Source organism: Hetaerina americana, unplaced genomic scaffold, assembly GCF_022747635.1.
Source record: "Hetaerina americana unplaced genomic scaffold, ioHetAmer1.1.p SCAF_2, whole genome shotgun sequence".
NCBI lineage: Eukaryota > Metazoa > Arthropoda > Insecta > Odonata > Calopterygidae > Hetaerina > Hetaerina americana.
Window position 1 is genome coordinate 21309492 of NW_027286763.1, and position 1153433 is coordinate 22462924.

At 39.8% G+C, this 1153433-nt stretch overlaps 13 protein-coding genes, 1 long non-coding RNA gene and 1 other non-coding gene across 22 annotated transcripts; 9 read left to right on the forward strand and 6 right to left on the reverse strand.

Annotated features, from left to right (window-relative positions):
* The first annotated feature begins 26555 nt into the window (after positions 1 to 26555).
* Rh50 (Rhesus blood group-associated glycoprotein Rh50) lies at positions 26556 to 213174 on the forward strand. Of its 4 annotated transcripts, XM_071584737.1 has the most exons (10): positions 26556 to 26984; positions 64139 to 64515; positions 179933 to 180116; positions 183706 to 183856; positions 187876 to 188026; positions 191118 to 191281; positions 195466 to 195603; positions 200517 to 200650; positions 204123 to 204304; positions 211766 to 213174. In XM_071584737.1, exons 2-10 carry the CDS (start codon positions 64341 to 64343, stop codon positions 211954 to 211956), a joined length of 1470 nt encoding a protein of 489 aa, XP_071440838.1. In that variant the 5' UTR covers positions 26556 to 26984; positions 64139 to 64340; the 3' UTR covers positions 211957 to 213174. The 4 variants fall into 4 exon arrangements, with proteins under 4 accessions (XP_071440838.1, XP_071440839.1, XP_071440837.1 ...); XM_071584738.1 differs by lacking the exons at positions 26556 to 26984; positions 64139 to 64515 and adding an exon at positions 111613 to 112175; XM_071584736.1 differs by lacking the exons at positions 26556 to 26984; positions 64139 to 64515 and adding an exon at positions 157488 to 157779.
* A 9798-nt stretch (positions 213175 to 222972) lies between these two features.
* Ype (yippee zinc finger protein) lies at positions 222973 to 224176 on the reverse strand. Its single transcript, XM_071585987.1, has 3 exons — positions 224017 to 224176; positions 223741 to 223907; positions 222973 to 223657 (listed from the first exon to the last, which is right to left on the reverse strand). The coding sequence occupies exons 2-3, from the start codon at positions 223899 to 223901 to the stop codon at positions 223459 to 223461; spliced, it is 360 nt and encodes a 119-aa protein (XP_071442088.1). The 5' UTR covers positions 223902 to 223907; positions 224017 to 224176; the 3' UTR covers positions 222973 to 223458.
* Positions 224177 to 224303: 127 nt separating this feature from the next.
* Positions 224304 to 409009, forward strand: smg (sterile alpha motif domain containing protein 4 smaug). The gene is made up of 11 exons (XM_071584817.1): positions 224304 to 224660; positions 299245 to 299637; positions 383223 to 383448; positions 385909 to 386237; positions 389769 to 389881; positions 390603 to 390855; positions 394580 to 394794; positions 395729 to 396113; positions 401574 to 401988; positions 405678 to 406182; positions 406676 to 409009. The coding sequence occupies exons 2-11, from the start codon at positions 299346 to 299348 to the stop codon at positions 406937 to 406939; spliced, it is 2997 nt and encodes a 998-aa protein (XP_071440918.1). The 5' UTR covers positions 224304 to 224660; positions 299245 to 299345; the 3' UTR covers positions 406940 to 409009.
* On the forward strand, positions 244607 to 244677 carry TRNAG-GCC (transfer RNA glycine (anticodon GCC)). The gene has a single exon. It is a non-coding gene; the product is annotated as a tRNA-Gly (tRNA).
* Positions 409010 to 412097: 3088 nt separating the features above from the next.
* On the forward strand, positions 412098 to 446532 carry LOC139687598 (uncharacterized). Its single transcript, XM_071584818.1, has 8 exons — positions 412098 to 412211; positions 412297 to 412406; positions 434287 to 434541; positions 435846 to 436121; positions 437219 to 437618; positions 443523 to 443802; positions 445971 to 446164; positions 446231 to 446532. The coding sequence occupies exons 2-8, from the start codon at positions 412398 to 412400 to the stop codon at positions 446530 to 446532; spliced, it is 1716 nt and encodes a 571-aa protein (XP_071440919.1). The 5' UTR covers positions 412098 to 412211; positions 412297 to 412397.
* A 12528-nt stretch (positions 446533 to 459060) lies between these two features.
* On the forward strand, positions 459061 to 459989 carry LOC139687564 (ATPase inhibitor mai-2, mitochondrial-like). The gene is made up of 3 exons (XM_071584776.1): positions 459061 to 459194; positions 459346 to 459478; positions 459561 to 459989. The coding sequence occupies exons 1-3, from the start codon at positions 459139 to 459141 to the stop codon at positions 459711 to 459713; spliced, it is 342 nt and encodes a 113-aa protein (XP_071440877.1). The 5' UTR covers positions 459061 to 459138; the 3' UTR covers positions 459714 to 459989.
* Positions 459990 to 460206: 217 nt separating this feature from the next.
* On the forward strand, positions 460207 to 593257 carry LOC139687429 (serine-rich adhesin for platelets). 3 transcript variants are annotated; one of them, XM_071584568.1, is made up of 6 exons: positions 460207 to 460365; positions 573687 to 574231; positions 576579 to 577289; positions 580729 to 582971; positions 583088 to 583226; positions 592808 to 593257. In XM_071584568.1, exons 2-6 carry the CDS (start codon positions 573962 to 573964, stop codon positions 592865 to 592867), a joined length of 3423 nt encoding a protein of 1140 aa, XP_071440669.1. In that variant the 5' UTR covers positions 460207 to 460365; positions 573687 to 573961; the 3' UTR covers positions 592868 to 593257. The 3 variants fall into 3 exon arrangements, with proteins under 3 accessions (XP_071440669.1, XP_071440671.1, XP_071440670.1); XM_071584569.1 differs by lacking the exon at positions 460207 to 460365 and adding an exon at positions 562573 to 562641; XM_071584570.1 differs by lacking the exon at positions 583088 to 583226.
* Positions 593258 to 600614: 7357 nt separating this feature from the next.
* Positions 600615 to 602339, reverse strand: Vha14-1 (V-type proton ATPase subunit Vha14-1). The gene is made up of 2 exons (XM_071584572.1): positions 602228 to 602339; positions 600615 to 601769 (listed from the first exon to the last, which is right to left on the reverse strand). Exon 2 carries the CDS (start codon positions 601757 to 601759, stop codon positions 601391 to 601393), a length of 369 nt encoding a protein of 122 aa, XP_071440673.1. The 5' UTR covers positions 601760 to 601769; positions 602228 to 602339; the 3' UTR covers positions 600615 to 601390.
* Positions 602333 to 605643, forward strand: LOC139687433 (uncharacterized). 2 transcript variants are annotated; one of them, XR_011700637.1, is made up of 3 exons: positions 602333 to 602427; positions 602742 to 602980; positions 603093 to 605643. It is a non-coding gene; the product is annotated as an uncharacterized lncRNA (long non-coding RNA). The 2 variants fall into 2 exon arrangements; XR_011700638.1 differs by lacking the exon at positions 602333 to 602427 and adding an exon at positions 602478 to 602664.
* Positions 605644 to 704534: 98891 nt separating this feature from the next.
* On the reverse strand, positions 704535 to 752645 carry LOC139688315 (symplekin-like). Its single transcript, XM_071585813.1, has 19 exons — positions 752337 to 752645; positions 752049 to 752242; positions 751657 to 751890; positions 744658 to 744813; positions 741407 to 741555; positions 741123 to 741277; positions 739292 to 739573; positions 738063 to 738233; positions 729981 to 730332; positions 725968 to 726175; positions 724243 to 724438; positions 723632 to 723873; positions 720721 to 720899; positions 718317 to 718477; positions 714678 to 714807; positions 713026 to 713213; positions 708253 to 708429; positions 706803 to 706889; positions 704535 to 704819 (listed from the first exon to the last, which is right to left on the reverse strand). The coding sequence occupies exons 1-19, from the start codon at positions 752427 to 752429 to the stop codon at positions 704727 to 704729; spliced, it is 3447 nt and encodes a 1148-aa protein (XP_071441914.1). The 5' UTR covers positions 752430 to 752645; the 3' UTR covers positions 704535 to 704726.
* A 4695-nt stretch (positions 752646 to 757340) lies between these two features.
* On the forward strand, positions 757341 to 758065 carry Sbat (LSMD1 domain-containing protein Sbat). The gene is made up of 3 exons (XM_071585814.1): positions 757341 to 757594; positions 757672 to 757846; positions 757922 to 758065. Exons 1-3 carry the CDS (start codon positions 757514 to 757516, stop codon positions 758023 to 758025), a joined length of 360 nt encoding a protein of 119 aa, XP_071441915.1. The 5' UTR covers positions 757341 to 757513; the 3' UTR covers positions 758026 to 758065.
* A 9-nt stretch (positions 758066 to 758074) lies between these two features.
* Positions 758075 to 773136, reverse strand: LOC139688314 (tRNA (32-2'-O)-methyltransferase regulator THADA). Its single transcript, XM_071585812.1, has 9 exons — positions 772977 to 773136; positions 772018 to 772812; positions 771656 to 771828; positions 770391 to 771580; positions 766124 to 766266; positions 763656 to 763997; positions 760170 to 760393; positions 758335 to 760091; positions 758075 to 758263 (listed from the first exon to the last, which is right to left on the reverse strand). The coding sequence occupies exons 1-9, from the start codon at positions 773073 to 773075 to the stop codon at positions 758106 to 758108; spliced, it is 4881 nt and encodes a 1626-aa protein (XP_071441913.1). The 5' UTR covers positions 773076 to 773136; the 3' UTR covers positions 758075 to 758105.
* Positions 773137 to 777547: 4411 nt separating this feature from the next.
* Positions 777548 to 833566, reverse strand: LOC139687862 (sortilin-related receptor-like). 2 transcript variants are annotated; one of them, XM_071585195.1, is made up of 34 exons: positions 833306 to 833566; positions 832832 to 833074; positions 832590 to 832751; positions 832252 to 832500; positions 831846 to 832105; positions 831158 to 831365; positions 829485 to 829670; positions 826903 to 827176; positions 824929 to 825121; positions 823481 to 823684; positions 822909 to 823083; positions 822585 to 822823; positions 820950 to 821175; positions 818381 to 818533; positions 817833 to 818022; positions 814557 to 814663; positions 813468 to 813594; positions 811293 to 811436; positions 810281 to 810414; positions 807285 to 807422; positions 803090 to 803285; positions 800035 to 800250; positions 796468 to 796625; positions 794370 to 794655; positions 792715 to 792929; positions 790677 to 790914; positions 790375 to 790473; positions 790133 to 790288; positions 789185 to 789444; positions 786618 to 786922; positions 784404 to 784600; positions 781681 to 781881; positions 779330 to 779344; positions 777548 to 778442 (listed from the first exon to the last, which is right to left on the reverse strand). In XM_071585195.1, the coding sequence occupies exons 1-34, from the start codon at positions 833546 to 833548 to the stop codon at positions 778381 to 778383; spliced, it is 6459 nt and encodes a 2152-aa protein (XP_071441296.1). In that variant the 5' UTR covers positions 833549 to 833566; the 3' UTR covers positions 777548 to 778380. The 2 variants fall into 2 exon arrangements, with proteins under 2 accessions (XP_071441296.1, XP_071441297.1); XM_071585196.1 differs by lacking the exon at positions 779330 to 779344.
* Positions 833567 to 882954: 49388 nt separating this feature from the next.
* Positions 882955 to 1024378, forward strand: LOC139687600 (neuroglobin-like). The gene is made up of 3 exons (XM_071584820.1): positions 882955 to 885517; positions 1021088 to 1021319; positions 1024193 to 1024378. The coding sequence occupies exons 1-3, from the start codon at positions 885315 to 885317 to the stop codon at positions 1024376 to 1024378; spliced, it is 621 nt and encodes a 206-aa protein (XP_071440921.1). The 5' UTR covers positions 882955 to 885314.
* Positions 1024379 to 1089249: 64871 nt separating this feature from the next.
* On the reverse strand, positions 1089250 to 1113311 carry LOC139687491 (forkhead box protein N3-like). The gene is made up of 9 exons (XM_071584675.1): positions 1113190 to 1113311; positions 1109869 to 1109983; positions 1103733 to 1104076; positions 1102616 to 1102828; positions 1099633 to 1099772; positions 1096532 to 1096836; positions 1095038 to 1095132; positions 1094616 to 1094815; positions 1089250 to 1093162 (listed from the first exon to the last, which is right to left on the reverse strand). Exons 1-9 carry the CDS (start codon positions 1113307 to 1113309, stop codon positions 1092640 to 1092642), a joined length of 2055 nt encoding a protein of 684 aa, XP_071440776.1. The 5' UTR covers positions 1113310 to 1113311; the 3' UTR covers positions 1089250 to 1092639.
* Between the last annotated feature and the right edge of the window lie 40122 nt (positions 1113312 to 1153433).

Sequence of the window (1153433 nt, forward strand, 5' to 3'; positions counted from 1 at the left end):
CACCCGAGACATCGTGTCCAAATCGATACTTAGTGAAACGGAAAAAAAAACCTTTAAGTAAAGGATTGCAGACTTCATCCTTTTTTATTTTAATTGCTCAACGTACAATTCATTATTTCTTTAAAACATGATCGTTAATCAATACAACGGCAATGTTGGCAAACGTCGATTAATTCATTCATTATTTAGAACGGAAAATAATTAGCGATAATATGTAGTACCTAATATTGACGAAATGGCGTATATTTCTACGGCTAACAGAAACATCCAAATGGAACATTTAAATCCGAAAACATTTGTTTTTTACGCTAAATAAATTTGCGACCGCGCAATGCCGATGCAAGTATGGCGATCCTGCATGTTATTGTAGGCCAGCAGCCTTGGACGATGTGCCAACGGGGGTGATTTTTCGTGTTCTCTCTTCCTTTTATTAATATATTATTTGCAAGTCCTTTAATTATGTCAAGGAAGTACCTTGCTACATGCACTTAAAATCCATTAAAAAAAAGCTGAGCTCAAGCGTCAAGAGCAAATGTGCACGTATTGTCATGCTCTTAACAAAGGTCACTGACTGTTAATGGTGCCTGAAACAAGTTATTTTATTCACTGTTTTGCCCTCTTTATTTTCAGCAGTCACTGCCATTGACATATTTTAGACTTAGAATTAAACTTAAAAGAGTGCGTGGTGATGAATTTTTGGAATAAGAGTTGACTCCCTCCCGAACACCTATTGCATCAGGAATCTGAAATAGTAAATACGGAATCGGTGAAATCCTTAAGGCGTTACCCACCTCGCGACCTTTGCTGAGTAACCCTTGCACGGGAATATGTGGTCAAGCTAACCAAAAAAATAGGATTTGAAGAGTGTTGAAGAAATTAGACGAAGAGTGAAGAAGAGGGTTGGGGAAATGTGACGAAAAGTTGAAAAAGAAATATTATATTTCGCTGGTTAGGTTTCATTAAGTATATGCTGCTAGTATATGGGATTTTCAAGAAGTTGGATTGATTGCCGCATTGGATGACGTGTAGCGTAGAGGAGCTAAATTTGCAAAACGTTGTTATAATAAACTTAGAGGTGTATCCGAAATATTTTAATTTATTAGATTTTACAAATATTAGAGCAGTTAGATAGGGAATCACTCACGGAGCGAAGGTTAAATTACAGATTGAATCTCTTGCATAAATTGGAAGAATGTCTCTTTAGCGATGGTGTTGGAAATGTATTATTAGCCCCATCGTGCTGCGGAAGGAGAGATCTTGTCAATAAAATTAAATGTAGCTTTAAATGAAGTGAGGGTCAGTGCTAGCAATAGCTCAGTTAACACGAATCAGATACCACCGGAAGAAAAATTCTGTAAGGGATCCATTATCAAAAAAGACGATCCTTGCTAAAACATTTAAAAGCCATAATGCCAATGGCACATTACCTGTATTGGTAGTTAATTGCCGAAATTTAAAAAACAAAGTCGTAGAATATCATCACCTTAATCAAAGCACCGGCACGAATATGATCATTGGGAAAGAAAGCTGGTTAACCACCGATATCCCCGAGTGTCAAATTTTCCCAAAATCCTTTTTCATTTACAGATATGACAGAAAAAATAGAATTGGGGCCGGTGTCTTCATTGGAGTCAAAAATTCTTGCATCAGCAGGGCTGAGGTAATTCCGAGTAATGGTTTGGACAGCGTTTCGTGCTCAATTAATAGTCATAAAGTATACTCATTTGTACTCAAGTCCTCAATCCAAAAGAATTTATGTATACGCGTTTTACAGACCGCCAGTCGACCAAGAAAATTCAATACTAGAATTAGATCAGCAAAACCAAGGTATCTTAACCCAATACAATGGTTGTAAGGTTATAATCGGTGAGGATTTCAATGCCCCATTAACTGACTGGAGCACATATAGTTTTAAAACGGGGGGATAAAGACAAAGATATCTGCGAATCGTCATTGAATTCTTTTACGCTGAACCCCTAGCATTAACTTGTCACTCCACCAACTAAGGGCGATAGCATTCTTGTTGGTAACGAATATTCCCGAAAAAGTCTTAACTATAGAAACTATAAAAGGAATTAGTGACCACAGAGCAGTAAATGCTAAGTTTTCGCTGCATGGGGTCCGAAATATGAAGCCAAAAAGGAAAATTAACTTGTGTGAAGGAGGGGATTATAATGGACTGAAGTGCGCGCTACAGAATAAATTTGCAATTTTTAAGACAGATAGTAATCACCTAAATGCTGAGGATACGTGGAATCACTTCCTTGAGATCACGCGCTCAGTAGCCAACAAATTCAATCCCAGTAAATTTATAAAAGATACCACGGAACCCAGATGGTACAAAGCGGATGTTAGATAGGAATTGCGAAGTCAAAGGCCATGTCACGCCAAGATGAAAATATTAGGGATGATATCTCTAGGGATAAAAATAATGAGATTATTTTGGGTTACAAGATATCCAGGGTGAATGCCAAAAAAGAATTTCGGAAAGCGTAAATTGAATTCAAAAGGAAAAGTTTTGCGGAAAATTTGAAAGGGAATCCAAAAGCATTTTGGTCATACGTCAGATTAGTTCGGGGAAATAAGTCAACGGATAAATCACTCAAAAATGATAAAGGCGAAAGATTAACCAGCAGTTTGGAAAAGTCTAACTTCAAAAAGCGATTGAAAATGCATTATTTCCCCCATCGTGCTAGGGTAGAAGTGGTCACGTTAGTAAAATTAGAGAGATTAAGTGCAGAACAGATATATTTAAGGTGCCATTTTTTCCACGAACGAAAGGCGATTATAATAGCATTGTCCAACATCGATGGGGCCATGTTCGGGTAAAAATTAGTCTGGTGGGGATTCACCCCCAGCCACACACCCTAGCGGTGGCTTGCCGGGTACATTAATTATTTTTTTTTAATTTTAGATATAATATATAACCGATGGATCTTAGATGTCATTTTTCCCACAACCGATAGGGCCGTCCGAACCGTCCGAACGCGCTAGGGGGAGAAAATATTTTTTATCAAAATTAGTCAGGTGTGTAATCACCCCATAGCATGCACCCCAGTGGTAGTTTGTAATGCATTATGTAATAATATCAATAAAAATATGTTGGAACCAAAAATGCGGGTTTTCCGGCGGTTAAATTCTTATCCTTGTGTAAAATAGAATTGAAGGATTCTATTTGGCCAACATTTTGTTGTTTTTTACGTCCCTCTGATCACACGAAATACCGCCAGTTCCAGCCCCCAAGGCCTCCACCCACAGAACGATTCTGGACCCGATCCGCGTTGCCCTAGGCGAAAATGAGATGTGTTTCCGGTCCAATCTCTCTGTTATCGCGTTCAGGAATCAGTTCGTCGGCCGTCGAAATGCGGAATGAAACGCCAGAGTGATTTCCCAATCCCAGGTAACGCGATTGAGATTTTTTTCTGTCCCGCCTCTCAAATGATTCGTACTTCTCACTTATCCGGACCATTTAAAAGTCAATTATTGTTGACAGTAATATCATATCATGCACAAGAAAACCATTGACATTTTAAATTACGTGAGCGAATTCATTTTTCACAAAATATGAATGCTTAGCGTTAATGAAACTATTTTTCGTCATAAGAAGGTCATCAGCGTTGGTATTCTACCTATCTATGATAGGTTTTGGATGATTCCTAACAACTACTATGTACATATTAACTTTCGCGTGGACGTTTTGTTGTTTGCTGTAAAATATTTCCTGCCTAACCCTTCTTACCTGCCTTCATGCCGTCTCGAAAGCGTAGTCTCCCCGTTCTCTCATCTCCGCTTGCCTAACATTTACCTTTTATTGCACCATTTAACACCCCTGTTCCCCACAATATTTTCTCCACCCCAATGTTTCCCTATTCCTCAGGTTTCATCAATCAACTTCCTCCCTTCTTCCACCATATTTAAAACTGTCTCTCTAGCCCTCCTCCTCCATACCCACATATCTTAAGGGCCCAGTGTACTCCCATATTTGTGTGGTCTCAAATACCAGATCTCGGTTCCAACCAGCGCTACCGTCAATGCAAGTGTATAAAGTCTTTACGAAGTCTTTAACTAACATTGTTTACTTCTTTACTCGGCGTAATTTTCATCAAGTTCCTTACACTTGGAAGTGGTTTTCCCACCATCACTATTCTTCTCCTTATGCTACCACTACAATACACGTTTTCATTTTAATTGATCCCTAAATAAGTTAACTACTCCATCGTCTGGTTTATTCTTTCCAGATTATATATGCATGCTTGTTTAGGCTTTCACTTTCTTGAGAATCTCATTACTTTGGTTACTTTATGATTAATCATATGATGCCTATCGCCTTGATGCTGCAAGGCACCAAGGCGAAAAAAATAACTGCCAACCTTTGGTTGGCTCACTATACATCCGTATACCTTAATGACTTAATTTTCTCGACGCCTACTTTTGTTCCCAACTCAAACCTTTCCCATGCTACCTTCTATTTATCCTTCTCGTTTCAGTCAAAATTCACCGGCGATATCACTCCCCTGCCTATTAATGCCCTCAAGACTCACCCTCCGCTACCCACACTAGTAACATTTGGTTCATATACGAAGGAGAATCGTGAACTTTTAATTATTACTGAAACATAATCGAGGTAGAAACTTAATTTTTATTTGTTATTCTTAAGAATTCTCTACACAGCCACCATCCAGATCTATATAATTCTTCCAAAGTTTCTTGGCCTTTCGAAAGACATTGTAGAACCTAGCGGATTAAGTCGAAAACTATTTTTGAATTACGTCATTTGTGTCAAATATCCGACCCCACAATGATTTTTTGAGTTTTGGGAATAAGAAAAAGTCGCTTGGGCGAGATTGGGAGAATAGCGTGGATGTTGCAAAATTCTAAAGGCAAATCTCCTTGATTGCAGGTTTGTGAATAATATTCCGCACATTGCCTTAGCTAAGATCAGTTTAATTCATAACCATTTGAATAGTAGCCCTTCGGTTCAATAGGATAAAGTCCTCCATTTTCTTCACTGTGACCGCATCACCCGTGAGTGATGGTCTTCCATTTCTTTGGTCGTGTTTGAGGGACATGCGGCCAGTTGGAAAATTCCTTTTCCACCTCACAACTGTGACATATATTTCATCTTGCTATCATTTCCATATTCAGCTGCTATCGTCTCATCGTTTATTTCCTGGACTCTGTAACCTTTCAAATGAAGGAACTAAATCACACTGCGAGCCTCCATCTCCTCCATACTTCGCGTTATTTCAATCTACGCCGTCCTAAAACAAAACAAATCTACATAAATTACTGCTATCAACAATATTATGCACATAATGATCAATTAATATGCAGACTATATTTTATCCAGATATCTCGGTTATATCTTAATGGTAATTGCTTAAAATGATATCCCTACATGTAGGTTAGAATTACCCGCCTATCACCCTAGTGTACTATTTCTATCCGCTCTCTCCAATCCACTAATCAAACGTCATATCTAATTCCATTAAGTACACAAAGAATTGTTTTTACGAATAGCAGTACTTCTCACCTACATCCACACAAAACCCCGCAATTCGCCGCAAGGGCGTGTGGCGGGGATTGTTAGAACACCACGCGTAAAAAAGAATGCAACTACATGAAATACAATCAAGGAAATGCTAATGAGCACCCGCACAGACGAATATATTCATGCAAGACTTATTTAAGCTACACAAATATACACAATCAACTTATATTAACAATCACATGCACCTACGAATGCACTAGATGTCTGCGTAGCGATTAATTTTGTTTTCGCTAGTAATTTAACTATTTTTACTATTTGTACAATGGCTTCGATTTTCTTCTATTGCGATTCCTGATTGTCCGAGGAAAGAGCAAATATTGATATCTATCTGTACCGGATTATATCTCCATTATCTTGCGGTCTAAACAACCCAAATACTTATCGTGTGAGGCCATGATAATTCCCTTTGTGTCATAGTTAGGCTCATGTGTTCTGAACCTTGCTAAAAGTTTTAGGGTCACTTGTTCTCTTCACATCTTAAAAGAGGCTCCCACCTTAATTCCTCCAAAAGGCCCGACACATTCGTCTTCCTATAGACAAAATAGTCGACCGAGTTAGGATATGTTTTTGATGGACCCTGGTACTATGCACTCCTGTTTTCCTGTGCCGTAACATGACACAAAACACCCTTAATGTCCATACTACGAGGGTAGGCTGAAAACTAATGCACAAATGATGCTTCTCAAAATACACTGGATGAATGTAACGACCTCAAGCCTGCGCATGCGTGTTGAGGGAAATGTTACTTCCACCTGCCACCAGGAGTGCTTCTGAAGGTCATTTTTTTGTGGTCTACAAGCATGTGTGCATTAGTTTTCAGCCTACCCTCGTTCATATTACAATTACTCATTCTTTGGCTTACCAAAGATCTAATTATATTCTAAGTCACTTTTTATTAGTGCTCTCATTTCTATAATGGCATCACGTGTTTCCTGCCAGTGTCTAATTCGGAACTCATTCTCGCCGTGGTCGTTTTTTGTCCTATGTATGCAACCCTCTGTTGATGATTCTCCCGGCTACCTTTACGGCATGTGAAATTAAATTCTAGGTCCTATAGTCTTCACCTACTCTCATTTTCCTTGTTTTGGAATGGGGATCTAAATTAATGCCATTAGTCTTCCGGCTAAAACTCTTCCCCCTGTTATTTTTCTCTCTTAGCGTCCTTCTTCTCTTCACCGTGTTAATATTATCCTTTGTTCTTCCATCTGCACCTCTAGTAATAATCTCTTATTTGATCCTCGGTTTCTTAATTATCTCATTTTTTACCGTTCCGACTCTTTCTTTGGCCTCTCTTTCACGTCTTTTTCTAACGCCCGTCAAACTCTCTCCCCACTCTCTCCCTTAACTAGTCATTTAGTAAAATTTGGGTCCAATTTGTTATTTACATGATTTATGATCTTTAAGCATTGCTTAAATGTGTTAGTAATGTCTACTTTGCAGCTTCTTGAGGCTGATGAAACTTGTCCAAAGCTTCAAATTTCATGCTAAAACATTAAGAAAATTACCAAGATTCTCGACGACGGAAGTTTATTTTAGCCTATGAGAACTCAGAATATATCCCCAATTCATCATCTTAATCCTGTGATCTTTAGTGAACATACTTCAATTTCCCTGCAAAACTAGTCTCTTTATGATATCATTCTGGAAGAAATTTGATACGCAATATTTTAATACTGTTTTTGCATCATTAAGTTTCGTCATCACAACAAAAATTCTCCAACATTCATTCGACGCATTGTAAAAGCACTTACGCATTGATTTCTGCTGAATGAAGAACGGTCACGACATAAGAATGAACTTCTTGTTCACTCTTAAATTATTCCTGTTGTAAAATCAGAGATGGAGCTGTGATGCTCATAAGTTCCAACATATCATACCAGTATGCATATTGCAGAGTAGTCGTCAACGCCACCTGTTAGCTAAAGCAAATATGTCAATCCCGTGAATCCGGGATTACTTGGACGCAAATCCCGGGATTTCGGGATTAAAATTTTGTACGCGACCCTGAAAGACTCAGGAATTTCAGGATATTTGAATTACAGTCTCTATCTCTAGCGGAACACTCGTCTTAACCTTGTTTAAATCTAGTTCAAAAACATTTCAAACAATGAATAATCCATCAACGTCAAAACTTAAGTGAGGGATACCCGACAAATAACTACCAAAATAAATTAATCACCCAGTAATTTTAAACACCAGGGAGGTATTCAAAAATTTTTACGCCAGACTTTGTCAACGAAAACGGTAATGGTGGACCACTATCCACGTTGCTGATACCACTGAGAGTTGATTGCGAGCATAAAAATGTGAGAACCATATTTTATCAAAACTTGGCGAGATAAGCGAGATACATGCAGCATATTCCCTACAGATAATAATTAGCACTTGTTTTGAAACTTTTATTAATTGATAATAATTTATTAGAAAACTAAATTTGGTAATGGATGCATACTTACAAGAAAATGTGATTCTCATCATATGAAGTAGGTTGTATTAACTCTTCCTGGAAATATATTCGCGAATAGTCGGATTCAATCTGGGGCATCGTTTGCACCTCTTCAGACTATCTTGAGCAAGTTTTTTCAAACTTTCATTTGCTAAAAAAAATACCAGATCGAAAGTTTTCATTTACATGAGTATGAATAATGTGTGTGAATAGATTCTAAAAAATAACCGTCGAGATAAGATTTGTTGAATTATCCCCAGAATAAATGCTGGAAAATTCACCTTAATTGACAGAAATCATTAACATTTTTACTTTGAGATGCTCTTCAACCCTCCTCCAATATGAATTTGTTTTCAAAAGGAATTGAATATATCCTTATGTGTGTATTTCACTCATGACGGATTACTCTTTAGGATTTTATGCGCACATCGAAAAAACATGAGTAACTATGCCAAAAAAATGCGTCACCCGGAATGGTTGTTATGTATTACCAAGTTTTGTAACAATACTATTCTTGGGTAAATTCTGCACGAATAAAAAAATCAACCCGGCTACCTTTTTGGGACACCTAATCAATGTCAAATGATGGCCATTGATGCTTCCCTTTCAGAGCAACACATTTATCAAAACTTCCACCATCTGAAGGAGCCTTCTGCGTGGGAAGTATATCCGCCCGACAACGCTGCAATCTGATGCTCTCCCGCGTCGGTTTCTGTGCGAGATGCTCCACACTTGCGTAAGACGTCCACTCCGAGCAACAGGATGCAACGGGAGTGCGGATTGATGAGCGGCGATTTAATCTCAACGAATCGGTGGCGGAGAAGCGGATTCCGGTTGCGAATTCCTCCGCTCACCGACGGATATATCTATCTTTTCTGTCCGAGAGCACGGGTGTCCGCTTCCATTCCTCCCCCCCTCCCCCTTCCCTCTTTCTCTCCCCCCACCAACGCCATCTGGAATTGATGCACGGAACATTTTTGTCCGCCATCGAGGAGCTCCTTTTTAGACCTCCTTGGTCCCTTTCGGCGACGATAAAGTATAAACGCAATTTCCAAAAACTTTCGCGAAATTACGACCTGCCCATCCTCCCTTCCCTGCCCTCTTGCCCCCCCTCCCCCGTCTCCCTACGAGAACGCTAACTTCTGCGCTTTGCCCCAAAGTCTCCTTGGAAACGTTCCAGCGGATTTTCGGCGTTCCGTTAAAACCGCTCCCCTTCAATAGGAAAAAGTCGTTGGTTCTTATATCATGGCGAGGAGCGGATTGTTGGTTTGCCGAAGGTACCCCCGTAAATCACATGGGTCCGTTCCCATGGTTACCCCGTACCCTCGCCTCTCCTCCCCCTCTCAATAACCCGTGGACCCATATCTTAAGTGAGGGGCGTGTCTTTCTACTTCCGGAACTCAATTTTCCGGATTATAACTCCCGAGCATAGCTATTATCGAAGGATTCGCAATGACGCAGTGATAGTTTTTAACAAATAGCTAGATCTTTGCATAGCGTCCGAAAATAGTAGTGTGAAGAGGTTAGCCATTAGCTACTTTCCGGTATTCCTCTTGCATAGGATGGTAAAAATATTGTGTACCGTGGTTTTCTAGTACTTTCTAGAATTTCAAACGGAATCATTTCATTCTGTGAAAATTAGATAAATACTTTTTGTCCTATGTGTATGAATACATGTGTTTATTTATTTGGTGTTCTACCGGTTAAGGTAGGTTTTGGATGGATAAAGGTTGCACAACGATACAATAATAATTCCCTTGCCTCTCCTAAGAAAACAATCTGACGTCCATCACAACAGCTCACCCCTTTTCAACCTGCCTATCCTATTCCTACCCCTTCCTTGCTTGCCAAACATGCTTCCCTCTATCCCAGTTTTCAACATCCCACTGTCGATGAATATGCTTACACCCGTCTTTCCAGCCATCTTTTTATTAACATGTCACCATTATAAAAATTAATGAATGGACAGTAATGCATATTGCTAGCAAGTAGCCTTCCAAGTGAGTATGGTATTCGATGGAACCAGGTACCATACACTACTGTACTGATACGCCGTAACTAATACGGCACAAATATCCTTACACCACATTCCACGTTCCTTTGCTCTCCATAACTTCTCCCTTCATTAATTAAACCCTTAATGCTTATTCTGCTCCACCCTCTACATCACTGTCCCAATATTCTCCCCTCTACGACCGTCGCCTGTATCACACCGCCCCTTAAAATTTCCTGCAGTCCAAAGCTCCGCTTACGGTTCTTTAATTTTATTTCTGTTTGGGATTTAACCTCCCTCGCTAGCATTCTCTGTTTATTAGTTACGCATCACGTATTGTTTTCCTTATCTTTTCTGTTTCCTGGAATCATCACGAGGGTAGGCTGAAAATTAATGCACACATGCTTCTAGAGCGCAAACAAAATGACCTTCAGAAGCGCGCCATGTGGCACGTGGAAGAAACATTCCTCCTCAATACCCATGCACAGATTTGAAGTTGTTTCAGTCATCCTGTGTGTTGCGAGAAGCAAAAGTATGGAGCCTAGTTCTAGTGGTGTGTCAACGCAAGTCAAAAAGCATGCTGTTTTTGAATTTTTATCTGCTAAGACATCGACTCTTACTGAGATTCATCATTGTTTAAAGGCTGTTTATGATGACGGTGCGGTTGATAGGTTTACTGTAAACCGATGGGCAGTAAACTTTTGTGGTTGCGAGCCTGGAGAAGCCAAAATTGTTGATGAAACTTCTTTTGACTTTGTTTTGGAATGCTCACCGAGTTTATGTGACCGGTTTGGATCGAGGGGCGACGGTAAATTCTTCTTAGTATAAACAGACTCTGAAACACCTATTCCGTCGAGTTTGCCATGTTAAAGGCAGCCTGGCGCCAATAATCTTGTGCAATATGACCACGGTCGTCCACACGCCTCGCGCGCAACTGGAGAGGCTCTGCGAAACCTGAAATTTGAACCGATTCCACACCCTCCTTATTTCCCCGCTCTTACACCTTGCCATTTTAATTTTTTTCCTTAACTCAAGAGACACCTCAAGGGTAATCATTACACCTCGGACGACGAGGTGAAGGCAGCTCTCAAGTCTTGGATTCGAGAAAAGTTGGAAAAGTTTTTCAGTGATGGAATGAAAAAACTTGTTACACGTTGGGAGAAATGTGTTAGCCTTAACGGTGACTACGTTGAAAAATAAATAAATGATTTTGAAACTTAAGAATTGTAGTTTTCGCCCGATTTTGCTATTTGTTTTTGTTCGCGCTCTACAAGCATGTGTGCATTACTTTTCAGCCTACCCTCCTATTTTAGCCGCTGAATGATTTTATGTGAATTTATATGCTTGTGTATATATACATACTTAAACATACTCTTATCCACCAACCACAGTTAATAAACCGAAGGCCGGCTTGATAGGCGAAGTTAAACCTGGCCCAACGGTGTTTTCAATTCGCACATCAGGGTAGGGGTGTAGTTCCTTTCCCTAGCGGTAGGGGTCGACGGCCCACATATCTACATACACTTGCGGCTGTGCCCGACATCGCCACTCGAGTTCATCTGTACAATTATAAGTGGATGTAATTCGCATTGGCCGATCTCGTTGTTTGCGTTATTTAAACCAGTTCAAATGTAATTCTTCATCTTTCAATTCTTAAAGTGAATCCTTTGGCCAAAAAATGAATTATACAGGGTGCACTCTAAAAGTAATGCAATCAAATTTCCCGTTCCGCTCCGATTGGTTGGAGTGAGGTTATATTACTTGGAGTGGGTGGGAGGGACGCTGAGAGAATTTGCCCCGAATCCAGTCTCAGTGCTCTCCAAGCAGTGAAAGTGGCAGGACGTCAGTTATTGTAAACCTCTGTGCGGCGACCGTGTCACGAAAGACCAACCGAGCGGAAATTTCAAGTGAACTTTTGCAACGTATTGAAAATGAACCTGATTATTTGACAGCATCGAGACTGTTGATGAAACCTGGGTTTTTAAAATACGATCCTGAAGCAAAATGCCAAAACTCTGAGTGGCACACCGACCAGTCACCCAACCCCAAAAAGGCAAGAACGAGCATATCAAAAGTGAAAACAATGCTCATTGTCTTTTTCGACAGTAAAGGAGTGGTCCATAAGGAGTCTACTCCTCAAGGACAGATAATTAACGCTGCCTACAACGTGGATGTGCTGAAAAGACTCAGAAAAAGGGTCATCAGGGCGAGAAAAGACGTCTCCGCTACCTGGCAACTTCATCACGACAACGCGCCTTGCCAAAATACGCTACGAGTCCGCGAGTTCCTGGCCAAAGACCAGGTACCAATGCTTCCCAACCCCCTATAGTCCTGACGTCGCCCCAGCAGACTTTTTTTGTTTCCTCGGATTAAGGCAGTCCTTAAAGGGACCCGTTTTTCGTCCATAGAAGAGATCCAATCAGCCTGTGCGAAGAACTTGCGAGAGGTCTCCGAAGATGCCTTCCAGGGCGCGTACCGGTCAGAGCCAGTGACATGGCAGAGTCGCCAGAAAAAATTTGCACAGGCCCAAGGACAGTATTTTGAAGAATTTCAAGTGTTTGTGCAAATCTGCTGAATAAATTGCTTAAAAAATAAAAGCATTACTTTTAAAACGCACACTGTATATTAAACAATAGTTTTGTAAAACGAAAATTACAACCTGAAATTAGTTTTCTCTTTAATTAGAATAACGTACTTAGTTATTCTTTAGCACGATCGATGGTTTTTCATAGTTTCAAAAAATCCCATAAATGTGTCGTCGTTTAGTAATGTGTCGGTAATCGCCAAAACGATGCAAACAAAATTTGTAGTCATATTGTAGAATTAACGCAAGTTAGCCAAGTATGGTGTCAACGTGCAAGCTTTACTAGTGATCGAAATTTGGTAAAAAATAACATTTATCCTCCATCATCGTCAGTTAGCAGGTATTTTGGACAGAATATTCTCCTATGAATCTCAAACGCAGGAAGACTACGATGTGACCTCCATGCTCAAAATTACAATGTTTCGTGTCGAAAATTTTAGTCTGCCGAATCTTTTTCATCATTATGCGTGTTTTTATCACTTGCTGAACCTCTTAACTCATCGCGTGCATGCAGATTTACAGCGGTCGTTAAGAATTTGAATGAAGTGTTTAAAATACTTTTGAATAAAGGCAAAATAAATTTATCATTGAAAGCCACGTCCTTCCGAGGATCCTCGATGGCGGCCCACATGTCTCCTAAAAGTGACCCCTTCCGTTGTATGCATGCGCGCGTAAAAATAGTCTCGAGAGTGCGCACGCAGGTCTGCCGCTCGAAGGATAATCCGACCGGCGATGATGACGATGGCGAGGCGAGTGTCCTTCGGGCGCAGTCTTAATGGAGCCCCCGCCTCCGCCTCCTGAGCCGTCGCTAAACCTTCTAATCAAGAGGGCATGCGCCCTCTTCCGCGTCGCCTCCTCCCCGCCAGGGCGCATTACGGAGGTTCATTATCGGGGACGCAGCTGCTGACGACAGGTAGTGGACCGGAGAAGATAGTGCCAGTCATAGATAGATAAGTATGTGCCTGTTTGCGTGTCAGAGAGAGAGAGAGATAGCTTTACCCTAGAAGGAAATCGAGATTGTAATATCAAACATTTATTTTTGCAGGTGGGATTTGCGATGGTGAGCTAGAAAAAAGGCGGAAGGAAAGCAAAGTAAGTGCTGGGTGTGGTTTGGCAATGGGATGGAGGAGGGAGGTTAAAATGTAATATGAAGAGGGAATAAGAATGTTTAGGGAAAGTGGGTGCGGGTGTAAAATTCAGGGCAAGAGAGGTAGAATGAGTGAAAGAAAATATATTTTAGACCACACTAAGATGAGAGTGGTTAGGATATGAGAATTAAATGGTTTGAGGAAAAGCTTTTCAGTTGCACATAATTGCGTAGTAGTCCAAGACATTATGATACATTTTTTTAAATAATGTCCGGAATTATCCGGCTACCGTTTGGCTCCAATGAATATTCGTATTCACAAATTCAAACATGTAAACCCACCAGACGGCGAAAACATATAAACACGGATACACGAAGGTACAGGGGAAAGGGAATAGGCGCCCGCAGGAACCAACGAAAGGTTGATAGGGAAGGGTGCATTTAGAGCGGAAAAGTTTTCCTTGACCAGGACTTGAAAAATGGACCTTCGAATTTTTGGGTCAATGCTCTGCCAATAGGACTCTCTTGAAACCCATTTTTCACGTAACTCCGCGAGGTTTTCTGCAACCTAGTGACCTATGTTCTTTTGGCAAGAGATGGCGCTGAGAAGCTGTTTACCACCAAGGAAATGAACGAAAACACAAGAGGGTTGGATAACAGGAAAAACAGCAACATAATACGATCAAGAGTAGTCAGTCAGTCAGAAGTCGGTTCCTTCTTTCCGCAGAGGAAGGTGGTCTTGCCACCGAATATTGAAATTTTCGGAATACGTGTGTCCTCTTTTAGACGTTTTTCAATATTTGCAATGACAAACGTCATCTCGCTCCTTCTTTTGAATTACTATGTATGTATATACATAGTAATATAATAAATATAAAATTACTATATATATATATATATATATATATATACATATATATGAAGAGAGAAGATGCATGCAAATAGCACAATACGAGGGGTGAAACTGGAGCAAGTAGAATCCTTCACCTACCTGAGCAGCAGCATAATATGGGATGGAAGAAGTTTATTTATTTATTTATTCAGTATAAGTCCGAAAACAGCACATTTAGGCCTTTACATCGAACTATTAACAACGATAACAATGTCACATTTACAAACACCCAAGCCCTAGATGGCGGGAAACTCACCCAGGCGGGAATCGAACCCGCGACCCGACATCAAGTGAAGAATAGCCCTAAGATCGCATTCATGAAGAAGAGGCAAACACTTTGTTAAAAGAACCTAAGGTGGGAAATAAAGCAGCAATTGGTCAAGACTTTCGTGTGGAGCATGGCGCTCTATTGTTCCGAGAGTTGGAACATCGGAAAAGTTGACCAGCGAAGAATAGAAGCCTTAGAAACATGGTGCTGGAGGAGAATGCTGAATATTAAATGGACTGACAAATAAGGAATGTGGAAGTGTTTAGAAGAGCAGAAGAGGATAGGACCATATGGAGAAATCTACGACAAAGAAAAAATAGATGGATTGGACACACATTGAGGCTCAATGGATTGATTAGGTATATAATAGAAGGATAAATAGAAGGGAAGATTCCACGAGGAAACCAAGAGACATGTACATAGGACAAATTAAGAAGGAGGTAAAACAGAGAAGGCATCAAGGAATGAGGGAATTGCCATAAATAGAGTAGAATGGAGGACTGCAGTTTTCCAATCCTAGGATTGAAATACTGATGGTGGTATATATGTGTGTGTCCATATATATATATATATATATATATATATATATATATATATATATATATATATATTTATATATATATGTATATTGCAAACACAACAACCCAGCAAATGGCGAACAAATATTCATTCACATGGACATAGGTATTAGGAAAGGGGATAGGAACACATAAAAGACAAACACGGGAGAGCTGGGGAAGGCGGAATCGAGTAGATCACAAGCGCAAAAATATTTCCCTGAACTACGGATCTATTTAATGAATTTGTGGTGATTTATTATTCTATTTATAATGTATTTAGGGCCGTATAATCTAGTTGAACTTCACGATATGTAATATTTATCTTTATTAATTTTGTTTAATCTTCAAAGCAATATTATTTTCATAGATGGTGTAATATGGTTCAGCACGGGTACATTTTAGAAGAAATGCATTTTTCAATCATCAAATCTTCTTCAGTTCAGGGCTTTAGTTAAATTACCTGTAATTCATTTAAGTGGGAATCGTACAACGTCTCGCCATTAAATTAGTCTTAATAACAAAAATTCCAAAGGGTATTTCCCATTTCCGGAAGGGCTGTCACTAACGTTTTGCTGGAGTCAAATCAATGAAACTGCTATCATATTTACCTTACGAGCAACAAATGTTTGTACAATAAAGAATGCGATGAAAATCTTTATGATCATTCTTCGCGTATATTAAGAAAAGAACAGAAGGCATACCCATTAAAAATCCCCAACGTTTATCTCTTTTGTCTTGGGATGAAATTGAACCTAATTAGTACCTTTCCTTGTTGTCAGAGTAATCCTAATATTAATTTGTAATAAAGGAAGAAGTACTTTCGTAGCAAAGTAATTAGAGCAATTCCACGCAATGAAACTCGTTTTTACGGTCAAGTAGAAATAAAAAGGCCATGAAAGTGCCGAAGCACGCATTTATTTGCCTCTTTCCTTCACTAAAGGAGGAATTTTTCCCTGGTTGTAATATTGCGAGACAAAATAAAACTCTACATTTTGCACCATAATTGCGCGTTTTAAGACTTTTAAGTCGTTTGAATAAATCAAAATTTACTTGCTTGAAATAATTGGTAATTAGTGTTAAATTATGTGGTCTATCATTAAATGTAAGACAGTTATAAATGTGCATTTTCTCCTAAATATACGTTTACCTGAGGAAAAATTGATTTTAGCTTCACCTTTACCGATTTAATGCCAAATCACACGAAGATTCCACGTTCCACGAAGGGTTAATGACTCGAATAAAAAATTTCAATTAAAAATAGTAATTGAAATAACTGGAAATAACTTGCATGAAGAATCTCTAACTCCTGGTGATCAATTAGTTACGCCTATTGTGAGGTAACGGCTAATCAGTCGTATCTTCAGTAGCTCTATGAACTTAATAGAATAAAAAGTTTTAAAAAATCGTCAAAATCAATAAAAATTCACTGGACAAAAGTACGACGCTCAAACCTGCCTCAAATAGCTTACATTGGGCTAACTTTCGAGAAATTACTATTTTAGCCTTCCGTTTTTTTTAATCAATATATTTCAAAATTCTCCTTTTGCAATACATTTGCTAAAAGCCACCCATATCAACTTTCATCAGCCTTTAATCAGAATATTCGGTCAGTGGAGGAAGATTTAATCAATGTTGACGAAATTTTATTGAATTCTCCTAAATTACGTATCTCAGTCGCTAGGCGGAGTGAGACATACAAAATGGGCATGCATCAAGAAATATTGAGAAAAAACTCTCCCCAGGAACTATTCCAAAAATGCCGTTTTCAAAACAAATAAACTTGACTTCGAGTTCATCAGGAATACTGTAAAAGCGAAGCACTTGAGATTCATCTTCGAAGACAACTCGTAATGGCGCACCATATCCAGTCCTCTGAGGAGCTCAGGTAATCATTTTCTCCTCTCTACTGCGTACGGGAGTCTCCAAGGAAATTAAAAGTACCTGTAAACTTTCCAAAGTCCTCCAAGAGAGCCCTTTAGGTCGATGCCCCTATGTAAATTTTCTAAATGGTACTAGATGAATCGGATAAACTTTTACAGCCAAGTAGAAATATCGGCATCTACAGGAAAGTCAATGCTAATTGTGTGGTGTGGGTTAATCCCACTATCAAAATCACATGATGCGAATTGTAATAAAGGGACTGACAGGGAAGAATTATTTAATTAATATATTGAAGATGGTTTGACAAACATGTTTCTGTGTTCTGCAATATCTAAGTTTGTGCTATTCCGGACCTCTGAAACAAGTTTCCAGTCGCGGTTGAAACAAACCGAGAGGTAGATTGTACAATGGCTACGTACTATTTGCCCTAACTACCAAATGGGCTCCATAATTCGTAGAGCCAAAATATTCTTAGCAACTTTGTTAACAAGTACTCTGTTTGTTTGCGTAAATATGACACTTTGAGCCTGTCTTTTCTATCGTTTAACTCTGACATTAGTTTCACCTCCTCTTCAATAACACGAAGTTGTTGGCGAAACGTTATTAAAATATTCAGTAAAAACTTTTCACTTATATAAGAGATTTTATTTTCCATTTTTGAGTGATTCAGAACATTTTTCATTTAATAGTAATTCATTCGTACCATTGAGTTTACCATAGCATCGTTTTAAAAATCCAACCCTTCTCCGTTGCGTACACTCTAATTTGGAAAAATCAAACCGACTTCGCTAGATTCCCACATAAGTATTGACAGAACATTCTAAATGATAGCTAACTAATTGAAGGAGTTCTTGAGTGGTGATTTTCCTCTAATAGAGGGAAATCTTGAGTAATAATAGTTCTACAACTTCCATTTCGGAATCTCATATGCGTAAGGTAGATGTCTCTCCGGGTAAAACTACTCATTTTCCAATATTTCGTCATCACTTTCTTTTTCAAGTTTAATATCAATGGCCATTCATGCTATTCACTAATTTTCGAATGAGAGAGGCCCGAAGACACTTCCTTGGGCAACATCTGACGTGGATTTAACTGTATCAGAGGCAACACCATCTATGGCGGTCCTTTGGACTCGATCACTTAAACATTGTGTGATTCAGCATACATTTTTCTTAACTCTCCTCTCGATTTATACCAGTAACTTGCCAAGAGATAATATGTCAGAAGCCTATTTATAATCAGTAAATACTGCGCCAGCTGGATCATTATTTACTCCCGAACCCAAGGTATCATGAATAAGTGCTAATTCCTCGTATTTATCGAAGGAGAATATTCATAGATCCTCAATATTTCGGCCTTTTTTAACCTTATTTAATTTGAGTATATATATATATATATATATATATATATATATATAATATTACGAGAGTAATATATATAGAGATATATGATCAATATATACGAGGGTCATCCTGAAAGTAGTACCCGTTCGTGAAATAAAGACACAAAAGTAAATATTAACAAACATAAAAAATTTTATTTGAAAGAGGATACTTTAAACTACTTCTCAACATAATCTCCAAGCAAATTAAGGCATTTGTCATAACGTGTGACAAGTTTCTGTATTCCTGCTGCATAGTCCTTCGCCGCCAGCTCATTGAGATACGCGAGGGACCCATCTTGCACAAATTTTTGCATAATGCAGATGGTGTTTAACAATTTCATGAACAATTGTTCGAGAAACATTGGGAAAATGCTCACAGATGTCATCAATTGTGACGCGCCGATCGTTCCTCACGAATTCGTCAACTGAGCTCACCAGTTGGTCTGTAATGACAGACGGTCTCTCCGAACGCTCATCGTCGTGTGTGTTCCCCCTCCCCATGTTGAAGTTGCGACACCACCGCCGAACAGACGACTCGTCCATTACATTGTCTCCATACACCTCCTTTAATTGGAGATGAATATCACATGGGCGAACGTTTCTTGCATTGAGGAATTTAATCACTGCCCTCACTTCACAACTGGCGGCGTTCTCAATTTTTTTAAACATTGTAAACAATCACAGAAACAACACAGGCAATGCTAGCGTCACGCAACTTGGCTCAGAGAAGGCAGACAAGCCACTGAAGCTATCTGACCTCGTCCAGCGGCTACTCGCGTCGTCAGCACTTCATGCGGCACGAACGGGTACTACTTTCCGGATGACCCTCGTGTATATATATATATATATATATATTATACTCTTTGGACAGTAAAATATTTTAGCAAGGTGTCGATCAGATAGCCAATTTTGAATACTAAAGAAACTCTCTTTACCGGTAATTCGATCAACAAGGTGATCATCAACTGGAGTGGAAAATTTGACAACGGGGAGGGCAGATTCAATATTGTTGTATTACATAATTAAAAAAATGTTTCTTTTGTGTTTTATATTTCGGTTTGTATTTTAAGTAAGTGGGTCGCGGTAGTCCAGGGGTAGAGCGTTGGACTACCGAACAGAAGGCCTAGATTCGATTCCCAAGCAAACCTCTCCTGGCCACCTGCAGCTCCACCCAAACTATGTGACTGTTCGGGTACCAGATCTTCCTGGGAAACCATAACCGGCACATGGAAAGGAACTAGCCCCCTTCCCTTGTGAATTTCATACGCTGTCGGGCTTAGTACTTGGTGAGCTCTACCATCATCTACCAAACCGACCTTCAGGTTGATTACTGTGCTTATGGTTTTTTTGTTTGAAGTAAATTTAGCTGTAACTACGCTGAAATCGCTAAAGCCGTAAAAGGTTATTAATTTTAGGATGTTTCGGCTTTTTTTACTCATGACAGGGGAATATCAATTTTTCCTATGCAACAATGTGACCTATTGCTCTGAGAAATTTGGCGTAAAATGAAAAAGTGAATTTATCTTTACCCTCACTTCGACAGCTGTGACTGCTTCATTCAATTAATGTGCTATTTAAATATCCATCCATTATTTGTCAAGCTCGTTATTTTGAGGCGAGAGGCTTTTGTCCTGTTTGGCGATTTCCAATATTGAATAAATGCTTGCGACTCGTCGTCCATGCATAAAATGTTGACTCATATGTTGACTTTTTGATCGAGGCCTTTCAATGGAGCACCAACACTAAAACATTTTTTGGAAGCATCTCATTTCTATCGATGCACGAGTTCTAAACATGCAATTAGTGCATATCCCCCAATTCTAATGATTCATTTTTGTCAACTGAAAACGATTTTGGACAGTTTGCACCGTAAGCAATTTCAGCCATCAATCAATTTTTAGTTCCAACAATTATGCCTGTACTTAAAACTTCTTTTACGAGGAATTTAAGGACTCATTAGTTGGCCTATACACTACCTTAAGCGGGCCTACAGCCCCCGAATATCCTTGGTATTAGATGAAGCCTAGGAGGCCTCCGGCGAGCTATCACAAAACAACTGTATTTCCTACTGGAATCCACTGAGGGAGGCTCCGATGTCCTTAAAGAACTGGCGTCACTTCTCGTTGATGCCTTCCATTCGGCCCCAAACCAAGTCCCCACCCTCGGGATGGCATGCAAAATCTTCTTTGATCCGCGGTCCACGTTATCGCTGACGCTTACATGGTAAGCCTCTACAAGCCTCTCGTACCTGCAGCGTGGAACGTTTTGTGCCCTCGGGCACTGACCCGTCCGCTTTCGGCGCCCGTGGACCGCCAAACCCTCGGAACGCACCAGAGGCGGGCGTGCTCGCACCCTCGATGGTTAATGTCTGCCACTGATGTCCTTACCCCTCCTACTCTGCCGGTTCCCTCTTTGAGGTGCTCCCGCAAGATCGGGCTGCGAATACCGAGGAGCTACCGTATGATATCTATCACTCGATTAATTTTGAAGACAATGATAGGGTTTTCCTTCGCATGTCTCACACCATGCCGCGGCGTTGACTTGCCCCCCGCCCCCGACACGAGAGACGTATACGGTAGAGCAATACAGAGGAGGCAACAATACGTGCACATCCAGATCAGGAGCTAGACATCTTCCCTTCCAAGGACATAACGCAATTATGTCGTTATCTACATCCATAGAAAAGACGAACGACAGAAAATGTTTGACGATAAACAGTAACTAGTGATCGCTTAAAAAAAAACTCTGATACACCACCATCCAGAATACCTTCCCACCTAATGAGGGAAGATGATCGAAGTAATTCACTCCACATGGTGATAACATTAAGTATTTCTAAAATCACTGATGAGAGGAACAAAAGAAATAAGCTCAATGAAATGAGCGAAGGACTGTCAATATTGATGAAAAATAAATGAACGCCGATGATGTATCAACATGCACCGAGATAGTAGTGGTCACCAAACACAACCTCAATCAAAGCTATTTGATTTCTTTGGAAATTGATAAACTTAATTCGAGCAAACTGCTGGAAATATGGCCAAAAATTACTCCGTGGAGAAATCATTCACCAAGAAAAAGGATTTGAAGCAGGATCCTTCGATTCCCGGCCGAGCGCTTCAGTAGGCAAAGTTACCCCCACCGTTAATTCCGAGGGACTTTCAAGGATACCTTGATGAATGCGATGTCACAAAGCAGCTATAGTCGTGCGCATAGCACCTCAGTCCACGAGATTAAAGACAATTTGAAATATATTGGTGTTTTCCTTAAAAATATAAAAAAAACTGAGAAAAGTGCGGCAACGCTAAATTTAAGTGAATTGAAAGCTGTTTTTCTCACAAATACGATTAATATCACGGGGGAAAGAACAGTGCACGTTGCAAAAAAAGATGGCGGTGGTCGACATAAAGGATGTTGGGACCGGCTGGCGATGGAGTTTATTTAAATCCGAAGGGAAGAAAAAACTCAGGCCGTAACAATAAATACGCGCTCAGCCAATCATGGAAATCCGCTCGCCCGCCAAAATCAGAATTCCAAGGAGAGAATAGGCATCGATCAGTCAGAGGACACTTGACGCGAGCCTGAGGTTGCGTGGGCACCGTAGAAACTGCCCCGGCGCTCAACCCCAGGGGAACGCGATGGCCGAGTCGACACGTCGGCGGTGGATTGCGTATCTTCCCCGTGGAATGCCCGTGAAGCCTTCCCAATTATTTTCTGTGTATTCTGGGACTTTTCCCTGCGCATGCTCTCCTAAGCCGATTTCAAATTCAAAAGAGAGGTGAGGGGTGGCATATTTGGTATTATTGTCCGCTTGACGTTCTTTTGTCTAGATGCCTTAAAATCAATTTACGAATTACCTCTGATCAGTCTATTCCAATGGGTTGGCCGTGGCTCATATTTTTCTTCTCTCTGAACTTTGTCTGGAATTATCGCATGTCGGCATTATTTTTTCCCCTTGGGTATTTTTTGGGATAATTAAAAGTTTTATATGTGTGGTGTTTTGTATTAATTTATCGGAGCTGGAACGGAAGATAATCAATCCACATTCTATATGGGTTATCTGGAGGCTTTGTTTTTTTCCTTTTCCTCCGATAAATTCTATTATTATAATTTTCCATCTTCATATGCGCTCTACTTTCTTATTCTCGCGTCGTATGTTGATGCTGTTAATCCGGTTACCTTTCCGAAGAAAGAGGTGCACAGGCGTAAGTGGACAGGGAGTGCGTGTTTCTTCTTATTTTCTGTTGCAAATTACGCAGCTCGGCCGAACGGTTCGAACTGGACGTATTGATGAATGATCTTCTCAGCCCTGGTGCTCGGGAATTTTAACGCAGGCCTAATAATTGCGTTTGGGGCGGGGCGGGAGGAGGGGCGGCGATTGTGCGGCCGTCGCGAGAGGGGAGACCGGCGGTCGTGTTTGGGGAGAGGCGAGTTAATATTCGGCTCTAATTCCCTGGTAGCCACTTAGCCACCTCCCTCTAATTGGCACCGTCACCTCCGAATTTCTATAGACTGCTCACTAAAGAAAAAAAGACACTTCCGCTCCGACTTCGTGTATTTCATGTCTGCACCGTCGGAGAGTTGACTTGGCTAAAATTTTAAGTACTTTGGAGTTTGAGTCTACCATGTGCGTATATGGAACAGTGAACCATTCGGTAACGTTTAAGAATCGAATTTCTCTATTGAATTTTCACGTATTTCATTAATTTAAGCCAAAAAAACAGCCACGTTAAATTTTTGAATCCTCAATAAGGCCATTGGGTTTGATATCACTGTAAAGTTGTGATCAAGCATTTTATAATTGCCTAAAAATTCGTTCAACGTATCCCGAAACGATAGATTTCTTCTAAAAGATTGGTGTAATTAAGTATGAGACAACTACCTTTATATCCAAGTGAAGGTGTTTGCACGGAGTAATGCGGCGTTGGCCGAGGATTAAAATGTTACTCTGCGAATTCAAATTCAAAATATCTGTTTCTTGGAGACGCAACATCCATAATTGATATGAATTAAACCCTCGACCTTTTTGATTTGTTGGCGGTCGGACAGTATTACGGAACAAACTGATTCTTGGGATTGGTTTGGCTTAAAATATAATGTAAAATGTTCGAAATGTTGTTTTATGAAAAATAAGTATACGTTCATTGTTTTCGACTACTGGATAAAACTCCTCGCATTTTTTTCCCCGTACTAATCGTGGATTCATATAATTAGTTTGAATCTGGTACATTTTTAAAACCAAACGACAGAGGAGATTCAAATGCATCATATATATATGCGTCAAATATAATCATATATCGAATCTGCCATCAGGCCAGTTAGACGCCATCAACAATATTAGATTATGATTGCAATGCTAAGCCGTCAGCGAGAGCAATAAGTTGAGCAACCGTTTGGCAGACGATATGCATTCATTTCCTCGGCCGTTTTGTGCTCTCGGCTAGTGAGCGACTGGTTTTATAGATTTAATAGAAGATTTTCAATGTCATAAAGAGAATTATTATTGGACACGCGTTGAAAATAAAAGTAAAGAGATGTTATTTATCAATTCATATTTTTATCAAAGGAAATAAGGAATTTTTATCATTTGACATAGTTTCGATACCAAAAACATTTCTCCATCCCTACGACAGTGTAATTTTTTTCCTGATCTTTCCGACTATTTAAAACCATAAGCGCGGAAATAACAAAATAAACATTCTATTTTACCTTTGCTAAATTATTTTTTTATTCATTAACTGTAAAAGATCATTGTTGGCTGTTTTTAATAGCAAATAAATCATTAGAATTGTGGCGAAGAGGATGGATAAATTTGTTTGAAAAATGAAAGTGGCGTGGTTCATAATGGCGCTAGTTTGCAATGTTTACACAAAATACAAATAACGTCCACAGAAAGTTGACTTTTTTCACCCAAATCAACGTTTACATGCGTACGTAAGTAAGTTACGCGCACTTGGCATTGTTCAGCGGGCCACAGTCCATCATCGTTGCGCATCTCGATATCCTCCCAATCATCAGTTCGCGTCGATTGCCTTGTCGCGCACTTAAATGCATCGCCCACACTATCTGCCCCACCACGCCCTTCCGGTCGCGTGCGCCACTTGTCCGCCGACTTCCTCCTCTGCTCTTCATCCCGGCCCAATGGGTACCGGCGCCAGTGAGGACTCTTATCCTTCGTACTTTCTCCTTGCTTGACCGCTACTACACTCGTTCCTGATCGGAGCGCTGGTAGACCTCAATGGTGATCACGTTAAAACAACCGTGTTTTTACGAGTATGTACTCGTAGCCTAGTATCTAAACCGCGGCGATATTCATGCTCATGTTCATCTATATCTACCTTTCGGATGAAAACGGGGAAAATTATGCCAAATTTCACAGTGTTGGCTATCGACTCGGGGTGGATTCCGGAGTTAACGATCTTGTCGCTTGTCAAGAATGGATACCACTTGACACGATGTCTTATCGAACGAAAAATTTCGTATGACTCCCAAGGGTTGATGGGCAGATTCAGCCACTTCCTATACATCCTTCAGACAGCATTTTCTTAAACTGCAACTAAATCCGAATCGACACAAAGAAGATCGCTACTCTCCTTAGGCACATTCGAGAAACGGCCTCACTTTTCCAGGCAGCAGTGGGATTGCGCGTATTCATTCAAAGACGCAAAACCAATTTGGAGTTGCCCTGCACTAGTAATGTTAATTGATTTCACTTTATGAAAAACGATGAATTGCATCTTTATGAGCAATTAATTACGATAACTGAAAATAAATTCGTCTAATTCCACAATCAAAGGAATGCGAGAACGGAAAAGTAACCTCTGGCGTGACCTGTATGATTGATGGATCTATGAATGAATGAATCGACGAATTGCAGAAGGACGCCAAGCGAAGACTGGCAATGTGTTTACACGCCTGACATTTAGATGCACAATCAAGTACACATTTAGATACCCTAACGGATTTTCAAACGTATTGGCAAAATTTTTGCCCGCACAACTTTCAGCTAACTTGATAATATTCTTCCAGATTAAAAAAGAAACGCTCACCCGAGGGCATCATGAACCTTGGGTCGATAAGAGTTGAATATTTCCATCTTCAAATTTTCCATCTCATGAAATCCACCTATTTCCTAGATTTCGAATGTCAACCTTTTCGATCCTATCACGCTTCCGAATTACATCTACGCTCGTAGAATTGATGTAAAGAAAGATACGTTCGAGATCACAGAGCGAAGGTGGTAACGAGTCATATCTCGACCTCACTCCCGTTGGAGGGAAAACAGAAGGTCATCGTAAGAATCAATGCCGTCACACCAAGGTAGAGCGGAGGCACCCGCCTGGATGCATAGCTGAGGGCCTGAGTTCAAATCCTGGTGACACCCCAGCATCATCCTAACTGTGCGATTTTGCGAGTACATACCAGACATTCCAAGGCACAGACAGGGTGATTAACTCCCCACCCCCAACTCTGATGTGAAAATTGAACATCCCGCGAGTTCTTCGCAGTCCTACCAAACAAGAATTGCGGTTGGTTGCTTTGTATTCTTGGTGAGTACATTCAACTTGCAATATAGCGATCAGTACTACTGAAAACGTCGATTTAATTTGAATGGTGCACCGGGGAAGCAGGTTTGAATGTCCTTAGCGCACGCTTGGCCTGTCCTCTTCACGTACTCGCCCTCCACTTCCCATAATTCCTTCCACCTCCTCCACTCCTTTCCCTCCCCTTCCACGCCGCTTCCCATATTTCATAATGGTCATCTCCCCCCTCCGACCTCCACTCCTACCAGACGTCGCGGTCTCCTCTTCCGCCCATCCCTCACCCTCTCCCGCCCTATCGGTTCGGCCTTCTCCTCGACGGGACCACGTGGTGCTCGCACCCTATAAAGTGAGCCCGCAGGCTCCCACCCCTCCCGCATCACCCGCTGCCTCCGTCGGAACATACGCACCCGCACCACGGAAGACGGCCGACGGAGCCAAGCCTTCATTCCTCCACGCTGCTGCACCCTTCGGCCGTGCTTCCGCCGATCCGATCTCTCTCTCTCTCACTCTCGTCGTCCGCGCGCGTGCCTCTCCGCCGCCGAGAGCCGGCAACATCACGCGCACCCAAGGGGAGCGAGGTTGTGGCGCACTTGCGTCGGTTCCTTCTCGGCCTTCGAGGGAGCGTCGGTGGGCGCAACGGCCCGGTAGGAAGGGACGCCGACGCCTGCTGAATTTGGTCGTCTGCCGTCTTGTCTTCCTCGAGCGCCCGTAGTAAGGAGAAGTCCGGAGAAGACCAGCAGTCGCCTTTGGCCGCAATTGGAGAGGCGTGTGAACTCCGGGGGCCGGGCGAATAGGTGAGAGCCTTCCCTTACCCTTCATTTCCTCCAGTTGCATTTTCCTCGGAGCAAAGATTTGACTCTAGCTAATCGTGCAGTATAACTTCGTGGGCACCCGCAGTGGATCCATTCCGGGCAGAAGCGTCGGCATTGTAAAACCGTGCGTTTCGTTAGGCTCGTCGAAAGGTTCTCCATTTATGTGATTTTATTGGTTTATTTATTAATATGCCCTGCAAGCCACCAATAGGGTGTATGGCAGGGGTGAGTATACAAAAGGATAATTTTTATCCAAATATGACCCTATCGCTGTCGGAAATTGTTATCCTCATCCCTTATCGTTCGTGGAAAAAATGACATCTTAAATCTATCTGTTCTACACTTAATCTGTCTAAGTTTATTGACAAGATCTCTCCTACCGTGGTGCGATATAGGTAATATTCCATTTTCCAATATGGGTAATAATACATTTTCAACATCACTGCTAAAGAGACCTTCCAATTCATGCAAGAGATTTAATCCGTAATTTAACCTTCGCTCGTGAGTGATTCCTAGCCCAGCTGCTCTAATTTTCAGATACGCTACTAAGTTTATCATAGCAACGTTTTACAAATCTAGCTCCTCGACACTTCATGCGATCCGATACGGCAATTAATCCAACTTCGTGAGTAACCCATATACTTGCAGCATATTTTAAATGAGGCCTACCCAGCAACAGAGAACATTTCTCTCTGACTTTTTCATCACATTTACCTAGTACTCTTCAAATTAATCCCAATTTTTTGTTTGCTTGTCCACATATTCCCCGTGTGTGTTTCACCCAGGAGAGATTGTGAGTGAATTTAACGCCTAGGTATTTGATTGAGTTTACACATTCCATTTCATTATTTCCAATGCAGTGGGCGTTCGAGTGGGATTTGTTCTTTTTCCAAAAATATATCACTACCCACTTTTTTAAATTTAATCTCCTCGTCTTCTTTTTGCCAAAACGTTCCCTCTTGACGCTTGGCTTGCAGCTGCCCGATGATTTAATCATTCAGCTGCTGTGTTTGCGGCTTCTTAGCCCGTCGATTAAATTTAATCTAATTGACATTTGTCGCCCCAGCGTTGTATAGCGTGGTTATCTGATGAAGCCGCTCTGTCTTCAGGATTACGGATATCACGGTAAACCATTACATCATCGGCAAATAAAAGTACCTTACTAGTAACTACGGAGTCAATGTTTTTTAACGCAAAGTAGGAATAAAAGAGCTCCGATAGCACTTCCCTGGGGAACACCGGAGGTAACTTCTACTGCATTTTAGCTAACTCCATCTATCACTACTTTTTGTAACCGACCCTTTCAAAAAGTTTGTATTCCAACCCCGGATATTTTTATGCATGCCATATACTTCTTCTAGCTTTGCGAGTAGTTTACTATCAGGTACTTTGTCGAAGGATTTTTTAAATTCTAGAAAAATCGCATCCACTGGAATATTGTCCTCTCCCAAAGAAATAATGTCATGAACAAAAAGCAAAAGTTGTGTCTCGTAGAATGTACCTTTTCGGAAACATTGCTAATTTTTTATTAATAACTCCTGTGTATTGAAGTGTCTCACGATCCGACCGGTAACTATTCAAGGTGTGATCAAAAAAAGACAGGACTGATTTTATAACTTGTTTATTTCGACGGATACAGCTTAATCAAACTTTTCGCCCTCAAAGTACATGCCTTGGCTGACGACGCACCTTTGCGAACGTTTCTTCCAGCTCTCGAACCCTGCCTTGCCTTAGGGATCCTCTTCAGGTCCACCACACAATTAGTTAAAATGTCCGCAATAGAGTCGAATCGGCGCCCTTTCAAGGTTGTTGTATTTAACTTTGGAAACGAAAAACAATCTGATGGAGCCACGTCTGGAGAGTAGGGTGGCTGCGGGATCACGAAAGTTCCGGTTCTGACAAAAAACTCTGTTCGTCAATCAGCACCCGTGGGACGAATTTTGATGCGACGCTCGTCATGCCCGAAATGCCTCTCAAAATTGTCTGATAGGATCCATCACTAATGTTCACTTCTTCGGCTATCTAACAGTCCAATGGCGATTTTCCCGCACCAAATCGTTCACCAATCTGACATGGTTGACGTCTGTCGAAGTGGAAGGCCGCCCCGTTCGCGAATCTTAACGCATCCAGGTTCTGCCCGATTTGAAACGACTGTACTACTCAAAACACTGGCTTCGACTCATTGCTTCATTAAAAAAGGCTTGCTGCATCATTCCAAATGTCTAAACGCACACACGCTGTTCCTCTAGCTCCTTCATTGCTGCCGTTGTACGCGGCGACGAACAGGTTAAGACATATACGGCTGCCGCTGAGTAACGACTCGACGTAAACAAACGCAACACCTCTCGTTTCAGGCGTCAGATGTGTCGCTGGATGGCGCGCTGTCTCTCGTTTCGATCCGTTGAACGGTTTTTGCCGAATAAAATAGGACCAGTTTTTTTATCACACCTTGTATGTTCCATAACCCTGCGCGAAATGGAAGTGACGGAAATAGGTCCGTAATTGCTCCGTTCCTCCTTGTCGCCGTTTTTAAATGCTGGTGTTATGTTAGCCGTTTTCCAATCTCTGGGCACGCTGTGATCTACCAGCGACTTCTTAAATATTATTTCTAGATGCGGCGCAATTTCTGAGGATAGATCATTTAGCCCGGCATTTAATATATCAGCAGGTATTTCATCAGGCCCAGAGGATTTATTAGGCTTAATTTTTTGCAGCCAACATTCTTTTCCATTGCATGAGATTTCAATTTTGGGTTACGGTTGACCGGCACGATTTGGTAAGCTATCGGAGGCATTCGGTAAGATATTGATGAAGAAGGTTTGAAAGAAGGAATTTAATAATTTAGCCTTTTCCAAACTGCTGGTTATTCTTTCACCTTTAAACTTTTTGAGTGAATTGACAGTTGACTTATTTCCCTGAACTTCTCTGACGTAAGACTAAAATAATTTTGGATTCCCTTCAAAATTTTCCGCTAAAGTTTTCCTTTTGAATTCACTTAGCACTTTCCGAAATTCATTCTTGGCATCCGACCTGGATATCTTTTAGTCGTAAGTGACTTCATCCATTTTATCGCTAGAAAATTCATGGATGGAGTCTGAGTGATCTCTGTTTTCAACTAAACCTATTCGAATTTCTTCGTCTGATGTTAAAATTAGGAGTTCACAGTATGTTAACCGACTACGATTTTACAATGATAATCTAGTCCCAGCGTCGATTATCGTCCCCGGCCAGAATATTATTTTCCAAATAATCAAACTGTATCCCAACTTGCCTGCAAATAACGACTTTTTTCTTGGACCTACCGAGAAACTGTGGATAAACAAGTTTCCTAAATCTTTTTTCTATGTTTGTTTATAGGTATAGCCTCTTCGTAGCGGCAGATGGTGTCATGAAAGGAGTTACAGAGTAACTGCCTCTGAATTATAATTTCATTTCAAGAGCGCCGGTAACTATTATTGTTACTCGTCGGGCACCATTGTCGCCTTCTTTCCCGGGAATATACGTAAATATTTGAGTGAGACGTCGATCCTCTTGCCGGCATATATTTTTCCAAACAAATGTTCGGTAATTTCCTCAGGACTTTCCAAAATATGATAAAATTACTCCAGAAAAAAGCATTCCTCTATTTTCCAAGTGAACTATGAGGAAGGGTCGTGAAAGGGGTCACTTTTTGCCTGAATTTGACGCAGAGCTGCTTTCACAGCAATGTTATATGCAATTCACAGGGAGTGGCGTTACTTTGAGGAACATTTCCATGGAAATTGTCGTAGTTCTCACACTTCTGATATTTAACAGAAAATCATTTCTCGATGATTTATATCAAATTTCACTGAAAAAATTTAATTCGGGTATTGTAACGCACGCACGTCCTCCATTTGTAAAAAAAATACGTGATGCCACAACTCTTCTAACCGATCGCATCGAGTGAAAGTGCAGCTTAATTGTGAAATTGCGATCTTCGTGGTTTTCTATTCAACGAGCAATTTTTTCGTCGACAGTGTGACAGCCATAGCCTCCATTCTGCTCAATTTATGCCCGCTGACAATGTCGCTAAGTTTGAGCAAGCAAGAAATGTCGACTGTCTCATTTAAAATGTCTTTATATTACTGTTGATTTCTATTTTATTTTAATAACATGTTAAAATATTAATTACGATGCAATTTTTCTAAATCGGATTGCTAAAGAAGGTTCACTTCAGCCAAGTTGTCAGCCAAATCGCTTCTCTTCTCATTTACAGAAAATTCAAGTCAAGACTGATGCATTATTTTAAGGTCTTCCTTCCTTTATGTAGCACAGCTCCTTAATAGAGACTCCCATCATATAAATAGTGTAGTAAATGCGCTACCTTTCCTCTTGATATTTTGAACCCTCTTTGGTTGAACGATCCCTTTCGCTACAATAAGGCATCGTGGTGATCGGCTTAGCATGATGCGGTACGTCACTATCCATCGCTTCTGCGTGACTTAATGTTTTATGACCGTTGAGACAACTTCCACCATTTTACGCATTAATCAGCTTACGTTATCGTCAATGGAATTGGGTGTCAAGAGATGTTTTTAAGTACGGCATGACTAAACCATTAATTATTTTTCACGGTTATACAATTAACGTTGCGATTCACGCACTGATATTGGGACACAGAATACGTTAGTACTATTAATCGAAGAGAGAAGCGTCAAAGGTATTGTGATTTCAATGCACCTTTGACTTTGTCAGCAAATGACCCAGCAGAAACTTGGCCTCCCGCTGCAGAAGGGATTGTATTCAATGAGGAGAGGATAGATCCTTGGAAAAGCAGTACTTGGTGTGTCGGAATTTGTCTCACTTACAGTCTTCCTTTCATAGGTCGGTCGCCCTACTGACTTTAGACAATGGAAGCATTCCTGCACTTTTAATGTGACAAATTATTCCGTAGTCTCGTCGCGTTGGTCAAAGTAAAGCATTTAACCCCCCCGCCGTGCTAGTTAACCTTTGAAGCAGGGCTGTGCCTTCCTGTTGATGGCTCGTTCATAATTTTTACACTGGAGGAAGCATTTCGAAATGCAGTCCCCGCGATGAATCCGCCTCAGGAATATGAGGAATCATTGGTGTGTGAGGAGGGCGAAAAAAATGCAGATTCCCTCCCAGTTCCGTTCACATCCAAAACTGTTTGATTTCATGCATACGTCAATGAATGAATGAGAATCAGAGGGTTGTCCATATTTCGAACAAGAGAAAGAGCTTTATTCGGGATGGGTGATGGATGTGGTTTGTTTGATTAACTTTGCCCATCCATAAAATATTTCTTCCGGGTGAAACCGCCGGAAATCAATATATGAGGTGAGCAAACGAATGATGGACGGTTCATTTCCTGGAGCAGGTGATCCATTGTGGAGCAAAAGTGAATGTTGAACTAAACGGCTTCGTCAGCTGATGTGATATCGCCCCGTGGAAATAACGAAGGAAATATATTGGAAGGAATCCCTGCTCGGAGTGGGGATCGGATCCGGAAAACACATCATGTCAGTCATTTGGGAAACATATTGCTGCCTAGGGTCTAACCAACTCAATTCTTTCATTGCCTAAATCTTTGAGCGTACGTCACAACCTTTAATGTGCCTCTCTCAGTATGATGTTGCGGTGCGGTTGAATGGATGGTAGGAATCGGAAAGTTCCGAGTAGTTACAGTAAGCGTTATATATTTTTAAATTATTTTTTTATTGATGTACTTTCAAGCCACCGCTAGGGTGTGTGATAGGGTGTGAATACACACCAGACTAATTTTTACCCGAACATGACCCTACAGCGGTCGGACAATGTTATTATGATCCCATATCGTCCGTGGAAAAGAATGACAGAAAATGAAAATGAAAAAAAAATTAAAATGAAAAGTAAATGAAAATGAAAAAGGAAAAAAAAGAAAAAAATATTTCCATCTCTGATCAGTTGAAAAATGGAACATTATGTATCATACACAATCGCACGATATGTGAATGTTCGGGACATATAGTATCTTGTGTGTCCCAAAAGAGGAAAAATAAACATACTTTAACTGCATGCTCAGTTATCAGTTCCATCGATAATATCGTATCAGAGAGAAATTTATTTTTCAACTTTGAGTATGATCGCACTTCTTGATGCGAAGTTTCTCAAATTTCCCTTCGGACAGCACAAATGAAAATAATGTGCACTCGCCGCGAAAATGTGTCCATTTTGATTTTTAAATGAGGGTGTCCGGTCAACAAAATGCGCTCTTACTTTCGATTCAAGCAATATACTCGCCGTATGTTTTTGACTCGCTCTAAGTTAGACATTCGCCTACTGTATGTTTTGAAATTTGTACACCCTGCGAGCCACCACTAGGGTGTGTCGTAGGGGGTGTATACACACCAGACTAATTTTTACCCGATCATGAGCCTATCCCTGTCGGAAAATTTAATTATGATCCCCTATCGTTCGTGGAAAAAATGACATCTTAAATTTATCTGTTCCACACTTAATCTCTCTAATTTTACTGACATGATCTCTTCATAGTGTTATATGGATAATAATGCATTTTCAACATCACTGCTAAAGAGACTCCTTTCCCAGTTATGCAAGAGCGTCAATCTGTAATATAACCTCCACCCCGTGAGTGCTTCCCAGCCGAGCTGCTCTTTGACCTTTTCATCACATTTACCTAGTACTCTTGGAATAAATCCTATATTTTTGTTAGCTTGTCCACATATTCCCCGTATGTGTTCCAGCCAGGAGAGATTGGGAGTGAGGATAGCGCCTAGTAACGTATTTAATTGAGTCAACACATTCAATTTCGGTGTTCCCAATGCATTAGGCGTTCCGCACCAGCGTTGGATAGCGTTAAGGTCATCTGACACAGCTGTTGTGTCCTCAGGATCACGTATGTCACGGTAAATCACTGCATCGTCGGCAAATAAACGTATCTTACCAGTGACTACGGAGTCAATGTTGTTAACGTAAAGTAGGAATAATTGAGTCTACACATTCCATTTCGGTATTCCCAATGCGGAATGCGTTTGGGATGGAATTGTTTTATTTCCAAAAATTTATCGCCACGCACTTTTTTAAGTTTAATTCTAATTGCCAAGTACCGCACCAGCGTTGCATGGCACTGAGGTCATCTAACAAAGCCATTCTGTCCTCAGGATCACGGATATCACGGTAAACCCCTGCATCATCGGTTAAAAAAATCGTACCTTACGAGGTTAATCCGAGAAGTACCCGACCCAAGAAAGAAAAAAAAAGTTTTGTAAAAAAATGTATAATTTTTCAAGAAAATCTCTTTTCAGTTCTATACACTTTTCCCAGCTGTGTTCAATAAGTGCGATGCCCTTTTTATAATAAAAACTGTCTTGCTCCTCAAAATAGCCATTAACTGCCGACATCAATCATCGTTGGAAAATCTTGGACCACCGAGCCATTTTTTAAAGTTTGCGAAAAGCAAATAATCCGACGGTAAGAATAAGCCCGAAGTAAGAATATCATGAACAAAAAGTGCAAGTGGTGTATTGCAGGATCTACCTTTTCGGAAACCATGCTGATTTTTCATTAATAACTTCCGATTATCGAGGAATTTCACTATCGAACTGGTAACTCATATGATCCATAGCCTACACGAAATGGATGAGAGGGAAATAGGTCCGTAATTACTCGGTTCCTCTTTCTCTCCGATTTTAAATATTGGTGTTACTTTAGTCGGTTTCCAATCTCTGGGAACCTTGTCATCTAACAGAGTCTTCTTATGCGTGTTCCACCAGTTTGAACTGCGCCATATGAACCATAATGTTAACACATACATCATGCATGCGGCAAACCTTCAATGCAATTGTTCGTCTGAAGAATGCAGCATTGTGTTTCTGATTTAATTGCTACTGAACAAACCAATTTCATGAAAAATAAACACATAATATGAGCAATCACGATTGAAACGTGACAATTTCAACCGCTGTTGAACTAAAGCAATTAACGAATCCTATACTCGTGCAATCAGGGACCGGAGTATGACTACTCTTTCATAAATGGATGAGTATATATGAGCAGCTTCTATTAACGGCTCACTATTTTCATTTAATGATAGCTAAGCGATTAATTATTATGATTTTCCATGGGTACGGATAAGAATTAGTTGTCAGTCCATTTCTTAATGTCACTAAATCCTCATGGAATGAAGAAAACAATGTGTTTTTCCACTGTTCTTCCATCAGAACAGTGGAAAATTACATTCTATTCTTCATTCCATGGACATGAACTTCCACAAAATTGATTCAGAAACTATCTAATACATCACTGAATCCTATTCAAATGTTGATGCATATGTTTCTAAAACAAAGTAGCGCTATACCCTCGATAGTAAAACTGCTGTGGATCGGGTTGGTGCTGTGACTAGTGACTACTTGCGTCCCACCCCGGGGAGTCCGGGTTCGAATCCTGGTGGTGCCGACAGGATTTTTCAATGGGTTCTCGATCCTTATTTTGAGTGTGCTACGTGGAGAGAGCACTCCAAGGGGAGAACGCCGTTCGTCGGATGGGGCGTGTGACCCCTTGGCGTCCTTTGTTAGAGAATAGATAGAAGAGCGTCAAGAGGAAGGCGAGTGTCGACGCCCGAGTTCTCTCAACCCTCCCCCCATTCCCTGAATATCTTATCTCTACAGAACTACCACATCTTTAAATACGCATCTAACCTTGGCTGTGGGTCACTCCCCCCCACACATGACTACCACACTAAAACCCCATTGGACAATATACGAATACAATAAGTTAGTAAGTAATTCAATGTTTGATGAATGAATAGCCTTTACTCTGCTGCCACCCTGCTGCTTTTAGTTTTGTTTTCATTTCGTTGAGAATTAATACTATCTTATTTTTCTTTTTTATCATCTTGAGATTTCTCAAGCATTATCTATTTTCAGGTTTTTCAAGAGTCGTTTTAAGAATCAAAGGACATGCTGAACTTATATTTGTAATGCGGAAAAGCCATCATCGGTCATTAACTTTCAACCGGATGAGTGAACGACTCAAGTTTTCGGTGTGACCTTTTCCCTTATTTTGAGTTTTTCCGGGATATTCGTGAGCGTTGAGGGGTGGAAGAGGTGGTTTAAGATTATACCAGGATTAGAAGAGACAATGCGTTACGCAGCCCCCCTTTCTTGTGCTACACTCTAGGGTAAAGGCTACACTCTAGGGTAAAGAGGGCAGGCGTGAACACATCATCCCCTGAGAATAAACAATTATGGGACAATTATAGATCCTCTAAAATTGAAACCAAAACACAATTACGTAGCGCCTTACTGGACTTTAAACGCAAAGTACTTTGCGAGGACTTGGACACTGACCCCAAAGCTTTCTGGTCATATGTTATGGAAGTAAATGGGAGTAAACAAACCGTGGCCTGCTTAAGGGATTGTAGCAATACAATTCATACAGACAGCAAGGGTAAAGCTAACATCCTAAATTCATTCTTCCAAAGCGTTTTCTCGAATGATGTTGCCACCGCATATCTCCAAGAAACAATACATACTCAACCCATGGAAAAAATAACAGTGGGCCAGCAAGGAATTCTAAAATTGCTTAGTGAGATTAAACCCAACAAATCCCCGGGTCCCGAAAATATACCAGCTAGGGTGATAAAACATTTAGCTCCAAACATTGCCCCGTACCTTGAATTTATATTTAACAAATCCCTCACAGAGTGCAAAGTACCTAAGATTTGGAAAACCGCGCAAATAACGCCTATTTTTAAAAGTGGTGACAGGGAGGATCCCAGTAATTACAGACCTATATCTCTCACTTCTATCTGCTGCAAAATCTTAGAGCACATAATTGTTAGTTCAATAATGAGACACCTTGACAATATTAACTTTTTCAGTGACAATCAACACGGATTCAGGAAAACCCGCTCCTGCGAAACCCAATTAGGATTATTTACACATGATTTACTTGTATCTGGTGAGAGAGGTAGGCAAGTGGATGCCATCTTCTTAGATTTTCAAAAGGCATTTGATAAGGTCCCACATGGTAAACTCATTCATAAATTAAAGGTCGCGGTTATAAACAAGGGCGCCATAAGTTGGGTTAAAGATTTTATTTCAGAGCGGGAACAGAGGGTAGTCTTGATGGCGCTAGTTCCGACAGCGTTCGAGTCACGTCGGGGGTACCTCAGGGAAGTGTGATCGGGCAGTTGCTTTTCCTGATTTTTGTTAACGATTTGAACCGCGAAGTGAAAAGTAAAATTAGGATTTTCGCGGATGACACGGTGATCTATCGGGAGATATCTGGGGATGAGGATCGTTTTATTCTAGCGCAGGATTTAGATTGCATTACTAAATGGTGTTCTAACTGGGGATTGACTCTAAATTATAATAAATGTAGTAGTAGTAGTTTTGAGGGGAGGCGACCGTCAGCTAAGGTCATTTGCGCCATAGGGGATGGACAGGAAAGGATGAAGGGTGGAGAGAAACCCGGCGTCGGCATTAGCCTACTCTTTACGAAAGGCGCCAAGGGGTCCGCGGCTTAACGTCCCATCCGACGGACGGCGTACTCACTCAAAGTGCCCTCCACAAAGCACCTCAAGTAGGGATCGAGACACCTCTGAAAAATATTCAACACCGCCGGGATTTGGACCCGCGCCCTCAGGGTGGGAAGCCAGTACGTTAGCCCCCGCACCATCTCGATCCCTATAATAAATGTTCAGTGGTAAATTTCTTTAAAAGATCAACGGGATTTGCTTACAAATTGGCTGGAGGTTACCTAGCAGTAGTTGATACGGTAAAATACCTAGGTGTCACATTCACAAAGGACTTAACTTGGGGGACTCACATACGTAAAGTCTGCGGTCAAGCATATAAAAAATTGGGATTCATTAGACGCATTGTCGGCAAAAGTGACTCGAAGGTCAAGGAACGTTGTTACCACGCTCTTGTAAGGCCTCATTTAGAATACGCATGCAGCGTGTGGGATCCGAGTGAAAAAGGTCTCATTCGGGAAATTGAGAAGGTTCAACGCCGGGCAGCCCGTTTTGTAAAAAAATCCTACGATAAAACGCAAAGCGTCACCGAAATGCTCATGGATTTGGGGTGGGAATCATTGGCTGAGAGACGATTCAATGCAAGATTGAAATTATTAAATAAATTTAGATCCGCATGTTTCAGCACCGAGGTCTCGCAAATTATTCGTACTCCTACATACATTGGTCGCTTGGATCATGCATATAAAATTCGGGAAATAGATGCCAGAACCAGCCGACTCAGTTCATCTGTTTTTAAGTTTCCCTTTCAGTCCCTCGTCCCTCTCCGCGGGGGGAAATTCCTGCTACCTCCAACGTTGGGTCGCATTCCCTGCCTTTTACAGACTCTTTGGGGGTAGAGTGTTTTGTGGTGCATTTTCATGTTTCAATTTCTAGGTTGTTGTGTCCTGGCTTCCGTGTTGTAGAATGGCTTTCGTGCTGCATCATGGGGTGCAGTTTTTAGTTGTTTTGCGGTATATGTGTTTGCATGAGTATTGGATGAAGGGATTTTTGCATGAGTGTGTGCGCTGCTGTGGGTGTAATTTTCCGTGTTGTTTTTTTTGCATGTGGTATTTTTCCTTTTTACGGTTGGTGACCTAACACCCCCCGCCACACGCCCTTGCGGCGGCTTGCGGGGTATTATGTAGATGTAGATTACATTAATGAATATTCAAAAAAGTACAAATGACTCTTAATTTGGCTGAAATCACACTGATATGAAATTTAAATGTAAACGTAAACGTGATGGAGGAACACTGAATCTAAAATAAAATAAATTATCCAGAATGTATAGGTAATAATTCCAAATGTTGAAAGATTAGTTACATCTTTGACGTTCAAGGAAGATGGTGGAAGAGATTCTTTGAGATGATTATATTATTTTTGGAAAGTAAATTGAATAATGAAAGAATTCTGCAGAATCGGGAACGCGAGGACGAAGGGAGGTAGTCATATATCCCGAGTAGAGAATATCAAGGACTTGTAACTGCTTTTGCCCATTGCAGGGCAACAAAGAATGGGTCTCAGTTTTTTTACTTAAACTGAGGAATTATGTGATACTTTCACTATTATCCTGTCTTCAAACCCGCTGCTACATTGAGAAATGCAATCTATCTTGTTGCTCACAATAAGTTAGTTAGCTTATAAACTCGATAATAATTCCGTATTAACACGTGCAGGATAGGATATGGGTCAGAGCAGAATAGCTCCTTTTTTCTCGAGTATATAATTTCTCTCTATATCAGAAGTAATTTTATCTCCCTTTGCACTGCATGTTTTTAGAAATAGTAAATTCACAATTAATGGATGATGAAGAATGATAGCAAGTAAATCCAATTATACTTTATGCAACTTAAGCAATAAGTTGCGAGTTATGGTTGATGTCGTGTTTGCCATTTATTTTCCTCTAAACGTTAACTATCTTGCATTTACTAAGCTTTTATTAGAAGCTTAACTCTTTCGTATCGCAGAAGAAAAATGGGGAATCGAATAATACGGCACCACGTATTTCAAGATAAAAGAGTGACTGACATCAAATGCTACCTACTGGAAGAAGATGAAAAGAAGATTTACGATTAGCGGGTAACTTTTAGGGCACGGTGTGGACGGTCGTCGGAGGAGAAAACTGAACGGGAGCGTGGGAAACTGAAACGAAATTAGCCCCATAGCGGTATCGATATATATTGGAAGACTTTCGATACGAAATTTCATTTCCATATTATTGGTAAAATGGTCAATCGAATAAAATTCTGTGTCAATTCAAGTTCCATTATGAAGCACCCAAATATTTTCTAAATCTTCCGTTAAATTTCTATTCGCAAAGAAGAATAAATTTCAACATCAACGGCAATCCTGCCGCTCCTTCGTCCCCACGTGGTTCATGTAACTACTTGAAACCCATCCTCCCACTTTCACACATGGTCGTGTCGGTGGAGCGCGTCGTCTGGTCTAAATAAACCTCTCGAAGAATACCAACAATTTCAATTGAAAATTGGCAATTTTCCACAAAATAAAATTTAATATGACCGGTTTTAATGTAACTGCATCATCATCAGGTGATGATGTCCGAGGGTGGTCTGAAAAGTTTCCGACCTCAGAAAATTTCAGAAAAAATGTCTTGTATCTTTGTTAGGTGGAAACTTTTCAGACCACCCTCGTAGTTGCATTGAAATTGGTCGTATTAAATTGTATTTTGTGTAAAATTGCCAATTTTTAATTAATCATGAAATTCCCTCATATCACACCAGAAACGTCTCTTTTTAGCGACAGTTTTGTTCCAACATGAATGTTTGATGATTTGCTCTCCTTCCGCATCCGGCTCACCAAATAGGATTCAACCAGTACGGCCAAATGTCCGACAAGGCATCATCCGCTACGCAAGCATATTAATACTTGCGTTTGAAATCAGATATCGAAACAAAATACGCATCAATCATCGGTAAGCATTCGATACAATGGTAGTGTTCGAATGATAATCAAATGGAAATGATCCATACGGACGGATCTATCGATACGCCCATCCCTACTATGGGGGAAGTGTCCGGATGAGAGACATGAAACAAATTACCTATTCACTTCAAAGAGAAGCAATATGCTTGCATGAAGAGGTTGTGCGAGGTGCGTCACACCAGTTTTAGGATTGATGACCAGTAGTGTTGTTGGAGCCAGACACGATAGGATTGCTTTGGAACGTGTATTCATCAAACCCACCCCCGTAGAATGATCCCCCTAAGCAAATCATCTTCACACACACACACACACACCCCACCATTAATCTCTCCGCACACACTAAATCGGAGCTTAGAGATGCATCACCGCATAAAGCAACTTGATGCGTACCTCAGTGCCTTATAATTCACTGTTTTAGGATCCTCGCGAGGGTCTCGATTAGTGTTTTCAGTGTAGTAAATTGACGAAAACCTTTTCTTGTTCTTCATCGTTGAAAAATTTGTAGGCAGTGTCCCAATTTCGAGAAACGTCTTAGGATCACTTCGACTCCGGCCCTTCCCCTACGCACTGTCTTCGGCCGATGGATTTCTTTCTGTTTTCGAATATTCGAAAAGATCTAGAATGGATCGTCTTCTCTCGGCATACGTTACCCTCGCATCATGAAGCGACAGATGGAATTTCACACCTGCAATATTCGGATCGTGTTCTTTGGGGATGCAGTTCCAGGGAAAATGTAATGCTTACAGTAAGACAGGTGTGGGAGCGACGAGAGGGGAAGGAATTTGGGGCAGTGTGTTGGGACAGATCCTGTCTTATCGGATTCCCGAAATGATTTTGCCCGTAACTGCAGGAATAAAATAAATAATGTTTAAATATGATACGGCGCTTATATATACAAATTATAATGTATAATCTCGGTCTTTTCCTACAATTTACATTCTTATCTCAATTTTTACCTATAATGACTGTTTTTTAACATAAGTACTTGTATAGTCCTTCATACAGTGCCAATATAATTGTACCCCCTTGTACATAAAATATTATTCTGTAATCTATTACCGTATCACATCAGAGCCGTTTTCTAGAATATCTATACTAAAGTTTGACATGAGAATATATTTTATTTAGGGCATATGATTTTTCAAATAATTTTAGCCTAAACTACTCTAATCCAATTTTATGCTGTCAAAAGTTTAGTTTGTTGTCTAGGGAATGCGTAAATATTTCACTGAATAAATATTTTTTCCACAACAAACTGTATTACACTACTACCTGTTTCGACGCAATATTACGCGTAGCAATTTTGACGCAATATTATGCGAATCCAGTAGTAGAGTAATGAAGTTTGTTTGAAAAATACAAAGTTTACTCAATTAATAATCATGAATTTTCACAAAGTACAGTCTGAAGCCATTGAATTCGGCGTAAGTACTTGATCAGCTAAGAATAGATGGAGACATTTTTTAAAGAGACCTTATCTGAAGCTTATAGAGGGAATGTTCCAAATATTATTGAAAATTACGGTAATCCCCATGGAACTCTGTAAATTGTGAAAATGGTATCGGCAATTTCAGACGAGCCCATCTCCACGCCCGCCCATTTACCCATTCACCAATTTCCGAGTTATCCCCGGAGCCATCGGATATGTCATTGGTTGTGATTTGAAGCCACTTGGTGATTCCTGTGGTCGTGCCAAATCGCCTCGACTGTCGTCCAGCATGTGGAGAGATGGCAGAAGTAAGGATCAAATTTGCGGAACTACCACATTTTCAATTGCGAAGGCAGGATTTTTTGAGGCGCGCGGAATTTTATTCCAATAAGCGTATGGGGCGTTTGAGGGACGAGCGGCAGCGTAGAAGACTCAGGACATCCGTAAAAGTATTTCGGCGTGAATCAGGAACAATTGCGCTCCCCAAACACTCACAGAGTTGCCTCTTCCCTTCTCTCGCCAGATAATGGGTTCGATTTTCCATGAGATTTCAGAGTTGAAATTATAATCTGCCTCAGGAAATTTTGAAAAGATAACGTAAGAAAGAAGAATTTAAATATATCTATCACTTGTAATACTGGAATAATAAATACTATTACCACTTAATATTACTATGGACAAATAATAACTATCATTTGTAATAATGAAAAGGGATTGAAGGTGATATTTTTTTATGTCCGCTATTTTATATCTGAAACAAAAAACGATTTGATCACATTTTATTTCTACTGCGTACTAAATAAAAATAATTCGTCACAATTAAACAAAATTTGTTTGAATAAAATTCAACTTCTTAATTTAAAATAAAATAATGTGAAATTTGAGGTTTATCCTCTCTCCATATGCCTACTGGAGTCATAAAAAAAACCTGCAATTTCCTGTATGCACTACAGTGCATCAAGATGCATGAGGTTATCATTAAACTTGCGATTATTTTCCATCATGTATACGTATATATGAATGCAATAGCAGATTGCTTTCGTCACCACTTTCGAATTTCGTGTCGCGGTATTGTCGTCTCCGTGGAAGGATAAAGAAAACCTGTTCATTTCGATTCTGCTACCACGCTGTGACTACTCCCAGTACATTCCAACGATGGCTGAGGGCCTATGCGGTTTGAGTCGTCCAAATTCTCAATTTTTAAGATAGCACTGCAGCCGCTGCGTGCTTTGGATGTTGCTGCATCCAAAATACAGGGTCTAAAAAGGTTCTAGCCGAGCATTTGAACTGCATTTGGAGACTTTGGAGGACTATTACCTTCCGTGTGCAACTTTGTGAACAAGTCGTAAACGTGCAAATAACGACAATTTTGGGAGTTGAAATATGCCAGATATATTTGTAAATTGATATTGGATCCACTAAGGCAAATATCCTTACAGAAATCCTTGTTTCTGCACATCTCCATCGGTTCCTGAGGTTTTTTCCTCCAAGGCGTACAATCTGACGAACTGGTAAACAGAAGCGGTTAGATGGCGCACAGAAATGACTAAGCATGTTTCTCCTAAAGGAATATTCTCGAAAATTGAAGTGTAATTTGCTCGTGAATCCGTGTGCTTGAACGAACGCTCAGGTTTTTCTAATGAAAGACATTTGTAAAAGAAACGAAGGTCAGTATATTTCAAGGCTCGGGTAATGAACACTGCTTTCTTAAGTCATGTCCATCGTTAATGTCTTTAATTCGAGAGATTATTGCATGGGTAGTTTTGCGCGTGCAATCTAGATAAGGTCATAATGTGTGATGTATATCGCGGATAACTCTGTAGGCTCTCTCTTTCAGTATTTAATGCTAATATTATTATTCAAATTTTCCAACAATATCTGTTCATAAGTCATAACTGCATGCATCCAAACAAGGGATTGTCTATCGTGGAATTGAATGAAATTTCGCGATTCATTATCGATTTCAATTTGCGAAGTTTTAAAGGGGCTCTAATCTGTGACTGCAGGAGCATTACTTGGGTTCCGACGACTTAATTATTCCTTGTTATGATCGTTTTCTCTAGCAAATATAATACCTCAACCATATGCAAATTAATGACCACAGAATTATCATAATTTTCATAATGTCATTCTTTTAAATGGTATATTGTAAAACCACTAGCAACGTGGTAATATTGTACTTCTCGGATCGAATATGATTCTCAAAGGCTTTTCTAAATGTTATTAATGGTTAAACGTATACTCTGGTTAGATTGACCTGTCAGTAAAACTTTACTTTCGTGAATATGAATGTTGGCCATATCGTTGCTCTTTTATTTGAATTCGTATTGAAGTGCAATCACTGCATTTACGTAGCGTCTGAAGTAAATTTAGTTGTGATGAAAGTCTGAATTGAAATCTTACTATTCAATCAATTCCATAATTTCAGGCAAGAAGGTATTTAAGAGAAAAGAAAATTATATCTCAAATTCCTCGCATAATTTGAATCATTTCGTATATCACTTTTTTCTGAAACCGGCAGTAATGAAATTTTATTAAAAATTTCGACTTGAGTGTTCTTCACGCTTTGGAGTCTGGTGTTATAGAGCCATAAGTATTTTTCTTTTTTCCCTAGATTTCGCTTTTCCGAGTTAGCTTACTAAATCATTTGGCTTTAAATCATGAATCTGATGGTGACCAGTAGTCTTCTTCTGGTCGACAGTTTTTCATTATTTTGGAGGGCAGCCCCGTTCCGTAAACATTTGATAAATCAGTCATTCCTCGACGCAGTGTATGCGTGTCTTAAAATTTTAAACCCAAGAGAAAGATACATTGGAGCTTATAATTTTGTCTCCTTCATTTGCTCCGCGCGTCCAGTCGTCGTAAAACCGATTCAGCATTTACGAAGTGAGGTTGCGTTTATCTAAGGTTTTAGTGTCTGAAGGCATAAAATATTTAACATCCCTTGAGGCATAAAAATTCTTGGATGTTATTTTTTCTGCGTCGTCCGGCATTCAAAAAGTGTTCGTTTGCGTCATATAACTGCTTATCTGACCACCCGCAGTGGTGGACATGCACATTACGCGCTAAGATAAGTGCCTTAATACCTTTTACTGCCGGTCTGTTGGGAAGGGCATGGAAATTACGTTTTATCCGCTTGGACAGATTTTTATAATATAAGATCGCGTGGTGTGTTTGACAAACGCCTACTCGATCGACCGATATCGAGTAGCCTGTTTTCTGAGACTTGAGCCGGACAGAAAAATCTCACCATATAATTAAAAATAAATGTCATGATAAAATGAGGTCTTTGGAATGGGATACTATATATATATATATATATATATATATATATATATATATATATATATATATATATATATATATATAGCAGGACGTCAGTAATTGTAAATCTATGCCCGCCGACCGTGTCACGAAAAAATGGAATCGACGATAGAGATACGAAACGTGATTACTAAGTTTTGTGCTAAACTGAAAAAATATCTTGAGTAGATCAACAAATTGATTATTGAGGCTTACGGGGACTCTGCTTTGCCCTACTCATAAGTTTTGAGGAGGTTAAAGACCTTTGAGGAGGGCCGGAAAGACTTGCACGACGAGCAACGCCTTCCAGGAAGACCTTACGAGAAGTTCCCGAAGACGCCTTCCAGGGCGCGCACCGGTCATAGCAAAGTCGCTGGAAAATATGTGTAGAGGCCCAAGGATAGTACTTTGAAGACTTTTTAGTGTTTGTGCAAATCTGTTCAACAAATCACTTTAGAAAAAAGTATTGCATTATTTCGGAAAGTATCCTGTATATAATATTATATATATATATATATATATATATATATATATATATATATATATATATATATATATATATATATATATATATGCATCTATATATATATATAGATATATATGCTCATGTGTACTTTTTTTAGAAGATAGTAACTACTCACTTGTTTTCTTTTAAATTATATATTGAGTGTTAATGGGGAACATTATTTGATTCCTTTAAAATAATTTTATTAAATTAGATACATGTGGGTTTCAATTTGAAATTTTCTACTAATCTTAAATGATATGTATCAATTTCAATAATGGCTCAAGGGTCCATGCTTACGGTTTTCTATTGCGCCGTTAGAAGCCAGTTTAGTCTCTCCAAGGATATTCATATTAGACCACATTCACCAATTCGCGAATGAATCTTGGGAGCAATTACTAGCCAATTGTTGCTAGGATTTGCAAGATTTTCGTATGGGCATATATTTTCTCAACATTGGAATAAGTAGAGTGCGTGGCATAGTTAATCAGAATTACGTGTATACTTGCAGGGAATACAGGTATACTTGCAATGCCTGTAGTTCTTATATCTTTGTCTGCAGGGAAAAAAATTTAAAAAAAGTATTTCATTATCTGATTTGATCTTGGATTTTTATGTTAATATATTTGTCATATTGAGATTTACTGAGGTTAAGTTTTTAAATACTTATTTTTGTTTGGTTTATTTAACAATTTATTTAATACAGTTTCGGAGAAAGTCATTTGTTTGCTTCCCATAATATTTTCTGCATGAAATATTTGGACACGGCCAATCTGCGATGATTTCATTACGAATATGCGCAGCCATGTATGCCACGTATATGCCAGCCATAGAATCAACCGAATGTGAGAGAAACATGAGCCTATATGAGCATTACACGGATTGTGTTAAAAATTGTCGCTAATTGTAATTGGTACTATTTCTAATTAAATAAACGCGTTCTCCGTATAGTGATAGTGATATTTATTATATTTTATTCTGTTGTGATTTCATCTGAATGGAAATATGCTCCTCGTTCACATGACACCTCTATTTCATTCCGTTCTCGTTAAGCTTCAGTGAGTGACGACGCGTTATTCCAAATCCGCGGTTGATGAGAGCTCACCATGTCGCGAGGGCGTGCACATTCAGAACGACATCAAAAACGTCCAAATTTCCCCGAAATCCCACGAAATAACGAGACTAAAGTCGGGGGACATTATTCGAGGAGAGCATTTTTCGGGCGCTTTCTCGCCGTCGTTCACCCGAGAAGATTTAAATGCAGAAAAATTCGTGCGCTCTGAATTCCAGGCGATGGAGATGAGGCCGTAGATTTACCTTAGGTGGTCCCAGCACATTCAATCCTTTCGAAAGGGCGTGTTTGAAATATCATGTGCGACTGAAAATAAGGTCCTTTTGTTACACTAGGCAAGTTTTCGCTGGAATTTTTAGTGTGTTATATGGTCAATCTCAGTTGCTAAAAATCAGGTAAGATATGGGGGAACTTTTCCATAATATCTCTCTCTCTCTCTCTCTCTATATATATATATATATATATATATATATATATATATATATATATATGTATATGTATAATGAAATATCCTCCGCGCAACTCAGTCGTGGGAGAGAGAGGGGGCAGGAACCAATGAGAATGGGAAGGTCTTTTTGAATGTTTGGATTAGGGCTGTTTACTTTCCCTCCCCATTGTTCCAGCGAAAAAGGAGACCCTCAATAATTGCTTGTATTTTTATTCCATTTTTGAGGTCCAGTTTCTGATCTTAGTTACGAATATTGATGGAATTTCAAAATTGAATCTACATGCTCTAACGCCATATGTTCTGCCCCTTTTAATCTACGAAAAGAAATGCGGAAGCATCATGGTGACATTTTTCATTGCACGAGTTGGTGTTACGATGGTTCCATTAATCCCCGCTATGTATTCATCACTTTACTTGTTCCTTTTTTCTTTCTTTACAAAACTTCGGTGAATATCTTTATATTTAATTCTAATCTAATTCCTTGAACAACCACGCTATCCGGTCTAAATTGCTAAATACGTTTTGTAGCACAAAATCCGCAGAGTACCTATTTCTTTGAAAATCAATGTGTCCTCTGCGTATAATCTAAGGTTGTTGCTAAGATTGAAACTTAGCTATTCAAATAAATCAAGAATCACTGTGGTCCTTCGGGGAATCCAGTGGAATTTCTTCCCGATTTGGGACTTCGTTTTTTTTTTATTTCAGAGCTGTTTTTCGCTCCTTCCTGCGACAATAACGCATCGCTCATGAGTTCATCAGGTGAGTGGGGAACTTCGTTTTGTGCGCCAATGTTCTTGGTGAAGACGCTCTTACTCTTAGACAGGCGGGAGATAAATGCATTAATATGACATGAAATTTATAATACAATTGCCCTTTCAGTCGGCCATATTCAGTTAATCGCAGAATACTCGCACTGTGCAATAGTTTTTTTCTATTATCCTTATCAAACACGGATACTTTTGTTTTTGAGATTTTTACTCTCATTTTCATTCCCAGTGTCATCTTAACTTTACCTTCCCTTCGCTCTATTAAATCTAATATATACTAAAAAGAATCTTTAATTGGCGGAAATTTGTTGTCTCAGGGGTAACTTTATGGATTTTACACAATATATCTAATGAAAGTAACTTAATAATTCCACACGAAGTTTATTAAAATATAGTTTTCCAAGTTACGTCTTTCTTTAAAATATTTAAATAGTGCATTAAATCATTTAAATATCAGCTTTTTAAACTAATGTTTGAGTGCCCGCGACCCTCCATTGCAATTATTTTACCTCCCTTCTAGTTCTCCTGTCTAACATCTGTCTTCATTTTGCCGACTTAATCTTCTCTCGGCGTTCTCAGCGAGACCTTTCACTTCTATTTTTGGGAGCATTTGTTCATTATAAATCCATGTTGTCTCGAAGTGTTGCCAATCCATCCAGTTCTTCTTTTTCCTACTCCACGCACGCCTTTCTTTGTTCTTCTCTTCCATTTGCCTTTTCCTATTCCAACCTTCTGTCCGCTTCCTCGTTTCCAGTATGACCTCTAATATTAGATCCACACCAAGTGATGCAAAATTTTCGAACGACCTCTAAGGTGTTCTCCATGCGGCGGAGACTCGTCGTAGCTTGACGTAGATGAGGCGCGTCCCCGTGATTCATTCATACGGCTCCTGCCCTTCCCATTCGCCTTCTGGGGGAGTCGAGCTTTAAGGCACAGTCGCATGCAGGACGAGGCCCTCCTTCCCCAGTCGACCGCTTCGTCCGGCGATCGGCGAAGAGCGACGTGGCCCACTCGAAGCTGTCCAGATACGCCTCCTCCCTCAAATCGGTCCGTGGGGCCGTCAATTTCTCTCACCCACAAGGGCGAGGCGCATCCTTTCCCACCAAGGCTGGACCGAGATCAGGGAACCTTCAAGTTTTATTTACTGCCTCGTCGCTCTTCCAAAACTACCGCCTCAAGAGTGGCTAAGCGTCATTCCTGCTTACTTACTTCGGTCGGGAGGATTGAATCATGATAAAAAAAAACTTGCAGTTCGCCCTTATTATGTCGATGGTGATTTTCTGTGTTTTGAACCGTTCAAAATGGCCCCCTTTATTGTAAATAAGGAGTAGTAGAGATAAAATCACAATGGATTCCACATGATTGCGTGTTTCAAACCGCTCACAAAAAGTTTTCAAACAAATATTCGAGTAGTATTTCAATTAAAAACAACTTAGGAGGAATGCTATTTCGCCATGGTTATAGCTCTCTTTAAAATAAGCGTCGGGTTCTTTGGACCCTGCGGAGAAGGATCTAATTTCGGAATTCATTGCGATAGGAAGAGGAAAGGTGCTTGTTTGGCGAAGAATCGTTTGAACGAGCAGAAAGCGTCTCATTAATATAACCGGATAGCGTGAGTTGGAGATAAATTGGAAGCAGAAAGATTACAAGCACGACTTGAAATTTTCGAAAAATATTACACATTCGAGTTTTGCACAGAGGGGGAGAGGCAGTAATTCCAGTGAGGAATTCCATTGGTCCGATCTCTTTTCCCCGCGCAAAAATGGAGACCAGAACCGCGTGAAATAACATACGGCAACGTTTTCAATGCTTACTTTTTTCTTTCAATGTGTCGCTGATGCTATCAATCATCTGTCATAAGTTACTCTTAATTGCGGGTGGTCTAATACTCCCTGCAGCAAGCCCTCAAGGCGGCTTTCAGGGAAAGATGTTAATGTTATTTTCTTATTAGGCCTTATGTCAGTCACCTAATGAGAATTATTTCGCTCCGGAATAGCGATTCGTAATTATTTTGAATTAATAAACATGCTAGATTAATTTATTAGGAACACTCGCTGTGGGAAAAAGCATTGTTGCTTGCACGTGGGAGAAAGTAGGAAAGTAGGGAGTTGCTGTGTTGGAATGACATTGTTGCTTGCACGACCTCGGGCGCCAAAACCTCTAACCATTCGTATTCGTATTGCCACGGGACCGATTTTCAGCTTGATGGAGGAATATTTCACCCGGTTATCCGGTTCACATCGTGCTAGTGCTCAATTGTGTTCGTAATCATTGTATTCTTTGGGGTAGTTTCGGCGGGAGTGTGTGTGTGTGTTAGAGTGTGCATAGAAAATTCCGCTCCTGAAACGGCATCTTGTTTATTAGGAATTCTCTGTTTTTGGCATTGTTGCCATGGTACATATCTGGGAGCAATTATGACTATTTAAAAAAAAGTTTTATTAAGGGAGAAACTGCTCTAATTCCATGAGTGGAACAAAGACACCGAATTTTTGGGGAGTTTTTGTGAGTTCAGTTTCTCACCCCTCGATAATTAAAATATGTGCGTAATGAAAATGCCTCTCCTGAAATACGCCATTTTGTTTATCTGGAACCATACAATAGTTAGCCAATATCGTTGCGTCATCAACTCTGAGACTTGTCTCTCGCATACTGTTATTTACCATAAATGAATGCAGCGCAAGGAAGGAAGGGTGTAAGTGAAGAAACCTTATTCCAGAATCATGCAACTGTTCGTAATACTCTCCAAGGGTTCATAAAATTTCAATTACTATCCATCAGACTTTCAAATAAATGATGATATAAGTGGTAATAATATAGTGGAGGAAGAGGAAGTTCTCGTGATCTGTGGAAGGAAATATTCGCTAGAGGTCGTCCAAAACTTACATTAAAAGGTAAAATACTATGAATGAAAATTGAATCCATCAGACCATCTCCTGTGGATGCTGTTGTAGCGAAGCGATGCGCCTATTTTACGTGCTGCCCGCTGGCGGTGGGGTAGGTACTCATCGGGAGACCACTGACAAAAATACCCTCGAACCTGTGAATTGTAAAAGCTAGGATCTTATAACCACCAAATGTTTATTTAATGAGGGAGAAAAGTTAACCAATTATATATTCCTGGATGTATCCTTTGATGCAAACTGTATCGCAGATGAATCTAAAATTCTTTTTAAAAATCACTTGGCCTGAATTTGGATTTCGTCAAATCATGTGTCACAACCATTCTAAGGGTACCTAATCATTCATTCAGTCAACGTAATCTTTATTAACTTTGATTCATGCAGCAATTGCATTAGATGTATAAGGAGTGAGATATATCATTAATTAGTTACAGGAACTGTGTTTTATATCGTGTTAAGTATGTAATGGGAAAGGTTTTAGTCTCAGATATCCTTAATGGAGGGCGCGGGGATCATTCAGACCAAAAATGGGGTCCCACGGTCGATAAACACCGCAATCGCGGTCACTAGGCGTGGTACGTATCCAACCAATCGATCCTTCGTTCAAGTTTTCCGCCATGAGATATTTTCTCTGCTTCTCCAGGGAAGACATTATGCAGGTCTTCCTGTTCAGCAATGCCACGCCTTCTATTTCAGCTTTTTAAAGCTATCTGAGGACACACCTCTAGAGGGTTCGTGTGGAGGGCAGGCATAATGAATAGCGGCCCCAGTCGGAAGAGATAGCGTTATTACCTTGATGCCCTGGGAGCAGTTTGATTACCGTCAATGGGGGTAATAATGGCTTTAATTCTATTTTGCCACTTCCCCATAAACATATTTCTTCCCGGATTAAAGTGCGTGCGTGCATAAGAGAGTGGCATCTGCCACTTCCACCAATATTGAATCCCGCTTCGGACATTAGTAGGAATTATTTACGATATTCAGTCACCATTGAATCGCTGTAAAGTCTCTTATGGAAAAAATAAATAAATATATTTGGAGGGTGTTGGCCAGGATCGGACTCTGGTGGCCATTATCGCCGAATTAATCCACTCGAGACGGGGAACTTAAAGAGTGCCAAAGCGAAAAAATATTGTATCAATGATTCTTACGTCAGGACCACTTAAGTTACCCTCGTTCCCACCTTAAACGTCTTCTGATTAAGACGTGCGTCAATGTGTGGCGGTCCATCGGGTTAGTGTCCGTCTCTTGAGCATCCCGACGGATGTCTGGACTCATTGGCCTCAATATCCCGCGAGGCATCGTCCGTTTCCGCGTTCAAAGGGGCTGCACGGGGTCGCCGCAGCACCTCGCTTAAATGCTCACGACGAGTGATATCATATTCCCGGAAAAGGACACAAATTCATTTCTCGAATAACCTCAAGGTCTTTGGATACATTTTCCTGCGGGTTTGATAATAATTCCACGTCTAAAAACGTAATAAAAGCGACTCATTTTGATATAACAATGAAAATATATCATTACCCCCATCGTACTATGGTAGGAGATATCATGTCAATAAAATTAGAGAGATTAAGTTTAGAACAGTTAGATTTAAGATTGTCATTTTTCCAATAATGATAAGGGATCGGAATGGGACTGTCCGACCGCGGTAGGGGTCATATTTGGGTCAAAATTAGTCTGGTGTGTATTCACCCCTTTCCACACACCCTAACGGCGGCTTGCGGGGCACTAAAATAAATAAATAAATTCTGGATTGAAGGTGAAACGGGTTTTAAAAAAATATGGTCCTTTTGAAGGTTCCAAAGATAACTTTAGGTCGTGAATGTGCTTACGACAGAACTAAACACAGGATTCTAAAATTTTATCAACATGAAATTTCGTAACACTATTAATATTAACATAAATATCCATACAACCTGGAATTGCTTCTCGATACATGTAACGCTGAAGTTAAAAAGAATTTACACGGCGTCATGTATGCTGACCATGATCCATTTCACGCCTCGGAAGCTACCAATAACTCCGTTCGCTGATTTCCTGCATTAAATCTCTTGCAGTTTATTTTTCTCCCATACCACACTCTCTTCCAGCCACGCGTTTGTTGAAGTCCAAATAAGTCTGTAATCGATGACAGGGCATAGGAGAAGTGAATTTCTAATAAACTTGAGCTAATACCCGTTGGAGACACACTTTTGGTTTCGGTATATACGGGCTGGCTGGGAAAGAAATATTCCCTGTATGCTACGTTGAATGATCGAAAACATTAATGTATGTTTATAAGTTTATAAATGATAAATGTCTGTACATAACCAACTCTCGGGCGCAAAATTCAATACAGCTACTGACCTAATGTAAGAAGAGTTTAGAAGAGAAGTTTAGAAGAATTCCAATCTTGGTTTCTACAGGGAACTTCTGAAGATTATATTGACAGTTAAAGTAAGAAAATGAAGAGATACACAGGAGAATAGAAGAGGGAAAGACCATATTTAGCAACTTAAGGAAGAGGAGAACCAGTTGGATTGGGAACGCCTCGAGATGCAAAGAATATCTGAAAAATACAATGGAGGGGTAAATAGATGGAAGGGCCCCATGAGGAAGGCCAAGGGGAAAATACATCGGCAAAATAAGAAGGACAGGGGGCACGAGATTCCGAGTGTATGGGATGGGGATAAATGGAGGGCCGCATTCAGCCGATCTTCGAATTGAAGGACTCATGATGGCGGCCCTATCTCAGGGGTGGGATTCGTTATGCATTCGGCATATCTGCCATCATTCTTCTTCATCTTGATGTTTACGATCCGTCTTGGACCTAAAAATACCCTGAAATAAATTTTGCAATAATAGCTATGGTATTATGGCTAATATGTAATGAGCTACTATTTTTTTTGGGCGCAAAGAGAAATATAATAATAAATTTGTCATGAACGTTTTGTTTATTATTAGGCCAACGTCCAAACTTTTTCTTTTTGACTGGGACCTAAGCCAAAAATAAAACATTATGAGCGGAAAAAAAACTTTTGAACCTGAAATAACCGAAATCATCACCTTTGCCACAAGAGGAACAAATGCAAATAATGTGTTCTCGAAAAGGGGATATTCTAATTCCTATTAGACACAGTACTGTATGTATAAATATACACCGAATAGCAAAAAAATGATGAGTAAAAACAGATTATGAATTGAACAATAGTAAGATTCGGCGTCATCCCCCCTCCGGAATTCCTAATTGTGCGGTTGCTCTTTTTGAGTTGTTTAAGTTACCATCCCTGCACTATCGTATCCCAATGAGCATCGTGCACTGAACTTATGCACACATAGATTTACACACAAACGCTGATCGTTAGATTTACGGATAATCCGAGAAAACTTACTTCTTGCTCAGAGATTTCCATCAAATGGTGTTTTAATCTTCGTCGATTGAACTCCAATGAATAAATAAAATACGCAACAAAACTCCAATGACCATAAGATAAATAATAAAATATTCATTAAACATAATAAAAATAATAAAAATATTCATTAAACTTGGTGTCTCCATCTTCCCTCAAATGTTCCCTAATCGTGTGAGGAGGAAACATCCATACATCTTCGTCATCTCTTCTTATATGTTAATATTTATGATGCACTTCTCTAACCGAAAGATCATTTGCGTGACACGTCGCCATTGTGACATCGTGAAACCTTACGTTTCTTTCGACGATTGTTGCGCCGCCATCTTCGGTGACCGTGGGTAGATGCTGGATGGAATATTGGTGGAATAATCGCTCATTGATACGGAACACTGCGGGGGACATGAGAGGATGCCATGGAGTCACCAGAATTTCGAGGAAGCCTTCAAAAGCACGACCGCTCTTCTCCACTCGTTAGATGGCAAAGGAGAAGCTCATTTTCAATTCTCAAGGTCATCACTAAATCTGGTGAGACCAGCATATTACTTTTTCCACACTATTTTCCTTTTTATGGTCAAAGATAAGGACACCGTTTCTAATTTACGGTAAATTATTGCATTACTCTGGTGTACTAAAAGTGTTTCTCTATGTTCCTGCTAGCTGGCTTAAGTGGTCCCTAAATCATCTCCTCAAAAGTTCTTCAGTGTGTAGTACCTAACAAAGATAAAAGACATTATTTCTGAAATTTTCTGAGGTTGGAAACTTTTCAGACCACCCTCGTATATAAATCTCTTGGCGACACTTCGATTGCAGCAGTTCCGGGAGAGTTGCATTGAAATGTGAGCAGATATGCTTACAGGGGAACACTTCGGTGCCTGATTCTAGATATAAAAGTGCCTTGGAAGACTGCCTGTACTGTTTATTAAGGTTTTCTGCGTACCGATGGAAAAAATATGCAACAAGTGCATTCGTGTAAATTTCATTAAAATCATAGATAACGGTGTCCGCCGCCAATTCGGAAGGGCGTTGGCCAATCCGTAATCCGCTTGATGGTCTACACGAGACGGCATTGGAGGAAGTGATGCGAGGGACGTTGGAATGAGTGAGCACGAGGATGAGCGAAGACAAGTAGTGCGCGGACAAGGAAGCACCGCGTGCAACTTGTCGCGAGGTTTTTGGCTCCCCATGAATGAGATGCAGGGGCCATTGGAAATGCAGACCAGAGCAGAAAGGAAGACCTAGAAACAGGATTCTTAGGGCGGATTTTTGAAGATGAAACGAAGAGATGAAGAAGTATACAGAAGAGCTAAGCAGGGAAAGATCATGTGCATCAGGATATGGAAAACAATAGCTTTATGTATTGGGCACACCTTAAAACAAAATGAATTTGTTAGGAGCATGGCATAAAGAAAGGATCTGAATGGAAATCTAAGGCATAATGTGGAAACCAAGCGGAGATGGATTTTAAACGGAAAAGCTCTCAGAGCATACAAAGGAGTAATCATTAGCTAGGGAAGAGTGGAGGGAGGGTGGAGATCCTTTTCAACTTCGGATTGAAATTCTGATGATGATGTGAGTGGGGTGCAGTAGCTAGCGATGATAGAAGAGAATGGAAGCGGAGGCAATAAGACCAGAGAGTAATGAAGTTGAGGAGGTCGCATAGAATAAGTAGCCGATAGTTCCCCTATGAGTCCACGAATAAGAATGAGAAGGTGTTTTGGACCCCGATGAGGTAGGTTTTGTTAAGAAATTGGATCTTCTGCAGCGCATAGCAGCGAGGTTTCATTAAAGGAAGTTATAGAAACAGAACGGTGTGAAAAAAATAATAATGTGGCGGTAGCCGCTTGAATTCGATAAGTATATGGATTGAATCTCTTAGGCGAGAAACAGATCAGTTTTCTCAAAATTTACGACACATTTTGAAAACTCCATTTTATTATGAATACCTGTACATTCCCATTCATACACATGCATTCAAGATTAGAGGGAGATTTTCAAAACATTTTGGTTGAAGATGTCATTATTTTTCGAGCGCAACAAAGTAAGCAGGCAGATGAAACCTACAGGTATATCAAATGGAGAATAAATGGCTTCATTAGAAAGTCCCACCATTGTGCTTTCTTTAATGTCTTCCATCTGCATGCGCAACTCCCGGACATATCACACACAAAATTATTACCCGTTTCGCAAAGGTGTTTTTCTTTTCTTTCTTTTCTCTGAATATTTGACAGTCGTTTTATTGTTGATTAATACACTAGGATTTTTTATGGATAGCGGACGAGACGATTAAAAAGATAGATGAGAGAAAGAAATGGAAGGATTTAATACTCATTTTGGTTGAAGGAAGTATAAAGAGTTGAATGATATACTGAAAAGGGTAATAAATGGAGTAAAAGAAGCTTGGTGAAAAACGCAGTGCAAGAATATAGAAAGTTTGCAGAGGGAGAGTGAAATTGGTGCGCTATACAAGAAGGTTAAAACGGTATAGGGAAGAAAAAAGGGAAGATCTGTGTTAACCATTAGAAATAAGTCAGGAAAAATATTAGTTGAACTAGAGATGAATCAAGGGAGGTAGAAGGAATATATGTGTAGAGGAACTGTGTGGTAAAGAAATTATACCAGCTAAATAAGACATAAAGAAAGATTGAAGTAGATGGATAGATATATAGATAGAGAGTCATCTTTATTTTGGGGCGAGATTGAGACTATGGAGTGTCTTCTACAACCTAACCCCTAAGATTAAGGGGTAGATGAGAGGGCATAGATAAACTCGATGGCTAGATAGAAAGGGTATTAAGGATGTTGAAATAACAGTAGGCTGTGAGGGTTGACATATCTCCTTGGGAAATTCTCAAAGTTATAGGAAAAGGTGGGAGGAAGAGTTTTTATGAACTAATTTGTAGCATTTTTGAGGGAGGAATTCAGTCGGAAGACTTGGTCAGATCAGTATTAGTTCCTATTCAATAAAAAGGAAAGGAAGCAATATGTGAGGACTACAGAACGATAAGTCTGATTTCCCACGCAGCTAAAGTGGTTCTCAGGATCATCAATAAGTGGATGGAGAGCAAGGCAAAGAGAGTACTTAGATGATTATAAATTTGAGTTCAAAGAGGGTAAAGGCCCACGAGATGTCATAGCAGTTATGGGGTAGTTAAAAGAGATAAACATAGAATACAATGTCAAGGCGAATGATTTTTACACTCTGAAAAGGTTATGTTTGTTTGTCTCGTAGATTCCGATAAGGCGTTTCATAGATTCAATTGGTTTGAATTAACAAATAAATTACAGAAAATAGGAGTAGATTGGAGAGAAAGGTCTGACGGATAGGATATCTTTGAGCAGTTTTGGACCAGGATGGCCAGAGTAGTAGACTAAAATTGAGAAAAAAATTTGAAAATAATCATTGATATTGATGATGATCATGAATTGAGAAAAAAATGATCACTAATAAGTTCATTAAATACATTTAGACCGTTTAATCTTGAACAAATTGAGTGATGTCAAGCGTGATGTGGTGGAATTTGAACATAATAAAGAAAATATAGTAACAATTTTCCACTAGATAAGTTCAATAGCACATGTACAACCTGAAGATAATGTGTGTAATACTTTGGAACCCAGTCGTACTATTACACTTATCTAGGGGAAAATTGTCACTATATTTTCTTTATTATGTTAAAACTTTAATCACGGGTTAACTTTTTCTTTAAAATATTTACATATAACTTAGCAGTCTGGCTTAAACCCCTGAGCCTTTCTTTATCCTTCTGCAATGTATGCGTTTCATTTGAGCTTTGCCGATGCTGGCCATTCACCATTACGTGAGCCGAGTGGGACAGGAACTTATTGCGCCATCCTTTTCTGTGTGAATGGAAAACTGTAATTAATGGGCCAACCGTTTTAAGGTTGGCCAATACTGAACCTCAGACCCGGTGGAAGACCCGAGAAAACTTGATCAAGCAAATACGCCGGGAAAGCACCAGATCTTACTTAAATCTATCTGTTCTACACTTAATCTCTCTAATTTTGCTAACATGATCTCTCCCACCTCAGCACGATGGATAATAATACATTTTCAATATCACTAAAGAGACGTCCTTCCAATTTATGCAAGAGCTTCAATCTGTAATTTAACTTTCGATGCGTGTGTGATTTCCAGCCCAGCTGTTCTAATATTAGGGATACGCTACTAAGTTTATCATAACAACGTTTTAAAAATCCAGCACCCCTACGCTGCACGCGATCCGATTCGGCAATTAATCCAACTTCGTGAGTATCCCATATACTTGCAGCATATTCTAAAGGAGGCCTAACCAGCGAAAGATAACATTTCTCTTTGACCTTTTCATCACATTGACCAAGCACCCTTCTAAAAAATCTTAATTTTTTTACCTTGTCCACATATTGCCCGTATGTGTTTCACTCGGGAGAGATCGTGAGTGATGGTAACGCCTAGGTATTTGCTTGAGTCTACGCATTCGATTTCGGTGTTCCCAATGCAGTTGGCGTTCGGGAGGGATTTGCTCTTTTTCCAAAAATTTATGACTAAACTTTAAGTTTAATTCTAATTGCCAAGTGTCGCACTGTCGTTGTATAGGGTTACGGTCATCTGATAAAACAGCTCTGTTCTTAGGATCACGGATCATAATCATGCATGAGGCCCTTTGTTGAGAAGAAGTGCGATAATTTCATTTATTAGTTTCTCGAAGTAAGTGCATGAAGATGTGACAATAAATTATTTGAAGAGAGGGGAAGCCCACATTTTGCGACCAGCTCAGGAGAGAGAATGACTCAGCTCGTGTTGAGTGCGGCACGGGCAAACGCGGACACGAATGAATTCGGCAACTTTCGTACTCCAGTGAGCGTAAGTAACGGAGGTTAACTGTCCAGTTGGCAGTGTCGGTTTTTGAGCTCTTTTGCTGCAGCTCGTAAAGCAGTTGCGATAGCATTGGGGTTATGCGCGTGGGGGGGGGGGGAGAAAGGGTAAAGCGGCAGGTTGGATTTGCTACGTGCAGAGATGAATATTTCTGACAAACAGTGACGTGGATCGGGGGGGGGGGGGTCGGGAGTGCGAAAGGGTTGGGACACGTGGATGAGTGAAAGAGTCCCGCAAGTGCAATCGGTTGACCCGCTGCCTTTTTCATTTCCTTTTTTATGGGGCCCTGGGACAGCTCCCTTTCTCATGCAATTGAGAAAAAATGTGATTTCTGCTCAAAATAGTCGGTGGAATATAGAAATAAGATTTTTCAATTAAAATTGTTGGGGCAGTGAACCATGGTATTTTTATGGTTCAAACGGGGAATAAATATTTTTTTAAACCTGTCGGTACCAGATTTGTCCTATTTTTTTACCAGGTGGTCCAAACTTAAGATTTGCTGAGGGATCCGAACAATTTCCTGATTATGGCAAATGAACTCGGAACGTTCCGGTAACCTTTCCAATACTTATAATCCCCTTGACCTCTTTATGTCTGACAGATTTACTTCTGCTTCTTACCAGTTTTCGATACAGTCCAGTAGATCTTATTAGAACGAACCAAATTCCTTAATGGACACTCTTTCTACTCTGCCTTTACCGCTCTAAAGTCCATCCGAGCCGATTTGTTGTCAGATCTTAATCACGGTGCGATTGAGCGTGGAGATTCCCTTCATCTCGCCGGGGAGCGACCAAGGGGGCGCAGGACGAAGAGGAGAGGGCAGAATAAATACAGTCCAGAATGGATTGATGACTGCGGTACGTACGCACATAACACGGGCTGTGCGGAGGGCTAGGTGTTCCTCGCGCGCAACCCCCCTCCACCGGTCCCAACACTGCGGCTCACCCTCCGTTGCCCCACCAACCCCCACCAACCGCTCCCCGAGTCGCTCAATCAAGGTCTGAACTACGTCCGTTCCGTGGGAATTATAACGCGCTATCACCCACCCACCACCCTTCGACCCCTCCCCCACCCTCCTGCCCCCTCCCCATCTACAAAACCAAAACAAAACGGTCGAGAGCAATGAAATTCATACCGCCGGCGGTGGTGGGTAATTCGTTCGCGGAGTTGAGTGGCGGTATTACTGGGAACAAATGAATATCGAGACGTGGGAAGGGGGGGAGCCGGGTGCCTCGATTGCGGTGGCAATTGTTTATATTTCTCTCTCTCTCTCTCTCACTCACTCACCTTCTCCAGTACCCTGCTTTGACCACAAATATCTGTTTACGTCATTATTTCCTCTTTTATTCATTCTTTCTTCCTCTCCTTTTGCGAAGGAAATAGCGAGGGAGCGGTTCTTGCCCCCACTCCCGAGGAGGCTGGGAGCATGAAGCGGCCACGGCGATTAAAACGAAAATAAAGCTTCCTCCTCCCGAATGGAATTGTTCCAGAAAGTCCGTTGATTGATGTTCGTGTTCGCATTGTTTTTGCCCGCCTCGGAGGACGGCGAGAAAAACAGCCCTCCGCCCTCGTGGGAATGAAGGATTTTGCGCGAGGCCTTTTCGTTTTGTTTCTCCGCGAATTTTATTGACGCCATTCTCTGTTAATTTCTCTTCGCGGTGTGGCCGCGCGATGCTGCCTCGATTGCGGCGTTACATGTGTGCGGCATCAAATGTACAATGCTGAAACTGCTTCCCAGACTATTAATTGCGTATTTTACAGCGGTACCATTTTTAGAATGATATCTGTTTGTTTTAAATGTCATTTGCGCCAACATTTACTTCAAACTGGGTACAATATCAGATTTTAAAAAATGAAATAATGAATATGCCATAATTTCCACCACTCTACTTTCGTTTTAACGTGATCTCATCTCAATTATTTTCAAAACAGCTATGCAAAAGAATGTGCTTAACCAACAATTTTCTTTGAAATGTAATGAAATAATTGACTTTGTAATTCCACACACTTTATTTTAAAAACACAATGTTTTTAAAATAAAATAAAAATAACGTGTTTTTAAAATAAAGTGTGAGGAATTACAAAGTCAATTATTTCATTACATTTCAATATGTTATGCAAATTCCATAAAGTTACGCCTGAGACAACAAAAAAAAACAATTTTCTTTGTACGAATCTTGTGTTTTTTGTTTGTCGTTGATCCTAATGCTCTCAAAGAGCTGATTAGCTAATTTAAAGTACCTTTAAAGGGCACACCAACAAAAATATCACTTGTTGAAATAAAATCGTTATTTTTCGTAAAATCGTCCTGAAACTATTCACTTTGTTCATTTCTTACGTTAGTAAATTGGTATTTTCAAATCGCTCTTGAGTAATTAACTATTATAATTTTAAATTAGAATAACAAAATTATAGAAATTTATTTGTAGGACTTGTGCTCCGTGGAACAATAAGAGAATTCCAGAGAAAATTATTAAAAATTCCAAAGAATATTGGTGCTAATTTTCTAATGGAAAATTAGCACCAATATTCATTAAAATAACCAATGCTTATATATATATAATATATAAATATTATATATAAATATAATATATATAAATATTATATATATATAATATATATAAATATTATATATATAAATATAATATATATATAATATATATAAATATAATATATATATAATATACTATATATAATATATATATAAATATTATATATATATATATATATATGTGTGTGTGTATATAAGCATTGGTGATATTAACGAATGTTGGTGCTTCTCATCTCATCTCATGACGAATCGTATTCCGTGGGCATTTTCAGAACTATTTCTTGGAGGTTTGAAAAGGCGAATTGGAGAAGCGGTCTTATTCGATTAATGTGTTCAGTAACTGTTGAATTTTCACCCTCCTCCTTCGCCTTCCACCAAATTGGATTGTCCGCCCTTAAAAACTACCGTATTACGTCCGTATATGAATTATTGCGCGTAAACTGTGTCGGAACCTTTGCAGGAAATTTTGTCCGTGATGCAGTGTCCCTCGACGTTGTTCCTTCATTTTTTTTATTTTCTGGGGATGTATCATCTGCGGAATTACCTGCCCACGGGCACGGTACACTTCTGCGTGAATCATGGGAAAACTCAACAAGCGCAATATGACCTGGCAAAAGATGCCCCGAAACTAACGAATGTTGAAGGAAGAAATTTGCGTGGGCAGTGTTGGTGAGGCATTTTATTTATTTATGTCAAGTGTATGAAAATTCATGACCAACAAATTATTTTTTTAATTAGGGACATAGGGGAGGTTTATTCCCCTAATGTTTCATAAAATAGGAGGAATCGATTGCTCAGTGGTTAATGTCTATAACCATTCTAAATCGTTTACACCAACAAGAAAATGAATTGCTGACAGCACCACCGGAATGCTGCTGGAGCAAAATTAGATTCTTTATGAAGGCTGGAAATAAAAAAGAAAATTCGTCTGCCAATATTTATTTTGAGCCCATTGAAATAATTATTTCTGAATGGAGTTTTTCCTAGCCATTGGTGTATTATGAACACTTAGTTTTTAGATTTTTATCAAATAAGTGTGAAATCATGCGATAAATGGAACATTATAATTCCGAGTAGACTGACCTTTTCTCTCTGACTGGGTGTTTTTGACTATGACATGGTGTATCAGCTCGTACGTTATTCCTTTTGGCGTCGACCTTACGCCCTGAACTAGATAATGAAGTTTATTTTTTTTAATGTAACTTAATTTTTCGTTATAATTACCTAAAACCGCAATCTTGACAGTTCGTTCAACTATTCTGCAGTTAATATTAGAGAATTTTATCAAATATTTTGGGCTCACTTTTCCCTCCCATCGCACTCTTATATTTTCAAATCTGCAAAAAGAGTGAAATTATAACTTTCAAAAATAATTACTTATATAATTTAAAAATTTCTTCTCAGAGAAGAATAAGAAATAAAGGATTACTCTCACGTTTTTGACTTTTATGCTATTTTTTCTGAATCCTTGTGTTAGGAGTGTTATGCTTTTAATTTTAAATGAAATAGTGGTTTCAGCAAATATTTTTTCTCGATGTCTTTTCAATTAAGTTTCCCTCACAGTTTCAAATTGAGGTAAAAGAAATTTGCCGGTTTAAAATTCGTATGCGCTTACTCAATTAATGGGAAAACAAGAGTTTTCTTTCGCTGGTGTAATAATTTCCCTCTTCAGTATAGTACTTATTTCAATATGAACGCAGCCTGCGAATAATTGATCCATCTTCCGTCGAATCTTTGGTCTAAATAAACAATCTATTCCTCAAAAGTCTTATTAACTTTCAGTTTCTTCTCCAAAACTGGGAAAATACGGAACTCCATAGATGCCCTACAATGATAATATTTTCAGTTCTATCATGAACACATTCAAATTTAAAATATTTGGTAATTTGATATATTTTTATGGCTCTACCTGAATTTCTTTCACATTCAACTCGATTTTACGATTTTAACGAAAACTTTTCATGTCAGCTCTCTGGGTTTTATTGCCATCATTCCACACATTTTTCCCGAGTCGAGTGGTACAAAATCTTCCTGAGTTCCAAAGCTCCTCCAGCTCCTCAAGAAAGAGTTAAATAATCGCTCCCAAGGTCGGGAGCGTAGCAGTGTAACTGAGCCATAATTTCCCAACCGGTAAAATACCAGGGTAGGAAACCTTACTCATTGAACTGTCCGTGTCCGTTCACCGCGAGTAGGATTCCACGGAGTGACTTCGTCGCCCAATTATGTACTAACGGCCGCGAGGGAAGTCTTGAACGAATCCTTCCGACCCTACCCTCGGCAATCGAGCCGCCGTTTCTTCTTCATCTACCAGGCATTCTGGCGAATTGACACTCCGCGCCCCAGAATTCCTCAGCCCCCTCTCCATTTCTTCATCCGACGTGAGAAGTAACCTTAGAACGCAATTGGAAGCCGGGGGTGATAATGAACGCTGATGACTCCATTTCAGGCGTATAATTGGTGGCGAGGGGAGAGAGGCGGGTGTCGTCCAGAAGAAGACTGTCCATCTCTCCCATCACATTCCCCGCCGGCGACGACTGGGACAGAGGACTCGAGCGAGGGAGCTCTTAGCAGCCGGGCACCGAGACTCAACTCTCCCGCATCACCACCACCTTCGTTGAGGCAGAAGACTTCGAGCGAGCGGCACCAGGATGGGCGCCCGGCACGCGTGGCCCGCCACGAGCCTCTTGTACGTGCTGATGCAGTTGGTGCTCGTGTTGCTCTTCGCCCTCTACACGCGATACGCATCCAGCGCCTCGTCCATCCCGGGCGACGACAAGGGCGGAGTGGGCGACCAAGATGTCGAGGTGACAACCATTCATCCGAGTGAGTACTCGCAATATTCTCTGCCTTCACTCTTTCCTTGCTTCTATTTTCGTGTCCCACTGAGTTATGTCGAACTCTCGCAAGCTTGGCTTAATTATAATGGCTCGAGCGGTAATTGTGAGCCGTTGACTATGTTTACCTTTCGGATTTCACGTTCCTGCATAGAAAATAAGGAACTTGTTTTATGTCAAAATTGATAAATAACCGAGAAGAAATGCCAATTCTCTCGTAATGGTGCAACGAAAAGTTTATACTGTCAAATATGCGTTTGTTAGAAGTGGTTTGTGGACTTCATTGAATCCGCGCAATTTTTTTAAAAGCAATGGAAATTATTTATGAGCGATTTCATGTGAAAATCACTGCCCGTGATGATCACCGATTTAGATTTGAAAACAATTTTCATTTCGTCATGTATTACCGATACTCAACAGTCTAATTCCTTATTTCCTATTAGCTATTAAGGATAAATTTATGTACTTGTAGGTAGGATAGAGGTCAAACAACATGCTTACATGCAATTTGCCTACATGCAATTACTTTTACTGATGTATAAATCAAATATTTCAAAATAGCAAGAGCTTAATACGAATTAGGAAAAATGTCCACTTAGCACAAGCCTCTTGAAACATTAATTTCGTTTATAATTTTTTAAATAAATAAGCATTGTATCATTCAGTATCTTTAGTGCTCTTTGACGAATGTTCCTTACTCTACGATTGGAAAAAAATTCTCTAAGATATGAGATTAAATATCAGGCATTGAGTTTTTATCATTATTATTGGATAGTTTACCGTTTAAGATAGGTTTTGAACGAAAACAAACTGTACTCTTTGACATTCCTCACTACAACAAACTTTTCTTCAATTCCGAACACTTTTTACCTCCCTTCATACCTATCCTTTTCCTCCCCTTTCGCGTTTGCCTACCATTCTCCCCTCTATCACAGTCTTCAAAATCCTATTACCAATCAAAATAATTTTTATCCATATTTTCTACCTCTTTTAGATTTCTAACAATAAACCAATTTTACCCCTCTTCTCCACCATGCCGGGCACTTCCTTATTTTTATTCGTTTCACCCTTTCCATCCCTCCCCACATCTACATCCCAGAACCCTCCCAGCGTCCCCCTATCATCTTGACTTCCACGACTATATTTCCGCGCTGTACAAAACCGCGATCCATAACAGAGTTTTCACTTGTGTTTTCTTAATTACCTTTTTGACGACCTCATGCAAATGGATTTTGCCAAAGAATAAGTGAAACTACCTGAAAATCGTTATCCAACGTCCCTGTCTTCAATATCCCTCGTGAAAACTTATTTGCCAAACGCAATTCTTCTTTATATTCCCCCACTAATTTGTCCATCTTGGCACAAAATACTTTCGAGATAGGGAAACTGCACAACCTACTCCAATTTTTGCCCTCTTATTATAAGGTTTAACTTATACTTCTTCCTCGAAAACCTCATAACCTTTGCCTTGTTTACATGAAGTCGCTCCCAATACCTATCACACTGATTTTCTAATGCGCTCAGCGATGACTGTAACCCCTTGGATGACTGTCTAACCAAAGTTTGATCATCCGAAAGCCTAACTGATTTAATGATGTAAGGCACGTTTTAAATACGTTCTTCCGCAATTTCTGATATTTAGCTTAGTTTTTTATCTATTGAAGTTATCCTGTGTAATGCAATACAGTAACCACTAGTGTGGATGCATTCCTTGCAAAATGCAGAGTTTTGGTGAATTAAAATGTCTCCCGAATGCAACATCTCTCACCAGATAGCGGAGAGACTAAATATTTGTGAAGCCTCCTGCTGGCTGCTGTGGTTCTCTTTTGTATGGTCACGTTCCGTTCACAGCTTTCGGTCACTATCGATGGTACTTCATGGCTTTGAATTTTGAAAGTGTTGTTCATAGGAAACAAAATCGTCGAGTGTTTGGCAGTTGTTGTCCTGAGTCATTAGAGTCACAATGAATCCAACCCATTCGCTTTCGCGGTCGGTCTAACATCTTGCGTTCGTTAGAATCGTAATTCGGAAAAGAAAAGGCTCGAAGGAAAGAACTAATTACATTAGCGCGTCCTTTTGGTGCTGAGGCGTCGTATTTGTCATTTTTTCACGATTGTGAACCTTTTCCATGTGTTTTCTCTTTGTTTCAAATTTCATTTTAGCAATAAAGTGGCATTTCGTATAATAGTTCCGCGAAAACAAAAGTTCTGTGAACAGCGAGTACATATTGAGTGACCATGCGACAGGAAAATGCAAGCGTTTCGCTGAAAATACAAGCGTTACACTCGGGAACGCAATCTTTACGATGCACGGAAATGACTATCTTACGGTAAAAGATATGTACCTTACTTTGGCTTAAAATCACTCTTTTTAACTTATTACGCAGATGACCATAAAATTATAAGAAAATACGATTCTGAACTTTGAAATTAGCAAAAGAGAATCGTCTAAATAAATGGAAGTCATTTGCCGATGGAAAAGAGATGTAGGTCCCCGCTTAAGATGTGGTCCCCGCTTGCAATGGTTGAAGTCCTGACGGGCGAAACAAGTTCCGTTTGCTACACTCAGTGAGAGAATATCTCAATTTATTACTCGGTCTCCATTAACCAATATCACAGCCTTTGCACCCACACTTAGGGTAAAGCGGCCAGCCGACTCGATTGTGTCCAATACGGCGATGGACACAAGCGATCTATTCCGTTTCCACAATATATTCCGCTTTCTTCACATTCTGAGCCATCAGTAGCCATTCACTCGGGATACTGACTTCAATTCTTCGCCATCCCTCGCTACTAACTTCTTCTCACCCATTTATAGGTTTTCCACCTTAATTTCCGCTTTATTTGTCCCTCGTATTTGTCACTGCTTATTGTAAAGGTAACTCCCTTTTATAGTCTAATAAATAGTGTCCCATCTTGTTTCAACCCTTGCCCAATCTTCTTGGACCCTGTTTTCCATGTACCCACTTCTCCACACGACTCTCTCCACTTTTTATCTTTTATAATTCCTCTATCTTATTTGATATTTCTATTAGGTATCTAATATTCGCCTCCATCATCAGGATTCAAAATACCATATTCTTCTCCGGTCGACTTTTCTAAAGTCCTTCGATCGTTAATTTGCAGTTCCTCAGGGACATCTTCGTGTTTTGTTTCCATGTGCCTTCTTCGAGCACTCTATATTATGTATGCATTCCCATCTTGGTCCGTTTTAGCTCGATCCGCTGTGCTTGACGCCGCCGACGCCCTTCCATTCCATTTCATCGCTGCCCTCGAGGGACACGAAGCGTTCTCGTAGAGTGAGCGCATAAATTAGCGCTCGGGAGGTTGCCGCAGTCTCTCAGTGTTAGCCTGAAAGATCAAATCACTCAGTAAACCTTTCGTGTACTTAATGCATTAGGTCCTGCGAATAAATAATGACACAAGCCGTGGATCACCAGTCTTCTAAAGGGGTTAATGGAAATCACTGGTCTAGCAGATATCCACGCATCGTCTTATATTAATCCTGTGATATGGTATTTTATTTCATTATCATTGGACTTGCTTTTATCTTTGTAATACTTTTTGCCGTTCTCATTCCAGCTTATCTATTTCTTCTTCCACAGTTTTTCGAATTACATTTTCCCCTGCGTCATGTGGCGTACTATATCCCTACTTGTTCTTTCACTGTGCACAGGCCACGTCCCTCACTGCGGCCTTAGTAGTTCAGTAACCTCTTAATCATTCGGAATTGACAGCCATCTTCATCCACTTATCCAAGGATTTCTTCTTAGATGATTGACGCTAAAAGCTCTTCATGTCATTTAAAACTCTTCCGTATGTCCAAATATTTTTCCCTCTGAACTGCTCTCTGCGTCCTACTCAAGTCCAATGCAACTACAAGCATCCGTGAAAAAAAGGACTCCCAAATACTACAGGATAAATTCAAGGACAGCCCTGGAGCACGAATATTTACAATCTGCGCTATTAACTCCTACCATTTAAGCGTCATAACTGGAAAAAATAAATACAGTACTCGGATCACCCTTTCGAATTCCTTGATTTCTCTTAAAAATGAAGGTGCTGTATCAGGGAAATGAAGGTACTGTATCGCCGGTATTACTTTTATAAACGCCATCGTTTTCACGGCCTGTCAATGATTAACAGCATCTTTTTCTCGAAGTAGAACGGTTCGCAAACAACGGTGCTTCCAAAGCGGCTCCAATTATTCGTGTTAGCAACAGGAATCGCGTCTTTTCTTGGATTCCTAAGAGGGCTGGCCTGAAAACTTCCAGAACTGGGCTTAAGATTTATTTTTTTAGAAAATTGGACCTAAAGTTTCATTTAATTAAAATTACATTTACAATTGAATATGTGATGAATTTCACTAATGACTTCCTCCCCATGGACTTTGACGTAGTGAAAGGGCTTGTGTGATCTGATGGCAACTAGAGCTGCGTTGACGGGGCAATGGCAATTGCTCCTGGTAGAGTCACATTTTCCAGATAGGTCAAAGGGTAAGAGTTAGTCGAAAGATAATCTTCGAAACGTCTATTCCTGAGTGAGGCGGCCACTAAGGCGTCAGACCCCAGTGGGGAGGCAATTTGAAGTAAGTTTTTGAGTTTGAAAAACGTAAAGAATTGAGTAAGGCAATGGAAAACCACCTCAATCTATTATTTCACGAAATAATGATGAACAGGGAACAGACTATGAGTCCTGGTAACTACGGGGCTCGACACACTGGGTCATGTGGCTTGCATGGCAATTGGAGAGGCAGAGCTTCCACGGTCGTCGTCTCACGAAATCCTTGCAAAGCGAAATGGACAGCAGCAGCACAAAATACACAGAAGAGAACCAAAAAGTTGCAATAGGAACTTTGAATGTTTGGACGAAGTTGAGAACAGGGAAATTGGAAAATACAAAGCGAGAGGAAATATACGAGATATTTTGGGGCTGTACAAGGTGATATGGGGTGATATGGAAGGATATCGAGAATTACTAGAGTGATAGATATGGAGTAATATACATAAAGGGATAGGAAATTTAGCAAGTGGTGGCATTAATATTGAATAATAAGTCAGAATGAAGCTTAGTAAACATAGACCAAGCGAGTGAGAGAATATAAATAATGACTGGTGTTCCATGAAGGAAACATTCGATAGTAATCGGGACCAGAACGCGACGTTAGGAGAAGGGAGAGATGGGAGTGAAGTAGGGCACTGATATTTAGAAACAAGGAATTACCGTAGTGAGAAATATAGTCTAAATGAGTTCTGTAGGCGATAAAGTTTAGTTTTAATGAACACCTGATTTAAACAATAGGGCAAGCGCAACAGCTAACTCGTGGAAAAAGGTCAGGGAATCGGAGAGATATCGGTAAGACTGTATTAGGACTATGTGTATAGGAAAAGGACAAGAAAACAGCAATAGCAAATAAAATAATTAGGAAGTTAGACAATAAAAGAAAATGAAAGAATATGTACTCAGTATAAGGTAGATGAAACTAGAAAGAAGTAAACAATGAACTGATATGGGACATTGATGGAGCCAAAGAAGAGTGGTGGAAGGAGCAGTGCTAGGATATGCTATGGTTTTAAAGGAAGGACGGAGTTGGTGCCCTGTATAGACAGGTGAAAGATTGGTCAGGAAGTAGGAAGTGGAAACAATCATAGATAAGTCAGGAGAATTATTAGTTGAACCAGAAAAGGTCAAATAAAGATGGAAAGAATACATAAAAGATTCATATGGTAAAGACGCGACGTAAGGCTTAAACCTATGTCTGAGCTCCATACCATAATGTCTCCACCATACAGATCCTATATGTATTCTTTTTATCTTTCTTTGATGCCAGGATTTGATGTTTAGGATGCATAAAAAGAATAAATATGACGTAGGTGGCGATATCTTAGATCCTAGCATAATTGAATGCGAGATAGAAATAGCAAAAAGGAAATTGAAATAAAATAAGACCGTGGGGAGTGATGCAAATCTCGTTGCCCAACCATAGAAGGAGTAGCTTTTGTGGACCAATTCGCAGCATTTATAATGGAGGAATTTTTCCAAAGGATTTCATTAGATCAGTGTTTGTTCTCATTCTAAAAAAGGGAAAGAGACCAATATGTGATTACTACAGAGCAATAATTTTGATTTTGCACGTAGATGAAGTGGTTCTCAGTATAATGAATAAGTGGATGAAAGGGGGCAAATGATTGCTCAGGGGATGATCAGTTAGGGTCCACGATGTGGCGAGTCAGGCGTGATACCATAGCAGTGGCGAGGTCACTAATAGACAGGAAGATAGAATAAAATTTGGATATATTTGTTCGCCTCGTATATTTAGAGACGACTTTTGATGGTGTGAATTGGGTACAATTAATTAATATATTTGAGGAAATAGGAGTAAATAGGAGGAAAATGAAACTTAACCACCCGCAAGCGCTGCCTGACTGCCCCTTCTGCGAGGGTCGAATGGAGAGTCGGGATGGGCAGTTTGAGGAAGAGGAGTAAGACAGGGGTGACACCTGTGCTTTTCAACTTTTATGGGGAGGAAATTTTTAAAACAGGTTAAAAACTTAGAGTTTAAAGAAGAGGACGGAATAACTGGAGATAGAATTAAAATTCGGTGGAGAACACATAGTCAAATTTACGGACGGCTAAGCTTAAGTTTGTGTCAGTCAAGGGGTTGCAAGCTCTGCTGAGTGCATTTGGAAAGTCAGTGCAATAGGTATGGGATGAGAACAAATGTAAACAAAACAAGGGTTATCAGAAGTAAGATTTGGTGCTTTCCCGGCGTACCCTCTTGATGAAGTTCTCTTGGGTCTTGATGGAACCCCTGACCCGGTGGAAGACCCGAGAGAACTTCATCAAGGGTTATCAGGTTTTCGAGAAAGAAGAAGGCTAAGTTAAATGCTTAACTATGAGTTCAATGTCTAGAGCAGGTGTAATAGTTCACTTATCTCGGAAGTGTTTTGGACTAAAATTCTCAAAGTAGTACGGACATAAGAAATATAAGCATATGCTTCAAGTGAAGAAACATTCTCAAGGAGAAGGGAATTGATGAAGTTAAAAACTGGCTCATTGAAACAAGGGGATGATGAAAAGAGGTTGATCGGGATGATGATTTTGACGATATGGTAATTTAACTAGGATACGAAAATGCATTCACCAAGCTACAGCCTACAAAATGGAATTATGGGATTGAGCCCGGAGTGTAGAAACTCCATGGAATCGTATTATGACACAAAGTGTTCATCATTCAAATATGTACATGCCTTCGTGTTGATTTGCATCGTACTTTCCGCAAATCATAGCATTACCCTCTATCGCATATACATCATTAAGATTCGTATATCATGTAGATGAGTAGTTGGAGGAATCAATGCTCAGGGTTTTGGATTTAATCCGCCAGCGGATTTCAGAATTGCTCGGGCGTAGTATTGGGGGCAAAGCATGGAACGAGCAAAAAAACCTTTTGGATGGATTGCACTTGTGATTTCGGATACATAATTTACGAGCTACCTGATTGGTTTGAATAATACTTCATCGTCGGATTGTTTTCGCGGATTTGTAAAGTGATATACATAATAACTACGAAAGAATGTAGTGGCATTTTAATCAAGTGATTGATCGGTAGAAGAACTTAGTCATTAAAAACTGAATTTATGGTTAAATAAAACAAGGTAAAATTGATAATTTATTAACGTTTTCGTTCGTTAGCCAAGGTGATTTAGATTATTTCTCAAAGATTAATTTCTCATTAATGCTAAGTGAATTGAATTTTTTGTTCAAAAGTCACATCACGTGAATTTGACACTTGAAGTAATATTATAATAAATATGAATGGTCAGCGATAATTTTTTCGCAACCATTTCACTGGTGAAATTTTTGCCTTAGTGAGTATTTTAAAATGTAGATAACTAGCTTCCTTATTTCTTTCAGAACGTCGACGTACAGGAAACAGTACTGTGATGAGTTTAAAACGATCAATAGTCGTTAAGTTTAATTGATGCTCCGTTCCAAGGAGGCTTTAATCAATTAATACTAAATTATAAATTTAAAAAAAATAGAAAATGAAATTAGAATAGAGCTGCAGAAAAGCCTGATGGCTCACAGAGAACAAAAATGTATCTTCGTTGACTACTATAAAAAGGAATTTTTCCAAAAATATTGTCCAGCTTCCCAGGAGTGCTAAATAAATAAACCGTGGCCAAGAATTTTCATGGCGAAATTTTTAATTAAAATTGTATGCGCATTATAAAACCTTATTTCTGATAAAATAAGTATTATATCAGAAAGTCGACTGAAGCAATTCAGTTGAGAACTTAGTTGATAATGACTGACTATTACAACTTGCATTCGACCAAAGAAACAGAGTGAATGTATCAGTTGTAAACCTAATTTAGAATGAGATCATACTAAATCTAGAATTATTCCTGTTTCCCCAATCGCGCCTCAGAGCAACTCTCTTGAGTAAGAGAAAAAGAGACTGTAATATTGCGGTAAATTGCGCTCTCTTGACACAATTACGTAGTTGATCGGTTACAAAAAAGCCGACTTAAATTGAAAAGTGAAGAATGGCGTCAACAATGATAACTATGAAGCCCGTCATCAATTCTGTCCGTGATCGCGAATCAGATGGGTCGTTGAAGTTGGATTCGAAATAGCGCACTGAAGGCACATCACCAAGTATCTTCGTAAATCTCAATATGAAGGAGTGGAATCGTAATTTATTGATTTTTATCGAGTCAATGTCAGAATAATGAAGCTTGGAGGGGGTACTTGGTATGCACATTCATAACATCATTTCTGCTTTGGTTACACCTTCGAAATCCATATTAACGTAGTGCACTGGTCAATTTATGATTTTGATAGGCATTAACCTATCCTGCAGTTCTTAGACTCACATAAAAACCCTAAACGTTGTTACACCCAACGCTTTGAGGCTGCCATTCTTCAACTCCACATGCTTCGTGCTTCCTCCATCATTCCTTCCAACATTTCGAATCTTTTCCACTTACTACCCCTCACTCTCCCACGTTCTCCCTCTTATCGCAGACAGACCTGTCCCCTTTGAATAGCTCCAACAACCCCCGCTCCTCCTCCGCCAATCTTTTGTTTTCCTTGCCACCCATTTCACTTTTTCCATTCTCCTCAACAACCACACCTATAAATTCTACAACCTATGCTTCTCCCCTTCCTCAACGACCTAGACAAAACTACATCCCTAAATGATGGAGCCATGCTGCTTCCGGGAATTGCCGTCGCGTAGGTGAGTTGATGGACAAGTGTTTCGCCCCCAATCCGGGAGGTGTCTTCCGGTCGAAGTGATCTGCGTTGTTCAGTTCAGTTTAAAAGGTTTTTATTTCCGTAAAGAAAGATAGACAAGATACAAGGGATTCATAAAATCTAATGGAAATCTTAATAAAACAATAATAGGATTTTTAGGATTAATTCTTCTTCGGGGTGGAAAATAACATTAGAAACACGACGGAAAAGGGTTGCGGTTGCCGCGATTCGGCCGCTACATATGGGAGATGCTGACTAGCCGGGAGCTCTCTGATTGGCTCTTTCTTGGCGACGAATAGGATTCACCCTTTTCCATGTGAAAGTCTAGGTGTAGCGGTCCTCACGGTTGAAATTGTTTGAATTCTTCATTATTTCTACCGCTTATCTTATATGAGTCTCGGAAAATAATGCCTGAAGCAGCATGGATCCATTATTAGATAGACGTCGTGCAAGCCTAAGGATTCATTACATCCCTAAGTATTAACTAATTATCAGTGATTAAGAAAAATATCATTAAATATTAAACAAATTATTGATAGCTCTAACCAGACAGGAGATAAAATTTTCTCAGTTTACGTTTGCCGATCCGAATGATTCGATTGAAGTAATCGAACTCATTCGGAAAATTCTGAGGCCGTGGAATGGAATGTCGAAAGCGACTCTGAATCGCCCTTGGAGACTAGTTGTAATACTGGGGAAAGGTGCTTTCCCAAATATCTATAATTTTCAAAGCATCATTTTCTTTCTTTTTTTCTTGTAATATAAACAGAAAACTAGTGGTATAAACACATTCATCCTATCCTAATCGGTCAAATTCAAATCGTTCTGCAGTTAGGATTCCCGAATCGATTGAAAAATTAATCAGTGAATTACATTTTTTATGGCATATTTTCCTGCCACCGAATTTTCCAGGAGAGAAATCTGTGGTTTCAGACCATCGGGGGCTAATTCTTCGATGTTTCTGGTCACGTCGGTGGTGGTCTATGGATCACCCACCCCCCTCGTTGTGAGTGCGCGGTCATCCCCGTCCCGCTGTGCTTCCGACAAAGGCCAGCCTTCTTTGGCATTGCCAACTCGCACACCGCAAGCTCTCTCTCTCTCGTCTGCGGGGATGGGGGGAGGGAAAAGGTCCAGCTCTGGACCAAGTCCAGGCAGAACCGTGAGAAAATAAACACAAGCGACCGTCAAAGGGAAGACCTAAAGCCACGAACCTTCCTCCTCTCCCCCTTCATCCCCCTTTCCCATCTCACAATCACTCCATCTCTATCTCTCTCTTCCCCTCATCCCCTCTCTTTCATTTTACCTCTCCCTTCCCCCAAACGTTTGTGGCTAAGTCGATCGAACGACCATAACATCGATAAAACATTTAATCTCAGCAGGAGGTCTAAAAAAACGTATTAATATTTCTTTTCGCTTACACGCTTTATCTTTCAGTGGAAGAACATTAATTAAAATATCACGTATTGAATTTAAAACAAAGGGAAAGGATAGGAGTAACTTTTTATTTAAAAAAATATTCCTTCTGTCATTGGTAATCGTATGTAGACTTCGAATGTTCAACCCAACATCCTTGCATTTAAATATATTTTGTAATTAAAGTCAAAGGAATTCAAGGAGTTTGCATGCATGGGTCGTGACCTAGCACACCCACCCCGCCACATGCTCTTGCGCTTGCTTGCGGTATTATGTAGATGTATATGAAGTTAAATAATTATATGAGCACACCGGTGAAAGTAAACCGCATATGCGTACTTTTTGGGGTGTGTGCACATTCAACGCTGGTGGTGGTCAACGCAGTCCTTTCACTTCACGAGTCTCAGCTTCTTTAGAATATTGGAAGCGAGGTTGGAATGAATGCTAGGATTGGCACAGGGGCGACAATGTGCCAAAGTTGAGCGCTAGAGAGATATAACCGTTATCAGGGAATGCTGTGTTTGGCACGGACTCTGAGACGGCGGGGAAACTCCTTATAGTCGATTTCATGTTATGTGATGCAATCAGGAGTACAGAACAGCAAATTACAAGATGAGAGAACAGGAAAACAGTCTATTAGTTACAATGGGATCATATGCTTGGACGCTTTAGCTGTTTCCACATATGTTTTTAAGGTTAATTTTTGTTTAGGCATTTTTGCCCATTCCTGTAGAATAGAAATATTTACGTGGCCCTTCAAAATTATTATCTTGAGTCAGAAGTCATCGAAACAATTTTATGTTCGAAACCGCCTTGAACACCTCGTGTCTCCAATTTTTGTGGTTTGATTTATTGCTATAGTTATCTTAGTAAATCGATAGAAAACCTCGGACATTTCATAACTTTCATCTGTTGAGGTTTTTAAAGAAAGCCGATATTGTATTTTATAGATGGCGTATTTTTTCTTTGTTTCGATCAAAAAATTAATAGAATGATCAAACGTGTTCATTGCCGTTTTTATTTTATTTTCAATGGAACAACATACGATATTGAAGTGTGCGCGAGATAATTGGATTCTGAGCTCCGGTAAAATCTCCATCACCGGCCGTGACGTTTGTTTCATCGTCGGACATTTGTCGCATAAAGAGAAAGGTACGAAAAACTAAAGAAGTCAACTCTTAAATGGACAAAATACGCATGTGAGCAATTTAATATAAGACATTCCACAATTGTATCGTTTAGTATTATTGGGACTTGTTGGACTTCGAGAGAGGAGGAACCTATTTTAAAAATAAATGTGAAGACTTTATTTAATCTAAAAATTAATTGGGTAAATCTTTGCATTTCTTGAAATGTTGTCGCTTTCGTTTCAAAGGAGTCTGTTAAAAGTCTAAATGCCAAAACTTTTGCAAAACGTATTACTTAATTTCGCGATAAGGATTCGTTTGACCTTGTGAGAAGAAACATGCAAAGGTCGCTGAAGAAAAAAGCTGAAAAGTCTTCTTTTTTCTCCGCATATCACTTAAGAACGATACGCAGCCGTCGGAAACCAACCTCCGCCACTGTCTTTCGAAGATAAGCTGCTTCGCTTTCGCCCCGACTCCTTTTTATCAACGCTGAGCCATACTCGATAAACGAGCCCACGGGACCCCCTCGCCCGGGTCTTATTCTTAGTAGACCTTGAGAGACAGCCACACCGAGCCGCCTCGCGTGCGCTAATTGCGACGCCTAATTGAAATAACTTGAAAATTGAGCGGCACGACAGAAAATTTAGGGAGAGGTTCAGGGGCGAGCTCTTTAACGCTTCTCGCATAAAAGCGTTCGACATCAGTCGTGGAATAAACCTGTCACCCAGGTGAAAAAACTGTGGTTGGCCTGTGTATCAAATCGATATAAATTCACGATCGAGACATTTATATATTTTTTCTTCAGTTATGTGTTTTTCATTAATGATGCCTAGACCCTGATTCTCCAAAACTGTTAAAACCGCCGAGTCGTCAACACCCGTAGCCGAAAGCGCTGGAGCCTGTTTATCAAGAAAGTAAACACATTCATTCAATGATTAATGCTAAATAAATTCTCGTTCCTACTTCAAGCATCTCCTCTGAGCGTCTCTTTTGAATTCAATTACGTTATTGGCACCAAAAACATGCCCTTATTTGAGACATGAGTTGGAAGATGAATGAATTTTTAATAGGATCTCGCGGAATAGAATTTGAAAGTGAAAGCGGATTTTTCATGCATCATTCTAAACTTGAAAATTAAGACACACGTTTTTCTCTTTGAGGAAGAAAAAATATCAAAAGTCAAACTGTCATGAGTTAAAATTTGTTGTCTCAGGCGTAACTTTATGGAATTTGCATAACATATTGAAATGAAATAATTTACTTTTGTAATTCCGCACACTTTAAAGTGTGTGGAATTACGAAGTAAATTAGTTCATTTAATTTCAATATGTCATTAGTTAAATTGGACTTTCACTCGCTTCAGGGTTTTTTTCAATATTCCTTAATTTTAATAATTCTTTTTTAGGTATTGCGCCGAGGAAAGCTCGTGGATTTCCCGTAGTAAGATTATTTTTTTGGAAATTTTACGGTCCCAAATAGTTTTAGTTCGGAGAGTTTTTAGTATTACATATGTTGCATGCCTTCTCATATGTATGTCAGTGAAACTTGGGTATATTTGGACATTAAAGTCAACCAATGGGAACGGTTGCCCGCTTCTGTAAGTACGCCAGGACAGCATACAAGAAATTAACAAAAGAGTAAGTTTCCTGAGATAACAATATCAGGCTTTTGACACACCAAAAGGGAAGACGTGCCTATAGGTAGGTATTTGATCGCATTAGAGCCCGCTTTTGACGTCCCCCGCAAGCTGCTACACATCCGAGTGAATTTCTTGGACACTTCCGCTTAGCCTTGCCATCTTTTCCCATATTGTTTTGTTTTCGTGGCACTGTTATCACTTTATTACCCTCCATTAAGCCATCCAATATGGTTATTATTTTCCTTCCTCTCCCATGTACCCTATATTCTCCCTCGGTACTATCTCAGCGTTCAGTATCCACTACCTCTCAATGAGTTCAGTATTTCACCACCTCCAATAACCAATTGTCTCCATCTCGTCAAAGTGAAGCTTTCCAGGAACTGCTCCGTCTAGTAATAAGACAAACGTTTGGCTCTCTATCCATAATTTCCGTAAATATCTACACTGTCATACCTGGGGCTCGTTTCTCTAAGCTACAAGGTGATTAATAAGCCCTCTGGAAGTAATCTTAAACTTTCCAATTGGCACAATACGTAGTGTAATCACGTAAAAACTGCTGTAACATGTATTACCATCAACATACTCTGAATGCGCAAATTAAAATGACTTTCAGATTTTGGAAACAGACCCCAGAATATTGGACTAGGATTTTTTTAACAAGAGAGATCTCTTATTTAAAAAATCATCCTTATTCTTTGTGTCGGTATGCGTATTTTATGCGCGTACTCAGAGAAAGTACAAAGGGGAAAGATATTTTGTAAGCGTTGATTTAGAGAATAACGTGAATGGTCACAGATGGCCGGATTAAGTAAGAAATGAGTACACTTCAAAACAAGTAGGGGAGAGCAGAACGCTGCCGAACGTCCAGATGCGAATGGAGAAAAAGGAATGGGAGACTTAATGGGGACTGAGCGGCTGTTACTCTATGTTCCACGTTGAGAGAGGACGTTAAAGGGTGGAAAGTAGGGCAGGAAGAAGGAATCAAGCTGACCATTTGAAAATGGAAATGGGATATGATGCCGTAAGGAAAGGAGGGAGGGAAGAAAAATAAAGAAGACGAGCAGCTTAAATAAATGTGGATTATATTCCGCAAATATCTTCAGTCGTCCCCGTTGACTGTGCAGATCTCGAGTGGAATTCAATGTGTTTTGAATTAAAATTTTGTGTTTTCCTCTCTGCCGGTCTGCTTTATGGAGATTTAAAACTGAGGGATGAACATTCCTTCGCGGTGATTATAATCCTCAAAGTGTAAATATTATTTCTGGGAATCTCTTATAAGAGTGTTCACATATTTTTCAGAACTAGTTTTATTTATTTATCTATCTTTCTGTTCAAATATGAATACGTTATCTGCAAGCGTTGGTCGAGAGAGCTGAGAAATTTCCCGAGCATAACAGTAACAGCTGAAGTTTCACAGATTGTAAACATCATTCGGATTTATCGAGACACAAACCAGGATTCCTCAACTTCCGTGAAGGAATTCATCGGCAGCTTCATTGGTCAAAGCGCGCGGCAGGACATGGATTGGATCAGAGTTCGAGTACCGATCAAGGTGAATGATTTCTGTAATGCTTGAAATTTCTGCATTTTCGTTGTTCGCTAGCGGATGACTTCGTAAAAGTAACTGTCGCGGCATCTCCTGAAATTCGTTGAAGGAACAGATGATGTAAGACTGTGCCTTGACTTGGCCATAAAATAGTTTTATTCACACAAATTTTGAATAAACGCAGTTGTTCAGAATAAAAGAGCTGCAGTGGTAATTTCTCTGAATTCATCAAACAAAGATGACCTATATACCGAGAATATAATTGCAAAATATAATACTTCTCCATTTTAACTGAGCTTCAATTAATGCGTATTTAACTCCATGAAGCATTTGCGGATTTCATCGCCAGATAAATTGGAGCCTTTATGGTGTTTTAAAAAAATGAGTACTTCCTCATCAATGTTTATGAAAACTTATCATCATCATTTGAATAGCATACAAGCAAGTCATGGTACAATTACCAACCATTTCCTAAAATAAGCCCATGTAAAACTGTAATTCGTCAATCTTTATTCTTGCACGCTGAATGTGTCTGGAGGTGTAGTTTCTATTTCAATTGCTCATCCCATAAGGGGTTGCAGAAATCCAAATAAGAGGGTAAGTATATATTTCGCTAGCTCCCGGCAAGTGGTGATTCAAGGACGTCCTGTATTAACATATTTAGAGTGGGGAATGGGAGGGGTCGAGGTATTAATTGTGATCTAAAGAACGAATCACAACCTCCGTGCAAGTGACACTCGTTTTCTAATTCCTCCTCCCCCGTTCCGCCTCCGACGGACGGAGCAGCCTCCAGCGTCGGCGGCGGAGGAAATGAGACCCGTCTGATTGTCAACACTCTCTGCGAGGGGCACCTGCTTCTAATTTTGCCCTGGGCGCCAACCGCTCTCCTAACTACTCCCAGAAATTGTTTAAGATGTTGAAACGCATAAATGAATCAAATTAACTAATCAAGATCTAAGTCTTTCGGGATTTACTCCGCGTTGGTCCATATTTCTGGGACAATAATTTCGCCGATGTTTCAGTCGGCGTCTTCAGATCTGAAGACGCCGACTATTGTTAAATCAACTAACGTTTACTTTTCTGCATTCCGAGACATAGAATGAGCGTAAATAATTGAAATAATATTGATAAATTATGCAGTTTAGAGAAAATAAAATGGATAGAGGGAAAGATCAGGTATCTTAAAAATGGCAAATGGAAATTCGTCTTAGGAATTTCATTCATTCATTAGAGGACTAAGGGAACGTTTTTATTTGAAATTTGAAAAAGCAGGAAAAATTAATAGAAGTTAATGTATAGAGGTAGTGTGTAGCGAAAAAAGCTGGCCAGAATTTAAAACTTTGAACTTTTCATTTAGTGGCCTAAAATTTTTTATAAGTACTCTTAGAGTACATCAACATAAGATAGGGTAATAATCATTATTGTAAATTTAACTCGAAATTGGGTAAACACTACAATGGTTGAATAAAAAAGATGGCAAAAATAACATATGAACTGTCTCGGAAATTCCTCACCCAATTTCGGCTGTATTCATTCCGATGAGCAGAATTTCTCGGTTAATAAATTAGTTTGAAATAAATGCTATCTCTAATATGGCATTTTATCGTAAATCCCTCGCGTTTTTATATTTATTTTTTTCACTATAAAACTTCTCAATTTACGGTCCATAATAATGAATTCACTGTCAAAGTCGTTTAACTTCAGCCTGATCTCGTAGCTTCTAACCTTTATGTTATGCACATTCGTGATATATATTACTTAATTATAAAATTCCCGAATTATAAAAATTGCATGCAAGCTACTACCAGCTTTCCTTGCCACACGATTATTTTTGTAAACTAGGCCTGAAGGAGCGTGTTAACTTGACTCTTCGTCTTTGAATGTGTATACCCATTTTGGGCCAATATTCGGTCCTCCTACAGGACTACAGGTCCCCAGTTTGGCCGCCAAACCCGCTCTATCCTGAGTCACCCGGCCCCGATATTCTCTATAACTACAAAATATTCATTAAAACTTTGCTGTATGGGATTGCATTGAAAGTGAACCTAGGATCTGAAAAGAATTATCGTAGTCTTTCAGAGCGTGCGTTCTCCGTCAGGTTTGATGCTTCGAGCTGCTGGCGGTTATTTTCTCATAAGGCAGGGTTCCTTGGTTGCATGATACTACAATAATGACGTCGTTATCTAATCAATGGGGCAATATTAACCATTCAGGATGCCTAGGGCGTTTGACTTAGTCTAACCTACGTCGTATACTGTCGCCTAAAAAAGTAGTCTACGTGGTTTCCTCAACGACTTACAGTACATGTGTAATATCTGTTTAGGAATCATGCCCGAGAGTTGTATTTTTGCCTCTGGATATCCAGTTCAAAGTCTCTACCCTTCCTCATCCGTTCTAGTTGCAGTGCGTGTCTAATCTACTTAGCAAACAGAAATTTCTGAGTGCACGAGTCGCGAACGCCTAGACAAGAGGTGTTTCTCGCAAATCCGAAGACGTCACGGTGGATGTAGTTATGCAAATATGTAAGTGGGTCATGGAATCATCGGAAACTTGGGTTGAAGAGCAAACGTGGAGTATTCGAATTGAAGGTAAACATTGATGATTCGAGGATCCGATATTCCTTCCTCGCATTACCCTTTGTTAATTTCCAACGGGTGTAGTATTTCCGCGTGAAAGAGCATTTCACTTGCTGGGGTACCTGAATGCTGCTGTTAGCAGCTAATAACTGATACTCGTCATTTCACGTGATGATATTTGGTATTACATCTGTTTGAAGAATATTTAACGTCACAAAATAATTTTAGATATTAAAATATTGGGTAAACCTTATGAGAAACCCTAATAAAAAGAGACGTTTCAGGCGTGATGTGGTGGAATATCATGATTAATTAAAAATTGACAATTACCTGATGATGATGTAGTTACATTGAAACCGGTCGCAATAAATCTTATTTTATGGAAAATTGCCAATTTTTAATAAATGAGAAACCCTGTTGGGGTACGCCTCCGTACTGTTTTTTTTCAAGAAAATGAGAAAATAATTTTTTTATAAAATATCTCTCATGACATTTTGACTTCCTATTAAGGAATTTGAACCGTTATTTCATCGACTGCGCTGAAGATGCAGTCAAAACTGGAAACTAAGGCAGGGGTCGTGTTCCATCGTATAATATAGGATTGATAAATTATTCCCCTCGACTCGTTATTGAAATACTAAAAACGGTGCTACAAAAGAATGATGTCAAATCCTTGTTTAGATAATATTTTTATGTCTATGAAACTATTCAACGAAAAAGCATTTTCAATGCTTCCATATAGTTAGTTTTTATGACCAGTGATCATTACGATTAGTGAAATTGTTTTTTTTTTCATTTTTCTTAATCGCTGAATAGTTAATAAGCATGGACAAAATATACCCTATGATTCTTTATACAGAATTATGAGTAAATATCCAATGGCTGTCTCCACCGCTTTACTCGTTTATTCGTAAATTCATCCAAGTTAAACAATTTCTTTCGGGCACGTAGAGGGCACTTGCCGAAACATTTAAAGGGTTTCGCCAAACAGAAAAAAGTTTTAGAATGAATGCATTAAGGCTTCATCAGGGTCTTGCGATGTTATCGCTATTCCGGCTGTATTCCAAAAGTACTTCTCGAAAAAAGCCTTTTTGTTTTCAAACTTATGTCCTTTGCGGGAGGGAGAGGATTTCGATTTTCAATCCTCTGCGTCTTCGTGGGGTGATTGGTTTAACCCAGAAGATGATCGAATTTTCGTCGCTATGAAGTGACTGTTAAAAAAATTGAGAATGGGGTGTTTTTTAGGGGCGTGTGAGGGAAAGAGAGGAGAGGATGAAAGAGAGATATAGGTTGGAGGGAGGAGGAGGGGAGACGTGGCAGAAAATCGCTTTTCCATTACCGGAACTAAGATGGTAGCATTCAAGTCTGGGAAAGCAAATCGAATGCCATCCGATTTCGAGGAGTGAGTTTTCTCAAAAATTCACCTCAATTTTTCTTTTATTTTCCTTTATCTTTCTATTCTGGAAAAGAAACCTCGAGAAGAGACTTCCGTCTTTGCCGCTTTTTTTTCATGTGACTTTTTCGCTTTCCTCAGAAGTGCCACGGCCATGATTTGGGAGTGTTTTCGACGTCGGAGGTTATGTTACCCTAAAAAGCTTACCGAGTTAAATTGAATTCGCGGCACCCTGCAATTTGATCTCCATTCTCCTCGCCAAACTCAACAAATGAATTAAAAACACCAAATAATGCCTCCACGTCCCGTCTTCCTCCGGCGCATATTAATGGAGCGTTTATGAAAACTTTAATTCAGGACGCAATACGTAGCTAGGAGAGACGAGAAAGTTGAAAATTGGAGCAAAGTGGGCGAGTGGGGTCTGCTGTTAACAAACAAACTGTGAATATTCAATGGAGAACGGAATAAACGATAAAATCAATTCCAGCGTTCACAATCAGTCACTATTGTTTACCCAGACAAGTTGGGTGAGATTGTATAAGTGGCATTTCATTAGATAGCTATAATTGGTAGAATGGCCAATAGGTGATGGTGGGATGAAAATCTACTCTCACCACTTGCGTTAAAATAGGGAGATTAGGAATTCGTAGCCCTCGAAAGTCCTCTTTGAGCCATCATTGAGCAGTGGGGAAGAGTTTCAATGAGGATGATCGGAAATTCCAGAGCATTAAGAATCATTTTCATGTCAATATTCATATCCAAATAAGTATTCAAGCCAAAAACGTACTGCCTCCCTAACGTGAAATTACAACCTTACAGTACGAACAGCCGAAGTAAAACATTTGTCCAGTTTCAAAGATTGCCTAATTTCGGCTACAACTAAGATTACCAAAGAAATGACAATTGGTTTGACTTCCAGGAGATGGGCAGAGATTTGACGAAGAGTCCGAGGTGTGCACGCAGAGAGAGATGCATTCTTAACGAGTGGTTGCTCCGCGTGTACCGTAATATCTAGTAAACAAAATTTTCTCTCTCAATGTATCTACTCTTTAACTAATGTAGTAATGATTTGTAAAATTATGTAATTTGCTCGATAATATTCATGGCGTCATATCAATCAATGTACGCGTATGACGGCATTATTTATTCAAAGTTCCTTTCAAGACATGTTAGTGAATCATGCGTTACCTTTTTATATTGCCTATAAACTGCACGCAGGAAATTTCCATTTCTGCTATCCCTTTGGTGTCATGTAGAGTGAGCTTTACCAACCCTATTAACGATTGTTCCTCCTTGAATTTCAACGGGTTGAACAATATTAGCACTTAAATATTTAAATGTTTAGATTTTTATTAATTTAAAATTTAATTTAAAATTTAATTTAAAATTTAATTTAATGTAACTCTACATCAATTCATTTCGAACTTTGTCGATGATAATTAAGGAATCAAAGATTCTTCGTCATCGTCTGCGTACGCTTTAAAATACTGTATATTACTCATAATTTAACCCAAAAAATTTATTTTACTAGTTTATGTATTTAATTTATATTAAATAAATTAATATTTTTGCGTCCTCCATGCTTTACCCGAAAATGAATACACGTATTTCAGAATTACGATTTATAATATTGCCTTGAGAGGGCCATATTCCCTCTAATCTTCCTGCCAATTTGTTGGTCCAAGCACATACACCCAAAGCATCAATTTGTGAATTACTTTCATCTTCAAATTACTATTTACTTCAAATTTTTTATTTTAATAAAAATCTTTTATGTTTAAATAAGAGGAGTTTTAGATGCAATATAAATAATTTTGCATTGCAGAATTAAGTTAGGCATCAAAGTAAAGTTTTCATTTGAAAAAGTAAGAAGTTTAGAGGTAGCGAATTTCTTGTGTGATCTGTGCAGAGTAGATAAAATTAAATTACGGAAATTATATCCCCCTTTGTCTATCGTTTAAAGGCCTTGAATTCTATTAATGGCAACGCATTAAACTCACCCGATATCTTAACGTATCATTATATCTCCTAACCGACTTGAGATCGGCAACATTTACTACTAATCACATGTACTCAGATTGCAGATAACTGAACGTTCTTCACATAACTGAAAAATATCCGTAATACTTATTAGCCACGTTATATAACGTTTCGTGCATCGATGGAAACCAAGGCATGCGCCCTATGGGTTACCCTTGACCCTAGTTGGCGTGCTAATATTTGGAAGAACCTCTATGTTACGAAACCGCTCCGCTCCTCCCCTTTTCAGATCAAGCTACCCCTAGTCCAACTCTCCTGGCCCATAACCTCCTAACTGGCCCAACCCGAACATGATCCCGGACCAAAACGCAATTGGCTTTCAATTGATGGCATTAATGATACCAGGAAAACTATCCTAAACTTTGAATTCCTTATATAATGATGTGAAAACATTTCGAATGATAGATTTCACCCTAATGTATTTATAAGGCAACCGAAAGTGGATAGTATTCAGTATTAATTATTACATATTATTTTATTTTGTATCTTTTCAATAATAATACGGCCTATAATTAGAGGAAATGTATTGATAATCATTATAATTGGGCATATTCGATATTATTTTTTTTAATTTTCCCGAAAAATATGCTGTACAAAATTAGACCAAATCCTGTGGATAACGTGCTTTTCTCTAGAGAGATGTGAACCAAATACCACATATGGCATTTATTATGCACCGTTTTGCTAAAATAGCTCAGGCTTATAACTGAAGTTGGTTCCATGGTTGCATAACTGCGTCCATTTTAAACGCTCGAATGTGTGTATATTTTTAATGCAGGTGCCAAAATGTCTTGAAAATCAGGAAAGCGTGTTGTTTTGTTGGCTACATAATGAATTGTTTGGAGATAAACGGACTCTTATAGAATACATGTTTTAGACGCACTCCTGTGGTATGAATTTACTCCGTTAGCGGCATAAAAATGAATTTAGAATGTAAAGTCAGGTCATTCTAAAGTAAGATACATTGGACGCCATTCCACCAAATGATTCCCAGTAGGGCAGTACCCGGTGACCCTATCTGGGAAGTTATCTTGAACAGACGAAGACGATGACAAAGTGCCCTCCATCTGGGCGGAAGAAGTTGTGGTCCCATGAAAACCGTTTACCACCCACTTAAATTTAATTTTTGTGATGAAATCTGACAACTTTGGACTTCTTTTCTTGCTCCATATCTGAGGAACTAAAATCCCGGAAATGATCTGGAATACTCACTAATATTGCTGCTCGTGGCGAACGTTAATGGCATGAAATGATACCTTATTTTCCCACATTCGCATTTTCCGTGAGCGATACAATGGGCTCAATTTGGCTGATGGCCTTCCAGAATCATTGGCTGTGTGCTGTATTGTAAGCATATCATTAATCGAAAATTTATTGTCCATCAAATAATCCAGGCGATCATTTGGTACCTGGGCCAAGTGATGAAATATCGTAAATCGATTCCTCTTTGCTCTTGGGGTTACTCACAGCAGTTCACCGAACAAATTCATCGCCACTCCTCCCCACTATTGCGCTCCCCTCCCGCTGAAAGCGCGATGAATGGTGGCGGTGTGCGGAGTGAACTCTCGGCGATAATGGCTATTCGAGATCTTGCCTCGCGTTCTCGTAGAAGACGCCCAACTCCCACAACGCTAAGTAGATTACGCGGAATAAACACTCGGGAGTCTGTCGTGCTGTTACGTCTACCGATCCTCGCCCACTTCCTCCGCCACTCATCTCTCCCCCTTCCCCCCTCAGGGTGCGCTAGTTTCCTCCGTTGAGGCAGCGGAAGAGAGTGAGAGACGGCGATCAATCAACCAACCGATCAATTATTGACCGACTCAGAGCTATAGGCAGATGCATTTTGGATGGTCGCTGAAAACTATGCTAGATGTATCGTCGTTAAATTCGATATCACTTCCGTGCCACTTAATGCATCCGCCCCTTTCACAGTTACCTCCCTCGGCCCCACATACTTTAAACCTCCCTTTACGCAGATTATCGTAGAGGTTACCGTTGAAGAGAAACTCTTTCCATGGGAAGGTGTGTTGATTCGAAGCAGGCGCAATCAAATACAAGTTTTGATTCAGTTTAATGGTTGTTCTGCAAGGGATAGAGCGGGAGGGTTCCGCTAGATTGACAAAGAGGAAGCGCTAAATTCAATGTTACAATTACGCATCATCAAATTGCGGTCAATTTCAAGTATTTCAAACTTAGTATTGAAGAGATGAATTGCACATATCATGCAAGGGGTGTAGCAGCTTTTGAGCTGGTATATTATTCGTAATGGCAAGCTCAGAGAAATAGATTTTCAAATAATCAAAAGCTAATATAATCCGATCGAACACCCATTTAGGGGACCTCCATTAGTCACCACGTGACTCATTTGGCGATGGTATTTACAATGTGCTAATTGCTGCTAGACTGGGCCCCTTTTCGACGGTTACGTCACGAATCCACGATGCCAGTTTCCATGGAGATATGATATGCGATAAAATTGTGCATTAAGCTTGGAAAGTTGGGTTTGAATACCAAGACCATGGTATAGGCTGCTTATGGAGTGGGAGAAATGTCCCAAGTGATGGTTTTCTACTTGCACAGAATGTTTTGGGAGGGTTGCGAGGAGGTTGACGATGAGGAATGCCTTTCTATCAACAACACAGTGTAATAAATCAAAAGAGAGATGGTACTTTTTTCCACACTTTATTTTACAAGTCGACCGGTTTCGTCGCATAGGCGACATCATCAGGTCTTGAGGTCAGGCCTGATGATGTCGCCTATGCGACGAAACCGGTCGACTTGTAAAATAAAGTGTGGAAAAAAGTACCATCTCTCTTTTGATTTATTAGAATGGATTTCCACAAAGTGAAGCCTGAAACCATCGAGTTTAACAACACAGTGTGATGAAAACGTGCAAAAAGTGAGACACGTGCTCAATTCTGATTGACCCCAAAGTCTCAGGATGTTAGCAAAAGAGTGCAATATACAGAAAACCACAGTGTACTGCATTCTTACAGAAGACTTAGCCATGGGAAAGGTGTGCCAAGATGGTCCCCAGGGAGCTGTCGGAAGACAATCTTGCCTCGGACCTTATGGACCTCGGTGAAAGCCACCCGAATTTTTTAGAATAGGTGGTTACTAAAGACGAGACATGAGTTTTTGAGTACGACACAAATATAACACCTTTGGGCCACTGGATTATGTCAAAGAGGCCGTGACGAGGTGCCTGAACGACGGTCCAGCTAATGCCTTACAGGAAGCATAACACAACTGGCGGAAGCGCTGGCATTGGTGTGTCGATATATAAGGGTACTCTTATGAAGAATTTTAGGAATTTGTACTTAGATCTGCAATCGATTTTTTCCACAGATTTATTCTACTTATTTCGGGAAAGATATTGTATATTGATTGTATCCAGGAAATTAGAGAGAAAATAAAGCAGAATACTCGAAAGAATCAAACGACATCCGAGAGCCAAAGAACTGCGAGAAATGCAGCTGTAACGTAGTCATCCGATTATATTCATTAAAATGCAACAATTTGTAAGCATAAAAAAATAATTGGTCTTGACTGAGATTGGAACCCGGATCCCGGTCAAGGCGAATGATATTTTAATGTTTAAAAATCATGGTTATGCCAGTCGCGGTGGCGGCGAGGTAACATTCTCGCCCGCCAACTAAGAGGTCGCGGGTTCGATTCCTGTGGTTGTGGATTTTCCTTCATCCAGGGCTTGGGTATATTTTTTATTTTTTCTAATTTTATATCATTGTTAAAAGTCCAACTTAAAGGTCAAAGTGTGCTTCTTTTGGATTGATATGAAATGATTAAATAAATATGAAGACAGCCGAGATGCTCCAAAAGCCTTTTTAAATTTGGAAATGGATGCATGCCATTTAATGTTTCGAGGTGAACTTTCAGAGATTTTAAATGATTTTTCGTGTCCTTTTTCTCCGTGATGCATAGTAATTTCTGTTAATTGAATGCCCTTGTCTTCGGGCGACAGCCATGCGATGGCAGGATCGTGATGTTTGCGATGAAGCGGGTGACGCTGACCGTTGTCCTGCATTGTGGCGCACACCGTCGATGGTTCCGTCGTGTGCACTCGGCGCTCTGCTTTCTTGTTTCGCAAACGCTTCTTTTTCGTCAATATGAACCACCACGTGACCCTTGGGTGACCTCCTTACTTTTATAACCCAACGTGATCATCTAGTTGATTTCCCACTCTAAAACAAAAGATTAATCGAAGATCCCTCACGCAATAATGCTGCGCTGAATGTTCTCGAAAACGTCACTTATCGCCCTCTGTACGATAAAACTGAAACGAACATTATTATGCAATAAAGAGGGAGAATAGCATTAAATATGCTTAGATAAAAAAATCAATGTATCTTATCCGCTAAATCTTATCGATTTACCCCATCAGCTTGATTTGGAACAAGCCTTGTTAGAATTGTAATAGGATCATTTTCAGAATCTTGTCATGATTTGGATATCGATTTCATGAAGTTTTACGGGAAAATAAAAATTTCATACGAACGCACCTTAAATTTTAAATCCAAATCACGCGATGTGGATTAATCAGGTTTCTCACCAATAGTGGTCTGGTGTGAATGAAATATTTGCGGCAATTTTTCATTCTGTACGTTCATTGCACATGCTCCCGATTCCGTGCGACCCAGTTATAATTACGAACTCAAAACGTATCGCCGAGATAAAATCTTCTAGCGAGGGATATATATGAGACACCTGAAGTTCTCATAAATTAAGCTCATATTTTAAGTACAAGCACATTCCCCAAAGATAATGGCCACACCTAAATCAGTCGTTTTTCTGTAGAAGAATTTTTGATAAATTTAAAGAATTATGGGTAGGATCGTCTACAAATGTTTCATTTCCACCAAAACATTATCTAAGTGCGCTCCAATTAACGTGTATATGGAAATTTACGGCGATATTTTCATAAAATTATTACTCCGGGAAAGGGAGGATTGCCAATTTTCCGCGTCTTCGCAAAATTTCGCATAAACATCACCGTCTTATTTCCTTTATTTTGAGCTAAAGCTTAATTAATTTTTTTTTAAAACGGAAGACAATTTAATTCTGGGATCTACCTTTCTGAATATTTACGTATTCTAGCTTTAAAAAAAGGCATTTTCTTCTTCCTCGTAGTAATCAGGAATGGAGGTGGTCTTAATTACGGTTACTAAGGGTCATTTGCGTCCAGTTTACTTGTTTCTTTAATTCCTTCGAAGAAAAAAATCACTTTTGGCTGGCAAAAATTTGTTTTATGCATTGCAATTTCCTTTAAAATCATATTTTGGAGAAGATAGCGTAGTTCATTCCCGCATCTAAGCTCTATATTTCTCCAGAATTTGTTTTTTTCTGCATTTGCGAATGAATTTATGCACAGTATCCCTGGAGTTGCTCGCTAGAATTTTCCCCGGATGTACATTTTCAAAAACAAACAGTGATCCCAACCGTGTTCGCCTGCGATCTGGAGTGGCGGGAAAAGGGGCTAACGGCCTTGTGAAATATGGCCGTCGCCCGCACGTTTTACGGCTGATCATGATAAATGCGGGGCGATGTTATTCCCGGGGAGACGTCGCAACGAGGGCGTTTTAAGTCTGGCGGACCGGGCCTCGGGCCCACAAAACAACGGGCGAGCTGCGTGGCGGGGCCTAGGCGTTGCATTTCCCCGCGATCGCGTCCTTTTCTCCCCGAACTCCCTCCTCCGCATCGACTGATATCGTTGTGGCTTTGGCTCCCGCATCAGAAACCCGCCACCCCTTCCCACCACCAATCATCCTCTATTTTTCATCTCCCGTCGCCGCTGCATCCATTCATACCTCCACTCAATGGTGTTCAAAGAAAAAATGTCCCCATCTCTATTTGAACGAATACAAGCGTCAAACTGTTGGTGTTCGAGATGACATACTTACCGATTCAATTATTCTCTGCCGATCTGTTAGCAGTGGAATCACAAAGTCAATTATTTCATTACATTTCAATCTGTTATGCAAATTCCACAAAGTTACGCCTGAGACAACAAACTCCTTAAATTCCTTTCAGTGTGCTTTTTCATGTCCTCTTTCTCCCTTGCTTTCCAAGCGTTCCTTCCTATATTACTGTTTCCATCTTCAACTCCCTATTTCCCCTCAGTATCCCCTGCATCCACTTGTCCTGCCCGCTACGAAAATCTCTCGACAACTCCCTCTCTTCTCCTACATTGCCTTCTTATCACTTTTTCAATTGTTTTCCTTCCCGTCCGTTCGATTCTTCTATTCATCTCCGTGCCCACATTTCAAAATCCTCCAATCGAAGTCTCTTGCCTGAGGAAATATGTTTCACTGTCATAAAGAAGTAATCGCCATTTTAGTTTTTAAATAGTATATCGTCTACATCTTTGCTAAAAACCCTCTACATTAATTCCCTCCCGCAGTGCAAAAGCCTCTTTGCATCGTTATCTAACGTAATTCTTCTCTTAATATCTTTTATGCTCTGCTACCTTTCATTTTGAACACTTAGTGAACATAGTGTAATTCATATTCGGGTGTATTTTCTCTCACGTGAGTCCCGGCATAAGCCGGTACCCATTTCATTACGCCAGTAATTAGAGCATCCGGGTAAGGTGTGATCATTGCTCCTATATGACTTGCGAATATCCTCACCTGAGTAATGTACTGGCGTGTAAGAACGATCATTGTAATATGCATTTATTTAGAACGCAAAATTGTAGCCAAGAATTTGCATAACACATGAATTACGCGTTGATGTTCTGATTTCGGTGGAGTAAATGTTCTAATAATAATTGCAGCGTAGGTGCAGCCCCAGTAATTAATTACAATAATACTAAAAGTTGAGTATCATCACCAAAGAACATTAGTTAAATGTAGCAACCAAAGGATATTACTTTTATCTCGCAATAGCATTCTGAAGTGCGAATCCGAGATGAATGTTTTATTTTACCCCATTGTGTATTGATGGTTTTGTGAAATGATTTCAGTCTATGCCTAGACGGGAAAATTATCATCATTGAGAGATTGGACAGGAATGAAATATCATCCCACGAAATAATCTGTTCTCGATTTCCTTATGGGAATATTGAACAATTCACTTAATTGTTAGCACAGAGTTGCGCCGGAGGGCTTTTTCAGCAGTTATTAATTTATTTAGTTTTTAAATATGACTGAACTAAACACACTTTGGGCGAGAGCAGCCCTCTTTGAGAATTTTTCCATGGGCCTTAAATTTTATGAAATTGAAAAATAAACTGTTCAACACGCTTATGAGGCCTTAGTCCCTACTGACCAAACTCTGCGAGTTCATTTAGTATTTGCTCAAGTAATCATTTATTTTCGATCGCCTTTAGGAGAATTCGTGGGTGTTTGTCAACGCAAGCGACTAAATAAACCACACCCCCTCCTCCCACATGCAAGTAAAAGCGTTGGTCAAATCAATGCAGGGAGCAATTTTAAGCCTACTGAGTTTTCCACTTATTTTACAAAAAAATGTTTTCACCACCTATTCAACTTTCAGCAAATTTAGAGGCTAATGAGTGTGTAGTTTGCAATACTTGAATGATTGACTTTACAATACAAGTATAATTTTTAACAGGGCAATAATTATTATATTTTCGGATGTACCTCAGAGGAGTAATAAAACTGAACTTGAAATGGGTAAAGACAACCAAAGACGCATCTTCATCTCAAAATATTTGTTTTATTTATGCTTATGACAAAGATCTATTACATTCGTGTATGTCATGTGCAGCCGAAGAAACTGTATTATGGTATTAGCTTTTGATTCACGATCTATTAGAAAAAAATCAAAATCTTTGAAAATGTTAGGGCAAAACCCCCGTTTACGTGAGAACTTATGTCAAATTGAAAATATTTTTGCATTAAAAATGACAAATTTCCTTTCCCAATAATTTACGTTAAAACATTAGATAAGAAATGTATCGCTCATAATTAGCTTTATCGGAAAATGATTTCATGTTTGGCATAGATTGTATGCATATTACTACCCATGCAATTTAATAGACGGTTTTCACGCAACCCTACATTTTCGGATGTTGCTAAAATATGCGCAGCAAAAGGAAATTTTTTAAGGACTGTTTAAGTTTTAAATGAATCCTAAATATGCGGGTAATTGCACGTTATTTCACTTAATGCTCATCAATAGTTAAAAATATAAGGAAACATTCATTTAGAGTCAATTTGCCAATAATTGTGTCATAATTTTGTCAACAACACCTCGTTATTATTGTTTTTTTTCAAAAACACCTAAACCTTTTATATCAGTTATTTTCACAAGTGTTCATATACTGGTGACAAGTTTTCGAATACAAAAGGATTACAGTTATACTGAGGATTTTATTTGGATCTTCCCTCTTTTCAGTTCGCCCCTCGGACGCCATCTGTTCGCCACTACCACTTGACTCAATTTAATTTTTTAACTTTTTTCTTGTTCTAATGAGGATAATACGACTATATATGAATGAATATATACATATATTTATATATGTAATGTATTATTACAAACCCCCGCATAGTTGCTCTATTGATATCAATTGCAAATTGAATCTTTTAACATGCATACAAATATTTTTATATTAATGATATTATATTTTTCATGTGCTAATGCTTGAAGCAAAATATTTCGTACTCTTAATCTTCTAATTATAGGGATTTCACCCGCGTTCAAGGGATCAATTTGTTGTCATAACTCCTGCGAGAGTAGAAACACGAAGACGTATTTTGCTGTCATTATCGATGCCATCGGGAGGTGGATACCTATGGAATTATCTAGTATACATTATTAGGGATAATAAACAGTAATGAGTCGTACTTATCAGAAAATTAATTTTCATTTGATATCGTTACCTATTAGATACTTCGTCTCAAGGCTTATCGGTTTTGGGTAATTGACGAATGGATTACCAAAACATTCAGTCTTTAATTAATGCTTCATTCAGCGAAAATTGTTTATTTAGCTTACAAGGCCATCGTAAGTGGCTCATCCGAGCGTAGAGAATTGCCTCCTCCCTCGAGTTACCTTGTCCTATTTGCTGGATCACTTTGGATCACGAGTGTTTGTTTAACTATGAGGAATTCAACGATTCCCAGGGCATTGAATTTTTTATCAAAACTTTTTATGGGAATTCTCTCTCGGACCACTAGCAAACAACGAAGTTCTCTTAAAAAGCGGCGATTTTTAGCTTAAAAAATAAGACCCACAGCATCACGCTCGGTTGAATCAATCTATGCGATAACTCCACTTCTCGTTAAGAACTTCTTTTCGCTTATACACATACATATTGCAATTTTATTGACTCTTGCGCTTCATATAGCACCTCTTTTGTTTATTCCGTGACGAAAAATCGATACACTTTGTCCGTCGCATCCATTGGGATTAAATATTTGATGCGATGAGTGCTTATCTACACAGGCGGCGGCTTGTGCCGGAAAGGATTCCAGTTTCAAAATTCGAACGGGTCGCCGGTTTAAGTCCTGAATTTTTCACAAACGAAGCCATTTTCTCGGAAGCTTCAAAAGCAGCCGGTAGTAGCCCCCCCCCCGCCACTCTCCCCGCCCTCCTCCCCCAACCCCGTGACCCGTGACCATCACCGGTCGTTACTGTGCCGCCCACTATTAAGTCGTCTTTTGTTTTCCCGTCGCACAAAACACTTTGTTGTTGGTTTGCAGAATGAAGGGGAGAGAATCCCAGCGTCTTTTTTTTCTTTTGGAAGGTTTATTTTATTTAGTAAAATCTTATTTGTTCTGGCGGCCCACTGCGAACATGGCGCCTTTGTGGTTGCATTAGCTATTGAGGGATACTTCGTCGTCAAGGCCGTAATGCTCCATGATTTCTCGTAAATATTGAAGTGCATCCCTTTGCCTCTCTCTGATTTTTATTTACCTGCATCCTTAGTGACGAATTCACATGTTTTAAGCGATTATATTCACAATACATTTTCTATTTCGTTTATGCTTGGTGAGCAGATTTAAGTGATGTTGGCCTATTTTAGAAGTAGTTCTGTCGCTTTGAAAAATTATGTTGTTCGGATGTCTCTCCACCCGTTAAACTAAGAGACAACGATTTTAAGAACGGGCAGCGACTATTTTCATTAGCTCAGCGTAGCAAAACATACCGGAGTTTCCTGTATGAGGCCATGTCCCCACAATTGGGTAAATGACCTCGAGGTCACCCACCTTCAGCATTAATTAGGCAACAATTGTCATAATTTTGGAGCGTGCATTCCACTATGTCCTGTGGGGGCTATTTTATGGATGGACAGGAAGATTTCGAAGGGATGCAGATGGAAAGGATACTTCTTGAGAGCATGGGCTGAGGGATATCCAGGAGTCTGGAGTGCCCCAAGTTGCGGGAAGAGCAGAGGAGGGCGGTGAAAACCAAGCACGGGAAACAAAAGAAGCCGTGCGTGCGTCTCAAGCTCGGTGCGACAACGACGTCTTACTCTGACGTTAGTCTGTCTTTCAGTTGACATAATGGAGTTCGGTTGGATGTTGTTGTGTGGCAGTATGTACGCAAATTTCAACTCATCAGCCAACGGGAAAAAAAACCTGAACCGGGCGGGAACCAGGTAGATGGATCACCTTACTCTTTTCCGAGGTCACGTGGACTATAAATGGGATGGCAGGCAGTTTGGGAGCTGAATTACTTCGAGAAAACTAGGTGAAATATAATGGAGAGGGCAATCGGAACATTTTGGAGCGTTGTATTTTTCTTTGAGATAGCTTAAAATCTCATTTTTTTTCCTCTGCATACATTTGTAAACCTTTCCGTGGAGTATGTAAGATACTTTGATGAACCTGCCGCAGTGGGCACGGGCTGACTTGGGTTTTTGACAGGGAAGGGCGGTCAGTAGGTTTTGATACATCATATTTCTTTCTTATCCAAGACTATATGAAATAAATTAGGTTGGATACTTGGCCAAAATCTCTAAAAAAATCCGTTGATCACTTATAAATTACATATTTATGTTGTTAAAAGTACGAGTACTCGTAATTGAAAAATGTCGCTAAAAAAAATTTCAAACTTCAAACATGTCTACCTTGGGATGATGACCCAACCATTGGGTCACCATTCTCTCCACTCTTAGCGTAAACATCCCTTTAATCTCCGGAAGGCATACTGTTTTTTTCAAATAACACCCCTTAGTTTACGCTGGCAGTTAGTCAATATGTGGACGAAGTATGTCCTGCTTCCGGACCTAGTCTAGGTTCTAGGCTTCGGGAACTAGTTCTCAATCACCGATGGTACTCAGGCAAGAAAGATGGGGGTTGCCCTTAAAATGGAGAAAGACTTCTTCGGGGCAATAATTCTTCAAGATATTACCTTTATCATTCAAACTTCACAATGTGAGTTCTCCGCATGTCGGAAAAGGATCGTAACTAACTCACAGAACACCTCGTACCATTCCTCTCACAGGCAAACAATTCCCATGCTCCAGAGCATGGGAATTGTTTACCTGTGAGAGGAATGGTACGAGGCCTCGTCCACCTGACTCTTGCCACTTACTGAATTCAGAAGCTCAAAGGACTAGTTAGAACCTATTACTCGGCTCGGAGTTGTGATTGTCGTTCTGTAAGAGTTTAAACATATTTTTAAATCGACACACATTGGGTCATAATAACTTGTTTTCCCTTCATAAAGCCGCCTTATCTTTTTATTCAATTCATCACGCATGGTACCCTGGACTACCTCTAGGGAGTTCGGCATGTTGCAATTACGCACCGGACTAATCCAATCAATCCTAGGAAATTAAGTGGGCAAATAAATACGTTATAGCAAAAATACATCAAATTACGTGATGAAAAAATTTATAAGAAGATAAATTTTATAAGAAAACTTCAAGAAGTTACATCAATATGATTTATTTGCCTTTTGAGTGTGTAATTTATTTAAAAATCAGTGATGGTTGAATACTAAAAGGAACCATTTACTAGATAGTAAAAATGGTATCCGAAGTAACGCCCTCTTTTCCTGGCGTAAACTTATGTAAAATTTTATAAAAACATCTCTTGAATATCTTTCAGGAATTTCACGGAATCATGTTTGATTGATCGGATTGTACTCTATACCCTTTGAGAATATTTTATCGGTGTGGTTTCATCATGAACACGGGTTACCAACGGAGACCAAAATATTTCAATAGCTTCGGTAACGAAAACATGTCTCAATGAATTGCCTCTCTTATTCATTGTTGAAAGTTACACATTATTAGAAACAATGTTTTAAAATTTTTCCTGGACCGTTTGTAAAAATTCTTTTTTTTAGGGAAAGATATGCATATTTTTAGGTGGCATATTCCTTATGCAACGGAACCGCAGTGGAGAAATTAATAAATGTGTTTTGAGCTGTCAATGGTGTTTAAACGGTAAGGACTAAAAGGATTCGTTTCCATCGCCGCAGAACAAGAAATGTTTCGTTTTGAAATTTTTATTCCGCATTTCACGCATATAAATGCGACTCAAATGTGTGCTGAGAGAGATGCACGTCACGATTTCCGACCGCCTTTCACGTTATTCGTCTATCGGAGGGATTCAAGCGAGTATAACTCCCATCGTTATGCACCCCTATATGCATTTCCGACTGCGACGGCATTTCCGCCTTCTGCACCCGCACACCTGTCAACGCGTGAGGCGGCATTCGGCAGTGGGACGTATATCGTATAGATGGCGCACGCGTCACTTCGCCTCTGATATGAGGACTTCTTGTAAAAGTGCTGAGCGAGAATTTTGCACGGAGGGAATTTAATTTCTTTTCCAATCCAATCATTAAAATTTATCTGCAGAACTTGGTCCTAATGAACAGTGCCGAAGCAGCTGATTCATTAGTAAATATGAATGGATAGATGAAATTATTGAAAATGTTTTTTCCGCATTTTACGACAGAGATGATATCCCAAAATGTTTTCCTTTTTCTCTTTACATGTTGAACTGTCGGTGCACTCAACGTATAGGAACGTTCATTTAACTGCACTGAAATTCTATGCCCCAATGAGATCGTGAATCAAAGATGGTAGCTAAAAGTTTTTCATAAGTCGTCATCAAGTTGGGTCATGCGTACTGCTGCCTTGGAATGTAACTGGCTGCGATTTTTCAGCTCTCACTTCTTCCACGAGCTATCTGCTCCACTGATCCAAGAACATGGAGCTCTTGATTTCAGCTTAATCTCCATCACCTTCGGATTAGCTTTAACTTCGACGTATTAGTCAAGTTTTATGGGCCACAGAGAGCGCTCCAGGTCAAACTGGAATCAAGCAATTCAATTAAAGCTGAGAACTCAAATGCAATGATCCAAATAACGATTCGATTTTGATTGAAGGGAAATTTCCAGCAGAACTTCAATTTAGGGAATTACCATACAGTGAGTACAGCGTATAGGTTTTTAGTGCAAGATTTCAATGGAAAAATCCTGAGTCGATCACGAAACACGAGAGAGGCAATTATAGTAGAAGTTAATAAAAAAAAGATTATATTTTATAGGTGTCAGCTTAAATTCCTACCAGGTCGCATTTCCAAATCCACCGCCATTACGGCGATATTAACTCCTCTGTTATGACTTATCTATATTGCCTGCTTATTGCAGTACAGTGCTAAAATCATACAATTTGCTCGCGGCACTTTCGCTGAATTTTGATGCCCTGAAATAATCGAAATAAATATTGCTTAGTATCAACTTGATAACTAACGTTAAAATGGATAAGTTGTATTTTTATAGCCCTATTTGCTTGAAGATATTTATTTCGCCAATGTTTTCGGGCAATAGTTAAAATTCATTCCCTGGAATTAACTTGGCTGCATCAAATAACACCGAAAAAAACTCGGGTCAACATGTACACGAGATACATTTATGTAAAAAAAAGCGGAGTTTTTAAGTAAAAATTTGGGAGTCGAATTATTCGCGAAGTCGACCTGTACACGACTACATACGGTAGTTAATTATTGTCGATTCAATGAAATTATTGAGTAAATAATTGGATGGAATTGTGAATTATTAAGCAGTCGTAACTAATTATTTGACGACGCAAATTGATTGAGAAGTCCCTAATGAAAATGTGAGCAGCTGATAGCTACTTTCATCTGATTTGAATAACATGTAAAATGGGCATGTATCTATATCACGTATTTGATTAACATATTGCAAAGTAAATTTCGCAAGACAGCGATACCAATAGTGATTTTCTGCATCAGAAGCGAGAATATAATTCCGATAAACTGAAATATTAACTTGCTATCCCAGTCCACTGCATGCCATACATGCAAATGACATTAAACCAAATCATTGTGAAGTAATCCAGTCTTCACACCGACAGTCAGTTTGTCAGGTCAGCACTTTATCAATCCAGGACTCAGTAGCTATTAAGTGTCACGACGAACGAAATTCACCCTTCCAATTCATGCTTTACCTTTTACTGCTTGCGGTTTTTCGTGGTCTTGTAACGAGAAAGTCGCAAAAATTAGGATTGTGTGTGAACGTTCATAGGTAGCAGTTAAGCCAGGGACCCTTCAGTCTGAGTAAGTGTCACTAAACATAAACTCCACTCATTGAGATACCATACCATACCATGCCATGTCATCTCAGCGCCTTCCCTTCGCGGTGATTGGAGGTAGCGGCGATCCCCACGAAGGAAAGACAGCTCGATTGAAAATTAGACTTTAAAATCCCTCTGCACCGGAATCTCTTATCTCCGGAAGCTGCTAGGGTGGAGCAAGATTTATAAAGAGAGCAAGGATAATAAATCACTGATATGAGATCAACGTGTGACAGTTGTCAGCCCGGTGAAAAGAAGTCGCTTTTCAACGGTCGCAGATTTAAAAATAATCATCAATTGTGGAAGCGACATTTTCGAAAGTGTTGTGATTTCCTTAATCTTCCTTTTCCTGTGATTTTGTGATTCCGCTTCCAACATTTTCCACTATTTCTAGCCTACTTCCACAGATTGAATATAATTTGTAACCATACTGTATTAATAAGTTTATATTTGTTCTTTTTAATTACATACTTGATCCATAACTCGTTTAACGACGTTCAATACTAGATTAGAATATGCAACGAATCAGTCTTTCCCATCTCAGTGACGAAATCTGCATTTTATGAAACTTTTCTCTGGTTACCCATAATGTCTTCTCCCCTTCTTCACTACTATTTATTAATTTACATTCCTTTATCCATTATATTTATAGTCAATTGCTATGCGTAATCTGCCTGGTATGGATAGGTTTTTGGATAGGTCTATCAAAATTAGGCCGTTACTAAAACTTTTGAAACAGAATAAACAACGTTGTCTATGCTTTAAATTTCCTCAAAATCTCTAAAGACCTTCATGAAATCTAAATTCCACTTCTCTTTCGCCATCATCCCCGTTTGCGTAGCATTTTTCACTCCGTATAGACTACTCATCGGTCATATTTAAGACTTATTTCTTCCCTATCAATCTGTAGCGGTTTCCTTTGCAAAAACCCTGGGTGAAGAGTTCATTTCATTCTCTTTTATTTGATTCTAATTCTCTCCCTATAAATTTCCGCTGCTTTCCTCATCATACCTACAGTTCTCTTATTTTCTCTCAACATTCTTACTTTCAAAGGGATGACATATAAATGTGGAATATGTACGCTCTCCCCTGAGCTTTTACTTAAATCCCTCTTCGTATTTCCTGCGAGTGCCATTAACTTTGTTCTTTTTTTTCATTCCTAATCCTTTCTCGTTTTTTTATTAGAAGTGTAACCTTAATTCCCTTGCGTGGCTAAATATTAGGGATGCTATCGATTTGTGAGCTAAGTCCCTTCAGCTGTAAAAGTACACTTCCACTGTGCTATTATCATGAAATGAATAATTAAAATTGGTTTATTTTCATGAAACACGGGTTTTTGTGAGCAAAATGCCAAGTTTGGTTATTCACTGATCAAGAGTTTTTACAAAGTAGACCCTAAAAACCATCGAATTCATGTGCTATCATCAATTCGCTCGAAACACTTTCCCTCCGACTGGGAATTTAATGTTCTCAATTAAATGTCGAAATGTGGCAATGGTCAAAAGCCAATCATCTTTTTTTTCCCAAGTGGTTGATGAACTCGACGACCTTCCTTTGAATAAATGAATTTATTTTGATAAAAGAAAGGAATCGAAATTAACGAAGCGACTGAGAGACGCGAACACGGGCGCGTCCTTCGAGTCTTCACGCGTCGCAGTGGGAGTGCTGTTACGGATGGCGGGCGCAAGGGGAGCACTCGCGAGTCGCTTGTTCTCGTTCGTTCAAGAAATCGAGGAATGAATGAAGTTTATTGCCTGGTATAGTAAATGTGTAGAGCGAGGGTTTACCGCCCTACCGCGCTCATGCAGGGCCAATGAAATCAAAGAATTTATGCAACCCGAAAACATTCCGGAAATATCACGATATCCAGTCACTCATCCTGTCAATCATGTGGTTTAATTCATAAAGGAGCTTACTTCGAACACTATTTCCTGTTGCCATTAGTGAAAATCACAATCACTACCTTGTTTCATTCCTTTAAATTGGGTATTACCAGAAGAATGATTCCTCGCACAAAGTCCATTCGGCGCTGATTTACGTATTTCCTGAACCTACTCTTCAAAAATAATAAAATAAAGGTACACCTTGCATGAGAAAAGGAGTGCCGGTTGAGTTATTCATTAGGATAGTGCACCTGCCTGCTGTCCCAAGGTCGTAAATTCCTGCCACACCTAGCGCACGCGTGGTAATTCCGATGGCATGGCCGCTGAGAAATCTGAAGCGAAGGCAAGAGTGGATGAGCACGACCCGAAGAAGCATCAGATGCGGATTAGCCATATTTCACCGGGAAAGTCAATGGATTATTTCAAAAATATAATTACATCGTGCGTTATGTGTAGTTAAGTGTTGGAGATAAAACTCATCGCGTAGTTCCTGAATATCAAATATAAACCCAGTAATCAACCCGAAGGTCGGTTTAGTAGGTGATGGTAGAGTTCACCCAGTACTAAGCCCTATACGGCGTGTGAAAATTCACACATCAGAGTAGGGGGGCCAGTTCCTTTCCCTGTGCCGGTTATGGTTTCCCCAGGAAGATCTGGTACCCGAAAAATCACATAGCTTGGGTGGAGCTGCAGGTGCCCAGAGTGCCTTGCCCGGTAATCGAACCCGGGACCCTCCGGTCAGCAGTCCAACGCTCTACCCACTGGACTACCGCGACCCGCATATATCAAATATAAGATCCCATAATCGGGAAACCACGTCTCGTGTTTTTCCGATTATGTTATTTGTGACGTACGATTATTAAATTAAAGGGTCCCCGAAATGATAGCACAAAATGATACATTTTAATCGGTCATGTCGATTTTGATCAAGTGATAGGGTTACTGATATCCTAACCTGAAGTCGGCCAATCTAAATCTTTCTTTTCTCCGTCACTGAGCACACACGAGTCTCAGATGACTGTATTGAAGCTCACAGCACCACTGGACAAAGACGCCGGCTATACGAGGGACTCATTCACACCTGATAAACAATATAAATTGTATATGCAATACGTATAAAAAACAAGCTGGGGCTTATCTGTATTAAAAGATAATGTCAGCAATTTCATCGCGCTTCTTCATAATCATCTCCATTCTACAGGTGGAGGAACAATCTTTATTGACTTTAACAATCTTTTATCAATCTTTTCATCAATCTTTGTTATGTTTAAAAACAATAACTTTATTGGCTTCGGTAATAATCCATAGATGACGCTGCATGCGTACAACTCTGTTCCGCCAATATTTAAATATAAGAAAGCGGCCCTTCCTTTTCGAATGTGCCTCATCTGCTGTTTTAAAACCCACAGCAACAGAATTAAAAAATAGGATTTTTTGTGGCGGAACCAGAATTTATCAACTTCCAAATATGTACATGTTCTGGAGCTGCCTTCCGACTATACTACTTTGATTCTGTAATCCTTGAACGTCAGGATATCATTACATCTAGTAGACTTAGCACTTTCTTTTACGAGTATTATTGCTCCGACCGAAGAAACCTCAGGCGCTCTAAATCTTTTAACCGTCCTTGCTGAGAATGGGATGGAGCTACAGTTAACCATATTCCTAACGAGATTTAGATTATATGAAGTGATACGATTATCAGACTGCGAAGATGTGATTAGAGGGCTAAGTGCACGACGGTCCTTTGTGCTGTGGACGCATCGGCGAAGTGGATGGCGACTACGTAGGTCAATAAACTGGATTGTCTTAAACGGTTACAACAGCGCGCAAGAGGCAATCGTTGTGAATGACATGAACTGGCCGATTGCTAGAGGACAAGCAGCAGGCTGGAGGCTCATTACAGTCTTGCGAAGGAGGATGAGAGAATCTTGTGCAGGAAATTAACTCTCAGGTTACGAGTGAAGGTCACCGAGAGATGGGCACTCCCGTTGAACTCTCGCCCGCTTCGATTTCAAGAGTCGCATCGAAAGTTGCATATCGTAAAAAGTTTCGATTCGTGTACTTCTAGTGTTGACCACGATATCTCGATTTTCGATTCCCGCAGTAATTATTCATTTTTCAATAACCTTCGCATCGCAACGTCGTCTTCAGTTTTTTGTATTCCTTCGGCTTGTGCTCCGGTTGCGATATTCCGGAGCCGTATTTGTATCAATTTACACCCGTCCAAGCTGTGGTCAAGGTATCTATCGGCGATGATGGCAAAGCTTGAGGTAAAACGGAGCGAGTTTGTATACATTTCAGGGAATAAATACATTCTGCCATATAATAAAGTTTTCAATAGTAATTGCTTACGTTTTCCCATAGATTCATGATATTCTGGTGTTTGGATAATTTGAATGTGATATTAATCAGTTCACGCCATTTACCCACAAGAACATTTCATTCCTGACATCACCTTGACTTAAATACATATTTTTTAAGTGCACTTCAGAGAAATTTCTTTCACAGAACAATTTTTACTGGTATATTTCAAAGTAAATTTTCAAATTTCTATGCACTCTGTAAAAATATTTAAAAATTAAATGTAAGACGACGATTGCATTAAATTCCAGTCATCCGTGTTTCCAGTACTAAAAACCCCTGGGAGAGAGCCTGAAAGACAAATGACGGGAGGCATTCGAATGGGGAAATCGATAGTCCTGCTGAGTTTCGATTCTTCTTGAAAGTACTCAGAGCAGTCAAATGAAAACAAAACACCCACCATAGCGCACAGTCTACTAAGAGCTAGAAGCTAGCTTTTTACGTATCGATAGTGCCATTGCTGTGGTAGGAGAATTTCATAGTGACAACTCATAGGCGCAAACAGTTGTTGGGTTACGTCCTTATCTTTGCGCGGACTAGTTGATGTAGCGGGTCTTGGGTTTTCATTTGACTGCCCCCCCTCTCTCTCACACACACACACGCACAAATTTATAAGCAAAAAATTATATATATATGTGTGTGTGTGTGTGTGTGTGTGTGTGTGTGTGTGTGTGTGTGTGTGTGTGTGTGTGTGTGTGTGTGTGTGTGTGTGTGTGTGTGTGTGTGTGTGTGTGTGTGTGTGTGTGTGTGTGTGTGTGTGTGTGTGTGTGTGTGTGTGTGTGTGTGTGTGTGTGTGTGTGTGTGTGTGTGTGTGTGTGTGTGTGTGTGTGTGTGTGTGTGTGTGTGTGTGTGTGTGTGTGTGTGTGTGTGTGTGTGTGTGTGTGTGTGTGTGTGTGTGTGTGTGTGTGTGTGTGTGTGTGTGTGTGTGTGTGTGTGTGTGTGTGTGTGTGTGTGTGTGTGTGTGTGTGTGTGTGTGTGTGTGTGTGTGTGTGTGTGTGTGTGTGTGTGTGTGTGTGTGTGTGTGTGTGTGTGTGTGTGTGTGTGTGTGTGTGTGTGTGTGTGTGTGTGTGTGTGTGTGTGTGTGTGTGTGTGTGTGTGTGTGTGTGTGTGTGTGTGTGTGTGTGTGTGTGTGTGTGTGTGTGTGTGTGTGTGTGTGTGTGTGTGTGTGTGTGTGTGTGTGTGTGTGTGTGTGTGTGTGTGTGTGTGTGTGTGTGTGTGTGTGTGTGTGTGTGTGTGTGTGTGTGTGTGTGTGTGTGTGTGTGTGTGTGTGTGTGTGTGTGTGTGTGTGTGTGTGTGTGTGTGTGTGTGTGTGTGTGTGTGTGTGTGTGTGTGTGTGTGTGTGTGTGTGTGTGTGTGTGTGTGTGTGTGTGTGTGTGTGTGTGTGTGTGTGTGTGTGTGTGTGTGTGTGTGTGTGTGTGTGTGTGTGTGTGTGTGTGTGTGTGTGTGTGTGTGTGTGTGTGTGTGTGTGTGTGTGTGTGTGTGTGTGTGTGTGTGTGTGTGTGTGTGTGTGTGTGTGTGTGTGTGTGTGTGTGTGTGTGTGTGTGTGTGTGTGTGTGTGTGTGTGTGTGTGTGTGTGTGTGTGTGTGTGTGTGTGTGTGTGTGTGTGTGTGTGTGTGTGTGTGTGTGTGTGTGTGTGTGTGTGTGTGTGTGTGTGTGTGTGTGTGTGTGTGTGTGTGTGTGTGTGTGTGTGTGTGTGTGTGTGTGTGTGTGTGTGTGTGTGTGTGTGTGTGTGTGTGTGTGTGTGTGTGTGTGTGTGTGTGTGTGTGTGTGTGTGTGTGTGTGTGTGTGTGTGTGTGTGTGTGTGTGTGTGTGTGTGTGTGTGTGTGTGTGTGTGTGTGTGTGTGTGTGTGTGTGTGTGTGTGTGTGTGTGTGTGTGTGTGTGTGTGTGTGTGTGTGTGTGTGTGTGTGTGTGTGTGTGTGTGTGTGTGTGTGTGTGTGTGTGTGTGTGTGTGTGTGTGTGTGTGTGTGTGTGTGTGTGTGTGTGTGTGTGTGTGTGTGTGTGTGTGTGTGTGTGTGTGTGTGTGTGTGTGTGTGTGTGTGTGTGTGTGTGTGTGTGTGTGTGTGTGTGTGTGTGTGTGTGTGTGTGTGTGTGTGTGTGTGTGTGTGTGTGTGTGTGTGTGTGTGTGTGTGTGTGTGTGTGTGTGTGTGTGTGTGTGTGTGTGTGTGTGTGTGTGTGTGTGTGTGTGTGTGTGTGTGTGTGTGTGTGTGTGTGTGTGTGTGTGTGTGTGTGTGTGTGTGTGTGTGTGTGTGTGTGTGTGTGTGTGTGTGTGTGTGTGTGTGTGTGTGTGTGTGTGTGTGTGTGTGTGTGTGTGTGTGTGTGTGTGTGTGTGTGTGTGTGTGTGTGTGTGTGTGTGTGTGTGTGTGTGTGTGTGTGTGTGTGTGTGTGTGTGTGTGTGTGTGTGTGTGTGTGTGTGTGTGTGTGTGTGTGTGTGTGTGTGTGTGTGTGTGTGTGTGTGTGTGTGTGTGTGTGTGTGTGTGTGTGTGTGTGTGTGTGTGTGTGTGTGTGTGTGTGTGTGTGTGTGTGTGTGTGTGTGTGTGTGTGTGTGTGTGTGTGTGTGTGTGTGTGTGTGTGTGTGTGTGTGTGTGTGTGTGTGTGTGTGTGTGTGTGTGTGTGTGTGTGTGTGTGTGTGTGTGTGTGTGTGTGTGTGTGTGTGTGTGTGTGTGTGTGTGTGTGTGTGTGTGTGTGTGTGTGTGTGTGTGTGTGTGTGTGTGTGTGTGTGTGTGTGTGTGTGTGTGTGTGTGTGTGTGTGTGTGTGTGTGTGTGTGTGTGTGTGTGTGTGTGTGTGTGTGTGTGTGTGTGTGTGTGTGTGTGTGTGTGTGTGTGTGTGTGTGTGTGTGTGTGTGTGTGTGTGTGTGTGTGTGTGTGTGTGTGTGTGTGTGTGTGTGTGTGTGTGTGTGTGTGTGTGTGTGTGTGTGTGTGTGTGTGTGTGTGTGTGTGTGTGTGTGTGTGTGTGTGTGTGTGTGTGTGTGTGTGTGTGTGTGTGTGTGTGTGTGTGTGTGTGTGTGTGTGTGTGTGTGTGTGTGTGTGTGTGTGTGTGTGTGTGTGTGTGTGTGTGTGTGTGTGTGTGTGTGTGTGTGTGTGTGTGTGTGTGTGTGTGTGTGTGTGTGTGTGTGTGTGTGTGTGTGTGTGTGTGTGTGTGTGTGTGTGTGTGTGTGTGTGTGTGTGTGTGTGTGTGTGTGTGTGTGTGTGTGTGTGTGTGTGTGTGTGTGTGTGTGTGTGTGTGTGTGTGTGTGTGTGTGTGTGTGTGTGTGTGTGTGTGTGTGTGTGTGTGTGTGTGTGTGTGTGTGTGTGTGTGTGTGTGTGTGTGTGTGTGTGTGTGTGTGTGTGTGTGTGTGTGTGTGTGTGTGTGTGTGTGTGTGTGTGTGTGTGTGTGTGTGTGTGTGTGTGTGTGTGTGTGTGTGTGTGTGTGTGTGTGTGTGTGTGTGTGTGTGTGTGTGTGTGTGTGTGTGTGTGTGTGTGTGTGTGTGTGTGTGTGTGTGTGTGTGTGTGTGTGTGTGTGTGTGTGTGTGTGTGTGTGTGTGTGTGTGTGTGTGTGTGTGTGTGTGTGTGTGTGTGTGTGTGTGTGTGTGTGTGTGTGTGTGTGTGTGTGTGTGTGTGTGTGTGTGTGTGTGTGTGTGTGTGTGTGTGTGTGTGTGTGTGTGTGTGTGTGTGTGTGTGTGTGTGTGTGTGTGTGTGTGTGTGTGTGTGTGTGTGTGTGTGTGTGTGTGTGTGTGTGTGTGTGTGTGTGTGTGTGTGTGTGTGTGTGTGTGTGTGTGTGTGTGTGTGTGTGTGTGTGTGTGTGTGTGTGTGTGTGTGTGTGTGTGTGTGTGTGTGTGTGTGTGTGTGTGTGTGTGTGTGTGTGTGTGTGTGTGTGTGTGTGTGTGTGTGTGTGTGTGTGTGTGTGTGTGTGTGTGTGTGTGTGTGTGTGTGTGTGTGTGTGTGTGTGTGTGTGTGTGTGTGTGTGTGTGTGTGTGTGTGTGTGTGTGTGTGTGTGTGTGTGTGTGTGTGTGTGTGTGTGTGTGTGTGTGTGTGTGTGTGTGTGTGTGTGTGTGTGTGTGTGTGTGTGTGTGTGTGTGTGTGTGTGTGTGTGTGTGTGTGTGTGTGTGTGTGTGTGTGTGTGTGTGTGTGTGTGTGTGTGTGTGTGTGTGTGTGTGTGTGTGTGTGTGTGTGTGTGTGTGTGTGTGTGTGTGTGTGTGTGTGTGTGTGTGTGTGTGTGTGTGTGTGTGTGTGTGTGTGTGTGTGTGTGTGTGTGTGTGTGTGTGTGTGTGTGTGTGTGTGTGTGTGTGTGTGTGTGTGTGTGTGTGTGTGTGTGTGTGTGTGTGTGTGTGTGTGTGTGTGTGTGTGTGTGTGTGTGTGTGTGTGTGTGTGTGTGTGTGTGTGTGTGTGTGTGTGTGTGTGTGTGTGTGTGTGTGTGTGTGTGTGTGTGTGTGTGTGTGTGTGTGTGTGTGTGTGTGTGTGTGTGTGTGTGTGTGTGTGTGTGTGTGTGTGTGTGTGTGTATGTATATATATACTATATAATATATATACACATACCTATACATATACATCTCGACTATTGCTCAGTTGTCTACGCTGATGTGAACAAGGAGCTACCTGTAAGTACAAAATTACAAAGGCTCCAAAATTCTTGTCTGCGATTCATCTTTAATATGCGTTTTAATGAACGTGTAACTCCTTACTATAAAATGTTGAATTGGCTAAAACTCGAACAGAGGAGAATGCTTCAAAAGGCCTCACAATTATTTAAAGTTCTGAATTCTAAACCCCCTTCATATTTATATCAAAATTTCATATTCAATTCACTTACGACAAAGAGATCAACCCGCATTACAAAAACATTCCATCTTCCCAAATACCGCACGGCTATATATGAAAAGTCGTTCAGTATTTCATCCTGTAAACTATGGAACTCTTTGCCTAATAAAGTAAAATTAACCAGGAACACATCCCAATTCAACAGGAAAATGTTTGAATATCTGTCTACCATACTACCAAAATGACCTTATTACTGATCTATCAGGCTAAATATTTAACTATTGTTCTTTGTATTTGTACGTATGTATTGTACTATATGTTTCGTTCAAATGATGTTAAATTGTGTTTTGTGGCTGGTTTAATTACCTTATTCTATGCATTATGTAAACCTGTTTCACTCCATAGGTTTCAAAACCTCAAGTAAAATGTATTCTGCTCCAAGGGACTTTGCTCCCAGAGCAATAAAAATTGTTTATTATTATATATATACGCATACATATATATATGCACATACATATATATATACACACACACAGATATATATATATATATATATATATATATATATGGATATATTAATGGTGAGGCTGTCACGAGGTAAATGGCTGCTGAGAGAGTGAGTGCACTGGAACCAGGCACGCCAGATTCCGCCTGTGTCACAGTAACACGTGCTACCTGAAGCGAATCATCGTTTCTACCATAAGTTCCTTCACAACCTTTGTTCACATGATCCTCGTTCTGATTTCAAAACAGATTTCAACAACACCTACTCCCACCTTCTAATCTCCTGGATCGTGATTTCCCCAAACGAAGTCCGAGAGTGGTTCATATCTCCTCTCTTATCTCCACCACGGCGTCCAAATCTCAGCCTCCTTATCTCAGCATAGAATTAACCTCTTGATTATCCGTCCACATTCCTCCCTACCATGAGGAATCATATCTGATATTGTTGAACGGACACATTTGTGGACACGCCTCGAATCTATTTCCCTCTCCTGAATCTGAATAGGCACTCGTGCGCGGGTGACCTTTCCCAAGATTAGTGTGTCAACACGTCGTTCGTCTCTTTCAAGTAAAATCAAATTTCAATGAGATGTGGATCATATTTAACTGGCAGGATTCGCCGTAACTGTATTACCCTCACGTTGAAGCCTCGGTTTCATCTTCCTGAAGACGGCATGCTCCAGGACTATGCACATGCCAAAATTTTTAAAACTACATCTGCAAATAATGGTAGCTACGTACGCCGCAAAAAAGTCTATGGCACCAAGTTAATTCACCACTGCCAAACTGAAAATCTTTGGGGGGGGGGGTTATAGTTCAGTTGCGCCGAGATAATTCAGCTGATTTTTAAAAACAAAATTCCACGCCTCTCTCCGAAAACAATGCTATTTTTTTTTAATTTTTATCTAAAATTTTTATCTTTTAAAATTTCATGTTTTGTTTAAATATTTTCTGTGTCGTTCCGATTTTGGTTGATAATTTTTTACATTAAATTGGTCGATAGGGACGATGGTTGAGCAAAACTCTGTGAAACTTTGGCGAAGTCCATTCGCAGTGAACCGTTCACCGATGCCGCCCGTCAGATCACTTCACTTCACGTCGACACTCCAAACCACTAACCAGATTCCCTCGGTGCACGTATAACCGACCCCGATGACCTCTCGCTCTTATTGCACGACTACGATCGACCGGCCGGTGCTCGGCCGTAGGATTGGATTTCGATGCGCTACAGCAAGCCATACCATGTCATGCTATCGACGATATTCGATCGGAGCGGTAAACATAAACAACATTTATGCATTACACCGCGGAATCTTTATCATTGCAGTCAGGCACAGAGCGTCGACACCCTGTCTCCCACTTTAGGTAGGATGCATATTCTTAATGAGAGGATAATACGTGTATACGATAACACTAATAGTTATACATCTTAGGAGAAATTTCCATATATTTTCAAGCGGGAAAACTTATACCCCCTCATATTTTCTCATCAAACGACTTGATAAAACTGCCGCATGGTGTAGTTTCAACCGTGACGGCATGAACATCTAACCGATGTGACAGTTGATGCAACCCTCACGGTTGGCGCTGCTTAAAGGAGAGTCTTATTGAATCATTTTCTGTGACGACATCACGCTGAATAGGTTATTGAGCATGTCCATGTCCAACGATTTAACACTCGCCCCAGTAAATTTTCCTTGGGGAGTACTTCGTGAAAATTAGCCAACAACATATATTTTGGTGTACCCAGGGAATTTTCCAAGGCGAGACTGCAGTGCGTGAGAAAGAGTAGCACCGATCATCGTTGCGAACGCGATGGATTCTTTGGGGAATGGGTGTGGGGAGGGAATCACCCCCCCCCACCCACCCACCGAGGGTCACCCCCACCCTTTGTTTTCGAGTGATTCTCCCGCGGATAGGGCGAGGGGTGGGGGTCGAGGAGACGAGGAGGGGAGTGGCACGATTGGGGTGAGGGGCCGTTGGGGTGGGACCCCTCTCGACAACCCATCAACATTTATTGCGACGTCCTCTTTCGGGGCGATTCCTCCTGTCCTCAGCCTCCAGGACATCCACTCGCAAGCTCGTCGGACCCCGGCGACGCGGGCGGGCAGGGACGTCGCCGGTCGTTCAGCCTCCTCTCCCAGCCGACCTCCGCCGCCCCTCGAATCTCTACCGTGGCAGATCGAGAGGGGGCGGGGGAGAGGGAATCCTATCTCCCCCGACACACGGCCAGACCCACACTCACAATTAAGACTCAGCAGTAGCTGTCTCCCAGCACAGAAGGCAGGCGGGGCCATAAAAGCTCGCGCGGTCCGGCGTCTTTATCCAGGGGAGCAAGTGGGAGGATAGAGGAGCAGGAGAAGATTGGATTCGGAGAGTGTTTTTCTTGGTTTCGGTGGTCTGGTTGGTTTTGTTTCATCGTCCGGGTGCGCGCGCGTGTGTTTTTGTGCGAGTGCGGCCATTCCCCATGTTGAAGTGCAACTCTAGCCACATGGAATCGGGAAAGAGCTTCGTCGTGACGGCCGTCTTCGCAGAGCTGACCTTCGTCGTCATTTACGCCTGCTGCGGCAAGTACGCCGTGAGAGCGGAAGGAGACAATGAAGGTCCACCTGCGGTCTACGGAAGTGAGTCTTTTTTCACAAATAAAACACCGCCATCTTCCCAACCAATCCTCCCGATTCCGCTTCGAAGGGAGTCTTAAAACTGGAATGAGTTCCAACTTGAAGCGATCCATGGAAAGGCCGCATGATCCGATTCGTTGCCGACTTCTAAAATCCTTGCTGTTCCAAACGTGAATCGGCGTTTGGAGCGCTACCGAGGGAGCCCTACCGATACCGAGGATGCTTGTCCTCATGCCTTTGCTGGACAGTACCTTTCCTCTAGAACTACCACGATAAATGATCTAAGACCTCGAGGAAACATTGTACCCTGTATTTGAAATGAAAGTCCGTCATTACGACCACTCCAATAAAATAAATGTTAGCAATTTATCGTGGAAATGTAATAGGAATAATGCAATATAATTAATTAAACACCGGAAAGTTTGTTTACTGCGTTGCGCACGACTACAATCGTAAAATGTAATCTTTGGGATTTCACCGAAACAACACCTGAAGTTGGTTTCAGTCCAAGTTTCCTTGGATGCACTTGTAAGGCACCCATATATATATATATATATATATATATATATATATATATATATATACACACACACACACACATATATACATTAGCTGACCCGACGAACATCGTACCGCCTAACAATCAATGAAGTGTCTAGTTACACTATTTATAAATCAAGAACGGCTGTACCGATTTTAATCATATACGACTTGTTATAATAGTATAAGGCAAAAAATTCAATAAAACTACAAAAATAAGCATTATAATGGCTTATCATAAAGGCATTTTCTTTATTCAATACATGTATCGAAAAATCATTGACGAATTGAGCGAATGGTACATTCGGGTCTATTCTCTTGAGTCAAGCACCTTCTGATATACAACATTTTTTGTTTTGTTATCAGGCGCAGGAACAAATGAAGCGGATGGTTTACCAACACGTAAACATGCCACATATAATTGACCATGTGAAACACATGGGTTTTCTAGACCACAAACACTCAACGATTGGCCGTGTGATTAGTTAATCGTCATCGCGAATGCAACATGAGTTGGAAATTGAATTCGTATGCACTCAAAGGGCATACCGGTTGGGACCATGGGAATCCTCGGAATAACAACTTCCTCATCTTTGAATTTTCCTTTGAGTATAGTCGCGTGAATCACATTGATCATAACTTTTTTTAATCACCAAACGCGTTCCATTGCATAGCTCTGGTTGGTTTAGGTCTCGAAGCGTCATGGCCACCGAGCCAACCTTCAGCTGTAAAATGTGCAGCGATAAGCCGGGCACATTCAAGGAGTATGAAAAGTCAGATGAATAGTTGGTGACTTCGTCTTCGTTTGTTACAAAGTCAATAGATTTGAATGAATTCAGAGTACCAACGATTTGATTCTGAATTACGAAGTTTAAGTCATTCACATCTTTGTTCTTAGCCATTGAAATTGCTCGCTCACTCAACCATCTGTGATTTTTGTGGTTACCAATGATGTTCGGGAACACTTTGTTGATGAGCTTATCTTTCGATGTTGAGAAATTACAAAAATTCGGAGGAAATGAAATCAATCCGCTCGATTCGTCGACAAGAACACGGCCATTACCGATAGTCAACAATTGCTCGGAGAAATCATCAGCAGATGGATCGTTTAGCAATGCCACTCTCATATTTGCTGCCAGTTGACGTTTCTTCACGTAGCGCCACAGGTTTCGATGATGTGATGCAAGCGTTTATTTCATCGGCAACAGCCGATATTGGAATGGCTACCAGTGTTTGGCGGAAATTGGCAGACAGTAAAATCATTACGCCACCAAAGCATCTCGAGTCATTGTGCAGATCTTTTAATGCTCGGTCAAGTGCTTCCAATGCGAATTTGTACACCATCGTGCATTCGTCCCATATGATTTTAGACGCTACTAAAATTTTGGGCATTGCGGACTGTTTCGTAATGTTACATGTCAGTTGTTCAGATATTTGTAGGTTTAACGGCAACTTTAACGCTGAATGAGCCGTGCGTCATCCTTCCAACGATGTGGCCGCTATGCCAGAAGAAGCAACTGCTACTGCAATCTCCTATCTTGCGCGAACAGTGGCCAAAAGCAATGATAAGGAATGTCTTCCTAGTTCCACCAGAGTCATCCAGGAAAAATAAGCCACCATTTCCATCATCAATTGCCTTCATTAATGCATCATACACTTCATTCTGTTGGGGGTTCAGCAGAGGTACATTCGTTTGAACTGATTGGTCTAATTCATGTCGATCTTATTCACGTTCACGTTCCAATTCTCGATCAAGCGCGTCCTTCATTCCACGATCTAGCGTTGGCATTCCTAACTTCACCAATAAACTGCCGCACATGAGGTAACACATGTCTTCAATCAACAGCAAAGCCTAATTATGCATCCTTATTTACCTCAATATCGAGATTTCTTGAACTTACACGAATTCGATGTAAAATGTCTTCTGACATGTTATCCTTGTATTTGTTCCACAGGTCACGTGGATTGGATGGGAATCATGTCGAATGGTTGATAGCAAATAATGTGCATATATGACTTAAAGATGCAGAAATAGTTGCTTCAGCCATTGTCGCGTCCCAATGATTATCGTTTTCAAGCAAATTGAGCTCTTGATATGCAGCGCGAAATGTTGGGCACACTATACCATTAACAGTTCGTAGTGATTCGAGCGATGTTGGCCCTCGAACATTCACCAGTAACAACAGCAAATAGAAGCATTTATCATTTTTCGTATGAACTGTATAAATAAGGCCAACAGCATATGTAGAACGCACATCCGGATGACCAGATGCCGCGTCACCTTGCTTCCGACGTTGAAATTTCTTCGATGAAGCGATTCGATACGGTATTTTACGATGCGATATTTTTAAGATATTTTGATGGTTATTCTGCTATTCTGGGCAGGGACGAATCCAGAAAACCAAGTCTAGCTAGCAGGCCTAATGTCTTAAACATATAAGTTCCGTTGTGTATTACTTCCATCTCTTGAATCTTTCCTGATACAGTTAATAACCATCCAGCCCTATTTGTGATTATTTTTTCCTGAATATAGTTACATATAGTATTGAAATAGGCCTCACTAACCAGATATCATTTATTGAGAAGGGGTTTTAAAATGAAAAAGTTCAATGCACTACAAAAATATATCGATTTAAGAATGTATTGATATTATCGTAAAGAAGCTGTGGTAAAATAGTGTAACACACACACACACACATATATATATATATATATATATATATATATATATATATATATATATATATACTACCTTGATCAAAAAGTTCCCGGAATAACCACCGTGTGGCGCTCCCATCGTTCCGATTTGAGTTCTGTTTTTTTGTTAAATTGGTACATCTGTTGTTGATATTCCCTTTAAATCTTAGTGGCATAACTTGACATTTGTAAAAGTTACGTAGCCAAGAGTACATCTATCTCTGTGTGTGTTGGCGATTTTTTACAATTTCAGAAATGGATTTAAATTTGACACAACGAACTTGTATTAAATTTTGCGTAAAAAACGGATTTAGTGGCGCACGGTGGAGCCCCGACCGGAGTAACGGGGGTCCGTCCACGAGAATTGGCACGGACGTTGGAAATGTTGGAAAAGTGTTTCGGCGACGATTCTCTAAAAAAAACGGTCGTTTACCAGTGGCACGAGCGGTTCAGAAGTGGTCGTGAGTCAATCGAAGATGATGAACGCAGTGGCAGACCATCGACATCGAAAGTCGGTGAAAAAATTGATAAAGTAAAAGAAATGTTGGTCAATAACCGCAAATTAACCATCAGAGAAATAGCGGAGGACTTGAACATTGCCTATGGATCCGCCCAAGACATTGTGGTTAATGATTTGGTTTTCCGTCGAGTAGCAGCAAAGTTGGTGCCAAAAGACCTCAATTTCATGCAAAAAAGAGACCGTGTTGACGTCGCAAAAGACATGATTTGCGAGGCTGAATCCGATCCCACATTCATCAAAAGGATCATTACTGGAGACGAGACGTGGGTTTATGAGTACGACACGCAATCCAGACATCAGGCAAGTGAATGGCGTTCACCAAATGAGCCGAGACCAAAAAAACCACGTCGTTTTCAGTCAAAAAAGAAGGCAATGCTGACGGTTTTCATGGATTACAACGGTGTAGTGCATCATGAATTTTTGCCAGAAGGCCAGACAGTAAAGAAAAAAGAGTATTATTTGGGCGTTATGAGACGTTTGCGTGAAGCAATTCGCCGAAAGAGACCAGAAATGTGGGCAGAAAACTCGTGGATTTTGCACCATGATAACGCACCGTCGCACAGTGCTATCATTATTCGTAATTTTTTGACGAAAAATGCAACAAATACCATCCAACAGCCACCGAATTCACCTGATTTGGCTCCCTGTGACTTCTTTCTGTTCAATCGAGTTAAAAAACCATTACGGGGAACGCGTTTTAGCAGCCGAGAGGAAGTAATGGAAAAATCGCAGGAAGCACTGATGGACATACCGAAAACCGAATATAAAAAATGTTTCGAGGATTGGATCAAGCGCTGGCATAAGTGTGTTGCAGTCGATGGGGATTACTTTGAAGGGGACAATATAGATTTAGATGAATAAACTTGTATTTTTAATTTTGTGAATAAATTCCGGGAAATTTTTGATCAAGGTAGTATATTCATAAACACATAGATCAATCCTAAGGTCGGTTTGGTAGGTGATGATATGTTTCACCCAATACTAAGCCCGACGGTGTGTTCAATTCGCACATCAGGGTAGGTGGGCCAGTTCCTTTCCCTGTGCCCGGTATGGTTTCCCAGGAAGATCAATACCCGAAAAATCACACAGCTTGTGTGGAGCCGAGGTTGCACAGAGGGATTTGCCTGGGAATCGAGCCCTGGTCCTTCGGTCAGTAGTCCAACGATCTACCCCTGGACTACTACCACCCTAATAAAATTGGCATCACAAGACTTTTTGTCCGATGGGAAAAATTTTTCAACATAATTGAATAACTCGCAATATTTTTGTAAAATCTAAGCTAAGATTTTTCCGCATCCGTCTCGCCTCACCCCACGAGTGGAGTTGCATTGAAGTACGGCCGATCTGCGAGTTAGTGTGTGCCATCCTCATGCCACGAACGTGGTGAGTTGCAATCGACGTAACCGATAGGAATAGTAGTCCCCTCCCCCCTCTCTTCCCCTAATGGTCCCCGCTCTCCTCACGTCCCTTCGGCAAACGAAACCCCTCGAACGTGCACTTCAAACACTTTCCCGTTTCCCGCCGTCACTCAATTGAGCCACCGCGGATGTGGCGACCTTGTGCCGTGGGTTCGTCGCCGTCCTCCTCCATCGCGATCCCCCCCGCACCCTCGGTGTGGACCCCATCGCGCCCGAAAAGCATCCGCAGCGACCCAGCGAGAACCCTCAATGTGAGAGGCGGGGAAAGTTTAGTCGAAATCAATTTATCTTGCTACCGTGGAAAACTTCGAATCTTATTGCGCGGAGGTCAGCGTGGTAACCGAGTGCCTCCTCACTGGCAGCGCCCGGTCTCAAATCCGGATTTGATTTCTCCGCTATCTCCCGACCAAGCCCAAGGGTGTGAACACAATTTCATTCCAGGGTACCCTATCGCCTGAAAAGAGCCCGGGTTGGCAACAATGCTTCCAACAGAAATTTGCATTCAAGACTTTTAGCAATGTCACGCGGGCAAACAATGCCACACTTTAGAAAGAACATGTTGCCCAAAAACTTCCCGACAATTGTGAGCCAGACACCAATTAGAGGACAGTGTTCGAGCAATAGAGAGCAAGAGAAACAGGAAAGCGTTTGCTTGCGCTCGTGAACTGAAGCTATTGCAGGAATTAAAGTAGAATGACATTCTAACGTAAAATCGACCACTTATTCGGCGTAAAAAGGTGAAAATAAATGATAAAATAATATTCGGGTGGTGCTAAAGTTATGAAAGTGAAGTTATGGCTTGGAGGGAGACCTCTAGAATCACAAAATCTGTGTGAGACCAAGCTGAGAGGAGAGAGGCGAAAATGTTAAAATTATGAAAACATTGTAGTAGATACGACTGACTGATTGACTGAAATTACGCAATCTTGAATATAGGTCACCGAAACGAAAGTATCCCTTTAGGTTAACAACATTGACTCCGTAGTCACCAGTAAGATACGTTAAGTCGCCGACAATACAGTGGTTTACCGTATTCTCCGTGATCCTGAGGACGCAGTAGCTTTGTCAGAGTAACTTAATACTAATTAGAATTTAAGTTAAAAAAGTGCGTAGTGTTAAATTTTCGGAAAAAGAGCAATTCCCTCCCGAGTGCCTATTGTATCGAGAACATTGAAATGGAATGTGGAAACTCAATTAAATACCTAGGCGTTACCCTCACTCACGATCTCTCCTGGGTGTAACACATACGAGGAATGTGTGGACAAGCTAACAAAAAATTAGGATTTATTAGAAGGGTACTCGGTAAATGTGTTGAAAAGGTCAAAGAGAAATGTTATCTGTCGCTGGTTAGGCCTCATTTAGAATATGCTGCAAGTATATGGGATCCTCGCGAAGTTGGATTAATTGTCGAATTGGATCGCATGTAGCGTAGAGTAGCTAGATTTTTAAAACATTGTTATGATAAACTTAGTAGCGTATCCAAAATATTAGAGCAGCTGGGCTGGGAATCACTCGCGAAGTGAAGGCTAAATTACAGAGTAAATCTCTTGCATAAATTGGGATTCTCTTTAGCAGTGATGTTGAAAATGTATTATTACCCCCATAGTACTACGGTAGGAGAGATCATGTCAATAAAATAGAGAGATGAAGTGTAGAACAGATTTCTTTAAGCTGTCATTTTTTCCACGAACGATAAGGAATCATAGAAACATTTTCCGACCGAGGTAGGGTCATGTTCGGGTAAAAATTATTCTGGTGTGTATTCACCCCCTGGCACACATCCTGGCGGTGGCTTTTAGGGTAAATAAATAAATAAAATACTCAATAGTAATTGAAACCAAATATTTGGAAGGAATTTGTAGAAAGAATACTCAAAATGTAAATAATCAATTGAAATTAAATTTATTCCTTCTGTTTAAGGGATCAAAGTTGACTGTGAATAAAGAGATGTTGGTCATACGTTTCACCCAAGCTATCAGAACGTGAGCGTTGATTACCTACTTTATTTAATTATTTAATATGTACAGAGCACCCTATCCAATTTCTCGCCATTCAATCCTGTACCTCGTCCATGATAATCTTCGTCTACTCAGTCGTTTATAAGTGCCGATACATCCAACACAATTGAAAGAATTCATTTGTATTGTGATATATATATAAAACTAAATAAATTGTGCTTGAAAAATTTGGTACGTAATATTAGGTAACATTTCAAACAAAACATTTTATAAGCCTGCTTCTGTGGTGTTAAAATCAATCCTGTACTTGATAACAACTATCCAACAAGTGCTGTACCAAATATTAGCTTGTGGTACTTCAACAGTGTTGGCGTACTTGTTAATAATAAGTGGATGGATTTCTGGAATAACGTTTTGTTTACTGTTACAGTTAAGGAAGTGGATTGATAAGCACATCAAGTATATAATCGCATCCCTCGGTTATCCCTCTCACCAATCGCTTGCTAATATTTTTAAATTGGAAGCCATCTTTCCCCAACAGATGTGACCTCAACATTGTGTATGGAGAGCAAGAATATTGATTGGTGTTCCTGAGTTATCGAGTATTATTATGTATATTTCTGATGCTCCAAAGACAAAGGCTTTCACTAGACGCTTATTTAAATATTGCAAGTCGAAATAATAGCATAAATGAAATCCTTTTTAAGAAAATGGCAAATAGTTAAAGCTTTGTTCTATCTAATACACTTCACACTCTTTTTTCGCACCTCATTTACTGAACTTGTTCGACGCCAGGCGACAACATGTATGGAAAGTCCAGTAAGTCGTAAGTGTAGTCTTCTTCGGCTGCAAACTTCCACATATTTAGATGTTACGTATAAGTTGTGGACTCGTGTTCGTTTGGTTTTATTATTCACCTCGAAAAAAAAATAAAATTTTTATCGAGCAAGACTAAGTCATATTACAGACCCTTCTACTTTTGGCCCAAATTTATTGTAGTTTGAATGACATCTGGTTTTTGATCAAATAGAGGATAGTCTGTGAAACTGAACTGCATTTAATGGAGGAAAGTCCGTTGGTAATCCGTCATTGACTTTTTGTTTGAAATTCTAATGCTCATTTCGAAAATTTCTTTAACAGTTGTGTTTGCACTTAAATGTACATCTTTGTAGCATATTACTATGAGGGCTGCCCAGAGGGTAGTTTCCGTTTTCGTGAAGCGTGAGAAGTATTGGAGGGAGCCAAATAGTCGTTCTAGTGACTTGCATCGTACGTCAGTACGCCTCGATCTGCAGTGATTGGAAGGCTTGTCTTTTGTTTGCACTAGCGAATCAGAATTGACAACGTAATTGAAATTCCCGCTAAATATGAATTTCGTTCAGTGATAAGGTTTTTACTGGTAATTAACTTCAAAGCTACTGACATTCATCATGGGGAAATTTGTGCTCTCTACGGTCCAAATGTGATGAGTGACAAGAGTTGAGTATGTCAGTGTTGTCGTTCGTTTAAGAGTGAACACAAATCGCCATGATGATGACAGAAGTGGTCACCCGTCTGTAATGAACATTGAACTGTACCTGAAAATTCAAGAAAGGTTATTGAGAACCGGCGTTTTACGATGTCTGAAATCTTTTGAAATTTTTCCACGGATTTTTACGACTCTATATAATGGAAACAAGACGGAAAAGTTAGTCTTCCATATGTTTTGTGCCCGTCTCGACGAGGACCTTCAACATGCCGCCATCGGTTGACTGCGACCTCAGGTGGCAGAATATTATGCTGAAAGAACTTGCAAACTAGTTCAGGGGTACGAAAACTGTTTAAATCTCTTTGGCGAATAAGCATAAAATGGTAGAGATATGTAGTTTTGAGAGAAAAACAATAAATTTTCTGTCTCAATTCCATTGTATTTTTGATCGAATAACGGAAGTTATTTTCTGGAAAGCCACTCGTATATAATAAAACAAACGAAGATTTACATTCGCGTCAGTTTTTGTGTATGCGTGCATGAATAAAATACACATTGCGACGTATTGAACGTCGGCGAAATGATCCTGGCATTTTAATGTGCAGATGGTAACATATTTATCTATCTCTGCAAAATGAAGACAATGATTTAAGTCATTTAAATTGAGCGACCCAAGGAATAGAGTGGCGCATATTCATGTCATTTTGCACAGTGTTTATTGAATTTATGCCTACTAGGTTAATGATCGGCCTCAATCTGCTGTACTGTTTCAAAAATGAAAAAACCATTGCAAATTGAAACGCGTTCTTTTTATGGAATAGTAAACGCGACTAGCATTGGGTTAGCCTTCAGCTTTTGTTACGCGTTTAATGGTAACTGACTTTTTTACGCTCTCTTTGATCTCAGGATATTAATGAAAAATGGTTTATGACCCATAACTTGCGCCGACTAATTTTCGGCACGATAATTAGTAAACTTCGAAGCATATTCTATTTTTTTTAAGGTAATCTACCGGTTAAGGTAGGTTTTTGGATGGACACAACTACCAAACAAATATTTTATTACTCCTAACAAAATACAAAATCCATCATCCTACTCTATATCAGGTCCCTCTTCATCTATGAGTACTTTCTTCCTCCCTTCATCCCGTCCAACATCCCTATCCTGTTCCTTCCTTTTCCTCCTTTGCCCAACATTCTACCCTCTATCACAGTCTTCAACATCCCACTGCCGGTCAACACCCCCTTCATCCACTTTTCCTGCCTCCATAGGATTGCTCCCAACAAACCCCTCTCTTCGCCCACTATACCAAGTACTTCCTCGTTTGTTTTCTTCTCTGTCCATTTCACCTTCTCCATTCTTCTCCACACCCACATTTCAAAAGCCTCCAATCTACGTCTATCCTCCTGCTTCAATAACCACGTTTCCGCACCGTACATAGCTGCGCTCCATATCAAAGTGTTTACGAGTCTTTTCTTAACATCCTTACTCAAAGTCCCTGTCATCAACTCCCACCTCCTTGTGAAAGCCTCTTTGCCTAGCGCAATTCTTCTCCTTAGGTCCCTACTACTTTGACCGTGTTGGTCCAAAACACTACCGAGATACGTAAACTGTTCTACCTGCTCTAGTTTTTTCCCTCCTATTTTAATGTTAAGCTTGGCCTTTTTCTTTCTAGAAAATCGCATAACCTTTGTTTTATTAATATTGATTCTCATCCCATACCTGTCGCACTGAATTTCCAATTCACTAAGCAATGCTTGCAGCCCCTTGGCTGACTGACCAACTAAATCTTGGTCATCAGCAAACCTAACTGATTTTACGAATTCCCCGCCCACTTTCATTCCTACCTCGAGTTCTTCCCATGCCTCTTTGATCATTTCCTCTGCATACAGGTTGAACAGCAACGGTGATAATGGGCAACCCTACCTTACACCCCTTCCTAACACTGCCCATCCTGACTCCCCGTTTCCCACCCGCAGCTGAGCAGTCTGAGACATGTACAGGTTGCGGATTAGCCTCCTTTCCCTCCAATCTATTCCTATTTTCTGCAATATACTCATTAGTTTTTCCCAATTCACTCTATCAAACGCTTTTTCGAAATCTACGAAACAGGCAAATACCTCCTGGTTGTGTTCTATATTCCTCTCGATTAATAATCTCATTACTGCAATGGCATCACGCGTACCTCTCCCCTTCCTAAACCCAAACTGATCATCCCCTAACTAATCATTTGCCCTAATCTCTATCCTTTTGTTTATGATCCTGAGAACAACTTCAGCTGCGTGGGATATCAAACTAATTGTCCTATAGTCCTCACATGACGTGGCCTTTACCTTTTTCGGAATAGGAACTAAAACTGATGTCACAAAGTCTTCCGGCCAGATTCCCTCCTCATAAATACTACGGATCAGCCCATATAGCCTCTTCCTCCCACATTTTCCTAAGCATTTTAAAAGTTCCACGGGAATGTTATCTACCCCCACTGCCTTATTTAGTTTCATTTCCCTTAACTCCTCAACTTCCTGTCTCACCCCCGTCTCACCCTCAACATCTCCCTAACCTCAACTTTGTTGGTCTAAGCTCTTTACTATACAGTTCTTCTATATACTCCTTCCATCTCCCTTGGATTTTTCCTGCGTCAACTATTACCTTGCCCGCCTTATCTCTAACTGTTAGCATAGCTCTTCCTTTCTTACTTCCCGATAACGATTTAACTTTGCTGTACAGTGCACCGATTTCACCCTTCCTCTGCAGACTTTCCATATCCTCGCACTGCGTCTTCCACCATGCTTCTTTTGCTTTATTTGTTGCCCGCCTCAATTTATTGTTCAATTCTTTGTACTTCATTTTGCCTAATTCTGTATATATATTCTTCCATTTTCGCCGCTCATCCATCTTTGTAATCATCTCATCCGTGATCCATGGTTTCCTAGTCCTTTAAGCGTTAACGGTTCCAATAGTGTCTTTCGCGGCTTTAGACAACCCTTTCTTGATCATTTCCCATTTTTCTTCGATAATACTAAGCCCTTTACCATCCTCCATGATTTCCTCTACCGCCTGTTTGTTTTCCTTCCTTTTCAACCCATTTAATGCTTCTACATTCCATTTTCTAACTCGCCGCCCCTGCCTTATCTTTTTGAAACGTACGCTACATTTCATAACAACTAAATTGTGGTCTGAGTCCGCATCCGCTCCCGGTAAGCTGTGGGAATTTATCACACTGTTCCTAAACCTGTGTTTAACCAGGATATAATCTAGCTGATATCTTCCTGAGTCACCTGGCATTTTCCATGTATACCTGCGTCTTTTGTGGTGTCTAAACCAAGTGTTGGTGATGACTAAGCCCTGTCTCCTGCAGAACTCAACTGCTTTCTCCCCGCGGTCATTCCTCGTGCCTAAACCGTAGTCCCCGACCTCGTCACCATCTCTTCCTACACCTACCGTCGCATTCCAATCCCCCATCACTATCAAATATTTCCCTACAGGAACACACGCGATCATGTCCTCTAACTGATCGTATATCCTATCGACCTCTTCTTCCTTATGGTTGCTCGGTGGCATGTATACCTGAATAATAACCAAGTTTGTCGGTTCTGCCTTTATCTCTACTAGTAGCATTCTATCCGTTACCTGCTCTATGTTGACTACGCTTCTTCCTACCTCTTCATTTAATACTACGGCAACCCCTCGTTGGCTCTCGTCCCCACCGCTGTATATTATTCTATACTTATCACTCCAGTAATCCCCGCTATCCTTCCATCTCACCTCGCATAGACCTAAAATATCTATATTTCCCCTTTCCATCTCTCGCTTAACATTCTCCAATTTCCCTGTCCTCATCATTGTCCTAACATTCCACGTTCCTATTCTAACTAATTTGGTCTTCTTCTCCTGCGTCTTCTGTCCTGCTGCTGTTGGTTTTCCCTTGCAAGGGTTTCGTCAAGGTTGTAGTCCGGGGAGGGGCATATTCTATAAAGAGGAAAAATTACTTACGTAATGACACGATGAAATTTAACCCTTTAATGCTAATGACGTAGGCATATAATTAATAGCATAGTACGTAACGTAAACATTAAAAAAAACTGACAGATTCCTGAGTAATCGATACTTTAAAAAATCCTTTCAAACTGATTTCATTCTTATGAAAACAAAGGAGGATAACGTGAGTGGAAATTCACAAGCTTCCCAAAATTGTCGTTGAAAACATTCAACTCGGTTGTTCCACACACATAGTTAAAGTGGTGAAAACAGAGTGGCGCTACCGTGCGGGAATGTAATGTATCAAATAATATGCAATTTCAATCGTCTCAACATGGCCTTATAACAGTAGGCTCGTGGTGTTGATTTTTTGGTATAACAAACAAATTCATTTCTTCAAAGGTTATGTGATGTTCTCGGTATTTTACCCGACGAAATGCTGTAATTCATTGATATCATATGATATCATATCATTCACATTGATATCATATCAGTTAATATCTTTTCCATCTTTCCTCTTGATAATGATTCAGTGACTTCACATTGAGTTAACGCGACTAAAAAAGTACGTTTAATTTATAGTTTAGGTGTCCAAGTATTTCAAAATGGCTATTATATCTCTAGCTCGTATTTAGGATTAAATGAGGTCATTTCCTATCTGGAATTCCATATTTAAAGTCAGATAATGATTTTGTTGTTTCGATTTTGGTCTTCGAAAATATAAATTAATCTTCACCAGTCAATGTGCAATTTAAATTTAAAATGCCGCCCCTCCATCAGGCTGGTAAATCTGAAAATACGGAAAATTTCGACGCCATTCAAGACAGTAATCTCCGATTCTCTGTCTCCTTTTGAGTCTTTATACAAAAGTCGCAAACCCTCTAAGTCCACGTGTCCGATGGCAGCGTTTTATTAATGTGATAACCGGGGTGGCCATTAATTTTTATGTCAGATCGATAAGAATCCCAATGGCAGAGTTCAACTTGATTTAAAAGAGTGGCGATTTTGTTTATTTTGAGGGCCAAAAAATACTGAGTAAACTAATTTTGTGCTCAGGCCTCAATTTTATATTTTACGCTCTTCTCATGTGTTAGCACAAAGACCGCCATTTGAGCTAAATGAATCGATGTTTGGTTTACGGAGGGAAAACAAAACATTGTTTTAAAGGCTCGATTTTCCACTTTTTATTAACCCTTGTTGCTTTCATCGCAACGCTTGCGTTCATCCTAATCGGAGTCACCGAAAGAGGCATTGCTATTGCTTTGTTTTCAATGACGCTAACCTTTGAAAAGTAATTCCCCGCTTTGAGCAAATGAAACTCGTAATTTTTCTGCGATAAGCACGCGCTCCAAATTCAATTCGAAGCTTCCGAACCGCTCCATGAGTGAGTGGATGTGTGTGGAAACTGGGCTTCATGAACGAAGGGCATTTAATTTTTTCTGGAAAAAATTCCCATTGCAAAAAACTAAAATACAGGAATAAATTTTAAAAATTAAATTCACTCCAAAGGTGCTCGTTCAATGGCCTTCGTGTAAAAAGGAAACAAAATCGTTTGGCAATTCGTTGAGAGGTCGAATGCCGACTATTTCAGTCATAGAAACAATAATATTTCCAGGAGCTTAAATTGAACTCGTTAATCCCGTAATTTAAACTCAATTTGAATGTTCATCAGGTCCTCCACTCTCAAATTCATGTGTCATGGGGGAGGTGCATTTTTTTAATTCCTAACTTGCCACTGGATTTACGCAAGCAAAACAAATTCACAAATTTTTCCCCGAGGAACAGTTAAATTATCAGAAATTAGCTATTGAAGGGATTAACGAATGGCCACTGGAGTGGGAGGCATTTATCGCCACAGTGACCACAATTTTATTTGGCATGATTAATGACAGTAAAACCTTTAAAAACACAAGCCTGCTTTGGCTGAATATTTTCATCCGAGAACAAGAATTGGAATCCCTATCATCATCGTCATCAGGTGTCCTTCAGAGTGGCTCCAGAAGCCGCACTCAATTGATGTCCCCATTCGTTGGCCTCCATGAAGCATCCTCTATCGTATTTTCTTTCCATTTCTCTAGTTCCATGCTAGTGTTTCTTCTGGGACGTTGTGAGCGTCCCTTTGAACTCTTGCCTCAAGCCCGATCCAGTTTTGTCTTCTCTTGTGCATAGCGTCCAGGAGTGTTCTGTCGTCCCCAAGCGTTTTGTAATGAAGGTGAAATTTACGTATGAGCAACTACGTTTACTGGTTGATGCAAGCCATTAACCGTTGCAAGACACATAACTTAGGGCGATTCGTTTACCTTCCTGTCACGATGGATAAATTCCAATGTTTATTCCTAATGCTTAAAACTCCCTGTTCTCCTCTCTTTAACGAATATCCATGGGATGTTGGGAGAAGGGAGTCACACCACACTCGACTCCGGAATAGTACATGAGGGCGGCTGCCCTTCCGGATTAGTTATCCCTGTCTCGTTGCTTGCGTGGGAATGAGTCCCCGAGTACACCAGCACTCGGATCGGGACGCATAAATAGTTACGAGGTGCGATTGATATTTTCATCATTGAAAAAATTCAGTTGGCCGAATGTCATATCTTAAAATTATACTAATATTGTATTTTTTGTGTGTTCCTCGGCCTTTTCTCTGAAGTACATCTTAACGGTGGTTATCTGCACCTGGAATCAGCGATTAGAGCATGCCGGGGAGGATGGAAGTCTACCAATAAGAAGGTAGTCGTAGAAGGAATCAGAGTTTAAGTAATGAAATCAATATATGAAGGAAACGGATTAGTTAACTTTAAAGCATTAGTAGCAAAGATTGAAGAAACAAATGCCAAAAGTTGAACAGAATATGGAGAGCATTCCTCCAAGATGGGAAGTCTACTAACAATCGGAAAAAACAGCGTAGAAGTTAGGAAACATTTCAATGAAGCGCATACCTGTGGTAAGCTTCTTAATGGCATATATAGTATGTACTATGTCTACCTACGGCGTGAATAATAATAAAAGTTCGTGAAAGAGTACATTGGAACCATTGGAAACGTGCTACAGAAGATTGGTATGTGAATTTATATAAAATAAAAGAATCGAGTGACTTAACTTAGTTCAGGGAGTAGAGAAGGTTTTTTTTTGGTTAAAAAATTCACCGAAACACACATTTTAATAATCTCACCTTTTTACCGAGATTGCTAAGCTTTAACTGCCTTTTCATGCCAAAAAAAAGATTAAGTTTTTATGTATTCTTCTCATGGCCACTTCCAGTCACCCCTTCCCTTGGGATAAACTCTTCAAATATGTGAGAGAATTTCGTGGATGGACTTGGCTCGCCTTTTCCTATTTTCAAAGAATGGCAATCCAGTGTGTTGTGGGCCACGCCACATTTCGTCGAATAATGCTTTCGTGCCCGGGTGCGCTCCCGTTCGCGAATGAAAAATGGGGTCAAAGGGGCCGATGTCAGCTGCGCCGGCCGCGGTGGTGCTGGGGCGCGGGGGAGATGAAGAGAAATTAGCTTCAGAATGAATGGTCTCCGAGCGCTATGGGGGGGGAGGGGGAGCGGCCGTAGATGGCGGCGTGGGAAGGGTTCAGAGAACCCCTCGACGTCGCCGGCCCTAATTGCTAGAGTGCCTATCCCGAGACCCCTTGGCGTGGTGGTGCTCGAACGTGCAACCTCCGCGACCGGATTGGGTCCCCCCGCACGGTGTTACTAATTCAGCAACCGTCCCTGCTCGCCTCGCGCGCACCAGCACAAAGTCAGTCGAAAGACGTACGTATATGCTCTCTTCACGTCTGCCGAGAACAAATGCTCCACCGGTGGGATAGATATATTTTTATTTGGATAAGCACTTATTTGGGGTTGACTTCGTGGCTACTTGGTGGAAATATTATCAAGGGAAAGATAGTTTATCGGCTGAGGTTTTTAAGCAGTTTATTACAATTGCTCTGCAGAAATGGAAAAAATATATCCAGAGCCATATGCGCATGTTTACATGTAGCATTTTTTTCTTATTTTTCATTCCTTTTGAAGGATCCATATTTTACTTTAAGCTTGTTCTATACTGTATTATTTTTTGCCTTAAATAAATATTTCACTTCTTACAATTCAATACACCGGAATTTTCCTCTCCTGCCAACGGTCATCAAAAATTTAAATCAAAGAAATTATTACGTAAATGGAATTTATGATGACATTCCTAAAAAATTTCTGTAGTTTTTGCCGAATCAAACCTGTTTACGCCAGCTATTTTTTATTTCCTATTAGTAAGTATGGTTCGCTTGGACTTTTTCGAAGAAATAAGGAATTTCGCGCAGTAAAATTCTTGCCACTTTCTTATTTTCCTGTTTATCTGCAAGTTTTAGATCCCTTAGCGAACTCGGCTATACAAATACATATCTATTAATCAGAATATTTGTTGTTAAAAATCACAAACTTCATTAAAAACGGTCTACAAGTATAATGCTGCCAACGGCAGTTACCACGTTTAAGGAATAATTGAAAAACTACTGAATTTTCTCAATACCCTCGGTTTTCAATGATTCGTACTTGACGAATTTTCTCACAGATAATTTACGGCTTCCTTTAAATATTCCCCGCAATTTGACTCGTAAGAGATTATTGCAAATTTCTCTGAAATCTCGTAAATGGCTCGTTAAATTGCAACTCGACGATGAGGCTTAGGAACTAATCAGTGCATGAAACAGGTCTTGTCGAATTACAAATAGCCTCGCCCAGCAACGCTGTTAGTATTATCTTCGTGAAGAGAACTGCTCTACAGCACAATCATCAATAGCACACAATGGGCACAATCATCAAATTACCAGTTGTTCGAGTATATCTGGAAACTAGTAACTCCTGTTTTCTTTCATAATTTCCAATCCTTGATTTCATAATTTACCTCTTCTACGTTCATGAATAATTTCATGTATTATCCTCCGTTCCTGAGGTATACATATATAGACATGCGACATAGGCAGACCGACAGTGTAAGTGACATGCTAGGCTCACTAGGATGGGGGTCACTAAAGAACAGACGGAAGCTGAATAGACTGTGTGCCATTTTTAAAATATTGAAAGCTGACGGAGGCTGGAAAGAACTGAACGAGAGTGTAAATAAGCCATGTTATCTCGGCAGGAATGATCACCCGCTTAAAATCAAATACATGCCCCAAAGGACAAACACCGCCAAGTTTTCGTTCCTAAATATGGGAATCAAAGAGTGGAACCAGCTGCCTGATGAACTCTTTAAGCCCTTACCCAAAAGCATTAAATCATTTAGGCGTGAATGCAAAAGGTATACATGATGGGATTGTTAAATGACACTATTTAATGGCGACTATTTAATGACACTGTGATATGTTTTAAGAATGACTACTGTTTGTTATATCATGTCATTGCCACCCGGCTTATCGCCTAACAGCAATGTATCCCAAATAAATAAATAAATAAATAAATAAATAAATATAATATTCCTCGTGTTGGAAGTATTTTCAACCATATTAGCACACGATTTCTGCGATCTGCATATTCCTGTCAATTCATCGAGTTGACACACAAAATAACATCTGTTATGTTTTTCAGTCATCACGATCAAACGCCGTTGTTTCACGTTTGACGTTTCATCGGTGCATCTTATCAGCATAATATCACATTATTCTCTATATCTCTCCTGTTGTAACAACATCTCTCTTCAGATAATTTGGGAGCAGAAAAGAATTGTGTGGATGCCATGGGGATTTCAAGTATTCCACTCCACTTCATTCAACTATTTTGACTCATTTTCCTTCTGTAGGTAACGTAAGACCCCAAGCTCCTTATACAATGAGTTATTTACCATATATGATCGGAAATTCTCTAGGTACAGGTACCTATTTATTCCAAATATGATAGTCCCTGTCCATTTTAAAGGTGTTCGTAATTTTCCACACACTTTATTTTAAGATACAACGCGTTTCGCCGGCTTGCGGCATCATCAGGTACAAGTTTGGTTCATATGCAGCTATTGAATATATACCCTTAGGGCAGAGTAGGCGGGGTTACCTATGTAGAAGGGAGAGGGAGGGTGGAAAGTTGAAGTTGGGGGTCGGGGTGTTTTCGGGTAAGGGAAGGGAATTTTCCCTTGACTTCCCTTTTTTCTCACCAAAATTTGTGAATCACGGAATCATTTGGGAATTATATGATCCGTATGTGTGGGTTTTCGGTAAGTAGAGAACTCGTGTCAATTTTATTTTATGGTGATTGCCAGATCTAAGAAGTTAATTGTGCCGTTGACTTCTTTTTGTATGGAAAAGGAAATATTTAAGTTTGAGAAAACGGCTCTAACTTTTCGATTTTGGCTCATATATGTTTAAAGACATGGCGGGCGTAAATTTTGAAAATATGCGTTTAGTAAATTCCCTAATAAGTATTCCCTTGATTTTTCAAGGTGCGAGATGGAAACAAATAACTTAAAATCCTTTATGCCACTGCATTGCCATTATGGCCGCTGGCTCTCCTGGAGTTATATAACCACCATTGCTTATGAGTTGTGCTGGTTGCGTAACAGCACGTGAATAGCGCCTTTCGAATTATTTATTTTTTAAAAGGGTAAAGAGAACGACTTCTAAAAGTTTTATTATATTTATCGAATTTATTACGTATCGCAATGTAATGATTGTGTATTTCCCTTAATTCCATCCATGATTCCGTTTCGTAAGTGATGGGCCTGAGATCTAAATTCGCACATTCCATCCTTAGCTCAAATTACTGGGCTGCAGACGAAATTCGGTTAACATTTCCCCTGTGCCTTAAAAACAGTGTTCCTAATTAAACTATGGACTTGAGTATGAATGAGTAGAGCGTCAATCCCAGGAGTTAAGCAGTTTATCGAGTGTCTCTTGAGATGTTATTTCATTTTGGTGTTAATTTTTAATAAAATGTTGATGGGAGCAATGCAAACAGTTACAATTTGAAATTGGATATTACTGCATGAAATATTTGCTGTCTGGTCGAATAAATCAAAAAAACATTCTTTACACTAGTCCTTATTTCAATCAATCTTTTGGTGGATTTAAATGTATTGCACTTTGTATTGCTTCGTGCATTTCTCGTATGTACTAATTCCTCATACAGATTTCCTGTAAAAAGAAATTCTTAACAGAGTGGCGGCTTGAGTATTCTTTTACGGAGTGAAGGCCCGTGATTCAGTCCTTTGCCGAGTTTTTTTTAATGCCACTCTAAACAGCATTTGTCAAACGTTTTGACAGTTTGATTGAGTTAATCTTTTAATACCTATTACACTTCTAAGAATTTCTATCCTCGATGCACTGATTGCAGTATAATTCGCCATCTAATAAAACCAAACAAACTGGACGCCATTGACCGTCTTCCGACCCCATTGTAAAATGCTTTTCAAAATTTCTGAGATAAGTTTTATCCCCCCTGCCCGCTCTCCCAAAACAGAGGAGAATCGAGAGATAGGATCGCTGATAGAGTCCGCGATTCTTGGTTTCGCTGACCTACCACTGTCATCCATCGAGAGGTCGCCGAAGCTTTGCTCTCCTCATCCCACTCCTCGCCCGCTGTGACTAGGCGGAAGGCCGGGCGCGCGATCTGTGTGCGTGTCCAGCTCACTCCGTGTCGAGCCGAGTGTCCAGCCCATCCGGCCTCCTCCCTCCTCCACTCCATCCAGGGGTGCGAGGGATCGCTCAGTAACGGTCAAGGTGTCCACCACTGGTCCTTTGGGCCGATAAGCGTTAGCGACCATTGTTGCCGCCCATCCACCCTAAACGCTGCTGTGTTCCACCCACATAGAAGACTATGGGGTGCAAAGCAATAGAATGGACGCCTTTTCATCCGAAACATATGCATCGATAGGTTCCACCACAAAGGCACATGTCGGCCGAGTTATTTGCGCTAGTCGTGTGCTCTATTGTGGGTGACTATCGAAGGCGTTCGGAGGGAAGGAGATTGGGGAAGAGAGAGTCCTAGACATGATATTGATTTTAATCGGCTACGACTAATTGTTTGAAATTGAAAAGCAACCAAAAAACGCATAAATGCAGTTTAAACTTAATTTCCACACTTAATTAATTCAACCAGTGTTCCTTCGCCTTCCCCTTCATGCCCACTCAACATTATTTGGTCAATTAAATGAAGAATACAATGTATCTTTCCATTGTCCAGGTTAAAGCATTCCTCAAAAAAACCCACAGCGGAAGCTACACCTTCCGTCTTTCACAACAGAGTGGTTAACATGTCAAATGTAGAACTTGATAGCGAGCACAAAAAAGGACAGTGGAAATATACATTTAATTCTTCATTTAATAAGCATGACTTTCCACAAAGTTGAGCCGAGAACAACTGAATATTGTTTGTTCAATTTTCCCCCACGTTCCTCCTGAGGTTTGACCCTGAAACTGCCCCTGCGCGTGGGCCAGAATGCTGCACCTACTAAAGACAACTTCCTCAGCGAAAGAAAAACGTTGAGGTAAGAATCGCGACGTGGTGATCTCTCACTGCTAAACGCTACAGTCCATTACGATTACTCATAAATGGTTTCATCCCGAGTTCATTAATTCAGAGTAATCATGCGAAGAACTGGTGATTTTATCGTCATTTGCCGATAAATAATTAAATGGCTACCTCAAACCAATGTGCAATGTCAAAAACTTTGAATTAATCAAACGAATAACTCTACCATTTTTTTATACGCTACTTATTTCAAGAATATTTAGGGAACCATTTTTTAGGTTGCCCTGAAATCATTTTTCACTCATTGTCAGTATTCAAATCCATGTGCATAATCAACACGGTTATCTTAATTTCATTTTTTGATTTAATCCGGTGTCATAAGTGGTTCACCGCGGGATGGTGTATGTGTCGGGGAGAAGGAATGAAGGATCACTTCGCGAATCGATCTCAATAAAAAACAAGCTGTCGCATCCCTTGGCGACCGCTCGCAGCCGCCAATCGTCGCTCTCACACGCGCACTCAAGCGACCCACTCCCCTCGGTTGACTCCAAACAGCCTACGGCACGCACGCCCGGGTAATTAGAACCTCTTATCGAGCTTATTAAATCTCATAAACAGATTATCTCGTAAGGAATGCTTTGAGTCAGTTATATTTCAAGCACGTCGAGGGCCACTTCTTCGACGTTGAGCGGTCACCTTGCACTAATCCACATTGGCTCTCATCAACTGAAACTAAAATTATTATGAACCAAAATGATACTTGAAAACGTAAAACAAGATTGTAAAGTACTTTGAAATAAATGAACTAGGACCTAAGAATTAATTTAATCCAAATTAGAGGTAAAGCCAAAGGCAAAGCTCATGTTACATTTCCACTTGAAACTAGGCAGCCGATTCTCTTAAAGGTACATTTCGATAGTAATTTGTTTGGCACACGTCGCGCGAGCTAAAAACATTAAAGAAGATGGAACATCAGGTTCCTCCTAAAGTGTCATCGGTCAACTCAACGTTCACCGCCAGTTGAAGGAACGAGGAGACTTTAGATGGGGCTAGCAGGTTGTTTCCGGCCACGTTAATCGTTATCGTAAGCACCACAAGTCATTGCGCCAATCCGAATTCACGTTTTACGAGGATTGCCTCTGATTATTTTACAAACCGACGTTCACGTTTGCCGTGACATGTCTTCCGCAGCCTTGGGGCTCCTCGCGACCTCGTCTCGACTGTCGTGCAAGGATGAGGGGGAGAGCGCCCCCCCCCCTCCGCGCACCCCGAAGAGGACGGTGTGTCCTCGAGTAAACACGGGAATTATTCAATGTGTTTTCCCTCTGCGTGGTGGATTCTTTTGATCTGGTTGGTCGATGTTTGTGTGTGTGAAACTTGAGGGGTTAATGTGGAAGTGGAGTTTTGTCAGGGAGGTAGCCAACTATTTCTCCTTTGTCACCCCGTCTTCCCTCCACCAGCCCCTCCATACCACATACCATACCACACACGCAAACAAACACACACCCAAAACTCGTCCATGCGTAGGCACGCAGATATCTTCGTATCCTAACTAAGTACGTGTATAATGGGCGGGAAATGCGTGCATCGTACTGTGTGTGACGTAGGTAATCTGACTATTGGAACGAATGTTCGCGACATAAAATCACTCAGACAAAAGTCTGCTTGCAGACTCATGAAGATCGTAATGAAGGGCTGAAAATGGTAGAAAATGGGATGTGTTTGACGAATAAACTTCTCCTCACGTGTGGTGTCCCGATTTCAATGTCTATGTAGCATTGACTAATAGCTAATAGTAGATATTTTATTGAATTGGACACGTAATTTATCTAGCAAGTAATCAGATAAATGTAATGAATGAACAATGCAATTTCCCATATGTTCTTTAAATACTGCGAATTATAGCTAACTAAAAATATTGACACCTCTTCCCGAAAGCTACTCGTAATTACCTTCGTATATTTTACACGTACTTTTCTCTCTTTATAATTATTTACTGGGAAAAATAAAGGAATATCCGTATTTGCATATCCTCTTATAATTAATTACAAAATGGGTGTCTGTCATGCACATTCAAGGATTAGGTACTCCCGCTTTATTAATTCTATGATCGGTTTACCTTCGGGTGTGCATATGGCATGCAATTATTACACCGATGGCTTTTATGCGTAAAAGTTTCAATTGTTAGGAAAAAGAAACGAGCGTACTCTTCGCATTTACATAGTCGTTTCTCGAATCATTTATTAGATGGCTGTTTTTAATAATTGCCTCATGATGGGCAAAAGTAAAATTCGAGTTATAGTTTTTAGAATGTTTTCCTAAATATAAGGCACGAATAATTATATTTGTTTCACATAAGCTACCCTCCGAAAGCGACTCAATTTGAGTTCAAAGTATAATTTTTATTAAAAAAAAAGTTAAACGAATCAAGACTTTTCTGAAAAATAAATTTCACGGGTAAAATTTGTTGAGTGAAAGTTGCTATCTTCTGCTTCCGGTTCGAATTTTGCTTCAAATATAATCGGATCGTCCTCTCAGGATGAAGAGAAAAACCTTGGTTGGCTGGAAGAAAAATTTGACGAGGCACGGCCTATTTCATCGCGTAGGTTACATGAAATCGGCTGAATACTATTCATAACTTCGTAAATCTACAAATGTTTTTACTCCAACCAGCAATTTAACGCTGACACACATTAACGTCGATCCATAAGGTAAAAATAACCTCGTAAAATATGGATCAATTACAAATAGTTGAGATCAAATTCAGTTTGTGGATACATTTCATAATGTTATTTGTTATTTTCCACATAATTTTCTGTGGAAATGTGCCATTACCTTTTATCATTGAGACATATTACTTACTTGACTGGTTTTAATGGTTTTATCCCCTGAGTATTTGAGTTTTTGGCTCACACAATCCTAATTGTAGTGGAATGAGTAGGATACTTACACACGTGCAGAAATCATCAGGAAAATAGGTCGAAGCATATTCAAGGTATCATGAAATATTGACGATCACAAAATTATAAATCGTGTGATATTTGTGTTGAAATCCAGAAGGCGATTTCATTCATGATCACACTACTTTATCGCATGGAATATTTAGAATTAATTTAGAGATAATTTTTAAGCGTATCCAGGATAAAGCAATTTCCGCAGATTTTGAATTTCAGCTAGGTAATACATCTGATATGACATGTTTATATTTAAACCTAGGATTTAATATATTCAAAAATAAAATTTAATTTTCAACTTTTTACCGTCAATGTATAATGATAATTTTCTTATATCGGTATGCACAATTTTGCACAAGGAACTTGATTTGGTCGCATTATTTAAGTTTCAAGCAGCAAAAACTATTTAATTAAAAACGCCATTTACGCGCTTTTGTGGTCTTTATTAGAGTGCCCGAAGGGTTTGCACAAGCTCAAGTTAATGCACATACGCTTGTGTTTCTGCTTCAACCAAGTGTTCCAAAATAAGACTAGTGCGAATCACTTTGAGTTCGTCAGAGGCCCTCCCGGCTAGTATCGCCGGATAGTGCAACGACGTAAAAGGCACGGTTGAGTGCCCAAGCCAGCGCGTGCCCCGTGGTGCTTCTTTGTTTCGAAGCGAACCCGCTTTGTACGTAGGTATTAGTTCCTGCTTTTGCCGTGATGTTGGGAAAGATCATCAGACCACGCTCGTGGAAGTTATCGCGTTATCCGCGGCCTACTCACCCTGTTTATCTCGTTGCCGATGCGTCTCGGGTGGACACACTGAAGGGCCCTGAAAATGGACCCGGCCCTTTATGAGTTTGACGCCCACTCGTCGCTCGCGATTAAAGACAATAGCAAAAGACCTTAATGAAGACTAGAGGCTCAACGTCTCAAACGTAAATGTGTCGACGGCGCGCCCCGAGCGAGGGAACGTTATCGTGGGCTGTTATCGTTTTCCCTCGCTACTAAAGGCGTAAGGCACGACCTAATAACATGACCCGCCAACTCCTCACACTCCCGCGTTTCCCCAAAACAATAACACTGGCAAAAATACTTGCAAGACGGTAGGCCGCAGGGCGAATATCTAATTCAACTTAGGTACTGCGCGTTCAAATGCGCGCATAACCAGGAGAAGGAAGGCAATACTCACCAAATGCACATTCAAGCATGAAAACCCGACAAACGGTGAAAAAATCAAAATGCAAATAAAGATATAGAGAAAATGAATGGAAACACATGTGAAAGATAAGAATAAGGTTAGTGGGGAAGGGTGCAGATTCCAAGTAAAAATAAGTTTTCATGCCTCTATGAAGAAAAACCTTTTCTACATGAAATCCACACCCTTTTACCTTCCCCTATTACATACGTCCTTTAGACAAGGTTTGTATAAAAGACATCGGGAAAAGTTTCGGAAAAAGAGGTTTATTTCAGATATTGCTACAATTACTTAAACATCTTCAAAGTACATCTCTTGAGCGTCGACACATACTTTGCCAGCGGCTTTTCAACGACCCCATGGCCTCCCAGGTAGGCGGACTCTGGAGGGTCCTTAAGGGTGCACGTGAAAGTTTTTTTACGGCACCTAGGGTCTCATGGCGGTGTCCTTTGAGAGGGGATGTCACTTTTGGAAATAGGAAATAGTCTGCTAGTACCAATTCAGGATTGTAAGGGGGTTAGGGAATCACCACGATGCCGTTGCAGAAGGCCTTTGCTAGCAGACACGACTCTGCTTTTGGTCGTCCTTCAGGAGGACCTTCGGGACGAGTTTAGCGCAGATATTTCATATCGCCAAGTTTTCAGTGATGATGGTGTGCACCGTCTTCTTATCAATGCCATTACGATCTGCGATTATGCGCACACTTAACCTAAGGTCTAAACTCAGTACTTCACGCACACGTTGCAGGTTTTCGTCGGTTCTTGACGCCGACGGCCGTCAAGTGCGAGGCCCATTCTCCACACTCTCTCGGCCATCTTTGAAGAGCTCGTGTCTTTTAAAAACCGCATTTTGTGATATGCTTTCATCCTTGAACACTTAGCAACACTCAACGTCTCCGTACCCGATTTTTCCTGTCTTCCGCAAAATTTGATGACGTACCTGTCATCAAACGTTCGCTGCATTTTGGCCTTGCACCGAGTCACTCGACAGGGGTCCACTAAACTCACAATCTAGTCTGAATGAACGCACGCAGGCGATTGGCGCTTGGAGCGTGTTGAAGCTCAGATCCTACCCCACCGAGCCTGCACAGTGCGAACGCGATGCGACGTACAGTTACGTCAGGGAAAAAATGTGCCAGATACTTTTTATAACCCTTGTATGTGTTTCTCTCCCTTTTCTCTATTGTCATTACCGTATATATAACACTTGGGCAGCACAATAGAACAAAACATGTATAGATAGAAAACATGTAAAAGGGCTTTCACATTGCAGATAGATGAAGCTTTCGGCCTTTCTCCGAGGCCGTCTTCGGGTCAGAATGGAAGGTTTTGGGCGTAAGAAATGCGAGATAGTTTCCACAACTTAGGACTGCAAAATGATATTAGATTCGGTTATCATAAATCAGGTTGGCTTCCGAAACGCGTGACCAGTTAAGAAATTCATTTATTCACTCGCTTATCAGAATGTAAACGAATATCTCTCTTGAATATTATGGTTTCCGGCTTCACTTTGTGGAAGGTGTATATCGAATTTAGGTCAGAAGAAACAACTTACTTTTATATAGAATTTTATTATTGGACACTTCGCGTTTTTCACCGTGAATTAGCCAGTACCTGACGAAGCCATATCACGACGTAACTCATTGTACAAAGTAAAAAAGTTCGTTGCAAAAGGATGTAGTTTATTCTGCTGCTATGATTATTTCCTAGTTTCCTTCTTTCTCTTAATCAAATAGATACCTTTTGAAGATCGTGTTGTTATACTTCTTATATATGGCACCCTGCGAGCTACCGCTAAGGTTGTTGGCAGCGGGTGTTACACAACAGGTTTGCAATAATAAAAATTATTTTTCTTCACTTTTTTCCATTATTCATTCAAATATTTCCTTTCCGTAGTATGCCTTATTTTTATTTTTTAAATTCACGATCGTGATGCCTTTATATGGTGTTAAATCTGAAAAGATTTTATCGTACCAAAATGAGACCAGGAATTTATGAATATCCTAAACAAATAAGAAAAATGAAACTTCGTCGGGACACAATGAATGTATGTAGCATAATTTTTCCAATCATGTTATTCATAAAGTTTTATGCAGTACCTGTCTATACTATACATGTAAGTACATTATATATTTTTGCGATTCGAAGATCATATATCCTGATGAATAACCCATTTATTCTTCCATGACAACGAATGATCAGAAACTTTAAGGGCATAAAAACTAAGTGTTCTAATATTTGCCTAGCTATTCTGAATAGGATTATTATCGACAATTTTCAATGGAGTATATCGAGAAAGAAATCCGCTAAATGGATCCGTTATTATTTTGTTGAGATTTTACTCACTTTGTGTGTTTACCGAGAATTGTTCGAGAAAAATGAATTACTGAATATATTTCTTTGACTGTATAGCTTTCCAGTTTTGCTAGTCTTGCAGTGTGACAAGAGATTTATTTTGCCGATTTCGTGAGCGAATTTGAGATAGCATTGACACGCTACCATAATCGTAGGGTATTTCTTTTTTGATGTATTGTCATATTTTCTGATGTATTTTTCTTATTAATTAAATTTTCTAACATTTTTATATTCCCTTTTTATCTCGTCTTCACTGTCAATGAATCTGAAATTGTTGCTGTACTGTGAGTTATTTTGCTATTTTGTTTTTTTCCATTAATACACCCACTATGGATTGTTATTAAAGAAAGGCCGAGTGGAAATGGAAACAGAATCATTGAATTGACCCAGAATACATGATGACTTGAAATATTTTGTGGCAGGGCGTTAATGAATTTTAGATACAGGTCATGAAAATACAGGAAAAGCCAAGGATCACTGCAGTCTTTCTTGATGACATCAATGAGCAACTTTTGCTTCCTGAGGGATAATGAGTCCCTAACCCATAAATTTATTTTTTCCATTAATCCCGTGGAGTAAAAGCTATGAAATTAATTTCTTTCCTCCGGTGAAGACTTCTAAAAACTTTGGTAAAATGAAAAAAGTTTGCAAATAAGTACATGTTTCGTTGAAATGGAGTTCATTTTCAATTTATCTCCGGCTTAATTTTCCTGAAATGATGCCCTTCTCGGGGGCAACTAGAACAAAATTAATCGTCAAAGTTTTAAATATTCCAATCGTGGTGGACACCTGAAACAAGTTTGGTTGGCATGACCCTGGAAATAACACACTTTGGGAAATAAACATAAACGCTGTAAGGCATTTGATGGAATGTAAAGGCCGACGAGCATTCAAATGTTGGATGATGTTGTCAATTGTCGATGGTTGCTTTCTTAACTTAAGATGAAAATAAGAATTGCGGTCGCAGAGAATATACAGAGGAAATCCGTGAGTCTTATAGCCTTGGAGAAAATGAATTACGATCCATTGAAGGAGGTCAATTGTGTGGCAGCACCTATCTAAGACTGTAGTAACTTCGCCAAATAACATAACGCTCTAACTAATAAGAATTTGAAACTTTAATCGTAAAATCATATAGAAGAGGACGTGATAGTTTATGAGAAACAAAAAGTAAATGTGACTACAAAAAGTGGGAGAGCATAAATCACATCAAGTTTGACCAGTTCACTTGCTTGGGTAAGAGTATTGGATAACAATGAATACAGTCATTAAAACATTGAGACAAGAATTGCTGTAGAAGTATTTAGGAGATGGATGTAATTTATGACAAAACTCACGGTAAAAGCGTAGATAAAACATGATTTATATGAAGCGTAGCTTTGCATAGCTCTAAGGCGGAAGGAAGGGTTTGATGATGTGTGTTTGGAGAATGACTACGACTACAGGCTGGTAAGGCCGAAAGGCCCAAGAAAAAGTGTTAGACGAGGGTGAGAAGAAAGAGTTGCAGGGGGGAATTCAAAGAAAGCATAAAGTTACAGTCGAAGGGATATTTACTTCTAGTGGTATTTTGAAATCTGAAATAGAAGAGATAAAATTAGGGAAATGGGGAAGAGGGAGCTAAGGATTAGGAGATTCGCAATGCGCACATGAAATGAGGCAGAAAGTATGAAGAACTGGAGAAGAATATGACAGGGTCGGACATGTCGGAGTTGTGTGGTAATTGGCCGACCAGCCTCAGCATCCCGCTTTTTTAGTCTCCCAAAAACCTACAAACCAGATATTCATCCATAATGCCGGTAGTTTCCAATGTTTCGGCCACTAATCACCACCTGACAAGAAGAGAAAACACCATCTTCAAGGAACACATCAAGTTCGCCCCAAAATTTGGAGTCAAAAACTCCTCCCATCTGGCCAGCTGCCTTGCAGAGTTAGTTCTCTCTCCCAAGTGCATCTTTGTCTCTTTCGACGTCTGCGGCCTTTTTCCGAGTGTCCCCACCCAAGGAGCCCTCTAGTTAGCCGAGGAAATCCTTTTTCGGAAAGGGTTTCCATTTCCAGTGATTGATGAGTTGTGTTCGGCCCTAAAAAATGTGTATCCCAGAATTATTTCAAGTTCACCGACAAATACTTCTCATTAACCCATGGTCTGGCCATGAGATCCCATGTATCTCCTCTACTAGCGGACATCTATATGGACCAGGTGGAAAATGTTCTGCTCACCTCATCTAACGACTTGGTGAAAAACATAAGTCTGTTGGCACCGTTACGTAGACGATATATTTTGTGCATGGGCTGGTTCACAAAGACAACTCGATAGCTTCTTGATAAGTCTTAATTCCTTGGACAAAAACATTAAGTTCACTATGGAGAAAGAACTCAATGGGTTCATTAATTTTTTAGACATTATTATCACAAAAAATAAACGGCAACTCGACTTCTCCATTTTCAGGATAGATACTTGCACAGATCACATCATTCGCTTCACGTCAAGACATCATTTCCCCCAAAAATTAGCGGCGTTCAACTCAATGGTCCACCGCTTGACTATCATTCCTTTTTCCCCATAAAATACCCAAAAAGGGCTAAAAATAATAAAAATTATCACTGAAAATAAAGGTTTCTGCTCCCAATTAGTAGAAAAATTGTATCAGAAAAAATGAGAAAAAATAGCTGCCACATCCATTTTCAAATCCATCCCCTAAAAAAACACATGGAAATGGAAAAGAATTCTCTTTCTGGGGAATACATCTGGTAAAGTGACCAGAATCTTTTCAGAGAACAGAATAATACTATCCTTCTATAATAAAGGCAACTTAGAGAAAATTTTATCAACAGCAAGGACAAAATTACCATAATTGGAAAGAGTGGAGGGTATAAAGTGCGTTGTGAGTGCTCTACTATTTAAATTGGATAAACTGGGAGAAAATTTTGTGAACGTGTGAAAGTGCATTAAGCCTGTTTCAAAAACAGAAATCTTTCTTCCCATTTTGCCAAGCACCTACTGGACAATAGCCTCACAAGTGACTTTGTTCCTGAGATTTTACATTTGGAGAAGAAAGGTTTAAGATTAGATGCCTTGGAACGTTTGGAAATTTCCAAGAACACTCATTATAATGGTGTATTGGTTGATTGGACCTGAGATATTCCTCCCGCTTCCCCCTCCTGACGCCATACCCAACCGCCCTCTCCCCCTCCCCCCATACACACACCAGTTTCCCTTCTCTTTCCCCACCTCCCACTTCTCCAACACCTTCCCCCCCTCCTCTTCTCTGTCTAGTATATTAAACTGTGGGTCCTCTGTCCTTCACCTGACGATGACTTTGCAAGTCGAAACCTAGGTCGTGCATAATAAAATATACGAGGAGGAACAAAGTATTTTCTTTTCTGACGTTTTTCCTCATCTAGTGGGGGAAATTAAACTAAACTAAAAAGGATATGAAATGAGCCGCAGTGCAATATCCCTCAGAATATTTCCAATTCAAAGAGGATGAGATGACATGACACACCTATCAGTGAGGTGTTTCTTCCCATCGGCTTCTGCTTTCAACAACTTCTGCTATTTTTATATTTCATGTCTGTCGCAATCCCTTTCAAGCGGACATCCCACACCTGTATCCGAGGCCTGCGCTCCCGTCCCCGCCCGTGTCCGTAATGGATGCATTTCCCTCCCCTCTCACGTCCCCCACTCTTCAGCAGCGCGGCCGTCTCGATTGACGCGAATGCCACAGTCCCCCCCTCGGGGTGGCGCCCACCCCATGGGGTGTTTAATGCGCGTGCTATTCACCTCGACTGCAACCTTAGTCCAGCTTCTCAACTACCTTTGAAGTGTGCTTAATCTGTCTCCGCAAAACTTTGCCCGTAAAAAAACACCATAGCTTTAAAGATAAATGTCATGCATGCATGTTGGCCGCAAGATATTACAAGTTGGATTTAGGATTTTGAAGAGTTATTACAATATTGGCCACTGTGCCTTATAAAAATGTCTGTTTTAAATCTTTCAAATATTTCAAGACCACAAATTCTTCCAAGCTTAAGGATTCCCATAACAACGGATTCCATCTACGGAGTTCTTCGTGTTCGTCGATGAGAGTTAAGTTAAATTGCATTTTAGAGGAAAGTGCTTTTGTTATTTTCATTGCATCTACCTTTATTGTAATTGCTTCATAAGCATTTCATATTGGAATACTATTTGAAGGTTTACTAAAAAACCTAACGGCATAGGGCGTTTTTTTGCGGTAATAAGAGAACTTCGTCGGTTAAATTTGTTGTATTAGGGGCATTCGAACATGATACGGCTATGGTATTGTCCCTAAAAAATATAAAAACTTTGGTATTGCAGAGACGGCGGGTAATGAAACTGTGCGAACAGATGTAACATTATGATATTAAAAATAAAACGGCATAGTCTTGCCTTAATTTTCCTCACACTTCGCCTTCGCATTTCTCTCCCGTTACATTTATGGTGTTGAACTAGTGAGTTGAAAAATGAGTATAAATATTTCGTAAAATACATTAACGTAAATTTATGGAAGGACAAAGGTTAACTCAAATCAAAATACTGTTTTTATTCGCTCACTGTTGCTATGCCGTATTTGATTACAATGAGATCGATTGTCATTTGGCCTCTATGGAGGTGTATACTATTCATAAAAATATTTTCTTCGTCCTATAAGTAATTTTGGTGGTTTAAGGTGCGTAGGTGTAAGCCCAAATATCATAAATGTTTCTCCCTTTAAGTCGACTGCATGATCCTACTCATCTAACGTCGACTCGATGCTTTAATATCAGGGAATAGTCTGTGGGGATGTATTTTTTCCGTCATTAATCAATCTCTGTCCACGCGGAAGGGTGAAAAAAGTATTTCCGTAAAATGAATCGTTAAAGTCTCCACGTTTCATGCGAAGCCCTCCTTAAATTGAGGACTGGAGTGAAGTGAAATGGCCAATGGAAGCACTTGGGCTTCATTGGGTACCCGTCGACAAAATAAATCACTCTTAATAGACTTTAATGGGAATTTTCATTGTTTTTAACACATTTGTGATGATTCTGTTCTACTTTATTGATGATTTTAGCAGCAAAATTAGTTTATTTTCCTTTTTGTCCTTTTGTTCTAAACAATTCATTCAACATTCTAAAACCCACCTTCCCTTAGCACTCTCGGTATGACCTCACTCGGTATGCTGCCAAACTAGTGAACACTGCGAAAACTTTCGTCACGCAAACAATGCGTCTAGGAACTAACACATCATGAAACTCAAAACGCCAGCAGGCCAGAAATAATCACGAGCTGTGGAGGAGGTAATTTAGGGAATAATGGCAGCTCAAACTTGCGTTATAGCCGTTCTGCGACTAATTAAGCAAGTACCACGTTACTTCTATTGGAAATACCAGTTGTTATAATTAAACTCCAAGAAATCTGTTTTACATTGAGGCCAAGCATCTTTTTCGGCCATCGTCATGCATTGCCAGTCATCCATCTCTCCATCGAGCTTTTTAAAGTGACGGCGAATTCGCACAGACTTCATTCCAATAAAAACACTCCACCAATATTTGCAGATCGAAGATCTTGTAATGATTCCTGTCTTCGAAATTGTATACTATTCAGTGTGATATTTTATTGTATATCGTTTAAATATCACATTTAATAAGTCGATATGGTCATTGCGCATAGATTGGTTAATTAAGGAATGTTCACTGGCTGCTCTAACTTCCTGAGTAAATGTATGAAGAGATATTAATTTAGACAAAATGTAATTTAGTTAAGTAAATTTTTTAAAAACTTTACAAAGAAAACAAATGTATTGGCGTAAAATTTAAACCAGGTTTTCCGTTTTTTGAAATTCCATATAAAATACTGCAAAGTATTTTAGAGGATTTATAAATTACGTAACAATACTTGTCCTAAAGATTTTACTCTTTCAAAAAGAGCACTCTTAGCAGCTCAAATTATTTCTTCTTGTTAGGCATTGAATCCTAACTTCTTAGTTTGAGATTCCAATCTTCTCAGCGTTCACGTGCGGCATACATATATACACTTTGAAAGTTTAGGCCTTTAGTCCCAAGATTTCTCCCTTTCATCCCGAAGTGTACGGAACGTAGTCTTTTTCTTGAAGTGAAACATAAAACAATTTAAAACGCCAATACAACTGATTTTAAAATCCTGATAACGAGTAATACACTAATGTATGCATAGCGAGTAATACGGTAATGATCCCGAAATATCCGGGAGTAAAATAATGCATAATGATTCTTATTTTAGGCTTTAACTATTACCAGATTTTTTCATTGTGCTCTTAAAATCCAATTGCCAATAGAAGGTCAGAAATGATTTCAATGTTAAACCTGCTATCCAGTTAAGTGGTGAACGATCGAAATATTGAAATTTGCCAAGAAATGTCTGCATTTCACGATGGAAGTGTAACTGTGATTGAAGGAATATGACGTACGCATTACTTTGACGCTCAATAGTTTGCGAAGCGAGTGCCAATAACGAGGTGCAGAATGGACGGGAAGAATTAATTCAGCGAGCCGAGAAAGGCGAACTATGGGGCGCGCGGCGATCGACGCCTCGACACATCATTTGCAATTCCCATGTTCGCGACCGCAGGGCGGGGTAATTTTTTTTCAACTCGGTCGTTTCGAAACCTCTCTCGACAGCATTCCCCCATCCACCTCCGGATTAAGGCGAAGGGGAGATACAATCAAATCTGCCAGTTCATCTTCTTTCATGGAGAGAGGGAGGGAGAGGGCGTGTGCATGGAATGAAGGAGAACAGAGGAGCTCTCATGGTCAGGAACGCATTACAATTTCATGACCCCATGACCCTTCCATATTTAGCCCAATGTTTTCTTCTCGAGACGAACGGTCGATGGAAATCCGAGTCGAATCGTGATGCGTGCCCCACTACCTCCCGCCCCCACCTACTCCCCGCTCCCTGACCTCCGCCAATTCTCGGGACTTGACGGCGAGCATGAGTCAGAGCCACGACACCAGGGCCACAAGGACACCTCGACCGCGACGGTGACCTCCATCCAACATGCCTGATGACCTTTTTCGAACATGTCACTTTGAGAGTGACCATCGATGAATCGTATATTTAGTGCTGCTAAGTGCATCAATTATTACTGCATTCACCTTATTTACTCTGGTATTTATATTTAAATAGAGCTTCTTTTTCTACAATTAACTATTTGTAGCGTGCACTTCAGTACTAATCTACCTGGTAGAGGTAAATTTTGAATTCTCCTTGGAGACCAATTCGCAATTTGCACCATCTCTGCATTATTCATAAAGTGTCATATTTTTTTCCTCCTTCGATTCGTAATATCTTCCTTAGGTGTAGGAAACCAATTCATCATTATCGGAGAACTTTCAATGTTTGTAGTAATGGTCAGTAAAATGTATGGAATGACTTGTCCATTTCTCGCCGAAGTTACAATTGGTTACCCTTTATTTATCCTTACCTTTAGGTAGTAATTACGCCGTTTTAAATTTATTTCCGAGAGACGCAATATCCTCTCCCACAGTGTTTAATTTTGAAATTTGACGTTTTAAATATCACTCTCACGAAATATTATCATCGCCATGGATATCATGGAGCATTGTTATCAATTAAATAATACCCTTTGTTCTTTAAATGGAATGTTTTTTGTAGTCCCGATTTATTAATTTCACTTTATTAATAAAATCAAATAAATAATGTAATGGGTTGGGATGCAAATATGCATGACTTCATTCAAAGCTTGTGTATTCACTCATTGAAAAGAAATCCACTAAACAAACGTTGAAGTTAATTCTTTCCGATAATGAAGCGTAGCATTATTTATGGAGTCATTAAGTTAATTAACAGCATCCAGTAAGCGTATTAAATTACTTCAATGGAATTTTTCACTCTCAGGAATTTGCAAAAAAAATATTTTTTTTGCTTCCGAGCAAATATGGCCACAACAAACTAAAAAGCCCTCCACACAGTTCGAAAGGAGTCTATAGTGGCATAGTTACGTAACTGGTCTGAATAGGGCTTGAATTCATTCAGCGGAGTAAGGACGAAACTTCCTTAACGAAATCTGCTTACCGTGAGGAAGTAGAAATTTATATTTGTCCACCATTAGTGCTTGAAATATGAGTAACTCTGAAGAAGGTTTTTATGTGTTTTATTTTTATTTTCGGAGGCATGTGAAATATTAATTTCAAATATTTAAGTAGAAATTTATGTCATAATACCATCTGAAATGTTTACCTGCCGCATTATCAAAGTATTCGACTTAAAAATGAATTTGATTTTTAGGATCGTAATTCTTATCTTTTAATTCAACTCGATTAAATAGACCTAAGCCTTCTACTTCTACTAAGACCTAAGACCTTACCACTTCTACCAATCTCTTCATTTCCTTCAAGGGCAATCGCCATGCATACAGTATTCGTGGAACTCACTTCTCCTTTTCGTTTTCCTGAACTCGGTTTGTGAAATTGATGTAATATTTAAAGCGTAGGTACCACTCTCACTCCATTTCTTCAGTGCCCACTCAATTCTTCATGCCCTCTCCAGTAGAGAGAAAAGGATACTTCTCGAACGAGTCTGGATGTAGGTTTTATACGACAAAGATATATTCCCGAACAGATGGATCACTCCATTATGAATAATACTCGTGCCTTCTTCCATATATTATTATTTTGTGTGTGTCAAAATTCACAACCACAACTGACAGCAACTGAACTTGGACAACGAAACATAGGGTAATACTATAAGAGCACTTTGCTGGTCACTAAGGTAAATATCATAGAGTAGATGCTGATGGAATATTCCATGTGCTTCACGGCGGGTTCCCTTAAACTCCATCCCTACCTACACCCTTGGGGTGAATCGGAGAGAATACCTTATTCACTCCCTCTCTGATTTGAGAAGTATCGCCATGACTTGGCTGGACATATCAAAGACACTCCAAGGGTATTGTACCGTGCGGGGTGTGACCGTTCATCTTTCATACCCACTCGGAAGGAAGAATGTGGCGGAAGGGCGAAAGGGTGTTCGCCTTCCCGTGTCCTCCATGGACCGCCCGCCCCCCCTGCGGCCGGCGGTCACCGCCGATGTAAACAAAATGGAAAATGGTCTGGTGTCTGTCTCCTGATGTGCTTTCATTAAGTTGTTATTTTTACAAACATAATACCAATCTCCATTTCAATTATGTTGAATATCAAGAGAGCATACTTACTCTCAGGAAAAGTTATGAAAGTTTCTGTTAACTGCACAAAGTTTCATTTCCACTTGATTTGAGGTTACATTTTGAAAAGTACAAAGTGAGGAGGGTATACTATATACGTATATACTACGTGTTCCACTTACGTCGCAGCTCCTCTAAGCGCAATGCACTTGATCGTTACAAACTTCTTCAAGATGGTAGCGTTGATTGTATAGTGGTATCACGATGGTATAGTGGAACAAGAGGCAATGGGAACGTCACTTACTTGTACGAGTACGAGGTATAGCGGTTAAAACGAGGAGGCGTATCTCTCGCTCCTCCGCTTCGAGTTTTTCCTTCGCTTCGCGAGGGATCCAATTGGCGGCAAGCGATATCGTTCGACCAGAGAGAGAGAGGGTCATTCGGAGGAAGGAAGGGGGGAGAAGAGAGGGGGAGAGGGCGGATTCTAGACGGCCGATGCGAGGGGTGGGCGGGAAGGGAAAGAGGACTCGTATCGTGCGTCGAGGAATTTTCGAGAATGGATCGTACCATATGGTGCCCGTTTGGTTCTTAGGGTATTTGCGAACATTACTCTCGCACGCATCATACTTCGTGCCCAGAAGCTTTGACTTCTTAAATCAACCTGATATTCTTGGGAAGAAGAAATGATTTACGAAGTCCCATACATCCTTATGCGTGTGTAACCCGCATGTCACCTCCTGCATCAATGAAACCGTTCAACGGGACATCGAGGACTGATGGTACGCACGCATTCATTTTGTTTGATTTGATACGACTATTTTTTGAGCTTCTACACAGTATTATATCCGTATGCTTCTTAAGAAAGTTATGAATACCTTCATATCCTAAAACCCTAACCCCCTCATCCCTTACCCTTTCCTCCTGATGCTGCACCCCCTGCCACGCACCTTTTTGGTGGCTTGCAGGGTATTGATGTAGATGTAGTAGTAGATATCGGTTTCATATTTCACAAAACATAATTTGGAAGTAATGAAATCGCTACCCGGTATCTTAAGCCACGTAATTTACCAGTAAAAGCAGGTACCCAAACCGAAATCTAAAATTAAAAACGAAGAACAGAAAATGGGATCCTGAGGAGAGGAGAGTGGTTTACAAACATGTTGTCGTTTACAATAACATTCATTCATCATTTGATGAATGTTATTGTAAACGACAATATTTTTGTAAACCACTCTCCTCTCCTCAGAATCCCGTTTCCACAGCAAAAAGTAAAACTCCTTCTCTCCTATTGACTCCACCCTTTCCGCATTTTCCCATCCAACCACCCCTTACCCTCCACACTCAGTACGTGTCGCTTCCCCAGAAAATGTCCCTCTTAGAATCACTTATACCTCATCCCTTGACCTGCCTCTATCCCTTCGATGTTTCCTTCCCGCTTTGCCCTTATTTATTCTTCCCTCCTTCCTTCCACCAGGACACCAATTACCTGCCACCGTCCTGCCAAATAATGACCACAATGGAATGATTTGAGGCGTCACTTTGTGGAGCGATTCATATCGGAAAGGAGAGTGCTTTGTTCTTCCACGCATAATTTGTTATTCGCGACCTAGGTTTCGACTTGCAAAGATGATGACTTTGCAAGTCGAAGCCTGGGTCGTGAGTGTTGGAGTGTATGTGGACAAAGTGTTTTCTTTTCCCTGAAGATGGTTCGATGAACTGAAACGCGTGGTACGTTACAAATAAATCTGTGGAAAAGTGCAAATTTTGTTTTTCTCATAATGACGAACTTCCACTACATCTCGCTTGAATCTATTGAATACAGTTAACTAATACTTATTTGGAGAAATATAATTATTCCCCGGTTTTTATAGTACTTCATTTTATTTTTTGATAAATTAATTAATATTTTACATAATTTTTCGCATTTGAATGACATATTTTTGTTTAATTAACTTAGAAGTTAATTCTGATATCACTAAGCGGAAATTAATTTTATCAGCTTACATTTTGCACTTAGCTAAGAAATTAATTGCATCTAACTTTTATGAATCAATTGAATAAGGAGCAACTCCACTGAATTTTATTCAGGTACTTTCAACGCTCCAGCATCGTCATCAGGTACCCGATGATGGCGCTTTGGCATGGATACTAGTCTTACTTCAATGAACTCCAGTGAACGAATACAGCCTTATTTCATAAACCTGAAATTCCACATAGTTGAGCCACAAACCATCGAACTTATATGAATTTACTTTTGCAGTCAGCTTCCTCAGGTCTGTACAAATCGAACGGTAACTACGGCCGTATGAGTATAATGGGAAGAGTCAACCCCAGCCGTACTCTTATAAATGGGCTAAGGATGGGTGAGGGAAATTAGAGAAATATAAGCAGTAATTCAATAAAAATTATAAAAATAAATAAATAACTAAAAATAAAACCAATAATAAATATAATAAAAAACTAAAAATAATTGAAATAATTACATACCGCAAACGGTTAGGACAATGAAATGGAAATAAATCACGTACTCTCTAGCTTGGATGTACTATACAGCATTGATCCTTGCCAGTCTCAAGCACTCAAACGCACGTAATAAAATAAAAATAAGAATAATAATAAATGAAAATTAATCACGCACTCTCGCGGATCGTATTGGTATTGATAAGATGACATTAAACGCCATTATCACTGCAAATTTGACGATGGGATCTTTCCCATATGCGCTAAATCGAAAGGTATCCGAAGTTTTTGAAGGACAACCAAGTACAGAGTCGAGAGTCTGATGGCGAATACCTTCTGCAACGGTATCGCGACGATTCCCCAACCTCCTTACAATCCCAACTTGGCACTAGTAGAATATTTCCCATTCCCAAAAGTAAAATCCTTCCTTGAAGGACACCACTATGGAACCCTAAGTGTGTCAAAGCAGTTTGCACGCGGACCCTTCTGGAATTCACCTACCAGGGAGCATTCGAGTCGTGGAAAAGCCGCTGGGAAAATGGTGTCGACGGTCAGGAGATGTTCTTTGAAGAATTTTGAGGCATTGTAGAGATATCTGAATTTTTCTATTTTTCCGAAACGCTTTCCGATACTTTTTATACCAACCATGCATTATTGCAGTTTCGACGATCTAACGTGGATTCTACAGCCATTTGAATTCTGTAATTTTTACTCAGTAATCATGGTTTTCTACCATTTTTACTCTTCAATGAAACCATAATAATACTCTGTAATAATACCTCTACCTCTTCCAACTCCATTTATTCAAGTGATTTGTGAAAACCGTCATTTTTTGCCAATCTAAAGAGCCCAAAACTCCTGGAGTTCGGTTTGAAATGTTTAATAACTAATTATTATCATTAATTGAGGTCCCCAGGTTGGTTTCAGATGAACAATGGAAACCATTGCACTATGCTGTGATCATCTAAGTCACAGAGAACGTCTAAGCACTGCTTAACATAAAATCATCAGCATTGCAATAAATAACTGTTTAGACAAATTTATGATTGATATTTCTGATAAATGATTTCTGCTTCCCTTCGCGCTGTGCTAACTGCCAACTTTTCATACCTTCCTCCTAATTCTTCATTATTCCATTGCCTCTCTATATTTTTACCATTCGCATTTCCTACTTTGAAAAAATCCTCCAAAAAATCTTCTCTCTTCCCTTATCAACCTCGTTTTCCTTCCTTTCCGCCGATGTTATTTTCCACACATTTTGGTCATTTTTGCCTGAAAGACTGCAGAAATAATTGAAGTGAGCTAAATAATTTGACTCTTCTTGAACTTCTCCTTTTTTCATCGGCCTTGGTATTTTTTTAGAATCTTATTGCCAGAGTTGAAAACGCAATCTTTATCCTATTCTTTTTCCAATGATTCTGTGCAGCGCTCAGTAAGGATCCAGTGTTTAAGGTGACTAGCTTATTAAAGCTTGATCATTATGCCAATTTAACCGCATTATTCATTTTCATTGGTAGTACGTGAATTTCAATTACCTTTAAGGTTTATAATTCACAAAATGCCACAACTATTCAACGCAGAGATTTTCAGATACCTGGCTCCATTCCATTATTTTGACCAACATTGAATTCGATACAAACAAAAGTGATTCGATATCATGTATGCCATGAATATACGCATTTGTAAAATGTTTTCTGCCCGCGGCATTAGTTCTTTTCGTTTTTCATACTGTACCGAGCGAAATTATGAGTCCGCTAATTAATGAGAGTAATTCCAAATATTTATTTGCACATCGTCTCCCTTATAGCAGGCAGTCCCTTCCAGTGGAGCTTTATTATATTAGCATTGTCGACTTAAAAATAAAGTCTATTCAATCATTCTCGCAACCCGCGTAAAACATCGCTACAAAAAGTGCAGCTGATTGACTTTGTGGACAACGTCGGGTAATTATACGAATGTCTGTGGGCAAAAACACACGTACATATTCACGCATTTAATCAAAGGAAAATAAAATGTCGTCATACCCTGCCCTTAACGGTGGAAACAATCTCTAGGGACGCGATTAATATTTAGCATTATTATTACTGTTGATAGTGGTCCACCGCCGGTCGATTTAGGCTTTTGAGCGATCTAAGCAGTAATTAAGTTGATGGATCGATTTGTAAACCCCAAATGCTTCCTAACCTTCTTTCCGTTCAACATGCGTAACCCCTCCCTACCTCTAACCCATTCACCCATCATTCACCCACCTATCACAGTCTACAGAACTGCCTTTCCACTCTACATGCCCGGCATCAATTTTTCTTGCCTTCTTTGAAGTTCTCCCAACAGGCTTTTCTCTTCCTCTATTATACCCGGCACTAATTGTTTTTATTTTCCTTTCCGTATATTTCACTTTTCCATTCTTCTCCGCTGCTAAATCTCACAAGCCTCAAACTTAACAAGTGTGCATCGCCTCCTGCCTCAACAACCAATTTATATCACTACGCTACGTATTTAGGTTTTCACTAGTTTTTTCTTTGCGTCTTTACATCCAAATATGGTCCCTGTTATCAGCTCCCCCCTCTTTGTACAAACAACTTAACCTTACATGAGTCTCCTTTTAATGTCCATACTATTCTCCCCCGTACTTCTAAAACACTTCCTAATAGGTGAACTGTTCTACCAGCTCTTGTCTATTCTCCTAACTTTAATGCTTATCTTAGCCTATTCAGAACCTCATTGCCTTCAATATTTCTTATTGATTCTCATCAAATACCTATCATATGTACAATTCACCCACAAATAATTAACACCCTTCAGCTTACTGGCTAACTAAACCTTTCTCATTAGCAAATATAACTTACTTGGTGTTCCCATCAATCTTCAGATATTTCCCAGTCCCTCCTACCCTGTCTCCACGTATAAATTGAACAGTATAGGCGATAATGAACAGTGCTGTATTACTCCTATTGCCTAACACTGTCAGTGTCCACACATTGTACATGTACACGTTCCAGCCGTCTTCCTCTACACTATACTCCTATCTTCTGCTTATCTTCATTAATATATCAAATTTACTCCATCAATTACCGTCTGGAAATCCACGGAACAAAGAAATGCATCCTGGTTGTATTTTGTATCTCTTTCAATATGGTATCATGCGTGACTGTCTCCCTAATTTTTTCTATACTCAAACTAATCTTCTCCTGACCACATACTTATTTTTCCTCTAATCGTTCCTTTTGTTGGTCATCCGTTTAGGTAAGAATGGGAAACATGTGAAGGATGAGCGGTGGAGAAGGTAGAAGAAGGATGTTGATTCCAAACAGGAAAAAGGTGGACAGATCGAGGATCGATTGAGAATCTTTACCTTTTTCAAGGGCGCTCGTTGATGTTCTATGGCCATGTTGATCATGTTGACATTAGGCCATGACAACATGAAAACCACCGGGGCTCTATTTGATCAAATATTCAACACTTTAAGGTGAAACTTTTCTTTCATCACTCAAGCGAAGTTGTCCGTTGTTAAGCATATTATGTAAGGCCGGAGAAACCTCTTTTTCGTCCTTTTTGGAGGCAGCAGTAAAATAATACGTATGAATAGATTGTAATTGACTGTACCTAAACAATAGAATAAGCGTGGGAAAACAAATTGAATAATTTGACTTTTCATGAGCAAAGTTGTAACCGCAAAATGAAACACATTTAGGTTAAAACTAATTGTTGTCAATAACATGCCAGAATTTTTTAAATAAATTATGGCAATGAAAGATTAACGTAAAAAAATTAAGCATAGAAAAGATCTTATTGATGTAGATGCAAGCAAAACTTGAAGGAAAAAGAATCAGTGTGAGACATCTTCCCGTACGATACAAATAAATGTAGAGAATTGTGCATACTCCAATGTTGGCATTGAATGGAACACGGGTCGTTTACCCTGTGATAAAAATCTTAGCGGCTCGGTAGCGGCAATTTTATTTTGCACGTTTTTCTATACAGGAATCAATTTTAGAAATTTCATGGAAGAAATTCTTAACCATGGAATTTACATTTCCAGCTTTTACCCTATCAAAATTCTGGTGGCAATCGTATTTCGTGAATCTCTCTAGTATTTTAACTTCCTGATTCAAATCATGCTATCAAATCAATAGTTGTTGTAATTCATAAGACTTTTACTTTTTCGTTTGATTTTTTGGTCATTCATACTTGCTACTGCATGTATGAATGCACCTCGTTGGCCTTTGGTTTGGAAAACTGCTGGCTGGATACGGTGCTAAATAAATGAATGGAATATGGCACCACCCTGTATGTGTGTGCATATGTATAATGTATAAATATATATATAACGTTGATTAAAACATTTATACACAGAAACAGAAAGGGCACTAATATTTCTAGTTGTGACGTTTCGACAGCACGGCCGTCATTTTTAAAATCTATATCAGTTTTTATGTATAGGGGTGCGTCGCCGGAGAGCGTTCTATTTCGAAGATATATTTATATCTATACTATATCACTCACAAACGTAGGGTGGTTTTGTATTCTAATTATTTACTAGCAGCATATTCTAACTAATAAATCCTAATTTTTTGTTAGCTCGTCCACGGATTCCCCGTATATGTTTCTCCCAGGAGAGGTCGTGAGTGAGGGTAACGTCTAAGTATCTAATCGAGTCTACTTATTTCATTTAGATGTTCCTGGTGTAGTAGACGTTCGGGAAAGAAATGCTCTTTTTCCAAAAATTCATTACTGAGCCTTTATTTAAGTTTAATTCTAATTGCCAAGTGTCGCACGAGCGTTGTATAGCATTAAGACCATCTGCTGAAGCTGCTTTATCCTCCAAATTATGGATATCTCTGTAACCCACTCCATCGTCGGCAAATGAACGCATCTTACTAGTGACTACGGAGTCAATATCATTAACGTAAAGAAAAAATAAAAAAAAGGTCTAGGTACACTTCCCTGGGAAACACTCGAAATGACTTCTACTGCATTAGAGCGAATTCCATCTATGAATACTCTTTGTACCGGGCCATTCAAAAAGTCTTTAATCCTGCACAGGATATTGTCATCTATACTATATTCTTCCAGCTATGTGAGTAGTTTACTCTGAGGTACTTTGTCGAAAGCTTTTTAAAATCTAGAAAAAACATGTCCACAGGAACAGAGCACTCTCCTGTCTTTAAGAGAAATCCTTCCCTCATAAATGCTACGAATTTGCCCATAAAAACTCTTCTGTTCACACTCTAGACTTTTTACACTCTGAAATCGTTGCATTAAAATGCATAGTAGCGGATGACTGCGTTAAAATTTACTGTCGCGGCTTCTCCCGCAGTTTCTTGGAATTTCTCATATATGTCATTTTCTCTTCTTCTGTCTCAGCTTGAGGGCTAAATTTACGAGTGCCTCTGTGTACAAAAGACCAAAACGTGTACTGGATTTGACACAGAGTATTATTAAACAAAAGAAATATTTTTATTAAATTGGCAGGTAGGCCAAAAAGCCTAATTATGGACAACCTCTGCCAAAAAGCCGCAACAATTGTGGCGAGACGCATCCTCTCCTTCCATCTCTTTTGAAATTTCCTTTGTTCAAATTATAGTTTCCTGCCAAATCTTTGATGGAGTGCGCCGCATAAACCTTCGTGATGGTGTTTCCTCTTTTCCGTACAGTACACCCATGTCTCCCTTTGTGATTTTTCTTGTTTCCTTCATAATAATAGCATTAATATCACGTGTCGCATTGCATCAACGCCCGTCGAGCAGAGTTACCGGCGTTGCCTAGACGTTCGTCTCGCCTAGGTGAGGAGACGAAAGCGGAAGAAAAGAGGAGGGGGAAAAGGTGTTCCGCCGTGAGTCTCGGTTGCGGAGGCGTGGGATCGAAGCTTTGGCGGGCAGGGAAGGGGGAGGGAGGGACGCAAAAAGAGCGGGGGACGGGAGGAGGATCGCCGATACCATCTGCCGAGGAGAGGGCGAATTTGTCCGTCCGTTTCTCTCGCGTGGTCCCCCTTCGTCCTAGAGGAGCGTCGGGGCAGCGGTGTGGAGAGAGCACAGTGACTCTGTTTCCCTGAGCTGCGTAGTACGCCGCCTCTCCAATCTCAGCCTCTCGTGTCGCGAGAAAGGGAGTCGGTGGCAGGCGTCCTTCGAGTGGACGGGGGAATTGCCGGCAGCGGTCAGTAGCGCACCTCAGGAGAAGACGCCTGGGTCGTCGATTTCATTTCCCCCTACGTCCTCTCGCGTCCCCCCCCCCAACCACCTCGTGGACCGGCATGTCCCGCGGAGGTCCTAGGGTCCGCCCGCCCCCACCCCAAGGGAGGACGTCGTGGGCATCGGGAGTGGTCGCCGCGACGCTCCTCGCCCAGCTGTGCCTCGCCTGCTTCTACTCGGCCGTCACCGTCTACGAGGCATCGGCCAACGCCAGCGACCGCCGCAACAGCTCCCCCACCTACATGGGTGGATTTGACCGGCTGGGGGGTCCCGTCAGGTGGAGGCACTCAAGTACGTAAGGGCGGAGCGCCACTGCCATTTCGAGCCATCACTGGTGGCGAGAACGAGGGGACGGCCCAAGTATCGATAACCACCTCGTCGTCTATGATAGAGTTTTTAGTTTAAAGTTATGTCTAATGAAATATATTAGAGACACAGAGTGCGAATTTGGACAACATTCGGGGGCCCTTTCGGCCTAAATATTTTCGGTATCGAGAAGTTCCTTAATATAGACGTCCTTATGTGGTTAGATACGTATGTACCTCGTGCAGTATACGGTACGATGACACATCTATACAACGAGGCTTCCAAGCATTGTGCGAAAGCGCACCTGGGAAAAGATGGTTAATGGGGCAAGGTTGTAAGAAATCGCGCAAGGAATGAGGGGGAGGCCTTTGTTTCTCTATCTTTTTCATCTACCTCAGTCGCCATATTTATCTACATAATACCTCACCAGCCGCAGCTAGGGCGTGTGGCGGAGGATGCCGAGGCATCTGAAAATTAAATTACGTACAACTACATCTACAGCGAAGATAATTATCTTGTTTCTGTTCGCGTAAAAAAAGAAGTTCCTGTAACTTCTTAATTTTGTGATTGAGTATGATCTATATGTAGTTGTTAACAATACCATTTTAAAATACTCTAAACAATGTACTGCATTCGAGGTGAATAGCACCGTAATAATTTATGAGCGTGATAAATTATAAATTACAATTTTAGGTTTTAAGTTTCTACTTTAAATGTAGGTATCAATAATAATTATCAAAGGTGGTCAATTTTTCAGTTAATAAATCATTTGACTTGATGGGGGTTGGAGCTCCGTTCTGCCAGTTGCCGTTCATTCACTCACGGAGCGAAGGTTGAATTGCAGATTAAATCTCTTGAATAAATTGCAAGGATATCTCTTTAGCAGTGATATTGAAAATGTATCATATCATTACCCCCATCTTACTACGGTAGGAGAGATCATGCCAGTAAAATTAGAGAAATTAAGTCTATGACAGACAGTTTTAAGATTTCATTTTCGTATCGAGTCATTATGGATTGGAATTACGTTGTGCAGCCGCGAAGGGATGAGAGGAAGTATTTTTGTAGAAAAGTAGTCTGGTGTGTAATCACCCCAACCACACACCCTAGCGGTGGCTTACAGGTTACTACGTATTGAATCTTTCACAAATAGACGGGGATTAATTGCAGGCAAGTTGAGTTAGGATGATAAGATTCAACATTTGGTTAGTTTAGCGTTGCATCGTTAACGTTTGTGTTATGTCAGGCGTAATTTCGAGTGACTGGATAATATTTTTAATATTATTTCCTTTGTTATTATTGTCGTCGAAATAAGTCGTCGAAAATGGAGGGGTATGTTGCTCGGACCACCACAAGGGATTATCAAGCACAAAGGGAATTGTCACAAAGCGAAGAATTCATAAAGACTCTTGGACGGTTACCATGTTAATCTATTGCTTTTCAATTTGTTTGCATTAGCACTCATCTTCAGGCAAATTAACGTAGACGAAAATCTAGTCGAAAACATTTTCTAATTATTTTGTTAAAAGTTTATTTTAAATGATTATTGCAGTAAATGCCTGAGATATTCTTAAGCATGCATGAGGTAAGTGTTTTATTTTCCTTCAGTATTAATAATAGTTGACGATCCTACTTTAAGCGCTCACGCAGTGTACATATACTGAGTGGGACCCTCGCGGGTCTCAGGAGCAATGATCGAAGATGCATCGCGCTTGCATTTCCGTCGGGTTCCCTGTCGATGTGTACGCATGCGCGTCATATGGTCATTCTTCGAACTCCTCGAACTAACAGTGGACGCATTATTTGAAGAATGGTTCGTACCGAGGCCATTTGAGTTCCTCGAAGAGACAACATTGGGCGAAATTCGGGCCACGCGCCTGACGTGTGATCCCACACTTAGTCGAGTTACATCGCAATTGGTCGTGAGAAATGAAAATATTGCAAAATGAAAAATCATTTGCTCAATTTTAATTCATTTGAAATGCATTCGGAAACATTATATTTTAGTCGCCCATTAATCATTTCGTTAAACCATTTTTTTATATTTGGCTGGAGAGTGGGTTATTCTTCGCAGTGGAATTGAATGGATGTCGGGTGAATGGTTTAAAGGTTAAACATGTTTGAAAAAAGCGAGGAGAGGAAGTGAAAGGGGGAGAGGGAGCGAGGTGGGAGTCGGAGAAGGCGAACCCGAGGCTCATGCGTGGTAGGAGGACTGCTGGTATGGGACGGTCTGCTGAGGAAGGAAGTAAGGGACGGAAGGAAGGTAGGCGCTGATGGTGCAAATGCAAGCGGAGACTTTCGAGAGGGGCGTTGGGATGGGAGGAGGCTTTGCATCTATATACGTGCGTGGTTAAATTGTACTTCTTTCTTCACCGTGTTCGCTTCGTCTCCTCTTCCCCGCCCTCCTCCCGGCAACCCCCCTCCCTTCGACCCCACCCCTCTTACCCAACCTCACCTGACCTCACCCCATGCACAAAGGAGTTGCTTTTTAATGTTAATCACTGTTCGGACCCTCCACTCCACCAGTCACTAGGCAAGCACCCTCGAACAAGGAAGCAAAATAAAAATAAAACAAGTCAGAAGAAAACATTTACCTCGTCAGTGTATGAATTCTGATGAGGTAAACCTCCTCGTTTCTTGCAGAGAGGTATACTATCAGGTCCGTATTCCCCAACATGCTCGATTTCAAATCTATCCAGAGAAAATTTTAAAACCTCAAATCTACAAGGGAAGATAGGTAACTCTTAGCTTCTGGTTTTTATTTGTCAAATTATAAAGAATGAATGTTTAACAGCAAGATGTATATTTTTGTTGCTTGATAATATTCGACTTCATACTTGAAGGAACTGTCCGCAACATTGGGCTGGATCATTCTCAAAATTAGAACCTGGGATTAATATATTCTGTGACGTTTCTTAATGGAATATGCACTCAAAATTCCATGTAAATCCGTAGAAGGTTGTAGCAGTTTCCGCAGCAATCCACGAAATTCCACCGCAATAGCTTTTAATGCTTAAAGCGTTAAATTAAAATAAAAGCTTCGAAACTTAGGCATGATTTTCACTGGATTTGGTCACGCCATTATTATGACATAGTACCCTGCTAGCCACCTCTAGGGTGTGTGGCAGGCGATGATTTTACACCAAACTAATTTTGAATCTAAATACTTTTCCCTCTATCGTAGTCAGACAACGTTTTTCTGATCTATTTATCGGTCATGGAAAAATTTCATCTTAAGTCCATCTATTCTGCACTTAATATCTAAAATTTTACTGATATGATCACTCCTACCATGGTACTATGGGGTAATAATACATTTTTAAAATTATCGCTAAAAAGACATTTTTCCAATGTATACACAAGATTTAATCCTCAATTTAACCATCGCTCCTTGAGTGATTACCAGTCCAGCTGCTCTAATACGAGGGCGTTTCGAAAAGTAAGGTCGCTTATTTTTTTCATTAAAAATCAAATTTATTCTCAACTTTGCGTGCATCGTTGGAAAAGTTGAGCATTTAGCTATTTTTCTACATATTCGCCTTGACGATCAATCACTTTTTACATCCTTGTAAGCAGCTTTTTAATACCGGCGTCGTACCTTTCTCCCGCCGCATCACGAAGCCAACTGACGACTGCTCCTCAGATATAAATAAGTCTTTCCTACGATGTACACAAAGTTGAGAATAAATTTGATTTGTCATGAAAAAAATAGGAGACCTTACTTTTCGAATCGCCCTCGTATTTTGGATACGTTACTAAGTTTATCATAACAACGTTGTACAAATCTAGTTCCTCTAGGCTCCTCTAGCACAGCCGAGAATATCTTTATCTAATGCCATTGGCCTCTTGCTTTGTGAGTAGTTTACTATGAGGTACTGTGTCGAAAGCTTGTTTAAAATCTATAAAAAACTGCGTCCACTCGGACATTGCTCTCTCCCGAACCAAAGATATCAAGTACAAAAAGCCCAAGTTGTGTCTACCAGGATTTACCCTTTCGGAAAGCGTGCTGGTTTTTCATAAGACTGTCGAGGTGCCTCATTATCGAACTAGTAATTACATGTTCCAAACCTTGAATGATATGAATGTGAGGGTAACATTGTCAAGCACCGTCTCTTTGGAATATTATTTCCAGTAATATAAGTTTCTTCACAGAGTATCCGAAGAAAATAAATCGTCTATGGTTATATATTTTCATCAGTGATTCTAACAGAAATAAAAATTTCTTAACTCTGATATCAACCCAAAGGTTGATAGGTGAGAGTAGTAGATCTTCCTCGTAGTATACCCTCCTTCTCGTCGATCCTGTACCACCAGGGCGTGTGGGACACTTTCCTTCCCCGGTACCACATGCGGTTACCCAGAAATATCCACTATGGATTGTATTAACTGATGCCCCCCCCGCAATCGATCGACCGGACATGAACCCGGGTCTCTCCGATCAGCTCAAGCCACTGAGCTACTACGCCCAACGAAAGGTGGGATAAAATAACCTGCAACATTATGTGGGAAAACCCACAGAGGGGAAAGTGATTTTAACGATTGTGTGTAACACGGTAACGACTTTAACAACAGAAAATTCGTTCACATGGTGCCCTTGGCATTATATTTCATAAAAATTTACCTAACGGTTTTTCTGCGTACTTTTGCATAAACCCGTAGATTTATGCCACACCCGGTTGCATTAATAGAAATGGCCTAATCCAAACGAATACATTTCAATCCTCCATTTCCCCATGCACGTTTCAAGAATTTAGCATGCACTGAATTAAACTTAGAACAATTTCTAATTTACATGACCAACTAAAGGCTGATATGGGAACATGCCTTGCGTGCGATCATCATTTGCGACACACCCTGGCGATGGCTTTCAGGGTACCATGTTGACCATGTAAGCACCCCCTGCCTCGCTTCAACAAGGTGCCTCATTCTCTATGACGCAGACGAGACAAAATGGCAACCCGTAAGTGGAACAGCATTTGGTAAAAACCAAGCCGCATGGCAACCTTCGTCTGGTTCCTCCCGAATCAAATACGGTGCTACAGCGCTACCTCCGTGGCAGGCAGTCTTTCGTTTGGAGGGCAGAATTTCAATGTTTTTTTTTATCTTTTCTTCTCAAGGCATCAAGATAATTTTGCAATGACCGACGACAGATGTCCCAGTACGGAGGCAAAATATTTTAACCTCATTCCCTGGTCTTTTGAAAAGCTGTTTTCTTTCTTCTCAAAGGCGTTATTTTTAAATTTAGCCCGCCCTTTAACCTGCGACGGAAAATGCGACGCAGGAAAGCGTCAATTTTTGCGACGTGAAACTTTAATTTTTTAAGTAAGTTTGCAATATCAGTCATAATTTTAGATAATACTCTCCCATTTATGCCGAACCAATCGCTTGTTTGCGATAGTTTAATTACTCGGGAAAAACAATTTCGCTTTCACGAGTATAATCCTTCTTATACCGTGGTGGCGGTCCTTCGGTTAGCACAGTTCCATCATTAAACCAGGGGGGTGGTGATTTGTGTGCTGGTGTGTGTGTAGTCTTTATCAGAGGTGCGTGGAGTGTATACATAGGTATACATGCTAATAGCACAGCGTAGCATAAAAATATTTACGAACTTCGAGAATATCTTCCTGGATAAATAAGGACCTGTGAAGGAAGTTCTCAAACTTAGTGAAGTTTCGTGCTCGGGATTTGTTGCCAATAAATACCGCTGTATGTACGCATTATGTGTACTTGGTACCATTCAGGGTGCCTTGAGACTAATGACACCTTTTTAAAATAACCTGCTACGTTCACTTCTCCTGTCTCCATTTGGCGAGGTATTGGCTGGTCTAGTTCCTCCATTAATGAGAGCTCGCTCGCTCCAGCCAATTGATGAGGAAGATACCCCTCGGCAACAGTGTGCCCCCCTACGATCGAGTCAGAAAGCTCCAAAATCTGTATTCAAACGAACAGGTATTCACGGATGGGTCATCGAGTACGACATTGAATTGAAGCAAACGAGAATTAAGATTAAACACTTCTCGAATGTGGAAGAGCCAAGCAGACTTCCTGCTTCAAATCTCGAGGTTGAATTTTATACTTCTAACAGAGCTTCAACTGACAAATATTATTGCTGGCCTTTTAGAGTACATGAGTGTCCCCATCACAGCATTGCTAAATCGGGGAAAGCAACATGTCTCGTGTGAGTGACTTCCCTCAAAAAGTTATTGGCATTTGTAAAACGCATGATTGGAAATTCTGCATCGGCGAAAAAAAGAAGGAATCTTTTCTCGTTGGTAAATTTCGTACTGAATGTGCTGCTAAAATTCTACATCTGCATAATACCCCGCAAGCCGCCACAAGGGTGTGTGGCGGGGGATGTTAGGTCACCACCCGTAAAAGGGAACGGAACCACATTCAAAACCAACACATACATGCAAACCCATACCCACAGAGGCGCATACATTCATGTAAAAATCCTTTCCTTTTACACGCATGCAAATGTATATCTACCTTCTTTTATTCTACACGCATGCAATTACATATACTATCATCCAACAAATAATTGCAAGTTAGGATGCAGTAAAAAATTTATCCAATAACGTGCAAGCTAAAATTTGAAAAGTAGGAAGGCGAAATTCCACTACCACCTGGACATGCAACGGTCTCCTCCATAAAGACACGGGTAGGGAATGTGACCCTCCTGCAGGTAGCGGGAGGGTCCCCCCTCGGAGAGGGACGAGGGTTGTAAGAAAACTTAAATATTGACAGCGCAGACCAAGCGATACTGTTAAGAGCTCTGCACTATTTAATGGCATTCTAATGCGGTCATGCGGGAAGGGTTTTGAGAAAAACACACACGAGGCAAGTGAAAAAGCATGCAATTGAGTAGACCTAATTATTCCCTAGACGCTGAGGGTGGCAAGTGAAATTTTTGCTATCTATAACCATGCAGTTGCTGTCCCGTATTGTCCGTGGGAAGAAAGAGTCCTTGAGTCTCCTAGTTCTGGCATCTATTTCCCAAATTTTAAATGCATGATCCAAGCGACCAATGTATGTTGGAGTGCGAATAATTTGCGAGACCTCGTTGCTAAAACATGCAGATCTGAATTTATTTAGTAACTTCAACCTTGAATTGAATCGTCTCTCTTCTAATGATTCCCACCCCAACTCCATAAGCATTGCAGCGACGCTTTTCGTTTTATCGTAACAGTTTTTAACGAAACGGTCTGCCGGGCGTTGAACCTTCTCGATTTCCCGAATGAGGCCTTTTTCACTCGGATCCCATACGCTACATGCGTATTCTAAATGAGGCCTTGCAAGGGCGTGTTCAGAATTAACGTATGTGAGTCCCCCAAGTTAAGTCTTTAGTGAATGTAACACCTAGGTACTTTGTCCCGAAGTCTGAAGGAAGATTTAAATTTGCACTTTTTACGTGGGCCGTTCCAAAAATAACAATTATGTTGTTTTTAGCTACATACCTCTACTGAACCTCCAAACTTTCGCGACCCTTCTCAGGTTAGTCTCCATTGGGTACCCTGCACTTGTCCTACCCTTTTTTCATCCATTGAAGCCGTTTCCTGGTAGGTCCTTAAAAATACCCTCAGCAGCCTTCGTCTCTGCTGCCTATGATGAAAGGTGAGGTGTTCTTCACATTGGGGAGCTAGAAAAAGTCATATTAAATTAAATGTGGACTGTAGTAAGGACGAGAAACACTTTTTGCATTGATTTTTTTAGATAATCCACAACAATATTTACGATGTGTGACCGTACATTGTCATGGAGCAACATCCATGATTTTGCTGTGAAATTTGACCTTTTGTGATTTATATGGCCTACGGTAAAATGTTCAGCACACCCCATTTGTATGCTCTTTTAACAGATGTACCTGTATGTATCGATTCTACGTGCTGCACCATACACCGAATATTGAAAAACGATATGGCCATAATTTTCCCAGCTTATGGAAATTATACTCGTATTATACGTATATTTGTAATAGAAACTGCAATGCTAAGTTTCTTTAAAACAATAAAATCTATTGTTATATTGCTGAAATTTTCCTACAAAATTCTTAGAAGGTTAAAAAAATAATGAGGCAAGCTAACTTCCTTCTCGGGGAGTTAATAATACATGTATCAGAACCATTAAAAATTGTGAACTGTCAAATTACCAGAGGTTCGACAAACATGCGCCCAAATTTAAAAATAGTTATTTGAAGAATTTCTTTATTAGTTGATATCTGTCATTCAACTTAATGTACAATAACTAAAAAGATAATATCAGGAGTAATGAACATCACCGGACATAAATCTAAAATTTTTAACATATTTTCTCATCATCAATCATTGAGGTGGAAATGGGTTCCTACTTCGTACGGTAACGTATACCTTTTCTTTGCATATTTCTCCCGCTTCTTTCTCATGTATAATGTCCACCACCAAACGCTATTGGCGGAGATTCTTGAGGTACGGTTGCAAGATTCCTTGTGTGCGAAAATTAGCTCTGATGGACGTCCTTAGTGTCTTTTTTGAGTAGTTTCGATTTTGAGTATCGGATGGTGGCGTGGGCGCGGCGTGGAAACTGGGCTAAAAGCTCCAGGCGTTGGCTCATTACTCCACTTCATCGACACCCATGTATTTTTAGGTGTCGGGGTCATGACTGCTACACTTGTTATCGGTGCGCGCGTGGTAAAAACTCAGCAGAGTCCATTTTTTAAATTTGCGCTCCCAATCTCCCAGAAACCCCGAAACCTGGACGATAAATGGCTGGATAAATGGCCTTCCCGTCGGGATGCCTACCTCTCACTGGGATTCTGTGAAGATGTGATTTCCTGTGGCGTGGCTTCAATGACGGCATGATACGCAAATCCGCACGCGGTAGCCTGCTGCCAATAGTTTGTCGGACAATATAAATTTGCCAGCAACGTAAATTTCGCACAACGCACCCACGTATGCAAAAACACATCCACGGACAATATTGTGCTTACACTGGGATTTTGTGAACAGTCCCTGCAGTCGTTTGAGTTTCTCCCGACGTCTGTAATACTTGCGCTCGACCCAGACAGACGTCGTCACATGGATCCATTGACTAGCATAATAATGAACAGTTTGAATGTATTCCGACACCCGCATGTTCTAGTATGGCTCGTGTCACCTCTACCTTGTCGTAGGGCTCCTCGGTGTCATTGCACGAGAGGCGGGGGCGGAAGGGGGGTAGGTTATATATTGGTTTCAGTTGGAGGAGAGGGAGGGAAGTAGGAAGGGAGAGACTTGGTTCTCGACGCCCTCTGCCGAGTTTGTACTGGGTGCGCGTGGTGCGGGTTGCCCCTCAGTTACCAAAGGGGGGGCAAAGCGACAACGAGTGTAAGCTGAGTCGGTTTGCGTGAAAATCAGGTGAGGAAGTCTTCGGAGTGGGCTGGGGATGGAGATGAGGGTGGGGGGGAAGGAAGTAGGGGGAGTAGAGACGAGGGTGACCGAAGCGGACGCCGCAGTTCCATTGTTGGGGATGAATGAATGCGAACGATCCCGAATGAAGTTCCGACCGAGGAGGGTGACCTCCGCGCCCGTTTAAGACGACAAGCGATACGGGAGTCGGCCCGACCGTGCCCCTATTCTATAACGATCTTCTGACACCTGAGCGATCGACACGGCTAACGCGACACGACGAATAAGCGATGTTGCTGCTTTTTTTATGAGGCCTGCTTCCGGATGAACTTCTGCAAATCCACTCTGGCATCCTTCGCCATGTACCTCGCGACCGGGCACGTCCTTAAGGCTGACGACGCGAGTCGATAAGGGAGTTACAGAATACCGACGAGCCTCTTTCTCGCCAAGGGAGTGTGTGTGTGAGTGCGTGTGAGGCGTTGCGAGGAAGTGAGGAGCGCCGGCCGAAGGCCTCGATGTCCCGTGTTGACGCCGACGGCCATGTGGGCGGGAGGGGGCCGCTCTGGGGCGAGAACAGTCCGGGGCCTCCCCCAGCAGCGAGGAGGAAGGGTCGCGCGTCCCACTCCCTCTGGGACCACGACGCGGACAGCGTGATGGCATCGGCGGGTCGCCTCAGGATGCTCATGTCAACTCTGCTGCTTCAGCTGTGGCTGGTCTACATGCATTCGGCGCTCTCCGTGTATGCGGCGTCGGCGGACGCGAGCGGGCCCTTGGCCGGCCGACACGACCCGAGGAGGGCCCCGGTCGGCCGGTACCACTCAAGTAAGCGCGTGCCGTGCTGCATTCGAGGTCGACGCTTGCCCCGAGAGGGCACGGACTGCGTGGGGCTGGGATTTGGTAGGCCATGTCCTGAATGTCAGGGGGGAGAGGGGGCAGTGGATGGTGAATGGCTTGGGGTCAGCGCGTCCAGATCGCAAACCTGGTTCGATTCCTCTGGAAAGCTAATTTTTTTATCTTTTCTCATACTTTTGACTACTTATTTAGTAATTTATTTGCTGGATTAGTTGTTTCTTTTACTTTTAATGGCATTTTAAAATCCGTTAGACTCTTCTGTCAAATTTAAATTTGATAAAAAGTCACATTGTAGCCTGAAGTGAGATAGAACGGAAGCCATCGAGGAAGAGAAATCTTCACTTTACAGTTTTCATTACTTCCTTCTATATTTATCTTTGCGTAAACAATAGAATTATGGATGACTTTCAAGGGGGATAACAGATGAATAATCGAGGACCCAGAAATGATGGAAGATACGGCCATCGGCATCCTGCTTACAACGACAAGAGCTATAAAATGGTTGGAGCTCTGATACAAATGGGCCTGCATAAAATCAGCGGCCCATTTAATCCATTTTGGTGGCACTTCAAAACTAAATGCGATATCCTTCTTTACGCTAAATTGTTGTCCAGTTTTTGTGTTACCAATGGAATAACTTTGAAGTATTTAACCGTATTTCCGAAAGGCGCTGACCAATACTCAATACTATGGGGCTCCTCTCCCAGGCCGCCAATCAAATGGGTGCGGTTTTTTAAGAGCTAATTAACTTCTCTCGAACTCATTTAACTTTTAAATGTCAATCTTACGTGCATAAAATGGCCTCCATATGCGGACTACTACCTTAAAGTGGTGGAAAGACTGGAGTGCTCTGATGACACCTGGAGGTTGATGTACGGGTGGGAGAAATGGTTATTGCTCTTGGTGGGGTTACCCGTGCTAGAAAAACTCGAAAGGTGGGAGCTAGGTGGAAGGTAGTCCGCACAGCGTCTGTTTCTTACTGAGGTGGTTTCAAAGATGTTTGACTTCAGTGAGGCGGCCATTTGAGTAATGGTATCACGTTGAAAACACTTTTAAGGAATCCAAAGAGAAAACACCAAATTCGTTTATTCCACGACTTTTAAGGTGAACAAAATTATGGTAATAGGCCTAGGTTCGTCTCCGGCAACGGAAAAGCAAGACTTCCTCGGTCTTGATTAAGTGAAAAACTTAAAAAGCGGAAATCAAAGCAGTAGCAGCAGTATATGAGACGAAGAAGAAGACCGCAACTCTTAGAATACGAAATAGGAACATTATAACGATGTTGAGGGCTGCAAAATTACAGAACATCAAGCAGGAGATTGAGAAAGGAAATATACATTTTTAGGGCTGCGTAAGGTGAGATGGGAGGAGAGCGGTGATTACTGGAGCGACAGTTACGGAGTAACATACTCAGAAAAGAATGGGAGCCAGCGAGAAATTGCAATATTATTGATCATAAAGGAAGGAAGAAGTGTTGAAAACATAGAGAAAGTGAGTGATGCAATATTATTAGAAAAGGTGAAAGCTAAACCAATAAACTTGTTTCTTATTCAGGTATGCCGACAACGTGCCGGCAAGTAATCATCGGAAGGGCAGAAGTAGACTGTCCATGAGATTGACCTAATGAAGTGATCGCGGACGTTCCAGCGAGCAAACACTAGTTCACAAACAGCGGATTGAGACGCGTTGGTGGAAGTGATGGATGGGAGTGAGGCAAGACTGAGGAGTAAGGGAGAACAGAAGACTGTGTCCTCCAACAGGAATGGTATTATTTCAACTAAAACCAAGATTAAACACCACAATAGATGTAGGCATGCGTGAAAAATGCCCGGGTATTTAGAGTGATTTCAATTAGACTAAATTATGCTTAAAGGAGAAGTTTAGAAACAACGCAATCAATGTTTACACTTCCCGGGTGCATATGCGAGTTCTTATCATAATTTAGCACTCGTTAGGAGTGACGCAAAGTACAAGTGAGGTGTGGGGAATGACAAAATGGGATTCGTTGGCCTAAGCAGTAACAGCCAAACAATTCTGAGTGAGAAACAGGGGATGGATAGAAGAAAGGAAGGAGAAATTCAAAAAGTGATATCATGATCCCTGAAGGAAGCAATTTGAGCATTTAATAGAAAAAGGATTAATTGCCATTAATTACAGAAGGTACTACCATTAGAAAGATGGAAAAGACAAAAAAATGGATGAACGCAAACGGAGATTTGGGAAGATGGCAGTAAAGATAAAGGGGACTCTTAAGGTGAGAAACTAATAGGGCGAGAGAAACGTGTGAAAGGCTAGAGGTGTGAGGAAAAAGAGAATTTAAATAGGAGTTGTGAAATACGTGTGCTGTAGAGTAAGGTAAAAGCATTTTCAGGTAGCGGAATAATGAAATAATAACGGAATGATGAAAAAGATTTAGGATAAATGGAAAGAATGAATACAGAATATGGTAAAGATATTAGGCCAACGGTTTTATGCTTAGAAAGAGAATATGGTGTCGATGAGGATAACCTAGGTCCAGGCTTACTTGAATGTGAGATAGCAAAGGCATTAAAGGAAATGAAAATCAACAGTAAAGACATTGAGGGAAAGAAAAAAAAGAGTGAGCTGTTGGGTGAACTGACGTGTCTCAGCGAGCTCTGACTAAAATCTGTCACGTCAAGATGAAAAGATAAATAATTCACGCCAAGATGAAAAATATAAGGAATAATATCTCAAGCGACAAAAAGAATGAGATCGCTTATGATTATCAGGTATATAGGACAAATGCCATGAAGGAATTTCGGAAGGCGTTTAGGGAATTCAAAAGGAAAAGATTAGCAGAAAATTCGAAAGAGATCCCGAAAGCATTTTAGTCATACGTCAGAGAGGTTCAGGGAACTAATTCAACAGGTAATTCACTCAAAAACGATAACGGCGGAAATGCAGCCAGCAGTTAGGAAAAGACCAACTTATTAAATTCCTTCTTTCAAAGCGTCTTCACCAAATGTCTCCGATAGCCCATCAAGTTGCTCCAGGCAACCGATGTCCAAAATCGAAATCTCATATAATGGAATAGAACTTTAGATGAAAAATATTAAGCACAATAAATCCTCCGGGCCCGATCAAATACCCGCTCGCATATTTAGCGTTGGAAATTACGTCGTACCTAGAAAGCATGTTCACATTTTCATGTTCAGATTTTCTATCAGCTAGTCCACAGTTATCTTGTCCACATGGTTCCAGATGGTCTTATGGTCACTTACTTCGTCAAGTTTTCGCTTCAATGACTGTGATTTCTTCTCCTCGTACCAAGTCTTAATTCTGCAATGTAATGCGAATTTCTGATAGGGATTCATCGACAATGACGAGAATCAATTATTGCAGTCAGCAAGCAATTAAAGTAAAACTTTCCCAGCTTCGGAAAAAATAATTGTTCCCAAAATCTATCATCCCTTTCAACTTTCTTCGATTTTCATTCCAGTTAGGGTCCACACGACTAGGAACCAATTACTCCGCTAACGTGAAGGTGGCCCTTGGTTTGGAAATTTATATTAAATTGTGGTTTAATGTTGAGAGGTCTGATATTCTCATCTGTTTTCCAGATTGCGATCTTTTATTGAGCAATTGCTTCGTCTGGACTAAGTTACTTAGCTGATCAAGGGTACTTGATTTCTAGGATGCTGTCGTCTGCAATTTCCCTATCGATAGCAGCAGCAAGGTACGATATGATATCTCTCCATCAATAAATGAATAACCCATAGGATTCCATTGTAAGTCTGCCTCGAAATCTTTTCAAGCCCATTGGTTTCCTATAGCACACGATAAGGCATGGATGACCGGGCACATTTCAAGCAGGCACCCTACTCTCTCCCTTCTCCTCCTTACCGACCGTCGCTCTGGTCATCTCGGTTCCTTCCCGGTCTCCCAGAGTTTAGGGCTGTCATATCTTCACGACTTCACGTAGGTCCGAGCAGCGCCTCCGAAGGAATGAGAGAAAAAGCTGAACTACTTGCTTCACCAGCATTCCGTCGCTGAAAATCTTACTTTTTGACTTTTGTTCAAGATCAAATACAGTTAACTGTCGAGGATAAGTAATATAATTTACCGTATTACTAAAAGAAATAATGATAGACATCGGTTTTTTTCTGATTTTTCAAAATCGTCGGTGGTTTTCTAAGAAATGACCAATCCGGTTTTAATGATTTTGCCACATTGTGATTCTCGGCAGAAAAATATTAAATAAATTTGAGAAACGACCAGACATAGGCAGAGGGAAAATCTTTATATCCAGGGCATTTCAGGATGGTACCCATATTTTTAATGCGTAAGATAATGAAAATCACGTCGCACAGCGCCCGGCCGAGCAGGAATGACGAGTCCTCTAAGTGAGTTGATTATCTTTGACGATGATTGAATTCGTTGGGAGACGGAATAATGAAAATTCCAAACAATTTATTGGAACCGAATAAACTAATTACGTGCTATATTATGGAAGGCGTCGCGGTGGGAGGCACGATCATCTCTGTCCCCAGTATCTGCTACTACATCTACATCTACATAATACCCCGCAAGCCGCCGCAAGGGCGTGTGGCGGGGGTGCTAGGTCACCATCCGTAAAAAGAAACAATACCACATAAAAAACAACAGCATGGAAAACTACACCCACAGTGGCGCACACGTTCATGCAAAAATCCCTTCATCCAACTCTCATTCAAACACGTATACCATAAACCAACAAGCAACTGCACCCCAGGATCCAGCACGCAAGCCATCCAACAACGCGCTAGCCGGAACATAACAAGCAAGAACACGAAACTCCACCACCACATGAACATGCAACACAAAACGCTCTCCTCCCCAAGGAGACTGTGATAGGCAGGGGAACTCAACCCTCACCTAGCAAACTAGCCTTCGAGTTAATAACTTTTTATCCAACTTCAAGATACCGTGTCAAAGTGACCACATCAGAGCTCCTAAGTATGGAAAACGGGGAGAAAATCTTTCAATTTTACTCTCCTTTTAAATCCAGGCGCCTATGGATCATAATGCCCAATCTGACGAACTGTATTCGGCCACTGCCTCCGCATGGGGCACTCAAATTTAGGCGATATAAGAGTATGAAAATCAAACCAATCAAATCAAGTGTGGTTTATTATACACATCCGTGAGACTTTCGTTGAATATACGATATAGGGCTTAGCGGTTAGCTACACACCTCACGTATCCGATTCCATGAACTTCCTGAAATAGCTGTCTCAAGCATTATCCCTTTTTAATTCTTCATTGACTGCCTGCAGTCAATGCAGCGCCTCACTCGTTTTAAAGTAACTAGCAGTAAATTTTTCGTGTCTTCAAATCCTTCCAATAAAGTTGACCATTCAAATTGATCTCAGAAATAATCACTGCGTCTAAAAGAGGCGGAATCTCATATATTAAGTATTGACTTCTATCTTGTGTGAGCATCATACCAGCCGAAGGACTTTCCACCCTTTGACACAGGTCATTTATAAATGTGTCCTGTGGAATGATTGTTTATTAGTTTTATTCCGGTCATGGTAGGTTTTTAATCAACCCAGGAACTAAACACAGCTTCACTCTACACCCCGACTATTATCACATGAAATACCCTAATTCCCCACAATGACAATAAGCATTTTTTCGCTGAATATATTTTCTACCTTCCTTAATCCTTTTCATACATTCTGTGCCTATTAGTTTCCCCTTCCGCCTCGCTTCCTTCGCTCGTATTTTACCCTCATATATTACAGTATTCTATGTTCCATTGCCTTTCAATATGCCCGGCGTCCAATTTTGTTCCTTCTTTCTTCGAATCCCTCCCTACATCTTTCTCTCTTTCCACAGCACACCCTTCACTCTTTTATATGTTTTTCTCTCCATTTCATTTTTTGTATCCTTCTCCGAGCCCATCCTGCAAAAATCTTTCATGTGCTCTTCTCCTATTTCATAAATGAATAACAGTAAGTTTTGGGGCTATGCAAAACTACACTCAAATTTTGCAATTATCTTTTCTTAACATATCCACTTGATGTTCTTATCATCAACTTCCTTCTATTTGCAAAGGCTTCTTTACTCAACTTAAGTATTTGAGTGAATGCGTATAAAAGTTACCCATCCATAATAAAACCGCCATCAGTATCAGTGTCAGTATTTTCGAATGTATTCACTAACAACGCGATATTGAGCGTTCTCACTAATAAATGTCAAAATTACAGCAAAATAGTGTCTCCAACGCCCAAGTAATTCAAGTCAACGTTGTTAATGCTCCCGGTATCAGTTCTGCGCAGCTGTTTGAGGGCTGGCTCAATTATTCAGGCTGGTCACCCTTGATGCCATCAATTTAGTTTGGAAGTGGTAATCAATGATATCACACACTAATACATGGTTCAAGTATGTATACGAAAATGCATTCATGAATGAAATAATTCCCTTGGCCCTGATCAAGTATTCCGGCTCCCCCGCTGTTGTAAATGCGACGAGGGACACCTCGGTAACAATATTTCAACTAAGTCATAAAATATCCGTCACTTTCAGACTCCTTAATTTTTCTGGCATATCGTTTTGAGCGCAAATGATATACAATGCGGTTTGCCCTGGGAAAATATTATCTCTCCGGTAGCGTTCGTTGAATCCGGAAACTGACCTTTATCATCCTCTGGTTACTTTACTACCACATACTTGCTGCGTTTCTGACTTATCTACTGTTGTCGTCAAGTTTCACGGGAAAACTTTCCACAGCAGAATCGTTAATTTTTGGGAAAATCGGATTGGAATGGAGTTTATTTAGCGATAAGAAATCGCGGGTAATCTTAGTGTTGCCTTTCATTATATTTGAATGTCGACTTGAATATAAAATGAACGTACCTACGGTCTTTAAGCAATGAAAACGCAATAGCCGATACCGTAAACTTGATTGACACAAGGTTGAAAGGGGGGGTGGGGGAAAACAAATTTACAAATAAGGGGTGGGACAGGGAACACACACATTAGGTCACTTGGGTGTGTTTAAGAAACAGTGACCCGCGTATACCTGAATCACACACCAAAAAGTAAAAATAAATTGAAAAATTAAAACAAACAGCCACTCGATCACTAGGGTGGGTTGAGGAATGACAGCACTCCCGTAAATCGCATTCACACACATACTCAGGGTTTGCAAGGATCCCTCCTATGTCAGTGGCCCGCCAATCACACAGATGCAAGTCAAATCATGAAACAAATGTGGTGAAACAGAACGGATTCACGTAATCACTCAATCACTCGGGTGTGTTCGTTAAACCTTTGTGAATCGCATTTACACCCACACTCAGGGTTTACAAGGATTATGTCAGCGACCAGCCAATCACACAGATGAATACAAAATAACAAAACAGATGCACGCACGCTTTCGCTCATTCACTCAATCACTCAGGTGTGTTTTTTTCCAAAAACACATCTGCGATTCACAAGTACTCACTCGTTCACGGTTAACCAGGATTCCTCCTAAGCCAGGGACCCGCCAATCGCACAGAAGTAACAAACGAAACAAGGAATCGGGGATAGGTAAGGGCCTAGAGAAAACCTTCTAGGTTACCTAGAAGGTTTTCTCTAGGCTCTTACCTATCCCCGATTCCTACTTCCTTATTTTTTGTTTTTGTTTGTGTGAATGACGGGTCCCTGACATATGAGGAATCCTTGTAAACCCTGAAAGAGTGAGTGTGTACGATTCACAAAGGTCTCATACACCCGAGTGATTGCGTGTTTACGTAAGTCCATTCTGTTTCGTTTGTTACTTCTGTACGATTGACGGGTCCCTGGCTTAGGAGGGATCCTTGCAAACCCTGAGTGTGTGTGTGAATGCGATTTACGGGAGTGCTGTCATTCCTTAACCCACCCTAGTGATCGAGTGGCTGTTTGTTTTAATTTTTCAATTTATTTTGCCTTTTTGGTGTGTAATTCAGGTATACGCGGGTCACTGTTTATTAAACTCACCCAAGTGACCTAGTGTGCTCCCTGTCCCACCCCTTATTTGTAAATTTGTTTTCCCCCACCACCCTTTTCAACATTGTGCCAATCAAGTCTACGGTCTCGGCTGTTCCGTTTTCATCACTTCTTTCGACTTGCAAACTTACTTTGAAAAGTGTATTTTGAGCTTATTCCGCGCTTTGTGGGGATCCAGCGCCTGCAATTCCTTAAACCTTAGGACTCACGGCGGGGATTGGAGCATTTTCCGTGGTAATTTTAAGGAATAATTAATTAGTTTATTATAGGCTCTCGGAGTGTGAAAACAATTAAACCGTTTGAAAACGCCTCTCATTTGAGGGCACGGTGAGTGAGATACGATACATTTTTTATTTATTATGACAAAGGGTTGCTACAACAAAATACGGTCTTGCGACCATCCTCAATAAATGAACCTAAGGCAACAGGAATGGTAGACGAGGAACCCACTGGAGGAGGAATCCTTAGAGATCTATAGTTCTGTTTGCGTCTTCGGGGTGTTGATGGGCAGGAGTCCAACGCAGACCTTTCACGGGTCGCGCGGCCCACGGCGATGGGGAAGGGCCCCGCCCGCTCTCTAACCTCGGAAAGTCAACCTTTTCAGGCGCTTAGGTAGAGGTGACCTTGGCCGTGGTTGAGTCATTCTGGCTCCCTCCAACCGCAAATGCATTTTGAATCTATCTTCCGTATTCTTCTCACTTCCCCTCGACTTGGAAGCGGCTTGTCAGGAGGGAATGACCAGGAGAACTTTCCCTTTCTTGCAAATGGGCGAATTTAGGGGCCGGCGGTCGGTTGGGCGAAAGCAAGGCTTACGCACATCTACAGAAATACCCCGCGATCCTCCAAAAAGGTGTGTGGCAGGGGGTGCAAGCACCAGGTGGGATGGGTTAGGGAGAATAAGGGAGGCACTTTCATGAACTGATCGCGCTTGTCTTGGCTTGTTGCTCCTTATCTCTCTCTCTCCTTTTATTTGTTCTATTTCTCCTCGATAAGTGCGAAGGCGCTCCCTGTACTTGCAGTCATGGAGGTGGCCGATTTCCGAATCGATTCACTTCACAAAACTGGTTCTTTAGTATGAATCCCATGTTTAATAGATAATGTCCAATCTATAATATTACGAGATGGTGTTACGCCACTTCGTTATATAATACCTATAATGTACTCGTTATGTACACCTATAATGTCACATTTCATTTCGACTTCAATAATGATGACACTAGATTGTTCGGGAATTTATATACGGAACACGATGCTTTGTGGAAACCCGTTCACGTGATACGGTTTCTATGAAAAATTTTATTTATATTTTTTCTTTCTTAAGATTTCTTTCGCCTAAAACTCTTATTTTCAACTTTTCACAATATAAATCTAAAAAAAGACAAAGATTGTAAAAAAAATAATGAAGAGAGTTTTGGTGCATATTTTCAATTGGCTTTGAAATATTTAGTAAAGGTTTGAGAACGTTCTTGTATTTGTAATGTCCGATGTGACGAATGCCAGTTGGGTTCTGTTTCGCTGCTCGTGGTCTTCAATGAACTGCTTACATATTGGGAACTGACCCTTTCCGTATCCTGCCTCACCTACTCGAGGCAACAAAACAAACCAGGACCTTCATGCGCGACGCATCAAGATTTTATTAAAATTTGACCAGAAACCTTTAACCATGAAATGCAAATAAAATTGCTTCTGATGACCTGCGGAACAACAGGCCTGGGAGTATCAACAGGGAGGGAGAAAGCACTTTCCCCTCCATTCGTAATCGCTGCCGCAGAGGATCAAGCGCGGCAGTGTTACTTAACTTTCTCCATTCTCCAAATTCGAGCGCCGCAGGTCATCGCCTTTCCGTCTAGCAGAGCGAAACGAGACTCGCGACCTTGACCGTGGCTTCAAAACAAGGAAGTTTGATTTCAGTTTCCTGTCAAACTTGAAGCCAACCCCAAATCAAACTCTAGGAAGAAGTTTTGCGCGTACAGTCATCATCATGTGATAGATGTTATCGCTTTCAGGTAAACCTGAAGATAATTGCGACCAACCTGTGGTCAAAATTCACGCTACACTCGCATAGTCTCACTCTTCGGTGAATGTGGCAACACTGCCTTTGTTCTCGTGCTTTCCGGCCTTGGTGTGATGATTTTTTAGGTTGGGTGCGCTCGCTGGAATCTTAGCGCAACCCTGGCAGTCTCTCTGGAGCTCACTCCGGGTCTGTGTGCCGTGTGGTGTTATTACTTGGCGGCGCTTAACAAGAATAAGGCGCCGCAGATGCGTGATCATTTCTAATAAGCCTTCGAAAGAAACTTGAGTGAATATGTCGCCTTCTGATCCCAAGCGTGGCAGCCGAGAACGTTACAGTCTTCAGCGTTTGCGGAAGAAGAGAGTGGACCGTGGCGAAAAACGTAGCAAGAGTGAGAAACTGCGGATGTCCATCGGGAATAGCAGGAAGTTCCTCGTCGCAGTTGTTGTTACGGAAGTTTTATTGCTCTGCCTATTTGCCGCGTTCACTTGGCATGAAGGCTCAATCCCCAAAAGTGTTGCCGACCATGACGATATTACCAGTGGCGAAGAAAGTGATAACAGCACTTTAGGCGATTACGATTCGGTCGCAACTGTGCCTCCAACTTTGGCTCCAACCAACTCTCCTAAAATTTCAAAAATCAATGTCTCATCCTTTGATTCTCCAAAGCAAACAAGGCAGTATGCAAGTGAGTCTGAAGGCCGTGGTACTTGCCACTGACATCCTTAATTTACGCCCATATTTCATTGGAAATATACTCTTAAGCAAGTAGCGAGCCAGCACTTAACTCTAGCCATTTTTTCAGTTGCAAAGACTTTTTTCCATAGCGTTCAGTAAGATATAAATGGGAGACTTCCATGCCTGTTGCTGTTTTGGTTGATGGGGATCACTAGCTTCTTAAGGTACCAGTAGAGAAAATTGGTAAACTGCTTGTATTTTGAGAACATAGTTCTGTACCTGTCTACATAGGTATCACCTACTTAGTTTTAGTTACATGCCCTTGGGAAGACTTCTCTCGCCAGGAGATTAGGTAAACTCAAGGAAGGGATATTTGGTGTGGTATTGTGACAATAGCTTCAATGGACCCTTGCGACTTAAGATTGTTTATATATTTTTCAGTCTTAAGATTGTTTAATTGTAATTTTAAATTTTTAAATATTTGTATAAGTATTCCAAAGAAACTGCGGGAGATGCCGCAACAATGTGCATGCTTGTGTCTCCTGCCATTGGACGTCTTGAGCAGTTTTTGCTGGGTAAAGACCAAATTTTCAGTAAACTAGAGAGAAAAATTAAAAATCAACGAAAAATAATTTTCTCACATTTTCGTTCAATTTAGCCATTGAAAGTTTTTGAAGCCAAGATTTTATCTTTTAGCACCCTTCATACATATTGTTAGCGCCCAAAAATGTATAAATAACTTAATCACTTATTTGGAGAACACACTAAGCACTAACTATTCGAACACCATAGATCCTGTAGTTTCCAAATCTTGCCTCTAAATCAGGAAATTGCTGAGGGAAATATTTCTGGCTTTTGAATATGCTGGTCACAAAAATGAAACACTTTATTCGCTCAGTTCTATAGACATGGTTAAGGATTGTTGGAGGCTCACAATCACCAGGAACCGCTCGTGCATGAGCTTAGCGATTTGGTTGAATGTGCTGATATCTATGAGCTGATCTAATTTTATCCTCATTGAATTTGAGTTAGTTTACTTCATTTATTAAATTTTTGTAAGAAAACTATTGTATCGTAAGTAAGAGATGGTCAATTTGTTTAAAAGTTACAAAATGGGAAGTAACATTACAGAATAGTATATTACCCAACGTACAATATTATGTACTAATGTACCAAAATAATTTCCTGATTACTTTGCAGCTGTTATTTCATATGTCACGGCAATCTAATTGAAATTTTCTAATCTTTCTGCCAACAGTGTTCATGGATGTCCATGTTATGATATTCATTGGTTTCGGTTTCCTGATGACCTTTCTACGTCGTTATGGATACAGCAGTGTGGGGCTAAACATGCTTGTGTCTGCACTAAGTATTCAGTGGGCAGCTCTTGCAACTGGTTTCTTCCGCATGGAAAATGGAAAGATACCAATTGGGATAGACAGGTGAGAAACACCCATCATGGACTAAAAATTATCAATGAAATCAAATTGTTAATATATAAACTTCTCTTCCTCTTTCATGGCTTTCAATTTTTATCAATTTAGATAGTATGTTCCCTGACAAGTACAAGTTATAAGCATCGCCAATGTGTAAATTATTTAATTAGTCATAAAGTTTTTGGTTGATCCATAGTCTTTGACATGGTCCAATGCTGTTTTTCTTCATTTCCTTCATCTCATCTCTGCCTCTGCATGTGTTGACCCTTTCACCATGATGAAAGTGCCTTAGACGTTTTAAATTCCCTTTTTTATACAGGACTTAATTGTATAGCTACGTCCGACTGGTTGATGCCTTCGATCCAGACATTACAGAAAGGGCATTTTGGGAATTGAAATGTGGGGAAATCAAATAATGCCGTGGGGGTAGACATCATCCCTGCAGAACTACTTCAAGGTTTAAGAAAAGGTGGGAGGAAGAGTTCTTAAGGACTAATTAACAAAAAGGGTAAATGAAGCAATATGTGAGGATACAGACCATTAAGCTCGATTTTGTAGGTGACTAAATTAGTACTCAGGATAATCAATAAGAAGATGGAGAGGAGGGCATGTGAATATTTAGGGGATGATGAGTTATGATTCAGAAAGGGGGTAAAGGAACACATGATGCCATTGAGGTAATGAGGTCACTTATGAAGAGGAACAATGAAAACAATCATAATGTATTTGTTTCATAGATTTTGAGAAGGCACTTGATAGAGAATATAGGGTAGAATTATGTCTTGCAGGAAATAGGAGTAGATTGGAGGGATAGGAGATTTTTCCAAAACCTGTACATGTCATAGCGTGTTCAGGTGAGAGTGAGTAGTGAACAGAGAATTGGGAAGGGTAGTATTCATACTAAAAAGACTGTACCTTTTCCAAAGGGAAGGGTATTATTTAAAAGAGGGCTAAGAAAGGGGTGTCCACCTTCACTAGTGCTTTTCAGCATGACTTTGATGGGAAATGGGAAAAACTGAAGATCAGAATTAAAGTTGATGAATGATTCATTAAATCAGTTAGGTTTGCAAATGATCAAGCGTCAGTTCATCAGTCAGCCAAGGGGTTGAAAGCATTGTTGAGCACTTTGAAAATCAGCTCGATAGGTATGGCATGAGAATCAATGTAAACAAAACAAATTAGATGTAGTTTTTGAGAAAGAAAATAGTTCATTGTCATCCATGTGATTTGAAATGCAACAATCCATATAATTTTGGAAAATGACATCTTTATACGAATTTAACTTTAATTCTATCAGAATTATATGACATTGGATTGATTCAGTTTTTATCTTTCCCCATCATACCCATAGTACTTGCTAGGTGTACATTTAATTTGTGTTTTATTAAGTTTTGTAATAATACAAATGTATATTAGCTTTGAAAAATAAGTCATTCCACCTCAAACCCATTTCCTTATCAGTCTTTCTCTCTGGTAGTCTTTATTAAGACTTCTTAAATGACAACAAAAAATGTTGAGCGCTAATATCCTTTGCACTATCAATAACTTATTGGGTTGACTTTCTCATATTCTGTTGAACCTGTCTAAAGGCATGATACTCCCCAACCAACAATTGACTTGGCTGCTTTTATTGAAAATTCATAAAGCCAGAGCGCAAGCAACCCTGTGTTCATCTTTGGCAGCTGTAATAAGCATTTTTGTTGGGGTAATAATAAGAATATGCCCAAATCAATACCTACAGCACTAGTCCTTTTCTGTATGATATTTATCATGGTTGCTTTGATCAATCATATTTGCTGAATTATTTAAGCAATTATGCAACTTTTTCGTTAAACTTATTATTTTTGATAAATAAATAGTGATAATTCATGTACTGTATTTTCCCATCGATAATGTGCACCTTATGTTTAACGGGCACCCCGAACTTTGTAGGTATCAAGAATTTGTATAGATACTGCGTGCCCAGGGCTTCATAGTTATCTTGAACGTGTATAGATGCGGCGCATCTGTGTGTGTGTATATGTATATATTTTGTGTAAAAATACGTCTATATCCATGTACTAATAGATGGTAACAACCAATGAATACATGGAATCATAATTGCATGTGGCTACACCTATCGTAAGTGCACAGAAGATGAGAGCCAGGTGATTGGATATTAATTCCAAACAACAGAAGGATCAAAAAATAAACAATATTTACAAGCCAACACAATATGCCGCCTCATTGCTTTTTCGCTATGATTCGTAAGTCGAAAGGGGACATAGATTTGGGTGCCCTTTTATTTGCTATAAAAATTAACTTTCAGTTAATCAGATATATAAAAATGAATGAACTCGAGTTGTCTTGTTCTGTTGGCTTTACTTCGCTTTGTTAGTATTAGTACTCAGCTGTTCTATGCACCCTTCAAGTTCTATGAAAGTTCAGCCCTCATGGTGATTGTTTCAAATTCAGTTTCAACTGAATTGAGTTAAGCTTTTGTAATTTAGTATTTTCTCAAGAAAATTTCTTCAACTTCAGAGAGGGAACTCGGTGATCTGCATGAAGAGATAATAAATGTACTTGATTCATTTAATTGTGATTCAGGTGACGACTTTCGTGGATTCGAGTGATCTACCTATCCTATCATATGTTCATGTGTATAATATGATGTACTTTACATGTACGTGAAGTACTATGTATTAGAATAAAGAAGTACTATGCATGAGAAGAAATGAAGTATAGAATTTATATGTTTCTTCTTTTTCTCATGGATTTATGAGGTGAAAGAACTTTAAAAGTAGCAGATCTGTATAAAATAGAATGCAATTAGAAAGGCATGCTTTCAGACTAATTTATTTTTATGAGACTCTTCTATAAATTATTGTTTACATAGGTATGTAAATGTTTGGATTTTTTCAATTTTCATTACATGAGGTGCATCGTCATTTTTTTGATCATCTGAACATTTTTGTTTAGATAACGCGGGCGTTATCGATGGGAAAACATGGTAATATGTACACTAGAGATGACTCTTCGAAAGAATTTACATAATATTGAGTTAAAATTTAACTATGTATTGCACACAAGTAGATTGAAAATACATGACATAATTCTTGGCTATTATTTTGATGTAAAATATTTTTTACATTATATGGAGTTGAAAACCCTTATTAAAAATTTAAGTTTTTATGAAGTTCAGATAAGATATGTGTGAGTAGAAATGTACAGAATGGAAAGAATATGAAAAAAATGTAAATATAATTGTAATAGATTTAGAAATGATTTGCTCTATGAATTATATAACAACTTTTCCAGCTGCATTGGAAATTTCAATTCGAGAAAAATCTTTGAAAGTGTGCTGTGCATTGCCGACTTACTGGCAAGGAGGTTGGGAATACAGTAACTTAATTGAGTAATGATAAGTGGCTCTTAAACCCCATTTGGTTAAATATGGAGCTAGAGAAAGACTTTGCCTTGTCTCATGCTGGAGAGGAGTAATGATGGGAAGGAGGAGAGTGATCCCGTGGGCAGCCAATAGCTTTATTGAAAACATCTTAGAACCATGACATCAATTAAATGCTCTACAGAAAGCAATCATTCATTTATTTCCTAGCATATTGAGTGCTGACCTTGCCACTGCGGCTGTTCTCATTTCGCTTGGGGCTGTACTCGGAAAAACATCTCCATTGCAGCTTCTTGTTATGGCTGTAGGTGAGATAGCTGTTTTCGCCACAAATGAATGGCTTGGACTTCATATATTCAAGGTTGGTGGTGTCTGGTGTTTTTATGCCTTTGCAGGATATACTGAACTCATTTTCATTTGAAGCGCATGCCAATTGGCAAGTCCCCCTAGATAGCACAAAATGAGTATTCTATAATGACATTGAATCTGATCATGCAATTATCATATCCACGCACTTAGCTGCCAAGAAAAATTTTCGTGTTAATGGACTGGGCCCATTCATAATATATGGATCCAATCTACCAAAAAACAAATTCAATTTACAATTTCAAGCATGTAATCATATTAAAATGCATAAAATAGTACTTTTCCACAGATGTTAATTGGGACGATGTTTCACCATGTTGTGACATCATTGGGTACAAAGACTAGGCGTGGAGTGTAGGTATATAATGGAACCTCGTTTGTATTCTCATGTAACCTCGATCACAAATATTATGCTTGGAAATGACTCACTTAAAAAGTGACTTTTCGGATAATGAACAAGGGGAGGAAAATCCTAGAACAATTGTTTGCCTGCTACATCAGTTTGTGTTCAGTACTCAATCCATTAGCATCTAAGTGTCACTAGTAATCACACATTTTTCCAAACTTGTGTTGACATATTTTTGGCAATTTTTTTGTGCAAAGTTCTTGTGAATTGTTTGAAAAATATTGAAGGATAAGCATAATATTAGAAAGGAAAAGTAAAATAATTAAAAAGTAAGAACAAGGTGTGAGCGTGGCTGATCTAGCATACACATACAATTGGTCTACTTCAGAGAATTGTACTATTCTCAAGTACCTGGACAAATTTAACGAAATAGATGCTTCAAAGGGAGTGACAAAAATATCTAATAAATAGTTTCATATTCTCAACAATGTTGAAAGATTTCTTTCTCATTTAGATAAACAAAAAGCTATTGCAATGTGAAACTAATAACCAGAATATTATTTCTGAAGAGTCAAAAGTAATTTTTGCTAACGTTGTTAAGAAGATTCCAGCATCGTCAATGGCCAAAGAAGTGTTTAAGGGAAGTTGTGTGTAGTCACAGAAGTTTAAGAGAAGAACTGTCATCTACAGGATTGTGAGGCGTGGTGAGGCAGAAAGCTTCAATTGAAAGGCAGCAGAGAACTTAATGGCGACTTAGCAAGCTCGTAGATTCTGAGGATTACCTGCGACAACAGATTTTTAATCGTGATGAGATAGGTCTCTTCTGGAAGAAAATGCCGAAGTGAACCAAACCTACATATGTACACGGAACAGTAGAGGAGAATGAATTGCCCGGCCGCAAGTTAATAAAAGGCCGTCTCACGCTGCTATTTTGTGCCAATGTAAGTGGCAATTTGAAAATGAAACCCTTGCTTGCTTATCATTTAGAAACTCCATGGAGTGTAAATTCCAGAACAGCGGGCTAAATGCAATGCGGAGATCATGGGAAACTGTTGCATGGTACCATGCATGCAAAGCATTGCCCTAATAATGCAGTGGATATGTGAACTAGAAATTTATTTAATGATAGTACTGAGTTGCATTTTAGCAAAATGTTGGAAGTGTCAGCAAAAACAAATGTCTCCTTGTAGTTTCTTACAAAAGAGTAAGGAATGTAAATAATAAACTAATTACTTCGATTCTTATTAATGTTTACAAATCAAGTTTTCATGCCAGGTTGGTTCAGTCTGCGATTGAAGAAAAGCTGAAGATGATTAACATTTAAATGAAGCAATATTTTTGCTAATTTTGCAATACAGTGTATCTTTCCAGAAAGATACATTGTATTCTTCATTTAATTAACATGAATTTCCACAAAGTTGAGCCGGGAACAATTGAATGATTAACAATCCTAAACGAAGTATACATATAAATTTCTTTGATTAAACCTTCCACATAATTTATTTTTAGACATAGAAAAATTATTGTATTTTACATTAATCTACATTGGAAAATTTTTTCACTAAACAACTGTTTAGAAAAATGAGAAAGATCTCAGACAGATTGTGCTTGTTGTATGAGGTTCCATTGTGTATATGTAATATTTGGGTTGGGGATTTTTCACCTAACTTAGAGCATTCTGGTATATTAGCCCTACTGCAGGTATGGCAGCAAACTTACAACCTACAAAAATAATTAACGCACTGAAAACATCAATGTAAACAAATGTAGGTATCATATTCTTTTACGTACTTAAATCTTAGGAGTCCGAGGAAAAAATTCTGTTTATAACTACCGAGACCAGCAATTTTTAGTATAAATTATAGCAATTTAAAAAATTTCATTAATCACCATAACTTTACTGCACATCTATATTTAATCTTGAAATAAAAATTGGCACAAGTTAACAGTTACATTTGCTCTTTAGCCTTCAGTAATTTTTTCTTATATATTGCTCATTCATTGGGTAATTACATTTAATCTAATGAAATATAAAACCTTCCCAATATCATTCTCAGCAACTGATATTTTCATTTGAATGGAAAGTATGTTTTATGCCTTTGCAATTGAAAATTTTCATGATCAATGAAAGATTGTTTATTAATAACTTTAATTTTAATAAGACTACTCATAAGAAATGGAGTGTTTACCAGCAACATATGCCAATATAATTAATATTCTTGGATTGATAGTTGATTTATGGTAACATTTGCTTCCAGGGTGTAATAAATAATTAAGGTATGGAGACACATTTTTGAAGGTATGAGTATTTGATTAATATTTCAATTGATAAATTGGTTTAATACAGCCCAATATTCTTCTCTATTCCGTATTCTTCTTATAGTTTTTCTGCTTTTTATCCTTAATTTGAGAATTTTGTGAATATCAAAATGTTAATGGTTGTGCTTTAATTGAATTAAACTCTAAAATGTATTCTGGTGCAAAAACTGGGTGCCTGGGATCTTTAGATCAATTTGATTCTTTTTATCTTTGTAACCATTAATACTTATCTAACTGGTCAGGCCTGTGTCAAAACTCTGCAATGTTACCCCCTTTCTTGAAATGACCCAGTCTACCCTCACAAACTTGAATTTATAATGGTACTTTATATGAATATTCTAACTTCCCTCATTTGTGTGTACGCATCGTGTTGTTCAAGCAGCACTGCAGAAAGTCGGTATATTTCACTATAAGTGAGGGGGTGAGAGATAAGGCTGCATTATTGCTGTACCATGAGAGCAATGCCATTGATGGTATAGCATTTTCAGGCCAGTCATTGCTTCTCGTATTTAGTGATTACACATCAAAATGCCAGGGAAAGAGTATCTGGCACCTTTTTATGACATTCCAAGAAACTGTGGAAGATACTGCTACAGTAACTTTTGATGGAGTTATCCACTGCTATGCACTACAATGCAACAATTTCAGAGTGTAGAAATCATTCGCCTTGCCTGGGATTCAAATGTGGATCCCTCTGTTTCTTGTAAAACGATCAGATTGGTCAAAAGTAAAACAGCATGTTTAAAGTTGGCTTTAACCGTGTGGACTGTGGCACATTGCGCACAACTACAAATGCCTGTGACATAGTACATACGTTATTTCGTCTCAACATCTTGTTCCTTTAAAAGCCCCAGTTTAAGCCAGAGTTTAAGAGGATGCCTCGATAGCTAGCTAAATAACTGGCTAAAGCACTCAGCCAGACATCGAGGGATCTGATTCTGAGCTCAAGAGGGAATAAAGATGTCCAAGAGCCCCCTACTTTACCCTTTCTTATAAATGCTGTGCTGTTTGAATGGCCAATCCTGTAGTTCAAGCTTGCACCTCATTGAAATGGTTTTGGGAATTTCTTATGGTGATGAGTATGAGTATGAGACCTTTGATACAAACAAGGTTGTTTAACCCCAAAGCAGTCACCACCATAACCAGCAATATTTCAAGGGTTTAAGAGTACAGATACAGCAATACTTACACCAAGATCCTACTAAAAGCAGCTCTGTGGTACCCTTATATTTTGTTGGAGTTTCCAGATGAATTTATCTCTCATATCTTTAAAGGGCCAGCCAAAAATGCCTCCTGAGTTATATATTCTAAAAGATTTACTCACCTAATTTGATTATTTTCAATTAAAGGTAGTCGATGCTGGAGGTTCCATATTTGTGCATGTTTTTGGAGCATACTTTGGACTGGCAGTGAGTTTTGTCCTTTGCCGTGGGGGAACTGAGAAACACCATTCTTCCAATGAAGGAGCGTCATATCGCTCAGACCTATTTGCTATGATAGGTAATGAATTTTAATTTTTATGTATATCTTTGAATTAAGCATAAATTATTATATGCATGTAATAGGGTCTCTTATGGTTTCAGCTGTTGTCAAATGAGGTTACCCTTCAATACACATATTAATTAAAATGTTTTATTCTTCACAGTTACTATTACAAATTGCCATATATCTTAAAGTTAACTTTTCTTCCTAAAATACTGACTAATATCCTTGGCTTGAGTGTTTCTAAAATAATCGTAACTAGTTTTGAACTTTTCGTTGTAAATTGGTCAATTATGGTGAATGAGAAATAGTTCAAATGATTTATAAGGTCTAAATGTAAAAAAACTTACATATAGTTAAACCTCTCTATAACAGCCCCCTGTGGACCAGGTAAAAAATGTGTTATGCTATGAGGTTAAACAGTTTTAATGCATGAAAAGACATTATGGCTGGTGAAGATTGAAAAATCTTTATGAATTTTTTAATATAAACCTTGCATTGCTGATGCGTTTTGCTCATTTTGTTGATCTCATCCAAGTAATGCGATTGTCCCAACACTGCAAAATGGATGTTTGTTTCCACAAATATCTCTTTGTTTGAGTACACTCTTCTTCCCACCAGCCATTTCTTCAAATTGAAGAACAGATAGCACTGAAGGAGCCAAATCTGGAGAATAGATGGGGAATGAGTTGGGATCTATACTCCATCAGTTTTACAACCACCACTACAGAGGAGTTTGCTGGTCCATTGCCCTGATGGAAAAAGCATTATATGTTGGCCATTTGTTGATATTTTTCTTGCAGCTTGGTCTTAAAATGGTCTAATAATAATGCATAGGAAGCCATGTAATCGTTTTTCCCTTTTCCAAAATGTAGTAGTCAATGAAGATTATTCCATGTGAATCCCATGATTTAATTGCCATAGCCTTCCCCTCTGAAGGGATGGTATTCACTTTCTTTTGTTTCTGACTTCCCACCAGCAAACCTCTGCTTAGATTGTTCCTTGGTTTCAGGCATGTAGTGATCTATTCATGTTCCATCCATAGTAATGGCACATATTTTAAGTCCTGTAGATTTTGCTGAAATAGCAGCAAACCAGCCCAAGCTCGATTTCGTTGTTGGTCAGTTATGAGCAATTGCAGCATTTAACTTGCAGATAACCTTCTCATATCCAAATGTTGATACAGAATATGATCTACCTGTTCACATAAGGGATCCGATGGGCTTCGCTCTTCTATCATCCATTGCTATTTTAGCAATGATTTTTGGAATAATGGCAAAACAACAAAACCTTTGAATGAGTGTGTGTTTTGATAGGTTGGAGTATAATAAAAATGGAGTATAGCCCAGAATTCAAGAATCATCATCTGGTAAAGCCTTTGGTTCTATGAGATGTAGCTGAAGTATTCATAATGTTGAATGTTAATTTTTTAAATTCATCATTTTATCTCAAAACTTTAGATGTAAATGTCATGATTGGTTAGATATTTTTGTTCATTGATTCTCTGTAATTGCATGGATATGAATTACCATGTTGCTGCAGTTTATCCATTAAAATATATGAGCTCTTATTAAGGAAGAATTTATGTTGTATCATGGGGGAACTCATCAAAGTCACTCTACCAGGTAAAGGTCTATGAAGCTCAGTGGTGAAACTCAGCCTACCATGATTATGGTTCAGGTACTCTGAGAAAGAGAACCACTGGTCTTAGAATTGTCACCATGAGTCCAACAACTGAAAGTTGTGAATGTATAAAAATGTCCTTACCTATAGTGTCTAATGGAAAGCAGTAATATGTGGGGACTTTTCCAGAAATTGGTGCCTGTATTTTTGGTTCATTGGGTCTATATATGTGGCGTGGTTGGTAATATTGAAATAGTTTATGTAAAACTTAAAAAATAGATGTGTTGGAGTATATCTTTTTTGATATTAATATTAAACAATTCAATAACATGAATCCATAGCTTAATAACAGTGTTATAAACTCAAGGGAGTAAAGTTCAGTACCTTCTTAGAAGAGAAAATCAAGGTATATATTTTCAGCCCAAAAAAGCAAAGTGGGTTGGTAAAATTGTAGTCACGCATTGGTAATGGTTACCTACATGTGAACATATGACATTATCTGAAGGGAACTTTCTTTAAAGGAAATTTTCATGCCCACAGTCCTCCAAAGTATAAGGATAAATAACAAATTCTAATAAGAGTCTAATGAATTGTTCATTAGACTCTTATTAGAATTTTATTATTTATTAACCTCTTGAAATTGTGAATAGTCAAGTGAGTCAATAGAAGAAGAACAATGACAGGAAATATAGTGATACATTTTTTCTCCAATTTTGAACATATACGGTATTATAAATTATAAGCATGCACTTATATGTATACCGTAAGTGTTGATGTTTAAGCATAGAGAGTGAATTTAATAATTAATTTCCTGAGAAAATATGAATATGGGACAAATGACAGCAAGAATATCAGTTTAATCACAGCAGGAACAAGAATAGGTTATGTTACATTTCCTTCTACGAGAAGAAAAAATGATTCCTCATTAAGGACTGCAGCAGAAACTTTTTATACTATTTACCTATCAGAAGTATGTTACGCTCATTTAATCTTCTTAGCTCAAATGTTAAATTGCATAGTGTAACTTTGCTCTAACTTAAGATGATATCCATAGAAACTAAATGGAAAATGTTAACCAAGCCATCATCAATTAATTTATGATGTGCAATAACCTTAATTAGATGTACATGGTTTGTTTAAAAAGTTTCAGAAAAAGTGATTTATTTCAGATATTGCTGCAATGCCTCAATATTCCTCAAAGTGCATCCCTTGAACGTCGACACACTTTTACCAGAGGCTTTAATCCTTCTGGAATCCACCTAACAGGGTGGAACCAGTCATGTCACAGTCACCTACAGCGAACCAGTCACGATACTTATTGTACAGACCCTGTATTATTGCAAAGATTTCAAAAGTAATAGTCCCCATTTCAAATGAACTCCTTTGGTCCTGCAATCCTTGCACTAAGCACATAGGAGTGTCCACATCAAATATAAGAAACATAAATGCCTACAAAATTTCAATGTTACTGTTCCTTTTACTTCAGGTACAATATTTCTGTGGATTTTCTGGCCTAGCTTCAATGCCGCATTGGTTACTGGAGATCAGCAGCATCGTGCGATAATCAATACATATTTTTCACTGGCTGCCTGCTGTGTCACAGCTTTTGCCGTCTCTGCCGCAGTAACGAAAGGATTCAAATTTGATATGGTGAGAAAAATAACCTTTCAAAGATCGGTTTTTGAACCCTCTATATCAATGGGTTGGTATATTAGGGGTAGAATGATTGTTTCCAACTTGCTTGGTTGGTTGGTTAGACTGAGAGACATACCGTTGTAATTACTTAATTTAGAGGTACAATTTTGCTATTTACATGTATGCTTTATTGTAATCATGTATAGTTTTTCAGATTTAACATTCAATTTACAATGTTGAAAAATACTTACTCAGTACTTTACAATATATTTTACAAAAAATGTAAAGTATCCGTTTGTCAGATTGAAAGGTGAGAATGAATTTTCATCCAATTCTCAAAACATAGTAAATTGCTAAATAATTAAGGTAAGGAAAAAAACCTGGTTGATTTTTCTAATGGTGAAGCAATTTAGAGTCTGGAGTTCATTATAAGGCAAAGCTTTGTTTCGTGCATCAAAGGTAGGAATTTCAACTTAAGTTGAACCATATATCTAGGAGACATTTGAATGTGAGAGGGGACGCAGCATGACTGAGTAGACCAGGGATGATTTTCTTGTTGTCGTGATTCCAATAAAAACACATCTCCTCGATCTCACACGACACTAGCCTTCTGGACTTATATGATAATATATGATGGGAAGACAAAAACTGCTGTTTGGCTTTTTCTTTCCTTCAAAATCAGGGCCCTGAATGTGTTAATGATAAAGAGGCTGAACTGGGTATTTAGAACCAAGTTTGGTGATGTATGTCTGTCTGGGACATCAGGTGTTTTTCTGTATTCAAATTTTAACAGAAGTGGTAAATCATAATTGCTCCCCAAGTGAATTGTACTGAAAAAGGCAAGGGATGTCCAATGTTACCTATTCTTTTCAATACATGTTTAAGCAGAGGAAATGGTGAGAGAGGCATAGTAAGGGCTGGAACGAAGTTGGGTGGGGAACCCTTTAATAATCAGGCTTAATATTTAATCAGTTTTATTTGCAGATTAAGCTTTATACGATGTAGTTTCCATCATCACTGTGTGGAAGGGATCTGTGACTCCAAGAATACACTTTGTATTTCTACAAAAATATTTATTCAAACACCTTGGTTACAATGGGTAGCATCACTTGATGATGGTGCTACATGTTGAAACTAACTTAGTCATCGACCAAAGGGTCACAAATTACATACAATAAACATTGTGCCTTGCCATCATAAGAAAACAAAGGCAATGGGATTCTTAAGTAAAAGGATGACCAGCACAAACATTAAAGTTAAGGGTCATCAGCTCAAACAAGTAGGGAACAAAATGATTTAACTGGTACTGAGAGAGGTAATGGGATGCTGGAGATAGTAGTAGAGGGTAGAATGCTGGGAAAGGAGGCAAAGGGAGGAAAAGAATAGGCATTTTGGATGTAATTGAGGGAGACAGAAAGTTTGATCAGCTAACGAATGAGGTATTTTTATATGTAGTATGAGATTTAAGGATATATGGTGTCATGTTAGTTTGGGGTTTGGAGTGGATTAGTGTGCAGAATTTTTCATATGTGAATCTACATGGAAATTCTTCTTTTGGACTTCAAGCTAGTTTTGTGACCAGGGGGTTTCTTTTTGGATTAAAGACACTTACTCAATATAAGATTATGTAAAATCCTCCCATGATTAATACTGATGAATTCTTGGCTGAAGGTAGGAAATTATTGATTGCATTTCATGCTAATTACTTCCAAAGGAGACTCAATGTTTTGAGAAGTGAATTTAAAATGGCTGTAATTCTCATGTTTAGTTAGAAATAGGACCCAAACCAGACAACATGCTATGATTCACGTTAGCAGGGTGGCCACCCAATCAAAATAATGGAAAAATAAGGGGATTGCTGGGTTTGCTAAAACAATTGTTGTTTCTGTAAATAATGAAAATACCAGTTATTCGACCAAATCAAAGTCTTGATTTTAAAATTGCTGTGTAGTTTTGATTTAATTTCCTAGTTCCAGATTGGTTGATTAATTAAAAATGATTTATCTCATTGTCAGGTTATTATTCTGGGTATGACCATCAACATTCCTGACATGAAACTTCTTTTTGGCATAAGCTAGATATCAATGTCTTGTTTCATGCGTCTTGATAATTTTGTTTTGGTATTCGTTGTATTTTTTGTAAGTACCTTTCACTAGCATAAGGTGAAATATCCAACTGGGAACACTAGGTCACATGTAACAACTTAAGTGAAAACACAACTGTAACAAGACATTCCTAAAATCGAATCTCGTGAATAATCTGCCGCAGGAATTAATTGGGAAAAATGGGATTCATTAATGAAAACTTGTGCAACCCTCAGAACCTTAAATTCCACCTAATCAAATCCATATTGAATGGATATGGAATAGCATTTAGTGGTAAGCTAAAAGCAAAAGTACTTAGTCAACCTCCGTATTTTATCAGTGAGTCACTGTCAAGAACAATTTACCAATATTTTATAAAATCTGAAGTTTTTTTTTCAAAATAAAACACTCATTAGTACCAATTTTCATTATTAATGAGCCAACTTATTTCTTTTTTAAAAAGTAAAATAAAGTTGAGCATTTAATCTAAATACCGAATACAGTGGGGTTGTTAACAGCATAAAACAACTGAGAGATGTTAATTATAATTAATACTGAATATAACTTGCTTCTTTAACTTTGTTCTTCATTTGATAACTCATGACTGAAATTGTTTCTTAAGAAATTGAACTTAACTTTGCATGTGTTTGGGGGAAATTTTACCCCAGTGGAGTAGCTGTTTAAGTAATAATTTAAAACTGTAAACTATTCATGAAGGCTGTTAAAACCTTTTCCTTTATATTCACATAGTATAGTAATGAATTAAATCATCAGAGTAATGCATCCTGACAATTACAGAACCAAAACTACAGTAATGAGTGTAATTGTTAGCAATGTATGAGACAAGAATTTCTTGATTATCATTCATCCCATTATATCTGCATGATTACCATTTCCATGGAAAAGAAGATTAGGTGTTTAGAATGGGTGTACCATGGGGTATAAAATATCATAAAAAGAGCATACAGTACCACATTCATTCACTAATCAAATCTTAGCATAGATAGTATTCTTTGAAAGAGTGGTTCATTCAATCAACATGAAAGGCACTTCTATTTTTTGTTTCCTTCATTTCTTCTATTTTTTCATTAGTGTGATTCAAATGTAAGTGTGGGGTAAACATTGAGTCTTATATTCCTTTGTTTTGAGGAAGTTTTGGGAAAGTCTCAAAGGTCAAGCAAGATGGAAATTACAAATAGGACATAATTGCATTGCATAAGTGACAGGCATAAAGTCAAAGGACCATCAATGACACTGCATGCATATTAGTTGGGCTTTAATAACTTAAATAAGGCCTTTGCTGAAGAAGCAAACATTCTATGACTTGATTGAACATACATATTTGTCTGAGTGAAGCATTTAGCTCTGTAGGTAGAGTATTCCACAGAGGGGAATTAATCCTCACAGTTTGGCTGTTCCCACAAAATGCATATCAATTTGATAGCCATTAGATGCTTAATTTTGGTATCAGGTAAAATAAATTGTTTTCCGAATACAATGGTATTAATAGGCAAAAACTGTAACAAAAACTGTAACTAACCAGTGCAGTTAAAATATACTTGTTAACATTCATACATTGGTCCACAGTCTGTTTCGTGCCAATATTCAAACCATTTGTTTTTGATGCACGATTTATTTTAATGGTTGTCACAATGTATCGCATGATTTTTCTGAACAGGATTTTTTTAAGCTGTCTTTGTTCTTACCAAATTTGTTAGCACAAAATATTCAGAATTGATAAAGGGAAAAATTAAAGGAATAAGGAGAAAATAAATCAATAGAAAGGAAAGAAAATAATTTAAAGAGCAAATATAGCATTGGCTAGATGGAATAAAGTTAACTAATTCTGTCATCCTTTATAGTGAAAATATGATGCAAAATCAATTTAATGCAAACAAAATGTTTTCAAAAAACTTCATATCTTTCTATCCCAATAATCTTCATATCCTTTCATCTCAACATCAAATTATCATTGTTTTGGGACCATTTAAGAATTTCCACTTTTTCTGCTTTGACAACTATTCTCTCAAAGACTTCAATGTCTGAAACCACGTAACATTATTTTCAGTTTCCTTCTCTACCGTTTTCAATTTTATGCTTCTATTATCTTCATAGGTTCATGTACAAAATGCAACCCTGGCTGGAGGAGTGGCTGTTGGCACAGCAGCTGACATGATGGTGCAACCATATGGTGCCCTTCTTATTGGTATGGCTGCTGGAACACTCTCTGTTTTTGGATATCATTTCCTACAGGTTGGTGGAAATCTTCAATTTGGATCTTGTTGGCCTTCCATCCCTGATTGGCTACCTCCAGCTTAAAAAACAATTCATAGGAACTCATCACCTGCCGTAGTATTTTTAATCAAGTAAAAGCCAGTTTCAAGGAATGGATAGCATTGAATTTTCCATTTATTTATGATCTTTTTCTGTGATTAATTTAATATTTGTGGGTTTGAAAAATTAGACTATTAGCATATCATATATCATATCATCATTTACTCACAGGCACACCATGTGGTATAGGTTCTGTCAAAGCAGAGTATACATATATGTATGTAAAACAATAGAAACATGAGGATACAAATCAAGCTGAATACAGACACATTCATTGATTATAAGAGAGGTATTGATCCACACTATGAAATATTATTTCGGGTAAAAAATATGTTAATTTACTCTTAAACGTTACTAAACCCATATTAGATTTCAGAAAATAAGGAAGTTTATGGTACAAAATAAGTCCCATGCTCTTGGGTCCTTTATAGGTTCATCTTGCTTACACAAAATTGACTTGTAGATTGTTTATATTGAGGGTACTGTGATTATGAATGTCAGCATTAGTTGGGAAAGTCTTCAGGTTCATTCTTGTGTATGATACAGTAGTAAAAATATTATGAAAGAGGGAAAAGGTTAAACTGCCTAGTGAATTGGAAATTCAGTGTGACAGGTATGGGATGAGAATCAATATTAATAAAACAAAGGTTATGCGATTTTCGAGAAATTAAAAGGCTAAGCTAAACATTAAAATAGGAGGGCAAAAATAGAGCAGGTAGAACAGTTTATTTATCTCGGTAGTGTTTTAGACCAACACGGTCAAAGTAGTAGGGACGTAAGGAGAAGAATTGCGCTAGGCAAAGAGGCTTTCACAAGGAGGAGGGAATTGATGAAAGGGACGCTGAGTAAGGATGTTAAGAAAAGACTCGTAAAAACTTTGATATGGAGCGTGGCTATGTACGGCGTGGAAACGTGGTCATTGAAGCAGGAGGATAGACTTAGACTGGAGGCTTTTGAAATGTGGGTTTGGAAAAGAATGGAGAAGGTGAAATGGACGGAGAAGAAAACAAATGTGGAAGTACTTGGTATGGTGGGCGAAGAGAGGGGTTTGCTGGGAGAAATCCTACAGAGGCAGGAAAAGTGGATGAAGGGGGTATTGACCGGCAGCGGGATGTTGAAGACCATAATTGAGGGGAGAATGTTAGGCAAAAAAGGAAAGGGTAGAAACAGGATAGGGATGTTGGACGGGATGAAGGGAGGAAGAAAGTACTCAGAGCTGAAGAGGGACCTGATGTAGAGTAGGATGTAGTGTATTGCGAGGGGTCACAAATTATTTAATTAGGAATTATGTCCATCCAAAAACCTACCTTAACCAGTAGATTACCTAATAATAATAGGGGCATCATATCTAACACTAGCTCTCAATCGTACAACTTATTTTTGTAATTTAAAAATGGATATGGCCTGTGGGGATGAACCTGAGAAAATAACATTTGAAATAATATGAGAATAATGCAAACCATAATAGAGGGATAGAAGAACATTTTTAGAAACAGTAAAGCAGATTATCCAGATTAAGAAACAGTGGATTTAGTTTGTTTAAGAGCCTATTAATATGAGAATCTTTATGAAGATGACAATTTAAATTCGTACCAAGAAATTTGACTGACTCAACCTGAGGCAAATATTTGCCTTCTAATGGTAATTTCAACAGTTGGGATGGAGTGTTCTTATGAGCAAATTTTATTACTTGTGATTTATCAATATTAATTTTGAGGAAATTGTTTATGGACCACAAATGAATTTTATGGGTTACAAGAATGCTACTGTAAATGAGTTGCTGAGGTGAGGCTGAGGAAATAAGAATGTTATGGTAATCAGTATGTAAAATAGGATGACTGTCAGGTGCGCTGTTCAATATATTGGGTAGATCATCAATATATATTAGAAAGAGAGTGGGCTCAAGGATGGAACCCTGGGGAATGCCTTGATTGATTATTTTAGGGGGAGAAGTATATATTGCTCCATCTTTATAGATAATAACGTGCTGAACTTTGGCTTGTAAATATGATATCAACCAGTTTTTGTGAGCCTTTTAATGTCAATCCAATGTAATTTTTCAGAGTACATTATGGTTGGCAAGATCAAAGGCTTTGGTGAAATCAAATATTAAAGCCCTGGTATTAAATTTATAATCCAGAGCATTGTGTAGATGATCAATTGCATCATGCATGGCAGATGTGGTGGATATGTTCTTTCTAAAGCTATGTTGAGATGGGGTCAATATGCTGGAGGATTCTAAGTACCTAACCTACTTTTGATGGTAGGATTTTTCAAATATTTTTGAGAATTGATTTGAATAGTGATGGGTCGATAGGAGTTGAGATTCAGAGGACTGCCTTTTTTTGATTAGAGGGATGACATCTGAGGTTTTCAATGCTGAGGGGAGGATGGCCTTGATAAAGGAAGCGTTACTGAGATGCAAAAAAAGGTCCTTAATTAAATCAAACAAATCCTGATGATAAAGTTAGGTATTTCATCCATGCCTGCACTGTACTTTCTGCTATAGCTATTAGCAACAATTTTAAGTTCATTTACAGAACAAGGAATGAGGAGAAATGAGGTGGATAAATTAAAAATATTTGTATAATTTATCTGATTAGTAGGTTGGTCAAGTGAGGGAAGAGTATTAAAATGATTATTGAAATCTTTTGCAGCTATATTTGGGCTAGGTGTATGAAAGGTTGGGAAAGAGATAATTTCTTTGATTCATTAACAATCTTCCAAATTTCCCGAGACTTGTTGGAGTAGTTTAACAATCTGTCATTATCGTATGTCAGTTTAGCAGTATTGAGAAGTGTCTGGTATGACCTTTTGAGAGATTTGTATTGAAGCTCTACATCCTTATTATCAGGTGATTTATATTGGACAAATCGGTCCTTGAGGTTGATATCCTTGAGGTGATTGATAGGCATGAATTTCATCTGTAATACATTGATTTTTTGGATTTCTTTGTGAAATTTTGTGAGAAACTACAGGTAAAGCAACATTAAATTAGTATAAAAACCTTTCATGAAAGAAAGGAAATTTTGTTTCAAAGTCATTGCCAACATGTACGTCAGTCCATGTTTCTGCATTCAGCAGATTAATAAAAGTGGTAATTTTGAGATCAGAATGACATCTAATTTCACGCGTAATGGATCGAGGTTTGGTTTTGATGGAGAAATAAGTCATAACGGGATAATGATCAGATGCATCAGAGAGGATAACTTTGGATTTTACATTGTTGGGATCAAGATTTGAAATTGTGAGATCGAGTAGAGTAGATGAGGAATAGTTAACACGGGTAGCATGATTTGCACGGACATTTAAGTTATATGACCGGAGGAAATTGAGTAAAGTTTTTTGGTAACTGCCGATGCAATGTAAATTACAATTAAAGTCACTGGTCAATATAATGAGTGACTCAGGTTTCCAGGTGAAAATATAATTAAGCAAAATATCGAGATTTTGTGTAAACAATTGAAAGTCACCCAGTGGAGAGTGAAAAACACAAATAGCACATTCAATGTTCGTATAAATAAAAGAACACATAGAACACTCAAAGTTTTTCTCTAACTCTAGGTAGTTGGGTATCATCGGCGGAGTGATCGAAACTAAACCATCATTCAACAGGATCATTGTGCCACCTTTTTCAAAAAGAGAATGACAATAAATATCAGCTATGGTATAGCTATGAACACACAGATAGGTGACATCAACAGAAGTGAGCCAATGCTCGCACAAACAAAGAACGTTAGGTATTAAGTTATCCAATAGAACTTACAATTCAATGCAATTACAATTGTGCAGCAAAACAAACCCATGCTCAATTTTATTCCCAATGCTGATGTACATAGGCACTGCGCAAGAGGGTGTAATGACCTCAGGATAAGTCCTCACAGCCCGGCCATGTTTGCCAAGAACTCTTTTTATGCTAATGTCAAATTGCTGAAAGCGTCACCTAGAAAATTATGGGAAATAGTAAATTTGCCATTTAATCTAAACTTATCAGTTCCTGTGCGAACATCAAGTCAATGCCATGGATGAATTCATGTCTCTCTCTGTTTAATAAATAATTTTATTCTTATGCACGAGTTTCTAATCGCTTTACTCACTATCCATATGTATGTTCTTAGGTTAGCATTAAATTTACAGAAAATGGAAAGGCAGGTTCACATGATGATAAAGTTACCAGAAGATTAAAGTAAGCAAGAGGCCAACCACAGGTGGTATGTCTGTAAATAATCACTCCCAGTAAAATGCAGGACAGTGAAATACAAGATACAACATAAAAACTGGCCCAACACCTACATATGGAGAACTTCACTGCAAGTAGTGGTTTTCTGTGGTAGTTAGGCAGAGGCACAATGCAGTGGAACCTCATACAGCAAACATTCTTTGTTCATGACTCGTTCTCTTAAAGAAAATCACTTCATTAGCAAAACAATTTTACCAATATAAATTAATGTAAAATATGGTTGCGCTCCATGCTGAAAAATCATGTGCATGGTTTATTCAAAGAAAATTATACATTGTTTAGAATCATGGATTATGTTCATCTTTTCTTCTATCATGGAATGAACCTACCTGGAATGCAAAGTCGATTTGTAAAAACAAAAAAACAACATAATTAGTTTATTACTTATGATAGATTCCAATTTTTTTTGCTAGAAAACTGTCTGGGCATTATGTTTATGGTAGAGTAACTAATATCTGCCATACCAGTCCATAAAATTTGAGTGGTATATTTTTATTTTGTTAGACTATTGAATTTCATTTTGATTGCCTCTAAATTGTCTCCTTTGTAGCACTGTGCTAATGACTTATTATTGCAATCATAATTATTTCAGCCTTTCCTGCTGTCTAAAATAAACCTCCATGATACTTGTGGTGTACATAACCTTCATGGAATGCCAGGAGTTATGGCTGGTATTGTTGGAGCCATAATGGCTGGAATCGCTACAGAAACTGACTACAATTACAGGTAAGCTGTGTCTTTTGCAAGTTAACATTTTTGTCAAACCAATTTTTTCCTATTGATATAATTTATGTTCTAAATTCCATTCCCTGGTGTAGGAAATATTTTGACAAAATGGACTAGAATAGCATATATGTATGCCCCAAAAGAAATTGGAATTTACTACAGTAGCAGGAGATTAATTAGGGTACGTGCTCTTATGTGGAGAACAGGCAGTAGTGATTCGATTTGGGGAAAGCAGGGAAAAGTGGGAAATAAAGAAAGAAGTAAAACAGTTACTCATTTTCAACCTTGCCATTAATGTGTACATTGAAAAGTCAATTCATGAGATCAAGGACAAAATGTTGTTGAAAAGAGTTGATGTTCAAATATTCAAAGAAATTATATTTTGCTTAGATTAACTTTTAAGTTAATAAATGTTTATATTAGTGCTCTGTATTAAGAAAAAAGGGGCATTCATGGGAAAATTTTGGCCTGCTACTTAGAGATCTGTGAAATTCCTAAATACACTTAAAATTGTTTAATCAGAAGGGCAAAATTTTTGGAATGAACTGAGAAAAAAATCAAGGCTTTTAAGTTTTTCTTGAGTGACGAATATGTATTCTGGCATTGTCTCCACCAACCTGGGAAATTGATTCATATTAGGAAAATGTTAATTTTACAGAGAGCTTCTCTGTAAAAAGCATTAAATAAATCTCCTAACTCTATTACAGTTAAATCTGTTTTCATGTTCGTAAGGGTACATGAAACAGTCAAAAAATCTTTCACAATCATCATTTAGATACTGTCATCCAAATTGATTTTAAGTCTTCGAAAACAGAGATTGCATGTTTCTCCTTAATTAAACGCAACACTTGAATGGTGCATTTATTTGCAAATATTGATTGGCTATAAGATTGGAACCATTGATAGGATTGAGCCATCAATATTGGCTAGAGGATTGACACCTTACTAATTCATAGCCAATAGTTCACACCCTCTTCATTTCAGTACATTCATTTTCAATTACCTGTGGTTTTAAATCTCTATATTGATGCATGCATCCTCTATGGTAGACACTCAGCACTTCAGAATGTTGTCATCACAAAATTTCTGTGCTTTAATGTTTTTCTTATACTCAAAATAACTGTTAGAGAGATTCAAAACACTTCTTCTCTATATCATCAAGTAGAAATTTGTTCATTTTGGTCAGAATGTAGCCTAATGCATACGTTAGCAGCCCTGTTGTCTCCCCCTTGTGGAAGCGCTGTAATTTTCGCGACTGCCCGTCAACTGCTGTGGGAGATAATCCACTGGTTGTTTACGGCTGAAATACATTGTGCTATATCTTCAGCGTTCCAGCTAGAGAATCATGGAGTATCCTGGAAACATTCGACCCCCTAACCTGGGAAGCTAAGAGCCTGATATCCTCTGGCAATGAGTCAGACTTTCCAAATCAGGGAGATGTTGTTTACTGTGTAAATGGACCTGAGTGCTGTGTCAGCTTTCTGGGTATCCCATTTGTGGGTTGTAAACACAACGAAAGTTAGTCTTTCTATGCATCTTAGCTGTTTAGGCCAAATATAGTTTGGCCTGTACTTTAATTACTAAGTTGCTTATCATAGGAAATTATCAAATTAGAGGCTACTGCATCTCATGAGACAATTTTTTCACATCAAGTCATTCATCAAGTTTTTATCTCTGTTGATATATCAATTGGTGTGTGCCTTGTGGCATCATCAGGTACCTGACAATGCCACAAATTGGTGAAACACATTGTACTGTGAAATAAAGTCTGTGGAAAATTACAAACTGATAATATGGACATCAAACAATTCCATAAAGTGAAGCCTTAAAGTGTAAAGTCATTTGCGCTGATTTTTTTGTATGCTACAAAGTTTCATTTTTCTAATATATGCAAAATTTGGAATTTCTCGCTTTATTTCTATTTTGCTTTTTGGTTCATAAAATAGAAATCATAGGTTTCATATTTTTCCAAGTAAAATACTTCAAGAGCCATTTTTGAAGGAAAGAATTTTTTTTCAGAATGTCCCTCTGAACTAGGGCATCAGATATGGATTTATGTTTTCAGAGCACTGGACGGACAACTTGTGCATTCTGTAATATTTTTATGTACAAAACTAATAAAATATTTATTAAGTCACTTGATGCTTTCTGTGGTTTGTTTATTATGCCTTCCCATGTATGGATGATGCCTTTTGTCATTGAATTGTTTTTTAATGTATTGCATCAAGATAAGGTGCCAGTCATCATGATGTGGTTTTTGCTTGCTGCTTTTGCTTATTCTTTCCTCCTACCATGAGGTAAAATAGTAAAAATTTTCAGGTTCTGTATTGCAAGAGTCAAATCCTTGATTGTTGATGTTCTCCAAGTGTATAGGTAGATATGATTTTTGCCCAACCTATTCTCTGTCAATAGTTAGCTGAAAAAGTGCCACAAAGTATAGTAAACATCATTCCACAAAAAATAATATGCATTTCATGGCTCTCGCAGGAGAATTTGGGGCGACATCTTTGATGGGCGTACTTACAGATGAAAAATCCAATTTTATTGATTTTTAATTATAGCTTAAATGGATACATCTATTGGTCAGAAAAGCTTGTGGTAATGTGGTAAGTACCACTGCTGAATTTGAAGTGGTATCACACTGCCTTCATTCTCATGAAGTAGTGGCTCCTTTTCAGAAAGGAAGGAGAAGGTTAAAGATTCTCTCTTTCTCATGAGGGAGAATAGGTGGCATGTGAAAATCACTCTTCAGCGTAGGTGAGCTAGTGCCTGTTTCTCTGTGCTGCCTTAAATTTCCCAGGAACAAAGTAACAGATAGGTTAATTCTTAGGGTTCCAAGAATTGGCCAGATTTAAACCTGGGTCCTCCTCCCCTCGCCACTGTGCCTACCCCCAATTGACTGAGGATGAGGTTAGGTCCCTACCCTCTTGTGTAGAAGCAACCTTTAGGTTGACTATTGTGGTGTTTTATTCATTTCCTGCATGACAAGAATAAACTTATATACTACCAAATTGAGACATGACTTCAAAGATGATCTATATGTAGTTAATTACTTAAATATTGGAAAAATTAGAAAAATGTAATTTTTGTATAGAAAGGCAAGTAAGAGGACAAGATTTGGACCCTCCTGACAATTTCATGAGAAATATGCATCACTGACTTCCGGAAGGAATGTTAGGAATCTATTAGAGTTAAAGTTGTGGCCTCCTTAACTATGGACCAGTAACTTATTAATTGAATTTAGTAGAGGTACAGTGAAATTTACAGAAGTTGGATTGTAGTATCTGGACAAGATTGTGGGATGACAAATTTCTCATAATTATGTATGTATCGCTGTATTTAAGTGCCAATTTCTTATTCTCATGGCCATAATGTGGTGTCTTATGTAATTTGGATGTATACTGATTATTATGTCGATGTAGTCTGCTGAATATAATATTGCAAACTAGTGATAATATATTTTCTTTGTTAGTTTATATTTGCAGTTCCCAGCTCGTGCTCCTCTTGCAAATTCTACTGAGTATGCAGACATCTTCCGTGAACTGAATGCAGTGCAAGCAGGAGACAACCGGAGTGCTCAAGCTCAAGCAGGGTATCAGCTATTAGCATTGGCATGCACCATGGTCATTGCTATTATGGGTGGCTTGATAATGGGTATGTACATTTTTACTCACCTGACCATCTTTAACACAACTTTCAATCCTTTTACTAATAACTCAACAGAAAATAATGAAAAGAAATTCTCTAATTGCAATCTGTTTGCATTTCATATGTTTCCTTTAGACTATATTATGGTGCGGTGGAACCTCATAAAACAAGCTTAATATTTTCTGCCTTCTTTCTCGTAAAGTGAAACATTCTTTCAGTGAAACAACATTTTGCAAAAAAAATTAATGTGAAATGTAATGATGCCTTAAAAAAATAAATTATGTGCAAGGTTTATTCAAAGAAAATTAAGAATACATTGTTAAGGACCGTGGATCACCTTCATGTTTCCTTCTATTGTGGAATGGAGCAACTGGGAGTGCAAATGTGATTTGTAAAAGCAAAAAAGAATTTAAGTAATTTGTTCATTATTTGTGACACATTGCTAATTTCTTTTTCCTGCAAAGTTGTCTAGAGACCTTTGTTTTGGCCCACGCTTCAAAATTTGTTAAAAATTAGACTCAGAATAATCATTAAATAAATTTAAGGTACGCATCGTCACTGCCTTGTTAGGGAGATGCCTTGTATGCATGGTACAATGAATAAGTTTCCCATGACATCCCTGTCACATTTATCCTTCTGTTTTGGACTTAGCACTTCTTGAAGGCTCGTACAGTTTCTGAATGGTAAAAAAGCGGGGGTTTGATTTTCAAATCCCCGCTCGTATTATTGCAAATTAGCAGCATTAGATAGCCTCTCATTGCCTTGTGTTCGGGCAAAGCATTCTCTTCTACTGTTATGTGCATAAATATAGATTCGCTTCGGCATCTTTCCGAAGAGAACCATCTCGTCACAATTAAAAGCATGTTGTGGCAGTTAACCTGCAGAACATGCCAGCTCTTTGAAGTCACCGATGAAGTTCTCTGCTGCCTTTGACTCTGAGCTTGCTGCTTCACCATGCCTCAAATTGCCATGGATGACAGTTCTTCTTTTAAATTTCTCGATCCTTACAAGAGTCCCCTTAAATACTTACTCCAAAAGAAAGTCCAGACATAGCCTTCTGTGGCTTTTGCTCCTCCACAATATTTAAGAAACACTCCCATGGAAAGTGTCTTTCATCATCAGGAGCCGGCATAGGAGCTGATCTCATCAATGTATAGGTCTACCACTGATACAATTCTGGAGTCAAACTAATGAAACTTGTACCAGATAATACATTTAATATCAAGCTAACAATTTAGCATAACTATGTCAAAAAATGAGAATAAATTTAAGAAAAATATCCATTCTATAATTAGATCAGAAACTTTTCAGACTACCCTCGTACATGTTTCATTTTCTTTACTCTCTTCCCTGTTTTATCCTCTTGAATCTTATGTTGCACTTCATTAATACTAATTATTATGATCTGAGTGAATATTTACCACTGAGAAACTGTGCAAAAGGATAATGCTGTTCCTAAACCCGCACCTAACCAAAATATAGTCTAACTATACTATGATACCCCTCTGAAATCCCAGGTCGTGGGCTATGTAAACCAGGTATTTATTATAATTAAATCCTGTCTCCTGGGTTTAATCATAATGATCTCAATTGCTTTTTCCCTGCACTCATTTCATGTTCCTAAACTGTGGTGCCCTACCTCACTCCCATTTCAGCCTTTGCCAACTCCATATTCCAACCACCCTAACTATTAAAAGTTTCCTCCCAGGGCCACCCTCAATTACTTTCTCAAGTGGTCAAATAAAATATTTCTTCCCACCCACGGTTACTTGTTGGTATGTGTTTCTCCTACCTAGTATTTTTACTTTCTCCTAGGAAGTATTTTTGTTCAATAATACTGTCATCCCTTGCTGGATCTCTTACCTTTTAGTGCATATTACTCTATAATTGTCACTCCAATAATTCCCTCTGTATTTTCATCTCACCTCAAACAGCACTAAAATATCTGCATTTCTTCACCCAGTGTTCTGTCTTATATTTTATAATTTCCCTTCCCTCAGCATGGTTCTAAAATTCCAAGTCCCATTAAAACTGGTTCTCTTATGTGTCTTATTTCTGCTGCTGCTGTTAGTTTCATCTTTCAAGGATTTTGTGAGTTGACGACTGCAGAGGCCTTGCCTCGTCCACTATCAGGCACAACACATGACCCAGTGGACCAATTCCAATAGTTTCCAGGGCTCATTTTCAGATCTCGGTCCATCTTTGGTGCATGGGATAATTAATTGAGGTGGTTTCCTTTTGCCTTCTTCACAAATGGTTCTAATGTGGCACCATCACTAGCGTGACAAATAATCATAGGAATCAACTCTAACGTTGGTTTGATATGTGAGGATATTGGTTACCTAGTGATAGTCCAACTGCATGTGAAATTCAGAAATTATGTTAGGGGGGCTGTTCTTATCCATGTGCCACCTGTGGTTTCCCATGAAATTCTGGTGCCTGGATAATCACTTGGCTTGGATTAAGCTGAGGGTGCTCAGAGGTGTCCCCAGGAGTTGAACCCTGGCTCTCTGGTCAGCAATTCAGTGCTCTACCACTGGACTATCGTGTCTCAATAATACTTTATTCCAGAAAAATATTTTTTGTTACCCTTATGTCTTTAGTTCCAACTTTATCTTCAGGAATTCTGATAAAACTATTTTGGTGTATCATTAGTTACCCCAAGGGATGACCTACAACTTGTATGAGCATTACTCCAATGTTGTGTGTGTAACTGTAGTCCTGTGCTGCTGCACAGGCAAACCAGCAGATCCATAATGATCCATATTAATCTCATTATGGCAAAATAATATAAGTATTTTTTCAAGCATATTTTAGCTAAATTCCTGATGATTTTTACCTTCAATTTTTTTCTTCTGCGTAGGACTGTTAATTAGTCATCCGTGTTTGGGTGCTCCCCAAGAATCAAAGTTTCTCTACAGAGATGAAGTATTTTGGTTGGTGCCTTTGCCCTCAAATGATGCAATCGAAGGCAGTGCTCCAACAGAAAACAATGCCATTAGTGCTCCTCCTCTCTTCCGAAGAGCTGTCTCTGACATCTCCTCAACTCTGGCATCTTGAAAGCCCCTGAATGGTATTCCACTACATTTTATGAATTACTGCTTTTACAGCACCCTGGCACATCAACACATATTACTTCGTTTGATTTCTCTGCACTACTCTTAATATGGAAATTATCGATTAATTTTTTCATGTGTGTTAAGTATCAGCATGTAATTTTAGTATATTCTCTTTTGTTTCTTTTGAAGCAAAGAAAAAGTATCCTCAATTAAGTGAAATCCTCTCAGGTCTTCCATCGGGCTAATGTCTCCATTGCTGCCAATGTTTTGAAACCAAATTTGTCATCGTCCTCGGAGCTTCTGAATCCTTGGGGTTCCTGAGGACAATGACAAGTCAGTTCTCGCAGCATCAGCAGCAGTGGAGACACTAACTTGGTGGAAGACCTGAGAGGATTTTACTCAATAGATTTTCCAGGAAAGCACAAGATCTTTCATTATCCTGAATTGATTTGAGTAGAGTGCTTTAAACACCATCTAAGCACTATAGTGCTACAATTTCAAAGTGTAAAAATCATTCACCTTTAGAATTTAACCACCAAGCACTTCAATAAGCATCACTATTTGAGCCCAAGCATCCCTGTAAATGGCCAAAATTTTGGCAAGAGCTATCTGATTTCTTCCTGGTTACAAGATCTCATCCCTAATGGAGAAAACCTCTCCATTTTCCCATTCTATGTATTTCTGTGCATATTATGTACGATGAAGATTAGATATTTACATTACAGAAAAATTATGCATTTCATCATTCCTAACGAGTAAAAAGAGACGTTTCAGGCGTGATATGGTGGAATATCATAATAAATTTAAAATTGGCAATTTTACAAAAAATAAAATATATTAACGGGACTGGTTTCAATGTAACTACATCTTTGTCAGGTAAATGACGATAATGTTGTTACATTGAAACCGGTCGCATTAACAAATTTTTGTGTTTGGAAAATTACCAACTTTTAATTTTTTAATTCCTAAGGAGGATTCTTTTGTACTGTCAGTTTTGCATGGATGCTTTCAGTATTTTTATTGTATGATTTTTTATTGCCAAATTAGCACAATATCGTGTCTACTTGGTAACATTCAATGTGTGAGGTTTTTGACAGTGATGCAGTTTATTTACATTACTCCCTCCAAGTCATTGTAATTCTCTTCCCTACTATGAAACATCACAGGTTCACTTTTTGCCCTATGCAAGGGATTAAAATAAATGGGACAAAGAAGTAATGACACTAACATAATACTCTGGGTATTCTGGTGTACTGTGGATGATGTTGGAGTATATGAAGATGATGACATGATTTCCTGTGTAATTTTGAAATCATCAGGAGATATGGCTCCAGGTGATTTCAAAAGGTCCATGGTCCACACTCTTGACTAGGCCAGGATGTGCAGCTCCCTTCTTCTAAATTAATATTGGAAATTAGCAGTTCTCAGTGATCAATATGGGGTTGGACTGTGGAGGTAAAGGGGGGCAACTGCCTTTCCTTTTCCTCTCTCCCTTTGTCTATACTACCAATGTAACATTAAGTCCATGACAGGATGTATGGCTAATATGTTGACTGGAGTTAGTTCTTAAAAGTTTAGAAAACTAGCTAGGATTTCAACCTGTGAGTGTGATGCTTTAAGATATCTCAAAAGAAGTAATTTGGTTAAGAGTGTACATTAGTGAATTATTATTAGGTAGTACACAGGTTTAGGTAGGTTTTGGATGGACACCACTACCAAATAAATATCCTGTCTCTCCTAACAAAACACAACCCAACATCTTACTGTACAACAAGCCCCTCTTCATATCTGCGTACTTCCTTCATCCCGTCCTACATCCTTTTCCTATTCCTGCCCCTTCCTCATTTTCCTATTATTCTCCCCTATATTAAACTCTTCAACATCCCACTGACGATCAATACATCCTTCATCCATTTTCCCTACCTCCTTATGATTTCTTTCCACAAAGTCCTCTCCTCTCCCACCATACCTAGCGCTTCCTCATTTGGTTTTCTTTTGGTCCATTTCACCTTCTCAATTGAGTTTTGAAATTCAATTGTCATTGTTTAGGTAAACGTAATGGCAGAAAATAAAAAGATAGAGCATGCAATAAATGCTTTAGGGTTTGACAGCATAAAATACATGAATAAGTCTAAAATGAGAAAATTGTTATCAGGTATACATCTACTAGTTAAAACTGTCTCTGTCATGTTACACAAGGCAATAGCTGATCCTGAAATCAAGTATTTTAATTCCATATGGGATCGGAAAAGGTTGACTTTATTGAAGAAATGAGTCAATTTTATTTCTGTACTGTATTTAGGTTATGCATTTAGAAATGAAATCCAAGTTTTATGTCCTTTTTCTATGGGAAGGGGTAAGTAAATGTGTATGTATTGTGCTGGTCATTTTGTGCTTGGGATATATTCAGTTAGCTTCTCTATAACATGATGGGGTAATCTCATACTAGTTTGTTGCCATTAAAAAGGTGTTAGTTCTTTGAGCCCGTCCCTTAAAAATCAAGGAAGGTCAGACCATTTTTCTTTGCCTAGTGCTTGATCCAATGTTAGTTCTCATTCTAGTCTTAAGGTCCGGGTCAAGAATAACTAAAAATGTTGCCAATTATTTAAAATAGAGAATTTGCATTGAAGCTGACAATATAAGGCTGGGTTGAATCACCACGTTTCCAATTATAGTCTATAGCAAATTTTTATTGGCATCCACTGTGAAAAATATTATAAATAATAAGTGTACTTCAAGGCTTTGACTCATGTATATGAATAATGATGGAGAAAATAGGTGGAGATAAGGATGACTGAAAAATTTTTAGCTTGGTAAGAATAGGGTAAAGAATCTCTATAGTCATCCTCTGCACTCTCAACAAGTTAGCAAGGGAAGTCTGTAGAAGGCAGGAAAAATATGTGTAAAAGACGTTAAGAAGTATCGGCATTTTAGAGGCATTGATAAAATGTTGAGTAAGTTGACAGTGTTGAGTAAGACACTGTAATTTTAGATGGCATGAATTATGGTAAAAAAAGGAAAGTACAATCTTGATTTTACATTGTTAAAATTTGTTTAAAGCTTATTTTTACATGTTGGTTTTTGTAGTTAATTTATAATGCACTCTTATAGGCTTATTTACAATTATATTAATCTTATCGATTGATTTTACAAAACACTATTTTGATCCCCAATAAAATATTCCTTCACTTTTACAATCCAATGCAATTCCATACAGCTGTATCATTACTATGAGCACATCCATTCAGTTCTAATTCATGACCAAAAGAATTTACCTCGCATTCAAGATACTCCCTTAAATTATATTTTCTGTGGCTGCTTGTTTTACCATTCAGTTTTTTACTTCATTGTCTATATTCAGAACCCTGCTCAAGTTAGCTCTATTTTGTTTCAGAAATAAATGTTATTTTTTAATGAAAGCAGTTTCTTTTTAAATACTATTCAGAAGAAAGAAGTAATCCAGGGGCAGTAGATTTTTTACTTTGATGTGTGCGTAATTTGTGGTTTTTTTCCCTATTCCAAAGTGGTTCATCTTTCTCTAATTCTCCTTCCCTCCCCCCTCCCCCTCCCCCCAACCCACTCTCACTCTCCTGATGCACTGTGCAATTTGGAGTCTGTTTCAAGTACATGATATGCTGCTGCATGTGCACTTTTAAGCATTGCATTTCATAGATGAAACAATTAAAAGCCAAGAGCAAACAAAGTTTCAGTGCCGCATCGTATGTTACAGCTCTTATTGCCGTACAGGAAAATTGTTTGAGAGACACGTTCGTGAGGGGTGGATTTCACGGAACCCTCTAAAAAATAATGATTATCTTGCAAAATCAGGGTGAAGTGTTTTCCTTATCCTCCCAATGGTCCAGACCTAGCCTTATGTCACTTTCCTATGCCCCAGTGTGAAGAAACACCTTTTTACAAAGCTTCTTTGCTTTACTTCATTGCTTGTTCGTGAATTTTTGGCCAAAAACAGCACTGTAACAATGTCTCGGACTCATACTCACCGGGCATGGGCCCTGACTTTTTTCTGTTTCCAAAAATAAAGAGAACCTTACAAGGGCCGTTATTTTACAAGCATAGATGAGATTATAAATGTATCACTGAGAGAGCTAACGGTTTTACCAAGGATCCAATTCAATAAGTGCTTCGTGGATTGGAAAAAGTGCTGGTGTAAATGTATAATATCTACTAGGGACTGCTTCAATGGGGTAGCATTGATATAGTGGAAGAATAAATGAAATTCTTTCCAAATATCTTCAATTCCTGTTAATTATTGAACACACTTCATATGTATTTTGGAATATATTTCTTCATAAGTGGGCCATGAGTGAGCCATGCACTTTTAAATAAGTTGGTATGATGTTTGATTGAAAATTAACACACATGTTGAAATGCTCTTTTGTGCTAATAGGTTTCATCTTGAGGCTGCCAGCCTTGAGCCAAGTACCATCAGAGCTACTCTATGATGACAGGTTCTCATGGGAAGTGCCTGAAGTTGGTGATGAGGAGGGCTGCTCTGGGTCAACTGGAGAGAGACCAGCTGGTTCTATTTACAGACCTGATGGAAAAAGAACAGACCAAGTTTTGGAAATTGATTCTTAACTCCAATTCATTTCCAGGGATAAGAAGTGAATATGCCAGCCTTGTGCATGTACTTTATAAGTACAGTAGGGATAAATTTCTTTCCTTAAGAAGGCTCTTTTTAAGCCTTTGGACTGGGAATTTGGCCTAATTCACCATTGGTTAGGACAGCAGTATCCCAGCGAAGTTCAATTACACCTGCCTTAACCATAGAAAAATTGCATGCACTTTCCCACAATGCCAATTTAGAAATTTCAGTGACTGAGATTCAAAAAAATGATGGAATCCAAGTCTAATATTCTATAAGTAGTTATTAGATTTAAGAATATATATCACAACATTTTAATTTACTCTTTGATAAAATTAGGCAAATAAGAGCACTCACTTTGCCATATCATTCATGCAATGTTTTATAAGAATTGGAATTTGTAAAAAAAATTAAAGTTTTAGATTTTCAATCCGAATTAATAATTTTTAATGTTTCCTTATATAGACAGATGCGCAATTTGAAAATCACCAAGTGGGGTCAGTGTTTATGCATAGGAACCCGCAAAAAATGTCTTTTAAATTCACTCTTGACCTTTACATCCAGGTGTTACGAATAATGAGTCTTAAAAATGAATGTTTTTAACTGCTGATTTGATGTGTTTTTTTGTCATTTTCACACTCATTCTGGCCTGTTGAAATGTATTCATAACATGAATGTATAATTATATTATTCATTGTCTATATCTTTTATGCTGATTAATTTTTTTAAATTGTTACATGTCAAATGATCAACAATGTTGTACATTAATCAAGGATTTTTTTGAAGAATAATTTTTAGTGTTCATGCTTCATTTTTTAAACATTAGGAAAGAACAAAATCAGAGTCACCAGTAATTGTTATTCTCATTTGCTACAAAATGATTTATCTCTAGTTTCTCTCTGGCTAGTTTTATATTGAGATTTTACTGGAACCATTTAAAACATCTAAGTAGTTACCTATTTGTATAGCAATTGTGTTGCTATAAAGTTTATGTATTGCAGCATTAACTTGTCTATGTTGTTTTAATTTATTATTATGATTTCAGTGTATTTGCTTTAAGTTCCTTTAAGAGTAATATTTTTTTGTGTTCATATTTGTTCTTTATTTGAGAATAAATTTGTAGTTTAAGCTATAATTTTTATCAAAAGTATTGTTTCATTATATGAATTGATAATGTAATATCCATTATGTATGTTAATACAGAAATATTAAAGAACACCAAAAAACTCTTGCTCTTCTTATAAATCCTAATTTTTTCTTAGCTTGTCCACATATTCCCATATATGTTTCACTCAGCTGAGGTTGTGAGTGAGGGTAATGCCCAAGTATTTAATCGAGTCTACACATTCCATTTCGGTGATCCTGATGCAGTCGGCGTTCTGAAGGGAATTAATTTTTTCCAATAATTCTTCACCACACACTTTTTTAAGTTTAATTCTGATTGCCAAGGTCGCACTAGCATTTTATAGCTTCAATGTCATCTGATAAAATTGCTGTCTCCTCAGGATTGCAGATATCAGATTAAACCACTATATCTTCATCAAATAAACATCCTGTTATTGACTATGGAGTCAATGTCGTTAATGTAAAGTAAGAATAAAAGAGGTCTGATAACACTTACCTGGGGAACACCTGAAGAGACTTCTACTGCAATAGACCTAACTCCATCTATAACTACACTTTGTACCCGACCATTCAAAAAGTCTGTAATCCATCCCTTAATATTTTTATCTATGCCATATGCTTCTAGTTTTATGATCAGTTAACTACAAAGTGCTTTGTTGAAGGCTTGCTTAAAATCTAGAAAAATTGCATCCATGGAACAATACTCTCCCAAAAGAAGAATATCATGAACAGAAAGTGCAAGTTGTCTCTTACAGGATCTACCCTTCCAGAAACCGTGCTGGTTTTTCATCTATAACTTCTGTCTATTGAGGTGTCTCATGGTCAAACTAGTGACTATATTTTTCATGACCTTGTATGAAATGGATGTGAAGGAAATAGGTCTGTAATTGCTTGGTTCCCCCTTGTGTCCATGATTAAGTATTGGTTAAGTTAGCCATTTTCAAATCTCTGGGTACCTTATGATCCGCTAGTGACTTCTTAAATATGGTTTCTACATATGGTGCAATTACCGATGCTAGTTCCTTAAATATATGAGTGGGTATTTGATATGTGCTGGACGATTAATTAGGCTTATTATTTTTCACCAAACAATCTATTCCATTATTTGAGATTTCAATTTTGGTCATTTGTTGTCGGGCACAATTTAGTAAGCTAAGAGGCATCCAGTGAGACATTGGTGAAGATGCTTTGAGACAAGGAATTCAATAAGTTAGCCTTTTCTAAACTGCTAATTACTCTTTCGCCTTGATCATTTAAAGTGAATTAACTGTTGACTTATTTTCCTGAACCTCTCTGACACATGACCAAAATGCATTTGCATTCTCTTTCAATTTTTCTGCTAATATTTTCCTTTTGAATTCGGTTAACGCTTTCCAAAACTCTGTCTTGGCATTCAGCCAAGATATCTTGTAATCATGGGGATCGTAATGGTACAGTGGCTAACATAGCCTTCCCACCGAGAGGGCCCGGGTTCAAATCCTGGACACAGGAAATATCTTTCAGTGGTACCCCGATCTTCACTTGAGGTGCTTTGTGGAGAGCACTTGGAGTGAGTACGATGTCCGTCGGATGGGATGTTAACTGCGGATCCCTCGGCGCCTTTTGACAGGAGTAAGCTAATGCCAATGTTGGGTTTCTCTCCACCTTTCCTTTCCCACCCATCCCTAATGGTGCAAATGACCTTAGCTGTTGGTCGCCTCCCATAAAAACTACTACTACTCTTGTAATCATAAGTGATCTCATTCCTTTTGTAGCTAGAGATACCATCCCTAATATTTTTCATCTTGGTGTGACATCCCCACTTTGATTTGATGTTGCAATGATTTTCTAACATCCGCATTCTACTTTCTAGTAGGTAACATGCTATCTTTTATAAATTTACTGGGAATGAACTTGATTGCTGAGCACGTGATCTCCAGAAAGTGATTCTGGGTATCCTCAATATTTTGGTGATTACTATCTCTTAAAATTTACAAATTGACCATTTTAGTCCACTTCTTAAAACAAGTAAATTTTTCTTTTAGGCCTCTTATTTCTGACCCCATGTAGCAAAAACTTAGCATTTACTTCCCTGTGGTCACTAATTCCTGTTATAGTTTCTATAGTTAAGACATTTGTGGATGTTCGTTTCTAGCAAATCAAGAATATTATTGCCTCTAGTTGGGGAAGTGACAAATTGATGCAAAGAGTTCAATGTAAAAGAATTCAATAGCAACTCACAATTTCCTGCAAGTCTTGGTAGCACCCTGATTTATATGATGCAAATAAGTAGGCAGCACCGCATCTCATGTCATGTGTAAGTGCCCAGCAGCATTGACTCACAATGACTTCCTAGAGAGAACATTTCTGTAATGCCAATAAATCAGAGATGATATAATTCATGTTGCCTAATATAAGCGGGTGGCACCAATGACTCACTGGTCCATCCAGAGTGCATTAGTTAGTTCTATAATGGGGGAGCCGTCCCTGTTCAACAATGAATCTGACACATGATAAATGTTAATATATTTTTTATGCCATTTCTGAAAAATAAAGGGATAAGCTAGAAATTTCAAATCAAAGTTTTACTTCAACCGATGGGTAACGTTCTAAAATACTCAATTCCAACATTAAAATTCATTTTTTATAAAATAGTAGTATGTTACAGAGTGTACTCTGGAGTATCCCAGACTTTTGGGATCATTTTTATTCCTTCGAACACTGGTTAATTTTTAGATTTTGTTGGGATTTAACAGTGTTTATTGATTGAAGTTTTTATACCTTTCAATAATAATATCTATTTTGGAATATGGTTCTTGTCTTTGGTAACCTATCTTAAAAAACATTAACATATTATAGAAAAATTGCAATACATTTTTGATAAATTTTAGTTAAAGATTTAATCTCCATTTTGACTATTAAAGTGTTTCATTAACTCTAGATTTACAACCATCACATATTGGAAGGAGAAACTTTGGTGTTCTGTTGGTGCACTGATTAATAGTCATTGATCCTCCTGAATTATTACAAGATATCAACTGGATAAAGTGTCATATTAGGATATTAAGTATCAGCTCTTGATTTGTGTTCCATTCCATCATAGAAATTGTTCACAAGATTCTCGTTTACCAATATTTATGCATGATGCAAATGATATTCATAATAAGTATTATTGCAAATATAATTCGGCATCATGCATAAATCTTGGTAAGGGAGAATCTTATATATAATTTAAGATAAGAAATAGTGAGAATAAAGAGAAGAAAATCTAGAATAAATAGAAGAAAAATATCATGGAATGTTTTAATTATTCTCAAGTCGTAGCTACTGATAGTAATACTAATAATAAAGAGCATGCTCCTAAGGTGACGCTGCCGTGCTCTTCCGTTGCTTGAAAAGGACATTTACAGTCACCGCCTGTGGAACCGCATACCACTACATGCAACATGAGGAAAGAAGATGATGAGGGCTACACCATGGTCTCAAATAAGCGGAAACCTCGGCCAAAGCCAATTGTGGGGACGTCAAACTTGGACAGTGATTTAGTCGGGCTGCCGAAAATGGTCCACATACACGCTTGGCGATTCAAAGAAGACACGACAATCGAAGCAGTTAAAAAGTATGTAAGAAGTAAAATACCTGGCAAGTGCTTTGAGATCGAGCAGCTGAAGGTATCTAGAGGCACCTTTACCTCTTTTCGTGTATCTGTTGGTGAAGACTTAAAAGATGTAGTGGAAAGTCCCGACTTTTGGCCAAAACATGTTTGTCAGTAGGTATTTTTTTCTGAAGGCCCACCTGACCTCCACAAAGGGTTAGTCAAAGTTAGGCGGCCTATTATGGCACAACCGCGCAAGTTAATATTCAGTGCCTCCGGAACAAAGTAAACCTGCTGGAAGTGGCTATAAATGAGTGTGAACCAGACATTTTGTGTATTACTGAGCATTGGTTAAAATATGAAGAACTAATGGTTATTTCACTCTCATATTACTCCCTAGTGTCCTCATTCTGCCGGACCGCGTATAAAAATGGAGGTGTGGCCATATTCGTGCATAGTAGAATAAAGGGCACTATTAACTCAATGGACGTACCTGTGAAGGAAGAAAAAAGTTTTGAATGTGCAGTGTGTTTCCATGAAACTCCAGTGGGATTGCTCGTGCTCATCTCCATCTGTAGATCACCAACTGGTGATTTTCATACATTTATTAAAAAACTGGACCAACTCTTTTGCTCCTTATATGCAAACAACCTGATACTCGTGCTGAATGGCGATCTCAACTGTAATCTCTTAGTTGACTCCCCTCACAGATCTGATTTGCTGAATCTGTTCAAAACTTACGGTATGGAATGTTTTAACAATAATCCTACCAGAGTCACTCCCACATCTGCCACCCTAATTGATTAAGCTGTGACCAACCTTAACCAAGAAAAAGTAGTAACAACTGTTAGTGACCTAGGTATAACAGACCATTGCATGGTGAAAATAAGTATTGATACTAACCAACCAATGGAGAGCCTAAATGATAAAACTTACCTAAGGCGGTCTCTTACTCATGGAAATATGCAGCATTTTCTGCTCCTTCTACAGTCCCATAACTGGAACAACGTCTATGGCCCTAAGTCAGTAGACGAAGGTTTCAATTACTTTTATTCAATTTTCAAACACAATTTTGAATTGTGTTTTCCAGTAACACATCATAAAGTATTTCATGCAACAAAATGTAAGCCATGGCTAACTGACGAGATCCATTACTACTCAACTATCCCTAAAAAACTTGCTATCTCCAGTAAAAGTTCAAACAATCATGAACAAAGGTTACTCTATAAGGAATATCAAAATTATTATGGTAAACTGATTTCTACCACGAAAAGAACTTATAATGATAATAAGCTACTTAATTCCAATAATAAGTCCAAAACTGCATGGGAAATAATTAATGACTGTAGAGGTAAGAAAAATCCACAACTCACTCTCCCAAAACTCTGTAACCCTGAAAATAACACTGCCATTAGCTAACAAATACTGCGTATCAGCTCCTTGCCTAACTATTTCTCCAGCCAATGTGCTTTTTGCAAATGCACCATCGTCAATTTTTGCCAAGCCCTGTTCTGACACCAATTTAAAAACTATTGTCTCCTCACTCAGAAACAAATCCAGTATTGGCCCTGATGAAATTCCTGATAAAGTTGTTCATCATTGTTTTGAAGCTATAAAAGCACACCTTTTATTTTTAATTAATGAATCTTTGATACAAGGGATTTTCCCATCCGAATTAAAAGAATCAAAAGTAGTGCCCATTTATAAAAACCATGGCTGTGTCAATGATTTGAACAACTACAGACCAATAGCCGTCCAAAATACATTTGCTAAAATATTCAAAAAAGCCATGTATATGCAAATAGCATCTTATCTCGAAAAAATCTTCCTACTTTCAAATTCTCAGCATGGATTTAGATCTGAAAGGTCTACCACAACTGCAATATGTCAGGCAATCGACAGCATACTTATTCATTAGATGCTAAACGCAAAACTCTTGGAATGTTTTTTGACTTGTCAAAGGCTTTTGATAATGTAAACCACAATAGACTACTAATTAAACTCAATAGAATAGGAATTCGAGGAATTCCTTTTAACTGGATGAAGTCCTATATTCATAATCGCACTCAGAAAGTAGTGTTATCAGTTGATGGGTCAAAATATTCATCCGAAGCATACCAAGTTAACAAAGGTGTTCCACAAGGCTCAACCCTTGGGCCACTCCTCTTTCTGATTTACATCAATGACCTACCTAACTGCTTACCAAATAATGATGGAATTATACCAGTGTTGTACGACACTAATGTAATAATATCAACACAAACATATCCCAGCCTTGTGGAAAAATCTAAGTCTGTCACACTTGCAATAAACAAGTGGTGTACAGACAACCTTCTGGACTTAAATGTAAATAAAAGTAAAATAGTATACTTTACACGCAATAAGAATGTGTCAGATGATCTGCAGGTAAAAATCAATGACCAATCAATTGAGCATGTGACAGAATGCAAATTTCTAGGTATTTCTCTATGTGCAAATATTTCTTAGGATACTCATGTAAAAGCCCTTCAACACAAGCTCAGTTCAACTTGCTACTTATTAAGACACCTGTATGAAACTACAAGTAAAACTGTACTACTCAATTTGTACTATGGGGAAATTTATTCAAGTATAACCTACAGTATAATATTATGGGGATCAGATGCTATTTCTCAAACCATCTTTAAAATGCAAAAGAAAGCTATTAGAATCATCACCAGGAAACCTCACAATGCTCCATCAAGGCCTATTTTCCGTGAATTAAATTAGCTACCACTCCCGTGTATCTACATTATGTTTTTGATTCTATATATAAAAAATAACATTCACAACTATTCTTTAAACTCTGCCTATCATCATCATTACACCAGAGGCAGGAATGACTCCCATTATGGGAACATAAGAACTAAAGCATTGAAATTAGGACCCAATGAAATGGGCATCAGATTATATAACAAACTACCCAAAAGTATCAAGGATACAAAGGGAACTGCTGCATTCAGGCATAAATTAAAAAGATATCTACAGCGCAATATGTTCTACTCGGTTGGCGAATATCTCAACAATATTCCCAACCAGTAAGTTCATACTTTTAGTTTCTAGCAATGGTCATGGTCAGATTCATGTTAATGATCAATGATTTTTCTGAATTTGATATTGCATGTGCATGTTACAGCCAATTTTCATGGGTTTGTACCAAACATTTATGTAACTATGAGCATCATTTCTTTTATGTATCTTAATTGAGCCTGGGTCTTTGCTCCTCTTTGATGTGCCTTATATCATATACATACACCACCCACCTGGTATTTTTGTATTGTGATCTCTGGGCAAATAAAAAGTAATAATAATAATGAAGTTAGTGCAAAGGCAATATCATAATTCTTGGGTCAAGAATTATCCAACCAATTTTTTGTTGAGGGGTGAATAATATATTTGCCAATTATCTTGCTGTCTTCCTTTTCTCTTTATAAAAAGAAGGTACAAATTAGCCAACTCAGAGGTTGAAAAACTTTCCAACATGTACAATGAACTGTTTGATCAAGAACACTTTGCCACTAGACTTAAAGCCAAGATATAACACCATCAATTTCAATAGGCATGTACCACAATTGGAGTGAGATGTGTATTCGGTCGTAATATAGTCTAATGAAAAGGTAATTATATTAATATAGATTAAATATTATGAACCATTTTTTAAACTGCTATAGAAATTATTCAAAATACAATGAGGGCTGCTAGTGCCTCACTGCTTCCCATGGATGTTTTTCCTTTCCATTAGCACAGTTAAGTGAGTTAAGTTGCATTTTTTCCATGTTCATGCTAAAAATCAGCCTCCTCTGAAATTCTGGAAAATCAATTTATTGTAGAGTTGAAAAATGAGAATGAGTGCAGACACGATTTTTCTTTCTTGTATACGTGTGTGTTATCCCTGCTGAGTATCTATGCAATAATTTGAAAGAAATCCATCGATGCTATTAAATTTTGAGGGGAATGTCTGACTTAGTCATTTAATGTTCTTATATGCAGTAATCAAACTGAAGGTTAGTTTTGAGAAGTGAGGGTAGAGTTTACCTTGCATGAAACACAATGGAATGGGAAATCCATGCATCAGGGCAAGGAGCCTAGTTCCTTTCCCAGTGCTACCTGTGGTTTATTGTTCTTATAATAAGGACAATATATTTTTAAATAATATCTTGGATTTCTTCTCCAAGATTAAATCTTTATTTTTATGCTCCATTTAACAATTTTCTGTTCGTAATACTCAATTAGGTACTCTTGTGTTGTACATTAATAAAATCAACTGTGCTCTCAATGAAATATTACTTAATAAAATTAATCTCATTATATTCTATGAAAGTAATTGTAGGCTATTCTGGATGCTTTGAAAAGTAACTCCACAGATCCTGGAAAATGAAACTTTTTTCTCCAACACCCCAGAGCAATTCCTCAAAGCTAGAAATCAATCTATAAGGTCTCCAAATGTAATTTTCCATGAAATATAAAACTCTGAAATTTATTCAGGTGAAATGTAGATAGTTGTTGTATAAATACATTGTCATTAAAAAAAACTTTAAATTACCATTAGAAAAAGACTTCTTAGTTGACTTTTAGCTTTCTTAACCATCCCAGAATGACACAGTAACTATTGCCATACATTCTATCAGCTTGAGTCTATATTGAACCATAACAGATGAGGTCTCAGCATGAAGGATTCTTTTTCTCATGCAAGAAACCACTTTGGTCATCGATAATAATTATGAAAACTAGTAGCTACATAGAAATTGTTGGAATAAATTTAAAGCTAGGAAGTTGCATTTAATGCTTGATAGAAGTTCATGACACGGATAAAAGGATTCTCTAGTCATTGTGAAGCAAACCTCTGGAGGAACAAACATGGATTCTCTTTCCTCACTAAAACATATGGGTTGATAAACTCGGTTCTCATTCAATTTTTTAATGCTTGGTGACGCTATCAAAAGCTTGGGAAAATACTGCTCATTAATTTGAGAACCAATATCCCTTAGCCAACATCTCCTAAGCATTCTTTATACTGATTTATTCATAATAATTTATATCATAGAGATTGAGTAAATTTGAGATGCACGCAGTGAGGATGACCACAGTCAGCTTCCAACTTTTCCAGGAATGACTCTTTTGACAAAAATGAATATTTTCTTGCAATGGCATAAAAATTTCAGAATTATGAGAAGTATGATCATTCAATGGAAAACCAATCAAATTGCACAGCATTACTACATTAGCATCACAGTTTGGCAGTGATAATTTGATTTTTATGGACTTCCATACATTCTGATATACTCTCCATTAGCTGTGATTTCAGCACACTAACATAATCATGTTCCTGGAGTGAGAGTCACTGCATTCCTTGATTACTTACCCAAGTGTATTCTTTGAGAAAGGTAGGAACATGAAAACATAGTTGAAATCCACTCTGAAAATATTATTGGTATACGTTCAATACTTATTCAGGTGAGAGAGCAGCAATTTTGGAATATTTTCCCATTGCAATGACGTCATGGAATAATTATTGAATTGGTCTCCTGCACTATTAGTCAATGGTTCTCTTTCAAATGCCTGCAACTTTTCCTATCATTTTCTTAAGCTTCTCAAGCAAGTCTAAAAATTAATGTAATAGTAAAGCCTCCACAGTGGTAGTTTAATGAGTTTTTTAATAGTTTCATAGGTTAATCTGACTGTTTTGTCTGAGAAAATATGGGAAAAGCTTGTTCAAAACACGGTGCAACTAGTCGTGATCCTCTGCATGCTTTTTCTGCCCGTCTCTTTCGTCCAAATAATTGCAGAGTATATGAGGCAGAACTGAGTCGTCCTTATAATTTGAACTGGTTTCTTGAGGGACATAATGGATAGCATTCAACCTGAATAGCAGTAGACATTGACTGTGTTAATTCAACATTTTTTCCTGGTTAAGTTTACTACCTTCAAAAGTATGGCCTAAAACGAACAAGTAATTTACTTGCGGCAAAGTAATTGTTCGTTTGACTACGGATTAAAAAGAGTTCAGAAAGTAAAAATTTATTTTTATTCATGTCATAAAAATTACATTTAAAAATGAGCAAGGAGAGCTCCAGTCTCAAATGATTTTCAATAGAAATTCATAATCCTATTAATACATTTTATCTAAATTCTAAATTACACTAATCCGGTTAGTGGTGAAAAGTAATCTATCACCATATCTAATAAATAGCAACACCAGTAATAACATTGTCAAAAAATTAGGGTTCTCACAGAGCATGGTAAAAACACTATCCAGTTGCAAAGGGTGACATATCAATAAATACAAACAATATGAGATTACACCTGTATTTATTCTTTGGCAATAAATCTCACCATCAAGATACTGAGTTCTGCAAGAACTTACTACAATCAATTAACAAAACAGTCTCTTCGTTTTAAGTTAAATGGCAGTTAAACGGCAGTCACTCAGGAAGATAATTGAAGCCAAACTTCAATAGACTTAAAATTATACTGATTATTCCAAGGCAAATTTAAACCTTTACCCAAAGGGATAGACTTGAACTTTATTCTAAGGAAAAAATACAGCACTCTTGATAACCAGTAACGCCAATGTAAATGTAATTTCCGAGTCAATGCTAACAAAAAAGAACATTTGGGATTACATTCCAACGTGATCGCAAAGTACCCAGTTTAAAGAACAAATCATTACAAGTACATGAAAATATCATTTATAACCTGGACGGTAGAAACATTAATAACTGTAAACAAATAACAAAACTATTACAGTTTTGATTACGTTTTACGGTGGGCTCTTAGGTTAATCATCACCCATGTGCTCATCAATACCATCGCCTTCTGTGACCAGAGCTCTTTCGAGTATAACTCTGCCTTCTTTGTATCGTTGGTTTTCTTCTGTGGCAAACTCGTATATCCAACCAAGTTTGGCGTCGCAGTTCTTACAAGAAACATCCCGTACCATATGACGCCCAGTCAACATTACTCTGTCTTGTACCTCGCTGGAAAATAATTTAATAGTTATATTATGTTTGTACCCATATATCAAAATTATATTATTAATAGATAAAAATACATAGTATACCTATAGTTAAGATTGACCACTTTATTGAACAAAAAAGCTCTGCCAGTTGCTCCAGTGAACCTGGTGCTGATCAGCTCACTTCTATTCGTTAAAAATGTGTCACAAGAAGCACAGGAAAATAGCCGGAGTCCACCGATATGGTCTAAAAAGATGCGACCCATTGTGACCTGAAAAAATTAGAATCAATGGCAATGAATGAATTGACAGAGACTATGAGCAGTGACCATAAATTTGGCATGAAAAGTTTAATTAAATGAACTCAAAGTACACACTTACAATCCGTCCTCAGTTCACTACAATGAAAATATTCTTCCTTTTGGTTTCAATTTTGATGCGTCAGAGAATCAATGTCAATAACAACAAATCGATGAAACCAGCCTGACATCTATAGAGGATATGGTCTATTATGTACTTGAGGAAATGCTTCTAAAACGATTTTAATAATGCATTATAATTTATTTTCTCCGTTTATTAAATAATTTAATAAAGTTTGGCGTGAAGCCGTATTATTACATTCACAGTCATGCAGCCAACAATGGATGCCGATACTAAGCGCTCCCAACTTGATTTGCTCTCATCGCAACGTCACGTCAGCGCTGTGATATCATATGGGGAGCAGGCGTTTCTCTTCGACGAGTCTCGCCATGTTAAGGACGTCATAGGTGGATCGTGAGCGCTTGTGAGGCGTGAACTACCTCTCTGATGGTGGCTGGTCAGTGCAGTTACGGCATTACTTTGGCAAATGATTGTGTGGTTACACGCTGTGTGCTTCTCGAAGGCGATTTATTTAACGTGTTGGAAGTTTTGAGTGCTTAAGGAGTTGTTGTGGGTTGTGCAGGCGATACGGCATCTTCGATCATGTTTTGAAGATTTCATTTTCCTCAGCGGTGGTTAAAATCTTTTCGTGCTTCTTCATAAGAGTAAGTGAAAGTTATTTTTTCCCTCCTTAGATTTTAATTAATTGTAAAAATATTAATCAACTTCGCATGTTTTATGGCTTAAATATGGACTCTGCCGTCTCTTTTACCAGAAATAGATTCCATAGTTGGGATCAGTTAATACTCCTTATGATTTAATTCCTACATTTCTCGATTTTAAATTTCTCCTCGGTAATCTTCGCAAGCCTTATCGCTAATTGAATTGAAATTTTTGTGACTGGCTTAATACATGTCACAAATTTACATATCGTATTTTTATTGTTCGCTTACTACTGTTTCTTGTTGCGTTCCTTCGGTACTCCGGTTCAGTTCAGCAACTTGCGTGTTGATGTTATTGTTTTATGTCATAGTGATCAGACGGAGACTAAGAGAAGTTTTGGTTTATTCTCAGTTCTTGTCAGATGCATCCAAATTTTCATTATTTTTGTTTTCTATAGTTTCATTCTTTGTCATGTATTTAAATGTTATTATTTTCTTATTGTGTTATGGTGGGGAGGCCGGTTTGTGATGTTGGTTGGCCTCATTAATTCTGATTATTTTTGAGTGAGCATTGATGTTATCACGAAGATAATGTATTTTATAAATCGAGAGGATCCTCGGCAATGGTTGTAATATTATAAATCTTTTCTTAGAACCGCTTTTTGAAGGTCGGCGTCGTGGTCAAGGGCGCGGGAGAAGGAAGGCGTCTGCTCCTGCTTACCGTTGTCCCAACCCCCTTATCACAAACTGTCTAAAATGCCTGTTGCCATAGCGGTGTCACAAACTTTTGTGAAATCCAAAATGGTCTTTTGAATATTTAGAATTTCATTTTATGCCTGTGTCACAGTGGTGAACTTACACCGTTTCATCATTTACCCCCGCTTTGTGTCCTAACCTACAGTCACATATATACTCTATAATACTTCCTGAGCAAGAGGATTACTTTTCATTGGTAGAGTGATATAATGACAATTATCCGATCCTAATTGTGAAATTAAGGAGACATTCGCAAAATGCAACGTTTAGTCCTCACTCTAGAAAGAAAGGACGCCTTACGGGTGTGCGTGAGCGTTTGGATTTTTAAAGCCAATGGTTACTTTGCTCGGAACATTGAATAGATAATCTCATAGTAGGCCACACGCTCGTTGGTGTTTGTTGCAATGACAAACGGATTATTGTAGTCCGATCGCGGAAGAGATGGCTTCTCGAAGAGAAAGTTTGGCTTGCCACTTGCGACAACACTGCGTACGTGGTGTAGGCCTCATATTCGAAGTTTAGTTGATATTTTCAGGTCGTATGTGGTTGGTTATGGTTATTTTAAGCGTTGAAGCTTGTGTTTTTGTCTCACTCCTTTTGCATGCTTGTACCAATAATCTTTAGATGTATGGTGTTTCCAGCTAAAGTCGTTGCCATGGTGCGCTACATTGATTTGTTTTTGTTATTTCTTCAGCACCCTTATTTTCGTCGTCGCTATGGAATTACTGAGTCGACAAGTCACATTTTCACTCTCCCCTTAAATGCGCAGTGTGGGCGTAACCGATTTGTTTATCTGTGAAATGTGGCGTTTTCTACGTGTGGCCAGACGTGTGGTTTGGCCATGCTGATTTACGATGCGTAACGTCGATGGGCATTTTCAGGAGTGTTATTGATATTCCTCGTTACGAGCGCTGTGGAGGTTATTGGCTCTAACGCCACCACTCTCTCCTCCCTTGCCTTCTAAACAGCACCGAAGAGACTTAGAGCGATAGTTCCTCTGAATGTGAATATAATTATTCACACAATTGATATGCAAAGATTGAATTGTTATGATATCAATTCGTGTCGCAAAAACATTTTAATTTCAATGCTTAGTGAATCAAAATAAATGCCATTACCATGGTGGGACTCAAAACCACAAATTTTTTGTTAAAACGAATTCTCTCGTGTGAATAGTTTGTGAATTCTGCGGTCAATTTCAATTTGGGAAATGTCTAGTTGATCTCTATTACATGATCTTCATTCTCCTGTCACTTTAAATTCAGATTTGCTTGAAAGTAATGCTTTTGGCTAGTGTAACCTACTGAGAATGTCGACAGTTCGTACGGCTCCATGAACCCAGCACCATAATTGCCATTTAAATGTATTCTAAAGGTGATGCGTCAAGGAAAAAATGCAAGTTGCAATTTTGGAATTTTGCTATAACTACGAATGGTGTGATGCCCATTGATTTAATAGCTTATATTATGCATGTCATACCACGCTTATTTTTACGAATTGTTGGACGAATGTTATAGCGTGTTTGTTAGGTTTTCTTGGCGTGCTATATTCAGTACTTTTTAGCCCTGAATAACGTGACAAGATATTTTAAAATCCCATTACCATTAAAAAAGAGTCGTTGTTTTAGCCCTGAATACTCTCTCTAAATCTCCCATGGTCCCATCCAAAATGCGTATCCTTCATCTGTCTCGCTTTCACCTCCCGCATCCTGCTCACTGCAACAGCCTTCAGCTTCCCATTGCTTCTCAGTTTCCCATGCATCAATCCAATAAATCCTGTTCAGCTCGCCTAATTGAAGTGACATTTAGTTTGGTATATTCACGTCGCTAGTATGGTAATTGTCCGTTTACGCTAAGCGGGATGTACATGTACCTGTATATTACTTTGCCTTCTTGTTCGACGATATTGTGCTGCATATCTGAGACATTTCGGCCGCATACACCCATATTGTGTGGAAACATATTTAGTACTAAGCGACGGTGTTCAAGAGCGCCGCGACGATAGCATTCGAGGACTCCATACCGGGCTGCAATGTGAACTTACGTATCCTCGCCTACTTCCCCCAGGGCTAGCTGCTTAATGCTAGTATTTGCTCGTATTTGCTCGTCACAGTTCGAGTTCCTTTAAGATTTCAAAAACGTAGTTACCTTAGGGTATTTATTATTTCGTGCTTACCGCAATGGATATTTTTATCTAAGTTGGATTGAGTGAAAAAATCGTGGTATGTTGTCTTCGGGATTATTTATTTATAATACACTTAACCGCATTTCCCCGAAGAGAAGACGCGGCCGTTAAATTTTATTGTTTATTATTTGATACTTTAGTTGTTTTACTTTGTTTCATTTGGCATTGACAGTAATTTATTTCTAATTCAGCAGAATGCCAAAGTCGATCCTTTTCTATATTTATCTTCTGCTAAGCTGTAAACAACCCAGCCATGTTATTTTCGCGAATGCACTGCCGGAGAAAATCTTTATCACGACTTCGGTTCACGAATTGCTCTTCGCGATCATGGTTGCTGTGCGGCGGATATGAAAAGCACGCAAGTTACAATTTTTACGAGAAGGTAAAATGTGAAATTTTTTAGTTTCTTTTAAAAATCCAACCAATGATGACGGTGAAATCTGGTTTGGTAATTGCACGGGGTCCTAGAATGGAGCATCACTGCATTTTTACACGTTCTGAAAAGGTGCCAGGCATGCTTAAAAATATGATTAGTTTTCAACTTTCAAACACAAGCTCTTATTTACGATTTCTATGACTCTAGCAGCAAAATGATTGCTGAATCAGCAAATGCCAAGGTAAAGCATCAATATTTTCTCTTGGCGTTACGTTTTTTCTTCAATTCTGCCTTGTAGCTCATGGAAAATTCAGTGTTAGGTGGCTCGGTCTACTCCTTATTTCATTTACGGCAATTGAGGTTCACTGATCAAACGCAATTACAGTTCGATAGACGGCTACAATCTTTTTGATTAATGTTTACCATCAATACATAAAGTTACGAGAGTGAGCCTGAGGTGGAAACAAAGGTAGTAAACTATGGTGAAAAGTTTAGTCATCCTTAAGTAGGTTATGTTTGGTTATATCATAGTATATCCTTTAAAATATTCAATGTTTTTGAAGTTGTAAATTTTTGTATGCTTTATTAATGATTTGAAATCATTTTTACCCACTCTGTGCGTAATACCAAATGACGCCTGAAGGCACTGCTGATGGTTCGCGTGCTACCAGTTGGAAAACGCTATTACAACATACCAGTGGAATTCTCTTGTAGACGCCGTGGAAACTGAGCATGCTTGATCTTCTTAGAAATATGTACGTGGCTCCCCTCAGTCATGCCACCACCCTCTTTCTCCCCTCGCCCCCATCTCGTGTATCATGTTCCATTCCGTGTCAACGCGGGCTACACGCTCAGCCTATCACCGAAACGAAAGAAATCGGGCCAGCGGATAGCAGTGCGCTCACAAAAAACCTCACAGGGGACAGACGCGAAGTTTGCAAAGGTGCCAGAGTGTGGGCAAGCGATGTTTACGTCCTGCGGGCCAAAAGGGATTTCAAACGCATCTGTGGGCCGGCCCAAAGCTTCTTCGTAATTCACACCAAGAAAATATTGAGTATTTTTTTTACCCAACGTCCATGAAATATCGACGAATTTCACGCTGTTCCATTTTTGGCGTCGGAGCGTTGAATATGCTTAATTTAAAATGTCGTACAAGCTCTTAGCAAATTAATTCCCGTCGAAAAATTTTGCCCACGGCCATTCGCGGTACTCTGGTTTAAGGACTGATCGTAGGTTACACAAATTTGCTCGGGGAGGTTAGATTTTTCCGGGAATTCAATGAATAAAGTTTTTATTTTAATTTTTCAATGTAAGACTTCGCTGCAAGATAGTGACAAGTCACTGTCTAAAAGATAGTATGTAAACTTGAAAACATGCTTTCCTGTACAATACCTGGGCTGAGGTCCGTCACTCATCGCGACGTCTAACCGAGGTCACCACTTTCGTAGGTCATTCCTCTGGGGCTTGCAACTCAGAGGTGAGTACGTTCCCTCACCCTTTTGTCGCAGTAGGCATATTTCACGCAGAAGATTTTTACATTCCCTTTTTCCCTGCTCTTTGCCAATTCCCTCTCAGCCCTGTTTCCGTCAATGCCGTTTTTCCGTTGTGATTCTCCTTAGCGCAGTACCCCTTTTAGTTTGTGAATCTATCTTTTAGTTTCCCTGGTGGTTCATTATGATATCTTCTATTGTTTGCGTCGACATTCCTCACTTTTTCGCCCGCTTGATTGCTCGTCAGCCGTCTCCATTGCGCTTGGAATGGTTTCTTCGGTAGGATTTTCCTAACGTCCACGTTTTTGATCATTCCACAAATCTTTGTCTTACCTGTACGTACGTCCTTGAATGATAATTCACGTTTTCTTATTTATCCCTATCCTTAAGATCTCCTGATAAACGGAGTGAGTTTGTTTTTACTAATCCAATTTGAATTTGGGTTATTCTTAATCGCCAGCTTCCAACAATTAGTGGAGCATCAACGGGGCTCAAAATTCAACTTGTAGTTATCCTCAGCTCTTTCTTGGAATCCCAAATGCGACCGCTGTTCGGAGACCTTAAGCAGTCCTTGCGTTTATTTAGGTCAGAATCCATCTGACCCCTGACACTTAGCGGATCTTGATTCATGGAAGCGTTTCGCAAATTTGACGATTTTCTTCGACTCTAAGCTCGATTGCAGTGAGGTGACTAGTCTCGAAAAATTCATGGGATGGACAGTACACATCGTCAGAATATTTCTAAAATTTCTTCAGTTGTTTCGGTAAAACGCTATTCTTGCGTGTACGAAGCATACGTTTAAGGGAAGCTACTAACATACGCTAATCGCAAGTTTAAAAAAAATTACAGTTTTGAAATAGGGCTACAGAACAATAATTTTGATTTCGCACGCAGCTTAAGGAGCGCTAGGATCATTTAATATAATAGAATGTGAATGAGGGAAAATGATTACTTAGGGGAAGATCAGTTTGGGTTCAGAAAGGGGAGAGTCGTGCGTGATACCATATTAGTAATGAGGTCACGTATGGAAAGGAACATAAAATACCATCAGGATGTATTTGTTTGTTTCGTAGATTTTGAGAAGGCATTGGAAAGAGTAATTTGGGTGAAATTAGTAAATGTATTGCGGAAAATAGGTGTAGATTGGAGTGATAGGAGACTTGTTCGCAACCTGAGCACATTGGAAAGTCAGTTCCATAGGTATGGGATGAGAATCCATCTAAACAAAACTAAGATTTTCGAGAGAGGAAAGCTTAAATACATGTAAATATTAAAATGGGAGTTCATAGGCTAGAGCAGGGGGAACAGTTTACCTGTCTTCAAAGTGTTATCGACTAAAATGGTCCAAGTAGTCGGGGCATAAGGATCATTGCATTAGTCAAAGAACCTTTCACGAGTACGAGGGAATTTATGGCTGGAACGTTGATTTAGGATGTCGAGAAAAGTCTGCCAACAGCGAGTAGGGATAGGGAAGTTGGACGAAATGAAGGTAGGAAGGAAAGATGCGGAAACGGGCTATTCTTATTGCCGGAAATCAGGTTGTGCTCTGTTAGTTGTTTGGGAATGTATCGTTATGCCGTTGCATAGTGTGTGTCTATCTGAAACCTACCCTAGCAAGAACCTAGAATGCCTGTAATAAGATATATTTGCATGAACGAGTCAACGGTAGGATTTGACGAGGCGTCATACCACACACCCGATATCGTTGAATCGAATGGTACCTATCATGATCGAGGTTTAGGTTTCCAAGTTATCAGTGAGGTTTCCTTTGAAAAAATTAGATTCGTTGGACACCATACAGGTTGGATGTGGACAACGAATTTTGGCAGTTAGCCAGGGGAAGTCTAATGGATGCCTTTCCACATCTCTCATATCTTTCCCCCAAAATTTTACCATTCTGCTCATTTTTCAAAGGTGGTCTACGTGTTATTGACAGCCATAATTGTTATTGCCGGATGGGCAATTAGGTCGAAAAGCATATGCAATACGACCCACAAAAAAATTGCCTTGATTTAAAAAAAAATTTATTCCATATTCAAGATGCCGATTGTTTGTTTTGACTTACATGTTAGCAAGTCTTACAAGGTACGTTAGTCCATGTGCACAATTATATATTCATATTTATGTGTAAGTGAATATTTATGCTTAATTGGCTGTTGTCCTCGCATCCCTCGCAAGAAATATCTGTGCGGCGGCTTGCGAAGTGTTGTGAGGTTGAAGTTTTACTCTACTCGTTTGCGTCCAAAAAATGATATTTTTTTCCGAAAATTCGATTCTACGGAATGATCACTGATCAATAACATAGCGTATTGCTGGAAGCTAGTGTTATTGGGTTAACCTCTTTCGGGCAAGGTATCTTTAAAACTCCACATTTGAGGTTCATCAATGAATGAGTAAAATTTTGAGTGAATGTTATACTTCTGAGTAATATTTATTGGGCTTCCTCATTACCTTTTTCATTTAAAGTGTATCATTACACCCATCGTACTACGGTAAGAGAGATCATGTCAATAAAATTACAGAGATCAGTGTGGAAGAGGTAGATTTAAGATGCCATTTTTTCCACGAACGATAAGGGATCAGAAAAACATTGTCCGACCACGGTAGGGTCATGTTCGGGTAAAAATTAGTCTGGTTTGTGCTCACCCCATGCCACACACCCTAGCGGTGGCTTGCAGGTACTAAAAGAAATAAATAAAATACAATGTTTTGCAATTCTTTGCTCTAATGATTATTTAATCGGATTAATCACTATTGATTGCCTACGCGAATCGTCATCTGTCAGTCTTAGTTACATGAGTTAGGCTTAGTTGATTCGTCGACAAGTCAACGTTCGCTTCTCTGAGTTTGTCCACCCGTATTTCGAACCCTGCTCATCGCGTGTAAAAATTTGCGATCCAACCCCACCGACGTTTTTAGTTCACATTTTCCTTCGAAACTCACCCACTCTATATTACGTGTCAAATTATGAATTAGATTTCAAATGTTCATTTATTGTTCCTTAATTGTGATGCGAGGGGGGCAGACGCTGCGTGGGCGATGCTGTTCTTATCATATTAATTTTCAGGGCTCACCGTAGCAGTGAGGGATCAATGAGTTTATATTTCGTGTAGGTTTCTTTTAAGTTTCGGTGAGTTTCTAAAAGCCGCGAGCAGTGAACTTGGAGTGAGTTCAAATGTTTCTGCGTCTCCATTTTTAAGTCACTCTTAAAGTTTAGGATGCGCTTGATTTTTCCGAATTCTTCCGTTGAAAAGTTACTCATTCATTTTTATACTTTTCCGAGACATTTTTGATTTATTCCGAATGGTATGTGTATTACAGTGTCGGCACGGTGATTCTATTAGGGTGCTTGGCTCGCATGCGCCGATGCGGTTGCTATCACATGGGATTCGATTATTGACGACGTGGTCTGAATTGGAATTGTAGTCTTAAGTTATTCCTCGTTCCTTAAACTGGAAAACCCTAAGGGCGAAAAAAGAAAAGTGTGCCAGATGCGACTGCCCTGGACGGCTGAGCTGGAGATGCGCAAACCTTATAAATGCTTGCACCTCCCGGCGTGCACGAAGATTCCTCTATCTCTCTGCTTCGAGGCTTGCTCTCTGATCAAATAGATTCCCCTTTTTGCTTCGGAGGCGCGCGTTCGACATCTGCAGTGCGACACGTGCCCGCACGGGGGTGGCAGGGACGGCCAATCTTCCGTTTTCTCCAATCCCGCGCCTCTTTTTTTTGCGAGGTAGCCTGGTCACTCTGCAATTCTAGGTCGCCGGGAAGAATTTAAGCCGTCGCTTTGAAAATTCGATGCTGTTCTCTCCGTTTCGGCGCAGCGAATCAATCCGTTCGTGGATAATTTTGCCTTTGCCGAACGTCTTATCCGCATTAGTTGAAGTGAATAAGGGGGATCGAGATGGTGCGGGGGCTAACGTACTGGCTTCCCACCCTGAGGGCGCGGGTTCAAATCCCGGCGGTGTTGAATATTTTTCAGTGGTATCTCGATCCCTACTTGAGGTGCTTTGTGGAGGGCACTTGAGTGAGTACGCCGTCCGTCGGATGGGACGTTAAGCTGCGGACCCCTTGGCGCCTTTCGTAATGAGTAGGCTAATGCCGACGCCGGGTTTCTCTCCACCCTTCATCCTTTCCTGTCCATCCCCTATGGCGCAAATGACCTTAGCTGTCGGTCGCCTCCCCTAAAAACTACTACTTGAAGTGAATAAATTTACGTTTTCGGTCACTGTGCAGCTTTGAAACCATGAACTGCACAACAAAAGTTTGGTTTGATAACTGGGAAAAGCGGTCCATATAATTGAAAATTTTCGAATATGTTCAGAGTTTTATGATATCTACGTTTTTTTCTTAAAACATAAAATACTATAACCTATCACCATTTGTACTCGAATTAGGGCATTTTTCCGTTCTTCCCCTGTTTGAATGTCTCTCTCTATTACCAACACCTTAATTTCGCCTGGCCATAATTACCCACAAATTCTGAATCAATGCCATCCGTCGAGTCTCTCTCTCTCGGTAATTGCTCCTTTATTCAATAGCATTTGGTAGTGCCCAACTTTAACGGGTTAATAATGATTCTATCTTGAATAATGAAATATCCTTTGGTGAAGTGAACAGTTGTAATTACAACTCCACGTGTAAGTTGGGACTGTATATATTGATTCCTCTGCGTTCCGGGCTCTCGAATTTCATGGTTTGGGTTCTCAGGTCAGCGGATGGTGTTGAGAGAATCAAACCTCCCCGAACCAAACTGTGCCATAAGGAACTCACCCCATGAAGAGCGTCAGAGGTCACTCGAAGAGAAAACGTGTAGGTTAACGGTATCTACCTACAATATAAATGACCCGCGGCCATCCCAGATCTGTGATTTCGCGGAGGACTGCTCCAAACGAGTTCCGTGTGCGCTCACATTTTGTTTAAATTGATTTTATAGGTTGTCACTTTCCTCGATACACGAGGTGTGTTCAAAAAGTAAGGTAACTTTATATTTTTATGAAAAAATATTTATTTATTCTTCAATATTCAAGTCGTCACCTTCAAAATGATCCCCCCCCCCCCAAATATACCTGTAATACACTTGTGCCAATGCTTTTTCCAATCCTCGAAGCAATTCTGATAATCACTTTTTGGTATAGCCTTGAGCTCTTCCAGCGATGCAGTCTTTATCTCTTAAATCGTTGCAAATCTCCGACCTTTCATAGGTCTCTTCAGTTTTCTGAATAAGAAAAAGTCGCCAAATCCGGTGAATATGGTCTGAGGCATGATTGTGGTGTTTTTTTTCGCCAAAAAATCACTCGCAAGCAACGATGACTGAGCAGGTGCATTTTCGTGATGCAAAAGCCATGAATTGTTTTTCCACAATTCCGGACGTTCTTTTCGTAATGCTTCTCGCAAACGGCGCATAACTTCAAGGTTATACTCCTTATTGACCTTACGACCTTGTGGTAAGAACTCGTTATGCACTACGCCACGGTTATCAAAGAAAACGATGAGCAAAACCTTGACATTTGATCGAACTTGGCGTGATTTTTTCGGTCTTGGTTCTCTTGGGTTCTTTCATTGGGACGATTGAGCTTTGGTTTCGACGTCATGACGATGTACCCATGATTCGTCACCAGTTATGATATCCTTTTAAGCTAATCAGGATAATCATTTACGACATTCAACAGCTCCTGAGCGATGCTCATTTCGGAACGAACTTCGCTGACACACCTCTCATGCCCAAAACATCGGAAAAAAATTGCTTGGCATGAACCAACCGATATGCCAATATCCTCAGCAACTTCTCTTATAGCGATTTGACGATTTTTCAAAATGGTGTTCTTCACTGCTTCAACATTATCATTGTTGTTGGCGTGCTGGGGCTTCCGCAACGAGGTTCGCCATTGGTCATCTCCTCGGCCATCTTGGAAGAGTTTGTGCATCTTATAAACATTTTTTCGCTCAGAACAGACTCACCGTATGCCACTGTCAACGTTTAAAGTGTTTTGGAGCACTTCAAGGTTATACTCCTTGTTATTCTATTTTTTACACAAAATTTGATGCAAATTCTTTGATCCATTTTTTTAGTAGCAGAAAATCGTCGAGCACGCCAAAACCGTCTAACATTTTTATCTGTCAGTAACAAGCTAAATATGCTATATTGTTGAAACTGTAACAAATGTTTGGGACAGGTGTACCAACGCAACAAAACAAACAAATCGAATGTATGTTGCCCGTGAAATTTGAAAAATCACCTTACTTTTTGAACACATCTCGTATGTTATGTGATGATTATCCCAACAGGAACGTTATCCACCTCCTGGGCGTATGCCCGCACCTTTATCCATTTCCAATTGCGGCAGTAGTAGTGGTAGTATTTAGGGGAGGCGACCGACAGCTGAGGCCATTTGGGCTTTTAGGGATGAATTGGGAAGGAAGAAGGGTGGAGAGAAACCCGACGTCGGCATTAGCTTACTTTTAACGAAAGGCGCCCAGGGATCCGCAGTTTAACGTCCCATCCGACGGACGGTGCACTCACTCAAAGTGCTCTCCACAAACCACCTCAAGTAGGGATCGGGATACCACTGATAAATATGTCGCCTCCAGGATTCGAGCCTGGGGCCTCTGGGTGGGAAGCCAGTACGCTAGCCTCCGCACCAATCCGATCGCATGACCTTCAGAATAAAAATACCGGTAATGACGATGAATCAAGTGTTGGGGCATCTTGTATACCGACCAGTATCGAAGATAAATTCATATCGGAAATATTCATCGTGCCAGTCGCCGTCTTTTAAGCGGAGTGTTATGCTTAGATCTACCGTATATTGTCACAGGGGGTTTGGTGAGATGAGGGTTAAGAAAGAATTTCAAAGGAAAATCTACAGCGAATGAAATCTCGACTCACTCCCAAATTTAGTATCCGCCTCATGACTGTGTCTTTACCTCCGTCTTATTAATCAAAAATTAAAATCAGTGAAACTGGGGCCGAAGGTTGTCCAACATTCTACACGCAACTAAAGGAACGTGCAAAATTCATCCGGGAAATATACATTATTTTTAAATTAAACAAATTCCATTAGTAATTTTTATCTTTCGGCTGAGTAGCTTCATGGTTTATAATGCTACAATTACGGGATTTGTAAATTTGTAGCAATGAGGAGATGTTAAATATTTTAATTAATAAAAATGAGCGGTGCGAAATTGTGCCATCAACGTGCAACCATTGCATCTCTCGTTGTTTGAAACTACGGCACCTTGTTTTTTCTCTCCGAGAAGATTCAGACCGAATTTTGCTGTCTGAGGGTCTTAAAAACACTTGATTGCCACTGCTACAATGTAATGATCGGAGCATTGCCGTAATTGATGTTTACGCGATAGTTCCTTCCGAAATCCGCCGTCATGGCTATTCCAAACCTCGCCGATTTTGCTGTGAGGCATGTGAATTTGTAATCGGAGGAATAACAAGTGACGCCCGAAATCCGGGCAGCAGTAACGAACCAGCAGTGTGGGAGGCGAAAGTAAACAACGCCGAGACGGGAGAAAGGAAAACAGCTCACCTCGGACGGAATAGGGAGAATTGAAGAGAGATGTGCCGTTGGCTCACTCGGGCTGGAGGAGAATTTTTTTTGCGAAATGAGTGCAGTGCATTAATGCAGTATCCGCGAGTCCATCGAGGCTAAATACCTGCGATTTGGCTGATCGTGCAATGGTTTGTGTCTGTTCGCCTTCGATTTCGACAATAATCAATTGAAATTCGCTTTATTTTGGTGACATACGAAATTTCCATTGACAATAATTGCGTTAGGCAAAGAAGCTTTCTTAAGGGGGAGGGATTTAATTTTGGACAGGGACGTAGAGTAAGGGTGTTAAGAAAAGGCTCGTCAAAACTTTTATATGGAGCGTGGTTTTGTGTAACGCGGAAACATGGTCATTGGAGCAGGAGGATGGACGTAGATTGGAGGCTCTTGAAATGTGGGTGTGGAGAAGGATGGAGAAGGTTAAGTGGACAGAGAAGAAAACAAATGAGGAAGTACTTGGTATGGTGGGGGAGGCGAGGGGATTACTGGGAGAGATCCCAAGGAAACAGAAAAAATGGATGCAAAGCATATTGATTGACAAGTGGATATTGAAGACCATGATAGAAGGGGGAATGTTGGGCGAACGATGATGGGGCAGGAGTAAGATTGGGATGTTGGACGGAATGAAGGGATGGAAGAAGTATGCGGAGATGACGAAGGGCGTATTGTAGTGTTGGATGTCAGGTTGTGTTCGTTAGGATAGACAAGGGAATAGCCGCTGTACCGTTTGGTAGCTTCTGTGCTTCTAAAACTGTCATTAACCGGTAGATTACCTATAGAAATAATTGGTGAAATTATTTCAGTTTTTTATTATCTAAATATTTAAAATTCCTGGAACGAATTACGCGAACTGAAGGAGGAATAAGTTTGGAGATCTTGGTGAACTCCACTCAGTCATCTGTCTCATTACCCAAAATACGTTAACACTGAATATTGCTTTTAAGTAAATTTTCAAATTATTTGATATAACCCGCCAAAAGAAACACCGACACGAATCGAGGGGAACACATTTGAACTTTAAAGAGACTGCAATAAGAACTCTAATAGTCTGGAATCTAATGCCTCGTGCGGATCTTGGAATAACTTGGAATATCATCTTAAATATAAATGTTCCAATCTTGTTACGGACATCTAGAAGGAATGCTCTTGCAGGTAGATCACAGGCGTGAATACTGGAAAATCTCTTGTACCAGTCTGGAGCTTTAAATATGACGAAATTAAATATGTGCAAAAGCCATGTCCAAAGTCGCACTTAAACAAACGAGTGCAATTTTAAAATAGATGGATTGTTGATAGATTTTCGGAAGGTAAAAGGTAAAAATCGTAAGTTACGAAAGATGTTGGATAAAACTGTAAATGTACGGATGAAATAATTTTGCAGTCGTTAGATTCTGCAGTGGCTCCTTCTTTTAAGTGAGTATTTATTATGATGTGTCATGAAGGATATTAAATGAACGGTCTTTATTATTTTGTGCGTACAGGTAGGTATTACATTATGCTTAGTGTTGCTTATTGTTGAGACGCGCAAACATGCGATGGTTCATTAACGTATGTGTTTTTCAATGTCGTCCTGAGAAAAAAACATCTCCTTGTCATTCTCTAGACTTAAGTTGTAATTTTTTTCCTGCACTGTAAGATAATGATCTATCATACGCTAGAATGCTCATAAAACGTTTTTTTAATCTAATCGGAATGGTTATTCTGCGATATCCTGGAAGTGATTTCCAAAAAAACTTTTTTTCATTTTAAAGGTTGATCTCCGAGTATACATGTACCTTAACCGAGACTCAAGTGTGTTCTGATAAGTGAAGAGGACTGTTTCTCCGACGAATCGTTTATCGTGAAAGGTATGCATGTACATTTGCTAGTTGTGCAAGCATGACTTTACTTTGCCTCAATAATATTTCGTCTAGTAAACCGGATGAGTTAGTATACCGGACGACGGCACCCAAACTTGTCCCGGCATATTTGTTGTGTGACTCCCTTGGGAAGGATGATCACAATCCGGATGCGACTTATCCCAATGTCTGTAAGTCATTTCGGGAGACAACATTAGAAATATGGTTATTATAGACATAATAATTACAATTCATTGAATAACTCTTAAAACACAGCTCAGGACTCGGGGATTTGTCACAGCACGCGAGGCTTGAGGCAAGCTAAATCCCACATTCCTGGGCCTAGGACGAGCTCTACCAAGAAACTTACATCCCTTGAAAGAAGTCCACCAAGAAGGATGGTGTGAATGCTAATCGGCCACTATCGAGTGAAGCGTTGCCTGCAGGATCTGGGGCTCTTAGACTGTCCGAGATGTAGGGATCGAAACCACAGCTCATATATACCGAGGGCAAGATATATATGGAGTCGCTATCTAGGGTCACCAATTTTAAAACCTAGGGATTTTAGGGACTTACACCTAAGGGACACACTGGCCTTAGTCAAGTAAGACCTTAGAACTCCGTGGGTGAACCCTCGAAGGTGTTTGGCGCAATGGGCCGATGTGTCTATGGATGGATTTTCTTGGTCAATTATGGAATATTTTTTGGTGAAATAGTGATGTGCCACGAATTCCGGATAAACAGTTAAATTCCAGAATTCTTAGAGAGAATGTATAGCCGAGTCTTTACGTATACTGAATCGGAATTAACTTCCGATCAAACGGTCAGGTTGATGACTGAAAGCTTTTTAAACTACTAAATGTGTACCTATCTTTTAAAGATGTACCCTACCGACCTCGGAGGGGTGTGTTGCCTGAATAGTAAGTGATGTCCCAAATTTCTCGAGGGCGTTCAGCACCAAACCAGTGTGTCACATAGTTTCTTAGTGGAATGCAGAAGTAGGATTAGAATCCGCCACCCGGTAAGTTTCGCACTTCGCAAGTGGGCCCCCGTATTCGATCGGCATTCGAACGCTTAAATGCTACCGCGGGGTGTTGTTCTTCCCCTGGGAATGAAGGGGGGGGGTGAGGGGGCGGAGACAGGCCGCGGACGGCCGCGAACTTGGGTCTGCGTATTTGGCATCAATGACACCTCAAGGAGGGAGCATTTTCTCTCTTCCGGCGATCTTGTTTTAAATGCCACCGACAGACCATTGGAATATTTTTGTGTGCGCTCCTCCCTCGAAACGGTCTCTCCCCGGTCGCTGTTGTGGTCGCGTCTGGCCGACCATCCCTCCTCCCGCGCCCTCCTCCGCCTCCTCTACCTCCCGCACGCCCTCCCTTCCTCCCGCTGTTCCTTCCCGGAAGTCTCCCGGTAACCCCCTCCGTAGTTCCCTGGGGAGTATGCGCAAGATTGGCTGAGCGAGTTGGGCGTTACATTGTGATGTGGGGAGTGGCGCGCGTCTCGAAATTGAAGTCGTTGCCCTAAACTGAAGTACAAGTACTTGTATACATCCCCGTCGGCCCGTGTGATGGCGGGGTAACGTCCTCATCTGCCAACTCAAGGGTCGCGGATTCGATTCCCGCTCGGGAGGGTTTTCCTCCACCTAGGACTTTGGGTGTTCGTAATCGTGTCCATTGTTGTCACTATTAATAATCCCATGTAAATGCCCAAAAAGTGCTGTTTTCGGACTAAGAATAAATAAATAAATACGTTTAACTAATGGCCACGTAGGACCAGACCCGTAGATTCCGAATTCAATATTTTTCATCCGCTATGATCTTGTAAGTCGTGTTTTATCCAAGCTTGGGTATGATGAGACTTAATAATTAACAAACTGAAAAATGTTGAACATTAATACTTTTTACGAGCATAATTTTCTACGTCAGGTGCAAATATGCTAAACGGAATGCGGAACGTTCTTAATCCCTTAACGGAAGAAACCGATTCTCATTTTCTAAACGTTTGATATGGAGTTAACTTACTATTCGTTTTTATTTTTTGTGACACTCTACCAGGAAATAACTGGTTTATGGTACCTTTAAGTAAAAGCCCCTCGGTGGCAGAGATCCCTCTTTTAAGTCTTCAAGGGCCTGAGAATGCAATTAGCGGATTTCTCTCTTTCTAATGTTGATATCCGAGCAAATGTTATCGCTTTCCTTCTTGCCGTCCACGTCGTTCGAGGTCTCGATTCGAAACGGGCGAGCGGCCGAGAATTGGAGGCTAGGTGCAGCGATTCCCTTTTGGGGATGGAAGGGGGAGATTTTTTTTACGGCAAGGGGTTGAACGGTGTAACTTCGTGACGGGGAAGGGAGGAGCATTGTCGCGCCGTTGTTTTGGAGGGGGGGAGGCGGCCTTCTTTGGCCACGACGAGGGGCGACTGCGGTGTGAAAAAACCTGAAGGGTTTGTGCTCGTATGAGAGTTTCCTCCTCCGTGGGTTTTTGCGCGGTGTGCCTTGCGTCCCACTGCCCTTTTCCTCCTCTTGCTTTGTTGTGCCTTTCTTGTAGGCGAGAAACCCCTCGTGGCTGCCCTTCCTGAAGCAACTCGCTTCTCCAACCATACTCTCTCTCTTCGATGCCCACTCCCTCGTCCGTTTGAACCATCGAAAGTTTTTTGCGTGCCCCGGTGACTGCTCAGCGTTAGGTGAACAGTCGTTTCGTGAACACAAATCAAAAACTTAACAGAACCATGAACCCCAAAAAAATGACGGTCCTTTGAAAATGGCTGGACGTTCTTATTCCGGAGCCTCGCAGTTGTGAGCTGTGAGTTTCGACGCTTGTCGTCTGAGCATCATTTCAGGGTTCATCTGAATAAATTAGTCCGGTGTGTATTCACTCCCTGCCACACACCATAGCGGTAGCTTGCAGGGTAATAAAATATCAAAATCAAAATATCAGGCACCAAAAGCACGTGTTGTAGATAATCACGTTATGATATCTCATGATGGGGAGTGAGGAAAGAGGGTGACGTGGTTGAAGTGATGATGGTGACTGCCAATGTGCCTTGACATATGAAACTCTAGTTTCACTATTTTATTTTACAAATTTCGGTTGGGTCTAATGCGTTTCAATCGATTGACTGGGTTGGCAATTGGTGCTCTCGAGAAATGAATTTTGAGTGAGTAAGTTGATTTTTGAGTATCCAGCAACAATTTCGTTATATGATGGCCTTGTTACTTTATTATTACAAGATTTCTTTATTATTACAACATTTCTTTATGGTGATATATTTATTGTGTTCGTGAATTTTTCGATATAAAAAGGTATCCTCTTATTTTATCTATTTACGTATTAAGCTTGTTAATATGTAAATCCACACAATATGCTTGATAAAATTGACTTTTTTCATACTCTATTTTTTTATGAAATACATACGTTAAGACCTGCCTCAAAATCTTATATTAGCACAATTTATCTAAGCCTTTGGGATTTTGTCATCCGCCTAGCCGTCCTATTAATTATTTGTGGTGAAAAGGTGCAGCTTGCTTCTCGATGAGGCGAAAGAAGATAGAATTGCTCCTCCTCCCGAGGATATCGCGTGAATTTGATGACTGCGGATTCGAATTGAGACATTGAAGGTGCCTTTTTGTTCAACCGCCAAAGGGGAATCGTGGTCCTAATTATTTTAACTGAGCCCTGTGTTGTTCCGCGGGCTTATTTTTATCGAGGCTAAATGATTAAAAATAATGCATAAGACCCGTAATTTTGAATTATATGCAGTAATTTGCCAGGTGTTACTGTCGCCTTCAATTCTGGGCAATGGCGACTTAAATCCGTGAACTCTTGAAACACAATCGAAGCAAAAGCGATTCCCGTAATTGAGAGCTGCAAATTCTCGAATGCGGAGGACGGACGCCCTTCAGTCCTTGATGGATGCGGGGAACACTCTTGTGTGCGTTAGTTGCCGTGTCATCCCGTGTATCCGCGACCGCACAAGTTTTTGCGGCCCCAAGCCACCTCGATTGTAATGACCAGCGGGCTTGTTCCGGCATACTTTATAAGGGATTACTGTGGTGTGAATGCGATTCCCAATTCACCAGAAGTACTGTTAATTGAGCCTTAACAGGCCATTGTCTCGGATCATTCCATGGCTTCATCTCGTCCTTTTCATCATATCTGAACCTCCTGCGCAATTCACTTTCTCTTAATCCTTGAGAGTATGGAAAAATGAACATCGTATTTTAGACCGTTAGCTGAAAATTAGAAACTTGGAAACAGTATAATTGAAGCCAATTATTTATCTTGAGCGTTTCAAATTACTTGTATTAAGTCATGACAGCCTTACATTTATGAAAATTACTTTAATAATTTGGGAATTTAATAATTGGCGAGTGCTGCAGAGATAACACCAATTGAAACCCTTTCGTGCCTGGATGCCGAATATTTACCCATCATTTCGTATCACATTGCAAAGTTTTTCCCATGAACGAATATTGCCCGGTAATATTTTGAAATGTTAGTGCATGGATGTCATTCGTAAGGTTGTGTAACCCATTTGTACGTATTGAAACGCTGTGGTACATTTTGATTCTAGTAAGCCTGTGTTTCAAAGATTTGCAGGGAACATTTCTCCCAGTTGTCGTAACTGAAAGCTCCCCAAGTATTCATAATAGAGCCTTACATGTAAATTACCTAAAATGTATCGATGTATGCGTTGAATATTAGCAAGAGTGTCGACGATGAACTGCCAACTAAAGAGGGTGGCAAGGCCATTCCAGCGAGATGCACCGAGCGCCTTGCAGGCCACTAAAACTCCGTCGGTTTTCAGGAGGAAAAAATCATCTCGGCGGCAATTTACGAGGCCAGCGGCTTGTTCACATATGGGTGTGTTTTCGGACTCAAACACGAGTGGTGCGCTTGGGCGTGTCGTGCTTCTGTTCCAGCGGTTTGATTTTATTCGATTCCGGCATTTCTGGGAAACGGTGGCATAGAGAGAGAAGCTGAACTCCCCTTTCCTTCGTCCCTTTCCCCGAATGTCAGAATTTCACACCACAAAGTAGCTCTAGGCGAAGCCTCGCGACCATCTATCACTGCTAACCGTGAAGGTTGACTCTTGCGGTGGTGGCATAGAGACTCCCGATTCTCTCTGAAATCTAAGAGTCTCAACCTACCATTTGATAGTCTGAAGGAGCTAAGAATAAGGTTAGAGTTATCATTGTCCTAATAACCCAATTGCTGATAGGCGACATCGTTGTCGTAAGGGTCTTCACCCTGGAACTCCCTGGGACGGGGAATGTCCCGTACGCGCATTTACCAGCCCATTGGGTGCAAAGGGACACCCTGGAACCGACGCCAAGACCACTATTATGTATGGCACGGAAACCTTAGAGGCTCTTTCTGTTTTCAAGACGAAAGGCTGTGATGCTAACAACGGGGGTTGGTAAACATTTTCGTCTTCAGCTCTTCCCCGATAGTCACATTTATGCTCGTTTACCGCTAAAATGATCATTTATTATACAGTTAGTACATCTAAAGCAGGAGGTTTCATCTTTCTCTATGTTACCCTCGATATAAAATCCAGGGAAGACCATCCAGTTGGTATGACTCGTCAGAGTGAAAAAGTTATGTTTTAAAATTGAGCGAACATATTGTTGTACTTAATGTTGTGGAAAGTTGGCTCCCAAAGAATCTTTTAACTTGGAAAAAAGTTAGTGTATACATATAAAATGAAGATAAGTGTAATATGTTAAAATGGAGGAGGCGAGCATCGGTGGTTCAGTGGTAGAATGCTCGCCTGCCACGCGGGCGGCCCGGGTTCGATTCCCGGCCGATGCATCTTTTTTTCCTGCCTCCATTGCGGCATTATATCTGCCAATCGAAGTGTCGCGTTGAAAGATCCAAGAGGGTTCGATTCCCGCCTGGGTGGGTTTTCCTCTTGGACCAAAGAACACCACTTGGGTGTTCGTAATCACCATTGGTGTCACTGTTAATAAATAAAAAAATTCTGGTATATCCAGATGTACTTGGCTGTGGCATATGACCCTGAAAGCACATTTTCTGTAGTAAAATGTAGCTTTAACAGATATGTAAAACTAAAAATTTAGAGTTTTCATTATGGTTCGTACTTACAGAAACTTCTTACACCCGGTACTGGTGGCTTTTTTCCGATTTCACTTAAATTATAGTAATGAAGCAACCTCAGGGTTGATCACTGTGTATTTGCTCATCAACTCTAGGTAAATTTAATGCTTGTTTTACATGATATTTATGTCTTAATGGTCTTTACCTTTTTCCCTCCACTTTCCTCCGATGAGATTACAGTACTGAGCGATAGAGGGAAACCGATAACAAACCAGTTTCAAATGTTTTCCTGCTAAAACATTTTTTTACTTCGTAGTGGTCGCTTGGTCGATGCCACGGAGTCCAATCAGCAGCATGGCGCGAGGAAATCACGTATTCGAATAATATGTAAACGATTTGTTGTAAATATTGTTTTTGTAATTCATGGGTTCAATATAATATTATAAAAAAGTAGGCTTGATCAGGAATTTGTCATTCACTTTGAGATTGTGTTAAATGCAAGTGGTAAAATTTGTATAATGCTGCCTGTTATCGCAAATGCTTCTTGCAATGCCTTCCAGTAAATGGCAGTCATGGTGTTTGAGAGTTGTTCTGTGTGCGGACGGTGGTGCAGAAGAAAGAAACCACAGGAAGTAACAAGCAATGGGACTCATTCGGGGAAGAGCGGGTGGGTCATGAACAATCCCAGCGGGAAAGGAGATTGCCCAGCCCAATGCGGCAGGGGGGAGCACTTTCAGCCGTCCCATCACTCCGCTTCAATCCTGGGTTTTACAACCCATTGGGGTAGTTCTTTTTACTCCCTATCGCCATCCTGAACCTTAGCGGCTGTCTCTTCATAGCATTCTCCGTTTCCTCCTTTCGACTACCCTTGGCGTCGATGGCTTTCCCTGTATTTCTTTCATGGCTATTACCGTGCTATTGCGTTCGGTAACAATACCGGCCACCTACAGTCAGTACAGACTAAGTAAGAGGTTGAAGAAAGCCATTTCCGAACGCACATCCGGTGGAAAATGTTCCGTGGCCGGAAATAGAATTTGCTGCAAGTTGCAGGGTTGGCTTGCTTGATTCGGATCCGTCCCTCTCTTTCAGATTTCCCAAAAGAGTCGAGCAGCGATTTTCAGCTCTAGTTTTGGAATTAATAGCCCATGGTGGCTGAACTCATTCGGAGAGTGGCATTATTTCGAATGATGTGGTTCATTGATGATAACTTACAAAGACATTTGAATATTTGATTTTTAATTTTTCTTCAGATATATTTCAATCCTGAGGTTGGATTTTTCCAAAAACTGCGATGACTGTTAGATATCTGTTAGCCTGATTCAGTAGAATAATTTTAGGAGATGTTTATGATTTATTAGGGACGAATTCCCCTTAATTAAGCACAAAGAGAATAAAAATGTTAAAGCAGGACAGGGGACGTGATATCCCAGTCGATAGAGCATTGAACTACTGACCGAAGAGCACAGGTTCGATTCCAGGGCAATGGTCTCTGGGCACCATCAGGTTCACCCAAGCTGTGTGATTTTTCGGGTACAAGATCTTCCAGGGAAACCATAACCGGTATAGGGAAATGACCTGGTCCCCCCTACCCTGATGTGTGAATTTCATACGCCGTCGGGCTTAGTACTAGGTGAACTCTATCATCGCTACCAAACCGTCTTCGGGTTGATAACTGTGGTGGTGGTTAATACCGGCAGGCACTAATACAGGTTAATACAGACAGCATCTTGATAGACAGTACGGGTATCTCGTAAAAGGACATTTCAGAAAAGGTGTATTGAATCAATATTTGATGTTTTAAAGCTAGTGGGAATAAATAAAAAACACCTCTAGTGTTCCATTTTTTAATGTTTTTAATGTTGCGAACACGTTTTAATTTTACGTGTATCATTTTCAAGAAACTTAAGTGAGTTGAAAATTATGAAATCATCGGAAATAATAATAAAATTTTGTTCGTAATGAAGATATTAATACGTTCGCGTACTGTTCAATGTCTCAATAGAAAAGTGTCATCGAATCACTTCTTACTCGGATTAAAAGTGAATCTGTACTCTTCGCTTTTGTTTTCCTGAGAGATGTGGTATCTGAATTCGATCTAGATGGTTCAGAATACTCCAGATTCCACGCTTGTCTTGGCAAGTAAAACTTTTGGTAGCAGCGATATTGTTTTAGCACTTCTTGTCGGTCAGTGCGCTCTTGTAGCTGAGGAGTCCGGCCAGTTGGTCGTGCGTGGGCCGCACCTCGGCACGCTTCAACAGCTCTTGTTCAGTGCGCTCTGCCCCATGCCGAAAAAATCCATCAGCTCCCTAACTACCCGCTCTGCCCCCCTCCCTCCGGCAACCGATCTCCCTTCCACTTTCACCCCTCTTCCCGACCCCTCCTTTGCCTGAAGGGCACTCGTCCCTCTCCCGTCTTACTCAACCCCCCTTCCCCTTCCACCTCCCCTTCTCATTCTCTCTTGTTTCTCCTTGCTATGGAAGGCGCTGGTTGCCTCTCGTGCTTGGTACTACTAAGGCAAGGGAAGTCTTCCCCGTGACCAAAATGACTCCGCTCTGCGCTTGACGTCACAGATTACTACGCGGTGGTGAGTAGCAGACAGATAGGGAGTTAAGCATTGAAATATGGGCCATGGTTGGATTCAGGATAAAATTGTATTAAGGTGTGGATTAAGCCATTAATCGTTCAACTGCATATTTATCCGGAAAACGTTTAGTTATCGCTCATACATACCTTTGATATGGAGCGTAGCTATGTACGGTGCGGAAACGTGGTCATTGAAGCAGGAGGATAGACGTAGACTGGAGGCTTTTGAAATGTGGGTGTGGAGAAGAATGGAGAAGGTGAAATGGACAGAGAAGAAAACAAATGAGGAAGTACTTGGTATGGTGGGAGAAGAGAGGGGTTTGTTGGGAGAAATCCTGTGGAGGCAGGAAAAGTGGATGAAGGGGGTATTGACCGGCAGTGGGATGTTGAAGACTGTGATAGAGGGTAGAATGTTGGGCAAAAGAGGAAAGGGAAGGAACAGGATAGGGATGTTGGACGGGATGAAGGGAGGAAGAAAGTACTCAGAGATGAAGAGGGACCTGATATAGAGTAGGATGATGGATTTTGTGTTTTGTTAGGAGTAATAAAATATTTGTTTGGTAGTTGTGTCCATCCAAAAACCTACCTTAACCGGTAGATTACCTTAAAAAAAATACCATTCTATGGGAAGGATAAAATTATAGCTCAAAGATGAATTGGGTACTCGAGGCCCCGTTTGAGATATGGTGAATGTTTGCGTCCTAAATGTTGTAAAATATCAATTTTTTTCAGGCCGGGCCACGACTTGCGCAGGCATCTATACATAATATCTTCGAATAACGAGTACTTTCTATGGCAACTTACTATGTTAAATAGCTACTTACCATACATTATAAATATGTGTTAGGTATAAACTAAGTTTTTATTTTATTGTTCCAGATAATTTCATTTTTGAATTTGATAGCTTGAATTAACAGAATACATTTTCTAAAAAGTTTATTTAGATTTCAACTCCTTTACCATGTGAGGAGTAATGTTGATGGTAGAAGAATAATTAATGAACATATTCTAAAAATATTGCCCAAGCAATTTTAATTTAAAATTTTTTTTGCAAGAAGGTGGTTTCTTCATCGAAATGTAAGCCTTTTTTTTAATATCAATAAGGGCTGGATAAGTAGTTTTCTGAAATGAAGACGTCTGAGAAATGACTGGTTGAATATCGCAAACACACCGCATAATAACCGTCCTCAGCCTCCCGTCTCCTCATCGCACTGTGGTACCGCCCACGCTGCAAATGGTCAAAATCTTCAACACCTTGACTCAAGAATCCCAGCGCAAAAATTACTCCTTTGCCACCGTTACGTCAAAAAATGTTATCTTCCACGTCTCGTGCCCTGCTATCTACTAGTGTGAAATATCCACCATCCTTTCCCTCCGCATGAATAGCCACGACTACTCCACTATATCTCTTACCATCTTTAACTATTCCATCCCTTCTCAAGATGCTTCCCTCGACCAATCCTTTGATAACTGCTCCTCTGTTTCGGTGATAGAAACCTACAACGAATACACAAGCAGCGTAGAGGTAAGAACACGCGAGATGGCCCACATATGGGTGCTAAATTCTTTCAGTCCTCCCGTACTTAAATCGCCCACTATATATATGTATATACATGGCACGTGCGATGCCATTGCAGTAATGAGATCAATAATCGAGAGGAATATAGAACACAATCAGGACGTAATTGCCTGTTTTGTAGAATTTGAAAAGGCGTTTGATAGGGTGAATTGGGAAAAACTCTTGAGTATATTGCAGAAAATAGTAATAGATTGGAGGGACAGGAGGCTAATCCGCAACCTATACATGCCTCAGTCTGCTCAGGTGCGAGTGGGGAACGGGGAGTCCGGATGGGCAGTGTTAGGAAGAGGTCTAAGGCAGGGTTGCCCATTATCACCGTTGCTGTTCAACGTATATGAGGAGGAAATGATTAAAGAGGCATGGGAAGAACTCGTGGTAGGAATGAAAGTGGTCGGGGAAATGGTCAAATCAGTTAGGTTTGCTGATGACCAAGCTTTAGTTTATCAGTCAGTCAAGGGGTTGCATGCATTGCTGAGTGAATTGGAAATTCAGTGCGGCAGATATGGGATAAGAATAAGTATTAATAAAACAAAGGTTGTGCGATTTTATAGAATGAAAAAGTCTAAGCTACACATTAAAATAGGTAGGCAAAAACTGTACTCGGTGGAGCAGTTTACGTATCTCGGAAGTGTTGTCGACCAACGCGGTCAAAGTAGTAGGGACGTAAGGATAAGAATTGCGCTATGCAAAGAGGCTTTCACAAGGAGGAGGGAGTTGATGACAGGGACATTGAGTAAGGAAATTAAGAAAAGACTCGTAAAAACATTGATATGGAGCGTAGCTATGTACGGCGCGTGGTCACTGTAGCAGGATGACAGAAGTAGGTTGGAGGCTTTTGAAATGTGGGTCTGGAGAAGAATTGAGAAGGTGAATTGGAGTGAAATGAAAACAAATGAGGAAGTACTAGGTATGGTGGGCGAGGAGAGAGGTTTGTTGGGAGAAATCTTAAGGAGGCAGGATAAATGGATGAAGGTTGTATTGATCGGTAGTGGGATGTTGAAGACTAGTAGAGGGGAGAATGTTAGGGAAACAAGGAAAGGGCAGGAACAGGATAGGCATGTTGGACGGGATGAAGGGAGGGAGGAAGTGCACAGAGATAAAGAGGGGCTTGATGTAAAGTAGGTTGCTTTATTGTGTTTTGTTAGGAGTCACAAAATATTTATTTGGTAGTTGTGTCCGTATAAAACCTACCTTAACCGGTAGATTACCTTATAATTATATCCTTGACATGTTTGCCATTATTATGACATCCAGATATGGTGCAATGATAAATCACGTTGGATGCAGATAGTCAATGCTCAGTATAAACGATCAGATTGAATTTAATCACCAAAAAGGAATTTCATCGCTGTTATCATGCGTGTGCTAACGAGTTGAGGAATTCCGAATAATCCAAGTGGCATTACGGTTTTCGAAACAGTCGACGACGCGGATGCGCAACGATTTACCATGTATTAGTAGTTTGCACCAGGATCTCGTTCTTTCTGCAGATATCCTTTCGATTCTCGTTCCCTTCCCTTCTTCCCAAATCCGTCACGAGCGGTGCGATGTGTGCGCACGTGGACGCTATTGCCCGCGACGCGAGCTGAGGCCCCGTCTCCCCCACCCCCTGCCCGCTCCTTGCCTTTGCGATCCTTCCTCCAGACCCTGCGAAGGCGTGTTTGTCTTTCGATCCTCCCTTCTCCCCCTTATTTACCGCAAATGGAACGCCTTCCTTCCCTCCATCCCCGCCTTTCGCTCTCTACGCCTTGGTTGCGAACTCCGAAAGGCCTCGGGAGGTGTTAAAATTAGCTAAGGAAAAAGTAAGATATACGCGTATTAAATATCGGGCAGAATAGACTAAATATTTATGCTACTATTACGATTTCTATGAAAAATTATGACAGCTGTTAAGATTCTAAAATGTATGTTATTTCTATATCCTTGAAAAATCTATATTTTCATTAATTAAAAGAATAAAATAATATAATTTACAAAAATATTATTCGACACCAACTGGAATGGGCTGAGGAAGTGAACCGGTTTTTCTTCCATTAAAATTCCCTAAGAGATTTTTTTTAACAATGATGGGCTACGATCCAACAATTTCGGAGGGTAAAAATCATTCGCCTTGCCCGGGATTCGAACCCGGATTACTCGATGCCAGAGTGCTTAAGCCATTTGGCCCCAAAATTTCGGAGTGTAAAAGAACGCCTCGGTAGCTTATTTGGCTAAAGCACTCGGCCGGATGTCGAGGGATCTGGGTTCGAATCCCGGTCAAGACGAATGATTTTTATTCTCTGAAATTGTTGCATTGTAATGCATATTAGCGGATGTCTCCGTCAAAATGTTACTTTCGCTGTGTATCCCGCAGTTTCTTGGAATGAGGGACTATCGCCAAACCGACTTGGAGTTAGAGCCAAATTGTTACTCTAGCTTCTTCAATTAAGTGTTAATTGAATGATAATTGATCCAAAACCAGAGTAGTATGGGACTAGGGTGAACATAGTTGTACTTATTAATAAATGTGAACTCACAGATTAGCTCGAAGAACCGTACAAAATATTAAATGCTTAATTTGTCTATAAAAATGGGGACCATCGTTTTATTATTGGGGAGTATGGCCTCTTGAAGTATTTTCTTTTGACTTTCTCGTCTCACACTCTCTACAAGGATACGGTGTCCGAGTTTAGATGTATAGATTTTTGGACATCTGCCCCGTAAAGTTTCCCAATTATGCACCAACAGTGGAAAAAGGTTACCATCTTTTCTTTATTTATTTCCCAATCATGGTTTTCTCTTTTTGTACATTTCTGAGTATTTGTGATATGTTTACGTAGACAGCTGTAAAATTTTAGAATGACAGAAAATTTAGTTTCCGTCCGTTCCTGCTCATTTCTCTGGCAAACCTCAAAACTCTCTCATCAGTCCAAACATCATCCTAGCTCCGTTTCACTCCGCCTACGTCAACCGAGACAACTCGCTTGATAGTTATGGCGGGAAGTCCTGGCGGCTTGGAGAGGTCGGACGAGAGCACACTCCATAGGGGATGAGTTGCCGGCTGGGATGCATTTCAAGAAGCCCAAGTTCTTGGTGAATGCTCTCTCTTGCTACATTGAATTGGATCTTCTTGTCACCTGGCTTGAACCTATGGTAATGAGGATTTTTTTTTCTTCGGAATGCATCGCAGTAGTTATATTAACGTGAACATGTTTCAGTGTGTTGGAAAATGTGACTACTTCCACTCGTTCCAAAGTTGGCGAGCACGAATTGCAAATGCTGTCTGTCGGGAATTTCGATCATTAATTCGAGCTAATGATTAAAAATTTCTGACACACGAAACGAGAGAAGACTAACGAGCATAGCTGGCTATTGTACTGATGTGATTTTTTTCTGATTATGCTAGGCTTCAGTGAGGAAAATGCATGCAGGTATGTAGAAATGAGATTCGCAACTCTCTCCGAATCTATTAGGCGTCTAAATTTACAATAACTAAAGAGAATTCTTGGTGTTCTCATGAAACTGTAACGGGACCATTACTGTCCTCATTATACCTACTAAGTTAATTATAAATTTCATGACGGCAATTGTAGATTTTTCGCGACTCCACCTTAATTTATGGAGAAATTGGTAACTATATAGACCCCTCGGTATTTTAAAGTGATTTGCATAACATTCGTAAATAATGCACCAAATAGGATCTAGGATTAATTAATTCATATTGACGAGATGCATTTGTGAAATGCATGATGTTATTTTATTGTGGATGAACATTGTCTCTGCTGATATATTATATTATTATTAAAATATGTGCATACAGACATGACAGGTGGCATACAAATCCCCAGAATTGCGATTAATTTTGCTCAGGAAAATAGCAAAATCTGTTGTTAAGAAAATCATTCATTCACATAATCATTAAATTAATCACAACCAAGCCGCTTTATGGTTAATCAAGGAAAACACAAAGTAATACTTGGCATGGCCCAGCCCAAAGTGCTCGTATAGATGAAGATTGAAGGGAAAATGCAGCTTCTCGTTATCTGCATCCAATATTTTGGGCTGATATTAGTCCCATCTCAAAAATCAAAAATTCAAGAATTGAACCCACGGAAAAACTGCCCGATTCCTGAAACACCGTCACGAAGGAACCAAAAGCACGCCGCTGATTGCCGCAGAATGTTGTATGGGGGTAACCTAAGGCTTTGGGACTCATTGCTAGATTGGTCGAATTACAAAGGTGTCAAGGTGTCAATATTACAGTTTCATATGCGGTGTTGAGGAATTATTTTAAGTCCTTGCTAAATAATCCTTATGGGCAATCCGGGCAATTAAACGAGAGAGGTAGATTGTCAAGCAGGTAGACCCTGGATTTCGTGCTTCCTTCGATCAGTCAACCACTAGAATGACTGCAATTACAAGAAACTGCGGGAGATGTCGCGACAGTAACTTTTTGACGGAGTCATCCGCTGATATGCATTACAATGCTACAATTGCGGATTGTATAAAGCATTCGCCTTGGCCTGGATTCGAACCCGAATCAGAGGGATCCAGGTTCGAATCCCGGTTAAGGCGAATGATTTTTACACTCTGAAATTATTGCATTAGAATCATTGCAAATCTCTGACATTGTAGACTTACTGTTTTTATGACTTTTGTTCTAATATCCCTTGCCACACGCTCTCGCGGCGACTTGAGTGTGGTTGTGTATCGTTCAATTCGTCTTTCGTCACATTTGTATTTCCACTTCGCCAGCGAACATTCTTCAACTGATAAGAATGCAGTAGGCCAATGTTTGTCCAAGTCACATGATACCCCCGGGAATCGGAAATCCAATATTTCCCAGTTCCACTTTGATTTATCTCTTTTTATAGATTTTCAACTCAAGATTCAATGCATTCGGGATGAAACACATTGTTGCCATTGCTATTTGAATGGCAACTACCAACTTTCTCTGATAACGTTATAATAATATTACGTGAGAATTGAATGCTCTGATAGGTGTTGGGGATTTCAACCTTCTTTCTCGGTGCATAATGCTAGGAAACCAGTTAACCTGTGGAGTAACCAGTTCGATTCCTCAGAAAACGCTTGAAGCTAATTTTATCTGCGCATTAGGTAAATACATTATATTCAATATTACGGTTAAAACTTACCTGCTGAGTTACATGTCGGCCCCAGTGGCGGTAGGGTAACGCCCTCGCCTGCCAATCCAGAGGTCGCGGGTTCGAATCTCGCTTTCCTCAACCTAGGACATTAATGTTTGTGACTGTCTTCATTGTAATGTATAAGGGTTAGGTTGAAGAAGGGGGGGACTATGAAGTCACAAGTTCGCCTCAATAAAGTCTATAAATAGAGGAGGGATTAGTTTCTTTCAAACCTGTAAGTATCTTTCTTTTGCATAAATAAGATAATTTGAAATTGATAATGAGATAATTTGAAGATAGATATTTCCAAAAATGTCCGACCTTTCCAGGGAATCCGGCAAGTAGGTACGGCAAACTATCTTCAACAACCGATTTTCTGAATGTGTGTAGAAGATTTTTGAGGGACTTTTGTTTTGTTTTCCCTAAGGGGGATCTCCACTCCGCACCCCTGAACCACTCCATTTCGCCTCACCCCACCCCTGCCCGCGAATCCCGCTTCCCCAACCCTGCCTACGTACAAATTCCTCCCGTTCCTCCTACTCACTCCTCTATCCTGCCTCCGTCCCTCCCCCTCAAACACTCCTCCCTCACTTTTGGCTGTCCCGCCCCGCCTCGCAGCCTTCAACAAAAGCAAACCCCACCCACTTCCCTGTCTTCTCCCCCACTCCCCGTCTCCCCACCCCAACACCCCCCGTGGAACAGGGACCGGTCCTCATCGCTCTTCTCAAGCTCTCTCCTCGCCACTGTATCCCCAGCACTTCATTCCCCCGGCCTCCCCCCTGCACTCCGACCGGCCCTCCCTCGCGCCACCTTCCCTCCTCACGCGCCCCTCTCCCCCTTCTCTGCGGAGTGGGTGGACCCGTCCTCTTCTGTTGTTGTGGCACTCTGGTTGGGAGAGGGGACGCGTCGGGTCCATCACCCTCTCTCTCTCTCTCTTGCTTCCACTGTCTTTTCCTCTTCTGTCGTGAGCGTGGGAGTGTCCTTGCGTGACTCTGACCGTAAAACATCTTTGCTGAAATCACCGATCCCTCTATGCAGTGGTGGCAGAAGTTGATTTGTAAGCATAGCAATTCAAAAATGACAGCATGATTAAGAGTTACGTTTTTTTCCCTTCCTTATTTTTGTACCTCCGGAAACATTGTTCGTTATGTCAGCGGATCGATCGATAGCTTCAACAGTAAAATACCATTCGATTTAGTGACCGTTCTCCTACAGGAACGCGGTCACTTGGCTATGTTGTGCAAATTCAAAGCACTAATAACTTTTTGCGACCTCCTGTCGAGTATGTCTGGATGCCAAGGAAGGGGATCCGTGTGGTTTTTTTTCTAGATGTTTACTTAGCATTGAGACGGTCGTAAGGAGATTTCGGAGGAATAATACGCATGATTCAAGTGTGCATTGCAAAAGTAATTCGACTGAAAACCAATCAGTAGTAATCGATTCTGTGGCAGGAATAATGCACCATCGCTACCGCTTTGAATTTGTATTGTCTCGGGGGCGACTATGCGGCGATATATCGCAGAGGAGAGCGCGAAGCGCGAGAAAAATTTTTTCTTTCTGGGTGAGACAAGGTTATTTTCTAAAAGTTGCCCGAGTTTATTTCCCTGTAGAAATAATCCAAATTATATGGCCTGCGTGCAAACTTTGCCTCTTGTGCGTTCTCGAGTTTATTTATTCCATTTGTGAGTGTTTATTGAGGTCATTAAAATTTAAAATCTAACTGTTTCGATTATTTTCGTAATAAAAGAAAACTCTTACGCAAAATAATGGAAGAGATGTCTAGGAAACCTTAGGTTGTCCAATTACAGCGGACGGGAAGTACAAGTATGTAGCTCAAAACTAATTACGTAACTTCAAAGGTCTTGTAGCATTATAAAAAAATTGAATTTAAAATACGCCTGCAAGAATATGAAGAGGTTCTCGGCTTCGTCCTTGTCTGCTCAGTCCTCTGTCCGTCATTTTTCAGCGTATCAGTCCCTGCTTCTCGTCCTCTTCACCCGTTCTACCTTCACCCGCTCTTTCCGTCATTCCTTTTCCGTTGTGCCTTCCATTAGTTGCACCACTCCCTCATCCGGATCCTGTTTTTTTTTGTTCAGCGGAAGAATGTGACCAAAAAGGTCGTGCTCGGCAGAAGCGAGCGGTGCGGGTCTGATCGATGGGGGCAAGTGCCAGAGAGAGGGGGGGGGGATTGGAGAGATGGGGAGGGGTTCGGACCGCGAGGGAGTGAGGCAATGAGGAAAAAACAACAGTTTTTGCCCATTCGGATGAGATTCTCGGTTCTTCCTGAAAAGGGAGCTCTGGAAGAGAGAGCTAATCCTTAGGGAAGCAACTCCATATTCGCCAATCGCGGCAGGCTATCACTTGGGGGAGGGGGGGAGTCGGGTATGGTACGAGGGTCTGTTCGATAGAGTGTACGTAATTGACTGTGGAGTTCTATTGGATTTGCCTTTGCTGCGGATCGTGTCCGTATGCGACATCTCGCCAATGTTCATGTTCGAGGGGGTAATAAAAAGGATTCTAAGGCGAGGACATCTATTCTCCAACCGAGTTGCAAGTTTCCTAAAATAAGCCTCCCGCGGTCTCTTCCCTTCAACTCTGTCTCCGTGCTTCGAATCGAAAAGGGGTAGGGTCCCTCTCCCCTTTGCGTATCTTTTTGCACCAACTCGGCCACTTCTGTCTATGAAGAGTGCCGTGCATGTTTATTTCGCCTCGGAAGGCAACAGTTCTCTTATCCTTCCTCTCCCATTCCGCCTTCCGTCTCGGGAAGTACGTTCCCTCTCTCCACCGAAGTTCGTTCCTTCTCTCCACCGACCCACTTTTCTCTCGTTTTAAGCGCTCCTCTCTTTCTGCGCAGAACGTAACCGCCTTCTTCTTTTCCAGGTGTTCACATCCATTCTCTTTGGCTCTTCCATCTCTCTTTCGCCTCATACAGCATTTATATATTTTCTTCTCACCTCGACGTCGTTCTAATGCCCGCAATCTCCGCAGTTTATCGTGTTATTTCGCTGATCTCGATGTATCCCTGATGATGTGTTTGAGCGTGAGGCTGCGTCGGTTTCCATGTTGTCTTAAACTGAAGATAAACGTGAAAAAATTGCTGACTAGGGGGTTGCTGACGCCGACACGGGTCCACTCGGCCGGTGTTTTGGTCGATTGTTATGATTCCATTCGGCAAGGGTATTCGTTGATCACAATTTGTCGTTTATATATATATATATACACACACACACACACACACATATATACATATATATATACAAATATATATATACATTTATATATATATATATACTTTTATATATATGCATTTATATATAAAAATATAAATTTATATATATATACATACATACATGCATATATGCATATAAAGGCGGGGCCACCTGTATCACCTAGCAAACCGACCTTCGGGATCAATAGCATAAACATTGTGTACAAAATTTGAAAACACATTTTCTAAAGATCTTTTATCGTTGTAATTGTAGTGGAGTGACTTTAGAAAAATGGCTACGGAAAGAATGAAATTAATTTCCAATTACCATCATAGATTTTTAATAATCCGAGTTGGTGAGCCCTCCTGAATGTTTTTTCCCTACCCAACCCGTAAATTTATAATTACGTAGGTTTATTGCGAGAGCAAGGGTCGTGGTTTAGTAGCGTCGTGGATAAAATAGCCGGAACGAGTTCGGGACACCTTGAAATGTGTAGGCCAGAAGCGGGACAACCAGTTTGGGATTGGTCTGTTGTCCCGTCATGCTGCAGTGGCTATTTATGCGCCTAGCTAATCATACGAGATGGAATGTGTAAGTCCCTTCATCAGACGTTTCGACCCAACCGTTATCTGCGAGCGTCGATGGAGAGAAATTGATGTGTGGTGCTTGCCCGTTAAACGACTATTAAATCTGCGCGGGGGACGGCGTCTTCGTCTCAGCCAGGTGGAGTCGTTTGTCTCCTCCTCCTCATCCCCCCCGTCCGTCCCTCCGTCCGTCTCTCAATCTCCGTCGCCCTCGCCATCGCATTCACTCACTCCCCATATCTCTCTCCCTCCCCCTCCGCTCGCCGCACGGGCCAGTTTCAACACGGTGTCGACGACCCAGAGACAGAAATAAGTTGGGACTTCTTTTTTCATTTTATCGGGTGCGGTGGGAGGAACTTCGTCCGGAGACCGTTTCCACGCCCACTCGGTGGTTTTTCGGAGCATGCACCGTTCGGAGAGCACCGGGAGAGGAGTATGGGGGGAGTGAGAGTGAGGGGGTGGGGGACCAAAATTTGGTTGCCTCGGGAGAGGGACACGCACGCTCGCTCGCGTGATGTGGTCAACGCGTGCGAATGCTCTCGCGGATTGAGTGCGCGCAGGTGAGTCTGGTTTTTTTTATGCTGCTCGCAGTTTTTTAGTGCGCCCGTGGGTTCTCCTCCGCGTACATTTCGGACCATCGCGAAGGCGGCACGTGCCCTGTGGGCAGTCTAGCGTCTTGCAGAAATGGGTTCAGGAAGATGTTACCTCAAAGCCTCCTGTCACACATCCATTTGGAACACAGAGAGTAGTGATAGATGGAGTTAGCTCAAATGCAGTAAAAGTTACTTCAGGTGGTCTGCAGGGATGTATAATCGGACCTCTTTAATTCCTTTTGTTGTCTCAGGCGTAACTTTGTGGAATTTGCATAACATATTGAAATGTAATGAAATAATTGACTTTGTAATTCCACACACTTTTGTGTGGAATTTTTTTGTGTGGAATTTTGTGTGGAAAAGTGTGTGGAATTACAAAGTCAATTATTTCATTACATTTCAATATCTTTAATTCCTATTTTACGTTAACGACATTGACTTCGTAGTCCCTCGTAAGATACGTTTATTTGCCGACGATGCAGTGGTTTACCATGATATCCGTGATCCTGAGGACAGATCCATTTTATCAGACGACCTTAATGCCATTCAACGCTGGTGAGAAAGTTGGCAATTAGAATCAAACTCAAAAAAGTGCGTAGTGATAATTTTTTGGAAAGAGAACAATCCCCTCTCGAACACCGGCTGCATCAGGAACACCGAAATGGAATGTGTAGGCTGGATTAAAAACTTGGATGTTACCTTCACTCACGACCCCTCCTGGGTGAAACACATACGGGGAATATGTGGATAAGCTTACAAAAATTAGGATTTATGAAAAGAGTACTGGGTAAATGTGATGAAAAGGTCAAAGAGAAATATTGTCTTTCGCTGGTTAGACTTGGATTAAGCTAGGTTATTTTGTATATGAGATCCCCACGAAGTTGAAATGATTGCCGAGTTGGATCACGTGCAGCGTAGAGGAGCTAGATTTGTAAAACGCTGTTATGACAAACTTAATAGCGTATCCAAAATATTAAAGAACCTAGGCTGGGAATTACTCTCGAAGCGAAGGTTACATTACAGGAGAGATATCCTTCCAATGTCTTGCATACATGGAAGGATATCTCTGTAGCAATGATGTTGAAAATGTATTACTGCGGTAGGGGAGATCATGTGAATACAATTAGAGCGATAAGTAGAGAACAGATAGATTTAAATTGTCTTTTTTCCGCGAACCATAGGGGATCAGAATAACGTTGTCCGACCGCGGTAGGGGTAAAAATATTCGGGTCAAAATTAGTCTGGTGTGTATTCACCCCCTGCCGCACACCCTGGCGGAGGTTTGCAGGGTACTAAAATATCTAAAAACATTGCTCCAATACCACGTGCTTTAGTGTAGGGGGCAGAAACCACTTCGTTTTTGATTCGAATAGGATTGTCAAGGTCCGAAGTGTTGATAAACCAATTACCTAATCGGTAAATGTGCTTACCTGTGCCACAGATGCAACATGGTATCATGGAGCTGAAGGAGGATCGTCGAGCTTTTGATGGGCGAGATTGAGCCGCCTTCGGTTCGTATGTCTGTCGGAATTCTACCATAGAGCTTTCCTTTCTTTGACCTCTCCTGTGGTATATAAAATTCTTATGCCCTCCTCTCTTGAGCTCGGTAATCTAGCCGTCTTTTATCTGAAGCAACCCTCTACAATCGACTCTTTTTTTAAATTCTCCGTCCGTGTTTTCTCTCCCTTCTTCCTATTCAATACTTCGTCGTTTATCTTCCTCTGTGTTCTGACCTTTTTGCCATTCTTCCCCAACCACCTCTAAAAACAACGATGCCTTACTTAATCAAAAAGACCGAATTTGAAAATGTAGAATTGATAAAATACTTATGCGTTACTCTCACTCACGAACTCCCCTGGATGAAAAACACTAGTATTCTACGAAGCAGAGGAAATTTTATGCTATGAAATTGATTATGCAATAAAGATTGTACGGAAATAAATTGAGTTAATTTTACCCTATAAGAGTCAAGAATGTTTACGGTTTTGGTGAAGCCCAGTTTCCCAAAATTTTGTAAATGCGCGGCGTGGTTCGTAGTCATTAGTTCAGAAGTTGATGGGGTCTGCGTAGACTGGAGAAGCTGGCGTGACATTAAGACCAAGGCGTTTATTATATTCGGATTAAACTGAAGGGTTATAATCGATCGACCAAAATTGGGGTTATGGGCGCAAAACGCTTAAAAATCCATCGATTTGGTACATTTTCGGTGAGGGAAATATAGACCAGAATGCTAATCACGAAACATAGCCGTTTTCATTTCCCGCGGTATCGATATGAACTATTTGACTCGGCGATACTAAAATCGTGAGAGGCGATCTCTAAGGGGCTATTGTTTGAGCCTAATGACAGCACGACTCGGCAAGGAGCTGAAGAAGTCCTTTTAGTTTTTTTTAAGTCATTTTGCAATTTAGCGACGAAGGAAATCGGCCGACGAGGAAAAGATTTAGCAGTTCTTAAGGGTGGTACTGAATAAAGCGTCACATGTGATAATGTTTGCCGTCGATTGCTTACATCCAATCCTTTTTTCCGGGTTTTGTTTTTCCGGAGTTTCTTACCACCTACTTATGTGGTCCATTATTGGTTTTGGTTGACGGCACGCATTCGCGACGCGTTCTTCCGGTTTGGTCCCCAGTCGTTCGCCTTTCATCGCCGTTTGAGTGTTCGTGCGCGCGTGATGTCGAACAAGTCCCTCCAAGAGATCGCTCTTCCTCACTGTCTCTCTCCCTCTTTCTCTCGGGAGACCACTTAACGAGGGAGGGAGATAAAACACCGTCTTCAACAAGAGAGCCGTTTGGGAGTTTCAGCCTCCTTAAGTGTTCTTCGGACTTCGGATGAGTAGGGGGTGGAGACGACAGGGGATAGGAGTCATTCGATGTCACGTAGTCACCGTGGCGATATGCTTAATATGTCCCGCCGAAATGATGATGTCATCGTAACGGCGATATTTTTGGTATATGGGTTGGGTCATATCTTTCTTTTTCAAGACCAGCAGTGTAGAACTACTACTGGAACAATACGGGAGATGCATACCAATACGTTATGTTTTTCCTTACCATGTAATGAAGTTGTGCCAAGGCCAGCGTCGGGTGCTTTGGATGTTCATCTGCAGAAACGGTGGGATGATGACCCCGTCGTAAAGTCACATCGTTCAATAAGTTCGCAATCGGCTTTATAGCACTAGGGTAGGAACATGGTTGCAGTATTTATTAAACTGTTTACTTAATTGGCTATAAAGTAGCTTGCAATAAGAATTCATTATCATGTAGATTTTAGCATGTAGAGATATCTAAAGACGAGGCTGCAAGAACAAGCATGTTACGAATCAATACGGCGTCACCGCCGTGGAAGTCCTGATTTTGTGATGGCGGTATGTCAGCGCTGGTCCTTCAGTATATCAAATATACATCTCCAAATGAAACTGCTCAACTTAAAGGCTTGATATCGTGTTGATCATTGGTACTACGTCTTTGATGTAAGCTCACATATATGTACATGTATGCCTCTGGACTATCAGTGAACATTGCGCGTCCTTTATACGGGAATTACCCGAATACATTGAGTCGGAAAACCGAAGTAATCGAACCTTAGGTTTGTTTTCATAGGTGAGGGTAGCGCTCAACCAGTCTTGACCCCAACGGGGGGGGGGGGGTTGAAAGTCGCACATCATGTTCGGGGGACGGGGGAGGGGCTGAAGATCCTTTCCCTGGGCCGCCTATGGCGTCCGGGGTGTTCTGGTACCCGAAAAACTACAGAGCTAGGGTGAAGCCTAGGGTGCCCAGAGGCGTCTCCGGGAATCGAATCCGGGCCTTACGGTCAGTCGCCCAGCGTCCTCAGGGTCAAAAGGATACTATTCTCATCCTTGCGCTCAGCATAGATTTTACTGTTTTTCGGATGGATTGGCGGGCCTAATATACAAAACAGACGCCATTGGAAGTTGGCTGTTGAGCACATTTCTCGTGCAATGGAATATAATGGGAGGAACCATGTGTGAGCATGATGTCGCCTATGCACCGAAACCTTTCGGACCTGGCAGAAAAAGTCGACTTGCTATATTTTGAATTTTTATATTTTTTCATCTTGCAGCATCACGAATGTTTAGCTTGAGACGTGAAAATTTCTTTTATATCATTCTTAATTGTTTTACTATACGTATTAATGAGTAGCGATCGTTTGCTGATGGAAATTTTAAATTGCAACGCGTACCTAATACCTCAAGGTCATCAAGTGGGGCGTAAAAGTTCTGGAAAGTGCATGAAATTAATAATGGCATAGCTGTCGTAATGTGCTTTGCATGTTTTCACACATGCCTAAATTCCCCTACTCTGAATCCATCTCCTGGTCCAAGTACTACTGCAGGTGACTTCCTTAATATAAATTTGAGCAAGGGAATACGATAGTGCGTTGAAACATGGTGCTCTCCCCCCGCCTTCATCCCAGTCAAGAGTCTGCTGGGTGCGGCCGTGTGGGATGACCACGCGGATGTTTGAGGGAGTTGAGGGAGAGAGAGGGAGGGAGGAGTAAGAGGGTTAGGAGAGAGGGCGTGTCTGGGGATCCGGGAAGAGGGTTCGCGTCGTCGCACTCCTTAAGTGTTTTGGAGTGTGTGGTGTGATGAAGACTCTAGGGCTGGACGGGACGGCGGGGAGGGGTCGATCCTAACATTTCGGAGTTTCGCTTAATCGCTTAGGCATAAGTTGTAAAAAGCGGGACGAGGGTTGTCTGCCTGCAACATTAGAAATAAGGGTGTGCGGGAGTGACTGTAATCAAGGGAGCAGAGGAAACATTCGGAAGAAGACGTCGTTTGTTATTGGTTAGCTCGAGCGGCGTGTTCGTGAGGTGTGCCCAAGTGAGAAATAGAAAAGAGCGGAATGTAATTCAACGGACAATCTGAAATTAACAGCCTGCCCGTGTTGTCATAATGGGAAAGAAGCCTAGTATTGGTATGTGGCAACCCTCCATTGCATTCTCTCTATAGTATGCTATGTAACCTGCGGCAGTCCATTGCGAGGGTATGTGGAAAGGGGCAAGTCCACGCCAGGCGTGCGACAACAACGTTTAAGTGTTAGTTCAAGGTTAGTTAACAATGAATTGGTTAAATATAAATCCAATAATGCAAACGATTTCAACAAGGGTCACGTGGAATGCAGTATGTAATTGAGTGTGAAATACTTTCGTATGCATGCGAGACGAGCTGCTAGCTGTCCTCCTCCATTGCCCCATTCTTTTATGCCAAACCGCTTTCATACCCTCCATCGCTTTTTCAGACCTCAATCTCGATATTCTTAATTGGCTTTCCTCTCTAGTTTCTCCATCTCATTTATCTGTGGATTATGAAATCTGTAAAGCCTATTTGTCCTCTGAAAATTCCTATATTTTTACTCGTTTGATCTTTTCCCAATTGTTCTCCAGGAGCACCTTAGTGCTGGAAAGCAATTATCCATCAGAGTTTCATGTCCAAGGAAGTTCTAGGGTTCATGTTTAAAGAAGTTCATGTTCAAGGAAGTTCATGTTCAGGGTTTCATGTTCGTGGTCGCAGTAGCCATGATAGACGTGTTACCTTGCTCTAACCCTTAACTGCATCTTTACAGGTATTTGGGCCAGAATGTGACCGTCATTTAATATCCCCGTAGGTATGGCAAGGGGCCGTTAAAGCGGTTCGTTCCGGATTATTAAAATGAGCTAGTAGCGGAATTTAGGGTATTGCGGAACAGTGCGAGGACCCGATTTTTTTCAAGGCTTCGGTCCCGAGCCATTGACCAGAAAAATTGACGTCTTTAGGTTTTCATAAACTGTCACCAAACCGACGATCTTGTGAAGGCATTTTCGTGATTGCCTCCTTCTCAAGGTGTAGCATAGCGTTCGGTTTTTTTACAATTTCCCATTTTTAATTTGTCCCGCCTCGGATAATGTCGGGCCACTTCTTCCATTGGTGAAGTATCGTATTTGCTACCGTCCGTGGAACAATTCGTGAGTCGTGGGTAACCAACCACTGTCAAACCACCGCATGCCGTCCATGAGTCTCGCAGGTCGGAGAAGGGGACGATTATCATTCGAGGTAGATCAGGGATAATGTAAAAAATACCGTTGTTTTCGATTGGATGGCAATAAAAGAGAGAGATGCTGAGGATAGATCGTTTCAGGGAATTTCTGTATGGCCACGTGGAACTTCCTGTAACGAAGAAAGAATGTAATCAGCAATTCCGCCCCTCGTGCATTCATTTCTTCTAAATGTTAAATTTCGACTGTTGTTTATTTCCGATCTGGAAAACGTAATATGCTGATCTCAAAATTACCCTCGTTTCAAGATTTCCAAACAATGCACATTGTGCCTGCATAACGGTAACCTGATTATACGTAAAGAAACTGCGGGAAAGCCTAATAAATTTGGAAAACAGGAAATTGTTGCATTTATGGTACATACGTATTGCAGCCGGAGACTTAAGGTGCTGAAATGATACTCTGAATTGAATCTCGTGTCACATCTGAATCTGTTGGATTGTAACGACATTAGTGATCAAACATCGTATAGCATACATGGTCTGTCCCAAAAGTAGTACGACTTATTTTTTCCCGGATGGACGGACAGACGGGCGTCGGTTTCTCTGGTTGGGTTCGAGGAAGGGGAGTCTCAGGAAAGGCTGGAAGTCGGTGGCAGTTGGCTCCCAGCCTTTGCGGAGAGCGAATCGTTCGTTTGCGAAACCTCTATAACGTGACCTCGTCACACTCCATCATAAAGCGGTTATTGGAACAGCGTAACACCATCAAATTTTGCGTGAAATTGGACAAAACCGGGAAAGAGACTCATGACGTACTCAAGGCAGCTTATGGTGATAACGCCATGGGTAGATCGGGTGTTTTTGAGTGGCACGAGTTATTTCGGGAGAGTAGAGATGATGTTGAAGACACCGAACATTCTGGGCGTCCTTCGATCTCAAAAAGTGACGAAAATCTTGCAAAAGTGAAGGCTTTGTTGGACAGGGATCTCAGATTTAGTATTCGCATGGTTTCTGGTGAACTTCGCATCCCTTAAAGTGATGTGCATCGACTTGTGACCGAAAGCATGGGCATGAGAAAGGTGTGTGCGAAGTTGGTGCCGCGAGTACTCTCGGACGTACAAAAGAAAACTCGCACGGGGATCTGCCAAGAGCTTCTCGACCATGTGAGTGAGGATCCAATGTTTTGTACAATGCCCCGTCAGACTTCTTCCTCTTTCCCGCCTCAAATCCGGGCTGAAAGGACGTCACCACGGCTCGGTGGAGGCGTTGCCACAGACCGGTACGAGGAATCTTAGCAGCATGCCGGGTGCGGTCGAGGCGTGGAAAACCCGCTGGCAGCGGTGTTTGGACGCACAAGGTTGCTTGAAGATTTTTAAGTGGATGTATCAATTCTGGAAAGAAATATTTTTTATTCAACTCAGTCCTAATACTTTTGGGACGGACCTTGTATCTAGTAGCTTCTCATCCATCCACCTTCTCTCCCTTGTCCTCATATTCCACAGTTACTTCCCCTCCTGTCTAATAGTGCCAAACACTTCTTTTGTCTTTCTCATTTCCGAGCTTATTTCCCTCGTCCATGCCCCTAAAGCCCTCGACTTAAATGAATCAAATGTTTTAAAGGTTTTCCTGTTAAAGTGATAGATTTTGTAACAAGATTGTGATGATACACTTTCTCGTCTGCTTAAAACCGCGAACGTGTGTATATCTTCCGAGTGTCCCCTTCTGCAATATTACATCCTGAGTTGGGGAATGTAAACAATTTGAATGGACGCGCACAAAAGACTGGTCTTGGCAGTTGGCTGCTTTGATTTTTCGCTCACCAATATAGGTCCAAAATTGCCAATTTATTCCATATCCGTCGTCAAAAGATCTTCCTGTTAACATTTTCTTGGCGCTCTATGTGCTCTTAATCCCTTTAACGTGCTCCCCTTAAAATATTCCGTTAATCTCCGACAGCTGCCAAATTGACACGCATCTCGGGCAAAATGAACCGGGGGGGGGGGGTGTGGATCTGAACCTTGGGCCACCCTCCTCACTGATCCCCTGAGTTCTAGCGAGGGCCGTCACTCTATTCTTCCTCTCCCTCAGAATTCTCCAGCCCAAGCGCAAACTATGTATTCAGGGTAATCGCGGAGAGAATCTCACTAATCGGAGTTGATTTTTAATCAAATTTTTAACTAAAACAACAATAATTGATTCGCGTGCACATGGTGTAAATATTCCACATTGGTTTCGTTGCTAGGAACAAGTATCACTTTGAAAATGTTTTTGTTACGTACCGATGTAAGACCGTGACTATTTAATTGTTTTTCTCTTTTATATATAACTGTTTTTCTCTTTCTCCTTGATTAATTTAACGAACCACACCATTGTTTGGAGAATACATAGTTCCCAAAATATTCTCGTTTTCGGGATATACCTGTATAACTAATGAAAGCCCAACTACCTTCCTAATGAAGTAAATTATGTGTTCACCGTAAGATATTAATACGTTTGCACCAACTGTACAACACTCTTTGTCAACAGTCTTTTCTAACTTTGTTTCCCTTAAATTCCATCGCAAGGTGTTTCAAAAGTGGTCTTCTCTCCTTATCTCGATGGAAGCGATTTGGTCGAAATAATATTAGCAATCGTATGGTGGATGCTTGAAACAGGTACTTATCGAACTCGGTCGAAATCGATAGCGAACATGGTGGTGCAATGAATAGTTAGTAGTCGATCTTTCAAGTTACGAGTCATGGCCTATCATTGCTTCATTTCATTCGTCCTTTCGGTCCTCTCCTGCCTAAGGCTCTCTAACACTCTACACCCTTCTTACGTCTCGCTCTTGGCTAGTGAGGCTTAGTTTGTCGCCGTAGTCTAAAGCCTCCTCGATCATCTCTCGCCCCGCGTTCATGCCTGTCGAAACAATGCATTCAAGATAATCGTTAGGTTGGAAGTTGTGGTAAATATTTTTCTTCAGAAAATGCTGGAAAAATATAAATAATTTTCACTATTGTGAGATATACCTTTTGTGCCGGCATATCTCGAGTATTTACTATAATATACGTAAAGCGAATAGTTAGTCTTGGAAAAAAGAAAAATTCTGGGCAATCGACGGGGACTCCCATAAATTCCCAGATATTGGAATAAACTCGTATCTTTAAAACCACAGTTGCGGAATTCAGTAGCCAGACGTTGCTAATGTATTTATTTGATGTCACAAATTCGCATTTAATATTTAAGCTGTAAAGGCTTTCCTTGTAGAGTAAATATTCGTATTTTAATCGAATTTTATGGGGCGTGATAATCCCAGGGTAGAGCGTTGGACTACTATCCGAAGAACTCGGGTTCGATTCCCGGGCATGCCCCGCTGGGTACACTCAGCTCCACCCAAGCTGCTTGTGATTTTTCGAGTACCACATCTTCCTGGAAAAAACATAGCCAGCTCAGGGAAAAGAACTGGCCTCCTCTACCCTGATGTGTGAATTTCACACGCCCTAGGACTTAGTACTGGTTGAACTCTGCCATCACCTACCAAACCGAACGTCGGGTTGATTCCTGTGATTTTGATGGTTTTTTGAACCGATGTTTGCTAGGGCATTATGATTCCCAAAGTTACATTTGTATCAATTTCCGTCGCTGACATTCCTGTGTAAAATGTTTGACAAGTTCTGACCCGGGAAAAATGGAAAATTCTGGGGGGTTGAATATTAATCTAAAAGTGGCAACGCTGGTAATATTTATACTACGTACTTCCAAACGTTGAGATGGCGGCGCTCTACAGGTACAGAGACTCTTAGTCTATCTGGACATCGATTGTCATAATCGTCTTGCCGATGGGCGTGCGAGTCGAGAGAGAGAGAGAGTGTGTGTGTGTGAGGGCCCTATGGAGCCTCACGCGACGGCGTGTTCGCCGTAGTGTAGCCCATCCCATGGAGGTGTCAAAGGAGTCTTAGACTAACTCGCCTGCATAACGCATTGATTATATTTACTGCTGGAAATAACCGGAGAAAACATAATCGCATGCACTGCCGAGTGCTTTCCGGATGAAACGAGATTCGCGTGATGCACAAACGAGTTCGTTTGCATAGAGGTGACTGAAGATTAATTTAACAGATTTAGAATTGAGCGATAAAACCGAAGCAGGGAAGAGTTAAATATAATTATTTTTCCATATATTCTCGATTTGGTAGGCGTAACGGATCATAAATGTCATTAATTACTCTGGTGGGTTTATTCCTAATTTTTTTGTTACCTCGATAAGCTCAGAATCCAGCCTATTTAATTATCTCATCGAATTTTACTTGAAAGTACCTTTTTATCACCTTTAAATCCCAATTTATTATTAATTTTTGCTCTTTTACTTAAATTACTCAAGGGAAGAATTCTAACGCGTGAAGCTCTTGAGTAGGGCATCCGTTAGCCGCGAATAGATTTATTCATGCTCAGCGAAGTTCTCGTTTTAGAGATATTATTTTTCAAAATTTTGCATTTTTTTGAGATCCATGGGTTTCATCCTAAGCTTGTTGCATGGCCCATAGTCACTCCGAGGAGTTCCTGCAGGCTGATGTTCAGGTAGGCTATAACGATCCGCCTTGACGCGTCTACAAATACAGCAGTTGACCTACCAAGTGTTTTGTAGAAGGGTGGGCATGGCGTCTTAAAAACGTGTTCTCAGCGTGCTAAATTCCATACGGTCTTGAGCGTTCTTCTGTGGCTTCTGTTTATTTTGAAATGCGATGTTTAAAATGCTCAGAACAGTGAAATATGCCTCGGATTTGGCAAAGCTGCCCACGGGCAATCGAATCGGGGATCCCAGAATCCGCGACTTATCATTGTGAATTGGTTACGAAGGGAGGGCGGAGGGGAGAGGTGGGAGGGAGGGAGCGGGGGAGGGAGATTTTTTTGGAGGGAAGGCCGAGGTCGTCACTGCGTTGCCTGGATCCGCCTCGCGGGCCAACGGCGGAGGGGGGATGAGCGGGTGTGTGGAGCTGGCAAATTATAAACTGAGACGTGGAGAGGAGAGGGCGGGGGAGGGCGAAGGGTTGTGCGAGAAAGGGCGGCGAAATGTGTCGTGCGGGTGCGGAGTGTGTGTGTGTGTATGTGGGGTAGGGGTGACCTTACTCCCGGATGTGTCATGCAGACGCGGACCAGTTAATCGCCACCATTTCAGGTTGCCCTCCCTTGAGTTACGCGGTTGTTATGAGGTGTGTGCACGGTAAGCGGAAATATTATAGGTCTTTGCACGGAATTGTAACTATTTTTTCTATTCTCTCGTGTGTGTATATATCGCTAGTAACACGGAAGTGTTGAATAAAAAACTTGGGCAGCAACAAACAATATAAGAACACATAAAAATAACACTCGCTCGTTATTTCTTAATAATTTCGACGGAATTTAGCTCCGTCTTCCTCGGAAGAAACAGTCGTACATATAAAAACCATAAACACAGTAATCAACCCAAAGGTCGGTTTAGTAGGAAATGGTTGAGTTCACCCAGTACTAAGCCCTATGCGGCGTGTGAAATTCACACATCAGGGTAGGGGGGGCTAGTTCCTTTCCCTGTGCCGGTTATGGTTTCCCAGGAAGATCTGGTACCCGAAAAATCACTTTAGCTTGGGTGTAGCTGCAGGCGCCCAGAGTACCTAGCCCGGGAATCGAAGCCGGGACCCTCCGGTCAGCAATCCAACGCTCTACCCCCTGGACTACCGCGAACCATAGTAGTACACACACACATATAAATGTGTATATATATATATATATATATATATACTACCTTGATCAAAAAGTTCCCGGAATAACCACCGTGTGGCGCTCCCATCGTTCCGATTTGAGTTCTGTTTTTTTTGTTAAATTGGTACATCTGTTGTTGATATTCCCTTTAAATCTTATTGTCATAACTTGACATTTGCAAAAGTTACGTAGCCAAGAGTACATCTATCTCTGTGTGTGTTGGCGATTTTTTACAATTTCAGAAATGGATTTAAATTTGCAACAACGAACTTGTATTAAATTTTGCGTAAAAAACGGATTTAGTGGCGCACGGACGTTGGAAATGTTGGAAAAGTGTTTCGGCAACGATTCTCTAAAAAAAACGGTCGTTTACCAGTGGCACGAGCGGTTCAGAAGTGGTCGTGAGTCAATCGAAGATGATGAACGCAGTGGCAGACCATCGACATCGAAAGTCGGTGAAAAAATTGATAAAGTAAAAGAAAAGTTGGTCAATAACCGCAAATTAACCATCAGAGAAATAGCGGAGGACCTGAACATTACCTATGGATCCGCCCAAGACATTGTGGTTAATGATTTGGGTTTCCGTCGTGTAGCATGCCAAAAGACCTCAATTTCATGCAAAAAAGAGACCGTGTTGACGTCGCAAAAGACATGATTTGCGAGGCTGAATCCGATCCCACATTCATCAAAAGGATCATTACTGGAGACGAGACGTGGGTTTATGAGTACGACACGCAATCCAGACATCAGGCAAGTGAATGTCGTTCACCAAATGAGCCGAGACCAAAAAAACCACGTCGTTTTCAGTCAAAAAAGAAGGCAATGCTGACGGTTTTCATGGATTACAACGGTGTAGTGCATCATGAATTTTTGCCAGAAGGCCAGACAGTAAACAAAGAGTATTATTTGGGCGTTATGAGACGTTTGCGTGAAGCAATTCGCCGAAAGAGACCAGAAATGTGGGCAGAAAACTCGTGGATTTTGCACCATGATAACGCACCGTCGCACAGTGCTATCATTATTCGTAATTTTTTGACGAAAAATGCAACAAATACCATCCAACAGCCACCGAATTCACCTGATTTGGCTCCCTGTGACTTCTTTCTGTTCAATCGAGTTAAAAAACCATTACGGGGAACGCGTTTTAGCAGCCGAGAGGAAGTAATGGAAAAATCGCAGGAAGCACTGATGGGCATACCGAAAACCGAATATAAAAAATGTTTCGAGGATTGGATCAAGCGCTGGCATAAGTGTGTTGCAGTCGATGGGGATTACTTTGAAGGGGACAATATAGATTTAGATGAATAAACTTGTATTTTTAATTTTCTGAATAAATTCCGGGAAATTTTTGATCAAGGTAGTATATATATATATATATAATGGGCTGACACAATATAACGCAAATAGAATAGAATAGCAACATTTAAAAGGACACTCACACGGTAAATTGTTCGAGCTTTCGGCCCTCTCAGAGGCCTTCTTCAAGAGAGACTGAAAATATGCTGTTGCTGAGGAGAGGGGAAAGAGGTATGGGCGGGGAGGGGAGGTGTAGAGGGAATGCTGGGAGGGAAATTAAATATGGCGGTCAAGGGTGGGAATTTTGAAAGAACGGAAAGCTAATATGTAGGCGGATTCACGAGTTCTCCCCTCTATATTGGTGGCTGAATCAGGTAGGGATTCTAGGATGCTGAGAGCAAAACACTGGTTATATATATATATTATATATATATATATATGTATATATATATATATATATATATATATATATATATATATATATATATATATAAACCACAAACTCAGTAATCAACCCGAAGGTCGGTTTGGTGATGGTAAACTTCACCTAGTGCTAAGTCCAACGGCGTGTGAAATTCACACGTCAGGGTAGGGGGGCCCGTTCCATTTCCTGTGACTGGGCAATGGTTTCTCAGGGATATCTGGTACCCATAAAATCATATAGTTTGGGTGAAGCTGAGGGTGTCCAGAGAGCCTCGCCCAAGAATCGTACCCGGACCCTCTGTTCAGTAGTCCAACGCCCTTGCCCTGGTCTACCCCGACTTGATGACTACGAGAATCAGTTTTTACTGTCCTTCACGATTCGCGCGCCTTAAGGTGGTGTCGTTTCAGCGTGGTTGTTTTAGCCTTTGCAATACGGAGGATAATCCGTGCGTAGCGGAATTGTGACTGGTTACTTTAGTACCTCCAATTATAATACAGCCTCTGGCGATTTTCCCTTTTTTCGAGATCCTTCACTGGACGTGAGAGTCAAGTCGGTTGTGCACTCTCTTTAGGTCTCACATATAAATAATCCTGCCTTAGGCATATGGGTGTAGTTTGTTCATTTGGTTAGATCTAGCACATATCCTTAGTCATGGAAGGACCTATGAATGATATGCCATAATTAGTCCTTCAGTGTGAAATGTGGCAGAGCAGCCAATTTCCATCCGTCTGTTCCTTCTTATTTAGAGCTAATTCTCTTTTTTTCACGCAGAATCTTACAATGCTCTGATTGTCCTTTAGCGCACTTGAGACGGTGCCGTCCTTGGTGTAAATTTCATCGGCTGCTTTCACGATGACGCCTGGGAAATCATTGGATCACCGTAAATGTACGAGGGTCATCCGGAAAGTAGTACCCGTTCGTGAAATAAAGACAAAAGTAAATATTAACAAACATAAAAAAATTTATTTGAAAGAGGATACTTTAAACTACTTCTCAACATAAGCTCAAAGCAAATTAAGGCATTTGTCATAACGTGTGACAAGTTTCTGTATTCCTGCTGCATAGTCCTTCGCCGCCAGCTCATTGAGATACGCGAGGGACCCATCTTGCACAAATTTTTGCATAATGCAGATGGTGTTTAACAATTTCATGAACAATTGTTCGAGAAACATTGGGAAAATGCTCACAGATGTCATCAATTGTGACGCGCCGATCGTTCCTCACGAATTCGTCAACTGAGCTCACCAGTTGGTCTGTAATGACAGACGGTCTCTCCGAACGCTCATCGTCGTGTGTGTTCCCCCTCCCCATGTTGAAGTTGCGACACCACCGCCGAACAGACGACTCGTCCATTACATTGTCTCCATACACCTCCTTTAATTGGCGATGAATATCACATGGGCGAACGTTTCTTGCATTGAGGAATTTAATCACTGCCCTCACTTCACAACTGGCGGCGTTCTCAATTTTTTTAAACATTGTAAACAATCACAGAAACAACACAGGCAATGCTAGCGTCACGCAACTTGGCTCAGAGAAGGCAGACAAGCCACTGAAGCTATCTGACCTCGTCCAGCGGCTACTCGCGTCGTCAGCACTTCATGCGACACGAACGGGTACTACTTTCCGGATGACCCTCGTATTTGAGATATTTGGCAAGTTCATCGGGTTTCCCAAACTCGCTTAGTACCAAGGTGCACGCATGTCACATTGTCGTTAAATAATTCTTTAATGGAATATAACACGTATTAAATTGGATAGAATGTGCCATTCGGATGTCTATCAAGTGGATTCCTGAGAAGGCAATCGGAAAAGAACTTTGGGACAAGGTGAGAAGTTGGAACATGTAAAAGTGAATATTCCTGAAAAGAAGAATTCGAAGATTTTTTTACATTCTAATTTTTGTGTGAATTAGAAGAATCGTGCGGTAGTTTCCGAACTGCGCTGAAACCCCCATTTCAGATTGAATAATTTTCGAAACACTTTCTTTTCCCTTTTGCCTTTGACGCTCTACGTAATTTTATTTAAATAGAGCGCCTCTTCTTCCAATTTCTTTCAGTTCTCCAATTATCTCTTTCAATCCTGGTACGGAGTCCTCTTTTAATCCCGGTTATAGTTGCCCCAATTTTAGAGTGTGCGTGATCTGACTTCATTTCAACTTTTTTCTTTCTCGAGTTATCGCGAGTTGTCATCTAGGTCTCATCTCTGCAGTGCGATTTCCAGAAAAAAAACTTTCTAACAAGAAACCTTAATGTGATCGTATATATACCCTAAAAATCCTCTTTGGCGTTTGTGTGTTTGCTGATATTGGTTTATTTTTCGCAGGATAGATTCCGCATTGCGCATTTCTTCTATGGAATCCTGCAACGTGGTCCCCACACGATATAATCGACTGGCCGCTTGTTTTTCGAAGTTTCCGTAACTCGTCTCGCGTGCGGATTTGCCACGTTCCCTTTTGCCGGCGGCTTTACGTAATCCATCCGCTGCACCTCCCCAAAGATCTCCCTCTTTACGTCGTCGCTTTGGGAATTGGAAAAAAAATAATGGAATTGGGAGAAGGTATCGCAAATTCCGGATAATCGGGGAAAATGTTGCTAAAAATTCCTGAGGCTGTTGGGGGAGGAAATCAGCCAAAAAAAATAATTACCTGCGTTCGATAGTTCCTAAAATACGGTCGTTCCTTGCATGTGCAATGCAAAATACGTATATTAGTCGACTAATAATCGACCTGATTTATGGATCATTGTCAAACAGTACTCGCAAATTAGGGGCGATGTGACAGTGGCGAGCATTAAGGGCCTGGACCAATTTCATCGATTTGAGAGGAATAGAACCTTCAGTCACGAAATTTGGGATTGGAAATATCAAAATCTGCTACTATTTTGAATTAAATGGATTGAAAAAATAATGTCTTGCGTAAATCAACCTGTCACTACGCGGAAGAAGACGAGTGAGTGTATTGGGATCTAAATGTCCTTGCAAATGTCCTCTTGCGAATTATGAAGAACCCAGCACGAATTGTCTCGAATGACTGAAAACAATTGCGTTGGACTTGAGGATCAGATGATCTGCCTGCTAATGTATGTTCGTCTGTTTTGAATGCTCACTCAGTTCAGACCCCACTCTCTCCAGTCAGTGGAATAATCGAAGAATGAAGGCGCTGTAAAAAGTTTTCCTCAACTGCCGAAAGCCGCGATTTAAAAAAAAAAGTTGTTCTCTAAATTGTAAATGTATTAGCGTGATGCCGTAGCCGTTGATAGCCCTTACTCACTAATGGTCAACTTCTGTAGATCAAAGGAAAAGTGTCTGAAGTATGCATTACAAGAGAACGTTCTTTTTGTGTCCAGTTTATCAGTACATCTACATTATACCCTGCAAGCCCCCGGAAAAGTGTGTGGCAGGGGGTGCATCCATACCAGGCATGCACAACACACGAACAGATGAAAGTCACATACAGGATACACTGTACTATACACGAGGCAGAGCTGCAGAGAGCAATTCTGACGAGAAAAATCAATTTGTAACCACTTTTCGGATTCTAGAGGAATGCACGAGAGTCCACTCTCATTTCCAGTGCAATCGTGTAACCTGAGTGATTAGTTAATTATTAAATATAGCCTCGACCACTTCAGTAAACGCTACTTTGACGACTTCAAAATTATTTTATAGTGTTGACTCAGATAGCTCGCCAAACGAAAGAGAAAATGAAAAAAAATATACGGACATATGTGTGCGTACTGAGGGCTCTATTAATCTAGGAAATTGTTTCAGGCGTGTTCTCCTTATTTCCGTGTTGATGTGAGTCGCAGCTGTTACGGTCTCTAGTTGGTTTCTTAAATCAAACATCTTAAACCTATCCGTTCTGCAGCCTATTTTATTGAGTTCAGATATTGTAATCAACATCGTTTTTACAGTCTAAAATTATCGCGTTCATGGGATATGCTATTACGGCACGCATCTTTTGTTTAACTCTCTTCAATGCACGATAATTGTAATCTATTATTAATCTTTTCTCGTAAGCCTACAACTTAAGAATAAAATGGTGGTTTACACTGAAAAAATACTAAATGGACTCGTATAATTAAATTGATGAAACGGTGGGTGAAAGGCAGATAAAGGGGTAAAGCCTGTTTGATAAATATAATTTTGCCAAATGGTGAAATATCGCGGAACCATGAGAAGTTTCCTCGCCTTTTCTTCGCACGTATATTAAAAATAAATACTTGAATGCGTTTCTTCTTAATTAAATTATCATGCAGCATAGGTTGACCGTATTTCAATTCAGGGCCAGAGAGACAGAATATATGATAAGGTATTTTGCTTACTGCCGACTCCGGCAATAAGAACTCCAAATCGTCGTTATACTCTTCAAGCCGCCTCAGGATGTGAGGGAGGGAGGGAATGTTGGTACCCCTTTCTTTAATTAATGAAGCATAATTAATGAAGTCCACGATTGACTACCCTGGTTCATATTCTTTTGGACGGTTGTCGACCACCAATTTGCTCATTTTTTTTATCGTCGGCCGCTCTGGCCTACCAACCCTGACTCGTAGAGAGACGAAGTAGTCATTCGCACGAAAGGTGAACACGGAAGATGTGGTGTCATTGATGAGCTTTCTTATCCCTTACGGTCGCCATTTTCTGGTGCTTTACCATCGTGATCCTCTTTTCCGCGTGAATCTCATCAGTTGAATAAGTCGGCATGTCGAGACAAGATCGATTCCGTCTGACAAATCGCGGGGTGAATTGGGCAAAGTCAGTGGCAAGGGTATTAAGGAGTAACGAATTGGTTTTCAAGGCTCTTTCCACCACCCCTGGCATCAACCTTTGCAGCGCGTTAAAAGTCGAGTGTGTTTGTATCTGCGTTTATGTACGTATTTATATACACACCCTCACGCACGCATCACTTCGCGCCGGTTAGGCTGAGGAATTTGGCACCTTCACTCCTGTGGTGGTGGTTTGTCTAGTGACTTGTTCCCGGACGGATGCGCGATTGTTGGAAAGTATCACCGAGGATGATGATGGGACTGAACGGAAAGTGAAAGCTAGCTTTCGTCTTTTCCTGTTGTGCAGTCTTGTTTTCCACGACGTTTTGTTAGAATATTTGGCGTTCTGGCTTTCGGCAACTGCGTCGGTGCTTCAATTTAACGAATGCATGAGTTACTATCAAATCTTTGTTGATTTTCACGACGTAATGCTAAATAAGGTTCGGTTATAGCCATGGAGAAGGCTAAAGGTTAAAGGGCTGTACAGCTCTGCATAGAGTCAAATCCGAGAATCGATTTCGAGGGCTCGGATGTGGGGGACAGCAAACTTGGAACTCACCCAAATCCCCATCTTCATGTCTCGCGAGTATTGCTGACTGAATTACATTTCAAACTTGGACTATCACCGATGCGAATAGCCGAGTCCGTGATTAATTAATTTCAGACTGAATCGGAAAAAGTTCTCCCACAGCTGTTGTGTAATTTTTCTTTTAGTGAAATCATGCAAAAAGATTCGCATAGTTATTTTAGTTTTCTATGAATGGTATGTTAGTTTATTATATGTCAATTGACTGAAATTGAACTTGGGAGATAAGATTGTTCGGGGAATTTGTCTGTACTCTGTCCCATATTCATTCAATCGTTGGAACGTGTTTTTCAATCTTTGGAATGACGCGTTGTATCGTTTATGTGACTGAAGTTGAAGGTTTCATGCTCACAAGTTAAGTATTAAAATTTACAATTTGAGAAAAGTCCTGATCGTTCACAATTGGTATCTTCTTCCGCAGCTTTCTCTGTCCATTCTTCGTTTTTGTAATAGGAAATGATAATCAGAAATATGTTAATTTGGAACTTTGTTACTTAGGCACTCCTCATCGTTCATTATATTTCAGCAGAAGACTCAATTGATATCAGACTGAAAACTTTGTTGTGAGTTAATTATCTCCTTGCGCAACCCTGTGATTTTTTCTTTTACGAGACAAATCGCGGAATTTTCTAATCTAATCTACAAATCGCGCACATTTTAACAGTTCGTGGTGGGCATAGTAGAAGAACCACAGTTGGCACACTACCATATCAGGATGCGTACTGGGTATAGGGACGTTTAGACACCAAGATGGTGGTTCTAGCCCTACCTACCGCCACGCTAGGCCGAAACGTAAGTTGCTTTCTGGACGGCCCTCTTACTTTCAAAAACAAATTTTTCTTCACATGGCGTGCACTAAAGAGATCGTTTATGTTTCCACCAGCATTCTTTTAAATTAAGAACTTCATGTTGATATTCATTGTTCTAAGGTACTAAAATATTCTCGAAGTATTAGCTGGTGCTTTCCCGGTGTATCAGCTTGATGGAGTATAGTCGTGTCTTCCATCTATGATATTCTCGTTTAGGTGGAACACGAATCTTTTCCAGCTCTGCCCTCACTTAATTCATGCAAAATTGATATCCCCCTCCTCTCCTCTTCATCTCCCCAAACGAGTCAACCTAATTACGCTTCCCATCAGAGGGCCCCGGACGTACGTGTAGCTTGACCTAATAAACTCTCATCTGATTCCAAGCATGCCGACGGAAAAATTGTGGAGTCCGTCCCCTGGTTGAGGACAGGGTGGCAATTAGTGCGGACTCCCCCTAGTGGCACGAAAGCCACTTTAAAGGGGTTGCAAATTTTTTGCATTCGGCATGGATGGGACCAACGGTGGTCGACTTTTTTAGCTTATCAGCTTCGCAGTCCGAGGCTCCAGCGTCGATTCTTCGAGTCGACAGGAATTTTTCAGAGTGGTGTTATGGTCCCCATTCTCCAAACTTATCTTAAGTATCAATGTATTCTTGCGAGAAAAATTGCGTTGGTATTTGCAAATATGAAAAAAGTGTTGACGTGCACTCAAAGGCAATACTTAAAGATAGGATTTAGTAAGTATAGTTTAAATAGCTTAAACGTAGATCAAGGAAAGACTTAAATGTGAAGTGTAAAGCTGCAATGGTTGCGTGTCGTTGAGGAAAGAGGATGACTGTAGATACTAGAATTTAGATATGTCCAAATGGAGACGAGCGGAGAAAATATGTTGGTCGGAGAGGAAGTTTTAAATATGGTGGGGAGGGAGGGAGAGAAACGTGACAGGTGTCATTCAAAGAGGGGGAAAGAGGTGAATGGATGGGGAGAGTTTTAGCGCGGGGCGGAAGACGTAGGTGGATTGCCTTCGATGATTTCACGAGATAAGCGAGGTATCGTAGCGAACCCATGACTACAGTACATTATACATTTACATTAATAATGGCAATAAGTTGTATGGACTCTGTCTTTAAAGTATCTACTATATTTTATTGAAAACCCAAAAAAATAATGAAAAGGTTTACCATGATGTGGTTTCATTAAATGTTTAAGGGATGAAACGCAATTTCGGTCGTGATCACGAGAATAGTTTCTTTTTGCAATGCGAACTGTAGGTCAGTATCATGAAAAAAATCTTATTTGTTCAATACTTCTCGTAATAATATTTATCGTTTGGTGTGTTTTTTATCGTTTTACGTTAAATGCACTCTAATATTTTAGATCATTTTGATATTATTTGTACTACGTATTAAATTTCCGCCCCCATGGACTACATCCTTGATTTGGAGGAACAGTTTGGGCATTTTGATGGCCGGAGTTTTGCTGGTGGGAGGAAAGATAATTTCTCCCGGTAGGGTCTCCCATGCCAGGTTGATAGGTCAAATGGTAGGAGTCAGACGAAAGGTAGTCCGTGCTGCGTCTATTTCTCAGTGAGGCGGCCATTGAGTGATGGTGTCACGTTAAAAACACTGGTGAAAAATTCAAAGAAACTGCAGGAGATGCCACGACAGTAGCTTTGAACGGAGTCTCCCACTAATGCGCATTACAGTGCAAAGATTTTCAAAGCATAAAAAGCATTCGCCTTGACCGGGATACGAAAATTTTGGAGTGTAACAGTCACGCCTGGGTAGCATTAGGGTTTGTCGGAGATTGACCAATCATTGGTTTATCGGGAAAATTTTCGGAAAAATAGATTTGTTTCAGATTTTGCTACCATGCCTCAAAATTAAGGATACGCGTGCTAACTTCTTTGACGGCACTTAGGGTCCCATTGTGTTGTCCATAGAGGGAGGATTTCACTCTTGAGAATAGAAAATAGTTTGCTGGTGCCAAGTCGGGGCTATAAGGGGGTTGGGGGATCGTCGCAATGCCGTTGCAGGTCTTCGCAAGCAGGCACTCGACTCTGATTTTGGTCGTACCTCAAGACCTGCGGGACTAGTTTAGCGCTGATCTTTCGCATCGCCAAATTTTCGGTGATAATGGTGAGTGCACTGATATCTGATCAATGCCAATACGATCTGAGATCGACCCACCACTCCACCACCAACCAAATCCTAACAGTGGATATCAGCTTACTTTTGCTGCTTAATTGCAGCTTACTTTTTCTCGCATTAAAATTGGCTTCAGCGTGCAGCTGTCATACTGGAATGGTCCTCCAATGCTAGCGCATGGATCCTCATCGTATCACGGGGCATTAATTATAGGCTTCTGAGTTACGGTCTTACCGAACTTTGGATGATAACCGTGGTTTTGATAACGTGCTCGTCTTGTAACCGGAAGATCGCGGGTTCGAATACCGCCCGAGGCGTGGAAGTCTTAATCGATGTTCGAAAAATAAGTTTATTTTGAAATTTGGGAATTGGGAATATTGACTTATTCAGAAGATTATATGCACGTCGCACGAATGTAGAGGTGTGCGTGCTTTTTCCCCGCTCGCCGCAGTTTTACAGCTAAGACCTAAATGGAAGAGATTTCGGGGCACCTAGCCGGTTAACCGCGGCGCGCGTGTCGGTCTCCAGGTGATTCCATTTTGAGGGAGGAGGCCCCGTGGTTCCGCGGAGACGGGGAATGGCGAAGAGGGGTCGGGAAACCGCTTGATTTTCGCTTGGGATGATGACGGGAGGGGGTCCGCGCTGAGAGATGCGGCGTGTCTCCCTTGGCGTCCCTCTGGGTCAATTTTGGGGAGGCGCTTCATTCCCATGGAACGGCGCCAGGTTATCTTTAGGGAAGGAGACTTCGGGCGGGAGGGAGGGACGGGATGGGGCGAGGGGGAGTCAAGGGCATGGAAACTTTCGCGAAGCGCCGATCTACGTTTATGGCGTCACTCCCTCCACTCCTGGCGGTATTGGTCAGTGAGAAACTTTTTCCCACGGTTCAAATGGATGGTGTTTAAGAAGCGAAATCAAATGACCTTGAATATTTCCTTTGTCGCTTGATGTTTAATTGCGTTTACTTTCAACGTTCGACCATGAAGCAAACGCATATGCCCCCACCGTATCCGTACGGTCGCTGTTACCACTCATTGCCTCCAATGCTGAAGTATTGCCCTTCGGCTGACATATTTTCCTCTCGCCGGTGCATGATGCGCCTTGTTTTAATCACGTAATCGGTGGTTGTTAAGGACTGTGTATTTGTCTGGAAATGAAGGGTTTGAGTCATACTCCTTTGAAATGTTTACTGGCTGATGTAATAAAATACTATTTGCCTTGACAACTCTCTTGAAAGAAAGAATACATCCGATGTGCATTGGTCGAATAACTGTGACCTCACTAACCGACTTGAGCAGTAATACGTTAGACTTTAATATGTGGAGTTAAAGAGTTAACTTTTTCTTGTAGTTCTCAACTTACTGATTTATACATTTTTAAAGTAACACGTTCATTCTGCCAGAAAAACTTGATCCAGATCGAGACAAAATGTAGTAGAAGGAGAAGAGTTAAAACCGGGCACTTAACATCATTCAAGGAAACTGTTCTTCGCATTCAACGATAGATTTTCAACAAAAAGTGTGATGTGTTTAGTTCGCATAATTTATTGGAAAAAAAGTAATTTTAAGTTATGTTGTTAGCTTCAAGTGTAATTTATATTTAGTACACCTTTCAATGGATTGGACTCCCGTCTTTCGTCAGCGGCCGCCGTTGTAAGCTAATACATATATGCTCAGTTCGCTGATGGTTAAATTTTTCCACGGTAATTTATACGAATGTAAAAAGGTTTGATCATTATTAACTGAACAGTTCTCGAATAGTGAGTATTTTATTATTTGGGCAAGGGGAATAAGTTTTATGAAGAGTTTTCGTGGGAATGAAAGTACTTTTTTATGGTTAACTTGAGGATGGACTTGATTTAAATTGAAATGCATTTTATCGTGCTTTAAATATTTTATGCCATCCATTTTTACAGTTAACATCCCCGAATCCGTTTGCTATTACAAATCTATGTGTCTAGGCAAAGAACTGCATTATAAATAATTAAATAAATATATAAATGTAGATAAATGATGCTGGAAACATATTTTACTTGTTCAATAATTATTTGAATAGGAAGCTGATCCTGATAGGAATGAGGGAGCTGGGAGGAGAAGAGGGAAAATCTTCGAGATTTGGTCAGAATTAAAACTAACATGCCTATGGACTGTAATTTGGAACGGGATTCTTTGCGAAAGGGCGCCTTATGTATTTAGAGCTTTTTAACTCAAAGAAGCCAATCTTAGTCTTATGTGGCTTCTTGTAAGAAATTGGCGAATGTTTTTTATGGCACTTGAACCATTTATAAATTAATCTCTAAGTGTTTTTTTAGCGACTTATTTCCCTTGAGTAGGAGGTGGCGGGGGGTCGCTCTAGCCGTGAGCTCGGTCGACCCCTGCCAGTTAACGCGTCGGCTCTCCTGGACAATAGTTTTTACTCGGTACCCGATGCGGCAGACGCCATAGGAAAAAATGTTGCCCATCGGTTCTTGCCAATTTGGTTATCTGCGTCAATATACAAATGTGTATATTTATTTTTTTTTAAATGTAATGTCATAGAGGTAATCATTTCAACTACTAATGAAATTCCATCTGTTTTTGTCTTTCGCCCATGCATAGATCGCTCATTTAATAGAAAATAAGAAAGCAGTAGAGGTTTTTATAATTGGCATTTTATAGTCCTAATTGATATTAATGTTAACATTCATTCTCTAATTTTGTAATCCCAGGGAATATTTTATTTCGTTCAGAGCGGAATTAAAAGAAAATAATTCGTCGATTGAAATGTGGAAACTCGCAATAAAACAAAACAAACCCTATAATATTACCTCTGTCTGTCTATTCATTCAAGTCTTGTCTCCGGAATAGCTTCGGGAAATGCACGTCGTCAATTCAAGTTAACGATAATTTTAAAAGGATAAGAATGCCCATCAGCTGGGGTTTGCCGGGGCATTTTTTTACCTGGCGTATTTTGCCGTATCTGTGGTATGTGCGCTAGACAAGGAGGGAAATATATTTTGTGGCCGTGTTTTAAGAGTGTCAGTGAATTTCGGTTTTTTTCATGCCCCAGCAGTCACGTAAAAAATTATCTTTTGCATATATGCTAGTATTTTCCATAACAGAACACTTAATTGCAATGTTACATTGAATGGTTTTCAATTATTTATTTTCATCACTTATTGCAGTTCCACTCTCCGTGCGCCACAAACATGACGCGGTGGAAGGGCTTGTGCGTTCCGATGACCCCCTAGTGCAATATGCTGGTGGAAGAAATGATAATTTCTCCTGGGAGAGTCACCCAAGTTGATGGGTCGAAGGGTAGGAACCAGGCGAAAGGTGGTTCTTTTCCTCAGTTAGGCGGCTGCAAAGACCGAACCGATTATAATAATAGGGACTTGGAATGTTTGGAACATGCTGAGGACATAAATATTATAAAATATATAGCTGGAGATGGAGAGAGGAAATATAGAGACAAGGGTAAGTCAATAAATAACTCGCAAAAGTGGATAGAGGCAATAATAAAGGCAATAATAAATAACAATTAATTTTAATTTCATTCATATTCACCCTGGACATTGAGGTACTTATCCCATCTCTTTACAAGTCCTTAATAGCGGGGAGTAAAGAAGTATTTTGTTTGTTTTCACAGCCAACGAGTAACCTCTTCGACTACGGCATCATCATTTTCAACGCGTTGCCCACCCAAACGATTTTTCAGGGGCCCGCGCAGGTGAAAATCACTGGGAGCTAAGTCGGGACTGTATGGTGAATGCTCCCAAGCGTTCCTAATGAAATGTTCGTCACAGCTCTTGTATCTAATATATAATGCTTAAATGTATTAAAGCTTTTAATATTTATTTGTAAAATTTCGCTCTAAGTAAAAGCATAAGGATTAATATAATTTGAAAGAATCACGCTACGGTAAAAGGTGCTGCGCATTATTTGTCACTCGCTTGCAGTTGTAGAATTGTTAAGCTCAATTTTTGTGATTTTCCTTTCGGTGGTACAAATCAAATCCGATATTTTAAGCATATCGTTTTCCGCCATCCAAATTCCCACAATAGGCAATCGTTAATCAATAAATCAAGAAAGTGTCTCATGGTGTGTGTGATAATGCCTGGGGAGAAAAGCGATTCGAGGGAGATTTGTGTGAAAATGCGAAAAACTATGCCCTGAAAAACTTTCCAATTATATTTTTTTGTTAGAGCGAGAAATTTTGAGTTTAAAGGTTTAATTTTTAATCCAGATTAGATGATACTCCTTCGCTCAGCAAATTTCTCTCAGAAGATTAGAAAGTGGCAGCAGTGGACGACAGGGTCTTTTCTTTGCATTTTTATTAACACAAGAATACTCGCAATTCGCCGTTACAGGCCTAGAACCAATCCGATGTGGATCAATAACTTGATGCATGGCTCGCCCGAACGGAAACATTTTTATCGCCGCCATTTGGTGTTTGAAGCCGTTCCATATCGTGTCTGCGCACTCATCGGACGCGGGAACGGATCGCGGATTTGAATAGGCAGGAATATTTCTCAGACTTAAACAAAAATTATTTTTCCGGAAAAGGTACACTACCCACCACTAGTAATTTTTAGCTGTATTATTTTTTGTTTATTTTCGAGAAGATACATAAACTTTGAATATTTAGACCGTGTCGATTTTTATTTGATATTTTTTTTCGATCGAGATGGTTCTCCTAATTATTGGTAATTGATATTAAAAATTCGATCGGTGCTAGATGGAGCATGCTGGCGGGGAGGCTCTTATAGACGCCGGTGATTCTTGTTGAATCGCTTCGAATCGAATAGATGTGACCTTGAATGGGTTTGTGTTGTAACGCAGGATGACCGCAATTAGTGTGTCGCTCAGTAATTGCAGTTTACATTGAGGAAGTGAACTCCGTCAGAGCTGTAATCCGTGAAATTACTCTCCTGACGCTGGAAAAATAAAATCAGTAAATGGTAACTATCTCGAGTGAGCATTGGTATCCCAGATGATAATTCCAACCGATGTCTAACTCTTAATTTAAAATATCTGTTAGTGCGTAAACTTGCTGAAAGCAGATACAGAAATTAGCAGTGGTTAATCTTTGAGTGGGAAAAATGTGCAGTTTAGGTTTTCTATTAGTTTTAAACCTTTCAACACTTGTAAAATGACATTGCGCGTTATTGCTTTGATCAAATAGTATCATGGCGGGACGAAATGTGTACACTAGTGTAGATTAGTGTATTTATACCATTTATACATGACAGACAAGATATCGAGGCCAGTACAGGTCTTGGTTTTGTTATATCCTCATGTGTGTTTTAACAGGAATATGTCGAATGTTAATTTTATCTAGGTGGTTTCGCTGAAATGCGTGAACTAGAGTTACACGGGGAGTAGAGCAATGCATGTGTTTGTATGCATTTTCTTCGACTTGTCTAACTCGAAATCATTTAACCTCTTCATATTTTAAGATAGAATAAAATGGACAATACAATATGTTGTATTCTTCGCACTTGGTTCGGGCTAAACTTTAAACTCCCTTGGGAAGAGAAATGATTCTCGGGTTTACATATGCTGTAGTTACTTAGGGTTTAGTCAACTTAAGGAAATTCGATGATTTCATGTCATAGTCATATGCAATTGAGGGGGACTAGTATCGATAGAATTGTAAAGCTTAAAAATGGACAATCAAGTTGGAAATCTGAATTTATGCGTTTCTAATGAAGAGCGAACGGTATTGCAGTGTCGTGGGAATAAGCCGAGTCTCATAGTGCCTGGGTATAATCTGTTACTTCCTGTTCTCTATTTACTGTCGGTCAATTCATAAAATTTAGGACATAATTGTTTATATATTGATATTTCTGGCGGTGTTATGATCCGATTCTGTGACGAACAACCGAAAAATCATTTTTACCGTATCATAAATATTTTTGCCGTTGATGGTGCACTCCGATTTATATGTTAATTTATACTGGAAAGCAATTTGAAAGAAAGTGAGAAGAGGAAACCAATTCGTCACATTCAATAATTCATAATATTTTATTGGAGCTGCGAGGAAAGTCAAGATAAATTACAATAAATAAATAGTGGAAGGCGCCAGTACAAGATTCATGAAGGCATGAAGGGTTTACGTGCGAGCGATTAAGATGAAATCTCGGCAACTGTTGTCGACAAGTCACAGCATTATTTACGTCAAATGGCAATAAATAAATGCGCGTCATGTGACTGAGGACATATGTGAATGCATGATATCAGAACGTAAAGCCAATCATGTACAACCTCCTATTTAGGTGGACTAAAAATTTTAGTAAGAGATTTCCCCATGCATGTCTTCAAAAGCCGCACTATTTTCCCATCGTAAGACATTAGTTGCTATCATCCGTACTTTTCAGCGTATAAGCGGAGATGCGGTTAAGGACTGCAGGTAGAAATGAAAGTCATTGGGAAATTCATCGGATTTGAGAGTGATCAGACTTTAGTTATCCAATCTATCAAATGTTTATAGTCATTGCTGAGCGCATAGTCGAATAGGCATGGGGTGAAAATAGCAAATAAAGCAAAGTAGTTAATGAGGTGTTGTTAAGATTAGATAAGCTAAACATAAAAAGTAGTGGGAGAACTTGAGCAGATAGAACATTTTACCTATCCTCGAAGTGTAATGAATCAAGATGCTGAAGTAGTTGGGGCGTAAGAGGAAAAATTGCGTTAGGCAAAGAAGCTTTTACTCGGAGGAAGTTGATGACAGGGGCCTTGAGTAAGTATGTTAAAAAAAGACTGGTGAACATTTTTATATCGAGTTGAGTGTTGTGCGGCACTGAAGCCTAGTACGTAGTTAAGGCTCGAGGATAACCATAGATTGGAGGCCTTTGAGGTGTCAAGTTGGGGAGGAGTGGAAGAGGCAAGATGGGTGGGATGGAAGCCCAACGAAGAAGTGCTAGGCATGGAGGGGAAGGGGATAAGATTGTTGAGAGAAATCCACCGGAGGCTAGAAATGCGGATGCAGGCGTTTTAAATGTTGGACGATGGATTGTTGATGACTGATAGAGTGATTGATATCAGGCCCACGAGGTAGTGTGTTGAAGGATAGGCATGTTGGACGGATTGAAGGGAGGCAGAAAGTACGTGATGTTGGAGAAGGGTTTATTATACCTACCCTAAACGGTGGACTACCGCTAATATTATTTTAAAGCAACGTTATGCCTTATAAAGTTACTTAAAGTTTAATTTTAGGGAAAGATAGTAGAGTAGTAAATGGATTTGAGGAAAGGTTCTCGGGAGTGAGGAGGAAGGAGTCGAGGCAATGGGAATTCGTCATCGTCCTACAATCATTTCCGAGCCCCACATGCCTTCCTCTCCCTCGCCTCAGGCCAGACTGCTTTGGGACTTGGGGCAATAAAACTAGGTACGTATCAGTACCTCGTGTATAAATTCTAGGTATTTCTCGCTACTCAATTCTCCGATAACAGTACCTGCCAAATATATACAAATGAATTTCGGTGAATGATCACACGTGGGCGATAGTTTGTAATCGTGTAGGGCGACATCCTTGTGTGGGGAGGATCGAGAGTCTTGTGTTAAAAGTCACTGGAAGTGACATCCATGGATAGTATAGTAATCGGCCTTATTTTTTCGATAACGGCTAAAACCATCGGAAATGCAAGATCGGCGCAGGTACGTGTACCTAGGGCAGGAAATCTAGATACCGCTCTCTCAATTAACTTTGTCGGGTCAGGAATCCTGGGTACCCTGGGACCCGCACCGACCCCCGCTTTGGAATCGCGTGCGCGGCAAGGGTTCGATATCGCTCCCATTCCTATGATTTCGCCGCGAAAGATAAGTTTTAGTCCACTCCCTCTTCCCCGTGACGGTTTCTTGTAGGCGTGATGGTCCACCCCTTCCAGGAGATTGTTTGAGCCGAACCATTGTCTCTTGGGGACGGGGCACGCAGTTATTATGAAACGCATAGCCACCGAACGGACTTGGTAGCAGAGGACCGTAGCGGTCGATATAACCAATGATTTTGTTGGTCGTTTCAGTGCTTTAGTTTTACTTGAGTGAAACCTGTCAATTCTTGATGGCAAGATACTTTTTCGGTAGCGTACCTATTCTCGGGTACTAGATTGTTTGTTACCTGTTGATGTCTCGATGCAATTACTGTCGGCAACGATGATCAAAATTTGGTTCCCGGAGTTATTTTAACTACAGGCCCATCCGGGGGGTGTAGGAGCGTAATAATACCCATTGGTCACACATTCACTCCGATCGCGGGTTTCCGGCGCATGAATCGGGCACAGCAGTGATACTGTCTCTTCTCTCTTCGATTTTCACGTCTTGCGCATCTTGTAAGTCGTTTAAAGATAGCCGAGAAAGGCCGTCGAGGCGTGCCTTCGAGTTGCTCGCGATCCACTGTTCTTAAGAAGCGCAGTTTTCTTTCCACAAAAAAAACTCGAGGGAAGAATTCCCTTTACATGGGCAAGGAAACCTTTTAAGACCTTGAACTCCGGTGGATAACTGACTTTAGAAAAAAATTGAAAAAAAATTCGTGCCTTCATTTGAAACGGACACGTGTCTTCCTAAAGGCTTTCCAAGTCTCCGCGACCGGTGCAGTTAGTTGTTTAGATCTCCCGCAAGTCGAGTCTCGAAGCTTCCCAAATACGTTGGAAGTACCAACTCTTGATTTACTTCTGGTCAGCGAGTCCTAATGCTATTTGGAGCGAGCGGGAAACATCCCTATAACTGCGGTGTTTTCAGAAAAAAAATTCACTGGGTGTGTTTTTGTCGTTACCTCTATGTGTACGGATATTATTTTTCACATCGAACGGCATTTGTCGAATTCATTGTAACAAGAAGATGGCGCATAATCTGGTTGGTGCCCAGCCTCACTACAGTTTCCCCCACCTCTCGCTTTTTTTTCACTTGTCGACTCCTACTGTCATTATCATTTCCACATTTTTGAGAATTCCCTTCTGCTTATGTAAAACATCGGTCATCATCGTGAACATGGCAACAATCTGATTGGGGCCATATTTATATTACTTTTTGATTGAATAAATGAAAAAAGAGAATATTGGTATATAGAACAACGAGAGAAAAATTAATGTTCCATTAAAATAAAGGCTTAATTCTTTTTTATCTGTGAAGGAAAGGCAAGCAGTATCGAAGTTTCGATTAAATATTTATCACGATGCAAGAGTTACGCTTTAATAACATCATGATGTAATGGAAAGACATGGAACCATTTCTGCGAGGACGTGCGTGAACATAAGAGTTGCTTAGCGTACTCGTATGCAAAATAGATACCCAAGTTGCATTGTAGCGAGGGCTGAATTTAAAGTGATTTCGTGAGTTTAATGAAGCAATATAGATAAGAAGAAGGCTATACTTTGGTCACTGGGAGAGTGATCGTTATCTGTACCCAAACCTTATCCACTGCAAATCGGCCAAAGGGCATGTGGCAGCGGATCTCTAGACATTGAGCATGGAAATAGGAAGGATGAATGTAAAGAATTTGCACATTTATGTGTTAATTTTCCCCTGTTTGTGTCACTCTCGTGACCCATGCCAGAGGGAAAATCATATCTTTGAATCAGTCTGTACCAAGTTCCATCTTTTTAATTTAGCTAATGATGCCGTACCTGGTGATGTACGTGTAGAGTGGGTTTCTAGATTATTTTATCGACGTCGCATAGTTGATACCCTTTGTTCAGTTTAATCTGGAATTTAACTTTTCAGTCTCCTAGGGCTCCCAATCCAAGTTACGTCATAATTGTGTAACGTTGTGTTATACCTTCACGAATGGTGAACCAATCCCCTGTGTCTTCTACTGGTTTTGAATAAGTACTTTATAAGTTTGGTTCTAAATGCTGACAGTATTCGGTGTAGGGCTCAACTAGCGAAAAATAGCTCGTTTTTTCACTTTTAAAAGTCTTTATTCTCCGACCATTAATTTCTCAAACGCTGGCTTCTTCATAACTGCAGCATATGCACTATGTCTGGGACTTAATCGATTTTTTAATGAAAAGTCAACGGAATATTGAAATTGAAAAAAAACTTGGCATTTCACGTAGAAATTTTTTATTTGCGACTTAGGTTTCGTTGTGGTATAACATCATCAGGTGATGTTATACCATAACGAAACCTAGGTCGTAAATAAAAGTTGTTTATGTGGATAAGCCAAGTGTTTTTTTCAATTTCAATATGAAGATTTTCCACCAAGTGACTCCAGAAACTGTTTTATTTTTCAATGGATTACTTTTTAATGCGTGCAGTTCTATAGATCTCAGAGGACCAAGTCTCCTTCACAGGAGACAAGTTTCCATGTAGAAATCGGCGCTAAACGTGAAATATTGCCTACCCGTAACCTTCATCTCCACCCCTGGAACCGATTCCGCCCCTTGCTAATGAATGAAACGGTTCTCTCCCAACTCCTAATCCACTGCAATAGTTTGAACGAAGGGTCACGCTCCGTTAATTTTCTTTAAGGAATACTTAGCCCTCAATTCATCGGGTCCTAAATACAAAGGTGTTCAACGCTTCACTCCTCGAAGAAGTCGTTCGGGATAGTTCGAGGATTCTGAGAGTTTCCAGGAGGTCGTTCGACGGAGAATTTTCTTTTCCTTGAAATTAAAATGTTCGTGTGCGTGGGTGCGGAAAACCGTGAGAGAATAAAATCATAAACTTACGGAATAAGCATGGGTACGATGAACCGCTGAGATGTAGCCGGAAAGAAAACTCAGAATGGTTAGGAGAGAGAGGGAGTCTCGCATAGATCGTTACGTCCGAGCAGCCCAAATCAATTAGAATGCACTCCCGTAGATATTCTACGATTACTGGGCATCGTGGAATATTCAGCTTTTCCTGTAAGCTCATCATCACCACATTATTCAACCCTAGGGATGGTTTAGATGGAGCTCACCCCGAACTAAACCCTGAGGCTTGCGAAATTAATTCGTTCCGGGAAGGGGGCCAGTTTCTTTCCTGTATCGAGAGAGGTAACCTACTTGTTCACAGAATTTAAATTTCTCTTTCATTTGGTGGATACTCAGGATTGTTTTTCTCGTAATTTCTCATAGCAGTTATTGATAGTCTTATAAATGATGTGACAAATTTATGTATGAGACACCTTCCAATTTATCAATATGAAAATAAGTTTTAGTTACTGATGTAGGGACGTTATGTCTTTCAGCTTGTAATCAACATGATTAAAAACATGCATAAAGAGTAGTATTTGACGGTTTAGTTAAAATCTGTAACCAAATTTGTCTTGCCGTAAAAGTTGAACCGTGTGGTTCTTCTAACGTGAGCGATGAGCAGAATATTTTCCTTGGTCTACTGAATTGAAGGTTTACGAAATATAGCATCTGGAATATTTACCAGGTATAAGTCAAGGCCTTGAATTTATGATTTTCTGTGTTGGGATGCAAAACGAATAATTAAAATGTTAATGTGCTCGTTTATTCACCATGGATGCACAGTTGTTTGGGTAAAATACGTTCACTTTTTTATTAAGTTCTCAATATCACTTTCTTCTTGCTTCAAAGGAACTGCGGGAGATACCGCGAAAGTATGTTTTAACGGAGCCATCCGCTATATGTGCAGTACAATGCAACAATTTCAAAGTGTAAATATTACCCGGATTGAAATAAAAATAAATTGACTCGGATTCGAATCCCGGTTTAGGCGAGTGATTTTCACTCTTGGAAATTGATGCATTGTGATTCTTATCGCTTAGTTTCTTCTTAATCTATAATGTTATTGATGAAAATTGAGCCTGGGGTTTTGTGGCATCTCTCTAGAAGGAATGAAACGGTTGATTAATTCGAGAAGTTCAAACACAAACATGTCTCATCAAAACTTCTAATCTGCCTTATCACCATCGAGACTCGGGTTATCACAGCAGGTTCTCTCAAGTGGATAACAAACAGCGTTAACAGTCTAGCCTGTGTCGTATAACTCAGGTGGTCGACCAAACGGCATTCATGCATAGTATTTTAGTACACAAAAATAGAGCTATGGTTCCTTATAACATACGTGTTTCTAAAGAACTGATTGAAAAATTGAGATTATAACCGAGACCCACGCGAAAGTTTCACCCCCAAATAATTTCGGAATAAGTCCTATTTTTACTAATTGCACCACCAGGGATGATTTTCAGGACTTGAGACCCTACCGACTTTCACTTTCGGTGCTTCAAGTATGGTAGAGGGTCAAGGAACTTCCCGCGAACACAGTAAATAGGGGTCGACATTTTGTTCGCCTTTTCACGGTTATGTCATGCATGTGATGTACGGCTCCAGCTGCACTGGAGGGTGCCGCTGGAGCCGCGTCAATCCGAACTGAGAAGCACTGCTGTGACCGCCAATGCCTTGGTTGCGAAGCCAACTTCATACGCGTGTAAATTATTACCCTCGTACAATCAGTCAGGGATCTGAGAGCATGTTAGCACGGCCCAAGGTGAAATTTTCTACCACGTTTAAGTTGTGCAGGTTACTAGCCCCTATCTGGACCTAAGCCTACCCATTTGAGTGTTCAAACCCGGATCAGCTGAAAGATGAGCAAACAGTCGAACGATGGCGGCGACAGTGGATAAAGAATTATTATTGCGGCCATGGTCGAGCAAAGTCGGCTGTGCACGAAAATCACGGCGAGACACTCTTGAGCATTTCTAGTGTTTTAGTATTTTTTTAGTTTATTTAGTACCCTGCGAGCCACCGCTGAGATGTGTGGCAGGGGATGATTAAACTTTTCCTGGACGAGGAAATTATGATTTTGGTAGACATGTTCGACTACCGACCTTTTTGGATTGCAAGTACTACACATTGACTTTATATATATATATGAAAAAGAAATTCATCCGTGATGCATAATATCATTTTCATAGCTTTCCCCTGGCCTACGGCTTCTTCCCCGGTTATGGACATATTACTCATGTGGGCATTCAAATTCTAAAGGAAGGATGTCTCTGTAACACTGATGTTGAAAATGTATTAATGCCCTCATCGTACTGCGGTTAGAGAGATCATGTCAATGAAACTAGAGAGAAAAAATGCAGGAAGATTTACGAGGGTGATCTGAAAAGTTTCCGACCTAAAAAAGATACAAGACATTTTTTCTGAGGTCGGAAACTTTTCAGGCCACCCTCGCACGATGTCATTTTTTCCACGAACGATAATGGATCAGAATAACATTATCCGACCGCGGTAGGGTCATATTCGGGTCAAAATAGTCCAGTGTGTATTCACTCCCTGCCACACACCCTTGGCTGCAGGTTGCTAAAATTTGTCATTTGTTTTCAGTCAGTTTATATATCCCCTCTTGTCTCCCAGGTATTTCACTATTTCTTATTTGGATGCTTTACTTCACTGGGTTTTGTAAATCGAGTGTAATGCACCAAATGGTTTGTGTGCACGAAATGCCATCCTCTTGCAAGTTAGCCTTAGTATATGTTCTCAGCGGCGCAGGACATTATCAGCGAGAGCAGGACATTATTCTACGGGCGTGCATGTGTATTTTGCTCGCGGCAGAAATAAATGGACATCATAGGACACTGTCGATATCCTTTCTGCCTCTATTTTTATTTTGAAATAATATTTAGATGCGAATAAAATGTTGATAGTTCACTGTTTTCTAGTCCGATTTTCACTATTGCTTTTGTCATGGCAGTTTCTCTACGTGCAACCGAAGTAATCCAGAGTATTTTGGTTTTAGTAAATTGTTACGGCCGTCGAGAGAAGCGTGTGCACTCCGGGTTTCATTCTCGTCTGAATTTTTCCCGACTGGAATCCTAATATTCCTGGACCATTTTGCGCCCTCAGAGATCAGCAATCCAACCGCTTATTGTTTTTGCGAAAGGCTTCCTTTGGCTCAACCAAGAACCCTCTCCTTTAACCCCTCCGAAAAAGCTTTCCCTTGTCTGTGCCCTGCTCGTCTTTGGAATCAATTCCACCGCCAGAACTCTCCCCTCCCTCCCTCCCTCATCCATCCCCGCACCCTCCGCGACTTCAACTCCCGCCATATCCTCCTCCCACAAGATCCCTTCGAGGTTCCATCTCCCGGCTTGGCGTGATAGCCCGTTTCTTCCAAAAGGATAAGGAGAAGAATGTGGCGTAATGGAAAGACCCCTTCTCCTCTCAAATCCATCCTTCACCTTGCTCTGTTCCTTTCAATAAGTTCAAAGAATCCCCCCAATCCCAATCCTTCAGTCCTCGCCAGTTCCTTTCACGAGAACACCACATTCCGTCCTTACTCATTCGCCCACTGATCTTCCCCGATGGAGTGTGTGGGCTCGAATTCATTCGCCGAGTATCTTTTCATTCGATGCGTGCGTTTTGATTTCCCGGCGGTGGGGATTCATCTGCGCCGCTTCCCTTTGCTCCAGAAGTGTGTTCGGGCGTCATGAGGGCCGAGCTGCGGTCGCGATGTGTAATGCAATGGCCAAATACCGCATCATCAATTACTCTCATTCACCCGATTGTTATTGCAACCTTTTATAGAGGCATTTTAATACATTTTGGTCAGATGAAAAAACTGCGCTTCCCGCTGTGCAAATTTTTCTCACTAAATTAAATACTTGAGGGAAGGTTGTTGAATGTGTTACGCCATTTAACACTGGTCCTTCATCCATTGTTTCATAGCCAGGCGCCGAATTACTAATTTTTATTTTGTGTTTTCCCCTTTGGGTAGTATTTAATATTGGTACTTCTCTCAGACTAGGGTCCACAATTCATTCGTGATGCATAATACCCTTTTCTGACCTACAGCTTCCTCCCCGGTAACTTGTACATTACTCATGTGGGCATTCATATTTGTCATTACTTGCCATATTTGGATGCTTACCTTCACTGGGTTTTCTCCAATTTCTGCCATCAGTTTTTCATTTATATGATCTATTCAAGTTGACACTCCTAAATTATCTTTATTGGTAATATTTTCCCACGGATAGCTTCTTGGCATCTATTTACATCTCCAGGAATATTTCATATTTATCGTCTCCGTTTGTTACGTTGAAATTAACTTGTATGCCACAGCTAATATTTATCGCTCTAATAACCTTCTGCCTATATCGTTTCATTTCTCCTTTCCATGTCTTCTCACTTTCCATTCTTACTTTCCTGGAACGATTTAATTCCATCCTTTCTTGGAAAATCGCGCGTTATCCGCCACGCTGTCATAGGAAAAAGATTTAAGTCGGCTGACCGTTCTTATGACTGGAGTTCTCTTCGTGCTGGCAGGTGACGCGACCTAGAATACATAAGAAATTCTCTGCAGCCAGCCAATAGCCCGATCTTAGCACCTATCGCCTGATATTTCGATCGGTGATCGCTCTAATTGACGTGTTGTCGAGAGGTGTCTACCGACATAAGCATTCACTGCTAGCGCTCTCCACCCCCTCTACAGTTCCCATTAGCATTCCCTCGCCTTCTTGTCCCCTGCGTACCTCCCCTCTTCACGGACTCAGCCTGAATAGACGGTTTATGGCGATGTGGTCGCCATGGAGATGATGTGAAACGGTCAAATCTCCTCTGCTCCTGCCTTCCACGTTAGTGCATTGTGCTCGAGTCATTCAGATGCGTCACATACGATTTTTTCCTGGGAATTTCAGTTTGTTTTCGAGACATGTCCTTCGCTCTGAACTTTAAGCTCTAGTGTTCCTCCTTGCGTTGATTTTTTTTGCGAAGGATCTTGATATAACCGTGCTACTATCAATGGTGTGTGTGTGTGTGTTCAGAATGGCGACTGATAGCGTTCTTGCCGTGCCCGATGCTTAGGAGCCGCCCATAAACGACGTCCTGCACCTTGTGAGCAGGCGGGGATCCGACTCATCGCGGGAGCGGAGAGTGAATGCCCGCGGCGTCACATTGTGTACGATAAACCGCGGTTGCATCGCTGTCGATTTCCCATGCACTGTCACCTTCATTTGAAGCGAGGAAGGCAACAGTTTGGTGGCACTGCTATAGGTTGGAATGCTACACGTCCATTTGTTAAGCCCTCGCTTTTGGTGCAAGTTGGGCCCTTTGAGAGTTTTATTTTTTTTACCTGGTCCGGAATTTTTGGCAGGCCACTCCCTCCCACCCTTTTGGTTAGATGGTTTGTGGCAGTTGTTGGTTGGAAATGACCGAAATCAACCTCCCGTAGGTTTGTGTGCCTAACTTAAGTTTCAAGTCCATCCTCTCTGGTACGATTTCCCAGTACATACGGAGATCAGTTTAAATAAGATCTCTGGGTTGCCCTGCAGTCAAGGTCTTTTATTAGCTCTAGCGCTCTGTGCATGGGAAACCCCTTGTTCTTCTGCATTCAGTTCGCGTTTTTCAAAGAATAAAAGTGGTCTTTCCATCTTCCTCTATCATGCACACAGATTTGCCTGTAGTTTAATGACTTCTTTGCGAATACCATTCCTTTCGTCTCCCTTATCCTTATCTCCTTATCACTCACCCTTCCCACCTGCAGCTTGCCAACCCTGCCTCACACCTTTCTGGTGGATCGCGGTGTATTCGACGTAATACAAATGTTTCTGGCGTTTATATCTTAAACATTATTGCCCTACACCCCGTCTCTGTCTTGGATGTTGTCCATCTGTTGTATTCTAAGCTTGCCCGCCGTCAGAACGCGCTCTGTTCAGTCAGGGAACAGAAATTCCCAGTGTGAAGCCATTTAGTCGTTACCCTATGTTCGTCTACCCGATCGCTGTACGGTAGTGTCGTCGTCACCGGCTATCAAGTTTTAGTTTTCTTAACTAGGTTGCTGCACGTTTTTTTCTCATCCATAACCATCCCTTCTCTGCTACTCACCTCATATCTGTGGTTACAATTTTTCGCGAGAGTCAATCTATATTGTTTTTCCATCATCTGTATTTATTCTTCCTTTCAATTTTACTCCATCCAACTATTTTGTCTGAATGTATGAAATCTGTTGCTAGCGTCTTAAAGAAGTTTTCAGTGTGAACGAAAAACATTTTACTGCTTTTTCACAATTGTAACTCATCTCTGTTGAACTCCTTCGAGGCAAGACTTAGAGTAACCAGTCGAATATGTTGAAACTGCCCTTTTGTCTTCTTGCTTGCTTTTCTTTATTTTTTATCCTTTCCTACTTTCATTTTCGTTTTCCTTGAGAAGTCGTTGTTAATCTTATTTTTTTTTACCTAATCCCACGTTTGCTTGTGATTCCTTATTGCCCGTCCGCTCTTATGTTTGCTCCCTTATTTTCCACGCTTACTTAATTGTCATCGATCAGACCAATAAGCGCATGTTTCAAGAGTTCATCCATGGAATCAACGTACTCGCTCGTCCACTACTCCAAAGGTCAAAGGGTTCGCAAACCGTCGCAGGAATTGATTTACTGTCATAGCATTGGTGATGAGTTTGCTGGCGTTCCTGGCGCGAAGTTGATTCATCCTTGGGAGTATCGACAAGGACGAAGGTTAGAAACCCCATCTCTGAAACTTAGGTCGGAATTCCTGTGCAAATCCTCGAATGAAATTCCAAAAATAAATTATCCAGCCACCGTGCAGTGAAATCTCGGTGCAAGGAATTGAAAGCATACAAATTCGCAAGCTGCGTTCTGCGAAAGTTGTTGACGTTTATATGTAAACTTTAGATAAGCAAATTTTATATTATACTATTACTTATTATATTTATTATTATACTACTTTTTTATATTATTCTATTGTATTGCTTGTGGGTGTATATATCACAGATTCATGCAGGCAAGTCGCCATGTTACAGCGAAATCGATGCGCTTTGATAAATCAACCCCCCTCCCAGCCATCTTTGTATGGGTTTGCTATATGGCGATATATCAGAATGAGTTGATAGATTTTCATATATACCTTGACATTTTTGAGGGAATTTTAATTTTAAGATATGTAGGGGTTCGATAACAATCTTCGAAATCAAAATGTATTATTTTGCGCATAATAAAGATGGCAACTTCCATGTGACGGTCTTACCCTGCGCGATCTACATTCGATAGATCATACAGGGCTCTGCGAGGAGCAGGTACATCAACACTGGCGATCTTTTTCATTTTGTAAATTCTGAAGAACCGATATATTAATGTTCAATATTTATTGTTGTAATTGCGATATGGTGGATACATAAATACAGACAATATAGTCGATACGCGATATCAACTCTAAATCTACAGAAAGTCGGAATTATGTAAATAATATGGTCGATACCCTGAATTTATATCCCACTGCCCCGGCCTTAATAACCTCGGTAATAGTCGCATATCGAGAACCGGCTTTAATATCGGCTGGTGTGATGTCAGGAATGACCTCGTGTGGTTTGGTCAGGAATACTAAAATGGAAAGTGTAGACTAGATTAAATATACCTGTATAGGCGTTACCCTCACTCACGACTTCTCCTGGGTGAAACATTACGGGGAATATGTGGACAAGATAACAGAAAATTAGGATTTATTAGAAGAGTATTGGGGAAATGTGACGAAAGGGTTAAAGATCAATGTTATATTTTGCAGTCTAGGCCTCATTTAGAATATACTGTTAGTATATGGGATCCTCATGAAGTTGGATAAACTGCCGAATTGGATCGTATGCAGCGGAGGGGAGCCAGATTTGTAAAACGTTGTTATGATGAACTAAGTAGCGTATTGAAATTCTTATATCGGAGGTAGGTAAGGAATCACTCACGGAGCGGAGATTAAATTAAAGATTTAAAAGTCTTGATAAAATGGAAGGGTGTCTCCTTAGTGATGATGCTGGAAACGTATTATTAGTTCCATCGTACTCCGGTAGAAGAGATCATGTAAGTTTAATACAATCAGTGAGATTACATGTAGAACAGATAAATTTAAGATGTAATTTTTCCCACGAACGATAAAGGATCGAAATAGGGTTTTTCGACCGCGCTAGGGGGGGGGGGGTAATATTTTACAACAAAGGTAGTCTTGTGTGCTAACAGCCGCCGTGTTTCTCCTCTTTCCCCGCAGATGTTGGTGTCGGCGGTCGAGCGGGTGCCGTTCCTCTGGCCGCCCGAGTTAGGAGGAGAGCGCCGAGGGGCCGCACCAGCGTCCCGCGGCGGCGTCAGTCGATGAAGCAGCCCCCCCCGCCGAGCGCATCAGTCTGGGCCGCGCCTCGCGCCTTCGCCGCACTCCCGCCGCCCCGCAGGTCGACCACGCCTCCCATGTCGATGTTCCGCGACCAGCTGAACACCATCTCGGCGTGGTTCGATCAGTGGAACGAGTGCGAGCAGACGGTGGCCCTGTACTCGCTGCTCAAGCGGCTGGCCCCCGCCCAGGCCCGCTTCCTCGCCATCTCCCTCGGCCACTCCCTAGCCGACTGCACCCAGCTGAGGGCCCTCGAGGCCCAGGCCAACAACCCCGGTGAGTGAGTGGCCAACGCGCCTCCCGCCTGCCTCATCCCATCAAACTCATCCTGATGGTCAACCCCCGGGGTGGGACTCGAACATTTTTTTGGTACATTTTTGAATACCTTGTAACAGACCAGGGGTCATCATCAGACTGGATTATAATGGAATAATTATTATAATATTTCGTATTGCATTGAGAAGAATATTTATTCGGCGGTAGAATACCACGTCATTTTCAATTAAGGATTCCCTTGTTTGGATTTGAATGACATCGCCGTCGCATATGGCATTGAAATCACTTATCACAAATATGCTCAATAGAATAATTCATGGTGAACTTTTTCCAATGTTTCTTTTTATTACTAACGAGGTGAATGTACCTGAGAATGACCAAAGAACTTTGAAACCGGTTGTACGTTAGCAATAAAAAAGTAGCGGAGAAAGCAATTTCTCTTTTCGTTAGGTATGCATTTCCACAAATTGGAGTCTGCTATCGTATCTAATTTGTATTTTTTACTCCGCGCAGTATGAATTATGCTATGATGATTTCTATTCCGTGGTTTCTTATGTTGACCCCCAAAAAGAATTCTTTCATATCGCATTTAAATAGACTTTATAGACCTTTCGCAAAATACAGGTGGACCTAGGTTTAAAAAAATCCAGCTTAATACGTTTTTTAAGTGTATATTCAGGACAACGTTCATGTATTTTTTGGGATTTGTTTCGAATTTCGTATGGGGAGAAAGAATGTGGCTGAATTGAATGTATTGTGTAGCTACCGCGTTATCATTCGCGTGCTATTAGTGGAGACGAAAGACAGCTATGGTCATTTGTGTCATCGGGGTTAAGTGGCCACTGTTACGGTACGGGGGTCAGTTGGAATATTAGGAAATTATGGAAGGGTGGAGAGAGATCTGGCGTTAGCATTTGCCTACTCTCAACGAAAGGCTCCAAAGGGTCCACTACACATCTGACGGACTGTGTAGTTCCCTTGAAGAGCTCTCCATGTAGCACCCGAGGAGGAATCACTGAAAAATCATTGCCACGGGGTGGGAAGCAAGAACAATAGCCACTGCACCAACACGATCACCATGTCTTTCGAGTTTTTAGTGAAAATCTACATGTTCCGGGGAAATCCTTAAGTCGAATATGATATGATTTAGGCTGCGTGTTTTAAACAGAAAAAATAATAACTCTTATTGAAAATTGTCAATTAGAGAAAATCTCGACTCCAGTAATCTTGTAGTCTATTCGCATCTGAAACACCAGTATTCCTTATTTATTACTGTCTTTTGTTACATTGTTGAAAGTTACGAAGATTATAAAATGGCATTTTGAAACATTTCAAATTGCCGTGCTTCTACTAAAATCCCTTGAGAAAGGTTGGTCCCAAATGTGTGCGTAGCGATCGGCCTGGGCCTGGCGTAGAGAAAGAATTTAGCTTTCGAACGCCTTCGGAAGGCATTTCGAAGGAAGGGAACAACATTTTCGGGCCCACGGGCCCAGATGATGGCACTTGACGAAATTGACAGGGATATGGTTTAGGGCATCTTACAGCATGGCCGCTGGCCGCACGAGGACCCATGAAGGGCCTTTGATAAAATTCACCTTCATCGAACACGTCTCAAACGTTCAGACCAAACCTGAAAACTGCATGATGTTGCCATCAGGATTTCATCGTTAGATATGAATTTGCACATAACGGAATGCGCTTGAAAAATTCTACAAATCCACGAGAGACGCATTTGGTTGCGCTTTGCAATTCACTTGATTTCGTCAGACATGCATTCTTCAAATCGTTGTCACTCCGGAAAAGCGCCCTTAGCTGTAGAGGAAGTTCTACCATTTTTTACGCCAATTCTTTTCAAATTTGGATGCAAAAATTGCACCATTGGTGTGACAAATGCACCTATTTTGCGATTTATTCGAGTTACAGCTCAAGTCGGGGATTATTCAGTTCCATCAAATATTCGGGAAATAATGCGGGGAAAGGTTGAGTGTCGGAGATGCGTTCTTGAATATTATATGAGAATTGGAAATTCCTGGCGATTAGAATGTTAGTTTGAAGACGAGTTCGTGCGAATCGTGGACGCGTATAGGCACGAGAAAAAAAACCAAAAGAAGTGTTGCCGAATTAGGAGATAACAATGACAGATTCTAAACACTCGGAAGAAAAATCGGAAAAAGAACTTTAGATAATGAGTGGCCACACTTTGTACAAGATAAAAATAATGTGGGTTGAAAACTGTTATATATTTTAAACATGTATGTTGCCATATTAGAGCAATTAACGAATCGATTAAAAAATGAGAGTTGACTTGACCGGAAAGCTGTTAAAATTGTCGTAGTACGGCGGGAAATATGGACATATACTATATTCTGTGCCTATATATGGTGTCACTTCTGTAGCTGAGTGTCGCCAATGCCTCAAGGTCCTGTCGCTGGTAGGCAAAAGATGCCCACCCATAAAGTACAGTCACAGTGTTATTTCCAAGTGATATTAATAAGCTGTTGGGATTATACTTGCGAGCGGCCGAAAACATGCCGTATTTTGAAATCGCACAACTCTGCTTGGGGAAAAGGAATGTCGTTCCTTCCCCCCGCGGTTGTGGCCGAGTGATTCATTCGTCCAGACGAGGAAGGTTTCCGTGTTAGTATTCTTGAGAAATCGTGTGGCATTCCGGCGACTGCTGTTTGCGAACCTCAGTGATGTCCTCTCTGCCGAGGTGACACTTACTTCGAATCGTTAAGAGGGTGTCTCGGTTGAAACACAAATAGCCGGCCGGCAGCGTGATTTCTGTTGCCTTTCCCCATCTACATTGCTACGTGTTTTGTTTTTCCGAAAATAGCGGGAGCAATTTCCCCCAAACGCAGTGTTGGCCTTTTTTGTAATTCCTTTGCTTCGCGTGAGCGCAGCTTAATGCGAAAAATGGGTTTGGATAGATATGCCGCATCCCAATGGCCATAGGAAATTGATAAGTGATTATCCGCCATATTATATTAAGTACGGTTCTCGATGTTTAGCGAGAACGGCCTGTGTGTGTGTATGTGTTATACATATATGCGAGTATATACGAGTCTATATGTGTATATACACCCACACAGTTGTCTTGCCCGCAGATCTCTGTGTAAATTACGTTTCCTCGATAGCTCAAGTGGTTAGAGCATCGGTAAGATCCGGTGTTCAAGTCTCGGTCAAGGAAATATTTTTGCGCTTTTGATCCATACTTCCCAGGAATTCAGTCCCTCAAATACGTCTTCCACTGTCTGACCAACCACAAAACAACGGCAAACATACGACCTAAATGTCCCTCAGTCACTTTTAAACGACCCGCCAATTTATCTGACATATTGACATTCACTATGCCCTAATCCTAATCTTCCCGCCTTTTACGAATCCATACCGATACCCTGCAATAGACCCAAATGTAAAATATGTCTCATCTTCACCACTCCTTGCTTCTCGTTTAAACTTACCAATTTTCTACCATCCCTCGGTAATCCCTCATCCGCATCTCGCAGTGTAATTTACCAACTAAACTGCAAAATCTGTCCCTCCTTTTACGTTGGGCAATGCCCCACAACCCTCAACATCCGCATCAACAGTCACCTCATGCAAATCTTCTTCCGCAATAGCCTCTCTACCAGTGCCTTAGCATGCCTCCCTCCACAATGCATCCTTTAATGATCGTTACAATGTGTCATTGATTGCTTCCGTTCTCCCCTCATACACACCGTTTAAGTTCAAAATCCTCGAGGCGGCATGCATTTGGCTCCTAGTAAGTTGCTCGGACTTAGATCTAAACCTTGCCCCCTAAGGATTATATGCATATACCCATCTCCTTCCTGTCGACCCCCTCCCCTGCCGATTACCCCCCAAACCCTTCCTCTACCCTCCCCATATCCTGCACCTCCCCCCTCCTGCCAATCACCCGCATCTTCAGTTTTCTTCCTTCGGCTGAAAAAGGTCGTTGTGCCTCCGAACTATTCTAAAATAAAAATTATGAGTGCCTTTTTACGTGTTTCTAAGTTTTACATGCCATCGCAATGCTTGTGACCGACCTTATATTCGCTTTTGTGAACATATTTCGTTGATGCCAAGCTTCCAAGGGGGTATCGAGGCCATTACTGTAGGTTTTACCATCAAGAGAAACATTTCGACTGGAATACGTAAAATTCATGTAAGATAGAATGGCAGTACATTAATCTTATACCACAAAAACGACGGTCGTATCTGTTATAGATTCATTCTGGAAGATCTGACGGCCCTTCCAGATGAAAGCAAGTGTCATATTTATAGAAAGAGGACCTCGGAATATCCCACTGCAGCTCGTCTACGTCAGCAATCTTGGTCTTTTACCGTCGCTTACACTCGAGTTATGCATCGTTTTCTATAGAACTTACCGAGAACGCAGTACTCGACAGCGTATTTTGAGACACTATGGTACCACCAGAGCAGAACGAGGCTCTCCTTCCTTTTGCAACATTAGAATGTAATTTCCTTTTCGCTCACTCGCACTAAACACCGCGATGAATTCCGTCCTCGAAAGGTTTTCATAAAATATTTTTAACTCCCCCGCCCCTCGAGCTTGTTGGGGTTGGGGGCAAATGAGGGGTTCAAATGGGTTGGTTATAAGTGGTGCCTCATCCCATTCCCCCCGCTCTCCCGCCCTCGGCCGTGCATTTATTCGCGGAATCTTACTCGAGGTTATCCAGTTCTGGCTTGGATCCGAACGACTCAAACTTTTAAAAATAAACCGGATAACGTTTTTAAACGACTGGACGGGGTGATTCGTCTCCTTGGTTTTTTCCGTTCTTCGGGGGAGGGGAGAGATGAGACGGGGTGCCTTATAATTATATCATTGCAGTTGACACTCTAACCTTATCCTGCTGGACACTGTGGGATTTTTGTGATCCCATCCACATCTACATAATACCCCGCAAGCCGCCGCATGGGCGTGTGGCGGGGGGATTGGATTAATGATAGGGTTAGTTGCTGTATAATAGTTTTGTGCACTAATGCCTGAATATCATTTCAGGTATGCATTAAATATTTTTATTTATTTTGAATGCATAATTTTTTTAATGAAAATCACCCATCCTTCTGAATAATTTGCCGTTTCCGTGTACCAGAGCACCACTAAAACATGATGACCGTAGTATATTTTACAGTTCTACATTAGGGTTAAGCGAGACATTCAGGCGTCGTTATTATGGGATCTGACTTCTTAATAAGGCAATGGATTTTATCCGTTAAAATATTTTCCTCCGAATCTTGTTTCCTCTAAAAGCCAGTGAATCAAGAAAGATATCAAATTCACCCAGCATCAACGAATCGCACATTTTAAAGGGTCGAGAATTAAGTTCTGAAATATGCACGTTAACCATTCTTACAAAGAACAAGTGAACAGACGTACGCTTGCCTACATGAAAGAGTTAACATAAGCGCCCTCGCATATGCGGTGTCTCTCTGAGGAAATCAGTCTTTGTGACACTCTTAGTTGGAAAATATAGTATTGACAAACTGAAAGAAATGCTATTTCTTTTTAACTAGACATCACGTTAAATATGCGACGAGTGTTCGTGGCCTGTCCCTAAAATCATTGATTTCAAGAATTTATAAAATGCAGAGGTAAGCTTTCCAGTTTGTTAAATATACTGCGAAAGGCAGCGAAGCGTCACCTAAAAGTTATCTTCGTAACTTGGGGTGCTGAATTGTTAAACTATTAGTCTGTAAGTAATAAAATGTAATGTATCCATCTGACGAGTGAAAGCAATCTCGTACTATCCTTTTAAATGCGCCCCTCCTTGTCCTCGTCGCCTCTGGGATGGAATTCTTGTAGAAGACGTAGGAAAATCAGCATTTGACATCCATTCTCCAAATCTTACTTCAGATGAATGCTGCAATGCCAGAACCATTAGCTAAAAACTGCGGCATCGGCTCGGGGAATATCTGTCTTGTTAATGGCTCCCTAACAATGGTTAATTGTGATATTTATCAGGGGCGGCTAAGGCGTCTAGTATCTTTAGTTAGTCACGGACGGAACAAGGGGTTTTTTCTCCAACTATTTTTTCCTGCATGAAATGGAATAATGAAAAGTCTTAATCCTTAATTTCAATCTGTTGACGGGTCCCAGATCAATGGATTAATTAAATTTTTATAACTTATCATAATTATTATGCTAATAAATTTTCAAGAGCACAGTAAAAATGTAGTGATTACGAATTTTATTAAAGTTTAACAGTCCATGTGAAAATAGGCCATTACAATTTATTTTTAAGTAAATGTTTGTACCAACCTTCTTTATTGAACCGTCCCCGGGTAACGTTAACTCCTTTTGCCGTGTGCTATTTTCCTGAATATCATCATCCGTATTTTCGCTGTCTTTTTAGGGAGAATCAAGCGCGCAGGAGTTAACATGACCGTGCAATTTATCCTTTGGGGAAAAGAATTGTTTGTGTCAATATTCGGGAATTTTTACCATAATATTGGAAAAATATGATATATTTCGGCAGGGTATTGCAATGTACCCTGATAAGGATCCTTCAGTTTTTTAAGGAAGATTTAGAGAAACGAAAATGGATTGCCTCTCCTCGTTTTTCATTCCGTCGAAACAAGGCACCACGTTAACGGATTGCGGGGGAGGGTCCCCTTGATTTCTTCATTCTAATAATGAGTAAGCGAACATGAAAACACTCGCACGCTGACTTGTTTTTCAACCACTTTTTCGGTTATTTCCCTTTGAAAAGGTATTGAAGAAAAAAGAACAGATGAAATTCTTTTTACCATCTGAAATCTGTGAATCTTTCTCATTCTATTTGATATTTCTGAAAACGTCATTGAGAGGTGTGTTGACCGCGATAGCCGATGATGTTAATACTATTATACCGCATTATAGAATTCAAAATAAGAAAACTAGTAATTTTATCATATGTTTAAATTTGAGATGTACGTGTGAATTTTTTTATGTTAAAAACAACTCATGTGGTAGAGAGCGTATTTATTTGTGCCTTTTTTAAAAAAGCTATTCATGGAATAGTCTATATACTATTTCGACGTATTCTACATAGAGACGAGTGGAGGTACTGTGCAAATTAAAAAGCGTTTAAAAAACGGCGAGAGTAATATCTGGCCTTCATTTTCATGTCCCATTAATATTATTCTTTAGGTAATAGTTATCACAGGTGGCAACTAAGGCATAATAGTGAAAACAACGGCAAAGGTTAAAATGCCTTCGGTGTCTTTGGCTTTGATTCAAACGATAGGTAATGCAAATACAATTCTAATAATGCATTGAAATTAACTTTATAATAGCTGCACATCCCTTTTGGTAGCCTTATTCCCTTCTGATTCCATTCTCGCATAAAATTATATCCCCAGCAGTGAATTACTCGACGAGGACTGTTCCATCTGTCGGCACTTATCCATTCTCTGCCGTGTGTTTAAGACGCTGGGAACTCAAAAGAGTTTGCCATATCAATGAATAATACCATGTGGAAAAAACGACGCGAGAGAGGAGAGAGTCGCTCAGTTATCTATTTTTATAACGGGAAGAGAAACGATTTCCTCTCTTGAACGGACCACGGGGGGGTGTTAGCGACGGGAGAATGGAGAGGGGGCCGGAGGGAAGAAGTCCCGTCTCCGTACACTCTCACTCCAGCGCCCGCCTCTCCCACTACTGCCCCACCCCACGACCACCGCCCTGGGCGAGGAGAGCAATCCGGTCTACAATAGGGGTCGAAGGGCCATCCGCCCTCCTCCCGGGCTCCCCCTCGCCGCGTTCTCCGGCGCTCGCCTCCCAGACTTCCTTACCCTCCTCATGGCTTCCTCCAGTCACACGGTGACGACAGGGTGGGACTTAATCCTAGAATGTTACACCCACATGATGATGCCCTGCAAGTCGTAGCGAGGGCGCTTGGCAGGGAGCGATTGCGCACCAGACTTCTACACCATTACACATTGCGTAAATGCTTGGAGATAGTGGGAAAGTAAAACTAATTGTTAAGAAAGAATTAACTGGGATAAAAGCAGCATCGAATGTTCTGCTATATTAAGTGTTAACCAGTACTCCAGGAGAATATTATCTTGTTGATAGGAGTGTTTTGAATTAAACAAGTTAATAATCAAAATACATTTTTATTATTGTTGATGTAATATTACTTATGTGCCAGAGACCAAAAATGACGCTATCTCGTAATCTCCCACACTTCGATGATAGAAATGTTTCTATTTGGTGGGCGGTCGGTGAATTTTGAAAGTTTTCATCGCGCTTCGGCACGCTGGCATACCGCGTGACCAGCCCTCCATCGAATCAATAGTCGCGTAGGCTCTGATTGACGCAAAAACAATGAATGCCTCATGGAATACAATATAATAATTTCCCATTAGGAAAACGCATGGAAATGGATTTGATAAAAAAATCGTAAAAGTAACTCCAAAGAAATCAAATTAATGACTTCAAACCTTGAATAACGGACGCCGTATATTTAATCTTTATTTGAACCGTTATTAAATATTGTGGGTGTATTTGAATTATCTGTGAATGTTGAGGGTATTGGCGAGACTAGAATACTGATCATCAATTGAATTGCGACTCAGTAAGATAATCAGCGGACGATGACAGTGTTGATATGATATGATGACGCCAGTTGTATTGAAATTTTTGTGTGTTTTTGATAAAAAATGGTTGCATGAATATTATTTTTTAAATCCATCAACTTTGAATGGGACGAATGATAACTTTGATTGTAATTCTGTGCCATGTTTAAATGTCATATGTTACTCACGAAACACTCAACAAACAAACGTGCCAATAACAAAGCAATGAATGAAAGTCGCTCTTACGTGTACATGTAATAATTACCCGTCAATATGATTTTATATCGACGCCCTTTCTAGTTGATTTTCCTTTCGTATTAATTTTTTTAGTTATGATGTAAACGTGATCAGTGACGCGAAGGCGTTGGGCATCACATTATATTTATATAATGTCGCGTTATTTTTTTCTCAATTGCCCTCTCATTAGCTCTCATGTTTTTTTAATTGCTTTACTATGCCTCCAATTTTACGCCGTATAATTTCACGAAGGAGCAAATGTCGTTGTCGAAACCCTGGCCTGTTTAGAGGCCTACGTTTTGAATCTGCCCGAAATTTCGTTATTCATTGGGTCATTTTCGTGGCAAAATTGAGTGATGGTAGGTGCAGATTTTAAGTGAAATATCTAATGGCCACGTTATTGAGTCCTCGGCTTTTTATTTGAAATATTAAGTATTTCGTTATGGGCTTATTTAGCCGAGTAGTGGCCGAAAGTGTGGTCCAGATATATTATGGATTTCTTTATATTCCTGGGGTGGGATTGGCGTAGCTTACGTACCACGGGGTTTCATGGCCGTAGGACATAGTTCCTAAGTGATTCCGCCGCTTTAGCCTTTTGAGAGCTTTAGTAGTATTACACAAGGAAAATCTTTCCTTTGACGCCCTCAAGCTAATTAACTTACAGTAAACTCTAAGGTGGACTTAATTTAACTTGACTCAATTTCAGCACTCTAGGGAATTGCCTGCACTGCCGACGATGGGAAACGGTGCATGAGCATGTTCAGAGTTGGATTTTTTAACTGTCTTCAGTTCACCTTTTGAATTTTTAGCTCCCGGCCGCCTGGCTTATCGTATTTACCCCCTACCCCCACAGGCTCGCTCTCGTGATGCCGGCGGTACGGCTAGCCCCACCCCGGGCGCCGTGCCCGCTCCCCTAGTTCGGCCCTAGGGAAACTTTGGATGACATGCCAAAAGCGGCTTATCTAGGCCTCTGGGGGTACAAAAACCACCAGTGCCCATCAGGACAGGTTTCTTATTTTTTGAGGTTATAACTTCTTCCGTATATCTCCTGCTGTGGGCAGTAGGCACAGCGGCCCCCTCTGCCCCCCAACTATCCCCTCCCCCTCGAAGGATCTCGGTCGCTTCCCTTCTCGATTCATTGCAGAGGTCGTTTAATGGGCCTCACGGTTATCGTATCCTACCGCGAATTCTCGTTCGGGTGTGCGTTCGAATTCAGTGTCGTCGTTGTCCATATTTTTTTTCCATTCACTTCACAATATTTTTTCTGCGGAGTGGTAGACCAGATAAGATATTCCGGGTTCGATTCCTGGTGAAACCTCTGTGCACTCTCACCTTTACCATAGCTGTGCGATTTTTCGGGTGTCAGATATTTCTGGGAAATCGGAGACAGTACAGGAAAATAATTGAGTGAGCGAGTTCTGATCTCAATCAAGTCGACCCCCGGGGTGATTACTGTGTGTCTTTTGGATTTAATCGCGTACAGTTTCCTATTATCTAATGGATTGTTCACCTCCAAAAACGCATATAATTTTCTTTGTCAGCCGGCCTATCTTGCTAAATATGCTTGTATTTAATATGTCATTTTTTTGCTAAGGACAAAGCGTTTCGATAATAACTTACTCCATTATGAGGTACGAAATAGAATTCTTCATTTGGGAGTGATTTGTTTGCATGACTAAATGGGAGGTCGGGAAGAGGATGGCTTGGGTGTTTGTTAGAAGAAATATCATTCGATTTCGTTTTTGACACTGGAGAAGCTGTACGGTTAACCCCAAAGGTGGTGCGTATAAATGACGCATAATCAAATGCTCTATAAATAAATGCTGAATAATCTAATTGTTTCCGTGCATAGAGTCAGTAGTATTTTTACATTTGTAGTGCTGTAGGTCAGGAGTAAACTTGACTCTATGTTAATTGTCTAAAATTTTTCCTTTTAAAGCTGATTTTATTTAGCTGCACGATCTTTATCTAAAAATTGGAAAATGTACGATATTAGCTGCCAATGCAGAGATTTTTCTGGACGGCGTCCATAAGTTGAAGATCAAAAAACGCCTAGCCGCAGAACGAGGATCAGGCGTTGTATTAATCTTAAGTTGTCATTGTTAAATCTTTCTGCGCGTGGCGTCAGTGACTGTCATTACCTGTGGGTAAAATATCTTCCGCAAATAATTTCAGTAATCGATACAAGGAGTCCCTCGTTCTAATTGCCGGCCACCCATCGACGTGATGTAGATCTGTCGCCTCGTTATCGGCGCACTTCTCTCGATCCGCACTCGTCTTCGTGGGACCTCAGCCTCAGCCTTCGCTCGTTCGTGTCTCTTCCCCACTCTTCCTTTCCCCCTCCCGTCTCTTCGCCTCCGTGGAGCTAATGAACCGCGTGCGCGGTGCTGGGAAGCCTAGGGGCCCCGAGTATAATGAGGGGACGTAGGGGGGTGGCAGGTGAGGCGGTTTGTTGTTTGCTTTCGTGAATTCCGTGTCGGAGGGGAGAGGAGGCCAGTGGCGACAAGGACGCCGGTAGGACGTGACACTACGCTACGTGAGGCTTAAAAAAAACCCTTTAACATGTGTAAGGTTTAGCACGCCCATTGCAACTTACCCGCGAAAGAAATAGCACGTGCGTCCCTCCATCCTCCCTTCGCGGGCTTCCCCTAATCAACGTCGACGACGAGAGGATTGCGCCGCTTTCCTCTTGCATTACCTCCATATTTGTCATACTTCGCAAAATGCCCTTCCTCGAATCAACCATGTTCATGAAAATGATAAAAGTTGAATATCTGTATGAAATATTGAGAGGTGGTGATGCGTTGAATGCCTAAATAAAAGAGAGGGCGTTTGATATTAAGCCGGTTAGAGTAAGGAAAAGAGGAAGCCTTTTCGACAGCATGAAGTCAGGCAGAAGTTACGAAGGCTTGAAGATAGAAACATGTAGGGAAATTAAAGAATAAGTTCTCGCAATACTTATATATGAATCTTCGGAATTAACCTACCGAAACTTACGTTCAAGTGGATGGAATACCTTTAAACGAACGAATTAAATGAATGATAGTGTCTATATGTACGAGATACTGCCGTAATGGTATGTTGTAGGGGGTGTCCTGACAACAGTAGTGAAAATATGTCGAATTCTGTGAGGGATGAGTGGGCATTGTTTATTTAGTTCTCTATCTTTGTATTAGTGAATTGCAATCCAAAAATTCTGTGGAAAAGAGAATCCTTAAATCGATCTCTTTGAAGATTCAGCCTGCCAAAAAGCTGGTGGCCTAGGAAAACCGATGAAGCTCTGCAGATTCATCAGGATCTTTTTGAAGACTTGCTTGGGAGTGGAGGCTTGAGGTCAACGCTGACAAATGTACTAAAATATGTTTTTCAATATCAGAACCAAATCCACCCACGCCTACCTCACCTTAAACCAAAAATCCCTGCCCCAAAAGAACTCGTCTTCCTTGAAGTCATCTTTGACGAAAAATTCTCCTCCAAACAGCATATTAAATTCAAGCTATCCGTAAATCCGCCTTAGCTCTTCAGCCAAATAAAACCCGTTCCTTACTGACTTCCCGTAACTCCAAACTTGACATGTTCCACTCCATTCTGCTTCCACAGCTCCTGTACGCCTCACCTATTTGGTCCACAATTCCTCCCTCCTCCGTTAAACGCCTTCAGGTCTGGCAGAACAAGATCACCCGCTGTATCGGGGGTGCCCCTAGGTATATCCCGAACTGAAAAATCCAGAAGGAACTGCAGGTACCACAAATAGAAACCATCATTTCCAAATCCCTTATCAGCTATGCAAACCCCCATCAAAGCCTCCACAAGCCGTCACATAGCCTCCCTCTTGTTCCCTCACTCCAACAGGAAAATGAAAAAATATACTCATCAAAATCTCCCTCCATCTTACCAACCCTCCAAGAAGAAAAAGTGCATCAAATTTCACTCCGACGTTACCCTTCACCCAGCACTGAATCTTCCCGCTCCATTCACAAAAAGTCCCCTTGAGGATATGGCACCCAAAGATACCCAAGCTGGATCTGGCACAGGAGCCCCTAACCCTCGTCGCCTTCTACCCCCGTTCCCAGACAAAAACAAAACCCACCTCAGCTTAATCCCAACCCATAATCAACTTCCGACATTATCACCCACTTCCAATCACTTGTACTAAACCCTAAGCCTAATAGAGCAGAAACTGAAAAAATGAAATAAAAACAAAGCAAAATATATAATGACATTAAAAAAACAATATTTATGTATAATTATGATAATCCGAATCGAAGCGATACCCCTGTGCTTAATCCGGCCAATATCCCTCCCTATGAACCCCCGCCCACCCATGCAATACAAACAAAAATACACATTCCCCACAAATCATTACTGCAAGCACACCCAACCTTGCTTCAAAAGGAACGAAGTCCCAGAGGAAGAATATAGGATTACTTCCACTGGCTTGGACTTGGACAGCCCGCTGATTTTGTCCCACTTCTCCGACTTGCCGATGTTGAGAGGGACTTGGGAATAATCCCCCATGACGCAAGTTCATTCGCGCAGTTGATGCCTTTGTCATAAGTTTAATCTAGTGTGGAGTCGTCTAATCTCAAAGATGCTTTCGTCAAAGTTGTACATGTACATGTTCATTACGTTGGGATTAGGAATGAAAGTATGTTTAAAAAATGTGTAAATGGCTTTTAGTGCAATTTCGTTCCTTTGACCCAAAATAGTCAGTTTACTTGAGTGACTACCGATGAAACGGTACATTTTTCGTGATTTTGTAACCCGGTATTTTTCAAATTCTCATCGCGAAAGTGGTATTCTTCAGTTTCGGGTGTGAATTCAATGCATCAATAAATGAGGTAATTGTTTCTCGAATTCAGTGCGTAGAACAAAGAGCGCCAGTACTGCGCAGTGTCATGGGAAACGTGAAACAATGGTCTTTCTACAGGCAGAAACTGTCGCTAACAACTTTTGTGCTTTAATGCGGTGAAACGGCTCTAAGGGAGAAATTCCGCAAATATTTCGCATTGGACTATCCTAATTTTTTCAGACACCATTCACCACACAGTTACACCCTGCAGATATATGGTCATCGATCCGAGAGATGTCCTTCAAACTGTTATTCTAAAAACAGGGGGGTGATTCGAGGTCGAAAGGCTAAATGGTGTGTATAAAAAGTATCGGTAAAAGTTTCTGAAAAATAGATTTATTTCAGATATTGCTACAATGCCTCTAAATTCTTCGAAGCGCATACCTTGAGCGCCAACACACTTTTGCCTGCGGTTTTTCCACCACTCGAAGTCTCTCTAGTAGGCAGATTCCGGGAGGTCCTTAAGGGTACACTTGCAAGCTTCTTTGACGGCACTTAGGGTGCCCTTGCGGTGTCCTTAGAGGGAGTATTTCACTTTTGGCAATAGAAAATATTCTGCTGATACCAAGTCGGCACTGTTAGGGGGTTGGGGAATCGTCGAGATGTCGTTGCAGAAGGTCTCCGCGAGCAAACACTCGACTCTGTTCTTGGTCGTCCATTAAGACCCTCGAGACGAATTTAGCGCAGATCTTTCGCATCGCGAAATTTTCTGTGATAATGGTGTGTGTACTGTCATCTTATCAATGCCGATACGATCTGTGATCATGCGCACACGGTCTGAATTCATCACTTCACGCACTCGTCAGGAAAAAATTATCACAGATATTTTTTATACAAACTTGCAACTTTTGGGTATAAGTGAGAAATAATTCTACCGGCAATACTGATGCAGCCTGAACAATCGATCAGTGTTCAATATTACACTATTGTCGGAAGAATCAGTATTCCGCTTGTAGTCCTACATTTTGGACCTTTCTCATACCATTAAAATGAAAAAGGAATGAAGCCCTTCGAATTCATTCAAGAAAGAGCCAGGGCTCTTTCTTACCGTTTTCCTTTGCTGTTCTACGCGAACTCGAATAGAAATTATTGTTACGGCTAATTTGGCTTCAATGTTCTACCACGTTTTCCGCTAATTTGGCAAATGGACTAAAGTGCCCTTTCAATGTTTTAATCTTTAGTTTATTTACCAGACATACACACGGAGTAATTAATCCGGGTTTTGAGTGTAATATTTTGTAGCCGTCCTGAATGTTAAATGGGAATACTTCTAGCCGTAATCGCCAGGGAAAATGAAGCCGGCCGATGACACTCGTATTCAATACTGTGTGTCTACAATTGGTGGATGTCTTTTATCCGCCCGGCTGTTTTGCGCCGCAGTTTCCAGAAGTATTTCGGGTAAATGGAGGACGTGTTGGCTGCAGGAGTGCTCTCAAGCGAGGAGGCGCGGGGATTTCCTATCGCTCGCCGGGAGGCTGAGAGAGGGGGTTGCTGCTCGCCGGGAGGCGCACTGGGGTTGCTGAAGAAAACGCGCACAGAACGCTCGTTCCCTTGTTTGCTCTCGATCAACCTTCGCTAACTAATTCCATCGTGCGCCTTGACCTCCGTCGCGACGGTGCCCTGCGAAACGTTGGGCGGCAGGTTTCACTGGGCGTACGAGAGGTCTTTGGGTATGTCACGGGGGGGGGGGGGGGGCACTAATGCATCCTTGATATGTCACATCCGGAAGCAAGTACATATATATTTCTGCTACGGGCTGGAGATCCCTGTCAAGGGTTTTTTTGTGATGACTATGGACACCCAAGGTCACTAGATGCGATTTCCTCTGAAACCATGGTAGAACTTCGTGGAAGAACTCGGTAGGCGAAGGTAAAGGGGCGGGCCTCAATGGCCGGAAGTACATGCACCTCAGAGGGGCTTATTTCGGAGTGAGGCGCGTCCTCATCATCAAAAGCCCAATTCCAGGACCTAAACCTAATGATTACGTATGCGTTAGTGGTGTGGTCAAAATTCTTGACGCTCTCACTTTGAGGGTGTTTCAAGAGGCTACGATTCGAGTATAAATTAACCAAGGAAGTATTTTTACTTGGAAAAGAACCTACGGACCGCATTCTGCAAAAGTTAGGATGGACGAGAAAATCAGTGATGACCGACATATCTTTAGCAATTTGAACGAATGGGAATGGCCTGTTTCGTTTACAAGGAGTATTTTATTTTTTATTTAAATTGTAATCTAATTAAGTACAAATTCTAATTTTTTATATGCACGAATGAAAAAAAAACAAATAAAATAGATATGTTTACCAAAAGGTCTTTTTGGGTGGATGTGTGGTGGGTGGGTTTGGGTGAAAGTTTATTTGTTCTCTTGGTGACATATGATTTCAAATGCCACGAATTTGAAACTAGTCCTTTTGGGTAATTTAAAATGTGTCAATGTCTTAAAGAAGCGTCGTCGTAAATAATCATCCCATATGAAACCACGGCCTTCACTTGTTCCGTTGTGTTCGATTCTCGTAGTTCGAAAGATGTGCATATATGTAATGCCATCTCGATTGTTTCGGTACGAGTATGAGAAGCAATGGCAACACTGGATGTGGAGAGACCATTCTGTCTCTCATCTCAAGGTGTGCGCAGTGGGGCCATGAGTACGCAGTTCTTTTCGGCAATAGCGGCGACAGTTCCGTTTGGTTGGAGGAGCCCGTCTTTCTCCTGGCCCACATATATCATTTCTCCCCGGCGCGCGTGCGTGCGTGAACCCGCAGGTTTCGATGAAGGCCTTTTATCTTTTTCATTCCTTTAAAAGTTTTCGGATGGTCCCGTTCCATGGGCATCCCGCGCGTCGGCCCCGTCGCTAGGCGACGAGAGCCGAAGTGTCGCTTCGTCTCCTCTGGAGCAAACGTTCAGGTCACGTTCAATTCATCGATCATAGCTAGGCTATCGTTAAGAGGCATGTTATGGACGGTCTCTGGGGTCTAATGTGTGAACTTCCAAAGCAGTTACGCGAAAAATAAACGTTTTGCTACAGCATTTTCTCCTTCATATTTTCCGCTTCCCCCAATGATGCCGTGCAGAATGCTGATTCTTTTGCCCCACCATCCCCTCCTAGCAAAACTAATCATGCTTTCATCGCTCTACATGTATGTCCCTCTACCCATCAATATCTCCTCCTCCTTATATGTATCCTTACTTATTTGAATTTCCCCCAAATTGCTTCACTGTAAGCCTCAGGTCTTCGTTTAATTCTTTCCCCCCTGTTCAGCTGATTTTCTCTGTTCCTGTGAATGCCCAAATTTCGCCTGGAGTTTCCTATTTACTTAAGTATTCCTCAAAGAACAGCTTTCGATACCGTGCAAACCTCATATCAATTAAATGATAAGTAATTTCTGCTGAAATAATTGAGTTGGACGAATAATTCCATTGCACTGCGCTCAAATTCTACTCCGTCCGAACCTTCGGTTTATTTCGTCGTAATTCCAGCATAGACGCCGTAGAGAATCGATTTGAATTTCGTCAGCCAGTCTGGCTTTCTGCATTCATAACCCCTACCTGATGAATCTTCCCCCCACTCGCTATTCCTTTACTGAAGCAGACCACGGTTAAGTATTATGGGGTGTCGTCCTCCTCTGAAAATATGCCCATTGTTAAAATGAGAGTGATGGAAGGAACATCTTTATAATGAAGAAATCACGACCTCGAAGCGCTATTCCAATTGAATACCCCGTCTGCGTGAATAATGTAAATTTAAATTATAATGCGAAAAAAGGAATGAGAGAAAACTCGAATAAAATCCATTTTAACGTATCTCTCACCTGTACTTCAGTGCCTTGACAGCAGAAGCGTTACTTATCCAGATTCAAAATGTCGTCGAGTGAATTTCCAATCATGCGCTGTATGTAATAAACGGAGGCGTGGAACTTTGTTAGAAATGATACATTTTTCAGGAGTCTCGAAGCGGAACTCGCATAAAAAATTGGCATGTTTTCGCTCACCCCCGTAAGTACGCACATTTATACGGAAGCTCTTGTGTTGGCCTATTTGCAGTCGTGTCTTGCGAAAGGATCTTTCTTTCGTCTTGGCTTCGTGACTCAGCTCGTTTGTCACAAGAAGAGGGGTAGCCTTTTTATTTCTCTTCGGGAGATCCGAGAAAGTGAGGGAAATCGGCTTGGCGAAGACTAGACGTCTCTCCCCCCGCGTCTCCTCCGCTTTCCGCCCGGCACTCCACGAGCCCAGGGCCGGCTCGAGAGTGATTCCCCGGGAGTGAAGCGGGAGTCCCTCCTCCTCCTCCCCTTCGCCTCCTTCCCCTGCCGCGGGGTTGGGTGGCGGGGCAACCTCTTTCTAAGCCCCAATCTCGACACACGTAAAAAAAAGGAAGGCGTGTGTTTCCATTTTACTATCGTCCTCTCTTACCGCCTGACGGTGAATCACTCCCAACCACTTCGTGGATCCATCGAATCGCTGTCTTTATCTCTTTTCGGAGGACGCGATGTCGTCTGGGTTTTTGGTTCCGAGGCTGAAAAGAGAAAGACAATGTGGTATTTCTACAAGCACGAGGGAAACCTAATTTAAGAAAATCTAAAGTTAAGTCCACGAATTAAACTACTGGAGGTCGCTCAGGTCGTCGTGATAACATTAGAAAACACGTAACTTGAAAGACGGCTCGTTCTCTTCTTTTAGGTTAGGATATCAAGTTACTTAATAACGCTGGAGGTGGCAATCTCAAGCTCCAATAACAAACAATAGAACAGGATCGAATGAGTTGAATAAGTCTGGGAGGTAAACTTGGTCTAATCGATTTAGCTATTAAAAAATGTGCCATTTTTATGAGCGGTGAAGAATTTTGTACGGGAGTTACTTGTCCGAGCTATGTAATAAAATAACATGTGTCAACCGGCCTTCAGGAAATTAAAATTTCATTCTAATTGGTTGTTTTCTGTCGAAAATTCAGTTACTTTTTTTGTAATTGAGGGACCTACCGGAGTGGGTGGAGTTCCGAACCATTCATTTCCTTCCCCGGGGGCTGTGCAGACGCGGGGCTGCGTGACGGCCACCGCCCGCGAGTTTTGTGATGCTCCCTCTATCTCCGCTACCCGATTTCGCCTCCCTCTCTCATCTCTCGGACGTGTCGCCGAAATATTTTTGGCAGGTTTCTCCCGTAGGAAATAAATAAAAGAGTAGTCTCATCAACCGCTCGCCTCGTGGCCACCCGAGTACGTTGACCTCGCCCATATTATTTTACGGCTTACTAACGATCTTCCTCGTATATAAGTGTCACTCAAATGGCTGGCTGTTTTTTTCTACACTGTTGGTCTAACAACTGTTTTCCCCGAAGCTGCATCTGTCTTCATCGTCTTTCATTCAAAGTTACTTATGAACATCACCACACATTCTGTTTCCCCGCCCATGAAAATTTCGTTGGGTATGGAAACCGCGCGATTGGAGAATGGCACTATCAGTTACTGTGCTTAAGTTTTGGTTGGACTCCTCTCTTTATTTCGAGTTCGGGTTTTCTAATTTTTTATTCTTTCGCCAACATTTTTATTTATTCTCCAACAGTGTCACAATAGTTCAGGGTGCGGCAACATAGCTTCCTTTTTTTACAAGGCAAAACCCCTTTAAAAAAAGGAAGTTATGTTGCCACACCCTGTATGTAGGTGTCTTAACCATCCGGGGTAAAAGACAAGTAAAACTGGGAGAGTTATAACTGTTTCAGTGGTTCTGACACGCAGCAACTGTTTTGATTTGATTTATGACCTGTCAGAGTTCTTCTGACCATTTTTTCAGCTAAGAACGAGAAAAATCGCTGATGCGAAATATAATCTTCGATTATATACCCGCTTAAAATTACTATTTGGAGAAAGAGGGAAGTAGCAGTCTTAATTGGCAGTTTCGCTCAAATATTCCAATGAGTTAACCACGCGACTCATTACGTTACCATTAGTTATTGGCTAGGTATCCCACGGCTCCGCTGCTCCATCCTAATGAAAATATTTCCCTCTTATTCGAGTCTTGTGACCGTTGATGAAACGATTCTCTCCCCCCCCCCCTCCAACGGGAAGTGACCGAATCCGCCCCCCCCCGTCATTTACCCATCATTCATTATCGTAGTCCTCATTTGTTTCCCCCTCCTTCCCCATTCTCCCCAGAGGGCGGCGTCGCTAGGGTCCATGGGCGGCTCTGGTCTCGGACCATGGGTTTTGAATTGACGTGGAAACGTTTCGTCGGTCTCGTTCGCGAGAGTTTTACCGGGAGGCGAGCCAAGGCCCTTCCGTTCCTCCCCTTCCCGCCCATCGCAACGTGGCGGGCATTGTGTCGATGCCTCCGAGTCCCCTTTTCGAATCAATTCATTCGGAAGTGGAACTCTTACTATTCGAGGAAAACGCTTTGAGTACAGGAGTCCCTCGGTTTCTCAAAAGCGCCTCCAAAATATTTTTTGAAAACGCCATTTGCAAAATAGCGACGTAGGTTAAATTTCATCAACAGTTTTCGAAGTTTTTTCCAAACAAATGAATGGATGCGATGGGAATTCCCTCAATTTCATCTTGGTGTTTATGTAGTCTACCATGTTGATTTCCAAATAAATACTTAATATGTTAGAAGCTGAAGGAGTGGTAATCAACCCGATTTCCTTGGGCATCTGCAAGATGTATCGTTCATTCTATGCCCTGTAAATGTATGCACCTGTAGTAAGACTTGCAGGATGCATGACTTTTACTGGGCGTCGTTATAAGGGAGCAAGAAGTAAAAAAATAAAATACTGCAGCTACGTTTCCATTCGTCCAGTTTTGCGGCCCCACAGACATCGCAGCCAATCAGAACGCAGGTTGCCACCCAGAAGTTGCCCATCTCCCAACTCCTGTGACGGAGAGCGTACACCTACGCTCACCTTCTGTCATTTGTTTATCTCCCATCAAGAGATACCGCCCACGGTTCATCGCCGTCTCCTGTTCTTTCTGGCGCTATCGCAGTCATGGAAACCGGGAATGGAAGGAAAGGAATGCCAGATCAAATGCACGAAAACGTGGCTGAATAGTAAAAATGGCGTTAGATTCAATTGCAGGAAAGCGTCAGTAAGATTTGTTAAAGCCAAGTCGGCGTCAATTACTATCTCACGTAGCATATGATGAATCGATTCACGTAAGAGGTAGTGCTTATCACAAGGTAGCTAACACTAATCGCACGTAACTATGTCGCGTCTGAGGCTGACAACGTAGCCCATTGTTCGCACATGATCATGGCATCCAATGTGATGTTAATCGAGTTTTTAATGCTTCATAGGATCTTCAGGAAAAAGATCAAATCCATACAGTAGCTCTCATTTAAAATTAGATATGCGAGTGATTCGCACCCCACTTCATGTAACACTCCCCTAATTCGTCTTTCGTAATTTCTACGAAAATGTAGGTTCACTTTGTTGAATGCTGTCTAATGTTGAACTTGCACGCACACCTTATAATCAAATATTATACCTTTCCTGATAATGGCGATAAAGTTTTTTGTATGAAAAAATGCTAAGGTTTTTATTCAGTAGCTCACGGCTTGGTCGCATATGGCTCCTACTTCCCCAGTGAGAAGGAAAGCCTGAGCAGGGGATTTGGCGATGCCCTTGCTTTGCACTGCATTATGCATGCCCCCGTGGGTTCGTGGTCAAGAGGTACGTGCACTGCCGTACTTGGTCGCTGTGGTCAAGCATAGGCTACCACGTCCAATAGTGCCTCGCTATCCGTGCTACAACAGACTGGCGAATATGTGAGAAATAATCGGAGTGAACATGCAAGTATATATTTTAAAAGTTCAGCATTGTACGTGTATACATTTGCATTACTCTTTGTGTATACATTTGCATAATTCTTTTGTAAACAGGTGCGCACGTGTTTTTGTAAAATCATGTCATGTGCAAACTATGTTATAAGTATCGGGGGTGCACGCAATATTAAGAAGAAATATCTAATTCGTGTAAGTTTTCAAACACATAATGTTAAGGCAAAGTTCTGCGTAGATAAAATTGTTGCACTTGAAACATCGCTAAATTTCATGAGTGTCCCAAAATTCAGTATGTAAAGAAAACATTTTAGTGTGTAAAATTTATCTAAATTAAATGTTCAACATGCGAAGGATTTAGCTATGGTTAATCGAGAGAATTATAAAATTGTATGGCTATCTGTTTCAAGGGACCGACGTACATGATGTAACACTTGGTACCCGAATTAACGGGTGGTGTCCTGACACCCCCCGCCGCACGCTATTGCGGCGGCTTGTGGGGTATTGTGTGTGGAAGCATCATCATCATCTGCGCGCTAAAGAGCGTGTTAACTCGATGCTGTAAACTTGGTGTGGTAGCCTAGTGTATTCGATTACGGTCCAAATCGTCTGATCGCATCGTCAGATCCGGGGCATGCTCCCGGAGATACTCGCTTATGACGCAGGGTGTGGGAGCCAGCACTCCAGGGAAACCGCAGGCGGGAAGAAATTGCCCTCCTCCCTCTCTGCCTGTGTGTGAATTTCGAATGCTTTTGTTGGGAGTGACGGCTAGGACGACGAGAGCACCCTTCAACACTCAAATCAAACTTAGGTTCTTTTACTGTGATTACCATCGAGTGTACATCACACTTACATCTGAGCGTGCATTGGATGCACGTTTCGTAAGATGTACTCGTCATTCCGGTGCGGTTGATGGCTATGAGCATGTGGGAGAAATGATCTTTCTCTTCTCCCAAGTTTCATCGCCGCAGATTTTTTCAGTCGCCCTCGTGTGGTGTTCCGTGTTTTCGGGGGAGGGTTGGTTCCCCCCAGTCGCTTTCAACTCCGGCGTCGTCCTCGGGTGCCCGGGCGAAGGGCGAGTAGGGGCACCGCCCTCCCGTTGCCTCCCCCCTCTCTCCCCCTTGAGACTCCCGCGGGGCCACGCCCTCGGCGGTCTCACGGCGTGCGTACGCTACTCCATCCGCATTCATATGAAGCAGGGCCCCCTCCTCCCCGCCCCTCCCGCAACCCCAACGTGGTTCTCCCTCGCTCCTCCCACACCCTCCTCCTCTTCCTCGGAGGCTGCATTCCCACCAGCAGGAATGAAAATACCCGGAAATGTTCGCCACCCACCCGGGTGCAAGACGGATTAAGTTGGGCATCAGTGTGGGTAATTTTACCCCTCCACTTTCGCCTTTCAAGACCTTGTCTTGCAGGTATCAATTTTTTAAACTCCAGTCTTGAGAAAAATAAATGTGAAACCCTCAGGCACCTAGAGAATCATTTGAGCCCCGCACTGAATCAGCAGATTAAAATACCCAGATGATATTGTAATATTGATGGACCCCGGCACGGACATGTAAATTCTCGTTTTAACCTTACACTATTCGCAATCGCAGCAAAATCACTACCAACGCAAAAAATCGCAACCCAACTACTTCTTTTTTCAGAAAACCCTGTTGCCATTTGCCATTCATTTTACGGCCGTTTCACGTTTGCTCATTGTTTTATGTGATCTACATCATAATAATACCCCGCAAGAACGTGTGGCGGGGGGTTTGTTCACTTCGCATCTCTAGTCCCTCCTCCCAAACTAATTCCCCTAAAAGGACTTTCGCACTCGTCTTCTTATTGTAACAATTTTTGACGAATCTGGTAGATTTTCTTTGAGTTTTCCATTTCCCCGCCTTACGTTTAATGAAGCCGAGGTGCTTTAAAGCGGATCCGTATACTGTCCTACTAAGTGCTCCCCATGGAAGGCGTGGTGTAAGAATGACCCTCAAATATTTAAGTTAATTAGCCAAAGCCCTGCATTGAACCCTCTATTTCATAATAGCATTTCCCTGTATACCAACTCGTCGTCTGCTAATAATCTAAGGTCACTACTAACGTATGGGCTTAAGTCATTAATGTATATTAAGAATAGGAGCGGACCTATTACACTTCCCTGGGGGATCCCCGAAGTTACGTCTACCGCCGTCGAACACAACCTATCGATGACTACTGTTTGTTTGCGATGTGACAAGACGTCTCTAATCTAATTTATTTTTTCTCATTGATACCATAGCATTTAAGTGCGTAGTATTTAAGCAAGAGTGTGGTCTGAAAAGTTTCCGACCTAACAAAGATACAAGAATTTTTCTGAAATTTTCGGAGTGGGAAACTTTTCAGACCATCCATGTATGTGTGACTATTTATTGTGCGGGACATTATCGAAGAATTTCTTAAAATTCAGAAATACTGCATCTACTTGTGTTGTTTTCTCCCGATCTAAGTATATCGTGAATAAAAAGGCCCAATTGAGTTTCGCAAGATCTGCTCTTTCTAAATCCGTGCTGGTTGTGGCTAAGTATCATCCTACTATCGATAAATCTCATAACGTTACTGATAAAATGTGTTCTAATATTTTACATGAGATCGATATTAAAGATATGAACGGATTACTTGTTGGTTTCTGTGGAGACATTTCCCTGCTTTCGGCTGCTCCCCCCTTGAGGTTTCGTCATTGTGTAATGTAGTTATTATCATTATACCTCATTGGTCTTCTTTTTCAATTGCACCAAGGAGACCGAAAGCAGTAATTGTTCATTACTTTTATCTCCCAGAACTGTAAATTCAACTTGCTTCTTATTTATAGTTCTGGTCAGACTTTAAGATTAAAATTGCGACTTTTTCTGAGAGAAAGCGAGTTTGTTTTTAAGAGTCGTAATTTAATCAAACATTGTTTATTTTTCCTGCCTTTCCGAAGTCAAAGAAATATAATTTTTGTTCGTCTTTGTTCTCGTGAAGGCTCATTGGCAATGGCCTTGTTGCACTGGCTGCTTCGAGTTCTAGGTAATTAAGAACAATGCCCCCCCCCCCCGCATCTCATTGGAGTTCACGATGTTGACATGAATTGGAAATTGTGGAGCCTGTGAAGAAATTGATCCGGAGAGAATCGATGTTTTCGACCCACCGCAATAGCATTTCGTAGATGTTCATCACTGATATGATATCGCTCGCGTGGCAACGCATGCAGAAGCCATGGACGCCGGAAGGTGCCGTTGCTCGTGAGCGCTCGGAATGGGAGTGTCAATCTCTGGCCTTGTCATCGGCGTCCGCTGTGGAGGAAGGAGTTCAATCTAGACGCCTCTTTTCATCTCCTCGCCCCGTTGTCGGCTTTGTCTTCACCGGCTCCGTGGTTCGATTCCCTGGGGGTGCGGACGGGCGTTGACCCCCTCCCTACCCCTTTGGTCACTGACCCACTTGCTAGGGAGCGGTGAAAGAGTGCTCGGCAACCCCCTTCGCTGTGAATAAGGCATCTTCTCGTATTTCTTGACTCCCACCCCTTCAGTGCTGCCCTGGATTGCATGCGGACCCTGAAAAAGCATGGATTAATACGTCATGGTCGGTATTTAACAATGTAATGAGAACATGGTGTCCCTTACTTAATATTTACCATTCTCAGGAACAATTGTCATCGTTATTCTACTTGTTGGTGCGACTGCTCCCAAGTTTTTCGGGAATTGGGTGTTCCTAGGACACCGCAGGTGGCTCTGGGAAAGTAACTGCCCCCCCCCACCCTAATGTGTGATTTTCATGCACACTAGGGCTTAGTACCGTGTTAGGTGAACTCGACCCTCGCCTATTATTAATAACTTTCGTTTAATTACTGTAGTTTGTTTTTTTTACCGATTTCAGGTTGGTCACTTAGATGGACGCTGTCAATGAACTCGCAACAGCCAGTTCTCCTAGATGTCATGGCCCTTGTGAAGTACTTAAAGAAGTAGAATAAACTTCGCGCTCCACTGTTGCATTCTCCACCGCGTAATTTCTATCTCTATCGTCTGAACCCTATTCTCTCCCGCTTTTAATAGCATTGACCCCTAATCATTCTCTTAATATTTCCTTCGCTATCTTTTCCTTCCCCTCTATGATTTACACCCAATTATAGTATATGCATGTAGCCTGAATATGTGTAGAAAGGAGATGAAACGCCCATGGTTGGATTTCCAAGAGGTCGTTTGTTGTGGGTGGGACAAAAGACAATCACTTTTTTTCCCATTCTGTGTGGCAGCCATAATGGATGATCCATTTTAATTCTGATTGATATTGAAGCGCCCTCGCGCACGAAGGAAGTTTGTTCGCGTGCCGCACGAAAGTTCATTCTCTGTAGTCTTTGTTTGACAATCCCAACTTTCATTTTTCTTGGATTCTTGCGTAAATTGAGCCCAGAAAAAACGGATGTACGATAAGTGCACTTTGATTTGCATTAAATTGAATCGAGGACAACAGTTTTCTTCGCTAAATCCGCATGCGTGGCACTCGGGGGTGTACAATTTGAATCGCCCGCAATAAGGGACCGTATATTTCATTCGTTCATTTTAAATTGCAGTTTTCTTTCAAGTTAACTTTCCTTTAATTTATGGCCAACCTGCTAACGCGGCAAAAGTCCAACTAACGCCTGGTTGTTTTATCAATGCTCTCCATTTTTTTCTTTTGAAATTTTTTCTTCTGAAAGGTCGTTGCATGTGGACTCGTAAACTACTTTCTTTTAGTAGGCGCGCGTGCATCACTCGACTTCGACATAATCGCGAATACTTCGTCCCGATGAAAGTTCCTCCGTCCCTGCTCGCATTTTATTTTAAGACGAAGTAAATCCCTCGTTTTTACCCCCGTTCCGAGGGCGCGGCAGGGGGACGCGGATGCGGGCAACGCCCTCTGGCGACTCGTGATTTGAGGGGGAGAGGTATAAAACAAAAGACTGCGGAGCAGCGTCACTCCCTCGCGGGGGAAAAAACTTCGTCCTAATGACTTCCCGTCGTCCTCCTCTTGTATGCACCCACTTTTTCTCTTGTGCTTGGCTCCTCCGCGAAAATCCTTAACCCTACATGTGTTTGGCGTCCCGGTGGGCTGTGCTTCCACAGAATAGCCTTCCAACGGTTTCCTTTCGAATCACCCTTCCGTAATGCGGCTGAAAAATTTTGCGAGATCGCGGGTGAATGTTCGCGGACTCGTACGTGTTAACTGCCAAAGACGACTTGGTATTTTCCTTCTTCCCCCCGCCTTCGACTCCCTGCGCCCTTCCTCCGAGGCGTGGACCTCTTCCCGAGGACCCGTTCTCTCGAGGGAACGCTGCCCTGGCTACCATCCTCTTGGGACATCTGAGCCGGTTGGAAATCGGACACCTCTCCCAGGTGCTTATTAGGAGCGACGCCAACGGTGTCGGTACGCGATGAATTAATTCGGAATTGCGCCGATTTGGATGGCGCTTTTGCTGTAGGCATTCTTAATCGTATATACCGTTTACTCTGCTAGGTGTCGCTGGAGCATATAACAGGGGTGTTAACAGTTCAACAGCCATCGAGGAAAAGTTTTGATATGAGCATGCCACTAGAAATGGTTGTTGGCATTAATTTAGTTATCCCGTACCCTGAGTAGTTTAGTAACATTTTTCCTCTTTTTGTGAGCGCGAATAATGTGCATCAAAGGATTAATCGGTGTTTTGAGAGTTCCGATCATTGGGTGCTCTCTCAGTGTGGTGCAACTTGAGATTTGAATGATTCCATCGGGGTGTGTGCCAGCAATTTTCCAATCAATCGGCTGAATCCCTACTTTCGACATACTCTCTCCTCCTGCTCTAGGGATAATAATCATTGGACGATTTCATTTCATCCATTGTAATTTCCAACAAAACGGGAGACTCTCCGTTGTCTGTTTATCCGGAAATTAAATTCTTCTAGGGCGGATCCTAATTCCCTCGATGCTTTTTCAAGATCAAGTATCAAAATCAAACTAATTCAAAATTATATGTTCTTAATTTTTTTCATCTCGGTATTTTATCGCAGTTCGTTTCATTGAAACCCTCGTTCTCCTCTCTCATGCAGTTCAACCCCCCCGGCTCACCGATCCCAGTTCTGATATTGGATTGACTCACGGCACTGGGTCGTCGTCAGCGGTCTCTCCCCGAATGTAGTTTACAGTGGTCGCAAGTTATTAGCGAACAGCCTACAGTTCAGAGGTTATGTAAATACGTAATAACGGTTATCGCTTGTCATTTTGTTCACATGATATGGAAAACGCTATCGCACTCTTAAAATATTTCTGGAAAACTTATATTTTTGAATGTAAAGGACGAATACCTAATATTTTTAAAGGCGAAATAATGGAACAAGTGGGTAATTTTTTTTATTGTAAAATATGGCAGGATGGGTGAAGATGTTAAAACACTTGCCAATGCATGTGTAATTAGAAATGAGTTCACGTCTAAGGCAGAAAAAATGGCAGTGTATTAAAGTATACTCCCTTTGCTATGCAATATAAACTTGGTCGTGCCGGTGTAAGCCGAATTGACGACGGAATGCGGTTGGGAAGGGGATCCGTATTAATTGTGGTAGGAAAAGGGGAGCTGCGTATTGGGGATGTCTTCATAAGGAAAGAGCGTGGAGTGGATTCACCGGCTATAGACAAGTGCGAAATCAGTGTGCCAAGCAGGTTCGATCGTTTTGGGAGAATGGATGTGAGTCGAATCATCGAATGGATGTACTGCAAGGGGGTAGTAAATGGATGCATAGGAAGAGATAGAACGGGAAAGTTCTGGGTGAATATGGTCGAAGAGAGACTGTGGGGACAAGAGGTATTTCAGACCACCAGGAACGAGAGAGCTTTTAAGAAGAAATGCATGGATTTGGCAGAGGAGCGAGAAGGATGTGAGTATGGGTCAGGAAAAATAAAAAGAAACATTTCCTGTCGTAATATTTTTTTTTATAGTGCCTTTAAAGGAACTGCGTGAACTATAAAACGTATGTGTGTAAATTCAATTTTGATAAATAAGTTCCAAGTATTTAAATATGTTAATTTTGAATTGAAATAATGATTTCACTTCTTAGTACATTTATAAATGTTTGACTCCTGAGCAAATGGGTTCGCGCTCGCGCAATTGCTAGTTTCTTTGAGCCTACCGCCGAAAATACTGTAAGTTTTTCCGGTCGGGCAACGCTTGACACGGAAACGCTTTGAAGGTCATTTCGTTATGACGACAGTTTCGTCGGCCCTCGGGGATGGAGATGACGCTTTATTTCATGCAATCAATTCGCAGAAGTTTTTGGACCGGAAGATGTTGTTCAGAGGGCCGACAAAACCGTCACTCCACAAAGCGACTCAGCGCGGTTGAAAACTTTAAAAAAAAATGTGGAATTTGCAATTTAATCCAGTCATTTTCATGAGAATGGTTGGCGGAGTTTTTCATGGGGTCATGGTTAGTTAATTAGAATTGTTTGGGGAAAGATTCGTTCCAGCGCGATGAATAAAACACAGCTAGTGAAGGGAAGTCGAAAGTATTTTAAGATATGGTATAACAGTTAGGGGAGGAACGGGTTGTACAGCAATCTATATGCTAAAAAATGAGCAGAGAAAAATCCTAGGGAGATTGTCCAATTGAGGCCAAATCAAAGGATACGAATATTCTTAGATATTTCATTAATTGGGAATAATCTACCTGTTGACAGGCTGTATAGATATGTAATTATTATAGGAAAATATCCAAATGACAAATATTAAATATATGACTTACAGAAACAGAAATTACCATTAAGGGATACTATGAAGTTCATATAACAAACAGATATTACACAAATCAAGTTAAAAGAAAATTAAAGGTAACTGTATCGCTAATCTTCAGTGAACTACCTAAGAAAAAGGAAAATAAAAGATTGGTTGTTACATGGAAAGGTCGAGCGCTTTGGAACAAAACGTTACACAAAATATGGATGCATAACTTGAAGCATCTTGTGATATCTTTTTTTCGTCCCTGTGGCACCTGCTGTCAATCTAGAACTGACGGGCTCATATGGACCGGAAGTTGTTCAACAATATTCCATTTCTCCTCAATTTGTACTTTTCTGAATTTATACTACTACTGTACATGATGAAGATTGAATTCCCAATGTCTTTTCTATTTAAATATTCTATTTTACGTAAAGTTGTCTCACTTCAAAGCACGGAATCTGAACTAAAATACTCTTATGTTAAAATAATGATGACCACTTCACGAGGTTTTTCTTCCAGAAAATTAATTCAGCATCATGCCAAGCAAGCCGCCACGGGGGCTCGTGGTGGAAGAAATTGGAATTACTCGACCGCCACCGCCTTAAATTAAGCAATCTCGGTTCAATACGTATGAACTATTCGTAGCGTTAATAGCGACGAGGTTTTTTCGATCGATAACTTCGGGGTACTTTGTATGGATTCGGTCGGTGCGCGAATACTGCTAGAAAATAACTAGTATTTAATTGTCGGTGCCGGTGGGCAATTTTTGTATTCGGTTGGTGTGAGCTCGTGTGCCCTGCTGTCATCGTGGAATATCAATCCGAGGATTAGTTCTCTCTTTCTCCAATATACATCCTGTTCCCATCCGCCGCTCTCTTCTTTCCTTAGTAGTTCCTTTCGCTCGCGAGGTCTATCACCTGGATCTCGTAATTTCTCTTGGCATTCGTTAAACTGTCCTGCTTGAGAATTTGTCGAGTTGTTTCCCTATTCCGCTCATAGAGCCTTCTTACCTAGCTTTCCGTCTTCAACCGCTCTTGAAAGCCCTTTTTCATTTGTTACTCTGTCAGTGTTTTTCGTTTTTTATCATTCTTATGGAGCACCACATTTTCATCGCCTTCAATCCACCTCTCCTCTGCTGCTCTTATCGTCCAAGTCTCATATCCGTAGAAAATTAGACTCCAAATATAAATTTTATTGGCCGCTTCCTTGTGTTTTTACTGGTGCAGTTAACCCTTTGTAGTTGATTCTTCCGATAGAAAGCCTTCTTCGCCATCCCTATTCCACTTGGCTCTTCCGTCGCCTTAATGACAGCCTGCTGCCTTAATGGCAGAGCTCTTTCAGATGTCCCAGGGCTACTTTCCCCAGTCTTATTTGAAGCTGTTTATTTCGGGATTTTACTTTTCTCTTCCCCTTCTCTATACAGTCTTCACGGGTTTTCTTTCTCCCCTGTGATTGTAGTTACATCACCCAGTCCATGCTTATCATTCCTCCGTATATTCGTGCGCCACCTTTTATGTAGTATATGAAGGGAAATTTAAATGAAGGAATTAGACCGAAAGTTCAAGGGAGATACGCCATATTCTTAAAAAAATATTGCGAGAAGAAGGTTATTGTTGTGACGTTAGTGGAATAATTGAAATGAGAGTCCCTGAAAGGCGTAGAGGAGAGGAAGACCATTAGTAAAGGACACAGAGCACTCGAAGGTCACTTTTTATGCTGCGTACGTTTAGGAGATGGCTTGCGAGTGCCCTGTTTGATGTTGAGTGGCTCCCGGTGCAATTGTTACAGTAATCTCATCACATTAACTTTCTTCTCGTAACAATGATTCTAATTCAATGAGTCGTGAATATGGCGGACTTCCTTTGAACATTTGATCTACTTCCTTAATTTAAACTTTCTCGAGTGGACCTCGCATATATATTTTAAGCGTAAACGCGGACGCCTCTTGTTTACTTTTTCATTGCATATAACTTCAATTCACCTGATGAAATCAAGTTCGTCTCAGGCGGACCCCCTCCTATCCTTGCTATCTGTGCTCCAAAAGCTAGGTTGTACCTACTTCCTTTGTTCTTAACTGAGTCCTGAGGGTTTTCATGTATGTATATCGCACTTAATGGCTTCCTTCCCATTTATTTAACCCCCATTTATTTCGAGCATGATTAATGAATTCGACGGAGAAATGCCCGAGACATGTGCGTGTGTAAAGACGTAGTTTTAAGATCGCCGTTAGGTCCCCCAGAATGTGTTTTGGAAGTGGTGGCTTTCAAAGTTAAGACTTGCAGATTCACCCTCGTCTATAAACTTTCCGCCGTACTGACACCTCCAAATGGTTGCATTTGCAGTCATGTTGAATTTACTTTTCTGTCTATTCTGGAGTCGAGAAAACAGCGTTATTAATCGATGCTTTTCCTACAACACTTCGTTATTGGATTGTTTTTAAACTTATTGAAATAATCGTTATGTATTTGAATGGGAAATATTTTGAACTTTTTCATTGCATTCCTTGATTTTTTGTTTATAAAGCCGAGGTAAACTTATTTTTAGATGGTTACTTAACTATCAAAAACTGATTTTATGTTGTCATATTATGAACTTGAATGCGCGTATTTATTTCTATTCTTGTTATTATTATTATTATTATTCGCTCGTTTAAATCTACTTGACGTGCATCAGAAATTTTCATAAAATCATAATTGCGAATTCAGTATGCAAATCTTACTCCTTAACCAAAAAGAATGGCAGGGAGAATTCGCGGTGTCCATCTTAAGTTTTTTTACATGTGTCTAGATTGTTATCATCACAAGTAAACGTGTCTTCAGCCTCTCTGCTTTTTCGTCCATGAGCTTGTTTCGCAAAAAATTCTCCATGGCGAACGTCATTGGTTACTTATTCGTCGAAACTCGGCCTCGTAAGAGTTATTTCACGAAACAAAAATTCCCACCCTGAGGGCGCGGGTTCAAATCCCGGCGGTGTTGAATATTTTTCAGAGGTATCTCGATCCCTACTTGAGGTGCTTTGTGGAGGGCACTTTGAGTGAGTACGCCGTCCGTCGGATGGGACGTTAAACTGCGGACCCCTTGGCGCCTTTCGTAAAGAGCAGGCTAATGCCGACGCCGGGTTTCTCTCCACCCTTCATCCTTTCCTGTCCATCCCCTATGGCGCAAATGACCTTAGCTGTCGGTCGCCTCCCCTTAAAACTACTACTACTACGAAACAAAAATCAGTGAAACATGAAAGTATTGCGGACAGTTTTTTTTATTCCAACGAGTAAATATAGCTTCATCCTTAAATAGCAACATAACAGTTCTGTAGGAAAATAAATTTACTCTTGAATATCGTTTCAAACGAATATTTGTGAAAGTTGCCGGTCTATTTGCCAAGTAATCACGACCCATTATCAGAAAATACGCCACTTAATACATACAGCGTTTACGAAAGTTTACAAAACAACAACCGGTGAAGTCACGAGGAACTAAAATGGATTTATTTTTCCTGGTGCCCGAATGTTATTTACGTGCAAGTGAAACGAGTGAATTGCGAATGAAATTCATCCGTAGGCAAAATGACCGTTGCGAGAGGGAATGGATTTGGCGAGGGTTGCGATGTGTTTGGGGAGGGGAGGGAGTAGGGGGAGAAGTGGGCTGGAAAAAAGATGGGTCGTCCCGAAGCTATTCAAATCACATATTCCAGAGGGCGCCTTAAAATTTCGAACGCAGCTTTTGACAGGTCCCTCCCTCGCTCTTTGTCTGTCCCCCTCCACCCTCCTTGGTGGCCCTCCCCCACCCCCCTCCGCCTATCCAACGGCCACTCTCACTTCTGCTCTCTCCGCGGCTGTTGTAGCGCGCAAGCGTTGACTGCGAGATAGGCAGCGAGGGGGAGAGTTCAGAGGGCGCTTGCAGCCGACATATCACACGCACACCCACACACTTCCCTTAAAGAGGAACCTGTAATGGAGCCTCAGACTCTCTCTCGCCTTCTGCCCCTCGATGATGGCATATTAATGCAGGCAGATCTGCTGCTGATACGCCGTACGCTTTCCAAGGGAATAAGTGGCACGCATACGGAAGCGCAGTAGTCACCACCTCGCTCTCGTGCAAGTGCGACCCCACTCTCTGAGAATACTATGTGGCTGAAGTGGTAAAAAAGCATCAGAGCTCCATTTTCGTGCCACCTTTGAGAGTCCGGTGTCTACGGAACAGCAGTTGTGGAATCTATTGAATAAGTTAGGTTCTACCGTTACTCAAGTGTGCATAAGGAAAATAAATAATACACTTATCCCGGAAATATGAGGACTAAACGCCCAAAAGTTTGGATCTATTTAAAGGGGCTAGTGGAAACTATAAGAAAAGTAAACATTGGAATCCCCCTGTGTTTAATTGCAGAATTTTATCGAATAATCAGCGGAGGTTAGTCAAATAAGAAGATATGTGTAATAATGAATGTAGTAGTGTGAATATATTGTTGAAAAAGTAATGCATTCGCCCATAGTCTAATAACTATAATATAGCCTAAATATGATAATTGGATTTGAAGTATATTTCATTCATAAATACGTTATAAACATTTTCTGAACAACATCATACCGATTGTGGTGTTGGATATTTGTGATCAGGGAGATGACTAAATGGACGGATTTGTAATGTACACGTAATGGACGAATTTGTAATTTTTTGTGTGCTTTAAGTGAGCACAATTATTTCTTGTTTCAATATTAATCGAACCGTGTTTTCGTCTTTTTCAATTATTTTTTCTTTGTTGGTCATTTTCTTTACTTCACTAACATGTGACAAAATGTCTCCACGGATGACCGCTTGAACTTGTTGATTGATCGTTTGACTGATAATTAAATAATTTCAATTAGACAATTACTAAAGAGTCACCAAAAATGTGCATGGCGCGATGTTTGCGTACGATCGAATGTTCTTTCGCCTGTGTACCACGCAGCCTCCCAAATAGTGTTTTGCTCGCTGCCTTCGATTCAACTACCTTTTCGACAAGAAGAGATTTTCCGGCCAATGAAGATTAAATCGATTTTTCCCGATGGGTGCCCAGGAATTAAATTAGAAAATTTTTCTATGACCTTGGGACAAAACTCAACTGGCTCAAATTCCCAATAAGTGTAATTATTCAAGTTGAAGTAAATAGGTAGTGTATAGCCATTAACCTCTCTTCTACTTTGAAATAATTATTCCTGTAATTCCCAGCCCTCCTTCCACTAACTCCCTTACTTTACTGAAAAACATATCATCCTTATACTCAATAGACTCTCGTTAAGTAGGCCATGATTTAAGTAATTTGATAAATTATCTACCTTCTATGCTAATTTATTTGCTGGGGATTATTTCAATTTTCAAGGTGATATGTCGTCTCCCCATATCACTCTAACATCCTGTTTTCCCTCTTTGATTAAATTCATCCCCAAGTATACGTGGAATTCGTGCCGCGTCCTTAGCACTCCCACGCGGATATCCCGATCGCTTTCTACTCCCCCCTCCCCTCCCATACTCCAAGAAACCTCGATCAGGTCCCAGGTTTAAATCTCGATCATTTCAAATAGTTTTTTGCCTCGAATCTACGCCGCTAAATTCTCCCCAATTAGGAAGTGGAGTGTGGAGGCGATTTCAGCGCCTTAAGGGTACAGGCGATGCGGAAGCGAACGAAGGGCGAAAAGATGGTCAATCGTCAGTGATGGGTCGAACATGTAACTTCCACTCGTCTTTGTGAGGATGGGGCGTGGACAGGGATGTGAAAGTATTGCGTGATCCCAAGATCTCCGAGAGAGAGAGAGGCGTGGACGGCGCCGGGTTTCTGATTTTCTCTCCTGGAAGCTGCAGTGTCTTGTTTCGGCGTGGCTTGCGGCCTGGATAGAAAACCGCGCGCGTAGACGACACAAGCATGGTATAACGCACTCGTGTTTCAAATCCAGGCCGTAGAAATCTCATTGGTACCCAATTGGCAGCATTATAAAGAACTGTAGGAATCGGCGCCGGTGTTAATTTTGCCGGGTGGCCATATAGCTCTACCCACCCTGACGGCGAGTGAAATCGTGTGGTGAGGAGGGTCATTTCCCTTCTCTGTGCCACGCGTGGATCAAGTATCAACAGAGAGAATAACGTTAGTTGGGAGGGTGTCTGGAGAGACCGGTGTCAACATCTTGGTGGGGCGCTTCTCTAAGCTACCAAACCCAATTCCCCCGCTTTATAACATGTTTCGTAGCGTCCCCTTTACGTAAAAAAAAGCTGACTCAACGTGTGCATTACGCCCTCTGCACTAGCAGTCTTCATAATTGGCAATAGAAATTGAAGTAACCATAGTAAAAAATGTTTTGATTATGAGCGTGTTATTTTGGCGTAATGAAGACAGAGGGAGCAGAGATCTGGAAAATAAAATGAAGTGAGGGCAAGAATAGGAATTAATTAAAAATTGGCAATTTTCCACAAAATAACTTATTTAGTGGAAAATTGCCAATTTTTATTTAATCATGATTTTCTACCATATCACGCCTGAAACGTTTCTTTTTTTAAGAAGAGGAATGACCGAGGAAAAAAATAGGAGAAAGAGAAAAGCATTTAGTGGTAATACCGACATGGATCCGAGAAAAGGTTTGGTTAAGTGTTGTTCCGGGGTGTGTTCTGTGAACCGTGGGCCTGCCTCAAGAAAGATGGGGAAATAATTCAAGCCTTCGAGATGTGAATTTTGGGGAAAATATCAAATATCAATTGGGTGGATTAAGTAAGGAATGAGGAGGTACTTCAGGGGGCAAACGAGGATGGAGCACTGATTGGCTGGAGTCAGGTAGTCATATTGCTCGTTAAAGAAAAATGTGTTGTAATATACGTAAATCAGTTATTTATAGCATTGCTCAAATAAAACCAAACCAAGTATATTCGATATTTTCAGACTTAACTTTATGGAAATCCATTACCACTGAAGTAAAGTACCAGTGCATCTCTCCTCCGATTTTTTATTGGGTACGACTATTTCAAAGAATCGGCTAAGGATGACGCTGACGCGTTGATACTAGTCGTACCCAATAAAAAGTTTGGTGAAAAGATACATTGTTTTTTTTACTTCATTGAAAACCAAACCAAGCCTCGCAAACCCTACATGCATGTATACCGGAGGGGCTATCTTAAACTTTTAATCATTAAAAAAAATAATAATCGAGATGGAAGCTTAAATTGTATTTGCTATTCTGAAGTATTCTCTGCGTAGTCACAATCCGGAGTTACACATTTCTCCCAGTGTTTGTTGACCTTCCGAAGGCCGTCACTGTACGCAGGACTCCGCAGATTGCGTCGAAAAACATTTTTCCATTTCTTGGAATGACGTCATTCGTGTTGTCGAATCTCCGACCGCGCAACTCGTAAATAGCCCTACTGGCCCTCGTTTTCTCTTTCCGAAGCGGCATTTGTTTGCTTTTTTTATCCTCGGCTACTATTTTTTTCGAATCAGAGACACACCATGCCCTTCAACTGTGAACATCAATAAGCTCCCGGAATTTGAATCGAGTCTAGAAATTATTCATCCGAAATTTGATGTCATCGATCTCTGCTTGCGTGCAAATGTATACCTGGCCGGGATATAATTGAAGTGTCAGTTAAGTGCGTCGTCTAACCAGGCATATTCTGTCTCACAAATACGTGAATAGACATCTCCTACGGTAAGTTAATGTCTTAAGCTTTGTGTGTGACCAAGTCCCATCTTTCCCGAAGCTGTGGACGGTGACGCTGTTAAAAGGTTCACGGAAGCTTAATCGGTGGATCGGAAATAATGCCCTAAGGCCAGGCCTTCTCATGTTCACTGACACCCTCATAACTTTTACCTTCGCTCCCCCTTCGTGTCTCGTGGCGTCAGTTTTATGTTGGCCGAGTGATGGGATGCTTGCATGCTTTCTTTTTGCGTTATGACGAGCATTTTTTTCCTCTTAAGTTGAACCCATCCCAGGTTTACTTCCATAAATATTGTGCCTACGTTGTCGTAAATGCTTCGTGATAAATTATGGATACTATCCACTGCTCTTGTGGAATCCCTGTGACTTGTTTTTTTAATGATCAGTGCGAAGTAACGTTGCTGTTTTTATAAGTTCCTACTCTCACGTAAATATGTGTTTAAATTCTTTGCAGTTCAAATAATTTTTTCAACCTTTTGATTGTTCTCTTTTGATGTGTTCGGGGCGTTATTTTTCCCCTGTTATTGTATATTCTCTCAGTAAGTTAATATGATCGGCACACTGCTGATCCGAAAATCTGTTCGATAATAAAACTTATGATTATATTTTGATGCATGTAAACAAAACTTCAGGAAATTTTGTCGGAGTAACTTCAGCGCAATAGCGTGCCCAAAATAGATGCGATTCGCATTCGATAAAAAATTATTCGTTTGACTTTTATATTTTTGTTTCAATTCTGTTCCCTGCCCTCTAATGATGATTTGCTTATTGTCATTGCGTTATATGTTTGTCCTTTCATTTTTGCAAATGTTTTGCATCTTTTAATCATTAAAATTATTTGAGATAGTTTACCGATCAAAAAAGGAAGTTCTTGGATGTACCTGGACTCTATTTCACAAAGCTGGGGTAATACAGGTACTCTAAATACCAACGCTCGTCGAAAGCACTCTTCAAGAAATAGACTCTCCGGATTTAAAAAGATAATTTTTCAGCAACCCATGCGTACCTCCCTTCAAAACGACAAAACGTTTGTTCTTTTCTTCCATTGTTCATTATTTTTCCCCGCCTTTAAATGTTACATTACTTCCTAATGTCTCTTTCATCTTCCGTGGTTTCCCCGAATTTCCCTATCCACCCCTGCCGTATTTTACAATTGACTTCGACGTCCTCCTTATTTTCCGCCCGTCCGTCCGTATGTTTTATTTTTTCCGTCCCTCTTCTTATCCACTTCTCAAAGGCCTCCAAGATTTTTTTAATACTACTACTTTCTTTAGTCTTAGCCCTCGGTCACCTTTACTTTGCGTTTTACAACCTCGTGCTATCATTTTCCTTTTTACTGAATTCTTGTTTCGCTGACGCAATTTTTCTCCCAAGTTCCCTACTCCGATGCTCATTTTTGTCTAAAATACAGCAGACATTTGCGAGTGGTCCTGCCCGCTCGAATTCACGTCCCCCTCCCCTGCTTCATCGTTCAATTTTAATCTTTCAATAGTTTGAGAATCTCAGTACTCTCGTTTTCAAATGATTCATCTCCACTCTCTGCCTCTCACACCTCTTTGTGTAATGCGCTCGGCATGAACGGAAGTGTCTTGGCCGATTGTCTGACCAGTGAATGCTTTGATGACCCGTCTCGCTTAAGTGCATCTGTTGAATCCGTGCGTGATAATGCTGTGTTAGTCACGTCGTCGGCCCTCTCCGCGTGTACCATGCTCCCGTGGTCGTCGAGCCGACCCCTTTACCTCTCGGGCTTCCCTGCGACCCCTGGTACCGCTGTCTTCCTCCCGCCCCCTCTCTGCGGCAGTGCCCGCCACCCCCAAGAGCCAACCGCCGCCTAGTCTCGGAGTTGTTTGCTTACTCACCTGAGATCTAATCTATCACCCGTTTACGACGGTCGCGTTTGCTGCTAGCTTGTGTGTGTGTGTGTGTACTTTCTCCTGGCCGTCGTCATTCTAAGCATTCGACAACCTCCTTCCTCCTCTCTGTTGGCTGGGTCCGGCGCCCGTTAAAAATTGTGGTCATGGGTCAATAAAAACGAATCACCGCGTGTCTGCCATATGAGTGAGTGTGCCTCTCATCTTCCCGCCTCCTTATCTGCTTTGAACCTCTCAAATATTATCTCCGCGTACTCTCTTAATCTCTTAGTCGTATCGCGAAGTATCGATGCGGACAATGGTGAATATCGATTCTTGAACTTTCAACGCACCCCGCCCTACATTTACGGCACATCGTTTTGCGTGCTTTTCGATTGAACATCGATGCTGAAAATTTTTACCGGAGTATTCATTCCCCCGTTCCCGTAATTCCCAAATTTGTTTTTTTTTTGGCCCTGTGATTACAAAGGTACCTTTTATTTGTTTATGCAGCAATCGGTAGTAACGGAGACGAAAATTAAAGTGGTCACGAAACCTCCGCGTATTCCGATATACTATACGTCGGTTGTATTTGCATGCGAACTTTTTTTTACCTCCTTGAAATGCGAGCCCTACTTTGTGTTGAAACGGAAGTGTCGTGTGTTCTGAAATCATGAGTTTCGATCATTTTCGTGCTGTCGCTTGAGTGGCCCTGAGCAGGGTTGAACGTTTTGAGTTCAAGTGTTCCCCATAAGTGGAACATTTCATTACTTCGCCGCTCTGAAATTTTTATTTTATATTACTTCGTTGATAATATAATATAGTTAATGTTTTTTATCTAACCGTCTAAAGCTGCGGCCATTTCGTCTCTTTCGTTTTGTGATATCTCAGAGTGTCAACAATTCAAGCCGTATGATCCAAAAAAACCCAATCATCCGTTGTGTAGATTGCACGGCTGAAAAGTCAGTCGCCAACTATATCAGGTGACCCGCCTTTGGATTTCCATAGATCTTCATCGTATTGTACTTAAACATTAGCTTGCAACACGCCTAAAAAAAGGGGAAATGTGTCGCGAATACGATTCATCATCATGCTGATGCGTAAAAATGGCAAGCCATTGTCAAGTAAATAGTTTTGAAAACAATGGTTGCAAACATTCTTTAGGGGGGATCGGGATGGTGTGGTGGCTAGCCTACTGGCCTTCAGCCCAGAGTGCCCGGGTTGGAATCCTGGAGACGGTAGATCTTTCTCTGTCGTATCCCGATCCGTACTTTAGGTACTTTGCTGAGAGCACTTTGAATAAGTGCGCTCGATTCCGTCGGATGGGGCGTTTTAATTTCACACTCCTCGGCGCCTTTCGTCAAGAGTGGGCTAATGCCGACGCTGTGTTTTTCTCCACCCTTCCACCTCTCCCATCCATCCGTAATGGCACAAATGACCTAAGCTGTCGGTCGCATACCACTACTACTATATAAATTCTTTGGCAACAGCTGGCAGCCATTCGGCCCAGTGGAATATTTTTCTTCAACTCGATGGACTGGCGTGAAACCGCGTTATTTTCATATTTAGGTGCACGCATACTCCCCGACTCCGCTGTAATCTGCCCGTCGGATATCAACAGCCATGCGCAACGTTCCGGACCGGAGTCGGTTCATTCCTTGTCAAAACACACTTAATTTTTAGCTGTGTCCCGCCTTAGAGCAAGGAAGGAAACTTCCCCGCCCGAGGAACGTGTTTAGCGGCCGAATGGCCTTCAAGTGGCTTGCGTGCAGCAGTAATTTTCGTCTTTTTTTCGATTCGTTGTCATGCGTTGCGCGTAGAAGGGCGGAGGAGGGGGGAGGGTGCAAGGCAAACAAAGCGGAGTCTCTACCTTCCCCGGACCACAGGCGAAGGGGGGGGGGAGTTGCGCTCTTTGAACGGCCGGGGGGGGGAGGGTGGCAGAAGGGTACGTGGACCCATGAAGGCTTGGACGGAACGCACGGGCGGACTCTCCCGGAAAGATTTCTCCACTCCGGTATTCGTGTCCCTTGACCCTTAATCTTTGCTCGTGGCGCATGAGCCATGGGTCACCGGAACGGCGTGGAGGCGCAGTATGCTGGCCATAAGTAAATCAGATCCACGTGAAAGAGCTACCTTAATCATCGAAGGAAATAAAATAGAGTGGATAGTTTTTATCGCGTGTTTTGTTGGACGAAAATGGGCGTGATGACGAGGATATTAGGGAAACAATTGCTCCTATTGCTAAATGGACTTATGTGAGGGACTCGATGGCATGTAACTCTCCTGTGAAAACGCAACGGAAACGTCGAGAGGGCTTTGATATTTTTATTTTTTAGTGCCCTGCAAGCCACTGCTAGGGTGGGTTTCAGGGGGTGAATACACACCAGACTAATTTTGACCCGAATATTTCCCAACCGCATTCAGGCAATATTATTATGATCCCTTATCGTTCGTGGAAAACATGACATCTTAAATCTATCTGTTCTACACTTAATCTCTCTTATCTTATTAACATGATCCCCCCTACCGTTTTACGATGGGGGTAATAATACATTTTCAGCATCACTGTTAAAGAGATGTCCTTCCTGTTTATGCAAGAGATTTAATTTTTAATTCAGCCTTCGCTCCATTAGTGATTCCCAGCCTAGCTACTCTAGTATTTTGGATACGCCTCTAAGTTTATCATAACGTTTTCTTCGTCTAACTCCTCTTCACTGCACGCGATCCAATTCGGGAATCAATTCAACTTCCTGAGAATACCATATACTAGCAGCATATTCCAATGTGGATCCTTGCGTTGTCTGGTTATGAAAGGTGATCTTAGAGGAAAGGAAGTAGATGTGGATTGTGATTTTATTTGACGAGGGCGTGGAAAGTGTGTGTTCAATAAACTGGTGGAAGAGGAAGCGAGTTTATTGAGGAAACTCGAAGAGCACAGAACTGGAGTGAGTGGAATAACATTGAGGGGTAGTGAGGATGTTGAGCAGCGTGATATATACTCGTATTAGAGAGGACGCTAGGTAGGCGGGGAAGTGAGAGATGAAAGGCAGTTTAGACGGAGTGAAGGGGCGTGGAACGTATGAGGTGTTGAAGATGATAAAAATTTTTTTCGTAACGCGGTAAGGTTTTTAATGTCCGCGATGTTGTGTAATAGTGTTCATATTTCTAAAACAAATACGTTTAATCGGTGTATAGCGTGAAATAATGTGTAAATTGTGGCTGAGGTCACTTAATCTTTGAACAATTCAGTCAACTAAAATACGCACTGGAATCATATTCTGGTTCTTCAGGTCGATTTCTATCCACAGTGGAACGAATTGTTACTCTCTGTCGTTAACAACTGAGGTGCATTGTCCTCCTAAACAAATGGGAGCCCAGACACAATGGGCTGCGTTTCACCCAGAGGCGCCTAATGCCGACGCCTCCCGTCTTCCGCTCCACCCTTCCTCTCTCTCTCTCATTGGTGACTCACCACTAGCCCCGAATCCATAGCTGGCTGGCCCTCGCCCGTGAAATGCGTGAAACATTACTCGTGGAATCTGCGAAGTATTATCCATGGAAAGCTTGGAATGCCTAGGAATAGGAAATAAAACGCCGATATGGAGACCTATGGATTTGGAGTTTCCTAAATATTAGTTGCGAATTCTTCTCCTAAGACTGAATCGGCAGGGTTCTAGGACTAGAAAATTTCGAGGAAAATAACCACCTGCAAGCTGCTAATTATTTGACCGGAGTTAGTTGATATTTGTTGTCACGATAATGCTTTGTAATAATAACATTCTTAAGCATGGCAAGGCTCGGAGTTTGTGCGGTGGCTATTGTAGTGAACTGGCTTCCACCCTGGGGTCCTGGGTTCGGATTCCGGTGGTGGTGAATTTTATTTGAGCGATCATTGCTTGGATTACTATGTGAGGTGAGAGCACTTCGCGTGAAGTTACCCGGCCCTTGGGTGGGACTGTGTTAAACTGTGGATCCATTGACACCTTTCGTCATTAGAGTAGGTTTAATGCTGGCCCCTGGTTTCTCTCTTTCTCCATCCGTTGCTCCCTTTCTCCATCCGTTTCTCCCTTTCTCCGTCCGTTTCTCCTACCTTTCCTGAATGACCTGACCTGTCGGCCGCCTCCACTAATGGCTGCAACAAAAAATGTAGCTTAAAATCATTTGTCCGTATCCGCAACGGTTTTTGTATGCATATCGTGGATTTTTCAACTTTTCATTGTGCATCTGGTAATGTTTACAGGTGAGCAGTGTGAATTAGACTCGGTATTTTAGTATCTTTCAAATTATTAACAGGCGCTTGTCGGACTTTTCAGGTAACCGGACACAGGTCACGTGCCCCTGAGGCAGTCAATTTTATGACTGCCAGCTGCGATGTAAAAAGATCAATATTATCACTTTTATATTCCTCCCCTGATGCAAACGCTGCTCGGCCCATTGTCAGGTTAAAAAGCGCTATGGAGATTACAGGACGATTACTGGTGGGTAGTGGTCCAAGAAATCGGCCTCTGACCGGAAGTGGTAGATATGATACGTATCCAGGTGGAGGTTATAGACGTTTCTAGCGACTCCCACGCCGGATCATCCGTGGAAAAGAACTTTTTGGAAGAGTAATGTAGAAAGTAGAACTGCCCCTACCCGCCTTTGACGTGTGTATTTCACTCTTAGTAAGGTTTGTACTTGTATGAACGTGAGCTCTCGTGCTGTGAAACATTGCGATCCGGGTTTCATATGCGTTATATATTGATTAAGGGATACGAATGCAAATATATACATGGTTTGTATAAAAAGTATCGGGAAAAGTTTCGGAAAAGTAGATTAATTTCAGGTATTGTTTAAATGTCTCAAACTTCTAAGTTCATCCTTTGAGCGTCAACACGTTTTGTCAGCGGCTTTTCCACGACTCGACGGCTCCCTGGTAGGCGGATTCCGAAAGGTCCTTAAGGAAACACGTGCAAGCTTCCTTGACGACCCTTAGAATACTATAGTGGTGTCTTTAGAGGGAGAATTTCACTTTTGGGAATAGGAAATAGTCTGCTGGTACCAAGTTGGGACTGTAACGGGTTTGGAGAATCGTCGCGATGCCATAGCAGAAGGCATTCGCAAGCAGACACTCGACTCTGCTCTTTTGGTCGTCCGTCAAGACCTTCGGGACGAGTTGAGCGCAGATCTTGTGCATCATCAACATTTTCAGTGATAATGGCGTGTGCAATGTAATCTTATCGATGCCAATACGATCTGCGATCATGCGCACACTTAACCGACGGTCTGAATTCTGCACTTCACGCACACGTCAAGAAAAAATTGTCACTGATACTAACTATACAAACCTTATGTATATATATTGATAATTTCAGCGTTCGAGATCCAAATTTCCAGCGTTTGTCGTCTTCGCTGAAATTACGATCTGGATATCTCGGCTGAATTTGTGAATCACTAACTGCAGTCACCATACTGAATGGGCTTGCCCACGAACCCCGTGACAACAGTGAAGTAATCGTGCGTTTAAGGGGTCACGGGCCCCACAAACATTTCGCGCGAAATGGTCTCAGCTCCCTGGGCGAAACAGTTGTATTGTTTGAATTAATGGAGTTTAGCTGCCCGACGCTAGGGTCCCAAATGACTTCCCTCTTGGAGTGCAGCGGTGCCTCATGACCCAGGTGCACGGACAGTGGGTAATTCTCATCCACATTCCACAAGGTGGCACTCGAGCGCGTGGACCGCTGATTCTTTTGCACCACAGATTCATTCTTTCGTCCTCGCCATCCTAAGTGAGGGAGGTGGTAATAAGAAATTAAGATTTTTGCATTCATAATTTGTCATTCATTCTAGTTAATGCTTGTTTTCTATACTGGAATGGCTCTTGCTTAAATGCTGTCATTTATTTTGGAAGAGCGAAGAAATCTCCAGTGAATCTGGTTTTGTTTTTAAAGTGCGTGTTGTGAATTCTGGATGTGCTCTTGGGTGTATTAAAGATTATCCAACAAAATAATCATACTCGAAAGGAATTTGTTGTACTTAACGTCGATAATTTTTGAACTGGAGTTTGCATAAAATAACACCTTTAGAAAACTTTCAAGAATTGTGTTTGTGATACGTAATCTTCTTTTCTTAAGGTAACTTTTAACTCAAGTTTTTAGTAAAAGTCGCTGCCTAAAATACATATAGCATCGCTATCAGTGTTTCGAATACAAAATTTGTTTACGTCAGTGTTGATTCCCTCACACCCTCTGACAACTTTTGTGCGTATTTTACGACTTTAATTTGTCCTATGTACTAAGGACTCTTCGTCTTCCTCGCAAGACCTTCCCTTTAAGTTTTCCTCGTATTACATTTCTAACTAATTCATTGTGCCCCGAGATGTGTCCAATACATCTTTAGTTCGTTTTTGCTCCTAAGTTCTCCATATGCTCCTCTTTCCTCTTCTATATACTTCCTCGCTCTATCTGTCCATTTAATCTTCAGCATTCTCTGCTCCAGCACGATGTTTCAAAGGCTTGTATATTCTTCGCTGGTCCGTTCCATGTCTCAGATCCGTAGATTGATTGCTATGCTCCATGCAACCTTTTTTGAGTTGATTCCTTGTTTGGAACCTCAGGTTCTTTCAGCTAAGCAGTTTCCCCTTCTTCATGAACGCCTTCTAAGCTTGAATTTTTCTTCGCTTGATGTTGGTCGTCGAACGTCTTCTATTACAAATTATACTGCTGTCCAGGTAGATGAAGGATGCCACTTGCTCTAGTTTCACTCCTCGAATTATGATAAATTTCTCTTCCGCAAACAACGATTTTAGTCTATTCTTTTTGATGTTCATATTGCATTCTCAATGAACTTGATCCATAGTGTATACAAGTACATATTTCCAGGTCCTCTAGCGTGTCTGCTGCGATGTCATCTGCGAATCGATGCATGTTAATTTCTTCGTTAGTCGCCTCGACTCCTTTGATGCTAAATTCTTTTGCTTCTTTTATTGCCCCTCCTAGATTCTTGTACGCCGAATAGTCCTAGCGAGTGGTTTCATTCTTGTCTAAATCATTTGTTCCTTTTGTCCTCTACTTTTCTTCGATATTTTTTTTGCATTGTTGTTACCTGATTCTTGTAGAGGTCATGGATTATTCTTCTGTCATTGTCCATTTCTTGTATCTTGAACATCTAAATGCATTATATAAATAAATGATATTTAAATCACTGTTTGTGGATCTAAATGGTGCCCTGCTAGCGAACATTAGGGTGTGTGGCAGGGGTGATTCCACACCAGGCATGCTATCCAGCGTTAAAATCGTATGACCTTTGAAACTTCTGTTTAGATAACCGGGTAGCACAGCCTTTCTATTATTTCTTAAGTTATCGTTCTCTGCTGATTTTTAAACACATCCTGAGGATAAATCAGGTCTCGGTCCGGTCAGATTCGAAGATTTCGCATATCGGCCTTGAATAATAGTTCAACATTCCGAAACATCCAGTCACGCTTTTGTCCGAGAGGTCAAAATAATGGCTATTACTTTTTCAAAATGTCGAGAATACGAGTAAGAACCGCCTAACGTACAGCCCGAGATATCTTATCAACTTGTATTTGTGGAAGAGAGAAAGCTACCGAACAGCTTATCTGCTTATCTTCTCCGGAGTTGGACATGTCGAAGCGGAGTCGAGGAGGTCCTGGGTCGGATTCCTTTACATATCCATGCAGTCAAACTCCTCCCGAGTCTTCCCAGCTGGCGATATACTCTTGGATCGCTTGGCGGCTTCGGAATTGTGCCATGGTGGTGGAAGACCGAGAATTTTTATGCCACATAAGTTTATGGAGTTATCGTCGGAGGAAAAAAACACCTTGGCGAGAAGGTTGGGTGATAAGTCAGCTGCGGCCTTTCCTATCCCGTTCTAATACGCTACCTAGACCCCAAAGAACGCCTATTGTATGCTTATTTGGTTGTTATTATTTACCGCGCTTGTTGTTGTGGCAAAACTTTATCGCTGACGTCCAATTTGCGTTGTCGGTGCATTGACACTTAAGAATATACGAAGAGCTGCTAATTTAACGTTCTCATTATTTTTTATATTTTTTATTGAGCCCTCTTGTAGCCTTAAGAAGTACGACCTTCAAAATATCAAGTGTTTGGCATTGAGTTTTAAGTTAATCTATCCTGGTACCTTTAATGGACTAAAGTAAACTTTATGTTTTTCATTGTTAGTCGAGAACCACCGGAAAATTTTTCCAAGAAACCGGCCCTGAAATGAGCAATAACGTAGGCTCATGGTGACCCTTACCCAACTCTCGACCCTCAGTTCTCATCTTCGTGTCGTCGTACTTTCACTTTTATTCATCTCTCAGATCGTTCGCCATCTTCCTCCTCTTCGCTCTCTTCATTTTTCCCTTTTCTTCCGTCGTGTCTCGCAGCAGACATTTGCTTCGCAATGCATTCCCTATTGATTTGATTTTCCTATATTGCATAGCTTTCAGCAGTTGTCTCTCCTCTGCTATTCGTCGTCGCAACTCCTCATTCTATATTCTGTTGACCCTTCTAATGTTCTACAATCTGTTTTGAATCTAGCTCTTCCAATTATTTCTCCTTTCCATGTATGTCCTTTTATCATTCTCATTTTCAGGATAATTTAGTGGGGATGACGTTGGGATGTCATCATTAATCAATTGGCGTATTGCCGTTTAAGATTGGTTTTGGATGGACACAGATTGAACTTCGGTACATTTCTTAGCTTCGTAGTACAAAACACAACCTAGTACCCAAAATTACATTAATCTTTTTCAATTTCGCGTACTTTCTGCCCCTCCAACATGCCTTGTCCTCCCCCTATATCGCCTGCCCAACATTCACCCTCCTGTCTCTCTCTTTAACATTCCATCCGCAGTCAAAATGCACTGCGTCCACCATTCCTGCCTCCTTTGGATCTCTCCCAACAATCCCTTTCCTACCATTCCTAGTGCTTCTTCGTTGGTTTTCCTTTCCGTCCATTTTACCTTTTCATCCTCCACACCATTTCTCCGCACCAACATCTCAAAAGCCTCCAATCTACATCAATCATCTTGTTTCAACGAACTTTCAGTTAACATGTATGCCCGCAGTACAAAACCACGCTCATTCATTAAAGGAATAAACAAACATAATTTCTCGTAAAATAAACTCCACTTCTGGCGACAAGTATCGAAGCAAAAATTCAAAAACTAATTAAAATTAAACCATAGGATAAAACATCTCTACCCAAATAATAACCAAGATGAGAATCAAGAGGATAAACTATACCAAAAGTCATGTATGGAAAAGAACCGAGAAATAACAAACTCATACATAATTAATCAATAATTTGAAAAAAACACAAAAGGGATCAAACAGCCCTCAAAAACAATAAATTTGAAGTACTAACGAATCTTTGCTTTACATTCTTACTTATTTACTCATTTTCCCCGGTCCATGCTTGGTTCTCTTTGTTATTGTTATGCTGTTATTGTCTTTTGTCCTCTTTCATGTTTGTTATATTTTCACTGTAAAATGGCGCTACTGCTGTATGTTAACAATGTTTTAAAATAAAATAAAAAAATAAATAAAATGTCAATTCCCTTCTCGTTATGAAAGCTGCTTTCATAAGGAAATTCTTCTTTCATTTCCCTATTTTTGTGACTGTTTTGCTCCAAAGTATTTTCAATATATGTAAACTTTTCAACTTTTCTAGTTTTTTCCCTTCTATTTTAATGGTTAACTTAGCCTTTTTTTGCTCGAAAACCGTGTGACTTTTGTTTTTTTTACATTTATTCTCATCCCATGCATATTGCACTGACGTTTCAATGCACTCAGCAGAGTTAACAGCTCCTTGGATGATTGACACACTAAAGCTTGGTCACCAGCAAATCTAACTGATTTTATGAAGTCTCCATCGATTTTCATTCCTATATCCAGTTCTTCCCATGCCTCTTTAACCGTTTGATTTCTATGCATTAGTTGAAAGGCATGGGTGATAACGTCTTACCCCTCTTCCTAACACTACCAATCCCGACTCTTCATCCGCCACTCAAGCCTAACCAATCCGAGACTTGTACAAGTGGTTTAATATGGTGTTTAAACAAAGCATTCGTTATACTTAAACTACCTCTCCAGCGGAACTCAATTTCTTTCTCTCTACAATCGCTCCTTGTTTTTATGCCGTAGTACCCGACCTCACTCCCATCTCCCTCCGCCCACCACCGTGTCCTTTTCTCCTGTTAATATCAACCAGGAATACTAGCAGTTATTTTCTCTAATGATCATGCGACTTATTTCTTTCTCCTAGTTGTTAATTGTTGGAATATATGCCAAAGTAATTACGAAGTTCATTGGTTCAGCTTTTGCTTCTACTGATAATATAATATCACTCTTCTAAACCATGTTTACTACGCCTCTTCTTACCTTTTCCTTTAATATTATTGCCACCCCTCGCTCGCTCTCTTCTCCTCCGTTGTATAATACTTTATCACTTCAGTAATCCCCGCTATCCTTTCATCTCACCTCGCACAGCCCAGAAAATCTATATTTCCTCTCTTTCCATTTATATTTTCTAATTTCCATGTCCTCAACAACTGCCTCAAAATCCAAGTCCCTATTGTAATTGGTTCGGTTTTCTTCGTTGCTGCTGTCGATTATGCTATATAAGGTTTTCGTCAGTGAACCCCATGGACATGTCCCTCTCGCAACTGGGCACGACACTCGGTCCAATGGGCCGGGTCCAATAGTTTCTAGGACTCATTCTAAGAATGTTGCGCATCATATTTTCTTGGGATAAATAATTGAGTCGGTTTCCCGCTGCCTTCCTCAATTGTGTTTTAACCATCACCCATTTGACCGCCCCACTGGAATCAGAAGCCTTTTGCAGCTTCCTTTCTCTCATCCATCCTTTTATATTTCTCGTATTTTATAACTACCATATTCTCATACAACTTACTAGTATTGTATTTTCCTAGCCTACTTTACCCCTCATCTGCGTTTTATTCGCCACTGCTGTCTTCTCACCGGTACGCAATAACCGTGTCGAAAAACCCTAATATCCCCGATTCTTTATTTGTGTTTTACTCGTCATATTATCGTCGCTCTTTGAGGTTTGAATTTTTCCGTCGTCTTTCTCTAAATGTACCATCACTGGGTACAGACTCCTTTGTAGCCCGCCTCGCTTAGATTTAGACACTACGCCTCCACTAAGTCCTTGTGGAGTGATAGGTTAGATTTGCTGATGAAACTGCAAAATTTATGTTTCTCAGAATATATAATATTATTAGCCTGCTCATTTTTTCAGATGTAGTCGTTTTCGTGTGAATATTCTCTATGAATGCTCTCTTTCGGGTGAAATTGTAAACTAATTGTGTGGGAGAATTGTGACTGCAGCAGAATATTGTGAAATCTTGATTTCTTGTTTTACAATGACTATCTCATTTCCGTATTACGTAGGCAGCATTATATTGGAACCTTCATGTTTCTAACATGTGTCCTTGTGTCCTCACCGATCGGGGCTCAGAATGCACAGAAAATCGATTGACCAAGCTGAGATTGCCAATTAAAATATTTTACCTATTGCTAGAGTCGCGTTAAATAGTTAATTGTTCGGAGGCCAAATTTAACCGCCTTGCGACCGTCCTAGGGGAAGCAGTGCCCATATGGTTGGAAAGTCAGCTGCGCCCCCCCACCCCAATTAATTTTCTCGGTTTCTCCGTCTTCCTCTCCAAAATTTTAATTAAACCAGCCGACAGCACGGCGGCGACGGCGAATTAGACATTTGGTCTGAACTTGGCGGGACAGTGTGCTCGGAATATGGGTTTTGTGGAAAAAAATAATAAAGTCTTGCTCTCATTGAATCAAAATAAATATGGATTAATCCGAGAAGTGACCTGGGGCCGCTGTTCAAGTAAAGTCATCGAAATATGAGGGGCAATCAAATGAAAACCGAAAACCCGCCATAACACAGTCCGCGCGAAAGGTGGCAACACTGTGGTTGCTTTTCGATATTGCCATCACTGTGATAGGAGAACTGCATAGTCGCACAACTCACAGGCACACGTAGTTGTTGGGCTGTGTCCTTGTTGGTGCGCTGGCTGGTGTAGTGTACTCGTACCGCTCTAGAAACGGAAGCAAGGAAAGAAGAGCAGAGAGGTGTGGCAGAGGGTGCTAGAGTACGCGAGATTCACCGCCGCATGTCATCTGTCAATGGTGAACACTGCATGTCCCCGACGATTGTCAACGAGCGGCATAGGAGATTCCGTGAAGGGCGCACATCACTGCAATACGATGCGCGCCCAGGATGCGAACCCAGGTGCGAGCCCATCGAGCCATTACCTTTAATGCCACATCGGGCGGATTGATTGCCTTATCTGGGAACACTTCAACATCACCCGTACAGCCCAGATCTTTTACCTTGTGATTTTCACATCTTTGGCAACCTAAAGAAAGGCATTCGCGGACGTCGGTTTCATTCGGACGAGGTAGTGCAGGATGTAGTTGTGAATCCGTCAGCGACCTACCTCTTTCTACAAAACTGGAATTGATCGTCTCGTCTTCCAGTGGGGTAAATGTGTCAACGCTTCTGGTCATCACTCCTAAATAAAACCATTCCACGGCCACGTTGTAGTGGGTACTCTAAATCGTAGCGTAACTCGAAAATCACACAGCTTTGTGATTGTCGAGTACCGTTCTTTCTGGGAAATCGAGTAGCGAACTCCGATGTCGAGTTTCCGCTCCATCCCTCTCCCATTCCACGAAGACCTCAACTCTTCCAAATTGCCCGCTTATCCCTAATGGCACAAGTGACCTCGGCTGTCTGTTACATCCCCTAATAACTACTAACCGAATGGCGGCACAATGAAAGGAACCCCATACTTTGATAAAAAGAGACGTTTCTGGCGTGATATGGTGGAATATTATGATTAATTAAAAATTGGCAATTTTCCACGATGATGTATTTTGTGGAAAATTTCCAATTTTTAATTAACCCTAATTTGATGTTTGAATATCGCACACCGCAACGTAAGGCATAGAATTATGACGTATATGGCGACCTCTACTCGTCCGTTCAACCAATCTTAAGGTTGATTGCTGTGGTCGGTTGCTGACATGACAGTAGGGTGACTGAAGTTGAAAAAAAAGCTACGATTCGGGCAGAATAGGGTTTTAGTATTGAGTTTTTAATTTAGTCATTGAAATATCCCTCATATTTAGTTATTGTCTTTCGGGTCAACGCGTAATACACCGAGGAAAAGGAAATTATGCGAGTATTAGGTAGGGAAAGGGATGTGCGTGGAGATGAACCCTGAAGTTCGCCCTAAAAAGTCAAGTCCACCGCAATAATCCTCTGATGCACGGTGGTTCATGGTGGAAACATTCCCTTAAAACGGTCATTTGGGAGACGGGAGTGACGCTGATGATGAGTCGTGGTTCGATGGAGAGTGGAGGTCATTGTAGTTCAACATCAGCATCAGTGTGGTCAGTCGCCCTTGAAGGCAGGGACGGTAGGTGGGGATTTTATATTCCAAAATACGTGAGGTCACTGCGGCAAATGATTGGTAGCTGAAGAGATACAATGGCAGCATATTCCTCGAAGACTACCGAAGGCCACCTCCAAAACAGAGTGAGCTAAATGAATAAGGGAGACCAACACTAAATATCTTTTCTCTCAAGACTCTTCCAATGTGCAGTCTGTCTGTTTTTTAGCATTAATTAGTTGTTGGATTTTTTGTTGATGAGAAAACTTGTTGCTTGTATGTTTTGTTTTCTTAAAATCAAGCAATCATTCAATTGTATCGAGCATCGACTGATATATTAGGGATATCGAGCGTTAACTTTGATCTGAGGGACTCCACGCTCTTGATGCTATCCCTTCAATAAACAGCGTCACGCGTTGGAATGACACCCTGCAGCAAATCGGCGTTATATTGTTTGTGACACCAAGACCTTTGGCTGTTTTCTTAGGTGATTGAAAAATTTAGTTGAATAGAATCTGGTGTAATACTAGATGTTCGCTAACTAGAAATGATCTCGAAATGTCTTCCTTGTTCTATTGCAAATCTCAAAAGGACCTACTATAACAGATGCTCTGGAAGCATCTTTGTTTGGGGGGGGCGGATATAAGGAAGAAGCGTTACGATTACAACAATTTTTTATACCCTGAAAGTTTCATTTTATGTTCATTGTACTTCAAATGCACATGGGGCTATGGTTTCAGTTTTTAAGAGGAAACATGTTGTTCAATTTCACTGCCGTATGGTTGGCTAGAAATGATTTCCTTGTGATTGTGAGTGACTTTTGGGTTTGTCATTGATTGGCTAAGAATGCTTAATGAGACCGAGAGGTTATCTACGTTACTCGTTACATTTGGGAGTCTTGTTCACTTGCATTATTTTGATGGTAGTGTAAAATGCCCGGGGAAAGTGACAGAAATAACTCTTTGGAAATCACAGGGAATTAATTGATCAGTGAGCAGCGGATAAGCCGATAAGACAGCGGAGTGGATGTGGCTGTCTAGGAAAATCAAGAGCGGAAGGTATGAAGTAGGCAGTGTGGCAGGATGTGGTAAACCGAAGTGGTTTGACTAAACCCTAGGGTTGCCGGTCGCCGAAGTTGGATAAATACGTATTATCGCAGTTATTCTTAAATGTGACCGCTCGTAAAACTTCAGCTTCAGCTGGATCTGGATAATCATTTCTATTTTTATAAACAGGCGAGCTAAATTCAGCGATACTCGAGTGTTACTACAATTCTCAATTGTCTTAATGCCTTCGCGAATGACTGAAATAGCATCCAAGTCTGCTAGGTCCCTCAGTGTCTGGCAAAACATACCGAACGCTACCGCGTGTATTATCCTGTCCAATAAATACGGGGACTGAGGCCATAAAAACTTTATTTTTCAAAATGTAGTCTACATCGATTTTGTCCCTTTCAAAGAACTCTCCATTTGTTGCTGTGCACTTGTTCCATCTTCTTTTCCACTGTTTAAAGCACCCTTGGAAGTCCTCGGCTTTTTATTTGTCTCGTCGTTTCTTGCTTTATTGTGTCCACATCTTCCCAGTGATGTCCCCTCATCACGTTTGCATTTTGGGATTAGGAAAAAGTCGCAGGGAGCGAGATCTGCCGAATAAGGCGGATGATCAAGGATGGTGATTGAATTGTTTACCAGAAACTGGCGAACAATCAATGCAGCTTGGGCACGATTTTTGCACACAGTTTATTAAATATAAATGTTCGGTTAAAATATTGTGCATTGTTTATTTTCCAAAATTCAGTTCATCAGCTATCATTCGGACAGTTTATTGACGATCGGTAAGGACAAGGGACCGCACACGATCAATGTTGTCGTCAACACAGGTGGTTGAAGGTCGTCCCGGTCTTGCATCATCCGTGGCGTCTTGTCGACCATCTTTAAAACGCTTAATCCACTTGAAAACGCATGTTTTCTTCAGAGCTTTTCTTCGTAAACAGCTGTCTACATTTCAGTAATTTCTTAATAACTTTTACCGCATTTCACCAAAAAACGTGATGTTGCTTCGTTGCTCCGTGATTTCGTCAATTTCCATTTTCCATCACATATGTATGTTTCGTATCGATCAAAGTATGTGGTGACTGAAATTCAAATCTAACTCCTGCAATCAATGAGATTAATGCCTGCGTGTCTCTCTAACGGTGGTTCACTCGTCAACATTTCCGGTTGCCATCCGGGAGAATGTGTGCATGAAAGGTCATCATCGTTGGTTTGTCATTAAAAGCAGGCTCTGGACCGTCCGTAGCAGTTGTATTGTGCGTGCTTCGTAGACATGCGTTGGTCGTCAATAAGTCCTCAGAAAAAAACTATTATTTGGATTATTTTTTTTTATTTTTTCAATATAATATATTTTTAGCGTGATAATTTTTTCTTGGCGTGTCTCCAACTTTTTTACCCATCAAAAATGTAGCATTTTTTTATTTTTCTAAAATAAACAAAAGTTAGTCGCTTCCATCGACTATGAAAATGAAACCACTTGATGGATATGGTTGAACATGTAATAGCAGTTTATTGAGAGATGAGGCTTACTGAAAATGAGAAGTTTCCGATGGTACGAGCGCCATTTCTTGGATTTTCTAAGGATTAATTGAAAGACTCGCGTTTTCTTCTACTCTTCGGAGAAACGTGGCCAACTTGTTTTCGTAGCCTTCTCCGCACTCGAGTCGGCCCGGCGATCATTGCGTCAAGACTGACTGCTCGGAGTCTTCGGACGTTATCTTCGGATACCATTCGTCCGAGTGGACCGACAGCGCGTGTTGCCGTTCCCCCGAGTTTAGACCCCTCCCCCCACCCCAAAACACTTCCGCTTCTCCTCCCATCCCCGTTCATATATCCCCCGCACTCCTTCCTTCCCGTGGGGCTCCCAGAATTCCCCGCGGTCAGTATTCCTTGGCCACTGTTATCTCCCCCCCTTTCCTTCTTCATCCTTCCAAAATTCTTCCAGAGCACTTCCTACCGCGTCTCATAATGTGTTCTCCGGAGTGCGTTTTTATTTTCTCTTCCGATTATTAAGATGCAAGTCTTTTCTCTTAATTATGAAAAATGCAATCCAATTTCTCAACCGCTATTTCATTTGTTAGTGCAACATATGACATTGAGGATTAGCGGTTGTTGCGTGGAGAAATTGCAAGGTGCAGGTGAGAAATTGCACCAACCCCCTACTGAAAATTCCATTGCTTGGTATATTTTTAATCTGGGCCTCGTGGGGGATAAGTAAGTTTAAACGACTAAATAAGTTAGTAGGATAAGATTGATGGTTTTTTATGCTTTACGGAAATTTGGCAGTGGGCAGTGGAATGTGTGTATATATTTAGTTACCATTCGCAATCTGCCTGGAAATCGTATAGAATACCTATATCGATTGCAGTTGTAACCATTTCCTTTCTTGGCCTCATTTATTTCCGCGGCTTCCCTTCGCCTTAAGAAACATCCTTCGAGGATTTTTCCGCGTGTTCGTTCGGCCGCTCACACTTTAATGTCTGAGGCACCACGCCCACTTCTCGCCCCGCTACCCATCGGACCGCCTTAGCTTCTGTTTCGGAACTTTTCGACTTCTCCACGAGGAAGGACAGTATGTGCCGCATAATTCCGCTTCCCGTGCTCTGCATAAATGTCATCCTGCAAAAGGGACGTCAATTCACTCTATAAGGGTCCGCCCTAGACCGTCCCCTCCCTTCCGATGGGTGTGAGACGTGCCGAGATGCGACCCCTTATCCTTCCTTCCCTCGTTCCGCGCTTTTCCGACAGATTTATCTTCGTGAGATAAAACCTCTTGTGCTTCGTTTTGATAGCTTCTTCTTCTCATCTCTATCTGGATTTTCACATCCGCAGCTGTTTACGAGCATCATGGCCAATCACTAATGGCAATGTATTTTCATTTAGTGCTTCCTTATTTGAAATCGCAGTTTATTTTCATGTCTCAGTTACTTCATCTTGAGCGCCTTCTTTACTTGTGGCTAACCGGTATTTAATGTGCCGTCAACTTCTTCCATTTCATTCTTTCTTAGGATGTACATAGGTTCAGGAATCATGATTTTTCTCCCATATATGTGAGCCATTTCCATTCTCGCCCTTTGATTTCATATACTACCTTGATCAAAAATTTCCCGGAATTTATTCAGAAAATTAAAAATACAAGTTTATTCATCTAAATCTATATTGTCCCCTTCAAAGTAATCCCCATCGACTGCAACACACTTATGCCAGCGCTTGATCCAATCCTCGAAACATTTTTTATATTCGGTTTTCGGTATGTCCATCAGTGCTTCCTGCGATTTTTCCATTACTTCCTCTCGGCTGCTAAAACGCGTTCCCCGTAATGGTTTTTTAACTCGATTGAACAGAAAGAAGTCACAGGGAGCCAAATCAGGTGAATTCGGTGGCTGTTGGATGGTATTTGTTGCATTTTTCGTCAAAAAATTACGAATAATGATAGCACTGTGCGACGGTGCGTTATCATGGTGCAAAATCCACGAGTTTTCTGCCCACATTTCTGGTCTCTTTCGGCGAATTGCTTCACGCAAACGTCTCATAACGCCCAAATAATACTCTTTGTTTACTGTCTGGCCTTCTGGCAAAAATTCATGATGCACTACACCGTTGTAATCAATGAAAACCGTCAGCTTTGCCTTCTTTTTTGACTGAAAACGACGTGTTTATTTTGGTCTCGGCTCATTTGGTGAACGCCATTCACTTGCCTGATGTCTGGATTGCGTGTCGTACTCATAAACCCACGTATCGTCTCCAGTAATGATCCTTTTGATGAATGTGGGATCGGATTCAGCCTCGCAAATCATGTCTTTTGCGACGTCAACACGGTCTCTTTTTTGCATGAAATGGAGGTCTTTTGGCACCAACTTTGCTGCTACACGACGGAAACCCAAATCATTAACCACAATGTCTTGGGCGGATCCATAGGCAATGTTCAAGTCCTCCGTTATTTCCCTGATGGTTAATTTGCGGTTATTGACCAACATTTCTTTTACTTTATCAATTTTTTCACCGACTTTCGATGTCGATGGTCTGCCACTGCGTTCATCATCTTCGATTGACTCACGACCACTTCTGAACCGCTCGTGCCACTGGTAAACGACCGTTTTTTTTAGAGAATCGTTGCCGAAACACTTTTCCAACATTTCCAACGTCCGTGCGCCACTAAATCCGTTTTTTACGCAAAATTTAATACAAGTTCGTTGTTGCAAATTTAAATCCATTTCTGAAATTGTAAAAAATCGCCAACACACACAGAGATAGATGTACTCTTGGCTACGTAACTTTTGCAAATGTCAAGTTATGACACTAAGATTTAAAGGGAATATCAACAACAGATGTACCAATTTAACAAAAAAAACAGAACTCAAATCGGAACGATGGGAGCGCCACACGGTGGTTATTCCGGGAACTTTTTGATCGAGGTAGTATTGCTTCTTACTCTATCCTAATTTTAATTTAATACCATGGCTGCTTCTAATCGTACTGCCTACTTCAAGTATCCTTAAAGGTATTTCTAATTCCTTTCTATAACTGCAATGATATCGACGGAACGAAACTTTAAGCTTCTACATTCCCGATGAATTCTTCGCCCACATCTCCTCGACTTATTTGGTTGCTTCCTCAAGCTGAATCTCAAACGGCAATGGTGACATTGGGATAACCATGCGTCAGGTCTGCGTTAAGCCTTTGTTTGTTGAAAGCGTTCTTGCCATATTTCCGGCTTCAGTTTCACGATTTTATTTGTGTGAAGTTTGTTGACGGAATTGAACATGAAATAATGGAAACTTTTTCTGAGTAATATAGAGTAATGTATATTCTTTGGAAACCTATCTTTCCTAGGAAAGATAGGTTTCCAAAGAATCATCAAAGTTAGTATGATTTTTATTGCTTAGATGCTGATAAAAAAGCAACCCCGTGAATAAAATATCTTCGCAGCCATTTTTCACCCACCTCTTCGTTCGTTAGTCTTCATTTACCGCTCTATTGTAAATTACATGTAGATAGCGTTTACGGTTGAGGATCCACTGGGGTCATTTTTCGCCATTCAAGCCCCAGAGGAAATATCGGAATAAAATATATGAGAAACAAAACAATGATGATCAGTCAAACCTCAGTAAAAGCAAGTACATAGAGCTGCTTGGCATATTTTGTTACCCTTAATATCAAGTTTGGGTGAAAATTTTGGTAATAACGGTCTTTGGTCCTCCTATAAAATCATTCGGCAGCATTGTTCCTTGGATGCCTCCTCAAGCGCTGTCGTGAATGTGAGGGAGACGCAGAACTGAGATTACCCTGATTACTCCCAGTCTGACCCTTAAGTTTGCGAAGCTTGCATTGCATCGCTGCTACAAGAGGAGCGGTGGCACGCGGACGCAAGAGCGGTCGCTGCTACTGTACATATATGTGTCGAAATCAATGGACGACTCGAAAATCTGCGATTGAAGCAGGAACGAGTGTGACTTCCCTGGCATAATGAAGAATGCCCTCTGCATTCGAAAAGTTACATCTCGTTGAGTTCCATTATTGGCGTGGCTCTCTCAACTCTCGAATGAGGTGCCACGGGACACGCATGTGCACTTGACGGAGTGATTCTTTGGTGTGTTCTCAGGAATACAGTTATGGGAGAGCGCAATTAGTGGGAAGTAGGTGTACCATCATTGGTATCAATCAGTGGTCCACACATTACTGATAAGGAATTAGTTCCTTTGGTAGGCGGGATGCAGTACAAATGGCCGCGTGGACTACGCGCTTTCACTCGGATTCTGGTAAATTCGTCATCATGAGAGGGACAATTGAGCGCACCTGATCACGCTTCAAAAATCCTCCCCTGCAATTATTTCAGCTTCCGTTTTCCCTTACAATGGTCCCTCACAAATTTACAACTTCTCTCAGCCTTTGAAGCCGGGAATAATTTGAATAAGCCGAGCGGGGTTTTTCTTTCGGTTCTTTGGCAGCGAACGTCTTCGCAGTTCCAGCAATATTCGTAGGCCTCCCCTTTTTGCCTGTGCACAGCATTTCAATATGTCACTGTTCGCCCTCGTGGTCGCTTCGAACTTTTTTGAACTTCCACCGAGAAAAGAATCCCTGGCAGGACACCATTCACGTCGAAGCAATTAGGGAGCAGCTACCTTGGAGCCGCCCAGGCTGCTTTTCGTCGCCGGGTTTCCAAACTCGGGAACGGTCACCTTCTTACTCTTTCGTCACACTATTCGGACTCCTTTTTTTCCGTTGAATAAAGTATTTTTGAGCGTTTTGCGGCTACGTGTATACCTGCATCATCCCATCGCGGGCGGCCCGGGAAGTCTCTCCGCCTCGATTCGTCGGGTTAGAGTGGGCGCGCGGAGATTCCGGATTTCGACTGCAAGACCTTTCGTTTCCTTCTCGATCCTCTCCAACCCCCGGTGTCCCCCTCCTCCCTCTCAATTCTGGCCTGCCTTCGCGCACCCTTCCCCCTCCCACGCCCCTTCCCCTCCACTCCCTCTCTCTTCTAATCGATCGTAGGAGGGTGGCCGGCGAGGTGGCGGATGGGGCGACGCAGACGACCTTTCGGAAGAGGAGTCTCTGCCGTCGTTTTTCCTTCCTCCTTTTCCTCCCTGTGCCTTTATATCCGTGTGCCCACGGTAATGCATGGATAGGTGAAGTGAGTAGGACAAGTGAAGGGAAACAAGACTCGTATAAATTGATGAATATCCATTTTCCCCATCACAATTCGCGATCACGGCATAAGAACACAATATGCACTACCCTTCAGGCTGTTCGAGCATAGATCACGGCTCATTTACAACCTACGTAGCGAGATCCAACCATGAATTTCCTCTAATGGGTGGAAACTTAACATCCCCTGCCATAAGCCTCTCACTCTTAGGCTGCCTACAGGTCTTGTGTGGATGTGTACATTTATCACTCTCTTTCTCCTCCCTTCTTGCCCCGCTCCAAACCAACCTTTCCCCCCTTCAGTTATCGCGCGCCGCATCTCGCATTAGTTTCTCAGTGCCAAGCCACCCCCCCCCATTCCTCCTCCCCGCCCCTCCTCACACCACCGCTCCCACCCCCTTTCGAACCCCCTCCCCCCGGGTGATTAACCCTTGAAGGGTTGTTTCCTTCGAGTGTCGCGTTCCCGAATGCGAGGGCTCCTGAATTTGCGCATACCTCAAAACGCTCCCTCCATTCCGCTCCTACTGCACTTGGGAAGAGGCGCGAATGTTTGAAATGACCCCCGTCAAAGTTCTCCATGTGCGAACTTAACATCGGCGGGCGCTCGAGCGAGGTGGGCAAGATAGCGAAGTGCGGTGGTGACTCGTCATGTGCCACGAAACGTACGTAACAACATAAACACGACATTCAGTGTTCCTTCGCCATGTATTGTATGCACGAAACAGCACTTCTGGTAACTGCAATTCGGGAGTAATCATAATTCCTTGAGTAATTCCATTGATCTTATACGATTAATGTTCCAACGCGTGACTCCTGAAAGTGGTATGTTTCGATATCCCGGAACCGTAATTGGAATTGTTCGGTTGCGTATTTCCGAACAAGGAAAAGTAGATTTTCAGAGTGAAAATGAAAATGTTTGCTGTCAAAATCGTTCAGGTTAAATCTTGTTGAATGATTTATTTTCGGCACTTTTCAGTCGATTTAGAGTTTTTATTTAAATAATATGGTTTAACTGTATTACATGTTTCTAATGTGAATGTATACCCGTATATAAATCTGGATCTACATGCATATATTTCAATCTATATGTCATGATAATTGGAAATTAGTATCCAAATGCCATTCCCTTCTGTTCAATTTAGTAATTGTTTCTCCCAAGTAAAGCCATGCTTTTCTTAATTAGCACAATGACGCTCTTTCTGCAGGATTCTCTCTCCATCTAAGCCTTTCGGTTAAGTTTCTGAAGATATGACCAAAAATATGATCGTGACTTAAAACGGTTAAGAAATTTGCTTTTTTTTAATAAGGGTACGAGGAAATTTAGAAAAGTAAGCGCCGTTTTCTTAACTTTAAATACTGGCGGGTCAGAACGAAATGTTACACATCCAGTGACATTTATTGATTATTTCCGAACACAATAAAGTTATTGTTTTGGTTAAATAGTCCTTTCCTGGCGGTGAATGCAGTGCAATAACAATGTTTGCGAAAATCGTTGCTCCCGCCAGCTGCGAAAAGCGTGCTGTGATTCGATTTTAGGGTGTAAAAGGATCATCAGCTCATTAAGTGAAGAACATTATGTATATTTCCACTGTTCTTTATTTTCGTACACCTAGTTTCACGGCTTAGGCGTAATCAGCTGCCAATCATCCATCAATCAACCATCATCAGCTGCCCAAATTCATTGGGTACTGTGTCCAGTTTATGGATCTACGGAAGTGAGTGAAAGAAAGGATAGACCATGGTGTCGAGACTTCAAAAATGACCCCACAAATAGGCCTTGGTGAAGAGCGAAGTTGCAGGCCCAGAATCCAGACCGATGAAATCGTTCAACAAGTGGACCAAGAACCGCGATTCAATCGACGATTGACGTTTAGTGCCCTGACTGATTGGTTTCCTCCTGTTGGACGGAACACTATTTCCATGTTACGGAAAACCTCGAATATCGCAAACTGTCTGCAAGGCGTGTATCAAAGATGCTCACCGAGCAACACAAAGACCAAAGAATGTTGAGTGGTCGATTGGTTTTGGACCTTTATTGACGAGAATGATCACCCATCCTACCCTGCCGACCTTTTACCTCTACTTGCACTTGAAACAGTGGCTTGGTGGACAGCGTTTTCAAGACGACTAGGAACGCAAGACCGCCGTTGTCAACTAGTTCAAGTCCCAGGCGCTGAACTTCTACACTTAGAGATTGAAGAAGCTGGTGCAGTGTTAGGAAAAGTGCTTGGAAGTGAACGGCGATTATATACGTAGAAAAGGGAAGGTTTGTAGGAAACGAACAACACAAATAAAAACGTTTTCTAACGAATATTATTTTTTGGTGGAATAAACAGCCCATACTCATCGAATAAGCCTTTTAATTTATTGTAGCATCTCAATGTGAAGCGCTTTATAAATTCTAGCTTTCTTCTTGTGTCCTACATAATTAAAGGATCAGAAGAATACGAGATCCAGGAGATCAGAAGAGTAGAATGTGTGTAATTGTATCGGTTTAGCGTGAATATTTTTCAAATTAAACCAATTGCTCTATCCTATCTTAATTGTAAATTCATTTGTTTGAGGCAGCGTATATGGCTCGCGCTTTGTTCACGTAAAGCAAATAAAACCTAGTGTAGACATACATGTACGTTCTCGAGCAATAGTGTATGTAAACACCTCCTCTTTTAGTGTATTTAATTGCAAGGGCTTTGCCACAAGAGTTTTCATCAGATACGTGTCTTACAGGATCCGCATACCCGTATCCGTATGGGATTTCTCGTGTGATGTTGTTTGCATTTTATAAACGCAATGAAGTGGGAAAACAGTTGAAAATAAATATCGGCTATCCCAAACATTTTGTACCGGGCTTTTTATTTGCTTAAATAATTTTCGTTTCATGCGGTATAGTTTTTTGCAAATCATCGAATCCCACGAATATTTCTAGTGACTGAGAAAATATCCGTGAAATGAATTTCTTGGCTGGAGACCATCATCACTCTTTCGTCAAGCTGTGAAACAAACGTCCGTTCGTTTTCCTGGAGTTGATCCCACAATTGTGGTCGTAGGAGTGAGTTCGGGTCGTGATTGGAGGAATGGCCGACGGCCACGGACTAATATTTAGATTGCGCAGTTACAGTCCATTCATAGTGTAACCCCGTGACGTTCTAAAGGCCCATTGCCCATGTGGCAATGGGCCTTTGGACTGGGTACTCAGTATTATCGGAGGTCTCAGCGGCCGTATTCCTATGCTCGAGTTCCTTGCGCACGGAATTAGTGAACACGAAAATTTGGCGCTGGCCCCGCCTAGTTTGTTGAGCGATTTCTACCCTCTCTCGATGTTTTTTCTCCTTTGCCGTGCCACGCGAGCCAAACAATGGCCGGCGTGCCATAAGTGCCTACTCGCCGCCTTCTCTTCGTGGAGTATTGCTCTCTCATGTCTACTACCCCTTTCCCTTTTACCATCCGGCCCCCTTGGTGTCGGGGGAAAGCGAGTCGGGCCGCGGAAAGCGCGCCAAGTTAGCGCGCTGGTCCCCCTCATCGGCAGTCGTTTCGAGGGGGAATTAATGCCGGCGCGGCATCCCCCCCCTCGGTACTTGCACACCCACACTTTCCCTGCCCTCCCTTCGATCCATGCGACGGGGTTTTTGTGAATACATATCTCGGCTCCTCTTCCTTTTCACGGGTTGCAGGAGGCCATTTCCAGGGGCTGCGCGATAGAACTTCCGGACAATAAGAGGCCGCGGTGCCTTCACAGTAGTCGGTTGAGAGAGAAAGTTGGCTCCCGGTTGCATTTTACTTCACCCGAGGACTGACCGAGAGGAAGGCCTCGGGAGATTAAAGTGCATGTGGGTGCACCCTCGTTCTTTTTCCCTTCCACTCCGCCCGAGTTTGAAATCACAATGAGCTTTCCTCTCCGTCTGGATTTAAAAAAAAAAATTTCCTAAAGGCATAGAGCATGAATAAGTTATGGACCTGAGAATAACGATATGTTAATATTTTAATGTAGAAGAAAATCATAAATTGAGTCAAAGGTTGATTGAATAACTTGAATGATAAAATTTTTTAAGGTGCCTCTCTGGACGTTTCTATTTACAGCGACAATTTCTTTTTTCTGTTATTTTAAATTTTTTTGCATCAATAGTGTATTTTCATAGGCAATATGTTTGAACATTTATAAAACGTAATCTGAGTAGTGGAAATTATTTTAGCGCGTGTCGAAACACATGCGAATCCCTATTTTATATGTACTTCTCGTCAGTGTCCATTACAAATGAACTAACCTGGCGATTAGCCACAGAGGGGATATTGAAGACTCGGATTCGCGAACTGGGAAACTGATCGAACGGTTCCGTCTCGCCAAGGGGTCGCCTTTTAATTTTACCCCCCCCCTCTCCTCCCCCCGGCAGTTCCAGAGTAGGCGATTCCTTAAAATAATTACAGTGCCTGGACTACCTCATGTTTCCCGCCGTACTCGATAAATATTCTCCCCGAGTTTTGTTAACTGAAAGCCCTTGGTGAGTGTAAACTTCTTCCTAATGCACCTCGAGAGATAATCAAATAGCCGTTCCTATTTGGCCATCATCAGGGAGTTTTCGCCCCCCTTAGCATGGGCATGTGTGGTCAGTCGATCGCTGTTGACTTTATGCCCACATCGGCCTAGGCATACATATAATTGGCTTGGCTATTTGGATCCCTTTCCCTTCCCTCTTAATTAAAACTACATCCCCTCCTCTCATTGGGCCTGCCAACCCCCTCCTTTCCTGTTCATTACCACGATCTCCATTCCATTTTGTCCCAGGGCATCACCTCCCCTGCTCCTGCGAGGGCGACGGTAGTCTGATCCCCTCTTCGTCCCATATTCTCTATGGCCGCATCCGTAACCAATCGTTCATAAGTGAAGAGGACCCTCTTGACTGGTTATCCCCTCTAACGAGATACTTAGGCTGAGATGGAGAAGGGAGCCTTCGTCTACACTCTCCCCCCGAGCATCGCGTCTGCCTGGCGTCTGTTTAGCGTGCCCAAGTGTGATCAGTTCGAGTGCATCTAGTTATCTGCGCACAATGTTTGGCTTCCTCCCTTCTCATTGCACGCACACCTCCACATAGCGGGGGATGGGCGATACAGGTGCGCCACAGGTGCGGGGAGTGCGCTACCCCAAGTCGACATGTTTTTCATTTAGAACAGATTGATACTATTGATAATTTTAAGGAACCGATATGTCTAGGTTCGATAATTATTTTTGATATTCTGATAGACACTCTACTTGTGCACTGAACGTGACTTAACTGACGAAATGGTCGTTAAATATGGAAAGAAATGAACCTTATTACTATATTGCTGGATCGTGCATTTATTGTACGCCTGATGTACTGGTTCTTTCTTGATATGTGGAATATTGATTGATATTCGTGTTATTACTCGAGCTTCCCAATATTATCGATACTATTCTATCTTTCCGAGAAATCATGATATCTTCGACGTATCGCTACCCCCACAATTTTTCTTTTGTATTGATGGTTAATATAAGAAAACGAATAGCGCAATGTCTTATTTATGATTCTCTTTAAGGTTTTCGCTAGCGTTCATTATTAAATATTCCTATATAGTTGTATGATTTCGTCTCATGGAATAAGAAGATGCGTATATATTTTTAAATCCGAATACGTCGTGGATCTCTGCTTCCCTCGACCTCGTTTGTTTTTGGCAGGGAATGGAGAGAAAGGAAGAGGTGTTGAACTCTTCGTAATGGATTACATTCGGTGGGGAAGCCCCTCCCTCAAATTTGATCCTCGTAATTTGACACGCACCCCAAGACACGCGACTCCCTGTCCAATCGATATACAGGACTGCAGCTAATCCACGGACATAACCAAAAATTTGGTTTCTCAATCGCATTTAATATGCTTCTTGCCGACCAGTGAATTTTTCTAGGACAACACCTATCCTTCGTGAAAATTACTGTCATCAAATGCATTTAACCACGATTGGATTGTTTCGTGCTGGTGTCTAGTAGCTGGTTAGCAATGCAGAGACATTAGTGTTTGGGAGAAAACAGAGAAATTCGATTGGGACCTGATGTAAAGGATGCACCCAATGGAAATGTGTGACACACTATTAATTGCAGCAAAATAATTGAATCTGGCACGAGAAAAAATTACTACTTGTGTATGTAACGTAGATGTAAATAAAATTGTGACTCTAGTTTGCTTATCCTTTTTTGTTACAACCTTGCTAAAAATTTAACTGCACTTCAATTGAAATACTTGATGCATCATTATCGATTTCCATCTGAAATTCAGAATTTATTTAATAGTCCAATTAGACCCGGGGTATCAGCATATGATTTGACAAGCAATTGCTCAGCTTTAAGCTGCGATTTGTTGCGAACTTTATCACTCTTCATCTCCATTACTTTAAACGATTTTATTTCTTCTAATTTTCCTTCTTTAGCTAAAATTCATTGTGATTCTCTGAATTGGAAATGGAAAATCCGCGTAAAAGGTCCCTGTTTAATATGAGAAGCATGTCTTTAATGGGGTCCATATTTTTTAGTTGGAGTGACCACACACGTGAGTCCCATATTGTATGAATGCATACAATCCTGGCAGGGAAAGAAGTACTCGCAACTGTCCGGAAGTCAAATGAGTTCGGAAATCAGAGATGCCCGTAAGCAGAGGGTCTCTACAGTAAAGTCCTGCCTTTCTTGCCTGAATTATTCCTATTGACGCAGCAGCCCTTAGAATTCTCTTCAGTCGGCTTGCTTCTACTATTCGAAACACATAGGAAAGTTAGTTCAAGGCCACGCTACGTGGGCGTAATTTCCGGACAACTTTTCGCCCGGGACGCTGAGAAAATTTTACGCGACGACTTAGAGAAACTTACTTTGATGATTCTTGTTTTTTTCTGTTGTTGGTTTATTAATGTATAAAAAGAACAATAGCGGTCTGATAACGCTTCCTTGTGGGACTCCCGATGAGACTCTTTCTGTGTCGTATGATACACCGTCTATTACGACCCTTTGCTCGCGGTCTGTTAAAAATTGATGAATCCAGTGTATTACACACTTATCTGTCCCTTAGCTTCTCAACTTTTGTAGCTACTTCCTATTAGGAGCTTTGTCGAATCCATTTTTAAAATCTAGAAATTTAGCATCGTAGCAAATAGAAATCTTAGAAATATAGGAAATAGAAGTCGAGCATATTCCTCCCACTCCGGGATCAGATTTTCCATCACGTCTGTACTACTTCCATTAATTATTCCACGGCATCGTCGTTGTGTATTTCACCTCGTTGCCAAATTTAATATCCGCTGCAGTGCGTGGGAATAGGAAGGATTTGAAAAGAGAACCGCGTTCTGCGATGTGGACAAGGTATTCCCTTCCGAATCATTTAAATCGAAGCTCTATGTCATTTAATTTCTTTAAATCTCTTTATGATCTCTATGGGTTTTAACTTTTAGCGATTTCAACGCTTAAGTCAACTGTAGGCATATCAAGAAACGTGACTTGTCTTCCGCGAAAATTGTATACCGTGCTTTGAGTTTATGCTTTCCTTTGTTCTCCTTTCTTCGGCGCTCTCTTGACTTGTGATTTCAATTATTCAAGTATTTTTCTCGAGTGCTCTGCCGTGGGATGCACTCAAGTATGTGCACTCAGACGAGCGCGAGACTTCATCTCCTGGGACAAAGCTGGAATCGGGTTTCCAAAATCGCCTCTCCCGCTTCCGGGCTCGCCCTTCAAAAAGTAACTCCCCAAAGAGCGTTTGGTGGGTTAGTGCTGACTACGCCCCCTTGCTCTTCCGGTCTCCTTTCCAACACATTGCCGCAGTTGTCACCGCATTTGTCACTGATGACGCCACGTGTCCCTCGACTTGAGTCGCCTTTCTTCATTGCTTGACGATGCGCTTTAAGCTGAAAAATGTTAAGGATTGTTTATGTTGTGCTTAGAATTTGAGGATATGGGCAAAGATTCAATACGTTGTTGCTGTTGCAATACCTTATTGAACCATAACTCGTCTATGGGCGTCATATGGGCCCTCATTCATTCAGATGTAGTCGAATCGAGATGGTGCGGTTGCTAGCGTACTGGCTTCCCACCCATATGGTCCGGGCTCGAATCCTGGAGACGGCAGATCTTTTTCAATGGTATCCCGATCCCTGCTTGAGGTACTTTGTGGAGAGCACTTTGAGTGAGTACGCCGTCCGTCGGATGGGACGTCAAACTTCTGACCCCTTGGGGCCTTTTTATAAGAGTAGGCTAATGCCGACACCGGATATCGCTCTACCCTTTCTCCTTTCCCATGCATCCCTAATGGCGCTAATGACCTCAGCTGTCGGTCACCTCCCCTAAAGCCACTACCGCTACCAATATAGAATTTGGAAAGTTTATTACAACTATTATTATGTAGTGCGTATCGCGTGGACTTCTTCTAATTTTCCCTACGTTATTTCCTTCTTCCCTGCCGTTCAATAGCCCTATTCTCTCATGGCTCTCAACATCCCTATCTGCCTCTCAATAGTATGCCCTCCATCCATTTTTTTCCATTTTCGTTTTTCACATAGCCAATTCCTAACTTCTCCAACCGCATTTGAAAAGTCGTCTCAAGTCTTCTTCTCTGCCCAACTGATATGCCTGCAGCCATCCAATGAAGTATAATGTATACGGTGTCATTAGTTTAAAAGCTTAATTTTTGAATGTTAATGAATCGAATCAGAAGTTGATAATCGTGGCGGAACGGACTGTGGGGGATTGTGCGTCAGGGCTGGCAACCCCTTGACGTCAAAGAAACCACTGAAGACGCTCGGAATGTTCTCTTGTGACGTCATCCGAGACCAATGATGATAGAGACTTTTTTATCTTAGAAGGCGAGGGCGGCTCTCTTTATTCCATGCTCGACATAAAATTATTCAATTGCGAATCGATGGCTTGCTGCTCTCGCTCTCCGTGGACCAACTGATGCCGTCGCCTCACCGCCCTTGTCCGCATCTCGCTCTCGCACGCAAATATGCGTCGCGCCAATCGAGATTTGCGTCGAGTTCCTCCTAGCACCAAGGGGAAGACCCGTTGTTGAGAGCCACGCGGCCGCCAATGATGCCGATGACGACTCGGGGATTTTTTTTTATTTTCCCTCGCTACGTTCAACATAGAAAGAGACGAGCTCGCGTAGGGTAGAACCTCTCAGCTTGGAAATGGTGCGGCGGAGATACGAGTAGCTATCCCAGCTGCCGACTTCGGAGCAATCATCATGGAGTGTTGTCCAATCTCCTCCCTACATGCGACGGATAGTCGAACTGTCAATTGCCATGACATTCGTGGGAGATTTTAGAACCGCAGCGTCACTCAGAAACCAGATCGAAGACAAGCGAATGTGCGGCACAAATGCAAGTCTCAGAGATCTAAGGCTTGCAATAGTGCATAGATAATCCTGGTGAGAAGAAACCACGAGACATGTACATTCCTTTCCCGAACGAATGTTTGCGTTTGATTCCGATATTGTCAACTACTGTTGCTTTTGCATCTTTGCAGGATTAAAGTTAACTTACTATTTCACTGGCTCCTGACGAATTGAAGTATCTTTCCAAGAGTCAATTTTGCCTTAGTCCGCCGCCGTTCAGGCCTGGCGTATTATGTAGGCACTTACTTGCCTGTGCACCGACCGTTTGGAGACATCTTTAAGTAATTATCGATGTTCCTTACGAAGATATCCAAAAATGCCCCCTGTGCGCTGCCTGGGTAAATATTTGTCTGCGTATTATAACTAGCTTATGTATGACCCATATGGCATTATTAAGATGGGGATGTGAACAAAATGACTGGTTTGGACCAGGTAGAGGTGTGAGGCAGGGTTGCTGTCGTTTCTCAACACTGTTCAATATTTTCTTGGGGAAATGGTGATGGAGCTATGGCAGAAGGTGAAGGGTGTAAGAGGTAGGCAGGAGGATTATATGCCCGAGGTTTGTAGATGACTAAAAGGGAAATAGAGTTGAATGAAATTTTGAAGCATGTTAAACTGAAAGAATATGGTCGAAAGATAAAGGATATGTTTTGTGTGTGGAGCCTAGTGCTATATGGATGTGAGGCATGGATATGGAGTAAAAGTGATAGGTGGAGCATAGAAGCCTTCGAAAAGTGGATTTGGAGAAAATGTTGAAGATCAGCTTGGTTGGACAGGGTAAAGAACGAGGAAGTGCTGGGGAGAATGGGAGAGGAGAGAAGATGATGATCGATGCCATCGCAAAAAGGAAAAAGTCCCGGCGGATGTCTTGGAAGGAACGGTCGAGGGGGCTGTGTGGAGGGAAAGAGAATACTTGATGTCTGCGGAGGGCAATTGCTCTGTGGATATGAAGGGAAGGGCAGAGGGCAGGGAAGTGTGGCGGAGAAGTTTAGACGAGCCTTGCATAAACTGGGAAATCTGTAGTGGTGTTTTTGCGAACTAGTAAAGGATGATAAGCATCCATCTCAATTGTAACTCTCTAGATAGGATGCTTAAAATTTTTTTAACAATGATGATTGCTGATTAATTGCAAAGTAAGGTTGTTAAGGGTTTAGAATTATACATACTACATTATGTCATATTCTCCTTTTAAGAATTAATATATCGTTTAATACGATGTAAATTACTAAGGATAATAAGGTGGAAAGTATGCAGATTGATGTCAAATTATTATTACTAATTTTTAATAATCGAAATGCAATCAATATGGTAAAAGGTGAAACTCCAGTACCTTTTTAGTTTGCCGTTAATTGCAATTTTTAATCACATTTTCAGTAAAATGTTTCATTCCCATAAATTAAATTTATATTAATTTAAATAAAGCCAATTTTGACTTAATACGTGTAATTCACTGTCGCGGTGGCCTTAGGGACCAAATTGATCCTTCCCGCTTCATTTGGTTACCGTCTACAGGGGATCTCATTTCCTGCAGCTATCTTTATTGTGCGGTGTAAACCGCATCGTGGGTTAGGTTTTAATGACATTCCCTCCATTGTTCTCAAATTAAATCGAATCCAGACATGTGGAATTTCATAGGCCCTCGCCACGAGTTTCCAACATGGCGAAGGTCTTTCCCGCCTCTTTTCTTTTATAACTTCGTTAGTTTGTTATTGAGTGACAATAGCCGTATTCAAATTAATGGTTGATAAACACGGGAGATTTTTTTTGCCGACGGATGAAAGTTAATTATCAAATTTCCATCGGAAAACGTTCGCGTATCTGTTTGTGACAGATCACCTCACTCAATTCTGTGCCCTCGTGGGATCCCAAGGCGACGTTTCCGGGCATTTTCATTGGGGCAACAAAACGCCCTCTCTCCCTTCCCCAACCCTCCTCCCCCGCTCCCCCGTCTTCCCCGCACGCCACATGCACAACCACCCTCGTACCACGCTCTCTCTCCCTCCCCCTCTCCGAATCCCGCATAGCGACTCCGTGGCTGTGACGTCACCGAATCAAGAGAGGAGCTCATTTCCACGCTGATGGGTCCGGCGCCCCCGCGAGCGCCGCCGCGGCAGTCGTGTCCGCCGAAAGTCATCCCCATGGTCATGCTTCTCGCGATGCATTTTCACTCGACGGCGAGGATCATCTTCGTTTTTCAGCCGTTTTTATATCCACTGGCAATAAATTATCCGTTTGAGGTATGACGGATGGCATTGTGAAGCAGCATATTGTACTTAGCCAACTCATCGCGTAGCTAAGTTATCTGGGGGAATAAAATCTGCCTTCCGTTTCTTTTGTGGCTAATATGATGCTTGCGTTGAAATTTCGTGATGAGTGCAGTGTCTTAATGCATTGTGTTCCGTAATCTCCGCTGATCCAATTTTGACTCCTATTAAGACAAAGTTCTATTGCGTACACATTTAATTCTCTCCGGACCTGGGAATAGGCCAACTTGCATTTACGGACTCAAGGATGCGTTACAAGAACCGTAATCACTTTGAGCATGCCCCTTTCAAACACCTTGAAGTAACCTACTATCTTCTTGAATCACCCTGTGTGTTAAGAAATTCAAATTAATGTATTCGAAGTGTATTCCTTGCAATGTATCATATGAATCATCCATGTCTTACTTTTGCCAAGCCTTTGAAATGATGTCAAAAGCTCTAGCCTCTTCCTGGTATCCCAGCCAATAAATCACAATTGAAATGAAATGAAATTATTGACTTAGTAATTCCACACACTTCCGTTTAATTATTAAGTCAATCATTTTGTTTAATTTCAATATGTTATGTTAATTCCATAAATTTACGCCGGAGACGACAAAAAAAATAAATTACTAATTTTGATTATTGAATTATTTTCTTAAGTATTCATATGCTTTCACTACGTACCAATAAGGAATCCCGCGATGACGATTTTTCATTTGGCTTCGGTGTTGTACCCCCGGCGCGTGTATTATTTGGAATGTCGAAATATCCTGTTGTGATAAGAATAGGGATCAGAAAGAGCTGGATTGACTACCGAAGCGACCAGAACCTATTAAAAGCTGAACGATCAGCATTTTTATTTCAGCGAATCCCTTGGTCATCCATCCACATCCACTCAATGCATCGAAAACAGCCATGAGGTCGTGAGGCACTACGTGCACGTGCGAATGTGAATAAACATATGCTCATATATATTGAAACACGCATAATTTTATATGTGCACTTGCAAGGTTCTTGTACATTAGTGTGAGCAACCCCTTAACTGACTGGCAAATTAAACCTTTATCATGTGCTATCTTAAATGATTTTATGAATTCCCCGCCGACTTTCATTTCCATTTCCAGTTCTCCCCGTGCATCTTTAACCATTTCCTACACGCATACGTTGAAAATCACGAGTGATATTGGAATCCCCCGTCTTAATCCTCTTCCCAACTCTGCCCATCCGGGCTCCCCATCCGCCACGCACATCTTTATAGCATTGTGCTTATTAGACTATTAGTACGGTATTTAATCGTTCTGCCTCTAGAAAGCCGAACGAATTTGAGTCCTACGGGGGGGGGGGAGGCAAAGGTTTTTATGCTCTATTCATACTCGTTGTGAATTTGAAGTAACGTCACGCAGGATTTTTTTCATATTGCCTAATTTCTTGTGCACCATTTGTCTTATCTCGCGTACATCCATGGTACCCGTAAACCTCCACTACTTTCACTGCGATCGTGAGATGGGAGCTTTGTCGTTGATTTTGAAGACTATGAAGCATTTCTTCGAAAGAGATAGGGAGAGAGAGAAATCCCGAAAAGATCCAGATTTTCTTAGGAATGCGAACTCAAAAGGGTTTGTTGGAGAAAGGGTCTAGGAAATAGTGAGAGTGAACAGATCCTGTTTTACGTCCATTTCATTTTAGATCCGAGTATCGTAAAGGACTTCGAGAGAAAGCGTCTCTCTTGCACTTATCTCTCTCTCTCTCTTTGGAGGAATAATATGTCTTCAAAAATTCAACCGCGTCAGTCACAACTTCGCGTCAGGTCCATCCGATTTTGCGAATTCATATCGTGACCTAAGCCGGCAGCTCTCGACCCTCTTGCCCGCCTAATTTGCCACGTCATATTTCATCCTTCCCCACCCCATCTATTCAGATTCCGTTACAGAATAGGAGGAGCATTCCGAAATATTTGTCACAATGGGAATACTTGTGCCTCGTTTCGACAAATCGATGAAAATTAAAACGGAGGGGCAGGAGAAATTTTTTTTCCCGCGTCCATCCGCCCCCTCCCAGGGCCGCAATTCCCTCCGTGAAAACCTGGTTGATAACCTCCGACCTAACCCTCCTCCGTCTCCCTGCCCCGATCGAACGGGAAAGAGGAGAAAAAGAGAGAGAGAGAGACCCGGATGAGAGAAAGCTGATGCCAACGGCGGCGGGGCGTAGTAAAGCCGCACGTGTGCCTTTGTTGGAAGGGTAGGCGGCAACGGTACGATCGACGCCCTTTATCTCAAAAACCTTCTCTTCTCGCCCCCCCCTCACATTCCCACCCTCTCTCTCTCTCTCTCTCCATCTCCCCTCTCTTCGCCAACCCCCTCCCCAAACAACTCGAGCCTACCTCCCTCCCCCCTTCACTCTCCCTCGTGGCGTCGCCATGACGCTTTTACTCTCCTTGGCCCCGGGTGGGGGAGCATCATCGTACGCGTGGGGGGGAGGGTCTGGTGAGGGGTGTACCGGGAGGGGGTGCAGCGGGCATGCGCGCGCGCTCTTCCCGCCCCCTATCCCTCCCAACTCCCCCCACCTCTTGATCTCCCCGTTCCACTCCCACGCCGCCGTGGGGCGCTCAACAATGCGCCCGAAACTCCGCCATCGTCCCCCTGACGCAACAAACGCACTCCTCCAGTCACCTGTTTTTTTGTTTCCGTGTCGTCCGAGTTTGAAATGCTCGCGCCGAGATTAGAGTGACGTCACACCGGTTTTTTCCTCGGCGCAGTCAGTTTTCCCTGCTGCTCCTTTTCGATCTCCATCGTGGGCACACTATCATTGGTGGGGGGGGGGGGAGCGTCGACATCTGGTACATTTTGAGTGAAGTGCATCGAGGCTTTCTCGTCCCAAGTAAGAGCATGACGTGGTCATAAAAATCCACGAAGTCACTCTCATCTCTTCGGGAGAACGGAGTATGCACAAGCTTTTCCATTTGGAGGGGGCTTTTGTTTCCCCATCTCGTCGCCCCAGATTACCATTCGGCTTCATTTTGGCCGTTTCTCGCTGCACACCGCGCTTCCCCCCCCCCCCCCCCCCCCCCCCCGCCTTACTATCCCCCTCTCTCCCCCCCAACCTCTTGGTCCTTCGAAGCGACGCGAGACTGCCGCAGCCCGAAATGCCCCCCTCCATCCCCCCCAAACCCTTGGCTGCCGACGCTTTGGACGTCGTCACGTAGCCCAAACTCGCGCACCCACCAGCGAGCGACTGCCGAGAAAAGGCGGAGCTTGCCACGAGTGAGTAGTTCCTCCACTTGGCGGTTTGAACGATGGGGGCAGGTGAGGGACGAAGGTTGGGAAGCGATAGAAACGTCGTGCTACGGACGAAAACGAAATGGATTGGCTTAGTGGCCAATGAAGAGGCCCTTCGAACCATAGGCAAAAACTTATCCTTGAACTGATGGCACTTAATTTCCATGGTGATGATGAGGAGCACCTAATCATGGCGTTGAATGTAATCACGTAATCTAATTGCTCCGTATTTATTAATTAAATTGTAAATCTTCTGAAACTGGAATGTGGAAAAGTATCTGCAATTTCGATGGCGGAAATTGTTGTCTGCATACAATTGAAATGTTTTAGTACATGCCTGTACATACATGTATTAAATTCTGAATAGATATTATTTTGTTATCGTTATTATCTAAGCCTCTCTCCAGTTTAATTTTGTGGTTGGAAATGTTAATGTATTAGTGACAGTAAATTTAAGTTACCCTATTCTTGGCGTGTTCGCTCTGAAGAGATTGGTATTTCGAAATACTGTATTGTACTTACCTGTATTGTGTGTGTGGTTTGTTCTGGCCAAGTTTCTTGGGGATGTAACCAATGGGCAACGGTCTCTCATCTCTTGACGCACTCCCGAAAGGAAAAAATGTTGACCGAGGGTCCATTAATCAAGAAACATTAGTGATATTAATTTCTGTGTCGACTTTGTGCTGCGCATATATTTTTGGAAAACACTCTGATTATTGACATAAAATATCCTTTACATCTCTCTGTTGCTCTCCGGAGGAATCATATTACCACGGAAATAGTTGGCACAATGTTTAATTGATATCAAAACGTAATTATATCACTGTAGTAACTTGTAATTTTTATTCGTGAGAAGGATGGTGCGAATACACGCTGTTTAGAAAAATATTACTAAGTGGTTGTGTTGAATTTGGAAACAGAATATTTTTAACGTACACGGTCTGTCCACAAAATAAGTAGAATAAATATGGGGGGGATCATTTTAGATCAAAGTAGAAATTACTAAAATTCTTCAAAGTAGCACCCTTATTTATCAACACACCGATACCAGCGCCTCTACCTATCGCGGTGGTATGCTTCCTGGAAGGCGTCGACGGGAACGCCATTTAGGCACCTTGTCACGGCTCCTCTGGCATCCAGCGTTCCAAAATGGTTGCCTTTCGAGCGCCTTTTTATTCTTGGGAACAGAAATAAGTCCGGCGGTGCCACATCGGGGCTGTAGGTTACTTTCACAGCGGCCCAAGAGATCACGCGAAATTTTCACACGAGCCGCCTTCTGATTTTCGACATCACCTTGGGAACCATCTTGGCACTCACACCTTTCTCATAGCTTCTGTAAGAATACGATTCCCTGGGGTTTTGTAATAAGGCACCCTTCTGCTAACATTCTGATACTCGATAGGAATTGATCATCTCTTATAATTTACACATTTTCGTCGCACTGTGCCTTTGACGGACGTCCAGGGCGTTTATCTTCGTCAACCTCCTCTCTACCCTCCCGGAACATCTTGTGCCAGTGGAAAACCATTCCTTGGGACCTTGCTCAACCATACAGGTAGTCATGGTCTCCGAACCCCTTTTTCCGAGCTTAGCTCAACATTTTATCGGGTATCGTTGCTCCATGGAACGTGGCATCGTGGATTCGTGACGCGATCCTCGAACAGGAGTCCAGTCTAGTAGCGATCTGCGCCTTGTAACGGCCCGCAGACAACCTGAGCGGGTCTCGTCGCCTTCCCTGGACCTCCCTACCACCTTTCCCGCCACAAATCGCCCCGCTCCAACCGTCCTCGTCGGCGGGAAAAAATCTTTGTATTCATTTTAGCTCATCACTTCTTTTGAGTCCGATAATCGACAAAATATAACTCTTAGTATTGCTTGATATTGTTTGTTGCACAAAATTTGTGTCCAGACGTTAGATTTCAATGGCCACACACGAATGCTAAATGTAATTTCATAATTAGCTGTGATATCGTGCCAGTTTTCGAAAAAAATAGCGTGGAAATCATCAAAAGTTTAAGTAAAGAGAGTTCATCGGACGCCGACCATCGATAGGAGGCCATGTATGATTATGATTAGTCTTCTACATGTCACATTATTTCGCATGAGTCGAATGTGAAGTGTCAAACACGTGGGTGATGAAAGGGGAGAGGCACGCTAATCTCATCCGATATACAGGTAGCAGGTTAGTATTGCCAATCGCCTGATCGTTCTCCGCGAGTTACTGTAAGCAAATGGCGTTTGATATTCAAACCATGGTAAACGCTTATTTATATCGCGAATGCCTTGTATTCGTGAAGCTAATTTGAATCGAAATTTTATTTCATTATTGTTATTTTTAATTATAAATAATGCTTAAAAGTACTTGGTAATCACGAGTAATTTTGTTTTTTTTTACTTTCTCGACTTTTCAATGCATCGTACTATATGCGTGCACCTTGTTGCATATCCTATCATTTTGTGGCCATTGGAAGTTGTTTTGACAACTTTGAGTGTACACCAAAGTTGAAATCGCAATTGGAACTCATTTATCGGTTGTAAGCAGTTTATACACACGTTAAGATCGATAACGGATGTCGGGGTGAAAGAAGGTAAGATCTTTTTGCTGTCGATTAGGAATGAATTATCACCTTTTTTGTGGAAATCTTAATTGAGTGAGTTGTTTGAAAACAATATCGCAGTGGCTAATAGGGTGCATTGGTCAATTTAGGTATTTTTAAAGAAAAAAATTGACTATTTAAGCCGACATCTTTATAAATAAAACCGTTTCTGGCGTGACTTGGTGGAAAATCTTCATATTGAAATTGAAAAATGAACAACTTTTCCACTTAACATTTTTTAAAATATTTTTTATTTACGACCTAGGTTTCGTTATGGTATTCGGACTTGAAGATTTTATGCCACAACGAAACCTAGGTCGTAAATAAAAGTTTTCTATGTGGAAAAGCAAAGTTGTTTATTTTTCAATTTCAAACATCTTTATTATTTTCAATTTTTCCTCTTCCATGCGTACGTGTCAAAGGATTAGTAACTCATTTTACAAGATTCGAGCGGAGCACGAGAAAATCGACGCGAGCCCCTCAGTTCCGTCGGCTAAAGGGGGGGCGCGCGATCGGCTGTGTGCCGTCTCCACTTGACCCGCCAGCGCTCGCTTTGTACGTGAGCGAGGTGGCGTTGACCTGGAGAGGGCGTCTCGCGGACGGCGGGATCGCCGCGGACGTCCTCTCTTTCCCGTTATCCAACACGTAAATAACGCACGCACTCTCCCTCGCCTTCCCCCCCTCTTGCAACTCCCCTTTCCCTCCCTTGCAACTCCCCCCTCTCTCCCTCCCTTGCAACTCCCCCCTCTCTCCCTCCCTTGCAACTGCCCCTCTTTCCCTCCCTTACAACTCCCCCTTCTCCCCCTCCCTTGCAACTCCCCCCTTCTCTCCCACCCTTGCAACTCCCCCCCTCTCTCCCTCCCTTGCAACTCCCCCCTCTCTCCCTCCTTTGCAACTCCCCCCTCTCTCCCTCCCTTGCAACTCCCCCCCTCTCTCCCTCCCTTGCAACTCCCCCCTCTCTCCCTCCCTTGCAACTCCCCCCTCTCTCCCTCCCTTGCAACTCCCCCCTCTTTCCCTCCCATGCAACTCCCCCCCTCCCGATCTCCTTTTGCGATCTGTTCACCCAGCCACTGGCACACACTGCCGATGAATAATTCACCCCTCCGCTCTTTTTATGCGAGAGCTGTTGACACAGCCTTCCGCGGGCTTTATTTACATGAGTTCTCCCGTTCAGAAGAGAAAAGGAACTAACTGCCTGCCGGACCCACGCGCGCGGTTATTTCGGTTTGTTGTTTCTCTAAGTTGCTATGGTTACGCCGTCGTAGTAGCGATGGCAATCGGCTTTACTTAGCTCGACATTGATGACATTCGCATGAAATGAAAGGATAAGAAGGTGAATCTTCCCGGTTTCCTTAACTTAAATGTAAAAACATTATAATATTTGCGTCATCTTCGACATTAACATTCACAAGTAACGATATTTTTGTGAATGTTCAATTAAAAGAGGAATTTCCTTGATGTTGAACCCGTAAATGTTTGATATATTAATTATGTACCAATTCCAATAATATTAAAAGGCAAAGCAAATCGATTGGTCCGCATTTATCTACTATACCGAAGGAGAGACATACCATTGAACCTCTGAGACTATTGGTCAAAAGATTATACCTGAAGATTGAATAAACTACTGGGTTAGAACTCTCATATCATTAAACCATAAACACAGTAATCAACCCGAAGGTCGGTTTGTTAGGTGATGGTGGGGGTCATCCAGTTCTAAGTCCGACGACGTGTGAAATTCACGCATCGGGGTAGGGGGCCAGTTCCTTTACCTGTGCTGGTTATGGTTTCCCAGGAAAATCTGGTACCCGAAAAATACTTAGCTTGGGTGGAGCTGCAGGTGCCCAGAGTGGCTTACCCGGGAATCGAATCCGGGCCCTCCGCTCAGTAGTCCAACACACTACCCCCCTGGACAACCGCGACCCACTCTCATATCATTAAGGCTATAAATACACAAATACCTTCTGTTATACATTCTTGGCAATTCGTGTCGAAGAGAAAGTGGGGGGCAAGGACGCGTGGAATCTGTGGAGAATCCAAGCGAATGAAGATGAAGTTCGGTGACGCGTCTTGTCCAAGCAATCCGAAGGAAGGGTTAGGGCTTCTTCTCTTGGCTGGTATTCGTTCCTTGCGCGTGGCTCGCGGTTGGAAATCCGCGACGAGGATTCTCCTCCTCCCGGGTCATCCCACGGAGTAGGTCGGACGAAAGGTTTTTTTTTTTTTTTTACTCTCGGATTGATTTGGGGTTCATCGTCGACGTGTTCCCGGAGATCCACTCGGTGAGATTTTGCGAAAAGCAGCCAATCTTTCTTCATTTTCAGTGCCTGGCGCGTGTGAAATTCGAAAAAAAGCAACGCCATGCTCAATTAGTAGATTTGACCCCGTATGGGAATGAAACAAGTTATTCCGGGTTCACGCAAATTAAATTCTCCATTCTCGCAAAAAGAGTCATTTACCATACATACCGTGTATATATATATATATATATATATATATATATATATATATATATATATATATATATATATATATATATATATATATTGGTAGTTGTGTCCATCCAAAAACTTACCTTAACCGGTAGATTACCTATGTATATATATATATATACATATATATATACATATATACATACATATATATATATACATACATATATATATATATATATATACATACCTTGTATACATACATATATATACATACCTTGTATGTATATATATGTATGTATATATATATATATATATATATATATATATATATACATACATACAAGGTAATCTACCGGTTAAGGTAGGTTTTTGGATGGACACAGCTCCTAAATAAATATTTTGTGACTCCTAGCAAAACATAACATCCAGCATCCTACTCTACATCAGGTCCCTCTTCATCTCTGAGAACCTACTTCCTCCCTTCGTCCCGTCCAACATCCCTGTCCTGTTCCTTCCCTTTCCTCCTTTGACTAACCCCTCAATCACAGTCTTCAACATCCCACTGCCAGTCAATACCGCCTTCATCCAATTTTCCTGCCTCCATAGGATTTCTCTCAACAAACCCCTGTTCTCGCCCACCATACCAAGTACTTCCTCATTTGTTTTCTTCTCTGTCCATTTCACCTTCTCCATTCTTCTCCTTCCATTCTTCTATATATATATATACACACACACACACACATATATATGTCTTAATAAAATATTCAATATTTTGCCACAAGGCCACGAGCGGCGTGACCACAGGAAGTTGTTTATTGAGAAATTTGGCTATCGGTCTTACGTACAGGTTGGTCTATGGTCCAATGCATGTGTCCAGTTCCTAGTAGTAGATTTAGGGGAGGAGGCCGACGGCAGATGTCAATTGCGCTATTAGGGATGCATGGGAAAGGAGGAAGTGTGGAGAGAGACCCGGCGTTGGCATTAGCCTGCTATTTACGGAAGACGCCTAGGGGTCCGCAGCTTAACGTCCAATCCGACGGACGCCATACTCACTCAAAGTCCTCTCCACTAAGTACCTCAATGAGAGATCGGGATACCGCCGGAAAAAAATCTGCCGCCTCTAGGATTCGAACCCGGTACCTCTGTGTGATAAGCCTCCGCACCATTCCGATCTCCCCCTCACAGTTACTCCTCAGTTCCATCACCCCAGTCCACCGTTGCAGTTATGCCGTTTCGGGAGATCCGTGGCAATATATTCAATGTTGTGTAATGTTTCCCTGGGAATGACAGTAGGAATTTGTAGTTAAGTTCATACTGATGATCGTTACATTGATGGCATTGGTCGCAGGTGGTTGTCCGATTTCTTGTAATTTCCACATTTGTTTCCTCAAAATACGCCTCAGATTTTTTTCAAAGTTTCAAAGTATTTCCCTGTCGCATGAAGAAGTTAAATTGGCGAGTCATTTAATAGGAACTCCGTACAATCGTTTGTGTTTTTTTCTGTGACCGGTAACTTTTTTGTAAGTTATTCAAAATAACCCCCTCTGCCGCACCACTGCCAAATATTTGGCATTAGTGCGGCCTTTAAATACAGAAGCACGGATATTTTAAGAAGTTTTGAAATTGGACGTCATATTTGAAATCAAAACACGATTTCCAGTTGCGGCCCATAGCATTTCTTATAAGCATTAGTTCTTCTTCGTGGTTACAACTCTCCTGCTGTTTTCCCTCCCATCATATTCTTAAGGATTCCGATGCCTCAAGGTGCGCCCATGCGCTCTCAATTCGCAAATATTCATTTTTCCCGCCATTTCTCGATCGTGACCTAGTGTGGGGCATAGGAAAGTCGGACGCGTGCGCGAGTGGGAGGTCGTGATTCACGCGGCTCGCGGGCCTGCAGCGGGCGGGCGTGTGTTAATCGGGAGGGGAGGGCGTCGCTGTCTGGCGGAAGTCTCCTCTTCCCCTCCCCGGCCGGTCCCCCATAGCGGACGCGGTTGAGCTGGGATCGGCACCTCTATCGACGAGTGCTCGCCCATTCATACCCGAGATACTCCATTATCTCTTAATTATTAGAACTCTCCATTGTCCATTACGCGGATTATCCGTGCACTCTCTTCCCAGCACATCGAAATTCAGTAAAATTACCACCGTAATCATGATTAAATGCTTTGAAACTTCGATGTACTTTTAAGATGATGTTTTAAATACCTGGGCTCTCTTAAAAATTTTGAATTTCACAAAATCAAAAGTTATCAATAGTATTTAATGTGTTCATTTAAACATTTTTGAACTATTCACACTTGTTCATTATCGTGTCCCTTGCATTCATTAGGCCTGAGAGTTCCATATTCTCCGTTAAGATGAGCCCAAATGCATTGTTTTACGACACAGCAAATAAGTCATTAAATATCTACAGTGAATAATTTTACTTATTGCAGCTATAGAAGTTTTCATATTATTTTATTAATTTACGAGGCCATGGAGCTCAATTTATTTTATTTTTGCATTATTATAATGTGTCATTTGACGAATTTGAATCCATATCAGCGATCCTTTAGAAAACTGCATCCTTCGCCAGTAATTTGCTTTTTCCTGGCTACATGATCGGTTTACGATAGCTTTATGAGGAAAATATGTTCTTCTTTTTATTGTATAATAGTTCTCTGCTTTTAAAAATTGGTAAATTCACTCTTATAAAAATGTTTTAAAAATGGAAAAATATGTTCTTTCCATTAGTAAAAAAATTCAAATTTGTTACAAGGAATGAAAAAAGAGTTTCTCCATATATATCCTTTTATATCAAGACCATATGCCCCACTTATTTTGATTATCCATGCTTTTCGATTATCCATGCTTCATCATGCATCCATTACCAAATGGATAATATTATTGATTGTGTCCTAAATATGCTGCCTGCCTGTATTCTAAAATTAGATTTGAGAAAGAGAGTGTGACTTCATGAGATAATTTCATGTGGACTGAAATTTTTCTGTATAAATTGGGAAAAGGAAACTTTTTGATGATAATTCAGGGACTGACTGGTGAGAAAAGAGTCTTGCTGGAACTTAAAAAAAAACACTGGAAAGATTTGCAAGAGTACATTGTACACACTTGGGGAATATATGTAAAGCAAATGAAGGTATGCTGAGATTTACCGCAAAAAGGTTATTTTCATTAAGCAAGACAAAATAATGAGCCCCAAGAAAATGAGATTTTGGAAGCTTTAAAGATGTGAATATGGAGAATAATGGAGAAAAGTAAACAAAAAGAAAGGAAAACAAGCAGGTACATGCTTGAAATGGTCTGGGAAGAAAGAGTAAACCTGTCTAGGGTAGAGGAAGAAAAGTGGATGCAAGGCATTTTGATTAACAATAGAATGCTGAAGACTGTAAAAGAGGAGGGAATGTTAGGCAATCGAGGAAGATGGAGGAAAAGGAATGTTGAATGGAATGAAAGGAGGCAGAAAGTACATAAAATTGAAGAAGGGTCTCTTACTTGCAGCAGGGTATCACGTGTCATGTAAGTTGAGGCTTAGAAAAGAAGCAGTGATTAGTCAGTGTGCCCATCCAAAATCTATTTTAACTATTACTCTTATTATTATTATTGCTATTCATTGTTGAAGAGATACCTGTTAATATTGCAAAGTAAGGCTATAAATGGCTAAATATCTTTTGCATAAGGCATCTGAAATGTCATATAATATCATCATATGAAAGTTCTTTGTGAAGATTAGTATCTTATCTTGTTGTACAATCGATGTACATACTGTGATTGTGGTTCTTGAGGCATTTCTTTGATTAATGTTGACTTAAATATTGTTCCATCTTCTCCCTTCAGCATTTGTTGGGAACCTGTCGAATGAGAGCAAGGAGGTTGCCCTGCGACAGCTGCTCACCCACCTGCCACTGCTGCGGCCCGGAAATGCAGAGGCAAAGGCACGCTACTTGGCTGTCATCCCCACAGTCCTGGGTCAGTCGGTGGAAACGGGGGTCCACGTTGAGGAGTCACGACAGCTCCTATCATACAGTCTGATTCACCCGGCAATAAGCAGTGAAGAGAGAAGGTGAGGGAGTAGTGAGTTGCTGCTTAGAGAAAACTCTGAATTTAAATAGAACAAAGATGGACTAAAATTGTCCCTTTCTTTGTTCAACCTCTTCCCTTGGATATAGTATCTTTTTTGCTAGCTTTGAAAACTGGCTGATCAACTTTCCAAAGGTTTCTAATTTTTTATCATTCCACAGTAAACTTAATTTATATAGTGTACTAGAAGAGCTGAAAAGAGGCATGAAGAGCAAGCACCTTGAATAGACTGTTAGAATTATGAATTCATGCTGCTTCCAGGAATTATCGTCGCGTAGGTGAGTTAATGGACAGCTGTTTCGCCCCCAGTCCTGGAGGCATCTTCAGGTCGAAATGATTTGCATTGCAATTTGGCCGCTATATATAGGAGACGCTGGCTGGCTGGGAGCTCTCTGATTGGCTCATTCTTGTTAGTATGAGTTTTGTATGTCATCAAGGATTTTCATGACCAGCCATTGATCTAGGCTCTCCTTAAATGAGAGAAATGCTTGAGAAGATTCTCAGTGGATATATGGGTTAAAAGTTAAAGGTAAGGATTTATATCACTTAAAAGTTAAAAAGGAAATTTTGAGCATGTTTAGAGCACTCAGCAAATAATTCATTAATGAAAAGTTGGAAAATTTTGTGATGGAACCTTAAAATAATTTTTCTTAAAGGAAAATACTTCAAAAGAGGAATTACCGCTGAATTGATGTTTTTTCCCAGCGCCAGAAAATGTAGCCTTCCCCTTACAACTCTGCGATTTAAATAAGTGTAATTCAGATTATTTGGCGAGTGTTTGACAGTTTCTCATGGGTTGCTACATCACTGTTGATGATATGTGGAAAACATAGATGGGATGAAGAGAGATGGAAATGAAGAAGTGTTACATTAGTTGTGTAAAGAGAGGAAGGAAAATTCAAAGAAAAATGACTGGAGGAGATATTGGGTGTTAATGGAATGTCAAATGTGATGGATGAGCATGTATTGGATGAGATGGATGGGAATGTATTGGGTAAGGAGAAGAGGAGATGCATTTTGGTCAGAGTGATCAAAACCACTGTCCTTTCCTCTTGTGTATTGTCTATTTCTCCTTTGGTGGGTGAAACAGCCCCCTGACGCCATCTCTTGGCTAAAGAATCGGGGCGCTTGGCGACATATTAGACCCACGGATCTCAGGGTAAATTACATTTCCTCGATAGCTCAAGTGGTTAAGAGCATCCGCCCGGCAAGTGGAAAGATCCGAGGTTCGAGTCCCGGTCAAGGAAATATTTTTACTCTTGTGATCAGTTCGATTCCGCCTTCCCCACCTCTATTGTGTTCGTCCTTTATGTGTGTTCCTATCCCTTTTCCTTATATCTGTTTCTGTATATATGAGTATATATATATATATATATATATATATATATATATATATATATATATATATATATATATATATATATATATATATATATATATATTATATATATATATATATATATATATATATATAACGATTGTGCGGAAAAACTCACACGAGCGGCACAATAATGGGCTGACACAATATAACACAAATAGAATAGAATAGCAACATTTAAAAGGGCACTCGCACGGTAAATTGTTCGAGCTTTCGGCCCTCTCTGTGGGTTTGAGGACTTTGCCACTAGAAGTGTATTTTAGGGGTAAGGAGCCCAATTGCAAAATAGTGAATTGCTGCCAAACCCCTGTGAACACTGTCACTTTAACTTTCTAATTGGTTCCCGCAAGTGGTCGCACATCGGTTAATTTTCTCTCCCATCCTCTGGAGCCACAAAGATACTTGAAATGGCCAATTCATAATAAATAGCTGAAGTAATTGTGGTTTTAATGGTTAATACCAAGACCCTAAGACCCTAGTGAAGGGTAAATATTATTATGCAGGTATTCCTGAAGTACATGAAGTTTGCAAATTGCAAACATCTTGACCGGCTCTGCTAGCAAACACTTAATGAAATATGTGCTGTAAATAAAAACTCCATTTTCAATGACAGGGACCAAAGAAGATGTGGCTAATAGTCTAGTTGGTATGTCATCAACATTAGGTGGAATATTGATCAGGGTTCAATGCAGTTGGTATTGTCCCTGGATAGCCCTCCTGGGACCTCTTTGCAAAATGCCAATTGTGGCTTGGATCAACTTCAAATGAGCCTGGCTCTTTTGAAACATGATATGAATTTTGAATGAATTTTTATATCAAGAGGATTTGGAGGCTCAATGGTTTGATGAAAACGTTCAAAGAAGGAAAATTGAATGTGAATTACTACAGAGGAGGATTCTAGGTGAGACACATGAAGCTAATAATCACCGAAGTCAAATGGATGAAATACAAAGGCATAAAGTGATTAGTTGATGAGGGAATTGAGTGGATACATGTGTCAACGCAATCTTGTGCGGGGTGGACGACCTGCAGTGATGATAATATAATGTTGTGCTCTCCTTGCAGATCATTGACTCATTGGCTGCCGCACCTAGAGGAGAGGATCACGAATGGAGTGCCTGGCCTGGGCTCCCCCAACCACACGGGCAGCAGCTGGCTTGCTCAGGGCCCACAGGGTGTGGTGGGGGGCCCCCCCTCCTTCACGTCTCATCCGCAGATGCCACCCTCGCCCACCAACCCTTCGTCCCAGCACATGGGGTCAGTGTTCCCCATGAATGGCCACGGGCAGCAGCACCACAGGCCACCGCAGCAGCAGCAGCCTTTTCGAGGGCAGCACCACCTCCTTCCCCAGGGCTGTACCACTGGACCATCTACCTCACCTCCTTCTTCTCAAGGTGCTCAATCCTCATTGCAGGATTATCTGGAGTAGGAACTATGCAAATTAGATTGGGAATTTACATGCCTGCTAATGGTATGGTGAGGTCATCATATTGTCGAGAGAGAGGATATAGATGTATGCACAGCTACTCAGCCAAATCCTTGTCATATACTTACTGTGAAGATTCAGGAGTGCATGACATGTTGAAAATGGTTCAAAATACTAACTTAAATAATAGTAATTTTTCATTTGAAAATTTTTAATGAAAGATCCAAAGCAAAGTCAATTCACACCCATCCATCCAAGTGCACATGTTAATGAATATTTTCCAATGTTGTGTTACCCCCATCCCACTGCCAACTAAACTCCCCCTCCACCAAAGTCCCATTTCCCTCCCCGCCCTTACAATGGCCAATGGTCGCCCTGTCTTCCCACACCACCCCAGTCTTCATTTTCTTTCCTGCTCTCCATGGTATCAGTAGTGTAGCACTTCTATGACCTATTCACCTAATGTCAGTCATATCAGTCAGTCTTGTCAGAAATGTCAGTCAAAATAAATACTTTCTCTTGAAAATTACTATTATTTCAGCAGCATCTTGTCCTTTCTCTCCATCTTTCTTCATGAATTGCCTGCATGCTTAATATCTTAGAATATCAGGAATCTTTGTTTGTGTATGGAGATAAACACGCACCCTCATCGGAAATGGAAAGTATTAATGAAACAACCATTGCAAGAATCAGTAGCACATTATTATTATTATTTGGTAGCCTACCATTTAAGGTAAGTTTTAAATTGAAACAGTCTGTACATACAGTGTTACATTTCTTAGCCTAAAATAACAAGAATTAACCTGATTTGCCTCACTGCAATAAATTGTTCTTCAACTCCATGTACAGTCCATATCCTTTCATTCTCTCTAACTTTCCTATCCTTTTTATAGCTCAATCTCATTTTCCCAATGTCCTCTCCTCTATCACAGTCTTCAGCATCCCGTCACCAATCAATCTAATGTCCATCCATCTTTTCTGGCTTCTTTGAATTTCTCCCTTCAAGCCCATCTCCTCAACCACCATGCCTAGCACTTCCTCAGTTATTTTCCTTTGTGTCCATTTCACCTTTCCTATCTTTCTCCACAACCACAAATATCAAAAGCCTCCAATTCACACCTATCATCTTTCTTGAATTACCATGTTTCCAAGCCATGCAAAAATTGCACTCCATGCCTAAGTTTTCACTGTTCTTTTCTTAATTTTCCCGCTTAATGTACTTATCATCAATTCCCTCTTTTTGTGAAAGCCTCTTTGCATAATGTAATTATTCTTTCTATATCCATTCTATTGTACCATCTTGGTCCAAATTACATCCAAGATATGTGAACTGTCTATCCTTCTCTAGTTTTTGCTTTTCTATTTTAACTTGGCTTTCATCTTTCCCGAAAATGTCATAACCTTTTTTTTCATGCATTGATTCTCATCCCATACTTATCGTACTGACTTTCCTATGGACTCAGCATTGACTGTAGCCCCCTTGGCTGACTGACAAACTAAAGTTTGATCATTCCCCTAACTAATTGATTTTATGAATTCCCCACATCCTCTGCATATAACGTGAAAAGCATGGGTGATAATGGACATCCCTGTCTCACTCCTCTTCCGAACACTGCCCATTCCAACTCTCTATCCCGCACATGTGCCTGAGCAGTTTGAAACTTGTAGAGTTTACATATGAGTTACCAATCCCTCCAATTTGCTCGTGTTTTCTGCAGTAAATTCATTAATTCTACCAAAATCTCTTGATCAAAAGCCATTTCTGAACTCTATGGAATGGACAAACACCTCCTGATTGCATTTTATGTTCCTTTGTATTTGTGACCTCATTACTATGATAGTATCACACGTACCTCTCCCTTTCCTGAACCCAAATTGATAATCCCCTAAGTAATAATTTGCCCTACTCTCCATCCTCTTGTTGATGTTCTTAAGTTCCATTTTAACTGTGTGTAAGATCAAACTTATTGTTCTGTAGTCCTCACAAATACCTTTCCCTTCTTTGGCATGGAACTAACACTGATCTGATAAAAACTTATAGCTAAATTCCTCCCCATTTAATGCTATGAATTACCTGCTAAAAATTTCTCCTTCCACAATTTCGGAAACATTAAAGACTGTAGGGAGGTTTTCTAGCCCCACGGCCTTGTTTAATTTCAATTTGTCATAATGCCCTTTCTATCTCACAATCAATCACATATGCCTGATTCTATGCTATCTCCATTGACTTGATAATTCCTTTCTTTCTAAACTTGCTGGGCTAATATCTCTACTGTATGTACTATTGTCTTCTTTCCATTTCTCTTGAATCTTTACTGGTACAATTAGTATCCTGCCCTGTCTTCAATAGTGTGCATAGATTTTCCCTTCTTACTCTCCATGTTATAGGTCTTTCACCTATCCATACAGCAAAACCATTAGTTTATTTAGAGTGTAAAATTGTATTGGTATGCCATAGTCCTAACTAAATATGTGCATACCAATTCGTCTTCTCTCATCCCTTAGAAGTAAAACTCTTTGTACTCTATATTTTATGAGGTGTCAAAGATTAATTCCTTGGGAAAAGTAAAGGCAGATTTTGTGCTTCAGACCTGGCTATTCTCATGAGTATTGGCTCTTAAGTGTATATTCTCAGTTGGCATCTGGCTGTCCCACCTATTCAATCCCATTATACTTGAAATTGGGCAACAGTTTTGGGCAGTTGATTAAATGTCAGTTAAAAGGTCACATTCAAACACTTCATTCCTTTTTTAAAAAAATGATAATGTAACATATTCAATTTTAAAATATAATGGTATTTTTAAGCATATGTATACAGCTCCATCGGCATATTCTTTGATTTGAGAAAAAGATAGTGGATAGCAAAATGACTTTTATTTCTAAGCAACTCTGCAAATGTGCCAATTTGAGAGTTTTGAAAGGTTCAGATTCCATAATTGGTTTTGATGAAATCTGCTATTTGAAGAGGGAGAAACAATTTGGATTGTTGAGTGATTGGTCTTTTGCTGACGTATCTGCTGAATAGTCTTCTCAGGCCTTCAATTGGGTTATGCTCTTCATCTGGTGAGCTCTGATTAAGAGTTGCCCAATTAATAAATAAACTATCCCTTTAAGAATATGTGTGCATTGGAAAAATTGATTTTTTCATCATTCCTTAATTTGAGTCCATGTGAAGGAAATAGTGTAAAGAGTATGATATATGATGAGTGATACCTCTCTTTTTGGCACTTCATTTTTTCTCCAAGATGTTATTTTTGACTAATTATGTTGTAAATAAGTATAAAATAAATATTTAAATCGTAATAAGTTTGCGCATAATTTTGAAAACATTTATTAGACCAAATGGGGAAAAGATGTGAAGTTTTGATTGGCATGAACATTAATGAACTTTTTTCTCTCTCACTTAGTGCATGAGAACTCTGTAAGACTTTTTATTACTTTTGATATTGTAAATGTTTGGTTCATTTTCTTAAGCATTAAATTGAGTCTTTGTCTATAGGAACTAGTCTTGGGCCTGGATTCTCCAATGGTTATCACCCTCGAGTGAGGAGAAGCAATAGTTTGACTCCTCCAGTGAGCATTCCTAATTCGGCTGATTTGTGGAGCTCTCAGGTGAGAACAACGCCCAATCTCTTCCTGACTTCATATCACAGTTGTATTCACAAATGCATTAGATTATGAAACTGTGTTATTCCACTAAAAATTCCCTGACTGAAATATGGTGTTCGGACTCTCAGAAAAAGAAAGTGGGACTATCTTAAAGTTAAACCCACTCAGAGATGAGTCATATCATCTGTGGATCAACTGCCTCATGCATTTAATATCACTGGTTGGTGAATGATTTACAGTAGAATACACCTCTTTGTCTGGCTTATGGTAGTTTTCTACCAGGTTGACTCAAAAATACATTCAAAATACCATTTCAATACTGTAACTTAAATAAAAATATGTTCTTGAGTGTAATTTACAGTATTTCATTTAACTCATGTGCAAAATTCCACTGCATCCCGTAAATGTGTGGAAGCCATTGGACGCCTTCTGTCGGGTGCTCTGCATGGAACACTGAGATGGAGTGCCCTATTGCTCAGAGCACTGGTGGAATACAATATGACATGAAAATTATGTATGTTACTACTTGTAGATTAGATGTCAGTCCGTAATTTATCAGTTGAAATACATGTTGAGGAAGCAATCCTTTAAGAGAATTATGGTCACCACAAATTTCCTTGAAAATACTGAAAAGTAACTATTTTGTTGCAGTTCATTAAGTCTCAATGGCTTTTACTCTCCTGGAAGGTTTTTGCATGGCCTTGTTCTTCCCTTCTCTCCTCAGGATGACCTCTGTGGGGGTGGGAGTAGTGGACCAGGAGGTCGGCAGAAGGCCCGGAGCTTCTCTCTGTCGTCAGAGCATGCGCCCCTCAGTCCCCAGAGTTCATTGGCTTCATCCGGCAGTGGTTCTGAGTCCCACCTGGATGAGTACCGAGCCGCTGGATCGGCAGTGGTTGTTGGGGGTGCCGGCGTGCCAGCTGGTAGTACTGGCACCGGCGGGAGCACCAACACGGAGCAGGACTCCAATTTAATGAGAGGTCAGTTATTACTGTTTATCGTTTGATCAATGCTTCAGCTGGCCGTGGAAAGTACATGGGTCGTTCAATAAGTCCTTAGGAAAAAATGGAAAAACAAATTATTTTGGGTAGATTGTTTTATTCCTCAACAAAATCTCCTTTGAGCTCAATACACTTTTTCTAGAATTTCTCCAACTTTTTCAAGCCGTCCAAAAAGTAAGATTTTGTAAGTGTTGGTGATGGCATCTTCTTTCGGTTTGAATAGTTTTCCGCCAAGTTGCTATTTCAAGTTTGGGAATAAAGGAAGTCACTTGGGGCCAAATCTGGCAAATAAGGTGAATATGGTGTTAATTCGAACTTAAATTCCTAATTTTTGCCATTGAAATTGTGCAATTGTGCACCCTTGCATTTTCTTGATGGAAGACAATTTTTTTCTTTGCCAAGTGAGGGTGTTTCATTTCTTTCTTCACTGAACTGGTGCTACAAGGACATTAACACCTTCCATTTATCATTTGCCCTTTTTGCAAGTAATAGATGTAGATGATTCAGTGTCCATCCCAAAAAACCGTGGCCATCACCTTGTCAGCCATTCTCCCCATCTTTGCCTTCTACCGAGCTGGTTCACACTTAGATACCCTGTGTTTTGACTGCTTTTTTGTCTCTGTGGTATTGAGTGTAGTATAATACCTAATTTCTCCGGAGTTACTTCCGTTCAATGTTACATCCATAGTTGTGTATCGACGCGGAAACTCATCAAGATTGTGACAGAAGAGCCCCTTACCAGCCTCCAAATTGAGCAGATGATTGCATTCATTCTCCACTGAGAGCAAACACAGCACCCATCTTGCTGATTTTTTTTTCATACCCAATTTTTCCTGCAAAATTGAAAAAGGTGTAATTTGTGATAAGCATGTGGCCTCAACTATTTCGTGACCTTTGATTTATCAATCACCTTCAAACTCTCTTGTGGATTTTGTCAATCATTTCTGGGGATGTCTCTTCCACTGGACATCCAGAACAATGTTCGTTATTTGTGGATGTACCACGACATTTAAACTCATTTACCCATTTGTTTATAGTCAGGAGCCAACACAGGAGCAGATGTTCAATGAACTTCATCCAACTTGGCTTTGATCTCTTTCGGAGTTGAGCCTTTTTAATAGAAATACTTAACCACCTCACAAAACTCATATTTTTCTTATTAAACAAATTTTTGTTGCTTCAATTGATTATGAAAATGAAACCATGTAATTTGATATTGCTGAAACTTTTACAGCAGTGTAGTGGCAGATGAGGCTTACTGAAAGCAAACCTTTTTCGATACTATGAGCATCATTTCTTGGATTTGCTAAGAAATAATTGAACCTCCCATGTATCCTGCATAATAAGTATCTTAGGTATTGAAATGTAATGAAATAATTGACTTTGTAATTCCACACACTTTATTTTAAAAACACAACCCAGGTTTCAACGTTGAACGTCATCATCAGGTGGTCCTCATAGAAGCATGCTGGCTATATATACCTTCTGATCATAGGAGGGGGGGGTTAAAATGGAGGGGTAAAAAGGTTACAATGTAGCTGGGAAGAAAAGAGAATTACATTTTTGATTTAGAAGAGTGGTAGGTCTAGGAGTGGGGAGTGGGAGGGATACAAAATTTCGTTGGCAAGATCATCTTTCCAACGGACACATTTCAAAATTTCTAACTGCTCCAAAGCATCGAGCCTTTGACCTTTTTCTTCAAAATGAATAATTTTTGTCACAAAGTCACTGTTGTGGTCACTTTCGATGAGGTGCTTTGCAAAGAGGGATGTTATGTTCTTATTTTTTACGCATGTTTGGTGTTCTTTAATCCTTTCTTTAAATTTCAGTCCTGTTTGCCCAATATACTTTGTGCTACAATCTGAGCACTTTAACTCATACACTCCACTCCTCTCGTTTTTGGGGACTTTGTCTTTAGTGTGAGAGATCAGGTTCTTAAGGCATGAACCACTGTAAAAGGCACATTTAATTTTTTCTTTAGGAAAACTTTTAATTAGTTTTTGAGAAATAGTCCCAAGATATAGTATTCTCCGCCATTTGGCAGTGGGATCTTTTAAATGTTCAGGGTTGTAAATGTGGCTTAAGGCTATTTTTGTAAGTTTATTCTGGTAAAGTTTATTTATTAGATCTTCTGAATAACCATTGTTTACTGCTAACGTTTTAATTACATTTAGCTCCTTATTTACATTGAATTTTGACTTAGGGATAGCGGTTAAACGGTGGATCATTGCATGAAATGCCGAAAGCTTTTGGGCCCCCCCCTCCTATGATCAGAAGGTATTTATAGCCAGTGTGCTTCTATGAGGACCACCTGATGCTGACGTTCAACGTCGAAACCTGGGTCGTGTTTTTAAAATGAAGTGTGTGGAATTACAAAGTCAATTATTTCATTACATTTCAATATGTTATGCAAATTCCATAAAGTTACGCCTGAGACAACAAATTTTTTAAAAAGTATCTTAGGTGTTTACCATTTGCTATCCAGGTAGATTTTTCTGCTACTGTACATGATATAGTCATCTCCTGTGGCTTTTTAATTTTTTAATGACTCCCCAACCCCATGAATAAAGTAATCAGGCTCTTATAAAGTAGGAAGACTTAGTTAAACATTAAAGAAATTGGGTGTAAAGTAAAGCAGATGAAGTAATTGACATATTTGAGAGTATTTTTGAGGGAATTGGGCATAGTTTTGGTAACATTAGGAGAAGAATAGCAATGATAAAAGAAGCACTTGCAATAAGAATGCAAATGGTCCTATAAACACCAAGTAAACACCTAAAGAAGAGATTTATGAAGACCTTTAGAGTATAGGACCATGGAGATACAAAACCTGGCCTTAAAGGCAATAGGATGATAATATTTTTGGAGACTTTAAAAGGAAATGGCTGTTAATAGAGTTCAGTGGCTTCGTAAACAATTAATAGATTTTGCTAAGTGCATACAACTTTGTTTTAATCCACCTATATTCAACTATAAGAAAACAGCCCTTACTTTTGCAAATGCTTCATGGTTACTATTATGTAGATCAGCCATAAGACACAGGATTACGCCTAACAAAATAACACAGAATATTTTTAGTTTATTTGTCTCCTGACTTACTTTTACAAATTTAGGGAACTGGCTCGGGCATAGAGTTGTGCAACCATTGAAAGTTTTGGCAATTTTCTAAGGGAAAGTTGTTGAATATAGTCATAAAAGGAATCACCCCTAACATTTAATTCCTTCTTATGCTATCTTTAATAATACTTTTCTTTGAAATGAATGGACTAGATATGCGCCTGTCTGCTGTCGTACATTTACTATTTGGTTGTTTTATCCAAATCAGTCTCTCTTTCATCACATTATCACTATTTCAACTTCCGGGCATAACACTATTCCTTTTATACTGATAGTTTAATCCAAGCATTTCAGTGTTATTATTTTAAATATTGCTTGCTTATGCAGTTGATTGCATACCACTTTTACTACTCGATTCTTATTCTTATATCTTTAAAAGTATATGTGTATGATTGATTAATTCTTTCATCACAGTCATTCGTGTTTAAATTGATTGGCAAACTTTAATTATCACAAGGAAAATTTCACATTTGGCTACAATATGACTTCTCAAGTATGACTTTCAGGATGTCTAATTATTTAGAGTCTCATATTTTGATAACTACTCTATTTTTTATCATAATATTTTGTAATTTCTTTTTTCAAGTTTTTTCTTCATCATCAGATGTTGGTGCATGGCTCAAGAGTTTGCGGTTGCATAAATATGCATCGCTGTTTGCACGGCTCTCGTACGAGGAGATGCTGTCATTGACTGAGGAGCGTTTGGCATCAGAGGGTGTGACTAAAGGTGCCCGCCACAAGATTGTTCTCAGCATTCGTAAGCTGCGTGAGCGTGCATCTACCTTGAAATACTTGGAAGAGGTAATTAATTTCATTTGGGAAATTATTGAAGGCAGTTTAGAATGATTAGTAATTCAGAACTGGTTGTGGTTATTTCATGTCAAAAATGCATGACTTACTAATATCTGCCCATAATCTATTTGGTGAACACATCTTTCAAGTTTGTTTAGAGTAGCAATAAGAGAAGTTTGAGTCATGTAAAGCATTCAGGTTTGCCAGCAAATCCCGCTGCCAAGAAGCAACTTGAAGATAAGTGTTTTGCATTTGTGCTCCTGTTATGACACCTAATATAAGGGTACTACTTTAAAGGAGATGAAGTCTAGCTTTAACTGTTAAAGTGTCATTTCTTTAAGGCAGAGTCAAGGAACTCTTAAAAAGTCATCATGAAAAGCTAAATTTTAAATCATGAAATGATCTCATGAAAATGAGATCATTTCATCATCACCTCATCATGAAAATCTAAAAATGAATTAGCTGACTTGCATATTTTTTATAATTCATTTTTTGTTTTTCATATAGGACCAATGAACACACATCGAAAAGAGATGTGTGCCACTGTGTTGATGTCCATTTCTGCTCCTTGAAAAATGTTATGTTGTGAAAAATACGCCTCATCTCAATTTTTTATTCCAAATAGAGAAAAAAAATTCAATTTTTTTGTAATACATGGTCCATCCCAGGAATAAGTAGAATTCATCTGGGAAAAAATGTATTGCAGATCAAAGAATAACTTACTAAAATTCTTCAAAATAGCATCCTTGTGCATCAACACAGTGATGCAATCACCTCTACCAGTCGGGGTACGCTTTCTGGAAGGTGTTGATGGGAACTTTCGCGAATTACACTGTTTTGAAATTTATAGAATGCCCAACGCAATGGAATAAAGTAAGAAAGGCCATCTGGATGCATGCAATTGATGCCCACTCAGTGTTCGCCCTTTTTTTGTTTTGAACAGGACGTGTCACGTGGCAGCAGCATCCGGTATGCTCTCGAGGAGCTGAAGAGCATTGTCTGCACTCCAATGAAGCCCTGCCACTCTGCATCAGCACCAGGGGGTGGGGTGGGGGTGCCGAGGCTGATGGAGGGCACCACTGGTGTTTGGGAGGGCACCGGAGGAGGGGATAAGACTGAGAGGAACCTGAGTCGGATGATGGGGGTGGATGTGAAGGACATGTGCAATGGGGGGCTGGAGGAAGGGGCATTGGTGGGCAGTGCCTTTGGTGGGGGGGGCCACGAGGTGGGGCGTATGCCCTCGGAGCACAAGGGTGCTCTCGTTGACTTGGCAGATAGCGATCAAGATGCTGACATCCCTCAGCTTTTCACCCGTGTAATGGGAAAAGGTTAGTTCGGCTGACCCATGTTACTGTAGCATTAGATTAGAATAACTCATCAAATTAAGGGTACATACTACCTTGATCAAAAATTTCCCGGAATTTATTCAGAAAATTAAAAATACAAGTTTATTCATCTAAATCTATATTGTCCCCTTCAAAGTAATCCCCATCGACTGCAACACACTTATGCCAGCGCTTGATCCAATCCTCGAAACATTTTTTATATTCGGTTTTCGGTATGTCCATCAGTGCTTCCTGCGATTTTTCCATTACTTCCTCGGCTGCTAAAACGCGTTCCCCGTAATGGTTTTTTAACTCGATTGAACAGAAAGAAGTCGCAGGGAGCCAAATCAGGTGAATTCGGTGGCTGTTGGATGGTATTTGTTGCATTTTTCATCAAAAAATTACGAATAATGATAGCACTGTGCGACGGTGCGTTATCATGGTGCAAAATCCACGAGTTTTCTGCCCACATTTCTGGTCTCTTTCGGCGAATTGCTTCACGCAAACGTCTCATAACGCCCAAATAATACTCTTTGTTTACTGTCTGGCCTTCTGGCAAAAATTCATGATGCACTACACCGTTGTAATCCATGAAAACCGTCAGCATTGCCTTCTTTTTTGACTGAAAACGACGTGGTTTTTTTGGTCTCGGCTCATTTGGTGAACGCCATTCACTTGCCTGATGTCTGGATTGCGTGTCGTACTCATAAACCCACGTCTCGTCTCCAGTAATGATCCTTTTGATGAATGTGGGATCGGATTCAGCCTCGCAAATCATGTCTTTTGCGACGTCAACACGGTCTCTTTTTTGCATGAAATTGAGGTACTTTGCTGCTACACGACGGAAACCCAAATCATTAACCACAATGTCTTGGGCGGATCCATAGGCAATGTTCAAGTCCTCCGCTATTTCTCTGATGGTTAATTTGCGGTTATTGACCAACATTTCTTTTACTTTATCAATTTTTTCACCGACTTTCGATGTCGATGGTCTGCCACTGCGTTCATCATCTTCGATTGACTCACGACCACTTCTGAACCGCTCGTGCCACTGGTAAACGACCGTTTTTTTTAGAGAATCGTTGCCGAAACACTTTTCCAACATTTCCAACGTCCGTGCGCCACTAAATCCGTTTTTTACGCAAAATTTAATACAAGTTCGTTGTTGCAAATTTAAATCCATTTCTGAAATTGTAAAAAATCGCCAACACACACAGAGATAGATGTACTCTTGGCTACGTAACTTTTGCAAATGTCAAGTTATGACACTAAGATTTAAAGGGAATATCAACAACAGATGTACCAATTTAACAAAAAAAAACAGAACTCAAATCGGAACGATGGGAGCGCCACACGGTGGTTATTCCGGGAACTTTTTGATCAAGGTAGTATATTCTTTCTTTGATTCCAAACCATAGGCGTTTATTCATCAATATATTTTATGGGCTTGCAATGACCAAAACTACTGAAAAAATTTCAGGTTCATACTTACGTAAATATATTAAGTTTTCCATTTATTTGTAAAATTGATGTTGTGTTTGTGGGAGAAACAGTACCATGAATTTTTCGTTGGCATCTTGTAGCTCAGTTGGGTACATTTTCAAGAAGCAATAGGACCTTAAGAGGCAAGGTTTGCTTTTTAAGATAATTACTGACCCATGACACCAAGCAAAGTTTAAACCACACATACAGGTTACCCAAGCCATTTGGTTTGATTTGGAGTAGACTGGTAGGTGTCCCTTATTCTTTGTCTTTAAAAGACATGGGTTTTTAGTGTGATTAACTAGCATTGGCTCATCCTTAACGTCACTAAAAGCATTTGAGCACTATAATAATGAAAGAATATTGAAAACCTTAGTCTGAATACTTGTTCCAATCAATGCTACGAGTTAACATTCTTCCTGGCATTTTTCTCAAAACAAGGCCTGGTCAGCAGAAACCCTTTCCTAAATCTAAATATACACTATGGTAATAAACCAGTATTGAAATATCTTAAATCAAACAGGGTGTACAGAGAAGGGAAAAAATTTGAAGACTGCAGATTTTTTTCCCATAACATTTAATACAATTGCAATGCTTTTTATCACATGATGGCTGAACTCAGAAGCAATATTGTCTGGTTTTGATCCTCTCTCCACATGCACAGTAGTTTTTCTACCATACTAAAATGAGCATTTTTGTACATATGGATGGCTAAAAAAATGACAAACGATACCATTGTTTTTACATTATTATAATAGCCAGGCCAGGTTTCTAATGTCTCATCAAAGGTCAACCTAAAGCTCTGGTTAAGGCTAAAACTCTGATTTGTGACTGCTAGTGAAGTTCAATAACAATGGATATATTGGGTGCGATGCTTAAATCCAGACGATTCTTAAATTCAGTGGAGGTCACGAATGGCGTTCTAGAAAGCTATAGGCATCTAGTAAACAGTCATAACCTCCAAATTGCCGAGATATTACGTACAAGTGCGGAGTACAATCGAAGAGCCGCAATAATCAAAAGTGTTTGCCCGGGGCATTATATTTCAAAATAGTGTGATTGTTCTGGTATCCCAGATCAACTGTTAACGTTATTGTGGCCAAGTATAATGCTTCGGAGAAGTCTGGGTAAGGTTTTGCTAACCTGGTGAGGAAATCTCATTCAAGGAAACGCATGCTTGTCCAGATTTAAGTGCCGCACCCTGTACAGCTTGAAACCTGACAAACAAAGTTACCTTTGTTGCATGGTAATCTCCACGTCAAGTTAATGTCAACATTAACTAACAATTGCATTCAACAAGATATTATAAAACTGGCTCTAAATCGAGGGAAAAAGCATGGCAAGTCTTGAAAGATGAAGGGTTACGGTGTCCAATTAAAGAAAAATAAACATCATCCAGTTAGAATTTAGGGAAATGATCACTTTGTCACAGCACAATCTGGTGGATATGTGCATAGAAATATGTTGTCATATGCAATTTCCCTGTTTTATAATTTCATAATTCAGTGCTCTCATTGCATAATACTTTCTCTTCACAGTCTTGAAATGTTGTGGAGCATAAAAAGCCTCGGTATTCCAAAGGTGTCTTCAGTTTTCATTATGTATGGCATTAATAATGGGCATACATGTGTGTTATAAAGATACATAATTCTTCCGTGAAAACCCTTAGAGCTATGTACATTTTCATTGAAAATTTTCCAAAAATGTTTGTTAATAATGATATAATTTTATTGCCTAAGAATCTTGCCACAATTTGTGATTTAAACGTAGCTGTGCATCATGTAATGTATGTCAATGTTTGATGTGTTTACGTATCACAAAAGCATGCAATTATTCACAATCACATCGCAGCTATGAATTAAGTTAATCCATACTTCATTTCTAAAGTCCATAACTGAATAGTGCACTTTTTACTGCAGAAGTTCATAAGGTTTTACCTTAAATTGAGCCAAACTATTTGTTTAAAACATGTTGGTAAGTAGTTATATGGTTTGCCTCAATTTCATTTGCCCCTTGCTTTAGGACATGGGTCTAATACAATTATAATCAATATATTAAGAATTCCATGTGAAATACTCATTTTAATCATTATTTAAAGGGAAGCTGCTTAAATTACTTGTTACAGGAATGGCTTTGCAAGTCATTTAATGCACACAGGAAAGTGAAAGTAGTTTGAAATCTTTAATTATGACAGAGAAGGGGAGCATAGGGTTTACCAGCAATGGTCGCAATTGTCCTGCATTCAGAATGGTTTTAAGGAATTATTTTAGAATCCCCAAAATAAGATACTTTATGATAGATGAGCATAAAATTCAATTAAGTAAACATTCAGTAACATAATTCTCTTGTGTAGTAGTAGTATGTTGTTGAGGCGACTGACAGATGAGGTCATTAGCACCATTAGGGATGGATGGGAAAGGAGGAAGGGTAGAGAGAAACGTGGAGTCGGCATCAGCCTACTCTTAGGGAAAGGTGCCAAGGGGTCTGCAGTTTAATGTCCCATCTGACGGATGGCATACTCACTCTAAGTGCTCTCCACAAAGCATCTCAAATAGGATCGGGCTACCACTGAAAAATATCTGCTATCTCCAGGATTTGAACCCAGAACCTCCTGGTAGGAAGCCAGTACGTTAGTCACCATACCATCTTGATCCCAATTTTCTTGTGGTAGCACATAGTGCATACAGGAACTTATTCCACTGGCTTTCATTGGTATTTATGAGAATACTTTCAGATGTTTTCTTTTGGGAAAACTGAACAGTTTCACTTTTCCTTACATTAAGGTTAGGAACTTGTACGACAGCATTGGTTAATTTACTGTCGGGAAACCTTGCATTATGTATTAGGGTGTACTGGGAACATAATGGCATTTATGCATTAATATCCTCAGCATATTTATTCAGCTTTTTTGGAATACTGTTATCTATTTGACTTGGGTTTTTTTTTAACATTTTATTCTACCACTATAATCAATTCAGGTGTGTGTAGTAAAGTGTTGCTTTAAAATGAAATCTTGCTTTCAGGTATTTTATTGAAAAGGTACCTCATCTCCAAAAAACTGGATTTTTTTCATTATTCATAAAATTCCCATCACCATCATAATGATAATAATACTGATAATCGAATATAGAAATGGTTTGAAATAGCTCCCAGCAATTCCTCTTATCTGATAATGTCTACATTTATGCTTATTTAATCTCTTTAATGTTAGTCATTCTTTGTTTAATTTGTTTCGTTTGTAGCTTCCTTAATAGTTTTTCCCCTAAAATATTCCTTCCTGTTCTGTGTAACCTTCAACTCGTTAGTTTTGCAATTTTTCATAATTTTGAAAAATATCCCTTTTAATGAGTAAAGTAAGAGGAACATTAGGAAAACAAATAATATAGCTGTGAGTACTCCATGAATTCAAAAGCAACTCAGTAGTCATTCTGTTTGTATCAAATTGACCAAAAATATTTTAATATTTCTCATTCATGGTATACATGTACAATTTAGTCATTACAAAGAGAAAATTAAATAATTTTTAACTAGATGTTTACCAATTAAAAAAATGTTTATCATTTTATCATTATAATTATGGTAAACAATCAATTAGTACTCGATTAACGGCTTAAACATGCATGAAAAATGCCAAGAATAGACCTGAAATGGATGTCATTAATGTAATATAGCCTGAGAAAAAGCACTTATTGAATAGCACGCTTCCTTCCTATCACTGCCAGCCCTGGTGGTGGCGGGGTAACCACGCCTGCCAATCCAAAGGTTACGAGTTCGAGTCCCACCTAGGCGGATTTTCCTCCACCTAATGCTTGGATGTTTGTGATTGTCTTTATTGTACTGTATAAGGGTTAAGTGGAAGAAGGGACTATGAAGTCTCAATCTTGCCCCAATAAAGTCGTTAAATAAATAAATCACAGGGTGTACAGTGACATCAGTTGTATATTCTTTATTTTTAACTGATTACTATTAATTTTTTCCCAGTTTGTACTCAGCTACTGCTGGCCAGTGGCCGTTCTTCATCTGAGCGCAATCGGGAAGTGGCCAATTCGGACAGTTTGGCTGGCTCATTGGTCCTGGAGGGAGGGTGCCGTGGTGGAAACATGGGGGCCGTGTCCACTGGCGAGAGCGCCTGGCTGTTCGTCTCACTGGCTGAGCGATGCATGGCGCACGGGGCATTCTCGACAGAGATGAAGCAGCGCCTGGCCCTCTGGAAGCTCCAGGTGGCCGAGAATTGCCGCCCACTGATCCCCCCGAGGCCAGCACCCCGCCCCAACTCGTCGTCTTCATCCCCTTCGTCCACTGCATGCTGTACAACCGTCGTCTCCACTGTCCCCACCTCCTCCGCAATGCCTTTGCCCTCGACGTGCGAAATGAGGCATTTATCCAGCCGGTCCAAGTAAGTGTTTTGTCCTCATTCCCCCGCCCTCCCCCTCCACACCCTGCCAACTGGAGGTGACAGAGTTGAATAAAAATGGGCACTACCTATCATTATTGCAAAGTGAAATGGTGGCTTTAATGATTTTCAAATTTTACACATTTAAGTTGTACTTCATGTACAGATACCCTTATTTTCCTTTGTTACAACCAAGCACACATTATTAATAATGAATGAAAGCTAGTAACTTTTCTGCATGGACACTTATCAGCTGTAAAACTTGTGGTAGCAATTTCCAAAGCATTTGGTCTGTTAATATTAAATAGTTTTGTCTTGAGCAGGAATCATTTAATGCCAACATCACTTATCATTAGTATTCAGTGCACACCAACATCTTTCATTTGCTAGTTATGGAAAATTATTGAAATGCTTCATTGTTTTTTCTGATCATCATTTAAGGTTTGATCATAGGAGGTTTTTGTAAACCTTTCAAATGGTTTTTTTTCTCAAGCATGTGTTGGGGCTGCTGTAAAAGTATTTTATATCAGTTCAGTTCAATTTTTTCAGTATCTGTAATACATAGGATGCTTCTTCCACAACACCTCATGTATCTTTTCAATTCCAAGTCACTCAATCAATTTTCTCAATTATTCTCAAGGTCACACCTTAAAATCCCTCTTTTGAACATTATGAATATAATCCTTTCTTATTGATTTTTGTGCTCTATTTTTGCTTGCCCCCAAACAGCAAATGATGCCTCTGTTTCAATTCACAATTGCATATTATCAGCTAAAATCAAACCTTGAGATTAATTCCTCTGCAGTTAGAAGTTAGAATAATAATGAAACGTCTTTGTTGGGGTGAGATTGAGACTAAACAGTCCTTTTGTCCCCCTAACCCCTCCTTGTTTAATGTCAAAATGTGTCAACAATCATTGCAACAAAGATTATAGAAATTTTTGCTGTGATTATAGGGAAATATAAAACATGAAAAAAATGTTACCTTCCACAGGAAAACGCCCACAACGGAAGGGGTGCAAAAACCCTGCGAAGCCTTCTGAGATATGACTAATGTGCAGATACCCAATAGCAGTGAAAGGGTGATACATATCATGAGAACACTGAGGAAAAAATTATACATTATATTTGGAATACATTGCAGTATAAATATACAGTAAATTCTCGGTTATCCGGGTTCAAATCCTGGAGAAAATTAATATTTTTCAGTGGTATCCCTATCCCTACCTGAGGTGCTTTGTGGAGAGCACTTTGAGTGAGTATAATGTCCATCGGATGGGACCCTAAACTTTGGACACCTTGGTGCCTTTTTCTTAAAAATTTTTAATTTCGCAAAATCAAAAGTTGTCAATAGTATTTAACGTGTTAATGTCATTAGGCCCGAGGATTCCATATTATCCATTAAGATTGAGCACAAATACTTAGTTTTACTATGCAGCAAATTAGTCATTAACTGTTTACACTGCATTATTTTAATCAGTGACATACAGCTAATTTGAATCCATGTCGGCAATTTTTTTGTAAAATTTATCCTTTACCAGTCAGTTGCTTTTCCCTGGCTACGTGACGTGAGCTTTCAAAGGAAAATATGTTCTTCTTTTCACTGTATAATAGTTCTGTGTTTTAAAAATCTGTAATTCCACTTTAATGAAAATGGAAAAATATATATTTGTGAGTGCCATGAAAATCAAATTAATCACACGGAATGAAAAAGGAGAGTTTCTGTGTATGTATCCATTTATATCAGGACATATTTTCCACGTATTTTTGGTTATCTGTGCTTCATTGTGAGCATCCATTAGCGTGGATGAGAGTTTACTGTTTGCATAAAAATACCTCGTTGTAATAAAAGAAAAAAATATAATTAAAAAATTACAATAATAATAGTAAGGAAGACTAATAAAGCATATAAATATCAAAATAATATTGGGTAAGAATGGTATAGTAGTCATAATAGTAAGTGAAACGATTAATAAATATTGATTGAATCAAAAACTAAGAATGTATTTAGTATAGATAAATAAAAGTATTATAAATATAATAAAGTAAGACAATATTGGAAATTAATCAAATAATATGCACACATCAGTGTACATAATTAAATACAAATGTAAAATTGATAAACATGATTTATGCATGCATAAAATTAGTAAACACTGAATGGCTATCAGTCATATTTACTCATAAAGGAATATTTGCCACTATATGGACATGTATGTAATATGCTTATTAAATTATGAGTCAATCAGTTGTGGATTAAGTGGTGTTTGGTGCAAAATCCTTTTTGAACAATGGCAGTGAATGTGCATTTCTTGTGGTTATGGTAAGCTTATTCCACTACTCTCAGCTAGCGGTGACTGTAAATGACTTGTTATAAATGGCATTTAGATGATGAAGTATTACAAGAATTTGATTTGCCCAAGTGTTTGTTTCGTGTACCCTATCAAAATTTTGAAAATTGAGTGTTAGGCATTGAGGCATTTTGGTTTTCAGAACTTGGTGCAGAAGGGTTTAAGTATGATGTCAAGTTTTAGCCGAGAGAGTTTGTTAATACAAATAGGAATGTAACTCGATATTAGTAAGTTAGAGATAAACCTGATGCATGCATTTAGGGAATGTTGGAGTTTTCTGAAGGTAGTCGGGAGGAGGATTAATTTTAGAAAGTAGATCAGCTTCAGAAGGTAGCCAATGATAGGATTAAAAAATGCATTAGCATAAAATAATTTGACATAAATGTGATGTAGTAAATGCAATGTAAGCTCCGGGCAGTAAAGTAGTAGTTACCGCATGCAGGTCAGGGTTTCATTCAATAGAGTCTGATATTCATATCCTGGGATAAATATAAAAATTACTTCATATTTTTCGTGCAGGAATATAATCCTCTGAATTGTATACAAATCTTGATTCACATTGGGAGAAATTACCTCCAAGATGTTTGACTTCAATAGCGGATGTACCTTAGCCTCTGAAGACACTTGTTTTTCTCATACTTTGACAGGAAAAGAGATAATCCCTGTTACTTAAGATAAAAAATGTTTTCATCTCTTTTCTCTTATTGATCTCCTGTAGTCCATCTTATATAGCATTTGAGCTAATGATTACTTGTTTGAATTAGTCAGCATTTTATGAATACTTAATGTGATATTTAGGAAAGCAAGATATAATTTACACAATCATAATTTTCCCTTGGCTCTTTGCTCTTCTCCAGTACCCTCCCCAATCAAGCCAACCTTTGGTTTGATAACTATGGAAAACTGGAAAAAATTCTTATAATGGTAAATTAGATCCCAATAATGTAGCATTCATAATGAGTTAATTTTGATGAAATGTAATTGCTTATTTTACTTTGATTGAATGTATGGATTGAAGTTTAATTCATGCTACTCCTATTAATGGTTTTTCTATATTCATTCCTGCAAAATTAAAGACTCACTCACTTTTAATGCAAGCATGCATACCCTTGACAAGGCACCATCAGGAAGGTTATGCAACTGTGTCCTGATGGCATAATCACATTGCATCTGTGTAGTCCCGTTGAAATCCTGATTTAAATTTTATTTTGTGAACTTAGCAATAGAAAAAGCGATGGAAAAAGCAATGAAAAATATGAAAATGTGGTGAAACTTAAAATTTGAATCCTTGTTTGGTAAGCACGTGAGAAAGCATACTTCACTTGGGTTTCCTGTTTTGCAGGTGGAACCATACGTTCAACACTTTTCACTCTGAGTTTCCATTGATGGTGGGTGGGTCGGGAGGGGGGGGAGCTGGCTGCCGACCCCACTCACACAGCCGATTCTCTCAGCGAGGCGGTGGCAATGGTGCTGGTGGCACCGCCAAGGCCCCGTTCTCCATGCTCGGCATGGGTAAGGCAACTGCTTCGGCCATGGCGCTCCCTTCCTCCCCTGCACCCTCGCAGCAGCAGCACCTGCAGTCGCCTGGCAATCCGTCGCAGCAGCAACTGTCGGCCTCGTCGTCAGCCCCTGCCTCAAACTCATCCTCATCCTCACCCTCATCGTCCTCGCCCCTGGCGGGAGCATCAGGGGGGCACCCACAGGGGGGTGCGGCCACAATCTCAGAGATGGGGGTTTCCGGCATGGGAGCTGCTGCTTGCCAACCTCGGGAGACCCAAGAACAGCTTACTGCCTCGTCTGTTTTCCTGTCCAAGAGGCCCAGCTTGCAGGACTCGCTGTTGGCTGAGGTAAATCCCATTTTGAACTGCTCTTAAAGAGACACGGGATTATCATGCGGTCTGAAACGTGTCGGCCAGGGAGGGAGAAGTACTTGGTGTGCATGTTCATATTGAGCATGAATGACATCTTACTTACTCCTTGTATATGCCCCTTAACTACCAATGTCAGGGTGGGCAGGATGAGTGGGTATGAACTTACCTGAAATAATCAGAAATCAAGAACTCATATTCATTAGAGGAAGTAAACATGTATAATTGAGCATCCGTTTATAGTTTAAGTGGTAAAAATTCTTGAACCACAATTTCAAATATGTATAATGCTTGATGCTGTGTTTTGGCTTCAAATGTGCACTTTGAAACCAATGGATCATATAGATTCACAAGCCATTTTATTTGTCGTGGGCTCCACATAAGAATAATTGAATTGAAGTCTGATTGATACCGAGTAATAATCCAAAATATTTTACAGAATTTCACGGTGTCAATATCTTTCTGTTTCCAGACCTCTTTGTCTCACACAACCCTTCACCGCACAAAATCAGCCCCTCCTAAGCCCAACTACTACTGCGCTGGCGTCGCTGGAAATGGGAACAAGGTGGCCGGAGAGGGTTGCGTTGGTTTCGCCCTTTCTGCTGCACTGGGGGGATCGCTGGCTGGCCATGATGCCCCCTCGCTTGTACCAACAGACCCTGAACTCAACTCCCGTCTTGAGTCACTTTGCCTGAGCATGACAGAGCATGCTCTGGGCGGAGTGGGAGGCATCTAAAATAATCTCTTCCAATCCATCACAGACTGTAAAAATTATATCATAATCTCTTTTTTTTTATCCTTCTATATCTTTCTTCATCACTTTTAGGAGATATTACTTGTATGCTGTACTCTGAAGTGATTGAGAAGCTTAAACTCTTGTTTGTGTTTACCATCTCATTGAGGTGAATTGATTTTTTTAATTGCTCATTAGCTTTTTGCCTAATTTCATCACTGCACCCTTGCTCTGATAGCCCACGTTGCAGTTACTAAGCTGGATAATGGATTGCAATATATGTATAAATATATTGTCTGGCAGATGGATATCTTATAAGAAAGGTCCTAGCTGCTAGCTTAGAGTGTAGTAAGTTGAATGTAAGAAGTAACATCTCAAAGTCAATCAAGCAAGAGTTTTTACCTAACTAGGCAGTTAGGAATTCTGATTTTGGATATTTTAGCTATTGTTACACATATATTGTTAAGGTATTTTTTTGCGTTAGCTTTCTTTGGGACTCCTGAAAAATATCTGTGTATGCCTTGTTGACATTATTGATGAGGGAATTAAGTACATTAGTAGGCCAAGGAAAGATTTTTGATCCTGTGTTCATAATTCTTAAATTTACAAGGTGTGTAATAAACTTTGTATCTATTAAATCTCACTAATTAAATTGGCTACTTGGGTAAATTAAATTAATCATTTTCAAAACTTGAGGTGTCACTATGTCTTGACTCATTCCGCACGAAATTGTGATGGTCTTATGGTTGATTTTCTTCAGAAAGATTTATTTGTTAATATTGTATTGTTTTAATATCGAGAATGCATTTCAAAACGTGTCATCAAAAATTTGTCCATACATGATGAATTGTCTGTCTGTTGTGAATGTTGCCGAATTGTGCTTTCAGGATTTCTTCAAATCTTAGTAATCTTGTGATATATTGTTTCTATGTGATGATGTTAAAAGACTGAAGTTTTGGTGTGTTATTACTAACAAAAACTTGATGTATAGTTTTAAGAAATATCATATATATATTGAGATACATTATATCCATTATCTTGTAACTTGACAGGTTATATTATCAAGTACAAATGGAAGGAAGCATTTTCATTGTGAAGTTTATTTTAATGTTGAATCCAAAGTTAAAGTTTTCCATTGAGGAGAGAGAGACCTTCTTTTCTATGCCTAAGGCTGCTAATTTTTTTACTACCAAAATCTAACTGATAGAGCAATATCAATTTGGGGCTCATTCAATTATATTTAGCAGACTTTTTTACCTATGAATGTTTATAGAATTGACTCAGAAAGTTTGTTAAAGTTTTTTCTCACTTGTAGATTTCCATTTATATTAAGCCTGTATTATTACAATTGCATACTTTGTTATGAAACATAAGTGACATGACAAAAAATCAACTCTTGCACTTAGCAAACCCATGTGGGCACACCAAATAAATTAAAGTACATGAATAAAATTTTCAGCCTAAGGAGCACATAAGTCATCATTAAATAAGATTTTTTCTTGATTTATACTAGTCAGTAAATAACAGTGAAAGTAAGATGATTAAATTTACAGCATGACTTATATATCATGACTCTAAAACTTTAAGAACATATTTTGTCCAATGTCCTGAGGTTTTCAAGTACCGAAAAGAATGTTATTTTTTTGGAATTTGTGGGTGTAATGTTTGTATTTGGTTTTCTGAACTTTACTGTCTTAAGAAATTGTTTAAGAGAGCCAAATTGCAAAGGTGAAGTTTTCACATCTATGTGTTTTATTCATTGGTAATTGCTGTATGTTTGTGTTAGTGCAAATCTGTATCAGAAAACTAGTGGCATATTTTATTTTTAAATCATGTCTAAATGACTTTCATCTTTGCAATTGGTTGTATGAATATTGAAGTAAAAGTTTGGGTGATTGAGCAGTGTATTTATGGAATAATAGAATTTTTGTAATTGCATATTCAGAAAGATTTGGCCTAATTCAAATAAAAGTTTTTATTGTAGCAGAAAATCTGCTTTCATAATGTACCACTTCTTAATGAAACAGTAGTGTTAAATGAAGTCCTTGTCAGTTACTGGAAGTTATTAATAAACATTCATTACTTTATATAATATAATTATGAATTGCATTATTTGGAAGCTCCCATCTTACCCAATTCCTTGTCATTAAATATGTTTTCAAAATGTAATAATGATACACAATTATGTTGTTCTGTAGCAGTGTCCTTGAGGTTTCATGGGATTTGCATGGTAGTATATAAGAAATTCTTTATAAAAACAATGGAAGTGTTAAAAGTGGCAGAGAGGGAAGAATGGTCATATAGGACGGTTCAAAGGGGGTAGAAAGTATGAGGATATGCGGGAGGGAGAATTCAAGAAGTTCTCTCGGGTTTCCCACCAGGTCAGGCTGCAGTACACCCTGAAGTGTATTCACCCTGAAGACAATGGCAGAGTCAGCCTTCGAAACGTCGGTGTACTGCAACCTGACCCAGTGGGAAACCCGAGAGAACTTCTTGAATACCATATGCCGGGAAAACCTGAGATCCTTCAGGAGGGAGAATGTTTGTTGTGGGCATGCAGCCATGAATAAGGGGCCTAATAGTTTTTTCATGGGACCTTCCACTGTCGCTCTCTACCACAGTGCACACTACGTACAGTGATGCATCACAATCAAAGGACGTAAAGGCTACCTCTGTTAGCCACCTATCATTTTATTATCAGTGCACGGGTATAGATTCAGGGGCTAAAAAAAATGCATATATGAATACTTGATCAGTGCTGCTGATCATATCATGCTGAAGAAATGTCCTCGGCAGTGGCATGATTAGTGTAACATAACAGTTTTTTAGACTATTGATACTCAATGTCATGCCATTTTAAATTAAATCCGTGGTAAAATTGTATGATTTTTTTCAGTGGTCGGAATACCATATTCTCCATATTAGCAATTGCAGGTTACCTGCTGATAAAATGAAAGTATGGCAAACCACCACCAATGTAAATAGATGGAAGCAGATGTAGTTATGGCATTGGTTTAAAGTAACCCAATTTTTACAATAATCGATTTTTAATTTTCAATAAAATGCCACAGCTTTCATGTGCAGTGAAGCCTGTCTGAGAATTTATTATTAAAATTATTAGAAATATTATCCTTCACTTTTAGTTGACAAAGTAAATTGTTGTTCTTCATAAAAAAACTTTCATTTTTACATAAGATATTGTGCATTTTTACGGGGGAACATAATAAGTAAAAAGCTATTTCCCTGAATTAAATAAAATGTTCTTTTATACATATAGCTTCCAAAAATTGTTGTAGGGTCTACGATTTCATTTAAACACGGTTCAAATACCTGACAAGGGTTATCTGCATCCCAAAATTAATATTATGTGACTGTATATTATTTTCACACACTCACTATTAAATTGCCATTCTTTTGATGTTGGCGCTCAGAATAAATATTTCGAGGAAATATAGTAATTAAATGACAGTTAAAAAAGAGTTAAAGAAACACTGTTTTTATATGTGATAACAGAATGTGCTGACCCCTAAAACTAACTCTCCAGAATAACTCAAGGGACAATTTAGTGGAAATCTCATTCACTCTTTGAATTGGTAAGTAATTGTATATCAATCCACGAATGGACATAGACAGGAAAGATTTAATCAAATAAATATATGAATTTTTTCTTTCATACCCGAAGGCTAATTTATCTCCTTAAATCAAGGTAAGCAGCATTAAATATGCTCTACTATTGCCACAATTGTAGGGTGAGAGAATGTTCTCTTTCTTCAGTTGAGGCATGCGTTCAAAGTCACACCCATGGCACCTTTTATGCTTCTAATATCTGCGGGGTATATTTTGTAGCACATGGTGGCATGGGACCATGTGCATTCATAAGTTATCATGCTATTCAAATTAGTAGAAAGGATATCCACTTGAAAGATAAGGAGAGAGCAGCCACAAACCATGCATTAGAACTGGCTCAATATTATTAATAGACAGAGTCAACCAAAAATAAACTTTTGAACATTGAAGAGATGGTGAGTTGTGGGATTATTCAGGGGCCATTCCATGCATTATCTGTTATGGAATGACCAAATGAAAAGTCTTTATGGACGTTAAGATGATAAAAGTATAACATTTTCCGCAGTAAGCATGTTTTGCTGGTTTAAGAAACGACAAAAGTTGTTTTTGAAGATTTGTAGTAATTTACACATTTGGAGTTCCAGCATCAGTGTGATTACTTAATTTGTGACACATGCTGCATCGAAATTATATATATATATATATATATATATATATATATATATATATATATATATATATATATATATATATATATAATATATATATATATATATATATATATATATATATATATATATATATATATACTTTCGGATTAGATAATCTGCGATGATAAGAATCAGAATGAAAATTTTACCAATTAAATTAGTGGAGTCAATAGAAATTGTCCAAGTCTAGAAACTATTTTCATTTTTCCACCGAAAATCCAATTTAATAATTTGAAGTCTATGATTTTCATTAGGATTCAGTATTTCCAAAAAAAATCAAGATAAGCGAGTGGCACTGATCATTCATTGAATGGAAATACTTTGGTATGCCGATATGGGAATCGGAAAAAGTCAGCGCAGGCCTACGTTACTTAATACAAACTTACCGCTACTGCTCTGAATCATGCCATTGGCTAAGCTTTATATCCGATTTTTTAAAACCCAAAATGGCCGAACTTTTATAGTGCGCTACTACAGCGTCCTACGCGGTGCTGCCACCGTTTAGTGAAATGATAAACCTCTCACTAGTTTCAGACGTTATTAAGTAATAACAATTGTACGACAACCAAGATATTAAGCTAACAAAGCTGTTTCATTCTTAATAATAGATTCCGTCAATGTATGCTGAAATTTTGGATTATGATTAATTTAAATTTACCCACTTGACAGATGCCGGCTAAAATTTATTTTTTAGGTCATATTTACTCCCCGTTTATAACTTACAAGGTATTTTTCGATAACATTTGTTGTTATCGTAATTTCTGTTATAACTTTTATGACATAACCGAATTTATGAAGCTTAATTCTCACGGTCACTTATAACATAAACTTAAATTAATTTTCTGGACGTTTCAAGTTTGGACCGTAAGTGTGCGTTAGCGTCAAGCGATCGATCTCTTATTCAGGGTTAGGAAGTCATGTTTAGTTAGCCGTGGTTTATTTTAGTTTACCTCTAATATACCATGAACTTAGGCCATCCGTCAATCAAAGAAGATGTGGTATATAATATTGTGTATGTTTGTGACAGTTCCAAGATAGTGCAAACAAGTGTTTAATCGTGATTATAAAAACTGTGTTTTACAGGCGTAGTTCTTGTTCAGTGGTGTGGCGACCGTAGTTCAGGGAGCGTCCTGAAGTACGCTTCATGGATTGAAAGTTACCTGTGAGGCAGCTCGAGTTCATTAATGATTATGGTAATGATGATGCTTTTTTGTTCGATATAATTAAAATAAACACTACCTTGTTCATAGGTAAAATAGAGTGTGATTAGGTACTTATCTGAGCTTATAGAATTGTGCTTTATTGAATTTGTAGCGCTAACAATTTATTCTCTCATGGTCCGTGAATGTTTATATTGGACACTGCCGTAGAGTGCTGTAGCATTGTTAAGCAATGTTTTCGTTTACATCCTCTCGGAAGAGGGAGAGACAGTCAAGGATTCTTTATAAAATTTAGGCTCCGAACGCCTAGTTGAAATAATTTCTTTGAATCCCCTCGATTTTGATAATGACTTTTCTTAAATTTCAAATAATGTTCTCTGTGTGCTATTTAGTTTAAATTGTATTTGTGCCAAAAGTGCTATCAATATGCCTGAGCTAAGGCGGTAATTATCTTAGACTTATGTTTTACACTTATAAGAAATCATATTAATTGTGTGGCCGTAAATTTAACAATTCAGCGGCTTAATTTTTTAAAAAGACATTTCAACCTAATTAAATAATTTGTCAGTTTCCTCCATCTTATAACTTTCATGTTGACAACAGAGTATACGACATCCATTGGGTGTCGTGTTTAATTTGAAAAGATATGTTGTACTGTTAGAAAATTGAAAATTTTCAATAACTTTCGCGGTGTCAGATATTATTGCCCTGGAATCATGGATAATCTTATAGTTGATGGGTTTACTAATCTTTTTGTTGCCCCTACTCAAGGTCATTGTACCGGTGCCGGTAGGTTTCACTAGTGAAAGTGAAACTTGACATGTTGTTGTGAATGATAATATTTGGACGCGCTTTTATTCGCAGAGTGCAAAGTTTTGAGTCCATGGTCGAAGGCATGGCATGTCTCCGAAAATGAAATAGATATTATGAGAATAGTTAATCTCAAATGAAATGCATGAATAGATCATAAAAATAACCAGTCGTTTGCAGGACCGAAATGTATTGTAAAATTCTTTTTAGGGATGAAATAAAATTTTATTGTAGAAAGTAGTTAGAAGGGGTACTGTAGAAAACCTAATATGGATGGGAGAATTTAATGTGATTTGTTCGACAATATAACTAATGAAAATATTTGTTTGGTTGCATTTGTCCTTTCGGTTAAGGGTAATGAAGGGTATATTTGCATGTTAAATGATAACTATTATGAAGTGCATCTTATGTTTACATTTGAAGTGTTGCCTGCTTTCTCGCCAAGTAATTTGCGATTGCAACGTGATATTATAGTAATGCAACTTTTGTATTATATTAATGGCTTTTATTTCCCGATTCCATTATTTGATCTTATTGTCAGTGTTCCACAATTTCTGTTGTACGTAAAATATGGCTTCATTCGATGATCAGCTGATATTAAGGAGAAGAGGTAACCACTTAGAATTCAGTTTTTGCTCGGAAAGGACTAACATCTCTAGTAATTCCATATGGTAGTACAACGTGGGGTCGACTAATCGGTGAACAGCGACGTGGGGTATGTTAGTTACGCAAAATACATGTCACCTTAGGACACACTGGCTACCACAAAGGAATACTACTTCTACTCACGTTTCATATCTTTGTTTTTTAGTAACGATTCTCGAGCAAGTTAAACTCGACGTGTATGAACGCTACGAGTCGTGCCTATCCTCCTGCAAAAATAAACATAATACAAAAAACATGTTTACAGAGGTCATGGGAGAAATTGATAATTTCTTAATCTGTAATGGTGACTTCGTTTTTTTTATTGATTTCAATGCGATTCTTTTTCGTCGGCATCAATGCGCGTCGATGTCTGCGAAAGTATTTTCATATTGGCGTTGCAAGTTGTTTCGACGCTCAAGGTCTCACGGCCCAGACACGAATTTTGTTCTTATTTTTTACCCCTCCCACACACCTCCCCCTTCAGCCTAATATCTGTCTGCTGCACTCCCGAGACCCGTTTTCGACATTCTTCGTCCTTACACATTACAACTCTGGCGTGGTAACAGTAGCCCTTTATTGAATGATAAACTTGGTTTTGCTTTGTAGACCAAATAAATGCTTCTAGATTCATTAACCGATAAGATAGGGGGATATACATCCCGCCGACCTCGTCAACTTGTCGCGACAACTCCATGTGCGTGCACAGGGCGGTTCGCGAAAACTTAAACTCGTCGCTTCGTGATTGACGCTGAGAAGAACCATTCAGCGTCACTTTTCTGATTCACCAGCACCTTCTTTTACACCACTGCCATGCCAGCCTTTAAACATTATTTTAATAAAAAATATGACATTCATATCACAAGCGACTGGGTACACTACATTTTGGGAATGCCTATAATTTGTGTGAAATTATTCAAGAATTCTCGAAAAGTGAGCCAACTATCAATGACGAGCGAATAGGATTTACACTGATGGACCAACTAGGTTAATATGGAATTGATCGAACTCTTGAGCAGCAAACTGCGAGAAATGTAGTATAAATGTAATTGGCGACATCATTCGTTATACAAATGTCAAGATATCGAAATTTCTGCAGGAGTATTCCCCTGCGGTTTGTTAAATGATATAATAATCATTAAGACTCGTCACTTCAGCTCAGAGAATGATTTAACTATCGTGTCACTCAGAAGAAATTAGATCAATATTTGGGAAAGGGATGGTATCATCAAGCGGTGTATGAGCGTAGATATTTTGCGAAAATGTATAACTTGTATGCCCAAAATTTCAGGTTTCATACTTTTCAAATTACTTTAGTTTATGAACTTTCAAACTGATAACAGATAATGTAAAATTATTTTGCGGTGCCTAGGCAAATACTGGATTACATTCCATTACAAAAATTGTTCGTGAATGTTTTATGGTTCATCAGTAAGTATTTCGTACTACTCCACATTTTTTATCAAATAGACACAATATCTTGCATGGGCATAAAGATGATTCTTAATTTTAAGGAACTGAGTTTTCCATTCTTCGAAACGGTACATAGACTTCATTTTTGCGCAATATACGTATAATATTGTGTAACATTCTGTAATCTGGTTTCAACAACTATTCCTTTCTGCATCACTACACGGGTTCTTTAATTTTGTTACCTCCGGCCAGCACAAAATTTCAATGCACTGAAGTGTTGAGCGGTAAAATTAACAGTCGGTTAATTTTAGCTTCGGAAATGAACGCGCTTCTTACTCATCTATCTTTTTTATCTTGCATACTCGGCGGGAATTCAAGAGGCGGGACACATCGATCGCCATGCATAAGTGTGAGGGAAAGCGAATGCTTTCGTGGGGTGTCTCGGCTGTTCATTGGCCGACAGTTTCATAAAACCTTCGATCCGAGAATACAGTGCGGGAGACTTGGCACGGATTAAACCCTTTGAACAGATGTACAAGCTCGCTTAAGAAACGTCAGCGTTATGCCAATAATAAAGCTTTTTTAATTGTGCGTAACTTATATATGGATATAAAAAACATTGATCGGCCGTGGGATCTCGAAGACTGTGATAGAAGGGGAGAATGATAGGCAAACGAGGAAAGAGCAGGGACAGAATAGGGATGTTGGACGAGCAGGGACGAAGGGAGGAAAGAAATATGAAGAGTATTGTTGGGTTGTGTTTTGTTAGGAGAAAAGTATTTATTTGTGTCCACCAACAGCCCAAGTTAACCCGTAGAAGATCTAATAAATAAGTATATATATGTATACAGTTCCACCCAAGCTATGTGATTTTTCGGGTACCAGATCTTCCTTGGAAACCATAACTGGCACAGGGATAGGAACTGGCCCCCCTACCCTGATGTGAATTCCACACACGCCGTCGGGATTGGTACTAGGTGAACTCTACCGACACCAACCAAACCGACCTTCAGGTTGATTACTGTGTTTTTGGTATATATTTGGCATTTAAGTTATAATATGCGTTATTATCTCCAGCTACTATCCCTAGTTAGTAGAATTGCCTAGGAGTAAAAACAGTATAAATTAAGATTATTAAAATATCTTTAATGTCTAATAGGAATGAATGTATCGAACATATTCAATAAATATTCTCTAAGGAAGGTTGAGAGTAGTATTCCTTGTGGTTAGTGTGAAGGGAAGGGAGAAACACGTGTGCCGTCAGTTGGCACAAGTCTTAAGGTATATTCAGCTAAAATCATCTCTCGAAAGAACACACAGATTTTCCGCTAGATCGATCCTTTGCTCTCTGTTCTCCGCTCGTTTGAATTGAGCTAGTCATTTCCAAAAAATGGACGAATTCACTTTCAAACACTTCCGAAGCCCTTTTGCCGCAGTTGTTCATTGATTTTAATTTTATTCCATTATTATGGACCCTTCTATTATTATTTAACAAATGACATCCCGAATTATCGGAAGTGGTCGATAAAGACATGCGGAAAACCGGCATTTGTCATTGAATAAACTTTTTAACGTTAATTGTCATGTTATTTCATTCTTTTTGTTCACCGTGATCCATTTTATTCTCTCCATTTTCACGCAAAACTTGTCAGCAGACTTTCAGCAATATTTAATTAGAATTAATCTTAAGCCTAATTATTAAACACTGTTGCAAAGATCGATTTAAAAAAATTCAATGTACTCGTATCAACTAATCATTGTGCAAAGGGCACCCAGCACCCTTTGGGCAAATACCATTTAATGGGGTTGAGCTAGTTGTTTATGCTTACGCATCTCGTAATATTAATCAAAATTTGAACGCTCATATTTCGGTCCCCTAAGTATGTGAGCTCCAGTGAGCATTACCCTTTTCATTGGTCCAGGGCTGGTAGCCTGGGCCATCGCCCGGAGCAACACCTGTTTTGAAAACCGCTCTCTTTTGTGGTTTTTGGCGGCCTAAGTGACTGTTGTGAGTAAGAAAAATGCCTCGTTAGTATGGGCACTGATATCTTGCTGTAAGTGTTTAGTTTCCAAATTCTACCGAGAAATTTTACGAAGGGAGTATTTGGAGTTCGTTGACCCACTTGGGAGTGGGGCATGTCACGGTGTTCATATAAATCACAATATAGTATATCAATCAATCACACCACCAATATAAATATGTAACTTTGACAGCATAACGTTAATCGTTTTCACATTTTCTTGAGATAGTTCATCATTGCAATAATTACGCCGAAGGCTGTTTCTAATCGGTGGAGGTAGAGATACCTTCATACTAGACTCAATTTGGACTAGGAACTCGGATATTCAAGAGTAATTAGGGCGCCATTTCCTTTCGCTGTGCCGCCTGCGGTGTGCCTAAAAGTTTTTATTCAAAGAAAGTATTATCGCTTGTCTTTTTTATTTGAGATTGAGAAGATATGCCCCCAGAGTTACGGCACATGTGATCGTTGCAAATGAACTGAACTTGCCCGTCATTGTGCGAACCCAGAGTTCCAATCGCCGCTTATGTCTCTCCATCACACAGAATTCGGATCCACAGAAATCTTGTTGGCAGTAGGTTCTTGATCTCGGGGAAGTATCGCTGTTCCTTCAAATAGGATGGAATTGGTATCGCGCTTCATCATTTCTGTGTTGTCAGACATCGTGAGACAATATCTGCTGTCATCCTCAGAGTTCGAAATTCTTGGATTGTTTGGAATCGAGACCTTACTTGAGCTCTTTATCTTGGGTTGAAATACAAATGATGGAAATTCCAAAGAAACGGTGGGAGATGCCGCAGAAGTCACTTTTAACGGAGTCGTCCGCTAATATACATTTCAATGCAACAATTTGAGAGTGTAAATATCATTCGCCTTGACCGTTTAAAGTGACTGCTGCGGCATCTTCCACAGTTTCTTTGGAATTTCTCTAAGGTATAAACAGCCTAAGTGTCTATAGTTGGCTTTAACCTCGTGGACTATGGCGCGTCTACGAATTCCTGTGACATTGTATGTACGGTATTTCGTCGAAACATCTTGTTCCATTAAAGCCCCCAAAATTTCGGAGCTTAAGAGGACACCTCGATAGCTTAACTGGCTAAAGTACTCGACCGGACATTGAGGGATCCAGGTTCGAATCCCGGTCAAGGCGAATGATTTCTACACTCTGAAATTGTTGCACAAATGAACGAACGTTAAAATTCTTACAACATTCTCGGCTCATGTTTCAAGTGATATCATTCTACATGTTCACATAAGTTGTCCTCTCTATGTTTTTATTATCTCCCGAGCGCTAAAATGGAACGTTCGAAATACTGAGAAACTTCTCCAGATACCTCCCAGTCAGATTATGTCGACGTGCAATTCCTTGGCTTCACTGCAAGCTAAGAGCAAACACTGTCCCAGTGAGCCTTCATTCGAGTGACCGCGCTAAGAAAATTGTCAAGTATGTGATGTTAAGGGATCAGAATCAGATTGTCCGACCGCAGTAGGGTCATATTCGAGTCCAAATTAGTCTGGTGTGTTTTCATCCCCGGCCACACACCCTAGTGGTGGCTTGCTGATTACTGAAAATATCTAAAGAAATGTTTCGGGCGTGAAATAATCGGAATGATTGAATGTTCTAGGAGGGTGGGCGGTGCGATAAAGACTACTTCGAGCGAGCCGAACGTAGGGCATTGAATGGAATCCGCTATTATGATCATCCTTGATCGTTCGAACAGTGCATCAGTAATTTGCGCGCAATTAATAAGTCAGTTTATAAAATTTCACATTTCACGTGAAAAAGTGAAGATGCATACATTGTGTTTGGATTTAAATACGGTAAAGAGGTAGAACTTACTACATCATCGCCCTGTGCCGTCGTATCTTCCTCGTAATATTATAAGAAACCTGTTGAGTCGTGAGTTGTTTTTGTCTCCTTCTTGGGCACGGTTGGCTAACTCTTGTTTCTTTTTATTCCTCTTTCTGTGACCTCCCTGTCGCAGGATTAAATATATAATTGTTCGGAGACGTTCGTTTTTTTACATTAAAGTCACGACAGATGTATGTCTAAGATTTATGATTTCGAGAGAACAACTATGTAATTTTACATCTTAAATTTACTGAATAATAACCCTATTTACCAATTGAAGAATAATCATGTGCACAGTAGAAACGTAATTGAATTCATTATTCATATGCATGCCCAAGAAGGGAACAAATGTTTTTGAAAATATGTATTGGGATATAGATCCAAATATTAATGCGATACTAGTTAATAAATGTTAACTCGAAGATGAGGTTGCCTGGCTTTTCTGCTGGGGTCATTTCCGTCACCGAGGACACCAGCCCGATGCTCTGTCGCGGAAACTCCTCTTTGAAAAGCTTCGTGAGTCGTGGCGTGAAATCCCTGAAAAAAAAGGTTTCGGATTATTGAGAGGCTGAAAAAATTCCCAAATGACAAGAGGAAACGGAATTTCGGCGTGGAAATTCTACGAGGAAATTCTCATATCGTTGTTGACTGGACTACGAAATCACCTTACTTCGTAGATATGCGCCTCCCGACTTCGAAATCTGATTTTAAAAATCGATTCCCGATTTTTGAATTCGCAATTCCGAACTGATCCCGATTCATTCGGAAAGATAATTGACCTTTTTTAAGAAATCGAGTGAGTCTGGAATATGATGTACATATCGAGAATTTCCGATAAGGGCGATGTTCCTTTTGGCTGTGAGATCAGTTGGCGATTGCCTCGGGCCATTTGGCTTGCCAGTTCCTGGTAAACACAAAAACTACGCCAGTATCAACTTAGGGTAATTGGCACATGAGGAGGTGTAATTCACATAAAGTGTCTAATCCTTTCCACGACATTCGGAATAAAATACAGCATTTTTGTCGGGAACATGGGGATGTAGTCGGGGATACGAACATGAATTTATATTTCATGTTGAAAATGAGTGTTTACCCTGGTTCATTGTCTTGTTTATACTTAGCATCATCCTACGTTCTATTATAGAGACAGATGTATCCATCCTCTCCTCCAGAATAAATAATTGATTTTCAGTCTCTTCCTCCCCTTCGTGAAGAAATCTTTTCGCCAGGACCTGGAGGCCGCACAGGCTCGACCACTTCACCATAATCCTATTAATATCGATTTGTATCTATAACACATTCACTAGTAATGGGGTTAGAATCTATTCATATGCTGTAATTCGAGGGGATATGATTTTTTATGTGAATCTTTCATCTCTTCTCTACCACTACCAACTGTCAGTGGGTAATTAGATTTGAAACAGAAGCTTTAGTTTGTTTACAGTGAACACCCTAACTACCTTAAATAAGAATGGGGAAAAAAACTCCAATGGCCGTAATAATTCAAATTAATTATTACGGCCATTGGAGTTTTTACCCCATTCTTATTTAACTGAGAGGCCGTAGAGCTCATTATTTCTTGCTACCCTAACTACCTTGGTAACCATCTTGCGTTGGCTCTTAGCAAACTATGGTCAAATAGTGGCGAGTTTATGCTTGAAAATAGCTTTATGATATTAGGTGTTGTTTATGTTACGTCAATTCCAAGGCAGCTTTAAATATTATTACTTGGTGTCCCCGACCAAAAGGGCACTTTGCGTCTCACATTCATACTACATTTAGAAGATAGTATCACTGAGTTGATTGTTATAGAGTAATATACAGCGGAGGGGACGAGAGCCAACTAGGGGTTCCCATAATATTGAAGAAAAGGTAGGAAGAAGCATGGTCAACATAGAACAATCAACGGATAGAATATTACCAGTAGAAGTAATAGTAGAACCGATGAACATGGTCATTGTTCAGTATATATGCCACCAAGCAATCATTAGGAGGAAAAAGTCGATATGATCTGCGATCAGTTTGAGGACAGAATCGCGTGTGTTCCTGAAGGGAAACATTTGATAGTCATAAGGTATTGGAACGCGTCGGTAAGCCAAGTAAGTGATGTCTAGAAGACATTCTCTGGTAATGGTGATGGGGGAGGATGCGTATGGTTTAGGCACGAGGAATGACCCACGGGGAGAAAGGAATTAGAGTTCTGCAGAAGCTAGTGAATAACAATAAGTAACTTGTACTTTAAAAAACACAATAGGTATAGGTATACTTGAAAAAATGCGTGCGTGTGGATTTAGAAAGATACTCGTATAAGTTAAATTATGGCTAGGCACATATTTGGGAACAGTGTGATAAATTCGCAGTTAACTGGTAGCGGATGCAGATTCCGATCACAATTTAGTCCGAATGAAGCGTAATTTCAGATTCAAGAGGCTAAAGAAAGAAGGTGGTTGAACAAAGAGGATGTAGCACCAATGAATGATGACAGGACAGTAGATGAAAAATGGAAACTTATCAAAAAAGGGTAATCGGAAGATTCAAATAAAACTAAAGAAATAGTAATCAGGGAAAGATAAAGGAATGGATTACGGACGAGATGATGAGGAAGAGAGACGAGAGAAGGAAATAGAAGAATGTAAACATAGGAATTGAATAAAGAACGGAATATGACAAGAAGCAAGAATATAGCGTTAAATAATAAGCTTTGGCGGGAAACACACAGCAAAATAAGCGTGGTCGAAGATGTAGTGAGAGGATATAGAAAATTTGCAAAATAAGGAGAAATTGGTGCACTTTACTGGAAGGTAAAAGAACTATCAGGAAGTAAGGATGAATATGGTAAATGTATTGTGTCAGCAAGTTTAGACGTATGTGGAAAGAGAATGTGATGTAGATGGGGATACATTAGGTCCAGGCATACTTGATTGCGATATAGAAAGAGAATTGAGTGAATTGAAGTAAAATCAGGCAATGGGGGTAGAAACATTCTCGTGGAACTACTTTAGGGTTTAGGAAAACGTGGAGGAAGAGTTTTTATGGACTAATTCGTAGTATTTATGACGGAGGGATTACAACGGAAGACTTTTTCTGACGTGTTAATTCCTTTTCCAAAAAAAAGGGAAAGGCAGCCATATGTGAGGACCACAGAACCATAAGATTGAATTCGCTCGAAGTTAAGGTGGTACTCAGGATTTTCAATACGAGGATGGAGAACAAAGCAAATGAATACTTAGGTAGTGATCGATTTGGGTCCAGGAAGGGGAGAGGCATGCGTGATGCTATTGCTGTTATGAGGTTACTAATAGTGAGGAATATGGAATACAATCAGGATGTATTTTTCTATTTTGTAGATTTCCAAAAGACGTTTGATAGGATGAATTCGGTCAAATTAATGAGTAAAATAGGAGTAGATTGGAGGGATAGGAGGCTAATCCGCAACCTGTACATGTCTCAGACTGGTCGGGTGCGAGTGAGGGACGGAGAGTCCGAATGGTAGTGTTCGGAGGGGGAGTCCGGCAAGGTTGTCCAATATGACCGGTGCTCTTCAACGTAGAGGTGGAGGAAATAATTAAAGAGGCATAGGAAGAACTGGAGATTGGAATGAAAGTCGGTGAGAAATTGATTATAATCAGTTTATTTACTTATGTATCCTGCAAGCCACCGCTATGGTGTGAATACACCCCAGAATAATTTTTACCCGAATATGACCCTACCGCATTCGGGTAATGTTATAGTTTAGGTTGTGGAAGATGAAGCTTTATTTAGACAGTCAGCCAAGGGGTTACAGTAATTATTGAGTGCATTAGAACATCAGTGTGAGAGAAAATCAGGATGGGCTGAAGGTGAATGTAAAAAAACAAAGGTTATGAGATTTTCGAGGAGGTGGCGGGTTAAGCTAAACTTTAAAATACGCGGGCAAATCTAGAGTAGACACATTATCATTATTATTGCTTATTAAGGTAAGAAAATATTAATGGCATCTTATATATAGAATATGGTTCTAAACGGTGTGGAAAAATGGTCGTTGGAGCAAGGTGATAGGGTAGATTGGAAGCTTTTGAAATGTGGGTGTGTAGTAGGATGTAAAAAGTGAAGTGGACAGAAAGAAAAACAAACGAGGAAGTGCTAGGAATAGTGGGGAGATGGGTTTGTTCGTAGAAATCAAAAAGAGGTAGGAAAAATGGATGCAAACCACATTGATTGGCAATGGGATGTTAAAGACTGTGCATAGGGGGGAGAATGTTAAGAAAACGAGGAAGGGGCAGAAATACATGGGTGGTCTGAAAAGTTTCCGACCTAACAAAGATACGAGCTCGCGTGATAGGGACGTTGGACGAAATGAAGGGTGGAAGGAAGAATGCAGGACTGAAGTACAGCTTCTTGTATTGTGGGGCGCCATGGTGTGTCTTTTTAAACGGATTTTTCAAATGTTGCGATGATCAATATGTGTCCATCCGAATAGATTATTATGCATTCCTCTGTAAGAGGAGCTAAATGCATTTAACCCTTTAACCTTGCTGTTTTCACATCATGGGAATAGTATATATAGCAATTTCTAAGAAGTATCATCATTAAGTCAAAACATTTACTAGACAATTCCTCAACACACGTCACGCAACACGGCTGGAACTTATGGAACGGACTGCAAAGCCTGTATGCTGTCTTAGATTCTGATATACATTTGTGTCATACTGTCACTGATAATGATTTTTGATTATGTTAGTCTTTCCCCCTAGTTATTTTCAAAAACGAAATGAATCGACGCCTCCCATTGTCCACTGAAAACTTTCTTCACTCTTTTTTTACTTATTTCATGTGATATTGGTCGAATTAATTAACACAAGTAATTTATTCGTTACGTTTTTATGCCATTAATAGTAATCCTTAAAGATTGGTACTTCAGATTCTAGATGTTTTATTTTCCATGCTCCAGATTCATGTGGCTACATCATGTAACGAAATAGGTTACATAATGATGAAAGAATTTTAATCTTTCATGGTAAGTTATTTCCCGCTTACTTCCGATTACATTTGATTTATTGTGTGTTTAGGATGGCGGCCAATTTAAAATGCAAAGGGAAATTCAGGAGGTACTTTCAAAAGGAGTCCTGGAGATTTGAATTAAATAAGAATATTTCACTCGAATTCATGCATTTGCAAGAGTTGTCCGGAAAATGGTATGGCATATCTTGGCTACGAGCTTATTGCTCGTTAAGACTGTCAGCTAGTTGCTTGCACTGCACATCTAACGGTCTGTGAGTGTGAATACAGAGCCTGCGTCGGAAATTTGCGAAATTGGGTTTCACTTTCACGAGCGTTGCCCTTGAATTCAACAAATTACGGAATTAGTTGTCGATTGATTTGATAAGTGAAGCAGTTTTCGACGTAAATATTAATTAAAACAAATCTGCCTAGCGACACGTTCCTACCTAATAGGCGAATTTAGATATTAAGGGCAGCGCTGGGAGTGCACTATGGATAGCTAAAGTTGTATTTAGCGCACATTTAATTTTTTGATGATTCCGTTAGATGGCATGAATTTCGTTTTTATGTTGCTGGAAAGTATTTTAGTAGAAGATCTAAGACCTTGCGATGGATCACTATTTTGGCTTAAGTGTGTATTCTTCAGTGAAATGAAGTTTATTTAATTTCAGTTTAGGGTGAAATGGAATGGAGCGAGCGAAATAAAATTTAAATAATATCGATGTCTGATTGTATTCGCTCTGGCGTAGAACAATTTTCGGTGGATTTAATTCTCCCGCCTTTCCTTAACTTAGGCTTTATTCCTGGATATTTTCATTTTTATTATCAAGGCAATTAAAACGACTTCGTTTTGCATTTATACAAAATATTCCTTACGAGCCATTGCTAATTTATTGACAAATAGATAATGCCGGTATGTTTGGACCATGGATGAACCTGTGGTTGAAAAATGTTTTTCACACTTATCATTCAGTAAGTTGTATTTTGGCATTTTCAATCTCAAATCGCATATAATAAACACTGATCAGCGCGATAGTAATTCGTACCGTGCTTCTTACTTCATTAACTCTTTGCGAGTTATGCAATGCACTGCGTCATTCACTACATCGTGCAGCGTCCGCGCATGCCATAATGAAGGGGGTAATTCAAACTACACCAAAGCAATGCCTCAATATTTTATGTTTTATATAATGCATTTTTCGAATATATTTGAGCCATGAGACACCGGGGCGACGATGTACTCAGTGTGGTATCCTCGTTGCTGTATTAGCCACATTAAAATAGCGATATATTGTGTCTGCGTACTTGATTTTTGTATTCGTGGCCGAATGAATTATTAATTTCAGGGAAATCGATTGTCCGTTATAAATAGCCTGTTACCTTCGTCATACAAATGAGTTATTTGCAACTGGTTATATTTAGACTAGCTTGGTACACTTGGTAACTGTGTTCCTAATTTTTATTTGTTCAAATTCCAAAGAAACTGCGGGATATGCCGCAACAGTAACATTTAACGAAGTCATCCGCTAATGTGCATTTCAATGCAACAACTTCAGAGTGCATCCCAGTCAAGGCGAATAATTTTTACTCTCTGAATTTGTTGCATTTTATTTGTACCTTTATTCGTGGCTGAAATAAGTCATGGCTGGTCAGAATATTAAAAAAACGCTATTATGGAACTCGGATATAATGATTTGATATAAATTGTGCCAGTTGAAGAGTTCAGTTAACAGATGGGAGTATGTTTTAATTGAATTACCTGATATGTTGCCTGCAATTATGAAGGTAGAGGGCTAAATACAACATTATGCATGGGATTCATATTGTTTCCAATGTTTATGCTTATGTGACACACTTTCACATCCAACAGAATATTCATAAAATGTACTCATTGAAGTTAAGCAAATCAATGTGTTTCTGTAGATTAGTATTATTTTTATTGTGCAGGGATGTCTATACTATTTTTCTCCTTTTTCTCTTTGTGAACTGCATTTCCTGAAGCCTCTTCTTCAGCTATCTCTCTTCTTGCTTTCATATTGACAGTATTTCAACCTATAATTTGTCTTTTCTCCTTTCTTCCTTCTTTTGATTTCCTTTTACTGTGCCTTCCAGTTATGAACTTAACTTTCTTCAGTTCTTTCCCTGTCTAACCGTTTTAAACTTCGCTTTAAAATTATACTTTTCTCATGCTATGTAAAAATGTGTCGGCGTTTCTCTAAATTTTTTTTACATTCTTGAGGACAAGATCATGTTATCCCACTATACTGATACATTTCATCGTACTCTTACCTATACTTATTCCATTTCCTCCAGCAGACCCCAACTATTTCCTCAGTGTTGATGTTACAACTGGAGATAAACTTCATCTTTGTCTTCTTCATCCCTTTCCTACATCTTAATAATCTCACCCCATCATGTTGATTCCTACTCTCATCTTCTCCTGTTCCATGTCCAGATTACTATGAGAACTCTTTCTCTCAAACTAGCTATTTATCTTGCAAGTATCATAAATGATTTCCACCATTGGATATAGACAAAGGTTTCTGCAGTTCTATTAAGCATTGCCTTTCACTTATTCTCCATTCTCAGTAATTTTTGTCATATATCTCATTCCTCCAGCTGCCTTTCTTGTACTTATCCTTTTTATGATTATTTTGCCTTGCTCTCTTGTATTATTTTCAAAAATATCCTGTTATTCAGTGACCATTTTTCTTCAACAGTATCTTGAGAATAATGCGATTGCCAAGGCAAGAGCCTGATATCTTTACCTTCTTTCTTTGAAGATCTTCAGTGTAGATATTTTCAAACCGCCTATTTGGTTATTCTAGTATTTGTTGCCCATTTCTTTTAATAGGAATTATCTCAGTTTTTAGAATATTTTCAGACAATTTTTCACCAGTAAAAATCCATTGCTCAGTGCTTACATGTTAACTCATTTGAACCTTCCTGAAAGTCCTGTATTCTTTTGAACCTTATTACTGTATTTAAATAACCATCTCATACTATCTGGGTATGAGATTGAAACTTTCCATTGTCTCTGTTTTAATTTAGGATGTCCAAGAAATAGAGAATTGACACTTTTAGTGTAATTTCCTTTATATATGTTTGTCGGGCTCCATTTTAAGCAACATATCAACCAATTTCTTGTAATTGTGTATAATTCCGATGATACTCATCCTCCCATTCCTTTGACAATTTTTCACCAGTAAAAATCCATTGCTCAGTGCTTACATGTTAACTCATTTGAACCTTCCTGAAAGTCCTGTATTCTTTTGAACCTTATTACTGTATTTAAATAACCATCTCATACTATCTGGGTATGAGATTGAAACTTTCCATTGTCTCTGTTTTAATTTAGGATGTCCAAGAAATAGAGAATTGACACTTTTAGTGTAATTTCCTTTATATATGTTTGTCGGGCTCCATTTTAAGCAACATATCAACCAATTTCTTGTAATTGTGTATAATTCCGATGATACTCATCCTCCCATTCCTTTCCTATAAATCTCTTGTTTTTTTCCGGATTATGTGCTGGCACAAAGATTATTATGCATAATTTAGAACTCTATTTCTGGAATCCCAAAATATAGAAAAAACATAATCCTTGATACTAGAGACCAAATGGGTGTATCAAATTTAAAATGGTCACCTTGACTTGCCAACAAGTACAAAAAAATGTGCAAGCACTTGAAACGCTTAAATTTGCATGGCATATTTAGACATAACAAGGACCAATCGATAATTAAAAGTGATAAATTGTGGAATAGAATATGGAACTTCAGGCAAAGTATAGTTCTTCAAAAGAAAATATTGAAATAATCATGCAAGTTATAATAAATATTGGAAGACCACTGAAATTATTAAAATCCAACTTTCAAGAGAGTATCTCAGCATACTTGTCTTTATATAAATATGATTTAATTAATATGTATGTGTCATAATTTATCCTATTGAGGACCCTAGTTATAGGAAATGTTCCATCTCGTGCTTTTGAGGATGAAATCTGGTAGTGCGCCAAACAAGCAAAATAATGGTGACTCTAGGGTTTCGCATTCAATCAGTTACACACATGTATTCAAGCAAAGGATCTGGGTGAAAAACTGCTCTGCTTCTGATTACTCTGCATCTTGTAAAATGCTGGCCTTTTGCAAACCTTTATTGAATTGACTTCATGGACATTTAACGTCGTACCTTAATAGGTAGTGGTGTTGTTTGTTTCTGAATAATTGTATGTCTGATGTACTGGAGCACTTTAAAAGCTTATTTTGATGACAAAATCATACAAAACCTATGTATCCTATCACTCATCAACTTGCCATGCCTTTGGTTCTCCAACTGTGGTTTGCCTACCATGATATTTATAAAAACAAAGTGGCCTTTGCTGTGGAAAGGAATTGCTCCTTAGAAAGTTTTGGAGTTTTTTGGAATAGAGATGTTCTTTTAATAATTGATTGATTCAAAGTGATAAACTTTATAATTATGCCTCGAAATGGATTTCATGAAATATGATTGCTGACTGACAATGCTTTTGATCCATTTAATACAATTAATAATCATTTCAATCAAGAAATAATGATACAGAAGTTTTAAAATGTTTCACGTATCAATCTGATATTTTTTACAATATTTATGCCCAGAAGATTTTTATTACATTCATCCACACATTTACTCCATACTTGCATTAATCATTATGGAGTAATTGCTAAATAGTTTGCGATTTGATTGCCATCATGGGAGATTTTACATGGTTTCGTGTATACATGGCATGTGCAGTCAATTCCATTGAGATTTTTATCGCATAAAAATGATTTTTACAGTTGATGATATACGGTGTATTCATAAAAGATATATTTTTTTACAATGTGTTGTCATGATAATTGATTCAATTATCTGATAGCATAAGTGACTTAATGGAATATTTAGTAGTAATGGATGACTCAGGTTCTTCGGGTGGTATGCATGAACTTGGTTGCCTGACTCTAACCAGTGGGCATATGCCAGTGGCATAGTGCACGAGACAATTTTTAGTCCTGTTATTCATAGAGCTCTTTTGGTGTGCATACTGTGTAAACATGTTAAATGGAGGATCACTACAATTGCTCAAATGAAGTACTTAAAGAGTAATTAGGCTATTCTCAGAGAACTCGCACATTTGATGGTGTTCAGATTAGAATGAGATCACGCATGATGTGATACAAAAAACATGTTAAAGTATCCTGGTCAAAAATCTACAGGGCTTGGGTGAAGGGCTGAGGGTGCCAAGAGGTGCCGCTCAGAATCTAACCTGGGCTCTTCAGTCAGTAGCCCAGCGCTCTATCCACTAGACTACCACAACCATGTACTAAACAAAATAAAATTGGCTCATTTACCAAATAATTGGCACACGATGGCCTACTCTTTCAACTCCCATGTTTGATGAAAATTCAGGTAATGAACCATTTCAATATTAAAAGATGGGAGGAAAGGAAGAGTTTAAAAATTTAAGGGTAGTGAGTTTGGTGAAGGGAAGAAAGATGCTGGGTGATCTACTCCTCTTTCTGGCTTACTCTTCCCAGCATTTTTAACTTAATTTTCTCCCTCTTGTACATGTAATATTGAAATGGCTCTAGTCAACAAATCACATTTACAAAATGGTTCTTCCCCTTAAGTTTGAAAACAGAAAAAATGTGTATTTTTTAAAACATTTTTCATATTCCATAATGTTTAATGGCTGAAACTGTGATTGTCCTACTGCAAGACAAAATAAAATTTTCCCACTCAGGTACATACATAATTATCATCTGTATTCTACCGGTTAAGGGAGGTTCTAGATGCATAGTGTTGAGCTAAAAATAATTTTGCTTCAAAATTAATGTTAAAGCTTTCATGATTTATTTAAGCTATCCATTGAAAGCAGTCGACCAACCATAATATTTTAAACATTTTTACATGACTGTGAATATGTCTAATGATTGTTTAAATGAGTGTGATTAATTAATTTTGAGCATGAGTTGGTAGCTGAAAAAATACATCACAGATTTTTGACAGAACTTATTGCCACAAAAGTTTTAAAAAATTTGTTAGAAATCACTCCTATATAGTATGGGCATTTCGACTGTTGAATTTATCATTCATAGTGTCTTATTTTGCTGTGAATATTTCATGGACTAAATGGTTTCAAAGGTCGTTTTAAAGCACTATTGCAAAGAATTTTTCTTGCTAGAAGCAGAGGCACAAAGTAATTTCTATTTGATTGCTCTGAGAACTTAATGTCCTACAGTATCAAGAGCAAACGGCACAGTGCGAGTATCTGTTTTTAATTTTCAGTGTAAATGGAGAAAGTTTGCTATTATTCATGCACTTGGATATCTTTTATTGTAATGTAATATTTGCTAAAATATTTATAATTGAATGCAACCTTTTATATCATGAGTTGAAATTAAAATATAGAAGTAATTTCTCAAGAAAGTTTAAAAATAGAATACTTAATAGATTTAGAAGTTGACGAATAGTAAGATTGGGTAAATGAATTTTATTCAGCTGGTTAGGCAGTTCTTCTAAATGTACATATATGTAATATATGGAGTCTACTTATTAATATGTTGCAAAAATATCATTTTTGCACTTATATCAGGGTTGCACCAACTTCCAAAGCCTTTGTTGTCCACAAAGAAACTGAGAAGAAATAAAGCAATGCATTCTGAGAAATGACAAGCAATTTCATACAAGGGCTGTTTAATAATGAGTGGTTTAAAATATTAATATCAATATATTTTATTTTGCAAAAAGAGACCCATTTATTCTGTTAGAATAATGTGTAATGCATGTATGATGTAAGGTTCATTGAATTGACTCCAGTATAAAATCAGTGGAAGCTGTTGCCAGTTGAATCATGTTCAATTTGCCAATGGCAGCAATGAAGGTGCCATTAGCATGTCTTCAGCATTGAAACTTTGCTTTTCCCTGAACAAATCAGCTGAGGCCTAGGTAATGCTACAGGAGGCTTATGGAGAGTCTTCTCTGCTCTATAGAATAGCAAGTAGTTAGTTCAAAATGTTTAAAGGGGGGATACCATTCCAAAAGAAGGTGGAGCCAGGCTTCCAGTCACAGTTATTATATAAGAAAAATTTGATGCATCTGCTGTCATTGTGAAAGAAGATCATTGAATCTTGTTACAAGGGCATTGAGGTTCATTGAAAATCTTATTGGGTGCTACCCTCATGTTGGTAACAGAAAAATTACACACAAAATGTTTTTGTGTGTGGTAGGTTCTGGAATTGCTCATATCCAAAGAGAAGGAAATTAGTGTGCAGTTTCAGTTGAAGTTGATGTTAATGGAAGATAAAGAGTTTATTTTGAAAGTTATCCCTGCATATGAAACTTGGCTACATCATTTTGATCATAAAAGAAAACAGCAAAGCTGTTTCACAAATCTGCTTCTACAAAATATCCGTAATCACTAAGAAAGGAAAAACCAAAGTTGTCTTTTTCAGGGAAAATTATAGCCGCATAATTTTTCAATATTCAGGGAATGTTGTATCAGCATGCCAAATTTATATAACATGACGTAACTGTAAATGGAGCACACTAAGGAATGCACTGAAAATTCTCCTCGGTCATATCAATTAAAAAAGGTCTAATTTGAAATTATCTGGTTGAATGATAATTTTAGACACCATAATAATACAAGACCATGCATTTTAAATGTTTTTGCTGAGCATATTAAAAAATCAATATAAATAGAGTTCCTCATCGTCCCTTTAATCTAGAGGTAGTCCCTTTGTGACTGTTTCCAGTTCCCCAGTGTGCAACACCTTTGTGGAAAGCATTTTTCACCATCAAAAGCAGGCACAGGCAAACTGAACATGATTCAACTTTCGATGGCTCTCACTGAAGCAATACTTGAGTCAAATCAATGAAACTTATGGCACATATGCATTAAACATTAGCCTAATTAAAGTTTGCACAATTGATTATGTAAGTAAAAAAAAGATGATCACTTCATATTTAACAGCCCTTGTTGATAATTTATGAAATTAAAAAAAACACAATTTTAATCTCTTAGGTCTTTTAAATGGAATATATATATATATATGTATATATAAACACAGATGTAGATTTTTAGAATATAGAGACACAGAATGCAAGCATTCTGAAGACAACAGCCGAGCTGTCGAAATGTCAAATAACAAATTGTGTGTGTCCTTTCTTTGTGTCTCTATATTCTAAAAATCTACATCTGTGTTTTTATATATTTGTGCGTCGCCAAAGAGCGTTCCATTTCGAACTATTCTATTATTGAACTATTCGAAATATTTATATATATATATATATATATAAATTTTTTCTGCTGCAGAAATTAAGGCTAAAAAAAATGTATGCAATCAAGTTAATGGGTGAATGTCATTAGAGATGTGTTGTAATTATTTTAAAAAATATTGAGAATGCAAAGGGTATTCCCTTATACTTTGGTTGGAGGCAGCATATGATAGAAGTGGTAGTGTATATACAATTCAAATGAATCAGATTAGCATACAGTGAAGAATTGCTAATCATTCACTTGTATAGGTACCTGCATTATGATTTAGGAAGTTCTTCGACTCTTGTGAGTCTTAATGATTCACCATCTAGCAATCTCATGTTTCAATCAAGCAAGGGTAGCATACCATCGATCACACCATCCATCTTGTTTGGAAACAGCAAAACAACTAAAGAAAGAAGATATGATGTAATTCGTAGTCACAATACACAGTAAACCCAAGTATGAAGGGTCTCTGCTGAATACCAAACAAGAAATGCATTTAATCCACCCATTATGCTAAAACTTCTTTAATGAGTCTTTGTGAATCTCATGGGCCCATGTGCTTGAGCACTAACTCTGTTGATGCATCTCTCAAAGATTTTATTGTGGTTGGTCCACAAGGATGACATGCAGTTTTTAAGTGACCCCATTCCACCTGGAATAACCTAGTTTTAGGTTTTATTTTGTCAAGAGGAAAAATCCTTGACAAGATACTTTTCCATTGTGGAAGTCAAATTCTCCACCTTTGACTGTTACTGTTAGGACAACGCATCTTTTACTTGATGAGTTAATCTTAGAGCAGCTGACTTTTTTATAGCATCTGCTCATATCAAAAAATTTTATTATTTTACTGTTTCCATTTCTTCAATTACGCCTTGTTTTTATTATCCATATCAATTTTCTTTCTTTCTTATCATTCATCACAATTTCTACAATAGGGGAAGATTCAGTACTTGTGGTAACAAATATTTTAGTCTCTAATAAGAAAGTATTTCCCGCAGCAACTTAAGCTTCCTGTCTGTAACTGATGGAAAGCACTGATTTCATGTGTACCTCAGCAACTTATAATTAATTCAGTCACTCGAGAACTACTTTCAAGAACAAATAAAAATTAAGCTTCTCATAACCTAAATGTAGACATTATACATGTATGGCAGGCAACATTGCCATAAACATAGTAATGTAACCTTGAAACCATTTATCTATATCTTATTTTGAAATTTGTGAATAATTACTCATGTAACCTGATATTTCATGAGATTACGTAAGTCAGATGAACTTTTCCACTCAGATGTAAAGAATACTCGTTAATAATTCTTTGCTCACTAGATGCATGTGCATTTCTCAATAGAAAATAGCTGCCAATGCTTCAGTTCCTCTAGGAATATGTAGATGGTATTTCATGTATGTGCTTTCACCACTCATAAAGTATGAATGCATGTGAGGCATTATGGGACTGTAAAGGCCAGGGTTATAATGATAGAGAAAGCATTAACTCTTTGAGGAACTTGATGAATGTGAAAGAAAGTCATGTAAAATGTGATCATCAACTCTTACTCAAAAACATGTTTCCAATATTGGCCTTTGTTCAATTTGACTTATGCTGTGATTATTACGTTAATATTGTTTTCAGTTATGCTCTGTTTTGTAAGCAATTATGAGCACTTATTATTTTTGCAGTCTTGGTTTATTGTTTGCCCTCTTTGCAGTATTACTTTTTGAGTAAAAATTGAATTAATTTCAAAGCATTGCCTTGCCGCCTGCTGTACTCTGTAATGCTGGATACAAGTCTGAAATCCCAGTAGAGGGAGTGCATTGCTGTAGGATGGGAGAGGGAGGGAGAGGGGGGGTGCAGGAGAGACCCCTGGTTGGTTCCCCTCTCTGTCACTTGCCATTGCGTCCATGGATTTTCAGGACAATTCGTATGACGTAGACGTAGAGTGGATGCGGCAGCAGGTGCCAGGGCCGTCGGCATCGCGTGGGTTTGGTGGGTTGCGGGGGCGCCGGCGAGGGAGCAGGGGATCACCGAGGAGAATCCGTCGCCGACGGGGCGGACTGATGGCAGGGGATGTGGAGCATATGGTGGTGGATGCCGATTGGGCGCCGCACGGAACGTATCACGGCCATCAGGATCAGAGAGAAGAATATGGCCACATGCTCCATGACATGGTGTGGCTAACCTTTTGTGCTGAAAGGAAATAGTCCTCTCTATCTCTCTGTAGAGCCATTCCCTTGTCCCGCCCGTACAGAGAGGTGTGGCTGTCCCCCCACCTCCCAAACCCTCCCCTCCCCCACACCACCTTCCCCAGGGTCACTTGAGAGCATTCCAATGCCAACCCCCCACCCTTTTGTTTGCTTTGTCTAGTCAAACATTTTTGTTCAATTGGTTTATTTCAAATATTTTGTTCTGAATTATTTTCATTACTATCATTTGCTGATCACTTGGTCTAACTCATATAAGCAGATATTGAATAGCATCATCATGGGAAACATTTTGATGCTATCCTTAAAAAAACTATGTGGTTGATAATATTTTTCAAAATATGCTCAAAATGCTTTGAAATCAAATTGATGGAAGCAATTTCTGTCACACCTCACAGAACAGATTAGGCAGACTAGATGTTAGAGATTGCTGGTTGCTCTTTGTCATAGCTATTCCCTCCTTTCCATATATTGGTGAATTTTATGTTTATATTAACTCTATATAATATGAGGCAAGCCACATTTAACTGATTATTACCTCTTGGTTACTTTACCAAAGTAAAAAATCAAGTATATTATTACAGAACAGAGATGGGGAAAATACATCATGTTATTGTATTTATCTGGCTGCCTAAAATGTTGAAAAAGGTCCATTTGGCAAAACACTGTTATAGTTCACTCAAATTTCATACTTCCTGAAATATTTCTGACCAACCTGCAGCTATACACATCGATATGCTTTGCACTCATTTTTCCCCATCCCTGTTTGTAAGATAATACATTATTTAAACTATATGGAGTGAATTCTTATTTCTAAGCCAGTGAGAGCAAGGTACTTATGTATTGAGCATATGTGATATCAAAAAATGAAATCTAACAATTGATTTCAGTGGCATGATGAAGTTCATGATGTGTGCACAAAAATTGTCAGAGAAGGAATGAATTTTAGGATATGTATTATTTCACTGATAAAGGGAAGTAAACACAAAAAATTTTACTGAAATCATAGTCTATCATTAATTTTCAATTTTTTTAAATATATCTGTATAATTTTAGTGCATAGTTTCTCATGCCATTAAAACTTATTTTTTAGATGTTACCCTTACCTTGCCTCTCATTCATAATTGTATTTGAAAGTCTGTCATATTAATTTATTTCCTTTAAACGATGAATTCCCAAATTATTAAATTATGATTATTTGTTTCTTTATGGTACTCTTCCTCTTACAATGCTTCATTTTTCATGGATTTGGCATGGTGGTGGTGAGATAGCAGGGTGACGAAGGAGAATATGATCCAGGGTCATCACCCTCTGGGATGTTTGTACGAAAGCGAGAGAGGACTCAAAACTGGAGTCTCCAGGAGAAGTTGCTCTTATTTCGGCTTGTCGCGCCTCGTCTTGATGTTCTAGAAAATCGTCGTATTGATGGAATGTCATCAGCAAGGAAGGGGCGTGCGTGGAGGGAGATACATGAACTGTTTAGTGCTCGTTATGGTCCAGAAAGAGATGTCTTCCGGATACGAGAGCAATGGAGGCGGATGAAGCAGGTAAATGTCACATTCATTTAGTTGACAGTGGCAGCCTTAATGTCATATTAACGGAGATGTAAAAGTCTGCAATGGCTTGTCATTTAAAAATTAAGCATACAGTGACAAGGTGGGTCTTTTTTGGGCATGTTAGTATGTAAAAGGAAACATTGCTTAAATTTAGCATCAATATGTGGTTTAACTTTAAGTTATACTTTGATTGATACATTACATCTAAAGAATTATCTCTTAGTACTTAATGGTGAAAAGAATAATTCTGAAAACACTAATTGCATTTATCGTTAAATTCACAAACTTTATCATCTCCGTTTTAATTTTAAATATAACCAATTTTTTATTGTCCAAATCATATGTAGACGATATGTGGAATGTGATGCATGGTAAATATAGTGAAGATAATTAATTAAACATAATTTATATTATTATGTTAAGGATAATTAATTTTAATTATTATAGGAATAGAAAAATCAAAGTTTTGTTTGTATATCTGTCAATGCATCTGGTTAATTGAGTGGGCATTGTGTTTACTGCATGATCAGAAGGTCAAGTTTTGAATAGTACCTCTCAAATGGGTTTTCTGGTAAGAAAAGTAATGTTTTTTGTTAATTACCCTCAAGGTGTGAAATTATGCCAGATTTTGGAACAATTTAAGCCTTCAATTCATACTATTATTTCATTTCTAACATATTTTCAATTGTGTTCAAAATAAGGCAATTTACATTGTTAGGAAACAGTTATATTTTACCCTGAAAATTATTATTGGGTAAATGGGACAGAAGAAAATAAGACTCCATTAATGATGGAATCCTAGACAAAAGGGAACATTTAAATTTTTTCCTTTCAGTTGAGTCTGTCATGACTAAACCAAACTTAGAAAGGTTAAGTGCTCAGTGGCTGCTTGAAGAGCTCTGTCACTGTTCCATAAAGAACATTTTTTTGACTTCAGATGAATTGATGACATTTTTCCACCTGCACATTTTATATTGACTGATTCGAATAGGAATTTACTGAAATGATATACAGAGGCTGGTGTGAAGACACAGATTTGAGGATTACATTTTACTACTATCCTCTCCTTGTTACCAAACGGAATGCAGGCAGCGAAAGCAGACGTGGCTGGGAAGAACCCACAGAAGAGCATGCAGTCTCCGGCTGCTGTGGCAGTGGCTGCAGCCGTGGCGGCTGCCACTGGCCAGGTTCACATGCCGCCTACCCCTGCGCTTGCGCAGTCGCTCATGATACCTCCCACGGCTGCTAACCTTGCTGCCCAGCAGCAGCAGCAGGCCGTGATCCAGCAACAGCAGGCAGCTGTGGCGGCCGCGGCTGCTGCGGCCACGGCGACCACTCGCAACCAAATGAACTCGGTGCTCTCGGACATGATTGTGAAAGCTTTGGAGAAAGTGCGCGAGAGGGAGCAGGAAGGGGGAGGTCCATTTGACCTCTCAGAACTGGATGACGGGATGGGTTTTGGAGGATTTTTCTCATCTGGAATGGCTGGTGAGTGTTTCTTGTTGGAAAGGAGTGATTTGAATGCAGGAGCTAAAGTGGTCTCGTAGTCATTGATTGGAAATCCAGGACAGTCTCTGCCCTTCAATCGTGTTTTCACTATTTGGTATACATTGTAATAGTGAGGGTGGTGCGAGCAAGCTATGGGATTTGGTGGGAAAGTAATCCAGTGTTTCAATCCCTTCTGGCATTTATTCTTTTTGTTTCAAGAGGTGAAGAAAGGTGTTGGAGTAATGGAGATTATTGGATAAGTTGTATTGGAGATCAGGAGTACTAATTGATGAATTAAAGGGTAAAGAGTAGCTTTTAATCTGTAGAAAGGTACCCCTGGTAATAATATTTCTACTATCAAGCAATGAATGCAATATTCATATAACATTTAGTGACGGCATGCAACTGCAAAAGGTATATTTAGGTATATTAGCATCCAAGTATAATATGGAGTTGGAAAAGTTAATTTTTACATTTAACCATGCTAATCCTTTCACAGCCATACTATAATATATCCTTGTTTGCCATATGAAATTGTTGTGTAAACAATTATGTATTACTATTGATCCAATTATAATTCTTCTACCAAATGCATGATTAGAACTAACATCCACTCTGAAAATTGTACAGTTGTGCTTTTATTCATTTGACAAAAAATCATGTAAATTTGGACTGTATTAACAAATGGCTATTTATTTTTATTACTAGATGCTTTATTACTAGATATGATAGATCCAGTTCATATTAAAATTAATAACAACAGAATTAATATTACAACTGCTAGACCTATCATTCAAGTAAAAAAATAGGAAACTCTTATCAGTGGATATACACAGCAATTTTTTCAATAGATTGTTGGTTTTTGAATGAGTTGGTGGAAGTAACTATTTTAATGGTCACCATTCTAGCCAGAACTATCAGAATTACAGTGGCTCTGGAAGGGTTTTGCCAAGCTAATATCCGCAATTTTTTTAATGATTGGCATTTTAGTGCATGTCTTCCATTTGAATGTTTCTGGGGGCTCTTGCATCTGTGAGACTTAGTAAACATTTGCTTATTACCCGTGTGACTATGAACCAAACAACCATGATTTAGATACTACAACAGCATTCCCGAGTATATTCAACAGATTCAGGTGAGATATAGTGGAAGTTTGTCAGTATGAGAAAAAAAAACTTGCATTTTTACACAGTATTCCCGAGCACTTAAATCTCTTACTCAATTAAACCTACTCATGTTTCCCCTGTTTGCTGTATGCAGACTTGGGACAAGAGTACCATTTTAGAAGTATAGAGGTCACCCAGTTTTCATCAAGGGCCAACATTGCTTACCTTCAGTGATCTAATATGAACCAGCATTTAAAATGATGCACGAAAGCCAATCACACTCACGTATGGATGGTATAAAATATCAGCTATCACTAGTGTATCCATAGTACTATACTAGTTTATATAGTATATATTCTATCAGTAATCCTTAGCATTGGGAAACCTTACTAAACGAGCACCTTGGATAGTGAGTAATTCGCATAGCAACCAAAAATATTTTGCCCAAGAATAACTCGCTTGGTGGGCAACATTTTGCATAATGAGTGACCAAGAAAGGGTGATTCCCGGAGTGATTTCGCTGGCTGTTTACGTTTGTATTTAGCACAAGTTCAACTAGCATCACAGTGTTGCTAGTGATTGCACATTTGTCCAAATTTGTGTCAGGCATGATATTTGTGACGTTTTATGCACTGTTTAATAATTTTTTATGAATAGTTTAAAAAATGTCCCCTAAAGAAAAAACTGCAAGAAGATATTCAAAAGGGAATAAAAATAACTGTCAAATTGAAAACTGAGAACAAGGTGTCAGCGTAGCTGATCTATGATGCACATGCAATCAGTCAACATCAAAGAGTTTTACTCTTTTTCTCAACGAGTTTTAATCTTCATGAAAAAGGAAAAAATTAAAGGGATAGATGCTTCAAAGGGATTGACAAAAATATTAAAGCAATAATTTCATGTTCTGAATGACGTTGAAAGGTTGCTTCTCTTATATAAATAAATGAAAAACAATTGTGAGGTGATGTTAGTTACAAGAACATGTTATGTGAGAAGGTGAAAGTGATTTTTGCTGACCTCATTAAGAATACGCCAAGATCATCAATTGATGAAAAAGAAGTATTTAAGGAAAGCTGTGGGTGGTTTGAGAAGTTTAAGAGAAGAACCAGCATTCACAGCATTGTGAGTAGTGGTGAAGCAGCGAGCTCTGGCTGAAAGGCAGCAGAGAACTTCATTGGGGACTTAAATAAGCTTGTAGATTCTGAGGGTTACCTGATGCAATAGGTTTTTAATCTTGATGAGACAGTTCTCCTCTGGAAAAAGTTGTCGAAGTGAGCCTATATAACAGTAGAGGAGAATGTATTGTCTGGCCACAAATGAAAGACTATCTCATGCTGTAATTTTGTGCCAATGCGAGTGGTGATTTGAAAATTAAACCCATTCTTGTTTACCCCTCTGGTTACCATTTGGAACTCCACAAACCTTCAAGAAGTACAAAGTCCAGAAGAGCAGGTTAAATGTGATGTGGAGGTCCAACAACGAGGCTTGGGTGGCACATGGCCTTTCTACTGACTGGATCAATGAAGTGTTATGTCCTTCTGTGAAAAAGTATGTGCTTGATCTGAATCTACCACTATGTCTTGCTTGTTATGAACAATGCTCCTGCTCATCCTCCTTGCCGATAAGATAATCTCCTTGAGGAATTTAAATTCATCAAGATCCAGTTTTATCTTCCCAACATCACTTCATTACTCCAGCTTATGGACCAGCTGGTTATTTCTAACATTAAGAAGCTCTACACTAAAGCACTTTTGGAGCATTGTTATGAGATGACTGAAAGGACCAATCTGAGAGAGTTCTGGGAGCATCATATTAGCATCATCAACTGCCTTAAGGTAATCAAAAAGGCATGAAAAGAAATGATTACCAAGAGTACTCTCACTTCTGCTTGGAAGAAGCTTTGGCCAGAGAGCTTTGATTACATTGTCTTTTATGGATTTGAGACAGCGGATATTGGGACTTTTACTTCACAGTTAGTTGGGGATTCCTTTGAATCTTAGTTCCCCTTTTTACAAACAATAATCAGACACAAGGAAACAACAGACATAACAAAACAGACAAAAAGACAAAAATAATCTGACATAAGGAAAGTTATTCTAAAATTTTAACATCTACAGGTGCTTATATATGTTAGGAGTTAAACTAATGATAAACAATTCAAGAAAAAAAGTGGTCCATGAGATTTTTTCTTTGGCCAAGTTCCAGGGACTGGAGGTGGATAACAATGATATTGATGAGCTTGTAGAAAAGCACAGCCAGGAGCTGACTACCGAGGAGCTTATAGAATTGGATTGTTTTTCACAGGAAGAAGTTGTGGAGGAGAGTTTGTCTGAGGAGGAGGCAACAGCAAAGCAACAATCATCTAGTGCAATAAGAGAAATGCTGAAAGCATGGGAAACAGTTGCATTGTACTTTAAGAAGAATCACCCTAATGTAGCAGTTGTTACGCAATGAATTTATGTGATGATAATGCTGTGTCGCATTTTCATAACATTTTGAAGAGTTGGCAAAAACAAATCTATCTCAACAGTTTTCTAGTAAGAAAGAATTAGTTATGTATCATAAATAATAAACTAATTATTTAATTCATTTTTTCCACAAATCTAATTTGTACTCCTGGTTGGTTCATTCTGCGATTGAGGAAGTGGCGAAGACTATTGTTCTCTGTTACATCATATATCACATCACCCTAATTAGACTGGCTATTTACACTAAAAATGTGCATAATAATAATGCTATGTTGCATTCTCAAATAAATTTGGAGTTTCAGTAAACACAAATGTCTCGTGATAGTTTTCTTGTAAAAATGAATTATGAATATATCATAAATCAACTAATTATTTTGAAGGTTTTTTTTGTTTTCTATGCATCGAATTCGCATTTATGGTGATTTCATTCAATGGTAGATCAAAAGGTTAATGTGGACCACGATCCTAAGTAATGTTCCTATAATTTTCTTTAAATTAACCTTGAACAAAAATTTTTTTTTTCGGCATGGAACGCATTATCGTATTTTAAATTACTTTCTATGGAAATAAAGATTCACTAAACAAGTGTTTTGTTTTACAAGTAAGGTCCCGAAGCAAATCCTGCTCGAATTATGATGTTCCACTGTTGGTAGTTGCAGTTTGTTTAGTTTTCAGTGTGTATTTATTCATTTCACATGAAACAGGTAATATGACAAAGGGTTTATTGCTGAAACATAAATGCTCTTCTGGGAATAAATGCCTGCAAAATGATTTAGGTTACCTGAGGTTATTAGTATTTATTCAACAGATTCAGGCAAGATGTAGTGGAAGTTCGTCGTTATGAGAAACAAATTTGCTCTTTTCCACAGATTTATTGTAAAGTACAACGCGTTTCAGGTACAAGACCTGAAGATTTATTTAATTTACCTTGTTTTTTAATTTAATTTAATTAATTTATCTTGTACCTGAAGATGGTTCGTCGAACTGAAACGTGTTGTCTGTTACGATAAATCTGTGGAAAAGTGCAAATTTATTTCTCATAATTATTAGTATTGGTATTCTACTGTTTTAGGTAGGTTATGGATGGACAGACTATAGAATGATGAATTTATTTGCCTCTCCTTAAAAACAAACTGGCATCTGGCACCATAATGAACCATCCTATAATTCCACATACTTACTTCATTCCTCCCTTCATGCATTACAATATGCCATTCCTTGCCTACCTCTTCCTCGTTTTCCTAACATTCTCCCCTCTATCAGAGTCTTCAACATCACATTGCTTCTCTAAATGCTCTGTATCCATCTGTCCTGCCTCTTTTTGATTTCTTCCAATAATCCCCTCGCCCCCCCACCATGCCTAGTACTTTCTCATTTGTTTTCCTTTCTGTCCACTTCACCTTCTCCATCCTTCTCCACACCTATATTTAAAAAAAACCCCATTCAATTTTGATTACGTCAATAACTTTACCTGCCTTAAAAATAGGAAGGAAAGAATTTACTATATCATCTTAATAAAAATAATTGAATCAGAATTTGACTGCCTAGAGTTACTGAATCAGCTAGATTTCTATTGTCCTTTATATAACATTAGGCTAAATCAACAAGTTCTTCCAAAATTTTGGATGACTAATTATGTAGCCAAATCTTCTCTGCATAATTAGATTGATGGACATAGGTTGTAAGTACAAAACTAATCACCTGTTTTGGTGTTAAATTGAAAATATAAAATGTAAAATATAGTAGTTTAATTTTGTGATTTATATTCTAGGAGAAAACATTAATTTTATTTTGGAAGTATGTATCTTATTAAATGAATTCATATGGTTTTATGTTTATTCCTCTTGATAGAATTGACTAGAACTTGCACCCTTAGTTGTATCTCAGTTTTGTTTTACTTTGTCATCTGTTCAAAGAACCATCTGTAAATGAGCATGTACCTTGTGTAGTACATATTTGATAAAATTAAAAAAATGGTATGACATAAACTCTGACCCCACCTGTCAAACGAACCTACTGGTTGATTATTGTGATTTGGTTTAAATTTATTATGCATTAGTTTATTCATTATAATGGTATGTGTTTTAGATTGTAGTGAGATAGGATTGGTGTCTGATAAGATGTTTTTAGGATAGTATTAATCTTCCATTTACTCTACCTGTAAACTGAGTACCCATCCACCATTGTCATTTCTAATATCTCTTCCTCTCAAAATATCCCCTGCTCCTGCCACCCCTCCAATTAGCCAAGTGATTAAGCTGTTGGTAATGGAAATTGTATGCTACAGTTCCGCTGCATCTCTTCATTCTCACATGTGGTTCACTCCCCAGGTGGAGTTGGAGGGAACCAACAAGGACTGAGTGTTCCTGGAGCTCAGGTCAATAGTCAAGTTGATAGTTCTCATGGGAACATTAGTGGGAACCAAGGGGCCTTATCAGGACAATCTGACAATAACCCTAGTGGGAGTGTGACTAGTAGTGGGGGAAGCAATGATGCTTGGCGCCTCACAATTTCCGCAACTTCAACTCCGCACCAGCAGGCAAATAACAGGGTGCCTAGTCATGCTCCGGACAGTGGGCAGCACACCATGAACAACCAAAGTGCAGATGGGTGAGTGTGGGCATGTCTTTCAATTTTAACTTCGGGGCTTCAATGAAGAAGCGGAAATCGGTTATGCAATTTGTGTCCTTTGGTTTCATTAATTTTTGCATTGACTCCCTTTTATTAGATAAGAGGATAATTCTGTGCCTGTCATTGTATTATTGTTACTTCATATATCTTAGATATTTATCTGTGCCCATCTATGTTAGCTGCTCTATGCAATGTCTGCAGAAGTTGACGTATGATCTGATGAAATGGAGGGCTGGGAATCAATTCAAATTCAAATTTTGATCTAGATTCAGGACAGTGTGAACATTTAGGGTGTCTGAATGTTTCACTTGCTGCAGTGACTAGGCAACAGATGTGTTTGAATATAATAAGTGGTTATGTAGTCTCAATGTTTTTGTAATAAAAAAAATGTTCAGCTTGTACATCCGAGGGTGAAATAGTCCTTCATGCGAGGTTGAAATTTAAACTTGGGTGTGTTAACTTTAAGTGAGGTACCATCCAGGTATTCTTAAAACCTGGGTTTTATCAACAACACTAAACCATACTGAATTTTGTTTTTGCAGAGGTCCTTTAAATTTGGCATTTTGTGCAAATACTATGAGGGTAGTTGAGGGTAGTAATACTATGAGAGGTTCTTGGATACACCACCAGATGTCAGCACTAGCACAACAAGTGCTAGTTCCCACCATGTAATCCTTATGAGTAAACATGTAATGCATTATTGCTCCGGGAAGAGATCTGTGGCGTGGAGGCATATCTGTTGTTGTTCTCATGTAGCGATTTGTGAACGTGGGAAAAATTGAGATTCAAGCGGTGATTAAATACTTGTAAAGAAAGTCATGAAAGTAAAGGAAATTCATACCGACTTTCAGAACATTCTTGAGGGGCTCTGCTGCTTCATATTCAATTGTTGTTGAGTGGAAAAAACGAGTTTAAGTTTGGTGGCAATGGTTCAGATGATGATTCCTGTAGTGGTTGGCCAAAATGTGCCATTACCCTTGAAATTATTGCAGAAGTACATAAAATTGTCATGGAGGATCGCTGACTGAAAGTGCTGGAAATTGCTGAAGCAGTAGGAATATCATATGAATGGGCAGATCACATTTTAACGGTGGAATTGGATATGAGAAAATCATCTGCTAGATGGGCGCCACGAATCTTGATGCAGGATCACAAACACAACAGAATGGAAATTTCCGAGAAATTTTTGACCGGTTTTGACAGCAACCAACAAGATTTTCTGTGCTGCTTTGTGACCATAGGTGAAAATTGGGTCCACTGCTATACCCCAGAGACAAAATAGCAGTCAAAGTCGTGGAAATATGTTGATTCACCACCACCAAAGAAAGCAAAGGCAATACGGTTGGCTGGAAAGGTGATGGTTTCAGTTGTCTGGTATGTGAAAGGGATTCTGCTGAGATATCATCTTATCATTGATCAAGTAATTACTGAACAATATTATGCTAACCTCCTGGACCAAATACAGCAAAAGATACACAAAAAAGCCAGGTTTGGCAAGGCAGAAAGTCATTTTTCATCAAGACAGTGCATACAAGGGTCGTAGCCATGGCAAAATTATAGGAACTAAGGTATGAATTGTTGCCACTTCCACCTTATTCTCCTGATTTGGCTCCATCATATTTCCATCTCTTTGCCCAACTCAAAATTTTCCTCAGTGGATGGAGATTCTTTTCAAACAAAGAACTAACATTCAAAGTAGACAGGTATTTTGCAGGCCTCAAGGAAACTAATTTTCAAGATGGAATGAAGACATTGGAACAACAATAGACTAAGTGCATTAGTTTACAGGGAGACTACATTGAACATTAAAAAAGTTTCACTGAAGTAAGTTGTTCATTTCCATTTCATTCCAAGAACTTTTCAAATTACCCTTTTTAAGACTTCTGATGACTTTACTCCACGTTAAAATATAATTCAATACAGGTTAAAAATATATGGGCTCAAAAGATATATTAGTGGCTAATAAAAAGTGGCTGCTACCTTCTCTTGATTTACCAAATTATAACTTTGGTGAATGTGCATTCTTCTGCCAAACTGTGCACTCATTTAGGGTGAATTTCACTCAGTAATCATGGATACGTTTCCACCCCCTCTTCCCCTGGCCTAATCTGTGACCCCCAATTATCCCACCTTCCTTCTGTCCCCAGGAACAGTACAAAGGTGAGTGTGAAGAAGGAGGAGCTGGACGAGGAGGAAGATGGGGATGAGGAGGGGGAGGGGGATGAGGACGAAGACGACGAGGAGGGTGGGGAGGAGGGGGAGTGGGAGGAGGGAAGTGGGAGCCGCCAGGGGCGCAGTCGGGACGGAGGTGAAGGGAGTGGGGGGGATGCGGGGGGTGGGGGTGAGGAGGAGGGGGAGGAGGAGGAAGAGGGGGAGTGTGGAGGAGGGGAGGGGGGCGAGGAGGAAGGCGAGGAAGAGGGTGAGATGGAGGGCATGGTGGAGCCCGACGTCGAGATGGAGGAGGGCAAGGGCACATTCATGATCATGGAGATGCGGAGGCGGGAGCATGAGCGCCGTATGCAGATAATGGAGCGTGAGCATGAGCTGCGATGTGAGGTGCTACAGGTGGAGCGGGAGGCAGCCATCATCCGGAGGGAAACGGCCCTCTCGGAGAGGGAGCGGGGCTGGAAAACCCTCGATGACTTCCTCAGGTGTGTGGGAGCCTCCTGGCCAAAGGAGAACGAGAGGAAGGAAGAGCCTCTGTCATAGTTGCTTCTTCCCATCTGCTCAATCAAAAGCAATAGCTCATATTTGCAGCTTGTCATGTTGTGGGTTTATGTGAGTTGTTTGGCCTCGTTTTTTTCATATCCACCTGGGCATTATTCTGCTTCCCATGACTTCTGAATCATGTAAACTTGTTAGATAGGTTTGTTGACTTGAAAATAAAAATTTGGGGTACACGTTAAGCTATATTTGACCATAAATCAAAAATGGTGGCAGCTATAATGTGCTGCTATCAATACTGTGTATGCTGAGAAATAAGTACTGCAATGCTGTCAAAAATTATGTCCGTAGGATGTGAAGGTTTCCCCTCCAGTACCAGGAAAAATTATGCAGCTTTGTTACAGTCTGTTCTGCCAGAAAAAATTCACAGGTCTTAAGTGTATGGAGTATTCATCAGCTGTGAAGATGAATCTACTTTGAACTCTTTATAAGTTTTTCATTGTGGCTCTCTTTGGAGTAAGATGTTGGCCACACCTATTTGTAACCATCATAGATCCACCTCAGCTTTAGGTTAAACCCTGATGATGATGACAATATTTTGTGTAGTTTTACAATGAGCCTGTTAAATATCTCATCGGTTGGCTATCAGCTGCATGTTGTCCTTTGCAATCACATAAAATAAATATTTATTAGAAATTTTTAACATAAGTACATACTGTATCTTACTGAATGAATTAACATTGCAGTCAATGTTTTATAAGAAAAGACGATTTTGGTCAACCGTAGTAATGTCTTCAATTAGGAAGAGCTACATACATAAATATGGAGTGCCAATATAATTTTACCAAGTTCTTTTGCATGAAATTTATACATTTTTAAGAAGTTATTTTTCTAGGACTAGATGTACATTCATGGAACTTGCTCTTGTACACTATTTAGTATTTTTTATATAATACCCTGTAAATATTTATTTATCTATGTACTTTTAGCTGGGACGCACAATTTGAGCTGAAAGTGGAGTTAATTTTTTTTAAAGAAATCCAAAATAATAAGTCGATCATTAAATGTAATTATTGAGCTGAACCATTACTTGAACACTGTAGTTAATTATAATGTAAATTAAATATTATCAATATAAATTATTATTGGATTTTTCGGTTACGTATTCATGTTTTGGCACTGTAGAATGTCCATGAAATTAATAAGAAGATAAAATATCACTCTCTTGCTCCCAGAAGTAATAAAACAAAGACAATATTTGAGTATTGACATAATATTTTGTAATTAGATTCACTGTATGTACTTAAGGATTAACTCAACAAAAGAATAAAAAATCTTCTATAAAGGTACATGGTTAATTAATAATGATTGCCAAGGAGCTAATTTTGATTGGCTAATGGTAATTGAATGGCTAATCATCTTTTCACATCATGTCTTACCAGGAGGTTGTTAAGCATGTGCATGAAGTCCAAGTCATTCTGTTGCTGGAATCCTTGGAAACAGTTCTAAGTTATTTTTATGTGGGTTCCCTTGAATGCCATCTCATAAATGAAAATTTGAGCATGAACATTCAAAATTTACTCTTATAAAGGCATTTCAAGGCCAAACTCATGTCATTTGTAATCCCAAGTTAAATATTTTCCAAGTATAAAATTCTGATATTACTCGGAATAGTAACTCGATTTCATTATTTATTGTTTAAAATAAGTGGAATAACTGATGCCAATATTATGCTCAAGGTCTCAAAAATGGTTTCTTTTTATTTTATTACTTACTATTTAGCAATATGCATGGTGTAGGAACTATTGGGAAAAACAATTGAAAATTTCCGTAGAAATTTTAGAGGATTCAGCAGTTCACTTGTGCAGTATTTTTTTGTTTAAAAATAAGTCTGATATTGTGTCCCTCTCCATAAAATTCTTTTGATTCAGCATATTTTAACTTCCGCATCAGTTGCAGGTCTCTTTGTTATTCTTCATTAAATATTTTTAACTTTTACTTGGAAAAGAACTCCGACATTTAATGATTTGATTGGTCCTCAGTCTATTAATGTAGTGGATGAATTCAGTAAAACTAAAGTGTCTCATTAATACAAATTAGTAGGGGAGAGGGCTTCATGTCTGGGTTGTGCCATTTAAAAGTGATGGAGGCACTATATATGCATACAAATTCACATAATTCTATTTTTCCTACTCATGATACATCACTTGCATTACATAGGTAGTGTTTTTAAAGTCAATAATAACCTGAGTGATCAGAAATTTCATGATAAAGATGTGCCTGTGACTAAAAATTGCTATCACAATGCTATAGTGTGTCAAAATGTCATCAAATAGAGTTTAATGTTTTGAGGTGTTACCTGTAATTTTCAGAAGTATGCTTGGCAATGAAAATTTATGAATCTGAACGATAAATTTTCAGTTTATTAGCACTGTTCATGCATTTAAGAATTATTGAAAGTGAGTGAGTATATTTTAGTCATGTTTATAAAAATAGCTATGTTATTTGGGATACTCATTTAAAATATTTGATATGATGTACATATGTTGTTTATATTGAATTGAAATTTTAGAAAAAGATAGTTTTCAAATGAAATCATTGTATGCCCCAATGGCAGTGAACAGTTTTCTCTCTGAGCTATGTCTTATAATGTTATCACATCAGACTGTTTAATTTGGATTTCTTTTTTATTCTTCATATTTCCTTAGAGCTGAGTACCGTCTTTATCTTAATTTCAAGCATCTTTTGGAGCCACTCCAAATTTCTTATTATTATTGACCCAATCTCTTCTTGGCTGAGGCTTAAATGGTTTCGCTGCTGCCATGCATTTTATTCTCAAAGGCATGCTCTCCTTAAGTCATGGCCTTAAATAGCAAAGTTATGTATGTATTTAGTAAGAATATGACCCTCCATGCTATTTGAATTTTGATTTGTTGGTATCAATTTTTTTAAAAAGGCTTTATATTTTTTTCACTAAGGTATATCCTGTACTGGATGTGATTGTTTTGCAATGAAAATTCTTTTCTTAAGTTATCTTTTGGATTTTACATAATGTCAAATATCTTTTGCTTGCTGCTTGTCCATTGGAATTAGTTAAGAGCTACCTGAAGCCATAATGGTTGGCTGACATTTTCTCAAGAATCTCTCCAAAAGGTGAGATAAATTAAAATGCTAGACTTTCAAAAATGTATCTATGGAATAACTCAAGAAAAGTATTTAATTTGGGCTAAATACAAAAACTTCAATCAAAATGCACCTGTCAAAGCTTCTAAAATTTTTAATTTATTCATTTGATGTACATACTTTCTGTTATACGTAGGGATTCTGAGAAGTGTTTCCAGAGAACAATGTGACATGTCTAGAGACATAACCTTTTCATGACTTGTCTTAGCAGTTGTGTTGCTTAGGGTGGCAGAGCACTTGGAAAGATAGGGGAGGATTTCTATATGTTGAAATGGAATATGCCATATTATGAGTCACTTAGGAAGATACTTCAAAGGAATTCACTTTCCCAGATTATCATCTAATTTAAAGAGTTGTGTAATTTTGGGTAAAAGTTTATTAATTTTGTGGAAAATATATCTGCTTATTTCGGCTTTTGAAATGATGTACTTTAACACTGTAAGCAAGTGGATTGAAGGATGTATTATTTGTCACTGGGCATTTTTAATTTTTATAAGCTCTGTGTTTAAAAGTCTTTTTTGAAGTGATTGAAATTTTTTTTCTGCTGTCCTGCCTGCACAGCTTTTAAAAGTTTTCTGTGAGGTCCAGATTGATGTTATCTCCCATTGATCACTTTCTTATCTTAGGTTGGTATTTCAAGAATTCAAAGTAGACTTTACCTCAGGATTATGTGTCATGTTGAAATAATTTAGTATGATAATGAAGTTTATTGGTAATATATAATTGTCAAAAATATGGCATTTATGTGGTCTTGTGAAATCAAGCACCAGTTATCCTATTCAGAGTACAATGATGCCAAATTTCTTTATTAAATTTTTAAATGCTGTATTTGTTCAAAATTTTATGGTAATACTTTTATGAGATAACTACTTTCTTTGTAAGAGTTCGTTGAAGATTATCTGTACATTTATCTCATTCCTATTGCTTTATAGCCCTTTCATTTCTGAATGGAAGAATAATTTGAAACTAAAGAAGTGTTTGTATAGATTTTATGAGATAGAATGGCCCATATTGACATCGTCTTGTGCAGGAATGTTCAGTTTTTTGAGAAATAGAGGCATATTTGTTAGGTGAATGCAGTAGTATTTTGTAAAATTTTTCATGAAGTCATTATGTGAAATGGTGGAATAAGAATCAAGCCTTTGCATTACTATCCTGTTACCTGCACAGTTACATTTTGGTGATTGGAGCTCATCATCATGACAAATGGTGTAATTGAATGTTTTAAGTTCTGTACCTTGTTATTCAGTGGTGCGAGAGCATTTATAGTATTCCTGCATCTTCATTTGCTTTGATTAAATAAAGTCAAAATTAATATTCATTGCTTCTAAATCTAGTTTACTTTTTGGTGTGGACATATTTTATGATCAAGGACACAGAAGCATATGTCTATCAAGCATTAAATGATGTGTATCAAGCAAAGAAAATATTAAAAGCCATGATGCAGTCAATAAGAATCTCTTAAAAAATCTAACTAATGTGCTTTTCTCCAGTAGAAAATTGTTTATTTATCTTTTTCCATCAATTTTTGGGGATAAGTATTAAAGTAAACATATAGGTAGTTCCTACCTAATAAATTAGTCTATAAAATGTCCCACAGGTCTCATAGTAACATGAAAGCTTTGATATGTCCTTTCCATTGTACCCTGGATTGGTAGATATGTCCATTTTATGTTTTCCTTTATGTACATATGTATTGATACCCACTACTTATTAATTAATAAATATCATGCATATGAAAATACCTGTGAGGCAATTAGCTTGGAACCAAGATAAAGTATCATTATCTCCCATAAAACTTGTACTTTGACACACTAATATTATAAAAAAACAGGTATCAATTAGGTAGGTAATGTTTAAAATAATTTGTTCTTTAATTTGATGATGCAGCACAATCTTTTGTGTGCATTCGAAGAAACAGTATTATTAAAGCTAGTATTCACTTTGTAAATGTAAGTACATTCCTTTTGTTCAAATGGCATAAATGCATGTGCAAGCGTAATTGTTTTTGTATCACTATTGGTAAAATATTTTTTTTATTCAAAAATAATCTTTTGGATTTATTTTTATTTGAAAGCCAAATTGAAAGTGTAATAAGATTGATATGCTTCCAAGCTCTTCCAATCGATTCCATAATTCTAAAATAACTGCCTTGTCCCAATGCGAAATAGGAATTTCATTGAAGATGATATTTCAATGTTTAGGATATATCCAGTTTAACAAGTCAGTTGGCCTTTAAAGTCAATGACCGGCTTCTGCTGAGGCATACCACCATCCAAAGGTGTATCTTTTATTACTAGCATTGGAGCTGATCACCAATTTAGTGGAGGGGAGGGACATACCTCCAAGCTGACTATAATTACAAACACTAGGTACCTATGTGCATTGTGGCCTCAGCCAATAAGTCATAATTTTGGAATAGATTTAATATTTTTCATAGGTTATCTTACATTAATCCTCATAGACACTTCATTCATATATATTTTTAAGTTAATCAAACAGTCATTTTGATTTTCAAGGGTACGTAGGTACATAAGTACCTGTATAATGTCAGCATAAGTTGCTATAGGTACTTATTGATGCTATAGCATAGAACTCTTTGGAACATTTTTATAATCAAAAGAATGAGTTCACAGCTATGAAATGTGTAATTCATAATTGGCTGCCATTGTTAGAGTTTTAGTTTTGTAAATAATGCTTATTGTAATTATTTACGTGATATGTAAGGACTGAAGAGTCACAGATGTTGACTTTTTTGGATCTATGTAATAATATTTTGTTTTATGATGTTACTCTTCTGTTTCTTTCTTGTTCAACACAAAATGACATTTTATAAGTAGTAGCTTAAGTTTTTTAATGTGGGCTTTATCCTGCAACCAAGTATTGGCACTGAGGTGCATGAAGTGACAGAACAAATTAAATGTTGCCAGCTTATATTGTGCATAGGTAAATGAATGAATAAAACTATTTTTATATAGGTATCATGTGGAAAGATGTCATTTTGAGCATCACTGTGTGAATGGCAGATTTTTTAAATGAATATCAACGTGTGTGGGCACTTAAATTATGAAAATGTTAATTTGAGAGTAAAATTAAAACATATGTATGTACCTACATTGATTTTAATTTGGCTTTTACCAACGCTAGTATGGCCATGACTATTATGGTTTTCTAGTCTCATATGTAAACCCATGCTTTATTGGCATAGGATGTTCTGTCTGTGGCTATATTTAATAAACTCAAGTACAACATTTTTTAAGTGAATTCTATTATAGCTCTTTGATACAGAGGCACTGTGACTCATAGAAACAAAGTGGCTATTCTACTGGAATAGAGTGTAGCCTTCCTTCTATTACATAAATGTATTTAACAAAGTTGAGCTATGCTCATGTACATTTGGGCAGGAATAATTATCTTAGAAATATTTTTAAATAAAAACCATTGTAAATTTGGCAAAACTCTTTGTCATGGAAAATCTGTGAATATGCCTTAATAGTAGTGATTACTATTGTGATTTTGTCAGACAATGATTGAATTTTATTTTGTAGCTAATGTAATTTCTGGCAAACAGGAAACTATGTTTAAGAGTAAAAATACATAGTTGTCAGCAACATTTTTTGTTGAATTACTACTTTTGAAGAATAAAAGTGATTTCTCAGAGTATCTATGGTATTATTTTAACCATTTGGATTATGTACCTAACATCACTCCTGGGACTTTTGAAAATGATGGATCAAAGTAAATTTTGAAGTTTTAGGCACGTGTGAAATTCTGAGACAAATTCATTTCATTTGAAGCTGTTTGCTGAAAGCATTTCCCTCCTATACCAAAGCTGGCGAGTTAAGGAAAAAGATGTTGATGGTTTACTTGGTCAACAGCATTGGAGAAATCAAAGAATAGAGCTAGGGATTCTAGATCAGTCAAGAGTTGATTTATTACATGGTATGAAGTAGATTTCATGAAACCATACTGAAATATGAATAGTAGATTAAATTTTTTCAATTATTATATAAGGCAATTCTGAAAAACAAATCAAAAATGATACTGAATTGAGTTAGCTACTACATTAAAGAATAGGCTCGGCCCCCCTTGGTATAGGGGTGGCTCATCAATAGTTGTACCCATTAATCCTTAAATGTAATTCTGGCTTCTGTCATCACTCTCCTCATTAGAATCTGTTCCTTTCCCTTTTGTTACCCGTGAGACAGCCAATTTGTTCATTCGAAATGCCCTTTTTTGTCATCAATATCCCAAGCAAAGATCCAGGAAGGAAATGACACTGCAATCCTGGAGAATCGTGGGTCATATTATGCAGTGGAGAAAATATGTGTCCAATTCATGGACCATCACCTTTAGCTGAGAGATCCTTTCTGTGATTCATTTCCCATAAGTTGGGTGTGGGTGGAAATATTTCCTACATGGGCTATGATACGAATAAAATGATTAACAAAGTAAAATTACCATAGTTTTTATTATCCAAGATACAAATAATTATTAATAGTGAGAATTCAATGTTGTTACAGAAAAAGAAATTTTCCTCTTTCCTAAGCACCTTATCAAATGATTACTAAAAGAACTCCTTTGACTGTAACATAGGATTGCTATCAGTTGTGATAAATAATTCTTTGCTCACCTCAAGAAACACATTCATGCACACCTTGGAAACACAATTATGAGATATAAACCTTACAGGGTTAGACTACACTACGTAGAAGTTTTGTATCTCCATCAAATGAAAAAGAATATTTTTCCGCTGAATTTATTTGGTTTGGTACAATGTGATTCACCATGATATGGCATCATCAGGAACAAATATGTAATAAGATACCTGTAGTTTATATATTGACCAAGGGTGATGGGTGGAAATAAGTTGGAGCTCGAACAGAATCGGTTATTTCATGGGAACCTGTGACTAATAGTAATTAAAATTGTAGTAATTCTGAAAGAAGGGAGGGATGACTAGAAATCAGGGGAGGTGGTAAAATTTTGCTGCTATAAATGCTGTGCAATGCTGTAAATACTAACTAGCAATGAAAATCATTTACATATTCTACCTTTTATATGCCTACCATTATATTTACCCTCCCATGGACTACAACCTTGACATGGTGGAAGGACTTGTGAAGCTCGATAATCCCTAGAGCTGTGCTGTTGGGAGCAATGATAATAGCTGCTCTTGGTAGGGTCCACCTATGCCAGAAAAGTTGAAGGTTAGGTAGTAGGTGAAAGGTAGTCCATGCAGCATCTGTTCCTCAGTGAGTAAGCTACAAAGACTTCTGACCCCAGTGTGGTGGCCATTGAGTGACATTGTCACATTAAAAACAGTATTGAGGAAGGCAACAGGAAACTACCTCAATTTTTAATCCCAAGACTTTTTAATGAAAGACACGATAAAAAAAGCGTCCTGTCAACTATGGGACTCAGCCCAATCAGCCATGTGTCGTGCCTGGCAATGGGAGAGGCAAGGCTTCCGTAGTCATCATCTCTCGAAACCCTTGCAAAGGAAAACTGACAGCAGCAAGACAGAAGATGCAGAAAAAGAAGACTGAATCAGTTTAGAGCAGGAAGTTAAAATGCTATGACAATGTTGAGGACAGGAAAATTAGACAATATGAAGCAAGAGATGGGAAGAGGAAACAGATATTTTACTATGCGAGGTGAGTTGGAAGGATAGCAGGGATTACTAGAGTAATAGTTATAGAGTAACATAGAGTTGAGGGGACGAGAGCCAACTAGGGGTTCCCATAATATTGAAGAAAAGGTAGGAAGAAGCATAGTCAACATAGAACAATCAATGGATAGAATAATACTAGTAGAAGTAATAGCAGAATGGACAAACATGGTCATTGTTCAGGGTACATGCCACCAAGCAATCATAAGGAGGAAGAAGTCGATAGGGTATATGATCAGTTAGAGGGTATGATCGTGTGTGTTCCTGCAGGGAAACATTTGATAGTGACGGGGGATTGGAATGTAACGATAGGTGAAGGAAAAAATGGTGATAAGTTGGGGGACTACAGTTTATGTACAAGAAATGACCCCGGGGAGAAGTCAGTGTATTCTGCAGGAGACAGGAGATAGTCGACAACAGTACTTGGTTAAGACACCACAAAAGTCATAGGTATACATGTAAAATGCCAGGTGACTCAGAAAGGTATCAGTTAGATTATATTATGGTTAGACACAGATTTAGGAACGGCGTGATCAATTTGCACTCATTCCTGGTAGTGGATGTGGATCACAATTTAGTAGCCATGAAGTGTAGTATCTGATTCAAAAAGATAAGGCAGGGGCAGCAGGTTAGGAAATGGAATTTAGAAGCATTAACTGAAACCAGGAAAGAATATCAGCAGAATAATGGAAAATACCAAGATAGGGATTTTGAAAGCCGGAAAAGAAAGTATAGGCTCTGTTAATATGAAAAGGACAAGGAAACCGTGGATCACAGATGAGACGATTAGAAAGATAGCTGAGAGAAGGAAATGGAAGAATGTAAACAGATCTTTGTAGAAGAAAGTACAAAGAGTTAAATAATAAATTGAGATGGGCAACAAGCAAAAGAGGCATGGTAGAAGGAGCTGTGGGAGGATATAGGAAGTTTGCAGAAGAAGGGTGAAATTGGTTCACTTAACAAAGTTAAAACTCAATCCAGACATAAGAAGGGAAGATCTGTGTTAACAGTAAGAAATAAGTTGGATAAGATAATCGTTTAAACAGAAAAGATTCAAGAGAGATGGAAGAAATATATAAAAGAATTGTATGGTAAAGAAATTAGGCCAACAAGGTTAGACATAGAAATAGAATATGACGTAGATGAAGATAACTTGGGTCCGGGCATACTCTATGATGAGATAGAAAAGGTATTACGGGAGACGAAATCAAATAAGGCCATGGGGGTAGAAAACACTCCTGTGGAACTTCTGAAAGGTTTAGGAAAATGTGTGAGGAAGAGTCTATATGGATTGATTCGTTGTATCTATGAGGAAGGAATCTGGCCTGAAGACTATGAGATCAGGGTTAGTTCCTATTCCAAAAAAGGTAAAGGCTACATCATGTGAGGACTACAGAACAATAAGTTTGACTTCCGACACTGCTTAAGTGGTTCTCAGGATCATCAACAAAAAGATGGAGAGGTAAATGATTACTTAGGGTATGATCAGTTTGGGTTTAGGAATTACCACAATAACATGCACAATGCCATTGTAGTAATGAGATCACCAATCGAGAGGAATATAGAATACAATCAGGATATATTTACTTGTTTATTAGATTTCAAATAGGCTTTTGATAGAATGAATTGGAAAAACCAATGAATATATTGCAGAAAATAGGAAGAGATTGGAGGAACAGGAGGCTAATCCACTACCTGTATATATCACAGACTTCTCAGGTGTGAGTGGGGAATGTAGAATCTGGATGGGTAGTGTTAGGAAGAGGTCTAAGGCAAGGTTGTCCATTATCATCAGTGCTGTTCAACATATTTGTGGAGGAAAAGATTTAAGAGGCATGGGAAGAACAGGAAATAGGAATGAAAGTCAATGGGGAATTTATAAAATCAGTTAGGTTTCCTAATGACCAAGCTCTAGTTTGTCAATCAGCCAAGGAATTGTAAGCATTGCTAGGTGAATTTAAATTCTGCCCAATGGACATAGGATTAAGAATCAATATAAATAAAACAAAGGCATGCAGTTTTCCAGAAAGAGAATGGCTAAGAATAACATTAAAATAGGAGGGCTAAAACTAGAGCAGGTGGAACAGTTTACGTATCTCAGAAGTGTTTTGGACAAAAATGGTCAAAATAGTTGGGGTTTAAGGAGAGGAATTGCATTAAGTGATGGAGCTTTCACAAGAAGTTGATGGAATTGATGACAGGGACATTGATCAAGGATGTTAAGAAAAGACTCATTAAAACTTTTATATGGAGCATAGTTATGTTTGGTGTGGAAACATGATCACTGAAACAGAATGATCGATGTAGATTGGAGGCTTTTGAAATGTGGATGTAGAGAAGGATGGAGACAGTGAAATGGACCGAAAGGAAAACAAACAAGGAAATGCTAGGTATTGTGGGCGAGGAGAGGGGATTGTTGGGAGAAAACATAAGGGGAAAGGAAAAACAGATGAAAAGCATATTGATTGGCAGTGGAATGTTGAAGACTGTGATAGAGAGGAGAATGTTAGGCAAAGGAGGAAAGGGCATGAATAGGATATGGATGTTGGACGGGATGAAGGGAGGATGGAAGTATGCAGAGTTGAAGAGTGAAATGTTGTAGAGTAGGATGTTGGGTTGTGTTTTGTTAAGAGAAAAGAAATATTTATTTGGTTGTGGTGTCCATCCAAAACCTTCCTTATCCAGTAGATTACCAAATAGTAATATTACATTGTCCAATGTTGTCCTATTTCAAGCCACTTTTAGATTCTCTTATTCCAAGATATGATTTTTTTATTTCCTACAAATTCACAGGTGTCTTATTCAGATCCTATTTTATCACCATAAAGTTGAAATCAATGCAAAACAAAACACTGATTGTTTTCAAAGATTACAAATTCTGATAGCATTATCTTTAATTTAATGTATTGCCTTAATAATATAGACTTAGAACAAAGATGATAAGGCACAACTCTGTCTTACTTGTTTCATAATTGAATAATTTAAGAAAATGTCAGTAAAAATGCGATGTGAGTACGACATTAAAATATTTGATTGAAATAATGACTTATAGTTGATTTATTTAGATACTAACATTTTTATTCATAGATAGGTTTATTAGTGAATATTACCATTGAGATCTAATTCAATTACAATGGTATGCCAATAAAATTTAATGTAATTAATTTAGAAAATTTTCAGCATTCTGAAATATCTGTGCCTGAAATGTATTCCAATTTTTTTGATTTGCGTACAAATCAAAAGATAAATTTCAGTCAGAATCCCGCTTTGCCTTGCAAAGGCTATAATTGGCTCAATGGTTTGTATTATAAATTATTAGTTAACAATGCGGTTTATCACAATTTTCATAGTTTATGATTTTTATGTATTTGAGTTCATAAAAAAATTATTTAATGAACCATTCCAAGCGAATCAATTGACTTAAGTCAACGATACGGGTATATTAGCTTTATACAACGATCAGTACCTTTACAGTCTCATTTACCTTTAAGACCTTTTGGCGATATCTTTGAACCAATTAGTTTCTCGGGACCTGTAGAATTAGAGAGAAGCATAATTTTCATCTTCTCAGAATTGATTTTAATCGCAAAAAAGTCAACGTTTATGTATAGTAACAACAATGTTGATTAGAGTATAGTAATGTGGTTACTCAAATTATGGCGCTAAGACGCGCGTAAGGCGCTAGGTGCGCAAAATGTGATTCATCTGCCAGGTTTCGAGGTGCATTTAGCTGTTCATTCATTTCTGTTTAGAAAAGCCGACTGACGATTGCACGAGGTCAATTTTGTTGCATCACTATGTCGTTTTTGTCGTATAGAGTCGCAATTTTGGGTCGGCAGGGTTTTATTGCCAGGTATTGACACTAACAATGCAATTATAGATGAATATTTTGTATTTGTCAACCTTACTCGTGTTTGTGCTCTTCAGAATGACCAAGCCAGTCTGATGCCTGTTTTCTATTGTTTACGTATGTATTTCAAGTGGGGATAATTTTATAATTTCAGTCAATCTCGTCTAATGTCAGAGCTGGGAAGTGGAGCTGGCAAAGGTGGTGGTGGAGGTGGGAGTATCCGTGACGCCGGAGGGGCCTTTGGAAAAATGGAAGCTGCTCATGAAGAGGAGTACTTCTACAAAAAGGTTTTTATCTCTGTGCTACCGTTGTATCTTTATTTTACAGTGAATTTGATGTTAAGGTTAACTATTTCTGTTTTCTCTTAAGCAAAGGGAACAGCTTAAGAAGTTACAAGGCGAGTTAAACGAAGAAATAACCTTCCACGAGAAGCAAATTAGACGCCATAAAGAAGCAATTGAACGACACCGCGAACGTGTCAAGGATCTGGAGGAAAGCCAAGGCCGCAAGGGTGGGGATTAAATGATATTTTAGGTATTAGCAGTCTTGCGATTCATGAGGTACAGCCCATGCAATGTCTTGAAGAGGATGTTTGTATCTTTGAAATTTGTTTCAAGGTGTGCTAGGGTGTCACCAAGTTGTTTAACTCGTAATTTTGTAGTCTGCGTGACGTGTAGATATTTGTAGAAACTCGAAGGAGAAATTTTGCGTTCACGTCTGTACTGATTTCATTTTCAAATGTAAGAGTGGCTATTTTGGTCATACCTTGCAGTAAATAAATTGAACAATTCGCATAAATGTCGTTTTATTTATTCTTTTGGAATAACTTCAGTCTTCTCGGAATCCGTCAATGCCAAATTATAGCGAAGTGTCACCGAAAGATGTTAGTAAACACCAGGAATGTTATTTCACATACATGTAATGCACCATTGCCATCGATCTTAGTTCCGCTTCCTGTCGCCAGAGATCCCTGCTCGCGGGTTTCATTGATCTCAGTGTTGCCATAGGAGTGGGAGGGCGTCTCAAAAACTGTTTAAGTCGGGATGAGGTACGGTAGTTGCTCTGTAGTGTTCTCTGAATTTCGGGCGAGGCCGAGGGAGTTGTGATGCATTTCAGGATATATCATCACTCTTCTGGTCTGATTCTAGTTGGATACATGTTCATTGATATTCAGGTAAGAGACCGCTGTTTTTTGACATGGCTGCCGGTGAATATAGACATTATTTAGTTTATTTGAATATATATTGTGGTATGTGACCCGAATGATTTTTATTATCATGTGGTCCTTCTTGAGTTCAAGTTTTAATATTCCGCATTGCGTAGGACGAGGTCAATGTGTCCTATCGACGGGATGTGCAACGCACATGTTTGTCATTGCAATCAATGTTTGATGCCACTAATATTATACCCCGACCCGTAAGTGTCCTGCATTATTTGATTATTCACATAGCGACAATGAAAAGGTCGATGTTTGTATTTTAGTAATTTTATTGCGTACGATTATTAGTTAAAGGATGTTTTATTATACATTTTAGTTGGGGTTGTCAGAATCTCTGCATAATATTAAATGTGATAACACTTCTGTATAGTTTACGTAGGATTTCTCTGGACTGTGCTCTATTTAATGATGTCTGCATTAGTATTCCTCTGAGGAATTATCTTTCATGATTGTAGTGGATAATTAAGCGTAAATCGATCAATATCTGTGGAATTAATAGCGAATATAAAGCATCGTAATGGATACATTTTTGTAATCATGGCTTTAATTGTGCGGCTCATGAAGTGTTGCTTCAGAGGTTCAGGGCGGCGAGTTCAAGTTGTAACAAATCCAAAGTTGAAAGGTGGTTGTCTCCGAGGAGGAAGGGCACAAGGAAGAAAATCTCCCAATTTCCATTCGGTTGTTACATTCCTTTAATTTTTCCGCCATACACGTTTTTCTAGAACAGGTTAACGTGTTACGTGAAGTAGACGATATGATTGGAAGTCCGGGAGTTCGTCCGTGTTCGATGCTTAGAGTTCATTTGATGTTTTTACGTGATCCGTTCTTAGTTAAAGGTAGATTGCATGTGAAGGAACGGTGAAGTATTGAGATTTTCCAAGTAATTCTTTGTTATTTGGCTACATAAACGAGTTAATCACTGATTCTAGGCTAATTAATCAGTCATATACGAATTTGTATTGAATTTATTACAATCCTTAATGTGGCTATTGTGGTTTAGCCTACTGACGACTCGTTATAAGGGACTATCTTAACCTCTAGTATATACGTGTGTATTTTCGGCTAATTGCTTTCATGTTGGTTCGTTACGGGGCTGCGGATCCCAAAAAATGGATATCACTCAAAGGGATGTTACTGTCACTAATTTCTAGTCACTTGTGCATAATTACTGGCTACATTGGTTTAAAAAATTCCGAGACAAATTTTGTAGTAGTGCCTCGCAAACTGATAAGTTTTTTTGAAAATTATTTCATACATTTTGGTATTTGGGATTCATGTAACGTTTCGCGCAGTGTCGCAGTCGCTAAAATGTAGCTTCCTAGTTTCGTAAGGGTGAATGTAAACACTAACTGCTGTGGTCCTGATTAAATTTTCGTAGGTTTGGTTATTTAAAAATTATTAATGGGAGTGTTCCTGAAATAACTGAAAGATTTTTTTTACTTAACCCACCCCTTAAGAGCATGAAGTGTATTGTGGAGGTGTTTGAGTAATTATATTTTCTGAATTATCGTATCAGTATGGGTTGCGGGTGTCCAGAGGTAGAGCGTTTGACTGCTAACCGAGCTACCAGAGGCTAGCCCGGGTTCGATTTCCGGGCTAGCCTCTGGTAGCTCCCCCCCGAAGCTGTGCGATTTTTCGGGCACAAAATTTCTGGGAAACCATAACCGGGAACACAGGGAAAGGATTTGGCCCCGAAGTGTGAATTTCACACATTCTGGCTTGGTAGCATCACCTACCAAACTGACCTTAGGGTTGATTGCTGTGTTTATTTTTATGGTATCAGTATAGTAAGTGCACATATTGGTTAATTATTGGTATGAATCGGAAGTAACAGCTTCTGTTCATAACAATTGTCTTCGGTGTAGTATTTGAATGTTGTGCGTTCACCAAACGTGATTTGAGCATGTCAAATATATTGTGTAAAAATGTACGAACCAACCAGGATGGTGACTGGCCAGGTGAGTGAGAGCACATGCATCAGAAGTACATTTAATTTTGGTGTGATAAGTTGGATTTATCAAATGAAATACCTCAGAACAACTCTTTTTAGGTAATTTCTATTCACATACATTATTTGAAGGGAAAGTTGAATATAAGGAAACCAGATCACCTGAATGAGTAATTTCATCTCTAATGGTTTTTTGGGTAATTTACGAGTTAACAGGAGTGATTTTCGTTTTATATATACACTAGCTGAATACCCGGCTTTGCACGGGTTAGGGAGAAACAATAATATAAATATACTACATAAATAAAAACAATAAATTATAAAGTACAATAATACAATACTTCATGCAAATTTAAGAATCTTTTTTATTTAACACCTGTTTATAAACTACATTTTTTGTTTCATATCCAGGAGAAAGAATATATATAAATTTTTAGGCGAACCTACTCTGGAGCAAGCAACATAAAGTTGCCCGTGCCTAAAACATGGCGATCTTAGATCAACACCACAAAACTTTAAAGACTGTCCCTGTGATTTATTAATGGTAATTGAAAAAGCTAGCCGGACTGGAAACTGTAATCTTTTAAAGTTGAAGGGAAGATCAGTTGGGATTAGAGGTATCCGTGGAATAAAAATTATTTCACCTTTTCCATTTCCAGTTAAAATGACTGCCTGGATTATATTTTTCATTAATTTTGTCCCACACAATCGTGTCCCATTGCAGAGTTTTGGTGGATCTAAATTTCGCAATAAAATGATTGGAGATCCTACTTTAAGTATAAGGCGATGTTGTGGCAATCCAGCTGGATCGAGTGAATTAAGGAATTCCGTTGGATAATTGACGGCTTCGTCAGCATCCACTACGGTATCAACCGATTTATATTCAATCACGTCTCCTGGCAGCATGGCTAGTATCTCCTTGTTAATTTCATTAACATCATCGTTCTTAGGAGCAAGAATGGCTCTTTCTCGCAACCATTCTAAATTTTTATAATTTTGATTAACGTTAGGATAGACTGCTTGTATCATATCGCGGACAGTTTTCACCGATACACATAAAGCTGATGACAATTTTATCATACCAGATGCTTCGATAACTAATCTATCTTCTCCAATCTCCAAAAGTTTATTTGCAAAATTTTGAGCATTCCCATCTCTTAAGAGGATTCGCATGTTTTGTTTAAGGCTAATTTCTTGGACATGATTCCATAGAACAGAATGTTTTAAACAGGCATACATTTCATCGGCTGGAGCCGATTTTGGAATGACAGGCAGAGTTTGACGGAAGTCTCCACACAGGAGTACCAGAGCTCCTCCCATTAAACTGCAGTTTCCTCTAAGATCTTGAAGTGTTGCGTTGAGGGCCTCAAGAGATTTTTTATGAGCCATCGTACACTCATCCCATACTATCAATTTACATTCTATAAGAACTTGTGCCTGGCCGCTTGTTTTATTTATATGACATGTGGGATTTTCTTGTCGGGAAATATTAATTGGCAACTTAAGGGCAGAGTGGGCTGTTCTTCCTCCTTCCATTAATGTCGCTGCAATACCTGAAGATGCAACGGCTAGAGCAATTTCTCCATGAACCCTGATTTCAGCGAGAACTAAATTAATTAAAAATGTTTTTCCCGTGCCACCACCAGCATCAAGAAAAATGATACCTCCTCCTTGTTTATCTACTTGATCCATTATTGTTTCGTACGCGAATTTCTGATCTTCATTAAGAAGTGGCTTTTTATCCGCGATGTATGCTTCTAAGTCTAAGACATTGTAGTAGTTTCACGTATATAATCTGGATAAAATACACCCTGTTGATCTTGTACAGGTGCAAAAAGACCGAGTTCCACTAAAGTCTTGTTAACCATAGTGATACACTTTTCTTCTAAAATAATCAAAGTTTTATTAAAAATGTCGGAGTTAAACGTAATATCCAATGTAGGATTTTCACTTCGAACTTTAGCCAGTATATCCTCACTCATTGATTCTTTATATTTTTCCCATATTGTTTTTGGGTTAGATGGATTACAGGAGATTATTATGATGGCAAACAAAATTCGAATTTGTCCTGGAAGAGAAATCAAACTGGCCTCTCGCAATGAGTCATCCCAGTGTTGATCTCCTTCTAGCAACCCTAAATTCTGGCAAGCTTCTCTGAATATCTCACATATTTCTCCGTTTACCGTTCTTAATTCTGCAAATGAGCGAGGTCCTTTAGTGGTATGTAGAAGCATTCTTAAAAAATAACATTCGGCGTTGTTAGGATGGACTGTTTAGACTCGGCCCAATGCGTCACATGAATAAATATTATTCTATGGATCAAAGTTGCCCATTTTTCTTCTACAAAAGACTTTCCTTTATGTATTCCACGTATAATATCTCGGCAATTCTGAATACAATAGTGTTCTTGCAAAAGTATCCTGCTGGCATAGTTGGAAAAATGCTGTTTCTATGACAGCAAAAAAGTAAACAAATTACATACATACAAACAAACACTCTCCTTTATATATATAGATGTATATATATATATATATATATATATATATATATATATATATATATATATGTATATATGTGTATATATATATATATATATATATGTATGTATATATGTGTATATATATATATATATATAAATCAATGGCTAGAAATATATTTTTGTTATAACGGAGGATGTATCAAAACTTGGAATAATATTCTTATGTGAACGATCACCAGAGATTCTTGCTAGAAAACTGTAATTTAATTTTCTCTTTGCCGTTTAAAATGCGACGTCACATTCTATTGTGATTTTATTCCACAAATGATCTCTTACAATTTCCTTTATTCATGAACCTATGTTAATGCAAGATTAAAGCATGTGTGGGGCAATTTTGTTGTTTGATGTTACCGATATGTAAATAAACCAGGAAGAAAGACTAGGTGTGAGTAATAGTTTGATTCCTAACTGGATGTTCCTTTGCATGAAGGCATTGTTACAGCAGGAGAAGGTTCAGGGAGAGAATTTTCACTGCATTTATTGAATTAGCTGAAGCTCGTTTAGTTTTCCTTCAAGTCCATCAAAGGATTTTCAGGGACTTGGCGCCAGGTTCTGTGGAGTTTTTTCGGAGAACACCTAGGTTGTTACCAGGCAATTGTAATTCCCTTGCCTCTAAACCTAACCTCTAACTCTAAACCAATGGAACGCTACTTTGAGGGAAATTGCACCTTATAGTGGGTAGATTCTAATGGCTATTCATTTTTTTAAATTCCCTCTATCCCTTTTTATCAAGTACATAATCGAAATTGGAAACCCTATGACAACTCCTTTGATCTTTTTTAATACTTAAACATAATTCAATAATTTGTTAGAATTTTTCAAGTCGTGTTCATTCAGCTCATTTCAAAGTAGGTAAATAAGACAATGCAACCTTTGTCGAGTAAAAAATCATTCACCTTGACCGAGATTCGAACCCCGATCTTGGAGTGTAAGAGAAGCTTAGATCGGTATGCTCAACTGGCTAAAACACTTGGCCGGGCTTCGAGGGAAGTTGCTGCATTAAAATGCACATTTAGCGGATGACCCCGTTAAAAGTTACTGACGCGGTATCTCCCGAAGTTTCTTGAAATTTTTAATAGGTAAATAAGACGTTACTTCGGAAAAAATTTATTACAGGCGAAAAGCCGACGTTTACCCAATCGCATGTCCGCATTATATTTTATGACATTGCCCATATTTCATTTGGGATTGGTTGGTATTGGGAAAAGGTTTCCATATTGTTGTCTTGTTTTAAATTTAAATGATCTTTACTGGACTCAAAAAATGTATTCTATCCCTCGCGCATCAACCTATTAAGTCGAAATGAAGTTGAGAGATTCTACTTAAAGAGGCCAAGCGTATTTCATTCGATCATTGAAGAGAACTCTTACTTTGACGACTGACGCAGTCCTCGTAAGAATCCACCCATGTCGTTCTGGGATGTCGATGTCATGCTGAATCTATTCCCCTGGTTTTCCTAAGTTCTGGTTCCGTTTCATTTTTCCTCTCTTAAACCCCTCGTGGCATTAAATATTCTCTCCTAAACCATAAGAACTGCCTCTTATTTTAGCAAAAGCATGATTTGGAAGCTTAAGTGACTTCGCCCTCGAGAACGAACCGAGTACAGTGAGTGGATGGCCGACGTACCATTTGACATGAATGAGATATGTGAGTAAATGGAGAGGGAGTAGGTGTGCAGTTCAGAGGGAGTAGGTGTGCAGTTCAGAGGCGCGGCGGAAGCGTTATCTTGGTCTGGATCCAGGAAGGAGGTTGAATTCAAATCATTCGCTTGAGGAGGGCCTTAGGGCGAGAAGAGTTAGGCAGCGACCTGCCTCAGAGCGACACGAGGCGTGCGATGCGGCCAATGGTATCCGGTTGCTGCGATTGATAGCGTGCTTATGGGTTGCGGCATCTAGGACCTCTAAAGAAGAAAAGCTAGGCAGTTGAGATTTTCAGTGGCATTCCGGTGCCTGTTCGTTCATCGTTAAAAAAATATTACTTCTCCCATTTCATCTCCGTGCATATTCGGTCTACTTCCGCGTATTAGCCTGCAAACCACAAAGGAGGGGTATGTTATTACTGAGTATTAGGCGTTGAGGCACTTGGGTACAGCAGTAATTTAATTGACGAAACCAGAAGGCGACTAGGAATCAGTCAGCTCATAGGTGAGAGTGATAACTTGGATACTTACGTCCCATCATTCTTTTCCTCCCGTGAGCGAGAGCTTTGATGCCCGACTCTCCTAGGACTTCAGATTCTGGGGTCGCGTGGGGAGAAGGAAAGTCGAAGAAATTTTACGATGCCTCGGGTAAAAGCACCCGTTGCATCACTCATGCTTAAGAGCTAACAGAATAGCGGTTTTTTTTCGATTGCTTTGGTTTCTTGTATCTGGTCCTGAAATTTGTGTGTGGAAAAAAGTAATCCTTTCAGTTCTTTTGACATTTAACATTTCTTAATTTCCGAATGTAGTTCCTCCTCCCAGCAGAATATGTTGTTTGAATTGTAACCCCTACGTCATCATTAAACATTTCAAGTGTTAATTTTTATTTCGGTCAGGTTGCATCTTCTTGCCTCGAGTGGCTCCTGTGCTAGGTTTTCCGGTAATCAGATGGGATTTTGTTCCTTCATTATTATTTTTAATGGCCAAAGCTGTTATCCTTTGTTTTCCGTTTAATTCGCGAGTCTGTTAGGTCTGAAGTAATTCGGAATATTATCCAATATAAATTCCGCGATCGAACATTTCTCCACTGTTCCTTGGATGGAACGTGTTTTTTAAGCTACTCCGCCGAATATTTTTATCACCATTTCGGTCCGGGGTTACGGTTGCACTTGATCTGCTTTGTATAGTCATGTACTTGTATTGTACTTGTACCTCTCGATCCAGCCGGATTGATGTGACGGAATTACTTTCCTCTGAAGGGAATTGACTTGAGTACTTTTCCAGGTTTAGCTGGAGATCCCATGCTCTATTCGAAATATTAATATTGCTGAAATATTTCCAGAGGGCTTTATAGTCGATTTTATCATTAAAGGCTCGGTAGATAACCTTAAAATCTAAAATATATAACCAAACGCTCCTAATTGTTTTAAAATTAAGAGGGTCTTCCTCGGCAGCTGACCGATGCTAGTTGCGTCCAACAGCCCAACAGGGAAATTGGGATAGAAAAGGCGGCGCTTAAATGCAGTTGGACTAATTTGGTAGTATTTTGGGGGAAAATTGCTGAAGTAGTTGAGGATTTGGGTTAAGAATTGAGTTGGCGAAAGAAGCGCTCGCCAAGCGAAGGGAATGGGTAATGGATACGATGTGTAAAGAATTATCGAAGGCATTAAGTGAAGGTTTTCAATGGAGCCTACTTGTTTGCTGGAGAGAAGTGGGTAGGGCGGAGAATGGGAGGGAATATGCTGAATACGGAAGGGGAGAAAGAACTAAGTCTAGAAACTGGTGGCAGTGGAGGGGAGGCTGCCAGGTGAAGTCCGAAGAAGCAGAGCAAGTGGGTGGAGGAGGGAGACTTGGGAGAGGGTGAGGTGCTGAATGCTGGGCAGGCGGGGGAGAGGTTGGAAGAGAACGTGCTTATCGAACGGAATGCAAGCATGTAGGAAGTATGAAAAATAAATGACACGGAAATTTCGAGAGAGGGATTGAAACCTATTTACAATGCGTAACAGTCGTTAGGCGTAATCCAAAATATATTTTTGACCGGCAGACTTCTTGTGATGGTGATTTCCAGCGGCGTAAACTATTTCAGCCGCTGATCGGCTCTCCTGGTAGCTAACTATCACAAGGAATGGATACGTCGATCAGGAAATGTATTTCGAGATGACATCGAAATGAAATGTAGGACGTAAATTATTTGTTTTTTGGGAGTTAATTTGCGTGCCCGAGGAGTTATGCAGTGGAATGGGAATTAGGTCACGGTGCCGACCGCCAGACTTGGTTTGGGGTGGTGGTCCCCCCCCTTTCGATCCGAATCCCCGCTCCTTCAAGAAAATGCTCGGAGTATTAGGAGGGAAGAAAGACACAATTGATCCGCCGGCGAGGTGGTAATTTGTGTACAACACTCATTATATTACAAAATTGGCATCTGGTTCGAACTGATTTAAATGTGGATTCTACAGTGCATGTAAACCTGGTTACAACTTGTAACCTAGTTACGTTTCACTTACTTTCAGTGACTAAGTGTTCTGCTAATTTCCTACCTTCCGGTAGCATGTATCTCGAATGGCGCATGCCCGGAGTGTATTATTTCTTTCTAGGTGCATATTAGTTCAATCACTCCCTGCCAGTGGTGGCTGTGAGAGTGCTTTAGAGATGGCACAAATCAAACCCACGGAGACCCAGCCTAAGCACCGCATTTGTTTACATGTTGCGAAAGAAGTAATGGGAATAACCGTAGATTCAACGCAAATTATTTACTTTCGCGATAACCGGTCGCATCGTAAATAAATTTATTCCTTGTAATGTACTTTTCACTTTTGTAATTTCTACGTGCAATTTTGCTAAGTTTCCAAGACCCGAAAATTAAATAAAATACGTTCACTGCATTTATGTACCCTAAAATTTCATACGATAAATAACCCTGATTTAAACGCAGGAATAGGGAGTGCGTTGTCACGGACCCTCACAATAACTTATTTTTTCTGAGAGGAGAGCGCACAAGGTCTGTCCCGAAAGTAGTAGGACTGAGTTGATTTAATAAAGGTATTGCCAGAAATGATGCATTCACTCAAAAGTCTTCGAAATAGCACCCTTGCGCGTCCAAGCTCCGCTGCCAGGGGGTTTTCCACGCCTCGTACGCCCTCGGCAAGGCGGCGGCCGGAATGCTGCAAAGCTCCCTTCGTCACGGCCTGTTGTAACGCTTCCACCGAACCGTGGTGATGTCATCACATGCCAGATTTGAGGCGGGAGAAGAGGAAGTCTGATGAGGCAACGTCAGAGCTATAGGGTGGCTGGGGCAGGATTGGTATGTTGTACCAACCCAGGTAGTCCGTTACTCAGAGAGCACTCGCTCATCAAACTTTGAACACACCTTTCTCATACCCATGTTTTTGGTCACAAGTCGATGCATATCACTTTTAGGGATGCCAAGTTCACCAGAAACCATGCGAACACTTAATCTGAGAAACCTGCCAAAGAAAGCCTTCACATGCAAGAATTTCGTCACTTTTTGACGGGAAGGGTGTCCTGGACGTTCGGCGTCTTCAACATCTTCTCTTTCCTCCTGAAACAATTTGTTCCACCAAAAACACCCGGTCTACCCATGGCGTTATAACCTTAAGTTGCATTGAGCATGTCCTGAGCCTTTTTTTCCGGTTTAGCCAAGTTTCACGCAATATTTGATGGCGTAGCGCTGCTCTAATGATCGATTCATGACAAAGCGTAATGAGGTCACGTTGTAGAGGTTTTGCAAACGAACGACCCGCACTAGCAAAGGATGGGAGCCAACTGCCACTGGGCGGCAACCTTTCTTGGGACTCCCCTCCCTCGAACCCGGCGAGAAAAACCACCTCCCGTCCGTCCATCGTTCTGGGAAAAAATAATTCCTGCCTTACTCCAGGGTATATGTAACAGCGAATTTGGAAAACATTGGGATGAGATATTGAAACCATTTAGTGTATTTAATTAGTTAAAAGTTATGTTTTCTTATTTAATTATGATTGTGTCATTAAAATGCCAATTAAAATTTAAATCCAATTCTGTGACTTTAAGCCCGTTACTGTTAACTCTTACTTACTTACCCGCTCGTATATTAAAGGATCTAGCTTCGAAAATTGCGCCGTATCTAGAAATAATATTTATTATTATTATTATTAAAATTTACATGTGCAGATAAATAGTGTAAGGTGGCACATAAGTCCCAAGTAATCACAAAAGACAATAGGTAAAATCAGTCAGTAAAATAAAAGGTACACTTAAAGGAAACTTTCAAACAAAAATCTCTGACACAACAAAAGAAAATCCCCATCTACTTAAAATCAATCAATCAGCAAGAAAAAAAAGATAAAATTAAAAAATGTTAAAACATTTAAAAAACTTAAATCATTTAAGGAGTCGCTGGTAGATCATAAGGTTCCCAGAGATTGGGTAACGGATAACGTAACGCCAATATTTAAAAACGGAGACAAGGAGGAACCAAGTAATTACAGACCTATTTCCCTCACATCTATTTCGTGCAAGATAATGGAACATATACAGCACGGTTTCCGAGAAGATTGATACTGCGAGACAAAACTTGCGCTTTTTGTTCATGATATTATTTCGGGAGAGAGCAATGTTCCAGGGGACGCGATTTTTCTAGATTTCAAGAAATCCTTCGCAGTACCTCATAATAAACTACTTGCAAAGATAGAAGCATGTGACATAGATAAAAATATCCGGGGTTGAATTAAAGACTTTTTGAATGGTCGGGTTCAAAGAGTAGTCGTAGATGGAGTTAGCTCAAATGCAGTAGAAGTTACTTCAGGTGTTCCCCTGGGAAGTGCCGTCGAACCTCTTTTATATCTACTCTACGTTAACGACATTGACTTCGCAGTCACTAGTAAGATACTTTTATTTGCCGACGATGCAGTGGTTTACCGTGATAACCGTGATCCGGAAGACACAGCAGCTCTGTCAGACCACCGTAATGCTATACAACGCGGGTGCGACCCTTGGGAATTAGAATCAAACTTAAAAAAGGGCATGGTCATACATTTTTGGAAAAATAGCAATTCCAACCCGAACGCCTGCTGTGTTGGGAACACCGAAATGGAATGAGTAGACTCAATTAAATACCTAGGCGTTATCCTCACCCTCGATCTCTCCCGGGTGAAACACACACGGGGAATATGTGGACAAGCTAACAAAAAAAATAAGATTGATGAGAAGAGTAATTGGTAAAAGTGAAGAAAAGTTCAAAGAGAAATGCTATATGTCGTTGGTTAGGCCTCATTTAAAATATGCTGCAAGTATATGGGATCCTCACTAAGTTAGATTAATTTCCGAATGGGGTCGTATGCAGCGTAGAGGAGCTAGTTTTGTAAATCTTTGTTATAATAAACTTAGTAGGGCATCGAAAATGTTAGAGCAGCTACGATGGGAATCACTCACGGAGCGAAGGTTAAATTACAGATTGAAGCTCTTGGATAAATTGGATGGAAGTCTCTTAAGCAGTGATGCTGAAAATGTGTTATTACCCCCATCGATCTCATAGGAGAGATCATGCTGGTAAACTTAGAGAGATTAAGTGTAGAACAGATAGATTTATGATATCATTTTTCCACGTACGAAAGGGGATCATAATAACATTGTTGGACTGCGGTAGGGTCATGTTCAGGTAAAATTATTCTGGTGTTAATTCATCCCTTGCCACACACCCTGGCGGTGGCTTGCAGGGTATAACTATAAAAAACCATAAACACAGTAATCAACCCGAAGGTCGGTTTAGTAGGTGATGGTAGATATCACCCAGTACTAAGCCCTATACGGCGTGTGAAATTCATACATCAGGGTAGGGGGGCCAGTTCCTTTCCCTGTGCCGGTTATGGTTTCCCAGGAAGACCTGGTACCCGAAAAATCACTTAAGCTTGGGTGGAGCTGTAGGTGCCCTGAGTGCCTTGGCCTGGAATCGAACCCGGGACCCTCCTGTCAGTAGTCCAACGCTCTACCCACTGGGCTACCGCGACTCGGTATAACTATACATAATTAAATAAAAATTAATTTTAGAATTGCAAAAAATTGCAGTTCATTGGTAGAAATCATAAATGTATCATTGGCAACAGGTAAATTCATGAATGAATGGAAACCAACAACTTATATCCCAATTCCAAAAATTCAAAATCTCACCTAACTTGAAGAACTCCGAGCAATTAATTAGTTAGCATTTGTCGGCCAAGTCAGAAATTAGGTTTAGCAAGCAAAATAATAAAACTTTAGAAGACGAAAAGTCCGATTTTCGGAAAGGTGTCAAGAAAGAGTGCTATGCAACTAATTTTTAGACTATGGTAAGGGGAGGTAAATAATGGGAAAATACCTTAACAAGTGTGACGCTAGCTCTCAAAAGAGCGCTTGAAACCGTAAATGGAGATATTTTGGTCGACAAAATTGCAACACTTTGGGTTATATCAATGAAGTAGTTCTTTGTAAAAAAATAAATAAATAAGCAAATCGAAAAAAAAATATGAAGTAACACAGATGTCCCCATAGTATTTGCTTATAGGACTTTAATTTAAAATATGTACGTATATAAATGTTTGCTAATTTAAAAGTTACTGTAAAGATACTTGAATCAGTATACTGGCAGCTGATTCATTGGTGTATGTAACCGGTAAATAGTATTTGATTATTTGTAGAACACCAAGGAAAGAACTAAAAAAGCTGACCAAATAATTTTCCACTTCCTCCACAAATGCGTTGAAAAGCGCAGATTGGATGGAGAATGAATTCCTAACACTGTTCACTCCCACCCTCCGTCCCTCCCTCGAACCTAAGCAGTCAGATATGTACAGGTTGCGGATGAGTCTCCTATCCCTCCAATCTTCTTTATTTTCTACGACGCATTCATTAATTTTACTCAATTCATTCTATCGAACGCCTTCGTAAAATGTACGATGCAGATATGCATTCTGATTGTATTTTATATTCCTCTGTATTAGTGACCTCATAACTGCAATGGCATCACGTGTGCCTCTCCCCTTCCTCGAAACCAACGATCGTAAGTAATCATTTGCCCTGCTCACCGTTCTCTTCTTTATGATTCTTAGTACAATTTAGCTGTGTACAAAATCAAACTTGTTGTCCAATAGTCCTACCTACGTCTGCCTTCCCCTTTTTTGAGATGAGAAGCGATATTCTTCTGACTAAAATTTCCAAATTTCACCCTCGTTAATGCTAGGGAATACATCCTAAAAGGTGTTCCTGAACCCTTCAGTTGTTCTTCGGCGATTTTAATTATCGCCACGCCCTTTCGGTTCCCTATCTCGCAATCAGGTATGCCTGGACTTAAGCCGTTCCCATGTACGTCATATTCTCCTTCTGAGCTCGTTGGCCTAGTGCGTGGTTTTACCATATACTTGATATCCTCTTATCTAATCGTTTTAATTCTGTTGCGCATTTCCTGGTTCAATTAATGATATTCCTAACGTATCTTTAATTATGTAAACGGTTTTTCCTTTATTACTTCCTGTAAGCTTTTCCTCCTTCCTTTATAGCGCACCAATTTCACCCTTTTAAATCTTCTCACTGTCTTCAACCATGCTTCTTTCATCCTATTAGTTTCCCACTTCAGTTTATGGTATATCTCTTTGTACTTGCCTAAGTCTGGTTTACACTCTCCCGTGTCCTTCGCTCGTCTGTCTTCCTAATCATTTCGTCGGTACGTGCAATACCGTGTCGGTTTCCCTGTCTTTTTAGCTGTTCCTATAGTTTGGTTTGCGGCTTACCATGCCCAATTTTTGACGTGTTCCCATCTTTCTTGTACATTAACCGTCCCCCTGTCCTGAAAAGTATATTTTATACTGCAGTGGTAATCCTGTCCATCCCTATCAATGCTTTTACCTCCCATTTCTTCAGCCGTTTTCTCTGTTTTATCCGTTTGAATTTGATGTTACCCTTCATTAGTAGTAAATTTTGATCTGAAAGCCCGGGGAACTATGATTTGATGACGCTATTCTTTAATCTCTGTGGCCATGATGTGTAAAGTTGAACTGGCATCTCCCTGAATCCCCGGGCATTTTCCATGTATACCTAAGCCTTTTGTGGTAACTAAACTAAGTGTTCGCAATGATTAACACCTTCACCTGTGGAACACTATTGCTGTCTCCCCGCGGTCATTCCTTGTACCTAAATCGTAGTCCCACACCTCATTTTCATCTCTTCCTTCGCCCATCGTCGTATACCAATCCCCCATCACTATCAAATGTTTATCTGCAGAAACGCCCGCGATTGTCTAACTGATCGTATACCCTATCGATTTCTTCCTCCTTATGATTCCTTGGCGGCTTGAACCTAAGTAATTGCTCAGTTCGTTGGTTCTGTTTTTCCTCGACTAATTATGTTCTATTGTTATTACTCTTCCACGACTACCGTTGTTCAATATTATTGCAAATCCTCATTATTATGATTATTCAATCGTTTTACATACTTATTGTAACTAACACTCCAGAAAAACTTGCAAAAAATGCATCAATTCCAAAGTATAAATATCATTCACCTTGACCGGGATTCTAACCCGGATCCCTAACCTCAGAAGTAGGTTAATCTAGGAAGTAGGGAAACCACCATAAGTCAAACGCTCAAATGGTAGGAAGTAAACTGTTGTAGGTGGAGAATTTCGTGTATTTGGGCAGTATTTTAGAGGGAAAAGAGGCATTTGCAAGAATAAAATCATACAGTGAGGCGCTGGCTAGATCTGAAACCTGGTCTTGGCTACGCAAGAGGATGAGCGTGAATTGGAGGATTGTGAGAATGGATTTGGCGGAGAATGGTGAGATTAAGTTGGATGGAGAAGATGATTAGCTACAGGGTTCGTCCGGAAAATAAGTGAACTGATTTTTTCCCGCCGCTCCAGGCGCGCCCAGCACCGCTCTGACGGGCTGCGATTGGAGGGGGGTATGTTGGCAAGCGACGATGAAAAAGGCAGTCGGCTCTGAGCTGTGGTGTAGTGAGGAGCTCTGTTAACGCGAACCTCCACGCTCGACCCACGTCACGGAACGCGATGCCGAAGTTTTTGGAGCAGCGTTATTCCATCAAATTTGCGGTAAAGCTTGGGAAATCGTCTACCGAAACTGTCGGTATGATTAACCAGGCTTACGGGGAGTCAGCCATGTCCAGAAACATGATCTTTCGGTGGCACAAGATGTTCGTGGAGGGCAGAGAAGAGGTCGACGACGAACCACGGCCTGGACGCCCATCAACGACACTCACCGACGAAAATGTGCGAAAAGTTCGCGATGTACTGAACTCTGATCGTCGTCTTAGTGTTCGGATGATAGCAGAGCAGTGTAATGTGCCAAAAACAATAGTGCACGAGATTATTAGGGAGCAATTACAAATGCGAAAAATTTGTGCAAAGTTGTTGCCGCAAGTGCTCAGTGATGATCAAAGACTCAATCGTTTGGAAATCGCGACACAACTTGCGGATCACTGCAAAAATGATCCACATTTTTTAGAGAACTGTTCTGTTCCCGAAGATAAAGAGGACTTTGAAAGGTACGCGATACGGGACTTTGGACGCCGTCAAAGAGGCCGTGACGACGTGTCTTCGAGAGGTTCCCGATGATGCCTTCGCGGGAGCGTTCCAGGAATGGGAACGCCGCTGGAACAAGTGTATCGACTCACAAGGGTCCTATTTTGAGGAATATTAGCTTAAGATATGTAAAAGTGTAATAAATTTTTTTTCCTGACCTCAGTACACTTATTTTCCGGACGAACCCTGTAAGTCCGATGTTTTGAACAGGGTGAGCGAAGAGAGAAAAGTTATTGGAGGAAATCCGAAAAAGGCGGAGAAAGCGGAAAGATTGAAAGGGCTTGGAATGTTGAAGGCCATAATAAAAGGGAGAATATTGGTGTTAGCGGGGTATAGGAAGGAAGAGATTTGGCTTTTTTTTAGACAGCAAGAAGGCGAGCAGAAGTCACTAAGAAATGGAGAATGAAATATTGGAGGGCGAAGAAAGAGAAGCAATACCATGAAGTAATTAGTCATTTAGGCCCGTCCCACTTTAATGTCGGTAGAACCTCTTGGTGAATGGACATATTCCTGGTATTGACTATTTTTCCCCCTCAAAAGAAAATTAATTTGTGAAGGATTCTCTTCCCTCTGTCATTCTTAGTCCGAGGAGGACGCGAGAGGTTCAGTGATACGCTCAGGCGGACATATTTTCCTCTTTCCTCCGCGGCGGTGATGTCTCGCGAGTGACCGACACCATCAATTGGTACCTGCCGTCGAATTTGGTGGGAAGCGTGATAATGAGGTCGACCGAACCGTTATGATTTAAGGGTATGTGATATGCTGGGCTGGCGAACATTCATTTAGCGTGAAATTAAGAAGAGTGTCATTCATGTTAGTGTAACCAATATTCACGCTGGTCGCGCATGTATCGTTAACATGGCTAATTAGTTGAAAATAATTCTTGAAATCACGATTTTTCATGGTTGTACATGGTGTGTTATGTACGCACGATCGAAATATAAAATTCATCTTTAGAAATCAGAACACCTGCATTGTAGAATGCTAAAGGTCAAAGGTCGACGTAGTTGACCTCCATGTGAAATATTTGGCGGGTAGTGTATTTTTGGGAACAGCTCGTCGTTCGATCTCATGAAGGTGCGATGGTGCTCACCCTGACTTGATTTGGGCCGCATGCTTGGCCGTTCAAAAAAAGTCATTATTTGTCAGCGGGACGCCGTTAATGTCAATTTCCGAGCCGTTAGCTGTCGGACCCAATCGGGGAATTTGGTTTGCGGGATTTGCGTGGATGGCTCTGCGCCAACGGATCCAGGTGGCTCAAAGAGGGGTGCGTCTAGGATTGCTTCAGGGTCGTGGGTTGGGGAAAGGAATACCTATTCCCCTGTCAGCGAGCAATTGACAGATCACGTGCCTCTCGCGGACAGCAGATATTGTTAAAATTTTTCTCTTTAAAACTATTCACTTAAAGCATTGTGTCTAATGTTCAATTGCCCAGAGGCATATTTTGCGTCAATTGAACGCAAATGAGTTCACGAGAGTAGACGTGTTACTTCCATTGTAAATATTTTCGGACTAGTTTTCTCATTTGAATGATCGTAGTGGATGATATTCATATAAAACCATAAACACAGTAGTCAACCGTAGGTCGGCTAAAAAGAAAATTCCCAAATTTCCTCAAACCACCTCCCTCCACCCTGCTCTGAACCAACCATACATTACCTTTCCCAAAACCAGAAAGCGAAAGTCACCAACTAACCAACCAAACCACCCAGGCCCAGGCGCTCCAGTTCTCCCTCACCTCACTCCACCTGACCCAACCTAATTCCTTAACCAAATGTTAAAGTATTAAAAAAAAAAAACAATAATAATAATAAAAATATAACAATAATAATTAAAAAAGAAACACATACAATAAAAGAATAATTAAAAAAAAATACTAATTAAAAAAAAATAATTGAAAAAAAAAATAAAAAAAAAATTATAAATAATGATAATAAAATAAATATTAAAAAAAAAACCAATTAAAAAAAACCACCACAACCCACTATATATCTAACACTCACATTTCCCTAATATAACCCCTTTTCCTAGCACTATCCCTTATACTCCATGCCTCCAGTGGAACCAGTTCCGAAGGAGAAGTTATAGGATCATTTCAATCGACTTGGACTTGGACTTGGAACCGTAGGTCGGTTTGGTATCTGATGGTCGACTTCCCCCAGGACTAAGCCCGACGGCGTGATAAATGTAGTAGGTACCCGAAAATATCGCTTAAGCTTGGGTGGAGCTGCAGGTGCCCAGAGTGCCTTGCCCGGGAATCGAACCCGGGACCCTCTGGTCAGCAGTCGAACGCTCTACTCACTGGACTACCGCGACCCACATATATATATATATATATATATTTGTGTATATATACTATAGTATACTACTGTATATATACTATATATACTATAGTATATACAAATATATATATATATATATATTTGTGTATATATATATATATACAAATATATATATATATTTGTGTATATATATATACAAATATATATATATATATATATATATATATATATATATATATATATATATATATATATATATTTGTGTATATATATATATATACAAATATATATATATGTATATATTTGTGTATATATATATTTATATATATATATTTGTGTATATATATATTTATATATATATTTGTATATATATATATATATATGGGTTGCGGTAGTCCAGTGGGTAGAGCGTTGGACTGCTGACCGTAGGGTCCCGGGTTCGATTCCCGGGCAAGGCACTCTGGGCACCTGCAGCTCCACCCAAACTGAAGTGATTTTTTCGGGTACCAGGTCTTCCTGGGAAACCATAACCGGCACAGGGAAAGGAACTGGTCCCCCTACCCTGATGTGTGAATTTTCACACGCCGTATAGGGCTTAGTACTGGGTGATCTCTACCATCACCTACTAAACCGACCTTCGGGTTGATTACTGTGTTTATTCTGTGGTTATTCTATATATATATATATATATATATATATATGTATATATATCGTGCGTGTTTGTATTTTTATTCGAACAGATACTTTAATATTTCGGACTATCACCAAATAACCATCTGAGACCCACCCGTGCTGGGTCTCAGATGGTTATGATGAAAGTGTACGTAAATCTAGATTTCATATTTAATCTAAGTCTCCGCGGATTCGCAGAGACAGATTTTCTTACAACTTCTTTCCAGTACAGGCTCCACCAGTGGTGTAATTGAGGCATTATCAATTTTTAAATATTTCATTATTGTTCGCATTTTTATCTTTGCACCCATTGGCGGTATCATTCGCCTGTTTTTCCATTCCATTAGGAAGTAACTATCTTCTCGTGTCGGTGACGTCACCTTTCCCGGCCGTACAGTCTTCTCTGTAGTATGAGTCGTCAGTGGACTCGCTTGCTAATATCGATCCCGTCCCTTATCCCTCCACGCCGACAGCCCTTTTACTCCTCCTCCCCACCCCCACACCTCTCCGCCTCCCTCTCACTCAACCCTCCTCTTCCTTCCCCTTCCCACTCTCCCCTCCCACTTCCCGTTCCCACAATGCCGTGCTACTCCCGTCTCCTCCTACACTTGCCCTCACCCCCCTTCATGCCGTCTCCTCCTTCCTCTACTTCCCCCCCTTTCCCCGCACACCACCCGTTTCATCGCTGCCGCCAATTCCCCCAATTCTGCCCGCTCGCACACAACCCCCCCGACTCCCCCACACTCTTCGACCAATGCTTAGCGAAGCGCCGAATTTATCACCACCCACCACGCGGTCGCCATCGAATCCAGCTTTTCATTTTTCACTTTTTCACTTATTTTTGGCGCCCTCTTTCATTATGTAATATACAAGAGTATGGCGTGCGTAGGTTTTCATGTGTGTTGATGTGGGTAATCGCTCAACCAGAAGCACTGCTTTCTCTAATAGTTGTGTGTAATTAAAAGAATACATTTCATTCGTTAATTCGTAATCAAAGATTCCAATTTACTCGTTGGGATCACTGAAAGTCACTGGCAGCAAATTTTCTTTCACTTAAGCGTGTTTTTTAATCTTAGAGCAGGTGAAAAACGCATTTTGATTATGGAATAACTAGTGCCTTTCGCTTTAACCGGAGTATTTAATTTTGTACGGCTAGTCTCTGCACTCTTAACCGTGTTGTTTTATGTGTATTTAGTGGCATATCTAATGGCAAAAGTTTGACACCAAACTTCTTCAATTGAGTACCGTGGACGGGCATAATATCCACATGTACCACTGTGAAGTCATATTTAAAATTAGAACTGTAATTCTCTTGTTTTTTTCCATGGCCTGTGATGATTTCATAGCTTTCCTATTTTATCGTGTTTATGATAATTTACTGTGTACAACTGGACGTACTAGGTTTGTATAAAAAGAATCGTTAATAATATTCTGCTGACGTGTGCGTGAAGTGCTGAATTCAGATCATCGGTTATGTGTGCGCATGATCGCAGATCGTATTGGCAGTGATAAGATGACAGTGCACACCATTATCACTGAAAATTTGGCGATGCGATAGATCTGCGCCATATTCGTCCCGGAGTTCTTGACGGACGATCAAGATCAGAGTCGAGTGTCTGCTTGCGAAAACCTGCCGCGACATCGCGACGATTCCCCAACCCTCTTACTGTCCCTACTTGGCACCAGCAGACTTATTTCCTTTTCCCAAAAGTGAAATCCTCCCTCAAAGGACACCACCATGGGCACTTTAGTGCCGTCAAGGAAGCTTCCAGGCGTACCCTTTAGGACCTTCCGGAATCCGCATTCGGGTCGTGAAAAAACCGCCGGCAGAAATGTGTCGACGCTCTAAAGATGTACTTGAATGAAGAATTTTGAGGCATTGTAGCATTATCTGAAATCTATTTTTCCAAATTCTTTCCCGGTACTTTTTATGTAAGCATGTATAATGTTGGTCCTGTGAAGCCAATGTAATTGAAGCTCGCAAATAGTTACTTTTTAAAATTCATATCGTCATGCACAGGGGTATGCTATACCCTTGGTCTCGCTAAACTTTCTCGTTTATAATAATTATTATCATATCTTCCTAGTTGTACGCTAATGTCATGACGGCATTATTATCTTTCCATTTATAGAACGTTATATTTTCTCTTCATTGAATTCGAGTGCCTATTTCATGTTTGCTTCATTGATGTCACTCCGAAAGATCGAATGGGCTGGATAAGAATCGGTTGTTCAATATAACCAGTTTTAATGCAATGAAGAGATGCTTTTGTCCTCAAAATTTCACATATCCCTGGGGAAATGCAAATGGCTTTAAAAAGCTACCGTCAATTATATAGTATTCAGTATGCTCCTACACACTCAACTAAAGCAGCTAATTATCATCACGTAAAAGGTGGGGTAATTCTTTTCAGCGGGCAAATTGATTCTACGTAATTTAAATAGATAATGATCTCCCGAGCGTAGGTCTTTTTTCGTTTCCTCTGTACTTTTCTCTTCTTTGGTTCCTGCGTTGTAATTGTTTTTCTGTTATAAAGCCTTCTTCCCGTGAGATACTCTGCTTACTAATTTCATTGAGTGGATCATGGCGACAAGTTGATGGACGGTTATCGTGGGCCCATATCCTGGGTCAGATAACCCTGGGTCCCGCCTGTTGAGACATTAAGGACAATTGAAACTTGATGTTATCTTTCGGTTCCTCTGTTCCCTCGTGAATATCACAGAGTATCTACTTAAATTTAATCTCTATGCACTTTTACTATTTTCAAACATATTATTTCCGAAATTCTATTTCCAATTCTATCTCTGACTACTGAAAAATATATGCTGCCTATCTTAGGAAGTTATAATGTTTGTATGTATTTAAAAATGATATTACTTTCTCGTCTTTAAAACTATATCGAATTGAATGTTTGAGGAATAAGAAAGAAACGGTGTAATTGTTTGTTAATTATTCTAATCGTTTGCACTGTCTTCAATTTTAATGATGTCATATTGAATTCGGTTACTCATCAAATCACCACCTTGAGCATCGCCTCAGCAATTTTTGGAAAAGCTCAACTGTCGATATTTAAAAATTAATCGGGTTACTTAAGCTTTCTTGAAATCGTCAAACCAGTGACAGCATTTGGCTAGTGTTTCAATACTAACGTTAAATTTAATGATTTATAGGCATTGTTGTTGGGAAATCTTGCTTATTATTTATGATTATTTTTTTTATAAATATCGCGGGGAATTAGTTGCGTTAGGTGCCCGAGAGTTATTTCTTTGGCATTGGAAGCAATGAGCACCGCAGAAAAACCTTGCATTCATAATATTCTCTCGTGTCCGCTCCATTAGGTAGTCGTCTCACCGCCATACTCATAATTTTATTCCTCTCTCTTGCCTTTGCCTACTTAACGCACTTAATAAGAGGAAGCTCCTGACATTGAGCTCCCTGCCCAGAAAAATAATAATAGCCCTAAGTCAGCATTATTTGGATTTCCATTAATTATAGAAGTTTCTGGCGTCAAGCATTAGACGTTTTCCTCTTCTGGTTGAAATATTCATGATAAAAAATAATGTTGAGTATAAATTAAGACTTCTGCCAATGTATTTCATTGTGCTGTCACCTCCGGACAGCCATTGAAGTACTTATCTAGTTAAACTGCGTGCATTGCATGCTGTCAAGTATTAAGAATTACCCAGCTAATTGGCAATTTTGTATCGATATTGCCGATCGATGAATAGAAATCATTTGCGATTACGTCTTTATTTTTGTATTTTTATGGTAAGCATTGATTTTTTGTCTGACTTGGATCACAAATTGCACAGTCGCTCCACGATAGATCCGTTTTCACTCTTAAGCGCCATCACTGAAAAGTCCCAACCGTGACGATCTTCATGGATTCACGATTGAATCAAGTGTAGATTTGACCTGTATTTAAGAAATTTCGAAGCAATGTGAACTCTTCTTATTATATAAATCTATCTATGTTTGTGTGTATGTGTGTATGTATGTATGAATGTATGTGTATATATATATATATATATATATATATATATATATATATATATATATATATATATATATATATATATATATATATATATATAGATTTAGATTTTTAGAATATAGAAACACAAAGAAAGGACACTCTCAATTTGTTATTTGACGTTTCGACAGCACGGCTGTCGTCTTCAGAAGACAAAATCCGTGCTGTCGAAACGTCAAATAACAAATTGTGAGTGTCCTTTCTTTGTGTTTCTATATTCTAAAAATCTAAATCTGTGTTTTTACATATTTGTGCGTCGCCGAAGAGCGTTCCATTTCGAAGATATTTTATATATATATATATATATATATATATATATATATATATATATATATATATATATATAATTGGCTGACACAACATAACACAAATAGAAAAGAATAGACACATATAAAAGAACACTTACACGGTAAATTGTTCGAGCTTTCGGCCCTCTCAGGGGCCTTCTTCCTTCCTGAGAGGGCCGAAAGCTCGAACAATTTACCGTGTAAGTGTTCTTTTATATGTGTCTATTCTTTTCTATTTGTGTTATGTTGTGTCAGCCAATTATTGTGCCGCTCGTATGAGTTTTTCCGTACAATCGTTATATATATATATATATATATATATATATATATATATATATATATATATATATATATATATATAAAACAAAGGTTATGCGATTTTCTAGAAAGAAAAAGGCCAAGCTTAACATTAAAATAGGAGGGCAAAAACTAGAGCAGGTAAAACAGTTTACGTATCTCGGTGGTGTTTTGGACCAACACGGTCCAAGTAGTAGGGACGTAAGGCGAAGAATTGCGCTAGGCAAAGAGGCTTTCACAAGGAGGGAGTTGATGACAGGGACTTTGAGTAAGGATGTTAAGAAAAGACTCGTAAAAACTTTGATATGGAGCGTAGCTATGTACGGCGCGGAAACGTGGTCATTGAAGCAGGAGGATAGACGTAGAGTGGAGGCTTTTGAAATGTGGGTGTGGAGAAGAATGGAGAAGGTGAAATGGACAGAGAAGAAAACAAATGAGGAAGTACTTGGTATGGTGGGCGAAGAGAGGGGTTTGTTGGGAGCAATCCTATGGAGGCAGGAAAAGTGGATGAAGGGGGTGTTGACCGGCAGTGGGATGTTGAAGACTGTGATAGAGGGTAGAATGTTGGGCAAAAGAGGAAAGGGAAGGAACAGGATAGGGATGATGGACGGGATGAAGGGAGGAAGAAAGTACTCAAAGATGAAGAGGGACCTGATATAGAGTAGAATGATGGATTTTGTGTTTTGTTAGGAGTAATAAAATATTTGTTTGGTAGCTGTGTCCATCCAAAAACCTACCTTAACCGGTAGATTACCTTAAAAAAAAAATATATATATATATGTATATGTATATATGTATATATATATGTGTGTATATATATGTATATATATATATATATATATATATATATATATATATATATATATATATATATATATATATATATATATAACTTGAACAGCATCAAACAATATTCGAACACTCACACGTTATTTCTTGATAATCTTGACGGAATTTAGCTCCGTCTTCATGGAAAGAAACAGAAGTACTTCTGTTTCTTCCGATGAAGACGGAGCTGAATTCCGTCAAAATGATCAAGAAATAACGTGTGAGTGATCTTTCTGTGTGTTCGTTCATTGTTTATTGCTGTCCATGTTTGTTAGTCAACACTTCGATGTTACTTTTACGAAACCATATATGTGTATATATATAAATGCATATATAAATATACAAGTGTATATACATATAATACACATATATTATATATATAATTATATATATGTATATATATATGTATGTATATATATATATATATGTATATATATATATATATATATATATATACCATATATACTTAATGAAGTACTTCTGTTTCTTCCGATGAAGACGGAGCTAAATTCCGTCGAAATTAACGAGAAATAACGTGCGAGTGTTCTTATTGTTTGTTGCCGCCAAAGTTTTTTATTCAACACTTCCGTGTTACTTCGACGAAATCATTATCTATATACAAATATATATATATTCCCGGGAAAGGCACTCTGGGCACCTGCAGCTCCACCCAAGCTATGTGATTTTTCGGGTACCAGATCTTCCTGAGAAACCATAACCGGCACAGGGAAAGGAACTGGCCTCCTATCCTGATGTGTGAATTTCACACGCCGTCGGGCTTAGTGCTGGGGGTGTATATATATATATATATATATATATATATATATATATATATATATATATATATATATATATATATATATATATATATATATATAGAAAGCCCACGAGAAAACCCACTCTAACTTTCAAGCCTCTGCGTCACAGTGAAGGGCCCTGAAGTCCCGCGACTCCGCATTATTTCCCATTCTCTCTTCCCTATTACAATCCCGACTCCCTCTTGTGTCTCCCTTGACATTCGAAGGTGGAAATCCTCCCGCTTCCAAGAAGACCAATTCATTTTTTATCAATGACCTACCCCTTCCCCCACCTCATTCCTCCCCTCGCGTCACCACCCCACCCCTACGCCCTGTTCCCCTTTCCTCGCTCCCCTCCGAACCTCACGGGACTTCTTTATTCCGTGTAAAAGCGTTAACTGGGAATGGCCCACTTGTTGTGCCCCCCTTGTCGCGCGCCCTTTGCCCTCCGCCCTTTAAGGGGAGGTGCAAGTGCTCTCTTTGCTGTTAGCCGAAGTCACGACCCTTGCAACCCGAAAATCCACTACCCTTTGAATATTAAATAAGGGAGAAAAATATATTTGTGCATCATAATTATTTTTCGCCCGATGAAAGGCGCCTTTGGAGCAACCCGTCGTTGAAGAAGTTTTACTCAGATTTAATTGTCGGGAAATGCTGCCTGGGTAAAGAGCCGTGAAACGCTGAAAGAAAGATGTCGGAGTTATTCGATGATTCTTTGTATGCGTTTGAAGGAATATGAATGATTGGATCTGGATGGTTGAACGCCGGGAGTTGCTCCGCGATTGGTGGGTAGGCGACCGGAGGTGACGGAGCTCAAGTTACTTGGACTACGCTGGGCAAACATTGGAGCTCTACGAAATACACGTCCTCGTTATGTTGGAATCAAATAAGCACATAATCATCTATTTTCATGTAGGATTTATTTGGTAGGTTGTTGCTGTTCCGAGAAAACCACATACAACATGCGACCACACATCTAGTGTCCTGGGTTCGATGCTAAACGTTCCTTGTCTCTTTTATTCCTTCTTCTTTCTCTTGGGGCAAGTTGTAAACCATGCCGAGTATACATGTACCATCTTAGGTACCTTGTATCTTCTTAGTTACTGAGTGGAAATTATAGGGATTTTACAACCCTGAGAAAATACATCTACTCTTTATGAAATAAGTGGTTGTCATCCGAGTTCGGCGCATTAGGGTGGTTCAATGAAGCATCATCAACATTTTATTGAAACACTTAAGTTTGCAAAAATTTAATTTAATGTTATACTATTAGCTTAATGGGCAGTCTGTATGTGGTAAAAGTTGAAATGATTACAAGTTTCATCGCAAGTTGCAACAAGTTCAGTTCGCCTGCTTCTGATGTTGAGAAACGTGTTTCTTCACACAGGGGAGCAGGAAAAAGTCGTACAGGGCTATGTTTGGACTAAAAGGACTCATTTCGTATTGATTTTCGCGAGATATTCGGGTAGAAACTTTGCGATTTTAGGCCGTGCGTTATCGCGGTGCAGAAATTTGCATGTTGACGTGAAAGTGGGTTTTTGAGATTGATATGGTATTTGAGGGTCATCCATCGGTAACGTCAGCTTTGCAAGCTTTTCTGATGTACGGCTTGAGGCATGTTATGCATAAATTTGAGATCGTGACAGTCACTGCAAGAAAATTAAATATTTTGCTAAATAAAATTAACATCTCCATTTAAATCCATTCATATCCATGGAAACTTGGTCAGATTTATATACGAGATATATGCATATTCCCATGTAAAGACATCGGAAGATTTCCATTAAGAAAACATTTCAGGTGATCGGAATCTCTTCGCCAAATCTGCGCCAAATTACTATGTTAGGCTTAGAAAGCTTTCGTAATACCAAAAAACATATGTATCAAAACTAACTTTAATGAAATCCCATATTGATAGTGGAATAATTCGATACTTGAGTGGGTTGTGAGGTATTGATTTTTATTATGTTCACGCGAAACGATATCTAACTCACCGTTTTAAAGAGTTGTAGTTTGTGTTTCGAGAACTCAATTTGCTTAACGCTGTTATTACGAGCTCGTATATGAGTTTCGGAATGATATGCTTGTAGAAAGCAGTTACCATTTTAGAGAATTATATTTACCATATTTAAAATTTGAGGAGACCGCCATCGCCTTTCATTAAAAATACGACCATTCAGTAGCAGTGCTATTATTTTAAAATCGATTCTCGGGAATTACGGTGCCCGGAACTTCGTGTTAGTCGCCTCCCTATGATAATGTGGATGGATGGAGTCGCGGTCTGCAGAGACAAACTGAATGAGACTCGAAATGAACTTTAAATACAGCAGCCAGCGGGAGAAATATCAATGTTAGAAAAAGATGTGTAAAGTCCACGTATCCTAATTTTTGAACTAAGAATTAAAAATATTATCGTATTTTGTGTTCTATTTTACAAATTTTAATGCGATGCACGCAATGTGGAACGTTAATAACATTACAAACCTATTAAAAACGGCTAAAATGGAAAGTAGTTTTCTTCTGCATCCCTAATTTTGACGTTATTTTTCATAATTGCCTTTCAGAATATGAACCCATTTTAGTTCAATAGTTTCAGCCTCAACTTTGTGGAAGTTCATTTTAATAAATGAAAAAGAAACACTTTGTTCCAATCCACCACTTTATTACAGGTACGACTAGTTTCGACGCTACGGCGTTATCCTCAGGTACAAAGTTTAAAGTCACAATCATTGTATATATACCCTCTTCTGGAAAGGGTGGGGGAGTTGTGGGAAGAGGGGGCGGGGAGGGGAGTACGGGGGTAGGTACGAAAGAATGTGGGAGAGGGTAGGAAACACCAGGAAAACACCACCTCCCCGCCCCCTCCTCCCACAACTCCCCCACCCTTTCCAGAAGAGGGTATATATACAATGATTGTGACTTTAAACTTTGTACCTGAGGATGACGCCGTAGCGTCGAAACTAGTCGTACCTGTAATAAAGTGGTGGATTGGAACAAAGTGTTTCTTTTTCATTTATTGATATATTAATTCTTAAAAGGAGAATATGACATAATGTAGTATGTATAATTGTAAACCCTTAACAACCTTACTTTGCAATTAATCAGCAATCATCATTGTTAAAAAAAATTTAAGCATCCTATTTAGAGAGTTACAATTGAGATGGATGCTTATCATCCTTTACTAGTTCGCAAAAACACCACTACAGATTTCCCAGTTTATGCAAGTCTCGTCTAAACTTCTCCGCCACACTTCCCTGCCCTGTGCCCTTCCCTTCATATCCACAGAGCAATTGCCCTCCGCAGACATTATCAAGTCTCTCTTTCCCTCCACACAGCCCCCTCGACCGTTCCTGACCGTGGTTGAGACTACTTATGAAAGTCAAGGTTGTGCAACTGCCCCTCGTGCTGCATAGGAATGTCGAATGTACGTGAACATGGACCCTTGCTGGATGCTCGCTATACAAATAGTTCGTGCGGGAAATCCTTGAGGGTACTTAAATGTTAAGATACCAGACACCCCTCCAGATAAGTGCTCTCTGCATCCTTTTCCAGCTTTGTTAGTAACTATCCCTCGAGAATTCTAACATGCCGTCATAAGAGAAGTGATCAAACATCTCCGTGTACTTTTCGAAGTACACTTGTGTGGTAGCAAAGGAAATTTCAGAGGAAGGTAAGATATTTCATAGGTAGATGTCATGGGAAGGTAAGATATTTCATAGGTTGATTTCATTGGAAATTACTTAACACAAATTCTGGATATTCGAGGAAACCTTTGGGAGTTCCTTGATATTCTTTAAATTTTAGGATAAATCCTAAAAAAAATGACTAGTTGTCATTCCAGAGTGCTAGATGGAAGTCGAAGGGTAGGAGTAAACGGAAGGTAGTCCGCGCGGCGTCTGTTCCTTAGTGAGGCGGCTGCTAAGGCGTCGACCCCAGTGGGGCGGCCATTAGAGTGATGGTGTCACATTAAAAGCACTATTGAGGAAGGCCACGGGAAATGCAACAATTACATATCCCAGGAATGCCATGATGGAAAATCTAGAGATAATGAGTCCTGGTAACCACGGGACTTGCCCCAATCGGCCGTTTGTCGTGCCCGGCGGTGGGAGAGGCAAGGCATCCGCGGTCGTCATCCCACGAAATCCTCGCGAGGCGAAAGAGCCAGCGACGACGATGAGGACGAAACTAGTTAGAATAGGGACTTGGAATGTCAGAATGATTTTGAGGGTATTACAATTAGAAAATATGAAATGATAGATGGAGAGAGGAGATACATGTATTTCAGGGCTTTGCGAATCGAGATGGAAGGATAGCGGGGGTAGATGGAGTGATGATTCTAGGGTATATATTGTGGAAGGGAAGAGAACCAGCGAACAAAACGGAGAAAATAACAAGGGACTGAAGAAGAGCCGCAATAGGAAACAGCAGTGTAGTGATAAAAGTGCCAGTGAATAATGTGTTTTAAACAAAGACAATTACTTATTTATTTATTTATACTATTTATACTATATTTTACATTCATGTTAATTTATTTATTTATTTATTTATTATTGGACATAACTGTTATGGACTTCCTTATGGCGGCCTGCGAAGGGTTTTTCGGGTTTCCCCTTCGCCTAGGGTGAATGCCAGGCCAATGCTACCCCGCGAAAAGATAAAAGATACATGCAATAGCTGAACGAAAGACTTTATAAAACAGTTTTTAGACCCTGAAGAGGCGCACAGCCTAAAACAGGGCTTCCTTGTTTGTTGTACAACTTACTGTTTTTATATATACTGTTACATTGTTACCTGTTATTTGTTATTTGTTGCTTATAAATGTTATGTACAACAACCTGGAAAAAATAAACACCTTTTTGAATTGAATTGAATGAGAACCAGCGACGGATGGCAATAATGTTGTACAAAAAATTGGAAGAAGTGTAGTAAACAGAGCAAGCGACTGATAGAATATATTATATCAGCAGAAGTTCATATAAGTAGAATATTTATATTAGTAGACGCAAAAGCTAGACAAATGAACTTGGTTTTTGTTCAGCTCCAAATGCCACTACCAATCATAGGGACGAAGTCGATGGGGTGTACGAACAGTTAGAGGGCATAATCGCGTGTGTTCCCGCAGGGAAACATTTTATAGTGTTGGGGGATTAGAATGCGAAGGTAGGCGAATGAGGAGATAGTGATGCTATTCCTGACATACTCAGGTTTCGATTCAATACAGTTATGCAGGGAGATATATAGTATTCTATGCTTTCTATACTTTCATATTCTTTGCTTTCTATGCATTCTCTACTTCCTACACTTCTATTATATACTTTCAACACCCTTCCATTTTCGTTGCATTGGACTGAATTATTGTATGCTCATATATTCTACATATTTGCAAAAACTTTCTGCCTGCATTCGAAGGCTTTTCAGTGTCTTCATGTATTATACTAATTTGGAAAATATTTTTCAAGATATTCTCAATCATCCCCTCGTTTATTGTTGTACATTTTACACTGCTTGCTTAACCATTCTTCGTCTTCTTCTAATTAAATACACCCTCTTTCACGTTGGACCTATTTTTTCTCCATTCCACTTTTGCTGTGACCTCTCTGAAGCAGCTCAGATCTCCACTCCGATCTACTACTCTTTCAATCGGCAATAACGGCGTCGTCCTGCAGTATAATTGGAAGATTTTCATCCCCATCCATGACACATGCCTTATAAACGCTGCTACCTGAAATGTATTTATATGTAAACACATTTAACATCTAGTGGTGGTGTTTCGCATCCATTTTTCACTGATGTCTCATTTCCAACCAGTCCCTCGAAGCCCAGTTTATCCACTCGATCCTTGAACCTCGAGGAAAGAGGACAAGAGGAGTGAGAGGGTCAGAGGCGCAACTGGTTATTTTTCAGCGAACCTCTGGGATAGAATAATGCTGGGGCAATATAAATTCATGTGATCAACTTATACCGCTAGAACTTGAGTGTGCGATTTTACGAAATACGAAATCAATTATAATGTATAATATTGACTAAATGTAAATACCCTGAATTCAGCAGTAAAATTTCCGAGTAGAATTTGCAAAAAAATATTTCGTCACTTGTTGATTTGCTTATTGTCCAGGTACACTATGATAAATTCTAGCGAAAACGTCGGTGTATGGAGGGGAATGAGGAAGCGATAACGCTTTCGCAATATGGTTGGTGAAGTCAGAAAATAGCCTTGAACTACCAAAAGGATTATTTGTTGATATACTATGGAGTCCGTTATCAATTAATGTAAGGTTCTCATGTACATAGAGTACACGTTCTTGTCAATGTTGAGGGTAATACATGCTCAAATAAAAAATTCGGTCATTTTACCATTAGCGACAGTTGCTGCAGTCAGAGACGTTCCATCAAAGACCTTGCCCTTATACCACTCATCGGTCCAACTCCCGAAACACTAACAAGCTGGAAGAAAATCGCCTCAGCCGGGGTTCGATCCCGGACACTTGGCTTGGGATTCCTTTATCAATGCCCAGCCACACAACCAGCTCGGGCCGCCTCCCCCGAGGGTACACGCTTCCTCCCGGCCCCCCGAGCCCTCCCTCCCTCCCCGGTCGCCCTCTCCTCACGTGCCTTGGGGCCATGAAGTCTTCCAATCTATATCGCAGCATTTCGCCCTCGGATGGGGACGGAGTTGAATTGTGAAGGAGAGACTATCGACCGGGGTGTGATTTGGCCTCGGTCAGAAGTTTTGTGTCGAGCGGGAAGGGGACGCAGATGTCGTCGGGGAGGGGGGGATACGTTCCCGATGGGGCCTGCTGCCAAAACATTTTCGGAAACACCAATTCGCGAAGGATTTGTTGTCCCTAATGCATCCAGTTAGAGAAAGTCATCCTTTTAGTCTCTGGTGCTATCCACTGGCAGTGTTGAGAAATGTATCTTATTTCTTCACGGTGATGTTGTTGTCTGTTTCCCGCGGTACGAAGATCCCTCGCTTTTACTATCACATCCGCTCCCTCAATCAGACTGCTTTTTATTGAAAGTGTATCGTGTCGTGATGCCATTCACTTATTTCTGCGGATCCCTATCGACTTCGATGTAGTGAACCTCGAAGGCACCACTTCCTTAAATTTATTATGGCATCTACTAAGCGTTCGTTACGTCTCTTCCGCAAGGAAATTGTTTTCTCTCTCGCGCGTTGCTCACTCAAACATTCCAACAGGGATCGGGAGAGCATTTTTAAACAAATGTACTGGATTGATTCCGGATATTTTTTAACGACATGGGAACCTCGGTTTTCCTGATACAATTCGAGTACTATATATGTTGACCATCCTGCGTTTTATCAAGTTTTCCGTTTGGGCCTTCCTTTTAAAAAATGTATATCATTCGTTACTATAGCTTCAACTTCCTTCCACGCCCTCTAAATACTATTTTATCGAGATAAAACTTCACCATTAGTGCTTTTACAATCGTTAGCAAGGTTTGGAGGTTACTTCATCACAATTTATCGCTCGATAAACAAGCAGTAATAAATCTCATGTAATAAATTCTAACTTAGGGAACTGGTGCGCATGATTTTAAATTCGTATTATTTATATTTATTAATTATGATAAGTAGCAGCTTGAATTAGCATCCAATATATTTCAATGGCATAATTTGTTGGTGTTTACTATCTTTAACGATTTATATGTGCATTTTAATTTCCCAATTCACTCGTAGGAATGTTAAAGTAAGCACTCTTAACGATTCCCCGAATTAAGTTATTTAGAAATAGCCCCATGAAAATCTTCCCTAGCACAAATGGTTGTGGCAGTCGTTTAAAAGTATTAGAGATAGTTTGGTTGTGTACAATGAACTTTAGCGAGTTTTTATTGTCTTCCTTTTCATAACCGACGGAAAAAAGAATCATATCCCAAAATACCTTATTTTACATCCGACAAGGCATCTATTTTCCCAAGCAAAGTTATTATTGTATCCCGTATACAGTATTTCCTGTGTGCTATTAACGCAGAGTTATTGCATGAAAACTAATTATTAAGCTACCATTTGCCAACATGCCCATTCACTCTCCGACTAGCCAATTTTAGGTTGTCTTGGCTTTCCCAAGTGGCGAACCTCCCCCAAGTGTTACGGCACCCATACTACGGCTCGAAGGTGGAGACTTAAAGATTGTTGGCTAGCTGTACCGACCGAAGTTTTTCCCTGAAACATAGTAATAGTCAGCATGATATCAATCGAAATTGCGTAAGATACTCGCGTATCTTACGTATTTCCTTTTCGTATCCTAAAAAACCGCAAAAGGCACTACATACATGCTGGCAAATTCTCAGGATGAAGATTTCCTCCATATTTTTGCGGAAGCACTCTGATCTGTCGGAGTTTTGTTCCGACGTGAAATGCCGCACTGCTTCTAGCCGTGCTCCGGAGACGACATTGCTGGTAATCTGGTTACGGAATGTCGTTGCTCGTAATTCACCATTTTGTAGGATTGAAATGCTGATGCAATCACTCCCATCGGCTTTCTTTCACTCCCGACGTTGGGCTTCGACCGCTGAAGAACTGCACGCCAAGATTGCCTTAAATGGAGCCTAAGTGCGCAGCATAAATACGTAGCGCCTCGGACACATCGGGTTTGAAGGTGTGAATTGCATGACGTGACGCCCAACATGTCCGTGAATGGTGGTCTACGGGAGCACGTTCACGCCAAGGTTTGTCGTGGCGTCGTTAGGAGATGAGTCTGGCATGATACTATTGAGTAGGTAACGAAATAAATCAATCGGCCATTCGAGACTTCATATGTCTCGTAGTCTCTCAGACGTTAGGAAACTTAACGAAGGGGATGGCATTTGGAATTGATTAGGGCAAAAGCTGTTAAGTTATTTAGTATCACGAACTTGATATTCACTTACCTGGCTTTCTGAGCAAACATCTCAAAAATATTATCCATAATCACTGTATTTACGGAGAGATGGGTGAATTGATGGATGTGTGAATTTGACATGGGTCTTGTCATCAACGTTAGCACCTACCCCCCTCCCCACTACTTTTCGTGAAATTATCTAGCATTTTGATTTACTCGTTGAGAACTCAGTATTGTGTAATTTAACAGTCGAGGAAGGCGGAGCAATAGTTTTAGAAATAGAAGCGTTCCACATACTACGAGTTTTAAATTTCTTATATTGTTCTGAAATTACTCATAGTTGGACAATTACTTCCAGTTCATGCCGTAATAACGAAAACAAACTTCAGGGTTAAGATTTGGATACCAACGGTAGCGGCGAAGATTCTGAAACTTATTTTTTTTCCAAGCCTCTCATGGTTCTTCACAAATTGCTACCGTTTATGTGAACATTTGGTGGTTCCATCTTTGTTTTTAATATTTGAAGCATTAGTTGGAAACTCGTCGGAAATGATGCGAAATTTCTGAATGCGTGATGTATCTTAGCGGCTGAGTATGCTGATTAATTGCGATATAGAAAATAAATCGAAATATAATAATCATTTGCCAAACCTTTGCAATGATGATCCAAAGGCCGAGGCGAGATGAGATGAGAATTTTGGTTGGCTGGCGAGTGCATTGCCCCCGAGACAGGGAGGCCGTCCCCGTGTGCTCACTCACATTTGATAATTTTCATTCGAAAGTTCCGTCAACTGTAAAATTGCCATTATCGCGTAACTGTGAACTTTTAACTTCATTTGCCAAGCAAACGATGCAAGCACAAGTAGAATCCTTTTTAAAACCTAAATGCATATCTTTTCGGATCTAGTACTATTTCACAGGTTCGTATTTATTTAACGAGAAAGTAAAGCTGGTGGCAAGACTACAGAGCAAATCGTTTTCGAGAAGGTGACGGATACCTCCGGCTAAATGTAGACGAATACTTTCCGGCTGAATTTAGCGGTTTTACGCTTTGGTGACACTTATACATGTATTTTGATCGTACAGGTTAGGCCAACTAACTTGAAGTCCGCGTATTAATCTCCCGTCCAAGGCCTCCTTTCCTTGTTAATTTACCTAGATTTCCATGTGTAGCATCGTTACTAATTGCAGTTTTCAATAATGTCGGAAAAGTATAATATTTGTGCGAGGAAAGAGATCCCATCGCCAGGATATTTCTCACCTAAAAATAATAAATGGATTCTTGCTTGGCTTCGTGGTAAAGTTCTATAATTATATGAATTGCCCAGCCAGAACGTATTACAATGCCTAATGACTACTACATAGTATAAGAGTGACATTAGGAGATAAACTACCAAGGTATTCGATTCCTGACTCAATAATTACGTACAGATACGTGGTACATAGATACCTAGTACATAGATATGTAACATTTTAACCTCTCTTCATATATTTTATCGGCTAGCTTTTTCGTGTGCTCACATTTATTTTACCTCTCCGCCATTATGTCGTCGTGCACCTCTTCCCGTATCAGCCTCTGTTCTTTTCATTAAATTTTCATTTCGGCTGTCTTCAATGAGACATCGTGCCTCAACATGTTCGCTAAGTCTTCTTTTATTACTTGCCAGACTCATGTTCCCACTCTTGTGAGAACTTCTTTACGAGTTTATCTTCCAGGCTATCTAATGTTCACCGAACATGTTTAGTCTTAGAATGAAAAATTGAAAAATAAATATATAGGTCTATTCATTTTACCTATTCAAAGGAAGTTAAGCGCGGAAGAATGAGTGGGCGTGGAGGATAACACAGTCGCGTTGTTAAGGCTAAAGAGCTCATTTCGTCAAGTCCAGTGCCGTACTCGCAGTTTCATCGCCTTGTCAGCTTGCGCGATTGGAAGGGAATTTATTTTGCAGGGAACGAGCGGCGCGGGCCGCTGGCGGTTTGGTGCGAGGGCTCTCAGCTTCATGTTAAATAGAAGCGTCAATATGCTATTAGCGAGTTCCATACGCACAGGCGTGTCCCCCGCCTGTGCGTCGCGTCATGAACCTCAATTGGAGCCACGGGAAGGGTGGCACGTGCTAGCCTCCGAAGGGGCCGTAGCCCCCTGCCCACCTCCCTGGCCGGCCAACTGTGAACCTTACCCCTTGCGGTTTCCCGAGTTTCCTTGTCCTTTCCTTCTCAGCCAATTTGGCGATAGCATCGATTTTTTATAATTATATCCAGTAATAATTTGAGCGTAGCATGAGATCACGCCATCGTCTACCGAAGGGTCCGGAGTTCCTTTTCTCGACGAGACAATATAGGGGGAAGTTGGCGAGGTGATTATTGGAGTTCGAATCCCAAAAACTATCTCCGAAATTTCTCTTCTTCTATTACGCTAATGTAAATATATCGATAAAAATTTTATTATGTCGAAATATATGCTACAGCCATGCTAATAGCTTTTAGTTTTTTTTTGCCTACCGTATTTGTATAAAGTGTAATTGCGTATGTATAAGTAGTGCTAAGGTTAAGTGTACTTATCGGCTGCCGTGTAAATAGTTGTATAATATAATAATAACCTTTAACCCCCGAAAGATATATTCTAGTTAGTGTTCTCTTAGAACGGTTGAAATGTATTTGAGTAAATATACTGCTAGCTACTACATCTCCTAGGTAAGCATCTACTTCAATCATCCCACACAAGTAAATTTCATCCTGAGATTTTACACTACAAAAATAAGGGCAAAGGACTTCATATTTTAGATCAAATTGAAACTGTACAGTGAAATAAGAATGTTCTGATGACCAACTTTTAATGAACCACTCTCCTCTCATCAGAACCCTGTTCCCACAGCAAATAGTGAAATTCTGACTCCACCCTCCCCGGATTTGCCCATCTACCCACCCCATACCCTCCACTCTTAATTTCGTGTTGAGCAATTTTTCCCCGATTATGTCCTTCTTAGAGTCACTTATACCTCATCCTGCCTCTGTTCTTTCTGTGTCACCTTCCCGCATAGCCCTTCTATATGCATCCATCCTCTCTACCGCCGCGGTACCAGCTACCTGCCTGCCATCGTCCACTCTACATACAGGGTCGCACCCAAAAGTGGTAGGACTGATTTTTTTACAAGAATTTTATTGACGATATACTTACATCGACTTAATAATCTTCAAAATATGCTCCTTGAGCTGCTACACACTTAGTATAACGTTGCTCCCATTCCCCGGCGGTTGGTGTTGGTCTGTTGCTAAGAGCCCCCTCCACCTTGCCCTGCCAGGCAGACCCCCCTCCACCGCTCCGTTCGCGCCAGAGAAAATCAGTCCTACCACTTTTGGGTGCGATAATAATGACCACACGTGCTTATCCTTCCCCCCCTCTTTTTACCTCCCCATTTCTTTGGTCCCCCACGCTCCTTTATTTAATTTGGTTTCTCCGGTGTATTTGAGTTTTTCCATCTCTCCCCTCTATGTCGCCGCCTACCTTACACCTGTTCCTTACTCCTCCCCCCACTTCCTCAAACATGTATAAATACGATGTTACTATTTGACGTCTTATATCTGATGTTGGCACTGAGAACTGAAACACATTGTACGTTACTAATAAAATTGTGAAAAAATGCGAATTTGTTTTCCCAAAATGACGAACTTCCACTACATCTCGCCTGAATCTGCTGAATGTATTAGAGTAAAAATCATGAATCATCAGAGCCAAGAGGGTATAGTACGTTGGAGAAACAATACCACGCATGTATATGTTCATACTTGTACACACACAGGAATTTCGAGTATACATAGAAAACGTGACGGGCATTTATACGATTTGAAACAAAGCATCGTATTTATGCGAATGTTTGGACATTTGCCACTTCTGAACAGTTGCATATGGGAATAGAAAAGAGGTATTTTATTTCGCATTGCTCAAGAGAAATGTGAAATATGTGGCAAGTGTTTTACATCCATCGTAGAACTGTGTTAATTAAGGAATTATACACAGTTCGAAAAAATCCTTGGGATTGTGAAAAATCTTTACAAAATGAAAGTAATTGTAACAGGGCCGCTGCAGTAACCAGTAGAGGAGTTCCCGCAGACAGTAGAAGATAGCAAATATACTAAAACTACCAGAAAGGAGAGAAAACTCGAGTTTCTTACAACACCGAGGGAATTATTTAAGGGCCTCACCAAACTCCGGCTAATCAGACGACCCGAATGATATAATCGAATTTAAGTCTAGGACTGACTGATTTGCGTATTCTAGTTTTCCTCCCCTTTGCAGTCACAACAAAACCAAGGTTATACTCTTGCATCGAACGACTCATTGAAATCCACCGCTCCTATCTCAGCCTCTTCACATCAACCAGCATTCACATATGAAAGGCTGATGTCTTAAAAGTTCATTCCCTCGCAGTGGCTGACGGGAAGGATGACGAGGATTTACGTTTCAGTGAGAGCATTGCTGCGAGTGGAAGAGGTGGTGAAGTGAGTTAAGAAAGTTAGGATGCGGCAGTTAAGGATTTAAAATATTGTGAATTACTCAAGAAATAACTTGTTAATTTACCATATATTCTCACATATCTTGTATGTGTCTGTTATATATCAAATTTTGTGGCCAAAGTACTTGGCAATTTTCGTCCAGATAATAGCACGGTCAATAATCGATTCAATCACCTACCGGTTGAATTGCATTAAGCTGGAATCAAGGAGAAAAGCTAACCCCTATAATAGTATCACGAAAAGAAATGTTTCTCGTGCTCACGCCATTGCACATTTGCACTGCGATATCAGTGACCTGTTGACTCTTCAATTTCGGTAAATTTGTATTAGTAAATTGCAAAATCGGAGATCAGCCAATGGCAGGAGAAGATAACTCCGTATTGGAAAGGATCGATGGGAGGATAGAATACTAGAAAATAACTTGGATGATGCTCCAAAATATGGAACAAAAGTCTGTTAATGGTACTTCGATTTCTAGTCGTCTCATGTGTAAATGATTCACATTGACCTGCTCCGAGGTTGGAGAACCTTCCGTATTCGCACTCTTTTCTTGTGGTATGGGTATTCAAAATATCTGAGAAATTTTATAATTACATACAGCTAGTGGGATAATGAAATGAGGGCTCGACCAAAAATATTTTAGTGTAAATTTAATCACATCATCTTTTCTAATCAAATTATAATTGATTAATATTTTTTTGCCTTTTTCGCAATCTGCTCGTAAATTATGTGCTGTTTTTACGTTTATAATAGTTAATGAATTAGTTACCATCCCATCAAAAACTCATTATTTACTATCGATGACCAATGGTGTGTATTGCAACTTCGGTTGATAAAAACATCCTTCTGTTGGCTTTCAAACGTCGACTTGCAATATTTAAAATGTTAATTACTCCCGTCGATTTCGTATAGTGGATCTACATGCTTAGCTGGAGAAATCATTTTTCCAATGTTTCTCTTTCTATCCCGTGGTTTTGATTTGTTTTGATTCTAGTATTACAGTGTTTTATTGCATATTTGTTGCCTGCATTAATCCATGTTATGCTTCTAAGTGGCTTTTAAGTGAAATTGCTCACCTTTAGAATCATGATAAATCAACCAGCACAGATACCCTTCCTATTACATCATTTTAACGTATTTTCTTTCCTGCGGACACCTTCGGTTTAGGCTCATTTCGCCACTGCGACGAGCTAAAATAAAGATTTGCAGTGGGTTAGAATAAAGGTTGCTCAATGGTTACTAAGCGAGTGAAAAATATTCGCCTTTGATAAGTTTGACGTCGAAGGTCTTAACGTTCGCTATCGGATTAAGGAATGTAGCTGGAATTAAATTTCAGTGTGTTATTTCTAGGAAATGGTTTACTCCACTCTTGGAATATTTTCAACATACATGGATTAGGAGTTTAAATATCTAAAAAGGTGTTTAGAAAAACGCTTGAAATTTTGTCCAAGGATGCTATTTTTCGGAAAAAAATCCTTTTAACTTCTAATTTGTAAGCACTAGTTTACATTTTGCAGACTGCTAGTTTTGTGTAAAAATAACGAGGTGAAAATATTTACGGTTAAATACTATAGGGCAGTGGTCGCAATTCCCTATAGTATTAATTATTAAATTTGCAGTGGAAAGATTCATCAAAATATTAATTATTGTGCACAGTTATTTATAAAACTGCTCTTTCTAATAAGGGTTGTCATTAACTAAAGCTTAATATTCCTACGAAATAAAGTGCACCAAAGCAGTTGCATCGATGTATTGATGCTTATCATTAAACATCGTGTATTGATTTCAACTTAACATTCATTTCTGTGGTTACCCATTTAAGTAGTTTGTAACGCAAGTGAAAATTCTATGTTCTTCTATGAGCAAATATTGCGTTTGTGATGAATGTGAAAGACAATGTAAAGAAATTGAAAGACGCGATTCTTTTAGGTGAAGTTTTTACGTGAAAAATTTAACTGCCACAGAATGATAATATTCAAACACAAGCCGGAGCAGAATTTAATGAAAAAGAAACAGTTTCGATTTAAGTTCGGAATGAAAACAAGTGTTTTTCATAAATAATGTTTCCGTCAGCATTTTTATGTTCCATAATTTAATTCGTTGGTTAGCAGATTGGATGTAGGTCCATTTTACTCCTTTGTGTGTGCCCTCAGTTAAGACCTTGGGCTCATTCTTATTACGCACTCGAAAAGGGAAAGACCGCTGCTCGATTTTACCAATTTTCACCTTTTTGGTCATCAAATTAAAAACAAATTGCTCGTTACCAAATTATTTCATCGGGAGACTCCATCACATATAATAATTTCAGTCAGTGCATTGGGGAATGTAAGTTTAGTTGCATTTCTATTCAAAACTATCGTTCCTATATTATTAAAGGGTTTATGGTAAGGATTTCCCTTAAAGTACCTACTTTCCATGCTCCGAGTTACCCCGGCCCCGTCTTATTTCCTAGACAGGTCAAGGACAAGCGCAAGTACACTAGACGGAAAACCGAGAATTGAATAGGAATCTTAATATTATAATAAAATTTTGTGAATTTAAATTCAAACAATTGAAATTAATTATAGCATAGATATGTAATGTAATTTAGAAGAATTTAGTAAGATTTTAGGGTTTCTTGTGAACTGCGAAGAAACTCCTATGTTAAGAAAGGAGATGACATTAGTCAAGAGAGTTTTTCTTTATTGTAAATGTCTTTCGAAGTATGGAACTATCTCCTTCAAAGATTGTCTTCAGTGTGTTGTCTTCTGAAGTAAAATTGATTCCTTAATTATTATTATTGAGACAGTTTCTCCTTCATTGCCCAATTAATTGACGGCTTAGATAGCACTGCTAGGTCTTAAGTACAGTATATCCGTATTATTTCAGTCCTGATTCTGCTCAGTTAATCGTAATTATTGTTTCACGTGTAGAGGGCATAGTTTTAATCATCCTTTAAAGGCTCAAATTGACCGAGATCTGAAGTGAAGTGCACAATGTGATCCCTCCCCGAAGAGTGTGTGTCACGGAATCGGAGGATGTTTCGAAGAGGAAGCTGAACAGCGAATAGTGGACCGCGACATGAAGAAATGACCAAGTCTTGTAGGGAATGGTTTGGTAAACGTCCTGCCGGAACGACTTTCTAGCAGTACGTATAAAGAGGAGAGTGTAACTCTGGTAAAATCTGAATGCCGTAGGATTTCATTTTGTAAAATAACCATTACGATTTTGGTTTTTCTTGAACACTCTTATTCGATATTTTGTTCTTTGACCCCGACGGCCAAGGACATGCACTTTTCTATTCGCTGCATCCCCAGATGAATGGAATATGATCCCGCGGTTTAACTTGGGTAGCCGTGATGAGAAAAATGATAAAAAAAACGTTCGTGAATACTCTAGAAGTCCGTCCTTCATTCCCTCCCTGCGGCTCCGAGTGCCTCTCTTAACCGGCTGCCCGAAGCTGGAAGTGATCCTCGCTTTGTGCGACGTGACCTTTTGGTGGTCAGATTTACTTTGTAGCCCTCGAGAGGAATAAGCGATTCAAGGGAATGTGTCGCCGTAGAATTGGCAGAGGTGGGGACGGCAGCAGTCAAGGAGTAGCAGTAGTATTCGTCGTACACACGCTCGCCCTCCTCTTCGTCCCCCCTCCCCCCCCCCACTGGCACCCATCCGCCCATAAGGCACCCACGGGCAGATTTTGGGCGCACAACCCCTTCAACAGGTCCCTCCGTGTCCTCCCTCTCCCATCCTCCTGCCCCTCGCCTCGCCCGCACACCCCCGCCGGCTTCTCTTCACCTTTCCCTCCCCTGCAGTCTCACCCTGCCCTTGCTCCCCCCAAAACCAAGTACGTCAGACTTTCACCCTCCCTCTCACTCCTCTCTCTCTCCCTCGTTGCCGCCATATTTCAACAACGTACTCCAGGGTCGACCTTGCCCCCCTTTTTTCAAGGTGACGGTCAGGCGGCTGTCTTTCCTGAAGCTGTGTGCCGAATTAGTCAAGACATCTCTTATTTATTTAGTTGCTATGGTTTCAAAAGATTAACCGAGGAGCAGCGACTCGTAAGTGACTCGAATCTACTTCCATTTCCGGGGATAGAAGGTTTTTCTCCCTATTCGACTCCTCGTTTTCTTTCCATCTCCTGCACTAAATATCGATGCTTAATGATTTATATGTTTGGAACTTAGGTTCAGAGAATTAAATAAAATATGAACCTTCATGTGATCATTTTTCGTAAGAGTAGCCTAAGTTTAATTCCAGAAAAATAAATACTTGGTTATTCCACATACATTTTTTATTAAACACGACCCGGGTTTCGACTTATAAAGTCATCATCTGGTGATGATGACTTTATAAGTCGAAGCCCGGGTCGTGTGTAGTAAAAGATATGTGTGGAATAACCAAGTATTTATTTTTCTGAAATGAATCGCTTCCTCAAAGTGACGCCTGAAACCATTCTGTTCATTAAGTGTAATTCATCGATTTTTATCATGATATTGAGGGTAGATTTCATTCCAAATGAAAACATGTAAAATTCTAAATATTGCACAACTTCACCCATTGTCCAATCTCAAAACTTCCACATTGTCTTGAAGAAAACGAAAAGAATATTTGTCGTGCGTGGCGTATTTCCTATTATTGGTGATAAGTGGTGAAATGGGGGCTGGGCATCAATGAAACTTCTGGCGAACGTGGAGACGACAAAAGATAGTAAGCGTTTTTAGAAATCCATGAGAATTCTGGAGAGAACATTCAATCCGTTGGCTCACAAATGCATGATTTTAAAGCCCCATTCGCGCAACGTAAAGTGAAACCGAATAAACGAGTCTTGTTCATGTATCTACTTCCAGAAAAGCGCTCCTTCTCTATGAACCAAAATAATAAGATAAAACGGACGAAAGCGGTGTCGCTTAGTTTGCCTATGTAACTGTTGGTTTCAGGAGCAACCCTATGGGATCGATTCATATTAGGATGGAAAACCCACAATCTTGTGACCCCACCATATTCTAATGCAGATACGACACGGGTTTCGAAGTTTAGCGTCGTCTTCAAGCCATCATCTTTTCTAATGCAATATTAAATCTCGTTGAAAATAAGAGTTTGGGCATGCTACTCACTTTACGATAATGATATTGGTAAACACATCTCCGGGAGTCACGCGAGCGAATGTAAATTTATGAATGAGTAAGCGGAAAGATCCGTCTGGTTGCGAGCGTAGTCCTCTTTGCCCCCATCTCGGCCGCTGCGGGCCTCGACGCCTGGCTGAATAAGCAAATGGTCGTCTCTCACAATTAGTTAGCAATCGGTCTAAAAAATCATTTCAAACCCTCTAATTGGAGGAAAAATATTTATAGTAAAATGCACCGTGTCATACGTAACCCATCAAAAGTGGTGTTATTTTGGCAGAGATGAAATCACATGACATAATGCATTTTGAATTTATTCTTGTCATACTCTTAAGATAAACTAAGGCAAGACGCATACCGTTTTTCTCCTTTGTTTCCCTTAATTTTTATTTATTTCTTCCATGGGATGGGTATAGCTGTTCACGTTGCAGAATGCGCAGTTCACTCAATTATGGTTGGTTCGGCTGGGATATTGTGTCTACAGGATACACCTTAGAGTTTTTCCAGATTGCCTGAATCCAAGTGCTTTTATGTGGGCTGCGTAAGTGTAAAGATACGGCAACAACTACGCCATATCTGAAAATAGGTGTTAGGTCGGAAATTTGTCAGACCACCGTCGTACATCTAATTGTACTTCTATCTACACAGTATCCTGCTAGGTATCCTGCATAGGTATCCTACTAGGGTGTGTAGCAGAAGGTGAATCAACACCAGACATGCGACATTAGTGTTTAAGTTTTATTTTTAGTTACCGCATATATGTAAAATAATTCAAATTATGTAGATCTTGATAACTACGGGTGCATGCACTGCAGCATCGAAGTGAGACAATCTTCTCGAAGCATAGGATAGGAGCTTTTAGCAACGAGAAGGACAACAACTAAAGCTAGATGTGATTATGACGACATACTACGCTAGTTAAAAAAAGAAGAAAAATACTCCCCCCCCCCAAGCGCGGTTGCCAACCGTTTTTGCAATCCCTTATCGTGCGTAGAAAAAATTTAAAAATCTCTCTGTTCCTCACTGATCTCTCCAAATTTACTGGCGCGATCTCTCCTTCCGTAATACGACAAGGCTAATAATAAAGTTTCAGTATCATCGCTAAAGAAACCGACCTATTAATGCGAGAGGTTTAATCTGTAATTTAACATTCGCTCCGTGAGGGATCCCCTACCTAGTTCTTCAAATGAACTAAGATACACTACTAAGTTTTTAATAACAGGTTTTACAAATCTGCCTCCTTTACAATGAACACGATCTAATTCTGCAATAATGCAAATTCATAGGATCCTATCAATTACGCAGCGCTATCGCGAAATTTCCTCCTGTCTCCGTTAGCTTAGTGTCACTAAGTGGAGTAAAATGATTTCTGAAAAACATTTACCCAAATAGCTCCTTCGGACCCGTTCACATACCAGCTCACATATTTAATGTACTAGCTTCGGAAATAGGGTAGTATATCGAAAACATTTTTAAGATACTCTTTATATCTTTCCTGCACAAGTTAATTTTTCAACTCTTTATACTACCTACTATGTGTGCCCATCTCTTGTGTTCACATTCTTCCATTTCCTTGTGTCGTCTATCTTTCTTATCTTCTCGTCCGTAATCCATGTTTTCCTAGTCCTTTTATTGTTCCTACATTTTTGTTTGCGGCTTGCGATGTCCCTTCTTTCATATCTACCCATTTTTCCTATACCCAGCCCGCTGTCGTGACTTGATTTCCTCTGAAGGCTGGAGATATTTTTTCTTGTCGTTCCTGTTAATGCTTCCAAATTCAATTTCCTGAACCATCTTCCTGAAACCTTAGCCATTTATCCCTATACCTTTTGTGGTGTCTTAAGCAAGTGTTCGCCACGATTAACCCAAAATGATCATATACCCTTAAATATAACAGTTGCAGGCTTAATTTTGTGGAATTCGTTCATGATGAGGGTAGAAAAAGAAACTTTGCACTTCCACGTAAAGATTTAATATACACGACCATGGTATCGATGTAGCGCATCATCATCAGGTCATCACCTGATGATGCCAGCATCGAAACCATGATCGCGTGAAGCATTAAATCTCTATGTGGAAGTGCAAAATTTATTTTTCTACCCTCATCATATATCCTGTCAACTTCTTCTTTCTTATGATTACTTGGTAACATTTACTCACATACCTGGACAATGACCAAGTTAGTTGGTTCCGCTTAAATTCGACAAGTAATATTCTATCATTCGCTTGCTCTATGCTTACCAATCTTCATCTTACATTTGTATTCGATATTATTACCACCGAGCTATTATTATGGTTATTTAAGCATTTCACATACTTATTGTAAGAAAAACTTGAAATGCGTCAATTTCAAAGTATAAATTTTATTCACCTTGACCGGGATTCAAACCTGGGTCCCTCGATATCCTGCCGAGTGTTTAGCCACAAATGCACCGAGTCTAGCAAGGCGAATGAATTTTAAACCTTGAAATTTATACATTTTAATGCACATTAACGAATGACTCAGTTTAAGTTACTGTCGCGGCATTTCTCGAAGTTCTTTCAGAAAGAACTTATTTTTTAATATTTCGTTCTTGATATTAAAACTTACCTGTCATGCCATCTAGCCATGGATTTCAGGGTACTACATGTACAAATGTAGATTTGCAATCACAACAAAAGTAGATACAAACGACGATGGAAGTCTCGCTGATGAACCTAATTGAGAACCACTAACCTCGACACGCTTCCATCTCGTTGTTACTGAAGACTCTACCGAACATCCCCTGCCACTGGCTTGGCAAAGCGGCGAATGTCGTTTAAATGCATTTAAATGAAGAGGGTGGAGATAGGATTTGTTTGGGTGAAGGGGACACTAGGTAAAAAAGGGGGAGTAGAATGTCACAATTCAGAAAGGGGAGGAGAGCATTCCCGCGGGCTCGTCACACCAATGCCCGCTGGAAGCAAAGCCCAGGGTCCAGGGTAAAGTGGTTTGATGAAGGGGCAGGAGAGGGACCGAAAGAAGAGACGAGAACATTGGGGGAGCTCTCCTCCCTTTCCTGAATTGTGTAAATTCCACCCCCCTTTTTTTACGTACATGCCTCCTACAGTTAATCAACCCCTACCTTTCTCCCCTATTCTTATCAGCGTATAAATACGACAAACGCCACTTATGTAGCTTGTCTTAGATCCAAAATGAAGCGAGGAAAACAACAAATTATTTTCAATTTATTGCGTCTCCATTCCAAAAAGTTGAATCCACTTTCGATCCATTTATGCAGGGATTGAATTTTACAGCCGTGATGCGAAATGTAGAATTTGCTGCATTTGGAAGCTATCGGAGAAAATTTTGATTGAGGAACTGTTTAAATTTCAAAGCAGATCCGGTAGAATTGTCAGAAAATTTGCGGGAGTAAGGCGGGTGAGTCGTCGCTTTTAACAAAGAAATTATGATGGGAGTTCCTCTAGACATGCAGTGGGCGCAAGTGGCGACAAGAACCTATAGGAAGGCTCTCGAGTTTATTTCTTAAATCTAGACGCGTAAATGATTGATCAGGGAGAGTATTACCAGGGCCCTTAAAGGTGTGTGCTCCTGTTACCAATAAATGCGTTATGAACGAAAAAAATGTTTCATACGATATTTCTTTCAGTCAAGGGATCATTATCACGAAGGGAAAATTGGGCTAAAAATGGAGGGCTTGAAATGGGATTAGGCCCTTGGTCAGCAGTCAAGTGATTTGCGCGCAGGCAGTGGCTCAGCAATGATTTCATCTGTGCCAAGCTCTTCATACGTTAATCTCTTCTCGGTGATGATCGCCCATATTCCCCGATGCTAAGGCATTTTTGCCCTCTGTAACTTTTTTGTTTTTTCAGGGGAATGCACACCTTTCGGCACTTGTCAACCAACGGCTGGCTAACGTTCGGATCTCTCGATGTATCAGCAGATTACACCAACGGGTTAAATTAAAAGAAATAGTCCAGCGCTGTTTGCTTGAAATGCCCATTGCTTCTTCTCACCTTTCGCGATGACGGCGGACCCGAGGTGAAGTACCCCAGCAATCGTTGTTGAACAACTTTATTACCAGTTTTTTATGAACACATCACGTTCACCCTCAATTGGTTGACAAATTCAGGTGTCGTCGTCATATCCCTTGCCAAACGTCCCCACTCGAAGTTGTACGACGGAGTTTCATTGTCGCTGAAAGGTAGCGCACATCTTTTGAGGACCCTTAGACAAACAAGGCAGAAACCCCTTTTGCCATGTCAACGCCTTTTCATCTAATAATTTATGTTGCCCTCGTAGCCGCAAAGCGCCTATTCCCTTCCTCCCTCTTTAATGATAATGATAAAATTTATTTCGCGAGAAATCCCTTTTGTAAAATGAAGAAAATACATGCCCCAGTAGGGTATTGTATATGTAGTAATATATTAGGAAGTTCGAAAGGTTAGGATGTAAGCGTGTAAATCTATACAATTATCAATTGCTAGAACTTCATTGCACAGGCAGTGTAGAAAGTTGCTGAATTAATATGAAGATACACAAATACATGAATTGATACTTAGGCTTAATCATCAATCCCAACAAATGTCACAATTTGCAAACGTCAGACGAAGGAAGTCATCCGGATCCATTGTACGCGGTAGAAAGGAAATCGTTAGCAGTAGTAGTAGTTTTGAGGGGAGGCGACCGACAGCTCAGGTCATTTGCGCCATAGGGGAAGGACAGGAAAGGATGAAGGGTGGAGAGAAACCCGGCGTCGGCATTAGCCTGCTCTTTACGAAAGGCGCCAAGGGGTCCGCGGCTTAACGTCCCATCCGACGGACGGCGTACTCACTCAAAGTGCCCTCCACAAAGCACCTCAAGTAGAGATCGAGATACCTCTGAAAAATATTCAACACCGCCGGGATTTGAACCCAAATCGTTAGCTCTTAGGATATAACTGCCCTGGTATTGTAATGATAACCAGATAACATGACATTATAGCAATCTATCGTATTAAACATAAATTTTCAAATTTATTTTACATCAAAACAGAAGTCCTAGAATTAGGCAATTGAGACCAAAAGTTAATTTTAGTCGTGCATCTTATAACCCCAGACCAGACCAGATCCCCTAATGACTGGGCATTTTGCCCTCATTTTAAGCGCTGCTTCGGTGTGACAACGTCCACCCCTTCAGCGTTAGTGTATGTGCAGTTTGCACAGGGAAATAAATGGCGATCGAATGTGTAAATGACGAACGTGTACCTTTCCAGTGTTAGTGAAGGAGAAATTGAAAGAAAGACCTCTAGTGGGTTGGCAATTGGCCTTATCTTAAAGGAAGGACTAAAATTAGCTTAATTCTAAGGGCCGAGACATTTTGCCCAAAAACACGTCAACAGGACGGAAAAACATTTATCAATCTAAAAACTAAAATTAACATTAGATTCTGGTCTAATTAAATTCTATATAAGATATTTATTTTATTTTTTTTCTCTTTTGTTGATTTTTTTTAAAAAATATATATATATATATTTTTTTTTCTTTGGATATATATATAATTTTCTTTTTGACCTTTTTTTTTTATTTTTTTTATAAATTTCTTAACTTTTCTTTTCAAAGTCCTTTTTTTTTACATACAATGAAAGCAAATTGGCAGTTACACAATGCCTTAAACATAAAACCTTAACTCTAGCTGAAATACATTTATAATTTTTGACACATCTATAGAAAAAGAAAGTCATAGAAAAGAATTCGGTAATGTTACCGAAATAGAATTTCTTTTGGCAGTCTGTAGCTCGGATGGCGTTTTCTATGAAGGGAGTAATCCCATATGTTCTTTGTAAGCGTGTTTTGTGGAAGGGACCTCTCGAGTCGTTCAGCTTGCGCTCGAATGAAGTCGTGTATTTTAGGTATTTTGTGTGCGTTTCTGATCTCATGTATTGGGACGAGTTTACTCTGGTTTGTGAGGTAGCGAAGTATTCTATTCTGGAATGTTTCTAAGCGTGTTCTGTCTGTTTTTGTCGCGTTCCCGAAAATTTCGCAGCCGTACAGCATCCTGGGACGGATATACGAAAGGTACAGTCTAATCTTGGTTCGGTGCGTGAGGCGCGATTTGGAGCACAAGAGTGGAGACAGAAGTGCTCTTGTGCCCTGAGCGATGTGTAAGGCATGCTGCACGTGCGTGGCCCATGTCAGTCTGTAGTCGAAGTGTATCCCTAAGAATTTGTGTGACAATTTCGTCGGAATACGCACGGATTGAAAGGTTAGAGGTTTTTTTGGGAAATAGCTTCGTCTCCTCCGAAAGTCGACAACAACACTTTTCTCAGCGTTAATTGTTACTTTCGAGTCGACGGTCCACTTTTCAAGTAAAGAGAGGTGGTTTTGTATCTTTCGGAAGGCACATGTGCCGCTCCAAGATCTTGCCGCGATAGCAGTATCGTCGGCGAACATGAAAGTTTGAGTTTGTGGAGAAGAAGGAAGATCGTTGACATAGCAGTTGAAGAGAGTAGGAGATAATATGGCGCCCTGCGGGACGCCACAATTTATCTGTTTCCCGGTTGATAGAGCTCCGTTTTCGGCGACATGTATAGCTCGTGAAGCGAGAAAACTATGGAACATCTTGATGAGATGTAATGGAACCCCGATTTTAAATAATTTAAGTATCAATCCATCATGCCAGACTTGGTCGAATGCCTTGGCCACATCCAAGAACAACACTGCAGTGTGTTGGTTGTTCTGCATGCCGTGGCTGATATACTCTGCTAGTCTGAGTATCTGCAGGGAGGTGGAATGTCCTTCCCGGAATCCCATTTGTTCCGGTCGTATTACGTCATTGGTCCGTAGGAAGAGGTCTAGACGGGCTTTTAAAATTGATTCAAACAGCTTAGAGATAGATGACAGTAAGGAAATAGGTCTACGGTTTAAAGGAATTGTCGGGTCTTTGCCTGGCTTGGGAAGCAGGCACACTTTTGCTATTTTCCAGGAATCTGGAAAGTAGCAAGAGGAAAGACAGTTATTAAATAAGCCCAGTAGGTGACGAACGGCCGGCAGTGGCGCGTTCTTCAAATGCCTGTTTGAGATGTCATCAATACCCGGGGCTTTTTTCGGGTTTAAGTACTTTATTGTCATTCTAAGCTCCGTCTCAGTGACCGGCTGGAATGGAGGAGTCGGAAGGAGACCTAAGCTACTTACAGCAGCCTCGGCTTCTTCGTCCTCCCGCGTCCTTGGCCAGTCGGTTTTAAGAGTCATGGTTTCCTGGAACGCGTTGGCTAGGATTTCTGCCTTGTCATTGGCGTCGAAGTACAGGTTGTCGTTATGCCTGATGGGCTGGTCTGGACGGCCTTTTTTGGTCAGTTGCTTAGCAACCTTCCAAAGGGATCCGTCGTCGAAGGAAAGGTTGTCGAGTTTGTCTCTCCATTGGTCATTAAACCGATTTCTGATCTCGCGTTTGACGCAGGACGCGAAAAAGTTATAACGCCGTTTATAGGCGCCATCCCTGGTTCGCGCCCATTGTCTGCGGGCCTTGTTGCGCTGTTTTATGAGTAGCAGGATGTCGTCGGGTAGGGCGTTTGAAGGAGGAGGGGGATGAGGGTACGGGAGCGATGCCAGTGCATGCGCGTCACGCATTGCCTCGGTTATGGCCAAGACATGAGCGTCAATGTCCTGCCGGGCTGAGGAGTGTGGGATTGTGATTGAGGAAAAGGCGTCTTCTGCTATGGAGGCGAACTGTTTCCAGTTCGTCTTTGAAGGAAGGGAAGGAGGCTGCTCATAAGGGACAGTCGCAATGTCGGTTTTAATCGGGTAATGATCACTGGAGAGATCGGAAAGTACAGTTGGAGTCGTTATGTAAGGCAGATTTTTCGTTAGGCAGAAATCCAGGATGTCTTCACCACCACGGCTGTCAATGTGCGTTGCCGCTAGTGGCACTTCGACGTCTACCATGATGGAATTAACAATGTTATGCAAACGCCGGCCATTAGTATTCGCGGACCGGCACCCCCATTCCGTATGTTTTGAATTCCAATCGCCGATGGCTACGACGCGACTGTCAGTCGGGAATAAGGGACGAATTTCGTCAGGAAGAATAGTTTTACCACTAGGTTGGTAAGCTGAATAGATGTCAAGGTCACCTATGGGAGTTGGGAGTCGTATTCCGACGCATTCTAATGTACTAAGGGCGTATCCTTTCAGTGCTTTGTGTTTAATAGAGGATTTTACTGCGATGAGCACGCCACCACCGCGAGCGGTGGGACGGTCTCGCCGATATGTGGTATAGTTGGGCAAGTGGAATCTGTGACTGGGTGTCAGATGCGTCTCCTGAAGGGCGACTACATCGAAATTGCCAGAGCTTATAAAATTTTTGAGTTCCCGTTGGCGGCCGAGTATGCCGTTGCAATTCCAACTGAGAAGGCAAATGTTACGGAGCTTACTAGTCATTAAGCTCGTGCAACTCGCATAATTGTTGGAGCATAAAGATTTTCTTCTCCGTTTTTGTCTTTAAGAGACTTAACTGGTGATGCATGGACATAAAGTATCCAAACAGTGACTGTTCATTGTGTGCGGAATTTGAAGCCGGAAGGTTTGGTAGGTGATTTAAAGAGGAAGAAGAGGAAAGTGAAATAGCGCCGCCGGGCAGAAGTGGGTTGATAACATGGGGAGGAGGGATCCTAGGAGGGGGGAGAGAGGGAAATGGGTTGGTGGCGGTAAAAGATGATTGGTCCTGCAAAGGACCTTGAGCTCTAGGAGCCCAAGCATTCTTGTCAGGAGCCGGGGCAGGTATATATGTTTTCCCTTGGGCTGGTCCTCGGGAAATTGTGTCGCGCTTTTCTCTCGCCAATTTTCGTTGATTTTCCCATTTAAAAACGGGACATCCGCGATAATTGGCGGGGTGCTCCATTGTGCAGTTTACGCATCGCGCGGGCGTACTGCGATCTTTCTTTTCACATTCGGATGTTAAGTGTGGACCGGCACACTTAACGCAACGGGGCCGAATGTTACAATAATTTTTTGTATGTCCGAAGCCCTGGCATTTGTGGCACTGTACAACGCCCTTAGGTTTGGTGAATTTAGATATATTCACCCGCATGGCCAACAAGTATTCAATTTTGAGAAGGTCCCCTGGTTGGGGGTCATTTGTTAAGATGACGTGATAAACTGGCACCAATCGCTTGATGCCAGTTGTTTTCCCTTTCATCCTGTCCTCGTAGGTAGGTTTAGTGGTGGTCAGTTGTACTACGCTTTTTACTTTATACCCCATTCGGTGTAATTCTAGCTCTAATTCCTTTGCATTTACGTCGCCTACCAGGTTTTTTACACAATATTCTTTCAGCCTATCGGCTGGAAGCTGGTAAGACGTATATTCTAGGTCCCTAGTTTTAAGAATGTGTTTAGTTTTAACATAATCCTCAGTGTTGGCACAAGTTATTGCCACGGTGTTTGGTCCCTTGAGGATACATTTGGGCGGCGAGAGCAGATTCGCCGTCAACTCCTTAGCCAATTCAACCCACCCTTTCACATTATGGACGGTTATGGCCGGGATTTTGGGTGATTTTGGTACGGATGGCTGAGTCTCCATCACCTCAGCCGATGACTCAATGGGTGAAAACCTATTTGGATGAGCGATATCTGGGGAGTCTAAAATTCTTCGCCTCTTAAGCGGGGTACCTTTTTTCCTGGAGACGACAGTGAAGCCGTCGTCTCTTTGACCATGCGGTGTTTGTGCTTGAGGGCCTGTGTTAAGCGGTTCGGCGAGAGGGAGGGCAACAGTGGTCGTTGCTGAAGAGGTGGACGTTGTCAAATGGTTGTTGCTATTGTTATTGGCCGTGTTCCTCGCTTCCATGGCTGTTTCAGAGGTACCTACTAAATTGACCTTTTCTTGTTGTTTATTGACCTTTTGCTGCTTTTGAAGGGCGGCAATGGCTGCGGCTGTCGCCGGGGATGGCGAAGCTATGTCGCTATTGTGTTTGCGAGAGAATTTAGTGATGTCAAGAGCTTCTGTCTGTGCAATTGCTTGCCTCTGGGCCTGACCGGCCGGGCCAGGTTTACCATTTTCGTGATTTTTCTCCTTTCGCGGGTCCTCTTTCGCCCGTGCACTAAATGTGTATACTTGTTTAAACATTCCTTGCAACGGCAAGGGAGGTGGCGCTGGAATAAGGTTGTTTATATCGTTGGCAGTAGCATCTTATAACCCCTATCATAATTATTCCTTAAATAGGGACCTCGGCCAGTGGCCCCTAAAACAATGGTGGTGTTCATTTAATGAAGTTTTCCCTGTTACGCATAGTTGAACCGACAACTCTCTGGGGGTGATATTGATTTTCGCTTTCGTCCCAGGAGGGCAGGCCAATGCCGGACGCTCTAGTGTTCTAATCGAATCTCGGTGGCTCGGCGCCAACTCTCCTCTGGTTCGCCTCGTTTCGGTCGACGGCCCGTGGTTTACGGGACGAAGAAAGGGATGGAGGGGGGATGGGGTTGGGCGGAGGTTGGCGCAAGGCGCCCTACCCCTAGACTCAACCTACCTCTTAGCGCGCGAGCACGCACGGATCCACACGCACGTAGGAGGGTGTGTAAACTCCGGCAATCTCTCTCCCTATCGATCAGTCGTGACAAAAAAGCCCCTCTCACGCCACTGCAGAAAATGCTGTTGGGCAGAGGGGGTGGGGGCAGGTTGGGTGGACGCTGAGGGGGCGATGGGAGCGTGTAAGAAAGAAAGGGAGCAAGGAACCGCGTTCCCCCCCCCTCGCTCGTCATAGGGGTGCTCGTGTCGAGCACTTGATGGGAAAAATAACAAGTGACTGCGACGAAGGAGGCCTTTCACTTACGAAGGAGAACTACTATACTCGTATGTAGGGTACGCTATAAAGAACTAATTTGACGGGGACAACCCCGCAGGACAAAGAGGTATCACATCCCTCGGCATCGGTTTTTTTCTGAAATATTCATCGTAGTATTTTGCTCTTACGAATGGTGTTATCGCTATCAATGGACTGTGTGGTATTTTCTAATTTTTGATAGATTATAAATAAATGTTCTTCGACCATGCTGTATGATATTTTATCTGAAGTTAAATTAATCCATGCATTCATTTTTTTTAATCCTACAAAGTGACACTCGGTGTACCAATTGAGATGGTATACTTTATGTAGTGGCCGAGACTAAAAAAATATTAAGTGAAAAAGGCAATGGCTCTAGCTCCTCCAAAAATAATACTAGTGTCGCGTCAGGATATGGCGACACTATCACATTGGGTGGACTTCTCTGTTTCTTAGTCGATCTCATCTTGGTGGCGTCTTGATGAAACGTGTGCCCAAATTTATTTTTTGAGAACTTTGTCAGCACGTAGAATTAATTAAGATAGGGTCGCACTACGTTGTATTGTTACACTATTTGGATACATGTTGTGCGTGCCATTGTCTCGCATTTCGTATTGCATTCGTATGCCTTTGCCAGTAATATTGCGGGCTGGAGAGAGGTTATATTCTCGTCAGATGTCAGTCTTACCCCAGTGAATAAGGATATTGATCTATTAGCCGGCGTACTATTAGATGTGTTTGCTTGCATATGGTACCACTGGAGGCCATTTGCTACTCTCCTGTAGATACCATAGTTAATTGCTACATCTCTGGCAGCAGTCTGTTTGGCAAATGATTGTTTAAACTGGAGTGTATCTATGTCTACGACGAACCTCGCAAGCCTCCCGGTAGGCGTGTGGCACGAGGTGTTAGGCCAACAGCTAGCCTGATCAACAGTAACTCGAATTAAGTTTTAAATATTTAAATAGTAAAATAGAAGGCAAGCCTGCTTTGGTTAGAAGTCCTTATTAAGTTCCTAGTTTATGGCGTTATTGCTATGCGACTTACACCAACGTATTTCATGTTTTCCCAAAAGTAATACCGATAGTCAAGCAGTTTGCGTAATCATGTAAACAAATTCGACTAAAATAAACAATTTCTCACTTTAATTTTTTTTCAAGAGCATTATAAAACCATTAACGCAGTAATCAACCCGAAGGTCGGTTTGGTAGAGGTAGTTGGATTGAAGAGTTAACCCAATACTTAGCCCGACGGCGCGTGAAATTAACACATCAGGGTAGGGGTCCCAGTTCTTTTCCCTGTGCCGGTAATGGTTTCCCAGGAAGATCTGGTACCCGAAAAAATACATAGCTTGGGTGAAGCTGCAGGTGCCTAGAGAGGCCCGAGAATCGAACCCGGGCCCTCCGGTCAGTAGTCCAACGCTCTACCCCCTGGACTACCGCAACCCACACCAGCATTATATTTAAAGTAATTCATTCACAATGAGTTTGTGTTCGTCTTATTATTAACGTATTTCATTTCGATCGCAGTGCTTTTTCGATCATTTTATTCATTTGTCTCTGCAGGGAATACGCGACACTGTAGCGATAAATGTGGAGAAGAATGAAGAAATGAAGGCCCCAATTTACCTCAGGGGTCGTTCCAAATGCTCGTTCATGCATTTGCCTGTGAAAATTCTGTTGATAATTCTTAATACAGCCGCGACCTTAATCATGTTTCCACAGGTATGTTGATGAAGTGTTTCGTGGACTACATCGTGTTCGGTGAGGTGGAGACGTTTTTGTCCACGGGAGAACCACCAGTTCCACTAGTGTCCTGGGAATAGGCCATGCATTTTTTTAGTGCTCCGCAAGCCACTGCTAGGGTGTCATATTAGGTATGTCATTAAAAGAACAGAAGCAATACCGAGGTGCTTTCGGTCACACCTTTCAAAGGGCAAGGGGGAGATGGCATATTTAAATTCCGCCCCCCTTCTGTCCGCGATGCCCCCGTTGGTTGTGGACAGACCGCGTGCACCTTATGGCTCATCCTTGTCGCAACCCAGTCGTTCCGGAACGCCTTCCACCCCGGTAGGTTCCGGCGCATCGAGCACCTCTGGCGCAAAGTGAAATAGAAACGCGTGTTTGTGTGTGTGGTGGAGGTGATGCTTGGGACGAAGGGCTTGGCAAAGGTAAACCAAATCAGTCGCGTCGCTTTTCCCAGCGAAGTGACCCGAAGCGGCGCGCCGTGAGACTGCCGAGGAGCGACGAGGCACGCACGGGTGAATGTGGGAAGGACGGCGTGCAGCGAGGGTCTGAACAAACACCCAGCCCATGGACTCTTGTCGCTAGGATGGCGTCGTTAAAGCTATTGGCTTTACTCATTGACATTGACTCAGATCGAGTTATTCGTTACAGTTACGTAGAATCTCTATAATCTTGCGCAGGGGCGAGACTTCGGCTTGTTAGGTTACGTGAATATAATTTCCTATTAGTTGGAGATCGTCCAGTCTGCTTATTTTTTTAAGAGTCATGAAATTGTACGCTGCCGATAAAAAACTTATCATTTTCCTATAGTCTCAACTATGAGCTTTAGTTTGGGACTTTGTGAATAAATTTGTCTTCGAGAGCGTAGCGTTGCGGTTTTAAGTCGAGTTCGCTTCCATTTCGAAGCAAATGAAGGCGTCGAGGAAGAATGTGTGAATGGAATAGATAGTTGATTACTTCAATCAATATACTCTACAAACTTTGCATGAAATCATTTTTTAAATAAACGCCGTCGACACGCAGATGGAATTTCTCTTGGTGTTAGCGAAATTAATGTCGAAGCTAACGAATTTTATTCTCTTAGTGGAAACGGTAATACCTGTATGCATTCTTAACGCTTATAATCCATGAATAGCATATCTGGGAAATTGTAAAATCTTTGCTGGGCACGGGATCAATGCTGAAGGGAGGTGAAGGATTCAGAAAGGACGTCATTTTTTAAAGAAATAAGTGGGAATGGTACCTAGAGTATAATATTATAAATTGGTTCAGTTGTAGCGGCTTAAATTATACCTGTAATTTGGAGACTAGTAATAGAAGTGAATTTAAAGAATTGGTTTTCTTTAATTGGTAAGAAATGTGTTTTATGTAGCAAAATTGCGAAGTACCCTGCCATCGTATTGATTACAGAATCGTGGAGTCACTGATTTCCAAAAATTTCCCCGCCCCGTCATAATTTTGGTAAGCCAAAGCGTCAGCGCACGACTTATAATTCACCGCCCACTTCGTTTAGTGAGAATAGGTCGGTAATCCCGTTCACTGAATTACTTTATTCGATTAGGAGACACATTTTTAGTCCTAAATGTCACCACTCATGAGTTTCTATTGGTGTGTGGGAATATTATGCGTTGGTTGTCGCTGAATCCAGAGACAAGGGAAATTTCCATCTCCCAACGTATATATTCCACCCTCCTGACGATCCGTATTTGTTGCCGGGAATGCGATAATGTGTCGACGAGAAATAGCCATGACAATTGCTGGGGTTATATTCAGATTTTTTCTCCAGCTGGGTATGATTTCTGATGGCATGAACGAATCGTACGATCCGTTCTCCCCGAGTCGAACGGGGGTGGAGGCTGAAGTTCGCTCCTGACGGCGAGGCACTCAGCCTGTTTCTCCAGGCAACGAACAATCACACTCGGTGTCGATTCACCGAAACTCACGGCACCCCTCTGGCTGCGTGACTTCGTCCCCCTCCCGGATTTGAATCCTTTTCTGTATCGTTTGCTAATGTCGTAATTTATTCCCATGCTGTCTCTTGTCATGGTAAAGGCCATTGTCATGGTGCCATAAATAATCCCGTAACGTGTTTTTTAAAACCAGTTTGCTCTTCCATGTTGCTATTCCGTCTTTCTTCCCAATCTCCTCTCCCATCTAGGGATACATCGCCTTGAGCCACCTACCACGATGTTTGTTTATCAACGAGACAAGTACATTTTCATACTTTCTTGATAGCACTCTCATTCCCCATTTGGTTACCCCGAATGGACCCTTCATCAAAGTTTTTGGTTTGACGGGATTCGACTGCGCATTTGTTGAACTCTCGTCAGGGTTTTTATCTCGGCCATAGTTGGCTGGCTCCTGGAACACCCCTGCATCGCTCACCACTTTTGTAATGTATGTGCATGTCAATCGTTGAATTAATTTTCACCGTTCAAATTTTAGGATAATATTCCAGCGATTACCTGAAGGTAATGGAAAGAACATGATGACACGAAATAAGCATTTCGCGAAGTACCTACGTACTATCAGTCATTGGGATAGTAATCATGATTTGTAATAGCTGTCTTCTAGTTTCTGTTGTTTTTTGTTCCTCCTAGTCATGGTGAATGCAGTGATAAAAACCACGAACAATGGGTTGATGAACTAGCATGTGACTTATCAAATTCATTCAATGGATTCAGCAGCTTAACTGATTTTAGGAATTCCGAGAGTGAGAAATGCCTACCTCCTCTCAAAGGGTATTGCAGCCTGAAATGAGGAGAAAGAAATCGAATTTATAAATTAAAAATTTGCACCTAATAAATTAAAATATCTAACTTTGGAAGTATATGCATCTAAATGCGATGCTGCATTTAAGAATCAACCACATGCGTAATGTATTCTTCGAAAATATAGCCTTGGTAGGGTGAAGTAATTGTGCTATTTCCGTTACATATGTAGAATATGCTGCGAGAATTGGGAATACATTATTTTTAATGTTGACTCAACAATTGATAAAATTGAATTATTGTTGGAAAAGAAAAACAGGCGTTACACTACATAGTTTTACGAAATTTGTGATGTCAGCTTTCAACGGTCAGCATTTGAAGATAGCAATCGTGTCATAGAGATAAAGAGGAAATAACCCATGCTTCACTGTGCGTCTATAGCTCATTCAACAGGGATACAATCAAAAGGGCAGGCTGTCGAACAGATTGACGCAAGTATAATTTTTTCCTAGCTCAATTCACGGCCATTGCACAAAGAATGGTAGCAATTAATAAAATAAAATAATTTGCCATTTATAGAATTATTCCCTTAGTTTCATGGTGTTCTGACGCCCTTCTGCCACACACTTGCAGCAGCCTTGAGTGACAGTATGGACGTGTAATATTTCTAGAGTTTTAAGCTGGTGTTAATTACTTTTCGAAAAAGTCATCGGGTTTTATTGAAAAAAAATATCTTCTCTTTTTCTTAGGGATTGTTCTTCGGGAAACACGACTCATATTTCGACTTATTACATACATAATATATTTGAATTTTTTCAAAAACAATTGCATAAATGTATATGATTGCGGTAATAGTATTAACTTGCCCTGTTTGACGAGAGCTTCTGCCTTCCCAAAGTGGAAGGGTGTTTGGAAATGCACTCTGCCTCCACACACTCCTTCAACTTATCTACGACCCATTTGGTGGATGAAACCTTCCCTAAGTCGACGTACGAATGTGTTGAGGTCGTGGGGAGCGAACATCGCGGCTGTCGGGGGAGCGATTCCACAGCACGCCTCCCTGCCCCCGCGGACGGATGGAAAGAGGCGGCAGGCCTCCGACCCGCCTCCCCCCTTTGTTTTCCCCTCGCTTCTCTCTCCGCCCCCGCCGCCTCATCACCCCTCCAGACCGAGCCGGTTTATTAAAGGGGAAGAACCCAGGTCGGGCGCGGGAAAGCGGCAGAGGGGGGAGGGCTGCTGTTGGCGGGGAGGTCGTGCGCGAGGGTCTGGCACCTCCGGTCGCCCTGGACAATCTCCATTGAGAGGGTCCGGGTGTCGTGTTCAAGGCCGGTTCAGAGGGAAAAAAATCTGTTCGAATAAACTTAATATTTGTGATGCTTCAAAACCTGAATGCCATAAATAGACCTTGTTACACCTGAACTTCGAATTAGAAAAAAAAAGTAAGGGACGGAAAATTCAGCCTCAGAATTGGTTGCTTTGGGGATTAACGTAGAATTGACCGAAAAGCGCCTCTTATCCTATTGGCGTTTTCGCCGAAGTACAAGTATGCTGCAGGCCAACGGAGATAGTTAAATAGTTAAGCTGGGCTGCTATTTTCAACTAAGAAAAATGCTGAAATGCAGGCACTTTGCTCGTCCAATTTCGTAGTTAATTTGCCATTAATCACGGAAATATTCAGCTATATTTTCGAATATCATCTACATTTTTCCTAGTTTGAAAAAAAGAGAGTAGGATCTAGTAAATTCACCGTAATTTTGTGAGTGAAAGCATTTGATTTGTTAACTGGAATTAAAATTGCTTGCTGAAATTCTCATAATTATTGCAGCAATGGCATTTGGGAACCTGGTTGTGTGGGACGATAAATATACTGCATACGAGATGAAGTGAGCTCCATTTTCTAAATATGGAGCTCACTTATTGATTATTACAATATTTGGAAATAAATTTTAAAACGTGGGTTCTTGGTAAACTTGAACCTTTTTGGCAATTGTTTACGTAGCGTCATATTGAATTCATCCACTCACCGTTGGCTGTAATCTTGACGTGGCTGAAGGGCTTTCACGTTTTGATGAAGTCTGGTAGAGCTGTGCTTGAAAGTACACATTCCAGATGGATAGAAGGATAGGATCTAGACGAAGGGTAGTCCGTGCTGCGTTTGTTCCTCGGTGTAGCGGGTGCAAAGACGTCTGAACCCCCAGTGAGGCGGCCATTATAGTGATGGTTTCACACTAAAAGCACCATTGAGGAAGGCAACGGGAAACCACTTGAGCGGAGGAGGCAATGCCTACGCGGTCGTCAACGCACTAAATCCTGCGCAGTCGAGCAGATGGCAGAAAGTGAAATAAGTAATTTCATTTTGGATTAAAATAGCGTATATAAAGACGATTCACACGCGTACTCAGATCCTACAAGTATCGATAACTTTTGGTGTTGCTGAACGATAATACTGCAATGAACTTTGGCATGTATAGTACTTTCCCCATTTAGAATTTTTAATTCGGCAAATAAATGAGCGATGCAGAACGATCTCTATTCTCTGTGTGACACCGTGATTACCGACTCCTGAACAAACTTCATGATGTAAAATATCGAGATGCACTTGGTGATCGACTTCGAAATCGAATTACGTAAGACTGATCCCATACAGAGTGACGAGAGACCAGTGTTGCTTGTTGTTGAAAGCTGTCTATTTATTTTTTTGTTAAATAATCCCGTTATCTACTTTCTAAAATTCTTATATTAATTAAGCCTACCCGTGAAAATATCTTTCGTCTAACCTATTCGCAATTAAGCAGCATATCTGCTGTTAATTACACTCACCGGATTACAATTTGAAAATGCTATACTTCAGCTTTGAGAAGCTATATTTGAAAACAACCCATGATTAGGCGTTGAAGTCCTTTATTTTTTTTATATGGCAAGAAATCATATATGCCATTTTGAGACCGTATTAGCGACTTTTTTGGCACTATTTGCGTTACTTTTGTGTAGTTTCGAGTCTATTTTTGTGCTCTCTACTGATGGTCGATTGGAATGCGGCGGTATGCGAAGGGAGAGGCCGGACTAAGGAAGAGAGTACGGTTTAGGAAAGGAAATGCCACGGGGAGAAAACTGTTAAGAGTTTTTAAGCAGAAATAGCTTTATTATAACCAGCACTTTTGTTTTAACAACTCAGTGGAAGTAGACTTAGGAAAATGTCTGGAGATACCTGTCAGATTGAAGGTTTTTTAGGCGTAGATTTAGGAAAAGTGTGATCAACTCACATAGTTTTCCGGCAACAGATGCGAATTCGGATCGTAATTTCGTCCTCATGAAGTGTAATGTTAAATTGAAGAGAATAAGAAAGGGAAGGAGTAAAATAAAATGGAGTGTAGTTGGGTTAAGGGGTCGAAAACGAAGTAGTAACAGGTGGCAGTTGATACAATTCTGAGGGAGGACAAGGGGACGGATGCATAAGAGAGAATATGGGAATATCTCAAACAAGGAATAAAGAAAGCGGCATGCGAAACAATAGGAAGGATAAATTAGAAAAGTTAAGAAGTAATGCATTAAATAAAGAATGATAAAGAAGGTGAATGAAAGAAGGAAATGGAAGGTCGTGGACTCAGAATTAGAGATTAGAAAGTGCAAATGAATACACAATAAACTGACGTGAGAAACTAGTAGAGCAAAGAAAACGTGGTGGAAAGAATAGTGAGAGTGTATATATATATATATATATATATATATATATATATATATATATATATATATATATATATATATATATATATATACATATACATATATATATATATATATATACATACACATACATACACACACATACATACATACACATACCCCTATCCGGACTACAACCTTGACGTGCTGGAAGGGCTTGTGCGTTCCGATGACCCCTAGAGCTGTGCTGGCGGGATTAATAATATTTGCTCCTGGTAGGATCACCCATACCAGATAGGTCGCAGGTTAGGAGCCAGACGAAAGGTAGTCCACGCAGCGTCTGTTCCTCAGTGAGGCGGCTGCAATGGCGCCTGACCCCAGTGGGGTCAGTAAGTGATGGTGTCACGTTAAAAACACTATTGAGGAAGCCAAAGGGAAACCACCTCAATTATCATTCCCAAGATTTAAATGATGGACGATACAGAGATTTTGAGTCTTGGCAACTACGGGGCTCGGCCCAATCGGCCGTGTGTCCTGGAAACTGGAGAATATCAAGCGAGAGATAGAAAGGGGAAAAATAGATATTTTAGGTCTATGCGAGGTGAGATGGAAGTATAGCGGGGATTACTGGAGTGATCAGTATGGAATAATATACAGCGGCGGGGACGAGAGCCAACGAGGGGTTGCCATAGTATTAAATGAAGAGGTAGGAAGAAACGTAGTCAACATAGAGCAGGTAACGGATAGATTATTACTAGTAGAGATAAAAGCAGAACCGCTGGTTCTTAACTTGGTTATATAATAATAACTTGGTTATTATTCAGGTATACATGCCACCGAGCAACCATAAGGAAGAAGAGGTCGATAGGATATACGATCAGTTTGAGGACATAATCGCGTGTGTTCCCGCAGGGAAACATTTGATAGTGATGGGGTATTGGAATGCGACGGTAGGCGAAGGAAGAGTACGGTTTAGGCACGAGGAATGACCGCGGGGAGAAAGCAGTTGAGTTCTGCAGGAGACAGGGGTTAGTCATCACCAACACTTGGTTTAGACACCACAAAAGACGCAGGTATTCATGGAAAATGCCAGGTGACTCAGAAAGGTATCAGCTAGATTATATCCTGGTTAGACACAGGTTTAGGAACAGTGTGATAAATTCGCACAGCTTCCCGGGAGCGGATGCAGACTATGACCAAAATGTAATTGTTATGAAATGTAGCGTACGTTTCAAAAAGATAAGGCAGGGGCGGCGAGTTAGAAAATGGAATGTAGAAGCATTATATGGATTAAAAAGGAAGGAGTGCCAAAAGGCTGTAGAGGAAATCATGGACGATGGTAAAGAGCTAAGTACTATCGAAGAAAAATGGGAAAGTATCAAGAAAGGGTTGTCTAAAGCCGCAAAAGACACTATTGGAACAGTTAACGCTAAAAGGACTAGGAAACCATGGATCACGGATGAGATGATTACAAAGATGGATGAGCGGAGAAAATGGAAGAATGTAATTACAGAATTAGGCAAAATGAAGTACAAAGAATTAAACAATAAATTTAGGCGGGCAACAAATAAAGCAAAAGAAGCATGGTGGGAGACGCAGTGTGAGGATATGGAAAGTTTGCAGAGGAAGGGTGAAATTGGTTCGCCAAGTTAAATCTTTATCGGGAAGTAAGAAAGGAAGATCTCTGCTAACAGTTACAGATAAGGCGGGTAAGGTAATAGTTGACGCAGGAAAGATCCAAGAGGGATGGAAGAAGTATATAGAAGAACTGTATAGTAAAGAACTTCGACCAACCAAGTTAGACATTGGAAAAGAATATGACGTAGAGGAAGATAGCTTAGGCCCAGGCATACTAGACGATGAGATAGAAAGGGCATTAAGGGAGATGAAACTAAATGAACCCGTGGGGGTGGATAATTATCACCCCATTATCACCGTTGCTGTTCAACTTGAATGCAGAGGAAATGATTAAAGAAGCATGGGAAGAACTGGAGGTAGGAATGAAAGTGGGCGGGGAATTCGTGAAATCAGTTAGGTTTCCGGATTACCAAGCTTAAGTTTGTCAGTCAGCCAAGGGGTTGCAAGCATTGCTGAGTGAATTGGAAATTCAGTGCGACAGCTATGGGATGAGAATCAATATTAATGAAACAAAGGTTATGCGATTTTCTGGAAAGAAAAAGGCTAAGCTTAACATTAAAATAGGAGGGCAAAAACTAGAGCAGGTAGAACAGTTTACGTATCTCGGAAGTGTTTTGGACCAACACGGTCAAAGTAGTAGGGACGTAAGGAGAAGAATTGCGCTAGGCAAAGAGGCTTTCACAAGGATGAGGGAGTTGATGAGAGGGACGTTGAGTAAGGATATTAAGAAAAGACTCGTAAAAACTTTGATATAGAGCGTAGCTATGTAAGGCGCGGAAACGTGGTCATTGAAGCAGGAGGATAGACGTAGACTGGAGGCTTTTGAAATGTGGGTGTGGAGAAGGATCGAGAAGGTGAAGTGGGCAGAGAAGAAAACAAATGAGGAAGTACTTGGTATGTTGGGCGAAGAGAGGGGTTTGTTAGGAGAAATCCTATGGAGGCAGGAAAAGTGGATGAAGGGGGTATTGACCGGCATTGGGATGTTGAAGCTTGTAATTAAGGGGAGAATGTTAGGCAAACGAGGAAAGGGAAGGAACAGGATAGGGATCCTGGACGGAATGAAGGGAGGAAGAAAGAGTTCTGAGTTGAAGAGGGACCTGATGTAGATTAGGATGCTAGTATTTTGTGTTTTGTTAGGAGTCACAAAATGCTTTATTAAGTAGCTGTGTCCATCCAAAAACCTACCTTAACGGGTAGATTACCTAATAATAATTATATATATATAATTATTATTATTTATATATAATAATAATTATATATATATATAATTATTATTATTTATATATAATATATAAATATATATATATTAATTAATATATAAATTAATATATATATAAAGGGGCAAGGGACAAGGAGTAATGATGCCATATACTACCTTGATCAAAAAGTTCCCGGAATAACCACCGTGTGGCGCTCCCATCGTTCCGATTTGAGTTCTGTTTTTTTTGTTAAATTGGTACATCTGTTGTTGATATTCCCTTTAAATCTTAGTGTCATAACTTGACATTTGCAAAAGTTACGTAGCCAAGAGTACATCTATCTCTGTGTGTGTTGGCGATTTTTTACAATTGCAGAAATGGATTTAAATTTGCAACAACGAACTCGTATTAAATTTTGCGTAAAAAACGGATTTAGTGGCGCACGGACGTTGGAAATGTTGGAAAAGTGTTTCGGCAACGATTCTCTAAAAAAAACGGTCGTTTACCAGTGGCACGAGCGGTTCAGAAGTGGTCGTGAGTCAATCGAAGATGATGAACGCAGTGGCAGACCATCGACATCGAAAGTCGGTGAAAAAATTGATAAAGTAAAAGAAATGTTGGTCAATAACCGCAAATTAACCATCAGAGAAATAGCGGAGGACTTGAACATTGCCTATGGATCCGCCCAATATATTGTGGTTAATGATTTGGGTTTCCGTCGTGTAGCAGCAAAGTTGGTGCCAAGAGACCTCAATTTCATGCAAAAAAGAGACCGTCGCAAAAGACATGATTTGCGAGGCTGAATCCGATCCCACATTCATCAAAAGGATCATTACTGGAGACGAGACGTGGGTTTATGAGTACGACACGCAATCCAGACATCAGGCAAGTGAATGGCGTTCACCAAATGAGCCGAGACCAAAAAAACCACGTCGTTTTCAGTCAAAAAAGAAGGCAATGCTGACGGTTTTCATGGATTACAACGGTGTAGTGCATCATGAATTTTTGCCAGAAGGCCAGAAAGTAAACAAAGAGTATTATTTGGGCGTTATGAGACGTTTGCGTGAAGCAATTCGCCGAAAGAGACCAGAAATGTGGGCAGAAAACTCGTGGATTTTGCACCATGATAACGCACCGTCGCACAGTGCTATCATTATTCGTAATTTTTTGACGAAAAATGCAACAAATACCATCCAACAGCCACCGAATTCACTTGATTTGGCTCCCTGTGACTTCTTTCTGTTCAATCGAGTTAAAAAACCATTACGGGGAACGCGTTTTAGCAGCCGAGAGGAAGTAATGGAAAAATCGCAGGAAGCACTGATGGACATACCGAAAACCGAATATAAAAAATGTTTCGAGGATTGGATCAAGCGCTGGCATAAGTGTGTTGCAGTCGATGGGGATTACTTTGAAGGGGACAATATAGATTTAGATGAATAAACTTGTATTTTTAATTTTCTGAATAAATTCCGGGAACTTTTTGATCAAGGTAGTATATATATATATATAATTATATATATATGGAGAGTTTATAGAGATGCGGTGCGTGAAATAGAGAAAGGTGGAGGAACTGCAAAGAAGTAAGATAGGAAATTGGAATTACAGTATTAGAGATTCAACGGGTGCAATAGCAATCGAAGAAGAGTGCCTTACAAAATGTCAAAATGGTTGTTAGGTCAGTACTGATAACCATCCCAAAAAAGGGAAAAGCAGCGGTATGGGGCGACTATAGAACTTACAGTGTGATTTCACACGCTGCAAATGGTATTGCTATGTATAACCAGGAAAAGGATGAAGAAAAGGGTGAACGAGTACTTGGAAAAAGATAAGTTCGGATTTGGTAAAGATATTGGTACGCGTGTTGCTATATCAATGTGACACGTGAGGACAAGGAGTAAAACTGGGGTATATTCGTGTACTTCGTGAATTTTGACGACCAAATAAACCAATTCGATGAAGATTTTGCAGAAGACTGGAGAGATAGATAAGACGACTTATTTGGAGCCTACAGTTTCTCGGACTGTACAAGTGTGGGCAGCCAATGGGCGGGATGGGCAGTGCTGGGCAGGGGAGTAATACAGATATACCCATTATCACATTTTCTTTTGAGTATATATGGTAAGGGAGGCATAGAAAGGTTTTATTTAGGTTTGAGTGAAAATAGGCGGGGAAATATTCAAATAAATTTAGATTTGCGGATGATCAGGCGTCGGTTGGCCAGTCAGCCAAAGGATTATAATCAATACTTGGCGGTTGCAGAATCACTGTGATAATTAAGAGATGAGAATAAATCATAAGAAACGAAGTTAATGATAGTCTCAATAAATAGGAAGGCTGAGTAAACGTTAAATTTGGGGGCCATTGATCGGAATAGGTAGAATATTTCACCTATTTTGGAAGTATTTTGGTGTGGGGTGAGTATGTTACAAGAAGAATTACGCTACATAAATAAGCGTTTATAAAGGCGGGCGTGGATGACCGGGCGCATTAAGAAAGATGCAAAGAAAAGACAATTGAAAAGTTTAATATGGAGCGTCGTTTTGAATGGCTCGTATACATGGCAGTTGAGGCTGGAGGATCAGCTTAGATTTTAGGCTTTCGAAGAATGGTGGCGGAGAAGACTGGAGAAAATGAAATGGACGGAAAGGAAAACAAGAAAGGTAATTCTGTGTATGGGAAGAGAGACAGCTGTTGGAAAAAATTCAAAGGCAGGAGGCATAGAATGGAATGATGAAAACGGCAGTGGAGGGGGGAATGCTGGGAAAGCGAGGCGGAGAGAGGGAACGTAAAAGGCTTTCTGGATGGAATGAAGGGAGGTAGAAAGTATGCTGAGCTAACGAGTGAGTCATTGTACGATAATGTACGTACAGTATGGTAGGGGGTTTAAGGATATTTAGTGACCCATTGGTTAGGTTTCGCGAGCGCAGTAGTGTATAGCGCCTTCGAAAACCCTACCCTAAGCCAGATAAGGTACTGCTAATAATAATGATAATAATTTAGACGGAGGCGGAGGAAACTCGTTTTTTTCAATTAATCGAAGGAATCGAATGTTCACGGTTGTGGCCAGTCGATGCCCCCCTCGCGCCGGGCAAGGGTATTTTAACGGCGTTAATGTTTCTAAATCAATATCGGTGTTATCCAGGTCCAAAGCTAATCAACACGTGTCCAATGGTTGATAAAGATGTGCTTCCACAATAACACAACTGATGGCCGACAAATAGCCCTTTATAAAGTATCGACTGTGGAATTAGAATTCGCAAAGGACTCCTTTGCATGTAACCCCAGCCATTATATTATTTGTGATTCCATTTTCCGAATATTCCGTTGATTATGACTCGCCCATAAATAATCACAATTTTACTCGAAGCCATCGATTGTCAGCGCTGTCACAGATCGAAGATTTTAGCTTGAGATCTCTTCGTGCGTTGGACGTCAAGAGGAGTACTTCAGTATTTGTCCTTTTCCTAAAACCTGCACGCTCTTTGGCCCTTTTTTGAGAGCCTTTCACTCCCTCATTCCTCGTTGACATATCCTCGGCTTTCTGATCAGTAATGTACGTTTCGCGTTCCTGTTGGTAAGTGCCCGAATTAGCTGCATCTACATGTGGATTTGTGCGTATGAATATTGGTTCTAATTGATTCCGGCTTTCGGATTAAGGGCAGCAGTGTCAGTAGTGGGTCGGCCAATAGGTTTTGTTTTTCGTCATGGTATGTATACACGAGTTAGCAGGAGTTGAAAATGACACTACTTGAGTTTAAAATCTCAAATGACAGTGGGGGCATTTTTCACGTTTCTTTTAAAGCATCAAAATATTCTATTCGTCTGTTGTGAACTTTCCTCTTGAGATGCCTTTCGAAAACACTTTTTGTTCTGAAGTCACGAGCATTTTTTGGAAGGAAACTAAAGTATTTTGTACTTCTCCTGTGAAAAATTGTCCTACTTTATGTCCAAGGTAGTGTGCCATAATGTAGGTAACTTATTCGACTAATTTAATGCACAAGACCGTCAACGATCCAGGCGCATGGTGCCTTGGTGCACTTTGAAGCACTTGCTCCCAATCTGCGCTTCCATATTCGGTGTGCCCCTGGGCCTCGTATGATGGACGGCGGGAACTTTTCCGGCACCAAAACAAGAATCCAATTTCAGATGTGTTCGCCCGCATTCGCTCGACGGAGATACTCATGACGGTTCGCTCGCTGCACGTTCTTTGAAGGCTTCGCTCATTCGTGAAAATACTTCCCATTTCATCGAAAATTCGTGGGCACGATGCGATTTGGTGCAGCGTTGCAGACAAACCCGAAGAATGATCAGGTGCACCATTTTGCATTCGAGATGTTGACATTCGATCCTTTATCTAAGCTTTTTTCGTTTTTACGTAATGACGACCGGAGCATGCGACGCTGATATAATGAAAATGTGTATAGTACTTCATGTCCTGGAATAATACTGATAAGGAATAGGTCAACGACTGAAGTAGCGCGGTCCCACATTCCGGTAGGCACCTCCCTTTTTTAACTCGCTGTGAACTCATTTGGCGAATCAAATGAACACTTAAAAACTTTAAAATTTTGATCTCGTAATTTCTTGTAAAAAATTCTTTTCTCATAAAGGTTTTAACTCCTGCAATTTTCATATTTAGTCCTCTTGACGTACAATAGAAGTATTTCAGCGTTTCGAAAGTTCACGGGTATCTCTCGAAAAACCATAGCTTTAATTGTCCTGAAAGCCTCACAACACGGTCTCGGCCTGACCCGGTCGAGGGGAGTCTGATGCGGAAATGACAATGTTTAAGAGCTTCTAGGCCAGGCGTCAGTGCGAAAGTGGAATAGACGAATTACCATTCCGAACTTGCATTCGTCGATGAATATACATATTTGTCACCCTCCTTACTATTGAATAAACGAATGAGAGGCCGCCGTTTTTATGTGGTCCTCGTTAAAAGTGGAGCGGCCATTTTTACCCTTTTGTTGCGTTCTGGTATCATGCTGTCAGTTGTGGGCCTCTCATCAAACCGTGGCTATCACTGTGGGAAACGAAAATTGGTTCTGGCGCGATGTTTCGAACTAGTAGCGCAGTTTTTAGGTTTGACTCACTCACGTATCTTTGCGTATGCAGTCTGCAGTGATGTCCTGGCCCCGAGCTGGTTATCTTCTCGCGTCCCCGCTCTAAATTTAACATTAAGAGATGTGAGTTTGATCGTCGGACGCTATTGATGTCATTTACAAATAGGAGGGATCATCGTTGGCAAAAATAGAAATGTTCCAATAAGGTATTTCGTACGCGTACCGTCATTTAAACAAACTAACTTTCCATGGTAGGGAGTAAGATGCCTCTTTGCAAAAAGATTATGTATGTAGCGATGAATTAAGGAGACGCCGAAGTTATATTGTGATGCTCAACCGTCAAACCATTGTGGACATGACAGCAATAATCAAAAACTGGGAAAATCAATGATTTAATGATAAATTGTTGAGTATGTATGGGCAATGCGTTTTTTCACCTTATTTTAGTATAACGTCATGTTGATTTTATTTGAAATATGTTAACTATAAATATTCCATGGCTAATTACCTTTAGAAGTTTTACCTAGGTTGCGTACGGTTTAGGGGTTGGGCATCTCAGTATTCCCAACTTTGATTTTAGACATGGCATTAAGATCAAATTAATTGGTTAATTGTGAGCGTGAGGTATAAGAGGTACAAAGAGGGGGTTTTAGTTGGTTGGGGGGTGGGGGACAGGGTTTGTGGCTGGAGTGCTTTTGGGGAGATAAGGCGAGGACTATGGGTAAGATGCGTTAGTCCCAATTTGAATTCGGCCATCTGATAAGGAAAGCTGAGGAAGAGCAAACAGACACGAATGTATGCATAGAAGCTCTCTTTTCCAATCTCGAGAGGGTGACCGGTCCTGAGGTGGAAGGTGGGGAGTATTCGGGAGAAAGGGAAGAGAAGACAAACTCATGGTCATTGAAAAGTTTTTGTGTTGGCCACAATATTCTTTTGTTCTCAGAGTTGAGTTCACATCGAAGCTATCGGACCTTACCCTATATTCCTGGCTACGCCGTCCCCATCGCACACCAACCAAAAACCCTTACCTCCCTCCTAATACGCGTACGAGAGGGGTATCGTAAACGTTTAATTATTCAGAAAAATAATCGAGATAGAAACTTTATTTTTATTTTATGTTCTTAAGACTTCTACATAGTCACCATCCAATGTTATTCATTTCTTCCAGCCTTTCCTGACCTCCCGAAAGCCGTCGTAGAAATCAGCAGTTTGCGTCGAAAGCCATTGTTCCACCTCTTGAATTACGTCATTTGTGTTGTCAAATCTCCGAATGGTATTTAGGTTCTGGGATTAAAAAACAATTGCTTGGGGCGGGATCGGGAAAATTGGATGTGGCAAAATTCCAAAGCCACATCGTCTTGATTGCCTGTCGTGCCGTGTTTGCTTCTGAAAAGGAGTCGGTGGTCGTGGAACCCAGCGTGCTGACACCTTATACTAGGGCAGTTCTTAATGAATAATTTTCCACACGCCGTCGTAACTAACATGAGTCTCCTTCGTGATCCTTCGGATGGTTTCTCTTCGGTCTAATAGGATAAAGTCCTCCACTTTTTTCACTGTGGCAGCAATCGTCCGATGAGTGATGGTCCTCCAAATCTTGTATCGTTGGTGAAGAACATGTGGCCAGTTGCAAAATTCCTTTTCCTCCTCGAAAGTGTGTCATATGACGGGCTATCATTTCCGTGAACAGCTATCGCTTCATCGTAATTTTCTGGGCAGTGTAACCTTTCAAATGAAGGAACCTAATCTCACTGCGAGCCTCCATAATGCGAGTTACTTCAACCTACGGCTTCCTGTAAAATTTCCAATCAGAATTAATGGCTGTAAGTTACAACAAAATGTACAGAAGGATCAATTAATGTGAAAAATAAATTTTATCCAGGTATCTCGTTTATTTCTTAGTAATAATTACTTGAAAACCATAATCCCACGTACCCACACAGCTCATCTCTTTTGTAACCTCAGCAATGACACGCAGTGCTGACACTGGTCGTTTAAGTAAGTTTGTAAACCAACTTAGTGATTTTCATCAATCATAGTGAGCCAATGAGAGACTTCTCTCTCTGGTGTAAATTGTTTTTCGAACCAACAACTTATTCCTCTACATTCGTCTTCTTAGGGGTGGATGTTAAAACTTCCGAAGAGGCTGTAGAGGGGAGCGATGTAATTAACCACAAGTTATGAAGGAATGGTGGACCGTATTTTTCAGCTGATAACTGCAGAATCTTTAGTTGCGGTTGAGGCTGTGTCTATCTTCATGGCGGCCCTCTCACAATCGGTGAGCCCACGTCCACTCGACTCTAAACGTTTTTTGGAGGGAGCGGTCTCTCCCGTCACCCTCTTCGATTTACCTCTTTCCTCTTCTCCTAATTCATACGGTGGTGAAAGCTGGATCGATATGCCAGAGGTATACCGTCGGAATGCCGACAGTTGAAATGCCAGGCAGTACTGGAGTAGAGCAAGGATGTCATGGCAACCGGGGAAAGAAAAAAAACTTTGATAAGGTTGGAAATTTTTACCTCAAATTTTCGCGAAGGATATTCGAAATGATTGACTTCATATTCTCGAGTCGCGTGGAGAAAAAAATAGCTGTTAAGTCAACGTGTTATTCCCGCACTATCCCCCTTAATATTTAAGGGTGGTTAACCCGTCGACGTAATGTTGGCTTTTATTAATCCGCTTCGTCCAAGGAGCAAGCTCAAGTAGCTTTTATGCTTCCAAGGATTTCAATAAGGCACGTACTCCCCGTGCTTAAGGAGTTTCCCATTCCTGACGCTGCTGCAAAAGCCGGCAGCTTATTTTTCCCGGAACCTTGTTTTGCAAAGTGGAGCTGCTCTGTTTCGAGCTACCCAGCAACTCGTTACAGGATATTTTATATAAACCTTTTAGTGGCAGTCCACTAGCTCCCACTTTCCTTCCTACGTACCTCAGAAAGCATAGGCGTACGCATAGCAGCTGTCCCAAATTCCTTTTTAATGAACATTGCGATGAAAAGCAAACAAATACATGTGGACGTTTTCCTATCACATTCTACCTATTGACTTCGGGTTTGGATATTTTTCAAATGGTGCTTGCTGGAAGACTTGGGCCCAATCCGTATATTAACTATGGGCGTTAGTTTGAACCTTGCGGGGAGAAAGTAAACTAAATAGTACAGTGTTTCTTTCCCATGTCACCCGCGAACGAGTGAACTGAAATCGTTTTCCGCATTCCCATGGCCCTTGGAATTGTTCTGGCGGGAGCAAGGGTGATTACTCATTCCATTTTAGATAGACCTAGAGGTTAGGTACTAAACGAAAGGGAAAGGATCCTTTCGACGCCAGCGGACATGAAAAGGTCAGTGGAGGTGTGATCGCAATGGGTCCATTAAAGTTACGATGTAGTAAAAGAAAGACTTGAGGAAGGAGAGTGAAAACTACCTGGACTTTTAACCTGTGGAAACTCGGAGTGCGCAACAATTATACGATTATTATAATAAAATTTTGGTTATTACACCCGAATTTCATTTGCTCACGGCCCAGGTTTTGGCGTATGTGACGCCATCAGGCGAGTGTGAGATATAGACACCATAAAAAAGTCTGCATGTAACTCTCCTAGTGTTTCACGCCGACACCCAGGTCACGGAAGAATAAGATTTGTGCGGAATCTCCAGGTGTTTGTATTTAATTTCACTTAAGTAAGATATTTTAGATTCTCCTTGTTAGAAGTAGCGTTGACCAATCTATTCTTCGAATAGTAATATAAAACCTCCAGCTCTGGTTATCATAATGGACGTGTTTATTCTCTCGGACGCGTGCGTTTACGTCTAAGGTTAATCTTTTTCAGTTAATCGCCAAGTAGTTTTAATTTTGTTCCTTTTTTGCGTCCGTCCGTAACCGTCGGATATGCGTTAGTGATTCATCTCGGACTCGCTGCTACTGGCCAGTTGCGTCCTCGTTTTGAGACATACTTCGCGTCAAAAGATCATGCGTCTTTAAATAAGCCCAGCGGACACCTTATTGTTTATTTCGTCTTTAAGAGGTCGTTTTTTCGTTTTAACTCCTCACCACTCGCGAAGTATTTCACTCGGAGGCCGTCTTAAAGGTGCGCTGGACACCCCTCCCCCCTTTTCTCTCTCGGGTCACGTGGAACCGTTTCGCCGGCGAACTCGGCCCAAGCTCCGGTGCCGGCGGGTGGGTGGAACGGTGCGCCGGCGCGCTAGCGCCTTCCCTCTCGACGCACCGGCTGCCAATCCCGCCATCCGCCCCGCTGAGTACGCTCCCGCCGTCCGTGAGAACGGATGGTAGTTGCCTATGAACACTTTCCGTGACAGACCCTCATTATATCTTGCTTGATTAAATTTAAAAAGATAAGGAGTGAATTAGCTGCTACTTGGAGGGGGGAGTCGTAAACGTTCTGCTTTTCCGATGCCTTCCACATCGTAGCATTCCGGCCCTCGACGTGGTTGCAACCACGCCTATAGTGTTGCTTCCTGTACCGATCCCTATTGTTTCCACGGAAAACCAAACGAAGAAATAAAGCTGACGCCCCCTCCTTTGGCGATCCCTTGTTGGTGGCTCCAGTGCCCATCTGGGCGTCTTCTAGCGTTTCCAAAGATGAGTCTGCACACCCACCCTCGTAGTATCGGCGTTATCGTCCACGGCTGCCTGTATTCTTCCATATTGAGAGCATTATTTCGTCGCTATTACTTATATCTAGAATTAGATCCAGCATCCCGTGACGAAATCAGTATCCTTCATTGCTGACCGGAGTTTCCCTTGTATGAAACTTTCATTGTTATTATTGATATTCTACCGTTTATAATAGGTTTTGGATGGAGACAGACTATTCAACGGTGCAACTATGTATTTCTGTCCGTACCCTAACCAAACACGACCGGGCCTCCGACACTGTCGTAAACCCTTCTTCTATCCACCCTTCATGATGCTCAACATCCCTATACATTCCTTCCCCTTTCTTGCTTGCATTGCGTTCTCTCCTCTATCATAGTCCTCAACATCCCATCGCGGATCAAATCGCTCAGTTATCCATCTTTCCAGCCTCGTTTGAATTTCTCCTAACATTGCCTTCTCCTCCCCCACCCCGCCCAGCACTCAATCGTTTGTTTTCCTTTCTGTCCACTTCACTTTCTCCATCCCTATCCACACGCACATTTCAAAAGCCTCCAATCTACGCCTATCGTCTTGCTTCAAATACCAAGTTTCCGCACCGTACCAACCACGCTCCATAGCAAAGTTTTGATGAGCCTTTTCTTAATATCCTTACATGTTTCCCTCCTCGCCGTGAAATCTTCTATGTCTAACGCAATTCTTCTTCTTACATCCCTTGTAGTTACGCATTTTGGTTTCAAATGCTGCTGAGCTAGGTAAATTGCCCCACCTGCTGTATTTTATGAACTTGTATTGAAATATTTAACTTAGATTTTCTTTTTTTCGTAAACCGTAGTCTTCGTTTCCTTAAACTGAATCTTCACTTTTTCCATGAATAGAGCATGGGAATATGTCGTATTCAAGATAAGATCGACGTTGGTATTTCAAGGGTTAACCGATTTTTTAGTACTTCACCGATGGCATGTGCCCATGTTATGCACCTGTACTTGGTTGGGTTATTGCATATGGGATAACGAAAAATTTAATCTTAACAGAAAATCAGCACGCACAAACCAATACTTGGCGCCACACTTTGGTTGGAAAATCTGGGGTATAGGCGACTCAAATGTAAGCTAACGCATAAATAAAATGTTGTCATTATTATTGCTAAGAGTAGTATTATAGGCCAAGGTAGTTCCTTTGGATCCAGAGACTGGCTAATTCCCGCTTAACACGATACTAAATAAACACCCTGTTTTATTTAAAGCTATTCTTTAACTCCGTATACTTCCTGTTTCCCTTCATTTCGTCCAATATGTCTTATTCTTTTCCTCCCTCTACCTAGTTTACCGTATATTCTCCCACTATTACAGTAATCAACATTCGTTTGCCACGCCATAAGTCTCAACGCCACAATATCTGTTGTTCTAATGAATGTGTCAATTTTGCAATGAATGCGTCTGCTGTGCGACTTCGCCCCCGGCATCGAGCGGGTCGACATCTTCCCCATGTGATGCCTCGGCGGTAACATACCTGTACGTACAAGAGAGAGACGGCCGGGGGTCTCACTCACATTGCCCCTCCCCTTCGCGACCTCTTCTTGTTTTAAGGAATTGGCTTCTAACCGATACAGCTGTACCATTATCTGGTTTCTTTTCCATTCCTCTTTTCATGTCGGTGTACTTAATTCTCCCTCGACTTCTCTTATCTTTTTGCTATCTGAACGCGTACAGGACGTGGACCGGCCCTGAGATCTCAATCAACCACTCTTGGCTTGTCACCTCAGATGTGTCCGAGGGGCCCAAGCACCAATGTTTTACGCATACCAGAGGTGGGAATCGAACCCGTGAGCTTCGAGTTGGCAGGCGAGCGGTTTTTCCACCGGACTGATCCGAATTGTAATTTTTTAAACGTTGTACTACCCACTAAAGTCACAATCCTTGTTTTTTTCGTTTGCACATCTTCCATTTCCCGTCAGTGAAGCGATATACGGAGTGGATGTTTGTCTGCTGTAACTCAGTATTTAAATGCGTTAAGGCACAGGTCGGTGATTACTTGCGGTGTTTCTCCCTTTTGCTTTGCGGTGTTTCTTAGCATGTACATTTAGTTGTAAGGCTAATGAATTGAAGTTTGAGTAAAAAACACGTATGCTTTTAACTAATTCGTAGAACTGCGGGTAGATGTAATCCAGGTATCCGCGAGTGTGCATTAAAGTGCAGTAATTTCACGAAATGTAAATATCATTCGCCTTGACCGGTAATCGAACCCGGATCCCTAGATTTCCGTTAACATGATCCGATGACTCCATTGAAGTGTGACTCTCGCGGCATCCCCCGCAGTTATTTGATTTTGTCCAAAGTAAAACGCCTTTGCGCTGTAAACATTGGCTTTTACCCTGTGGCGCAACGCCCAGGTCAACGATTACTCGTGATCTGACCTCAGAACAGGTGAAACCACCCGCTGAATTTAAGCATACTATATTAATAAGCCGAGGAAAAGAAACTATCTTTTTAAACTATCTTAATTGGTCCCAACCTCTTGGTGCTTTAAAGCCCCGAGAAATTTGCGGAGAGCAAGAGGACGCTTTGGTAGCTTAATTGGTTTAAGCACTTAGCCGGGAATTACGAGGGATGCGGGTTTGAGTTCAGGCGAATGATTTTTAGAATCCGTGAAAACGTTACTTTTACGCATGCTTTTTTGTGACCAGGGCTCGACATTGAGTCCTCCCCGGGATTGAAATTTCTTAGGTTTCCTTAGTTCAGGAGTCGATTGGAGAACACTTTAAGTGCATTGCTCCCGTCTTTCTCTCGTGTACTAAAGCTTTCCCGAGGCCTCTGCGCCTTTAGTTGAGTGTACGCCAATGCTGATGCCGTGTTCAGCCCTTCAACGAAATCCCTTCTCAGACGTTATCGGAACCGAGCGCCAAATATGTGCTCTGCAGTCCCTGTCTTCTCAAGAGCCACTGATAAGAAAGTGGATGGCTTTCCGGGTGTAGTCTGAACTCTAGTGGTCTATGACGGGAGGAAAGATCTGACGATGGGAAAACGATATGAGTGTGGTTTTACTGAAAAAACGATGAAGTGCGTAGGCTTCTGTTAGCGCCCCAACTCAGTGAAGTTCATCGAAGGAAACGTAAGCATTTTTTTGGCGCGGCGCAAAGGGCTACCGCAGTCACTATTTGTGTGGCTCGGCATCTTTTGCGAAGGCTGCGATTGTAGATAGAATAATAACCACGGAAGGAGAGTGAATGGATGATGAATGGACGGGATTCGTACAAACAGGCGGAGACAGGAGCGAAATCGATTACGGGCCGAGTAATTAAAAAGTTGAGCCATTTGTGAGTGAAACTTTCGCCGTTTTTCAGTCTGCGCGATTAAACTTCTTGAGGATGCCCTGAGTCGTCTCTTCGCTCTTGCTCTCGGCGTTTCGATTAATTATCTGTTCTCAGGAACTGAAAAGATGCCGGAAGATAAGAAACGAATCGTGAAAGAATTTTCTCCAAGTGAAGAGATGAACGGTGAATTGAAATGAAGGCGTTGGAGCGGAAAGAATAAAATTGTTCCTTTTTCAACTGAGGACGATGCATTGCAGCCATATTTTGGCTCCAGTTGATGTGAGGAGAAGCATTGCCGAGCAGAAACATTTTCCCTGCCTTCTGTTTGACGGATTGCGTTGGAGTTATGTATAGTAAAAGTAAAGGTCTTCTTTTATGAAATAGAATAGATGTAATGCAACAATTTCAGAGTGTAAAAATCATTCGCCTTGACTGGGATTCGAACCCAGATCCCTCAATATCCGGTCGAGTGCTTTAGCCTGTTAGCTACCGAGGCGTCCTCTTAACCTCTGAAATTTTGGGGCTTTTAAAGGAACGAGATGTTGTGACGAAATACCGTACATACAATGTCACAGGCATTCGCATTCGTGCGCGACGCGCCACAGTCCACGAAGTTAAAGCCAACTTTAAACACTTATGGTGTTTATACTTTGACAAATTCCAAAGAAACTGCGGGAGATGCCGTAACAGTAACTTTTAACGGAGTCATCCGCTAATGTGCATTTCAATGCAACAATTTCAGTGTAAAAATCATTCGCCTTGACTGGGATTCGAATTCCAGTCAAGGCGAATGATTTTTACTCTCTGAAATTGTTGCATTGAAATGCACATTAGCGGATGACTCCGTTAAAGTTACTGTTGCGGCATCTCCCGCAGTTTCTTTAGAATAGATGTACCCGAAATTTATATACGAGTACTCATGGGTATATCGTTAACTCGATATTTATCTATCGACAATATTAATTTGGAATATATCGATTTTCTTCATTCATTTGGAAATTTATCACGCAGCCCTATTTGCCAACGGTCCTCCCCTTCCGTAAATTATAAAGAATTTAATGGCTTCGACACAGGATATTTGGCACTCGATTTGTCCACGAAGAGGTTCACACTCCCTGCCCCTGTTCTTCGGCTGGGCTCGGGTGCCCGGTGAGAAACATACCTTTGCCCTTTGTGCGGAATTCAGATCTTCCCGGTCTCGTCGTCGTGGTCCTCTCTCTCCCACTCTCGCCGTCGGCGGATGTCGCCTCTGGGAATTCTGCTCGGAGGCTCGCAGCGTAATTGCGGTTGGAAGGCGATACTCGGGACGCCTTACATATCAACCAAACCGTTATGCACGTGAAGTTAGCCGCTGTTCCTTCGGGAGGAGTGGAATACTTTCCTTTTGGCTCTCGTTTGTGGCTTGCTATTTGGTAAACAATATCGCGAAAGACGGATGTGGTGTCACTGTCAGTAGATTTCTACTTGTGTTTTCTCTTGCTTGCTCGATACGTGAGTATCATGATAAGCACTCTACACTCCAGCACTCTGTTTGGTCGACGGGTCATGAAAACATTGAATTCCTTTTGTTAAGATTGTTTTACTCTCCCAATGAGCCACCACTCATAATTGACGTTCATGACGCAGGAGGTTGCCGCTGGCACGTCTCAATAAAATCCACTGCTGCTCAAGCATACCCATGGCTGACCTTAACGCCTGCAACGAGTGCATTCTACCGAGTTTCTCGTGGTGGGTCGACCTGAAGGTGGAGGGCAGCTGCGAAGCGAGTGCTTGTTCTTAACCGTTAAGCATTTGCGAGCAGAAAACTTAGGCAACTGTAGGAGGAGTTTCATCTTGAGAAAAATAGGGTTGCGAATTTCACGGATTCCTAAAATGGGTGGGTGCGAGATTGGCAAGCAGCAGCACCTCAATGGACGGAGCCGAGGCTCGAAGTGGAGGTCGCTTCGTCGATCTTCAATAACTCGGTGCCTTCCCTCTTATGAATGATGACGAAGCAGTCGTTAGGAAAATTGTCTTTGATTTACAGTTGTGGTAAGAATTACCTTAACGTCTGCTGCATTACTCGTCCTCAACCCAAGCCCCGGGCATCAGCTTTCACCCTTCAGCCTTCACCCAAGATTTCCATGTGTAGCATCGTTACTAATTGCAGTTTTCAATAATGTCGGAAAAGTATAATATTTGTGCGAGGAAAGAGATCCCATCGCCAGGATATTTCTCACCTAAAAATAATAAATGGATTCTTGCTTGGCTTCGTGGTAAAGTTCTATAATTATATGAATTGCCCAGCCAGAACGTATTACAATGCCTAATGACTACTACATAGTATAAGAGTGACATTAGGAGATAAACTACCAAGGTATTCGATTCCTGACTCAATAATTACGTACAGATACGTGGTACATAGATACCTAGTACATAGATATGTAACATTTTAACCTCTCTTCATATATTTTATCGGCTAGCTTTTTCGTGTGCTCACATTTATTTTACCTCTCCGCCATTATGTCGTCGTGCACCTCTTCCCGTATCAGCCTCTGTTCTTTTCATTAAATTTTCATTTCGGCTGTCTTCAATGAGACATCGTGCCTCAACATGTTCGCTAAGTCTTCTTTTATTACTTGCCAGACTCATGTTCCTACTCTTGTGAGAACTTCTTTACGAGTTTATCTTCCAGGCTATCTAATGTTCACCGAACATGTTTAGTCTTAGAATGAAAAATTGAAAAATAAATACTACCTTGATCAAAAAGTTCCCGGAATAACCACCGTGTGGCGCTCCCATCGTTCCGATTTGAGTTCTGTTTTTTTTGTTAAATTGGTACATCTGTTGTTGATATTCCCTTTAAATCTTAGTGTCATAACTTGACATTTGCAAAAGTTACGTAGCCAAGAGTACATCTATCTCTGTGTGTGTTGGCGATTTTTTACAATTGCAGAAATGGATTTAAATTTGCAACAACGAACTTGTATTAAATTTTGCGTAAAAAACGGATTTAGTGGCGCACGGACGTTGGAAATGTTGGAAAAGTGTTTCGGCAATGATTCTCTAAAAAAAACGGTCGTTTACCAGTGGCACGAGCGGTTCAGAAGTGGTCGTGAGTCAATCGAAGATGATGAACGCAGTGGCAGACCATCGACATCGAAAGTCGGTGAAAAAATTGATAAAGTAAAAGAAATGTTGGTCAATAACCGCAAATTAACCATCAGAGAAATAGCGGAGGACTTGAACATTGCCTATGGATCCGCCCAAGACATTGTGGTTAATGATTTGGGTTTCCGTCGTGTAGCAGCGAAGTTGGTGCCGAAAGACCTCAATTTCATGCAAAAAAGAGACCGTGTTGACGTCGCAAAAGACATGATTTGCGAGGCTGAATCCGATCCCACATTCATCAAAAGGATCATTACTGGAGACGAGACGTGGGTTTATGAGTACGACACGCAATCCAGACATCAGGCAAGTGAATGGCGTTCACCAAATGAGCCGAGACCAAAAAAACCACGTCGTTTTCAGTCAAAAAAGAAGGCAATGCTGACGGTTTTCATGGATTACAACGGTGTAGTGCATCATGAATTTTTGCCAGAAGGCCAGACAGTAAACAAAGAGTATTATTTGGGCGTTATGAGACGTTTGCGTGAAGCAATTCGCCGAAAGAGACCAGAAATGTGGGCAGAAAACTCGTGGACCGTCGCACAGTGCTATCATTATTCGTAATTTTTTGACGAAAAATGCAACAAATACCATCCAACAGCCACCGAATTCACCTGATTTGGCTCCCTGTGACTTCTTTCTGTTCAATCGAGTTAAAAAACCATTACGGGGAACGCGTTTTAGCAGCCGAGAGGAAGTAATGGAAAAATCGCAGGAAGCACTGATGGACATACCGAAAACCGAATATAAAAAATGTTTCGAGGATTGGATCAAGCGCTGGCATAAGTGTGTTGCAGTCGATGGGGATTACTTTGAAGGGGACAATATAGATTTAGATGAATAAACTTGTATTTTTAATTTTCTGAATAAATTCCGGGAACTTTTTGATCAAGGTAGTATATATATATATATATATATATATATATATATATATATATATATATCTCCTAATCCAAATTATGTAGCTCTAAATGAAGTGGGTTCAGTGTTAGCAATAGATCATTTAACACCAGACAGATAGCATCGGACGAAAAATTTAATGAGGGATTCAATATTAATGAGAAGACGACCCTCGTTAAAAATTTAAAAAATCGTCATGTCAAGAAAACATAATGAGTATTAGTAGTAAATTGCCGAAGTTTAAAACACAAATGAATATCATCACCTTATTCAAAGAACAGGCGCAGATATTAGGACAGAGAGCCGGTTACCCGTTGATATTGGCGACGGTGAAATTTTCCCTAAATCCTTTACCATTTACAGAAATGACGGAACAAATAGAATCAGGAGCTGTGTCTTTATTGCAGTTAAAAATGCTTGGGTCAGCAGGGCTGAGGTAAAACCGGGCAATGGTTTGGAAAGCGTTTGGTGCTCAATGAAAAGTCCTCAATCCAAAAGAATTTATGTATGCGCATTTCATAGATCGCCAGTCAACAAAGACAATTCAATACTAGAATTAGATCAGCAAATCAAAGGTTTTTTTATCCCAACACAATGATGGCGACGTTATAATCGGTGGAGATTTCAATGTCCCATCTATTGACTGGAACACAAGTACTTTTAAAACGTGTGGTGAAGACGAAGATATCTGTGAATCGCTATTGAATTCTTTTACGTTAAACTCATTGAATCAACTTGTCACTTAACCAACTAGGGACGATAATATTCTTGATTTGTTAGCAACGAATATTCCCGAAAAAGTCTTAACCGTAGTGGGGTCCATGTTAACATGGGGTCCGGAATAAGAAGCCTAAAAAGAAAATTTACTTGTTTAAACATGGGGACAAAATTGGCCTTAAGTGCGTGCTAGAGAATCAATTTGCTAGTTTTAAGACATAGATATCACCGGAATACAGAGGACACGTGGAATCCATTCCTTGATATCACTCACTAAGCAGTCAACAAGTTCATTCTCATTAAATTTATAAAAAGTAACACGGAACCGAGATGGTACGACTCGGATGTTAGTAAGGCATTATGACAGCATCTACATCTACATCTACATAACACCCCGCAAGCCGCCGCAAGGGCGTGTGGCGGGGGGTGTTAGGTCACCAACCGTAAAAAAGAAAAATACCACATGCAAAAAAAACAACACGGAAAATCACACCCACAGCAGCGCACACACTCATGCAAAAATCCCTTCATCCAACACTCATGCAAACACATACACCGCAAAACAACTAAAAATCTGCACCCCATGATGCAGCACGAAAGACATTCTACAACACCCTAAACCAACACGGAAGCCAGGACACAACAAGCAAGAAATTGAAACATCACTACCACATGAAAATGCACCACGAAACACTCTATCCCCAAAGAGTCTCTAATTGGCAGGGAATACGACCCAACGTTGCAGGTAGCAGGAATTTGCCCCCGCGGAGAGGGACGAGGGATTGAAAGGGAAACCCAAAAACAGATGAACAGAACATGAATGAGGTCATTCGGAAAGAATGGGTTATTATAGCAAAACACATAAGGTTAGTGGAAGAGCATGCATTTAAATACAACTAATTATTTTTTAGACGCTGAGGGTGGCAAGTGGAATTTTTGCTATCTATAACCCTGCAGTTGCTATCCCGTATTGTCCGTGGGAAGAAGGAGTCCTTGAGTCGGCTAGTTCTGGCATCTATTTCCCGAATTTTATATGCATGATCCAAGCGACTAATGTATGTAGGAGTACGAATAATTTGCGAGACCTCGGTGCTGAAACATGCGGATCTAAATTTATTTAATAATTTCAATCTTGCATTGAATCGTCTCTCAGCCAATGATTCCCACCCCAAATCCATGAGCATTTCGGTGACGCTTTGCGTTTTATCGTAGGAATTTTTTACAAAACGGGCTGCCCGGCGTTGAACCTTGTCAATTTCCCGAATGAGACCTTTTTCACTCGGATCCCACACGCTGCATGCGTATTCTAAATGAGGCCTTACAAGAGCGTGGTAACAACGTTCCTTGACCTTCGAGTCACTTTTGCCGACAATGCGTCTAATGAATCCCAATTTTTTATATGCTTGACCGCAGACTTTACGTATGTGAGTCCCCCAAGTTAAGTCTTTTGTGAATGTGACACCTAGGTATTTCACCGTATCAACTACTGCTAGGTCACCTCCAGCTAATTTGTAAGCAAATCCCGTTGATCTTTTAAAGAAATTTACCACTGAACATTTATTATAATTTAGAGTCAATCCCCAGTTAGAACACCATTTAGTAATGCAATCTAAATCCTGCGCTAGAATAAAACGATCCTCATCCCCAGATATCTCCCGATAGATCACCGTGTCATCCGCAAACATCCTAATGTTACTTTTCACTTCGCGGTTCACAGCAAATGCTATGTGACGCCAAGATGAAAAAATATTAGGGATGACATCTCTACGGACAAAAAGAATGAGATCATTTATGATAATAAAATGTCTGGGCGAATGCCAGGAGTGAATTTCGGAAAGCTTTAAGTGAATTCAAAAGGCAGGTTAGCGAAAAATATTGAAGAGAATCTAAAAGCGTTTTGGTCCTACGTCAGAGAAGTTTAGGGAAATAGGTCAACTGTTAATTCACTCAAAAACGACAAAGGCGAAAGAGTGACTAGCAGTTTGGTTAAACGCTATCTTGATAAATTCCTTCTTTCAAAGCGTCTTCTCTAATATCTCGCAGAATACCCTCGACAGTTTACCAAATCGTGCCGGTCAACCGATGCCCAAAATTGAAATCTCATGTAATGGAATAGGATGTTTATTGAAAAATATTGAGCCTATCAAATCCTGCGGCCCCGATGAAATACCCCCTCGTATATTTAAGGATCTAGCTCCGGAAATTGCGGCGTATCTAGAAATAATATTTAAGAAGTCGCTGGTAGATCACGAGGTTCCCAGAGTTTTGAAAGTGGCTAATGTTATACCAATATTTAAAAACGGAGAAAAGGAGGCTTCGAGTAATTACAGACATATTTCCCTCACATCAATTTCGTGCTAGGTTATGGAACATATACGAAGTTGCTAGTTCGATCGTGAGACGCCTCGATAATCAGAGTTACCAATGAAAAATCAGTACGGTTTCCGAAAAGGTAGATCCTGCGAAACGCAACTTGCGCTTTTTGTTCATTATATTCTTATTTCGGGAGAGAGCAATGATCCAGTGGCCCGATTACCCTAGATTTTAAAAATGCCTTCGACAAAGCACCTCATAGTAAACTGCTCGCAAAGCTAGAAGCATATACGAGGGTCATCCGGAAAGTAGTACCCGTTCGTGCCGCATGAAGTGCTGACGACGCGAGTAGCCGCTGGACGAGGTCAGATAGCTTCAGTGGCTTGTCTGCCTTCTCTGAGCCAAGTTGCGTGACGCTAGCATTGCCTGTGTTGTTTCTGTGATTGTTTACAATGTTTAAAAAAATTGAGAACGCCGCCAGTTGTGAAGTGAGGGCAGTGATTAAATTCCTCAATGCAAGAAACGTTCGCCCATGTGATATTCATCGCCAATTAAAGGAGGTGTATGGAGACAATGTAATGGACGAGTCGTCTGTTCGGCGGTGGTGTCGCAACTTCAACATGGGGAGGGGGAACACACACGACGATGAGCGTTCGGAGAGACCGTCTGTCATTACAGACCAACTGGTGAGCTCAGTTGACGAATTCGTGAGGAACGATCGGCGCGTCACAATTGATGACATCTGTGAGCATTTTCCCAATGTTTCTCGAACAATTGTTCATGAAATTGTTAAACACCATCTGCATTATGCAAAAATTTGTGCAAGATGGGTCCCTCGCGTATCTCAATGAGCTGGCGGCGAAGGACTATGCAGCAGGAATACAGAAACTTGTCACACGTTATGACAAATGCCTTAATTTGCTTGGAGATTATGTTGAGAAGTAGTTTAAAGTATCCTCTTTCAAATATAATTTTTTATGTTTGTTAATATTTACTTTTGTGTCTTTATTTCACGAACGGGTACTACTTTCCGGATGACCCTCGTATATGGCATAGATAAAATGTCCGAGGTTGGATTAAAGACTTTTTGAATGGTCGGGTTCAAAGAGTAGTGATAGATAGATTTAGCTCTAATGCAGTGGAAGTTACTTCAGGTGTTCCCTAGGGAAGTGTAATCGGGCCTCTTTTGTTCCTACTGTACCTTAACGACATTTACTCCGTAGTCACTAGCAAGATACGTTTATTTGCCAACGATGCAGTGGTTTGCCATGATATCCGTTATCCTGATATGAAAGCAGCAGCTTTATCAGATGATCGTAATGCTATACAACGCTGGTGCGACACTTGGCAATTAGAATTAAATTAAAAAAAGTGCGTAGTGATAAATTTTTGGAAAAAGAGCAATTCCCACCTGAACGCCTACTGTATTGGGAGCATCGAAATGGAATATGTAGACTCAATTAAATACCTAGGCGTTACCCTCACTCACGATATCTCCTGGGTGAAACACATGCGGGAAATATGTGGACCAACTAACAAAAAATTGGGATTTATTGGAGGAGTACTTGGTGAATATGATGAAAATTTTAAAGAGAACTGTTATGTGTCTTTGGTTGGGCCTCATATAGAATACACTGCAAGTAAAAGGGGTCCTCACGATGTTGGATTAATTGCCTAATCGGATCGCGTGCAGCTTAGAGGTGCTAGATTTGTAAAACTTGGTTATGATAAACTTAGTAGGGCATCCAAAATATTAGAGCAGCTGGGCTGGGAATCACTCACGGAGCAAAGCTAAATTACGGACCTAAGCTCTTGGATAAATTGGAAGGAAGTTTCTTTAGAAGTGATGTTGAAAATTTATTATTACCCCTATCGATCTCAAAGGAGAGACCATGCAAAAAAAATTAGTGAGATTTAAGTGTAGAACAGTTAGATTTAAGATGTCATTTTTTCCACGAGCGAGAGGGTAGCATATTAACATTGTTCGACCGCGGTAGGGTCATGCTCGGGTAAAATTATTTTGGTGTGCATCCACCCCCTGCCACACACCCTAGCGGTGGATTGCAGGATATATATATATATAAATATATATATATATATAATATTTATATATTATATATATACTATATATATATATATATATATATATATATATATATATATATATATATATATATATATATATATATATATATATATAATGGGCTGACACAACATAACACAAATAGAAAAGAATAGACACATATAAAAGAACACTTACACGGTAAATTGTTCGAGCTTTCGGCCCTCTCAGGGGCCTTCTTCAAGAGAGACTGCAGTCTCTCTTGAAGAAGGCCCCTGAGAGGGCCGAAAGCTCGAACAATTTACCGTGTAAGTGTTCTTTTATATGTGTCTATTCTTTTCTATTTGTGTTATGTTGTGTCAGCCCATTATTGTGCCGCTCGTATGAGTTTTTCCGGACAATCGTTATATATATATATATATATATATATATATATATATATATATATATATATATATATATATATATATATATATGAAAATGCCTTGCTGACATCCGCGTTGTACCATCTCGGTTCCGTATTCTCTCAATAAATTTACTCGGAATTAACTAGTTGAATGCTTAGCGCGTGATATGAAGGAAGTGATTCCACGTATCCTTGGTATTTCGGTGATTACTATATTTATTAAAACTAGCGAATTGATTCTGTAGCACGCACTTTAGGCCATTGTAGATCCCTTCTTGGAACAAATATTGTATGGAAGTGTTTACATCGGCTTCACTTGGTGTGTGAAGCTCTATTTCGACTCATTGTCGTGTTTTTGAAAGAATTAATGGCAATTGTATTAAACGGCGTGAGTCATACATACTAGACAGATTGTTGAGAGCTTGCGTGTGTTCGACCCATCGAGTCCCTGCCAGGGCAACCACCATACAGGCAGTTGGATACCGTCGATACCAATGATCGAATAGTACAAGAATCGAATTGAAATTGCCGGCATGGACGTCGCGCGCTCCTAGCTTCGATCATGCGCATGACCCTTAATTCGCGGTATGTCCTGAATCTCTTCAGGGAATTATCGCCATGCGCATGACTACTCGTAATAACCTGTGCCGAGTAACACGTCGTATAAAACGGCCCCCGACTATCCAGAGTGGGAAGTTGTGGTGCATTACCTCTCTGGGTCCTCGTCACTTCTGTTTCATAGTGGTAGTAGTATTTAGGGGAGGCGACCGACAGTTGAGGTCATTTGCGCCGTAGGGGATGGATGAAGCGTGGAGGGAAATTCGGCATCGGCGTCAGCCTACTCTTAAAGAAAGGTGCATAGGGGTCCCCAGCTTAACGTCCCATCCGACGGGACGTACCCACTCAAAGTGCTCTCCACAAAGTAGAGTTCCGAATACCTATTAAAAATATCTGCCACCTCCGGAATCCGAACCGGGGCCCTCTGGGTTGGAAGCCAGTATGTTAGCCCCCGCACAATTTCATTTCCTGTGTTCTCAATTCTGCCTTTTCACTTTCGATCGCCATGTCGACGTTTTCAATGCAACGCTTGGCTGGGCAGTCATGCGTGCGGGTACCCTTCTCGAGTGCCGTGGTTTCCCCGCCCCTCCTCTTGCTGTTTTTATTCGGCTTGCGGTGTGGAAAACCTCGACCCGTCTTACAGCCTGCGGAAAGGCCGACGCGCGGGGGGAGGGGGTTGGTCGTCTACCCCTCCCTCCGGTTAGATGCAAGAGGAGGAGTCGTCCCCCAAGCTTCCCTCCTCCCCTGAGTTGCGCTAGCCAATCAAGGGGCTATTTTATTGATCAATTTTTCTCTCGCAACTGTTGATATTATTACTGCAAAGCCTGTGAAATCGGTATTGAGTATGCAAGCTCTCCTTTTGCAGGTGCTAGCTTCTACGAGTTTTATTATATTTCCGCAAATGTCTGCAGATTTTTCTAAACCCACCCGCAGAGCCTGGTTCCCAGAAAGTGATTGCCGATGAGATGGTGGTGGCGCTATACTCTCCCCATTTGAATGCCGTTCCCTCTCGCTTTCAGTTATGTCACAGCAATGCTCATGAAAGTCAATAGAGGGCACTTGAGTCGCAGCTTAGATGAGATGAAGTAAAAGGAAACTCGTTGATGAGGCGTATACAATGTACATATTCTGTTTACGAGCAGAATGGGAAATGCGGGAAATTAGTGAGTCATCTCTCGACGTAGCCCGATATGAAATATTAATATTATTTTAATGATACTCTGAGATCAATTAGAAGCCTGCTAACAAACAGAATTATCTAAGAAAATATGAATATATAAAATGGCGGTGAGCAGTTGCCTGTTAGAGTAACAAGAAGGTGCACTTATTCTGAAGTGAGATACTTAAGGAAGTATGTCTGCCTAAACTCGGTGCACTCGAAAGCCAGCATGTGAATCATTACACTATTATATCGGGAAACATTTTTCTAAGCGTAATATCCACCAGATATTTAATTATTGAAAATAGATTCAGGTAATATTTTGCTTATGTCACGAACTATGTATTTGGCGGTTGTGTCCATCCAAAAACCTACCTTAACCGGTAGATTACCTTATAATAATAAGTTTTTGATATTTTTGAGTTGAATGCAGTTTCTGTGGATTACATACACATTTGTGTATTTCGCTTGTTTTGTTTTGTGGCGTGGTGAGTCATGTTTGCAATGTATATGTCTTAGACGCAAGCTGTATTGACTAATGTTGCTGCAACCGGGTGCAGAGCTGTTGAACGTTGCCCTAAGAGCGGAAATCGCGTTCCAAAAGTACGTCAGCTGCGTTAGGAAAATTATTTGAGAAAACGTCGGGCCAATTTCCTCTTACTGTTCTCAAAATTAGCAAGTCGCCACTTACAATATGAAATTCCGATTCTGACGCATACCTGTGGTGCGTTGCAAGCCGTTTGGAGGAACCGATGGAACAGGGAAGGTGAAGTAGAGAGCCGACATTCAGATAAAGGTAGAAGCGACGAAAGGTAAGCGCCGCATTGGGATATTTGTGAAACCTTGCAAAAAATAACTTAGGCTGGCGATTGATCATCGTGTAGAATAAAAGTCCATTTAAATACGCTGGAATGGAAAGAGAGACACCCTTCTGTTTCGTTCAGGAATCGCGAATGACGGACGGACGCAATGCAGTTCGCCTTTTTCTTTTAACTTTTGACTCCCGCTGTGTGATGCAGCTTCAGCGCAGTTAATGAGAGACAAATAAGCGAAGTGCATCCCAACACCAACAGCATGGTTTGTCATGTTACACGTATATGCAATGTCCCCGGATTCGTGTTTTCCGTGAAGTGGCAGAGAAGACCTACGAGATAAAGCTTTAATTTCAAGTGGCTGGGATACGATTTGAAAAATTAATTTCATGCCATGTTAAAATGTCTTGATTCTTTACAGACAAATCACGATTGAAAAAGTAGTTTAGCTATGTTACGTTTGAGGGATTTTTTTAAATTTAGAGTACTGCATTTACATGATATTGTTAAGCATTTAGATATAGCAAAGTTAGGTCTTATTTAAAGCATTCTGAAGGTCTTGACGGTCACTGAAATCGTGAATTTCGTGTAATATTTCACTTACGTCAGAAAAAATAAGGTATGGGAATGGGAGAATGGGACAAGTGAGGCTAGATCATCGATCTAGAGATTATAAAGAAATTGTTCGGTAACATTCAGATAGAAAACTTCGGGCGTTACAGGTGACCAACGGTATGAGACGCCAGACAGTATTATTATCCGATGGGTTCTGCTGCTGAGGAACAGAGAGGTAATATCTCCTGAATGTTAACCATACTTAGGGAGGAGGCTGAGCTTGAAAGGGTCGAACGCCCTGAACGAGCAAGAGGCCTATTTTGGAGGACCGAAATCCTGCTCTTTGGACGGCTTAAAACAGTTAGAGAAACGCTTGATAAAGTGTATCGAACTAAAAAGAAATTTTGTTGGAACATTTTTTTTTTAATTACACGAAATAATTTGTTTTACAAATTTTTACCGATTACTAATTGAACGATCCGCGTAATATGCCACCTCATGTCAACGCGTTTAAGTTGGAAAGCGTGCACAAAACGACTACAGGTATGAGCAGCACTTACTCGTAATTAGATCATCGTTGGTGGCGATAAAGTGTTGTCGGCTTACGTACCGAAGGAGAGGGCATCCACGTTATTTGAAAAATAATCTCTGGTCGGAATTTTCGGCTTCCGGTTCCCGATAGCTGTTATCTTGGCTACCGAAAGACATTCTTTGCTTCAATTTTTCCTCCACCATGTGAGTCATTTTTCTGTGACGGGAGCCACGTCAGCCACATTCTTCTGAATCTACTTCTCCGATTTCAGTTCCTCTCGTCCGAGTGTGTGAATGAAGAGAGGGTAATATATAGTACATGTAAGTTTGATTGCTGTTGCTAGTGGAGTTGCGGCTGCACTGTGGTATAATTGAAGCCGGATCAATTTTTTACTCTAACGTCATCCTGGTATTGATTTTGAACGGGTATAGATAGCACCTTGTGCCGTTTGGTGTATCCGTCGTCCGCGATCGTGGGTTTGTCAATTATCGGCGTCAGGATCTCCATCAGCTCGATATGAAGGACGTGTCGAGTGAAGAGGCGGCCGTCGTCTCCTTTGGCTCGAGGATATAAGGTGCCATTCCGTTTCATTTGGAATTTAAAGGCAATTTTTGTGCTTTTATGCTGTGGACAGTTGTTTTTTTATTGATATTGTTAGATTTTTGATAGATGTTACCACGGTTTTCCTTAAAGTGAACAGAGACAAATGTGGTATTGCTTGTTTTTTTTGTGATACGAGTCTCGCTTCAAACCCAACAGCGTGCCAAGTCGCATAAATTGTTGGCATCTGTGTTGTCGTTGCCGGGGTGCGATTCGGTTTCCTCATTGCGACTGATATTTTTTTAAGGTAATATACCGACCAAGATAGGTTTTGAATGGACAAAACTCCCAAATAAATATCTCTTAACAAAACACAAGACAGCATCCTACTCTAAAACAAGTCCATCTTTATCTCTGTGTACTTCCTTACTCCCTTCATCTCGTCCAACATCATCCCTATCCTGTTCTTTCCCTTTCTTCGTTTGCCTAACATTCTCCCCTCTATTACAGTCTTCAACATCCCACTGCCGGTCAACACCCCCTTCATCCACTTTTCCTGCCTCCATAGGATTTCTCCCAACAAACCCCTCTCTCCGCCCACCATACCAAGTACTTCCTCATTTATTTTCTTCTCTGTCCATTTCACCTTCTCCATTTTTCTCCACACCCACATTTCAAAAGCCTCCAGTCTACGTCTATCCTCCTGCTTCGATGAACATGTTTCCGCGCCGTACATAGCTACGCTCCATATCAAAGTTTTTACGAGTCTTTTCTTAATATCCTTACTCAACGTCCCTCTCATCAACTCCCTCCTCCTTGTGAAAGCCTCTTTGCCTAGCGCAATTCTTCTCCTTACGTCCCTACTACTTTGACCGTGTTGGTCCAAAACACTTCCGAGATACGCCAACTGTTCTACCTGCTCTAGTTGTTGCATCGGCCACGAGGCAACATGTGAAGCTTGTTTAAAAAATACCCATGCAAAATATTTTGTAGTTGAAACATTTGCACCTGTTGAAAAGCGACAAAGTCGGTTTTCCTATATTCAATAGTCTTTAAATTGATTAAATACTGAAGTTAACTTGAACTGCAGATCGTATTTATGATGCGTCCGTGTATGATGTCGGATAATAGCGCTGAATATATCGCCATAAAATCGAGTATTTGAAAATCCTATTTCAATGCTGCCGGTTGTGTGGGCCGGTGTGTGTTTATATGAAAATGTGTATGTATGTACATGCACACATATGTACATATATATTATATACTCTGTATATTGGGTGTAGGAGTATGTCCATAAGTGGTTATTCAACGCCTTAGTTCCTAGTATGGGGGTACCGCACCACTCGCCAAAAAAAATCCTGAATCCGCTTGAATTAATGTTAAATTGAATATTCTAATCGAAGTTTATGCTGTCGATTCTTTTTCAGCGATAAGTTATAGTTTTCATTTATACGATATTTCTGCGTTCAAGTTTATTATTTTGAGTTTCCTACTTTTGGGGTGGTCATATACGAAAGTCATCGGGCATTGGTAAGGATAAGTATGCGGAGGAGGTAAAGAATGGAATCGAACTTCCCATGGAGAATAAATAGTTACCTAAATAAGGTTGATTGAAAAGTTATTACTTTTCCATAATATTTGTGTGAAGGGAAGAGGATATTCGATTTTTATCTTTTCTACCAGCGTTTTACCGTTAATATAAAGCATTTGAATTTTTTCAAACTCGACTTCTGCTCGCAAGATTTTCATTAAGTGTAAGTCATTCGTATGTATGCGATCGTTGTCCGATTCCATTGAAGGATCGCTTATGAAACCTGTCACGTAGTTTTCTAATTCGTATCCTGGTGAGGGAGAAAGCCACAGACTACTTATGGACAAGTTTCGACATTCTCACCCGAGCATTTGGGTTTCCTCGAGAGCTAAATCCACTTACAGCCAGCCACATCTCCTTCAGACTTAAGGGAAGAAGCCAGGTGGCTGAGATTGTGAGGCACTTGAATGTCGGCTCGCTTACACGAGCCACGGACGGCGATTGCCTCTCTCTCTATCTCATTCGACGTCAGAATTCCCTCAGTGCGAGAGACGGGGCTAACTCTCAATTGACGGACGGAGTTACCAACCTCCGTTCGGAATCGGAGGCTTCGTGCCTCGATTGTGGATGCGCCTGAGAGGAGTCGGACTGCAAGCCAGCGGCGCGAAATTAACTCCGCCACACTTCGGGTTTCACTTCAGAGAGCTTTTGAATTTTCATTTAATAACTAGAGGCATTATCTGGCTTTGATCGTGATAGACTTTTTGATGATGGCATTGGTGCGTACCTGTTTGTCAAGAATGCGAAGATGAGAAACATAAACAGGACCATTCATTCTTCACGATTTTTTGAATTCCTCTGGCATTAATAAAAACGTTTTTATAATTTTCTTTAAAGTTTCCATATGTAGACCAGCTTGCAAAAATAGGATTTATTAGAAGAATTTTGGGGAAGTGTGATGCAAGCGTCGAAGAGTATTGTTATCTTTCGCTGGTTAGACCGAATTTAAAATTTGCTACTAGTATATGGGATCCTCAAGAAGTTAGTTTGAATGCCGAATTAGATCGCGGCCAGCGTAGAGTAGATAGATTTGTTGAACGTTGTTATGATAAACTTAAGTAGCGTATCAAAATTATGAGAGGAACCAGGCCGGGAATCACTCACTGAGAGAAGATTATATTACAGATTAAATCTCTTGCATAAAATGAAAGGATGTCGCAGTCTCTCTGCCTGTTGACTATGCAAAAAACTAATTACTAGCCCCATCGTACTACGGTAGGCCAGATCATGTCATTAAAAGTAGAGAGATTAAGTGTAGAACAGATAGATTAATGATGACATTTATTCCCACCAACGACAAGGGATCCGAATAACGTTTTCCGACCATGATGGGGAGACGGAATCTTTTCTTAGGAGACGTGAATCAATTTGTAGTTTTGAAAATAAGCAGCGATGGGGAGGATGGTTAGGTGACGGGTAGTCAATCACTGAGTTTACGAAATCTCAATCCATTTCCTGGAGTCGGTGGGTTATATGTTTTTCTTCGGACTCTACTGACAGCCAACGATAACGTGTTTTGTTTCTTGAGTAAGCCACCAGGTGTATTACTTGGAAAATCATTTTTTTATAACTTGCTCTTGGTACCGCATTCGATAGCCCGCACGTTGTCTTCAAAATGACACAGGTGTAGGTTTTTCGTATTTTCGAGCTCTCATAACTGATGACCATCACTGCACTTGTTCACCTGTGTTATCTAAGCACTTTCAATCTCACGTGTTCACGAACCATTTTGTGATCGCCCATAATTTTCTGTGCTATTTTATAGCATCCTATAGTATTATCCTATATATTTTACGTTCCTGAAAGAAAGCTCCGAGCATTTCGTTCTGGCTCACTCACGGGCCTCGAGGTGTCAGGGAGCATTACATCGCATAGGCGATGCCCTGATAACTATTTTCCTTCGTCATGGACTGGTACGTTTTGTGGTTTCACGTAATTACATTCTTCAGAATTATTTTTTTTGTATGTTCAGAATTTTAAGTCTTTAAATTAAAAATTAAGTGGCTAGGTCATCGTAAAATTCAAGATATGTGAATAGCGAAGCAAAGTTCCCAGGAGTTATCGAAGTCCTTCAATAGGATGTAGCAAATCGTCTGCGAAATAATGGTAAGGTCTTGATAAGTCAGTAGCGCACATTCTCCGTAGGCTCCCATGTTGCCGACCATAGACATTTGAAATTGGTAATGGACAACATTTTGTTTCTCGTCGTCTTTATACCATCAAACACGAATGTATTGTCTTCTTTCGAATATTTCCGTGGTCATGGTAAAATGAAGTTAGCACGATGAGGCTTCACTGAGAATTTCCGACCCGGATCACTCGCGGATCCCATGCTTAACCGATGGTAATTGATCGCCTTAACTTGACTTTGGATCTAAGGGAATGCAAATTATGCATACGGTCATACTTGCTTCCCCTAGCGCGTAGTTTTGAGTGGCAAGAATTTCGACTTCCATTTCGCACGATTCACCACTCTTAGGTCTTTTGAGTGGATGGGAAGTGGCTATTCAAGATAAATGTTTCGGTGGAAGTATATTCTTGTTAACATTTCAAAGATTATTTTTCAGTTTTTTCATGGTCTAAGCAATTTTCAGTTTTTATCCATCTGAAAATGTCTTCTTATCGATAACTGTTGTCAACATTTGATAGGAATATTTTGATCAGATAATAAGTGGATTTATATCGTAGTGATTGTTTCCGCATCATAACCCAGTCGCCAATCGTTCCTTGCTACCTTAGACCGGCTGATAGTAATCTCCATGAGTGAGAGGAATGGTGGGGCGCTGAGGCAACTGGCGAGCGGCGGGGGGGCAACCTTTTTTCCTCGCCACTTCTCCGCGTTTCCCTCTACCGTCACAGCGACGAGTGGAATTGTATTTTCTCGTTCTCTATCGTCCCCCCGTATAGTGTTTGTCCCGAGTTTCCAGCGCTGAGTTCCCATCCGTGTCTCCCTTTCCTATCTCTCTCTCTCTCCCACTCTCTCATTTGCCGAGTGGGTCGACGCGAGGCGCCACGACCCTTCACTTGACGAGCTCTTTCCTCCCCTCGAGTCCACTTTTCTAAACGGGCCGAAGTGTTGTCGTTTGCGGGGGTCCTCGATCGGTGCAACATCCTTTGAGCCATCTCTCCCCCTCTTTCAACCATCTCTCCCCCTCTTTGCACCCTCGTTGTCAGTGGGAAGTTTACGGGCATGCATTTTAGTGCCGGAATTCAGTATTGGGAAAAATATTGCAGGTTAAGTAGAACAAAAGAGTAGCTATTAGTTTTTTGGCTACAAAATACTGCTGATTTATCATTGTGAAAGCGAGTTTACCTTTTTCGTTCGCATAAATATTTAATTACTTCACTCCCTGTTTCGTGAAGTTTTATCGAGTGTTCGCTTTATTTCATTAATCAATTCATTTGGAAAAAATAAATGGTATTTGATAAATGATTTTTAAATTATTTTAAGAATTTTATGAGATTTCCCTAGAAAATATTATCAATATCGTCTTTTTATGTGACACCTGGGTCTGGTGAAAAGAATTGAAGCGTTGTAAAATTTCGCAAGCATGTTTTTTTATCGATTCCACACGACCGCTTTCACCTGTTGGAGCAATATCAGATACAGTAGGAACACATTTTGCACTCCACCTGATGATGCCTTGAAACTAGCCTGTGTGGGCTCTATTAAAAAAGCGTTGGCGAAATTTCAGGAAGTTGTAATTCTTTTCACCATTGAAGGTATTCCACGTTATGCAACGTCTGGCGACATTTATTTCATGCAGGGCCACGTACCTACCTAAGGGTAACTCACAGCTCTCGTGGCGGGGCGGGATTCATTTGTCCCAAAGACATCCATCAAAGATTTTAAAAAAATGAAAAATACATGCGTTATATCTCAGTAGACTACGTACTTGCTTCGGAATTAATTCATTTGTTCCAATTATCTTGATGAGTGTGTTGAACAAAGTAACCTCGTTGACTTTTGTCTCTATTGACTGAATTTTAATTTACAGTTATTGGTTTATTTTTTGCCTGTTATTTTATTTCAATAATTCAAATATTAAAATAAGCTCGGCACGTTAGAACCCCTTTTTTCAGTACCCTGCAAACCCCCGCTAGGGTGTGTGGCAGGGGGTGAATACATGCCAGACTAATTTTGACCTGAATACGACCCTACCGCGGTCAGACAATGTTATTCTGATCCCTAATCGTTCGTGGGAAAAATGACATCTTAAATCTATTTGTCTTACACTTAATCTCTAAAATTTTATTGAAATGATATCTCCTACCGTTCTAAGTTGGTGGAAAAAAAACATTTTCAACGTCACTGCTAAAGAGGGGTCCTTCCAATTTATGCAAGAGATGTAATCTGTAATTTAACTTTCGTAGGACTATCGTGTGCGGTGGAGTTATATGAGGACTATTCTTGAGAATTGGGGTAAAAATCTTGATAGGCTATGAGGAACGCTTAATAATATAAATACCCAACGGGGTATGCGAAATATACCCTGGTCGGGCAAGAGCAAACATTTCGGCTGCATGCTTCCGTGACACCTTTCTCCTCCCCCTCGCTGGAGCGGCAATCCCGCCTGAAATGCACCGAATGGACGACCCAAAAATGAAGCTTGAACTCTTAATTTTCCGTTAAAATCTCTTTGAGCGTTCGCCTTTATCGTTTTCGAGCGAATTAACTGTAGACCTGTTTCCCTGAACCTATCTGACGTAAGACCAAAATGCTTACAGGTTCTCTTTCAAAATTTCTTCTTATCTTTTTCTTTTGAATTCAATTAACGCTTTCCGAAATTCCTTCTTGGTATTTGCCCCAAGAGATATCGTATGATCGTAAGTGGTCTCAATCCTTTTGTCGCTAGAGATATCGTTTCTTATATGCTTCCTATTAGCGTGACATTGCCTTTGACGTCCCAACGATTTTCTAAAATCCGCATTGTGCCATCCAGGTTCCGTTCTATCTTTTATGGATTTACTTGGAATAAACCTGTTGACTGCTGAGCTCGTGATGTCAAGGCAACGATTCCACGTATCCTCCCTATTTCGGTGATTACCATCTTTCATAAAATTCCCAAAATATCTCTTTAGCACGCACTTGAAGCATTATAGTTCCCTTTTTTTAAACTAGTAAATTTTTTTTTTGGCCTTCTTATTTCGGTCATATGGGTAAAACTTAGCATATACTGGCCACCTTGGCTTTGGCCACTAACTCCTTTAATAGTTTCTATATTAAAGACTTAATTTCAGTATGTTCGTTACTAACAAAATAAGATTATTGTCGCTCATGATTTGGAGAAGTGATAAGTTGATTACTTTGAAGTAAATAGTCTTTTGGGACCGTCCGGGGCTTATGTTAAAATAATTGGATTCCATAAATGAATGAATTCTCCAGAACCTCATTACTTCTTTTTAATTTTCATTTGTTGTCAATACTATATGAACTCATCACACTGATTTTGTAATGTGCTCTGCATTGATTGTTATCATTTTAATGACTGGCTAAGGAAAGCTTGATTATCCGAATACCTAAGTAATTTTATAAAGTGGGTTCCTACCTTCATTCTTACCTCTAGAACTTCCCATTTCTCTTTTGTCATTTTATCTGCTAATATTTTGGAAAAAAATGGTGTTAATGGGCACTCATGTTTTACCCGTCGACCTAATACTATACAAGGTCAATACAATTAGAGAGATCAAGTGTAGAATAGATAGTTTTAAGATGTCAACTTTCCACGAACGATGAGGGATCATAATAGCATTGTCCGGCTGCGGTAGGGTCATGTTCGGGTAAAAATTAGTCTGGTGTATATTCACCCCCTGCCACGCATTCTGGCGGTGGCTTGCAGGGTACACAAATAAATACGGTACATCCCGACTCACCATCCGCCACTCTCACCGGCGCAGTCTGATACAAATACCGGTTCTGGATATCTCAAATCACTCTCCTATTCCTGTCAGCTGTATTACACCAAATTTATTCATCCCATTTAACTATATCGAATACATTTTTAAATTTCACGAAGCAGACAGTTATATCTTGGCTGTACATGTATTGTGTATTTATTTACCAGTGACATAAGAACTGGTCTGCAATCACTCACTCAGGAACTTAGGAAAGCGTTTAACGAATTCAAAAGTAAAAGATTGGCCGAAAACTTATTCGAGAATCAAAAAGCATTTTGGTCTTATGGCAGAGTCTAATTTTAAGTTGATACCCTTTTTCCAGCGGTGCTCATTAACTTTTTTTTAGCCATTTCTAATAGTAGTGGACGTCTTTCTCTGCAAAATCGGCGTTTACGTATGCGATAACCTCCACGCCCAATGAAAATCTCTGTCCTGCAAGCGACACTTAAAAGTTAAGTAAACAGAAAATGGGCGCTGGGGACCAGATATGGTGAATGCGTATGGTCAACCAATTCAAAGTCCAATTCGCGAAATGTAGCCATGGCGACCGGCGAAGTGATGGAAATATAGCAGGTGATGGAAAAGCACTTTTTCCCTCTTCAAATGCAGCATTTTTTGCAGTTTCTGCCTTCAGCTTGTCAAGTAAATGATACATAATACTCTCCCGTTGTTGTTTTACCTTTTTGAAGATAATCGATGAACAACATTCCGTGACTATCCCAGGCAGGCTACTGGTTGGATTTATTTATAAGATATTCGTCACATACCACAATGTTTCTGCAGTTTGCTGTCAGCGAAGTGGGAGTGATTCACCCCTCCTATCAACTCGCATTCCGCCACACTTTTCTCTTATTCCCGGAGCACTTCCGTCGGCTTCATATACTTCAGACCTTGCTCGAAACTTTCAATAGGCGCCCAGTAATGTGTGCATACATAGTTTAATGTTGGCATTGCACGCTATCGGATCTTTGTTTGCCTAAAACCTCGCGGTGAGGGACGTAGTTACGCACAATAGACGAATTATAGGTATCATTTTGATGACCGCCCCTCGGGAGGAAGTGAGTTTGAATGATCACTGAAGAGCCGTTAACAAATTCGTTTATGTTTTATTTAACGACTTTTACTGGGGCGAGATTGAGACTTAAATAACCCCTTCTTCCATCTAACCCCCATACATACATACTGCAAAGACAATTGCAACCATCCTCGCCCTGGGTTTCAGGTGAGGCAATAAAGTCCGTGTGCTTGTCAGAGCACCGTTGACCTCCCGTTTCTAGGGAAGGGTGCTCACGACACGATCTTGACGCAACAGTCTGTCTTCCTTGCGCGTATCGGACGTAAGAACGCTTTTTATGATTGGTATCCGTATGTATATCGAGCGTGATACTTTCATTAACGCTAACAACTGAATGATATTAACTATCAATGATATTTAATATAACTACCAAAAACGATGTTTTTGAAATAGATTATTATCTTTCGCTGGTTAGGCCTCTGTTAGAATATGCGGCTGATATATGGGATCCTCAGCAGTGGGATGTTGAAGACTGTAATAGAGGGGAGAGTGTTATGCAAACGAGGAGGGAACAGGATAGGGATGTTTGACGGGATGGAGGTAGGTACTCAGAGATGAAGAGGGGTCTGATGTAGAGTGGGATACTGGGTTTTATATTTTTTTAGGAAGCACAAAATATTCATCTAGTAGCTGTGCCCATCCAAAATCTACCTTAACCGGTAGATAACCTAATAATAATATGGGATCCTCACGAAGTTGGACTGATTACCGAATTGGATCGCGTGGAGCGTAGAGGAGCTAGATTTGTAAAAGGTTACAATAAGAAACTTAGTAGCGCCTCCGAAATATTAGAGCAGCTAGGCTGGGAATCACTCGCGGAACTAAGTTACAGATTTTATCTCATGCGTGAATTGGAAGGACGTCTCTTTATCAGTGATGTTGAAAATGTATTATTACCCCCATCGTACTAGAGTAGGAGAGATCGTGCCAATACAATTGGAGAGATGAAGTATAGAACAGATGTCATTGCCCGACCGTGGTAGGGTCATGCTCGGGTAAAAATTAGTCGGGTGAGTATTTACCCCGTACCGTACACTCAAGCGGTGGCTTGCAGGTTACATAAATAAATTAAAAAAATATATACAACCTGCTCTATTGATTGAGTCTTTCGACGTGCGTCTAATTGAATAAGTTGCAAATTAGCGGTGGTGACTTGTCATTTGTTGAAGCATTGAAACGGGTTTATTTACGTGATGTATCCTAACCTAGCGGTGGCTTGCAGGGTACTAATAATACAATACAAAATGCAAACTTACTTACAAAGTATCTTAAAATTCACCGTCGTGTGTTAATGTGCATCATTGAATGGCGATGATACAAAAATTGATTCAGAAGTCATGTTGATGAGGATTTGTGTAGCTGTTTTGCCGATTTCGGGTCCCCGAATTGTTCTTTTTAAATCGTTTGGAGACGGTCGGACTTCGCCGCGTGTTCCCTTGAATGTTCTTGGCCGAGAATCCCGTCCGGAGTCAGTGGCGCCATTCCTATGTTTCGGGATGACCTGCATTGAAGTGTTCGTATGTTGTTGGGGGTGGGGAAACGGGAGGACCATTGCGCGCCGTCTCCTCTAACGTGTCCGTCAAATTTCGACAAAGTTATGGTCTCTTAGATGTCTAGAAAAGAATGAAATCGGCGCCGTCGACAATGTTACCGCACGCAGGCTGGGCTGTTGCGTCTGCAAGTGCCTTTCCATGCTTCGCAGTCGTCGGCCGCCACATCCTGCGAGGCAATTGGGCTTATCTGTCACTCCAGCCAATCCAAAGGTTCAACCAATTAAATTCCAGCCTTGCGTGGGGAATTTTTCGCTCTCACACCAATAGTTCGCAGAAGTCGCCAGAGCCTTGGCGAGTTACCGCTCTCAGCGGAGGGCCTTCATTCCCTGAGCATCGCCGCATTAGGCTGAGGAAGTGAGTACATCCATAACTGCATTCCGAGAACTGGGCCTCTTTCTTTTTCCCCTCGTTTGCGTGTGTGTGAGATTTATCGCTCGAAGATCGCCCTGTGTATTTCGTTTCTTAACTATAATTGACCTACATTGTGTCGAATAGTTCTGATATATATGATCATGAATAATCAATAAAGGAGAGATAGGGTGCTGAACAAATAGATTTAAGATGTTACTTTTCAACCACGAACGATTAGGGATGAGAATTTATCTATCAATTTGTTCTGCGGGAGAAAAAGCGTTTGCCTAATGTAATTCAAAGTAGCCTAGTACGTGTTTGTTGGCTTATCTAATATAGCCGTAGGAAATGGTAGACAGTTGTCCTTCTTGGTGCCAGCAGCTACTCTCTCGTATGCGTAAATAAGTATATTTCACTCAAATACTGTAGTGTTAGCACCTTTAGTTATCATTATTTACGTCTCTTGAATTATTTTGTAGAACCATATTGTAACTAAAATCTAAGAAAAACTTAATTTTTGATGTTATAAGCCTGGTGTGTAACCACCCACTGCCACGCACCTTAGAGTTGGGTACCTCTTGCTACAAATGAAGTGAGGGTCAGCGCTAGTGATGCATGCATAAGGTCACTTAATATGAATTAGATAACATCGGGCGGAAAAGTTTATAAGAGATTTGATCATAACAAGATCCTCGTTAAATAATCAAGCTATCGTAATGCCAAAGAAATATCATCTGTATTTATAGTCAACTGCCGAAGTTCAGAATAAAATCGCTGGATATCATCGCCTTATTCAAAACACAGCCGCAGATACAATTATTGGAATTGAAAGATGGTTATCCGCTGATATCACCGACGGTGAAATTTTCCCAAAATCCTTTTCCTTTTACAGATATTAGAGAGTACATAGAATCGGGGCCGTTGTCTTTATTTCAATGAATAATCCTTTCGTCAGCAGGGCTAAGATAACTCCAGATAATTTTGATCCGGAAGAGTGTAATGTTCCAGTGGACGCGGTTTTTCTTAATTTCAGGGAAGCTTTCGGCAAAGTACCTCATGATACATCACTCGCAGAGCTAGAAGATTATTGCATAGATAAAAATATTCTTGGCTGGAGTAAAGAAAGACTTTGAATGGTCGGGTGCAAAGGGTAGTCACAAATGGTCTAATGCAGTAGACGTCACTTCAGATGTTCCCCGAGGAAGTGTTATCGGACTTCTATTGTTCCCTGTTTATTTTGTTGAAATAAACTCCATGCTTACATCAAATTGGTAGATTGAAGAGATGAGATAGATTTGAGATGTTATTTTTACTACGAAAGTAACGGATTAGAATTCAATATTCAATCGCGATAGGGGAAAAGTATTTTTAATTTTTTAATTCACAGTGGCCTAGTATATTGTCGTTAGCTTAGCTTAAGTTACTGCCCTTCTCTTTACCGAGTCCATCGGTAGCGCCTGCTGCATCGGTTCAACAGCGAAACGGAATGTGTAGACTCGATTAAATACTTGGGCGTTACCCTCACTCACGACCTCTCCTGGATGAAATATCTACGGGGCATGTGGGCAAGCTAACAAAAAATTAGAATTTATTACCTGTAGAAGCGTACAGGGTAAATGTGATGAAATTGTCAAAGAGAAATTTTATCTTTCGTTGGTTAGGCTTCATGTAGAATATGCTCAAGTATATGGGATCCTCACTCTGTTGGATAAATTGCCGTATTGAATCGCGTGCAGCGCAGAGGAGCTAGCTTTGTAAAACCTTGTAATGATCAACTTAGTACCGTTTCCAAATTATTAGATGAGCTAGGGTGAGAATCACTCACGGGGCGAAGGTAGATTTAATCTCTTGCATAAGTTAAAAGGATATCTCTTTAAGACTGTCTGAAAGCTGTCTCACGATAAGGGATCAGAATAACATTGTCCGAACGCGGTAAGGGTAAAAATATTTGGGCCAAAATTAGTCTGGTGAGCATTCACCCCCTGCCACACACCCTAGCGGTGGCTTGCAGGGTACTAAAATATCTAAATATTGAATATCCCCTGAAAAGGTGTTGAACGTCAACGCGACATGTTTGGTGGTACGGGTATTTTTATTCTTTCTCTCTGGTCAGCATTTCGATTTACTCCTTTCGAAACAAATTCTGCGATGCTTAAACGACTGACCTCCCCCTTATTTTTTCTTGCATTTATGTTTTGGGGCGGTAAAGTATCTTGGAAGCAAAATCACACCTGCAAACCTTATATTACACGTATTGGTGTCATGTAAATTTAATGATTCGCCATGGTATCGAAACTGCTAAAGCGAATTGGTGCATTAAAGCCAAGGACTCTATTAGTCCTTCTGACAATTTGTATCAGGTCTGCCGATAGAAAGTTTTAATACTTGCAGCCGGGAGGCTTGAAATACACGCGGGTGTATATGGAAGCGGGTGCATGGCGATGAGAACGTTCCCTCCTTCATTTGCATCTGTGCTGTATTCGGCCGCTCTGTGGCTCCAAAATTTAGGATCCCCCTTCCTTCACCTATTCAAGTAGGTTATGAATTCTATTCTTGAAATGACTAGATTTTGAAATGAAGCACTGACGTTAAAAATGCAGGCAATGTCGGGGAAGTTTCGAGAATGATTGTGCGTATATTAGGAGAGGTGGGATTTCGCACGATGGAGATATCTCGTAATCTGGCTATAGCTTTGGAATGCTTAAAAGGGCCTTTTCCAAGGAAACTTAATATCTTTAACATCGAAGTGACACATTCAGGTCCTCATGAATCTCCCCTGTCTTAGTCGCCCATAATGGGTATTGATCGGCAGTAGTGGTCTTCTCCTACCGGTCCATTGATTGACCTTTGCTCTTTAAGAGCGTCATTGAGGAGTTAATCTTGAAACTCCGAAACAAAAGATTAAATTCTAAACAGCGGATGTGTTGAGTGAGTATTTTGAGCGCTCAGCTTCGAGATTAGATGGCAACATTGCCGAGGCCGGAAATGCAGTCGGCAACAAAACGAGGAGAGGGGAAGATGCAAAGAAAGTTTCGGCGAACATTAACTATCTCTCATGAAACAAGAGCGCATTGCACAGTGACATTGATATGAATAATTTTCGGTTCAGCTAAACGTGCAGATTTTGGAGGACTTTTTCTTAAACTTTGGTGTAAATGGTGAAATATAATTCAGTTTTGATTTAACCTTAATCATTCCCAAGTCTGGTGCATACCTTATATTTTTTCTGTAATTATTGTCGCAGGAGTTCAGTGAAGGCCCTTTCCTATCTCCGATTCACATTAATTACTTATTAAATGAAACTTCACCCATTACATTTTATATGCATAAAAATTGTGACCAGAAATTTTGAATAGACTCGAATCACAAGTTGTATCATTGAGCTGATTTTTCCAGTTTCCCATCGATTTTCTGAAAAACCTCAACTTCGTAAAGACCTTTGAACCAGTGCATGGAATTCATTTGATTTCTAATGAAGATTCCAGATCCCTTTTCTGACATCTTCACCGAGCTCTTTTTTCTTCTTTTCTCTCCCTAAGTTTCACGTTTTGGAACTTTCCGATTCCCTTACGTTTTTCATTCTGTTTATTTCTCAAACTCCGAAATAGGTAACATTTTGCGAAAGGAGGAATTTCCAGGAATTTCGCACCTGCGTTTGTTAAATGACCTTTCCATGATCGTCGGAAAGCGTAAGCGAATTAATTATTCGCTTGAAATGTTCATCATTATTCTTTTATCTTGCTTAATCGCTCACTTATTCCGAATACCATATCTAAATATTAACGTAATGTAGGCAATCAGAAATGGATTCTGAATGTTCGTTTTTTTGATGTTTTCATTCTTCCTTAACTCGTTCTAATATTGTCTGCCCCTGCACAGATATTTAAAAGCTCAACGAAATTCAGTTGTACTCTCGATAGCATAGCTAGTAACTGTGTACTTTTGAAAATTGAATGAACGACGAACTTACATGTAAAACAAATAATTGGAAAAGTGCAATTCTCCGCCCTATACTGTGGCTACATGCAAGCTCAGTCCCGAAAGTAGTGACCCTTTTTACCCCGGGTAGACGAGCAGCGGTTTCTTTGGCTTGGTTCGAGGGAGGGGCTTCTCAGGAAAAGCTGGAGACCGGTGTCAGTTGGCTCCCAGCCTTTGCGGAGTGCGGGTCTTTCGTTTGCGAAACCTTTATAACGTGATCTTGTACCGCGCCGTCATGAACCAGTTATTGAAACGGTGCGACATCATCAAATTTTGCGTGAAACTGGGAAAAACTGGGAGAGAGACTCATGACATGATCAAGGCAGGTTATGGTGATAACATAACTCGTCATATCTGGTGATAGACGCCGGACATTCAGGACACACCTCGACCTCAAAAAGTGACGAAACTCTTGCAAGAGTGAAGGCTTCGTTGGACAGGGATCGCAGATTAAGTTCTCGCATAGTTTTTAATGAATTTGGCATCCCTAAAAGTGATGTGCATCGAATTGTGACCAAAATATAGGCATGAGAAAGGTGTGGACGAAGTTGATGCCGCGAGCGCTCTCGGACGAACAAAAGGAAACTCGGACGCGCATCTGCCGAGAGCTTCTCGACCATGTTGGTGATGATCCAAATTTTTTAGACAATGGCCCACCAGACTTCTTCGCCCCGCCTCGAATCCGTCTGGAAGGACGTCCCCCTGTACCTGTGGAAGCGTTTACAGCAGGCCGTAACGAGGTACCTTAGCAGCATTTCGGGCGCCGCCTTCCAGAAGGCGTAAGAGGCGAGAAACCCGCTGGCTGAGGTGTGTGGACGCACAAGGGTGCTACTTCGAAGAATTTTGAGTGAATGTATCAATTCGGGAGATAAATTATTTTTAATCGACTCTTTCTTACTACGTTTTGCACTGACCTTGTGCAACTTCCGTGAAGTAAAGTCGTAACTCAGAAAGCTGATTAATGCGTGGTAATAGTATAACGAATTTAGTAATTTTATAATCTCTATCACTATATTAATATTTTGTAAATGTTTATTATTTGAGGTATTTAATCATGTATTTTGTGTGTACGGTCATCCGAAGTTGTTTTCCCCCTTCGCTACTCTATCGACTTCAGGGCATAAGGTCTGAAAATGTATCCGATAAGCATATCCCGTCTTCATTTCAATTTTCATCGGTAACTAATGAAGAATATTCTCCTATTTTATGTTGATATCTTTTCTACAAAAAGTTAACGCTGCATTTTACCTAAATTAAATTTGTTAGTGCATAATCTACTTTTTTATGTATCTAGTTATTTATCCAATAAAAAAAGTCATCGTATAATATTCTAACTTTTGGAATCAAGTAATTTCACCTCAATAGATAACAGTTATCCATATCTCAGGGATTAAATGATATTTTGAACTAATTCCTAAATTGAGAAAAATATTGGTAGTTACCCTGCCTTTTATAGAGTATGTCCAATGCGTTCGTCTATTCGTCAACGCCGGGCAGCCCGTTTTGTAAAAAATTCCTACGATAAAACGCAAAGCGTTACCGAAATGCTCATGGATTTGGGGTGGGAATCATTAGAAGAGAGACGATTCAATGCAAGACTGAAATTATTAAATAAATTCAGATCCGCATGTTTCAGCACCGAGGTCTCGCAGATTATTCGTACTCCTACATACATTGGTCGCTTGGATCATGTATATAAAATTCGGGAAATAGATGCCAGGACTAGCCGACTCAAGGACTCCTTCTTCCCACGGACAATACGGGATAGCAACTGTAGGGTTATAGATAGTAAAAATTCCACTTGCCACCCTCAGTGTCTAAAAAATAATTAGTTCTACTTAAATGCATGCTCCTCCACTAACCTTATGTGTTTTGTTATAATAACCCATTCTTTCCGCATGACATCATTCGTGTTCTGTTCATCTGTTTTTAAGTTTCCCTTTCAGTCCCTCTTCCCTCCCGGTGGGGGGAAATTCCTGCTACCTGCAACGTTGGGTCGCATTCCCTTCCTTTTACTGTCTCTTTGGGGGGTAGAGTGTTTTGTGGTGCATTTTCATGTGGTAGTGATGTTTCACATTCTTGCTTGTTGTGTCCTGGCTTGCGTGTTTTAGGATGGCTTTCGTGCTGTATCCTGGGGTGCAGTTTTTTGTTGTTTTGCGGTGTATGTGTTTGCATGAGTATTGGATGGAGGGAGTTTTGCATGAGTGTGTGCGCTGCTGGGGTGTAATTTTCCGTGTTGTTTTTTGCATGTGGTATTTTTCGTTTTTACGGTTGGTGACCTAACACCCCCCGCCACACGCCCTTGCGGCGGCTTGCGGGGTATTATGTAGATGTAGATGTATTCAGTTGGAATGTTCTCATACGATTTATTCCGTCTCCCTAATTTTCATACGACCTCTTCATCAGCAATCTTCTTCGTGATGTTGAACTTCTTCATTCGCATTCGACACTTGGGACGGGTGGACTCGCGAAATGTTAAATTAACACATCGTTAGTTAGTCTTAACTGTGACTTGCGTAATTCGATACAAAATATATGACGTCGGAAAGGGCCGAGTTGGCGAAAATATTGTTGTCTTAAGATTGCGAACACCAACGTAATATCTTCGACGGGAGAAAGGTGACGACTGCCCCTCTCTATCTTCCCTCCGAGGGTGTGCTTCTCCACCCAAAGCCATTTGCCCACACGTATAGGGCCCATTCCTATTCGCGCGACTCGACCCTCTTCGGTGAGGCGAAGAAATTCCAGGCAAGGAGCGGTCAATGCGGTGTTCTCTGGGCATTTCTTCCCCTGTCCGTGAAGCATTCTCCTGGCGAGGGAACTCGCGCCGTCCCCTCGGCGCCCAGGGACGGACGGTGGGGGGCCTTAATCCAATAAAAGGTTGAGGAACCCCTCCTCCGGTGCCCGTTCATTCCCTTCCTCACTCCTCGCACACCAAATGCCTCCACACAGACACACCCACACACACAACCCTTTTGCCGCTTCTCTTTTTTTCTTCTCCCTTCCAGGTAGTGGCTCCCCTTTAATCAATCCCCGAAACAAAAGCTATTCGGGAAAGCTTAAGTAGACAATTAATTGAAAAAAAAGATGTTGAGCTCAATGTAATGGAAAAATTCTGGTCGTTTATATACACCTCCTAAATTTGCGGTTGGTTCACGTGTTTTGAAGTTAAGTACTCGTGCCGCTTACGTTCTCAGGCAATATCATAGCATATACATATGTACGTATGTGAGGACTCAGAACAATAAGTAAGATATCTCCTGGAGCCAAGGTGGTCCTTTGGATAATAAATAAGATGATGGATAGGAGGACGAATGCTTACTTAGAGGATGTTTGGGTTCTGAAAGGAGTGAAGCGCGAGTGATGCCATTTCAGTAATGAGGTCACTAATGGAGAGGAACGTAGAATACGAATAGGAATCGGAATGAAAGTCGCTGGGGAATTCATGAAATGAAGTTTGCGGGAGATCAAGGTTTTCGAGGAGGAGGAAATCTAAGTTAAACTTAAACTATAGGAGGGCGAAAACTAGAACAGGTTTAACAGATAACATATCTTTGAAGTATTTTGTGCTGAGATTTTATATATTTAGTATTCATCTGAAAACAGCACATTTTGACCTTAGCACTGGGTCTTTTACAATGGCATACATAGCAATGGACACAATTGCAAACATCCAAGCCCTCGGTGGAAGATAACCCACCTAGACGGGAATCGAACCCAAAATTAGAGGTCAGAGTTAAAGGCATGTACGAAAGAGAATTGCGTTAGCCAAAGAAGCTTGTACGCGAAGGAAGAAAATTGATGGCAGGAATGTTAAGTAAGAGGGTTAAGAAAAGAAAAGTGAAAACTTTGGTATGGGGCGTGGTTTTGTGCGGCTCGGAAACTTGGTCAATAAAGCAAGACAATGGGAGTAGATAGGAGGCTTTTGAAACGTGGATGTGGAGAAGGATGGAGAAGATTAAGGGGACAGAAAGGAAAACAAGTGAGGACGTGCTAGGCAAGGTGGGGGGGGAGAAGGGGATTGGTGGGGGAAATTCAAAGTACATAGGTATGGATGCAGAGCATTCTGATTGGCAATGGGATGTTGAAGACTGTGATACGGGGAGAATGTTAGGCAAACGAGGATGGGCAAGAATAGGATAGGGATGTAAGGCGGATAAAGGGAGGTATATTGCAAGCGGAATTGAAGAAAAGTTTCAAAGCAGTTGTAGTGCGGCCTTTCAGGTTTTGTCTTGTTAGGCGAAGCTAAGAAGCCAAGTGGGAGTTTAGGGTCCATCCAAAACCTACACTTGAACGGTTAACTACCAAATAATATCAACGGAAGGGATTCATGGAGGACTAAAACACGACTGAAGATATATACGCATGGTGCATAATAATCATGGAAACACTCGAACTTAATTAAATATAATTGTGATATAAATATCGGCTTCGTACCTCCCTAATTAAAAAAATACTGAGTTGGAATGATGCATGAATTACGGGCGAAGGAATTTCATATTTGAAAGTATTTTCTAATCATAGAAATCATCCCTCGATAAAGTTGCATGACGACGAAATCGTTAACTGGCACTTAATTAAAACCCTTTTTGCGAGCACTAGAAAATTAATTTTAGTGTGCAATTTAAAATGACCCCTCTCACGATGTTAGCCTTATTAGAGATTTTTTTGAATGCAGCAAATTTAGGCTCACGCACAAAAAAATGCTAAATCATCCCTCGAGTACAGCAAAAAATAGTTTTCAGAGTCGCAAAATTGTTAAAACATTGATTGGCCCAAATGAGAAAAGGACGTAATAAAAAAGAAAACAATTTTGTCATTTATCTGTAGGCGGAAGATAATGTTGATTATTTATACCCAGGTCCAACGAAGATAAATTAATGGAAGAATTTTAGAAGTTATTTGTGAAAATTAAGTAATTTCAAAAAGCGTTCATGCTAAAAAATAAGGCTACGGTTTTTTTTGCTACAGTCATTTAAAGCGTTTTTAACATGCCTGTGTGTGCATATAGTTAATGTGAATGCAGGGTAACATTTTCATTCAAAAATTTTCCAATTACTCACACCTCGTGTTATGGAATTTTGCTAAAATGTTGTGACTTAAAAATTGGAGAAAAACATGTTCGTCTTATAAATTTTAGAAAAAGTAGCGAAACATCATTCGAAAATTTGTCATGGTAGGTATGCTCTGAGTTGACTAAAGAATTTTAATTCACTTTAATTATGCGAAAACGAAGCAATATGTTAAGACGATATTTGTAGCGGTAGCAGGTCGCTAAGCTAAATTCTGCTAATCATTTTATAACTGTCGCTCTCTGCCTTCATTCCCCATCCGCAACGTACGAGCTCTCTGCCATTCACGATTAAAATAGAATTTTGATGAGTGGCGTTTTATCTGCAACTTTTCCAAAATGTTGCTACCAAATTGATAAATGCAATGTTGAAAATGTATTTTTGTAAATTATTTGAAGTATTTAAGATTGCTTAATATCATAAGGGCAGCGTAGCAGGAGCAAGAGCAGCGTAGCTAAAAGCACATTTCGTAAGTGAAAAGGCTGTGTCACCACGAGGTAAATAATTTTAGTTTTGATTGCTATATGAGTTCAAATGAATGCGTAATTATTTGCGGCTAAAATATCACCCCCACTGCCGTGAAGAAGATGCAGGTTAAAAAGGAGTGATCACCAAACTAGGTTGCATGGCAAGTGACATCTGCGATGTGTAACATCTATATTGTAATACTTCATCTGTTATAATACTTTATGTAATTATACTACATTACACATTGAAATCGTGTTTCCGGTGGTCTATCTCCGCATTATTATTTACAGATCGTGGGTTGAGACACGGATTCTTAAAGTTTACATTAATAAGTCAGCGGGCGACACCTCGATGTTGGATAGATGTTGTGGATCCTTATATTCATTTTTTAACACGTTGACATTTAATATTTTTTGTGACTGCGTGCATTTAAATATATTTATTTAATTATTTAAACGCTTATCTGAATAAATATTCATATTTGGGATAGAGAATCTGAGACGGAATGAAAAGATTTCCGCTTTTCATAGCGGCTACCCAATATCGAGTCGCCATTTATAAAAAACGAAAAAGAGATAATACTGGCTTTCCTTCGAAACCAACTTGTTTTCGTTTTTTGATATAGGGCAAGCATCACGGGAAGGCGATATTGTGACTCCAATTACCACGAAAAAACTCGATGCTGAGGAGGTGGCAACGAGTTACTGGTTTTAGATTAGGATGATATCTCACTCAACCTTCTGCGTGAAGTTCATGACATACAGGAATAGAATAAATTGTGTTCAGTCGAGCTGTGTACGATTCCTGGCTTTCACTCGGAACCACAAACGGAAAATTTGATACAGGATTGTGATAACGAGAGTCGAATTCAAAAAGTCAAGACAGTTACGTACAGTAGCATTTAAATGCAGACACCTGTGTTTCTATTCCGCAGCTTTTGAAGATATCTCCGATGGGCAAGTTCCAGCGATGATAATCATGTCATTTTACAACGAGGGCGTAAAATAACTTGTTATTCCTGTTATATGTTGTATTGCCGAACGTTTTACTCTCTGTTACATGCTTTATATCTTGTGCTCCGATAAGGGGCACCGGCATGTCATCCATATTTATCATCAAAGAACGACATGATGAGTAATCTCAAAAAATCAAGCACAGTGGTACACTGAAAATTGCTGCTACCAAAAGATTCATCTATTGACCACCGACCTTGGCAAGATGCTGTTAAGGAAATGGACTCGCTGAGCGGACTGCCGACTGGTTAGACTTATTTTACGTGCAAGGAGTGTATATTATTTTGGCGGAGCTCACGACTCGATATTAGAATATTAAACATCCTTGTGGGCACACTTAATTTAATCTTCCCCTTTTATAATTGGTTGGGGAATTTTCAGATTCTCCCCCGAGGTCTGTGAATCCTCTTACCTTCTTGTTTTCAGTGAAATATGGGCCGCTTATCTAATGCAGTGGTGATAATGCATGTGATACAGGGAAACCTTGCTGGAACGCTCTTTTTTTCCACTTCCGCAGGACCAGCTAAACCGCTGATCGCCTCAGGTCAAGGCGGCGTGGCCGACCCCATGACCTCCCCAGTCACCGGCCTGGGGACGAGGATGAGGCCGGAGAGGGAAGGGGACCGACCGCCAGCGGCCCGGAGGACCAAGGAGAGCTAGTTCCGGCCGCAAATCGGAAGAGGGGGAGGGGTCGTGCCCGCAATTCCGCCCCCCCAGCGGACGTGGGTGTGATTTTGCTGTGCTCGCTCGTGCGAGGAGGGTGCGGCCGGTCGGAGAGGGGTAGCGAGCGACATGGCCAGCGGTGGAGGGGGGGGCCCGGCGCCCCATCCCGCCGCCGCGAAGGCCCCCTCCTCGGCTTCGCCATCAAAGGCTTCCTCCTCGGCGGCGGTGGCGGCGAAGGCGAAGCGAGGCAGCTACCAGTCCCGGCAGAGGCGGATGGGCCCGGCACCCTTCGCGTCGTTCGAGGACCTGAGCGACGAACTGGAGAGTCCGGACGAGGCGAAGGCGCAGAGGGCGCTGCTGCCCGGTATCCGGGAGGACTCGGGGCTGGGAGGGCAGGAGGTAGGGGGCGTTGTTGACTGCGAGTCGCTGGCACCATTAGGGTAACCCGACTCCTCTTCCCAAGGATCGCTCGCGCCCTTTCCCTCGCTTCGATTCATTCTTCAGCTCACCTAAACTCCTATAACGCCTTTCGAAATGCCCATGCTCTCCCGTCTAACGCTAAGGTTCTCTCATTATCTCCTCTCTCTACCCTTGCTGCGTTCATCCACAGTCCCCACCCAACAGCTCTTGCATGAATGCCTTCGTTTCTCTTTTCCAAGTTTAGTTTTCTCCATATTATCTCCATCAAACTTCCCTCTCATTTATCTCAGTTCTTTCCACACCCACGTCTCAATAATCCACTTGATACGCATTTTTTTCCTCAAATACTAGTTCATAGATTTTTAAGCATGCAAATGTAAAAATTAAAAGTCAAAAGAATAATGACCATGTAGTAACTTTTGGATAATTAGTTAGATTTAGATAAGAGGTGCCACAACAGTAACTTTCAATGGAGTCATCCGCTAATGTGCTTTCAATGCAACAATTTCATTCAAGCATTATTTTCCACCCAGTAGGAAATCAGTTTGATTTTTCATTCTTCATTTCTACTGTTTCAATTGAGACCAATGGAAAAAGATGAAAAACTTAAAAGAAAAAAAATGAAAAGTTAAAGAAAAAAATTTACACATAGCGGATAAGTCCATTACAGTTAATGTCATGGCATCTCCCATAGTTTCTTGGAATTAGTTAGAGAAAAAAGTTAAAAACATCTTATTTCTTTGCCCAGGATTTCATTCTAGACAATGGTTCTGTTGCTATAAATATTTAACTTATTTCATATTCATGTAAATTCAGGCGCTAGCTTCTTTTCAACTCACTGAAGTAAAGGAATGTTGTTATTGCTTGTTGTTGAAGCTGTATATTTAGGGAACTTAAGAATTATATTTTAAGCAGTTGCTTGAAATCATTATACTTGAGCAAACCTTAAGCTGTCACAAATTAGTTTGTAGTAGTAGTAGTAGTTTTGAGGGGAGGCGACCGACAGCTAAGGTCATTTGCGCCATAGGGGAAGGACAGGAAAGGATGAAGGGTGGAGAGAAACCCGGCGTCGGCATTAGCCTACTCTTTACGAAAGGCGCCAAGGGGTCCGCAGCTTTACGTCCCGTCCGACGGACGGCGTACTCACTCAAAGTGCCCTCCACAAAGCACCTCAAGTAGGGATCGAGATACCTCTGAAAAATATTCAACACCGCCGGGATTTGAACCCGCGCCCTCAGGGTGGGAAGCCAGTACGTTAGCCCCCGCACCATCTCGATCCCCAAATTAGTTTGTTGTGTTATTAAAAAGTAAATTTAACAATTTGGTAATTTTAGGATCTTTTTTGCGAAAATATATGCTTGAATGAATTTTTTTTGGTGAAGGGTAAGTGAATTTTGTTCAAATACCATGAAACTGATGGTTGCCATCCACTTTCGCCCTGATTGCAAATGGGGGAGTTTTGTTCAATGTTTGCAAATGTTGCCATGCATAATGAGGGAACAGGGAAGCCTAATCATTTTGGTATGCCCACTTGTATACTCAAGAATGAGTTACGTCCAGTTCATTGTCTCTGAATTGCCTTTTTATGGCTTAAGCTAATATTGAGTTAATGCTAATGAGCTTGGAAATGCTCAAGCTTGAGCCTTGAATTTAAACATGTTTTTTCACATGCTGGGAAAACTTGGAATGCAAATGAAATTTACTAAAATATATGAAAATTATATGATTTTTGGAAAAAAACATCGCAATATGTCCATCATTAATTTGATGTTTCCAAAATTTATTTTGACTTTTAAGTTGCTTCTGTGTTAAATTTATAAAGTAAAGGTCATTTATGCTGATCATAATAATTATTTAAGTATTTATCAATATCATCCTCAAAATACAATTTTAAATAGAATTAAACAAATGTAAATAGTTACCTTAGTGATTAAGAAAATGTGAATCGTTATTCTTTCAATATCTCAAAAATGTTTAATCCAGATTATACATGATATAATCAAATAACATTTTAAATATGTTATAAAATGAATATTATGTATGCATATTACACTGAGAGGTATGGTATTTTAGGGCATTTAAGGTGCATATTATTTAGATGATATTTTGTAGTTACTTTTATAAATTGATTTAATAAAGAAATTGATTGAGTGTAAAGTTTCATGTGGTCTTGCTTATGACTGACTAATTCTTTGAATTACATTTGCAACAGCTGCACTGGATTGTGATGGCATCATACTTTCAAAAATTAGAAATACATTATATTTTCTTTAGAAATGTTGACATGTGCCAATTTTTAATGTTTCTATCCCTTGTTCTTCTTTAGGAGGCGGGAGCAAGCCTGTTGGCAGCTGCCATATGCCTCCAGACCCCTTCAACGCCTCGCATTGACATCTCGCGGGCAAGCAGTTCCTCTCAGCATGAGGAGAGCGGAGGCTCAAGTGGAGGAGCTGGAGGGGGAAGCCCCGAGGGTCGCGACCCCCTGGCCACAGTCGCCGGGCTGGCTGCTGGATTTAAGGAGGAGGGCACAGCTGATCTCCGCTCCAGTACTGAGGAGCTGGACTACCATGGCACAGAGAGGGAGGTGGCATCCACCCGGCGCTCAAGAGCCACTCAAAGGGGCAGCGGTGGCTCACAGGCACCAAGGAGGAAGAGCGCTGAGAGGATGGCGTCTCCACTGCTGACCCAGGCTGGCAAGTATGAATTGGATGCGCAGAGTGACAAGGAGCGAAAGGACTCTGCATGCAGCGAGGGCCCACTAGGCCTCCTTGGTGTTGGTGGCCGCACCAGCCGTCTCTCTTCGGTGGGCTCAGCTGGTTCTGGTGCCTCTGGGGCTTCAGGAATGTCTGGACTGTCGGCTGCTAGTGCCCTCTCTGGTGCAGCATCTTCATCTGGAATGAGGTCACCCTCCCCACACAAGATGCTCTTGGAGACATCATTCTGTGGCAGCAAACCAATTCCCACTAAGAGCATGGAGATGGATGACCTGCCCCCTGGATTGGAGGCTGAGGTGAAGCCTAAAAAGCGCTCATCCAAGGTTAGTCAGTTACAAACGAATAGTAGTGCAAGGTAGTTATGGTAATGGGAGCACAACTGCTGAAGTTTGCTTGGGGATCAATGGAAGAAACCCATGAAAGTTATGTCATGGACTCCCTGAATTGCATCCAACAGAATGGCAAATATGAATGAAGTCATAAAAAATCTTAGGTTGGATTATTTCCGAGTATATATTTCTACGGTCTAGGTCCTAAATAGAGAGGAAAAATGAGTACAACCAGGATGTATTTGTTTGTATAGATTTTTAATGCATTACAGAAAAAAGGAGTATTTTGGAGGGATAGGGGACAACTCTACAACCAGCACATGTCTCAGACTGTGCAGGTGTTCAGGGATGGGCAGTGTTAGGAAGAGGTGGGGGTGAGACAGGGTTGTTCATTACCACCCATGCTTCTCAATGTAGGATCCTATTAGCTGCTCTCCCTAGTGGCAGGCCCTGCAAACCATCGCTGTCTTGATCCATCCACTCCTGTTCCAGACCTGTTACCTCGTGGCCTCTTCCTCTCATCCTTTCATCTCTAAATTTCTGTCTCCTTCCTTTTCTCTTTTCCCCCTCCACAGTTCCCTCCATAGCCATTGCAAGTATCCCTTTTCCTCTAATCACACATCCAATCCTGTGTTATTTTCTCCTCTAAATAGCATTCAAACGTTTTCTAGTGTCAATAACACTCTTTCTTCTTTAGGAGCCTTTTAAGTAGAGAATTATAATTCCTCCTTCCTTGATTTCGATGTATGCTCAAAGAAAATAGTAAAATGGCTGTATGAAATTCAGTTATATTTGTATATGTAAGCTATTGTTGGCCAGTCATTCAAAGGGTGATCATCATTGCTAACCAAAGAGGTTTTTTAGGAGAAGGAAGATCAAGTTAAATGTTGAAATTGGAGTCCAATATCTAGAGCCAGTGGAACAGTTGACGTATCGTGGAAGTGTTTTGGAGAAAGGTGGTCATGGTAGTAGGGCTATAAGAAGAAAGATTGCGATAGGCAAAGAAGCTTTTCTAAGAATGAGGGAATTGAATACAGGGAAGATAAGGAAGGGGATTAAGAAAAGACTTCTTAAAACGTTGGTATGGAGCATGGATTTGTAAAACTTGGAAACTTGGTTGTTGAATTGAGATGATTTTTCATGATTTTAATGATTTTGGCATAGCTTGGAGACCTTTAGGATGTTGGTTTGGAGGGGAATGGAAAAGGTTAAATGGACAGAAATAAAAACAAGTGAGGTGGTGCTAGGCATGGTGGGGGAGGAGAGGGGATTCCTTGGAGAAGTAATAAGGAGGCAGGAGAAATGAATGAAAGGCATTATTGCTCAGAATTGGGATGTAGAAGACCTTGATAGAGGGAAGAATTTTAGGCAAGCAAGGAAAGGGCAGGAATAGGATAGTGATGTTGGACGGCATGAAGGGAGGAAGGAAGTAAATAGAGTTGAAGAGGGACTTATCGTTGTGTGGGCTGTCATTTGTGTCTTGTCAAATCGAAAACCTTTCAACTGACTGGTAGACTATCGAATAACAATGACTGATGCAAAGAATACTGATTCTAATGCAAATAATAGGAGAAATCACAAAAGTTCAACTATGAAAATGAATGTTAACTTTTTAATCTTTTGAAAAATTCATGTTAATTTGATGACAAAAAAATTTCTTTTTGGGAACACAGCACCTTTGTTGATGAATACAGAGACTAACTACTGCTACAATTGAAACCCTACATTACATGACTGTAAACACGTAAACATAAACTGCACTTGAAAATCCAATTACCCCTAGCAGAATGGATTGATCTCAATCAATCTTGTTTCAGTTTCTTAAACAACCTTGCCTACCATGCCTTTCTTTTCTGTTTTTTTTCATTCAGTATAATTATCTTTTTCCATTCTTCTTCACAGCCACATCAAAAAATCTCTTGCCTCTCCTCTTGCCTCAACTTCTGTCAAAGTTTACAAAACTACAATCTGTGTCAGGGTTTTCATTTATATTTTTCCTTTACATCTTTAGGTCCTTGGACATTGACCCCCTCCGTATTATAGAAGCTTTTTTATCTAATGCCATAATTTTTTAATGTATTTACTGATTTGCTTCTGACATCATCAACAGCTAGCTGAACTGTTCCACCCACCTGCTCTAGTTCATACCCTCCAATTTAAAGTTTAACTTAGCCTTCCAATATCTTGAAAAACTTATTACCCTCATTTTATCATGCCATCCACTGGCTCTGTAATGAGCTCAGAAATGATTGTCATCCTTTGACTTACTGGCTAACTGTATCTTTATCTTCCACAATTCTAATTTAATGAGTTTCATTCCATGTGCACCTACTACCGTTTATATGTCCTGCCCTTCCAACCATTCCCTTGATGTATCTTTTGAGAGGTCCAGGCAATATCTTGTAATTCTTTTGTTGTAATAGGTAATGAATTTGATTTAAAAGAACTTAGAATTTGGTCCTATTTATATGCATATAAACTGTGATTAGTTAGGGACTGAGGCAACGTGTTCTCATTGAATTGGAGGTAAAAACATGGCAAAACCAGAAATGATTTTGTTTCAGCCAACGACATCATGAAATGGAGTAATTAAGTGATTTGTGAAATGTACGCTACAGAAAATGGTGTAACTCTCCTATTGTCATCTCATATCACATTTTAATTACTTTTATGAATTCCTGTGTCATGAATTTCGAGTGTCTAGTGTAGCTCAGTAAAGGTGGGTTGGTTAACCTTCTTGCTGCTGTAAATGCACCTTCTCACCCTCTCTGTGTTTTGGAATCACAACTTGAAATTTTATTAAAATTATATTTGTCAGTATAAATTGATAAAATTCACCATTAAATACAGACTGAATCTAGATTATTTTTCTTATTTAGATTATTTTATTATTTCGGGGATAATAAGGGTTATGTAGTCATGATATCCACCCTTTTTGCCAAATGTGAGCTACAGCAAAAGGGTCTACATTGTATTAGCTTAAATAAAAATACAACTAGTGAATTATTATTTGAATCTGATATCTTGCATGTGTGGTGAGCTAGTGCCGGGTGTATTATGTGAACATGCCCTGAATTCAACATCAAAATGTTTAACACATTCCAGTAAGATCAATGGAATGAATAACCCTGAACGAGTACGTTGTCATGTGAAATATATTTTATTTTAATATAAGTTAGCCAAGAAATTAAGTGTAACAAACTGAGAGTGCCATGTTAACTTAATTTTTTAAATGCCTTCCTAGAAATATCCTTGCATAGTTTTCTAAAGTCTGAGAAATTTAAAATATCTGCTCTTATTCTGTTTGATTGTTCTTAATCCCATGTGCTCACAGTTGCACTTGGTTTGCCTCTTAGTCAATGCAAATTCAATTTCTCACCTCAACTGGTGTCCTAACCGCCTTTTCCATTTTCTCCAAAAAATGTTGTGCAAGGGGAAGGAAGGAGAACATCCCGCCCCAGACGGCGGCCGCCTGCAGGAGAAACCCGTGACATTGGACCTTAAGACAGTGGAGAGCCACTATTCCAGACCCTCTACCCAGGCAGTGGATGGACCCAAGGAGGCTGTGACCATGACGCCCTCATCATCCACTCAGTCGTGCCAGAGTACCTCATCGAGGCCACCACCCTCAAACAATGCTGCCACTTCCAAGTCTGTTTCATCCACACCATCAGCCTCCCCAAAGCTCTCACGGCACTCAATCTTGAGGAAGGCAACAGAGGAGGGCGTCGTGACCCCTGTTTCCGAGGATGCAGGGCAATCTCCCTCTCCAGCCACCTCACGCAAAAGCTCATTCACTGGACTCTTTGGCCGAAGGAGTGACAGTGGGAATTTGCTAAGTCCAGAGTCTCCCACAGTGGGAGGTGGGGGTCCAGGCTCTTCCTCTTCAGGAAAGCAGAAGGGGGGAAAGGGGGCGATCAGTGCAGCAATTGGAGGTCTGAGAGACAGAAGCAGGTCAAGGAGTAAGAGTCGCGAACACATTGAGCAGACTGGGCTGTCATTGGTTCAGCAGCCTTCGCCAAATTCCTCAGCAACCATGACGCCAGTGTCAGGGGCTGTGTCGTCTCCTTCCTCGGTGGAACCCAAGACCAAAAAGGACTCATCACGCAACAAGGGTGTGTTCTCATCTTTCTTCAAAAAGAAGGACAAGTCTAAGAAGAACAAGAGCGGCTCATCGAGTGGAGGTCCCAGTATTGGTGATACTGCCTCAGAAGGCGATCCCCTGTCACCAGACACCCTCTCCCCAGATGTGATTGATGCAGACGGAAAAATAATTGCCGAGACCATTGGCAATGTCGAATTCACTTTCAATGGTGATAGCAACTACCAGAATTCAGATTATGGGTTGTCAGAGAATGACTCAAAAGTGAGGATGGATTTCAGTCAGAAGGTGGCACCAGTAGGAAAGATGAGTGTCATGGATAAGATTAACACTGCTGTCAATGAATATGAGGATAAGAATTTTCCGCAGAATGTTTTAAGCGCACCAATCAGGGAGGAGGAGGAGAGGGAGTTGAGGAATGGGGGGAAAGCGGAGACTGGGGCCGTGGCAGACATTTTTGGGGAGACAGTTGACATGGAGTCCGCCGATGTGGACCACCACTCCTCAGAGTCAGAGCGGGAAGTGGAATACTTGCAATCGAAGGAAAAGCAGAAGGATGAGCCGGTGGGGGAGGTGGAGGTAGAGATGGATCACGAGAGGAAGGGACTGGTGCTGCAGCAGGACTCATTTGAGGATGAGCTGCCTTACATCCCCACCACGTTGCCTCAGGAGAGGTCAGTTGCCCTGCCTATCAAACCAGTGCGACAGCGTACACTTGCAGAAATCAAGACATGCCCAATTGAGCGGCCCCGATCCACCACTCCCATCAACCCCAGTGCTTTGGAGGATTTCCTGGTTGCGGCCTCAACCTCCCTCAAGGGGCCCTCCTCGTCATCTGGCTCATCCACCGTGGAGGAGAGAGACAGACTTCGCATCAGCCTCCCTAGGGAAGACTCCGCCACGAGTAGTGTGGGTGGGGATGTGCCGATTCTGCCCCCGAGGTCGAGGAGCCCAAGGTATGGGGGAGGCACTCCAGGGACCGGAACCATCTCAAGCAGCTGGGTTCAGTTCACTGAGGATGCACCACGTGAAGTTCGGACCCGCGTGAAACAGAGGGGTGGTGGTGGGACTGCAGGAGATGAGATGGTTAAGTCACCGGCATCGCAGCACTCCTCGTCCTCGTCCCCGCCGCCCCTGCCCCCGAGGGGTTGCCAGCCGCCCCCAAAGCAGTGGGTGAACTTTGAGGAGATTCCAGAGAAGAGGAAGACTCCCAAGAAGCTGCATGATGCATCAAAGGACGTGGATGGGGGGCGGTCGAGTAAGAGTGTGCATCACCAGAGGATGGTGTACAGTTATGTGAATCCAGAAGACTGCAAGTGTGAGTGCCACGAAACGGGTAGGCCGGGGACGGTGGATGTGGTGGAAAGTGGTGGTGGTGGTGCTAGTGAGAGGAGTGAGAAAGGTGCCATTGCAAAGGTTCGACAGACGTCAGGGGTTAGAGGGGAGGGTGCTCAGTCTTTGGTTGGTGATAGAGAGAGACGATCATCTGATGGTAGGAAAGATTCAATAGTGTCAGTGGGGGAGGTGTCAAGATTAGAGGTGGACAATTTAGCTGATAGGCATTCATACCAAAGGTAAGAGGTACCTACTTCTTGTAGGAGTTGAGTCATTTTTGTAATTAACTTCATCTGTGGTTTTTATGTGACTTACATTGACCTTTGTTGGTCATGTGTCCCTTCCTCTACCATAGTGATTCATCTTGTGAGCTCCCTAACAACTATAGTGTAGATCAGCAGGAGACAGACATGTCTGAAGGATTACTAAAACCAATGAAACCATTTGGCATGGATCTTGATGTTAGCAGCAATAGGAGCAGTATAATATCACAGGTAATTAGTTTCTCCAATTGAATAATCAGGAATTTGATGCATACAAGTAGTCGAGTGATTGTGCATATCTGAAACAAATGCTACCTATACCCTTACTAATAGATTGTGGATTGTCTAATTCGATGCTTGGAAATGATGGTGCTTTGCTAGAAGATTTACATCAGCATTGAATTTTATGGATATTCTTGATTCCTCATTTCAATAACCATTTAGAGCTTTGTATTTAGATGCTTGGGTATATATTTAACATTTAATTACTGGTGTAAGACTGGTATTGAGATTTTGCTGCTTCAACCCTGAAATTTGAGTTTTCGAAGTTTGCATATTAATGAAGCATGACACTTGGAAGAATTTGATCTTAACTATTTACTCCCCCTCCCCCAGGATTTAATATCTTATTTAAATTATTTTTATGCATTAGTGGATGCCTAGTGGTTTAGTAATGGTGTAAAATATCTTATCTTTTGGCCTCTTCTGTAATTCCATTTTATTATTGTTAAGCTACTGAATTTAATAGTTATCATGTAACTTGGCTTGATGTTGGTTGGCATTTGAACATTTAACACCTTTATTACTGTTAACTTAGACTCCATTTTAATATTGGATCACTGCCAATCTCTTGTTAATGATCTGATTAGGCTAAGTTCTTCTTACAATTATTCCATCATGGGTTCTAATATAACCAATATGTTTTATTATCCCAGGTATTTTTATTATTCGTGTGGTCATAAATATCTATAGAACAAACAAAATGGCATTGTGTGATTGGTTTTAAGCATTATATTATATGCATACCATATATATATTCCACATTTCAAGGCCTCCTTGAGTTATTTCAAGCCCACTTAATTTATTTTATGTATTCCTGATCTTGGCATTCCCAAGCTCTCTCCTGCTTCTTCCACAAACTTCTTTCTCAAAGGGCACCCACTTTGAAGGCACTGCCCTTCCACAGTGGCAGTTACCTGGACCAAGGCGAGTTGGATATGCAATTTTAACAAAATTTAATGGTGGTCATGTCTCACAAGATGTCAAGATGTTGCTAAAAAAATTATTCATATGAAATATCTGTTCCATTGAATAATATTTCTAGTAGTTGATTGAGAGACTCTAAAGTTTGACAGATTACTGGCTGGCCCTGGAAGAGATTCTTTTACATTTAAAAATATTTTTATGTTATCACTGCCTATGAATTTAATAATCTCCTTTGTCCTGTCAAGTAGCATAACACTGAGCACCTATTTCATGACAATAAATTGCTGAAATATACAAATGCAAAAATCTTTTTCGAATAATGTAATGTCCCAAATCTTGACATTGTTTTATGAATAGCAGTAATGGAACACGTATCATAAAGAAATAGAAGCATCAGTGTTATGATGCTACCTGAAAATGTATTATTTATCTTCACATGTAGTCTGGTGTACTGACTTTCAATGGTTCCTTAATGGTTATCAGCTGAATCTTTTTAAGTTATTCAAGATTAAAAGTTGTTTGGATTGATTATATCCCTAATCTAAAAAAATGGCACATTTTAATGGCTTTGAATACTAAAATTTGGAATTCCTCAAACATATTGCAATACTGATTGGTGTCCCACTGGAGTTATCATATCTTTCAGATTGTTTACAAAATCAGAGCAACAATACTACAGTGAATTGGAATAGGACGATAATCAAAACTATCATTGGTATTATCCATTTCATTCTAAAGGAAATTGCCAGGCTAACATTGTGAATAAGTTTAATTATGGAGGGTTAAAGGATATCAGAATTCAGAGTAACTACAAAATCAAAGGAATTCTCCATGATAAGTTATTGGAGAGCATCGTTTAGCTCTTAGAGGATAGATATATCTACATTACAATCCTTTTAAATTTAAAACTGGGGATAACACAAAACTGATTGGGATTGAATTAATATTTTGAACTTATCTTTTACTCTTTTTAACATGAGCATGGGAGGCATCTTTTCTCCTTGGAAAGAAAGAGAATAAAAGAATTATGAAAATAAGTTTTCCTTTAAAACGTGAAATGAAAATTAACAACTTATTCGGAATTGTTGGTTGAAAGTTAAGCTTTAAATTTAAAAAAGATTGAATTCATTTAAAAATGCTAGAAATATTCATGAACCTATTTCTGAATGCCACTCTAGATTGTCTGTCAAAATTTTTCATAAGTTGTGTTATTTTGTGATGCTAACTATCATTGTTAATTAATTATATCTTTATTGTAGTACAAAAGATTATGGAAAAACTGATTAAAAAAGCAAGCCTATTGCTGGAATATTGATAGCTCACCACTGCCCTTAACCAATATGGTAAATGCCCTGGAATATGGTAAAGACAAATGGGATAAATCAACTTACTTGCAAAATGATTAATGATTAATAATTTGTACATGGGGAAGGAAGATTCTTCACAAAAAGAACATCAAGAAAGTTGTAGCACTTTAGATTGCTTTATTTCTTCATACCCAAGAGCTGGGCATGTATCAAGTGATCATAGGTTGGCAAACTAATAGCAAATCTTTTGGAAACACCATTATTTATCCACTGGCAATTTATGTAATTTTATTTAGAAAATGACTCCTAGAATGTTTATTTAACATGGCACAAGTGAAGGCTAAATGCCTGAAAAGAGAGCAATTGGTAATTTGAAAATCAATGCCCCAGAACCATCTCTTGCTTTCATAATGTGATTTTTGGGAATTGGCATTACAAGCAGTCATCAGTTATTGTATTTTACAAGTTAAATGAATTTTCAAGACAACTGAGAGAAACGAGGAATTAGTTTAATTACAAATCACAAAATATATAAAACTTTGATGTGCTTAATATCCATTAAAAACTGAACAATAGTGATTTTTTACAAGAATATTTTTTTGTAAATAGCACAATGTGAGAACAATAAATTTTTGTTGAGCCAGTTATTTCAGGCATATTGTAATCTACAGGTACTCAACCTTATGTAATGGTCTGTGAAAAATTGGTATCACTGTAATCATAGCCACTTTCATGCTGCTTTAATTGACATTGGGAATAACAGGGATAATATATTTTCATCCTCTGAATGAGAATCACACCATAAGTGTACAACTTAATGGTTGAAGAGCAAACTCATTGAATAACTGATAATAGCGCTATCTCACTATCCTGTGGAATAGTGCTACGATCAGTCATTCATTATGTTTCATTTCCAGCACATCATGCCTGAAACTACTCAATTATAAACGTATGTTGATTGGCTCAGAAGTGCCTCTACTACCATGAAATTGATCATCTTTGGTGTAGGCATATTCATATTGTTACCATGTATTCAAGAAATTTTTAATTATCAAATCTTTATAGTTTTATTTGGTAATTTTGATTTGGTTTCATTTATAATTATGCACCATTGCTCGTCATATTTCCTTCTGTATTAAAATGTCAAAAGAATCAGAAATCTTAAAAAGTTTCCATGTCCAAATTAAGTATTTAAGTATGAAAAACAAAGAAATTGGAAAAGCAAACACAACAGATTAATTCATACTGAGAGTTACCTGGATACAATCTTTACAAGTCATCCCACAAATTACATGAATGTGAAGACCTGCAAATACATCTCCAGCTTAGGTCATTTTAACACTACAATGCTAAGCAATGTTTAAGAGCCGGATATTACTTCCTTCTTGTTCTATTAAGATACTCAGAGAATAGGCTTAAAGATTTACCTTTGATTTGTCTGAAAATCACACTACCTGCATTTGTTTTGCATCAAGGAGGAGGGAAGAATTCGAATTTTGTTGAAAATTGTAAGTTTCCTAAAGTTATGTTCCTTCCTAATGTGGTGATGGCACTCAAGTGTACCAATTAGATCAATGCTAACTTCTCTGTTTCAACAGCATATCTAATCAATTGAGATGGTTTTATGCCAGGGAGGAATATATGTATCAGAAGAGCAATATGTAGTTAAGTACAGTCAGTGGTAGTATGTGAATGATGAAAGCATTGTCAAGTAGATGAGAATGTCTGGCCTTAGAGCATAACAATTTGATGTAGTTCAAATCTACTCTTTCATCTGCTTACTCCTATGTTCCTCCCTATCTGAGACTACTCCAGATTTCTTGAACCCTCCCTAATCATGAGGTATTTTTCTTTGTAGGCATGATTTAAAACTTGTTTTCTTGGTAGCACTAACCTACACCATATCAAAATTTACAGCTTCTAACTTTTTGCAGTTGTAAAATATTATGTGCATGTACATACTACCTTGATCAAAAAGTTCCCGGAATAACCACCGTGTGGCGCTCCCATCGTTCCGATTTGAGTTCTGTTTTTTTTTGTTAAATTGGTACATCTGTTGTTGATATTCCCTTTAAATCTTAGTGTCATAACTTGACATTTGCAAAAGTTACGTAGCCAAGAGTACATCTATCTCTGTGTGTGTTGGCGATTTTTTACAATTTCAGAAATGGATTTAAATTTGCAACAACGAACTTGTATTAAATTTTGCGTAAAAAACGGATTTAGTGGCGCACGGACGTTGGAAATGTTGGAAAAGTGTTTCGGCAACGATTCTCCAAAAAAAACGGTCGTTTACCAGTGGCACGAGCGGTTCAGAAGTGGTCGTGAGTCAATCGAAGATGATGAACGCAGTGGCAGACCATCGACATCGAAAGTCGGTGAAAAAATTGATAAAGTAAAAGAAATGTTGGTCAATAACCATCAGAGAAATAGCGGAGGACTTGAACATTGCCTATGGATCCGCCCAAGACATTGTGGTTAATGATTTGGGTTTCCGTCGTGTAGCAGCAAAGTTGGTGCCAAAAGACCTCAATTTCATGCAAAAAAGAGACCGTGTTGACGTCGCAAAAGACATGATTTGCGAGGCTGAATCCGATCCCACATTCATCAAAAGGATCATTACTGGAGACGAGACGTGGGTTTATGAGTACGACACGCAATCCAGACATCAGGCAAGTGAATGGCGTTCACCAAATGAGCCGAGACCAAAAAAAACACGTCGTTTTCAGTCAAAAAAGAAGGCAATGCTGACGGTTTTCATGGATTACAACGGTGTAGTGCATCATGAATTTTTGCCAGAAGGCCAGACAGTAAACAAAGAGTATTATTTGGGCGTTATGAGACGTTTGCGTGAAGCAATTCGCCGAAAGAGACCAGAAATGTGGGCAGAAAACTCGTGGATTTTGCACCATGATAACGCACCGTCGCACAGTGCTATCATTATTCGTAATTTTTTGACGAAAAATGCAATAAATACCATCCAACAGCCACCGAATTCACCTGATTTGGCTCCCTGTGACTTCTTTCTGTTCAATCGAGTTAAAAAACCATTACGGGGAACGCGTTTTAGCAGCCGAGAGGAAGTAATGGAAAAATCGCAGGAAGCACTGATGGACATACCGAAAACCGAATATAAAAAATGTTTCGAGGATTGGATCAAGCGCTGGCATAAGTGTGTTGCAGTCGATGGGGATTACTTTGAAGGGGACAATATAGATTTAGATGAATAAACGTGTATTTTTAATTTTCTGAATAAATTCCAGGAAATTTTTGATCAAGGTAGTATTTGGCAGGGTACTGGTTTAAGGTAGGTTTTTGGATGGACAGAGACCGTACACTCCTACGTTTCTCAGCCTCACCTAACTAAACAAAAACTGATATGCCATACTATAGTTAACTGTTCTTCAATTCCACCTACATGCTTTCTCCCTTCATTCCATCCAACGTCTATCCCTTCCTTGCTTGCCTAACATTCTCCCCTTTATTGCAGCCTTCAGTATTCCATGGTAAATCAAAGTTCTCTGTATCCGTCCTTCCTGGCTCCTTTGAATTTCTCTTAATAATACCCTCTCCAACCCCAACATGCCTAGCACTTCCTTGTTGGTTTCCCTTTTTGTCCATTTCACACTTCCCATCCTTCGCACCCATATTTCAAAAGCCCTCAATCTATGCCTTTCATCTTGCTTCTGTAGCCATGTTTCCTTGCAATACATAACCATGCTCCATATCAAAGTTTTAGCAAGTCTTTTCTTAACATTCTTGCTCAACCCTCTGTCATCAATCCCCTCCTCTTTGTGAAAGCTCCTTTGGCTATTGCAATTCTTCTTCTTATATCCCTACTCCTTTGACCGTTATGGTCCAAAACACTTCTGAGATATGTAAACTGTTCCACCTGCTCTAGTTTTTGCTCTCCTATTTTAATGTTTAACTTAGCCTTTATCTTTCTAGAAAATTGCATAACCTTGGTTTTAATAGTATTGGTTTTAATCCCATATCTATTACACTGAATTCCAATTCACTCAGCAATGCTTGCAACTCCTTGTTTGACTGACATACCTGTACTAAAGCTTGTTCATGAGCAAACCTAACTGATTTTATGAATTCTCCATAGACTTTCATTCCTATCTCGCGTTCTTCCCATGCCTCTTTAGGTGATAATGGACTACCCTGCCTTACTCCTCTTCCTAACACCATCCATTCAGACTCTCTGTTCCTCATTTCCACCTGAGCAGTCTTAAGGCCATTTAAAAATCTATGAAATGGCGTGTACATTCTAATTACATTCAATGTTCCTCTCTATTAGTGACCTCATTACTGCAATGGCATCACACATGCCTTTCCCCTTCCTGAACGCAAACTGATCATCCCCTAAGTATTCATTTTCCCTGTTCTCCATCTTCTAATTGATTATCCTGAGAACAACTTTAGCTGGGAATGAAATCAAGCTTACTGTTCCGTAGTCCTCACATATGATTGCTTTCCCCTTTTTTGGAATACGAACAGACACTGATCTGATGCAATATTCCAAAAATATTCCTCCCTCATCAATTAGTCCGTGTAAAAATCTTCCTCCCATGTTTTCCTAAACTGTAAAATAGTTACACAGGAATGTTGGCCAATTCCCCAGGCCTTATTCGATTTAACTTCCCTTAATGCCCTTTCTATATAGCCATCAAGTTTGCCTGGACCTAAGCTGGCCTAATCTATGCCTAAGTCCTAATGTTCTCTTTCCATGTCTAAGCTTGTTGGCCTAATGTCTTTACTGTATAGTTTCTCTATGTATTCCTTGCATCTCTCTGAAATCTTCCGTTTCAATTAATAGTTTTCCTGACTTATATTTGATTGTTTTTAGGGATTTTCCTATCTTACTGTCTGATAGATCTTTCATCTTTCTATACAATGTACCCATTTCACCCTGCCTTTGTAAACTTTTCATATCCTTGTACTATGTTTTAAACTACCCTTTTTTCACCATATTATGTAGTCACTATTCTGCCTCAGTTTGTTATTGCAATGGTTGTAATCAAAGGTATTGTAATTTTTGGTTTGGCTGAATTACTACTGTGGATTGGCTTAAAATTCAAATGTCTCCTGCATGAATTTACATCCTGTATTTTGAGTGATCAGTTGGTATTTCATTTCAATTTTACAAAATATGAATGCCTATTTTTTAAATTTATCCGTAGGAGTTGTAGAACTCCAGCTGCAATTTACAGAGCTGATTTATATATTTGGTGATTTGCAGACGTTGAGAATTATGTACTGAATTCTTTAAAAGTGGACGCATTGATATTATTTTCAGGGACCCAACTATTCAAATTAATTTTATTGCTACAGAAATGGCAACAATTCAAAGTTGTGTGTTCACATGAGATTCACTTTAATTGTTTCCAGAATAAATTCACAAATAAATTATCCATGTTTTGAAGTTTCACATTTTAGTCATGGTATTTCATTACATGGTCATAGTATTACTTTCTAGTTCTTGTGTTTGCACATGGTGTCATGAGGACTGTTTATTATTAATAGTCATCTACTGGTCAAAATAGGTTTTTGATGGATCCACTGCTATATTTCTATATAATATTTGAGTGCACTTGTAGGTGACCAGGATGGCAGGCCTTTGTATATTTACTTTACACGTATCATTGTTTTCGTTGTCCACTCACATCATTTGTGATTTTAAGCTCCAGTTTCCATTTCTTTTATATCATGAGGTTATCACCATTCACCCTCTTACCACAAGTTAAGCATCTATATCATGGGGACATGGCTTTTCTTTCCATTGGCTGTAGATTGTAGAGGAAGGAGTGGCAACACCTGTGAAATATTTTTATTCAGATAAAAAAATCGATTCCTAATATGGTTTCTCCCACTACCTCGCTTCACAATTCACAAAGCTGACCAATGTATCCTGGCTGTATTCTTTATTTCTTTCCACCAGTGTCCTCATTACTGCTGTGATGTCATATATTACTATCCCCTATCTAAAAACCAAACTGATCACTCCCTAATTAATCATTTGCCACCCTCTTTATCCTTTGTTGTTGGTCCTAAGTACCAATGCACATAATGTGAGATCAAACTACAGATATTGTCCTATAGTCCTCACATACCTTGCCCCTTTTTGGGGTGGGAATTAATACTAATCCAATAAAGTGTTTGGTTGAAATTCTTTCCTAACTTTTCCTAAATATTTGAGTGGTTCCACAGGGTTGCCATACCTCACAGACTTGTTTGATTTCATTTCCTTGTGGACTTTTTATCTGGTTTTATGCATGGGAATTTATTTGGGTTGTTAGAGTCTAAAAATCTTGTTAAATCTTAAGTTGAATGCACCATGATGATAAAGAAAAATGTGCATAGTTCCACGTATGCTTTTAATGATAGTGAAAGGCACTTTGAATGGTGGGGACTTGCCCTGCCACACCTAGTCAGTGGCATGCATGGTAGTATGCAGATGTGCTTAGGTTTTATCTAATAATCTTCTGTAATTACCTTCCTGACTCTTTACTCTCTTGTGGATACAATTAGTACATATTAGATTTTATTCATTCCATACTTTTCCTTGGATCCTTTCCTTGGGGCCAGGCAGGCCATGTTTTGTGTGCTCTGCTAGGGGAGGAGGGAAGCTAGTTTTCTGAACACATACTGACTATTTCATGGCACTTTTCATTGTGTACAATTTGAAAGGCATATCTATGATTGTTTGTACCAGGTTTTACCATAGTTGCGCTCGTGTCCAAATACTCATTTTTGTTCTCCTTGTTCAGAGAAAGGGGAGAGTGTGTGACCATAATCATGTACATGATTTTATGTGTGAGTTTCAATAGTGTGAGGAGGAATGTGTTGTGGTCCAAAAGAGAGTAGGTAACTCTCATTAGTATGGAATGCTGATTCATATGAATCAAGCCATGAGTTCTTGGGTGAAACTTTTCATTAACAAATTTACTGACCATTTGTTGTTTCAATGTGTCAAACCTATAAACACTATATAATGGTTTGCTAATGCAGTCACTACGATGACTTTGCTGCTGGGGATCATTATACATAATGATGATTTAATATATTTCAGAAATATTTTAAAGTAACAGGATCACGTTGCTTCTTGCTCCCTGCATTTAATGAATGGATCGAGCATATTCTCACTTGCCCAGTTTTTCTCCATGAATGGGTCCTATTCAGAGCAATAGACTATGGTGACATGTTATGATTTTTTTTAAGTTGATAATTTTCTCTCCCTTTAGTCCCAGGTAAGCTGAATCCATAAAAAAATAAAATCTTCATGTCTTTCAATAGGATGAACCAGTTTCTCCAGAAAATGGTTCTCCAAACCAAAAGGAGTTGCTACATCAATGAAGCAATGACATGAGAGTACATCATATATATTTAATGCAATCATAGGTGAACGTTAAATAGCTCCTCTTTTTATTTTACTTGGAAATTGGCTGTCCATAAATGTTCTTCTGCTCAAAGTACAAGGTACAATCTTTCTTTTCCTGTTATTTTGATAGAATGCATGTTGTATGAGCAAAAATGATTGTAATGTGTTCAGTATTGTAAGCATAAATCATCCTTCTAATGGACATTAAAATGGATATTTTATTATGTCCATTTACATAATTTGTAAGAAAGCATTATTGTGCCTGAAAGGGGAACCATTCAAATACATAATGGTGTACAGTGTAACCGTTTGCATTTGACTTATTGGGTAAAAATGTAACTTGAAAGTCTGGATATTATAAATAAGTATATATATATATATATATATATATATATATATATATATATATATATATATATATATATGCATGCATGTATATATACATATACATGGCCAAAGTACAGTAGACATGTGCTTTAGAAAGAAATATCCAGTGGAGGCTGAATTTTATGCATGTGTTACATAATGTGTCTATTGTTTTTCTCATGTTTTCAAATGCCTTGAAAATATTTAAGTATGTAATTTGATGAGCTTGTGTGACAGACATGAGCAGTTTTTGTTGTTTGTCATGACGTACTGATTGAAAAAGAAATTCATAAAAATGTAAATTTGTCAAGTAATAAATTTCTCAATGCTATAAAATATTGTTACGAGTGGTTGAATAGCTCCTTGAAGATGTTAAATGTTCCAAATGATATAAGCAGCCTTGCTGTGGTGGTATGAGATGTGGACGCCCTTTCTCAGTCCACCCTAAGACCAAATGTGTCAGTTTTGTTGTTTGAATGAACTGTCACTCTAAAGCTTAAATACTGTTGATGCAATAAATGAGTGGTTTTAGTGAACATATTCCTAATTGTTGATTGAGTTGTCTGGTGCTTAACCCTCTGCATTTTATTGGTTTAGAGGAATTTATAGACTCAAAAGACATTTTTACTATGACTAGTTTTCTTTTAGACCATGGTAGTATTTTTACCATTGTCTGTGTGTTGAAAAGTTAACTTTGGAATAGAAATACTTTGTCATTCCTTGTACTCAGGTGGGATTGGTCCTCTTGTTTTAGGCTATTGTGCATAATGTGGGAAATGAACGACAAAGCATTGCTTTGACTAGCTCACTTGTTTTTTTGCACTCTTTTAAACTGGGCCATGACAGTGTAACTATGTTTTTAAGTTGAAAGATTCTGTATATATTGTTCTTAGGAATATATATATATATATATATATATATATATATATATATATATATATATATATATATATATATATACACACACATACATACATATATACATACACACACACACCACACACATATACACGTACATTTATCCATATATACACAGACACATACATTAGTTTTGTTTCAATGTTTCAATTTGTACATTTTTACCACAGTTTTCTCTTCTTTGCTATGTTATATGCTATTATTGTTTCCAGAGGAGTGCCATTTGTACTAATTTTATAAGTTCAAAATTTATATGATACATTGAATAATTGTTTTCAACTTGTTCTTGTCATTATTGGACTGTATTTGAAGGGTATTTCTTACCTATTGTTTGCTACAATTTTCCTTTAAGGCCACTTTACAAGGTTGAATTTATTGATTGCCATGGAAATGCATCGTTAAAATTGTATCACGCTTATTATTTTATAGGAATAGTGGAAGCTTGGGTATAGAGGTATATGAAATGCATTAGTTGCTATTGCTAATGCAATCCTTCAAAATGATAAAATCTCAAAGCATGAGAAGTGTTACAATCTACCCTAAAAATTATATTAACATTGCAAATTTTAATTTGGGGATTGGGTTTTGGATCTAATTTTTCAGAACTTTCAGGCTATGCCCTGTTCCGTCCTAATTCTTGGATTCATTAAATTTGATCCAATTCCCATGAGCTAAAGCATTAATTTGGAAAATTGGTTAGCTTACATGCAATAAGTTAAATCATGTAAAAAGGCCTTAAAATGACAAAATAAGAAATATTGAAATATTTGAAAAGACATATTTCCTTGGTTTCATTTCTCGAATTCCCATGAAATCTACTTATTAGGCTGAATATCTGGTACACTTTTCCGTGAGAGTTGTCTTTCAGGATTTATGTATGTATATATTCCTCCCTTCAACCCGTCCAACATCCCTATCCTGTTCCTTCCCTTTCCTCGTTTGCCCAACATTCTCCCCTCAATCACAGTCTTCAACATCCCACTGCCGTTCAGTACACCCTTCATCCCCTTTTCCTGCCTCCATAGGATTATACACACATATGAAAAATAGTAATCAACCCGAAGGTCGGTTTGGTAGGTGATGGCAGAGTTCACACAGAACTAAGCCCGATGGCATGCGACATTCACAAATCAGGGTAGGGGGGCTGCCTCTCTTCCCTGTGCTGGTTATGGCTTCTCAGAAAGATCTGGTACCCACAAAATCACATAGCTTGGGTGGAGCTGCAGGTACCCAAGAGACTAGGCCGGGAATCAAACCCGGACCCATCCAGTCAGTAGCCCAACGCTCTACCCCTGGACTACTGTGACCCACATAAATATCCCAAAATATTTTGATGTTAACACTTGAGGCGAAGAAATTGTATCGTGAAAAAATTGGCATCTTCACGTAAATAAAGGTTTATTCATTGTAGAATTTCAGATATTCATCATCACTGGGTCAAAATGCCTTTCAGCTGCCTTGTTCTGAAACATAATTCACGAATTCAAGTTTAAATGCAATACTGTAAGGCAATCTTCTCACTTAAAATTCCATGTGGTTATTATCATCGCAACTTTTTATGCCATACTTTCTGTTATTGTTTTGATATTATCAAAAATTGTATTGAAAACCATTTTCTATGCCTTAAGGACTGCTACTGGGTTTACTAGGAATACTGCTCGAGGTTTAATACCTGTAGAGTTTATTTTTAAAGATTCAGTGTAAGCGTGCATTAGCAGAGGGGCAACATCTCCATTAGCACATGCAAGTTTTGCGGAAGCAGCACATGTGAGATTTCACTAAATTAATAACATTGCATTTATAATTTTGTATGTTTTTAGGAAGCACTTTCAGCAAAACATTAAAACTTGGTTGTAAACTACTAACTCAAAACAGTGATAGTATTGAAATTGGCATAAAAAGTAAACATTTCCTATGACTAATGCCGGAAAAATATGTAATGGTAAGTATTTTTCTAGTGAATCTTCTTGTGCCTATAAGCGGAAATTATACATGAGTACATGTATGCCCATCCCATGAGAGCCAAGGCTGATTTTGGTTAAAATAAAGGCATTGTTTGGGCTGGGAAATATGCAATGTGTGTATGTATATATATATATACATATATATGTTAATATATATTATATGTATATATTTGTATATATATATATGTGTATATATATACACCCATGCATATATATATATGTTATAAGAATATCTCACGGAAGTGAGTAATAATTTTATTGAAGGAGTGATATATTGCTAGTCAACAAAAAACAGAAACATAAAAATGGTACATGAACTCCAAATTTTCCGTGGCCAAACTACCTGCCTCTGGGGAAAGAATGGGGCATTGAGTTCATATATATATATGTATATATTTTATACACAGAACCACAGAGAAAGGATACACATCTAGTTTTGATGCTGTAACGTCATGGCCATTATCTTCAGAATCTACTATCTGAATATGATGGCTCTGCCGTTGAAACATCAAAACTAGATATGAGAGTGACTTTTCTTTATATTCCTGTGTAGAAGTGTGTCTGTGTTATTGCTGAAGAGCATTTTTTTTCAAAGAAAGTAGCTGAAAAAAATATACATACACACACACATGTCTTTACAGTGCAGGCAGGGGAATGATAGGAATAACAAGAAATTTCGTTGAAAAAGAATCATTAAAGAGTTTGTCCTCTAAAAGGAGAGGAGAATGAACTCCACTAAGTAGAACCTAAATAACCCTCGGCGTAGGTTCCATTTTTGTTTTTCTTGTCTCTTAGTTACTCCCACTACATATTCTTTCATTTATGGTTTAATATTTTTTTATACAATCACTCTAAAACTTAACATGTAGTCTTATGGTTCATTTGGCAAATACTTACCTATGTGTACAATATTTTATGATTTTAATGTTTTACTTATTGCTGTAACATTGATCCTGTATTTTATCACGTTAACATCTTAACCTGCACTATTCATGAGGATTTAAAACTCAGTTGCTCTGCATTCATATCATCTGCACAAGTTATCTTATTTATTTTTCGTGAGATTGCTACTCTATTTACCTTTGTTAAGACTAGATTGCTCAAAATAATTTTTCAATTACCATTTTTCCTAATAGATTTTATGATTAGATTTTTTGTTTTAGCTAAATGTTTTTCTGTTCTTTTTAATCTAAAAGTCCACTAAATGCCAGGGAATCCATAATAAAATACATAACAGACACGATTTTATCTTCTGTTTGCTGGAGAAATTTTTAAGACTTTCAGGTATCTTTTCTTATTCATTAACCGAGAATGATTGCTTGTATATGGATATTCTTAGATCCAGCTCCTTTGGTTTTTTCACATTTATCATGACATTTAGGAATCTATGGCATTCATAGAGCAAAAGAAACAAACAAGATATAGGAACTTCATATACTCTTTTTACATGTTTTTTTTCTAGCAGCACAACAGTATATGTAAAAAAAGCCTAAAATTAACTTTTAATCATTACAAAAAAATAATTAATAGAGAAACTTAAATTGTATTAGTTATTCTTAAGATTTCTCTACATAGCCACCATCCAGATTTTTCCCATCATTTCTTGACCTTTCGAAGGCTATCATTGTAGAACTCAGCAGATTGAGTCGAAAACCATTGTTCTACCTATTGAGTAATATAATTTGTGTAGTCAAATATCTGACCCTGCAATGATTTTTTGAGTTCTGGGAATAAGCTAAAGTCATTTGTGGAGAAATAGTAGAATAGGATGGATGTGGCAAAATTTCAGTCACATCGCTTCACTTCCTCAGCTGCACCTTGAGATAAGTGAGCAAGTGCAATGTCGGCAAGAAGACAGTCTTTGGCGATCCTACTGCCTATACAATATTTTTACAAAGAATAATGCAATTTGTTCATAAGAGTGCAGTAATTGGCACCAATGATGGTTAGATCCTTCTCCAGGTAGTCTATGAATATTACTCTAGGACAGTCCACAAAAACAGACAGCGTGACCTTCCCTGCAAACTTGTGCACCTTGGCCTTTTTGCAAGGGAAGTGAGTCACTGTGCTTCCATCCCTTATTCATCTAATGTACACATTTTTGAGGATTTGTAGGGAGAACCAGGAAATAAGACTGATAGGATGGAAATTTGACAGTAATCATGTGCATTGCAAAAGTCAATCCTCTTTTGAAATGAAATCACTAGAGCCAGTTTGAGAATACTTGGGCAAATCCTTGCTCAATAGGTGCATTGATGGCAGAGAAAGGCTGTGCAATGATGTGAACAACTACTGGCATGGGGATGTTATCTAAACCACCTGACCATTTGTTACCAAAGTCCATAATTATTTTTATTATTTCATTGGGGTCTGTTGGCTTTAGAAAGAATGTGCATGGACTCCTCCAGGATGCTACAAATTTTGAATTCTAGTAAGAAATCCAAATTTGCAGTGGGCAAACCCCACAAGGAGTTAAAGGGAAGTGAATATTGAATTTTTCAGTTTCCCTCCACTATCTCATCACCTAAGAGAAGCAGTTTTAATACCGATGGGGTTTGTATATTGTTTTATCACTTTCCAAGCTCATGCGATTTTTGAAGTTGCCATGAGCTCCCTGCTGAAATTCTTTTGACTTCAGCCGCCCTCCTCTTGCATTGCTTAAGCACTCTGTTACACTTTTTTTAAAAGTTTGCATTGTGGAACTTAAATTGTTTATGCATAACACATGGAGCCTAGCTTTCAGTGAATAAGGGGAAAACAAAATTTGCACTTTTCCACAGATTAATTTGTAATGCACAATGCGTTCCAGGTCATCGAACCATCTTCAGGTACTATACAAACATCTCACCTGAATCTGTTGAATATTTTCTGTTATTAAACCAGTAGGAAGCAAATGTTTCCTTTTTTTTTGGTGTCTGTATTACTTGTTTCAAAGGTACTTTGAAAATATTCATAACAGCATTGAATTTGCTATCAGTGCTGTAGGCTAGTCAACTTCTTCCCATGACTCCTATGAAATAGCCAAATAGAACTTATTTATCGAAGTCTGGTCAAATAGCCTTCTGGATCTGTGTGTTTGCCTTCTGTTGGGAATCTGAACCATATGGTGTCTTAATCTGAATATCTAAAAACATTAGATCAGAGAAATCAATGTGAAGTGTTTCCCAAGAAATTTCTTTTGGGATATCAGTAATTATTAATTAATTATTGTCTCGTAATTATAGTTTTATGAGATTTTTTTTGCACTAAATTATTTCTACAGTCACTCTTTCTGTTTGCCATGATGCTTTCAAAAAAGTCTAGTCTCTTCATTTTCCTCTTTATTACACCAACCTGATGCTCTCTATCACATTCAACAACCCACTGCCTTTCAATCTTTCCTCCATTCACTTTCTCTGTCTTCTTTGGATTTTCTGAAGTCCTCTATTCACCTGCCCTGTTCAAAACCTTGGTCTTCCTCTCTAAATTATTTCCCCCATTTCATCCACATCTCTGCAACCTCCAGTCTTCACTCGTCGTCCTCTTGCCTCTAAGACTTGAGTCTCACATTCAATCAGCAATATGTTCTCTCTTCAAGTCCTTAGTAATTTTGCCCTCACATCTTTAATGAGTTTGGCTGTCATCAATTCTTTTCTTTCATGAGCACAACTATCATAATATAAAACTACACTCATTTGCTCCAAGATACTGCATAAATACATACCTGATTTAGTTCATTCCCTTGTACTTTTAATTTCCACTTGGTCTTACTACTTCTCACAAGTCTCAGTTTTGTAGTTCATCTCAGCCTTTCTGATTCTTCCTGTCACCCCTATCTGTCTGATTCATCATATTATTATGGCCAATTCTAAGGAGTAAATTTGGAGTACTTTCGCAATGTTGACTCAAATTTAAAAAAACAAGCGTTTTCACATCGAGAAAAAGTGGACAGTTTCAATAATATCATTCAAACATTGTCAAAACCTCTCCCATTATTTTCCCTTTGATGTCAATTAGTAATGTACTCTTACATGTACTAATCTGGAATTACCTAAGTCTTGCCACAAATTAACAATTATGTATGGGTTAAGTATTTGTATGATATTATTTCCAGTTTGAATAACCAATATGTAATGTAAGAGCTTACAAGAAAACTCAATTCCATATACCACTGTTTTGCCATTACTCAGCAGAATTTCTCCATTGTATGGATACCATAAACACAGCAATTCCACAATTAATATTCATTGATGACCATGGTGATGCCACAGAGTGGTGAAACTATGGTCATCCTTAAATATTAATGATGGAACTGCAATGCTCCTGTAAGCTACTAAATTTCACTCCAGAGGATTAAATTATTTCAAACCCTTGACATCCATCAGTATGTTAATTGGCCAGGATGTCAAATAAAATTACAAATCATGCTTGGTTTGATTTGTTTATAGCCAAATTACTTCACAGTTAGGAAACTTAAGAGTAATTAATAACATACTTCTAGATGCAACATGTATGCTTTATTTCGCTAGTTACAACTCGCCCTGAATTTTACACACACAAATCAACACTATAAAAACTGTACATTTACAGATGAAGCAGTACAAAAAATAGAATCCATCACAAATTAATCAAGAAAGCCTACTTAAATCTTCACACATGAGTAAAAAGGAATGTTGAAATTTCAGACCATATCATACATTCAATAAATATCCAATTTACGGCTATTAACAAATGCGCCTCCGGGAAAAACATTTTTAGTTTCTGCGGTGATCACTTAGGACATTTTAATTGATGACAGCTAACACTGAACTAATTCTTTATAAAATCTTAAATCTTGGTTACATATTAAATCTTTATTAAATCTTGGTTACATATTTAACAACAAGGAGCCATTATGTGCCAATAGTTAATATAGTGCATGATATAAATTTAATGCAAAGGGGAATTAAAAATTACTTGAAAATTCACCTTACCATTAAGAGGCGTTGTCCCTTCTGGCATATTCCCCTCCCATGCAATCAAATATAGTTGAAGGGAGTTCGTTCATGGGCGAAACCGGGTGGTTTAATTTGAGAAGAAAATAATGCATGCATTCCGTGAAAACCCAGGAAGAAAAACATAAAAAATCCACATTCTCAATCTAATGCACCAAATATCCCTAACTGCGACTCCGACAATAACTAAATAATGAAAACATAAGATATTAATAACTAGACCCCACTCTAATAACCTAGACCATATAATATATTTAATAATGTTCCTATGGAGGAATCAGTGGATGTCGTCAGGGTTAAACATTCCTCTTGCTCGCCTCAATATAGAATCTTTTGAGGCATCATAGGGATGGTCTTTAGAGGGAATCTCCAAGACAGCAGGAATGGGGGAAGTGTGGCTGTCAATACAGTGCCGTATCATCTCCGCCAAGTTTTGGTTAATCAAGATAATATCTATATCATCCCTCTTGACAAAGCGTTTAAAACACTCTTCAATTTCGCTCACACTGGTGTTTTTCTCGACCACCATAAAGTTTGGATGTCTGTTTTTGTTAATTTCTCCTACTCCGCCCAGTAGAAATCCAACGCAAGTATCTTCGTCACCAATTACAGACACCAACTTTCCTCGAGCAGAGTGAAGAGCCATTTTGATGAACCTAGAAACGAAATATGACAAGATTTCAAGTTTACTCAAGTTTATACGATTTGGGTAGCAAGAGACATGGGTGCCTCATTAACCTACTAATAAATCCCATTCATAATGCAAGTAGTTATTTATCAAGAAGAACAAACGAACTTTAAGTGAATTTTGTTCGCCTATAGCCTTAGTAATGAGAACCTTTGACGGTACCACACACTCTAAATGCTACGGAAAAAGTACAATAGTACCAAGAGTTAAAAAATATCCAGTGCTAACAGCAGCATTAAGTAAGTCACGTTGATATTCAGGTCAGATATGTATAGTCAAACGGGATAAGAAATATATATCACAATTTCCCCCGCTGTATGACTTGAACTTCTCGAGAAATCAATATTACAATTTGGTTATTCACAAAGGTACAACACTATTCAGCATTATTTGAAAGCAGTACAATGATGTTGATTTTTATCATACCTTTTTCCTTTAACTTGTTCGTATCAGCAGCAAAACGCCTAATTATACAAGGTTAATCGCAAACAGAGACGTTCTATCTGAACAACATTAGTTTTCGCAGAAATCACATGACGAACAGTTGAATTACCAGTTAAAAAAGCGTAGAAAAACAAACAAGATCTGAGACTCCTGAAATTGTATTAATTTGAGACCTTTCCTTTGTAAGTAAACCTCATGTTTAATTATAGTTTAATAGTGTGAGACAGTAGACATTATTTTATTTAAAATTGTACCATTGATACATTAGACAACAATCCCGAATTTCAGAGGCACGTTACTGGTCAGGTGTTATGTAAATGTTAAGTTGTGAAGTTTTTTTTTAAGTTGCCACTCGTTTTACAGTTGCCGATTAAGGAGGTTAAGTGAGATTGGGGGACGGGTTTTTTGGAATAGAAGTGGTAATTATACCAAACAATTCTTTGAAATTGATGTATTTAATTTCTTATTAGTGTTACTTTTATTGAATCATTTTTAGACGAATGCTCGACGATGGTTGCCCTTTCTCTGCCTGTACTGTCAGCTTCAGTTCTTGGAGCTCCTGGGGATGAAGAGTCATACTTATCCACGGGGTCTGTTTTGGTCATCATTTTCTTAGTGTTTAGCTTCCTCTACCTTTTCGGCGGTGTGCTAACCAAGAGACTCCTTCGTGGAGCAGAAGGAGTGGAAATGATTCCGAATTATGAATTTTGGGTAGATCTTCCGTATCTTTGCCGCGTAAGTATAGAGGTGACTGGTGTACAGATATAGCGTTGTTGGTGCAAGTGATAAACATTTGACTGGTTTGGATTGAATAGTATCACTGAAATAATTTTATTTTCTTCCGAAGGACGGGGCATTTTTTCTTCTCAGCGGATGCCAGCCTCCGGCAACTTATGAGAGCATTTAAAAGCCATTTCTATCATGTAAAATACTCTTGATTGTGATATGTGTTAGGGGAACAACATGCATTCGTATAGCCTAAAACTTATAAAGAAGAGTAACTTTGGGGCCACTTTGAAGTAGAGAAACACCCATGAATTCAGACATAGGATTCCAGCTATTCTAGTTTAAATCTATTGGCTAGTTTTCACGCAAGATATGTGGGAAAGTTGCTTGAAAAAAACATTTTCCAAACATTCAAGTTATTTTTCTCGAAGGAATTTTATGAAAAATTTAATTCGCATGGTGGCCAATGTCATCGATTCAATTCTGTAGCATATTCATTGTTGTACAATTTTTGTACGTTGTTATGGATTTAATGTGATCAATTTAGTGCCTTAATAAGCCTCGTGTTCCTGTTATGTAATTACCTGTTAATTGCAAATCAATTGAATGAATTCAGGTTAGCAATTCTTCAATTTTGATATTTTTGATAATATATCTGCTTTAAACTTTTATAAGATCATTTTTCCAGCGAACCAATTGTGGCTTTTAACCGTTATACGAGTTATGCACGTTTTGAAGATTATCCAACTCTCCCTTTTAAATGTACTCAACATGTGATCAGCTATGGAGATGCTCCGTTGACATATTACCATTGTTTGGACATTGTGCACTTCCTTTCACATTGTGGATTTGTTGTAATGTTCTTTAAGACTCATATGAAATTTAGGCAGATTGGTCACCTGTTTGAAGCCCACGAAAGGAAGTAAATTCCTCTGTTGAGGATGTGTAGTAAGGAAAGATAGGATTCCAATATCCTTCTTTGAATTTCCATCGCTCAATAAACGTAAGAAAGTGAATCATCATGAGTTTTTCACATACCTGGAGGTCATTACCCATCATGTTTAGTTTCAAAACATATGAAGACAGTAATTGCTTAGTTTATTATGTATAAGAGCAGTCTACAAATTGGGGTTTTTTGAATTGTTTCTGTACATAATTGTGTAGGTCCTTTGAAAACATCAGCACAAAATGAAAGGTTTCCGTCTCTTTCTTTCTTTAATTCTTCATTAACTATTTCACCTATTATAATTGTTCCCTCATTATTTGATGCTTGATTGTACTTCGTTGCCTCATAGGGTCTCATTACTTTTGTTTCCTTCTGACTCATAATATTTTATTGGAAACTGCCAAACTGATCCTATTGACCTTGTGATGTGCTCAAGTGTGCCTTCAATTCCATCGCAAAATGAGTAACTGAAACTATATCATGCCTCTATATGACTCTAGGTAGACCTAAAATGCTTTTTAATCGAAAAATCCAACTAGTGTAATTTTGAAAATTGCTATTTGACGAGCATTCATAACTCAAAAATATATTGTCAGGTCTTCATGACAAGCATATAATGTTAAAAGATGTTTTTCTGCCTTAGATGAAGTAAAAGAATTCATTTTAAACAATTAAAAATCACCACCAATGCTCGGAGAATTTAAAATTGTCCTCTTTTTTTTCTGGGCTATGGGAGAGTAGATATGCTTTTTCTGGTATCTAGTTTCACAATATGTTGAATATATTGAGATGCCCTTTTGAATAAAAGTTGATGAAATTGTTCTGAATATGTAGGGTTTGTAAGGTGTTTCAATGGTAACATCTTTCATTTTTTTGTAGTTGGTAGTTGGAATTGGATGTTTTGCACATAGTTAAACTCTTCAAGGTTTTCCCTTTGCCAGGTTAAAATATCAGTAAAACTGGGCCAAATTCGTCTTTGGTCAAGGTGCTCAGCCAGTTGTACAGGATATGGAAAATAAGAGTACATTTTTTCTCTGTGGAGATGACATGAACTCTTTAATGTGCGCACACACAAAAGATGCAAAAACTGTTGTTGCAGCTAAAGAATTTCGCAATACAATTGTTCATTTTAAGAAGCTTAATTGAATGGGGTTTTTTATGTTTAGTTTTTTAAATGTTGAATGTCTGAGCCTTCTGGACAAATTTCTTCTAATTTTTTAATGGGCCCTTATTTATTCCATATGTATACAATTCACATTGACATTTCATTTTCCGTACATTATTTCAAATAGGGTGTGGTGTCTTTCCTGGGATATATTATCCCAGGAAACTAGGGATGCTGTCATTTATGTCTCATTCTCTGTCATAAACAAAGTTTCCTAGTCTATTAGTTATGCCAGGAAGTTCTTCCGTATTGAAGCTTCCTTTAATACTCTTTTCACCTTCGCCTGTTCTATTAGATGTCATGAAGAAATTTAAAGTTTTGTAGGTATTGTTTTTCTATTTTATTTCATGTATCATTATAAATTATATTTTGATTGACTTATATTTTAAAATTTTTGAAGCTCTTTTTAATGAAGTTTATGAATAATGGAAGAAAAAATTATTTGCCCATGTGATAGTGGTGCAGTCAACAAGTATGCAGTTCATTGAAAATAGTTTTATAACAATTGTATTATATGATCATTTGTTATGTTGATTAAAATAAAGATTTGATGAGAATTAATGCCATTATCACATTAATTTATTCACATTTTATAATTCTATTGGTGGAAGCAGATTTATGAAAAATTGTCAACCATAAAATAGTGTTTTTTAATTGGTTTTTATATCATATAATTAATATGTGTAGATATATCATATCAGAATATAAACAAGCACTATTATGACTTATGAGAAATATTTTATTTTATATGATTAATTGTGGGTCATGGTAGTCCAGGGAGTAGAGCGTTGGACTGCCGACTGGAGGGGCCCAGGTAAGGCACTCTGGGCACCTACAGACACCCAAGTTATGTGATTTTTCGGGTACCAGGTCTTCCTGGGAAACCATAACCAGCACAGGGAAAGCAACTGGACCCCCTACCCTGATGTGTGAATTTCACCCACCGTCAGGCTTAGTACTGGGTGAACTCTACCATCACCTGCCTAACCGACCTTCTGGTTGGTTACTGTGTTAATGGTTTCATATGATTAATTGGTTACAGACAAGGTATCTTTTTGTCCTGGCGTTAGTTAATTTTTAATGTAGTCAGTCATTTAGCGTTTAATTTCTTGTAAATGTTCTCTAATCTTTTATCAATCTACCCAGGGTAAGCTTATCATTTACTTTCTTTTTAAATGATTACCTTACTAGTGTATCTAAAATATTAGTGCAGCCAGGCTGGGTATCACTCTTGGAGCGAAGTTTTAAATTACATATTAAATCTGTTGCATACAAATGTCTCTTTAGCAATGATGTTGAAAATGTGTTGTTACTCCCATTGTACTACGGTAGGAGAGATCATGTTAATAAAATGAAAAAGATAAAGTGTTGAACAGATGGATTTGAGATGTAATTTTCTCCACGAACGATAAGGGATCAGAATACCAAAACATTGTCCAACCGTGGTAGGGTCATAATCGGTTCAAAATTAGTCTGGTGTCTATTCACCCCCTGCTACACACTCTAATGGTGACTTGCAGGGTACTACAATAAATAAATAGACTCTGGGAGCAAACGTGGGAACCATCTTTCCAAGATTTTTCCACCCCCAATGTTTCATGCAAACTTTAAAACGCTACTTTGATATGTCTGTGGCCTCAACATGTTTGCCAATTTTGATTGGTCAATCAATCAAAAATGTATCATGGATTGAGTTGATCGTTTCTGTGGATATCACTTCCTCTGGTCGTCCCAAGCGATGTTCATCATGTATGGCCGCGTTTTAACTCATTTACCCTCTTGTAAACAGTCTCAAACGCAGGAGCATGCCATGCATTTCATCCAACTCGGCTTTGATATTATTCGGTTAAACCTCTTCAATAGAAGTGTTTAAACACCGCACAATGATTGTTTTTTTCATTTTTCTAAATAAACAAAGGTTTTTGCTTCATTAGAATATGAAAATGAGATCGTTCGATGGAAATAACTGAAAATCGAACAGCAGCCTAGTGAGATATGAGTCCTGCTAAAAGCATGCCTTTTCCCATTCATAGATTTGGCTACATCTCTTGAGCTTTCTGAGGAGTTATTGAACGACCTACCTAGTATGTATTTCATAATCACTTTAGCTAGTAGGTTATGGATAATATTCGAGGTGATAATAAATTTTTTGATTTATTAATAAGGCGATAACACCCTGTAGTTTTCAGTGAATGTTATCAACCCGCATCTGCTGTTTTTCACTTGCTTGGAACTAATTTCAACTAATCACAAAATTATGACCTTAAGGGGTTTTAGAGGAATTGAGAGTGAGTTTACATATGAATTGATAGAATCAAAGAATTGTCTCCTTCGGCTTCCCTTAATCAGTGCTCACCTAATCTTAATAACCACAGTTTTTAAACATAAGCAACAAATATATTAAACACGACAGGAGAGATCGCTATGCATGTTAACTACCCATGGATTGAGAGAAATAATAATTATATCATAATAAGTATAGGTACAAATTTAGGAATAGCGTAATGAATGCACCATTTGTCAGGAGCAGTTTTTAGTTAATTAGGAAACTAACAACAGCAATTAAGGCATTCTCCATTCTGCAAAAAAGGTCAGTTAAAGGACCGGTAAATGCTTCCAATAGGACCCCTACTAATAGGGTCACTACTATTTAAGTAACTGAAATTATTGATCTTGGCAAGCGCACACAACCATCATTTGTTCTGTATCAGGAAACAGAGTGTGGGAATTAGTTTTCACTGATTCCACTGTTCACCTGACACGACGTGGAAAGGAGGAAGTGTACCCGAGACATCTACCACTCACTCTATTACAAAAAGGACCTTGTCACTGAGTGCCAGTTATCTAAAACAATCTGCCAAAGAGTATTGAAAAATAAGACCTGTGACTACATGTGCATTAAGACTTGAACTTAAATTATCTGTTCATCCACAATTGTTGCCTTGTAAACCTTGACCGTATTCATGAGGCTTGTTTCAAACCGTTCGACGAGGTTATCCCATTTTATTATTATGGATTTCAATAGTTATCTCTGTTGTTCTGAGTGCCTCAAAACCATTTATAAAACCATACCCCGGAGTTTATTAAGTTTCCTTACTTCTATGGTATTGTTTCTGCTTGTTAGTGGACATTTCTTCCGGTAGCATAACCTGTCCCCACACTGCCGACGAAACCGATGTCTCTTCAAAGCAAAAGTTAGTTGGCTTTCACTCGGTACCAAAATTATTTGTACCATAACCATTTAAGTGTTCTTGTTAATTCCAGCAAAATTTCCATCTCTTCATTTTTTTCATCCCCCATTTCATCACATTTATGTATTTAGATAGCATTAGTCCAAAAACAGCACATTTTGGCCTTTACATCGGACTATTGTCAATGGTCACATTTACATACACCCAAGCCCTAGGTGGAGGATAACCCACCCAGGCAGGGTTCTAACCTACGACCCTTGGAATGGCAGACAAGGACTTAACTCCCGTGCCACTGGGGTCGGCAAAGTGTGTGGTTTCAGAGTCCTTTTCTTGTATCATATTTATTTAAAACATAGCTTTTGCACCTTATTTTAAATTCATTTATGTAGATATTCCTGTTGGTGTTTGAATTTAAAATATTCTGTTGGATAATTTGTAATTCAATTCATAATCAATGTGGTGTTATGGGAAGAGTCAACCCCAGCCATACTCTTATAAATGGGCAAAGGATGGGTGAAGGAAATTAGAGAGGAGAAATGAAGTAAATCAATAAATAAGCAACTCAAATAAAAATAAGCAAACAGTTAGAACCAAAATATGTTCTGGTTAAGGTGTATCAGATAGCATTGACTCTCGCCCTTGTCAAACACTCACCAGTCAGGGGCCCGCTGATCATGCATAATAAAATTAAATAAATACAAGTAATCACATACTCTCTAGCTTGGGTATACTATACAGCCCTGATCCTTGCTAGTCTCAAGCACTCACACTCAATCAGGGCTTATGAGAGACCTCTCTGCACCAGTGGCCCACCGATCGCACATAATAAAATGAAATTAAAAAATATAATTATAATAATAGTAAATGAATTTAATCATGCACTCTTTAGCTTAGATATACTAAATAGCATTGAGCCTTGCTAGTTCCAAGCACTCACACTCAATCAGAGCTTGCGAGAGACCTCTATGTGCCAGTGGCCCACCGATCGCACATAATAACAAAATTAAAAAAAAATAATAATAATAAATGAAAATCAATCATGTACTCTCTGTCTTGGATGTACTAAATAGCATTGACTCTTGCTAGTCGCAGGCACTCACTAAACCAGGGCTTTCGAGAGCTTTCCCTCTCTGCCAGTGGCCCGCCAATCACACGTAATGTAATAATATTAATGAAAGCAAATTAATCATGCACTCTCTAGCTTGGCTGTACTAAATAGCATTGAGCCTTGCTAGTTCCAAGCACTCACACTCAATCAAGGCTTGCGAGAAACTTCGGTCTGCACCAGGGGCTCACGAATTACACATATAATAATAATAAAAGCAAATTAATCACACACTCTCTAGCTTGGATGCACTAAGGAGCATTGATCCTTGCTAGTCGCAGGCTCTCACACAACCAGGGCCCAGATGGTCTTTTACCAGTGGCCCGCCGATCCCGCACTTGCTTTGGTATGCGTAGACATCTTAACCCTTGCAAAACTCACTCACTCTCAGGTCTACCGTGGAATCTCTTCCAACGTTAGTCTTGTGACTCGCACTTTGGGAAAAGGTAAGGGATCTGCCCAGAAGCTGACACGGTGTTCTCTTCCGAGATGCCGTTTCGTGTGTGGTGTCTTATATATACTTTGTGTGTTGTAACAGAAAAAAGAAGGAGTTGTTGGAAAATGTAGCATACAGCAGGTGTAACATGTAAATTGTTACACCTGCTCTATTTTTTTCCTTCCTATTTTAATGTTTAGCTATGCCTTTTTCTTTCTGGAAAATCATGTAACCTTTGTTTTATTAATATTGATTCTCATCCCATATGTATCACAACTTAGCTGACTGACGAACTAAAGCTTGATTATCAACAAACCTAACTAATTTTACATATTCCCCTCCCTACTTTCATTCCTACCTCCAGTTTTTCCCATGCCTCTTTAATCATTTCCTCCACGTACACCTTGAACACCACCGGCGATAATGGGCACCCCTGCCTTACACCTCTTCCTAACACTGTCCATCCGGACTCTCCGTTCCTAACTTGCACCTGAGCGAGATATGGATTAGCCTCCTGTTCCTCCAATCATTCCTATTTTCTGCAATATAAGGATGCAAGTCTTCTGCAGAAGACTCATTAGTTTTTCCCAATTTACTCCATCAACCACCTTTTCGAAATCTACGAAACAGGCAAATACGTCCTGATTGTATTCTATATTCCTCTCGACTAGTAATCTCATGACTGCAATGGCATCACACGTACCTCTCCCCTTCCTAAACTCAAACTGGTCATCCCCTAAGTAATCATTTGCCCTACTCTCTACCCTTTTGTTTTCGATCCTGAGAACAACTTTAGCTGCGTGGGATATCAAACTTATTGTCCTGTAGTCCTCACATGATGTAGCCTTTACCTTTTTCGGAATAGGAACTAAAACTGATCTCACAAAGTCTTCTGGCCGGATTCCTGGCTCATAGATACTATGAGTAAGTCCATATAGTCTACATCCTCCCACATTTTACTAAACATTTCAGTAGTTCAGCAGGAATGTTATCTACCCCCACGGCCTTATCTGATTCCATCTCCCTTAATGGCCTTTCTATCTCATCGTCGAGCATGCCTAGACCTAAACTATCTTCATCTACGTAATGTCCCTTTTCTATGTCTAGCCTTGTTGGGCTAAGTTCTTTACCAAACAGTTCTAAATATTCTTTCCATCTTTCTAGGATCTTTTCTGTGTCAACTACCTTCTATCTTACCTGCCTTATTTCAACTGTTAGCACCGATCCTCCCTTCTTACAAGGTGTGGTCACAAAAAGATCTGACCGATTTTATTTTGCGCAAACTGTTCAACGGATAGAAACGAGACACAGTGCGCTATCTGGCCACACATCTGACGACAAAAACTAGATATTGCGTTTGTTTACGTCGAGTCGTTATGCAGCAGCAGCGGTACGTGTCTTAACCTGTTCGTTGCCGCGTACAACGGTAGCAATGAAGGAGCTAGAGGAACAGCGTGTGCGTGAAATTTTGTTTCAAACTAGGCAAAAGTGCTGCGGAGAAATTTGAAATGATTCAGCAAGCTAATGAAGATATGAATTGAAGCCAGTGTTTTGAGTAGTACAGCCGTTTTAAATCGGGTAGAACCTCGACAGATGAAGATTCGCGAACAGGGTGGCCTTCCACTTCGGCAGACCCCAACCATGTCAAATAGGTGAACGATTTGGTGCTGGCAAATCGCCGTTTAACGTTTAGGGAGATAGCTGAGAAAATGAGCATTAGTTTTGGATCCTGTCAGACATTTTGGGCATGACGCGCGTCGCATCAAAATTCGTCCAACGAGTGCTGGCTGATGAACAGAGACAAAAACGTGTGGACATTTCAGGAACCCCTGGATCGAGCCAATGCCGACCCAGAGTTTCTTAAAACTATCATAACCGGTGGCGCAACCTGGGTTTACGGTTATTATGTTGAGGCAAAGGCCCAGCCTTCTCAGTGGAAAGGTCCTCATTCTCCACGACCAAAGAAAGCTCGCATGTCCCGGTCCAATGTGAAGGTCATGCTGGTGTGTTTCTGATTGGCAGGGGCTGATTCATTACGAATACGCCCCTCAAGGTCAAACCGTCAACAAAGATTTCTACTTTAAGGTTATGCAGAGGCTGAGGGTCGCCATGAGCCGAAAGAGGCCGGACATGGGGAGAAACAATGCATTGCGTTTCCACCACAATAACGCGCCGGCTCACACGGCGCTGATCGTGACAGAGATTTTCGCCAGAATCGGAGCTTCCGTGATCCCGCAACCACCCTACTCTCCAGACGTGGCTCAATTAGAATCTTTTTTCCAAAGTTAAAATCAACCTTGAACGGGTGCCGATTCGACTCTATTGCGGACATTGAAACTAATTGTACGGCGGACCTGGAGAGGATCCCTAAGGCGGCTTACCAGGCAGGGTTCGAGAGCTGAAAGAAACGTTGGCAAAAGTGTGTCGTCAGCCAAGGCATTTCCTTTTAGGGATACAAGTTCGATTAAGCTGTATCAGTTGAAATTAACAAGTTATAAAATCAGTCCTGTCTTTTTTTATCACACCTTGCACTTCCTGACAGTGATTTAACCCTGATGTATAGCGCACCAATTTCACCCTTCCTCTGCAAACTTTCTATATCCTCGCACTGCGTCTTCCACCATGCTTCTTTTGCTTTATTTGTAGCCCGTCTCAGTTTATTTTTTAACTCTTTGTACTTCATTTTACCTAACTATGTGTTTACATTCTTCCATTTTCTTTTCGCATCTATCTGTGTAATCATCTCATCCATGATCCTTGGTTTCCTTGTCATTTTCCCATTAAATGCTGATATAGTTTCTTTTGCAGTTTTCGATGTACCATTTTTATGTACTACCTTGATCAAAAAGTTCGATAAAACGCAAAGCGTCACCGAAATGCTCATGGATTTGGGGTGGGAATCATTGGCTGAGAGACGATTCAATGCAAGATTGAAATTATTAAATAAATTTAGATCCGCATGTTTCAGCACCGAGGTCTCGCAAATTATTCGTACTCCTACATACATTAGTCGCTTGGATCATGCATATAAAATTCGGGAAATAGATGCCAGAACTAGCCGACTCAAGGACTCCTTCTTCCCACGGACAATACGGGATAGCAACTGCAGGGTTATAGATAGCAAAAATTCCACTTGCCACCCTCAGCGTCTAAAAAATAATTAGTTGTATTTAAATGCATGCTCTTCCACTAACCTTATGTGTTTTGCTATAATAACCCATTCTTTCCGAATGACTTCATTCATGTTCTGTTCATCTGTTTTTAAGTTTCCCTTTCAATCCCTCGTCCCTCTCCGCGGGGGCAAATTCCTGCTACCTGCAACGTTGGGTCGCATTCCCTTCCTTTTACTGTCTCTTTGGGGGGTAGAGTGTTTCGTGGTGCATTTTCATGTGGTAGTGATGTTTCAATTTCTTGCTTGTTGTGTCCTGGCTTACGTGTTGTAGGATGTCTTTCGTGCTGCATCATGGGGTGCAGTTTTTTAGTTGTTTTGCGGTATATGTGTTTGCATGAGTATTGGATGAAGGGATTTTTGCAAGAGTGTGTGCGCTGCTGTGGGTGTAATTTTCCGTGTTGTTTTTTTTGCATGTGGTATTTTTCTTTTTTACGGTTGGTGACCTAACACCCTCCGCCACACGCCCTTGCGGCGGCTTGCGGGGTATTATGTAGATGTAGATGTAGAACAGTTGGGCGTCTTGGGATTAGGGAGAATAAGTATTCCCATTTTCCCTCGATAGTACTCTTTACCATCATCCATGATTTTCTCTATAGCCTGCTGACACTCCTTCCTTGTCAATCCATTGAATGCCGCTACATTCCATTTCCCTGCCTTATCTTTTTGAAACGGAACCATAATATAATCTAGCTGATACCTTTCTGAGTCACCTGGAATTTTCCATGCATACCTTTTCCTTTTATTGTGTCAAAATAAAGTGTTGGTGATGACTAACCTCTGTTACCTACAGAACTCAATTGCTTTCTTCCAGCGGTCATTCCTCTTACCTAAAATGTAGTCCCTCACCTCATCGCCATCTCTCTCTTCGCCTATAATCCATTCCAATCCCCTATTAATATAAAATTTTCCCCAACATGAACATCTACGGTGTTGCCCTCTTAACTGATCCTATACCCTATCGACTTCTTCCTCCTTATGATTGCTTGGTGACATGTACACCTGAATAATGACCGAGTTCGTCAGTCTGCTTATAATTTACCTGGATAAAATTCTATCCGTCACTTGCTCTTTGTTGACTACGATCCTTCCTACCTTTTTATTCAATATTACGGCAACCCCTCGTCGGCTCTCGTCCCCTCCGCTGTAAATTAGTCTACATCTATTACTCCAGTAATCCCCGCTATTCTTCCACCTCACCTCGCAAGTGCGTTGTCATAAATCACAGAAATGGAATGCGTAGACCTCAGATGAGGGAACAGGGACTTCCTTCGACTCCCGTCTCCTGCATGGTAAACATTTCTGTACGTAGTCTTGGGTGTCCGTATAACAGCCGCTCCAGTGAAATTGTCTTTGCATGATCTCTTAAATTTTTATCGACTCCTAAGTGCCCCGCTTGCAGATTGCCATGGCAATGTTTTAAAATATAGTCCCTCATCGACTGTGGTGCACATATCGTAAACTGTGGTTCTGGAGTCTTAATTTGAACTGTATATAAAACGCCTTCTTCATCATAGAAATAGCTGGGATCATGTTTCGCCGCTAGTTCATGGAATGATCGCAATTCCAGGCACTTCGCTTGTTCTAAGGCAAACCGTCGTTTGTCCCAGGCTGGTTCGTACTATGTCTCAATTTGCAGACTCGTAACTTCGGGGATAGCTATTCGCGAGAGCTGGTCGACGTGAGCTAGTTCCTTACCCGGACGGTGCTTGATATCAAATGAATATTCACTCAGCTCCATAACCCACTTGGCCAGTCTCGGTTTTGGTTCTTTTACGGCGATGAGCCACCGAAGTGGCTTATGGTCAGTGCATAAGGTAAAGTGACACCCTAATAGGTAGACTCGACATTTTTTTGTTATTTCTATCACGGCTAAACATTCTAATTCGGTTGCAGGGTAGGATTTTTGGGCTTTATGCAACTGCTTACTAGCATAGGCTACTGGGTGCTTCCTGGGACAAAACGCCTGTGATGGCAATCGAGGAAGCGTCCGTGGTTAAAGTAAATATGGCTGATTAAAGTCAGGGAACCTAAGAGGGGGGTTGGATAAGAGACGCATTCTCAACACTTCAAACGCTTCCTGATGATCCGTTCCCCTAATATATTCCACGTCTTTACAAATTACTTTAGTTAGCGTGCTAGAAATCTTGGCAAAATAGGGAATACATTTTCAATTATAGCCCACCAAGCTTAACAAGGATTGCAATTGTCGTACATTTCTAGGCTGTGGAAAATTTTCTATCGCCTCCACTTTCTCTCCCTCAAGTTGCAACCCATCAGCTGAAACGATGTGTCCTAAAAAGAAGATGGGCTTCCGAAATAATTTTGTCTTTTTTGGATTAAGTCTCAAGCTGGCCAGTCTCATGAATGTAGATGGTGCGTTCGCTAAGCAGAAGCTCATTCTATTATATTGGAAGTACCCATCTGGAGTGCGAAAGCCGTGTATTCTCTACTATTGTCCTCCATTTCGACTTACCAGTAACAACTTCCTAAATCCATTTTGGAAAAAAATGCCGCTTCTCCTAGTTGATCGAATCCATCAGTCCATCCATCAGGAAGGGGGAAAACTTCTTTTTGCGACACACTATTCAATCCCCGATAATCAATACACGGTCGATATTTTACTTGGCCTCCTTGAGACACTTTCTTTTTGGCTAAAATTATTGGCGTTGACCATGGGCTAGTGGATGGAGACATAACTTCTTGATCCAACATATCTTGCTTCATTCAGAGCGGCTCGCTGGGAGTGGGAAACGCGATATGGTGTTGAACCACCCACATCAATACAGTGTTTTACGAGTTTTGTCCGACCCAGTCTAACTTTCCCATGTAATAATATACCTTCATCGTTTGCGTATGGGCGTTTTGATTGAATCAATCGCCTCGGGCGGAGCTTCACTAAACTCGACAAGCGACAATACGAAAGTCTTCAATCGCGGGAGGGTCTGGCCAGGAGTTTTCGTCGTCAGCGTCTACCTCATTAATGAGGACGCCTGAACTTCTCCCCGGAATGGCGCCACCTCGACTACATAGCCTCTTTTTAATATTTGCTCGATGCTACGAATGTTACCAAGTAATATGGGGACGGTGCCATCAGGTGACACCGAAGAATAAATAAATCACTCTCGCTTTCAACGACTCGCATTTCTTCGCCTTCGGCCATCTGACTCTTTACCTTTGACAGCACAATTGATAACGGCGGTAATCTAATAGTTTCGCTCAATCGGCCAATCCCATTACTTGCGCCGGTCTGAATTTCGCGAACATCGCCAACGCACAAGGGGGCAACAAATCCGTCCTCTGCTACTGGCAGAAAAACACAACCATCGCCAGACTCCTTTATCCCAAACCGGAAGTCGGTGGAAACCTCGAAGACATCGCCAATAACTTCGTCCCTAGCGGTGCAGCATGATTGCGACGCGGGCGGAATCCTCTCTATGACTCTTTCAGCCTTCGCCATATCTGCTAATTTCTGTGAATCCTTCCCTAAAAATTCGTTATCCTTATTCCCATCTTCCTTCGATGTCGATTCCTCCGTCTTTACTTGAAAACAACTTCCCCCATGCTACCGTTTATTAGCGTGTTACATTTCATTTTCTCTGCCGGAAGAGCACTTTGGTTATTAGTAAAGCTTGTCATTTTTTCCTCAAGGGATGTTAAATCATACGCCGAAACTCCAATTTCATGGGCGCCTCGGGGTCCGTTCATCGACGATGTTACGCTGTTAGATTTTAGGCCTGTCTCGTGTCCCTCACTCATTCTTATTCTCCGTTTATTGAACGATATACTACTCCCGTAACGAACCATAAAATCAAGACCTAGGAGACCGTCATAATTCGTCTCCCCCAAATCCACTACTAAGACGTCATGGGGATATAATTTATGGTCAACCGAAAATGGCACGCAACTCTGTCCAAAGATTGACGAGAGATGGCCTGACGCGCTTCACACACGATAAGTGTAATCAGAAATCCTTAATCAGCCAAAAGGAAATTTTTATTGTGAATTATGGTAACGGCTGCTCCCGTGTCCACTAGAAAATTGTAATCTTTAGTGATATGATTTTTATTCCCAAAATCAAAACATGAAGACGGCCTCGTTCCCCTCTCCCTCTGTCTACTCGCTCGAGCTAAGTGACCGGTTTTACCGCAGCGAAAGCAAACGCGTGCGCCGCGATTAATCCTTTGGCGCCCCTCCTTGCACCGGCGTGACCGATCTTACTTGGGGTCCCTCTCAACAGCCTATGCGGCGTTAATTTGTTCCATGGGAAACTGCCAACCTGCAAAATTTGACGGATTCGCGTTCATCCCTAGCCAAGGCGTTATATTTGGAAGCGGCGGCCACATAGGGGGCGATTGACACAACCACGCATGAGATTGTTGTGGTGAATTTACGTCTCTATTGACGGCGTCATTTTCGGAATCAATCTCGCCCCATGACTCGCGTAGCCTACGGACGACATTGCGCAATCTGATTGAAAATTCTGCGACGCTCTCCAGCGGTTTTTGTACGCAAGTGTTCAACATTTTTTTCTAGCATGATTGGAAAGGCCTATAGGAAAAATCTCCTTTTGAGATTCTTGGAAAAGACCGCGTATAAACCTAAGGTGTGATGATTTGCAAAGGCAAAATCCGCGGCGGTTCCTCCTAGCCAAAGTTGAGCTACTCCTAAGGTTTGTAATTCATTCCAACCAATAAAATGACTTACAATACGTACGCTTTCCAAAAATTAGTCAACCACTATGAAAATCTTCTCCGCTTAAAGTTGGAGTAGTAGTAGTAGTTTTAGGGGTTTGTAGGGTGCGTCGACAGCTATGGTCATTTTGCACCACTGTCACAACGTAAAACTTATGTTCCTTTTAAACTAGGAATAAGTAAACAAATAAATACGAATAAATATATAAATAAATAAAATAAACAAAAAAAAAGGAAAATGCTAAAATCAAAAGCATTAAAATTATGAGCTCCAAAGCTAAAGCTGCCCCATTAAACCGGTTGACCTTAAAAAACTTAAGACTCGGTTAATAGACCCAGAGTCATCCCCTAAAATATTTTTTAAGTCTCCCCTTATCTTCAACATGTCTCTGGCCCTTTGGTATGTTGTGCATTCCGTCAGGATATGTTTTATCGTCAGGGGTTGGAAACACTCATTGCAGCGGGGCTGTTCTTTTACCTCCGCAAAGAGGTACGAATGAGTGAGGGCAGAGTGTCCTATTCTCAGGCGCGTAATCATGACCTCTTCCCTCCGAATTTTCCGGATGGAAGAGGACCATGGTGAAACGACCGGTTTTATTGCCCTGAGTTTATTATTTTGCAGAGACTGCCAAGTCTCCTTCCACTGATGCAGGACCGAGTTCCGCAAGGCAGCCTTTACGTCCTCCATTGGAACCAAGGTGGAGTCGGTCTCGGGTTTTCGAAGGGCATCCTTCGCTGCCTGGTCAGCTTTTTCGTTACCTCTTATGCCGACGTGACCAGGAGTCCATATAAAGGAGACCCTGTTCCCCTTTCTCTGAAGGGACAACAGGGTATAATGGATCTCCTGGACTATCGGGTGCACAGGTGCAAAGACCGATATAGATTTTAGGGCGCTCAACGAGTCTGTGCAGATGAGGAAAGAGCCATTGCTTTCTTTTATTTCTCCTAGGGCCGTCCTTATGGCTGACAGCTCGGCTGTGAAAATGCTGCAAGAAGTGTGCAGTTTTTTCCCCACGACTCCATGGTAGTGGGACACGACCGCATAGGCACATGCAGATTCTGACTTTGACCCGTCGGTGTAGACTGGGACAAAGTCAGAAAGTGAGCCGAGGACGGCACTGAAGAGCTGCTGGTATTCGGAATCGGTCGTCTTGGCTTTGCGGCGTGCACTGGCAATGAGTTTAATATCCGGCATTGGCGTTAACCAAGGCGGGTACTTAGCATAGGAGACGGGGCATACTTGAGGAAATGTAAAATTTACCGCGTTAATAAAATCATTAAAACGAACGGCAAAGGGCCTAGTTGCCCTTCTCCGCCTGTTAAATAAGTCTAAAAACCGTTGGTTAAAAACTATGTTAAAACAAGGGTGGATTGTCTCTGATAAAATTTTACAGGCATAGTTGCCCATTAAAATCATCCTGCGGGTTTCCAACGGAGGCTCCCCTGCGTCTGCAAGTAAGCTTGGGACTGGGCTTGTTCTAAATGCCCCGGTGGCCAACCGTATCCCAGCATTGTGGACACATGTAAGTGGTCTCAAGTAAGACTCTCGTCCTGAGGAATACACTATGGAACCATAGTCCAGTTTGGATCGCACCAAGCCTCTGTACAATAAAAGCATGCTGGTGCGGTCTGCTCCCCAAGTGGAGTGAGTTAAAAACTTTAAAACGTTGAGGGTTTGGCGACACCTCTCACGTAACACGCGGATATGCTCCCGCCAGTTCAGCTTTTGGTCCAGGATCATGCCGAGAAAGCGGACGGACTCCACAAATGGAAGAATCCTACCCAACAGGGTTAGGGTCGGGGTAACGTGGTAACCGCGAAGACGGTGAAAGTGCACGCATTTCGTTTTCTCCATGGAGAAACGAAATCCGTTCTTTCGCGACCACTCTCCCAGTTTGTTTAGAGTCACCTGGGCTTGCCTGGAAGCGTTTGGCAGTCGTGTCGACCGGCAAAATATGGCTAGGTCGTCCACATAGAGCGATGCCATCACCGGGGCATTGATGCATTCCACCACGTCGTTGATGGCGATGGCAAATAACGTCACGCTCAGTACTGAACCCTGGGGTACCCCGTTCTCCTGTGTAAAAGATCGGGAAAAGTGCTTCCCAGTCCTTACTTTAAAAAGGCGGTTGGTTAAAAAATTTCTGATAAATAGGGCCATGTTGCCTCTAAATCCCCACTTGTGGAGCGTGTTGAGGATTCTCCATCGCCACACACTATCATAGGCCTTCTCCAGGTCGAAGAAGACTGCTATGACGTGTTGACGTTGGAGAAAGGCTTCCTGGATGAAGTTCTCAGTGCGAACCAGATGGTCTGTCGTGGACCTGCCACGCCGAAAGCCGCACTGAGCGTCGGAGAGCAGGTGTCGACTCTCCAAGCACCACATGAGACGTCGGTTTACCATCCGTTCCATCACCTTGCACAGGCAGCTGGTGAGAGATATGGGACGGTAGTTGTTCGGGTCATTTTTGTCCTTGCCCTGTTTTGGGATTGGTATCACGATGGACTCTCGCCAGGCATTTGGAAAACTGCCCTCGTTCCAGAGTTGGTTGAGGGTATTTAGGACCTCCCCAATCGCGGTTTCCGGAATGTTCCGGAGAAATGCGTTGTGGATTTCGTCCGCCCCTGGCGAGGTGTAATGGGAGTCTTCGATGGCGGATTTAAGCTCCCAGGACGTGAAAGGCTCATTGTAATATTCGCTTGTAGGACCTGCACCAAAATTGAGAGGGACTCTCTCGCATCGCCTCTTCCGGTTCGCAAAGTCCGCGGCATAGCCCTCGTCACTGCTATTGGCCGCGAACTGACTGGCAAATATGTTGCTTATTTCGGCAGGTGAATTAACCACCCGGCCAGCAACAAGCAATGGCGAGATGACAAATGAGCCCTTGGACCCGGAGATTTTCTTGACTTTGTCCCATACCTGACCAAGTGGCGTGCGATGGTTGATGGTAGAGACGTATTCTGTCCAGGAAGCCCTCTTGGCCTCCTTCACGGCCCTTCGAGCTCGCGCTCTCAGGCGGCGGTACGATGCCAGATTAGTTGCCGTGGGATATTTTCTAAAAATATTCAATGCTTTTTTCCTCGCCCGAATCGCCCGGTCGCATTCCCCGTTCCACCAAGGGACAGGAGCTCGATTTATATTCCCGGACGTACGAGGGATACTTTTGGTAGCTGCCGCCAACAGCGTTGAACTTAGTTTATCGACGTTGTGCAACGCGTCGAAACTTGCGTCGTGTTTATATGTAAACGTACGCTTGAAAAGTGGCCAGTCCGCACGGTTAATACGCCACTTTTCCGGAGGTTTTGAAATGGTGGGCGAAGAGTCTTCTTTAACGAGTAGAAGAGGAAAATGGTCACTCCCACAGAGATCGTTGTGGGTGGACATTTTCAGCTTTGGGGCTAGACTTCTCGAGCATAGACAAAGATCTATTGCTGAGAATTCCCCATTGAAGCTGTTAAAGCGGGTTTTTTCGCCGCTATTTAATAAAAACAGGTTAAAATCCTCAATAAAGTTGGATAAAATTCGACCTCTCCTATTACTTTGGGTTTCTGGCCCTCCCCAGAGAGGATCATGGGCATTAAAATCTCCCATCAAAATGAACGGCTGAGGATGCTGGTGGACAAGGGCTTCAAGGTTCAGGCGAGTCACCGGTGCACCCTCTGGCAGATACACGTTGCATAACGTCATCCTCTCAGGGGTGTGCACCGTGACAGCGACGGCCTGGAATGGAGAGTTCAGTTGGACTCGCGAGGTGTAAAGGGCCTCACGGGCCGCAACTGCTACTCCCCCTTGGGCTCGCTGGCCACTTAGGTCATCCATTCTAAAAACAGTGAACCCCTTCAGAATACCCTTATCTTCAGCCTTAAAATGGGTCTCTTGGAGACAAATACAAGAGGGTTTAAAATCTTGGATTAAAATGGCCAGCTCCTCCTTGTGCCGATAAAAACCATTGCAGTTCCACTGCAGAATGGAACACATTTAAAATGTTAAATTAAAATAAATAAATAAATAAATAAATAAATAAATATATAAATAAATAAGTTGACTAAAAAGGGAGATGACCAACTCTATTGAGGTTATCGCTTGAAGCGATGTTTCCTCTTCCACTCGTTTGCGAAGACCTCTGTATCAGAGATACTCTGGTCCTCTTCAATTACCTCCGGCTTCTTTGGCTTCACTGGAGGCGGCGGGGAAGGTGTATTCTCACGCCCTTTTGGCGTGTTCCCCTTGGTGGTTTTTTGTGGGCTCTTCTTTGAAGGGCCCACAGTAGTAGGTGGCTCCTTGTCCACCTTACTCTTTCCATCCTTCACCCTTTTGGGTTTAGGCACTTGCGTGTTTTCAATTGGGGATTCTTTCGGTATCTCCGTCTGCGTGGCGATGGTACACTTTACACATTGCGTGGTTGCAACGGAAGCAAAGGACCGGGAGAAAGTTGGGGCGATTAGCGCCCTGTATTTTCTCCTCGCTTCCGCATATGGGATTTTTTCAAGGGTTTTTATCTCCATGACTTTCCTCTCTTCTTTCATCTTCGGGCAATCACGAGAGTACACTGGGTGTGTACCCTCGCAATTGACACAAAGAGGTTCCGAAGAGCACTCTTTATCCTCGTGCGCGTCTTTGCCACAGCGCGGGCAGGTGGCCTTACCCTCGCAGCGCGACGCGACATGGCCGAACCGTTGGCATTTGAAACAACGCACGGGATTTGGGATGAATGGCCTCACTGGTACCGATTCATAGCCCACAAACACCTTGTCGGGTAGTCTATCACGCGCAAACGTCAAGATCACGGAGGTGCTGTTTACGTTTTCTCCGTTGCGCCTTGTGGTGAGTCGACGACAATCAGTCACTCCCTGAGAGAACATTTCTCTCTTGATTTCTTCGATGTCCACGTATAGGAGGTCGTAGTGACCGATGACTCCCCGACAGGTGTTAAGAGTGCGGTGCACCTCCACCTTAATCGGAATGTCATGGAGCATTCCCATAGCAAGCAGTTTTTCGCTTTGTGTATCGTTCAGGGTCTCTATAAGAAGTGTACCATCCCGGAGCTTCTTCACGCTCTTTGGGTCCCCAGGCACAATCTGTGACAAAACTCTGCGAATTAAGAAAGGAGAAACCTTTTTCAAGGTTTCACCTTCCTTTATGCACGACATAATTAAATAGCGCTTACATGCGCCAATGCACTTTTCTCCCCCGCCGGTGTCCGGACGGGATCTTTTTAGTGGTGGAAAGGGTTTTTCCTCCATAATAATAAGTGATTCGTCCCTCGGCCTCCCCACCCGCCACGGAGCCACACATTTGGGACGCCACTCCGCCAAACCGGAGCGGTCGCCAGGGCTAACTCGAGGGATATAGCGCTTCAGGAGTGGTTGTCTGTTTCGGGGTGGATCTTCGGTGCAAGGGCCCACCAAAACCCTTACATCTCCGACCTCCCTACGCAGACCCCCACAACCTTGGCACTCGCCACCGGAGCAAAAACGCGACGGAAGCCGATTGACCGGGAGTGGCTAGCTCCCGGCCTCCCGTTTACGCGAAATCCGGGGCCGAAGAGGGTTATCGCTCTCCGGTCCATGCAGGGCATCCGAAACCCTGCTGGGAACCAGAAAGATCACCCTCCAGGATCCCCTTCTCTCCCTTACGGGTCTCCAGGCACGGCAAACACCTGGGCGGATCGCAGGCCAGATGGTATGGCCGCTCACAGACAGTGGATCCACAGCACTGTCCGGACGCATCCCTTGCTGGCTTGGGGTTTGTTTTCGGGGTTTTCTCCCCGCCCTTTTAGTCGCCTCTTACGACAAGCAGGGATACTGCGGGAGTATTCTCTATCCCCCTACCCGCGGGGGGGTTAAAGTTGGAATCAAATGAATCTGCTGCCAATAGCGGCGGTTTGCGCGGCTCCTCCGCAACCATTTTGGGGACTCACGCTATTTACCGTCTGTTGTAACATATTAACCAAGGGTATGAAGTCGAGTGTACTGCCGAATTGGAATGCAGGGCCGGTTCCTTGATAATCGAAAAAAAAAAGGATTATTTTACCCAAGTCTATGAGGGCTCAGCCAATCCATCGCGAAAGTGAACTCAATGCTAATTACAATAAAAAAATTTGACGGTACTTAATTAATTTATTTTTCATACTCCACATTTATCCGATACCCATGGTTGGCGCTGGTTGGGCTAATTGATGGTCTCCGATGAAGTGATGCTTAGTATAATTGCGCGCAAAGAATTAAGCTGAGGTTGTAGTGCGTGTCTTAAAATGATAATTCTTTAGCTCAATACAGATTAGCATATTCTAACTGTTCGAAAAAATACAAAACTTCTGATTTAAAAATTAACACGGGTACATAATAAGCTATAAAACACTAACGCATACACTGAGAGCGTCACTAGTCCAACCGTGCACCCCACACCTGACACTATGTGTCGCACGGGACGTTTCGAATGCGACACAAAGGGAATCGGGGAAAGTCACATTAAATACACCGAGTCTTACCAAAACAATTGTGTATTATACAACATCAGTCATATTACCCCATTTACATAAATATAAGCAATTGAGTATTATTTATGGCTAGACCCTTGGTAACCTAACGCGAGAACGGACAGCATTAGGATGGCGGAACATAGCCGGGAACGGGGTAGTGGCAGGATGGACGCGGTTACGAAATTCGTAACCCAGGCAGTGCCCTCATCCAAAGGTAACGTTCCACGAGGAGTGCGGGAGCGGCGAACGCTGTCACAGACACTGAAACACGGGCAAGGCCCTCATCCGTCGGAGAGTAAGGGATAAAAGCAGGGTGGACGCGGTCAAGAAACTGCGTTTCCACGAAATCCAGGGCCGAAGAGGAATATTACTCCCTGGTCCACACCGGATTTCCAAAACCGGGTTGGGAACCAGAGCGCTCACCCTCCGGGATTCCCTTCTCTCACTTGCATGTCTCCAGGTGCGGCAAACATCAATGTGGATCGCGGCCCGGACGATATGGCCGTACTCAGACGGTAAATCCATTAGACTGTTTGGAAGTATCCCTTTCTTACTAGAGATTAGTTTTCGGGTCTGTCTCCCCGCCTTTTTGTCGCCTCTTACGACAGGCAGGGATACTGCGGGAGAAATCTCAATCCCCCTACCCGCATGAGGGTAGGGAGATTGAGACCAACCAAAGAGATGATAGAGTGACCGGGAAAAAGAGGAATTGAATGCTACCCCAGGATATCCCAGTTCGCCGCACAGTCCGTCGGATGGAACGCAGTTGACTCATCGCACTTCCGAGGTGGGATTGGCAATGCGGGTCTCTAACCTGTGCCTCAACCCTCCCTCCCCATCTCCTCTGACCCTTCATCCAACCCACCCTCCCCATTATGTACAAGTTCCCATGCCTTCACGTAATAAACTAAAAAAAACTAAGGTAATATTCAGGTTCATACTACCTACCAAGGAGTAGTAGTTGCCAACACATTTATTTTACCGAGTTCTTGATCAAATTTTCCTTACAGCAATTTATCGCGAATTCAATTGGAACTTGCAGATTATTTTCCGGGTGGCAAGGCCTTAGCATTATCATTGGGCTCATTCACTTACATGTGTTACGGCATGAATTTATAATTCTGAATTCACGGAATCGTCACACGATGGCTCGTTTACGTTACTATGGCTACGTCGGCACGCATTTCTGGAGGGGCACGCAATTAAATTGTCGGCTGGTGGTCTTGGAGGAAGCTGTACGTACACTCGGCACTCAAGCTTTCGGCGGGGAAGGGAGCGGTTAACTGCAGGACTCCAGTTCGCTCCAGTGCAAAGCCCTGCGTCCATACGTAAAATGCGCACTTTCGGAATTGAAATGGGCCAACAATTCCCTCCGCCTCCTTTTCCATCATCCCGATTTGATTTCGCCCTCTCTTGTACGAAGTCTCTCACTCAATAAACCGCCTTAACCTCCCCCGACGTCCCCCCTAAGTCCTCCCCTTACTTGCCGACGTGCATTTGGTCTTGCTAGTTCGCATTGAGAGCCCGGCGATCGAAGCGGATGGACTCATCGCTATCCCGGAGTTCGTGGCACCCGTGTGGGCATATCGTCGAGGTACTCCGGAGAAGGCTAAGCGGTCGAAATTACGGGTAGCTCTATATCGTTGGCGAGTGGCGATTTCATACAAGCCTACGTGCAAACATAAAGTGGTAGATTAGGCTTCTTCATTAACGTGATCAGTGTATCAAGTTCTAATTGTCGGGTTTCGAATACCTGGATCTTATGGCCTCTCTCCGAAATTGAGAGCTCGATATTGGTACGTATGTAGTCGGCCTGCAAAATTATTTTGGAATGTTCTCTCTCTTGCTGACATCTGCATATACATGCACTGAGCAAAGGGTTGAAGTGCGCGGTAAATCCGATCGTCACAGCTTGGCTCAATTGTCGTTGGATTATGTCCTGGGGATGTATTAATGATGATCCCGTATTTCTCATCACTGATAATCTGATTGTGCGGTGGGTAACGTACTGGCTCCCACCCAGAGGGTCATAGTTTGAATCCTAGAGGCAGCAGATATTTTACGGTGGTGGTGCGATCCCTACGATGCAGGGGCTTATTGAAGAGCACTTTGAATGGGTACAGGGTCCCTCTTTTGGGACGTTGAACTGTGGGCCCCTTGGCGCCTTTCGTTAAGAGTGGACTAATGCCGACGCCCGGTTTCTCTCCACCCTTCCTCCTTCCTCATCCACCCCTAATGACGCTAATGACCTCGGCTTTCGGCCACCTACCCTAAAATTAAATAAGAGAATTTCTATGTATTTTCTGCAAAACTTGGCATTTGTGACTACTAGTTTCAATGCAAAGACAGTCTTTGGGTACTTCAAGAAGATGCCTGTGTGTTGAAATTAGATGTAGCAAAAGAAATGTTTTGCGGGAAATACATCGTATTATTCTTGAATTCAAAAATAAATTCCCACACAAACAAGCCTGAAATTGAGAGCATTATAGCAGAGATCGTTAGTCAAGACAGGTGACTGTAGGAATATTTGAGGGATATTTGGTGTAATTGAGTGAGGTAGAATGAATGTGGAACGGCAGGTATTATTATGGTGTGTGGTGTCAAGGTATTCTTTTTTTAACAAGGTTGTGAAGTTAAGTGGTAAAAATTTTTTTTAATACCAACTTTAACCTTTTATCCACAGATAAAGTAATATATTATTTATAAGTTAGTTTGACCTGTTATTGTGAATTATTTTGTCTAATTAAAAAACTTGTAAAATATGGCACCAATTTCTGGTGGTGGCAAAAGATTTTGAGACCACTTCTTAAATATGTTTTATTTATTAGGTAATCTACCGGTTAAGGTAGGTTTTTGGATGGACAAAATTACTAATTAAATAATTTGTACCCCTTGCAAAACACATCATCCTACTTTACATCAGGTCCCTCTTCAGCTCCGAGTACTTTCTTCCTCCCTTCATCCCGTCCAACATCCCTATCCTTTTCCTTCCCTTTCCTCGTTTGCCTAACATTCTCCCCTCAATTGCAGTCTTCAACATCCCACTGCCGGTCAATACCCCCTTCAGCCACTTTTCCTGCCTCCATAGGATTGCTCCCAACAAACTCCTCTCTTCGCCCACCATACCAAGTACTTCCTCGTTTGTTTTCTTCTCTGTTCATTTCACATTCTCCATTCTTCTCCACACCCACATTTCAAAAGCCTCCAGTATACCTATATCCTCCTTTTTCAATGACCATGTTTCCGCACCGTACATTGCTACCCTCCATATCAAAGTTTTTGAGTCTTTTCTTAACATCCTTACTCAGTCCCCGTCATCAACTCCCTCCTCCTTGTGAAAGCCTCTTTTCCCAGCGCAATTCTCCTCCTTACGTCCCTACTACTTTGACCGTGTTGGTCCAAAACACTACCGAGATAAGTAAACTGTTCTACCTGCTCTAGTTTTTGCCCTCCTATATTAATGTTAAGCTTAGCCTTTTTCTTTCTAGAAAATCGTATAACCTTTGTTTTATTAATATTGATTCTCATCCCATACCTGCCGCACTGAATTTCCAATTCACTAAGCAATGCTTGCAACCCCTTGGCTGACTGACAAACGAAAGCTTGGTCATCAGCAAACCTAACTGATTTTACAAATTCCCCGCCTACTTTAATTCCTACCTCCAGTTCTTCCCATGCCTCTTTGATCATTTCCTCTGCATACAGGTTGAACAGCAACGGTGATAATGGGCAACCCTGCCTTACACCTCTTCCTAACACTGCCCAACCGGACTCTCCGTTCCCCACTCGCACCTGAGCAGTCTGAGACATGTACAGGTTGGGGATTAGCCTCCTTTCCCTCCAATCTTTTCCTATTTTCTGCAATATAGTCATTAGTTTTTCCCAATTCACTCTATCAAACGCTTTTTCGAAATCTACGAAATGGGCAAATGCCTCCTGATTGTGTTCCTTATTTCGCTTGATTATTAAATCTCATTACTGCAATGGCATCACGTGTACCTCTCCCCTTCCTAAACCCAAACCGATCATCCCCTAAGTAATCATTTGCCTTACTCTGAATCCTTTTGTTTATTAACCTGAGAACAACTTTAGCTGCGTGCCTTTATCTTTTTCGGAATAGGAACTAACACGGATCTCCCAAAGTCTTGCAGCCAGATTCCTTCCTTATAAATACTACGAATCAGTCCATTTGGACTCTTCCTTCCACATTTTACTGAACACATCAGTAGTTCCATAGGAATGTTATCTACCCCTATAGCTTTTAGTTTGATCTCCCTTAATGCCCTTTCTATCTCAGTCTTGTATGCCTGGACCTAAGGTATCTTCCTCTACGTCATGTTCCTTTTCTATGTCTAACTTTGTTGGTCTAAGCTCTTTACTATACAGTTCTTCTATATATTCCTTCCATTTCTCTTGGATCTTTAATATGTCAACTATTCCCTTACCTGCCTTATCTCTAACTGTTAGCTTAGATCTCCCTTTCCTACTTCCCGATAAAGATTTAACTTTGCTGTACAGCGCACCGATTTCATCCTTCCTCTGCAGACTTTCCATATTCTCGCACTGCGTCTTCCACCATGCTTCGTATGCGTTATTTATTGCCCGCCCCAATTTATTGTTTAATTCTTTGTACTTCATTTTGCCTAATTCTGTATTTACATTCTTCCATTTTCCCCGCTCATCCATCTTTGTAATCATCTCATCCGTGATCCATGGTTTCCTAGTCCTTTTAGCGTTAACGGTTCCAATAGTGTCTTTTGCGGCTTTAGACAACCCTTTCTTGAAACTTTCCCATTTTTCTTCGATAGTACTAAGCTCTTTACCATCCTCCGTGATTTCCTCTACTGCTTGTTTGTATTCCTTCCTTTTCAAACCATTTAATGCTTCTACATTGCATTTTCTAACCCGCCGCCCCTACCTTATCTTTTTGAAACGGAAGCTACATTTCATAACCACTTAATTGTGGTCAGAGTACGCATCTGCTCCAGGGAAGCTGTGCAAATATATCACGCGGTTCCTAAATCTGTACCTAGTCATTATATAATCTAGCTGATACCTTTCTGAGTCACCTGGCATTTTCCATGTATACCTGCGTCTTTTGTGGTGTCTAAACCAAGTGTTGGTGATGACTAATCCTGCAGAAGTCAACTGCTTTCTCCCCGTGGTCATACCTGGTGCCCAAACTGTAGTCCCCTGCCTCATCACCATCTCTTCCTTCACCTACCGTCACATTCCAATCCCCCATCACTATCAAATGTTTCCCTGCAGGAACACACGCGATTATGTCCTCTAACTGATCGTATATTCTATCAACCTCTTCTTCCTGATGGTTGCTCAGTGGCATGTACACCTGAATAATAACCAAGTTCTTTGGTTCTGCATTTAGCTCTATTAGTAATAATCTCTCCATTACCTGCTCTATGTAGACTATGCTTCTTCCTACCTTGTTATCTAATACCATGGCAACCCCTCGTTGGCTCTCGTCCCCACTGCTGTATATTATTCTATACTTATCACTCCAGTAATCCCCGCTATCCTTCCATCTCACCTCGCATAGACCTAAAATATCTATTGTTCTCCTTCCCATCTATTGCTTAACATTATCTAATTTCCCTGTCCTCATCATTGTCCTCACATTCCACATTCCTATTCTAACTAATTTGGTCTTCTTCTCCTGCGTCTTCTGCCCAGCTGCTGCTGGTTTTCCCTTGCAAGGGTTTCGTGGGATGACGACCGCGGAAGCCTTGCCTCCCCCGCTGCCGGGCACAACACATGGCCGATTGGGTCGAGCCCCATAGTTGCCAGGATTCAAAATTTCTGTATTGTCCATCATATAAATCTTGCGAATGATAATTGAGGTGGTTTCCTGTTGCCTTCCTCAATGGTGTTTGTGGGAGTGCTGGAAATTATTTTAGCGCAGGCTGCGCCAGGAAATACTAATACAGCTCATATAAAGCGTTTGAATGAACAGCAGATTTATTCTGATTGCTGTGGATAACCGAGCAAGGTCAACAGGGTAAGATATAGGTATATGCCATGGGCGCAATGTGCACAAGAGGGATGAACGCTCGGCTGGGATTGAGACGTGACTCGTTCCGTGTGGGTCAAAATGCCTCCTCGTGGGTCGTGCCTAGGGTGACACCTCAAGGCACACCCCTGAATCGCACAAACAAATGAACCGCCAGTGTATTGAACATGACACGATCACTCAATGGCCACCCTACTGGGGTCAGATGCCTTTGTAACCACCTCACTGAGGAAAAGATGCTGCATGAACTGCCTTTCATCTGGCTCCTAACCTTTGACCTATCTGGCATGGGTGACCCTACCAGGAGCAATTATTATTACTCCTGCCAGCAGAGCTCTAGGGGTCATCGGAACGCACAGGCCCTTCCACCACGTCAAGGTTGTGGTCCGGAGAGGGTCTTAAATATGTATTATGAAGTGAGTTTTTGTAGATTTTTTCCATTAGTATGACTAGGAAATTTATTAGTTTTTATATCTATGATGCAATTACAGATTCAAATTAGCTTTTTTTGAGAGTAGAGTAGCCCATGTTGAAAGCATCTCATTTTTGGAAAAACAATCCAAAAAGTAACCAAAGAAGCCCAATTTGTAATCATCCCAATGATGGAGGGTTTTTGATATCTTATTATTTTTTGTAAAGTCATTTTTGAAATGTCATTATTAAATTAACATATTCTTATGATGGAAATTTACTATTCAATTATTTCTTCTTGGAGATTTGGTAGCCAAGGGATTAGATAATTCAGTTCAACTCTGAAGGGCCAGGCCTGACTCCTGGTGACTTTGGAAAGTTCCCAGCTTCACCGTAATTCTATTATTTTTAGGGTGCTCAACATGAAAGCCACAGGAACCCCAAGGAAATGAACTGCCTCATCTCCATTCCTTAAATATGACCTCATTTTCCAAACATCTTTGCAAGCGGGTGTGAGGTATTCTGTGTAACTTTTTAATCCCACATGCCTCAGAGCTTTGAGAGGCGAGCTGCACTCTCATATATATAAAAATCAATCTTTGTGCTGATCACTGTGGTTACTCTTGTTTGATTATTTGCTTTGATTTTAAAGCTGTTTTCAAATTTGACTTAAAGCATTTTGGATTTGAGTGAAACTATAGTACATACTAAGCTTCTGCTGACTGGGATCTTACTTCAATTTTATCCAATGCCATTGATATACTCTTAGGTTGGCTTTGATATACCTCACCTAGGAATAAGATAAATTTCATGTGGCATTCACTAATCAACAAGGTAATAATGGGGATCAATTTCTTTTCTTGTGCCACTTTGTGGTTTCCAAGGAAAATCTGGTACCCAAAAAATCCCACAACATGGATGAAGGGCATAGGATCTTAAGAGGCAGCAATTGGAATCAAATCCAGGCCCCCAGGGCAGTAAACCAACACACTACCCATTGGACTACCACACTCCCTGCTCAGTTTGTGTGTAATATATTCTTAAATGAGTTAAGGTAAACCAAATGAAAATAATATCCGTAAAATCAAATCAGCTTTAATTCCTCACCTTAATTTAATAAAATTATTTTTAGCAACAGTGAATGGTATGTCAATTATTTGATCAAATTCTATAGGAAATAAATCACAATTATAAAAGCTAATGAAAATTTTAAAGTTCACTCAACCAAGTAAATTTTTAACACTTTCATTTGAGGTGAAACTATCAGGCTCTGCATGGGCTACTTTTGCAAACAGACACTTGTCCTTGTATTCAATCATGCAATATTGCGAGAGGGTATTGATTTCAATATCAACATGTAAAAATTATTTATGCATTCAATGCCAAGGTTTTAGGTCTACATGCTTAATAAAATGGTGCCTGGAATATTAATGCTAATAATTTGTTCTGAACTGTACACTTTGATGTACACTATTTGGTTCCTGCATAAGTCTCTAGAAGTATTAAAACTCATGTATAGTTCTACTTTTTGTTCAGGGGAATCATATGGAATGGTGTTCTGGGGATCATCTGTATGCATGTTGTACAAAGTTATCTTCAACCGCATAGGCCCTTATTCAAAACATTTAAATTTTCTTACCATATCGTCTGTGTAATATATATTTGCCATGTCTTAAAAATGAATAATATCAATATTTTTCTTGCAAATAGCAATATTCATTCGTATTCAACTAGAAATCATAAGATCCATTCAGCAATTTCATATAAAACCCCAATGGTAATGGGCGTAATAATTTATATAACAGAATACCAAACTCGTTGAAAATGAGTAATGAGTTATGTGGTTTCAAATTGAAACTCGGGTAATTCCTTCTAATGAAGCGTTATTTTTCATTGAATAAATTTGTAAATAAGGAATAATTATAACGGTTTTCTTTGCATTTCTGGGTTCTCCATCCACATTGGTTGTCCTTCGGTGACAACAGTTTTCCTAGCCATCCTACCTGTGCCTTCAGGTTCGAAGGTATTTTTAGAAGCTTTCTTGCCCAAGACCAATGTATAATGGATATCCATCAAACAGTAAGTGGAAAAAGTCCATCCAATCAGAGCACAGTAATTGACTACCAGCCCTATGTAAAGTGGACAATAAAGCTTAAAAAAATACCATGAAGGAACGCTTCACAGAAATTACTCTCTGCATGGGTTACCCCACATTTGCCACAATGAGACTTAATGAAATAGCCCACACCAGCATCCTTCGAATACCTTTCATCAAATTTAAGTACAGCAATCTCAACTAACTCTGTTTGGAAGGGCAGACTAACCAACTTGGGATTCGGCTTGTACCACACGGTCCCTGCCATGGTGGAATGCACCCACGCTCATTAAACTCACTCCCACCCTTCCACTTATTTCCCCTATGATGCGCGAAGCCATCGGATAGGTCAACGTGAATCAACCTCCACCCCAACAGACTTATCACCCCCTTCCCTCACATCCCCTCCCGGTCCCAGGTGGGCATTTATAGTCTCCTATTACACTTGCTTGCTCCCCACTATTGTTGCCCCCGCATCTTCTAGTTCTACATTCCCTGCATTCCTTCGTCTTGCTTTTTTGCCTACATTGCTTCTTCTGTTCCTGACAGCCTTCTTCTCTCGAGCGGGGTGTGATTGGAGCTCTCTGGAAGCATTCTGTTTGTGGCTACAGAGGGAGGACAAGGAGTGAATGTCGGAGTGAGGGAAGATTGAGTCGCTCCAGTGCGACAATGGAATCACTGCATGCTGCTCCATGTATTCCAGGTGGTCTTCAATGAGTCTGACCTACTCATACTATGGATTTATGTCTTAGTAATAGATTGATTTTTTGAAAGATGACGATGATTGTACAGCTCGCAATGAACCCTCTTATCCCATGTGAAAGTCTAGAATCTAGGGTGTAGGAACATTCAAATGAAATCTGTCCCATAATGTTTTTTCCTCAATATATGAATAACACATAATATTCCTATTTTAATTTCAGATTTCTCCAAAATGTTGACCAGGATTTCATTCCAGAGACCACTTAACAGTATGTAAAATTTTGGTTTTCTAAACTACCACGTGGCATTATTCCATTAGGAATATTAATGTAATACGTATATCAAATGTTTGGAGCAGTTAATCGGTAAGGAAAGATCCATGCAAATAAGTTTCTCATTCTTATTTCTTTTCATGTATTAATGTTAAAATTTGTTCTAAGTCAAGGTAATTACTAAGTCGAGTTATGTATGTTATTTAAAATTGATGCCACGTAATTATGGCCTGGTAAGATATTTGTAACTTATAACAATCGTTACATAGAATCCAATTTTAAGAATGCTTTTGCATTCTTAGTTGCTTGCCAAATAACATGATTTTGTTGTAAAAGATAAGATTAAGTTGGTGCAGCATCGAGTGAATTAGTGCTACTTTTGCTGATGGCCTGGGTTTGAATCACACTGGTGCCATGACTTTTCTAAGATATCCTGATCCCCATTTGGGTGCCATATGCAATCGTGTAGTCTTAACATCAAATGGAGTAGTAAAATTGTGTGATCCCTTAGTATCTTTCCATTATTGTAGAGGTACAAAAGGAAATATTTCGGATATTTCTATCAGATCTTAGATGTATCACATCCAGTGTGCCTATCTGTGTAAAATTTTGTAAGTTATCTATTGGTTAAGGTGGGTTTGGATGACAAAACACAATCCAGCAACCTACTGTACATCAGGTCCCTCTTCATCTCTTGAGTAATTCCTTCCTCCCTACATCTTATCCAACATCCCTATCCTGTTTCTTCTCTTTCCTCATTTGCCCAACATTCTCCCCTCTACTGCAGTCTTCCACATCTCACTACCGTTCAGTACACCCTTCATCCATTTTTCCCTCCTCCATAGGAGTACTCCCAACAAAGCCCTTGCTTCGCTCACCATACCAAGTACTTCCTCATTTGTTTTCTTCAACATCCATTTCACCTTCACATTCTTCTCAGCATCCACATTTGAAAAGCCTCCCAATCTACGTATATCCTCCTTCAATGACAACGTTTCCACGCCGTACATAGTTACGCTCCATATTAAAGTTTTAACAAGTCTTTTCTTAACATCCATACTCATCAGCCTTGGTTATCAGCAAATATAACTGATTTCACAAATTTCCCACTGACGTTCATTCCCATCTCCAGTTCTTCCCATACCTCTTTTAATCATTTCCTCCACATATACGTTCAGCACCACCAGCGATAATGGGCAACCCTGCTTTGCACCTCTTCCTAACTCTGGCCATCTGGACTCGCCATTCCCCACTCGCACCTGAGCGGTGTTACATGTCCAGATTTTGGATTAGCCTCCTGTTCCTCCAATATAATCTTATTTTCTATAATGTACTCATTAGTTTTCCCCAATTCACTCAATCAAATGCTTTTTCGAAATCTACGAAACAGGCAAATACCTCCTGGTTGTATTCTTTATTCCTCTTGAATAATAATATCACTACTGCAATGGCATCACGCACTCCTCTCCCCTTACTAAAACCCTAACTGATCATCCCCTAAGTAATCATTTGCCCTACTCTCTATCCCTTTTTTATGATCCTTAGAACAACTTTTGCTGCATGGGATATCAAACTTATTGCTCTCACATGATGTAGCCTTTACCTTTTTCGGATTAGGAACTAACACGGATCTTCCAAAGTCTTGCGGCCAGATTCCTTCCTCATAAATACTACGAATCAGTCCATTTAGACCCTTCCTTCCACATTTTACTGAACACATCAGTAGTTCCATAGGAATGTTATCTACCCCAATGGCTTTGTTTGATCTCCCTTAATACCCTTTCTATCTCCTCATCGAATAGGTCTGGACCTAAGGTATCTTTATGTACGTCATGTTCCTTTTCTATGTCTATCCTAAGTTCTTTGGTATACAATTCTTCCATATATTCCGTCCACCTTTCTTGGTGCTTTTCTGTGTCAACTATTATCTTACCCACCTTATGTCCAACTGTTAGCCTATGTCTTCCCTTCTTACTTCCCAATAGTGATTTAACCTTGCTGTATAGTGCACCAATTCCACCCTTCCTCTGCAAACTTTCCATGTCTTTGCACTGGGTTTTCCACCATGCTTCTTTCGCTGTATTTGTTTCTTGTCTCAATTATTTATTTGGCTCTTTGTACTTCATTTTGCCTAACTCTTTGTTTACATTCTTCCATTTTCTTCTCTCATTGATCTTCATAATCATTTTTTCCGTGATCTATGGTTTCCTTGCCCTTTTCCTGTGAGCGGTTCCTATGGTATCTTTTGCGGCTTTTGATTTCCTTCTTTTGGTCCATTCCTAATTTTCTCCAATAGTACTCAGCTCTTTACCGTCCACCTTTGTTTTCTCTACAGCCAGCTACAGTCACCTAGAATTTTCCAAAAATACAACTAACCCCTGTCTCCTGCAGAACTCTGCTACTTTCTCCCAATGGTCAATCTTCGTGCCCAAATTGCAGTCCCCCACCTCATCACCATCTCTTCCTGCGCCTAACATTGCAATTCAATACCCAATCACTATCAGATGTTCTCCTGCAGGAATACACGTCATTATGTCCTCTAACAGATTGTATATCCTATCAATGTCTTCCTCCATACGGTTGCTCGGTGGCATGTACACCTGAAAAATGACAAAATTCATTGGTTCTGCTTTTATCTCCACTAGTAATATTCTATCCATTGCGTGTTGTATGTTGACTAAGCTTTCTTCTACCTCTTAATTTAATATAATGGCAACCCCTTGTTGGCTCTCATCCCCACCGCTTTATATTATTCTATAGTTATCACTCTAGTAATTGCATCTCACCCCACATACACCTAAAATATCTTTATTAACCCTTTCCAATTCTCACTCAATATTCTCTAATTTTCATATCCTCAACATTGCCCTATTCCAAGTGCCTATGCTAACTAAATTGGACTTCTTCTCCTGTGTCCTCTGTCCTGCTTCTGTCCATTTTCTCTTACAAGGGTTTTGTGGGATGACAACTGCAAGGGCCTTGTCTCCCCAGTTGACAGGCAGGACACACAGCCAATTGGGCCGTGCCCCATAGTTTCCGGGACTCATATTCTACATATTGTCTATCATTTAAATCTTGGGAATGGTAATTGAGGTGGTTTCCCGTTGCCTTTCTCAATAGTGTATTGAACATGACATGTTCACTCAATGGCCACCCCACTGGGGTCAGATGCCTTTGCAACCACCTCACTGAGGAAAAGATGCTGCATGAACTGCCTTTCATCTGGCTCCTAACCTTCGACCTATCTGGCATGGGTAACCCTACAAGGAGCTATTATTGTTACTACCACCACCACAGCTCTAGGGGACATCGGAACACACAAGCCCTTCCTCCAGGTCAAGGTTGTAGTCTATGGGAGGGCTGTGCAAGTTATGTAGGTTGTCCTACACCTTAACTCTGTTGGCCCAAATGTAGGTACTAAATGATAGCTTGTACCATGGTTTGTACCATTCCACCATCCTTTGAATTACTATGTACAAATTATTTTACATTATTATGCCATCTGCAGGTACATGAAAGCATATGTGAACCAAAGTGCCTACTACTGCAGGAATACACATATATGTCGATTTTCACACAAAATATAGCTGGGAGAAGTGCAGAACTTCATTGTACATGTTTGGCAGTCATCTTTGGAAAGATTTTGTGCAAATAATTTCAATAAACAAATCCTACACTGAGTATATCAAAATTTAATGAATATTCATAACGCTGCATTTCATAGTAATTTAAAATAGTACTACTGACAAACATTGTAATCAGCATGTCATTGTTTATAACATTAAAAAGGTTAAATGGTTAATTACTTTCATGTAGGTATTGAACAATTTAGAGAAAAAAATTCAAAATTCTTTAATCATACCCATCGCATCAATATGCATTAAATTATTCCTACTTTTATCGTGACCAAAATCAAAATACCGTCTGCAATCCAGTTCTGATGCCATGTACAGAAAACATAGAAGTAATAATAGTTCAACCAGACAGATCCACAAATAGGGAGATTTTTTAACCAAATATTCTTAGTTCTGTAATATCTTGTTGAATTTTTTCTTTGTTGCCTTGACCCCCAAACTGTTAATGGGGTTGAATGATACTTTTTTTAATCACAAACTCCCCCATGCTGCCACCCCTCTCATTGTTATACTTTTATAAATTCGTAATTCCAGTCTAGAAATAGTATTGATGGACCTTAGCTCTTACCCCAAGCCTAGAATGCACCTATCTTTAGAGGAAACTTTTTTTTGAAGTCTGACACATCTCCAATTCACAATCAGCATAACATTGGTGTCACCATTTGTATGCTCTCAACCAAAAGAAGTGATGCACTCGGATGTGTACTGGACCACATGAGGTCTGCTGAGGCATAACAGGATTTTTAGATATTTCACTTAAATATCTATGCCGTGTTTCTACAAGGAGGAGTGAGCATTATATGTAGTTAGTGGCATGTCTCAAGCAGAAGATGACTATTTGTTCTTCAATAAATTGAAAAAATTTCATTTCATTATTCAAATTTTGATTGAATTTCCTTTTTTTCTTTCTCAAGTGAATCTTTAAATTGAAGAAAAACTTTTCCAAATCAATCTTGTATTTCTTTTTAACTGGTTGGATACGAGTCATCTAATGTGCCCTGTGAAATGAAGTTTTCTTTGAACCTTTGCATACATTTAAGTTAGAAAAGAGTTGTGGTACTTTTTTGTCTTTTAATTAATTTTAAAAAGCACAACAAACCTTATGTTCACTGAGGGATTGTGGTTAGGTTGTCTTCTCTTCAACGAGTTCAAGGATGGTGGGGGCACTTGTTCTAAGGAATAAAGGGGCTGGTTAAGGTGAGATATTTTTGGAAAAAGGTTAAAATAATCAGGGTATATATTAAATTCAATGGTCTCCATGGACCCATAGTAATGATGTGAAGATGGTGTCTCTGGTTTTCCATAGTTTTGGCCACTTCCATGAGTTGGTGGCCATCTTCTGTATAAACTCTTAGCTTATTTGTATGATTTCTGTGGCTACTTTGATGAGTTTGTTAGAATCAGCTCTAGATGGCCATTAATTTTGGCTCTCCAAATTGTATGTTGAGCAAAGCCCACTCCGCCTATATTATGCAAATCACCAACAAAGAGAGTTGCTTGTTTTTTCAATGTTTCTATTTTGTTATTGCAAGGGACAGTTTTCTGTATGAATGGACTATGTAAGACTTGCCACATTAACCTTTCACCTTGCAAATGCCTCCTGGGATGTTTTTAATCATAAAATTCTTTGGATTAATTGCAAAACTGCTTTCAGACCAGAAGATGATGGACCAAAGCTGTGGAAAACCCAAACAATGAATTCATCTTTTCTCAGTCATTCCCTAACCCACTGTTACTGCAATAAACACATTAAACCCCTTTGGTTACCTACGATCTTGGTTTGAAGGGTTTTACACTAAAAATGATAGTGGTTTTTAAGCTATTTTGATTTCAATCACCATCATGGTTTGAATAATATTATAATTTTAAGTATTCCTCAAAACCCTTTAAGACAATCCCAATTGCAAATTTTGTATCACTTCTTAGAGGGAAGAGTTCTGTTACTCCCAATGATGCTTGCCTTGGATATACCCTTCAAAAGTGTTCATCAATATTTTAGCCCTGAAGCGTTTTTTATTACAAATAGCTTGGGGACCGAGGGGCATGCCCAAAGTCATTTTGGTATAAGGGTGAATGGAAAGGGCAGATGGGAAGGTGGAAGACTTGTCATGGACTTGGGAGGGACCAAGTGGGATGCAATTGGCAAGGCATCTTCTCCATCACTGGCTATTTTTCGCCATTCCTACCATTTTTCCCTTCCATTGCACTTCCTGTCTTCTCTGAACCCTTCATCACCACAATTCATCGAAAAAATATTGGTGGTAGAAGCTGATTGGTGCTGTTTTGTGTCACATCAATTGGCTTACTGCAAGGAATATGATCATGATATATGTATTTTCATAATGACTCTTTGACAGGGAAAGTTTTGACTTTAGATTTCTAATATCCTTGCTAGGAATCATGATGATAATTTCTCAGGACAACCTTGTTCCCCTGAATACTTTCAAATTTCCACTAGGTATGTCATTGAATGACAAATTCAATGAAAAAATTAGAGTTAACCTACATGGGCAAGATGGTATTTGTGGTAATTAAAAAAAATTATTTGAGATCACAGTTGAACTTCAACGACGTTTGATTTTGAAATTCATTGCCATTGTAGCTTTGTAATAGTGATGTCATGGTGCTACAGCTACTTCTGAATCCTGATTGTTTCAGCATAAAAGTGGTGAAAGCAAGCAATTGAAGCGGTTGCATGTGGGCACTATTTGTGGCAATGGTGGTGAATTTTTGAAGGAAGTGGGTCTTACTATTGATCAAATAAATCAAAATATGTAATGATTGTTTTTAACTTGATACTGCTGTTGGAAGTGCTAAATTATTTTTCTTTATCCTTGTTGAGAGCATGCATTTCATGAAAGTTCATACTGAACTGGAATGAACAAGTAAACATTCTACTACCACAAAACAGCACTAACTGGCAGCTGAATGTTTGGTTTAAGCGTTACACAAGAGCCAAAGAAATGCGGGAGATACCGCAACAGTAACCCTTAACTGAGTCATCCGCTAATGTGCATTTCAATGCAACAATTTCAGAGTGTAAAAATCATTTGCCATGACTGGGATTCAAACCCAGATCCCTCAATATCCGGTCGAGTCACATTATCAAAATCAAAGGGATCAAGGTCAAAATTTCAGTTTAAGAGGACGCCTCGTTAGCTGAAGTGGCTAAGCACTCGACCGGATATTGAGGGATCTGGGTTCGAATCCCAGTGAAGGCGAAAGATTTTTACCCTCTGATATTGTTGCATTGAGTTACACAAGAGTTATTTAAAAAGTGAAAATTTTGAGTAATAATTAATAGGTCAATTAGAACATCAAATTAACCAAGATTCAAGCATATTTGGTGAGACCCTCCCTACAGTTCAGTGACAAAAGCTTCAGCCAAGGAATATCGCAGATTATTTCATGTGAACCTTGGGTTGCTTCCTCATGTGATACCTCTAGGAGGATATAAATGTCATTGAAATGGTAGATTTTTGCTACATGATGAATGACAAACATGTTAACTGTGGCAATGCTAAGTTTCATCTGTTTATATGTGCCATGTGCAACCTAATTGATCCAAAGTACAATCAAGGAGAGATTCTCGGATGTATATTTGAAAAAATAATAGACACTAATGAATTGAAACATAAATGGCTGGTCCTGTAGGAGGTTGAATACAGTTTTTTTATAGTCCGACTCTCTAAATTCTACTTTCTGTTTGAGAAATCCTCAGTCATCTGAAATAAAAGCAATGCAACTCTACTTGAAGGTTGGTTTGATAAGAGAGATCTACTCAAATTAATAACTATTATTAGTACCAAATGTGAAATTCACACGACAGGATAACAAGAAAGGGCTAGTTTCATTCCCTGAGCCAGCTAGCTATGGTTTCCCAGGGAGATCTGTTAAACTGACAAATCGGACATATAATCAATCAATCAGTAATTGTCTGTGAAGAATTTTGAGTGTTTCCAAATATGCACATTTGTTGTTAAATTTTGTATTGAATCATCATAAAAGGTATTGCTTGAAGAAACTTGAGTTAGCGTCAGCTTAAAAAGTAGTTTCTTCCAACATTTGTGATAAGTGTCGAGAAATGCCCAGCTTTGATGATAAAGGGAGGAATCAAATGAGCATTTCTTTGGGAGATATGGCAGTCAATGAGTATTGCACGACTGCAGACTGGAGGGCCAAGTGTTGATTAGAAGCCTAATAAGGCACTGTCAGCTCCACCCAACCTTTTTTTTGGGTTCCAGATCTCCCTGGGAAACAATAACTGGAGCAGGGAAAGGCACTGACCCCTGTACCATGATGTGCAAATGTAACACCCTATCGGGCATAGTATTGAGTGAACTAAACTATCATTGACCATGCAGACCTTTGGGTTGATTACTGTGATTTTAGGTGGTTGCCTAGCATCCAAGTATTTGGTGATTTTTCATGACGTGGCTTGATTATTCTTTTGTTTTATAATGAATAGATTTATCCCCATTTGATGTAATCCAATATTTAACATGAAACCTGTTAATAAAGACTTTTCCTATCTATTCCTGGAGTATTGAAATGTTTTTAATAAAATTTAACTGGCAACCTTTCATTTTTTAAATACCAGAAACCAGCCGCAACTGATACACCAGATGAACAGAAAGGTAGGTTGGTGCCTGTGGTTGAAAATATGAAAAATTATTAAAGCTGGATAAACAGTAAACAAACACAAATGATTTTATTGCAATAAGGTAACCATAGTGAAGAATGTCATTGAGTGGCCTTTTGAAATGGTCCTTTAACGACAATGAAACCTAAGGACTCTTAATCACTCACTCATATTCCAAAGAAACTGCGGGAGATGCCGCAACAGTAACTTTTAACGGAGTCATCCGCTAATGTGCATTTCAATGCAACAATTTCAGAGCGTAATTGTTGCATTGAAATGCACATTAGCGGATGACTCCGTTAAAAGTTACTGTTGCGGCATCTCCCGCAGTTTCTTTGGAATTTGTCAAAGGGAAAACACCATACGTGTTTAAAGTTGGCTTTAACCTCGTGGACAGTGGCGCCTCGCGCACGACTACGAATACATGTGACATTGTATGTACGGTATTTCGTCATAACATCTAGTTCCTTTAAAAGCCCCAAAATTTCAGAGTTTAAGAGGATGCCTCGGTAGCTTAAGTGGCTAAAGCACTCGACCGGATATTGAGGGATCTGGGTTTGAGTCCCAGTCAAGGCGAATGATTTTTACGCTCTGAAATTGTTGCATTGAAACTCACTCATATCTTGATGGCTTACTTTCATTTGATCTGTATTTCAAATGTTTCTTCCAATCAACTTGGATAAGGAATCTGAATGGAGATATGCAATTAAATATGTAGAGCATTGGTTGCATTTTGAAGTAATCTAGCATTATTCACTCCTAATTTGGGTCACATTTTTGTTTTGACAAACAATTCCCAAAACAATTGCTATTATATTAAGATTAAAATCCTTCCATTGGTATAAGATATATCTAGTTCCGCAATTGGAATGTAAATCTAGTCAAATTGATAACTTTTAATGAACAGTTTTGAGCAACAGTTACCCACTTCATAATCCTTGTTTATTTGTCAGATTCCATACAAATCAAACCTACTTATAGAGGGTAACATTTTTACCCTAATTCCATGGTATTATATTTTCATCTGAGTGCAAATTTTTCCAGTACTTTAACATAGGTATTATAATTATTATATTAGTTTACAGCTAGCAGTAGGTTTATGATGAAAACCAAACACTGTTCAATAGTACTAAATAGCACAACTCCTTGCCTTGCCTAAATAAACAACCAAAAATCCATCTAGACCCCCTATACTTCCTTTTTCTATTGTCTAATATGCCTCTTCTATTACTACCACCTCCTGGCCCAACATTTTCTCCCCGCTTACAATTTTCAGCACCCCCATTGCTAATCAATGAGGTCTACATGTACCTATCCGGCATGATCAATTCCAATAATCCCCTATCCCAATAATTGTATTACTTCCTAGACAGTGGGCTAATAATATGCAGTTGGGAAATTGGCCACAATCTAAATTCCTTATGCCTGTGCAACTAAGCAAATGAATTTTAATTGGGTTTTTAGTATGAAATACATTGATGGGTAAACATAAATGAATTAAGAATATGACGTAAGTGATCTATGAATAGTAGTTGGTCCGGTTAATTTTGTGGTACAATTGAAGGCTCAAAAGATAGTTCTTCCACGTCATGGTGTAAGAGTAAATTATTCTTTCAACTTCTTGTGTGGACGAAATGCTCTTTGAAAATAATTTAATATAGTATACTTAATTTGAGTTTGGGTGAAAGCTATGAAGCCAAATTGGAGAAGCTGTAATATTATCCCTGAAACATCAGGGACATGGGTTTTGCCAAACCCAATGAGTTTTCAGAAACAATTTTGTTTGCTGCATTGTTTATTAAGACATGAGACTCAATTAGTTGACTTTTGTATTCTATGATTTTGAAATTAATAAAGGTTTTATACTATATTTATATCCTTGCATTACTGATTTTTGTGCATCCTTAAAATGTTAAGTACTATGACTGGAGTAATATAGAGCACGGGAAAGTGGCAATCCTTGCAGTGGATGGAATGGCATAAGTAGACTGCAACACTGAAACTGCGTTGAGATAAAGTTCTTGGGGTATTTTAGGAAAATGATATTATTAACTAATATCTAAAATTTTTCGGATCAAACAACTCTTCAATACTTCACAACTGGTCGATTACATTGAAATAGAAAATTATGTAACGGAATATGAACCAGGAGATATTGCAACCAATTAGGGTTGCCGCCCCACTATTAATTTGAGATTATGTACTGCTTAACTCGTTGATGTTTAAATATAACCTCGGTAATATTTAAATAAAAGTTCCTGCACATTCTATAAGAATTATTATGAAATGCGCAAGCAGTAATCTTGAAGGTTGCGTCATATTTTATACTAACCGTGCCCCAAGTTCGAGCGAATCCCATGATGCCACATAGCAAAGACAAAATGCATTTTGTTTGGCCATGTAAAAATTGACTTTCGAAATTGCACGTCGGTGTGCCTAGTGGGAAAAGAATGTATTAGGATCAGCTGGTATTTGAGGAGGTTGCAACTAGTGAAGCCTTGCGACATCTGTTCGCGGATACCTCAACCAATCCGTTAATTAATTTTTTGTTCACTAATTTTCTATAAATGTTCACCAGAGATTTTGGCAGTAAGCTCAGGACGCCGCAGGAGATCAGGAAAACAATTAAATATTGAATATTTGTGTGAAAAGGGCTGTCATTTTTTCCGGCGCCCCGCCACCCGGCTGGAAAAAATGGCAGCGCTCCTCACAATTATACTCAATATTTAATTGTTTTCCTGATCTCCCGCAGCATCCTGAGCCTACCGTCAAAATCTCTGGTGACAATTTTTTGCATATTAGCAAATCGAAAATATTTTGCGAAAAAAAATTTTCGTCTCCAAAAGGAAACCGCGTTAACATACTCTAGTCTCTCGCCTCCGAAATCCACCTCTTTTCCCCCACGCTACCCGGTTCCTTATGTTTCTTAGGTTCAGAACTGTTATATGTTCTGCAAAACTACGGACTTTGCCGATTTTTTCTCAAAATCAACTCGAACTCAGCAAGCCTCTCCCATCCGACGAATCCGAGGTATCTGCCTGCCTCGACGACTCTCTCGCCTCGCGAGGGTCTCTGGACTTGGAATATTTTTTGCTGGGTGGACTTGGATATACTTTTCCTCGGAGAGGCTTAGCACCTCACCTTGGGCCTCACGGTACTCCGAGACGGCTCGTGAGCGGTTGGCCGTCGATGAAACTAATCTTTTTTGAAACATGAGCCGGTTCTTGGAAAACATTCGATACCATGCTTTTTCGCGTGTTATGACAAATCAACTCTAATTATTGGATTGCGTTCAGTACGGTGCATGACGTAATTCTTGACGCGATGCGAGCAAATGCAGCTCATATGTTTTTTAATTGCGAATTACACCTTAAAAACAAAAGATCAATTGTTCAGAGTATACACAATGAGAATAAAATTACTATAAATAATTTGACAACATTTTAAGCGACCAACTTCCGGATTAAGGCATTTTTTCATATTTTACATATGCTACAAATATTATTTTCTTACAGTAAAGCTATTTATTAACAATTTCATGGGGGTAATTAATGGAAATAATGCCTCTTTCCGCTTTTAAACAATCAATTTTGATATGAATTTGTTTTGAATCGAAATTTGCTGGAAATGCCAAAATTTCATTTCAGGTAAAATATTTACCTATACTTCAGTCTCAATTTATTCCGAATTGATTTACCTACATTGCTGAACACGAGTATAGCAGACGGTGTAAATATATTCAGACTATCATTATTTTTTGGAGATTATTAGACTTATTCATTTATCCGAGTATTTCACATCTCATTCAGTTATCTGTACTTTAGGTAACAATTCAAATCAACATTTTCGTTAAGTTATGACCTTAGCTTATCTTTGTTTCCCAGATGATTTCCTGTATTTCATTTTTAATACTTAAGCAGCATGTTAAGGCAAAATTAGCATTCAAAAGTTACACAAGGAGAAAGATTTAGTAATAAGACAACTTTCACTATTGTTTATTTCATCTTTATTGTTCATAAATACATTTATTGAGATACATGTGTACATCAGTATTCCAAATATCCTTTTTAACCAAACATTTTACGGAAAAACCCTCTAACTCACTATCCACAAAGTTAGAGGTGGAGGAGTTTCAGACTACTCTACCGCATCATTTAAGGTTGACACCCACATGAAGTGCACTTCTTCTAAATGCTGACGGAACTGTCCAACTTGGCACCAGCAAGGAAATCTACGCGTTCGTTCTTTATTTCGTTCGGTGAGAAAGCTTGCTGATCAACCTCTATTCCCATGGATGCTCCTCTTCTCATCTGGCACAAGCATCCAATGGAAGACCTGAGGGAAATCAATTGAAATATAATGAAATTAATGTGGTTTTTAAAAAACTACTTTTAGAATGTTTCAAGCAAAAATATAATTACATGCGTCCAAAAGGGTTAAAGGAATATTAACTTGTTTAAGATCGATTGAGTGGTTCCTCTTGAAAATAAAAAATGGATATTTTGCTTGAAATCCATACATTCCACCACATTGAAATATCAGAGACATTAAGTTTTAAATAAAACTGAAATCAATTTTAGACAAATGGTATTATAATGAAACAGATGCCATTCATGCATGACAATTTAATAGAAATTTTTGATTAACAACTGCCTCTACTTAACTCCATTTCAAAATTTTATCAATTTGTCCAACAGTAATGGATAGTAAACCTTTAGATGAATATATCTGTGTCAAACAATGGTTAAGAATGGCTTGCTGAAATGAATTACTTCAGATCATCACTCGTAAATACCATGTAAGAAATTTAAATCTGAAATGCTTTATATGTATGTGTATCAAATAAATTTTTGAAAAACATTCATATTTCAAAGATTTAAAAATTCATTTAAATATTATCATATGAATGTGGAAATTATAATATTAAGTTAAAATAACAATGAAATCTCTTTTGTTTCAAGGGAAAGGAGATTAGGTACATAAGAACATGGAACAACAATGTATATTTTACTGTATCTAATACGTATGTGTAATGAAAATTCACCTGGGCTATGAATTAAGTTCACAACATGTTTTTACAGACCGATTGATGGGTTCATATTTTTTTCCCTGCCTACCTCATCAACCTGCCCATGTGAGCTATATATCCTAGAAAGGTGATCAAATATGAACCAAGGAATGAAGAAGATTGGTATGTAAGAATAATGACAGAATGAGTAGTAGTTGTTTTTATGGGAGGCGACAGGCAGCTGAGGTCATTTTCGCCATAGTGGATGGAGAGGAAAGGATGAAGGGTGGAGAGAAACCCGGCATCAACATTAGCCTACTCTTTAAGAAAGGCACCACGGGGTCCGCAGCTTAACGTCCCAACCGACGGAGGGCGTACTCACTCAAAGTGCCCTCCACGAAGCACCTCAAGTAGGGATCAAGGTACCTCTGGAAAATATTCGACACCGCCTGGGAAGCCAGTACGATAGCCCATGCTCCATCTCGATCTCCAGAGAAAGTGTGCAGTTCAGAACACATTATTAGCACCAATATTCCCGGCACCAGTTTATTAAGCATGTAGACCTAGAGCCTTGTCATTGAATGCACAAATAATTATTCCTTGTTGAGATTCAAATCAATATCCTCTTGCAAAATTGCATGATTAAATGCTAGGACCTGTGTCTTTTTGCAAAAGTGGTACACAAGTATGCAGAGACTTTGATAGTTTCACCTAAAATGAAAGTGTTAAAAAAAAACTTAGTTGAGTGACCTTTAGTGATTTAAAGTATTTTTGTATTGAAGTTTTGTCCAAATGCAGTTTATAAGAAGGAAATAAGCAAAAATTGACATAATAATAATTAATCCACCTCGCAAAAGGTGATACTTAATGAAATAATTTTTCAATGCAAAGAAAAGATGGAAGAATGACAACATCAACATGACACTTTCACATTATTTCGAGTGATTTAAATTTTCATTACCTTTCATCATGATAATTTATCTCCAAGAGAAATTGACCAAGTTCTTGACACACCATTCACTGTTGCTAAAAATAATTTTATTAAATTAAGGTGAGGAATTAAAGCTAATTCTGATTTTATGGTTATCATTTTCATTTGGTTAAATTTAACTCATTTAAGAATATATTATCCACAAACTAAGCAAATGGTGTGGTAGTCCAATGGTAGCATGTTGGTTTACTGCCCTGGGGGCCTGGATTTGATTCTGAGTGATGCCTCTTCAGACCCTCTGCCCTTCACCCATGCTGTGGGATTTTTGGGTACCAGATTTTCCAGGGAAACCACAAAGGGGCACAAGAAAAGAAATTGACTCCACATTAACACCCTGTTGATTAGGGAATGCCACATAAAATTTATCTTATTACTAGGTGAGGTATATCAAAGCCAACCTAACAGTTTATTAATGACATTGGATAAAATTGAAGTAGGATCCCAGTCAGCAGAAGATTGGTATGTACTATAGTTTCACCCAAATCCATAATGCTTTCAGTCAAATTTGAAAACAACTTTAAAATCAAAGCAAATAATCAAACAAGAGTAACCACAGTGATCAGCACAAAGATAGATTTTTATACATATGAGAGTGCGGCTCACCTCACAAAGCTCTGAGGCATGTGGGATGAATAAGTTACACAGAATACCTCACACTTGCTTGCAAAGGCGTTTGGAAAATTAGGTCATATTTAAGGAATGGAGATGAGGCAGTTCATTTCCTTGGGTTGCTTGTGGCTTTCATGTTGAGCACCCTAAAACTAACGGAATTACGGGGAAGCTGGGAATTTTTAAAAGTCACCAGGAATCAGGCCCGGCCTTTCAGAGTTGAACTGAATTATCTAATCCCCTGGCTACCTCACCTCCAAGAAGAAATAATTGCATACTAAATTTCCATCATAAGATTATGTTAATTTATTGATGACATTTCAAAAATGACTTTTTTCAATAAAAAATCAGATATCAAAAACCCTCCATCATTGGGATGATTACAAATTGGCTTCTTTGGTTATTTTTTGGATAGTTTTTCCAAAAAGGAGATGCTTTTAACAGGGGATTCTCTACTCGTAAAAAAACCTAATGTGATTCTGTAATTGCATCATAGGTATCAAAACTGATAAATTTCATAGTCATACCAATGGAAAAAAATCTACATACACTCACTTCATTTGGCAGATTATACATATTTAAGAAGTGCTCTCTCAAAATCTTTTGCCACCACCAGAAACTGGGCCATATTTTACAAGTTTTTTAATTGGACGAAATATTTCACAATAACAGGGAAAACTAACTTGTAAATAATATATAACTTCATCAGTGGATAAAAGGTTAAAGTTGGTTTTGAAAAAACCAAATTATAACCACTTCATTTCACAACCTTGCTAAAAAAAGAATACCTGACACCACACACCACAATAAATCCTTCCCTTCCACATTCATTCTCCTTCCCTCAGTTCCACCTAATATCCCTAATATATTCCTCCAGTCACTTGTCTTGACTAACGCTCTCTCCTATAATGCACTCAATCTCAGGCTTGATAGCATGGAAATTTATTTTTGAATGATCCAAGGATTATATCTTTACATTGAAACTAGTTGGCACAAATGTATAGTTTTGTCGAAGATACATAGTATTCTTTTATTCTCGGCACTATTACAGTGTCAACGTTTACACCATATCAACTCGCTGACACAAAATCTAAATAATTCATCATCTCACTGCTAATATTTTGGAAATGAGTGAAAATATTTCGCAAATTTTCTCAGTAGAGACAGAACAACCTTAAGTTACAAGATTTTAACAAAATATTCTCATCTTGGTTATAGGTGGCAATTTTTTCCGGTGATTGTCCTGCAATAGGCCTAAGATGACGAAGAACGCTTGACTTGTTTCGGCCTAGGAGTGACCTCATCTGAAGCGTATCTGCAGGAAAAGCAATTTGAAAATAGTATTTTTTTAAGACCGACAAAACTAAGGACTTTGTGGCTTATTTCACCGAAATCCAACGCACCGGGAAAGATTGTTTTCCTTTTAAGGATACCTGGGAAATGCATTCCAGTCGATCGAAAAACCAGGGATAGATTTTAGCGCACATCCTCTTTGCTTGGATGGCGAGCGCGATACTAATTACGATGCCATGGTTGCGTCCGAAGGAATAAAGTAAAAACTTCAGTCTGAGTTTTTATCCACTTCACACGCGATCGAATCTGCAGTCCCTCCCCATTTCGAATCACATGCCAAGAGAGGGGTTGCCATGAAAGTAATCAGATTATGTATTGTGGAGCATCTAAAATGATGAAGGTTTGGACGTCGCAAAACGTAATTTCAATGTGCCCGCACAAAATAATTGGAAGCTGCCGAAGCCGTGATTTGCTACCCATATATATATATATATATATATATATATATATATATATATATATATATATATATATATATATATATTATATATATATATATATATATATATATATATATATATATATATATATATATATATATATATATATAAGACAATTACATTGAGCTACCCGTGTTTTCGACCCTTTAGCCTTCACCAGAGTACCTTGACGATATGCTCTCGCCGGTTCCACGAACTCCGGGATAGCGACGAGTCCATCCGCTTCGATCAGCTGGCCCATCACGGCTCTCAAAGCGAACTGGCGAGACCAAATGCACGTCGGCAAGCAAGGGGAGGACTTAGAGGGAAAGGCGGGGGAGGCTAAGGGGGTTTATTGAGTGGGAGACTTCGCGCAAGAGAGAGCGAAATCGAATGGGGAAGATGGAAAAGGAGGCGGAGAGTATTGCTAGCCCATTTCAATTCCGCGAGTGGGTATTTCGCGTATCGTCGCACGGCTTAGCACTGGAGCTAACTGGAGTCCCGCTGTTGACCGCTCCCTACCTCACCGAAAGCTTGAGTGCCGAGTATACTCACAGCTGCCTCCAACACCGCCAGCCAAGAATGCACTTTCGTGCCCCTCCAGAAATACCCGCGCGTCATTAAACGAGCCATCGTGTGACCATTCCGTGAATCCAGACATGGGTCTCATTGTTAGTCCATGACTATACAAATACATGCCTTAACACACATGTAAGTAAATAAGCCCAATGCTGATGTTAAGGCCTTGCGACCCGGAAAATAATTTGCAAGTTTCAAAAAAGTTGGCGATAAGTAGATTTAAGGAAAATTTAATCGGGAACTCGGTTAAATAAATACTATCCCTCAGTAGATAGAATGGACCCGAGTATTTCTTTAGTTTTCTTTTGGTATATTACTTCCGGGCATGGCACCTGTACATAACAGGGAGGGTGGGTTAGATGAATGGTCAGAGAAGATGGGGAGGGAGGGTTGAGGCACATGTGAAGCAGCGTTGGCAATCCCGCCTAGGAAGTGCCATGAGTCAGCTGCGTTCCATCCGACGGACTGTATAGTGTACTGGGGTAGCATTTAATTCCTCTTTTTCCCGGTGACTCTATCATCTCTCTGGTTGGTGTCAATCCCCCATACCCTCATGCGGGTAGGGGGATTGAGAATTCTCTCGCAGTATCCCTGCCTGTCGTAAGAGGCGACTAAAAAGGCGGGGAGACACACCCGATAACTAACCCCTAGAAAGAAAAGGATACTTCCAAACAGTCAAATGGAATCACTGTCTGAGTACGGCCATACCATCCGGCCCGCGATCCACATGACGCGCTTTTGCCGCGCCTGTAGACCCGCAGGTGAGAGAAGGGAATCGCGGAGGGTGAGCGCTCTGGTCCCCAACCCGGTTTTGGAAATCTGGTGCGGGACAGGGAGTAATATTCCTCTTCGGCCCTGGATTTCGTGAAAGCGAGTGTCCGGGGCCTATCCACTGCCACTCAATTAGCATTCGTGACGTAACAATTTTTGAAAGAAGATGGGAATTGGGACCTTATTTCTCCGTAATTCTTTCACTTGGTCCTTCAAAGGCATTGCTTCAAAAATCGAACACAACGTTTCTGAAAATTATAGACCATGATACGATCGTGCTATGTCCATCACAATGCAATCGAAATCAGTATTCCTTGTGTATTATACAAGTACAAGTGAGAGCATTATGGTCAGAATGTGCGAGCATAGAGATCATAAATGGTTTCAAATGCCCTTTGTCCACCGACTAGAATATATGGAAACAATTAATAGACTTCATTATGGCTTGTTAATAAAAATTAGAGTCGACCGTAGTTATGCGTGACACTTCTTGTCGTATTGAAAGCGGGAGAGTTGAGGTCAGAATATTGCCCGTCATTTTCGGTGAAACTTTGTACTTAAAACTAGGCGAAAAGTATGTCTCAGCGCCAGAACACGGTGCATCTGCAATCAATATCTAAATTGCCCCGAAGGAGAGCTCCATTTTATGGTTGCCAATTCCATCGGAATTTGGTCATTGAAGCCATTCTTTTCCGGTGAGAGGTTCAATTAGGCATTGTAGGCTTATTTCCATGTTTAGGTATGCCGGTATATTCAATCCAAATATCTAAGTTTATCTAAATGTAAAGTCTTTACTTCCTCGATGACACTGTACTCTTTTCCTAACTAGAGATGACTGCTGACATTTGGTAATTATCTTAACTTATTAATTTAGCTGTTTACTCAAAAAATTGTATTTCATTTAATCCGTTTTATAGTGTTAAGGTTACCATGTCTCGAATATCCCTACAGGTTTATCACCTTTTAATGTATCGTGGAGATCTAAATTTATTCTACGGTGGAGGAAATACTTCGTTCACCATTTATGTCCTGATTTTTGACCAAAGAGGCCCCCAGCCACCTCTAAGACTGTCGGCGCATACTTTACAGCCAGGGAGCAAGAATTGCGTAAACTAGAATGGCAGTATTGACGAGGAAATGACACTGCGGTCGGACAATGTTATTCTGATCCCTTATCGTTCGTGGAAAAAAGTAATAGTCCGATAAACTATTAATTGGTCCGATGGGGGTAATAATGCATTTCCACAGAACTGCTAAAGAGACGTTCTTCCAATTTATGCAAGAGATTTAACATCCGCTCCGCGAGTGATTTCTTCCCACCCAGAGGGCCCGGGTTCAAATCCCGGCAGTGTTGAATATTTTTCAGAGGTATCTCGATCCTTACTTGAGGTGTTTTGTGGAGGGCACTTTGAGTGAGTACGCCGTCCGTCGGATGGGACGATAAGCAGCGGACACCTTGGCGCCTTTCGTAAAGAGTAGGCTAATGTTGACGCCGGGTTTCTCTCCACCCTTCATCCTTTCCTGTCCATCCCCTATGGCGCAAATGACGTCAGCTGTCGGTAGCCTCCCCTAAATACTACTGCCGAGTGATTTCCAGCCTAGCTCCACTAATATTTTGGATGCGCTACTAAGTTGATCATTACAACGTTTTACATATCTAGCTCCTCTACGCTACACGCGATCCGATTTCGCTATTACTCCAACTTCTTGATGATCCCATATACTTACAGCAACGTTTCTCTTTGACCTTTTCATCACATTGACCAAGCACTCTTCTAATATATCCTCATTTTTTGGTTAGCTTGTCCACATATTCCCCGTTCGTGTTTCACACAGGAGAGGCCGTGAGTGAGGGTAACGCCTAGGTATTAAATCGAGTATACGCATTCCATTTCTGTGATTTATGACCACGCACCTGCGAGGTGAGGTGGAAGGATAGCGGGGATTACTGGAGTAATATTTATAGAATAATTTACAGCGGAGGGGACGACAGCCGACGAGGGGTTGCCGTAATACTGAATGAAAATGTAAGAAGGGTCGTATTGAACAAAGAGCAAGCAACGGATAGAATTTTACCCAGGTAAATTTAAAGCAGAACCGATGAACTCAGTCATTATTCAGGTACACATGTCACGAAGTAATCATAAGGAGGAAGAGGTCGATAGGGTCTACGATCAGTTAGAGGATATAATCGCGGATGTTCCTGGAGGGAAGCATTTTATAGTGATGGAGGACTAGGATTCAGCAGTAGGCGAAGAAAAAGATGGTTATGAGGTTATTGCGGTTTAGGAAGGTTGAATGACCGCGGGGAGAAAGCAATGGATGTTTTTTCCTTGAACAGCATTGATTTTGTGCTCTCCATCAGAGAAAGGCTAGAGACAAGAAAAGATTGACTCCCATTATCGTTTTGCTAGCCTATTACCCTAAAAATGCTGACATTGAAGTTGGATGCACGCTATCATTAACACATTTGTCACGACCCCTCCTGGGTGAAACACGCACCGGGAATATTTGGACAAGCTAACTTATAAAATTAGGATTTATTAGAAGAGTGATGGAATGTAAATGTGATGAAAAGATCAAAGAGAAATGTTATCGATCGCTGGTTAAGCCTCATTTAGAATATGCTGCAAGTATATGGGATCCACAGGGAAGAGTCACCAATGAAAAGAGCAGCACGGTTTCCGATTAAAATGGACCTTGCGAGACACCACTTCCGCTTCTTGTCCATGATATACTTATTTCGGGAGAGAGCAATGTTCCCGACGACGCGATTTTTCTATTAGTGGGAGGAAACGAGAAAAACATATTAGTATTTCGAGTCGGCAGAACGTTTTGAATAAGACGCTCACCTTAAGCATTGGATTTGCTAAGTCGGACACTTTTCAGACTACCCTCGTGACAATATCTTGGAAATGGGAGGTAGTTCTCTTAACAGTGGTGTGGCATCGGGGATAACAAATCAGGAAAAACGCTGTCGTAAAATCTCTTGCGCATAAGAGGTCTTTACAGTAAATACGGGAACTGGTGCAATCTAGCGGCCCTGAGGAGGACTATAGCCCCGACCGAGACCATATGAGCCGTCTGTGCTTGGCGGATCGTCGAGCTGTGCGTATGGTACTAGTTATGTTGGTATACGTTGTCCTTTCTTTTACTGTTTGTTGAAAATGGAAATTGACGACATTTCAAAGAAACGAATCAACATCAAGCTTTTGGTAATACTATATGTCCTAAAAGTTATCAAGAAATTCCCGAAATGTTAACAGCAGTTTACCGTTATAATGCTCTCGAGAAAGCATCCGTTTTTCGGTGGAATGAGCGTTTTAAAGATGCCCGACAAGATGCCGCGGATGATGAAAGGTCGAGACGGTTTTCAATCACCTGTGTTGACGACGACCTTGATCGTGTGCGGTCCCTTGTGTCTAAAGATCATTGAAAAACTCTCCATATGATAGGGGATGAACTGAATTGAAGAAAATCAAGTGTCCTCTATTCAACCGAACATTTGTGTTTAAAAAATAAGTGTGCGATAAATCTCCCCAAGCTGCATTGATTGATCGGGCAGAAAATTCAATTACCATTCATGATAATCCCCCTTATTCGACGAGAAAACTAAAAATCTAAATGCCAAGGACTTCCAAGGGTGCTTTGAGCAGTTACCAATATAATATGGAATAAGTGCTGAGTAACGTATGGGGAGTTCGTTGAAGGGGACAAAATCGATTTTAAAACCAACATTTATCAAAATAAATTTTTTACGGCCTCAATTCGCGTGTTTATTGGACAGACCCCGTGTAATAAAGAGCCAAAACCTAAAATGGTGAATCTTAAGGTATCCAATCCATACTCGAAGAGTACCCATCTATTTTCCGATCAGAGACGATTTACTGCTGATCCTTTAAATCAAACGTTTCAAAGGAATCATTTCGACTAAGAATGAAAAACGTAATTTTCCAATAAAAATTCAAAATGTGAAGAAAAGCATGCACACTCGACGAATCGTATTCAACAAATGGAAGATTATTTATCATTATATTTATTTCGCCCTCTTTCACTATTTTTGTCTTTTCCCTATCACCCAACAATCACCAAGACATATTTTCAACCATGTTCTCTTGGATGTTATCAATCTAAGAAATAATGAGCAAAGGTGGAAGGAATTATTTAATGCCAACAAAAATCCCGGGAACTATTTCCCTATTATCTTATGAGAACAAATATCCAATAGTTCCATTATACAATGCATGCAAATTGGATAAAAGTGAATTTAATTAATATACATAAGCTATGTTTTTAATGACAACAATGTAAACTAAAATTCAACATTTCAAAGCGAGAGTTACCAAGTAAACAGACTCACTCTAATTATTCCGCAAAATGGGAAACATTTTTGGTAAGTTGTTTAAATATTTTTCTTTGAGATCTTATGTAAAACATAGAACGCATGCATTAGAAATTATTTAAAGTCATTTATAAACTCAGAATATTGAAAAAGAATAACACTAAAAAATGTACAAATAGATTTTAACATAACTTTAATAATCAAAATAATTTTCCGTTTTTTTAAAAAACTTGGCTTTCAAGATATGGATCAGGTACGAGCGATAATGTTAAAAAAGTGTCATAAAACGTGGCATCATAATTATTAGTCGCAATAGGGTAAAAAATGAAGACATCTATTCGTGAAGACACTTACTAGAGTGTCGCAATTGATGATTGGGGAATGCTCTCAATGGTACTCAAATGTCCAAATACGCCCCTCCGCAGATGTGCCGTATTTCCGTAGTTCCATAGGAATTCCAAGAGACGCCCGTAGTATCGGAAACTGTTTGCTTTTCTCAAGGATCATCATCTCTCACTGGACTTCCGTCAGTGTGGTAGAGCTTTATCCGTCGCTTGGTGTCATTTTGATACTCGATGTATGTAAGTCCATCCAAAAGTGATTAAGTCCTAAATGATTCTAAAAATGCGCCGAATCGTTAACGTCAAATATTAAAACGTAATGGTAAATGTAGTAACATAAAGTTAATCCCTATGATTCACGGAAAATAGGGAGTGAAAGATATCTCAGAAGTTTTATTTGCCGCATTACCTCTCGGCGAAGAATAAACACAATCCACGCGCGGTCCATTTGGTGGAGGCCTTTCTCTCACGACCTTGACGAGTTTCCTCGTCCATTTGAAAAACCCTGGACGATACATGGACTATGTACACTCCTGATACAAAGGGGAAGTGGATTACGGTGAAGTGATAAAGGCGATGCGGCTCCGAGGAAGGCAAAGGTGGTGTGGAATCAGCCGATAATGGGGATGGCCACGGTTTGTTGGGATCCAAGCAGAATCATCTCGATTGGTTACTTGCAAATAGGGAATAAACGTTAAATGCAAATAGTGTGTGTTTTAAACTCACATTAGGCACCATTTGCACTCACAAATGAAGAAAACTACGTCCTCTTTTGAAAAATAAAAATGTTCCCCTCCTTCAGGAGAGTGCACGCCTTCCATGTAAGCCCAGGAAGAAAGACTAGAAATGTCGCCCACTAATCAATTGTGAAATAATTTATAAGTGCAAAAGGATAGCTGGCAAACGAGAGAGAATACTGAATTCAAAGACTTTCAATAAAAAAGTGACTTCTCTTATTTTCAGGCTTCAGGAAGGCTGGGGCATAGCGTTTATGGCAAACCCACCCACACTGATCTCTATCTCCACGGTAATGGCCACCACCATCCTGCTGAGCGTGATGCCGTCTTGTCTTCGCTGATCCACAGGGCTAAGGCGGTAGCCGACAAGAAGAGCTTACCGGCCGAAATCAAACATCTAAAGAAGACGTTCCTTCCGAACGGATATGGTGAGCGGCAAATCCTCCTGGCCCTCAGAACGGCCGAAGAGGAAGGCAGAAGACGAGGAGAGGGGACGGACGAGAAACCGCTCGCTAGAGCTTCCTGCCATATGTCTCCACCGTCTCTGGAAAAGTATCCAGAATACTCAAGAGATTCAACATCGCCACTATTCACGTGCCACCAGCCAAAATAAGGCACCAGCTGGTCAACGTGAAGGACCCGATTGACCTCAAGACTCCCGGGGTTTACCAAATTCCGTGTGAGTGCGGCGAGGTCTATGTTGGAGAAACAGGCCGCACGATTGAAACCCGCATGAAGGAACATAAAAGACACCTGAGACTGGCACAACTGGAAAAATCGGCCATCGCTAAACACAGCGTCGGCCGAGACCACGCCATCTACTGGGACGAGACGAAATTACTTTGCCGCGCGCGTGGCTACTGGAATCGGCTGGTAAAGGAGGCCATCGAGATCCGCCTTTAAAAGAAAAATTTCAATAGGGATTCAGGTTTTCATCTGAGCAACACATGGAAACCTATTCTGAAATTCATCAGGGAAACAAGGCAGAACGCTCGGCCAATCACGAGGCGCCCTGATGATGACGGGTCTGGGGATCAATCAGATGACACCTGAGCCGGGGATGCGGGTATATATATTGGACATTTTTTTTGGCGAAACTTTTCCGCAAACGCAACCCTCTTTGTTGCCTGTCCTTATTTATTTCATTTCCACCCCGAAGAGGATCATTATCCTATAACGGGGTTTCCGTGTTGTTATTGTTATGTTTATATATTGTTTATGTACTCTTTACATCTGTAATCTATAATACGGAAATAAAAACCTTTGAAACTGAAACTGAACTTTGGCGAAACGGCAATCTTGGTCCAAAAATAGGATTTCGGATTCGGATCGGGTGGATTCGGGAAATCGTTCATTGACTCTGGGTGGATGAGTACCTTGGTATGCGTTCAATAAGGAAACCCGAGAACCTGGCGTACCCTACGGGTGAAAAGTGGGTTTTTGCGAACTTTTAGAAGTTACAAAATATTGGAGGAGTCCCCAATACGTACTGGAAGCGCTCGGGGGGAAGGCTAACTTAGTTCCTTCTTCTCACCCCCGAGTGGTGTTTCGGTACGCCCCGGAGGTCTTCTCGTGTTTGAAAACCTGGGAAGAGGGATTTCCCTCATTGCACTCTCAGGGGATCGGCACGGGTCCACTCCTTAGGGAATAGTGTGCAGGCTAGGGAGGAACAGGCTTAGGCCGGCTGTGCCCGCTCCGCTTGTCGGACGGATCGGTCGGATTTGCCAAGTTTCCTCAACTGAGATCATCGTAGGAACCCCCCCCCCCTACTAGGTGTGGAGACTCCTCCAAATTCGATTACGAAAGAACTAAATCCGAGATGATGTTCAGATCCCCTACCAAACAATCAAGGACTGAGGAGGTAGAGGCAGGAAGTAAAATACCCCTTCCGCCCCAAATCCAAACAATTCTTTTTCAAAGAGAGAACGACAAACCAAAAAATCAACCAAATGTCGATAGCCTGACTGATACGGGCTCAAACGGGTATTGCCGCGATAAGGAGGGACAAAGAAGTTCCAACGACACTGTAGACGAACCGATGTTCGAAACCGTCGAACAGAGTAAGAAAAAGAGACGAAGGGAAGAAAATATCCCAAACTATAGATCCTTTAACATTGGGACAAGTAATAAATACGCGCCATTAATAAATATAACCGACGAGGAAAATATGGGCAAATAAATACCACTGATCACGTGACGATTCCAAGAAACAAATGGCCACCTGCTATCATTGTCTATAGAATATTGAATATCACCGAGTTCATTATAAAGTTAAGAGAACTGGTGTAATCCATGGCCTTGACCGTGGAATAGATGTCGACTACATCAATGAAGAGCTAAACGAGGCCAAAATTCCGTCCTTGAGCGTAAAGCCGATGAGTGAAAAAAGCGCAGACATTTACGTAGCAACTGTCCAGAGAGGCATACATTTCGACATAAAAAATATTGAGCAAACGAAATATTTGTGTGCCCACTCGGTGACCATCACCACATTTAAATACAACAAACCACAGAGATGCTACAGATGTAACAGATTCGGACACGGCTCGAGGTACTGTCAGGCAACCCCCAGGTGCTACATTTGCGCGGGAGATCACGAGGGATTAAACTGCCCTCGTTCAAATCCCGTGGCATGCTGTAACTGCGGAGGGGAACACGAAGCCTATAGCCGGACATGCCCCGACTACATCAGAGCGGAAAAGAAATATAAGCAAAATAAAAACACTTCAGAACCAGAAAAAAAGGTATTCGCCAGAACATTTAAACCGGCACCTGACACGAACCCCTGGGAAAAAAAGAATACCATCGGATTAATGAAGGCCGAGAACGAGGAAAGATCGCGGAAAAGGAAAGAGACGCGTCAAAAACTAATAAGAAAGACCCGGAAACTGGAAAACGGAACGGACATATCCCTGAAATCGTTGATCTTATTAAAACCATGTCAGAGTTCGGCAAAATGATGCAGCTGCAAATGCAAATGTTGCAAGATATGATGACAAAAATAAGTGGCATAATTTTAACAACCACCAACAATCATGGGAAGTAAACACAAAGCTCAATACTCAATGGTCATTTGCCTGTGGAACGCAAACGGAGGGCTGGAACTTAAACCTCCCGAGCTCTTGCATTTCCTCAGACGGAATAAAATTGACATATGTCTTCTATCAGAGACACACTTCAAATCTGACGACAAATGGGAACTCCCAGGCTATAAAATAAGAAGGAACGACGGAGCTCTTTCAAAAGGACAAAAAGCTGCAAGAGGTGTGGCAATCATAGTAAGACACGGGCTGAACTCTTTCGAACTGCCAATTTTAAACTCTGATTACCTAGAGAGCATAGGGCTAGAAATTTTAACGGACAGAGGAAAGATTAAGCTATACTCCTGCTACCTACCACCTGATAAAAAAATGCTAAAAGCAGAATTTGATGCCCTCATGAACCCTGACGAACCAACTATTATTGGCGGCGATATTAATGCTAAGCATTATGACTGGGACTGTCCCACTAAGAAGGAAAGCGGAAAACTAATCAGGGAATGGAGAAACAATCATAGAGCTAAAATAGTAGCCCCCAATGAACCAACGAGGTTGTATGGCAGAAATGTTATTGACTTTGCAATACTTAAAAACATAAAGAGACCAGCGAAGCCATTACCCATAATAATTTAACTAGCGACCACTACCCTGTGAAACTAATCATTGGGGTTAAACCTATATTAAATCCGGTCAGACCTAAGCGACCTTCCGATGGACTAGCAAACTGGCGACTCTTCCGGGAAGTTATCGTGGACAGTATAGAAAAAAAGAACATCAACCCAGAAACAACTGAGCTGGTAGATGAAATGGTCGAAGATATAACAAATGCGATATCGGAAGCCATAGAAAAAACAATTCCGGTAGCTAAGAGGCGGCTGGACGATCATCTAAAGCTAAGCGATAAGGTAAAAACCCTTATCAAAGAAAGAAACACGCTCAGAAGATTATATTACCGCCATGGCACTCGTGCTCTAAAAATCATGGTCAAGGAGTATAACAACGAAATCATAAAGCAAATGGAGGAATTAAGGACCAATAAATTTAATCAGCAACTTGCCGACCTGAATAAAAGCAACAACTCTGTGTGGAAGCTAGCCAAGAAACTGCGGAAATCCCCACCCAGTGACCCAAATATTAAAGCAAAAACGAAGACACTCACGATGTCCGTGGTGAAAGCCAAACATATGGCTAATTTCTACGAAAAGGTTTTTACGATTAATGACTCGGGAACTGAAACCTCGGAAATGAAACAACAAACCGAAAGCTACACAGAGACAAAGGATGAACCACCGAAAATTACAGTAATAGATGTTACCGAAGCAATAATGAAACTTCCTAACAAGAAATCCCCAGGAGAGGACAACATCCCAAATGAATTATTAAAAAGGCTCCCGGAAGCGGCAGGAGAACATCTAGTCAAAATTTTCAACGCCTCACTCGGCCTGGGATATTACTCATTACTCAAAAAAATGGAAGGAGGCATTAATCAGATGTATCCCTAAAAAGGGGGGAAAACCATAATAGAAGAACACTTAAGACCAATATCCCTACTCCTTAACTTCGGTAAGCTATTAGAAGGGGTAGTTGCACCGCAGATTAGGAGACACGTGGAAATAAATGAAGTAATTCCGAAAGAACAGTTTGGTTTCCACCAGGGCTACTCAACCGACCAGCAAATTCACCGAGTCACAGATTTTATCAGCGACGCTTTTAACAAAAAGGAACGAACCATTCGTATCTTCCTCGACCTATCGAAGGCTTTTGATAAGGTATGGACATGGGGGAAAACCGGAAATTACCGAAATGGGCAGTAAAATGAACGACTTCCTACTTAAACGGAAAAACCTTCAAAGTAAAATGGGGGGATGAAACAAGTATTAACACAATTGCCAAAGCCGGTGCCCCACAAGGCTCCATACTAGGCCCCCTACTCTTTAACATACAGGGTCGCTTCTCACCCAATAGTGGTTGGACTGATTTTTTCACAAGAATTTTATTGACGATATACTTACATCGACTTAATAATCTTCAAAGTTTGCTCCTTGAGCTGCTACACTTGCTGGCATCTGTATATACATACTCTGAGCAAAGGGTTGAAGTGCGCGGTAAATCCGATCCTCACACCTTGGCTCAATTGTCGTTGGATATTGTCCTTGGGATGTATTAATGATGACCCCGTATTTGTCATCACTGATAATCTGATGGTGCGTTGGGTAACGTGCTGGCTCCCACCCAGAGGGTCATAGTTTGAATCCTAGAGGCGGCAGGTATTTTAATTGTCGATTCCTACGATGAAGGTGCTTTTTGAAGTGCACTTTGAGTGGGTACAGGGTCCCTCGTTTGGGACGTTAAACTGTGGACCCCTTGGCGCCTTTCGTTAAGGGTGGACTACTGCCGCCGTCGGGTTTCTCTCCTCCCTTCCTCATCCACCCCTAATAGCGCTAATGACCTCTGCTTTCCGCCACCTACCCTGAAACAAAAAATATTGTCGATCCTCGGCAATACTGAGAGTGCAATCATAGTCCCCCAGGGCAGTAAACCAACACGCTATCCATTCGTCTACCACACCCCCTGCTTACTTTATGTAATATATCTTTAAATGAGTGAAGTTAAACCAAATTATAATAATTTCAGTAAAATCAGAATAATCGTTAATTACTCACCTTAATTTACCAAAATTATTTTTACCTAAGGTAAAAGTTATGTAGTTCTTCTATGTCTGTATTTCTTTGTATAGTTTTGTTTATTTCCTCGTTTTCCTCTCACGGAAGGAGTCCAAAGGCCAGTCTTAGTATTTTTCTTTCGGTGCTTTTTAATTTTTCCATTAGGGGTCTACTCACTAGCCCCATCCATGCCTGTGATGCGTAGGTTAAGACTGGTCTTATAGTTGTTTGGTATATTAGTATTTTTAATTCCTGAGGGGTAGCGTTATTCCTTAGAATTGGTGTCAGTTGTGATCTTAGTATGGCCGCTTTTTCTCGGATTTCTTTAATATGGCTTTTGAAGTTTAGTCTATCGTCTATGAAAACTCCGAGGTATTTTATGGTGTTACTCCATTCAATCGGCTGCTGTTTAATCCTGATGCATTCGCAAGTAATTTTTGTAGTTTTAGGGGGGGTGAATAGTATGGCTTTCGTTTTGTTTGTATTTATATGCAGTTTCCATTTTTTCTACCATTTGACTATTTCATCCAGTGCGTCTTGCGCTCTCTCTTTCACGAGTTAATATGTTTTCCTTTAAAAAGGATTGCAGCGTCGTCCGCGTATAGGGCAATTATGCTACGCCAGTCATTGCTATTTCTTGGGAAGTCGGCTGTATACACCGTTTTTAGTGAAGCAAGTTTTTTGTCTGCGTCGAAAAAAAAATGAATCTGAATTTAGAGCAACGTTATTCCGTGAAGTTTTGTGCGAACTCGGGAAGACGGCAACTGAGACCCTCGATATGGTCAAGCAGGTTTATGGGGACACTGCCTTAAGCCGATCTACAGTATTTGAGTGGCACAAGTTGTTCAAAGAGGGTAGGGAGCTCGTTGAAGACGACCATCGCTCCGGACGGCCGTCGACGGCAAGAACCGACACGGATGTGGACAGAGTGAGGACACTGCTGAACAAAGACCGACGCTTAACCAGTGAAGAAATTGCAGACCAGTTGGGTCTGTCTGCATCCAACGTCCAACGTATTATTTCACAGGAATTGGCCATGGACAAGGTGTGCGCCAAGATGGTGCCGAAAATTCTGAGTGTCGACCAACAGGCAACGCATGTGCGCATTTCTGAAGAAGTGTTAGCCAATTTGCACCGAGATGAAAATTGCTTGGACAATGTGATAACTGGTGATGAAACATGGGTTTTTCAATATGACCCCGAAACGAAAAGACAATCCGCGGAATGGCACACTTCCGCGTCCCCACGTCCAAAAAAGGCTCGCATAATCGGATTTACCGCGCACTTCAACTGTCGCGAGGGACATAGGTGGGGAATGACGGGTCGATTAAGTGTGAAGGCATATCTTACTCTTTAAATACATGTATTGCCGAGAGACCCATACGACATACAATAAGAACAGTAAAACCCTTGCATGACTTATAACAATCCACGTACACTCACGGGATAAGTCAGTAAACCTTGCTTGGTCTTCCGGTCGTCGGCCGGTCGCACTGGTAGCACGCCCTAACCAACGATCCTCTTGACGGTCGCTGGCCGGTCGCACTGGTAGCACGCCCTAATCAACGATCCTCTTCACGGTCGCCGGCCGGTCGCACTGGTAGCACGACCTAGCTAACGATCCTATGCGAGGCAAGACACAAGACTCAAGACTCCTCTCCCTTGGGCATGGGGCCCTTATATACCGTCCTTAGCAGGTGCGGTACTCGTTATGCATCCTTAAGGAGTGACGTCGAGGCGAGTCCGGCCTTGACCATTGCCCTGTGGGGGTACATGAGGGTTAGGGTCCCGTGGCCCCCCGCAGGCCGGATGCTGCACGTGCGACTCATGTCCTTGCGACATCACCCCGGTTTTCAAAGAGACATGGCAACACTAATCATCATACAGGATACTATGCAGAACAGAATACAGGCCAATGAACATGAATGCAAAAAAAATACATACATATATATAACATTCAATAAGGACAGACCCACTTGCTGGGGTGCAAATACAGATATTTTTACAAAAAGAGGGAACAAGGGTGCCTACATCTATTATACAGGAAATTTAGGTACATGGATTGCATGTGAAGAGTTTTGCGCGACGTTACTGACACGGGGGGGGGGGGTAATGAGTGACACCGTGTGCTGAACACCCGGATGCCAGTATAATGGTCCCATGCCCTGAGATATGAGGAACGCTATATTTATCGGAACATTGGAAAGTTAACTTAGTAACCTTGCTTACGCTATGGTACCATTCGCCGGGGCGCTCGCCTTTCAAGTGCACAGCAAAAGGAGGAACTGCAAGTTAACAATGTTGCTTTATTTTGGTGGTGACACCGAGGAACACCGCTATGTTGCATGAGTTGGCGCTAGGGGTTCGGGTAGGATAGGCGGGAGGACAGATCAGGGTAATGCCGTACGAGCACTGCAAAGAGTATTCCGCCGGTAGGCGAACAAATCGATCACGATTTGCGGCCACACCTGAGTAAGGTGAGTTGGAATGCATTATTATGGCCTGCTGTGAGCCGTTTGCACGTGTCGGGAACGGTTGGGCTTTAAGAACATTAAAGCTCATCCCTTTCTGGACCAATGGCAGTATGACCAAGAGTTCAATTCTCCCCGGCTGGCGTAACACTCTCGTTTGGGCCACATCGTAGAGGGAGATATCACCCCCGCTAGGGAACCCAATGAAAAATAAGTACGACGGTAGTCTGTTGGCGACGTCTCTTACACTGTCCTTTAGACGTTTAGGAGGGAAAATGGACGGGGTTAATTTACCAATCTCAGCCAACTCGCTGATATTTCTCAGTGGTTGTCCATCACCATGAATTTCACGGATAAGACGCGAAATTGCGAGAAAGGTGGCGTGCAGAAGGCTCACAATTTATTGGCGGAGTTTATTTGAGTGATAGCGTGAGCAAGGGCATTATTATTTTATTCAGAAGATGATTTTAGGGCTTGAAGAGCTTTTAAGGTTGCGTTAACATGATATCGTGTCTCTGTATGTGGCTAAGGCATCAGGGAGAAAGGTATATCTGGCATCGAGGGGACGTTCAGTTTCGCTGGCCAATCTAGAAATCTGCTTCGACAGCGATTTAATTTGATCGTCGGCGGCTGTACCCGTAAGTAATGCAATCCATAATCTAAAATATAAATAAACCTCAGAAAGTCTTAACCTATAAATTTTCTTCCACACAAGGGAAAGTTCGTGCTTCAACCATCGTTCGTATTCACTAGGAATGTTCCACCATGTTGAAGATGTATTAAACTTCACTCGACTGGTCACTTGTGCACTTAAGTCAGTGAAGACGCGTTTGAGACTCCACTGCACTGGCGGCTTCATACATTTGTGGAATGCACAATCCATCCACCGGTAGCAAGGTGAAGCTGTTTCTTGGTGTAAATAACAGCTCAGTTCTCACTGAGTTCACTGATAGCACTGAGTTCCGCACATACACAGCCGATAGATTTTCGGGATCTTGTATCCTTCTATTGTCTCTACAAGAACCGTATTCGCATATACCATATTTTTACTAATTACTATTTATTTACTATTACATTACTAATTTATTTACTATTACATATTTTACCAAACAGATGGCCCATGGAGGGTTTCGTGGTATGGAGGAATAATTTTCAAATGGACAATATTCCTCAGGAGTTGTGACAGATAGAGTCTATCCTATGCCTTTTCTCGTCAATTGGGTCAGTGGCGGGCCTAATTTAATGTCCCCGTGGACAAATATATCCGCAAATTCACTTGAAAGTTTCTTTAAAGGTTCGAGGGCATTGGGATGCACAGAGCTTAGTTCCAACGAGGAAATCAATTCACCGTCCTTGGGCGATTCTGGCCACATTTCAACAACGCTCGACTCCACTATATTAACAATGGGAATTTCTGTACTCTTTTTATGAATTTCATATTCTATGTGGGTACCTCGTTTTAGTGCCAGGATGTCATTACTAGGATTAGAAAGGAGCAGAGGGACTGACCCATCATCACAAACGGAGGCGAGAATCGGTAAAATACATACATCATGGAACCCTTCAAAAATTGAAATCTCTTTGCCTGAGAAATTGGAATATTGAACTTGTACTAACACAATTGAATGAGGGGGTACTTTAATTGCTCTTAAGGTAGTGGCTCTTTGGGTCTCAAAATCTTGCGTATAGGAATCTTGCTCATCTATCCCGCGATTTCGCCCATCGCTCCCTAGCGTACAGGAAATCCTATCATCTGTCCCGCTAAGGCGCTCTTCTTCCACTACAATCGAACCCTTTTCTAAGTCTAGTGTGCACGAAAGACCCTCAGGTGCCCCACTAAACAGATCTGTTTGGACATCCCTTAATTTTGGCGTACAGGAAACCCTATCATCTGTCCCGCCGTCGCCAGTAATTACATTTATGTCGCCATCAGTGTTCCTTTCGGAAGCGTCCAAGACACGCACTGAGGCTTCTAATTTGTCCTCACTGAACCCCTCTTCAATAGGTCCTAACAGATCGACAATTACAGTCGCAGTACCTTCTTCGCTTTTAACGCTATCCTCATTACCTTTTGCTTCCAATAAATTAAAATCTACATCAGGCAAAGTCGAACTACATGGATTAAAATTAAAATTATTATGTGTTAGGGGTTCTGATTCACTAAAAGAGATTAGATCATCGGTTACAATTGGAAAAACCGTTAATTTTTTGTTATTGGATTCAAGCCTAGTTTCATGACCGTCGCAAACCTTTAGTTTCCGATTTTCCAACGATATGCTACTTCCATATCGCACCATAAAATCCAATCCAAGTATGCCATCATAGTCAGGGGAATTCCCATCTATTATCAAAGCGTCATGGGGGTATAAGTTATCATCAATTTCGAATGGCACTTGGCATTGCCCGATAATTTTCAGCGGATGCCCGGAGGCACTTCTTACAGGTGTGTCATATCGCGAAATTTTGAGGTTGTCAAAGGGTCAAGGGATTTCCGATGAACAATTGTTACTGCAGCCCCGGTATCGACAAGAAATTAATGCGGTACTCCTAATATCCTAACGGAAACTGTCATTCCTGCTTCTGGCGTCACGGCCAGTACTAACTCGTTCCCGACCCGTGGGTCGGGTTCTACACGTTTCCCGAATGCTTATTTAAGGCATGATTACGGCAATTAATTGGAAGATGTCCTGTCTGATTACATACACCGCTTCTTATCAAGGGGCAGTCCCTGGAGGCGTGAGTTTCCTCGCCACAATTAAAGCATTTCCGTGTCTTGTCGCGGCAGTTTCTGGCGATGTGTCCAACTTTTTTACAGTAATAGCACTTGCGGGCATCAATAGGGGGCCGTGGATCGGGGGTATTCTGACGCTGCTGTCTGGGAGCTTGGAATGTGGTTGGCTGCATAGCATAGATGTTATTAGGATAACCGCCATCTACGTGGGTGACTTGGGGTGGGAGACCATAATTTGCGGAGTAGGGGTACATTCCAAAATTTTGAGGGGGGAGAGCTTGAGCTTGACGTGAACGGTAATCACGTAAACTCGGGTTTGTCGCGGAGTAGCTTAAATGCTCTGGGTTCTGATGGGAAAAGAAGTTTGATTGCGGGTGTGGGATTGTGCTCATGTTGTGCAGACTGGAAGGAGGAGACTCTCTTACAGAATGGGCTAGCAAATTCACATCCTTATTAATGGATGAATAATTCCTTGCGTTAGCCTCTTCTAAACGCGCGAATTCTTCGGCTTCTAATACATTTCTCGGATTTCGCCCGGAGACAAAGCGGCCAATTTCCGCTCTAAGACCTGCCAGAAATTGGGTCAGAAGTCTCTCTTCAATCATTACCTTTATTGCCTCGGAGTCAGGTTCATTAAATGACGAACGGAGTTTCCTTGCAATCCCCCTTAACCGGGTGGAATAGTCGCACACAGATTCTAAGGACATTTGCAAGCAACTAGTGAACATTTTTTCTAGTGAAACCTTGGAAATTTTAGGGGTAAATCGTTCCTTCATATATCTTGAAAAGTTTTCATATGATTCAATGACATGGGGATTATAGTTAGCAAATTCGGCGGCCGTTCCACTTAGACGTAGGCGGGCTGCACCTAGTGTTTGGGACTCGTTCCAATAGCTAAAATGACTCACGATCCTAATTCGTTCCAAGAAGGTATCTATTGTAGTGTCGTCTTCTCCACTAAAGCAGGGGATCAATGAAATTTGAGAGCCGAATATATTAGATGGGGGAATTGGGTTGGGGGGGGGGGGGGGTTGGTTCCGATCCCAAAAGGCCGTCAATACTATTTACAGAAGGTGTAAAATCTATAATATTTACGGGAGGCGGGGGAGTCAGTTCCCATCGGAGGGGAAAGGAGCGGGACGTATCCACGATTGACGACTCCATGGCTACAGTGATATATTACAAATGCTTAATACAATATCAACCCGTCGCGGTCCGCGGTCAATGCCAGGGAGAACCGTTCTAGAGGAAACCCATTTCCGAGGAAGTGGAAATTGGTCCTCGAATTACGAAAAGAGCGAATCTTAAATTTTTATATACCCGATTCCTTATTATTCTTTTTACTCTGGTGCTCTCAGACATTGACAGAGACCCCACACACCTGACACCAATATGTCGCGAGGGACATAGGTGGGGAATGACGGGTCGATAAAGTATGAAGTCATATCTTACTCTTTAAATACATTTATTGTCGAGAGACCCACACGACATACAATAAGAACAGTAAAACCCTTGCATGACTTATAACAATCCACGTACACTCACGGGATAAGTCAGTAAACCTTGCTTGGTCTTCCGGTCGTCGGCCGGTCGCACTGGTAGAACGCCCTAACCAACGATCCTCTTGACGGTCGCTGGCCGGTCGCACTGGTAGCACGCCCTAATCAACGATCCTCTTCACGGTCGCCGGCCGGTCGCACTGGTAGCACGACCTAGCTAACGATCCTATGCAAGGCACAAGACACAAGACTACGAGGCACTACACAAGGCAAACGAGGCAAGACACAAGACTCAAGACTCCTCTCCCTTGGGCATGGGGCCCTTATATACCGTCCTTAGCAGGTGCGGTACTCGTTATTCATCCTTAAGGAGTGACGTCGAGGCGAGTCCGGCCTTGACCATTGCCCTGTGGGGGTACATGAGGGTTAGGGTCCCGTGGCCCCCCGCAGGCCGGATGCTGCACGTGGGACACATGTCCTTTGCAGGATGCTGCGAGTCCGGCCTTGACCATTGCCCTGTGGGGGTACATGAGGGTTAGGGTCCGGTGGCCCAACGCAGGCCGGATGCTGCACGTGCGACTCATGTCCTTGCGACACAACCATTTGCTCAGTGTATGTATATACAGATGCCAGCAAGAGAAAGAACATTCCAAAATAATTTTGCAGGCCGAATACACAGGTACCAATATGCAACCGTCAATTTCGAAAGTGGCCCTAGGAGGCAATGAGATTGGCAACAAACTTGCTGCAACCTTTCGCCGAGATGACTGCAACAGAAATCATTAAAACAATTATATGAAAGGACCTGCCACTTAGCACTTTCAATGCAGAACTGGTCATTGCATTTGTGGAAAAATTACTTGATAGAAATGCTCACAACCAGGTGATAAAGGAGAAAAAAGTACACTGTGGATGAAGAAAGATAGCCTATGCGACGTCCTTATTCACGTGAAACACCATCTTTGTGAGAAGTTGAGGATTCGCATGAGTAGGTTGTACTGTCATCTTCTGAATTAAGGATATAAAAATGAGTGAATTAGTCAATTTCCATAAAGAGCACAGTAGAAGCTCTCTTGCAGTGATGCACCTTTCCCAAAGTTTCTATTTTCAAATTTTCAATTCATTAAAAAATCGTGTCCAAGACCAACTGGGAAAATTTTTTCCTTCCTTTGCAATCAAAAACTCCTTTCCATAATGTAATACCTTTTTAATGAAGTTATCCTTCTGGGGAGCGGCGGCTGGGGACTATCCTTCACCCCAATCCATCTCTCCGACGTCTACTTCCTCCCAATCCATCTCTCCGCATTCAACGGGATTCCAGTCCAACTCCTCGGCTTCCCCACCCTCCCATTCCATGCTCTCTTCCACCGCCTCCCCCCCAGACCCATCCCCTACCACATCCTCCAATCTTTCCCTCCCTTCATTCCACCCTCACCCATAACGCCTTGCATGAAGCCTGAAAATAAAAGAAGTCACTTTTTTATTGAAAGTCTTTCAATTCAGGGCTCTCTCTCGTTTTCCAGCTATCCTCTTGCACTTATAAATTATTTCACAATTGATTAGTGGGCGACATTTCTAGTCTTTCTTCCTGGGCTTACATGGAAGGCGTGCACCCTCCTGAAGGAGGGGAACTTTTTTCTTTTTCAAAAGAGGACGTAGTTTTCTTCATTTGTGAGTGAAAATGGTGCCCAATGTGAGTTTAAAACACACACTATTTGCATTTATCGTTTCTTCCCTATTTGCAAGTAACCGATTGAGATGACTCTGCTCGCATCCCAACAAACGTGGCCATTCCCTTTATCGGCTGATTCCACACCACCTTTGCCTTCCTCGGAGCCGCATCGCCTCTATCACTTAACCGTTATCCACTTCCCCTTTATATCATGAGTGTACATAGTCCATGTATCGTCCAGGGTTTTTCACATGGACGAGGAACTCGTCAAGGTCGTGAGAGAAAGGCCTCCACCAAATGGACCGCGCGTGGATTGTTTATTCTTCACTGAGAGGTAATACGGCAAATAAAACTTCTGAGATATCTTTCACTCTCTATTTTCCGTGAATCATAGGGTTTAACTTTATGTTACTACATTTACCATCGCGTTTTAACATTTGACGTTAACGATTCGGCGCATTTTTAGAATCATTTAGGGCTTAATCACTTTTGGATGAACTTATACAGTATACATCGAGTATCAAAATGAACCCAAGCGACGGATAAAGCTCTACCACCCTGACGGAAGTCCAGTGAGACATGATGAGCCTGAAGAAAAGCAAACAGTTTCCGATACCGCGGGCATCTCTTTGATTTCCTACGGAACTAAAAATACGACACACATATATATACATCTGCAGAGGGGCGTATTTGGACATTTGAGTACCATTGAGAGCATCCCCAAATCATCAATGGCGACTTTCTGAGTAAATGTCTTCAATTTTTAACCGTATTATGACTAATAATTATGGGGCCATATTTTGTGACACTTTTTCAAACATTATCGCTCGTACCTGATCCATATCTTGAAAGCCAAGTTTTTTTTAAAAAACGGAAACTTATTTTGATGATTAAAGCTATGTTAAAATCTATTTGGAGAAAATATAAAATCAATTTACTAATATAAAATCTATTTAGTTTTATTCTTTTTCAATATTCTGAGTTTATAAATGACTTTAAATAATTTCTAATGCATGCGTTCTATGTTTTACATAAGATATCAAAGAAAAATATTTAAACAACTTACCAAAAATGTTTCCCATTTTGCGGAATAATTGTAGTGAGTCCATGGTTACTCTCGCTTTGAAATGTTGAATTTTAGTTTACATTGTTGTCATTAAAAACATAGCTTATGTATATTAATTAAATTCACTTGTATCCAATTTGCATGCATTGTATAATGGAACTATTGGATATTTGTTCTCATAAGATAAGAGGGAAATAGTTCCCGGGATTTTTGTTGGCATTAAATAATTCCTTCCACCTTTGCTCATTATTTCTTAGATTGATAACATCCAAGAGAACATGGTTGAAAATATGTCTTGGTGATTGATGGGTGATAGGGAAAAGACAAAAATAGTGAAAGAGGGCGAAATAAATATAATGATAAATAATCTTCCATTTGTTGAATACAATTCGTCGAGCGTACATGCTTTTCTACACATTTTGAATTTTTATTGGAAAATTACGTTTTTCATTCTTAGTCGAAATGATTCCTTTGAAACGTTTGATTTAAAGGAACAGCAGCAATTCGTCTCTGATCGGAAAATAGATGGTTACTCTTCGAGTATGGATTCGATACCTCAAGACTCACCATTTTGGGTTTTGGCTCTTTATTACACGGGGTCTGTCCAATAAATACGCGAATTGAGGCCATAAAAACTTTATTTTGCGAAATGTTGGTGTAAATCGATTTTGTCCCCTTCAACGAACTCCCCATACGTTACTCAGCACTTATTCCATATTATATTGGTAACTGCTCAAAGCACCCTTGGAAGTCCTTGGCATTTAGATTTTTAGTTTTCTCGTCGAATAAGGGGGATTATCATGAATGGTAATTGAATTTTCTGCCCGATCAATCAATGCAGCTTGGGGAGATTTATCGCACACTTATTTTTTAAACACAAATGTTCGGTTGAATAGAGGACACTTGATTTTCTTCAATTCAGTTCATCCCCTATCATATGGAGAGTTTTTCAATGATCTTTAGACACAAGGGACCGCACACGATCAAGGTCGTCGTCAACACAGGTGATTGAAAACCGTCTCGACCTTTCATCATCCGCGGCATCTTGTCGGGCATCTTTAAAACGCTCATTCCACCGAAAAACGGATGCTTTCTCGAGAGCATTATAACGGTAAACTGCTGTTAACATTTCGGAAATTTCTTGATAACTTTTAGGACATATAGTATTACCAAAAGCTTGATGTTGATTCGTTTCTTTGAAATGTCGTCAATCCAACAGGAGGGAGGTGTTGGATTCTTGTCGTCCTGGTGTATACCGGGCGGCGGGGTACCCCAGGCGACGCTGGCGGTGAAGGCGGCCGTCAGTAATACGGGCTGCTCCAAGCTACGCATTGTGGCTCATGTCGGGACAAACGACGCCTCGGAACGTGGATCTGAAGAGATCCTGCGCTCCTTTAAGGAGATACACTCGGAGGTGAAACGAGTCGAGGCAGAGTTGAAGGTCCCAATTAAATTAAGTATATGTAGTATTGTGCCGCGTGTAGACCGCGGAAGGCTCGTTTGGAGCCGCATTGAGGGTTTAAATCAGAGACTGCTGGGATTTTGCCGGGGAATCGGAGCGGACTTCGTTGATCTGAGGCCCGTCCTCTCATCGTGTCGGGTACCCCTTAATCGCTCCGGGGTCCATTATACTGCCGAGGCATCGCAGTTGGTAGCGCGTAGGTTACACGAACACGTTTCGAGGGTTTAGCATAGCTGGTAGGCAAGAGCGTAGGTCATATATTGGGAAAAATAAAGTAGAATCCAGCGCTTTTTGTCAATTCAGTTCAGGTAATGCCTCTCATATCCCCAAAAAAATTGAACAAACAAATACTTGCGTTAAAACAACATATAACCCACGTAAATTTAATAAAATTGGTGCCTCTACATACATAACAGATAGCAATGCAAGTGAATGTAATTCTTTTGTCTCTGTTCACCACGAATCGTCTCAAAACAGTTTTGTTAGCGTACATAAAACCGAAAAACAAGAAGTTATTAGCCATATTAAAATTATAACATTAAACTGCCGTAGCATTAGAAACAAAATATCGGATATTGAACATATTTTTGTCAGTACAAACGCAGACATAGTAGTTGGAACAGAAAGTTGGCTCACGGGAGATATAGCAAACAATGAGGTTTTTCCAAACGGTTTCACAATTTACAGAAGGGACAGACCAAATAGGTTGGGTGGGGGAGTATTTATTGCAGTAAAGTCACATCTTAGTAGCCAACGATATGAATGCGACGTAGATGACATAGAAAGCGTTTGGTGCAACATTAAGGACTACAACGGCAGAAGCCTATACGTGTGTTCATTTTATAGACCCCCAGATTCTAACACAGATGTCCTACACAAGCTCGACGAACAAATATCCACTATCAGCAGCAGACAAAGCAACAGTATTACTATAATCGCTGGCGACACAAATCTACCGTCAATTGACTGGGACAACTACTGCGTAGGAAAATCTGCCAAAAACAGAGATTCATGCCAAGAACTCCTTCATATATTCACAAAACACTCCTTAGAACAAATAGTTAAATCACCAACACGGGGCCAAAGCATACTAGACATCTTTGCGACTTCTATGCCCGAAATCATTACTAACATTGAAATAATAGACGGAATCAGTGACCATAAGGCTATTCTTGTGGAGTTAAAAACGAAGTTCGTCAAAATAAACAAAGAAAAGCGTAAAATATACCTATACAACAAGGCAAATTTTAACGGACTAAGAGAATATTTAAAGTTAAAATTACCAGAATACAAGACAAAAACACTGACAACAAATACAGAGAACACTTGGAATTATTTCTTAAATATTTTACGCGAAGGAATGAAGACGTACATCCCGTCCAAACTCAAATGCGACAGTAAGGAACCTAGATGGTACAACGGGGAAGTCAGATCGGCATTAAGAAGGCAAAGAAAGCTACAGGCAAATTTCAAAAAGAGTTTAAAAAGTGACGATATAATTTATGTGAATACAACCAAACAGCTACTAAAAGAATGTCGTAGTAAGACGAAAAGTATTATGCGCACAGCACTACACTCTTTTAAATCTAAAATGCTAAGCGAATATCTTGAGGAAAATCCAAAGTCATTCTGGTCCTATGTTAGGGAAATACAGGGTAAACGTCCAACTGTTCACTCTTTGAAGACGGAAAATGAAGGAATCATTACAGATAGCGTGAAAAAGGCAAATATTTTAAACCATTTTTTCCAGAGCGTCTACAACAAAAACACAAAAGCACCAAACGATCCTCCACACCCACCCGGGGAACACATGAGCGATCTTACACTGACCAAGCAGGGAATAGTACATCTGCTCCGTAGTATCAAAGCACACAAGGCACCTGGTCCGGAAGAAATACCGGCTAGAATATTAAAGGAATTAGCTGACGTCATTGCCCCATTTTTACATATTGTTTTTCTAAAATCGATAGAAGAAGGCTCAGTGCCTCGCGACTGGAAGCTAGCCCATATAACTCCCATCTATAAAGGCGGCGATAGGGATAAACCAACCAATTACCGACCCATTTCTTTAACATCGATCTCTTGTAAAATATTGGAACACATTATTGTCACTAACATTATGAAATTTCTTGATAGTAGGAAAATACTAATCCACAACCAGCACGGATTTAGGAAAAGCAGATCTTGCGAAACACAACTTGGACTCTTCATTCACGATATACTTAGATCGGGAGAAAAGAACACACAAGTCGATGCAGTATTCCTGGATTTCAAAAAGCCTTCGACAAAGTCCCACACAATAAATTGTTACATAAACTTAAATACTATGGGATCAATGAGAAAATAATTAATTGGATTAGAGACTTCTTGTCAAACCGCAAACAAATAGTAGTCATAGATGGGTTGTGCTCAACGGAGAGAGATGTAACTTCGGGCGTCCCCCAGGGAAGTGTAATAGGGCCTCTTCTGTTCTTAATATACATAAATGACTTAAGCACACACGTTAGTAGCAATCTAAGGTTATTTGCTGACGACACGGTGATATACAGGGAAATAAGGAGCCAACTAGATCGCGAGCTACTCTCTAGAGACTTAGACAATATCTCGGAATGGTGCAATAAATGGGGATTAACACTTAATATAGATAAATGTGCAGTTTTGAAATTTTGGAATAAAGGAAGCGAGGAACAGGATATAAACTACAAAATAGAGGGTTCAGTATTGACTACGGCAAATCAAGTTAAATATTTGGGGGTTGCTCTAACACCACGCCTTTCATGGGGAGCACATATCAGGACAATATGCGGATCAGCTTTAAAGAAACTTGGCTTCATAAAACGGGTGGTGGGGAAATGTAATGAAAAAGTTAAAGAGAGGTGTTATTTTGCTCTAGTTAGACCTCATTTGGAATATGCCGCAAGTATTTGGGATCCGTGGGAGAAAATTTGGCAAAAAGAATTAGATAAAGTCCAGAGAAAATCCGCTAGATTCGTTAAAAATTGTTATGATAAAAGCACAAGTGTGACAGGTCTCTTAGGGGATTTAGGCTGGGAACCACTTGAAGTGCGGAGAGAACAAGCGAGGCTTAGACTTTTAGAAAAGTTCAGAACAAACGAGTTTAAATATGACACTGAAGGAATTATAATGGCCCCACACTACTTAGGTAGATCAGACCACAAAGATAAACTAAGGGAGATAGATTCCAAGACAGATAGGTACAAATACTCATTCTTTCCCCGAACAATCAGTAATCATAATAGCAAGAAACCGAAGTCACTTTAGAAATATTAAAAACGTTGAATTTACAAGTCGGAACAAAATTAAACACTATAGAGATGTTAGGTATACTTTCAGGTGCATGTGTATGTTAGTTGGTAGTTTGAGTGTTTGCATGTGTGTGGGGTGTAAGTGTTCATGCATGAATGTATGCCATGTTTTTTTTTATATATGATTTTGTCGTTATTGCATGCGGTTTTTTTTTCTTTTTCTTTTCTAAATTATGGGTGGTGTCCTAGCACCCCCCGCCACACGCCCTTGCGGCGGCTTGCGGGGTATTGAGTAGATGTAGATGTAGATTTCCATTTTCAACAAACAGTAAAAGAAAGGACAACGTATACTAACATAACTACTACCATACGCACAGCTCGACGATCCGCCAAGCACAGACGGCTCATTTGATCTCAAGTAACTAGCAACTCTAATAAATCCTAATTTTATAAGTTAGCTTGTCCAAATATTCCCGGTGCGTGTTTCACCCAGGAGGGGTCGTGACAAATGTGTTAATGATAGCGTGCATCCAACTTCAATGTCAGCATTTTTAGGGTAATAGGCTAGCAAAACGATAATGGGAGTCAATCTTTTCTTGTCTCTAGCCTTTCTCTGATGGAGAGCACAAAATCAATGCTGTTCAAGGAAAAAACATCCATTGCTTTCTCCCCGCGGTCATTCAACCTTCCTAAACCGCAATAACCTCATAACCATCTTTTTCTTCGCCTACTGCTGAATCCTAGTCCTCCATCACTATAAAATGCTTCCCTCCAGGAACATCCGCGATTATATCCTCTAACTGATCGTAGACCCTATCGACCTCTTCCTCCTTATGATTACTTCGTGACATGTGTACCTGAATAATGACTGAGTTCATCGGTTCTGCTTTAAATTTACCTGGGTAAAATTCTATCCGTTGCTTGCTCTTTGTTCAATACGACCCTTCTTACATTTTCATTCAGTATTACGGCAACCCCTCGTCGGCTGTCGTCCCCTCCGCTGTAAATTATTCTATAAATATTACTCCAGTAATCCCCGCTATCCTTCCACCTCACCTCGCAGGTGCGTGGTCATAAATCACAGAAATGGAATGCGTATACTCGATTTAATACCTAGGCGTTACCCTCACTCACGGCCTCTCCTGTGTGAAACACGAACGGGGAATATGTGGACAAGCTAACCAAAAAATGAGGATATATTAGAAGAGTGCTTGGTCAATGTGATGAAAAGGTCAAAGAGAAACGTTGCTGTAAGTATATGGGATCATCAAGAAGTTGGAGTAATAGCGAAATCGGATCGCGTGTAGCGTAGAGGAGCTAGATATGTAAAACGTTGTAATGATCAACTTAGTAGCGCATCCAAAATATTAGTGGAGCTAGGCTGGAAATCACTCGGCAGTAGTATTTAGGGGAGGCTACCGACAGCTGACGTCATTTGCGCCATAGGGGATGGACAGGAAAGGATGAAGGGTGGAGAGAAACCCGGCGTCAACATTAGCCTACTCTTTACGAAAGGCGCCAAGGTGTCCGCTGCTTATCGTCCCATCCGACGGACGGCGTACTCACTCAAAGTGCCCTCCACAAAACACCTCAAGTAAGGATCGAGATACCTCTGAAAAATATTCAACACTGCCGGGATTTGAACCCGGGCCCTCTGGGTGGGAAGAAATCACTCGCGGAGCGGATGTTAAATCTCTTGCATAAATTGGAAGAACGTCTCTTTAGCAGTTCTGTGGAAATGCATTATTACCCCCATCGGACCAATTAATAGTTTATCGGACTATTACTTTTTTCCACGAACGATAAGGGATCAGAATAACATTGTCCGACCGCAGTGTCATTTCCTCGTCAATACTGCCATTCTAGTTTACGCAATTCTTGCTCCCTGGCTGTAAAGTATGCGCCGACAGTCTTAGAGGTGGCTGGGGGCCTCTTTGGTCAAAAATCAGGACATAAATGGTGAACGAAGTATTTCCTCCACCGTAGAATAAATTTAGATCTCCACGATACATTAAAAGGTGATAAACCTGTAGGGATATTCGAGACATGGTAACCTTAACACTATAAAACGGATTAAATGAAATACAATTTTTTGAGTAAACAGCTAAATTAATAAGTTAAGATAATTACCAAATGTCAGCAGTCATCTCTAGTTAGGAAAAGAGTACAGTGTCATCGAGGAAGTAAAGACTTTACATTTAGATAAACTTAGATATTTGGATTGAATATACCGGCATACCTAAACATGGAAATAAGCCTACAATGCCTAATTGAACCTCTCACCGGAAAAGAATGGCTTCAATGACCAAATTCCGATGGAATTGGCAACCATAAAATGGAGCTCTCCTTCGGGGCAATTTAGATATTGATTGCAGATGCACCGTGTTCTGGCGCTGAGACATACTTTTCGCCTAGTTTTAAGTACAAAGTTTCACCGAAAATGACGGGCAATATTCTGACCTCAACTCTCCCGCTTTCAATACGACAAGAAGTGTCACGCATAACTACGGTCGACTCTAATTTTTATTAACAAGCCATAATGAAGTCTATTAATTGTTTCCATATATTCTAGTCGGTGGACAAAGGGCATTTGAAACCATTTATGATCTCTATGCTCGCACATTCTGACCATAATGCTCTCACTTGTACTTGTATAATACACAAGGAATACTGATTTCGATTGCATTGTGATGGACATAGCACGATCGTATCATGGTCTATAATTTTCAGAAACGTTGTGTTCGATTTTTGAAGCAATGCCTTTGAAGGACCAAGTGAAAGAATTACGGAGAAATAAGGTCCCAATTCCCATCTTCTTTCAAAAATTGTTACGTCACGAATGCTAATTGAGTGGCAGTGGATAGGCCCCGGACACTCGCTTTCACGAAATCCAGGGCCGAAGAGGAATATTACTCCCTGTCCCGCACCAGATTTCCAAAACCGGGTTGGGGACCAGAGCGCTCACCCTCCGCGATTCCCTTCTCTCACCTGCGGGTCTACAGGCGCGGCAAAAGCGCGTCATGTGGATCGCGGGCCGGATGGTATGGCCGTACTCAGACAGTGATTCCATTTGACTGTTTGGAAGTATCCTTTTCTTTCTAGGGGTTAGTTATCGGGTGTGTCTCCCCGCCTTTTTAGTCGCCTCTTACGACAGGCAGGGATACTGCGAGAGAATTCTCAATCCCCCTACCCGCATGAGGGTATGGGGGATTGACACCAACCAGAGAGATGATAGAGTCACCGGGAAAAAGAGGAATTAAATGCTACCCCAGTACACTATACAGTCCGTCGGATGGAACGCAGCTGACTCATGGCACTTCCTAGGCGGGATTGCCAACGCTGCTTCACATGTGCCTCAACCCTCCCTCCCCATCTTCTCTGACCATTCATCTAACCCACCCTCCCTGTTATGTACAGGTGCCATGCCCGGAAGTAATATACCAAAAGAAAACTAAAGAAATACTCGGGTCCATTCTATCTACTGAGGGATAGTATTTATTTAACCGAGTTCCCGATTAAATTTTCCTTAAATCTACTTATCGCCAACTTTTTTGAAACTTGCAAATTATTTTCCGGGTCGCAAGGCCTTAACATCAGCATTGGGCTTATTTACTTACATGTGTGTTAAGGCATGTATTTGTATAGTCATGGACTAACAATGAGACCCATGTCTGGATTCACGGAATGGTCACACGATGGCTCGTTTAATGACGCGCGGGTATTTCTGGAGGGGCACGAAAGTGCATTCTTGGCTGGCGGTGTTGGAGGCAGCTGTGAGTATACTCGGCACTCAAGCTTTCGGTGAGGTAGGGAGCGGTCAACAGCGGGACTCCAGTTAGCTCCAGTGCTAAGCCGTGCGACGATACGCGAAATACCCACTCGCGGAATTGAAATGGGCTAGCAATACTCTCCGCCTCCTTTTCCATCTTCCCCATTCGATTTCGCTCTCTCTTGCGCGAAGTCTCCCACTCAATAAACCCCCTTAGCCTCCCCCGCCTTTCCCTCTAAGTCCTCCCCTTGCTTGCCGACGTGCATTTGGTCTCGCCAGTTCGCTTTGAGAGCCGTGATGGGCCAGCTGATCGAAGCGGATGGACTCGTCGCTATCCCGGAGTTCGTGGAACCGGCGAGAGCATATCGTCAAGGTACTCTGGTGAAGGCTAAAGGGTCGAAAACACGGGTAGCTCAATGTAATTGTCTTATATATATATATATATATATATATATATATATATATATATATATATATATATATATATATATATAATATATATATATATATAATATATATATATATATATATATATAATATATATATATATATATATAATATATATATATATATATATATATATATATAATATATATATATATATATAATATATATATATATATATATATATATATATATATATATATATATATATATATATATATATATATATATGGGTAGCAAATCACGGCTTCGGCAGCTTCCAATTATTTTGTGCGGGCACATTGAAATTACGTTTTGCGACGTCCAAACCTTCATCATTTTAGATGCTCCACAATACATAATCTGATTACTTTCATGGCAACCCCTCTCTTGGCATGTGATTCGAAATGGGGAGGGACTGCAGATTCGATCGCGTGTGAAGTGGATAAAAACTCAGACTGAAGTTTTTACTTTATTCCTTCGGACGCAACCATGGCATCGTAATTAGTATCGCGCTCGCCATCCAAGCAAAGAGGATGTGCGCTAAAATCTATCCCTGGTTTTTCGATCGACTGGAATGCATTTCCCAGGTATCCTTAAAAGGAAAACAATCTTTCCCGGTGCGTTGGATTTCGGTGAAATAAGCCACAAAGTCCTTAGTTTTGTCGGTCTTAAAAAAATACTATTTTCAAATTGCTTTTCCTGCAGATACGCTTCAGATGAGGTCACTCCTAGGCCGAAACAAGTCAAGCGTTCTTCGTCATCTTAGGCCTATTGCAGGACAATCACCGGAAAAAATTGCCACCTATAACCAAGATGAGAATATTTTGTTAAAATCTTGTAACTTAAGGTTGTTCTGTCTCTACTGAGAAAATTTGCGAAATATTTTCACTCATTTCCAAAATATTAGCAGTGAGATGATGAATTATTTAGATTTTGTGTCAGCGAGTTGATACGGTGTAAACGTTGACACTGTAATAGTGCCGAGAATAAAAGAATACTATGTATCTTCGACAAAACTATACATTTGTGCCAACTAGTTTCAATGTAAAGATATAATCCTTGGATCATTCAAAAATAAATTTCCATGCTATCAAGCCTGAGATTGAGTGCATTATAGGAGAGAGCGTTAGTCAAGACAAGTGACTGGAGGAATATATTAGGGATATTAGGTGGAACTGAGGGAAGGAGAATGAATGTGGAAGGGAAGGATTTATTGTGGTGTGTGGTGTCAGGTATTCTTTTTTTAGCAAGGTTGTGAAATGAAGTGGTTATAATTTGGTTTTTTCAAAACCAACTTTAACCTTTTATCCACTGATGAAGTTATATATTATTTACAAGTTAGTTTTCCCTGTTATTGTGAAATATTTCGTCCAATTAAAAAACTTGTAAAATATGGCCCAGTTTCTGGTGGTGGCAAAAGATTTTGAGAGAGCACTTCTTAAATATGTATAATCTGCCAAATGAAGTGAGTGTATGTAGATTTTTTTCCATTGGTATGACTATGAAATTTATCAGTTTTGATACCTATGATGCAATTACAGAATCACATTAGGTTTTTTTACGAGTAGAGAATCCCCTGTTAAAAGCATCTCCTTTTTGGAAAAACTATCCAAAAAATAACCAAAGAAGCCAATTTGTAATCATCCCAATGATGGAGGGTTTTTGATATCTGATTTTTTATTGAAAAAAGTCATTTTTGAAATGTCATCAATAAATTAACATAATCTTATGATGGAAATTTAGTATGCAATTATTTCTTCTTGGAGGTGAGGTAGCCAGGGGATTAGATAATTCAGTTCAACTCTGAAAGGCCGGGCCTGATTCCTGGTGACTTTTAAAAATTCCCAGCTTCCCCGTAATTCCGTTAGTTTTAGGGTGCTCAACATGAAAGCCACAAGCAACCCAAGGAAATGAACTGCCTCATCTCCATTCCTTAAATATGACCTAATTTTCCAAACGCCTTTGCAAGCAAGTGTGAGGTATTCTGTGTAACTTATTCATCCCACATGCCTCAGAGCTTTGTGAGGTGAGCCGCACTCTCATATGTATAAAAATCTATCTTTGTGCTGATCACTGTGGTTACTCTTGTTTGATTATTTGCTTTGATTTTAAAGTTGTTTTCAAATTTGACTGAAAGCATTATGGATTTGGGTGAAACTATAGTACATACCAATCTTCTGCTGACTGGGATCCTACTTCAATTTTATCCAATGTCATTAATAAACTGTTAGGTTGGCTTTGATATACCTCACCTAGTAATAAGATAAATTTTATGTGGCATTCCCTAATCAACAGGGTGTTAATGTGGAGTCAATTTCTTTTCTTGTGCCCCTTTGTGGTTTCCCTGGAAAATCTGGTACCCAAAAATCCCACAGCATGGGTGAAGGGCAGAGGGTCTGAAGAGGCATCACTCAGAATCAAATCCAGGCCCCCAGGGCAGTAAACCAACATGCTACCATTGGACTACCACACCATTTGCTTAGTTTGTGGATAATATATTCTTAAATGAGTTAAATTTAACCAAATGAAAATGATAACCATAAAATCAGAATTAGCTTTAATTCCTCACCTTAATTTAATAAAATTATTTTTAGCAACAGTGAATGGTGTGTCAAGAACTTGGTCAATTTCTCTTGGAGATAAATTATCATGATGAAAGGTAATGAAAATTTAAATCACTCGAAATAATGTGAAAGTGTCATGTTGATGTTGTCATTCTTCCATCTTTTCTTTGCATTGAAAAATTATTTCATTAAGTATCACCTTTTGCGAGGTGGATTAATTATTATTATGTCAATTTTTGCTTATTTCCTTCTTATAAACTGCATTTGGACAAAACTTCAATACAAAAATACTTTAAATCACTAAAGGTCACTCAACTAAGTAATTTTTTAACACTTTCATTTTAGGTGTAACTATCAGTCTCTGCATACTTATGTACCACTTTTGCAAAAAGACATAGGCCCTTGCATTTATTCATGCAATTTTGCAAGAGGATATTGATTTCAATCTCAACAAGGAATAATTATTTATGCATTCAATGCCAAGGTTTTAGGTCAACATGCTAAATAAACTGGTACCTGGAAAATTGATTCTAATAATCTGTGTTCTGAACTGTACACTTGAATGTACATATTTGGTTCCTGCATAAGGTTCTATAAGTATTAAAACTCGTGTATCATTCTACTTTTTGTCCAGGGGAATCATATGGAATAGTGTTCTGTGGATCATCTGTAAGCATGTTATACAAGGTTATATTCAACCATATAAGCCATTATTCAAAACATAAAAATTTTCTTACCATATCTTCTGGGTAATATATATTTGCTGTGTCTTAAAAATGAATAATATCAATATTTTTCTTGCAAATAGCAATATTCATTCATATTCAACTAGAAATCATATGATCCATTCAGCAATTTCATATAAAACCCCAATGGTAATGGGTGTAATAATTTATATAACAGAATACTAAACTCGTTGAAAATGAGTTATGTGGTTTCAATTGAAACTCGGGTAATTCCTTCTAATGAAGTGTTATTTTTCATTGAATAAATTTTTAAATAAGGAATAATTGTAATGGTTGTCTTTGCATTTCCGGGTTCTCCATCCACATTGGTTGTCTTTTGGTGAAAACAGTTTCCCTAGCCATCCTACCTGCGCCTTCAGGTTGAAAGGTGTTTTTAGAAGCTTTCTTGCCCAAGACCAATGTACAATGGATATCCATTAACAGTAAGTGGAAAAGGTCTATCCAATCAGAGCGCAGTAATTGACTACCAGCCCTATATTAAGTGGACATTAAAGCTTCAAAAAATACTACGAAGGCAAGCTTCACAAGAATTACTCTCTGCACGGGTTACCCCACATTTGCCACAATGAGACTTAATGAAATGGCCCACACCACCGTCCCTTGAATGCCTTTCGTCAAATTTAAGCACGGCAATCTCAAGTAACTCTGTTTGGAAGGGCAGCCTAACCAACTTGGGATTCGGCTTGTACCACACGGTCCCTACCATGGTGGAATGCACCCGCGCTCATTGAACTCACTCCCACCCTTCCACTTATTTCCCCTATGATGTGCGAAGCCATCAGATAGGTCAACATGAATGAACCTCCACCCCAACAGACTATCACCTCCTTCCCTTCACTTATTTCACCATTCCAATGCACTCATCGGCCATGCCATGCAGAGTGGACAAGATTTTCTCCTCTTTCATTGTTATCTCGCCCTCTCTTGTGCTAACCCTCCTCCCTCACATCCCCTCCCTGTTCCAGGTGGGCGTTTATAGTCTCCTATTACATTTGCTTGCTCTCCGCTATTGTCGCGCCCGCATCTTCCAGTTCTACATTCCCTGTATTCCTTCATCTTGCTTTTTTGCCTACATTGCTTCTTCTGTTCCTGACAGCCTTCTTCTCTTGAGCGGGGCGTGATTGGAGATCTCTGGAAGCATTCTGTTTTTGGCTACAGAGGGAGGACGAGGAGTGAATGTCCGAGTGAGGGAAGATTGAGTCACTCCAGTGCGACAATGGAATTACTGGATGATGCTCCATGTATTCCAGGTGGTCTTCAATGAGTCTGACCTACTCATGCTATCAATTTATGTCTTAGTAATCAATTGATTTTTTGAAAGATGACGATGATTGTACAGCTCGCAATGAACCCTCTTATCCCATGTGAAACTCTAGAATCTAGGGAGTGGGAACATTCAAATCAAATCTGTCCTATAATATTTTTTCCTCAATATATGAATAACACATAATATTCATATTTTAATTTCAGATTTCTCCAAAATGTTGACCAGGATTTCATTCCAGGGACCACTTAACAGTATGTAAAATTTTGGTTTTCTAAACTACCACGTGGCATCATTCCATTAGGAATATTAATGTAATACGTGTATCAAATGTTTGGAGCAGTTAATCGGTAAGGAAAGATCCAGGCAAATAAGTTTCTCATTCTTATTTCTTTTCATGTATTAATGTTACAATTTGTTCCAAGTCAAGGTAATTACTCATAGTCGAGTTATATATGTTATTTAAAATTGATGCCACGTAATTATGGCCTGGTAATAAATTTGTAACTTATAACAGTGGTTACATAGAATCCAATTTTTAGAATGCTTTTGCATTCTTAGTTGCTTGCCAAATAGCATGACTTTGTTGTAAAAGATTAAGTTGGTGCAGCATCGAGTGTATTAGTGCTACTTATGCTGATGGCCTGGGTTTGAATCACACTAGTGCCGTGACTTTTCTAAGATATCCTGATCCCCACTTGGATGCCATATGCAATCGAGTAGTCTATCCATCAAATGGAGTAGTAAAATTGTGTGATCCCTCAGCATCTTTCCATTATAGTAGAGGTACAAAAGGAAATATTTCCGATATTTCTATCAGGTCTTAGATGTATCACATCCAGTGTGCCTATCTGTGTAAGAGTTTTTAAGTTATCTATTGGTTAAGGTGGGTTTGGATGACAAAACACAATCCAGCAACCTACTGTAAATCAGGTTCCTCTTCATCTCTTGAGTAATTCCTTCCTCCCTACATCTTATCCAACATCCCTATCCTGTTTCTTCTCTTTCCTCATTTGCCCAACATTCTCCCCTCTACTACAGTCTTCCACATCCCACTACCGCTCAGTACACCCTTCATCCATTTTTCCCTCCTCCATAGGAGTACTCCCAACAAAGCCCTTGCTTCGCTCACCATACCAAGTACTTCCTCATTTGTTTTCTTCAACATCCATTTCACCTTCACATTCTTCTCGGCATCCACATTTCAAAAGCCTCCAATCTACCTAAAGCCTTCATAGACAACGTTTCCGCACCATACATAGTTACGCTCCATATTAAAGTTTTAACAAGTCTTTTCTTAACATCCAACTCTTCAGCATATTCATCAGCCTTGGTTATCAGCAAATATAACTGATTTCACAAATTTCCCACTGACGTTCCTTCCCATCTCCAGTTCTTCCCATACCTCTTTTAATCATTTCCTCCACATATACGTTCAGCACCACCAGCGATAATGGGCAACCCTGCTTTGCACCTCTTCCTAACTCTGGCCATCTGGACTCTCCATTCCCCACTCGCACCTGAGCTGTCATACATGTCCAGATTATGGATTAGCCTCCTGTTCCTCCAATATAATCTTATTTTCTGCAATATACTCATTAGTTTTCCCCAATTCACTCAACCAAATGGTTTTTCGAAATCTAAGAAACAGGCAAATATCTCCTGGTTGTATTCTTTATTCCTCTTGATTAATAATATCACTACTGCAATGGCATCACGCACTCCTCTCCCCTTACTAAAACCCTAACTGATCATCCCCTAAGTAATCATTTTCCCTACTCTCTATCCTTTTTTTATGATCCTTAGAACAACTTTAGCTGCATGGGATATCAAACTTATTGCTCTCACATGATGTAGCCTTTACCTTTTTCAGAATAGGAACTAACACGGATCTCCCAAACTCTTGCGGCCAGATTCCTTCCTCATAAATACTACGAATCAGCCCATTTAGACTCTTCCTTCCACATTTTACTGAACACATCAGTAGTTCCATAGGAATGTTATCTACCCCAATGGCTTTGTTTGATCTCCCTTAATACCCTTTCTATCTCCTCATCGAATAGGTCTGGACCTAAGGTATCTTTATGTACGTCATGTTCCTTTTCTATGTCTATCCTAAGTTCTTTGGTATACAATTCTTCCATATATTCCGTCCACCTTTCTTGGTGCTTTTCTGTGTCAACTATTATCTTACCCACCTTATGTCCAACTTTTAGCCTATATCTTCCCTTCTTACTTCCCAATAGTGATTTAACCTTGCTGTATAGTGCACCAATTCCACCCTTCCTCTGCAAACTTTCCATGTCTTTGGACTGGGTTTTCCACCATGCTTCTTTCTCTGTATTTGTTTCCTGTCTCAATTATTTATTTAGCTCTTTGTACTTCATTTTGCCTAACTCTGTGTTTACATTCTTCTATTTTCTTCTCTCATTGATCTTTGTAATCATCTCATCCATGATCCATGGTTTCCTTGCCCTTTTCCTATGAACGGTTCCTATGGTGTCTTTTGTGGCTTTTGATTTCCTTCTTTTGGTCCATTCCTAATTTTCTCCAATAGTACTCAGCTCTTTACTGTCCACCTTTTACTCTACAGCCAGCTGTACTCTTTCCTTGTCAATCCATTAAATGCTTCTACATTGCATTTCCTAACCCACCACCCTTGCCTTCTCTTTGAAACAGCGGCTAGTTTTCATAACAACTAAATTGTTGGCCAGAGTCTGCATCCGCTCCCGGGAAGCTGTGCGAATTTATAACACTGTTCTTAAACCAGTGCTTAACCAGAATATAATCTAACCGATACCTTTGAGTCACCTAGAATTTTCCCAAAACTACAATTAACCCCAGTCTCTTGCAGAACTCTGCTACTTTCTACCAATGGCCATTCTTCATGCCCAAACTGCAGTCCCCCACCTCATCACCATCTCTTCCTGCACCTAACATTGCACTCCAATACCCGATCACTATCAGATGTTCTCCTGCAGGAATACCCGTCATTATGTCCTCTAACAGATTGTATATCCTATCGAGCTCTTCCCCCGAATGGTTGCTCGGTGGCATGTATGCCTGAAAAATGACCAAATTCGTTGGTTTTTCTTTTATCTCTACTAGTAATATTCTATCCATTGCTTGTCGTATGTTGACTAAGCTTTTATTTGCCTCTTAATTTAATTTAATGGCAACCCCTTGTTGGCTCTCATCCCCACTGCTATATGCTATTCTATAGTTATCACTCTAGTAATTCCATCTCACCCCACATAGACCTAGAATATCTTTACTAACCCTTTCCAATTCTCACTCAATATTGTCTAATTTTCATATCCTCAGCATTGCCCTATTCCAAGTGCCTACTCTAACTAAATTGGTCTTCCTCTCCTGTGCTCTCTGTCCTGCTTCTGTTGGTTTTCTCTTACAAGGGTTTTGTGGGATGACAAGGGCCTTGCCTCCCCAGTTGACAGGCAGGACACACAGCCAATTGGGCCGAGCCTCATAGTTTCCGGGAATCATATTCTCCATAATGCCTATCATTTAAATCTTGGGAATGATAATTGAGGTGGTTTCCCGTTGCCTTCCTCAATAGTGCATTGAACATGACACGATCACTCATGGCCGCCCCACTGGGGTCAGATGCCTTTGCAACCACCTCACTGAGGAAAAGATGCTCCATGAACTGCCATTCATGTGGCTCCTAACCTTCGACCTATCTGGCATGGGTAACCCTACCAGGAGCTATTATTGTTACTACCACCACCACAGCTCTAGGGGACATCGGAACACACAAGCCCTTCCTCCAGGTCAAGGTTGTAGTCTATGGGAGGGCTGTGCAAGTTATGTAGGTTGTCTTACACCTTAACTCTGTTGGCCCAAATGTAGGTACTAAATGATAGCTTGTACCATGGTTGGTACCATTCCACCATCCTTTGAATTACTATGTACAAATTATTTTACATTATTATGCCATCTGCAGGTACATGAAAGCATATGTGACCAAATGTGCCTACTACTGCAGGAATACATATATATGTAGATTCACACACACAAAATATAGCTGGGAGAAGTGCAGAAATTCATTGTACATGTTTGGCAGTCATCTTTGGAAAGATTTTGTGCAAATAATTTCAATAAACAAATCCTACACTGAGTATATCAAAATTTAATGAATTTTCATAACGCTGCATTTCATAGTAATTTAAAATAGTACTACTGACAAACATTGTAATCAGCATGTCATTGTTTATAACATTAAAAAGGTTTAATGGTAAATTACTTTCATGTAGGTATTGAACAATTTAGAGAAAAAAATTCAAAATTCTTTAATCATACCCATTGCATCAATATGCATTAAATTATTCCTACTTTTATCTTGACCAAAATCAAAATACCGTCTGCAATCCAGTTCTGATGCCATGTACAGAAAACATAGAAGTAATAATAGTTCAACCAGACAGATCCACAAATAGGGAGATTTTTTAACCAAATATTCTTAGTTCTGTAATATCTTGTTGAATTTTTTCTTTGTTGCCTTGACCCCCAAACTGTTAATGGGGTTGAATGATACTTTTTTTAATCACAAACTCCCCCATGCTGCCACCCCTCTCATTGTTATACTTTTATAAATTCGTAATTCCAGTCTAGAAATAGTATTGATGGGCCTTAGCTCTTACCCCAAGCCTAGAATGCACCTATCTTTAGAGGAAACTTTTTTTTGAAGTCTGACACATCCTCTCCTATTCACCATCAGCATAACATTGGTATCACCATTTGTGTGCTCTCAACCAAAAGGAGTGATGCACTCGGATGTGTGCTTGACCACATGAGGTGTTCTGAGACATAACAGGGGATGGAGAAGAGCAAGATTCACAGTAGTGGCTGAAGATATTTTAAATTTTTATGTATTTTATCCTTCTGTGAAAATTTGGAGATATTTTACTTAAGTATCTTTACCGTGTTTCTATAAGGAGGAGTGAGCATTATATGTAGTTAGTGGCATGTCTCAAGCAGAAGATGACCATTTGTTCTTCAATAAATTGATAAAATTTCATTTCATAATTCAAATTTTGATTGAAGTTCCTTTTTTTCTTTCTCAAATGAATCTTTAAATTGAGGAAAAACTTTTCCAAATCAACCTTGTTCCTTTTAACTGGTTGGATACGAGTCATCTAATGTGCCCTCTGAAATGAAGTTTTCTTTGAACCTTTGCATACATTTAAGTTAGAAAAGAATTGTGGTACTGTATTTGTCTTTTAATTCATTTTAAAAAGCACAAAAAACCTTATGTTGACCGAGGGATTGTGGTTAGGTTGTCTTCTCTTCAATGAGTTCAAGGATGGTTGGGGCACCTGTTCTAAGGAATAAAGGGGCTGGTTAGGGTGAGATATTTTTGGAAAAAGGTTAAAATAATCAGAGTATATATTAAATTCAATGGCCCCCATGGACCCATAGTAATGATGTGAAGGAAGTGTCTCTGGTTTTCCATAGTGTTGGCCACTTCCATGAGTAGTTTGCCATCCCCTGTATAAACTCTTAGCTTATTTGTATGATTTCTGTGGCTTCTATGAAGAGTTTGTTAGAATCAGCTCTCAATAGCCATTAATTTTGCCTCTCCAAATTATTTGTTGAGCAAAGCCCACTCCGCCTATATCATGCAAATCACCAACAAAGAGAGTTGCTTGATTTTTCAATGTCTCTATTTTGTTATTGCAAGTGACAGTTGAGTTCTGTATGAATGGACAATGTAAGACTTGCCACATTAACCTTTTGCCTTGCAAATGCCTCCTGGGATGTTTTTAATCATAAAATTCTTTGGATTAATTGCAAAACTGCTTTCAGACCAGAAGATGATGGACCAAAGCTGTGGAAAACCCAAACATTGAATTCATCTTTTCCCAGTCATTGCCTAATCCTCTGTTACTGCAATAAACACAGTCAACCCCTCGGTTACCTACGACCTTGGTTTGAAGGGTTTTAAACTAAAAATAAACTAAATATGATGATAGTTTCTAAACAATTTTGATTTCAATCAGCATCATGGTTTGAATAATATTATAATTTGAAATAATCCACAAAACCCTTTAAGACAATCCCAATTGCAAATTTTGTCACTTCTTAGAGGAACAAAGTTCTGTTACCTCAAACAATGCTTGCCTTTATATATCCTCCAAAGTGTTCTTCAATATTTTAGCCCTGAAGCGTTGTTTTATTCGAATAGCTTAGGGACCGAGGGGCATGACCAAAGTCATTTTGGTATAAGGGTGAATGGAAAGGGCAGATGGGAAGGTGGAAGACTTGTCACGGACTTGGGAGCGACAAAATGGGATGCAATTGGCTAGGCATCTTCTCTATCACTGGATATTTTTCCCCATTTCTACCATTTTTCCCTTCATTGCACTTCCTGTCTTCTCTGAACCCTTTATCACCACAATCCATCGAAAAAATATTGGTGGTAGAAAATGATTTGTGCTGTTTTGTGTCACATCAATTGGATTACTGCAAGGAATATGATCAGGATATATGTATTTTCATAATGACTCTTTGACAGGGAAAGTTTTGACTTTAGATTTCTAATATCCTGGCTAGGAATGGTGAAGATAATTTCTCAGGACAACCTTGTTCCCCTGAATACTTGCAAATTTCCACTAGGTAGTTCATTGAATGACAAATTCAATGAAAAAATTAAACTAGTTAATCTACATGGGCAACATGGTATTTGTGGTAATTAAAAAAATTATTTGAGATCACAGTTGAACTTCAACAAGGTTTGATTTTGAAATTCATTGCCGTTGTAGCTTTGTAGTAGTCGATGTCATGGTGCTACAGCTACTTCTGAATCCTGATTGTTTCAGCATAAAAGTGGTGAAAGCAAGCAATTGAAGTGGTTGCATGTGCGCAGTAATTGTGACAATGGTAGTGAAGTTTCGAAGGAAGTGGGTCTTACTATTGATCAAATAAATCCAAATATGAAATGGTTGTTTATAACTTGATACTGCTGTTGAAAGTGCTAAATTATTTTTCTTTATCCTTGTTGAGAGCATGCATTTCATGAAATTTGATAAATTATAATTAAAGTTACTGAACTGGCATGAACTAGTTGGGGATCGAGATGGTGCGTGGGCTAACATACTGGCTTCCCACCCTGAGGGCACGGGTTCAAATCCCGGTGGTGTTGAATATTTTTCAGAGGTATCTCGATCCCTACTTGAGGTGCTTTGTGGAGGGCACTTTGAGTGAGTACGCCATCCGTTGGATGGGACATTAAGCTGCGGACCCCTTGGCGCCTTTCGTAAAGAGTAGGCTAATGCCGATGCCGGGTTTCTCTCCACCCTTCATCCTTTCCTGTCCATCCCCTATGGTGTCAATGACCTTAGATGTCGGTCGCCTCCCCTAAAAACTACTACAATGAACTAGTAAACATTCTACAAACACAAAAGAGCACTAACTTGCAACTGAATGTTCGCTTTAAGGGTTTCACAAGAGTAATGTAAAAAGTAGAAATTTGGAGTAAAAATGTAGGGGCATAGTATAACATGAAATTAACTAAGATTCAGGCATATTTGGTGAGACCCTCCCTATTGGTCAGTGACAAGAGCTTCAGCCAAGGTCACAGATTATTTCATGTGAACCTTGGGTTGCTTCCTCATGTGATACCTCTGGGAGGATATAAATGTCATTGAAATGATAGGTTTTTGTTGCATGATGAATGGCAAATATGTTAACTGTGGCATTGCTAAGTTTCATCTGTTAATCTTAGTGCCATGTGCAACCTAATTGATTCAAAGTACAATCAAGGAGAGATTCTCAAATGTGTATTGGAAAAAATAATAGACACTAATGAATTGAAACAAAGATGGCTGGACCTGTAGGAGGTTGAATACAGTTTTTTTTATAGTCTGACTCTCTAAATTCTACTTTCTGTTTGAGAAATCCTCAGTCATCTGAAATCAAAGAATGCAACTCTACTTGAAGGTTGGTTTGATAAGAGAGATCTACTCAAATTAATAACTATTATTAGTACCAAATGTGAAATTTGCTCAACAGGATAACAAGAAAGGGCTAGTTCCATTCCCTGAGCCAGCCCTGGTTTCCAAAGAGATCTGGTAAACTGAAAAATCGGACATTTAATCGATCAGTCAGTAACTATCTGTGAAGAATTTTGAAAGAGTATTTCAAGTATGCACATTTGTTATGTTAAATTTTTAATCATCATAAAAGGTATTGCTTGAAGAAACTTGAGTCAGCGTCAGCTTATAAACTAATTTCTTCCAACATTTATGATAGGTGTCAAGAAATGCCCAGCTTTGATTGTAAGTGGAGAAATCAAATGAACATTTCATTGGGAGACATGGCAGTCTTGAGTATTGCTGGACTGCCGACTAGAGGGCCCAGGTGTAATTTGAAGTCATGCCTATTAACCCTCTTAGTGCGGCGGGCCGATATATTGGCTCTTGCGTAGGCTATCGTTTAAATCGTTGTAACTTATGGTTTTTTCTTTAATAATTTATTGTTTTTGTGCTATCGATAGGTTGAATTCCATAGAATTACATAACTAATTTTTTAATTTTTTATTAGCAATTTTAAATGCTTTTCAAAAAGTATAATTCTTACTATAATTTTTCCTTCAGTTTTGTGCATGTCGGGAAGCTAAGCCTAATTGTTTGCTCGTTTTTTTTCTGAGTGGTCTTCCCACTATGAAAAGCCACTGAAAGGCTACTAATCTGTTTTCATCTGTAATCTCTTGAATGTGTTATGGTGTGGTGGTGTTGATATATAGCTGCTTATTCAGACTTTGTTGATATGATGGAAATGAGAGCACTGCTTTGTAATCATTTTGGTTTCTCTTGCCGTCCATCCTATCTAATCAACTGCGCCCTGTGTATTGGATTACATTGTCAGCAGTTCTCTGTGAGTTAGAACTTGGTTTTTTTCTGCCTTTAGATTGTAAGCACATTGCCGCAGTATCAAGAAAAGGGGAAAAGTCCCAATTTGACTCGGTGAAATCAGCCTTTTCAACAAAATCGAACTATGCAGAGGCTAACAAAAAAATTTGCAATTCACTGGTTTTTCTTTACTTATTTATAATATTTTCTACTTGTCTTTTTGATTCTTTATTATATTTAAATATCGTGGTTTTATTGAAAAATGTTTTTAAAAAAAATATTAGTACTGTGTCTAAAAATCAAAATATTATTGCTAAAAAAATATTCTTCAAATTTATAATACTGCAATAATTACATTTATTTTCCAGATGATGTTACATCATTATTAACTACAATATTTTATTTTAAAATGAAAAAACTGCATATGGATATCTAAACAAATAACTTCATAATGTTTTTTTTCCTAAGTTGATACATTTTCTTAAATTACCCTTCGCACTTCTCACTAGTACCCCTGGAATCCCTGCCGTACTAAGAGGGTTAAGGAACCCTCAGCTCCACCCAAGCTGTTTTTTTAGGTTCCAGATCTTCCTGGGAAACCATAGCTGGAGCATTGAAAGGCACTGTCCCCCATACCCTGATGTGTAAATTTAACACCTTATAAAGCCTAGTATTGAGCGAACCATATTATCATTGACCATACAGACCTTTGGGCTGATTACTGTGATTTTTTGTGTTTGCCCAGCATCCAAGTATTTAATGGTTTTTCATGAATGATTATTTTTTTTATAATGAATAGATTTATCCCTATTTGATGTAATCCAGTATTTAACATGAAACCTGTTAATAAAGACTTTTCCTATATATTCCTTGAGTAATGAAATGTTTTTAATAATATTTAACTGGCAACCTTTCATTTTTTAACTGCCAGAAACCAGCTGCAACTGATAGACCAGATGAACAGAAAGGCAGGTTGGTGCCTGGGGTTGAAAATATGAATTTCAGCTGATTAAATTGAAGTATGATTTAACGTGTTGAATTATTAAAGCTGGATAAACAGTAAACAAACACCAGCAGTTTTATTGAAATAAGGTAACCATAGTGAAGAATGTTATTGAGTGACCTTTGAAATGGTTTTTTAATGACCATGAAACCAATGGACTCTTAATCACTCCCTCATATATAGATGGCTTACTTTCATTTGATCTGTATTTCAAATGTTTCTTCCAATTAATAGTTGCCAGGCATAGAGGTTAATGTTCTCAATTCCCTCCGGTGGCTTTTCATCTCCTCTTTTCCCCCTTAATTTTCCTCAGGGTCCAAATACTTGATCTTCAAACTGGATAATGAATCTGAATGGAGATGTGCAATGTAATATGTAGAGCATTAATTGCATTTTGAAGTAATCTAGCATTATTCACTACTACTTTGGGTCACATTTTTTGTTTTGGCAAACAATTCCCACAATATAAATTCCTTATGCATGTGCAACTAAGCAAATGAATTTTAATTGGGTTTTTTTAATGAATTCCATTGATAGGTAAACATAAATTAATTAAGAATAGTAGACAAGTGATGTGTGGATAGCAGTTCGTCCAGTTAACTTTGTGGTACAATTGAAGGCACACGTAATAGTTCTTTCACGTAATTGTAATTATTCTTTCAACTTCTTGTCTGGACAAAATACTCTTTGAACATAATTTAATATACTTAATTTGAGTTTGGTTGAAAGCTATAGAAGCGAAATTGGAAAAGCTGTAATATTATTCCTGAGATGTCAGGGACATGGGTTTTGCTAAACCTAAAGAGTTTTCAGAAACAATTTTGTTTGCTGCATTGTTTTTTAAGAAATGGGACTCATTTAGTTGACTTTTGTATTCTATGATTTTGAAATTAATAAAGGTTTTGGTTATATCCTTGCATTACTTATTCTTGTGCATACTTAAAATGTTAAGTATTATGACTGGAGTAATATAGAGCACGGGAAAGTGGCAATCCTTGCAGTGGATGGAATGGCATAAGTAGACTGCAACACTGAAACTGCGTTGAGATAAAGTTCTTGGGGTATTTTAGGAAAATGATATTATTAACTAATATCTAAAATTTTTCGGATCAAACAACTCTTCAATACTTCACAACTGGTCGATTACATTGAAATAGAAAATTATGTAACGGAATATGAACCAGGAGATATTGCAACCAATTAGGGTTGCCGCCCCACTATTAATTTGAGATTATGTACTGCTTAACTCGTTGATGTTTAAATATAACCTCGGTAATATTTAAATAAAAGTTCCTGCACATTCTATAAGAATTATTATGAAATGCGCAAGCAGTAATCTTGAAGGTTGCGTCATATTTTATACTAACCGTGCCCCAAGTTCGAGCGAATCCCATGATGCCACATAGGAAAGACAAAATGCATTTTGTTTGGCCATGTAAAAATTGACTTTCGAAATTGCACGTCGGTGTGCCTAGTGGGAAAAGAATGTATTAGGATCAGCTGGTATTTGAGGAGGTTGCAACTAGTGAAGCCTTGCGACATCTGTTCGCGGATACCTCAACCAATCCGTTAATTAATTTTTTGTTCACTAATTTTCTATAAATGTTCACCAGAGATTTTGGCAGTAAGCTCAGGACGCCGCAGGAGATCAGGAAAACAATTAAATATTGAATATTTGTGTGAAAAGGGCTGTCATTTTTTCCGGCGCCCCGCCACCCGGCTGGAAAAAATGGCAGCGCTCCTCACAATTATACTCAATATTTAATTGTTTTCCTGATCTCCCGCAGCATCCTGAGCCTACCGTCAAAATCTCTGGTGACAATTTTTTGCATATTAGCAAATCGAAAATATTTTGCGAAAAAAAATTTTCGTCTCCAAAAGGAAACCGCGTTAACATACTCTAGTCTCTCGCCTCCGAAATCCACCTCTTTTCCCCCACGCTACCCGGTTCCTTATGTTTCTTAGGTTCAGAACTGTTATATGTTCTGCAAAACTACGGACTTTGCCGATTTTTTCTCAAAATCAACTCGAACTCAGCAAGCCTCTCCCATCCGACGAATCCGAGGTATCTGCCTGCCTCGACGACTCTCTCGCCTCGCGAGGGTCTCTGGACTTGGAATATTTTTTGCTGGGTGGACTTGGATATACTTTTCCTCGGAGAGGCTTAGCACCTCACCTTGGGCCTCACGGTACTCCGAGACGGCTCGTGAGCGGTTGGCCGTCGATGAAACTAATCTTTTTTGAAACATGAGCCGGTTCTTGGAAAACATTCGATACCATGCTTTTTCGCGTGTTATGACAAATCAACTCTAATTATTGGATTGCGTTCAGTACGGTGCATGACGTAATTCTTGACGCGATGCGAGCAAATGCAGCTCATATGTTTTTTAATTGCGAATTACACCTTAAAAACAAAAGATCAATTGTTCAGAGTATACACAATGAGAATAAAATTACTATAAATAATTTGACAACATTTTAAGCGACCAACTTCCGGATTAAGGCATTTTTTCATATTTTACATATGCTACAAATATTATTTTCTTACAGTAAAGCTATTTATTAACAATTTCATGGGGGTAATTAATGGAAATAATGCCTCTTTCCGCTTTTAAACAATCAATTTTGATATGAATTTGTTTTGAATCGAAATTTGCTGGAAATGCCAAAATTTCATTTCAGGTAAAATATTTACCTATACTTCAGTCTCAATTTATTCCGAATTGATTTACCTACATTGCTGAACACGAGTATAGCAGACGGTGTAAATATATTCAGACTATCATTATTTTTTGGAGATTATTAGACTTATTCATTTATCCGAGTATTTCACATCTCATTCAGTTATCTGTACTTTAGGTAACAATTCAAATCAACATTTTCGTTAAGTTATGACCTTAGCTTATCTTTGTTTCCCAGATGATTTCCTGTATTTCATTTTTAATACTTAAGCAGCATGTTAAGGCAAAATTAGCATTCAAAAGTTACACAAGGAGAAAGATTTAGTAATAAGACAACTTTCACTATTGTTTATTTCATCTTTATTGTTCATAAATACATTTATTGAGATACATGTGTACATCAGTATTCCAAATATCCTTTTTAACCAAACATTTTACGGAAAAACCCTCTAACTCACTATCCACAAAGTTAGAGGTGGAGGAGTTTCAAACTACTCTACCGCATCATTTAAGGTTGACACCCACACGAAGTGCACTTCTTCTAAATGCTGACGGAACTGTCCAACTTGGCACCAGCAAGGAAATCTACGCGTTCGTTCTTTATTTCGTTCGGTGAGAAAGCTTGCTGATCAACCTCTATTCCCATGGATGCTCCTCTTCTCATCTGGCACAAGCATCCAATGGAAGACCTGAGGGAAATCAATTGAAATATAACGAAATTAATGTGGTTTTTTAAAAACTACTTTTAGAATGTTTCAAGCAAAAATATAATTACATGCGTCCAAAAGGGTCAAAGAAATATTTACTGGTTTAAGATGGAGAGAGTGGTTCCTCTTGAAAATAAAAAATGGATATTTTGCTTGAAATCCATACATTCCACCACATTTAAATATCAGAGACATTAAGTATTAAATAAAACTGAAATCAATTCCATACACATGGTTTTTTAAGGAAACAGATTCAATTCATGCATGACAATTTGCAAAAGCGTCAACACCAAAAGACAACTAATGCGAATGGAGAACCCGGAAATGCAAAGACAAGCATTATAATTATTCCTTATTTAAAAATTTATTCAATGAAAAATAACACTTCATCAATAGGAATTGCCCGAGTTTTGATTTGAAACCATGTAATTCATTACTCATTTTCACTGAGTAAGGTATTGTGTTATATAAATTATTACACCCATTACAATTGAGGTTTTATGTGAAATTGCTGAATGGATCTTATGATTTCTAGTTAAATACGAATGAAAATTGCTATTTGCAAGAAAAATATTGATATTATTTTTAATTAAGATATGGCAAATTTATTACATAGAAGGTATGGTAAGAAAATTTAAATTATTTGAATAAAAGCCTATATGTTTGAAGATAACTGGCACAAAATGCATACAGATGATCCCCAGAACAACATTCCATATGATTGCCCTGAACAAAAAGTAGAATTATACACCAGTTTTAATACTTGTAGAACCTTATTCAGGAACCAAATATGTACATCAAAGTGTACAGTTCAGAACACAGATTATTAGAATCAATATTCCAGGCACCAGTTTATTAACCATGTAGACCGAAAACATTAGCATTGAAGGCATGCATAATTATTCCTTGTTGAGATTGAAATCAATATCCTCTTGCAATATCGCATGATAAAATGCAAGGACCGTAAGTAATAATAATTTTGTTTAATCAAGGTGAGGAATTCAAGCTAATTCTGAATTTACTAAAATTATTATAATTTGGTTAAACTTATTTAAAAAATATTACACAAAGCAGGGGGTGTGGTGGTCCAATGGATAGCGTGTTGGTTTACTGCCCTGGGGGACTTTGATTGCAGTCTCAGTATTGCCGAGGATCGACAATATTTTTTGTTTTGGGGTAGGTGGCGGAAAGCAGAGGTCATTAGCGCTATTAGGGGTGGATGAGGAAGGGAGGAGAGAAACCCGATGGCGGCAGTAGTCCACTCTTAACGAAATGCGCTAAGGGGTCCGCAGTTTAACGTCCCAAACGAGGGACCGTGTACCCATTCAAAGTGCTCTTCAATAAGCACCTTCATCGTAGGGATCGAGAGACCACTTAAAAATACCTGCCGCCTCAAGGATTCAAACTAGGGCCCTCTGGGTGGAAGCCAGTACGTTAACCACCGCACCATCAGATTATCAGTGATGACAAATACGGCATCATCATTAATACGTCCCCTGGACAATATCCAACGACAATTGAGCCAAGCTGTGAGGAACGGATTTACCACGCACTTCAACCCTTTGCTCAGTGTATGTATATACAGATGCCAGCAAGAGAAAGAACATTCCAAGATAATTTTGTAGGCAGACTACATACGTACCAATATGCAACCGTCAATTTCGGAAAGTGGCCTAAACATCCAGATATTCGAAACCTGACAATTAGAAACTTGATACACTGATCACATCACGTTAATGAAGAAGCCTAATCTACCACTATATGTTTGCACGTGGGCTGGTATGAAATCGCCACTCACCTATGACATTGAGCTGCCTGTGATTTCAACTGCTTAGCCTTCTCCGGAGTACCTCGACGATATGCCCACGCGGGTGCCACGAACTCCGGGATAGCGGTGAGTCCATCCGCTTCGATCGGCTGGCTCATCCCGGCTCTCAATGCGAACTGGCAAGACCAAATGCACGTCGGCAAGTAAGGGGAGGACTTTGGGGGAAGGCGGGGGTGGCTAAGGCGGTTTATAGAGTGGGAGACTTCGCGCAAGAGAGGGCGAAATCAAATCGGGATGATGGAAAAGGAGGCGGAGGGACTTGTTGGCCCATTTCAATTCCGAAAGTGCGCATTTTGCATATCGACGCAGGGCTTTGCACTGTAGCGAACTGGACTCCTGGAGTCCTGTACTTAACCGCTCCCTTCCTCGCCGAAAGCTTGAGTGCCAAGTGTACGTATAGCTGCCCCGAAGATCACCAGCCGACAATACAATTGCGTGTCCCTCCAGAAATGCGCGCGCGTCATTAAACGAGCCATCGTATGCATTAACAAGGCATTCAGTGAATCCAGACTTGGGTCTCATTGTTAGTCCATGACTATACAAATGCATGCCTTAACACACATGTAAGTAAATGAGCCCAATGATGATGCTAAGGCCTTGCGACCCGGAAAATAATTTGCAAGTTCCAAAAAAATTGGCAATAAGTTGTTGTAAGGAAAATTTAATCTGGAACTCTGGTACGTTGGAAACTACTATCCCTCAATAGATACAATGAATCTGAATATTTCCTTAGTTTTCTTTGAGTTTATTACTTAAGAAGCATGGCAACTTGAACATAACGGGGAGGGTATGTTGGTTGGAGGGTCAGAGGAGATGGGGAGGGAGGGTTGAGGCACAGGTGAGAGACCCACATTGCTAATCCCGCCTCGGAAGTGCGATGAGTCAACTGCGTTCCATCCGACGGGCCGTATAGGGCACCGGGATATCCTGGGGTAGCATTCAGTTCCTCTTGCGGGTAGGGGGATTAAGAACTCTCCCGCAGTATCCCTGCCGGTCGTGAGAGGCGACGAAAAAGGCGGGGAGACATACCCGAAAGCAAGCCCCTAAAAAGAAAGGGATACTTCCAAAACAGTCAAATGGATTTACTGTCTGAGTACGGCCATACCATCCGGCCCGCGATCCACATGACGCGTGTTTGCCGCGCCTGGAGACCCGCAAGTGAGAAAAGGGAATCCCGGAGGGTGAGCGCTTTGTTTCCCATCCCGGTTTTGGAAATCCAATGTGGACCAGGGAGTAATATTACTTTTCGGCTCTGGATTCGTGAAAACGAGTGTCCGGGGCCTATCCACTCCCACTCAATTGGCATTCGTCACGTAATTATATTTTGAAAGAAGATTGGAAGTTAGACCTCATTTTCCGAAATTCTTTCACATGGTCCACCAAAATCATCGCTTCTAAAACCGAGCATAACGTTTCTGAAGCTTCCAATGCATGATACGAAGAACGGAATGAACAAGATCGTGCTTTGACCATTACAATGCAATCGAAATCAGCATTCCTTGGGTATTATACAAGTACAAGTGAGAGCAAACTGGTCTGAATGTAAGAGCATAGAGACCATACTTCCTCGATGACACTGTACTGTTTTCTTAGCTAGAGATGATTGCTGACATTTGGTAATTTCCTTAATTTATTAATTTAGTTGTTTACTCAAAAAATTTTATTTCACTTAATAGTGTTAAGGTTACCACTTCTCGAATATCCCTACAGGTTTATCACCATTTAATTTATCGAGGAGGTCTAAATTTATTCTACGGTAGAGAGGTACTTTGTTCATCATTAAAGTCATGATTTTTTACCTAAGAGGCGCCCAGCCATCTCGAAGACTGTTGGCGCATACTTTTCGGATATAAGATATCAGGAGAATCCCTTTTTTGCATCACAGAAAACTGAAGCCATCAGCTTTCCACTTCTTTGACTGCTGTTTTGTCTCTGGGGCATAGTAGTGGACCCAAGTTCCATCTCTTGTCACAAACACGAGTAGAATTGTTATTTATTACTCTTTAAATGGGTCAAACTTTATTCAAAAATTTCCATTCTGATGCGTTTGTGACCCCTCATCAGGAGCCCATCTAACAGGTAATTTTCTCATATCCAATTCCACCTCAAAAATATGATATACCCATTCCTATGTCATCCCTACAGCTTCAGCAATTTCTCACATATTCAGTCGGCAATCTTCCATGACCATTTTATGCATTTATGCAGTAATTCCTGGGGTAGTGGCAAATTTTGGCCGACCACTACAGGGATCATCATCTAAGTTGTCCCCACCAAACTGAAACTTGTTTGCCCACTTGGCAACAGTTGAATATGTAGGTGCAGAGTCACCCTCATTGTTCTGAAAGTTAGCGTAAAGTTCCATTACTTTGATAACTTTCTTTACTAAGTATTTAATCACTACTTCAACCTCACCTTTTTCCATCTTCACATATCAATACGTGGGAACGACAACATAGATGCAGCCACACCACAGATCTCTTCTCAGAGCACTGATGCGTAACCTGTTTACTCATAAAGGATTACCTATCATTACATGGGGAAATTCCATGGGGAGATTCCAAGAACCTTTCAAACTACCCACCTAGTTGACATCAATGATTTGCACTATCCTCAAGTACATGAATAGGATTTAGAGGCCTAAGGAGTTAGACGCTTCAAAGGGAGTGACAAGAATATCTATGCTATGCATACATACTCTCAGAAATGTTGCTTCTCACATGAATAGACGAAAGTTAATGCTATCATTTGTGAGATGTATGTGATTTTTACTGACCTCATTAAGATGATGCCATCAGTGACCAAAAAACAAGTATTAAAGGGCAGCCATGGGTGATTCAAGAAGAACTGGCATTCAAATTGTGAGGCATGGTGAAGCAGCGAGCTCTGACTTAAAGGCAGCAGTAAACTTCATCGGCAACTTTAAGAAACTCATAAATTCTGCAACAGGTTTTTAATTGTTATGAGAAGGCTCTTTTCTAAAAGTTTTTTGTCAACAAAATGTTGAGGCATCAGGAAAAAAAAATCTCTCAAGAGGCTTCCTAGTAAAATAACATTAAGAATGCATCATAAATAATTAACTAATTATTTAAATTCTTTATTGTTTTTTACAAATTGAATTCACATTCCAGGATGAATTATTCCATGATGGAAGAATAGATGAAGATGATCCATGATCCTGAACAATGTACATCTGATTTTCTTTGAATAAAACATGTTTTATTTTTTTTTGGCTTGGAATGCATTCATTATATTTTGCATTAATTTATATGGGAAAAATTGTTTCACTAAACGAGTATTTGCTTTACTAGTAAGATTCTGGAACAAATTACGCTTGTTCAGCAAGGTTCCACTAAGGCTATACATAATGTCCAATGTTATGGACATTATATATAGCCTCAGATTTCAAAAATAGGGTGAATATTGAATCTTCCAATGCGGGTGGAGGATGCAAATAAGGACCACGTGCGCAAGTGAAGTATGATAACTGTGTCAATACTAAACCTAATTTTTATCCCAAATGATGCCCTCATCTTTGTGCTAAGATATAGTTACCAAAAAGAATTAAACTTGAAATTCAGGTGCACAGAAGGCAAGATCGGCTCTTGATCATTCCTACCTGCTCCACCTTTGGTCCAGATGCAAGATGCATCTAAAGAATCAACTTGGGAGAAAATCAAAAGTATTAACTTAACTTTTTAATGAAAACATTAATGATATTTCATAAGAGCTTGAACATTTTTTTAATAATTCATTCACATCTTCTGCTGGTTTCCATGGTTTTTACATTTTCGTACAAAAAACTTAGATGCAGAACCCATAAGCACGCCACCATGGAGACCCTTGTACGTGGGGGGATGAGGAAGGGGGGTAGGAGCCAATCAGGCAGACACCAAGACGACAGAGTCACTCATCTCCTGGGGGAGCTGGTTCTGAGTTGGCCAGCTGAGAGTCTTCATTATCTTCCCGCATGTCTATTGTGAGCTCAGCTGGTGACACCTAGGACAAAATGGAAACATTTTGTGTTTTAATATGGTGATATCCCACTTTTTTTACGAATGAATATGCATATGACTTTTGAATGATTAGGCATATGACTTTTGCAATAGTAAGCCAAAGGTTGATTACCATAAAAGAAACGATTTTCTCAAAAAACATTATACATACATATATGATTTATGAGAAGTTTCAGAAATATGTTAAGTTTTATGTAGAATTTTCATTGTAAGTTTTTTAAAGAATAAAATCAAAAATTGATTGTAAATAAATTAGAAATATACCTATATTGTATGATTACACTTTCATAATATCTTTCACAAATACATATAACGCATTAGTCTCCTACGATTTAAAATACAGTTGACATGTGAAGGCAAGTAAATATGTCAAAAGTACTTCCCAATAATTTTGAGATCATAGTAACCTTTTAAAAATTACTATGCTGGCAAAAAAATCTAGGAGGGGGAAACCTTTCCAGTTTTCTCTACTTTCAATGGCAATGAACAAATATTTTTGGTAGTTGATTCCACTATACTTGAATTCAGATGTTTAGTTCAAATTGACAAATTTATACACCATTATACAAATAAAACCTCCATGCATTAGAATGTGCGTAACAGTTTTTATGTAGCATTTCTGCACCACATCCGAATCCGCTAATATTTGTGGGGAGTCCAATAACTCCTTAGAAAATCCATGAGATGCCACTCGTAGTATCGGAAAAGATTTTCTTTCATTAAACCTCATCTCTCACCAGATTGCTGTCATAGTTTCAGCTATAACCATCGAGTGATTTCATTTTTATAGTTGATTGAAGCAAGAAACTTTTGTCTATTGTCATGAAATAACAAATTTTCATGCATTAATTAACTTCTATTTAAAGGGCTCAACTCAGAAAGACATCAAAGCCAAGTTGAATGAGGTTCATGGCACATCTACTCCTGTGTTTGTGACTGCTTACTGCTTGGGTAAATGAATTTAAATGTAGCTGTACCTCCGCAAATGATGAAAAATATACGGGATATCCAGTGGAAGTGAATTCTTACGACATTATTGATAAACACAATACTATTCTGAGTGATCAAAGAATCAAAGTTCGTGAAATTGTTCAGACCACATTATATCACAAGGCCTACTCTTAAAGATAAAATAAATTTCAAAGGATCCACTAACTCTGTTCTCTCAATTAGTCATTTTACTTCAAACTTAGAAAATGCAATAATGCTCAACATTTTTGATAAAACAAAGACGAACAAAAGGCACGGAAGGTGAATCAAGTGAAAGGCAAGGTGAAAGTGATTTCCTCTGAACTCATTAAGAAGGTCCTAGAATAATCAATGGCCAAAGAAGAAGTATTTCAGGGAAAGCATGGATGGTTCAAGAAGTTTAATTGAAGAACTGACATCCACAGCATTGTGAGGCATGATGAAGCTGTATGCTCTGAGTCAAGGGTAGCAGAGAACTTCATTAGTGACTTCAAGAAGCTTGTAGATTTTAACTGTCACCGGCATTAACAGGTTTTTAATTGACATGAAACAGCTCTTCTAGAAAAAGATGCCAAATCGAGCCTATATAACAGCAGAGAATGCATTTTCCAGTCAAAAGCCTATCTAATGCTCCTATTTTATGCCAATGCAAGTGGTGATTTGAAAACTAAACCACTGCTTGTTTACCATTCAAAATCCTGTTCTAATACTTTTCTGGAAAGTAAAGGCAACATCTTTCTTCATGCAATAAACAAGTTTCCCATAAATTGTCATTATTCACCAGTGAATTTGCTATTTTGTTACACTGGAAATGTCAATGATCAAAATTCAATGTTATTTTGATTCCCAAAAATGGGCAGATTGTCACCCAGTAACCTCAACACAGAATTGTCACATAACACAATTCTTGGAAACACTTCAGAGCTTGAGGGGGGTAAAAAATTACCCTGAATCTGCTCTATGAAATCAATCACTGACCTTTTTTAAGTATACTTACAGGTTCTGTGTCAGGGTCAAGCTCATCCAAAAGCTCTCGACTAGTTCCCATTAGAACATCCATTATAGCCTGAGGAATGTGTGCTCTCTGAAATTAAAAAAAGAAGATTAGACAATGTGAGGAAATTTGGACAGCAATTTGATTCAAGGACACTTTTGCAAGCACACATGCTAATTCAATCCAAAATCAAGAAAATAGATATTGCTTTGACGAAAAATGGAGCACATTTCACATGGATTTGATAAAGTATGATACAAATAACAGTTGACAAATGCTGTTAAAATACAATAATACCAGAGATTTCCTCACTGATGACTCTTACAATGAAGAGGCTAAAAAATTATGATGGAAGCCATCTGATTATCCTATTGCTGAAAAGAAAGCCCTGGGAGGCAATGAGATTGGCAACAAACTTGCTGCAACCTATCGCCGAGATGACTGCAACAGAAACATCATTGAAACAATTATGTGAGAGGACCTGCCACTTAGCACTTTCAATGCAGAACAGCTCATAGCATTTGTGAAAAAATTACTTAATAGAAATGCTCACAAACCGGTGATAATGGAGAAAAAAGTACACAATGGATAAAGAAAGATAGCCTATGCGATGTCCTTATTCACGTGGAACACCATCTTTCTGAGAAATTGAGGATTCGCATGAGTAGGTTGTACTGTCATCTTCTGAATGAAGGATATAAAAAAGAGTGCATTAGTCAATTTCCATAAAAAGCACAATAGAAGCTCTCTTGCAGTGCTTCTAATCCACTGATGCACCTTTCCCAAAGTTTTTATTTTCAAATTTTCATTTCATTAAAAAATCGTGTCCAAGACTAACTGGGAAAACTTTTTCCTTCCTTTGCAATCGAAATCTCCTTTCCATTATATTCTTCCCGTTTTTCCCCTATGCATTAACAATGACACAGAAACTCTCTTTTTCCTGGCTTAATGTGAAATCTGTGCATGGGTACCATAAAAAAAACACAGTTATCAACCCGAAGGTCAGTTTGGTAGGTGATGATAGAGTTCACCCAGTACTAAGCCCTATACGGCGTGTGAAATTCACACATCAGGGTAGGGGGGCCAGTTCCTTTCCCTGTGCCGGTTATGGTTTCCCAGGAAGACCTGGTACCCGAAAAATCACATAGCTTGTGTGGAGCTGCGGGTGCCCACAGTGCCTTGCCCGGGAATCGAACCCAGGCCCCTCTGGTCAGTAGTCCAACGCTCTACCCCTGGACTACTGCTACCCACGCGGGTACCATAAATCGGCACAATTAATGGTATTCACATCAACATGGAAGCCTGATATTCTTCTACTTCAAGAAACTAATATTGTTCTTCCTTCGGCTCATGGTCTCCATGGATACCAATTGTATTTCTGTCCACACAGAACCCCGCATACTAGAACTACAATAAACATAAAGAATAATTGGACTTTGGATATGGTCCTCACCTGGTTCTCTGTGAGTGACATGACGTGTGCCTGCAATGGTTGTCTCAGATCGGGAGAGTTTTCAAAGACATCATTAAGCTGGGATGGAGGTAGTTGAAGGAGAACTTGAAAGCTCTGTGGTTTTGTCCTTTGACAGCACTTGATGAATCCCTCCCACACCTTTTTCTGCTTCCACACCTGTAACAATACAACTTATATTAATGGTAAAGCCAAATTATTTTACCAATTTTTGTTCAAAATTTCGTGACAGATATAAAAATGACAATTTTAATTCTACATATTTAAAGTACACCAACATTTGCCATATGATTCGACAATGCAATATAAAGGAGTCAGATGGCTGTAAATGATGAATGTAAGTACAGGCAACATTTGATTGTAGACGGTACATTCAAGGGTAATATTGACTGTGGCATATTTTTATCCAGTAAATAATGGAATAAACAAGCTCACTGGAGTGGATTTCATGGAAAATGATTTTTAAAATCTAAAATCTCATCCCAAAGGACTTGACCTTCTGCAACGGCATCACAACTATTCCCCAACCACGTTCCAGTCCCAACTTGGCACCAGCAGACTATTTCCTATTCCCACAAGTGAAATTCTCCCTCAAAGGACACCACCCTAAGTGCCATCAAAGAAACTTCAATGCGTACCCTTAAGGACCTTTTGGAATTTGCCCACTGGGGAGCGTTCGAGTCATGGAAAAGCCATTGGCAAAGGTGTCGGTGCTCAAGGGATGTTCTGATTGAAGAATTTTGAGGCATTGTAGCAATATCTGAAATAAATCAATTTTTCCAAAACTTTTTCTGATACTTTTTAAACAAACCGTATACACTTATCGCAATGGTATTTCCAACTTTTGAAACAGTCCTGGAACACTTCTTCTGCAATGCTCATAAGCTCCTTCATCAAATTTTTCTCCATGTATATGGTGGCAAATCTATTTTCTTTGAGCAAGATTTTTAGTTTGGGAACAGGAAAAAGTCACATGGTGCCAAGTCTTGTGAGTAGGGTTGGTGGGGAAGCACAGCAGTCTAGTTTTTGGCTAAACACTCATGAGTTCTGAGAGAAGAATGAGCCAGCACATTGTTGTAGTGAAAAACCACTTGCCTCTTCTCCAAAGTTTGAGCTTTTTTTCGCCTGATTCTCTCTCTTAGGCATTCCATAACCCCAGGTAGTACTCCATATGTTGACTGTCTGGCCTTTAGGTTAGGCATTCATGATGCACAAGCCTCTTTGCATAAAAAAATAGTCAACATCACCAAGGCATTTGAGCAAACTTGTCAAGTATTTTTGGGGCTGGGGGATGTTTCACCAATCCATTGTGAAGAGTGCACTTTTGTTTCGATGTCATATCCATAAATCCATGACTCATCACCTCTTATGATTCTGGACGAGAAGGTTTCATCCCCTTCAGCTCGAATTAACAGTTTCAGACAGTCAAACTCAACACTGTCTGCTGTCATCAGGCAAGGCACAAATTTGGTGGTGATTCGAAACATTCTCAATTTTCCATAGCAAGAACCAGTCAAGAAGCCACACTCTTCTGCGGGTTCTCTGATAGTCAAATGTCAATTTGCACGAACAAGATCAATCACTTTCTTGGTCTGGGGGTCTTCAGTTGATGTGATGGTCTTCTTGAACGCTCACCTTCTTCCACTGATTGCCATTCCTTTTTAAACCGGGTAAACCACTCATAACACGTGGTATGTTTCATGGCATCCTCCCCAGAAGCCTCGGCATCAACTCTAAAGTTTCGGTGAAGGATTCAATGAGTTTCACGCAGAATTTCACAGAGCTCATTTCTACAAATCCAATTGTTCGTCCAATCCAATAACACCCCTTCACATAAACGGATGTAACTAATCAACAAAACAAGATATCAACAAAATGGTTAAAGGCGGTTATTCAGGAAGTTTTCATGGACACAATGACCCCAAGCGGATTAAAAAATAACCAACTAGAAGCACGCTATTCAAATGTTCAGGAACCTATTGAATAGACTTGTACAAAACTTCTGTGGCCACTATCTCATGAAATCCTTGCAAAGCAAAATCGAAAGCAGCAGCACACAAGACACAACAGATGACCAAACTGGTTCAATCAGGGAATTGGAATGTTTAATTAACGTAGAGGACAGAGGAATTAGAAAATATAAAGTGGGAGATGGAGAGAGGAAATATAGAGTTTTAGGATTCAGCGAGGTGAAATGAAAGGATAGCTGGGATCACTGGAGTTATGCTTATAGAGCAATAAACAGCGGATGGAAAGAGACCCAACAAGGGGTGGCAATAAAAATGAAGAAAAAGGTAGGAAGAATACTAGTAAATAGATCAAATGAGAGATAGAATATTATTATTAGGAGTAAAACGTTAACCAACGAATCAGCCACAGTCATTTTCATATGTATTGTTTAAACTGTCTCACATCTCCTTCCTCAACAGGGTTCTGAAATTTTAAGTCCCTACTCCAACTTGCTCAGTCCACTTCCTTGTCTTTTGTACTTCTTGTTTCGATTTTGCTTTGCATGAATTTCATGAGATAACTGCTGAAGCCTTGCCTCTCCCACTGCTGGGCACAACACACTGCTAATTGGGACCGATCTCAATGTTGCCAGGATTCATTCCAATGAGCCTGTCCCTCTTAGAAGCATTGGATAATGAGATGATGAGGTTGTGTCCCATCCCTTCCTCAATAGTGTTTTCACATGACAACATCACTCAATGGCTGCCCCACTGGGGTCAAACACCTTTGCAGCCACCTGACTGGGGAACAGACGCTGCATGGACTGCCCTTTGTCTGGCTCCTACCCTTCAACTTATCTGGCACGGGTGACTCAACCACAAGCAAATATCTGTGTATTCATTCATATCTCAGATGAGGAGTGAAACAACTCCCGATTGGTATCTCTTGGTCGAGGAATTGGGGTACTCAGTGGCATAAATTCCTGCAGATATAAGCGGTCATCACATTTCTTTGATAGCTAAATTGGTAGAGCAAGCATCAGTCTGTCTAGTACAAGGTCCATGGTTCATGTGCCGCTCAAGGAAACTTTTTCCTGCTTATCATACGCACCCTTCCTCCTTCCCCACCAACCTTGTGTTTGTCCTTTGTGTACGTTTCTATCCCTTTTTCTGGTGATATATTTATGCTGGGGATTAGGAAAGGCTTATGATTAAATAAAAAATCTTAACCAAAATTTGTTTACCAGTGAGATAAAAAATTTAAATAAAAACCCGGGACCTAAAAAAATGTATGTTAACTTTTCATTTAGGAATTCAATATCTTAAAATAATTTTAGACACAATGGCAAAGCTATTTGTTTATCAGTACTTTATGTTACTCTTTAATCATGACACTGCATCACATTGATTGACAAATTGCAAGGCAATGAGGGCCTAGTTAGAAAACAGCATACTATTTTTTTTCATTTTTATCCTTGATGTTGAAAATCTAATGACCTAAGAGTCCATTTATATTTTTAATGACTGACTACATAGTAAGTCGGAGGAAATACCAATAAAATGTCAAACATTGTTCTACTCTTGGATTCAAAGTGAGATCCATCAATTTTGAAAGAATGTTACTTTTGTCACTTTTGTCTGAGACCAAAGTATTGGTCAGATTTTGACAGCTTCATGTATGCACATATCTGATACACGCAATACAATTTCACTGACATAAATTTCCCTGCAATGGTTTTTAGAAGAGAAAACCATACAACAAATGGGCAAAAACCAGGTGAACAATGTATTTCATAAACTTTCTGCGATAATTAATTTTAAGTTAATTATCAATTTATTCAAGAGGTTCAATATTCATTCAATTCATCAATGTGTTCTATAAATTAGTACACAGCCTTTAAATCATTCTTTCAATGAAAATTTACATACTTGAATAATGTTTTCTCAAAAAAATTATGCAGTGAAAATTGCTAAAGTACTTTGCTTGCTTTAACTGCTTCAAATACTTTATATTGTATTTGTTGAGTCCGGACCTTTCCCAAGGCAGCAAAACTTATTTGTATATCCTTCCAGTACAGCTAGGAAATAGGACCATTTGACAATGGCTGACGAAGCACTGATGCAACACAAGTTCAAAAGTTTTCCTTCAAATCCAGTCAAATACCCAGTCAACACAAAATATTTTAATAAAATCATATTGATATGAACACTCTTTCTGCAAAACCCATTATTTGATTCATTTGCTAAACTATTGAAGGATATGGATCATATCCATTGATGTGATTAACATTTATATTTTAAGTAGAGAAATGCATCAATGGATAGAGTTCTACCATGATAGAGGGTTTAGGCTACATTATTCACTAAATATACACTAGATGGCATTTGCCTACTCATTCAGGAGATATTCTTTCAGCCCATGTCATTGTTAGATGTTTTGTCTGAATGTGGCTGCAAAATTAGAGACTGTAGTGGCAGTGAGAGTGACTTTTCAGATTCCTATAATTCAGACGATGATACTGCTTAGGTACAGCAACAATATGTTGATGATTCATGTACAAGGGGCAGCAATTAAATAACCATATTGCTGCTACCACCAAATAGTGACAGCTCCATGGCAAATTTGAACATGCCTGTCCTCTGAGCTTAATGAGCCCCATTGAAAGTCATGCCCTTCGTTATGAGAAAGGTACAATTGAAATGAAGTGAGTAAATATTCCAAACAAATGATTAAAATTCATTTCTGATTTGATGAAGTATCTACTATACATAATTTGTGCATTTATTCCAAATGATTTTGGATTACCTGTTTGAGGATAAGCCTCTGGAGGATGTTCATGACAAATCCGATGAGACGAGGGTAGAGAGAGAGAGACTGAATCACTGTGCGCATGAGGAGAGTGGGCAGGGGGCTCTGCTCCATCAGGTGCTGCATCACCACGGCCAACACCTCCTGTGTGTACACTTGCTTCTCCCCAAAACATTGCGATGTTGCTGCAAAGGAGGGGAGGAAACAGATGGAAAACTAATAACAGGCACAGCATCATTACACACACCAATAATATAACAGCACAAGGCAACAAAAGTAAAAACTTTTATGACAGTTAAAAAAGGTTTTAAGAGGTGACGTATTCAACATTAAAATAATAAATTTTTTTTTGCTCCAACACCAGAGAAGCCCCAGTCAAGCAGCGATATTCAGCTGAACTTAGTAATCTTGACAAAAGTATGACCATCAAAATTGGTCAAAACTCCCTTTAAAACAATCTTTTAAACATCTGCGACAATTATTAAAAGAAAATTCTAGACTGATTGTTACCAAGATACCCAGTACATGGGTCATTCAATAACTCCAAGGAAAATCCAAGAGATGACACTCATACTATTGGAAAAGGTTTGCTTTAGGTAAGCCTCAGCTATCACTAGACTTCTGGTAAATTTTCAGCTATATCCATCACGTGGTTTTGTTTTCATAGTCAATTGGAGCAACAAAGTTTTGATTTTTTTAAAATGGAAAAATGTGAGTTTAGTGAAGTGAATAAACAATTATTTGAAAGGCTCAACACCGAAAGAGATCGAAGCCGAGTCTGATTAAGTTCATGAAATATCTGCTCTTGCATTTGTTATAATTTACAACTGGGTAAATAAGTTTAAACATGGTGGCCGTACATCCACAAATGATGAACATCGTTTGAGACATTCAGCGAAAGGGACTTCCTCTGAAATGATTGACAGAAAACATGATGTGGTTTTGAGTCATCGACTAATCAAAGTTTGAAAAATAGTTGAAGCAGCAGGCATATCACAAGGTGCATTGTTTTCAATTTTGCACGATCAGTGCTCCATCAACAAGATGAAAGCTGCATTAACTCTCAGTGGAAAATAAATGCAATCATGAAGTCAATTTGGAGGCTGGTTTGACACCTTTTTGTCACAATCCAGACAACTTTCTGCATTCACACATAACTTTGGATGAAACATTGACACACTACTACACTTAAAGAAAAACGAACAGTTGCAAGAGTGGGATTCTAAAGGCGATCCGACCACAAAGAAGATGAAGACAGTGAAATAAGCAGATAAGTGTCCTATCATTCCAAACCCTTCATATTTTCTGTGATACATATATTAATTCTATCCAATTGACTCTATTAAATGCATTCATGAAACACATGAAATAAAAAAATACATCCTGATTATACTCCATGTTCCTTTCAATTAGTTATCTCAATACTGATGCATCATCACACGTGCAACCCTTCTTCCTAAACCCAAACTGATTATTCCCCAAGTTATCTTTTACCCTGTTCTCAATCCTCTCATTGATGACCCTCAGAACCACTTCAGCTGTGAGTGAAATCACTCTTACTGCACCGTAATCCTCACATCTGGTTGTCTTTTTCTATGCTAAAGTTATACTGAAGTCCATGCTACATAAAAATCTAGACTATCACGTACCTTTAATGATTGTCTTCATATCTGCCTTGGATGGATCTACATTGTGGAGGGCAATCAGTAGTTCTGCAGGAGTTAAAGGTGATGTGTAGCTTGCCCCCTCAGAATGAGTCCCCAGCAAACGATTAAAAACCTAAGAATACAGAGATGGATTAAGAGATTCAATACACATATAATTGACATGAACATCAATGCAAAATAACTTTAAAATATTATGATTACATTTTGTCCATTACAGCATTGGTTTAAATGAAAAATTCCTCGAGAAACGCGTGAATTCAGTTAAATTACATTGCATGGAATTAGATGACCTTTTAGTTGCCATAAAATTCAATTTCAAAATCAGAAAGATTATGAAGAGTAGGGAATCGTCAAAGAGGAATCTTGAAGATTTTACTGGACTAAAATTGAAAGAGTACCAAGAAAAACTTAAACCTACATGAGAATTGTCAATGAACAATGAACAAAGGTCAGGTAAAGGTTGGTGAATTTCAAGAACAGGATAGAAAGAGCAGCAAAGGAAATTATACAACACATAAAGAAAAGAGAACTAGGTCCAGATCATGGGTCATGGGAGAGATGATGAAAAGCATAGATGGAAGAAGAAAATGTACAGAGATTTTAATAATAAAGGTAGGTGAGAAACTAAGAGGACCAAGAAAATGCAGTAGAAATGTGAGATACGAGGCTATGGAGAAATTTTAGATGATGGAAAATAGAAGTGCCAGATAAATGGTAAGAGAACATCAGGATGTAGCCAGAGGAAAAACTATATGTGTACAATTATAAATATTACTATTAGAGAGGGGATCGAGATGGTGCGGTGGCTAACGTACAGGCTTTCCACAGAGGGGGGCCAGGGTTCAAATCCTGGAGACAACAAATATTTTTCAGTGATATCTCAATCCCTACTTGAGGTGCTTTGTTGAGAGCACTTTGAGTGAGTACGATATCAATCGGATGGGATGCTTTATTGTGGACCCCATGGTGCCTTTCGACAGTAGGCAAATACTGACATCAGATGTCTCTCCAGCTTCCTTTCCAATCCATCCCTAATGGCGCAAATGACCTGAGCTGTTGGTCATCTCCCATAAAAACTACTACTACTACGATTAGAGATATGACAGGAAAGCGATTAAGAGGGTTGCCTGAAAAGTTTCCGACCTCAACATTAAGATGGCAGCACCCTTCAACAAAAGTTGGGAAATGTGCTTAAGTTTGTGTTGAAGGTAACTCATAAAAAATCAGCCATTTTGGACACTCATTTGTTTTTTTGACAATTGTTTGAGTGAGTCAGATTTTTTGAGTCAACCCATAAATGTAGATGAAACTTGGATTCACCACTACTACACTTGTGAGATGAATGAAAAGTCAAAACAGTAAACTGCAAAATTTGTTGTCTCAGGCGTAACTTTGTGGAATTTGCATAACATATTGAAATGTAATGAAATAATTGACTTTGTAATTCCACACACTTTATTTAAAAACACACGACCCAGGTTTCGACGTTGAACGTCATCATCAGGTACATCATTGACCTGATGATGACGTTCAACGTCGAAACCTGGGTCGTGTGTTTTTAAATAAAGTGTGTGGAATTACAAAGTCAATTATTTCATTACATTTCAATAAGTAAACTGCAAGGCTGTCCCTGCTCCAAAAGAGATTGTTCCATCGGCCAGGAAGGTGAGGGTGACTGTTTTTTGAGATTGCCACGGTATTCTGTTCATCAATTATCTTCGAAAAGGTAGAGTAATAATGGAAGAGCATTACGCATCATTACCTGACAAGATGATGGCAGAAACTGGAAAAAACAACTGCATTTGAAGAGGAAGAAAGTGCTTTACCATCAGAACAATGTACCTGCTCACACTTGTGTGGTTGCCATGGCTAAAATTCAAGAATTGCACTTAAAATTGGTTGACCACTCGCTTTATTCATCAGATCTGGCCTCCAGTGATTTTTTCTCATTCCTAAACGTTAAGGGTTGCCTGGAAGACAGATATTTTTATTGGATGAGGAGGTTATCACATACGCAAACACCTATATTGCCGAGAAAGACGTCAACTACTATTTGGAAGGGGTAAATTAGTTTAGAGGATCACTGGGAAAATTGCATCGACTTAAAAGTTGAAAAATAAAAATAAATTTGAAGAAAAATTGTCTGGGCTATTTTTTAGGCCAGAAACTTATCAGACAGCCCTCATACATGAATCATAATTCATATGTTCATCTAACGCTGCAGATTTTTATTAAGTGGCACATGTATTTCAAATAAATGGCTAATATTTCTATGAAATTTTGTGAATCCCAAAATCCCTTCCTCAACATCCAACCATAGCCATCCCCCTTCCCTCAGCATATATATGCTAACAAAATTTTTACCAAATGATGTCATAAATCAGTGAAACGTGTTTTCCCTAAAAATAAAGTCTGTGGAAAAGTACTAACTCTTTTAACATGGATAATAAATACTTCCACAAAGTGAAGTCTGAAACCATTGGGTTATGATCATTTTAATAATGTTAAAATCTCACATTTGGTGATGGGTTATAGTTAAAAAAAATTTTCTTCAAATTATTATTTTATCGTATTGTAGTAATATTTTTTCTTTGATAAAATTTCTTTTCTTTAATATTTTTACTCCTATATTATTAATCAGTAATTTGTTTTAATTAATGTTTCTCCACATTTGAATGTCAAAATCAGTTCTCCTTTGTTTCTTCTCTTATTTTTCATGCATTGCTTTATTTTTAACTGAGTAAATTATAACTTTAGGATTATCTATCTGCAGGTTCATAGGCTCTTCATATTTCCCTCCATGTGCGGGTGTTTTCCTACAGTGGGTTTTTGTAGAGGTTAAAAGCCTTATTCCTTACATTTTTCCCACAATTTTGCATATCTTTCTGCACTCTTTGTTCTCATGCATATTCATTGTATATCAATTATCATTATCTAGTCCCATTCTATATTATTTAGCACTCAAATTTCATTATATTTTCATTGAATGAAAGAAGGGACTACAAAGGGTAGGCAAAGTAGTAAGGACATTAAAAGAAGAATTGCATTATGCAATGCCGAAAGAACAAAAATGTTTATAAGAGGCACATTTAGCAAAAACTATAACATGAAATGTAGCTTTGTACGACCCAGGGACTTGATTGTGAGACAGGTGAATAAGGGCTGATCAAATAAAGAAGGACAAGTGGATACAGAAGACACAGAAATGCTAAAGATAATAATAGAGGGGAGAATGCTGAGAATATGAGGTAGAAGAAGGAATAGGAGGAGGCACACTGGATGGAATTAAGGGAGGCAGAATGCATACAGAGCTAAAGAATGAGTCACAGTACAATACAGTATGGGGTTGGAAGATATTTGGTATCATGTTATTCATGTTTATAGTGGTGTTTAATACTATTTTCCCTAAAAACCTACCCTAACCCAGTACAATATTGCTGGTGATCACAGCAATTATTGAAAGTGTCTGGCATGATGGTGTCCAGTATGAAAATAATAGAGATACTTCAGGCAAAATCATTTTGCAGTGACTAAAGACCATCTCATTGAAAAAAGAACTGATTTACATTAAATGTTCACTATTAAGACCAATTCCCAAAAAAACTCGCTTGAGGTGCCCACCTCCTTCACAACCACTGGGTTCAGTCTGATGAGCCTTGGGAGGGCAGCCATGACCTCCTTCTTGGTCAGTCCATTCAAAACTGGAATCAGGAAACGGACATCAGACACCCTGGTGTGGTACAGATCCCGAACTCTGGCCACTAATTCAGCGCTTGGTGGGGCTGTAAAGATAAGTTAAAGTGGGGGAGAATGTTAAAAATAGTACAAGCATCAAACTGCAAAAATAGAATGGAATAACCAATCACAAATGTACCGTGGTAAAAGGTCACACAAAATAAAATGTAATACTTACAGTAGCTTTCAATTTTTGTTGCAGGCACAACCACCTTCAGAAAGAAGATAAGGAAAGGGGGAGGGTAATGGAGGGTGGATGCAAGGCAGAGTGGGGATGAAGAAATGCGGGCGGGAGGGAGTAGAGGCAAGAGGGCTAGGGAGGGCTACGAGAGGAAGAAGGTCAAGAGAATTGGTTTTGGGTGAGGAGCACAGGGGGAGGCATGGCCAAGGTTTGGAATTTCAAAGTATTTCATTCAAAGTAGAGACATGAAGGGAGACATGTTTAGGCTACTAGAGTTCATGGGATTAGAAGGGTTCATGGCATAGTTCAAGAAGAATGGGAGACTATGATGACTGCTTATTGTGGAGGAGCAACCAGCTCTAAATGGATGACTGAGAAGAGTCAGCACGCTTGGGGCTGTCCTTTAATTAACTGAGATTTTTATGGGATGAGAGGGTTTGCCATTCCATTTCATTTACTTATGGGATTCGGGAGGAATGTTGTGTACCTGAGGGTTGTAAGAAACTGCTGATGGCTCTATTATGCGGAACTTACTCATGTTAAACAAATAACACCGCACATCCCACAAGAAAATACTCTTTATTGCACATGATGGGTTTCGTTTCGTTACATAGTTGACATCATCACGTGGTATGCTAGACATTGACCTGTAGAATGCTAAGGAGTGTGTCAGGCCAGTGAAAAAACCCAATCTGCTGCATATTTCTGCTAAAATTTTCCATGCACACATTGCTCAAGTTATTATGTTTGCAAACAAGAATAAGGGCACAGAGGAAGGTGCATCCTGAACCCCAACAAAAAAGGAAATAGGTTGCACAGATTGATGTCTGAAACCTTTTGATAAGTCCTATAAGGACTGACTGGAAATTGAAGGCAGTATTTTTTTCTCGAATGAGAGGTGACCAAATATATTTTGTAAAAAAAAAAAACTCTCCAATTTGAGATTTTGGTGTAGTATATGTAGAGAAAATAATTTTATAAATGTGAAATCCAGAAAAATGGGAGGTATAGAAAAAATGATTACAAAAATAAAAAATAGGAATCATCAATCAAAATCTTAATTGATGCCTAGCAATCAAAGTATTTTGATTTCCTTCTTGAAGCAACAGAAAATATTTCCAGGTAATTTGGAGAAAAACATTTTTATGTATTTCCTACTTATTCTATGAATGTAAGTACCACCTTAAAAGTGCACTGTGTAATAACCGTGATTTATGTCAAGAACAAAATAATTCTATGCCCAGATTCCATCTGCAGAAGCAGAAGCCAATTTTAAAACAATGATAAAACTATTGAATTCAGGCTGGAGGTATGACCCTGCAGCAGATGATTTAAATATGAAGAAATAGGACAAGGTAATACAACTGAAGACTGCAACTGATTTAAAATTAATAAATAAAATATTTGCCTGATGGTGATGCTGCTTATAAATATGAATGATCGAATCAGATAAAATCATGCAAAGTACACCATTAAAAAACATGGTCTTTTTATCATATTATACATATTTTTCACTTTGGAAAAAAGGGCAACAGCCTGTTAATAAACATTATTATAGTTATTATCATCAAGTTTTGTTATTGAACTGGAGAGAAACTGAAGAACTCAAGAAAATATTGCTCTTTGCTATGAAATATGTGAATTTAACAGCCAAACTATAGAAGAATTTGACCTGGATATTTCTGTAACTGAAAATACAGGGTGCGGTGGTTATCTCCGGACAAATTTCAATTTTAATTTCCCACCATGTTTTAGTTCCACTGGAGGATGTGATTGGTGTACTTGGAAGCTATAGGCTAGTAAACAGTCATAACTTAAAAATGGCCAAGATGTTACGTAGAGGTGCGGAGTACAATCGAAGGGCAGCTATTATGGAAAGTGTTTGCTCCTACTCTACAACAAGCCCCTCTCAATGAAAATATACTGATGCAGAGTTTTAAATTACTGTTTCTCAGCCCATTAGATGCACTGTGATTTTTCAAGCTAAAACTTACAAAAAAATTCTTCGATCAGACTGAAAAGTATAAAACTGAAATCGACATAAGAAATTAGTGTGTGATTATTCCCTTTCCCATTAATTTCACGGGGGAGGGAGGAGGGGTGACTTACTCTTGTCTGTCAGGATATGGATAACACGTGTGACTAGCGTCTCTGCTCCCTTGGGGCACTCCTCGACCAGGGTCAAGAGCTGAGGTGAGTCCATACCCATGCCCCTGACTGGCTGCTCCAACAACCTCAGGATCACCCTCTTCACATCAGCCACCGTCTGAACATACACTCGAGCCAACCTACGAATAATGGTCATCAGCATTGCTTTAACTGATAATGAACATGTGTACAGGATAGACACAAGCAACTAGCAAATGATTTCAAGGTGGATGTTCTTGTTTTTAAAAGTAAAATACTAAATATATTAAAGTAAATGTTTATGGCAGAGATTTTCAAGTCCACGTAACGATAGAACCATCATTTTTTAATTAAAATTTATTTATAGCTTATTAACTAATTGCACCCACCCATTTTTCTGTGCTCCTAAATTAGGAGTTGCCATAGGAGTAAACACTGACCCACTGTAATCTGAACCCATTCACACTCTGGCGGCTGATGTTAAGTGAAAGGGTTACCAGAGGGAGAAATACAATGGTTTTCAAGAGATATCTTATAAATTTCAATAATCAATGAAAAATAACAACATAAAAATTTAAATAATTGTTTTAAAATTATAGAAAATAATTTTTTTGATATATTATTAAAAATATCACAGATGAAAGATCAAAATCATTAGAATTCATGATGTTGTTGGTTGAAATGTAAATTTACAAATGTTTTGTATAAGACAAGTTTTGTTACTTTCATTTCATAATTTTTCATGCAAAAAATGCAAGTATTTGCCAATCATTTTATTCAATTCAAATTATTTTTTTGTATTTCATTATTTTGAAGTTTTGATAGAACATTACTGTATTATACAGAATTCACTAAAAAAATACCCGTAGATGTTGCCATTAGGTGATTTTTTTTAGGCATCTGAATCTGCAAGGACATCAGAAAACAATCTCTGACCAGAGTTCAGGGTAACAAAAATATTTCCACTGTTAAAACTATAAATTTCTACTCAAAGCATTCTGATTGGGTTACTATCCTGAAGCTAAGACATCAGGGGGAAGTTTGAAGAAATATTAGTGTTGCAATTTTTACAAATTACTATATTTTCCACAACCTAGGTTTAATTGTTTGGTAGAGATGCACTATGTTCGATGTATTTTGGGAACCCAATCAAGTGAAGATGTTGCATTACAATGAAACCATGGTTGCAGAAAATAACGTTATAGCTGGAAATTGAAACATTAATACTTCCTCAAACTTACCCAATATGAAATATGTCCACAAAGTTATGCCAGAGAATATTAAGGCAAATAACATGAGTACTATTTTTCCATGCAATATGCGTTCAAGAAGAAGTCATGATAATATTATATTACTACTTTCTTTGTAATGCTAATCTATTTATTAATTTTTTATATTGAAAACATTTGCTTTTTATTTATTTAATAGCAGTAATCTACCAGCTTAGGGTGAATTTTTGATGGACATTGGAACTACACTACTGTGCTTCTAAGCCCAAACTAATATGGCGCAAAAATCTTTATATTCAACACTACATAATACAGAAACCCATTTTTTAAATTATTTATACTTTTTACCTCCTTTAATTTTATCTACAATGACAATCCTTTTCCTCCCTCTACCTTACATCACCCAGGATTATTCCCCCAATCAAAACATTCAGATTCGCATTGCCTCTCATGATCTCATTGTATGCCTCTCATCATCAAAATTAGGGGTAAGATGGAAGGAGGGACTTAGTAGTCTCAATCTTTACTGCAATTAAGACATTTAATAAATAATCTCCTGTATCCACCAGTCCTACCTTCTTCGAATTTCAGCCAACAGTCTACTTTATTACATTATCATGCCTAGTACTCCTTGCTTTACTTTCTGTCCATTTAATTTTCTCTATCATCCTCAACACTCACATTTTGAAAGCATCCAAATAAATTGTTTACCCACTTTCTGTAACACATAAGTTGCTGGGCCACACAATACTATAGTTTTCACTAGCCTTTTCTTTATGTACTTCCTAAAGGTGCCTGTCATCAACTTCCATCTCTTTGTTAAAAATTCCAGACCTAATGATGTTCTCCTTTATATGTTCCCATCACTTTACCCACCACCATCCAAAACACTTTCCAAACATGTGACAAGCCTTACTTGTTCTAGTTTATGTCCATCAACTTTAATGTTTATCTTCACCTTCCTATTTCTACAGAATTCCATTTCCTACATTTTCTTATGACTCCATACTCATCAAACTGATTGCGCAATGTTCTAAGCAATGATTAAAAACCCTTGGCTAACAGGCTAACTAAAGCTAAATCATCTGCAAATCTAACTGTTGAAGTCTACTTTCACTTCAGCTTCAGCCAGAAAGTAAAAAGTACAAATGACAAATGCATTTAAATAGTGTTATGCATCATTATTGCACTGGCTGAGCAAAGACATGAAGAAAAATTCTGCCATTCAAAAAGCAAAAATATATTCTTTTCCAGCGAGATAATGCACACCTAAACAGTTTCAATGGTGACAATTGTGGAATTGAAGTTCTCATTATTAGAGCATCCATTGTACACACAAATTTAGGCCACAATGACAATTTTTCATTTCAAAATTTGAAAATATGGTTCAGCGGAAAACTATTCTTGTAAAACGAGGCCATTGCCAACACCGACGTGTATTTTGAGGATATTCCAAAATCAAACTTTGGCAAATCTGTCAAATTAAATTTTAATGTGTAAATTTATACATTAAGATTTATCTAATGAAATAAATGGTTCATGGAAAGTTAAATAGAAAAATAAATTAAATAAAGAGCTCAAAAATTACCTTTTTAATCTGTAATATTTAATGGATTTAATATTCAATGCAATTCTGCCAAGTCTCTTTATAAAATATAACTCACTCATGAATAAGCTTCTCGTTGATGGGAAGAAGAGCAAGGTACAAGTAGAGGCACACTTTGACTATATCCTCACTCCACTGAGTCTCAATGTTTGGCCGCCCCCTGTCCTCCCCAAACAGGACAGCTGGTGGCTGTGGCAGCCTTAGGAAGCCCAAATAAAAGATAGCATACTCCTCTATGATACTCCGGAGGTCTCCTCTCCCATAAAGATCCACCACACCACTTATTGCCTTGTTGCGGATCTTAAAGAAAATGACATTGGGGCAAAATGACATGAATAAAGTATTTTTGACTTGGCCATATTTTATATATACTACATATATTTATATCTTCTTTTACTATACACATATCTGCATCAATAAATATTCACAAAAAATAATTCACTGACGGGAATATAAGTTTGTTCAAAGAGGTGAGGTTGACATAGAAGATTTAGAAACACAATAAAGGGGCTCACAATTGGGTTTTTTGAACAAATATTTTGGAGGCATTAACACTTTTTCAACAGAAGGAAGAAGACTCCTTTATTCTGACCGACTCTTCCTCCCTTCGAATAATCCTTGAGAGCCTTCTAAAAATAAACAAACCAACAAAACCCTGCATTGCATTACCTCCATATGTTCATGCGCAGTGTAGACGAGGAGAAGATTGAGGTACACCAATTGCCGAGGTGGTCGCCTAATAACCAACTCTTGAAGCAGTCCCAAACCTACGGCCGCTTTAGATGTATCACCACACAGCTGACGAAGAAGTTCTGTAGCCTCTTCTGTTATTAATGGTGCTTCTAGATAGAGCCGTGATATCAACCTATGATTTAAAAGTGAAGAAACATATCAATAATTTGAAATTTAAAATGATGATCATTTGTACAATGAACTCAATAAAAAAATGATGAAAATCAATTTTTACGCATTGACCATCATTATTTGCATGTTGAGCCCTGGTATGTAGTTGAAACGTTAACAAACCAAGAGGTTCACAGAAGTTTTCATCATATCTCAATATGTGGTCATACTAACAAAGTTTGCTTTCTTTGACTTTCTCAAAAAGGGGGATCGCAAATATAACCAACTTAAGGAGGTTCTTACATCCTGTACCTTTCATAAAAATACTATTATATTCAATGCATAGGTAAATTTTTAAAAATATTCCTTCATTTCACTGCAAGAAAAGATATTCAACTATGAATGCTTTACTGATATTGTTCATTGCTTCACCGTATATTGAGCAATTCATTTTTAAGAAACATAAGTAAAATGCAAGTCCAAGAAATACTGCCTTATGGAATTACAACAGATTGAAATATTTACTTTTAAATATTATTTTGTATGAAAGCTGTTTAAATAAGACATTTTATTCTATCTTGTATTTTTCAGGGTCCGTGCAATAAGTATCGTGACTGGCTCGCTGTAGCCTCAACGGAGCGGTGGATGGGGGTCCAACCGGTCGGCTCAGTAGAGGGGTCCCCCACCACTCAGGCGCACTTTAGTTCAGTTGCCTCCGCACATGTGTTGAGAAAGGAGGTGGATTTTTGTGATGTGTGATTGTTTGTGGTGACGTTGTGCCAGCATGGAGCGCACCGTTGAGCACCGCTATGCTGTGAAGTTTCGCGTTAAACTCTGGAAATCCACGTTGGATACCCTTGAACTCATTAAACAGGCTTATAGGGATGATGTATTAAGTCGCACAAGAGTTTTTGAGTGGTACAAAATGTTTAAGGAAGGCCTGGAGCTCATCGAAGATGAGCACTGAGCATTTCACTTGATCAGATAGTTCTGTATTCTTGTAAAACTACAATTCCAGCCTTATAAAAATGGCTGAAAAAAATTGTACTATCCAGCTCCAAAAAATACAAATTAATGACAAGGAATGGAAAAGGAAAGTCTTCATATAAACCCATTTATGGCATTGCATTATATTCAATATGAAATGAAAACACTTTAATTTTAAGTTCACCACTCCTGAATTAATGAGACTTCTTCAGACAATCCCATGCTCATGATGACCCAGTTCATCAAATACCCCAGAATGAAAAGAATAGCCACATAGGAATAACTGTCTCTATTGTTTCATTGCCATGGTATCACGCTTGTGACCACAGGTGACCCTCAATGTGGGCCACCACATTGTTACCTCATGAAATTACCACAGGATGTTATAAGAAACACCAATTAACAGCCCTCACCACTACACACATCCTAAATAAAGTACACATGGCAACATTAAGATGTCATTTTAGCAGGTTCACACCCCTCTACAGGCATCCATTTATTTAAAGCATGCATAAGAGGCTATTCTCAAAGGCATTTGGAAAGGAAGCCTAATATTTTACTTACATATCTCTGTCCTTTGCATCAGGTTTCTCCAGTAGACTTTGAATCATGCAACAAAGCAATCTGTTATAGGATTCTGGGGGGTTGATCTGGGAACGCAAAAAGGAAGGTATTCTGCTGAAACCTTGCATGAAACTGTATTCTTCATACAGCCACGCAAATGCCAAGTCAGTGCGGCTTTTAAAGTCTTCTAGAATGAATTCCTTAACAGCTGAAAAATATAAATTGTTCATTAGCGTTTCCATCATTCCAAAAAGTTACGTGAAGGGGAAATGCATATTTGTACCATCTTTATGAATGCAGTCCTCATCCTCTAAAATCACCAGTTGTTTATCACAGGCACCTCAATTTTAGCGAGTGCTATTACCATTAAAACTGAAAGAAAGCTGAAACCTGTTTTAACCTTAAAATCATATCATGGATTTTGTCAATCACATAAGACGAAGCCACAAACAATGTTCAGCGTTTGTTGATGTAAGGCCACACTTAAGTTGATTTACTCAACAGTAAACATTTGCACACACAGAGGCAGATGTGCCATGAACTTCACCCAACTCAGCTTTGATCTCTTTTGATGCCAAGTCTTTTAATAGATATGTTTAATCATCACATGAAACTCATTTATTTCTATTTTTCTAAATCAACAACATTTTGTTGGTTAAATTGACTACAAAATGAAACCATGAGAAGGATAAACCTGCAACTGTAACAGCAGTCTTGCATGAGAGAGACTTTTTACAGGAAAACTTTTCTGAAACTACGAGTGCCATCTCTAGTATTTTCTACGGATTTATTGAATGACCCACATATCTCCTTATAGGAAAGTATACATGAAAAACTAGATATTTTAAGTAGAATTGTTTTTTGAGAAAAAACTGAGGGTAATATACAGCTTGTTTAACAGTGATAATGCTCATGGGAAAAATTATTTTAATATTAAAATTTTTAACATTGTGAATTTATGAACATGCACAAATGAAGGGCCATGAACTAGCCATATCATGGTACGGCCATGATACAGCTAGTGCCTAGACCACTGGGCTGCTACCCAGAGGGGTTTGGTTTAAATCAACGTAAATCCTCTGAGCACCCTTAGCTTTGCCCAAACTGTGTCATTTGAAACCAGAACTTCCAGGGACACCAGTTTTTTGGGCTACTGAGCCATTCTGGAATTGGTCAGCAATGCAGAAATTCACAGGGGCTAATTCAATCAAATATTTAATTATATGCACAAAAAATGTAGATGCCTACCCACCTGCTTTTACTCACAATTACTGGAAGAATTAACACAGGAAATAGGTACAATATGTTCCAACGCACACAAACACAAGGCGATTCATAGCAGGAGAGAGTAATTAACCGAATTGGCCAAATTTAGACATTTATACATGAACACACCAAATCCACCACCATGTTCACAGGATATAAGGTGAGGAAAGGCATATGGAACACAGAAAAGATACAACTGGCTTGTCTACAAATTATTGAGTTTTCAAAAACCATAAATTTCACATTAGGTCCATTCAAGAGATAAAAAGGAACAACTTATAGGATTTCCACCAGGCTTGACTCAAAAACTACAATTATCTAAATAACTGTGTGGCACTATCTCTTTGCCAGGAAAGAATTGCATCTTACATTACTGTTTTCTTTCAGTGTTTTGTACACTTAATATATGATGGCACAAACTAGAGCAAATGGAAGGGTACATATTTTCGAAGTCTTGGGCCAAAATGGTCATAATAGGAGAGATATAAGAAGAAGAATTACATTAAGCAAAGAAGCTTTCACAAAAGAGAGGAAATTGCTGTGTTGCTTCCTCCTACACACACCAATAAATCCAGCCTTAGAATGTAAATATCTATTATGAAATCCTTCATTTAGATTCATGTGAATTTCTTTAAATTCAATAGTTTTTGCTGTCATTTCCCTTTGGCAGTTATTAATTAGGTGGAACATTATCATTGTATGAAGATACCACTAGCAGAATCATTTACAAAAGTGTAATGCAATAGGAAATAGAACATTTCAATTTAGGAAAACAATACAAAATTTTAAATAGAACAAATACGATATATTATGATGTGTGATTTTCATCACTGACAAAAAAGTGAAACTTAGATAAATTGAACTACCACTGGGTTTTAGAGATAATTCAAGTGATAGAAAAAAGTAAGAGAAAATACACTTATTATTAGAGTTCATATAATGAACGAGTGATAACATGTTGATATACTTAGTTTTATCACAGCAAACATCACCAATGACTAGAGCAAAAATTATTCTTGCTTACAATAAATGCAAGGATTAAATATTTAACAGTTAAAATACTCTACGCTGGTAATATTTCAAATGACCTGCAAAAATTCACTATCACATGGAGATCTTATGAATTAAAAATCACATCAATGCAAACAAATTGAGAAAAGAGCTTTTTAGTGAAATGCTATAACTGGGAGTAACAAACTAGAAAGGGTAGAAAAGCTAACCTATCCTGGCATTGTTTGAAAAAAAATGGTCAAAGTAGTGGAGACATAAGAAGCATTTTCTTAGGCAGAGAAAGGCAACATTCTTGTGAGAACGAAAAAGTTGATTAAAGGAGCATTAAATAAAGATGCTAGGAAAGGTTTATGAAGAGCTTTGATGAGTAACATTGTTTTGTTAATGTGCACATACTGGGTCACTGCTGTATGATGATAGGAGTAGATTAAAAAGACTTTTGAGATGTGGGAGAAGGTTGGAAAAGCTAAAATGGAAAACAGATGAAGAAGTACTGGGCATGGTGGGGGAAGAGGAAGGGTGGTTAGCAGAAATCTGAATAAGGCAGGAGAGGTAGATGCTGAGTATCTTGATTGACGAAGGAATGTTGGAGACTGTGTTCAGAGGAGAGGCTATAACATTGAAGTAAGAGAAGGGGGAGAAAAAGCATATGCATGCTGGATGGAATTAAGGGAAAGAGAATGTAGGCTGAATTGAAAAGGAATTCTGGTAAATTGGGTGTCAGCCTCAGTCTTGTAAGGTAAGTCTGAGAAATGTATTGGTGATCAGTTTTTGGCCAAAAATCCAGAAACTTACCCTAAACTGTAGACAACCGAATAATAATAATCCATATGTAAACTTCGCATTGTGATGACCTATGCTATATTTAGAGAAAAATAACTAATAAGTGATTGAACGATAATCTTTGGCAATAATAGCTTTTCCGCAAGTGATTTCTTTGCAATTGTTGGCACTCAAGTTTGGATTCCACTGTATTTACCTAAATGGAATTCAGTAGTTTCTTCTTAATTTTATAATGGAATGAGCTTTTGCCAAATTCAAGACCAACAAATTGCTTCAATATGGCGATCCACAGCGTGTCAAATGAAGTACATAGTTATTTTCCATCAAAAAATAACCTGCTAATATTTTGAACATAATTGCATCAATTCCATCACATACATCTTATCTTTGTTTTCTGCCTTATGCAGTAAGAAAAGAATGGTAATATATTTGTCAGTATGTTTCTTAGTAGCATATGCCAGTGTATATTGACAGAAATTTAGAAATTTCTTCAATGAGTGACAACTATGCCAAAATATAATATTTGCTTTATTTTGAGCAGTTATTATTTGTATGAAAAAAAGGAAATGGATGGTAATGTTATAAGGCAGACCATACATTAAAGATAAAAATTTCATTTTTCATTAAACATAGTTTCCCAAGAAAGCAAAATAGCCAAGACCGTGTTACATTTAGATGACATGGAGGCCATAATACAATGTAAATATAAAATGAACGTGCGTGCAGTTTTGAAACAATGAAAACAAGATAGCCAGAGCCAAGACCACGGTCTCGGCTATCTCCTTTTCATTGGTTCACGACCATAGGTATGTTCATTTTATATTTACATTGTATTATGGCCTCTTTGTCATCTGAACGTAACAACGGTCTCGGCTATCTCATTTTCATTGCTTCATGACTGTACATACATTCATTTTATATTTACTAAGTTTAACATGATAACTCATACTAACCATCACCGATGTTTTCATCAAACTGTGCAGCAATAAGAGTCAAGATCTTGTTCCTTACTGATGCAACACCACCCAGAGAGGAGCACCTCTCAGCCTTCAGGATTCGGCTCACTGCTGAAGTGACGGTCCTGTCTCTTTCTTCAGGGTCCATTGGTTTGGTGATCTCCGAGAGCTTGAGGGTTTTGATTCGTTGAGCCTTGGTCACTTTGGTCATGACCGCCACTTGGTTCATGGGGGGAGGAGTGTCAGAAGAATTCCTCATTACGTCCACACTCTCCTTTTTTCTTTTCTTTGGTTCACTTGCCTTAAGAAAGTCAGAAATTTCATCTTCATCCTCTTCATCTGCAAACGCCTGGAATCCACAAGTTAAAGAATAAATTGCATTATTTTTACAACGGATATTACTACAAAAGTTGACTAGATGGACAAATTTGCTGCTATCATCAGTAATGACAATTAAAAAGAATTGAAGTCTGATCCAACTGCAAAAATGGAGTACCTAATGAGAAGCATCATTTAAAAATCGTCCACACCACCTGAGAACAATGAGCACTTCTACTATCACCGTCCAAACTACTGAGGTTATATGGCCCACCTTAAGTTTACAAGGAAAGAGTACCACTCAGCCCCATTGTGAGTACCATTGGTTCTTCCACCTACAGTATGGCAGGGTATCTAGCACCAACATTCCATCTCCAGTCAGAAAATACATCTACATACATCAGTAACTCATCTCACACTATTGAGATCCTTCAGGGAAAAACTGAAAATAAGATCCGCCAGTCAAGTTTCAAAAACATATCTTTCTAAACAAACATTCCAATCGTATCATGAGAAGGCTCAACAATGAAAGGGTACAATATGATTTTCCTTAACTGTTAGAACATTGTCTCAGAAACTCATACCTTCTGTGGAATAGATGACACTATAAAACTGACCGCAGCTGCCATGGAATCTACTCTATCACCTGTCATTGCCAACTTAGACATGAAGGTTTCAAAAGGAAAGCCTTGGACTTGTACAGGAAGAGGCACACTCTTTGGGTGAGATACATATAATATCTAAGAACTAAGAAAAATTCTTCTAACATCTGAATGGCCAACATCAATCCATCAAGTTTACAATAGAGTCGAAGAGAATGGGAAACTGCCCCTCCTGGACATATTGGTAACCAGGAAACCCAATGGGAAGTTGGGTCATGGAGTATACCCAAAAAAGATGCATACCAGGCGGTATCTTCATGCCTCTTCCTAACATCACCTGATACAGAAGGCATCACTGATCAAGATACTGGTGCACTAGATATACTCCATCTTGGATGGTGAATCCATTCCTTCCCTTAGAAAAGAGACACCTGATGGCTGTCCAACAGAATAATGGCTATCCCAGAGCATTGATCCTGAGAAGGACTGCCTGGAAGGGGAAGAAAAAGCAGGACTTCGCCCTAAAGTTCCTCCAAGGATGAAGAAAAACTAAAACCAGCAGTGAACACCACGGTTTCTTACACAGCAAAAACCATGGAGAAGACTGCCATGATACTCTAACATGATGCTATGACATGCTTTAACTGTGCTTTGTTGTGCAATGTTATGAAGTCATTACATATTTAAATTTAACATCCAACCCAAACCAAATGAACCCATTCCTCACACTTTGTATCAAGGAATCTACGAGATAAAGTGCAGATGTGAGAAGCTACATAGGGCACACTGGTAGAGCAATTACCTTTTAATTACCTTGAAACCTAAAGCCCTGAATAACAACCCACAAATTTCAACTGAGAAGATGAGTACCAGCTCCATAGTACACATATGGATGTTCAGCATAGAAACAGATGATCCAAATTCTGACCAATCAGAATACAGCATTGCTGATAAGTAACTTGACCAATCAGAGAGCAGCAATACCAGCAGGTATGCGCTGTTTCTATAAGGATGGCCAAAATCACATTGCCACTTCAACCTGAAGATGCTAGCTATAACATTGGCTAAACTGTGATCAGCAGATAGCAACGCACATGGTGAAACATGGAAGTATGCAGCCTTCACAATCTTCATGCTGTGAGATCTTTCTTGTTATTTTAAGGGTATGGGTTCCTTTGTGGTAGTTATAGAGCAATATACAGCAAAAAGGAAGGGAGCCAACAAATGTTGGCAGTAATATTGAACAAAGAGGTAGAATAAGCACAGTAAACAAAGCAGGTGAGAGTACACTACAACTAGCAAAAACTGAGCCAAAGAACTTGGTCATTATTCAGTCTACATACCATCAAGTAAACACAGGGAGGAAGAAGTTGATAGGGTATACAATCAAATAGATAGTTAAAGGGGATAGGAGCACAATAGTAGGTGATGGGAGAGATATTACTGAGGAAGAACATCACAGATTATTAATGAAGAAAGCCTGCTTAAAGACCACATTTGCTATAGTTATGCGTGGAAAATGCATGGAAAAAATGGATTATTAAGTGTGGAAAAATTATTATCAGTAGAGGTAAGACCTCAACTAGGGTAGGATAGGAATAATTGGGTGACTACAGATTTAAGAACATGGAATGACTAACATGAGAGAACAAATAAGTTCTACATAAGAAATGGTTAATCATATCTAATACTTGGTTTAAACAACTACTCTGGGAAAATGGCTGGGATTTCAGAAAGAATAAGTTTTTGTTGTCTCAGGCGTAACTTTGTGGAATTTGGATAACATATTGAAATGTAATGAAATAATTGACTTTGTAATTCCACACACTTTATTTAAAAACACGACCCAGGTTTCGACGTTGAACGTCATCATCAGGTGGTCCTCATAGAAGCACGCTGGCTATATAGTATATACCTTCTGATCATAGGAGGGGGGGGTTGGTCAGAGAGGGAGGTTGGAAGGGTAAAAAGGTTACAATGTAGCTGGGAAGAAAAGAGAATTACATTTTTGATTTAGAAGAGTGGTAGGTCTAGGAGTGGGGAGTGGGAGGGATACAAAATTTCGTTGGCAAGATCATCTTTCCAACGGACACATTTCAAAATTTCTAACTGCTCCAAAGCATCGAGCCTTTGACCTTTTTCTTCAAAATGAATAATTTTTGTCACAAAGTCACTTTTGTGGTCACTTTCGATGAGGTGTTTTGCAAAGAGGGATGTTATGTTCTTATTTTTTACACATGTTTGGTGTTCTTTAATCCTTTCTTTAAATTTCCGTCCTGTTTGTCCAATATACTTTGTGCTACAATCCGAGCACTTTAACTCATACACTCCACTCCTCTCGTTTTCGGGGACTTTGTCTTTACTGTGAGAGATCAGGTTCTTAAGGCATGAACGACTGTAAAAGGCACATTTAATTTTTTCTTTAGGTAAACTTTTAATTACTTTTTGAGAAATAGTCCCAAGATATAGTATTCTCCGCCATTTGGCAGTGGGATCTTTTAAATGTTCAGGTTTGTAAATGTGGCTTAAGGCTATTTTTGTAAGTTTATTCTGGTAAAGTTTATTTATTAGATCTTCTGAATAACCATTGTTTACTGCTAACGTTTTAATTACATTAAGTTCCTTATTTACATTGAATTTTGACATAGGATAGCGGTCAAACGGTGGATCATTGCATGAAATGCCGAAAGCTTTTGGGTGAAGCAATGCCTTGAAGAGGAATTAATTAATTGGTCTGTATACATTTCTTTCCTAAAAATGGAATACTGTAACCCATCTTTGTCTTTAGAAATGGATAGGTCGAGGAAATTCAGGGAACCTTTTTCCTCTTTTTCACACGTGAATTGTACATTAGAATTGATAGAATTTAGATGTGCTAGAAACTGATCTAGTTGCCTATCAGAACCTGTCCACACACAGAAGACATCGTCTACATATCTTAGCCAACAAAATACATTATTAATGAGAGGGTGAGCTGAGGAGAACAAAACTTTTTCAAAATTGTCCATATACATATCGGCCAGGAGTGGGGACAAGGGCGAGCCCATGGCTAAACCATTGGGTTGTTGGAAATAGGTACCATTAAAAATGAAATAATTTTGGGAAAACACGTCTTAAGTAATGCACAAAGTTCACTTATAACTGGCACTGGGATGGATTTCCGGATGAGGATGTCTTCGGCAAGGTTCACCGCTTCCATGGGTGGCACGTTGGTGAAAAGGTTGCGTACATCAAAGGAAACAAGCATGCACTTTTTCGGGATGACCTTTTTCATAAGTTTGTTCACAAGGTCCAAGGAATTTACTACACCATATTCCGTGGAAAATTTGGAAACCTCCCTGAAGAGTACATTAAGCCTTTTCGCTAGTATGTGGTTGGGAGCTGACATATTTGATACTACAGGCCTGATCGGAATCCCATTTTTGTGAACTTTAGGTAGCCCGAAAAACCGTGGTGCTGAGGGATTCATTTGCACTAGTTTCAACATTTCACAACTTTTGAATAACGTGTCACAAGATTTAATCACTTTCTTAATTCCTTGTTGAAACTTGGGGGTTGGGTCTGAACGAAGTACTTCAATGTTATTGTCCCTGATGAAGTCTTCGCATTTTGTGATGTAGGTATTTCGTTCTAATACAACCACTGCGCTGCCTTTGTCTGCTTTCTGGATGATCAAATTTTTCTCTGTCACTGAATGTTTAATGGACTTTAAGGCCTCATACTCGGTAGAATACTTCATCTTTTTTACTCCAAGTTGTGAGAATTTAAGGAGCTCCTGGGAAACAACTTGTTTAACCGCGATATTTTCTTTCTGAAGGGCAACTTCAAGGTCAACAGCCAGGTTTTTAATGTTTTTAACAGAAATTGGAATTTTAGGTACGTACTTAAGGCCTTTTTCTAGCAAAGAAATCTCACTATTAGAAAAGGAATGTCCGGAAAGGTTAACAATTCGAGGCCCAAACTTATGGTCACACTTAGAACTTGTTGATTTTGAACTGGACTCCTTATTTCTCCGTAGTAAATCAAGCTTACGGTTCATTTTCGCTCTTTTTTGAAAGGAAATCTCACTGCACTTCTGACGGACATCATTATCAAAGTATAGCCACTCGATCCAATGAAGTTTATGGGACAATTCCACGTATAAAAGTAGTAGATAATGGGATATAGCATCTCGTTTAACATACCATTCGTGTAACTCCCTTTTAAGCCAGGCTTTCTTGGCTACTCCTATAGCGAACTTTCCTGCCGAGGATTGGGTTTTCTTACACTGAAGGTTGATGTACTTCGGGAAAACTCCAAGGGAGATGCAGCGGCTGTTGAAGAAGATGTTCAATGACGCATTCCGGTATTTTATGGAGAGTCTTCTGTAGAGGCTTGCCATAACTGCGTTACTGGCGCACTTAATAAAATTTGTTGTCTCAGGCGTAACTTTGTGGAATTTGCATAACATATTGAAATGGAATGAAATAATTGACTTTGTAATTCCACACACTTTATTTAAAAACACGACCCAACAAAGGATTAAAGAACACCAAACATGTGTAAAAAATAAGAACATAACATCCCTCTTTGCAAAACACCTCATCGAAAGTGACCACAAAAGTGACTTTGTGACAAAAATTATTCATTTTGAAGAAAAAGGTCAAAGGCTCGATGCTTTGGAGCAGTTAGAAATTTTGAAATGTGTCCATTGGAAAGATGATCTTGCCAACGAAATTTTGTATCCCTCCCACTCCCCACTCCTAGACCTACCACTCTTCTAAATCAAAAATGTAATTCTCTTTTCTTCCCAGCTACATTGTAACCTTTTTACCCTTCCAACCTCCCTCTCTGACCAACCCCCCCCTCCTATGATCAGAAGGTATACATAGCCAGCGTGCTTCTATGAGGACCACCTGATGATGATGTTCAACGTCGAAACCTGGGTCGTGTTTTTAAATAAAGTGTGTGGAATTACAAAGTCAATTATTTCATTACATTTCAATAAGAATAAGTTTAGTAAAGTGTAAAAGCTGTTTCATCTGTAAGACATTATTTCACACATAACTTGGTAGAAGCCTTTTACACTAGGAGTAAATGAAGCCAGACCAACTTTGCAGGTTTCACAGGAATTTTTATTGCACATGACCACACATAATTCCACTGTGGCAACAACAAGTCATCTTCATTGCAAGGCAACATCATCAGGTGACCATGAAGGGAACCATGGTCAAGACCAATAAAAATTCCAGGGGAATCTGCAAAGCTAGCCTTGTTTCATTTATTCCTGTTTTATCTCTTTATCTTGGGGATATTGGATGACTGAATTTAGAATTTTCCAGCTAGGTGAGAATTTTACCATTATTATGCTGAATAACAATTATTAACGAAACATAATATGATACTATACATATAATTTGCATGATCTATTTTAATGCTTCCATTTGCAATTAATTTAGATATTTCACTCCTCTATCGACCCATGAATATCTATGCTCTTAGTTCTTACATTGCAACATATTAAAAAGATAAAGTACAAAAATTCATAAAGAGGGCAAAGCAAGAGGTTCAATCTATAATCTTTAAAAATGTTTTAAGGTACTTAGAAATTTCAAGACCACCATAACTTACCTTTATGTCTCTTAGGGCCAAACAAAATACCTACAATTCAAATAATTCATCCAAATTGTAGATTGTGAATGACATAAAAGTGTCATTTTCCAGAGCCGGAGGTAAGTGTAATAGAAGTCAGGGAAGAAAGTCTTAGTGCACCAATATCTTAGAACTGATGATGGATCTTGTAGAAAGGTAGATGCTAGGAATGACTTATCAGCCAAAGTGGTAAAATATTTTCTCAATCCCAATTAGGTTTTTCTGAAGGCTGTAATAGCCACCAGCAGGATTGTACCAGGATTATCCTAGCAGAAGAAGTTATTTCACTAACATTTTTATTAGAAATGAATTAAAAGTATCAGATGTAATAAAAATTTGCCTAAGGAAAAAATATTTTCAGACTATTATTCAGATATTGGTCCTTAAATAAACTCACAGCCCCAAATCCACAAAATCTCAATTCACTTGAGGATATGAAGATATAATTGAATTTAAAAAATGCAGCAGTTAAAAATTAAGTAACTTTTTTACTTCACTTTTATTTTAATATGAAGAACATCATTCCATATTTGCTTCCAAAGTTAAAAAATATTTAATACAGGCATAACAAACTTGCAGTGGAGTAAACCTTATGTGTATACTCTACCACTTCAGCCTTTATGTTGCGAAAGTATTTGATAAACATATTAATAGATTTTGTATTTTGCCACAGACTTTATTTAAACCTTAAGTTTTCAAGCATCTGGCTTTACAGTGGCAGATTGTGTAGCCAATGGGCAAACATACCACTGCAGGTACTACTAGCTTGCTGATTGTGGCGATGCAAAACCAGATGCATGAAAACATAACTACTTTTCATGTGAAAAATAATTTCTGTTTTCACACAATCCAGGCACTCATTAAAAAGAGAATTAAATAGGGTATCAGGTGAGTTGTACAAGTATGTAGCGCAGGGATCACATACAAAGCATCACGTAACATGCAGCGAATCACCAGTCAATAGAAAGAAATAGAATTGGGGACCCTCAGGTTGGAATAGTAAGATAAATGTTTTTATTAGAAATGTTTTCATGCACATGGATTTTCACTGCTCCAAACTGAGGTGCCAACACTCGGTTGCTATGCATGTGGTAGGGGCTATATGAAATTAGAGATGTCACCAAGTTGCCAACTGAAACCTGGACGGCTAAACAATCAGGACACATTACTACCTCAGGGTTGTGATATCACTACAGCTGGAGAGGCAGATTTGTTCTACAGTGTATTGGTATGCATTTAAAGCCAATAAGTTGTAAAAGCAAAGCATAATACATTTTTTTATGGTCTAAACAGTTAGGAATTCCTGATCTATCAAGATGCTTCTCATACCTAATAATATTGAACAATATAAAAAAAATTAAGCCTGATCCATTAACTATATTCATATCTCCCACCCCTAACTCATTCTCCAATTTTTTTGGATTTCAATTTCGAAATTGTGTTGAATGGTACTTCAATTATGTAACTCACTGGCTACATGGTATTCATAAAACTACTGGTACATTAACAATAACTCGATGGAACCTACCTTCTTTGATGTTTCTTTTTTAGATTGCTTGATTCCTGGCCCCAATCCAGCAGCTGTTAACTGGCTAGCAATCAGGCGAGCAACACGTTTAATTTGCCCTGGAGTTCCAGCTGCTGCAATGGGAGTGTATGTGGAACTGAAGTGAGGCGGGATAGTGTCTGGAAGTTTACTCTGTGAAGAGATTGATTTCTTAGATCAGAAATTAAAGTCTCATAAGAAATTAGCTTTAAGTCTTACACACACCCTTTAATGCCTCATTCACGAGTCACATAAGGATTGCTCCCATGTAACATTAATATCTTTGACATAATAACCTGGGCCCATACATAAACTACATTAATTTATTTACTTTGTCCAGAATTATAAATGTTCATTCAGAGACCACATGCCCGTCTACCACCATAACCCTGCCTATCTCCCCTGAGACGATTTCATGAGCTGCATGCACTAAGTAATTTCAGTCCAGTTGGACTGACACCATGACACTGGCCAAGTTAGACATAGAAAATGCAGAAACCAGCAGCCCAGTTTCTCGTTTAACCTTCTTACTAATCCCAGGCCTCCTCCTTCACCGTTGTTGACAAACTTCCTTGGAACAAAAGCTGTCATCTCCATTCAATTTCCATAGCCATCAGACTTAACGCCCACATAGCACAATACCATTTTGGCATGCAGCACTGGGAAAATTGTCCGAAGTGTGCAGATGATTATTGTTTATATCAGAGGACAATATTTTTACCAAAGGCATTTGATTTTTAATGCGGCCAAAATTAGGACTGCAGCTCTTATGGACAAGCCATCACTGTTTGCTAATTATATGTCATTTTCACTTAATCACAATTTTACATCAACAATATTTTGTCAAATAAGTGGATAATTATTTTTTAATGATGAGATAGTTAGAAATGTTGTTAGCAAGAAATATTGACAACCTCACTACAATGGTGTATGAGACTAAATTGAGAAGTTTAAATAAATGAAATGAAAAAAAACAACTGACATCAGGAATCTATTTCCTAAGCACAAGCCATGCTAACAAAAGTTGAAATCATAATGTATAGCAACCAAAACTCTTCAAAAATTACTCTCAAACAAAACATAACTAGTATCTAATAATTTTTAACATTTCATGATCGAATAACAACTTCTCCCAACAGATAATATCCTGGCACCCTAAAATCTATGCCATTGTATGAGTAGTTTGCTCGGAAATTTCTACAAGTGGATACCATGGCTATGATGACAAGTTGTGAGGCCAACTCTGGGCTCAATCTCTCTCCAACAAAGCGCTCTGTTATGTCCACAGCAGCATCTGTATGCTTCCTCTTGATGCTGCTGCCCCTGCCAGCAACCTCGTAGTCATCATCCTCTTCCTCATACTCATCATCCTCATCCTCTTCCTCAAGGCCAAGAGTCTCTAAACGGGGCTTCTTTGGTGGCTCTTGGCCATGCCGCTCTTGCCTCTTCTTGCGCTTGCGTGCTTCATCTACTTTAGGGTAAGACTTGGCTATCTGCAAAAAACATTCAACAAATTATTCATGTCAGACCATCACAGTACCATTTATCCTCTTGCTACACACCTTTAAATAAATACAAATAAATAACTACAGTGTATATACTAAATAATATGCATATGTATCCCTATGATATAATAAAAAGGTGATGTTAAATATTAAAATCGCATTCATAAAATAGAGTAAATGGAACAGTTAACCTATCTTGAAAGTGCTCTGGACCAAAATGGTCAGAGTAATAGAGACATTGGGAGTATTGCATTAGGCAAAGAAGCTTTCACAAGGTGAAGGGAATTGATAACAGGGTCAATGACTAAGTAGGTTCAGAAATGGCTTTTTAAAACTTTAATATGTGATTTTGTATGGCACGGAAATATTGGCCATTGATTGATTGCTTTCTCCCCATGATAATCCCTTTTTCCTGAGCCATAAGCCCCTACATCACTGCCATCCCTCAATATTCCCACTATTACATTCCAATCCCCCATCACTAATAAATGTTTCCTTCTAGGAACAATCGTAATTATTTCCTATTATTGATTGTACACTCCATTTATTCCCCCAATATTATTACTTGTTTTTTAATATTTGATGCCTCAATAACTGAGGTCATTCGCAAAAAGATTTTTACTTCCTAGCATGGCTAATGATCAAGTTCATTGGTTCTGCTCCTATCTCTACTAATAAGATTCTATCATTCCCTTTCTCTATGCTTACCATGCTTCTTCCTACCTTTTTGTTCAATATTATTGCCACCTCTCATTGACTCAATTCCCTTCCAATGCATAAGGGTATTACTTACTCCATTACTAATGTTCCTGTAATCCTAGCTATTCTCCCCGTAATTTTACTATATCTCACCTTACACAGCCCTAGATCATTCACACTTCTTCTCTTCATCTCTCGCTTTATATTTACCAATTGTCCTGTCCTTAACATCATCAGGACATTCTAAGTCCCATTTCTAACTGATTTGGTCCTCTTTGGTGTATTATGTGTCGTCATTGTACATTTCAATATGTAAAGATTTTATGAGATGACGACTGTTATAGCCTTGCCTCTCCCCCGGCTGGGCCGGACAAACGGCTCAGTGGATGGAGTCCTGTAGCTGCCAGGACTAATTTCAATACTTGTGCCCACCACAATATCTTGGGATAAATGCATGAGTCTGTTTGTACAATGGGGACTCAACTAGAATATTTTGCATAAAAGGATATAAATAAATTTCCTAGCTTGATTATACTAACATTTTAACCCATTTTTCAAAATCTTTGATCTAAGGTTAACAATTGGTGGTTATAAATGGCCAATCATATTACAGGACTGCCTGTATGTAGTGAACTAGTTAATTTTAATTAAATGAGCAGTAATTGAAAATGAACCATTCATCTTCTTACCATTCAAGATTTTTTCTTGAAACCATCAAAATAAAGAGCTAAGCAGTGATGTATGCATTTTATGTGGCATTCACTAAAATACTATACCATATTTCAATAACTATGCATTAATAATTTCCAATAAATATGCAGTAATCAAACTCATTTACCTCTTGATATGTTGCTCCCAAGTCTGTCAAAAGAGTGGTAATGTTTGTCTGGTAGTCCAATGAGGCTGGATGTTTCAACAGGTTAAAGAGCTGTAATTTTAAATGCTTCCTTACTGAACTAACTTGGGACTTGGAGAGTGTTGGTGGAAGATTAGCTGAAACATGAGATAAAACAAATTTAAAGTAAATGAAAAAAATTATGAACAACCCATTTCTGTCATGAATTATTTCAGTTTCATTAACTTCCTACTAAAATAAAATCTAATTAAAATAAAATAACCTACTATGTAACATTTCCAGGGCAACAACCACCTTCCCCATAAATTGAGGTCTCATTTTTGCTATGAGTGTGAGAGTCCCCATGCAAGTCATCAGGTTGATGCTGCTAATGTGAGGTGATCCATGAAATTTTACCAGCAGGTCAAATATGGTACTGCAAGAAAGACAAACATGAACACATTCCAGGAAAAAATGACATACAAGTATCACAAGGGTCCTTTTCATTAGAGGTTGACTTCTTTGACATCTAGGGCAAAACATTATGCAAATCTTGTATCATACCTAACCCTTCTGTGCTTGCCTAATGTTCTACCCTCTACCTCAGTCTTCAATATCCCATTACCAATCAAAATATGCAGCACCCTGTGGTTTTCTCCCAATAACCCCCTCTCCTCCCTCACCGTGCCTAGCACTTCTTCACTTGTTTCTACTAAGTATGACGAGTGAAGACTGCGATAAAGGGGAGAATGTTAGGCAAGCAAGGATGGGGCTGATTTAGGATAGGCATGTTGGACTGAATGAAGGGAGGAAGGAATTAAAGAGGGGCTTGGCGTAAGGTTGGATGTCAGATTGTGTTTTGTTAAGAGAGGCAAGGTAATTGTTGCTGCACCATTAGGTAGCTTGCGTCCATTTAAAAACCTACCATGACGAGTAGATTAACAATAACAATCCCAACATGATTTTTGTAACTGAACAATGGCTTAGGCCCAAGGAATTAATCTATCTAATTAGTTAATAGAGGTGTGACTTCATGGAATTGATTGCTTTTATAATGAAAAACCATGGCCTTGTAATCCCATACTATTACAACGCTACTGTGTATAGTAGCATATAACTTTGCAACTCCACAGAATAGTAATACTGTCAAATTAACTGTAGGAGCTTCATACTAGTTTTATAAAAGCTTCTGGCTGAAGTCTTCCCTCGTGCAAGGTATGAATTAACTGACAAAAACTGAAAAAGTTTTACAAGACCCTCAAGTAGTTCCACAGGGATATTATCTATCCCCACAGCCTTTTTTACCTAAATTCCCTTAATGACCATTCTATCTTGCATTCAAGTATGCATGGACCTAAGATATCTTCATCTATGTAATATTCTCTTTCTATGTCTAAACTTTTATCCCTAATATCCTAACCCACATGCATCCACTATGTATTCTTTCCATCTCCCTAGAATCTTTCTAGAATAAATAAATAATATTTCCAGCTTTTGCTATTATAGTGTGCTGAGATTTTCCCTTCTTATATACAGATAGCTCCTTCTTTTTACATCCGGATACCTTCTCCCACAATGTACCCATTCCACCTGTTCACTGTACTCTGTCCATAGCTTTGCACTTATTCTTCCACCATGCTTTTTCGCCTCATTTTATTTTTCAATTTTTTACGCCTTCATATATTGTGAATATATTCTTCCATTTCCATCTCTTGCATATCATCTTAATCATCTCATCTGTAATCCATGCATTCCTTGTCAATTTCCTATGTAGTATAAATACATTTGTGGCTTTTGATATCACTTTTTTTGAGATACAACCATCATTCTTCTACTATACCCATCTCCTTGTCCCAGTCATAAATTTTTCCACTGCCTCCCAAGTATTCTTTCCTTTTTGTCCAGGTTAATGCTTCTTACATTCCATTTCATCAACCTTCTTCCCAATTTTATTCTCCTAAAACTGACAATACACTTCAAGAGCACTAAATTATGACCTGAATCCAGATTACAGAGTCTCTGGGCATTTTCCATGCATACCTACATCTCTTATGGTGTTTTAACGAAGAGTCCATTACGATTAAACTCTCCCTTCCCCGCCATCACATTACAATACTCCATTACTACCAACTGTTTCCTCCAGATGCATCTATATTACTTACTACTATTAATTGTACACAATGTCTACATTTTCCTCCCTAAGATTACTTGTTGACATGTAGATGTGAATAATTCAGAAAATTCAAATAAATAATGGTTCATATTTTACCTCCTCTAATAATATACTATCACTCATCTGCTCTATGCTTACTATGACTATACTGTCACAGCCTCTTCCAAAGCCATAAAATATCATCTCTCTGCCCCTAAGATTCTTTCCCAAAAAAACATAAAATTTCATAGTAGTAGTTTTGAGGGGAGGCGACCGACAGCTAAGGTCATTTGCGCCATAGGGGAAGGACAGGAAAGGATGAAGGGTGGAGAGAAACCCGGCGTCGGCATTAGCCTACTCTTTACGAAAGGCGCCAAGGGGTCCGCGGCTTAACGTCCCATCCGACGGACGGCGTACTCACTCAAAGTGCCCTCCACAAAGCACCTCAAGTAGGGATCGAGATACCTCTGAAAAATATTCAACACCGCCGGGATTTGAACCCGCGCCCTCAGGGTGGGAATCCAGTACGTTAGCCCCCGCACCATCTCGATCCCCTAAAATTTCATTTCCATTTTACCCTTTCAATACTGTTTCTAACAAACTATGGTGGATAACTGAACAGTAACATTTTACAAAGTCATTTGCTAATGTGCATTACACTTTGAAATTGTTGCATTGTAATATATATGTTGTGTTGCTATATACCCGGATATGTTTTCCATACTACACAGGGTGTTTCAATATGAATATTGGGGTTAGAAAACATTATTTTTCGGTGAAGCAGCTGTAACTGATGTTTTTTTTTCCTAGATGTGCTAGAACTATGGCCCTTCCTAAATTGGAAGAAGCCAAAACAGAGAACTTTATTTGGCATCATGATGATTGCCACCTCACTGGCATAACTAAGTATCTGATTGGTAAAATGACATTGCACCCAGCCGCTGGATAGGCCACAAAGGGCCAGATGACACAGCTTGTTTTTCATGGCCTCCTCGCTCACCTGATCTCATGCCATGTGATTTTTACCATTGGAGGTGCAAAAAGGAACGTGTGTATATGCCTCCACTACCAGATGGGCTCCCCGACTTGAACAAAAGGATTTAAACAGTTGCTGTAACAATTACTCCTGACTGACAATGCTCAAGGTTTAAGAAGAACTCACACACCGATCTAATGTGTGCTATGCAACAAATGGTGCTCACAATGAACACTTGTAGGAAAAACTGTTCGAGTTTAACTTTCATTTGATGTATAATTTATACTTGTAAATTAAATGTAATAAACACTACATTTTCATGAGACCCCGATATTGATTCTGAAACACCCTGTAATTATTCAACAATTCAAAATATACATTTCAATCAAAATATAAGAGAAATCAATTACTTTGCTTCTTCTTCCAATTTTCTGCGACGAGCAATCTTTAATGTGAGAGGAATATCTTCTAAGGAGAAGTCATTTTCCCGACGCATGCTATCTTCTTCTGGATAGGTTTGAAGAAGAACAACAGATTCCAAAAATTTCACAGACAATGTCCTTATCCTACAATTAAGAAAAATAGCATTGATTGTTTTGTTAGCAAGTGATATAGCCAGAAGAAAGAGATGAGCCACATTGGCCAAATACACATTCAAACGTGTGTGTGTATATATATATATATACATATATATATTATAAATATATATATAATGAACAACACTTAGCACTAGTGGGCACAGACAAAAACACAGAAACACACAAAAGAGACCTCTTTTATATATATATATATATATATATATATATATATATATATATATATATATATATATATATATACATATACATATTATATACATATATATATTATATACATATATATATATATTATATACATATATATATAATTATCAAAATACAGACATACATACAGATATATATATATATAGTATATGCTTTCATAGACGTAACACGGAAGTGCCGAATAGTACAATACACAGTAACACATAATATAGAAACACAAAAAAAGAGAACACTCACACGTATTTTCTTGATATTTCGACGGAAACAATCCGTCTTCCTCTGAAGATGTAGAAGTAATCTACTTACTTCTACATCCTTACTTCTACATCTTCAGAGGAAGACGGATTGTTTCCGTCGAAATATCAAGAAAATACGTGTGAGTGTTCTCTTTTTTTGTGTTTCTATATTATGTGTTACTGTGTATTGTACTATATATATATATATATATATATATATATATATATATATATATATACTCATATATACAGAAACATATATAAGGAAAAGGGATAGGAACACGTATAAAGGACGGTTCCTATCCCTTTTCCTTAGTATTTATTCGCCGTTTGGCGGGATTTCGTGTTTGAATGTATATATATATATATATATATATATATATATATATATATATATATATATATATATATACATATACATATTATATACATATATATATATAATTATCAAAATACAGACATACATACAGATATATATATAGATATATATATATATATATATGTATGCATGCATTATTACAGGTAACCTAATGATTAGGGTAGGTTTTGGATGGACACAACTCCCAAAATAAATATTATATTATATATACATATATATATATATATATATATATACATATATATATATATATATATATATATATATATATATATATATATATATATATATATATATATATATATATATATATATATATATATATGTCTGACCCCAGTGGGGCGGCCAGTAAGTGATGGTGTCACGTTAAAAACACTATTGAGGAAGGCAACGGGAAACCACCTCAATTATCATTCCCTAGAAAAATATGATGGACAATAGAGATATTTTGAGTCCTGGCAACCACGGGGCTCGGCCCAATCGGCCGTGTGTCGTGCCCGGCAGCGGGGGAGGCAAGGCTTCCGCGGTCGTCATCCCACGAAACCCTTGCAAGGGAAAACCAGCAGCAGCAGGACAGAAGACGCAGGAGAAGAAGACCAAATTAGTTAGAATAGGAACGTGGAATGTTAGGACAATGATGAGGACGGGGAAATTGGAGAATGTTAAGCGAGAGATGGAAAGGGGAAATATAGATATTTTAGGTCTATGCGAGGTGAGATGGAAAGATAGCGGGGATTACTGGAGTGATAAGTATAGAATAATATACAGCGGTGGGGACGAGAGCCAACGAGGGGTTGCCATAGTATTAAATGAAGAGGTAGGAAGAAGCGTAGTCAACATAGAGCAGGTAACGGATAGAATACTACTAGTGGAGATAAAAGCAGAACCGACGAACTTAGTTATTATCCAGGTATACATGCCACCGAGCAACCATAAGGAAGAAGAGGTCGATAGGATATACGATCAGTTAGAAGACATGATTGCATGTGTTCCTGCAGGGAAACATTTGATAGTGATGGGGGATTGGAATGCGACAGTAGGCGAAGGAAGAGATGGTGATGAGGTGGGGGACTACGGTTTAGGCACGAGGAATGACCGCGGGGAGAAAGCAGTTGAGTTCTGCAGGAGACAGGGCTTAGTTATCACCAACACTTGGTTCAGACACCACAAAAGACGCAGGTATACATGGAAAATGCCAGGTGACTCGGGAAGATATCAGCTAGATTATATCCTGGTTAGACACAGGTTTAGGAACAGTGTGATAAATTCCCACAGCTTCCCGGGAGCGGATGCGGACTCAGACCACAATTTAGTTGTTATGAAATGTAGCGTACGTTTTAAAAAGATAAGGCAGGGGCGGCGAGTTAGAAAATGGAATGTAGAAGCATTAAATGGGTTGAAAAGAAAGGAATACAAACAGGCGGTAGAGAAAATCATGGAGGACGGTAAAGAGCTAAGTACTATTGAAGAAAAATGGGAATGTATCAAAAAAGGGTTGTCTAAAGCGGCAAAAGACACTATTGGAACCGTTAACGCTAAAAGGACTCGTAAACCATGGATCACGGATGAGATGATTGCAAAAATGGATGAGCGGCGAAAATGGAAGAATATAAATACAGAATTAGGCAAAATGAAGTACAAAGAATTGAACAATAAATTGAGGCGGGCCACAAATAAAGCAAAGGAAGCATGGTGGAAGACGCAGTGCGAGAATATGGAAAGTCTGCAGAGGAAGGGGGAAATCTGTGCGCTTTACAGCATAGTTAAATCTTTATCGGGAAGTAAGAAAGGGAGATCAACGATAGCAGTTAGAGATAAGGCCGGTAAGGTAATAGTTGACGTAGGAAAGATCCAAGAGAGATGGAAGGAATATGTAGAAGAACTGTATAGTAAAGAGCTTAGACCAACAAAGTTAGACATTGAAAAGGAACATGACGTAGAGGAAGATAGCTTAGGTCCAGGCATACTAGATAATGAGATAGAAAGGGCATTAAGGGAGATGAAACTAAATAAGGCCGTGGGGGTAGATAACATTCCCGTGGAACTTTTGAAATGCTTGGGAAAATATGGGAGGAACAGGCTATATGGGCTGATCCGTAGTATTTATGAGGAGGGAATCTGGCCGGAAGACTTTGTGAGATCAGTTTTAGTTCCTATTCCGAAAAAGGTAAAGGCCACGTCATGTGAGGACTATAGGACAATTAGTTTGATATCCCACGCAGCTAAGGTTGTTCTCAGGATCATAAACAAAAGGATAGAGAGTAGGGCAAATGATTACTTAGGGGATGATCAGTTTGGGTTTAGGAAGGGGAGAGGTACGCGTGATGCCATTGCAGTAATGAGATTATTAATCGAGAGGAATATAGAACACAACCAGGAGGTATTTGCCTGTTTCGTAGATTTCGAAAAAGCGTTTGATAGAGTAAATTGGGAAAAACTAATGAGTATATTGCAGAAAATAGGAATAGATTGGAGGGAAAGGAGGCTAATCCGCAACCTGTACATGTCTCAGACTGCTCAGGTGAGGGTGGGAAACGGGGAGTCAGGATGGGCAGTGTTAGGAAGGGGTGTAAGGCAGGGTTGCCCATTATCACCGTTGCTGTTCAACCTGTACGCAGAAGAAATGATCAAAGAGGCATGGGATGAACTCGAGGTAGGAATGAAAGTGGGCGGGGAATTCGTAAAATCAGTTAGGTTTGCTGATGACCAAGCTTTAGTTTGTCAGTCAGCCAAGGGGCTGCAAGCATTGCTTAGTGAATTGGAAATTCAGTGCGACAGGTATGGGATGAGAATCAATATTAATAAAACAAAGGGTATGCGATTTTCTAGAAAGAAAAAGGCCAAGCTTAACATTAAAATAGGAGGGCAAAAGCTAGAGCAGGTAGAACAGTTTACGTATCTCGGTAGTGTTTTGGACCAACACGGTCAAAGTAGTAGGGACGTAAGAAGAAGAATTGCGCTAGGCAAAGAGGCTTTCACAAGGAGGGGGGAGTTGATGACGGGGACTTTGAGTAAGGATGTTAAGAAAAGACTCGTAAAAACTTTGATATGGAGCGTAGCTATGTACGGAGCGGAAACGTGGTCATTGAAGCAGGAGGATAGACGTAGATTGGAGGCTTTTGAAATGTGGGTGTGGAGAAGAATGGAGAAGGTGAAATGGACAGAGAAGAAAACAAATGAGGAAGTACTTGGTATGGTGGGCGAAGAGAGGGGTTTGTTGGGAGCAATCCTATGGAGGCAGGAAAAGTGGATGAAGGGGGTGTTGGCCGGCAGTGGGATGTTGAAGACTGTGATAGAGGGTAGAATGTTGGGCAAAAGAGGAAAGGGAAGGAACAGGATAGGGTTGTTGGACGGGATGAAGGGAGGAAGAAAGTACTCAGAGATGAAGAGGGACCTGATATAGAGTAGGATGATTGATTTTGTGTTTTGTTAGGAGTAATAAAATATTTGTTTGGTAGTTGTGTCCGTCCAAAAACCTACCTTAACCGGTAGATTACTTAAAAAAAAAAAAAAAAAAAAATATATATATATATATATATATATATATATATATATATATATATATATATATATATATATATATATATATATATATATATATATATATATATTTATATTTTATATAAATATATACATTCATTCACATGGAAATACATATAAGGAAAAGCAATAGGAACACATATAAAAGACTAACACTGGAGATGTGGGATAGGTGGGATCGAGCAGATCACAAGCACAAAAGGTATTTCCCTGACTGAGAGAACCATGGATCTTTTGATTTGCCTGCAAGATGCTCTAAGCACTAGAGCTATCAAGGAAACGAGAATTGCACTGAAATCTGCAGTTTAGGTATTTAAGTGCCCAGATTCTTCAAGAACTGAGTCGACAAAAAAAATGATTCATGGTTCAAGTACCAATCAAAATATATAAATATATATATCCTCCATTAAATTATATACATTTATACATACATGAAAACCTGCCATTTGTGTTTTTGTTAGGAGAGGCACAGAAATGTATCGTTTTACTGTTGGATGATTTTCTACTGTTAGGTTGGACACAGCCAATGGTAAGTATAATCCAGGTTGATCATATGTTAGGCTGTTTCAATAATGAATGCATAGATAGTGATGTCACAGTTAAAGAAGAACGTCATAATTTCCTGCGTGCTCCAAATATGCATTCCATAAGTTAAATTGAACACATATAGGAGAAGTGTAACGCTAAAAACAACACAGCCTATTTTTCTCTATTTTTTAGGTTTTTCAAATTAGTTATAGTGATGTCTAACAGGTATTACATCATTCTCAACAAGCTCATTACTTACACCAATATTGGTGGAATTGACTATGGGATTTCCTTTTGAAAAATTCATATCTTTCCTTTAGAATATCAAATATAAATATTGGAAGGATCTATTTTGTGAATATTAACCAATATGCAAAATAATAAAATTTTAACTTTCCCCAGCTATTTGTTTTGTAAAATGCATATTAATGCATGTGCATCATGCTCATGTACAAGAGTCGTGTGATTTTATTGCCATTATTGACTGAATCAACAAAATGGTTTTTTTAAAAGAAAATTGGAAAAGAATGAGTTTTGTAAATAATAATTAAACACTCAACGACAAAAGAGATCAAAGCAAAGTTGAATGAAGTTCATGGCACATACGTTTCTGTGTTTTTGACTGTTCCTATGTTTGACTGGATAAGAGTTAAAACGTAGCCATACAACCATAAATGATGAACATCATTTGGGACGTCCAGCGGAAGTGACTTCCACTTCCAGAGGAAGATATTTAACACCAAAAAGTATCCAAACACCTACACTAAAACCATCTACATTTTTTGGAGCCCCTGCTGAAACAAGGAAGTTTCTAATTAATTTTTTTCTTATTTCAGACCCCCTGTAGGTAGTTCTGAACATTCAAAACATTGAAACATCTCTAAACCCCTTTATGAAAACTTAGGGTTCCAAATTTGAAATTTCAAAAATATTTTCCCAAATTTCAGCCTTCATTTTAGTATGAAGAAAGTGATTTTCAGCTCAAATTCCACAAACATATTAGGATCAACTCAAGAGTTGCAAAATGGTTAAATCAGGTCAGGCCTCAAATTTTTTCAGATACTGAGGTTACTATAAACAGCTATGTGATCATGAAATTCCAATTCCCATGCCAAAGAAATCACCACCCTTGGACAGTTAAGTACAGAAAAAACTCAAAAATTGGTTCTTAAACACTAAAACATACAGTAACACATGTACAAAAATTATTGCTATCTAAAATGGCAAAAAGAAACTGTACACTTCCACAATAAAGATTTAATATTTCATGACCATGGTTTCGATGCTGCGCATAATCACCACCTGGTTATGATGTGCAGCATTGAAACCATGGTCATGAAATATTAAATCTTTATTGTGGAAGTGTAAAGTTTCTTTTTACCCTCATAATGAAGGAATTCCACAAAGTTAAACCTGAAACTGTAATGTTTATCTAAAATGGTGAAGCAACCATTGTAGGATGATTCAGTATAGAGCGATTCTAAAACTAAGATGAGAGACTGTAAACCATTTTCTTTTTTTTTTGACAAGTTGGACAAGTGATACACTTTGGAGAAGCCACATGTGAGAGATTATTATCTATTTAACCACACTCAATGCAGATGTTTGATATTTCAGGAAATAATCATGAGAATGGATTCTTAAGTTTCTTTGAGTGCTTATAACTTGTTATACAAACACTCTCTTGGGCCCCCAAAACCCTTTATGACAGAATCTAGCAACTAACGAACCCTGAATGGGAGAGTGATAGAAGTCTATGATTATATGTAAATCCCTTAATAAAATCACATTGCCACAAACGAATATTTCATAATACATTCATATAGAAAAGCAATGAGCGCAAATGCATAGAGATAATGAGTGAGGAAGAGAAGCTATTATGGTATACAATATCATATGAAAGAACAGAGAACTGCACCTTACCCATCGTTGTCGCTATCAACCTGTTTTGCAATCTGTGCTTTAATCTGGCAAAGAATTATCCAAGTACTTTCCATTTCATCGGTGACCGTACGTGCACATGCCAACCACGACAATGTGGTGCGATAAAGGTGCGTAGCAGCTTGAATAACCCTTTTCTGAACCTGAGCAGATGGGTCCTGAAGGAATAATTGGAGATTCCCCACAACTTTTGGCAGAACATCAGGGTCCTTCTTGCTTTAAAACAAATATAAAATAAAATTGATAATTAATGCACTTTAATGAAATAATGTTAAAAGACTATCTAGCAAGGGTAATACAAACAACAACAAGGTGACATAAACATCCCACGAAGATAGAAAAATTTAATTGGAAATGATTGAAAATAGACTAACCATGCTTCTTCAATAAAAGAGACTACGAATTTTCTAACGTCTACATTCCGGTCATTTTGAAATCCTAGCATTTCGTCGAGAAAATTGTCCAATAGATTGGGCTCTTTGTACACAATTATTTCTTGAACACGGCGAAGATTATCAGTTTTAGTGGAATCCGTCGCGACGGCTGCTTGGTTCAGGAGATCAACGATCTAGATATAACAATGAAAAACTATTACAATCACGTTCACTTGACAAACCTTCACAAAAATCATAAACGATACGACTTAAAACCAAAATAATTACTCTACTATCAGAAGACTCATTGTCTTCCATTTCTTCTTCCATAAAAAACTGTGCTGCAGTGCTTCGCCGAGATTCAAGATCTTGCCGAGCCATTTCGAATAAATACTGCTTGCACTGAGCGTTACTATCAACTACCGTAACCACAATTTAAGAAAATTTGTATTTGTTAACAAGCAACCATTGTACACAGATGGTGCTAAAGTCCTAAATTTAAGGATAACATATTGGGCCCTAATAAATAATGCCACACTAAAACATACAATAAAATGCAATCACGCATTTACGGATGTTAAACATTCGCACTTTAACACATACACGTACGGTTTTAAACAACTCACTGTCGAAAGCGAATTGTGCCCATATTTCTAATATTCATTGCTAATTTGTTTTATTGGCTCCAGAGGTGGGCCGAAGGATTCAATTTACTGAGTCGAGCCAATAAGAACGCCTCACCTCAATGACTCGCTCTCTTGAGTAATTCTTTTGAAGTACCTTGGAACACTGCGGATTTCATACCAAAGGACAAGTACCTATTATTATCAATAAAGCGGACAGCGGGTACATTAAGTAGGAATGACCGAGGCCGCTCGGCCCATAATTGGACCTTTGAATTTTTTTTTGGTGACAATAAATTATGACAATTCCATTTGCCACTCTTCATTTGAGGCATACTTTTAATCATTCCTCGGAAAGATTATGTACGTCAACCAATGCAGTAAAAGAATAAAACAGAAACTTAAGGCGTCCACATCACAATTAAATAACTACTACTTGAAAACTTCTTCAACACTAAATTCACCATTGATAGATCATATGTCACGCCCTAATTTTTTTAAATCAGGAAGGCCTATTGAACTGCAATTAAGCCACTGGCTGCTCTTTTTGTTTACAATGTAATCTAATTTGTTTATAATAACATACATTCATACGAACAAAACCTAAATATCCATCATCATGATACACGTACCAAACCTGACATGCATATTGAGGCAAGTTCGTCTTTTTTGAGTGATGAGGGACTATACCAGCGAGGAGCCAAATTTTTTAACATGCTTCCTCCAGATTTGAAACCATCTCCTTCAAATGATTTCAGGTGTAATCTTGCTTATTAAACCTTTTTACTCTATGGGTGAATTTTTTGCATTACGTCAATAAAAACCTAAAATGTTGCTTTAAAAATATCCCTATGTAATGTACATAACCTTTTTTTCCATGTGATGTATACTAACAACATTGAAGTAATTTTTTATGACGAAACCATGCTGGACCAGCTTAGAGTATAAGCATTAAATAAAAATATATTAATTAAAATCTCCTCATTATAAGGCATAAAAATTATCGGCACAATTTAAACCTGTTCATATGCTCTAATTAGTAGTTCCAGTAACAGTAATTAATGAGCTTTGCAGCCATGGGAGCGAATGAAATAGTTGGTATCCATTAAAGTTTAACTAGTTCCAAAAATACTGGAGTACTATAATGGGTGCATCTTGTGAGGCGTCCGTTCGAAATTCGTAAGAATTAGGAAAGGTGGTCACGATATAATGACGCACGATTATAATTTTCTATTCTATCGAACTCAGATTGCCACGAGCTGTCTGCCAAATAATTCTGAATTTTGCACCTGCCCGCTTACTTTGGCGGTTTTTCGTTCATTCGTTTTCAGTGTAAAAATTTGACATACCCGTTTTAAATAATTTTATAATATTACTGTTTAACTTTGCCCTAAGAGAGGCCGTCATGGTGTATGGGTAGACCCGTTCATTTTTCCCAACCCCCCTTGAGTTTACTCATCTGAATTTCAGAAACTATGTTTGGTCGTTTTGGCCAGGCTACCTCGAATACTCGGGGTAGCAAAGAAAACAATAAAGTCGTTTACAGTATCGTTTATACTACGAAGGATGAACTCGGTCGGGATAACCGCCAAAGCAAGATACGGGATGAATAATTTTCGGAGAGAGGAGGCTCCCATCCCTCCAATATATTCTTTTTTTCTGAAATAGGCTAGTTAGTTTGCCCTACTCTCTATCCTTTGGTTGATGATCCTGAGAATTACTCTAGCTGCGTGAGATATCAAACTTATTGTTCTTTAGTCCTCACATGATGTAGCCTTTATCTTTTTCGGAATGGAAACTGATCTCACAAAGTCTTCCGGCCAGATTCCTTCCTCATGGATACTACGAATCAGTCCATATAGACTATTCCTCCCACATTTTCCTAAAATTTTATTAGTTTGGCGGGAATGTTGTCCACCCCCGCATTCTTATTTGATTTCATCTCCCTTGATGCCCTTTCTATCTCATCGTCTAGTATGCCTGGACCTAAGCTACGAGTATCTTCCTCTACGTCATGATCCTTTTCTATGTCTAACTTTGTTGGTCTAAGTTCTTGATTATACAGTTCTTCTATATAGTCCTTCCATCTCTCTGGGATCTTTCCTGGTCCAACTATTATCTTACCTAACTTATCTCTAACTGTTAACAAAGATCTTCCCTTTTCCCTTCCCAATAGTGATTTAACCTTGCTGTATAGCACACTAATTTCGCCCTTACTCCGTAAACTCTCCATATCGGCTCAATAGATATTGAATCATGACTGTATTTAGTTTATATATCTTTAAGGCTCAGATTCACGTGAAAGCTACTCTAGAAACTTGCCAATTAAGATCTAACATCCATAACTACTCCACAAGAGGTAAATCAAATCTAAATACTACTTATTGTAGATTGTCATCGACTTAAAACACATTTCATAAGATGAACATACGACTGTATAACTATCTGCCTACTCAGTTGACATCGGACGCTATCCAGAGTTTCAAGTTTAGGGTATATAGGTACCTGGTTACTTGCTCACCCACTTTACTCATTGAATGAATTCTTTTGTGGCAATCTTTATAACATTTAAGAACTTATCCTTATGTGTTAAATAATATTTATATTGACGACATTTAATATGGTTGTACTATTTTTCAACATGAATAAAGTATTATTATTATCCTCTCACTGCGTTTTCCACCATGCTTCTTTTGCTGCCCATCTCAATTATTTATTTAGCTCTTTGTACTTCATTTTGCCTAACTCTGCGTTTAAATTCTACAATTTCTTCTCTCATGTATCTTTGTAATCATCTCATCCGTGATCCATGGTTTCTTTGCCCTTTTCTCATTAACGGTTCCAGTAGTTTCTTTTACGGCTTTCGAAATCCCTTTTTTTATATATTCCCATTTTTCTTTGATAGTACTCATCTCTTTACCCTCATCCATGATTTTCTCTACAGCCTGCTGGGACTCCTTCCTTGTCAATCCATTTAATGCTTCTACATTCCATTTTCTAACCCGCCGCCCCTGCCTTATCTTTTTGAAACGGAAACTACACTTCATAACAACTGAATTGTTGTCAGAGTTCGCATCCGTTCCCAGTCAGCTGTGCGAATTGATCAAACTGTTCCTAAACATATGCATAATCATAATATAACCTAACTGATACCTTTCTGAGTAACCAGGCATTTTCCATGTATACCTGCGTATTTTGTGGGGTGTAAAAATAGTGCTGGTGATAACTAACCCTTACCTCCTACAGAACTCAATTACTTTTTTCCCGCGGCCATTCCTCGTACCTAAACCGTAGGCCCCCACCTCATCAGCATCTCATCCTTCGTCTATCATCACATTCCAATCCCCCATCACTATCAAATGTTTCCCTGAAGGAACACACGCGATAATGTCCTCTAACTGATCGTATATCCTATCGACCTCTTCCTCCGTATGGTTGCTCGGTGGCATGTATACCTGAATAATACCCAAGTTCGTCGGTTCTGCTTTTTTCTCTACTAGTAGTATTCTATCCGTTTCCTGTTCTATGCTGACTACGCTTTTCCCTACCTCTTTATTAAATATAATGCAACCCCTCTTCGGCTCTCGTCCCCGCCGCTGTATATTATTCTATAATTATCACTCCAGTAATCCGCGCTATTCTTCCATCTCACCTCGCATAGATCTAAAATATCTAAATTTCCTCTTTCCATCATTCGCTTTATGTTCTCTAATTTTTCTGTCCTCAAAATTCCACGTTCCTATTCTAACTAATTTGATCTTCTTCTCCTGCGTCTTATGTCCTGCTGCTGTCGGTTTTCCTTGGCGAGGGTTTCGTGGGATGACGACCGCGGAAGACTTGTGTACCTCTCCCCCTGCCGGGCACGACAGAGTCCGAGTAGTTTCAAATATTGAGTAGTTTCTCAATATTTTCCATCATTATAGTCTTGGGAATGATAATTGAGGTGGTTTCCCGTTGCCTTCCTCAATGGTGTTTTAACGTGACACCAGCACTCAATGACCTCACCTTTGCGTCCGCCTCACTGAGGAACAGACGCTGCGTGGACTACCTTTCGTCTGGCTCCTAACCTTCGATCTATGGGAGGGGAAAACCGTATTGCTGAAGAGCAATCGGTCACGCTGTATCCCCCCATCACCGACTCTTTCCATATTTTTTGCTCTTTGTGTACCATTATGTAACCCGTATCTTTTAATGAGTATGTATTTTTCAAAGTGAGTGGACAAGTAAAAATTATCGTTGTATAGCATAGAAGTCTACTTCATATCATGGCCATTTCAATGTGCTTCTGTTTCCAACATCTAATATTAAGTTCTTGTTAACTGTTCATTAATTGACAGCGTGCACAGCAATTTACCAAATATTATAATTAAAATATTGTATTTTCGCTGTGTTATGTACAATCCAATGAATTAACTTGTGCTTTTGTAGAAATAATAAAGGCTTTAATTAATTAAATCATAACAAATTCATCAAATAATTCAAGAAATAACGTGCTAATTTTTTGTTCCTAACTCCGTAAACAAACGCCAAATTGGCAACGTAACTAACTGTCTTCCTGTGTTGTTTCATCGCAGATCGGATCAGTCAGATAATTGTCAGATTTGTTTTACTCACTCGGCCTGTAAACTAACCGAGTCCTTCGATTCGTTCCTCAGTCATGAGAAGACTTCTATTTAGGCAGCCGTCACAAACGTTCACTGAAGACTCGTTCAATAGAATGATTCGTGACTGATTGTCCCAACCCCTTCCGATCAGTTCATACAAATAACTCACCGAATGATGCTTGTGACTGCCTGATTTGTTGTTGATGTTTACGTAGGAGTGAGAGAAACGGCTGCAGGTATGCACAAAGAAGTTCCAAATGAAGCAGAAAATTCACGAGATAATGCTGAGGACATTGATGCCCCAACTCGTAAATTAAAGGTTTATATATTGTTTTATTCATCAGTAAGGCGTCCAACAACCCGTGCATTTTTATAAAGAATTGTTTTGCATTCCAGCCCGTCACCCCTTTAAAACCAGACACACCGGGTAAATTGAAACTCAGGAGTTGGCTGAATAAAAATATGAAAATTGAAATGACTGACGGTCGAGTGTTAATTGGAATTTTTCTGTGCACCGACCGAAATTGTAACATGATACTAGGCTCATGTAGTGAATACCTAAAACCCGAAGGTAAGTGTGTAAATTGATTCACGTTTAAAGGTCACTTTTAATTATGTTCAATTTAATTTTTCGATTTCTGTTAAGATGGTGGCAGTATGGAGGAGCCGCGAGTACTAGGACTGGTGATGGTGCCAGGAAGGCATATAGTGTCGATTAATCTTGACGATATTTCAGAAGGAACCATGTAATGTGTCGCTGTTCTTGAAAATAAATTATTTATTCAATTTAGTCGTAATACTTTTATTATGCGAGTTGAATGTGCTTACAATCAGATGTCTTCATATACGTTTGAGGGAAGACTTTCTAGACGAGAAAGTAGTTTTAATGCAGTGGAACTTTCCATATCCAGTAGAATTGCTATTTCCAACTGATACTTAATACTTAAGAATACGCGATATATTTCAGCATGGGCATGAACACTCTCTCCTGAAAGAAAACAGAAATTTACAAATACAGAAAGTTAATATAGGAAAACTTTCTTCTCGAGGTATACGTACTTAAATCTTCCTTTGATAAGAGGAAAGCTGCAGTCTCAAAAATGTTGTAATGTGCAACATTAAGAAAAGCTTTTATGTCAGCTATGGTATGTTTTCCACCATTAATAACGCCTTTTAGGCTGTCTCCTGAGTACTTTGTGATGATTACTTTCTCTTCAAACACATTTTCAATGCGATGATCAAAGGGATTTCTTATATACTGCAACGGACTATACTGCTCAAGTTCCTGTACCGTCAATATGTTTGTTAAATATTCCCAAAGACATTTTATTGCAACTCTTAGTGGAAGAAATGACGAGATTTGTGTCAGAAGGAAAGTTAAGCATTTTTGAGGGTTGAAAACTGTTTCAGTACATGAAATGGTGGATTCATTCGTAATAAGTTTTGTTACAAATTTGGCTACTTCTTTACGAACTTCCACATTCTCATCTTGGAGAAGACATACGGCTGTGTTTAGCAAAGAGGAAACTATTTCTTCACTGATGAGATCCTCTAAATTTTCACCTTGCAGTGCTTCCTGGTATGAATGTATCAAAGGGAGAAAGTTTAAGAGATTTCTAACTGCTTTTAATCTAATTTCTTCCAAGTTACTTGGCAAACTTTGTTCATGGATAGCACTAACGACTTTAACTGCCATTAACTTTGTATTTTTGTGGTTATTCTTTAATATCTGGCTGGAAATTAATGAAAGAGCAATTGAAGAGCATCCTACTCCGTAATTGGAAGTTGTTACGAATTTTTCGAAGAGTGATATGATTCGGTCCAAAGAGAGTGTCAGTGATGACTTTGAGCATATATGTAACATAGAGTTCAGACAATACATTACAACATTAATTGAACTCTGTGAATCACAAGCATTATCAAGGAGGACATATATCTCATGATTAGGTTGATCTGATAAATGAAATTTTTCCAGTCTATTGCTTAGAGATTGCAGACAGGCCTCCAGCATGTGGTTGCCGCTTTGAAAGCACCCTTGAACAATGTTGTACAAACTTTCATCAGCACATGTTAAAATTAAATATTTTAGAGAGATTGCTGCCCATAAGAGCAGTCCAGGGTAAAAGCCTTGCGATTTCTCTTTCACTGTATGTAATATGGCATGTATGTCAGAGCAAGTGAAACCCTGGATCTCACACAGCAAAGCCCTAGTGAAATAACATCTGCTAGACAGTTTGCCAGTAATGCTCTTGTTCTCTATTAGGCTTTGAATTCTTTTGCATTTAGTTTCATACTCCTCAAGTAAGTGATAATCAACTTCAAATCTGTCTTTCAAAGCTTTTAGACACAGTAACTTCCCATGCAGCCCATTCTCAGAAATTGAGCATCCTTCTAATAGATCAACAATTAAAGCTTCAATTTTTGCAGGGATCTCAATAAGAGGGGTAAAAGCAGATATAGATTTTGCACAGGATTTGCGTACAGCAATATTGGGGCTTGAAAGAAGATGGAGGAATTGAGACTGAAAGTCCAATATGAGCTGTGAGAAAGATGGTGTGCGCAGCTGGGAAATACCCAATGTCAACCTTGAACACAAAAATAAGATGGGAAGGAGATTTGGTGATGTCACATTCTCATCTTGTGAAAAATGTGTGACGGATTCTTTTAGTTCCTTCAACAGATAATTCATCAGTGCTGGATAGTGGGTGTTAAGCTCTTCCACGGTGACATTGCTTCCAACGATGTCCTCTGCCTGCCCTTTTTTCTGACCAATCAGTTTGGGCACTACAGCTCCAAATAACTGCAAAGCAGCATTTCTAGGAACAAATAATGACCCATTTATTTTTAAATGGAAATTCAATTAAACAATACACATGGTTAAAACAAGAACATACCTGATGGCCCATATTCCAGAATTGAAATTCTTGAAACATACCAAAGCAATCTCACTCATGTAAGGTGAAATATATTGATACACATCAGCATCTTGAACAATGGCTCTTAAAAAATGCAGGGCTTGTGTCTGAGGAAGATCTACAGTGTCGTCATTGCAAAATTCTGGAGAGAAATCCATTTCTGACCAAGATAAGAGCTTCGGAATACACACAGGAATAGTATTCTGTAATTAGATATTAAAGAAACGCATGAAGCCGAATTTACATTCCAGCAAGCACAATAAACAAATTTCCTACAATAACCGCGCAGATGTACTCCATATATAAGCGATTCTGGCAGATGGGCAGCATTGATTGAACATGATGGCAAAATTTAATGGACCAGTTACAACAAGAGCATAGCTTTATTTGCTCAGAGGAATTGGAGAGATTCATTTATGTCTCAGCTTAATTTATTTTTCAGCTTAATTTTTAATTTTATTTAATTTTTAAATTTAATTTTATTTTTCAGTTTAATTTATTTTTATATTCAATTTCATTTATTCTTCCCGAACTTAAAAAAAAGCTTTTGTTAGCATAAATCACAAACTATTAATTTTAAAATTATTGTGCTTGGGAATCAAGGGAATTCTAATATATAGTATTTGTTTGCATCCTTTCTATCTCGTCAACGTCAATCAGTCAAGTACTCCTTAGATGGCTACAGATCTTGTAATCACAAAGCCAGTCAAGTTAGCTAGAAGAGTTCCTTGTGGGTTCTCCAATTATTATGTTTGTCAATAACTTGCCATTTTTATAAGCAATTTCCAACACCTTGCTGCCAATAGCTCACATTTTTAATTTCACATGACTTGCTAGTTAATCTCCACAGCAATTAATCAGGATCATATGCTGATGACACCTCATGCACAATAAATTAAAACATGTTAACATGTCACCCTCATGACCAAGGCAAACTGTTCTGCACAGGATATGCTGCAAAGAATGGTCTCGTTATCAACAACAGCTAATCAGTATGTATGACGTTCCTCAACAAATGTTAATCTCTTTAATCAGTGAATCATATATGAGCAGAGCCTCAACTATTTGACCAAGGAAAATCTCCTTGGAATAACATTTTCTGAGATTTTGATTGGAAAATTTAAAGAGATGTACCCAGTAAAGTTGACAAAGGAATTTTTATAATACATAGAATTACCAATTTGTAATTGCAGATACAAAAGCTCCTCCATTGTACTAAGGCCCATTTCCATATAATATATAGAATTTTTTGAATGGGCAAAGTCCTTCAGCCAACAAGCAAGCAGTAAAACGTATGTATCAGGAACTACTGCACACCTGGAAAAGGGTTATTCCAATCTCAGGGTGTCCTAACTCTTCCCTCTCTGCATATCCTCTCCTGCTTACTGTTTATCAGGGAAAATCTATCCTTAAACCCCTCCTAACTTGAAATTCACTACCATGATACTAGAAAGACAGAAAGGTAATGCATTCCTACATTTTTATAACTACACGTACATCCTGTCAAAAAGGCCCCCATTATACTGCATTTGTCATTCATAAGAAGATCCCACAAAATACAAATCAAAATGACATCAAGCACAAAGCCATTCAAAATAAAACTGAAAAATTTCAAACAAGAGAGGTATTCTACTCCATCCAAGACTGCTTGGATATACATTGAACTTTCCCCAAATTGCTTTTAATTGCACTTTTCATTTTCTACATTCCTATGTATACATATTTTTCGTAATTTGTTCTTGCATTGTTTTATAGCTGTTTTGTCTGAAATGTACCATCTCCTTGCTCTTAAGTTTACTGACTAATTGATAGAATAACATTATTATTATTATTATAACTTTTCTAATCCATTTAAAATTAATGCATCCCCACAAATCCTATCCAATTTTATTTAATAATTGTATCCTTTTCATCTTGACAACATGTTCTAGTTCAATTAATACTTTTCTTATCATATCTTAGATATGTACTATGGATGGAAACTCCTTCCTGACAGTGCTTTTACCTTCTTGCAAGATGGTCCCACTTCACCCTGAATTTATAAACTCTATCTACATCTTCACATTGTTCCTTCCACCACATTTTTTCCCTCTTAAGACTTACCCTATACATATTATTACTCATACTCATATGTACTTTATTTATCTTAATTCTGCTTGCATCTTTCCATTTCCTTTTCCATACATCTTTCCAATCATTTATGGAGTAATCCATGCCGAGCTAATACTTTTCTCTCATAGTATTATTATTGTTTCATTTTCAACTTTCATTATCCCTTTTGTCAGCTATTCTCTCCTTTATTCCAGTACACACATCTTCTTGTCCTCACTTAACTCAGATTTATGTCAACTACCATCAAGTAATCCTTCCTTTTTACCTTGGTTACAGCTTCAACATTCCATTTTGCCATTCATATTCTCTTTTTTGTCCTCTTGACTTTATCCTTACTTACACCACATGAATACTAAATTATGATCTGAATGTGCACCCGAAAAACTGAATTAATGATGTTTTTATAAACTATACTTAATCATTAGGTAATCCATCTATTTTCACTCCCTTCCTGGCATTGTTTCTGTGTTCATTGTTAACTGTCTAATTGGATGTTTAAACCATGTGTTAATTATAATGAAGTAATTTCTCTACAAAACTATTTTTTCTCCTGAGTCATACTTTTTTCATAAATCCTTAATATACTCCTGTACTTCAATTTAATGTCTCCCATTGTCTACCACTGCATTCCAACAGTATTGGTCCTTTTCCCCTAATATGATTGTGTGAATTTTGAGGGCAGGCAACCACAATGTCAGGGCCCTTGCTTCCCTCCCTCCTCAGCACAAAACCTGCCTCTTTGGGCCATGTCTCATAGTTGCTGGACTCATTATCATGCTTATGACCATCACAAAGTTTGAAAGTCAAATTCAAGGCTGCCCATCTATTCAAATGAATGTAGCTTCAAAGGCAGCTGACCCCACTGGGGCCAGATACCTTTGCAGCGGCCACATTAAAAAAGAGATGCTCTGCTGGCTACCTCATTTGGCTCTACTGTGAAACCTACCCAGCTTGGGCGACCCTACCAGAAGTCATTTTTTAATGCTCCCATCAGCACAGCTAAAAGAATCATGAGAACACACAGTCCCTTCCACCATATCAAGGCCGCAGTCCAAGAGGTAGGAGGCAATTACTGCTCTCCACAAATTTCCTAATGCATTATTGCCTATTTTAACTCATAATTCAATTTACCTTAATACTTGGAAATTTTAAATTAAAAATTACTTTAGTTCGGGCAAGTATGGTGGAAATAGCTAAACACACAACCTAATTGTAATCAAGAAGTGGGTTAAGTTGGCATACAGCGTAACCACTGACACAGATAATAATGCATCCAATTACAGAAATAGGGTTCCACAGTTATTCCTATTCCAAACCAACACATTAGTACAAAAGAAGCATTTTTATTCTGACCTTGCTATCAGCTACAATTAGCTTCTGCACTAATATTGACAATCCAGCAGAACGACGTGTGATGGAAGCCCTTCCTTCCTTCCTCCCAACTGTTTGCTCCAAACAGTAATTTAGCATCTTGAGGGGCAGCTCCTTGAGTCTGGGATTTGGGTTGGATGCACAGAAGATAGCGAATGCTGACAAAGATTTGCCGGCTGATTCGATTGCTCCTTTGTGACGACACTTCATTAGAACACGTATAATCAAATGGCCACAGAACTCTACGTCATGCTCCTCAATCAATGGACCCCATTTATTTTGGCTAAGATTAGTGGCCAAGGCACTAGCAAGCTGGCAACATACCTGCAACACACAAGAACTGCATTACGTACTGCTTGACTATTGGTAGTGAGACTTAAAGTCAAGGTTACTATAAAATATTGAAACTAAAAACAAAAATATTTAATTCAACCATGAATAAATGATCACATATTGTTCCACCTGTCAATGCACCACCCAGTTTGATGTGGATACTTATCACCAACAAATGAATGTGGGGATTGGCATGGTGTGGTGGCTAATGTACTGGCCTCCCACGGAGAGGGTGCAAGTTCAAATTCTGGAGACAAATATTTTTCAGTGGTATCCCGATCTCTACTTGAGGTGCTTTGTGGAGTACTTTGAGTGACTATGATGTCCATTGGATGGGACGTTAAACTATGGACACCTTGACGCCTTTCGACAAGAGTAGGCTAATGCCGACGCCAGGCCTCCACCCTTCCTTTCCCATCCATGCCTAATGGCGCAAATGACCTTGGCTGTCAGTTGCCTCCCCAAAAAAAACTACTATAATGAATGAATGCTACATTTTCTAACTTTTTTAACCCAACACAGACATGTCAGATCTGGTACGATAATCCCTGGCCAGTAGGCTTCTCATTAAACTTTCTTATCTGCAAAGTTAATCTTTGATTAATGTAATAGGAAGCAGATAAATATGTTTTGAAAATATATGAAGAAAGTAAAAAATTTTAGCTCACTCTGTACTATTATTTCATTTGCATAAATCAATAAAGTAAAATGAATAATTTAGGAGTCACCCTATCCTGGATTGGGAAGTTTCTCAGATGATGTGGCTATCTGCTTCTACTACATGATAAAGTTGCCCAAAGAAGTTTGCAGCAATGCTTTCTTTTTCTCTCGTTAGCTTTGTTTGCAACAAGTATATAAGATGATAGCACTAATTTCACATCTTCAGGTAATGCTGGGATCATCTTCACAGAAAATAGTCATACTTCCAAACGTCAGAGGTGCTATTATCAAGTCTCTTTGTTTTAAGGGTTTAGAAAGGAGGAGCTTCTTCAATCCTAAAATAATCTTTCTTCCTCTGTCTGGCGAGTTTTAAGCGATCTTCAATAGTCAGTTCTTGAGTATCAGAATCAAACAATTCTTTAACATTTTCAGGCTTGACTTCAAGGCCTAATTGCCTTGCCATATCAACCACAGTTGCAGTAATATACTCATGAGACTCATTAATGCCTTGAAAATCAACTGCCGATCGAGAATATCAATTTTGTCTGAGCTCTTCCAAGATTCCTTCTTTCCCACGATTCACCATTCATTTTACCACAACTTGGATTAAATGAATTCCAAAACTAATTAAAGGAACAAGAAACTTCAACATTACTTTCTGGAATTGCTTTAGCAAACATTCACTCAAGAAAGATAGTGCCCCTTGAATTCAGTTAATAGAAATCCCTTGTTCATGAGTTAAAAAAACACAATCATACTTTGAGGCAAGAATGACCTCAATGTTAGGGTGAATGCCATTAAATGACAGCCATAAGAAATTCCCAAGATGAGTAATGCTTTGAAAGATAAGATTTCAATCCTTAAGATTTTGCTGGACAACAGGGATGCATCCCAGTCTTCAAAATGAGTAGTGGTAACTCAAGCTTTTGAGTTATTTCACCAAATCACCAGTACACTTCGCTTGTTGATGTCTTTCAAGACTTTAGGATTTTTACTGTGTTACACAGGGATTGGTTTTAGCTTAAATGCTACAGCAGTATTTGAAACTCAATAATAAGCGCAGCAAAGAAAAATATAAAAAGAGGATTACCACTCAGGCTTAATCTAAATTAAAAGCCATAGGGGTAATACTCTTCTTGTATTTTTGAAATACCTCTAGGTCCAGTCTCCATCTATTACGTAAGTGCAATGAAGCATAATAAAAATAGAATTGGAAACCACAAACCGTGTAATTATGTCTGTGGATTTATTGAAGTGCTTAATCCCCACAGTTTCAACTCCCCTGTCAACTGATCCCCTGCACTTCCATACAAAGAAGATTTATCACACTAAGTATGTATTTTGTCTTAATTTGAAGCTTTGAAATAATGTACGCTTGATAGAAAAAATAGAAGCAATAGATACTCCTACATGCAATTAATGATGTTTAAGAGTTCTTACATGCATATTTACCTCACCTTTAAATTTAGCCATATGCAATTGAGAACAAGTTCTGAGGCACCAAATAATTCATCAACCTCAACTTCATCCAAACATTTGGCATTTTCATGCACTGCACAATCAATTGCAATTCCCATTTCTGCAAATGATGGAGCCATATCTACAAGGGGTGAAAATAAAGTGTTCGTCAGAAGGGACAGCAAAGAGGTACGTATTCACCCAACAAGGAAGTAATCTTAAACATGCTTGTGCTGTACTTGTAAGTTAAGTCAACAGGTCAAAACATCCACAGAGACCAGACTAGACCAAAAACTGGGATACTAGAATTAACATCAAAGGTTGAGTTGACATACCAATATCAGCAACAACTACATCAATTTACTTAGCCAATTTTCAACTTTGGTGTTTTGTGTTAGTGTTACTAAAATATCAGATTCCCTAATCCCTTTTCATACATGGCTCCACAAGCTGAGGGAGTAACCACACATACTGCAGCCTTCACTCTTGCACACATCATCTGGAGGAAATGACAATCCTCCCAAGAACAAGAGTAATTTGAAAAGTCCCGGAATGGTATAGAAATGAATGACTTCACCAAATGAAACTTTTTTATTTTTCAATTTAGTCTCCCTAAACTCTAATATACAAGGTCCAGCTATGTTCCAATATCTTGATCCCATCTCAAAAATTTAGATTCCTTCAGGCCTGAAAATACCTTCTATTTTGGCTGTTTATTCTTTTTTTGAAGACAATCTCCATCCACCAGGGAAAATTTTCACCCACGTATCAAGAGCCTTCGCCGCAAAAATTGTGCACAACAAAGACCTGGATCTTTTGGAAATAAGTAGCTTCACTGATGAGTACGTAGTAGTAGCAGAATTAAGATCAACCTCAGAATCTTTCATCCTAGTAAGAGCCTACTTCCCACCAAGCCAAGATATCCTACCTTTCCTAACCTAACTCCAAGCTACAGTTGAAAAATTTAAGCACAAACAAATTATTGTATTCATGGACTCAAATGCGAAGAGTGAAACTTGGTTCAACCCAACAACAGACTCCAAAGGAAACCAACTTGAAGAACTCATTTCATCATCCAACTTATTTACATTAAATGATCCCGGTGCACAGCAGACATTTCGTAGCTTAAACGGATCCTCTGACATCGGCTCAACTCTGATCAGCACATCATTACTAGGAAAAGTCAGAACATGGCAGGTCATAGGAGACCTAATCACTGGTGACCACACACTAATCACCTTTAATATTAGAAAAATAAAAAGACACCACTTCCAAAGATTAGATTCAACTTTGGAAGCACAAATTGGGAAAAATTCCTAAATAAATTAATCATCTTCGATAGAGATTTACTATAGACTCCAACAAGTGAGCATATTGACCTCTGCATAGACAGGTCAACTACAGCAATAAACAAAACCATGAATGAAAGCATACCAAAATACACTAAAACAGAAAACCAACACCCCTGGTGGACTGTGAAGCTAGGACACTTGAAAGCGAAGGTCAATAAACTTCATTCCGAATACCAGAAAGGTATAACGGAAGACAAAAATATTATAAAAAAATATTATATTATTATTACAGTATTTTAAAATCAAAAGAAAAAGACCATGCAGATTCTAACTCTTTTCGTCCTATCACACTCCTCCCTGACCTATAGAGAATATTTGAAAGATTAATTAAAGAGAGAATATATATAATTCGCGACGACATGCTATATCATCCTAATCAGTATGGCTTCAGGAAAAACTGAAGTACATCAGACGCAGCCAAAGCCCTCTTAAATAACTTAAATACACGTTAGTGGTTTTCATTGACATAAAAGGTGCATTTGACTCTGTTTGATGGCCATCTGTCCTTCAGGAACTTAAAACGCTAAAAATTCTGTCGAGCCTAATTAGACTCTTTTCAAATAGACAGGTTGTATACAAAATGAAAACTATTTCAACAAAGAAAATCCTCACCAGGGGCTGCCCACAAGGTTCTGTTTTGGCCCTGTTAATGCGGAACCTTTTTACAAACCATGTCTTAAGGAAAGAATTCCCCATGGGATGTAGCTTAATAGCTTTCGCCGATGATATGGCTTCATCTATTGAAGCTAACTCAAGAGCTAAAATGTAGCAGCTGACAAAAAATTGTATTGGACAAATAGAACAATGGGCAATAGTTAATAAATTGGTAATTTCAACAACCAAGACAGAATACATGGTCTTTGGAAATAAAATGCCTAGGAACCCCACTGTTAAAATCTACAATAGCAATATCCGACACACATTATCTTTTAAGTATTTGGGTATCATGCTAGACGAAATATTAACTTATCAGGTCCACATTAATTTCATAGACAGTGAAACCAAAAACTTTTTCAAGCAGCCAGTAGGTATTGCAAAACTAATTTTGGAACTGACTCCCTTCAATTGATATACAAAGCTGTAGCAATACCATTGTTACCTACGGCTGCTCCATTTGGGGTCATAAGGTTAACTACAGCAGAATCGAAAGAAAACTTAGAGAAGCACAAAGACCCTGCCTCTTAGCAATTAGCAAAGGTTACTCGACAATCAGCACGGACGCACCATGATTAATTACCGTACAACCACCTCTAAAATACGAGGTTATGGAGAAAATTAGCATAATCAAAGTCAAATCAGGCAAAGGCACAAAATACTTCAACTCTGAGATCGAACACAATCATGCCCTAAGCAAAAAACAATTAAAAGAAATACTCAGGGACAAACAATTCATCAGCGGAATAAAGACTGGTAGAATTCCGATAAAGGCATTCACACTAAAGAAATATTCCCAGATGCCATTCAAAGGATAAATATGAAATTCAAGCTAACTAATAAAGCGACACAACTCCTATCCGGCCACAAAAATTTTTAACACTACCTAATAATACTAACTACCTTTTAACACTACTAATCTATGTAGTACCTGCCTAACAGAAGACACCGCTAAGCATAGAATTGAGGAGTACCTACAGTAGTAAAACACCCAGACATGAAATTTGGCACAGCATGGATTATAAGAAAACCGAGATTCGTGAGATTGTGCTATTTTGCCTTAAGCATAAAAGCAACCCATTATTTAAAATGGCGCAATAAAATTTGATAATGGCACAATAAAGTTTGATAAAATTATTAATTGTATTGTTTGTTTATTGTATAAATAAAATTGTATGTAATTGCTATTTTAAGTTAACATGTACTATTTTGCCTAGTGTACTCTTGTATGACTCTGTAAACTGATGTGTTATCATAAAATAGTATTTATTTATCATACTAATTATTATCTCTAATTGAACTAAATTTGGGTTGCATGTTACTGTGGTAATTTAATGCCATTATGTCATCTTGTTTGATATTTCTATTTCTCATGTTGTGTAATTGATGTTAATTATATCAGAATAAAAAAGGGGGATTAAGGAACTGGGAAACTGTTCTTAAACCTGTGCCTAACCAGAATATAATATAACTGATCCCCTTCTGAGTCACCTAGCATTTACCATGTATACAACTAACCCCTGTCTCCTGCAGAACTCAATTGCTTTCTCCCCACGGCCATTCCTCGTGCCTAAACCATAGTCCCCCACCTCATCACCATCTCTTCCTCCGCCTACCGTTGCATTCCAATCTCCCATCACTATCAAATGTTTCCCTGAAGGACACAGGCTATTATGTCTTCTTAACTGATCGTATATCCTATGGACTTCTTCCTCCTTCCAAGTTCTTCAGCTCTGCTTTTATCTCTACTCGTAATATTCTATCCGTTGCTTGTCCTATGTTTACTACTCTTCTTCCAAATAAAGACCTCTATCTATCTATCTTCCTACCTCTTTATTCAATATTATGGCAACCCCTCGTTGGCTCTTGTCCCCGCCGCTGTATATTATACTATGACCATCACTCCAGTAATCCTCTCTATCTTCCATCTTGCCTCGCGTATACCTAAAATATCTAAATTTCCTCTTTCCATCCCTCGCTTAATATTCTCTAATTTTCCTGTCCTCAACATTGGCCAAACATTCTAAGTTCCTATTCTAACTAATTTGGTCTTATGCATTAAACTGCAATGCCCACCTAAATTTAAACTCCAGTATGCATTATACACATGATTGCCAAGAAAATATTAATGAAAAATAACGATAGTTATGCTTAAAGGCTTTTTCATTAGTCAACTCACTTTTCATTAGACATTAGTCAAGAAGAAAACTTACCTCTCTCATAAGTTTGAACCTTTCCCATTTAATTCATATGCACATACCCAACTCTGCATCAGGCTTCGATGAAAGTACTCCCAAAGCAAAGTTTATCAAACTGTCAACAAAATTCATTAACCTCTTTGCTTGAACCTCCTTCATTTCCAGGTGAGATAAAATATCAGGACTAGAAACAATTCTGTGGAGAATATTCAGGATTCCATGAACTGGAGCACAACTTGCACCTCTCAAAACATTCTGTTCAAGCTGTGCTTTCTGCTCCTCAGCAATGGACAGGAGCGTATCAACAAATGGCATTGTTTCATCACTCAGAGTAATAGTTTTTTCACAGAATCTCCAGTGAATGAGACATTCTGCTAGCACAGCACCACTTTCTATTTCATAAAACATTGATGAACTGCACACACTCAAAGCTTTTTTCCACAACTTGTGAAATAGGTCTTTGCTAGGAGGGTCAAAATGCCCTTTCAAAATAACACTGGCAACGTCCCGTATATCAGCCACAGAACCCATAATGCACCTCAGGAGGATGTTAAAGATACTAATCCCCTTGAACCTTAGACCCACTTCATTCCTGAGCCAGCGTTCCCTTTGGAAGTACTCTCTTGGTCTTAACTCCTTACGGTGAGATTTGTTTGCCACCAGAAGACAAATATTATCCAGAACAATTTGAAGAAGGCAAATGGAGGTGATTCTTCTCTGGTAATTTGTACCAGGAACAAAATTATTCATTATAAACTTTAGTAGCCAATGAAAAAAGCCAATAATTTTCTGAGCTTCACACAGATCTCTCCCTTCTGTGGAATTATTTTCCAAGCAAGAGCAACAGTATGCACTCTTCAAGCGGCAAATGAACACCTTAAAAGAAGTAACAGTGGACTGCCGAAGTTGTGCACTATCAACATTAATATTTTCTTCCAGAAATAAGCACACCAAATCTATTTCACCTTGGGCTGGGATTAATGTTGTCTTTGTGCAAACACAAACAGCAGCAAATGCTTGGCCCCTTACGTCTTCACTTAAGTGACTAGCTAATTCTTTTAGAAGTTCGTAGTCCATTTGTTTCCACTCCAAAAGTCCAAATTTCCGCCCTATCCTAAAAAGTGAAACTGCGGAAAACAATGATGATAAGTTGCCAGACTTCAAGAGATCTGAGAGTATTTCTTCAATGGCCAATGGCAAGGCTTTCAATGTGTCTGGTATCCAGTAACTCATTAAGTTATCTCTGGCAGTTCTGAAAGGGTAGAATTACAAGCATTATGGCAAGAGGTGTAGTAAAAGGTAACAAAACTACTTTCCACCAACTTACCTGTCTTTCCCAATCATTACGGTTTTCAAAAGGCAATAAAAACTCGTCATCCATTGATCTAGTGTTATTTCTTTTATAATTTCTCTATAAGAATCTGCACCCGCAGACACCAAATTAGGGAAATACAAGCTATAAATTAGTCCACTAGGAATACTTGGAAACTTGGTTAAAGCCTGAAAAAGAATGTTATGTATTTACTTGAAGCCACATACCATGACCAAAACTCAATGCATTAATTCTTGGGGGCGCGAGGCGAAAATACCACAATATATCATCTTACGCGCAAAATACAAGCAAATAGTAAAGGACATACTCAAAGGCGAAAGTCAACCTCACAAAAAATGGGTCGTTTTTGTAAGTACCTCCTTAATTCCATACTTTTGAAGAATAGCCGTCAACATTACATATTTGCATTTCATTCGCCAAGGCACTTCCAACATGATTATTTCCAAAGCGTTGGGTAAATTTAAGAAATCATTGGATAACTTCCCGTCCTGTCCAATTTTAGCAATAATCCCAAATACTTTTCTCAAGATTTCCACCTTAATAGGTCGCACACCAGGAACTGAATTCTCCCAGTTATTATTCACAATGCGGAAGACTTTTTCGATGTAAATAATGAAATATGGTTCATCGATCAAATTAAGTGTACACAACTCTTCCATCCTTCTCAACCAAACGGGTAACAATTTAAATGACATGTAGGTAGCATTAGTATAAGCGTTGCAGTGTTCTTCCATAAGATCAAAGACCAACATAAAAGGCGATATTTTCTTGTCTTTCATTGCACCTAAATGTGGGACATAAAATTTCTTCAGCAACTCACAACCAAAACACTGCATGGTAGACCAAGTAACACACAGGCGAAAAAAAGCAGCCCTGTTTACGAAAACTGAAGGCCCAGGTGAACCACAAGGAGAAGGTAATAGCAGTATACTTCCACAAGTTATGCATTCACAGAGTATTTCATCAGACGTTTCGTCTTCAAAAGCACTTTTCAATAGTATACACAATGCAGTTGAGAGTAAAACCTGGACCTCTTGATGAAGTATGCCGCTGGCTAGGACTTCCACAATCAATTTCACCAGATTGATATTTCTAGACGAATGTCTACGGACAGTTTCACTATTCGACCGCCGAATAAATGCAACAAAGTTCTGAAATATATACCAAACACAGGTATGACATACATTAAGAAGTGAATGAAAATATTTACCACGCATATGCATTTACATTTCATTCAATATTCATATAAATATCCATCACTGGGCATACGAATTGAACTTCCCTCCGTCCACATTATGTGTATATACGTACTTACCCGAATATTCTCCTTTTCGGCATCATTTTTCTTGCTATGAATACCTTTAAGATGTTCTAAAAAACGATCAAAATTGTCCGTAATCCCTTCCATTATCATGAACACATGTTTTCGTCCTTCGAAAAATCAGCAATAATAACGTAGGAGCTTGATCATTGGTTTTCACTCCCGGGCTGAGACTTTTAATGTGTTAAGAACTGTTTTCTTTGGGAAGTCCTCTCGAAGAGGGCGTTGTTTTACAATGAAAGTACGTCGTAGTTAATCGCTGGTCATTAGATGGCACTGACGTCTCATTACTGCCGTGAGGGGTGAATTCAGTCTTCCATAGAATTTTATTTTAAATATTAATCCCGAATAAAAACTCAAAGACTTTCGGTTGTAAGCAATGGTTTGGGATAATAAATACAACTGCATTAGCCGTGACATGTTTATTGAATGGAATAACAAAAAACAAGCTTAATGCAAAATCACTGCAGGAATGAATAATTTCACAACAGATCTCACATTTATATTTTTACATTAAACTTATACGAAAGTTATGTCATTTTTTGCAGGTAGCACTGAACTTTTGCAAAGATGTAGCCATATTTTCGTGGTACCGGCTCTGCAATAAGGTCTAAAATTATATTAGATTGTTTCATTGCTAAAAATGGCCCAAATTAACCGATTCTAATGAATCTTGATGAGATAGAAAAAACCTCACGAAGAAGATATGGAGAGAAAAATAATGAATTGATGTGAGATTGATATGAATAATATCACCTCAAGGTTAAAATATGATGAATTCATTAAAAAATAATTTTTATGAATATTACAAAATTCAACCCCTGCAGTGTCAAGCTTATAAATAGGTCGAACATCACAAAGTCTCTTGAGTATGGTAATAATAAATAGGTCACATCACACCATCTCTTGAGTTTGGTAGTCCTTCCACCTGTGACCGCCAGTGGGAGCATTTCTCGGTGCGAGCGAGCCAAACAACACAACCACCCCTCACTTAAGTCAACCACCACATTCATATAACCCCCGCAGGAGAAAACATTATTTCCTTTCTTCTTCAATATACCTCAACTGTTATTTTGGTGATTGATGAATGCTTTTAAGTTCCAATCATCGTGCAGGCAATTGAATGCGTTAAAGTAAAGACTAATCAATGAAGGATGATTCAAAAAAGAAAATACTAAATAATATCACAAAAATATAAAATATTGATGTTTAAGAGGTTTTTATTTACTAAAACGAAGCATATCCCATTCAGTACTAAACATTTTAAACATTGAACCATCTAAGTTTAGTATAATAGTTGGGTGCCTCTGAACATTCAGGTAATAGAAGTAATTTAATTTTTAGGTGCCTTGACAACTGAGGTAATTTCAATTTATTGGGTATACATAAAGAAAAAGGAAGGAAATGAAAAACAATAGAATTTGCTTATTCCTTTCAATGGATCATGTACATATGTTAATATTCGACACACAAATTTACCATAAAAGAGTAGTATCAGTAGATTTAGAGGAGGTGCTCCACTGTCGAAGCCATTCACGTCCATAAAAAATTATACATCTGCTGGAAAAGGTTGACTTCCTTTAAAAACCAAATTACTCTGGATATGGCTTCAAGGTTATCACCACAAACTATGTTAAGTTCTCCCATAATATTTAGAGATTCATGTACTGCCTTGTATTTCTTGAATATCCTCGGATGGTGGCAAGAAGTAAGAAAGCAAATTGCAGACACCACTCCATTATTTGATGTTCTTTTTTGTGAAGAGACATGCCAGAGTAACTTTCTGGTGTATGGTAGTGACCTCCTCTCACCGGCATCTCCTGATGGAAGGTACCTAATGCAAGGCTGGGTTTTACTTCCCAAAGCTCATTGTTTATTAGTGCATGCCATTTCATTCAACACTCAGACACTGATATACTCTTTAGTTTAATTCTTAGAGCTTGTGCCAGCACAGACTGCGGCTGCAAATGCCACAAACGAGTATTTAGTGCTTCTTTGCCATTTTATCAGCCTTCTCATTACCTGCTATGCCAGTGTCCCCTGGTACCCACAGGAATAATATTTTAACATTTCACACTTCCAAGTCTAAGAGAAAGAGCAATTTCCTCAACTACGACATTAAAGGGGGAACATATAGAAATTGATTTTAATGCACTAAATGAATCAATGCAGATGAGAAATTATCTTTTACTTCAGAGGATTTTGCAAAGGGCAACTTAAAACATGAAGAGCTCAGCTGCAAAAATGTTACCAAATGGATGCACATTTATTCAAAATGCTGCGATAAGAGGAAGTAGTAGCATAGGCAGTTCCACCTGGTGCTTTTGATCCGTCTGCATAGATTGCTGAGACATTGGATTGCTGGGTCAGCAACTCTTTGAATCTGGTACTCCCCTGCCGAGGTGGATGATTTTGGGACCCAAGATGATTGAAATTGGAAGACCAGATGCCAGATTTTCCATTGTGGACACACAGAGTAGTCTTCGGGTAAAATTTTCGGAAAAACAAAATCGGCTTTCAACATACATGTAAAATCATTAAAATTAATTCTGAGAAGCTTTGCAGGTTTAGGGCATCTCTGAAAGAAATTAAAGCCAAAGCTTAAGATCAATTTTCAAGAAAGGTGAGAAATCATAGATAAAAGCTTTGTTGTGCAGTTACACAAACAGACATTCCTTTGAATGTTCAAAAGTACCTCTTTGCATTCTAAATGCATAGATGAGGTCTATTAGGAAAATATCCGGCCATGAAATACGAGAAAAATAGGCTACTTAAAACAGTGAGTCCATAGTCCCCTTGGGATCCCACACACTCATCCAAGCATCATTTCCACTTTTAAAAACAATTGGCAGTCCTTTTTCGGAATGTTTATCTGCTGGTTTGTAGCATTCTCATTTATCTTGTCAACTGACTGTTGGGAAGACTGGGCTTTTGTTTCAGGGTCATAGCCATACACCCATGACTCATCTACAGTTATGATCTTTTCAAGATAACTTGGGTCATTATTTCTGGCTTAAAGCAAGTCCCCTACAACTGCAGCATGAAATTCTTGATGTTGACAAAATAAAAGAAAATGTGACAAAGCAGCTGATAAACGTTCGAAAAAGCACTGTGCCGAAAATTTTGAAAAGTGGAAGAGATGCTGGGATAAGTGCGTGCAATCCCAAGTGGAGTATATTGAAGGGGACTATGGCCTTATAGTTTCATATAGGCTATTTTGATATTGCATGGCTGGATGCTTTTCGGACAGACCTCGTATACTTGGGACTGGACTTGTCCTGAAATTTCCAATCATAATCATCCACTGTGACCCAATGTTAATGGCCTCAAATATGAGTCCAAGAAAAAGGCTTTTAAAATTTTACTAACAATGCAAATTAGGGTGGCAAACATATACTTTCAGACCCATCCACAAGACAATGTACATGGAAGAGGCCAGGAGATGTAAGAAAATATCTACTTGATGGTGTACCAGAGAAATGGAGATATAAGGATCAAGTTAAGGATTGCAAAAGCTACATGGACAGATATGAACAGCAACTGCAATTAGTATTAATTAATTGCCATCCATAATTCAAGAAGCAGAAGAGCTGAGAGGTAGATATACAGAGGGGAAACTGAACCACGGTTTGATTTCCAGTACAGATTGAAGAAGGAAATGGAAAGATGTAATAACACAGGATCAATTGAATAAAGATAACAAGGGATGAACATTGAGATTTGAGTAGCTCCATGAAAAACTTGAGGTTGAAGGAAACCATGGCTGACTGATGGTGAATTGAACCACAAAGTAGAGAGAACTAGACAAAACATTAGGACTGCGGAAGAACAAATATGCTACAGAAGGTTGAGCATGGATATCAGCAGAAAAGTGAGAAGAGTCAGAGAAGAAAGGATGAAACCCTGTGCAAAGCAGTCATTGAGACCTTGCCCAGATAAAAGTTGAGGCAGTTTACAGACACCATTTCAACAAACACAGATTTAATATCATTTAGTCATTTGGGATAGCAATGAAAAAAATTCATACTGAGGATGAAGACATAGCAAAAATATGGAATTTGGAGGACTTTATGATGCAAAAGAAAAGCAAGCAAGAATGCAGGAAGAAGATGATAACGCTGACCATGAAGAAATACTTTGAAGATTATATGAAAAGAGAAGCCTACAGAGGATACTGACAAAAACAGGAAGATAGCTGGAGATATCCAGGGGTACAATAGCTAAATGAAGACCATAATGGAAGGACAGTGGAGAAGAACAAGAGGGGTTGGCCAAGGGCCAATTAGGAGGTGCAAGCAATGGAATATATCGTAGCAAAAACCAATGAAGGAATGACGAGATTGGCTGATTGGAGTGTGATGATTCAGAGAGATGCTATGAACACATCCTTGGATTGCTAACAGATGATAGCCATGCATTTCAAAATCCAAGGCACTCATTTCACAACAGTTTTAATTTTCACTTTCTAGGCAGAATATAACAAATTTAAAATACTTAACTGATAACTTCCAGCCTTTAACAGTTATATAATTCCAAAATTGCACTTCGAAATGATACATCTCATCAAATTGTCTGAACTTATTTATTGACTGTATTTTATATGCAAAGAGTAAAACGAACTCAAACAAAACAACACAATGTTGATAAAATTTTAGAGAACAGCTTTTTAACATACACCAATCACAACCAAACAAATTACATAATATTCATCAAAAATGAAACTTACACAGGAAATATTATTTGTACAAAAAGATTAGGAACAAAATGTATACTTTTTGGTCATACAATAAAACCGAAAACTTCTGTCAATGCCAAATCCTAAATGCCCAAACTTTGTTATCACTCGTCAAACTTAATTTAAAATGTGGAACATAAATTTATAAGGTTGAGACAAAATATTCAGAGTGGGTTGGTAAAAATAAAGCTGGTGTAATAAATGATTCCTACAAGAAATATCGATCAAAATTACACTCACAATTCCACTTTTGATTTGATTATGGCAATTATATCCACACTATTTGATAAAGAGTCAAAATAATATAAAAATCAACATTCAAAATATTTACATAAAGTATGACATTCAAGCATATGACAGAAACAAAAAACAGTTTCATTGACAATAGGCAAACAAAATACACATCAATTTAAGATCTGTACCATTCAACTCACACTAAGCACATGGATAACTGATCAGGTGACAACTATAGTGTCTGTCAAATAGTCTTTTCAGAAGGAATTACCTGCCCTCCCCAACTTTAAATCTTATCTGGCAGACATTAGTAATAACAAATTCATCACTCAATTGTTTCAATGGGTCCCAATGTGAGAAGTGCTGACCTCCACGAACCTCTATCACAGTGACTTGGACATCTCACGAGGACATCCTTTCTCTCACTCTTCAAGCAATCACCAAGGGCTCATCATCTGAGAAGCCACGAATCACAGGGGAGTCTTCTTCATCTGCAAAAAGGGTCAATGCATCATGCACATAATGCCCACTTCAACTTAGATACACCTCTCCAGAGACAGACAAATCATAATTCGAGTAAAGAAGAGTAAAAATGGAAATAACCATATTGACCCAGAAAGAATCTTAAAAGGAATCATGATGAAACAATCTCACTGAATTTTTTCATTCAGCTAGTTAATTTGTGAATATAAATATTTTCAGTAATTGGCCACAAATGATTTGGGATATGATAGAAATAATGGACAGAAAGAAAAATAAATGAGGAAGTGCCAGGCATGGTGGGGGAGGAGAGGGTATTGCTGGGAGAAGCCATAAGGAGAGAGTAAAGATGGATGCAGAGTGTTTTGATTGGCAATGGAATATTGAAGACTGTGATAGAGAAGAGCATAATGAAGTAAGAAAAGTAGGGGGAGGAAAAGGATAGGCGTGTAGTGTCAGCTGTGTGTTATCAGATGAGGCTAAGAAAAGTAGTGGTACTCATTGTGCATCAATCTAAAACCTAACTTAAACAGTAGACTACCAAATTATGTTAGTAAATGGGTTGGGACACAGATGTGACACAATACAAGCCAATAACAATTTCAAATTAAGAAGCATACTTTGAAGTATGACCATGTTTGTTATTATAAATCAAACTTTGAGTTGAGACAAAATATGAAATTATTTAAGGTGTTCTTTTTCACTTTATCAGAGTCAGTCATTGAATACACCGTATATAAGTGAAACAGAGTGATGCATGCATTACGACAAAAGTAAACCATCAAAAGTAATTTCCTCATGCAATGTACATAAAACATAAAAAAATGCATGCAAATGTAATGTGAAAGATTCCTCCATGATGGGAAGTACATTTTGGAAGAAATGCTATTCAGCTTACCAATGAAATCTCCGACTGCAAAAAGAGAAAAACAACAAAAGTACCATGATTAAGCATGTCAAGCAAGAGGAGCAAGTGAATTTTGTAATTATGATTTTGAACTACTCTTGTCATTTTACTGTCCAAAGTATTGAGGACAATTGCTATTAAGGACTAGTTATCTTTCATATTTCAATTATCGATAGCATAACCAAAACCAGATATTTCAATTATTGATAATATACCCAAAACCTAATAGCTGTGGTTTATGTAATGCCAACAACTGTTGATTCAGTAGTGATGGGTTGGTTCTGATAAGCAGTTCTTGGCATTTCTGGTTCTTGGATCTAGGTACCAACAATGAGATGGTGGTATGAAGTAGGTACCTACTACACAACTGTTATGGTGGCAAACACCAGTATTTTGCACCCCCCATGTGCTCACAGCACTTTTTGACTGAGACCAAATAGGTTATAGCCAATTACATATCAAAGATTTGTTCTGTTCCTTTTTCATTGTCAGTCTGCATGCGGCCTTCATCTCAGAAACAACACCCCCTCCTAACATAAATACATGGACCACCTATGAGAATCCTTCAGAAAACATTGGTACCCAGAAGACCTACTCAATAATAAAATTCTCAAACCCTCATCCCAAAGAATTTCTTGTCTCAAAACAAATGCTACAACCTAATCACCACTTTCTTCACCAGAACTCACAAAATCAAACATAATACGTGAAATCTACCCAATTATTCAAAACAATCAGTCTACATTGTCCCTCGTCATCTCCTTTTAATGCCCAACGAGCTAGCGGGACATCTGCAAATCCACACTATCTTCTTTGACCCCCCCCACCTCCCTTACTACAAAATCCCAAATGAAGATTTATTTATTTGCCACTTGCAACTCCAAAAAAATATTAAGTACTACCTCTCCTGTAACTTCTTCACTGCCTTCAATCCTACCCCACAACAAGCTTCTCTTTATCTCTGTATACTTCCTTTCTCCCTTCATTCTGTCCAACATCCCCATCACACTAATACCTTTTCCTCCCCAATATTCTTCTCTCTATCACAGTCTTCAGCATCCCATTGCCAATCAATTTTTTTTACATCCATTTTTCGATCTCCTTATGATTTCTCCCAGCAATCCCCCCTCATTCCCCACTTCATCATTTGTTTTCCTTTCCATCCACTACATCTTCTCCGACCTTCTCAATGTAAGAAAGAGTGCATAAAGAAAGAGGCAGTTCTATTGGAATATCAACAGGGCCCAATTCTAGGATCTATGTACAGTCATACCCAACTGATTTTTAGTTGTTGGACTAAAACAAAGCTGAAGCTGTCAGTGCAGATTGAGTTATTGCACCCAAGGATAGTGTGTAATTTCCTTAGGTAGAACTCAAAAGAAACCTGAGGAACAAAATGAAATGCTTTTGCCTTTTAAGAAGTAATTATGTTCATTATGTTCTACCAATTGGATGGGAAAGTAGAATGTTCTATTTATTTCATGATAAGACTTTTTGTTTTAGGGTAAGGTGTAGCATAAACATGTAACAGATGCCAGCCTTGCATGAACAGAAGCTGAGGTGACATGTGAGTGGGCAAGGGCACATTATCTATTGCAATCTGTCATGAAGTCTTTCATGTCAAAGCAAATCCACAAAATTTATGAGTAGTATATTTTATTTCTTAACTAAAAGGTCAAAACAGCATTTTTCAAACACTAAAAAACTGGTATTGCTATGAGGATTTTTGGAATTGAATCCTCCATAGTTTATTCAAACTTAAATATTAATTCTCAACAAGAATTGAAGATTATATTCTATTGTTTCAGGCTTCACTTTGTGGAAGTATTTAATATGCATACTAAAAAGAAAGACTCGTACTTTTCCAAGAATTGAAGATGCTGTGGGTGTTGCTTGGTTATGGTCTCATTCACTAAATGTGAAGTACCGTGGTTAAGGCCACAAAAAATAATGAACAAACTTTCATTCCTCTAGATAAGCCTAATTTTTATAAGCAGTAATTCAAGTCCAAGATAAGAAAGAAGAATGAAATAGAAAAGTGCGGTCTCTTAGGCTGAAGGGATGAAGGACCTATTCTGCATCACATAACTGTTAGCAGAACACAAAAGCTTCAAGTTGTGCCAAAGGTTTTATATTCTACATTATTATATCAAACATCCTTACCACATTATTGAAAATCCATAGTGCACAAATTTTACTGTAATAAGTCATTAAATTTTCATTTAAGAGTTAAACCAGAAATATATACGATGTGAGGCATTAAATTTTCCAGTAAGATTTACCGGCATCTTATCTATCTTATTTAAAAGAGATAATGCATAAGACTACGAGACTCAACTCACCCAAGCCATCCCCACCAGAGAATGTGGCTGCTCCAGATCTTGTGTCATAATGGCTGTTGGCAAATGAAACAAACGAGCGCTGAAGCCTTCGGTGACGCAGTATGAGGAATGCAATTACAGCTGCCAGCACGAGGACTACGCACACAACTGGAATGACAACACTGACTAGGTTTCCAGTCGACAAGACAGCTGACCAGGTGCCTGGAAAAATAAGGAGGGAGTGTATTAAGGTTCTGGAGTATAACAATTTACCACTTAAAAACCCATGAAGGCTGACCTCTATAGAGACGGAGGAGATTAAAATGCAGGATAAATTGTAAGTAATCAAAATCCATTGGCATAATTCCTACTTTGTAAGTTGGTAAATTACATTATTTTCAAAGGAGACAAGATTTAAAAACTGTGCACATCTGTATAATAATCTACTATTCCCAAAAGGGGAATGTGACAGGGGGGCCCCTAAGTTCAAAGGCCAATTAGGGGTACTTGCTGTGGCAGAATTTTGGCTCTAATGAAATAAGTGGGTAATTCAATAAGCCCTTGGGGCTAATTAGAAAAACAAATTATTAGGGTAGATTTTTTTTTATTTTTCAACACTTATCTCCTTTTAGCTTGATACGCTTTCCCCAGAATAGCTCTAACTTTTTTAAGCAGCCTAAAAAGTAGGATTTTGGAGGGTCCTCGAAATAAGCATCTGTGAAGGTGATGTGAATAGTTTTCTGCATTTCTTCAAGTTTGAGAATAAATAAAAGTTACTGTGCTCTGGCAAAATCTGGTGAATATGGTGGATTTTGCAATAATTTTAGCTTTTTTCAATTATTTTCACTATTGAAACTGCACAAGTGTCCACCTGTGCATTACTTTGGTGGACGAGAATTTATTTTCATTTCCAAATGAGGACTTTAGGCTCAATTTCTTCGCTTGACTGGTGCATAATACTTTCCATTTAATGTTGGCCCTTTTTGCAAGTAATTGATGTAGATGATTCCATGGGCATCCCAAAAAACTGTGGCCATCATCTTGTGAGCCAATTTTACCTGACTCAGTATTCAACAATAATAATACATTTCATTTGCCCCAAGATCATAATACAAAATACCAGGTGCCAAATTCATGGTTTGCATAAAAAGTATCAGGAAAAGTTTGCAAAAGATTCAAAGGCTCCCTGGTAGGTGGATTCCAGAGGTGCTTCAAGAGAACACATGCAAGCTTCTTTGATGGCACTTGGGGTGCCACAGTAGTGTCCTTTGAGGGAGGATTTCACTTTCAGGTATACGAAAGTCTGCTGGTACCAAGTCCACACTTTAAGGGGTTTGGGGAATCGTCATGATGCCGTTGCAGAAGGTCTTTGCAAGCAGACACTTGACTTTGCTCTTGGTCATCCATCAAGACCTTTGGGACGAGTTTAGCACGGATCTTATGCATCACCAAAATTTCAGTGATAATGGTGGGAACTGTCATCTCATCAATGCCAATACAATCTGCCATCATTCGCACACTTAACTGACGATCTGAATTCAGCATTTCACACACATGTCAAGAAAACATTGTTACCGATACTTTTTACACAAACCTCGTATAGTGTTAAACAATGCCACACCATAGCATAGTGAGCTATAGAGTGCTCATGGTTTAGTCCTCAATCGGATGTATTCTGGTACTTTCCTAATAGCAGATGCTGCCATTTTGAGTATATTCATTTAGTGGCCTATCGTCCAAAGACCTATTACACCAAATAATCCCAATGCATGGCACTGACACACAGCTTACAGCAAAAAAACTAGTCAAATGACATCCACTTCATGCAGAAAAATGTACGGTATGAAGAGGATGGCTACGGTAGATAAGGTAGAAACACAATATTCGCAATAATGTGTCACAAGTGCTGATAGTGATGCTGTTGAACCAGTTACAGAAATATTTAAACCATGGATGACTGAATAAAATTAATTTATTTTAGATATCTGATGCAGATGAAAGGGCCCTATACTAATGAGGTTTGACATGCAACATGAAAGCTTTATTAAGTGAATTCTGGTTTCTCAGAAGAAAAATCGGCAAAGAACTTAACTTGTGAGCTAACTCTGATTAAGTTTGAAGAGTGCTGTGATGGAAAAATATCAAAAACCTCAAACTCTGAGGAGGCTAATGAATAATCTCTCTATTCCTTCTAACTTTAAATTCAGGTATCTAGAATATAATTCTGTAGATTTAAATTCTGTGGAAAAGTACGGCATTTATTTCATTGGATGGAAGGATTCTATAATATTATTGAATACATGGAATACAGCATGCAATAACTTTGTTTTTGTCTTCAAATCAGTGCATTGTATATTTTAAATTGTATTTCATTTGTACTTTGATAGTGCTATTGTAGCATGCCTTTTGCGCGTCCCCCTTTTCGCAACTCCATACAAATATATTTTGCCTAATGATAAATAAACCTACAATAACTACTAATTTCCTCCCAATCCTGTAATACCTAATTTGGCACCTTTGTTAACTCTTGTAACTCACAGGCTGTTTGCACTCAGTTTGAAGCAGTGATAATTGTACAACCATTATTCATGGCTATCTGCTTTCCTACACCCATGTTGGAGTGGCCAGGAAATTGATTGGGATCCAGGAAAACATCTATTCAGTGACAATTTAAATAGTGCATATTTGCATGACTAAAAAAAGTTAAGGTAATGTAAAAACTTCACATTTCTGCCTTCACTTACCTGCTGGCATTTCAAGAGAGTTCACTTCAGACAGAATTGAGTGATAACCATCAGGCGTGACCAACTGAACTGCTACAGAATAAATCGTTCCCTCCTTCACATTGTTTAAAATGAAGGGAGGACCAGATGAGTCATACTGCTTGGCTGTGGACATATCGACATTGAGCCCCTCCGAAACATACACTTTGTATCTATACCTTAAAAGATAAAGAGATAAAATAACTTACTAGGCTGTTTAATATAAACCATTTAAAAAAATTATAATTAAATTTCCTGCAAAAATTATTATTTTCATCCAATGGATGAAAGTTTTATACAAACCACAAAATAGCAAAATAAACAGGCAAAATGAAACAACATTATATGTAGAAAGTGCATGCATATGAGAGTGAGTGAGAACATTACAGAGTAAAAGTTAGTCCTCATACTCTGATGAGGGTGGCTGAGAACCAAGATATTAAGCCAAAAGTGAGGGCATTAAAATCCCCTTGTCTGTCTTAACAAATCACAGCCCAAAATCTAACCTTACAATAAACCCCTCTTCGATTCTGTATACTTCCCTCCTCCCTCTTATGTCCAACATCCCTTTCCTATTCCTGCCCCTTCCTCATTTTCTTAACATCCTCCCTTCAGCATTCTACTACCAATCAGAATGCTCTACATCAATCTTTCCTGCCTCCTTTGAACTTCTTCCAGCAATCCTCTCTCCTCCTCCATCATACCTAGCACTTCCTCGTTTGTTTTCCTTTCTGCTCACTTCACCTTTTCCACACATACATTTCAAAAGCATCTAATCTACGCCTATCACCCTGCTTCATTGACTATGTTTCTGTGCGGTACATTTGAACACACCTTATCAAAGTTTTGATGAGCCTTTTTTAACATTTTTACTCAAAGTCCCTGTCATCAACTTCCTCCTCCTTGTGAAAGCTTTGCCTAATGCAATTCTTCTTCTACTGGCTTGACTACTCTGACCATTTTGATCCAAATCAATTCCTAGATAAGAAAACTGTTCCACCTGCTCTAGTTTTTGCCCACCCATTTTAACGATTAACTTAGCTTTTCTCTTTCTCAAAAACCATAAAATCCTTATTTTATTTAAATTTATTATCATTCCATATCGATCGCACTGAATTTCTAATTAGCACAGCAATGCTTGCAATCTCTTGGCTGACTGAAAAACTAAAGCTTGATCATCCGTATCTGATTTTATGAATCGTCCACCAACTTTCATTATTATCTCCAGTCCTTCCCATGCCTCTTATACCATTTCCTCCACATTTACGTAGAGTAGCGCAAGTAATAAGGGACATATCTGCCATACACCTCTTCCTAACAATGCCCATTCGGATCCTTCATCCCTCACTCTCACCCGCGCAGTCTGAGACATGTAAAGGTTGCAGATTAGCCTCCTATCTCTACAATCTATTCTTATTTTCTGCAATATACTCAGTTTTCCCAATTCATTCTATTATCAGCCTTTTTGAAGTCTACAAAACAGGCAAATACGTCCTGATTGTATTCTATATTCCTCTCCATTAGTGATCTCATTACTGCAATGGCATTGCACATGCCTCTCCCCTTCCTAAACCCAAACTGATCACACCTTGAGTAATCGTTTGGCCTTCTCTCCATCCTCTTATTGATGCTCCTGAGAACCATTTTAGCTGCAACACATTGCCTTTCCCTTTTTTGGGATAGGAACTAACACTGATCTTACAAAGTCTTCCAGCTGATTTCCTATCTCATAAATACTATGAATTAGCCCATAAAAACTCTTCCTCCCACATTTCCTTAAACTTTTAAGTAGTTCCATGGGAATGTTGTCCATCCCTCCGGCCTTCTTTGATTTCAATTCCCTCAATGCCCTTTCTATCTCACCATCAAGTAGAGAGAGCATCCCAGATGAAAATACTTATAACAGACTTATTGCGTTAAATATGTGATATCTACATACATGGTTACACACATACATGCGTCTACATATATGGTTAATGAGGTAAATATTGAATTTGACATTTTCTACTTTTGCAATAAATTTGTTTTTAAGTGATATCTAAGGATTAATCTCAATCCTTTCAAACATACGCATGGGTAAAAGAAAAAGCATTTTAATCTTATCACTGAATTTTACCTTGTATTTTTAAAACAAGTTTGGCAATAGTCACCAAGTTAAAAGAATAGGTCACAATGACACCCATCTTCTGTACTCACTCTCCTTCTTTGATCTGCCGTACGATCTCCTTGTCATCCTTCCAGTACACTATGTAGCTCCCATTGCGCTCAGGAAGTACTTGTATTTGGTGCGGTGGTAAAATTGGAGGGGCTGTGTAAATATATGGCTTGCTGGGCATTGACAATCCTACTGTCTTCCCAGCGCTAGAAGAAGGCAAAGTTTGAACTTTGAACTCATAATGCCCTCCATAATGGCCCTCCAGCCGATGTTCCATTTCAGTCCTTGCCGTCGGTGCCAGTGAGATATGTGTGGTCCACTGGTGGGTCAGCTCCGTAACGGTGATCTATGCATTAAGATAGATTGTGCATACATAAAGAATGGTAATCACTTAACACATATATTCAATCATTTTTTCATTTAACCATATATTCAACACAAGAAATTTACTAAAATTGACACTTATTCAATGCTGTGTTGGCTGAAACAAAACTTCATGAATGACTTTGCAAAGCCTGTACTGCTAATTTGTGGAAAGTTTTTATAGTATCATTTTTGGCCATTATTTATGGATAAAAATGAACACAAGAGTCATCATTTCAGTTTAATACTTCAGTGAAAATAGAAAACAGAGCAGTAAATAGCACCAATAATTTTTGTGCTGAATACACAATTAAACAAGAGACTTTGTGTAAACAAGATGAAGTAGGAAAAAATGAAATTGAAAAGGGTAAATAAATAAAATTTGCTTTGATAGTGAACTTATACCTAACCATATCTTTAAATCATAAACTATCAAATTCTACTTCCAATTGACAAACAGCTCGAGAGTATATACTCCTCTGGTTTGCTCCCTTCTGGAAGACATTCATTGACCTAGTTCCCTGTTCTCTTCCCTCTCTAAGAATAGGGAGATGGCTACTAGACTAATTCCACTTTTAACACTAATTCCAAAATAAAAGATTTTATCAAATCAATAACCCTGAGAATCATGGTGTCATCATAAGAGCCAACTTTGTTCCAAAATTTTTACTTTGTCCTCAATTAAATATTTTTACTTTTTCACCTCATCTTTTCATTGTCAAGCAGGATACAATTTGCAATCCCGAGTAATTTAGGACAACTTAAAATATGAGAACCTGAGTAACCTCATTATTTGACTGGTGCAAACAGTTATCCAAATTTTTGTTTGGCCTTTCTCAGGTGTTTTTATAATGTACACATTAGCATATAGTCAGGCAATATATTCATTTCATAACCCGAATCTTCTATTGGCAGACTGAGATTACTAGTTTAAGTATTTCAGATTACCACCTCTAGAGGTGTGCTTTGTGCTGCCCCACCATATTAAAATTCTTCCCTAAAACCATTCACATTACTCCTCACTGTCGTCTTTATTAAGTATAATGTACAAAATGTCCAAAAAATTTTTATGAACAAAGACTGATGCACATTGTTTTAGCAGGTGATTTTTTTAATCAAGCACATAGTGATGCAAATATCGGGAAAACAGGAAATAAAATCATGCAAATTCAGGGTTCCACATACATTGGAATAATAGGAAATTGTATGGGATGTTATAAAAATATTGTAAATTACAGGAAAACATAAATTCTGACAGTGAAAATATGGGATAGGTTATAACCCCTGATCAAGGACATTTCCACTGCTTGCATAAAATTATCCAAGGATCCTAATTTACAACTTGATTTCTACCAACTGAAAAATTTGCAAAATTTTGTCCATCGCATTATCTCTTTTATCGGCTAATTCTCGTGACATGCACCTATCTACTCAATGGCTCACAGAATTGCCGGCAGACTTTTGAATATTCTCATACTTAAGTTACCACCAGCAATATTTTGAGTCAATATCAAGACCTGAATCACCCAGCTGATTAAGAATTGGTGACTTATAGAGGACAGGGGCAAGATCTATTGATATCCACACACAAGTGAATGTGTGTGTGGATATCCACCAATATTATGACATTCTTGGCAAGTAAATTTTTTATATACAACTTTTAGGATAGCTATATGCAACTCTAGAGTAATATATATATTGTAGATGGCAAAAAATATACAGTTAAAAAATTAATAAATGAATTGATTTTGCCTATTCATGCTTAGAGATGGTCCATTACCACAATAAATTTAAACAGGCCTACATAGAATATTTTCAAAAATATTAAATTGAATGAATGATATTTCTAAGGGTACATGGCTTTTACTAAAGTTACAAGACATATTTTAACTGACAAATACTGAGAATAAAGAAATTTGCAAATCTCCTTGATGACCCAAACATAATCCGTTTGGATAAATACCGAGGAGCAATTGTTCAGTAACATTACAAGTGAAATGCACAGTGGCATTTTACATAAAATGTACACCTTTCTGGGTCATTTTTAACCATCATCTAATGCCAAACTAGCATGCACATTGAGACAAGGAACCATCATGAGTCATTCAAGCTCTCAAAACTTTATGGCGTTAGATGCCATATCTCTACATATCAATGATGGCTAAAGCCATCTTGTCTATGAAATGGTTATGGAATAATGTAAGAAAAGTAACTACTGATACACAGCAGAAAACATTTAACATACCATGTAACCAATCTCTCCATTCATTTGAGGGCAGGATGAATCCCATGTGACAACCATTATGGTTTCATTTTTAGGATCGGCTGTCACTTTCAGGTTCTTCGGAGGAGCATACTCATCAAAATGTGTGATAACACTTAAGGGGTGGCTCGAGAGGGGACCACATCCCAGAGGCCCCACAAGCCCCACGTCAAAGACATAAGATTCACAGGCTTCCAGCCCCTTCACAGTCATGTTCAGGTCTGAAGTGGTATACTTAGGACCTAAATTTTTTAAATGCAGAATAAAGTGTAATAATAATTGAAGTCTGATGTGGGAAGCTATTACTTTTTCAGTTAAAAAACTCACTATAAAAGTATTATTGTAAAAATATAAAAAAACCACAGTGGACAACCCGAAGGTCTGTGTGATAGGTGACGGAAGAGTTCACCCAATTTTAAGTCCAACGACATGAGCGATTCACATATCAGAATAGGGAGGCCAGTTTTTTTCCCTGTGCCGCCAACATTTTCCCACAAAGTTCAGTTACCCAAAAAATCAGACACCTCTGGTAAATCTGGGTCTCTGTGGGTGCTCAGAGGTGTACCTGGGGATCAAACGTAGGCCCTCTGGTCAGTAGTCCAACGCTCTAACCATTGGACTACCACATCCCACAAAAAAATACACTTAAAAATATTTCATTGATGTAATTTTCTTATTTAAATAATAACTTATTTCTTTCTGAACCAGCCAACAAATATGACTGTGCCTACCCATGATTGTGGCGGCACATATTTCAACAGTTACAATTATATGTATACTACATATTATGAAGGGCCAATATAAAAATTACATAATAATTATCGCAAGGTTGAAACCAATAATCTGAAAATGTAGCCAGAATATTGCATAAATAACATGAACTATAAAAATCAAAAATGTGTCCTTCACCAAGAGAAAAACATATCATACCTTCAAACAAATCCTTTGGCCTCAGAGCATAATACACACCATAAACCCACTTCTCTTTCCGACTATCTTTGGGTGGATCCCAATTCAATTTTACTGTGGTCCCTTGCGATACAGGAACGCCAGCTTTTATATTGGTAATAGAAGGAAGACTATTGCCTGGAAATATACCATTAACAATGAAAAGAGTTATTCAAATTTAAAAGGATGCACTCTATAACAGAAAAATTAGAAAAAATTCTTACCATCTGTTTGTACATTGATTATTCTCGTAGGTCCTGTGAAGTTCTTTTTATATGCATTAACCTCAAAAATATACGAGACTCCAGGGGACAAATTTTTGACTGAAAAAGAATTATCAAATTTTTACTATTCATATTTAAGTAAGTGAAAAAATCCAATAGAGACACAAGCAGTTTGAAATGGTTCTACTCCATTCATATCATTGACAAAATTTGACTTTACTTTGGCAATTATTTTAAATGGTGTAATTACATGTTTGAAGTTTAAAATGACATATTGAGACACAAGGCAATAATTACAATACCTAAGATTTGATTATCAGAAGTCTGGGTCTTGTTTATTTTAGGATAGCCATTCATCACGCGGACATTAATGTTGTATCCCTCTACATTTGCCATCTTCTTCCAGCCAAGGGCCACACTCCTCTCACTCTTTAGGACAATCTTTAGATCTTCAACAACATCAATCATTGCACTCTTATCAAATGCCAGACTCACTACATTGGAGCTGTTGCTTTCCTGTACAATATTAACAGCTGAAACCTGAAAATCCAAAAAACCAGCATGCATATGTCAACTAATTGGGTCCATTTGATCAAAATTCTCTACAGATTGCTCGCAATCTGCATGTAAAATGAAATGTAGATCCAAAGTGAATATCACTCCACTGATGATGAAATATAAAAGGTATTTAACATTGTTTGTCATTGTAACTGAAGATTTCTCCCATCCACCAGGCCATTTATGCTCACTCCTGGAAAATATTATTCACAAGCACAAAGGGCGCAGTACTGGTGCTTTTCTAAAAAATTCAAAGAGAATGAGCTAAAACAATATCTAATAAGAATTAGCGACACAACTTCTGACAGAGATAATATACCTGGCAACATTTTATAAATGTGAGAAAGGCATGATTGAACTTCTTCTGCATTTAATTCACTAGTCTTTATTAGAGCTTATGAACTAAAAACATCAAAAATGGTCCCTATTTGAAAAATTGAAGGAATCAATTTCTAGAAAAATAATATCCAGTCTAACAGCTAATTATGTTGGCCTAATGGCAAGTTCAAGAATAACATTTCCTCATCCCTCTTCACCAAACATATGAGTGGTTGTGGTAAAAAAAGTGACTTCTCCCCTACCATCCTGCATACAGATAAGAAAGGACGTCACCTGGATGCACTGGAGCAGCTGGAAATCCTAAAGCATGCCAAGACCAGAAGAGGTTGGGAAAAATCAATATCTATAGCCCTCTCGGTCCCTATTATTGCATTCCCCTGTGAACAACCCTTAACTCCCCCCTTCCCCCCCACCGGCTACCTGGCCCATTCCCAATCTACCCTCCACCAGGCCATTAATGCCCACTCCTCGTCTTCCACCTAATCACCACGCCGTGAACAGATAGAATCATCTGTCATTACTCCTCCAACCTTCCTCCCTTCCTTTCACCTTTTCCTACCCTCCCCAGTTGAACTTCCCCTCTCCTCCCTTTAGCCATTGGTTTGTTCTCTTCTCCCCTCCCTTTCCCAGCATGATGCATTCAGTGCGGCAACATAACTTATTTTTTTCAAAAGAAAAATCCATTTAAAAAGAAGTTATGTTGCTGCACCCTGTACATATATATTAAACATGCCCTGTACATATACATCAAACATATGTATAATTTAAACATGCACTATGATGTGCATGTTTAAATTGATACATATATTATAATTTTACACAAATACTTCATGAAAAACTTGTTTTTTGACAATCATAATATCCATCGGTAGACTTTCTTTTATTTTCCAGATAAATTTATTAAGTTGCAACCCACTGCATTCTAAAATATTTCTTTAGCATACCTTTAATGTCAACCATGTTATCTATAGAAACAGGGTAAGATGGAGCATTTCTCATTACACTTTGTCTCTCTGGATAATATGCTTGATGGATACGCATGTGAACATTTTTTCTTCAACAAAGAACAAACTATGAATCTGTTGAAAGTACACACGTTTCCCAAGCTATTAAGTTCATGGGGATATCGCTTTTAAGTAATTATTACTAAGAAATAACCGAAATAACTGGGTAAAATTTATTATGCATATTAATTGATCCTTATGTGCATAATGTTGTAAATTGTAACTATTAATGTTGATTTATTCTGTTTTAGAGAGATCAGAACAATCCCCAGAAATAAACATAGCAATGGCAATGAAAGAGTTTGAGAAGTATCTCTCCTCAACAAACTTTTGCAAAAGCTATGAATTAGAGTAAATATTAGGCAAGGATTATAGGCAGGTGATAATTAAAATTTAATGATGGGCCATTTATTATGCATGCATAACAAACTTCTCGTACCCAGAATGAGTAGTTGACTCCACCGATGAATTCCGAGGTGATCACAACCCTTGTCATCGTGTGGTGAATTGTCTTCTTGAGTGGTGGGATGGGAGGAGTCATGCTCACCACGTAGTCAATGATCTCCCCATTCGGCTGCAAGGGTGGCCTCCACGAGACCTCCACCTCTGTTGCACTCTTCTGCATCACAGTCACATTGCGTGGAGGAGAGGGCACTACAGTGGAAATAGAAATCATTCACTCACCACAAATTTTGGATTTATTACAAGGGGCACTCCCTTCCATGAATACTGAAGACACAAGCTACTGCAAAGTTAAACTTGGAACTCAAAATGTAAGAAATTATGCATCAATTTTTATTTCAAATGTTGACAATGTAATATGTTGGCGGAAAAGATCAATTTTTTAGAATTACAACTTGGATGACATCAAGTGTAAATAATTCATATTTAAAACAAAGTAATGCCAATTATCACTCAAATATTTCAAATAACATAATTCCAACATACATTAGGACATGCTGCAAAATTTCCTGGAACACATTCAAACTAGGTCACAAATAAAAATATGATCAAGCACGTCTGGACCAAAGCTATACTCAACTACTTCATATTCTCTTTCTCAGCATAAGCTTGCTGACCTAATGTCTATACCATTTGTTCCTCTATATCTTCTTTCCATCTCTCTTAAATCTTCCCTGGTTCAATTAATAATTTTCCTGACTTATCCACAGTTGCTTGCATGGATTTTCCCTTTTAACTTTCTGATAGATCTTTCACTTTTCCGTAAAACATACCAATATCACCCTTCTTTTAAAAATGTCCATATCCTCGCGTTGCACCTGCCATTACACTTCTTTTGCTCAATTAGTTTCCAGCTGCAGTTTATTATTCAATGCTATGTACTTTCTAATGCCAAATTCCATGTTTACATTCTTCACTTCCTTCTCTTGTTTATCTTTCTAATCATCTCGCCCATTATCCATGGTTTTCTTTTCCTTTTTCTTTTTACTGTTCTTATACTTTAATTGTGGCTTTCCATATCCCTTTTTCAATTATTTCAATTTTTCATCCCTTATCCCCAGTTTCTTTTTCTTACGGCCGATTTTCTGTACAACCTGCTTATATTCCTTTGCTGTTGCTCAGGTTCTACTACATTTATGATTGTATTTCATTATTCAAGACCAGTAGAGTTTATGAATTTTAACAGCTGAATGAATTTATCATCTCTGGTATTCAACATCAAGTTAGAAATGTCAAAATTCCATAATGTTTCTAAATTTTTGTTGCATAATAGACTAGAGAATATTTTATCATGGAATAAACAAAGGACCTCAGGCGATCAATCAGGTAGGAAGCAAACTACATGAAGTGAACTTGTGATTCTCTAAAGCACATTTCATTATTTTCCCTCCGAGTAGATAAAACACACCTTCTTCCTCTCACACACTCATGCACACAAATTCGTCAAAGTACGAGAATAAACAGCCATCACTATGCAACTCAAAGTGAAATCATTTGCGTTGGTCTTCTTGCATGCTGTGTTGATCAGCTTCCACAGTATTTTCCCTTTTGTGTTTACAGGGGTGACAAAAGATGCTCAGGAGTTGCTTTACAATTGCTTTACTTAGATGCCATTAAATGAGCAGAGCTTACCATCTTCCGCAGTGCTGCCTGTCACATAGTTAGCTGGTGGGAAGGCTGTGTTGTGACCCATGATTCGGACATATACTGTCAAGTTGTAAGTGGTGTACGGGCGCAGATTCACAAATTTGAAATCAGGTTCAACAATCCATTTGGTGTGATTTATCCATTTGTTGGAATTGAGGATGGAGTAAGATGGTAAGTATTCAAATTTTGTGTCCTGGGGAGTTGGGATCCACCAGTATAGCAGGAGACTCGTTGAGTTTATGCTCCGCTGATCCACGCCCATCTGGAGAATCTACAAGTAAAATGAAGTGATGAGAAAAACCCCTTTAAATCCCACTGCTGATAGGAATTCAATTAACAGGTACAGTGAATGGAAAAAAATCAAAGAAGAAAGGAAAGGAAGAAGAAACGAAAATCTTTTCAACGATTATTGAAACTCCTGCACCCCACACTACAAGAGAGTCAGCCTCAAGATTGATCAGTATTATTGATTCCAGTTGATATCGTTTGTTTCTTATAAAGACGTCAACTCTCTATGATCTGCTTCATAAAAAGAGGCCCAATAATTCATGAAAAATTCCTAAATACCTAATTTTTACACTTTGGTAGAGGCAGGGTATGACCAAACATTTGATCAAATGGTTTGTTGAGATCTTTAAATAAAGAGGTTTCTAGTTAGAGTCCAAAGATTTTGAAATAAATTTTATGATGCTGAGGTTACCTACACCCTACTGTCCTGGATGGCATTGAGGTAACCAGTGTCCTTCAACTTTGTCATAAAATTAGTAATGATGTCTTGATCATAACAAAAAATGATATTACCTCTCCCATTAATTATACATCGAGTTATTTAATCTCTTTCTTGAAAAAATCTAATACATCATGGTGCACAGAATGCCATATTAATTTTCACTACCTTTAACACTTTTAAAAGAATTTCAAAGAGGATTTAAGGTTGATATAGCATGAACATTTGATTGATTGGGTAGGTATTTCTTGTTCATCATCTTGCTACCTTAAGCCCCCTAAAATTTTGGAAAATAAGAAGAAGCCTCGGAAAATAAACTACTTAAAGCACTCAGCTGATTATCAAGGGATCCTGGTTAGAATCCCAGTCAAGGTGAATGTTTTCATACTTCGAAATTGTTGCATTGAAGACATTTCTCTTTCATTTTCAAGTGAGTGGAGATCAATTGTGTCATTAACCGTCAATTGTGTCAGATGTCATGACAATTTCAGATTGCTCATTTCTTGATAACCATCCAAGTCCTTGCTATAAATACAGAAGCAGCAAGAACACTCAAAGAGGTCTTAAATTATCTCCTGCTGTCAAGGAGACTTGACACTTTTCTCCTAAAAATCTGATAAAATTTATCTTTAAGGCATGAATGATACCCAAATATAGCAACGGCAAAAGGCAGGTACAATTGGCAGGCAATAATACTAACATTATGATCCTAGTTCCATAATGATGCTTGTGTTCCAACAAACTATGATCACAGCAAAATAGAATGCACCACCTAACCACCAGTCAATGAGAGACTACCTTGCGCTGCTATTTTGTGCCAATGCAAGCAGCAATTTGAAAATTAAACCCCTGCTTGTTTACTGTTCTGAAACTCAACAAGTATTCAAGAAGGGTCAAGAAATATCTCATTTTTGGGATTGATCACAAAAGGGTAAAAAATTGGAAAGGTTAAAAGTAGACAGTATGAAGAGGGGTCTCATTTAGCATCATACTTTATGCTGTTGTTTGTAAATGTAAAAAGGAATGTTGTTTTACAAGTATTGTTTGCATGTGCATGCTTGCATTGGTATGTGTACATATCATGTGTGTGTATGTTGTATATTTTGTGTTATAGTTAGTAATTGAAATAGGCAACTAATATATTGTGTTGCTGTATGCTAGTCTCAAGATATTTTATGCATTAATTTTATTACTATTCATGCATAGTTTGTGAAAGGTCTCTGTATGGTTAATCTTGTAAATGTGTGACAAGGGATTAGGTGGTATAAGAGACTACATAGTCTCAATCATTCCCTAAAATAAAGACGACTATCTATCTATATCATAAGCCTCAGAATTCTAATAAAATATACATGCCTGGTAAACTTTTTTGGACTCCTTGCCACAATCCAGCTCATCTGATCCATCAGCACAATCTTGAGACTTATCACAATAACTTGCCAAAGGAATGCAGCGGCTTCCAAAGTCACATTGAAAGAATCCCACACTGCATACAGCAGGTGTTGAAGTGGTAGCTGTGGAAGGAAAGAAAGTTAATATGAGCAGTGAACCCTGTAATGATCCTGCTATAAGACATAATTATAACAAATTCATCACAAGGCACATCTTTACAACATTGTTTACTTTCTGCAAATAGTTTTTGGCCATAATGACAATGCATACTGTCCAATAACATAGTATGCACCACTGCAAACCATTCACTAGCACTGCTGGCAAAGATGTATCACAATGTGGACCTTGAAGGATTCAAGCATATTTCGAATTAAAAAAAATTTTTTCCCATGCTTTTGGAGCAAAGTGAAGGCACATTTGCACTTAGGCAAAATATCCTGCTTTGCAATTCGCAGTTGAGAAGGCTCTCAACTTAGCATCATGACCTCAACTTTGCATAATGAGTGACAAGGAGAAGGTAATTCCAGAATGATAGTGAGCCTGCTTCTTCAGATCGTGCTTAGCACTCATTCTGCTAGCATTGTAGTGTTGCTAGTGACCACATTTTTCCAAACTTGTGTTCAGATATTATTTGTGATTTTTTTGTACAATTTAATAATATTTTGAGAATAGTTTTATAAATCTGTGAAGAAAAAGCCACAAGTAGACAGCTATAAGAAAATAAACAACAGTAGAACGGAAAAGTAAAATAATTAAAAAGTGAGAACAAGGTGTGAGCGTGGCTGACCTAGCATGCACATACAATCAGTATATTTCAGAGATTTGCACTATCCTCAAGTACATGAACAAATTTAAGGAGATGCATCAAAGAATACCTAATAAACAGTTACATATTTTCAACAATGTTAAAAGATTTCTTCTAATAAGGATAAACGAAAAGCAATTTCGAAGTGACACTATTAACACCAATATCAATTCTGAGAAGGCGAAAGTAATTTTTGCCAACCTTGTTAAGAAGATTTCAGCATAACCTAAGGTCACAGAAGTATTTGAGGGAAGTCTTGCATGGTTCAAGAGGTTTAAGAGAATAAGTGCCATCCACAGCATTGTGAGGCATGGTGAAGCAGCAAGGCTTGACTCAAGGCAACAGAGAACTTCATCAGTGACTTCAAGGAGCTCATAGATTCTGAGGGTTACCTGCCACACTTCTTTTTAGTTTAGTACAAATCAAATTCACAATCCAGATTGGTTCATTTCATGATAGAAGAAAATATCAAGATGAATCACGATATAAACAATGCATGTAAAATTTCCTCTGAATAAACCTAATTACATAATTTATGTTTTCAGCATGGAATGCAATATTGAATTTTACATTAATTTATATGGGTAAACTTTTTTGCTAAAGGAGTGTTTCACATTGAGAGTAAGATTTTGGAGAAAAGTAAGCTTAAACAATTGCAATTATAGCATGAATTATTTCTAATACTCCAAATGTTTCTTTTTTTCCTCTTTCTTGGGCAATAATATGAGAAATTACACCATAATCTGGTAAAATTTTGCTTAGTGAGAGTTTTGCATTAGGGGTTAGATTCTGGAACAAAGTAAGCTCGTGATACAAGGTTCTACTGTATATCATTCCCAAAAATACAAAAGTATGACTTCGTAGAAGTTGATGAGGAAGAAAAACTCATGAAAAAGGTAGATCTCATAAGACCTGATACCTCAAGTAGTTGTCTAGCTTATTAGATAAATATTTGATTAATTTCAAAGGGGGCTATTATGAACTGCCTACCCCCAGCACAGTTCACCTGTCTGTGGTATGAAACTGTTTGAAATGAGTCTCGCTACCCAGAGTGATTACAAAAGGCCAAATGACTCTGCCAGTCAGCATTACTCTGCCAGAAACGAGTCTCACCATCCTAAGCAATTATGAACGAGTTTTGGGTGGTGTGATATCACGCTAATGGGATGGAGTTCTAGCCTGACCAGGAACCCTGCCTTTGAAACCCTGAGCATAGGAGTGCATTAAACACTATTATTTTGCATTAAAAATAACCAGAATGGCTGAGAAAAAACAGGTGAATCGAAATTAGCAATATTGGTTCTTCAAAAAAGTATCTTTTAAGAACTATTCTGAACTTCTCTATTTTATCAATGCAATGTAATTATTAATTTTGTGTAGCAATATATATGTATATGCAGCATATATTTTAAAAATGTCAACATTGAGCTCTTTCATTTTATATTGCAAATACTACACTTCCATTAGCATTCGTCATTTGAGTAAAATAGGAGAACTTAAGCATGAAACAAAACATTCATATTTAGAATAAATCCATGAAAGGGCATACTTATGACTGTGTAATGTAACCAACTACTTTTAAGTAATGAAGAATTAGTGAAACATTGTGTTCCTGTATATGATTTGATAGGTAATTATTTGTGAGTCGCTTAATCTCTTCATCTATTATTTTGACATTATTTGCAGCATTATCACTGAATATCCAGAGTTACTTTAATTATTACTCTTTCATGGTCATGCTATTATAAATAGATATAATCACTTTTTCTGTATCAAATGATGAAGTCAAAGCACTTTTGATTTTCAACGATGCCCCATCCCATCTTCACAATGGTGACTTATTGCATTGGGGGTGATATGATTAAGTGCATTGCTTTGCATCCAAATACAACTTTCTTATTTCAACCAATGGATCAAGAAGTATTCCTTGCTTACAAAATATTGCATAAACAAACTTAAAGTAGGCTCGATAGAGATACAGATTATCAAAGGAGATAACTTCAGGCGTCACTTTGTGGAAACTATACATATTGCAAAAGAAACACTTGGTTTTTCCCCTTTTCCCATTTTATGTGGAAAAACCAAGTGTTTCTTTTGCAAACAGATTATCAAAGTTTTAATTATGATGGGTAAATAGAGACAGTTGCAAGAGGAAATCTGAAAAAGGGAGGAAAAGTGAGAGGAGAAAATATTAAATGGTAGAGAGAAGTCAAAACCATGATAAATGGAGAACTTTAGGTCCGTAGGGCAGAGGAAGGAAAGAATGTACAATAAAGAAGAGGGTGTTCTCCTAATACGTAGAGGCTTCTGGATGTTATGGGTAATTCCAATCATATCTTTTATTACTGAAATGCCATGAATTTGAAATGAAAAATATTTTAAACTAATTATTTGGTTACTAAGGCATATTTTATCCTATTTTTAATAGTCCTTGGTGAATTTACCTTCCAGCATGTCAATCTGGACTGCATAAAACATTTTGCTTTGTTTTCTGAAGTCAATTGACATAAAAGGATAATTTTTACTGCACTTGGTTTAAATACTGATTTTTAGATATTCACTTCGAAAATAAAAGAAAAAATAAAGAAATTGACAACATTTAAACAGTAAATGTCCATTTCGTGAACTTTCAGGGAAAATAAACATTTAAAATGATTCAAAAATATTAGATCACAAAAGGTGCACATTTATCAACATTCAAGACATTTTTAAGAATAAGAACTCACTTGCTCTGCCTCTCTCTTCACAGCCCGATTCATCTGAAGAATCAGGACATTGAACGACTCCATCACAGACTTGTGAGACAGGGACACATGACCTGTCCGATCGACAAGTGAACTGACCAGTTTTGCAGCTCAGAGCATCTTTGCAATTTTCTTCATCTTCACCATGGTCACAATCTTTGTAATTGTCGCACACCCAGGAGCTTTCAATGCAGTCACCTAGAATGATGGATTAAATATGAATATATCAAATTTCCAAGGAATATGCTTAATAAATATTATGGGACAGACCTTGCTTTATCATTTATCGATTTGAGAAGTTTATTACAGCAGACTATTGACATTATCTGTGTGCTAATGAATGCATGATGAAGCATGGATAATTAAAAAACATGGAAAATCTAAATATGCCAAAAATATGGCATGATATAGACAGAAATTCTGTGAGATTAATCAAATTGTTTTAGCAATGGAAAGTACACTTTCCCCATTTTTATGAGGGTAGAATTATAGATTTACAGGAGCACAGAACTATCTAATTGAATGAATAGCAGATTATATTTTCCTCGGAAGGCTAAACCAATTACTTGGCCAGGAAAAACCAAACAACTAACGAAGAGTGAATTTTTTCTAAAAAAAAAGGATTGCTTATATGGATTCAAATTCATCATGATACTGGTTAAAATAATGCAGAGTAGACAGTTAATATTTATTTGTTGCATAAAATAACTATGAATTTGCTCATCCTAGAGGAGAATATGGAATTCTAATGAATAAAAAATGCAATGGAAACAATAATGAGAAAATATATATAGCTAAAATGATTTAATGAAGTCATTAAATATAGTACTGACAACTTTCTACTTGGGAAAAATAAAAATTTTTAATACAGCCCTGGTATTGACAACTTTTACTTTTTTTTATAAATGACATCGAAATTTCTAAGTATTTATTTATCTTTACAATTGTAATTCTATTAAAATTTAGAGGCGCTAGGACGAGAGAGTAATACGGATAATTCACAAGATGGATAATTGAGAGTTCACCATATATCTATCCACAATCTATTCCACTCTTATTTTTAAAATAAAAAGATTTTATCTAAATGCATTTTAATATTATTGTAAGAAAAAACTTAAATACATATTTTTCCCATAGTTCCCAAAATTGGCTGAGAGTTGCGAAGCTATCAGTACATTACAGACTGGTATTTATGCTGAGATTTATAAAGCTATGCTCTCCATACATGAAATACACAGGAATTGACTGATCAGATATCACCTCTCTCCCCCCTTCCTCCCCATTCAAGAGAATCTTTCATATTCAGGAGTTTTTGATCACATCACATACACTTGCACACTGTGGACATGGTTGTTCATTCACATGGACATCACTTAATGAAAGTTTCTAATATTATAAAATGCACATAGATAGAACTAAAGAGAGAAATAAAATTGTGCTGAAAAGGGTTTTGCAAAAAGCATTTTTAATGAAACTATTTTTACCAGGCCAAACGATGAGATCGAGGAAGGTATACATGCAGTTCACTAATACATAAAGGAATGATAGCATACCACGATTTGTGGGTAACATAACTGTATTTGCCCATAAAAAAGACTAAATGACAAGGTTATGATTACTATCCCGTAAGGTGAAGTGGATGAAAAAGTATAATCCCAATAAACCAAGAATAAAACTAAAGTAATGGTCTGCAGTCTAAGTAGGGAAGAAAATCTCCAAGTAAAACTAGGAAAAGTAATGCTGGAGCAAGTGGAGGTATTTTGCCATTTAGTCTGCAAAATAACCAGCAAAAGGAAGTAATGCGTGTGAGTACTCTGGCAAGATAGTTAAATCAAATAGAAATAGAGAGGATAATAAGAAGAGAAAAACTAACTTGACACATTCTTGAGGCATGACAGTTACATGAAGATCAAGGGAATTATGGAGGACGTCAACAAAAGAAACTATGACAGAATAAAGAGTTTGACAATTACCCTAATTATTCGAAAAGCTGCTGCTAACCAATTCTTAAGCTTTTACAACTTGTGATGATAATTTTTCTGCGGGATACTAATAGTCTCAGATAGAATACAATGTGGCCCCTTTTTTTTAAGAACCATCAATGGGAAGTGTGACTAATCTGCATTTTGACAATATATATAGACAGCTTCTTCAAGCATTTTCACAGTTCTTTAGGATACAATGCAGCTAATTGATATTTATTTCATGAAATTATATCCCAAGAGCCACTTTCTTTATGCAAACTTGGATTACATTTGAAAACAATTGAATTTTATAAAAGTGGTACTTGTCATGGGATTCCTTTCATTACTTCAAAGAAATAAACAAATAATGGATTACTTGAAGGGAAATGTATGAGCTTAAATTTAATCAAAATATAATTTCAACAACATTTCACACAATAAAAGAAAGGATTGCTTGAGTGGCCATTAAGTCCTAAGGTATACAAAAAACTAATTATAAAATTTTGATGATACAAATGGAAAAAGTAAAGATGATATGTACTGAAACTGAGCCCAAAAATAAATACGGCCAACAGAAATTACTTGATCATAATAATTTCTGGTCTATCATATACTAGCTTCAATTACATTTTATGAAGTAATTGCTACATAATATAATAGATTTAACCAAGGGATCCAATACAGAAACTGCAAAAATATAGCAAGTATTTTTAAACTAAACAATACTTTAATTAAATGGTATTTCCATTCCTTGTTTACGATTTATCTATCACAACAAGTCAGATATGTTGGCTTGCCAGTATGAAATTTGGTTGTGGATTTGCCAATGGCCACCCCCAGAATACACTTTTTATAACAGACAAACAGAAAGTAATTTTGACAATTTGAAAATAGGTATATTAATTTGACTAAATAAAAGAATATGAAAATATGTACTTCTTATATATTCACCAGATATGACAATCATCATATGGTGCACTTCATATTTCAGATAGAAGACCTTGCTTTCCTAAAAAGTGCTAAATAAAGATGATAAAAATTCGGATGTCTCTAGAGCTGTCTTAGAAGCTCACCTGAAAAACAGCGGAACTGATCTTTCCTGCACACCTTCTGGGGTGTTGCTGCAGTGGTTGTGGTTGTTATATTCCTCTCAATGCCACACCCTATCTCATCGCTACTGTCCCCACAGTCATTCACCATGTCACACTTCCACCAATATGGGATGCACTTCTTGCTGCTACACATGAACATCCACTCGGAGCATGTGTTCTGCAGACCACCAAGCAAAAGATGCAAATGAATATTCAGAAGACATTGGATTGGGAGAAAACATTCAAATGTGTAGAGGCAAAGACAGCCATTTGAATAATCAATTTAAATCTGTATTTGTATTTTAAAAATATCTAATGGTTTGGGTTTTCATCCAGGAATGTACTCGGTGGAGTTCTGACCTGTAGAGGGTCCACAATTCCAAAATAATTACTAGCTAGATACTGTTCCTATTATTACTGATAGCCATTTTATAAACACTTAATAGCCAATTCCTATACCTTTCAGATGACACAATCATCACTAAGTAAGTCAGGTGAGTATCTTACAAGATAGGAATAGGGATATCAAACAGAGATTTCATAATTATGATTAAAGGCAGATTTTTTGCAAATCAGCAGGATTTTTACAGAACAAATTGTTATAAATACGCGAGTCATTCAACAACTCTTTAAAAAATTCAATAGGTGGAGCAATATTGTAAAAGGTCAGTGGCCTCAAATGTCTCTCTCAAATGAGTAAAGAAAAGTGTCATTAACAAGTTTAAACCTTAAAACATTAAAACGTTCCCATATTACCATGCAATGGTATACATCATGGTACAGTTGGCGCCTATGTGATGTGGCTGAGATAGTGTAATAAATATAGTTTTGCGATATTTATCTCTCGAAGCAGTTACATGTGGCCCTCAGTTGAATTGATAGTCAACACTATTTAAATTGCCCACCCAATTTAAATGACCTACTGAGCGGAAACCCATGCTGAACGTCAGGGAAAAGGTTCCGCTGGGCTAGAAAACAAACAAGTACGTGGTTCACTGTCCTCTCCATCCACCTTGCATAGCGTCCTAGTCTGGGAGATCGGATGATAGCTTTAATAGATCAGCTCTACCATTTACTGGCTTCAGGAGAGAATGACCCCTCACTCCCGCTAATCACCACGTAAACTATCTTCTGGTAATCGATCGTATTTCGTTGATCGTTTTAATACACTCACCAAGTAGGATTGAGGGAGACTCTTAGGGGAAGCACTATGGGCCAAGTTTGCTCCTGGACTGGTGCCCTGGTCATCACCGATGGATGCTTGTAACTCTCACAAAGAGAAATTTTCACTTTAGGAAGCTGTGATGGCATGTTCAGTGAAATCGATGTGAATGCTATTAGTGGGATGTTTCCCGGCTATGAAGCTTGGGTCGTAATTTGCTGTGCTACACATTTGGGTAATTGGTTCACCAAATATCTGAGATATGTCACATGGAAATGTGACTGGATAAGAGCCTATTTTTAGGGCCAATAGCCTATGCACAAGAACCCGATATTTATTTTGTTTTCTCCCAGACCTTGGGCACTGGAGTTGTTGTTCCCATATTCCGTCCATGATACTTAGTTTAATTTATTATTCAGCAACCTTCTAAGCGGCCAGAATTGTTTTGGTGGGAGGCTTTTTCAATTTTCCTAGCTGAGAGGACTTCAGTATCAGAAAGACTACTATTCTAATCCATTAACTGTAGTTTAGGGGATTTCCCCTATTGAGTGGGACCAAGGGATGTAGAATTTTCATGCTTGTTGGCCACAACCCTGGGTGTGGAGGTTTAAGTAGGGTTTATGATAGAGACCTGACTCTAATTATCCTTGGACATTGCAGTCTTACTTCCGCATTGCTGGCACTGAATGCATTACATGAGAGCAAGGAGGAAAGGAATGAACCAGCAACGGAAAGAAACATTAGAACCAACCAATTACTCCTTCTAAGCAGTTCATTTGTGAATTTTCATTTTGCTCACTTACTGATCTTCAAAAACCTAAGTGTGTCAATAAAAAGTTTCATTCTACACATGTTATCTTTTCCTACATGTTTAAGTTCTGTTACACAACCAATCCTTTATTTCATTTTCAATACAGTACCATCATGCTATTCCTCAGCTGCAAATAGAGTATTTACGACATAACAAATCCATTGGGATCATAAAAATTGATTGTTTATTTAATGAATAAGATTGTATAATCATGATGCTCAAAAAAAGGAACTTAATATTTGACTTTTGAAACTAAGCTAACTGAATATAAAATCAAAATATAAGGGTGAAATTATTTACACTTTCTAAAAATTTATATCAATAGTTTATTTTATAGCAATGGACTTGCACAATTAAAATGACTGAAACTGGTCAAAAGTCTTTTAGGCAAACAAACAATATTTCCTTCAATAATGACACACAAAAACTATAACTGACTTCAGTTAAATGAATGAAATTTAGAAAGAGAATTGAATTTATTGTAATGGACATGAAAAGATACAATTCCATAAAGAAATGCCTGGTACCATTTATTACATCTTGTATTTAATCTAGCATGTTTGTTCATGAAAATTTTTCCTATTGTTAGTAATAGAGGGAAAACTAACATTCTCCATCCAAAACCCACTAAATATATTTCACTATCAAGTTAAAATTTTTCAAATCAAACCTGCCCTATTCATATACTTGTCACAATTTGTCTATTTCAAAACAAAATGTTTCATAATGATATATAAGTAAAAAATTTTGGAAAAGGATAAAATTAATTGTACAGAATGTTTCATATACTACCTTGATCAAAAAGTTCCCGGAATAACCACCGTGTGGCACTCCCATCGTTCCGATTTGAGTTCTGTTTTTTTTGTTAAATTGGTACATCTGTTGTTGATATTCCCTTTAAATCTTAGTGTCATAACTTGACATTTGCAAAAGTTACGTAGCCAAGAGTACATCTATCTCTGTGTGTGTTGGCGATTTTTTACAATTGCAGAAATGGATTTAAATTTGCAACAACGAACTTGTATTAAATTTTGCGTAAAAAACGGATTTAGTGGCGCACGGACGTTGGAAATGTTGGAAAAGTGTTTCGGCAACGATTCTCTAAAAAAAACGGTCGTTTACCAGTGGCACGAGCGGTTCAGAAGTGGTCGTGAGTCAATCGAAGATGATGAACGCAGTGGCAGACCATCGACATCGAAAGTCGGTGAAAAAATTGATAAAGTAAAAGAAATGTTGGTCAATAACCGCAAATTAACCATCAGAGAAATAGCGGAGGACTTGAACATTGCCTATGGATCCGCCCAAGACATTGTGGTTAATGATTTGGGTTTCCGTCGTGTAGCAGCAAAGTTGGTGCCAAAAGACCTCAATTTCATGCAAAAAAGAGACCGTGTTGACGTCGCAAAAGACATGATTTGCGAGGCTGAATCCGATCCCACATTCATCAAAAGGATCATTACTGGAGACGAGACGTGGGTTTATGAGTACGACACGCAATCCAGACATCAGGCAAGTGAATGGCGTTCACCAAATGAGCCGAGACCAAAAAAACCACGTCGTTTTCAGTCAAAAAAGAAGGCAATGCTGACGGTTTTCATGGATTACAACGGTGTAGTGCATCATGAATTTTTGCCAGAAGGCCAGACAGTAAACAAAGAGTATTATTTGGGCGTTATGAGACGTTTGCGTGAAGCAATTCGCCGAAAGAGACCAGAAATGTGGGCAGAAAACTCGTGGATTTTGCACCATGATAACGCACCGTCGCACAGTGCTATCATTATTCGTAATTTTTTGACGAAAAATGCAACAAATACCATCCAACAGCCACCGAATTCACCTGATTTGGCTCCCTGTGACTTCTTTCTGTTCAATCGAGTTAAAAAACCATTACGGGGAACGCGTTTTAGCAGCCGAGAGGAAGTAATGGAAAAATCGCAGGAAGCACTGATGGACATACCGAAAACCGAATATAAAAAATGTCTCGAGGATTGGATCAAGCGCTGGCATAAGTGTGTTGCAGTCGATGGGGATTACTTTGAAGGGGACAATATAGATTTAGATGAATAAACTTGTATTTTTAATTTTCTGAATAAATTCCGGGAACTTTTTGATCGAGGTAGTATATAAACACATAAGTAAATAATTATAAAAAAACATAAAATTAATTGTACCAATCTTTCGCATGAAAAGTTGTACCTACTTACCGTGGGAAGAAAAGTTATAGGAGTTGTGGTTGGAATGGTGATGTTCACAGCTGTGCAATTGACCTCATCAGAATTGTCCTGGCAATCATCTTGACCATCACACTGCCATGATTTGAAAATGCATCGCTTATTTTCACACTGAAAAAACAAGTATTCGAAAACCATAAAACATAAGATGTCACAATATTTTCTCTACCAGATTCCAGAAAACTGGTGCACCTAAATTTCACTACAATTTTACGTTAAAAGTCAAATGATGAAAGATCTAAATGATAACCCGCCAAAAGGAAAACCTTGAAAGTTCATTTTTAATGTTATAGTTGGGTCATTCCATGTCTCTTCAGACAGGAATCTACCCTTGACTTCTTGAATTTGGGTGGAAATCACAGGGCAAGATGGTCTTTTAGAAGAAAAATATTTTAAGAGTATTTTACACAATAAAACAAAGGCAAATAACAGCCATTGTTCAAAAAACTGTTTTCAAAAACAGAATTTAATGAACTTTTATCTGAGGGTACAATCAGATTAAAAATATATTTAATGACCTTTATCCATCTAAAATTAATGCAAAATTCAAAAAGGACCACTTGTATTTAAAAAAACTAATTAATCTTGAAAAATGTTTATGCAAATGTTTTAAAGGTTTCATCTTTGAGGGTATATCACCTTTTATTTTGCCCATTTTTTCAGATATTATACCATATAATGTTAGAGCAATGTGTAACATTTGTGTGTTTCTCACTTACAGAAAATAATATTTTTAAATTTTTTCCAGGGGAATTCATTGCTACCATTTTAGGAATAAATTCCTGATTTCTCTTGTTTCCATTGCTTTTCTTTGAAATTCAGTTTCCTGTAGAAAAAGGAGTTTGCTGCAGCATTTGGAACAGGAAAACACCATGAAATTGTACAAATTTAATAGTTTCAAAAACTCTTGGGAACCAATAATAAATTTGATGCTACAATCATATTAAAAATGAGCATCACCCATTTATGTAATGTAGCTTTTATCCACAGATATATGGCAGTATGTATGCATGTAAAAACATGCTGCAAAAAATTAATTTTTTTCTTTTTTTAAATGGAAAACATTACTCCAAAATTTACATTTACAGCACAACAGATCATAAGGCATAATATTTAAAAAATGAACAAAATTGAAGGTAAAGCACCTTTAAATTTTAAATATGTTAAAATTTTACACAACGATGTTCCAACAATAATTGTTTTAGTAGCCATAATAAAATTTAAGATTAAGCTTCGTTTAAAAACAACCATTTCAAATCTTTTTAGACTGATTTAACCCTGAGATATAAGGTTAAGGGAGTGGGAAATACGGATTGTTCAAGTGCATGGGTACGGAGGAAACAGCAACAAAATCAGGTGACAATGGAGAGTGGTTCCACACTAAAAGGCAGTAGGTCTCCAGTTTTATATCTCATTGTAAAAACTGCACAGGAAGTCCCTCTATCATTTTGAATGAACTGAATATGCAATGACAGGGGTCAACTTGTATTCGAGGGCACAAAATACCACACATTTATTTAAGAAAAATGTAACTAAATAATTAAATTTTTATCTCAAAAAGTGATAATATATTGTGCATAGTTGATACATAATACAGATATTTAAGTTCAATATAGTACGTAACATTCTTCAACAAATTAAATTAAGTTTTTTGCTCCATTTCATTTGCTTGACATAATCTAAACAGAACATTTGCTAGCCGGATTTAAATATCTGACGGTAATTTCAGGATTCCCAAGTTCAACTTATTCAAATTTTACACAAGTAAAGCAACATTAATTCAGGCCTGGCATCAGTGAACTCATTCAAAAAATTTTTAAATGACAGTGCTGGCGGATTAAATGAGTTCACTTTTCACAAAAATAGGTAAATATGAGTTTTCTCCAGACTCACAGGCTTATACTGCTAGTTGGAACGAAAAAGTAATGGTTAGAATATTTTTAAGCATGGCATAAAAAAATTATGGAATGGAACAAAGAAAAGCACTGAGTGACTAGGAGTTGCACTATACAGTTACAGTTATGTTCCAATCTGTTCATTGATTCTCAATATGAAAGGATATGGAAAGTATTTTTAGTTTTATCTCACATAATAAGCCACTACTACTAGATTATCCAGTAATAAAAATTAAATACACTTGCATGAACATTGTGAGAAAATGTGAGGTGTAGATGAAGAAAATGAGAGCCTCAATCTGGAAATTTCTTGAAAAACAGGCAAAGCTACATGCAATAGATATGTCTGTATGTGCTTTGCACACACACACACACACATGTAGGTGTGCACACAAGATAAATAAGGGCAGAATTACTGAAACACACAAAACACATAAAATGGACACTCATAGAAGGATTAAAATATATCGGGGATCTGTCAACACATTTTGAAGAAAGTTAAATGCCCATACTTTTTTACATTTACATATAATAATATGTATTATACCAATATTATCTTTTATCCATTAAAAAATTGGTTTTAAGTAGGAAATGTTTCAATAAAAATGATGTTAAAGAAATGAATTTAACAGTAACTACCTGTATTTTGAGTTCCTAATGCTTTTGAATTAAAAGTGTAAAATTACAAATTGGATAAGAATTTTGAAAAATTTGTCAATTCAATTTGAAGCCCGAATAATTTAGAAAATCTGATTCAAATTTGGAATAATTCCATCAATTTGGTCAACAATGAATAAGTTTCAATTGCACATCACTAATGCATAAATATTCATATGGGAATCACAGTTTTGAATTTTGGGAATCACAGGGAATTTTGTTTCTATCCCCAGCAAATAAATCTATCCCTTGATTTTCATTTTCCCACACATGTGCTTTTTTCATTTATTACATACATAAGTGTTAAAAAAGGGTACTGTACTCTACATTATGCACTTATAGATAGGACCACTTTGTAAGGATAGCTGCATAATGGTTCAAATAAATGAGAAAAGGTTACAAAATACTGATAACTACCGTAAACTGCCAGGATTCACAGGTGTTGTTCATGCAATTGGATTCATCGGATCCATCTGCACAGTCTGATTCTCCATCACAGTGCCATGTATTAGGAATACAGTGATTTTGTTTCCCACAGCTGAACTCTCCAGCTAAAAATAAAAATCATTTGATATGATCATTGATTCATCATAATGCGGCAAAAGATAAAGAGGAGAAATATCACCAGCACTAACATCCTCTCAGAATTTGAACTCGATATCATCTCAATCAATACAAGAAAATTAAAAGAGATACAGATATTTAATATAGTACCAGATCTATGGAATGAAATGAAGTGCAGAGTAATTAATATAACTGGAGAAAATTTATTTTGTCGAGTTTCCTCAATACATTTTATACTTAAAAACTTAATGACTGTCAATTCCACAATACTCGTGTAACTAAAACCCTATAAAAATATAGAAGTTTACATAATATCTTTAGATATGGTACAGCAACTTATTATAGAAAAAGTACATAGCAAGATCATGAAGAAGGGCATGAATATGGAACCACACAAGCCGGTGGCATAAATGAGTGACTGTGGAAAACAATGTCCTCAAATTTCAAAATCATAATTTAAATGTGCAAAACTATTTTTTGTACTTTCTAATGACCGGTTTATGATAAAAAAATAACCTGAAATCATTGAAAAATACCAGTCACCGGCAAAAGTACACAATATAGTCGTAAGTATTGAAAAAGGAAAGATATAACATGAAAATAGTTCTAGTGATTATTAATAATGTAACATTGGTTAAGTACACTTTCTTAAATTCTAAAGGAAGCACGCATTCCATTATATTACTACCATTAATAATGGCATTAGATTTGTAAATATGACAACTTTCTCAATGGCAGATTGCTAAAGACAAATGCATTTTTACGAAGAACAGAAATTCACAGGGAGATTTACTTACAAGGAGACATTCAGACAAGCAGACTCAAAGGGATTTTCAAATTTGGGTTTTGTCATCAAGATTCTTACATTTGCAGGTAGAAGGACTGAGTGAAGGGCAGGATGCTTCATCAGATCCATCGCGGCAATCATCTTCCATGTCACAGAGCCACTTCTTGGAAATACACCTCCCATTGGTGCATGCAAACTGCTCATCTGTGCATGTAACATGGGCTGGAAGAGAAATGAATATAGCAGCATCTTGTAACAACCACATTTGAAATACATAATCCAGATAATATGGGAAAACAAATTATACATCATAAAATAGGTGCACAAGCTGCTTAGCAGAAAAAGAGGAGTAACAGAAGTCTTAATTACCTAAAGTAATGTAGACTGAGGTCAACCAGGGTCATTGAAAACTCTACGTGGAATCGTTAGGAACAAACAAACTCTGACAAAAAGCTAAGAGTTCAAAGCCTCATAATATGTGAAATATTCATATTTAAACAAATAACTTTGAAAATAATATATACTTTCACAGACAATACCTTTCTTTTGTCTACTTACAGTTCTTACTTCAGCTTTACGCTAGCCCTTCTGTGAACTAGCTTGTTCAGGAAACTATAACTAATATGAACTCAATGTGGGCACATATGTAAACATACATACTGGATAATAAAGAAGCAAATTAAAAAATGGATAATTGAGAATAATCTACACCATGAGTCCCTCTATGTCAACTTTTCTCCAATTTCTAGCACCACTTTTCAATCTTCACACTTAGCGATTATTTGCAAGGCTGAAGGCACAAATTTTTTGCTATGATTTATATTCTGAGGAAAATATTTTCCTCTGTGAGACACATACCTAACACCTAGACCAATAAATAAAGTCAAACCTTTTCTTTGAATTACTGGAATTTATGTTTTCCTGCATTTTACATTTTTATCAAGCCCCATACAAGTTCCTATTTTTTCAATGCATATGAAACCCTGACTGTACACTAATTCATTTTCAGTCCTCTCACTAATTGAATCAGTGTGTGCTGGATCAAAAAATTTTCTGATTTTGAAAACAGTTACTTATGTACATCAGCCTTAATAAAAAAACTTTTTTGACTTCACTTAGTACAAATACAATAAATAAAATTGTTATGACTATCTAACCGCCAATTTCTTTTATTTGGCAATGTTTGACAGAATTTTTTTTGTATGGATTTCACAACGATCCCACCACATTTTAGTGACAAATTATCTAGAGAGTGTTCTGTGAGGAAAGAAAAGTCCTGTTTTATCTCTTTCATTTTAATTAAATATTGAAATTGTTCATTTTAATATCCTTTTTGAACCATAGTCATTGACTTAGGGAACCAAACCATGGTTTTTTATGATCCAAGTTAGTGCCATCCAAAAATTTTGTTTATCCACTTATACTGGTGTAATATCTGGCATTAAATACCTTTTCCATTTGCTGACACAATCAATTAAAATATGCAGATTTTGCACTAAGAATTATTGCAATTTTATTAATTTCTGAGACAGTTGACTTCGCCAAAAGAAAAGCATTTTGACAATTGATTCACAAGGCATTGATGTTATTTTTCATTTATAGTAAAATGGATGTCTGAAAATGAATACATTGGTCTAAATATTTGAATTATATTGCAGCAATTATGTATTGCAAAACGTGATGAGATCATCACTATCCTTGCATAGATAATTCAACTTATAAGTATCCAAGTTATCCAAAACAATAATTGATAGTGATTGATGAATTAAATATGTAAGCATTGATCACACCAATAAAGACTTCACCTCCAACCAGATTTATGAGTCGTTTATGGATTAATGTTTAAAAAGTATTTCCTATGCATAATTCCATTGTGAAGTCTCAAACTTCCTGTCCAAGTTTGAAAGTGAAGGAAAGGAGAGCATTGAGATCCCAACCTTCCTGCTCCCAAAAACCAATCGACCTATCTCTAAGCATGCACGCATACCTCACAGTTTACACACACTTCTGTTTATAAGTAATGACATTTATTGTTGAATGATAATTTAAAAAAATGAGCATTCAAAAAATAAAATTTTTTGTCAAAAATAGGTTTCATTTTCAATGGTATCACAATTGTCATTACCTAGATTAAGATAATAAGAACTAACTTAACAGAAATGACAAGTTGCAATCATCAAAGGATATTTTGGGGCAATATAAACAGAAGAGCAGAAAATAAAGCCATTTGTGGAATAATTAGGAAAAACTTACTGCAGTTGGCCTCATCACTCCCATCAGTACAGTCCTTGTCAAAATCACACTTCCAATATGGTGGTATGCACTTGCCATCCATGCATTGAAACTGGCTGCTTGGACAAGTAGTGGCACTACATCTTTCCTGAAAATTGAAATGAAGACCTTCATGGAGTGCCTGCTTTTAAAACGGGCTAGTGATAAGCAAAGAGCCGGTTGAGAGGGGGAAGTGCTGGATAGATTCCATTCTCATTGGATCCAAGCCCCTTTTATTTTTTTGCAACGAGACACCTTCAAATGATTCCACATTGGGAGCAGAAACCGTTATTTTCAGCTATCATTTTTATTATTTGGAATTCTTTTTGCATATTTTGTGTAGACAAGGGAATACTAGTCCTATGGTGGACCATTGAGTTGAACACCGCTAATTTTTAGGGGAAATGATATCTTGCTCTGAAGCGAATGATGTGATCTGTGCAAATATCTTTCCTGAAAATGGAGAAGTCCAGTTGCCGATTATTTTTAGAGATAGTAATGTCTAAAAAATTAATGGACACATAACTTTCTTTCGATGTATCCTTCTTCTGTATTCTTAACGATGTATTCCTTCCGCTCCCTCCTCCTGGACCTCCCTCTGTTCCACAGCCTCTTTCCCCCTGATGCCATACCCAACTGTCTTCTCCCTATCCCTCCCTTACACACACACCGGCTTCCCTTCTCTTTCCCTTCCTCCTACTTTACCAGCACCTCCCCCCTTCTCTTCTCAGTCTAGTATATAAAACTGTGTGTCCTCTGTACTTTGCCTGATGTTGACTTTGTAAGTCGAAATCTAGGTCATGCATAGTAAAATATACGTGGAGGAACAAAGCATTTTCTTTTCCGATATGAATCGCATCCACAAAGTGATGCCTCAAACCATTCTATTTAATAACTGAGGGGTCGGCATGAGGGAACACGCACAAATATGGCAGTGCACATTGGCTAAATAATGGAAGGATATGGGTGACAGGCATCCTACAAGCACATAACTGGAGCACTGGAGCTACATCCAAACAACCACAAGGGTGACAGCTAAATAGAGAGAGAGTAAGACGGTAGGCATCGTACCTCATCAGTGTTGTCACCACAGTCATTATCCCCATCACAGTTCCAAAGTCTGGGCACACACAAGCCATTCCCACACTTGAAGTAATCTCCCGCACAGGAATGAGAGGCTGCAAAGGAATATTGTGGTGATGAATATTGTGGTTTATGAAATATACATGACAAAAACTAAGTTAGACATAATACTAGTTTTTCTGATTTTATACAGATATTTAAATTACAATGGAACCTCTTTCAACCAGCATAATTCATTTGGGGATCTTTCTTGTGAAGAAAAAAACTTTTTTAGTGAAACAATTTTTCTGAAAACCCTAATACATTATGCAAATCATTAATGTAGACATTGTATGTGCATGTTAGATCAGCCACACACACACACACAACTTGTTCTCACTTTTTAATGATTTTACTTTTCCTTTCTACTGTTATGTTTATTCTCTCATGGCTTTTACTTCATAGACTTTTAATTCTATGCACAATATATCATTAAACTTAGAAAAAAAATCACAAATTAAATGTCAGAACACAATATGGAAAAATGTGAACAAAAGTGACACAACGAAACTATTGGAATGAATTCTAAACAAAAACTGAAGCAGCAGGTGAGCAATCAATGCGGGAATTCCCCTCTCCTCATCACTCGCTATATGAAAAGTCGCTTGTTAAGCGAGTTATTTTTGGGAAAAATAATTTTGCTTGTTATGCAAATTACTTGCTATGTGAGATGCTCACTAAGCAAGGTTCAACTGCACGCCTCTTCTGCTATTAGTATAGGTAATCCCAAACGCATTTTAAATTGATTGTATCCCTTTAAATACAGCAGAGCTCTGATTAATGAAACATCCAATACCTGAAGGGAGGATTACGCATTGGTGCTGGTAAGATGTATTTCCTGTCCTCCCTTACATTAGTTCCCTCCCCTAATGCCACAATGCTAGCAACTAATGATAAACAATCAATGAGAAAAGAATATTGAGCTCCACCCTCACTTAACAAACTGACCTTTGGGTCCATAACTGTGGTGGCGGTAAGAATCAATTCAAAATTATTTTCATCAGCAGCCAACTGAAACTGTTCATAGCTTTTTGCATGTTCATAAAATATATTTCAGAATTAATTCCAAGTAACCATCACACTATATGGGAAGAAACTTAATTACATAAAATGTTTCATGCAGGAGACATAATTTTTACTGAGGTCCTGTTCTAAATAAGGAATTTTATCTACAGTCAATTTCTTAGAAATTTGATCAACTATGAATAATGACTGAAATAATTATCATTTACAACTAATTGAAAGGGTTTAAGTTATAACAAATTTCAATGTACTACATCAACTTCTGGCGAAGACTAATTCCAAGTATCATCTTAAACACACTTTTTTCCAGGAGAATAGAAAGTATGGGGACAGAGGGAAGAGAGTAGTGAGTGGAGGCGAGGGAGTAGAGGGTTGAGGAAAGATAGTAGAATTTTACAATGATTTTAATACTTAAAATGCTCCAAATCTACCAAATGACACCTAAAACTCTGTAATAAAACTGTGTAAATTGTATCAGGCAAAATAAGATGGAACTCCTTCATGATTGCTTCAAAAAAATAAAATTGCAAGGTTCCACAAATATTTTTATTTTCCTTGACCAGTTTTGATTCAAGGTGTCTCACCTGATGATGACACCTTTTATTGAAAGCGGTCCAGCAAAATAAATAAATCAGTGGAACCTTGCAATTACACTTCCTTTTTTTGAAACTATAAAATTTGCATGTAATTCTGAGTGGAGTGGTCTCATCACTTGGTTGAGTAACACGAATAGATCCATGACTTCATCAACATACAAGGGTCATCCGGAAAGTAGTACCCGTTCGTGCTGCATGAAGTGCTGACGACGCGAGTAGCCGCTGGACGAGGTCAGATAGCTTCAGTGGCTTGTCTGCCTTCTCTGAGCCAAGTTGCGTGACGCTAGCATTGCCTGTGTTGTTTCTGTGATTGTTTACAATGTTTAAAAAAATTGAGAACGCCGCCAGTTGTGAAGTGAGGGCAGTGATTAAATTCCTCAATGCAAGAAACGTTCGCCCATGTGATATTCATCGCCAATTAAAGGAGGTGTATAGAGACAATGTAATGGACGAGTCGTCTGTTCGGCGGTGGTGTCGCAACTTCAACATGGGGAGGGGGAACACACACGACGATGAGCATTCGGGGAGACCGTCTGTCATTACAGACCAACTGGTGAGCTCAGTTGACGAATTCGTGAGGAACGATCGGCGCGTCACAATTGATGACATCTGTGAGCATTTTCCCAATGTTTCTCGAACAATTGTTCATGAAATTGTTAAACACCATCTGCATTATGCAAAAATTTGTGCAAGATGGGTCCCTCGCGTATCTCAATGAGCTGGCGGCGAAGGACTATGCAGCAGGAATACAGAAACTTGTCACACGTTATGACAAATGCCTTAATTTGCTTGGAGATTATGTTGAGAAGTAGTTTAAAGTATCCTCTTTCAAATAAAATTTTTTATGTTTGTTAATATTTACTTTTGTGTCTTTATTTCACGAACGGGTACTACTTTCCGGATGACCCTCGTATAAATAAAACAAGTATTTGAAGAGTATGAATTAAAATGATTTGCTACCACCTACGTAAAAATGGTTAAATATCAAACTGTATGACTAACTGCACCAACATGATTTTAGAAAATAAATACATTTTCTACCATAAATATCAGTATTTGCATGTCCAATTTCCAGGGGCACAAGGGCAAAAATATTATCATCAAATGAAAAAAAGGGCATTAGGAAAATACAGTCAATTCTTTTACTCAATTGACATGTTTCAAAACTTCATTTTCTCACTTTGGATTAAAATTTTTAGGTCTTCAAAGTTTTTATGGGCAAATGCATTAGTAACAATCAGTCATTGGAAATCAGATAAAACTTAGGAAGATTTTACACTAATTCCAAACATTCACTGGATGCAAATTTCTTCACTCGTAGTTCATTTACTTTAATGTTGTCAACACTACCTAGCACACTCTCATTGCCGTGGACACCAGAGGGAGAAAACCAATGACACCTAGAGAGATGAGGAGGGGTAGAGGAATCCAAACCAGGGATTTGTGAAATCTATCCATAAGTTTGGTAAGAAACAGAATTCATGAAATCTAGGTTTTTCCAAATCATTCTTTTAAGAACACCAAGCACTGAATTCTATATATTAATCTTACTTTCACTGACCTTTTCTTGGGGTCTTAGCAAAAGCAGTAACGTGCATCTACTTACAAGGAGGGCACGTCCCATTGGCAAAAGGCTTTTCTAATCCTGGGCAAAGGCATTCATTGTTCCTCTCTATCATGTTATCTGGACACAGGCACCTGTGTCCACCTTTAGGCATTCCCACACAAATAAAAGGACATATAGCTGAGCCATTTGAGCAAGGATTAACTCCTTCCTGTACACTGTGGGCATAAATCTGTAAGAGAAATAATACAAGCATGAGCCTTACCACTAAATTTCCCATTTCACTTTGGGGTTTGCTGGTTCATGTTATACTATCAAGGCCTGGATAGAGACCACAATGCGATAAGATAAGGAAGCACAACCCTTCTGACCAAAAACATTTGCATAAAAATAATGACCGTGCAATGAAATCCTGAGATAATGAGTAGGGCATATAATGAGAATCCCAGTATCATCATAAAAAAACTTGCATATTAAATTGGCCCTGTACATTGGATAGATAAGTATACTCCCCTTTTTTTTAAATACTGGAAATTATACTTCTTCATGAGAAGTCCTTAAAACTAGACTAGTATAAAGCCACCTCAGACCTTGAGATCCATTAAGCCTGGCAACTGCTCCGCAATTGCAGTAATTCCAACTCCTAAGTCCTTGTCTGCCATGTAGATTGCATTTTGCCTCCAGTCATCCCAATACATGTTATCCTTGAACACAGCCACAGCAAATGGATGGGACACTCGACCCTGAGAAATAAAGATGAACACTTTCAAATAATGACAAACATTTCATGGTAAACATCACATAAAGGTAGGTAACATCTGAGTACAAAATCAATAACAAATGTTTCAACATCCATTGAAAGGCAATTTATTAGAGGAATCATAAAATGCTGGGAATTTCAACTTACAATGGTCAAATTGACTATTAGAAAGAAGATGTGCTAATGTTAAGTTAAGTACCGTCTTTTTCCATCAATAATGCACACCTTATGTGTAACACGCATCCAGAACTTTGTAGTTATCATGAATTTGTATAGATACCGCTTACCCAGGGCTTCATAGTTGTATTGAACGTGTATAGATGCTGCGCATCTGTATATATGTATGTATGTGTTTATATAAATATACATTGAATGTAAAAATAAGTCTGCATACATATACTAATAGATGGTAACCAATGAATACATGGACTCATAATTGCCCACGGCTATATATACTGTAAGTATACAGAATATTAGAGCCAGGTGATTGAAATTAACTGCAAACAACAGAAGGATAAAAAATAAACAATATTTACAAGCCAACACAATATGCTGCCTCATTGCTTTTTTTGCTATGATTTGTAAGTTGAAAGGAGACATAGATTTGGGTGCCATTTTATTTTCTACATAAATAAACTTTCAGCAAATGAAATATAATTAAGATAAGAGAATGAATGAAATGGAATTACCTTGTTTTGTATGCTTTACTTGGCTTTATTAGTATCGGCGCTGAATTCAATTCAAGCGATCAACCTATCCTATCATATATTTATATATATATGTGCATATATTAGGACGCACTCTACGTATACGTGACATACTATGCATTAGAATAAAGAAGTACTACGTATTAGAAAAAATGAGGTATAGAAATTATATGTTTCTTCTTTTTCTCACGGATTTATGAGATAAAAATAACTGTAACAGTAACAGATCTGTATAAAATAGAATGCAATTAGAGAGGCATGCTTCCAGACTAATTTGTTTTTATAAGACTCTTCTTTAAATTAACATGTACTTAGGAAGGTAAATTCTTGGATTTTTTCAATTTTCATTTTACATAACACGCACCATCATTTTTCTTGTCATATGAATATTTTTGCATAGATAACGTGTGTGTTATCGATGGGAAAATACGGTTAATTCCCATTACCCATTATAAGAAAACTTAAGGAAGCTCCAATAACATTATTTTGGTCAGCCAGTGACCATCAATGGGGAAGGTAAGAGCTTGACAGCGAGAAGACGTAAAAACCATAGTGCTGTTTGATGACAAGTAACTATTAGCAAATTGACCATTAACACTTCACTAAAAAGTAAATATATAAACTTAAACAGCAATAAAAATGTCTAATTTACTCATTGCTAGGTGCGCAAACTGGAATGTCTGTTTGCTATAATGCTTAGCTTTTACGAATTTTACATTTGAAAATACTTACTTTAAAAAAAATGAATTTTAGCCTTAAAGGGGCTGTTATGATTTTTTTAAATTCTATGTTAAATATTGCACTGATTTTTTGCAAAATCTCATTCCAAAAATTGAAATACATGGAACATATTTTATGCAATACTAAATTGTATGTGTATTGTTATATGTCAATGTCTATCTTAGAATCTTTTCGGGCTGAAAAAATTCCCAACAAACATTTTACTACAAACAAAATTAATTTAAAAAAACAAGCCAATGATTGGGTGAAAACCCTTGGAATTTCTGCAAGGTCAAACCTTGATTTTCAGCCACCACATCATTAGATATTCATGGGTTTTCCTTTAAAATGAGATACAACTTGTTTCCAGGCATTTTTGTGGCAATACATGGAAACATCTGAAATATTGGCAACCACCTAACCCCAGTTCAAAGAATTTAAGATGATCAAAAACTACTACAGGCCACTCTTAAGCGCTGAAGATGATGATCCAGTCCAACATTGAAACAATGGTAAACTTGATCTGGGATACCAAGAAGATGTTAGCCAGAATATATGCTGGGAAATCACTGAATGGACTTTATGGACCCTTGAATTGCAGTTTGGGCCTTGGGTGTACAGTAGGAATTCTGAAAATTTCCATAGAAGAGATGGTCCTAAAATCAAGAACATATCTTGAGTTTTCCACTAATGGAATAGGTGGTGAATGGATTCTAACCTGGTGAGCACCAGCAGGGATTGAATTATCTTTATTGGCCCACGGTACTTTCACATGCAATCACCCAGCCAATGCTCTTAAGTGCATACTTCATGTTTAGTCATGCATCACCTTTGCTCCATGGAATCAAAATTTGCCTTGTGGTTTATCAAACTGTACCTACAGCTACCCAGAAAATCAATCACTGAAGGCCTTGTCTTATTCTAATTGGAACTATTTCATCAGAGTGTGCAATAGTATACAGCTAAACTTACATCATTGGAAATGACTTTTCTGAATTTTTTGCCATCAAAGTCTGAAGATGAAATATAATCCTTCTTGGCATCCACCCAATACACACGCTCCGCAATGTGGTCTATGGTTATTCCATTTGGCCACTCCACAAGCGGGATACTGAATAACTTGCGCACATCGCTGCCATCTAGGTTGGCTCTGCTCACACTTGAATCGCCAGGTGACCAGTCAGTCCAGAACATGTATCTATTGCAAAGACAGATTTTTATTTGTGAGTCAAACATGATTGAATACACATTAGAGATTAATTTTCACTGTATCATTTGATATTTATTCACAGCTAATAATCAAACTTGCATTTCTTACAGTAGGAGTGAAATCATTTTAACAGTGAAGTTAAGTTAACACAGAGATAAGGAAAAAATATATATAGTGAAGTTAGTTTTACGTGAATAGTATCAAAGGATCATAACAAGATTATAAATATAAACAACATCAATGTGATGGAAATAATCCCATTTAAAATCCAATCCATGTAATTAAAAAATAAAAAAAAGTCTTTCCAAGGAAATATTTAGAGTTAAGTTTTTCTTAAAGAAATTGAGGCATTTATTAAATTTCTGTACTATTAAATGTGATTTCCCATTAGAAAGAGGTTTTTGATGTTTCCTAAAATTACTGATATCAGAAATAATATAGGGCCATCCTCCTGTTGGCCAAACTAATTTTCTCTTTCACTTTATATCTCTTCCCTGCTTACTCAACATTCTACATCATGACCTTTTTTAAAATAACATTCCATATCACATTGTGCAAGACTTCGGGAAGAGTCATGCAAATGAATAATTTCTGCGTAGCCAACTCATTTTTCTGATAAAGATTAGAATTAACCCAGGGTGTATCAATGACTGAGGTCATGCCACTTCCGCTAAAGTTTTCTTTTTCAAGGGGTTTGCACACTTCCCATGACATCATCATTGATGCTCCTATACCTTCTTCCTGTCCCCCTTTTCCCACAATCACCATTTCTCTCCCCCTCCTCCCCTCCAACCCCTACCATCCTCCCTTATCTTCTCTCTTCCCCTTCCTCCACCCCTTGGCCACTGTTTCCTTCTCCTGCACTTTCTCCTATAAAATCCTTCGTATAAATTCTCAAACGTATTCACCTTTCAATCCATCCCTAACCCTTCGCTTTCTAATTCTATCCAAGTTCTACTCCTCTCCTTTCTATCTCATCCTTCTTCAACCATCCATCATTCCCTTTCTTTTTCTTCTACTTCCTACCAACCTTCATTCTTCTTCTCCTACATTCCCTCATTTTCCAGAACATTCTCTTTTTCCTTTCTCTCCTTCCCGACACGTACATAAAGTTGATAACCTGAATTTGCTCCTTAAATGCAGGTCATTCACAAATACAAGAAACATTAAATAAATTAATACCATAATTACATTTATGGAAATTTGTTAAGGTCTGCCAAACGAATTGATCTTCATTGCAAGTAAACATTAAATGGGAGAACATACATTCTGGATTCCACTTTATTTATAATGAAACATTCTTATAGCTTCGCACACGAAATATGACCTCTGAGACAGCACAGCAGGAAAAATTATAGAAGATTGAGAATAATATTCTTATATATTTATTAACATACCCTTGCATGGGGTGAACTGCTATTCCTCTTGGCTTTTTTAAAACAGTTGCATTCAGAATTGTTCTCCTCATTCGGCCCATGTGGTTTGTGTCAATCCTGATCACTTCTATCTTTGACCTTATCCCATCCACAAAGAAGAGCAAATTGCTCACCCAGTCAAGAGCCATTCCTTCTATTGATGCTAGGTCTGACTCCACTAACTTCTCTGGCAACTCCTTCCCATCTGATAAACACTGCCTCTGCAAAATTGAAGGGTAAATGTAGCTTACCATATTTAAAAAACCAAACGATGCTTATGAATATTCAAGCAATATAAATACATACTCCAATTATGTCATCCTTGATATCAGCCCAGTAAACACAATTGTTCCGCAGGTCAAATTCAATTGCAATCACATTTTTCAGTTTTTCAACTGGAAGGATCTGCAGTTTTCTATCTTCAAGCCCAATTCGAGCTATTTTCTCTCTTTGGGCTACCAATATAAATTCTTTCTTCTCTCTGAAAAAATAATGACATCAGTAATTACTCCACTCTTAGTAGTTTTGAGGGGAGGCGACCGACAGCTAAGGTCATTTGCGCCATAGGGGATGGATAGGAAAGGATGAAGGGTGGAGAGAAACCCGGCGTCGGCATTAGCCTACTCTTTACGAAAGACGCCAAAGGGTCCGCAGTTTAACGTCCCATCCGACGGACGGCGTACTCACTCAAAGTGCCCTCCACAAAGCACCTCAAGTAGGGATCGAGATACCTCTGAAAAATATTCAACACCGCCGGGATTTGAACCCGCGCCCTCATGGTGGGAAGCCAGTACGTTAGCCCCCGCACCATCTCGATCCCCGACTCCACTCTTACATTAACCGCAAGAATATGAGAACACTCAGTGTTATTCACTTACTTGAACGGACATGGCAGAACATCAGGCAAGAAACGACTCTCATATCCTCCTTCACAACTGTCTCCAGGGATTTTAACATAGCCTTTAGTTCGATTATACATCTGTCCAGGTCGGCATGAGCTCGGTACAGCATAGGGATCGAAATTGGGAGTTTTATTCTTCAGACATTGATGAAAATCCAGGTTACGCTCAAAACCATCATCACTGCAGAAAAAAGGAAATATTATAAAATACTGTATTTCTTTGAATCTAAGACAACTTTTTTTGTAATTCTTCCCCACAAAATTGAGGAGAGTCTTAGATTCCCTGGTTAAGATAGGATGTAAGAATGGACGAGAGACGACATATACAACCTGCACAATTACACTGAATTTGGACATCCTGAACATCGCAGTGCTGTGCCAGTATATGAGTAGGCTTATTACCAGGAGGCATAAGAGAAATGACAACAGACGTCTTAGCAATTGTTTGCAAAAGGAACTTCAGTAAAAGCACAAAAACGGAAAAGTTTGTACAATGTAATGTCATTATTAATATTGCTTTGATTCGTTGTTTTGATGCAATAGCAGTCTGGCTGTTTGAGCCCAAAATATGCTGTTTCTTAGAATTGCCAGTTAACTTTATTTGGTTTTAAGATGAATCTTAATTTTGCAGGCGTCTTAGACTAAATGAAATATGGTATATGGGTTTCCTTTAAATTCAATGGTATGAATGTGACCTGGAAGGTTCTTTCCTCAACAACACTGCTACCATCCCATGAGGAAAACTCTTTAAAGGGTCTGAGTACCTGCAATTTCCCTGAAAAGGCATTTCTTTGATCCTCTTGTAAACAATCACAGACCACATTTGACGGGTTAATTCCAAGCAAAGCATCACATTGATTTTTTAACTTTCTGTGGGTGGGTTTAGAGTGCCTTTCCTACATGCAAAATCTTTGGAATGGGGCAAAACTTCCCTTAAGTATCAACATAAGGCCCCGGATTCACCATGTTTTAGTATATTTGATGTTCCAGATTGTTACGGCCACTGGACACCTTTTCATTTAATGTGTAACTAGAATCGGTGATTAATTCAATGAAATAAAATAAACTGTTGCTAATATCGCTATGTCACTAATTTAATACATGGGACCAGAGGTCTTCATTAAGCAAAATCCGGATTAACTTGAGATTTGACACAAGCACCCTCACAGAGTATTTTGTACTAATATTCCTGAGCGCCCTTAATCATAAACAAAGGCTACATATTCTTAGGCACAACTTGCAGAAGCAAGCCCATAGGATTGCCCTGAAGCATTTGGATCCAACTGAGGGACGCAAGTTATCCTTTTAAAAAATTAAAGATTTATTTAATTTAAAATCACAACGACTCTAAGAGGCCCATGGAGCCTTAAGATCCATCCTGGCCACCAAAATGACAATTTGCCAGCACCAACTAATTCAACTTACCACTGAAAATCTTCTGCATCACATTCACAGTTTTCTATTTTGATGGGGCGGTCAAAGTCCCTGCCATTGTAGCAGTTGGAATGGGATATCCTCCTCAGAAACACTTCTTTCTTCCCCAAGAGACATGGCATTCTTGGCCCATCTTCACTACTTGGTGACCAGTACTTGTAATCATCCTTGGTACACGCATAACCTATTTCAAATAAGTTTTTGGATAAATATTTTTGAAAAATCTCTTTAAAAAATTTTAGTATTGGCATGGATAATTAAAACTTATTCTTTTAAAACTTTCTGATAATCCATTAAAATATTAAGAAGGATGAGAAACTTTAATAAACCGCAGTTACAAAGTCACATGACCAGTGCAGTGCATTATCAAAACCATCAGGAGAGGGAAAGGAAACAACCCTCTTTTAAAATCAACGAAGAAGGGAGGAATAGGAGGGGGATGAAGAGGGGAGGGAAAGAAGGGGGTCGACTATTTAACCTCCGTAAGGGAGACTACTACTTCAAGGGAGAAAAGGAAATGATACAAGTACTCATTGCCACCAGCCACTTCAGGGTCACCAATTCTTTTTAATATTTCTAGTTTTTCTGGAGCAATAATCTCATTTTGTTAGCTCGATGAGAGTAAAATGTTCGAATCACAATCAACAGTGTGAACACAATTTAAATGGCATTTGGCAAAGCTGCTCTAAGTTCACAATATTTTAAAAACACATTAAAATATTCTTTTGTCCTTGGATTGAAATTATGGGTAGTCTCCCTGAAAAATACAAGTTGGGTAGAAAAAGATGAGACATCTTTCTATGTGTGAACTGCTAAATGGATCACAACCAGTGAGGTGTCACCTTATTAGCGGCATCTGTGAGAAGTAAAACACCGCCTTGCTCGTGACCCTCTCTTGACTTGTCTCCCCACAACAGCGATTCTTGTCTGAGCTTGCACATGCTTACTGTACAAATTCTAGTGTAGATGAGAATGAAGTTGTTAGAGGAGCAGTGCATGAGCATTGAATTTTGTTTTACCATCTAGAAAAGCGCAACTGAAAAAAGTGTTTTCATTTTTATAACCCCTTCTAGTCTGGATATATTTTGACCGATGAAGAAATGAGATGGGGATGACCATTGACTTAAACAAATGATGCCCATGTCAACAGCATGAATGATTAAGTGCATCAAACCATAGGTTATCTGAGAAATTTTGGGCATGCGGCACATTGCATCCAACTTTGTGTTGCGAGTGTTAATGGATGACTGCGGCAAAAACATCTAAAGATCAGCCAGGAACTGCTTCAAAATTCAAACAACGACCAAAATTCCTTAAAAACAATTGTCACAGGCGACGAAACGGGGTTTATGGTTATGATATAGAAACCTAAGACCAGCCTGCTCACTGGAAGGGGCCATCTTCCTCACAACCCAAAAAAGCTCAGATGTCACGATCAAACGTGAAGGCGATATTGATCCTTTTCTACGATAGCAAAGGGATTATTCATGATGAATATCAAAGGATAAACAGTGAATGGAAGGAACTATATAGATGTTATGAGAAGGCCGTGACATGCCATGTAGCTGAAGAGACCACAAATGTGGAATAACAATTCTTGTTGCTTTGATCACAACAATGCACCAGTGCACACCTTGCTTATTACTGAGTTTTTCACCGAAAACAGTACACCTGTGATCCCCCAGTCACCCTACTCTCTGGATCTTGCTCCAGCTGACTTTTTCCTATTTCCTGAGCTGAAATCCACCTTGAAAGGAGGCCGATTTGAAACTATCAAAGACATCCAACAAAATTGTACCACAGACTTAAAGGCTACCCTGAAAAAACATTCCAGGTGGCATTCAAAAGCTGAAAAAAATGTGGGGAGAATTGCATTGGCAGCCAAGTGCTGTATTTAGAGGGTGATAAGCATGATTACTAGGAAACTAATAAAATTAAGCCCTTTACTCTAACCAAAGTACTTACTGAATGCATTACGGAGGTCAACTTTCACTATAAGCCATTGGTGATGGCCCTTAGCAGAGCCAAACATGGTAAAGATGGTTGTGTTCTCTCCAGGTTCTGTCATAAGTCCATATACACGTAGATCATCATTGTAGAATTTGTATGACTGCCACCTCTCTCCTTCATCAGTGGAATACATTAATTCCCTTGTTTCACCTAGGGACTTGAAGTACCTTACAGCAACCAACACTCCACCATGATCACCAAAATTGAAGAAATTATAATCCTTCAACAACTGGAAATTAAGCATTAAAATGGCATTAGTTGAAGGAGAGTTTTAATGGGTGAAAATAATTTCTGGGGATAAGAAATGAACTACTCATTCCAGATAAACAATAGAAAACAACATAAAACAGACATCAAGAGAAATTGTACACTAAATTTAAGAATGTAAAATACAGGAAAACCACTTCCGTAGTGGCACTATACTTCCTGGTGGATTATTAGTGAACAGCAAGACTCAGAAGTACATGGAATGTTTCTTCTGAAAGGAGATTTTCCTTTTTCAAAAACTTAAATACGCAGTAGTTTCTCTAGAGCCAATGGTATATTGTTTTAAATGTATGAAAAAAAATCAGATAAATTATAAATTCTATGCAACAAATTTTCCTATAGTACTTCCAATCATGGTTTATTAATATGATGGTATTTAGGATGTTTTTGGATGATGACTAAATAGGCATAGCTAGAACCTGGTACATAAATGGTCACCATCTGGCTTGTTCATGAAGTACAACAGCATTGGGAAATCTTATATAACCTTTTATATTAGAGATAAAATCAGAGAGTAGTTAGATTATAGATTGCTAATAATTGGAGGGTGATAGCAGTAATAATAAAAAGTGAACAATTAGATACTCTAGTGCAAAGGTACACATGCCCAGGTTAAAAGCAAAGAACAATGAGTTGAATGAGGAGTATACACAAACATTTATGATGAATGTGAGGAATAGTGAGGGACATAATGGGGGACTGGGGAGCATCATCTGTCAAATATGTCACAACAACATCCATCGTGCAATAGGAATTTTTTAAATGAGTACATATAAGTTAATAGGTGATGGTAGAGTTCACCCAGTACTAAACCGACCTTTGGGTTGATTACTGTGTTTATGGTTTTTAAATAAGTTAATAATTTATTAAAAAATAAAATTTTCTGTGTCTCTAGATTAATATATTACATTTTCAATCCATTCCAAGATGTGAATTGAAACATCTATCCAGTGATGCACAGTGCTCGAGATACCAACTAGTGTAGCCAATTAGGCCCACTGCCAAACATTTGGATATATACTATATGGTATACCATGCACATGGTTTGTATAGTAAATATCAGAAAATTTTTTGGAAAAATAATTTATTTCAGATATTTCTACATTGCCTCAAAATTTTTAGCACATCCCTAGAGTGCAGACACGCTTTTGCCAGCAACTTTTCCACAAGTCGAAGGCTCCTAGGCAGGTGAATTTCAGATGGTCCTAAAGGGTACGCATTCAAGAATCTTTGACGGTACTTAGGGTCCCATGGTGATGTCCTTAGAGGGAGTATTTCACTTTTGGGAATAGGAAATAGTCTGCAGCTGCCAAGCCGGGACTGTTCAAAAAGTCAGGGGTCTTTGTCAATGAGTTGTAGAAGGTTTTTGCCAGCAGACACTTGGCTCTGCTTTGGGCTGTCTGTCAAGACCTTCAGGATGAGTTCATCACAGATCTTTCGGTGCGATGCGAGGCTCGTCTTGAAAGCTCATATGGCCTTGTTTAAACTCTGATACCCAATATTTTACTGTTGTAAATGAAGGAGCAGACTCACCTCGAGTAGAAGCCAGTTAAGCTTTTATATTGGTTTGGCTGAGGCCTTTCAAATAAAACTATTGTATCACATAACGATGACCAACTTTCTCCATTTTCACAAATTCACTGACAACGTTCACTATTGATGGCTGCCAAACAAATACTAAACAACGTAGCGTCTTCAAACTTGAAACATATGCTTTGTAGATTGCATACTTTATAATACAGTGACATTTTGTAAACAACTACCGCCATCTCTAGGTCAGGCTGGGTACTTATGGGGCCTCCTTTGTACAACCGATCAACCACAATACAAGCTAGCACCATTGTATAAAAAATGTATTCCTGGTTCAAGAGTCTTGTAATTGCGAGGCTTGATTTTCGTACCAGCATCTGCAAGGGACTCCAGTAGAGTCTCACTAATCCAGACAAACATCCATCCTCCAATGTTGAAATATAACCAACAGATATAATTCGTCGATATTGCTCAAGTATTGTATAATATTACTCTTTGATGTAACAAAATCTTAGTGGCACTTGGAAATCAATAGATTCTAGGAAATTTTCTAAGAATAGAATTACTATTTGGAGAGTTATTGCAGTGTGGGGCCAGGTTGTGTTTTGGAAAAGCCTACGAAATTTTTGGGTGCAAAGTTTGCGTCCATCTAAAATCTACCTTTCATGGTAGGGTAACAAAAACGATTTGTATTGAATTGAATAAAAGTACCCTTACACAAAATAATTATCTTCACAAACCTGGAACCATGTAAGTCCAGCATCCCTGCTTAAAAATACTCCAGGATGTCCTTTGAGAGATTTTCCAATTATTCCTGTAGCTATGATGATACCAGGAGCAGATTTTGAGGACAAAATGGGCACAGAGCGTGTCACTGGATACAGCTGGTTAAATCGCTGGGAGAGGTGAAGGGAGCACCCATCAGACTGCAAAACACAACAATAAAATAAAATAAGTTGCCTCTACAATATCATACAAACAAGAGAGAATTAAAATGTGGCATTTACATTTTTAATTGGTGCAGGGTAGAAAGAAAAAGCAATGAAAATGTGTTAGAAGAACAATACTTTCATATAATGTATTTTCTATACAATAGGCATATTGGATGGCATTAAGGGAGGAAGGAAGTATGATTTGCATTGGTGAGGGGCTTGCTTTAGAGTAGGATGTTTACACACACACACTTTAAAACAGATAACACAGGCGTAAAAAAAACTAACACCATACAAAAATTAAACTCAAATGAGTAGAAAATTTCCAGCGGCACTCTCACCTTCCTTAGTGGAAAGAAATAGAGGACTTCTTTCAATTAATTCCATTCTGCACACTTTCTACTTCTCATTTACCTACCTTTCTATCCAAAATCCATACTGTTCCCTTAAGCATTTTCCCCTCTTTATCACCATCTCCAGCATCCTACTGCCTGCCCCTTCCAAATCCACTTGTCCTGCCACCTTTAAATTTTTCCCAATAACCTTCTCTCTTCCCTTACCATTCCTAGAACTTTATCATGGTTTCCTTTCCCTCAATTTTATTTTCTCCATTCTCTCCTCTGCCACATCTCAAAAGCCTACAATCTAAACTTATGCTTTTGCCTCAATGATAAATTATCCAAGTCATATAAAACTGTGCTCCATATTGAAAAGTTTGAATTATCTTTCCCTTAGACCTCCATACAAGTTGCCAGTCATTATCTCTTGCCACTGTAAAAACTACTTCAACAAATATCTCCTCAATTTTGCCCACCATCTTCCAAAGTATTCCCACAATAGGCTAACTGTTCTAGCTGTTCTTTTTCTAGCTTATGCTGCCCTAATTTAATGTTTAACTTACCCTTCCTAATTCTTGACAATTTCATTTTCTTATGATTTCCTCAATTTTCTTATGATTAATTCTTATCTCTTACATACCCCCTGAAATGCCCTAATTATTTGACTCATAGGCTAACTAAAGCTAGATCATCAGCAAATCTGATTTAATGAGGTCCCAAGCAACTTTTACATCTACCCCCAGTCCTCCCAAGGCCTCGCTTATCATTTCCTCCACATATATTCTGAAATAAACAAGTGATAATCGACAGCCCTCTCTTACTTCACTGCCTAACACTACCCATCCTGAATCTCCATTTACTAACTTCATTTGTGCAGTCAGAGGCAAAGACTGGTTCCAAATAAGTCACCAATCACTCTACACATATCTTCCGCAAGATATTCATTATTCTTGCCCAGTACTCTCTCTTCGGTGCCAACTCAAACTTGAAGGCCTTCTGAGAGTCTCAGCAGAGAATTTCACCTCATACCATTTTAAGGAATGGGAGAATGGCATTTCTCAAACCCATTTGCCCATGCCATCATATTTGTCAAACAAATATAATTTAAATCACAATATCACACTTAAATACAGTCTACTTTACCACTTTGCACTTGATAGGATGCCCTTCATCGTCCAGCTTTGGAGGTTTAAGAGGTCTCCATTCACCACCCATGTCAAAAGTTATGACAGTGGTCAGGTGTTCAGGACCAATACCAGTAAAGGTCAGTGTTGAGATTTGTGAAGCTATGTATATTCCCCTGAGTCCCTCAACCTTATGGAAGTCAGCAAATGATACATCAGTCACTTCACTGGAAAGCAAACCATAGTTGAATATTTTTCAATTTAAACACACTTTCATGAGAACTCAATAATAGAATAGTCAAGTAAAATTGGAGGGGAGTTAAATGATTCATTTATACGTTTATTTCCATACTAAAACCATTATAAGAAAATGAAATTGAACTACCACTCTCATTTCATTCTGTGATAAGTTGATATTATGCCAGCCAATGCAGATACACATGAGGGGTATATTGAATACATTAAACACATTAAAAATGTAAATTATTCAAACATGATATTTTAACCCCCGATCCACTTATAATGAAAAAAATCATTATTTAATTAAAAAACAAATGACATGGCAAATGGCACATAATAAAAAGAAATATTCAAATTTAAGGAATTAGCATAACTTCATAATGGAAGTATTCTCATACAAATATTAAATTACAGACAATTATATCATGTTAATGGTATACCAGCAGAACTTTTAAATGAAAACATACTTAAGCCAGGAGTCTTTCCAAGTGCTATTAGGGAAGAAGCAGAATATCCTTGGTAGTGACAATGTGAACAGCATACCATGCTCGGTGATTCTATCTGACACGTAAAGATTGACAAGCCAATCATTATCATGGTCAACAGCCACAAAAACTTGCCCATCTGACACTTCAGCAATGTGGTAATTCAAGTTTGCTAATTCCGAATGAAATATAGCTTTAACAAAAGGCTGTCTTTTGTGGGATATGTATAGATCCAGATTTTTCTGAAAATAGATCAATACATCACTTCAATGAATGTGTTCACAAATTACTCAAAAATATCGACATACCAGCTATGGAAAAAAAATTAATTATAATACACAATAGGCACAATGTGTGTTTTCATTCCTTGATCACATGTATTTCTTACCTCTCCGGTTTTTTTCGTAGCAAACATGAAGTCCTCACGTACTTCAAAGTCCTCTACATCCTTAATCACAACTGTTGTATAATCATCTTGAAAAAGAGAAGGTGAAGAGAGAACTGTTGAGGAACCTGTGGGTTCTTCCCTTTCTACGTACAATAGCTGTTTTTCACCTGGTAGACTTGACCAAAAGAAGGCTTTCACATATTCTTGAACAACTGACCAGGTTCGTCCAAAATCTTTGGTAACCCAAAGCTGCAAAAAGCAAGGTTGTCATGAATGAATTGATAACATTCATCTGGAAAAAACAGGCGCCAAACAGCACACACAAATGAATACTTTACCTTTTTGGTTGGATCAATCTTATCGTAAGCCAGAAAAGTGAGGGGCTCATCCTCATTAAAAGAAATATCAGTAGGATGGAATTTTAGATTCGTCATTTCAATGTATTTTCCATGATTTGTCGTAGTATAAATTACTTTGTTCGTACTGTCAATGAAGACACACTAGAATAAACATTGCAATTACTTCAGGCCATGAGACTAGACTTAACGGGTAACAATAACAAAACCACGAATGCACTTACATGCGTATTATACTTAGGATGATTGTAGAACTTATCCAAATTTGCATAATCACCCGTATCGTCGTGCAGTGAAAAGAACTGCGTTTTATTTTCGAATGTATTCCCATAGTCATACGAAATATATACTGACGAAGGGGTGCCACGAGTAGGTACAGGATCTCTCGCAAGACAAATAATGACATCTGAACCTTCGCCAGCCCAATGCACCATTAGTTGCTGGTGACTATCATTCAGCGGGGTAACCTAAAATTAAAAGGCAAAATGCATTATCATACGGCAGTGTGTCATTAAAAAAAACAAATCTTAGAGCAGGCAGAAGCATTTTGTGCTTAAACCGAGTGACGTTTCAGAGCAGCTGATCGCCATTCTGTGAGACGTAGTTTATGAATGAAACTTTCAGGCACTATAATAATTAACAAATAATGGGTTATTCTGACAAAATTATTTAATTAATAGTCATTTACGGGCATATACCTTTGTTGTGATGTTACTTTCTAGATTGGCAGCCCTTTTAAAGCGTTCTGACCGAGGTTCCAAAGAAGGTACATATCCCTCTCCCTCTGCTTGTCTATTGAAAATAAAGCTTCTGCCGTGAGACTTCGTTGTTTCCGCCGTAAATAAATGTTTAGTTGGCAATCCATACTTTCCAGGCAGTACGGAAAGAAATACTATTACAAATAGGATGACAAGACACATCAACCTCCTGTCGGAAGCCATCTTACCGACTGTCACGCTTCCCTCGTCTTACTGCAGAAAGAGGATGATACGGCCAATGAAAGAGATAGGGTGTGCTGCGCAACGCCGATAGTCTCGTGACATTGACGTTGTCTGTTCAAGGACGCGTTGTTTGTTTATAAATACAAACGATCATGGATAAATACTGAGGTGAATATTTACCCATCGTGATGATAGAAGGTACTGAAAATCGCATCGGTTTATATACTTTATGACCAGTATTCAACCTATAATAATATTCTTTTGTGATAAACAATTATGGCACCCAGCTAATATTTGACGGTTGCTTTATTAAAAGATGATGATGCCTGTGGTTGGATTTGTGGCATACTGAAAAGCCAAAATTTTCAGATTTGTTTGCCGCTGTAAATATTAAATGAGCTAAAATATAAGCAGTTTTCTAAAATTGACTTCGAAACAACATCCCACAGCCTCTCAATATTTTCTCCTCCCACTTATGCCTTTTGGAACTTCCCAAGTGCAAATTTCGCTCTTCTCCCACTAATAATTAAAATTTAAGCGTTTGCTTTTCTTGTCTAAGTTATTTCTCCATTCTTATCCATGCCGCCATCTCAAGAGCCTTCAAACATTCAAACAAGAGCTTTCAAACATGCGCTCATTTTCTAGTGTTACAGACGAGTTAGAGATCCATATAGGATCATGCGTCATATTTCAGTATACGCTTATAATTTCTTCACATCTTTAATCAGTGTGCCGGCAATCATTTCCAGTGAGTATGTAAATATTTATTTCATTTTCCTGCTACCCAAAGTAGCCTCAAAATCATAGAATTAACTGGGCCAAGATTGGCCTTCATTTAGCCACATCCTTCAACACTTTCAACCAACCCAGGATCATTCTATCGCAACGATTAATGCATTCACTCACTCACATTCGCTTTCACAACCGTTCGAAGCTCCCCCTTTACCCCATTATCCTATATCGCAATCCCTCTGGTAACAGTTTCCGTCCCGCTTCCACGTTCTTACTACACTGCCTTAAACAGAGATCGATCTGATCATTGCTTTTACTTGTCAAAGATCTCGAGACCCCGCTGGCAAAACAATACACTCTCGCCTGTCCGACGAAGTCAAACAGCAGTTCATACCTCTCACCGCCAAAACTGGGACGAGTTAATTGTCTCGCTCAAACCAATAATAATTCATTCTGAAGATATTAAAATCCCTCCGTAAACCTAAAACGAGGGCTACCTGTATCAAGGCCTAGGCGTATTGGTTAGGCTGGAGCTAAGGACACAGGAGCAAGATGAGATTCTAAGGCTGGAGGATAAACGCCTGGCAAGCGAGGCAGCAATTAAAGATGTCTTAAGTGAAATAGAAATCAGTCTGGTAGAGTTCTATGGCACAAAGAGAAACTTTAGTTTGTTCAATTAACCGAACTTGATAAGCATATTGCATGATAGTTAAGGATACCATGCAGTTTTGTTCGTAATTCTGCCACATCTTTTAATGACCGATTTTTTAAAATCCAACACCAAGCATTACTTCCTAACTAACTTTTCAATACATTTTTATTTTTCAGAGCTAAATGCATCAAAAATTTATTTCTTTTGTTGCATTCAATTTGTTTTTTTTTATAATTAAACTTTTATTTACGATAATTTCTATTTAATGCGCTTTGTTTTTATATTGACATGTACCAAATAAGTAATAAAAAATTTTAATTCAATGATCATCACGGGTAATCCGAGGATTGGTTTGATTGGCTCTCCAAAATATCCTGCCAATCTCTTCATGCACCCCGAAATCCGCTGTCTCACATGTTTTAAAAACTGGTTATTTCTCTCTTTAGGGCGTCAAAAATATATCTTTTATTGTGTTCATGTTTCTTTATGAAAACAAAATTGTAAATAAGGACGTAATAGTAGAGGTGCTTGCATAGATAAATAAGATTGCCATTAATAATTACCTAAACATGGAATTTCAATTAACTTTAACTATTTTCAATTAATTGGCAATTAATAATTGGTTGGACATAAGATTTCATTGCGGACAAACGACGTCTCATTATGGGCTTTTGAGAATTGCATAGGTACGTCGCTATTTCTTTGTAAATCTGAAGGAATTTCAAGTCAACCCCCCGACACGAAGCATAAGTTTGTCTGCCAAGTAAGCACCATGGGTCATTTCTTGCCGTACAGTATTTCTTATTTGTCACGCCATGGCTCCTGGCCTTTTTGTAGTTTGCCTTAGGAAATCAATTGACCCACTGATCTGAGTCGTCGTGAGGAGCGAAAAATGATATCACGTTAGACTGAGACTAGCGTTATTTCCAGTGCTTTGAAGCATCCTCTAATTACGCACTGGGACGAAATCCTGAGTTACTAAATCAGGAGCGCGAAATGCTTCTTCGTTATCGCCTCAAAGTGCTGGCGTGGTCTATTACAGAATCGTTAAAATCAACGACATATCCTTCTTCGATCCTTCAACAAACGCTGATATACAGGTTCACCACCTGAAACCATGAAGGATTTACAAATTACAACAATTTGGCTAAAACAATTAGAAAAATACACCTCTTCTCACCATGCGACCGGGGCAACTGGATTTCCGCTCCGACAATTCGGTGACGCATTAAATATAGAGGCTACATGGCCTCAATCGTAAAGAAGTTACGGAGGTTATCTATCTAGATGTGCCCTTGACGATCGTTGTTGTTTGCCATCGGAGTCCCCTCTGAAGACATGATTCACTCGATATCCGCACGACCCTCATATAGATGTTTAACAGTCACATAAAAGGGCCGTTCATTCAGGGTACGCCTAAGTCCTGCTCACCAAATGGTTCAAGCTGTAGTGATGGAAAAGTGACATCCGGCATCCTTCAGGGTAATGTCACTGGCACTTTGCTCGATGTTATTTAGAGTTATGAAATCACCTCAAAAATAAAAAGCAACATACGACTGTTTGCCGGAGACATTGTAATATACAGGGAAATGGTGAACGACGCATCGTCAAATCCTAAACACTCACTTAAGCACTATCAAAAAATGGTGCGCACAATCGGGTTTGGATTTAAATACTAAAAACTGTACGGTTCTGCACTTATGAAAAAATAAAAAAAAACACGATCAGATTTTACCAATTCACAAACTCTGATTTCTTCAGATGAATGCTGCCAAAGATCAAAGCAAATTACTTCCAGAAGACAAGGGTAAAAATGAAACCCCGCGAGATGTAATATAAAGCATAAACCACATGGATCCCACGAAAAATGTACGAAAAATTAATTAAAAAGTGAATTTATTATCAAAATAATAATGGACTGCCAAAAAATACCCAAAGATAACCCTCACTAGACCACGTAAAATATTTACTATTACATATGATCATCTTACGTACACATAAACAGTGCGTACGCACTATTTCCAGAGGGTCCTAAACAAACTGGCATTCATCAAACTTATAGTTGGAAAATATAGCGATGAGGAGGTGAAGGAGACGTGCTCTTTTTCTATAGTAAGACCCCACATAGAGTACACGGCGAGCATAAGGGACGCATCTGAAAAAACGCCTACTAAAGAACTGAACAGAAGTATGAAAAGGAACTCCAGATACCAGCCGGGTGATTTTCCATCCAACATAGAAGATAGAGGGGTACACACGTTAGACAGAGAGCAATAAAGTTTAGAGAGACTGATTGCCGAACGGATAGATTAAAGAATTCGTTTTCCGGTGCACAACAACTCAAGGCGGAAACTAAATACAGAAATATATAGGCGCTGGCGGAAATAATTTGGGGCTTACATTACTCCTCAAATTGAAAACATCCCCCCCCTCAATCTCATTCAAAGAACCCTTGGGCCGGGTGGTGAGATGTCGAGTAAATAAATACATTTGTAGATCTGATTCATTCATCTGTCCATCCTGCATCATGAGTGCAGTGCTACCTGATATTTGCTCTATGCGTTACATGTCAGTCCACCCTTTTTGATATGATTGTTTATTTCTGCCCTAGGTGTAGCCAGTTGAGTGGTTATTAGCATTATAAAAGTTGTAATGTTTGTAACGGATGTTGCATGAGCGGTGTCCGGTCGTCCGTGCCCATTAACTGGATAAAATATCTGACATGCTGCGATTAAACCACTCCAACTGGGCCTTGGAAATTTTCATTCGAATGTTTTTGGTCCGAAGTGACCAAACGCGGCACTCAACGCGCGGATAGCTTACGCATGTCCAATTCTTCAGTCAATATATGAAAAACGCGTTATTTCGACATACCCATACCGGGATCGAGATGGTGCGGGGGCTAACGTACTGGCTTCCCACCCAGAGGTTCCGCGTTCAAATCCCGGCGGTGTTGAATATTTTTCTGAGGTATCTCGATCCCTACTTGAGGTGCTTTGTGGAGGGCACTTTGGGTGAGTACGCCGTCCGTCGGAAGGGACGTTAAGCTACGCCTTTCGTAAAGAGTAGGCTAATGCCGACGCCAGGTTTCTCTCATCCTTTCCTGTCCATCCCCTATGGCGCAAATGACCTCCGCAGTCGGTCGCCTCCCCCTAAATACTACATACCTACTGAAATCTCTCTAACCTTAGTTCAATGGTCGTCCATTACCATTTAGTGAAAATTTTCGATGCCACCGGTGGTTGTCGTAGTTTTTGGCCGTCCCGAACGCTTTTCACCAGCCAAGCTGGTATGGTCGTGTTTGAATACAGTTTCCCGAAATGTCACAGTCGTAATGATGCTGCAGAGTTCCCGTACACAGGGTCTAACTCGCCTTTGATTTTTGTAGGCGTATTGCCTTTCAAAAACAAATATTTAATGGTAACTCGATACTCATTTTTTTCCATTTTCAGAAAAACCCTCACAACGACAGGAGAATTAATATTTTCATGACTCAGTTTTTAATCAAGATGCATGAAAAATAGGTATCCGTTAGGATGTTGATAATGGACACAAGGCGTAAGAACAATCTGTCGCAATGACAGCGGTTCCACGGTAGGGAATCGCTTTAGATGACGTCAATCTCGTTCACCAGAGTGCAGGGAAGACCTCGATTGCCTTCGATTCTTTCCAGGGTGACACCAGTTCCCCTCCCGCCCCCAAATCCCCAGTCCCACTCCTCCTCAACCATCTGGATGACAAATCATTGCCAAACGACGACCGACGGCTCAGCACTCCCAAGCGAGACACAACCAGGCGCCAAGTCAAGCTGGTCAAGCCAAGGCATCCGACAATCACTGAAAGTGAACATACTTTGACTTTCTGATTCTTAATTTGAGGTTGCTATTTCGATTCGATTTATCATCGACATTATTTGATTTCCCAATCTTTTCGGCCACCTTTCGACCCAGTGGGATTGCGAATCAACTTCTTAGAATCGATATCGATTCTGAAGATTAACGTCGTAGAGCAGTTTTGGTGCTGGAGGATTGTAACCGTCGACTGCCGGTCCAGTGGTGAAACACTACTTCATCACCGACGACTAATGGTCATTTCTTCTCTGCCACGCCAGCCTATATCAAAACACGGAGCTAATAAATACCTAACAAGCATCAATACTATCCCTTATTTTAATTCTTTTTCTGCCTTCTGTCCAACGCCCACCAGATCCACCAGATGATATCTCTAAGAAAACTGCCCCTCTTATGAATATCTTACGTCTGCCAAGGAGCTTCATCATAAATACGAAAGGCTACCCTCTCCCTACCTCCACCGTCCTGAATTCTCTCCAATCCTTACATGACGTATCTCTTCAAACGTCATCTCCCCTTCCCGACATCCCCTCCACAACGTATCCCCCAAAATGATGATCACTCAGCATCTCCTTTCTAGCTGCATGAAATTTCACAAGACCCATCGGGCAATGTTGACCTTTCGTCCACACGCTTGAACTTCCATCAAATCTTTACCCTCAACAAGGAACTCCCCCTCCCCCCCGGGAGGTAGCCGTGTGTGACCGCTCCTCTTTCGAACGTCTTAAATCTCTGCGGATATCAACGATGGAATGTCTTTTGAAATTCACAAACCCGAGACGGAAAAATTGCAGCGCGTTTCCTTAAAACTGTTGCGATAAAACGAAAAGCGTCCCAGAAATACTTCTTTAGACGGGTGGGGAATCATTAAAAGAAATACGACTCAATGCTAGGGTGAAATTACTAAATTAATTCTGAGCCACATGTTTCAGCGCCGAGGTCTCGCAAATTATTCGCACTCACATATACATTGGTCGCTTGGATCATGAATATATAATTCGGGAAGCAGATGCCAGAACTATCAAACTCAAGGACTCCTTCCTCCCACGGACAATACGGAATAGCATCTGTAGGATTAGAGATAGCAAACGTCTCACTTGCCATCCACAGCGTCTAGGACATAATTAGTTCTTCTCAAATGCTTGCACTTTCACAAATCTCGTGTGTTTTGTTGTCAAATACCGTCCCGCACAACCACATGGGACTGCCATTTAATAAATATAATGCTCGTTTCAGTATATCTTGCCCTGCTTTGTTGTTTTCTAGCTTCTCCTTCCATCCCTCGTCTCTCTCTCTGTGGGGGGGGGGGGGGACGCCTCCGCTGCTGTGATGGTTTTTCATTCATAATTTTTTACTATCGAGGTGTTTCATTATCGAACAAACAGTTATGCGTTGCATGACCTTGCATGATATGCGTGTGTGGGGAATAGTTCGGCTCCTTCCTGTCTCCACTTTTCAATATTCATAATATATAATACATAAAATGTTTGGTAGCTTGTGTCCATCCAAACCCACCTTAATTGGTAAATACATCTACATGATGCCGCGCAAGCGGCCGCAAGGGTGTGTGTAGGGGTATGTTAGGTCACCCATCATTCATGCACAATCGTAACCATCCCACCGATACACAGATATCAGTTCGATCATGCACTCGAACAAAGCAAATTGTTGCTCCAAAATGTAGCTGCTTACATGCAAGAATATTACTAGCTCCATCATATGTCATTAGGAGCGATCACGGCAGTATAATCATGGAAGGTAAGTGTGGAACAGATAAATCTAAGACGTCATTTTTCCCACCAACGATAAGGGATCAAAATAACATTATTCGACTGCAAAAGAGGGAAAATTATTTTTCTTTTTTAATTTTTAATTGCTTAGTATGCTCTCGTTATTTCATATATCTTTAGTTAATGGGCATTATTTTTACTAACGGCTGGTCTATCACGTGAAGAGAAATCGACATCGACATAAATACCCCCCAAATCCGCCAAAAATGTGCATGGCAGGGGGTGCAAGCATCAGGTGGGAAGGATGAGTGATAAGGGAGGAAATAGGAGTGGAAGTGAAAAGGGAAAAATATTCGTTAAAAAACTATCGAATGACGTACAAATTTGAATACATGCTGGAGGAAGGCTCAATTAAAAACAAGGGTTGATTCACCTAATGAATTCGTTATTTGCTATGCGAAAAAAAGGGAATAAAAATAAACCACAACCATTAACACGATAGGCCTCCACAATAACAAGACAGGTCATGCAGATTTCAAACGTAAGAGGGGGAAATTCCACTATCACATGGACATGCAACTCATAGTCTCCACCCCCAAAGACACAGGTAGGGAATGTGACGTATCGCAGCAAGCAGGCAGCGGAGGCGTCCCCCCCACAGAGAGAGACGAGGGATGGAAGGAGAAGCTAGAAAACAACAAAGCAGGGCAAGAAATACTGAAACGAGCATTATATTTATTAAATGGCAGTCCCATATGGTCGTGCGGGACGGTATTTGACAACAAAACACACGAGATTTGTGAAAGTGCAAGCATTTGAGAAGAACTAATTATGTCCTAGACGCTGTGGATGGCAAGTGAGACGTTTGCTATCTCTAATCCTACAGATGCTATTCCGTATTGTCCGTGGGAGGGAGGAGTCCTTGAGTTTGATAGTTCTGGCATCTGTTTCCCGAATTATATATTCATGATCCAAGCGACCAATGTATGTGTGAGTGCGAATAATTTGCGACACCTCGGCGCTGAAACAGGTGGCTCAGAATTAATTTAGTAATTTTACCCTAGCATTGGGTCGTATTTCTTTTAATGATGCCCCACCCGTCTAAAGAAGTATTTCTGAGACGCTTTTCGTTTTATCGTAACAGTTTTTAACGAAACGGGCTGCCCCGCGTTGAACCTCCTCAATTTCCCGAATGAGGCTTTTTCAGTCGGATCACATACAGTGCATGTATATTCTAAATTAGGCCTTACAAGAGTATGGTGACAACGTTCTTTGACCTTACAGTCACTTCTGCCAACAATGCGTTGCGAAATATGATTAATACATCTAGATAACGCAGTGTACGTGTACAGGCCGTGAACCGCAGTGTACAGACAGGCAGTGTACCTGTATATGCCGGTTATTATCACGATTCAAATTATTTGTATGGTTGTAAACATATTGTGACTAAAAGTTAAGAAAACTTAATTTTTGATCCTGTATGCCTTCTGTTGGATCGCCTCCTACTACAGACCATAGTTTTGACTTGAAGGTTACCACGTAGAAATAGAAGAAATGAACTTCTAATTCTTGACTGCTCTCTTTGAGAATCAGGAGGCTTCCAACATACCCGTGCTCTCTCATCGTAGCAATTTTCAGCAAACCCAGCGGATTTTCTCTTAAAACTTATCTAATTCCTAAATGTAAATTGATATTTTCACCGAATTCCAATTGTAGACTAACTAAAGCAAAGTAATCTATCTCTAAATTATTTAATAACTATTTATATATACGTTGCTATGAATAAAGTCACGATTCCCCAAACAGTATATTTAATTCAAAATTCATTTCAGTTCATCCAGAGATTGCACATAAAGTTTGCGACTGAATAAATATTTTTCAAACTCGACTTGATTTTTAGTGGAAATGCTCAACACCTAAAATTGAAGGGAGGCGATGTGAAATCTCTCGCGGTGTGAACACTCGTGATGGCTGTGTGTTCCAGGGTCCACCGCGTATGTAGTTTTCTATTGACAATACGAGTAGTTTCACCAAAGTCACACTTGGCGTCTTCAGGTCAAAGTAACAACTAGGAGTGGGATAATTCGCCATCTTTCTCGGGCTCTTTCCTTGGTGTCCTCAGCAATCAGCTGTTTAGGAATACTAAAATACAGGCGTCAGTTTAAGGTCCTTTCTTATATCTGAGCTTCCGACGAGACACGGTGCTCTGATTATGCGGCGAACGGTCTTATTTTCACAGCTTTGGACTTCCGGGGGTACGTTGCGGTGGGGAGGACCCAACGGTAGTGCGGCACCCACCAGGTCATCGAGTGGTAAAGCAGCACTCTCGCCATGGGCTTAGTGTGCTTGTCTCGACTTTCGCTTTACGACTTGTCTCGACCTTATCTTTACGATTTTTTCCTACAGTAAGTTTTTTGACTTAAAGGTTTTTATTTACGCAATGACAAGGTACAATAATTGAAAGAAGAATATAAGCTCTGAACAAATCGGGGTGGACAAACAATAAAGTAAATATTCTACAAAGTGTCGGTGATGGCGGTAAACCTTATTGGTTGTTGTCGGGAGCGGTATTGGCCCGGATTTTGACCGTTCTTATGGCTTGATGGTGCTTGATGCTACCCTTTGATCTGTCAAATTTTGAATCAACCGTTCACACGTGCTGTAGAGCGGGAAAAAAAATCTGTAAATTTCAACAGGGATGACGATCATCAGCCCCACAACACGTGGAAATGGTTGTTTCAAAATCCGACCAATCAGAGGGCAGCAACACCATGAAACCTCCTATAAAAGAACGGTTAGGTCTCTTAAACCTTAATTCACTAACTCGCTCTGATAACGACGGCCATCTATATATTTCCTTGGCGTTAATTAATTAATTAATATAACTGTAGTTATTAGCAACCAAAATAACTGTAACAAGGCGTTGCGCCGCAGCTGGGGTCACATGGCTCGTCACTTAACTGCATACTCATTTTCTGTTCCCTTTCCCATCCATATAGCAACGTGGAGAACTACGAAATCGCTTTTACGCACTGGCTCCCCACCCAGAGGGCCCGGGTTCGGATCCCGGCGGTGTTCAATATTTTACAGTGGTATCTCGATCCCTACTTGAGCTGCTTTGTGGAGGGCACTTTGAGTGAGTACGCCGTCTGTCGGATAGGACGTTGCGGACCCCTTGGCGCCTTTCGTAAAGAGTAAGCTAATGCCGACGCCGGGTTTCTCTCCACCCTTCATCCTTTCCTGTCAATCCCTAATGGCGCAAATGATCTCAGCTGTCGGTCGCCTAAATTCTACTACTACGAATCGCTTCTTCAAGACAGCGGACTCCGAGATTATTCTCCATAGAAAACTACAGAGATTACAACACCGAAGCTACGTCTTTTGAAGATAACAAGTAATGGAATTAAATTGAAAATCAGTAGCTGGTATCATTTAAACTCAATTAGGCCAGGCGGACCTCACGGGGCAGGCATGCCTCACGGGGCCGCCGAGCCTGATTGTCTGACCTCATGGGGCCGCCCTTCGTAGCAAATGGAGTTTATCAAATCAGACTCTTATCTCATCCGCCTCACGGGAAGGAGCCCCATTGCGGTCGCTTGTGTATTTTCAAAGGTCTACGTGCGCTTTTAACCAGTTCACCGCACTATTTGGACGAATGTCGAATCGTGATAGACCGCGTCAGGTTACGATGAGGAAATTAAAACTTTGTATGGATAAGTAATAACTGTATGCACCCAATGTAATTTCCATCCAACCTAAAGAGGCTCCGGTCTATAACAGGTATTTGATTGATACCTTACACTATATTTGAACAGTGAAATAGGGACTGGCTTTCATAAATAACTTTTAAATTAGAAATTTGAATCTTTTCAACCTGAAGGCGCCAGCTGTAACGCTAGCGGTAACGCCAGCAGTAACGCTACACACGCAGGAACGTGCCTGCTACATCAGCAATAGTATTAAAAATAGAAACATAGGGCCTCACATAACATCGCCGTATGTGCACCTAAATGACAATTTTAACAATGTTAAATACATACATCTATATCTATGCAATATCCCACAAGCGACCGAAAGATCATCTGGGAAGCCATTCAAGCAAAATAATTAGTTTATACGTACAACTGATCACATACATGCACTCGTATACAACTACCGTGCACATACATGCCTATATGTACCATTCTACTAATTGTTGCGTTTTTCAAATTCATCAGAATCTAGTATCCAAGTTAATTTAATTTTTCTCGGGTTTGTTCCCTTGGGTTCAACTTTGTCATGATTATGTGTCGTGCGACGGAAGAACTAGTACTTGAGTCTGTCTCTAACGGTCTCTGTCTCCCTTATTTAGCCCGGTGGTCGATTCTATCTATTTCATTTGCTATTATTATAATTCCCTCAATGTCGCGATCGTTAGATTTTCGTCGTTGCTTTTTCAACAGTTTTTAAATCTTAGTGAATCTATCTAGTTCAGAACCGATATATTTAAGATTCATTTTTAACACGAACGATAGAGGATCATAATAACGTTATTCGACCGCGGTAGGGTCATTTCCGGGTAAAAATTAGTCTAGTGTGTGTTCACCCCCTGCCACACACCCTGACGGTGGCTTTCAGAGAACATAAATAAATAAATCTTCGTCCCCTTAACGCCGATCTGACATATCTGTTGTACACGTACCATTTCTTATGTTTGCGTAGGAATTTGTAAGGAAAAACTTCTCTATTCATCTACATCCTCATTTACATTCAATACCTCGCTAGCCGCCTCAAGAGCGTGTGGCGGGGAGTTTTAAGGTCACCAACCGTGAAAGGGAACAAAACCACATGCAAAATCAACACATCCATGCAAACTTATACCCACAGTGGCGTATACATTCATGCAAAAACCCTTTCAACTTGCACGCATGCAAATACATATACTATCAACAAACAATTGCACTTTAGGGTGCAGTAAAAAAAGTATCCAATTTTGCGAAAGCTAGAATTTCAAAAGTAAGAAGGCGAAATTCCACTACCACATGAATATGCAGCATACAACGGTCTCCCACCCCAAGGACAGAGGTAGGGAGTGTGACCCAACGCTGCAGGTAGGCGTAGATGGCGGGTCCCCCCACAGAGAGAGACGAGGGATGGAAGGGGAAACTTAAAAACAGACAATGCAGAGCAAGCAATACTGTAAAGAGCCCCAAATTAATAAATGGCATTCTGATGCACGAGGTCACATCATCTTCGTTCCTCATTAGTGGGTTGGATTTTGTATGGAGTGAACTTCTTTTTAAATTTAACATGCTACATAGTATATTTTACATAGTTTTATGCACTCCCCTTCGCTGCACACAATTTCATTAGTCCATAAAATAGACTTAGAGATATTGCCATTTAATCTCTTACTGTACTTGCTAAAGGCGGTCTAATTCGCGAAAGAATATTTCGCCCTTCTTCCTTCTCGTCGCATTTCCTCAGAGTTCCTTTGATTTATCTTAACTTCTAAGTAACGGGAGCGCTTAGGTTTATCATTTTTCCACACAGCTAGTGCTGAGCAACGGCCTCTTGAAATCCATGACGCAAACAAACAAGAAATGACTCAACGACTCCTCAAGGGCGAAGGCGGGGTGATCAGGCAACACGTGGTTTGCGGGCGTGGAGTGACTCACTGGCGCGCGAGTTGGTGCGAGCAATGTGCACACGCTGGCGACGAGACGCCCCTGCGCCCTCCCGCCCCGGCAACTCTCCGGTTCCTTCACAGGAAGAAGGGGGCGCCTATTTTGAAAACCCTGTTCGATAGCTATCGGGTGATACAACGATCGCCGCAGCTACTTCCTCCATATACGTACAGTGATGTGCACCTCGACGTGAAGGCAAGCAAGGTCCACGGTTTGTCAACGATGGCCACCTCATTGAATGTTAGATTTCACAAATTTACGCGCTTGACGCTCGGAATGAGATACATACTTAATACCCCGCAAGCCGCCGCAAGGGCGTGTGTCAGGGCACCAACCGTAATTAAGAAAAAAACTAAATTCAAAAGTCACAAATTTATGCAATCCAAGATACGCGTGTCTTGAAGGAGGCAAGTTTCATTATAAGGGCTATATGGAAGCGTGAAGAAAGTGAGAAAGGTGTTAATGTATTTTAGTGAGGCCACGTTTGGAATACACTGTTATTACATGGCATCCATGAGAGAAATCGTCATTTGAAAAATTGGAAATGGTTCAGAGAAAATCCGCTGGGCTTGTGTAAACAATTTTTACGAAAAGAGAGCAAGCGTGACGAGCATATTGATGATAGAAGAGCGCAAGTAAAACCAGCACTTTTAGGAAGGTAGAGGACATGGGTTTTCTTACGACACCGAAGGTGTTATTATTGGACCGTATTATATTGGTGCATCTACATGCATACAATACCCCGCACGCAGCTGCGAAGGGGTGTGACATTAGTCCACTAGCCATTAATGCAGAAATAATAGTAAAGTATTAAACATCACCGTATTTTAACAATGAATTCAATAGCCATAATAGAAAACACAAGTAAATACCAGAGGTAATTATAAACTCATTATCCCTTATCACAGAACAACTTCATGCAAGCAGCCATTTTGCAGGCACGATGGCATGTCACCAATGAAATTAGTTATCATATAGTATATTATGACGAATGCACATTCTCTCCTATTATTCAAGCGCGTAATTTATAAATCACTAATTTCTCAGCAAACCAACCAGATAAAATAATTGTCCAGCTTTAAGTAGAATTCGAGATCCTCCCTTTTTCTTTCGCAAGGGCATCATACTTTGTATTGTTGTTTGTAAAAATAACCAGGAATTTTGTAGAAATTGAGTGCATGGATTGCACCTTTCTTATAGTATTTGCATGTATTGTATGTGTGAGCGTTGAATGTATTGTGTTATAGTTAGTAATTGAACTTGGTAACTAATACATTCAACAGATTCAGGCGTGATGTGGTGGAATTTCGTCATTATGAGAAAAACAAAGTTTGCACTTTTCCACAGATTTAAATCTGTGGGAAAGTGCAAATTTTGTTTTTCTCATATTGGCAACCAATGTTATGCGTTGTTTTATGCTAGTACTAAGACATTGTTGAGCAGTTTAGCTCTACAATGTCTTAGTACTAGCATAAAACAACGCATAACATTGGTTGCCAATATGAGAATGTAAAACTGATCCATGATTTTATTCTTGTAAATGTGTGACGACGAGTTAGGTGGCAGAAGAGACTCTCAATGTCGCCCCAAAACAAAGATGATTATCTTTCTAGCTGCTCTCTGAGCCCTCGTCCCAGTGGGTCAGCGCATCCCCCCATACTCCCAATAGAGATTCGGGGAGGGGAGGAATCATTTCCTTGGTGGCGTTCTCTGTTGGGTGTTGCTAAAACTATTTGAACCCTTAGAAGCGGAATACTTTTTATGTATCCCGGCACCATAAGTAAAATTTGAAGATATTTGATATTTTAGTACCCTACAAGCCACCACTAGGGTGTCTGGTGAGAGATGAATACACACCAGACTAATCTTGACTCGAAAATGACCCAACCGCGGTCGGAAAATGTTATTCTGATCCCTTATTTCTCGTGGAAAAAATGACATCTTAGATCTATCTGTTCTACACTTAATCTCTCTAATTTTGCTGACATGATCTCTCCTACTGTAGTACGATGGGGTTAATAATACATTTTCAACGTCACTGCTAAAGAGACCTCTTCCAATTTATGCAAGAGATTTAATCTGTAATTCAACCTTCGCTCTGTGAGTGATTCCTTCTTCTTTGTGAGTGAGCTTCCCCAATATTTTGGATACGCTACTTAGTTTATCATAACAACGTTTTACAAATGTAGCTCCTCTACGCCGCACACGGTCCAATTTCGAAATCCATCCAACTTCGCGAGGATGCCATATACTAGCAGCATATTCTAAAGGAGGCCTAACCAGCGAAAGATAACATTTCTCTTTGACCTTTTCATCACATTTACCCAGTATTCTTCTGATAAATCTTAATTTTTTGTTGGCTTGTCCACGTATTCCCCATATGTGTTTCCCCCAGGAGAGGTTGTAAGTGAGGGTAACGCCTAGGTATTCAATCGAGTCTACACATTCCATTTCGGTGTTCCCGATACTGTAGGCACTCTGGAGGGAATTGCTCATTTTCCAAAAATTCATCACTACACACTTTTTAAAATTTAATTCTAATTTCCAAGTGTCGCACTAGCGCTGTATGGCATTTAAATCATCTGCAAAAGCTGCTCTATCCTCAGCATTACTGGTACCTCTGTAAACCACTACATCGGCAAATAAACGTATATTACTAGTGAATACGGAGTCAATGATGTTCACGTGAATAAGGAATAAATGAGGTCCGATAACACTTCCCTGGGGAACACCTGAAGTAACTTCTACTGAATTTGATAAGATATAATTCCTCAAAACTTTGGAAGTATTGCATTATCGCAGGATGCGACTACTATGCTCGAGGAAGGTGACCTTAGTAGGTAGTAATCGATATTGAAGGCATGCGCGTATGTGGATTGGTTTTTCACTCTTAAATATAGCAGGGATATTATTATTTTAAGTAATCTAACGTTTTGAATTGACATAAGCTACCAAACGGAACAGCGGCAATCCCCTTGTCACTTCTAAAAGACGCAACCCAACATCTAACATCAAAATATACCCCTCTTCAATTCCGCATGCTTCCTTCCTCACTTCATTCCGTCCAACATCCCTATCCTACTCCTGCGTCTTCCTCGTTTGCCTAACATTTTCCCCTCTACCACAGCCTTCAACATTCCAATACCAATCAATACGCTGTTCATCCAATTTTCCCGTCTCTTTATGATTTCTCCCCACAATGCCCTCTCTTCCTCCACCATACCCAGCACTTCCTGGTTTGTTTTCCTTTCAGCCCACTTCACATTCTTCATCCAATTCCACACACATTTCGAAAGCTTTCAATCTACGCCTACCATCCTACTTCAATGACCATGTTTCCACGTCGCACATAACCACGCGAAGCACCATATCGAAGTTTTAACGAGCCTTTTCTTAACATCCTTACTCAACTTCCTTGCCATAAATTCCCTCCTTGTGAAATATTCTTAGCCTAACACAATACTCCATTTTATTTCCCAATTCATGTTACCATATTGGTCGAACTTCCAAGATAGATAAAAATTTCCATTTGCTCTGGATTATGATCTCCTACTTTAGTTTTAATTTATTTTCCTCTTTCTCGAAAACCCTATAGATTTTATTTTATTCACAATAATTATCTTCCCTTATTTATGGCACTGAATTTCCAGTGCACTCATCAATGCTTGCAGCCCGTTGGCTGACTAACAAACTAAAGTTTGATTATCAGCAAACTAACTTAGTTTATGAATTGCTCACATTCCTATCTCTAGTTCTTACCATGCCTCTTTAATTATTTCTTCTACACACACGTGTAAAAATAAAGGTGTTAATAGGCTACCCTGCCTTACTCTTCTTCTTAATACTGCCCATCTGGACTCTTCATTTTCCACTCTCACTTGAGTAGTCTGAAACATGTACAGGTTGCGGATTAGCCTCCTGTCCCTCCAATCTTTGTTTTCCTATTGTCTACACTATATTCATTAGTTTTTCCCAATTCACTCTATCTAAAGCCTTTCTGAAATCTACGAAACAGAGAAAAACATCTTGATTGAATTATATGTTCCTCTCTATTAGTGTGCTCATTACTTCAATGGCATCACGCGTGCCTCTCCCCTTCCTAATCCCAAAATGATCATCCCCTAACTGCCTTGTTCTCTATCCTCTTGTTTATTATCATAATTGACGTGACAGATATCCATGAGGCTCCCGGAAGTTGCTTCGTGAGTTATGGACTTGGGCTGGGGGACTCATTTTCTACGGGAGATTCATTTTCTCCTTTCTCGGGAGAAACGAGTGCCAGACCTGAAACCCTGGACTCAACTTATGGCCTAATACATGAATAAAAAAGAGTAAAACCTCTGAACATGCGGAGAAGAAATGAAATTGTAGGCAGACATAGCCGAGGGAATACTTAGCACCCGATAAAGAGAAGAATTGAATGCATTCAATCGATACATTTGGATTGCATTACTAATGACGATGTAGGGGATTGGCCACGAGCTACGATGAGTCTGCGCAGTAGTAGGCCAAGAATGTAGTCTTACAATACATTTGGTTCTCTATGCTTAAGGTTCCAATCAAAAGTATCAATGTGGCTTCAAAATGTGTCATGGTCAATTTCATGGTGTATTAATGGTACCATATTATCATATCCCTACAGATATAACATCTGCTATTGGCATCGATTTAATGAGTGTGAAATCAGTTACTGGCAAATGAACTACTGCAGCAGGAAATGTGTACCCAAATATAGTGCAATCAAGATAAATATACGATATTTACAGTTAAAAGTTGCCTTTGTCAATATTGTCACTACATTTTCCATGAAAGATAAACCATAGAAGCTAATTTAATCAGATATATTTATCATAATCATTATTTAATACCAACACATTGACGCTAATATCTATCTCTTCACAACTTACTGCATTATTCCCTGCACGTTTTAGTGTTTCAAATTCTTTAAAAATGTCATATAGGACGTCTTGGTACCGAGCTATAAACTGATATAACATGGAGAACTATGGATTCACATGTATTTTAGATTAAACTTTGAAAATGTCATAGAGTTTTTGTTACAAGACATATTACCACAGTTAATGCGATAATTAAAATGCAGTTTTAAACATCTTGCTTAAGAATTTACGTCGCAATTTGCTATTGAATTGAACTAAGCGATGTTATAAATATGTCTTCCTTAGCTTTTAATCCTGATTTTCATATCACTTCTATGACTGGGTTTAGTAATAGCCTATTAAAATGCGGTAGAAATGGATTGACTTTACTTAAAAAAAACGGATGATGTGATAATTTGATGCCAACAAAGTTCTTCCTTTAAATATACGGTCAAGAATACGAGAATTCATTACGTATGGGAGTCACAAGCCATGACAACCCTTGAGATGAGAATTTACAAAGGTATTTTTTCTTAACTTATCTCATTAATTATTTTCGATGTATTTAAGTCGTATTCTTGGCTGTATTCACTTCTCTCTCTCTCTTCTTTTAACAACACTACGCCTCTCAGCACTGATTAGAATACCTTTAATTTTGAGTTCAATGGTTTCAGACTTGAAAATTTTCTTGAAAATTCATGATCACTGAGTAAGCAAAATTTGTATTTTTCAACAATAAACTCGGGTCTCCCGCGGGGTGAGAGTCTTACTTTATTCACTTCCATGTGAGGAGGTAAGGGCAGAATCCGATCATTCGAGCTGCTGCGGAAGGAGAAAGCGAGACTCCTGAGTTCTCTCGTCACTTTCCTGTTGAGATGCCGTGTCGAAGGAGCCACCCCTGCCCTTACCAAGGTGCGGTTGTTGAAGAAGAGGGGCTGGGGACGGGAGAAGAGGTCGCTCCCTCAACGCCAGCACATCCTTCCCGGAAATATATGCTCGTCATTTACGAGCGCACTTGCGAAATACTCTTATGGGTTGGGGTCATGAAACCTACTTCTACTTTAATGTATCATTAAGCCTTTCTATTTCTCGATAGTGAAGTGCCCGTAAGTGAAATATTTTCATTGGGATAAGCGTAGTCAAGTAATATACATTGCCTACTTCAAAGCGACATTGCGGATAAGGAGTAATAACAAAAATCGCCCAATGTAGAAAAATTTTGCACTTTAATCTCTAGAAAAATTGTTCAATTTATTCAAAAAAATTTGCAAATTACTGCCACAGTTTTTCTCTTCAAGCAAGTTAGAGGAGTTGGAAATGTAGGTAAGTCTGAGGTAACCTACGAAAAATGTTGTGTTGGCGGATTATTTTACTCAGCTGTTATTATGCACGCCTATTACTAGCATAATAACAGCTGGTACGTGTTATTTATGCTAACATAGAATATTTTTGAGTCGTTGCGCTAAAATACCTTAATCTCATAGAACGACAAAATAGACGCGAAAGGACTAAAATCAACTTCAAAATAGTCAGGACGTATTGAGTTTACTTGCATGGGGACCACGAAATATATTTCCCAAAACTAAAAACCTATCTAAATGGCATAAGTTTTTTTCGGAGGTCTGCCACGCTATGGGATCACCAATTTAATTTACAAAACCCTCACCCGATCATTTATTTATAACAAGACAATCTTAGCAGTTTAAATAATTCTTTGGAATTATATGTACAGGAGAAAACAATAATCAGAATGGGTACGAAAAAAGAATACAATTGGATATCATAGAACGATTTTTAATCCGTCGACACAAAATTTACCCTGACCTAAGGCTAGGGTGGAGGGAGGGGGGGGGGCATGGAGTAAGGTTTCTCTTTGAATAATACTTTTGATTTTCATAAAATTCAAAATAAATATTTAATTTGCCCAAAATAGACTTCTATTATCTGAGAATGATATTATCCAACATGCGGTACGCTTCTGCCACAAAATTACTACTTCTATTATCCACGCAGAATATGTTGGACTTCATTGACTAGCTCTCGAAATCGTTGAACCTGCCACCAGAATAATTGATACTTTCAGATTTAACCACCACGCACTATAATAAGCAGAAATTAAAAATAAATATATTTTTGAGAGAAATAGTAAATTTTTCGTGAATGCAAGCGATTATAAAAATGCAATCAAAATATTGCATCCTTTCTGTGTCAAGTGGAATTCTAGTCTAAAAAATCATTGACAAAATATTAATTATAAGCGTCTTTGTCAATGTGATATTCTGGAGAGACATGGAAAAGAGGGCTATCACAAATATTCAATTGAATCGGCTATTGATAGATTCAAAAAAAGTTTTCGCAAACCTTACGAACATGCAATGCGTTAAAAACCGGAGGTTAAAGAAAATTGGAGGGGTTTGATTTCACTTATCGATACAAGAACCATAAGTAATTATTAAGCCTAAGATGAAAAATATACACGTCTCATCTACACCAGGAAACCGTGATGAGAGTTCAAATCCCGGCGGTGTTGTATATTTTTCAGAGGTATCCCAATCCCTACTTGAGGTGCTTTGTGGAGGGCACTTAGAGTGAGTAAGCCGTCCGTCAGATGGGATGTTAAGCTGTGGACCCCTTGGCGCCTTTCGTAAAGAGTGGGCTAATGCCGACGCCGGGTTTCTCTCCACCCTTCATCCTTTCCTGTCCATCCCCTATGGCGCAAATCACCTCAGCTGTCGGTCGCCTCCCCTAAATACTACTACTACTACTGTGATGATTGTATTAAGTTAGATGAAACCATCGAGGAAAATTGTAGAGAATAATCAAAAGTTAAAAAAACTCATGCTTTTGTCAACGATTTAGATTACATCCGGACTGCCAGTAGAAGCGCTACTTACATTTCCAAAGGACCCAAAATTAAACCATCGTTGGAAATGCAGACGCTTTGGACACAATTCAGTTTCACCATTGAAATCCATAATTCACGAAAGAGTGCTATAATTAAATAAGTTTACACTTCACAAGTTAATGAAAGTTTGATCGTTCTTTTCGATTTTGATTAAACGAACTTGGGATCAAAGGTGGATTTGAGCGTTGAACCTTAAATTGATAAGTAAATAATAGGGAAATCTGTACAAATAAGCACAGAAGTTAGTGAATCACTTATCAAGAACACATTGGTATAACCATCCATTGAAAGGTGTGGAGTAAAATAAGTTGTTTTGCAAAAATGGGAGAAGAGATTTCTGTTTCCTTGTCCTGAGTTTTATATTAATATTTGGGACTCGAGTTTAAGTTATTTCTGTGACTCCAATGGGCAGACGAACAATGTGTTTCTCTATACTTTGAAATTAAATTCACACTTATTCCCGACCCACTCTAATATTTATCGCTGAATTTAAAAGCGCAATATCTTTTAAAAATATGAATTAGTAAATACTTTAATGACTAGTCATTTTATAGCATCGGTCCAGTTCGTTTCTTATATTTCGGGCGTGGTTGTTCAGGGGTAGTGCTTTGGAATACATATCGTGAGGCCTGGGACACTCTTGGGCACCCTCAGGTTAACCCAAAGTGCTAAGCATATCGTGAAGCAAAGTATATTGTGAAGTTAAAGCATATCGTCCCACATCACTTCATAGTATTGCTCACTATGGACCCTTTCCCCCTCTTTCATCTGAAGAATACAAAAGTACACACACACAACATGAATGAAGTATTGAATTTTTATTGCAATTCCTCACTGAATGCCCCCACACAAACAAAACCTCTCTCCATTCTGTCATAAAATCAACGAAATTCGTCAACACGCGCACCTTCTTCCTTTTCAATTAGCAAATATTTCTCCAAACAAAATTAACGGCCCTGAAAACCAGAATGGTGCCCTCGTATACAAATCTGTCCATGAATATACCAGAACTGAATCTCTTCGTCTAATTTGAACTATTCACGTAAGTGCGGTCGAGATTCATGGTCGATAATTTCATGGCATGGCCCCATAGCGACGAATTTATGAAAATTGCCTCCACTCATTCAATGCCTTATCTCCCTTTAGCTTGCCTCACACAATTTCCAAAACTCCCTACCATCTTATTTGAATAGAATTATTCATATAACCATTGGGTAATCGCCTTGACAAATCTAGCGATATATGGTCACCAGCAGTTAGCTTCACCTTCATCACCACAGCTGCCATCCAACTCAAACCCAACATTTTATCCCATTATGCTATCTACCAATGCCACTATGTGATTGGACCACAGTAATCGACTCAGAAGTTGGTTTGATAGGCATGGGTGGAGTTCATCCAATACTAAGCCCAACGGCGTGTAAAAGACACGCATCGGGGTAATAAGGGAGACCAGTTCCTTTTTCTGTGCCACCTGCGGTTTCCCATGAGGGTATAGTATTGGAAAAATCAAGCAAGCCGAAGGAAACAGTGTAAGTTAAAAAGGTTTTTGCATGAATGTATACCCACTATAGGTGTAGGTGTGAATAAATATGTTGGTTTTGCATATGGTTTTGTTCTTTTAAGGGTAACGACCTAACACCCCCCGCCACACGCCCTTACGGGGGCTTACGGGGTATTATGTAGATGTAGATGCATATGCATTTGCATATGTGTATGTTAAAAAGGTTTTTTTAACGAATTTATATGCCACTACGGGTATTGGTTACAATAAATATGTTGATTTTGCATGTGGTTTTGTTCTCTTTTACGGGTTGTGACCTAACACCCCGCGTCACACGCCCTCGCGGTGGCGCGCGGGGTATTATGCGGATGTTGATGAAACAGAGTCGTGTCCGGGAATTGAATCCGAGCAGTAGGAAAAAAGTGAGATTTGAGCAGTGAGTATATACTTCGTAAAAAATGTATGAAAGCAAAGGAAATTCATACCGACTTTCAGAATGTTCTGGGGGACTCTGCTCCTGCATATTCAGCTGTTGTCAAGTGGCTAAACGAGTTCCAATTTGGTTGGAAGAGCTCAGATACTGATCTGCATAGTGATTGGCCAAAATTGTACTTTAAAATTGATTTTTACTCCTCTTAAGGCAATTCGAATCATCCTTTAAATGCAGTATAGGGACTAACAGACTCTCCACAAGTCACTTGTAGCATTACATATACCTCGGCTAAAGATCTGATAGGCGAAAGCAATATTTCAATGTTGCGCGTTGCTCGTCATCGTGTATTACTCCCACTGTTATCGGAGGCTATGTTTCAACTTGCAACTGCAACAGCTGGCGTAATACTAGAGGTAATGCTACTATCTTGTACCACATACATACATTTTATAAAGCAAATTTTTTTATATAAAATAAATGGCACGATGAACTACCCGGAGAGAAAATTTATGATTAAATTTAATCAAACACCTCACGCATTTTTTGGTTCCTGGTCCGGGAAGTCGATTTTTCACCGGGTAAGCAACTATTTCAGAGTAAAATCTCGTATATTTAAATTTAATTAACCTCAATTCCAGTTATTTAGTTACAATAATTTTTTTGCGCATTATGTCGCGCGACTATGTGACACATTTTTCATAAAAGCATTTCAACATGTCTACGATAGAAAACTTGCTTATCACGGAAAAATAAATTGCTTACTTTCTATTTATCTTAGCCAGCCAGGTTTTGCGGCGCGGAGCGTAGCGTTCGTGGCTGGGTGGCAGATCGCTCGGTGAAGTTCGAGCTTACACGCTTAGTACACCCAGATGATGATAGGTGGTGGTGGTCTCGCCTTCAGTTTATCGAACCCTTCCACAGAGGGCACAAGTTTCAACAACGAATGATTCCGAGGCTAGGCCGAAGCGGGCACGGTTTAAAAAAAGATATTTCGTTGTTTCTCTTTCTCCCACCCTTAAGATTTTTAGTTTATTTTTCAAACAAAAAGTCTCATACTTTGCGAAATTGAGAGGTGAGATGTTTAACAGCGGGTGGGAAGAGGGAATGGAGCGTTGGGAGACGACACGGAAAATCCAGAAGGAAAAGAAGATTGCAGATTATTTATTGTTATTTTGCTCAGATGAAGGTCACCATATGGCCTTCTTTTTAAAATACTAGCTAGTTTTCTTCACTTGAATAAGTATATGGTATAACCGTGTTCAGGTTCAGCGTTTATTCGTATTGGGACTTGAAGATACTCTGAAATCCCCGTCAATGACAAAATTACGTCTGTTTTCTAGCATGTCAGCACAGCCCTCCAAAATTATTTTTTTAAATGATGGTAGTCTATCCTTTAAGACAGATATTGGATGGACACAATCTGAACATCAATACACATACCAGCTTCGTTGTAGTAGTATTTAGGGGAGGCGACCAACTGCTGTGGTCATTTACCCCATAGGTGATGGATCGGAAAGGATGAAGGGAGGAGAGAAACCCGGGGTCGGCATTACCCTACTCTTAACGTAGCTCAAGGAGTCTGCAGGTTAACGTCCCATCCGACGGACGGCGTACTCACTCAAAGTGCTATCCACAAAGCACCTCAAGTAGGGATCGTGATACCACTGAAAAATATCTGCCGCCTCCGGGATACCAGCTTCGTCTAATAAACAGAACCTGACTGTCCACGGTATATTAAGATACTTTTCATTTCCGCGTACTTTCTACTGCCATTCATTACGTTTAGGTCGTATGTTCGTTTCCAAGGCAATCGTATCGTTTCCGTAATGTAAAGAAATCCTTCTTATGACGTCTTTAATTCTTTGACTTAGTAACATATCGATCCAAAAAACTACTAAGATGAGTAAAGTGCTCAAACGACTATAGTTTCTACCCCTCCATGTTAGCGTTAAACGACAGTTTTTTTCATGAACACGCGATTATCTTTGTATATTTTACATCAAATCTCATGTCATGCCTATCACACTGATTTTATAATGCACTTAGACATGTTTGTAAACCTTGGCAGGCTGGCAAAATAAGGCCCTGGCCCCGGCGGCGGGTTAATGTCCTCGTCTACCAACCCAAGGGTCGTGGGTTCGATATCCGCCTGGATGGGCTATTCTCCACCAAGGGTTTGGGTGTTTGTCATTGTGTCCATTGTCATCATTGTTAATAGTCCGATGTAAATGCCTGATAGTGCTGTTTTCGGATTAATGCTGAATAAATAAAATAAAAAAAAAGATTGATCATCCACAAACCTAACTTATTTCATGGATTCCCCTCCGACTTTCAATCCTACCCTTAGATCTTCCCATGCCTCTTTAATCATTTCCTCTACATATACGTTGAACAGCAACGGTGATAATGGGCAACCCTGACTCACTCCTCTTCCAAACGCTGCTCATTCGGATTCTCCGCCCACCCTCCGACCTGAGCAGTCTGAGACATGTTAAGGTTGTGGATTAGCCTCCTATCCCTTCAATCTATTCCTATTTTCTGCAATATATTCATTAATTGTATCCAATTCACTCTATCAAACGCCTTTTCAGAATCCACGAAATAGGGAAATACGTCCTGATTGAATTCTCTGTTCCTCTCCATAGTGACCTTACAGGGTTCGTCCGGAAAATAAGTGTACTGAGCTCAGGAAAAAAAAATTATTACACTTTTACATATCTTAAGCTAATATTCCTCAAAATAGGACCCTTGTGAGTCAATACACTTGTTCCAGCGGCGTTCCCATTCCTGGAACGCTCCCGCGAAGGCATCATCGGGAACCTCTCGAAGACACGTCGTCACGGCCTCTTTGACGGCGTCCAAAGTCCCGTATCGCGTTCCTTTCAAACTCCTCTTTATCTTCGGAAACAGAACAGTTCTCTAAAAAATGTGGATCATTTTTGCAGTGATCCGCAAGTTGTGTCGCGATTTCCAAACGATTGAGTCTTTGATCATCACTGAGCACTTTGATCATCACTGAGCACCAACTTTGCACAAATTTTTCGCATCTGTAATTGCTCCCTAATAATCTCGTGCACTATTGTTTTTGGCACATTACACTGCTCTGCTATCATCCGAACACTAAGACGACGATCAGAGTTCAGTACATCGCGAACTTTTCGCACATTTTCGTCGGTGAGTGTCGTTGATGGGCGTCCAGGCCGTGGTTCGTCGTCGACCTCTTCTCTGCCCTCCACGAACATCTTGTGCCACCGAAAGATCATGTTTCTGGACATGGCTGAGTCCCTGTAAGCCTGGTTAATCATACCGACAGTTTCGGTAGACGATTTCCCAAGCTTTACCGCAAATTTGATGGAATAACGCTGCTCCAAAAACTTCGGCATCGCGTTCCGTGACGTTGGTCGAGCGTGGAGGTTCGCGTTAACAGAGCTCCTCACTACACCACAGCTCAGAGCCGACTGCCTTTTTCAGCGTCGCTTGCCAACATACCCCCCTCCAATCGCAGCCCGTCAGAGCGGTGCTGGGCGCGCCTGGAGCGGCGGGAAAAAATCAGTACACTTATTTTCCGGACGAACCCTGTATTAATGCAGTGACATCACGCGCACCTCTCCCCTGCGGATCATGATCACACAAACTGATCATCTTCTAGTTAATCACGAGAATCAAATAAGCTGCGTGCGAAATCAAACTTATTTCTCTGTAGCACTCATATACGGCTGCCTTTCCCTTTTTTGTGGGCGGAAATTAGCACTGATCTGACGAAACCTTACGACCAAATTCCTTCGTCATGCATAGTATTAATTTTCCCAGGAATCAGATGCATATAAAAAATGAATGCTTAAGTAAATTTTGAAGAAACGTGTAAATGCACAAATACCTGCTGAAATCGTACTTCCCATTTCACGGGCATTTTTAAACTCGTACACGTATGGTTATATCTGGTTTCAATCGTTTAAATTCCTCAGTAGCAATGGATAATACTATATTATACGTAGAATTGCATGGCAATTGAGTACGAAAAATTTACCTCCCTTGAAAAACAACATTACTAATCTTGTCGATAATTACTACGCATACACGTCGAGAATGAGTCATCGTGATTTATTTCTCTGAAAGATGGCGAGTGAGAATTAATGTCTCCAATGATTTACTTCTCCTGATTCATCAGTCAACGAGGATAATTGACTGATGACTGTCGCGAGCAGTGAACTTTCCTGCCAAATCTCCCCGGAGGGACTGCGAGCACTCTACGAAACCACGGCTCAATATGCGCGAACACACGGACACGACACCCGTCATATCGGTAAAGGCATTCGTTTCCACTAAATTAATAACATGCTTCATATCATGCATCGGATTAGAAAAATTATATTAGATATATGATTTGCAAATAATAATAAACATTATAAAATTAACAATGAATACATCACATCAGCGTTTTTTTCTCCTCCTAAAATAATAGGAAAGCAAAGGAGGTTAATAAATAGTCGAAGAGTTCTGAAAGGGTCAATGACCTCTTTCTCTGCTATCTTAAATCAGTATGTGGAGAATGAAGAGTTAATGGCAACACAGCAGGTATTTTGACGAAGGCTGTTTTTTTATTATCCTAGAGTGTAGGCATTGTTAGTTACATCTCTGTAAGATTTGTAGTATTCTTCAAGGAGTAGGCGAAGCCATTGAAACTGCTTTATATATTACATATAATATGATATGCACGAGTATTATGGAGTTCGAAAGTATTCGTCGAATACATCACTGTATCGTGCAGAAATCTTGCATACATTTTGAAAGGCATAGTTGATAAGGAAAAAAAGAATTATTCGTTCTTCACCCAGGGTATCAAGCGCGATGCCCCAGCTACATTTACAGTTTTTGCGTCTTTTCCCCGAAAACTTGAACAAATTCCCCGAAAATACAGTTGGAGACGAAGCAGTTTGCTGGAACGATGTTTACTCGTTTCTTCGAGTCATCAGATAAATTATATCAGAGTAGTGAACAGAGTAATTCTTGGCAATTATGCTACTGCAATTATTTCAATTGCAATTGATTATCAAGGGAATTTTAAACACCAGCACGGACATTTTCATAATCTTATACATTGTTTCAAAGAAAAACATACGTAATATCAGGATTATATTCTTTTTGTACGATCCCGTACCCATACGCACTCCGCGACCATTCACTCGAGTGTTCTGATTCAAGAATGACGAACTGGGGACCGGTGTACGTGTGTTCGAAATGCTCCTCTCTGATCTGTTTGTTTTCTGATCGCTAAAAGTTCTCAAAATAGAGACAAATGTGCTTATTGTTGTATTAAATTTATAAGACATCCTCATTTGTTATACTCCGAGAACTTGCGAGAAAAAGGTACTCTGTAACTGTGTATTCCCTATCTCTTGCTTCCTGGCCTTACTCCTAGAGTCACTCCATCTGTACTAGAGCCTTTTTCTCAACTCAAAGAATCTGACTTAAAATGCTTAAACCTTTTCAGCCATTCACAGAAAAGAGATATGGAATGTACACGAAGTGGAAGCCAGTCTTTCTTTGGCTTGCTTGAGGTTTACTTCGGATTCCTGTTGTTGCAAGATCTGACAACGCTGTTTGGCAGGTAGGGATTTTATCGGTGAGGGGGGGGAGGCAGGGTGGGTTCTGCGGAGACGGGTGCAGAGAGCTGGGAGGCTTGAGGGGGGCATGGAGCGGTCGTCCTCGGGAAGAGAAGCGGCGGCGGCCCTGAAACCAACTCAACCACAATGTGCGGGAGGCGACGAGGGAGACGATCGGAGCCCCATTTCCGTGCCGAGCACGTCCGGGAGGCAGAATAGAATGCGCCGCTAGGGTGCGGACTCCCTGCGAGAGGCGAGAGCGGATGACCCCTTTTACGCCTTTTATGGGTCTGGATGCTATTAAAGTGCTGGCGGGCTGGCAGGAACGAGAATCGTATTGGTGTTTAACCAGGGGAAATGGAACGGAAGCAAAACTTCATGGAGAACGAAAACGGAGAAAAAGAAAAACACGGTTGCTGAAAATAAATGACGAAAAATAGAATTTCTTACAAGGAAACGAAGAGAAATAAGTTAGCGAACTATAATTGTTGTTAAATATTTACTGGGAATAATGAAACTCCTAGTGTTATTACCTTTACACGTGGAATATTTATGGCAATGTACGAAGGTCATTTTTAAAAAGTTAGGTCCGCATAGTCTTAAAAAATGTATTCATTTGAAAACGTTAACAGTTGACGGTTTTAGTTACTTTCTTACAAACCTACAACATCATTCACTTTTAAGCATTTTTTGTATCACTGCACCAGCTTTTTTAGTCTCTCTGCTTAGAACTGCGCTGCCTGGGAATGTAACCAGTTTACAACGGTGGTCTTGAGTTCCTCGTCGTCTTAAATCCGTTGTCCTGTTTCAAGGGCAAGAAGAGGAAATAGTCAATAGGTGAAAGGTCGGGATCAGGAATAGTGATCTCGATAGCTAGCCAGAGCACCGATTGACTATCGTCGATCAGGTCCTGATTCTTGGTCGACTTCTTGAACGATTTCATGGGTCTAGATACTGGGCTTTTCACACTACGCTCTTTATCATTCGCATTTCTGCACTCAATTTTGAAGTCAAAAAGTTTCGTCACCATCGTCTACATAACATTTCCTTCACTCCTTATAGTAAGGCCATAAACTATGGACAACTCCCGATGAATATGAGTAAATGGTATACCTTTTTCATACAATAATCGAATCACAGCACGCACTTCACGACTGGCCGGGGCAACGATTTTCGTGGAGAATGTTTTCTGAAATAACCTACAGGCCAAAAAACGATTACTGAATCAAAACAACTCTTTCAGTGACTTTGGAACAATAAATAGATGGCATTGATGCGTAAATTTTTATTCTGACCCGCTTATATGTAAATAAAAGAAAACAACATTTACTCTTTGAATATGTCTCGTACGATCATGTACAAGAGTCCCTTCGAAAATCTCTCGTTTTTGTAAAATATATGCAAGAATACGACGAAAAATGGTGTGCAAAATTACGCTTTAACAGCATGAATGATAAAATATAATATTGAAATTTTATAATATAAATAATTTAAGTGCACGGGTATATTTTAAAAAAATTGTTAATAATCACTTCAATAAAAACCTGCATATATTCATGTAGTGGGTCGTGGTAGTCCAGGGATAGAGCCTTGGACTGCCGACCGGAGGGGCTAGTGTTCGATTCCCGGGCAAGGCACTCTGGACACCTGCAGCTCCACCCAAGCTATGTGATTTTTCGGGTACCAGGTCTTCCTGAGAAACCATAACCGGCACAGGGAAAGGAACTGGACCCCTACCCTGATGTGTGAATTTCACACGCTGTATAGGGCTTAGTACTGGGTGAACTCTACCATCACCTACTAAACCGACCTTCGGGTTGATTACTGTTTTTGTGGTTTTTTTTAATATTCATGTAGTCTTTTAGTTGGGATGCCAACTGAATGCAGCCCTCTATCCTTCTCACATTTATGAGCTAGTTATCATCCGTTCCGATTGATTTACCTCATTTTATTCTTATTGACAAACATACAATTTTATAATTTTGTTTTGATACAGTCTATATTACAAAATGAATTATCCGATAGCATATCAATTTATGACTTAGTACCTGCGCACTTATGGTATCGATCCTCTGGGCAAATGAAAATCGAGAAATGAATAAATAACTCAGGTCTAGAGTTTATTCCAATTTAAACGAAAATTACATTCTTCCCAGTCTTTACTAATAACGAAATGATAATAAACGACCATAAACTGAAATTTATTGATAGTTTCAGTAATATAGGTAAAATATATTTAATTATTTCGCAATAAATGTGAAAATTTTATTTTTTAAAGTATCAGCTTCCGAAATTTAATATTCCGTTACCGAAGTAATTTGTAGTTAATTTGTTGAATAGGTTGATATTATTAAAAATTGCTTGGATATATTAATCGCAATTTATCAAAAGCGATTGAAATATGATTTTTCCTGATTTCATCTCTTTGTTATCGGCTTATTAACAGACAATACACAGTTCTTTCGCATTCTCCAGCCACCTGAAAATCTTCAAGCCTGGAGGTCAATTATAAAAGGTTTTTATAAAAATTATTGGTACCAATTTTTTCCTGATGTGTGCGTGAAGTGCTGAATTTGGACCGTCGGTTATGTGTGCGTGTGATTGCAAATCGTATTGGCATTTATGAAATGGCATTTCACACACCATTATCACTGGAAATTTGGCGATGGGAAAGATCTGCGGGAAACTCGTTTCGAAGGTCTTGACGGATGACCAAGAACGGAGTCGAGGGTCTGTTTGCAGGGGCCTTCTGCAATGGCATCGCGACGATTGCCCACCCCCTTACAGTCCCGACTTGGCACCAGCAGACTATTTTCTGTTCCCAAAAGTGAACCTTCCTACCTCAAAGGACACCACCATGGAAAAAGCTTGCACGCGTACCCTTAAGGACCTTTTATAATCCGCCGATATATCGTGGAAAAGCCGCTGGCAAAAGTGTGTCGACGCTTAAGGGATGTACTTGAAGAATTTTGAGGGATTGTAGGAATATCTGAAATTAATCTATTTTTAATGAAAATTTTCCCAATACTTTTTATACAAACAATGCACATTTGAAAAAATCAAGAAAGCCATCAAATTATGCATGTTCATACAAAGACTCCAACTGCGACGGGCATATTGTTATTTCTCAGATACGAATTTTTGCAGACGACTGTATTATCTACAGGAAAGTCGAAAATGACAGAACCCGCGACATACTTCAAAGGGACATTAATAAAAAGGCGGATTTAGTGAAAAATAATGGGATGGATATTAATGTTAGCAAATGCAAATCCATCACTTTTAGTAACAAGGTAAATGGAAACAATAGGAATATAAATTCTCAGAAAATGTCATTCCTAGAAGTGATACTTGCAAATACTTAGGTGTATATTTAACTAAGGATTTAGGGTGGGGGCTAAATAGGGAGTACATTTTTAAGAAAGCTTTCAAAACTCTTCATTGGGTGATGAGAAACCTCAAAGGGAGCGTTAGAGCAACTAAGGAGAAGGCGTATCAGACCCTGGTAAGACCAATTTTGGAGTACGCATCTCTAGAATGGGACCCTCATGAAGAAGGACAAATCAAAAAACTAGAAAAGGTACTAAGAAAGGCTGTCCGATATGTACTGGGGAAGCATAGGAGGATGGAGAGTGAGTCTGACATGCTAAAAACGCTGGCCTGGGAACGTTTACAAACTAGAAGGAAAGTAAGCAGACTTTGTGGAATGTTCCTCATTCTGAAGGGGGAGAAGGCTTGGGCAGATCTTAGGAAAGAGGCGGGGAACCCCAATTTTATAGGAAGAAATGACCACAAATTTAAGGTAAAATGCCGGGCACAAAGAACGAATAACAAAAATTTTCTTTTATAAATAAAACAATTGTTGATTAAAACACCTTAGCTGAAAAATATTCGAGCCCTTTCCTAACAGAGTGCATATTTTTTAAGAAAAGATGTAAGGAATATATGTAATAATTTTATTGATGTGTGGTGTAAAATTATATGTAACAGCTTAATTTTTTTAATTTATCTTTTTTCTTGCTGTTTGATTGATGTAAATGAGATGGGGATTCTCTTGTTTTGTTAAAGAGATTTTTGTATGGAAGTTTCCTTTAAGTGTACTTTTGTTTTACTAACTGATTTTATCTATTATCTTTTGTGATTACTTGGGACTTGTGTACCACCTGACACTGTCTCTCTGCACATGTGGATTTTTAATAATAATGATAATTTCATATTTATTTTTTATGCATATTTAAAAACATTGAGAGTTATTTTTAGGAATCAATGATAAATATATTGATTCACAGAAAATCTTCCAAATTGTAATTAATTATGCGAAAAAAAGAGTTATGCGAATATTTAACATGAAATGGAGGAGAAAATGAAATAAAAATAAAATTTTCTTGAGTTTTTCGAAGGGATATTTATATTAACCCAGAATGTGTGTCTAATCTGCCACTGCAATTTTTTCCTCGCCATTGGTGTCCCATATACCTTTTGTTGGGTGTATATTCATATATAATCAGGAGTCTTCCGGAGAGACTTTGATGAGGGGGAGGAGGAGGTTGCTCGGCGATGGCGGGGGTGACGCGTGGGAGCGGGGACACCTGCCAGGCAAAAACGAACCCGTGCCGAAAGATGGCGACAGACTGGGGAAGAGTTGTGATGGTGGATATAATCGAACTGTGAAAAGGGAGTTGACAGGAATTGGCTAAAAAAATGACATGCGTTGAACACGTTCCAATGCCAGAGGAGATGATTGACTTCAATTCCCTCCAGACAACCGATTCATTTCCAATCTTATCGCACATAGTACCCCCAAAAAGCCGAAACAACTAGAATGCCTGTGGAGTTTTATTTTTTTTCTACAAACTGAGCGCCTCTACCAACCAATGTAATCAATAAAAAGTAATTTTTTTATTTCCGGATCTCCACTCCATTTCCTCATTTGAATTTACCAAAAGGTTAGAGTTCATTTGAATTTGTGAAATCAACGGAAAAATCAATTCATATCGATCCCGCTGCTGTGTCTTCTTATTTTAAACATATTTACTTATTGTCTATTAAACTTTTAGAAAATTGCAAAAAAGATGACGTTTTAAAAATTGGCTAGTATATAAAATTTTACCATGTTTTCACAATAGTCTTCGAAGGTGGATGAAAATGTTCCACTATTTTCTTCCGTGAGCCGACTACTCTCATGTCTTATTCTTACCAATCAATTTCCACTGCAAAGGCTGCCACTGTTACCCTATGTCGCACGCTCGCTCATTAAAGCGAGTGAAAGTGAAAGCTGCAATCGCTGTTTTAACATTCGTATAGTTTCGTGCCCGATAAGTAATGTTAGTGGCTCTGTAAGAACTCCACAGATCCCGGGGTTGCATTAAAAACACATAGTTACCTATGCTTCTAGATGAAGATAATGAAGATACAAAGTTTACTTTTAGCTTCATCGAAGTGTTGACTTTTGTCCAGTACTTGTGACGAGTCCGATATAAATGTATGTAATTAAACACATGGAACTACACCTACATATATAGTTTGGTTAAGGGTGAGATAGCCCAGAGGTAATGAGTCCGAAGGCGAAGGTGACCGATCCAGTTCTCAAAGGTGCCAATAATGTTTAGCTTTCGAAAACTTGCATTTGATTACATTATCATGAAGTGATCTCATTATTGCGTATGTCTTTCCAGATTTTTTCTCCCTGGATTAATTTTGGTGATTCCTTGAATTCGACGCGGCATTTTGTTGTACTGTAATTGAGATTATTAATTGTTTTAATAATCGACTTTTGTTCTACGTTTCTTAATACATTTCTTAAATTCTATCCCAAGACCCTGGACCGTAGTCTCAATGGCCACTATACGTGGTGAAGGTGGAGAATATTCTCTCCTAATCTTCTCTAACCTGGTGCCCGAATTCCTATCTTAAGGTCTTAGTGCACCTCCTTAGTTGGTGAGTGCAGGGAAGTCGAAAGGTTTATATAGACCCTAAAAATTCCTATCCAACGAGGGTATTCTTAGGTACACACTGCTGCTGGAGGTGAAAAAACCATATAAACTAAACTAATTGATCAGTCTTACGATACACGTCACATTGATAGCTGCCTTTATGCTGTCCAACAATCTTTCTCTTCCGTTTCTTTATCCAAAATCTTATCTTACCCTCTCCTAACATCGTCGTCAACACCCCATTACCTCTCCAAATGTCCCCTAGATTAACTGCCTCTGCCTACATTTGTCTTCTTCACATTAAAGGCCTGGCGTTTCTTCATTTGTTTCCATTCCGTCGATTTTATTTTGGAAATTAATCTCCACACCAGCAACTCAAAAGCGTTCAAATATATACTCCCATACTCCTGCCTCAAAGAAAAATTTTTGAGAAACATTCGTTGCGATATTCCATATTGAATTTAATACATTTTGCTGAAAGTATTGCATGCCGTAGTTAAACAATCCCAATGAAGTAACACATTCTAATATGAATTCCAATGATTTATTTTTCACCCTTGTTTAATTTTAATTTGCAAAAAATTGATCCGATATCGGCTTTTTTCATAAAGTGCTAGGGATAAGTTTTGATGAGTAGATAAGATAGTTCATATGATATTAAATTCCTGCGCATTGTGTACTAAAATCGTACAATACATAATTGACATTCTAAATGAAACAAGATTTCGGTTTTTGATTATGTTTGCTTTCATACGACTCAAAAGACTTACGCGTAACTATGGCGAAAGAAGAGTGGTAAAAGACGTAGTTCAAGAACGCGGAGAGTTTACATAGTAAAGGTGAAATGGGCTAAAACAGTAAGGTGAGAGTACAGTCAGGAAGTAAGAAGGAAAAATCCGTACCAACTACGAAAGATACACCAGAACAATCATTAAATAAACCAGGAAATGTTCAATTGAGGTGGAAAAAGTTTCTAGATATTATATAAGGTAATGGAAAAGTAATAAAAAGATGTTATTTATGGTAAAGGACAGTAAGTTTATATATTGAAAGAGAAGACAACGCAGATGGAGAGAGCTTGACTTAAGGCGTATTTTTGATGAGATAAAAAGACCATTACGGAAATTGAAATCAAACAAAGCCGTAGGCACTTAAAATCATCAATAAAAGGATGGAGGAGAAAGCAAATTATTACTTAGGGGATGACCAGTTGGGGATCAGGAAGGGGAGAGACTCGTGTAATGTGATAGCAGTAATGAGATTGCTAATAGAAAGACACTTAAATTCAGTGTATGTGTTTGCTCTGCAGATTTTGAGAAGGCCTTTAATAGAAAAAATTTGGTAGAATAAATGAATGCTTTACAGAAGATTGGAGGGAGGGAGGATTAATTGGAGGGATAGTCCGCAAAATGGGTATGCTTGAGACTTCAAGGTGAGAGTGGCGGATGGAGAGTCGGGATGAGCAGTGTTAGGAAGAGGAGTAAGACAGGTGTGCCCACTATCACGTGTGCTGCTCGACGTATATGTGAAGGGAATGATGAAAGAGGCATGGAAAGAACTGGAGATGTGAATGAAAGTTGGTGGGGAAGCCTTTAAAGTAGTTTGGTTTGCGGATGATCAAACTTTACATTAGTTTGTCAGCCAACCTTGGGATTAAAAACTATGCTGACTACATTGACAAGTAAAGTGTCGATATGTATAGGAAAGATAGGTATCAGATGAGAATGCATGTAAACAAAATGAAGGTCATGCGGCTTTCGAGAAAGAGAGAGGCTGACTTTAACGAAAATATGGGAGGTGATAAACTAGAGCATGTGGATAATTGTTTTGGCGGATTCCTCTGACATCAACATCGTCCTAACATAGCAAGCATTGACTTCAACTGGTTTTTCTTATAAACGTCTTCTGAATCGTTCTTCAACTCCGCTTTGCAAAAATGACGACGGAGTTTTTACTACCGCAACTAGGCCGTGAGTCGCATTCCATCCGTCTGACCCGTGTTTGACCCAGTGCAACACACAGCTCAGTGTGAGCCAGGTCCTGCAATTGCCAAGGCTCACCTTCCTCATACTTGTCCCCATAAATGTTTCATGGGATAAATTATTGAGATGGTTTCCCGATTTCTTAGTCAAAATGTATTTAATGGGACACCATCACCCAAATGGGGTCCGACGCCTTTGCATCCACCTCACTGAGGAACAGACGCTGCGCGGACTACCTTTCGTCTGACTTCTAACCTTAGATATATCTAGCATGGGTGACCCTACTGGGAGCAATTATTATTGCTCCCGGTAGCAGTTCTAGGGGTCATTCGAACGCACAAGCCCTTCCAACACGTCAATGTTGCAGTTGATCGACGCGTTTGTGTGATCATTAATCCAATCTATTATATTCAACATTCATAAGAGTGCAATTGCCTGATATCAAACGATTGCCATTTGCAGAGTATGACCTGGCGTGCACTGTGCTCGGAATGAGATCGAAGAAATTGACCAGTGCCATAACGCACACCGGGCGGCTGAGGCGCGCGGTACTAAATGGCAAGTGGACAACTGATCACAATGACAAGTTGATGTCTTATGTGAACTCACACATTGTGTTTAGTAAACTTTGGTACGTTTGGACTCGGCGCAGCCATTATTTCGCAAGATAAGCAAACCATTAAACCTTGACCTCACTGGCGCCTTCCTAATAGGTGACTAATTTCAACCCTTTCCTTTCAATTTTTTGAAAAATATAGGATAAGTATTTTAGATGAAATTTTTATGATATTTTCTATTTCAATCCTTTGCAATGAATTATTTTTCGTGAAAAACGGAACACCAAATAAAAATAATGGAAACCAGGGAAGTAAGAAATTTCTCCGTAAATCTCAATCAATGAATCGCTAACGAAAAATTTCAAAAATCTTTTCCTTTTTAAAATGGAAAAACAAATCCTCAAGAATGTTATACAATGCGATTAATATTTTAGTTAGAATAGCAAAAAAGAACGAAATAAAATAAGCTGCAATTAAAAAGTTAACACATTTAAAATCTAGCATAAAAATATTTACAAAATTAACTGTGAACAAATTTTTAGGGACCATATTTACTGAAAATGAAAAAAAGTCGCTCCTCCGAAAATTCCTGGAACACAATTTACATTATAAAATATAATAATTTCAAACTGAACGACATTCAACCTAAGCTATTTTGATATTTTAAGCATTAAGGTTTTCACATTTTTCTATTTCGGCGGTTATTGGCGTGAAAAACTTTTAGTTACCATAATTAAAATTGTCACTAAGTTTAGAGTGAAAACTAACCATCTTTTTCAAAGGTATTTTTACGTTGATTCCACAAGGCCATGAATATACGGTATTTTTAAAAATCGCTATTTTAAAAAACGGCCGTTATTCGACTTTGTATTATCGAAAAACGCTCCAAATTATATTTTTTCGAAAAGGCCAACGTGTCCCGCGATTTTCATCTGAATCCGGGAGGTCAAGGGTCAACTTGAGTCGTAACTGGCCTTGAATGACTCATTAGCCAATTCAATTGAGTCCCTTGAAACATAATAGTAAATTTCTTCGTATAAATAAAATTTTGATAAAACAAAGTATTAACATCACCAAAGTGCAACACTTATTATTCCGTAAAATATAGGAAATAAACTAAGATTTTCAAAAACCTCTAGGAATCTCTTGTTACAGCTTGCCATGCGTCCATAAGAAAAAAACAAACATATTTAAAAATCATAGCCTGAAGAGACGGCTGACACCTACATACTCTTGAAAACACCAAAGTAGAGATGCTAAATCTCTTAGTGGCCTTCTAATTGATGTGAACAAAAACTCTAAGCAGCTTCTACCGTGTGTACGAATGAAGAAGGATCTTTGAAAATTCAAATGACCGGAATCTACAAATAATTAATAGATATGCATTCTAATTTATCCTCGGGATGATAATTCTATGAAAACTACCCAAATTAATTGCGCCTAATGGCAGAATTCCATTTTTGTTTCATTGATTGACTAGAGGCATTTACGTTGATAAAGTTATAATTATTAGCTATGTTTACACCAGTTCTTCTGTACGGGAACCTTTTTCAAACCTGATATGATAAAACGCCACTCAGGGACTTCCAATGATCATAATACTTACTGTAATACCTTGGTAACTTAAAGGGAATTAAAATGCTATATAACCAGGCCATGATACATCGTGTTTCTTTTGTAAACAGCGGATAAACACAATATTTTAATATTAGGGATAATCATTGAAAGTTTGGAGCACCGACTTATTTGAAAATTAAAATTTTTAGTTCTAAAAATGTAGTTGGATTATTAACTTTTACATGAAATAAACTACAAAACTATTTACAGCTTAGTAAAGCAGTCATGGTAATATAAATATTTATGTGGTTGCTAATTACATCGTCATCGCCGATGAGACATTGTGGCAAGATGGATCGCGGGTTATCAAAATATATTACACTTTAATCCCCACTTGATCCTATCTTAAAAATGGATACAGTTTAAATGGAAAGGCGTCGGATTGGTGAGAGATATTTGAAAGGAAAATTCGGTTGAAAGAAAAGTCATTTTCATCATGCCTGTAGTATAAGTTTGAGTGGCGTTTCAAAAAGAATTCTCCCCGAAGTACACCTGCCACCCTAATCAGACATCAGTACCACGCTAGCGAGGAGGAACGAGTCAGCGGATAATCCTCGCTAAAGCACACAGGCAAAGGATGGGCAGAGCAAGAAGACGCCACCGGAGGACATGGACGCTCGTCGAGGAAGCGGCAGAGGTGGCGTCCATGTTGTTTATAGCCGCCGCTAAGTGCGTCGCCCAGGAGGAGGGCGATGGGCGGCCGGAGACGATCAGGGTGAGTGCGACGGAGACTGACTCCCTGCCGTCCGGTAATCACCTGATCCGATTCTTCTTCGACCCGAAGGAGGGAAGGGCGTCCGTGGAATACGCGAGGAAAGAGTGAGAGGGGAAAAGAGCGATGAGGAAGACCATGATTATGAAGAAACAAAATTAACAGTGACAAATAAAGGTGTAATAATTTTACATTCATTTGTGTTTCTTCAGCCTTTGGCTAAACTGATCATACGGGGATATATTCTAAGGCTCAGAAACAGTAACTTTAAGATCACTACAGGTAGTCTGTGAGAAAAATAATTTGTGCTGTGATACTAGTGCTGTATTCTGATACTAGGAAGATATTATATGTGTGTGTGTATACACACACACACACATACACACGAGGTCTGTTCAAAAGCATCACGACTTTTTTGTTTTTTCAAAAATAATTTATTTATTAATTAATATCTACGAGTATTTTGTACCCTTTAAAGTAATCCCCATTAGATACTACACACTCGTGCCAACGTGTTTTCCAATCCTCGAAGCACTTCAAAAAATCATTTTTGTGACCTTGATCAGCTCCTCCTTCGATGCAATTTTTATCTCGTCTATCGTAGCGTAGCGTCGTCCTTTCATCGGCATCTTCAGTTTCGGGAACAAGAAAAAGTCACTGGGGGCCAGGTCTGGGGAATACAGTGGCTGCGACATCATTGGTGTGTTGTTTTTGGCCAAAACGTCGCGTACAAGCGAAGATGTGTGAGCAGGGGCGTTGTCATAGTGCAAAAGACTATATTTGTTCTTCCACAAATCCGGGCGGTTGTGGCAGATTGCTTCACGCAAAATGCGCATAACTTGCAGGAAATATTCCTTATTTACCGTTCTACCCTGTGGCAAGAACTCATGATCCACACACCTCTGCAATTGAAGAAAACTGTAAGCAAAATGTTCGCATTCGACCGAACTTGGCGCGATTTTTGGTCTTGCCTCGTGCTGCAGCTTCCATTGGGATGATTGGGCTTTAGTTTCCACATCATAACCATAAATTAATGATTTGTCGCCAGTTATGACCAAATGAGGAGCAAATTTGGGTCGTCACGGACAGAGTCCAACACCTCATTAGCAATGTTAATGCATTGCTGTTTTTGGCCGAAATTGAGCAATTTTGGTATGAATTTCGCGGCGACCCGTCGTCGTCATGCCCAAATCATTGGTAAAAATCGAATGGCACGAGTCAATCGATATTTTTAGGTCCTCAGCAACTTCTCTAATGGTGATTCTACGATTGGCCAATACTATTATTTTCTTCACTTTATCAATGTTTTCTCCTTTTGTTGACGTGCTCCGCCGTCCGGCACGCTCTTCGTTGTTCACATCTTCTCGGCCCTCTGAGAACATTTTGTACCACCGATAAACATTGCTTAGGTTCAAGGTAGCGTCTCCATATGCCACAGTCAACATTCGGAATGCGTCCGTGCACTTAATTTCGTTTTTCACACAATATTTGATACAAATCTTTGATCCATTTTTTGGAGCAGGCAAAAATCGAAGATAAGCCAAAACATGTCGCAGTAAAACAGCTGTCAAAAATTAACGAAACATTCAAAATAGCCAAACTTTTCGGCATGAGGGAGAGACATAAGTACCATACTTGATGCCATAAAAAAGTCAAAAATCAACTATACGTGACCCGCGGAAATTCAAAATTTGCGATACTTTTTGGACAGACCTCGTATGTATATGCATAAATGCATACATTTGGTACAATGGACGACATCACCAGAGACTCAGCGAGAGAATTGTTGTGATGTGTATGATTCTTCTGAATAGTTAGATACCCTAGTTGAGAAATAGTCTACCACTAGCAGTCTAATACTGATACCTAATCGAATCCTCACCTAAAATGGCTCTAAATAAGGTAGAACCATGCAAGACAATCAGCTGCTCTTCCAATAAACGTGTTCCTGCCTATCTTCGTGTCCCCCCAAATACCTATAACTTGTTTTTTATCTTTACATTCTTATGCATATGTGGGTCATTCGATTAGTACTTAGGAAAAAAAATAAACACAAATTATTTTGGGTAGGTTTTTTTTATTTCTAAATATAACCAACTTTTATAAACTGTCCAGAAAGTAGGATTTCGGAAGTTCATCGAAATAAGCATCTGTGTTGATGATGTCCCCTTCGTTTGACGTGAATCGTTTTCCGCAGAGCCTTTTTTTCTAGTTTGGAAATAAAAATGTCACTGGGAGGTGAATCTGTTGAATACGGTAGATTTTGTAATAATTAGAACTTTGATTTTATGATTTTGCCATCAAAATTGCGCTGGAGTGTACCTGTGCATCATTTTCATGGAAGAGAATGGTTTTTTCCTGGACAAATAAGGAGAGTTTTTCTTGGTTTTTTAACTAAACCGGTGTCATAACGACGCATATACACCTATTCGGCCTATTGCACCGTCTTTGCCGTCTACGGAGCCGAAATTTCTTTAAAAATTCTCTGTCTCCACTATTCCTTTGTCTCTGGAGTGTAGTAGTGTATCAATGCTTCGTCCACAACTATCTATCCACGTAGATTTTCATCAGGATTGCGACAGAAAAGCACCTCACCAACCTCCGAATCGACCTCATGATTGTGTCCATTCTCCTCTGAGTGCAAACACGGCACCCATATCTTGCCGAGATTTTATTCACACCCAATTTTTCGAGTAAAATTGGAAATACTGTACTTGTGATAAGCCCGTGGCCTCAAATATTTCACGAAATTTGATTCGTCCGTCACTCAGAACCTTAAGGGGGATTTTTTCAATTATTTCGGAGAAGTTCACTTCCACTGGACGTCCCGGACAATGCTCATCGTTTGTGCATGTACGGCCACGTTTAAAACTCATTTTCCCAGTCGTAAAAAGTTGCAAAAACATGTGCAAATGTCTCGTGGACTCCATCCAAATCGGCGGCAATAAGCTTTTTAAGTTGAAGCTTTTTAATCACCGCACGAACTCATTTTTTCCATTTTCTAAATGGACAAAATTTCTTTGTTTCAATCCACTATGAAAATGAAACCACGCGATGGATATAGCTGAAATTATAACAGCAGTCTAGTAAGAAATGTGGCTAACTAAAAACAACTATTTCCGATTCTACGAGCGCCATCTTTTTGATTTTCCAAGGAATATTTGAAAGACCCACGTAATTAACTTTTATTATAAAGTACAATCTATTGCCTAAATGCCAATCTGGTTTTGCGAAAGGCAAATCTACAAATTCTTCAAATTCTTAGCCGACTACACAATTTGGCTTTACACTATGACACTATTGATACTCATTGTCTAAAGCCATAGGTTAAGTAGACCGCAAAACTCAGTCGTTAAGGATTTTACTTTTAGTTATGCATACCCTTTTAAAGACAGAAAATTCACCTTTAGTTCTGTATACCACTCACTAAATAATTCACGGCATGAATTTTAAAATTAACCAGGATTCTAGTAATATGACGCATACATTCTACTGCGCATAATAATAATCTCAAGGAAGTTAATTTTACCTGGAAAATTTTTTACTGAACCGATTACATAATTTATATTTTAATTTATATACCCATATTTACTTTATCTTTATTTTCATACTTAATATTTAAATCACGAACTACTGGAGAGCAGGAAGATTAGGACGAGTGAGATATTAAGTCGCACGGCCATGAATAAATAGAGATATCCCCTTCTTACTTTCCAGGTCGGCATGACCTGTCTTGGTATGGTGTAGGTCTATCATATTAGAGGTCTTTATCTATAAGTAATTATGGTTCATTTATATTTCCTACTTTTTCGTATGTCTAAGGCCGTCTTTATGGGGTGAAATTATAACTTCTTTGGAACTAAGTTTTCCGCCGGCATTTCTATGAATTTGCACGTTTTTTCGTTTTTTTAGTGGAAGTTTTCTTCCTTTTCCTAACCATTTAAGTATCCCTCCTCTCTCTTCTCCCTTACCCATCCAACCTGGTACTTGCATCCCCCTCAACGCACTTTATTGGTGATTTACGGGGTATTTATGCAGATGTATACATCCTAATACATGATTCTCACAAGCGACGTTTCCCCAGCCCAAGACGGAAAATATTCAAAGTGGTAACTGGCGGAGGATGGGGACATAATTTGTCACCCTTCACTCCCATCCCGTATTCCCCCTAATAACGTCGTGGAGACTGCGAGGGATGTAAAGTATACGCGCGAAGGAGAGGGGTGCCGTATCAAGAAAAAATATATTCCAGAGGAAGATAGACGCTATAAGAAGAGAAAAGACGTCAAAAGAAGAAGAGAGAAGTCTTGATAAGAAGGAAGAAGAATTCACTAGACACAGCATGGAAGCCCCGGATGTAATACCAGCAGAATAAATTAACTAGATTAATGGAAAGCAAAACAAGAAGAAAATTCTATTAACATACTGTAATCTGTTAACAAGACTAGTAAGTGTGAATATATGAAAACGATTAGAGCTAAACGAATAAATAGTGAAACTTAAGCTAGATGAGATCACTTTGCAACTTAAAAAAATAATTGCATCTTTTATATATTTGAGCTGTGAGAAAAATTGGGGGTAAATAATAAACCCAAGCAACGGAATCCCGTAATGCAATAAAGCAGCTCCGCCGGGCTTTCCCCGCGAGAGGGTAGCATTTTTTTCTGTTGTTTATTGGCTTGAATATATGCTTAGATGTTACTACAATCGAGAATCGCTCACTCCACAATACAGATTTAAGTTACAGAAGTAAGCCGGTAAGATTGTAATGAAATTAATACATATTCCAGCCGTAAAACCATTTGTAAACACTTAAAACTATATGCTACAGTCTATGCAATGGAAAAAACTACGCCCGCGTTTCCGAGATGCACGAGGACGGAAAGCTGGAAACCCTGGACGTCCTTCTGCCTAGAATATCTGGAAAATTCTTCAGAAAAGCGGCAGAAGCGGAAGTAAAAGTAATTCGCCGGGTTGGCGACATAAGGGTCTGGCCATGGGACCGCTACAAGCGCCCCATAGCATCCCAAGACGAGCGAGACACCCTTCCGGCAAAGAAGAAGCCAAGGCTGCTCTGAGCGGGAATATAGTATATCAAACGACTGACAACGCAGAAGAATTCTTCCCGCCTTAGTAGCCTTGGAGGCTGGAAAGGCGCAGTGTAAGGGCTACGCAAGAGCCCTTGCAAGAAACTGCTCTAACTGACTTAATATTATAACACAAGAGTGTAACACTTGACAAAAGAGTATAACATTTGACAACAGATTTTACCTTATTTACAACCCATGGTTAATCGCCCAGCTTATAGTCGAAGGTCTTTTTTGTTTAATAAACTGCTGAAGATGATAAAATTGCGAATAATGTAAATACTTTAAATAATACATTGGGAGTTTTCTCATAGAGAGCAAATGTTATCCGGTGACCTTCCCCTCAAATTTTCATTTTATGTACGCATGTCAGAAATTGATAACACTGCAATCAATTGGCAACAATTTTCACATAGCAAACTCAAATATCTAACAAAATGTGATTAAATTTGAATAAAATAAGTAGGGTCTGACTAAGGCTCTACACTGAAGCTACGTGACCTCTGCCTTTGTTAGGGCTCTTCGAGGAAACTTTAGATACATTTTACTGCAATCTCCTTAGAGATTCCGAATGCTATTTATATTTAACAGTTACTTGAGCTAGCGGAATCATTGCTCAGGAAGGGCAAAATATATAGAAGTGCAAATATAACAATACGAATGTAATAAGCTAGTTTTCAAAACCAACGTCTACAATGTTTTAAGGGAAAATTTGAAAAAGTTTATACCTAAAATGTTTCATCCAAAGGCCACAGTAGCACACGAATGCCTTAATGATAAAACAACAGCACCTGTACCGCAACGTGACGAAACAAAAGAAAGCCATCTTAAGATATTATAATTTTATATTATAATTTTGTTTTTGAAACGAACATGCTCCGAACACGGTCCGTAAAAACACTTTTAAATGAAATTCCATGGATTTCGGTTTTTTTTTCTTTCGCAGTTTATGAACACAAACAAGCATTTTAATTGCGTGACAAGGACACGTGATGATAATATTTTCGGCATTAAGATGAAATCGGACGTTATTGCCACGGTTAGAATAATTTATCATTGCATATATGCCACGTAATATTATTAGGCATATGGGAAACACTACCATAGGAAGGAAATGCATAATATAAACATCTAGTAGTAATTTCTACCTCTTGAAACCATATTTTTATTCATTTCACGTGAAAAAATCACATGTGGGTGGAAAATAATCTTTGTGAAGGATCCTTGCTCCACAAAAATGCCCCCAAATCTTTCATATACGTATAATGGAAACAATTTTTAATTCGCTGCAAGTCAACATCAACACCTGTCCAAAGAAACTGCGGGAGATGCGGCAACAGTAACTTTTAACGGAGTCAGTCATCCGCTAATTGTTGCATTGAAATGAACACCTGTCGTTTTTGGGGCTGAACGAGGGGGATGAGACCGGCGACAGGGATTAGGCTACGAAGCGGAGGTCTTGACCAGACCGAAATAAAAGTGAATACAGAAATACTTTCTGATTGGCGGAGCGTAACCAATGGACGGGGTTTTATCTACAATGACGGCACGCGCCATATCCTGAATACGAACCGTGGTAAACTGTAGCTTTGCTTCTTCACCACGCAGAACAAGTTATCGCGGTGAGGATGGAAGTGAACCAGCCTTTACCACCAAGGTCACCGTTTACCCTACGTCTACTTGCGTCTCGACGCGTCACAAGCCCCGGCGCGGGCGGAGAACGCCAAGTCAAATGGCAGGTCCTTACCAGCGTCATAAACAGTACCACAAACTTGACAATCGCTCGTAACAGGAAGGAAACCAGAGGAGTTGTAGTGGTGACTTGTATCACGATAATTGACTAAAGCAAGCAGTTGGAATAGATTCGGGTGTTCTCTGACGAACAATAATATACATGTTGTAATATATAGGTCTTATTTCGATGCTATGCTTTCTCCTTCTTAGTCCTCAAATCTTACTCACAGATAAACTATTATATTTGGTCAGCTAAGTCATTGATCATTCTTCTTGACATTGATCATTCTTCCGACCCATTCTGGCTGTCCCCCACTCACACCTTAGCAGTCTGAGGCATGTACAGGTTGCGGATAATTCGCCTGCCCCTCTAAAGTACAAATATTACCTCCAGTACGTTTATTACTTCTATCCGGTTAACTCCGTAGAGAGCCTTATTGGTACATACAAAACCAATATATCCAGGTTGTAATTCTATGTTCCTCTCAAATAGTGCCTCAATTATTACAAGGGGGGATCGGGATAGTGCGGCAGCTAGCATACTGGCTTCCCACCCAGAGGGCCCGGGTTCTAAACCTGGAGATGGCAGATATTTTTCAGTGGTATCCCAATCTCTACTTAAGGTGCTTCCTGGCGAGCACTTTGAGTGAGTCCTCAGGATGGGACGTTAAGCTGTGGACCCCTTAGGGCCTTTCGATAAGAGTAGGCAAATTCCAACGCCGGGTTTCCCTCTACCATTCCTCCCTTCACATCCATTTCTGATGGCGCAAATGGCCTCAGCTGTCGGTCGCCTCCCCTAATATACTACTACAACTACCTTATTGCTACAATGGAATCATACGTGCATGCTTCTCCCTTTTCTAAACGTGAAATGATCTTCCGATAAGAATATCCTCATCGTCATCATATTCTTTTCACCGTCTATCCTTGCTGGTATAACGCCTTTGCCATTTAGTTCCCCTCTATACTCCTTTCTTCTCTCATGATCTTCCCTAGTTCGATAAATATTTTTACTGACTAAACTAGGATTATTTTGCCCGGATTTTCACATCTTATTCCTGGCAGTAGTTGCACCTTTCTAAAACGCACCAATTTCTAGTTTCCTTTGTAAACTTTTCATATCCTCGCACTGCGTCTTCCCCCACGCTTCTTTCGCGTTATTTGTTTCCCATCTGACTTTATTATTTAACTCTTCCTACTTCCTTCTACCTATCTATGTGGTCACATGCTTCCATCTCCTTCTATTGTCTACCTTTCTCGTTTTCTCGTCCGTAATCAATGGTTTCCTTGTCCTTTCCCCATTTATACTTCTTATTGTTTCGTTTGCGGCTTTCGAATTTCTTTTGGAAAAGTTTCAATTTTTCTTCCATTGAAAAAAATCTCCTTTATCTCACTCATAATTTTCTACAGCTTTCTGATACTCCTTTCTCGTCGTTCCTGGTGATGCTGAAACTTTAAATAAATATCGCTGCTCTTAAATCTATTTATAACCATATTATAGCCTAACTGATATTCTCCTGCATTCCCAGGCAGTGTCCATGGGTACTTACGCCTTTTGTGGAGTCTAAACCAAGTGTTGGTGTAGAATAACACCTGTCTCCTGCGAAACTCTGATGCTCTCTCCCCGCGGTCATTCATTGTTCTTACGATCTCACTACCATCTCTTCCTTCGCCTACCGTCGCATTCCAATCCTCTATCACTATTAGATGTTTCCCTCCAAAAACAAATCCTATTATTTCGCCTAAATAATAGAATGCCCTGTGTTCCTGATTGCTTTTTGGCCTGTAGTGCTAAATAACAACCAAGTTCGTTGGTTCAGCTTTTATTTTTGCTGATACCTAATATCCTATCACTCTCCAAAACCATGTTTACTACGCTTCTTCCTACCTTTTCATTTAATATTATTGCCACCCCTCGCTGGTTCTCTTCCCATCCGCTTTATATTACTCTATAACTATCACTCCAGTAATCCCTGCTATCCTTCCATCTCATCTCGCACAGTCCTAAGATATCTATATTCCTCTCTACAGTCGTCGTCTTCTGTGACTCCTGTGCTGCTGTTGTCGATTTTTCTTTTCAAGGATTTCGTGATGACTGCAGAAGACATGTCTCTCCCACTTGCGGGCACGACACACGTCCCGGAGGCCCGAGTCAATAATTCCTAGGACTCATAATCAGGTCTACATCCATGATAGCATTCTTCGAAAAAAATATAATGTGGTGGTTTCCCGTTGCCTTCCTCAAAAGTTTTTTAATGTGACACCATCACTAAATGGCCTCCCAACTGGGGTCAGGAGCCTTTGCAGCCGCCTCACTGAGGAACATATATTGCGTGGACAGTCTTCCGTCTGGCTCCTATCCTTCGACCTATCTGGCATGGGTGACACTACCAACAGCACCCGCCAGCACAGCTTTCGGGGTCATCGGAACACCCGAGCCCTTCCACCACGTCAAGCATTTCGTCCATGGGAATGGTATTCTGAGGTAAGTTCAAAATGTATTTCAAAAAAGGTAACTGTAGATATCCTTTGACATTTATTTATTTTGTACAAACGGTACAAACGATATTTTCTTCACGGCTCTACTTATTGTAGCCATTCCAGGAGTAAACAAATGGAATATGGTAACTCTCAGTGCATTCAATTTGTTTCAATTTTCTGATTAAAGAAATGTACTTTGTACAAAATATTGCTATCCTTATATTGACGCATATTTATTTATTATGTATTTATTTCTTCCGCTGATTATTCACCTTTGCTCTAATGTGAATTCAAATGACAATCTTTTAATGTTTGACACAACACATTTTTTTTTAAATTATTGACTAATTTGAAGTCTAAGACTACAGAAATAAATTAAAAGTTTATTCTATTAATATAAATTTTATGTGCCATTTAATTTGAAAGAAAAATTAACGTATGCTATGTATTGAACGTACTCAACGTTTAAGATTGGCTGCACAGTTTTCATTAGTTCATGGCGAATTCCTTAAAGAAGGCAGCGCTGAGTTACGATGATAAGGCAAAGGGGAGTTGGAACTCACGTTATCTGTTTTTGTTGGTGCATACGTAAGTAGTGGAAAAGGGACACACGCGATCGCCGGCCGAGGCAACGTTGCCGCAGGGGTCGGGGAGGGGGTGGAGGTCCGTTCAGGAATATCCATCCCACCCGGAAACCCCTCTCTTTCCCTCGCACCCCTCAGACCTCTGCGGAACACGCATGCGTCGATCCCTCCCCTCTCTCTCTCTCCCCCTCCCCTCTCCCACCTGTCACCCTTCACCACCACCAGGGCACCCACCCTCCCTGCATCTTCATCCGCCTGCACGGCCCTTGCACGAAAAAATGAAATGATAACGCTCACCCCCTCCTCTCCTCGGCAGAGTGTACCCCCCTCCTGCGAACCCCCTCTCCCCTCCACCGCCGCCGGAATCCCTGCACCCCACAAGTCCTCCCCGTCCACGCCACAGTCGCGTCCTCCGAGCGAAGGGAAGCAGCGCACGGGCGGCCAAGGAGCAAGAAGGGGCAGGGACGGACGCACGCGCGCGCCCCCGAGAGGTGCGGGCCCCGTCGGCCCGGGAGAGCCGCCCTCGGGGCGTTCGGTCGCCGTAGACGCCGTACTCGCGTGGGGATTTCTCGCGGGGACTGGAAGACGGGTGCAGGGCAACAAGTTTCCCCTCTCTCCATTCTTTTCTTCGGTCGGCAGAGATCTTCTCCGCTCTTTCCTCTCCTTGCGGGTGGGGGCGGGAGGGTGGCTCGAGGGTGGGGGGTTGAGAGGGGGAGAGCGACCGCGTGGGTGAGGGCGAATTAAAATGCGTCGGCCGGGGGAGAAAAGTTTCGGAGGGAGCTAGCGGGTGGGACGAGCGATCCGGGATCGATACGTGGCGAGGAGAATGGTTTATTTCTGACATGGGGACTCTTTTACCTGGCTTATCTTTTTTATAACGTGGGAAGGTCGCACGACCACCCCGTGGCGGTGTGAAACTCCACGAGTGGAGATCGAACCCTTGGCCTTCGCCCTCGACGAGAAGTAATTTCAGGGCTCGCATCCGGGATGGCATCATGCTCTCCCGAGGATCATTTCGTGTCTCGTGCTTGATCGGAATTAACCCTCCGTCGCGATCCATTCGTTTTTCCCTCACGGAGTTCGTGTGGTAGGCTCGCAGATCGCGCACTATGCGTCTGCAAATTTTTGGTGAAATTAATTAGGGCCAAAGCCTTGAGTGACACGGGCGTCGGAACGAGCGGCGCCCACTCACTGCGCACACAGGCCGCTCTCGGCGTGGCCCGACCGCAGAAATTGGACCCTAACGGGGAGGAACGCTCCCTCCCTCCCTGGCTGCTACCGACGACGTGCGAAGGCTGCGCCCTACATTCCCACTTCACCTCTCCCACAACGAAACGCCGACGGTGCAGCCAGTCCCTTGGCGGCGGTGACCCCGTTCGCGCCCGGGGGCGGATGGATGCTCGCTTGCTCTCAGAGTGACACCTTCGACTCGCCTCTGGATGCCCTTAGCTCACACTCCCTTCACTCGAAAGCTCTTGGTATGCTCTTGTGAGCTGCTGCAGTGCTCATCCTGAAATCGTGATCTTCGTGCAAGTGTGATTGAATTGGAAACGAAACAGGATTCCAAGGACTGCCAAACTTTACCGCGAAATTTCAGCCTGGCGAGTCAACTGAATGACATTTCTTCATCCGTTCTTCCCAAAAAGCTAGTGTGAGTCTAGAAGACTTGTCACGTGTCCACTCCGAGTCTAGAAGTAGAAGAGCCTAGAAGGTTGTCGATTATCGCTCTCCGGATCGAATGATGTAGATACTTGTCGAGACGGCCTATACTCGATTCTGTCGGTGATCTATTGTTGACTCGATTGCTAATCGTGCTCTCTCGAGGCAGCAAGGACACCAACAACTCCACTGCTGGCGGTACCAGACTCGCGGGAGACCCTGGTGTCGAGGACGCGCACTTCTGGTGTGAGCCGAGGGCGCTCCGATTTCGCGTCACCGAGCAATGTACCCACGGAACTTCTTGTCCTTCTGGGGAGCCGCAAAAAAGGAAACGTAAACAAATTCAGTTTCAGGGTTGGGAAGACATATTGTTCAGCAACATTCAAGTGCCCTCATTGCCTTCCTTTCTCCTTCGCAGACGCCAAGTTGGGCACTTGCTCTCGAAGGGACGGAGACCACGGTAGAGGAGTGTGGGCATTTTCGAATCAACGGCCCGAAGTGGACGTCATTTGTCGAATGGAGGGATTTGATTGACGCTTCTCCGATTGATAATTGCTGTTCATTTGCAAGGAGAAAACGAAATGAATACCGTTAATATTTTGGAACTGGCCGGAGACCGACTTACAGCGAGACGGAGGGAGGAGGTCGGTGTCACCGAGAAGTGAGGTTGGAAGAAAGCATCGACACTGGCGCCTCCGCTCGTCTGCCAGAGAACGCGACTCTCAGTTCATCCACAACCAAACAAACTGTGACGTTCTCCGACGATGGAGGAATAAAGGACATCAAGGAAGTTCGAGTGATCGAGTGAAAGGCACCACTGTGCATTCTCACCTTCACGGTCCATATTCTCGAGGTCTGAAGAAGCTTTTAAAGCCATTGCAATTGTCGGAAGTCGCAGACTGGAAGGGGAGCAGTAAATCGGGATCAATTCACGAGCCACGTCTGGGATTCGACAGTCTTGGCGATCGTTTGGAGCATAGTCAAAAGTGGAGTCGGATGGCTTCTGGGCTGGAGAACCGCTGAGACCATATTATCAGGGCACCTTCCTTCTCCCTCCTGAATTTCGCGTGGCGCGCCTCCTGAGGACCCGACCGTCGAGGCGGGCCCCGACCTCCCGTCGACTTGGTTTGCATAATCGATTACACCCAACGCCGGAATCCTGCTTCCCTTCCGGGGGCGTAGGGCGGCAGCGGGGGAGGAGCTGGTGGTGTCGAGGTGGTAGCGGCGGCAACGCCGGTGCGAACGCGTGGCGCCGCTCACGTGTTTCCCTCCCCCCATCCGTGTCCGCGTGTGTGCGTTGGTGTGCGTGTTTGTGATCCTGTGGCGGCGGGAGATAAGAGAGCAAGAAACGGAATCCACTCGGGACCACTCCTTTGAGTCTCTCCCATTCTCTAGCTTCCTCTTTTCTCGGAAGGCTCAAGTTACGAACAAGTCTCCCTCTCCCTTGTGCAGTGTTTCTCCGGGAAGATGGGTTGCGAACTAGGCAAGCTGGGTCTGGTGCAGCGCGGAGGGGAGTCCGGCAAGCGGGAGGGTGACCTCCCGGAGCCTCCTGCCCCCGCTCCTCCCGATCCCCGCCTCCCGCTCACCGCCAAGCAGAAGTACAGCATCATGGCGTCGTGGAAGGGCATCAGCCGGGCCATGGAACCCACTGGGGTCTACATGTTCGTCAAGTAAGTGTCACCCACCTGGGGTCCCTTCCTCCGACGGGTCCGCCTGCGAGGGAATGCCGACCGCTCCCGGGGGATTCCAACATTCACCCATCTTCTTTCTTCCGAATCGTAGACACCACCAGTTGGACCATCAAAGTGTCGCTGTCCATCCATCATCTTGTCCGCCCGGATAGACCGGAAGATAATCGGCCGACTCAAATTTATCTAGTGGAGATCGTTTCAATGAACAATAGAAAATTGTGTTTTTTTATCACCCCAGTTATGTTGATTTCAGTAGTTAAATGAGCGATTTCATCACTGTGATTTCAAAGAAATCATTTTTGGGTGTTTTCAGCCTATAAAATGCGGAACATAGGCTTTTTACTTTTTTGAAATTCCTCCTCGCTTTTTCTTCGGTTTCTCAATATCTGGAAGGCCCCTAAGTCGGCCACAAGCGAAGTCTCTATAATTCGTCATATTGTACAAGTAGCGGCATTACATTGCATTTTCGCCATTCTGGCTTCTGGTTTTCGGCATGATTGCGATACGACTTATACAAGGGTGGTCTGAAAAGTTTCCGACCTAGCAAAGATACAATACATTTTTTCTGAAATTCGGAAAGTCGGAAACTTTTCAGACCACCCTCGTATTTTTGCAATCAAATGACGAAATGTTTGCCATTACTCCAAAAACTAGATTATGGGTTTTCACAAAAAAATGTCCATTATCGTAGTATGCCAAATGCTTATTATATATACGTATAACCTTGAACAAGGTTCATTATCGGGCATATGCCATGTTATCGACTATTTTCTCAATTTCCTTTTCAAAATGTCTTGTTGCAAATTAACATCTTAAGTTGTCAACATAATGTATCGTCGGACAAATTCCTGCTATTATACAACCAAAATATTCGATCTATTTTTCATCATTAAATACTGCATCGTATATCCACGGAAGCATGTTAATAAACATCCAAAAACCTGGTACCCGAGCTTCATCTATCGCAGCTATAGTCATAAAAATGGTTTAAAAGGGTGACCTGCCATTGGCAGATTATGTTTTAAGCGACGGTTTCCGTAAATTTTCAAATATTCACCCATCTTAGAATGGCAATCCTTCGCAAATTCTGGTCGTATTCGGTCGATGCAACATTTATATGTCGACCGAATCATAAGAAATTAACCACCTGAAATAAATTTTTATGGTAAAAGGAAAAGAAACCATGGTTTTGGCGCTTGACCAATGAAATCCATTCCGATAACGTGACAAACACTCCAACCAACCGAGGCGGAAGCGAGCCCACGCCGCTGGCTCGGAAGGCTCCATCGTAGCCCCAATCGACTGTCTTTCTTTGCACTGAGACAACATTCTCGCGGCCACTTATTCAGGCCGTCTAAGATTTAGGAAGAGTTCACTAGTCTAGGTTGGAGGTTTTACGGGAGTGAAACCTCAGGACATTCTTTCTCAAACAATAGGGAGGAGAGGTGATACGATATTCTCGGGTAACGCCACAAATCATCGAAACCACATCAAAAGACCATCCGAAATTGATTCAATCGGAACAAGAGATAAAAATGGTATGACATTCAAATGATGCGTGACTAAGTATTTTGGAATAGTTGGTTGGAATATTTAATTGAAAATCGAGCCATTGATCCAATATAAAAAATGCTTATAAAATGGAAGATATACTTATGAGGAAGAAGAGCTCGGTGTTACTCAAGCCTTAAGCTCTGCATGCACTTCGCAATAATCTTTTTGACTCCCTTTTCCTCTAACTAAGAACATTTGGCACGAGAAATCCACATGTGAATTATTATATTTTTTATTCATACTTTTTGTAATTTCATTTACATGTTGCCAAATATAATTAAAAGAAGTTACTGAAAATGTGTGTAAATGATTTTTGAAGATATTCTGCTGAGTAATATAAATTGAGGGAAGACGATTCCTGCAATAATGGAAAATATTCTACCCCTTGCAAAATTCCGAGCAGGATAGCCATTCTGTAATTAATGTCAGAATGTAGATTTGGCATAGAAGCTGAAAAGGCCATAAATGAGCATTTTCATATCGCAAATATTGTGCATTGCCACTAATATTTGAACGGATATCGCCAAAATCATTAGCTAACTAGAATCCAATGTACATAACCTCAGAAATTGCAGAATGAAATCCTCTATGCTTGGCATTGAAACATGTGATCTGTAAAGTAATTACGGCGGCATACATAGCTCATATGATTCCAGCAATGCTTCAGGAATTGGTCACTATCACGGAGAGTGTTATTCTTGAAGAAACGGACAGTGTCCGTATTGGAGTTAAAGGATTAAGAGATGGTAAAGAAAATAAATTACCATGCATTGCCCATCTAATCTTCCAACATTGCATTCTTCTTTTATCTTCTTAGCTCGCTTGTTTGACAATATTCCCTCATTAGCAGTCTTCAACGTTTGATCGCCGCTCGCGAAATTCCCTGGATATATTTCTCCTGTGTCCTTGCATTTTTATTGCAAATGTTCCTGAGGTAAAAAAATCTCTTATATAAGGTGAAATACATTGCCTTTCTTAATCACCCTCTGGGGGCATGAAAATGCGAAAACCAAAACTGATTGATTACATTCCAGTACATGAGATTAAAAAGTTAAAAGCACACGTTGTTATGAGATAAAACTCAACACATTTTATACCGTGAAAAATTGTTTAAACAACCAAGAGTCGACCAACCAAACCAGTGGGGTGGGGTGATCAGAACCAATTACTATTTCCGAGAGGATCGATTACAGCGTACATGATGACTCATTCTAAATGAAAGCTAGATATTATCGCAACCTTGCACTATGTCGATAATTTTTTTTAGCAAAACATTTAACCTAAGTGCTAAAGCGAATTAAATGTTGCGAAGAACGCTGAAGGGTTGACCACGTATATTTCTGGAAAAAATAATCCTCCTCTCAGCATTTTAATCTTCCACACCCAAACCCCGCCCCCATTTAGCACCACCGCCATCCACTCCCACTTCCATTCCGTCCAATCCCAAAAGAACACTTTCCCCCTTTCCACCCCAGAAGCCCTCTCCTCCCCTTTTGCTCTCTGAGTTCATTTTATCGAAAACCTATTAAAGCAATTCTAATGTTCAACAGAAGACCGACTATTATCCCTTTTGCCCTTCTCCTTTCCGCTTCGACCCGATATCTCGTGACGTATCAATACCATCGCCGAGCACTGCTGAGCGAGCTACCCCTCGTTTGCGATTCGGAAAACTCGCTTTCAGATGTATCGTTTCCCTTCGGAAAGAGCCAGCAATTCAGATTTCCTTCCGCGGCCATTTATAGTTTACGCCACGGAATTACTACCACAGTGAATTCACTCTCGAAGTTCAACGATTTTTATCTTAGGGCGGAATGCCAAAAAAATTGCATGATGACAATGAATTTTTCATGATATGATAAACTTCCAAAAAAGGGAAATTAGAAAAATATTCAGCGAGTTTGCGATACTTAAATGTAAATAAACGTTCAAATTTCTCTCAAAAGGTATCTAGTGCCGGCGATTTAGAGGATTTACTATAGTGTGCACTGGAGGAGTTTCTATTGATACTATTTGCACATGATCCATCTACCCTATTTAGGATATAGGAACCTTGAGTTTACAATCTCTTCTATGCCCGAGAAGTGGTAATTCAATTCGAAGCAATGAATGCATGGAACGAAGTGAAAGATGAGCATTTTGTCTTTATATAATCACAAGCTTATGCATAGAAATAAATTAAACGGGGTACCGGATGGCGAAAACATGAATATATTGAAATATGAATAAACGGAAATAGAAAATAACGAAATCGGGAACCCTTGAGTGTAAACAGTCATTACCTTAAACTCAATGTTCGGCTGAATTGGAAAACATGAGTTTTCATGGACAAATGGGCACTTAAAACAAACCGAAAACCTCAATTAATTATGTTGGTAAGAGGGCAATAAGGTGTATTTGACATAATTCAATCCTCCAAGCAGCGCAGCATTCCCTCCTTCTACGCGTAGCACGACTTGCAAAAAGGTAAATTTAGGTTCGCCCGAACAGAACTTCCCGTACAATGCTCGTCGGTGTGATCTGCGTGCAACTGTGCTTCGCGTTTAAAGTGGGATGCATTAAAGGGAAAAACCATGCTCATGAGTCAAAAATCCAAAACCCCGTGCAAGGCATGCTTACCTTAAGCAGGCGGCAATCACAATCAGCGAAAAGTGATGTTTGACAGTTGTAACAGATGCTACTACGAGAAAAAATATAAAAAAACAATTCAATCTTGCCATTGCGAGAATATATGAATTGAGGAATGTAAAAAATCGTGGTGAAATATTGACTAAAATTGCAGAGAAACTGGTGAAAATAGCCACCAACTCCCGAGGAAAATGTTAAGAACTTGTCAACTTCGGAGTTGGATGAATTCTCCAAGCTTGTCTCTATGTCTTCAGAATGTCAAAAGAAGCAGACAAGCCCAGTCCAAGTGTGAAAATATCGGTATGCAAGACAAAAAGCGTTAGTGTAATAACTAATACGGGAGGTTTATTATACATTTCCGTCTCCTAGTTGATCAGAAGATTTGACTGTCCCATTTCGTGACTATTCAATTGAGCCTCTGTTGCGTCTGTAGGAAGGGCCTTTAGCATGGAAACTTAGAAGTATCTGTCAAAACACAGCTGTCTGTTGACGAGTGCGGTCATGTATTTAGTAATGTTATCAGCAACATACAAAAATATCACTCCAACTTAACAGTAAATAAGTAGGATTTGTTGTGCGAGATATTATGTATAGCAGTTCCAGTTTCGATGCAAGCGTATGAAAAACGTTATATACGGCATTCTCTATCTCACCACGCTGGCACTTCAGAATATTTAGAAATGATAAAGAAGTACAGGGTTGTTTTGCACGTATGCTTCAGTTACAACTTAGATGCGTTGCACAAAAAAAACGCGGGAAAAATCAGCCAGGATTTCGAAAGGGTAGACAAAACGCCTTTTTTGATCATGATATTTTGAGCTTGGGAGAAAACAATGCTTAAGTGGACGCGGTTGTTCTTTAAGAACAACTTAAAAAAAATGACTTCGAGAAAACCTTCGACAAAGTGCCTCATAGTAAAAATACTCAAAAAGCCAGAAGCCTTTGCCATAGATTAAAATATTCTGGTAAAGCTCCTATTAAGGATGACGATCCTACCCCGGTCACAAGGTACCGAATCGCAAGTCCCCCCAGATATTTTGCATGGTGGTGGATAAGTGCGTGTCTCCTGTGTGCCGTGTTTGTGGTTTTTTTCTGAAAATTTTCCTTCTACTCCCCTACCATGCCTAGTACTTCTCCATTTAATTTTCCTTCAATCCATTTTATCTGTTTCGCCATTCCCAACATCCACATATCAACCCTTCTTCCAAAATACTTCTATCGCTAGTCTCCAAAGACCAAGTTTCCCATTCGCACAAAACCACGCTACCGTTTAAAACCCATGCTAGTTTTTATTAGTCTTTTATTAACTTCCTTAGTGTCCCTGTAATAAATTTCCTCTTATTAGTGAAATCATTCTTGCCTAATGCAATTCTTCTTCTTATATGCCAAACACATTCATCCCACACCGTTCACACTGATTTTCTTACGCCCTCATCGGCGAATGCAATCACTTGTCGCATTGGAATTCATACCCCTCACCAGTAGTTCATCCCTCTCTTCCAAGCACTGACCATATCGACTCTTCATCACTCACACACCCATGTGCAGATTGAAATATGCTCAGGTTACGCATAATTCGCCTATCCCCACAGCCTATCACAATCACTCTTCCAGATATTCATTAATAGTACCAATTTTCTCCATTAGTGACCTTATTTCAATGGCATAATTCATGCCTCTTTCCCTTCTGAATCCAAACTAAAATCCCCTAAATAATAGTACTATACCCTAAATAATCGCACTACTCCTTTTAAGTCTCTTACTGGTGATCCTGAGAGTCCCTGAGAGCAAAATCAAATGTACAGGGTTCGTCCGTAAAATAAGTGTACTGAGCCCAGGGAAAAAAATTTATTACACTTTTACATATCTTAAGCTAATATTCCTCAAAATAGGACCCTTGTGAGTCGATACACTTGTTCCAGCGGCGTTCCCATTCCTGGAACGCTCCCGCGAAGGCATCATCGGGAACCTCTCGAAGACTCGTCGTCGACCACTTCTCTGCCCTCCACGAACATCTTGTGCCACCGAAAGATCATGTTTCTGGACATGGCTGACTCCCCGTAAGCCTGGTTAATCATACCGACAGTTTCGGTAGACGATTTCCCAAGCTTTACCGCAAATTTGATGGAATAACGCTGCTCCAAAAACTTCGGCATCGCGTTCCGTGACGTGGGTCGAGCGTGGAGGTTCGTGTTAACAGAGCTCCTCACTACACCACAGCTCAGAGCCGACTGCCTTTTTCAGCGTCGCTTGCCAAAATACCCCCCTCCGATCGCAGCCCGTCAGAGCGGTGCTGGGCGCGCCTGGAGCGGCGCGCCCAGCCCAGGAGTCAGTACACTTATTTTCCGGACGAACCCTGTATTGTTCATTAGTCCTTACATATGGCTGCCTTGCCCTATTTGAGATGAGAACTAACACTTGTCTGAAGCAATATTCCAGTTTAGCTCTTCCCTCATAAATGTAACGGGTACATCAACAAAACTAATCCTCGTAGGTTTCTCTTACCCAAAATTAGTGCAACGGGGATGTAATCTATCTGCACGGTATAATTAGGTTCCAATTCCTGTAATATATCGTATTTAAGTATGTCTGGATCTAAGTTATCCCCATCTGCACAAAAATTAAGAAAATGATATTAAGAATATTATGTTTTTTTTATAAAATTACACAAATATATATTATACTGGATTATCTGTATAAAAAGTATTGAGAAAGGTTTCGGAAAAAAAGATTAATTCTGACATTGCTACGATGCCTCAAAATTCTTCAGAGCACATCCCTTGAGCTTCGAAACACTTTTCTTAGCGGCTTTTTCACGACCCAAAGGTTCCCTGACAGGCGGATTCCCGAAGGTCTTTAAGGGTGCTCGTGCAAGCGTCTTTGACAGCAATTAGGGTCCCATGGTGGTGTCCTTTCAGGCAGGAAGGTTCAATTTTGGGAATAGAAAATAGTCTGTTGGTGCCAAGTCGGGACTGTAAGGGGGTGGGGAATCGTCGCGGTGCTGTTGCAAAAGGTCTTTGAAAGCAGACACTAGAATCTACTCTTGGTCGTCCGCCAAGGCCTCCGGGACGTGTTTATCGCAGATCTTTCCCATCGCCAAATTTTCAGTGATAATGGTGTGCACTGCCATCTCATCAATGCCAATACCATCTGTGAATTCAGCTCTTCGTGTGATCTACCGGTTAAGGTAGGTTTTTAGATGGACACAGCTACTAAATAAATATTTTTTGACTCCTAGCCAAACATATATATATATATATATATATATATATATATATATATATATATATATATATATATGTGTGTGTGTGTGTGTGTGTGTGTGTATAAATATACATTTATATAATGTATATCAAGATAGCACTAGCGAGCAAAAACAAAAATACAAAAAAGCTCACACGTATTGTATTCCGAATTTTTGGTGGTCCAACCACCGTACTCAAGGGGGATAAATCAAACCTAAAAAATCTCTACCATATCCTCAAAAACCATAACACCAACCTTTTTCCCAAATATCCCTCCGTTAATTCCAAACGTACCGCCAACTTATCAAATCTCCTCAAATCAACCAATCCACTCCTTAAATCGCCGCCCCGTCCCAAAGGCACCCATGCCCTGTTACAAACCTAGAGGCAAAATATGTTCTATTTTCAAATCCCGAACCCCATCCCTCTCCCACCCGATTTTTAACTCTCTCCCACCTATCCCTACTCCTCATATACTTCCAGCAATTTAGTTTACCCTTTGAAGTGCCTCCTATATCCTGCTCCAAATCTCGAAATATTTTCACCCCCCCCTCCGCTCCCTAAACCCTCTATATCATTCCCACACTTCCTTACCCTTCCCTCCCAACTGTTCCCCTTCCATCCAGCGTCCCCGGCCCCTTCTGTTAAAACCTTTTCCCAGTTCCTATATTCTCTCCCTTGAGAAAGGTGGATTGATCACCGAAAATCCGGAATACGTGTGAGTTTCTTTTTTGTGTATCTTTGTGTTTTTGTTCGCTAGTGCTATCTTGATATACATTTTTATTCACATTCATAAGACTTTCACATAAATTATATATATATATACTATATATATATATATATATATATATATATATATATATATATATATATATATATATATATATACATATACACACACACACACACACATATATGTGTATGTACTTGTGTGGGTTTGTATAACATTAGTCTAATTGGCATTCTACCGCTTAAGGTAGTTTTTGGATTCATATAAACTTAACACCCCTACATTTCTTAGCCTTGCCAAGGATATAACCTGGCATAGGGCACTGGCCTTTTCTCAATTTAGCAGGCTGAAAACCTGGTCGTTTCATACTGCAGACGCAATTTACTGCCTTACGTAAAAATAATATCTAGTCCTTTCCTGTACGATGAAAATACTATAAATTTCACTGGCATATTTGGCCATTTCTCAAAGAAAATTGAAAGCCAGATGAGGAAATCATTATAAAAAGGGGAAATGTTTTCCTACAACAAACGTTTATCCGGAGGTCAAGAACCCTCGTTTCGATTTGTATCGAAAAAGACTTCCCATGGTGACCTCCGTGCCATTACGTGCAGCTTTTTCCGTCGGTCTCTCCCCTTTTCGTCTGACCTCGATCCGACACGGAGACAGTCATACTATATATACCCTTCCCTCACCCAACTCGCAGATGTGAAGATTTTCGTACTGAAAAAGTTATTCCCACAGAATGGCTTCAAAGAAACAGTCTAGTTTTTTTACCCTGGCGGCATATCTAACATTGGTTCAAAGACAATGATTACGTTCATAACGGAACGATGCGACCACTCACGGCTTCAAAACGCATGCTCAACCCTTCGTGAATTAACCTCTCAACCTATTCTTATTCCACCGTTGGAGCATCACGTCCATGCTGCAGTGCAAGACGACACAAGCTGAAGGCACGCAGCGGATCGCACGGTGCTCAGGCCCCTCCCCCTTCTCCACCCACTTCCAGCTCCCTCGCTGGGAAATATAGCGCAGCCCTCGGGATGTAATCGCAACCCCAAATCTCACGAGCCACCAACTAATAGATCGAAAAATCGTTAAACCCCGCCCCCTACCCTAATCTGACCGCCCCCCCCCCCTACACTCACCAAACACACTCTCGACTCATCGACGCGAGTGATGCGAGATCCCCTCCCCCCTATTGCCAATTGCTCTCCCTCCTCCCTCGGAGAACCAACCCTCTCCCTCGCCAAACACGAAATGCCTGCCCCTCCAGTCCGCCCTCGCCATTCTTCCTTTCCGCCCGCCGCGCTCTTATCGCTCCGTCCTCTCCCCCAGCAGTGGTCACCCCCCTCGAAACTTAACCTTTATCTCGGAAACACATTCGATCGAATAGTAGGAGAATCAATAGCGATCGTTCGATGGCGACCCATTTTGTTCGAGTCGATGTGGATCATTGGAATAACCAAAATGATCTGAAAAGGCCAGGGTCTTGTCTCCGAAAAAAATTTCAATATTATCGAGAAACACGTTAATGGGATTTGTGTGCGCCCCAGCGAAGTCAATCTGTCAATCAGAAAATGGATCCCAGTGTTCCTCATCCTGTTCTTCATTCAACACTGCTCCAGGGTAAAATCATTACCAGAGAAAGGAATTTCATAAAATACAGCTGTATATTTTGCGAAATTCAAAGCAGGGTTTTTGCATAGTTAATTGAATCATTGACCATCTCAGTTACAGGAAACATGATATTTTACACCTTTTTTATTTGATCAGAAGAAAATATTATGATAATTATTTAGTTACCTTCATTATACTACAATCATGCAGTGATATTTTTTTACCAGAAAGAAGCTTCGGTAGAAAAAATAACAATAATTCCGAAGCATTCCAAGAAAAACCAGAGCATCTTTTATTTGGAATTGAAATAAAAACAATTTTGGTGACTGACGGTGTTAAAGATATTATATTGTGAAGAAATGGCGTTCCTCATAGGTCAAAAACAGAAAATGGCGAAAGATAATTAAATTTAACTTTTAGTTCAATTAAATTTAACTAAAAAGTTGAATCTATTTGGATCATGTATAGAGGAGCCAGATTTGTAAAACGCTCTTCGGATAAACTGAGAAGCGCATCGAATGATGCGCAACTAGGCTGGGAATCATTACCGAAGCGAAAGTTAAATTAAAGATTAAACCTCTTGTATCAATTCAAAGGAAGTCTCTCTAGCGGTGATATTGAACATGTGTTATTAGCCCCATCCAACAACGGTAGGAGAAATCATGTGAATATAATTAGACTGGTTAAGTGAAGAAGTCATTTTTACCACGAACGATAAGGGATCAGAATAACGTCGTCAGACCACGCTAGGGGGGGTGGGTGGAATTATTTTGTGTCAAACGTAGTCTAGTGTGTAATAACCCCCGACTGTACACCCTAGCGTTAGCTTATCATATATGAATTGATAATGTAGCATTAAAAGATCACCACAGTATTCACTCCTTCCATTTCCTTAAGTCTAGCTTTCTTAGCTCATTTTCCGCAAGTTTTTATTTCATCCGGATGACTATGGTCTCAAGCAAGCCAGCCATGCAAAGTCTTCAATTGTATCTGAAGGAATACTTAAAGTAAATGAGAAGAGAGTAATTTAAATTTAGGGGGTGGGAAAGTATTTGCTACATAATCCGTCTTTAAAATAACAATTTACAATGAAGAATTTGAGTGAATGTTAGAAGTGAAGATAGAATTGGAGAGGTATGGAATTTGTTTTTGCTTCACTATCTGTCCCCTTGCTAAAGTATTTAGAATATTCGTCATGCAGGACAAAGATTACTTGTTTGGCTTAGATTGACTTATCAGTCTCATCTTGGGGAATGAATCGACCAATGCATTAGAAGCATCTTCCAGCTCTTAGAGATGAGTGAAGATGGTGGTGATAAGATCGGGAATGACTAAAATAAGATGCACGCTATGTCGGAGTGAACCATTTATCTGAAGGGTAAGATGTATGCATTTTTAATAATATAAGATAAATATAGTTTAATATAAAATATTTATAAATAGAATTAGATTTTACACGCGCGCGCGCACACACACACACACACACTTATTTAATTTATATGAAGTAAGCACTTAGGAACACAGACAAAAACACAGAAACACAAAAAAGAAAAGAAACTCACTAGTTTTCGAATTTTCGGTGGTACGAGCCACCCTTTTCAAGGAAGAGAAGGAAGGAGTTTCTTCCTTCCTTTATTACTTCCATTATTACTCTCTAGTCCTGCATTTGAGACAGTTGCTATAAAAACGTTGTCAGATTGAAAATTCTAAGAAATTCTAGTAAATAATGTTTTGACGGAACAATTGTTTATAATAATAGGGTTACATATAACCAACGCGGCTGAAAACGATCTCAAACGTATAAACAAATTGGTGCGAATATTCAATTCAATTCAGCAATTCTACCGAAAACAAATGGGCACTGTCGTTATATAAGGACCGTATCAGGAGATGAGTATGCATGGATTTAATCCATACTATAATGTACTTTTACAGAATAATTGGGCAAGAATGTTCAAAATAGTGTATACATTAATATTATTCCGACTTCAATTCTCATTTGAGCTGAACAAATCATTGGAAAAATACAAAATGTACGGGACATGTCCCTAAGAGTGTGCATTTAACGAAAATTCAGTTTATTACCGTGCACTGAAATACCACATTGCTTCCTAAAACACTAAAATAAAGCAAACAAAGGAGATTGAAACAAAAACCGCGCGATAAATTTTTTTGTTCGTTGTGCCTCCAAGCGGAATTGTCTTTCGAATCAACATCTCCCGGGCTAGAGAAACACGATCGGAGGGACTATGTGATCATTTCAAGAACACCAAATTCTCGGCACGTTCGTTCTTTTACCTCATGACTTTTTGCCATACGCAATAGGAATTATCCAGCTCGGCTCAAACACAACCCCCGCAGGGCATCAATTCAATTTCTGGGAAAGAGAGGGAAAGGGGGAGGAGGAGCCTCGGATAAATCACCCCGAAGAGTTTGCGATACCGGAGCCACCTGGATTCCGACGCCAGCACTGCACGCCACAATCGCATTTCCCGACGTCACACCCGAGAGGGCGCCCCTGGAGATTCTCGGAGGAGCACAGATGGGATGAGCCTCCAGGATATATATATCCGGGGGAAGATGTTGTATTTTGCGTTGCCCTTCCTTACTTCGGGAGCAATTTTTACTACTGGCTTGCGTATGATACCTATGCAGTTTCGGTATACGTCCCTGGTCGGTCCGCGTGATAGCTTCAACCCTTGCCCCCAATCGGTCTCCAGTCAGCGCGGCCCAGTCGGACCCATGCACAATCAATAGTATTTTCCCGGAACCCGAGCGGCAGCCGTGAGTGGTGGTCGATGGGCGTTGTGCCGCAGGATCCATTCAATCGCCTAAATTACATCATACGTAACAACCCGCCAGTCTTCTGCAGGGGTGCTTCGGGAAAGCTGCCGGCCAACACCAGACGCGGGACTAACACGCATTATGGAAGACGCCAGGCCCAGCTTGGCCTCGTTTTGTGTTTCGCGCCCTCTCACCGTCCGTTTCAATATTTAACTCCTCGATTTTACATTCTTGCCTCAGTAAATTACAGATGAATATTTTTCCAATGAAATAGAGATATTTTTCAAGGGTGCATATGGCAAGAGTTAATCTTTTAGCATCCTCAGTGAAAGATTTAAGTGAAAATATTTAGCTGTGAGCTAGGTACTGTTCAATCTTTACAAGTTTCCTTTTTGTATAGTTGGCCTCATAGTATTAGCAATAAAACTTGGCTTCGGGAGCTTTTAGACTTTTATATCTTCAGTCTCCAGCGCGTTTTTGATTTCATTTTACTTGGATTTCATTGTACATCTATGATGTTTTAATTGATTCTTCTTTGTTGACTGATTTAATGTTTCTTCTCTCTTTCCTCTAATTATGTTTCAGCACCGATTTGTGTCGTCCTGTTCTTCTACTCTGTTTCTTTGGATTTTTTCAGTTCATTTTATTTGGCATAATTGATTGGTCTAGCCGTTCTGCAGTGACTCAATATTGTATTTTTCCTCGTCTAACTATCGTTTTGCGTTATAAATAATTACGTTCTCCTTGAATTTCTGATTTCATTCTTGGATAATATAATTTCCTACACGGGCGTTAAAGTCCTCGCTAATATTATATCGTCCTCATTTTTTTAAATCCCCTGCATTACAGGAGACACTGAAGAGGACTAAACCAGTTAGAATAGGAAATCGGAATGTTAGGATCATGCTGAGGCAATGAAAATGAGAGAAAATAAAGCTAGAGATGGAGAGAGGAAACATAGATGTTTTAGTGCGGTGCAAGTTTAGATGGAGGGATTCTCGGGATTATTGGGGTGATAGTTATAGAGTAATATACAGCAGAGCGGAAGATGGACAGCCAGGGGTTGTAATAATATGGAATAAAAGTTAGGAAGAAGCATAGTTAATATAGAGGCTGAGAGAATATTATTGGTGGAAGTAATAGAGGAACCGACGAATTTTTGTCAATTTTCAAGTATAAATGCCACCAAGAAATCATAAGAAGAAAGAAATCAAAAGGAAATACGATCAATTTGGAGAAATTTCTTTTGTTCCTGGAACAATAAATTTAATAGTGATGGGGGTTGGGACGCATCGGTATTCGAAGGAAGAGATATTAGTGAGGTCGTGGATTACGGTTTAGGAACAAGGAATGCCCGCGGGGAGAAAGCAACAGAGTTCAGCAGGAGACGGGTTTATCATCACCAACACTTCCACCAATCACAAAAGGTCGGTACACATGAAATGTAATCAGGGAGGAAAATTGCGGAAATACCGATATCAAATTTATATTTTTTTGATTATATGATGCCTGGACTATATAATTTGTTTACATTATTACTATATTATGTTAGAAAATTGTTTCAGGAACAGCGTCATTAATTAAAAGTTTCCGGAGAGCAGATGTATCATCACCAAATCATAGTTTAGAGCTAATAAATTAAAATGTAGGATTCAAGAGGATAAAAACATTGAGGATGGTAAAGAAAATGTATTTTAGAAGTACCAGAACAAAAAGGAACGAACAATGTTGAGTGAGGTCAGAGAGATTGATACAATGGAAGAAAAAAAATGGAAACATCAGAGGGATATCAAAAGCCGCAGACAAAACCATAGAACCGTAAAATAGGAAAAAGACAAGAGAACCGTGGATTAGAGAGGAGCTTATCACAAGATACGCGAAAGAAGAAAATGGAAATTTATAAACCCAGAATTAGATTGAAGATAATGAAAGAGATGCTTATAAAGGGTGATGGATACTAATAAAGCCAATAAGGCGAGGCGTGGAGGACGCTGCGCGTAATGTTATATTTCTTAATGCTAGCAAATATGCTGCATGGAAAGAGTAGAAAGAAAGACGACATTGATACGCTGAACTGGAAAATGAAAACACCTTCCGGAAGTATGTAGACAAAATCCCTGAACACCACTTATAATTCGTCGAGAAAAATTACTTATCGAACCAGGAAAATTCGAGAGAATGAAAGAGTACATAGAGGATCTAAATGGCAAAGATATTCCACCAGTCAGCATGGACATGGACTGTGACGTAGATGAGGATAGCTTAGGACAAGGGTTACCTGAACGAGATACATAAAATGTTAGGAGAATTTAAAATCAAATTAGGCGGCATGCATTGAAAAAAATAAACTACTCAAGGGTTAAGGAAAACGTGAAATAAAGATTTTTTTGGGATAACTTGTAGCTATTAGTATTAGGGAGAAACGTGGCCAGATGATTTTGCCAGATTGGTTTAGTTCAAACTCAATGAAAAGAAATACCAACATGTTTGAGAACTATAGAACAAAGTTCGTTTTCACATGCAGCCAAAGTAGCACTCAGGATAATCAATAAGAGAATGGAGAGGAGAGCAAGTGATTAGGCAGATAGTTTGGCTAGAGAAAGCGAATAGGCACGCGTGATGCCATAGCAGCAGTGAGGTCACTGATAGAGAGGAGCATACGTAGAATACAATCAGGATGTACGAGGGTCATCCGGAAAGTAGTACCCGTTCGTGAAATAAAGACACAAAAGTAAATATTAACAAACATAAAAAATTTTATTTGAAAGAGGATACTTTAAACTACTTCTCAACATAATCTCCAAGCAAATTAAGGCATTTGTCATAACGTGTGACAAGTTTCTGTATTCCTGCTGCATAGTCCTTCGCCGCCAGCTCATTGAGATACGCGAGGGACCCATCTTGCACAAATTTTTGCATAATGCAGATGGTGTTTAACAATTTCATGAACAATTGTTCGAGAAACATTGGGAAAATGCTCACAGATGTCATCAATTGTGACGCGCCGATCGTTCCTCACGAATTCGTCAACTGAGCTCACCAGTTGGTCTGTAATGACAGACGGTCTCTCCGAACGCTCATCGTCGTGTGTGTTCCCCCTCCCCATGTTGAAGTTGCGACACCACCGCCGAACAGACGACTCGTCCATTACATTGTCTCCATACACCTCCTTTAATTGGCGATGAATATCACATGGGCGAACGTTTCTTGCATTGAGGAATTTAATCACTGCCCTCACTTCACAACTGGCGGCGTTCTCAATTTTTTTAAACATTGTAAACAATCACAGAAATAACACAGGCAATGCTAGCGTCACGCAACTTGGCTCAGAGAAGGCAGACAAGCCACTGAAGCTATCTGACCTCGTCCAGCGGCTACTCGCGTCGTCAGCACTTCATGCGGCACGAACGGGTACTACTTTCCGGATGACCCTCGTACTTGTCTTTATCGTAGGTTTTGAGAAGGTGTTCAAATAGTGGATTGGTTCAAGCTAATGGAAGTATTGTAGAAAATTGGATTAGATTGGAGGGACAGGAAGATAATCCGCAACCTGAATTTGTCTCGGAATGCTCAGGTGCAACTGAGGGACAGAGAGTCCGGATGGGTAGTATTAGGAAGCGAAGTAAGGTAGGGTTGTCCATTATCACATGTGCTGTACAACGTACAGCGTTCCTGTATACGTGGAAAGAATGGTTGAGGAGGTAGAGGAATGGCTGAAGATAGGAATGAAAGTCGGCGGGAATCCATAAACTTAGTTAAGTTTGCCGTTAATGAAGCTTTATTTTGCCAGTAAGCCAAGGGGTTGCAAAAATTGCTTTGCGTTGCTGAAAAATGAGTGCAATAGACATTGGTTTCGAATTAATGAAAAAAAACAAAGGTCATGATGTTTTCAAGAAAAAGAAAAGTAATATTAATATTTCAAAAAGTAGTTCATAAACTGGAGCTGTTTATCCATCCCGGAAGTGCTTTGGACCAAATCAGTCAAAGTAGTAGGGACATAAGGCACAGAAGCTTTCACGAGGACGGAATTGAAAATGACGCTGAATAAAATTTTTAAGAAAAACTATTAAAAGCTTTGATACATAGCGTGGATACATGGACAGTAAAAAAAGATTATAGGTGTAGATTGGAGGCCCAGGAGGTGTATGGAGAAATCATAAGGAGGGAAAAGATGGAAGCAGAGCGTGTTGATTGGCAATGGGATGTTGAAGAATTTGCTAGAGAGACGAATGCTTGGCAAGCAAAGATGGGGTAGGAATAAGATAGGTACGTTGGATGGATGGAAGGGAGTAATGAGGTATGCAGAATTAGGGAAGCGTTTATTGCTGTCTTAGATGTCAGATAAGGATTGCTGTCATAGATGTCTTGGTAAGGATTTGCTAAGAAATTTATCGCTGTTCGGTCTATGCCCGTCGATTATCTACTTCCAAAATTAAAATGAAAATGTCAATAATTGATCAAAGATACCTTAAATACTAATATTGTGCATTCACATGAAAGGCTTCTTTTTCCAGATTAGGTTTTCACACTCCTGAAATAAATACGCTCCATGTCAAAAACTTCAGTGGGAATATTTATTCGTTATACACGTTACAATTCGCTTTGCGCTGATATTTCACACATTCTAATTTCAATTTCCTTCCCCCTCTTTATCTTCCGAATTCGAAATCTCGCACATCGGGACTAATTAGTGTTTTATTTTGCCATTTTTGCCACAGCATTACAGACAAGCGATGGTAGCACTATTCTCTCTAAATTCGATTTCGTTGATATGAAAAAAAATCTGGAGGAATGTTCATCTTAATTAGATAGAATTGGTGAGAAAAGGGAGCCGGCCTCGAAGGAGAGAGAGGTGCGGTGGCTTTTGAGGGCTGGCTGGGAGGGGGCAGGAGGGGTATGTTAGGAGTAGATCTCTAGGTCTGACAGCCCCTTATGTTCGCGCAGGAGGCGTTTCTTGGAGGGGTTAGCGAGAACAAGATATGATTCGTTCTCATCTACTCTGGACTGTCGCAGGCCAATTATTTACTATGCAGATTTGGCGAGCACCTCGCCATCGAGGTTTTTCTGTGCCAGCCGGGTGAATCAGCTGATTCCTTGAGAGAATCCTTGTGCCACACGGTGGATGTTGTCGTTATAGTTACGCTCGATTCGATGCAGGACGACGATCTTGACACATAACCCGCTCGAAGTTTGGTGACATGCTAATTGCCATAGTGACCATCGTTAAGAAGTCCAAGTCCTCTCCGCCATTAATGCCTATACATAATGCCAATTAATCAATCAACTTATCTTCTCACCCTTGAATAACTTTTAAAATTAGTTTTGATCATATCTTTGATGGATCTCCTCGATAGGTCGGCAAATTTTATTGGCAACCGCTGTTTAACATAATCCTTTATTACTTTTCGACACGCTTATCAATTATGTACATTTTCACCGGGAATGATGTCTGAGGGACATTTCATAATATTAATATGGAAGGAGGACTTCAAATTTGTCCATGCAATTCGGTTATGATTCTATTTCGACCTTAATGGAAATCTTTTTGAGAACCATAAGTAAATGAGCGTTATTAAATGAATTTCTATTTCATGTTCACATATAGAATTTTTATATAGTTCATGTACTTTTCTGTACTTAAATAGATTAGTATTAATTCCAAATAATTAATGATGTAAATGCGAATTCCCAGAACTAGAGGGAAATTTACATCTCCAATCGATCAAGTGGTAAAAGTGTTCTTTGGTATCTCCCTTTCAATCCCGCATTAACAATGACGAGGATACGATAAAAGCATTGAAATGGTGGCTCATTGCTTTGCTTTTCCTCCGCTCTGATTCGATTGGAACGAGTTTCCGAGCATGGGCAAGGCTTTGCGAATATTTTAGGGGATAAATATAAATCATTTTTTTCCTACGTCAGGAAAATGTCAAACTGTACGTGTGCGTTATTTAAAGGAAAAAGACGGCCAAATGGTCGAATAAAAAACCTTACACTCGAAGCATTTCTTTCCAAACGTATTCACAAAAAAATATTGATGCAAAAAACGAAGCTGCTAATGCACCGGGAGACAACGCGAGGGGAATCACATTGTCTTGGGAAAGAACAGGTAAACAGCTCCCAAGTATAAGAACAACTAACCAAAGGACCGAAAATCCCCGCTAGAATGCTGAGGGAACTTGCTGAAGACATTAAACCATCACCCAAAAGTACACTTTAAGTTTCAACCGATTCCTTCCACTAGAGCTCTATTAGAGTACGCTAGCTGTAACAGTGTCCGTTGCTCTAGCAACGAGGGTTGAACTTAATGCCTGTCCCCCAGTTCGTTCCTTAAAAATAGTGCGGTCTCAAGATGCCTCATGATCCCCGCGAGTTTTCATCAGCGATTTAGTTTTTCTCTTATTTCTATCCCTTTTATTTACACGGAGGGAAAATCCGGGGAAATGTTCCAAGTGCGGCTGGAAAAATATGGATTTAAAATTAATAAACTTGAAAATAAATACATTGGATATTGGAAAGGTTGACGGAAATCCATGAACCTAAATTTTCCTTTTGGAAATGCAGCAATCGAGACCGCAAGCATATTGGCGGGTCATTAAACTCTGAGTTGTGTGTATTTAAATCCGTCCAATATAAAGATTTTACATTTGAGAATTTTAGTCACTGGTTAACTATGGTTTGATCCGTAAAAAGGGGCTTCGTCGTAGATTAATGCAAATAAAAATTATGAAGGCATGTTACAGTATCATTTTCAAAGATGGTAAATAATAAATGAAAATATCCCAGAAATATAGTATAGCTAAAATGCATTAGAGATTATTTACAAAAAAATATCGAAACAAAGATATATCGTATCATTTATCAGTGATATATTTTTTTCACCAGAAAAAAGGTTCCATGGAAATAAATTTGATTCGAGGACTTTATTTCACTAAATTATCACCAAAATCCTTCGAGGTCCTAGGTCCTAGGTCCTATCACCAAAATCCTTCGAGCAATCTCTCCTATTTTAGTATTAGTACTATTTACCTTAGGGATAACCTTAAGTGCCGTCTCCCAACGATGGCATTATTCTGTTTATTTATTTAAAAAAAATAACGTAGTACTCTTGTGGCGTATCATTTCCCACCTCTCTATCAGGTTTCCAAAAGACGATACCTATTTAAAACTAGAAAATGGTAGATTTTTCTAAATTCGTAAAGATTTGGGTCGGTTTTACGAGATATCACTTAGCACAATATTTTCAGAAATTTTGCCCTTTACATTTGGAGATGTCATCTTTAACGAAGTGAGCGAGTATAGGCATTTTGTCGTCTTAGTACGGTATGAGAATAACTTGAAGAGGAATAAAATTTAACTCATGAGCGCAAGTCTAACGATAGGATCAACACCCTCCATCTCTCTTTTGTTCTTGCCGAGAGAGGCGCATGAGTGAGAATCTTCCCGCGAACCCTAAGCATTTCTTTTTTGCTCGAACGGCACACAAGCACAAGGAGGGACCCTTCCTTTTTGCTTGCCTGCGGGCCTCCTCCGTCTTCCCCTCTCCACATGATCCTCTCGGGCCCACCCTTTCCCCGAGACTCTCCATTCTCTCGCTACAGCTAATCGCCCCCACTACCATCTCCCTTAGCATGCCCCCCATCGACTCGACCGATATTCTCCCATCCACGGCGTCCCGCTAACTCTGAGCTCCCATTTCCAAATACATCCCGACCCTCTTGGACGAAAAAAAAACAGAAATATTCCTTTCCGAAAATATGCTCTCGCGGTTCTCAAATTATTGCTCTCGCCTCCGTCTCTTGTTTGTTCAGTTTACCAAAATATTTCAAGATATGTGCAAGTCATTTTATTCCAATACCCTCTAAAAGTTATTTTAAGGCTATCGTCACACTCGATGCACTTCACATCCGTCACAGATAATGCGAACGTGTTGCAGCGCAACGATAAGTATTTATCTAATTAAGTAAATAATATATAAAATTTAAATCTTCATCTCACTTTATCCAGTCAATATGTGTCAGTTTATTATTCTAAACATTCTCCTGGAAGGGAGTATGTTAAATAATAATTTTTCCCTTCATCGTTTTGAGTGGAAAATGTCACAAATATCACTATAACGGCGTATAATTCATTATGCATACAATACTTATCTCAAACATACGTTACTTGAATGTCATAACCGAGCTATTCAATGTTAAAAAATCCACAAACTGAATCCTGAAGTAGTCGAATTCACTAAGTGAGCGAATCATTGAAACGACAGGCATTCTTTATGGAACTACTATTAATATCAGAACCAAGCAATATTTCCTGATCCTAAAAATTCCTTATCCTTTCACTGTGCCATACTTCACTGAGCGAAATCTGACAACACTCTATGTGCCATCAGATTTCGCTAGTTGGGTACAGATTTTCCGTAACGCTGCATGACTCGCCTTTAGTCCCTGAACGATTTTTTGAATCCCTATCCCTGTCAGCTCGTCTTTTAATGAGATGCTAATAGAGGATGTCAAGATGACCTTAACTATCTTTAATCCTATTGTACACTACTGTGTGCTTTAATGCTGTTACTCTTACTGAAGTCACTGTTACTCTATCTTTCGAACTCGCACAGAAGGAACAGAGCATTGTTTGAACGACGCTCGACCGACACAAATTTCCCACTTAATCCTACTTCATAAATCTGTATGTCGAAAGGGGAGCGAATATTCAGAAGAATTCTCTGTAATACATAAATAAATAAACAATAAGTCAAACCGAACTGTCTTTGTTGTGGAGGTAAAAGCCATGCTGAAGTAATTTGCGTGTACGAATAGGGAAGTAATACGTGAAAGCACTCGTGTTGATTGTGGCTCTCCGTGGATTAGAGGCATGGACTACTGAAAAAGCAAAACATAAGAGATTGCTTGCCTTCGACGATTTGAACCAAAGGCGGCTGTTGAGATTTAAATATCCAGATGAGCTAAGGAGTGGAGCAGTATAAACAGAAGAGTGGAGAAGGAAAATTCGATGCAAAGCACTCGTATGGAAAAGAATGACCTAATGGGCCCAGAGAAACATAGCGAATTTACCATTACGTAACATAATGACATAGAATATGCCTTGGGAACGGAATAGGAAGAAATGAAACCACGAGAAAAGCCGAAGAACAAAGGTAGAGGTAAAAAGGTAAGCTTGCAAATAATTTACGCAAGCAAGCAAGGAAAGAGAGAGAAAGATCATCGAATTGGTGTTAATATTTTGCTGCAGTCTAAAGTCTGTGAATTGAACAAATAATTGGTCGAAATCACAGTTATTTCAAGTGTTGTCTATATGTATGAGCGGAATGTAATTTCTGTATATTTAACTCAGTGGAGATACAGGAGGAAATGAATTTTACGTTGTATTATTTTTATTGTTCTATGACTTAAAACCGTGTAAGGTGTACTTCGAACTAGAAAAATTCATACGAAAGGAATGACCATTCCTTAGCCATTCCTTTTAAAAATTGGTTGAACTTTGAACATGTAGCGAAATCGAATTGCTGCCATTGAAGCACTCCACGTCAAACATTTAAAGGTAAGGCAGGAATGAATGAAATTCGGAAGGCTGCTGCTTCAGGCCGAGGGCCGATGGATGACTTGGTTTCGGGGAGGTGATTCTCGGAAGAGGGAGGCCACTCGCTCGCAAACCGATGAGAGCAGGGCCTCCCGTCTTTATGGGGCAGTGGGGCGAGAGGGCCGGCCCTCTTAGGGCTTGACGGGAAATGCCCGAAGCTCTCCTCTCCCACCCACCATCCCTTTGTCAACACTGCCCCCTTGCTCTCTCTCCCCACCTTTCGACTTCGACATAAATACTCCGCGATCCACAAAAAATATGTGTGGCAGGTGGTGCAAGCACCAGATGGGTATTGTATGTGATAAGGGCGGATATGGAAGGGGAAAGGGAAACATATTTAGTAAAACATCTATCAAATAAATTGCAAATTTGCAAACATGCTGGAGTAAGACTAAATTCAAAACAAGGGTTTATTCGCCTAATAAATTAGTTATTTGCTACACGAAAAAAGGGAATAAAAATGAACCATAACTATTTATACGACAGGCCTCCACCATGACAAGACGCGTTAATATGGATCCAGACGGCGTCCATCCTGCCTCTCATTAAAGGGGAAATCTTTCCGAAAAATTTCCTTCCCTCTCTCAGGATACCCCCTCCTAATATCCCTTAAACCCTTGCCTCCGTTCCTCTCGACCTTGTCAGCGCGCACATAAATTTCCTTCGGTGTCACAGCACCAACCACCCTCCATTTTCTATTTCAACGAGTTTCGTGTTATGATGTACATTGTCTATTCCTTAAATTAGCTATTAGCCGCAGTACTTTACCCAAATATTGGTATTGATAGTTCAGAGTAGAGCTCGCCTTGTTCTAACATGCATTCGGCATGTGAAATTCACATGCTCACGGGATGCCCCTTAGTAAGGGGGAAGTTTCTTATTTCCTTTGTGTCCCCATAGGCTTCTCAGGGAAATCCGGCAGATCCGAAAAATGGCATATGTTGGGTCAATTTGAGGGAGTTACCAGAGACGTCATCCGGAATCGAAACCCGACTCTTCCGTCGGTAGATTGAAATCATCCATTCTCCCATCAACCCTCTCGCTTAAGAAAGAGGTTATGCATTTGAACAAAAGATCTGTTTATATAGCATATAAAGAATTCCATTTTTTTAAATTGTAAATTTCCGCAGTAAACTGTTTCCTGTCCAAAACAAATTTGACCGATTAAGAATCTAAAGCCAATGTATCTCTTCATGGACATATCTTAGAGACATGACATTCATCGATTCTGGATAAACAGAATCTATTTATTTTCGCGAATATGCAAAAATCTACTCAAAAAAATAAACGCTGTTTATAAAATAATTTGCAGTGTTTACGGGCGTATTCGATTATCACGGACGTGAAAAAATCACTCAATACAGGGACTAGCACAATTTACTCAGATGTTACCTCAATGAGTGTAACATGAAGAAGCATCAACAATGCCTTTTGGAAGTTTACTGATTTCATTTAGATGCGAAATTGAAAATTAACACTTTCCATGGATATCATCTGGGAACTCCGTGTATATTATATTTTGATTGAAATCCGTTTGCACTCGGCCGAGTTCGTGAATTCATTTGGATGCGCCACTGGGCTATGGAGTTAACGATTATATCATCATTAATTTTCAGGAAATGGAAGTGATGGAAATAGATCTAAGATTACTCGGTTCCTCCTTGTCGCCGCTTTAAATATATAGGCACTGCATTAGTTATTTTCTAGCCCTTGGGACTATGTGGCCAGGGGCCGACGCCCCCTCTCGACGCGATTCAATAATGGAAGACTTCGTGAGTGCAGTGGGAATTTGTGGCTCCCTCTCGAGGCGTTTCCAGAATGGGTCATAATGGTCTGTGGGTCGAGTGGCCGACGGTCTTGCTCTTTCTCAGGCCATCCCATTTCAGTCTTCTTACGTATCTCGTTCCTGCCTGGCTCTATCGCCAATCCTACTCGAGAAACACATTTCATCCCCAAGCTCCTTCCACGCCACTCCCTTTCTGCCCCTCCGCCCCCCTTTTCTTGGCAGCAATCCTACGACCTCCCAGCCAGCTTCAATCCCTCCCCGCTATTTCCCCTCCAAATCTTTCCTCCCCCAACACACTTCCGCCAATTGAAGACGGTTCTAACATCTTACAACTCCAAATCCTATTTTCGTAAGATTAGTTCACATCTAATATCTAGTTATCATAGTTAATTTTCGCACTCGTCCTTACTCAGTCTGAAGAATGAACACACACACCAATCATAAATTATATTCATAAATGATGAATCCGAATATGTGATCAAATGTATAGCCTGTCATGATTTTGAATGATTATAATGACTCCGTTCATTAAGTCGTACATTTTTACGCATCGTTATTGATACATCCTATTTGGTATCCATACGCTGTTTACTTTCTCTGTTGTGCACGCAGCATTGAATTAGTCTGAAGAGCTCCTCGACCATGCCTCAGCCACACTACAGCCCCGACCTTGCCCTACCAGAATATTTCCTCTTCCCCGCCTAAAATCCGTGCTGGAAGGACGTCAACACGGCTCGGTGGAAGCGTTACAAGAGGCCGTGATGAGGAAGCTTAGCAGCATTCCGGGCGCCGTCTTCCAGAATGCTTGCGTGGCGCGGGAAACCCGCTGACAGTGGAATGTGAACGCACAGCGATGCTACTTCCAAGACTTTTGAGTGAAAGTAAGTATCGATTCTGGCAATAAATGTGTTTCACTCGCCTCAGTCCTATTAATTTTGGGATAGACCTTGTAAGGTACATGTCATTCGTAATGAAAAGAATTTGAAAACCCATCACCGATTTTTGAGAATAGAAGGAAATCATCAAATGAAGGTTTTTTACATTAGTTTCGAAAACAGAAGCCTTCACGCCTTCAAAGCCTCCAAGTTTGACAATTAAGGTATTTAATGACGATTGTATTTCATTATAAGTAATTCCATAAGACTAGATTCCTTAAATTAGCAGATAATTAATGAAATCTAATTTTTTAATTGATCTTTAAATTAAAGAGAAAGGAAGATATAATTGCTTCACCGAACCGATTACGACGGATTAAGATGTGAGTTCCAGTAGGCTTACACAGAATTATTTAAGGAAAGTAGTAGCAACCAAGGCAGTGAGAGGTTTTGGAATACTTTCCTTGTCGTCAAGCGGTCTGCAATAGAAAAATAAATACCTAGTAAAGTGATGGGAGACATGACGGAACCTAGATGGTACAATGAAAAAGTACGCAAAGCCCTAAAACACCTAAGAGCACGGTATGCGAAAATCAAGAGAGAGAGAGTTTAGCAATAAACTATAAAACAGCTAATTCGTTCGAAAGGAAAGCATGTCATCAGGCGTGAACAGAATTAGAAAATAAAAGATTGGGGGAAGATTTGAAGTAGAACCTAAACGCATTTTTTTCATATGCACGTGAGGTTCAGAGCAGTCGACAATACTATTCCTAAATGGCAACGGGTAAAAACTTACCACCAGTTTAGTAAACGCTAGGACACTAAACCACTATTTTCATAGCGTTTTTAATGATCGTTCAAAGGAAAGTCAATTCAGTACCCGATCGTATTCATAATCATAAAATACCCATTGTTTTTACGGGAATATTATTAATATGAGTTTGTAAAACAATTACTTGATACAAAGAGAACATATATATAAATAAATATATATATATATATATATAATTTATTTATTTATATAGTATATATAAATATATATATAAATTTATTCAGAAGGAAAGTGCAAAAATATCTCCTTGACCGGGATTTGTACCACGGATCTTTCGACTTGTCGGGCTGATGCTTGAGCTATCGAGGAAAAACGTATTTTATTCTGAAATCTGTGGGGGGTTGGGCAACACAAGAGGAAAGGATAGTAAAAGCAATGATACGACGTCATAAAGGATAGAATTCGTGCGTTTCGTGGCACGCATAGCCAGAAGAACGAGAAAAGGCACATTGGCCAAAAACGCATTAAAACACGAAAACCCGCCATATGGCGGACACATTCCTTCGCCGCCTTCTCCACCTCACCGTGTTCCTATCCCTTTTCCTTATATCTATTTCCATGTGAATGAATAGTGAAAAACAATAGACAAAAATGAATAGAGATTAGTTATAAGCGTGGCGATGGCATATAAAACTTGGAAGCACATAACAGGTTCTTGCAGTTAGGTTTCTTTCATATTTCGGTGGAACATCCAAATTGTACCACGGAATGAGGAAGATAGAATGCGAGTGACGGGCAGGAAGGGAGGGCAGGAGAGTGCTTCTTCTCTCCTGCCCTCCCTTCCTGCCGAAGTTGTGGGAAGAGGCAGGTTTTACGGGCGATCGGCAGAGGTAGGGGTCGGGCTGAAGGTGAAGGGTGTACCCCGTTGTGGGAAAGACGCAGACTCCCTTCGCCCAAATGTTTAATCAATTACCCTCCGAAATGTTTTTCATTACGAACTCTAGTTCTTCCCTTGCCTCCCTCACCATGTCCCCCAATGCACACGTACGTTGAAAAGTGTAGGTGACAATGGAGCTGTCCCACCCCTCTGCCGAACCCTGCCTATTCCAACTCTTGTCGGTCCCAGTGGAGTCGGGGTAACTTTTCAGATATCCCTGTCAACCCAGGGATATCTGGGACGGACCCCTTAGGTGATTTTCAGCTGGAAATCCAAACGTATAGAAACCCTCTGAATCATTCTGGCGTTCGCTACACATCTGATGCTGCCAGGTGTGTAGCGGGTAGGGTGTTCGAGCACTGCAGAGCTTTTTTTGGATTGGAGTATTTGACAATGTGTGGATCACGCAGTAGTTCTCTAAAGTTCTCATTCTCAAATAAAGGCTTTAAATGAAGTGAGGGTCGGTGCTGGTGATGTACACAATAGAACATTAAATATGGGTTAAGTAGCGTTGAACGAAATATTTTATTTAAAAAAATCGATAATTGTAAAAAGATATTTCGGTTAAATATTCGAGCAATTATAATATGAATAACACTTAATGTGTATTCGTATTGAATAGCCGAAAATTATACAATAAACTCGCTGAATAACGTAAAATTATTCAAAGTGCTGACGCAGTAAGAATCATTGGAACTGAAAGCTGATTGCCCACTGAAATCGGAAGCAGTATATTATTCCCAAAATAATTTTCCGTGTACAGAAATGACCGGCTAAGTAAAGTCGGGGACGGAGTCTCATTTCACTCTCTTCATGGCTCTCAACTTGAGCGGACGTGTTTCCAAATCGCTCCTGAGAACCGGTTTGACCCGGCAGAGCCTAACTGCCCTCTACTTGGAGCTTTTTGATTTAGTGAAGTGTGGTGTTAACGTATATACTATGATATTGTTTAGTTTATTTGGATTCTGCTTTGTTTATGGTTATTTATGTTTTGTGCGTTGTGATAGCAATTAAGCTTAAGGGCTTGCGGTTGTTTTTGTCCTGCTACTCAGATTGGTTATTGTTAAATGCTCTCTTTTTTCACTATATTTTTTCTCTGACTACTAGGCCTTATTCCAGCATTGCTTTTTTTCGCTCAGGCTTCAGATTGTAACACAAAAAGCAATCGATTTGAGTGATTTAATTTGAGGTAACCCCTTTTAGAAAGTTTTAGCATAGTAAATTCAGGTGAGCTTTTTGATGGATCTTGTTTGTTAAATTAAGATGACTTCATTTAGGTTCCCTGTTGCCATGCTCGAAATCAATGGCGAATGCGCGGTCCTAATCTCTCGTATCGTCTCGTTGGAGACAATGGTACGGTAGCTCCGATCGAAGATCGACGGAGGGCTCCTCTCAGGAGGGATAATGCTGTGGGTGGAAATTCGAAAACCCGCCACACCAAAGGTCTGCACGAGTTCGCCCGAATGCTACACGTGGCAGGACGATTACGAATGATATACCTCGTGCCCCATCTCCCAATGAAGAGTGTATCCCCTCTGTAGCTCGGACGATTGGAGGGTGGTTTCTCGGGGTAAGGTGAAGGTAACGCTCCGGCAAGGATTGGACTCAATGGAGGTACTTCCCATCCCCGTCTTCAACAGATACCAGGTGCTGTCGGATAACAGCGCCACCGTACCTGTAGCCCCTACATCTGCTCTGAGGGCGCTACCTAGGGTAAGACATGAGCGTACCGGAGGGGAGGGAACCATTGCACTAGGTAATATATCTACGCTGCCCCGCAGACTCCAACGGGAGGGAGATGCTGGATCCTTGTCGTTCTGTTGTAGAGCAGGCGGCAGGGTTCCCCAGGCGGTGGAGACAGGCGGTGAGAGTGGCCGCCAGTAATGCAGGATGCTCCAAGCTACACATTTTAGCTCGTGTCGGGACAAACGATTCCTCGAAACGTGGCTCTGAAGAGAACCTTCGCACCTTTAAGGAGATGCACTCAGTGGTGAAACGGACCGAGGGGGGATTAAAGGTCCCAATAAATTTAACTTTCTGTAGTATCGTGCCACGCATTGACTGCGGAACGCTCGTTAGGAGCCGAATAAAAGGTTTGAACCAAAGATTGTCGGGATTTCGCCGGAAAATTTGAGCAGACTTCGTTGATCTGAGGCCTGTCATCTCATCGCGTCATCTTCGGCCTATCCTCTCATTACTGCGTAATCAAATAACATACACACGTACTTCGAGTACATCCTCTGTTATTGCAGCTAGCGTAGATAAAATCATTAATAGCCATATAAGAGAAACGGACAACATTGCATGAATACTGAAAGAAATTTGACCAGCACTTCTCCCCAAACGCGTACTAAATTACATTCAGATATAAATACGGGTGTCAGAGTGTAACTGAACTCAAATGGTAAATATTACAGCGGACAAAAAAGGATTATCAAATCGCTCAAAGAGATTAAACTCAACAAATCCCCGGGACCCGGGGATTGGTTGGGTTTAATCTTTTTGCGTTAGATCTCAATTCAATTGACCAGTTATTCATGTGAATTAACCCTTGTTTTGAATTCGATCTTCCTCCAGCATGTATGCATGTTTGAACGTTATTTGACTGTTTTTAACAAATATTTTTCCCTTTTCCCTTCCTCTCCCATATCCTCCCTTATCGCTCATCCTTCCCACCTGGTGCTTCCCCTGCCACACACCTTTTTGTTGGAACGCGGAGTCTTTGTGTTGATGTGAACCATGAAAGTTCCCGAAAATGTGTGGAATAGAGTAAGTACTAAAGCAATTAGCGACCACATTACAGTAAATGCTGTTTGCCCTGTATGGGGCCATAAAAAAGAAGCTTAGAAGAAATTATTTCTTTTTTAAAACGGAAGACTATAATTGCTTAAAATACGTGTTACACGGTTATTTTGCAAATTTTCAGAAAAATGCCAAACAAAGTAACGCTGGGTTTACATGGAATCACTTCGAAGATATTACGCACTCATGATAAACAGGTTTAACAGAAGTAAACTCATTTAAAATAACACGAAACCTATTTGGGACAACGCGGAAAATAGGAAATCGTGTAGACCAGTGTTTCCCAAACTTTTTTGAGCCTTCGCCGCTTTGGATCCATAGTTCTATACTCAACACTCCCTAACCGGTAGCTTTAAAATAATAATCAAAATTATAAAACAAAATAACTGAATGAGGAACATTGACATAATGAAATAAAAAACAATTACTAATCAAATGTTTATTTTTAATCCAATAAATGTAAAGTTTTCATATCACATTGATGCAAAAGACTTAATGCACAAGAAAAGGAACCTAGGTGAAAATATACTTTTTACATAAAAATAAATTATCCAAACATAATTTTAAGAAAGCTATCAAATAAAATTTTAATGGGATGGATGGGCTTGATGACCTGATACCAGCTTTCCAACGTCCGGTTTAATATCACTTAGCAGGGGTTTTAAATCACCGCGTTCACAAACCTGAAGCCCGTTTCTCTGCTTGAAAACAAGCTGAATGACTGAACTAAAACTACGTTCCATCAAATATGAAGCCGAAAATTCAAGAAGGAGTTTTTTAACCATTGCCCATAATGCAGAATAATGATAGGAAACCTCCATCTGTGACCAAAACTCTTGATAATTTATCTTAAACTTTGGTTTGCATACAATGTCATTTTGTAGTCCAATTAATTCTTCCTCTGGTACTCCAACTTCCTCAATATCTACAAACGGATATATCCCCCCGTCTGGAATTTCCAACGCAAGAAGATCCTCAAATCGCTGCGCCATGTTTTTATTCAAGGTGGCTAAATGGTCGCAAAAGACTCTCAAATCATTTTCATGAATTATACCAGCTTGCTCTTCTAGCTGGAGCAGGAAATGAAATTGATAAAGCTCGCTACGACCTATGTTGCGCTTAAATAAAAGCAACTTGGAAATATACACAGTCACCACAGATTTTGCCTTTATAGGGTGAGCATCATTTCCCTGCAATTGTAAATTCTTCTCATTGAACTTTGTAAATAGTTCAGGCAATGACTAGCAAAAACATTTGGTAAATATTTTCTCAAGTATGCAATACAACCAGGGACGACCAGTCATCAACAGAGCTCTGTCTGTTGCAAAGCAAGTGTGTAAGGAAGTGGAATTCTTTTTGTCCCTGCTCTACGATATGACATATTAATTAAAGTTAATCTATTAACTAAATAGAATACACGCATGAGTTAATGAGAAGAAGTGGATTCAATCGTTAAGTGGTTGCTTTTTTTTAAATAAAATGACTAAAAACCATATAAAACATCATAATAAAATATTTATGTGCTTGCGTCATAATTTCAAACCTACAGGGTTCGTCCGGAAAATAAGTGTACTGAGCTCAGGAAAAAAAATTTACTACACTTTTACATATCTTAAGCTAATATTCCTCAAAATAGGACCCTTGTGAGTCGATACACTTGTTCCAGCGGCGTTCCCATTCCTGGAACGCTCCCGCGAAGGCATCATCGGGAACCTCTCGAAGACACGTCGTCACGGCCTCTTTGACGGCGTCCAAAGTCCCGTATCGCGTTCCTTTCAAACTCCTCTTTATCTTCGGGAACAGAACAGTTCTCTAAAAAATGTGGATCATTTTTACAGTGATCCGCAAGTTGTGTCGCGATTTCCAAACGATTGAGTCTTTGATCATCACTGAGCACTTTCGGCACCAACTTTGCACAAATTTTTCGCATCTGTAATTGCTCCCTAATAATCTCGTGCACTATTGTTTTTGGCACATTACACTGCTCTGCTATCATCCGAACACTAAGACGACGATCAGAGTTCAGTACATCGCGAACTTTTCGCACATTTTCGTTGGTGAGTGTCGTTGATGGGCGTCCAGGCCGTGGTTCGTCGTCGGCCTCTTCTCTGCCCTCCACGAACATCTTGTGCCACCGAAAGATCATGTTTCTGGACATGGCTGACTCCCCGTAAGCCTGGTTAATCATACCGACAGTTTCGGTAGACGATTTCCCAAGCTTTACCGCAAATTTGATGGAATAACGCTGCTCCAAAAACTTCGGCATAGCGTTCCGTGACGTGGGTCGAGCGTGGAGGTTCGCGTTAACAGAGCTCCTCACTACACCACAGCTCAGAGCCGACTGCCTTTTTCAGCGTCGCTTGCCAACATACCCCCCTCCAATCGCAGCCCGTCAGAGCGGTGCTGGGCGCGCCTGGAGCGGCGGGAAAAAATCAGTACACTTATTTTCCGGACGAACCCTGTATACTCGTGCATATAAGCAAGGCTGAATATACGTATGTATTTGTTCTGTAAAGCTGGTATAAAACAGGATTTATACACACGTTATTTTGCTCTTGAACAATAGTAGTTTCACTTCGGGTAAACTGAAAATGCTAATACCATTTATTTATGGTATATGAATATTGTACATTTCATATACAAATGCAATACATTCATCCCGTGAGCGCGCATTTGAAAATCATGCCGAGGGAGTTTGTGTCGGATGTCTGCTCATGCACCTTTGCCGTCTTTCATTCAGAAACCAAACACTCGGCTGCAAAGTAAGCTCCTCTCGTATTCAATTTATAATGCTGGTCAAGTCAGTTGAGGGTGAAGTTATATTTCTTTGGCTTCTATTCTGCCGTTATGGATCATATAAGTCCATGCAATTCTCTAAATTGTATTCATAAGAAAGTCAGTTCAAGGGACTGTTCCGGTGAAATTGGCTTTGGTTCAATTTTTGGATACTTGCGTGCGCGTTGGTTCAACTAAAGTTTATTCCATGGCAAGGCCACCTTTTCATTTGATGATATATTATAAAGAGAAATTTTGTGAAGAAGTATATTAAGTACTCAATTTACTTGCGAAGGTGAAAATTTCCAAAGTTTTCTTTTTGTTGAAAGAATTACTGTGAATTGTTTGAAAAAAGCTATGCTTCAAGGATATGCACAATGGCAGCAAAATCGTGACTTGGATCAGTGAACCGGGAATTTATTTAACGGATGTCTAGCCGTCAAAGGGAATGCCCAATCGGATATATATTCGTGGTATGAGAGATTTTCCTGTTTTTTGAACTATCTATTTCCATTTCATGTAAACATAAACAATATACTGGCCATTTATTAAATGAAGAACACACTATATCTTTCCACTGTTCTTTATTTACGTACAACTAGTTTCAATGCTAGAGCGTCATCATTAAGTATCTGATGATGACGCTTAAGCGTTGAAACTAGTTGTACGTAAATAAAGAACAGTGGAAAGATAAAGTGTGTTCTTCATTTAATAAACATCAACTTCCACAAATTTGAGCCGGGAACAATTGAATATTTAATATACTGGCCGTTTATTTTCGGAATATACTCCGCCAACATTAAATAATACAAAAAATTATATCATAGTACTGCAACAAGAATAATATCATGTGATGAATGAAAAATAACTTACCATTACAGGCTTGATGATTTCGTTGGAACCGAATTGTTTGAAAAACGATTATCTAGGTAAATATTTAATGGATAAACACCGAGTTTAATTATCAGATGAGCTGATTCCTCTCTGGATTCGCACCCTCTTTATTCACACTGAACCTTAGTGGCGAAGTACTCAGTGCCGTGAAGTTGTGCCAACGATATACCAAATGAGATTAAACCCTTTCAGAAGTTTCCCTTGTGCGAAAAAGACTTGGAAATATTTTTCAACCGTTCATAATTTAAAATATAGGTAAACATATGGTTATAATTACTTCCAGATGTGGTAAACAATGTACACTTATAAAAAAGAAGCTTAGAGATGGAGAAAAAAGGAAGGTTACCGAGCCTTCGCAAATGTCACAATTCCAGGACCCTCCGGCGCACCCCTGCCCCTTCCTTGCTTCTTTTTGCCCCCGTAGACTAGAGCACCGCCCCACTGGGGGTGGTTATTGCCAACTTTGGGATCCACTGGTGCAGACATTCAAGGCTATGTCATGTCAAGGTGAAAAATACAAGGATTGATTTCTCTAGCATCGAAGGAAAAGGGATCGCTTACAGATGATCGGATGAATGATGGGATCGATTTTAAGATATCTAGAACAAATCATAAGGAGAAATTTCAGAAAGCGCTCAGCAAATACAAAACAAAATATTAGCTGAAATTTTAAAGAAGATCACAGAAGCATTTTAGTCCTACATCAGAGAGATTTAGAAAAACAAGTCTAGAGTTTATTTACTCCAAACCTATAAAAGTCGCTGAGTAATAAGTTTATTTATATATACCCTGCTAGCTGATGCCAGTAACAGGGGGGGGAATGCACACCAGAATAATTTACCCAAACATGACGCTATCGCGGTCAAAAATGTTATTAAGACCCCCTATCGTTCATTGAGAAAATGACATCTTAATTCTATCTGTTTTACACTTACTCATTCTCTAATTTTATTTATATGATCTCTCCTACCGTAGTACGATGAGGGTAATAATACATTTTCCAACATCACTGCCAAAGATACTTAAAGTTGGCCTTTTTTGGTGCAACATTGATGAAGATGCTTCGAATGAAGGAATTTAATTAGTAGGCTTTTTCCAAAATGCTGGTTAAATTCCTTCTCTCAAAACGTCTTCATTAATGTCTCACTGAATATCTCCCATAACTTATTTAATCATTTCCGCCAAACGATGCCCAAAATTGAAAATTAATATACTGAAATAAAAGTTTTGCTGTAAAACATTAACACTAAGAATTCCCTAGGTCCGACCAAATACCAGCTAATATCATTAGGAACTGGCATTGGAAATGGCAAATTGACGCAGTAAATTTAATCTGTATTTAAACCTACAGTCAACTAGTGGCTCCCATTCTAATTCTTCCAATGGTGACGTGGTACTGCTACCTTGTTCATAACAACTTTTCACAAACCTAGCTGATATTCTACGTTGCACTCCATTTAGTTCCAAAACTAAGCCTACCTTGTGAGTATCACATACACCTGCAGTATATTCAAGATGGACCCTAAATAAGGTGAAATAACAGTGCTCCTTGACCCTACCTTGTGAGTATCACATACACCTGCAGTATATTCAAGATGGACCCTAAATAAGGTGAAATAACAATGCTCCTTGACCCTACACATATAGGCATGTACGTTTGTGCACATTTGTTTTATGCATATGAAGTATTATATGGTCAAAAAACTGGTATGAAAGACTAGTTGCTCATATATGTCACCTAAACACTCCCCGCCCCAAGCGGTAAATGGTGGTTTCTGTAGATGTACGTAGAAGAAATATTTAGATCGATTGCAGCAACGGCTGAGCACTGGACGCGTATTTTGGGAACTCAATTCCCGCAATGGTTTTCCCGTTTGCAGAGCCTAAAATAAATACCTCTCCCGCTTGATTAACATATGACCTCCGAATATCTCCGTTCTTCATTCCTGAAATCCCTCGGTCTCTCGCATCTTCTTCTTTCGTTGCCGTGCATTCCTTCTCGCCACACACGCGCCATCTTAAGTCCAAGCGCAATTCGAAGTGCTTTCGCTCGGCGCTGACTCCAGTGAGCATGGCTGGAATCCGTCTCTCATTTCTCCATGAAGCACGTAGATTAAAAAACAGAGAAATGGAGAAGGGAGCCTGAATACTTTTGTGCCATAAGGAGCCAGTCGGTCGCGGTCGCCCCCCCACTCCACCTCCCACCGGCTACCGAAGCGACATCACTGGACACAGCGTGAGGCTCGGGGACAAGTCGCTCGGGAATTCACCAGTGCCCTCAATTGCATTCCTGTGAGCCCTTTGGACCAGACTATCTTGGTCTCATAATATGATGGTGAATTCCAATGAGTAATTATGAAATATATATGTACGTGGTTCGCAGTATTTACCGTCTCCTCGCGCAGAATTTCTCTTCTTCAAATATTGGCTCATATATAATCTATGTCAATTGAAGTTTCCAAACACGTGGTACTTTAAATACCAATCGTATTTATCATTAATTTTACAAATATGAAATATTATAGCAATTATTGTCATGGTTAAGACATGCAAAACTGTTCAGTTGCCAAAGTAAAGAGAGAAAATATTTTAATATGACACCAGCGAATTCACAGGAATACATACATTACACATTTTTTTCATCTAGGCGCAGATTATAGGAAACCGAATGGTAGTCAACAAGTAAAATATCAAAGATGTTCCTAACATGTAGCATTTAGTGTTGGGCATGCCTACACGCTAATACGTATACTCCATTCGTAAATTTACAAACGCTGTGTATACCTGTATGACGAACGGAAATTGGACTTGGATTCTGATTTTGGGATTTTGCATCGTTGCTTAACTTTAACTAATTAAACACTGAGTGAATTTCGCATGGTATAGAATTTTATTACTTGAAGATGTTTATTCAATATCCGAAATTGTCTTGTCAAACTCGACTGCTAATTTTTCTTACTTTAATTGATGTTATCGCAAAAGTCTTCTTTGCGTACAAGGGTAACTTGGTGAAATGATGTCCCGGTAGTCCTTATTCAGTCTCAAGCATTAGAGTGAATGTATACTATCAATATTAATATCATTAAAAAGTAGCCACGGCAAGATGATACTCTTAGATCTGCGTCTTTTACGGTACGAATACGTAGGCGAATGAAAATCGTAAGAGGAACGGAAAAAAACAAGAGAGGGCATACGTACTCGACATGCTTTGGGGGAAGAGAGGATCGTGGGTAGAACTTCAATGAAGGCAAGAGAAGTAGATTCGAGGTGTTGTGATTGACGTTGACGACGAGATGTAGAATAGAAAATAAATATCAGGCGAGCGAGGCAGGAGGGAGGATGAGAGAGCTTTTGACGGAATCCCATTTTGGACGGAGTGAATAATAATTATATTAATTATAATTTGGCTTTATTTGGGCGAGATTGAGACTGTGGTAGTCCCTTCTTCCATCAAAGTCGTCGTCAAACACACAAACGAAAATATAATTACATTTGAGTGCTAAATAATGCAGAAGAGAACTAGATAATGACAATCGATAAATAGATAGTTGTCTTCATTTTTAATATATTATAATTATTAGAGCGTTCGCAACTCCCCGCCACACGCCCTTTCGGCGGCTTGCGGGGTATTATGTAGATGCGTTTCGGGGCGAGATTAAGACTATAAAGTCTCTACGCTACCACCTAATCCCTCGTCACACATTTACAATGTTAAACTAACAGATAAATTTCACAAATTATGCACAAATAGCGATAAAATTAATGCATATAATATCTTAGGACTAGCATACAGCCACACAATACATTACTTACTTAGTTAATTTATAATTATAATACAATATATGAATGTGCATGAGTACAAAGAGCGTGGAAAGATGCACAGAAGTGTTGGAAAACCTAAGACATGAGGTCTTGGACGAAAATACCCACAGCAGGAAAAACACCCGCACATAAAGGGGAACGTGAAAAACCTACGAAATCCTACAGATAGATAATGCTGATATTATAATTTACAACATTAAAGAAATAAATTTAAAAAAATCAATATATGAAAAATAAGAGAAGGAATAAAAGGAGAACTGCGATGAAAATAAATGGCGAGAAAAAATAACTAAAATAAAATTACTTATTAATGATACATATATGAAGGAAAGTAAGGGGAGGGGAGGGAATTTAACATCCAAAATTGAAGAAGATTTTATATTGCTGTGCAAGAGTTTCACTTTACAATCGTGTTAAGTGAGGCTCACATGTGTAGCATGACAAGTTTTGCGTGTTCATCCAAAGCCTGTGTCAACTTGTAGGCTACGACCGTGAATAATGGCAAAAAGTCACTCCACCGTGGGAGAGCAAAGAGCGTTCGCAAGCGGTGCCTAGGAGTCGTGGAAATGAATGCGTATGAAAGTAATCAGGAATCCAAGTCGGGAATGAGAGGGGGCGAAATGAAGTGTCTACATCCACGCAAAACCCCGCAAGCCGCCTAAAGGGCGAGTGGCTAGGACAGAACCCGTAAAAAAGTATGCAACCACATGCAAAACAAACAAAAGCATGCCAATACGAGCATACATATGCATGTGAAAAAGAATTGTGTAAGTTAAAATGCGAAACCCATTTTATCTTGCAAATGCTTGCAAATTCATATAATAGCTACCAACACACACAAGCTCATTTACCCATGAACGTGCCAGATGTCTACGCAGCGTTTAATCTTGTCCTTGTTTGCAATAAGAATGCCTTTACTATTTCTATTATGACTTCGATTTCTTACTGCTATGATTCCAGATTGTTCGAGAAAAGAAAGAATATTTATATCTATCAGTACCGGGGTTAATCTCACTTATCTTGTCCTTATATTTGTCATGATTGTCCCTTATCTTATCCTCATCTTTGTTGGCTACCCTACGCAAATAATGGCGGGCTATACTGATTTCCTTTGCATCAAAGTAAAACTCTTGTGTTCTGAACCTTGCTAAAAGTCTAAGTCTCGCTTGTTCTCTTCGAGCGCCTCCCAGCCTATCTCCTCTGTCTATCTATCTGTCACCTTCGTCTTCTTATTGTAAACATTTTTCACAGATTTAGTGTATCTTCTCTGAACTTTACCTTATTCTTTTATCGGCGGTTTCCCCCAAGAATCCCAAATACATGCGGCATATTCCGAATGTGGTCCAACTAAAGCAAACCCTGCCTTTTATTTCGCATTACATTTCCCCACCACCCTTTTAATCAAGCAGAGTTTCTTTCAGACGGACCCGCATGTACTCCTGATATGTGCACCTCATGAATGGTGTTGTGTTAGGACCACCTTGAAATGTTTAAATTGATCGGCCGTAGTTAGCACTGAACCCTCTATTTCATAATTTATGTCCTGCTAATTACTTCATTTGGACCAAAATTTCAAAAGGCTCAACATTTCATTTGCTTATGCTCAGTTTTAATCCCCATTCCTGGCACCAATCCGATAATGTTTCTAAATCTCTAGAGAGTAGCCCGGAATCTTATGGGGTCCTTATTTCCCTGTGTACAACCGTGTCAAGGGGGAAAGGGTGAATGAGGCGGGAGAGTTTACAAAATGCTGGGCGGGAGTCAGCGAGATGCGTGTTCTTCCCCTTCCCTCCTTACCCCCCCCCCCATGAGTAATAGGGGGGGTTGGAGCGGGGGAAAGGGGGGATGGGACCATTGGCATTCTTTCAGAAATTCCGAGGCGATCGACCGAGTCTGACGTCAGAGATGATGACGCAGCTGGGAGTCTGCCTTCCCCCTTCCCCTCCCCGCTACCCCCCTCTCCATGGGCCGCCCGCCATTCATTCCTCCTCCCTGAGGGGGAGGGGTTAGAAGCCACGCGTAATCATATATACGCCAACGCACATTTACGTACAGAATTTGAACCCTTAAATTTGATAAACCTCCACCCCGCATTAAACGAATTTTGTTCTAAAAAGCGTGAAAAACATTTTTTCAATCGCATATATTATTTTTCAAAAACTTAATTTTTTATTTTTGTTATTCAATAAATCATCCACATGCCGTTCAAGTTTCACTGTTTTTGATGCCAGCATTGCGTCATTGGCAGCCGTTTTGATTTGAAAGTTTTCATACGGCAATAATGGCGATACAACAAGACAATAAACAGAAATAATTCTTTCGCCTGAACAAATCGTCATCCGATATTAATGTAATACAACAGGCGGCTTATAGAGATTCTGTTCATTTCTATAGTACAGCTGGAAGACGTTTTAATATGTTCAATGTTAGAGGCAAAATGTATCATAGGAAGGCGGACCCGGAGCTCCAGCCGCTGCTAATACGGAGGAAAATGTAAACGGCACTGCCGCCATCGTGACTTGATATGGTTGAATAACGGTGAGAAGTGCATATATCATAAGTATTGAAGATTTCACTGGTGCCAACCACCTGTTGATAACAGGAATGTTGAACACGAGATGTTTTTGTGAGCCGTGGATGCTCTTGGTTTATACAGCCCAACATAATTTCATCTTGTACCTCCATGCGAAAATGCGTACTACTTGGAAAATGTTATTCGAAACCAGCAGCAGAAGCAGGCGAGCTGAACATTTTTCAAATTGCAACGGTAGCCAATGTCGCAAGGCTGCATTGAAATCAAGGAAGTATGCATTATATATATATATATATATATATATATATATATATATATATATTCAAGTGGTTTCCACGGAAGATGTTGAAGATGATGAAGAAAGATCACAAAACTTGGGTGAAGCTGGGAGTGCCCAGAGAGGCTTGCCAGGGAATCGAACCCGAGCCCTCTGGCCAAAAGCTCTACCCCTGGAATATCGCGCACATATGCATATATATATATATATATATATATATATAGAAAGGAATATATATATACATATATATATATATATATATATATATATATATATATATATATATACATGTTTTTGTACATCATATACAATTAATTTACACGGAGAGAAGTAACTAAAGGAGTTCCTTCTCTCCCTAGAGGAAGGTGATTTGGCGTTGTCTAGCATTTCCTTAACTTATTATTCTCCTCCGTGAGACTTTCCTTCAAGGTATACTATGTATATATTTATATATATACATATAAACACAGTAATCAACCCGAAGGTCGGTTTAGTAGGTGATGGTAGAGTTCACCCAGTACTAAGCCCTATACGGCATGTGATGTGAAAATTCAAACATCAGGGTAGGGGGGCCAGTTCCTTTCCCTGTGCCGGTTATGGTTTCCCAGGAAGATCTGGTACCCGAAAAATCACAGTGGCACAGAGTGCCTTGCCCGTGAATCGAACCCGGGCCCTCCGGTCAGTAGTCCAACGTAGATTGGCGATTCCAAATTTTCCAAACCTTGATCAGTGTATCAGGATTAATTATTGCAACAACTGCTTCATCCTTGTTTCTTAAGTTTGGTTGGCCAGTTGATAGCGGAGGCACCATCCTTTTTTTAAATATTTTTGTTCCCTACAAGCCACCGCTAGGGTGCGTGGCAGGATGTGATTACACACCAGGATAATTTTCACCCGAAAATGACCCTACCGCGGTCGGCAAATGCTTTTCTGATCCCTTATCGTTCGTGGAAAAAAGGACATCTTAAATCTCTCTGTTTTAAACTTGATCTCTCTAATTTTATTGACGCGATCTATCCTATGGTAGTACCATGGGAGTAAAAATACATTTTCAATGTCTATGCTAAAGATACGTCCTTCCAATTTATGCAAGAGATTTAATCTGAAATTTAACCTTCGTTCCGTAACCCTTAATGGAACCCCAAAGGTGAAAATCACGTGAGATCGTTTGAACTTGGAGGCCATGCGAAACAAGCTCTGTCATTTAGCTCCTTGCGGTCAATTGAGGGGTCGTGTGCAAGGTCGTTCAACCAATCGCTTACGGAGTTATGCCAGTGAGGGGGCGCACCATCTTGCTGTCAAATAAAGTTCTCTGGTTCAGCTTCTTGCAATTGAGGAAAGAGCTATAGTTCTAGCGCACCTACATAAGAAACACCAGTGACAGTTGCTTCACCAAAAAAGAAAGTTTTAAAGCTCCAATATTAATTTTGAAATTCCCAGTAGTTTCAGTTTTAGAGAGTCTATACTACTTGTCCAATAAATGCGTTTTCTTCGAGGAAGATATCTTCGTGCCTGCTCTCCTCAATCTTGATTGTAACATTGTCTTCTTTCGAAGCTCTTTTCTGGCGTCATAATTGTACCGCTTGGGGTCGCGGTTTGTTCCAGTGTATTTTGTAGGGACCAAGCCTGTGATGCCCCTTTGAATAGGTAATACTGATAAATTTTATCCAAGATTCTTTGATGCCGGAATTAATTACGCGCATTCTGAACTCAGGCAATAAGGAATATAATTTATTGGCAAAATTTTCAAAGCTATCTTAATGGTAGATATCAATTCTTTATTTAGGATTAATCCTCTTTTTTATTTCTAAGTCAAAGATGATATGAATTGATTCATGATTTCTCAATACTCCGTCATTTAATGCACTCAGTATACACTCTGGCAGTCAGCATGCGCTCAGAAATGTTTGTGAAGAATATCTAATACGTTATTTCCACGGGTTGATACACGCATTGCTTGATCAAATTCTCTACATCATTTTAACAACGCATTATTAAACGGTCGCGGATCTGAGTTAACAATGGTTTGCCAGTCTATACCGAGAAGGTTAGCTTTGCCACCGATAATGGTGATACTCTGGTTATTTTTTTGGGTAAAGTGATGTTTGTTCATCGAATGCATGAATAAATAGAACGTCTGAGTCTGAAGGCCTGTAGATGAAGCACGAATTAATGATAAATTGATTAATTCGCAATTAAGTACTACAAACACTTTCAATGCTGCTTTATCGAACACGCATGGCCTGCTGCTGTAAATATTTTTCAGGAAAAAGAACATCCTCCTCCAGGTCTATCGCGTTTATCTGATAAACTGTGAAATCAGTTGGGAATATTTCTCGGTCTTTTATATCATCAGAGAGCCAACTTTCTGTGCCAACAATAATAATAGCTCAAAAACTCTAAATGCTTTTCTCTCTTATTTTTTAGACTCTTATAGTTTAATACAAGGATGGACAGATTACTTTTTTTTTAATGAGATCCACAATTATTTATGATGGTCTTTTTGGAAAAGTACGTGTCGTATGTCGATTATTTTGTTCCCAGTTTCTCTTTTCTGATTAGTATAAATTTCAATTGAGACTGCCGTACTGACAGTGGATGGTACAGTGACAATATGATAAATGTTCGCTCCCTTAATTCTGCTGGTAAGCTTTAATTTATTAATTAATTAAGGATTTATTAACTATCACTTCGAGATATGGCGCATATTAGGTGGTAATTGCTTGAACACCCTAGCCGTTATTTTTCCGGGCCCTGGAGAAATCATCCTACGTTAGGACGGACAATTCACTAATGTTTAGATCTGAAACGCCACCCAGCCCAGGGGCGCGAGGCGAGGAGGCGTCAGGACACCAGCCATGAAGTTGGTGGTCGAGGGGAAGAATAAGAGTGCAAACATCAGGAATCTCTCGTGATTCATTGAAGATATTGGTCGTTAAGGGCAGTCTGTAATCCGCTCTTTAACTTAATTTTTCTAAGTTGGTATTCCTGGTGTGAAATCACTTCGTCGCATAACCTTGCGGTGGCTTGCATATGTCTTCAACTGAGCATCGCTAATCAACATACCTTTCTCGTGTTTCTCCTGCCTACTTTAAATTTCTCCTAACAACCTTTTACCGTTCGCTACCATGATTAATAATCTTAAGCCTTTTCTTTTCTAAACATTATAATTTTTAATATTCTTCAACGGAGCCCCAAAAAGTGGTACCTCTCACAGTTTTCACTAATCTTTTCTTCATAATTGCCTCATATGACCTTTTCATCTACTTCTTCTTTTGCCAATGTGTCTTGAATAACTCACCAAATGATTGTCTTTTGGTGTTTCCAATTTTTTTGTTGAGTACTCTCAAGATAAATTTAGTTTTTTCATTGGTAATTAGATTTCAACGGATTGTACCTGTATTGGCAACCGTGCCTTGGCATGGTTTTCCTTTCGCCCTCCCCACGACCACGTCCCTTGGGCCCCGAGGCCCTGGGCGCCAGCACCGAGTCGCACGTGGCAATGGTTCTCTCCGTTGGGGAGCACCCCGGGGAGGGGGGGAGGTGTGAGGGACGCTGATTCGATCGCCGGGCTTCCGAGACGGGGTTTCGCCTCGACGCATTGTAGGGGGGGGGGGCGCTGGGGCGAATTGCTGGCGCCATTTGGGGTTGGAGAGGACGGGGGTGGAGAGAATCGGGAATCGGAATGCGGGGGCGGGAAGAGGGGTGAAAGGGGGGGGGAGCGGGGGGAGGAATACGGGGGTAACATGGGAGGTACTGTTAACGGCCATTTTAAGGAAACCCTTATGACGCGAGCGACATCTGCATGCTACATAGCCTCGTTGAGCGACAATTCTCGGGCTAAATTATTCATGACTTTTGCGGTAGGATTAAAATAGCACGAAATTTTTTTTCAAATGGTGAAATACTTATCCTGTGTCTAAAGTCATATAAACGTCATTATCAATTGTCAAACAACAAAAAAACCCAAATTTTTGAAAATGTCAAGAACACACAAGCAATTATATTATAGGTTATCACAGGGATAATATACAATAATATATATATATATAATATAAATATAATATATATATATATAATATAAATATAATATATATAATATAAATATAATATATATAATATAAATACAATATATATATAATATAAATATAATACATATATATGTATAATTTATATATATATATACACACACACGAGTATAATTTTTTTAGATATAATATAAATATATAATATATTTAATATATATATATATATATATATATATTTATTTAATCGCTTTAAACACATCTTGTTAGTAATAGTAGCTGTTGACTAATCATGTTTACCTCTGCTTGATTTTCATTTATGTAGTCTTTAGAATGCCCATGATCCTTCATACACATGAATATTGATGCTTATTATTTATCCCTCCAATTTAATGCATCTTCTCAGATGAATTCCATTGGAGGGATTTTACCCACCACCTCTGTGGTGGGTACAATTCAAATTTATTTAAAACCAAGTTTTCCGCTAACATGAATATATTTGTATTCGCCACAATGCATGCCCTTTGCAGAGATTTTCAGTGAATGTATTTGCCCTTTCTCCATCCTTAAAAAACCCTTCCCCTCCCTCATACCTTAACCTTTCCATAAATTGTTTGCGCCCCCTACCACAAAACATTTAAATGGATTGTGGGGTAGATACTAAGTGAATTATATTATATCGGACGGGAAGTTTTAAAAGAGATTCGATAATAATAAAGCCTCACGCCAAAAAAGGTCGGCTCCATTTTTCCGAATAAATTTCAACAATATTTGAATCAAACCCTCCATACGGTTGCGAACGAATCTTTCGCGATCAATACGCGGCATGATGCTGCAAATAGGTAATTTAATTGGGGCCTTCGCGTCCATCTCTCTCGGCAATCCCGGGCAGCCACTCTCGACCATCCGATTCGAATGTCAATCTCAATGGCACGCCAATTTCTCCTTTACGAGTTCTGATGGAATTTTGAAACCTCCTCGCCATGCTAAAAGAAATGTTTGCGAGCAGATGGAATTTTACCGAAATTGCTCGAGGAGGTTTAGCTACGCAATTGAAGTAATGTGCACTTTCATAATGTAGACTCATTTCGTATGAATGTGGAGATTCGCATTAGAAGGCAATTTAATTTGCAAAGAAATCACCCAAATCGGAAGGGATATGGGAGTAAATCCACTTGCTGACTAATAGCGTTCTCGTGCATACCAAAATATATCGAAACATTCACACGAGGGTATTAGTGTAGTGAACCTTCTCAATACACGAAACTAATATGATTTGTGCTTAAATTACTGCCACTTTATGATCATCAACTGGTTCAATCGTAAATATATATTAAAAACAGGAATTACAGACGATGTCGCGGCATAATGTTAACCAATGGATCTTGGTTTAAATTCCCGATCAAGTAAAATACTTTGAAGTACACTGACTTCGGGCACTGCGGAATGAGTAGGAACCACGCTGTGAACGTCTTTGAAGCTACCCTAAAAAAACATGAGCTCATCTGGTGAACATTGAGGAAATATTATAATGAAAGGAGAGAGGTGTTATTTCGTGTTGCGTTGACATCACCTCGAATACGTGTCTTGTGTGCTTGGACTTAGCGGTGCGAGGACCCAATTACGTAATCAAATAAGACGTTGAGAAAATAAGTATCCTTTATTGGGTGCAATTGACATTTTAAAAAAATTAAATCTTCCTCCAGCATATAAAATATTTGCACATTATTTGAGGTTTTTTTGTGAATATTTTTTCCCTTTTCCCTACCTCTCCGATGTCATCCCTTATCTCCCTTCCTTCTTGGGGGATATTTATGCAGATATCTACCTTCTTGGGGGATATTTATGCAGATGTCAATTAACGAAAAAAAAGCGTCTCACATTATGACTGTACATAGCTTAAGAAGGCGCACAACGAGATATTGTGAGAGTGCAGTTCGATAGGTATAAGAATCCTTCTCACACACTATTCTAAACCCCAACAGCAAGAGACACCACTTGCGGTAACTCTAGCACACCGAAAATTAAATAATATCGAATGGCAACAATCGCCAATTAAAATAATGGCTGCCTACCCTTGCAAGGATCGACACACGAGATTCAAATGTCAGCAGATAAGGTCTTTAATTCAATGGACTTTGAAGTGACAGGAAATTAAGCACTGTGGACAAAATCTTGCCTTTCTCTTCCGGTTGGGATGCGAAGTAAATATTAGCTCGCTGCGGGAGGGTGGGCTGTGGTGGGTGAAGAGGAGGGGGAGAAGGAATTGGGGGTTAGGGGCAGGGTCCGTTGCGAGGGAGCGCCCCAGAAGCCCCGCCGTCCCAACAACGCGCGTCACATACAGGGTTCGTCCGGAAAATAAGTGTACTGATTTTTTCCCGCCGCTCCAGGCGCGCCCAGCACCGCTCTGACGGGCTGCGATTGAAGGGTGGTATGTTGGCAAGCGACGCTGAAAAAGGCAGTCGGCTCTGAGCTGTGGTGTAGTGAGGAGCTCTGTTAACGCGAACCTCCACGCTCGACCCACGTCACGGAACGCTATGCCGAAGTTTTTGGAGCAGCGTTATTCCATCAAATTTGCGGTAAAGCTTGGGAAATCGTCTACCGAAACTGTCGGTATGATTAACCAGGCTTACGGGGAGTCAGCCATGTCCAGAAACATGATCTTTCGGTGGCACAAGATGTTCGTGGAGGGCAGAGAAGAGGTCGACGACGAACCACGGCCTGGACGCCCATCAACGACACTCACCGACGAAAATGTGCGAAAAGTTCGTGATGTACTGAACTCTGATCGTCGTCTTAGTGTTCGGATGATAGCAGAGCAGTGTAATGTGCCAAAAACAATAGTGCACGAGATTATTAGGGAGCAATTACAGATGCGAAAAATTTGTGCAAAGCTGGTGCCGAAAGTGCTCAGTGATGATCAAAGACTCAATCGTTTGGAAATCGCGACACAACTTGCGGATCACTGCAAAAATGATCCACTTTTTTTAGAGAACGTTGTTTCGGGTGACGAGACGTGGATCTTTGAGTACGACCCGGAGTCGAAGAGACAAAGTGCGGGGTGGCACACCCCATCATCACCCCGTCAAAAGAAAGCTCGCATGAGCAAATCTCGGATCAAGGCGATGCTCATTGTCTTTTTTGACAATATGGGAGTCGTCCACTACGAATTTGTACCTGAACGACAAACTGTAAATACTGCATTTTACGTCCAAGTGCTCGACAGGCTTCGAAAACGAGTCGCCCGCGTCCGGCCAGCGATCAAAAACATCTGGCGGCTGCATCACGACAATGCGCCGTCTCACACCGCGCTTGTCGTGTCGGACTTCTTGGCCAAGCACGGCGTGGCAACGCTGCCGCACCCGCCCTACAGCCCGGACTTGGCACCACCGGACTTCTTTCTGTTCCCGAAGATAAAGAGGAGTTTGAAAGGAACGCGATACGGGACTTTGGACGCCGTCAAAGAGGCCGTGACGACGTGTCTTCGAGAGGTTCCCGATGATGCCTTCGCGGGAGCGTTCCAGGAATGGGAACGCCGCTGGAACAAGTGTATCGACTCACAAGGGTCCTATTTTGAGGAATATTAGTTTAAGATATGTAAAAGTGTAATAATTTTTTTTTCCTGAGCTCAGTACACTTATTTTCCGGACGAACCCTGTATCGCTTCCATGGCGTCGCTAATGTGGGCCCCGCTCCCTGGAATTCACGTCTCCAGAGCCATGGACCGATCGGTAGAGGCGCGATTATCTCTCGGGGTTTCCTATTTGTATTGGAGGAAAGAAGATCACGGAGAAAATAATAGATTTGCCCCCTGCTTGCTCAAGGAAAAGATACAGGTCTTAAAGCATCTCTTCTCCCTTGATCTGTGCACGAGGGAATGGGAATTCCTGGACGGAAATGAAATACCGCGGCAAAATGTTTAAAGAATAGTCAAGGAACATTCCCAGTGGCGATCAAAACTATTATAATATAATAAGGTTACCATGCCTCCAACTGACCGATAACAGAATTGTTTACAATACATCGTCTTTGATATCTATATAAATAATTCGCGATCCATCAACTATTTGTGTGACAGGGGGTGCAAGCATTAGGTGGGAAGGGTAAGTGACAAGGTAGGATAGGGGAGAGGAAGGAAAAATGGAAAAACATTCGGTAAAAAACTATCAAATAACATGCAAGTACGAATGCATGCTGGATGAAAACTTAATTCAAAACAAGGGTTAATTCATCTAATAAATTATTATTTGTCATGCAAAAAAAGGAGAGAAATATAAACCACAGCTATTTATACGACAGGCCTCCACCATACAAAGACAGGCCATGTAAAATTGAAATGTAGGACGGAAAAACTTTGCTATTGCATGGACATTCAACTCATCGTCTCTGCCCCTCAAGTCAGGTAGGGAATGCGACACACTTCGTTGAAGTATAAGAATGGAGGGAAAATTTGATTAGGTTTGGAATGTTTTTCAGTAATTTTAGATCCTCTACGATTAAAATCCTAAAATTACATTATTTTCACTTATCTTTAACGATACACCGGAATTACTATGGCTGCGGAGCTTATAAAGATGTATCATATCTTTGTAAATCATATTCAGTTTTTTTTTCTTTTTAATTATTTAGCGATTACCCTCCCCATGGACTAAAAACTTGACAAGATGAAAGGTCTTGTGCGTTCCGATGGCCCCTAGAGCTGCGCTGGAGGGAGCAATTATAATTACTCCTGGTAGGGTCACCCATGCCAGACAGGTCGGAGGTTAGGAGCCAGACGAAAGGTAGTCCGCGCAGCGTTTGTTCCCGAGTGAGGCGGCTGCAAATACGTCTGACGCTAGTGGGGCGGCCATTGAGTGATTGTGTTACGTTAAAAATACTATTGAGGAAGGCAACGGGGAACCACCTCAATCAAATACCTCATGCTTCTATAATGGACATAGATCAGAGGCCCTGACAATTGCGGGATTCGGGCCCTTGGGTCAAGTGCCGTGCCCGGCAGCAGTGGAGACAAGGTTTCGACCTATCTCTGCAATTGGCGAACACTACTTGCGATGAAATATTAAAATACAATCCTTTGTCTTAGCACGGTGTTTTGCTGCTATTCTTATCCCTTATTGTTGGCGGTAAATAGAGCATCTTAAATTTGTTAATTTTACACTTGATCTCTCTAATTTTACTTTCATGATTCCTCTTGCTGAAGTATGACGGAACTAGTAATAAATGTTTAACGCCACTACAAAACATTCCTATTTGAATTAAGGCACGAGTTGTAACGTCTAATTTAATTTTCACTCCGCGAGTGATTCTGAGCCCAGTTCCTCTATTAATCATAAAAACGTTTCATAAATCTAGATACTCTTCACTGTACACAATCTAAGTCGGCAATCAAACCAAATTCATGAAAAACCCACGTACTGGCAGCTTATTCTAAATGAGGGCTCATTATTGAAAATTATCTCTTGGAATATGATAAAATACGAGATACTATTTTCGTATACTATTTTCGCTCAGAAGTAGAGGTATTTCCCACGGAAAATTTTCCGAAAAGGAATGGAATCAGAAGGAAAGGGTTTGTCATAGAGAAAGAGAGAGGAAGAGGAATCTTTTACATTAAATAATTTCTTTTTGACCTTCGCCTTTAAGCAAGTTTAATATTTACACGCAAGGCCCTATACATTTAGCAATACAAGTTGCATATAAGAAATAATCGAGCCAAATATTCTGAAATAACGTAATGACTTAATGGAATGTAATTTCATCTTGGATGCAGTTATCCATCTCCAATAAGAAATAATACTGATTGAATACCATACGCCATCTGATGGATTTCATCTAGCATACACTACATCGCTAAATGTAACAAAGTAACCGTTGAAAGAGTACATTATATAGATCTTTAACCATATCAATTCCGACTCTGTAGCGCTCTTGACCTCTTCCGATAGGGTGCGGCAAAGATTCAAAAGTTAACGGTGTGATGCCATTGGTTTTAAATGTCATCTGCATACGATGCCTTGAGAGCAATGAAATGTTCGCGCATTGGGCTCAAGAGCCAGATTGATGCTCTAGGTCGCTTAAGATTAATTAAAAGTAAATATAAGGGATTGAATGTAACATTTTTATATAGTAAATGATAGAGGGGAGAAGAATAAAGTGCTGAGAGGAATAGAGTTGAATTCGAAGAGTATTAAATGATATACGGGGGATGTCCAGAAAGTAACTTACGTTGAAGTGTAGCGAGCGAAGTACGGTAGTGGGGGTAGCCGAATGTTCTCTGCACTGACCCACACATATTAGGGTAGTACGCCTCGAACTGCAGTGTTTGAGAGGTTGCATCACTTCTCGTTTGTTTACAGTAACGAGTCAAAAAGACAAATACATTTGGAAATCCCGCCAAATATAAAATCCGATTAGTGATCAGGTTTTTACTGGCAATAACGTCCAAAGCTGCTGACATTCATCAGGAAATGTGTGCTGTGAACCGACTTAATGATGAGTGACAGTGTTGTACATCAGTGGTGTTGTTAGTTCAACAGTGAACGGGCAAATATCCATGATGTCCAAGAACTGACCATCTGTCAGTTAATCTGTCACAAGGCTAAGCCGACCACTGCGGTCCTCGCCGTGAATATTGGTGCGGCCACTTTTAAACTAAATGCACCACTGCCTCACTCCGCCTTCACTCATTATTCCATCTCCGTACACTTAACAAAGTGTTCTATGAATTTCAATTAGCTTGTGATATTCGGCAGCAAAAACCCTATCACAGATCGCACTTCACAACTCGCGAGATACTGTATTGCAGCGCAGATTTTAACAGTTCGCAGAGAGCAAACTACTTCTAAAACTACAGTCTGCACACTGCCACAGCAGGATACACACAGCGCATAGGGACATTTAGACACCAATATGGTGGTTCTAGCCCTACCCACCTTCACGCTAGACCGAAATGTAAGTTACTTTCTAGACAGACCTCGTAGTTACCTAGTCGTTTACTACCATGGACTTTTCCATTCTTTGGCGGCAATCCCATGACGGCTCCGCTCTTCGGTGGCTGCCCTTCAACGTACTTCATCATTCTGTTGTCCGCATTCCTCATTTAGACAAACAACTTTCATGTTTATACCTGTCTTAAATCCCCGCGTAACAGTTTCTAGGCTACCTTTTCGCCATTCGGTGGTGGAACAAGTCCGGAGGAGTCATCTTCTTCTAACCATTCTCCTTATTTCTTTTTTTCGACGGAAGGAAAGAATTTATTGATGTTTTATACCATTAAAAAGTTATAAATGAAGGACGCAATTGGCAGGTATTGAGGCATATACTTTCGAGAATGGGCAAAGGAAGGCAAGTGTGGACATGAGGCGATTCCCAGGAGGCGGAGAGGATTACGGAAGAGAGGAGGGTTGGTGGGAGGGCGAGGGATTGAATTTGGGAGCTACGGTAGAGGACGGTGACGGGTCAAGAGGTCAAGGGGACAGGGGTTGGAGGATGCTCTGCTAAAAGAGGCATTTTTGTTATATGGATGAGGCGAGCGATTGATCGGTGGCTGGAGGGAGGAAGAGGGAGGGGTTGGTGACATCATCCTTAAGACGGTCCTCGCCTCAGGAAAACAAATATACCCCATCGCTAGATGAGTATGTATTTTGAACATTTCACCAAAAAATCTCTCCAAATTGTAACTTTATCCATCGGAAGTTGGATACCTCGCTTTTCACTCAACTTTTCGGGCAAATTGCATATTCCAAAAGTTGAAAGTTGGAGAGAAACCTCGCTTTTCACTCAACTTTTCTGGAAACCTGAGTTTTCCAAAAATATATACTATGTTTAATATGAACTCTTATGAACGATGTCGGTGTCTTCATTTTGAAAAAAATATTGAATATATGAAAGCACACTGCAGTTTTGTTATAGTAAAATTAAAATAAAAGAGATTATTGAAATATTTTCATTTTGGTGAAAAAATATACATGCCTTCCGAGGTCGCGCATTTTTTATAGTCCCAATGTTTTCAAAATTCCCTTGATTGAAGGAAAAAATTACCCCGAGGCTCTAATGCGTTCGGAGATGGTTGATCCGTTCTCAAGTCAAGCTCTGAGCGATCTGATGGTTACGCAAAGAAGAAAATACAGGTTTATTAATTCCACTTCGCTATAATCTTACGACCTGGGTTGCAATACATAGTATCTTCACCGGGTGCTTTCCCAGTTTTATGTGGTGTGCAAAATCTTTTTCCTCTGAAATCCCTCCCCATTCTACTTCGCTCCAATCCCAAAACGCCTTCTTCCGCCCCCGTAAATTTGCCACGTGACCAATATGTATATATGTTTACAGAAGATAAAGCTCGGAAAACGTGCCTTAAGATGATACTACGTGCATATTGAAACCCGGGTCGTAAGATTAAAAAATATTAAGTGGAAAGCTGCAATTTTTTCTTTCCATAATTGATAAGTTCTACAAAATGAAGCCTGAAATTACCAATTTTATTTAGATCTGCGGGTCATTCAACGATGAATAGCCATCATGTATTTTATAAATAAATAAGATAATAGGTTAAACTTATTTGGACTATCTATTAAGAAAGGAGATTAAATAGTTTTGGCATATTGCATATTTACTCGTATCAGCCATGAATACTGCTTAAATCAGAAATGCTAAAATGTCCGTAGTAACGGTGAGTAAGATTTCACACACGCATATTATGCGAGGGCTACACAATAAAGAGCAATTAAAATTATTCATATTCAAAAAATTTATTGCGCAAAGTTTTAATTTTACGCTATCCCGTTTCATATTAAATTTTGTTGTACATATTCATTACACATTGAGATAACTCTTGACTTAGTCTAGTCACCATTATTATAATGGAAAATGAAGAGTGTGTTGTTCATTTATACAACGCTGCTCCACCACGCCACGGGAAGCACAGTGGAATAAACACTCGTTAGTTCATCCCTTCTCCACGTATCCAAATCAACTTGGTCTTCTCCCTGTACCTCTTCACCAATAGCGTATGTTCCTTGGGGGTCGTCATTCCTTATCTTGGCCCTCTCGGCGACTCCGCACATTCACCTCAAACATCATCCTCCTCCATATCCATGGGTCGTCAACTGGGGAATTTTTTTGCGCCATAGAGATTCGAGGGCTTCACCACAAGTTTGCATGCATTTTCTACATTTTTGCGATACATCCTCCTGTCGCGCAGAACCCTGCTTCTCTTCTCAATTTCCACCAGAATTTTATTCTCATCTCTATTTCAATCCTCCATATTGATCAAAGTCATAGTATTTATACTTTAAGACAAATGTAACTTTTCTTCCTCGAGTTTAATACCGATGACTTCCTCATGTATACTTTACACTTTCAGGCTTCACATCGTGGAATTGCTTGATGGATTTGTAATTTTCCACTGATTTTATTTCTAAATAAATTTTGAAATAAAGTCTGTGGAAAATTAGAAACTCTTTTACACTTGGACCCTTCCTCATTTTACCATTTAATTTACTCCACTTTAGATCAAATATCCTTCGCGCTCATAGCACCCATTTAAGTGATTTGTGTTGATTTGTTTTGATGATTGTTAAATTTCAGGAATTCTTTATTATCTTTCTTGCGGTTTCTTTCATTTGCGGTTACCCACAAGAGCGAGAGGAAGAGGATTCGTTCTGTCGCTCTACAGGCAACTTCCTGTTGTGGTCTTCCCTGCTTTTCGAATATGAATGGACTAAAACAACTCCATTTAAATGAACTTTAGACTCAAACAATTTGTTTATATCCATTATTTTAAAGCATGCAAGTAATTTTAGCGCTTCCATCACCTTATATCCAAGGCTATCTAGAACAATGCTACGCTTTCTGTTCATTCATAACAATTCTTCACAAAACGGGTTGCTTTTTTCTATCGATAAAGTGTTTAATTCCAAAATGCGGCCATTCTGTTGAGGAACTGTAAAATGTTTGGTGAATATCCATGGTAATGTCTACCGAATGACACAATAAAAACTCTTCTTCACTTTTCCTTTCGAATATATGTATCACTACCAAATTTTGCGATGCTTAACCGCAGATCTGCCTGACTCGATTTTCCGCGTCATATCCAATATTAGCGTGACTCCGATGAATATTAATAGGCCCGCCGCTTCCCTCCTGGCTATTCATCCTTGTGTTTGAATTCGGGTGCAAGGGTATCCCTTGCCAAACATTGAACGCTACATTTTTTCTCAGATTTAAAGGAAGACCTCATGAACAGCAAGCACTCATTCGGTTGAACTAGAAAGAGCCTCACATTCCGTTTGACTACTTACATTTTGATAAGTACACGACCGGCAAATAATTCAACGCGCGCGACTTCTTCAATTAATAAAGTTACTTTAAAGTTCAGTATAAACATTAGCTTGAAACGCTGTTGTTGGCAAATATTTTCTACGTTACAGAGACAACTCCGAAATTAAAACTTTCAAACCATTATTATTTTCAGGCATTTTCAAAACCATTATTTTTTTCGGTAGACTGTAATATGTTTACCCTGAAAAGCATCTTTGAAACGGTACGAGAGAGGAAGGTGCCCATAGAAAAAAAGATACATCCTTCACTCGACTACTTGGGGTGGAAAGGAGGGAGTCCAGGTTTCCGTCGCAGCATAAAGAGAGTGAGAGAGAGAGAGAAGCAAGGACTTAATCCTGAAGAAAGACTGCCAGGCGAGGGAATTCAGCGAAGCGGAGAGAGGGAAGGAGGAGGGTGGGGAGGGAAAGAGGGAGCGGGCGAGAACTGGAGAGGTCCCGAGTAGGAACCTTGAGGGGCGTCCTCTTCACTTCCGATTTCGCAACTCTTCTTTTCCTCAACCGGTGACAAATCTTTCGCGGTTACGACAAGAAGTGGGGAGATGGGAGACAATGACCAGAAACGCGTCTGCAGCTGGACTCCTCAAGTAGATGGAGATGCTGTGTAAATTAAAAATGAGACTGCAATAAAAGAGCCTGTTCTTTAATCAGACCTGAGATTGTGAAACCTTGCCCAAGTTGACTTCTTCAGGGCCATAATTATATAATACTGCCAATCATTATCAAATGATGTCACTCAATCAGATATTTATTATTATTTATTCCTGACAATTTATGGGTTAATAATCATAGATAAATATATGGTGGAATTCAAACTATAAAGCCGACAAATATCATGGAGTTAGAGTTAAGCGAAGCAACACCTTGAACTAACCAAAGTTTTCACACAGTGAGGGAATACGTCAGATATGGACCCAAATGAAAACTTGTACCTTTTCCTATTTTCAAATCAATATGGTCCATCACAGAATTAATTGTTTATCCACCCGTAATAAAAGCAATGTCAAAAAGAGCAAGATACTTCAGAATGTCATATTATGGTATTACTTCAGGTTTTTCTGTGTTCCGCGACAGTAACAGCAATTAATATTCATTATACTATTATAAAAAAGGGTTTATACTCGTAAACATTCGTATTTGGTTTTAATTGAACGACTACATACTAACTAACATTTGCTACTCAGTTAAGTAAGTTGCAAAAATTACAAGGAAGTCTCTCAAGAATAACACTAGCCCGCGAAAAATTATTTCTCGTAATTGTTTGGTTTCATCTTCTCTATACATTTCCAATTAGGGGCCAATTTTCATTTTGCAATCTGAAATTACAAAAAATACAAAAAACGAAATATTGCACTATTAATGATGGTCCTAACTATTTCACTAACACTTGTAGTTCTGTTAATAATTTCATTCCTTCAGGAGAAATCACATCTCGCTAAATACGTATTTTTCGCTGGTGATATTAAATTGTTAGGTGACAACACGGGGCATTGCTGTGGGGCAGTTACGACAAAAATAACACCGTCCGCAGGAAACAATAAGGAAGCGATCGATGATATTTTCAACTCTGAGCTCTGCATAAACACTTTTTAGAATCACCCATTTCTATACCCTTAACATGGAAATTCCTTCGGAAATGATTTTCATTTATAGAGGAGTTTTATTCCAAATAAAAAATTTTATAGTTAGAAGGTTAAAAGCAAGCTAGAAGGTTTACATCACTTATTAACCCCTTAACTAAAGTAAGACAAAGTAAAGTTTCATGTTCCTTTCTATCTCACATCAAAATTACGCAGGGATAGTGTGGATTGTAACTATTATCGCCAACGTTCCCCAAGTTTAAGCTGGTTCCAGACCAACAGAATGATAGTATTCAGTGGCTATTATCGACCTCCAGCAAAAATGGTGGGTAAAACGTATGCTTGCTTCGGACCAGCAAACGGTAGATTCTGCGACGATATTACTTTTCGGCAGAGGCATTTCTTTCCGAAATCATTATCATTATAATTATTTATATTATCAAGATTAGTTTACTGCAGCTTGATTTCTCCAGTCTTCTCTATATAATCACCGTTATTTCCCTCCCCCCACATAGCTTCTCTGTTTTATGTTCATCTTAATTTGTCCATTTATTCGCCTCTTAGTCCCTCTCGTGGCAAATTCACTTCGACTTTCCATCCATTATGTTCCTAACTATTCAATTAAAGTGTCTCAAGGGGTGCCAAATCAATCCGGTCCTTCTTTGTCTGAGTGTTCTCCATATGCTCCTTTCCTTTTCTGCTCATTTATATATATATACACACATACATATGTATACATACATACATATATATACACACATATATATGTATACATACATACATATATATACAAATATAAATATATATATATATATATATATATATATATATATATATATATATTCATATATATACTTCCTCATTCCTCACTTTGTATGTCCTTCTTATCTTCAGCATTCTCCTCCAGCACCATATCCCAAAAGCTTCCAATCTTCGCTTGTTCAGTTTTCCAATGTTTCATGACTCTCTCATCTATGCTCCATATAAACATTTTGAGATATTGCTTTTCTCCTTGAAAACTTAGTTTCTTTGAACATATTAGTTGTCTTTTCTTCATGAACGCCTCCTTGGCTTCAACTGTTCACTGCTTGACGTCGGTCGAACTTTTTCCATCCCAAGTTATACTTCTGCTCAGGTAGATGAAGGGTTCCATTCCTCGAGTTGTTACATACTAGTATGCCTTCAGCTTCTCTTTTGCACGCATAAAGACATTTTTTTCTTCTTATTGATGCCCGTTCTATATTTCGTAAGTACTTGGTCCATAGCATTCAGAGTTGATATCGTTTCTACTACTACTACTACGATGTCGTTCGCAAACCGGAGCATGTTAACTTCTTCGCCTTTCATCTTGACTCCTTTGATGTCCTAATCATGCGATGGTTTTATTGCTTCTCCTAGTTATACGTCGAATAGTGATGGCGAGAGGTTACATCCTTATCTAACACCCTTGTTTATTTCGGCTTCTATTTTTCTCCTGTTCTTCTTTTCCATAGCAGTTACCTCATTGTTGTAGAGGTGTTGGATTATTTGTTTCCTATTGCAAGTGCTTCTTGTGTCAAGAATATATTGTTCCATTTGACGTTTTTGAAGGCTATTGAATGTTACTAATACCATAAATGTTGTTTGTTTACGTGTATATTTTTGTTTGGCCAATGTATTCAAGCAGAGTACTACTTATTTTTCTCCTTGGTTTTTCTGACTCTGAAATGGTTTTGCATATGGATTTCTTCTATCTTACTGTCTTTTCTTCGGCTAATTAACTGGGTTAGTATTTTGGATACGTGAGACATCAAGCTCAATGCTTTCTGTTCTGAGCATTTAACTGTTCTTCGTTTCTCCGGATGTGCAATCACCACACTCTTTTCAAAGTCCTTCGCTTGTTTCCCTCTGTCATCGCTATTTTTTATCATTCCAAAGAGGGTATCCTTCGCTTTAACCCCGAGTACCTTGAATATTTCCCCGTTTATTCTGTGAATCCCTGGCTCCTTGTTTTTCTTCAAATACACTACACCTCTGCCCAATTCACTTCTGAGTATTTCCGGGTCCCACTCGGCTTCTTTCATCGAGATTCCTCTTTGATTAAGTCACCTGAAGTAGTTAAGATCATTAGTAGAGTTATTCAATGCTTTCCTTACATCTCTTCCACATGCCTCCATATTCTATTCGCGTATTTCCATTAGCATCTCGGGAGTTGCGGGTTGTCGTTTTTATTTCTCCAAATCGTCTCTTCATTATTTTATAAGCTGTTTCCCCTCTTTATGCTGTCATTGATTTCACTGCAGAAACTTTCTACCCACTCTTCCTGGGCCTTCATCCACTCTTGTACGTCTAGTTCCCACAAAATTTCTCATAGGTTTTCCTCAGTTTCATCTCTTGGATTCTTGTAAGCTCTTCCTGTTCCTATGGGTTTCCTTATTTGAGCTGCTAATCGTGGTCGCTTAGATTTCGCCGCCTTACTTACGAGTTGCTCGTCAGCTACTTGGGTTATCCTGTTATTCATTTACACTCATCGTCCTTCTATGCTAGTCTCATTTATTCCTTTTATTTTTCTGTCGATGGTCGCGGTCAACTTTTCACTTGTGTACAATGAGTCCTACTTTACATTATTCATCTTCTTGTATCACATTTGGATGTCCATGACCACCAGGCTGTGATCGCGATTTACTATTTACTAGTATATGTATCTGTGCCGTGTTAGTTCTTAAATTGTTTATCTTGGTTCTTGCATCTCGTACATATACAAGGATGTGAAAAATTTGGTATATTGCACGCCCATGGGAATCTGCGTATTCTCCGTTGTGGCTCGAAGAGGTTGTTTGCCACGACCACTTTTTTCTCTCGCAACAGAATTCTATCGCTCACCCTCCCGTGGCGTCTCCCAATCCGAACCCTCCCACTCTGCTTCCCTCTACGACGACATCGTTCCAGTCTCCCTTCATGATGAGTTTCTCCTTTCATTTTAGCGCTCCCAGAACCTCTTCCACTTGTTTCTTCTTCTATTCCCTCTCCTGAATGGTTGGACGGTGGCATATGCATCTGTGCTAGCACTGTGTCCGTAGGCTCTTATTCTGAATTTATCATCACAATCTGCTTATTGTATTGCCAGGACGATTTGACAAGTCTCATGCCTTCCTTCTTGAGTGTAATGCTCACGTCATGCAATCTATTGGCAATTGCCTGAGTACATCACCATGTGTGCGTCGCTCCAGGGCTAGTACATTAAAAGCCGTCAAGTCTTCATTATTTTTCTTCCGGTGGAGCCGTATTCTGTCCTCACCTTACTTATACATTGAAATGAACAGTATATAAGCTGGAAAGATTAATATTTATTGTTTCATGATGCAGTTTTTTCTTTATGGCTGATGACATCTCTCGATCTTAGCCTTCGTGTATAAAAGTATTTTTTACATTTTTAAGAGTAATGAAAGTAAACAAAAGTCTTTGTTATTTTCTACATCAAAGAACAGCGAAAAAAACTGTATACGCCGTCTTAATCCAATAGTAAACTGATCATACCCGAACATAATTCATATACTTATACTACTTATTCGGACCTGTTTCAATATCCAATTCGGCCTTACCATTTTTAGCGCCTCGCATTACTTTCTTCTTCTTACTTCCATTTTTTTTGCTTAATTCATAATTATCCTCGAATTTTTTTCATAATTTTTACTAATATTCACCCCATTTAATCTTCATCTGACACTTCACTCATGGGCTGACTCTTCCTTCGCTCTTCAATGACTGCGCATGTCTTTTGCTGCGTGCATCGACTAAAATTATTTGGGTTCGAAAGGAGTGCCCCGAGGGTTCCTTATTCTTGTCAAACCATCGGGATCATCGGGCACACATCCCAACGGGATGACTCAGCGCGAAGAACACAGATCGATATGGCAGACTAAAAAAGTTTCGACAAAACCGATCGATATCCGGTCGCGGAGAAGAGGAGGGGTGGGAGTGGCTGGCGATCGCGAGGGCCGCTCTCTCTCTCTCTGGTGGGAGCATCGGGAGGAGAAGGGGGCGGGGTGGGGGGGGGCTTGGGAAAGGGGTGACGTGTAAGAAGGAGTCGCGTTGGAAAATGTCAGGGTTCTGTTCTGTTGCCGGGGAAGGAATTAAATGTGACGATATATTTGCGCTGCGATCGGCCTTTGAGCAGCGCGGTCACCCTCTCGAGGGCGTGTTTGCGGATCGATCGCTTGAGTCCCAGATGGTGTTTGCAACTTCTGGAAGGCAGCGGCGATTGTGCACTTATTTACTGGGATCGCGAAACGGAGCGCAGTGGAGGGGGTCTTTCTATTCGATGGCTAGTGACCGGGGTAGCTTCTCTGAAGAGCAAGGAAGTCTCGCTGACATGAATTTACCAAAATGCATAACTCATTTTTCCAAAATTTGTGTCTTCGAGGTTTTTTATTTCAAAAAGAAAAAAAATTAAAAGCCACAACTCTGATACGGGACCAGCACATTTCTTCTTTCTCAAGGTACTCCTGTGTGTGGCCTAAGACATGAACAGGATTTGATAATTGACAACAACATATTGCATGACGTATATCTGTTGATGGTGTTTCCTTGCCTCTTCAAGAAGAATTGAGGGAATATTCTTGATATTACCTCCTCTTAAATTTTAGTCTCAAGGAGGTAGTTTTTTCAATATATATCTTTTCATCTTCGTGGTGGGCTGCATTTGGGATTCGCCATATTAAAGAAAAGAATGAGCTTTCCTGAAGGCGTTTGTTCGGTAGCTACATTCAATAGGGTCGGAAAAATACTGTAAATGAATGACCTAATGTACGTATATCGCAAATATTGCAATAGAGGGTTGTCCACAAAATACGTCTATAGATTTAGGAGGGCAGATTATGTGAAATCAGACGGAGAGGCAAAGAAAAACGAGTGGAGACAAGTTTGCCTTTTTTCTTTGAGTTTCAAATTAGCATACAGCCAGTGATTATTGATAACATTAAATATAGAATGGAAAACATCGATATATATATATTTTTTTCAGTAATTTCTCAAACTAAGTTCATGCTCCCATTTTTTTACCTGAGCATCTCTGCCTTATATGATTGGGTTGTTGATTGAGTTATTTAACTCACGGAACTGAATGAGATAAATGACTCCCTTTGGCACATGCCCCCGGAATCAACCAACCCGATATTGTCGCCGACTCCATCAACTACTGCCGCGGAATGCGATGGCGAATGTTTCGGAATTTACCAAATCATCCCCCGAACTCCTCCATAATTACCACTCCACTCATGAAATTCTTTCTACCCTTCCTTCGTGAACCCAAGTAACTCCCATTCAACCATCCCATGGAAATATTTATCAAACTCTTTTTTAATAAAATAACTGGCACTTGTTTTTTGTAATTCCAAAATCCATCCAAAACCTTCACGCAAAACGAATTACTTCTCCTAAAAACATATCCTCCGACAGCAAAATTATAATTACGAGAGCAGATAAATAGTAACCTATTGTCATGAGAGATAACAAACCTATTGCTGAAGAAATGCGCCAATTAACGATACACCCTAATACACCTCCCTCTCCAATGATCATAATCCATTACTTTAAAAAAATATTCTCTTATTTGTAGAAATTTGAACTTAATGAAGGACTCTCGCCCACAGAAATCGTCATCTTCAACCCTCCTAACCTTGGGACCCCCCACTTCAGTACACTCCAAAACGTATAAAAACCTAAAAATCAGTAATCAACCCGAAGGTCTTTGGAAATCAAATATAGAATCTGATGGCATCCCTAGTAGTAATTTAGTTTTTATGTGGCTCAACGACACGTCATTTTCCCCTTAAATTTAAAAGTTTAGAAAATGCTAATTTCTTTGGCGATGTATCTTGTGCGTTAATTATTTTCTACTAAATTCGTAGGTAAAAAGTATTAAAAGAGCCGGAACAGGTCGGATTCCTTTTAAAACAGTACTACACTGAATATGAATTTCACAAAATAACTGAGAATCCACAGATTGGATTTGCAGTTTATTTCATTGAGTTCAAGATGAAATTCCACACAATAAAGCCTGAATCTGTCTACTCTGGATATGGCTTCGTGGTTATCATCAAGGATAATTCCAAAGTCTCCCCTAAAATTTAGATATTCACGTCTTGCCTCGTATTTTTTTTCATATTATGAGAAGGTAGCGAGAAGTCGAAAGGGCATCGCACCACGGTTCGACTTTCTCTTCCGTGAAGAGATATACGTGAGTGAGGGTACAGTGCCCTCTCCTCAGGCACGTGTAGGGTAGTAACCACCTATTCTCGCTGCCGTCTCCTATTGGAAGGTGACCACAGCGTCACTTCGAGTTTTACAGCATGTAGCTTAGTGCGCGCCCTGTTATGCTCCGCTCAGCAACCAATACACTCGTACACTTTCGCTTAATTCTCGTGTCTTGTGCCGGTACTGATTGCGACTGCCAAGGCCAATTATTCAATACATCCTTTGACGCTGTATCAACCATCTCGTTTCCTGCTATTGCACCTGCTACTGGAACACACAGGAATGATATTTTAACATTTCGATCTTAAAATTCTAAGAGAGATAACGATCTCCTAAACTATAGGATTAAAGAGGGAATTTCTAAAAATTCATTAAATGAATCCATATAGATGAGAAAGCATCTTTTATTGCAGTGGGTTTTGCAAAGGGCGGCTTAAATCACGAAGAGCTCAGCTGTGAGAAATTTTTCAAAATGGATGCTTATTTATTCGAATAGTGCCATGATAAGAGGAGGTTGTAGCACAGGCAGTTCCACCTGCCGATTTTGAACCGTCCGCATGGATTGCTTGGGGTGCTGGCTCAGCAACTCTTTGTTGATACTCCGCTGCCGAGGTGGATGATTTTGTGAACCGAGACAATTGAAACTGGAAATCGAGATGTGAGATTTTTCATTGCGGACACATTGAGTAGTCTTCGGGAAAATGTTTTGGAAAAACTAAATCGACTTTCAACATAAAATCGTTCAAAAAATTCCGAGAGGTTTCGTAGGTCTATGACATCTCTGGAATAATAGCCGAGGCTTAAAAAGAGTATTAAAACAAGAGACACGAGGAAATTGCTGTGGATGTCCAAAGGTAACTCATTCGATTCCGAATGTAAACTCGGGATTAGTTCTAAATGCCCCAGTTGCCTTGCCAATCTTTTCCCATAATATATACCGACGTAAGTGGACTAAAAAATGAGTATCTCCCCGAAGAGTTAAGGAAACTGCCAAAGCCAAATTTAGACCGAATCAGCAATCTGTACAATGTCAGCATCGTGATACTGCCAGCGCCCCAACATTCATGGCTGAGATGGAAAAAAAATAATTTTTACGATATTTATCTCTCAAAGCTGTTACGTGTGGCCGCCAGGTGAGTTGTTGGTCAACACTAACCTCAGGAATGTAAAAGATTAGACAAACAGCAGGGAATTTATGCCTCAATTCATGGAGGGCTGAGGATACATTGCAAGTAATCTTGTCAAGTACATCCCTTTCGTTTCTTTCACAAACAACCGAAATCCTGTTTCCTTTCATCAATCCTCCTACCAATGAATAGTCTTCTGAGTCTGGCCTCGTCGCTGTGCTTAATTTGGAAGACCTACTGAAATGGTAAAGTCATCTCGGAAAAGGATCCCATCACTGGAGCCCGAATGTGATTCATTTTGTCATCCATGGCCATTGCGAAGAGTGTGACACTTTATACGGATCCACGAGACACTCAGTTCTATTCTTAATAGGTTACAAGCTATGATACGTTCTCCGAGATTGACAAATGTTTTTAAAAATCCACCAGTGGAGATATTTGGCCCCTGGGTTCATTTTTCTCATATTTAGGGGCTGCTTATCAATTCTTTCCTGAGACAATGTTATATCCCTCGCGTTGTCTCCTGGTGTACTGGCGGCTTTGTTTTGTGCACCAATATTTTTTGGTGTAGGAATTTCATTGATACCCCTAAATCATTTTGAATAAGCAAGAATATACATGGCTTTTTGCTTTTGACGGTACGTACGGGCTTGCAGACATTGTCTTGCTTTATCTCAACATCCTATGAGTTACTCTTTTGAACCCTTCATTAGATTTTCCTCGACCGTTTTGATGTGTTGAGTGGGACGTTCTCCGCCTTCTTAACGCCACTCTGACTTTTCCGTTGTACCATCATGATTTATTTTTATCTCATTTACAATTGTATAGAATATATTCACATATTATTTCACTGATAAAATTTATGCGTAATTTTTAAGTGTGTTATGTGGCAGCGTTTGGAGCCTCCAAACAGAACCATTTCCATTCTAGTTTTTAATTCCTCTCGTAATCCATCAAGGTTTCTATACTTGAAGAGATATTCTTTACAGTTTTCCTTGATCATTTTCGCAAATTTAGTATTCATATCTATAAAAATAGCTTAATATTATGGCCTAAAATTTGAGTCTTTTAGTGTATATAGCATGGCTCAATCCCTTCCCCTCAAAACGTCGAAGAACTACTATTCTTCCTCATTTTTGTTTGGACACAAATATTTTAGCAATTCTTCGCGTAATGTGCATGCACTGTAAATATGATGAAAGTGAATATTTTCATGCAAAAAAATAAACTCGAAAGAAGGGTGGTAGAAGGCCCTCGTTTTCCCAATGCATCTACTGCCTTAGCTTAAATGAAATGAAAAATATTAAAATTTCAGAAAAAATATTGGAGAGTAGACTATCTTAGCTTCCCGCTTTGAAGCAGACGTGCTAGTAATATATTTTCAGCTTTAACTATCCAATCTGAGAATGCGGTCCTGAGCGGTATCAAAAGTCTTTCACCTGAGGATTAAAATTTAGTCATTTCCTAACGCTGTAAACATAAAACCCTTGACCCCTAACCCCTCACCCCCCAATAGTTCACACCATCCCTGATGAAAAGACATTAGCAGTCTATAACCAGCAGAGATAAAGGGACAGATAAAACTCCTGAAATAGAGGATCGATCGTTGTGTTTCCAGGCCGCTTGAAGTTCCCCATATTTTCTCACCTCGTTCATGCGACAGGAGCGAACGGAGCCGATTTTGCGCGGTCTAATAACTCCTGGACACATCCTTTCCCTTCCCCGGAGCTCACTTATCAACTAACAACCATTTGGACAGGTGCATGTGCTTTCAGATAAGCCCCGAGAGAGGGAGAGAAAGGTGAACAAGGGGGGGGGGGACGCACGGACGCGTGGGCCGTCCCCACGAAATGGGAGGAGTGAGCGTTGCGAAGGGGGCGCTCATGTACGTACGTAAAGGTCGGGTCCGCGCGGCCATAAATCGAATGTATAAGCAGGCGGAAATGGGGATGAAAAGAGGGCGCGTTGGGGAGGGGGAGCGCTTTTAATTGCAGAGAGGGATCGTTTACGACGAGAGAGAAGAGCAAATCTACTCGGGGGAGAAGGAGGCTGAACGTTTGAGCAGGAGGGGGGAAAGGTGACCAAATGAGAAATGAGAGTAGACTATGGATTTTTCGCGCGCGTGAATTTTCACTATGCACAAAGTTTACCAATTGATGTCCACGTTATCCACGCGAAATATTTTTGACATTGATTTATATCTTACCCTACCACATAGTTCATGATGTCAAAATGATTTGGAAAATTCAGGCGAATTTATGGTTTACTCGCCTATACTTCTCTAAATTGAAGGTTATGAGGATCGCAAACGGCCATTGCCCAACGGAATATTTCAAGCACCTAAGTATTCACTCCACAGGCGGATACCGCAGGTCTTCTCTGCTAAATCTGAAAAATCTATTGACGGCACATTTTTTTTTCAGTCTTTGGAGAAAATGGTTCATGGGGACTTTGACTTCAAGGAATGTGGTCTGGATAGGCCTTATCTCTTGTGGCGTAAAAGTTGAGTGCTCAAAAATGCCTTCGACTTTAAGCTACGGCAAAAGCTGAGGTTATGGGTAAGAACGGTGATATGGTGGTGGTTGAGAAAACTGAATTAAGGAGCGTCACTGCCCTTGGAAGATTCTCGCTAATGTACTGACTTGCCATCCCGTGGATGGCAGGGGTTCCAATCCCGATGGTGGCAGGATTTTTAGATGGCATCCTGGTCGTAACTTTTGGTGCTTTGTGGAGACCACTTCAAGAGAGTACGCCATCCAACGAATGGGACGTTAAACTGTGGACTCCTTGGCGCCTTTCGTTAAGAGTGGGCTAATGTCGACGCCGAGTTTCTCTCTACCCGTAGGGGTATTATATCTACCCTAACAACTTACCTATCCCTAATGGGGCAAATAGTACCCACTGTTGGTCGCTTTTTCTCAAATAACCAAAACTGAAAATTAGGAGACTCAAAATCGAAAATCTTCGGGTAAAATATACAGAGGTTGATATAAAACGTTGAGACTGATTTAAATTATATTTCTTTACCGTGGAATATTTGTATGTACGCCTTCAAATGGATATGTCATGCAAGGGTATTATAGCTTAAAGTAATACAAAGAGTCGAAATCTCGAACCACTAAAGGCGATTTTTACTTAAGTAATAATCATAATTAAACGGTAAAAAATTACTGAATATTTATAACTTTTGGCACTGGAATTTTTGTTTTTAAATTTGAGGGTCTACCAACAAGTTTTAATTTTACTGAAATATTTTGAAAATACCTTTCCTAATTTTCCACAGATGATGTTATGGGGCAGTTTAAATTAGCAAATAAGAACGGTTTCAAATCATTCTGGAGAATAAAAAATGAACACCTGACAATCATCCATGGGTTCGAAGACAAAACAAGTCCGTTAACTACACTATAAAGCCGGCGGGTGTGACGGCCGAATGGCACAGCCACCGCTCTCGAGGGCCCGAATGCCGATTGTGAGACCACTGGAAAATCCCATCAGAGAATCAAAATCCACTCGTTGATCCAGAGCCGTTGATTGAAGGGGAGCGTCGACGCCACATGCCCTGATGCGATTCTACGGACGCCAAAACTTCAATGAAAACCAAATTCAGAAATGGGAAGGGAACTGGCTCCCCATAATATATTACCGAGTTTTTCATTACCTCCATAGCCCATAGTATATTTAGAACGAAATAAGTTTTAAGCTCATCCGTCAAAATCATTCTTCGAATTGATTACTTGAGCTGATGGTTTTCAAGTCACAACCGATTTATAGAACTTAAGCTTTAGGCGTCACTTTGTTGGAAACCTCCATCATGAAACCAATCGAAAGGTCGTGTGCATTATCAATCAAAATTTTATCGAAGTATATTCTATTAGAATATAATCGACACACACGATCACATGTTGTCAATCAAATATATTCTCAGGTCAACCTCCGATAACAATGGCCGTATTACAGCAAAGAATATACAAGGCAGCCTTATTTTGTGAGGGCCGCACGTCTTTGAAAAAACTTGAAATATTTTTTGGTCAATTAAATAAGAATATATTAGTATTCTATTGTTTGAGGTAGGTTTTGGATAGGGACAGTTTAAAAGACGACAACAAAAACAGACCACGGCAAAAAGATCAATTTCATCCCCTAACAAAACACAGTCCGACGTTCAGGAATGGTAATAAACCCTTCGTTTCCGCATACTTCCTTCTTCCCTTTATTCCATCCAACACTCCTGTCCTATTCCTGCCCCTTCCTCGTGTGCCTAACCTATCAGTCTTCAACATCCCACTGCCGATCAATATACTTTTCATCCATTTTTCTGTCTCCTTAGGATTTCTCCCAACAATCCCATCTCCCTCCACCATTCCCAGCACTTCCTCATTTGTTTTCCTTCCAGTCCACTTCATCATCTCAATCCATCTCACTCCCACATTTCAAAAGCCTCCCATCTACGCCTATATAGGGGTTCAATGACCATTTTTCCGCACCAGACAAAACCACACTCCATATCAAAGTGCTGTTCGACCTTTTCTTAACACCCTTACTCAACGTCCCTTTCATCAGTTCCCTCCTCCTTGTGGAAACTTCTTTGACTAATGCAATTCTTCTCCCTTTTTTCACTGCCACTTTCACCATTATGGTCCAAAACCCTTCCGAGAGAGGTAAACTTTTTAACATGCTCTAGTTTATGGTCTTCAACTTTTAATTAAGTTTACTCTAGAAAACCGAATTCAAATCATTAACTCTACCCAATTCACTCTATCGAACGCCTTCTTGAAATCTACTGGACAATTAAATGCCTCCGGATGATAGTATATATTCCTTTCTATTAATGGACTCATTACTGCTATGACTGCCCTTTCTATCTCTCTATTAAGTATCTCTGAACCTAGGATATAACCTTTCTATACAAAAAACTAATGTCATGCTTACTCTGTAAACACTCAATATCCTCGCACTTAACCTTCCACCACGCATCTTTAAATGTATTAGTTTTCCACCTCAGTTTATTATTCAACTCCTTATATATTCTTCTATCCATGTATGTATTTATATTCTTACATTCCCTTCTCTCGTCTATTTATCTAATCATTTCGTCTGTAATCCATGGTTTCCTTGTACTTTTTTGTTTACCGTTCGCATAGTTTTTTCAGTAAGAATATATCTCTCTAATATGATTTTCACTCTATCTCCTACTTTAATAAGAGTTTTAGCGATACATTATTTATATCTTTATACTGAAGAGCTGTTTCCAATTCATTTATGGATGTAATGAGTGAGCTATCATTCAGTTTATTAACGATACTCAGTGTGGTTCTGCTAATAATATAGTTGTGAATCCTTCTTTCGTTTTATCGCGTTACAAATCAAGCTCCTCTTCGCTGCACGCAGTTTAAATCTTGGCTTTGGTGTTTGAAGTGGGGAAAGGGAAGGCAAGATACAGAGGGGGGAACTATTATTGTAAATTGAGATTCAAAACGGAGCCGGAGTTAGGTGGATGGTAGGTGTTTTTCTGGGCGAGACGAAGAAGGGAACATGAAAAACGTATGCGGGAAAGACAATCGCTCGCACGCCTCCTGAACACGCACATCCCAGCTAAGAAGAAGTGCGCCGAAAATACGTTGCGATAACAAACCACTGAGGAAGGCATCCACGCAGCAACGTATCTTTCCACGAAGCCTGTGGCGTTTCGGAGGCATATGGTCAAGATCAATGGACTCCTCGTACGTTTCAGCGGCGCGGATAATTTCTTTTCGCCGTCACCATGGGGATTCATCAAATACGCCTTGTCCGCTCCAATGACAGACAGTGTGCGAATCGAGAGAGAGAGGAGAGCTATTTATATATACGTACGTCTACTCGTTGTATTTCGGAGGATCGATTCCCAACGGCGAAATTACTCGAGAGAAATCAGTTACATCAGTCAGCTCCTTTCAAACGAATGCCGGCACATGCCTTTCAGCGCTCTCTAGGAAAGCAACGCCATAATCTTTTTTCTTAGCGGGAAGTATGAGTCTTTTCTAAAATTAGCCTCGCAAATGAGCAACAGTTGAGGTAAAAGTTATAACCAATGCGTACTGTGATGATGCCTACGGAAAATATTGTAAAGAGAATGGAAAAATATCAGAATAATAATAATAATGGCCGCTAAATGCCGAATTCCGGAATTCTCAATTCGAATGTGTAATTTTATATTCCTGGTTAAATAATGTCATATTTTATTTTTAATTATTTCTCCACACCGATTATATTGCAGCAATATTGCTGAACGCAGTCGGATCTCCAAGCTAACCGTGCTAACCTAGCAAATCGTCGAACGACGATGGAGGCAAGATGAATTCGATAGAGCATCAGAGATTTTTGATATATCTATGAAAATGGGATGGAATAGTAATGTTAATTAATGGAATAGTAATATCATGCTCTTGAACCAGTCTCATAGATCTATCAAAAATTGAGAATTAAAGAATTGAGAACCCACAACACAAAACAAGAACATGAATGAACGATGAGATTACAAATTTAATTTTGAAAATATCAGGAATATTAATACACGCGTCTATATAAGGGGCAACATTCTTTAACTATAATAACGTACAATCTATGCTTTAAATTTTCCCCTCAGATTTCTTAACATTCACAGAAATGGAATGTCATAGTTATGAAGCTACCACTATTAATGACTTGTGGAAGGTGGCGGTTGAATGGGTCAGAAGTACAAGGCTGCTTCTTTTATTCTAAGTATTAAAGGTATAAAGATTTGTAATTATTTCCCAAAAATATATCAATTAAGGAGGAAGGTTCATTTTTGGCTTGGATGTAAATTATCCAAGTATGTGTTTCCGATGTGTACAGGCACTTAATCAGAATATATAAAGAAATTCACACTCATTAAAGGATTCGGTATTTTCCCACCCCGTAATGTATAAGAAATCCTCTCAGATATGGATGCGAAAAACTGATGCGGATTATATATATGTAGCAGTTTCAGAAGTAAATGTAATTTTCCTACTTCCACTCGTTTACAATCTAGCCCGACAAAAAATAAATGACAATTTCAAATTTAAAGAAATTGCGGGATATGCCGGGAGAGTAACTTCAACGGAGTTAACCGCTAATGTGTATTAAAGTGACTGGATTTTAGGGCGTAAAAAAACATTTGCCATGATCGGGATTTGAACCCGGATAACTCGACATCCGGCTAAAGCACTCGGCCGGATATCAGGTGATAGTATTTAGGATAGGCGACCGAGACCTAAGGTCATTTGCGCTCGGATATCGAAACGGTCAAAATTTATATTTTATGCCTTATGATTCCGAATTGGAATCTCTCCTCAGTGGGTTCAAAACGTTCAACGAGTACCCATTCAAGTCTTGCCAGGTCGATTCAGCGCCGTTTCCAAATTTTCCCATCCGAATATTCCTACACAGTTGGTCTTATGAACCCTAATCTCCCCAATTATACTCCGCATACGTGCCATGTGTGTGTTTTCCCATTCAAAACGACTAAGGCACTTTCTTGATAATCAACGTTAAGCACGGGTCACAAAATGTATGCAAAAACATCGTTTGACTGTTTTGCACATCTTGTTAGCGAAGCAGCAGGCTAGTCCACTCCCCACCAGTAGTCAAGTGTTTACACTGTATTTCCGTACCTTCTTCGACCTCCCCACTCTCCTTCCCTGCTCCTGGTTCATTACCTGCACTACGATTTACTTTCCTATCATCGTCCATCCGATCTGCGGTACTTCTGTCCTCTCCTTTTTAACGCAAATTCTCCGACCGCGTCGATGTGAAATCTCGAGTGAAATTGAAAAATCTCTTCTGGGCTGAACTTTAGCTGATACCAATCTCCATCGGTTAAACTGCACGGTTTAATATATTTAGATAGAATTTAGGGCACAACTGTAGATATCATTCGTTTGAGAGCTAAACGAGATACAAACAAAACTTGTCCGGGTGGTGATACATATAATGGAACGTATTAGGTGGACTGCAACCTGAAATAATGGAACCCACGTCTTCACGAAAAATTAATCTTAGGATTTTTCACAGGCGTAAATATTACTGCGAATTAACACAAACTGCATTTGGTGAATCAACTCCCTACCCCACCTACTCGATCGGAAAATAATAAGAAGATTCTGGTTGTTATTAATTCTAAACAGATCAATTCAAGGATTCGCTGATTAATTCACAATTGGACTGATAGGATCAGGGTTGACTGTAATCAAAGCGAAGTGGTTCTACCCATCAAATGTTTTAAACAAATACGCCATGATTTACGGAGCTAAGAAGATTAGCGTGGGAATCGTGATGGTGCGGTAGCATTTGTACCGGTTTCCCACCCAGAGGGCCCGGGTTCAAACCCCGGAGGCGTTGAATATTTTTCAGTGGTATCTCGATCCCTACTTGAGGTGCTTTGTGGAGGGCACTTTGAGTGAATACGCTGTCCGTCGGATGGGACGTTCAACTGCGGACCCCAAGGCGGTTTATGTTAAGAGTAGGCTAATGCCGACGCCGAGTTTCTCTCCACCCTTCATCCTTTCCCATCCATACCTAATGGCGTAAATGACCTCAGTTGAGCTTCATCTCCCCTTACTGCTAATAATAATTGCGTTATGCGAAGAAGCACTTACAAAGGTAGTTGTTCGGCGGATTGGGTGCTCAAAAACCATTTGATTTATGTTTGCAAATAAGTTTTCCCCAGAATTTATTTGGATTATAACATTTTTTGGGGCTTATAGCGAATGTTTTTTTTTTTATTTTTCCCAACCATTGAAAAACCTTCCTCTCCCTTATCGCTTACCCATCCCACCTGGTTCTTGCACCCCCTGCCACACACCTTTTTGGTGAATAGCGGGGTGTTTATGTAGATGCGCTCCTTCAGACTCACATTGTAATCTCATCGCCTGCCACGCGTTAGCACCTCCACGAATTAGTCTGTTCACATTCAGAATGTATAATGCATACCCATTCTCAAGGGCGCAACAAACGGAGTTTCCACACCGTAGGTTTCGCGGCCCTGCTCTTTTTTTAGAAGTTGCTCCGGCCCACGCGCTCCCCTCCTGGAGTAGGAGTCGACTCTCTTTTTTGCCGAGAGCGCAGGATATCGATCCCCGTGCCCCCAAGGACACCAATGGGAAAACCATAAATAATATTATGCCCCCATAAGGGCACACTCTTTTGACGATTCACCCTCGGAGGCACATTGACATCATCCTTGAGTCGCCCCCTCGAAAACTACCCCTTGCCTCCCACGCCTCTGAATGCCGCCTCTCTCGGGACATAAAACTCTTGCCTCCCCCGCGCCGTCAAGTCGCAGCTAAATGATCCAACAATAAGGGCGGGGGAGAATTAAGTACCGCCTCCGCTGGCGTTCTTGCCCTACGTGAAGATAGGGGGAAGTAGCGAGGGGTGGACTAGCCCCTGCTGCTTTAAAATAGGACGTGCAAAAGAGTCAAATGATGCATTTGCATAAATTATGTGACCAGTGCTTGACGTTGATTGTCAAGAAAGAGCCGACTTGAGAAATGAGAAAAGCACACATTGCACATGTGCGGGGTATCATTAGGGAAACTAGGGTTCATCAAAGCAACTGCGCGGGAATATTCCAATGGGAAAGTTTGGAAAAGGCGCTGGATCGCACAGGCAAGACTTGAATGGATACGAGTTGAACGTTTTGGACCCTCTGCAGAAAGATTTTAATTTTGGAATGAAACAGGATCAAAAAGAAGTGCTGACCGTGCCGTGAAGAAGCACGGCGCTGGAATCAGCAGGGCATGAACTGAAATCGTCACATTATATTTGGTCGGGCTACGTCGTAAACTAATGGAAGCACGAAGATTACTGTAACTTGGAAACTTTCACAGAAATATAACGCTAGAAATTCAAGACGAAATTAAATTAATGGAAATGTTAAAGTAATGGTTTAGAAGATCACAATGATCTACGTATGGAGATATTAAATAAGAGAAATAATTTAAAATACGTTACAAATCTATTTCCGATGACATTGCAACCAAATTTAGCGACAATAATTGGCTTTATCCTTAACGGCAATAGCCATGGGAAAATCAAAATCTTCAAAACTGACCAAAAGCTGGCTCTGTTAGACCCTAGTGAGTCACATTCAGAATTTAAAAATCAAGCGTCCAATAAAAACATCCTGCTGTCGGTTGGCTCTTCCTTGAATAATTTAGTAACTTAATAATTTATGGATTTGTGTAAATCCGCACAATTACTACTTTTGGAATACTGAGTGTAACTTGACGTACAGGCATCGACTCTCCACGATTGACTAAAATGACACTCAACATACTGTTAGTTTTCTGTTATATCATCTGAGCTCACAGATAATTAAGATATTGCGTTGCTGTATCTAATTATATGCAGCATTATTTACTATTGGCTGTAAGAAGATGGAAAATTACTTAAAGATTTTTTATGAAAAAGAAAAAAATTAAAGTCATAACTATGTAACGAGAAATTTCTGGGAAAATACTTGACTTTTTAACAACACTGAACCCACAGGTTATGCGTCCATCCATATGAATAATTTGATCACGGCTTCATGTCTATAGGTTTTTCCGAATTTTCAATGATTTCAGCGAAATGCAATTAAAAGTGACACATGAATATCGGTGAAAAAGGGCAATAGTAATAATCTTAGGACGTTAAAATTTCGTTGCATAGCATTAGTCTGGTAAAGACAATTTGTTTTAGGAGCCTCAAATTCTTCCAACGCGTGTTTCCAATGAAAAGATGTTCAAGTGAGGACATCTCTTTAAGCAATTGACCTGCTCCCTCCATAACCGCGCCAGTGGCATCACACTGGTTCACCGCCAAGTTAAATGCTATGCAACTCAGTGCTCCCCACACCGTGGATTGTCCCTCAATACTCTGTTAACTATATTAAGAGTGATATTGGACAGGAGAGCAGCTTTCAAGATTACAGACAAAGGAATTGGCATTGAATGGAATGGGGAGAGCGGAATTAAAACAGTTCATTTGGATCGAAATATTTATTAAGAATATTATGAAAAAGTTTCAATGCCGAACAGATACCATCGAAACACTACGTTTTTTGGTCTTACGTTTCACTTCACTCCAGATGTGTTTTCAAGCGGTTTTGGCAGATGATTCATTTACATCTACGTCTACATAATACCCCGCAAGTCTCCTCAAGAGCATGTGGCGGGGGGGGGGGGGTGCTAGCTCACCAGGCATACATTCACAATCATGACACCTCTACACAAATATTGGTTTGATGATGCACTGGAAGAAAGTTAATCGTACGAAAGAAGGTACTTTTAAGCAAGTAAATAAAGAAAACAGGATGTATTCAAATCACTCGGGAGGTGTTAAAAAAGATGTTTGTTATTTATAATCGATTCAGGGTATCGACAAAATATATGACATAGCAATGCTAATTAGCTCATTTTCCCCAGCGGTCATATCTATTTTGATCAATAATGCTACGAGGAAAAAACGATGTTTCGATTCTATCCGTCCTACTATCCATTTCCCTGATTTTAAGGATGTATTCTGATCTACCGTCTACATGTAGAACATATGGTTTGACTGGCACAAATGGTTTGACTGGAGACGTAATACTGCAATATTTCACAGCCATTGTAATGAATTCCTTCTCTTCCGACCCTTTTCCTTCAATATCGTACAAACTGCATTCGGAAAACTTCTTTTTTACGGTGAGGACGAATTGGCTCGTTCACCTTATTATTCCTGCCACGCGGAGGCAACACAGTGGTCCATTGCTAAGGGCAACGCATTCTCTTCCTCCGCCTCTCCTCATCATTATCTCTCTCTCAACTTTTAGCACTTCGTTAAGTGCAGGTTTTCGCGGGTGTTCTTCGATAATAAAAATAATCTTTCGGTAGACTCCGCGTAAAACATGCATACGATTGACATTTCTCCGACTTCTCTGTCGACATCTTCAGTTCAAAGTGACTGTCGCCTTCTCAGGCATCTTAAATGAATATCGCCGGGATCATTGGATGTTACGGGTCGAACGGTTTTCATTGTGAAGCATCTGTTATTTTAAATTTTGAAAGAGCCCCACCCCGGGAACGGGAGCGCGTGGATCCTTCTTTCCTATTAAAATCTGTTTGAAACATGTTCAGTGTATCTGCGCATGCAAAAATTGTGTGAACTTTCAAAGGCTACCACTGAAGAAATGATGGAGTCAAATAAATGCAATTGTAACGAAATTTAAATTACACGAAAAGATACCAGAACAATATAGAAATAGAATTTTCCACGCTAAATATTGAAAAATAAAAATTATGGATCACTCTTTGTAACTTTCATTATTTTAAGGAAATATTTTTTCAATACACCTTCGTGATTTTATCTAGAGCAATTTTGTGATTGCAACTGAAATAAGGGTCATTACACGGACCGAATAGATTTATACATTGTAGTTTCTGTATCTGAATAGAATGCAACATACACCTTCCAAGTAATACGTGAGAGGGAATCTTCTACCCTTGGAAGACGATGATTGATTTTCCGAAATTTAGTGTACAAAGAGTAAATATTGAGTTATCCTAAGAATCTAGATATGGTTTGTTTCATCCGTTCCCGCAGCACTGAGGATAGCGGTGTAAACGGCAGATTTCATTTCCATATTTTATCCTACGGATTCTCGGCACGGCTTTGTGGACTTCCTTTTTCATGTATCCACTAGTATTTCGGAGCACACTGACGAGGTGTTTTTTCGCATGTCTCCTAAGGATTATATCTTGTTCAATGGAGGGGTGTCTCCGAAGTGGATAACATCTGCGTCGGACGAGATGGAGATATGTTCAGAGAGCGGACTGCGAGCAGATCCTATTTTTTCCACACATCTGTCTCGGTCGCCTCCGAACCTTTAACTCCGCACCCCCGTCCTCCTCATCGATCGACCGACCCTCCCGCACCCAGCCCCCGACGGGGAATCTCTAGCCCCTTCGCTTCGCTCTGCCTCCCGCTGGGCCACTCCACCCTAGAGGGCCCTCCGCAGCAACCCTTCGACACCAACCCCTCCCTCCCCCGCCACGGCTCCCTCTCGGCATCCCCAACCCTGGCTGGCCGCAAAACCCGGGATCACGGAGAGAGCGCCCGGACCTTTGCAAACACATGCACCGCACCGCACCTGGCCCACACTACGAGGACACGAGCATGTAAACCGGCGAAGAGTAGCTGTACCAGCGCCCATATTCACATTAGCGGTGGGCGACTCAGTCGCATTCGAAGCGAGCGTGCATTTTCATTCGTGACAAACGATTTACGCACGATAGCTGGGATCGCCATGGCTACGGTTTGCGACCATGAAAATGGCGTAAATATTACAAGTAATTAGAGCAAGGAATACTTGCCATGAAAGGTATTCACAATTTCATTGCAGAACTTCACAATCCCACGGTCGGATTCGATGAAATTGAAAATGTGGAATTTTGAGGAAATTCTTCGGATTCAAACCGGAGAAAATATTTACGATGATTTTCCTCTTCGAGATTCTGCTTTGACCTGTTTAAATGATGCAATCCTTAATAAAAGCGTCTACCTATAAACCTTACGTCGTTTCCTTTGCAGCGAACGCTTGTAGACACAATGTTCTTCAAAGTGGACGATATTCGAGCATTTTGTCATGAAACTCTGGCCGATTGACATCTATTTCCATGCCCTTCCGACAGATACATTCCGACGAGTTTCGCATTCCGTGACGCATATGCAATATTTCTCCGGTAGCAAGGCTAGTTCAATTGTATCACTTGGTTACACCTTTCGAACATCACTTCTTCCCTGATCGAAGTTTCTCACAGTTCTCGCTATGCCCTTCGCGGGTTGTTCGTTTTCTTTTCTGTAACGATGGGCGTCTTCTCCTCGCCCGAGCCTGCCTTGGCCTTTCCTGAGGGTCACCGGTGTCCGCTGCCGAAAGCGGGAGTATACGAGTACTTGTACTATGTCCGCGTGCTGGGCGTGACCCATGTTTCCGAGAGGAAGGACAGTGAGTTGGTCGGTTTGCCACTTCCCTCCGGGGAAACGATGACACGGCGCTGCTATTTCTTCACCTCGCACCTTCCTGTTCGTCTCGGAAATGTCAATTTCTCTTTAAGAAAATATCTTTTATCTCTACCTTGGGCGGTGTTGCATATCATTTGGAATCTTGGTTACATGGGATCACCGTCCCACCATATTCGTCCAGGCGTTCCTTTGGGATATTTTGTCTAGAGGGTTTACCGAAGAGACTCCTGCTGTGTCTTCTGAAGCCTTCTCTCATTAGAGGGATCACGTTCGCAAGATTTTATTCAGGGATGTTACCTCCCCTGGCGGTCATATACGAGGATTATTCCAGATAACAGTAAAGATGGATGAAATGAGATTGGTGGAAACGTTGACAGGCTGTCATCCGTGGGTCAGCTGATGTTGGTTCTTTTCGGAGGTTCCGGTGAAAGGATCCATGCCACGGGGTGGCCGGCGAGACATTTGGAAGATCTCGTGTACAAAAGACAGCATGCAGAGCAATCCATTAGATGTACAATTTCTACCCTGCAGTGCCAAGGTTATTTCCTCCCATCCTGACTCTCTCTCCGACTACCACTTGCTTATCTCCATAGTTTCTGTGCTCGAAGGGCGCAGTCTTCAGTTGTCGTAGGGACCTTGACAGCAGCATTTTAATGCCTTTAGCCGTCATTGCACTGTGATTGGATTTTAACAATATTTCCCAACAATCTTTCTCCCCTTTTATTTTTTATTTTATTATGAAATATGGGTACGGTTTCGTGTATATATATATATATATATATATATATATATATATATATATATATATATATATATATATAATATGTGTGTGTGTGTATATATACATATATATATATATATATATGTGTGTGTGTGTGTGTGTGTGTGTGTGGGTCGCGGTAGTCCAGGGGTTAGAGCGTTGGACTACTGACCGGAGGGTCCTGGAATCGGTTCCCGGGCAAGGCACTCTTAGCACCTGCAGCTCCACCCAAGCTATATGATTTTTCAGGTACCAGGTCTTCCTGGGAAACCATAACCGGCACAGGGAAAGAAACTGGCCCCCCTACCCTGATGTGTGAATTTTGCACGCCGTCGGGCTTAGTACTGGGTGAACTCTTATCATCACCTACCAAACCGACCTTCGGGTTGATTACTGTGTTTATGGTTATATATATATATATATATATATATATATATATATATATATATATATATATATATATAAATATATATATATATATATATATAGAAATATATATATATATATATATATAGAAATATATATATATATATATAGAAATATATATATATATATATAGAAATATATATATATATATATATATAGAAATATATATATATAATATATATAATATTATATATGTATAAATATATGAACCATAAACCCAGTAATCAACCTGAAGGTCGGTTTGCTAGGTGATGGCAGAATTCAATCACTACTAAGCCAAATGACGTAATGAATCCACGCATCAGGGTAGGGGGGGCAGAGCCTTTCCCTGTGCCGGCTATGCTACTATATGTCAGGAAGATCTTGTACCCGAAAAATCACACAGCTTGGGTGGGCCTGAGGGTGCCCTATAGAGGTATGTCCAGGAATAGAGTCAGTAATCCACGAAAAATATGCATAGAAAACACATAAAAGGACACATTGCAGATGACTTAAGTTTCGATTTTTTTCTTAGGCCTTCTTCAGATCAGAGTCTGACCTGAATAGGTGCATATATTTGCATTCGTTCATTTAAAAGAGGGGCAGAAGTTAATGAAGAGGCGGAACATTCAGTTTTTCGAAGCGCAAGCTGCCTTTGAGGTTTGTTTGGAAGATACGTAAAACTGTGGAGTTGAAAAAAGGGCAGCATTTGCATCTTCTCGATCGTATTCATTCTAGCGTAATATTTGTCACTAGAATGATAATCAGCCCACCCTGCCATTAGCATTAATGACATGACAATATACACCCTTTTGCATTGTAAACAATTCGAGAACAAAAAGCCATGGTGAGCCTGGAATCAATCGTAAGACAGAACGAATTATCTTTTTTCGTTTTGAGCTGAAATAGTGCATGGTCGCTACCCATCTAAGGTGAGCAAGGAAAATACGTATTACATGCAACATTGCGGCCAATTAGTTTTATGAGAACAGCATTTTTGAAATCATGTAAGTAGGCTCTCAGAAATATGAATACAACTCAATTAATATAATGAAATCTCTTTGAGATTGATGTAGCCAATTACGAAGAAACCATGACCTCATCATCTCCTATTTCTTTTACTCCTCGTCTTTGGAGAAGATACATATATACATATACACGGTCGCACCCAATGGTGGTCGGACTGATTTTCTCTGGCGCGAACGGAGCGGTGGAGGGGGGTCTGCCTGGCAGGGTAAGGTGGAGGGGGCTCTTAGCAACAGATCGACACCAACCTCAGTTCTCTGCGGGCTGTCGTTGAGTGAGGACACCGTTTTTAGTGAAGCAAGTTTTTTGTCCGGGTCGAAAAAAAAATGAATTTGAATTTAGAGCAACGTTATTCCGTGAAGTTTTGTGCGAAACTCGGCAAGACGACAACTGAGACCCTCGATATGATCAAGCAGGCTTATGGGGACACTGCCTTAAGCCGTTCCACAGTATTTGAGTGGCACAAGTTGTTAAGAGAGGGTAGGGAGCTCGTTGAAGACGACCATCGCTCCGGACGGCCGTCGACGGCAAGAACCGACACGAATGTGGACAGAGTGAGGACAATGCTGAACACAGACCGACGCTTAACCAGTGAAGAAATTGCAGACCAGTTGGGTTTGTCTGCATCCAACGTCCAAGGCATTATTTCACAGGATTAGGCCATGCGCAAGGTGTGCGCCAAGATGGTGGGCCATGGCGCGCTCGTCGTCAGACAGCTCCTGGCCAAATACAGCGTTGCCACGTTGCCGCACCCGCCCTATTCTCCCGATCTGGCACCACCGGACTTCTTCTTCTTCCCCCTGATGAAAAGACAGCTCAAGGGACGACGTTTTGACTCGATAAAAGCCGTTCAAGAGGCTTCGACGAGGGTCATCAACGGCATCCCCAAAGAAAATTTCCAGCGGGCGAACGGGGAATGGGAGCAACGTTATACTAAGTGTGTAGCAGCTCAAGGAGCATAATTTGAAGATTATTAAGTCGATGTAAGTATATCGTCAATAAAATTCTTGTAAAAAAATCAGTCCTACCACTTTTGGGTGCGACCCTGTATATATATATATATATATATATATATATATTTTTTTTTTTGTAAGGTCCTCCAACCTTCTCCCACCCATTTGGAAAACACCTTTTTGGTGGATCGCAGGGTATTGTTAGTCCAATAAGTCGAGGAACATCTCTAATAAAATGCTCTGCTTTGTTGGATACGACCCTAGTGTTTCGAGACAGAACAAGAACCCTCGGAATTTTTTTAAATCAAAAATTATCTTGCTATCATACCTTTTATATCCCACAAATACTACGCACAACATCATGAAATTATAATTTTTCCCTTAAACATGTCATTTTCGTTGCTGTAATATAAAAAGTGCGCGAGGAAGAGACGTTTCGGACTAATGCAGATTTCCACTTCTATATTATAAAAAGTACACGAGGAAGAGACGTTTCAGAGTAATGCAGATTGCCACTTCTACGGTGTGTGGACTGGCACATCCCAGTGAACGCCTTCACAAGCAAAAAAGGCACTTTTAGTCAAGATGAATAACTAAGAATCACTATCAACAAACTCAAACAAAGAGCGTTACAATAATTTTACCTAATATGTATTTGAAAAGACATATTGAGAGGTTATGGGAAGTTTGCAGAGGAAGGGTGAAATTGGTGCACTATACAAGAAAGTAAAAACACTCTCGAGAAGTAAGAAGGGAAAATCTGTGCTAACATTTGGATATAAGTCAGATAAAATAATAGTTGAAACAGAAAAGATTCAAGATCGATGGAAGGAATATACAAGAACTGCATGGTAAAGAACTTAAACCAGCAAAGTTAGATATATAGAGAGAATATAGCGTAGATGAAGATAGCTTAGGTCCAGGCATACTCGATTGCGAGATAGAAAGAGCATTGAGAGAAATTAAATCAAATAAGGCCGTGGGGGTTGGCAACATTCGTGCTGAGCTACTTAAAGGTTCAGGAAAATATGGAAGGAGTTTATATGGACTAATTCATAGTATTAATGGGACAATAATCAGCCGGAAGACTTTGTTAGGTCAGTGTTAGTTCCTATTCCAAAAAAAGAAATGGCTACATAATGTGAGGACAAAACAGTAAGTTTAATATCGGAAGCAGCTGAAGCGGTTCTCATGGTCATCAACAAGAGAATGGAGAGCAGGGCAAATGATTACTTAGATGATAATCAGTTTTGTTTTAGAAAGGTCATGCATGATATCATCGCAGTAATTATGTCATTAGTAGAGAGGAACAAAACAATCAGGACGAATTTGCTTGTTTCGTAGGTTTCGAAAAGGCGTTTGATGGAGTAAAGTGGGAAAAACTAATGTATATTTATATTCATTGCATTTAGTATATTGCAGAAAATAGGAATAGATTGGAGGGACAGGAGGCTAATCCGCAACATGTACATGTTTCAGAATGTTCTGATGCGAGTGGGGGACGGAGATCAGTGTTAGGAAGAAGAGTAAGGCAAGGTTGTCCATAATCACCGGACTGTCCAATGTGCGTATATTTGGAGGAAATGATTAAACATTCATGGGAAGAACTGGAGGTAGGAATGAAAGTCGGAGGGGAATTCGTAAAATCATATGGGTTGACTGATGACCAAACCTTAGCTTATCAGACAGCCAATGTTGCGAGTTGAAAATTCAGTGCGATAGATATGGGATGAGAATAAATGTAAATAAAAGAAACGGGATAGGTGGTTTTCCAGAAATAGAAAGGTAAAGTAAAATTTTAAAAGAGAGGGGCAAAATCTAGTGCAGTTGGAATAGTTTACGTATCCCGGAAGTGTTTTGCACTGAAATGGTCAAAGTAGTAGGGACGTAAGGAGAAGAATTGCGCTAGGCAAAGAAACCTTCACCAAGTCACAAAGAGGAGAGAATTGGTGACAAGGGCGTTGAGTAAGGATTCTAAGGAAAGGCTCGCTGAAACTTTGATATGGAGCGTAGTTATGTGGGGCGCGGAAATATGGTGATTGAAGTAGAATGATAGGCGTTGATTGGAGGTTTTTGAAATGTGGGTGTGTGTGTGGGTGAGGAGAAGGATGGAGAAGGCTAAGTGGACATAATGGAAAACAAATGAGGTGCTGAGCATGTTGGGGGTGGAGAGGGGATACTTGGGAGGAATCATAAAGAGGCAGAAAAAATGGATGAAAGGCCTATTGATCGGCAGTGAGATGTTGAAGACTGGAATAGAGGTGAGAATGTTAGGCAAACGAGGAAGGGGCAGGAATGGCAGAGGCATGTTGAAAAGAATGAAGGGAGGAAGGGAGTATGCGGAGATGAAAAGGGGCTAGTTGTAGAGTAGGATCTGGGTAGCTTTTTGTTGGGAGAGGCAAGAGAATTATTTGGTAGCGTGTACATCCATATCCTACCTTAACCGATAGACTATATATAATAATATTATCTCTGCTATCTTTTAGATTCACAAACACCCACTTGCCCTGCACCCTTAGAATTTCTCTCAAGACTTATTTTACCACTAAGATGAAGTAATAGGAGCTTATGAAATATTTATGAGTGAGAACAGGGGGACTACAAGAAATATTTGCGCATATAAAAAGGATATAAATAGAAATCCCCAAACGAAACTACGAACCTCGTCTAGGAATGGTGATAAAATATAGAAGTAGTGATAAGAAAAGGGAAAAAATCCATGATCACAGTCTGTTTTAGTATAATAGAAAAGAGAAGGACATAAAAGAATTAAATAGACAATTGGTGAAATTGTAGAGAAAGGAGTTAAATAATAAACACCTTGAAGTGAGAATCAGTGTAAACCAAAAATATTAGGTGTGCGGCAAGAGAAAGGCTAAGTTACATGCTATAATGAGCGCCCAAGGCCGGCGCAGTTGGATAGTTTACCATCTTGGACGTGTTTAGGACCAAGATTAAGAAAAACAGCAGGTTAATTATAAAAAGGAGACCACTAAGCAAAGAACCTTTCACAAGACTGAGGGAATTAATATTGGTCGTGGTGCAGAGATGTTAAGCTATGAAACGTGAAAGCCTTGGCAGGAACAAGGTTTTATAAGTGTCTGCAACTTGGTCGTTAAAACAATTATACACGTGATACAAGTACATGTACATACATATTCGTGGATTGAAGGCTCTTATGATGTGGTTGTAGAGAGGGATAGAAGTGGTCAAATGAATCGAAGATAAACAAACAAGTAAACGCAAATCATTGTGGGCGAGGAAAGAGCGCTGTTGAGGAAATCGAAAGATGGCAGGAAAGATGGAAACAGGGCGTTTTAGTTTGCGATCTAATAGTGTAGAAATTGATAGAGGAAATAATACAGGCAAACGACGCAAAGAAAGAAAAATTATATGCATATTCGATGTAACAGAAGTGGGTATAACTCAAGCGGAATAGACGAAAGTTTCATTCTAGTATGGGGGGTCAGGTAGTGTTGCTTATGTCATGGTGCTTAGTCTGTGTTTTTCTAAAGCTTACCTTTAACGGTGGACTACCAATTGATACTTGTTATTTGTAGTGGAAAGATATTTAAATTTACCAAATGAAATCAATAATATTAAATAGAGAAATAATTGTATACAACCGTAATCCTCATAGAACCACGTTGTCTTGATTAAATCGAAATTAACGTATGTTTCCTCTTTCCAGGTAAGTTCCCCCCGAATGGATCCAAGTGCCTATTCACCACTGCGCGAAATCTGTGAGTGTTGCATTAGCGACCGGCAATTACGGTATGTAAGTGAAAAAACAATAACAGGCACCTGAATATTCACGTCGAAAGTGTCCTCTCTCCCTCTCATTAAAAGCCAGCCTCGACGTGCTTTTTCCTGGGATTGATATTCTCATCCCACGCATCACTCCGCATCTAAATAATAACCAGCAAGTCGCTGAAAGTATATGTGGCGTGGGCGTTAAGGCGCCCACCATACATGAACACAAATTAGTTCATAAATTTCTCAAATACACATCCACTCTTATTCACACATTCGCACTTATGACTCAGCATACAGCACGCATGATTGGTGTGCTTGAATTAAGGATTAACTATAGCTATTAAGTAAATATACCACAATCGTTTGTTCAATTTGGTTATGATCAAATATCGTGCGAGGGAAGAACCAAGAAAGTAATTTCACCTATTAGAACGACGATGAGGACAGAGACACCAGGAAAAAAGTATAGGAAAATATAAATAACAAGGAGTATAACTAACTAGCCAGATTTGCCTGGTTAGTGAGTGGTGATATGGGGATACAGCGAAAGTAATTAGAGTGATGTTTAAGGAGTTATTTACGCACACGTACGAAGGTGATCTGAAAAGTTCTCGGCCTGATGACGAAAATGACAATTTATGTTTTCCACTAATTTTTTCCAATATAATCGACTTTATATATGTTTATATATATATATATATATATATATATATATATATATATATATATATATATATAGTACATTACACAGTAAAAACCAATATAGAAACACAAAAAAAGGAACACTCACACGTTATTTCTTGATAATTTCGACGGAATTCTGCTTCGTCGGAAGATAGAGAAATAATGATTACTTCTCTATCTTCCGGTGAAGATGGAGTAGAATTCCGTCGAAATTATCAAGAAATAACGTGTGAGTGTTCCTTTTTTTGTGTTTCTATATTGTTTGTTACTGTGTTATGTACTATTCGGCACTTCCGTGCTACGTTTACGAAAGCATATATATATATATATATATATATATATATATATATATATATATATATATATATATTCCGCCCAACGGTGCACCAGTGTCATTATCTCATATATGTAGTGTACTTCCGGGTGCCCTAAAGTACTCGTCTACAGCGGCAATAGCTTCTTGATATGACATAAAACGTTGCCCAGTGAGGAACCATTTGAGTTTTTCGAAGAGGAGGAAATCCGAGGGAGCCAAATATAGGGAATAAAGTGGGTATCCCAGCAATTTTTAGTGCAGTTCCCTCAATTTTGACATCCCAAAAACAATTTTATGGGCTGGTGCCTTGTCCTAAAGGAAAACATTTTGTCCTCTGCAAGCCAAGATTGCTTTCTGAAGTTTTTGCGTCCAGTTTATTTAGAAGGTTAGATTAGCACTCCAAGGATACACTACCCAGGTATATTTGTACCTTTTTCAAGATATTCGATCAATTTTTCTGCATCCCATAACAACGCAGACATTACCAGTCCTGCCAATAGCACCGTCTTCGCCTTCTTTGGAGCTAAAGAACTGGCTACTCTATCCACCACATGGGTTTGTTTCCATTCAGGTGTGCAATAGCGAATCCGTGTTTCATCCACTGTTACATGTCGACGCAGAAAATCATTCCTGTTTTTCGTAAAGCGCGCCCAGCACTGTTTGAAAATTGTCTTCCGAAAGCGTTTCTGAGCCATAGTGAGCACATGCTTGTTTTCTGCATCTTGGTTTATTACAGAGCCTGGTAGTAGTTGCAAAATATGTGCGATTGTCAAAATCCGTACCCTAACCCTCTTCCACACGCTTTTTGACTCTTTCCCACCAATTCCCTACTCTTCGTGCACCTCCAGCAATGTAGTTTACCTTCTGGAGTGCCAAATTTGCCCTTACTTTTATATTGGACAGTTTTTCACACCCCTCAATATTAGAATCAATAATTACCGTGCCTCATGCAGGAATTCTTCTCTAATTGTGGTTCTCCCAATCCCAAAAGAGTTATCCTGAATCCCTTCTAAAGAGGATAATCCAAAGACATGCTTACACTTTCAATCATCTCGCCACTGCAGAAACCCACCCTCTTTCAATTTGTACCATATACCCTGGCCTGGAGTCTCTAAGATCGATCTCAAAAACCCTAGCCCTTTTTTAAGAACTACAACTCCACCACCAGCTTTTTTCCCAAATGTCTCTCCGTTACTTTCAAACGCCCCGCCAAACAATCAAATCTCCTGAAATCAGCCAATCCACTCCTTAAATCGCCACCCCATCCCAAAGCCACTCCCATAACCTGCAATAAACCTAGATGCAAAATATGTCCTATTTTCAAATCCCGAACCCCATCCCTCTCCCCCTTAACTCTCTCCTACCAATTCCCTGCTCTTAATATCTTTCCAGTAATGTAGTTTACCTTCTAAAGTGCTACTATGCCCTGTCTTCAATATTGGACGGTGTTTCACACCACTAAATATTTAATCAATATTAGGCCTCATGCAACAATTCTTCCTTGATTAGAATGCTCTCAGTCCCAAAAACACGCGCCAAACATAACCCTCCCTTTGATTAATGCTATAGTGTCTCCATGTTAGCATCCCTTCCACCGTCTGACCCTCTACTCAAAATCAAAACAATAAAACAGGCGTATATCTGGCTTCTTGAGTCCTGGAATGAGCCAGGTATTAATATCAGGCACTAATTACACCAATATCCAGATATTTTCACCCCCCTCCACCCCCAAGACCTTGCATATTATTCCCTTACTTCCCAACATTTCCCTCTCAACTCTTCCCCTGCTAATCTTTCCCCACATACCCTTCCATCCAGCATCCTCGTCCCCTCCTTTCCGAACCTTCTTCTCAGTTTCTCCTCGTCTTTGAGAAAGGTGGGCAGGGCCACCGAAAATTCAGAATACGGGGGGGGTTTCTTTTTTGTGTGGTTCTGTTTGCCAGTGTTAATTGAAAGAGGGTGGGGTTCCGGAGTGGAAAAAGGTTTGCCTCTTTCAATTTACACCACATACTTCCCGGGTTTAGTATATCTGCGATTAATCCTAAAAGATCTCTACCCTATCCTCAAACATCATAATGTCACCGCCAACCTCTTTCCCAAATGTCCCTCTGTTACTTTCAAACGCCCCGCCAACTTATCAGATCTTCTCAAATCAACCAATCCACTCCTTAAATCCCCGCCCCGTCCCAAAACCACTCCAATGCCTTGCAATAAACCTAGATGCAAAACATGTCCCATTTTAAAACCAAAATCCCATCCCTCTCCCACCCGCTTTTCAACTCTCTCCCGCCAATTCCCCACTCTACTTGCACATCTAGCAATGTAGTTTACCTGCTGAAGTGCCAAATTTGTCCTGCTCTTTATATTGAACCGAGTATAACAACTCTAAATATTAGAATTAATAACCACCGGGCCTCATGCAAGAATTCTTTCCTGATTGATATGCTCCCTATCCCCAAACACGCCTCCGAACTCAACACTCCCTTTGATAATTTCGGTAGTATATCCATCTTAGCATCCCTCCCACCCTCTGATCCTCCACTGAAACTCAAAACATTAGAGCAATCCTTCATCTGACTCTTGAAGTCTTGGAATTGCACAGGAATTAATATTAGGCATTAATTACCCTGATCCAAACATATTTTCATCCCCCCTCCACCCCCATTACCATCCACATTTTTCCCCACCCTTCTAAAAATCCCCCTTCTAACGCTTCTCCTCCAAATCCTTCCCTTCCGAAATCTATCCCCAACTTCCCCTTCTATCCATCGTTCCAGCTCTGGTATTCCCTGCAGTTCTATCCCTCTCTTCCTTGACGAAGGTGGCTGCGGCCACCGAAAATTCGAAACTTATTGAGTCTCTTTCTTGCGTGTTTCTGTGTTTTTTTCTGTGTTCACTAATACTAAATTTTATACCTTATTATTCACATCCGTGAGACTTTAAAAAAGTTTTATATACATGTACATATATATATATATATATATATATATATATATATATATATATATATATATATATATATATATATCTATAATTATTATTATTAGGTAATCTACCGGTTAAGGTAGGTTTTTGGATGGACATAATTACTAATTAAATAATTTGTGACCCCTAGCAAAACACAACATCCTACTTTACATCAGGTCCCTCTTCAGCTCTTAGTACTTTCTTCCTCCCTTCATCCCGTCCAACATCCCAATTCTGTTCCTTCCCTTTCCTCGTTTGCCTAACATTTTCCCCTCAATTACAGTCTTCAACATCCCACTGCCGGTCGATACTCCCTTCATCCACTTTTTCTGCCTCCATAGCATTTCTCCCAACAAACCCCTCTTTTCGCCCACCATACCAAGTACTTCGTCATTTGTTTTCCTCTCGGTCCATTTCACCTTCTCCATTCTTCTCCACACCCACATTTCAAAAGCCTCCAGTCTACGTCTATCCTCCTGCTTCAATGACCACGTTTCCGCGGCGCCGTACATAGCTACACTCCATATAAAAGTTTTTACGAGTCTTTTCTTAACATGCTTACTCAACGTCCCTGTCACCAACTCCCTCCTCCTTGTGAAAGCCTCTTTGCCCAACGCAATTCTTCTCCTTACGTCCCTACTACTTTGACCGTGTTGGTCCAAAACACTACCGAGATACGTAAACTGTTCTACCTGCTCTAGTTTTTGCCCTCCTATTTTAATGTTAAGCTTGGCCTTTTTCTTCCTAGAGAATCGCATAACCTTTGTTTTATTAATATTGATTCTCATCCCATACCTGTCGTACTGAATTTCCAATTCACTCATCAATGCTTGCAATCCATTGGCTGACTGACAAACTAAAGCTTGGTCATCAGCAAACCTAACTGATTTTACGAATTTCCCGCCCACTTTCATTCCTACCTCCAGTTCTTCCCATGCCTCTTTAATCATTTCCTCTGCATACAGGTTGAACAGCAACGGTGATAATGGGCAACCCTGCCTTACACCTCTTCCTAACACTGCCCATCCGGACTCCCCGTTCCCCACCCGCACCTGAGCAGTCCGAGACATGTACAGGTTGCGGATTAGCCTCCTTTCCCTCCAATCTATTCCTATTTTCTGCAATATGCTCGTTAGTTTTTCCCAACTCACTCTATCGAACGCCTTCTCAAAATCTGCGTAACACGCAATTATGTTCTGATTGCATTCTATATTCCTCTCGATTAGTGATCTGATTACTGCTAGTGCATCACGCGTACCTTTTCCCTTCCTAAACCCCAAACTGATGATCCCCTAAGTAATCATTTGCCCTACGGGGCGCTACGGGGCTGAAGAAGCCACGCTTGCTTCGTAACCGTCATCTAAAGACGCACCAGAAATAAAATGAGGAGACATTTAAGCCCGCGTCTGTATGAACGGCTAGCCCAATATGCCACTTCGGCGAAAACCTAACAAGCGAACAATGAGCGCTTGATTTTTCAGAGCTGAGCCTGACGATGTGGAAGGAGAATCGAATGGTTTGAGAATTTAAATGGAGAGAGGAAGGAGTGGGACTGGAAGTAATGACGCGGACAGCGGAATCAAACTACGAGGGTCATCCGGAAAGTAGTACCCGTTCGTGAAATAAAGACACAAAAGTAAATATTAACAAACATAAAAAATTTTATTTGAAAGAGGATACTTTAAACTACTTCTCAACATAATCTCCAAGCAAATTAAGGCATTTGTCATAACGTGTGACAAGTTTCTGTATTCCTGCTGCATAGTCCTTCGCCGCCAGCTCATTGAGATACGCGAGGGACCCATCTTGCACAAATTTTTGCATAATGCAGATGGTGTTTAACAATTTCATGAACAATTGTTCGAGAAACATTGGGAAAATGCTCACAGATGTCATCAATTGTGACGCGCCGATCGTTCCTCACGAATTCGTCAACTGAGCTCACCAGTTGGTCTGTAATGACAGACGGTCTCTCCGAACGCTCATCGTCGTGTGTGTTCCCCCTCCCCATGTTGAAGTTGCGACACCACCGCCGAACAGACGACTCGTCCATTACATTGTCTCCATACACCTCCTTTAATTGGCGATGAATATCACATGGGCGAACGTTTCTTGCATTGAGGAATTTAATCACTGCCCTCACTTCACAACTGGCGGCGTTCTCAATTTTTTTAAACATTGTAAACAATCACAGAAACAACACAGGCATTGCTAGCGTCACGCAACTTGGCTCAGAGAAGGCAGACAAGCCACTGAAGCTATCTGACCTCGTCCAGCGGCTACTCGCGTCGTCAGCACTTCATGCGGCACGAACGGGTACTACTTTCCGGATGACCCTCGTAGTTCACCCAATGCGTTCAATATTCAAATAGTAAGACCTTATCCCAGTCCTACGACCACTTCCGAATAATTGGCCCCACCTTCCCTTTAAGTTATAACCCGGACGCCGATTCAGTCTCTCTCACACAGCGAAGTTTAAATTACAGATGAAATCTCTCGCATGAATTTGAAGTGTGTAATTACCCTAATCGCACTTCAACAGACGAGATCTTGTCAATAAAATTAGAGAAATTAAGTGCACAGCAGATAGGTTTAAGATGTCATATTTTCCAAGACGATAAGGGATCAGAATAGCATCGTCCTGCCGCGGTAGGGTCGTATTAGGGTCAAAATTAGTCTGGAGTGTACGAGGGTGGTCCCAGAAGTACCTGACTTATTCTAGAGATAGCGGTAGTTGTTTGAAAAATATCACTGTATTAAAAAGTATGATTTATAAAGCATAGATTCAAGTTTGAAGGCGCTACGTTGTTTAGTATTTGTTTGGCAGTCATCAACGGCGAACGTTTTCAGTGAAAATGGAGAAAATCGGTCATCGTCATGTGATACAATACTTTTATTTGAAAGGCCTCAGCCCTTTATATAAAAGCTAAACTGAATTCTACTCTGGGTGAGCCTGCTCCTTCGTTTACAAGAGTAAAATATTGAGTAGCAGAGTTTAAACGAGGCCGTACGAGCTGTCTTGAGGAGCATGGCATTGGTCGACGAAATGAGGTGACGACTCCAAAAACGACGAAGAAAATCCACAAAGTGATACTGGATGATCTTAGGCTGAAAGTGATCTAGCGAGATTGCAGACATAGTAAACATTTCCAAAAGTGTGGTACATCGCATATTACTGAAAATTTGGGCATGGGAAAGCTGTGAGCAAGGTGGGTGCTGCGTTTGCTCACACTCGAGCAAAACCAGCGTCGTAAAGATGTTTCAATTGAGTGTTTAGCAAAGTTTCACAGTAATAAATCAGAATTTTACCACCGTTTCATGACCATGGATGAAACATGGGCCAATTAATTCACAACTCGAGGCAAAATAACAATCAAAACAATGGATTAAAAAGGGAGAACCGCCTCCAAAGAAGGCGAAGACCGTTTCATCTGCAGGAAGGTCATGGCGTCGGCGTTTTGGGATGTGCGTGGGATAATTTTCATTGACGTTCTTGAAAAAGGAAAAACTATCAACGGCGAGTATTATGCGAATTTATTGCAATGTTTGAGTGAAGAAATCAAGCAAAAGCGGCCGCATATGGCTGAGAAGAAAGTGCAGTTTCATCGAGACAATGGACCAGCTCACAAACCCGTTATTGCAATGGACAAAATTCAAGAATGAAAGTTTGAATTGCTACCTCATGCACCCAATTCGCCAGATTTAGCCCACTCGGATTATTTTCTGTTCGCAAACTTGAAAAAATGGCTCGGTGGTCAAAGATTTTCGGACCGTGAAGAAGTGATGCCGGCAGTTAATGGCTATTTTGAGGAACAAGACAGTTCTTATTAAAATAAGGGTATCAAACTTATTGAACATCGCTGGGAAAAGTGTGTAGAGCTGAAATGAGATTCTGTTGAAAAATAAATGCATTTTTTTCCATAACTTTTGTTTTCCTTGTTGGGTCGGGTACTTCTGGGACCACCCTCGTATTCAGCCCCCACCTCACACCCTAGTGGTGGCCTGCAGGGTACTAACAAATAAAAATAAAATAAATTGTGAATACCGCACATCCTTTCTCCCTTGGTTTGGCACTCGTGGCTGGCCTCGTGCAAACAAACTTCCTTCCCAATTTCGAAAGGTCTTGAAAATGTCGAAGCCCAAGTATTAAGATCCTATAAACTGCGGAGCATCATATGAATTCGCGGCAGCTATAATTCACCACGATTGTCAGTAGCTGAGTTTAGGATAGTGCTTTCAACCAGACAAAATGAATACGCACATTGATGGAGAGTTTTGTAAATATTAATGCGCCCACAGTAAACAGCGAAATCAACGAAAAATGGGAACCTTTCATTGCACAAATCCATCCTAAGGAACTCGTTTCACAGATAAGCGAAGGATGAAAGATTTTCTGACCTCAACAACCTTGCTTCCCACTAACTGTTCATGTTCACTAAATGCATTCCACAGGACAGCACCAGGATGAGGGAAAACGAAAGGTGGGACCTTTGATCTTTAGAGTGAGAGGAAAGCCAAATTTGGGAATTCTACGTTCAGCAGTTCGGTCAAAGGAAAATCCGAAGCCCTTTCGGTGAGCCGTAATTTGACGAAATTGAGGGCACCAATTTGCCAAGGCTGAAGTTCAAAACACCGAAATTCAATACGGAAGGAGAAAAATAGGGAAGTCTCAGAAATTCACAAAGACGCAATCGGGAAGGTTGGAACATGAGGAATGCATAGAACTCGAGAATTTCATTGGGACGGGTTTAGGGGAAGCGGGGAAGAGTTTAGAGGAAGTGGGGAAGGGTTTAGGAGAAGGGGGAAGGGATAAAGTGCAAGGAGGGAGGGCGAGGGAGGAGAGGAGGGGTTACAGTTGGAAGGGTACAGGGGAAGGGCCATAGTCCTCGGAAAGAAAGCCGCTGTGGGCTTTAATATTCGGAGAACGGTGTGTTTTTTCTCGCGAGCGAAGATTGTCCTTTCAAAAACTGAGACTCCCCGCTGAGATGAGGATCGAGACCGAATTGTCACCCTTTAAACATGCGTGAGGGAAGAATGCGAATGAACAGGAAGTGTGAGAAGAAAAATTATTAATGGAAAAGGAAAGAATTTTTCAGAGGAAAAGTGGGGTAGACCATTTGTTGATCTGTAAAATAAACAATCGACGCACACCAAGTACCTCAAAGCTACAAACAGTTAAGTGAATACGAACAAAAGAATATTACGCGGATTTAATGCACCTTGAATATTTATTTACAGAGTACATTAACACCCAAGTATTTGAAACAAAGGTTAAGGATGCAGAAATATTTGCTATTGAAGATCAGGCATATAGAGGTCGGAGGATTATTTAAATTTTAAATTACGGAAAAGGTCAATAAGGTTTTCCGATTCAGTATTATTATGCCATCGTGGAAAATGCCACTAGTAAAATTAATTATTATTTGGAATATGCACTACCTCGTAAACATCCATTGGTCAAAATAAATCACATTAACGCAATAATTGCAAGGACGGACGTTGAGTTAACGTAGAGAATGGATCGGAGGAAATCAAAGAACGTGAGAGGAAGAGATCGAAGGTAGTATGGAGAGATTTAAAGTGCTGGACTCGTGTACAGCTTACATTGCAATCCGCCAGTAAGGGGTGTTGCAGTGGATGCTAGGTCACCAGCCATTAGGGTATTCCGTGATTTACAATTAATAGCACTTGGGAAGCTTAATTTGTATTAATTTATGTTTCCTAAAGTGGTGATCTCAATTTTTGCGCGGAAACAATAATTTCATTCATAACAACCTACGCGGTGGCATCCCGAGAATGGCGAGTCATTCATCTGAACGCCGCGGAAATCTACGACCTAATAATTTCATTGTTCGATCGGTCAATCCATCCATGTCCCTTAATTGTTCAACGTGGTTTCGCCTTCCAATGTGGCACCGTGCCAGACGCTCTCCACTTAAGATTGCAACTCTATTGATTTGTGCCGCATGCAAACATTTCCTTCGTTCATGGAATCTTGCACCAAAATAAAATCATTCTGCGAATGGTCCCCAAGAATCGTTTCGGAATTAAATGTGAGGTCTAAACGAATGCGAAATAACTCCTCTCCTTAACTACGTACATACGAGGCGGATCTGAAAAGATTTGGGACTGATGACCAAAATGACAATTTATATTCTCAATAAAGTTTTTGTCCGACACAATCGCCTTTAATGTGAAGAAATTTTATCCAGCAGTGTTCCAGTGGCTTTATTCCGTCTCTGTTTAGTTCTTCCAGAAGAACTGCTAAGCACTTCTGTACATCCACAATCGCTTCTTGACTGGACGAAAATTTTGATTGATGAGAACAAGTTTTTTGGAAGAGTTTTCGGAAGAGGTTGAAGTCCACGGGAGTCATATCTGGTGAATATAGTGGATATTCCAGCTCTTCATAGCGCAAATCCTTCAACTGTCCCATCGCCAAGACACTTTTTTGGGCAGGCGCATTATCCTGATGGAAAATGGTTTTTTTCTCTGCAATCCGGGTCTACTTTCACCAATTTTTCCGTCCAGTTTAGTCAGAAGGTTAGAATAGCATTACACAGCTATTGCTTTACATTTTGAAAATAGTCGGTTGATCATGATTAATTTCTTCCACATTTCAAAAAACCGACGCCATGACCATTCCTGCCGTTGGCACCGTCTTCGCCTTCTTCGGAGCTGAAAAACCGGCTCCTCTATCCACTGCATAGAGTATACAGTATAAAGCGGTTTACTGTATCAAAAGTGTTTTTGGGACCAATAAAGAAGCCAAGGCAAATTCTTAATTATACTTTGGCTTATGAAATACCTTCAAGAAATAAATATAAAGTATCAATGATGGTTTTGTTTTTCCTAAAACCGAAGTGATGTTTAGATAGTATATCAATTTATTCAAAGAAAGAGGTTAGTCTATTATACATTACCTTTTCTAGAGCCTTTGAAAAAGAATCTAAGAGAGACATAGGTATGTAGTTCTAATTATTTTTGTCTCTTTTTTGAATAAGGGTTTAATGTTAGCCGTTTTGAATAAGTCTGTGAATTTTCCTTTGGAAAATATTGGTTGAAAATATCCAAAATTACGATCAAAATTGAATTGGCACAGTGTTTTACAGATAATCGGGCATGCTATCAAATTTTATCCTTCAAACTCAAAATGAGGACTTCTTTGTTACTAACTGGACTTGCAAAAAAAGACTGAGGATTGATATTAGAATTAATTAATGAATTGAATTTAAGTACGTACAATTTTTACTATTATTTTCCATCAGACAAATGGCAGTGAAATATTCACTGCCAATATTAGCAATTTTATTTGGGTCAGATATTTTGACTCCAATCTGGAGAATTTAAAAAGAGTCATCAGGCATTGAGTTACTCTTTTCTATTTCATTTTTAACCTTACCCCACATAACTTTTGTTTTATTTTCATATTTGTGTAAAAATGAACTATTACGCGTTATTTTGGCTTTTGGGATGAAACTCTCAGAATTTTGCAACATTACTTTTATTTTTATTCTATGCTAGGATCATTTGAAGTGGTCCATAATTTATATACTTGCCATGTATTGGGACCATGAACTTTTTCCTGTAGGAAAGCTGCATTGAAATCAAATATAAAATTTTTCTAAGAAGTTTTGAGTTTTCATATTTAGATCTGGCATAGATATCACTTCTTCCCCAGTTACAGATGGCAAAAGTATGTTAAGGTAGGAAAGTGAAAGGGGAGTATAAAATCATTTCCAGATGTTTTTTATGCGGTTGCTGAGACTTATTTGTTGATATAATTAGTGTTATCACTGAATAAATAAACTTGGTATTTTTTCATGCAAAGTTTTGCATTCAGTGATCATGGATGTTCACAAAAGTTAGTAGCGCCTCCAACCATCAAATAGTGTTATGGTCAGGAATGCCAGTGTTAATGTTTGAACTGGAGTATATGACCCTGTCATCAAGGTTTTTATTTTTCAAATTCACAATAAGGTTTCAAACTTTATTATCAAATTTGGTATTCATGGATCTGGTGGTAAAAAAATACCCCAACATTAAGATTTATAGTTGCGAAACCTATTTCATCTTCTAAATGCTCAAAAATTCTCATCATTTGAATGTTTCGTATGGTTTTTTCCCTCTGAAACTTTCTCTGAATCATTTGGCACTACTACAATTTTATAGGCTGGAGAAACAGAAAATGCTGACTCTTTTACAACTTGGAAGCAATGCAATTGCAGTTCCATTCACAATGTGCCTGAGTTTGGTTAAACATAAGACATTTGCATTAAAATAATAAGTATTTAAAAGCACCTCGAAATCAGCAATTTTCTTTTTGATACAGTGAATATTTTGAGGCACAATTGTAAATTTTCTGTCACTGGTTTGAGGCCTTTGATCGATTAAAACATTTTCAGTTACTAATGAGATGGAAGGTTTTTTTGGAGGTAACTTGTCATTGATTCATAAAAGTGAACTCTCAATTATGGCAAAATCTCTTGTCCACAGTTTTTTTAGTATATTTTGTTTAGACATGAGCTCATTCTTTTTACTACCAGCAAAATGAACGAATTTCCCAAAACAAACATCTTTTAAACACTTAAATAAGTCACAAAATATAGCCTTTAGGGCTTCAAAAGCTCATCTGATGTTTTTATTTACTTGTTTTAAAAAAACTGAGTTTACGTATCCTCTGTGTGTAATGGTATCAACAATAATACCTGATTTTGGGAAAGTTCTTTTAGTCCTTCATGCTTATTATGCTTCCCCCATGTACTTGTCGCCTTGACTTCTTCAGCTAATTAGTTCCAACATGTCGAACTATTGTATCTGGGGAAAAACACTACCCTTGCATCAAATCTATTTTCTTGCTCTTGACTAATGCCAATGAAAACATATTTTTCAGTATCTTTGATTAAAATGTTTTCTTTGCTGAGTCTCCTAACAAAAGTACTTTAATTTAAAACTACTTTTTGGTGCAGAGCAGATTAAAACAGGGAGCAGGGGTGCACAATTTTCACTTTTCCTAAGTTTAATACATACTGAAACCAAAGTGCTCCACATTGGTGAAATCAGTTAGATTCCACCAATGATATTTTGATGGCCATTTGTTTCCAGTGTTTATGTCAGTATTATTCATATGGTGTCATAGACATAATTCCTTTATCTTGCTTGAAACTTTTTCCCTCCCGACAGATGTCGATCTCCTCCTTAGTATGACAGTCCCTGTCCCTTAGTATACACCCCAGTGTGGTGTATCTGTCTAATGCATCTTGTGCACCTTAATTTTGGCTTCTACTATGTGGTCCATTTTTTTATGTAAGCTTCTCCACACTCGCTTGGGATGTGGTCAACTACTGAAGTCTTGAGTGCCAAATGCTCCTTCACACAGATGAGATGGGGTGTAATTTTCTCTGGTGGCTTATGGATTGTCTCTATTTTGTGTTTCCTCAATATCCTTGAGATTTTACCCATTATAGAAGAAGTATGGAATTCAGGCTCCGGTAATCAGTTTTTTCTTCCCGGAGGCCCCTTCTGGTGGTAGATGGTTTTCTTCATGAGCTCCCTTTAGGTTATCATCACTGAAAGACGTTATCAGGGCCAGACTGATATTTCTCTCATTGCAATCATTTTGACAGATCTACATATTTAGGTGTTGGAGTTGAAGAGGCAAACTTTCTTTGTCGATGACAGATAAAGCTCGTCCACTGAGTCCAATCCATCCTGGCGAAATCATGTGCTGGGAAAACACTAAATCTTACAAATATAACACCTTAGGGGAGGAAATGCATTGCACCATATGCCACTTTGAAGATCTGCTGGAGGAAAGGGTGAAGCTCATTAGCTCTTTAATTTTTCGTCTTAATTGTTGGGACCAAGATGCCATACTGAACTTTGAAAGTTTTGAAGGGTACCACAACTTGGTCTAGATTCCCAAGTACCCGAGGATGTTGGCTAGATGCTGGTGGATATTAAGCTCAAAACCTTTTAATGATGCTAATAGAAATTAACTCATGTCATCAATGAATGTAAAGGCTGACCTAAAATGATCCTTGAATACTACAAATGATATCGAATGGTATCAAATGATCACATTCCATACCTAGGGATGAGGCTGTTTATCCATATGACTACATTTACTAAATGTAAAATTGAAAATAGCATACAGGATGTCGTTTTTGCATCACAAGGAGTATTTTCACTCACCTTTGATTGACACAGAGTCATAAGAATCATGGAGAACACACAGTCACAGACACATGGCACAGAGTCATAAGAATCATATCCTAACTTTGACATTTAATTCTAAGGTATTACGAATAAGCTAACTGGCGTTTAAGCAAAAAATTAACAGAAACAGTTGCCTACCAACATGGATTCTTGGAAACCAATAAGTTTTACCCCACAAATTTAGAACAAGCAATTCTATTTAAAAAAATCTGCAACTCTGCTCAATCAGAAGCCTTTCTGCCAATATTTTACTAAACTATTGGATCACAATATATTGTGCCAAAACATATTTTCCCTCTAGCAGCAGAAGATAATTCTTGGCATTAATTTCTCCATTACAAATTATCGTTAAAATCATGAGAAGATGTCATGAGTTTTGCCATACTAACCCGAGATAATTGATGACACTAGTCTACTGGCCATTGAAAGTTTTCCATGGATCCAGGGTCTAAGCACTTCTATTCTTCCAATCCCTTCTAACTTTGTACTACCAAATAGATGTTTGGATATATTCCCTTATCCCAATTTCTACCACTATTACTTTATCAACCTCCACTGCTATAGCACGTAAAAATCCTACAATTAATCTATATCATCCAGCTGTGATGTCCAAGTTTCCAAACCATATGAAACTATGCTCTAGATAAGAATTTTCACTGGTCTCTCCTTTACATATTTAATTAATATGCTTGCCATCAACTTTTTTACTTTGTATAAACTTTTTCTCTTAATCTCATAGTTACAAATATCTTGATTACTTTTTCCATCATAGCTTATAACATATCCAAACATATTGATATATCTTAATAGGTAAGCTATCCTATCCATTCGTACTTTATGCCCTCCAAATTTGAGATCACATGTAAAATAAAATTATACTAAATGAGGTATTTCATGGTTGTAGCGTTATTCATAGTCATCAGGAAACAAGTTGTGTTGCTGACTTAAATACATTCATTGTACAAACAATTTTTAATGATCACCATGGAAATGCTAATAATATCCATGCGCGTTCTAATAATTTTTTCATCCATTTTAGTGTCCAGACCGCTCAGTCGTGTTTTACGCAGACATCAGGTGATCTTCCAAACAGAATTGCCATTTGTGTTTCCAGTGATTATTTTCATCATTCTGTCCTTAGTTTGTTGCTGGCTGACTTTAGTTCTTTCACTGTATTTTTCAAGGTCTTGCCCTTGCCTGAAATGTATCCTTTGAGTACGATTTCATTCTTTGATTAAAGTATTTATGCCTTCGTTTAGTTTCAGGTTCTCAGCTGGTCTTTTAGTTACTTTGGGAATAGCTTTCTTTTATCCCTTCATCTATCGCGATCAAGTTTTCCACCTTCTGGTCCAATATTTCCTTATTGATTGGGATAATTTTTTCATTTTTTCAGTTGGTCAGTGACTATATCCCAAAACAGATTCCAATTTGCCAGTACATAGAAGATACATTCATGTGTGTCAAGGATATTTAAGGGTTTTGCCCCTTGGTTTATCACTACTGAGCAGTGGTTACTGGTTAGGTTCTTTTAAGGTTTTGCAGGTCATTTTAGGTTTCTGGTGATGGCAAAGTCAATTACGCAACTCCCATATCATCCCTGGGTCATGCAGCGCAATCACTTTTGCTTTGTTTTTTATGAGTCAATCCTTCATTAGCTTGCCATTTTTGTTTTCTGATGGGCAAATTACAGTCAGTATGTTTTGACCTAAAGTCGTCACCAGGAATTACTGAATCGTCAGCTTTAATAATGTCGTCAAATTATTCTTTGGGCATTTTTTTTAGGAGGTAGTTAGAAAGAATATTTTCTCAATTTCCCAACATCTGACTCAATCCCAATCCCTATACTTTCTTGTTCGCCATGGTTAAAATTTAATAGCTCAACTGATATCATATACCAATATTATATCTCCTGAGGAATTGCAAGAGTCCTGGGGATTTGTATTCTAGTCCACCACTTGCATTCCATAGGGATATGACCCGTGATTTTCTTTTGTTGGTTTTACTTTCCATACTTATTTGTATTCGAGAGGACCATGTCACTTCTTTTTAACTTAATTTCTTGTGATAGCTGCATCTGTTATTGCATCATGAGTCCAAAATCTGTGATGACCTTGGACAGGTTAGATATTTAAGAGCGACTTTTATTTCCCTTCTCTTGTTTCTTGTATATGCCATTTTCTTTTTCCGATTTTATGTCATTCTCGTCACCTTGGTGGCTTTGCCTGCCTCTGTATTTTACTTTTTTTGTGCCACAGATTGACTTTTGGTGCTGACTGGAAGGTTCTGGGCTTTGCATCATTATTATTATCTTTTTCTGCAGTTCTGTTAATTGGATGGGTTGCCTCAGTTCATGTTTCGCACTTTCGTGGAGGTTTTAATGCAGTCTGGACACGTTGAAGTATGCGACTCACGTTGTCCTCCATAGTTGCAACATTTTGCGGAGGGGGGGGAGGTTTCCAAGGGCAGTCCTTGACCTCATGATCTCCCGGGCCTCTGTAGCATCTGGGGGTTGCTTGATAAAAATGGGAGCCGGTGGGCTTATCTTTTACATTTATAGCATCTCTGCGGGTGTCAATGTTGAACGGCACTATCGTCACCGGGTGGCAGCGTATCTTTTCATAACTTCCTCAAATTTGTTAACACTGAAGTCCTCCCTCTTTTAATCGTGGCGGCATATATGTACATCCGCACTCCTCTCTCCTACACCTCTCACGTCTACGCACGGAAATTTTCGATTCACGATATCTTACCTGATGCATTCCATGTCAATGTCGTGAACAACATAGCGGATCATTCCTTCCCCTCTCGGTGCCTATGCAGTAAACTGTGCTCACCTCCGCTCTGCCTTTGCTCTGCCATGATCTTCCCTCGTTTTAAGTTCGAGTCTGTTTCCGTCCATATTTTTTTATCGTGAATGATTTATCAATAGCCATTTCCTTTATTTTTTATTCCTTCCAGTTTAAGATCTTATATATAATGATGGCCGGAGGACATTTGATCATAGGTGTTTTCTTATCATTGTCCTCTGTCTCTTCTATCTCGATTCATTTTCGTTGGTCAAGCTAATTAGTAGAGTGCATTGGTTGCTCATCCTAATTGTGATTTTTCCTTGGCTAAGAAGAATGTCATTCTATCGTCTTTTTATTCTACCGTCTAGAACATTACCTCAATTCATTCCTCCGTTGTCAAGTTTTTGTCAGAGTCTACGTCTTGACCTTTTTTCAGCAAGACCGGTTGGCAGGTTTTCGCCGTTGTCCCTTTTGTCCTTGGCGCCTGTTTCTTTTGGGCTTTTGATCCATTCCTGTTTCTAGATTCAATTTCGTTTTCCTTTTGAAATAGAATTGATTGGATTTGTGGAGGGAGCGGAAGACTCCCCTTCCGTCCCTACTCTCTCTGAGCGTCGTATTTTTGTCGAAGAACGGAGCATCCTGCCCGCGTCTCCGATTTATTTTTCTTCTATTTTATGCGGGGTTGCGGAGGAGTCTCCATATCCTATCAGGGGTTTCACAGGGTAACTGAATTAAGGAACCTTATGCAAATCCGACCGATCCGTCCGGAAACCGGAGCGGGCACAGGCGCTCTAAGCCTGTTCCTCCCTCTACTGCACACTATCCCCTATGAAGTGGACCCTCCCTAATCCCATGGAAGTTCAATGACCATCTGAGGCCCTCTTTCCAATTTTTCTGGAGGAGACAACCCTGGGCGTGGGGGGGGGGGGAAGACCGAAGCACCATTCGCGATTGAGCAGAAGGAACTCCATTAAACTCCCCTCCGATACGTATTTTCTGGAGTCTTCACCGATGTTTTCTCCGGTTTTAGCCGCCAGATTGTCACTGAGTCACTTCTCGTACTCTGATGAAGGTGGCTGGGACCACTGCTCCTTTGCCTGGGAAAGGGTGTGCTCTCAGATAATAAATATGAGTTAGGGGGCTTGTAATATGAATCGTCATCAGTATTTCAATCCTAAGAATGGATTGGCAAGCCGCCTAAAAGGCGTGAGGCGGGGGGTGTTAGGACACAACCCGTAAAATAGAATGCAACCAAATGAAAAAAAACATGTCATGGCACCCCAACCAAAACTTTTTATTCAACCCCATTTTAGCTAACACACAAAAACATACACAAGTAACTACTATTCACAAGCACATACACCAATGAATGCACTAGATGTCTACACAGTGTTGAATGTTGTCCTCACCTGTGTTTCGATTTTTTACTATTTCCACTATGACTGTGTTTCTTTTACTATTATGATTCTTATATGATGATTCTCCGAAGAAACAACGAATATTCATATCTATCTGTACTGGAGTCTGTCTATCTTCCTTATCCTCCTACCCACAGCGTGGGGCCATAATAATTTCCTTTGTGTCATAATAAAACTCGTATGCTCTGAATCTTGCTGAAATTCTGTCACGCTCGATCTCTTCCCGTCTCAAGCGGCTCCAATCCTAATTCCTTTAAAAGGCCTTTCAAATTCTATTCCAATCGTAACACGTTTTGACGAATATGGTCGATGTTCTCTAAACTTAATTGGATTCCTTTACCAAAAATTACTTCAAAGGATGCCAAAATACTTGTGGCGTATTCCAAATGTGCCCTCACTAATCGGTAGTAACACCACTCTGTGACTATAGTATTGCATTTCCCTACCATCCATTTAATTTAGTTGAGTTTATTTAAGGCGGATTCGCATAATCTCCTGATATGTGTACCCCATGAAAGGCACGAAAGGTGTGGTGAAATATGTAGACTACCTCCACACATTTAACTTGATATGGCGTAGTCGGCAGTGAATTTCATAATTTATAGAGTGCTCATCACTTCTTTTGCCCAAAAATTTTAAACTGCTTATTTGCTTATATTTTATACTAATTCCTATCCCTAGCACCAATCTTATATTGTGTCTAAGTCTCCAGAGAGTAGCCCGCAATCTGCTTAGTGTGCCTAAGTCTCTAGAGAATGGTTCGTAATTTGATGGATCGCTTATTTCCCTGTTTACCGCGGCTTAGTCTACAAATATACTTGGGTTGTTAATAACGTGTGAGCCTAACTCATTAATGCACATAAAAAATAGTAGCGGCCCTATTAGACTTCCCTGAGGAACGCCCACAGTTACATCTACCTATGTTTAGCGCAACCCCATCAATGACATCTTTTTCTTTGCGATATGACAACAAGTATCTAATCAAATTTATTATAACTTATCTAATCAAGTTAATCGTGAGGAACTTAATGGAAGGCTTTTTTGAAATCCTATGACGCTGCGTCCACTTGTGTATTGTTTAGGCCCGATTAAGAATATCGTGAATAAAGAGAACCAATTGTATTTCGAGGAATGTGCTCTTCCTAAATCCGTGCTGATTATGTATCTAGTATATATATATACATACACATTATGTATGTGTACGTATGTATACTGACCTTGTATCTTCCTACTTTCCAGAAATCTCATAACGCTACTAACAATAATGTGTTCTAATATTTTATATGAAATCGATGTCACAGATATTGGCATGTAATTGGTGGGTTTCTCTCTATCGACGCCTTTATGGATGGGAGTTATGTGTGATAGCTTTCAGTCATAAGGTACCGAGCCTTCTATAGAATTAAGAAAAATGTTTTCTAAAAATGAAGCCAGATTTTCAGCTATTTCCTTCAATGTTCTAGCTGGTATTTAATCTGTGTCTTGTGCTTTGTTGGCTTTGATCATGCGGAGCTGATGTGATATTCGTTTCTTGGTCATGGTTGTCTCTCATGTGTTCTTCGAGTGGTTGTAGAAGCTCGCTCGGTGCATTGATATCGTTATGGTAGACGCTCTGGAGAAACTTATGTGAAATATTTGCCTTTTGCACCCTGCCCGTAATTATTTCACCGTTTTCCGCCTTCAGAGAATGTACAGTTGGACGTGCACCGCAGATTTCTTTTACGTAAGACCAGAATGACTTCGTATATTCCTCAAGATATTCGCATAGCATTTTAGTTTTAAAGACCTGTAGGGCTTTGTGCTTGATGCTTTTTGTTTTACCAGGAAATTCTTTTAGTTTCTGCTAAAATGTATTCATAAAAACTACGTGGTTAATCTTCAAACGCTTTTTAAAATTTGATCGCAACCTTCTTTGCTTTCTTAAACCCGCTTTGACTTATGCTTTGAACCATCTCGGTTCCTTACTGTCGTATTTCAGTTTGATAGGGACTTACATCTTTATTCCATCACGTACAATATATCAGAAATACTTCTGAGTGCTCTCTGTATCGGCGCTCTGAGTTCTACCTTAACTTTTGTGATTAGTTTTCTTTTATTTACTCGAATTCCGTTAAAACTTGCCCTATTGTACATATATCTAATGAATATACCTAACGATTTTGCTTGTTTACTTTTGCGAAGTCAGTTTTTATCTCTACAAGAATAGCTCTTTGGTAGCTGATGCCGTCTATTATCTCTATGTGCGATAATATCGGGCGTAGACGTCGCAAAGATATGAAGTATGCTGAGACCCCTTTTTTTGGGATTTAACTACTTATTCTAAATTGTGCTTTGCGAATATATGGAGTTGTCCGTATGAATCCCAGTTTTGTGCAGATTTTTCGACGCAGTACGAGTCCCAATTCATTGACGTCAGATTAATATCAGTAGCGATAATAATTATACTTTTGCTTATGTGTATTGCCGAGTGTGGATATTTGGGCGTTGAGCTTACGTAGAACATCTATATTGGGGTCTAGGGGTCTGTAAAATAAGCACACGAATTGACTTTTGTCATTGCAGTCCTTTACGTCGCAGCAAACGATTTCTATGTAATTGCCATCATGCATATGCATCCATAACGTTGGTTACCCAGTGAATATACTGGGGTTAATACAAGTTAGGGTAAGAGTGTTAGGATTTATTTTCCCATATTTTATTTTCTATAGAGTTTTCAGATTTAATTTGAGACCCCACTCCCGACACGAAACACTAAAATTGTGGTGTTCGAAAAATAAAGCCTACCAGAATGATTTGTTACCTGTAATTAATTGATGGATAACCGCTCAATCGGCGTATGGTCTGAATTTTCAGCTTAGCCTATGAATAAATTGACTGGATATCACTGTATGGATGAAAATAAGGGAGGGTCAGATCACATTTTCCTGCTGCACACCAGAGGCAAATGGGAAAACATTGAAGCAGCCCAGCGGAAAAGAGCGACGAGCCACTGGCAGGGTAGACAGGGTTCGATGCCAGGGGACACCTCCGACGACTCCCCCCTGCTGGACACCCAAGCACGATTTCTCGGACGCAACAGGTCCGAATTTTGGCGCTGGGAATGCGGATCCAGCCTCCCTCATTATGAAATACGCTTTTCTTTCATGTCCGGATTCCACGCCTCGTAAAGGGGTTTAGCATTCATTAAATGAGCCCGGCCGTCCATCAAGCGATCTTCAGATCGATTCTTTAACCTTTCTTATCCTTTTACCCTACAAAAAACGCCAGTCAGTACTTGCGAATTTTCTACAACCATCCCATGAGTCGCAAAAAAATGAAAGAAAAAGTGACACGAGGGAAGAAAACGCAAGGGATTCTGAGGGGGAGGGGTGGAATGCCTGACGTTCAAGGGGAGTCACCACCCCTGCCCCCCCTCTTCCCTGGCCGTTGTTCCCAGGGGCGTGGAGGCGGTATGAGTCCCTAAACCCAACTTTGGCCGCGATGAGTCCACAGAGACGAGGAAACAAGAGCGAGGCCAAGAGCGCATGCGCGTGACAGATGCCCGGCGGAGCGGCGCATCGATTGGAGGAGGCGCATGGAAGCAGAAGGCAATCTCCTTCAGCTACATCCACACAATAACCCGCAAGTCGCTGTGAGGGCATGTGATATTTTATCCTGGTACTGGCCCAATCTAATGTAATGCGAAATAATGCCCTCTTTGGTGTCACACGTAATCGAAGTTAATTTTGTACCTGTGTGCGTGTAATAATCTTAAAACTTGCCTCTTCTCTCGCTGCATCAAGGGACCCTCCCATCCTAATATCGCTGGGCCCTAATCAAATCCCGGCTCGCGTTTACAAAACGATCGCCTCAGAAATATCTCCTTATTTGGCAATAATATTTAATAAATCCCTAAATGATCGCGCAATACCCAGAGACTGGAAAATAGACAATGTCCTCCCTTATTTAAAAAAGGCGACAGAGAAGATTCGAGTTAATACCGACCCATCTCTCTCACGGCCATCTCATGAAAACTCTTAGATCACATTATTGTCAGCTCAATCATGAAATATTTCGATTCCCAGAATTAACTTACAGAAAACCAACACAGTTTCCGAAGGGGTAGATATTGCGAGACCCAATTGGCACTTTTCGTTCATGATATTTTGGTCTCGGGTGAAAATAATGTTCAGGTCGACGCAATATTTTTAGATTTAAAAAAGGCATTTGACTAAGTCCCTCATAGGAAGTTGTTCCGAAAATTGAGCAGCTGCGGGATTGATAAGTGTGTAATAGACTAGATTAATCAATTTTAACAGGCCTTCCTAAGGGTCCTAATAGACGGAATATCATCCTACAACGCAAGCGTCACAATGGGTGTCCCATAAGGAAGTGTTATCGGTCTGCTATTGTTATTTTTTTACATTAATAGTATTGGATCTCTGGTTTCTAGTAAAATTCGTATATTTTCTGACGATGCAGTGACATATAGGGAAATATCCAGTCACAAAGACCATTAGCTAACAATTTAAATGCAGTGGTGCGAGACATAGAAGCTAGAATTAAATTTGAATAGCTATTCCGATGTATTTTTGGAGAAGTAGTATTTCACACGAAAACACTTACGCCATCCAGGACACCAACATAACAAATGTAGGCATGGTAAAATACTTGGGTGTAACGATAATTAAGGATATGTTCCGGGGAAAACACATCCGTGAATTTTGCGGAAATGCAAATAAAAAGTTAGGATTCATAAAAAGGATACTTGGAAATTGTAATGAGAGGGTCAAGGGGCTTTGTTTATTCACGTTAGTTAGGCCCCACATTGAAATTGCTGAGGGTGTATGGGATCCTCACGCGGTGGGCTTAATTTGACCTAGTTGACCGTAGGTTGAAATGTAGGTTAAATCTACTGCGTAAATTTGAGGCAGGTTAGTTAACTGAGGATGTTAAAGACATATTACAGGCCCCGGCTTACTGTGGTAGATCAGATCACGTACGTAAAATCAGGGAGAATGACAGTAGAAAGGGGAAGATTTAAAATTTCGTTTTTTCCTCGCACAGTTAGAGATCAAAATAGACATGAAAGCAATCGCGTAGGAGATCACTAGAATTGGCAGTGTGTTTATATTTTTCAATATCCTGCATATTTATTTAAATAGACTCATGTTTTTAACAGTTTTAACATATGATTTGAGTGAACGTATTCTGTTATTGAATATTGTTGCTTAACTTTTTTCGAGTGCATGATCAAAATAATATTTATGCAGATGTGACATGATTGGTATTGTGCATACATTGCTGGTGACCTAACACTCCCCGCCACACACCCTTGCGGTGTCTTGCGGGGTCTAGTGTAGATGTAATACCTTCAGGATGCCCGTCACGCTTACTCTTTTCTCGTATTACTTTTTCAAACAAATCCAGCAGAATTCATCTGATATTTTTCCTATCCCTAACATAAAATTTGCTCTTATAAATTCCAAATACATTCCGCGAATTCAAAATCCAGTCAAAACAAATGAAAATTGTTCCTCCCTCTTACCGTTCTGTCGTTACTTTTCCCTACAGATTGTTTGATGAAATCTAGCTAAGGATGACCCATTTAATCTTTTAATTTAATTTAACTAGTTCAGTCCTGTTTGAATCTTAGGTGGGTAAAATGAGCATGTGGATAAGAAGTTTTATGTCAATCCTTCACAATACACCAAATACTTTCTATATCGTTTTAATAATGACATTTATTGAGTTGTGATTCAATCCGACAAAGACTTTACCACCTAGTCTATTTGATTTCTTTTCTACAGATGATGAGATCTTTCGGAAAATCCTTACTATCCGCTGCATTTCCTGAGAACGAACAATCAATACCGATGACGAAGTCTACCCTTGTACATGAAAACATGTGTTCTATGACCCGTACTTTATTTTTATGCTTTGGCTATTTAATTTGAAAATATTAACTCATTCTGACACTCCAAGTCTGCATGCATTTTGAATGGAAATTCATTCACTATGGTTGTCGTTATTAACTTTTTCACGAGAGCTGCGTATACCTAATTCGATTGCTCTGCAGATATTTAAATTTTAATGGGAATGTATTCTCCTAGAAAACGGACATGGTGTTCTCTGGACTACCATTTACACATAAAAAGGGACGTTTCAGGCGTGATATGGTGGAGTATCATGATTAATTAAAAATAGCAATTTTCCACAAAAATAAAATTTAATTTAATTTAAGCATTAAATTTTATTTTTGTGGAAAATTGCTATTTTAAATTATACCATTTACACTCCAAGGTATGATATAGAATTACTTAAACTAACTCCCATCTCATGCGATATAAAAAGGGACTGGATAATACGTCAATTGGGAATTTCCAGTGGATGAAAAGAATGGAGTGTATTCTTGAAAATAAATTTAATAATTTTTTTAGGGATGCACAGTGTCATAAAAAGAATCAATTCGGGTGACTAATTCATGATTAATCGGAGCTAATTTAATCACCGAATCTTTAGCGGGAAAAACATAAAAAAATCGTGTTATCCTCAAAGGACCTTAGTCACAAAAGACCAATAGGTATTTGGTGCAAAGAAGGAAAAATTTAAGGCAGGACATTGAGCAGTTAGATAATAATAAAAAAGTAGGATTATTTTGAATACGTAAGATAAAGGCGCAAATGAAGGAAGACTAACTTTGTTGATCCCACTGGAATTTTTATTTCTCCCGACCATTGATTCGTCGCAAGGAAACAACATCGCCCGAAAAAGGAATCTACCAAGGAAGTCTTCTTTAAATTACGCCTAAAATGAAAGACTTCCACCAAGTAATGTCTGATACAGTGTTTTATCCGTAAGAAAGTTTTTCGTATTGAAAGGAATTGGATAAAACACAATCTATGCACTATATTCGAGAAATAATGCTTTGCCATGGATATTAAATGATTAAAGTTCATCAATTAAACTGGAGTAGGAGCTTCCAATATGTATTTGTGTTGATACAGACAAAAACACAGAAACACACAAAAAAGAGACTCACTATTTTTCGAATTTTCGGTGGTCGTTGCCACCTTTATCAAGGAAGAGAGGGACAGAACCCTCTCCCTGTCCCTCTCTTCCTTGATAAAGGTGGCAACGACCACCGAAAATTCGAAAAATAGTGAGTCTCTTTTTTGTGTTTCTGTGTTTTTGTCTGTTTCCACTAGTGCTAAGTGTTACACATTATATATATATATATATATATATATATATATATATATATATATATATATATGTGTGTGTGTGTGTGTGTGTGTGTGTGTGTGTGTTCGTCCTTTATGTGTGTTCCTATCCCTTTTCCTAATATCTGTTTCTATATAAATGAGTATATATATATATATATATATTTGCATATGTGTAAGAAAAAATGGGTTTACACGAATATTCTCGTCTGAGTGGGTGTGCATTGGCATGTTTTTGTCTGCTTTATATGTGGTTGTATTCTGTTTTACTGGTATTGTCCTAACATCCCCCGCCACATGCCCTCGTGGCAGCTTGCCGGGTACATGTAAATGTAGGCACCGAGCGCAAAAACGGCAAGCCAGATAAAATGCTCATACGAGGTTTGTTGAAAAAAAGTGGAGAGTTTTCGTTTATCTCAAAACATTTTCACATATTCATCAATACTAATTTTGTCCCCTTTAAAGTATTTCACAGCAGATTAAATACACATGTCCCAGCGAGTTCCCCAAACCTCGAGGCACCCCTGGAATAAAAGTTTTGGAATGACGTTTAGCTTAACTTAAGCGATTCAGTCCTTATCTCCTCGATATTGACAAAACTTCGTCCTTTTGTGTGCCTTTAAGAATGGGACGAAGTCGCAGAGAGCGTCACCGGTAAATACTGAGGAATCATAACGGTGTTGTTTCCAAGCCAAAAGTCACAAACAAGTGGTGAGGTGGGCGCAGGTGAATTTCCGTGGTGGATACGACATGCCTTGCTTCGCCAGAAATCTGGGTGTTTTCTTTGGAACGCCAGAGATAAACGGCATCAATAACATCCAGCAGTACTTATTTTTAAACATACGACCTCGTGGTAAGAACTCAAGGTACGCTATGCCGTTGAAATCAAAGAAAACACCAAGCGTTTGCATTCGACCGAACTTGGCGAGTCATTTATTGATCTTGGCTATTCATGAAGTTTCCGTTGGGATGATTTGGCCTAAGTAAGCCCACGCCATATCCGCACACACATGCTTTATCAGCAGTTATGGCATGCTTGAGCGGTTCCATAAAATCGAGGATTCCATACAGTGACTAGTAATGTCCATTCGGCTCTGCCTTTGATCGAAGTTCCACAGTTTCGGAACGATTTTTGCTACCACGATTCCCACGGCCAAAACATTCCAAAATAATTGCTCGCCATGAGCCAATGTCATAAAGAAGTGATAAATTCAAGGAATTTTTATTTCACAACGAATAAACAAGGAAGTGGATTTAACCTTGGATAACGACTAAAGTAGATTGGAGGTTTGTGAAATGTGAGCCGTGGAGGAGGGAAAAGGCTAAGTGGACAGAAAGGAAAACAAACAAGGAAGTGATAGGCATGGTTGGGGAGGAGAGTGGATTGTTGGGAGAAATTATGTGGAGACAGAACAAATGGATGCAAATTATTTTGATTGGCAATAGGATGTTGAAGATTGTGATAGAGGGGAGAATATTAGGCAAACGAGGAAGGTGTATGAATGGGATATGTATGTTCCACGGAATGAAAGGAGGAAGGAAGCAAAATTCGGAATTGAAGAGGGGCTTACAAGCATTGTAGAGTAGGATGTTGGGTTGCATTTTGTCAAGAGAGGCAAGGAATCGTCACTGTCTCGTTTGGTATCTTGCGTCCATTCAAAAACCTACCTAGACCGGTGGATAACCGATAATAATAGCCATTCATTTGAAACTCGGTAGCTTGGTATAAACCACCAGATAATTAGCGGCTAAGATATTGGAGCACTGCAAGAAATTTCTAGATTTCAGTGTGTGACAGGCCAATATACATGCTCAAGTCAAATAGCTGGTCTTTAATGCCTTCACTTCCAAAGGTTTTATAATTAATTTCTGATATTGTCAGAGTTATGGCGGTATACAATAGTTCAGCGATTCTGTGTTGAATAGAAATGTTTATTGTGGTATAGATACTATTAAATAATAGTTCTCAAGTAAATATGCAAGCGACTGTAACGTCAAGGAAACAATATCTATATAAGTAACCAACTGCAGAAGTTTAAAAAAAATCGCTGATAAATTAATGCAAAGCACTGACGCAGTGTGAATCATTGGAACTGAAAGTTGGTTATTCACTTAAGTCGCAAATGGTGATTTTTTCCCAAAATACTATCCCGTTCACAGAACGAAATATTAAATAAAATCGGGAACAGAGACGCCATTGCATTTGAGTATTCTTGCATCAGCAGAGCTGAGATAATTCCAGATAACGGTTGGAAAGCGTTTGGTTTACAATTAATATCGAAAGAATCTAAGATTGCATATTTTACAAACCACAGGATGCCAGCGTTAAAACAATATGAGAATGAGACAATAAGATGAACACTTTTTATCCCATAAACAACGAATGAGGCCTAATAATCGGTGGAGATTTCAATGTCAAATCCGATGATTGGAACACATAGTTTTAATACGGAAAGCAAAGATATAGGCACCTGCGAGTCACTTCTACGTCGAGACCTTTATAATAATGTGTCACATACTCATTAATGAGAATAATACTCCCCACTTATCAGCAACGGACGCGCCCGAAAAGGGCTTCAATGTAGACACACATCCCTATTATGGAAATAGCGAACGATAAATTTTCCCTCAATGAACTCGGAAAAACGAAGCCCGAAAAAAATTTATACTCCATCGGAGTCTTGTATAAAACTATCAAAGATTCTTATCTCTTATAATATTACAGAGTTCATCTGTTTATTTTAAGAACGTTAGAGAACACCGAAATATTGAAAATACGTGAAATCACTTCCTTGACATCATGCGCTCAGCAGTCAACACGTTCATTCCAAGTCAATTTATGAAAGTTATCACGGAACCTAGATGTTGCAACGCGGGTGCTAGAAATTCGGTAAGATTTCACAGGCTGTGTCACGCCAAGATGAAAAATTCACGAAGCGACATCTCTCTAGCGACGAACGGAATCAGATCATTCCCGATTAAAAAATATCTATGACGTATGTCGAGAAGGAATTTCAGAAAACGTTATGCGAATTCAAAAAGAAAAATAAGCTAACATTTTAAACGAGACTCCGAAAGCAATTTGCTCCGATGTCAGGGAGGTTCAGGGAAACATGTCAACAGTTAATTCACTCAAAAACGATGAAGGCGAAAGAGTAAACCTGTTGTGCAGAAAAGACCAACTTACTAAATTCCTTTTTCAAATCTTTTTCGCCAATTTCATACCGAATGTCGACGAAAGCTTATCATATCACTTCCACCATCCGATGCCCGAAATTTAAATTTTTCATAGTCGAAGAGAAAGTTTGCTGAAAAAAATTCCACTAACAAAGCCTCTGAGTCCGATAATATACCAGGTCAAATAAAATACCATTTAGGGAACTAGCATTGAAAATTACACATTATCTGTACTACCTGTAAATCATATTTAGAAAGTCACGAAGAGATCAAAAGGTCCCCAGTAACTGGAGAACAGTAAATGTAACACCTGTATTAAAAATCGGAATCAGGAAAGAACCGAGTAATTACATACCTATTCCCTTCACATCCTCATCATGCAAGGTCATCTCCTATTGTTGGTTTGATAATGAGGCACCTCGTTAACCAAAGTGTTATTGATAGAAAACAAGCGAGCTTTCTGAAAGGGAAGCTCTTGCGAGACAACTTGCGTTCTTTTCATGATATTTTGGGTTTGGGAGAAAATAATATTCTAACGGACGATAGATTACTTGGCAAAGACTCAATGGTTCAATTGGATAGCATTCGTACTCCTGACGGTGAAGTTGCTCTAGCAGGCGACATCAACGTAAAACAAAGTTGGTGCGACACTTGTAGTTAAAGTAAAGTACGGTTAAACTTAAAAAGTGTGAAATAATGAAATTTTGGAATGGGAATAGTTTCCTGTCGGACGGCAACTTTAAAAAATTACCGAAACAGAAATTTTTTACTCTAATGAAAATGTAGGCCTGACCCTTGCTCATTATCTTACCGGGTTAAAATGTACATACACCGGGAAAATGTGGGCAACTCGAAATAGATTATGAGATTATCTGCCGGGGCAGAACTAATGAATATATTGCAGAAAATAGGAATTGGTTGGAGGGGTAGGAGACTAATTCACAACCTGTTTATGCCTCAGACTACTCAGGTGCGAGTGGTGGATGGAGAGTCCGGAAGGGCAGTAAGGAAGAGGTGTAAGGCAGACTTGTCCACTATCACCGGTGCTGTTCAACATATAGGTGGAGGTAGTGATTTAAGAGTCATGGGAAAAACTAGAGATTGGAATGAAAGTTGTTGGGGTATGTGTAAAATTGGTTAGGTTTGCTGATGACGAAGCTCTAGTTTGTCAGTCCGCCAAGGCGTTGCGAGCATTGTTGAATGAATTGATAATTCAGCACGATATATGTGGGATGAGATTCAATATAAACAAAACAAAGGTTATGCAGTTTTCCAGAAAGGGAGAACTCTAAGCTTAACATAAAAATATGACAGCAAAAACTAGAGCAGATGGGACAGCTTACGTATCTCGGAATTGTTTTGGACTAAAATGGTCAAAGTATTAGGGACGTAAGGAGAATAAATGCGTTGGGCAAAGAAGGTTTCACTGGGATGAGAGAACTGATGACGGGGACCTTTATCAAGGATCTTAAGAATAGACTCGTTAAAACTTTTATATAGAGCATAGTTATGTGCGGCGCGAAAATATGGTTATTGAAGCAGAATGATAGGCGTAGATTGGAGGCTTTTGAAATGTGGGTGAGGAGAAGGATGAAGAAGGTGAAGTGGACAGAAAGGAAAACAAATGAGGAGGTGCTGAGTATGGTGGAAGAGGTGAGGGGATTACTGCAAGAAATTCTAAGGAGACAGAATTGATGGATGCAAAGCATATTGATCGGTATTGAGATGTTGAAGACTGTGATAGAGGAGAGGATGTCAGACAAACGAGGAAGGGGCAGGAATAAGATTGGGAAGATTGGGAAATATTGGGCAAGGAATGAAGGAAGGGAATAGGGAGTTGAAGAGGGGCTTATTGTAGTGTAGGATGTTGGGTTTTGTTTTTGTTAGGAATCAAAAAATAATTATTTTGGGTGTTGTGTCCATCACGGGAGTGGAGCGAATCATAGATGAAATGTCTTTCGTGAATTGGAAGCAAGTAACTTAAGCGAAGATGTTGAAAGTGGAATATTAACCCCATCGTACTATGGCTGGAGAGATCTACATCCACGCAATACCCCACAGGCTACCGCAAGGGTGTATGGCGGGGGGTGTTAGGTCACCACCCGTAAAAGGAAAATATAACCGCATGCAAAACCAACATTCAGAAATGCAGGTACATTCTAAGATGTATGATGATATTATATGTACAGATATTTGCGTGCGTGTATGTTAAAATGTTTTTTGCGTGAATGTCGACATTTTAGTCTTCTTTAGTCAAAATCTGTTGAAACTAATGAAAACTGTAACTCATTTAATGATAAATCAACGTGTCTTCCATTAATCATGCCAAATTTGTGTCACGATGGAAGTCTACCATATCTAAGTATACTCATACTTCTTTTATTGATGCTGCAATCCAATTTAATCAATATAAATAGAGTTTTTTTAGTTTAGAAAGTAAAAACTGTACTGGGTTAGTTAAGTAAGTACTGCCTTACAAAATTGTAGAATTGAAACAAGTGTCATTTTCCTAACACATTAGTTTTGACACAATAAATTCTTATCATTAAATTATTTATTGATGATAATTAAAAGTAGGGCCAAACCGTTGGTTTGAATTATCAAAATAACAAAGGTACGAGCACAAATATTACAAAACAAAAAACTTATTTCTCAACGGTTATACAAACTTGAACGAAATGGCAGCTACAATGAACAAAATGGCGTTAAGCATTAAAACATATCTTTTTACTATCAAGGCTGGTAAAGCTATCACGTATGGAACTAGCCAACATTAAATCTTAACTTAACAGAAATTTAAATACTCAGAAATTTGGATTTGGAGATTGTGAAAATAAGATTATGGTAACAGAATGTATCGGATCTCGCTAGAGGAAAGCGTATATTTTTCTTTTTTCGTTTTAACTAGGCAACAATGTTGTCATTATTTCATCAAACCATAGATGTCATCCTTTTCGCTACTAACAGCTCCTCCTCTCGCATGCGTGAAGAAGTATATCTGCCTTAACTACCATAGTGCATTTACCTATAGTTATCATGATCTATATAATTTGAATTATTTTACAGGCATACATTGCTAATAAAAGGCACGAAAAATTTAATTTTTGATGTGGCCTGCCTGGTGTTGAATCATCCGCTGCCACACCCCCTAACAGAGGGTTTCAGGGTTCTACGAGTAGGTACAGTACAGGGTACTCGTATGTAGAGGTAGAAGCTGTAATCGACCGGATTTCGGTAGGTTTTCGATGGGTCTAGTCATCGCTGCCTCTGCGATCCCTGCCTAAACACGACACCAAATACCCACAATCCCCCAACTCCATTAGTATTACAATAACTTGTTTTACAGCTTCGTATACTCTCTGCCACTCTTAATTTAATCGAAAATATATTGTTTTCTCCCTCGGCCTCGCTTCATCATTGTATTCCTCTTGTATACATCACACACTTCAGAATCCCACTACATATACTTGTATATGTATAATCCACTGCGTCAACTGATTACTACGCCACTATTACAATTTTGATTGGGCTCAATATTTTCCGCGCATCGTACTCCAGGGAGGTTGGTAGGGTGAGTGTAAGTGGGGTGTGAGGCGTAGCCTTTGATTGGCGAGCGCCCCTCGCAAGCTAGCAGAGGACTTTATGGAGGGTTCAAAGGGGTTTGCGAATGAATGGGAGTGAGAAGAGGAGGAGGGGGATGGAGAGGGGGGAGGGAGGGCATTCCGCGCTGGGAGCATCAACTGGACCGCACCAGCTGACGTGAAGGGGGGGCGAAGATGATGCGAGGGTGGAGGCAGGGGGGAGGGGAGGGGTCGCGATGGCAACGGCGTGGGGAGGACCGTTGCCATGGTGATGTGGAGGGGAGACGCTCGGGGGCGATGAGGTGGCAGACGGAGGAGTGGAGGCGGTGACACCAAGGATGTCCGTTGGCATGACTCATTTAACAATGTTTTTGTCGGAATCAGAAGATCTTCCCATCGCTATCCGGCTCATTTAATTTAAAACGTTTGGTCATAAAGTGAATACCAGTTTCTAAGAAACGAAGATACGAATGCTGTTCGATAGAGAGTAATCATATATTTTTTCCTTGAAATATTTTTGCGAGCAAAAATTTAATTGTATGTTATTTTGTTGCTTTAGGTGTAATGCACATATATGCGGTGCATGTTTGATTGCTTTTGACCCTAGTACTGCATCGGTATCAGGCGTTGCAAGTTGACGCGTTCGTTCTCCTATGAAACACGTTCCATTCGCCTACGCCTGTTTCTGATGATGAAAATCGCTTTCCTTGAAGGTGTACTTCATAATGAGGAAAAGGAAGAAGTCTGAAGGAATCTGAAGAAGGTGCTGTATCCGGATTATTACAGGTGGAATGAAGAGCACACTTGTCACATTGATTTTCGAGGCTAGACGTTTCCGGTTTTAACGGTGGGCTCCGCGTTATCCACAGCTCGTGTCACGTGTCCCGTGGGTGATTACCCTGGTTCTAACATACACTTAATTTCCAATACCAATTTACACTTAATACACTACACTCAATACACTTAATTTCCAATCTAACATACACCTAAGTTTCCAATATTTCTAAAAGAGGTATTAAAGATATTTTCTCTTTTTTCAACGTTATAGGCAATTTGATCTCACAATGTCGGCAGCGTTATTGACGTTCTACAAGAGTAGTGACTAAAGCGCCGGGCCCATCTTCCTTTCATATTGACTTTCTTCCCTTTTTAAGCATTTTGATCCACCTTCTAGCGCTAAATTTTGAATAATACACACTCCATAAGCCTCCTTAGCATTAAATTGACCTAAGCTGGAGATTTTTTCAGGTGATAGAAACAATTCTGTGCAGCGTCACGGATAACCTCAATCGTTATCGTAAGCGAACTTCACATGCTCACATTCAACTTGCAACGGCTACCGTTGATGCAACCCTGGAGTCAAAATCAATGAAAAATCCTAACACGTACAAATATCACATACTCAGATAACAGTTTAACAGAAAATAAATTATAACACAAAAAAGACGATTTTGTGATGCTTCGAGGTAAACCCAAGTGACTTGGCGAAGAAGGAAGTTTTTCAACGGGAATAAAAGTCGTACGTGTGTTAGTAAACGCAAACTATTAACGTTTTCAAAAACCATTATCATTCTTATCGTGAATCTATGTCCGAGACCATTGTTCATTCATCGCTAATTCACTGACACGCATGCCACATTCTACTAACTACTAGAATGTGCTGGTGGTGGTGCTCCGAACATGAGGGCAGGCTGAAAATTAATGCGCATATGATTGTAGACCACAAAACAAACAAATTGCTAGATCAGGCGAAATTACATTAAAATAAAATACTTTAGTTTCAAAATCATATATTTATTTTTCAACAGAGTCACCATTAAGGCTAACACACATCTCTCAGCGTGTAACAAGTTTTTTCATTCCGTCGCTGAAAAACTTTTCCGGCTTTTCTCGAATTTATAATTTGACAGCTGCCTTCACCTCATCGCTCGAGGTGTAATGATTACCCTTGAGGTGTCTCTTGAGTTGAGGAAAAAATAAAAATCGCTGGGCGCAAGATCGGGGAATAAGAAGGGTGTGGAATCGGTTCAAATTTCAGGTTTCGCAGAGCCTCTCCAGTTGCGCTCGAGGTGTGTGGACGAGCGTTGCCATGTTGCAAGATTATTGGCGCCAGGCTGTCTTTAACACAACAAAATCGACCAATATGGTTTGCGATATGCTTTGGAGTGATTCGCCGGTCATTTTGAATGAAATCTTCGACGAGTTTGCGGTGTTTATCGTCTGTGGCAGTTATCGAACGTCCACTGGGTGTTTCATCAACAATTATGGCTTTTCGAGGCTCGTAACCACGAAATTTCACTGCCCATCGATTTGCAGTAGCCCTATCAACAACATCGTCACGATAAACAGCCTTTAAACGATGATGAATCTCAGTAGGAGTCACTTTTTAAGTCACGCCCATTTAACTCGCGTTGACATAGCACTAGAACACGTCTCCGAACTTCCGCTTCTCAAAATACACTGGATAAATGTAACCACCATAAACCTGCGCAGGCGTGTTTAGGGGGAATGTTACTTCCACATGCCACCAAGAGTGCTTCTGAAGGTCATTTTGTTTGTGGTCTACAAGCATGTGTGCATTAGTTTTCAGCCTACCCTCGCATTTGAGTATTCGGAATGATGGTTTATGCTAACACTTCTGGGTGTTGGCGAATAGCCTTCAAAATGAACATAAATATGAGTAATTAAGTTTTGTAAATTTCTTTCCGAAAGCAAAGACCCTCACCATTTCGCCAATGTCTACCTTTGTTCCCCCTTTATCATAGGGAATGCTGAGCACCCATCTTCCTTGCCTCCTTTGAATTTCTCCCAACAATCCACTCTCCTCCCCCATCATGCATAGCCTTTCCTCATTTGTTTTCATTTTCGTCCACTTCACCTTCTCCTCACCACCATTTCAAAAGCCTTCAATCTACGCCTTTCATCCATCCTGCTCCAATGACCATATTTTCGCACCGTTCATAACTACGCTCCATATCAAAGTTTCAACGAGCCTTCCTTAGCATCCTTACTCAACGTCCCTGTCATCAACTCTTGGCGAAAGTTCCTTTGCCTAACGCAATTATTCTCCTTATGTCTCAACTACTTTGACCATTTTGGTTTAAAACCCTTCCGAGATAGGTAAAATGTTCCACCTTCTCAAGTTAATGAACTCCTATTTTCATATACGACAATTTCAGAGTGTAAAAATCCTTCGCTTTAACCGGGATTTGAACTCGAAAGCCAGGAGCTTTAAAGGAACAAGATGTTATGACGAAATACTGTACAATGTCAAAGGTATTCGTAGTCGTGCGCACTGGGCCACAATCCACGAGATTAAAGCCATATTTTTAATCATATACAATTTTGATATTTGACTACCCCTTTCAAAAAGGGGAAGTCAAATATCCCCTTCCCCTTTCCCCTTATTCAAAAACCACATAACCTTTGTTTTATTTACATTTATTCCCATCCCATACCTTTCGCATTGTCTTCAGAACAACCCGAAATTCTTGAAACCACTTGGCTGACTAAAAACCTGAAGCTTGATCATATGAAATGCAAATTGAATTTATGAATTCCTCAGCGACGCTCATTTCTTTTTCAATTATTTTTATGCCTCTTTAACCATTTCCTCCATAAAATACAGGTTATAATGGACAATCCTACCTTACCCCTCTTCCAAAGACTGCCCATCCGGACTTTTCGTCCCCCAATCGCACCTGTGCAGTCTGAGACATGTACAGGATTAGGATAAGTCTCCTATGCCTCCAATCGACTCATATTTTCTGCAATAAATTCGTTAATTATGCCCAATTTACTCTATCAAATGCAATTTGAAATCTACGAAACGGGTTTACACATCCTGATTGTATTCAATATCCATCTCTATCAGTGACATCATTACTGATATAACAGGCAACTCTTATGGGTTGTAGTTTTGGTTGAGTGTATTGCATCTACATCTTACCACAGGAAATACGGAAGGAATTGGTATGGTGCGATGGCTAGTGTAGTGGCTTACCATACAAAAAACCCGGATTAAAATCCTGAATATGTGAAATTCGGTGTAGGAAAGTTAATCCAGAGGTGATGTGATTTTCAAGCATGTGATATAAGGAAGAATGGTAAGCTGGGTAGGAAGAAGACGTGGAAAGGTTTTTTTTTAATGGCACGAAAGCACGAGGGAGAAATGAAGTAGGCATTCATGCCTATCAAATATGAAGTTCAAGTTATACATATTTTTTTAAAGTAATCTACCGGTTACGGTAGATTTTGAATGGACACAACTCCTAGCAAACACAATCCAGCAGCCTGCTCTACATCGAGTCCCTCTTCATCTCTAAGTACTTCCTTCCTCCCTTCATCCAGTCAAACATTCCAATCCTGTTCCTGCCCTTTCCTCATTTGCCTAACATTCTCCCCTTTATTATAGTCTTCAACATCCTACTGCCGACCAATATGCCTTTATTCCATTTTCCCGTCTCCTTAGGATTTCTCCCAACAAACCTCTCTCCTCGTCCACCATGCATAGTACTTTCTCATTTGTTTTCCTTTCGGTCCATTTTACCTTCTATATCCTTCTCCATACCCACATTTCAAAAGCCTCCTATCTACGCCTATCATCCTGCTTCAGTGACCACGTTTCCCCGCCGTACATAGCTACGCTCCATATCAAAGTTTTAAAAAGTCTTTTCTTAATTTCCTTACTCAAAGTCCCTGTCACTCCGTCCCTGTCACAACGTCCCTGTAACTCCCTCCTCCTTGTGAAAAACTAATTTCCTAGTGCAATTCTTCTCCTTCACTTTGACCGTGTTGGTCCAAAACACTTCCGAGATACGTTAACTGTTCTACCTGCTCTAATGGTACACAAAAATTAATACGATACATATGCGAACATTTTTAGATATATCGCCCAAAGCAGAAGGGAGATTGCAAATAATTCAATTGCAATGCAGCAATTTTAGAGAGTAAACATTATTCACCTTGACCAATATTCGAACCCGAAAAACCTCGATGTCCGGCCGAGTGCTTTAGCCAGTTAAGCTACTAAGGCGTCGTCATACACTCCGACATTTTGGTGGATTTTAAATGAACAAAATGCTTTGATGAAATGCTGTACATACAATGAACGTCACAGGCATTCGTAGTCGTGCGCGATCCGCCACAGTCCACGAGGTTAAAGCCCACTTTAAACCATTTGAGTGTTTTACTTTTGACAAAGTCCTAGAAGCTGCGGCAGGTTCCGCGGCAGTAACTTTTAACGGAGCCGTCCGTTGAGTGTGCATTTCGATTAAACAATTGCGAGTGTAACAATAAATTTCAAGGTAACTGATATTTACACTTTGAAATTGTTGCATTTTAATGCACATATAGCGGACAACTCCATTAAAAGTTACTTTCGCCGTATCTCTCGCAGTTTCTAGGATAACGTAATTGCTTTAAGTGCCTGTTCTTCTGTTATTGTTTCATCTTTACATCCTGGCTTCAAATTCAGTCTTTAGATTTGAGCTATTATGCCAGGTTAGAGCTGTAATGAATTGCAGCGTGTTCAATAATTTTGTCACATAATTGTATGCATCTCAGTGTTTTTTTGTTAAATGTTCAACTCCTTAATATATTTTGCTACCTTCATCAACAGAGATTCCTCCGTCTATGAAATATTGATAATTTCTCAGCGCAATCCATTTCTCCATGGCTTCCAAGCTTTTCAGTGATCTTGCCGAGGGAATCAAGCATACTTATGAAATTGGGATAATTGAATGGCATACTGAACCTCCCCGGAAATGAAAACCCAGCAGATTGAAATACCTCTTCCTACAAAACACAATTCACTAAAGAAATACGTGTAACCAAGATCATGTAAGAAACCGAGAACTACGATTGAGACGAATTGTTAAAATTTTCTTTAAATTTCAGAATTGCGACTCCTTTAATTGTGGTTTCCAAACGTCTTGATTAATATCACAAACACTTAAGCATTCCACACAATTTAGCATAACAACCTGAACGGTTATCATGTTATCGCGCGATCTTCACTCAGCTGAACCGAGACAGGCTCTCTGCGGATTCTCGGGCAATTGAGTGAGTATTGAAGGAAGGGAATGAAGGGGAGGTTTGGAGGGTGGTTTAATCCCTCTCCTGGGTGAGCATCACTCAAAGTTAAACGCCGCATGGAACCGAAGGTTTCATCCCTGGTATCATTTTGGCTGAGGGCGAAGGGGAATTGAGGAGCGAAGGAAGAGATGCGGGCAAAGCATCATTTAACAAAATATCAGCATATTTTCCTGAATGAATGGCAATTTCAAACCGTTGAGGAAATCCAGTTATTGCCATTGAAATACGAACGTAAAAGAAACGGAGACGGAATACATCAATAGCATGTAATGTAAAATTTAGTCAACAGTTTGCAAACATCGATACCGTGCAATGATTAAAATAAATAAAAAAATATTACGAATTGTCAGGAAATAGCTGAAAGTTATAAACAGAAATAATAGATTGTAAGTCAGTCAATAGCAGAAAGTAAGCATGCCCAATGTGTTCAAAAGACATTGAAGACACAAAGACTCCGACGTCGGAGTCTCTCTTGCTGATGATGCACGGTGGCAACGTGGTCGGTGGGGTCATTACATCGATCCGTGGGGAAAATCACGAAGTCTTTCCCAAATTTATCGGCATGCGAATCTTACCGCGTCCACCATCATGCCCACTTTCTTTCATTTCGCCCAAGGGCCGCCCTCCGCGCGCTCCATCGCAAAAGTAAGGGGCGTGGTCGCCACACGCATGCATTCCCAAGGGGAGAAGGGGTCGGACCACAATACCCTCGACCCTGAACCCTCCCTTTATTTCGCCTCCTCCGGTCTCCAGGGAGACGGGAAAAACTCTCCGTAGCCCTTCCGGCCCCAAACACAGCGGGGCGACCCCGAGAGACCATCTTCCGGAAGTGCACGCAAATCCCCTATATTTCCGATTCGCATCCGGGCAAGGAAAAAATGTGGAGTCCCCCAAGTGGCGGCGGAGGAAGGGGAGTCGAGTCCCGGGTAACGAAATTAGGAGCGGCCGTGGTGCACGCGATGAGATGGGCATAGCAGAGGAGATAGCCGGGAGGCTCCCGTGGGAAACGCGCGCCCGGATGACCAATCCACGGTCGGCTCGGAACACGCCGGCCCACGCTCAGCAACCTATTACGAAGGATGGATTACTCGGATATCAACATTTAGATAGAGAGATAGATAGAATATGAGATTTGGAGGGGCGGCGATCGCGAGGAGCAATCCCGAGGGAAAAGAGTACAGAAGGGAGGGCGGTCTCATCATCAACCCTTCTCTAACCCCCGGAGAAGGAACTTGTTAACTAAAACTCACAATATGTTGGTGTTTGTCAGCGTGTGTGTGTGGGAAGATATATATTCTTCTTCCTCCCGTCGAATAAGGTGGTAGCGCCACGGAAAATTAACAAAAATGTGAGTGCCCTGTGGGTACTCTATAGGAACAGTGGATATAGAGGGTCGCAAATGAAATTATAGGAACTGTAAATAGGATCTACATCTACAACAATACCCTGCAAGCCACCAAAAAGGTGTGTGGCAGGGGGTGCAGCACCAGGAGGAAAGGGTAAGGGATGAGGGGGTTAGGGTTTTTCAAATGGATGGGGAAAGGTAAGGGGAACCTGCAAAAAAAAATATACATATATATAAATATAATCGTATAACCCTGCGCAGTCGCTACCTTGTAGGTTAATACTTATTATGTCGAGCCGGCTCCTGGGGGATTTCGAGTACAAGACTTCTGGTCTCTTATTGTTCTCGGAAAAAATGACCATTTAAATCTGTCTGTCCTGCAGTCAATCTCCCTAATCTTACATTCGTGATCCATCCGCCCGTAATACGTTGGGGTTCGTATTATGTTCTTGATGTCATCGGAAAAGGACCCATCTTTAAATGTTTTTAATAAGTTTAATATATATTGTAAACGCCGCTGTGTAAGGGAATCCCAGCCTAAATTTTCTAGCAAAGTAGTTACGCTACTGCGTTGGTCATAACAATTTTTGACAAATCTAGCCCCCCTCCGCTGAACTCGATCCAATTCCGAAATTAAATTTATGTCTTGAGTATCCCATATACTGGCAGCATACTCTAGGTGGGGCCTGACTAGGGCAAGAAAACATCGTTCCTTCGATGGATAAACGATTACGGATGAGATAATGACAAATATAGACGAGAAAAGGAAATGGAAGAATATAAACACAGAGTTAGGTAGGGGAAAGTATAAAAGGGTGAATAAACTGAGGCGGGTAACAATGAGAGTGAGAGAAGCGTTGTGGAAAGCAGAGTGCGAAGATATGGAGTGTCTGCAGAGAAAGGGTGAAATTGGTGTGCTATACAGGAAGTAAGAAGGGAAAATCGTGGCAAAAAATTAAAGATAATTCAAGAAGAATATTAGTTGGACCAGAAAATATCCAAGAGAAGTGGAGAGAATATGACGTACATGAGGATAGCTCAGGTCCAGGCCCACTCGATGGCGAGAAAGATAGGGCATTGAGGGAATTTAAATCGAATGAGGCAATGTGGGTAGAAAACATTTCTTTTCGATTACTTAAAGGTTTAGGAAAAGTTAGGGTGAGTTTTTATGGTCTAATTCGTGGCATTCACGAGGATAGAAATGGGCCGGAAGACTTTGTCAGATTAGTGTTAATTCCTATTCCCAAAAAGGTTAAGGCTACTTCATGTGAGGGCTACAGAGCAATAAGTCTGATTTCACACGCAACTAAAGTGGTTCTCAGGATCATTAATGAAGGGTGGAGATCAGGGCAAATGATTACTTTGGGGATGATCAGTTTAGGTTCAGGAAGACCAGAGGCATGCGTGATTCCATTGAAGTAATGAGGTAATTAATTTAGAGGTGTTTAGAATACAATCAGGATATACGGTGCGTGCGTGCCACGAAACGTGCAGTTACTATCCTTTACGACGTTATACTACCTTGATCAAAAATTTCCCGGAATTTATTCATAAAATTAAAAATACAAGTTTATTCATCTAAATCTATATTGTCCCCTTCAAAGTAATCCCCATCGACTGCAACACACTTATGCCAGCGCTTGATCCAATCCTCGAAACATTTTTTATATTCGGTTTTCGGTATGTCCATCAGTGCTTCCTGCGATTTTTCCATTACTTCCTCTCGGCTGCTAAAACGCGTTCCCCGTAATGGTTTTTTAACTCGATTGAACAGAAAGAAGTCACAGGGAGCCAAATCAGGTGAATTCGGTGGCTGTTGGATGGTATTTGTTGCATTTTTCGTCAAAAAATTACGAATAATGATAGCACTGTGCGACGGTGCGTTATCATGGTGCAAAATCCACGAGTTTTCTGCCCACATTTCTGGTCTCTTTCGGCGAATTGCTTCGCGCAAACGTCTCATAACGCCCAAATAATACTCTTTGTTTACTGTCTGGCCTTCTGGCAAAAATTCATGATGCACTACACCGTTGTAATCCATGAAAACCGTCAGCATTGCCTTCTTTTTTGACTGAAAACGACGTGGTTTTTTTGGTCTCGGCTCATTTGGTGAACGCCATTCATTTGCCTGATGTCTGGATTGCGTGTCGTACTCATAAACCCACGTCTCGTCTCCAGTAATGATCCTTTTGATGAATGTGGGATCGGATTCAGCCTCGCAAATCATGTCTTTTGCGACGTCAACACGGTCTCTTTTTTGCATGAAATTGAGGTCTTTTGCTGCTACACGACGGAAACCCAAATCATTAACCACAATGTCTTGGGCGGATCCATAGGCAATGTTCAAGTCCTCCGCTATTTCTCTGATGGTTAATTTGCGGTTATTGACCAACATTTCTTTTACTTTATCAATTTTTTCACCGACTTTCGATGTCGATGGTCTGCCACTGCGTTCATCATCTTCGATTGACTCACGACCACTTCTGAACCGCTCGTGCCACTGGTAAACGACCGTTTTTTTTAGAGACTCGTTGCCGAAACACTTTTCCAACATTTCCAACGTCCGTGCGCCACTAAATCCGTTTTTTACGCAAAATTTAATACAAGTTCGTTGTTGCAAATTTAAATCCATTTCTGAAATTGTAAAAAATCGCCAACACACACAGAGATAGATGTACTCTTGGCTACGTAACTTTTGCAAATGTCAAGTTATGACACTAAGATTTAAAGGGAATATCAACAACAGATGTACCAATTTAACAAAAAACAACAGAACTCAAATCGGAACGATGGGAGCGCCACACGGTGGTTATTCCGGGAACTTTTTGATCAAGGTAGTATGGTGCTTTTCCTACTACCCTTTCCTCTCGTGCCCTCGTACATTTCTCCTTTGGTGGGGGAATGAGCTCCCGAACGCCTTCTCTTGGCCGAAAAATCGGGGCACTTGGTTGCATAAATCTACCACATATTTCAGTACAATACGTTTCCTCGATAGCTTAACAGTTAAAGCATCGGCAAGTCGAAGGTCCGTGGTTCGAGTTCCGGTCAAGGAAACATTTTTGCCCTTGTGATCTGCTTGATTCCACCTTCCTTACCATTCCTGTGATCGTCCTTTATAAATGTCCTATATGTGTTCCTATCCTTTGGTTTAAAACATAAATACTCATAGGAACACAAATACGTCAAATATATTTGACGTATTGTCGATAGTGATTTAAGACCAGGAATACCTGTCTGTGAGACAGAAAAGGCATTATAGTAATTGAAATCGAAGAATGCTGCTAAATTTACTGGGAATTCAGAAATGGGAAGTTTTTTCATGGGCTCATTGACTGCATTTATGAGAAAATAATTTGACCATAAGACTCTTTTAGATTCAGTATTGATACTCAGAAGAAAGAAATAAGGAGAAAATACTAAATTGGGTGTTTTTCTGTACTTCGTATATTTTGAGAATGCTTACGACCGAGTAAAGCAGGAAAAATTAATGAATATTGCGTAGAAGATAGGAATTGAGTGGAGGGACAAATTATCCGTAGCCTGTTCATGTTTCAAACTCCACAGCTGTGAATTGGGAATGGAGAGTCGGGATGGGAAGTACAGGGTGCGGCAACATAACTTCCTTTTTTGAAAGCGTTTTGCGTTTGCAAAGAGGAAGTTATGTTGCCGCACCCAGTACTAGGTAGGGGAATAACACCATTAACACAAGTTTGAGGAAATGACAAGCGAGGCTTGGGAAGAGTCAGGGGAGGTTGGAGTGAAAGTGGATGGAGTACTCGTTAAGTCAGCTTTGCAGATAATTAGGCATTAATCAGCGAGTCAGCAACCGAAGGATTGCAATCATTTCAAGTGTATTGTAGAAACACTGTGATTAATAAGAGGTGAGAATTAATCATAAGAAAACGAAGATCGTGCGATTATCAATAAGGAGGAAGGCTAGGACAAATATTTAAGCTGGGCGACATAAATAGAACAGTTTAGCTTTGTAGGAAGTGTTGTGGAGGAGGATGGGAGGGGCGGAGGTGTGGGGACATAAAAAAGAAGGGCTGCCTTAGGCGAGGAAGCGTTTACGAAGAGGCCGGAGTTGGTGACAGGCACTTGAAGTAAATACGTAAAGAACACCCTAGTGAAAACATCAAACTGGGGCATAGCTTTTTTATGACTTCGAAACTTGTTCGTTGAGGCAAGAGGATGACCGTAGATTGGGTAGATGTGGGTGTGGAGGAGAATGGAAAACGGAATGTATAAAAATGGAATCGGTAGGAAGGAAGACCAACCATGAATGTCTAGGCAACGTTTGGGAAAAGAGACAGCTTTTGAGAGAAATTCGAAGTGAGCAGGGCAAGTCGATGCAGGAGATGCTGTGAGGCAATGGAATGCTGCAGACGGTCATAGAGGGTTGAATGCTGAGTAAGAGAGGTAGAGGGAGGAAACTAACTGGTATTTTGGATTAAATAAAAGGAGGTAGAAAGTATCCTGAGGGAAACAATGATTCACGTTAATACGTCCGCGGCTCGTTCTCAGGGTTTTATGGATATTTAGTGTCATGCTAATTATGACTTGATACTATTGTAGTTCATATTCCCTATTTCCAACAAAAACCTTCCCTAAGTGAGTAGACTACCGTGGAAAAAGTAAGTAATTATAAATAAATGAACCTTTGATCAAGCTATTTTTCTTAGCATTCAATTTTATCAATGCCGTATATCTTGCCTTTACTTGAAAAATCATTTTTTCAGAATTGATGGGTGATCCATTGGTTATGTAAATTCATTACAATTACTCATAATGGAGTTATAATTTTCAGGAGTAGTTACGAAAACATTTTACTTATGTCTTATGCAGTGAAAAATAATACCCAGTGAACCATCGGTGTCATTGAAGCAATGCTTCTTTCTCTTCATTCGAGTACTTGTGGTATAATTTTAACGATGAAAGATTTTTTACATGCGCATCGTTTTTCACATGCACATCAGGTAAAACTATTTGTCACGTCCCTTGTTAAAATTTGTTGATAGAGACTTAGAGTTATTTCTCTTGACTATTATTGCTATGGTTTTGTTTGTGAAATCGTTCGCCGGGGTGTGCTAGTTCACAATCTGCAGCAGTGGAAATCTGCATTAGTCAGCAACGTCTCTTCCTCTAGCTCTTTTATACCTGTATTATAGCAACGAAAATGAGATGCTCAAGGGAAAAGTATAAATTCATGATGTTGTACGTAGAGTTTCCGGAATTCAAGAAAATGTGATGGCAAGGTAATTTTTGATTGAAAAAAAATTCAGAGGGTTTCTTGTTCTATCTCGAAACACTTGGTTCGTACCCAACAAAACAGAGCATTTTATCAAAGATGTTCCTCGACTTAATAGACTAAAATGGATCCAGCTGTTTAATTTTGAAATGTTTGGTATCAAAGAAGGATTTTTAGATGCTAATGAATGCATTTGAGTAATTTTTGCGTTGTCATTACTTTGTAACAAAGACGTTGTGTATCAAGAGAGAAAAACCGCCGAAAGTTGCGCACTCTAGACGCACCAAATTATTAACCACGACTAAACTGTGTGTATGTCCTCGTCGCACCCTTTGTGAATGTGTCGTAGTGAAGAAATTACAACTTTTAAAGAAGAATACGACTTCTTTTGATACTTTAGTACACCGCATTTAAGCAATATTCATGCGGCTAATTTATGAACTACATACTATACGCTCCCAAAATGGTGATCTGGGGTTAGACACTCGAGCTTTAACTCCCTATGTCCTCTCCGAAATATTGGCTACTTTACTATCACTAATTACTCATGATACATCGAAATTTTCTTGGATTGGACTCAGTGAAGAAGAGGGCCGTCTAATGTTTTATTCTTCCTTTTGCCCCTGGGCCATTATCCGTCTTCACCGTCCCTCTGGGATGGCTTGGAAAGAGCAAGAGGGGAATGGTGAGGATCCGCCCTTTGGGCGCCCCCTACCCCCAAGGACGAGGGATAAAAGCCATAGGATGATGAGGTCATGGTGTCTTCGTAATTGGTTACATAAATCTTAAAGAGATTTCATTACACTGATTGAAATGTACTCATATCACTGAGAGTCTACTTACATTAAGCCAAAAATGCTGTTCTCATGAAATTTATTTGCCACAATTTCGCATATGATATTGTCCTTGCTCAAGGGAGATGGGTAACGTCGAGGTACTATCTCAGCACAAACCGAAAAAAGATAAGTCGTGCTTTCTTATGATTGATTCCAGACTCGCCATGACTCATTGCCCTCGAATTGTTTAACGTGCAAAAGGGCGTATATTGTCATGCCATTAATACTAATGACAGGGTGGGCTAATTTTCATTCGAGTGGCAAACATTATGCTCTACTGAATACGCACGAGAAGATGCAAATTATGCTCTCTTTTTCACTCCACAGTTTTATCTTCCAAACAAACCTTGGCAAACAAGGCAGCTTGCGCTTCGAAAAACCGAATGTTCCGCCTCTCCTCTAACTTCTGCCCTTGTTTTAAATGGACGAATGCACCGCCACCATTTACACTTCTAATTAATTCACATACTTCTAATTAATCACCATAATTCCTCAAAATCCCCCGCATCCTTCAATAAAAGTTTTCCAAAAATACCTCTTCCCAAAATCAACATTTGATAAGCGCTTCACCGTCTCTTTACTACAAGCCCTTCCAGCGTCATCAGGCAAATGGCATCGCTCGGCGTAAAATCAATCACAATTGCAAACTAAAAGTTTTCATTACGCCTCTCCACCTCTCTTCCAGAATCAACCTCATCCTAAAGAGAAGCCCTCTAACTCTCACTTCAAATACTGGCGAACATGTAGTTATAAGGCTGGTATGTAATCACCCTTAGTAGTTTACAGGGTACCATGCAGATAGATGAATGGAAAACATCTTTCTTCCTCGTTTTAAAAAGACGATCGTTGAAACGTAAAGATATGCATTTTTCCTTATTATTAGTGTCTTTGTTTTAATAGATTTTTTTATATGTACGTACAATGTGTTGTCGCCACTCGACATGTCCTCAGAGATTGTGTAGTATTTTGGAGAGGCGACCGAAAGCTGAGGTCATTTGCGCCATAGGGGATGGACAGGAAAGGATGAAGGGTGGAGAGAAACCCGGCGTCGGCATTAGCTTACCCTTAACGAAAGGCGCCAAGGGGTCCGCAGCTTAACGTCCCATCCGACGGACGGCGTACTTACTCAAAGTGCCCTCCACAAAGCACCTCAAGTAGGGATCGAGATACCACTAAAAATATTCAACACCGCCGGGATTTGAACCCGCCCGGTTGTCTTATTTACTCAATCTTATTTACCAGACCATATATGTGTCAATTGAAAGGGTGTGGGATGAAAAATTGACATTGTTTCCCTTTACCTTCATTAATTATGTTTGAAAAATGACATCATCACCAGCACGATGATATCCATTCATCAGCATGGTGGTAAGTAAGGTTGGCATAATGGGTAAGAATAGGGCTCACATAGTACTAAGCGAAATACTGCGTGCGTGTGCATTTATATGTGAAGTAAATACAGGAATGGACGAGGTAAAAGAGAAGGAGTTGAGGGGATAATCAGGAAGATTTAAGGTTAACAGTGGGGCATGCGTAATAAATGAATGGTTAATGAGGGAACAGGAGAGGAAGGTTTTATCTAATGAGAAAGGTTTGTCCCGGGAGTTTTGATGTATTTAAATAGCCAAATTCAAGCTCTTTCCTATATATTAATTAAATTTGTGTGGTTAAAGTTTGAGGGAGGAAAAAATTGTCATATTGCAACAGTAACAAAAAGTTTAACTATGTAGTAGCTGCTTGCCAAGGAACAGGGAGGGAACTTTGTATTACCAACCACAGTTATATCGAGTCCTAATTCGAGTGTCCTTTCTCTGTGTTTAAATGTTTTAATCAAAGTTTCTATTAATTTTTTTCATCGCTGAAGAGCGTTCTTTTTCGAAGATACTGACATTTTTCGGCTAATATAGCCGACAAACGCTTTTATTCGCCTTCATTTTGTCGTCCATTCCTGTTTTTCTGCCGTCACATCGTCTCCGTGAGTGCTCTGTTATCTTTCGTTCACCACGGTTTCCTTTATTTCTATCTTATCCCCCTTCCTTTTCAATGAATCACCCCCACCATTTCCAATATTGGTTACGCCGATTCCGTATGCATGCACATAAAGTAGCCCAATATGGTAGCCATTCTCACTCCATGCTTATCCCAAGGTATCATACTCAATAGTCTTGTAATCAAAATACCCCTTTCTGGTACCCCACCTAGCCTTCATCCGCGCCTTCACACCTTCATATTCCAACAATCACACGAACTTACGCGTGATGCTCTCTCCCACTACCTTTATTTTTTTAGTGAACATTGTTTCAACCTGCTGTCCCTAGCCAAAATCATATCCAATTCAACCCCTTTCTTAATTCCCTTCACTTAACCAAATGGTTTCCCAGGAACTTCGAAATCTCACTCGAAGACGTGAAGGTCCTCTTACTACACTCTCCACTCTTACCCAGTCTTTCTTCCTGTGGGGCTTTCCTTACCTCTAAAACAACCCCCACCCGAACCTCCACCCCTCTTTCTTTCAAAACCGGACATTGTCACCCTTAACAACCTACCCTATCCTACGAGCAAAACATCCGTTTTCCCCAGATGTCAACCAAAAGGGGAACCGACCCAACACCCCACACCCCAAGCCGAAAACGAAGTGGTGGACCTTCGGTCCGTGCCTCTCGACAATAGCGAGCTTTCGCTACTGAGTACAGGCCTCTCCTTCTCCCCCACTCCTAGAACCAACCACGTTGGCATCGCTACCAACATATTAAACTTCTACCAGAATCTACGCTGGCATGCTCATTGGAAATCCCCGCCTTGTCCTTCGAACTCTTCCACCATTAACCCACCACTTACCCGATTTCGTCCAGCCTAAGAAAATGTACCCAAACGACTCCAACCATCCAATAGAAATCTTTATCAACCTAGTTCTGACTAAGATATCTGATAAAACATTTATAGATTCCTTAAAGGCACCAAAAAACCTTTCCCCCTCCGAGGCACGTTTAGCGTTAAACAAAAATATAATAATCACGACGGCGGACAAAAGGTCATCCGCCGTCGTGCTAAATAAAAAGACAACGGCGCTGAGGCATTACGCCAGTTAAACGACCTCTCTTACTCTACCTCCTGCCCCAAGATTCTAACCCTTCATATCAGAAGGAAATTCTCCCCTTCCTATCCAATTTTGGGCCCAAAGAATGTCTCTCTCCACAAGATATATCCATTCTTTCTCCACCTAATCCCATGACACCCCACTTTATTTGCTACCCAAAATTCCTAACCAATAACCCCGGACGCCACATTGTTTCCAGCATCAACTCGCCCACTGAACGAATCTCCACATTAATACACCACTACATTCAACCCTTAGTACTTCCCTCCTTTCTTATATCAAAGATTTGTACCACTTTCTGGGTCGTTTATACCCTATCCCAATTCCTCAAAACACGAGCATTCTCATGGCCACAATAGATGTCACCTCCATTCCCCTTAAAGAAGGCCTAGAATCCCTCAAATATTACCTCTCCGTACGAGCCACACCACACACTTCGTCCAAAGATTTCCTCATCGAACTGACTCAACTCTTCCTCACAAAAAATGCCTTTAATTTCAACAATAAAATCTAGTAATAAACACAAGGCATTACAATGGGCGCGCGTACGACTCCTGCATACGCCAATCTTTTTATGGGCAAACTCGAAAACACCTTTCTTCATCGAAAAACCTTAAGCTACTTTTCTGCGCCCGCTCCATTTTCCTCCTTTGGCCCCACTGACGCGAAACTTTATCATCCTTCATTTCCTATTTCAACTCCTCATTCACGGTATCTTTCACTCCATCTATATCTGATTCGAATATTACTCCCCTAGATCTCAGCATTCACCTCCAGAACAATAACTTAAGCACCTGAGTCCTCATCGAACCGACCAACAATACCTTCACTTCAAGAGCTGCCACCCATCACATAAAAACGCTCCATCCCTTTCTCACTCTCAGTCCGTGGCCTCCGTCTCTAAAACAACACCCCCTCCCCCCAGAAATACGAGTAGATGAAGTTTAGTTTCGGAAGACAAATATTTCTCGTTACGTATGTTGTAGAATCTCACGTCTCTTTTTTGTCCCAAATGATCACCTTTTTCCAGTTCTTTATGCCGTCTACCATCCCCTGTGAATGCAGTGCAAACAGTCCATTCATTCCTCTGACACGCCTGCGCAACTATCTACGTACATCTACACAATACCCCGCGAGCTACCGCAAAGGCGTATGGTGGGGGGTGTAAGGGCACTAACCATGCACAATCCTATTCATGTCACCTCTACACAAATACGAGGGCGGTTCAATAAGTACCCGTGGTTGATGACAAAGGGCGTTCCTGAGGGAAGATTATGTTATCATCGTGTGCTGCCATCTATCAAACGACGGTGAAACAAATTTCAGTCTGGTTTAAAGGTTAGTTTGGATTGGCAGCCATTTGAGTAAGACGTGTTTCGTGATTTTCGCTGAGATGGAAAAAGAGCAGTATCGTTCGGTAATTCGCTTTTTGTTTTTGGATGGGAAGAAAGGCGAGGAGATAAAAGCAAAGTTGGATGCTGTTTATGGGGACACTTCGCCGTCTATGACCACAGTTAGATATTGGTTCAACAAATTTAAACGTGGGCGAACATCTGTTTTTGATGAGGAGCGACCAGGACGCCCGGCAGACGTAGTTACCGAGGAAATCATTCAAAAAGTCCACGCCATGATTCTCGCTGATCGACGCACGAAAGTGCGCGAAGTAGCAGAAGCCATGGGTGTGTCGACCGGAACGGCAATTAATATTTTACATGATAAGTTGGCGATGAAAAAATTGTCGGCCCGATGGGTGCCACAATGCTCACGGTGGACAATAAGCTGATCCGGCTGTCAACTTCGAACTTTGAACTACGCTAGGAATTGCTGCTTCACCCCCCGTATTCACCCGATCTGGCTCCCTGCGACTTTTCTTATTGCCTAACATGAAGAAATGGCTGGTGGGAAAAAAATTTAGCTCAAACGAGGAAGTTATCGCCAAGACAGAGGCGTATTTTGGAGAGTTCGACAAATCCTATTTTTTGGAGGGGTTAAAAAAATGGCCGGAACGTTGGGAGAAGTTTATCTTTATAAAAGGGGACTATGTTGAAAAATAAAAAAAGAAATGTTTTTGAAAAAATGGTTTCTTCATTTTTAACACGGGTACTTATGAAACCGCCCTCGTATTAGTTGGACCATGCTCTCGAAAAATGTTAATCACACGAAAGAAAGTACTTAGATGCAACAATATTCAATAACAGTGTACGTACATGAATATGGAAATCATGCCGTATAACTGTTAAAAAGATGGGTCCATTAAATATAAAAATAACATGCAGGATATGGAAAAAATAGATAAACTGCCAATTATAATTATATCCTACGTGATTGCTGTCATGTGTATTTTGATCTCTAATGGTACGAGGAAAAACATTTCAAATCTACCCGTTCTAGTAATTAAATGTATCCGTTTTACTACGTCCCTGATTTTACGTTGGTGATCTGATATACCGTGGTATGATAAGTTGGGGCTTGTAATATGTCTTTAACTGTAATATGTCTTCAACTGTATTATGTCTTATTGCCTTCGAGGAGATGCATCACCAATAATGTGAACTCTGGCAGAAACGTTGGTCATTTGAGGGAACTAAATCTGGTCCAATTTGTAAATGAAGCATTTGAATTCTTCAGGACGGCGTCGGGAGTGAAAATGGTGTTCAGGGTATAATGAACTCACGCAAACTAATTCCCCTGATATCTCTTTCTCCCGTTACAGGCTCTTCGAGGAGCATCAGGAGCTCCTGAGCCTGTTCGAGAAGTTCAAGGAGCTGAAGACTAAGGAGCAGCAGACAAGCAGCATGGAATTGGCGGAGCACGCCACGCAAGTCATGAGCACATTGGATGAGGGCATCAAGGGCCTCGACAACCTTGACTTCTTTTTCGAGTACCTGGCGCAAGTCGGCGCCACCCACTATCGCATACCCGGATTCCACAAGGAGTATTTCTGGGTGAGCACATTCTTCTTATCCACCCTTCCGATGCTTACAAAACTGCATGCGTCGGACTTTTCACCAAGATACCCGCCTTGAATTGTATCTAGGTCTTCGCGGCTATTGAGGCCTTTCTCACCTGCCTGACAGACATTCTCTCCTCGATCAAAGACTCCAACATCCAAAACGTCGTGCATCATTTTTTTATTTATTTGGATTTATCCCCACAATCCCCTTCCCTTTACTTGGCGTAACACCTATGCTATTCTCATCTTCGTTGTGTTCTCTTTCTAAGTATGTCCACGCCGCGTACTAATTAGATAGGTTAGACCACAAAGATAGGATAAGGGAGATAGACTCCAGCACAGATAGATACAAATGTTCGTTCTTTCCCCGGAAAATCAGGAATCATAATTGTAAGAAATCAAAGTTATTATAGAAACAGTAATGGCTTTCGATTTACAAGGGAGGACAAGATTAAACTCTGGGTAGACACAAGGTATATTAGCAGGTGAATGTAAGTTGCTAGTATATGTATTTGCATGCGTGTACTTAAAAATGCAGTTGCAAGGATATATACATATCTGGGTGTGGATTTGCATGAATTTGCTAGTTTTGTATGTGGTTTTTTTTATATTTTAAGGATGGTGACCAACACTCCCCATCACATGCCCTTGCGGTGGCTTGCGGGGTATTATGTGGACGTTATATGTATATGCTTCACCCTAGAGAGGTCGTGAGTGAGAATAACAGGTGTCACACAAGCGTTGTATGGCATTTAGGTCAACTACTAAAGCTGTTTTATCCTCAGAATTACTGGTATCTCTGTAAACCACTGCATCGGCAAATAAACTTATCTTATTAATAACCATGGAGTCAATGTTTTTAACGTAAATGAGGAATAAAAGAGGTCCGATAGCACCGGAACACCGGAAGTGACTTCTACTACATTAGAGCAGACACCATCTATGGCTTCTCTTTGTACCTGACCATTCCCAAAGTTTTTAATCCAGCCCAGAATTTTTTTATCATTGGCTTTCAGCTTTGTAAGTTGTTTATTACTATGAGGTACTTTGTCTAAAGCATTTTTAAAATCTATAAAAACCACGTCCGCTGAAACATTGCTCTCTCCCGAACCTAATATATCATGAACAAAAAGCGTAAGTTGTATCTCGCAAGATTTACCCTTTCGGAAACCTGGTTATTCATCAACGACTTCCGACCATCGAAATGCCCCACTATCGAACTAGCAGTTATATTTAAATTATATTAACTTTTCCATTTAAGGGAGGTTGCGGACTAGGTCCCTAGCAACTATTTACTTCTACGATTCCCGAGAAGTTTCTCTTGGTTGCCCAAGATGACTCCTTTTTTCATTTCATCGTAAATTCTGCCTGTATTCACGCTGCATGGGAAAACAATTCCCTTCCTTCCTCAACCCCGCTTACCCATCTTTATTTTGTTTCTATCATGACCTTCAACATAAAAAAACAACTTTTCATTGATTCCTCCATCTAATTTCTCTGCCTTTTACTGATTACCCCCAATGACTTCCACTCTTCTTCCTCCGTCTTATCTCTGGCCAACTCATTTCCTCTATTCTCCAACCACGCCTCATACGTCAGCTCCCAATCAACGCAAATCCTCTCGTCTCAAAGACCAGGTTTCACAAAGTCCTGCTCTCCGTATTCAAGTCTTTACTAATCTTTTCGCCAAATTTTCGCTCAGTGTAACAGTCATACATCCTCTTTTTCATGCAAATGCCTCTTTCGCTAAGTCAATTATTTTCCTAATTTCCCCACTAGTGTTATTTTTCCTCTAAAATACTGCCCTCGTAAATGAACTGATCCATCTGGACCAGTTTATTCCCTCCTACTTTAATGTTTATATGCTTTTTATCGAGAATCTCAGAGTTTTTGTTCTCGGGCACTTAATACCCATCCCATGCCGCCCGCATTGTTCCTGTAAAGCACTAAAAAAGAATGGACTTTCTTGGCAGTCCGACTCATTGACTCTTGATCATCATCATGACTTTGCAAACCTAACTGACCTACGTAATCATCCCGTGCCTAGCTAGGTTTATAGGCTCAGAAAATGTAGACGTGGCTAGTTTCTGTCCATCCAATTCCTAACTTAAACGATTGATTACCTTTAAAATATACCATATCATATGTTGTGTTGGCTGGTAGGTACTGCTGAAGTTTCCAAGGATTATTTTGAATCGGAAATCTGAATGAGAGGCTATTTTACTTCCGGAATATTTCATATACGAAGACTCCATGTTAGTTCCTTCTCGTCTAATTGAGACCACCGCTATCTTGGGAATCCCGAGGGATCTTTCATGTGGCAGTTCTCATTACTTTCCACATCCTATGCCGATTCCCGCAGTCCAACTCATCCGTCTTTAGGGAGGATTTCTCCCCCAAGGGCAAGACATCCACGTAATGCATGGTATCCAGTCTGGTAACACAGTTTCGCGAATAAATAGTCTCTTAAATCTCTTGGTTCTGTTTCATAACCTGCCGCCTTCTCAAACTATTAGTAATGTTTGAACCGTATAGTTTCAGGCTTAGCTTTGTGGAAACTTCCCATATTGGAGAGAAATGATACTTAACAATTGGGGAAACACCATAGTGGAAATCACAATTGTTAACCATCATTTCTCTCTGGTACTGTTTGGCATTGGCGATATATTATTCTAAAATTGTCTGCATTAAAATGAGCTCGAGTTAAAAACGAGAGCTTCAAAAACAATTCAATGAGTTTTCCATGATATATGTATGGCATACGATCCTAAACTTTTTTTAAAACACCGACCCGAATCGTTTCAATGTAACTAATGAGACTTTCCATGACCTTTCTCCTCTTTCCATGACTCCGCGGCACTCCAGCGGATCGAGAAGCCGTTCCTGGAAGCGGTGAAGGTGACCCTGGGCGACCGCTACACGGACAACGTGGACGCCATCTACCAGACGACTATCAAGTTCATCATCCGCACCCTTATCGAGGGCTACGAGAAGGAAGAGAAGAGGGTCAAGGAGGAGGGGGCGGCGGGCGGCAAGGACAAGGAGGCGTGAGAGGGGGCTGAGGGGGGCCCTCGGGGGTGAGGATCGCGGGAGGGAGGGAGGGAGGGATATCATGAGAGGGAAAGGGGGTGTGACAAACAGACACGCGTGTATATGCATACACACGCACACACATATGTATGTATGCATGTACGTATTTATTCAGGAGAGAGGAATGATCAGTGCTCCAGGGATAAGGATGATGTCAGGGGACTTGCGTCGACTGTGCTCTTCTGGTAGGGCGGGGAAGGGGAGAGGGGCTGCGGGTATTTATGGGAAAAAGAAGTGGGGAGCCCGGCGGGGACTCGAGGTGTTTGCGTCCGATAGCAAAACATCCCCCAAGCAAAACGACGAAGGAGGTAAAAACTGAACCTTGAGGAAAAGCTAGGACATTCTCGTCACACCCCTTAGCAACGGGATCAAGACGAGGGCCGCGCGTCGATAATGGCGCGGCGGGCATCATGTTGCTCGACTTGGACCGAGGAGTTCCGTGGGCTTCCCTAGGCGGGGGGGGGGGGTAACGCCACCCCCGCACGAACGAGTCCATTTTCGCGTGATAAGGGGTGGGCGTGAGTGGGGGACGAACGGGGGGACGGGGGGACGGGTGCCTTTCGGTGCAACGGGGCCCGTGCCAGGGGCAATGGCATCTTGAATACAAACCAAATCCAGATGGACGGTTTAAGGGAGAAAGTGAAAGAGGTAGGGCACTGCAAGGAAAATGATGAAACTAGTCCACATCCAGAAGAGCAGTGACCCTCACCCGCACTGACCTTCATTCGTATTTATTTCGTGTTTCTCCAGAAGGTCAAACTTCAACTGAAGGAAGGAAGCATCAAACTACCCGGTTTGACTTCGGGCTGTGTGGGTGTGTGATGGCGGTTGGAGTGGAGAGATTAGAAGATATCTTTAACGAAAATATCTCGGATGGGGTTGCGTGTTAACTGATAGTCCTTTGCCCGAAAAGCTGACACCTCCCAAAAGAGGTTTTTGATACCACTAACCTGATGTGTCAGGAAAAAAAATATGTATATATGTAAGTTTGATATTTTTTAAAAAATCGCATCAAAATGAACTTGTGAAGCGTTTTGTAGGCTATGGGAAAGGGGGGGCATGAAATCAAAGCGCACTTGCACTCAACGACATTTATGCGTGTTAATAGTTCCGACAAAATAAAAGGCTTTCGGTGATCAGGATTTTCCTCAAAAACTGTCCGTAACTGCGCAGATTCTTCACTTAGTGAAGCGATGCGATCGAAGGAGTTTCGTATGCAGAATTTATATCATTTCAATATCTGTTTTGTGTCGGTAAGCATTGATAATTTTGTTGCGAAAGATATACCGAGCACGTGGAATAACAGCCAGACTGCGTTCCATTCGGGCACGCACGTGAGAGAATGACGCAATTACCGAATCCGCGCCGTCTCTTTTTTTTAATAAATCTCCAAGGGACCAGAGTATCGCATCGCTACCCACGCCCCCGCTTCAAAATATTAATCGTCCGGCGTTCCGATACCATTTCAAGAGCACTAAAACGCTGATTAAAATACATGAAAACTTTTTTATGTTTCTTTACATCACAGTTTGGGATATTAAATTACACGCGAAATACGAACCAATCAGGTTATTTATCCACTGTGAACTGTGAAGGCCTGCAGAATTTCAAAAACGCACAAGCAGCCATCCTCCTATTACGCCATTTAAATTAGTGGACTCGATATGCTAATAAAATGCGCGGGGCGTATAGCCTCCGTCGCAGAAATACTCTGAAGAGGATTGTATTCTAATGTCAGTTAGTGAAACGTTCTCTGTGGGTTTAAGCACAACAGAATTTGAGTTGAAAATACCGTAGGGTCATTCATAGAGAGCCCAGAGTCCCCGAGAGTGAGCGATAATAGTTTGAAAAATGTTAAAAGAGTATCGCGTAAGGCATCCTTAGTTCCGTTTCCGTGGAGACAACGTAAGAGAACTTCCACTTCAAGTAATCGAAACTAGCGACAATTTAATTTTCTTGAGAGGGACGACGACGAAGAGAAACATCCGGAGAGGTGATGGACGCACTCAGGGCCGCCGCCGCCGCCCCTTGAGCGCTTCATTTCAAACGGAACAGCTCCGAGGGATAATTAACCCTCACGAGGTCCTTTACACTTTTCACCAGAAAATTGGTGCGTTATGCTTCATAGAAGATGAAATATCATAGTCTGTTTTTTATTACAGTCAAATATGTATGTTACACAAATATTGTGAAAACTGTGTTCGTGTTTCGATGTCTCTGTGCCTCTGCTTCCGGGCAGGTGGTCGATGACGTAGAGGGGAGCAAAACCTTCGTCACAAGGAACTTTAAGAGAGAGTGGGGGTTACGAGAAGTAATGAATGGCCAGCGCGCACATTCGGCCCCTTGCACAGTCTGTTCGCCGAAGGGAATCTCGCCAAGCAGAAGCTAGGACTGTCGGCACTCTTACTATTGATATTTAGGGAGACAAAAAAACTACATTTTTAAAAACTACCCCAAAATGCACTTCCCTTCCCCTTACCGATTGCACCTACTCTGTCGTTTGTATGTCTGTCTGTTTCTACCTCACTACTGTAATAAGTGTCTCTGTCGACCCCCTTTCCTTCTAAGGAGCAAATTAAAAGAGTCAAATCCAAAGTTAAAAAAATACACAACTCGAGATAGTGATACATAAGGAGCGAGTGCGTGCGTGCGTGCGGGATGCCCCTAAGAGGCAAATTTAAATGTCGGAGCAGAACCGATTATCTTTTTTAGTAATCATATAAAAAAACGGCTTTTATAGAAGACGGAATTTTCAACAGAATATCAATAAAGGAGTTGAACATTTCTAAGAACCAAATTAAATTTCTAGAAAACACAAAATCAGGTCTCCAAATGTCAACACTCGAGGCTGTTATATTTTTTAAAAAAGAATGGTATTACGTCTAAAATTAAGATTGAAATCCAAAACTCTAAGATATTCATGACTGACAAAATTTTCTAGGAACGTTTCAGCGAAAACTAATAATAATAATAGTGTTCCATAAACTGAGGTCTCGCCGACTGGTTGAGCATCAGCCTCAGTCGGCCACCTTCATGCACAAAACGCGATAGGGAATAGGTCGGCCGGTTAATAAGCTTAGGGGAAGTTATATTTATTTTTAGCATGGAACAGAGCGTACGTTCACTCCTTTATCCAAGCAATTTCAGAAGCATACGTTAGCTCAATCATTGTGTAGAATGTCGTCGAGAAAGGTTATAAACCCATTCATTCAAAATTCATTTTTACGACAGCAGACCAATTTAGCCAATGCCCTTAACGATGAGTAGGCATGTCCTCACCCGTGGGTGTGCGTAGCGGCACGCCACCGCGCCGACCCCTGGTTTCCTCGGAAAGGGGCGAGGGCGCGTGCTCGCGGCCATGGCTCCCGAACCTCCGAAGTCTGAGGAAGAAGACGGCGATGGGAGAGCCAACCACCCACGCCTTGGCGCCCGGGAAGCGCATCCTTCATCACGAAGGCTGCAAGACATGCAGAAGAAAAAAAAGTAATACCCTACCCTGATTAAAGAATGTTATTACTCTATGATCCTTAAAAAATACAATTATGTATGCCTCATGTGTAATAGCTATGTAATAGCTACGCCTTTGCTGTTGGTAGTTACAAAGAGAGAAGTGGGATGTTTGACCGTAAATTTGCAGTTTGGCTGTCTTGTTTTGTTAAATTATATATATATATATATATATATATATATATATATATATATATATATATATAGCCATATGTACTGATAAAGGAAAACCAATTGTTGATGAAAAGAATGATAATAATACTATTTGTCGCTAAAATGCTGCTGGGTAAATTATTTCCAAAGATTTTCCTCCCCACATCAAGCACTGGAAAAAATAAATATTCGCTCAGGAACACTCCTGCAATTTGAAAAGGATTTAAAGACAACTTTTTTGGATAATTTGGCCTTTCAAAAATTCAAAATATATAAACGTCCTGGAAGATAGCAATAAACGAAGATACAAGGAAACGCTATATCGACAGATGAGACTCCATCACGAGTTGGGTAAGTAATATCCAAAATATGAACAGAAGCAATTTCACCGAGTATCCTTAGTCGATTTTTTTCTTTTCAGTCTATTTTATTTTTCTCCACACCGACATCCCAAAAACCTTCAATCTACATTAGCCATTTTGCCTCAAACTCAAGTTTCCGAGCCATACAAGATTACCTTCCATATTAGTATTTCATTATTATTTTCTTTTCGCCTTCATCAAGGTGCATGGAATTTTTCTGCTCATGTTCCCGCGACTCCGCCCACCTTCCTTCAAAAACCATTCTAAATAACTGAAAAGCTCTAGTTAATGTACCCCAACTTTAACGTTTGTCTTATTTCTCCTACTTATTGAGTATCGCATTAACTCTTTTCAATTTCAACAAAAAAATTATGACACGATTTTAAAAATGATTTGATGCCTCTATTGGACAAGTCTATTGCCGATACAGTACAGAGTCTTTCAGAGTAAAAACATCGCAGATTCGAACCTCTTACTTCGGGATACTCTCTTAACACCGGACAGCCTTGAAGAGGAGTTTAATTATACTGGTAAATTATATCACTTTCCCTTTTAAGATCAGATACTTGGTAAGTCAAGGATGGATGCTCTTTTTTGGTGGCTATTTGCGCTATTGCGCTAGATTCTGTCCTGCGACGGATAGAAATGGAAAGGACTGGAATGCGACGACATGGGAATCAATGCGTGCGCAGATGCCGTCACGCTTCGTCTCCTGATAACATGGATCGAGAGGACTATAGGCACTGTGGGATTTCAATAAATGCGGATGAATCCTACCAGACGTTGTTGGAGGGATATTGGAGAGACGGGAGTCCAGAATGGAAAGCCGAGGTCGTCCGCCGAAATCCTAGAGCTCTCAACTGGGAAAAAATCATTGACTAGGTGATTGAGAGGTGCTGGGACCAGTCAGTCCTTTAATTTGAATGAAAAGCAGAGGCATCAGTGGATAAAAACCGTTCCATCACGATTAAGGGTTTCCGTGATTAGACAACTAATAAAATCAAGTCAACTTCTAATTAAATCAACCGAGTAATTAAGATTCGCGTATTTTATAATTGCAATCATTATGTCCTGTGCCCTAGATGATGGATGTAGCGCGAGGCACAGTGGTTGCGCACCCGAGACGGCAAAGAAAGCACGCCCGCCAGAAGAGACGGCAGCTTTTTCAACGCTCGGCCTGCGCTAACGCGGAGTTGGACGGAGATTGATTTGCCTTGATGTTCAAAGTGGAGCAACAGCGTATGGCCCTCCTTTGAAATCCAAAATTTACCTTACATTTCATTCTTTTGAAAAATAAGATGCCTTGGCGAAATCAGTAAGAATATCGGGACGGGGAATGGAGTACTCACGGTAAACTGCTCACTAAAGGTTAAGTTTTGGACGATCTCTGACGAGTATTGTGTTCTTCTTATCTTGTGAACTACCTCTGGTTTGCGTATCCTTATTTCATTCTTCAAATCTTCGAAACCACCACCTGCCTTCAATGCATGTCTAGAGAGCCCTTCCTCCCTCTACCCCGATCATCCGCTCTTCTCCGTTCTATCACAGTCCCCAGCGTTCCATTCGGCCTTGCAATATTTCCCCCATTCAACCTTCTCTGATTTTTCCGGATTTGACCCAGCAACCTCCTCCCTTCTCCCGTTATATTTAAAACTTCAGCCTTTGCCTTCCTCCCTGAGCAACTTACTTTCCTCATTTCATTCCATAGCCACATCTCATCAGCCTCCAATCGACGGTCACTCTCTCGCCTCCAAAACCAGGTTTGAGACTAACACGGCACTACGCTCACTATTAGTCTTCAATAATATTTTCTTTGCATCCGTACGTAGCATATCTGTCATCTGTCTCTTCCCTTTGCTTACGCTTTTTTCGCCAATGATATTCTCCATCCAATGTCTCCTATATTATATCAATGTCCCGCTAAAATACTGACTTCTAAAAAAGGTGCAGATTTAAGCCACCGGACAGTGCAAACACCCACCAGACTCCTTTTTACCCGAACATGACCCTACCGTGGTCGGACAATGCTATTATGATCCCTTATCGATCGTGGAAAAAACGACATCTTAAATCTATCTATTCTACACAGTCTCTGATTTTATTGACATGATCTCTCCTACCGTAGTACGATGAGGGTAATAAAACATTTTCAACATCAGTTCTAAAGAGACGTCCTTCCAAATTATGCAAGAGATTGAATAATTCAACCTTCGTTAATTTAACCTGTAATTTAAATTTCGCACCGAGAGTGATTCCCAGCCTAGCTCCTCTAACATTTTGGATACGCTACTTAGATTATCATAACAACGCCTTACAAATCTAGCTCCTCTACGCTGAACGCGATCTAATTTGGCAATTAATCAAACTTCGTGAGGATTCCATATACTCTCAGCATATTCTAAATGAGGCCTATCTGGCGAAAGATAACATTTCTCTTTGACCTTTTCATCACATTTATCCAGTATTCTTCTAATAAATTCTAATTTTTTTGGAATAAAATAGAGCAGGCTCTTTCTCTTCTAGTTTATTCCCTCTCACTTAAATATTTACTCTCAATTATCTCATTACTTCTGTTTCTAGTTATTAATGTTCATCCAAGAATTATCTCATTGCACAAGTAAGGCAATCAATAGTTACTGCAATCCATTAGCTCTCTGGCTCACTATTGCTTTATCATCTGCAACCTGAGTGAATTAATCTTGCCTCCGACCATTTTCATTTTCAGCTTCAGCCCTTCCCATGCCACCCTTCACATATCCCCATTATGTAAATTGAAAAGTACCAGCGATTACTCACTCCCCGAAAATTACTATGCCAATCCCCCTCTGCCCTTACCTTGTGTTTCTTTCCTTGCTGAAAAATTTCCATGGTATTGTTAACATGTACTCTAAACATGAAAAATTTATTTCAAAAATTGAAGTAATCTAGGGACGTGGCGGCCCTCTGGTACAGACTGGAGGGCCCAGGTGGGATTACCTGGCACGCCTCTGAGCACTCTCGGCTTCACCCAAACTGCATGATTTCTTTTGGGTGCCAGGAAAACCACATTAGCGGCACAGGGAAAGGAGCTGAACCCTGCCTTGATGTGAATCTAGCCCGCAGTTGGACCCCAGTATTAAGTGAGCTATATTCTAGTGGAAAAACACTTGAGGAAGGCAATGGGAAACCGACTCAGTTATTTATCCCTCGACCCTATCATGAGTCCTAACACCCACCGATGATGAGAGCTTCGACGTATTACAGCTTGAGACGGTGTCGCTGTCCCAATAAAATAAAAAGAGCATTTAAAAAAACCTCGAGATATTTGACAACTACTTCAAATTAAAACTTACACATAATTGCAATGAAGCAATATTTCAATTTTGTCAGTAAAAAATGCAAGAGTTCTGTTTCAGGTGTGTAATAGGAACCACTATCCAGATTCAGATTCATTTTTTTATTCTCGTCACCATTTCTCTCACACAAAACGTTAATAAAACCTTTCATAGTAGTAATTTTGGGGAAGGCGACCGACAGCTAAGGTCATTTGCACCATTAGAGATGGATAGGAAAAGAAGGGTGGAGAGAAGCCCGGCGTCGGTATTAGTGTACTCTTAACGAAAGGCGCCAAAGGGTCCGCAGTTCAACGTCCCATCCGACGGGAGGCGTACTCACTCATAGTGCTCTCCACAAAGCACCTCAAGTACGGACCAGGATACCACTGACAAATATCTGCTGGCTCCAGGACCCGGACCATCTTGGTGGGAAGCCAGTGCGTTAGCCACAGCACCATTCCGATCCCCAAAACCGTTCATATTCGGATGTTTAATGTTTCGCTGGCCCTTTTGCATTCATGTAGTCTCCATGGGAACTCCTTCGTTGCCTCCGGATGATTCTCCTTGAAAAGGACAAATACCGAATCCAATTCATCCCGGAAGAAGAGAAGAGATTTCTGGAATACTATGTTCATAAGAGTAAGCTGTGGTAAGAGACGAGTTGGAGACTATTTCTTCATTACATCTCATCAGAGGCACGTAACTTTCATAAAAACATTCAATGAACGTGAGTAATAAGTTAACTCAACTCGCAATGTCCTTATATAATGGTCATAAAAAGGAAAACCATATGACAAAAGTAATGTGATGGCCACATCCGATTTTTTTTATTTCACACGCTACATTCAAAAGCAGTTGACACAATTCTTTCCTGCTTTCGAGGATGAGCAATATCAATGCCGAAGCCTTAAATTTCAAAACCAGCTTTTCCCAAACATTTTAGGCGCATTAAACAGTGAAATCAATGAAAGACGCTTTTATTTTTTCATCCATACGGAGTTTATCTTACTTAAGTCAGTTAGTAAAATTTCAGGTAAACCGCAGTGAAATTCCTTAACGCTTTTTTCATTTTTCTAATTAAACAATAGTTGTGTTTTTTCAATTGGCTATTAAAATGAAACTATGTGGTGGATGTAGCTGAAAATTTAACAGCAGTCAATTGAGAAACGAGGTTTACCGAAAGCAAAACTTTTCTCATTATACGAGCGTCATCTCTCGGATTTTCTAAGTGGTTATTAAACGACCATTTCCCAAGCATCCTGTAAAATGAGAATGACATTCCTGATTAAATGAATGAGTTATGGATGCGAGGGAGAGTTCAAGTAATTCCAGTTGCCATTTGATATACTAAGGGAATTAACAAGGGGCAATAATCCAAAAACCACAATTGCAATCCTCGAAAGGAGTTGCGTACAAGTACTACGACGCATAAACATGCACCTAACTTGTGCGCACTTGCATAACGCCGAGACTTTGACCCAATATGATACAAGTTACCGTGCAATACCGGCCGCCCTATCCGTCGCAGGCGCAAAGTACTTTCAATTGAAAGCCATCAACCCAGTCCCAGTCCGAGGATGTTTGTGGCAGCCTCCTTCCGTCCACAATTTCACGCCCTGAGCGTACATTTCCGTATCGAGAGCCACCCAGGAGGCTAGTGCTGCATCTTGTGAATTATGCTCCCATGAATATCGCGATTAGTCTTCCCGGAGGCACCGGAAAGATAAAACGAGACGCGAAAGAACGAATGGGTGAACGGTAGCAATAATACCCACCCGCTACCTGCAACGTTGGGTCGCATTCCCTAACTTTTGCAGCCTCCTTTGGGAGGAGAGCGTTTTGTGTTGTACGTATGTTCCTGTGTTGGTGGAGTTTCGCCGTCTTGCTTGTTATATTCTGGCTGGCGCGTTGTTGGATGGATTTCGTGCTGCATCCTGAGGTGCATTTGTTTATTGGTTTATGGCAGGGGTAGCCAAGCTCCTTGATAGTCCGAGCCGTTTTTCAAAATTTGAAATTTTTTGCGAGCCGCAATTAAATACGTATTTTTAAATATGCATGAATGCAAAAAAGGTATTAAAAAAATTGTTTACTGAAATTATATTCATTGAAAACATAAATAAAAGTACAAATTACGCGTATTGAATTTAAATATTAATAATGAAAAACATTTATTTTACTTCTCTTACTAATTCTTTAACATTTGGTGAATAATTGGTGACAGCAATTCTTATTGATTCTTTCAGATGGTAGTTAGTTAATACTGAAAGGTGTTTGGATTTCACGAATTTTAAAGTGGAATAAAATGATTCACATAAGTGTGTTGTTCCGAATATTGAAATAATTCAACAGGCAGCCTTTTTTCATTCAGGATACTTTGATTCTGGTACAAATTTCCAAAATTCAGTAATCGGCGCCGACTTATATTTTGATTGTAGGGCTTTATCTTCTTGCATCTCTATTCATTTTAATTCTCCAGATGTTTTTTGGGTCATAATTATATTGGAAATGGAAAAATCACCATGAATTATGCTAATTTCAAATGGATTCAGAAAAAAATCAAGAGACGAATTAACATATTTCAAGTCTTGAAATCTATTTTGGAATCCCGTCAACATACCTTCTAGCTTTTTATATACTCGTTGAGTTTTCTGGTTTAATATTGGAGCAATTTTTTTTAATTCGAGGAAAATGACAAAATGTTTAATTTTTAATGTCCTTTTGAAAAAGCAGTAATTTAGTTTGAAAACTATACATACACTGTGAGAGGTCAGATATTATTTTATCTTTCCCCTGCAATTGTAAATTCAGTGTTTGCAAATGTTCCATGCCATCCGTCAAAAACATTAAGTCTTGTAACCACCTGTCATCGTCTAATTCTGAATTGGTTATTTCCTTTTCTTTTAGAAATGCAGTTATCGGATCAAACAAATCTACAAATCGATTTAATACGTTGCAGCTAGATAACCATTTAACAATGCAAAAGAAATTAATGTCAATGCAACAATTTCAGAGTGTAAAAATCATTCGCTTTGACCGGGATTCGAACCCGGATCCTTCAATGTCCGGTCGAGTGCTTTAGCCAGTTAAGCTATCGAGACGTCCTGTTAAACTCTGAAATTCACTCGAGCGAACATTGAGGGAACCAGGTTCGAATCCCGGTCAAGGCGAATGATTTTTACACCCTGAAATTGTTGCATTTAACTGCACATTAGCGGATGATTCCGTTAAAAGTTACTGTTGCGGCATCTCCCGCAGTTTCTGAGAATTAATGCCATTTGGAAATTTTTCGTGCTTTAATTCTTCAAGGAAATTTTTGAATTTGAATGCAATACAGTTATTCTAATCATTTTTGAAATTGTATTCAAGAGATGTATTAATTTCTGTTATGCGTCGTTCGGTTATGTGTCTCGAGATGGGAATTTGCGAAACAACTTTGTGCAATGCTGCATTATTTGGATCTAAAACTTTTAGTACACCTTCCAAGTTTTAAAAAATAAACTTTCCCTCTCCATATGGGCGTTTTGCACGAGCAATATTCCAGGCAATAACAAAACTGGTTTCAGCTACATTATTAGCCAAAGGTCGCCAAAATTGACTGTTGTTTAATTAAATTTGATTTTAAAGAAGCAAGTTTATCTGATCTTAATTTGGAATTTGGAGGATGCTGATTAGAAAACTGAGGATGATTGGTTTCATAATGTCGGCGTAAATTGCTAGCTTTATAATTTTTGACCGTAGAATAACAAATAACACATAATGCTTTTCCGTTCTTGTCAATAAAAAAGAAATTCTCCTCCCACTCATTATAAAAACTTTTATTTTCTTGCTCGTATTTTCTTTTTTTTATTTTCGTTCTCTGTCATCATATTTTTAGAAGAACTGGAAATAAATGAAGAAATTTTGAAAATACAAGTTTTGTGTTATTAAAAAAATAACAACACGTGTCACACACTACGAACCAAATTATAGTTAACTTGCCAAAAATTCCAGATTAAAAATTTTATCCGTAGATAGAGTGGTACAAATTATTTCCTCCAGAGCGCAATGCCAACTGCTCGTTGTTATGAAAGTTTACAAATTCAAAATCGGTGTGGAATCGGTTGATTTTTGTTCGTTTGCGCAGTTTTCGATGAGTCATAACATTCTTAACTTGGACGGAAATGAAATTTGTTACAACTTTGCACTTAGTCTTTCATATTTGTAGTCAGTAATTTAAAAGACATTTATAAACACATACGGAACGATAGTAATTTTTTAAATATAATAACACAAAAATGAAAAGAGAACTCGGATACAGTCATCGAGAGCCACAAATAATCCTTCAAAGAGTCGCATGTGGCTCGCGAGCCGTAGGTTGGCCCCCCTGGTATATGTGTCTCCATGAGTGTTGGATGAAGGGATTTTTGCATGAGTGCGTGCGCTGCTGTGGGTGTACTTTTTCATGTTGTTGATTTTGCATGAGGTATTGTTCCTATTTACGCATGGTGACCTAACACCCCCCGCCACACGCCCTTGCGGAGGCTTGCGGGGTATTATATAGATGTAGATTAATAATAAATGACTAGTGGCGAGTACCTCGGTGGCATCCCCGACAATCTCAATGGATTTCATTCATTCTATCGAAATAATCACAAAATAGTCCCAATAAGGGAATGCATGCATTTATTACAAAGCACCAGAATTATTATTATTTTGCCTAATGCTCGAGGTAGGGAAAATTACGAATACACCGAGGATCCAAACTGGAAATTTCGTGATTAAGTCACCGGTGAATAGCTTCGCGCATGAATGGCAGGCGGAAGTCACGAGGAAATGACGAAGGAATGTAGTGTAGGACAAACACGGGGAGATTTGAGTGATGCGTGGAAGTCGGCAGGCGGCGAGTATCTTCCAAGAGGTCTATCGCATTGAGTAGAGTGCCTTGCATTAATCATACACGTATTATCGTGCTATGCCATTGTCATTTTGACTCTGATATGAATTAATGCAGGCAGTATATACTCGTAATGACTCCTCAGCAAGCTTCATATTTGAATTGTCCGTTTAATTAACAGTTGAACGTTTTCACTTTATAATCACAAATTAGTTAAATCCCATTTCCATGACTAGTGAAATAATAAATAAAGGTTGGAGAAGACTCAGAGAAAGTAATTACATAGGAACACCATTTAAAAAGGTTTGTATTGATTGAAAGTTAGCTTAAAAAGCTTGAAAGCTTCGTAGTAGATTGCGTGAGCAGAAACTCATTGCAAGTGCGCGTATCCCCTCACCTCTCTGGGAATAGCTGACTTTCTACTCCGGTTTCGTCGCACCCAGAACGAGAACAACTCATAGCAGCCTAACTTTTAAATTAATAGTCACCGTCTTTGTACTTTCCACAATTTAATGAAGATAACAGTACAACGCGTTCCCTATCCTGTATCATAGTCTTACAAGTACTCGTATCTGCAGATTAGCGAAAACATTTGTGACGCTCCCTTTATTAAGCTCATGGTATTTCACGTTTTATTATTGATATACTTCTTTATCACGAACTCATGCATGACTTTAAGGATATTTTGAGTGCACATATATTCTGCATCTCTGGTTGTCTTTAAATTTAAGGTAGAGCTTACCACAAACACACGTTTCCATTTCTCCTTGGAAAAACGCCAAGTGCGTGCGTTTCAACGTAGCAAAAACATCTTACAATTGGCGAGACTTTGGTGCTGTTATTTTCTTGATAGAGGTTGCCGTATCGTTGCGCAAAATTTGCGAAAGCGTATTAAAGGAGGAAGAAAGTACCCGTTTTGTGGCTAACATGCCTGTCTACCGGTTACAACTACATGAAGCAGCATCGACTAAGAAGACTGACTGAAATAAGAGGGTGATTTAAAGTCGTTCGAATTCCATCCAATGTTTTCAAAGCAATAGGAATTTTTCGTTATATGAATGGAAATTTCGGCCTGATTTGTATTCAAACTGCTTTTTTTTTTAAAAAAAGTCGCTGCGGAAGGAATATTCGGAAGAAGGCAGTGTTCAGACCTCGAGCTAAGTCGCACAAAGCCTCTTTAACCGGGCAGGAAATGCTCTAGCTTAGTATCGTCCGACTGGTGACTGGTAACAGACTTTTGAAAGAAATAGTAGTCCATGTCGTTCAAACGGACTAAAAGTACATGTGCCCTCAGTACCCTGTCAGTACACACATAATTGTTTGCCTCGCGCACCTTATCTCCGTGGGTAGGATAAAAAATCGAATTTAATTATGAAATGGATTACGTAATGCGACAACTGCTTAAACAGTTCTCATTTTTTATTTTGATAAATGGGTAAGACAAATGGAAAATGATAAGTTTCGCCCGATCTGCCTAGTCGGCAGAACCGATTGCTGGCGGCCATCGGGGGGTCGCGGCTAAAAGAGCTTCGATGGGGGGTGGGGGGGAGGGCGAGAAGGTGGAAGGCCGGCTGCGCGCATCAAGTGGCCTGGTGGTGGGGGTGCAGCAGAGGGAGGGCGGCGCGGGGCGTGGCGGGCGACGACCCCGCACTTGACCCCCGACGGATTGGGCGGTGGGACTGAAGTGACCCTCTGGTCTCGGTTCCACTCCGAAACTTGGGTCCCAGGAGGGAGAGGGGGTCGCGGCGGGGGAATGAATGTCACTGAGAGAGTGATGTCATGGCTCAGCCACCCACCCCAGCACCCCAACCCCGGGGTCACGCATCGGGGAAGAGACGGAGCACCGAGAGAAAAGCGGACTGGAATCGACGCTGCACCACACAATGCTGGTTCGGCTTTGACTACGTGAGCATCTAGGGATATGTGTACACATTCTCTTTTCATCGAAGTTTCGTACATCTAAATAAAACTGATTCATCGTCCCTATTATTTATGCGTTTAAGTTTCAGCGATCACTTGAATAGTAATGGCTTGCGAAAGAACCATGGTGTAATATTAAATTGAAAATAGGCAAAGGATACGTTTTTCAGGCCAAAAACCTTTGATATATTGTATTAAAATGTAATTCTGACCTTATATCGTACCAGTGATGACCCTTTCCCCAAACAATTAAAGATTCCTTAGCAATGGTGAATCGGTTCTCTAAATACTTCATCAATTTGATAATAGCATATGCATCATTTTTCGGAAATATATGTAATGCATTAATCAGTATTATTGTAAAGTACAATTTTAATGTAAAAACACAATGGGTATTTCGCAAGTTATTATTAATTAAGAGATCACTGGAACTTAGACGCACAAACCATATGATCGTGTATCACACTTTTCATGCAATCGAAAGCTCAGGCCTCAAAAGATAATAAAACATACGATTATTATTGATAGCCTATCTATGAGCAGTAATAAGAATAAGAACGAATTTGCATCTAAATCTATCCCTACACAATGCCCCGCAAAGGCGGGTGGCTTGGGGTGTTAGGGTATCATGCCACATATATAAGAATAATTATTAATTAATAGGTTCACTTAATTTTATGTGCTTGCCTACATACCTAGACAGGGCATGCATACTTAGGAACATCAGCAATTAAATGTTATGCTTGACCAATTCATCAAATTCTAATATCCAAGTTAATTTAATTTTTTTCGGGCTTTTAAGGTCGATTTTGTTCTGCTTGCGTTTGATCCGAGGGAGGAACGGGTACTTAATTTGTCAGTGACGTTTTCTATTTCTCTCTTATATTCTCATCTCTTACTTTAACCCGGTGAAAGAAGCTACCCATGTAATTAGGTGTAATAATGATTTCCTCGACGTCGCAAGAAACCTTGTGTCCTGTAATTTTCTAGAAGTCTAAGACTTGCCTGTTCTCTTCGTGAATTAAAAGGAAACCAAAGTAATTCTTCCAACGCATACATATATGAAGAGTTTACGGAGACATGCAGGAAATGGAGCGCTATACATGAAGGTGAAGAAACTATTCGATGCATGAAAGAAAATTCCATCGACACTATTGGCCATGCAATCGGTCCGTACTCTTGTCGGTCAGTATTGATACCCATTCCAAAGAAAGGAAGGCAGTTTGAGAACTAACTAACAGCAATTTCTGATGGAATGTGTAGTTAGCGAATGGAGAGTCTAGATGAGTAGTACTCAGCAGGGGAGTGGTACAAGGATTCCCATCATCATTCTTGCTTTTCAATGTACATAACTGTGGAGGAAATTGTGAGAGAGGCAAGGGAAGGGTTGGATGCTGAAGTGAAAATACTTGTGAAACTCTCCGCTTAAATTAAATTTGCAGATGTTTAGGCGTTAGTTACTCAAAGGGTTACTGTCATTACATGGCTGTGCATGCGGGAGGAATGATAATTGCCGATGATGTGAAAAATAAACGAAGAAGCACTAGGCATGTCAGGCGAGGAGAGACGGTTATTGGAGGAAATCCAAAGGAGGCAATATGTCTGGGATGAGTAGAATTTTGATTGGCCAACGAATGTTGAAGCCTGCTATAGAGATAAGAGCGTTAGGCAGGCGAGTTAGTGGGAGGAAGCGTTAAAATCGAAAGAACGGTCAAATGAAGTTCGCGTTGTCAGGACGTACCTTATTGGAAGAAGATAAGAAACATAGCGATGTTCAGCCTGAGTCCATCGAAAACCTACCTTCAACGATCAAATACAAACAATTATAACCTATCGCTACAGTAATCCTCAATGTCTTACCATCTCCCCTCACATAGCTGTGAAATACCTGTATCCCTCCCCTCCGTCTCTGGCTTTATATTTTCCAATTTCCCTGTCCCCAGCACCATCCTAGCATTCTAAGTTCCTGTTCTAACTGGTTTAGTTTTCTCCTCTATTTCCTTCTCTGCTGCCGACTCTGCTTTGAAAAGGACCTGCTAGCGAATTATAGATCAGATATGGGATGGTGGTTTTAAGGATAGGTGGTTTTTTAAGGTGGTTTTAGAGTGAAATATTAGAAACTGTCAGTGAAGTTTTGGAATAGAAGAAGAGATTAGACAGACGTAAATTATATAATATACGGGATCGAGTTAAGCAGCTCAGAGCACATACAATAGTTGGGTTTTGCACTAACATCAATATTTTCCATAGGGTTTACACACAGAAGAATATTCGACTCAGCCATAAGAATTTAGGTTTCCTTGGACACGTAGGTAAAGGTGGTGAAACACAGAGAGTGTTACTGCGCCTTGGCTATACATTTGAGATACGCGGAAATTAATGGGGATTCATAAAAGAAAACATCAACATCAAATTACAAAAGGTTCAGGGAAAATCATCCCTATTTCTAAAAATTTACTACGAGAAGGGAGTAAGTGAGACGTGTATGTTGTAGGAATTAGGTTGGGAGCTCCTTGATTAACGAAGAGAGCAGGTAGGATTTTAAGACTTACACTTTTAGAGAGATTGTGGACGCCTGAGTTTGCTTGCGACATCGAGGGAATTATTATGACGCTAAATTATATGGTTGAGTGGATCTCCGGGATCGACAACATCACAGACAGAGTCAAATATTCGTTCCGCCCTTGGACGATCGTAACAAAATCGAACACAAACACCCTAGTGTATTTACTTAACGACGAAAATATAATGTATTATCAAACACACGAATTTTATCATTATGTACACGTACATGGGGACGTGATAGTCCAGTGGGTAGAGCGCTGAGCTATGACCAGGGTTCGTTTCCCCAGCACGCCCATCGGAGCACCCTCAGCTCCACCCGAACTTTGTGTTTTTTCGGGTATCAGAACTTCATAGGAAACTATAGATGGCACAGGGGAAGAAACAGGCCCCCGTTATTACCCTGCTATGGTGAGAATTCCACACGCCGTTGGGCTTTGTACCTGGTCAGCTAACATCAGCTTTCAAACCAACTTTCGGGTTGATAACTGCGGTGGTGGTGTGTGTGTGTGTGTATATATATAATTATATATATATATATATATATATATATATATATATATATATATATATATATATATATATATATAGGCGAGGTCTGTTCAAGAAGTATCGCCACTTTTTTGTATTTTCAAAAATTATTTATTTATTTATGAATATCTATTTTGTCCCCTTCAAAGTAATCCCTATTAAATATTCTACACTTGTGCCAACGTTTTTTCCAATCCTAGAAACACTTCAAAAAATCATTTTTTGTGATCTTGTTCAGCTCCTCCTTCGATGCAGTCTTTATCTCGTCAATCGTTGCGTAGCGTCGCCCTGTCATGGGCCTCTTCAGTTTCGGGAATAAGAAAAAGTCACTGGGGGGCTGATCTGGGAAATACGGTGGCTTCGGCATCATTAGTGTGTTGTTTTTGGCCAAAAATTCACGCACAAGTAACAATATGTGAGCAGGGGCAATGCCATGGTGCAAAAGCCAATTTTTGTTCTTCCACAAATCCGGGCGTTTGTGGCGGATTGTTTCGCGCAGATTGCGCATAACTTGCAGGTAACATTCCTTATTCACCGTTCTACCCTGGGGCAAGAAGTCATGATGCACCACGCCCCTGTAATCGAAGAAAACTGTAAGCAAAACTTTCACATTCGACCGAACTTGGCGCGCTTTTTTCGGTCTTGGCTCGTACTTCAGCTTCCATTGGGATGATCGAGCTTTAGTTTCCACGTCATAGCCATTAACCCATAATTCGTCACCATTTATGACCAATTGAGGAGCAAATTTGGGTCGTCGCGGACACAGCCATTAGCAATGTTAATACGTTGCTGTTTTTAGTCGAAATTCAGAAATATTGGTACGAATTTCGCGGCGACCCGTTGTCGTCATGCCCAAATCATCGGTAAAAATCGAATGGCACGAGCCAATCGATATGTTTAGGTCCTGAGCAACTACTCTAACAGTGGTTCGACGATTGGCCAATACTATTTTCTTCACTTCAATATTTTTGTCTGTTGTGCTCGGGCGTCCGGCACGCTCTTCGTCGTTCATATCTTCTCGGCTCTCTGAGAACATTTTGTACCACCGATAAACGTTGCTTCGGTCCAAGGTAGCGTCTCCATATGCCACAGTCAACATTTGGAATGCGTCCGCGCACTTAATTTCGTTTTTCACATAAAATTTGATACAGATTCTTAGATCCATTTTTTGGAGCAGGCAAATACTGAAGACAAACCAAAACACGTCCAAGCAAAACAACTGTCAACAATCAACTGTACATTTAAAATGGCCGAACTTTTCGGCATAAGTGAGAAACATAAGTACCAACAACACGCCACAAAAAAATCGAAAATCAAATATACGCAACCCTCGGAAATTCAAAATTCGCGATAAATTTTGAACAGACCTCGTATATAAATATAGTATGTTCCTTGATTTGCTTGAAGGCCTGGATCATAAGTTTTCCGTGGGACAACCCAATACCATTTTTATATCTTTTGATATTGTATTCTTTGGAAATTTCTTCATTAATTGTAATTGGAGAAACAAATAAGAGCATTCAGTGAAACTTCTGCATTTCAAAGAATAGTAAACAAATGCTATTTCAGAAAAAAAAATTCAAGCATCAAACACATTCCGCAATTTTTGTTGAAAAGTGCTGACATCTTTGTGTGGAGGTTGAAAACTTGTCAGACCTCCCTCATCAATTACAGGTACATTGTGCACACTTCAATCTATCCAACACCTGTGTCCTCTTTTCCCCTCCCTACCCCCCTGCCTGACATTATCTCCCTTTAGTCCTCAACTTTCCATCATCTTTCTCTCTTCCTGCATCCACGTCTCCCCCTATGGTGAGTGACCAGCTCCTCGCCGGTCTTTTCGCTGCCCAGCATTCCTGCTCTTCAGCGATGATCGATTCGGCTTTTCTCCCGGGGTTTCCTAGGGACCCCGTTCGTGTCGTACCATTTCGGAGCTAAATGGCCCCGAAATGGCCGTTACACTTACGCCGCTTCTCCGGCGGCTGGTCTTCCTTTTCCCCCGTCGCTGCACGTGGGCGTGGATGTTTATCCCACGGGCAAACCACGACATCAGTGATGCCGCGGAGTTCCCCGTGGGTGGAGGATGCCGCTTTTCTCCGGAAGGCCCGCGACCGCTCCTGAAGCGTGTTTTCCAGGGGTTTTATTCCGGAAAGCGACCAAAGCGCCTCGTTCCCCGGAATCCATCCGATCTGCAATGCTGCTCGCAGGTTTCTCCTGTCCGCGATATACAGCCTGCTCCTTGCGCCGTCGCACATGATGCCGCACCAGGCGGGTGCGGCATATGCAAGCGTTGGTCGTAGCACCGCCGAGAAGAGGTTGAGTCTCCTCTGCAGAGGAACGCAAGGATTGCAGAGGATCGGGGCGATAGCCTGCCGCCGGGATGCCGCGATGCCGGATGTCCTCATCACATGGTGCCGCATGGAGAGACGCTTGTCGAGGACAACGCCCAGGTAAAGCACCGTCTCCGCCCAGTGGACCTCCGTCGCTCCGACGAGGATTTCGCCGGGCTCCTTCGGTCCCTTGGAGAAGACGATCGCCTGGGTTTTGTCCTCGTTGACACCGAATCTCCATTTTGAGTACCAGCTGACGAGTTCGTCGACCGCCCTCTGTAGGTAGCGCGCCGCCATGTGTTGCCGTGTTGATCTCGCCAGGATCGCCATGTCGTCCGCATAGGTTGCCACGAGGACGTTGCTCCCGAAGTCTGCCGGGATATCCGCAGAGTAGATGTTAAAAAGAAGCGGCGAGAGCAAGCTTCCTTGAGGAACGCCCGCCCTGATTTGCCGCTTCTCTGAGACTGCATATCCCCAGCTGACCCGGAAAGATCGTCCTCGCAGCCATGATGCCGCAAGCTCCGTCCACCATCGAGGAAATCCGAAGCTATTCAGCTTCCACAGCAAGCCTTCGTGCCACACCCGATCGAACGCCTTGCTGACGTCAAAGAAGGCGCCGACGGTGGAGTGCCGTCGGTTAAAGCCTTCAGTGACGAAGTTCAGCAAGCGGGCGACCTGGTGCGTTGTTGAATGCTCACTGCGGAAGCCAAACTGATGTACTGGCACGACGTTCAGCTCCTCGGCGATGGCGACGATGTGGCGCAGGAGGACCCGCTCAAACAGCTTTCCCAGGCCGTCGAGCAAGGATATTGGGCGGAAATTTGCCGGCGATGTCGATTTCCCCGCCTTTGGTATGCACACAACGCGCGCCTCCTTCCATCGGGATGGGAAATGCCCGATGGCGAGACACGCGTTGAAAATACACAGCATTAGTGTGGCTAGGGATACCGGCATCTGTGCGATGACAGCGTTGGCTATTCCGTCCGGCCCCGGCGCCTTCCGAGGTTTCAGAGCCTTTATGGCCCCTCGAAGGTCCTCCTCGTCGATGGTCGGCGGCGTCTCTTCGCGGTCGCGAACATGGCGTGGCGTTCTCGGCGGCAGCACGGTGGATTCCAGGGGATCCTCCTGGTCAGCGTCTCCGTCGAGAGGGGAGAACACCTCTTCAAGGTGCTCAGCCATCCCTACAGCCTTTTCCTCCGGGGTACGAAGGGTCCCAGCTGGAGTGCGAAGAGGCGCCTCTTCTCGTCGCTCACCTCGTAAGCTCCGGGCTAGGCGCCATAGGGAGCCGTCTTCCGGAGAAAGCGTGGAGACCTTCTTCTCCCAGGCGGACGTCCGGAAGGCCGCTATCTCTCCTCGCAGGAGACGCTGCATGCTGTTCAGCTGCGCCTTGACGACCGGGCATCGGGATTGTTGGAATCGGCGACGAAGCTGGTTCTTCTCCCGTATCCTTTCGCGGATCTCCCGAGGAAGCGCCAGATAATTCCATTCCCGAGTGGAACGCTCGGGAATTGCCGCTTGCGATGCTGCCTGTACAGTTTCCGTCAGAAAATCGACCTGACGGTCGATTTCTTCCGGAGAACCGAGAGATGGAGGCATCGGAAAGGCGCTGATAGCAGCAGTTACCTTACTGCGGAAAAGCGTCCAGTCCGCGGCAGCAAAGTCGCGTGTCGTCTTCCTCGGTGTCTCCAGTGGCTTCCTCGCGAGATGTAGAAGAACAGGCAGGTGGTCGCTGTCTAGGGCGTGGAGCGCTCTTGCAGAGAGCGCCGACGGCAGCCGTGTGTGCACCGCGATGTCCAGCACGTCGCTCGTTCCCCGAGTCGCGAAGTGAGTTGGCGTGCGTGGTCCGATGACGTTGAGTCGTTCGGCGGAAGTCCACTGGCGTAGGCACCGCCCACGAGGATTTTCCACTCGGGAGTGCCAATCGGGGTGTTTCGCGTTAAAATCACCCGCGGCTATCGTGGGAACAGATCCGACGAATAGTTCCGCAAGTTCTTCTGCGCGAAACACCGCCGATGGTGAACAATCCACGTCTGTCTGCCATCTTCAAATTTCTTCTAGCATCCTTTAATAGCTCCCCACAATGTTTAGTACTTCATCCATCGTTTTCCTTTCCATCCATTTTGATTTTTTCATTCTTTTCCACATCCAAAGCCTTATAAGCCCTTCAATCCACAATTTTCCGTTTACACTTCATATAAGAGTTTTCACTCTCTTTCACTATCTTTTCTTTACAGCCATACTCTAGGTCTCTGTCATCAGCTCCCTCTGTTTTTTAAATTTTTTTGTGCATAATGTAATTCTCCATCATATGTCCCTATGATGTTGACTGCCCTTGTCCAAAATACATCTTAAGAATGATGAAATGGTCAACCTGTTCTAGTTATCGCCATGTAATTTTCAAGATTAACTTTGCCTTCCTTTTCTGAGTGCCTCATTCCCTTTCCATTGCCCTGCCTTTGTTTTATTCATGCTTATCAAAGTCCCTTATTTGCCGCAGTGATTTTGTATTGTGCCCAGCAATAGTTATATCCCTCAGATGGTAGACTGGCTAATTAATGCTGGATCATCCGCAACATCTGCAAGTGTAATGATAGGAGATGTAAATCCAGCCATTCTTTCAAATGCCAATGATGCAGAATGGCTGGCTGAGAGCTGTGAAGAGCTTCAGTGAGGTGGCAGAGAGAATGGGCCTGGAAAAATTAATGTCTCCAATATGAAATAGTAGTCAGTAATGGACAGAATGGGAAAAATGGTTGAATATTGATGTTAAAGTATCATAGTCCTTGAATATATGATTGATTTTGTATATTTTGGCAGAAAGTTTTTGTGAGAGATGGTGGGATGCTGCATTATGTGATATAAACTTAAGTTATTGGATCTCATTATATGAGGAAAGTGAGGATATGAGGAAATGCATATTAAAATGCATGTATGAACACGTGCATTTATGGCTGGAACATGGCATTTATAGTGCATTTATGGCTGGTGCAGTAACGCCGCCCGCCACACCCCTCGCAGCGGCTTGCGGTACATTGTGTACATTTAGGTACTTTAAATTCGTTGATTCCAACTATTAAATTAATAGAGGATTGGGGATGTACAGCAGAGCCAACTCCAAAACCAACCCTGTTAATATCCAGTCATAAGATCAAATAAAGTAATGACATTATTGAAACGCATCGATCAAGGTTAGCATAGAATGTCATTATCAATGCTGTTAGGAGAAAATTTATCATCTCCGGCGTAACTTTATGGAATTTGCATAGTATTTTAAAATGAAGTGAAATGATTGACTTTGCAATTAATGAATTTGTAATTAATGACTTTGTAATAATTGTAAAAAATAAAGGTGCCTTTTACAGTGGTTCATGCCTTAAGAACCTGATCTCTCACACTAAAGACAAAGTTCCCAGAGACGAGAGGAGTGGAGAGTATGAATTAAAGTGCTCGGAATGTAACACGAAGTATATTGGGCAAACAGGACGGAAATTTAAAGAAAGGATAAAAGAGCACCGAACATGAGTAAAAAAATAAGAACATAACATTCCTATTTGCGAAGCACATCATCGAAAGTAACTTTTTGACAAAGTTCTTCATTTTGAAAATAAAGGTCAAAGGCTCGATGCTTTGGAGCAGTTGGACATTTTGAAATACTTCCGTTGCAAGGATGAACTTGTCAACGAAATTTTGTATCCCTCCCACTCCCCGCTCCTAGACCTACTACTCTGCCAAGTCAACAATTGACACCGAAAGATGTAATTCTCTTCTCCTCCCATCTGCATTTTAACCTCTTTACCCCTCCACCCTCCCTCTCTGACCAACCCCCCCCTCGATCAGAAGGTATGTATACCATGTATGCTTCTATGACGACCACCTAATGATGGCGTTCAACGTCAAACCCTGGGTCGTGTTTTTAAATGAAGTGTGTGGAATTACAAAGTCAACGATTTCACTTCATTTCTATTACGAAAACTTAAAAGGAGGCGGAAAAAGTGGCTTCAGGAAAGTGGAAGACAGTGGCAATGGCATGTCTAAGATTGTTATACTGAGGGGAAAATGTAGTCAAGAGGGAGGATTCCGAATGTTGGACGGAATCACAGTAATTAGGTCTTGAGTAGAGGGTAAAGAGAAATTTTATTCTAGTGTGGGTTGTTACCGGGCTAGTAGTGTCGAGAGAGACGAGGTTCACAAGGAACTGAGTAGTGAGTGCTTAGCTCCTGGATAAGCCAACGACTCACCTTGACCGGTAGGCTATTACCCTTAATAAAGACATCGCAAAGCCTCAACAAAAACCAATTATTGGCAACTGCAATTACAAGAGGAAGGATGGAAATTTAGCTCGCCTTCGGCATCTCGTGGCATAGTGCCCGATAGCGCCTGCATCCGTAGCCATTGTCGTAAATGACAGGGCATTTAAAGAGAAGCTCTGTGACCCAAATGTAAATTTCGACCCACTCGTGCCTCGATGCACGTGAACCTGAGCAGTGTCCATGTTTGGGCGCCACCCCCCGCCAATGGCGACCAATCAATCGACCGGTCGGGCAATCACCGTCGGTCGCTCTAGCGAATTCCAGTCATCCGCTCAAGTGAGAGTGGCGCGCGGAGGCAGTCCGTGGATCGCCCGCCCGATGAACGACCACAAGGACTCAAAGAGTCCCTGTGTGGCGATGGCGAATCGAAACAATTCAAGGCTGCATTTATGATTCAGGGCAAATGCCCAACTCAGCGAGAGAAAGAGGGCATTCGCTGTGGTCAGGTGTTCACGTCACGGATGGCCGGAAAACGTACAATCATGGCAACCATGACTTCCAAGTTCGATCACCGAATCCTCATGGCAAAGAGGTCAGCTGCATTCGTGAATGACCTCGCGGTGCCTGCTTTGCATGTTGCCTGGTCAAAGAGTCGTACGGCTATGAGAAATCATCGGAATAAAGACATGAAATGTCGAGTATAAAATATGGAGAGCTGAAAATATTTTGTTCCATGTTATGTGCCTCGTGTTTCAACGCCTTAATAGCGGAAGGTAAGAAAGCTGGAAATCTCAAGGACATTACTGAATCGCCCTTCATTTACGAGGTAATATAAAATTAAACTTAAAGAAAGGAGTCCCGAGCCCCAAAATAAAAATATGAAAAACTATTAGTGTTGAAATACTGGGTATTTTAGATCTAAAACATTTCCTACCAAGCAGAATACATTCCTGAGTTTCAAGGCATATCATCAATTATATACTTATATGCTATGGTAATTTTCAGTTATGATTCTATAAGTACTGAAGATTAATCATGAAGATGTGACAAATATTTAACAGGCATCTTCTTCCTCAATTTCTGCAACGCCAATGCAATATTGTGGGGCAGCTGAGTTTTTTATAATTATATATAAAATTGATGAAGAATACATTTTTGCATGCCGAGGTACTTTGACTTCACGTGGCTTGTTTGGGTTCTTCTGCACTTGCTGCCCATGAAAAATATTATAAAGCAAGAATGTATGCAAAAAGGTAAAGTACAAGTATTATTATGCAACTGCTGTACTCGACGAGTAAGGAGCAAAGAAATAGGAGTAATACTTGAACCAATTGAAACACTTGAACTCATGATTATAGTGTGGCACTCTTATGGATTTGAGATGCGGCTAAATAGAAAATGCTATGGAATAAGCAATGCCTTTGAAACCAAGTATTGAAAATGGACAATCGTATGAAGAAACGAAATGAGAGATGAAGAAGAAGCAAGTAGAAGGGTAGAAAGAATATGGAGCATAATGCAAAAAAGAATCAGCAAATCACGCAGGAGGTGCAATCCAGGTCAGAGAATAATGAAGAGCAATAGAGAAATCCCAACAAGGAAGACCAAAATGAACAAAATGCAGACCAAGAAAGGTGGAAATGAGACAAGCAATTCAAGGCATAAGAAAGTTGGAACTGGATTAGAAAGAATGGAGGACTATGTTCAGATAAACAATTAAACCAAACTTACGACTGAAACAGGTACAAAGTAATGAACCCTCTCAGGCAAAGCAAACCAAGGCTGAATGAGCCAATGAGTGCTTGGAACTTAGAGACAGTAGATAGAACACACACAAAAAAGAAAAGAAATTCACTAGTTTTCGAATTTTCGGTGGTAAGAGTTACCTTTCTCAAGGAAGAGAAGGAAGGAACTCACTATACATTATATTCACATCCGTGACACTTTCTTATTACACTTACAAATATATATATATATATATATATATATATATATATATTTAATCATTAATTGAACATAAACAGAAAATTGACTCAAGCGGAATGTCAATCCTGTACATTAAAGTTCCTCAAATTTCAAATCAAAAACACAGCTATCAACAGTATTATTTCAAGTATTTTTCAAATCGTATTTGTGCTTTATTTTTCCTCAAGTATGCTTCCTGAGTAAAGATGTAAATAGTATTTGAGTGAAAACTCAATAGAGAGCTCTTTTATATAGCATAGAGCATGGTCATCTGAGATGCGGCTGAGAACAAGAATGGTAATAGGTGGAATGGACAAAAGGAAAATGAATGAGAAAGAGCTAGGCATGGCAGGGGAGTAAAGGGGATTGTTGGGAGGAATTCAATGAAGGCAAGAAAAGCGGAAGCATACTGATTAGCAGTGGAGCATTGAAACATGCGATTTATGATGGGAAGAATTTGATATCCGGGTAGAGGTAGTTGAGGGAAGGAGCGCTTTGGACGGAATCAACGAAGGGAGGTGGAAGAGCGCATGCAGAATTTAAGATGGTTTTGGTGGGTGCTGTGTAAGTTCGCTGCATTGTCTAGTTCAGTGAGACTTTAAAGTGTGGCAGTGGGCAAACTGTACCATCCAAAGCCATTCTTAACTGGCAAACTACCGCTAATAATATTAATCCATCAAGGTCGATAGGTATCAAATATTCAGTGCCAAAGGAGCTCCTCTCTTCTGAAACACACCACTTTGGTACAGCTAATGCATTTTAATTTCTATTGGTATCCTTCCATTTAAAGTAGGTTTTTGATGGACGCACACAGAGCATCGGAGCAATGAAACATTTGTTTGCCCATCCAGAAAAAACACAAACTGGCTTCCCACATTATAATAAACTCCTCTTTGACTCCGTATACTTCCTCTTTTCATTCCGTCCACAATCCCTATCCTATTTCTGCCCCTTCCTTGCTTTCCTAACATTCTCCCCTCTATCACGGTCTTCAACATCCCACTGTGAATCAAAAAGCTCTGCTGATATGGTTTCTAATTCTTGCAATCAAGAAACGTTAAATATCAATGTTTGTTTGTTTATATTATGTATTATTATTATTCACGTATGTATCACGTCATGATTTCAAAGATTAGCACCGGGAATACAGTAGTCAGCACAAGCGTTATCTATACAGAATAACATTAACTGCTATTAACGCGTCCTAACACCATGTACGTAACTATTTAATCTAAAATGTAAGCCGTAGTTGCCAACGCCTACGTTAAACCCGTTATACCCCAGGAAAAAACCGGTAGCTCTGGAAACGCATGTAAATATTGAAGACATCGATGTCCAAACATGCTACGCGAAGTATATGGCCAGTAGCTTTGGAAAAGTGCTTAATGCATTGGCGATTAGATAATTCTGATAGTGTTGAGGCACATGCTTGCATCCATTATCTAATTTTTAATACTTTTTGAAAGAAATAATAATTTTTTCGGGTAAAACCTTTTAAGGCGCAACTGGTTCCATAGGAAAATTTCAGACGTAAAATCAGTTAAGAGGACGGTGAAATAAATGGCTGGAGAAAATAACCCCATACGTATTTTTGCCAGGCTAAAACCAAATGCCTCAAAAACATTCGTGAGCGAATCGGATTTTTCTAGATGTGTACCAAGCAACTGAAATAAATCTGAATGAAGTCAAAATTTTTATACATTTACAGGGATACACTGTGACTAAGAGTGGATCTTCTGATATCTTAACTTTAAAACGCTACGTCGGAGGAATAAGAGGCAAGACTACATCATACTCTTTTAGGCATGAAGTTTCCTTTAGATTTGGATGAATATTTAAAAGATAAATATTTTACTCTTTAATTGCTATTTTTTGCACTTTTCTACTAATATCACAACATTTTCAGATTTAACGAAGTCATTGAGAACTTTGCCACACAAAATGACATTTTTTCATCAATTGCCAGACCAGTGATTGACAGGTAAACAGTGTTCGAGTTTTACTTAGCCACCTGTGATGTTGCACATTTAGAGAACATTCAACCGTCTTCTTTTCTTTTGGGTCAAGCAGAGTGCTGAAAGGATACAATGGAACTATTTTGGCCTACGGTCAGGCAAGTCACGTTTGCAACTATCATTATAAACTTAGCCCTAATAAAATTGCTATGAACCTTGTTCAATGGAAAGAGAAATAGTCTATACAAAGGACAGTTGTGCTACAAAATAATAGGATTAAACCAGGGTGAATCAGTAAGTCAATTGTTCCCTATCGCCACGAAATCTTTAAAACGCGATGTTTTCGTATACGCATGCGAGTAATGTCATGGCTGCTATAACTCACCCGGCTTGTTAATGGTGACCTTTAAACTCAGACACATGAGCGACGGCCGGATCCCCAACATTGCCTTCCCGTGTCACATTAAGTTGGCCATATCTTTTCATCTCGTAAACCCCTCACCATAAGTTAGTATTAGGCATTTCAGCATCAAACGCGACATGAAATATAGGCCACTAGGGCATTTTTTAGAGTCATCCATGCCAGATAGGTCGAAGGTAGGGGCCAGGCGATAGATTATCTGCGTAGCGTCCGTTCCTCAGTGAGGCGGCTGCAAAGGCGTCTGACTGCAGTGGGGCGGCCATTGAGTGATGGTGTCACATTAAAACACTACTGAAAAAAGAATCGAATTTCCCACGAGTGAATGTGGACTCAGATCACAATTAAGTGCTACTAATGGGTAAATTCAGATTCAAAAGTGTAAAATAGGGAAGAAAGATAAGTGAATAGAATGTAGAAGCTTAACTGGGATGAAATGAATGAGGATGCCGAGGAAAAATGGATTATTCATGAAAGGGAGGCAGGTTCATCAGAAAAAAAGGTGGAAACATCAAAATATGGACATCAAAAGCCACAAATGAAACTATGGTACACTAAGTGGGAAAAGTACTAGGGAGCTATGGATTATAAATGAGATAATAAAGTAATTTATCAAAAAAGGGAATGGAAGATTGTTAACGCAGAATTAGGAAGGAGGAAGTAAAATGAGATAAATAATAAACTGAGGGGGTAAACTAATAGGGAAAAAGAAGCAAGACGCAGGACACAGTGCAAGGATATGGAGACTTTACAAAGGAAGCGTTAAAAGGGTACATAGTACAGGAAAGTGAGTGCACTACCAGGAAGGAGAAGATAAAATCCATATAAAATATCAAAAATAGGGCAGATAAATGACAAATTTACCCAGGAATGATTCAAAAGACAGGGAAAACATTCATATGAGGATATATATTGGAAAGATAAATAAGCCATTATGTTTAGCAATAGAAAGAGAATATGATGTAGATGAGGAATGTTGAAGTCATGTGTACTTGATTTTAAGACAGAAAGGTCTTTAAATGAAATCAAATATGGCCATGATGTTAGATACACATAGCATCCATGCAAAGAAGTGGATAGAGTAGTTTTAAATAGCTAATTGATAGCATTTATGAGGGATTAATTGGGCAAGAAGACTTTGTCATATCAGTGCTAGTCCCTAACCATTGAAAGGCTGTCATGAGGATTGCAGAACAATTACTGTGATTTTCCATACAGCTAATGTGGTACTTATGATCATCAATAAGAGGATGAGAGGAGGTAAAATGATTGCTTATGGGATAATCAGTTTGGTATCAGGAAGGGGAGAGACACAAGAGATGCCAAGGTTGAAGAGTAATGAGGTTGATAATAGAAAGGAACACAGCACAATCACGATGTATATTTTTTTATCTATGTTGAGAAGGCTTTCAATAGAGTTAATTGGGCAGAATCGATTAACATATACAGGAGGTAGAAATAGATTGGAGGAATAGGTGACTTATTCGCAACCTTCGAGTATACATGCCTCAGACTGCTCAGGTGAGTGTGGCGGTTGGATGTCCAAGATTGGCAGTGTTAGAAAGAGCAGTAAGACAGGAATGTTCATAATCACCTGTGATTTTCAATGTGCACATGGAGATAATGGTAAAAAAGGCATGGGAGAACTAGAGAAAGGGATTGAAGTTGGTGGAGAATTCATAAAAATTCACTCATATGGCTGTGAAGAAGGATGTAAAAAGATGGAAAGGAAAACAAACAAAGAAGAACTAGGTATGGCATAGAAAAAGAGAGAATTTTTATTTATTTCTTTATTTAACATCTTTTTTTGGGATGAGACTTAGACTATTAGTCCATTCTTCCACTTAACATTATGGACATTGAAGACAATTACAAACACCCACAGCCTAGGTGAAGGAAAACCCACCTTGGTGGGAATCAAACCCATGACCTATAGGTCAGCCATGATGGTTGGGAGAAAACCAGAGAGATTAGGAAAGGTGGTTCCACTGCTGGGTACAACACATGGCCGATTAGGCCAAGTCCCCTAGTTACCAGAATTCATTTTATCTGTACTGTCCATGGCCTCCTTGGGATGGTAATTGAGGTGGTTTTCCATTACCTTCCTCAATAGTGTATTTAACATGATACCGTTACACAAATGGCCACCCTTCTGGGGTCAAACACCTTTTCAAAAACCTCACTAAGGAACAGATGATGCATGGACTACCTTTCATCTGGCTGCTATCCTATCCAATCGATACAATGCAGAGATGGAGTATTTAATTTATTTATCAGTAGACTATCAGGTGAGGGCAGGTTTCTGCTGAACCAGGGGAAAATACATACTGTCACATGACAATGCATCATATAGGTATACAAAAAGCAGTCATTGATGAGTTAAGTTCATTAAAGGTTGATGTAACTTTAGAGGTACCACAGGCAAATATAATAGGGTCCCTCCTATTCTTGATACACATTAATGACATTAGTGACCACAATAACAGCAAACTTAGATTATTTATAGGCATTACAAATGATTGATTTAGATAAGGATGCCGCATATCACGGGTTACTATCAAGTGATTTAGACCAGATACCGGAGTGGTGTTAAGAATGGGTGTTAGAATTAAATACACAAACTGTACAACAGTGAAATTTTTTAATAAGAGAAAAGAAAAATGAGGCTAAATTATGCATATTATATACTAAATTATACATAAATTATACAATAGAGGGGATCAAGTTAAGTATTTCAGAACTGTTCAAATATATTTAGATCAAACTTTTCATGGAGTACACACATCAGAAAAATATGTCGGTGTGCCATAAAGAAACTAGGTTTCATCAGATGGGTTGCAGAAAAAAGTAACAAAATGGTAAGGGAGAGGTATCATTCTACTTTAGTTGGGCCATTTGGATATCAAAGAAAGTTTTTAATATCCATAGGAGACAACATTACACAAGGAATTGCAATAGGCTCAGAGAAAATCTGACAGATTCCTAATGAATTGCTATGATTAGGAGAATGTGACGAGCATGTTTGAGGAATTATTTGGGGAACCCCTTAATTCATGAAGAAAGCAGGCAAGGCTTTTAGCCTTGGACTTTTGGAAAGATACAAGGCACCTGAATATTCTTGCAGCACAGAGGGAAATATAATGGCAAAAATTATATTAATAGATTCGACCACCAGGATTAAAGAAGAGAGACATCACTACCAATAGACTCAAGTACTCCTTCTCCCTTCTCATAATACACAACCTTAACAAAGCATTACCACCCAATATTTGTATTTGACTCAAAAAGCAAAACTCAAAGCTTTACTCCAACGCATACATTTTTTGATGAATTATGAGGGTGGTCTGAAAATTTCTCGGCATTGTCCATAGATGGCATTACTACTCCCATAGTTTTTTATCTCATGTTTAGCACAACTGTAAGAGGCTGTGTGAAATTGCCAGCCATTCCATTCAGCAGTTCAATGTAGGCAGTCGTTTGAATCAGGTGTGGCGTATGCATTGTTAGAAATGGAAAAAATCGAGCATTGTGCAATAATAAAACCCCTCATTAGGGAAGGTTAAATCCTGACCACCAAAATTCATGAGAAACTGGCATCCAAGTTTGAAGGTGGCCATGAAAGCCTGCAAAATAATCCACATGCAGGACTTCCAAAGAGTGTCCATACCACACCGGAAATTGTCAAAAAAGTGCAGAAATGATTTTGGAAGATTGACATGAGGTGCATCAACTTGATATAACTGTAGGAATATTAAAAGAATGCATTGGTTACATTTTGCACTAGGGATTACACATGCCATAGCTTTGCTTAAGATGGGTGCTGCATGTGCTCACTGTGGTCCAAGAAAGCTTTTGGATGACACTTTACAAACAGCTCACTTTCCAAAAAAAGCTATGATGATGATTGGGTTGGTGCAGTGGCTAGCTTACTGGCTTCTAATCCAGAGGGCTGGGGTTCGATTCCTGGAGACGTCAGATCATTTTTAATGGTATCCCAATCCCTACTTGAGGTGCTTTGTGGAGAACACTTTGAGTGAGTACCCCTTCCTTTGGAAGGGATGTTAAACTGCAAACCCCTTGATCTCTTTCATTAAGAGTAGGCTTATGCAAATGTCCCATTACCCTCCACCTTTTCACTAGTCCCATCCATCCCTAATGGTGCAAATGACCTCAGCTGTTGGTGCCTTAACTAAATTTACTTCTACTACAAAAAACAAGAGTGATTTTCTAAATCAGTATACGACAATGGATGAAATATGGATTTGACCTTACACACCAGAATTGAAACAATCCATGCAGTGGATAGAGGCCCATCTCTACCTTATTCAGCTCCAAAGAAGGTGGAGATGGTGCCATCGGCGGGAAAGGTCATGGCATTGGTTTTTTGGGATGCAAAAGGAATTTCGTGGAATGACTATCTTGAAAAAGGTGAAATAATAACTGTAGAGTACTATCCTAATCTTCGAATGAAACTGGATACAAAAATTAGTGAAAGCAGACCTGGCTTGCAGAGCAAAAAACCATTATCCATTAGGACAATGCAACTGCCCACAGAAGCATCTAGGCGATGTCAAAATCAAGGAATTTGCACGATGAAGTGCTTGAACATCTACCCTAATCCCTGGATTTGACTCATTTGAGCTTCCACCTCTCCCAAAATTCAATAGTTTCCTCAATGGCTGACATTTTTTGTCCAGTCAAGAAGTGATTGTGGCTGTAGACAAGTACTTAGCAGCACCTCTGGAAGAACCCCACAGAGGTGAGATAATGGCACTTGAACACTACTGGATGAAATATATTAATATTAAAGGCAATTATGTTGAAAAATAAAAATTTTTTGTAAACATAAATTGTCATTTTCATCATCAGGCCAGGAACTTTTCATATTAGCCTTTCAGACAGGCATGTATCTGTGTAAGTGAACTTATGTTTAAATATATGTGTAATTAAGTGTCCTACCATATGTTAATGTGCATATTTATACATAAAAGACTAGTACCACAATATCACCACTGAAGAACCATTTGGAAGCTAGTGGATATATTACAAATTTAGCCTCAACATTACATTTCAATGAACAATAGTTTTAACTCTACATACTTCTCCTCTCTTTTCATTCTATCAAGCATATTTAATATATTTCTACCTATCACCCACATTGCATTCTCCTCTTTCCTTATCATTTTCCCCTTTATAGACCACAGACTTCAACATTTCTCCACTGCTACTCAAAATTCCCTGTCTCTTGTATTTATCTCTACAAATTTCTCCTGTAAGACCGCTATGCCCTTTTTTCTTTGTTTTCATTTTGTACATTTTTTTCCATCCACTCAATAATTAAATCTTAAAAGCATTCTATCTAGGTTATAACAGCCAGGTTTTCAAGGTCCTTTATAACTAAACTCCAGATTAAGTCATTAAATGAAGAACACAATGCATTTTTCCGCTGTTCTTGTTATGCTCTTTATTTCATGAACATTGTGTTCATCATTTCATGAACTTCCACAAAGTTGAGCCAGAAACCATCGAATCCACATTAAGTTTTCAATAAGTCTTTTGTGTACATCTGTATGCTAGGTACTGTCATCAACTCCCTCTACTTCGTCAAGTATTCTTTACCTATTGAAATTCTTCATTAAATACCCTTAATGTTTTGGAAACCATTTCCAATGCTGGCAAACTGTTTTACCTGCTCTAATTTGTGTCCCACTGCTTTGATTTTTATCTCAGCAATTCTATTTCTTGAGGGCCACATTATCTTTGTGTTTTTAAAGATTTGATTCTTTTTTCATGAAATTCCTCCTGATGATGTTATGTACTCTAATTAAATGAGTTTAATATTGATTAATATTCTACTCATTAATATAAAAATTCATCCTGCATCTTCAACTTAAAAAGACTGGAAGTGGAAAAACCTATACAATAATGGGAGGTACAAAATCCTATGAGGACCGAGGACTAGTCCCGCGGGCACTTCAATACTTGTACCAATCTTTTGAAGAGGTAAGTAGCATATGACACCTAAAATACTAATTATTCAGTAGTCTATCGTACATGGTAAGCTTTGGCTGGACACAGACTGAACATGCCTAAATGTCTTAACTTCACCTAAAAAGACACAACCAGACAACTACAATAAACCCTTCTTTAATGCCGTAATTTTCTACCCCTCTTCATCCCGTCCAACATTCATAACTTTTTCCTACCCCATCCTTGTCAACCTAATGTTCTCCTCTAAATCACAGTCTTCTATATCCCATCATCAAACAAAACAGTAAGCATCGTCTTTCCTGCATCTTTCATATTTCTCCCAACAATCTGCTCTCCTTCCTCACCATGCCTAGCACTTCCTAGTTTTTGTTTCCTTTCAGTCCACTTCACCTTTTCCATCCTTTTCCAAACTTGCATTTCAAAATTTTCCAATCTATGCCCATTATCTTGCTTCAATGTGCGCTGTACTTAATCAAGCTTCATATCAATGTTTTAACAAGTTTTTTCTTTACATGTGCCTGTTACCAATTCCCTCCTACATGTGAAAGCTAGAGGTTTATGAAACAATTTTTTTCTTATGTCCCTACTAATTTGGCCATCTTTGCCCAGAACATCACCCATATAGGTAAACTATTCCACCTTTACTAGCTTGTGAAATCATATTTTAATATTAAATTACATAGATTTTCTCATCTCGAAAACCCATATAACATTCATTTCATTACACTGATTCTCATCCAATACTTATGACACTGCTTTTCTAATGCATTCAGCAATGATTACAACTCATTGGCAGACTGGTTTACTGAAACTCGATCATCAGAAAATCTGACTAAATTTATGAATTCTCTACTGCTCTTGCGAACACTTTCCATCCAGAACATCCAACTGTCACACTCACCTGAGAAGTTTGAGACATTCATAGGTTGCAGATAATTCACCTTTTCCTCCAATGCACTCCTATTTTCTGCAACTCAATAAATAATCCTCCTTAATTCACTCTATGGAGCACATTTTCTATATCTACAAAACCTACTGATTTTACCTCATTTTTTTCTTTATTAGTGATGTCTTCACTGCTTTGGTATCACTCAGGCCATTCCCCATCCTGAAATCAAACTGAGCATCCCCTAAGTAATCGTTTGCCCTGCTCTCCATCCTCTTATTTATGATCCCAAGGACCACTTTTCCTCTATGAGAATTCAAACTTATTTTTCTGTAGTCATAAAAAATGGCTACCTTTCCCTTTTTTCATCTTATGGATAAGAAGAAACAGCAATTCTACAATCAATATTTATTTAAGATCACAGTTTCTCCACTGTATGGCATTATCAGGTGAAGACAAATCGACAAGTGGGGCATATATACCCACTGTCAAGAAGAAGGGGTGCAAGTGGGGAAGTGAGAGGGGTTGACGGAGTGATGCAATGGGGTAATGGGTTGGAGTTGGGAAGGGAATATATTCCACATTTAAGTTCATCATAGAATAGTCAAGTTTTGCTTCCATACAATGATATGGGGGAGAAAACACTTTTGGACACTGGCATTTTTGCTGCCATAGACAAATCTTTATCTTTTTATATACTCCACATACTGTCAGCAATCTTTGTACTGAAATTTTCATGCCTTTGGACCAATTCGTTTACCATGACCTTTCAAACCCTTTAAATACCAAAGTAAAATTTACTCCATGTCATTCCTATTTCATGAAGACTATCTACGTACCAAACTCTGCAACCTTAGGGTGTACTGGAGGGTGGAACTCTCCAGTGAACAGCCTGTCTGATTCACACATCAGCGTACAGGGACCAATTAGTTTCAATATGCCACCTTAAGATTCTCACCTTGCCCAGGATATAATATCACTTGGGGTCACCTGGGATTGTTCAAAGACGTGAGCCAGATTTGAACCCATATGAAACATAATGCTCTACCTGACTATCATGGCAATTTTAGATATTCTATGAAATTTCAAGTGATATGAAAATCTGCAGGTCTTTCTCATTACCGAAAAAAGTTATACCTTGTGTCACAATTAATTCATGGATCTATGTATGCTTTGAATAATAGCAATTATTATATTAAACAGCTTAACATAGTAAAATCCTATTTAGCTGTGCATAGAAACGTTACTGACTGGCCTCAGATTGCATTGCAGGTGATGCCTTTGGCCTTACCAATCATGTTTATGGTAGCCCGGGATGTATAGAGTATTTGGCTCTGACCTGGCCCGGCCATTCTCTGTAACTATGGACCCTGCCAGCATCATCCAAGCTGTGTGATTTTCCGTATAATCTAGGGGTCCGATCTCCTCAGGAATTCAAAAATCACAAACAGGAAAAGAACTGAACACCTATTCTGTTGACGCATGAATTTCTCATACCAAGTAGGGCTTACATTACTTAGGGGAGAGCTCATCAATGACCTGTTGAAAGCATCCTTTCAGGTTAATTACTGTGATGAACTAGTTATTAATGCTCTCATTGGTACAGTTTTGCTCACTGTAATCGTCCATTCCTTTCTTGCATCTACAGAATGCGATGATATATACCATCCACATCTCGTATGTTGAGATATACAATGAATATGGCTTTGACCTATTGACATGCAAGGATAGTATCTCACATATGGAGAATTTTCCGTAAGTAGATTTTTTCATGATGGTATATATGTTATTTAGTGAATTCAGTGTTTAAGGGTAAAGTTTCCCTCTGGTTTAAAAAAAACATTCAACTTTCAGTCGAATTTCTGTGATGGAAGACATGAATCAGAAATATCACATAAAAAACCTATCACTCCATCCAGCCACAAATGAACAAGAGGCCCTCAATCTGCTGTTCTTCGGTGAAGCCAATAGGTAAGTTGAATTACCTAATAAAATTGTATGATTGCCAATATAATGCCAGGAGGATATTTTGAATATAGCAATATCCTATGATAAAATTTAGCATTCCATATGTAGCCGTTAAATGGCATACCCTTATGAACTTCACATTATCTTCTCACATCGACAGATTCACAAGAAAAATATGTAATTCACTGAATTTAATGAAGATCATTGGCAAGGGTCAGCTCCTAATTAAGATTTTCTCATTCACCTTTCTTAAAGTTTAAGTCTTGTTTAAATGCTAAACTCATAAATTAAATATAATTCAATTCTAATTTATAAAAAATAGTAACTGGATAAGTTATACCTTGCCTTGTTACTTCAGGCATAGCAAATAGGTGAAACATATTAGGACAAAGTTTTAAAATGGTGAATAACCAAAAGAAGTCTCATGCATGTGATAGGACATGTTAGCCCCAAAAAAGTCCCATGGTTTAAAAATATTACTAAAACTAAATATAGACTATAAATAAAATACTAAGTCCAATGATATGCAAAAATAAAAAATCAGGGTATGAGAGCAAGTTCCTTTACCAGTGCCCCCTTTGGTCTCCAAGGATGATCCTGTACAGGAATAAATCATAGAACTTAGTGAAGCTGAGGGTGCCCAGAGGGTGCATCACCCGGAACAAAACCTGGGCCCTCTAACCACTGGACTACCATACTACCTTATCATAAATAAATAATTAATGTATCAAATACTATTAAATTTATTAGAGTAAGTTTTCAGGAATGTGAGTAGTAAAGCCTACTTTAATGTGCATCAATTTTTAATGGCCAAGAACTTTGTACATCTCTGATAAGGTTGATACCAGGATTGAATGCAGCATACCTTGTTTCTAGGGTACTGATAAAATGGAAACAAAATTAAGTCATCTCCATAAAAACCGTACAATTGTTTTTATGTCCTGTTTTTTGTTATGAAATTAAATGAACTTTTTAAGATTCTACACACTTTACTTATCCTTATTTTTGTTTGTTCTCACAATTGAATGATTCTATTAACATAAACCTTTGGTAGGAATTTATTTATCTGAATGAATGTGTTGTCATTTTGTGCTACAGCTTTTAAAAACCTAAAATTCAGATTTTACCTCGACAGTATAAACAAAAAATTTATTCAACTTCACTCAGGAATTCACCTGCTGGGACATAAAAATTTGGTGCCCAAAACTGTTCATAGACCAAATAAAAAAAACTCATTTGGTTCCCCGCAGCTCCCAGGAAACATTGAGTAGAAATTACTCATTAGAGAATGTATGGTTAACAGAACAGAGCAACATAGACTAATTGAAATACATCTATTATCACAGGGTGATTGCAGAGACGCCAATGAACCCCTCCTCCTCAAGATCACACTGCATCTTCACCATCCACATGACGGGCCGCAACCCAGGCCATGCCAAGGTCCAAAGGTCCAAGCTGCACTTTGTGGATCTGGCTGGGTAACAATCACCTGCTATTTCTACATCTCTAGAGCAGTGGTTCCCAAAGTGGGCGCTACCGTTCCCCGTGGGGTGGTTCTCTAGTCTGTGTGGGCAAAAAGAGGCAAGGGGGTGGCAGGGGGGTACCAGAGGGTCCTGACAATGTGACATTTGCGAAGGTCACCATCCTTTTGTAGGGGATAGGGATGGTGTGGAGGCTAATGTACAGGCTTCCCTCCAAGAGAGCCTGGGTTCAAATCCTGGAGACAACAAATATTTTTCAGTGGTATCCTGATCCCTACTTGAGGTGCTTTGTGGAGAGCACTTAGAGTGAGTACGACGTCCATCGGATGGGGCCAATGCCGGGTTTCTCTCCACCCTTCCTTTCCCATCCATCTCTAATGGTGCAAATGACCTCAGCTGTCAGTCGCCTCCCCAAAAAAAACAATCTTTTGTCTCCATTTTTAGGCTTCATTTTTGAAGTTTACATTGTTTCCTGCACCTGGAAGTAATTTAAACCATGTGTTTACTAACATTTTAAAGTAGGAAGAGTTGAAAATTATTCCCAAGCCTTTCTTGCAAAAGAGAATCTTTTGACGGGGTTTAATCTCATTTGGTCTATCATTGGCACAATGTCACGACACAGTACTTTGGTAGTAAGGTTCAGTGTGGATGAAATGGGTGTCAATCCAGAAAGGAATCAGCCCATCTTATAATCAGATTTGGCATTTTTGCATCAAATATTTACCTGGATAAACATATCCCAAACCATTGGGTTCAAATCAAGGCTGTATTGGTAAGTCATTTTTCATTCATCGCATGATATCATTCTTGTTATAGTACTATCATATAATATTTTGTATAATTTTATTTTGGCAAATTATATTAAGAAAATAAACGGCCAGTATATTGTTTATGTTTTCATGAAATTGTAATATATAGTCCAACAAGTAGTGGTAGTAGTTTTTAGGGGAGGCGACCCACAACTGAGGTCATTTGTGCCATAGGGGATGGATAGGAAAGGATGAAGGGTGGAGAGAAACCTGGTATCGGCATTAGCCTACTCTTTATGAAAGGTGCCAAGGGGTCCGCAGTCTAACGGCCCATCTGACGGATGGCGTACTCACTCAAAGTGCCCTCCACAAAGCACCTCAAGTAGGGATCGAGATACCTCTGAAAAATATTCAACAAATATAGTCCAAAAAGAGGACCTTTTCTCTCATACTTCATATATATACGATTGAACTTTCCCTTCACCAGCTAGATATCCATTAAATAAAATCACGGTTCACTGATCTAAGTCATGGTTTTGCTGCCAATGTGCCTTTCCTTGAAGCATAGCTTTTTTCAAACAATAGGTTATATTCACAAGAACTCTTTGAATAAAAAAAAGAAAACTTTGGAAATATTTTGCCTTCTTAAGCAAATTGAGTAGTAAACATACTTCTTCACAAAATTTCTCTTAATGATAACATCAAATGGAAAGGTGGCCTTGCCATGGAATAAACTTTAGTTGAACCAAGGCGCACACAAGTATCCAAAAATTGAACCAAAGCCAATTTCACCGCAACAGTCCCTTGAACTGCCTTCCTTATGAATACAATTTAGGGAATTGCATCAACTAATATGATTCATAATGGCAGAATAGCAGCCCAAGAAATATTATTTCACCCTCAACTGACTTGACCAGCATTATAAATCGAATTCGAGAGGAGCATACTTTGGAGCCGAGTGTTCGGCTTCTCTATGAAAGACAGCAAAGGTGCATGAGCAGATCTCTGGCACAAACTTCCTATGCACCATTTTTGAATTCGTGGAAGCGTGATAAATATATTGCATTCATATATGAAGTGCACAATATTTTTATAAAATAAATAAATCATGTTGATATTTTCAGTTTACTGAAGTAAAACTACTACTGTTCAAGAGCAAAATAACGTGTGAATATATATCCTGTTTTATACCAGGTATGCAGAAAAAATACATATATTCAGCCTTGCTTATAAATGATTGAAGTTATGCCGCAAGCACATAAATATTTGGTTTTTATGTTTTCCATATGATTATTGGTAATTTTATTTCAATAAGTAACCACTTAAAGATTGAATCCACGTTTTATCATTAATTAATACATGTATTCTATTTAGTTAATATATATTCAATTTTATTTTAACAAAATTTAATATTTAAACCTTTATTGTGGAAACAAAATGGCAGGAAATGACTCATCAAAGAAGAAATGTAGACAGACTAATGTGGATTATCTTACATACATATTTATAGAGTTCCTCAATAACAGGCACATGACTATGTGCTTACTCTGCAAAAGGATGTTTTCAAATGAGACGGAGAAACCTTCCAGACTAATTGACCAATTTAGGAGGGCACATCCTGACAAGGCAGAAAAGACTAACTTTTTTTAAGTCACTTTGTGATGGAGGGCAAAATCACCCAGCACTTTCAAGTATATTGTGTAATGCTTCAAAAATATCTCAGATGGGTTTCGTGCATTATACAATATTTCACCATTAATTGCCAAATCTGGAAAGCTACATACAATTGGTGAAGAATTCATCTTATCAGTAGTAAATTAAGTCTTGAGTACTGTTCTGCATAAACCACCATGTAATAAAATAAAAATTGTTCCCTTAAGCAACACTTCAGTTCAATGATGAATAGATAAAATGACTGAAAATGTGGAAGATATATTGTGCAGCACCCTGAGAACAACAGAATTTGCAATACAGTTGAAGGAGTCAACTTTGCCAGGTAATGAATCTGTGTTCTGACCTACGTACGCTTTATTAAAGATGAAAATCTACCTCAAGAGTTGTTGTTTACAGAAAAATTAGAAACTGACGTTGAAGGGGAGTCAATATTTTGTATCGTAGAGCAGTTCTTCAGGGATAAAAAAAATCCATTTCTAACATACTTACTGTTGCAACAGATGGAGCTCCGTCAATGATTGGTCATCACCATGGTTGCATTGCATACTTGAGAAAATACGTACCAAATGTTTTTGCTATTCATTGTGTCATTCACCGACAACATCTAGTGGCTAAAATTCTGAGTGATCGTCTTCACAAGTCCTTAAACATTGTAATTACAGCGGTTAACAAAACCAAAGCCAATGCTCTTAATAATCGACTCCTTCAAGAGTAGTGTGATGATAATGATGAAGATTTCAAATGTTTGTTTCTACACATAGAAGTTTGTTGGCTAACAAAAGGCAACTGTTTAAGGTGCTTCTATAATAATTTTGATACTCTCGCGCAGTTTTTTGAGGAGAAAGATGCTTTTCTCAACGACAACCTTAAAGAGATTAGGAGTGACATTGCATTTTTTTCAGAACTATTTGCTAAGTTCATTGGAGTGAATTTAAAATTGCAGGCAAATGATACTAACCTGATAAATGCAAAATCTGTGGTTACTGTGTTTATTTTCAAGTTGCTTTTATATAAGCGCAATGTAGCTCACTACGAGCGGTATAAATTTCCTTCCCTGCTTAAGCTAGAAGAGCAAGCTGGTATAGTTGATGATGATGATGATTTGAGAGTTTTTGTAACCATTTAGCCACCTTGCATAAAAATGATGCAGCGATTTGAGGATCTTCTTTTGATGGAAATTCCAGACTGGGTGATAAATCTGTCTGTAGATATTGAGGAAGTTGGAGTGTTAATTGGACTACAAAATGGCATTGAATTGAAACCAAAGTTTAAATTAATTATCAAGAGTTTTGGTTACAGAAGGAGGTTTTCTATCACTTTCCTGCATTATGGATGGTGTTTAATAAACTCCATTTCTGACTTCATATTTGTGGCAATCATTCAGCTTATTTCCAAGCAGAGAAACAAGCTTCAGGTTTGTGATCACAGTGATTGAGACTCCTGCTAAGTGGCATTAAACCGGATGCTGGAAAACTGGTATCAGGTCGTTAAGCCCATCCATACCATTAAAATTTTATTTGATGGAAATATATTATTAAATTAAGCAATAGAATCTCGTTAAATGGCTTCTAGACCATTAAAAACTAATCAGTGGTCACTTAATATTTTGACTAATTTTAACAAAACATGATTGGTAATTCTATTTTTATTAATTGAAAATCTTCATCTCATATAATTGCTAAATTTAAATAAAAAATGACATGTAAACTTCTAAAAAAAAGCCTTTCTAAAAATATTTGTTCCAATAATTTATTTTTTTGTAAAAAGTATATTGTCACCTATGCTCCTTTTATTGTGTATGAAGTCTTTTACATGAATGTGATATGAAACTATACATCTATTGGATTGCAAATAAACATTTGATCAGTCATAATTCAATGTTCCCCATTTGGTTATTTTGTTTTATGATTTTGATTATTGTTTGAAAACTATCAATTGGGGGGCATTGAGTATACTTTTATGAATCCAAGAGGTTCAAAAAAGTTTGGGAAACACTGCTCTAGAGCATTGCATCACACATCATTGAATATTTTACAACTCACTGCCATAATTCACTTTAAATAATAGCAGCCTGTTTTTTTAACTTTATCCCAGCAGAGCTCCACTGTTAATTGACTGAAATATAAACACGACTAAGAAATGTGTAATATTTATTGATCCCAGGACTTAACAAAGAAAATATAGGACAAGTCAGAGAACAATCAGCTGTTCCAGTGTTCCGAAGACTCCATAAACTTCCACACTATAATCGCATGTATCAATCAAAAAATGCTTGAGATATTGTTTCATATGATCCTTAACATACATACATAAGTAATAAATATACAGACAAGGTAAAGTTGAAATTTTCAATTTTTTAAAATGAGGTTTGCAAGTTTGCCATGGGGGCATTGCTGTTTCTTTAATACATCTTTTTTGCATTATAAAAACTCTACCGAAGCCAGGCAATGCAATGCTCCCCAAAAAATAATTCCGTAGCACATATGCAACTGAAAGTTGCCATAGTAATCCATTTTTAGCAAATTTAAATCTACAATGTTTGTAAGATTTCTGAGAATAAATCTATTTTATGCCTAGGTGGAACATAGGCCATTGGTATGGATCCTACAGTTTAAGGACTCATCAATAGACAAAGCTATAAACTTTTTGTTGTGTACCCTCTCTATGGGTTGTGCTTTTAAGCAGAGGTCTTACTGAGGCAATTTCCTTCTTTTTTAAATTGAATATAGTTTGTATTTAGAAACTGTATTGACAGTTTGTTAACTTGAAACCATTTTTCCAATAGCAAAATAATGAGCTATTAAGCTTAGCTTTCAACAAGTTAGGGTCCTTTTAGCTAATTACCAGAGTTGTATCTTCTGCATACAGCACTATGTTCTTATTTTCAATATATCTAGGCAAGTCATTCATATAAAGTAGAAATAATAAAGGCTCAAGAGAGCTACCCAGTGGTACCTTGGCACTTATTGTTTTCATGGGTGATAAGTGATTTATCATAATGTTGTTGACCCCAATGCCAGAAACCTTAACCAACCAATTCCTGTTCTTTATATATGATTGAAGCTATTTATGGGTGATTCCCCTGATCCCTGTACATAATGGTGGATATTTGGCTGTGTTTTAAATATTGTATGTTACATGAATGAGTTCTTTTTTGGGTTTTGTGTTCCTTTCAACTGGCAATACTATGTTTTCAGATGTTTACACTTTTGTAAGTAATTTTTTCACTAAAAGATGCCTCTTGTTTTAAATCTTACTGGGTCAGACTTCACTTCGTGGAAGTTTTTTACATCTAACAAATAAAAGAGATAACATAATTTTCCACAGAATGTATTTAGTTTGGTACAATGCGTTTCACCATAGTGTGGCATCATCAGGAACAAATTTGCGATAAGATACATTTGGTGTGCAAGGTCAGTCCCAAAAGTATTAAGAGAGAGTTGATTTTAAAAAATCCATTACCAGGATTGATATATTGATTCAAAGATCTTCAAAGTAGACCCTTGTGCATCTACACACTGCTGCCAGTGGGTTTTCCACGCCTTGTGCGCCTTCTGGAAGGCAGTGCCTGGAATGCTTCTATGCTCCCTCATCATGGCCTGTTGTAATGCTTTCACCGAGCCCTGGTGAAGTCCTTTCAGCCTGGATTTGAGGTGGGGAAGAGGAATAAGTCCAGTGGGCCATTTTCTAAAAACTTTGAGTCCTACCTTACATGATCGAGAGGCTCTTGGCAGATCCATGTGCAAATTTCCTTTGGTTTGCCTGAGAGCACTCAGGCAAACCAAAGGAAATGGCATCAACTTCACACACATTTTTCTCATGCCCATGTTTTCCATCAAAAGTCGATTGCCATTTATTTTAGGGATACCAAGCTCATCAGAAACCATACACAAACTAAATCTGCAATCCCTGTCCCACAAAGCCTTCACTTTTGCAAGATTTGGGTCACTTTTTGAGGTCGAAGGGCATCCTGAACATTTAGCGTCTTCAATATCTTCTCTACCCTCTTGAAACAAATTGTACCACACAAAAACACCCAATCTACCCATGGCATTATCACCATAAGCTCTTGAGCATATCAAGAGTCTCTTTCCCAGGTTCACGCAAACTTTGATGGTGTAACACTGTTTAAATAACTGATTCATGATGGAGCGTAATGAGGTCACATTATAGAGATTTTGCAAACAAATAATCCTCACTCCACAAAGGCTGGGAGCCAACTACCACTGGTCTCCAGCCTTTCCTGAGACTCCCCTCCCTCGAACCCAGCCAGAGAAACTGCCGCCCCTCCATCCATGTATCTGGGCAAAAATAAGTCATACTACTTTTGGGACAGACCTTGTATATAAGAGAAAATGTGATGGGTGGGAGTGAGTTATGCCTCAAACTCAATCAGTTATTTTGTGGGAACCAGTGACCAATAGGAAATAAAATTGTAGCATTTCTGAGGGGGTGATTTCATGTAGTCCCTCCATCACAACTACAACTATTTTACTGCATATTGGCCAACAGTTCCCATGAAATAACCAATCCAGTTTGAGATCTAACTCACCCCCACCCATCACACTGTCTATATATACACCACATGTATCTTATTACAAATTTGTTCCCGATGATGCCGTATCATGGTGAAATATATTGTACTAAGCCAAATAAATTCCATTAAAAAGTATGCTCTCTCTTTCATTTGATGGGTCTCTTGTTTCGTTAAAAGGGACTTTTTGGTTTGTGAATCCTATCATTTGTAAATATTGTTTGTAGACTAAAATTTGTTTATATTTATAAAAATATTAGTAATCTTGAGGAAATTGTTACTATTATCAACATGTTAAGATATAAATTGAACTTAGGACATTTTTCCTATTTCTAATAAATATTTCTGCACGATTCCATTCATACTCTTATGTTCCTCTGACTTCTAATATTCCTTGAATTCACAGTCTCTTAGACATCATCCACCCATGGCTTTCTCCACTTATCTCCCCATCTAAATTCCAAGAAACTGAGGGATGTGCCACAATAGTGACTTTTAACAGTCATCCGCTAAGTGTGCATTATAATGCAACAAATTCCCCTCAAATCATACTTTATATTGTCTCATATTTATTCCTACTTGATTGGTGACTCAACGCTCATCCATTTTCTCTCTCAAAAAAACCATGCTTGTGAGGTACCCTTCTTTCATACTCTTTGTCTATCACCCCTATGCATACAATCCACATTTTTTCATGCTTCACACATTCCTCCTCACCCTATCTATCTCTGCTATTTTTATCACAAGCACTCCTCATGAACTCAATACCCACTTCTTTTATTTAACCTGCATGCCCACCCAACAATAAGTACTCAACTTTTATTCTCTTAAACAATGTGTTGAGAGAGATGTACAATTCCATGTCCTGCTATTTTTGCTGCCTCAAACAAACATTAATTCTTTCATAACTCCACATGTTGCCAACATTTCTACCAGCATTCACTTGCCTTTTAAATTGCTTCAACTATCCTACCAACTTCCACAGACAAATTTCCAAGATATAAAAATCATCCACTAAGTTAGAAAAGATGACAATTTAAAGCAAACTATACCCTATGAGAGGATTCAACAATAAAAGATGAACTTTTTCTGTGCTTTGCTCTAGCAAAGGAATTCATTAAAAATATACTACTTATTTTCCAAACATCATGATATTTCTAACAAAGTTGCTACTGACCTAATGCACTCCCATATAACCTGACTAGGTCCTATAATGCATCAACATTCATTAAAAAATCAATCAAATGCTTTAAATTTAGAGAGAGAATTACTTAAACTGTTCATATTAGACACGAGGGATATCTGTCTTGGTTTCATTATTTCACTTGCATGCCACTGATATGATTTACCATAAAACCATAAACACAGCAATCAACCCGAAGGTCGGTTTGGTAGAGTTCACCCACTACTAAGCCCGATGGCAGGTAATTCACACATCAGGGTAGGGGGGCCAGTTCCTTTCTCTGTGCTGGTTATACTTTCCCAGGGAGATCTGGTACCCAAAAAATCACAAAGCTTGGGTGGAGCTGCAGGTGCCCAGCGACTTGCCCAGGAATCGAACCCGGGACCCTCCGGTCAGTAGTCCAACACTCTACCCCATGAACTACCCTGACCTACCATGAAATACCACCACTTAAATAATTAATCAAATATATAATTGCGAAGGAAGTCACAATAAAGAAATTTTTCATGTTTTAAAAAAATATTTATAAGGAACTTATTCAATTTTTTAATTTAAAAGGTCTGAACGAGCCTCCAAATTTGAGCTGAATGGAATAACATTGAAGGAAGCTAAGAGCATCAACCGCTCTCTGCATTTCCTCGAGAGGGTAACTGTTGCTCTAGCGGAAGCATCAAGCAGATCAAATGCAGGAGCACCATATCACATTCCCTATCGAAATTCCCTCCTCACATCAATCCTAAGAGACTCCCTGGGAGGGAACTGCTTCACCTCCTTCATCATCACTTTGGCTATGGATTCTTTAAGTCTGCCTGTGAGTACACCCAAAAATCAACAAAGACTTAGTTCTATACATCAGATGGGGCACAGCCTTCTAGGGTATTTCCTAAGACCAAACAAATTTTAAGACTTCAATGACATTTGACACTATGAGGAGGGGTAACATCAGGCATTACTTAATGCTCTCTTATTTATTACAGCATTAACAGTCATGACAAATATGAAAAAAATAATATCAGTTACAATTTCCATACCTTGGGACTCATTCCTCAAAGATAGAAGTCAAGTCATGAATTTAAAAACAATATGTATTTCCCTTCAATAAATATCAATGCAAAACACATGTATTTACAAAATAATTTTTGAGCTGGAACAAATTTGAAGTAATAGAAGACATTAGAATGTCATATTGTAACTTCAACTATATGCATACTGCTCTATAAAATGAAAATTTGAAGTAAAATATCTTAAATGCTATGAGCCAGCTTTTTATTCCCACCCTTTATGACACTGTTAGAATATATTTCAGCCTCGCCTTTTGCAATCGTTAAAGTACAACTCTAGTTAAGAGATTGGTTGAAACTCATGTATTCTTGAGACAAGTGCACAAAACCTCAGCTGACATCTCTGTTGTTGTCAGGTCAGAGAAAATGATGACGTAATGTTGTTAGTTTGTTCATTACCATATTATGAAAAAGTTAAGATGTTATACTCAAATTCAGGGTACTGTTAGAAATATCTGACTTCAGCAATGCCCAGTCATTATCAGAAAGTCCATGGTGGGCATTCATACTTAAGGCACGATGAACATTGCCTTAAAGAAGTATTAGATGAAGACAAGAGAGGGAAAATAACAATCTGAAAGGCAGGGAAGGAGCACCACATTCCAAGTAGTACTCTGCAAGATCAGCTCTCAGAAAAACCTCTGAAACAAAATGGAAGTCAAATAGTGCTTTATCATGTAGAGGAGATAAATCTGGTGGAAGCACCAATGAAGTGCACAGGGTGGGGGTTACAAATGAGTGTTTGCAATATCCAAATTTTATACAAAGTCATTTGAATAGTAAAGGAGTAACTGTAAGTAAGTGTTTGGACAACAACTGTTCAGGAATTGATTAGGTTAATGGGTTCATAAGCAAAAATAAAACACTGACATTTAGGTTTGGAGAAAATAATAAAGGATTCAAGAGACAATGAATAGAAGTATTTTGCTAAATAGGTTAATTATTTAGAAGTGGCATTTGATGGGGTTCCCCTGTAAACATTTTTAATTATGAAAAAACTAATTTCATTGATGATTCTGGAAAATTCAGAGTCATTCTTAAAAGGGGAACATGGCATTTAGAAGTTATGCAAGACACTTCAAAAGCCAGTTCTGATGGTTGCTTCTACAAGTGGAGTATTTTTTCATACTTTTACTGTTTATAAGGCAGGGTGTCTCCACCCCACTCGGATTGAAAGACGAATTTCTAGTGCTCTATACAGCAGAAATACATCTGCGTGGTTTAACATGAATATTTTTAAGAACTGGTTGGTGAATACATATTTGCCTTTAATGAAATACCTTCCCAGCCCTAAGACATTGCTCATTGACAATTTGCCAAGCCATTTGTTTGTGGAAGATTCAAAACTGTGTGAGGAGTTTAACATACAGTTTCTACTGTTTCCCCCAAAATCAATGCATCTCTGCCAATCATTAAATAATACATTTTTCAGATCCTTTAGAACAGTTAGGAGAAAATGCCTTGGCAGCTGGTAAACGCACAATTCTGGTGCTCTCCGAAAAGCAAATTCCAGGGCCAATGGACCTTCCCTTATTAATAATATTTGCACTGGTTTAGAGCAACACAAATACTGCCTTTACATCCAAGAAAGTTCTTGGAAAAATCAAAATTTGGATGGGTTAACTGATGACCAAGAATCTGACCAATCTGGTACAAATGCATTTGTTTAAACCCCATAAGATACAAGGATTTGGAAAATTCCCAAAAAAAGAATTGCAAAGGAAGACCACCTGTTACATCAGAGATCAGTTTCATTGCAAGAAATATTGGAGCACTCTCTAATGAAGATAGTGTGGATATAATGTCAAATGCAGCCTTTACTTATTCAATTGTTTCTGGCTCAACTTTGTGGAAATTCATTTCAATTAAATGAAGGATACAATGTATCTTTCCTCTGTCCTTTATTCACATACAACCAGTTTCAACACTCAAGCGTCATCATCAGGTACCAATTAATCAAGACGCAGTCCATTTATACACCATTCATGAGGGAGAGGAGGGGTGGGTGAGAGAGGGGGGAGAAGAAGGGGAAAGAAAATGGGGTTGCGATCGACATTGATGGGGAGGGGGGAGAGGGGTGTTAAGCGTCAGGAAAGGTGATTGGTTGGTTTACAGTTGGGTAGGGGGTTTGTCGGGTCTATCTGTGAAGGACAGGGGTACTTCCAGGATTGGGGAGAGTTATTCAAACAATAAATCGTTAACCAAATGACCCATTTTTAAATTCTTCCTGATTTCGAGCTCTTCTCATTTGTCCATCTTCATTCCTTTTTCCATCTGGCGTAAGAGTCCTGGGTTGAAATCGCTCCCATGATTTTCCTCCCATAGATGCTTGGGAAAGTGTGATTGCTTGAGGTCACAGTTCCTGAAACAGCATTTGTGTTCCTCCGCCCATATTTTTAATGATCTCCCCATTTGACCTAGAAACGTTTTATGGTAAATTACTAGTAAACATATTTGGAGGCTGAAGCCACCCCTTCCTTCCTTGGCTTCTGCATGTTAATGTCTAAAAAATATTCTGATTCTTTAAGAAATAATTTTGGGTATTATTTGCCTTTCTAAGGTTAATTTACTTCCATTTCATTTAATTTTTCAGGACGCACAAATTGATTCACTTTAAAAGGTAGTAAAAAAACTTAAAAACGGCCAAATTTACCCCATTTTATGTTATTGATAAAACTACAAGAACTTGTATAATGACTTTTAGCTTTGAGAAACAGATTCCTAGGTTCAGAAAATATAGATCAAAGAACTGCAAACTAATATGTGCAATCAATGATAAATTACTTATCACATGTTTAAAAGAAATAATGTTCAAAATAAAAATAATAATGTTTAAAAGTAAAAAAATATAACTTTTTGCAATCAGGAAACACTGTCTTCGTGCAGATTCTCTCAACGCGCTGCAATGATTAAGAATGCTGTCACTCTAAATGAGGAGCATGATTTGGTACAAGAGGCAGCCATCCTGAGGGATGAAGTTGTCAGATTAAAGGAGCAATTAGCACACTTCTCAAAAGCAAAGGTAACTTTTAGATTATGTTGCATATACATCGATTTCTGGGATGCTGAAGAATTCTGAGTTGGAGAGAGGATTTGAAAGGACAGATGAAGTAATATGAATTTTGGGCATATGAAAATATTTCTGAAATTAAAAAATTGAATTGCAGTTTAAAATAGATAAAAATTTTCTGGGAATATAACATACATTCACAGAGTGAGAGGAATTTTCAGTTGAGATGATTGTCACCCTTTAATTTGATATTTATCGATAATAATTTAATTGAAGTCTGTTAAAAAAGAAAGAACTGAAGGACATCATTCTTTATCAAAACAAAAGATTTGATTTCCTGTAACACCTTATGATAAGCAAAATACATGCAAACAATGCATATACTTTTTGTTCCATAAATGAGCCATTAGCAAACTAATGCAATGCAGGCATTTAATGGAGAATTGCAGCAGCATCAGTTTATATTGTTCACATTTAATAACATAATTCAAATATAAAAAGTATCAGAGTGCAGAGCATTTATAAAAAGCTAATAATGTAAAATAATACACATTTATTTCAAAACTTTTTAGGTTTATCTTTACAATCAAATGTTAGGAAAATGTCATCTGAAGAAACATCAAATGATGATAATTTCCTCAAAATTTTGCTGTTATTCAATTTATTAAACTCCCATTATTCCAAAAACAGAACTTTGGCCTTTAAATTGGGCTTTTAACAATGATGTAACAATAGAAACAATTACAAACACCCAAGCCCTAGTTTGAGAAAAATCCACCTTGGCAGGAATCAAACCCACAACCTTTTTTTTTCTATTTATCGACTTAATTGGGCGAGGTTGAGACTAATAGTCCCTTCTTCCACCTAACCCTACATTACAGACATTATATTGAAGACAATCACATACAACCAAGCCCTAGATGGAGGGAAATCCACCTAGGCGGGAATCGAGCCCGCGACCTTTGGGTTGGTAGGCGAGGACGTTACCCCGCCGCCACCGATGGGTTGGCAGGTGAAAATGTTACCTCACCACCCTGGGAGCCAGCAAAAATGATTCATTCGATTTTTTGAGTGAAGTATGGAAGAGCACAAACAGTATTAGAATGTTTAATTCTCAGACCATATTTACCCTTTAGTCCCATGGCTGTCAGCCAATTAATCAGATTTTATTGTCAGAAAATGTACCACTCCTCTATATTAGAATCAACAATCACTGAGCAACCTGTAACCCATCCATCCATCCTTCAAAAATAAAACTTTTTATAAATGTTACAATGTATCTAATATTTCCTCCCTTGTTGAAAGTGGCACACAAATGCAATTAAGGACCTTGGAATTAGCTTGCATTTGGATCTTTAAATCCTTCGACCTCCTAGGCTAAACATTTGCCATTAGCTGACACCACCTTCTCCTGCTACCTGAACAACCTATCATCCATAATAAAATATACCATTCTATTTACCCTTCTTCTAATATTCTTAACAGTCACAGCCCACATTCTGATGAAGACAGCTAGGACCACCAAAATATTTAGTCTTAAATAACTATGTTTTCTTTGTAACATCTTTTTATTATTTTTACTGCTGAAGAATATCTATATTGGCATGTGAATTTTACAACAGTCAATAGCTAGAAAACATTGAGGCAAAATATTATGAGCAGATTGGAGGATTATGAAGCGTGGCTCTGGAGAAAGAAACGGAAAAGGTGAAGTGGACTGAAAGGAAAACAATTGAGGAAGTGCTAGGCATGGATAGGGCAGAAAGAGGATTGTTGGTAGAAGTCAAAAGGAGGCAGGAAAATTGGATGAAGAGCATATTGATTAGCAATGGTATGTTGAAGAATGTAACAGAAGGGAGTGCCTTAGGCAGGTGTGAAAGGGATAGGAACAGGATAGCTATGCTCGACAGAATGAAGGGAGGAAAAAAGTATGCCAAATGATGTGTGGCTTCATGTAGAGTAGGTTGTCAGGTTGTGTTTTGCGGGAAAAACAACGGAATTATGGTTGTACCATTGTGTTGCCTGTGTCCATCCAAACCTTACCTTAATTGGTAATGTACCAATAATGATAACACTGAAATTTTAAAATTTCAGTTCATATTAAAATTCAATTATTGAATCACAATACAACTGCCATCATTAGGAAATGAAACAAAGCTCAGGTGAAAAACAAAATATATAATTGACATATCCAGTAGCTCAAGGTACAGACAAAACAGTTCTTATGATGAAGATTAATTAAAGAAGAGCAACATGACTGAATCCTTACATTAAAGGAAATATTTAGTGACTTAATTACTAAGCACAGCTTCTAAAATCAAAACTAAAAATGAGTACAAATCACATATTGTCAAATAAATATCTAATGAAAGTGCTTCATGGAGAGGAGTGGAAAAATTAAGCTGGACAGAGAGGATGACAAACCCTGATGTTTTAAACATGTTGGAAATAGAGAGGATGGTTTGAGGAAATAATGAGAGATTGAGTGGGGTGCTGAAGGTCATGATTCAAGAGAGAATGTTGGGTGGACAGTGTAGAGGAGGAGGAAAGACTGAAGAAAGAAATACATAAAGTAGGGCAAACAAGAGGAATTTCACGGCACACATATAAACTAATGGCATCCAGCTTACTTTATGGATGTCATATATATCCATAAGAACAGAAGAAATAATGCAATTTTGCATAAAATTAGATTACTTGGTATTATGTTTTTAACTTAGATACGGTATCATTGGATGCGAAGAATGCAAGGGTAAGGGCACATTTATATAAAAGCCAGCATCATAGGCAGCTTTGACTTCAAGCACAATATCAATTTGGAATCGCAGTGGCTAATAAGCACACAAGTGGGTGATTGAAGAGGATGGGTGAGAGTGGGACAATGGAACTCTGAGGAAGTGGTGGAAGGTAAGTAAGCTGTGTGGGTAAGGGATGGGCTTAATGGCTGTGGTATTAAGGTAGAGCCACAAGATGGTGGCAATGTGAGGGAAGGGGAGGGAGGGTGTGCATTTGTATATTCAGAGCATTGGGTTTGGGGTGGTGTTTATTGATGTTTCTGCTAGCTTGTCCAATGTACTCATAAACTCTACCAGATAATCCTTGCATTTTAGTTTTCTCAATCCTGCCATACTGTCTATTGGGTTTTCCAATTCAAAAACACTTTGTAAGGGTGAGGGGAGTGTAAAATGCGACTTTTGGCAGGTGATTCAATATCACATATGGGGCACCACCAAGAAATGGAAGAGAACACCATCTCAAGTTGGTTGATACATTAACTTCTAGGAAAGTTATTTCATTCATAGCTATTTTATGTTTCCTCATTATTAATATATCGACCAAGCTGTAGATATCCACTGTTGGTGGCAATGAATTTTATTGTTTCCAGGTCCATGCTTAAGTTTTTTGGGATGAGTGGAATGTTTAGAAAACTATGCATCATTGAGAGGAGGGCGGTGTTTTCATGGGAGAAGTGTTGGTCAGAAAGGATTATGTGGCCTAGACAAACAAGTTTCATATACATCCCAAAATCCCTTTGAAATGCAACTTTGTACCTGAAATGCTTCATATAACTCCCAAGGGTTTAAAGATGGACACACTGCAACAGACGAAGCTCTTAAGATCATCAATGGATGCAAGAGCAGACCTGAAAAACAATGCAACATTTCCCCACACCTCTCCTCTACTCTCTGACCAATTGACTCACACTGAATACGCACAAACACAAGCCCTCCCTATCCTTCACCTAACCCTACACCACTAGCCTCCCACTCTCCCTTAGCACTGTAGTCATTAGGTGCATGCCCCCCTCACCGATCCACCCTACCCACCCACCTACCTCCCACCGCTCCCACTACCAATCCTCTCCTACATAGCAACCTACGTGTCTGCCTGGAGGTCACTGTAATATCGAAATGACATTGTGCTTGAAATCAGTGCCACCCCCAATACTGGCTTGTACATACATGTGCCCCTAACCTTACATTGATTGTATCTGATGATGCCACATCTAGGTGAAATGCATTGTTCCAATTAATGAAAGCTACATTTACTTGGTAAGATACTTATAAGTGATTGTTGAACTACAAGACCATCTTACAGGAAATAAATAGCAAGTGGGATCAACAATAGAATCCCAGAGCAAGTAATTTTTTCCTCGCTTGAAAATTTGCTGCTGCTCTTGTTGGCACTGCATTCATTCCCTTAATTTTGTAACTCGTATCCATAAAGTGAGAAGGCATAATATATAGTAAAATGGTAGTATCAAAACTGGAACTGAATGCTGATCCAATTTAATTTTTGGCAGAGAATTTTCCCCAGCTGTTTCGGCTAGTTGGAATAGAGAAGGTTAGCTTCATGGACAATGATGATGTTTTTCAATTGGAAATGTTAATACAAAAATGAGATTGGCCTGTTATTTAATATAGTAATCATTTTTGTATTCCATGTGTCATAGAAAATAGATGTGATAAGGGGGTAATACATATTGCTAGCAACCAGGGAAAATATTTGAGAAGGCCTTGGTACAACTAAAAGATGGAATAACCTAATTTTGAATTACCACATCCAATTATGTAAGTAGGTAATTCAATAGACAGCAGACTATGTGCGTAGGTTATGAGACTATATACTGCCATAGGTCATCTGAATCCTGGATGGTAATGACAAGGGCTTTCATGTTTGCCTCTTCATTTACAGATCTCACCTCTTGGTGACGCACTGCCAAAGGAGGTAGTGGCTGAGGGTAACATGAAAATGGATTACTCATTAAAAAATGGTCCCAATAACTGGAGCAACCAGTGCATTGGCTCAGATCCACAAAACATCAAGCAAGGCTTTAAGATTTTTAATGGCCCTGTGCTGCAACCTATAAGGGGAGAAAAGGATGACCAGATTGAAAAAAAAGAACAATTGACCCTGGAGGTTGAAAAACTGAAAAAATTGATTGAAGAGAAAGATTCAGAAATATGTATCCTTTTCCTCAAGAAGTTTATCATGTAAAACCTTTTATCTGTTTACTAAAGGAGATCGGGATGGTGTGATGGCTAGCATACTGACTTCCCATCTAGAGGGCCTGGGTTGGAATCCCAGAGGCAGCAGTTATTTTTCAGTGGTATCCCGATCCCCACTTGGTGGGGATCGGGTGAGGTGCTTCGTGAAGGGCACTTTGTGCAAGTATGCCATCCGTCGGATGGGAAGTTAAGCTGCAGACCCCTTGGTGCCTTTCATTTGGAGCTGGCTAATACCGATGCCGGGTTTCTCTTTGCCCTTCATCCTTTCCTATTCATCCCTAATGGTGTAAATGACCTCAGCTGTCGGTCGCCTTCCATTCAACTACTATTAACAAATATGGAAAACTATTGGCAAGTAAAATAATTTTATTTAATATATGCCTTCGGAAATTATTTTGATATATTTTCATGAAATAAAAATTCAGTTTGATTTTATTAATGCTACCAATAACAAGCAAGGATGTAAGCTTTCCGACACAGATGAAAATTTACGCTGTCTTTTTCAAGGCCATTTTAGTAAGAGGCTGCAAATTTTCAATTGACATGCCAAAACCTTTTTTTATAGTTTAATTATCTAACACTATCTACAGATAACCATTAACATTTCAGGATTAAATACTATGTTATATATGCACAATGTTGCTACCTTATTTAGTTGTACACTCTACCCTGATGAAGCAACATATACTTTATAAAGCTACTAAACACAAAATTTGGCAAAGATAGAGTTGTAATACAAATAAACAACCTAGAATGCAAAATTGATTGGCAAAAAGCATATCTCATTTAGCCTTCTCTTCTGGACTTTACAATCCATTGAAGGCTTGCAGAGTTTCTGAATGGTAAACAGCAGCAGTTTAATTTTCAAATTGCTGCTTGCATTGGCTCAATATAGCAGTGTGAGATCGTCTTTCATTGGCTTGTGGCCAAGCAATGCATTCTCCTCTGCTATTACATAGGTTTGCTTCAGCCTCTTTTTCCAGAAAAGATGCTTTTTGTCACAATTAAAAGCTTATTGCAGCAGGTAATGCTAAGAATGTATGAGTCTCTCTAAATCTCTCCAATGAAGTTCTCTGCTGCCTTTGAGTTGAAGCTTGCTGCTTCACCATGACTCAAGAGTGCTGTGGATGCTGGTTCTTCTCTAATAATTCTCGAACCACTCACAGCTTCCCTCACATACTTCTTCTTCGGCCATGGATGATCGTGGTACCTTCTTAAAAAGGTTGGAAAAAATCACTTTTACCTTCTCACAAACGATATTCTCTTTATTAGTGTAGCATGGTAATTCATGTTCATTTATTGATATGAGAAGAGTCCTTTCAACATCGTTGAGAATATGTAACCATTGCATAGATATTCTCTTCACTCTCTTTGAAGCATCTATCTCCTTAATCTTATTCATTCACTTGGGGATAGTGCAAATCTTGATGTTAATTGATTGTATGAGGGTGCTAGACCAGCCACACCCACTGCTCGTTCTCACTTTTCAATGATTTTACTTTCCATTTTTATGGTTAATTTTATTCTCTAATGACTATTTTCTTGTAGATGTTTCTTCAGCAACGTTTTTCTATGGGTTATTACTCTTTGCACAAAAATATCACAAATAATGTTTGAATACAAGTTTGGGAAAATATGTGATCTCAAGCAACACTAAGATGCTTGTGGAAAAGGTGCTGAACACAAACTAATGGAGCATGGGCAAAATCCAGGACTTCCCTTCTCCTTGTTATGCAAAATGTAGCTCATTGTCATTTTTACACTATTTTTGCTTGTTATGCAAATTACTCGCTTGCTAAGTGAAGCTCCAATCTACTAGATATGCCCCTCTTGAGATTTGACATAGTAGCCCTGTAACATAGGCCAAGGAAGAACATTTGTTTCTGGATTTTGCCAAGTGGTTTGCACATCTTTTTCCTTATAATTTTCAATGTGAGTCCAAAAAGACCAGCTGGAAATAATACAGAAGATCTAAAAAAGGAAACTAAGGTGTTGTCCTCCCAGGTTAAGCTATTTTAAACAAGGAAGTTGGCAGCATTATTAGCATGACATTTCACATAAATGTTTCTACAATAAGAACCATTAAAAAGGCAGACACAAATACAATGTCCAGTATTTGTGCTAGTGCTTCTCCTAGTACTTCCAAAGTTAGCAGATGGGATATACTGATAGAGAAGGATGCCAAATATTTGGATAGCTGACACAAAAGCATGCTCCTTTGGAGGGCCTTCTCATAAAAAATAAAGCAAGGAGAATATATGAGCATTTAAAGTTGCAAGAAAGTGGAGATCAGGAAGGCTTTACTTGTTAAGTCAGCAAAGGCAGATATGATTAATTTGAAAGATATACACTTCATATATATTTTGTCTTTTAAGCCAATGAGACAAATTAATTGTGAAAAAAAAATTCACAGTGAACACGGAATGCCATTGTGAAGACAATGAGAGAAAGAAGACTGACATTCAAGGAATCTAGAATCTGCTTTAAATCCCTAGATAAAACTACCCAGTTTTCCCATTTACCTAACATCATTGCACAAGTCAGTGAGCAACAAACGGCCTGAGTACATTCAAACCATGACTCAGAGGAGAGCACAAATTGATTCCAGTTAGTATCAAGGCAATGTAGTAAAATGTGTCATCAAAATTTACATAAAAATATTTCTACCTATTGAAACAATATTATGACAAGATGCACCTATGCTTTCAATGAGTACAAACAACTGTGCCGGTAGTGTCACTAGTGTTCTGCATCTATGCAGCAGGCAATCTGGAATTGCCTAAGGTCAATTGTTAGATTTTATGTCATTATAAACTAGCAAGTTTTTGAGGGGGCTTTGTTTCAGATGTTTGAAGAGAATATTTAAAAACTTGTTTCTTAATGTGTATCACTGTACGAGACAACAATTCCTTCCTGAGAGTTCCTTGTTGCCCAGTCAGTCAACCCACAATCTGATGAAGCCCAGATTCATCTGAGGTAAGGCAGAGGGGAAATATGGCAGGCAGCACTCAACAAGTCATCTTTCCCCAGTTCCTCTTCAGTCCTAGTCATCTACAGCTGCGCCTCCACCAACTGTCTCCATCTCAACCTCAGAACACTCTTTTCCCTCCACAAACCCCACACCTCCCCTTCTACCTGTTTAGTCTGAACTAGTAAGGGAAACCTCTCATACCTCTTTCACCCTCTGTCAAATGATTCCTCCGACAAGGATCAATGTATCCTACCATCACACTAACTTCTATACTCACAGTAGTACCTTTACTGCAGTAAAATAATTCAAATGGACAGTTTTGATAAAAAAATGAAATTCAATAAATTAGTAAATTACATTTTAAAAATTTAATTATAGTTTCTGATATTAATGCATTTTAATTATACAACTTTAACTTAGCTATTGAAAAATCAACACATTTGCATTATAAATACATATGCACATTAAATGAGAAAATATTCCAGCCATTGATTGATACCACCTGGGTGGCCTATCATGGTGATCTTAGTGTTAACTACCTAATTATGTCCCATCATATAGAATAATTTACTTCTAATGCATGCATATACTAAATACATACCCTGGCCCCAAGACCTTCGATGCCTTGCAATTACTGGTAATGCATATGTATACTAAATGTATAAGATACAAAGGTGTCCCCTGGCTTTGAGTCTTGCAATGCCTTGTGGCCTCTGTACATCTCTTTAGCAGAACCATATTTTTAATGGCATATGCACAAATAAAACTCTGACACTTTATAATGTTCTACACAATAATGAGATTTTTGCACTAACCAGGTCATGAAAGTTGAATGCCTTTTTCTTTCAAGAATTGAAACCATGTAATTTGTTCTCAAAACATGTTCTTCACATGTTAAATTCCTTAAATATTCTATCAGATATATTAATTAAGTTATTACAACATGAAAAGCTAAATAAAGCTTATATTGTACCTCTTCCAAATAATGAGACGAGTCAAACACCAGAGAGACATGAACAATATCCAGCAATGGCAGTCACATCAACAAATTGTAACTTAAAAGAAGTTAACTCGAGAAAATTTTTACACCAAGGTAAGTCATCCCCTAAGCTAACAATGCCATATTTCCTGGCCTATAAGATGCACTTTTACTCCAAAATTGCTCTAAAATCAACAGTATAACTTGGACCTATAAGTGCAAGCCAAAAAATACTTACTATTAAGTATTTTTTCCTAGATAGGGCATAGAAAATGGTTGCCTATATTAAACATTTTAATAATATCACTGCTTTGAGTTGGTGGTAAGCAACAGAGTTTTAATATTGGGCTGAAAGAATTTCCTAAAAATATTCCAAAAATATCAAAAATGAATAGAATGTAGTGCGTTTAGTTTCATCTCACATTTGGTGCTGCCACAAAACTTGATATGCATTGGGCAAATGGGTATGTTGCCCTTCTTTTAATACAAGCATTCATAGTATCTCCTCAATCGACTCTAGAGTCTAGAAACTTTAACTAGCGACTAGCCACAATTTAAATAGGTATGTCAAAGTCTTCTACCCACCTCACAAGACTCATGCTCCCTATAACATTAATTGAACAGTTGCACTTAAGTCAGCATAGATAAGTTTATTATACAGGGTCACAACCAAAAGTGGTAGGACTGATTTCCTCTGGAGTTTTGACTCGATAAAGGCCGTTCAAGAGGCTTCGACGAGGGTCATCAACGGCATCCCCAAAGAAAATTTCCAGCGGGTGTAAGGGGAATGGGAGCAACGTTATACTAAGTGTGTAGCAGCTCAAGGAGCATACTTTGAAGATTATTAAGTCGATGTAAGTATATCGTCAATAAAATTCTTGTAAAAAATCAGTCCTACCACTTTTGGGTGCAACCCTGAATCAAATAATCAATTAAAAGCATAAAATTTATATCAGCACCTAAATATGAACTGAAAGGTTATTACAGCCTAGTATGTCCTATTCTATTCAATGGTTTCTTGACTCTTCAGTAAATACATATTGATATTCTCACTAAAAGAAATTTCTGATTTTGGTCTCATAAGAATATTATTGTTTGGAGGGATTTCCATAATCTAATGTTAGGCACTGAAAAAATCCTTTCATGGTCAACATAGTGGGTCATTGAAATTCCTCCAAAAATAGTATTAATATTCTTAACTGACCAATTCATCATCGATATTATTTCAACATTTCACCCAAGGCTTGTACAGAACTTGATTTTTTCTGAGTTAGAAAATGGCATTTCCAAGAAGATAAAAACAATATTACTATTTCACTTCCAGGTAGCACAGATGAGGAACTAATAACTTTCAGAACATTTGTAGATACTGGTGGTCCAGGAGAGGTACTGAATAAGGAGTTGAAGGAAATTAAAATAACACTTGAATGCAGACAACAGGAAGCTGAGCAAACAGCTATGTCATTGCGGCAAATCAAGGATACAATTGGTAAAAAAACATCTTGCTATCAAAATAGAATCCTTATATGGCAGATATAAACTATCTTAATGCACCAAATGTTTGATGTCACCTCAGTCATCCTGGCTGGCAGGGGACTCCAGCAGTTCAAGCTCTGGAAAAGCTGACAATGAGAATATGCCTATATTTATCCTGACAGGTGACACACAAGCTACCATTTGCCATTGGCAGACTATTAATTGAAATTCGTCTATTTTCAGATGAGCTTCGGCAGAAGTTAGATAAATCAAATGACCCAAGAATAAGAGATAATGAAAAATACTGGCAACCACAAAAGTATACAGGAGAAAACATGGCTATACCAGAATATTCTCCAATGCCTCTTGAACTGCAGCTCAAAAGAGAACTGAGAGCCTACACGAGGGAATCCAGCAAACTACACCAACTCCAATGGGAAATGAAACACATGCACAATAACCTACAAAAAGTGGAAATCCAATTATTAAATCAATTCAGATTCTATTGGGAAAGAATTTCTGACATCAACTGTCAAAAAGATGATAGTTTGAGACTGACCGTTCCTACAAACCAGCCCAGTAATGCAGAAAACATTTCCGCTAACCCTACAAGCCTAGACATCTCAGAACGGCCTCCACATCAACCCAACCTGCCATGCAGGAAGTTAACACTAAGCCCAGGCAGAAGTTTGTTTATACCCAAGATCAAAGATCAGTTCACTTATAACAATTTTGAGCCTACAGATTTGTCCGTAGACCATTCCAGTAACACCCTCCCATGGTTCCAATACCCTTTTTCCACAGAGAAGTCTCATTCTAAATCCAACCCACCTCCTAAACAGTTCACTTGCAATAACACAGAGGCACATAGTGAAATTACAGGATTATCAACTTTTCATAACATCTCCCTTCATCAACCAACGATGAACTCCTCACATAATAAAAATCAGCCAGGAGCCAACGATAGAACTAATGAGACTCGTGTATCCTATGAAAATCTGTTGGGTACAAATGTTGAAGCCATGGAAAATTCACTTTTCCCTTTTTACAAGAAAAATGCACTTTCAAAAAATGAAGCATTTGAGGTATGCCAGGAGCATGAAGGTTCCCTTTCCAATATGACTGAATGCGAAAAGGAGCAACTTCAGAATAAGAATCTGTCCACATGCATATTGCCCAGATCTGGCAGCACGACAGAACATCATCAACATTCAAAAAAAGGACCAAAATGCACAGAAAGTGGCACACAGATTGAGGAACTTCTGGGAACATGCTTAGCTCATAGCCCTGTAGTGAAGGATACTTTTGAAGCTCATGAACTGCCAGCAGTTATCAAAACTAAACTCCCTGATAGAGACACTCATCACTTTCAACAGCCAATAGCCAGAAATGCAAAAGAAAATGAAAGCCAAGTTGAGTCAGATGATTTGGCAAAAATGATTAATGAGAACTTATCCTGCACTAAAATGAACATGAGCAATGATGATGAAATTGGTCATCTGAAAGCTAATTTGCCTTTGACAGGGGAAAGAGATGTTGATGATGAAATTATTGCTTTCTATTTGGCAAGGAAGAGAATTTTAGAGGGGAAGAATCATAATGGGAAGTTGGATACATGAAAAGCTATGACCACTGTCTAAATAATAGAAAAACTTAAGATTAAAATTGTATCAAATGCAAAGAACACCTCATCCACCACCTTTCTATGTTGTATTATTATTTCAATAAATATTAATACAAATTAGTAAATTAATGCCAATATGAAAATCATTCTACAAAATTACATGTTATTTCAAAAGGTTAAATATCTTTTAAATGACTACATCAATGCGAGTGCACAACTCTTGAGGCATACTTGAAAATCCTGTTTCGGGGTGGTTTTGAATCAACTACATAAAAGCTGTACGGGCAAATACTTTTTCTATTGGCTTGATGTATATCGCGTTAAAAGATTCATCATTATTGAAAGATACAGGAATATGCCAGTCCTCATTTGTTTTCTTCTCTGTCCATCTCACCTTTTCCATTCTTCTCCACACCCACATTTCAAAAGCCTCTTGTCTACTTCCATCCTCCTGCTTCAACGACCATGTCTCCGTACCATACATAGCTACCCTCTACATCAAAGTTTTCACAAGTCTTTTCTTAATATCCTTACTCAACGTCACTCTCATCAACTCCCTCCTCCTTGTGAAAGCCACTTTGCCTTGCACAATTCTTCTCCTTATGTCCCTACTACTTTGACCGTGTTGGTCCAAAACACTTCCGAGATACGTAAACTGTTCTACCTGCTCTAGTTTTTGCCCTCCTATTTTAATGTTTATCTTAGTCTTTTTCTTTCAAGAAAATCGCATAACCTTTGTTTTATTAATATTGATTCTCATCCCATATCTATCGATCTGTATTACAGTTCCTATAGTGTCTTTTGCGGCTTTTGATATCCCTCTCCCATGTTTATGTTTATTTTTATGCCCTCAATGATCACATAGTTTGTATGATTATTGAGGTCATAGCAGTTATCATTATGCCCAACAGATTGGCAAAAACTAAGGAAGTGATAAATGAACATTTAGGTAATAATTTTGGTTTTTGAATTGGAAAAGGGTCTTTTGGGAACTGCTTTAAAGATTGAATACCCAGGAATTAGGTGTTGCAAATGGAGAGAGGGAAGTGTAGGTTATTGAGATGTAGGTTTAGGGGACATGTTCTGACTCTCAAGGTGCCTCACCAGGGAAATATCCTGCTCCTTCCCTTCACCCAAAACTTACCCCACTCCCCTCCCCTTTCACACACTTCCTGTGACCTCAATCTCCTTTACTGAAGAATATGGTTTTGCCATTGAAATAAATGTCCAAGAACATGTCTTTCAGACAAACATTTCTTGGGGATTGAAGTCCGTTTCATACTTCAAGATTTTATTCAATTAACAGGCATGATCAGTAGAAATTTAACATTTGATTTTTCCTACCAAGCTATATAAACCACAACATATGAATTCACAGTAACATTTCCCTCACATTCTAATAAAGACACTTCTTTTGCCTCAGCCGGTATGCGAATCCGTATATGTGTTTGCTATTTTTCTTTTCGTTTTCATGCAATGATCACACTCCATTCCTATGTATCTTCATTCAGGTAATTAACCAACTAAGATGCAGACTCTCGAGCTCTTTCTCTTTACTCAACAATGCCTCACATCCTCCAATATCTGCATGAACAATCAGCAGGAGCCAAATGAGCACTGCCCTGGTACTGATCCTTGCCCACTACGGGATGCATTACCCCTTCCTGTTAACCCCCTGCAATCACCTATCCACCTTCCCCTAAAACTGCCCTACCCACTCAATCTTTTCTCTTCAAGTGAAAGAGGTGGTTGGGCCACTGAAATGTCCCAATGTAAAAATCTGGTCTTTTTTTGGTTCCACCTGAATGCCTGTGATGATACTTCTATTTAATATCATGAGCATTTTTCCAATGCGAATTAGTTAGAGGAATAATAAAATACATTTATAAAAATGCTACTTCAAGATCTAAGACATAAATTGGTAATCAAGACTAAAACTCTCCTCAAAATTAAATACAATTTAATTCATGGTTAGAACCATAAATTAACATTCATTACTTCCATAAATACACTTGAACATAATTCAAATTTCCCAATTCTATCAACACAAATATATGCTTGCATGGTCCAGGGAAGAATATCAAAGTTACAAGACAGTTGGTATAACTTTCAAAACTTTATTCACTAATCATTTAAATGTACTGCAATTTTGATATGTACATATCTGTACAATGAGTTGACAGCAAAAATAGGTTATCTAACAACTAGTTGTAGGTAAAGCACATGGGAAAAGGGTAGGACAAACAATAAGAGCTTTTAAAAGCAAAGCCCTAGAGTTAAACTAATACATGAAGGCAAGTCAATCATTGTAGGCAATATTAAGTATTCTCTTTGCAATTCATACAAAATGCCATCGCCTTCACATAAAAATAATTTTTTTAAACAGGGGCATATTATTGCTTTAGTAATTCAATGAGACCTTGTGATGAGATGAGATGCAGAAACATGTTGACCTCATGCCCTGAATTATTTTAGAATGCTTCCATGAATGTACCCATTTGCAGTTATTACTTTCCAAGGTCAATTGTGTACATGTCTCTGCATAAGACTCTCTAAGGTCTGGTAGTTTGGTCAGTCAAGACATCACTTGAAAAATTCCTGGTAGCCAAACAATCTCCTCTGCATCAACCATCATCCTTGGTTCATTAAAAAACCTCTCCACTTGAAAACACACATCACAAATCAAAATATTTTTAGGCAAAAACCTCAAAGACACTAATACTACTACTCTCTTCTCTCAACTTTATTCACTTTCAGTTAGAAAAGAAAATTTGGCTTACAAAGGCCTGATTATTCACTTTCTGTAGTCACACCTATTTAAACTCACAAAAGGCATGGAGAGTTTAAACCAGCAATTAATGGACCCAATGAACCACAAACTTAAGGGAAAAATGAATGGCTAGATCATTGGTTTAAATACATGGTCAATTGGTATAAATTTTTTCATTGTCAAGTATTGAAGCCATCTTATTCCCAACTTACTTGATAATTGCTATTGAATGAGTTAACACCAACTCACAAAGGAATAATGTTTTAGCTGGCTGACTTTCTGCACAACCTATGACGGGGTAAATAAGTTCCTCAATGTTAGAGAACTTTCAGGTGGAAGACAATAGCATAAATAAATTACATATTTATCTCAGAAAACTCATCAAAAATACCTCATGAAACATCACTCATATAATTAGTCCACATTTAACTACACCTCTTCCATGTATGCAAGATTATTTTGATACTTATTCCACAATGTAGCCAAATTAAATTGAAGATGTGTTGAATTTTACTATTTACCTGAGGCTATTATAAAAATGCAAATCAACAGGCAAATTGTATTGCAGCTATGACTTTACAATAAATTTAGAAAAATTTTATGAATTGAACAAGTGTTTGCATACATAATTTATCAAAAAGTTAGCCATGCTTAAAAAACAACACTGGGTCTATGTATCCATAACTGATCAATAAAAGTTTAAAACTATGTTTTAACCAAATAGTTACAATTCTAAACGATACATTCCAAACAGATTCTCACCAAATTAAACCATAAAATGTCAACATAATATACAAAGGCTTCTTCCTCAGGCACTGCAGAAATAAACGCACAATTCACAAAAAAATAAGAATAAGAAGTAAATATTGTGCACCTGATGTTACAAAAAACGTCCTTGTAGAATATACAAAATGAATTAACACAATGCTCTGAGCATCTTCATCTCGAACTCCCTATACATAATGATTTTTATTACTTAACATATGAAATAAATAGCAACTTTAAAAACATTCCTCCTTCACTTGATTGATTCATGAAGAATAACAATAAAAGAGTACAAAGCAAACATATCACTTCTCATCTTCCCTCAGGCATCTTGCTATAAATTTAATTACTCCACAGACTGATTCATTAAAGGCATTCAAGACACTATCAATTTTAACTAAAATATCAAATACCACTTTGATTTCTTTGGAGCTTTTGTACATTATATGAGAAAACTATTTTCATCTACATACTGCACACTGAAAGGCAGGCATTACTTCTCAAAAATCTAAGTCATATTTTAATAGGTGTTTGCATTCACCCTGTGTGGAATTACCCACTGCTAATAACAATGTAATAAAATGAAATTTAAATAGATCAACAGTTTGGCACACATTTGTCAAAGATATAACATGTTCTTGTTATTTTATGTCTAAAATCTATGTGTAATGTGCAACACCACTTTCTTTTTATACTACAATATACTTTAAGAGTATTTAAAAACATGAGAATATTGCTCAAATTTTAGAATTAATATTTCTTCCCCAGTAAATATCACTAAGTTTACCATTTACACTTAAATAGTAAAACAAATATTGACACACAAGAATAACAAATAGAAGGCCTAATTTTCTTTTCATTAACTTTTGGTAGAAGAAATTATTGGGCCATCTACCATTATACAAATTTTCATCAGCAACGTCATCTATTTTTTGTAATTGGGTGGATAGGAGAAAAGTTCATGCTTAGCTTCAAGATGAACAGGGAAGTTAGCATCCGCAATTTGGCCTCTCACAGGAAAAAGTTGTCTTTACAAGATATTTTAGGAAGAACTGCATATCACTTGAGAAGTAATGAAAAAATATACACATATTTTCATATCTATCTCTCTCTATATAATCTCACTTCACAGAAGAAGGTAAAATATTTCATTCAGCATTACACATTTGTGGTTTCCAAATCTATACATTTGTACATCACAAATTCCTCACTACTTTCACCAAGGGAACTTTTGGCATGTTACTGAACACAGTAGTCAAAAATATACCACGAAAATTTACAATCAGTTCATTGAATGAATGGAAAACAACAAGTTCCTATTCCTAAAAATGTCATAGGAAATGCATAGATTTAAAATCCGCACCTACTCCAAAGTTGCCCATAAAAATGTTAACAAATCCAAAAGAGAAACTGTACGAGACTGGAGATTTATTACTTTAACCATTAGCTAAAAATGCCTCTCACCCACCAGTCATCATTCTAATGGATGCATTCAGACACGAAACATCATTCCAGGTGTTATTTATTTCACTATCAGCCATAAAAATAAAATCAAGGAATATTCAATAACTCACTCTTATTATCTTCATAGGGTTCATTTAGAATTACTAAGGATACGATAAAATTCGAGTGAGCTTCAGCAGCAATCCCTAAAAGCCCTTAACGCGTGGAAGATACAGTGGTGACTTCATGCCAAGTTACATCCATGACTACTTCTTCAAAAAGTCTGATCTGACAGCTACAGGAAACGTCCCCCATCATGCTCACCAGCAGCTTGGCCGCTCCATGCTTCATACCACCCACTAATAGGCCACTCAACGGTGGGTATACTGCCAGTCAGAGAGAGCAAGATGGAATTGGCAATCATTTCCATTCTTAAATCAACCAAAAGATTCAGTCAGCTACCTAAGGCCTATAGAACCTTCTTCCTCACGAGGGGCATTCTGCAATACTACCTTTTCATCCTGAACATTTTATCTTCCACCGCTCGCCTCACCTGTTTCTTCCTCTCCTTAAGGGCAACACTCGAACCGGCCACCCTCATTCTTCCAACAGTCTTGGATACCTTGTTTCCAGTAACATTCCAGTGCCCACCCCACCCCTTTTTTGCTCTTAGGAACCTGTTCACTCCCCCCTCGGAAGACTGCTTAGAATGCGGTGTCAAATCCACTTGTGGTGCCTGGATAGCTTCCTCCATCCCTACTCTCACCTTGACACGGGGTGAGAGGTCGATGGGGGAGGTGGAACGGGCCCGTGCCCTCCGCTTGCCTCCCCTCAGCATTGGCCCTAACTCATGACCCGATGCCCCCTCACACCCTACAGAGCGATCGCCACTGCATCCCCTCCCTTGGGTGCAGATCCCAGCCAGGTTGAGTAATGCATCTGCACCTTCCACGATCCTCCTCTGCTCTTCCTCTGGGTCACACTCCATTCCCTCGTGCTGCAGACCTCCCTTTGACAGGTGTGCAATCATGCTGCAATGAGAAGTTGAGGAGGGAGTGCTAAACAGACGGGAGAAAATGAAACTGTGAGGTGACATTTTTAGAGGGGGGGGGGGTGGCAAATGATAAACATATGCACCATCAATGTTTGCCAGAAATTGAGGTCAGGACGAAAATGTCTTTCAAAAGTGTATTGTGACATTTTAACAGGAAGTAACTAACAGGATCATAACAAAAAAGGAATATTAGCACCAACAATTTGTTTATACTAACAGGTGCAATAATGTAAATACAAACGTCCAAGGGGATTGAGACAGCATGGGGGCCAATGCGCTGGCTTCCCACAAAGAGGGTCTGAATCCTGGACATGGCAGATATTTTTCAGTAGTATCCCGATCCCTACTTGAGGTGCTCTGTGGAGAGCACTTGGAGTGAGTATGCCGTCCATTGGATGGGACGTTAAACTGTGGACCCCTTGGCACCTTTCGTTAAGAGTAGGCTAATGCTGATTCTCTCCACCCTTCCTCCTTTCCCATCTACCCCTAATGGCACAAATGAAAATCGCCTGCCCTAAAACTACAACTCCGAATGCAAAAGCCCTTCAAGGGAACATTTTAAAAGTATAAATTTTCAATTAAAAATAAAAGATAAGATAAAGTTCAACATAAACATTTCATCATCAAGCATTCTTCACTACCAAAAATGCACATCATCTCTTGAGAGCTATCACTATTGCAAATTTCAAAGAAAGAACAATGATATTTTCTTTTTGTGACATCCGAAGACTGAGGAAATAGTGACATAATGTGAAAATCAGATTTAAAGCTAATCGGAATACAAAGGCAATTAAATCAAATGTACTGGATGCCCTACATTACGTACAAATTCTCCCTTTCCCACATTTTATACTTTTTTCTGGGGCTTGGCCTTTTTGATTCTCAGGTGGAGCGGGCAGGCTCCAAGTGAGGTTGGGGAACTCTCGGATTAAGAATACTTTAATGGGATGGACCTCAGCAAGCACTGCTTCTATCACATGCCACAGCATTAATGGGAAAGTTCAGAGATTTTGGATAAGAGGTTGATAAAGATATCTACCGGATGACTGTTGGGAAAATGTTTTGGTTTGTAGGTGGCTGGACCTCTGAATTGCAGTAAGGTGATGTGGATATTACTGGCATCTTTTGCTGGTATATAGGTTGAGTATTGCAAAAAGTCTTCCAATTTAAGTTATGACAAAAATTGAGGGTATAAGTAAGAATGGTAACTTAGTTGATTTTGGGGGTTGGTGGAAAGGAAATAACTAGGCTTAGAAGTGATTTTTCACTTGAAGTTAAGAAAGTCAAAGGAAGTTTTAAGACTTCTTTATTGGAAGTACCTTCAAAGAGAACCATTGTTTGGTAAAGAGTTCAAAGGTGTTTTTAATTTTCATTTATCTTTTTTAGAAGATATATTTTTTAAGTAATTTAGCTTTCACTCTGTTACAAACCTGTCATTAGATTCAGAAGATGCAGAGCCTTCAGAAAATGCCTCGTCTGGAGATGAAGATGCCATCAATGGGCCTGGCAGTCGGGTTCCAACTGCATTGCTTCCCCAGACAGAGGAGGGCATAGTGGCTGCCAGCCCCATCTGGCGCCCTGCACTATAGGTATGGTCTTCACTCGGCGATGATGTAATCACTGGCAACAGCTGTCAAAGGAGAGTATTATCAAAACCAATGTACCCCAAAATCAAGTTTTTAACCTTTCATCAATATCATCTTCCAAAGTCACTAATTGTGAGTACAAATTCCAGATTTCTCACCATCATAAGCAATCATCGCTATAAGAGCTCATAAAACTGAACTTGAAATCCACTCATGAAATCACCTACTGGTGATAAAGCTCTAATAGTCTGAATGAATGATTGTACCTGACTAGTCTTGGAGGGTTTGCCTGATATCTTTCTCGCACGTCTGCCTTCTGGTGACGCCCTCCAGTTACCTTCTTCACTGGGTTGCCACTCATCTAAAAAGTAAGATAATACATGAAGTCACATGAAACAATAAGAAATCAAGGGGGAGGATGCTTTTGTTTAATGAGATCCAATAACTTAAGTTTATATCACATAATGCAGCATCCCACCATCTCTCACAAAAACTTTCTGCCAAAATATACAAAATCAATCATATATTCAAGGACTATGATACTTTAACATCAATATTCAACCATTTTTCCCATTCTGTCCATTACTGACTACTATTTCATATTGGAGACATTAATTTTTCCAGGCCCATTCTCTCTGCCACCTCACTGAAGCTCTTCACAGCTCTCAGCCAGCCATTCTGCATCATTGGCATTTGAAAGAATGGCTGGATTTACATCTCCTATCATTACACTTGCAGATGTTGCGGATGATCCAGCATTAATTAGCCAGTCTACCATCTGAGGGATATAACTATTGCTGGGCACAATACAAAATCACTGCGGCAAATAAGGGACTTTGATAAGCATGAATAAAACAAAGGCAGGGCAATGGAAAGGGAATGAGGCACTCAGAAAAGGAAGGCAAAGTTAATCTTGAAAATTACATGGCGATAACTAGAACAGGTTGACCATTTCATCATTCTTAAGATGTATTTTGGACAAGGGCAGTCAACATCATAGGGACATATGATGGAGAATTACATTATGCACAAAAAAATTTAAAAAACAGAGGGAGCTGATGACAGAGACCTAGAGTATGGCTGTAAAGAAAAGATAGTGAAAGAGAGTGAAAACTCTTATATGAAGTGTAAACGGAAAATTGTGGATTGAAGGGCTTATAAGGCTTTGGATGTGGAAAAGAATGAAAAAATCAAAATGGATGGAAAGGAAAACGATGGATGAAGTACTAAACATTGTGGGGAGCTATTAAAGGATGCTAGAAGAAATTTGAAGATGGCAGACAGACGTGGATGCAGGAAGAGAGAAAGATGATGGAAAGTTGAGGACTAAAGGGAGATATGTCAGGCAGGGGGGTAGGGAGGGGAAAAGAGGACACAGGTGTTGGATAGATTGAAGTGTGCACAATGTACCTGTAATTGATGAGGGAGGTCTGACAAGTTTTCAACCTCCACACAAAGATGTCAGCACTTTTCAACAAAAATTGCGGAATGTGTTTGATGCTTGAATTTTTTTTTCTGAAATAGCATTTGTTTACTATTCTTTGAAATGCAGAAGTTTCACTGAATGCTCTTATTTGTTTCTCCAATTACAATTAATGAAGAAATTTCCAAAGAATACAATATCAAAAGATATAAAAATGGTATTGGGTTGTCCCACGGAAAACTTATGATCCAGGCCTTCAAGCAAATCAAGGAACATATGAAGTGGTGACTTCCACACCCTGAGCAGAGACGAACACCATTTGGTCCTGTCCCCTCACCTTTCTCAGTAAAAAGAATGTGGGGCCCATGTTTCAGGGCCAACATTGCTGCAGCAGCATCAACATCATCCAGGGAATCATTGGCGTAAGTTGGCCCTTTGGGGCCGGAATCACTGGAATCTCGCACCTCCCGGGTCCCTCGTGGCCTCCTCCGATTTGACGCATCTGCTGGCATCTTTGGTGGGTCCTTCCCTGATGCTGCAGCCAGCCTCCGGCTCAACAATGGAAACAGCTCAGGATCAGGCACGTTGCAATTAGACTTGGCATCCGAGAGAACAATGCAGTCATCACTTGGTGGACTAGGGCTACCCCAGAAACAAAGAAAAAGATGATTAGTGACCTCCAACAAAATTTGGGAGAATTCTTTAATTTCAACTTCCTGGCCGATTAAATTAATGCAGACTGCATGGTACTAATGGTAATGTAATGTGAGTATATGATCTTAGTTGTTACTAGAGGTACTCCAAATAAAGGTGCATGATAAATAGCATACATCTTTTTCTGCATACACCCTCTACTTAAAGCAGTTATATCAAAGATAAAGGATATTTTAATATCTTAACTATAATGGCATTCACTTGTGCTTGTTTAATCACAATGTCAAAATCTTAAGCTTTGATTTAAGGTTTTTGTTAACCTTCAGAAAAAATCAGAAACATTAGTACATTGCATTTTTAAAAAAGCATTAAACTTATAAAGTTTCATAGCTGGTATGGAACTAACAGCATTCAAAGCCAGTTCAATTAAGGGTGATCATAAATATTTTACCTGCATTATTATATGAGGATTGTTTGCTTAATGCATAACATATGTGCAGTAAAAGTTGCACTGATTTGACTCCATTATTGCATAAGAGGCAGCCATCGCAAGTTGAACCATCTTCAATTCGCCTACACCAGCTTACCACGATGAAAAATGCCCTCCATGAAGGTGTTTACTCACATTGGAGAGCAAAAGAAGTCACATGGGATTACCTCTGAACAATAGGGTGGATGAGAAATACTCTTTACATCGATTTTTGTGAAATAATCATGATTTTGCAGTGGATTTAGCAGAACCCTAACAATACAAAGATGCTTCATGTACAGTTGTTCTGTTATCAACGTATGGGGTGGCACCCAATGAAGTTTTCAAGATTTAATAGAGTGCTCTTAACATTAGTTGACGATATTCCCTCATAATGGCAGCAGCAGTGTTATGGTTTACTTCTGTAAGAGCAGAGACTGGAAGTCCTTGTCCTCCATCCTTGGAAATTATTTCCCCTCTTTAAGTATTTAAAACATTCTTCTAGCTGGGGCTGCTGCAGGGAATAAGGAACCTGCCCATAGCTCTCCTCCAGCAATACATAGGCCTCAGCTGAGGACTTGCACAAATAAAAGCAAAATTTCAATGCACTGTAGTATTGCTCATCATGCGCTGCTGCCATTGTTGCCGTAGGTGAACTGAATGTGTTTCAACTGACTGCCGCTGATGCAATACAGGAGTAAAATTAATTAAAGTTGCCCCAAACATATATTACACATCAAGCAAAATATAAAAATAAAATTCAACTTTTGCACAGTAAATTACCAGGTCTGTTCAAAAAATTCCCAAACTTACTTATTTAAAAAAAAATACTTCACCAACAAATTATAGGTCAGAGTCCCCTTCAAAGTAGTCTCCTCCTCAACGAGTACACTTATCCCAATGGTGCTCCAATTATTTGAAACAGACTTGGAATGCTTCTTCCGGAATGCTCAGAAGTTTCTCCATTGATATTTTGTCCACCCCTGGAATGGTGACAAATTTTTTTCCTTGGAGCGGGGGTTTTTAATTTGAGGAACAGGAAAATGTCACATGGGCCCAGGTCTGGTAAATAGGATGGGTGGGGCAGCACAGGGGTCTTGTTTCTGGCTAAAATTTCACGAACTCTGAGAGACAGATGAGCATGTGCGTTATCATGGTGAAAAAACTACTCGCCACTCCTCCAGAGTTTGGGCTATTTTTGCCTGATTCTCTATCTTAGGCATTTCATAACCACAGATAGTACTCTGTGTTGACTGTCAAGCCTTCAGACAATTATTCCTGATGCACAACCCTCTTTGCATGGAAAGAAAAAAAAGTCAACATCATCTTGATATTCGAACTAACTTGTTGAGCTATTTTGGGGCAGCAGGAGGTTTCACCAATCCATTTTAAAGACTGCACTTTTGTTTCAAAGTCATATCCATAAACCCACGACTCATCACCTATTATGATTCTGGACAAGAAGGTTTCATCCCCTTCAGCTTGATCAAACAGTTTCTGACAAACAAGCTCGACACTGTTTCTGTCTGCTCTCATCAGATGAGGCATGAATTTGGTGGCGACTCGAAACATTCTCAATTTTTCATATCACGAACCAGTCAGGAAGCCACACTCCTCTGCGGGTTCTCTGATAGTCAAACCTTGATTTGCATAAACAAGATCGTACACTTTCTCGATGTGTGGGTCATCAGTCAACATTGATGATCTTCCAGAACACTCGTGTTCCACTGACTACCACAAACTGGGTAAACCACTCACTATGCACAGCACATTTCATAACATCCTCATCATAAGCCTAGGTAATCAAATCAAAAGTTTCCATGATGGATTTGCTGACTTTCACGCAGTATTTCACAAAACAACGCTGCTCCTTCAAAGAGTTCATTTCCGCACACCCAATTTTTTGTAGCACTCTTTGAACACCCCTTCACATAAACAGCCAAAAGTATCAACAAATTGGTTGAAGGAAGTTTCCGCAGACACAATGCCTCCAAGCGTATTAAAAATTACCAAATGGAGGAGCACTATAAAAGAGCCCGGGAACCTTTTGAACAGACTTCCTATTAGAGTATAAAAATTTTAAATCACCAAAAACATGGCAGCTGTGATTACTTAGGATAAAAATACCCTACCACGAATTTTTATACCTCCCCATGAACCATACTCTTGAGATCTAATAAATAAAGGGCATAAATGGCAAGGGAGTAAAACTAAAAATTACTTGACTGAAAACAAAAATATGATTAAGCTATGAAAAGCGAAATGGATTCATGTCTTCACACAGCACGAAAGTATGTCTGCTGAAAAACACCAACCTCTTCACATTAAGTCGATTCGTTATCACGGACACTCGCTCAAGTTGGGTGTGTGGGTGGAAGGGGGCCTTTCTCAGTGCCTGCAACAGGTTTGGCCTGAAGATGTCATCCACCATCCAAAGAGACCCTTTGCCTAGATTCTGAAAGAAATTAGAGGGTTAAATGTTGGGCAAGATATCTATTCCCACGAGCCAAACTTAAAATGTTCAATACCAAGATGGATGTCAAAAGAAAAAAGCATAACATATACGCATAAGCTCCAACACATGAATTCCTTAAAATTTTTCTATTTCTCATTAATTTATCATAATAATGATAGAAAAAAATGTAATATTCAATGTATAACATGGATTTTTTTATTAAAAAGAGTTATGGTTCATATGACTTGGTAATATATCTGCCATTATATATATATATGGCAATGCATTAATTAAAAAAGTACATTTTAGTTAGTTAATACCTTAAAATTGAACAAGTAGCAAATGAAAGGTTTAGAAACATGAATAACTATTCCAAGAAACTGTGGGATATGCCACAATGGTAACTTTTAACAGAGTCCTCCGCTAATACACATTACAATGCACCAATTTCAAAGTGTAAAAATCATTCCCCTTCAATGGGATTTAACCTATATGTATCAGTGTCCAGCCGAGTGCTTGTGTGATGCTTAGCCAGTTAAACTTTTTATGTGACACTTAGTATCTGCCACTTTTTTGAAATTATCAAAATTTGTATTAGAAGCAACTATTTTCTGTGCCATTACGACACTCTCATAATACTTAAGGTTGAGTGCCTGAAGAAACCGTTCATCGGGAGAGATACATTGAATGTACTGTAAGGATGTATTACCAGGAGGGAGACATTCATGCTAGGCCAACATTTCACAACAGCACCACATTCGAGATTTGTATTTGTACTTCGAGACATTGTATACATTTACGATTTATTCGGGAATTTTTTTAGGAAGTACTTTCAAGGAAATATTAACACTCTTATTTCTTACTACTGACTCAAAATTATTGAAATGTGTAATACAGGCAACCATTTTCTAAGCTTCAAGTAGGAAAAATATTTACAGTGGAACCTTGCTTGACAAGAACCTTGTATAGTGAATAGTTATCATATGAGTAAAATTTATTTTTGATAAGACTCGCTTGACCAACCACTTTTCACATCATTAATGGTGAGGAGATGGGGATTTCTGGAATGATTCCTCGCCTGCTGCTTCAGCTTGTGTTTAGTACTTATTCTGATAGAATCTTAGAGTTGCTAATGATCATACATTCCAACCATTACATTACATTCCACATTTTCCAACTTGTGTTCAGACATATTATTTGTAATGTTTTTTGGAAATTTTAATCATATTTTGTCTATAATTTAAAAAATGTCCCTGAAGAAAAAGCCACAAGAAGACAGCCTTGAGAGAATTAAAATAACAGTGAAAATGAAAAGAAAAATTAATGAATAATGAGAACGAGGCATGAGTGAGGCTGTCATAGCATTTGTATACAATCGGTTGACATCAACGATTTGCACTATCCTCAAGACAAGGACAAGATTAAGGACACAGATGCTTCAAAGGGAGTGAGTGACAAGAGTATCTACACAAGCATTGTGTGTTCTCAATGAGTTTGAAGGCTGCTTCTCTCATGGATAAAGGAAAAGCATTTGCAAGGTGGATGCTATTAATGAGAACATTATGAGAAGGCAAAAGTGATTTTTATGCCTCATTAAGAAGATGCCAGGATCATCAATGGCCCAAGTAGAAGTATTTAATGTAGCTGGTTTGAGGAGTTTAAGAGAAGAACTGGAATCCAGACCATTTGCAAGGCACGGTGAAGCAGTAAGCTCCAGCACAAAGGCAGTAGAGAACTTCATTTGTGACTTCAACAAGCTTGTAGATTCTGAGGGTTACCCACTGTGAAAGGTTTTCAATTGTGATGAAATGGGTTTCTTCTGGAAAAATATGCCCAAGCAAACCTATAAAACAGCAGAGGAGAATTCTTTGCTTGACCACAAGGCAATGAAAGGCTGTATCATGCTGGTGTGCCAATATAAGCTGCATTTTGAAAATTAAACCCTGCTTGTTTACCTTTCAGAGACTCCAAACTTTCAAGAAGTGTAAAGTCTAGAGGAGCAGGCCAAATGTGATGTGAAGGTTGCAGGTCAACTCATGAAGTTTTACACTAGGAGATCCTCAGGATTCTGTTCTTGGACTAGTGCTTTTACAATTATACTTTCATGATTTGACTGACAGCATAGGTTCTAACCCCAGTTTCAAACCAATTCTGTATGCTAATGATACAAATGCTTTTCTTTAAGCACCCGCAATATTAAATTAACATAAATTTTCATAAATAATTTGCATGGGTCTTTTGTGTACACTCATGCAATGGGACCAAATCCCATGGGTTTAGCGCTATTTAAAAAGTTAGGTTATGAATTCAAATTCAAACTAATTGAACTATTTTGGCTCTTTGGAAGCAAAATAAAGCAATTTTTTACAGACGTTACTATTTTATTAAATCCATAAATTCTTGGAATGGTGATTTTTTCCAATGGATGTTCCTGTTTATTTAAAATGTAAAATGCAGCTGCTATTTGCGGTTACTTAATTGATGCTGACTTTCACAAGCTTCACTTGTATTGGATTTTTGACAATTGCGAGTCCTATATTATATTATGCATTTATCATAGATATAATAATTGAGCAAATAAACACAATTCATACTTCTTAAATATTATAACCTGTTTGGAAAGATGATGATTAGATTTCAATTGTATGGTATTTCTATCGATAGGGAAACATAATTAAAGGAGAGTAATTGTGGTGCAAAGGACAGGCCATTCAAAGGTTAATTAATAATATTATCATTAATTTAACTGTAAGATGTAATTTACACAACTTTTTAAAAATGCTTATCTATATACCTGATTTTTTTAAATCAGCAATAATAACAAGAGGTATGTAAACAATTACCGGTGCTTTTTCAACCTTCTTAAAGCACTTATTGAGTGAGAGGTTATGGCGAACACTATTTTTCCAGCCAGTGGGAGCATCCTTGAAGTATGGAAAGTGCTCAAGTATCCACGCATAGATTTCTTTCACAGGGAGGGCCTTCTTAGGAGAGTCTTCAATTGCCATGAAGATTAGGCACGAGAATGAAAATGGTGGCTTAGAGCTGACATGAACCTGAAAGAACAACAAATAATGTCAGTGAAAAATATCTCCTTCCTTTCCCTAAAAGTACAAACATATGAAAGTATATGACCAGTTAGTACCTCAGCTAATGTAATGGAAATCAAAACTATTAGCATCAGATAAATGCTGCTGCACAGCTGACCTTTGGTCATCATTTTTAGCTTAATTATGAAGTAAACCATTATATGTACATCTATATCAAAGATTTATCAACGCCCACCTTGCATCACTATTCTTGAAACCTCAATTTTAGATAAAAGTTTGAATCCCACCACAGGCCTAATTTAAGAGAGCACCAGTTTTTCAACATAAGAAGGAACACTTCAAGTGGTGCTATATCCTTCGGGGTGTAAAGTTTACAAAAATAAACAGCTAAAATTTAATGTTTTGATTAAAAAACAGATCAGACCTGACCATTAGGCTTTGGAACAATTACTTCCTCAATCATCTGGGATGGATGACTGTGAGCTGTGAATAATGCATTTTTGTATCCTGTATGTTTCTTGCATTTATGGCTTGTGTTTTTTTAAATATATCCTGCATCATATTGAATATTAAAGATTTCAACAAGTTTCATATCCTTTATACCTGAATATGACATTGAACGTCGAAACCCGGGTCATCTCATAATAAAAATTTTTCAGTGGAATCACAACGTTACTATTTTTCATTTCCACATTTCATATCATTTTTATAGTATTCAAATAAATCTCTCCACAAAATATAATCCAAATCTCCAATTAATTCCTTTTTTATACCATTTCCTTTCCTTTACACTTCCATCCACAAGGGTAACTTCTAGCCTGCATGACAGTCAAGTGGAATGCTTCTTCAAAATAATACACAAAACACATTCAGTATGATCAAAGGAACATTCATATTTAGCTGTATTTACCTGAGGGTCATAAGGTCGATGATTGCCTGCTGACTGTCCCATGTGGCTCTGATTAGATGATGGATGTTGGAGTTTAAGCCTAGTCATTATGGGCAATGAGTTACTTGTGGGCTGAGAGAGCAGCACCGGTTGCCGCCGTCGATTGCTGCCTGCCATTGGTGGGCTGGGGGACTGCCTCCCACCCCCTGAACTGGTCGAGTCAGCATAGTCACTCGTTGGAGAGACAGTTCCACCAATTGGTTTGAGACCGTCACCCTCATCTTCTTCTGCTGAGGCATCTTCATCATCGTTAAAATACATATTGCCTTCTGGTGAGAGGGAGTCCCCTGATCGCAGATTCATCCCTTAAACAAAATAAAACCAATTAAATAACACATGAGTGACCATTCAGACATCTGAATTTCTTTTGACCATAAGTCAGTCTGGATGATTTGCTCTGGTAAGCCAACCCTTGGAGGGACACAGAAGATGGATTGAGTTGTGTTAGTCTTCCTTGAGAAATAGGGGAAATTGAAGGAGGCATAGATGGACATGATGCTGGGAGGCAGGTCAAGGGGTATACTGAGGTCAAGTGACACAAGGTAGAACATTGCATTAACAGATGGGAAAAGGAATTTTGCGGGGACCATTTGGGGGAGAGATTTTACAAAGCCCTGAAGAATGAAATTTGGTGAAGTAGAAAGTAGCTAAGCTGTGCAATGCATTATAAATTAAATCCCATTCTTTGTAGGTCCACAGCATTGAGAGATTATTCAACAAACCTAACATTAACAGAAGACAAAATGGATGCAAAATAAATGCAAGTAAGTTCTATTTTAACAAAGTTGTTCTTTAGGTCACTATTACATCATATATTGGGAATATAGGCTCACGATAGTCCAGGGGGTAGAGTGTTGGACTACTGACCGGAGGACCTGGGTTTGATTCCTGGGCATGCCACTCAAGGAATCCTCAGCTACACCCAAGCTATGTGATTTCTCGGGAACCAGATCTTACTTGGAAACCACACCCGGCACAGGGAAAGGAACTCAACCCCCTACCCTGATGTGTGAATTTCACAGGCCGTCGGGCTTAGTACTGGGTGAACTCTATCATCACCTACCAAACCTACCTTCGGGGTGATAACTGTGATTATTGAGAGGATTCAATCTAGTAAAGCAGTGGCTTTGTCAAATTTTCACAAAATTTTGAGCTGTTGGCAAGAACTAATGTCTCTAGACAAGTATAAAAGTATTAGGAATATATCACAAATAATAAACTAATTATCTTGATTCTTTTTTGTTTTCTACAAATTGAATTCACATTCTCAGTCTTGAGTGAGCTGTTCGTGAGTGGTCATTGTCATGATCATAGGTGTAAGGTAAATGCAGAAAATGGCACAACCACCTCATACTTCTCATAACCTTAAAAATATGATAGCATGGTGGATTATTTCCCATTTAGTATTTCTAGGTAGATATTTGACTCACCACCATACAAGAGGCTCATATCAGCAGTCAAATAGACATTTTTGTTGGATGCAAAAATATGATAGCATGGTGGATTATTTCCCATTTAGTATTTCTAGGTAGATATTTGACTCACCACCATACAAGAGGCTCATATCAGCAGTCAAATAGACATTTTTGTTGGAAGCGAGAAGTCAGCACTATCACCCACCTGACATGATGCTATACGACATGATGCTCATACATCTAGTCTACATGCTACACTCTTTAACTACACAGACCATTCTTATGCTCCCTTATGTTCTTTTCTCTCAATCTTCAACATCTCATTGTCTCACCCAAAATGTCCTGCATCCGTTTTGTGTGCCTTCTTTCCATTTCCCCCATAACCCTCTCTCTTCCTCTTCAACAATGCCTAAACACGCTTTCATTTCCCTCCTTTGACATTTCGTTCTTTACATTCATCTCCAAAGCCTCCAACTGATGCTCATCCTCTTTGCAAAATATAATTTGGGTGTTTTACATTCCTAAGGTAAGTCCCCACTCAAAAGTAAAATTTTCTACCAAAAGAAGGATGATTTCAAATTTGCTGCAGAGCTAAAGTGCAGTGTTTTGCTTTGCAGCAAAAAGGTCAATTTAATTGAATTCAGCCTTTCCATTTTGAAATGTTCAGGGCTGTTGTCAACGATGAAAGCAATTATCCCCTCCAGCAGCAAATATCACCAGTCCAATGCCTTAACTCAGTCCTTAAATTAGGTTCCTATCATCCAAGGATAAAACTTGAAGGAGAAGCTGGAGCATTCTGGGCTCTTGCTTGTTTAAACCAGATGATCAGAGCCATTTCCAAATCCTCGCGTTTTGGCATTCAAAGATTTTACTTCCAGTTCACACTTTCTTTCCTCATTCACAGCTGTTAATTTTTCATGAGTTTTTATAATTTGGACAAAGCTCAATCAGGCTTTCTCAATTCTTTGCAGATGCCAGTTTTGGAACTATCATCAGTTTCAACAACTTGTTGGAGCTGCATTTTCACTTTTGGTTGACATGGATTTTATTAATGCAGTTAATCAGCCATTGCAAGAACACCTATTGCATTTCCACAAATCAACCAGGTGCACTAGTATGAAATACGGATTTTGGACAACAGATGGTGCACCAATGCAGTATGTGGAGTAAAGATTTGACACTTATACCATGTTGTGGTGCCATCAACAAGTACCAGATGCACACAAGTGATACATTGAAAAAGTGTTTGCATAGTATTGTGTTGCTGGGTTCAATATGTCAAAATTTATACCAAACAAAGAGCATTTGCAGATGGCATTAATTTTTTGTTTTCATTTGAAGAAAACTGCTGCTGAATCATACCAATTACTTCGAGAAGCTTATGGAGAACATGCTCAATCGCAAGTTACATGTGAATGATGGTTTCAGGGTTTCAAAAGTGGTGACTTTGATGTTTTTTATTTACTTATTTATGTACCCCGCAAGCCATCGCTAGGGTGTGTGGCAGGAAGTGAACACACACCAGAATAATTTTTACCTGGAGATGACCCTACCATGGTCGGACAATGTTATTATGATCCCTTATCGCTCATGGAAGAAATGAAATCTTAAATCTATATGTTCTACACTTATTCTCTCTAATTTTACTAACATAATCTCTCCTACTGTAGTATTATAGAGGCTATATTACAATTTCAACATCACTGCTAAAGAGACCTCCTTCCAAGTTATGCAAGAGCTTCAATCTGTTATTTAGCCTTTGCCCTGTCAGTGATTCCCAGCCTAGCCACTCTAATATTTTAACCGTTCGCTGCTTGAAAAAAGACCAGAATACCAAAAGAGGCGTCACAAGGTCATTTTTCTTCACGGCAGTGCTCCATCACAGATGGAAAAACCTGTTTGTGAGACATTGGAAGCACTCAGCTTAGAAGTTCTACCCCATGCGGCTTACTCACCAGACTTGGTTCCTTCCAATTACACTTGTTTGCACTGATGGATCATGCACTTGCTGGGCAGTGCTTTGGTTCGTATGAAGATTTGAAAAAATGGCTTGATGAACACAAATAATAGTTTGCAGCAAAAGGGAAAGATTTTTAATGGGTATCCACAAATTGCCCAAAAGATGGGGAAAATGTCTCAGAAGCAGAGGAGCATACTTTAAATAAAACTCTTAATCGTTCTTCCGATTTTAAAAAAATCCACATTTCTTGCTAGTATACTTGGTACTAATCACCATAAAAAATGAATGTGGAAGGGGAAACCTTGCTTACAGATTATTGTACTGTTTGTACGGCACAACTTCTCAGTTTGAAGATTGGAATTGACCGAGTGTTTAGAAGTTCAAGGCCCTTTGGTCAGGGGGATTTGGGAAGACCTAAGAGTAAGGGACAGCATGCTTGCTTCACTTTCCAAGCCTTCCCTTGAATGAATCGATCAAAGTAGATCCTGGAATTTGTTCAAGGTTGCAAAGGAGTATGTTGTTGGTGCAACCCTATTCTCTCCCTGGATGGGGAGTAGGGGAAGGGAGTGCAGGCAAATGATCTCTCATGGTGAGGGTCCCTGGCCTGCTACTGACCGTGCCCAAATGGTGGCAAGTGAAGTCCAGAGATAATCACAGCTGTTGCAAATGGGAAATCCTGATGGGTTTTTTCCTAGCTAGCTCCGGAACGAACCCACAATTGGGAATCTGGTGGATCAGGAAACAGAGCCACAAATTCCATTTTGCGTATCTAAAGAATTTTGTGGGGATTTACTATCTGAGGATCAAAAGATGTCTTGTTGAAATTGATTGAATTGTTAACCATTTCATATTAAACAAATAGATATAAGAAGAAAAAAAATTGAAGTTGGAACAGACCATGCCTTTATTTCACGAGAAGCAATATATATTGTGCTGACCATTTTTATGTTAAGCAGTTTTCACAGTACCTATGTAGATACTATATTACCTATAAGACTTCGTTTAGTTTTATTGTACGCATAAAACTTTACATTAATTGAAAAAACACTTCCACTATGTTATTTATATGATTTTCTACTCAAATGTAACTTGCCTACAGCCTTTTTAGTGCCATCAAAATAGAGACATTGTTATAATCTGCAAAGCTTCTCATCCACTTCAAATTATGAACAACTGGTCCATGGCAGTTCTTCATTTTGCATCATAATTGGGACATGCCCTACTGTGGGTGCATGCCCCTTCCATTACTGCTGCACAAGTGGAACCTTTCGTCCATGCCAGGCTCAATTTTACTGTTAACGTTTATGATACATATTTATGAATTTTATTGAACACTTAAATATGCACTCCTTCTCTGTGCATTACGAATCATTTCAAAAGTTAGAATGGGTAACTTTGGGGAGCTTCATGATATGTTTGAAATGAAGGTATTTTCCCTTTAAATTTCTGTTCTTGAATCCAAGAAGATCCCCAATTTTCTTCATTGTATTTTTGCAAAAAAAAATCTTTTCTTCTTTCAAGGTTCTTACGCCATTTGCATTTTTCACCATCATTAATTCACTATATCAGAAATATTGATGTTTAAATGAAAGGCATACTTTATTTTCCACATAAAATTTTAAATAAGCAAAACAAGATCTGGGTTTTATAGATCTACAATAACAAAACACATCAGATCATCAAGAAGAACTTTCATGAATCCTAGATCATTATAAGGTAAATAAAATTTTATGTAAACACAATGTACGTAAACACAATATTGACTACATATTCCAAAGAAAATATTTATTATTCCACAAGTTTCACTGAACTTAGCATCTTCAGGACTCACACATAACATAGAGTCAAGAGTTGGTGAGTGGGAAGGGGGATAAGAGCAGGGCAGGGAGAATGGGGCTGGAGAGTCACATTACGTGTCGGTGGGAGGGAAAGGGGATGAGTGAGTTACTTTCAGAAGTTTTTTTTGGGAGTAAAGGTGGGATGCTTGGCAGGGTGGAGTGCAATGGGAATAAATGGCCATTTGTACCCATTTCCTTCTGCACACAGGTCAATTTGGCCGATTGTTCTTAGGTACCCATCCTCCTCCCATCTGTTTCAACGACTATAATCTGTGGTATGACGTTAGCCTGATGACATTGGCCATGGAGATGGCTTACAAATTGTGACATTACTTTTTTTCATGATGAACTTCCTTATGGTGGGATATGTGCTATTTCTTATCATTATAAAGGAAAATCATGAAGTCTTGGCCCCAAACATCTCTCAAAAGGATACAGCTAATCTTATTCAGTTTTCTTCAAACAAGCAACACACTTACATGTTACTATATTAATAAAACTGATACATGATTAATCTCACAGAAAGAGGACCATTGACAAGATCACGAAAATTCCTTCTATCATGGATATCTCGTGGTGCCATTTTTGCTACGGGAATCAAACCAAAAGGATAACAGGGGAAAGGGTTGACACAAACAAATGCAAGCAAACTTAAACACATAGGGTATCAGTGGCAGCTTACAGGTGTTGACGCTGAGCGCACCGCCATTATCAGTTATGAAGACTGCAATAATCTTTGTTTATGCATTTTATGGCACACCGAGGTTGGAAGAAAAGCAAATTCGAGCAGCAACAAAGAATCAGAGGAACAAAAAAACATTATATTCAAAACCACTTAGACAATGAGCCTACTCCTTAGTTGAAAATTTATGACACTATATTACCTTTCAAAAGATTTCTGTCTTGAAGCCATGTCAATGATGTTAGATCATTGTCTTCATAGCTGGTTTCCACTAGTGTACGAACATCTGGAAAGGAATCACTAGCACCATCTCCTTCCTGAAAAATAAGCAGTAAGCACTTATAGGTTGGTGACTCATATAGACTCATTAATAATAAACCAGTAGATAATTAATTATCACATACTGTGGCAAATAATTTGAACTAATGCATATTGAAATCAGATTTTCAGCCGAAGAAATCTTGATGAATCATACGCCAGTCATTAGAAGTCAAAGCCTTAGTTTGATAAACAAGGGGACCAATTATGATTACTTCATATTAAACTCTGCATCCAAGGGAATGTTTTAAATTGAAAGTGACAACCATATTGTCAGTATATGAACTAAAAGGTCAACCATATTGGCTGATTCAAGACAGAATATGAGCACTCACAATGATGGAAATTTCATATTTAACCCTTTTAAGTGCCAGAAATCTAATATACAGGGTACAGCCCTTAAATCCATACAAATGAAGCTTTTGTTTAAAAGCAAATTTATTTTAAAAAATACAAATGAAAATGAAAATCATTTTACATACAAGTAGTGGTATCTGTCAAGAGTATCATTACTCAATGTAACCCCCTTCAGCTGCAATGACCGCCTCCAATCAGGTCCCAAATCGATCGCATGCACTCTTTAAAACAGTGCTGTTCATATTCGCAAATGCTGCTAAGATAGCAGAGCCTGTAGATGTGACATTAGGGTGCCTCGTCTTATTGGTAACTCTTCCGACTACACTGCAAATATATTAGTCGAGGGGGTTCAAGTCCAGGCTATTCGGGGGCCAGGACTCCTATGAACAGAACATGTCAATGGTATCTGAGATCCAGTTTTGGATTTAATGACTTGTATGAGCTGGTGCACCATCCTCTTGAAAGACATATTGTCTCCCGGAGGCCACAGTATCCATCCACGGTTTCACGACATACTTCAAAATTTGCAGATAGACTTCTTTTGTGATAGTTTGTCCCTTTTCAAAGAAATGTGGCGGCATGATATCACCCTCACTGGACACAACACCTAGGACATGAACACCAGCCGGAAATTTTGTTCGAGCAACTATCGGGACATCCACGGGGTCGTGGGTGAGCCAGCAATAATTTCTCCTGTTGATCTTCGCATCAACGGTAAAAATCATTTCATCAGAAAAGAATCTGATTTGCCCCGCAGCTTCATTTTTTAGAGGACACAATAGTAGATTGCAGCGAGCAATCTGCTTTGTTCTGGCAGCCTCAGATAGCATCTGTCGCACCTTTATTGTGTACGACTTGTATTGTAGGTCCTCCTCTGACATCTGATGCATTATTCACCAGCTAAAATTCAATTCTGATGCCGAATTTCCTCAGCGATCACCCCGGGTCCTCTGAAATCAGTGCCTGAACCTTCTCAATGACTGCCGCAGTTTGTAACACCCGTTTCCTCGAATGAGGTTTCCTCGCCAGGTTAGCGAAACCTTCCCCAGACTTCTCTGAAGCATTATACTTAGCCACAATATCATAAGCAGTTGATCTCGGGTACCCGAAGAATCGAACTATTTCACTGGGCGAACACCCAGCACAAACAATTTCAATAATAGTGGCTCTTTCATTGTACTCCACACAAATACATAACATCCCGGCCATTTAGAGTGATGACTGTTTACTAGATGCCTATAGCTTTCAAGAACGCCATTTCCGACCTCCAGGGGAACTACAATACGGTGGGAAATTCAAATTGAAATTTGTCTGGATTTAAGTGTCGCACCCTGTACAAATATGCGTCAGTTTTTGCAAAATTCCTAGGGAGGCAATTTGTCAGCCACACTTGTTCCACTGATAACCTTTATTTAAATTATTTATTCTGTACATATGAGACATAATAATGATGTAACTTCTTTTCATGTTTTTTCATAATTGCGTAATTTTCACAAGAAATTATTGACATTCTCCTGATATTTTAAATTATTTGGGCTGGCAATGAAAGGGTTATAAGACTTTGGCTCATTCACCTGAATCCAATGCCCTTAATACACCTTGTCAGCAAACAAATAAATCATGCATTTTTTAAATCACTTCAACAAGTTAAAAATACCAATCATGTACAGTACTTGATCAAAAATATGTTCCATCACTATGTTGACAGTGTTTTTAATATGCATAACATGGACACAAACAACATCTATGTTCAGCAAATAAATGTTCATTTCTGGGAGTACAAACATTGGAAAGTTCAATATAAAATATGACAATTGGACAGGAACACAAAAATAATGAAAACATCCTAAATACACTGGCCATTAACATAAATAACGAACCACGGACACAAGAAAATAAATGTAAACTCACTCAAGAAACATGATAAAAGCATCTTTACAAGGATATATAAGGCAAAGTAAAAAAAACAGTCCACAAATAAAGAGCCAAACAAATCTCTATACACAAAACACTGAGTGAACACCAAGGAGAAAATTAAAGACTCATCCAGAGCTCACATTTAATTTTACAAATCCAGAATGATTTGATGGAGTCTCTCCTTTCCCAAAATTGCACTTTTCATAGCCAAGGCTCAGAGTTCTTCAATGTTTCAGATGGCTCACCATTTTGCAATGCACAAAAGAAGGATGCCTCAGAGTAATTCATGCCTACCAAGAGATTGGTGGGTAATAGCAGTGAGCTCATTAAACAGGTTAGGGCTTTGGCTCTCAGCAATATCACAACAAGAAATACAGAAGTAACAAGATCAATAATGAGTACCCATATGCAGTAATAAAAATATCCCTTTGGTGTTTAAAAGAATAAAATGGACATTTTTAACTTTTCAACACAGTTCATAGGAGGAGTCTTTGTTTTCAAAAATAAATGCTTCATATACTATGACTGCTGGCCTCCAGATTAGGCTCGACTCTTGGAAGTTTCAGAGATATTTTTAATATCATCGCAAATTGTGAAACCAAGCAAACACCTTTTAAGAATTCAGTCAATGTGAAAACATACACATGTGGCCACAAACTAAAACTCATTGACTCCTGCTATGTACTTTCATCTGTATTTTTTGTAGCAAGGATGCTTTCATCACTGGCATAACAAATTATCACATGACAGAAATGATCAATTTATTCTCAAAAAGGTCTTATAAAGATATCTGCAGGAATTCCACACATGAGAAGAAAACAAACATTCTCCCATCATCACTTCCTTACCAGCACTCAACAGCAAGTGGGGAAAACATTTGGGCACTAGGGCACAGGGAAGAGGCTTAGACTTGAGAGAGTTCCTTTTTTACCTTCACTTGGATGATCCCGTTTGAAATAGGACAAACTTGCTGGCGATGAGGTTGCCTCATCAGAGGAACAGCCACGGGCTCTGCAACTCCACCCCCTCCTCCTGTGGCGCCGAATGCCATTGGGGCAGCTGCACCACCACCACCAACCCCACCCCCCACACCACCCCCCTCCTCATCCTGCCCTGGCCGCTCTGGTGCCATTTCTTACCTGCACAGGAAAAACGAACTTTCTCTTAAAGACTACTCAAAACTCCTCCCCTTAAATTACCAACAAACAACACATCTAACGCAGAAATATTTCATACAAGTGAGGGAAATGGCATCAATTGTTGCTCGGTCATACAACCTAAGGGTAGCGGAGGAGAAGCCGCATTGCTCTTAGGACACAGAGCATCACTATGATAAATTGCAGCACTTTCATTACTTAATAATATACTGTTTGAGACAATGGCTGAGAAAGCCTACATTTGTTCAACTCGGCTAACACGACAACCTCATCACAATGAACCCTTCTCAAATTTTGCATACTTTTCCTCCTTTAATTCCAGTCAACATGCATACACTTTCTCTATTCCTCCCACACTTACCTAATGTTTTCCCCTCTATCACAATCTACAACATCCCATTGCCTATCAAAACACTCTGAATCCATCTTTCCTGCCTCTTTTTGATTTCCCCAAACAATCCTTTTTCCCCTTCCTACCATATCCTCATTTATTTACCTTTTTGTCCCCTTCACCATCTCCACATCCACGTTTCAAAATTTCAAATCACTCCAATCATCCTGCTTCAAAGATCACGTTTCCATGCAATACAAAACTATGCTCCATATCAAATTTTTAATGAACATTTTCTTAACATCCTTATTCAATACCTCAGTTGTCAGCATGCTTCTTTCCCCAATATTCAAGTTTTCATCAGCCTTTTCTGCATATCTTTGCCCAAGGTGCCTGTCATCAACTACCACCCTTTCATCAACATTTCTTTGCCCATCAATTTTTCTTTTTATGTTCCCACTACTCTGGTCACCCTCCTTCCTCCACACCCATCCTAAATTGTTGAACTGTCATAACTGCTCTAGTTTATAAATTAGGGAGCACGACTAAATTTTCTACATTTTTTTCTAACATTGGGCTTTCACTGACTCAATTCCCTCTGCTATCCCAAGGGGCTCTCTCAAAAGCATGGAGCCGCAAGCAAACCGCCATATGCACCAAATGGTCATGAACCAGTGCAATCATGGCCTGCATGGGATAATTCCATGTAGATGATCACAAATAATTTTCATTCCATGGAAGCCAAGATTAAGCTACCTGTGGAGCCAATGAAGTCTAGAAATGAATCACATGAATAATTGCTGGCTGTGAGATAAGAGAGCAGAGAAAAGAGGCGGTGGTCACTTGCGTGCACTACACAATGTTGGCAGGGGTGAGCATTGAGGCTTTGGGACTGGGAGACTAGGGGTTTGTGGTGAGGGCCCTTGAACTGACTGCCATCATGGATACCAATGTGGGTCCTCAATGTAGAACTACTACTTTACATCTTACCCAGCTATGTGTCATGAGGGTGGGTGGCAAGGGGCAATAACTTCCACATTCATGCTTTCTATGCCCAAAAGAAATTCCTGTTTTGAATCTATCTTGAATAATACTATTACACTTCAAACCTTTAACCTAACTGTTTAAGGATTATACTGTAAGACCTATAACACTACATGTACAGTTAACACATCTATTTCAATTTCTGCTTTTTTTCCTTAACTTGGTGACTGTATACAAAACTGTTTTTAAATTTTCCAAGGTCATTGTGTTTTCTTGTGACTTCGAGCATTCCCGATTGTACTCATTTTGTTCCATGGTACATAATCCTAAAAGAATAAATTTGTTGATCCAGTTAATATTTCCTTCTCCCTATCGTTTCCCAACATTCTTCCTCCTCTGTCACCGTCTTCAACAACCCATCACCACAATCTTCCTCCACACCCACATCTTACACTCAATTTATATTTTTTCTCAGACTCACAGCCCTTTGGCAGCAGTTTAAATGCAGTAGATATATTAAATAATTGATAGTCCCCTACTTGTTTTTAGTAAGCACTGCACCTTGTTATTTAATATGATACTGAATGCCATAAAACCAAAACAATAAACCTTTTAATTTTACTCCAAATACTTTATTCCTACCCTCATCCAGTCCAACATATATATTCATTAATCCCCCACCTTCCTTACGTTGAAAAGCCATCACATTCTTTCCTTTCCATATGTCTCTAAACATCAATTACCACTAAAGTTGCCCTGGATCCACCTTTCCATCTTTAATACTTCATTCCAGCCACCTTTCCCCTTGAAACATGCCTAGCACTTCTTCTCGTTTACATTCCTTTCTTTTTGAACACAATATTCAACCTGAAGGTTGATTTGAAAAGTGATGGTAGAGTTTACCCAATCTAAGATAGATAGATGGCTTGTGAATGTTGCACATCAGGATAGGGGCTGCCAGCCCCGTTCCCTGCGCCGGCTATTGTTTCTCAGGAAGATCTGGTACCCTAAAAGTCGCAAAGCTTGGGTGGACCTGTGAGGATGCCCAGAGAGGCTTGACCGGGAATTGAACCAGGGCCCTCCAGTCAGTAGTCCAACGCTCCACCCCTGGATTACTACATCCCTATCCGTTCCTATTATTGACTATATATTTACGATGAAATATTTACGACGACCATAAGCCCACCCAATAGGGTGGGAAACTCAACTTTTCATCCAATCAAGACGCTAGCCGCCCGATGGCTCCACTGCAAGACGCGGAGCGACCCCTAGACACGCAAGCACGCGTGCATAGTAGCCGCTCGTGTACCGTTCGGCGACGAGCAAATTACGGAGGGTGACGCACGGCGATAGCCGATGGGCTACCGCGTATGCCAATCTACGTCCCCATCGGCTGCGCATTGCCTATGGCGACGCAAAGCTGGACCCCGTCCATGTAACTGTTATATTGCCCAACTACTACGGGGTTTCCATTTTCACTTAATACCACCCTTTGTTTTCTCCTCAAGTTGCATGTTTTTTCGCGACCACGAAAGTGAGAAAGGGGATGAATAACCCTGTTGTCCTTCCATTCTGCATTCAGAAAGTCGATCCCTTGAAACACTCTCATCGTAATCTCTTCTTTTCTAGCCTGTATCTGATGGCAAGATGTAATTGCGAACCTTGTTTGTTCGCACTGTGCCACATGCGAAAATATCCTTTGACAGCAATAACTCATAAAACAGCTCCAATAGCAGTCTAAGGTACTTACCATTACACAGAAAAACATGTCCGATCAATCATTTCGTGTTTTCTGGTAATAAAATCAAGACTGTCACGTGAATATATCAGCACGGATGTAGCCAATAAATAAAGCCACAACGATGGCAGGATAGAGCAAGCAAATAGCGTCGGCGAGAAGATTGGCGTGCACGAAGAAAGAAACTCGCAGGGCGGCCATGTTATTTATCCATTTCGAGGGTCGCGGCGGGAGGGGGCGGGGGACGGAAGTGGCCAACATCACGCGAATTCCTACTCGCGCTGCGAGGAATCTCTGCCCGAGGGGCGCCATCCGAGATAAGCGCCGGGAAACGACGTCTTCGATAAGTGCCACACGACTTAATTGAGGAGTGGTCGGGATTGAAGTCCGATTGACTTCCACTGTACGCGATGGCTGAATGCACCCCCCGGGACGAACAGCGCCGGCCGGTGAGTCCGTCCACCTGTTGCACGCTCGAAGTCCTGTCAGAGGAGGCCAAGGCAATCACGAGGGTATTACGCCAATGAGTGCACGAGTGACGACAGCCTCCTCCTATGCCTCTCTCTCTCACACACAGACAAGAAATAGGGCACGGGCACTACTTGCTCTTTTTATGCACGTGTGTAAGGTGGTAGTATTGTGTGCGTAAAAATATACACAATTCTTATTAAACTTATTGCTTTACAATGTAATTCTTAAATACTGCCATAGTAACAAACATTAATGTACGTCATTGTAAAGTTCTGTGTACAACATGAATTGATCATTATTCAAGCACACTTTTTCAAGAAATATTGGTAGTTTTGAAATTTTTCTTAAAAAGTTAACCCTTAAAAAAATAATTCAAGGCCATGTTGCATTAGTCGTTCACCGAAAAAAGTATGCACTTTTAACGTAAACTTGTGAAGAAATAATCCGAGACTATCGTATGTTGCAGCAGCTGTTATCAATGTACGAAGCGTCAGTCCAACTCATAGCATAAATCACAAAATACGTTTTTGAATGATCTAAGAACTATATATATATATATATCTTAAAGAAAATTCTTACAGATGTGAATAATAATGTAAACGAAGAAGCGAGATGGCGCTAGCGAACAAAACACAGAGAAACGCACACATGAAACGTATTCCGAATTTTCGGTTGCCAGACCACCTTTCTCAAGGGTGGGAAGTAAGGTAAGGCCGACGAAAATTCCAAATACGTGTGAGTTTCATGTGTGTGTGTTTCTCCGTGTTTTTGTTCGCTAGCGCTATACTTATACTCGGGTCAAAATTAGTCTGGTTTCATCCTCTACCACGCCCCCTAGCGGTGGTTTGCAGGGTACTAATATATCAACTCCCTTTTCCTACCCCTTTCTCGCTTGCCCAATATTTTCCCCTCTAATCATAGTCTTCAGCATCCCATTGCCGATTACAACACTCTGCATCCACCTTTCCTGCCTCTTTTCGATTTCTTCCATCAATATGCTTTTCGTCTATTTTTCCTACCTCCTTATGATTTCTCCCAACAATCTCCTCTCCTACCCCACCCCAACTAGCACTTCATCGTTTGTTTTCCTTTCTGTCAACTTCGCCTTCTCCATCCTCCACCACATCCACATGTCAAAAGACCAATCTACGTTCATCATGCTTCTTCAATGACCATGTTTCCGCGCCCTACAAAATCACGCTCCATATCGAATGTTTAATAATATCACTTAACATCTTCACTCAACCATGTCACCAATTCTCTCCTCCTTGTCGAAGATTCTTTGACAAACACAATTCTTCTTTTTATGCCATAATAAATTGAGACTTTAGGCAAAGAGAAGAATGGAAAAGACAAAATGGATTGAACGGGAAAACCAACAAAGAAATGCCAGGCATGATGGGTGAGGAGAGGGGGTTGTTTGGAGAGGTTCAAAGAAGACAGGAAAAAAAGATAGAGAGCATTTTGATTGGCAATGGAATAATGGAAATAGTGGCCGAGGGAAGGAAGTAGGTAAGCGTTTATTGTTTGTCCGAAGTGATTGAAGTGCTTTTATCAGTGTCAGTGTTGGTTAGGCTTTCCTACCAATTTCCTAGTATACATATCATACATGTTTTAAGTGACTAAATTATTTCCATTTTGAAAATACATTCCATTTAGACAATTGAATTTATAGATGAGTGTATTCCTGGCAATCAAATCACGCTTCAAATGAATGATGCGTGGAAATAAAATGATGCGAGTTTACGGTATTATTGAAATTGCAATACCATGAATCTCATGCTCTCAATTTCACATTAAATCAAAAATGAAAGCTAAAAGAACCTCCGCACTCTTAATTAGACCTAAACACATAATTTTCCTTGCATTAGCATCCTTCAAGCTTTTATGAGGTTCAAGCAAACTTACTTACAAACTTATAGAAGTTTGAATTTTGTTATGAATTTCAGTCCTTGGATTCTATTCGGTTTGACTAAAGCCATATGATCTCCTCGAGTTTGCCTCTAGAGAATTATTTCCGTTCTCCATCCGATTTTCACTGCAGCTCGATAATTTTTTCCTAATTAAACATTCCCTAGGATTTGAACCATTGCCGTCCACGGTGGCGGCGCCTCACCTGCCAACCCAGAGGTCACCGGTTCGATTCGCGCCTAGGTGGGTTTTCCTCCACCTACGAATTGTTTGTAATTATTTTCAATATTATATTTGGGGGCTAGGCGGAAGAAGTAACTATGAAGCCTCAATCTCAGCCCAATTAAGTCGTTAAATAAATAAAATCAATCGACCTGAAATGCTCACTACGGTGAGAATGAAAGTTTAGAAATTCTTACTCTTTACCCGTTACTTTGACGAGTCTAAGCTATTAAAATAAATATAAACGGGTATCAAAATCACGCTGCGGGCGAGGAATTCAACAGCGGATGCACTCCCCTTCCCGAACATTCGTTTTTCCTTCTGTTTAAATCGAAGTGCCCGCCAAAGGAGAACTGCATCATTTTCATTTCCTCCTGGGACTGGAGCCAAACCTTACATTTCCAAGAACAACAATTGCTTTTCTTCCGCGATCTTTTTTCACGCACAGTTATCAGGAGCAAGACGCCGTAGTCGCGGTCCGCCCACACTGGTGCGGAGGGCAGTGCACATCTCTGTGCCTCCGGTCACTGGTCGGAACTCTCGACTCTTTCACGCATTCAAATTCGCACGTAGCCTTGTCTTTCCACGTGGGGGCACCAGGCGCTATAATTTCATCCTCCCCCCGCTGAATGGACGGACGCAAATTGCCAATGCGAGGGTTGGCAGATTTTCGCGCGCCAGAGGACGCCACTGAGGCAGGGCGTCGTCGTAGAGTTTTGTGGGGGAGTGGTGGGTGGGGAGAGACAAGGAGGAGAACCAGTGTGCCCCGCACGCCGAGCTCACACGGGCGGAATGAAGCCCGGGGTCAAAAATAGTGTGCTCGGGGGAGGGGGTGAGTGAGTGGGTCGGGGAGAGATGGGAAGGGAGTGAGTAGCACTCGAATGAAGGCAGCACCACCGCGGGTGAGCGTCGGACCCTGGCGAGGGAGGCGGAATAAGTCGCGGCAGGGTGAGAGAACCAGCGACAGCCACCAATGAAGCCACACTTCCGAATGACTACTCCCGTTCCCATTTAAAGTTATTTAATAACGGCCTTTCGGGAAAACTGTTATGAAAATTCAGTGGGGTTCGAGATTTGAGAAAGTAAATGAGACAGTGGAATGGGAAGGGCCAGAGATCAAAATGAAAGCTAGTGGGGAAGTGATCAAGTCAGATTTCCGGAGATTCAAGCTCTGGTTAGCCATTCCGCGAATGGATTGAGGTTATTGCTTTAGGCATTACAGAATCGTTGAGGTAGGTCCGGGATGAAAATCAACCGTAAGCGAACCAAGGTATCGAGTTTTTCTAAAAATAGGAAGGCTAAGCTAAAAATCAAAGTTGGAGGGCATGAGTCGTAGTATCGGGAGCCGTGTGCAGGTAGAGCACATTACCTCATTAGGAAATGATTTTAGACTAAAGTGGGCGGTAAATTTTAAGGAAATTAAAAGAAGTTCGTAATTTAAATAAGTTTAAGAAGCGGGAGTTGATGACAGGGACCTTAAGAATCTAAAGAAAAACTAGATATGGCAATTTTAATTCATAAATAGTAATGAATAACTGATCGTAGCACTTTTCCACTTGATAAAATTTATTTTACGACCGGGTTTTCCGGCCAAACCGTTTGTATAATAAATGTCATCAAGTGGAAAAGTGCTACGATCAGTTATTCATCATGTTCGACTTCCACCACATCACGCCTGAAGTTACTCAATTTGTACATAGGGAGTAGTTTTGTAAGGCTCGGAGACTTGGTGTCCGCGGTGACTGACGATAAGCGTAAATTGGAGGCGTTTTAGGTGATTTTCATTTGAGAAAATTATCACAGGCCCCACGTTTTATATAACAGAGATCTCCAAATGAGGGTGAAACCATTCAATATGAAACGCACACATAATGCCGGTTAAGGAATCACTTTGAGTCCACGACTGGGTGACATTTAGCCAAGACGTTATCGTGATGCTCCAGCTACGGACGTAAGGTTCAATTTCGCTGCGGACGTAACATTGGACTTGTCTCTGGGGCGTTTTGCTCCTCACCGGGCGCCGGTCGCGGGGGTTGCTTGATCGGCGCCGCCATAAAGAGGCCCACCCAAAGGGGCGGGCGGGGGTGTTAGGGGGGGGGGGACGAGGTTTCTTTCGTGCCTGCCTTGGAGAGATCTTCTTCTTCACTCCATTCAGACCCTCTCTTTAGGGCGATCAACGAAAATCTGACGCTGCAAGCACATCACTTTCTCTTCACGGTCGTTCTTTTTGTGACCGAAGGCAACAGGATCAATAATTGACGGTGGCACGCTGCATTACTCAGGTCCAATGAAAGGTCTTCGTGCCTTGCGAAGGCAAAATGACGACAGACACAGAACCATCTCTCCTTTAGGTTTATTGCTAACTACATCAGGAGTTTAAATGAGAATGAGCCGGCGCCAACGATGGGGTTTCTATGGTAACCACATCGATGTTACGGAAATGACACACACGAAAGAAGTTTTATAAATACTTTGGACTGCGTTAAGTAAATGACGGACAGAATGTGAAAATTCTATCTATTGTCAGAGTTCGGATTCATTCCCACGCTAAAAAAGATTCTTTTGTATTGTAATAAGCAAAAAATTCGTTGAAATTCGTAATATCTAATGACAGAAGCTCCCGCTCGCTCTATGTAGGCGTTACATTTCTGTGTACGTGCTAGTGATACCCGTTTAAAGAAAGGACCAAACCAGGACTGCAGGTGAGCGAATATTGGACGAAAATCTAATCTGATCATCTATCCCAAAGAAAAATGTTAAATAAAATACTTCGTGCCGATCAGGTTTAGAATTATTGTGTTCATAATATACCTATCCCCTTGTCACATACATACATTTGCCAAATACTTGGCTCTACCACCAAAGTGACCACGAGAACACACTTTCAAAGTCCAAGGTTCATTCATTGTGAATGTGATGGTCGGCAGGGGATGCGGAGGAAGGAAGCGGGATTATTTTTGGGACAAGCTCAGAGACACCCACTGCCTCCCTCTGGCAGAATGAGTCACCGTGATAGGGAATGCGACGGAGGAGGAAGGCTGGGGGGGGGACGAATGGCTGTAGGAACGGCAGGGGTGTCGTATTATACAGGCGAGAACCTGCTTGTTGAACTAAATATATCGATACTATGCAACGAAAGCAGAATATCTGATCGCGTAACATTTCGGCCGTAGTTCAATTCACAAAACAACACGATACACGCCTACGAACCGATTCACACCACACTACACACCATAATACACTCAACAGACATGCACATTGTACCCTCTTTCCTCGACTTAGCCTGCTCATCTCATTGTCCCCATTCTTTATAGCAGTCTCTCCAACATTACATGCATATTTCAAATAACTTAATAAAGTTCAAGCGTAGGCTTTCACGGTATTCCATAATGTGATAATGACTCTATTCCCGCGCTCCAACACATGGGTAGACTTTATTTGACGACAACACCGGTATCGGAAACCATTGAACACATCGAAAACATCACTGCAAAGAGTGTCCTCAAGAACTGCCCAGAGTTAGTCCTATTTTGACGAAGAAATCCGCAATTTCGATGGAAAAACTGCCACTTTCGTAAAACGGAGAATATACGGATCCGCTTGCAATAAACCCAGCTTAATTAAACAGATGGTGGGGAAATGTTATGAGAAGGTAAAGGAGATGCATTATTTTGCTATAACAAGGCCACATTTGAAATACTCCGCAAGTATTGGGGATCCTTGGGAGAAAGTGTGGCTAAAAGAATTAGATGAAGCTCAGATCCGCCAGATTCGTAAAACATTATTATTACGATAAAAAAAACAGTGTGACAGGTCTTTTAGAGGAATCAGGCTGGGAGCCGCATGAGATGCGAAGAGAACAAGCGAGACCTGGACTATTAGCAATGTTCAGAACATACAATTATAACAATGACACTGAGGGGATTATTATAACCCACACTATTTATATAGGACAGACCACAAAGATAAGATAAAGTGGGTACAGATATTACAAATATTCGTAGTAGTAGTAGTTTTTAGGGGAGGCGACCGACAGCTAAGGTCATTTGCGCCATAGGGGATGGACAGGAAAGGATGAAGGGTGGAGAGAAACCCGGCGTCGGCATTAGCCTACTCTTTACGAAAGGCGCCAAGGGGTCCGCAGCTTAACGTCCCATCCGACGGACGCCGTACTCACTCAAAGTGCCCTCCACAAAGCACCTCAAGTAGGGATCGAGATACCTCTGAAAAATATTCAACACCGCCGGGATATGACAAATATTCGTTCTTTCCTACGACAATCAGAAATTATAACAGTAAAAAATATAAGTCATTATAGAAATAGTAAAGACATTCGATTTAAAAGTCAGGACAAGATGAAACGCTGCGTAGATATAAGTTATATTCGTAGTTAAATGTGTATGTTAGTTGATAGCATATGCATTTGCATGCATGATACGAAAAAGGTTTTTGCTTTAATACTTTTAATACGCCTCTGTGGGTGTGTAGATTGGCATAAATTTGTATGGTTTTATTTTCTTTTACGGGCGGTGAACTAACACACCCCGCCACACGCCCTTGCGGCGGCTTGCGGGTCGTTGTGTAGATGTAGATGAAATTTTCCTCAATCATCTGAACGTCCAGCATTTAGTAATTAGGTTCACAATGAAAACAAGACTAGGTACGGATTTGGAGGTGATTATCCAAGATGCACCCAGGACGGAACCTTGTATAAATCAGTGTGTACGAAGTAGACTCACACGGACCAGTAGTAACTCAACGCAGCGTTGAACACATTCGGTACAGTTGAAGTCTATCCTGAAGTCTCGTATACATAGCGCATTCTAAATCCCTAATACGAAGTCCCTACTCTAGGAAAAACAACATCTTACGCCTGCCAGGGAGAAGAACGAATATTATAGCAAAATTTAATCGAGAAAAATATGTCAAGGATTGGGGTTCAGGCTTCAAAAAGTAGGTACTAAGGACAAGGAAGCGACGTCGGTTACGCTTATTCGCTCCTCATCTGATTAAGCTCCTTTTAGACCGAGGAAACTACTCAATCATTACGAAGCGTAAGTACGAGGGTCATCCGGAAAGTAGTACCCGTTCGTGCCGCATGAAGTGCTGACGACGCGAGTAGCCGCTGGACGAGGTCAGATAGCTTCAGTGGCTTGTCTGCCTTCTCTGAGCCAAGTTGCGTGACGCTAGCATTGCCTGTGTTGTTTCTGTGATTGTTTACAATGTTTAAAAAAATTGAGAACGCCGCCAGTTGTGAAGTGAGGGCAGTGATTAAATTCCTCAATGCAAGAAACGTTCGCCCATGTGATATTCATCGCCAATTAAAGGAGGTGTATGGAGACAATGTAATGGACGAGTCGTCTGTTCGGCGGTGGTGTCGCAACTTCAACATGGGGAGGGGGAACACACACGACGATGAGCGTTCGGAGAGACCGTCTGTCATTACAGACCAACTGGTGAGCTCAGTTGACGAATTCGTGAGGAACGATCGGCGCGTCACAATTGATGACATCTGTGAGCATTTTCCCAATGTTTCTCGAACAATTGTTCATGAAATTGTTAAACACCATCTGCATTATGCAAAAATTTGTGCAAGATGGGTCCCTCGCGTATCTCAATGAGCTGGCGGCGAAGGACTATGCAGCAGGAATACAGAAACTTGTCACACGTTATGACAAATGCCTTAATTTGCTTGGAGATTATGTTGAGAAGTAGTTTAAAGTATCCTCTTTCAAATAAAATTTTTTATGTTTGTTAATATTTACTTTTGTGTCTTTATTTCACGAACGGGTACTACTTTCCGGATGACCCTCGTATATCCTGGGGACTCTGGTCAGTATCGTGGGCATCCTAGAAGATGCTGTTGGATGTAACTACAACCGGACAGCATGCAATCGGAAAATTGTGAGCGCGGGCATCATCACTGTAGCGAACCTTGACACATTGCCCATCAACTACGAATACCCACCCTCTGGACTACAAAAATCATTTCGAGGGGTAGGCTCATTGGGGTTCTCAGATGTTGTTTGGGAATAATCCAGGTTTCATCCAGGAGTGAACAGCTTTCGAGCGGAGCTCCTCGGTGACCACCGCATGGCCTCTTCCTTGAGGCAAGAATTTGCCAGCGCGAGTCCCACCTTCTCATCCTCAGACCCTCGGCCTCACTGGTCGCGCCGGGGGTCAGAGGGTATATAGGGGGTCCTGATGGAACATACAGGATGTTCAATGAGTCAATCAGATCATAAGTAGCTATCATTTATGATATCATACATGACCACTGATGGCAGAATTGAGCAATGAAAAATGACATTGCGAAATAAGAACGTATCTTCAGAAATTATATGCAGGGTAGATAATCACGACGATTTAGTGCAAAGCGAAAGTGGCCCAGTAGAATTAAAGTGAGGACAGAAACTGCCAAGAAAAAAATGCTCCACTGCTTGAGAGAAGTCCATGAATCTCGTAACACAACAGCAGTCGTTAGGGATCTAAGGAGCCATGCTAAGGAATGCCAATTGCAATTAAGGACGGTCATGGGTATAGATGAAGACGACGGGTGACTGTACCGCCGATAGGAAGTACTCCAAGTTACACACCACACGTGATACCGAGGTGGTAACCAAGGGATATGCGTGTATTGGAGGCTTTTGAAAAGTGGGAGTGGAGAAGAATGTTACAGTTGAAATGGAAGGAATTGTAAAACAAAAGAGTAAGTGCTAGTGATAGCAGGGGATGATAAGGATTGTTGGAAGATATCCAAAGGAGGCAGAAAAGATGGATGTAGAGTATTTTGATTGGCAATTGGATATTGAACAATGTGATAAGAGGGTAGAAAGTCAGGTATACGAGAAACGGGTGGAAATACAATAGAAATGTTGGAAGTTATGAAGGGAGGAAGGAAGTATACAGAATTGAAGTCTTACTATAGAGTCGGACGTCACGTTGTCTTGTTAGGATAAGCAGGGCAGAGCAACTATTCCACTTTCCGTCAAAGAGCGCCCAATCCTAGTTCTCTGCTATTGAGTTTTCCACGGAGTAATTTCCTCTTCTGATCTTCCATATACTTCCTCACCGTGCCTCTCCATTTAATCTACCCCAATCTACTCCATCACCAAGTTTCAACTGCTTCTAGTCTTCACTGGTCCACTTTTCCAATGTCTCTAATCCGTTTGGTGCCATGTTTCATCCGAAGATTTTAAATAATTAATTCCTTGCCTGCAACTTCAGGTTCTTCGAGCGTAGATGCCACATCTTCATGTTCGACTTCTTAACACGTACATAAATAAATTTGACGATGTTCAATGGTTTGGTAAAAGTTTTTCAACAAATTTCAGTTTTTTCTATTGAATTCTCCATTTGTTACCCTTATAGAATCAACTCTTGCCTTTATAATAATTGAAATTTTATAACCCCAGCGATTGAAATTGCGACAGTCGCTTTTTAGTTACAAAACACAATAGGAGAAAAAGTACGTCAGCCAAATTGTTATTTTTTCAAAATATAAAGATCATGTCCCTGTCTACGTCTGTCTGTAAAGCGGTCTGCGAAAACTGGAAAGGAGTTGGCTCATTTGAATATCTTCTAATAATTAATTTATATTAACTCATTATTTTTCAATTTTATATGCGAAAATTGGATGGACTCTGAGTAATCACCGAGAACAGTCCTAGCGCCCGGAAGCTAGTTCATTGTTATTAAAGGCAAAAGGGTGCTGAACCGTAATATTGCTAGCTAAAAACCGTGTACATGCGCACTGATAAGCAATTATTAGCGAAAAATATATATTTACAAACAATCGACAACATGTGGGACTTTAATGGAGAAATGGATCCCACTAGGTGCTAGGGATGAACAGGGGGATAATCAACTGAACAACTGGGCGTCGAATTAGTTTCCTTTGCCAGCAAAGAGCCATTTCCCTGACAATCTACGGTTTCAACCCCACCAATGCACAAGCATTGGGGGTTGATATTTGCTTCAATCAATAATTTTTATCCGGAGCGAAACATACTGCAATTCAAATATAAGATTTTACATCCACGCCACACACCCCATGAGCCTCCTAGCAGGTGAGTGACAGTAGGTATCAACATCGGCCTCCAATAACTACATATACGCATGAAAGCGCGATTTATGTGTCTCGTAGCTAGATTCATCGGCGGTAGTGTTTCGTAGCTTATCATTGTCAAGATCGCGAATCGCACGTGAAGAGCAGAGAGTCCCTAAATCTGTTAATGCTCCCCTTTACTTGCATTAGTTTATCCGAATGGTCCAATCTGCCGATATAATAAGGGGCCTAATGACTTATTCGGTGTCGCAAAATAAATCAAGCGTGTAATGTACTTTCTAACAGCCTTAGTCCCACCTAGTGCTTAAGAGGGACGCTTATCCTCGCCCCTCTATTAAAAACCTTTCGCCAGCTTACTTATCGTAACATTGGTTCACGAACCTAGCGGCTTAAGTTTACCAACGAGGACTAATTCTGTGAGGAATGTAGCAATCGCGTGAAATGGAGCCAATTGAAAAGGAAACCAGTCACAAAAAGCCGTCGAATTGCAATTCTGGAGGTGGATGCCAAGAGTCAAATGGAGATAGATGGACAAAGAAATGGAGACGTATTAAGAAAAATAGAGGTGGGAAAACGATGGGGTGGTTTCTAGAGGAATAGCAAGCGCCAGATAAGCAATCGCCAGTGAGGACTGAATAGGATGGAACAGACTCGTATTGAGAGGAGTCTTCCTCTCGTGGAGCATTGATTTCGACTCCCTCCAAGGGTCCTCCTCCAATGCCAAGGGGTTTTGGCGCACATGGTGAACTAATTTGTAAATTAGAGCTCGCCGGCATTATTAAGAGTGCGTTAAATACGATTGAAGACTTCCTGTCAGAGCGGAAACCGAGGGTAGTCCTTGACAGCGCTAATTCTGGCGTAGAAGTTGCCTCGTGTGTACATCAGGGAAGTGTAATCGGACCCTTGCTCTTCTGGATATTGTAAACGATTTGACCCGCGAAGTAAAAATAAAGATTAGGATCCTCGCGGGTGACACGGTGATTTACCAGGAGATCTCTGGGGCAGATGATCGACCAATTATTACTAGCAAGGAATCTAGATTGCTTTTCTTACATGTTACATTCAATAAGACTTCTTTGACGACTTGCAAACTGAAAAAGGAACGCTCCAAGGGGGTAACAATTTCTTCAGCACCCAGAATGAAGGGCATGTTCAGGGGCTCCAAGACAGAGACGCCGACGACTATTCAACATCACAAGTGGTGGCCTTCCAGGTCAACATTGCCATCTTTACCTTGAGATACTTGGGGACGAAGCGGGTCCTCTGGCAGGATAGGTCCCCAGCTGCTGCTTCCGGAGGGCACATGTTTTCGACAACCCCATGTTCAAGCCACAGTCGCGGAGTGGTGCTCAAATGGCAGTCGCATACCGAAAACAACCAATCAACAACCTCGGGGTCGACGACCACTCGCGGAAGAACTATTCGTATCATGGCGCGCGCCTACTTACAGGTAGGACCTCCCGAGTCAGGAGATGCCGCCTACGAACCTCTTGCATACCAGAAGGGTTGCTGCCTCTCAGGAATGCATGATGCATGGAGCAACCGGCCCCTCCCGCGGCGGCGGTCCCTCGGGGAACCCTCCTCCTGCCATACATCCCCCCTCCACGGAGAGAGACGCCCACCCCAGTCCGTGGCCCTCTTACCCCCCTTCCGCTTCTCTCTCTCTCCCCTCACGCCTGCCCCTCTCCCTCAACTCTCCGTTCCCTGGCAACACAGCCAGCGCCGCTGTATCCATGGCAACGGAAAACCGTCACCGTCGAATTCAATAGTCTGACGTAGGATATCGCGTCACGGCCTACGTAACACGGGAGACGGAGAAGCTGTCGAGCGAGAACACGAGAGGAGAGATTGTGAGGGAACGAGTGGGAAGAGGAAAGCGGATGAGGTGGTCTAAAGCCATGGCAACGAATAAAATTGGGAAGAGGGTGAGGGGCCAAGGGTCGACGACTCCTTTTCAGGACAAAAACACACCCTTCTAAGGTGTTCTTACCTTGAGTGCAACCGATAACGCCCCCGAGAGATATATTCTGAAATGCTTACAAGTTTCAAGTCCTAATTAAAGCTACATACGTCCGTCGGACGTTAAATAAATTGTGCTTTTAAAGCCGATTCCCCGTGACCCAAAGACGCAGATCTATAATGACGTGGGTTCTTCTGGATGATGCAGCACCCCGCGTTTATGCATGTGTGCATTTACATATATATATATATATATATATATATATATATATATATATATATATATATATATATATATATATATATATATATATATATGTATTTATATATATATATACACATATATATACATTTATATTATATATACATTTATATTATACATACATACATATACATACATACATATACATACATACATATACACACATATATATACACATATATATTATACATACATAAAGTATTTGTTTGGTGGTTGTGTCCATCTAAAAACCTACCTTAACCGGTAGATTACCTTAAAAAAAAAAAAAAAAAAAAATATATATATATATATATATATATATATATATATATATATATATATATATATATATATATATATAGTGTGTGTTCCTATCCTTTTTCCTTCAATCTATTTCCATTGGAATGAATGAATATATATATATACATATACATATATATATATACATATACATATATATATATATATATATATATATATATATATATATATATATATATATATATATATATATATATATATATGCTTTCGTAGACGTAACACGGAAGTGCCGAATAGTACAATACACAGTAACACACAATATAGAAACACAAAAAAAAGAACACTCACACGTATTTTCTTGATATTTCGACGGAAACAATCCGTCTTCATCTGAAGATATAGAAGTAATTTTATAATATATATTTACTTATATTTCTTCCGATGAAGACGGAGCTGTATTCCGTCGAAATGATCAAGAAATAACGTGTGAGTGATCTTTCTATGTGTACTTATTTTGTTTGTTGCTGTCCAAGTTTTTTATTCAACACTTCCGTGTTACTTCGAAGTAATCATATATATATAGAGCCTTAAACTACTGACCGGAGGACCCGGGCTCGATTCCAGGGCACGCCTCTCGGTCACTCCCAGCTCCAGCTAAGCTGGGAGATTTTCCCAGATCTTCCTGGGAAAACAGAAACGAACAGGTCCCCCTACTCCGAAGAGTGAATTTCACACGCCGTCGAGGTTAGTGCTGGGAGAATTCTACCACCACCTACCAAACCGACCATAGGGTTGATAACTGTGTTTTTTTTATATACATTTACACAAAAAAAGTTCATAACAGTGAATGTAACGTCAGTCACAAGTGTGGCGATGATATATAAAACTTGAAAACACAAAATAGAAAACACTCCACAGTATCGGTTTGTTAATATTTCGGTGGCTTGACCACCTTTCTCAACGGAAGGAAGAAAACTGAGGCTGCGGATGATGAACAGGATGGGCATAGGGAGGAGGGGCGAAGGAGAGTAAGAGGGGGTGATCGGAAGTGGTAGCGTCGACGGGAAGGAGAAAGGGTGTACAGCCTAGTGGGCAAGGTTCAGGATTAGATTCGAGATTGGATTATGAAAACATTTCCCAAGCGCAAGAAATACTGAACATAATTAATCCACAAATGGATACTGTCTTCTCACATAAGAAATCATGATATTTCAGTGATAAGTTTGCTGATGATAAAACTTGCCCGGATGCCACGGAAAACATGTGATAAGCTACAAGGAGATTACTGCGTACCTTCGAATCTTCAGAATGTGCAATTCTAACTAATCAGAGAACAGCACGGACACTTAAACTGCATTCGGCTTCCAAGAATATAGAAAAGATCGGCGATCTTTCGATTTTTTACTGGATCAAGTTAATTGATAAACATTATTATTAATTTCGTCGAATATTTATGTTCAAAATTTACGATTTTTATAACAAAAATGAAATGGCACAATCTTTAAGCGCTAATTTACCCAACCGTCTTGATTACTTGAGTTAATCATGCCGTATTAAACTTCCTACATTATTATTGATTGACTAATATCCAATTTATTTTTTATTGGAGGCTTCATCCTGAAATTACATGAACTGGGCGTTTACTCTATCTAAGGACCTTGCAGAGAGTCATGCCACACATTTTTTACACCTATCTGGTACTAAAGGCGCATTATAAGCCACACTTTTGCCAAATTTATGCCAATGGCATTAGTGAAAACCACAGTTACACTAACAGGGATCCATAATGCTGGCCCTCAGGAATAAATCAATCTTAACTGTTGGAGGTGTCTCCACATCCAATCGCTCCACATTTTATCTTCATTTAACGGTTTGTTGCAATTTCTTCTACCGAATCTCTCTGTCCTGCATGCGGACGAATTCGTTCACGGAGCCCAGTTCAAGCGAGGTCCTTCGGTGCCGCAGTCACCGGAACGGCTTCTCACATGAGTGGAAAGCAACCCTGGGGGTTGGTCGGTCGCGGATCTCACAGGCCAACGGCAAATGCCCAGACCCGTTCGAAGACAGGAGGATTAGAGAGATGCAAGCGGCTAGGCGGCATTACGAACTTAAACCAAGGACGCGAGATTAATTTACTCGCCATTTCTTTTCAACGAACTTGAAGAACGGCTTTATAATCGCACAATTTCATCGAATCGACTGGGATGGACTTTAAGTGGCAATTAAACTTTCGTTCGGGACCTTACATAAGCCTAAATTAGGTATTTAATAATATAGTTTCCACCAAAGACCAGAGGTTTTTAAAGACACGAATCCATGAAAACGGTTAGCTTTTAAGCAATCAATCCAAGCATATTATTTTAATCAAAGAAAGAATCCCATGAAAAGGGAGTAAAAAGTTGGCATCCATTAACAATGCGAGGAACAAAATGACGCGGGTTATTCATAAAATTTCACTTTCTTAGACATGGAGAAATAAACGGATATTTTTTTAGATTTTTATTTAAATCGGGCTGATTACTGGGTTTATGGTTTAAATCATAATCACACTTGGAGATCATTTATGTATCAAAGGTCTAAATAATAGGAATCGCATACTCCATTACAAAGTGCCTATACATATATGTATATGCACTTTACATGTGAATACACACACATGCATGTATACATGTATGTGTGTGTGTATATATATATACATATACATATATACACACTTATACAATATATACATATATATATGTATATATATATACATATATATATATATATATATATATATATATATATATATATATATATATATATATATATTTAGGGAACACGACAGTTCATCGGGTAGATCATTGGACTACGGACCGGAAGGGCCGGGTTCAATTCCTACGCCTCTTTCACAAGTCGTTTGGCTTAATATTAGGCAAACCGATCCATAGGTTGAGTAAGTGTAATATGGATTTTTATATGTATTTTTATGTATACATATGCACATTTATGTATAAACCCTGGTTCAAAACTGAACAGAGAAATACAAAGAAAGAACACTCACGAATACAGGGTCAGCTCCATCAATAAGTAGAATGATATAGATGAAGTGCACGATACCGAGGAGGAGGAGGAGTTTTGAGAGAGGAAATGAAGGAGGGTAAAGTTCCACATCCGTGGGACGAAAGGAGTTAATGTGGACCGTAATACAACCAAGGAAGACTTCATTTCAACAGCTGCCACCCATTACACACAAAACGCGCCGTCCCTTATTCATGGTCAGTCCGTGGCCTCCGTCTTTCCATTAACCCCCTTCCCACCATAAATACATGGACCACCAACACAATTCTTTGGGGAAGTGTGGGTATCCTGAGAATCTTATGAAAGACCTGGTCTTCATACCTTCTGCCCAAAACACTCCTCGTCCCATAACATAACATCCATAAAACCTTAATGCCATTATCATATTCTTCCCCAGAACCCACAAAATCAGACACATAATACGCGAACACAAAACATTCAATTCACATCAATTTAAATCCATGCCTCATTTGAACACCCGGCGAACCCTGCGCGACATTTTCAAACACACGAAGTCACCTGCGCACCCCTGCATCTTCTCTGCTCCTTTCCGCATCATGTAACCGCCCACGCCTCCAATGCTGACCTTTATTTTTGACCCACCACCTCTCTGACTCTAGAAGACGAACCCAAAAATCATTCTTTTCCCAACTGCAACTTAAACATATTATCTACCGCCTTTCCTATAACCTCTCCCTGGGCTTCTACACTGTGAATACTCTATCCCCTTCCCCTCCGCATGAACATAGAAAGACATACAGGGCCCTGTATTTCAGGGCCCGACTTACTCCGGTAGATCATATAATGTACACAGGGCGAGTGATAAAAGAACGGATAGATATAAAACATATTTCTCTCCTCTTACCATTTGTAGTTGAAATAGATATGATCGCAGGCGCGAATGGGATAATTAGCATTGGCAGTGTATATATTTGTTGATATCCTGATTGCCGTCCAAATTGACCCATCTTTATAACATTGTTCCCGCATGATTAGATAATATCCTGTACCTGAATTACTTGCATGTGAGTACCTTTTTTCGTGTGATTAACTTTGGTCGAGTACATGATCGAACTGATATTGTGTAGAGGTGTAATGATTGTGATTGTGCATGCGTGGCTGGTGACTTATCACCCCCGCCATACGCCCTTGCGGTGGTTTGCGGGTTATCATGCAAGCATATCAGGAGAATATTCTATTCCTATCTATTCTTATACGAGGAATCGCCTAAAAGAAACTCGGCTTTATATAACGGGTGGTGGGGAAATATCATGAGAAAGTCAAAGAGAGGTATTATTTCGCTTCATTAAGGCCACATTTGAAACATGCCGAAAGTAATTGGGATCCTTGGGAGAAAGTGTGGCTAAAAGAATTGGAGTACTCAGAGAAAACCCGCCAGATTCGTCAAAAATTATTACGATAAGAAGACGAGCGTCACATGCCTTTTAGAAAAATTAGGCTGGGTGAGATGCGAAGAGAGAAAGCCAGACCTGGAGTAATAGCAAGGTTCAGAACACAAGAGTTTAACAGTGAAACCGAGGAGCTTATTAATACCTCACTATTTCGGTAGGTTAGACCACAAAGATAAGATAAAGTAGGTAGACTCACATACAGATAGATACAGACATTCGTTCTTCCCTCCGACAATCAGGAATCATAATAGTAAGAAATCGAAGTCATAATAGAAGTTGTAAGGCATTAGAATTCCAGGCGAGGACAAGATTAGACGCTGCGTAGACATCTGGTACATCCGTAGGTACATGTCCTTCTGTATGATAGAAGCTTGTTCATGTATTTGCATGTGTAATGTTAAAATGGGTTTGGGTGAATATATTCGCCTGTGCTGGTGTGAAATGGCATGTGTTTGTTTTTTTTTGCGTGTGGTTGCATAATATTTTAATGGTGGCCTCCCAACAGCTACCGCCACATGTCTCTGCAGCGGCTTGCGGGGTTTAACGTAGATGTGGCCTTTATAAAATCGCCACGCACGTCAACTTAATTCAATACCGTCACTACTTCCAACCCTTAATAATTAGTCATACAACTTTTAATTCTTCCAGAGGAACATAGTTCCGGGGGGAGAAGAAATTGGATTACTGTCATTGTGTTTGTCTTGGCGCACAGATCAAGACCGAATGGATATGGGATGTTTACAACGGCAACAAAAGTGTGGTGAGGTTTCTGTCTTATTTTTTTTATTCTGACGGTAAATCTAATTTTATAACATGCGTGCTAATTACTATGAATGTACATGATCTATCTGCTCTCTACTTTTGAAAAGTGACTAGCCGTTGTAATTGGACAATCGTTTGATAAATGAATAAAATAAGAATTTTAGGCCATGAATTTTTTTCCATTTTTCCTGAAGTCAGAACCCGAAAATATTTTGGAATCGACAATAAAATTTAGACAACCTTTCCATCATCATGAGCAGTTTTATCGATCCATGCATTGAATGAAGAAGCAAAAAATACACATTAAATGAAAATAAAAGACGCATAAGTCAATAAGAAACAATATTTTAAATTATAACCATATTAATCAGAACAGTATTTCATACACGAGCAGCAATTTATTAAGGGCATGAACTGGCAAATATTAAAATTGAGACTGGCATGCGTCACGTTGTGGACACGGGATATTGTCACAAAATTGAAACGACTTTAGTTATTATTCACTTATAGTCTCCAGTCACAAAATTGAAACAAACATTGTCATTATGCACACGCAAGTCAATTTAAATAAAATAAGACCACAACTGGTTTCTCCCGTTGCAAGGCATTTCAGGTTGAGGTGTAACTGTATCGCGACCAAATTCCGAAAAGTTTGCATGCAGTGGAAATGGAACCCGTAATTTTCTCGAATTTTCCATTTACATCGTTAATAACCGTTTCCAAATTCCCAATCGCAGGAAACCCTCTCGTTCGGACCAGGTATTTCCCTAACTTTTAAGCATCCTTTCTCTACACTTTTTTGCATTTTCAGCGCGAAGATCATGAGACTCCTAGACGTGCACTATCAGCGCAAGAATTTCAAAGTGTAAAAATCATTCGCCTTGACCGGGATCCCTGAAGCAAATGATTTTTACACTTTGAAGTTGTAGCAGTGTTCTGCACATTTATCAGATGACTCCGTTTAAAATGTTACTGTCGAGGCATATCCACCAGTTTCTTTGAATTCCCTGAAAGGTTCGAATTTCAGAAAAGAAATTAATACCATCTTTGACATTGGGTTCACCAACGACTACCTAGGATCTATTATTGGCAACTCCTTCGGGAAAAAGGAAAAAATGGGCTATATATAACACCATACACACCCCCGACCTAACGCCTGGGTGTGTAAAAATGACTTCCCTTGACATAACCTCGGCAAATACTATGAATCTTTTCGAAAGAGTCTTATATAATCGGGTGTCATAGTGAGAACAGTCAAGGTAAGCCCTCGGTGCAAGGGCAAGGACGAGCGGGGTCCTTTAGGAATAATACGAGCTCACGAGCAATGAGTGCGTCGCCGCCATGTTATATATTTGGCAACCGGGCGGGAACTTCAAAGCGAGAGCAGGAGAAGACACCCTCGCGGGACTTGTACAATCGGTCTGAGAAATGTCAGCACAACATTCAATTGAGGGCGGGCGCTGGGAATGGTGAGTAGGCGGCCCCTCCCCTCGTTCAACTTGGGGAAGGATGGAAGGGGCGCGCCCCAACAGCCAAGAGCAAGTGGAGATCATCCCAGACGGGCAAAAGCAAGGAAGTGTGAAGACGACCGGAGCAAGTTCCTCTTCCCTCCGCCCTTCCTGACATCATCCCGCTTCCTCTCCCTCCACCTCTCCAGCCCCCCCACCCTCATCACTCTGCCCCCAGCCACCGTTGTTGTCACCACGACATGCAAACTGCTCGGAATTCGGTCACGATGCAATTACACCTCAACCTAAAACTCCTTGCAAAGAGAGAAACGAGTGGAGGTCTTCTTTTATCGACTTCCATGTGAATCATGACAGTTATTTCAATTTTGTGCCTGGAGATTATTTCAAAAGTATACGTGTTCAGAAACAGCAGAAACCTCTGATCGCTGAACTAGTAGTGGATAGTCGACTCAAAAATTATTAACACTCAAGGGATTTGAAAACGTTTTCGCGCCCTTGAGATCCATTGAATCATTCAGATTTACAACAATTACTTCAGTTAAACAATCAAGCACATGACAATCCAAATGTTCACGCAGAGAGATGGGGAGTAAAAGTGTGCGGGAGGTGAATTGAACGCCTAAGCACACACCAGTAAGGGCCGTGTTAAAGAACATTTTACTAATACACATTGGCTGCTGTTGGCGAACTATCCCCGCAATGTGTCGACTAAACGCTCGAATTTCGCCCTTAATATCGAGAGATGCGCGAAGAATGACGAAGCGGTAACCGATAATACGATCGAGGGGCGGGCTGCGCCCGAGAGCAAAGGCGGGCGCGAATGCCATTTGGAGAGGACTGGTGCTCGCGACATCAAATCAACATTTTCACAACTCGTTAATGAGCCGACAGCGCCTCTCTCACACAGAGGCGAGCAGGAAAACTACTTCCTCTCGAGTAAGCATTGAATTACTGATCATACTTCCCTCTAGTGGGAAGAAGAAAAATACAGTTTGGTCACCGATATTATAACAATGATTGAGTCCGAAAATGTTGGAATTTCGCCTATCTCATTGCATTACCGCAATGGCACGATGATGACCACCAACAACATAATTTTATCACAATTTAGTCGGTGGATTGTTGTTTAAAAAATAAAATTCCCGACATTAGATATCAGTGCACACTGAGCAATTTTTTGTAGCATGGGTCATGCCACATTGATATTTGAGTTGAAAAGACGTATTCCCAGTCTTCATCGAGACACTGACCAAATGTCACCAAGGCATCGCTTTCCAAATACATAATAATCTAATATTTGATATCTACATAAAATAAAATACAAGCACACATTTTACAAGTTTAACTAATAAAATTTTTTCGTAACCATTTTTTATGTTCGCCACAGTATTCATAAATGCCGCTTTCACAAAAATGTTTTAAATAGGGTTCGGACACAGGCTTTACGTATCATTATGCATGATACACGCATGGCCAAACAGAGAAACCGGATATAATTGAGAATGAATGTATAATTGAGACCAAACAACACTCATTTTCACTTAGTACCACCGAAATTGTCTATCGTGCGAATATAGCATTTCAAAGCGCACGTTTCCCCACAACGTTCGACTTGCTAGCATGCCAACGGACCAAAGCTCGAGACATTTCGTCGGGAACAAAAAATGTCTAAAAATAAATACGCCGAGACGACAGGGAGATAGAGAGATAGAGAGAGAGAGGAGTCGCTTTAGGGTTCGACAGACCAAAGCGATCGAGTAGGAAAGGCTCAGGGTGACGGAGGGGCGGGGAGAGTGGGGGCGCCATTCCGTGGACATCAAGACCCTTGCGCACGTGGACTGAGAGCCTCCGTCGACGGCAATCAACGGAACGACAATATTATAACACTTCAATGTTCGCATGAACACGAGAAATTTCTATCGCGCAAGAGCAAAGTAATTTATCCATTAAGGAAGATTTTGGATGGGCACACCCCGTACAACTATACATTTCCTTGCCTCTCATAGTAAATCACAATCTGACCTCTGACATTTTGATTAGCCCCACATCAATTCCGCAAGCATAATGCTTCCCGTCATTCCGTCTAACATGACTAACCTATTCCTGCCCCTTCCTTGCTTACCTTACATTCTCCCCTTTGTCATAGTCTACAGCATTCCATCGCCAATCAAAATGCTCAGCATCCATCTTTCCTGCCTTCTTTGGCATTCTCCCAAAGATCCCCTCTCGTGACCCTAGCATTTCCTCGCTTGTTTTCCAATCTGCCCATTTCACCTTCTCCATCCTCCACACCCATATTCCAAAATCCTCCAAACTACGCCTATCATCCCGCATAAATGACCACATTTCCGCGCCGTACATAACTACGCTCCATAGTTTTTACGTGTCTTTTCATAACATTCTTACTCAACGTACCTGTCATCAACTCCCTTCTCCTTGTGAAAGCCTCTTTACCTAGCGTAATTCTTCTCCTCACGCCCCTACTACTTTGACCGTGTTGGTCCAAAACACTTCCGAGACACGTAAACTGTTCTACCTGCTCTAGTTTTTGCCCTCCTATTTTCACATCAACTTAGCCTTTCTCTTTTTCTAAAATAGCAAAACCTTTGTTTTGTTCACATTCACTCTCATCGCATAATTATCGCTCTGACTTTCCAACACGGTTAGTATTGTCTACATCCCTTTGGATGACTGGCTTACTTAAATATAGTCTGATCATATTTTAAGTTTCTCTCTATTAGCGACCTCATCACTTACTCATTAATGTCCGCCGAATAATGACTCCTTCACGACGTAGGACCCAAACGAAGGGAGATTACGGATAGTGGTCCTCGTTGTGTACCATGGGGCGGGTTCCTAAGGTGACACAGGCAATGTAGGTGGCTACACGTGATTGAGTTGCTCCACGCTGCGAATCATAGCACATGTGAGGACCAACGACGCCACAGAACTAGGATCCGAAGAAATTCTACGATCTTTCGAAAAGCTGAATTAGCTGATGAAGCGGGTCGGGGCGCAGTTTAAAATCTCCGTAAATCTAAGCCCTTATTCAATTTCCAAAAGATTTGACCGTGGTGGCACGGTTTGCAGCTGAATAGAAGGGTTAATAACAGAATGGAAAATGTTGGGATTATTGGAGTGCATTTTATTGACTTGCAGCCTATCCTTGCATGGTGTCGGTAGCCTCTCAATCGTTCGGGAGTACATCATGCGAATTAGACATCGCGATTGGTAACGCGTAGGATACACAAACACAAGACGAAGTTTGGCTAGGTTAGTAGTTCAGAGCGTAGGTCTTCTTCTGATAAAATGAATATCAGGAAATTATCTTAAGATTTTTCAATTAAAAAATTTCGCCCAGAAATAACCTTTTGAAAAAAACTGCATTGTGTACCATAGTAAGTTATTTAATAGTTTTATATTACAAGTAATGTGAGTGAATTAAAAAATCATTTTCAAGGTTAGCGATGAATCTTTGCGGAATAGTTTAAAGGACATCCAGAACACGTTCAAACAAAAGTTGTAAGACCGAATAAAAATTATAACTTTTAATTGCCGTAGGATTAAATACAAAAGATCGGATACTGAACATAGTTTTGTTACTACAAAGGCATATTAGTATGAATGGAGAGCTGGCTCACCGAAGATATTGAAAACTGAGGCTTTTCAAAGTTTCACTAGCTACAAAAAGAAGAGGCCTAATATACTTGTGAAGGTGTGGTCATCGCAGGAAATCCACAACTCTGTAGGCAACTTTATGCATGCGACGAGCGTTTGGTGCAGCGTAAAGGACTACAATGACAGAAGTCTACATAAACGAGTGCCCCTTTTACAGACCCCTAGAATCCAATATAGATATTCTACATAAACTCGACGACCAAATATCAATACTTGAAAACAAACATGGCAACAGCATATTTATAATCGCTGGAGAAAAAAGGGTGCTTTTCGAAAGTAATGCAATTATCTTTTTTTAAATGATTTATTGAACGCATTTGTACAAACACTTAAAATTCTTCAAAGTACTGTCCTTGAGCCTCTACATATTTTTTCCAGCGACTCCGCCATTACCGGTACGCGCCCTGGAAGGCGTCTTCGGTGACCTCTCGCAAGGTCTTCGTCGCGACTGATTGGATCTCTTCTATAGACGAAAAACGGGTTCCTTTCAGGACTGCCTTAATCCGAGGACACACAAAAAGTCTGCTGGGGCGGCGTCAGGAGTATAGGGGGGGCAGCGTTGGCGCCTGGTGTTTGGCCAGGAACTCGCAAACTCGTAGCGCGTTGTGGCAAGACCTGTTTTCGTGATGGAGTTGCCAGGCAGAGGAGATATCTTTTCTCGTCCTGATGACCCTTTTTCGGAGTCTTCCCAGCACATCCACGTAGTAGGCAGCGTTAACTGCCTGTTCTTGAGGAAGAAACTCCTTATAGACCACTCGTTTACTGTCCAAAAGACAATGAGCATTGTTTTCACTTTTGATTTGCTAATTCTTGCCTTTTTGGTCTTGTTCTACGTGAACCTCTTCCCGGCCCTCCTTAAAGGCCTTTGCCCATCTTGCAACTTGTGAGTGGGACAGAGCAGAGTCCCCTTAAGTCTCACGAATTATTTTGTTAGTCTCTTCAAGAGATTTTTTCAGTTTAGCATAAAACTTAATCCCGTGACGTCGCTCGATCGTCGATTCCATTTTTTTCGTTACACGGTCGGCGCGCAGAGGTTTACAACAACTGACGTCCTGCCGCTTCCACAGCTTGGAGAGCACTGAGATTGGTTACGCGACAAAGCGTAGCGTCCCCTCAACCTACTCCAAGTGGTTCGATCCCACTTCGACCAATAGCGGCGGCGCGGGAAATTCAATTGCATTGATTCCGGAACGCACCCTATATTAATCTCCTGTCAATTCATTGGGGTTCGTACTGAGTAGGAAAATCATCGATAAACCGAGATTCATGCGAAGACCTCCTCCATATAATCGCAAAGCACTCTTTAGAACAAGGCTTTGAATCACCAAAAGGGGTTACAGTATATTTGCTACGTCTACGCCCGAGATTATCGCACACAGAAATAATAGCCGGCATCAGCGCCTATAAAGCTACTCTAATAGAGATGAAAAAAGAAGAATGCTATCTTGAGGAATATCCAAAGTCATTCTGGTCTTACGGAAAAGAAATACAGGGTAAACGTCCAATACATTCAGATACGCATGTTTCAGCGACCGAAATAAATTCAGATCCGCATGTTTCAGCACCGAGGTCTCGCAAATTATTCGGGAAATAGATGCCAGAACTAACAGACTCGAGGACTCCTTATTCCCACGGACAATACGGGATAGCAACAGCAGGGTTATAGATAGCAAAAATTCCACTTGCCACCCTCAGCGTATAGGGAATAATTAGTTCTACTTAAACGCATGCTCTTTCACTAACCTTGTGTGTTTTGTTATCATAACCCATTATTTCCGAATCACCTCATTAGTGTTCTGTTCATCTGTTTCTAAGTCCCACCTTCAATCCCTCGTCCCTCTCCGCGGGGAAAACTGCCCATTACTTGCACCATTGGGTCGCATTCCCTGTCTTTTACAGTCTCCTCGGGGGTAGAGTGTTTTGTGTTGCATGTTCATGCGGTGGTGGAGTTTCGCATTCTTCCTTGTTGTGTCCTGGCTTGCGTGTTTGTTGGATGGCTTTCGTGCTACATCCCGGCGTTGTTTGCTGTTTTAAGGTATATGTTTGCATGAGTGTTGGATGAAGGGATTTTTGCATGAGTTTGTCCGCTGCTGTGGGTGTAGTTTTTGATGTTGTTGTTTTTGAATGTGGTATTGTTCCTTTTTATGGGTAGTGACCTAACACCCCCCATAGCAACCTTAGATTATTTGCAGACAAACATTGGCAGGCACGGTGCTACAGGGAAATAAGGTCCCCAGCAGGATACTCTCTAGAGGTTTACATAGACACAATATTAGATTGAGGCAAGAAAGAGCAGAGGCAGTTATTGGTAGGACATAAATGATGAAATAGAGGGTTGCGTTAACTACGGCAGATCTTGGAATATTGGGGGTAGTTCTAACACCACGCCTTTCTTGAGGTGCACAAATCGGGAGAATATGAGGATCCGCCTCAAAGAGACTCGGCTTCATTAAAAGGGTGGTGGAGAAAGGTTATGCGACAGTTTAAGAGAGGTATTATTGGACTTCAGTTAGACCGCACTTGGAATATGCCGCAAGTATTTGGGATCCTTAAGAGAAAGCATATATAAAGGAATTAGATAAAGTTCACAGAAAATCCACCAGATTCGTCAAAATTTGTTACGATAAGTACACGAGTTACAGGTCTTTAGAGGAATTAGGCTACGAGCTGCTTGAACTGCGAACAGAATGGGCAACAAAAAAATTTTTTCTTTCCTCGAACGGTCATAAAATTTCAGAATTGAATCCAATCTTGTTCCTATCGGGAACCAGATTATACGCTGCGAAGACATCTAGTGCATTTGCGTTTGTTCCTGCGTATATTATTTGCTTGTATATGTACTGGCAAGCGTTTAAGCTGAAAGTTATGCATGAATATATACGTCAGTGTGGGTGCTCATTGGTATGCTTTCGTTCGTTTTGCATTTAGTTGCATTTTATTTTACGGGTGGAGTCCTTGCATCCCCCGCCACACGCCCTAGCGATGGCTAGCGGAATATGATGAGGATGTAGATATTTATTCAATTCTTGTTACTTTCTCCTACTTACCTCTGAGCTTACCTTCTTCCATTTACCTCTCTCGCCTATCTTTCTAATCATCTCGTCTGTAACCCATGGTTTTCTTGAAGTTTTCATTCAGTTTTGCTTGCGGATTTCGACATCCCTTTATGACGTTCCTTTTTTTCTATTGCACACACCTCCCTTTCCTCAGTCATTATTTTCTCTCCAACCAGCTGATGCTTCTCCCTCATCGCTCCAATTCATGCTTCTACATTCCATTTCCTAAACCACCTTCCCAGTGCGGTCCTATTAAATCAAGCATTGCACTACATTACTACAATACGAGGGTTTAAACATGCTGAACATTTCAAGATCGAGTGAAGGAGAACACCACACCAATGTGAGAAACAGCAAGTCAACATCACATGTCGGTAGACGTTTTCAAGAAAATAGACACTAAAGTGACGTTACATTTGAAATTTTACACGTGGAAAACAAAGGACAGATATAGGACGGTTTTGAGCAATTGGAAATTGCAAACAGTGTACACTACAAAGGAGAATATTATAAACGAATTTTTGTTCGCCTCCCACTACGCAACACCACCTCTCCATCCTACCCCTCTATTTAATCTCCAAAGAGCGCAAAGGGTCTTGTTATCATTGTCAACGTACAGCTAACCCCCCTTCCCACGTCCACCACCATCCGACTAAGGGCTCCGGCTCTCTACCCTTTCCTCCACTAGGACATCAATCACTGACCCACCTCCAAACTAAGCCTCCACACTCCCTCCCCCGACTTGAGTGTAGCACATATCTTACAGATGGATGGATTAATGATGGATGTCTGTAAGAGTCAGTACCTGAAGATGACCACGACCTTCGAAACCCGGGTCGTGACTTAATAAAATACTGTGGAATGACCTAAGTTACTTTTTCATTACAAAATGAATCGATTTTTATCAAGTCACATCTCAAACAGCCTATCATCATCACAAAATTATGACCTGAATCCGCTACCGGGATAACATGAATTAATCACGGTGTTCCTTAATCTGATTCTAGCAATAAAATATAGCCTAGGAGATATATTTCTGAATCCTCAAGTATTTTCCATGAATACCTACGCATATTTTCGTGTCTTCTTCCTCCTTATGATTGCTAGGTGGCATGTAAAAGTTGACCTGAAGAATGACCAAGTTCTCTGGTTCTACGTTTACTTCTACTAATAATATTTTACCTCCAGGAGAACCTTCAATAATTTCTTCTAATTGAAGGGATACCCTGTCGACTTCTTCCTCCCTGTGATTACTTGGTGCCATGTAGAACTGAACAATGATCAAAATAGTTGGCTCGGCTTTTATTTCCTAATAATACTCTATCAGTCCCAGCGACTCTATGTTAACTACGCTTCGTCCTACCTTTTTATTTAAAATTAATGCCGTCCCTCACTGGCAGCTCCGCTGTATATTACTCTGTATCTATCGCTCCATTAATTTTCGCCAACTTTCCATCTCACCTAATACATAAAAATATCCTTATTTCTACTCCCCATCTTAATATTTTTTTAAAGGTAATCTACCGGTTAAGATAGGTTTTTGGATAAACACAACTACCAAACAAACATTTTATTAATCCTAACAAAACACAAAATCCATCATCCTACTCTGTATCAGCTCCCTCTTCATCCCTGAGTACTTTCTTCCTCCCTTCACCCCGTCCAACATCCCTATCCTGTTCCTTCCCTTTCCTCTTTTGCCCAACATTCTCCCCTCTATCACAGTCTTCAACATCCCACTGCCAGTCAACACCCCCTTAATCCACTTTTCCTGCCTCCATAGGATTGCTCCCAACAAACCCCTCTCTTCGCCCACCATACCAAGTACTTCCTCATTTGTTTTCTTCTCTGTCCATTTCACCTTCTCCATTCTTCTCCACACCCACATTTCAAAAGCCTCCAATCTACGTCTATCCTCCTGCTTCAACGACCACGTTTCCACGCCGTACATAGCTACGCTCCATATCAAAGTTTCTACGAGTCTTTTCTTAATGTCCTTACTCAACGTCCCTGTCATCAACCCCCTCCTCCTTGTGAAAGCCTCTTTGCCTAGCGCAATTCTTCTCCTTACGTCCCTACTACTTTGACCGTGTTGGCCCAAAACACTACCGAGATACGTAAACTGTTCTACCTGCTCTAGTTTTTGCCCTCCTATTTTAATGTTGAGCTTGGCCTTTTTCTTTCTAGAAAATCGCATAACCTTTGTTTTATTAGTATTGATTCTCATCCCATACCTTTCGCACTGAATTCCCAATTCACTCAGCAATGCTTGCAACCCCTTGGCTGACTGACAAACTAAAGCTTGGTCATCAGCAAACCTAACTGATTTTACGAATTCCCCGCCCACTCTCATTCCTACCTCCAGTTCTTCCCATGCCTCTTTGATCATTTCCTCTGAGAACAGGTTGAACAGCAACGGTGATAAAGGGCAACCCTGCCTTACACCTCTTCCTAACACTGTCCATCCGGACTCCCCGTTTCCCACCCGCACCTGAGCAGTCTGAGACATGTACAGGTTGCAGATTAGCCTCCTTTCCCTCCAATCTATTCCTATTTTCTGCAATACACTCATTAGTTTTTCCCAATTCACTCTATCAAACGCTTTTTCGAAATCTACGAAACAGGCAAATACCTCCTGGTTGTGTTCTATATTCCTCTCGATTAATAATCTCATTACTGCAATGGCATCTCGCGTACCTATACCCTTCCTAAACCCAAACTGATCATCCCCTAAGTAATCATTTGCCCTACTCTCTATCCTTTTGTTTATGATCCTGAGAACAACTTTAGCTGCGTGGGATATCAAACTAATTGTCCTATAGTCCTCACATGACGTGGCCTTTACCTTTTTCGGAATAGGAACTAAAACTGATCTCACAAAGTCTTCCGGCCAGATACCTTCCTCATAAATACTACGAATCAGCCCATATAGCCTCTTTCTCCCACATTTTCCTAAGCATTTTTAAAGTTCCACGGGAATGTTATCCACCCCCACGGCCTTATTTAGTTTCATCTCCCTTAATGCCCTTTCTATCTCATTGTCTAGTATGCCTGGACCTAAGCTGTCTTTCTCTACGGCATATTCTTTTTCAATGTCTAACTTTGTTGGTCTAAGCTCTTTACTATACAGTTCTTCTATATACTCCTTCCATCTCTCTTGGATCTTTCCTGCGTCAACTATTACCTTACCCTCCTTATCTCTAACTGTTAGAATAGCTCTTCCTTTCTTACTTCCCGATAACGATATAACTTTGCTGTAAAGCGCACCAATTTCACCCTTCCTCTGCAGACTTTCCATAATCTCGCACTGCGTCTTCCACCATGCTTCTTTTGCTTTATTTGTTTCCCGCCTCAATTTATTGTTTAATTCTTTGTACTTCCTCTTGCCTAATTCTGTATTTACATTCTTCCATTTTCGCCGCTCATCCATCTTTGTAATCATCTCATCCGTGATCCATGGTTTCCTAGTCCTTTTAGCGTTAACGGTTCCAATAGTGTCTTTTGCGGCTTTAGACAACCCTTTCTTGAAACTTTCCCATTTTTCTTCGATGGTACTTAGCTCTTTACCATCCTCCATGATTTCCTTTACCGCCTATTTGTATTCCTTCCTTTTCAGACCATTTAATGCTTCTACATTCCATTTTCTAACTCGCCGCCCCTGCCTTATCTTTTTGAAACGGACGCTACATTTCATAACAACTAAATTGTGGTCAGCGTCCGCAATCGCTCCCGGGAAGCTGTGCGAATTTTTCACACTGTTCCTAAACCTGTGTCTAACCAGGGTATAATCTAGCTGATACCTTTCTGAGTCACCTGGCATTTTCCATGTATACCTGCGTCTTTTGTGGTGTCTAAACCAAGTGTTGGTGATGACTAGCCCGTCTCCTGCAGAATTCAACTGCTTTCTCCCCGCGGTCATTCCTCGTGCCTAAACAGTAGTCCACCACCTCCTCACCATCTCTTCCTTCGCCTACCGTCACATTCCAATCCCCCATCACTATCAAATGTTTCCCAGCAGGAACACACGCGATTATGTCCTCTACCTGATCGTATATTCTATCGACCTCTTCTTCCTGATGGTTGCTCGGTGGCATGTATACCTGAATAATAACCAAGTTCGTTGGTTCTGCTTTTATCTCTATTAGTAATAATCTATCTGTTACCAGCTCTATGTCGACTACGCTTCTTCCTACTTATCTAATACTATGGCAACCCCTCGTTGGCTCTCGTCCCCACCGCTGTATATTATTCTATAATTATCACTCCAGTAATCCCCGCTATCTTTCCATCTCACCTCGCATAGACCTAAAATATCTATTTTTCCCCTTCCCATCTCTTGCTTAACATTATCTAATTTCCCTGTCCTCATCATTGTCCTAACATTCCACGTTCCTATTGTAACTAATTTGGTCTTCTTCTCCTGTGTCTTCTGTCCTGCTGCTGCTGGTTTTCCCTTGCAAGGGTTTCGTGGGATGACGACCGCGGAAGCCTTGCCTCCCCCGCTGCCGGGCACGACACACGGCCGATTGGGCCGAGCCCCGTGGTTGCCAGGACTTAAAATCTCTGTATTGTCCATCATATTTTTCTTGGGAATGATAATTGAGGTGGTTTCCCGTTGCCTTCCTCAATAGTGTTTTGGGGTCAGACGCCATTGCAGCCGCCTCACTGAGGAACAGACGCTGCGTGGACTACCTTTCGTCTGGCTCCTAACCTTCGACCTATCTGGCATGGGTGACCCTACCAGGAGCAATAATTATTACTCCTGCCAGCACAGCTCTAGGGGTCATCGGAACGCACACGCCCTTCCACCACGTCAAGGTTGTAGTCCGGGGAGGGCCATCTTAATATATATTACGTAATTTCCTCGCCCTAAAATTCTTCGTACCATTCCCAGTCTATTCTGACTAGTTCGCTCATTTTCTGAGCTTCTGCTGTCTGTTCCGCATCGCAAGGATTTCGTGAGAGGACGACCACAAAAGCCTTGAATCTCCCAATTCTAGGGACGACACACAGCCCTCGGTCGAGGCCCATAGTTGTCAGGACTCATTTTCTCTTTATTGGCCCTCCTTTAATTCTAGGGTAGTAATACTAAAAATTAATTGGGGTGGTTTTCCGTTGCCTTCCACAATATGTTTTCAACGTGACACCATTGCAGTCCCGATGAGGTCAGACGCCTTTGCAGCCACCTCTCTGAGGAACAGACGCTGCGCAAACTACAGTACCTGTACCTCACGCCTGGCTGCCACCAACATTAAGCTTCTAGTCCTGGGGGAAGCTCCTAATGAATATAGTAAATAAAGGGCTTTTACAGTGACGTCTCACCAAGAAGTTATTTTACATCAAAATGGTGGGGTACCATGTAACAATATTGGGGATCTAATGTATTTTTGGATTTCCAAGCTTTAGTACGTAGGATAAAAAAATACAAATTCAAAAGAAACTGCGGGAGATGCCGCAACAGTAACTTTTAACGGAGTCATCCGCTAATGTGCACTTCAATGCAACAATTTCAGAGTGTAAAAATCATTCGCCTTGACTGGGATTCGAACCCAGATCTTTTCCGAGTTTAAGAGGACGCCTCGGTAGCTTAAGTGGCTAAAGCACTCGACCGGATATTGAGGGATCTGGGTTCGAATCCCAGTCAAGGCGAATGATTTTTACACTCTGAAATCGTTGCATTGAAAAAAATACAATATTAGTACAGGTATGATGCCACCTGGTATTTATTGACCCTGTTGCATGTGAGCCCGCCTTTTAGCATAGGTTTTCTTACACGTATTTTTATTCTTAGTTCAGTCTATGCTAGTGGGTCGCGGTAGTCCAGTGGGTAGAGCGTTGGACTACTGACCGAAGGCCCCGGTTACGATTCCCAGGCAAGCCTCTCTGGGCACCAGCAGCTCCACCCAAGCAAGTGATTTTTCGGGCACCATATGTTCCCGGGGAAACCAAAACCGGCACAGGGAAAGGGACTGGCTTCCCTACCCTGATGTGTGAATTTCACACGCCGTCGGGCTTAGTACTGGGTGAACTCTATCACCACCTACCAAACCGACCTTAAGGTTGATTTCTGTGTCTATGGTCTTTGCGGTTTTAGTCTATGCCATTAACAGCCTAATATTCGTAATGTGCATAAATTATGTTGCATGGAGTGTTGGGTCGCCTTCCTTCCAAGTGTCCTTTCAGTGGATCGCGGAGTGCCGTCTATATGTATCGGAGGGGAAAAGGAATGGCTGATGACTCAACAACTGAGCTAATGCCACACAACCTTGCGAGGGCTTACGCGGAGATGTATGTATATGGTCCCCTGACACATTTCTTCTTAGTCGTTGCAGACCCATCCGTTTTCTTTTATGGAAACACACTCTTCACTGATCGTAAAGAAATTCCATGGCATTCGGAAACTTACCGATGTACTGGCTTTCCCCCTTCGCTCTTAACAAAAATTCGCGCATGGTTTTCTTTTCCTTTTCGTGGACATTGCGAAACTCAAAAATGGTGACCACGGTGGAATGTTTACTGGAAGTATGCGCGGCTATAATGTGGTTAGGGCTGATTAATAAGTGTATTTTACATCTACTCATTACCATGCAAGCCGCCGCAAGAGCACGTGTCGGAGGGGGGGGGGAGGTTGCTTGGACAGAACCCGTAAAAGGGAATTAAATAACAATTGCATTCACAATGACTGGAAAATTTGTTTTATATCTGCTTGAGATTCGCCTCTCTCCTCAATGCTTATCTTTAACCGTTTCGAAATTCTCTTGTTGATGGTTGACAGGGCGAGGAAGGGGTATCGGGCAAAGGCTCCCGGGGCTGTCTGTGCCTCTGCGCTCGTTCGCTCCTCGCTAATTTCAGCGGACAAATAATCGCCGATATAAAATAGCCTCTTCGTGAGACGTCACGGTAGAATCTTTGTATTAGCTACATATATCAAGACTCAACAATAAATAAAGATTAATTTTTCTCCGATCTCTCGTACACGAGATAAAGTGAGCGGTTGAGATTTAAAAAAGGCCGAACCTTGAAACGAGGCACGGAGGAGCGAAAAATGGACACTTTTTCTATTCACTCCGCTTCAGCCCAAACAAGAGGAATTCTTCCTATCTCTTTATCAATCTAATAATTGATCCATAAATAAGTTAAAAATAGCAAAAAAATCAGCGTTTTCTTTCTCGATGACTTTAAACTCGAGTGCATATAATAAATATAATTACCCTTACATTACATAATTGGATAAAGTCCATGGTACTCCTGAACCTCCTGTGCTTGCGACTGTTTACAATTAGGTAAAAGATTTTAAACGTGGCCGTACATCCACAAAATAATAACCATCGTTCGGGCCATCAAGTGAAAGTGACATCCTCCGAAACGATTGACAAAATTCACGATATGGTTTTCGTGATCGACGAATCAAAGTTCGTGAAATGTTGGAGGCCACAGGAATATCACAGAGTACAGTGTTTATGATAAAGCACGAACAATTGGGAGTGAAATAAATCTCGGCAAGATGGATGCCGCATTTGCTCCCAGTAGAGAATAAACACAATTCATTGGTCGATTCGGAGGCTGGTTGGGCGCTTTTCCGTCGCAATCCCGACAAGTTTCTGCGTCGATAGATAAATGTCGACGAAACGGATACACTACTGCAATTCAGAGGCAAAGGAACATGCGAAACATTGGATTTCTAAATGAGATCTGGCACCGCTGATTGCAAAGAAGGTGAAATCGGTCGAGAAGATGATGGACACGGTTTTTTTGGAATGCATGTGGAATCATCTAAATCATTTACTTGCAATAAGAACAAACGATAAATGGAGAGAATCATGTGCTATTTTTTGCACCGGTTGAGCGAATAAATTGATAAAAACATCATTTGACATAGAAAGAAATTATCTTCCGTCAAGATAATACAAAGGTGCACACCGGCGCAGTTTCGATGAGGAAAATTATTGAATGAAAGTTCGTGATATTGCATCGTACTCCCAAGATTTGGCCCCAATAACTTCTCTTCATTCCAAACATGAAAAAATTGGCTCGGGGAAAAACGATCACATCGAACGAGGAGATGCCTATTTTGAGGACCATCCGAAATCCTACTTCTTGGACGGCTTCAAAAAGTTGGAGAAACGCATGGTAAAGCATATGGAGTTAAAAGGAGAGTATGTTAAAAAATAAATCTAGCCAAAATAATTTGTTTTTCTATTTATTCGTAAGGACTTATTGAACCAACTAGATACTAATGATGAAAGATAGATATGACGGAGTTGCATCTACTTACAATTATGAACTCTCCAGCAAGGGGTTTAAATGAAGTAATTAATCACCATAATAAAGTTGTCATCTGCTACATAAATGTCCTCGATGATCACATATATCATACAGGCAGAAAGCTAGGAGCTACAGGTTATATTTTGAGAACAAGCTGGTATGATCATTATATAATCAGTGGTGCATTTAAAGTTAGTTGTAGATGAAAAACAAAGAAATTAGTAAAGAAAATCAGGCGACCTAATCCTTATCCTGTCTAGGTGATGATGCTACAGCAATACTAGGACAAAAGGAGTACTCCTTCTCTTTTTCCCCCATGAATCAAAATATTCAGTTTCTAAGAAATAAATTAATAGTATAGAAGCTGTGATTGCTGACTATGATATCTCATTTCTGTGCTTTAGTGAACATTGGCATAGTGCAATTGAATTAAGTGCCAATTCTATGACTGGCTATAACTTACTGCCACAAGTCCTTTAAAATGGTGGTGTCTGTATGTTTGACAAAAACGAGCCTGATGTGAAAGAAGAAACTTTATAATTATCTTGTTAAAAAGAAACGCCTTGAGAAGTCAGCAGTAAAACTTTCTCAGTAAACTTTTGTAAAAACTTAGTCATTCTTTGTGTCTATAGACCTACTATCGGTGACATTGAACAATTTTTTTATGGTTTAAAAGGTTATTGGCCTTCATCATGAGGAAATATTGCAAAGCTGTTATTTGCAAGGATTTAAATATTTACTACTTTTCACCAAAAGATGTTTAAGTTTGGCAAAAAATTATTATGGCCCCAATTTGGATGCAACTCTCATCAATATCCTCACTACAAGAATTCCTTTACATCTATGGAATATATATAATATCTGACTTAAATAATTCTTAAATTGAAAAGACATCATTAATTTAACTCTATTTGGAACCTTATAGTCAGCTGTATAGTATTTCATATTTAAAAACCCCCTTACTCTAATAGTTATTCTAGAAAATTCTGCAATAATAATTTCTGCGCATTTCTACAAGAAATATGTTTAATCTCCTGGGATGAATACATCAAAATTTCAGTATCAATTACAAAAAGATATATATTTCTTTCCTAATTTTACATTTACATTAATTACCTGTTTACACTTATATAAATTACCCATTTCCCTTCAAAACTGAGTACATCTAAACCTAAGGATAACAATAAAAAGTGGGTTTCAAAATTTGTTAGGAGTAGTCATGAACCTAGGGATTGATATAATTTAAAGAAAACTTGTAACAACCCTGCCCTTTCTAACACAGTTGAGTATAAGGGCGATTTGAAGATATTACTCAGATATACCAAATAAATCACATTATAATAAAGTAATTTCATATTCGGCCAATTAAAATAGTACAATGCGGGATATAGCCAATTGGGAAACTGGGAGAGCTCAGCCTATTAAGAAACCATAAACCCTTAGAGGTGATAATGGAAATTGAACAAAAAATCCCAACACGTCAGCCAAGTTTATTGATGATTATTGTATTAATTTTCCATTGGAATAACAAACATTTACTTTCAATGATAATAAAATAATTCTTTGAATTAAAAAAACAATACGGATCGCTATGATGCTTTCCCCCTTCACTGACAATGAGACTGTTCCCTTCTCTTAAAATAAAAAACAAACTTCTTGTGGGAATGGCATTCCAGTTAAGGTAATAAAAAAATGTACTCATGTTATAATTACAACCCTTACACATTTGGATAATTACTCCTTCCTGAATGCTGCCTTTTCATATTATCTCAAAATGGGTTAAAATAAAACCAATGTTTAAGAATGGAGACAAAATTTGCTAAAAACAACAGGCCAATTTCCCTCCAGACAGATTTCTAAAAAAATATTTACAATATTCAAAAGAAATAGATTTACTTCCTTTTTAAAAAGGAGCAATATTTTAAATGAAGCCCATATTGGATGTATGGAAGGATAAAGTACCCAATCTCAATTGGCAGGGATTATAGGAACTATCCCTTGTGCTCTGGATAAGTAAGAGTCCTTGATCGATGTTTCTATGGACCTGATTTGGGCTTTCAAAATAATTGATCAAGTGATCCTATTGAGAAGATATAAAGTGAGAGGCAAAGCCAAAGACTAGTTTAAGTC

Bases quoted from the DNA above. Each gene is read 5' to 3' on its own strand.
- LOC139687491 (XM_071584675.1), bottom strand. From the start codon at position 1,113,309: ATGGCATTCGGCGCCACAGGAGGAGGGGGTGGAGTTGCAGAGCCCGTG. The intron at 1,104,077-1,109,868 runs GTAATATAGTGT...ATTTTGTTTAAG, and splicing joins AGACAGAAATCTTTTGAAAG to GGATGAATCTGCGATCAGGG. The intron at 1,102,829-1,103,732 runs GTAAATACAGCT...TTGTTCTTTCAG, and splicing joins ATCGACCTTATGACCCTCAG to GTTCATGTCAGCTCTAAGCC.
- LOC139687429 (XM_071584568.1), top strand. From the start codon at position 573,962: ATGGCCAGCGGTGGAGGGGGGGGCCCGGCGCCCCATCCCGCCGCCGCG. The intron at 577,290-580,728 runs GTTAGTCAGTTA...ATGTTGTGCAAG, and splicing joins CTAAAAAGCGCTCATCCAAG to GGGAAGGAAGGAGAACATCC. The intron at 583,227-592,807 runs GTAATTAGTTTC...GTCTTTCAATAG, and splicing joins GGAGCAGTATAATATCACAG to GATGAACCAGTTTCTCCAGA.
- LOC139687598 (XM_071584818.1), top strand. The intron at 437,619-443,522 runs GTGAGTGTTTCT...TTCACTCCCCAG, and splicing joins TTTCTCATCTGGAATGGCTG to GTGGAGTTGGAGGGAACCAA. The intron at 443,803-445,970 runs GTGAGTGTGGGC...TTCTGTCCCCAG, and splicing joins AACAACCAAAGTGCAGATGG to GAACAGTACAAAGGTGAGTG.
- LOC139687862 (XM_071585195.1), bottom strand. From the start codon at position 833,548: ATGGCTTCCGACAGGAGGTTGATGTGTCTTGTCATCCTATTTGTAATA. The intron at 803,286-807,284 runs GTAAGTAGGTAC...GGTGGTCTGCAG, and splicing joins CTATAACTTTTCTTCCCACG to AACACATGCTCCGAGTGGAT. The intron at 781,882-784,403 runs GTAAGTGAAGGC...TTATTTTTCCAG, and splicing joins CTCTCTTGAAATGCCAGCAG to GCACCTGGTCAGCTGTCTTG.
- Rh50 (XM_071584735.1), top strand. From the start codon at position 178,291: ATGTCGCCTTCTGATCCCAAGCGTGGCAGCCGAGAACGTTACAGTCTT. The intron at 191,282-195,465 runs GTGAGAAAAATA...TTATCTTCATAG, and splicing joins AAGGATTCAAATTTGATATG to GTTCATGTACAAAATGCAAC. The intron at 195,604-200,516 runs GTTGGTGGAAAT...TAATTATTTCAG, and splicing joins TTGGATATCATTTCCTACAG to CCTTTCCTGCTGTCTAAAAT.
- smg (XM_071584817.1), top strand. From the start codon at position 299,346: ATGAAGCAGCCCCCCCCGCCGAGCGCATCAGTCTGGGCCGCGCCTCGC. The intron at 299,638-383,222 runs GTGAGTGAGTGG...TTCTCCCTTCAG, and splicing joins GGCCCAGGCCAACAACCCCG to CATTTGTTGGGAACCTGTCG. The intron at 389,882-390,602 runs GTGAGAACAACG...TTCTCTCCTCAG, and splicing joins CTGATTTGTGGAGCTCTCAG to GATGACCTCTGTGGGGGTGG.
- Ype (XM_071585987.1), bottom strand. From the start codon at position 223,901: ATGGGTCGCATCTTTTTAGACCATATCGGTGGACTCCGGCTATTTTCC. The intron at 223,658-223,740 runs GTATACTATGTA...ATTATTTTCCAG, and splicing joins GTGGTCAATCTTAACTATAG to CGAGGTACAAGACAGAGTAA.
- LOC139687564 (XM_071584776.1), top strand. From the start codon at position 459,139: ATGTCGTTTTTGTCGTATAGAGTCGCAATTTTGGGTCGGCAGGGTTTT. The intron at 459,195-459,345 runs GTATTGACACTA...TTATAATTTCAG, and splicing joins CGGCAGGGTTTTATTGCCAG to TCAATCTCGTCTAATGTCAG. The intron at 459,479-459,560 runs GTTTTTATCTCT...TTTTCTCTTAAG, and splicing joins AGGAGTACTTCTACAAAAAG to CAAAGGGAACAGCTTAAGAA.
- LOC139688315 (XM_071585813.1), bottom strand. From the start codon at position 752,429: ATGGCTCGGCAAGATCTTGAATCTCGGCGAAGCACTGCAGCACAGTTT. The intron at 751,891-752,048 runs GTTAGTCTATTT...TTTGTTTTAAAG, and splicing joins TCTTTTATTGAAGAAGCATG to CAAGAAGGACCCTGATGTTC. The intron at 720,900-723,631 runs GTGAGTTATATT...CATTATTCGTAG, and splicing joins AACGAGAAGCTTATTCATGA to GTTGGCTCGAGTGTATGTTC.
- LOC139687600 (XM_071584820.1), top strand. From the start codon at position 885,315: ATGGGTTGCGAACTAGGCAAGCTGGGTCTGGTGCAGCGCGGAGGGGAG. The intron at 885,518-1,021,087 runs GTAAGTGTCACC...CTCCCGTTACAG, and splicing joins GGGGTCTACATGTTCGTCAA to GCTCTTCGAGGAGCATCAGG. The intron at 1,021,320-1,024,192 runs GTGAGCACATTC...GCGGCACTCCAG, and splicing joins TCCACAAGGAGTATTTCTGG to CGGATCGAGAAGCCGTTCCT.
- Sbat (XM_071585814.1), top strand. From the start codon at position 757,514: ATGCACAAAGAAGTTCCAAATGAAGCAGAAAATTCACGAGATAATGCT. The intron at 757,595-757,671 runs GTTTATATATTG...TTTGCATTCCAG, and splicing joins CCCCAACTCGTAAATTAAAG to CCCGTCACCCCTTTAAAACC. The intron at 757,847-757,921 runs GTAAGTGTGTAA...ATTTCTGTTAAG, and splicing joins TGAATACCTAAAACCCGAAG to ATGGTGGCAGTATGGAGGAG.
- Vha14-1 (XM_071584572.1), bottom strand. From the start codon at position 601,759: ATGGCTCTTCACTCTGCTCGAGGAAAGTTGGTGTCTGTAATTGGTGAC.
- LOC139688314 (XM_071585812.1), bottom strand. From the start codon at position 773,075: ATGATAATGGAAGGGATTACGGACAATTTTGATCGTTTTTTAGAACAT. The intron at 763,998-766,123 runs GTGAGGTAAATA...TGTGTGTTGCAG, and splicing joins GCATATGGCTAAATTTAAAG to GTATGTTGCCAGCTTGCTAG. The intron at 760,394-763,655 runs GTCAGAATAAAA...ATCTAATTACAG, and splicing joins TAATTGTAGCTGATAGCAAG to AATACTATTCCTGTGTGTAT.